This window comes from Musca autumnalis, unplaced genomic scaffold, assembly GCF_047663935.1.
Source record: "Musca autumnalis isolate F117 unplaced genomic scaffold, ASM4766393v1 scaffold_3, whole genome shotgun sequence".
Lineage (NCBI taxonomy): Eukaryota > Metazoa > Arthropoda > Insecta > Diptera > Muscidae > Musca > Musca autumnalis.
In genome coordinates, this window is record NW_027411866.1 from 194,451,933 (window position 1) to 195,605,365 (window position 1,153,433).

The following is a 1,153,433-nucleotide window of genomic DNA, read 5'->3' on the forward strand; positions in this document are numbered from 1 at the left end:
TTATTTGGAGGTGTCGATATGTATATTCTTGATCAGCGTACAATACAATATCGAACCATGTCCGTCGGTCTCTAGCGTCCGAACGGATTGAAGTAAGTGGATGACATATCTACCATAAAATGTTTACATAGGTCCACGTTTTGGTATAGCCCTCATATAACGCCCCATATATAGTACGCGTTATTTTAAGATATTTTGAATGTATTAGTCCCATTTGAGCACCGAATTAGTGGTAATTTGGTATTTTGTGTCTCCAGAGGCTAAAAAACATTTCTACCAAAGTTTGTTTATATATGTCCATGTTTTGGTAGAGCCCCCATTATATAGTATAAAACATTCCATATGAAATTTTTCGGAATAGGTCACACGACCTCATATAGTCCCGTTAGGACGATAACTCCCAATTTTCGGTATTGTTGAAGGTTTTAGCTATACTATACTACCAGTTTTGAAGCGTTTAGCTTCATTATAACATAGAAATGGCTAAAATTTGGTACATAGTCTTCGTTGTGGGTATACAACTTTCCACCTGAAATTAGTCGGTATAGGTCAACGTCTTCATATAGCTCCCATAGAAGTGCACCGCTCGGTATTTTGAAGCTTTTAGCCTCATTATTCCACCGAAGTGGCTGAAATTTGGTATTTTGTCTTTTTCCGGCCTACAAAAATTTCCCTCAGAAATTTGTCGGCATACGTGCATGTGTTGGGGGTAACCCCATAGAACAGTACGAGTATATCCCAATTTTGGTTATATTAAAGGTTTTAGCCTCATTATAACACGGAAATGCCTGCAAGATGGTACTTAGTCTTCGTTGAGGGTATAAAACTTTCCACCTGAAGTTTGTCGGTATAGGTCCATGTCTTCATATAGCCCCCATAGAACGATACCTCCCGATTTTCTACATATAGCTCGTTCTCCACCAAAATAGCTGACATTTGGTATTAAGTTTTTGATAGATGTATGAAACATTCCAGCCGAAATGTGCCGGTATAGGTCGACGTCCTCAAATACACCCGTAGGACCGTACCTTCCGATCTACGGTATTTTGAAAGTTGTGGCCTCAATATACCACCGATATGACTGCAATTTAGTATTTAAATTACCAAGGTTGTGTTATCAATATCCCATTGAAAATGATGAAATTTAATATTTATAAACTTCCCACCTGAAAATTTCCGGTATTGTTCCATGTTTTTATATACCCCCCATAGAAAGATCCCTCCCAATTTTCGGTATTTTGAAAGTTTTAGCCACAATATTCTATGGGAATAACTGAAATTTGGTATTTAGTCTTCGCTGGGGTTAAGAAACTTTCCTCCAGAAATTTATCGGAACAGGTTAACGTTTTATACAGCCTCCATAGAACGGCGCTCCCGATGTTGTTAACTATCCAAATCCAGAATATCCAGGTTTAGGTCTAGTCGGTTTTGCCCAATTTTCGCTCAAGTCGGAAAATTGTAAATATTGGTCCATGTTCTGGAAAGAACAAAAATGTCGCCCCATATTAACTGTTTTGAAGGGAGTATTATCAGTTGAGATATATTTAATAAAAGGAAGAGCTTAGTACTTTTATAAACGAAATAAAACTAATTGTTCCTTTTCACTTCAATGCAGTTCGTGGTGGAGGGTATAAAAAGTTCGGCCCGGCCGAACTTTAAGCTTTTCTTACTTGTTTCTTTCTAAAAGTGTGACACTACTTTATTATTTTTGTTTTTATAAATTACACTGTGTGTAATTGTTTGAGTCATGTTTTATTAACCATATTCTCCATAGTGTGATGGAACACCAAAAATGAGAAGACACGTGTCTCGCCGTTTTTTCGTATCTCATCAACTTTCGCGGTTATAGGCCTCCAAAAGTTTTAAAGTCAATTAAAAGTCCAGGCCCTGATGGGATGTCCAGTATAATTCTTAAGTTCTGTTCGTCTACATTATCAAATCCGTTAACACAATTATTTAATTATTCCCTTAAATTTGGTCACTTTCCTGCTTTATGGAAATCATCTTATATTATACCTTTACATAAATCTGGCAGTCTATCAAATGCTTCGAATTATAGAGGAATTGCAAAATTAAGCGCTATTCCTAAATTGTTTGAAAAATTAGTCACGGAAGTAATTTCCAATAAAATTCAACCCATGCTAAGTCCTTATCAGCATGGTTTTCGTAGTGGTCTCTCAATTATTCAATTTACATCTATTGTAATAAAAGGATTTGTTCGACGTTACCAAACTGATACAATCTATACAGATATTAGCAAAGCTTTTGACAGAGTCAACCACAATCTTTTGCTATATAAATTAGATTGTATAGGATTCAATGAAAACTTAGTCAAGTAGATAGCATCTTACTTGCACAATAGATCGCAAGTAGTTCTGTTTGACGGATGTCGATCAACATCGATTATAGTTTCGTCGGGTGTTCCTCAGGTAAGTCACCTTGGGCCGGTTCTATTTCTTTTGTTCATAAACGATTTACCAAGTTCAATAATGCACTCAAAATTGCTAATGTATGCCGATGATGTTAGTTGTTCATTACCCATAATTCTGTGAAGCAAGCTGATTTACTTCAAAATGATTTAAATAACCTTTTTCAGTAGTGTAAGGTAAATTGTATGGATTTAAATTTGAATAAATGTAAACATATGTGTTTTTGCAGATCATCTTCTTTAATAAAGCAATTCATTATTAATGATTTTGTTTTATCGTCTGTAGAATCGTTTGTTGATCTTGGCATTTTAATGGATCAAAAATTAAATTTTAATAATCATGTAATTTCTATGGTAAATAAAGCCTATGGTGTCTTAGGATTTATAAAAAGATGGACCAAAGAGTTTTCTGATCCATATATAACAAAGCAATTATTAACTTCCCTTGTCAGACCTATATTAGAATACGGGTCTGTCATATATATGCTTCTTACTCTGATAGAATTGAATCAGTGCAAAAACAATTTCTACTTTTTGCATTGAGGGGATTACATTGGAGTAGTAATTTTGAACTGTCTTCATACTCTAGCAGGTTAAAATTAATTCGACTGCCTACATTAAAAAGTAGACGCATTATGTTAAATACTATGTTTGTGTTAAAAATATTGAATGGTAGTGTGCCGTGTGATTTCTTAATATCGTCTATTAGAATAAATGTTCCTTTTAGATCTACTAGATATTATCAATTCTTATATATAGATTTTCACCGCACCAATTATTCTATGCAAAATGTGTATTGATTTTAATTCCATGTACTACACTGTAGACTTTTGCACGAGTTTGGAAGTTATAAAATCTAATATAATCTTATTTTTAAATAATTTGTAGTTGTATGATTTTTAAAACTGCCTGATGAAGTAGATTCTGTAGCTGGTTTTCGAATTTCCTTCCCATATCCCATCATGGTGCGGATCATCCCTACGAAAAGGGAGGTCGCCCCCTCGGTCGGCAGGGGTGGGAAAGAGAGGCGTGGGAACGTTCGAAAAAAAAGAAAAAAAAAGATATTTCGACATTGAATGTTTACCCCGGGAAGTAACCTAAATAGGCGTGGCAAGTTCCGCCCATTTCTACAGGTTTTGAAGCATTCGACATCAGATTCCTTGGAATCCTTGCATTTTAGGTATAAAGTGATTTGGCAATATTACTGAAAACAACGCGGGGTATCTTTTTGTGAAAAAATTAACGCTCATGCGAGTCACTAAAGTGGTATTTTTGGTCCCTTTTTTCAAAAATGTTTAAAAACTCATTTAAGAGTTCCAAGAGATGAAAAAATTGCTCCCCACAAACATAGACATATTTAGGTGCACGTTTTGGAATATCCCCCAATAAACGGTATTAACGTTTTTGGCCCAAATTGGATGTAATTTGACATTTAGTGTACCAAGTGCTCAAAAAATCCCCATCAAAAGTTGTTGACATTGGGTCCACATTATGGAATAGCCCCCATACACCTATATATTTTGAAGTTTTTATCAAAGTTTTTGGATATAATTTGGCATTCAAGCTTCAAAGTGGTTAAACAACTTCTCTACCAAAAATTGTGGACTAAAACAAACGTTTTTGAATAGCCCCCGGCCGATTTCAGAAACATTAAAGTTGTATCGATATATATGTTTCCCAAATTGGCTATAATTTGACATTTAGGGTTACTAGTGGTCAGGAAACTCTTTCATATTTTACAGTGCATTTTATCATCAAGACAGCCCTGCAATGTAACTTATTCCACTTTCAAATACATATATGTATGTATTGCTTTCTTGCATGCATTGTCTAAATTAGTTCAATTGCCATAATAAACTTTGAAGCTCGTTAACGCCTCTTGTTATATCTTTATTACTCTTACTTATTTTTGTAAAGAGTTTATCTTATCTATAAAGTACTGCAAATAAATCAAATTTATTTCATATTTACAGCAATTGTTTTCCTACTTTGATGTTGTAGGTGTGAAATAATGATGGACATCAACATCGCGTTACTTTGTTTTCCAAACTAAACGGCAATAAAACCTTTGGCAGCATGTAAAATAAACCAACAGAATGTTGTCCACACACTAGTTTTTACTTTGAGATAGGTCATTGTATTATATACCCAGCAAAATAAATTGGAAGTAGTGCAATGTGGACTAGTTCTTTCACGGCATGTTTTGATGCAGTTCAAACGGAGTCGTGAACAAGTAGGAAAAGCGTTAAGTTCGGTCGGCCGAACTTTTTATACCCTCCACCACAAATTTCAGCCATTTCGGTGGATTAATGTGGCCACAACCTTCAAAATACGGAAAATCGGAAGGTATCGTTCTATGGGGGCTATATGATGGCGTGGACCTATACCTACAAATTTCTGGGGGGGAAATTTTATACCCCCAACGGAAACTAAATACCAAATTTCAGCCATCTGGGTGTGATAATGAGGCCAAAACCTTCAAAATACAGAAAATCGGGAGATATCGTCCTATGGGGGCTATATCACAACGTGGACCTATATAAACACTGTATGGTAGCCTCTGGAAACACAAAATACAAAGTTACAACCGATTATGTTGTCAAATGGGACTAATAAATTCAAAATAATAATACATATATTTCAAAATGACGCGTACTTTATATGGGGCGTTATATGGGGGCTATACCAAAACGTGGACCTATATGAACCAACTTTGGAAGGTGTACTTTTTGGCCTCGGTGGTAAAATGGGACAAATATCTTAAAAATTCCTTAAAACAACGACGCGTTACTTTGTATGGGGGATATACGAAAACGTGGATCTACATAGCCCGCTTTCAATACCAAAAGTCCTACGTACATATAATAGATTTTCGCAAAATTTCATCCACCTACGTCAATCTGTTCGGACGCTAGAGTTATTTCCACAGACGGACATGGTGATATCGATGTAGAATTGCACGCTGATCAAGAATATATATAGTTTGTGGGATCTACAATGATTATTTCGAGTAGTTAAAAACGGAGTGACAAACTTAATATACCCCCATCCTATGGTGGATGGTATAAAACGCACTCCATTCCTCACAATTTAACAGCATCCAGATGCAGTCTAAACGTAGTCGTGAAAAAGGCACTCCGTTCGCTACATTTTATTAGCAGTTGTTAGAGATTCCTACTGGGACATAAATCAGTTTGTACATCTCTACAGGCAGTGGCATACATTTTCCAAAAAGCGTGTTAACATTTCCAAAAATGTTATTATATAAAATAAAAGGAACATGATCTGCAAATCTGCACCTGGAATGATTGCACACTTAATAGAGAAGGTGCAGTTTACGCATTGGCAGATGTACTTGAAAAGTACAAGGCCGACATTACTGCCATACAGGAAATACGATGGATTGGGAAAGGCGTCACAACAACACCTAAAGGTGACGCACTGTATTATAGTTGCCATGACATAAAACATGAGTTTGGTTGCGGATATGTATTTGGTCGGAGGTTAAAATGAATGAAAGACCCATGAATGAAAGACTTGCTACAATTCGAATAAAAGCAAAATTCTTCAGCATCAGCTTTATTTGCGCTCATGCTCCCACTGAAGACAATGACGAACAGGTCAAAGATATATTTTATGAGCGCTTAGAAGAAACATATAACCGTTGTCCTGCCCATGATATTAAAATTATTCTAGGCGATTTTAATGCCAAAATTGGAAGGCCCAACAGTCGGAAAATTCAGTCTCCACAATGAAACATCTGATAATTGCATGAGACTTATAGACTTCGCAGCGGCAAAAAACATGGTAGTTAGCAGCACCAGATCCATATCATCCATCCATCATCCATCCATAAGGGCACATGGCTCTCTCCAGATCAGAAAACAAGAAATCAAATTGATCACGTTGTGATAGATGGAAGGCGTTCATCGAGCGTGTTGGATGTGCGCTCGTTCCGAGAAGCAAACATAGACTCAGACCATCACCTAGTTGCAGCAAAGGTACACACCCGGTTAAACGTAGCAAACAAAGTACGAACAGACACAACACGAAAGTTAGACATCGGTAAGCTGCAATCACAACAGATAGCCAGAGCATATTCCACAATTGCCCAATTGCTTAATCAAAGCACTCCTCATCCCGATAACATATCAGCAAAGTATTGCCCACTCCATGCAAACAGCCGCAAAATCCATACTTGGATACCAGAGACCTCAACCATGATCTGGTGGAATCCATGGTATGATCAGGAGTGTCGTGTTGCTACCGACTTTACAACGCGTAGCGCACGAGAGAGATATCGGGTGAAAAGGAGAGAGGAGAAACGTCTTTTCCGCAGGAAAAAGAGAGATGGAAAAGCGGGAGTGTGAAAAAATCGAGATGTACAGGAGCCAGAATGAAGTCCGAAAATTCTACCAAAGAGTGAAGCATCAAACTGATGGCTTTGGTACGGGCATCTCCTCCTGTAGAGACCAGCTAGGTAATTTGATAACTGATACAGATAGTGTGCTCAGGATATGGAAAGAGCATTTTTCAACCCTGTTGGTATCCAGCGAAGACGACGAAGATACCACAGATCCAATCCCAGAAGATGGTATTGAATGTATACCGCCCAGCCAAGATAAGGTAAAGACAGCAATAAACCGGCTGAAGAATAATAAGGCAGCAGGAGCCGATGGCTTACCATCCGAGCTGTTCAAAACCGGAGGCGACACGCTGATAAGGTGTATTCAATTGCTAGTTAGCACCATCTGGCAGGAAGAACGAGTACCCGACGATTGGAACCTGAGTATCCTGTGCCCCGTCCATAAGAAAGGAGATAAGACTGTATGCTCTAACTATAGGGGCATAAGTCTACTCCCTATTGCCTACAAGATCGTGTCAGGGATATTGCGCGAACGACTAAAGCCTATGGTCAATGAGATAATTGGGGCATACCAATGCGGCTTTAGACCTGGCAAGTCCACCATTGACCAGATATTTACCCTGCGGCAAATCCTGGAGAAGACCCAAGAGATGCACCTATCACCTCTTTGTCGATTATAAAGCAGCCTTCGATAGCCCACTACGTTCAAAGGTATTCCAGGCCATGTCTGAATTTGGTATCCCCGCAAAGCTCATTCGGCTTTGTAAAATGACTTTAACTGACACGAGATCCTCAGTTAAAATAGGAAAGAACCTTTCCGAAGAATTTTGTTCCAAAAGAGGTTTCAGGCAAGGAGACAGCCTCTCGTGTGATCTCTTCAACATCCTGCTGGAAAAGGTTATTCGAGAGGAAAACGTCAAAAGAAGTGGCACAATCTACACCAATAGCCACATGTTACTTGCTAATGCTGATGATATAGACATCATGGGACGATCAGTAAAATAAGTAACAGATACCTTTATGAAGGTCGAAGGAGAATCTGCTAAAGTGGGTCTGGCGGTAAACGGCGGGAAGTCTAAGTTGATGGTGTCGACGCGCAATGCGTCCATTTAGCTAGGACCAACTGTGGAAGTTGTTTCCTATAATTTTGGGGTAGTAAAAGACTTCTTCTACCTCGGCACCGCCGTAAACAGAACTAACGACATCAGTTGCGAAATAAAAAGAAGAATTGTATTGTCTAACAGATGCTACTTAAGTAAGCATTTTAAAAACAAAGCCACATCTCGTCAAACAAAAATAACGCTTTACAAAACACTGATACTACCCGTGCTGATGTATGGTTCCGAAGCGTGGCAGATAAGGCAATGCTTGGTGTGTTTGAGAGAAAAATTCTTCGAAAGATCTACGGACCAATCTGCGTTGACGGTGAATATTGACGTCGCATGAACCACGAGCTGTATCTGCTATACAACGACATCAATATAGTTAAACGTATTGAGATGCAACGATTGCGTTGGATAGGCCATATCATAAGAATGAGCGATGATGAACCCGCTAAAAAGGCGTATAAATATGAGCCGCTTGGCGGTGCACGCAGAATTGGCAGGCCAAAGAATAGATGGCGCAAACAAGTGGATGAAGAGAGGACAAGGCGCGCTATTCCCGAAAGAGAAGCAAGAGACAGAGAGAAATGGAGATCTTTTCATAGTTCGGCCTATAGAACAAATGTTCTGTAATGGGCCAGCTAAGTAAGTAAGTAAAATAAAAAATATTTAATTTGAGAAAATTGTTTGGGTAAGAAAATTTTCCAATGGAGTGCTATTGGAGTACATGTCGAAATCTTAACCCATTTAGCAGATGAAGCAAGAACAGTTCAGCTTGGATTAAATGGAGAGCGGAGGAAACACGCATGGTTGCGATTGAATTCAATGGAGAATTTTCATAATTTGTGTTAATGTAATAAAGTTCTTAATATTTTGTTTTACACAAATAATAAATGCATTTTATTCGTTCTGGGATATTCTGAAATGGCTTGCACACATTCCGCAGAATGTATCAAAACACGTGCTTTGGACTGCATCCTATTTTACCCCCAAAGGTTTAGTTAAAATGCAATGCCAAATAGTCAGTTAAAATTCATTGCCAGAGGGCCAGTTAAAATGCAGTGCCTTGGAGTGCATCTTTCAGTAGTCACGCTCTTGTTAAAATCATGAGTGAAAATGCATAATTTGATGCACTTCCAAATCACTTGTACATATGATTTAACTGCCTCTTTGGAGGCGAACTTTTTGCTGGGTAAGTGCGTATGTATGCATGTTTGTTCTTTAGCGAAATTTGTTTTGATGGGATATATCGGCAAAAATAATTTCAACTGAATAAATATTTCAGCCTCATTACATAAAATTACTGAACAATAAAGTGTAAAATTGGCCAATATAGCCTTGTATGGAAACTGTTACAACAAATTGCTGCCAAAAATAGTAGTTGTGTTGTATGATTTATGAATACAATTTACATAAATATGTATGCGGCTTTTTTAAAGTTATTTATTTGAGGTGGAAGTAATTTGCAGTAAAGAAATGAAATGATCTCATATTCATCAACTGATTTGGATTTGCATATTCCAGGAATATGCAACATTGTTAAAATTGGATTGAAGTTCCTGAGATTTTCAGCCATGTAAAATTGTTTACAAGTTGTGTCTACGGTCGTGGACTCTGACAGATGAGAATTCTTCTTGCATCCCTATTGGGATGTTAATGAGAAGTAGTTCTACGAAAAAATAATTCTGATTAACCAGAATTTTATTAAAATCACAGAAAAAATAATATTGCACAACTATTTAACAAAAAATCCTTTATTTTTGTTATCATTTACAACCTTGTTTATTTTTCTTTTGAAATGTTAAACAATTGTATTTGTTTTGACTTCTAACAACATAAAATAATATTTTATGGTAAAAAAGGCCGTTTGGTATGTCCTTGCCGTTTTGTCGTGTTTTGTGGTAAAGTTAACATTTACAGTTGACCAAACATTTCTTTAATTTTTAGAAAGTCAGATACAGAGAGCGGTAGCGTCAATTACAATTATTTTCAAATTAATTTATGTATTTACAAATGCTCGACAACATTTCCATTGAACATGCCACATATTAAAATATGTATACAAATGTATAAATACATATATCAAAACTGGTGATTATATGTTCATACGAGATATTCCATATCTAATTGAATTTTTATATATAAACTTTTGTATTCCATTTTAGACAGAAAATTTGGCCCATATGCCGAATTGAGAATATATTCTTAACACCTCCGATCACAATGCTTTTACATAGTTTTAGCTACTTCTTCATAACACCGTAGTATTGGCCTAGCCTCTTAATATACCAGAACGTGATCTTTGTTTTCTGGTAGGACATCTAGATTAATTCTCATGACATGACCTAGGTTGATACATTTAACTAATTCAATGACTGTTATTGCTTCATACTGTGACAGTATTCTCAAACACATGTCTTAATTAGTAACTCACATTGAAACAAACATCTACGTAATATGAATGAAATCATACGTTATATTAATTAAAATTGTCATTGATTTTAAGCCAACGTAGAGCTTCATTGAATAAATTAAAAAAGCATCATTAAAGTAAAAAAAATGTTTCATTGCAGTAAAATTAACGAATTTGCTCATTAAGGCAATGAAATTCTTCATTAATGCTATGCAACTGTTTCATTAATGGGATACATTCTATGAAACTTCTTTAATGCATTAAAATGCTTACTTAAGTGTAATGAAACTAATTCATTAATGTAATGAACTTTTTTCACTAATGCAATGAAACTTCTGCATGAATGCAATGAAGCCCTACTACGTTGCACAGTGTCCGATTTTCCAAAAAACCTGGCCAAAAATCGAAAAAAAAATTTATCAATTTACACTAACAAAGAGTCAGATATTGTTTATAGGATCCCAGTGCGTGTGGGTATAAATGCAGGTCGAAGTGATCAGATTTGGAATTTTTTTTTTTCAATATTTAAGTTGTTTTTAAATCTAAAAGGAAGGGTTTTTTACCAATTTCCATCGAAACATCCTGCACATATTTGCACTTTTTGTTTTTATGTGATATTTTGTCTTGCAGGTATGTACAGATTTTCTTTCATTCAGAATGTCAGAATATAGTATAGGGTCACTTTCTGGCGTTTGGGTACAATTTGGAGTTTTGGTATATTCTAAGACCTATAGTAAAATTTTATGGCGAATAAATTTCTAGAATGTTTTGGTCTGATCCGATCACATTTTATAGGAGATTTTGAAGATTTGTGGAAAAAGGGACCAAAAGGACCCCTTTTATGACCCGCACGAGGGTTAATTTTTTTAAGAAAAATATTCCTCGCATTCTTGTCAGTATAGTTACCAAAGATAATTGATACCGATATTTTCTTGGTATGTAATGCAAATAGAGATTTCTTTTATTTGGTAACTTATAGTGAAATTTAGCATTTGTCTTTGACGGCATTCTTCTAAAATGATGCTTCGTATGACAATTTTGCCAAAACTCACATGATGTACGCCCTTAACCCTAAAATGTGTTTATAATCTTCCATACTTCTGGAGTTTAAGTAGGGTATAGAGTTTTGGTGTATTCTAGGACCCATAGTAAAAATTGATAGCGAACAAATTTGTAGAATATTTTGATCCGATAAGATCACATTTTATAGGAGGAGGGACCAAAAAGACCCCTTAAATGACCGCCTAAGGGTTAAATAATATCAAAAATGTAATCAGCGGCCCGAAAAACAAAAGAACCAAAGGTTAGGTCAAAATCCATTCATTTTTAAAGTTTTGGCCAGGTTTTTCGGAAAATCGGACACTGTGCGTTGGTTCAAAACCAATGACACATTTCATTGATGTAACGAATTCTTTTATTAAATGCACTAAATAATTTTCCTCATACTTACATAATGAACACAAAATTTAATCAATAGTAAATATGTTTATGTTATTTTATTGCAATCAGTTTTGAGGGAGGTAGAGATTTTTAAACAATTTTGTAGGCTGGTCAAAAAGCATGAAAGTTAAAGAATGTTGTGTAGCGTTACGTAAAGCTATGTTAAGGGTTTTTAGTTGATTTTATAAGCAATATTAAAACAAAGTATATATATTCAATAGGGGGAGATCACATATTTTAGATACTAGTCCTTGTACGAGGGCGGTTCGGAAAGTTCTTAGCCTATCAATGAAAATATTTTTATATTTTTTATATTTTTATATTTTAATATAATCTCCTGAAACTTCAATACACTTAGTCCAACGCTTTTCTAGCAATTCTATCCCTTGATTAAAATAGTTTTCCTCAAGGTCTTCAAAATAGTGGTTTACAACTGTAATTGCATCTTCATTTGAGGTAAAACGCTTGCCAGCAAGGAATTTTTTTAGATTTGGGAACAAGTAAAAGTCACTGGGAGCTAAATCAGGAGAATAAGGTGGGTGGTCAAGCAACTCGTACTTTAATTCGTTGATTTTAGCCATTGTTAAAACACTCTTGTGCGCTGGTGCGTTGTCTTGATGAAAAATTATTTTTTTGTGTTGTAAACCAGGACGTTTTTTTTCGAATTTGACATTTAATTGATCCAAAAGGTTGCAATAGTACTCTGAATTTGTTGTTTTACCCTTTTGCAGATAGTCAATCAATAAAATACCTTTGAAGTCCCAAAAAACCGTTGCCATAACCTTACCAGCCGATTGAATTGTTTTTGCCTTCTTTGGGGCATTTCCTCCAGCTTCAGTCCATTGTTTGGATTGTTCATTTGTCTCTGGAGTATAGTGGTAGATCCATGTCTCATCAACAGTTATGAAACGACGCTTAAAATCCATTTTATTTCGCTTAAAACGATCCAAACAACCTTGAGAAATGTTCATTCTTATGCGTTTTTGATCGACTGTTAACAAATGCGGCACCCATCTTGCAGAAAGCTTTTTCATCTTCATGCAAAATTAAATGGACTCGATCATTTGAGATGCCCATGATTTAGCAATTTCCCGCACTTTTATTCGTCGATCATTTAATACCATATCATGCACTTTGGCTACAATTTCTGTTGTTGTTGCTGTTTTTGGACGTACACTACGTGGTTCATCTTCAATGCTTGTAAGACCACGTTTAAATTCAGGAACCCAATTTTTTACTGTTGCATATGAAGGAGCACTTTCACCTAACACATTCACCATATCATTATGAACTTCTTGTCCCGATAAACCTTTTTTATGTAAATATTTAATGACAGCACGCATTTCTAATTTTTCCATTGTAAAAAAATTGCGGATGCGTCTTTTTTGAACACCTGTTTCTATATGAAGGAGTTGCCAGATCGAAACAAAATTTAACATGTGTTCATAACAGAGATGGAAGTTTCCAAAACACTTAACTTTTTTCTGTTTATACCGCGCTTTTTGTGCTAGGCTAAGAAGTTTCCTAACTGCCCTCGTATGTTTAGAGTTAAAATGAACCAAATCCGACCACGTTCGGTGTAGTGCCAATACAAAAGTTCCGCCCGGTTTCTTGAAGTTTTTATCCAAATTCTCGAACAGAATTGACGCAATAACTAAAAAATCTTTCAAATGAATATTACCCATATAGGTTTAAGTTTTGGTGTATCCCAGAAATTTCTACCACATTAGCTCTTATTTGGCATTTTGGGTTCTAATTCCCTCAGAGAATTGCTGATATTGTATTGTATTTATTTATTTACTAGCAGAATCCGGTCAGCGTTGCTGACCCGTCGTAATGAGTTTTAATGAAAAATTTTTATGGACTTTATGCCTAAGTTAGGTTAAGACGGCATTTGATTTTTATTCATAAAGATATGGCGTTTTTTAAATAATGCTAAGGACAGTACCCCTCCCCCTTCGAAATTCAACTAAGTGTGTAGCCTATTTTCACCGGGCGCCATCCCTGTACATTCCCTGAAAATTTCAGCAAAATCGGTTCAGTAGGTTTGTAGATGTAACATATTTTAAAAAGTGGGTCCCAAATAAGTAGGTAAGGGCGGAGACACGACCACAATTGTCACGCAAATTAATTTCCAAACCGATACATTCATAATTATTGTAAATATATTATTTTTTTAAGAAATAAGGTATAGGGGAAGTACCTCGCCCCTACCGAAATTCAATAAAATATGTAGTCTATTTTCACCGGGGACCATCTCTGCACATTCCATGACAATTTCGGGAAATTCAGTTCAGTAGTTTTTGTAGAAAATATTAAAATTTAAAATTGAAAAAAGTGGGCGTGGTCACATTTTCTTTGCATAATAAGCTATGTTGGGTTATGAAGAATATTTCAAAAAAACTAATTATCCAAGTCAGTCCATCCGTTCTCAACTGATGCCATTACCAACGAACGACATTTGATTTTTATTTATATAGATTTACTTACTTAGATTTACTTACTTACTTAGCTGGCCCATTAGACATAGAAAAGATCTCCAATTCTCTCTGTTTAGTGCTTCGCTTTCTGGAATACTGCGCCTTGTCATCTCTTCAACCACTTGTTTGCACCATCTATTCTTTGGCCTGCCAATTCTGCGTGCACCGCTTTGCGTCCCGAATTTATACGCCTTTTTAGCGGGTTCATCTTCGCCCATTCTTAGGATATGACCTAGTCAACGCAATCGCTGCATCTCGACACGTTTAACTATATTGATGCCGTTGTATAGCAGATACAGCTCGTGGTTCATGCGACGTCGATATTCACCGTTAACGCAGATTGGTACGTAGATCTTTCGAAGAATTTTTCTCCCAAACACTCCAAGCACTGCCTAATCTGCTTGCGCAAGTACCCAGGCTTCGGAGCCATACATCAGCACGGGTAGTATCAGTGTTTTGTAAAGAGTTTCTTTTTGTATGACAAGATGTGGCTTTGTTTTTAAAGTGCTTACTTAAGCCAAAGTAGCATCTGTTGGCCAATACAATTCTTCTTTTTATTTCACAACTGATGTCGTTTGTTGTGTTTACGGAGGTGCCGAGGTAGACGAAGTGTTTTACTACCTTAATATTATAGGAACCAACTTCAACAGTTGGTCCGAGCTCAATGGACGCATTGCTGGTCCACACCATCATCTTGGTCTTCTCGCCGCTTACAGCCATATCCACTTTAGCAGATTCTCCTTTGACCTTCATAAAGGTATCGGTGACTTGTTTTACTGATCCCCATGATGTCTATGTCATCAGCATAAGCAATTAACATGTGGCTATTGGTGTAAATTGTGTCATTTCTTTTGACATTTGCATCTCGTATTACCTTTTCCAGCAAAATGTTGAATAGGTCACACGAAAGGCTGTCTCCTTGCCTGAAACCTCTTTTGGTACAAAACTTTTCGGAGAGGTTCTTTCCTATTTTAACTGAAGATCTTGTGTCAGTTAGAGTCATTTTACAAAGCCGAATGAGCTTTGCGGGGATACCAAGTTCAGACATGGCTTGGATTACCTTTGAATGTAGCGGGCTGTCGAAGGCTGCTTTATAATCGACAAAAAGGTGGTAGGTGTCGATCTGCATCTCTTGGGTCTTCTCAAGGATTTGCCGCAGGGTAAATATCTGGTCGATTGTGGACTTGCCAGGTCTAAAGCCGCATTGGTAAGGTCCAATTATTTCATTGACCATGGGCTTTAGTCGTTCGCACAATATCCCTTACACTATCTTGTAGGCGATAGGGAGGAGACTTATGCCCCTACAGTTGGAGCATAAAGTCGAATCTCCTTTCTTATGGACGGGACACAGTATGCTCTTACATACACCTTATCAGCATGTCACCTCCGGATTTTAAAAGCTCGGCTGGTAGGCCATCTGCTCCTGCTTTGCTGTATTTACCTCATCTTGGCAGGGTGGTATACATTCAACACAATCTTCTGGAATTGGATCTGTGGTATCTGCGTCAACTTCGCTACTATTCGATATCAACAGTTTGGAAAAATGCTCTTTCCATATCCTTAGCACACTATCTGTATCAGTTACCAAATTACCTTGCTGGTCTCTACAAGAGGATGTGCCAGTGCCAAAGCCATCAGTTTGATGTTTCACTCTTTGGTAGAATTCCGTCTCCTGTACATCTCGATTTGTTCACACTCCCGCTTTTCCATCTCTCTCTTTTTCCTGCGGAAAATACGTTTCTCCTCTCTCCTTTTCTCACGATATCCCTCTCGTGCGCTACGCATTGCTACTGATTGTAAAGTAGCCCTATGTGCAGCATTTATCTCTTCGGTAGCAGCACTACACTCCTGGTCATACCATGGATTCCTTGGTGGTGGTCTCAGGTATCCAAGTACTGATTTTGCGGTTGTTTGAATGGGGTGGGCTATGTTTTGCCATTGTCCTGATATGTTATCGGGACGAGGAGTGCTTTGACTAAGCAATTGGGCCAGTTGAGTGGAATATGCTGTGACTATCTGTTGTAATTGCAGCTTACCGACGTCCAACTTCAGTGTTGTGTCTGTTCGCACTTTGTAATCTGGTACGTTCCTTCCGAAATTGTGCACCCTTTCATTTAAAGATGTTTCAAGAGCACCGTGTCACCCCAGCGAACCAAATGTCGGATGTCCGACACATCTGAACAATTTCGGAAACAAAATCGCTCAGATTTCGTTCCAATTCTATAGGATTTTTCGTTAGCGAATTCGTTCAGATTTCGTTCCGATTTCAGAGAGAATGTCGAAAGTAAATTTCCATCCGAATATACCAATGTTTATACCCTCAGCATTTATGCTAACGAGGGTATATCGGCCTTTTTGTAGAAAATTTACTTCTGTTGAAACTGAGGTATGGGGTATTGTATCTCGCGAATTGTTGTAATACACCATAACTTTTGAACGCATTTAGGTAAAATAAACTGTTTTAGCACGATTCACCGATGGATTTCTTAAAATTATAATTTGAGCGGAAGCTGTGGTCATATAAATGTAAAAAAATAGAAAAAAATCGTTGAAGGAAACAAGTTTTTTTAAGTCAGTTTTCAATTAGTGGCTTTACAATACAATGTAGAGTATAATGTTCAAAGAAGAAGTTAAAGAATACACTTCAGAGATGAAGTTTCTAATGTATGATTTTTTAATATAACCACCGCATCAATCTCAAACGGATGCTGACATTTTGAAGACTGAAAAATTGGGTTTTTTGAATTTTTGCTCTAATCGGAACGCGCAACTGTACTCGTTTAAAAACTGATTATGAGATTGTAGTACTCGCGATTACGCATTTTTTGATGTATAACTAGGGCGTGTAGCCTTCAAATGAGATTGTAGTACTCGCGATTACGCATTTTTTGATGTATAACTAGGGCGTGTAGCCTTCAAAGGTTCACAACAATCTCAGCTTAAAGTCGAAATTTTTGTGCGTATTTTTTTTTAAAAAACCAGTTTTTTGGTTTCAAAACTTACAAATGCCTTTCGATTTCAGTGGAAACCCGCGTGAATTTAGTTTTTTTACGTTCTGAATCTAACAAGCCTTTGCACGTCTAAATCCATTCACTAGATCGGCGGATATGATACCCCTCAAATTTCGAAAATATGCAAAAAATATTTTTGAAAATATCGTGTATTTAGACGCGTTTTAGATGTGTGATTCCTACTTAGATAAATAGAGCGAAACGCATATTTAAAATGTGCGAAAACATATATTGAAAAACGTTCGCGAATCCGGACATATAATAGATTTTTTCTAAAAACTGAGTGCGATGCTACATCCACGGTTCTTGATGGATCGCATTGAAATGACATAGGATTATGTATTTTTTAATGGTGATCATTGAAATCGGATGCGCATAAAATGCAAATGTACTTCGTGGAAATTATGGGCATTTTACTGTTTTTTGCACCCTAACATGCAACTGATGCTACATCGTGGTCGTCAAATGGAATTTCACAAAGTGTATATCAAATAAGAGGGATTGATTCGCTGCTTTGGAAAATCGGATGCGCATCATGTCATTTTCACTATTACGCGGTTTATATGCGTTTCAAATGTTGTAATATTCCATATAACATTATCTTAATGTAACGCCACAATTGGAATTCCTTGTGATTTAATATAATGTTCTAAAAATATTCGCCAATAGGAAAACTATAAGTGAAAAAGTTGTTGCAACGGAATATGTTCATTATTGCGTGAAATTTGGACGAAAATGACGAAGAACTCAATCATTTTTTCTTCAACATTTCCTATAAAACCATAAAAAAATAAAATTAGAATAACATAATTTTTATTTTTTTCGTCACATTTTCATTGTATTTTTGCAAATAACACGAATACTATAGCTCCAAACTTCACGACTTAGGTTTCATTTTATTCCTCACAATGTCTGGATGCTGCTATAATTTTTTTATATATTTTTTTGTAAATATAAGCGCTATTGTTTCAAAAATATGTTTGTAAATACGTGAAATTATTTAATAAATTTAATTTTTCGCGAATCCATTGAAACTTTTTGAATTTTTTTTTGCATATTCTCAAAGGGTGCGAATTCAGTTAACGACAATTGGATATAACAGCTTACTATATTAAGCCGCGATTTTTTTAGAATTTTTTCTAATTAGCATAATTAAAACGGTCATATCTTTTGCGCGCAACAATCAAAGTTTGTAACGAAAACAGATTTGGAATGACGATTTTTTTCTTAATCTATGTACCAAAAATCATAGATGTAGTATCAAAATTTTTTTTTGATTTTTTTGAAATGGAAAAGACGATTTTAGACATTTTTGCTGATATACACTTTCATACGGGCAAAAGGTGCCTTATCGAAATAATGGTTTTATACCCCAAGTATGTTTGGACGAAATGTGTTTCAGACAATTTGTAGTCGATTGAGCAATGTCCGTCCGTCTCTCTGTCTGGCTGGAGCGCACGATAACTCTCGAACGGATGAACCGATTCGGTTCAAATTTTGGCTTTCGTAATATTTTGCCCAAACAAGTTCGAAGATGGGCTATATCGGTCCACTCACTCTGGTACCTCCCCCACAACAGTTCGAAAATTTTCGGAAATTTTGTGCGCACGATAACTCTTGAAGGGAGTAACCGATTTGGTCCATACTTTGCCCATCGTGAAATGTGTACCAGATTTGGATAAGGTTTCATTCAATATGGACTCAATCGGTCCACTCTTTCGGGTACCTCCCACACCAAATTTCGGTAAAGTTCAGTTAAGGGCCATCTCTCAAATCGCTTTGATTTATGTTTTAGCAACTTGTATTCACTGCCCCCCATACGACGGTACAAGTTTTATTAGGGTCCATACTTTCTGAAAAAATAGCATGAAAGTTGCAAAAAAACCCCTATGACACCGCGTGAGGTGGTTGGAGCGCAAGTTAACTCTAGAACGGATCTGCCGATTCGGTCCAACATTTGGCCTTAGTAATATTTAGTCCAAAGATAGTTTAAGTTCGAAGATAAGCCATATCGGTCCACTCCTTCAGATACCTCCCCCACAAAAGTTCAAAATTGATCGGAAAAATTGTTCGTACGGTAACGCTTGAAAGGAGTGGCCGAATTGGTCCATACTTTACAAATCCTAATATATCTTCCAGACATAGATCAGGTTTAAATATGGACTATATTTGGCCACTCCATCGGGTACCTCCCACACAAAATTTCGGATTAGTTCACTTTCAGACCTGATATCGAATCACTTTGATTTTTGTTGAAGCAACTTGCATTCGCTGCAAGTAATGTATGGTAAAAGTTGTTTTCAGGAGCAAGTCCATACTTCTTGAACAAACAGCCCGAAGGGTCTAAAAACCCCATAGGCACCATATGTAGTGGCTGGAGATCCACTTCCATAATGGTCAATGTCGATCCATTACTTTTAGTATCTCCTCCGTAAAACTTTTGATCTTTAATCCTAATCAACAATTTTGTCGGTTCAAACGCCCAAAATTTTTAAAACCTCGTAAATACATTTTTTGGGAAAAAATTGTTTCGACTGATACTTTTTTACTTGTTTTCTTCTGATTTCGGTGCGAATTCGGAGCGAAATATCGGAAACAAATTTCCATTCGCACAAGTTTGGAAGTTTTTGCGGATTCTGAAAGTACAATGTTCATAGATGAGAAAAATCAAAAAACAACAAAATCGCCGGAGCGTTTTTTAAACAAATCGCGATTCAAGTTGACATTTTTAGGGGTTTTTTAGGTTTTCACGATTTAGCTTGGAAACCGCAAGATCTATCGAATGGGACTAAACAAATTATTGTAACTATGTAACTTCTCTACAAGATTGTCCTTTATGATATTGTCGTAGGTTTTACCATTTTTGAGATATGGAAGTTTAAATTATAAAATAATGTCATGACTACAATTTCTCAACTTAAACTTATACATATATCTCAAAAATGGTACAACAGAGGAAAAAAATTACGAAAGCCAATCTTGTTTAGAATTTGTACAGCTATAAGATTTTATCTAGTCCTATTTCCATCAGATTTACCGTTTTTAAGCAAATTGTGAAAAGTTAAGAAAAAAAACTTAAAACATGTGACCTGAAATTCTATGTATCAAAAATTGTAAAGCCTAGGAACAAATCATAACGGTCAGTCCTCTAGAGAATTTTCACAGCTACAACATTTTCTTTAGCCCCATTTCGATAGGACCTGCCGCTTCCAAGCAAAATCCTGAAAACCCTAAATAAACCTAAAAATGTGAACTTCGACATCGATTTATTTAAAAATCCATCCATCGATTTTTTCCTGTTTTTGGATTTTTCTCAAGTATGAACATTACTGTTTTAAAATTCGCAAAAGCTTCCCAGGTGTAAGCGATTTTCACTTGAAGATAGTTAAGGCGCACCATGTATGATATTGTTTTATAAGGAAGCGATACAGTCAATACATTGTCCCAATTTGAACTTCTATAAAGGTAAAACCTACAAAAATATCATAAAGGTCAATCTTGCAGGCCCATTTAGATAGAACTTGCGGTTTCCAGGCAAGATCGTGAAAACCCCTAAAAATTTTAACTTGTATCGCGATTTATTTAAAAAACGCTCGGGCGATTTTTTTTGTTTTTTTTTTTTTTTTTTGTTTTCTGACCTTTCTCGTGTATGAATATAGTAGATTTCGAATCCACAAAAACTTCCCAGGTGTAAGCACCTTCCATTTAAAATTGATTCAAGAGCACCGTGGTGATTCTTTATTAGCAAACAAATGTGGTAGTTTAAACATACTATATTATGTATCTCCGTTTGGCATAATAAACCTCAATTACTACTTTTATACAAATTAAATTCAAATTCCATATTTTTTTTATCTTTCAGACAACCTGTAACGGGTAAGTAGGTATTATCTTTGTTGTAAACTGAAATGTTCTCTTGTCAGTTACCTTAGCATCTGTACATCAATATCTTCTGTAATGACCCATAAGCTGGCTGTATGTCACTTGTGTCATTTACATACAACAATGTGTCATAAATATGTATGTATGTACATTCGTACGTACACACTTTTATGGTTATTACAACAATGACAGCTCCGTTGCAGCTTTTAATATTTGACCACAGACAAAGGCTTATTTTACACGTTTTGATGCACAGTGTCATCAATATTATGATAATTGTTTTTGTTGCTATTGGGACATAAATCAAAATGCATATTACAAAATATTTGCAATTTCATGTTACAATATTTGCAAGACCACACCGCACACATGTACTTATTTAAATACAAATGTATGAGCATTTAAATCCATGTGTGCGTGTGCACTTGCATTTTATATAGGCACCGGACAAAAAGCATAAAGACTATTATGGGCCTTCCGACCACATTTTACTAATTACACTGCACACAACAGTTGTTGTAATTAGTTTTCAATTAAATTTAGATTATGTTTCGCTTTGTTATTTGTAACTCGTTGTAACTTTTATTGTAGTGCTTTTCGGTTTTTATTCGCCAAAAGAGGGTAATATATAAATCTCACAGAAAATGTTGATCACCAGCGGCTAGAAAAAAACATTAATGTGAGGTAGTTAGGGAATATAAAAACGAACTTGTGGTAAACTCAACTTATCTTTAAGGGAAATTTGAATGTGATTGTTTTGTAATTTATTTACACATATAACAACTACAATAACATGTAAATTAAATACTTAAAACTAAAGATTATAGTTTGAATGGAAATGTATCAAGTTAAATGGGGGGTTTCAGTTCAAAAAAATTAATTCTTTTAAATTTGATAAAACAAGGTACCTACCACCATCCAAGAAATTTCTATAATTCGTTAGTTACGAGCAATTTTGTTTTTGTTTTTTATACCCTCCACCATAGGATGGGGGTATATTAAGTTTGTCACTACGTTTGTAACTACTCGAAATAATAATTGTAGACCCCACAAACTATATATATTCTTGATCAGCGTGCAATTCTACATCGATATAGCAATGTCCGTCCGTCTGTCCGGCTGTCTGTCTGTCCGTCTGTGGAAATCAATCTAGCATCCGAACGGATTGACGTAGGTGGATGAAATTTTGGGAAAATCTATTATTTGTACGTAGGACTTTTGGTATTGAAAGTGGGCTATGTAGGTCCACGCTTTCGTATAGCCCCCATACAAAATGACGCGTGACGCGTCGTCGTTTTAAGGAATTTTTAAGATATTTGTCTTATTTTACCACCGAATTGGTTGTAATTTGGTATTTTGTGTCTCCAGACACAAAACTTTCCTACCAAAGTTGGTTTATATAGGTCCACGTTTTGGTATAGCCCCCATATAACGCCCCATATAAAGTACGCGTCATTTTAATATATTTTGAATGTATTAGTCCCATTTGACAACAGAATCGGTTGCAACTTTGTATTTTGTGTTTCCAGAGGCTAAGAAACATTTCTACCATAAAATGTTTATATAGGTCCACGTTTTGATATTCCCCCATAGGACGATATCTCCCGATTTTCGGTATTTTGAAGGTTTTGGCCTCATTATCACACCGATATGGCTGAAATTTGGTATTTAGTCTTCGTTGGGGATATAAAACTTCCCCCCAGAAATTTGTAGGTATAGGTCCGCGCCATCATATAGCCCCCATAGAACGGTAACTTCCGATTTTCGGGATTTGAAGGTTGTGGCCACATTAATCCACCGAAATGGCTGAAATTTGTGGTGGAGGGTATAAAAAGTTCGGCCCGACCGAACTTAACGCTTTTCCCACTTGTTTTTAAGTAATTTTATTTATATCATTTATCTTTCAATCAACGCATTACCGAAATATCTGCCTGTCAAAACTGAGTACTCATACCTACCCCACATAGTAAATCTGGTAACCAAACTGTATCATTGTCAATTATAAATTATTCACATCAGACATTGTGTTTTGTGTTCGATTTTGGTTATTGATTGTTTTGCGGTAGCGGATAATGTTTGTATTTGTGTGGTCAATTTACTAGTAAAATATCGGCAAATTGTAGAACATCAATCACAGATAAACAAACCAAACACCATTCAATATAAATGTTTTTTTTTTACAAAAATAATTTGATGGTGGTCTTTACGCTATGTAATCGGGTGAAGTAATTTGATATATGTATGAATGTTTGTAATGTCCTGTGTTAACTTGCCTAATAGGTTTTTATGACGGATTATAATGAAAATCGAGGAGTTTTACATACTTTAAACATGTTTGTTTATTTATATGTACTGCTTTAACATGGCAAAGCTTAGGTCCTATCTTGATCACGCTTCCAAATCAAGAGGATACTGATCTCCCTGTTGTGTCAACTGTGTCACCATAAGGACGATGACATGTAAGAACAGCCGAACTTTTTATAACCTCCACGGATTGTATTGATGTAAATAAGAACAAGTAAGAAAAGAATTAACTTATACCCTCCACCACGAACTGTATTGGAGTGATTAGTTTAGTTTTATTTCGTTTATGAAAGTACTAAACTCTCCCTTTTATTGCAGGAGTAATACATATGTATATCTCAACTGATATACTCCCTTTAAACCAGTTAATGTGGGGCGACATTTTTGTTCTTTCCAGAACATGGACCAATATTTACAATTTTCCGAATTGAGCGAAATACATAAAATTGGGCAAAACCGACTAGACCTAATATTAATATTAACATTGTGGCTACAACTTTCAAAATACCGAAAATTGGGAGGGATCTTTCTATGGGGGGTATATAAAAACATGGAACAATACCGGAAATTTTCAGATGGGAAGTTTTATACCACCAACGGAAATTAAATATTAAATTGATGACACAACTTAAAATACCGAAGAAAAGGGCTTATACTGATAATTCTCTTCTGCAATATTTTATACACCCATGCCAATTTAAATACTAAATTTCAGTCATATCTGTGGTATATTGAGGCCACAACTTTCTAAATTCCGTAAATCGGAAGGTACGGTCCTATGGGGGTATTTGAGGACGTCGACCTATACCGGCACATTTCGGCTGGAATGTTTCATACCTCTATCAAAAACTTAATACCAAATATCAGCTATTTTGGTGGAGAACGAGCTATATGTAGAAAATCGGGAGGTACCGTTCTATGGGGGCTATATGAAGACATGGACCTATACAGACAAACTTCAGGTGGAAATTTTTATACCCTCAACAAAGACTAAGTACCATCTTGCAGCCATTTCCGTGTCATAATGAGGCTAAAGCCTTCAATATACCGAAAATTGAGATATACCGTTCCATGGGGGTACCCCTCAAAACATGCACGTATACCGACAAATTTCTGAGGGAGCCCGGAAAAAGACTAAATATCAAATTTCAGGCACTTCGGTGGAATAATGAAGCTAAAACCTTCAAAATATCGAAAATCGGGCGGTGCCGTTCTATGGGAGCTATATGAAGACGTTGACCTATACCGACAAATTTCAGGTGGAAAATTGTGTACCCACAACGAAGACTATGTACCAAATTTTAGCTATTTCGGTGTTATAATGAGGCTAAACCCTTCAAAACTAATAGTATAGCTAAAACCTTAAAAAATACCGAAAATTGGGAGATATCGTGCTATGGGGACTATATGAGGGCGTGTGACCTATACCGACAAATTTCATATGGAATGTTTTATACCCCAAGTGAAGACTAACCACCAAATTTCAGCCATTTCGGTGGAATATTGAGGCCGCAACCTTTAAAATACCGAAAATCGGAGGTACCGTTCTATGGGGGCAATATCAAGGCGTAGACCTATACTGACAAATTTCATATGAAATGTTTTGTACCCCAAGTGAAGACTAACACCAAATTTCAGCCATTTCGGTGGAATATTGATGCCACAACCTTCAAAATACCGAAAATCGGGAGGTACCGCCCTATGGGGGCTATATGAAGGCGTGTACCTATACCTACAAATTTCCGGGGGAAAGTTTAATACACCCAACGAAGACTAAATACCAAATTTCAGCCATTTCGCTGCGATAATGAGGCTAAAACCTTCAAAATACCGAAAATCGGGAGATATCGGCCTGTGGGGGTCTATATCAAAACCTTTTCCTATATAAACATTTTATGGTAGAAATATTTCTTAGCCTGTGGAAACACAAAATACAAACTTACAACCGATTCTGTGGTCAAATGGGACTAATGCTTTCAAAATATCTTAAAGTGACCCGTACTATATATGGGGCGTTATATGGGGGCTCTACCAAAACGTGGACCTATATAAACAAACTTTGGTAGAAATGTTTTTTAGCCTCTGGAGACACAAAATACCAAATTACCACCAATTCGGTGCTCAAATGGGACTAATACATTCAAAATATCTTAAAATGCCGCGTACTATATATGGGGGCTATACCAAAACGTGGACCTATGTAAACATTTTATGGTAGATATGTTTCTTAGCCTCTTGAAACGCAAAATGCAAAAATACAGCCGACTCTGTGGTCAAATGGGACTAATACATTCAAAATATCTTAAAATGACGCGTACTATATATGGGGCCTTATATGGGGGTTATACCAAAACGTGGACCTATATACACAAACTTTGGTAGAAATGTTTTTTAGCCTCTGGAGACACAAAATATTAAATTGCGACCAATTCGGTGGTCAAATGGGACAAATATCCTAAAATTTCCTTAAAACGACGACGCGTCACGCGTCACTTTGTATGGGGACTATATGAAAACGTGGACCTACATACGAGTAGCCCGCATTCAATACCAAAAGTCCTACATACATATAATAGATTTTACCAAAATGTTATCCACCAACTTCAGTTCGTTCGGAAGCTAGAGTGATTTCCACAGACGGACGGACATGGCTACATCGATGTAGAATTGCACGCTGATCAAGAATATATATAGTTTGTGGGGTCTGCAATGATTATTTCGATAAGTTACAAACGAAATGATAATCTTAATAATATGATAATGATAATCTTAATATGTTTCCTTTCGTTTAGGAAAGTACTAAGAAGCTTTTCCTCTTATTCCATGCTGAATATCTTAACTGATAATACTACGTTTAAAAGAACATGGACTAATATCCTCTGACAACACACAATATTAGATAATATCAATCTCGGTTCACACATTTTACACAAAACCCTCGAAATACATAAAATTTGGATAAATGTATGTATATTAGGGCTATAACCAAAAAAATACCACGCCCAGTATCATGTGCCGAATATTGTCCTGTAATGCGATTCTCTAACTAATTTTTTGAGTTACTGACAAGAATCGGTAGCATTAAAACGCAAAATTATGAATGAAAATTCAAATAAAAGTTGACAACACTGCTGCTGTCGGTAGAACTTTACGACCCCTTTTCATTGGTCGCTAACTTTCCGAATTATCACGTTAATTACCGAAATTATAAGCATTTTAATTTCTCCTATTTTTGTCGGTAACTCAACAAATGAGTTAGAGAATCGCACTACTGACAACGAAAACAAGCTTTTTGTTCGATTCGGTGCAAAAAATTATCTCACAAGTATTTTTTTCTTTTTAAAAATGTTGATAGTTAATGTTAATTTTTTGAACAGATATTTACATATATGCACAGATATGATTTAAGTTAAAATAAACGCTTAATTATCGCAATTTGGCCAAATTCTATATTAGACTTATGAAGAATGGTCCGATATAGAAAGCTATGTTCAATTTTAATAAGAAAGAGTTTATTTGTATCTGCCGCAATGAAAGAAACAAAGTAAATATCTGCAAGGGAACACTTGCATGCTATCGGTGCGGGAACTTTTTTAACGGTCGGAGAAAAGTGATAACGCATTTATTAAAAATTGTCCATGCTCTACACGGCTATGGGGTGGCATTTTTAACATTTGCAACAAATATATAAAAGTTATAACCCTAATATATGTATATTCTTCAAAAAATGAGGGCTACCCTTAAATGGGGACTATAAAGGAACGTGGACCTATACTGTCTAAATTTTTGCAATGATTGTTTTGTACCTTTAGCGCAGACTAATTATCAAATTTCAGTCATTTCGGTTGAACAAAGTGGCTGAAACATTAAAAATACCGAAAACGGGTCCGCTCAATGGGACCTATACTGACAAATTTCAGGAGGAAAGTTTCATTCACCCAACGAAGACTAAATACCAAATTGCACCGATTTCGGTGGGATATTGAGGCCACAACCTTCAAAATTCCGAAAATCGGTACCTACCTATATGAAGGTGTGGCTATGTGGACCTATGCCATAACGAAGACTAAATAACAAATTCCAGCCACTAAAAAATACCGAATATTGAGAGTTACCGTTCTATGGGGTCTACACAAAGGCGTGGAACTATGCCGACAAATGTGGTGGAAAGTATTTTAGCCCAAACGAAGACTAAATACCAAATTTAAGTAATTTCGGTGGGATATTGAGACCACAACATTCAAAATGCCGAAAATACGGAGGACCGTTCAATGGGGGCTATATGAAGACTTGGAACTATACCGACAAATTAATGGTAGAAAGTTTTGTACATCTGAACTCCAAGTACACTCCATTAATCATTTTCATCTCGTGGATTACCGGAAAAATTTCACAACTTTTAATTAACTTAACTGTTTGTATTTCTCACGACTCTGCACGGACTGCTTCAAAAAAAAAAATATATATATATATATATATATATATATATATATATAATAAATATATATGTATATTGTACAATTTAAATGCTTTTGGATAAAATGAAATGTTATTAAACTTGGCAAAAAATATTAGCCTTCAAAGTTGATTTGCGTGGAAGCTGTGGCTGTATTTATATTAAAAAATGGGTAAAAATGGGTTGAAGCCAACGTGACTTTTTTGTTTTCTCTCGATTTGTGATTAAACCACATTTTTTCCGATTTTCCTGTCAAAGTGAAAGTAGAAGCCAACTAAATAAGGATCATCCCACCAATGTATAACTTTTCAAAATTTGATCTGCGTCTACCATTAAATGATGCGGACACTTTGAAGCCAGATTTTAAGTGTTTTTTGAAATTTTCTTATAATTTCGTTCCGCAAACAGGTTTTTCCAAAGATCATATGTAGGAATGAAGAACTCACGATTCTGATTCATTTGATATATGTGTCGTGAATGTAGCCTACACAGCTTCAGAGAAATCTGTATCCAAATACGAAAATTTTGTGCGAACAAATTTTTTAAAATCATATATTTCGGGTCTAATTTGTAGAATTGACATTCGATTTACTCGTGCATGATTGCAAATTTTGGATTTTTACGTTGCGGATCTAATAAATCATTATTCGTTAAAATCCATCTACCAAAACGCGAGATAGGAGAAATTCCAAGGTAGGAAATCACCTAATATTGTTTTTGAAAATATCGCGCATTTTATCGCGTATTCTGCCGCCCGCTTGCACTACTATGAAACTCAATACCACGGCAGCGGGTTCTTACGTACCGGATTGACCCGAAACCGTAAGTGTTTCGGCCAGCGGCTGCCAACCCAGCATTATATGCTGCTACAACAATAACAACAACTATGAAAAAACTAGTGCAGCATCTTCCTTTTTGCGGAACAGAGATTTAAAAACTTCACTGATAAGGGAACTACATTCATTTTATCCCATAAATAGTGTGTGATGCTACATCCACGGTTCTTGACTGATTGCCTTGAAATAGGTATATATCGATGCAGATTTTCATGGTGACGCTAAAACCGGATGCGGAACGAAATTGTATGAACTTTGCGCAAATTAGCGATGTTTTATAGGCTTTTAATGCTAAGATGCAGCCGATGCTACATCTTAGCGTCCAAATTATATTTCGAAAAATATATACAAATTAAAAGATATAGTCTTGCTGTACATGAAAATCACATGCGGACAAAACGATTTTGATAATTACGCTACTTACACACTACTTACACTTAAGAAGTCTAATGATTTATTTCAACAACCCGATAACTTTCCTCAAGAGGAAACGTTCTATGTGAATGTAGATAAAGCAAAATCCGCCATCCATTTTCTTGGGAGTTTCAAGAAAAATAAAAGAAGTACTCCTATAGAATTTTTCCAATATTTTCGACTCTAGAATGCATGTGAAAACTATTATTCCAAACCAAAATTTGTTTTTTGTAACACAAATATATGCTTATTTTGGCTATAATATCCTAACTACTATCCCGATGATTATAAGTTTGGTCTCATTTGATTCCCCGTGAAGTCTTTCTTTAAATCTGTTATTTTTTTGTAATTTTTCACGGGTAAATGGACCTATATTTTCAAAAAGTTCGGATTACATTTAAAATTTTGTAAATTCTGCGAATGCTGAGTAACATTTTACAAATATTATGCAATCTACTTAATGACGTCACTCCGTGATAACTTTTTAGTGACAATTGTGCTCAATGAAATAATTAGCGTTTTTATAATAATTTTTTCTTAAAAGCAGAAGTAAAACCGCGATAACATTTGTCCGCAACAACCAAAAATCGCGAGCGGATTTGTACTGGGGAATTTTTTCTTAATCTATGTACCAAAAATCGTTACTGTTGCGCGAAAAGAAAAAAATCAATTTTTTGGAAAACATAAAACAACTTCAAATAAATTTCGTATTCTGTAAAGAGAAGTGGACTTGCACTTAGAAGGTCTGTGGTTCAATCCCACCTAGTTTCTTTCTGTGTATGGAAAGAATCTAGTTTTTTCTTTATAGTATGTTGGCTCAGACTCAGAGCAATAACAATCACCTGATATGTTAATGATTAACTTATCTTAATGCCATCATTGACCCGTATTATGGAATAGAAGTCGTAGGAATTTGAAGTTTCTCGATCAAATATACCAAATTTTCAGTAGAATTTCAAGTTTATTTTGCACCATCTCTCTTCATTCCTTCGTTTTTCTTTAGTTTTTTATAAAACATAGAAACTGTCAATTTATGCCAAATTGTAAGCGTATTATGGACAATAAAAGTCCACAGCTTTCATAAGGTCTTATTTCCCCGGTATCAAAGTCATAGTTCGACCAATTTTAGCGTTTTATACTTGAAATAGATTTTATTTATTCCAATTTTAAAGAATCGTAACAGTAGCATTCAAAATTTACATTTCTACTCAAGTTATTAAAAAATGTGATATTCCGAAGAAATTTAAACCGTTGTACGGTTGGGATTTTTGAAAGAAAATTAAATAAAAATAGGTAAAAAAACTTTTTAAGTTAAACGGTTTTATGTTAAACATACATTGCAATGTTTAAGATAAATGTACTAAAAACCAAAAAATAATAAAATAGATACAGTCGTGGGAATTATAAACACATGCATAGACTAGACTAAAATAAACCCGTGGGGCACGTCAATTGTCTACAAATTATCGACTTAATGTGCGATAGAAGAATCGTTTAATTCGTCGTTAGGCAGTTGGCCCGCAGACGGTGAGGAAATTACTTACTATTTTCTTGCTCATGGAAATTCCAATAGTTATACACTCCATGTAAATAAAAGAGATGTTTCAACTAGTTTATCGTTGGACATTCACACTGCTGGCTGGCGAGGAATCGTTTCACTGCTCGTAGTTTGTCTTTAATCGACAAAGTACTACTCGCTCACCACTATGAAACCCTAAAACTCGCTTATAATCGAGCTTGCTAGCTTGTTTCCACATTATAGCCCTACTTATCACACGACCATCGTTGTCGGTTGAACAACTGCCTAATTATAGTGTAACATTACAAAACAAACATTTTAATCAACGATTGTAGACAATTGACGTGCCCCACGGTTTTATTTTAGTCTAGTCTTTGCATATGTTTATAATTCCCACGACTGTATCTATTTTATTATTTTTTGGTTTTTAGTACATTTATCTTAAACATTGCAATGTATGCTTAACATAAAACTGTTTAACTTAAAAAGTTTTTGTACCTATTTTTATTTTCTAGTTTTTAGTTTTTATTTCGCATTCTGTTTAATTCATTTAGTGCTTCATTATTGCAAGGTTTCTTGCCCGTTACTTTACTGCAGTCCAATGTCTCTTTACGTAGTCCCTGCAAAGATCTTACTCTACTAAGAGCCACGTAGGCTTGACCTTCTTCAAACAGTTTCGCACCTAAGTATACAACTGCGTGATCCACAGTTCTGGCCTGCATTTTATGTATTGTAGAAGCTCATGATATATTAAAGGCAACAAACATCTGTGTGTATCGCTCCCGTTGTTTTGTTAACCTGGCTTCATATTCTTCAGGCGTTTCTGACGCTATCATCTGTGTGTATCGCTCACGTTGCTTTGTTAACCTGGCTTCATATTCTTCAGGCGTTTCTGACGCCGTCATTTGTGTATATCGCTGACGTTGCTTTTTTAACCTGGCCTCATATTGCTCATGTGTTTTTGACGCTAATTGTTCCCGTCGTGTCTGTAATCGACTATTTCTATCACCTTCACTTTCTTTAACTCGTTTTGCTTTATACTTTTCTTTCGCTTTTTGAAGCCTTCGTTTACGTTGTGTTGCAGTTTCTGTTTTATTTGTGTTTGTATTTTTTATATATTTTTTACCATTTTGTTCCCACGAGTAATGGACATTTAAACGGCCCATATTGATGGGATTGATAAAACCTACGTTATCCGCCATTTTGTAGCGGCCGCCATCTTGGATTTCAATTTTTTATAGTATATTGTATTCTGCTTGTTGAGCCCTTTCATTTGATACCCATATTGATGGGATTGATAAAACCTACGTTATCCGCCATTTTGTAGCGGCCGCCATCTTGGATTTCAATTTTTTATAGAATATTGTATTCTGCTTGTTGAGCCCTTTCATTTGATACCCATATTGATGGGATTGATAAAACCTACGTTATCCGCCATTTTGTAGCGGCGGCCATCTTGAATTTATAATGATAATGAATAAACATAATTGTATTGTCACCAAAATCCAAAGTGTATACAAAATTTCAGATTAATCGGCTGACAGGAAGAGGGTGAAATTTGAATTACTAAATTTGACCCAAGAATAAATAAAACAAACGGGGTGAGCTAAATAAAACCATTTAAAAAAGCCAAACTTTCAGTTGAAAGATACTTCATAAAATTACAAACCAAAATATATAAACTTTCCCGAGGTTATTCCACGGATATCGACTAAACTGAAGTAACAAAAAGCAATTTGAAATGTGCTATTGACATGAAGAGTGTATTTTTTCAATATTCGTTTTACATTGTAGTTAGTGCTAACGATTGCTTTTAAAATATAAAAGAAAATTGTGTTAAACAAATAATTATATGAGCATTGCAAAACATTCGCGTCTGTCACGGCATAAAGGGAAAATTTAACATCGACGAAAGCCTAATTTACTACTACTTCTACTTCAAAAATTGTTTCTGAACATCAATTGTCTTGGAATCTTTTGGAATTTCACGGCCTTTGGGGTGACACGAAGTGTTCGGCGGTACAGTTTTCTTTATTTTTCGGAACTGTTGATGATCACAGCTTACGAAACTGTCTAAAACCCATCGATTTGCATTCATTATACTCTCAGCATTTATGCTAACGAGGGTATATACACTTTCATACGGGCAAAATGTGCCTCATCGAAATAATGGTTTTAGAACCCAAGTATGTTTGGACGAATGGCTGTCCGTCTGTCTGTCTGGTTGGCTGGAGCGCACGATAACTCTCGAACGGATCAACCGATTCGATCCAAAATTTGGCTTTCGTTATATTTTGTCCAAGCTCAGTTTAAGTTCGAAGATGGGCTATATCGGTCCACTCCTTCCGGTACCTCCCCCACAAAGTTCGAAAATGTTCGGAAAATTTGTGCGCACGATAACTCTTGAAGGAAGTAACCGATTTGATCCATACGTTGCACATCGTGGAATTTCTACCAGACTTAGATGAGGTTCAAATACGGACTCAATCGGTCCACTTCATCGGGTACCTCTCACACAAAATTTCGGATAAGTTCAGATTAGGACCTGCTCTCGTATCGCTTTGATTTGCAACAACTTGTATTCACTGCCCCCTATACGATGGTACAAGTTTCATCATCCTGAGAAAATAGCCTGAAAGTTGCAAAAGGTCCTTTGACACCGTGTGTAGTGGTTGGAGCGCAAGATAACTCTCGAACGGATCTGTCGATTCGGTCCAAAATTTTTACTTCGTAATATTTTGTCCATACATAGTTTAAATTCGAAGATAAGCCATAACGGTCCACACCTTCAGGTAACTCCCCAACAAAAGTTAAAAAATTTTCGGAAAAATTGTGCTATTGAAGGGAGTGACCGAAGTAATCCATACTTTGCACATCCTAATATATCTACCAGATATAGATCAGGTTCGAATATGGACTATATTTGTCTACTCCTTCTAGTATCTCTCACACAAAATTGCGGATGAGTTCAATTTAAGACCTACTCTCGAATCATTTTGATTTTTGTTGGAGCGGTAAAATTTTTTCAGGGTCAAGTCCATATTTCTTGGGAACGCAGCCCGAAAGGTGTAAAAAACCCCTATGTCACTATATGTGGCTGTCGGAGAGTACGACAACTCTCGAACTGTTCAACCGGGTTGGTCCAACATTTGGTCTTCGTCATATTATAGCCAAACTTAGTTTCATGGGGCAATACCGGTCCACAACTTCCGGTACTTTTCCCCAATATTTGAAAAATGTCACTAAAATGCTAGGACGATATCACTTGAATAGGGCAACCAATTTGGTCCAAATTTTGGATCTCCTAATATTTTGTCAAGATTTAGTTTAACTGCTTAAATGGCCCATATCGGTCCTCCCAAAGGGTACCTCCCCACAAAAGTTCAACATTTGTGTCTTAGTGCAGTTAATTCCTAATCCACATTTTTGTCGGCAAGTTCAAATGCCCGAAAAGAGCCACAAGACCCTAAATACATTCGATCTGTCCGTAGGTGAAAGTTTCACTTCACATTGGCTGAGGGTATATATCTGTCGGCAAAGCCGACTGACACTTTTTTACTTGTTTATGTAAATTTCAATATAAGCTACCGACGAGCAATTTTCTATGTTTGAGGAGCTATAACTTTATAGTAACACTACATATCGCCAAAATTCTTTCACGATTGTCCTACTTGAAGTGTTCTCTTTTTGTCCACTGAGGGACCATTGTGCGACGGCGTCGCTTTACTCATTTGTGAACTAGATTGTGGATCGGTCGTTCGTTGATCGTACGGTCACCGACTGATTCTAGTTCAATGAACTATTGAAATATGTATATTGAACTATATCGACTGATCTAGTTCATAAGCTCTTTCAAATGAATCGTTCAATTGAACTAGTTCGTTCATCTCTATCTACATTAGCCCAGTCAAAATAGACATGCGTATAAGGGAGAAATAGCAAAAATTCACACATAGCTAGATTTTGGTGGAGAGCTAGGGTTTGCCATTAGAAGCAACATCCAAAAAGTCCGCATCCGAGGTAATTTTTTGAGGTATTATTCAGTTCTTTTTAATTTTTCTCAAAAAACGGTAAGACTTAGCAGCTGTCGACTGAAGTAAAAGTTGTAGATTTAACAATTATCTACAAGAATGGTCTTTATGACTTTTAAAAAATGCTTACCAAATTAAAAATTAGCCGCGTAAGTACATTATGAGGCGAACCGGTGACAATAACCGCACTATGTGTTAGGTATTTCCATATGGTTTCAAACGATATCCACATTGCAGTAATCGGTTCAGTAGAACCGGGTCTAACCCTGTTTTTAAATCTGGCTTTTCGTTTGGGTCGTTCCCGTTGGGCTTTCGATTACACATGTGGGTTAAATGGGCTATTTTTGCATAAAATTACTCTAACATGGAATGACTGTACTAAACACGCTCCGATTTTGTTGGAATTTGTTTTAGAAGATAGGTATAATTGCGCTCTTCAAGGAAACATATACACCCGGGTTCATCTGAATAGAACCAACCAATATTTGTCTACAAATACTGTTGTATCTGACGATAGGAAAGGAATTTTAAATTATTTTTTGGCAATCAACACTCACGGTATTTATTTATAAATATTAATAGTTTTTTGTTAAAGTTTACCACATCTGATAAAGGATTTGTGTAAATTCTTAGGGTGCTTCTATCATAGTGAACAATTAAAACATGCTAATATTTTGAAATTTTTTTATAAAGCGAGTAAAAAGTACCGTTATAACGCATATGTGAAACATGTTAGGTATTGAAAATATCGGCTACTATATACTCTACATGTCCACAAAAATATAATTTACAATTCCTCTCCTATCGTCAGACATAACGATATTTGTAGACAAATATTGGTTGGTTCTATTCAGATGAACCGGAGTGTATTTTTGGGCGGACACACCCAGTTACTTCATTTATTTTAGCCGGTTTGTCTGAATATGTGCATATTTTCCTTATATGTGCAAAAAAATCATGTGTTTTTTAGAACAGCTATATCTCAAGAATGGTTCCTTCTAGGAAATAAATTATAAAGACCATACTTGTAGATAATTGTTCTGTCAACAATATTTACTTTAGTCACTTTTCGATTAAATCAACAGTTTTCAAAAAATGTATCTGAAACCTAAAAAAGCCTTAAAGCCTTTCGGACGTTGGCAAACCCTAGCCCTCTACCAAAATTCTGCTTTCTACGAATTTTTGCTATTTCAATGTCTATTTTGACTGGCCTACATTTCACAAAAATTTAATTTACAATTCCTCTCCTTTCGTTAGATATAACGTTATTTGTAGGCATTTCAATCCAAGAGAACGTACCACATATACGAAGACCACTTCTTTCACGTCCTTCAAATATTAAAACGAAATATGTAAGCCTTGGTCAGCTGGTGCATAAGTGCCTTATTTTTATTTACATTAATAAATGAAATATTCTCAGAATTCTTCAACATCTATCTATCAATAATGTATTTATCTTGCATGTGTCGTATAGAGGAAATAAAAAAGGATATTAAGCTACGTGAGTGGTAGGATAAAATAAAATGAAGATTTGTTCATGACCAATCCCCCTTGAAATGATTGATATTCCAAATGTTTTACCGTCTACATAATTGAGTAAATATAATAAAAAGCAAACGATGAAGCCTCTTTCTATTGTCAATAATGCTGAAATGAGACAAATTCCATGTTGATTATTTTGGCGAATATTATTTACCTTTTGCATTAAATTTCGAAATACCACACTTATGCGTTACATTATTCATTAAAATATCACCCTTTAACCGCAATAATTTTGATAAATGTCGTAATTTGCACTGATATCTATGCATATATCAATGCAGAGATAAACACACATATACATAAGTGTATACCCTGTAGGAAGTGCGGGGTCATGTGTTGACATGTCGCTACTTTGTCTACTAATATGGTGACAAAGTCAACACTTTGTCACCAGATTGTCAACTATTGATACCTTTACCCTAATAAGAAGAAGCATTGTGTATATTGACAGATGATAGCCCAACGAAGCATCTTTTCTTTAATTTTCCTCATTGTTTGGCGTAAAATATTTTTTGCGGCTGGTGAAAAAAAGTGTTTTTGTAAAAATCAATAAAATATCGTGAAAACTTAAAGCATATAATTTCAATAACAAGTATGAGCAAAAGAAAATATAAAAGACATGTGAAAAATAAACAATTCTATAGCAAAGTACGAATTCTGAGGCGACTAACAACATTTGTGGTGAAATTTCGACAATTAGACATTATGTGGAACCTTTAGAGAGGATTATGGAGCCTGATGTATGTACATATTGTCCCGTCTCGCCAAGAAAACAAGACGAAAACTTTTTTTTATTATTGCTATGTTAAAATCTTTAAGCAGCCTTGAAAACATTGCCTTTATTTACTAATTTCTTCTTATGTGGAATCTTTGGCTTAGCAATTTAAAAAGATAAAAATACTGTAATATGCAATTTGTACATTTTTAGCATTTTCAAATAATTTTTTTTATTCTTTAATGAGATATAGTATTTAAACAAATGTGTAGCTTCATCTTCTTATTAAACGTACTATATAGCTGTTTTATCTATGAAAAGTTCCAAATAAGCTAAAAAATTTAGTATTGAAAATCTGGTACTATTGACTCACTACCTCCAATGTCTATACTGACTCTCTACCTCCATTGTCTATACTGACTTACTACCTCCAATGTCTATACTGACTCACTACCTCCAATGTCAACACATGGTTCCTCAGGAACTACTGACTTACTATTGACATACTAGTTCCATTGTCAGTACTGACTTTCGAATGACACGTTCATACAAAATGTCTATAGGAAATTACATTAGTTGTCTACAGTTTGTCAGTAGTACTGTTGACAATGTCAGTAGTAAGTCAGTATAGATTCACTATTGACATTTCCTACAGGGTACACATGTACACATTTATATAACTTTATGTTTATATATCATTTCATCTGAAATGAACGCCTACAAATTTATCAAATTCATTGATGTGTTAAACGAAAACCTCAACTATTTTTCACCACAAAACTATTTAAATTACAAAATTTTATTTTTTTTCTATTTTTCCGAGCCATAAACAATTAGTGTTTGCTTGATTTTGAATTTTTATTGATTTTTGATAGAGTCTAACCACAAATGTATTTAAAAATTACACACACCACAATCAAACAACTGGACACAACTGGTTGGATTCATCCATTCCAATTTGGACAGAATTGCACAAAATATTGTTGGTTAGCTATGAAAACATGAAATATTATTTCGGTAAGGAATGCAATTTAATATTTATGCTTTTCACAATGTATAAAATTCACTATTTTCATGCATATATAATTTCAAAATACATATGGAGATTTCTGAGTGAAATCTGACACTTTTTCTAAATGAGGTTTTTTATTTATTTTATTTTTTGTTATACCCTCAGCATTTATGCTAACGAGCGTATATACACTTTCATACTGGCAAAATGTGCCTCATCGAAATAACGGTTTTAGACTTGGACGAAATGTGTTTCAGACAATTTGGAGTCGATTTAGCAATGCCCGTCTGTCTGTCTGTCTGTCGGTCCACAATTTGGTCTTCGTAATATTTTCTGGAAACTTAGTTTAAGTTCGACGATAAGCCATATGGTTCCGCTCCTTCAGGTACCTCCCCCATAGAAGTTCGGAAAAATTGTGCGCACGATAACTCATGATGGGAGTGACCAATTTGGTCCATACTTTACACATCCTAAAATATCTACCAGATATAGATCAGGTTCGAATATGGACTATATTTGTCCACTCCTTCGCGTGCCTCCCCCACAAAAGTTCGGAAAATTTGTGCGCACGATAACTCTGGAAGGAATTAATCATACTTTGCACATCGTGAAACTTCTTCCAGACGTATATGATCCTCCAATATGGACTCAATCGGTCCTCTCCTTCGGACACCTCCCACACAAAATTTCGGCACGTGTTAACTCATTACATTTATCGGGTGTTAAATGTAGCTCCCCAGGTAATACCACGGGGAGGGCAGTGTCCATTTGAGATGGCGGAGGGACCAAGTTTAATCTTCGGCTTTGCCAAGTTAAAGCCGGAAAAGACCGTTGCTTGGTATATTTCATCCCCTACGGCACCCACTAAAATTTTATTAATAAAGTGATTCGATAAAAAAACCTCCGGCTGGTATCTTTCATCCCCTACGGCACCCACTTAGGATTACTAAAATCTTATTTATAAAGCGATTCGACAAAAAATCTCCCTTCTAACCTTCTCATAGTTGATCGTGGCATTGGGTGTTGAGCGCCAAGTAATCACACCTACAATTCACAGCAGTTGAACATTTATAACGATATTCTCGACCCAGATGCGCTGAATTATCCCCGACCGATAGAAAAGTACCAAAAGTTTGACCAACAAACATTTTTCAACCGATGTTTTGTAATTTGGGAATTAAACAAGTAAAAAAGTATCAATCGGCTTTGCCGACAGAGATATACCCTTAGCCTATGTGAATTGGAACTTTCATCTACGGACAGATAGAATGTATTTAGGGTGATTTCAGAATTTTGTGACACTTTTTGAACATACGAACTTGCCGACAAAAATGTGGATTAGGATTAAAGTTTAAAAGTTTTGCGAAGGAAGGAATGGACCGACATAGTGCGTTACGGAAGTGGATCGTATTTTGAGAGTCATATCTTTTCGATAGATGTCGCGCGCACTAGTCATTTCAGTGGGTTATCGTACACCTGTTGGACCAGTATGCCAGGAAGCATAGACTTGTCCACGGAAAACATAATATGTCTGTAAACAGGACCACAAAGAATATCATCAGTATAAATTTCCAAAGGATCTCCGAACAGATCCTAAACTGCACTTGGACACAAATGTTTAACTTTTGTGGTGGAGGTATCCCAAGGGGAGGGCCGATATGGGCCATTTTAGAAGTTAAACTAAGTTTCGACAAAAAATGACGAAGGCCAAATTTTGGACCAAATCGGTTTATCAGTTCGAGAGTTATTGTGCTTTCCAGCTACTACACAAAGTGCCATAGGGATTTCTTACTACTTTCGGGCCGTTTTCCCAAGAAGTATGGACTTGCCCCTTAAACAATTTTACCGTTGTAATTGAGACAGCGATTGCAAGTTCCTTCAACAGAAATCAAAGTTAGGCAAGAGCAGGTCTTAAAGTAAACTTATCCAAAATTTTGTGTGGGAGGTACCCGAAGGAATAGGCAATTATAGTACATATTCAAACCTGATCTATATCTGGTAGATATATTAGGATGCGTAAAGTATGGACCAAATAGGTCCTTCCCTTCAGGAGTTATCGTGCGCACAATTTTTCCGAACATTTTTTAACTTTTGTGGCGGAGGTACCTGAAGGAGTGAACCGATATGGTTTAACTTCGAACTTAAACTAAGTTTGGACAAAGTATTGTGGAGGCCAAATTTTGGATCGAATCGGCAGATCCGTTCGAGAGTTATCTTGCGCTTCAACCACTACACACTGTGTAATAGGGGTGTTTTCATCTTTCAGGCCATTTGCTCAGGAAGTGTGGACTTTCCTCTGATGAAACTTGTACTAAAACAAAAATCAAAGCGATTCGAGACCAGGTCCTAAACTGAACTTTTCCGAAATTTTGTGTGGGAGGTACCCGAAGGAGTGGACCGATTGAGTCCATATTGGAACCTCGTCTAAGTTTTGTAGAAATTTCATGATATGCAAAGTATGGACCAAATCGATTATTCCCTTCAAGAGTTATCGTGCGCACAAATTATCCGAACATTTTACGAACTTTTGTGGGGGACGTACAGGAAGGAGTGTACCGATATAACCCTTCTTCGAACTTAAACTAAGTTTGGACAAAATATTGCGAAAACCAAATTTTGGATCAAATCGGTTCATCCGTTCGAGAGTTATCGTGCTCACCAGCCAGACAGACAGACGGAGGGACATTGCTCCAAACATACTTGGGGTCTAAAACCATTATTTTGATGAGACACATTTTGCCCGTATGAAAGTGTGTATACGCTCGTTTTTCATTTCAAAACTTTTAAAAACAGTAAAAATACAATAAAAACATGTTTGAAATGCATAAAACGTTTATTTTTCCAAAAATTATTATTCTTTTTGGAATCACCAATCTATTCACATATAAATCCAAGCTTTGTGGTACAATCCAAGTCATTCCATTTGAAACCGTCTACATTAGCCCATACGTGTACACAATGTTCATTGCCGCCCAAATTGTCCGGTTGACCTATTGCCCAATATGTGAATGTTACACGATCACCAGTAGATGACCAATAGAATGGGCGATTTGGGTCCTTCTTTGTATTATATTCATCATTTGCTCCTAACCAGAAATTTTTGGGATTTCCTAAAACGAAATATTTCATATTACCACAAAGGTTAGGTATATTGTATTTAGTTCATAGCTCCGCATACCTATATAATCGTTTAATGCAATTAAAAGAGCGCCATTTTTAATTCCATCTTTTACTTCGACAAGTTTTTTGCCTTGACGAGCACATTCGTGTGATGCTTCAAACCAATTGTACTGAAAGTGGGAAATTGTTTTTAATAATTTATTTAGTTTTGGGTGAAAAAACTTACGCTTTGATCTACTTCAATATAAAACGCATCAGCATCAAATGCACGTTCCAAGGTAGGAACAGCTCTTACTGGTGACAAGAGCGTGGCTACTATACAGATATGCAAAGGAATGAATTTTACGATTTTCATTCTGTTCACGACGAGTTTTTAGAGAAAACTAAGCAAAATAAGTTAATCAGTGTAATATTTTTATAAGAAAATAATTTATATCAAACTTTCTAGAGAAATTTAAAAAAAAAATCTGTAAACATAATAAACAACAGCAATGTAAACCTATATAACAGTAAACAGGTAAGATAATATTATGCCCTAGGTAAGCACTTCGGCTATTCATTTTTCTTACATTCAACTAAATAATAAATAATTTGGTAGCATCTGAAATTCTACATAGCTACAGATGTGCCTAACTTATCGCTAACGATTGCTATCAAATTGTGAACATTTGGAATATTTTATTTATGGATATAAATATGTAATATTGCTATAAGGATCCAATAAATGGAGTAGTAAATGGAGTAGAATCCCTTGTCTCTTCTTCCCAACTCTCGCACTTCGACAGTGCTAAAATAAAAAAAATTATCGTCAACCGTGGCGGGTTTATAGCCATTCATCATTACCGACCATTGCAAATGTGTAGAATCGGCTAATTAAAGCAGAGTTGTGTATTGGGTAGAGTTGTATAATCTAGTTCTTTAGGAACATCTAGTTCAATAGCTCAGCTCTTTTAGGTGAACTAGTTCAGTAATCTAGTTCATAGTTCACTATCCACTTCAATCATTCGGATCAGAATCGTTCACGGACTCTAAATCGTTCGCTTGATGAAAACACGTATGTACATACACCAACAAACATTAGAATATATAATTAAACTACAAAAATATTACATTTAGATATTTTTATTCCATTCATAAAGCTTAAGTTTGCATTAAGTATAGTAAAAACGTGCTTCGAAAAAAATCAGTGGCTGGCAAAAAAATCTTTTGTTGTGTGTATTTGTGTGCGTGTAGAAATTGTCACTGCGAAAAAAGATTTTCTGTATGTATGTTTCTTTTTATACCCTCAGCCTTTAGGCTAAGGAGGGTATATGAAGAAAAGACAAAATTTTTTAGTTTTCCATAAAATAAAAATTAAAAAAATTTTTTTAAGCTACATGAAAGATTTTTGGTACATAGATTGGGGAAAAAATCCCATTCTTAAATCTGTTCGAGATACTAATTTTGGTTGTTGCGCGCAAAAGTTATGGCCGTTTCAATTCGGATAAAAAGAAAAAATCTTTAAAAGACTCTAATCATTATATTGGGAAACTCTCTTAATTAGGGGCTCCCTATATACTATATGTTTACTGAGGTCCCATAACTTTAGTGAAAAACTTGTAAATTTTCGCGGAAATTAGGAAAGCATTCAAAACAATTGGTAGTTTACAACTTGTTCTAATAAAATTCAAGCTGTTTATGCATCTGAAAAATATATAAAAAATATGTACGTAATCTAAACATCGTGAAGATTCAAATGAAACCAAAACTATACAAATCCGTTTAGCGGTTTGCATATTATAGCAAAAAACAAAAAATATATTGAGGAAATTTATAAAATTTTTGTAAGAGAAAATATTTATTAAAATTTATTTTGTGAGTTAGTTGAACAAAATGTAAGAAAAATAGGTCGGAGTTTTTCTTCTATTTTAGTTAAATTTCACGCAATAAATCACATTTTTTATTCTAATCACTTCTCGAAAACACGCTAACATCTAGCAGAAGATATGGATATCTTTCAAATAAATGTTGGGTTCCTTTAAATGGGGTATAATCTTGAAATAAAATTGTATCGGGTAATGTTCATTTTGAAATGCGTGTAAATCGCGAAATCCTCAAAATCACTTGATGCGCATGCGGTTTACCAATACAGCGAATTCTTCTCTTTTAATTTGTACACATTTGCCAGGATTTACTTTGGCCGCTAAGATGTAGCATCGTCTGCAGTTTAGTGTGCAACAAACTGTATAACGCTTATATTTTGCACAAAGTGCATACACTTTTTATGCGCATCCGATTTCACTATCCACCGTGAAAAAATACATCGATCTAAACATATTTCAATAAAATCCATCAAGAACCGTGGATGTAGCATCACACAGTATTTTTTGGATAAATCGGATACAGCTCCCATGCCACTAAATTTTTGAGCCCGCTGTTTTCGCACAAACGCGAGTGATGATTCCCTTTCTTCATTGAAATGGAAACGATCCACATAAAACGCGAATTAGTCAGCGATATTTTGAAAAACATTTTTCGCAAATTTTTCAATTTTTGCAGTAGCCATTTCCGCCGTTCTAGTAGATGGATTTTTACGATCTGTGATTCATATGATCCGGATCGTCGAAAAACTAAAATATCGCGGGGTACCAGCACACTCAAAACGATATTGTAAATACTGTACCCAAAAAATAGGCTTTTTAGAAAAAATATCGCACTAAATGTTGGCCTTTGGCAGTAGAGTACTCTGCTGCTGTGTGGGCTACATACTCAATATACATATCAGATTATGCGAAATCGCGAGTTCTTTAATCCTATAATTGGTTTTTCGAAATATCCGAATGCGCGTCTCAGTTACATAAAAAATACAAAAAACACCTGAAATCCGGCTTCAAAATGTCAGCATCCATAAAAGGTGGATGCAGAGGAAATTTTGGAAAGTGATACATTAGAAGTGTAATCTTCATTTTGTATTCTCCTACTTTTACTTTGGACAGATGTCCGTCGTTTGAATGGTTTAATCAGAAATCGAATAGCAATGTAAAAAACCTGTTTAGCTTCAACATGTTTTTACCTATGTTTTTTCCTTTACGCGGTCGTAACTACCACGTAAATTAAATTTTTTTGCTAAATTTTTGAGCTTTGTACAAAAACATCTAAATTAATCCAGCAATAGTCATAGTTACTGGTAAACTACAATAGTTCGCGTATTATAATAGTGCAAACCTTGGCTTCATGGAAACTAAAAAATTTTGACTTTTCCTCATATACACTTTGATACGATGAAAATGTGCCTCATCGAAATAATGGTTTTAGACCCCAAGTATGTTTGGACGAAATGTGTTTCAGACAATTTAGAGTCGATCTAGCCATGTCCGTCCGTCTGTCTGTCTGTCTGTCCTGCTGGCTGGAGCGCACGATAACTCTCGAACGGATGAACCGATTCGGTTCAAATTGTGGCTTTCGTAATATTTTGCCTAAACTTAGTTTAAGTTCGAAGATGGGTTATATCGGTCCAGTCCTTCCGGTACCTCCCCCACAAAAGTTCGAAAATGTTCGGAAAATTTGTGCGAACGATAACTCTTGAAGGGGGTAACCGATTTGATTCATACTTTGCCCATCGTGAAATATGTACCAGACTTAGATGTGGTTCCAATATGGACTCAATCGGTCTACTCCTTCTGGTACCTCCCACACAATATTTTAGATAAGTTCAGTTTAGGACCAGTTTAGAAGCAGTCAAAGGATATGGTATGCTCTAAATGAATCCTCTAAATATTTTGCAAAAAGACATGTATAAGAATGTTTTCATTTTTAGTGTGTTTACCATGAAAAACAAAGGGAATGAGAAGAAACCAATCCCCTAAATGTTAACGACGCCCGCAAACCTTTTAAGGACCATCATCTGCGAATCGTTTTGTAGCAAGTCTTTCATTTACTGGGCTGAAGCTGGAAACCAGATGTTTTAACTTCCGACCAACTACAAAACCGCCACCAAACTCATACTTTGAGCTGGCAGCTATATACAGTGTGTCACCTTTAGGTGTTGTTGTGACGTCTTTCCAAATTCACCGTATTTCCTGTATGGCAGTTATATCGGCCTTGTACTTTTCAAGTACATCACCTTCTCTATAAAGAGTGCGAACATTCCAGGTGCAGATTCGCAGATCATGGTCCTTACAACGTTTGCGGGTGCCGTCAGCTTTAGAGGTGTTTGTTTTTTTATTTATGCTAACGAGGGTATATACAATTTCATACGGGCAAAATGTGCCTTATCGAAATAATGGTTTTAGACCCCCAAGTATGTTTGGACGATATCCGTTTCAAACAATTCGGAGTTGTCTGTTTGTAAGTCAGGCTGGCTGGAGAGCACGATAAAGGATCATCCGCCTTTCGTAAAATTTTGCCCAAATTTAGTTTAAGTTCGAAGATGGGTTACATCGGTTCACTCCTTCCGGTACCTCCCACACAAAAGTTCGAAAGTGTTCGAAAAATTTGTGTGCACCATAACCCTTGATGGGAGCAACAGATTTCGTCCATGATTTGCACATCGTGAAACTTCTACCAGACTTAGATAAGGTTCCAATATGGACTCAATCGGTTCCTCCCACACAAAATTTCGGAGAAGTTCAGTTTAGGACCTGCTCTCGAATCGCTGTGATGTTTGTTTTAGCAACTTGTACTTACTGCCCCCTATACGACGCTACAAGTGTCATTAGGGGCAAGTACATACTTCCGGAGAAAATAGCTTGAAAGTTGCAAAAAATCCCTATGACACTGAGTGTAGTGGCTGGCTAACACTCGAACGGATTCGGTCCAAATTTTGGCCTTCATAATATTTTGCCCAAACTTATTTTGAAGCTAATCCATATCGGTCCATTCCTTCAGGGTACCTCCCTCTCAAAAGTTCAAAAATGTTCGGAAAAATTGTGCGCACGTTAACTCTTGAAGGGAGCGACCGATTTGGTCCATACTTTACACATCCTACCATATCTAGCAGACATACATCAGGTTTGAATAGGGTCGATATTTGTCCACTCATTAGGGTATCTCCCACACAACATTTCGCATAAGTTCACTTTAAGGCCTGTTCTCGAATCACTTTGATTTTTGTTGAACCAACTTGCATTCGGTGCATCCATTACGAAGGTAAAAGTTTTTTCAGGGCAAATCCATACTTCTTGAGAAAACAGGCCGAAAGGAGTTAAAACCCCTAGCCACATGTAGTGGCTGGAGATAACTCTCGAACTGATCAACTGATTTGGTCCGAAATTTGGCCTTCGTCATATTTTGTCCAAATTTAATTTCAGTTCGAAGATGGGCAATACCGGTCCACAACTTGGTTACTAACCCGACTCCCAAACCCAAGTTTTTAACGTTCTTATCGGTGAACGCGCGGCACATGTGAGCTTACTACCTTTAAGGGTGTTAAAGGCAGCGCACCAGATGACACCACGGTGAGGTCAGTGTCCACTTGAGATGAGGGAGAGACCAATATAAATCCTGGGCTTTGCCATGTTAAAGCCGTACAGGACAGTTCCTTGAAATCTTTCTTCCCCTACGTCTTCAACATTAGCCTTATCTGCGCTCATGCTCCAACCGAAGAAAAGGACGTACAGACCAAAGATATATTCTACGAGCGCCTAGAAGAAACATATGACGGTTGACCTGCCCATGACATTAAAATTATTCTAGGCGATTTTAATGCCAAAATAGAAAAGGAGAACATCTTCGGCACAACAGTCGGGAAATTCAGTATCCATAGTGAAACATCTGACAATGGAATGAGGCTGATAGACTTCGCAGCGAGAAAAACATGGTAGTTAGCAGTACCAGATTTAAGCCTCTCGATATTCATAAGGGCACCTGGCTGTCTCCAGATCAATGAACAAGAAATCAAAATCCATACCTACTTGGATACCAGAGACCTCCACCAAGGAATCAATGGTATGACCTGGAGTGTCGTGCTGCTACCGAAGAGAAAAATGCGGCATATAGGGCTACTCTTCAATCAGTATCAACGCGTAGCGCAGTGGAGAGATGTCGTGAGAAAAGAACAGAGGAGAATTGTCTTTTCCCCAGGAATAAGAGAGAAATGGAAAAGTGGGAGTGCGAAAAAATCTACCAAAGAGTGAAGCATCAAACTGATGGCTTTAGTACAGGCACATCCTCCTGTAGAGACCAACAAGATAATTTTGTAACTGATACAGATAGTGTGCTCGGGATATGGTATCCAATATGACGAAGACAACGAAGATACCACACATCCAATCCCAGAAAATGGTATTGAATGCAATGAACCGGCTGAAGAATAATAAGGCAGCTGTAGTCGATCGCCTAACATCCGAGCTGTTCAAAACCGGAGGCGACACGCTGATAAGGTGTATGCAACAGCTAGTTAGCACCATCTGGCAGGAAGAACGCTTACCCGACGATTGGAACTTGAGCATACTATGTCCAGTCCACAAGAAGAGAGATAAGACTGTGTGCTCCAATTACAGGGGCATAAGTCGGCTCCCTATTGCTCCCTGGTATATTGTGTGAGCGACTAAAGCCTATGGTCAATGAAATAATTGGACCCTATCAGTGCGCCTTTCGACCTGGCAAATCCGCTACTGACCAGATACATATTTACGAAGTCGTGAAAGATTCGATATTTTCATTAACATTTGAACCAATGCAAGGGAAGTCGTGAAAGATCCGATCTTTTCATCAGCATTTAAACCCATGGAAAGGAAGTCATGAAAGATCCGATCTTTTCATCGGCATTTGAACCTATTCCATCGATCCAATAGAGATGAATTTTGTGTTTTTTATTTATACACATTTTTCTAAATATATCAGATTAATTATTTACAATAGGCTTGATGTTGTCGGAGACTCGAAATCACAACCAACGTTGTTAAAACTCTCGTCGTAATGATAATGTTATTGCAAAGGGTTGGTGAAAATGACATGCCAAAGCATTGGTAGAAATGATATGCCAAAGCATTGGTGAAGATGACATGTCAAAGCATTGGTGTAAATGAAATGCTTTGAATCCAAAAATGAATAGCATCTTTTGGGGTCCACGCTCATATAAAATTCATCGATGAAGATGCTAAAGAGATGACATGCCAGATCACTTGCACCCATGATTGAATGGCATCTTTGGCATCGAACATTTTGCTGGGAGACTAAAGAGATGCAGATTGGCACTTTCCACCTTGTTGTCGATTATATAGCTGCCTTCGACAGCCCGCTAAATTCTAAAAATTCCAAGCCATATCTGAATTTGATATCCCCGCAAAGCGCATTCGGCTTTGTAAAATGACTTTAACTTATACCCGTTCCTTAGTTAAAATAGGAAAGAACCTCTCCGAACAGTTTTGTACCAAAAGAGGTTTTAGACAAGGAGATAGCCTTTTGTGTGATATCTTCAACATCCTGCTGGAAAAGGATATACGAGAGGCAAACGTTAAAAGAAATTGCACAATCTACACCAATAGCCACATGTTACTTGCTTATGCTGATGATAAAGACATTATGGGGCGATCAGTAAACGAAGTAACTGATACCTTTATGAAGGTCGAAGGAGAATCTGCTAAAATGGGTCTGGCGGTAAACGGCGAAAAGACCAAGTTAATGGTGTCGACGCGCGTCCATAGAACTCGGACCAATTGTTGAATTTGGTTCCTATAATTTTGAGGTAGTAAAGGATTTCGTCTATCTCGGCTCCGCCGTAAACACAACAAACAACATCAGTTGCGAAATACGAAGAAGAATTGTATTGGCCAACATAAGCTACTTTGGCTTAAGTAAGCAGTTAAAAAACAAAGCCACATCCCATCGAACAAAAATAACACTTTACAAAACGTGAAATATAATAACTAATCGGAAGGAATAGAAATATTTTCTTAGATCGGCTTACAGGACAAATGTTATGTGGAGGTTAAACTGAGTAATAAAGGGGCTGATATAAGCACTTCTTGTCCCGATAAAATCTCAGCAAATAAGCACATAGGCATTTATTATTTTTACGAGCTGGATTAATTTTTTTTACGAGCTGGATATAATGATCAATGTTTGTACAACATATTAACAGTGGTCTAGGGTATTATATATTTCCTTACAGCTTTTTTTTTAATATCGCTAACTTTCATTTCTCGGAATAAATCGCATCGAAGTTGTTTGCATAACGACAAGGCCACAGCTATAATACATTTCTTCACCATTAGCTGTTTCATTCCATCTAATGTAAAACGGTAATATCGTTCATGTATTTTCCAACCTTACTAAACTTTGTATGTAATGTGTACGGTGCTGATCGCTGGTCATTCTCCCTAAACAAGTTGTGTTAGTCGTCAACGTTAGGGGTGTTCAGAGGGATTTTTTCTTTGTCATTTTATCTTTTTTATAGGTAAACGTTTTGCATTGCATGAAATTTATAAAATCTGTAAATCTGCATCTGTAACATTTTTATAAAACTAAATATTCGTTGTTGTTATTCCGTAATCTTTTATTAGCTCGTTTTCACTATAAAAGTCTAGGGTCCGAAAGTTATTTAGTTTAGTTTTGTTCGTAAACACATCGTAGTCAAAATGAAACTCGTTACAGTGATTGCTCTGATATTTTGCATATTGACAGTAGTTTTGCAATCAGTGCAGGCTGTTCCTAAATTGGAACGTGCATTTACAGGAGGTGCATTTTACATTGAAATAGATCAAAAGGCAAGTTTTAAATAAAAGTGATTCAAAATATGAATAAAAGTTAAAACTTAAAAATCACGGAAGTATAAATTTCATCGTTTTTGCATTTAGTATAATTGGTTTGAGGCATCGCATGAATGTGCTCGCAATGGCAGAAAACTCGTTGAAGTACCACACGCCAAGAAGAACGAAGAATTACTGAATGCACTGAAATCATATGTAGGTATGTCACAATATAACGGGGAGGAGTGTGACTTATGAAAATTAATGAAACATTTTTAATTAGGAAACCCCAAAAACTTTTGGATGGGAGCAAATGATGAATATAATCGAGCCAAAGATTTAAATCGTGCATTCTATTGGTCATCTAATGGTGGTCGTGTGACATTTACAAATTGGCTGAAAGGCGAACCAAATAACGTGGCTGGCAATGAACACTGTTTGCAGATATTTTCCGATGTAGATGGTTTCAAATGGAACGACAAAGACTGCACCGTCAAAATGGGTTTTATATGTGAATAAGAGCCCTCAACTTCGTTTGTCATACATTTTAAAATATATAATGTTATTTTCCTGAAACATGTGATCATTAAAATCAGGGACGCACGAAGGATTTCATTTCGGGGGGCCCAACTTGACCAAAAATCATGAAAGCTAAAAATGTTGTGTAGCGTTACGTAAAGCTATTTTAAAGGTTCTTAGTTCATTTTGTATGCAATATTGCCACAAAGTGTAAACATTCAATAGAGAGAGATCACAATATTTTAGATACAAGTTTGAAATTTGGATGTTTAAAATTGAAAATGAACCATATTTTTATCCAAATTCTCCAACACAATTGAAGCAATAACTAAAAACACGGTGCTCTTGAAACAATTTTTAATGGAAGGTGCTTACACCTGGGAAGTTTTTGCCGATTCTGAAACTACAATGTTTATAGATGAGAACAAATAAATCGCGATTCAAATTTACATTTTTAGGAGTTTTCGTGAAAACCTAACGATTTTGCTTGGAAACCGCAAGTTCTACCGAAATAGGACTTAAGAATATATTGCAGCAATGAAAATCCTCTACAAGATTGACATGTATGATTATTAAGTAGTTTTAACCGTTATTGAGATATAGAGGATCAAATTGGGACAATGCATTGACTGTATCGATTCCTTATAAAGGGTGTTTTTTAAGCCCGATAGAACTTGAAATTGTAAAAAATAACACAAAAAATTAAATTGTAATCAAAAATTTTTTTATTCGAAAGATCAATACGTGACATTAACATTTGAAAATGATTTCGGGCATATGGGCACCGCGGCTGTTCTTGACGAAGTGCATTCTGGACGTCCAATTTTTGGCCACTTTTTCGAGCACTGCTGGCCGTATGTCACGAATAACACGAACAATGCTGGCCTCCAAGGTATCAATTGTTGCTGGTTTATCAGCATAAACCAGTGACTTCACGTAGCCTCACAGGAAATAATCGAGAGGCGTCAAATCGTACGACCTTGGAGGCCAATTGACAGGTCCACTTCTCGAAATCAACTTATCGCCAAATTTTGATTTCAATAAGTCGATGGTTGCGTTCGCCGTATGGCACGTAGCGCCATCCTGTTGAAACCACATCTCCTCCGGATCAATGTCATCCATATTTTCAAACAAAAAATCATTGATCATGGTGCGGTAACGATCTCCATTGACCGTAACGCGAGCTCCGGCCTCATTTTTGAAGAAATAAGGTCCGATGATGCCACCAGCGTGAAAACCGCACCATACGGTGCATTTTTCTGGATGTAATGGAGTCTGTAGGGTCTCTTGTGGATTGGTCTCACTCCATATGCGGCAATTTTGCTTATTAACAAACCCGTTAAGCCAAAAATGTGCCTCATCGCTGAACACAATTTTGCGATAAAACAACGGGTCATTTGCCAACTTCCCTAGAGCCCAATCGGCGAAATCGACGAAAATCATGATCATTTGTCAGAGTATACTGAAACAAATAAAAAAAAAAGTTTCATCAAAATTTAATGTTTTGTGTTACTTTTTACAATTTAAAGTTCTATCTAGCTTAAAAAACACCCTGTAAAACAATGTCATACATGGTGCGCCTTAACTAACTTTTAGCGAAAACCGCTTACACCTGGGAAGTTGTTGCGGATTTGGAAACAGCAGTGTTCATAGATGAAAAACTCCAAAAACAAGAAAAAATCACTGGAGGGATTTTTAAATAAATCGCGGTAAAAATTCACATTTTTGGGTTTATTTTGGGTTTTCGCGATTTTCCTCGGAAAACGCAAGTCCTATCGAAATGGGGCTAAAGAAAAAATTGTAGCTGTGAAGTTTTTCTAGAGGACTGACTGCTATGATTGTTCCTAGGTGGTACCATTTTTAAGGTATAGAAGTTCAGGTCAGATTTGTACGTTTTTTTGTTAGGTTTTCACGATTTTGCTTGGAAACCGCAAGTTCTATCGCAATGGGACTGGGGAAAATCTTATAGCTGTGAAAATTCTCTAGAAGATTGGCTTTCGTAATTTTTTCCTAGGATGCACCATTTTTGAGATATATAAGTTTAAGTTGGGAAATTGCAGTCATGCCATTGTTTTATAAGGGGACGATACAGTCAATGCATTGTCCTAATTTGAACTTCTATTTCTCAATAACGGCAACATCTACGAAAATATCATAAGGGTCGATCTTGTAGAGAATTTTCATAGCTACAATATTTTCTTTAGTCTTATTTCGATAGGGCTTGTGGTTTCCAAGCAAAATCGTGAAAACCTAAAAAACCCCTAAAAATGTCAACTTGAATCGCGGTTTATTTAAAAAGCGCATCGGCGATTTTTTTGTTTTTTGATTTTTCTCATCTATGAACATTATAGTTTCAGAATCCGCAAAAACTTCCCATGTGTAAGCACCTTTCATTTAAAATTGATTCAAGAGCACCGTGAAAAGCTTTTAAATGAATATTACTCATATAGGTTTACATTTTGGTGTATCCCAGAATTTTCCCCACATTAGCTCTCAGTTTGGCATTTTGGGTTCTAAATCCCGCAGAGAATAGCTGATATAGCTCCATGTTTTCGCTTTCAAAAGATTTTCTGTAATTCGAAGCTGCTAATTTTTAAAAATATCGTCTGTAATATGGATTTTGGAAATCCTTTTGTTTTGAGAACCTTTATGCAGAAAGTGGGGAAAATAGATCCACGTTCGAATACAGGGATTGCATTCGAGAATATTTCAAATAGAGATATACAGTGTTTCAATGTGGAGGGTTTAACAGTTCTGCCCGAACATAACGCATTTTCTTCATTAAAGTACATATCCAGATATCACACACTAACTTCACTTCCATTAAAAATGTTTTGTATTATTGTAAGCAAATAATATTATGTTATGTCATAAAAACACCAAAATGTTACTATTTTGCCAAAAGTGATAGAGTCCGTGAAAGCCAACTAAAAATTCAGAAAATTACATTAAAAACGAAAACATTTTATCAGGACTCGGGCGATAAATACTACGACTCATAGACTCCGAATCCAACACGCAGTACTCTTTGAGACTACGCTTTAAAAAAAAGCTCGGCAACATTTTAGCTAAGTCCTAAAAAAATTGTTCTGATACCTCAATGGTTGTTGTTCCCGTTTAATTCTATCTTTATTGTAGAGTTGATGTTTATGGACTCGATGACATTAAAAACTTTCCAAGGACTAACCACTTCTGTCGGCACAGCGGTGGCAATCTTATGAAAATTCTTAGCTTTTGTTTTCTGGAAAACAAAAAAGTACTCGTATCAGTCGAGTTTGCCGACGGAAATTTACCCTCAGCCTGTGTGTGTTGAGACTTTTATCTGTAGACAGATTGAATACGGGCTATATAACCAAAATCTTTTTCCTAAAAATTGTGTAGTCAGGGAGTTTCAGAATTAGTTGTCTTTTTTTGGATGTATAAAGTTTCCGACAAACGTATTGAAACATTTAGGGTATATAACTTTATGATTGTGGGAGTTAGGAATAAATGCTTATGTTCTGCTCATAAATTTGACATCGATACTCGAAAAATCGCAAACATTTGCACTAATGCAGTCCATTTTGGAAGTGGACCTACATAATTTTGGAAGTCATTCCTTTTAATAGTTATGCTGTTAAGCCGTCATTTTAGTTGGTCACCGTAACATTTAGACCTTTGGGACTATTTCTGAGATAACCATGCACTTACCCACGACCGCTCATTGCGGTCAAAATGTGCAATGTCTCCTCGAACAGCCATTAAACTACACTTATGTTGAACTTTTTAGAGGGATGTATCCGAAAATGTTGTCCCATATACACCCTCTTGGTACTTGATATATGTACGTCTGGAAGTAATTTAAGATGTTCAAAATTTCGGATAATTGAAATTTTGTGTTGGAGGTGCCTGAAAGACTGAATCGTTATAACCAATTTCGAACCTAATATACATATGTCTCGAGAAAATCGATTTGGATTTGGAAAATCGGAGGAAATCATACACAATGATTGGAATTTTAATATGATAATTACAAGCACAGGAAGACATGTGGCTACTACCAAATTACCAGTCTCCAAGGCATTACAAAGGTTTTTTGGCATTTTGGTGTTAACTTTACCCTACATTTTAGAGAAAAATCCACGAAAAACATAATAAGCTCCCATATAGGGTGTCCAACAAACCGGGTTTCCAAACAAAGCGGGTTTCGGTTAATCGAAATGTTCAATTTTATCAAAAACCGGCTTTCGGTTTTCAGAAATGTTCAAAACCTGTTAACCGGTTTAAACCGGTTTTGTTAAATAAGTATAAAATTGCTCTTAATTGATAAATATGTATTTGATTAAAAATGTGCGCCAAGGGGTTACTTAAGTATAACGATGTCGTTATTATATAATTATCTCATAATATGTTTGTTATTTGACATTCAACCTCGAAATGAGGACAGCAAAATAAGACTGAAATAGTAAAAACTCTTACAAGTATAAAATTGTGTATCAAAAGAATTAAATTTACATTTTAATAAGTTTGGATTCTTCGTCTTGCTTTTCCAGCCCCAAATTATCGTGAAATTCCGAAATAAAGCATACATTTTGTTATCGTTACCCTTTGTAACCTGAGATTCGACAAGTTCCTAATTTACTGTACTAGTTCAAAAACGTGTGAGTAACGTCATACAAACTACCGTGTAATATTACGTATACGAAGTTTCTTCACAGATCGTTCAATTAAACTAGATTGACACAGCTATACATTTTACACAAAATATTTTTCAAATTTAAAGGTATCTGACATTTATAACTTTGCCCGTACCTTGTAGTAGTTAAGTTTAGTTTACTTTTAGTTTATTAAAAAATACTATTTTTTTTAACCGGTTAACCGTCACAAATAACCGTTTTTTCGGTTATCCGAAAATTACGTTTTTGGCGAAAACGGGTTTCGGTTTTGTAACTCAAAACCGGATAAGCGGTTTCGGTTTTGGACACCCTAATCCAACCAATTTTTGTAGGTACTTAATTGATGCTTAGCTTGCCCGAAGTTCATCGGCTTCAGCTGCTTACTTCTAGTTTTAATAAAGTTTTCCAGCTATATTTTTCCATACAGTAAATTCTTAAACTGATTAAACTAATTTATGTATATTAGCATCCGAATATTTCTTTTATACCCTCCACCATAAGATTGGGGGTATATTAAGTTTGTCATTCCGTTTATAACAACTCGAAATAATCATTGTAGACCCCACAAACTATATATATTCTTGATCAGCGTGCAATTCTACATCGATATAGCCATGTCCGTACGTCTGTGGAAATCACTCTAGCGTCTGAACGGATGGATTAAATTTTGGTTAAATCTATTATATGTACGTAGGACTTTTGGTATTGAAAGCGGGCTACGTATGCCCACTTTTTCGTATAGTCCCCATACAAAGTGACGCGTGGTCGTTTTATGGAATTTTTAGGATATATGGTACCACCAAATTGGTTGTAATTTGGTATTTTGTGTCTCCAGTCGCTAAAAAATATTTCTACCAACGTTTGTTTTTACAGGTCAACGTTTTTGTATAGCCCCATATATAGTAGAGTCACTATAAGATATTTTGAATGTATTAGTCCCATTCGACCAGTCTTTTTATTTTGTGTTTCCAGAGGTTAAGAAACATTTCTACCATAAAATGTTTATATAGGTCCACGTTTTGATATAGCCCCCCATAGGATCCCAGCAAAATGTTTGATGCCAATGATGCCATTCAATCATGGGTGCAAGTGAGCTAGCATGTCATCTTTTTAGCATTTTCATCGATGAAATTTATATGAGCGTGGACCCCAAAAGATGCTATACACTTTTGGATCTAAAACATGTCATTTACACCAATGCTTTGCCACGTCATTTTCACCAATGCTTTGGCATGTCATTTCCACCAATGCTTTGGCATGTCATTCTCACCAACCCACAGAGGGTTGAAATCTCAAAACACGCAGATTAATTCAAAAAATGAAATTCGGTTTTTGGAACAACTATTATTATACGGTTATAGGGTAAAGAATTCTACGTCTGTACCGAAAATATCAAGGTCATATGTTGTTTATTTTTACAGTTACACTGTGCTAAAGTTGAACTTTTATTCACATTTTCAAAAGTACCCGCAAAAAAATAAAATTTGCTGTTTTTAATGTGTAATATTTTTGTTTTTGCGCATCAAAAGTGATAATTTTTGAATGGAATAGTCAAACACAGATACTTATTAACATTTTATATAAAACGCGTTATAGAAAATGTGGTGTACAACTATAACACTGTGCCACAAATTGGAACTCAAGGTCTGTGCGGTGGAAAATTCCTTTTGGAGATGAAAGCCCTTAGTGAGTATATTAAGAACCCAAAAGGAAATTTTCCCCATAGGTCAAGATTCTGAGATATCGCGCGATGAATTTTTTGAATTTTCGCCTATGATGCTTCAGAAAATAGCTTTATATCTCTGTTTGCCGTTATTGTAGCTTCATTTTGAGATTACATGTCTTCAGTCAAATCGAATGGCGAATCTATTTGTAGAACATTTCATTCATCTAACTCAATTCCTTTCATGTCCTTTTCGTCCTTTCTTTCTTGAACCGTAGTAAAAGTACCACAAGATGAGATTTTACAGCATCCAAATATTCCACAAAAATGTTGCTCAGAGAATTTTAGGTACGGTTCTCATTGACAACTAATCGATATTATCACGTTTTCATTGTCTTTTTAGACATGTACTGGTTTTTGTTCAGAAAAAACCTATGTTTTGTTTTTCTGAATATTCGTTATTTGTTATGTATTGGTAGGTAGACACACCCATTGGTTATCGCTTATATTGACATCTGGGATGTATCTGAAACATTTACCATATATAGCTCCCGATATGCTGAACACGTTAATGACAAATTTTCTTGGAAAATAGATCCGGTTATCTAATATTTTGAACCGGATATAGCGATATAAAACCCCGATTTTGTTCCGATTTTAAGTAACCGATTAAGCTTATATGTATACCATTAGAAAGCTAATAAAATTGCCAATCAGGGAAAATAAATTTTTTGACAGCATCTTACCTGAGTTCGGTGCTAAAACAAAAAACCCGTATTCTTGAACCGTTTTTAAGGAAAAATACCACTGCGCGTAAATATGAAGATCAAAGCTTGGTGGGTTAAATATTCTTTTTGCTGATGAAAGTGGATGATGTTAATATTATGAACCCGGAAGGACAGCTATGCCATAGGCCAAACTTCTGAGTTATAGCGAAATGGAATTTATGTTACGGGTTTATTGTCGTGCTCTTAGAGTTCATCAAGAATGTATGCATCACGCCATATCTCAGAAGTTTGACCTATGGCATAACTGTCCTTCCGGGTTCATAATATTAACTTCAACGACTTTCATCGGCAAAAAGAATATTTCACCCACCAAGCTTTTATCTTCATATTTACGCGCAGTGATATTTTTCCTTAAAAACGGTTCCAGAATACGGATTTTTTGTTTTAGCACCGAACTCAGGTAAGATGCTGTCAAAAAAATTATTTTCCCCTGATTGGCAATTTTAATAGCTTTCTAATGGTATACATATAAGCTTAATCGATTACTTAAAATCGGTACAAAATCTGGGTTTTATATCGCTATATCCGGTTCAAAATATTAGATAACCGGATCTATTTTCCAAGAAAATTTGTCATTAACGTGTTCAGCATATCGGGAGCTATATGTGGTAAATATTGCAGATACATCCCAGATGTCAATATAACCGATAACCAATGGGTATGTCTACCTACCAATACATAACAAATAACGAATATGCAGAAAAACAAAACATAGGTTTTTTCTGAACAAAAACCGGGTAAATGTCAAAAAAGACAATGAAAACGTGACAATATCGATTAGTTGTCAAAAAGAACCGTACCTAAAATTCTCTGAGCAACATTTTTGTGGAGTATTTGGATGCTGTAAAATCTCATCTTGTGGTACTTTTACTACGGTTCAAGAAAGAAAGGACGAAAAGGACATGAAAGGAATTGAGTTAGAAGAATGAAATGTTCTACAAAAATATTCGCCATTCGATTTGACTGAAGACATGTAATCTCAAAACGAAGCTACAATAACGGCAAACGGAGATATAAAGCTATTTTCTCAAGCATCATAGGCGAAAATTCAAAAAATTCATCGCGCGATATCTCAGAAACTTGACCTATGGGGAAAATTTCCTTTTGGGTTCTTAATATACTCACTAAGGGCTTTCATCTCCAAAAAGAATTTTCCACCGCACAGAAACCTTGTTGCACAGTGTAATTAAAATTAAGTAAAAATGTGTCCATATTTTCCATATTTTCTGAAAATACATGGAGTTATAAAAAAGATAGTATCTGAGAGGTGTGAAAATTTAAATTTTGTATTTTAGTGTAGAGTGTTTTCTTTCAAAATCAACTCATAACTCGTGCCGTTTTTTGCCGTTATTTTTTTATTGAAGAAATGGTGGAAATAATCATTTATTAAAAAACTGGTAATTATGGATTTTTTCCTAGCTATTATACTTATGGTTGTTATTATACCCTACACCACACTGTGGTAAGGGGTATTATGTCTTTGTGCATTTGTATGTAACATACAAAAGGAAACGAAATAGACCCATAGTTACTTTTGGGGACATACATATAATCACTTTCTGAGTCGATTTATGCATGTCCGTCCGTCCATGTATTTTTGTTCGCAACGTACAGGTCGCATTTTTTGTCCGATTCAGCTGAAAATTGGAGACTACAATTTTTTTAGTCATAGGAAGATTGCTTTTGGTGAAAATCGGTTCAGATTTGGATATAGCTCCCATATATATTTTCGCCCGATTTCACGTATTCGCTGCACCAAACACGCTATATACGTCCGATTTCAATGAAATTTGGAATGTGTGACTAAATTCGGTCTACAAATAAGTGTGCTAAATTATATCGAAATCGGTGCAGATTTGGATATAGCTTCCATATATATTTCGGCCGATTTCACGTATTTTCTGTACCAAACACGCTATATGTATATTCCCGATTTCGATGAAATTTGGAATGTGTGACTGAATTCGGTCTAGAAATAAATGTGCCAAATTATATCGGATTCGGCTCTGATTTGGATATAGCTCCTATATATATTTTCGGCCGATTTCGCGTATTTGCTGCACCAAATACCCTATATAACTCCGCTTTCAATGATATTTGGAATGTGTGACTGAATTCGGTGTGGGAATAAATGTGCAAAATTATATCGAAATCGGTTAAGATCTGGATATAGCTTCGATTTATATTTTACATATTCACAGTGGTGTGGGGTATCATATAGTCGGCACCGCCCGACTTTGATCCGTTCCTTACTGGTTTTTTATTGTATTTGTTATTTAGCGTTGGGTGTATTTTTTATTCTACGTACGACAAAAATGTCGGTTCGTCAGGGCGATACTGTTGTTTGAAAGTTAGTATAATTTCTTTTCAGAAAATCTATGTACATAGAGCTATAAAAAATTCTTTTTACACACTTCGAAATTTTTTTGGGTGTAAAGTTTTTTATAAGGGCACTAATATATATAAAATGTTTAACCATAATTTTTACTATATCTGAAACAAAATTTTTAAAAATCTACTAAATGCACGGGTAACACCTTTAAAATATGTCATATTTGACTGCTTCTATATATGGAGGTTATTCCAAAACGAGAATGTATGGGAGGATGTTTGGTAAAAATATTTTTAGTTCCTTCAAAATGCACAATTCACAATTTGACAATCTTTAATTCCAATATGTGCCTAAAATATTCGAAAATCCCCTCATTTGTCTGCACTTCTATATGGAGACTATTCCAAAACATTGACCTATTTGGGTAATTTTTTGCAAGATAAATTCTTAGGCACTCAGAACTATAAATCTTAATTTGAAGAAAAATATGCTAAAAATTGTGCTCAAGACCCTAAAAATACATAAAATCGGGAAATACCCTCATATGGGAGCCACATTAAAACATTGGTATAACTTTACAATTTTTGGCAATATATTAGTCCAATCAATAATTGAACATATTGAAAGATCTGAGATTATTTAAATAAGAAATGTAAATATAACCGTGAAAATACTTCATACTTTTATGGTCCCAAATTTATGAGGGCTTCGACAACCCTCTTCTAACCCCTGATATGCACCAAAACTGTGTTCCGTTATATTAATTGAGGCGTAGACATCCCCTGAATTAATCTGCCTCTTTCGGGATCTCACCCCACTGTGCAACCCTTTGCAATGACATTATCATTACGACGAGAGTTTGGTTGTGATTTCGAGTCTCCGTCAACATCAAGCCTATTGTAAATAAATAATCTTATATACTTACAAAAAACTGTATAAATAAAAACACAAAATTCATCTCTATTGGATCAATGGAATGAGTTCAAATGCTGATGAAAAGATCGGATCTTTCACGACTTCTTTTGCATTGGTTCAAATGCTAATGAAAAGATCGTATCTTTCGCCACTTCTTTTGAGCCAATGCAAAAGATGCCATGAAATCACGTCATCGCATTGAACCCCTTCCTTCAAATTTTGCTGGGATGATATCTCCCGATTTCCGGTATTTTGAAGGTTTTAGCCTCATTATCGCACCGAAATGGCGGAAATTTGGTATTTAGTTTTTGTTGTGGGTATAAAACTTTCACCCAGAAATTTGTAGGTATAGGTCCACGCCTTCATATAGCCCCCATACAACGGTACCAACCGATTTTCGGTATTTTCAAGGGTGTGACCTCAATATCCCACCGAAATGACTGAAATTTGGAAGTTAGTCTTTGTTGGGGTTATACAACTTTCCAGCTGAAATTTGTCGGTATAGGTCCACGTCTTCATATAGCCCCCATTGAACGGTTCCTCCTGATTTTCGGTATTTCGAAGGTTGTGACCTCAATATCCCACCGAAATGACTGAAATGTGTCTTCGTTAAGGGTATACAACATTTCACCTGAAATTTGTCAGTATAGGTCCACGCCCTCATATAGCCCCCATAGGACGATATCTTCCAATTTTCGGTATTTTTGAAGGTTTTAGCTAAATTATCCTACCAAAACGGCTGAAATTTGATATTTCGTCCTCCTTTGGGATGCACGACTTTCCCCCAGAAATTTATCGGTATCGGTCCACGTTTTGATTTACCCCCCACAGAACGGTACACCCCAATTTTCGGTATTTTAAAGGGTTTAGCCTCACTTTAACACCGAAATGGCTGCAAGTTAGTACTTAGACTTCTTTGAGGGTATAAAACTTTTCACCTGAAATTTGTGGGTATAGGTCCAGGTCTTCATATAGCCCCCATAGAACGGTACCTCCTGAATTTCGGTATTTTGAAGCTTGCTGCTCACTACCCCATCAAAATGTCTGACATTTGGCAGTTAGTCTTCGTTCCCCACGGAAATATCTGATATTTGGTATTAAGTTTTTAATAGGGGTATAAAACATTCCACCCGAAATGTGCCGGTATAGGTCGACGTCCTCAAATAGCCCCCATAGGACCGTACCTCCCGATTTAAGATATTTTGAAAGTTGTGGCCTCAATATACCACCCATATGACTGAAATTTAGTATTTAAACTGTCGTGGGTATATGAAATATTGCACAAGAGAATTATCATTATAAGCCCTTTTCCTCAAATAACCCCTATAGAAGCGTACTTCCTGATTTTCGGTATTTTGAAGGTTGTGTCACAAATATCCCATCGAAACGGATAATATTTATTAGTTCGTTGGTTGTATAAAACTTTCCACCTCAAATTTTCCGGTATTGTTCCATGTTTTTATATAGCCCCCATAGGTCCCTGCCGATTTTCGGTATATTGAAACTTTTAGCCACAATATTTAACGGGAATAACTGAAATTTGGTATTTAGTCTTCGCTGGAGTTACGAAACTTTCCTGCAGAAATGTATCGGTACAGGTTAACGTTTTTTAAGCCATCATAGAACGGTGCTCCCGATGTTGTATTGCCCAATTTTATGTATTTCGCTCCAATTCGAAAAATTTTAAATATTGCTCCATGTTTTGGAAAGAACAAAAATGTCGACCCATATGAGCTGTTTTGAAGGGAGTATTATCAGTTGAGATATATGTTCTACTCCTGTAATAAAACGAAATTAAACAAATTGTCCCTATTCACTTCAATACAGTTCGTGGTGGAGGGTATAAAAAGTTCGGCCCGGCCGAACTTAACGCCTTTCTTACCTGTTAATTGTTTACTTAATTTTTGGTGAATTGAAATTCTGGATTTAAGGCAATACCCTAAAGTGATTATCGCTTACTTCAGGCATAATTCGATGGCATACCATTTTGTCAATATCATTGTGTTGAAGTAACGACATCAATAAATTTTGTAACATAAGTCTAGACGACATTATATGTAATGTATTACAATGAATACCTGAAAAACATCGTCGTTATTTTTTATTTTTTTTTTTCACTTTTCCCGCTGTTTACATACGCTTTAAAGTTATAAATATTCCCTAGGGACATGTGTTTTTATTTTTCTCTCTTGTTTTATGGCTTATAAATCAATAGCAAATGTTGGGTATACAACACATACTACGAGTATGATTTCTAGTTATACAGTTACGACAAACATAATAGCAGTGCCACGAGAATATATATTTTTGTAATTACAATAACCACGAATTGTGTTTTGTTTTGAGTATGGCTATTTAACACTATTTATTCGAAATAAATAGTAATAACATTAATATTATTTTTTTGTTTCTAAGAGACTTATTCCTAAAATAGTATAAGGTCAAAATTTACATCCTTGAAGTCAGATGCAAACATCATAATAGATGTTAGTAGCAGGGTTTCGGGGACGAGACATTTTTGGTTCGACTCCATCTCCATTATATGATGTAAGATTATTGCTGTTGTATCTTAAATCGAAAAGTAGCAACAGTATACATGTTAGAAAGAAAAAAATATAAAGGGTGTTTTTTTAAGCCCGATAGAACTTGAAATTGTAAAAATAACACAAAAAATTAAATTGTAATCAAAATTTTGTTTATTCGAAAGATCAATACGTGACATTAACATTTGAAAATGATTTCGGGCATATGGGCACCGCGGCTGTTCTTGACGAAGTGCATTCTGGACGTCCAATTTTTGGCCACTTTTTCGAGCACTGCTGGCCGTATGTCACGAATAACACGAACAATGTTGGCCTCCAAGGCATCAATTGTTGCTGGTTTATCAGCATAAACCAGTGACTTCACGTAGCCCCACAGGAAATAATCGAGAGGTGTCAAATCGCACGACCTTGGAGGCCAATTGACAGGTCCACTTCTCGAAATCAACTTATCGCCAAATTTTGATTTCAATAAGTCGATGGTTGCGTTCGCCGTATGGCACGTAGCGCCATCCTGTTGAAACCACATCTCCTCCGGAGCAATGTCATCCATATTTTCAAACAAAAAATCATTGATCATGGTGCGGTAACGATCTCCATTGACCGTAACGCGAGCTCCGGCCTCATTTTTGAAGAAATAAGGTCCGATGATGCCACCAGCGTGAAAACCGCACCATACGGTGCATTTTTGTGGATGTAATGGAGTCTGTAGGGTCTCTTGTGGATTGGTCTCACTCCATATGCGGCAATTTTGCTTATTAACAAACCCGTTAAGCCAAAAATGCGCCTCATCGCTGAACGCCATACAAATGACGAAGTCGTCTATAAGTTGCGCGAATCGACGACTGATTTTCAAAGTAAATTTGGATAATTTCGTAGCGTTGTTCATGCGTGAGTCTATTCATGATGATTTGTCAGAGTATACTGAAACAAATAAAGAAAAAAGTTTCATCAAAATTTAATTTTTTGTGTTACCTTTTACAATTTAAAGTTCTATCTAGCTTAAAAAAACACCCTTTACTAGTAGCTTTTTGAAAGTTAACGACGCACAGTGGTTCAGAATCGTTTTTTCCTAGTCAAAATTCTGTAACTTATGAACGGATAGAGATATTTTCATAATTCTTTTTTGTTAGACAGATAATACAATCAGCTTTCCGGTGAATTATAAGCGGTCAAATTTGGTCTGGTAGTTGCAGAGGAATTCAATGTCAAAATTAATCTTTTGAATTTTTTTTACTATTTTTCATCAAAATATCAGTGTTTTTGTGTTTTTATATTTTCTTATATATTAAAGATGGTCAAACGCCAATAAATAAACTATAAAAATACCAAAAAATAAACTAAAAAAAAAAAAATTTCCCAAAAAAAATACAAAAAATTTAAATTTTTTCAAAAATTAAAATAAAATGCTGCTTGGGTTTTCATAAAACTTATATAACTCATATGAAAACTCATATACTCCAAAAAATTTTAATTTGTGTAAAAAAGCTTTAATTCATATGGGAAGTGGTACGGAAAAACACACATTTTTACCCATGTAATTTCAATAAATTTAAAAAAGTGTTAAACGGACGGAATGGGACCGGAACAAAAGTATATATGGGCTGAAAGAGGTGACTCTCGGGCATATTTCTGTGGAAACAGAACATTGTTCCATGTTGTTCCACAAAAATTCTAGCCCACTAAATTTGGAATTTCATAAAATTTAGTACCTGAGGAAAAATAAAATTTAAAGGCCATAATCCTACCTACCTAACAAGAAACAGCGAACGCAATGTATGTTTTAGTTTCCGAGAAATAGCTATGTCTTTCTTCAGAAATTTTCACAAATTACGTATTTCTCAAACATGGGAAAAATGTTCGTCTTTAGGGGCACCCCACGCCCGCACCTTCCAATATTTTGACCTAATTTTTTGGTTTCCTTAGTTTCAATATGTTTACTATCGAATCCCTTACAGAAATTAAATATCTGTGGCAAAACAAAATTTTGATTTTTGGCCAGGAAAATCATTTCTTGAACCATTGTGCGACGGTGGTTAAAGCTAAAATATTTGAGTAATTAAAATACGAGATGGTTATCCACAATTTTCAATTTAAAGCCCTTCTGGGCCTTGGAAAATCAATGTTGATATAGGTAGATTAGACGACTCTCAGTGGACGGGGTAACCACTACACTTTTCTACCGTAGTACTGTAGTATTCAACATACCTTCAAAAGGGGTTACTGTACATTGATCACTTTTTCCTTGAGCTACTGTTACTGCGTATATATTGGATACATGCCATTTTTATTCATGACACTTTGTGCTGGTGATTAATCAATGATGATGTATTTCACTGACACTTTAATAGACCTTCTGGGTTAAATTAAGGACATTAGTGTCGACATGACGTGATGTTCTGGGACGGTAAGGATTTACTGCGAATGAATAGGTGTTGTTTATGAAATATGTACTGCTCACTGTTCTGCAATGTCATACAACCTATTACCTATCATATTTATGTATGCACAGGCAGACATATTATGCATTTTCACGATTGAAGATAAATGAAATAGCTCTGGGCTTTTGTCTCAATATTGTGGCGGATTTGATAAGATATCAAAAAAGGAACAAAAAAGCTTTTTAAATTATAAGTCACTAGCAAAATGCCCGCTAATTCGTATGGACATAAGGAATTACCACATGTTCCAACCGAATTTGGGAACTTGTGATATCAAAACCTTTATTCAAAAGATGTCACTATAAAACAGTTAATTTTTTGAGATTTTATTTTAGGCCTTTTCATTCTCAGGGTGTAAAAAACCTTCTTGTAAAACATTAGCAGCATAGATCTACCTTTTCAAATGAACTTAATATAACGTTCAGAATAGAAAACAAAAAGTAAGAACAAAAGTAAAAGTACTTTTCGCATAATAATTATATAATTCAAGCTTCATTGCTACACCCAACGCCAAATTTAATACCATTTAGTCCACTCCTTCGGGTACCTCCCAGACAAAATTTCGGAAAAGTTCAGTTTTGGGCCTGCTTTGATTTTTGTTGTAACAATTTGTATTTACTGCCCCCTAATCGACGGTACAAGTTTCATCAAGGGCAAGTCCACAGTTATTGAGAAAATAGCATGAATGGTACAAAAAAACCCCCTATGACACCGTATGTAGTGGTTGGAGCGTAAGATAACTCTCGAACGGATCTGCCGATTCGGTCCAAAATTTGGCCTTCGTAATATTTTGTTCAAACTAAGTTTAAGTTCGAAGATAAAACAAATCGGTCCACTCTTTCAGGTACCTCCCCCACAAAAGTACAAAAATGTTAGGAAAAATTGTTCGCACGATAACTCTTGAAGGGAGTAACCGATTTGGTCCATATTTTACACATTCTAATATATCTACCAGATATAGATCATGTTCGAATATGGACTATATTTGTCCACACCTTAGGGTACCTCCAACACAAAATTTCGGATAAGTTCACTTTAAGACCTGCTCTCGAATCACTTTGATTTTTGTTGAAGCAACTTGCCTCAATTACGACGGTAAAAGTTTTTTCGTGGCAAGTCCATACTTCTTAAGAAATAAGCCCGAAAGGTGCAAAAAATCCCTGTGGCACCACATGTAGGGGTTGGAAAGCACGAACTGGTCTACCGATTTGATTCAAAATTTGGCCGTCGTCATATTTTGTCCAAACTTAGTTTCATTTCGAAGTAATTAAAAACATGTCAGTAAAATGTTATGTACGATAACTCTTGAACGGGGTAACCAATTTGGTCCAAACTTTCTCCAAATATTTTGTCTATGTTTTGATTAACTTCTAAAATGGCTCATATCGGTCCTCTCCTAAGGTACGTCCCCCATAAAAGTTTAACATTTGTGTCTAAGTGCAGGTCATGGTCTGTTCGGAAGTATGGACTTGCACCGTCGTATTGGGGGCAGTGCATACAAGTTGCTAAAACAAAAATCAAAGCGATTCGAGAGATGGCCCTAAACTGAACATTTCCGAAATTTTGTAGGGGAGGTACCCGAAGGAGTGGACCGATTGAGTCCATATTGAAACCTTATCTAAGTCTGGTACACATTTCAGTATGTGCAAAGTATGAACCAAATCGGTTACTCTCTTCCAGGGTTATCGTGTGCACAAATTTTCCGAACATTTTCGAACTTTTGTGTGGGAGGTACCTGGAGGAGTGGACCGATATAGCCCATCTTCGAACTTAAACTAAGTTTGAGCTAATATTCCGAAAGCCAAAATTTGAACCGAATCGGTTCATCCGTTCGAGAGTTATCGTGCGCTCCAGCCAGACAGACAGACGGACGGACATTGCTCAATCGACTCCAAATTGTCTGAAACACATTTCGTCCAAATATACTTGGGGTCTAAAACCATTATTTCAATGAGGCACATTTTGACCGTATGAAAGTGCATATACCCTCGTAAGCATAAATGCTGAGGGTATAAAAAATCCAAAAATTGAAGGAAAAGGTCGTAAGTCCCAACAAAAATTAAAAACTGAACATATTCAATTATCTCCCAAACGCGATGGAATTTGATCAAACAAACAAATACATGTATTGAAGCAGAAAAAATAAACGAACAATACTGTCGGCCATTCAGAGTTCTATTAACAACTTTTGACAACAAACATAATATAATATGATTTAAAATACAATGAAAATCAAATCACAATAATGGTTTTGACAACAAACATAACAATCAGGTGGGCTTAGTGTCCAACTGTATAAACTGTGAATACTGTTTTTACCACCATAATAAAGTCTTTAATACAGAAAGCTGTAGAATGTTTTTCTTACTTTCGAAAAGTTTCCAAAAATGGACTTACGAACTTTTCGTGCGTAGCAGTCGATATGTTTTTAGTTTATTTTTGAACATGTCTTTCTTTAAATGGCGGATTAGTAGCTTGATTTATAAAAACCCGTTATTTGGTATTGATAATTTTTGCTATATTTTAGTCAGTACGTTCATATTTCTTTCCCCAAAAAAAGACACACAATTCTGAAAATCTCCTAAATACATAAATTTTCGGATAGGACTTAAGTTATGTTGCTGGTATTCGATTTGTCAATAGAAGTCTCAATATATACACAGGCTGAGAGTGTATCTCTGTTGGTCTGATACTTTTTTACTTCATAAAGCACATTTTATTCCATATTCTAATTTTAAAGCTTATTTTTTAAATGCCAACGGAATAAAGCGAAAACATTTAAACACATTTGTGTATCTATTGTTGCGTGGCTGGCTGGTTCTTGACTGACAGAAACAAATTTATTTCAATTAAAAAGACATTGGAAGACAAGGATGTCTATTCCAAAAGTTGTTGTTGTTATTTTTTCAATTTTGTGAAGAATTTTCCTTGGACAAACAATAACATTTAATTTTATTTTTCACTCTTAAGCCCGTGGTAATTTGAATAAAGTGTAATGGCAAATGTCTAGACTTAAATGAAAAAACAATTTTTACGCAAAAATTTTTATGTGAGCAAAATTTTTAAATTTAAATGAACTTTGTTAAGATTTATTTGTCTTTAAGAGGCACGTTTTGTTAGAAAACTAATTTTTCTTTATTGCATTTGTTAGTGTTAGCCAAAACCCTTAGGCCAAATTATATGCAGATAACACATTAGTCAGTCAATGGACTCTCATGTCTGCTGCTCAAACACATAAAATTATCAGTTTTATCAATATCAATCAATAAGAAATCAAATATTTGCACAAATATATGTAATTTATTTTTGCAATCATGCGTATATGGTAAATTTCAAATTTCCTTTACAATTACATAGAAAAAAAATGAAAAACTTTTTTGGCGAGCACATCCGCCATTTTTGGTACATGGGTTACGAAAAAAATCGTGGTTTCAAATCTGTTCGCGTTCACAAAATTGGATGCTGCACTCAAAAGTTATATGCGGTTTTACTCTCTTGTAAAGAAAAAATATTTAAAAATTCCAATTGTGCTGTAATAAGAACATGTATATATGAATCGTTAGCAGCATTTGATATCTATCCGTAGATGCTAAAATATTTGCAAAATTTATTTTTATTCTCGCGGAAAATCAAAAAATATTGAAGAAATCTTGGAATAAATTTTATTTATTCTAAATCAGAGGCCAAAAAATCTCTAAAAAAATAATTTAAAAATACGTACAGAATCTAGACAACGCGTAGAAAAATGTGAGACCAAAATTATAAAGATCGCGCTTATAACTTGCATATTACAGCAACAACAAAGAACGGAAACTTATTGTTGGAAATTATTTCAAAAATATATTTTTGGTTAAATACGAAAAATTTGAAAAATAAATGTTGGTAGTTATTCCATTATTTCGCTAAATTTCCATCCAAATCCTGAAGTATTTTGCTTAAACTTCTACGAAAAAAGTAACTAGTCATCGTGAAAGTATATTTGCTTTCTGTGATAAGCAATATTAATAAGAAGTACAGAGTAATATTGAAATCACAATCAAAGAAAAAACACAAAAGTTAAAAAGTGTGTAATTCGCGAATCCGTTTAAATCAGTTGAGGTGCATGTGTTTTTCGGATACAGGGAGTCCATGTCTATCAATATGCATGGATTTTCCCATGTTTTATTCAGCGGCCAAAGTGTGCCATCAGTTGCATCTTACTATTCAAAAAACATTCAAGTGGGCAAAAATTGCGCGATGTGCATATGATTATAAGGTGCATCCGATTTCAATGGCCGCCTATTAAAAATACGTCAATATAAATGATTTTAGACAGATTCGTCAAGAACTGCGGATGTGTCACCACATCCTATTTTGGGACAAATAGGGATATTACTCCCGAATCTTTGTAATTTGTGACACCTCTTTTTGGCAAATATTATAATCGCGTATAAAGGATTACATTTATGTAAAAATAATCAAAGAAAAGCGCGGTTCAATTCGCGGAATTGTCAAAATATATTTTTGCAGAATTTCCTACTTTCATGTATATATATCCGGCGTTTTAGTGGATGGATTCGAACGCGAAAGGTCTTATTAGATCCGTCACGTAAAAAAACTAAAATCACGCGGGGTTCAGGGGTACCTGTACGACAATTGTAAGTTTTAAAGCCAAAAAATTGGTTTTTTCAGAAAATTTACGCACCAAATTTTGGCCTTTGGGCTCCTATTACTAGGAAGCTGTAGGGAGCACACTCATGAGATATACATCGAACGACGTGGAATCGCGAGTTCTACAATCCTGTAACTAGTTTGAAAATATTATCCAGTTGCACCATATAATTATAAGAAAAATTCGAAAAACACTGAAATCAAAACTTCAAAATGTCAGCATCGATTTTAGTGGGATGTAGTGTATATATCGAAAAGTCATGCACTAGAACCATGTTTCCCAAGGGGTATTCTTTAGTTCTTTCTTTGAGCACAGGTTTGAATTTTCCGTGGTTTGGCCAGAAATCAAGAAAGAACACAAAAAAACTTGATTACTTCAACACATGTTTCCCATTTTTTTATATTACCACCAACGCAGCTTCCACGAAAATTAATTGTTATGGTCCATATTATGAGATCTTGGCTAAACACTTCAATTAATATAAATGTATCCATATTTTATAAAATATATCAACAGTTCGCGACTTATTAAATGGTGAACCTCAACTTCAACGATTGTAAAACTTTTTTGAATATTACCATATACATATGTAAATATATCTTTCGAAATAGTTTTCCTTAAAACTAAGAAACGCTAAAAATAAAAATCTTAACTAAAAATAACTTAATTAAAAACCCTGATCGTCTGTATTTAATTTTATGTTAAACAAGTAAAGAGGGCTATAGTCGGAAGCATGGTAGAACAATATAAGGTAAGAGCAATACCCAGCTGCCGGAACTGGGCTGTAATGTTAGTGTCAAATTCCATACAACATTTTATATTATTATTTCTATTTTCGATGTATATTAGGTATATATGGCAAATAAAAAAATTCCTTTGCAATTCCATTTGAAAAAAATTAAAAAAATTTTTCGCGAGCACATCTACGATTTTTGGTATAGAGTTAAAGGAAAAAAAATCTGGTTTAAAATCTGCTCACGTTAACGAAATTGGCCGATGCGCGCAAAAGTTATAGTGGTTTTTATCCTCTTATAAAGAAAAAATATTTTAAAATTTCTTATTTTTTGTATTGAGAAAATGTAAGCATATATCAGTAACAGCATTTGATATCCATCCGTAGATGCACCAAAATTTCCAAAATGTGTTTTTATTTTCGCGGAAAATCAAAAAAATTAAAAAAATCTGGCAATAAATTCAAATTATACTAACTCAGAGCCCGTATAAACCTCTAAAAACTAAATTAAAAATACGTACAGAAACTAGACAACGCGTAAAAAAATGTGAAACCAAAATTATAAACATTGGCTTTATAAATTGCATATTATAACAACAACAAAAGAGAAACTCATTGTTGGAAAATATTGTTACAAATATATTTTTTCGTTTGTTTCGAAAAATTAGAAAAAATATTTGAGAGTTATCCAACTATTTCGCTAAAATCTAATACATAAATTAAAGTATTCTGCTAAAACTTTATCAAAATATATGGTTTACCATCGTGAAAGCTTAACTGCTTACAGTGATAACTTATAAGGATAGGAAATTAAGAGTAATATTGAAATTACTGTCATTTAAAAGATATGAAAATTAAAAAGCCTGTAATTCGCGAATTAGTTAAAGTCGGTTGATGCGCATACGATTTTGGATAAAGTGAATCAATCTCTTTCAATATTTATGCATATTTCGATGTTTCAGTCAGCAGCCATTGTGTGCCGCCAGTTGCATCATGCATTGCAAAAAACCTTAAAGTTGATAAAAGTCGCCCAATGTGCATACGATTTTGATGCGCATCCGGTTTCATCAGCGCCCATCAAAAATACGTCAATATACACCTATTTCAAATAGATTCTTCAAAACCCGCGGATGTGCCTCCACATTCAATTTTTGGAGAAATACCCATATTACTGGCGTATCTCTGTTTTTTATGACACGTGTTTTCGCAAATATTATAATCGCGAGTAAAGGATTCCATTTATGTAAAAAATTTTAAAGAAAATCGCGGTTTAGTACGCGGATTTGTCAAAATATATTTTTGCTGATTTTCCGATTTTCAAGGTATCTATATCCGCGGTTTTAGTAGATGGATTCGATCGCGGAAGGCTTTATTAGAATCGTCGCGTAAAAAAACTAAATTCACGCGGGTTTCAAAGGAAATTGAATGACAGTTGTAAACTTTACACGCAAAAAATATGTTTTGTAAGAAAATTCACGCATGAAATTTTGGCCTTTCGACTCCAATTACTAGGATGCTGTAAGGAGCACACTCATGAGATATGCACCAAACGACGTAAAATCACGAGTTCTATAATCTTGTTATGAGTTTGGAATATTATCTTCTTGCGCGTCCGGATTATTAAAAAATTCAAAAAACCCCGAAATTCCGGCTTCAAAATGTCAGCATCAATTTTAGGTGGATGCAGTGGATATATCGAAAAATCATACACAACTATCTTATTGCCCATGGAGTATTCTGTGATTCATTCTTTGGGAATAGGTCTATAAAATGTAAGGTTACGCCAGAAATCGCATGGGAACATAAAAAAACTTGTTGGCTTCAACCCATTTTTACCCATTTTTCTACATTGATGCCAACACAGCTTCCACGAAAATTAAATTTAATGGTCGACATTATGGGATCCCTCCTAAAACACTTTTTTTTAAAGAATTGTAGTCATACTTTATAGAATATGTTAACAGTTCGCGAATTCTGAAAGGGTGAAACTCGGATTCATCGATTGCAAAACATTTTTGTTATTCACCATATATTTTTTGAGGAAAAAATATATCATTCAGAAAAAAACTATTTCCCGTAAAGACTTCTTCATATCAATGATATGTAACCTCTTCAAGTCCGAACAACATTCCGTACACTATAACACCTCTTATAGAAGCGTTACAATATTTTTTAATATGTCTGATATTTTGTTAAATTTGAAAAGATTAAAGATTATTTAATTTTATGTTAAACAAGTAAAGAGGGCTATAGTTGGAAGCATGGTAGAACAATATAAGCTGACTGAACTGGGCTGTAATGTTAGTGTTATGTTATGTTATATTAGGGATATATATTTTTTGAGGAAAAAATATATCATTCAGAAAGAAACTATTTCCCGTAAAGACTTCTTCATATCAATGATATGTAACCTCTTTCAAGTCCGAACAACGTTCCGTACACTATAACACCTCTTATAGAAGCGTTACAATATTTTTTTAATATGTGTGATATTTTGTTAAATTTTAAAAGATTAAAGCCCTAATAAAAATGGGTTTCTCTGATTGTAAAAACAAAGTTTGAAACAACTTCTTCTTTTTCAATAAATTTTTAGCGACACCAAAAACATTTTTGCACGAATTATACTTTTTACGGGAAATTATCCATTTAGTAGAATGACATGGATACTTTCAAATTGAAAATGTAACGAATTATCATTCATGTTTTTCAAAATATTCAATCAAATGTGAAAAAATATTAGTTTTATAAATTCCAATTATTTATAGACATTTCCTTGTTTTGTTTACCGTAACGTTACAAACAAAAACAAATTCCTATGTGATTGTTGTTGTTGAGTTGTATTTGTTGTAGTATTTACTCTACCTTCTTTGTTCTGCCATGAGTCGGAAGAGGTCGACCATGTGATACCCTACACCACTTCCCCTGGGCACTAGTTTTCCCCGGAATGTATTTATATGATTGCGAAGTCTCCCTTTTTCCTTCGGAGATGTTGTGGGAATGTACATACATATGTATGATTGCGACATGTTATATATTACTTACTTAGCTGGCCCATTACAGAACATTTGTTCCATAGGCCGAACTAAGAAATGATCTCCATTCCTCTCTATTTGTTGCTTCGCACTCTGGAATACCGCGCCTTTTCATCTCATCATCCACTTGTTTGCGCCATCAATTCTGCGTGCACCGTCAAGCGGTCCGTATTTATACGCCTTTTTAGCGGGTTCATCATCACTTATTCTTATGATATGGCCTAGCCAACGCAATCGCTGCATCTCGATACGTTTAACTATATTGATGTCGTTGTATAGCAGATACAGCTCGTGGTTCATGCGACGTCGATATTCACAGTCAACGCAGATTGGTCCGTAGATCTTTCGAAGAATTTTTCTCTCAAATTTTTCTCACCAAGCACTGCCATGTCTGCTTGCGCAAGTACCCAGGCTTCGGAGCCATACATCAGCACGGGTAGTATCAGTGTTTTGTAGAGCGTTAGTTTTGGTCTTTGGTCAACTTGGTCTTCTCACCGTTTACGGCCAGACCCACTTTAGCAGATTCTCCTTCGACCTTCATAAAGCTATCAGGTACTTCTTTTACTGATCGGCCCATGACGTCTATATCATCAGCATAAGCAAGTAACATGTGACTATTGGTGTAGATTGTGCCACTTCGTTTGACGTTTGCCACTCGTATAACCTTTTCCAGCATGATGTTGAAGAGATCACACGAAAGGCTGTCTCCTTGTCTGAAACCACTTTTGGTACCAAACTCTTCGGAGAGGTTCTTTCCTATTTTAACTGAGGACCTCGTGTCAGTTAAAGTCATTTTACAAAGCCGGATGAGCTTTGCGGGGATACCAAATTCAGACATGGCTTGGAATACCTTTGAACGAAGCGGGCTGTAGAAGGCTGCTTTATAATCGACAAAAAGGTGGTAGGTGTCGATCTGCATCTCTTGGGTCTTCTCCAGGATTTGCCGCAGGGTAAATATCTGGTCAATGGTGGACTTGCCAGGTCTAAAGCCGCATTGGTATGGTCCAATTATCTCGTTGACCATAGGCTTTATTCGTTCGCACAATATCCCTGACACGATCTTGTAAGTAATAGGGAGTAGACTTATGCTATAGTTAGAGCATACAGTCTTGTCTCCCTTCTTGTGGACGGTGCACAGGATACTCAGGTTCCAATCGTCGGGTACTCGTTCTTCCTGCCAGATGGTGCTAACTAGCTGATGAATACACTTTATCAGCGTGTCGCCTCCGGTTTTGAACAGCTCGGCTGGTAAGCCATCGGCCCCTGCTGCCTTATTATTCTTCAGCCGATTTATTGCTGTCTTTACCTCATCTTGGCTGGGCGGTATACATTCAATACCATCTTCTGGGATTGGGACTGTGGTATCTTCGTCGTCTTCGCTGCTATTGGATACCAACAGTTTTGAAAAATGTTCTTTCCATATCCTGAGCACACTATCTGTATCAGTTACCAAATTACCTTGCTGGTCTCTACAGGAGGATGTGCCTGTACCAAAGCCATCAGTTTGATGCTTGACTCTTTGGTAGAATTTTCTGACTTCATTCTGGCTCCTGTACATCTCGATTTTTTCACACTCCCGCTTTTCCATCCCACTCTTTTTCCTGCGGAAAAGACTTTTCTCCTCTCTCCTTTTCTCCCTGCATCTCTCTCGTGGGCTACGCGTTGCTACGGATTGTAAAGTAGCCCAATATGCCGCATTTTTCTCTTCGGTGGCAGCACGAGACTCCTGATCATACCAAGGATTCCTTGGTGGAGGTCTCTGGTATCCAAGTATGGATTTTGCGGCTGATTGCATGGAGTGGACAATGCTTTGCGATTGCGCTGATATGTTATCGGGATGAGCAGTGCTTTGATTAAGCAATTGGGCTGGTTGAGTGGAATATGCTGTGGCTATCTGTTGTGATTGCAGCTTGCCGATGTCTAACTTTCGCGTTATGTCTGTTCGTACTTTGTTTGCTAAGTTTAAGCGGGTGCGTACCTTTGCTGCAACAAGGCAGTGGAACGATCGTACATCCAATACGCTCGATTAATGTCTTCCATCTATCACAACATTATCAATTTGATTTCTTGTTTTCTGATCTGGAGACAGCCAGGTGCCCTTATGAATATCGAGATGATTAAATCTGGTACTGCTAACTACCATGTTTTTTGCAGCTGCAAAGTCTATCAGCCTCATACCATTGTCAGATGTTTCGCTGTGGAGACTGAATTTCCCTACTGTTGGGCCAAAGATATTCTCCTTTCCAATTTTGGCATTAAAATCGCCTAGAATGATTTTAATGTCAAGGGCAGGGCACCGGTCATATGTTTCTTCTAAGCGCTCGTAAAATATATCTTTGGTCTGTTCGTCCTTTTCTTCAGTGGGAGCATGAGCGCAAATAAAGCTGATGTTGAAGAATTTAGCTTGTATTCGAATTGCAGCCAGTCTTTCATTTACTGGGGTGAAGCTTGATACCAGATGTTTTAGCCTCCGACTAATTACGAATCCGCAACCAAACTCATGCATTATGTCATGGCAGCCATAATACAGTGCGTCACCATTAGGTGTTGTTGTGACGCCTTTCCCAATCCATCGTATTTCCTGTATGGCAGTAATATCGGCCTTGTACTTTTCAAGTACGTATGTGCATTAAATTTTGACAATATTTCTGTTTTTTTATGAGTTATGTTTTTTTGCTGTTATTAAGTTATAAATCAATAAACATAAAATAGAAATAGAATCCTAGGCGACTACTTTCCAAAATACAAAAAAAAAAAAAACATAACAAGAAAATTCCACAAACTCCCACAAAAATGAATTGTATGTAAATACGTAACATAAAGTTTTAAATTGAAAAAAGGGAGAAAACATCTCAACAAAAATACGAGAAGAATAAAAAGTAAATTTTATTATGATTTATGTTACCCTTATCACCTCATTCCTTATGATTTTGGGAGATATAATCGAAGCATATATGAATTGTGTATGTTATCACAAATAGATACTTACATAAAAATATATGTGGCCAGATGCCTCTTTTGCAGCTATTTTTTGGTGCTATATTGAAACAAAATTGAGACACTCATTCAATTTATTGGTTTGGTTTTACAATGTATGTTCGTATGTGTTTATTCTTTATGTCCAATATGAATGAACTGTCACATATAAAAAAGGTCGTAAGTTAAAAGGTACAGAAAACACAACAAAAGTTTATGTACCTCTTTTTATACCCACAGCATTTAGGTTACACTTTCATACGGCCAAATTGTGTTTTTAGATCCCAAGTATGTTCGGACGAAACCCGTTTTAGGCAATTTGGAGTCGATTTAGCCTTGTTCGTCCGTCGGATGGAACGCACGATATTTCTCGAATGGATTTGTCGATTGGTTCCAAAATTTGGCCTTCGAAATATTTAGTTCAAACTTAGTTTAAGTTCGGTCCACTCCTTCCGGTTACCTACTACACAAAGTTCAAAACTCTTCCTTAAATTAGTGCTCACGAGAACTCTCGAAGGCAGTAACCGATTTGGTCCATACTTCCATTGTAGTGTTTCTACCAGCCCTATATAAGGTTAGACAAGTAAAAAAGTATCAGTCGGCTTTGCCGACAGAGATATACCCTCAGATATACCAACAGACAAAAATGTTGACTAGGATTACATATCAAAAGTTTTGCGGAGGAGATACTAAGAGGAATGGATCAACATTGACCGTTATGGAAGTGGATCTCCAGCCACAACATATGGTGCCATAGGCGGTTTTTACACTCTTCGGGCTGTTTGCTCAATCGTAATTGAGGTAGCGAATGCAAGCTGCTTCAACAAAAATCAAAGTGATTCGATATTAGGTCTTAAAGTGAACTTATCCAAAATTTTGTGTGGGAGGTACCGGATGGAGTGGACAATTATAGTCCATATTTGAACCTGATCTATATCTGGTAGATATATTAGGATGTGTAAAGTATAGACCAATTCGGCTACTCCCTTCAAGAGTTACCATACGAACAATTTTTCCGAACAGTTTTGAACTTTTGTTTGGGAGGTACCTGAAGGAGTGGACCGATATGGCTTATCTTCAAACTTAAACTATGTTTGGACAAAATATTGCTAAGGTCATATTTTGGACCGAATCGGCAGATCCGTTCGAGAGTTATTTTGCGCTTCAACCACCTCACTCGGTGTCATAGAGGTTTTTTGCAACTTTCATGCTATTTTCTCAGGAAGTATGGACTTGCCACTGATGGAACTTGTACCGTCGTATGGAGGGCAGGGAATACAAGTTGCTAAAACAAAAATCAAAGCGATTCGAGAGATGACCCTAAATTGAACTTTTCCGAAATTTTGTGTGGGAGGTACCCGAAGGAGTGGACCTATTGAGACCATATTGGAACCTCATATTACTGTGATAGAAATTTCACGATGCGCAAAGTATGGACCAAATCGGTCACTCTCTTCAAGAGTTATCGTGCGCACAAACTTTCCGAACATTTTCGAACTTTCGTGGGGGAGGTACCGGAAGGAGTGGACCTATGTAGCTCATCTTCGAACTTGAACTAAGTTTGGGCAAAATATTACGAAAGCCAAAATTTGAACCGAATCGGTTCATCCGTTCGAGAGTTATCGTGCGCTCCAGCCTGCAGGACAGACAGACGGACGGACATGGCTAGATCGACTCCAAATTGTCTGAAACACATTTCGTCCAAACATACTTGGGGTCTAATACCATTATTTCGAGGAGGCACATTTTCATCGTATCAAAGTGTATATACCCTCCTTAGCCTAAAGGCTGAGGGTAGAAATATGCATTATATCGGTTCACTTCTTCAGGTAACTCCCGCACACAATTTTGGAGAGGTGCAGTTTAAGACTTGCTCTCAAATCGTTTTTTTTTTTTCAACAATTTCTATTCGCTGTCCCTATTGCGAAGATACAAGTTTTTTCATGGGCTGTTCCATGCTTCCAGGTATAATGGCCGTAAGTGTGGTGGCTGGTGACATCTCTCGAACCAGACAGTACATTGCTCCAAACCTTGAATCTCGTAATATTTTATCCAAAGTTAGTTTAAGTTCGAAAATTCGTTATATCGGTCCCCTTCTCACGCACACAAGTTCAACAATTTTGTTTAAGTGCAGTTTAAGGTCTCTTCGAGGATGTTTTGGTAATTTTTTCCTCGGTCCTGTATACAATGGTATTGTGTTTTTCGTGGTCAAGTCCTTGCTTTATGATATAATGGTCCAAAAAAATCAAAATTATACGGTGACCAATTGAAATGACGCGATATCTATCAAAAAGAATAAATAACTACCAAAATAAGATTCACTTTCTTCGTCAAGTTCATAGAGAAGAGTGGAACTATATTCGCAGTTCGGCTATTAGGACAAATGTTCTGTAGAGGGACAAGTAGTAATATTTATTTTAAACTTAAATTAAGTTCGAAGATATACTATATCAGACAACTGATTCCAGCACTATTTTCTCAGTGAGCCAAAAGCATTATGGAATCAGTTCCATTCCAGTTCTTAATCTAATTTTTATACCCTACACCACTCTATGGGGAGGGTATTATAAGTTGGTTTTGGCCAAAAAGTTTGTAACGTATCGAAATAATGGTCGTAGACCCACACTTATATATGCCAAAATGAATGTCCCGACGAGTTAAGTCGATCTGGCTATGTGTGTCCGTCCGTCCGTCTGTTCGTTTCTCCATCTAAACCTTGAAATCACTTAAACTTATTTGGGAAAAAATTCAAAATTTTAATTCAAAGCAAATATCCCAGCGTCTATAAGGGGTAAACCAAAACCAAACCAAAACAATGAAAAGAAAAAATATCACCTTTCTAACAATGTAAGGTAGGTTGTCGTAGATGGTCAAACAATATATGGCGAATAACAAAATTCCTTTACAATTCCATTTGAAAAAAATTAAAAATTTTTTTTACGAGCACATCTACGATTTTTGGTACAGAGGTAAAGGACAAAAATCCGGTTTCAAATCTGCTCGCGTTCACGAAATTGGCCAATGCGCGCAAAAGTTATAGCGGTTTTTATTCTCATATAAAGAAAAAATAGTTGGAAAATACTCAAGTCAGAAAGAAGATGTGTCGGACAGCTTGTTGTGCAGAAAGATAAAATTAAATTGAAAATCCCTGATGATGACTTTCAAAGAAAGTCGAAATATTGGTACAATAAAAATTAAATAAAAAACTTACTCACTGTTTTTTTATTCATTCTGACCTAAAGCCAAACAAAAAGCAACAGTTTAAACAGTCCAAAGGTCAACTATAAAAATAAAAATAAAAAAAAGAAAAAATATTTAAAAATATCTTTTTTGTTGTTATGAGAAAATGTATGCATAAATCGTTAACACCAGTCCATATCTATTCGTAGATGTTTAAATAGTTATTAAATTTATTATTATTTTCGCGGAAAGTCAACAAATAATAAAAAAATTTGAAGTAAATCCAAATTATCCTGTCCCAGAATCCGTACAAACCCTCAAAAAATAAATTAAAGAATATATGCGGAATCTAGACAATGCGTAGAAAAATATGATACCAAATTTATAGAGATTGGGTACATAAATTGCATATTATAGCAACAACAAAAGAGAAAAACTTATTGTTGGAAAATATTGTTGCAAATATTTTTTTGGTTTGATTCTAAAAATTAGAAAAAAATATTTGTGAGTTCTCCAACTATTTTGCTAAAATCCCATAGAATAATGAATGTATACTGTTAAAACTTCATCAAAAAATATGGTTTACCATCGCGAGAGTTTAACTGATTACTGTGATAACTTATAAGGGTAGGAAATTAAGAGTAATATTGAAATTACAATCATTCAATTAATATTATAATTAAAAAGCCTGTTATTCGCGAATTAGTTAAAGTCGGTTGATGCGCATCCGTTTTTGGATACAGCGAATCAATCTCTGTCAAAATTTATGCATATTTCGATGTTTCACTCAGGGGCCATTGTGTGCCACCAGTTGCATCATACACTGCAAAAAACCTTAAAGTTGGTAAAAGTCGCGCAATGTGCATACGATTTTGATGCGCATCCGGTTTCGTCAGCGCCAATCAAAAATACGTCCAAATATACCAATTTAAATTAGATTCTTCAAGAACCGCGGATGTGCCTCCACATTCTATTTTTGGTGAAAAACCCATATTACACGCGAATCTCTGTAATTTATGACACGCGTTTTCGCAAATATTATAATCGAGTATAAAGGATTCCATTTACGTAAAAAAAATTCAAGAAAATCGCGGTTTAGTACGCGGATTTGTCGAAATAATTTTTTGCTGCTTTTCCTATTTTCAGGGTATCTTTATCCGCGGTTTTAGTGGATGGATTCGATCGCGGAAGGTCTCATTAGATCCGTAGCGTAAAAAAACTAAATTCACGCGGGGTACAAAGGAAATTGAATGGCACTTGTAAATTTTAAACGCAAAAAATAGGTTTTTTAAAAAAAATCACACATCAAATATTGACCTTTAGACTCCAATTACTAGGATGCTGTAAGGAGCACACTCATGAGATAAGCCATAAACGACGTAAAATCACGAGTTTTATAATCCTATTATGAGTTTGGAATATTATCTTGTTGCGCGTCCGAATTATTAAAACGATTCAAAAAGCCCCGAAATTCCGGCTTCAAAATGTCAGCATCAATTTTAGGTGGATGCAGTAGATATATCGAAAAATGATACACTAGCATCATATTGCCCATGAAGTATTCTTTGTGTCTTTCTTTGGGCATATGTCTATAAAATGTAAGGTTAAGCCTAAAATCGGAAGGGAGCATACAAAAACTTGTTGGTTTCAACCCATTTTTACCTATTTTTCTACATTGATGCCAACACAGCTTCCACATAAATTAATTTTAATGGTCGACCTTATGGGATTCCTCCTAAAACACTTCAGTTTAATGAATGTATATCATACTATATAGAATATGTTAACAGTTCGCGAATTCTGAAAGGGTGAAACTCGGATTCATCGATTGTAAAAAATTTTTGTTTTTCGCCATATATATATCGCAATAGTAGCTAATAAAACCCAACTTTTCATATTCACGATTTTATTTATAATGGCAAAGCCTGATTATGAAAGTAGAAATTCCAATTTTTACATTGATTCAAAGAAGGTTGGCGTAGGTGCCCAAATAACGGAGATATCGCAATAGTCGGTAATACATCCCAATTTTCCATATTTTTTTAATCACGCTACAGGTCGCAATTTTGATCGGATCGTCACGAATATTTGAGGGTTAATGCGGGTCTCACAGAGGGAGATGCCTACTGATTTTGGTGATGGTCGGCTAATAATCAGCGGCCGGAATGGGAGAACATTCAACGTTTTATTCAAAGGAAAGCCCGTCAGGAAAGAGATAAGACTCTCCGCTTTTAGTAGTCGTAGGAAAGGCCGTCAATCTATTAGGAAAATATCACCTTTATTATGATGCTAAACAGGTTGGCACACATCCCACTTGTTTACTTGAATTATACTGACGAGCCATCTTTGGTTGGGTGCGTTTAAACAATGAAGACATTATTAGCTTTAAAATGCTCGCAATTGCGTTACCAAAATTGGTGAAATGCTTGTGATGTTGAAAAAGACGCTGGAATATCCCAATTTCCAATTTATGAAATGTTATTTCCATTTCAGATGTTTCTGTTTCTGTTGGATATATTCCAAGGAGAGAGCTTGATAACACTATGCAACACTGAAAATGCAAACGATTTCTAGTATGCATTTTTTGAAAGTACATATTTAGACTACAAAAACCATAGTAGGGTTTTGTCCTGTCAGATCCAGTTCGGATTTTATGGCCTCATCTAAACCGGGCTAAATCTACACTTTTTTGCATTTATCAGGCCTTTATCTCAGAAACGAATAGGAATTTGGCCTTGCTGTCTTTAGCAATATTGTAGCCCTATACTAGTGTAACTTATCACATAAAAACTCCATCTAGGGCATCAAAATCGATAAAATATAGAACATTTTACATAGTTTCTGGAATTCTGGTCAGTATCAGCTAAACTATTGGAAGTTGAACCAAGTAACCTTTAGCAAAAATCTTTCAAATAATGTTCTCAGCAATTCTTCAGAACACTCTGAAACTCTAAAATGCTTACTTCATGTTGTTTCAGCGGTATTTTGCATTATATCTTTTACAACAAGTATTTTAAACACAGTTCACACCAACAGTTTATTCTCGCATTTCGGATTTCACCACATTAATGTCATATTTATTAAATCGTCGTTGAAAAATATACTGAAAACAATGTGATGGAGGCATTTTACAACAATGGCATGTTCCGAAGAGTTGTCTATAACATTCCAGGGAATATTTTTCCAAAATAAAATATTCAGAAAAAATTAACGGTTTAGGAGATACGGTGCGAAATGTATAAAAATTGTAAAATTTTTGCATATATTTTGAAATTTGAGGCACTAAATGCAGTTTTTCGAGTTCATTATTTCTCCAAATATTTTATTCTTGTCCTTATCTACAAATTTGCTTCAGAGGTCAGAATAAGATTCGCATTGGTTTGAGAGATATAACCCCGAATTTCTTTAAAAACTCAATATTTAAACATGTTTAGATGGGGCCATAAAATCCGAGCTGGATCTGACACAACAAAACCCAACTAGGGTTTCTTGTCGTTTGGGCCTGTACTTTCAAAAAATCATCAGTTCTAATTGTTTGCACAAGATCATCCTAAAAACTTTAGTATCTCCCTAAAAGAAATGTTTACGAGCGAAAAGTTTATGCACAGGTATAGTGGTGTAGGTGATCACATAGTCGGCTCCGTCCCGACTATAGCCTTTGCTCACTTGTTATTGTGATAATGATTTTAAACGATATGTCCCCAGGAGTTATGGGTCCACTTAAAATATTCGAGATACCAACATAGAGGACGTTGTCATATTAAAGTCGATCATAACCTTTCGTTTCATCACAAGTAATTTTTGTTCACAATCTCTTGACTGAGTATATTTTTTCTAAATTTTGTCGACGTGGAAATGAAAAACTCGATACATGATGGCCTTGTTTGAAAGATGTTCGCTATAGAACACAGCTTTATCACGTCCCTTCACATCCATATTTAACAAGTTGAATTTCTTGATCGTTAGGTCGGTCACACAACACATATTTTTTATAGATATAAAATGGATACTGCAACAATGTCGTCCTAGCTAAATAAAAGCCAAACAACTTCCTTATTTATGTTTCACTTTTTCCTTTTTACCTTTTTTGGTCATTTCCTCTTTTTATGGGATTATTTATGAATTGGAAAGGCTCCTTTTGTTCGGGCTATTGGCATTTTATAAATTGATAACAGACCTTCAAAAATATGAAGTGTTTCCATTTTTCCACCCAATGACAAACCTCCGTACGAACACATATTTCTTTTAAAATATATTTATGTATATTCACACATTGTGGTGGATAGCAAAGTCCACATAAGTGGATTATCAGAAAATTCTTATTTTTTGATTTCTTTTCTGTTTTTTTTTCTTGTTACAGTTTCCTTAGGAAACCAGCATGTGGTAGCAATGTCCTTTCCAGTAAGCAAGCAAAGCAACATGTGCTAGTTAGTAACAATGTTGTAAATAATAAATTATTGATATTTGTTTCTTTTGTAAAATTATTTGTTATATCATTTTGAAAACAGGGAAAATGGAATGTTATTCATATTTAAGAAAATTTGTATCTATTATTGATATATGTATGTATGTTTGTATATTTCTTTAGATCTAACTAATCGTAAATCAAATTTGAACAAAATGTACAATGTTTAAAACATAACATATTAAGGATATGTTTTTATTTATGGTTATGCATATTTTTATACCCTCCACCATAGTATGGAGGGTATATTAAGTTTGTTTTTCCGTTTGTAACGCATTGAAATACTCATTTGCGACCCTATAAAGTATATATATTCTTGATCAGGGTAAAATTCTAAGTCGATCTGAGCACGTCCGTCCGTCCGTCCGTCCGTCAGTCCGTCCGTCTGTGGTAATCACTCTAGCATCCACAAAAATAGAGATAGGACGCTGAAATTTTGGGAAAATGCGTCTTTTGTTTGCAGGCAGGTCAAGTTCGATGATGGGCTATATCGGTCCACGTTTTGGTATAGCCCCCATATAACGGTACCCCCCGATTTACGGTATTTTGACGTTTTTAGCTACATTTTTAGACCGATTTAGCTATAATTTGAAATTTAGGGTTCTTAAGTATCAATAAACTTATATAACAAAAGTTGTGGACATAGGTCCACGTTTTGGTATAGCCCCCATATAACGGTACCCCCCGATATACGGTATTTTGACGTTTTTAGCTACATTTTCAGACCGATGTAGCTATAATTTGACATTTGGGGTTCTTAAAAGTCAATAAACATATATAACAAAAGTTGTGGACATAGGTCCACGTATTGGTATAGCCCCCATATAACGGTACCCCCCGATTTACGGTATTTTGACGGGTTTAGCTACATTTTCAGACCGATTTAGCTATAATTTGACATTTAGGGTTCTTAAAAGCCAATAAACTTATATAACAAAAGTTGTGGGCATAGGTCAACGTATTGGTATAGCCCCCATATAACGGTACCCCCCGATATACGGTATTTTGACGTTTTTAGCTACATTATCAGACCGATGTAGCTATAATTTGACATTTAGGGTTCTTAAGTGTTAATAAACTTATAAATTAGAAGTTGTGGACATAGGTCCACGTTTTGGTATAGCCCCCATATAACGGTACCCCCCGATATACGGTATTTTGACGTTTTTAGCTACATTATCAGACCGATGTAGCTATAATTTGACATTTAGGGTTCTTAAGTGTTAATAAACTTATAAATTAGAAGTTGTGGACATAGGTCCACGTTTTGGTATAGCCCCCATATAACGGTACCCCCCGATTTGCGGTATTTTGACGTTTTTAGCTACATTTTCAGACCGATGTAGCTATAATTTGACATTTGGGGTTCTTAAAAGTCAATAAACTTATATAACAAAAGTTGTGGACATAGGTCCACGTATTGGTATAGCCCCCATATAACGGTACCCCCCGATTTACGGTATTTTGACGGGTTTAGCTACATTTTCAGACCGATTTAGCTATAATTTGACATTTGAAGTTCTTAAATGTCAATAAACTTATGTGACAAAACTTGTGGACATAGGTCCACGTTTTGGTATAGCCCCCATATAACGGTACCCCCCGATTTACGGTATTTTGACGTTTTTAGCTACATTTCCAGACCGATATAGCTATAATTTGACATTTAGGGTTCTTAAGTGTAAATAAACTTATATAACAAAAGTTGTGGACCTAGGTCCAAGTTTTGGTATAGCCCCCATATAACGGTACCCCCGATTTACGGCATTTTGACGTTTTTATCTACATTTTCAGACCGATTTAACTATCAATTGACATTTAGGGCTCTTAAATGTCAATAAACTTATATAACTAGTGGACATAGGTCCATGTTTTGGAATAGCTCCCATACAACGTTACCGCCCGATTTCAGGTATTTTGAGAATTTTACCAACAAGTTTTAACCGAATTATCTGTAATTTGAACATTTGACATTTGAAATTCTTAGTGGTCACCACACCTCTCCACCAAAAATTGTCAAGAAAGCCCCCATATAACTGTACCCCCCGATTTTCAGTAATTTGATGATTTTAGCTACAATATTAAACCGAACAAGCAGTAATTTGACATTTGAAGTTCTTAGTGGTCACAACACCTCTCCATCAAAAATTGTCAACATAGGTCCACGTTCGGATATAGCTCCCATGTAACGGTACCTCCCAATTTTCAGTAATTTGGCAATTTTAGCTACAATTTTTAACAGAACTAACTGTAATTTGTAATCAACAATATTCAACATAGCCCCAATATAACGATACTTCCCTATTTTCGGTACTTTGAGGATTTTACTTAAAATGTTTAACCGAACGTAGGTCCATGTTTTTGTATAGCCCCAAAACAAACCTCCTGATTTTCCGTACCTTAGCTTTATTTTTTGGACGAACTTTCTGTAATATGAAATTTAAAAGCCAACAAAAATTCTGCAACAAAAATTGTTCATTTAAGTTCATATTTTCGTATAGCCCACATACCTCCGAACTAGCTGTTAATGACATTTGAAGTTCCCACTTTATGTACTGATTTTCGGTATATTGAGGATTTTAGCTACAATTAGGAGTTATTTGACATTAAAGACTTCCATCAAAAACTGTCAACATAGGCCCATGTTTTATTATAACCCCTATATAACAGTACCTCCCAATTTCTAGCCCACTAAAAATTGTCAACAGTTAGATATAGGTACCATAAAAAAGGGCCTCCCGAATGAAGCATTTTATGTACATTATCTGACATTTTAACGTACTCACTTAAAGTTGGGGACAGGAATGAATATTTTATGGTGGAGGGTATGAAAAGTTCGGCCCGGCCGAACTTAATGCTTTTTTACTTGTTTATTTTACAATGTAGAGGAAATTCTTACAAGGAAATGGTTATATAAAAAAATGATATAAGTAAAATATTTTTGTTGGAAAAAGTATCATAATGTTCATTTACTCAAAGAATGACTCATCTTAAAAAATCAAGTTTCGAGAAAAAAAGAGAAAGAACGACTGCGATTGAAATTTGATTTCCCAACTTAAAAAGATTATAACACATAAAATAAAATAACTATTTGGACCATATTTTGTTAAGAGATAGCCTGTGCAAGATCAACCATGACTTGAAGTGTTTTAGTGCTTCATAAACTAAAAAACTTGTTTGGTGGTTTATGCCAAACTCCTAGAAAATAAGATGTAACTCTTTGAGTTTTAGAGATATCAACTTGACTCAAGATAAAGTAGGAGTCGTAGAAAAAATAGAAATTGACAATTCAAAAACCTATTTATTGAGTTATGCCACTCTTTTGATAAATGATATGTTGATTTATCCATTAGATACGAATGCCATATGAGGCCTTGTTATGCACTATACCAAGTTCTTAATAGTATTTATAGTATAATTTCAGATTTGCTTTTTCATGTTTTGAGACGTATTTTTGTGCGAGGTTCGTTTTTGGCAAGCTGGTGTGTTATCGTGGTGCAAATTCGATGTTGTTGAACGGACACTTTAAAAAAAAGTGTTTTTTTATTTCCTTTATTTTTTTGCTGTATTGATGCTGCTCCTCAACAGAACATTTCAATATATTTTCAGTTTTTTTTTTTGTTTTTTTTTTTTTTTTTGACTAACGGTTTAGAGATATCGCGCCTTGAAAAAGTCGAATTATATTAAAACTATGTGAAAAAAAATACTCATAACTTTTTAATACATATTGGTCTAAATCAGAGACGGGCTTGTTTGCAATGAAGTATAGTGAGGGCGCCCACTGAGTTGTTTTTGCATTTGCTTCTCTCTCTCTCTCTCACTTACAGTGTGCGTGAACAAAAACATCATGTGGTTGTTGGTTTTTTTCACCCATACATACACATATACTAAAACATTGATGGTAAATCTTGGGCGACACTGGTCTAAATCAGCGCCGACCATCGGAATACAAACAAAACAAATGCATGTTTGAATGTACATACATATGTGTGAAAAATGATTTTTTGTTTGTTTTTGGTCACGCATCCCAGTGGGAAAATGGAAGCAATGGTAAACGAGGAGGTAATGCATAAACACTATGATTTATTGATTCCAGAACACATTATTGTTAACACGGTGCATGTCCTAGGAAAATAATGCATTCCTTTTGTTTGCCTAAGTGATTCATAATATAATGCATTCAATATAACACATGTTTGGACACTATTTCAAGAATACATTATATAATTGATTATTTAATTTATTCCCCCATAATAGATTAAATTTATATATTTTTTATTTAAAAAAAATATATATTTTAATTAAATTTTTTATTATTTTATTATTTTTTTATTAGTAATAAACAAAGGTTAGTAAATACATGCACCTATTCTTAGAATACAAAAACAAAATCGAGTGGATTTCAACTGATAATTCCTTTGCGTATACGTCAAATGAAAACTCATCCGAAATCTATTGGCTTTCACTTGACGTTTGAGCAATGGAATTGACAATTGAAATCGAGCGGATTTCTTAAAAGTAAACCAACTATTAAACTGTCTTAATTTAGTCAGATGGAATGTCTTTCCAATCTCCTTTATGTATTCTTTCTCGTCATATCCTTCGCACTTTGGCACTTCTGTAAAAAATAATTTATATTAATATTTATGTTATAAAAGTATTTAATTTGCAAATGTTAAACAATTTTACTTGGTTTCATTTGATGTATGTACTTGCACAACGTTTCTTTTTATTTGGTATTAAACGCCTCCAATGTCGCTTTGAATACATTTAAAAAACGTACATCTTTACTGTCACACGAATGAAACAAAACTAAACAAATTTACAAAGTTAACAATGACGCGACATGAAGTCGTCCGAAAATAACGGGACACAAAATCAAGAACAAAACAAAGTATAAAACTACACATTCCATCATATACAGATTCTGGAATATAGACGGTAATCAATCTGTAAATTTCGTCAAATGAAATTACCATTTCGCTTCAATTGGGATAAATAATATAATGCATCCTATAACAACGGTGTTATAATTAATTTTTGCTCAAATTGCATTCTATTCTCGATTATTTGTGACAAATTCTATAATGTAAATCATATAAAGCTATAAATTATTTATTATCAATGTAATATATTCTCCATTTTCCCACTGGGATAGTGTGCGTGAGGGAGAAAAACAAATGCAAAGACAACTCAGTGGGATCGGCTCTGGTGTTAATCAGAGACGCGCTTCTTTGCAAAGACAGTATAGTGAGGGCGCCCACTGAGTTGTTTTTGCATTTGCTTCTCTCTCTCACTTACAGTGTAAGTGAATGAAAACAAACAATAAAAATCATTTAGTTGTTGTTTTCTTCACTCATGGAAATTCTTGGACGACGCTGCACAATGCCCAATTTTACGAAAAACCTGGCCAAAACTCTGAAAATGAATGACTTTAGACCTAACCTTGAGTTCTTATGTTTTTCGGGTCGCTGGTTTCATTTTTGATATTTTTTAACCCTCAGACGGTCATTAAAGGAGTCTTTTTGGTACCTTCTCCTATAAAATGTGATCGTATCAGATTAAAATATTCTACAAATTTGTTCGCCATAAATTTTTACTATAGATCCTAGAATACACCAAAACCATATGTCTTACCTAAACTCCAGAAATATGCAATATTTTAGGGTTAAGGTCGTACTTCATGTGGGTTTTGGAAAAATTTTTCTACAAATCTTTAAAATCTCCTATAAAATGTGGTCTGATCAGACCAAAATATTCTAAAAATTTGTTCGCCATAAAATTTTACTATAGGTCTTAGAATATATCAAAACTCTAAATTATACCCAAACGCCAGAAAGTTACCCTATACTGTACTCTCACGTTCTGAATTAAAGAAAATCTGTACATACCTGCAAGGCAAAATATCACATAAAAACGAAAATTGCAAATATGTGCAGAATGTTTCGATGGAAATTGGTAAAAAGCTCTTCGCTTTTTATGAAATGGTAAGGTACACAGCCCAACTCGATCTTACTCACAACTATTTTCATCACTTATTGTGAAATTTGGCCCATAAAAAATCAACAAGTACGAAAACCAAGTATTATAAAACGCGCACTTTATTGGCAACACTGAACATTTTAAATTCGTTTCACATTCCTTTCATTACAGTTACACCTAAAAATATTTAAAAACAGTCGTTTATTTTGGATATTATAATATTTTAATAAATAACTTATAAGTTGAGAAAAAATTGTTTTCTAAATAGAGTCACTTTGACCTGCTTTTATACACACTTACTACACAAGAAATGTATATATTTTTTATAACTACACGCAGTGGGACCCTATAAACAATATTTGACCCTATTTAGCGTAAATTGATAAATTTTTTTTTTTATTTTTGGCCAGGTTTTTCGGAGATTTGGCGACTGTGCGCTGGTCTAAATTGACAAAAACTTGTTTGTATTTTTTTGTTATATTTTTTTATTAGTTATCAAATAAAAATAGAAAAAAAAATAAGTCCTTTTTAGTAGCGGGATTCAAATAATTACTATTATATATATGAGGAAAAGTCAAAATTTTTTAGTTTCCATGAAGCCAAGGTTTGCACTATTATAATACGCGAACTATTGTAGTTTACCCGTAACTATGACTATTGCTGGATTATTTTAGATGTTTTTGTACAAAGCTCAAAAATTTAGCAAAAAAATTTAATTTACGTGGTAGTTACGACCGCGTAAAGGAAAAAACATAGGTAAAAACACGTTGAAGCTAAACAGGTTTTTTACATTGCTATTCGATTTCTGATTAAACCATTCAAATGACGGACATCTGTCCAAAGTAAAAGTAGGAGAATACAAAATGAAGATTACACTTCTAATGTATCACTTTTCAAAATTTCCACTGCATCCACCTTTTGTGGATGCTGACATTTTGAAGCCGGATTTCAGGTGTGTTTTGTATTTTTTATGTAACTGGGACGCGCATTCGGATATTTCGAAAAACCAATTATAGGATTAAAGAACTCGCGATTTCGCATAATCTGATATGTATATTGAGTATGTAGCCCATACAGCAGCAGAGTAATCTACTGCCAAAGGCCAAAATTTAGTGTGATATTTTTTCTAAAAAACCTATTTTTTGGGTACAGTATTTACAATATCGTTTTGAGTGTGCTGGTACCCCGCGATATTTTAGTTTTTCGACGATCCGGATCATATGAATCACAGATCATAAAAATCCATCTACTAGAACGGCGGAAATGGCTACTGCAAAAATTGAAAAATTTGCGAAAAATGTTTTTCAAAATATCGCTGACTAATTCGCGTTTTATATGGATCGTTTCCATTTCAATGAAGAAAGTGAATCATCACTCGCGTTTGTGCGAAAACAGCGGTTTGAAAAATTTAGCGGCGTGGGAGCTATATCCGATTTATCCAAAAAATACTGTGTGATGCTACATCCACGGTTCTTGATGGATTTGATTGAAATATGTTTAGATCGATGTATTTTTTCACGGTTGATAGTGAAATCGGATGCGCATAAAAAGTGTATGCACTTTGGGTAAAATATAAGCGTTATACAGTTTGTTGCACACTAAACTGCAGACGATGCTACATCTTAGCGGCCAAAGTAAATCCTGGCAAATGTGTACAAATTAAAAGAGAGGAATTCGCTGTATTGGTAAACCGCATGCGCATCAAGTGATTTTGAGGATTTCGCGATTTACACGCATTTCAAAATGAACATTACCCGATACAATTTTATTTCAAGATTATAGCCCATTTAAAGGAACCCAACATTTATTTGAAACATATCCATATCTTCTGCTAGATGTTAGCGTGTTTTCGAGAAGTGATTAGAATAAAAAATGTGATTTATTGCGTGAAATTTAACTAAAATAGAAGAAAAACTAAGACCTATTTTTCTTACATTTTGTTCAACTAACTCACAAATGATTAGAGTCTTTTAAAGATTTTTTTCTTTTTATCAGAATTGAAACCGCCATAACTTTTGCGCGCAACAACCAAAATTAGTATCACGAACAGATTTAAGAATGGCATTTTTTCCCCAATCTATGTACCAAAAATCTTTCATGTAGCTTAAAAAAAAAATTTAATTTTTTTTTTTATGGAAAACTAAAAAATTTTGTCTTTTCTTCATATATATATATATATATATATATATATATATATATTTCAATTTGTCAACAAATTTTCTTCTAAATACCACTGTGCAAAATTTTTATTTTACCAAAAAAGTATATAAATAAAAAGATAAATTTATTAACATTTGTTTTGTTGTTTTATTTAGGAATTTATCTTAAACATCATTAAAACTTTTTCATTTTTCTTTAATTTTTAATTAATTTCTCGTTAGAGTCGAGCTTAATTTTGATTTTATGCAAGTAAAAAAGGAAAGCCGATGATTCGAACCCATACAACCACCATTATGTGACATGTTTCGCTGTTGGTAGCAGCTCATCAGACATATCGGCGGCGGAGTGGCTTCTCTGTCATCGAACTTTTTCATTTCTCAAATGCGAGTTGATTTTTCAGTGATGAGCTTTTTTCTCATGAAACCTGTATGACTTTCCACGACACACGCTTATTAGCGCAGGCTTCGGAAGTTATAAGTGTGTTTCTTAACACTAACACGACGTGACAACACTTTTTTCATATGTTCTTCAAGGACGTGGTGGGGTTTGAACCTGGCTCAAGCTGATTTTTATTTATTTGAATTTTTTGATTTTGAAAATGGTTTAGCAATTACACTGTGCAACATTTTTAAGGTAATCTTGGCTTTGGATTTTTTGAAAGTACAGACGAAAACGACAAAACCCCTAGTTGGTTTTTCATGATCACGTCAGATCCAGCTTGGATTTTATGGCCCCATCTAAACATGGTTAATTATTAGCTTTTTAATGCAATTCTGGGTTATATCTCTGAAACCTATGTGAATTTTCATATGACCTCTGAAGCAAATTTGTAGATAAGTGCAAGAATCAAATATTTAAAGAAATAATGAAATAAAAAAACTACATTCATTGCCTCAAATTTTATAAAATATAGAAAATTTCCATAATTTTTATATTACGCACCATATCTCCAAAACCCTTAATTTTTTTCTTCTGGAAAAGTATTCGCTTGGATATAATACACAACTCTACAGAAAAATACCTCTATCACGTTGTTTTCAGTATATTGTTATACCCTCAGCATTTATGCTAACGAGGGTATATACACTTTAATACGGGCAAAATGTGCCTCATCGAAATAGTGGTTTTAGACCCCAAGTATGTTTGGACGAAATGTATTTCAGATAATTTGATGTTGATTTAGTCCGTCCGTCTGTCTGACTGGCTGGCTGGCTGGTGCGCACGATAACTCTCGAACGGATCACTTCCACTCGGTCCCCTCCTTCGGGTACCTCCCCCACAAAAGTTCGGAAATGTTCGGAAAATTTGTGCGCACGATAACTCTTAAAGGAAGTAACCGATTTGGTCCATAATTTGCACATCGTGAAATTTGTGCCGGACTTAGATGAGGTTCCAATATGGACTCAATCGGTCCACTCCTTCGGGTACCTCCCACACAAAATTTTGGAAAAGTTCAGTTTAGGACCTGCTCTCGATTCGCTTTGATTTTTGTTGTAGCAACTTGTATTTACTACCCCCCATACGACGCTATAAGTTTCATCAGGGGCAAGTCCATACTTCCTGAGAAAATAGCCTAAAATTTACAAAAAACCCCTCTGACACCGTGTGTAGTGGATAACTCTCGAACGGATCTGCCGATTCAGTCCAAAATGTGTCCTTCGTAATATTTTGTGCAAACTAAGTTTAAGTCCGAAGATAAGGTCCACTCCTTCAGGTACCTCTCCCACAAAAGTTCAAAAATTGTCGGAAAAATTGTGCGCACGATAACTCTTGAAGGGATTGACCGGTTTGGTCCATACTTTACACATCCTAATATATCTACCAGATATAGATCAGGTTTGAATATGGACTATATTTGTCTATATACCCAAAGGACCTCCCACACAAAATTGCATTCGCTGCCTCAATTACGACAGTAAAAGTTTTTTCAGGGGCAAGTCGATACTTCTTGAGAAAACTGCCCCTATGGCACCATATGTAGTGGCTGGAGAGCTCGAACCGAATACTGCGTTCGTCCACACTTTGGATATTGTAATATTTCTTCGAATATTGTGAATGCTATTTAAACCTGCTTGATCTAAAGGTTTTCTCTGCAACGTTGAACCTATGTTTCTAGCAAGACCTGCAACGAAAACATGCCATTATGCTTATGTACTGAAAGAATGTTTGTCTCCTCATGTAGATGGTCCACTGAAGACTTGAGGAGGCTCCCTGATGCTGTTCCCAGGGCGGCATTCTGACAGGTTTGTATCTTTTTCCAATTCGTATCACATAATCCCGGGGACCAAACTGGAGCCGCATATCTTACCAGAGACCGACCTATTGCGTTATATGTGATCAACAAAGTTTCTTTACCTGCACCCAAAGGGCTGCCGGCTAGGAACTCTCAGCTTGTCGCAGATAGCTATGAGATGCGCCGACGACATTAACATGCTGTCGAATGTGACCCCTAGAATTTTGGGGTAGCTTGTTATCGGAATTCTGCTACCATCGACCATAATATCCAACTCTGTTCTCACGGAGACGTTCGTGTGGTGAACGAGTGGACGCAGATTTAGTGGTGTTAATTTTCGTGGAAAAAGGTGGTAAGATCTGTCAAGTAAGAGTTCAGACTTTCACAAATGACATCGGGGATGGTACCTGACGCCAAGGACATAAAATCATACGCATACTTTACGATCACAATCCCGCCTGTAGGTGGCGGAATACAGATGAGGTACAGGTTAAACAGTTCCAGAGATATCACCCCTCCATTGGTGAACTTCCAGTTTCACTCTACGGAGCTTGGACTTCTTGTTCCTGAATTCCACGCACAACTAGCGTCCACACATATAATTGATTATCCAACGTTTCAAACTTCGCCGGAGGGTTGTCTGGTCCAACGAATATTTTTTCAAATGAAAACGTTAAGAAAAATTTTAAGCTGAAAACAGATACAACGTTTGAGTAAAGTTTTGCGTTGGGCGTTGACAAAAAAACAACAACAACAGGGCGACGCCGACACCAAAGTCCGGCGTTGATGTGTTTGCCGGCATATATTTCAAATGAATTTGAATTTTTCGGCATCATGCCCAACAGTGTAAAAACGGCGAAAACGAAACAAAACTTTACCCAAACGTTGTATGTGTTTTCAGCTTAACAGTTTTGGAGATATGGTGCGAAATGTATACAAATTATGGATTTTTAGATATATTTTAAAATATAAGGCAATAAATGTAGTTTTTCGAGTTCAGCATTTCACAAAATATTTTATTCTTGTCTTATCTACAAATTTGCTTCAGAGGTTAGAAAAAAATTCTCATTGGTTTCAGAGATATGTCCCCGAATTGCTTTAAAAACTCAACATTTAACCATGTTTAGAAGAGGCTGACACAACAAAACCCAACTAAGGTTTTTGTCGTTTGGGTCTGTACTTTCAAAAAATCCTAAGCTCAAATTGTTTGGACAAGATTACCTAAAAAATGCTGCACAGTGTTATTGTAGTGAGATATTTTACTTTCATTGACAGTATTTTGTTTTAAAATTCCCCGAATAGAGGCAGAGATATTCTCATAAATATATAACTATTTCCTCATATCCTTTTTGTCAATGCCGACTCCTAAATATTATTGGACCATCTCCAATAGGCCTCTTTCTTTCTTGGCCCCAATCGTGACGATCCGATCAAAATTGGGAAATTTAGCGTGATTAAAAAGGTTTGTATGGACGGACCAGATCGATTCAGCTTCTCCATATATTAATTTTAGAATGTATATATAAAGTTGGGCCTGAAACTCTTACTTCGATGTGTTACAATCGACTTACAACAATACCCTCCTTTACATAGTGGTGTAAGTTATAAAAATCTATCAATGGTATGTCAGCACGACGGCTCTGGAACTTCGTGTACTACGCCTCTACACTTCGTTCTTCCTTCAGTTGTTTCACGACCCACCTTATCATAAAACAATTGTTTTAAGTTTGATGTTTTGGTACCTAAGTGCAGATTTTGATGGGTTTCCCAATACACCAAAAATTTCGTGACGATCCGATCTCACCTATGCGATGACCAGTAGATCTTCCAGCAGAACTTCGAATATATGGAATCTTTAATGCTTTCTCATAGTTTTCATATTCATATCATTATCATATAAGGGTAATAAAATAAAAATCTTTTAATAAATGTAGAAAAATTTGTTGCCCGGAGGCTCTGACTTCAGCAAACTTTGCTAGACTCCGACTCCAACCCCTACTCCAAATGCGTCACTTACATAAGAATGGATGTATATTTTCCCTTACCTGTTCATTATTCAGTACCAATCAACATTTTATTTATCCACGATTAACAACATTTCAAGTTTGTAAATTAAAATGCGGGTTGTGTTTTATAATAATTTTTGTTTGGTTTTTTATTTTTTGTTTCTTTTGATGTACGTACATACATATCAGTGAATATGACTGATGATGATGAATTTTTAATATAAACATTTGTTTGTAATTTTGTTACAATGGATATATTTGTTGTTTGTTTTTCTTTGTTTCTTTTTTTTCGATATTTGTACAAAACCAACATGATTTGTTTTTTTTTTCTCTGTTTTTGTTTGTTGCCGATGTTGCGGTTGTCCTTTTAATTCTTGTTTACACATTAATCGGTCACTATTCAATTTTGTTGTTGATGTTTTCTCAGTTGTTGTTTCATTGTATATTTCTGTTTTGTTTATATTTTTGCTTTGTATAATTTTTAATTATTAACCATTAAAAATTGTTACATTGTTTTTTTTTTAGAGTTTGTTTTTATTATAATTATTTGTTTTTATTTAAAGCTTAAAAATTTAATTGGTTTTTGATGTTTGGTTTTTGTTTGTAGTTGTTATTTATAAATATTTTTGTATAGTAGTTTTTTATTTAAGGGTAGGTTATATAAAGAGTTATATGAGTAATATAGCAAGTTTTTAAAAAAAATATTGGTTTTTAATACAAATAATAATGAACGAAAACAAAACATGTAAGCATTTTTCGTTAATCATTAATGTATAAAAGATGCTAATTGGAATGTTAAATGTAAAATAAGTAATAATTGGTGCGAAAAATTAAACAACGAAAATGTGAAGGCGCATCCAATACCTTTCACCTATCTATTGCATACACATAATAGTTTGAGATTTGACTGGTTTAGAATTGACGGACTTCTTAAACATATTGTTAAATTTTCCACACAATAAAAAGATGCCAATGTTTTATACGGAATCGAGAAATGTTTTGGTTGTAAATTAAAATAAACAAAAAAATGATTTTTTTTATTCAAAATTCTAGTGTGCCCTAGCTTCTGCTTAAAATTATTATGTATTTTATGTGTGTCAACATTTTTAATATTTTTAATAAATTAAAAAACATTGTATAACAACTCTGATTGGCCCACACCACTCTGTGGTAAAGGGTATTATATCTTTGTGCATTTGTATTTATGTAACATGCATGTGGAAACGAGATAAAACCATAGTCCCTTTTAGGGATTAAAAGCTCTTTTTGAGTCGATTTATGCATGTCCGTGCGTTCTTACAGTTCGCCTTTGTGGTCCGATTTGGCTAAACATTGGAAACGATAATTGTTTAACCATAGGCACGGTGCTCCAACTTTAAATGGAAGATGCTTACACCTGGGAAGTTTTTGCGGATTCTGAAACTGCAATGTTCATAGATGAGAAAAATCCAAAAAAAAAAATCTACGGAGTGCTTTTTTAAATAAATCGCGATTCAAGTTGATACTTTTAGGGGGTTTTTTTAGGTTTTCAAAATTTTGCTTGGAAACCGCAATTAAAGAAAATGCTTTAGCTCTGAAAATTCTCTACATGATTGACCTTTGCGATAATTTCGTAGGTTTTACCGTTATTGAAACTGCAAAAACATATTTTGACAAATCCGCGTACTAAGCCGCAATTTTCTTTGAAAATTGATTTTTACATATATGTATGGCATTTTTAAGCGCGATTACAATATTAGCGGAAAACGTGTCATTAATTACAGAGATACGTAAGTAATATGGGTCTTTTACCAAAAGTAGAATGTGGAGGCACATCCTCGGTTCTTGAAGAATCTATTTGAAATAGGCGTGTATTGATGTATTTTTGATAGATATTGAAAGAGATTGTATCGCTGCATCTAAAATCGGATGCGCATCGACTGAACAACCTCCTCCGATTCTTCTTCAAGATGGGATACTTGTTTATTCTCACAAGTCAGATAACTAAGGGCTTATGGCCAGTTATTGGACACAAAAATCCATTTTTCATGAATTCTTTACAAAAAATCCACCAAACTTTTGTGGTGTTTGTTACCATCTAAAAGGTCATACCTTGATCAACGTTGTGCATTTTTTGTTGAGACATATTGCTCTGTTTTCTGAGAAATGACCCCCTAAGAAACACTGTTTTTACTAAAGAAGTTTGCGATCATTAAGAAGTTTGTGGGATCATTAAGAAGCTAATTATGTTGTCTTTAAGCGAAACAGAATTAAAAATATCCATTTAAAAAATGGAAAAGTGTCAAAATCAAAATTTCAATTTTAACGAAAAAAGCTGATCACGGTGCTCTGGAAGCAACTTTAAATGGAAGGTGCTTACATCTGGGAAGCTTTTGCGGATTCTGAAACTACAATGTTCATAGATAAGAAAAAAAATAATTTAAAAAAATTAAGTTTCAGTGTTTTATTTAGAAATGCACTTAAAACTAAAAAATAATTTGTCGCTTAGCCTCAATAAATATATTCTTTCTCATGATAGAATCTCTCAAATAAAACGCTTGCATATAAATTATTAATGGTGGCAAAATTAAACGGCAAGCGTTTTATTTGAGAGATTCTATCATGAGAAAGAATATATTTATTGAGGCTAAGCGACAAATTATTTTTTAGTTTTAAGTGCATTTCTAAATAAAACACTGAAACTTAATTTTTTTAAATTATTTTTTATTTTTAACTTTTTAGTAAATACATTTTTTGACCACTGAGAACCCCAAATGCCGAATTACAGTCCATTTGAGCAGAAAATGTAGATTAAAATGCTTGAAATTAGGTGGTACCGTTATATGGAGGCTATATTAAACCTTGACCTACGTCCACAATTTTTAGTGGGTAGTTCCTGGACTATTGAGAACTCCAAATGCCAAGTTACAGCAAATTCGGGCTAAAAATGAAGACAAAAGTCGGGTGGTACCGTTATATGGGGGCTATAGAAAAAAATGGACCCATATTGGTTTTTGTTTCATATTCATGTATTGTCATCTAAATCTGAAAAATGTGCAAAGTTTTAGTTCGATTGGTCAACTGCAACCGTGCTAAAAATCAGTTACCAGATTTTAAAACTGGGTCAAGTTAGACACCGTAAAAACACTGTTAGAATAGACCAATATTAGTTTTGATTTCACATTCATGTATTGTCATCCAAATCTGAAAAGTGTGTAAAGTTTAAGTACGATTGGTCAACTGCAACTGCGTGAAAAATGAGTTATCAGATTTGAAAAGCAAAATACCGGAAATCGGGTGGTACCGTTATATGGGGGCTATAGCAAACAATGGACCCATATTGGTTTTGGTTTCATATTCATGTATTGTCATCTAAATCTGAAAAGTGTGGAAAGTTTTAGTTCGATTGGTCAACTGCAACCGTGTTAAAAATCAGTTACCAGATTTGAAAAGGGTGTCAAGTTAGACACCGTGAAACACTGTAAGAATGGACCAATATTAGTTTTGATTTCATATTCATGTATTGTCATCCAAATCTGAGAAGTGTGTAAAGTTTAAGTACGATTGGTCAACTGCAACTGCGTGAAAAATGAGTTACCAGATTTGAAAAGCATGTAAAATTGAACACTGTACAACACTGTAAAAATGAACCAATATTGGTTTTGATTTCATATTCATTTTAATTCGATTGGTCAACCGCAACTGTGTGAAAATTGAGTTACCAGATTTGAAAAGCAAAATACCGGAAAACGGGTGGTACCGTTATATGGGGGCTATAGGAAAAACACTGTAAAACAGTGTAAAAATGGACCAATATTGGTTTTGATTTCATATTCATGTATTGTCATTCACATCTGAAAAGTGTGCAAAGTTTTAGTTCGATTGGTAAACTGCAACTGTGTTAAAAATGAGTTACCAGATTTTAACTAAACACACACCAAAGCAAGTTAAATAAAACACTGTAATAATAATAACCAGTAAGGAAAGGATCGAAGTCGGGCGGGGCCGACTATATGATACCCTACACCACTGTTAATATGTAAAATATAAATCGGAGCTATATCCAGATCTTAACCGATTTTGATATAATTTGGCACATTTATTTCCAGACCGAATTCAGTCACACATTCCAAATATCATTGAAATCGGACTTATATATCGTGTTTGGAGCAGAAAATACACAAAATCGGCCGAAAATATATATGGGTGCTATATCCAAATCTGAACCGATTTCGATATAATTTGGAACATTTATTTCTAGACTGAATTCAGTAACACATTCCAAATTTCATTGAAATCGGAAAAATATAGCGTATTTGGTACATAAAATACGTGAAATCGGCCGAAAATATATATGGGAGCTATATCCAAATCGGAACCGATTTCGATATAATTTGACACACACATTTCTAGACCGAATTCAGTCAAACATTCCAAATTTCATTAAAATCGGACGTATATAGCGTGTTTGGTGCAGCAAATACGTGAAATCGTGCGAACATATATATGGGAGCTATATCCAAATCTGAACCGATTTCGATATAATTTGGCTCATTTATTTCTAGACTGCATTCAGTCAAACATTCCAAATTTCATCGAAATCGGACATATATAGCGTGTGTGGTACAGGAAATACGTGAAATCGGCCGAAAATATATATGGGAGCTATATCCAAATCCGGACCGATTTCAATATAATTTTGCACACTTATTTGTAGACAAAATTCAGTCACACATTCCAAATTTCATCGAAATCGGACATATATAGCGTGTGTGGTACAGGAAATACGTGAAATCGGCCGAAAATATATATGGGAGCTATATCCAAATCCGGACCGATTTCAATATAATTTTGGACACTTATTTGTAGACAAAATTCAGTCACACATTCAAAGTTTCATCAAAATTGGACCTATATAGCGTGTTTGGTGCAGTAAATACGTGAAATCGGGCGAACATATATATGGGAGCTATATCCAAATCTGAACCGATTTCGATATAATTTGGCTCATTTATTTCTAGACTTGATTCAGTCACACATTCCAAATTTCATCGAAATCGGACATATATAGCGTGTGTGGTACAGGAAATACGTGAAATCGGCCGAAAATATATATGGGAGCTATATCCAAATCCGGACCGATTTCAATATAATTTTGCACACTTATGTATAGACAAAATTCACTCACACATTCAAAGTTTCATCAAAATTGGACGTATATAGCGTGTTTGGTGCAGCAAATACGTGAAATCGGGCGAAAATATATATGGGAGCTATATCCAAATCTGAACCGATTTTTACCAAAAGCAATAGCGTTCTTCCTATGGCTAAAAAAGTTGTAGTCCCCAATTTTCAGCTGAATCGGACAAAAAATGCGACCTGTATGTTGCGAACAAAAATACATGGACAGACGGACAGACAGACAGACAGACAGACGGACGGACACGCATAAATCGACTCAGAAAGTGATTATATGTATATCCTCAAAAGGAACTGTGGGTCTATTTCGTTTCCTTTTGTATGTTACATACAAATGCACAAAGACATAATACCCCTTACCACTGTGTGGTGTAGGGTATAAAAATCAAAAAACCAAAAAAAAAAAAAAATGCCGGAGCGCTTTTTAAATAAATCGCGATTCTAGTTGACATTTTTAGGGTTTGTTTAGGTTTTACGATTTTGCTTGGAAACCGCAAGTCCTATCGGAATAGAACTAAAGAAAATGTTATAGCTATGAAAATTCTCTGCAGGACTGACATTTATGACAATTTCGCAGGTTTTACGGTTATTGAGATATAGAAGCTCCAATGCATTGACTCTATCGCAAGTTTAAGTGTATAATAATCCCACAAAAAATATGAAGATCGAATCATCCGTTTTCGCCGTTAAGTATAAAATTCTAAGACGATCTAACTATGTCCGTCTGTTGTAATCACTCTAGCGCTCGCAATAATTGAGCTAGATCGCTTTTTGCACCCGAGTGTCTTTTTCCAAGGTCATGTCAAGTTCGAAGATAGGCTATAGCCCCAGCGTTGCCGACAGTTTTTGGTCGGAAATCGTCAAATCGTCGACAAAATACTTAAAATCGTCAATATGGCACAAAACTGAGTTTGGTTACCGTTTAATACTAGTTGTTCGCTGATAGTTTTGTCAATTAAACTGACAACTTAAGATATACAAACCACAGCAATAAATCTAAACCAATTTCACTTAAATACCGCTAAAAAACAGCATTAAGATTATATCCCTATGGTTATCAGGTTTGCAGTAATGCAGCAAGGTAATGCTGGGTACACACTGCCAGTTTTGAATGACAGCTTAGCTCAAATATTAGTTGTGTATTTTCTCTTTTTCTGTAATAATTACACCGTCCGACAATTTTAAAAAAATTTTGTTACATTTGAACCGGACTATATACGTTTGAAAGTATAGGAAAAATGGAGTATAATGGTATTTTTAATTTTTCGTTTTCTCATCGTTTTGACCTTTTAGAGGTCAAACAAATTTCAAAGGTCAACATTTTTCAAAAAAATATTTTAAATAGTTGTACTCGTCGTACGATGCTGGTATTGGTGTCATATTAAAGAGGAGAGTATATGCTTTATATAATAATTATAAATTATTGCATTCCAGGATAAAACGAACATTAAAAATATCCTTGAAAAATTAAATCAAAACTGAGCATTTTGGCAGGCGCATATCACCTAAACCGCGAAGAATTTTAATTTGCTCATGGAGGCAAAGTTGTAGCTCTTGTCATAAAGAACATCAATTATGGACAAATGAAATCCACCATCCACATCTCCACGAAACATCGTCAACTTAGGTCCACATTTTGGTACAACCCTCATATAAAGGCACCTCCCGATTTTCGGTATTTTGAGAATTTTAGCTACAGTTTTCGACATTTGAGGTTCCAAGTGGTCACACAACATCTCCAACAAAAACTGTCAACATATGTCCATGTTTTTGTATAGCCCTGTTATATAAATTGTCAACATAGGCCATGTGTTGGTATAGCCCCCATATAACGGTGCCTCCCCATTTTCGGTATTTTGACCGAACTATCTGTAATTTGAAAAACTGTCAACATAGGTCCATGTTTTAGTAGAACCCCCACATAACGGTACCTCCCGATTTTCGGTTTTTTGGATTATAGCTACAATTTTTGACCCCAGTATCTGCAATTCGAAATTTGAGGTTCCCAGTGGTCACATAACTTCTCCACCAAAAAACATAGGTCCACACTTTGATATAGCCCTATATAAGATTCCCGACCGATTGAATTTAGTTTTTATACTTTTTTCGCCCCGGCCCGGCTTTTCATAAAGTAAGGGATAGAAAATTAACTTTAAATATACGATATAAGAACGGCTCTAAGTGTTACTCCTAATTCTCACCTTTAAAGTAGAGAGTAGAGGCTCGGATGGGCTCGAATTGTAGAAATTATGAATGTAAGAGTATATGAAATTTGTAAATGTTACTTGTATATAGTTGGAAAGAACTTAGGAGTCTAACTTCCTGCAATATATAAAAATATCATACCATAAGCTCCATAGTACACAGCTCTGAAAGAGTAAAGAACGCCTTCATATCAGATATTAAAAAAGAAAATTAATATAATATTATAATATTAATATTATATTAACTTTATTTTTGCTATAAATATAGCATTCCATTATATTTTACCGTAGTCGTTGTAGAGAAACGCACCGGATTCAGTTAGTAGGTCTACAATTATATTCTGGCAGATTGATGGACGCGTGAAACAAAAACAAAATTATAAACCCAAGTCCACATTGTGGAGCAGAGTATATTTTTTATATTTGCAATTCCTTCACAGAAAACACATCTATTAACCAATCTTTTTCGTTGTTATTTTCAGATAAATTAAATATACCGCAGATGCCATAAGTAATGTAAAACAAGCTTAAGTGATCAACCCCTATGATGTGTGGAGAGTTTGTTACACCTACCATAAGTGTTCTTGAATTTTCCTTTTTTAATCACACTTCACGTTGTTAAATAAAAAAAGTTAAATGAATAATAAATTTCTTACCCTAAAAAACTAATTGTTGGTTACGTTTTTGTTCATTAATTAAAATAAATATAAATTACTAATAATAAATTGTATAAATTAAATAATGTAATTGGTTACTTGCTTGCTATGAAATTAGAATAAATATAATTTTTAAATTACTAATAAATTGCATAAATTAAATAATGTAATTTATAAAATATAAATAATTGTATATGCCCATATTAGCTGTAAACATGTACTTTTAATTTCGGTTATTAAAATCTTAACTATACTATAATATTTATTATATATTTTTATGTGCTCGGAAAAAATTTACAATATATGTTTTTACAAACTTATGTACAGATTACATGTAGTCCTGATTTTTATAACAATTATGAGCATTAAATTTTTTATATTCATATGATTTTAACTAGCTACATTTTAGTTTAATACTATGTTTTTACAACTTTATTACAGTTCATTGCAAAATAAAGCAATATAATATGTTAAATGTTATTCAAAAGAAAACATACATAAATAATATTTACATAACCATCCATAACCATATATAAAAATTTTAACTTTATTTTATGGTAAGTAACATATGTATATTATCAACTTAAGTCTCCGATGACATTTTCTTCAGGATTGTGACACTTTTTTAAGTTAATCAGAAAAACCACTGTGCTATATAGCACAGTCTTGAAAATAAGATAAAACAATGCAGCACATCATAAAATTAAAGATATGTTTGTGTCGCTAAACAGAACTTAAACGTTCTTTTTTACTTCCCTCTAAAGATCAAAAATCCAATTGATGATGGGTATAATAGTGCTGCCAATCATTTTGTTTGGCGTTGATCGTTTTTAAAGCTTAGCATACTTTCAGGCACAAAGTAAATATAACTTGCAAATTTATGTGAAATCGATTGGCAATACTGCCAGCCACATGTAAATAACGTATTGAATCGTATGATCTCTGAGAGAAAAACAGAAAATAACAACAAAGTTCCACTGTACAAAAATGTCAAATCTTTAACAGTGGAACCACAATATGACGAATGTCCAAATTTTTATGAAATCCTAAACAAAACAAGTAAAAACGAATCAGTCGACTTTGCCGAGGTATACCTGCCTGTGTGAATTGTATCATCTTCATCCCAAAAATATATATATATATATTTAGTTGGTCTTCAGAATTTTGGGCGTAAGAACTTGCCGACAAAGATATGGATTAGGATAAGATCTCAAAAGTTTTGCGAGGGAGATACCTAAGCGTGTGTCTTTGGAAGTGTGTCTTATTTTGGGAGTCATTCCTCTCTATAGGACCATTATACCAGGAAATATGGGCTTGCCCATGGAAAACATCATATCGCTGTAAACTGGGCTACCATCGGTAAATTTTCATACCCTTAACCGCAATTAAACATAAATATTTACCATTTGTGTGGGTGATACCCTAGGGAATGGATAGATAGAGCCCACTTTTGAACCTTAAACTAAACTAAGTTTGGACAAAATATTTCGAGATTCAAAGTTTGGACCAAATCGATTGCTCCGTTTATGACATATTGCCTTAAAAATTTTTAATTTTTCGAATTTTTGTGGGGGAGGTACCGGAAGGAGTTAACCTATAAACACCATCTTTGAACTTCATCTAATATTGGAAGAAATTTTACGATAAGCAAAGTGTGTACAAACGCAGTATTCGGTACGGGAGTTGTCGTGCGCACTAGCCACACACAGGGGTTTTTTTTTACAGTTTTCAGCTCATTTTTTCAAGAAGTATGGACTTGCCACTTAAAACACTTGTAACATCGTAATAGGGGCCTTTGGTGCAAAATCTTGCAAGAAAAATCAAAAAATTCGAGAGGAGGTATCCGGAGGTACCCGAAGGAGTGGACCGATAGGGTCTATATTGGAACATGATCTATGTCTAGTAGAAATATTACGATGTGCATAGTATTTGGATCGAATCGATTTATGCGTTCGAGAGTTACTGCGCACTCCATCCATAATACATGGTGCCGAAGCGGGTTTTTACAGCTTTCAGACCATTTTCACAGGAAGTATGAACTTACCCCTGAAAAATCTTGCACCGTCGTAATGGGGCCAGCAAATACAAGTTGTTACAACAAAAAACGAAGCGATTCGAGAGCAGATCCTAAACTGAACATTTCCGAATTTCCGAAATTTAGTGTGGGAGGTATCCAAAGGAGTGGACCGATGGAGTCCATATTAGAATATCATCTACGTCTGGTAGAAATTTCACGATGTGTAAAGTATGGACCAAATTGCTTACTACCTTTAAGAGTTACCGTGCACACAACTTTTCTGAACATTTTCGAACTTTTTCGGTGGAGGTACCTGAAGGAGTAGACCGATATTGCCCATCTTCGAACTTAAACTAAGTTTGTACAAAATGTTACGAAAGCCAAATCTTGGACCGAATCGATTGATCCGTTCGAGAGTTATCGTGCGCTCCAGCCAGCCAGAGAGACAAACAGACAGACGGACGGACATGGGTAAATCAACTTCAAATTGTCTGAAACACATTTCCTCCAAACATACTTGGGGTCTAAAACCATTATTTCGATGGGGCACATTTTGCCCGTATGAAAGTGTATACCCTTAGCATAAATGCTGAGGTTATAATGACCTACGACAGTTCTGAATGCTTTATATTTACATTTAGATTCAAATTTGTTCTATTTTAGAGGATTTTCAAAATGTTTTGTTTTTTCCTGAGAAATTTTTTGGAACGACCCTAATATTCAATATTTTCTCAAAGACATAAAGTAATAAAGACCTGACAAAATGCATGCAACAAAAAAATGTTTACGAAACTTTGTATAGAAACATTACCTTTAACAGGTTGCAGTTAATTCAAAATCGCAACCAAGGAGAAACATTTCATCTAATGGTATCAGAAACGAAATTTATGAATTCAAGGATCTATTCAAGAAAAATTCTATGTCAATTGGATGGGTAAATTCGGTTAAATACGTAAAAATGTATAAAAGAAAAAAATGTTATATCACCATATCGTGATATAACATTATGTTAAATTCAAAAGCCATTCACTGAAGAATGATAGCAAAACAAATGTCTTATCTTGTTGTATTTATGTCTTTGATTTTCTTTGACATGTAATTTTCAATAACAGCAATGTTGCTTATGTAAATTTGTTGGTAGTTATAATTCATGCACCAACCTTATATAAATCAAAGACATAAATACAACAAGATAAGACATTTGTTTTGCTATCATTCTTCAGTGAATGGCTTTTGAATTTAACATAATGTTATATCACGATATGGTGATATAACATTTTTTTCTTTTATACATTTTTACGTATTTAACCGAATTTACCCATCCAATTGACATAGAATTTTTCTTGAATAGATCCTTGAATTCATAAATTTCGTTTCTGATACCATTAGATGAAATGTTTCTCCTTGGTTGCGATTTTGAATTAACTGCAACCTGTTAAAGGTAATGTTTCTATACAAAGTTTCGTAAACATTTTTTTGTTGCATGCATTTTGTCAGGTCTTTATTACTTTATGTCTTTGTATAAATGTGCCTTGGGAGCCACCTTGGTGCAATATTATGCATCAACGCACAGTGCAAAATATGAGCACTTTAGCGAAACTTTACTAATAACTTTTAAAGGAAAAGGTGTAGATTACTAAAATTTTGCACAAAATTTTCTTATATTAGTGGACAGTGTGGGGCTCAAATTGAGCCACATAGACCCGCGTTTTTACGTTTTACATTCATTTTTCAATCGATTTTGATGCAAATTGGTATATTGAGTTTTCAGCGGATAGAAAACATATGTACAAAATACTTTCAATATAGGTTCGCGTTTTGGAATAGCCCCCACATACCGGGTTCCCTCATATTGGGTATTTTAAAGGTTAAAGACAAAAATTGCAGCCGATTTTGATGCAAATGTAAATTGTAAGATGTTAGCGAATAAAAAACCTCCTCACACAAAAGCTGTCAACATAGGTCCACTTTTGGGTGAAGCCCCACAACCCTACACATCTATTAAGGAGTAAAATGTCAATATTTTTTGTTTTCATTTGTATCTATAATGTTTATTGGTCCATTCAGCAGGTCTGTACCATTAATTGTGTTAATAATGTCTTTCAGATCAAGTTCAGGTATGCACTGCATTACAATTTTTAACGTATTTTGCCATTTGCACCGCAGCATCTAAAAATGTTGCACTATATGTAAATCACCAACATTTAGATGTCAAAACTATGAAAAATTGCGAGAGGTTTCTTAATTTTTTAGAAATTATCATTGTTAGAAGTAGTGAGTCCATTTCTTCGAAACACAGTCAACAATGGCGTTCATTGTCGCGTTTACCTTCCACTTTTGGAAAAAGCAACTGAATGAAATTCCCGAAGTCTTTTTAGAAAATCTTGAATATCTCCAAAGACCGCGCGATACCGCAGCAGTTTTATAGCTTTTCGAACAGAGGAGAATCCAATCTTTCAGATTATTTATATCTTAACACGTGAATGTACGGAAATCACTTTTGAGATGTCCACGGAAAATAAAAATTTATAATTTTGAAAACTTCAAAAAATCACTTCTTTCCGACTAAAATTGCACGAAAACAATAAGGGTTTTTTGCATTGTTTTAAAGTGTAAAATATCATAATTGTTTTGTAAAATATTATGAAAAACAAATCATGGCATACTGACATACCATTTGTCCGCGCGCCACTGCATTTTTTTAATGAATCAAAAATACATTTCTTACAAAAAAAAAAAAAAATATTAAACAAAAGTGCAACTTTAAGTGCATTTTTTAGTCGTTTCGTGCAGTAAATCGGCAAACTGAGTATGGACCATTTGCAGTGGAGTACTTAGCTAACGAATTCAATAAAAGTTTAATTAATTTAATGTACTTTGAAAATCCCTTAAAGTTCCACTAAACTTCCAAATTTCGCACTGTGCAACGGTGGCAAAATACCACTCAGTAATGTTGGCGACATTTCCTGAGTATTTCAGCCATGTAAAACTTCTCTGCAAGTGATGTCCCTTCCGGGATGTTTGTGGAAAAAATATTATATAGAAGTTGTTCAGCGGGTAAAAAAATATCTCACTTATCTGATCATAACGGACATAAAACACAAACACATTAATGTTTAGATTCACAAAGCGAGTCGCCCATTAATATTTTAAAACAATTCCCCTAGGAAACTAATTCTTCGCGACTCTTGCTCTGTTCCAAAACCTGTAAAAATCTACTATTTTTGAATTTTTGTCAAATTTATAAAGGAAAAAATGTTACAATTTCGAAAATAGTAGGCTCTTGCAGGTTCTGGAACAGAAAATTTACCAGATTCTTAACTTGCATTTAATACCGCTGATTTGAGAGAAGCAGATCAACACCTACCCCCATTTTTTCTATTAGACAAAGCTCATATGACATTCAATATTATATAAAATACCCGATACATGATAAAGGGATAAAAATGACAAAGGATATTCGAAAGAATAATAGACTCAACATCGTAATATATACGGTTTATACTTTACGCTGATCTCCTATTTAACTATGTATTTGAAAATAAGAAAATATTTTTAATGCCAATCTAGCAGAAACGATGAAAATACTTAGTTCAAGGTATGAACGCACACTTCTCTCGGTATACTCCTACAGACAAGGGATGTTAGTGACTATAAATTTGACGCCTAAATTAAGCTGAGGGGTATTTTTGACACCACTGCATATGTAATATTTTCTGGCTTGGGAGTCGAAAGCGGACATTCAGTGTGCAAGACGGAAATGCTTACCATTGCACCACTGCACAGTGGCCAAATTTACGAAAAACCTGGCCAAAAATCGAAAAAAATTGTATCAATTTACGCTAAATTTCCTAAATAAAAGTAAACAATTACGCAGTTTGGTATCTTCTACGCAGCCTAGAGCACCAGGAAAAACATTTTCCTGTTTTTTAATGCGTTTTTGTCACACTTAAATCACTATAACTTAACCATTTGTTAGCCGATTTTTAAAAATTATGGCTTTTTCGAAATCCATGATTTTCGCTTTTTAGATAAAAAATAAGCTGTAAATTTCCATTGTGGAATAAAAGAAGTTATGTCCGTTTAAAGTTGAAAATCCAAGAAACCCCGTTTTTCACTACATTTGCCGTTATAAAATCAAAAAACGAAGTGACCCAAAGAAACCGTAGGTATTTTCGTCTTCCATGGACTCCCACAATACCGAATTTATGCATCAAAACCCCTGCAAATTTTCACTGTAGCACAGTGTAATTGATGTCGGTACTTGTTGATTTTTTATATGTCAATTTTCACAATCTATATATATAAAATAGAAAAATGTTTGTATGTTTGTTTGTTTGTTTGTTTGTTTGTTTGAAATTTATAGACTCAAAAACCGCTGAACCGATCTTGCTGAAATTTTCAGGGTATATTACTACATCGCCTGAAAGTAACATAGGCTATACAAAGTTTCGAAATTCCGCTCTGATCCGGAGATATAGCATCAGAATCGGAGGTACCTCCAAAAAATTTAAACTTTGTATGCAAATATCTATAGAACGGTTACAGATACAGACTCCAAATTTGAAATGTGTGATGGATTTTAGCCTAAAAATAAATGTGCCAAAATATATCGAAATCGGTCCAGATTTGGATATAGCTCCTAAATATATTTTCGGCCGATTTCATGTATTTGATGCACCCAACCCACTATGTATGTCCAATTTCAATGCAATTTGGAATGTGTGACTAAATTTGTTGTAGAAATGAGTATGCCAAATTATGTTGAAATGGGTTCAGATTTGGATATAGCTCCTATATATATTTTCGGCCGATTTCATGTGTTTGATGCACCCAACCCACTATGTATGTCCAATTTCAATGAAATTTGGAATGTGTGACTAAATTTGTTGTAGAAATGAGTATGCAAAATTATATTGAAATCGGTTCAGATTTGGAGATAGCTCCTATATATATTTTCGGCCGATTTCATGTATTTGATGCACCCAACCCACTATGTATGTCCAATTTCAATGAAATTTGGAATGTGTGACTAAATTTGTTGTAGAACTGAGTATGGAAAATTATATTGAAATCGGTTCAGATTTGGAGATAGCTCCTATATATATTTTCGGCCGATTTTATGTATTTGATGCACCCATCCCACTATGTATGTCCAATTTCAATGAAATTTGGAATGTGGAACTAAATTTGTTCTAGAAATGAGTATGCCAAATTATTTTGACATCGGTTAAGATTTGGATATAGCTCCTATATATATTTTCAGCCGATTTCATGTATTTGATACACCCAACCCACTATGTATGTCCAATTTCAATGAAATTTGGAATGTGTGACTAAATTTGTTGTAGAAATGAGTATGCCAAATTATGTTGAAATGGGTTCAGAATTAGATATAGCTGCTTTATATATTTTCGGCCGATTTCATGTATTTGATACACCAACCCACTATGTATGTACAATTTCAATGAAATTTGGAATGTGTGACTAAATTTGTTGTAGAAATGAGTATGCCAAATTATATTGAAATCGGTTCAGATTTGGATATAGCTCCTATATATATTTTCTTCCGATTTCATGTATTTGATGCCCCATAGACGCTATGTATGTCCAATGTGTAACTAAATTTGGTGTAGAAATAAGTATTGAAATCGGTGTTGATTTGGCTATAGCTCCCATATTTATTTCAATGAAATTTGTGCGGTATCTATATCCATAAAAGGGGAAAATGTTTGTTCGTTTGTTTGTTTGAAGTTTATGGACTCAAAAACCGATCTTCCTGAATCTTTCAGAGTATATTACCACATGGCCTGAAAGTGTCACAGGCTATATAATTCTTAAAAATTTCGCCCTGATCTGGAGATATCGAAAGGTACCTCCAGGATCGAAAGGTACCTCCAAAAAATGTAGACTTTGTATGCTGATATCTTACGAACGATTATCGATACAGTCTTCAAATTTGGAATGCGATGTGTGTCTAAAAATAAATTTGCCAAAGTAATTTGAAATCGGCTCAGATTTAGATATATATTTTCGGCCGATTTTGTATGCCGAATTCCAATGAAATTTGGAATGTGGACGGAATTTATTGAAGAAATAAATGTTCCAAACTATTTTGAAATCGGTTCAGATTGGGATATAGCTCCCATATACATATATTTTCGGCCGATTTCATGTATTTGATGCACCCAACCCACTATGTATGTCCAATTTCAATGAAATTTGGAATGTGTGACTAAATTTGTTGTAGAAATGAGTATGCAAAAATATATTGAAATCGGTTCCGATTTGGATATAGCTCCCATATATATTTTCGGCCGATTTCATGTATTTGATGCACCAAACACGCTATGTAAGCCCACTTTCAATGAAATTTGGAATATGTGGCGGAAATTGGTCTACAAAACAAATTGGTAAATTATATTGAAAGAATTTCAGTCAATAGAATTTCAGGAAATGCACGAACGTACAAATCCATTGATACTGTGACAACTGAAGACCACGCGGTTACCTATCCAGTTGAATTCCTAAATTCGTTGGATCTTCCAGGCTTTCCACCACATAATTTAGTGCTAAAAGTTGGTGTTCCTATTTTGCAATGGTACAAGGTTAACAGTAAAAAACTACATAACTATTTAATTGAGGCAATGATTATTACTGGGAAGTATATAGGTTCAGATGTACTGTTGTTGCTAATAGCAACAGAAACGCCCTTCAATTTTAAAAGATTGCAGTTTCCTGTACGTTTGGCATTTGCAATGACTATAAATAAATCCCAAGGACAGACTTTTCGTGTATGCGGCCTAAATTTAGCATGTTCTTGCTTTTCTCATGGTCAGCTCTACGTTCCATGTTCACGTGTTGGTAGACCGGCCGATTTGTTTGTTTACGCTCCTGAAGAAAAAACAAAAAACATTGTATATCCTAAAGCATTACAATAAATACTTTACTTTAAATTTTTGAATTTGATATCTTTCCGATTTCAAAAAATCCGTAAAATTTCAAATGCATATCAATCTAAAGGGGTAGCAAAGCGCACCGGGTTCAGCTAGTAAATGATAAAAATAGTTGCGAGTAAGATCGAGTTGGGCCGTGTACCTTATCATTTCATAAAAAGGGATGTGTTTTTATCAATTTCCATCAAAACATCCTGCATATATTTGCACTTTTCGTTTTATGTCATATTTTGTCTTGCAGATCCAGAATGTCAGAATATAGTATAGGGCCACTTTCTGGCGTTTGGGTACAATTAAGAGTTTTGATGTATTCTAAGACCTATAATAAAATTTTATGGCGAACAAATTTCTAGAATATATTGATTTGATTCCATCACATTTTACAGGAGATTTTAAGGATTTGTGAAAAAAGGGACCAAAAAGACCCCTTTTATGACTCGCACGATGGTTAATTTTTTTAAGAAAACTATTCCTCGCATTCATCTCAGTAAAGCTGCCAAAGACATTATACACTTAAAGAGCAAGGATTCCAAGTGATCTTAACTCAAACATTTCCAAAACTGTAGAAATGGTAGAAGTTTGCAACACTATTTTAGTTTCTTGGTATTTTGGTAAAATTGATACCGATATTTCCTTGGTATGTAACACAAATAGAGATTTCATTTCTTTAGTGCCTTATAGTGAAATTTAGTGGAGAACATTTTTGTTTTCGACGCCATTCTTCTAAAATGATGCTTTGTATGACAATTTTGCCAAAAACCATATCAAGTACGCCCTTAACCCTAAAACGTGTTTTTAATTTTACATATTTCTGGAGTTTTGGTGTATTCTAGGATCTATAGTAAAAATGGAGGGCGAACAAATTTGTATACTGTTTTGATCTGATACGATCAATATACCCTTTTAATGACCGTCGGAGGGTTAAAAAATATGAAAATGAAACCAGCGACACCGAAAAACATAAGATCTCAAGGTTTTGTCTAAGTCCATTAATTTTTAGAGTTTTGGCCAGGTTTTTCGTTAAAGTGGCTGCTGTGCACTGTGGCATTCACACTTACACTATTGCACTTACTTTCCTATGGCAGCTATCAGCTGAACATTACATCTTTTGTATACATATATGAATCGCACAACTGTTTGGGTACGGTAGCTTCCAATTTTTATCTATAACAAAATTTTTTCTGGAATGTAATTCTTACCCCTTAAAAATTAACAAAAATGCAGCCTCCAATTCTTCCGATTAGATTGAATAATATTTCTCAAAATATCAAAAATTTAAAGGTGCCATTGTATGACGATATGCGATAATTTCCTAAAAAGAAGCAGGAAAGCTAAATTGTAGCTAATTCTATTGGCGGGGGATATAGAAATAATGGCATCTATTTTAGATAAAAGGATCATCCGATTGTATGAGTGAATGTTATCGTCTGAAACTAATAAAACAGAAGACCGCAGTACTTGGAATTCTACACTTTAATTGAGCTCAAGAACAGGTGTTTCGTTATATTAACAATTGGTGAACTGTTAGGTTAATATTTTATAATTTATGTAATTTTCTCCCAACAACAACATTTAGAATGTTCAACGCAGAAACTGTAATTCACAATTCGCACGTCATAAAAAATAAAATGTAATTTTATCGGCGTTCCACTGTAAAAGAATTTGTATTTTTGTACAGTGGAACCTCGATGGTAATTTTGGTTTTGGCCTCAGAGATCATGTGGTTCAATAGATGGCGTTATTTTCATACATTTGCCAATGCTGCCAACTATTTTAATGTCAAAAACAATCTAGTATATAAAGCTTAGCATACTTTTAGGAGCAAATACCGATTTCTAGATTTTGACTGGAAATCTGTTGGCAACAGTGGCAAATACATGAAAATAGCGCCATCTATTGAATCACATGATCTCTGAGACCAAAACCAAAACTACCAGCGAGGTTCCACTGTACAAAATTACCATTTCGTTTACAGTGGAACCTAAATATGACGAACATCTTTTTCAATGAAAATGCATGTTATGAACAACATTTTTATGTTCAATACCTTAATAGTCTCTCATGTGCCTTGGACTGTATTTGATGCTTTAAAATTTTATTTATTTTTAATAAAGAATAAAAACAAATTTTAATTTTTTTTCTGAGATTATCTCATCCAATTATAATTTTTATTCGAGATTTATATAAAGAGATACATCAGTAATTAAATTCTACAAATAAATGTGTGATAGAAATAACATAAGACCCCTCAAGGGCAATTGTTTATAATAAAAAAGAGTGTTTTACATATAAATTAAAATTTTGAATTGTTTCCCTTTTTGATAATGATACTTGTTGTAGGGTTTCAGTGTGGGTGTGTGGTTATTATTACATGGACAAATAGAGGGGAACTTAGAAAAAAACAAAAAACAATATTTTTACATACATATATAAGACATTCTTTTTTCAAAGCAAGGAAAACATTTCAACTACATAAAACAAAAAAATAAAACAATAATAAAAACACAAAATTTTACATAAAAAATAAGAAAATAGTTTTGTAATAAAAATGGTAAAATTTAATAAAAATATAAGTTTTCAATTTTTTTCGAAATAAACGAGATTTAAAAACAATTAATTTGATTCAAGTTTTGTTGTTTAAAAAAAATAATTTTGACAAAATATTTAATTAAATTGTCTCTTAATTGTTTGTTTGTTAATTTTAATATTTTTTAGCTAAATTTATTAAGAAACAAAAAATTACAAATCAATTTAATAATTATTCTATATTATTTGTTAAGCTTAGAGCTGTTACAATTAATTTTCTTTTTCACTTTTTCGTAATAATAATTTTTTTTCAACTTTTTTTTCATTGTGTTTGTTTTTTCATTTATATAATAAGGTACAATTTTCTTTATACAAAATTTACAATTAATCAATTTATATTCATTTATGATTTTCTGCCATTTTTTAATTTGTTTCACAGGTTCTTGTTTGTTTTCATTCCAATGGGATTTCTAAACGCAGCTTTTTTCCATTTGAAATTATTGGTCATTTCTATGTTCTTTGCGTTTTATCTTCAGAACTTGATGACATGTGACGTGATGATGTCTTCTTAAGGGGAACTCTTACAAAGGTGTGCAGTTCTTGTTCATCCCCCTGGGGAGACGACGACGATGAAGACGCTGTCTTTTGTCGCTGCTGTTTTCGTTGTTTTTTATCTATATTAATTTTTGTATTTTTATCAAATAATTCTAAGTCAACTTCTTCGGCATCGTCATCATCTTCAGCAAGAGTTGGCGTTTGAGTTTGGCATTTTTGCATATCTCTTTCGTAGATTTCTTCTTCATCTTCTTCTTCGTCGTCGTAGTATTCGACTGTTTGATCTTCATCCACTTCATCGTCATCCTCATCATCAATATTGGCCTCAGCATCTACTTTAAGTAATGTACTTGAGGAGGTTATGCGATTTCTTCGCCGACTATTGGTGGGTACTTTATTGTAGCGTATGGTTTTACGTGCCGCTTGATTACTTGAACGCTGTAATTAAAAGAAATGAAGAAAAAAATAATTATTTTAACCAATTTAAGCATTAAAAAAATCTAAGTTTTAATAAATTATTTTTTGAAGGAGGGAGGGTTTAATTGAAATGCTTCTAGCAGCATTGGGTATTTTTCGACTAATAAATAAGTAATCAAATAAATAAATAATAATTTAAAGGTCCAAGTATAGAAAATCTTAATCGGTTATAACAACTTTATCGATTATAATAACTTTTTATAGTATTGACATCTGTCGTAAAATTCCGTAACTCATTTTTCGAGTTACCGACAAATATCGGTAAAATTAAAATGCTTATAATTTCGGTAATTAACGAAATTTTTCGGTAAGTTAACAACCAAAATAAGTCCTACCGACAACAAAAGTGTTGTCAACTTGTATTAATACTTTTAATTCACAATTTTGCGTTTTAATTTTAACGATTTTTGTCGATAACTCGAAAAATGAGTTACAGAATTCCTATACTGATTTCTTCAGGAAAACGTTACACGAAATTCAAAACGGAATATAAATGACACCAAACAAGGCATATTGATTAATATTGATCTATTTATGTTACCTTATTATCGCTACTGTAGTCACTCACTATATACCTGCTAGATAAATAACCGAACGGAAACCAAATTTCCTAGCATATCAGTATGATGAGCTTGGCCGAACCAACCCTAATAACCCAAAAAATAGTAAAATGACATTTGAAGTCGACAGCGAGAGAGCATACACGATCATCTGAAGTGTTGCAACATTGGAATCAGAAATAGTGGATTGAGGTCAACGGTCAAGTCACTGTCGGAACTAATGAATAAGAAAGATGGGAAATCAGTTGCGTTAAGGGACGCCCCATTGACTGACCCAAGTGATGCGCAAATTATATTAATACGAGGAGCACTAAAAAACCTTCTGGTCTAGGTAACTCGCAGTGTCGCCGCAGAGTCATTTGAAATTTTTTTGGAAAGATTGACAGTTTTTATCCTAAGCGTACTCAGTTTGACATATACTTTGCGAAAAAAATGGTATTTACTTGTGAACATTTTCGTTCGAAAAATTTTCACAACTTTCGACGTGGATAATCACGGCAAGAGCGCACCGATCAAACTAAATCTTGTATGTCGATAAAGGACCATCCTATTGGAACTGGTTCAATGAATTCTATCGTGGCGGACACTCGCTAAAAAACGAAGGTCGTATAAAAACGGCCGTTGTGCCAGAAAAAATTAAACTGTGCGTGAACGGATAATCCAAGATCGCCATGTTAAATACCGTCAGCTATACACATCCTTGGGTATTTATTCCACCAACTACTACAACATTCGATATTGCATGAACATCTGGCCGCAAAAATGGATTTTTCTCGCTAGATTCAGCAAAATCGCTGAAAAAAGGATCTCTGGATTAGTGCAAACGGCATTTATAAGATCGTCACAGATGGCGAATCTTGGATCTATGCTTAGAATTCGGAAACAAAACAGGAATCGACCGTTTGGGTCTTCGAAAGCGAGCCAAATTCAACCAGAGTTGTTCATGGAAATAGACCTTCGAAGCAAATGTTCGCCTGTCTCTTCAGCAATACTGACCGTGTGGCGACTCTACGGCTTGAGAAATAAAGGACGGTTAATTCTGAGCATTATACTACAATTTGTTTGCCTGAAGTCTCCTGAGAAATTCGAAAAACGACGAATTGTTCGGCATCATGACAATGCGAGCTCTCACACATCGATTCAAACCAGCGCTTGTTTGACCGGACAAAACGTGGAATTGATGGGTCATGCGCCACACAGCCCCGACTGGGGATCCAATGACTTCATTTGATTCCAGCAAATCAAGAAAAAAGGCGTGGTCAACGATTTTCGTCGCCATAAGATGTTGTAAAAGCGTTCAAAAACCATGCTTTGGAGGTGTCTAAATAACCCAACACATGGTCATATGTCAAACTGACCTGACTACGCTTAGGCTAAAAACTGTCAAACTTTCCAAAAAAAATGTAAAATGACACCTGGCGACACTGCGAATTCCTTAGGCCAGAAGGTTTTTTTTAATACCCCTCGTATAAACATTTTCGAGCAGAATAAAGAGAAGAGTGTTGCGTGGCATAGGTTGGTTTAAATACATTCCGAAACGCTAAACACTAAGGTGAGCCATGTGTCATGTTGAAGTCTTGATTACAATGACTACCCTCTAGTAAAATTTAAACACGAACGTGAACATATGTCCATAATTTCTGGTGGAGAAGTTTCTTGGTCACTGTGAACTCTAAATTTCAAATTATAGCAAATTCGATCTGATAAAAACGTCAAAATAGCTGAAATCGGGCGGTACCGCTATATGGGGGCTGTACCAAAACGTAGACCTATGACCATAATTTTTGGCGGAGAAGTTTCTTGATCACTGAGAACCTTTAATGCCAAATTATAGCTAATACGGCCAGAACATGTAGCTAGAAACGTCAAGATACCGGAAATCGGGCGGTACAGTTATTAGGGCCTATAAGCAACGTGGACCTTTGTCCATAATTTTTGGTGGGTAAGTTTCTTACTCACTGGGAACCCTAAATGCCAAATTATAGCTAATTCGGTCTGATAATGTGACTAAAAACGTCAAAATATCTGAAATCGGGCGGTACCGTTACGCTGGTCAAGAATATATATACTTTATAGGGTCGCAAATGATTATTTCAATGAGTTACAAACGGAATGACAAACTTAATATACCCTCCATATTATGGTGGAGGGTATTAAAAGTAGTATGTATATTCTGTTAAAATGTTAAAACTATCCACTAACCGCCCTTAAACGCCACTTAAAAAGATTTTTGAAGGTTTGGTCCAACATGGACTATCTTAAACGTCATGTACGTTTGAAAGAAATATTACGATGGGCAAAAGATGGACCAACGCCAGTCACTCCTTTGAAAGAAAAATTACGATGGGCAAAAGTTGGACCAGTGTCAGTGGTCATAAAGTCAGTTAGAGAGAGGTAACTGAACATGTTGTACAATTTGGACCTTCTTGGAACTTTTTTCGTTTCGACAATATTAGTTGTTGTTGTTGCAACATTCGTGTACTACTTCAGTTATCAGGTTCTGATTCCTCTGTATCCAGACTTAAGAATTCTGCAACCTGGACTGGTTACTTCCATAAAGAATCAAATCCAAGTCCAAGTCTGCCTGATAGGCCGTTGGTCTAGAGGTTCTCTTTTATACCTTTGAATCCTCTCTAGATCATGAAGACCTCTCCTGACGCTCTGGTAAAACCTTCGTCTCCTCATGAAGATGGTCCACTGGTGTTATGAGGAGGCGTCCTGTTGCTGTTCTCAGTGCGGCATTCTGACAGGTTTGAATATTCTTCCACTGGGTAGTAGTAACATTTGCATACCACGCCGACGCCGCATAGTTTACCACAGACAAGCCCTGTTGCTTTCATTTGACAGCACCTGTGGACATGGCTGTATCCTAAGGGAGTTAGAAGCAAACATTAAAGCGGATCCTCCGATTTAAATCGAAGGTGACGCAAAAAACCTTCGAAATACCTGAAAAGGGGAGGTTTTGTTGTATGAGGTTGAAGCTAAGTTTTTGAGATCTTTAGAACATTTTTTTAGTAGAATGTTTCCTTGGATTTTTTTGTTTATGCGCCTAGAGGTGACGTAGGGGATGGAAGATACCAAGCAACGGTCCTAACCGGTTTTAACATGGCAAAGCCCAGGATTTATCTTGGTCCCTCTTTCATCTCAAGTGGACACTGACCTCCCCGTGGTGTCACCTGGGGAACTGCCTTTAACACCCCGTTAAAGGTAGAGATCTAATATGTACCGCGCGTTCACCCATAAGAACGTTAAAACCTTGGGTTTGGGCGTCGGGCTGTAACCCTCCCCTAGAAAAACAGCCTACTATGAAAAAACGAAAGAAAAGAAAACAAGTAAAAAAGTATCAGTCGGCTTTGCCGACAGAGATATACCCTCAGCCTGTGCAAATTGAAACACTTTTTAGGGGGTTTCAAAATTTTGGCTGTATGAATCGACAAAAATGTTGATTAGGATTAAAGTTCAAAAATTTTGCGGAAAAGGTACTTAAAGGAATGGACCGACATAGATCATGGGGGTGCCATAGGGGGTTTTTACACCCTTCGGGCTGTTTTCTCATGAAGTATGGACTTGCCCCTAAAACAACTTTTTCCATCGCAATTAAGGCAGCGAATGTAAGTTGCTTCAACAAAAATCAAAGTGATTCAATAGCAGGTCTTAAAGTGAACTTATCCAAAATTTTGTGTGGGAGGTACGGGATGGATTGGACAAATATAGTCCATATTCGAACCTGATTTATATCTGGTAGATATTATGAGAATGTGTAAAGTATGGATCAAATCGGTCACTCCCATCAAGAGTTATAGTGCGAAAAATTTTTCCGAACATTTTTGAACTTTTGTGGGGGAGGTACCTGAAGGAGTGGACCGGTAGGGCTTATTTTCAAACTTAAACTAAGTTTGCACAAAATATTACGAAGGTCACATTTTGGACTGAATCGGCAGATTCGGTCGAGAGTTACCTTGCGCTCCAACCACTACACACGGTGTCATAGGGCTTTTTTGTACCTTTCAGGCTATTTTCTCAGGAAGTATGGACTTGCCCCTGAGGAAGCTTGTACCTTCGTACAGGGGACAGTGAATACAAGATGTTACAACAAAAACCAAGGCGATTCGAGAGCAGGTCCTAAACTGAACTTTTCCGAAATTTTGTGTGGGAGGTACTCGAAGGAGTAGACCGATTGAGTCCATATTGGAACCTTATATAATTCTGGTAGAGATTTCATAATGTGCAAAGTATGGACCAAATCGGTTGCTCCCTTCAAGAGTTATCGTACGCACAAATTTTCCGAACATTTTCGAACTTTTGTGGGTGAGGTACCGGAAGGAGTGGGCCGATATAATCCATCTTTGAACTTGAACTAAGTTTGGACAAAATATTACGAAAGCCAAATTTTGGAACGAATCGGCAGATCCGTTCGAGAGTTATCTTGCGTTCCAACCACTACACAAGGTGTCATAGGGTTTTTGTGACTTTCAGGCTATTTTCTCAGGAAGTATGGACTTGCCCCTAATGAAACTTACAGCGTCGTATAGAGGACAGCGAACACAACTTGCGTAAACAAAAATCAGAGCGATTCGAGACCAGGTCCTAAACTGAACTTTTCCGAAATTTTGTGTGGGAGGTACCCGAAGGAGTAGACCGATTGAGTCCATATTGGAACCTCATCTAAGTTTGGTAGAAATTACACGATGTGCAAAGTATGGACCAAATCGGTTATTCCCTTAGAGAGTTATCGTGCGCACAAATTTTCCGAACATTTTCGAACTTTTGTGGGGAAGGTACCTGAAGGAGTGGACCTATATGGCCCATCTTCGAACTTAAATCGAATCTGGACAAAATATTTCAATATCCAAAATTTGAACCGAATCGATTAATCCGTTCGAGAGTTATCGTGCGCACCAGCCTGCCAGACAGACAGACAGACAGACGGACGGACATTGCTAGATCTACTCAAAATTGTCTGAAACAGATATCGTACAAACATACTTGGGGTCTAAAACCATTATTTCGATGAGGCACATTTTTGGTCGTATCAAAGTGTAAATACCCTCTTTAGCCTAAAGGCTGAGGGTATAAACAAACCCCTCTAAAGTTGACAAACGTTTTAAGGACCATGATCTGCGAATCTGCACCTGGAATGTTCGCACTCTTTATAGAGAAGGTGCAGTCTTCGCATTGGCAGACGTACTTGAAAAGCACAAGGCCGATATTACTGTCATACAGGAAATACGATGGATTGGGAAAGGCGTCACAACAACACCTAAAGGTGACGCACTGTATTATAGCTGATATGATGTAAAGCATGAGTTTGGTTGCGGATTCGTAGTTAGTCGGAGACTAAAACATCTGGTATCCAGCTTCACCCCAGTAAATGAAAGACTTGCTGCATTTCGAATAAAAGCTAAATTCTTCAACATCAGCTTTATTTGCGCTCATGCTCCCACTGAAGAAAAGGACGAACAGACCAAAGATATATTTTACGAGCGCATGCCCTGCCCATGACATTGGGCAAAATATTGCCCACTTCATGCAATCAGCCGCAAAAATCGGGAGCGCGAAAAAATCGAGATGTACAGGAGCCAGAATGAAGTCCGAAAATTCTGCCAAAGAGTGAAACATCAAACAGATGGCTTTGGTACAGGCACATCCTCCTGTAGAGACCAGCAAGGTAATCTGGTAACAGATACAGATAGCGTGTTCAGGATATGGAAGGAACATTTCTCCAATCTGCTGGTATCCAATAGTAGCGAAGACGATGATACCACAGATCAAATCCCAGAAGATGGTATAGAATGTATACCGCCCGGCCAAGATGAGGTAAAAACAGCAATCAACCGGCTGAAAAATAATAAACCAGCAAGAGCCGATGGCTTACCAGCCGAGCTGCTTAAAACCGGCGGCGACGCGTATGTGTATGCATCAGCTGGTTAGCACCATCTGGCAGGAAGAATGCGTACCCCACGATTGGAACCTGAGCATCCCATGTCCCGTCCACAATAAAGGAGATAAGACTGTATGCTCCAACTATAGGGGCATAAGTCTTCTCCCTATTGCCTATAAGATAGTGTCAGGGATATTGTGCGAACGACTAAAGCCAATGGTCAACGAAATAATTGGACCATACCAATGTGGCTTTAGACCTGACAAGTCCACCATTGACCAGATATTTACCCTGCGGCAAATCCTAGAGAAGACCCAAGAGATGCAGATCGACACATATCAACATTTTGTCGATTATAAAGCAGCATTCGACAGTCCCCTCCGATCAAAGGTATTCCATGCAATGTCTGAATTTGGTATCCCCGCAAAGCTCATCCGGCTTTGTAAGATGACTTTAACTGATACTAGGTCCTTAGTTAAAATTGGAAAGAACCTCTCCGAAGAACTTTGTACCAAAAGACGTTTCAGACAAGGAGACAGCCTTTCGTGTGACCTATTCAACATTTTGCTGGAAAAGGTAATACGAGATGCAAATGTCAAAAGAAATGGCACAATTTACACCAATAGCCACCATGTTGCTTGCTTATGCTGATGACATAGACATCATGGGATGATCAGTCAATGAAGTAACTGATACCTTTACGAAGGTCGAAGCAGAATCTGCGAAAGTGGGTCTGGCGGTAAACGGCGAAAAGACCAAATTGATGGTGTCGACGCGCAAAGCGTCCATAGAGCTCGGACCAACTGTTGAAGTTGGTTCCTATAATTTTGAGGTAGTTAAAGACTTCGTCTACCTCGGCACTGCCATAAACACAACAAACAACATCAGTTGTGAAATAAGAAGAAGAATTGTATTGGCCAACAGATGATACTATGGTTTAAGTAAGCAATTTAAAAACAAAGCCACATCTCGTCAAACAAAAATAACACTATACAAAACGCTGATACTACCCGTGCTAATGTATGGCTCCGAAGCATGGATACTTGCGCAAGCAGATAAGGCAGTTCTTGGTGTGTTTGAGAGGAAAATTCTTCGAAAGAATATCGAATATCGACGTCGTATGAACCACGAGCTATATCAGCTATACAAAGACATGAATATAGTTAAACGTATCGAGATGCAACGATTGCGTTGGCTAGGCCATATCATAAGAATGAACGATGATGAACCCGCTAAAAAGGCGTATGATTACATGCCACATGGCGGTGCGCGCAGAATCGGCAGGCCTAAGCTTCGATGGAGCATACAAGTGGATAAAGAAATAAAAAGGCGCGGTATTCCAAAAAGTCTAGCGAAAAATAGAGGAATGGAGATGTTTTCTTAGTTCGGTCTATGGAACAAATGTTCTGTAATGGGCCAACTAAGTAAGTACGTAAGCCTACAGGGGAACAAAATATTAAAATAATCGAGGTTTTAGTTTTTTGGTAGTCACGGGACGTTTTTGATCTTTTGTAATGTAGTTGTGTCCGCATATAGTTAAGTTTCCATGATTTACTGTGTAAGCTAAAGTGTCCCTCAGTTGGATCAAATATATTTTTCTTTTCAATTATGGCATTTAAATCGTCTAACACAATTTTAATGTCAGTATCAAGACAGTGGGTAATACTATTCCAAGAGTAAATTGAAGGGTGTTTACAGGTTTTTCCTTTAACAATTTTATAAGAAAAAACATTCCTTAGAAATTTATTATTCGCCTGAAAATATGCTACAATGTGCTAGTTTTACAATTGATGTGATAAATCCAAACCAAGCATTCACTCTCGCATTACACGGAGTTTCAAATTCAATTTATGTTAAAATTGCTTACGAATTCTTTTTAATGGACAAATGTATTATTTTTATCCTGCTTGTCAATTTCTTGCTTTCCTTTAACCCCAACAAATCAATCCAAAGATGCATTTATCAAGCAGCAATTCATCAACATTACTAAATCTATTTCATCATACAAATAATTTCTTGTCTAGGTTGAAAACTTGAGCCTAAAAGGATTATTTCGATAAGTTCCAACAAACATTCCGTTGTAAATCGTATAAAACGCTCAATTGAAAGTATCCATTCCCCACACACATCACAGTCCATAAAGTCATAAAATTACAAAGCAGAAACATCACTTGGCGGCAGTCATAAACTATTAAAATTTCCTAAATTATTTAAACCCCTTATTTCATTATTTGAAATACAATGTGGTTTGTAAGGCAAAGCCATAAAAAATAAAATAGGCTGATACAAAATACATCAGCCGCAATGTCTCTGGATTCATGGGCGAAGTAAAGAACAAAAAAGGATTGAAAAATTCAACACACACACACACGTACATATGTATTTAGAAAGCATTTAAATAAATGATTTCTAGCAGTTTTTTAATGGGCCAAGACATAAAGATACAACAGATATCTAGACAGTCATAAAAATGACTCCAAAGAAAAAAAAAAAAAAAAACAGCAAACAGGCTGTAAAAGACGAGCAACCAGCAGAAATCAAATACTTGAAACGTTTAGCCAGAGCACATCATGTTGGCAAATAAAATCCCTTTTATATCCTTTTTACGTTACAACATCTTTTTTGGTTATTTTCCGGTTTTTTTTGCCAGTTACTCTAACATTGCTTCCTATCATCGCCATCGTTGTCGTTGTTAGCAAAAACTCATTAGATATGCCATCAGTTTAGGCTGCAATGACATGGACCGTCGTAATATAGCCCAAAAAATGGAGCCACAAGAATCACAACTATAGTATGGAGGAGAAAAAAAAAAACGTTTCACATAAAGAAAAGTGTGGAAAGCATGTGAATGAATGAAAGGAGTTTTTGAATTTTTAGACAGATGATGAGGAGTGAAAAAAAAAACAATAACAAAGAAAATCATCAGCAGAACAATGAGGGGTGGAGTGGTAAAGTTGAGGAAATTGTTTTAAAAAAATTTGAATTTTTGAAAAAAATATGCAAAGTCCGTTCTTTAATGTTGCGTTTTTAATGGTCATAGACTTGGACAGAACGGACACTTAAAACAAAAATTACATATACCCGCTCAAAGGCCACTCGACATACATATAAAAATGTTCCCACAATCATGCACAAAAGGACAAGGAAATTTCTCTCATATTAATGAGTGCCCTTCGGATTCATATAAGCTCAGTGATATGGGACCTACTTTTTATAGCCGAGACAAGCCGAGAGAAGTTTTACATGACTGAAATACTCAGAAAATGCTGCCCATATTACGCTAATGGGTATTTTTGTTGCCGTTGCAATTTTGATGTTATCTGGACTGGGAACCGAAAACGGCCAATTTGTGCACAGGGCGCGTGTGCATAACATTACACCATGATGGTTGTTAACAGGTTCACCTGTTCACTGACCATAAGCGGAACAAGTGGTTAAATTAGCTGAAGAGTTCTAACATTGGAGCCGAAATAAGTAAATTGTGGGCAACGGTTAAGTCACTCTCGAACTCTGGATAGAAGGAAGATAGGACCTCAGACATGTTTCGCGACGTTACACTGACTGATTCGAAGAGGTGCGCAAGTTATATTAGCCCACAAAGCGAAGAGAAGAGTACTACGTCGCATAGGATCTCTACCTGCCGAGGATGAACCACCACAATTTACAATGAATGATGTTGCGAATGTTATCAGGAACACTCCAAAGTGTTGGGCTCTGATGGAATCTCCATGTTAATGCTGAAACAGCTGGATGTGTCGGGAGTCGAGTATATCACTAAAGGTTTCAACATGTAGTTCGCAAGCCATATCGTTCCGAAGTCTGGAAAATGGGCAGGGTGGCCTCCCTACTAAAGCCAGGCAAGGATGTCAGCAAAGACAATGGTAAAGACCGATTTAGCTTTTGTCGCCCGTAACAAAGACCCTTGAGGCTTTGATTCACCACAGCGTTTGAAATAGGTTACACTGGTTGCGGATCATCAGCATGGGTTCCGTAAGCAGCACAGCACAACAACATCGCTGCTCGCCATCCCGACACCTATTAGTCGAGGATTCAACCAGAGCAAGTCGTGTGACAGAACAGTGATGGTGGCGTTTGAATTGTCAAAAGCATTTGAGAATGTAAAGCGCTCCACGCTGCTTGAGGACATCGATCAGACTACCGGGGGCCAAGTTTGAAAGGTTGAATAATCAATTATGTATATGTGTGGACACCAGACGTACGTGGAATTCGGGAAAAGTCCCCGACCAGTGAAGTTGAAACAGGGAGTTCCCCAAGGTGGGGTGATATCTCCGGAATTTTTTAACCTCTACCTCTTCTCCAGATGGCATTGAGATAGTAAGGTATGCTGACTATTGTACGATCTTGGCGGCCGGATATCGGATGTACCGGATGTCATTTGTAAAAGGCTGAACCCCTATCTGATTGATCTTACCAACTTTTTTTCTCGAGAAGAATGTGCAAATATCATCCGCTAAATCTACGGCCACTCTGTTCCGGAATTTTTTATCCTCTACCTCTCCTCCAGATGGCATTGAAATAGTAAGGTATGTGGCGTCCAGATGTCGGATGTACCGGATGTCATTTGTTAAAGGCTGAACCCCTATCTGATTGATCTTACCAACTTTTTCCGCGGGAAGAATATGTAAATATCCGTCGCTAAATCTACGGCCACTCTGTTCCAGAATTTTTTATTCTCTACCTCTCCTCCAGATGGCATTGATATAGTAAGGTATGCGGACTATTGTACGGTCTAGGCGTCCGGATGTCGGATGTACCGGATGACATTTGTGAAAGGTTGAACTCCTATCTGATTGATCTTACCAACTTTTTTCTCAGGAAGAATATACAAATATCCGCCGCTAATTCTACGGCCACTCTGTTCCGGAATTTTTTAACCTCTACCTCTACTCCAGATGGCATTAAGAGAGTAAGGTCTGCTGACTATTGTACGATCTTGGCGTCCGGATGTCGGATGTCATTTGTGAAAGGCTAAACTCCTATCTGATTGATCTTACCAACTTTTTCCTCGGGAAGAATATACAAATATCCACCGCTAAATCTACGGCCACTCTGTTCACTACGTGGACGGCAGAGGTGAAAACTGACTTGAATGTTACGGTCGATGGTAGCAGAATTCCGACCACAAACTACCCACAAATGCTAGGGCTGACATTCGCCAGCATGTTCTTGTCGTCCGCTCATGCCACAAGCTGAGATGTAAGAACAAGGTCCACAAGTCCCGGCAGCACTTGGGTTGCCGATAAAGAAACCTTGTTGATCACATATAACGCTATGATAAGCTATGCGGCGCCAGTTTAATCCGCGAATATAAGTGCAACGCAAAGGAAAAATATTCAAAACTATCAAAATACCGCTCTGAGAACTGCAGCAGGGTGCCTCCTCATGTCTTCAGTGGACCATCTACATGAGGAGACAAAGATTCTTCCAGTACAGTAACACTATGACATGCTTTTGTTGCAGTACTTGCTCGGGTGTAACCGTGAGAGCCATCTTAAGCATCATATGGTGGAAAGGACACCCATCCCTCCTCAGCCAGGCATGTCAGGAGGGTCTTTATGATCTAGAAAGAGAGGTCCAACGTTACAAGAGAGAACCCCTAGATCAACAAAAATAGCAAACGGGTGCAGTCGCAAATGCCATAAACAACTATCGTCTGAATGCGGTCATCGAAGAACATCCCAGTATAGCCTATCGCAGCGGAGGAGCGTCAGCTGCCACGAAATACCAGAGTAGGTTTGGTTCAACTACTCTCGGGATGGTGCAGCCGTCTGAATTACTATTGGGCAAGGATCGATGATACCGTGCAATGCATCTGCCCAGCACGCAGCACAGGCATGCACGACATCCTGCAACCTTCGATTTCCCAGCCAAACCTACTCAACTAACTCCAGTAGATTTGGTGTTACATGCCATCGAAACAGCCACATTCATAGAACTGGAGACGGACCCAGAGCCAGATAAGGAAATAAACGAACATGCAAACATATCAAACACTGTTACAACAACAACGATTTTTAGCCAATAAAATACAATTCTGCATGATTGTGCGGTGATTTGCAAATGAAACAGCGCATGTGATTCCTTTATGCCGATGAGACCGATATCATGGGTCGAGTTATACAAAATATAAAAGCCTGACAAATTCAAAAACAAAGAATTTGTTGATGGATTATATAGTCGTCGTATGATCCACGATCCCTATTAAAGTCTACTCAAACTGAATACACCATTCGTGGGCAAAAAAATATTACGTGTCACACAACCAAACAATCCTTTTGGGCAAATATAGGCCCTTTCTTACAAAGCCATCTCGATTGGATCCTTTAACACAGAGTGCTACACACATGTGTATACGTAGAGGGTCTTTTCGCAGGCACTCACACACACGCACACATTCTCATTTGACAAATTGCCTACGAAACGTTTTTGTCATTACTTTAGTACTTGATGTCACTTCCATTACCAAGCACATAAACCCCTGGCCCATTTGGAAGAAGCAAACAAAAAAACCTTAAAAGAAACACATCGAAGCCTGAAAAATGAGTTAGTGAGTGGGTGGATGGATGCATATTATGAAAAAAACAAACTCAATACATATTTGCATATTTTATCCCTTTTTTTCAGGCACATATAAGAAGAATGAGAAGTTATTGAGTCGATATTTTAAAGGAAATTGTAAAATTGTTATGGAAGATTTTACCAAGAGCAGAGTAGTAGGCCTTTCCTTAATGGCAGGCGTAGCTACCACTTTTTTTGTCGTCAAGAAGGGTACCAATACAATAACAAAATATAAAGTGACAAAATGGATTGCCTTTTTTCGTTTTGCCGTTAAAAAGCAGGATAATAAATTCATCTTTTTAACTTTTTCTCCTTTACACAATTTTGTAAAAGGTATTCACACATACATTTATAAATATAGGTCTATGTATTTTGTAAGAAATTTATATGGTAATTTAAGGTTGACATTTCACATTAATGTGATTTATCGATTAATTGTCAGGTACGGTTTTAGCTTCGATTAATTTTGTTTTCTTCTTCTGACATGCAGCGGAGAAGGGAATAAAAAAATAAATGTTTTAATAAAAGAAATCACGTAATTGCTGATTAATGGAGAAAAAGAGGCCTTTAAATTAATTAGTGGAAAAACATTTTGATTAGGAAAAGAAGGCAAGGTAGTGGAGTAAGGTCCAAAACTTTTGGAGCGTAAACAAAGAAAATCGTTTTAATTATTGTAAAAACAAAAAATTGGAATTGACAATTCCATTTCAATTTTTTAATGGAAATTGTGACCTTAATGCCGGGCATACACTATGGGCATGCAGGACAGCATTTGTAATGTCGGGCATACACCATGGGCATGCAGGACAGCAACCGATGAACCCTTGTGTACGTGTGTGATTGAATAATGTGTGGCATTCCTTCAATCCATATTCCAAAAATGATGAATTTTCCTCCAAAACTCGATTTTGGGTTGAAGTTTTCCAATTTTTTTAATTTCCTCACAAATAATATTTGTTGTTTTCAAAAATTATTTGTTGGTTACTTGGAAAATAAACAAAATTCATCGGATTGAAAGGGGTTCATTTACAAAATCAAAACTATTTTGATTTCAATCCTGCCAAAACTACTCCCAAATACATTGACAAAAACTTAAAAATTTACTAATACTATTACAATTATTGTCAATGTATTTGGGAGTAGTTTTGGCAGGATTGAAATCAAAATAGCAACAACAACAAAAACGTTTCCATTGTTTGACATTATTGCAGAAGGAGAGGACTGCATACAAACAATCGACGATAAAGAAAAACAAGAGATCGCGAGAACAAAATTAGTAACACTCATAGACGAACACATGAAGAAGAAAACAACAACAACACTGCCCGCGAGAGACAAACAAATACTTAACGCAGTGGGTCGATGCAGAACCTTCTTAAAACAAAATACTGACATAATTATTGTTAATGCCGACAAGGGGGGTAAAACTGTGGCTATGAACAAAAAAGACTACCAATTAAAAATGGCAACAATCGTAGGAGATATATGCACTTATAGACGGCTAAAAAGGGACCCAACAAACATTCTTCAAAATAAGAACAATTTGATTGTGGAAAAACTTTATAAACTAAACATTATCAACGATGCAGAAAAATACAAACTTTTGAATAAAACGTCTACCGCACCTAGACTCTATGGCTTACCTAAAATACACAAGGATGGTAACCCTCTAAGGCCAATTTGTTCCACAATCAACTCCCCTGCTAATGCTCTCTGTAGGTATGTGGTAGATATATTAAAGCATTTGACAGCGAACTCGATCTACAACGTAAAGGACGCGAAAGACTTCAAGACCAGAATCGATAGCATACAAATACTTACTGACGAAATCCTTATTTCATTTGACGTGGTATCGCTTTTTCCCAGCATCCCTGTAAATCTAGCATTAAACACCATAGAAGATAAGTGGGATACAATAAAAACACATACGACGATTCCTAAGGAACTATTTATGAATATTTTGACACTGTGTATTAAGGATACAAGATATTTCATTTATGACGATAAGTTTTACAAACAAAATAAAGGCATGCCAATGGGTTCTCCCGCCTCCCCCGTTGTAGCCGATATTATAATGGAACTGTTACTGGACTCATCAATCAAGAAAATGCGCACAAAACCTAAGATATTGACGAAGTACGTCGATGATATTTTTACGATAATGAAGAAAGATGAAATCATGGAAAATATGGACATTCTTAACTCTTTCAACCCACATATACAATTTACCATGGAGATGGAACGAGACAACAAACTACCATATCTGGATGCATTAGTTATTAGAAATGAAACCCAACTTAAACTTGACTGGTACCAGAAACCTACGGCGTCAGGGAGACTGATTAACTACACCTCAAAACATCCAAGAAGAACTATAGTCAACACAGCAACCAATTTCATAAAAAGAGTATTAGACATTAGCGATACAGAATTTCATACACAAAATCTACATAAAATTAGGGAAACTCTACATAAAAACGATTTTCCATTATTTATTATTGACTGTCTTATAAGACGCGCAACCAATGAAAAAACAGAGAAACCACGAGAAACCGGCGAGAAAATATATAAACCTATGACGTATATACGGGGTTTTTCAGAAAGGCTAAAAGATGCAAATATATATGACCATACCAAATACGAGCTGGCATTTAAATCTACCAACACACTGAACAACGTGTTTAGCAAATTGAAAAATAAAGTAAATGACGAAGAAAAGTCTAACCTAGTATACCGTATAAATTGCAAGGGTGACAAGTCCAACATATGCCAGAAGGTATATGTTGGCACTACTAAAACGAAATTAAAGACAAGGATATCCGCACATAAATCTGACCATAAAGCACAGAATAAACCTATAGAGCAAAAGACGGCATTGGCTGCTCATTGTACATTGACGGGGCATACCCCTGATTTTAATGATGTCAAAGTTCTCACGCAAGAGAACAACTACCAAAAACGATTCACTCTTGAGATGCTACACATAATTAACACTCCTACCAATATAAGACTTAACTACAAAACTGATACTGACAACTGTGCTCATATTTACAGACACATAGTTAACAAATACAAATCTGACAAACATTAGTTAAAGTAAGTTCGCTGACAATTACACAACGTTAACTCTCTTTAAGTACCCAGTTGTTCAAGAAATAGCAATAGTCTACTTTGACATAGTTATGTAACTAGTTACTCATTGATCCTGGTTACTTTACACCCAAAAATGGCACACAAAATGGTCTATAGCTTGCTTTGTCACTTGAAATGGGCTTCCATGCCTGCCCTGTCAATTCACTAGTTACTGGTAATGCGGAGTGTAATATATTGACTATTTTATAGACTACCGATGGATAGTGTAATCAACAATGTTTCTCTCTTGTAATCTCTTTTCAAAATTATTATTTCTCTTTTTCAAAACAAACTAGAAAAATGTCAATTTAATTTAATTTTTTTCTGAATTTATAAAAGACTTATTTTGATGCGTTGATGTGCAAAAATTTGTTGTTAACTGAAGATACAACAAACGTGGAGAACAGAAGAATATTTGGTAAGTATCGATATTTTTGGGACAATAGATTTTTTATTATCTCATTATTTTGTACATTTTATTTCAGGTACTTCGGAATTATCTGAAGGACACTTGAGATGAACATTCCCAGGACCAAATATACAGTTCTAGTTCATGGATTCACACACAAGTTTCAATAACAAGAATCAAAAGATTAACATTAAATTGTCCTTTGTGATATATGTATGTATATACACGTCGTGTAATTAAATAAAGCGTGGTTAGCGCATATACAGATTAACTGTTATAATTATATTTTTTAAACTGATATAATATCCGTTACACGTTAAGCATTTACCCATTTAACTGATTAAAACATACTAGTAATTTTGGCTATTATTTCTAACTATCGATTTAACTGGTTACTGGTAATGCAATGAAGGGACAATTGAGTTTCCCAAGACTATCCAATTACCTGGTTACTGGTAATGCAATGAAGGGACAATTGATTTTCCAGACTATCGAATTGCCTGGTTACTGGTAATGCAGTGAGGGGGCAATAGACCCCTTCCTATGACATCCCCATGTTAAATTCACCAGTCTATAACATTGCGAGTAGATTGGGCGGTAACTAGGGGTGTTTACCAGTAGCCAGCAAAATTGCTAGTTATTCCCTAGTTACCCGAACAACTGGGTAAGTTTGCAATTGGTATTTTTTGTAAAACTCTTTGCTGATATATGTATACATTTGTAGTTCCCTGATGATGATTGGAGATTCCAATCGAAATATTGGAAATAAAAGAAATCATTAAAAATCACAACATCGATTTTTATTTATAAAAAGCCTATAGCCAAACGATAACAAAAGCATCAAAATGAATAAGGCAAACGATACAAAACCAAACACAACAAATATTATTTGTGAGGAAATTAAAAATTTGGAAAACTTCCACCCAAAATCGAGTTCTGGAGGAAAATTCATCATTTTTGCAATATGGATTGAAGGAATGCCACACACTATTCAATCACACACTTACACAAGGGTTCATCGGTTGCTGTCCTGCATGCCCATAGTGTATGCCCGGCATTAGAATCGATATGAAAATAGGAACATTTTCTAAGGTAGTTAAAATTGATTTTCGAAAAAAAAGAAATTTGTATTGTTTCCGAGTTCGCCACAAATCTTCATCAGTAGTGGAATTCTGTAACTAACACTGTGAACACAAATTTTGGGGAAGAGATAATTCCTTTTGGGGATGGATGTCCTTGGTGAGTATATTAAGAACCCCCAGGGCAGATCCACCGTGAGTCGAACTTTCGAGTTCTGGCGTGATGAATATTTTGCTGGAAACCCTATAAGCCCTCAGAAATGAGCGTTATATCTTTGTTAGCTGTTGCTTTAGCATATTTTTGAGATTAGTCAAATCGAATGAGGATTATTTTCGTAGAACACGTCAACCTTCTAGCTCGCTTCCATCAATGTCCTTTTCGTCCTTTATTTAAGAGCCGCTATAAAAGTACCACAAGATGACGTTTTTCACTTTTGAAATGCTCTGCAAAAATGTCGCACAGAAAATTTTAGGTGCGACTCTCATTGACAACCAATCGATTTTGTCGCGTTTTCTGTATGGCTTCCATGACAAACGCTTAGCGCAGCTCTTGGAAGATATGAGTTTTGGCGCTGAACGCTAACACACACCGTGATAACAAATCCCAGACTGACTCAAGCTGATTTTTATTTATTTGAAAATTTTGCCAATTAGGGCGATGATTTTAATTAATTTCTCGTTGGAGTCGAGCTTAATGACCGACGATTTTTGCAAGTAAAAAAGGAAAGCCGAAGTAACATGGACCTGTGTTAACAATTTTTGGCCGAGAACTTTCATGATTGCAGGGAATCTCTAGTGTGAAACTACAGGTAGTTCAGTGATAAACTGTAAAAATTACCTGCAATCGGGCGATGCCGTTATAAGGGGGCCACACCAAGACGTAGACCGATATAGCGGATATTAGAACTTGATATCCAAACAAAAGACACATCGTCCCAAAATTGCACCATCCTATCTCAATTTTTGTTGAGGCTAGAGTGATTACCACAGACGGATGGATCGACTCAGAATTTTACCCTGATCAAAAATATATATACTTTATAGGGGCGCAAATTGTTGTTTTCCAAGCCGAAATCTTCGCGATCAGAATGGCTGCAGAGTTGATCAAAAGTCTGGATGCAGAAATCTTTGAACCGGTGACTATCTTCGTTGATAGTCAGCCGGCTCTTAAAACCATCAAATCCTCCAACATCAAGTCTGAGGCCGTTCTTGAGTGTAGAACTGCTTTGGTGAACTTCACAAACGCTGTCCGACTCTGTTGGGTACCGGGACACTGTGACATTATGGGAAACGAGAAAGCAGATGAACTGGCAAGACATGGATCCCAATCAACAAGTCTAGCAATCACTGATTCAATCAAACCACCCATTTGTCACCTTTTTCGGAGAGTGGAGACGTTCTTTGAAGAACGAGCCAAGGAAGGGTTCGACATTTGGCCGACTCTGTCAACAAACAGAACAAGTTCACTCTTAAATTTGAGCAAATCTGAAATCAGGGTATTGACGGGGGTCATTACCGGTCATTGCAACATCCGAGCTTTTATCGGCAAATGGCAGGATGATGGCGTGGAATATTGCAGGCTCTGTGAGGATGAGGAGGAAACGGAGACTATTGAGCATATTTTATGTCGTTGCCGGATGCTAATTCGAAAACAATATAGTTTAACAGGATTATGCTGTCCTCCAAGCTTAACCTTCTACTCAAACATAGAACCAACAATCATATATAACATAATCAAAAATTTTAATTGGCTGGGACGGCGCAACCCATAAGCGTAACTACATACCTCTCTGCCAGTTTTCTACCATCACCAAATAAACCATCCTCCTTTTCTTTATTACATTTTCATCTTTAATTATCCATTTTTTATTACTTTCCCAACCCCACTCTCTTTTTCTTTATTTTTCTCTCGTATCTCTTCTTTTGTCTTTTCTCTTTCTACTTTATGGATGATGACAATGGACTGAAAGGTCTCCGAGTGGCGTAGTCAATATATATATTGGCTACAGATCCCCAAACCTAACCTAGGGGCGCAAATGGTTATTTCTATGCGTTAAAAACAGAAAAACAAAATGTATATACCCTCCATACTATGGTGGAGGGTAAAACAATAACAGGAGTGGTTGATTTCCGTTCTGACTCTTTTTGTCACTGACCTCCCCGTTGTACCACCTGAGGAACTGCCTTTAATACCAGTTAAATGTAGTGAGCTAACAAGCGCCGCGCCCCTATAAGAAAGTAACCTACTATGAAAAAACAAACCCCTCTAAACTTGACAACCCTCAAACCTCTTAAAGACCATGATCTGCGAATCTGCACGTGGAATGTACGGACTCTATACAGAGGAGGATGTACTTTGCAAGGCTACTGAAGTAAAGACTGCGGCACACAGGGAAAGCCTGATGTATGTAGCAACACGAAGCGCAACGGAAATGTATCGGGAGAAGGGAAGAAGCTAATTATCAGACCTTTCAAAACTTAAGCGCGAAAAATACGAGATGTTCAGGAATCAAAATGAAGTCCATACACTTTATCAGAGTGTATATAAAGTGCTGTCGGGTGTATGGTGTGTGCGACTAAAACCTATTGTTAAAGGAGTCAATAAAAACAGATTGACATATAATACCAATCCGTCTACTATATAGCCACCACCGACAGCCCAGTAAGATCAAATGTGTTCCAAGCTATGTCTGAGTTTGGTAGAGTCGGACCATCTGTGAAAGTTGAAACTTAAACATTTTGAAGTTAATGACTTTATTTACCTCGGCACTGCCATAAATAAAACAAACAGCATTAGTTTTAAATAAAGACAAGAATAATATGATCCAACAGATGCTCACTTTGGTCTAAGTAAACAGTTCAAAATCCAAACTTATGTATGGAGCGAAAAAAATTCGTCGAACAATTTATGGACAGTTAACACTGTCGTCGTATGAACATATTGGCATATGAATACAAGGATGCCCAAACCTCCGACGGAAAGACTAAATTGAAGATTATATCACAAAACATGGCATTCAAAATTGGAGAAGTAAACATGTTCGCAGGATGGATAAAGATGTTCCAACAGAAAGTCATGTGAATACGAGGCCAAAACTCCGATGGAAAAGCCAAGTTGATTATGAATCACAAAAAAGTAACACTCAAAATTGGGGTAGTATAGTAGAAGATTTGTGCGTTTGGAAATCTATTCTTAGTTTGGCTTATGAAACAAAACGTTCTGCTCAGTATAACAGCCATCTAAGTAAGTAAGTGCTCTTAAGCAATTGGTTCGATGATATGCTAGGTTATTGGTACGACTTTTGTTGAAGAATCCAAGTCCGCTTAAGCCATGTGTAGAAAGAGAACATATGTAGATCAAGTAAGACATGGATCTGTCAGTTGTTTTTTTTTTTTTAGCAGATATACCATAAGCAAGAATTTCATGTTGCTTATGTGTCTCGGGCTTAAAGGCCTCTGTATTTATTTCTGGTAAAATACTAAAAGACAAAGGGCAATCTATTAGACATTTCTTTATGTGTCTCCGCCTTTACTCTGTCGGTAGAAAACGATGATAACAATACGCATGTATCCAATATTAAACATATTTAAAATATTCTTTTGTATTAAATCCCATAATAATGTCAACAAATTTTTGACTTTGACACCATACAACAAATAGATGCTGCTATGCACAACAACAAAGCTGTCGTTATAAACAAGTTGTTACAGTAATCCTTGTACGAGACAATAGCACATAGCTATCACACATAAAACCCCATACCACTTAACCACCATTACAACAGGAAAAAAGCCACAGGACATAGAAAGGACATGATGTAGGATTTAACCATTGAAAGGTGGTATCACAACACGGTGAAGTGTGAAACACACAGAGAAAAAAGGGAATGCATGTTTCATACAATCGAATCAAAAATAATAGGATGATGTAGCAATGACAACCTGCATATTCGAGGAATATCCTTTCGTTATGCTTTCGCTACATACATGAACAATGAACATACACACACATTTGTACGACGCCACCCATGTATTGCCATAATCCGCATTTTGATTTGTCTACAAAACTCCTTGGGATTTAAAATTTTGTACAAACTTTCATCTTCTTACATCCATCCACCCAAACCAACAATTTGTGGTCTAAACGGCCAACATTTCTAGTTATGGGTTTGTTACATGTGTGTGGTTTGGAAGAAACATGTCTGGTTTTAGGTGTTTGTCTTAGTTAGTGAGCGAGCAGGCAAAGAGCTTTAGAGTAACTACATAGTATAAGAACTTAATACTAACCTGTAAGACGGCAAATATGACAGCAAATACAGTAACAATGAGAAGACAGGCAGCAACCGCAATTGCTGTGATAGTTGTTAAAGGTGAACCGACACGTGCGAATAAACCACTAACACCTGTTGTTCCATCCGAATCATCTAAAAGGTTACCATAGAGACCACCACTATTGCCATAAGAACTGCCAAATTGTTGTTGTTCGGCAGCAGCAGCAATGCGACGTTTGCCAGCGGGTGAGGCATTAATGCAACCACCTTAAAATAAAGGAAGAATAATTTAATTTGTTAACCAAGGAGTAAGGAATTTAAGGAAACACAAGGCCTAAGTAATTTCGGATGTTTTATTAAAAACATATTTTAACTATATTTTAAATTTTATCAATGTATATTTAACATTGGATTCTAACTTAAAACCAATAGCTATCGCTATGTGTATATGTATACGTATATTGTCCGTTAAACACCTACCGGTATCCTTGTCACAATGACAGCATGACTGATCTTCCGGCGATGCATCGTTGGCACAACACGGCACACACTGATTATTCAAGCGATCCAAATGCAATGGGAAGGCACAAGTTTGACACGAATACTGGCCCGGTCCTGTACATGAACGACACGATTCATGACATGTTTTACACGTTTGAGTTGGTGAATCATAGTATTGTGAACCCAAACATTCCATGCAGAGGCCACCATCCAACATAAAGTGGGCAGGACATGATGTGCAGGCTAATGGTCCAGCGTCTGTGTAAAAGAAAGAGCAAAAAAAATTTAATTTATTTTAAATGTGTATTGAAAAAAAGGACAAGTAAGAATGGCATTAAGTTCGTCCGAGACGAACTTTTTATACCCTCCACCACGAATTGTATTATAGTGAAAAGTACTAAGCTCTTTTGTCACATCAAGGCTTATTTCTAGGAGAAGTGGAATATGCTACCTGAAGAATATCACTTTCTCGTAAACAAGTTTTAATTCGAATGAGACATAGATGTTTTCTACTGGCCCATTACAGAACATTTGTTCCATAGACCGAACTAAGAAAAGATCTCCATCTCTCTGTTTAGAGCTTCGCTTTCTGGAATATCGCGCCTTGTCATCTCCTCATCCACTTGTTTGCGCCATATATTCTTTGGCCTGCCAATTCTGAGTGCACCGCCATGTGGCTCGAATTTATACGGCTTTTTAGCGGGTTCATCATCGCTTATTCTTATGATATGGCCTAGCCAAGACAATCGCTGTATCTCGATATGTTTAACTATACTGATGTCGTTGTATGGCAGATACAGCTCGTGGTTCATACGTAGATCTTTCGAAGAACTTTTCTCTCAAACACGCCAAGCACTGCCTTATATGCTTGCTCAAGTACTTAGGCTTCGGAACCATACATCAGCACGGGTAGTATCAGTGTTTTGTAAAGCGTCATTTTTGCTTGACGTGTTGTGGTTTTGTTTTTGAAGTGCTTACTTAAGCCAAAGTAGCATCTGTTGGCCTATACAATTCTTCGTTTTATTTCACAACTGATGTCGTTAGTTGTGTTTACGGCAGTGCCGAGGTATACGAAGTCTTTTACTACCTCAAAATTATAGGAACTTACTTCAGCAGTTGGTCCGATCTCAACTCTTCGGAGAGTCAGTTAGATTCATTTTACAAAGCCGAGTGAGCTTTGCGGGGATACCAAATTCAGACATGGCTTGGAATACCATTGTACGAGGCCTGCTGTCGAAGGCTGCTTTATAATCGACAAAAAGGTGGTAGTTGTCGATCTGCATCTCTTGGGTCTTCTCCAGGATGTGCCGCAGGGTAAATATCTGGTCAATGGTGGACTTGCCAGATCTAAAGCCGCATTGGTATGGCCCAATTATTTCGTTGACCATGGGCTTTAGTCGTTCGCACAATATCCCTAACACTATTTTGTAGGCGATAGGGAGAAGACTTATGCCCTTATAGTTGGAGCATAAAGTTTTATCTCCTTTCTTATGAACGGGACACAGAATGCTTAGGTTCCAATCGTCGGGTACGCGTTCTTCCTGCCAGAAGGAGCTAACTAGCTGATGCATACACCATATCGGCGTGTCGCCTCCGGTTTTAAATAGCTCAGCTGGTAAGCCATCAGCTCCTGCTGCCTTATTATTCTTCAGCCGGTTTATCGCTGTCTTTACCTCATCTTGGCCGGGTGGTATACACTCAATACCATCTTCTGGGATTGAATCTGTGGTATTTTCGTCGACTTTGCTACTATTGGATGCCAACAGTTTGGAAAAATGCTCTTTCCATATCCTTAGCACACTATCTGTATTACCTTGCTGGTCCCTACAGGAGGATGTGCCAGTACCAAAGACATCAGTTTTATGTTTCACTGTTTGGTAGAATTTTCTGACTTCATTCTGTCTCCTGTACATCTCGATTTGTTCACACTCCCGCTTTTCCATCTCTCTCTTTTTCCTGCGGAAAAGAAGTTTCTCCTCTCTCCTTTTCGCCCGATACCTCTCTCGTGCACTACGCGTTGCTACTGATTGTGGTGGAGGTCTCTGGTATCCAAGTACCTATTTTGCGGCTGTTTGCATGGAGTGGGCAATATTTTGCCATTGTCCTGATATGTTATTGGGACGAGGAGTGCTTTGGAGACCAGATGTTTTAACCTCCTACCAACTAAAATCCGCAACCAAACTCATGCTTTGTGTCATTAGAGCTATAATATAGTGCGTCACCTTTAGGTGTTGTTGTGACGCCTTTCCCGTTCCATCGTATTTCCTGTATGACAGTAATGTCGGCCTTGTACTTTTCAAGTACATCTGGCAATGCATAAACTGCACCTTCTCTATAAAGAGTGCGAACTTTCCAGGTGCAGATTCGCAGATCATGGTCCTTAAAACGTTTGCGGGGGTCGTCAACTTTTGAGGGATTTGTTTTTCCTTTCTTTCGTTTTTTCATAGTAGGCTGTTTTTTCTTGGGTAGGTTTACTAACCCGACGCCCAAACCCAAGTTTTTAACGTTCTAATGGGCGCGGTATTCCAGAAAGCGAAGCAACAAATAGAGAGAATTAGAGATCTTTTCTTAGTTCGGCCTATACAACAAATGTTCTGTAATGGGCCAGCTAAGTAAGTAAGTAAGTAATGGGTGAACGCGCGGCACATGTTAGCTCACTACCTTTAACGGGTGTTAAAGGCAGTTCCCCAGGTGACACCACGGGGAGTTCAGTGTCCACTTAAGATGAAAGAAGGACCAAGATAAATCCTGGACTTTGCCAAGTTAAAGCCGGTCAGGACCGTTCCTTGGTATCTTACATCCCCTACATACAGTTTGGTGATGGTCGGATAATATTCAGCGGTCGGAATGGGCAAAACACTTATGTGGAGAACATTCAACGTTTTATTCATATGCGAATATCTCCACTTCTAGTAGGCGTATTCCAATAGAAAAGCCCGTCAATGGAAAAAGATAAGACTTCCTGTACATTGTTGCAAAATAGGTTAGCGTAGGTGGTCAAACAACGGAGATATCGCAAAAATCTGTAATGCATCCCATTTTTCCTTTTTTTGTGATAGGATCTCCACGAAGTTTTTGTAGTTAATAGGGCTCCCAGAGAGAATGGAGCATATTAAGCTTGGTGATGGTAGGACAGATTCAAGAGTCGAAATGGGCAAAAAAAATTAATTGGACAAAAACTCAAAGTTTTATTCTTATGCGAATATCTCCGCATTTAGTAGTCGTATTCCAAAAGGAAAGTGAATGGATTAGGAAACTATCACCTTTATTATGATGCTAAATAGGTTGGCGCACATCCCCATTTGTTTATTTGAATTGTACTGACGAGTATTTCAGCTTTGGTTGGATGCGTTTAAACAATGAAGACATCCTGAGCTTTAAAATGCTCGCAATTGCGTTACCAAATTTGGTGAAATGCTTGTGATGTTGAACAAGACTCTGGAATATCTGAATTTCCAATTTATGAAACTTTATTTCCATTCCAGATATTTCTGTTTCCGTTGGACATATTCCAAGGAGAGAGCTTGATAATGAAAGGGGAATTTTATACAAACAACATAAAATTATTTTTTGAAACAAAAAAATTTTCAGAGTAAAAAATGTTTCTCGAAACAATTTTTCTTGTGAAGAAAAAACATTCACCAAATGTTCGAAAATGATATCGTTTTCGAACTTTTGACGAACAAAAATCCAACAAAAGAACAAACATTTGACATTGATAGTCGTTTTCGAAAGTTGTGTCGAACATCGGAATAATGTCAGGAACTGGTATGGGGGGCAATGACAAATACCTCTGCTTCTGTATTAAAGATATGTAAAATTAAAAGCTTATGTACAGGGATAGTGGTGCAGGGTATAACATAGTCGTCCCCGTCTCGACTATAGCCTTTGCTCACTTGTTTTCTCTTGTACTCTTTTTTTATTCATTTTAGTGAATGGTCCTTATCATGGAGTCAACTGTTAAAACTTTTTAGATTTAATTTAAATTATAAAACTCCGGCATACCAGTACACAAAAAATATGTTCACTTGAAAAACTTTGCTGCGTATAATGCGTTTTCTCAATAAATTATCTTAAGGACATGATTTAATATACGTCAACCCCATAAAAGCCATAAACTCGACATTAACTATTTAACATAACCCTTAAAGTATGCATCATAAATTTAGCTTTGTTTGCAAAAAGCTAATATGATTTAGTAGCAAGATTTAAGGTTAATTTTAACTGCAGCTAGTAGCAAACGACCGTTACCAGTCAATGATGTGTGCAAGTGTTGGACATATTTTTTGCCATAAAAACTCTGAAAACTTCCATTAAATGTCAATTCACACCTTTTTGAGAGTTATTGACAGAATTTAACCTTTGAGCAATTTCGAAATGGCTGTAATAGACTCTACCTGCCACATCACCCACAAATAAGAAAAGAGTTACAAAAGGTCCACAAATCTCACACCTTGGTTGGTAGTTTTTTGCACCGAGCAATAAATTTCAAGAGGCGACCACCATTCACGCACATTACAAATCACATTTTTTTCGTTTATATACACACTTATATACATACATATGTATGAACATGGAGTTATGCTTAACTATATAACTTACCGTTACAAGTTTTACAATAATGATGACACTTTTGACATCCAAACTCTGACTTATAGAAACCTTCAGGACATTCCGGGTGACATTCACCACCGGCTAAATGCCAGCCACTGGGACATTGTACACATTGATCACGTCGCGGACCACTGCAGGTATGACAACTGAGATAACATTTGGCACAAGTACCACGGTCACTGTAATAGCTGCAATGGGGAGAAAAATGAAAAAAAAATCAGACAATGGAAGTTTTGAATAACCAGAACAAGTTAACAGAGAAAACAATAGAAATCAAATGAAAATAAAACAAAAGTTGATTTTTCGCGTTTTATTTTGTTCTCAAAAAAACTCAAACTTCATCCTTTTGCGTAACAAATAATAACTGTGGAAAATGACAAATGAATTGTCCCATAAAAAATGTGGAAATGACAATGATGGAGATGGTATTGGGATGACTGGAAAAGTTCTACCTATTGTTTTGCAAAATTATGCTAATAAAAGGAATAGTGGTCATTAAAAATGGTCAAGTACTGAGTGTCTAATAAAACAATCGTAAATGGGAACATAAAAATATTTTTGAATATAGTGTTTAGTCCCAGTTTACATTAGGCGAGTTTACTTGCGGCAATTGTCAGTTTGATGGAGAGAGAGGTTAGGTATATGGTAACCCTTTGTCTCTCTCCCTCTCTCACCCACAAACTGACAATTGCCGCAAGTAAACTCGCCTAATGTAAATTGGGACTTACTTTAATTTATAAATCGTTTCAGTGTTGCCGTTTCAATATTTATGTTCATACCAATATTTTAATCACCAGTTTCACGAATTTAAATTCGAATCGTCTTAACGTAAGGTCGCATTAGGCAAATATTTGCTCCAGCGACCGGCAGTATGCACTAAGTGAAAGCAAGTGAGCATAAATTTCAGCGGATTATTTAAGCTCACTTGCTCTCAGTAAGCGCACACTGCCGGTCGCTGGAACAAATATTTGCCTAATGCGACCTTACCTTAAAACGATTCGAATTCAAATTCGTTCGAATTACTATCAAACTCAATATGGTTTCTTTGTTAAAACAGTGTGTGTTAATAAAGTGTGCCGTATATTTAGTAGCGGATTTTCTAATATGCATCAGATGAAAGAATTGCACTAAGTCAGCTATGTAGATATTTAGTATATCACATATTTCATCGACGATATAACCCAATGCCAAGATTGTACAATTATCCGCATACATTACGATATCCATGCCGTCTGGACGGTTTGGAATTCCAAAAAGGTAGAGGTTAAAATATTTCGGAGATTCCACCCCACCCTTTATCATCATACGGATCTTCGACATTTTATTTCTGTATGTCCTCTTACAGCTTAGCATGGTTGACGGTATCGAAAGCCCATGACTGTTCGGTCGCACGGTTCTGGTTCAGTCCTCGACTGAAATGTGTTGATATGGCGTGAAATGCTGTTCTAGTACTGCGCATTTTCAGGAATCCATACTGAGACTACTTCTCATCATTGAGAGGAGAAGTGCCTCTAGAACCTTCGCTACTGCGACAGGAGTGAAATCGGCATGTACGATTCGCCTGTGCTGCATCCTTGTCTGGCTTCAGTAGCGGGACCACCTTGTCAACTGTCCAGGTTTCTGGTACAATATGGGTGGGCTATCTATAAATTGCATTAGCACTGAAATTCCGTGGTGGCCCAACGCATTGGATAATTTCGCGTTTCGGATGACATCTGCAATATCGATCAGCGTAATTTATAATGGTACCTACAAGTCTGAGAGGGCTCCTATATGGCGTAGCACCCTCTTCTTGGGATTATCACTTTCAGGATCGGTCACTGTTATGCCTATTTTCCCGGAGTCGAGAAGGATTTAATGGTTGTCCACAATTTACTTAATCCTGTATAAATGTTGCATTGATTTAGGTGGTCTAACCACTTTTTTTCACTTATGCTCACCTGCTAGACTGTTGATTTGAAGAATAAGTTCCCTAACTATTGAGACTTTAGTGTTTGTAGGACGAAACTCATCACTCTCATTTGTCCACACTATTATCCACAACACGTTTATAAAATATCTGCAATACTTACTTACTCAGCTGGCTCATTACAGAACATTTGTTCCATAGACCGAACTAAGAAAAGATCTCCAATCCTCTCTGTTTTTCGCTTCGCTTTTTGGAATACCGCGCCTTTTCATTTCTTTGTCCACTTGTATGCTCCATCGAAGATTAGGCCTGCCGATTCTGCGTGCACCGCCATGTGGCATGTATTCATACGCCTTTTTAGCGGGTTCATCATCGCTCACTCTTATGATATGGCCTAGCCAACGCAATCGTTGCATCTCGATACGTTAAACTATATTCATGTCTTTGTATAGCTTATATAGCTCGTGGTTCATACGACGTCGATATTCACCGTCAACGCAAATCGGCCCGTAGATCTTTCGAAGAATTTTCCTTTCAAACACATCAAGTACTGCCTTATCTGCTTGTGCAAGTACCCATGCTTCGGAGCCATACATTAGCACGGGCAGCATCAGCGTTTTGTATAGTGTTATTTTTGTTTGACGAGATGTGGCTTTGTTTTTAAATTGCTTATTTAAACCATAGTAGCATATGTTGGCTAATACAATTCTTCTTCTTATTTGACAACTAATGTTGTTTGTTGTGTTTATGGCAGTGCCGAGGTAGACGAAGTCTTTAACTACCTCAAAATTATAAGTACCAACTTTCACAGTTGGTCCGAGCTCTATGGACGCTTTGCGCGTCGACACCATCAATTTGGTCTTTTCGCCGTTTACCGCCAGACCCACTTTCGCAGATTCTGCTTCGACCTTCCTAAAGGTATCAGTTACTTCCTTTACTGATCGTCCCATGATGTCTATGTCATCAGCATAAGCAGGTAACATGTGGCTATTGGTGTAAATTGTGCCATTTCTTTTGACATTTGCATCTCGTATTACCTTTTCCAGCAAAATGTTGAATAGGTCACACGAAAGGCTGCCTCATTGTCTGAAACCTCTTTTGGTACAAAATTCTTCGGAGAGGTTCTTTCCAATTTTAACTGAGGACCTAGTATCAGTTAAAGTCATCTTACAAAGCCGGATGAACTTTGCGGGGATACCAAATTCAGACATTGCATGGAATACCTGTGATCGGAGGGAACTGTCGAAAGCTGCTTTATAATCGACAAAAAGGTGATATGTGTCGATCTGCATCTCTTGGGTCTTCTCAAGGATTTGCAGCAGCGTAAATATCTGGACAATGGCGGAGTTGCCACGTCTGAATCCACATTGGTATGGTCCAATTATTTCGTTCACCATGGGCTTTTGTCGTTCGCACAATATCCCTGACACTATCTTATAGGCAATATGGAGAAGATTTATGCCCCTATAGTTGGAGCATACGGTCTTATCTCCTTTCTTGTGGACGGGACACAGGATGATCATGTTCCAATCGTCGGGTACGCGTTCTTCCTGCCAGATGGTGCTAACTAGCTGATGCATACATCTTATCAGCGCGTCGCCTCCGGTTTTAAACAGCTCGGCTGGTAAGCCATCGGCTCCTGCTGCTTTATTATTCTTCAGCCGGTTGATTGCTGTTTTTACCTCATCTTGGCCGGGTGGTATACATTCTATACCATCTTCTGGGATTGGATCTGTGGTATCATCGTCTTCGCTACTATTGGATACCAGCAGATTGGAAAATGTTCCCTCCATACCTGAGCGCGCTATCTGTATCTGTTACCAGATTACCTTGCTGGTCTTTACAGGAGGGTGTGATTGTAACAAAGTCATCTGTTTGATGTTTCACTCTTTGGTAGAATCTTCGGACTTCATACTGGCTCCTGTACATCTCGATTTTTTCACATTCCCGCTTTTCCATTTCTCTCTTTTTCTTGCGGAAAAGACGTTTTTTTTCTCTCCTTTTCTCCCGATATCTCTCTCGTGCGCTACGCGTTGCTACTGATTGTAAAGTAGCTCTATATGCCGCATTTTTCTCTTCGGTAGCAGCACGACACTCCTGGTCATACCATGAATTCCTTTGTGGAGGTCTCTGGAATCCAAGTATAGATTTTGCGGCTGTTTGCATGGAGTGGGCAATATTTTGGCATTGTGTTGTTATGTTATCGGGACAAGGAGTGCTCCCATTAAGCAATTGGGCTGGTTGAGTGGAATATGCTGTGATTATCTGTTGTGTTTGCAGCCTATCGATGTCCAACTTCCGCCTTGTGTCTGTTCGTGCTTTATTTGCAACGTTTAGACGGGTACGTACCTTTGCTGCAACAAGGTAGTGGTTCGAATCAATGTTTGCGCCTCGGAACGATCGTATATCCAACACGCTCGATGAACGTCTTTCATCTATCACAACATGATCAATTTGATTACTTGTTCTTTGATCTTGAGACAGGCAGGTGCCCTACTGCTAACTACCATGTTTTTTGCAGCTGCAAAGTCTATCAGCCTCATACCATTGTCAGATGTGTCACTGTGGAGACTGAATTTCCCGACTGTTATGCCAAAGATATTCTCCTTTCCAATTTTGGCATTAAAATCGCCTAGAATGATTTTAATGTCATGGGCAGGGCAACGGTCATATGTTTCTACTTAGTGCTCGTAAAATATATCTTTGGTCTGTTCGTCCATTTCTTCAGTGGGAGCATGAGCGTAAATAAAGCAGATGTTGAAGAATTTTGCTTTTATTCGAATTGCAGCAAGTCTTTCATTCACTGGGGTGAAGCTGGATACTAGATGTTTTAGCCTCCGACTAACTACGTATCCGCAACCAAACTCATACTTTACGTCATGGCAGCTATAATACAGTGCGTCACCTTTAGGTGTTGTTGTGACGCCTTTCCCAATCCATCGCCTTTCCCAATCCTGTATGACTGTAATATCGGCCTTGTACTTTTCAAGTACGTCTGCCAATGCGAAGACTGCACCTTCTCTATAAAAAGTGCGAACATTCCAGATGCAGATTCGCAGATTATGGTCGTTAAAACGTTTGCGGGGTTCGTCAACTTTAGAGGGACTTGTTTTTTTTTTCTTTCGTGTTTTCATAGTAGTCTGTTTTTTCTAGGTGAGGTTTACTAACCCGACGCCCACACCCAAGTTTTTAACGCTCTTATGGGTGAACGCGCGGCACATGTTAGCTGACTACCTTTAACGGGTGTTAAAGGCAGTTCCCCAGGTGACACCACGGGGAGGTCAGTGTCCACTTGAGATGAAAGAGGGACCAAGATAAATCCTGGGCTATGCCATGTTAAAACCGGTCAGAACCGTTCCTTGGTATCTTCCATCCCCTACGTCACCATCATCTGCAATACTACACCTATAAAAATATCGAATTAGAACCTCGCCAACACATGAAAAAAACTATTCACGATACATCGATAAATTATCCCTAGCATTAGGAAAAATTGTTTGATAAATGATCAACAATAGGTGGATAAAATATCCACGATTCAATAGATGAATAAAATGTAAAAATTGGTGGATAAATTATCGACAACATACGGAAAACCACCTCAACAGATAAAATGATTACTCTTACTTGAATCCTTGTTTCCCTTACACCAGAAAAACCTATCAAAACGGCAACACTGTTCATTTCATAAATCCCCCCTTTCCATGAATGCAGCGTCCAGTGTCCAATATCCACCACCACCATTTCAAAAACCCATTCATTTCATGAAACAAATTATAATTATGTGTCACACCAGTTTTATTGCTTTGCCAATATTGCAATGACAAGGAAACATTTTCATTTCATGGATGCTCATGAGCAGGTGTGACTGTGTGTCCATTTCCGTGTGTGTGTTTGATTGTTATTATGTCCTGTATACTACTACTACTACCATATAGTAGTTGTGTGGATAAAGTTGGAGAAAACTTAAAATGCAATTCATATTTTGTATAATTACCCATCAGCACAGGTGGTACGACATTCGCCACTTTGTAGCTGTAATCCTTTGGCACATGCCGTACAATTCATTCGTGACACACATTGGGTACAGGTATGCAAACATTTAGCACATACACCGGCCTCCATGTAGTAGCCATCATCACAAGTGCTCACACAGTGATTATTCTGCAACAGTAGACTCTGGGGGCAACTTAAGCAATTCGATTCGGTGGGCCCATCACATGTCTCGCAAGTGCTATGGCATGGATGACAATGGTTGTTATCGTAATATTCAGCTGAAATTATAACAAAAAGGGAAAGAGAGGTAGAGACGATGTCAGTGATATTAATGAAAAGCAAATTAAAGGATATTTCAAATTCATGTACATATTTGCATGGTTAGTGTGTGGGTGAGGGAGGGAGAAAGGGGCAGATGGTGAAAAATGTCAATGGATAATTGCTTTGCGAATTAAGTTTATGGTTAAAAAAATATATAGCTTTAAAATACAATATATAAAATCGGACTTTTTAATATCGTTTTTATAGGTAGCTCCTGAAAGTAAACTTCACATTTTACCATACTTCTAAAAGTAGGCAATATATGTTGTATCCTTTGAACTGATCAGAATCTTGTATATCAAATTACCCAATGAGACACATCCGTCTATGGTTTGCATACTTTGTATCCCCGACATTATTACACACTGACACATTTTACCAAGGCAATCGCCTTGTTGGATATTCACTGAATCCTTGTTGTTTTTTGTGTGGTCAAGTTATTAGCTTTTATGTGCTTTTTAATGCCTGCAGGTAGCCATTGAGGCGTGTTTTCCAAGAACATTGGAAAAAACAAATGAAGCTTAACAAACTGTGTAATGGGGGGCAAGTCTGGCCATTTGCAGTTTTTTTGTGAAAAAAGGTTTGACACTGTTACGGCCAAGATTTATGACCACATTGGGATTGCTAAACACAATTTCTTGGTGTCTTAATGGACCTTTTTGTAATTTTGCTTGATAAAAATCAAATTTAAACAAATACATTTGTTTCATTTTAAATTGCATGACACATTTTGAGGAGATTAAACATTTTGATTGGTCTGACATATGTGCATTGCTACTGCACATTTCTCGTTATAAAATGGAAAATGGATATTTTAGTAAATATCACCAGAACATAAAACAACTTGAATGTGACATAATAGGATCATGATTTGAAACCAATTTAATTTGGAATTTTTTTAGTTAAAAAATTTCATTTATATATTTTCTTGTTTTAAATTTAATGGCATACTTTTAGGCTATAGAATATCCAAATAATCTTGCATACAATTAGAGGCTAAAGGCAATTAAAATTTATATTATGAAATATTATGGAACTTTTGTTGTTTAAAGAACTTGCACCTGCCCCACATACCATGGGTATGTGAAAAACAGCGACATTTCAAATGTCTTTTGATGTACCCTCAAAGCAATTTTATGTTCCATATCGCCCATTGGCATGTTGTTGTTTCTTTTGCTTCACTTGCCACTTCATCATAATAAAAAGTCCATTTACCAAGCCAAAACCAAAGAAAGAAAAAACAAACTGCTAAACAATCACTCTCCATAAATCACAAAAGGAAACCTCAAACTACAATATCCCGACACCTAGAGGACAAACATGAAATATATAGAGGACCAAAGACTTTGAGTGCGGGCCAGCATTTGTGAACATAACTTCACTGGCATGTTTTTGTGGTGGTCAGTAATATGGCCACATGGAGAAAAAACCGGCCCATACCATAACACCCACAACTTCGTTATTAAATGCTATGTTCTTCCCATTTATATTCTCCGCCATTCTCAAACACATTTACGCAAAATTCAAATTCATACTCACATTCATCGCAATTTTCACTGCCACTGATAATACATTTTCCTTTTTTATTGCGCGTCCAGTTGTCTTGGCATGTAAGACAAAAACCATTGGTGGTACATGTGGCACAGCCCGTTGGACAGGCTACACATTCTTGACGTTTTTTATCGGCGTAGTAACCATCGGGGCAACTATTCAAACATTTACCATCGTGGGCAAAACGGCCGGAACGACATGTGATGCATTGTGATTCGGCGGACCCATTGCATGTGGCACAAGATGAATGGCATGGAGCACAGCTGAAAGAAAAACAAAACAAAAAACACAAACAACATTGAGAAAAGTGGATAAAGGTATAGATAAGATGAGTAAAGGAGAAAAAAATCAGCAAATGCTAAACATCTGAGAATATTGTTATAAGCTTTTAATATGGAAATGGCAGGTGGCGCCTATGGGACCAGCATGTTTTATTTTTTAAAATCTATTTTCCATTTTATATTTTAATATTTTAAATTTTATATTGTATACTTTATATTTTTTATTTTATTATTATATTTAATACTTTATTTGATTTTATTTTATTAACAGTTATATTTATAAGTAAATTATAAACATAAAGGGGAAGCTTGGCTATATTATATTTTCTGTTTTATATTTTATATTTTTTATTTTATATTTTAAATTTAATATTTTATCTTTTATATTTTATTGTTCATATTTTATTATTTTATTATTATATTTTGTATTTTATATTTTCGATTTTCTATTTTATAATTTTTAATTTTTATTTTATGTTTTATATTTTATATCTTATATTTTATATTTAATATTTTATGCTTTATATTGTATATTTTATATTATATATTTAATATTTTATTATATTTAATTTTAATTTTATAATTTACGTCTAATATTTAACACTTTATATTTCATATTTTATTATTATATTTATTTTATATTCAATATTTAATGGCAATGCAAGACGCCTGAAAAGAGTATGTAGGTCGGTAAAAACATCGTATATAGGTCAGGACATTTTTTATTTTTTATATTCTATCATCCTATTCTCCTATTTTCTATTTTATACTTTATATTTTATTTTTATATTTTATGTTTTATATTTTTTTTTTTATTTTATATTTCGTATTTTATATTTTAAATTTAATATTTTATATTTTGTATTTTATGTTTATATTTTTTTATTTTTTATATTCTATTCTTGTATTCTTGTATTTTTTATTTTCTATTTTATATTTTATACTTTATATTTTGTATCTTATATTTTATGTTATATATTTAATATTTTATTTATATTTTAGTTATTATATTTTATACTTTATATTGACGTAGGGGATGGAAGATACCAAGGAACGGTCCTGACCGCTTTTAACATGGCAAAGCCCAGGATTTATCTTGGTCCCTCTTTCATCTCAAGTAGACACTTACCTCCCCGTGGTGTCACCTGGGGAACTGCCTCTAACATCCGTTAAAGGTAGTGAGCTAACATGTGCCGCGCGTTCACCCATAAGAACTTTAAAAACTTGGGTTTGGGCGTCGGGCTAGTAACCCTCCCCTAGAAAAAACAGCCTACTATGAAAAAAACGAAAGAAAAGAAAAACAAACCCCTCTAAAGTTAACGAACCCCGCAAACGTTTTAAGGACCATGATCTGCGAATCTGCACCTGGAATGTTCGCACTCTTTATAGAGAAGGTGCAGTCTTCGCATTGACAGACGTACTTGAAAAGTACAAGACCAATATTACTGCCATACAGGAAATACGATGGATTGGGAAAGGCGTCACAGCTGCCATGATGTAAAGCATGAGTTTGGTTGCGAATTGGTAGCTAGTCGGAGGCTAAAACATCTGGTATCTAGCTTCACCCCAGTGAATGAATGACTTGCTGCAGTTCGAATAAAAGCTAAATTCTTCAACATCAGCTTTATTTGCGCTCATGCTCCCACTGAAGACAAGGACGAACAGATCAAAGATATATTTTACGAGCGCTTAGAAGAAACATATGACCGTTGCCCTGCCCATGACATTAAAATCATTCTAGGCAATTTTAATGCCAAAATTGGAAAGGAGAATATCTTTGGTACAACAGTCGGGAAATTCAGTCTCCACAGTGAAACATCTGACAATGGTATGAGACTGATAGACTTTGCAGCTGCAAAAAACATGGTAGTTAGCAGTACTAATCATCTCGAGATAAGGGCACCCGGCTGTCTCCAGATCAGAGAAAAAATAATCAAACTGATCATGTTGTGGTAGATGGAAGACATTTATCAAGCGTGTTGGATGTATCATCGTTCCGAGGCGCAAACATTGATTCGGACCACTACCTTGTTGCAGCAAAGGTACGTACCCGTCTAAACGTTGCAAATAAAGCACGAACAGACACAATGCGGAAGTTGGACATCGATAGGCTGCAAACACAACAGATAGCCACAGAATATTCCACTCAACAAGTCCAATTGCTTAACGCGAGCACTCCTTGTCCCGATAACATAACAACACAATGGCAAAATATTGCCCACTCCATGCAAACAGCGGCAAAATCCATACTTGGATTCCAGAGACCTACACAAAGGAATTCATGGTATGACCAGGAGTGTCGAGCTGCTAGCGAAGAGAAAAATGCGGCATGTAGAGCTACTTAACAATCAGTAGCAACACGTAGCATACGAGAGAGATATCGGGAGAAAAGGAGAGAAGAGAAACTTTTTTTCCGCAAGAAAAAGAGAGAAATGGAAAGGCGGGAGTGTGAAAAAAATCGAGGTGTACATCAGCCAGAATGAAGTCCGAAAATTCTACCAAAAGTGAAACATCAAACAGATGGCTTTGGTAAATGAACATCCTCTTGTAGAGACCAGCAAGGTAATCGGGTAACAGATACAGTTAACGTGCTCAGGATATGGAAAGAACTGGTGGTATCCAATAGTAGCGAAGACGATGATACCACAGATCCAATTCCAGAAGATGGTATAGAATATATACCACCCGGCCAAGATGAGGTAAAAACAGAATAAAAAACAGCACGAGCCGATGGCTTACCAGCCGAGCTGTTTAAAACCGAAAGCGACGCGCTGATAAGGTGTATGCATCAACTAGATGGTGCTATCTGGTAGGAAGAACGCGTACCCGACGATTGGAACCTGAGCATCCTATGTGCCGTCCACAAGAAAGGAGATAAGACTGTATGCTCCAACTATAGGGGCATAAGTCTTCTCCCTATTGCCTATAAGATAGTGTCAGGGATACTGTGCGAACGACTAAAGCCAATGGTCAACAAAATAATTGGACCATACCAATGTGGCTTTAGACCTGGCAAGTCCACCATTGACCATATGTTTACCCTGCGGCAAATCCTGGAGAAGACCCCAGATATGCAGATCGACACATATCACCTTTTTGTCGATTATAAAGCAGCATTCGACAGTCCCCTCCGATCAAAGGTATTCCATGCAATGTTTGAATTTGGTATCCCCGCAAAGCTCATCCGGCTTTGTAAGATGACTTTAACTGATACTAGGTCCTCAGTTAAAATTGGAAAGAACCTCTCTGAAGAAGTTTGTACCAAAAGAGGTTTCAGACAAGGAGACAGCCTTTCGTGTGACCTATTCAACATTTTGCTGGAAAAGGTAATACGAGATGAAAATGTCAAAAGAAATGGCACAATTTACACCAATAGCCACATGTTACTTGCTTATGCTGATGACATAGACATCATGACATCACGATCAGTAAAGGAAGTAACTGAGACCTCTAGCAAGGTCGAAGCAGAATCTGCGAAAATGGGTCTGGCGGTAAACGGCGAAAAGACCAAATTGATGGTGTCGACGCGGAGAGCGTCCATAGAGCTCGGACCAACTGTGGAAGTTGGTTCCTACAATTTTGAGGTAGTTAAAGACTTCGTCTACCTCGGCACTGCCATAAACACAACAAATAACATCAGTTGTGAAATAAGAAGAAGAATTGTATTGGCCAACAGATGTTAACACATCTCGTCAAACAAAAATAACACTATACAAAACGCTGATACTACCCGTGCTAATGTATGGCTCCGAAGCATGGGTACTTGCGCAAGCAGATAAGACAGTGCTTGATGTGTTTGAGAGAAAAATTCTTCGAAAGATCTACGGGCCGATTTGCATTGAGGGTGAATATCGACGTCGTATGAACCACGAGCTATATAAGCTATACAAAGACATGACTATAGTTAAACGTATCGAGATGCAACGATTGCGTTGGCTAGGCCATATCATAAGCATGAGCGATGATGAACCCGCAAAAAATGCGTATGAATACATGCCACATGGCGGTGCACGCAGAATCGGCAGGCCTAAGCTTCGATGGAGTATACAAGTGGATGAAGAAATGAAAAGGCGCGGTATTCCAAAAAGTCAAGCGAAAAACAGAGAAGAATGGAGATCTTTTCTTTGTTCGGTCTAAGGAACAAATGTTCTTTGGCTATTTTATATTTTATGCTTTATTTTTTATTTTATATGTTATATTTTATGTTTTATACCTTATATTTTAAATTTAATATTTTATATTTTATGTTTTATATTGTATACTGTATATTATATATTTCATATTTTATATTTGTACTTTATATTTTATACTTTACATTTACATTTTATACTTTATACATTATATTTCATATTTTATTATTATATTTTATAGTTTGTAAACTATATTTTATATTTCATATTTAGTATTTTATATTTTAAATTATATATTATACTTTATATTTGATATTTTGTATTTTATTTTTTATATGTTTTTTTTTATAATAGGAATTAAGCAACTAATCACAACATTTAAATATATTTTCAAGTACTGCGCACAGCTAAGTATACACAACCCTTGAAATCATCAAATACTTAAACATTTTATTTTGCAATTTTTTTTTTAATACTAATGTTCATATCATACCCTGTCATTTGGAAGGGAGCAACTGACAGACACATTATACATACAAATACGATACGATATATGTATTATACATACACAAAAAAACAATCAGGGGTATATATCTTTGTCATCATGAATAAATGTCTCTGTGCATTCTATGCAAAAATCAAGTGCTTTCAAAACAATAAATGAGAGCTGGGATTTCATTAAATACATTTTGAACAAAACACACACACAGTCAGACACACATTTATTGAACAATTTCGATGGCATCAGATCACACAATAATAGGCTTTAGATTTCTATGGTGGTTGCTGCTTGACTGACTCAACGACAACAACATTAATTTCCTTTTCAATTAATGATGATATGCATTGCCAGTCAGCCAGCACTACACTTGTCGTGTGCCGCAACAATGTGACCAAAGTATGTATTTCGGCAATGACGGTGATGATATTGACGCTATGGCTTGTGCTCCTCCTCGTATAATTGACAATAATGTTGGTGTAGTCGTCGTAAATACTTCAAGTGTCAATTGCCAATATCTAGAGTGTGATGCATACAAGTACGAGTATGTACATATTGGATGTGTATTTCAAGATATATTCAAACACTTTCGAAATTTTAAATAAGTTACATAAAAACTGTTTTAATGAGAACACTTAATAAAATGAATTACATACAAGAGAGAAGGAATGGATTTTTATTAAAACATGTGAACGAGAGGTTTTGCAGGCTGAATTTTATTTGTACGCTTTTGTGATAACTGTAGAGTCATTTGTAGTCACTAAGTCTACTTCAGTTCGAAATATTATCTAGAAGTTATTTTATCGAACCTTCCTATGTAAGTAACACAGTTCGCGTTAAAAACGTACCCAAAATCTTCAAAATACTTGAAATCGGTACATACTGTTATCATTCTTGACGAATTTTGGTGAAGAGACTTTTTGCTCATATAGAAGTCGAATAACAACTACTTCGGATGAAACATCTTCATAGTCTTTGAAATCAGAAGTTATCGTTATATGATAAACCGTGGAAAGATATAGTCAATCTTCGAACTTTAGTTTTTAAATAAATATTAGAAAATTTGTAGTCGATCTAGTCATGTCCGTCCAGTCTGTATGTCTGGTGGCAAGATAGCTTTCGATTGATTTGGTATACATTTTGGTTCGATTCCCAGGCCAGACAACACGGCATTTCCCTCAGCGGAATAAATCCAACATTTCCTGAGTATTTATCTACAAGTAGTGGCTTAAAAAATCTCTTTAAGATACGGCTAAAACAGTAGGTAGGGGGTGGGAATATATGTGTGTATGCCATTTTCTTACAAAATCACATCAAATTCGAGGATGAACTATATCACAGTTCTGCAGGTACCTCCCGCATAGAATTTGAAAAATTTTGCATAACTGAAGTATAGGACCTGTTCGGGGACGGGATTTTCACAGAAGGTAGATTTCGTAATTCTGATTAAAAAATATAACATTTTACGTGGGAAAGAAGCCATTCCCACAGCCGGAATGTTTGATGAGCCTCTAAACTAACAGTGAAACTAGTCACACAAATTGGTGGTTTTGTGGGTTCGAATCGTCGGCTTTCCTTCTTCACATGCAAAAATCATCCGTCATTAAGCTCTAATGAAACGTGGAAAATACCATGTACACTGAACAAATTGGACCGATAGCTCTAAAAAATCCACCAACTAAAATGACTATTGAACTTTTATTTTTTCGTTTATGAGGAGTTCAAAGAAGGGTTTACCGAAAGTATTCCTACGTTGTTCTACGATCATTTCTTGGAAAGTGTAACTGAACTGGCTGTATCTATAAACAATTGGGACACAAGGATTTTAGCTGGGCAATACAGGGCATGCGTTGGGTATCGCAATGTCAACTCGGGTACAATACGAATTTCTGCTCGCCTCGACAGCTGGCGTTTATCTGCTGCTGCGAAGGATGTGTGAATCCTATCAAAGCCTGGCTAATAGGCTTGTTAATCTAGAGGTTCCCGTCTGTGCCTTTGAAACTGTTTCTCTAGATCATGAAGATCTCTCCTGACTCATGGCGATAACACCCATCCAGGTACCAAATCTTGTTGTGTCCACTGTTTTCATGCGGAAGCCCCCTTTCGAGATCCTTATGCGGCATACTGGCAGGTATGAATATTCTTCCACTGCTTAGCTATAACATTTGCATACCATGCTGGCGTTGCCGGCCATAGGCTAAAGGACCATCTTTCTACTTCCCATCTTGTGGCATATAACAGTTGTTGTTATAACATTGTTTTATATTAAATGTTTTTGTATATTCGTTGTTCAGTTTAGTTCCAGGAACGTGAGAGCTTCGATGGGATGTAACCACAGATCCACTGGAGTAAGTGGAATAGGTTTGGTGGGGCAGTTGATGAGTTGCCGTGGGTTGTACGGGCCTGTGCCGCATGCTGGACAGATGTTTTTGCAGTGCCGTCGATCCTTCGAGCTTAGGCGGCTGCAATTACCCGAGGGCAAATGAGCAATTGACGCTCCTCGGCTGCGAAAGATGAGGGAGTGCTCCCAGGGCCGCATTTAAACTATAGCTGCATTCGCAACTGCATCCGTATGAATGCTATTCAAATCCGCTTGATATGCATGTTGATCTAGAGGGGTTCTGTTGTAACACTGGTTACAAGAGATCATGAAGATTTTCATTGAACTGCTTGAATGGGCGGGCCTATCCACCATAGGGTGAATAAGATGGCTCTCATGGTAACACTCGAGCAGGCACTGCAACGAAAACATGTGATGGTGTCACTGTATTGGAAGAATCTTTGCCTCCTCATGTTTCACAGGAGTCGTGAGGAGGTATCCTGTTGTTGTTCTCAGAGCGGTATTCTGACAAGTTTGAACTCTTAGATAACAGATTGTTGTGTTCGGAACACAATAAAGCTAAAGGGTTTTGTAAATAGTCATCGCTAAGGTGTTGTTGTTTATCTGACTATTTGTTGTTTTGTCGTGTGTTCTAGTGCCAAGAACACGACAATTGCCCACCTCTACCACAGACCGTCCTATCACGTGTTGTATGGTGTCAAGGAGGTTTCTTTATCTGCCCCCAAGTTCTGTCGGCAAGGGACTTGAAGACATTGTTCCTTCATTTCAGCTTGTCGAAGCTATCTGCGGAATACGCGGATGTCGTGAACGTGCTGTCAAATGTGACCCTTGGAATTTTGGGGTAGTTTGTGGTCGGGGGTGTCGCATAAAGCAGGGGCTTTCGCAGACGTCTTTAACAAGCTATCGAACATTACAACCAACATCGTAGAGTAGTTAGTGGTCAAAATCAGGGCACCATCAACCAATATATTCAGAAGGGACTCATTTCAGCCATGCAGATGGTAAGCAGAGTGACAGTAGATTTAGCGGCGGATATTTTTATATTCTTTAGAGGGAAGAACTGCACTAAATCAGCAATGAAGATATTTAACCTATTACTTATGTCATCGACGATTGAACCCCACGCCACGGTAGTGCAATCAATCATCCGCATATATTAGGATCTCTAAGCCGCCCATAGCGTGTGGAATTTTAGAAAGACAGATATTAAGCAGCTCTGGAGATAGCACACCGACTTATGGAACTGTCTGCTTCACTCTACGGCTCATCGACTTCTTATTTCGGAATACAACAAATGACCGGCGCGCCGGTACATAGTTTTGCCAAAATTGGTGAAACTTATTTGGGACCGAAGCAGAAATCCCGCTTATATTTCAAGGTTATTCAATAAAAATTGGCTATATCCAAAACTAAAACGATTTTTGTTACAATCGGTAAAACTGATCAGGGGCATAAGAAAATATCATATATATGAGATGAAGGCTATTCAATTAAAATTAACCGGGGAAAGATATTTATGGGGATTATATCCAAGTCTGAATCGAGTCGGAATTTTTCATTCCAATGCCTTTATATGTACTTGTACAAAAAATCGTTAACCCAGATCAAATTCTTCTATTTTTGTCCACGATTACAAAGAAGCGGCACCACTGTGCGACGTCCACACCCACAACGTTGGATAATCAACTATATGATTATCCAACGTATCAAATACGGCTGGAGAAGGAAAGTCTTCGCTATATCCTCGAATAGCATGGCATGATTGACACCATCAAAGACCTTCGATGAGGGTCGCACTGATTTTTCTGCTTCAGGCCTAGACTGAATGTGTAGATATGACGTGTAATCATTACAGTGCATTTTCCGGAATCCAAGCCAATGTTGGCCACTGGAAACCGCTCCCCATCATGGGGATGAGTAGTGCCTCTAGAACCATCACTACTGGCGACAGGATGAAAATCGGTCTGTACGATTAGGCTCTGCTGGTATCCTTTCCTGGCTTCAGTGGCGGGGCCACTTTTCGGATCAGTCAATGTCATGTGATTTTCGGTTCTGTATAACTCATGGTCGTGGTTGCCTGCTTAATATTTAGGGGTTTGGTAGTTTTTTTTTTCAATTTCTCATATAAGGAGTGAGGGTTAACGATTTGCGTTGCACACTTGCTTACCAAAGTTCTGTTGACACCACAGTGACTGACTTCAGATAAACAAGGCTAATTAAATTCCTTCATATTTGCGATGTTAAAGCCAATCTACTACTGCTACAGTTTTATTTAAATAGCTTAGAGTGTAGAGAAACCAATCCCTTACGCACTTCATTAAAGTGGAATTTCAATCGCCTTGTTAGTGAATAGGAAATTAATATATCTGAAAATTTTAATCAATGATTTTAATTAAAATTGCAAAATGTTGTTTGTGCATGTTGTCACCGTGGTGCAATGGTATGTACCCAACCCTTGCACGCTGAAGGTCGTGGGTTCGATTCCACGGCCAAACAACATCAAACATTTTCAACGGTGGCAAAATGCCCCTCAGTAATGTTGGCGACATTTCCTGAGTATTTGAGCCATGTAAAACTTCTCTACAAGTGGTGTCTTAAGACACGCCGTTCGGACTCGGCGACAAACAGTATGTCCCATATCATGAGTTAATATGAATCGGGGTGCACTCATATATATGAGAGAAGTCTCCCTTGTCCCTTCTGGGATGTTTGTGGAGCAATATTATATCGCACCTGTTCAACAAAAGGGTAGTAACTCAAAATTTTGAAATTTTCATTTTTCATCAAAAAACGATACATAATAATCAACTCCACCTACTGTAAAAAACTTCCATTGTTTTGCCTACTCTTTCGTCAAAAAATACCGATAAGTCAATTGTCATCTCTTCAGAATTACTACTCTGTATCGACAAAAGAGACTTATTTCAAGTTGCGCCCACATGATTCAGGCATTTACATCGCGATTATTTCAGCAAAAGAGAAGTATTTCGAATTGTTCCCTCTTTATGATGTCAATCGCCGCCCATTTTTTCAGTTAAAGGGGCACAAGTCGAAATAATTTCTCTACTAAAACAAACATTTGTTTCAACAAAATGGTAGTAACTCGAAAAATAGTTTGAAATATGACCAAATACTTAATGAAATAAAAATAAATCCGGTGCTGTAGTGTAGTAAAAAAGATATCTTTACGATGGCATAGTTTTTTTGTGTATTATATCTTTAAAATTAACATAATTCGTTTTTTGTCTGTACCGAAAAGTAGAAAATTTTGAGTTACTACCCTTTTGTTGAACAGGTGCGATATGTTTATTAATATATTAATTCTACATTTATATTCAAATGTCTATAGCCCTTGGCAATATTTCTTTTTTTTTCAAACATAATGACATTTATTTCGTATTGAATCGCCTCTATTCAATACGCAAGTAATCTCGCGTGGCCTCAATGAACATCATGTTTTCTGCCTTTGTAATTTAAAGGTATTTATCGAGTAAAAACCATAGCCTATTTTTGTTGTCAAAGTAATGCTGCATCCTCTTTCACACAAGTATGCTTGTGTATACTCCAATATTACTCGAGGCCATTGGGTCCTTAGGGTGTATGTGGGTGGTGGCAGTTCATATTATGTGTTGACACGCCTTGCATGTCTAAAAAACTATTACAACGACCAACAAACACATAATAATTTAATATTATTAAATAAATAGAGTTATAGTTGTTGTTTGTTAATTGACACACACACACATTCATACACAAATATTAAACAAACACACATACTCCTACGGACACATCACAAACCCAAAGCACTGAAATATTTGCTCTTTCATTTCCGTTTCCTCTTGGAAACTCATAAATACAACGGGCCAACACACGCACAAATACCTACATATGACTACCCAGCAAACCAATCGTACCGATATCGTAACGAAATCGGAACAAAATTCGGACGTTACGCCCGATATCTGTAGTGCGATTCTCTAACACATTTTTTTGAGTTACCGACAAAAATCGATAACATTAAAACGCAAAATTATGAATGAAAAGTTCAAATAAAATTTGACAATACTGTTGCAATAGGTAGAACTTTACGACTACTTTTTATTGGTTGCTAACTTACCGAATAATATCGTTAGCTACCGAAATTATAAGCATTTTAATTTTACCGACATTTGTCGGTAACTCAAAAAATGAGTTAAAGAATCGCACTACTGATCCGAAATCGTAACGATATCTTAACGAAAGTGGTTGACATAATTTCGGAATGAAATGTCGGAGCGAAATCGGTTCGAAGGGAAATTTACTTCCGACATTTTCTCCGAAATTGGAACGAAATCTGAACTAATTCCTCTACGAAAAATCGTATAGAAATCGATACGAAATCTGAACGATTTTGCTTCCGATATGTCGGACATCCGACATTTGGTTTGCTGGGTAGTACACATTTTCTTTGATGTCTTTGACGTACGCATATATGTATGTATGTATTGGTGCATATGTGTAGAGTAGGTCATGTTGGTATGTATTGGAAAAGTGAAAAAAAATTAGTTGAGGACGGAACTTGACTAAATAAATTGAATTATGGTAATGGTATTTAGCAAAAGCATTGGCATTATCAAAGTTTGTTATTGCTTTCGTTCTTGTTGTTGTTATTGTTGCCGCTGCTGATGTATTGAAGAAGTCTTTATTCTTCGAAACAAAGTTTTAGTGCTGTGTAGTCTATGTCAAATAAATAGACAACTCTCTAATTCATTATTGATAAAGAAAAATGGTCGTGTAAAGGAAATATGTGTGTATGTATGTATGTGTGTGGGTGAAGAGTATTTCGATAGCTAGGGTATTTGAAATGAATATCGAAAAGATAATTTGCCACAAAATTGAATTTATTATAAAATATATTCGGATATCAATTCATTTATCTATTAAAAATCAATTCACCTTTGCTATTGAGGGCGGATAAAAATTCTTGTTAAATATTATTGAATATTTTAATTTAAAATTGAATTACGTTTTAGAAAGTAATGTTTACTTACAGTTAAATGCTCAATTACACTATGCAACACTGAAAATGCAAACAACTTCTAGTGGGCATTTTCTGAACGTACATGTTGAGACTACAAAACCCCTAGTTGGGTTTCCTGTTTTTAGATCGGGTTCGTATTTTATGGCCTCATCTATACCGGACTAAAATGGCCCTTTTTCCATTGATCCGGGCTTTACCTCAGGAACTAATAAGAATTTTGCCTTGCGGTGTTCAGCAATATTGTAGTCATAGAGTAGTAGAACTTAAGTGTTAAATAGATGAACTAGGAAAAGCCGCAACTAGCGCATATAAATTGATAAAATATATAAAAGTTTACATAATTTCTGGAATTATGTTCAGTTACATCCAAACTATTGAGAGTTGAACCAAGTAACCTTTCGCAAAAAATTTCCAAATAATGTGCTCAGCAATTCTTCAGAACATTGTGAAACTGTAAAACACTTATTTCATGTTGTTTAGGAGGTATTTCATATCATACTTTCTACAAAATATATTTCAAAAAACGTTCACACAGGCTGTTTATTCTCATACTAGCGGACCCGGCGAACTTCGTCTCGCTATTAAGGAATAAAATTGCATACAAAAACTCAATTTTCGATTTTTCCAATTTTCCGACTTTTCCAGAGAGATTTTCCAAAATTTTCTTCCGTAAAGACCTTCTCCTCGAAAATACGAATAACTGACAAAAAAAATTACAGAAATCGGCCTAGCCGTTCTCATTTTATGAATTACTATACATTTTTTACACCATTTTTATATATATAGATTTGAAATTTCAATGTATTGTTAATATTTTTTTCAAATTGTCGTTGAAAAATATGCTAGAAACAACGCGATATAGTCATTTTACAACAATGATATGTTCTGAAGAGTTGTGTACTACATTTCAGCGAATATTTTTCGCAAATATAATATTAAGGAAAATTTAGCCGTTTTGAAGATACGCTGCGAAATATATACAAATTACGGAATTATTAGATATAGTATAAAATTTGAGGCAATATATGTGGTTATTCGTGTTAATTTTTTTCCAAATACCTTCTTCTTGTTCTTATCTACAAGTTTGCTGTGGATGTCATGGAAAGATTCGTATTAGTTTTAAAGATATAGCCCCGATTTGCTTTAAAAAGTCGATATTTAATCATGTTTAGATGGGACCATAAAATCCGAACCCGATCTAACAAAACAAAACCCAAAGAGGGTTTTTGTCTATTGGGTCTGTACTTTCATAAAAACCGTATTAGAAGAGAAATTACGTTAAAAATGTTGCACAGTGTTATGGAAAATGTTGAGCATTTACAAGCAGATTCAAAAGGCAAAATTACTCAGAAGCCCGAAACATGTAAAATTAAACGAGGCTTTTACTCTAAACTATGAAATATTTTTGTGGAGAAATTGTCAAATGAACAAAGTTACAAATAACACTGTGAACAGAAATTTTGGGGCAGCGATAATTCCTTTTGACCATGAAAGCCCTTGGTGAGTTTATTAAGAATCCCGAAGGACCGATTCACCGTGAGTCGAACTTCCTAGTTATGGCGTGATGAAGTTTCTGCTGTGGTACTTTTATAGCAGTTCTTAAAATAAAGGACGAAAGGGACATTGAAGAAAACGAGATAGAAGATCGAAATGCTCTTCGAAAATAATCCTCATTCGATTTGACTGACTCAAAAATAAGCTAAAACAACAGTTAACAAAGATATAATGCTAACTTCAGATGCATTACAGGGTGTTCAGCAGAAACTTCATCACTTCACTTTAATATACTGAATAGGTGTTATTGTGAGTATAGCTAGATGAAAGAGCTCCATCTATAAAAGTCTTTAAAAAAGAAACCACTAACGTTTTTAGCAGAAGGAGAAAGGTAAAACTTCGTGGAAGAAGATGAAAAACTATTCAAGATTCCGACAGTGGAGCCTTAAAGGAAAATTCTAAAACTTCAATGGAGTAGAGCAAAAGAGGATGGCGCTTGGAAATCTAAACTGAAAGTACTTCACGAGTTAGTTAATAATGAGCCTCACGTTCAAACATTTTTTAAAAAAAAATATTTAAATATTCCCGTATTTAAATATAACAATATTTAAATATATGCAAATATGTATTTTCCGTTTTTGCTGCGTTCAAAGTTAATCCATTTGGCTTTCAGTATTTACGTAGCTACTAAGGCATCACTTTTTTAATATTGAATTTATTTGTCATTTTTACCGTTTCTATGCCACAAAAACAGTTTAAAATATTCATTCTGTCATCAATATTAGATTTTATGAAATGAAAAAAAAAATCGAATTATAATTAAACCATTTATAATTTCAGTCGGAGTCACCATAGTGGCTAATGTGATGTTAGCTATTGACGTTATCACTTACACACACACATCAACTCGCACAAAACAATTAATTATGCATTAAATTAAAAAAACAATGGAAATTTATAAATTCAAACATTTATTCAAATTCTATAGTTGTTAAATAAATATTTATTTAATATAGCTGTTAAAAACATATCTAAATCTCACCGGAGGGTTGTGATAAAACACACACACGCACACTTTAATAAAAACACAACTAATTGAAAACAAAAAAGGAGGACATAAAAAATACATCTCAAACTATATAAATTACTAAACAAACTGTCAATTAAAATAAACATGAAATTTAATTGAGTTTAATAATATTTTTTTTTTTGTGAATGCATATAAAACAAATATAAAAAAACAATACAAACTATTTGTGTAGACGTTCTGGAAAAGGTATATTAGCTCGGGTTCGGTTTAAATATAGTTGCATTGAAAACATCTAAGGACATTAAAAACAAGTAAAAAACGTTCAGTTCAGTAGGGGAAGAACTTTCAATACCCTCCACCATGTAATGATCTGAACTTATGGAACTTGATTAGGTACCGTTATATGGGGACAATACCAAAACAGTTTTTTGTCCCCACATATTTTCCTTATATATATTCACCATAGATATTTCAAAAACAGTTTGGACCGAGCACACATAATCTTCTGAAAGAATTTATTATGAAAAAACATCAATGAAATATATTTTGTGACCGCAGATAACGAAAATGTGAATAAAAACGGTAGAATATGATCCTAAATCATATATGAAAAGCGAAAGCTTCTAGGGATGTTAAATATTATAGCTACTAATTTCTTTTGTTCAGAGACTCATAATGAAATTTGATTTCGAACATTTCTTCTTTTGACACAATTGGCAAAAAGTGAAGTATTTTAGGAGATTTTGACTGAGTATCAAATAATTTCTACCTATAATATCTTAGTTTGTAAAGTAATTTTCTTAACAAATTATTTTATTTAGATATATAGTTTGTTCTGGGACTTATAGTGAAATTTTGTGTAGAATATTTCTTCTTTTGACAACTTTCGTCTAAAACTAAATTTCATGTTACTTTCATGGATCAATCCGAAAAAAACAATACAAATTTATTAAAAAAATATTTGGGTGTTTTGTTGGCAAATTTGATGTATATATTTTCTTGATATATATTGCAAATACAACTTCATTTATTTAGCGACTTATATTGAAATTTGATGGAGAATATTTTTGTCTTTGACGTCTTCTATCTGGAATGGAGTTTTGTGGGACAAAACGTAATAAACTCAGATAAAGTACGACATTAACCCTAAAACGTGATTTTACTTTTGGCAGATTCCTGGCGTTTAGGTACTGTTTAGAGTTTTGGTGTATTCGGGACCTATAGTCAAATTTTACGACATATATATTTTGATTTGATACGATCTCATTTTAAAGGAGTTTTTAAACATTTTTGAAAAATGGACCAAAAAGACCCATTTAGTGACTCTCATGAGGGTTATTTTCTTCATAAAAAGATACCCCGCATTGTTGTCAGTAATATTGCCAAAGACACTTTATACCTAAAATGCAAGGATTCCAAGGAATCGGATGTCGAATATTTCAAAACCTGTATAAATGGGCGGAACTTGCCACGCCTATTCAGGTTACTTCCCGACGTAAACTTTCAAAACGCAGATACACGTGTCTTCTGTTTTTCGGTCCTCTTTCATAATCTGTGCGGGGTTTCGTGTAATTTTAAAAAAAGTTAAAATTTGTTGTACAGTGTTATACGATATCATTCACCAATACCTACATTCATCAATCCCTCGGCGGCCGGTTCTTTGCAACGAATTGACTCTAATTGACTCACCTCAACAACATTGTGTTTGTATTCGTATATTTTTTCACTATGGGAGCGGTAATATATACCTGCTCCGAGCTCGTTTCGTCCATGTCGGGATAGAGAAGAACTCCGGGCAATGGATCTGCCAGATTCGTATCCACCACAAACCAACACAGGTGAGATGCAATGGGGTAAGATGCTGCTCCGAACTTAGCAGCCTCCAGAACTACTACGATAGGAGTTATGTTGCTACCTGCTACTCCAGAACATCTCCCAGTGTCCAATATCGTCATCAGTATACTAAACACCCACGCAGTCTCCCCAGCAACAACAAAGGCTGCATCTTACACTGTATATTGTTGTTCAGCGCCCGGGAAAGTATTGTTCCTGTCATTGAATTGGTCTCCGCAACAAAGTCAGCGAAGTTATAGACATTATGAGTCGGACAAACATCATGGTCATTGACTGTAGTGACCAATACATTAAATGTATGGGATTAGTAGTAAAGTTTGGAACCTCCTAGGTAGAAATGCCTTATGTGTACATTCCGCCGATGAAATTTGTTTCCTGTGTTACATCCCCGATATTAGTTCGCTGTTAGAGGGAAATAACCGTTGGGTGCTAGGGGACTTCAATGCCCATCATGAGCTTTGGCATTCTGTCCTAGGTAGTGACCAGAGGGGTACAGTACTGGCCGAGCAAATTGATCTCATCAGATATCACAATTGTGGCACCAGGTCTGATAAATCACTTATCCTGGCAACCCGTCATTTCCCTTGACTCAGACCATCTTCCTATCATCGTCTTCGTAAATATACCATCCGACCACATAACCTCTGAACGCCATACTTTCCATGGGAAAGCTGATTTGCAAGGGTTCAGAGAATTTGCCAATCACCGCTTCAGACAGTTGCACATTCCCTCAAATCCTCGTGTAGCTGAGAGAACTTTCCGGGACAACATCACTGCAACAACCGCTCGCTATATACCAAATTTCCCAGCAGAGGCGACCCAAGAGTTATAGAATTTGAAGATGAACCACTGTGCGTTGCACCTCGTAATATTATATCCAAACATAGATTAATTTCGTATGTGGACAATAGGGATACGTAAGATGACTTTCGACTAATCGATTAGTCGACTTTTTGGTTGAAAAGTCTAAAAATCTAAGTGAACTTTTGGTAATAGAGAAAATCGAATAGTCTGCTTTTCATGGTCGACATTCGATTTTCCTACCAACTATTTTGTATGAAAAGTTTTGAAATTACTGCTGACAACAATATAGGTTTGTTCCAGAACTAAAAAGTATTTACAATTTTTACACATTTTACCCGAAAAGCCGTTCCCTTACACAAAAAAAGTTGTAGAGTGTTCACTTCTCTTTAAACAACAATGGCGCTGAAAAAACTTTAAAAACTTTTTACTCGACAAATTTGAGCGTGTAAAAAATAGTAACATGGTTGCCCGAATCTGATTGGCTGGTACGTTGACTTTGACATTTGTTCCAGCTTTTTTAACGTTTTTCCCTTTTTTGCGTTCCCGAACTATTTCAAAAAACTTGTGTGTGAGAACAAATTTTTTACAGTTCTCTTTTTTACGAGTTTTACTATTGAAAAGTACGGGAACGAAGCTTATGTAATACGTATTAAATAAAATTCTATAATCAAGCATAAATCGATTTTATTCGTCTTTGATTATAATCGAAAGAGCGAAAAATCGAATTTTTAGTGAAAGGTAAAAAATTCAATTTTGACTTCGATTACGTATCCCTAGTTAACAATATCCGTCCACTAAACTAACAACAACGGTAATTAAATGAAGAACTTTTTTCGGAAAACGTCCAATAATTTTCATTTTAATTTCTTATTCTTTTTGCGATTAACGCCTACACCTAACAACTGTTTATTGTTTTAAACGGGTTTTCGATCAAAACATATCTGCGATATATGGGCGCCAATAGAGCGTTGTTGTAATAGAAAGGTGAATATTTTTGTGCGTCGCGTCGTTTCTTAGGTATGGTGTAAAGCAAAACAAATATGATTGCAGATTTTTTTCTACCAACCCAGGCAAATTTTATATAAGGTAATGGTATCAAGCCAGTTGATTGTATATAAAAAGTCAAACCCTTTGATTGTTGTAATTTCCCAAACAGCATAAAGAACATTTTTGGCATAACATATTAAAATATGCGGATGCCACCACCTAATTTCATTTACCATGCTACCACCTTTCTATACCTATTTCAAAATAAGTCTTCACATTAATATTCATAACCATAGCTTTACAATACAAACATTATGCTAATGATGTGATATGCGAAATTCAAAATATCGAAAGTTTTCTCATACAAAACAACAATTTCCTGAATGTATTTATCGAAAATTTCCTTTATTTGTATTATGTAAATTTCTTCAGACAATATTATAGATAAAATAATGTAGAACTAAATTATATTTATTTTTTTTTTAATCTTTAAAATCTTGTTTGAGTATTACTTTCCCGTAGAGAAATTCTCATTTATGAGTTACCTACAAAAATCGGTAAAATTAAAATTAATTAATTTCGGTAATTAACGATGTTTTTCGATAAGTTAGTGACCATAAAAAAGTTATCGTAAAGTACTACCGATAGCAAGAGTGCTGTCAACTTTTATTTGAAATTTTCATTCACAATTTTACTTTTTAATTTTATCGATTTTTGTCGGTAACTCAAAACATGTGTTAGATAATCGCACTACTGGACAAAAAATTCAAAATTTGTCATTTACAAACATGTTTCAAAATTTGTCAGTTTTAGACCAGTCAAAAAAGACATTGAGAAAAATTCCCACAAAGCTAAGTTTTGGTGGCGAGCTATGGCTTGCGGTTAGAAACACTGTTCTAAAAGTGTCCATCGATCCCAAAGTCAAAGCTCGAAATTTAGGGATTTTTTAGGTTGTCCAATTTTGTTTGAAAACGGTCGGTCTAATCAAAAAGTGACTAGGGCAAATATTTTAGACAGAAAAATTCCCTACAAGTTTAACCTTTATGTTTTCCTAGAAGGAACATTTCTTCAGATGTAGCGGTTGTAAAAAACACATCACTTATATGCACTTATATGGGAAATACGCACATATTCAGGGAACCATCGTAATTGAGGCAGCGAATGCAAGTTGCTTCAACAAAAATCAAAGTGATTCGAGAGCAGGTCTTAAAGTGAACTTATCAGAAATCAGAAGAGTTACCGTATGAACAAATTTTCCGAACATTTTTGAACTTTTGTAGGGGAGTTACCTGAAGGAGTGGACCGATATGGCTTATCTTCAAAGTTAAACTATGTTTGGACAAAATATTACTAAGGCCAAAATTTGGACCGAATCGGCAACGCTCCAACCACCTCACACGGTGTTAAAGGTTTTTTTTTGCAACTTTCAGGCTATTTCCTCAGGAAGTATGGAATTGCCCCTAATGAAACTGCTACCGTCGTATAGAGGACAGTGAATACAAGTTGCTAAAACAAAAATCAGAGCGATTCGAGAGATGGCCCTAAACTGAACTTTTCCGAAATTTTGTGTGGGAGGTACCCGAAGGAGTGGTCCGATTGAGTCTATATTGAAACATTATCTAAGTTTGGTACACATTTTACGATGGGCAAAGTATGGACCAAATCGGTTACTCCCTGCAACAGTTATCGTGCGCACAAATTTTCCGAACATTTTCCAACTTTTGTGGGGGAGGTACCGGAAGGAGTGGACCGACATAGCAAATCTTCTAACTTAAACTAAGTTTGGGCAAAATATTACGAAAGCCAAAATTTGAACCGAATCGGTTCATCCGTTCAAGAGTTATCGTGCGCTCCAGCCAGACAGACAGACGGACGGACATTGCTCAATCGACTCCAAATTGTCTGAAACACATTTCGTCCAAACATACTTGGGGTCTAAAACCGTTATTTCGATGAGGCACATTTTGCCCGAATGAAAGTGTATATACCCTCGTTAGCATAAAAAAATCGCCGGAGGGATTTATAAATAAATCGCGGTCAAAGTTCACATTTTTAGGTCTTTTTTAGGTTTTCACGATTTTGCTTAGAAATCTCAAGTCCTATCGAAATGGGATTAAAGCAAAAGTTGTAGCAGTAAAAAGTCTCTACAAGATTGGCCTTAATGGTATTTTCGTAGGTTTTATCATTTTTGAGATATAGAAGTTCAAATTGTTTATAAAACAATGTCATGAAGGGTGCACCTTAACTAACTTTGAATGAAAACCGCTTACACCTAGGAAGTTTTCGCGAATTCTGAAACAACAATGTTTATAGATGAGAAAAATCCAAAAACAAGAAAAAATCGCTGGAGGGATTTTTAAATAAATCGCGGTCAAAGTTCACATTTTTAGGTTTATTTTAGGTTTTCGCGATTTTCCTTGGAAACCGCAAGTCCTATCGAAATGGGGCTAGAGAAAATTTTGTAGCTGTGAAAATACTCCAGGGGATTGACCTTTATGATTTGTTCCTAGGTTTACCATTTTTGAGATATAGAAGTTCAGGTCACATTTTTAGGTTTTTTTTGTTAGGGTTTTTCACGATTTGCTTGAAAACGTTAAGTCTTATCGAAATGGGCTAGAGGAAACCTTTTCGCTGTAATAATTCTCTATAAGATTGGTTTTAGTAATTTTTTCCTAGGTTGTACCATTTTTGAGATATATAAGTTTAATTTGGGAAATTGCAGTCCTGACCTTGTTTTGTGAGACGATACAGTCAGTAAATTGTTAAAATTTGAACTTCTATATCTCAAAAATGGTAATACCTACAAAAACATCATAAAAGACAATCTTGTAGAGAATTGTCACCGCTACAACACTTTCCTTAATCCCATTTCGATAGGGCTTGCGGTTTCCAGCAAAATCGCGAAAACCTAAAAAAGCCCTAAAAATGGGAACTTTGACCGCGATTTAATTGTTTTTTATTTTTCTCATCTATGAACATTGTAGTTTCAGAAACCGCAAAAACTTCCAAGGTGTAAGCACCTTTCATTTAAATTTAGTTAAGGCGCACCGTGTTATTCCATGTTAGAATCATTTTATGCAAAAATAGTCCATTTAATTTGTGTAATCGAAAGCCCACTTATATAATTTGACACTTATATCACGATATCTCAAGAATGGTGACTTCTATTGAAAAGTCATAAGCAACACTCTTATAGACAATTTTTAAGCCTACAACTTGTACTTTAGTAGACTTCTCGTTGGTCTTACCGTTTTTGAAAAAAATTCAAAAAACTGAATGAAGCCCCCAAAAAGTGACCCCTAAGCCCGAATGAAATCATTTGCACACATGAGATCAATGGGGACTTTTAAGACGTTACTTCTAATAGCAAAATCTATCTTTCCACCAAAATTCAGCTGTGTGGGAATTTTTGCAATTTCCCCCTTATACACATGTCTATTTTATCTGGACTATTGTCCTTAAAGGTTTTTTTTTAATTTAGCACTTTTATTTTAAGCTTTTACTTATAACATTAAACTATTAGCCCTTATCATCAGAGCGTTTAACAAACTATGTACGAATATACAACGCATAAACACCACACAAATACACGTATACCCACAACGGTTATAGAAATTCAATTATCTGCAAGTATGGCTGTTGGTGACATGTATTTTCTTTGGTTTAAAAGTGAACATCAATGGACACCAACATCCTTACATACACAACTATTGACAGTTAATTTATTTTGTGAATTTACATGGTAAATGTAGCATAAGTCAGTGTACCCAGCGAGGGACAAGTGCCGAGATAAAAATGAATAAGACTGGTTACTCGTTCTCTATGGAGGACGTTTCGAAGAAGAACTAACATTTCGTCGTGGTCCAAACTAAAGTGTACATAAATTACAGTGTCTTAACACATTACCATGATTTCCATGATATCAATGGCAGCAGTGATCACTGTCATTGTAATTGACTTCATGTAAATATTCACGATATGTATGTTATATGATGTTTGTGAATGCGAATGTATGTACGCTTGTAAAAGAATAACAACGTTCCAACAAGCCCTTATAAAGGAAGTATTGAAATCAACGAAAACGACATAATGGAATGGATCCATGGAATGTTGTGGATAGATATGTTTGTATGTTGGAAATGATGGAGACCAATCCTTTTGCTCCCGTTAACTGATTTCCATCTATGTGTGGACTCTCTGTCCATCATAGTTAATGGCAATATACATACATGTGGTGGACATTGACATCATTCGTTGCTAGTTGTAGCTGATGACCCGTACTTATGTGTATGCATACATACTTCTACGGAAAATGTGTACGCAGTAACAAGCAAATTTATGGGAAATGAAAATTTCGCACAGTGGTGTAATTACGGATGGAATGACAAATTATATGTTTCTAGCGACCAACAATATTAAATACATATGTATGTATGTATATTATTTTTTGGGTGCATTTATAATACAAAACTCAAATCTTGACGACCTGTTTCTCTGAGACGAATCGAGACAACATTTGTGTAGTAATTCGAAGAAATTTTGTATTATATTAGAGAAACATACCACAATATTGATGGAAAATAAATTTTGTATTAAAATAAACAGTCGAAAGACCCAAGCAATTGAACCATATTTCCCTCAAAACCAATGTCCTTACACAAATTTTATTGAATTTCCATTCCATACATAAATTGTTTGAACATGTTCTCTCTGAATATGCATCCGTATGACAATCAGCAATGACTGCATTTGAGTGACATCTTGTTTTATAAGTTTTGACAGGTAATTTGGTAAATATGTCACATTTAACAAGAAGAACAAAATATATATTTTAATGCATATGATCCCCAAAAATTTGTATATACCTACATTGTCAAGGAAATTAATAAAGTTATTCGTAAAACATAAATTAGTTTGAAAATCGATCAATAGTTTGATATTCTTTATGATTGAAAATAATATTTAAGGTAAATATGTTTTAGCATTGCATCAAATGATATTGTCGGTTTCTGAGTATGATGAAATATGTTAGCAGTTTTAACATAACTCCCAAAAATGCGGACACAAATTCCAAAAGTGAAAAACTTCTATTTGGAGTAATACATCTTACCTATGGGAATATTTTTAACTGCTGGAGGATTAAACCAAAGAAGTGGGCTGATTCGAGGTATTTAACATTCTATTCTCAAGGGTCAATATCCAGTTCTTAGCAGAAGTGTCAAATTTCCTGTCTATTATACAATTTATGATGTGTATAATGCATTTCGAAATTAAACCTAAAATAACATATCTTAAAGACCTTGGAGACCAATCAATTTCAAAATCTCTATATCTCATTACTCTGTAATTTTTCTACCTTTTTTTTTCTAGTTCAACCAGCTGTAACAAATTGTGTGCAGCAGCAGCAACACAAACAACACACTGAATGTTGTCAACAAATAAACTTTTTGCTAAACATTTATCCTGTGGCACTACTTAACCCTTAGACAAGTGGTAGAGATTTCGCTTTACAGATATAACAACAACAATAATAATAGTTACATGATAGTGTAATTCAGATAATATGTAAGACATGCATTTGAACACGTATTGTACAGTGATAGTACGTACATACAAATGTACATACATACTGCCAAAGCGGCTCTTGTGCACTCATTAACGTGTAACATGACATTGCAACAAGAAGTGTGAACATTTTCATAGTAATTAGAATGTTGTCATAAAATGAGTAGAGCAAAAAAAAAAAAAAAAAAGAAAATAATAAAAAAAGAAAAACCAGCAACATGTATTGCTGCTTCACTGAAACTTTATCTCAAGTATTTTTTCGCTGAGTAGTTGCTGATGACGACGAAGAAGAAGCAGAAAAAGAGATGAAACATTAAGTGGAATGATGTTTCGTGTGGCTTTACGGCCACGGTAATGACAAAACGGCGAAAGAGGTACACATCAGCAGTATGTACTAATGAGGGTCTTGTTGTTGCTCCCACCACCACTACCATTACAATAAAGTACACCTCACTAACTCCCTTGATGGGACCTTCAACTGCATTATGGAGTGCATTAAGTAATATGGTGAAATGTTAATTGATGTAAATTACAAATGTTATGAAATGAATTAAATTAAATAAAACTACTTCTCATCCTCTCTGAAATACCATTTTTAGAAGAAAGCGTGCATCTATAGACCCTTGTAGAAAGAACTGGTTCTTCTAAAGACTCTTTTTTAAAGAAAGGTTCATTCTATAGACCCTTTCTAAAAGACAGAGTGCTTCTATACACCTTTTCTGAAAGAAAGGTTGTGTTTCAGACTGCTCCGATAGACCCTTTCTGAAATAAGGGTGTTCGGATAGCACTTTCAGAAGTAAATGGTGCATCTAAAAATATTTTCTGAAATAAATGGTGCTTCGATAGACCCTTTGTGAAAGAAAACATGCTTCGATAGGACCTTGAAAATAAGGGTGCTTCTATAGACCCTTTCTGAAGTAAATGGTGCTTCTATAGACCCTTGTTGAAAGGAAGACTTCGATAAACCTCTTTAACATAAATGATGTATCAAAAGAAAGGGTGCTTCTATTGACCCTATCTGAAAAAAGCTTGCTTCTGTAGACCCTTTCTGAAAGAAAGTGTGTTCCGATAGACCTTTTCTGAAAGAAGTGGGGCTCCGAAAGACCCTTTCTGAAAGAAAGGGTGCTTCTATAGACCTTTTGTGAAAGAAAGGGTGCTCCGATAGACCCTTACTGAGAGCAAGGGTGCTCCGATAGACCCTTACTGAGAGCAAGGGTGCTCCGATAGACCCTTACTGAGAGCAAGGGTGCTCCGATATATTCTTTCTGAAAGAAAGGGGGCTACGATAGACCCTTTATGAAAGAAAGTGAGCTCCGATAGATCCTTTATGAAAGAAAGGGGGCTCCGATAGACCCTTTATTAAAGAAAGGGTGCTTTTATAGGCCCTTACTGAGAGCAAGGGTGCTCCAATAGACCTTTTCTGAAAGAAAGGGTGCTCCGATAGACCTTTTCTGAAAGAAAGGGCGCTCCGGTTAACCCTTTATGAAAGAATGGGGGCTGCGATAGACCCTTTATGAAAAAAGGGGGAGGCTCCGAAAGACCCTTTCTGAAAAAAAGGGTGCTCCGATAGACCCTTTCTGAAAGAAAGGGTGCTCCGATAGACCTTTTCTGAAAGAAAGGGTGCTCCGATAGACTTTTTCTGAAAGAAAGGGTGCTCCGATAGACCTTTTCTGAAAGAAAGGGTGCTCCGATAGACCTTTTCTGAAAGAAGGGGTACTCCGGTAAACCCTTTATGAAAGAAAGGGGCCTGCGATAGACCCTTTATGAAAGAAGGGGGGCTCCGAAAGACCCTTTCTGAAAAAAGGGTGCTCCGATAGACTCTTTCTGAAAGAAAGGGTGCTTCTATAGACCTTTTGTGAAAGAAAGGGTGCTCCGATAGACCCTTTCAGAAAGAAAGTGTGCTCCGATAGGCCCTTACTGAGAGCAAGGGTGCTCCGATAGACCCTTTCAGAAAGAAAGTGTGCTCCGATAGGCCCTTACTGAGAGCAAGGGTGCTCGGATAGATTCTTTCTGAAAGAAAGTGTGCTCCGATAGGCCCTTACTGAGAGCAAGGGTGCTCGGATAGATTCTTTCTGAAAGAAAGGGGGCAACGATAGACCCATTCTGAAAGAAAGGGTGCTCCGATAGACCCTTACTGAGAGCAAGGGTGCTCCGATAGATTCCTTCTGAAAGAAAGGGAGCTACGATAGACCCTTTATGAAAGAAAGGGGGCTCCGATAGACCCTTTATGAAAGAAAGAGCGCTACGATAGACCCTTTATTAAAGAAAGAGTGCTTCTATACACCTTTTCTGAAAGAAAGGTTGTTTTTTAGACTGCTCCGATAGACCTTTTCTGAAAGAAAGGGTGCTCCGGTAAACCCTTTATGAAATAAAGGGGCTGCGATAGACCCTTTATGAAAGAAGGAGGGCTCCGAAAGATCCTTTCTGAAAGAAAGGGTGCTCCGGTAAAACCTTTATGAAAGAAAGGGGGATGCTATAGACCCTTTATGGAAGAAAGGGTGCTTCTATAGACCTTTTGTGAAAGAAAGGGTGCTCCGATAGACACTTACTGAGAACAAGGGTGCTCCGATAGACCCTTACTGAGAACAAGGGTGTTCCGATAGACCCTTTCTGCAAGATAGGGGGCTACGATAGACCCTTTATGAAAGAAAGGGGGCTCCGATAGACCTTTTCTGAAAGGAAGGGTGCTACGATAGACCTTTTCTGAAAGAAAGGGTGCTAAGATAGACCTTTTCTGAAAGAAAGGGTGCTCCGATAGACCCTTTTTGAAAGAAAGGGTGCTCCGATAGACCCTTTCTGAAAGAAAGGGTGTTCCGATAGACCCTTTCTGAAAGAAAGGGTGTTCCGATAGACCCTTTATGAAAGAAAGGGTGCTCCGATCAACCCTTTATGGAAGAAAGGGTGCTCCGGTAGACCCTTTTTCGAAAGAAAGGGGCTCCGATAGACCCTTTTTGAAAGAGAGGGTGCTCCGATAGACCCTTTCTGAAAGAAAGGGTGTTCCGATAGACCCTTTTTGAAAGAAAGGTTGCTCCGATAGACCCTTTCTGAAAGAAAGGGGGCTCCGATAGACATTTTCTGAAAGAAAGGGGGCGGCGATAGACCCTTTATGAAAGAAAGGGGGCTCCGATAGACACTTTCTTAAAAATAGGGGTGCTTATATAGACCCTTTCTGAAAGAAAGGGTGCTCCGATAGATCTATTCTGAAAGAAAGGGGTCTCCGATAGACCTTTTCTGAAAGAAAGATTGTTCCGATAGACCCTTTATTAAAGAAAGGGTGCTTCTAAAGACCCTTTCTAAAAGAAAGGGTGCTTCTAAAGACCCTTTCTAAAAGAAAGGGTGCTTCTAAAGACCCTTTCTAAAAGAAAGGGTGCTTCTAAAGACCCTTTCTAAAAGAAAGGGTGCTTCTAAAGACCCTTTCTAAAAGAAAGGGTGCTTCTAAAGACCCTTTCTAAAAGAAAGGGTGCTTCTAAAGACCCTTTCTAAAAGAAAGGGTGCTTCTAAAGACCCTTTCTAAAAGAAAGGGTGCTTCTAAAGACCCTTTCTAAAAGAAAGGGTGCTTCTAAAGACCCTTTCTAAAAGAAAGGGTGCTTCTAAAGACCCTTTCTAAAAGAAAGGGTGCTTCCAAAAAAAGGGTGCTTCTAAAGACCCTTTCTAAAAGAAAGGGTGCTTCCAAAAAATGGTGCTTCTAAAGACCCTTTCTAAAAGAAAGGGTGCTTCTAAAGACTCTTTCTAAAAGAAAGGGTGCTTCTAAAGACCCTTTCTAAAAGAAAGGGTGCTTCTAAAGACCCTTTCTAAAAGAAAGGGTGCTTCTATAGACCCTTTCTGAAAGAAAGGGTGCTTCTCCGATAGACCCTTTTCTAAAAGACAGGGTGCTTCTCCGATAGACCCTTTTCTAAAAGAAAGGGAGCTCCGACAGACACTTTTCTAAAAGAAAGGGAGCTCCGACGGACACTTTGTGAAGTAAATGGTGTTTCTAAAAATATTTTCTGAAATAAATGGTGTTTCTAAAAATATTTTCTGAAATAAATGGTGCTTCTATAGACCTTGTTTGAAACAAACTGTGCTTCTATAGATCATGTTTAAAAAACTGTACTTCAATAGACCCTTTCTGATGTAAAAGGTGCTTCTATAGACACTTTCTGTCATAATAATGAGTGTATGCCTATTCTATTCCTAGACCATTGACATGGTACCTACTTTTCATCCCTGTGTTCAAATTGACTGTCGAACTTCATTTGAAATTTAACTCTAGCTCTATTTTTTATTAATTTATTCCTTTTTAAATATTAAAGTTATCTTTAAATGCTTTCCATCTAACAACCCATAAACGTAGGGAAGTGATTGGAAAGTATTTTATATATTTTATTTCGCTGAGTTCCTCTCGGCAATATTATGTTGAGCGAAATAAAAAAAGTGTCAAGGTAAAGGAGATTAATGTTGTATAAAATTTCTAGCACTACCACCCACCATAACCAACCACCCACATACTTGATGGTATATATAAAAAAAATAAAACATAAAACTACTTGTAGGAGGAAAATGCGAGTATTAAAAACTCAAGTGTACTTACTTGTATTCCTCAGTTTCATAGGTATGCAGGGGGCAGGAGGAGAAACATTTATGTTCATGCATCACTAAATGATGTTCACATGATGTACAATAATCAGGACGATCTTGACATGAACCACAATTAGCTTCACAGGGAACACAAGTTTTGTTGTCATAATCTGGAAGAAAAGAAGATGGTGCAATGAATACGAGGTAAAAATGAAAGTATTTTCCCCGTGAGACTTTTCAACTTACTTTCATAATAACCCTCTGGGCAGACCTGCAGGCAAACAGCCAAGTCGGTTACATGCAAATGGGCAGGAGCACATGTTAAACAACTATCTTGGCCAGCACCGGCACAGGTTTCACAAGATTCATGGCAAGGCCAACAGACACCACCTTGGTTGGGGAAGGAGCGGGGTGGGCAACGGCTGACACAGGTACTAAAAATACGTAGAAAGAAAACATTTAAATTGTTCACATAACTTCATGATTTTTTTAAGACAACTTACTTATCCAAACGATAATGTTTACAGGCCACACACTGGGTGGGTCCACGCCCGTAGCAGCCCTGAGAATCACATTCCGGATCACAATCATGTAAGACCAGCTTATTGTTCGAATCAGCCATGACATTTTGCCTTTGAGGTGTGGGTATATTATGACCATCTACAGTGGTAACAGCCTGCTCCGGATTAGAACCAGCTCCAGTGTAGAGATTTTGGAAATTTAAAAAACTGCTAAATTGATCGGTATTTATAGGTTGTCCCAAATCAGATTCTGTGGGATAAGTATAAACAGGATCGCGTATGGGTTGTGAGACCAAATCACTCTTCAAACGCATTGGCTGAACTGCAGTACCATAGAATATCAGCTGCCATTTGGATAAAATACCCGGTTGATTGACACGACGTCTGCCGCCATTGATAATTTGCAGAGTCCATCTACCCTCAGCCTTTTCACCCCAGAAGTGGACACTCAAGAATGGCCAATCATCAAAATTGGATTTGATTATATCACGTGGCCGCTCAAACAACAAGGTGCTTGTTGTACCCATGGGTGAGGTCAAGAGTATGCGTAAATTACCTCTTGGGAAGAAGCGCAAAGTAATGCGACATTGTACATGTTCCAAATAGCGAACTTCATTAATTGTTCCAGCACACCCGTTCACATCCATATGAGTGGCTAATGTATAGCCATAAGTTCCTTCGATTTTACGATCTTCATTATTTTCACGAGATTTGCAAATATGCTGAGGCGGCACGGTAGTCCATTGTTCAGCCAATGAGACCATAGCTCCAGCATCCATCAAACCATAACCGAATTTGTGAGAATACTTCCGTTTAACACCATTCAACATCCATCCAGATTCCTTTTCCAAAGGAGCTGGTCGTGAGGTATAAACAACCAAATACTGCATGTCACGCCATGTCAAATTCGGATTAGCTTCCAGAGCTAAAGCACAAATACCAGCAGCCAAGGGGGCAGAGGCGGAGGTACCAGTGTGTTCAACGGTACAAATGTGATCGGGTCTCAGGCGACCATCCATATCAACGGTGGCCACACTCTTATCATGGCCGGGAGTGCCTGAACTGTAAGTGGTGGCAAGGGTCGAGGAGCATTCTTCCAAATACCAGGGTTTAAAACTGAAAGGGAAGAGAAAAACAGAAGGAATTATTATCTGAAAACATGTGAAAAAATTATAAATATTTTGCGGAAAAAGAAAATCTTCTAAAATTTTTGCTTCCGAATTTCGAGTTCTAAGTGGACATATAAAGAAAGTAGAGAACACTACGTGACTCATCACGGTGCTCTTGAATCAAATTTAAATGGAAGGTGCTTACACCTGGGAAGTTTTTGCGGATTCTGAAACTACAATGTTCATAGATGAGAAAAATCGAAAAACAAAAAAAAAAAAAAAAAATCGCCGGAGCGCTTTTTAAATAAATCGCGATTCAAGTTGACATTTTTAGGGGTTGTTTAGGGTTTTGCGATTTTGCTTGGAAACCGCAAGTCCTATCAAAATGGGAATAAAGAAAATGTTGTAGCTATCGAAATTCTCTACAAGATTGACCTTACCGAAATTTTCGTAGGTTTTACAACTTTTGAGATATAGAGGTTGAAATTTGGACAATTCAAATTCAATTCAATTCTGTATCATCCCCTTATAAAACAATGTCATGACTGCAATTTCCCAACTTAAACTTATATATCTAAAAAAATGGTACAACCTAGGAAAAACTACATAAGCCAGTCTTGTAGAGAATTTTCACAGCTATAAGATTTTCTCAGGTCCCATGCCGATAAGACTTGCCGTATTCGAGCAAAATCGCGAAACCCTAACAAAAAAATGAATTGAATAAATGTGAATTTTGATCGCGACTTATTTAAAAATTCCTACAGCGATTTTTTCTTGTTTTTGGATTGTTCTCATCTATGAACATTGCTGTTTCATAATTTACAAAAACTTCCCCTGTGTAAGCGGTCTTCATTAAAAGTTAGTTAACCCTTCATGACATGCATTGTCCCAATTTGAACTTCAATATCTCAAAAATGGTAAAACCTACGACAATACCGTAAAGGTCAATCTTGTAGAAAATTGTCACAGCTACAACATTTTCTTCAGTCTCTCGCGCTCCGGCGATTTTTTTGTTTTTTGATTTTTCTCATCTATGAACATTTTAGTTTCAGAATCCGCACAAACTTCCCAGGTGTAAGCACCTTCCATTTAAATTTGATTCAAGAGCACCGTGTCATATTGATTGGTATTGAAAAATTTAAGTCTGTCAATTATTAATTTTTTTAGTCACTCCAAATTTCCTATTTTTGCTATTATAATGGATGTTTCGAAATTTTTTTCGGAGCTATAATAAAATAATTTAAAAATCCTTAAAAATATTCCACAAAAGTATCCAATTTTTGTAGCATCCAATAATAGCTTTTTTGTGAGTGTATTAAAATTCCTAGTAAATGAATATTTATTGCCTTTCAACAGATTAAATAATAGCTTATATGTATGAAGACTTGTGCGTGTATGCGGTTGCGCCTATTAGGGGTTATGTTAAAAGCTTTCACTTGAACATTATCGATTGCGGGTATAATTATTCATTAACAGCTCGCATGCGGACTTGGTTGGCCGGCCACCCGCAAAAGCAGCATTTATTTTTTTTTTTGCTTTTGTCTGTTTATTTATTCGCGTTCAGTTAATCATTTGGAATACCGCATTATAATATTTTATATATTTGAGAGTATTTTAGTCCTGGTTTTATTAATTCCATTTTATTTCTACTGTGACATTGGCAATTTGGCTGAACATTAAATGGGACAAAGATAATGAGCTGGATCATGTGAGGGTGTGTGTGAAATGTTTTTTTTTAAGAATACCAGCAGCATTGAGTGGATTTATTATTATTATTTTTAATTTAAAATGGACGTTTAACGACTTGTTAATAACCCATATGAAATGACAGATAAATATATGTGGTGAAGTGAAAATGAAATTGAAAGGGAATAATTCTCGGGACACAGATTTGTTGTGATGGGAAAAATAAGAAATAAATTACTTTTAAATATCACATGGCTTTTTTTACTTACCCTCCCTGTGTAGCACTGGATATGGACAAGGTGAAAATTGAATTGGTATAGCCATCACAATTACAGGAATCTGTATAACGACCACCATTACCGGAAGCCCACACAAAGATTGAGCCTTTGCCTTGACGACCACTGGTCACACCATAAATAAATGCACGACGCGCCAAAGGTCCAGGACCATCTACAGTTGAACCATCATCTTCAGGACCCCACGAAGCACTGTAGATATCAATATGTGATGGATTCAAACTTAACGCTTGAGCCTCAACAACATCATTTACTTTGCCATCCAACATACGGACACCTGGAAACAAAAAACATATTTTTTAAATTAGAAAAAATATAAACATTTTCTATTTTTTATATTTTATATTTTATTAGCTGAACCCGATGCGATTCGCTGCCCCGAATAAGGTAAAATATATTTTGATACATTTATTTGTAGGCCAATTTTCGTCACCCATTCCAATTTTCATTAAAATCGGGTATATACAGCGTGTTTGGTGCATCAAATACATGAAATCGGATATATGTGGGAGCTATATCCAAATCTGATCCGATTTCAATATATTTTGGCAAATTTATTTTTAGGCCCAATTTCCTCACACATTCCAAATTTCATTGAAATTTGACATTCATAGCGTGTTTGGTGCATAAATTACATGAAATCAGCAGAAATATAGGGGAGCTATATCCAAATCTGAACTGATTTCAATATAATTTGGCAAATTTATTCCTAAACCAAACACCTTCATACATCCAAAATTTGGAGACATTACCTTTGTTCCTTTGCCTTTTTAATGGTAAAAGTGGTAAAAGAGAAAAGAGTCAAAATTGCTCTCTCATGACCATTTTTACCAGAAAAGTAAAGGAACGGAAAAATGGTAGATCTGGTAGCAATGTCAAAAAGAAATATAAAAAATCAACTTTCGTCTTTTATTTCAATGTTTTTAATTTAGTTTTGTCAGCGTTCGACTTTTACTTCTGTTTTTCGTCCATTTTTTTTTTTCATTGTGAAATAATCGTCAAACAAAAGTCGAAAAATCAGTTCTACCATTTATTACCTGCAGAAATTTGTCTGGTAGCCTGTGGTAGAAAAGAAAGGCATACGAGCTGTCTCTCCTCTCTCACTCTCTTAAAAATTGCTGCCAGTTTTACCACTTTTTGGGGTTAAGGAACGCTTTGCAGGTTAAAAATGGTAACAAATGGTAAAAATGGTAACCCCAGGTAAGTAAAGGAACACAGCTATTAACTGCTTCCATTCTATAGATAATATTTGCATACAAAATCTATTTTTTTTTGGAGGTACCTCTGATTCTGATGCTATATCCCCGGATCAACGCGGAATTTCAGAAATGTTTATAGCCTATGTCTCTTTCAGGTCATGTGGTGATATACTCTGAAATTTTCAGGAAGATCGGTTCAGCGGTTTTGAGTCCATAAACTTCAAACAAACGTACAAACATTTTATATGTACATACAGTGGTGGCCAATACATTTGCAACAAAATTTAATGGGCTTTTGTGAGTACAAAATGTGTTGAAACCTTTCTTTTTTGGGAAGCATTTGCTCTTCCCGGAAATGTCTATATACAAAATGTGTGCGGTAAATTATCATCTGACGGGCTTTCTAAAACTATTTGCCTTTATAGAATCCCGCATTTCGAACGATATCGCCCGTTATAACGTCAATAGGTCAGTAGTACTCACTCTGATACGGGTACGATCCCTACGCTCATATGTTTTCGAGACCCAGACTTCTGACATTTGCTAATAAACGATATACCTCCACTATGGACTCTGAATTTTATTAAATCCAAAACTTAAATGTCAAGAAATTTCCATTTTTTCCCAAGTTTCTGACTTTGGCACACATGCTCATTCTCCAAAATCAGCAACAACAACAGAAATTGTAGCCAAAGTGCATGATATGGTATTAAATGATCGACGAATAAAAGTGCGTGAAATTGCTAATATCATGGGCATCTCAAATGATCGAGTCCATTTAATTTTGCATGAAGAACTACAGATGAAAAAGCTTTCTGCAAGATGAGTGCCGCATTTGTTAACAGTCGATCAAAAACGCATAAGAATGAACATTTCTCAAGCTTGTTTGGATCGAAGCGAAATAAAATGGATTTTAAGCGTCGATTCATAACTGTTGATGAGACATGGATCCACTATAGTCCAGAGACAAAAGAACAATCCAAACAATGGACTGAAGCTGGAGGAAGTGCCCCAAAGAAGGCAAAAACAATTCAATCGGCTGGTAAGGTTATGGCAACGGTTTTTGGGACTTCAAATGTATTTTATTGATTGACTATCTGCAAAAGGGTAAAACAATAAATTCAGAGTACTATTACAACCTTTTGAATCAATTAAATGAGCAAATTCGAGAAAAACGTCCTGGCTTACAACACAAAAAAATAATGTTTCATCAAGACAACGCACCAGCACACAAGAGTGTTCTAACAATGGCTAAAATCAACGAATTAAAGTACGAGTTGCTTGACCACCCACCTTATTCTCCTGATTTAGCTCCCAGTGACTTTTACTTGTTTCCAAATCTAAAAAATGCCTTGCTGGCAAGCGTTTTACCTCAAATGAAGATGCAATTACAGTTGCAAACCACTGTTTTGAAGACCTTGAGGAAAACTATTTTAATCAAGGGATAGAATTACTAGAAAAGCGTTGGACTAAGTGTATTGAAGTTTCAGGAGATTATATTGAAAAATAAAAATATTTTTGAAAAACTAACTATTCTCTTTCATTGATAGGCTAGGCTAAGAAGTTTCCGAACCGCGCTCGTTCACGAATTTTCAGAGTTTTTGGATCAAAATTGCAAAAAGATGAAAAATGAAAAAGTCTCCATTTGATACAGAAATTGATACATACATATTATCGAGTGCCGTATCTAGTCAGACTGATGTTTTAAACTTTTGGAAACAGTCTAATCTAAAATATTTAAAACAATTAGCCAGGAAATTTTTGGCTATACCCTTCAGCTCAGCAACGAGCGAGAGATTTTTTTCCACGTCTGGATATATTCTCAACGAAAGACGTACTAGACTTTTGAGTTCTAACTTGGACAAAAAAATGTTTTTAAATAAGAATCGATATTAAATATGAAAAGAAAAATTAGAAATACATATGAATATTTTTTGAACAAATAACACGGTGCTCTTGAAACAAATTTAAATGGAAGGTGCTTACACCTGGGAAGTTTTTGCAGATTTTGAAACTACAATGTTCATAGATGAGAAAAATCAAAAAACGAAAAAAATCGCCGGAGCGCTTTTTAAATAAATCGCGATTCAAATTGACATTTTTAGGGGTTGTTTAGGTTATTGCGATGTTGCTTGGAAACCGCAAGTCCTGTAAAATTGGGACTCAAGAAAATGTTGTAGCTATTAAAATTCTCTACAAGATTGACCTTTATAGTATTATCGTCGGTTTTACCGTTTTTGAGATATAGAAGTTCAAATTGGGACAATTAAAATTCAATTCAATTCTGTATCGCCCCCTTATAAACCAATGACATGAAGTGTGCGCCTTAACTAACTTTAAATGAAAAACGCTTGCACAGCGGACGTTTTTCTGAATTCTGAAACAGCAATGTTCATAGATGAGAAAAATCCAAAAACAAGAAAAAATCGCTGTTAGGTTTTCACGATTTTGCTTGGCAACCGCAAGTCCAATCGAAATAGATCTAAAGGGAATGTTGTAGCTGTGAAAATTCTCTAGAGGATTGACGTTTATGATTTGTTCGTAGGCTGTACCATTTTTGAGATAAAGAAGCTTAGTTTACGTTTTTAGGTTTTTTTGTTAGCGTTTCGCGATTTTGCTTGACTACGGCAATTCTTTTCGATGTGGGACCTGAGCAAATCTTAAAGCTGTGAAAATTCTCTGCAATACTGGATTAAGGAACTTATCCTAGGTTGTACCATTTCTTAGATATATAAGTTTAATTTGGGAATTTGCAGTCATGACATTGTTTTATTATGGGGCGATACAGAATTGAATTGAATTTTAATTGTACCAATTTGAACTTCTATATCTCAAAAACGGTAAAACGGACGAGTTTGCCACACATGTCAATCTTGTAGAGAATTTTGATAGCTGCAACATTTTCTTTAGTCCCATTTTTATAGAACTTGCGGTTTCCAAGCAACATCGCAAAAACCTAAACAACCCCTAAAAATGCCAACTTGAATCGCGATTTATTTAAAAAGCGCTCCGGCGATTTTTTTTGTTTTTTAATTTTTCTCATCTATGAACATTGTAGTTTCAAAATCTGCAAAAACTTCCCAGGTGTAAGCACCTTCCATTTAAATTTGCTTCAAGGGCACCGTGATAAATGTACAACTATTTCTCTTTTTTTGTAATTTCGTGCGTGAGTGTGCGTGTTCGTGCCTTCTCGAAAAACGCCGTGTTTGTGCGTGAATTTGCATAAAAATGTTGGTCCGTGTTCGTGCATGTTCGTGCCTAATTTTTTAAGAACGCGCTTATCTCTACTCTACACATACTGCGATTCCGTGAGTAGAAGAATGTTAAACGTGGCTTTTAATACCATCATTCGTTACGTGTTTGGTCTGAGAAGAACACAGAGTGTGTCCCAATTTGCATGCTCTTTTTATGGCATTAGTTTCGATTCCATTCTCCATATGAAGGCCATATTTTATCTACATAAGATTATTTATAAACAAAAACCGAAATATCTCTTTAATAGGATAAAATTTGCCAGGCCTTATAGAGGAAAAAAATTATACCCTTAGACGGCGTAACAGTTCATCCGAAAGGCATTTCTTCATAGGAACCATACCCTACCATATGACTTACAGTGCATCAGCAATGTGTATAGTTTTAAGAAAAGGCTTCATTTATATTTTCAGAATAGGGAAATGATGGCATAATATAAGTTTTTTCGTTTTGCTAAATAATTATTAATTAAAATGTTCAAAAAAATATTCATAAAATTATAAATTTATAAATGTTATTCTACTTAAAATTATAATTGTGTTTGTAATTAGGTTAAGTTGGATGTATTTCTTAATAGTTATAATCCTGCACTGCAATTTATAAGATCTTGATCTTGTTGTGCAGGAAGAAATAAATAATTTAATTATCGTATTCATGTCTTCCTTTATCCCCCGTAAAAGAGTGCCTGCCTCTTGATTTTCGCTATTTTGAAATATAGGAAATTTGGTATTTAGTCTTCTTTAAGTTTGAAAACTTTCCGTCAGAAATTTGTGGTTATCGATCGACTTGTTGATATTGCCCTTATATAACAATATCTTCCGAATTTCGGTATTTTGAAGGTTAGCCACATTTTTCATAAACAAAAGGAAGCTAATTGTTCCATTTTACTTCAATACAACTCGTGGTGGAGGGTATAACAAGTTCAGCCTGGTCGAACTTAACGCTGTTCTAACTTGTTTATACTTAATATTTATATTTTATATTTATACTTTATATTTTTATATTTTATATATTTTATATGTTTTACGATTTATGTACATGAACATGAACAATCACTTCATTTAGCTCTTAAAAATTAATTTAATAAATTTTATATTTTATTTTTATATTTTATATATTATTTTTTATTTTATTTTATATGTTTTACGATTTATATATATGTGTTTGCAAAACAATTTCACTTTTAGAAATTCCTCGTCCTATCCTTTCATTAAATTTAACCAACAATCTCTTCAATTAGCTTTTAAACATACATTTAATATTTATAAGAATTTTCTACCATGGTCATCTTAACACCCCATCCATAGTCAACTATATCCCGTAAATTTCATCCTCTAGGTGTCTTTTAAAAATTCCCTTTATCTTTTGTTACAACAAAATTCCACTCTGTTTAATGTCTTATTTATTGTATTGACAACCAAAAGAGAGGAGTAGGTGGATATCCTTCGCCTGAAATATTCTGAAGTTATTCTATGAAATCTCTTAAAATCCTCTCATATGAAAGTAAAAGACATAACCCGGTGTATTGGATGGAATTCAGCTTGTCATACCATACATTTTCTTTAAACAATCGATTCATCTTAAGCATTTACCGTACAGCAGTGTGTGTGTATATCACGCCAATATATAGCAAAAATTAAAAAAAAAAATCATAACAAAAACCAAAAGACTATTATCTGATGAAAGAATGTTTTCTTGGTAGTTGTTGTTTTATATCAATGAAGAAGAATGTCTGTTGTTTTCCTTTTTCTGAGGAAAACAAAAAACAAAGTATATCTCCCTCATCAAGTCCAATGACAGTTTAAGTACTTTATGGCTGTTGTTACTCCCCAAAGTGGTAAACTAAAATGGAGGTGTTATGGAAAGAAAGAGGACAAAGGAGTGAAGAATTTTTGTGTATTCCCTTTTCAATGATTTACTAAAATATTGATGTTTAATTTTCAATAATAAATTCTTAAGATATATTCTCCGGCCATTGAAGGTAGTATAACGGTATAATAATGGACCGGGCCTAGGTGGTTTGATGATGTGACATGTTAGTCAGTTTGAAGGTTTATTAATCTTATTGATATAATTAACTGTCAAATATGTTTGATAGAAAAAAACTTAAAATGGACAAGGGTATGAATGCGCCATGAAGGACAGGTGTAGAATGAATAAAAAATAAGGAGGAAGGTTCGATTAAGGTAAGCTAAGACAGACCAAGTAGTTTGAATGGGCCGATGTACAATGCTTGCACCAAACAACAAAAATAAATCCCTTGCAGTAGACTTATTTTGATAAAAAAATATTATTTAATAAGGACCCAAAAATGAATACCATATTAGCGCAATTCAGAACCAAATTTAAAATGCAGTCGAACCTAGATAACCCGGCAATTGATTACCCGTAAACTTTCATTATCAGAGAAAGGAAACACAGAATGTTCTGTTCATTTAAAACCGATTAACCATGAAAATTTGTATGATATGGGATTATAATTCATTGGTGGCGTAGGATATGGAAGATACTAAGGAACGGTCCTATTACTGCCATACAGGAAATACGATGGATTGAGAAAGGCGTCATAACAACACCTAAAGGTGACGCACTGTATTATAGCTGCCATGACACAAAACATGAGTTTGGTTGCGGATTTGTAGTTAGTCAGAGACTAAAACATCTGGTATCCAGCTTCACCCCAGTGAATAAAAGACTTGCTGCAATTCGAATGAGGCTGATAGACTTGCAGCTGCAAAAAACATGGTAGTTACCAGTACCAGATTTAATCATCTCGATATTCATAAGGGCACCTGGCTGTCTCCAGATCAAAGAACAAGTAATCAAATTGATCATGTTGTGATAGATGGAAGACATTCATCGAGCGTGTAGGATGTACGATCGTTCCGAGGCGCAAACATTGATTCGGACAAAATCCATACTTGGATTCCAGAGACCTCCACAAAGGATTTCATGGTATGACCAGGAGTGTCGTGCTGCTACCGAAGAGAAAAATGCGGCATATAGAGCTACTTTACAATCAGTAAAGAAAAGAGAAAAGGGAGAAAAGGAGAGAAGAGAAACGTCTTTTCCGCAAGAAAAAGAGAGAAATGGAAAAGCGGGAGTGTGAAAAAATCGAGATGTACAGGAGCCAGAATGAAGTCCGAAAATTCTACCAAAGAGTGAAACATCAAACAGATGGCTTTGGTACAGGTCTCCTGTAGAGACCAGCAAGGTACAGATACAGATAGCGTGCTCAGGATATGGAAGGGACATTTCTCCAATCTGCTGGTATCCAATAGTAGCGAAGACGATGATACCACAGATCCAATCCCAGAAGATGGTATAGAATGTATACCACCCGGCCAAGATGAGGTAAAAACAGCAATCAACCGGCTGAAGAATAATAAAGCAGCAGGAGCCGATGACTTACCAGCCGAGCTGTTTAAAACCGGAGGCGACGCGCTGATAAGGTGTATGCATCAGCTAGTTAGCACCATCTGGCAGGAAGAACGCGTACCCGACGATTGGAACCTGAGCATCCTATGTCCCGTCCACAAGAAAGGAGATAAGACTGTATGCTCCAACTATAGGGGCATAAGTCTTCTCCCTATTGCCTATTTAAGATAGTGTCAGGGATTTTGTGCGAACGACTAAAGCCAATGGTCAACGAAATCATTGGACCATACCAATGTGGCTTTAGACCTGGCAAGTCCACCATTGACCAGATATTTAACCTGCGGCAAATCCTTGAGAATACCCAAGAGATGCAGATCGACACATATCGCATTTTTGTCGATTATAAAGCAGCTTTCGACACTCCCCTCCGATCAAAGGTATTCCATGCAATGTCTATCTTGGTATCCCCGCAAAGCTCATCCGGCTTTGTAAGATGACTTTAACTGACACTAGGTCATCAGTTAAAGTTGGAAAGAACCTCTCTGAACAGTTCAGTACCAAAAGAGGTTTCAGGCAAGAAGACAGCCTTTCGTGTGACCTATTCAACATTTTGCTGGAAAAGGTAATACGAAATGCAAATGTCAAAAGAAATGGCACGATCTACACCAATAGCCACATGTTACTTGCTTATGCTGATGACATAGATATCATAGGACGATCAGTAAAGGAAGTAACTGATACCTTTAAGAAGGTCGAAGGAGAATCTGCGAAACTGGGTCTGGCGGTAAACAGCGAAAACACAAAATTGATGGTGTCGACGCGCAAAGCGTCCATAGAGCTCGGACCAACTGTGGAAGTTGGTACCTATAATTTTGAGGTAGTTAAAGACTTCGTCTACCTCGGCACTGCCATAAACACAACAAACAACATCAGTTGTGAAATAAGAAGAAGATGCTACTATGGTTTAAACAAGCAATTGAAAAACACAGCCACATCTCGTCAAACAAAAATAACACTATACAAAACGCTGATACTACCCGTGCTAATGTATGGCTCCGAAGCATGGGTGCTTGCGCAAGCAGATAAGGTAGTGCTTGGTGTGTTTGAGAGGAAAATTCTTCGAAAGATATACGGGCCGATTTGCGTTGACGGAGAATATCGACGTCGTATGAACCACGAGCTATATCAGCTATACAAAGACATGAATATAGTTAAACGTATCGAGATTGCGTTGGCTAGGCCATATCATAAGAATGAACGATAATGAACCCGCTTAAAAGGCGTATGAATACATGCCACATGGCTGCGTACGCAGAATCGGGAGGCCTAAGCTTCGATGGAGCATACTAGTGGATGAAGAAATGAAAAGGCGCGGTATTCCAAAAAGCGAAGCGAAAAACAGAGAGGAATGGAGATCTTTTCTTAGTTCGGTCTATGGAACAAATGTTCTGTAATGGGCCATCTAAGTAAGTAAGTAAGTAAGAACCTCTCAAACTAATCTTTCTCGTCTATATAGATTCCATTCAGCTCGCTTATAAATAAAAATATCCCTCTGGATAATCTACGTAGATTCCCGCCTGCTTGTCTATCCTCGTCGGTATGTATTATCGCGGCTATATCCCATTTAGATCCCCTAGTTATCCCCTCTTAAAAGGATTCATCTCGATGTCATAATATTGAATTAAGTTAAGTTATCACAAAAAAGCAAACTAAACCAAACAACACAACTTACATTCTTTCAAATGTATTTCTTCAAAGTTTCGACTACGCGGTGTTTGCCACAAATATTGACAAACACTGTTAGCCGACAAAGGTTAAAGAAGAACCCAAAAACGATACACAAAGATGAAACCAGTAACCAGTTAGACAAGCAGATAAAAACAAAAACAACACTCAAACCAACGACTCCAACACCAACATTTCTCCCACTGATGAATGAATTGCGGAAAAAAACCTACAAAGCATTTTCGTCAATATAAATTTGTTAACAACTCTTGAAACCACAAAAACCGCCAACACTTGATGTTGACAAGACACCATATCTATGGCAACACAAGAGTTTGCAGAGAAACCCAACAGAAAATGAAAAGAAAAACCAAATATTATCAAAGGAAGTAGAAAAAAAACCTTTAAAACTTTACAACAGAACATGGCGATCGAAAGGATAGGATAAAGGAACACTGTAATGAATCGACATTGCCATGGTGGTTGGTTGGAATGGGTAAGTTTCATGGGAACCAGAAATGAATCTTTGAAGATTTAAAGTGACTTTTGACGGATGAGTGTAGTTTCAAACACCAGTGACGAAGTCTGGGGGGATGCTGGGAAGCCTATTTCGCGAACACACACACATTAAAAAAGGAGATACTTTTCTTTCAACTCCCAAAATGGGATGTAATGTTTTTTTTTTTAACAAAAAAAGTGTTTATAAAAGCAACAACAAAAATTGTTGAAAATTTTCAAACTCTCACACACATACGTGTTTGTACATTTCCTCTGCTTCACCACTGACGCTACGGTCATGTTACCATAAATTATAGCTCATCGCTTTGGAGTATCTCCTAGCAATAAATTTTCCCCATCCTATGTGCAGTATGTGGTGGGTATGGCTATGGAGTGCAGCTTTCGTTTGAACTTCAGTTTGTTTGTTTTCGTATGACTTTTGCTTGGAGAACCCAGCAAGTCCTACGAATATTGTGTCAATATTTTCCTAAAGTCTGAGAAGTATTTTTTGCAAAAAAAAGAAACTTCTTTTCTGTTTTAAAAAATTCTCTTTTATTTTAAACAAGTTTTTTTTTGTTCGACGTGCTCCTGTTTTTTGATACACACGCACACATGTGTGCTAGTTGAAAATGAATGGGAAATTATGGCTTAAGACGTGCCTATGTGTCTTTATATAATTTTTACTTTCGCTGTTTTATATGGAAATACATTTGTACATCAGGGTTATGAGTTTTTTACAACCTCATATCACTATATCATAGCGTGATGAGTTTCAACATAAGATTACACAAAATTTTAATTATAAAAAAGGATTTTCAAATTTGATTTTATTAGAATTATGTGCAAGTTTTTGAAGTCACTGTAAGCAGATATATGATTGAAAATAAGCTTTAAAGCCACATGCGATATCCAAACTGACATAACATTTGTTTCTCACTAACTTTCTTTAATTCTGAGAATCATAAAAAATGTCGTAAACTATTTTTCCAAAGATATAATTTTTCAAAAAAATTGCTTTGTGAATGACCTTTTTCAATATTTGAATGGAGTAAAGGTTATTTTATTCATTCGTGCAACAGGAAATCATTTTTGAGACATTTTTTTTTTGTTCATTTCATACATTTTTCAAAAATAATATTTTTTTAAAGTCGATTTGTGCATGCACTTTTTATATTTCAATGGAATAAACGTTTTTTGGTGAATAATAGGCAAAAGTTCATTCATCCTTGCAACAGGAAATCATTTTTGATACAACATATTTCGAAAGTCATAACCCTAATGTACATTCATATGAATATGCATTTGATAGAATTTGTGGGAAGGGACTGGAATCTGGTAGACCTATGCTATGGTTTTTTTATGTATAAGGAAATAGAGATCAAGAAGATACAGATTGAGGAAAGACATAAAAAGTAGGACCATAGATACTGCATAAAGGTCGCTGTAAAGCCTCTTCAGTTCATCTATAAAGACTCCCTACAGCTCGTCTACAAAGGCTTTATCCAGATCGTATATACCCCCTTCAGCTATACAAATACTTCGTTGAACTCGCCTTCATCTCGACTAAAAATATTTCCTATACTGCATAAAGGTTACCTATAAAGTCCATACAGCTCGTCTATAAAGATTCCCTCGTCTATAACTACTCCCTCCAGCTTGTGTATGAAGGCAGCCCTCTACTCCTCTTCTAGACTCCCTTCAGCTTGACTATAAGGACTGCTTCCGCTTATCTATAAAACTCCCTACAGCTTTTGTGTAAAGATTCCCTACAGCTAGTTTATAAAGACTCCCTCCAGCTCGCCTATAAATACCTCCTTCTATAAAAACTCCCTTCAACTCGTCTATAGAAACTTCCTTCAGCTGGTCTATAAACACAATTCTTCCTCCAGTTCGTATATAACGAATCCCTCCCAATCGTATATAAAGACAGCCTTCTACTCCTCCCTCCAGCTCGTCTATAGAGACTCCCTTCAGCTCGTCTATAGAGACGCCCTTCAGCTCGTCTATAGAGACTCCCTTCAGCTCGTCTATAGAGACTCCCTTCAGCTCGTCTATAGAGACTCCCTTCAGCTTGTCTATAGAGACTGCCTTCAGCTCGTCTATAGAGATTGTATTCAGCTCGTCTATAGAGACTGCCTTCAGCTCGTCTATAGAGACTGCCTTCAGCTCGTCTATAGAGACCACCTCCAGCTCGTCTCTAGAGACTCCCTTCAGCTCGTCTATAGAGACCACCTCCAGCTCGTCTATAGAGACTCCCTTCAGCTCGTCTATAGAGACTCCCTTCAGCTCGTCTATAGAGACTCCCTTCAGCTCGTCCATAGAGACTCCTTTCAGCTCGTCTATAAAGACTCCCTTCAGCTCGTCCATAGAGACTCCCTTCAGCTCGTCTATAGAGACTCCCTTCAGATCGTCTATAGAGACTCCCTTCAGCTCGTCTATAGAGACTCCCTTCAGCTTGTCTATAGAGACTCCCTTCAGCTCGTGTATAGAGACTCCCTTCAGCTCGTGTATAGAGACTACCTTCAGCTCGTCTATAGAGACTCCCTTCAGCTCGTCTATACAGACTCCCTTCAAATCCTCTATAGAGACTCCCTTCAGCTCGTCTAAAGAGACTTCCTTCAACACGTCTATAAAGACTCCCTTCAGCTCGTCTATTAAGACTCCATTCAGCTCGTGTATAAAGACTCCCTTCAGCTCGTCTATAAAGACTCCGTTCAGCTCGTCTATAAAGACTCCCTCCAGCTCGTCTATGAAGACTCCCTTCAGCTCGTCTATGGAGACTCCCTTCAGCTCGTCTATAAAGGCTCCCTTCAGCTCGTCTATAAAGACTCCCTTCAGCTCGTCTATAAAGACTCCCTTCAGCTCGTCTATAAAGACTCCCTTCAGCTCGTCTATAAAGACTCCGTTCAGCTCGTCTATAAAGACTCCCTTCAGCTCGTCTATTAAGACTCCATTCAGCTCGTCTATAAAGACTCCCTTCAGCTCGTCTATAGAGACTCTCTTCAGCTCGTCTATAGAGATTTTCTTTAGCTCGTCTATAGAGACTCCCTTCAGCTCGTCTATAGAGGCTCTCTCCCGCTCGTCTATAGAGACTCTCTTCAGCTCGTCTATAGAGATTTTCTTTAGCTCGTCTATAGAGACTCCCTTCAGCTCGTCTATAGAGGCTCTCTCCCGCTCGTCTATAAAGACCCCCTCCAAATCGTCTATAAAGACCCCCTCCAAATCGTCTATAAAGACTCCCTCCAGCTCGTCTATAAAGACCCCCTCCAGCTCGTATGTAAAGATTCCCTACAGCTCGTTTATAAAGACTTCCAACAGCTCTTCTATAAAGACACCTTTCAGTTCAGAGACCTCAAGCTCATCTACAAAGACTCCCTCCAACTCGTATACAAAGACAGTCTTCTAATCCCCTATAAAGGCAGTCTTCTCCTCGTCTATATAGACAAACTTCAGCCTGTCTACAACTACTCTCTTCATCTTGACTATAAATACTACTGCAGCTTGTCTATAAAAACTTTCTCCAGCTCGTATATATAGACCCCCTCCAGCTCATCTATAAAGACTCTTGCAGTTCGTCTATAAGGCCTCCCTTCAGTTCGTATGTAAAGACTGCCTCCAGCTCGTCTATAAAGACTCCATCTTGCTCGTGGAAAGAACTCCCTCTAGCTCGTGTATAATGACTCCCATCAGATCGGGTATGTAGTCTCCCTGCTGCTCGTGTAAAAGGACGCGCTAGAGTTCAGCGCATTTTTCGAAAGTTACTAACCAAAACATATTTCAGAAAATCGGAAGCAGTGGATATGTTATGCCTATTGGTACCGCTGTATACATACGTAATCTATTTTTCCCAGTGTTTTCAAATGAAGCCATGAAATATAAATTCTAATTCCAACACACACACACCATATACTATGCATTAAAGCACGTACATACACACATTATCCAACATTTATGCAGGCTCCTTTGCCCTAACTAGTCTCCTGTTGATGGAATTTTGTTTATCTGTTGCTATATAACTGCTATTGTTGTTGTTGCTATAGTTGTTAGTTGTAGTTTGTTTTGAGTATTCTCTTGAATGAAAAGTCCTTAACGCAGATACTGTGAGTCAGGCAATAATGGGTTGAAGGTATCCTTTTGGCGGCTTTAGATAGATTCATGGCTAGCATCATAACACATTCCATGATGCGGCTATGTGAAGTGAAGATGAATCATGTTCCCAACAAACAGACACACACACACAAACTCATACAAAGTAGAAAAATGCATGCAGCCAGAAACCAACACAATGGCATCCTTTGTTTGTTGGTTTTAAAGCCAGTAGTATTATCTCTAAATGTCTACAACTACAAATACACATACACACATTTTCTTCTAGCCTTGTGATCGTTGCGTTTTACCCTATCTCTTATGTTGGTTATGATGTACATTGTTGATAGTACAACACAGTTTTCCAAAAGCTTCTGCAGTTCTTGGTGTACATTAAAGTACTTTAGCGGCTGTGATGGTGACGCTTGACGACGACAACGACTTCTCTGGCTATACTGATGATGCGGTGTCGATAATCACAATGGAACGATAATGGTACTTGTAAAACTTTGCAAGAAAGTATACAAGCTCATTGGGCATAGTGGTTGTATGCAGACAAGGTTTGAAATTATAGAAAAAATTTTCTTAGTATAAATTTTGCTAAAGGTTCTTTCGAAATTTCTTCTCCAAAGAATAGGTACAACTTTATGAGGAGTACAGTACTAAATTGGCTTAGGACAACAGCCAAAAATTTTACTTTTTTGTTCCCTTTAGCTTGTCCATAAAGACTCCGTTTAGCTCGCCTATAAAGACATCCTTCAGTTCGTCTATACACTCAGGGAAGGGATATTATTGAAGCATACATATTCTGAGAGAAAAACAAAATATTGTAAATATTTCATAATGTATTGTTGCAGAAAACATATATTTTGTGTCATTATAAATTTTAACAAAATATATGGTTGCTGAGACAATATATAGTTTTACAAATTTACCATACTCTATCTTGATCTCATAATATGTTTGCTTCAAAAATATTCATTCCTTGGCTCTCTTCAGCTCGTCTACAAAGACTCTCATCAATTCTTCTATAAAGACTCCTTTCAGCTCGCCTTTAAAGACTCTTTTAGCTTGCCTATAAAATCTCCTTTCAGATCGTCTACAAAGACTTCCTTTAGCACGTATATAAAGACTCTCTTCAGCTCGTCTATAAACATTCACTTCAGCTCGTCGTTAAAGACTCCCTTCAGCTCATCTTTAAAGACTCCCTTCAGCTCGTCTAAAAAGACTCTCTTCTCTTCGTCAATAAAGACTTCCTTCAGTTCGTCTATAAAGACACCCTTCAGCTCGCCTATGAAGACTCAATTTATCTCCCCTATAAGACTCACTTCAGCTCGTCAATAAAGACTCCCTCCAGCTCGTCAATAAAGACTACCTTCAGCTCGTCTATAAAGACTCACTTCAGATCGTCTATAAAAACTCACTTCAGCTCGTCTATAAATACTCACTTCAGCTCGTCTATAAATAGTCATTTCAGCTTTTCTATAAAGACTCACTTCAGCTCTTCTATAAAGACTCACTTCAGCTCGTCTATAAAGACTCCCTTCAGCTCGTCTATAAAGACCCCCTTCATCACGTCTATATAAACTTCCTTCAATGGGGCTTTGTGAAAGCGTGGAGCTATACCGACAAATTTAGAGGGAAAAGTTGAATACTTCCAACAAAGACTAAATACCAAATTTAAGCCATTTCGATGGATTATTGTGGTCACAACCTTCAAAATACCAGAAATAAGGAGGTACCGTTCTATGGGGGTTATATGAAGACGTGGACCTATACCGACAAAATTTTAGGGGAAAGTTTTATACACCCAACGAAGACTAAGTACCAAATTTCAGCCATTTCGGAGGAACAGTGATGCCACAACCTTTAAAATACCGAAAATCGGGAGGTATTGTTCTATAGGGGCTATATAAAGGCGTGGACCTATACCGTCAAATTTCATATGGAAAGTTTTATACATTTCAACAATTTCGGTGGAATATTGATGCCACAAACTTCAAAATACCGGAAATCAGGAGGTACCGTTCTATGGGGTATATATGAAGTTGTGGATCTATGCGACAAAATTCTGGAGGAAGGTTTTATACCCCCAACGATGACTAAGTACCAAATTTCAGTCATTTCGGTGTGATAATGAAGCTAAAGCCTTCAAAATACCGAAAATCGAACGGACGATGGACGTGGTTATATCGACTTAGAATGTTACCCTGATCAAGAATATACATACTTTTTAGGGTCTCCGATGAATACTTCCATGTGTTGGAACGTCAGAATTACATATTAAATTACACCCCCCATATTATGGTGGAAAGTATAAAAAGAAGCAAACGGATGGATAAATGAAGTAGGTGGATTTGCTGAGGAAGATATGTTCGTTTTTGTTACCACCCCTCTCTTTGAGAGAATTATGAATCTATAAGGAATCGGGTGGAGAATTATATAAGATTTGAAGTAGTCCTCGTTTAATAAAGTGTTTCCCACAATTTTGTAAACCACTTCTTAAAATTAACAAAAACATGTCAGGGTTGGAAGGGTGTTTGTGGAGAGTGGGTAGGTACACTGGAATGCTTTCTGGTGTCGCCAACATCATCAGCAACAACAACACCATTGTCATGGTTAGTACACCAAACAAACTACTGGTAAATTTGTTGTTGCTTCAAATTTTCGGTATTTTAAAGTAGTGTTGGTTGTGGAAATATATACACAAACAAACATATACTCGTATACTATGTGCGTTTTGTATTCGCTCATTGTAGAAAGCATATTCCGCTTAGCTGAATGAACACAACAGAGGCTGCTGCATTCATTGCATTCTGTGGGCGCATAAATTGTTGTCATTTGTTAAAAGTGTTCCTCAATAGGAGTGGAGGATGAGGGAGGCGCGGCATTGTTTGTTTGCGTGTTTGTTATCTTTTGGTACCAATATGAGTGGCATTTCTTTTTTCCTTCTTTTTGCTTTGTATTAGTGGTGTTGTGTAAGAGTTTTCATGGTATTCATGAATGACGATGCCGTGTGAATGTGTGTTTTGTGCGTGATAGTGGCTGCCTTTATTTCGCTGCCTTCTCCTTTTTGTCAGAGAGGGAAAAAATAAACGAGCCTTGTTGTGATATGCAAAAAATGCGTGAGTTTACATTGTGGACATATGCGGCGTGTGCGTTTGTATTTGTAAATGGAAATAGTTGAATGTTGTTTGTTCAAATTACTTTGCATACACGCATGCACGCACAAACACACACATAAAACATTAATATGCAGCTTTACAAATGTATGCAACTAAATGCATAATTTAAGCCTATACAACATATTCTGATAAGAATTGTATGGCAGGAAAATACATAAGCATGTTTCCTGGCATCCCTTACACACGCTTCCATAGTTTTCTCGGTTAAGATGGGAAATAGGCTATTTTCAAAGTTAGTTGAAAATACAGTTTAAAGAAGGTTTTAAACATAATTGAAATTTAATTCAAGGTTGTTTTTATAATATTGCCTTATATTATTGAAGTTGGCTAATTTGAGTTACGTAGTTTTAAAAATTTTGTCATTGACTAAGAAGGGGCAATGACATATTTTTAAAACAACGAAACACAAATTGGCCACATAACACATAAAGTAATTCAATCCATTTAAAGTCCCCAAAAATGTGTAGCTTTAATATACCTCTGCAGTTGAGATTGCCCGGAAAATAACCCTCATGTTAAACAATTAATAGTAATAACATATAACAAAAATAAATACACTTTAATTAATTGCCATAATCACAAGAGTGTTCTTCTCTTTTGCAAATATTTCAAATATTGTAATGGACATTTTGAAAAAATATAAATAAACACGTATGTATGTAAAAATGTATACACATGCCAACAGCATTCGAACAAAGCTATTATATTAACAAATATTGTAGATATGTATGTATTTATGCATGTATTTGTACTTACCACCAATACTGGCATTATATGCAACACCTACACCACAGTAATTATTGAAAGCCACACCGGCCACTTCACCAGCACATCTGGTACCATGCTTGTTATCGCCATTATCTTGTGGTGTTGGATCCGAATCATTGCCGTTAATGTCAAATGATGCATCTGGATCCTGTGGAATATAACAAAAACAACAACAAAACAAATAATGAGGATGCCATCAGACAATATTAAAATGTACCCAGCAAACCAATCGTACCGATATCGTAACGAAATCGGAACAAATTTCGGACGTTACGTCCGATATCTGATCCGAAATCGTAACGATATCTTAACGAAAGTTGTATGGAGTGGTTGACATAATTTCGGAACGAAATTTCGGAGCGAAATCGGATCGATTTCGGTCAGAATTCGCAACGAAATCGGAAGAAAATCCTTGGGAAATTCGGAATTCGAATTTTTTCCTCCGAATTTTCGTACAGATTTCTGAACGATTTCGGAATTATGTCGTATGAAAATCTGAGGTTCCTTCCGAACTTTCGTAAAGATTTCTGAACGATTTTGAATAATTTCGTATGATTATCGAAGGAAAAAATTTTTTTCTGATGCCAATTTTTTATTGATAAATTTTCTTTGTTATGTTTTTTATTGGAAGATTATAATTTCAAAGATATCTAATGACTTTCACTGTTGTTATCATTTTGTAGTTATAGTAGAACAATGTAAACTTTGTGTACCAATATGTTGATTCTATCAGCACTAGCTTGAATTATTATATGTTGCATTTATATTTAAAATATTTAAAAAATGTATATGCGAATTTTATAACCAACCATTTTGTTTTTCGACAACAAACTAAAATGTTGCTTGTTAGATATATACAAAAGGTGGTTGTTGTGCGAAGGGAAATTTGTTTCCGACATATCGATCCGAATTCGTAACGAAATCGGAAGAAAAACATTAGCAAATTCGAAGGGAAATTTACTTCCGACATTTTCTCCGAAATCGGAACGAAATCTGAACGAATCCCCCTACGAAAAATCGTATAGAAATCTATACGAAATCTGAACGATTTTGCTTCCGAAATTGTTCCGATATGTCGGACATCCGACATTTGGTTTGCTGGGTACACACAAAATTTCGAACGCACATACATACATACATATTTATGTATGTGTGTACTGTGTATTAATAAATAGATGTGTGTAAAAATAATGGAATTTTATATTAGGGCGAGAAGAAGAAGAAAGCCTACTGAAAATGGACGAAATTTTATATATGGTAAAAACCAAATTTCTTTTGCAATTCCGTTTGAAAAAATTAAAAAAAAAAAAATTGCGAGCACAACTATGATTTTTGCAATAGAGGTTAAGGAAAAAAATTTGGTTCCAAATTCGTTCGCCTTAAAGAGGGTAAAAGTCGCGCAATTTGCAAAAGATTTTAATGCGGATGAAAGATACCAAATGAACGGTCCTGACCGACTTTAACATGGCAAAGTCCAGGATTTATTTTGGTCCCTCTCTCATCTCAAGTGGACATTGACCTCCCCGTGGTGTCGCCTGGGGTAGCTGCCTCTAACACTCGTTAAAGGTAGTGAGCTAAAATGTGCCGCGCGTTCACCCATAAGAACGTTGAAAAAACGAAAGAAAAGAAAAACAAATCCCTCTAAAGTTGACGAACCCCGCATGATCTGCGAATCTGCACCTGGAATGTTCGCACTCTTTATAGAGAAAGTGCAGTTTACGCATTGGCAGATTTACTTGAAAAGTACAAGGCCGACATTACTGCCATACAGGAAATACGATGGATTGGGAAAGGCGTCACACCAACACCTAAAGGTGACGCACTGTATTATAGCTGCCATGACACAAAGTATGAGGTTGCGGATTTGTAGTTGGTCGAAGGTTAAAACATCTCGTCTTCAGCTTAACCCCAGTGAATGAAAGACTCGCAGCAATTCGATTAAAAGCAAAATTCTTCAACATCAGCTTTATTAGCTGAATACAAAGGCGAACAGAGCAAAGAAGAAGAATCATATGACCGTTGCCCTGCCCATGACATTAAAATCATTCTAGGCGATTTTAATGCCAAAATTGGAAAGGAGAATATCTTTGGCCCAACAGTCGGGAAATTCAGTCTCCACAGTGAAACATCTGACAATGGTATGAGGCTGATAGACTTTGCAGCTGCAAAAAACATGGTAGTTAGCAGTACCAGATTTAATCATCTCGATATTCATAAGGGCACTTGGCTGTCGCCAGATCAAAGAACAAGAAATCAAATTGATCCCGTTGTGATAGATGCATTGAGCATCGATCGTTTTGGGGTGCAAACATAGACTCGGACCACTACCTTGGGTACCGGGAGAAAAGGATAGAGCAGAAACGTCTTTTCCACAGAAAAAAGAGCGAAATGGAAAGACGGGAGTGTGAACATATCGAGATGTACAGGAGACAAAATGAAGTCCGAAAATTCTACCAAAGAGTGAAACGTCAAACTGAATGCTTTGGCACTGGCACATCCTCCTGTAGAGACCAGCAAGGTAATTTGGTAACTAATACAGATAGTGTGCTAAGGATATGGAAAGAGCATTTTTCCACACTGTTGGTATCCAATAGTAGCGAAATCGACGAAGATACCACAGATCAAATCCCAAAATAAACCGGCTGAAGAATAATAAGGCAGCAGGAGCTGATGACCTACCAGCCGAGCTGTTTAAAACCGGAGGCGACAGGCTGATAAGGTGTATGCATCAGCTAATTAGCTCCATCTGGCAGGAAGAACGCGTATCCGACGATTGGAATCTGAGCATCCTGTGCCCTGTCCACAAGAAAGGAGATAAGAGTGTATGATCTAACTACAGGGGCATAAGTCTTCTCCCTATTGCCTACCAGATAGTGTCAGGGATATCGTGCAAACGACTAAAGCCCATGGTCAACGAAATAATTGGAGCATACCATTGCGGCTTTAGACCTGGGAAGTTCACCATTGACCAGATATTTACCCTGGGGGAAATCCTGGAGAAAACCTAAGAGATGCAACGTTCAAAGGTATTCAAAGCCATGTCTGAATATGATATCCCCGCAAAGCTCATTCGGCGTTGTAAAATGACTCTAACTGACACAATATCTTCAGTTAAAATAGGAAACAACCTCTCCAAAAAGCTTTGTACCAAAACAGGTTTCAGGCAAGGATATAGCCATTCGTGTGATCTTTTCAACATCCTGCTAGAAAAGGTTATACGAGAGGCAAACGTAAAAAGAAGTGGCACAATCTACACCAATCGCCACATGTTATTTGCTTATGCTGATGATATAGACATCATGAGACGATCAGTAAAAAAGTAACCGATACCTTTATGAAGGTCGAAAGGGAATCTGCTAAAGTGGGTCTGGCGGTAAACGGCGAGAAGACCAAGTTGATAGTGTCGACGCGCAATACGTCCATTGAGATCGGACCAACTGTTGGAGTTGGTTCCTATAATTTTGAGATAAATTCGGGCCGCATGGCGGTGCACGCAGAATTGGCAGGCCAAAGAATAGATGGCGCAAACAAATGGAAGAAGAGATGACAAGGCGCGGCATTCCAAAGAGTGAAGCACTAAACAGAGAGAATTGGAGATATTTTCTTAGTTCGGTCTATGGAACAAATTTTCTGTAATGGGCCAGCTAAGTAAGTAAGTCATTTTTCAGTAGCACCCATCAAAAATACGTCAATCATCATCACCATCAAAAATACGCCTATTTCAGGTTTAGCACTCCTTAGACCTGATAAACCATCATCGGCTAGACCTTTTTCCAAATTGTTGACATTTTGGTATGATAATGAATTTTGGTAAGATAAAGAAACCTTCAAAATACTGAAATCGAGGGTACCTTTCTATGGGGGCTACATCTAAACGTGAAAAGTTTGGAAGTCCCAAAGAAGACTAAATGCCAAATTTCAGCAATTTCGGTAAGATAATGTGGCTATATATTTGGGTGCCACCGTGGTGCAATGATATGTACACCCGCATTGCACGCTCAAGGTCGTGGGTTCGATTACCCGCCCAGTCAACAGCAACCACTTTTCAACGGTGGCAAAATACCCCTCAGTAATGTTGGCGACATTTTCTGAGTATTTCAGACTTGTTCAACTTTTCTACAAGTGGTGTCTTTGACACACCGTTCGGACTCGGCGATAAACAGTAGATCCCATATCATTGAGCTAATATGAACCGGGGTACACTCATTGATATGAGAGAAGTCTCCCCTGTCCCGCCTAGGATGTTTGTGGAACAATTATATACTATATTAATGTGTCTATAACCTTCAAGAAACCTAAAATCTGAAGGTACTGATTACCCGGCCAGTCAACAGCTACCACATTTCAACGGTGGCAAAATACCCCTCAGTAATGTTGGCGACATTTTCTGAGTATTTCAGGCTTGTTCAACTTCTCTACAAGTGGTGTCTTTGACACGCCGTTCGTACTCGGCGATAAACAGTAGGTCCCATATCATTGCGCTAATATGAATCGGGGTACACTCATTGATATGAGAGAAGTCTCCCCTGTCCCGCCTAGGATGTTTGTGGAACAATTATATACTATATTAATGAGGCTATAACCTTCAAGAAACCTAAAATCTGAAGGTACTGTGACTACATCTAAGCGAGGACCTACACTGACCGTTTCTGGGGGAATGTTTGGAAGTCCCAATGAAGACTTATATTGAGGCCACAACCTTCAAATGCCGAAAATCGGGAGATATTCTTCTATGAGTGCTATATGAATATGTGGTCCTATACTCATCATTTTCTTCTGGAATGTTTGCCCCCATCGAAGATAAAATACCTATTGTCATCCATTTCGGTTTGATAATTACGCTGAAACCTTCAATATACCGAAAATCGGAAAGGATTTTCTATGGGGACTATATGAAAACGTAAACCGATACCGACAAATTTCTGGTGGAAAGTTGTACACCCCCAACGAAGACTTATCGAAATCGGGAGGTATCATTATTTGGGTGCTATATCAAAACGTGAACCTATAAACCCATTTCCTAGAAGTGCTTTACCCTAAATATTGCGAGCTGTATTTTGATTTCAACTAACAAACGGACGGGCGGACAGACACACATGGTTGTATCAAGAATATATATACATTATAAGGCCTCTGACGAATATTTCGATGTGTTATAAACGGAATGGTAAATGTAATTATACCGTCCATATTATGGTGTAGGGTATACAAATATATCTTTGTAAAATTTAATTCAATTTTTAATTTAATAATTTAATTTTTTGTTCCACCCCAACATTTTTAACCCATTTTCTCAATATTTAAAGGATAGTTTTCAGTTGGTTTTCTGGTGTACTTGTCCTTATTTGAAGAGACGCACAGGAGAGAGAGACAGAGTGTGTGTGAGTATGTACACATATGGACATTTTTGTTTACATATGTTAATGGATATGCTATAAAATGACATATAATTAATAAAAATTAAACTTTTGCACACAAAGCCACACACACGCCCTCACATACACACTTGCCTATCTATACAAATAAATCCATAACAAAAGCCCGTATCTTAATACAAAAAGAGTGTTTAATAACGCATTAAATTATTAATCTTTAATAGGAATTTAATAAATGAAATGGGAACAACAGATATGCAGTGGCTATTATAATTATTGTTATTATTTTTATTATTATGCTTATAGACTTAATTAAATATATTGTTTAAAATAATAATGCCATTTTGGCTGAAAAAATATTGCAAACTAACGAAAAAAAAAATATTTTGCATTTCGTTGATTGAAAAATTAAGCCAAAAAATATGATTTTTGATATTTAAACAGTCGTTTGGAAATAAATAAATATGTGACAGTTAAGCCTCTGGAAAAACTTGGACTATTACCTCGACAAAATAAATTTTTGAGGACAAATAAACTTAGCTTTACCATGATAAAACTACATAAATAATATGTATTTGTATAAAAACTGACCCATACAGCAACTCAATCTTGGCCATTTACCTTTTTCTTATATGAGTTTCATTTATTTTCTTTCCTTCTTTTGATAACAAAAAAAAAAAAAAAACTCTAACAACATTTATGATATATCTCAAATACCATTTGTGTACTTTTTCGTTAAACTCCCATTACAAAAATGTTCAATAATGGAAATTGAATTTTCAATTGTTTTCAATTTATCATCATGCACTCAATACAGCAACGACTAGCGCAAACAATCCCAAAACTGCCGCCATATTACTAAACAAATGGCAGAGAATAGCTGGCTGGCTGGCTGGCGGACTGGCTGCTTGGTTGTCCCAATTTTCCCCAAAAGAACTTCAAACAATCGTCGTTGTCCAATCGGCAAAATAAAAAGGTTAAACAATACCAAATGTGGGGTGGAGGCGATGGCAAAATAATAACCACTTCATACACACACACCACCACCACCACCATATGAGGGATAACGCCCCAAAGTAATGTAGTTATAAAAATTGTTATTTGTCTGCTAAATGTGTAGCCAAAGAGGAGCATTTGTTTCCAATATTGAAAGGAAAAACAAAAACAAGGAATATTCTATTGGGAGTTATAGGGTTATAATATGTGAAGGATATGAAAAAGGAGTCGAGGGCGGCAAATAGGGTCCCAAAGAATGCCATCACATCCTCTAGTTGTTGTTGTAGCAACGCAAATATATTCGATCATGTACTATTTCAGTTATCAGATTCTGCTTCCTGTCTATCCACAGTCAAAAGTTCTGCAACTTGGACTGGTTGCGTCTAGAAAGAATCAGGAGACATGTGAGTGGGATTAGCTTGGTAGCTAAACAAATGCAGCGTGTCTTGTGGTTCCAATCCACAAGCCGGTCATGTGTTGGGTATCGTGGCATCAATTCGGGCTCAATACGAATTGAGGCGGCTGCTTCGGCATTCACACTGTATGTCTTTACTGCCTGCGCGACTGCATCAGTGCGAATGCTATCGAAGCCTGCTTGATAGGCTCGATGATCTAGATGTTCTCTTGTATACCTTTGTTCCTTTTCTACATCATGAAGTTCTCTTCTGACATGCCGCAAAGTCATGCCAGGAATGCTCACTGCGATAACAGAACATCCACGGTGCTCTTGAAGCAACTTTAAAAGGAAGGTGCTTACACCTGGATAGATTCTGAAACTATAATGTTCATAGATGAGAAAATCAAAAAAAAAAAAAAAAAAAAAAAAAAAAAATCACCGGAGCGCCTTTTAAATAAATTGCGATTCAAGTTGACATTTTTAGGTCTTTTTTAGGTTTTCACGATTTCGCTCGCAAACCGCAAGTCCTATCGGAATAGGACTAAAGAAAATGTTGTAGCTATAAAAATGCTCTTTAAGATTAACCTTTATGATAATTTCTTAAGTTTTACCGTTATTGAGATATATAAGTTAAAATTGGGACAATGTCATACATGGTGCGCCTTAACTAACTTTAAGTGAAAACCGCTAACACCTGCGAAATTTTTGCGGATTTTGAAACAGCAATGTTGATAGTTAAGAAAAATCTAAAAGCAAGAAAAAATCGCTGGACGGACGTTTAAATAAATCGCGGTCAAAGTTCACATTTTTAGGTTTATTTTAGGTATTCGCGATTTTGCTTGGAAACCTCAAGTCCTATGGAAATGGAAGAAAGAAAATTTTGTGGCTGTGAAAATTCTCTACAAGACTGTCATTTATGATGTTTTCGTAGGTTTTACCGTGATTGAGATATAGAAGTTCAGGTCACTTTTTCAGGTTTTTTGTTAGGTTTTCACGATTTTCTTGAAAACGATAAGTCTTATCGTAATGGGACTAGAGCAAGAGCATCTTATAGCTGTAAAAATTCTCTATAAGATTGGTCTTAATAATTTTTTCTAGGTTGTACCATTTTTGAGATATATAAGTTTAAGTTGGGAAATTACTGTCATGACCTTGTTTTATAAGGAGACGATACAGTCAATGCATTGTCCCAATTTTAACTTCTATATCTCAATAACGGTAAAACCTACAAAATTATCATAAAGGTCAATCTTGTAGAGAATTAGCTACTACATTTTCTTTAGTCTTATTTCGATAGGACTTGCGGTTTTCAAGCAAAATCGTTAAAACTTAAAAAATGCCTAAAAATGCCAATTTGAATCGCGATTTATTTAAAGAGCGCTCCGGCTATTTTTTTGTTTTCTTATTTTTCTCATCTATAAACATTTTATTTTCAGAATCCGCAAAAACTTCCCAGGTGTAAGCACCTTCCATTTAAAGTTGCTTCAAGAGCACCGTTCATCCTGTTGTTCTTATGCACCAGTAAAACATTCGTCTCCTCAATGCTCGCTGGTGTCAGGAGGAGAAACCCTGCTGCAGTCCTCAAGAAGGCATTCTGGCAGGTTTGAATATTCTTCCACAGAGTTGCGGTAACGACTTAAACACACTATCAAACGTTACACCCAATATCTGGTGTAGTTCTATGTTTAGAAGCCTCATTTCATCCGTCCAAGTGGTGCACACTGTGGAAGTGAATTTAGCGGCGGATATTTTCATATTCCTCAGTTCCTGGAAGAACTACACTACCTGTACGATTCACGTCTGCTGACATCCTTACCAGGCTTCAGTAGCGGAAACACCCTGCCAACTTGAGGACACTTGTTAAATACTCAACTCCGGGTTCATCCAACATTGCCCATCGTAACTTGTGGTGGTACCTCCTCGGCTGGGAGGACTTTTCTTATACGGCGTAGCACACTACTCATCGTCCTAACACTCTGAGGGTGCTCTACAAATAGCCGATTAAAATAACACGCGCAACTCTTCGGGTCAGTTACTGTCAAGCCGTTGAATGAAACAGCAGTTCTATTTCCTTTCCTTATCCTTTTTCCCGGATTCGAAAGTGATTTAACCGTTGCCCACAATTTACCTAATCCTGTACCAATATTGCAATGCTTCAGGTGTTGTAGCTACTTTTTCCGCCTGTGTTGGCCTATTAGCCTGTTGACTTCAATAGTATATTCTCTAACTCTTGAGTCTTCAGAGTTTGTACGACGAAGCTTATCACCCTCATTTGCTAGTCCCGTCTCTGCTGAGAAATTTGGTCTGATTTCAGGTATTCGACCAGCAGGTATGAGCGAGCGGCTGCTGTAGTGGTCATGTTCTGGAAAGTTCTATCACGTGCCCGAGGATCTGAGGGAGTAGGCAGCTCTCTGAAGCGGTGATTGCTAAATTATCAGAACCATTGCCAATCAGCTTTCCCATGGTCCAGGAAAATTGCAGCGCTTTGAAGCTATGAAGTCGGGTGGTCTATGAATGTAGACGATGATAGGAAGATGGTCTGAGCCAAGTGAAATGACGGGTTGTCGGGTCACGTCATTTATAAGATCCGGTGAGCTGTGGCAATCTTCTTATCCTCGTAGGACCGTCTTCATTTACCGTGCAAAATGTGGATCTATAAATTTGCTCGGCCAGCGCTATACACATCTGGCCTTTACCTAGGGCATTTAAGCCCTCTAGCACCAGACGGTTATTGGCCTCTAAAAGCGAATTAATATCGGTCATATACCTCATCGGAGGTATGTGTAAATACGGTGCGCCTTAACTAATTTTAAATGGAAGGTGCTTACACCTGGAAAGTTTTTGCAGATTCTGAAACTACAATGCTCATAGATGAGAAATATCAAGAAACAAAAAAAATCGCCGAAGGGATTTTCAAATAAATCGCGATTTCACATTTTTAGGGGTTCTTTAGGTTTTCTCGATTTTGCTTGGAAATCGCGAGTCCTATGTAAATGAGCCTAAAGAAAATGTTTTAGATGTGAAAATTCTCCACAAGATTGACCTTTATGATATTTTCGTAGGTTTTACCGTTTTTGAGATATAGAAGTTCAAATTGAGACAATGCACTGACTGTATCGCCTCCTTATAAAACAATGTCATTACAGCAATTTCCCAAATTAAACTTATATATCTTAAAAATGGTACAACCTAGGAAAAAATAAATCATCCAGTATTGTAGAGAATTTTCACAGCTTCAACATTTTCTTTAGTCCCATTTTGATATGACTTGCAGTTTCCAAGCAAAATCTTGAAGACTTAAGATAAAAACCTAAAAACTTGATCTGAACATCTATATGTCAAAAATGGTAAAACATACGAAAAAACCTAAAGGTAAGTCTTGTAGAGAATTTTCACAGCTACAACATTTTCTTTACACTCATTTCGATACGACTTGCGGTATCCAAGCAAAATCGTGAAAACCTAAAAAACCCTAAAATTGTGAATTTTGATAGCGATTTATTTAAAAATCCCTCCGGCGATTATTTCTGTTTCTTTTATTTTTCTTATCTATGAACATTGTTGTTTCAGAATCCGCGAAATCTTCCCATGTGTAAGCGGTTTTCATCAATAGTTAGTTAAGGCGCCCTGAGTATGGTATTGTTTTATGAGGAGGCGATACAGTCAGTGCATTGTCTCAATTGGAACTTCTATATCTCATAAACGGTAAAACCTACGAAAATATAATAAAGGCCAATCTTGTGCAGAATTTTCACATCTACAACATTTTCTTTAGGCTCATTTACATAGGACTCGCGGTTTCCAAGCAAAATTGTGAAAACCTAAAGAACCACTAAAAATGTGAACTTCAATCGCGATTTATTTGAAAATCCCTCCGGCAATTTTTTTTGTTTCTTGATATTTCTCATATATGAGCATTGTAGTTTCAGAATCTGCAAAAACTTCCCAGGTGTAAGCACCTTCCATTTAAATTTGGTTAAGGCACACCGTGTAAATTAAGCAGCTCTACTTCGGCTGGATACTAGGAGGCAGGTTTTCCAACGCTTTTTTTGTGGAGAATTTTCACATCTACAACATTTTCTTTAGGCTCATTTACATAGGACTCGCGGTTTCCAAGCAAAATTGTGAAAACCTAAAGAACCACTAAAAATGTGAACTTAAATCGCGATTTATTTGAAAATCCCTCCGGCGATATTTCTCATATATGAGCATTGTAGTTTCAGAATCTGCAAAAACTTCCCAGGTGTAAGCACCTTCCATTTAAATTTGGTTAAGGCACACCGTGTAAATTAAGCAGCTCTACTTCGGCTGGGGTATTAGGAGGCAGATCTTCCAACGCTTCTTTTGCTATTCTCACATAGATTGTTCTAACCATCACAACGTTACAAGCTACAGGTGGCGGTGAGCTGTGTTTTCTGGTCCGCGGCGACCATGATGTTTTTTCGACTCATAAAGTCCAAAATTTCGCTGAGCATATTGCGGAAACCGTTGCAATTAAATTGCAGTGGGCAGCTCTCTGAAGCGGTGATTCGCAAATTCTCTGAACCCTTGCCAATTAGATTTCCCATGGTTCAGAAAAGTACGACGTTTAGAGGTAATGAAATCGGGTGGTCTATTAACGGAGACGATGATAAGAATTTGGTCTGGGCTACAGGAAATGACGGGTTGCCAGGTAACGTCATTTATCAAAACTGCTGCCACAAATTGTGATAACGGGCGAGCTATGGTAATCTCCTCTTATATTCATGGGGCCGTCCGTACAAAACGTGAAGCAATAAATTTCCTCTTCCAGCGCTACACCCCTCTGGTCATTACCTAGAATGAAATGTCAAAGTTCATGATGGACATTGAAGTTCCCTAGCACCAGACGGTTATTGCCCTCTAAAAGCGAACTAATATCAGGCATGTAACACAGGAAACCAATTTTATTGGCGGTGCTATAAATTTGCTCGGTCAGCGTTGTACCTCTCTGGTCGTTATCTAGGAAGGAATGTCAAAGCTTATGATTAGCATTGAAGTACCAGACTGTTATTGCCCTCTAAAAGCGAACTAATAAGGGGTATTTAACGCAGCTATATATCGGTGGTATGTACACGTTAATCAGCTCTACCTCGGCAGTACCACACTCTACTGCTAAGCCCATACATGGGTCACTATAGTCAAGCTCAAGCGAGACAGGTTTGTACTGGACAGACAGGTGCAATAGAAAGGCAAGTTTCCCTCTTCCGCTTCTTGTGCGATCCTTCCAGTACGTTGTAACCATCGCTACATTGCACGCACCTCCATGTAGAAAGGTGAAGGTGGCGGTGAGCTTTGTTTTCTGGATCGCGGCCACAATGACGTTTTTTCGACTCATAAAATCCACAATTTCGCTGACCTTACTACGGAGACCTTTGCATTTGAATTGCAGGTATGATTTATTTCCGGACCGCTGCACAACAACTTGTGGCCTTAGGTGCTGCGTTTGTTGTTGGGAAGCCAGGTGGGGGGCGTCTCTTATTCCGACGACGACGTAGAATTGCACGACGAAGTTGGTGGCACACTGGGATATGTTTTGGGCGCAGCAAGCAGCAACATATTTATCGCAGTAATCCTAGGTGTGACTATGGCCAGAGCAACCTCGGGAGTGCAACCATTCCCTACATCCATTACATCTCATCATTGTTGACACGCGGTGGTTGCGGATCTGGTAAACGAACGTATTTCGGATTCTCAATGGGTAGAAAAGCTTCACGAAGAAAATGATCAACATACGTTCATATTTTGATATATTCCCAATATAAAGGTAGCTCCAGATTTTACGTATTTTGAAAGTTTTACAAAAAACCCAAAATGCAGGCTAACGAATGTAATTGAAAAATTATCGTTTCTTCAATAACCCTTTTTTGTGTATAATCACCAATCGATTTCTCATCTGACTTTTGCCAAAAACATAAAGAGCAAAAGGAAAAAAAAACAAAAAAAAAAACACCAACAAAATATATACCAAAATTGTTATGTTATTTCACGAAAGCTTTAACAGTTTATGGCCGTAAATAAAGTGAGTAGGTCTTTGTTGTTGACTCTTTATTTGATTTCGTTTTGCTGTTCCCCAACCATTTTGTTATGCTAGAATTGAATTGAAATGATACCGACAAAAATATTTCATATTTTATAATAAATAATCGAAATAACAACGAGGTAGTCTCACAAAAAAAAAAGAGAGAAGAAGAGCTCTACCATATTTTATATGAAAATACAAATTTTAAAGAATCCAAAAAAGGAAAACAAATTTTGCAATAAATTTATGGAAATTATAAATATTGTTTGTTTTTGAGTTCATCCTGGCAATTTGGAACACATGTGTTTTTGGTGGCCTACTCTCACACAGAAGAGGGAGACGAGAAGCACAAAAAGAGGGGAAATAGTGGTATATATTTTCTGACAGTTGCATGCACCATGTGGAAGCAAAAGAAATTTTTATGTATGCATATATATCTACAATGATAATGAGTTTTCATCATCATCGTCATTATTACAATGTATCGCTAACAATGTCATAATAATACTGCCTAAAACGCTTAATAATATCACTTGATGTCAAAGTTTTATAAACTAATTTTCATGTTCATATGTCTCGAAAACTTGAAGGAAAAAGAACAACGACAAAGAAAGGAATTCCCACTGCAGTGGCAGCATGAAACTTTTTCTCTCCACATTTTTAGCTATGCAATTTTAATGCTATTGGGCATGGCACACATATCGTTGCTTTGCTTATTTGTGCCTTTGCAGAGGAACAACATACAACAATTACTATGTGTGGGTAATTGTATGTATGTATTATACGAGTATATGGGTCGTTTGTCTGCAGGATACGGTTGTTTGGTGTTTTGCAAGAAACCAAAAGTTTTAATGAATTAATGGAAAATAAAAGTTTTTTACAAAAATGTTCCGAAAAAGAATGGGATATAGACAATAAATATTGTGGTTCATTTTAAAGAGAAGATTCGACCTTGGAAAACAATATATATAAAACTGGACCCAAAATCTAAAATAACACTGTGCTACAGTGAAAATTTGCAGGGGTTCTGATGCATAAATTCGGTATTGTTGGAGTCCATGGTAGACGAAAATACCTTTGGTTTCTTTGGGTCACTTCGTTTTTTTTTATTTTATAGCGGTAAATGTAGTGGAAAACGGAGTTTCTTGGACTTTCAACTTAAAACGGACATAACTTATTTTTTCTACAACGGAATTTTACAGATTATTATTTTATTTAAATGGTTAAGTTGGAGTGATTTAAGTGTGACAAAACGCATTTTGTAAAGCTAACTAAATTTCCTTCTTGATAAAAGTAAATAATTACGCAGTTTGGTGCCTTCTACGCAGCCTAGAGCACGAGGGAAAGTATTTTCCTGTTTTTAATGCGTTTTTGCCACACTTACACCACTCTAACTTAACCATTTGTTACCCGATTTGTAAAAATTATGGCTTGTTCGAAAGACACGATTTTCACCTTTTAAATAAAAGAATAATCTGTAAAAGTCCGTTGTGGAAAAAAGAATTTATGTCCGTTTTAATTTGAAAATTCAAGAAACCAAGTTTTCACTACATTTACCGTTATAAAATCAGAAAACGAAGTGACCCAAAGAAACCAAAGGTATTTTCGTCTTCCATGGACTCCTAAAAAACTGAATATATGCATCAGAACCCTTGCAAAAATCATTTTGCATTTTCTTAATTTACTATGTCACTTAATTAGCATGGTTATTTCAAATAAAAATTTTAGTGAAATTCAACATTTAGAGGACTAGAACTTTTAACGTCCGCTAAGGCACCTGGAATTGTATAGACAGAAAGATGCCTGAAAGTGTCCTCTTTGAACCCATATATACTCTATACAAGCCCAGTCAAGCCTGTTAAATGCATTTATTGAAATTACACGGGTAGTACGGTTCCTCATTCAGTTATAGTTTTTTTCAACGCAAATAAACATTTTTAAAATAAATCTGAGTTTTTTATCTAATATTTTTTATTATAACCTTAGCATTTATACTAACGAGGGTATACACACTTTCATACGAGCAAAATGTGCCTCGTCGAAATAATGGTTTTAAACCCCGAGTATGTTTGGACGAAATCCGTTTCAGACATTTTGGAGTTGATTTAGCCATGCCGTCCGTCTGTCTGGGTGGCTGGAGCGCACGATAACTCTTGAACGGATTAACCAATTTGGTCCAAAATTTGTCTTTCGAAATATTTTGTCCAAACTTAGTTTAAGTTCAAAGATGGGCCATATCGTTCCACCCCCTCGGGTACCTCCCCCACTGAACTTAATTTTTTTTGGAAAAATTATGCGAGCTATAACTCTAGTAGGGGCCAACCGATTTAGTCTATACCTTGCACATTGTAATATTTCTACTAGACATAGATAAAGTTCGAATATGGACTATATCGGTCCACTCCTTCAGGTACCCCCCACACAGAATTTCGGAAAAGTGCAGTTTAAGAACTTTGCTCGAACCGTTTTGTATTCGCTGTCCCCATTACGACGGTACAAGATATTTACGGGGCAAGTCCATACCTGCTGTAGAAATGGCCGAAAGCTATAAACCCAGCTATGTGTAGTGGATGGAGCGCACGATAACTTTTGAACGGATAAACCGAATCGGTCGAAAATTTAGCAACCGTAATATCTTGTGCAGACTTAAATCAAGTTTTATGATGGGTTATATCGTTATATCCTTTGGGTAGCATCCCCAGAAAAGTTCAAAACTTTTCGTTAAAATGGTGAGTACAAGAGTTATCGGAGGTAGTCACCGATTTGCTACATACTTTGCACATCGTAATATTTCTACTAGACATAGATCCGATTAGAATATAGACTTATATGTGTCAACTCCTTTGGTTACCTCCCACACATAGTTTTGGAAAAGTGCTGTTTAGAACCTTCTCCGAAATGGTTTTGATTTTTCTTTGCAATTAAATATATAATTAAAGGTTGAAAAAACTCTGATATTGAATGGATTTGACAAAAATGTGTGTCGTTTCACTTATTTTAGTTAGGGTTTCTATCCACAGTCGACCCCTAAGTTTAAGCAAAATATTACGAAGTGCAGCAGCCAGACAAACTGACATGACTAAATCGAATCCAATTGGTTTGAAGCTAATTTTGTCCAAATATACTGGGGGTATAAACCCATTACCGCATCGATGATGTACATCTTTGGTCGTATTAAGATGTATACACCCTCGTTAGCCAAAAGGCTGAGAGTATAAAAACGTTCAGGACTTTATATGACAATAGTGAGAAACAAAAGGATATGCACTGTTTGTGATTGTGGTTGGAAACTAATAAACTCTCCTAAGTGCTACGTACATACCTGTTAGGGATGATTTTTTTTACACAAACCATATTTATGAGCGGTCATTATTTAAGGCGCGATGCAGTAAAAAATATAATTTGCCGAATTTGCATTTTTTAAATGTATGCGCAAAGTTCATAAAAACCTCTACGATCTGCAAATTGAGAGCAAAGGCCGCGTTGGTTAATCCAGCGACATGTTATTGCCAATAGCATCTACCACCAGCTCAGCGAAACCTGATTGTTCCGAACAGCTGTATATATATAGTCTTTTGGAGGATGACAATGCAGTATCAACGGTGTGCTATCCTTTCCTATTAGAGTTGTGCAAATTGTACTATATTGAACTACCTAGTTCACAATCTAGTTCAATGGACACCGGTCGTTTCTTTGAACAAAATGCGTATACTTATTATTTCACGTTAGTTTGTATGATGTTACTCATACGTTTTTGAACTAGGACAGTGAACTAGGTCGTTCAATTGCCCAACTCCATTTCCTATTAGGGCATTGAAATTCCAATTGTATGTCCACATGGAATCCGTAAGTCTATTTACAAAGGTAAGAACTCTTTGACGACAAACACCTTGAGAGCGTTGAATATCAGAATAGATCTATAGAATCTAATGCAGAGTAAGGCAATTAGTATTTCGTGAGCGTAAATTTACTCTCGCTTACAACTTGATCTAATGAATCTACAGAAATTCACTTGGCTACGCTCAAAACGAAGATGGGACAGTTCAAATAATCGTACAAGGACTCCAGACTGTGTTAGATGTATACATTACGGTTATTACGTTTTTACAACCTCATATCCCTGCATCATAGTGTGATGGGTTTCTATATAAGATTACATAAAATCTAAATTATGAATATGATCCGAGCATCACCGAAATCTATAGGCTTCTTCCCCTTCGGGACCCATAATTGCGGCCTGTAGCGTGATTACAAGGTTTAGATGGGTAGATGGATGGACGGGCGGGCGCACATACATCGACTCAGCTCGTGGAGGCATTCATTTTGGTATATTTAAGTATAGGTCTACGATAATTATTTCGATGTGTTACACACTTTTTGGCCAAAACAAACTCATAATACTCTCCCCACATAGCACACTGGTCCGAAATCCAATTTTTCTGGCCAAAACTATTTGTATGCTTCTTTTTATTAATATTTAGTTTTATTTATAATTATTGTCACAAAATATTAATTCAGATTTATTTTCACCCTGAATTTCCAAAAAACCGTTAAAATATATTAAACAGGGTGATCCCGTTGTATGGGGTCTAAACTAAAACTTTGACCTATGTTTATAATTTTTGGTGCGAAAGGTTCATATCTTTTAAGAAATCAAAATGCAAAATTACAGCTAAATCGGCTTAAAAATATGGCTAAAATTGTCAAATTACCTTAAATTGGGAGTGCCTTATATATGGGGGCTATACCCCAATGTGGACCTATGTCGACAATTTTTGAAATATTCTCTGGACTCTTAAAATAAAAATACCAAGTTTTCCGGAAATTGTGTTTCTTAGAATTAATTTTGTACCAGCCGAATATGAAATATTTCGGAATTTGATGTAGCCTGAAAAAAATTTGCATCATTTATCGCAACGAATCGCACCTTGAAATGATTTTTTTATTAAAGTATACATATCAAAGTATTTTTGATTTTTTTCTAACATCCACCACTTGCGATCAAAATTATTTCGGTCCATAACAATTGTACCATTGAAACAAAATATAAAAATTTAAGAGGGTTCCAGAAATATGTTGATAGCTTTGTTCTTAGACCGAATTTTTCTTCTGTTCTTTTGGAAAATGATTCTATTTACATTCTTCTTTCATCTCCATATTTGAGTTTTACCTTTACACTTTCACTTATTGCGATTGTATAACCCACAAATTATCACAAAATACTGCGCACTCAACTCGATTAATAACACAGTAAACAAATCTCTACTTAGACTCCTTCTCGTCTAACGGTAAATGCAAATTTGGAATAAACAATCATTGTTTTTGTTGTTTTGGAGTTTTACTACAATATTGCGAAAAAAAAGCTCAAAAGAAGCATGTCAAAAAATTGACTTTTGGCCAAAGAATTCACATTTGCGACCAACGTTTATAGTAGTGTAGGGTATAAAAACACCAAAACAAGGATAACGAGAATCTGGGTAGAAATCTTCAAATAGGGTCATCTCGAAAACAAGAGAGAATACATATATGGGAGCTATATCCAAATCTGAAATGATTAAGTTATATTCTCACCTTTCATTAAAATTGGACAGAATTCGCGTGATTGGTGTACCAAATCCTTTAAATCGGGCGAAAATATGTTCTATTTTTAGAACAGTTGAGGTGGAAATTAGTTTTCAATGTCAACACACTTCATATTTTTTTTAAATTTTTATTTCGCTCCCTACTGGATTTGATCTTTCGAACTTTTGATTTGTAGCCGAACACACTAAACGCTAGGCCACGCCCACGAACATTAAGGGTTGGTTAAGCACGTACATGTGTATCACCAACTGTTTTTTAACAAAAAGTACCCGGCCGGCGGTGAGCGTTGAACACACAATCCTATGATTTGTAGTCGGACACACATGCTCTGTGCCACCGTACTCATTACTTAGTAAGGAGTAATATAAGTAGTTATTTTTGTTTACATTACTTTGTAATGAGTTACATTATGACTAACGGATCCGAATTTTGGTTGGGTTGGAATGAACAAAATAGGTAAAATAAGAATAGGGCGTAGAAACAACAAAATTGGTTCGTTATATCCGCCGTTCGTTAAAACCGTGTTCGTCTGTAATATTCTTATTAAAGCTTACGTTTAAGTATTATATACTAAAATATTTAAAACAGTGCTTAAATTCATCGCTATCCCCTTGTGCTTAAAAGCGGGCCTGTAAATTTTAAGAAATTCTCCTCGCGGGGTGACAATTTTTTTCGTTATAATCGTGGTTGTTTTAAGAAGTTGAATTTGTGTACAAATATTAGGAAAAATACTTTGGGAACACAAAACTTTGTTTGTTATAAACGTAGTTTCTTATAACCAATTTTTGCTATATCCAAATTCTACTGTGTAATTCTTAGTTTTAGCTTACTTTTGAATATAAAGCATTAAGAATGTATAAAAATCCCATAAGTCCACCGCTATTATTTTTTGCCTCAAAAACAGAGCAAATTACGTTATTGACAAATTTAAAAAAGCAAAAATGGTAATAATTCGAATCCCACTACCAAATCGGACTTAACATTTTTGCAATTGACCGTAACAAACAAAAAATTCAATAAAATCGAAGAGTACAATCATTGATAAAAATTTATTTTAAATATTAAATCGCGAAAATTGCTTCCAAGCCCACTGTGCAAATTTCTTCTATTTTTTATTAGATAGCTGATAAAAAATAGACAAAAAGATTTTTTCTATTTGGGCCAATATTAAAGAAGTTATGAGTATTTCTTTGCATATAGAGCCGTTAGTAAAAATTTCTGAAAATATACTGAAAACTTTTCTGATGAGCAGCATCACAACAGCAAAAAATAAAATAAATCAAAAACCACATTTTGAAAAAGTGGCCGATTTTACTCAAAAATCCCCAAATATAATTGTTCTTTTCATTTTAAATTTATAAAAAGAAAGCCACAGTCTTAGTCGGCAGAACTGATTGATACTTTTTTTATTTTTAAGACAGTATCCTAATCACAAGAACATTAAATAACCAAAGAAAATGTCATTTTAATCAACGCCAGAGATTATCTGTCATTCCACCTTTTGCAAAGTCTGTGGGTTTCAGAGAAAGCTTTTACAACAACTTTTCCCCCAATCTATTAAAATACAATAGACAAAATGTAATAAAAATGCCATAAAGAGCATTGGCCATTTTATGACCAAATTCCATAACAATGAGGTAGAAAGACAAACGAAAGAAACAAAATCCGAAAATCACTTCATCACCTTTTTTGCCTCAAAGATGTACTAAAGCAGAAAAATGCACAACATATTGAACAGAAAAAGAATCTTCTCATATGGGAATATTTTATATTGACATGTAAAACCTGCAAAAAAGGACGAAAAAACAATTTCAACGCCCCTATTTTGTAACCATTGGCTATATGTGCAACTAAGTCACTGTCCTTAGACTTGTTGTTATTGAGAGCAAACAATCTCCTTAGCGTGCTTATGTTGTGCATTGTGATTTGTGTCAATACTCTGTTTAGTTGTTGTACATTAAATTGTCTTGGAGTTATTCTTCTTTTTGCTTTGCTAGTTTTACAAAAATTTGAAATACCAGAGGAAGGACATCAACGAAACAGGAAGGAAGTATGTTATTTTTGTTGAAAACGAAGAGCACAAAAAAAATCCACATTCCAAAACATTGCTAACAATGAAGAGCAATGATTGTAATAGTGTCGAGGGAATTGCATCAATTGATATAAGCTTTGGAATTTTTGTGTTGATTTTTAGTTTTTATTTAAAATTTGTTTTGTCCTTCGTACTCTGGACACTGAGGGGATTATTTGGGGGATTTTATTGCGAATTTAAATAGAGTAGAGATTTATTTTATTTTGAAATTTATCTTACGAAATTTGAAGGGAAAAAAGAACCCTTTAATAGTTGTAATTTAAAATGTATAACAAGATATGGAAAACCCCTTCAGGCACCTGAAATTTTGTTATAAGGAAACAGGTGTTTTGCTTGGCATTTATTACCCCTCGGGTCCTAATTGCCTTACGTATCTCGTCTATAAAACACTAAATTTAAAATATTTATAAAAACGCTTAAAGATCCGCGCACAAATTCCTTGAAGCAATAACCTTAATTAACTAATTTTACCAGCCAACCCCTAGCCCATTTTTTCAGTTTGGCAACAAAAGCATAAAGTTCAAATTAAATTCAGCGTAAATTGTTCAATTTCGTTATTAAGCTTTCTTCTTCTTCTCCCCCAGCATCATGAAAATTTCTAACAATAAAAAAATGAAAATAAAACTTGTTGTTGTTGTTATACTTACATAGTTTTGTGCAAGGTCAGGATGATTTTTCTGTATGCCATCGTCCAATATGGAGACTACAACACCCTTGCCCGTATAACCTTTTTGCCAGGCGGGGCCAATATTCATATCCAAGCCGTCTTTGGCGCCACCATTCTGTTTGTTCATATTTTGTTCAGCGAGTTGGCGAAGCCAAACAGTTTTGCAATTGAGAGGAAAAAAGTATTTGGTGATTGGATTTTGATGTTGGCGGTGGTGATGGTTGGTCGTAAAGTTTTGTTTTTTTTTTTTTTGATGTTTGAAGCCATTCAGCAGCACAAATAATTGAGAACGCACACACAAATATACCAAAAAAATTCCAATAGAGTTCAAATTCAAATGGTAACATCAGTAGCAGAGCAACAGCAACACCAGTAGTCGTCATTGCAGACACAAACAAATAATTCAATTCAATATTCGTATAACGCCCAGCAAGGATGCCCATGTGTGTGTGTGTGTGTAAAGAATAGAGTATCAAAATATCGCCAGCCACGGCAATAATATCAATGTAAAAGTTGTTGATGTGGCAGTAATATTGCCAATGATTGGTGTTGTTGTTGTATGTTATTGTAAATTAATAAATTAAATTGATTGTGAATAATAGCGCAGGGCATCGTATGTACATGTAAAGAGAAAGAGAGAAAGGGAAAAACATTAAATGAGTGAGAGAAAGATACATACATAAATATATAGAAAACACTAGTTTATCCTTAAAATGTACAATATCCATTTTTATTTTATATGTAAAAAAAATATATTTGTTTGGAAACGTAACAGTGTTTTGGCAAATTGAATACCATTACACAAAACCAATGCAATAATAAAGAGTGGGGGTGAGTGCTTTATTTCGCAGATGTGAACAATAATAATTACATAAAAGTGATGTTCATTTAACATTATTTTTAAATTAATTATATAAATAATACTAATCAAACAATTTATACAATTTGATTTCAAATATTGGAAAAATATAGTAAAACTGTTTATAATAAAAATATAATTAATACTTTTTGAGTGTTTTTTTAAATATAAACTAATTATAATTTAATAAATCTGAATTCCATTAACAAGATCTATTTGAGAATATTAAAAACAACGAGGCCGACCATATCGACGCCTCCAAACAATAGTATGCTAAGTCGACTACGCATGTTTTCAAGTTCTTTACATTTTTATATTTAACGTCCTTTAACTTTAATTCTGTCAAATTTTGGTAATGATCGGACAATCCGAACAGAAGTTATAAGCAAATATTTACTTAGCATAGTACTGAAGGTCAAAGAAATTTCCAAACTTTTAGAGCTTGTCCTGCAAAACTCGAATTAGCAAACTATTATTTGGAGGTGTCGAACGTCCTTTAACTTAAATTCTGTCTAATTTTGGTAATGATCGGACAATCCGAACAGAAGTTATAAACAAATATTGACTTAGCATAGTACTGAAGTTCAAAAAATTTTCCAAACTTTGAGAGCTTCTCCTGCAAAACTCACTTTTTAGACTTAGCATACTATTATTTGGAGGTGTCGATATGATAACCTATATCACTACACCTTGGCATAAGTCATTCACAGATCAAAATTCGTTTTTGCGGAGGTACTAAAGATATTCGCAACCTGTCGTGTTAATTTAAAGATGGAAGTTCTCCGAAAACTATGACTACATGAGCCGCTACCCACGGCGAAACCGGCCACATAATGGTGGTTGTGTGGGTTCGAATCTTCGGCATTCCTTTCCCAGTTGCAAAAATCATCGGTCATTGAGTTCGACTCCAACGAGAAATTAATTAAAATTAATATTAAAACAAGTAAAAGAGTATTAGTCGGCTTGGTCGACAGAGATATACCCTCAGTCTCGGTACTAAAAAAACACGGTGCTCTTGAATAAAATTTAAATGGAAGGTGTTTACAGGTGGGAAGTTTTTGCGGATTCTGAAACTACAATGTTCATAGATAAAAAAAAACGCCGGAGCGCTTTTTAAATAAATCGCGATTCAAGTTGAAATTTTTAGGGGTTGTTTAGGTTTTCACGATTTTGCTTAGAAACCACAAGTCCTATCCAAATTAGACTGAAGAAAATGTTGTAGCTATGAAACTTCTATACAAGATTGACCTTTACGGTATTTTCGTAGGTTTTACCATTTTGAGATATTGAAGTTCAAATTGGGACAATGCACTGACTGTATCGCCCCCTTATAAAACAATGTCATTAAGGGTGCGCCTTAACTAACTTTTAATGAAGACCGCTTACACAGGAGAAGTTTTTGTGAATTCTAAAACAGCAATATTCATAGATTAGAAAAATCCAAAAACAAGAAAAAATCGCAGTAGGGATTTTTAAACTTTTTTTCACTATTATGCTTGGAAACCGCAAGTCCTATCGAAATGGTGTTTAGGAAAATGTTGTAGCTGTGAAAATTCTCTAGATGAATGACCTTTATGAATTGTTCACAGGTAATACCATTTTTGAGATAAAGAAGCTCAGGTTACATTTTTAGGTTTTTTTTGTTAGAGTTTCGCGATTTTGCTTGAATGCGGCAATTCTTATCGATATGGGACCTGAGAAAATCTGAGAAAGCTGTGGAATTGTCTACAAGACTGGCTTATGTAACTTTTCCTAGGTTGTACCATTTTTTAGATATTTAAGTTTAAGTTAGGAATTTGCAGTCATGACATTGTTTTAAAAGGCAGCGATACAGAATTAAATTGAATTTGAACTGTCCCAATTTGAACTTCTATATCTCAAAAACGGTGGACAACATATTATGAACGCAAAAGTTTGGACCGAAACGCCTGATGCGTTCGAGAGTTATCGTAACCTCCAGCCATGCAGACAGACAGACGGACAGATAGACGCTCCAACCACTACACATGGTGCCGTAGGAATTTTTTAACCTTTCGGACTATTTACTCGGGAAGTATGGGCTTTCCTCTTATGAAACTTCTACCGTCGTAATGAGCGCTGCGAATACAAGCTGCTACAACAAAAATCAAAGCGATTCGAGAGCAGGTCCTAAACTTTTCCGTGGGAGGTACCCGAAGGACTAAACCGATAGAGGCCATAGAGCAACACAATGAGATGCTTTCGTTGCAGTAATTGCTTGGGTGTTACCGTGAGAGCCATCCCAATCACCATCTGCTGGCTAGGCCCGACACGTTCTGGCATATCAGAAGGATATTCATGCTATAGAGAGGGAGGTGCAACAATATAAAAGAGAACCCCTGGATCAACAGGCATATATAAGCAGGTTTAACTAGTATTCACACGGATGCAGTTGCTAAGGCCATAAGAAAATATAGTGTGAATAAAGTCCTCGGAGTACATCCCCCATCTATCGCAGCTATGGAGCGTCAGCTGCCACGGCAAACTAGAGTAGTTTTGGCTCAACTACGCTCGGGATATTGCAGTCGCCTTAATTCTTATTGGGCGGAAATCGACCGCGCCGTGCAAGACATCTGCCCAGTATCCGACACCTCTTCCACTGCCCCGACAAACCTACTCATCTAACTCCAGTGGATCTGTGGTTATATCCCATCGAAGCAGCCACTTTCCTGGAACTGGAGATAGACCCAGAGCCAGATTGAACAGAAGAACGAACATACAAACATAATAATAAACACTGTTACAAAAAAAAAAAAAAAAAAAACATAGAGGCCATATTGGAATCACATTTGTGCATGGTAGAAATATCACGATGTGCAAAGTATGGACCAAATCTGTTAATCCTTTCTAGAGTTTCATTTTGAACTTTTGTGGGAGAGGTACCGGAAGGAGTGGACCGATATGGCTCATCATCAAACATAAACTAAGTTTGGAGAAAATATTACTATCGCTTAATTTTTTATAAAATCGGTTCATCTGTTCGAGAGTTATCGTGCGCTCAGCCAGACAGACAGAAATGGCTAAATCGACGGTCGGACATGGCTAAATCGACTCCAAATTGTCTGAAACGGATTTCGTCCAAACATACTTGGGATCTAAAACCATTATTTCGATGAGACACATTTGGCCCGTATGAAAGTGTATACCCTTGTTAGCACAAATGCTGAGGGTATAACAAGTATTAGGCCGGTCCGAATAAAAAAATACCGAAAATCGGGAGGTACCGTTCTATGGAGGTTATATGAAGACGAGGACCTATGCCGACAAATTTCAGGTGGAAAGTTGTATACCGCCAACGAAGACTAATTGCCAAATTTTAGCCATTACGGTGGTATATTGAGGCCTCAACCTTCAAAATACCGAAAATAGTGAGGTATCGTTCTATTAGGGTTTTGCTTCATTATCCTTCTGAAGTGGATTTAACGTGGTATTTTGGACTCCCAAATGGGTAGAAAACCTGATGCTGAGGGTATAACAAGTATTAGGCCGGTCCGAATAAAAAAATACCGAAAATCGGGAGGTACCGTTCTATGGAGGTTATATGAAGACGAGGGCCTATGCCGACAAATTGCAGGTGGAAAGTTGTATACCGCCAACGAAGACTAATTGCCAAATTTTAGCCATTACGGTGGTATATTGAGGCCTCAACCTTCAAAATACCGAAAATAGTGAGGTATCGTTCTATTAGGGTTTTGCTTCATTATCCTTCTGAAGTGGATTTAACGTGGTATTTTGGACTCCCAAATGGGTAGAAAAACTACACGCAGAAAATAACCAATATAAAGTGATGGCGTGTTTGGTGCATCAAATACTTGAAATCGGCCGAAAATATATATGGAAGCTATAGCCAAATCCAAATCTCGATCACCATCAACCATTCCAAATTTCATTGAAATTTGACATACATAGCGTATTTGCGTATACAATACATGATATCGGCCGATAGTATATATGGGTGCTATATCCAAATCTGAACCGATTCAAGCTAAAAGCAATAGCATTCTTCCTATGACAAAAAATTGATTTTCCCAAACCAAAGGACACAATAAATGCGACCTTTACGTTTCGAACGCACGACTAAAAAAGTGACTCTGTGTGTATCCCTAAAAGGAACTATGGGTCTATCTTTTTTCCTGGATGTTGTATAATATCTTTTACCACAGAGTGGTGTAGGATATAACAATAACAGAAAAATTGCTACCACGACCACTTCTTACAGAACCATGTAATTTTCTTGCAATTTTGCATAACCATCTCGTAATGTGCTACCTTGTGTCCTCGATAACCCCACGAATTCCATCTTTGAGGGCTGGGCTGTTGGCGTAGACCTTATTCCAAAGGAACGGAGGCAAGGTGTTAAATCACAAGATCTCCGTGAATAAACTTTGGCCCGTAAACAAACAATGGTTACGTGTGACACGCAGCACTATATTGTTGAATATAAACATTGTCCAGATCAGAAATCGGCACACAACAACAACAATTTGAGCAAACACTGTTGTTAGTGCATGGTTTTTCAATTAGTGAGTGGAGAGAGAAGCTATCTTTGCTTGCTCGCAAGTAAAGAGCTGCGGAATGCTGGTCCAGATCAACATTATCCAACTCCGATCATTTTAAGAATTAATAATCTCTCGATAGCGCTATCCATTTACCGTAACTGTTGATCCAACTTCATTTTCCTCGGAACCTGCTCAACTTTTCGGTTTTCCGAGCCCCATATGCGACAATTTTGTTTGTTGACGTAGCCATCGAGATAGAAAAGGTTCTCATCTGTCAAGATAATTCTTCGATGGAATTCCGGATCATCACAAAGTTTGGACCAATCGGTTACTTCCTTCGAGAGTTATCGATCGCACGACTTTAGCAAAAAAAAAAAAAAATGGAACATTTGTTGAGGTACCCGAAGGAATGGACTGACTGACGTGTTACATTCATCCTAGTTAGGACACAATATTGCAAGGTATGAGGGCTGAACGATTACTATCAGGCCTAACAATGAAAACGCGAATATTTACCATAAAAATAGTTTTATTGTTTTCTTATGTAGTCTCCAGGATGATTTATGCGCTCTTACATGCGCTCAAACCAATTGTTGAAACCGTTTTTCCACTCCGATTTAGACACCTCCATAACATGTTTTGAACGCTTTTATAGTATCTTCTGGCTACAAAAATCATTGACCACGCCTTTTTTTCTTGATATAATGGAATCAAATAAAAGCATTGGATACCCAGTTTGGTCTGTACTGCGGATGACCCATCAATTCCACGTTTTTCAAGTGAAACAGGCGCTGGTTTGAATCGATGTGTGTGAGGTCGCATTGTCATGATGCACAATGATTCGTCTTCTCTTGTGCGGTTTTCGTATTAGGGATAGGTCAGTCGATTAATCGACTTTTTGTAGTCAAAAATCTAAAATCGTAGTCGACTTTTGTCTGGAGGGAAAATCGCATAATCGATTATCTTGTGATCGATTTTTGAGTTAGCCCATAGATTGTTGACTTGGCGGTTTTACAGTTTCAAAAGAAAACTCGAAAATCGAAGAATAGTCGATTATAATCGATTTTCTGCGGTTATGAAAAAGTCTAAAGTCGTGTTTTAAGACAACTGAAATAATCGTTAGATCGAAAAATCGCATTTTTAGTTTTAGACCAAAATCGAAAAATCGATTATTGCTTTCCATTACCTATCCTTAGTTCGAACTTCTCAGGAGACTTTTGGCAAACAAATTGTAGTGTACCACTCAGAACTAGCCATCCTACATTTCTGAAGCCGTATAGTCGTCAGTTATCGTCAGTTTTGATGAAGAAACAGGCGACCATTTGCTTCGAAGTGCTTCTTACATGAACAACTTTCGTTAGATTTGACTCGCTTTTGAAGACCTGAACGATCGAATCTTGTTTTGTTTCGGGCTCCTAAGCACAGATCCAAGATTCGCCGTCGTCGTTTGAAGCACAACTATCGTTTTTATACCCTCGGCCTTTATGCTAACAAGGGTATATACACTTTCATACGGGCAAATTGTGCCTCATCGAAATTATGGTTTTAGACCCCAAGTATGTTTGGACGAAATGTGATTCAGACAATTTGGAGTTGATTTAGCCATGTCCGTCCGTCTGTCTGTCTGCTGGTGCATACGAAAACTCTCGAACTGATCAACCGATTCGGTCCAAAATTTGGCTTTCGTAATATTTTGTCCAAACTTAGTTTCAGTTCGAAGATGGGTTATATCAGTCCACTCCTTCCGGTACCTCCCCCACAAAAGTTCGAAAAATTTCGGAAAAGTTGTGCGCACGATAACTCTTGAAGGAACCGATTGGCCCATACTTTGCACAGACTTAGATGAGGTTGCAATATGGACTCAATCGGTCCATTTCTTCGGGTACCTGCCCACACAAAATTTCGGAAAAGTTCAGTTTACGACCTGCTCTCGAAACGTTTTGATTTTTGTTTTAGCAACTTGTATTAACTGCCCATCAGGGGCAAGTCCATACTTCCTGAGAATATAGCCTGAAAGGTGCAAAAAACCTCTTATGACACCGTGTGTAGTGATTGGAGCGCAAGATAACTCTCGAACGGATCTGCCGATTCAGTCCAAGATGTGGCCTTCGTAATATTTCGTGCAAACTTAGTTTATGTTCGAAGATAAGACATATCGGTCTACTCCTTCAGGTACCTCCCCCACAAAAGTTCAAAAATGTTCGGAAAAATTGTGCACACGATAACTCTTGATAGGAGTAACCGATTTGGTCCATACTTTTCACATCATAATATATCTACCAGATATAGATCAGGTTCGAATTTGTACTATATTTGTCCACTCCTTCGGGTAGCTCCCACACAAAATTTCGGATAAGTTCTCTTTAAGACCCGATCTCGAATCACTTTGGCTGCTTCAATTACGACAGTAAAGTTTTTTCAGGGGCGAGTCCATACTTCTTGAGAAAACAGCCCGAAAGTTGTAAAAATCTCATATGCACCATATCGACGCCTCCAAACAATAGTATTCTAAGTCGACTTAGCATGTTTTCAAGTTCTTTCATTTTTATATTTAACGTCTTTTAACTTAAATTCTGTCAAATTTTGGCAATAATCGGACAATCCGAACAGAAGTTATAAACAAATATTTACTTAGCATAGTACTGAAGATCAAAGAAATTTCCAAATTTTAGAGCTTGTCCTGCAAAACTCACTGTTCAGAATCAGCAAACTATTATTTGGAGGTGTCGAACGTCCTTTAACTTAAATTCTGTCAAATTTTGGTAATGATCGGTCAATCCGAACAGAAGTTATAAACGAATATTGACTTAGCATAGTACTGAAGTTCAAAAAAATGTCCACACTTTGAGAGCTTCTCCTGCAAAACTCACTTTTTAGACTTAGCATACTATTATTTGGAGGTGTCGATATGTAGTGTCGGGAGAGCTCGAACCGAATACTTTGTTCGTCCACACTTTGGATATCGTAATATTTCTTCGAATATTAGATGAAATTCGAATGTGGTGCTTATAGGTCAAAAGTTCGAAAATATTCGATCAAATGGTACGCGCGATATCCCATAGACCTACCAAGCGATTCGGTCCACACTGTGGTTCTCTAAATATTGTCGAAACTTAGTTCATGTTCAACTTTGGGCCCTATCTGTCCAATCCTTGGGGTACCACCCACACAAATGTTCAACATTTTTGTTTGGTTAACGGTCTGTTCGAGGATTCTTCGGACATTTTTACAGAAGTTTTTCCTAGTGGTCCTGTTTACATCGGTATTATGTTTTTCGTAGGATAGTATGGTAAAAAAGCCCTATCTATCGATATTTCCGCAAATTTTTGAGCTTTAATCCTATCCATATTTTTGTCGGTTCATACGGCCAAAATTTTGAACACCTTAATACATAAGTTTTTTTGGGAAAAAGTGTTTCAATCCACACAGGCTGAAGTATATCTCTGTCGGCAAAGCCTACTGATACTTTTTACTTATTATTCATAATTTCTTTGCACCTATCCACAAGAGCTTCTTTTTGAGCGATTGTCCAATTTTGCTGGATATAACCAGAAAAATCCATTTATACGGTGAAATATTAAATGTGAAAAATTATCGGACGAAAATGTTCACAAGTAAATTCCATTTTTTTTTTGCAAAGTGATTTTTTCAAGTCACTGTAAACAACACAACACATGGTCGAATGACAAACTGCCCTGAGTACGTATAGGCTAAGAACTGTCAAACTGTCAAAAAAAAAAAAAATTCAAATGGCGCCTGGCAACATACGGTGTTGCCTAGGCCAGATAGTTTTCGTGCAGCCCTCGTACAACGTCTGCACCAAATCAGTTGATCCATTCAATAGGTTATCGTGCGGACCAGTCCTACAGACAGTGGTAAATTGAATCCAAATTGTCTGCAACTAATTTTGTCAAAACATACATTAAATAGACGGACCTCTATTTCCACAAAAATGTCGATCGATTGTGATCTATAGCGTGATTACAAGATTTAGATAGACAGACGGACGATCACACATGGCCAGATCGACTCAACTCCTAGAGGCATTAATTTTGCTATATATTAAGGTATATGAAATTCTCGTTTAATTGATAAACTCTCGTCAGTGATGTTTGGACTATGAATCGAACCCGGGCATTAAGTGTACAAGGCTGGTGTACTTATAAATAATTAAAATAAAAACTTTTGCTTTTTAATGATGCAAAAGTTAACTTCTCTTCCGACACATGTGACTATACACTCGAATAACATTCCTTCATAATTTATGATATTATTACAATTTAAAATTAATGATGTCCTGTTTACAGTTATTTAAAAGTTGCGATTACCTTTAATGTCTATACGGGAGTATACTTTGTCAACCGCAACTCTGCTGATAGCCCTGACATATTTTACTGTTCACATTTAGCGAACCACCGCCGCCGCTACACAGTTGGTTGACATTTACGTAACTAATTTCTTCTTTAACTATGTATAACCTCAATTTTAACTTTGTGTTTCTTTGGTTTCTTTTTCGTAATTTTTGTTGTGGTTTATACTTGTTCCGTACATTTCCGTTTCCGTTGACGGTTGGTTGGCTGGCTGCTTGCTTTGGTTGGTGATGTTAGTTTGTGGTGATTTTTTTCTGCTTTTTTGTGAGTTACCAAAGTTGTGTGTGTGTGTTTTGGTGTTTTCTTTGGCTAATATGTTTTTAATTACTTTTATACAGAAGCCAAACCATGTAAACTAGGACACAAAGGAGACATGAAATCCTCCTGCTACAACTTCAGTAGCAAAAAATCCATATTTGAAATAAATAAAATAAAATTTCAAGTATAATTTATTATTTAAAAAAGTCCTGTCTGCTGAGCTATGTCTTTATATTCTGTTTTCTCTTTTACAAGTCATGCTGTTTCCTGCTTGTATTTGTATGTTTGTGTGATTTTTTTTAGTTTTTTTTAGGTTATTTCCGTCATTTCCTTTGGCAGTGTTCTTTGGCTAATTAAGATTTGTTTTCGTTTTTAACATTTCAGTGTTATTTTTTGTTATTTAATGGTTGGACACATACAACTGATAAACATCACTGAAAGACATGGCGAAAGGGACAAAAACAAATAAGAGAAAGGATTGACAGACATACATACTTGGTTGGAGAAGAACTTTTAATGATTTTTTCTTGAGGAGTTTTTTTATTTGCACTTTCTTGTAAATAACAAAAGTCTCTTGGGGCTGCTGGATCAGAATTCTAAGAGTGTAACAAGATTGGGATTATTCTGGAAACTTTGGTGTCAAAAGATTGTAATTGACATAATTATGTTAATCAAAAAAGTGTCATCAGACATCAGTAATTTAATGAGAGCTTATGGACTTAATGTGTCAAGATTTTAATGACTGGCCACCAGCAACAGAATGGATTGGTATTCTAGCCCAGCTAAAAAATGCAGAAAAAAACGGATAAAAGTTCAAAGGCCTTTGGCAGCATACTTAAGATTCACAGACTTAAGGGTGAATAAAATTAAGAAAGATATGGCACTAATTGCAATATATGAAGAAGATGACGCTAATTATAATTCAAAAATTTGTTTGCTTGGGCTATTATTTAAGAAGTTTGTATTTCTTAATGATTTATTAACTATGAAACTTTAAGGAAACTTTAAGAAAGTTAAAGATATCATAGCTTACAAATGAGTCGAAAGTGGGTTGATTTTTTTGTATTAATTTTTGGGTAAAATTTGTGTCCTGTTAACAATTTTCTTAATAAATATTTGTATCTGTTCTAATTGTCTTCAGCAGTCTCTATTGCACATTTTCAACATTGCAGATATATTAAATCATTTCAAAAATATATTGACTTTAGTGGTTACTAGAACTTGTTGTTATTTCAACCTCAAACACACAAATGAACACAATTTAATGAAAACTTTTAATACTCTTGTTGACAACTTCGAAGATAGTTATAGTCCTTCTTGTTAAACATTTATCATACCTGTTATGTTTACAAAACCCGAAAATTCCTTTTAAATACCACATTTACAACTTTCTGTAAACAAAAACCGCATATACATATACACTAGGAACTTATGTTTTCTATGGTTAACAAGGAAATATTCTAACACAGCTTACATTCATGTTAGTATGGACAAAAACATATGTTGCGGACAAATTTCACATTATTTAAATTTCAGCAAAAGGAAAGGAAAACTGGTAGGTATAAATTTCACCTGTGTGTGTTATAGAATTGTTGTAAGAATGTATGAATTAAAAATGGTCCATAAGAAAATAATAATTATAACAGATATTAATTAACTCGAAGAATGTAATATGTTGAAAAGTGTTGTTCATTGCTGTAATGACGCATAATTTATTTTGCAACAAAGTCAATAATTTACACAGGGGAAAGTCAGAAATCATCTAATATTTAAAGTATTGGTCGGCTTTATAAATATAGAAAAAATATGAGTATTTCCGGAACTTTAAAGCCTCTATCTCGGGAAGTATGAACGCGTGCCCGGCACTGGGCGCTAAACTGGACTTGTTTCCAAAAAGTCGTGACTACTTAATAAATGAGACTACTAAAAAATAAGCAAAAACTTTGCGCGACATGTCCTTGTTAAAATAACTGGTTAGTAAGGGGTCTTATAATGAGTAATGAGTTTCTTTCTGTTACGAAAGTAACGAAGTCTACAATTTGTGGTGGGGAAGGTTCTGACCACTGGAAATCCTACATTGTAATTGTTCCACAAACATCCCATACGGGACAAGGGAGACTTCTCTCATATCAATGAGTGCACCCCTATTCATATTAGCTTAATGATAAGGCCCCTACGGTTTATTGCCGAGTCCGAACGGCGCACAATGGTTCAAGAAACTATTTTCCTGGCCAAAAATCAAAATCATGTTTTGTTACAGATATTTAATTTCTATATGGGATTCGATAGTAAACATATTGAAACTAAGGAAACCAAAAAATTAGGTCAACATATTGGAAGGTGCGGGCGTGGGGTGCCTCTAAAACGAACATTTTTCCCATTTTTGAGAAATACGTAATTTTTGAAAACTTCTGAGGAAAGAAATAGCTATTTCTCGGAAACTATAACATATATTGCCTTCGCTGTTTTTTTGTTAGGTGTTTTTTTGTTAGGCCTTTAAAAATAGTCTAAACAAATTACCGTAGCGTTTACACAACAAGAGCTATTTTATTTTTCCTCAGGTACTAAATTTTATGAAATTCCAAATTTATTGTCTAGAACTTTTGTGGAACAACATGGAACAATGTTCTGTTTTCACAGAAATATGTCCGAGAGTCTCCTCTTTCAGCCCATATATACTTTTGTTCCCGCCCGTTCCGTCCGTTGAACACTTTTTTAAATTTATTGAAATTACATGGGTAAAAATGTGTGGTTTTCCATACCATTTCCCATATGAATTACAGTTTTTTTTTTCACAAATTAAAATTTTTTGGAGTATATGAGTTTTTATATGAGTTATATAAGTTTTATGAAAACCTAAGGAGCATTTTATTTTAATTTTTAAAAAATTTAATTTTTTTATTTTTTTTTGTAAAAATTTTGTGAAAAAATTTTTTTCGATTTTTTTTTTTTTTGGTATTTTTATAGTTTTTCTATTGCCGTTTGATCATCTGTAATATATAAGAAGATATAAAAAACACAAAAAAAAAACTGATATTTTGATGAAAAATAGTAAAACAAATCAAAAGTTTAACTTTGACCTTGAATTCCTCTGCAACTACCCGACCTAATTTGACCGCTTATAATTCACCGGAAAGCTGATTGTGTTATCTGTGTAACAAAAATACGTGAAAATATCTCTATCCGTTCAAAAGTTACAGAATTTTGACCAGGAAAAAACGATTCTGAACCATTGTGCGGCGTGCCCTAAGACACCACTTGTAGAGAAGTTTTACAAGGCTGAAATACTCAGGAAATGTCGCCAACATTGCTGAGGGGTAATTTTGCCACCGTTGAAATGTTTGATGTTGCCTGGCCGGAGAATCGAACCCACGACCTTTAGCGTGCAAGGCGGTTGTGCGTACAATTGCACCACGGTGGCACCCTGGAAATCCTACATTAAAACTTCAAAATACCTGAAATCGGATGGTACCGTTATATATGGGCTATATCGTGTCCACAAGTATAGGTGGAGAAGTTTTTTGACCACTGGTAACCCCAAATACCAAATTAAATTCAATTGGGACCAAAATTGTAGAAAAATTTTAAAAGAAGCCGATAGCCGTAGTAGCTATTGCTTTTAGCAATAAGTTTATTATTATTTTTAATAGTAATAAATATTTAAATAAATAAAATAAAAAATTTAGAAGACCTCAAATTGGCCGGTAACGAGGACCTATTTATGTGCACTGTACTTAATGGAGGAGTTCGTAAACCACCACAAATTCTAAATGCCAAATTACAGCCAATTAATATCGAACTGTTGATAAAACAAGTAAAAAAGTATAAGGCCCATTTTTACATCCTTTCTGTAGTTAAATTTTGGTCGGTATCGGACAGATAACCCGTTTTTTGTTTTTAAATGTTTCCTTTAATAATAAGTGTCAGATAAATTAAAAGGAACTTTGTGTTCCTTTTAAAATTTAAGAAAAAAATTTCAGCAAATTCAAATCAATCAATCAGATTTGAGTAAATTTTATGTATACAGAATTTTGTGCTCGATATTGCCATATTTTTACAAAATTTAACATTTATATTAAATGGAAGATGTAATAACAAATCCCTGGTAATGCGAACTTTATTCATTAATTTTCTTAAAGTAAGGTATAACTAAAATGGACTTTAAAGACAAGATGTAAGAACGGGCCTTAGTCGGCTTTACTGACGGAGATACCCTCAGTCTGTAGGAAATTGAAAATTGCATCTATCGCCAAATCGAATACCACAAAGAAAACCAAGATCGTTGTCCCTAAAAATTATGTAATTATAAGGTTTTCAGAATTTTGTTGTTGTATGAGGAAGAGGTACCTGAAGGAATGGACCATATTGAAAGTGGTCTTATTTTGAGATTCATTCCTTTCGATAAATATCGCACCTAGCACTCTTTTCAGTTGGTCACCGAAAAATTTACAACTTTTAGAGCATCATGTCCTCCCAAGGGATACTCGAACAGAACTTAAACGTCAATTAAACAAAAATATCGAACTTATGTGAGATGTGGCCCATTTTCGAACTTAAAAGAGAAGACCGATATGGAACTTTTTCCAAGCTAAACTAAATTTTGAAGAAAATCTACAGTTTGAAACAAATCAGTTGTTCCGTTCAAGAGATATCGCGTGTATCATTTTAGCGAATATTTTTGAACTTTTGGGGTGTAGATACGATATTATTACGATATGCAATGTTTGTAGCAAAGCAGTATCTTGTTTGAGAGTTGTCGTGTGCACCAGCCAATACACATGGTAGCAGTAGGTGTCTTTAAGCTGTCGTGTCATTTTCTCAGGAAGTATGGACTTGCCCCTAAAAGAACTTGTACAGTTGTAAGAGGGGCCCTGAATACAACCTGTCGCAAAAACAAAATTTAAACCATTTGAGAGGAGACCTTAAAATTAACTTTTCCACAATTCTGTGTGGTAAATAGCTGATAGTATGGACTTGCCCCTAAAAAACTTGTACAGTCCTATAGGGGCCCCGAACACAATCTGTCGCAAAAAATTAAAACTATTTGAGAGGAGACCTTAAAATGCACTTTTCCGATATTCTATGTGGAAAGTACCCGAAGGAGTGGACCGATGTAGTCTATGTTAGAACATGATCTATGTTTTGTAGAAATATTACGATGTGCAAAGTATGGCCGGCACATTTCGCGCGGTCCTTTTTTTATCGAATAATGTTGAACTTTTGTGGCGGATTGGATCGATGTGGCGCATTTTCGAACTTGATAAAAGTTTGGACTAAAACCGTTCTAGAGTTATTGTGCATTCTAGGCAGTCAGACAGGAGGACGGTTATGGCTAAATCGACTAAAATTCTCTGAAACGGATTTCGTCCAAACATACATGGAATCTAAAACCATTATTTCGATGATACACATTTTGGTCATATAAAAGTGAATATACCCTTTTTTGTCTAAAGTCAGCGGATATAAAAAAAATCAAAATAGCTGAATTTGGACGGAAAGGAATATATGATCACTGGAAAATTCCCCCAAACCACATCGGAATTCATGCAAGGAGATATGACAGAGCTGGGACTCTTCGCGGATAAGAGGGGAAATGACACACTCAATATGACACTGGCGCATGGTGTTACCTTGGAACTCTCTTCAGAGGCCAAGTATCTAGGCCAGAATGCGGCACCTCTTTACTCGCGAGCAAGCAAAGAGAGCTTCTCTCTCCACTCACTAATTGAAAAACCATGCACTGATAACAGTGTTTGCTCAAATTGTTGTTGTTGTGTGCCGCATTCTGATCTAGGCCAACGTCGTTCTTTGGTATTGTTGAAGTTGCGAAGTTTTTCGGCAATTCACACACACACAAGATCCGAACGCAGCGAAAGAGCACACAAAAGAGAGCAAATATTTTGATTTGTTTTTGTACGTGCAGTGCACCTAATTCTGCTTTGATGGAATCAATGTCACCGGCTGCACTGAGCGTGCTACAGGAACTTCTTAGAGCTTGTTGTACAGGAGCAGGCATTTGTTTACGAGTGTTTTACGGAGATTTATTTGTGGCGCAGCTTTGAGATTAAGAAATTAAATATTACCACAAATGAATTTGGAGCAAAGAATTGAATACCACATAGAGACCTGCACCTATCTCTAGACGGTATAGAGATTTATGCCGACGGCTCTAAGATGGAAAATGTAACAGGTGAAGACGTCTTAAGTGATATCCTGGACCTACTACTCGCATATAAGAAAATTTTAGTGTCTTCTGCAAAGATTTCGGCTTATCTTTGCGATCAAAAGTCACCAGATCATAGAAGAAATCAAATTGATATCCGATCAACAGAGAGATTTTTGTTTGAAATAAAAATTTAAATTAAAAAAAAAAAATATCCACAAAAAATGGACAAATAAGTAACCATATTTTATTTACGTTTACGGTGAAAAAATATAAGTTAATATGCAAAAAGTTTTTAATTTTATGTACAGTTCGATAAACGAATTAATTATATTTTCCTAATTTTGTTTTTTTTTCTTACGACAGATTATTGAAATACTGATTTCTAGACTAGCCCTCTCTACATACATATATATGAATTTACTTGATTTTAGTTCAATATTAATGGTAAAATATTTATACATATACATATTAGTTTCGTTTTAGTTCTATCGAAATTTGATTGACATTAAATAAGCAAATCATTGACAGATACACAAACGTTAGACTATTTTCAAGTATATCAACTATTTATACTTAGCACAAAATCGTTAATATTATTTTTATTTATTCTATATTATATTACACGTTAATATACACGTATTTAAAGCAAATCTTATTGTTAACTAACGATTTAAATGAAAATTTCGAGAATTTTTCTCTTTTAAAATATTTAAATTATAAATTTAAATAGTATTCTGAAAATTAGTTTAATTAGTAAAATATTTTATAGATATTTACACCTTATCTTAAATTATTATTAATGTCTCCTTTGTGTCCAGCTAATATTAATATAAATCAATATAAATATATAAATATTTATTCTACGATTGGCGTTATAAGCTACTAAATTAAATATGTATTTTTTTATGTGAATATACCATTATTATTAGTACTAAGATTAAGGTTATACAGCTTTACCAGGAATCAGGATAATATGTTTAGGTAAACCATTACACTTTAGGGATTGTTACACCAAAATTACAGCTCAATCCCACGACAAAACAATTCCATCCAAAAACACCCAAATCAAACGAACGAACGAGAGAAAGAAAGAAAAACTGATTTCTTACACATACTTTACTCACCAAATACCATTGTTCCTTGAACAAAGGATCAGGGAAAATTGTATGTGGTCCAGCATCACGATATTGTATGCGTGGAGCACGTGTTAACCCGTTACGATATGAGGTATCTGGTCCAGTCATAACATGTAGGGAGGGCAAACCGCCAAAGGCAGTTGTTTGTCGCAATACATCATAGGGACTATAACCGGGTAGAGAGGGATAGGAACCATCACGTTTGTGGCGTATTTTTTCATGTTGTTGTTGGATCCATCGGACCTGGAAAACAAGAAATATAATTAATTAAAATAAGGAAATGTATAAATGTGTAAAAATAACAAATAATAACTAATAAATTATAAATAATAAATAAATAATAAATATGAATAATAAAAAATAAAAAAGAAATAAATAATGAATAATAGACAATAATTAATAATAAATTATAAATAATAAATAATAGATAATAAATCATAAATAATAAATACCAAATACTATATAATAAATAATAGATAATAAATAATTAATAATAAATAATAAATAACAAATAATGAATAATAAATAATATATAATAAATAATAAAAAATAAATAATAAAAAAGTAATAAATAATAGATAATAATTAATAATAAATAATAAATAAATAATATACAATAAATCATAAATAATAAATATTAAATATTAAATATTAAATATTAAATATTAAATATTAAATATTAAATATTAAATATTAAATATTAAATATTAAATATTAAATATTAAATATTAAATATTAAATATTAAATATTAAATATTAAATATTAAATATTAAATATTAAATATTAAATATTAAATATTAAATATTAAATATTAAATATTAAATATTAAATATTAAATATTAAATATTAAATATTAAATATTAAATATTAAATATTAAATATTAAATATTAAATATTAAATATTAAATATTAAATATTAAATATTAAATATTAAATATTAAATATTAAATATTAAATATTAAATATTAAATATTAAATATTAAATATTAAATATTAAATATTAAATATTAAATATTAAATATTAAATATTAAATATTAAATATTAAATATTAAATATTAAATATTAAATATTAAATATTAAATATTAAATATTAAATATTAAATATTAAATATTAAATATTAAATATTAAATATTAAATATTAAATATTAAATATTAAATATTAAATATTAAATATTAAATATTAAATATTAAATATTAAATATTAAATATTAAATATTAAATATTAAATATTAAATATTAAATATTAAATATTAAATATTAAATATTAAATATTAAATATTAAATATTAAATATTAAATATTAAATATTAAATATTAAATATTAAATATTAAATATTAAATATTAAATATTAAATATTAAATATTAAATATTAAATATTAAATATTAAATATTAAATATTAAATATTAAATATTAAATATTAAATATTAAATATTAAATATTAAATATTAAATATTAAATATTAAATATTAAATATTAAATATTAAATATTAAATATTAAATATTAAATATTAAATATTAAATATTAAATATTAAATATTAAATATTAAATATTAAATATTAAATATTAAATATTAAATATTAAATATTAAATATTAAATATTAAATATTAAATATTAAATATTAAATATTAAATATTAAATATTAAATATTAAATATTAAATATTAAATATTAAATATTAAATATTAAATATTAAATATTAAATATTAAATATTAAATATTAAATATTAAATATTAAATATTAAATATTAAATATTAAATATTAAATATTAAATATTAAATATTAAATATTAAATATTAAATATTAAATATTAAATATTAAATATTAAATATTAAATATTAAATATTAAATATTAAATATTAAATATTAAATATTAAATATTAATATTAAATATTAAATATTAAATATTAAATATTAAATATTAAATATTAAATATTAAATATTAAATATTAAATATTAAATATTAAATATTAAATATTAAATATTAAATATTAAATATTAAATATTAAATATTTAAATATTAAATATTAAATATTAAATATTAAATATTAAATATTAAATATAATATTAAATATTAAATATTAAATATTAAATATTAAATATTAAATATTAAATATTAAATATTAAATATTAAATATTAATATTAAATATTAAATATTAAATATTAAATATTAAATATTAAATATTAAATATTAAATATTAAATATTAAATATTAAATATTAAATATTAAATATTAAATATTAAATATTAAATATTAAATATTAAATATTAAATATTAAATATTAAATATTAAATATTAAATATTAAATATTAAATATTAAATATTAAATATTAAATATTAAATATTAAATATTAAATATTAAATATTAAATATTAAATATAAATATTAAATATTAAATATTAAATATTAAATATTAAATATTAAATATTAAATATTAAATATTAAATATTAAATATTAAATATTAAATATTAAATATTAAATATTAATATTAAATATTAAATATTAAATATTAAATATTAAATATTAAATATTAAATATTAAATATTAAATATTAAATATTAAATATTAAATATTAAAATATTAAATAATATTAAATATTAAATATTAAATATTAAATATTAAATATTAAATATTAAATATTAAATATTAAATATTAATATTAAATATTAAATATTAAATATTAAATATTAAATATTAAATATTAAATATTAAATATTAAATATTAAATATTAAATATTAAATATTAAATATTAAATATTAAATATTAAATATTAAATATTAAATATTAAATATTAAATATTAAATATCAATAATAAAAAATAATAAATAACAAATAATGAATAATAAATAATAAGAAATAAATAATAAAAAAGTAATAAATAATAGATAATAATTAATAATAAATTATATTAATAAATAACTAATAACAAATAATGAATAATAAATAATAAGAAATAAATAATAAAAAAGTAATAAATAATAGATAATAATTAATAATAAATTATATTAATAAATAACTAATAACAAATAATTAATAAGCAATAATTAATAATAAATAATTAATAACAAATAAGAATAACAAAAAATAAATAATAAATTATAAAAAATAAATAATCAATAATAAATTATAAAAAATAATACATAAAAAATAATAAATATTGCTAAATAATAAATATTAATAATAAAATAATAATAATTATAATAATAACAATAATATAATTAATCAAGATAATAATAACATAAATCTTTATAATAAAAATAATAATGTTTATCACTATTTAATGGTTACATAAGAAAATATATTTTATTATTATATATTTTATATATTTTATTATTATATATTTATTGTGCTTACCTCTGGTTCCGAATTTAAGGCTTTATGGTGTTCATCACTGGTTCTAAGGGATCGTTTTGATATACGTTTATGATGGAAGAGATAATAATCTTTTAAAGCACCAATCTGGAAAGAAGAAAGGTAAATATTTAATAAAAAAAATAATAAATAAAATACTTATATATACATATAAACATTGTTATATTTTGTAGTATTATTTTTTATTACATTATAAATATACCCGCCTATTATATCTTTCATTATTTTTTCGTTATCAACCATTTTCTTGGAACAGAATTTAAATTTTTTCAACATTTTCTTGATTTACATACAGACATACCTCTTAAATATACAATACGCCAATTAATTGTGGTTACGTATCAAGTCAAATAAATAAATCAATTTGCATTCAAAGTGTCAGTGTGGGGCTTGAAAATAATTTACTATTAAAATAAAGGTTTATTACTCAATGAAAACTTAATGGAACATATAAGAGTGATGTAAACCATTGGTCAGCATTGCCAGGGCCAGCCAACATTGCAGAATGACATTAAAAAAAAACAACATCAGCAATTGAGTAAACAATTGCATAATATTGACGTGGGACAACAACATCGTCGCTATCGCTGCCACATCAACACCACAACCCAAACGACACGACACAACACAACATTTCCACAATTCAGAGCGAAAAAAAACACACCGAGAAAAAGAAAATTTAATTAAAATGTTTGAATTGAATGTCAGGTAAATGAAAACCAATCGCCAGCCAATATTGTTGATATTGTCCAACGTTGTTGTTGTTGTTGCTGCTGGTGGAAAACGAGTTGGTGTTTTTCTTCATCTTCTTGTGAAGTAGCCAAAAGCTACTCTGCTACACAAAAGTTAGGAAGTAAAGGCGATGACGACGATATAATACATCCCGTCTCGTATCAACATGGTTAGGATTCTTAGCACGCCAATTTATCCTTGCTTTCCGTTATGCATTGCAACAAGGGAAACCGCTTCTGTGTATGGTATATAGAGCGTATACTTTATTTCCGTTACGACAAGCTTGTTAACGTTTATTTGAAAATCAATTTATTTATTTTTTCTTGGTATTTCAGGTTGTTGGTTTTGGTTGGTTCGTGCAATTGAAAGTCAAGGATTGAAACTGTAAGCCATTGAGTGGGTGTAATTGTATTTTCGATATCTATAATTCAATACACGTTTCATAACAAAATAAATAAATCGCAAAAGGTATGTTTGTTGAGAAGATTGTGCTCGGCGGGGAGGAGAAAGGGGTTCCTGGAAATAACATATAAGAATTACAATTGCGCTCAAGAGGAAAAGTAAACAGCGCTTCCGAAAAGTCAGAAAAGCAACTGACATACCATAAGAAAATGACTTTTTTTTGGATTTGATTTAATATTTACGGATATATGTATGTATTTAGGTAGGGGCTTGATACAATACAAAATTGCGACAAAATTGTACGTTGTATAGATTGATATGTGATATTCATAGAGATTTGTAACACGCTTTCTTTTCATAGGAGATGACAGTTGATAAAGTTAAAAAGCATGGATTTTTTAAAGAATATTTTGGAGATTAATAATAATCGTGGATTTTTTTAAAAATATTTTTGAGATTAATAATCGTGTATTTTTTTAAAGAATATATCGTGGATTTTTTTTAAATATTTTTGAGATTAATAATAATCGTGGATTTTATTTAAAGAATATTTTTGAGATTAATAATAATCGTGGATTTTATTTAAAGAATATTTTTGAGATTAATAATAATCGTGGATTTTATTTAAAGAATATTTTTGAGATTAATAATAATCGTGGATTTTATTTAAAGAATATTTTTGAGATTGGGTGACGTAGGGGATGGAAGATACCAAGCAACGGTCCTGACCGGTTTTAACATGGCAAAGCTCAGGATTTATCTTGGCCCCTCTTTCATCTCAAGTGGACACTGACCTCACCGTGGTGTCACCTGGGGAACTGTCTTTAACACCCGTTAAAGGTAGAGAGCTAACATGTGCCGCGCGTTCACCCATAAGAACGTTAAATCTTGGGTTTGGGCGTCGGGTTAGTAACCCTCCACTAGAAAAACAGCCTGTTATGAAAAAAACGAAAGAAAAGAAAAACAAACCCCTCTAAAGTTGACGAGCCCCGCAAACGTTTTTAGGACCATGATCTGCGAATCTGCACATGGAATGTTCGCACTCTTTATAGAGAAGGTGCAGTCTTCGCATTGGCAGACGTATTTGAAAAGTACAAGGCCGATATTACTGCCATACAGGAAATACGATGTATTGGGAAAGGCGTCACAACAACACCTAAAGGTGACACACTGTATTATAGCTGCCATGACGTAAAGCATGAGTTTGGTTGCGGATTCGTAGTTAGTCGGAGACTAAAACACCTGGTATCCAGCTTCACCCCAGTGAATGAAAGACTTGCTGCAATTCGAATAAAAGTTAAATTCTTCAACATCAACTTTATTTACGCTCATGCTCCCACTGAAGAACAGACCAAAGATACATTTTACGAGCGCTTAGAAGAAACATATGACCGTTGCCCTGCCCATGACATTAAAATTATTCTAGACGATTTTAATGCCAAAATTGGAAAGGAGAATATCTTTGGCCCAACAGTCGGGAATTGTAGTCTCCACAGTGAAACATCTGACAATGGAATGATGCTGATAGACTTTGCAGCTGCAAAAAACATGGTAGTTAGCAGTACCAGATTTAATCATCTCGATATTCATAAGGGCACCTGGCTGTCTCCGGATCAGAAAACAAGAAATCAAATTGATCATGTTGAGATAGATGGAAGACATTCATCGAGCGTGTTAGATGTACGATAGTTCCGAGGCGCAAACATTGATTCGGACCACTACCTTGTTGCAGCAAAGGTACGCACCCGCTTAAACGTAGCAAACAAAGTACGAACAGACACAACACGAAAGTTAGTCATTGGTAAGCTGCAATCACAACAGATAGCCACAGCATATTCCACTCAACTAGCCCAATTGCTTAATGAGATCACTCCTTGTCCCGATAACACATCAGCGCAATGGCAAAATATTGCCCACTCCATGCAAACAGCCACAAAATCCATACATGGATACCAGACGCCTGCACAAAGGAATTCATGGTATGACCAGGAGTGTCGTGCTGCTACCGAAGAGAAAAATGCGGCATATAGAGCTACCTTACAATCAGTAGCAACGCGTAGCGCACGAGAGAGATATCGGGAGAAACGGAGAGAAGAGAACCGTCTTTTCCGCAAGAAAAAGAGAGAAATGGAAAAGCGGGAGTGTGAAAAAATCGAGATGTACAGGAGCCAGAATGAAGTCCGAAAATTCTACCAAAGAGTGAAACATCAAACAGATGGCTTTGGTACAGGCACATCCTCCTTTAGAGACCAGCAAGGTAATCTGGTAACAGATACAGATAGCGTACTCAGGATATGGAAGGAACATTTCTCCAATCTGCTGGTATCCAATAGTAGCGAAGACGATGATACCACAGATCCAATCCCAGAAGATGGTTAGAATGTATACCGCCAGGCCAAGATGAGGTAAAAACAGCAATCAACCGGCTGAAGAATAATAAAGCAGCAGGAGCCGATGGCTTACCAGCCGAGCTGTTCAAAACCGGAGGCGACGCGCTGATAAGGTGTATGCATCAGCTAGTTAGCACCATCTGGCAGGAAGAACGCGTACCCGACGATTGGAACCTGAGCATCCTGTGGGGCACAGGTGGTCCACAAGAAGGGAGATAAGACTGTATGCTCTAACTATAGGGGCATATGTCTACTCCCTATTGCCTACAAGATCGTGTGAGGGATATTGTGCGAACGACTAAAGCCTATGGTCAACGAGATAATTGGACCATACCAGTGCGGCTTTAGACCTGGCAAGTCCACCATTGACCAGATATTTACCCTGCGGCAAATCCTGGAGAAGACCCAAGAGATGCATATCGACAGATGTCAACTTTTTGTCGATTATAAAGCAGCATTCGACAGCCCGCTGCGTTCAAAGGTATTACAAGCCATGTCTGAATTTGGTATCCCCGAAAAGCTCATCCGGGTTTGTAAAATGTCCTTAACTGACACGAGGTCGTCATTTAAAATAGGAAAGAACCTCTCCGAAGAGTTTGGTACCAAAAGAGGTTTCAGACAAGGAGACAGCCTTTCGTGTGACCTGTTCAACATTTTGCTGGAAAAGGTAATACGAGATGCAAATGTCAAAAGAAATGGCACAATTTACAACAATAGCCACTTGTTACTTGCTTATGCTGATGACATAGACATCGTTGGACGATCAGTAAAGGACGTAACTGATACATTTAGGAAGGTCGAAGCAGAATCTGCGAAAGTGGGTCTGGCGGTAAACGGCGAAAATACCAAATTGATGGTGTCGCCGCGCAAAGCTCGGACCAACTGTGGAAATTGGTTCCTATAATTTTGAGGTAGTTAAAGACTTCGTCTACCTCGGCATCTCCGTAAACACAACAAACGACATCAGTTGTGAACTAAAAAGAAGAATTGTTTTGGCCAACAGATGCTACTTTGGCTGAAGTAAGCACTTTAAAAACAAAGCCACATCTCGTCAAACAAAAATAACGCTCTACAAAACACTGATACTACCCGTGCTGATGTATGGCTGCGAAGCCTGGGTACTTGCGCAAGCAGACATGGCAGTGCTTGGTGTGTTTGAGAGGAAAATTCTTCGAAAGATCTACGGGCCGATTTGCGTTGACGGTGAATATCGACGTCGTATGAACCACGAGCTATATCAGCTATACAAAGACATCAATATTGTTAAACGTATCGAGATGCAGCGATTGCGTTGGCTAGGCCGTAGCATAAGAATGAGCGATTATGAACCCGCTAAAAAGGCGTATAAACACGGACCGCATGGCGGTGCACGCAGAATTGGCAGGCCAAGGAATAGATGGCGCAAACAAGTGGATGATGAGATGAAAAGGCGCGGTATTCCAGAAAGCGAAGCAACAAATAGAGAGAATTGGAGATCTTTTCTTAGTTCGGCCTATGGAGCAAATGTCCTGTAATGGGTCAGCTAAGTAAGTAAGTAATAATCGTGCATTTTTTAAAGCCCATTTTTGAGATTAATAACACTATGCAACACTGAAAATGCAAACAACTTCTAGCATGAATTTTTTGAAAGCACATATTGAGACTACAAAAAGCCTAGTAGGGTTTTGTCCTGTCAGATCCAGATCGGATTTTACAGCCTCATCTAAACCGGGCTAAAAATACAGTTTTTTTGCATTTATGGGGCCTTTATATCAGAAACGAGTGGAAATTTAGTCTTGCAGTCTTTGGCAATATTGTAGCCCTAAACTAGTTGAATTTATCTTTTGAACAGACAACATAATTATCTAGGGCATCAAAATCGATAAAATATAGAAAATTTTACATAATTTGTGAAAGTCTGGTCAGTATCGGCTAAACTATTGGGAGTTGAACCAAGTAACCTTTTGCAAAAATCTTCCAAATAAAGTTCTCAACAATTCTTTAGAACATTCTGAAACTCTAAAATGCTTACTTCATATTGTTTCAGCGGTATTTTGTACCATATCTTTTACAACACGTATTTCAAACACAGTTCACACCAACAGATTATTCTCGCATTTCGGATTTCACTACATTATTGACATTTTTATTAAATCGTCGTTGAAAAATGTACTGAAAACAACGGCATAGAGGCATTCTACAACAATGACATGTTCCGAAGAGTTGTGTATTACATTCCAGGGAATATTTTTCCAAAAGAAAATATTCAGAAAAAATTAACGGTTTCGGAGATACGGTGCCAAATGTATAAAAATTGTGGAATTTTTGCATATATTTTGAAATATGAGACAATAAATGTAGTTTTTCGAGTTTATTATTTCTCCAAATATTTTATTCTTGTCCTTATCTACAAATTTGCTTCAGAGGTCAGAAGAAGATTCGTATTGGTTTCAGAGATATAGCCCCGAATTTCTTTAAAAACTCAATATTTTACCATGTTTAGATTTTGTTAACGAATATTTTTTAAATTAATAATAAGCGTGGATTTTTTTAAGAATATTTTTGAGATTGATAATAATCGTGGATTTTGTTAGCGAATATTTTTGAGATTAATAATAATCGTGGATTTTTTAAAGAATATTTTTGAGATTAATAATAATCGTGGATTTTTTAAAGATTATTTTTGAGATTAATAATAATCGTGCATTTTTTAAAAAATATTTTTAAGATTAATAATAATTGTGGATTTTTTAAAGAAGTTTTTTAATAATAATCGTGGATTTTTTAAAGAATACTTTGAGTTTAATTTTTGTCATTACAATTTTGTAATAATTGCTAAATATTTAAGTAATTCCGTTCAATAATCGTGAGTCTTTAATTAATTTTTTGAGTAGCCTACATACTAAAATCCCATTTTTTTACTTTGTTTTCAATCATCATTGACCTTAACTAATATTGGAGAACTGTGTGAACATAACATACATGTCAAGGATTCAAAAAAGGATTCTGCTGAGGGGAAACACTAAGGCTTTAGCTAAAAACTACGCGTTACAGTTTACAAAGCCCTTCAGACTAAAACAAAAACTGCAAGTGAGTAGTTTTAGTAATTCGCTTTTAGTTGCGAAAAAACTTTTCACTTTTCATTGATGTTTGTTCTCGTCTTATGTTAGCACTTCATTCATCCATCCAACCCCCTCCCCTTCAAACAAGATTTGTAAAATTTCTTTCTCACATTATTGTGCATAACCTTCGAACGGGATTTGTGCTCTTTCCGTACAACAACTGTCCATTTTGCAAACAGAACAAAAAAAGTGGGTTTTATTTGATTTTCATTTTATTCCTTGGATGGATGGAATCCAACTAACTTTGCACTTTAGTTGTGTACGTTTTTTACTCGTTTGCTTGGGAAATTTAAGAAGCGACTTGTGAACTAGAACAGCAAAAGTGGTTGGTTGGTGGTGTACAAAGTCCTAGTAGTTGTTTGGACTTAACTGTTAGCTTTTCAAGAAGAAGTTTAGTTGGTATGTTTGAATTCCACTTTTTTTCCTTTCACTCGTTCAATTCTTTAGCTCAATCTTTTAATCAATACGATTTTCTGGTATTTTATTTGCAGTTAAATAAAAGTTGATTGCCCTATGGGACTTAATAAATGTAAAGATGTATTTAATAAGACTAAAAATCTATTGAATATTTTATAGATTGCCTTGAAGTTATGGAAGTGAAGGAAGGATTTTTTTTAGTAATAAGCTTTTAGTTCCGTTTATTCTTAGGAAAAATGTAGAAACATTAAAAGATGTAAAAATGTAAGGCTTATTTACAGTTAATAAATAAATTATATTAAGAGCTTTTACTGAAGGAATCATGCATCGAGACAATAGATTACATTGTAATTTGTTAAATAAAAAAGAATTTGTAATGAAGGGAATTTCAATGATCAGACATGGGTTGCAACAGCGCCTGTTTTATTGTTTCCCCTATTCTTTGCAATTTAGTGCAAATTAAAATAAAAAATTCGAATTTCAAAATCAATTCATCCACTTTTTTGTAGTTAAGACATTTCAATACATTATTGACCCTTTGAAAATCAATTAATAATTTCAATTATTCGCAATTATTATTATTAAAAAAAAAAAAAAAAAAAAACAATGTTACATACTTTTTTAATCTTTTGCATAACACCTTACGGTAGTGCCATTAATTAATTTAATTGCCTTAAATATATTCACATATATTTAATTTGCATGTTGCCACCAGGGAAAATTTATGGAGTTTTTCTCTGGGCCTCAGCATGCCTCAAGCAACCATTGTTAAATATTATGCATTCCAACTAAATTGTCGGCAACATTTATCAGGTTGAATGCTTACATACATACACATATTCACAAAGGACTTGCATCGGTATTTCTTCTTCTCGGAGGCACAATGGATTGTCTTTTTCATTTCGATGCATTTCACTGGATATTTTTATGCCGAGAAAAACAATATACACACGACTATACTTATTTAATTAAGTTAACACATTCTATATGTAAATTCACCAAATTCACTTCTGACTGAGTTCCTCCAAAGTTATCTGATAATTAATTGATATTTTAAAAGATTGGAAAAAAAGCAAGGCAGAATAAGAAGAATCATAAGGAAGATTGCAAGAAAACAACCCTTATGGGAAAACGGCAATGAAAAACAGTAAGTAATGGTGGAGGTTTAATTTAAATTTGGGGCAAAAAATAGTAAATTTTCAAAGATTTTTTTGGAGCAACAATCGTGGATTTTTTTAAAGGATATTTTGGAAGCAAAAAATCGTTCAATTTTCAAAGAATATTGTTGAAGCAAACATTTTAGATTTTTTAAAGAATATTTTGGAAGCAAAAATCGTGAAATTTTCAAAGAATATTTTCGAATCAAACATTATAGATTTTTTAAAGAATGTTTTTGAATCAAAAATATCGTGGATCTTTTAAAGAATATTTTTGAAGAAAACAATCGTGGATTTTTTTAAAAAATATTTTTTAGCAAAATTATTGTGGACGTTTTAAAGAATATTTTTGACGAAAAAAGTCTTGGATTTTTTTAAAGAATATTTTTCAGATAAATAATCGTAGATTTTTTTAAAGAATGTTATTCGATCAATAATCTTGAATTTTTTTTTAAAGAATATTTTTTTGCAATAATCGTAGGGTTTTTAAAAAAATATTTTTCAATAATCGTGGATTTTTTAAAGAATATTTTTCAATAATCGTGGATTTTTTTAAAAAATATTTTTCAATAATCGTGGATTTTTTTAATGAATATTTTTCAATAATCGTGGATTTTTTTAAAGAATATTTTTCAGATAAATAATCGTAGATTTTTTTAAAGAATGTTATTCGATCAATAATCTTGAATTTTTTTTTAAAGAATATTTTTTGCAATAATCGTAGGGTTTTTAAAAAATATTTTTCAATAATCGTGGATTTTTTAAAGAATATTTTTCAATAATCGTGGATTTTTTTAAAAAATATTTTTCAATAATCGTGGATTTTTTTGAAGAATATTTTTCAATAATCGAGGATTTTTTAAAGGAAAATTTTTCAATAATCGTGGATTTTTTAAAGGAAAATTTTTCAATAATCGTGGATTTTTTAAAGGAAAATTTTTCAATAATCGTGGATTTTTTTAAAGGAAAATTTTTCAATAATCGTGGATTTTTTAAAGGAACATTTTTCAATAATCGTGGATTTTTTAAAGGAACATTTTTCAATAATCGTGGATTTTTTAAAGGAACATTTTTCAATAATCGTGGATTTTTTAAAGGAACATTTTTCAATAATCGTGGATTTTTTAAAGGAAAATTTTTCAATAATCGTGGATTTTTTTAAAGCATATTTTTCAATAATCGTGGATTTTTTTAAAGCATATTTTTCAATAATCGTGGATTTTTTTTTAAAGCATATTTTTCAATAATCGTGGATTTTTTAGGACAATTTTCAATAATCGTGGATTTTTTAAAGGAAAATTTTTCAATAATCGTGGATTTTTTAAAGGAAAATTTTTCAATAATCGTGGATTTTTTAAAGGAAAATTTTTCAATAATCGTGGATTTTTTAAAGGAGAATTTTTCAATAATCGTGGATTTTTTAAAGGAACATTTTTCAATAATCGTGGATTTTTTAAAGGAACATTTTTCAATAATCGTGGATTTTTTAAAGGAGAATTTTTCAATAATCGTGGATTTTTTTAGGACAATTTTCAATAATCGTGGATTTTTTAAAGGAACATTTTTCAATAATCGTGGATTTTTTAAAGGAACATTTTTCAATAATCGTGGATTTTTTTAGGACAATTTTCAATAATCGTGGATTTTTTAAAGGAAAATTTTTCAATAATCGTGGATTTTTTAAAGGAGAATTTTTCAATAATCGTGGATTTTTTAAAGGAACATTTTTCAATAATCGTGGATTTTTTAAAGGAACATTTTTCAATAATCGTGGATTTTTTAAAGGAACATTTTTCAATAATCGTGGATTTTTTAAAGGAACATTTTTCAATAATCGTGGATTTTTTAAAGGAAAATTTTTCAATAATCGTGGTTTTTTTAAAGGAAAATTTTTCAATAATCGTGGATTTTTTAACGGAAAATTTTTCAATAATCGTGGATTTTTTAAAGGAAAATTTTTCAATAATCGTGGATTTTTTAAAGGAAAATTTTTCAATAATTGTGGATTTTTTAAAGGAACAATTTTCAATAATTGTGGATTTTTTAAAGGAACATTTTTCAATAATCGTGGATTTTTTAAAGGAACATTTTTCAATAATCGTGGATTTTTTAAAGGAACATTTTTCAATAATCGTGGATTTTTTAAAGGAACATTTTTCAATAATCGTGGATTTTTTAAAGGAACATTTTTCAATAATCGTGGATTTTTTAAAGGAACATTTTTCAATAATCGTGGATTTTTTAAAGGAAAATTTTTCAATAATCGTGGATTTTTTAAAGGAAAATTTTTTAATAATCGTGGATTTTTTAAAGGACAATTTTTCAATAATCGTGAATTTTTTAAAGGAACATTTTTCAATAATCGTGGATTTTTTAAAGGAAAATTTTTCAATAATCGTGAATTTTTTAAAGGAACATTTTTCAATAATCGTGGATTTTTTAAAGGAAAATTTTTCAATAATCGTGGATTTTTTAAAGGAACATTTTTCAATAATCGTGGATTTTTTAAAGGAACATTTTTCAATAACCGTGGATTTTTTAAAGGAACATTTTTCAATAATCGTGGATTTTTTAAAGGAACATTTTTCAATAATCGTGGATTTTTTAAAGGAACATTTTTCAATAATCGTGGATTTTTTTAAAGGAACATTTTTCAATAATCGTGGATTTTTTAAAGGAACATTTTTCAATAATCGTGGATTTTTTAAAGGAACATTTTTCAATAATCGTGGATTTTTTAAAGGAACATTTTTCAATAATCGTGGATTTTTTAAAGGAACATTTTTCAATAATCGTGGATTTTTTAAAGGAACATTTTTCAATAATCGTGGATTTTTTAAAGGAACATTTTTCAATAATCGTGGATTTTTTAAAGGAACATTTTTCAATAATCGTGGATTTTTTAAAGGAACATTTTTCAATAATCGTGGATTTTTTAAAGGAACATTTTTCAATAATCGTGGATTTTTTAAAGGAACATTTTTCAATAATCGTGGATTTTTTAAAGGAACATTTTTCAATAATCGTGGATTTTTTAAAGGAACATTTTTCAATAATCGTGGATTTTTTAAAGGAACATTTTTTAATAATCGTGGATTTTTTAAAGGAACATTTTTCAATAATCGTGGATTTTTTAAAGGAACATTTTTCAATAATCGTGGATTTTTTAAAGGAACATTTTTCAATAATCGTGGATTTTTTAAAGGAACATTTTTCAATAATCGTGGATTTTTTAAAGGAACATTTTTCAATAATCGTGGATTTTTTAAAGGAACATTTTTCAATAATCGTGGATTTTTTAAAGGAACATTTTTCAATAATCGTGGATTTTTTAAAGGAACATTTTTCAATAATCGTGGATTTTTTAAAGGAACATTTTTCAATAATCGTGGATTTTTTAAAGGAACATTTTTCAATAATCGTGGATTTTTTAAAGGAACATTTTTCAATAATCGTGGATTTTTTAAAGGAACATTTTTCAATAATCGTGGATTTTTTAAAGGAACATTTTTCAATAATCGTGGATTTTTTAAAGGAACATTTTTCAATAATCGTGGATTTTTTAAAGGAACATTTTTCAATAATCGTGGATTTTTTAAAGGAACATTTTTCAATAATCGTGGATTTTTTAAAGGAACATTTTTCAATAATCGTGGATTTTTTAAAGGAACATTTTTCAATAATCGTGGATTTTTTAAAGGAACATTTTTCAATAATCGTGGATTTTTTAAAGGAACATTTTTCAATAATCGTGGATTTTTTAAAGGAACATTTTTCAATAATCGTGGATTTTTTAAAGGAACATTTTTCAATAATCGTGGATTTTTTAAAGGAACATTTTTCAATAATCGTGGATTTTTTAAAGGAACATTTTTCAATAATCGTGGATTTTTTAAAGGAACATTTTTCAATAATCGTGGATTTTTTAAAGGAACATTTTTCAATAATCGTGGATTTTTTAAAGGAACATTTTTCAATAATCGTGGATTTTTTAAAGGAACATTTTTCAATAATCGTGGATTTTTTAAAGGAACATTTTTCAATAATCGTGGATTTTTTAAAGGAACATTTTTCAATAATCGTGGATTTTTTAAAGGAACATTTTTCAATAATCGTGGATTTTTTAAAGGAACATTTTTCAATAATCGTGGATTTTTTAAAGGAACATTTTTCAATAATCGTGGATTTTTTAAAGGAACATTTTTCAATAATCGTGGATTTTTTAAAGGAACATTTTTCAATAATCGTGGATTTTTTAAAGGAACATTTTTCAATAATCGTGGATTTTTTAAAGGAACATTTTTCAATAATCGTGGATTTTTTAAAGGAACATTTTTCAATAATCGTGGATTTTTTAAAGGAACATTTTTCAATAATCGTGGATTTTTTAAAGGAACATTTTTCAATAATCGTGGATTTTTTAAAGGAACATTTTTATATAATCGTGGATTTTTTAAAGGAACATTTTTCAATAATCGTGGATTTTTTAAAGGAACATTTTTCAATAATCGTGGATTTTTTTAAAGGAACATTTTTCAATAATCGTGGATTTTTTAAAGGAACATTTTTCAATAATCGTGGATTTTTTAAAGGAACATTTTTCAATAATCGTGGATTTTTTAAAGGAACATTTTTCAATAATCGTGGATTTTTTAAAGGAACATTTTTCAATAATCGTGGATTTTTTTAAGGAATATTTTTCAATAATCGTGGATTTTTTTAAGGAACATTTCTCAATAATCGTGGATTTTTTAAAGGAATATTTTTCAATAATCGTGGATTTTTTAAAGAAAAAATTTTCAATAATCGTGGATTTTTTAAAGGAGAATTTTTCAATTCGTGGATTTTTTAAAGGAAAATTTTTCAATAATCGTAGATTTTTTAAAGGAACATTTTTCAATAATCGTGGATTTTTTAAAGGAACATTTTTCAATAAAAATTTTTCAATAATCGTGGATTTTTTAAAGGAAAATTTTTCAATAATCGTGGACTTTTTAAAGGAACATTTTTCAATAATCGTGGATTTTTTAAAGGAACATTTTTCAATAATCGTGAATTTTTTAAAGGAACATTTTTCAATAATCGTGGATTTTTTAAAGGAAAATTTTTCAATAATCGTGGATTTATTAAAATAAAATTTTTCAATAATCGTGGATTTATTAAAATAAAATTTTTCAATAATCGTGGATTTTTTAAAGGAAAATTTTTCAATAATCGTGGATTTTTTAAAGGAACATTTTTCAATAATCGTGGATTTTTTAAAAGAAAATTGTTCAATAATCGTGGATTTTTTAAAGGAAATTTTTTCAATAATCGTGGATTTTTTAAAGGAAATTTTTTCAATAATCGTGGATTTTTTAAAGGAAATTTTTTCAATAATCGTGGATTTTTTAAAGGAAATTTGTTCAATAATCGTGGATTTTTTAAAGGAAATTTTTCAATAATCATGGATTTTTAAAAGGAAATTTTTTCAATAATCGTGGATTTTTTAAAGGAAATTTTTTCAATAATCGTGGATTTTTTAAAGGAAATTTTTCAATAATCGTGGAATATGGAATAAAGAATTTTTTTTAATAATCGTGGATTTTTTTAAAGAATATTTTTCAGATCAATAATCTTGGATTTTTTTAAAGAATATTTTTCATATCGGTAATTGTGGATTTTTTTAAAGAATATTTTTCAGATCAATATTCGTGGATTTTTTTTAAAGAATATTTTTCAGATCAATAATCGTGGATTTTTAAAGAATATTTTTGTGATCAATAATATTGGATTTTTTAAAGAATATTTTTGTGATCAATAATATTGGATTTTTTAAAGAATATTTTTGTGATCAATAATATTGGATTTTTTAAAGAGTATTTTTGTAGACAATAATCTTGGATTTTTAAAGAATATTTTTGTGACCAATAATCGTGGATTTTAATGAATATTTTTGAGGCAAAAATCCTGAAGGTAAAAGAATATTTTTGAGGGAAAAATTCGTAAAATTTTAAGAATATTTGTTGAAGAAATAATCGTGGATTTTTTTAAAGAACACTTTTTTTCAAAACGTTTTAAGTCCATTAAGGTGGATTTAATTAGTATTATATTATTAAGAATATTAATTATATATTTATATTTCTTCTGACTTTAAAGACACTACGTATGTCAAACCGAACTTCCAACTACTATTACAAGCTATTGAATCGTATTCTCTGTAGAGATAACAGATATTTCAACAACATGTTTGCCCCTTGTCTACTACTGTATATTTATTTATTTCCACCATACTATGAATACCTGTAAACCTAGAAAGAACAACAAATTTACGTGTAAATGAATGACTGTATGAAGATTTTTGTGGGAAATATCCAGTGTAGAGAACCAATAATGGAAGGGATGTAGTTGATTCAAGACCATTCTCCGTTTCATACAACGAAATGAATATTTAAATGTAAGGACCACAAATCGTGAAATGTACACGTGTGTGTGTAAAACAACATTCCTTTTATTTGCATGTGTATTTATGTATGTTTGTGTTCTACAAATTAGAATTGGGCTGTTAGGAGGTGTAGTTGCTATTTATTCAGCAGCAACAGCAACTGCTTGTTGCTGCTATTGTTTTACGTTTGTGTGTTTTCTGTTGTTTTGGAGTTGTTGTTAGTTGTGGTGTTTTGTTGGCACTTGTGTTGATTTTCTTTGGATGCACAATATTTGTTTACGTGTCTTGCATGTGGAAGCATTCGAATGAACTGAAAATTTCCTGGTAAGAAAAATTTGTTTTATTTTTCTTGTTGTTTTTTTTTTTTTTGTTAAATTCTACTACTTAAATATATTTGTCTGTTGGATAACCTAAATTGTATTTGTGTGTGCGTGGTTGGTTTCCTTGCTTCTATTTGCACAATTCATGATGCTTGCTTGGCTTGCTCGGTTGCTCCTCAAATGCTGTATGTTTTGCATGTTTATTATCATTGCATTGTGGAATAGTGCTAAGGAAAATATGTGAATTATTTTTGGTTGAGAAAAATATTTCTTCAACATAAGTTAGTGCAAATAAACACAGGTATGTATGTACACGTACACAACTAAAGATTTAAAGAATAACAATTCAGGGCGTCTTTGTGTATGGAAGTGTGCAAATTTCAAAAAAAAAAATGCACTAACAACTTGTTCCGACATATATTTTCTAGCATTACAACTATTTTGGAAATTTGTTAAAAGGCAAATTTATCTACGTATTTGTTTAAAAGATTTGTAAGATTACTTGTTGAAAGCAGGTGGAAAAAGAAAAAGAAAACACAAAGTGAACAATGCACGTAGTAAATTCCTTTCAACAACAAAAAGTCATTTTGTGTAAAGACTGCCACAGCCAAATTACTTTGGGCAGGTATTTTAAAATAATTAAAGAAAACATTTTCTTAACAACTATATACGACCAAAAACGTGTTAAATTCCTTGAATAATTGAAACATTTAAATAATGCAATAAGCAGTTCACTAAATTCAGAAGGAATTTAAATAAAAGAATTGTTTGTTTGCTTTGGTTATTGTTGTTTTACATTTTTTGATTTAACACGCTTTGTTGTCTGTCTGTTTAGTTCAAATCTAGAAACTCATTTTTAACACGGTTGCAGTTGACCAATCTAACCAAACCTTTGAAAACTTTTCAGATGGATGACAACACATAAATATGAAACCAAAACCACTATGGGTCCATTTTTTCCTATAGCCCCCAAATAGTGGTAGCACCCGATTTCAGGTATTTTCAGGACTTTATCCAAATTTTTAGTCAATATTGGCTGTAACTTGGCGTTCCCAATGGTACAAAAACTTCCCCACCAAAAATTGTGGAAACGGGTCCAGGTTTTGGTATAACCCCAATATAACGGTAGCATCCGAATTTAGGCAATATAATGTGTTTATCAACATTTTCGGCCTATATTAAATAAATAATAAATAATTAAAAAATTTAGCTACAGTGTTTTATTTATAAATGCACTAAAAGCTAGAAAATAATAAGTATATTCTTTTTCATGACGCTTGCTTCAGTTAACGGCAATGACTTATAACAGCTTATTATTTTTTTAAATTTTTTTCTAAATATTAAAATTAAAACGATCATATCTTTTGTGCGCAACGGTGAAGGTTAGTTACAAAAACATATTTGGAATGACGATTTTTTCTTTCTACTTTTATGTACCAAAGTGAAGTTGAAGTGCGAAAAAATCGCATCAGAAAAACGGGAAAAAGCTTTTTCTTGTGCTCCAGGCTGCTCAGAAGATACCAAACAGTATAATTACACTATGCAACACTGAAAATGCAAACAACTTCTAGTATGCATTTTTTGAAAGTACATATTTAGACTACAAAAACCCTAGTAGGGTTTTGTCCTGTCAGATCCAGTTAGGATTTTATGGCCTCATCTAAACCGGGCTAAATCTACACTTTTTTGCATTTATCAGGCCTTTATCTCAGAAACGAATAGGAATTTGGTCTTGCTGTTTTAGTAATATTGTAGCCCAAACTAGTAGAACTTATCTTTTGAAAAAACCACATAAGAAAACCTCCATCTATGGCATCAAAATCTATAAAATATAGAAAATTTTACATAATTGCTGAAATTCTGGTCAGTATCGGCTAAACTATTGGGAGTTGAACCAAGTAACCTTCTGCAAAAATCGTCCAAATAAAGTTCTCAACAATTCTTTAGAACATTCTGAAACTCTAAAATGCTTACTTCATGTTGTTTCAGCGGTATTTTGCAACATATATTTTACAACACGTATTTCAAACACAGTTCACACCAACAGTTTATTCTCGCATTTCGGATTTCAGTACATAATTGGCATTTTTATTAAATCGTCGTTGAAAAATGTACTGAAAAGAACGGCATAGAGGTATTTTACAACATGACATGTTCTGAATGAGTTGTTTATTACATTCCAGGGAATATTTTTCCAAAAGAAAATATTCAGACAAAATTAACGGTTTTGAAGATACGGTGCGAAATGTATAAAAATTGTGAAATTTTTGCATATATTTTGAAATTTCAGGCAATAAATGTAGTTTTTCGAGTTCATTATTTCTCCAAATATTTTATTCTTGTCCTTATCTACAAATTTACTTCAGAGGTCAGAAGAAGATTCGCATTTGTTTCAGAGATATAGCCCCGAATTTCTTTAAAAACTCAATATTTAACCATATTTAGACGGGGCTATAAAATCCAAGCTGGACCTGACACAAACTATGAGGAAAACTATGAGGAAAACTATTTTAATCAAGGGATAGAATTGCAAGAAAAGCGTTGGACTAAGTGTATTGAAGTTTCAGGAGATTATATTGAAAAATAAAAATATTTTTGAAAAACTAACTATTCTCTTTCATTGATAGGCTAAAGAAGTTTCCGAACCGCCCTCGTACTAGGCGTTTACACACAGACAGTATTGGCAGAACAGTAGCAAAGTTACAAACCATTTTCACCAATACATTCATACTTTTCTCTATCCAAATTTAAAAATTTATAAATGTATTTGTGAAATAGGTTTGTATTTGTGCTATTGTCTTGCCAATACTGGCATTTGTAAACGCAGGGTTACGCTAGAAAGGGTATATGAGGAAAAGTCAAAATGTTTTAGTTTCCATGAAGCCAAGGTTTGCACTATTATAGTACGTAAACTATTGTAGTTTACCAGTAACTATGACTATTGCTGGATTAATTTAGATGTTTTTGTACAAAGCTCAAAAATTTAGCAAAAAAATTTAATTTACGTGGTAGTTATGACCGCTTAAAGGAAAAGACATAGGTAAAAACACGTTGAAACTAAACAGGGGTTTTACATTGCTATTCGATTTCTGATTAAACCATTCAAATTACGGTCATCTGTCCAAAGTAAAAGTAGGAGAATACAAAATGATGATTACACTTCTAATGTATCACTTTCCAAAATTTCCACTGCATCCACATTTTATGGATGCTGACATTTTGAAGCCGGATTTCAGGTGTTTTTTGTATTTTTTATGTAACTGGGACGCGCATTCAGATATTTGGAAAAATCAATTATAGGATTAAAGAACTCGCGATTTCGCATAATCTGATATGTATATTGAGTATGTAGCCCACACAGCAGCAGAGTAATCTACTGCCAAAGGCCAAAATTTAGTGCGATATTTTTTCTAAAAAACCTATTTTTTGGGTACAGTATTTACAATATCGTTTTGAGTGTGCTGGTGCCCCGCGATATTTTAGTTTTTCGACGATCCGGATCATATGAATCACAGATCGTAAAAATCCATCTACTAGAACGGCAGAAATGGCTACTGCAAAAATTGAAAAATTTGCGAAAAATGTTTTTCAAAATATCGCTGACTAATTCGCGTTTTATGTGGATCGTTTCCATTTCAATGAAGAAAGTGAATCATCACTCGCGTTTGTGCGAAAACAGCGGTTTGAAAAATTTAGTGTCATGGGAGCTGTATCCGATTTATCCAAAAAATACTGTGTGATGCTACATCCACGGTTCTTGATGGATTTTATTGAATTATGTTTAGATCGATGTATTTTTTCACGGTTGATAGTGAAATCGGATGCGCATAAAAAGTGTATGCACTTTGTGCAAAATATAAGCGTTATACAGTTTGTTGCACACTAAACTGCAGACAATGCTACATCTTAGCGGCCAAAGTAAATCCTGGCAAATGTGTACAAATTAAAAGAGAAGAATTCGCTGTATTGGTAAACCGCATGCGCATCAAGTGATTTTGAGGATTTCGCGATTTACACGCATTTCAAAATGAACATTACCCGATACAATTTTATTTGAAGATTATACCCCATTTAAAGGAACCCAACATTTATTTGAAAGATATCCATATCTTCTGCTAGATGTTAGCGTGTTTTCGAGAAGTGATTAGAATAAACAAGTAGGAAAAGCGTTAAGTTCGGTCGGGCCGAACTTTTTATACCCTCCACCACAAATTTCAGCCATTTCGTTGGATTAATGTGGCCAGAACCTTAAAAATACCGAAAATCGGAAGGTACCGTTCTATGGAGGCTATATGATGGCGTGGACCTATACCTAAACATTTGTGGGTGAAAGTTTTATACCCCCAACGAAGACTAAATTCAAACTTTCAGCCATCTCGGTGTGATAATGAGGCCCAAACCTTCAAATACCGAAAACGGGAGATATCGTCCTATGGGGGCTATATCAAAACGTGGACCTATATAAACACTTTACGGTGGAAATGTTTCTTAGCCTCTGGAAACACAAAATACAAAGTTACAACCGATTCTGTTGTCAAATGGGACTAATACATTCAAAATATATTAAAATGACGCGTACTTTATATGGGGCGTTATATGGGGGCTATACCAAAAAGTGGACCTATATAAACCAACTTTGGTAGGAATGTTTTTTGGCCTCTGAAGACACAAAATACCAATGTACAACCAATTCGGTGGTAAAATGGGACAAATATCTTAGAAATTCCTTAAAACGACGACGCGTCATTTTGTATGGGGGCTACACGAAAGCGTGGACCTACATAGCCCGCTTTCAATACCAAAAGTCCTACGTACATATAATAGATTTTCCCGAAATTTCATTCACCTACGTCGATCCGTTCGGCCGCTAGAGTGATTTCCACAGACGGACATGGCTATATCGATGTAGAATTGCACGCTGATCAAGAATATATATAGTTTGTGGGGTCTACAATGATTGTTTCTAGTAGTTACAAACGTAGTGACAAACTTAATATACCCCCATCCTATGGTGGAGGGTATAAAAATGTGATTTATTGCGTGAAATTTAACTAAAATAGAAGAAAAACTCCGACTTATTTTTCTTACATTTTGTTCAACTAACTCACAAAATAAATTTTAATAAATAATTTCTCTTACAAAAATTTTATAAATTTCCTCAATATATTTTTTGTTTTTTGCTATAATATGCAAACCGCTAAACGGATTTGTATAGTTTTGGTTTCATTTGAATCTTCACGATGTTTAGATTACGTACATATTTATATATTTTTCAGATGCATAAACAGCTTGAATTTTATTAGAACAGAATTAGAACTACCAATTGTTTTGAATGCTTTCCTAATTTCCGCGAAAATTTACAACTTTTTCACTAAAGTTATGGGACCTCAGTAAACATATAGTACGTAGGGAGCCCCTAATTAAGAGAGTTTCTCAATATAATGATTAGAGTCTTTTAAAGATTTTTTCTTTTTACCAGAATTGAAACCGCCATAACTTTTGCGCGCAACAACCAAAATTAGTATCTCGAACAGATTTAAGAATGGGATTTTTTTTCCAATCTATGTACCAAAAATCTTTCATGTAGCTTTAAAAAAATTTTTAATTTTGTTATGGAAAACTAAAAAATTTTGTCTTTTCTTCATATACACTTTGATACGAACAAAAATGTGTCTCATCGAAATAACGGTTTTAGACCCCAAGTATGTTTGGAAGAAATTCGTTTCAGACAATTTGGAGTCGATTTAGCCATGTCCGTCCGTCTGGCTGGCTGGTGCGCACGATAACTGTCGAACGGATCAACTGATTCTAACCAAATTTTGGGCATCGTAATATTTTTCCCAAACTTAGTTTAAGTTCGAAGATGGGCCATATCGGTCCACTGCTTCGGGTACTTTCCCCACAAAAGTTCAAAATTTGTCTGTTAAATGGTTTGAACGATAACTGTCGAAGGGAGCAATCGATTTGGTCCAAACTTTGCACATCGTATTATTCCTTCTAGATATAGATCGGGTTCGAATATAGAGTATATTGGTCGACTCCTTCGGGTACCTCATACACAAAATTCGGTTAAAGTGAAGTTTAAGAACTGCTGTCGGATCGTTTTGAAATTTGTTTGCGACTCCCTTTATGACGATATCATTTTTTCTTTCGCAAGTCCATACTTACTGAGATATTGGCCTTAATGTTCCAAGAAACCTTGACGGCACCAATCAAAATGACAAATCCGCAAGATAATTCTCGCAGGAGTTTCTGATTGGTGCAGATTTTGCACATCATATTATTTTATCCAGTCATGTATGATTGAATTACTAACTCAATATGAACCAAACCTTTAATATACAAAATTATGTATATGTAAACTATAAAAATATTGCTTGATGAGTTTAACTCAGTCGTAATAAAATAAATAAAAAAAAAATTATCAGGTTGGGAATATGGGCTATATCGGTCCACTCCCACAAATAAATTCGAAAAAAGTGAAGTTCAGGAGCTCCTCTCGCATCGTTTGATTCTTTTTTCAGTAGGTTGTTCCAGCGGCTTCATTTTCAACGGTACAATTTTTTCCGGAGTTAAGTCAATACTTCCTGAGATAATGGCCCAAAATCCGGCACATACTAAAATTACTATTTTGCAAGATAACTTTAACTTTTTTCAAAAATGTCTTCCAAACTTTGTTTAACGTAATATAATATTTCGAGTCTTTTATGAAGAAGTTTGTTTACTAAAAATGCCTGGTATATGTCAATGATTTTGTATATTGGTCAGTGGCTGAGGGTATATCTAATTCAGCACAGCTGACTGATACTTTATTACTTGTTTAATAGACGCGTTGCTACTTATTGCAGTGCAGTTTTATATTATGTATTTTCCTCTTTTGCAGCAGAACTCCTGTAGTGCGATTCTCTAACTCATGTTTTTAATTACCGACAAAAATCGGTAAAATGAAAATTTCAAACAAAAGTTGACAACACTCTTGCTATCGGTAGAACTTTAGGACTGCTTTTTATTGGTCGCTAACTTATTGAAAACCATCGGTAATTGCCGAAATTATACGCATTTTAATTTTACCGATTATTGTCGGTAACTTAAAAAATGAGTTAGAGAATCGCTCTACTGGTCATACCATGAGAACACTAGTATCCAACAGTTGTTATAAGCAGTTCGAGCATCAATGCCCCCATCTTTATTGCTACATATGGTATAGCATAGATTTTTGCCACCGTGGTGCACTCTGAAAATCGTGGGTTCGGTTGCCCGGCCAGACAACATCAAATTTTCAACGGTGGCAAAATACCCCTCAGTAATGTTGCCGGCATTTCCTGAGTTTTTCCGCCATGTAAACCTTCTCTACAAGTGGTGTCTTAAGACACGCCGTTCGGCCTCAACGATAAGAAGTAGGTCCCCCCCTTTCTGGGATGTTAGTGGAACAATTATTATACTGATTTCTACAGAGGTAAGCTTGGCTGTCATCGTTGTGCAATGGTACTCATGAGTTTGAAACCTATTCAAGAAGACATCACATTTATGAACGGTGCCTCAAACCCCCAAGCGTGATGTTAGCTTTTCAAATAGGGTTGCACTTAATGTCCGTTCGGTTATTGTCTCGGGAAATAGTTTTTGTCAAATTTAAAAATTGTATATTCTATATAAATGTAATTTTCTTAAATTCTAACTTTAAAATGAAAATACATTTATTCGTGTACAGTTCAACACCGGAATGCTATAATGCAAATATTACCCACCTACCCAAAAATTTATTGTTTCTCTTTATATCCTTTCCAAATTTCTATTTTCTTTTCATATTCAAATCTAGAATGTTGATTATTCTTTACAATTGTTCGAGTACATCCAAACCCATCCATATACTAACCTGCTTTTCCGGTCTTACTTCATTGACACAACCTCCTAAAACAATATAAACTAGTTCAAGAATTACCAAAAGCCCCCTATAACAGCAACAGCAACACCATCAACCTACTATAGAAGTAGTAGGCATTAAAACAAATACTAACCGGAAATTTTTGTTCAACTCTAGAGAATTTGGCAAATATTTATTAGAAAGTATCACAACATAACATACACAGGCATACATATAAACATACCTAAAAACTTCTACACTCACACAAACAAAGTAAATTTTATATGAAAATTGCAAGGACATTGCTTAAAGGCAACATTGTCACTGCATTTCAAATAGCATAGAAAGAGCGATGCCATAAGAGTCTTTGCATATTCTTTGCTACATATGTATGTGTGTATGTAAGTTATTCGTACATATATTTTAAGTTTTCCCAGAACTGCTTCATATATGTATATAGTAAATATGTTTGTATATAGTGGGAGACAGCTAGGTGGTAGTAAAATAAACATTAAAAAACAAACTAATATGAGTTGAGGTTTACAACAACAAAAACAACAATGTCTCAACTCTAGTTGTAATTGTGTGTGTAACGGAAATGTAATTAAATATTATGCATGTTAAACATTATGTGTGCACTCTAATGCACTGATTCCCTAGGTGGCTTCTCCTCCAACCCTTCGACACTAATACTTTCATTATGCAAGTTATAATGAAAGTATATGAACATATTTTCACATATATTTGATTGTTGTTATATACATATGTAAGTATGTGCAGTTGTGTGTATGCGTCTGTGTGAATGTTAGTAGAATATTTTTCATTATTCTTTGCCACTTGGTGAGCTTTATTTAACACTCAGTGGCTCAAACATGAACATTCACTTACATCGGCACTTGTGTATTTGCCACATAGGTTGCCAACATTTAGACATAGATGACAAAACAATTTGTTCGAGTATTTGTGTATGTGTGTGCGTGTGTATTTATGCATATTTATGTAAAGAAGCATGCGTTTAATTCACATTTCTGTTACTTGTAAAAATATTCCAAAAAAGAAAAATAAAAAAATTTTGAATTTTTCTCTGCAATTACCAACAACTTGTGTTGAGCCTGAGTGTGAGAGGGTGTGTGTTAGCTCTACGGCCGGATATATCAAAAATTGTCATTCAACTTGGGAAATGCACACATAGTAAACAAAACAATCTTCAACTCTGTCTGTGTGTGTGTGTGTTGGTGTGCTTATTTTTATGGGTTTGTTCATCTGTGTATAGAGGTTTCTGAAGACACATAACAGCAGTTCAGCAAAGTTCATTTGGGGAAAATATGCTACAAAAATGGCAGTTTTTGTTGTTGCAACTTTTTGTTTTTTTTTTTGCTTACCATCTTTGGTAGATTAATGTTTCGGAAGTGTTGCATATTTATATGCATAAACACTTGGTGTCTTTGTTGCCATTTTTCGGTACGATTGTTGGTGATATCACATCAACGTTATGATGCATTTACTTATATATTCATGTGTATGAAGGTATGTAAATATTTTTTTTTTGAATTTTGTATAAACATTTATATATGTATAATACATATGTATGCATATGTATGTAATTCATATGTGAATACAGTGCATATGTGCCTATGTATTTTTATATGCTTGACATATTTGTATTCCGTTGTGTACACATTTAGAGCATTTGAAATTATACGAGGCAGACTTTTGTAGGCGTAACAAATAAATAAGTTCGGCTGGGGAGAACTTTTTATACCCTCCACCATAAAATAGTCTTAATTAAAATGGAATAATTAGTTTCCTTTCACAATTTTCGGTGGAAACATTTTCCGACCATGTCTACCCCAAATACCTAAATTATCTAATTTAATCTGAAGAATATGTTCAGCCAGGCGAAAGGTACCGCCTATGGGGCTATATCAAAATGTCTACCTATCTTTGAAATTTTTGGTGGAAAAGTTTTATAACTACAGGAAATCTCAAAAGTCAAATTACGGGTAGATCCTGCAAAGACCCTCAAAATACCGAAAATCGGGAGGTACCGTTATATGGAAACTGTACCAAAACATGAACCTATGTTGACGACTTTAGTGAAGAAATTTCGTGACCACTGAAAATTTAAATGTCAAATTAGAGCTAGTTCGATTTATTTACAACAGAGATCATCAAATGTCAAATTACAGCTAGTTCGGTTATAAATTGTAGCTAAATCCTTAAAATACCGAAAATCGGGAGGTACCATTATACGGGGGCTATACCAAAACATGGACCTATGTTGACAATTTTTGGAGGAGATGTTTAGTGACCACTGGGAACTTCAACTGTCAAATTACAGATAATTCGTTTAAAAATTGTAGCTAAAATCCTCAAAATACCGAAAATCGGGAGGTACCGTTCTATGGGAGCTATATGAAGGCGTGGACCTATGCCGAAAAAATTCCGGGGAAAAGTTTTATACCCCCAGTGAACACTAAATACCAAATGTTGGCCATTTCGGAGGAATATTGAGGCCACAATCTTCAAAATACGGAAAATCGGGAGGTACCGTTCTATGGGGGCTATATGAAGGCGTGGACCTATGCCGAAAAAATTCCGGGGAAAAGTTGTATACCTCCAGCGAAGACTAAATACCAAATGTTGGTCATTTCAGAGGAATATTGAGGCCACTACCTTCAAAATACCGAAAATCAGGAGGTACCGTTCTATGGGGCTATATGAAGGCGTGGACCTATACCGCCAAAATTCCGAGGGAAAGTTTTATATCCCCGTCGAAGACTAAATACCAAATTTTAGCCATTTCGGAGGAATATTGAGGCCATAATCTTCAAAATACGGAAAATCGGGAGGTACCGTTCTATGGGGGCTATATGAAGTCATTTCGGTGTGATAATGAAGCTTAAATCTTAAAAATACCGAAAATCGGGTACCGTTATATGGGGGCTATATCAAAACGTGGACCGATATAGCCCATTTGCAATACCAAACATCCTAGGAGTAATAGAAACTTCTATACCAAATTACAAAGCTCTATCTTAAAATTACGAGCTGTATCTTGATTTCAACAGACGGACGGACAGACGGACTTGGTTATATCGACTTAGAATTTTACCCTGATCAAGAATATATATACTTTATAGAGTCTCCGATGGATATTTCGATGTGTTACAAACGGAATGATAAATTTAATTATACTCTCTATATTATGGTAGAGGGTATAAAAAATGAAAAAGCGGGAGTGTAAAAAATCGAGATGTACAGGAGCCAGAATAAAGTCAGAAAATTCGAACAAATACTGAAACATCAAACTGATGGTCATTTGGTAACTGATGCTGATAGGGTGCTCGGGATATGAAAAGAGCATTTTTCCAAACTGCTGGTATCCAATACTAACGAAGACACCACAGATCCAATCTCAAAAGATGGTATTGAATGTAAAGACAGCAATAAAACGGCTGAAGAATAATAAGGCAGCAGGAGCCGATGGCCTACCAGCCGAGCTGTTCAAAAGCGAAGGCGACACGCTGATAAGGTGTATGCATCAGCTAGTTAGCACCATCTGGCAGGAAGAACGCGTATCCGATGATTGGAACGTGAGTATATCCTATGTCCAGTCCACAAGAAGGGTGATAAGAGTAGGTGCTCCATAAGTCTGCTCCCCATTGCATGTTTTATTTATTTAAATGTTTATTAAAATAACAAATAATAATAAAATTATGATTACAAAGTACTAACAACAAAGGCTATCGGCTTAACCCTATTACGTGTAACATAGTATATGACATATAGGGTGTTTTTTAAGCTAGATAGAAATTTAAATTGTAAAAAGTAACACAAAAAATTAAATTTTGATGAAACTTTTTTTTTATTTGTTTCAGTATACTCTGACAAATCATCATGAATATACTCACGCTTGAACAACGCTACGAAATTATCCAAATTTACTTTGAAAATCAGTCGTCGATTCGCGCACCTTATAGACGACTTCGTCATTTGTAGGGCTACATAATCGTCCATCTGAACAAGCCATTCGTCGAACTGTGGATAGCAAAATTGCCGCATATGGAGTGAGACCAATCCACAAGAGAACCTTCAGACTCCATTACATCCAGAAAAATGCACCGTATGGTGCGGTTATCACGCTGGTGGCATCATCGGACCTTATTTCTTCAAAAATGAGGCCGGAGCTCGCGTTACGGTCAATGGAGATCGTTACCGCACCATGATCAATGATTTTTTGTTTGAAAATATGGATGACATTGATCCGGAGGAGATGTAGTTTCAGCAGGATGGCGCTACGTGCCATACGGCGAACGCAACCATCGACTTATTGAAATCAAAATTTGGCGATAAGTTGATTTCGAGAAGTGGACCTGTCAATTGTCCTCCAAAGTTCGTGCGATTTGACACCTCTCGATTATTTCCTGTGGGGCTACGTGAAGTCACTGGTTTTTGCTGATAAACCAGCAGCTTTGTAAAATGACGTCATCTGATACTCCGCCCTCAGTTGAAATCAACCCCAGAAGATGGTGTTGAATATATACCGCCCAGGCAAGATTAAGTAAAGACAGCAGTAAACCAGCTGAAAAATAAAAAAGGCAGCAGGGGCGATGACATACCAGACGAGCTGTTCAGATCTGGAGGCAACACGCTGATAAGGTAGAGGATGCATAGTAACATCTGGCAGAAAGAACGCGTACCCGACGATTGGATCCTGAGCATCCTGTGCCCTGTCCACAAGAAAGGAGATTAGACTGTATGCTCTAACTATAGGGGCATAAGTCTTCTCCCTATTGCCTAGAAAATAGTGACAAGGATATTGTGGGAACGATTAAAGCCTCAACGAAATAGATTAGGGGCCTTCAAAAATGTTTCATTGATTTAATGAAACTGTTCCATTTATTTAATGAAACTGTTTCATTGATTTAATGAAATTGTTTCATTTATTTAATGAAACTTTTTCGTTTATTTAATCAAACTTTTTAATTTATTTAATGAAACTGTTCCATTTATTTAATGAAACTGTTCAATTTATTTAATGAAACTGTTTCATTGATTTAATGAATCTTTTCAATTTATTTAATGAAACTGTTTCATTTATTTAATGAAACTGTTCCATTTGTTTAATGAAACTGTTTCATTGATTTAATGAAACTGTTCCATTTATTTAATGAAACTGTTTCATTAATTTAATGAAATTGTTTCATTTATTTAATGAAACTTTTTCGTTTATTTAATGAAACTTTTTAATTTATTTAATGAAACTGTTCCATTTATTTAATGAAACTGTTCAATTTATTTAATGAAACTGTTTCATTGATTTAATGAAACTTTTCAATTTATTTAATGAAACTGTTTCATTTATTTAATGAAACTGTTTCATTTATTTAATGAAACTGTTTCATTTATTTAATGAAAATGTTTCGTTTATTCAATGTGTCATTTATTTAATGAGCCTGTTTCATGTATTTAATGAGCATGTTTCATTTATTTGATCAAACTGTTTCATTTATGTAATGACACTTTTTCTTTTATTTAATTAAACTGTTTCATTTATTTATTTAAACATTTAATGAAACTTTTTAATTTATTTAATGAAACTGTTTCATTTATTTAATGAAAATGCTTCATTTATTTAAGAGACTATTCCATTTATTGAATAAAACTATTTCATTAATTTTTGGAGCCAACCAATAACTTCAAATTTATCAAATTTTTTACCATTTTCTTAAAAGATGTTTGAGTACTAGTTTTCTTGAGCGCATACTATTTAGCATTATTTCAATACTAAGATATTTTCTTAAATTTAAAGAAATAAAATGTTTCATTACATCAATGAAATAAGATTCATTTATAGAATGAAACCAACAAATCATTAAATTTTACGTAAAGTAAGGTTTCATATCATGAACGAAATATTTCATTATATTAATGAAACATTTTATAGCATCCATGAAAACAACGAAGCATTTTGCTTTCAGTGTACTTGCACAAGCAGAGGAGGCATTGCTTGGTGTGTTTGAGAGAAACATTCTTCAAAATATCTACGGGCCAATCTGTGTTGACGGTGAATATCGACGTCGTATAAACCACAAACTGATCAGCGTGATCAGTACAATTTAAGTTATCGAGGTACAACGAGATAGTCTATGTCATAAGAATTAGCGATGATGAAACCACTAAAGAAGCGTATTAATACGGGCCACATGGCGTTGCACGCAGAACAGGAAGGACAAGGCTTCGATGGAGCTAACAAGTGGAAGATGAGATTGGAAAACACAGTATTCCAAATTGGAAAAGCAACAAATACAAAGGAATGGAAATCTATTTTAAGTGGTTTTTTCATAGGACAAACGCTTAAAACCTGTTTACCTGCACAACAGAGTCATGTAGTAAAACTTTATACTTCCCTTTTCTAACGTACTAACCTCGTTTTTCCAACATAACAAAAATTCAACAGCATAGTTTTGTCTTTTTTCTTTTAGTTTTCCCCATGGGAGGAATGCAAAGTTTTGCATATGAGATTTTTTTTACTTTTAAATGCTTAACATTGTGACAGTTTTAATTATGAAGCATTATTTGTTGTTATTGTTGCTGTTGCCATAGTTCCACTAAGCTGCTGGATACTGGGTATTCATGCAAGTGTGTGTGTGTGTTTTGTTTTACCTACCAAATTTCTGTTGCACATGCATTCAAATTTAACTCCTCTGTGTCATTCATTCCAAAAAAAAAACTTTGACATTTTTCTTTTTTTTTTAAATGCAGTTTTTTTCTCCATTGTGTGAAACAATGTGTATTTCCTTTTTTTAACAATTAAATTTTTAGAAAATTTAATAATAGAAAAAATATCCACAAATGAAATTTGTGGCAATTTATTTAGGTATGAATGATGTTGTTTTTGGTTTTTTTTTTGTGAATACAACAATTTGATTAAATGTTATGTTGGTTAGAAGGTTGTATGGCATACTAAAAAGGACGTAAATCTATTTCAAAACAACAAAAACCTGCAAATCCCAGAAGCCAAGCATAAAATGTTTGCACTTTAGCAAGGAGCTATGAGGTTCGTGACCCACAAAATAAATTAAACTTAATTATTTCAGCAGAGCGAGAGCCGGGCGACGATCACAAAACTAAGAGTGCTAATTGATATAAATTGCAAATAATAGATAATGGTTATAGCCTGGACAAGAATGTATGTGACATGGTTTAACATTTTTTTCGACACGTTTTCTTTGGGATTATGTGGGGAAAATCGAATAGCTATTGTTGTGATGTGAATGCATTTGATGTGTTTTTAGTAAAACCTGAGAGGATTTATTTTTAATTTTTTTTGCATATGAAAGATGTCATTGTTTAAAATATATCAAAAACGAATAACAGCGAGTAATGACGAAGTTAAGCCAATTGCGGAATACTCCAGAATTAAAGCGATCAAAAACGAATATCCTTATAACTTTATACTAATTTTTAATATTTTAAACAATCTCCACTTGAACAACAACATTAAACGATAGCAATTTTTGAATAGTAAATGTAATAAATATTTAATGGAGCCAATAAAGGGTGGGAGTCACCATAATTCAGCGATAAGTACTTCCGTCTTCCGAAGAATTAGATTCTTTAAAATTGATTTTGAAATTTTATTTAGGACTTTATCTTAAACATGTTAAAAGCTTCTAAATTTTTCGATTTTAAAAATGGTTTAGCAATTACTGTACCATCCAGACAATAAACTAATTAAATTGATGATAAAATAACCACAACTCGAGAATTATATGAACGGATATCCAAGCCGAATAATATGCGAAATATTACAGTATATTTTTTCTCCTGAAGATGATTATTTAAATACGAAAGAAGATTTGAATTTGAGATATGCAATGACTAAACCTATGTCGGGCAAGAAAAAACTTCATTCAATAATACCTACTAATGCTGGTCTAATAATTGCGAAGCCTTACTTACTTAGCTGGCCCATTATAGAACATTTGTTCTACAGGCCGAACTAAGAAAAGATCTCAATTTCTCTGTCTATTGCTTCTCTTTCTGGAATACCGCGCCTTGTAATCTCTTCTTCCATTGTTTGCGCAATCTACTCTTTGGCCTTATATGCCTTTATACGCTTTTTAGCGGGTTCATCGTCGCTCATTCTTATGATATGACCTAGCCAACGCAATCGTTGCATCTCGATACGTTTATCTATACCGATGTCATTGTATAGCAGATACAGCTCGTGGTTCATACGACATCGATATTCACCGTCAACGCAGATTGGTCCGTAGATCTTTCGAAGAATTTTTCTCTCAAACACATCAAGCACTGCCTTATCTGCTTGCGCAAGTACCCATGCTTCGGAACCATACATCAGCACGGATAGTATCAGTGTTTTGTAAAGCGTTGTTTTTGTTTGAGATGTGGCTTTGTTTTTAAACTGCTTACTTAAGCCAAAGTAGCATCTGTTAGCCAATACAATTCTTCTTTTTGTTTCACAACTGATGTCGTTAGTTGTGTTTACGGCGGTGCCGAGGTAAACGAAGTCTTTTACTACCTCAACATTATAGGAACCAACGTCAGCAGTTAATCCGATCTCTATGGACGCATTGCACGTTGACACCATAAACTTAGTCTTCCCGCAGTTTACCGTCTGACCCACTTTAGCAGATTCTCCTTCGACCTTCACAAAGGTATCGGTTACTTCTTTTACTGATCGTCTCATGATGTCTATATCATCAGCATAAGCAAGTAACATGTGGTTATTGGTGTAGATTGTGCAATTTCTTTTGACGTTTGCCTCTCGAATAACCTTTTCCAGGAGATGATGCAGAGATCACACGAGAGGCTGTCTCCTTGCCTGAAACCTCTTTTGGTACATTTTTCGGAGAGGTTCTTTCCTATTTTAACTGAGGATCTCGTGTCAGTTAAAGTAATTTTAACCAGTAAGGAAAGGATCAAAGACGGGCGGGGCCGACTATATGATACCCTACACCACTGTGAATATGTAAAATATAAATCGGAGCTAAATCCAGATCTTAACCGATTTCGATATAATTGGCACATTTATTTCCAGACCTAGTTCAGTCACACATTCCAAATATCATTGAAATCGGACTTATATGGCGTGTTTGGTGCAGCAAATACGCGAAATCGGCCGAAAATATATATGGGAGCTATATCCAAATCTGAACGGATTTCGATATAATTTGGCACATTTATTTCTAGACCGAATTCAGTCACACATTCCAAATTTCATCGCAATCGCAAATATATAGCGTGTTTGGTACAGAAAATACTTGAAATCGGCCGAAAATATATATGGGAGCTATATCCAAATCTGAACCGATTTCGATATAATTTGGTACACTAATTTCTAGACCGAATTCAGTCCGGCATTCCAAATTTCATCAAAATCGGACGTATATAGAGTGTTTGGTCCAGCAAATACGTGAAATCGGGCGAAAATATATATGGGAGCTATATCCAAATCTGAAGCGATTTCGATATAATTTGGCGCATTTATTTCTAGACCGAATTCAGTCACTCATTCCAAATTTCATCGAAATCGGACATATATATATCGTGTGTGCTACAAAAAATACGTGAAATCGGCCGAAAATATATATGGGAGCTATATCCAAATCTGAACCGATTTCGATATAATTTGGCACACCTACTTGTAGACCGAATTCAGTCACACATTTAAAATTTCATCAAAATTGGACTTATATAGCGTGTTTGCGGCAGCAAATACGTGAAATCGAGCGGAAATATATATGGGAGCTATATCCAAATCTGAACCGATTTTCACCAAAAGCAATAGCGTTCTTCCTATGGCTAAAAAAATTGTAGTCCCCAATTTTCAGCTGAATCGAACAAAAAATGCGACCTGTACGTTGCGAACAAAAATACATGGACAGACGGACAGACGGACGGACATGCATAAATCGACTCACAAAGTGATTATATGTATATCCCCAAAAGGAACTATGGGTCTATTTCGTTTCCTTTTGTATGTTACATACAAATGCACAAAGACATAATACCCTTTCCACAGTGTGGTGTAGGGTATAAAAAGCCGAATGAGCTTTGCGGGGATGCCAAATTCAGACATGGCCTGGAATACCTTTGAACGTAGTGGGCTGTCGAAGGCAACTTTATAATCGACAAAAAGGTGGTAGGTGCATCTCTTGGGTCTTCTGCGGATTTGCCGGTGGTGGACTTGACAGGCCTAAAGCCGCCAATTATCTCGTTGACCATAGACTTTAGTCGTTCGCACAAAATCCCTGACACGATCTTGTAGGCAATAGGGAGTAGACTTATGCCCCTATAGTTAGAGCATACGGGGCACAGGATACTCAGGTTCCAATCGTCGGTTACTCGTTCTTCCTGCCAGATGGTGCTAACCGCTGGGCGGTATGCATTCAATACCATCTTCTGGGATTGGATCTGTGGTATCATGGTCGTCTTCGCTACTATCGGATAGCAACAGTTTGGAGAAATGTTCTTTCCATATCCTGAGCATACTATCCGTATCAGTTATCAAATTACCTTGCTGGTCTCTACAGGAGGAGGTGAATGTACCAAAGCCATCAGTTTGATGCTTCACTCTTTGATAGAATTTTCGGACTTCATTCTGGCTCCTGTACATCTCGATTTTTTCACACTCCCGCTTTTCCGTCTCTCTCTTTTTCCTGCGAAAAATACGTTTTTCCTCTCTCCTTTTCCCCCGATACCTTTCTCGTTCGCTACGCGTTGCTACGGATTGTAAAGTAGCCATATATTCCGCATTTTTTCTCTTCGGTAGCAGCAAGACACTCCTGATCATACCATGGATTCCTTTGTTTTCACACTCCCGCTTTTCCGTCTCTCTCTTTTTCCTGCGAAAAATACGTTTTTCCTCTCTCCTTTTCCCCCGATACCTTTCTCGTTCGCTACGCTTTGCTACGGATTGTAAAGTAGCCATATATTCCGCATTTTTTCTCTTCGGTAGCAGCAAGACACTCCTGATCATACCATGGATTCCTTTGTTGAGGTCTTTGGTATCCAAGTATGGATTTTGCGGCTGTTTGCATGGAGTGGGCAATGGTTTGCCATTGCGCTGATATGTTATCGGGATGAGGAGTGCTTTGATTATGCAATTGGGCTAGTTGAGTGGAATACGCTGTGACTGTCTGTTGTGATTGCAGCTTACCGATGTCTAAGTTTCGTGTTGTGTCTGTTCGTACTTTCTTTGCTACGTTTAACCGGGTGCGTACCTTTGCTGCAATTAGGTAGTGGTCCGAGTCTATGTTTGCTCCTCCTGAAATGTTTTGCTGATGAACAATATCAACACTGCAAAAAATAAAGCAAACCAAATGTTTCCGATTTCACTTATAAATAGAATAGGTCTGCATTCATTGATATAAGTAGAGTTGTGCCAAAGGAACTATATGGAACTATCTAGTTCACTTCGCAGTTCCAATGGCCCTCATGTTTTTGAACAAACTATAATTGTTCCACTAACATCCCAGACGGGACAAGGGAAACTTCTCTCATATCAATGAGTGCGCCACGATTCATATTAGCTCAATGATATGGGACCTACTGTTTATCGCCGAGTCCGAACGGCGTGTCTTAAGACACCACTTGTAGAGAACTTTTACATGACTGAAATACTCAGGAAATGTCGCCAACATTACTGAGGGGTATTTTGCCTCCGTTGGAAATTTGATGTTGCCCGGCCTGTAAATCGAACTCACGACCTTCTAAGTGAAAGACGGGTGTGCATACCATAGCACTACGGTGGCACCCAATGCGTATACTTAATATCACACGTTACATTTCATGATGTTACTCATACGTTTTCACGATGCGCCTTAACTAAATTTAAATGAAATGTGCTTACACCTGGGAAGTTTTTGCGGTTTCTGAAACTAAAATGTTCTTAGATGAGAAAAAAAAAACAAAAAAATCGCCGGAAGGATTTTCAAATAAATCGCGGTCAAAGTTCACATTTTTAGGGCTATTTTAGGTTTTCACGATGTTGCTTGGAAACCGCAAGAACTATCGAAATGGGATTAAAGAAAATGTTGTAGCAGTGAAAATTCTCTACAAGATTAACCTCAATAGTATTTTCGTAGGTTTTACCATATTTGCGATATAGAAGTTCAAATTGGGACAATGTCATGTAGGATGCACCTTAACTAACTTTGTATGAAAACCGCTTACACCTGGGAAGTTTTCGCGGATTCTGAAACAGCAATGTCCATAGATGAGAAAAATCCAAAAAACAGGAAGAATCGCTGGAGGGATTTTTAAATAAATCGCGGTCAAACTTCGCAGTTTTAGGTTTATTTTTGGTTTTCGCGATTTTGCTTATAAACCGCAAGTCCTAACGAAATGAGGCTAAAGAAAAATTTGTAGCTGTGAAAATTCTGCAGAGGATTGACCGTTATGATTTGTTTCTAGGGTTTGCCATTTTTGCGATATAACAGTTCAGGTCACATTTTTAGGTTTTTTTGTTAGGGTTTCACGATTTGCTTGAAAACGGTAAATCTTATCGAAATGGGACTAGAGAAAATCTAATAGCTGTTGAAATTCTCTATAAGATTGATTTTCGAAATTTTTCCTAGGTTGTACCGCTTTTGAGATATACATATAAGTTTATGTTGGGAAATTGCAGTCATGACCTAGTTGTATAAGGAGACGACACAGTCAGAAAATTGTCAAAATTTGAACTTCTAAATCTCAAAAATGGTAATGCCTACGAAGACATCATAAAGGACAATCTTGTAGAGAATTTTCACTGCTACAACATTTTCTTTAATCCCATTTCGATAGGTCTTGCGGCTTCCAAGCAAAATAGTGAAAACCTAAAAAAGCCCTAAAAATGTGAACTTTAACCGCGATTTATTTGAAAACCCCCCGGCGATTTTTTGGATTTTTCTCATCTATGAACATTGTAGTTTTAGAAAGCGCAAAAACTTTCCAGGTGTAAGCACCTTTCATTTAAATATAGTTAAGGCGCACCGTGTTTTGGAACTAGTACAACTCTAGATATAAGAGATACTCTCCAAGCCCCTTTTGGAATGTTCGTTGGAAGTAATTTTGTATGTATCTACGTAGACACATACCTATATAAACATTGGGTCATAATCTATATGTATGTATATGACTACAATAAAAACATAATTCACAATGCCTATTATGTTTCAAATACATAGACTACAACCACTCCCTAGGTGTCTTATCGACACATTGGTGTCTTCTGTATGTGTCTGTCTGTGTATATTGCAATTGTACTGTTGAATATGTCAACAATCATATTTGCATAGTAGATATGTAGCTACATACATATGTATGTCTGTTGCATTGCATGTTAGTAAGTTAGTTTTGCAACTATATAAGTGTGTGTGTATGTGTTTGTACAACTATATGTTACCCCTTTTATGTTCACAACAATATGAAGTGGATGCAGATATACTTATACATGTGTGTGTATCCTTAAAGCAATACTTATGTATGTCTATACGAATGTATGTTTGCCAACAACACAACAACTAAATACATGTGTTGTTGGTACAAGAATTGCAATTGCTTTGTAAACTTGTTAAGTTTCTTTTGTTTCCGACTAAAACTCATTCCCACATGCTGCTAAGCATTGGAGGATCTCAAAGAGTGGCTATAAAACTCTGAGATAAGCATTGGGAAATAATATACGCACACCCATACAAATAAAACTCGCCAAGAGTTCTATGCTCTTGTTCCCAGCAAGCATTTTCTATCGCCCATTACCCGAAGCAGTCACTCCCGGGCGATAGAAACACACATCCGCGATATCGCATTCTAATTGATGTAGGCACACCGTACGGGAAGAAATGAACCACGCATTCGTTTCCTCATAAAAATATCGCCATCGTGACTCTCGACTCTGGACTAAAGCGATTCTTTCAAAGACAACGCATGAGACACATTTATGAGGAAACGAGTGCGTGGTTCATTTCTTCCCGTACGGTGTGCCTACATCAATTAGAATGCGATATCGGGGATGTGTGTTTCTATCGCCCGGGAGTGACTGCTTCGGGTAATGGGCGATAGAAAATGCTTGTTGGATATAGTACCTTTAGGCGACAAATAAGTACATTGTTTGAACGATATTGTATATTTTACCATAAAATAGTGGCAATGACCAATAAATAAATAAATAAATAAATAAATAAATAAATAAATAAATAAATAAATAAATAAATAAATAAATAAATAAATAAATAAATAAATAAATAAATAAATAAATAAATAAATAAATAAATAAATAAATAAATAAATAAATAAATAAATAAATAAATAAATAAATAAATAAATAAATAAATAAATAAATAAATAAATAAATAAATAAATAAATAAATAAATAAATAAATAAATAAATAAATAAATAAATAAATAAATAAATAAATAAATAAATAAATAAATAAATAAATAAATAAATAAATAAATAAATAAATAAATAAATAAATAAATAAATAAATAAATAAATAAATAAATAAATAAATAAATAAATAAATAAATAAATAAATAAATAAATAAATAAATAAATAAATAAATAAATAAATAAATAAATAAATAAATAAATAAATAAATAAATAAATAAATAAATAAATAAATAAATAAATAAATAAATAAATAAATAAATAAATAAATAAATAAATAAATAAATAAATAAATAAATAAATAAATAAATAAATAAATAAATAAATAAATAAATAAATAAATAAATAAATAAATAAATAAATAAATAAATAAATAAATAAATAAATAAATAAATAAATAAATAAATAAATAAATAAATAAATAAATAAATAAATAAATAAATAAATAAATAAATAAATAAATAAATAAATAAATAAATAAATAAATAAATAAATAAATAAATAAATAAATAAATAAATAAATAAATAAATAAATAAATAAATAAATAAATAAATAAATAAATAAATAAATAAATAAATAAATAAATAAATAAATAAATAAATAAATAAATTAATAAATAAATAAATAAATAAATAAATAAATAAATAAATAAATAAATAAATAAATAAATAAATAAACAAATAAATAAATAAATAAAACAAAAATTAAAATCGAAAATGTTTACATTTTAAAAGTCAAATTATATTATCATTATTTCTGCAAACTTATTTGTTTTAATTTTCTTTGTCGAATGAGTGTAATAAGTACTGTTGGCACTTTTGAATTTTTGGAATTTTTTCGATTTTTTGTTTTTTTTTCTAATATTCAAATTCACTCTATGATAAAGAAAATGAAATTTATTTTTTCTTATCTAAATATCACTCACATTATACACAATACATATTATTATTTTTTCTGCTTTTTATCATTCACAATTATTTAGTCACTGCACTTTTTTACATTTCAATTTATAAATGTTTAAATATTAAATTATTAATTTAATTTTTTCAATTTCACTTTTCCACGAACCTTTCGCACTTACAATATCAAACTGACTGATATTTTTCTTATTGTTGATATTTGCAAATACTTGGAGTAGCTGTAAAACTCTCACCTTATCTCTCTCACGAGAAGAAATAGTAAAACAATGTAAATTGTTTGTGTAAACAATCAAATGCAGAATTTTCATCTTCTTCTGTGACACTAGGTAGTTCTTGCAGATCGATCTAATTTGAACAGTAATACATTTGTTATTGTAAAATGATAAAGTATCGCTCTTTTATAGAAAAGAAGTTCAGAAAGCGATTACTTTTGGTAGAGGAAGTGAGTAAGTCACTTCCAAATGCTAGCTGGGTTGTATCTTTCTGTCTGTGTTTGAGTGTGTTTGTGTGTGTATTATATTCATATGTCTTATTTTGATATTGCCCCAAATTTACTATCATTGTCAAAAGTGTTGTCGGTCTGTTTCAAGTTTGAGTGTCTAAATAACATCTTCCATATGTAAAACTTCCTCTCTCTCTCACGATAGATTGCGACTACTTAGACCAGAGTGAGGCAGAGAACATTTTTGGGTCTCTCTTGTGCTCTCAATGAGCGTAAATTTGTTGTTGTTCACAACGTGTTAGCATCTACAAAGGCTGTGAGCGATAACAAATTTACGCTCACTTAGAGCACATGGGCTCTCTTGTGAGTCACAATGCCTCCTCCTGACTTAGACATAAGAGGGTATGAATGTGTTGCATGTCTTGTGGGAAGTGAAAGCGTATGAAGATGTGTATGACTTTGTCGGTAGTCTGTAAAGTAGTTTTGTTTCTGATTGGATTTTGCTTACAAATCTCTAAGTTTTTTTCGAATTATTCTTTGCAATTTGTAGTTGAAAAATAAAAGAAATAACAGTTTGAGTTAATGCATTACAAAAATAGGTTTTAATTTAAAAACATAATTTTGGGAAAGAAATATGAAAGAGTTTTTGTTGTTGTAACAGTGTTCGATATAATGTATGTATGCTCGTTCTTCTGTTCAATCTGGCCCTGGGTCTATCTCCAGTTCCAGGAAAGTGGCTGCTTCGATGGGATGTAACCACAGACCCACTGGAGTTAGATGAGTAGGTTTGGCTGGACAGTTGAAAAGGTGTTTTGTGTTGTGCGGGCCCATGCCATATACTGGGCAGATGTCTTGCGCGACGTGGTCGATTTCCGCCCAAAAAGAATTTAGGCGACTGCAATATCCCGAGCGTAGTTGAGCCAAAACTACTCTGGTTTGTAGTGGCGGCTGATGCTCCTCAGCTGCGATAGGTGGGGGATGTACTCCGAGAACTTTATTCACACTCTATTTGCTTATGGCCTTAGCAACTAGCATCCGTGTGAATGCTATTTAAACTTGCTTGATATGCATTTTGATCTAGGGATTCACTTCTGTATCGTTGGACCTCTCCCTCTAGAGCTTGGATATCCTTCCTGATCTGCCTGAATGTGTCGGGCCTACCCACAAGATTGTGATTGGGATGGCTCACACGGTAACATCCAAGCAGGTATTGCAACGAAAGCATCTCATTGTGTTGCTTTACTGGAAGAATCTTTGCCTCCTCATGTAGATGGTCGACTGAAGATTAGAGGAGGCACTCTGTTGCTGTTCTCAGGGCGGCATTCTGGCAAGTTTGAATCTTTTTCCAATTCGTATCACATAATCTCGGGGACCAGACTGGCGCCGCATAGCTTACCACAGACCGACCTATCGCGTTATATGTGGTCAACAAGGTTTCTTTATCTGCACCCCAAGTGCTGCCGGCTAGGGACTTGAGGACCTTGTTCCTGCTTTTCAGTTTGTCGCAGATAGATATGGCATGTGCGCACGACTTGAACGAAGTGTCAAATGTGACCCCTACAATTTTGGGGCAGTTTATGGCCGGAATTCGACCAAACTGCGCTGTCCATGTGGTGAACAAAGTGGCTGTAGATTTTGTGGCGGAAATCTGCATATTCCTCGAGTGGAAAAAGCTGATAAGATCGGTTAAATAGGTGTTCAGTCTCTCACAGATGTCATCAGGGAAGGTACCTGACGCCAGGATCGTGCAATCATCTGCATACGTTACGATCTCGATGCCGTCTGGTGGGGGCGGAATATAGGAGAGGTAGAGGTTAAACAGTTCCGGAGATATCATCCCACATTGGGGAACTCCCTGTTTCACTCTAGCGGGGTTTGGACTTCTTGTTCCTGAATACCACGTACGACTGGCGTCCACACATATAATTGACTATCCAACGTTTCGAGCTTGGCTGGAGGGTTGTTTGCTCAATGTCCTCATATAGCGTGGAGTGCCTGACTGTATCAAAGGCCACCATAACTGTTCTATCGCACGGCCGTCTCTGGTTGAGTCCTCGACAAATATGTGTGGTAATGGCGTGCAGCGCAGTTGTCGTGCTGTGCTGCTTATGGAATCCATGCCGATGATCGGCAACTTGATAGCTATTTCTGATACTGGGGAGGACTAGGGACTCAAGGGTCTTTGCTACGGGCGACAAATACGAAATCGGCCTGTATGATTCACTTTTGCTGGCATCCTTGCCGGGCTTCCGTAGTGGGACCACCCTGCCCATTTTCCAGACTTCGGGAAGAATGAGGGTAAATAGCGACAAGTTGAGAACTTTAGTGAGATACTTCACTCCCGGCTCATCCAGCTGCTTCAGCATTACCATGGAGATTCCATCAGTGCCCAACGCTTTGGATGATTTAGCGTTCCTGATGGCATTGGCAACATCATCCATTGTAAACTATGGTGGTTTCTACTCGGCAGGAATAGATCTGATGCGACGTAATACTCTTCTCTTCGCCCTGTCACTCTCGGGGTGCTCGACAAACTGTCGATTGAAATAACTTGCGCACCTCTTCGAGTCAGTCAACGTAACATCGCCAAACGTGACTGAGGTCCTATCTTTCCTTCTTCCAGGGTTCGAGAGTGACTTAACCGTTACCCACAACTTACCTATACCGGCTCCAAAGTTGGAACTCTTCAAATGATTGAACCACTTGTTCCGCTTATGTTCGCCGACCAGCCGGTTAACTTCCAGTGTCAGCTCCCTGACTCTGGGCTTATATCAATCAATCCCACGGCAGCGGGTTCTTTGTACCGGATTGACCCGGAACTACACAACATCATTGTTCCGGCTAGCGGCTGCCACCCCAGTGTACATATGTTTGTACATATAAAAGAGTAGGTTTTTAATGTTTGGGTTTTTTAAATAAGCAAATCTTCGATTATGGGAAATGCATCATAATCATTTTACATCATTTTAATGAGGTAAGCCAACATTTTGACCAATAACTCCAAAATGTTCTATATGTATAGTGGGCTGCATCTATGTTTTTCCCCGAAAGTTATGCCGTGTCCATTGTTAAGGCTGAACAACCTAATTCTTAATTTTCAATGTTTTTTACTGGTTTTTATATAAACTCTTTTTCCCACAATTCAGAAAAAAATTACTTTATATTTGATCATGTACACATGCATTTCAACTTAATAATATTAATTGAAAATGAAATGTGCGTTAATCATTTACACAATTTCAAGCAAACAAAAAAACAGAAAGAAAAACAAAAACAGCCAACATTCAATAAATGTTCATTGAATTTATTTTTAATTGCTTGAAATGGACAATAATAAAAAACAAACAACATAAACATTCAACTAAACTAAAAAAACAACACGAAAACATATTATTTCATCATTTTGTTGTTTTTTGGCTAGACCCTCTGGGAATTTTGTACATAAAATATAAATGAAAGACAAATATTTTCTCTGCATTTTTCTCTCCAGCTTTTTATTTTGAATCACACAAAAAAACATGGTACGGATATAAAAACTCTATATTAATCAAGGTGAAATATTATCCTATTGATAATAAATATAAACGATATGTATGTAGGTATATTGTGTGTGTATATGAATGGATCCCAAAGGTATAAATGAACAAACAAATGAATGTTTTTTGTTATTACATAAAAACACCTGCAATATAAGTTAATAATATCATGGGTAAAATAATTCTTGTTATTTAAAATCGATTCTTTTTTCTTTGACATAAATACCTATCTAAATTTTTTTTCTTATTTTAAAATAAGTGGAATGCAAAATTTTCTCGTGAATATTTGATATTGCTATTTAGCAATCAATAATATTTTTTTCTTATTTTGTTTTAAATGTGTAAAATAATGAAAATATATTGTATCAGCACAAACACCACCAGAGTTCTGAGTGATGTATGTTTATCTGACTAGCTCAGAGATAGGTGTAGCATACCTTTAGGAGCGATCATTGTGTGAGTTCAAGTTTTTTTCAATCAGTTGAATTGTGTGCCAACAAAAGTATAGGCCGATTTCGCTTTTGTCGTATGTAGCAAAGACCCTTCAGGCCTTAGTCCTCCCCAGTATCAGACATAGCTATCAAGTTGCCGATCATAAGCATGGATTCCGTAAGCAGCACAGCACGACAACAGCGATGTACGTCATTACCACATATATTTGCCAAGGACTCAACCAGAGACCGCCGTGTGATAGAACAGAACAAAAGCCACGCTGTTTGGGGACATTGAGCAGACAACCCTCCGGCCAAGCTTGAAACGTTGGATAGTCAATTATATGTGTGGACGCCAGTCGTACGTGGTATTCAGGAACAAGAAGTCCAAACCCCGCTAGAGTGAAACAGGGAGTTCCCCAATGTGGGATGATATCTCCGGAACTGTTTAACCTCTACCTCTCCTATATTCCGCCCCCACCAGACGGCATCGAGATCGTAACGTATGCAGATGATTGCACGATCCTGGCGTCAGGTACCTTCCCTGATGACATCTGTGAGAGACTGAACACCTATTTAACCGATCTTATCAGCTTTTTCCACTCGAGGAATATGCAGATTTCCGCCACAAAATCTACAGCCACTTTGTTCACCACATGGACAGCGCAGTTTGGTCGAATTCCGGCCATAAACTGCCCCAAAATTGTAGGGGTCACATTTGACACTTCGTTCAAGTCGTGCGCACATGCCATATCTATCTGCGACAAACTGAAAAGCAGGAACAAGGTCCTCAAGTCCCTAACCGGCAGCATTTGGGGTGCAGATAAAGAAACCTTGTTGACCACATACAACGCGATAGGTCGGTATGTCGGAGAAAAATTTTTTTCTTTCGATATTCATATGACATCCCCGCAAACCAATATCTTAATGAAAGTTGTTTGAAGTTGTTGACATAATTTCGGAACGAAATGCCGGAGTGAAATCGGATCGATTTCGTAACGATTTTGGAACGAAATCTGAAGAAAATCCTTGGGAATTACGACATATGCTCCGATATCGGAACGAAATCTGTACAAAATCTGAAATATTTCCCCTCCGAAAAATCGTTTAGAAATCGGAACGAAATCTGAGCGATTTTACTTGCGAAATTATTCAGACGTGTCGGACATCCTATACTTGGTTTGCTGGGATGATTCCAAAATCTTTTAGAAACCTTTACGAATATTCGTAAGGTATCTCAAATTTTCATACGAGATTTTTCCAAAATCGTTCAGAAACATGTACGAAAATTCGGAGGAAAATATTCGAATTCCGAATTTCCCAAAGATTTTCTTCCGATTTCGTTCCGAACCCCTTCATACAACTTTCGTTAAGATATTGTTATGATTTCGGATCTGACATCGGACGTAGCGTCCGAATTTTGTTCCGATTTCGTTACGATGTCGGTACGATTGGTTTGCTGGGACCATATGATCAGTATTTACTTCCAAACAAAAGTAAAGGCACGTTTGCTACACCCAAAGTAAACCAAAAATCACTTTAAGAACCACATTAACCTGAAATATCAAAATGTTTAAGCATGGTGAAATTGGAGAAAAATACAGATTCCTTGGAAACCTCAGATAGACAAAACTACTTGATGTATCAACAAGAAATCTTTTTTTATATCCTCAGCCTTTAGGCTAAAGATACGACCAAAAATGTGCCTCATCGAAATAATGGTGTTAGACCCAAAGTATGTTTGTACGATATCCGTTTCAGACAATTTTGAGTCGATCTAGCAATGTCCGACTGTCTGTCTGGCTGGCTGGTGCGCACGATAACTCTCGAACGGATCTTCGATTCGGTTCAAATTTTGGTAATCGAAATATTTTGTCCAGATTGGATTTAAGTTCGAAGATGGGCCATATCGGTCCACTCCAGGTACCTCCCCCACAAAAGTTCAAAAATGTTCGGAAAAATTGTCCGCACAATAACTCTTGAAGGGAGTAACCGAATTAGTCCAGACTTTGCACATCGTGACATTTCTACCAGCCATAGATGAGGTTCCAATATGGGCCCTATTGGTCCACTCTTTCAGTTACCTCCCACACAAAATTTTGCTTAAGTGCAGTTTAAGGCCTGCTGTCGAATCGCTTTGATTTTTGTTGCATCCACTTATATTCACTACCCCCATTATGACGATATAATTTTTTTCAGGAGCAAGTCCATACTTTCTCAGCAATCAGCACGAAAACTGCAAACTACCCATATAATACCATGTGTCGTAGTTGGAGCGCACGATAACTCTCGAACGGATCAACATATCTCAAATTTTGGGTCTTTCAATATTTTGTCCAAATTTAGTTTAAGTTCGAAGATAGACCATATCGGTCCACTCCTTCCGGTACCTCCCCCACAAAGGTTCAACATTTTTCGCCAAGATTGTGGGCATGATAACTCTAGGAGGGAGTACTCGAAGTTAGTCAAACTTTGCTAACCAAACCTAGTTTTGGACTCTGTTGATGATTTTTGACGATTTTCCAAATTTTATTGAAGATTTCCGATTTTTTGACGAATATGGACTATATCGGTCCACTCATTCACTCATTTCGGTACCTCTCACACAAAATTTGGAAAAAGTATAGTTTAACAACTCCTCTCTGATCTTATTAATTTGTGATGCAGCAGGTTGCACTTGCGGACCCTGTTACGACGTTGTATTTTTTTTCGTGGACAAGCCCATACTTCCTGTGATAATGACCCAAAAAGGTCCAGAAAATCCTACCGGCACCACCTAAACTGGCTAATGTGTAAAATAACCCTTTAAAAGAAAAATCGATTTAGCTCAAACTTTGTAAATTGAAAAGTTAAACTGTAATATATTTAAATTCAGAAAATTAAGTACAACATTTTTAATTATATAGTCTTTAAGGAAAATATCCATAGACTAATAAAGAAAAATAATTATTTCCTACAGATTTGTATTAGGTCCGAATATGTACCACATCGGATCCCTCCTACGGGTACACCCTACCCAAAGTTTGGAAAAAATGCACTCGTCTTGGATCATTCTGAATTTTCATCCTTTCCATCCTGGAAAATTTTCCCAACAGCTAAAAAACCTACAGAAGTATTGTGTTCACTTTTTTTCTTCGGGTACGTGGCTGAGGGTATATCTCTGTCGGCTCAGCTGACTGATAATTTCTTACTTGTTTTAATCAATTCCTAAAAAATAAATGTGTATTCCAAAGTCTGTACAGTCGAACTTCTCTATAATGTAGCACTTGGGCACCGACGAATTATCACTATATAGAGAGGCTATTTTCTGTGAGAACTTCCACTTGTGTCATAAAACAACTTCATAATAGATAAGTACTAGTTATAGGCAAGTCGTTATAGAGAAGTTTGACTGTACTAGATTCTGACAATTTTTGACCATGGTCTTGACACTGGTCGGCGTTGCGAATGTAACAGAACATTTCTTGAAACATTGTAGCGTTTTTATTGGGATAGCGTTTGCAATTTTGTTTTTTCAAAATAGTCTGGCTTAATCCCATTGTTGTTGTTTTAATATTTTAAAACAACTAGTTTATTAGTGGAAAAGACTTGGCATTGTTTACCAAGGGGTAAGGCAGGGAATACTATAGTTTCGATTCTCGCCATAGAATCTCATCAGTTCCCTTGTTTTTTGTTTGTGGATATTCTCAACAACAATGGGATTAAGCCAGACTATTTTGAAAAAACAAAATTGCAAACGCTAACCCAATAAAAACGCCACAATGTTTCTACTTGAAGACACTGGCACGACGTGTGTTGTTTTTGCTGTAAAGCAGACCAACCAAATTTTGGTGTGTGCATTCGTTGAAATTCGACGACACATACTAGTGGAAAAGATTTGAATTGTTTTCGCAGACACTTTCGTCGAAGTTGTGTGAGGTTGCCAAAGAAAAACTTCTCATTGAACTTTTTTCTTTCTTCACCTTTATACTTCGAGCTGACGATTGATGTTTGGGTATAAAAAGTTTCTTGTTGAAGAAGTTATTGAAAAATATCTTCGGTGGAGAATATCCACAAACAAAAAACAAGGGAACTGATGAGATTCTGTGGCGAGAATCGAAACTATAGTATTCCCTGCCTTACCCCTTGGTGAACAATGCCAAGTCTTTTCCACTAATAAACTAGTTGTTGTAAAATATTAAAAAAACAACAATGGGATTAAGCCAGACTATTTTGAAAAAACAAAATAACATTTTTTGTATAGCAGTTTTACACCCCTAAAAGCTGTTAGTAATATTTTATTACTAAATTGGCTTTAAAATGGGAATATTTTACCGCATTATTATTACTTTTGTGGTCATTGTTTTTCTACATTTGCCTAATCTTTATTATTTCTTTTTTCTAAATTACTAATTTATATTGTCACGACAAGAAGAAACTCATTTGTGCTGTAAATATTTTCATGTTTTGCAGTGCTAGATGATATATTGCTAAAATTAAGCTAATATTTATTGTGGCTTAAAACAGTTTTTATCGCTTAAATGTACTGCGAGCATTTGCGTAAGTAGCAAATGAATCATTAAACAATGACTGAATGTGCGTATGTATGCATGTTATATGGCCATGGAGGTTCTTAGCATGCTTTAGAGGGCTTGAGGACATTGAAAATCGAAAGAAAAATGAAACAGAAAAAATATGAACATGCTTAGCCAAAACACCAACAAAAAAAGCTCGTAATGCTAACAATATAATTCATAACAGCTTGTATAGCAAACCTACAAAATGTTGTCATAAAAATAAAAGCCTCCGTTGACTTTATGTCGAATAAGTAAGTATATTACCGTACAAACACCCAGTTACTCCCGAACGGAATATATTTATTAATCATAAAAAAATTTTAACGCCTTTCGTTTATGCCAAAAATCGCACAGAATTTACGTTTTAATAACAATAACAAAAAATCCATAATTTGGAGATTGCTATTGATAGAGCATATGTTTCAACTACATAAGGAATGTGGAATGGCCCTCCCATATTAAGGATATTAGAAACGACCTTCACTGGGAAAAATGTACAAACGCACAAAAGCAAAGTAAAACAATGAAAACCTTATCCATATTAATTTTATTGTTTTTATCATCAAATAAATGACCAATGAATTTTTATACAAATCATATTTCCCAAGACACCCACCACCGCCGCCAACTGGGATTGTTCACAACTGAATGAATGGTGTATTCCATGAGGCTAATACATATAACAAAACAATACCACACGATAATCAAACATGATAAAGCTAAAATGAATTTGTGATGTTAGTTTTTCATGGCCTTCAAAAAGGGAATTCTTATTTCCAAGGCAATCAACGTTAACGGACTTTTAACTAAGAGCACTGGTAAGGCAATACCTAATAAATGAGCCGTATCGATAGTGGCAATTAGCTAATAAATATATACAGTTTTTATGGTTCTAAAGCTTTAAAGCTATTTCTGTGAAAATAAGTTAGTTGTAAATTTTAATCCTTAAATACACAAATTATTAAAATTAATGTGTGTTACCCTTTTCCGCCTGGCCTTTTTGTCATGTCCATGAAAAATATGTATTTGTAATCTTTGTTTGTTACACGTCTAAAGCCTTTAATAAATTTCCTTTTTTCGTTGATCTTAGCTATGCGAAATTACCATCATGAAATTAATATGTTTTCACACCTATAATGTAAGTCCGCTTCGTATGCAGAATGTGGGTGTGAACATTGAATAAAAGTGGAGAAAAGCTAATTTGTTAATTGTGTGAGAAAATATGAATAAATGTTATATTTACGTGTGGTTAATTACATGGAATTAAGTAACACCCAAAAATATGCAATAAATAATATTTAAAGTAAACACTTTAATGTGGGGCATTAAATGTTAAAATTGTTACGAGTTAATAACACATTTATCAAAACGTATTTACAATTATGAATTGGGGATTTGTATACAACAACAATAGTGGCTGAAATGCCAAAGTATGGTTGGAAAACGAATGATAGGACACTGATTTTGCTAAAGCCTCCAAAAAACGGATATATGTTAGAAATATGTTCGGATCTAAACGAATATTTGTTTGGGACTGGTTACAAAAAATATATGCTTGGATGCAAACATAATTTGTTTGTGTCCAAAGAAATATATGTTTGCAACATTTTGTAACATATCTAAATTTTATTTGTTTGGGTACCAACATATTGTTTATGTTAGAACATATCTTTTATGGGTGGAGAGAGAATTTTTGACAAAGAGAGTAACAACAGGGCACTTACGGCTGCTGAATGCTGTTTTATAATAAAGAGCAGTGTGTATGGTGTAATAGGAGACGCAGACGCTTTGGTGGTGTGTATGCGGCCAAACACGTGTGTTTCGGAGGCTAAAGAAAAACGTTGTTCTTTTTTCTTCAGTTTTCTAAATTCAATCGTTTAGTGAAGACGGTAAAGTGAGTGAATAAATCAGTGTTTTTGTTTTAAACATTAAAATTAAACGCCCAATGCATTTTATAATTGGACATTTTATAATTGAATCAGAAAGGTGAATGGAAATATTTTATTTGACAAGGAAGAAATCGCATTTAATATTGGTAATTACATCAATAAATTTTGCATACACATACATACATATGTATATATATATGGATATACCTATTTATTACATTATATAGCACTGGAAAGTACAAACCTAAACGACAAAAACATTAGTTGGATTTTGTTGTTTGTTGGATTTTATGGCCCCATCTAAACATGGTTAAATATTGCCTGTTTAAAGCTTTTCGGGGCTATATCTCTGAAACTAATGCGAATCTTCTTCTGACCTCTGACGCGAATTTGTAGATAAGGGACCGAATAAAATATTTGGAGAAATAATGAACTCGAAAAACTACATTTATTGCCTCAAACTTAAATATCGAAAATTTCCGTAATTTTTGTATATTTCGCTACATGTCTCAAAAACCTATATTTTTTTCTTAATGTTTTCTTTTGGAAAATTATTCGCTGGAATGCCATGTTGTAAAATGCCTCTATCACGTAGTTTTCAGTATAATTTTCAACGACCATTTAATAAATACGTCAATAATGCGGTGAGATCCGAAATGGGAGAATTAACTGTTAGTGTAAACTGTGTTTGAAATACGTGTTGTAAAAGATATGATGCAAAATACCGCTGAAACAACATGAAGTAAACATTTTAGAGTTTCAGAATGTTCTCAAGAATTGCTGAGATCTTTATTTGGAATATTTTTGCAAACGGTTACTTGGTTCAACTCCCAGTAGTTTAGGTGATACTGATACGGTGTTTCTATGTAAGTTTTTCTTTGTGTGTGAATGTGTGACTTTTTATAAATTATTTCATTCAGTTTTTTTATTAAAGTCTGTTATGTATTTTTTTGGAATTTTTTATGTACCTATGTGTCTGTTGTTGGTTTTGTGTTAGGCATTTCTATGCCTTTCAATAAACCACCACCATTTATAAATGTGTGTATACGATAGATATAGCCAGTGAGCGCTTACTGAGAGCAAGTGAGCATACATTTCAATGTGTTTTATATTGAAATTTACACTCCCTTGCTCTTAGTAAGAGCACACTGGTGTATGTGTTTGTTTTTTTGTGGCTTTTGGGTTTGTATTTGTTTGCACCCAAACATATATTTTTTTTGCAGGAAACAAACATATGTTATGATTGGGACTGATTGCAAACAAATATATCTTTGCTGCAAAACATGTTTGGGACATATGTTACAGAGGCCTTTTTTCCTCCGTGTATATATGACAATGGGAATGAAAAAACATGAGAGTAGCGTATATGTTATGGATACCAAATACGTGTGCTACTAGATAAGTCTCTGACCTAGGCAAGAGCTCGTATTGCCAGGTGCCATTTTACTTTGCCATTGGAAAGTTTGACATTTTTAGCATATACGTAATCAGTACAGTTTGAAGTGCGACCATCTGTTGCTTTGTTTACAGTGGATTGAAAAAATTAATTTGCCAAAACATGGAGTTTAGTTGTGTACATTTTTATCTGATAATTTTTCACAACTTTCAGGACAAGATTGCATCGATCGTTGAAGCATCGATGAAGCTCCAACCTTAAGAACTATTAACAACTGATTCAATGAATTCAATCTTGACCAACGCTCGCTCAAAGACGAAGTTTGTGAAGGTTGTCCAAAAACGTCGAAGAACATTGATGCCGTGGGTGAACTGATAAGGCAAGATCGGGCACTACTTCCACCACCATAATTTCGATATTGCACAAACCATAAAAAAGTTTTGTTCTCATTGGATCCAGCACAATTTGAAAATCGCTCAAAAATCTAATGTCGTTTGGTGCATAGTCATTTTGAAAAAAGAAGCACTATCGAGGTGCTTCAAAAGGCGTTTATAAGATGGACACAGGTGTCGAATCAGGGATCAATGCGTATGAGCCCGAAACAAAACAGCAATATACGAAATTTTTTCGCAGAAGCATTTCGAAGTTTCTTCGGGAAACTGGCCATGTGGCGATTATTCCGCTTGAGCAACGTAGAAAGTTCAATTTGTTTACCTGACATCTTTGGAGAAATTAAAGAAAAAAACAAGTAGGATAGTTTCAGTCAGCTGTGCTGACGGAGATAAACCCTCAGCCACTGACAAAAAAAAAAAACATAATAATTGTGACGTGTATACAATATATTGATTTTGTATCACGAGTTTGCTATACCAAATCATTGACATATATAAAACATTTTTAGTAATCAAACTTCATCATAAAGGATTCGAAATATTAAATTACATTAAACAAAGTTTGGAAGAAATTGTTTGGTTTGGTTTCGGAGCTTTTGGGCCATTATCTCAGGAAGTATTGACTTACTCCGGAAAAAATGTACCGTTATAAATGAGGCCGCTAGAACAAACTACTGAAAAAATATTCAAAACAATGGGAGAGGAGCTTCACTTTATCCGAATTTTGTGTGGGAGGTACCCGAAGGAGTGAGCCGATACAATTCATATTCCAACCTGATGCAGACTGCATGAATTAATAGGATGTGCGAAGTCTGCACCAATCATAAACTCCTTGCGAGTATTTTCTTGCGGATTTGTCATTTTTGCTGGTGCCGTCAGGGTTTTTGGAGCTTTTAGGCCAATATCTCAGGACATATGGACTTGCGCAGGAAAATAATTGTTTCGTTGTAAAGGGAGCCGCAAGGACAACTTACTGATAGAAATTTCAAAACGATCCGAGAGGAGATCTTAAACTTCACTTTATCCGAAATTTGTTTGGGAGGTACCCAAAGGAGTGGATCGATATAGTCCATATTCGAACCCGATCTAAATCTGGAAGGAATAATACGATGTGCAATGTTTGGACCAAATCGATCGCTCGTTTCGAGAGTTATCGTTCACACCAATTTACAGAAAAATTTTGAACTTTTGTGGGGGAGGTACCTAAGAGAGTGAAAGTGGATTTCGAACTTAAACTAAGTTTGGACAAAATATTACGAAGGCCAAATTTTGGACCGAGTCGGCAGATCCGTTCGAGAGTTATTGTGCTCTCCAACCACTACACGTGGAGCCATAGGGGTTTTTTAAACCTTTCGGACTATTTTTTCAGGAAGTATGGACATGCCCCTGATGAAATTTGTACCATCGTATGGTGCGCAGTGAATTCAAGTTGTTACAACAAAAATCAAAGCGATTAGAGAGCAGGTCCTAAACAGAACTCTTCTGAAACTTTGTGTGGGAACCTCATCTAATTCTGGTGGAAACTTCTCAATGTGCAAGGATGGACCAAATCGGTTACTCCCTTTAAGAATTATCGTGCGCACAAATTTTCCGAACATTTTTGAACTTTTGTGGGGGAAATACCGGAAGGAGTGAACCGATATAACCCATATTCGAACTTAAACCAAGTTTGTACAAAATTTTGGATCGAATCGGTTGATCCGCTCGAGAGTTATCTTGCGCTCCAGCCAGCTAGACAGACAGACGGACATGGACATGGCTAAATCAACTCCAAATTGTCTGAAACGGATTTCGTCCAAACATACTTGGGTCTAAAACACTTATTTCGATGAGGACCGTATGAAAGTGCATATACCCTCGTTAGCATAAATGCTGAAGGTATAATTACGGAGTGTAGATCAAATGTACCTTTTCAGATGAAAAGAGATCTGCTAAAATAAATGGGAGTTCCTTGAATAGTTTGGAAAAAGTCGGTTTCGAGAATTATCGTGCTCACCAGCCAGACGGACAGCTTAATCCACTCTAATATGTCTGAGACGGGTGTGTTGGTGGTGGACATTCAGTGTGAAAGGCGGGTTTGCTTACTACTACCCAGCAAAAAGTTTGCTTCAAAGATTCAGTTAAATCATATGGACAAGTGATTTGGAAGTTGAGTAGGTTTGGCGGGAAAGTGGAAAAGGTGTTGTGCGGACCTGTGTCGCATGTGAGCAGATGTTTTGCGCAGTGCCGTCAATCCTTGCCAAATAGTAATTCAGACGGCTGCACCATCCCGCTCGTAGTTGAGCCAAAACTACTCTTTTTTTCGTGGCAGCTGACGCTTCTCAGCTGCGATGGATGGGGGTGATATGCTTGTTGATCTGGAGGTGTTCCCTTGTAACGCTGGACCTCTTCTTCTAGATCATGAGGATTCTCCTTGACCTACCTGCATGGGCGGTGCCTATCCACCATATTGTGATTGGGATGGCTCGAACGGTAACACCCAAGCAAGTACTGCAACGAAAGCAGGTGGTTGTGTCGCCGCACTGGAAATATATTTGCCTCCTCATGATGCCTCCTCATGCCGGATGCTACTTATATGTGAAAAATGGATGTCAATCATTGGATTGCATTCGAATGCGGTTAAAATGTAGGGAATTGAAGTGCATTTTTAAAACTCTGATTGAACTGCATCCGGAGGCAGTTAAAATGTGAGAAATATATGTCATTCATAGGCGCATTCGGGCCTAAAATGTGGGGAATGAAGTGACTTTTTTCACTACTGCGTTAGAACTGCATCAAAACATGCCGTAAAAGAACTAGTCTACATTTCAATACTTCCAATTAAGTATGCTGGGTACATTACGTTTGCACCCATCAACAGTTGCTACTTTGGACTAAGTAAGCAGTTTAACAACAAAGCCAAAACTCGTCAAACAGAAATTACAACCAACAAAACAGCGATACAACTTGCCCAAAAATTCTGTTGAAAGAAAAATAAAAATTTAAACTCGTCCAATATTTTCTTTAGGTAGTATAAATTGAGAATTTTCCCTTGGAATATGAGCGAGGGCATTGAGTCAAACCAATGCGTTGGATTTAAATGTCTAGCATCTGAATTTAATTGTCTTCTTGTTTCGGTACTTCGGCAACTCTGCTTCACATAAGCATTCTTTAAAGAATGTTCATGTAGTGGGAATGGGTATTGTATGACTGATGACAATACTTATACGCCCCATATTCTCTTATTTATAAAACTTTTGAAGACATTTTTACAACATATTTCTAACTTAATTTAAACATCATTTTCAAATGTTTATTTTAAATCATTTTCAAATTTATAGAAAACAAAGAGAATATTTTTTTTTCAACTTACCTGACCCATATTGGTAAAACCATATTTATCTGCAATTATATCAGCCATTTCTGGTCCAGCGGGAATATGCACAGCAAATTCATTCGTATACATTGGTTGGCGGGGTAGACTGTGTGTACCACGGAAACTATCCAACAAATCGTCATGAAATTGTAATAAATTATCATCACGAGGACTTGTGGAATTCGACAGCTGTTGTTGTTGCTCTTGTTCGCTTTCATTATTGATAATTTGTGAAAAGGCATCGCTATAATCATTTAGGATTATCTTAACAGCCGAATTGGTAGCATTCATATCATTTGAGGTTATGTACAGGTCGTTGTTGTTGTTGTTGCTGTTACTATTGTGGTAATTATTGCTACTATTTACATGTTGACTAATTGCTGTTGCTACTCCTGCTGTCGTTGTTGTTCCTTTATTTACGGTGGTGGAGGTGGTGGTTGAGGTGGCTGCATTGTTGGTCTTGACAGCTTTCCCTTCATTTAAAGGCAATGCATTAGGTTGCTGTTGTGGGTGTTGGTGGTTTAGCTCAAGGCTAGGTACAGCCAATACGCTGGGTAATATAACTAACATCACTAGGAAATATTTACACAATTGTGTTAGTGTTGTTGTGCGATGATGTTGTCGATGATGCAAGTGGTGGCTGTGATGCATTTTGCCAAAATTGAATAGATTCCATATCACTGGTTTCGTTGGGCTACAGATGCTGCTGCGGCTGCTGCTGCTGCTTTTGTTGCTCTTCTTACTGGTCATGGTTGGATATCGCCCCCGGGGTCTTTCGCGCCACTTTTGGGTTTGATGGAAATATGATGTTGTTACTGTTGTAGCTGCTGTATTCACAAGCAATTTTGTTTCTTCCGGGCAGGTATTACTGTGATACAATTTTCGACAAAATGTCGAAGCAACAGCATCTGCAGCAGCAGCATCATCACCATTGCCATTATATACTAAGTATGTTGCTAAACCATCTTCCTGTGTTATTGATGATGACGTGTCCCCACCACTCACACTACCATTGTTGGCTTGTAGTTTCAACGCCTCACTCTGTGACGATGATGATAGTTTGCCATTTTGAAAATTCACATTTGTTGCTGTTGTCAATTTCTTTTCACATTGCCAAATGTATGAGGGAATTGTGCCACAGCAGTTGGTGGTGGAAGTGACATTTTTGGTGTTGATTTCACATTGAGATGATATTGAATTGTCACATTCATCATCGTTGTTTGGATTATGATATAAATTCATAGTTGGATAGATTTCTGGGATAAGTTATGGTGGACGTGTTGTTGTTTTTGTTGGCTTTGTGTCTAAGAAGGATATAGAGAGGGTGTGGTTGGTTGGGTGAGAGTGTGCGACAGCTAGATAGAAACACGTTCCAGAAGTACAAAACCAATTTCGCAATCACACACACCGAAAAAGTTGCTGTGCTAAGTAGAGCGCCGAGCAACTAAAGTCCCTGTTGACTCTGTACGTAGAAGAATTGTGGAGGGGAGGGAGAAATTTGAGTTTGGAGTTTTAATCAAATTTAAAAGGATTTTGATTAAAATGCATATGTATGGATTTTCTGGTTATACTTGTTGTTGTTGATGTGGTTGATATAGTTATATACGTAGTTAAAAATGTTCTGAATGTTGTTGCGGGCATTGGCGACAACATGCGTACGGTTTATTGATAAAACAATTTTCCACAAAAAATAACAAAATGATGGCAATATATTTATTTATATGGAGATGTATTTATATTGCTACTTGAATTTATTTTTTTTTATTTTGTTGATATTTGTTTGAGTTAAACGATCATTTTGCTGAAAAGATATAGAAAAAGAAAAAAGGGAATTATTTAAAATGTTCATACAAAGCAAAAAAAAACTGTTAAATAAATAGAGAGAAACATTTGTGCCTAGAATAAAAATATGGATGCGGTCACAGGTGACGTATGAATAATGTCGCTATTTATACGCCCTGTGGTGGTATACTTTAACTCATTATTTTTTTGTTATCGACAAAAATCGGTAGAATTAAAATGCTTATTTAATAGGCAATTAACGAATTTATTCGATAAGGTAGCGACCAAAATAAATGTATAGCCTAGCGGTAGCAAAAGCGTCGTCAAGTTATAATAGTATTTTTATTAATAATTTTTCGTTTTAATTTTACCGACTTTTGTCGGTAACCAAACAATGCGCTGCATAATTCCAATATTAACGCCTAAAAATTTGCAGGATCCATAGTTATGTTATAATAACTGAAAAAATCAATTAAAATCGGAAACAAGCAACACATTGTGCTATTTATCGAGGCATAAGTTTTTTCTTTATCGTTAAAAACGTAAATAGTATTGGGTATATTATGTCAATGACGAAAGCCTGCGGGAAATTTATTTATCAATGTAGCTTAAGACCTAGAAGTCCAGTAATATTGGGCAGACTTTAGGTGTTTGGTGTTTGGGAGCTATATCCAAATCCGAACCGATTTAAGTATAATTTGGCACATTTAATTCTAGTTTGAATTCAGTGACATATTCCAAATTTCATTAAGATTGGGCAGAATTTAGGTGTTTGCTGCACCAAATACATGAAATCGGGCGAACATATATTCGGGAGATATATCCAAATCGGAACCGATTTAAGTATAATTATGCACATTTATTTCTAGTTTGAATTCGATGACATTTTCCAAATTTCATCCAAATTGGGTAAAATTTGCGTTTATGGTTCACTAAATACCTCAAATCGGGCGAAAATATATATGAAAGCTATATCCAAATCTGAACCGATTTTCACCAAAAGCAATAGCGTTGTTCCTATGGCTAAAAAATGATATTCCCCAATGTTGAGCAGAATCGGCGTCCTATAGTTTGATCACAAAAACACACGGACAGACGGACGGACATGCATAAATCGACTCAGAAAGTGATTCTATATATATCCCCAAAAAGAGCTGTGGGCAGTGTTGCCGAATTTGACGATTTATCGTCATTTTGACGATTTTTTGACCAAAATTTCAAAAATGACGATTTGACGATTTAATGGTGCAAAATGACGATTTTTCACGTAATCCAGAATTGCATGAAATAAAAGACGATAGCTATATTTTAACCAAAATTTCACGAAAGACTTTAAGGAAAGAAATGTTCCAACCTCAATTGTATGAGTTTTTCCGATATTTTATAGCAATTTCCAGATGGATTGGCTATATTTAGGCACATATATGGAATACAGGTTTTTGCCTCATCTTCGATATACATCAGCTGAAAATTTTCATTGTTAATGGATGAAAATCTTCCTTTTCGAGATAAACTACTTCCTACTGATGCCCTCTTTAACGACAGTTTTTGTCGATTTCCGAGTGTCCATCAAACAAAATGTACGTGTACTTACAGACATGGACGATCACACTATCAAGCAAGCGGTATTTGAAGTAAACTGTCATTCAAAACTGGCAATGTGTACCCAGCTTAACCATGCTGCATTACTGTCAAATCGATAACCACAGGGAAAACTATCATCTGCTGAAAGCTGTTTTTATAGCGGTATTTAAGTGAGATTGGGTTAGATTTATTGCTGTGGGTTGTATATTTTATGTTGTCAGTCTCATTGACAAAACTATCAGCGAAAAAATCGCACTAAAAGGTAACCAAACCTAGTTTTTTATCATGTTGACGATTTTTGACGATTTTCTAAATTTCGTTGACGATTTTACGATTTTTTTGACGATTTACGGCCAAAAACTGTCGGCAACGCTGGCTGTGGGGCTATCTCATTTACTTGTGCATGTTACGTACAAATGCTCAAAGGAATTATACCCCTTACCACAATGTGGTGTAGGGTATAAAAATCTACGAGCTCATAAATTTTTTTTTATAAAATTCCACGACTTTGAAAAATAACATTTACAAAATTTCATAACTCGAATAACATTTTTTTAAAAAAATCCAAGTGCTCATAAAAATAATTTTCAAAAATTCCGAGAGCTTATACAAATATTTTTAAATAATCCACGAGCTCATAAAAATATTTTTAAAAAATTCCGAGAGCTTATACCAATATTTTTAAAAAATCCACGAGCTCATAAAAATATTTTTAAAAATCAACGAGCTCATAAAAATATTTTTAAAAATTCCGAGAGGTTATACCAATATTTTTAAAAATTCCACGAGCTCATAAAAATATTTTTAAAAAATCCACGAGCTCATAAATATATTTTTTAAAAATTCACGAGCTCATAAAAATATTTTTAAAAAATCCACGAGCTCACAAATTTTTTTTAAAAAATCCACTAGTTCATAAAAAATATTTTTTTAAAAAATCACGAGCTCATAAAAAATATTTTTTAAAAAATCACGAGCTCATAGAATTATTTTTAAAAAATCGACAAGCTTATAAAAACCTTTTTAAGAAATCCACGAGCATATAAAAATATTTTTAAATAACCCACAAGCTCATCAAAAAATATTTTTAAATAATCCACGAGCCCGTAAAAATATTTTTAAAAAATCCACGAGTTCACAAAAATATTTTTAAAAAACCCACGAGTTCATAAAAATATTTTTAAAAAACCTACGATCTCATCAAAAAATATTTTTAAAAAATTCAAGAACTCATAAATATATTTTTAAAAAATCCACGAGCTGATAAAAATATTTTTTTTTAAATTCACGAGCTCATAATAATATTTTTAAAAACTCCACGAGCTTGTATATCTATATCTCACACAACTATTTTTAAAAAATCCACGAGCTCTTAAAAGTATTTTTAAAAAATCCATGAGCTCACAAAATTTTTTTAAAAAATACACGAGCTCAGAAAAATAATTTTTAAAAAACCACGAGCTTATAAAAATATTTTTAAAAAATCCACGAGGTCTTAAACATTTTTTTTTAAAAACGATCTCCACAAGTTCTTATAAATATTTTTAAAAAATTCACGAGCTCATAAACGTATTTTTAAATAACCCTATAGCTCATAAAAGTATTTTTAAAAACGATCTCACAAATATATTTTTAAATAATCGACGAGCACACACAAAATATTTTTAAAAAAACCACGAACTCATGAATATATTTTTTAAAAAATCCACGAGCTTATAAAAATATTTTTAAAAAATCAACGAGCTCATAAAAATATTTTTAAAAAATCCACGGACTCATAAAATTATTTTTAAAAAATCCACGAGCTTGTAAACGTATTTTTAAATAAAAAATCCACGAGCTCATAAAAATATTTTCAAAAAATCCACGAGCTCATAAATCTATCAATATAAAAAAAAAAATCCACGAGCTCATAAAATTATTTTCAAAAAAAATCCACGAGCTCATAAAATTATTTTCAAAAAATCCACGAGCTCATAAAAATATTTTAAAAAAAAATCCACGAGCGCATAAATATATTTTCAAAAAAATCCACGAGCTCATAAAAATATTTGTAAAAAATCCACAAGCTCATATAAATATTTTTAAAAAATCCACGAGCTCATAAAAAATACTTATAAAAAATCCACGAGCTCATAAAAATAATTTTAAAAAAATTCACAAGCTCATAAACATATTTTAAATAATCCACGAGCTCATAAAAATATTTTTAAAAAATCGACGAGCTCATAAAATTTTTTTACAAAATCCAGAAGATCATACAAATATTTTTAAAAAATCCAGAAGATCATAAAAATATTTTTAAAAAAATCCGTAAGCTTATAGATTTTTTTTTAAAAATCCACGAGCTCATAAAAAGGTTTTAAAAAACCAACGAGCTTATAAAAATATTTTTAAATAATCCTCGAGCTCATAAAAATATTTTTAAAAAATTCCCAAGCAAGCAGTGTGCGTAGTAGGGTTAAGCTATGTGCTTAGTTAAGTAATGTCGTGTTCGAATAAGTGTAATAAAGTCAATAAAGAAGTGTAACCCCCTGTTTTTGTAACTAATTTTTGTTCGTTCGTCTATATTCGTTATAATTTAGGCATCAGTAGCTCAGACCCAATATGACATACAGACGCGTTCCATATATAGATAAGGATTCCTCATTTAAAAATTAGCACTCTACATTTGCGCTAAGGCGAGTAAATCGATCTACAAAATTTGACAACTCGTGTGAAAAGAATAAATTTTTTTACAAAAACAGGGGGCCAGTATCGCATTATAAACGAATTTAAGTTATTGGCTACAAATTGTATCAGGAATAAAATGACGTCTACCTGGGTTAAGTTAATCCTAATTGCGTTACAATATCCGTTATATGTAGTGATTGAAATAATCATAACGTTACACACGAAAAAACGATACTCTATAATAAAATTGAGGTATAAAACGGTTCAGTAGCAAATGAAAGAAAAATAAGGCAAAACACATTGGAGAATTTGAATTACTTGAATGTAAGGTCATATGGTATGTATGAGCGATGTCGTTACTAATACGCCACTTTATAAAAAAAACGTGTTCAATAAAATTTCTAAATCGAAGATGTATTTTTTTATTTTGACATACGATTTCTGTACTTAGTTATAAATACATAATTTATGAAGCCGATAGCCTGTGTTGCTAGTGCTTTATTACTATAATTTTATTATAATTTGTTATTATAATAAATATTTTAAATAAATAAATAAATAAATAAACATAATTTAATTGCTTTCTTTTTTAACATTTTGATTTAACATCACCAAGCTTGCAATTTCCTGCTTCACGGAACTTGTAGTTTTATTTTCATTAGTTGCTGCATTGAAACTTACTCAGAACCAAAAATTTTTCCATGTTTTTTTTTCATTAATCCATAGCCTGGGTTTTCGTCCTCATCACGGCGAGAGAAATAAAGTGAAATCTTCCAATTTTTTGTACTTATAAAATATTCTAATCCCCAAATACATTTTTCCTTGGCGTTTCAATCAAATAATGGAATGCCCAAATGATATGTGCAAGAATAACAAATCTGACTAATTGAATTTTCTGCGAAAAACAAATCAAGGTTATCTTCAGGCTTATAAATTATTAAATTTTCCATTATACATATTTTCGTATAGCCATGAAAAAAAATTTTTACAAATAAATGATTAATTGTCAATAAATCATAACGCATAATGTGATAATTCTCTATAGACCTTTTGGGCTTAGGGTGAAACAATTTAAACGCTACATATTCGTATAAATTTCACACATTTAAGGTGATTTATGTGGCATTAAATTTTTGCGTTTAAGGAAGTTAGGCAGTGGCATCACAAAAAATAGATTTTGAAGGTCATAGAAAATAAAAAATAATAAAAGAAAGATGCATCATTATATAATGGAAACATGAATCTGATATTCATTATTAGTTATATGGATTATAAAAAGCTATATTTTTGAAATGAAATTTTTTGAGGCATCATTTTTACATTAAATCTATAAAAAACTTGAAATTAAATTTGGAATTACATGTGACGTATTATAAACATCAACAGTTATACGCCCTGGAATACTACATTACTTAGGTGGTAATGAGAGTTACATATTTTGAAGGTACAGCCAAACTTCTGTATAACGAAAGTCCCCATAAGGAATTATTTTCTAAAACGAATCAAAAGTCATAGAGAAGTTAGACTGTACTTTGGTATATTAAAAACCTATTATGTAATTTCTTTTGAACGCATAACCCAAGGTAAAACCTCATTTCAGTATTAAGTACACATGTTAAAGATTTTTTACATCAATAATATATTTCTACAAGTTCAGTAACTGTATTTCCACTGAAAATTTATTTGAATAGCAAAAAAAAGTTCATCTAAAGAAACAAAAATGCCAATAATCAAAGTAAATTTTCTAAGAACTCTTTGTACACAACACACAGAGAGTATTTTTGCATTCGAAATGAGGTAAAGTCTATTAAATTGTTTCCCTTAAGGGCAGACCATAGAAAGATATTTGAAAAACTTGTGTTTTGTGTTGATGAACTAAACGATTGGCACAAGAATCCATAAAAGTTGAAATGAAAGAACAAAAAAAAATACATTTCCAATGTAAGATAAAAGAGTTTGAATGCATAAATTTAAATGCAAATTCTATTAAATGCCTTAGAGAACAGGAACAGCACAAAGGAATTCAAATGAAATGGACCTAAAAAACGTAATATTTCTACCCACATGTGGCAGAGATTGAAAGAAAGAAAGGATTTCCATGTGGGAGTTTTGATAAGCATATTAAATGTTAAATTGTAATCTTTGGCTGCTAACCTACCTTTGTTTTGTATATTTTACGAATAAAAGAAATATGAGAGATTTTTTTTTGAAAACGTAAGAAAATAGTATAAAAATTTCGGTTTATCTTAAGTCTGGTAATTGATAGATTTATATTTATCAGCGACCTTTGAAGGATTTAAAAAGATAATTTTTAAATAACATATTTTTAGAAAATACTTTTGTTTAGACAGTGGTGAGAAAAAATAATATTACTCAGCAAAAAATCATTACCAAATAAAGGGTAATTTTTGATAGTTGTAACTTTGATATCTAAATTTTCTGGCCCATTATTTTAACAAGGGAATGGTTCACTGTATAACTAGTTATTCTACACGCAGAAAACTATATGTTACAAATATGTTTGGATCTAAACAAATTTATGCTTGGGACTGGTTGCAAACAAATGTATGTTTGGATCCAAACATAATATGTATATGTTGGCAACATTTTTTAACATATGTATCTAAATATTATTTGTTTGTGTACCAACATATTTTTTATGTTACAACATACTTTTTATAGGTGGAGAGAGGATTTTTCGCGGCTTTGGAATGCTGTTTTATAATAAAGAGCTGTGTGTATGGTGTAAAAGAAGACGCAGAGGCGAAGACGGGAGGGTATAAAAGTTTGTTTTTGCTTTGGTGGTGTGTATTCGGTATGCGTCCAAACACGTGTGTTTCGTGCTTTGTTGTTGCGATTTTTTTCACAAGCAGTAATTTTTTCTGTTACTCAGAGTTAATCAACGTAACAAGTGAAGAGAAAAAGAACAAAAGATGTACCTATTTATTACATTATTTAATCACTTGATTCCAGATGCCGATTTCCCGTTGATGATTTGAGGAGAATGTGTTTTATTTCACAAGCGTGACACTTTTTCATGAATTTCGAATTTTTTATGTACCAATGCGTCTGTTGTTTCTTTTGCGTTATGTATTTCCAATAAAAGAGAAACAACCACCATTTATAAATGTGTGTATGTGTATGTTTTTTGTGGCTTTTGAGTTTGTATTTATACTTCATCAAAACAACAAATATTTGTTTGCACCCAAACAAATATTTGTTTGCAAGATCCAAACATGTGTTATGTTTGGGACTGTTGCACACATATACATATATGTTAGCTGCAAAATATAGAGAGAATTCGTTTTTCCTTCGAAATGGAATAATAACCAAAAATCATATGTATGTATGTTCCATTTTTAGCGCTGTTAAGGAGAATTTATGATCAATTTCAACACACTCAATTTTATTTAATTTTTATTTTGCTCTCTGCTGGTCTTGAACGTGCAAACTTCTGATTTGTAGCCAAACACGCTGTGTCATACGCATACAAGGGCACCACCATCTCTTCGGGATTTTGCAAACAAAAAATAGTTTGCCGACGCACAGTGGTCCGGAAAACGATTTTCCTGGCAAAAACACAAAATTTTTTTGATTACCGATTGTAAATTTCTATATAGGATTCTATAGTAAACATATTGAAACTAAGGAAACCAAAAATTTAGACAAGATATTACAAGGTGTGTGCGCGACATTCTCCTACATACGGCAATTTCCCCCATTTAGGAAAATATGTAAGTTTTGAAAATTTCTGGAGAACAAATAGCTATTTCGCGGAAACTATAAAATATATTGTGTACATTGTTTTTTGTTGGGTAGGCAGGATTCTTACCTTTAGGAAACGTTTCAATAAATGGCCATAGCGAGCTATTTTGTTTTTTTCTCAGGTACTAGTGAAATTCCAACGTTAGTAGAGAAAAACTTTTAGGGAACAACATGATGCAAAGTATCGTATACGCAGAAATATGCCCGAGAGTGCCCTCTTTCAGCTCATATATATGTTTGTATCCGTTCCGTTCGGGAACCTCCCCACAAAAGTTCAAATTTTTTCCGCAAAATTTAGGCGCACGATAACTCTCGAAGGGACTAAGCGATTTGGTCCATACTTTGCACATCGTAATAATTCTACCAGACATAGATAAAGTTCGAATATGGACTATATCGGTTCACTTTTTCTGGCACCTCCCACATAAAATTTCGGAAAAGTGCAGTTTAAGACCTCCTCTCGATTCCTTTTGATTTTTGTTGTAACAAATTTTATTCGCCCCCAGTAAACATATTGAAACTATTACGACCATTACGAGGGTGCAAGTTTTTCAGGGGCAAGTCCATATTTCCTGAGAAAATGGCCTGAATGGCACCTTGTGTTGTGGTAACTCTCGTAATATTTTCGCAATCTTAAATCAAGTTCAAAGATGGACCATATCGGTCCACTCCATTGGGTACCACCCGCACAACAGTTCAAAACTTATTAACCGATTTGGACTTTGGATATCGTAATATTTCTGCGAGACATAGCATCAGATTAGGACCTCATCTCGAATCCTTATGATTTTTCTTGCAACAGTTTGCCATCAAGGTCCCTATTACTATGGTACACATTTTTTCAGTGGCAAGTCGATACTTCTTGAGAAAATGACCCGAAAACTGTAAAAAAAAACCCTACGCCCAGCATGTGTAGTGGCTGGTGCGCTCGACATCTCCCGAACCGAATACTGCACACTTGCATACCGTAATAAAATATCTTTGCATATCTAAATTTTTTTTTGAATATTAGATGACATTCGAAGATGGCGCTTATAGGTCCACTTCTTGCGGTACCTTCCCCCAAAAGTTGGAAAATATTCGCTAAAATAGTAAATATCTCATAAAGGGAACAACCGATTTGGTCCGAACTTTGGATCCCAAAAAAAAAAAAAATGTCCAAACTCAGTTTATGTTCAAAAGTGGACCCTATCGGTGCGTTCCTTAGGGTACCACCCACACAAATGATCAACATTTTTGTTTAAATGCGGTTAAGGGTCTGTGTGAGAATCCTTTGGAAATTTTTTTCTGAAGACCACCAAAATACATTCGTTTTGTTTTTTTTTTGGAAAAATGTGTTTAAATTCACACAGGCTGAAGGTATACCCCTTTAGTCGACAAATCCGATTGATACTTTTTTACTTGTTTTGAAAAAATTTAAAATTTTTAGAAACAATTTCTAATTTTTTATTTTTATACCCTCCACCATAATATGGAGGTTATAACCTCCACTATAATATGGAGGGTATAATTAAATTTGTTATTCCGTTTGTAGCACATCGAAATATTCATCAGAGACCTTATAAAGCATATATATTCTTGATCAGGGTAAAACTCTAAGTGGAAATAACCATGTCCGTCTGTTGAAATCAAGATACAGCTCGCAATTTGTAGGATAGACCTTTGTAATTTGGTATACACGTTTCTATTGCTCCTAGGATATTTGGCATTGCAAATGGGCTATATCGGACCCTCAACGAAGACTAAGTACCAAATTTCAGCCATTTCGATGTGATAATGAGGCTAAGGGCCATTATTATATGTGTTCTTTTACTACCTGATGGATTTGAAAACGCAAAATAAACCAATTTGGAGGCATTAACATATAATTTTTACATTGAAAGGTAAGGCCAAGAAGCTACTCCTTGAAATTCAATCATCACTTTTAACTTTAAGTTGAGCGGAACGCTCTAAATCTGTTCGGTAAATCCAAAATATAGCAAAAAAAAGACTTGTAATAATGGGGGTAAGACCTACAAAAATCGGGTAGTTTTTTCCGTTTTTTTGAAGGTTATGGCCTCAATATTCCAAAGAAATGGCTGAAATTTGGTACTTAGTCTTCATTTGGGTTATTAAACGTTTCATATGAAATTTGTCGGTATATGTCCACGCTTTCATATAGCCCCCATAGAACTGTAATACCCGATTTTCGGTATTTTGAAGGTTTTAGCCTCATTATCACATCGAAATGGCTGAAATTTTGTACTTAGTCTTCTTTGGGGGTGTAAAGCATTCCCCCCAGAAATTTGTGGGTATAGGTCCACGGTTTCATTTGGGGTATTAAACTTTCCATAGGAAATTTGTCGGTATAGGTCCACGCCTTTAGATAGCCCCCATAGAACGGTACCTCCCAATGTTCGGTATTTTTAAAGTGGTGGCCACAGCAACCCACCGAAATGGCTGAAATTTGATACTTAGTCGTCGTTGTGGGTATAACATTTTCTCCAAGAAATTTGTCGGCTTAGGTCCACGCCTTCATATAGCCACCATAGAACGGTACCTCCCAATGTTCGGTATTTTGAAGGTGGTGGCCAAAGCAGCCTATAAGTCCGGGGGTTCCTATATTCTCCATAGAAGCGTACATCTTGATTTTCGTTATTTTGAAGGTTTTAACGAAATATCGGAAATTTGGTATTTAGTCTTCTTTGAGTGTAAAAACTTTCCGCCATAAATTTGTAAGTATAGATGGATGTTTTGATATAGCCCCTATCGAAAAGTTCCTCCCGAATTTCGGTATTTTAAAGGTTAGCCAAATTGTTTTACCGAACTTGCTGAAATTTGGTGTTTAGTCTTCTTCACAAACGAAAGGAAAATATTTGTTTCATTCTACTTCAATACAACTCGTGGTGGAGGGTATAACAAGTTCGTCCTGGCCGTTCCTATTTCTTTTTTATGGTTTGTTTACATGTGTTTGACTTTTCTTAATTGATTGAAAGCACTCATATTTTGATGCAAAATATGAAAGAAAAATTTAAAATTTTAACTTCGACTTTTAATTCCTCTGAAACACTAGAATTTCATTGCTTTTGATGTATCGGAAAGCAGGGGTTCAATTCTTGTTCTATGAAAATTTTAAATGAAAAGTTTTATAAAGAAAACATTTTTTATATCAAAGTTTCATAAAACAAGAGTCCAACCTCTAAACGTGTTAAAATGAAAAAATCTCTATCCGTTCTGACCCGGAAAAAACGATTCTGAACCACTGTGCGTTGGTGCCTCCTAAATATATTCAATAGAGTAGAGGAACATTTATTTCAAATTATCTGAAAAGGCATTTATGCTTGGCATTAAAAAATATTATTTTTGCGAGGAGTATGTTTGATCATTCCAAAGTGATCACGGTGAGCCTTAACTAGATTTAAATGAAAGGTAGGTGTAAGCACCATGCGGATTCTGAAACTACATTGTTCATAGATGAGAAAAATCAAAAAACACAAAAAAAATCGCCGGAGGGATTTTCAAATAAATCGCGGTCAAAGTTCGCACTTTAATGGTATTTTTAGGTTTTCACGATTTTGCTTGGAAACCGCGAGTCGTATCGTAATGGGACTAAAGAAAATGTTGGAGCTGTGATAATTCTCTTTGACCTTTATGAATTTTTCCTATGAGATATTGAAGTTCAAATTGGGACAATGGACTGACTGTATCGTCTCCTTATAAACCAATGCCATGACTGCAATTTCCCAACTTAAACTTATATATCTAAAAAATGGTACAGCCTAAAATAATCACACAATCAATCTTGTAGAGAATTTTCACAGCTATAATATTTTCGCAGGTCCCATATCGATAAGACTTGCCGTATTCATGCAAAAACGCGTAACCCTAGCAAAAAAACTAAAAACGTTACCTAAGCTTCTTTATCTCAAAAATGGTACAACCTGGGAACGACTAATTAACGTCAATCCTCTAGAGAATTTTCACAGCTACAACATTTTCTTTAGCTCCATTTCGATAACACTTGCGGTTTCCAGCAAAATCGTGAAAACCTTAAATAAACCTAAAAATGTGAACTTTGACCGCGACCTATTTAAAAATCCCTACATTGATTTTTTCTTGTTTTTGGATTTTTCTCATCCAACAACATTGCTGTTTCAGAATCCACAAAAACATCCCAGATGTAAGCTGTTTTCACTTATAGTTAGTTAAGGCGCTCCGTGCATGACATTGTTTTATATGGAGGAGATACAGTCTGTGCATTGTCCCGATTTGAACTTCTATATCTCAAAAATTGTAAATACTAGGAACAAATCATTAACGTCGATCCTATAGAGAATTTTCACTGCTACAACATTTTCTTTAGTCCCATTATGATACGGCTCGTGGTTTCCAAGCAAAATCTTGAAAACCTTAAAAAGCCCGAAAAATGTGCATTTTGGCCGCGATTTATTTGAAAATCCCTCCGGCGATTTTTTTTTTGTTTTTTGATTTTTCTCATCTATGAACATTGTAGTTTCAGAATCCGCATAAACTTCCCAGATGTAAGCACCTTTCATTTAAATTTAGTTAAGGCGCACCGTGTGATAACTTCAAATCTGAGGACATACAAATTTCATTAAATGATTACACCTTAAATTAATATAATAATATTTTTTCCAAATTTCGAACTGCCATAAAACTACTCATTCCATGTCATCCGATGGAATAAAAATACCATGAAACTACCAAAAACTATATTACAAATTCTAAAAAGTAAGAAAAAAAAAAAAGATTTCGAATACCTTTAGTTTCGGATAAAATAAAACTAATCGACAAATAAAAATATCCATAAAAACAAATGTGCCAGGAAGTAAATGAGCTAAAACAAAAACATTAGTCCACTTACATATATTGCTTTCTCGGAAGAAGAAATATCTACATATAAATTGTATACAGACATGACAATGTTCATCCATGTCAATATTAGTCTACAACAAAATCAAAATTATGCCAGTATTCCATACGGTCCGATAAAATTCCTATTAAAGGCAATCTGCTCGTTCAATGTTTGTCACAAATTGGTATAGACTCATTAGAGCCATGCTAAATGATGGTTATTGTTGTTGCTATGGACATGTGTGTATGTGTGTGTGTGTGGGTAAAATAAGGAACGAGAATTGAATGGATATCCTTTCAGATGTGAAATTCTTGCATGCCTCTTCTATTTTCAAAAACACACAAGCAACCTATCTACCTTTTATCTGTTCTTCCATTGAATTGGAGGAAACTAACAAAGCAATGAACTTGAAACAAATGTGGTTAGACAATGTCCAAACATTGTTGTTATATTTCCGTGGTTCTCTGAGAAGGTAGCCTATGTCGGCTTGGGAGAATTTCGTGTTATAGGTAACAAGAAGTTGCTCTTCTTGGGAGTTTTCAAGGTGCTTAAAAAATTAAAGTAAAAATCTATCAGCTTTAAAAACCTTATTTTTTTGCTGTCCTGAAGATTTGCTATTTTCGACTAAGGTATTTTTTGGTGAAAACCACCCTTTTTTATGCATGGGTGAGGTAAATGGTGTTTTTGGAACCAAGGCAATTAGATAGAATGTTCGCATACCTTTTTTCCAAAAAATTCCTTCACAAGGACCTCCAAACACACTCACAGATACGGTCACACAGTACAACAATCAATAATCGTATATAATTGATATGAACGAAATTCTTTTTCTTTGTATGTTTCTTTTTGTATTATGCTTTAAGGCAATAACAATAGTCATAATAATAATCATCATCATTGTCGTCGTGAAAATATCATCTTTTTTGGGGTCTATGGCACAATCATTACCTAAAAGCAATCCGAATGCCACTACTACGATGAGAGGCTTTTTTACAGCCAAATGCGGAAACAAAAACCAAATACTGTTAAGATGTTTCAAATATCAATACAAACATTCTTATGTTTTTATCGCAAGTCGTACATTCTCATTCATATGTAGTTTGCTTCGCTATTGATGTTGTTGTTGAAGTGGATAAAAGTTTCCATTTGACGACAACAGGTTGAAGAAGAAGAAAAGTTCTTTGCCACTAGCGGGTATTTGAAGTACACAAGAATACATAACATACAAAAGTCAATGACATTGGACAATGACAAGGACATAGTGCACTGTGGTCGCACTTGTATGTTAAATGCGGAAAAAATACTTCTTGTGCATATATCAATACAAATAATTAATAAGTAAAAAATAATTTAGTTCGGCTGGGCCGCATTTTTTATATCATCCACCATACAATATTCTGTACTAAAATAGAATAATTAGTTTCTTTCCTGTCCACAATTTTAGGTGGAGATATTTTGTGACCAAGTATACCTCAAATGCCTAAATAAGGTAAAAAATTAATTTAAAAATGTCTTCAATCGGGCGGCACCTTTATATGGGACTATATCAAAGGGTGGACCTTTGTTGACAAATTTTGGTGGAAAAGTTTTGTGACAACTGGGAACCTTAAATGTCGAATTACAGATAGTTTGGCCAATAAATGTAGCTAAACGCTTGAACACAACTAAAATTGGAAAGTAACTTTATATATGGCCATACCAAAAACATGGACCTATATTGACAATTCTCGGTGGAGAGGTATTGTGACCGCTATGAACATCAAATGGCAAAATAGAGAAAATTCGTTTAAAAATGTATCTAATATCCTCAAAATATAGGAAACCATGAGGTATCGTTATAGGGGGAATACACCAAAAAATGGCAATTTAAGGTGGATATATTTTGTGATTATAGGCAACATTAGACGTTAAATTACAGGTAGTTCGGTAAAAGAATCTAGCTAAAATCCTCAAAAATACTGAAAAACAAGAGGTACTTTTATATGGGGGCTATACCAAAATGTGGACCTATGTTGAACATTTTTGGTGGGGATGTTTTGTAATCACAGCTAACCTAAAATATTAAATTACAGATAGTTCGGTCAAAAATTTAGCTAAAATCCTCAAAATACCGAAAATCGGGATGTACCATTATATGGGGCTATACCAAAACGTGGACCTAAGTTGACAATTTTTTTGTGGAATTATTTTGTGGGCACTAGAAACATCAACTGTCAAATTAAAGGTAGTTCGTTAAAAAAATTTAGCTAAAATCCTAAAAAGATCGAAAATCGGGATGTACCTTTATATGGGGGATATACCAAAATGTGGACCTATGTTGGCAATTTTTTGGTGGAAGTATTTTGTGAGCACTAGGAACCTCAACTGTCAAATTACATAAAGCTCGGTCAAAAAATGTAGCTAAAACCCTCAAAATACTGAAAAACGAGAGGTACCGTTATATGGGGGCTTTCGTGGTCACAGGCAACCTCAAATATTCAATTACAAGTAGTTCGGTCAAAGAATGTAGCTACATCCTCAAAATAACGAAAATCGGGAGGTACTGTTATAAGGGTGCTATACCAAAACATGGGCCGATATAGCCTATCTCAGCATGTGTATCTATGGACAATATAATACATGAAAGAATACATTGGCATAGTCAATTTTGGAAGTGGATCTTCTTGGTCAAAACTTTGACGGGAAGATCAAGAATACTTACTTACTTAGCTGGCCCATTACAGAACATGTGTTCCATAGACCGAACTAAGAAAAGATCTCCAATTCTCCCTGTTTAGTGTTTCGCTTTCTGGAATACCGCGCCTTGTAATCTCTTCATCCACTTGTTTGCGCCATCTATTCTTATTCCATGTGGGCCGAATTTATACGCCTTTTTAGCGGGTTCGTCATCGCTCATTGTTATTATATGGTTTAGCCAACACAATCGCTGCACCTCGATACGTTTAACTATATTGATGTCATTGTATAGCAGATACAGATCGTAGTTCATACGACGTCGATATTCACCGTCAACGCAGATTGGTCCGTAGGCCTTTCGAAGAATTTTTCTCTCAAACACGCCAAGCACTGCCTTATCTGCTTGCGCAAGTACCCAGGCTTCGGAACCATACATCAGCACGGGTAGTATCAGTGTTTTGTAAAGCGTTAATTTTGTTTGACGAGTTTTCGCTTTGTTTTTTAAGTGCTTACTTAAGCCAAAGTAGCATCTGTTGGACAAACAATTCTTCTTTTTATTTCACAACTGATGTCGTTTGTTGTGTTTACGGCTGTGCCGAGGTAGACAAAGTCTTTTACTACCTCAAAATTATAGGAACCAACTTCAACAGTTGGTCCGATCTCAATGGACGCATTGCGCGTCGACACCATCAACTTGGTCTTTTAGCCGTTTACCGCCAGACCCACTTTAGCAGATTCTCCTTCGACCTTCATAAAGGTATCGGTTACTTCTTTTACTGATCGTCCCGTGATGTCTATATCATCAGCATAAGCAAGTAACATGTGGATATTGGTGTAGATTGTGCCACTTCTTTTGACGTTTGCCTCTCGTATAACCTTTTTTAGCAGGATGTTGAAAAGATCACACGAAAGACTGCCTCCTTGCCTGAAACCTTTTTTGGTACAAAACTCATCGGAGAGGTTCATTCCTAGTTTTACAAGCCGAAATTCAGACATGGCTTTGAATACCTTTGAACGTAGCGGGCTGTCGAAGGCTGCTGTATAATCGACAAAAAGGTGGTAGGTGTCGATCTGCATCTCTTGGGTTTTATCCAGCATTTGCCGCAGGGTAAAATCTGGTCAATGGTGGACTTGCCAGGTCTAAAGCCGCATTGGTATGGTCCAATTATTTCGTTGACCATGGGCTTTAGTCGTTCGCACAATATCCCTGACACTATCTGGTAGGCGATAGGGAGAAGACTTATGCCCCTATAGTTGGAGCATAAAGTCTTATCTCCTTTCTTATGGACGGGACACATGATGCTCAGGTTCCAGTCGTCGGGTACGCGTTCTTCCGGCCAGATGGAGCTAACTAGCTGATGCATACACATTATCAGTGTGTCGCCTCCGGTTTTAAACAGCTCGGCTGGTAGGCCATCATCTCCTGCTGCCTTATTATTCTTCAGCCGGTTTATTGCTGTCTTTACCACCTTCTGGGATTGGATCTGTGGTATCTTCGTCGACTTCGCTACTATTGGATACCAACAGTTTGGAAAAATACTCTTTTCATATCCTTAGCACACTATCTGTATCAGTTCCCAGATTACCTTGCTGGTCTCTACAGGAGAATGTGCCAGTTACAAAGCCATCAGTTTGATGTTTCACTCTTTGGTTAAATTTTCGGACTTCATTCTGTCTCCTGTACATCTCGATTTGTTCACACTCCCGCTTTTCCATCTCTCTCTTTTTCCTGCGGAAAAGACGTTTCTCCTCCCTACTTTTCTCCCGATACCTCTCTCGTGCGCTACGCGTTCGTGCTGATTGTAAAGTAGCCCTACATGCCGCATTTTTCTCTTCGGTAGCATCACGACAATCCTGGTCATACCATGGATTCATTGGTGGAGGACTCTGGTATTCAATGTTTTTTCATTGTCTTGATATGTTATCGGGACGAGGAATGCTTTGATTAAGCAGTTGGGTCAGTTGAGTGGAATATGCTGTGGCTATCTGTTGTGATTACAGCTTACCGATGTCCACCTTCCGTGTTGTGTCTGTTCGCATTTTGTTTGCAACGTTTAATCTGGTACGTACCTTTGCTGCAGCAAGGTAGTGGTCCGAGTCTATGTTTGCACCTCGAAACGATCGTACATCCAACACGCTCAATGCATGTCCTTCATCTATCACAATGTGATCAATTTGATTTCTTGTTCTTTGATCTGGCGACAGCCAGGTGCCCTTATGAATATCGAGGTGCTTAAATCTGGTACTGCTAACCATTATGTTTTTTGCAGCTGCAAAGTCTATCGGCCTCATACCATTGTCAGATGTTTCGCTGTGGAGACTGAATTTATATGTTATATGTTTCTTCTTCTTCTAAGCGCTCGTAAAATATATCGTTGGTCTGTTCGTCCTTGTCTTCAGTGGGAGTATGAGCGCAAATAAAGCTAATGTTGAAGAATTTTGCTTTTAATCGAATTGCAGTGAGTCTTTCATTCACTGGGGTGAAGCTGTAGACCAGATGTTTTAACCTCCGGCCAACTACAAAACCGCAACCAAACTCATGCTTTGTGTCATGGCAGCTATAATACAGTGCGTCACCTTTAGGTGTTGTTGTGACGCATTTCCCGTTCCATTGTATTTCCTGCAGTAATGTCGGCTTTGTACTTTTCAAGTACATCTGCCAATGCGTAAACTGCACCTTCTCTATAAAGAGTGCGAACATTACAGGTGCAGATTCGCAGATCATGGTCCTTTAAACGTTTTCGGGGTTCGTCAACTTTAGAGGGGTTTGTTTTTCTTTTCTTTCGTTTTTTCATAGTAGGCTGTTTTTCTAGGGGAGGGTTACTAACCCGACGCCCAAAACCCAAGTTTTTAACGTTCTTATGGGCGAACGCGTGGCACATTTTAGCTCACTATCTTTAACGGGTGTTAAGGGCAGTTCCCCAGGTGACACCACGGGGAGGTCAGTGTCAACTCGAGATGAAAGAGGGACCAAGATAAATCCTGGGCTTTGCCATGTATCTTCCATCCCCTACGTAATAAAGATCAAGAATAGTATACCATTAATTCACACCAGAAACCATAATTAGCTCTCATATGTTTTTCGTAATTTTAGCCAAATATATATTGACATGTTGCATTAGCTCTTTTTCTTCTGCAACTTTTCTACCATCCCCTAAATGGCAGCATATGCAAATGTCTTACTTATATCCTTTAAAACATTGATGAAATCATCTAGGTATGGTTTTTATTATGCGTCTGCGTTTCCTGTCATTGTTACAAACAAATGATAATGACAGAAATAGAAGTTTCAAACAGACATTTATTCTGACATCTATGTTGGAGTAGAAAAAAACGAAAACGAAACCACATAGTTCCGACGAAATATGTAACTCAAAATAAACAACTCCCTTTGGTTATAATGACACCATTGAATTACATCCTTCTTTTTCAAAAACAAAGAAGGAAACGAGACACAAACATCTTCCGAAAACAAAAGTTAGACACACATAACGTCTGTCACTCAACCGAAGGTGCCCATTTGTGTGCTAAGTATTATCAGTAATACGTGTTAAGCTAATATTTTGCTTTCAGTTTCTTTTATTGTTGTTGTTGCTGTTGTGTTTGTTGTATAAATATTAACCTTTTAGGGGACAAGAAATTTTAGTGCAACTAAAAGAAGAAAACTTTTAGTGTACTTAATTTATACAGTAGAATCTCGGCATAATCGCAGAAGCGTGACAATGTATAGGAATAATCAGCCCTACAAAAACTCCCATTGGAATATTTCTCGCAAAGTTGTGAACTTGATATTTTGATAAAAAAAAAAAAACAAAAAAAAGTACTAAAGAAGTGGATGAAGTAGACCTATTCCGATTCATTAGGGGTGCAACTGCTAAAGATTAGGTTTTTAATGTACAAATACCGCCGATGGTGTGGTGTACCTTTCGTTACCTACCCGACATTAGCCCTCTGTTGGATTTCAATGCTCATCACAAGCCTTGGCCTCGTTCTAGGTATCACAACGATGGCACAGCAAACTGATAGCTTGATGACCACACAAAAGAGTGGCATGGCGCAACTCACCAGAGATCACTATTGGGATACCCGTTTTTATAAATTAAGTGTAATTTCCAAATTACCACTTTCCCATTAAAGTTTCTATCAACAAGCTATCTGATTTTAGAACCTCTGAAGAAGACCCAAAAGTTTGAAGAACTTATCCTTAAATATCTAAAATCCAGGAGTTTACAATCCCTCAAATGTCCTCCATTTTTGTGATTTCAGAATCTTTGAACGCATCACTCTTCTGAACCGTAGGAAAGCTGATATGCAAAGTTTTCACATATTAATCACCACTACAGAGAGCTGTCAGATTCTCGGACGATAAGACCAAATTTCTCAGCAGATGTGATGGAGCTAGCAAACGACGAACCCTAAAGAGATGAAATCTACATCTAAGGCATTGCAACTACCGCTAATCACAAATGTGTGAAATTTTCAGATCGTATAAGAGTCCATGAAGTAGCAAAGGTAGACCGTAAATGGATAGGTTAGCCACTATGTTGTAAACGAAGTCTGGAAAGTTGGTGGGAAGGTACTGCTACTGAAGTTAGGCTATAATGCCAGCGGTCGAGATTTATACCTATAATAACAATTGGTTTCCCAATTACTTAGGATTGACACGAATTCCGGTTTCCCCAACACCATTACATGATATACTCGTATTACTCACGGACAGAACTTTTGACAACCATGTATGTATAAGTTGGAATAAGTGAATTGTGGGTAACTCTCGAAACCTGGAAAGAAGGAAGGTAGGACCTCTTTCACGTTTGGCGACGTTATACTTACTGATGCAAAGAGATGTACACGTTGTGACCGAGCCAAGAAAAGAGTACTACGTCGCATTAGATCTCTTCTTGCCGAGGAGGAACCACCACAATTTACAATGGCTGATGTTACGATTGCAATCGGAAACGCTAAATTATGCAAGGTGTTGGGCCTTGATGGAATCTCCATATTAATTCTGAAACATCTGGATGAGCCGGCAGTCGAGTATCCCACCAAAGTTCACATCCCGTCGCTAGCCACCCACATTGTTCCCGAAGTCTGGAAAATTGGCAGGCTGGTCTCACTACTTAAGCCACGCAAGGATGCCAGCAAAGGTGAATCGTATAGACCGATTTCGATTTTGTCACCCGTAGCAAATACTCTTGAGGATTTACTACTTCCCAGCAGTCCATAAGCAAACACCGCATGACAACAGCGCTGCCGGATATCTCCACACATATCAGTCGAGGATTCAACCAGAGCAAGCTGTAAAATCGCACAGTGTTGGTGGCGTTCGACTTATGAAAAGCCTTTGATACCGTCAAGCACTCCACCCTGTTTGAGGAAATTGAGTTAACTACCTTCCGTCCATGCTTGAAACGCTGGATAATCAATTATATGTGCGGGGGCCAGTCGTACGTGGAATACAAGAACAATACGTCCAAGCAAGGTAGAGTGCAACAGGGTGTTCAACAGGGTGTGATATCTCCAGAACTGTTTAACCTCTACCTCTCCTTATTCCACACCATCCAGATGACATTGAGATCGTAACGTATGCGGATAATTGTATGATCTTGGTGTCAGGTAACTTCCCTGATGTCATTTGTGAGGGGCTGAACTCCTATTTGACGGATCTTACCAACTTCCTCCACGCGAGGAATTTGCAACTATCCGCCACTAAAACTACGGCAATTCTGTTCACCACATGGACTGCATAGGTGATCACTGAGTTGAATTTCTTGGTCGATGATAGCAGAATTCCGACCACCAACTAGCCTAAGATTCTATGAGTGGCACTCGAAAGCATGTTTACGTCATCATTTCATGCCACAGCTATATGCGATAAGCAGAAATGTAGGGGTGCAGATAAAGAAACCTTGTTGACCACCTATAACGCGAAAGTTCGGTCTATGGTAAGCTATGCGGCGCCAATGTGGCCCGCGAATATAAGTGTAACGCGATGGAAAAAATATTCAAACCGGTCAGAATGCCGCAATGAAAACTGCGACACGGTACCTCCCCAGTTTCACTAACCACCCATATTGTTCCGGAAATCTGGAAACGGCGGTCTCGCTACTGAAGCCAGACAAGGATGGCAGAAAAGGAGAATCGTACAGACCCATTTCGATTTTATCGCCATAGCAATGACTTTTGAGGCCTTACTCCTTTCCAGCGTCAAAAATAGCTATCCAATTTTCGATAATAAGCATGAGTTCCGTAAGCAGCACCGTACGACAAGGGCGCTGCACGCAATCTCCACACATACTAGTCGAGGACTCAACCAGAGCAAGTTGTCCGATAGGACAGTGTTTGTGGCGTTCGACTTATGAAAAGTCTTTGATATTGTCAAGCACTCCACCCTGTTTGAGGACATTGAGCAAACTACCCTCCTGTCAAATTTGAAACGTTGTATAATCAATTATATGTGCGGGCGCCAATTACATGGAATACAGGAATAAGAAGTCCAAGCACCGCAGAGTGAAACAGGGAGTTCAGCAGTTCATTCTCTCCTGTATTCCACCCCATCCAGGCGACACTGAAGTTGTAACCTATGCGGATTTACGATTTTGGTGTCTGGTACCTTTCCTGATATCATTTGTGAAAGGCTGAACTCCTATTTGTCTGATCTTGCCGCCTTTTTCGACGCGAGGAATATGCAAATATCCGCCACAAAATCTACGACCACTCTGTTCAACACATGGACTGGAATTCCGTCGCTATCTGCGACAAGCTGAGATGTCCCTAGCTGGCAGCACTTGGTGTGCAGAAGAAAGAGAGTAAAGAAACCTTGTTGACCACATATAAACATTTTGGTCTGTGGTAAGCTATGCGGCGTCAGTGTGGTCCACGAATATAAGTGCAACGCAATGGAAAAATATTCAAACCGGTCAGAATACCACCCTGAGAACTGGATGATCTACATGAGGAGACAACAATTATTCCTGTACAGAAACACAAGGTCATGATTTCGTTGCAGTCGTTGCTCGGGTGTTATCGTGAGAGCCAACCTATGGCATATAAGACCATTCCCCACCCCGGTATGTGAGGAGGGATCTTCATCATCTAGGAAGAGAGGTATTTGTCTGATCTTGCCGCCTTTTTCGACGCGAGGAATATGCAAATATCCGCCACAAAATCTACGACCACTCTGTTCAACACATGGACTGGAATTCCGTCGCTATCTGCGACAAGCTGAGATGTCCCTAGCTGGCAGCACTTGGTGTGCAGAAGAAAGAAAGTAAAGAACCCTTGTTGACCACATATAAACATTTTGGTCTGTGGTAAGCTATGCGGCGTCAGTGTGGTCCACGAATATAAGTGCAACGCAATGGAAAAATATTCAAACCGGTCAGAATACCACCCTGAGAACTGGATGATCTACATAAGGTGTCAACAATTATTCCTGTACAGAAACACAAGGTCATGATTTCGTTGCAGTCGCTGCTCGGGAGAGCCAACTTATGGCATATAAGACCATTCCCCACCCCGGTATGTGAGGAGGGATCTTCATCATCTAGGAAGAGAGGTACGACGTGACAATAGAGAGCCTCTTATTCAATAAGCCCATAAAGCAGGTTCACTAGCCACCCACATTTTTTCCCAAATCGGGAAAATTGGCTCGGTGGTCTCGCTACTGAAGCCAAGCGAGGATGCCAGCAAAAGTGAGATGTACAGACCCATTTCGATTTTGTCGCCCGTGGCAAAGGCTCTTGAGGCCTTACTCCTCCCTAGGGTCAAAAATAGCTATCCAGTTATCGATCATCAGCATGGGTTCCGGAAGCAGCAACGCACGATGAGAGCGCTGCACGTCATCCCCACACATTTTATTCGTGAACTCAACCAGAGCAAGTTGTGCGACAGGATAGCTTTGGAGGCGTTCGAATTATGAAAAGCCTTCAATACTGTCAAACACTCCACGCTGTTTGAGGTCATTGAGCAGATCAACCTCCAGTCCAAGTTTGAAACATTGGATAATCAATTATATATGCGGACGCCAGTGGGATGTGATAAAGCCACACAATCGAAAACATGTTCACATCGTCCGCATATGCCACAGCTATCTGGGACAAGCTGAGATGTAGGAAACAGATCATCAAAATCCAAGCCGGCAGCACTTGGGTGCAGATAAAGAAACCTTGCTGACCATCTAAAACACGATGGGGACCGCGAACATAAGTGCAATGTGATGTAAAAATATTTAAATAGGTCAGAATGCCGTCCTGAGAACTACAGCAAGTTGCCTCCTCATTCCTTCAGTGGATCTACATGAGTAGACAAAGATTCTTCCAGTATATCAACCCAATGGCATGCTCTAGCTCTTGTTGGATTACTTGCTCAGATGATAACGTGAGACCCATACTATGAAATATATGAGGATCCCCCCACCCTGGCATTTCAGGAGGGATCTTCATGATCTAGGAATAGAGGTCCTACGTGATAAGAGGGAACCTATAGATCAATAAGCCCATCAAACAGCTCTACATATCGTTCACACAGAATTCAGTCGCAGATGCCACAAACAACTTTTCTGTTAGTGCGGTCCTCGGAGAACATCCCCATCTATCGCAGCTGAAGGGCGTCAGCTGCCACTACAAACCAGAGTAGTTTTGACTCAACTAAGCTCGGGACCTTAGAAGGCTTCCGGGAGTATTCAGATGTTCTGAATAATACTGCCATTACCATTCAATTAAGTATAGACGATTATTCCGTATTTCCCGAGAACAATGCTAATTTTGATACCCTAAATGGGTTAATTTGGTTTGCTATACCTTTTCATAAAATACCTTTTAAAACGTACAGATGTTATTCGTTAGAACCCACGTCTGTCCTTTGTTGCACTTCTATGTGTAGATACATTAAGCATTCTTTCACTTTTGTGATGCATGATTAGTTTTCTTGGCTGTGAGAGAGGGAGCAAAGAAAAAACAAAAGATTTCCCCCACATTTGCTCGGAAGGTAAAACAACTACATAATCTAACAGCCAGCCACCAGCAAGCATCAACCAGTCAACCATTCATCTGTATATCCTTGGTATGATGGTCTTTTGCAAATTTTTGCATAATGATGCCGATGTCGTCTTTCTGTCTATCTCTCCGGTGATAAAACAAAATGTTCACATATCTGCGTTTGACATGTTCCAAGTAAAGGACCTTTACGTTCATACTTTATCTCTAGAATTTCTTTGAAGACATTCTATACTCGTTATCGTTTAGTTGAAGCTGTTTTGCATAGCAAGCTTCGTCGTATGTTTCCCTCCGCCGCCGTTACGTTTTTTTCTTATGTCAGCGCAGAGATTTCTTTAGTTAATAATATGGTAACATTTATTTAAGAGATTAGTGTTGGGTGAAAAACGCAGATGGAGGGAAAAGAATGAAATGGAAAAAAATTAGTATAATGTGCGAAGTCATTATAGTATCCTGCGAGACGTGACAATGTCATTAGGTATTAGAGTAAAACTACGTGTGCGTTATTTCTATATCTTTCTTTCATTTTGGTTGTTTAGTTGTTTGTTTCACCCATAAAATTAATGTTCTAATGGTGCATGGATTTATGTATGTGGTGGAGCCCACATATACATCTACGATTTCTTTATGCCATTGAGGAAGTCAATATGTTAAAGTAGATTGTAAAGTGAAACACCGTATGGCATTCAGCTCATTAAATATAATATGCCAAGTTTTGTTTGTCAAATTAGTTTCATTAGTGTTAAAATGTGTTAAACAAAACAGGTACTTTTGGGATTTAGAACTTACTTCGATGTGAGTATAAATACATACAACTGTAAATTGCCGTTATAATGGCCAACAGATGCTACTTTTAAACGATTTTTGAAGGTAGGAGTTTAAATTTTAAACCACTTTTTACCGAAGATAAATCAAAATGTGCATGCCACTAAATCGAATGATGACTCCGATGAAGACAAGTCGTTCCATATATGTATATATTTGTGCAATGGCAAAGTATACCACGGAATCCATTGTATGACCATGAAAATAATGCGAATATAGCGTTACTCCGAAATCTGAAGCATTATATAGCACACTATAAATATTTTTACATTAGGAGGAAGAAACCTAGTACAAATACTTCTCAAATATTTTCGAACCAATTCCAAAATTTAATATAAAGTAATAATTTAATCTTACCAATTGTATAAAGATGCTGACATAACATACCTATAAAGAAAAAATAAAAAATATATTAGTAACAAATAATGAAATAATTAGCAAATATTTTGAAAAAAATCGATTTTTCACAATAAACTTTCTATCCCTATAAGTAGTTTCATTAACATTTAAATGCTGTTAAATCGAACAATTCGATAATTGGTACAAATGGCATGTGCACATGAGCGGAGTAACCCTCGTATAATCTTATTATATAAAAGAGCTTAGTGATAAGAGAGTGAGTGACTGACAGATCATCGCCCAGACGAAACGGCTGAAGCTAGAAGCTTGAAATTTTGGTGTGTAGGGGTGAGATAGGGCTGGGTTTTTGGAAATTCGAACTATAAGGGTACGAAAAGTACCAAAAGGTACTATATATGTATATGGTACCCTCCGGAAGAAATAGAATTCTAAAATTTGGAATGAGGGTCAGAAATGTAGAAATAGATAGGTGTACCAAAGGGTTTTTGAAAATTCGAAGTATAAGTATACGAAAAGTACTAAAAGTTACTAAATTTAGTACAAATTGTATATCTTAAATGGATAGAACATTGAAATTTGGTATGGGAATCAAGGTTGGGAAGTGGTGTTGATGTATGGAAAGCGTTTTAGAAATTCGTACTTATGTGTACGAAAAGTACTAAATTTAGCACAATTTGAATTAGAGTGAACCGATAGAACTGCTTTTGCACACTGGAATTAAAATTAATGTTGAAGAGTAGGATTTGAGTGAAGGGGGTAGTTTTGGAAATTCGGACTTAAGCGTACGAAAGGCACCAAATGGTACTAAATTTGATACAATTTGGATTCGGGTGAACGGATAAAGCTGGAATCTTAAAATTTGGAATAACGATTACGGTGGGAGTGTCAGATTGAGGTAGTTTTAGCAATTCGCACTTTTAGGTACGGAAAGTACTAAATGGTAGTCAATTTGGTGCAATTGGGATTTGCATGAACCGATAGAGCTGGAATTCTAAAATTTAGAATTAAGGTTACTGTGGGAGTGAAGGATTGCGGAAGGCTTGAAAATTCGTACTTATGAGTTCGAAACGAAATAAATTTGGTACAATTTGGATTTGGGTGAATGAAGAGATCTGGAATCCTCAAATTTGGAATTAATATTATCGCTGGAGTATCGAATCAGTCCAAAAACAATTTCTCCTAGTTTGGCTGGAATCATCAAACATTGCCCTCTTATGAATTTAGACTCAATATAATTAAACTACCTTCACTGAAAAGTCGGCGGGTAATGCTTGGTTTAAATTTTGTTTTAAGCGTAATTCAAGGTAAAATATCCTCTAAATTATTACTGAACAAAATCTTAATAAATGTTCCCATTAGACCTACACGAAATTTTCAACTATCACGAGTTCAATATCATCAATCTAATTATGCAAATAACGACCCGCTCCGACGCTTAAATGTCCAGTTTAATAAGTATTACGATCACATAGACTTATCTGAAAATAAGAATATTTTGAAAAGCAAAATAATACTATACCTCAATACATAAATTTCTGCATCTGTTTATAATAGCTTAAAATATTGTAAATATGTATTATATTAGTTTGTAAGGATATTTGTTATATCTATAGACTTAATAAACAAAAGTACTAAATAGTACTAAAATTGGTAAAATTTGGATTTAGGTGAGCTATAATCCTGAAATTTGGGATTAAGATTAGTGTCGAAGTGTAGGTCTCAGGTAGTTTCGAATTAAGATTACTGGTATTATTCAGTGTAGGATTGAGATATTTGGTTGCCGAAATACGTGAGTGAGTATTGGTATATAACGTTGGACGTGTTGTAAGAAATATATACCATAAATTTACGAAAAGTACTAAATCGGTCTAAATTTGTTATTTGTTTGTTATTGTTCTAAGAGTCAGGGTTTATTTATTTTTTTATTTTTTTATTTAAATATTTATTACAATTAAAAATTATAATAAACTTATAGCTAAAAGCACTAGCGACTACGGCTATCGGGGGGGGCTATTTATCGGGCTATTTATATGTAAAGTACTATAATTGGTTTGGGGGTTACTGATAGAACTGGCAATAACAACCGCTGATGGTATATATGGTTGATATAAGAAGGTACGAAAAGTACCAAAGTCGTATTGGAAACACCTACTATAATTTTACAAGAAGTAATAAATGGTACTAAAATTGATCTTTAATTATTTCTTTACAAGAATATTTTGCCTTCTGAGGACAGAAAGCACTTAATTAAAATGCCTCAAAGAATGTGGTTCACTGTTGATGTGTAAGGATGAGATACGGCGGATTTTTTTTTTTTTTTTTTTTGAAAATCGTACTAAAGTATTACGAAATAAAAATAAATATTGATTAAAATTGGTATTAGTACATCAAAGTGTTGAGTGTTCGTCATTTCCATATTAAATATTGTTTATTTATTTTTTAAGTCCCTTCCTCGTGAGAAGTAGCGGACACTTTGCTAGTGTAAATATAAACGAGCATGCCTCTTCATTATCCTTAGACGGAAAGAAATGATTATTTCTTAAACAATTATTTAAACAATTAACGACGCAAAATCACTTATTTTACATATTACTAAGTAATGGGTAACGGTAGGACAGGGTGTGTGTCCCACTATAAAAACGACAGATGTGAGTTTATCTCTCACCGTCGGCAAACAATTTTTGTTAGCACAAACAAACCCCTTTTTCCCAGATGAGGTGTGGTGTGTTTGAGTGAAAAATTATATTTTATTATTGTAAGGTAATGCAGCTTAATATCAGTTTTTTGTTGTTTTTACACTTTAAAGACAAAAACTTTTTTAAAGTGGTGTGCAGTTAACATTGATTTAATTTTAGTAAAGGCAGAGAAGACTAGTTTCGTCCAACCATAGACAAATTATCGTATAGACAAAGAAATACTCATATTATGTGCTGTCAACCAACTCGAAACAGAAAAACTGAAAATTGTTCGGAGGCGATTTTTGGAGGAACATGGAAAGATTTTCTTCTATATTTCTAATTGATGATATAGATTTCGTCAAATACTAACTCCATAGAGTTTTTGTTAGAACAAAATATTTATAAAATCGTGACATTTTTAATTGAGCGATTCTGTCAACAAACTCAATGTTAACAACATTGGTGATAGCATTTCTTTGTCTATAAAATTCATTTGTCTATGGTCCAACGCCACTTGGACTCATCAGTTCTCTTAGTTTTTTTTGTATTGAAACAAATAACTCTTCCCCAATTTTATGACGATACGAGCTCAAGAATAAATGTGCTCGTGTCGTCATAAAATTGGGGAAGAGTTCTTTTGTTTTTAGAACCGCTATATCTTATGAATGGTTCTTTTTATGAAAAAATTATAAAGACCAAGTTTGTAGAGAATTTTTCTGTTTACAATATGTGCTCTAGTAAGTTTTTGATTTGACCCACCGTTTTCAAGAAAAAATCCGAAAACATAAAAAATTCCTAAATTTTGACCAGAATAACCGGTTTTTGCACACATAGCGTTGATGGAGACTTGTTTGCTTGTGATCGCAAACTCTACCCTGACATTTTTGGAAAAGAACGAAATGTGAGTGTCATTCTCATTTAAATGGGAATATTTGGCACTTTAAGAGCTCAGTTTTTCACCAAGAAAGCATCAAATCAAAAAGCTGATAAAGCCAATTGATAATTCCCTTCGCCGGGATGAAATCATGATATTGGTAGCGATCAGTAAATTTTGCAATACTTGTCAGTTCGTTTTGCAAACAATGCATTCCATAATAGAGAGTAGAGCAATCATTAGAATAGAGCAATCATTTAATAAAAACTCAATCAATCTGTCTAGGGTATTAGCGCCTTTGCTCTGAATGTCTTCATTAATACAGGTCAATTTTGTTGAAACGCATTTAAGTGCATACAACTCAAATAAAGTGTGATAGGCTTCTTTATAAATAGGCTTCAATAGGCTTATTTCTCTGTGAGACCCCCACCAATCCCCAACCCTCGTGTGGATCCGATCAAAATTCCGACCTGTAGTGTGATTGCACAGTTGCGATATCTCAGTTGTTTGACCACCATCGTTGTAAAGATGATATTTTCTACTTGAAATAAAACGTTGGCCTTTTCTCCAAATAAGTTTTTTTTTCACATTCCGACCCCTGAATAATATCCGACCATTACCAAAATCAATAGGTTTTTCCTCTGTGGGACCCCCATTAACACCCAAAATTTCGTGATGATTTAATAAAAATTGCCACGTGTAGCGTGATTACAAAATAAAAAATTAAAAATTTAATGTATTAGCTACTATTGCGATATCTCCGTTATTTGGTCACCTACGCCAACCTGCTTTACATCATTGTAAAGATGGGATTTTCTACTTTCATAGTCAGACTTTGATTTTGGAAGGTGCCCAACCAAAGCTTTGATATTCGTCATTATTATTAAAATCGCAAAATACGACAACCTACGTTACATCGTTGCAAAGGTGACATTTTCTACTTTCCTTGCCAGGTTTTGCTTTTGATATACCCCTTATAGAAACCGAGATATTCGCTTTGAAATAAAATGTCGACTTTTTCTCCAAATAAGTTTTTGCCCATTCCGACCCCCACATAGTGGTGTAGGGTATAAAAACCAAACAAAGTCCCGCAATTTGACCCTTGAATCCGAATAACTTTTTTTTGCACACATAGGATCGATGGGGACTTTTAGGATGTTGCTTCTAATGGCTAAACCTAGCTTTCCACCAAAATTCAAATTTGTGGGAATTTTAGCCATTTCAATGTCTATTTTGACTGGACTATTCCGTTCTTAGAAATTCACGCATTATCGATTTTTTAGCAATGTAAATATATTTCGGTTATTGATGTTTTGGCACACAGAAGTGTTTTGTTGCATTTATTCTTGTTTTGATTTCTATTTTATTACTCTGTGTCCACATTGTAAACCAAGGACATGTTTTTCAAGTTGTTGGCCATCTACTTTTTTACTGCTTTAAATCTCAGTATTTCCAATGGCTGGTTTTCCCACCCACACACATTTCGATAAAACACTGACATTTCTAAAAAAACAACAATCTTATTTCTGTGAATGAAGTTAGAAAATACGACAGTTTATGTATTTGATACGCTTTTGTTTTGTTTTCATCTTTTCTCTTCGTTCTTGCTTCATTGCAATTTTACGTGCAGATTTTATTTCCTCTGACTTTAACATGAAATTCACAGTTTATTGTTGTTGGGATTTTAAGGATTTGTTATAGAATATATTTTTTTTATCTAGAGTTTTGTGATTTGTCTTTGGTTGTGGGTATGTTATGCTTTTTTATTTCTTATACCATTTCTTATACATACATACATAACTCATAGAAGTTTATAACGTTAGACACTAAGCGAGTCTTTATGGTTATGATTGGGCTTTACAGTCCCATTCCCCCCCCAAAGAACACTTATTCGGATCTCTGTACTGGACGACCCTAATACGAAAATCTATGTTAGTCTATAAAATAAAAGCAACACGTACATTGGCCATTTAATATATTTTTGTGCGAAAAAGGGCCTTGTATTGTTGCTTGCAAAAATTATGACTGTACATCTCAATGATCCTTACAATACTCCACTCCACTTAGTGTTAAAAACAACTTCTGAAGAAATATAGCGTAATGCTGGGAAAAAATATGAAGCTGAAAAATGAAGTTGTACATTTGCCGTGGGGTAGTACATTTGTTTTCCATGGGACATGTTCTTTGAATAAAACGAAGCAATGAAGTGGAGAAGTGAACTAAAAATTCTAAATTCCTATGACACTATAGAAATTGGGTTGAAATGGCCATTATCCATTCTCCCTCAACAGATCCTACAATTATATTAACCTCATGTAAAAACTCTAGACGAGAGCAATGGATGCCGTCGCATGTGCTTTTGTCAAAATTATTCTCAAGTTATTTCTGCAAAATTTCTTAAGTTTTGTGTCACAATTTCATCTTTCTTTCTAAGAAAACTTTGCCACCAATTAAATTAAAGAAAAACTTTAAGAAATTCCATTCAATTAAATGACAGAATGTTTTATTTTTCTGTACAAGAAAAAAATCGAAACCGAATTAAAAAAAATAAAACCGGAGATTGTAAACAAGAAAACATGGGTAAATGAAAAAAGTGTATGTGTGTTGCTGATATGTAAGTTGTTTTTAACCACAATGTCTGAAATGTCAAAAGAAATCTTTTCTTACAACAGGCCATCTTGATAAGAGATTTTATTTATTACAGAAAAGAATAGATTTATTTTTTTTTCTTTTTCTCGTTCAAATGAAATGAAATGCTGTACATTTTTTATTCAATTTACAAAACATTGAAATTGAATTGTAAAACTGTGGATGTTGTATCTGTCTGGCTGGCTTCTTGACCAATGAATGATAAAAAAATTAATTTTAAGTTAGTTTGCAATGTAAAATTCTTCCATTTTATTTTTGTATGTAGGCATATATATAAATTTAAGAAATGTTTTGTGGACGAATTAAACTGTATTTTAATTGGAGTTAGAGTGCTGAACTACAACAGTAGAATTCCAATTGAAAAAGAGTCTATAGCAAATATCTTTTGTACACAGAAGTAATATTATTGCAAAGGGTTATTGTTGTTGTTTTTTTCTGATTATATTATTTTTAATATTTTATGGAACATGAATTTTATTACTTTCGAAAAGAAAAAATCCCTTTTAGAAACCCCAGTTGCAATGTATCACGTAATTGATAGAGTAATAAAATAATAAAATTGTAATTTAATTCATCAATGTAAATCAAATATAAAAACGGACATGATACTCTACTCAATCTGGTTATAAAATGTTGTAATCATTTATTGCTTTTTTGGTGAAAAAAAAACATAAGCAATTGTAGGCAAAGAGTTTTATGGATTTTTGTTTATTTTTTCAAGGGAAATGAAAGAAATTATATTTGCTGCATACTTTTATGAGCATGTGATGTGCTTTTCAGTCGTGATTATTCAGGTAGAAGTTTAGATTTTTTTCGCGTTGAATAAAGCTCTAAAGGTGAGAACACAGTTGGCTCTTAGCTTTATTTTCCTGCTTAGCATATTTCTTCACTAGGCCGCTTATTTCTTGGTATCACATATCGAAGCGTAAAATTCATGGGCGCTATAAACATAATTATTTCAATATATCAAATAAAATTCAATTTTTTAATATGAATTGTTCGCAAATAATTAGTACCGAACATGAAAATTCTATTTTTCAGATTGAAAACCTGTTTATATCAAATTGAATAGCGAAACGAAATGTCAACAAGTAAGAACGGCGTTAAGTTCGGCCCTCCACCACAAGTTGTATTGAAGAAAAATGCAATAATTAGTTTCTTTTCGTGTATGAAGAAGACTTAATTCTAAATTTCAGCAATTTCGGTAAAACAATGTGAGGCACCATTCTATGGGGGCTATTTCAAAACATCGATCTATACCGACAAATTTCTGACGGAAAGGTTTTAGGCTCAAAGAAGACAAAATACCAAATTTCCTATATTTCGGTAAGAGAATGTGGCTAAAACTAAAAAAATACCGAAAATCAAGAAGTAAACTTCTATGGGGATATAGGAAGACGTGGACCTATACTGATAATACTCTTCTGGAATATTTTATAACTCTTGGAAGATGAAATAACGAATTTCAGCCATTTCGGTTGGATATTGACGTCACAATCTTCAGTATTACGAAAATCCGGAGGTACCGTTTTATGGGGGCTATATCGAAAAGTGGACCTATACAGACGAATTTAAGTCAGAAATGGGGCAATATGAAAGCGTGGACCTGTACAGACATATTTCTGGCGAACAGTTTTATATCACATTGAATACTAAATACCAAATTTCAGCCATTTTGGTGGAATATTGAAGACACTTTTCCATGGGGGCTAAATGAAGGCATGGACATATACCGACAAATTTAAAGGGGAAGTTTGAGTACCCCCAATGAAGTCTAAATACCAAATTTCAGCCATTTCGGTGGAATATTGAGGCCACAACGTTCAAAATACCGAAAATCGGGAGGTACCGTTCTATGGGGGCTATATGAAGGCGTGGACCGATACCGACAAAATTCTGGGGGAAAGTTTTGTACCCCCACCGTAGATTAAGTACCAAATTTCAGCCATATGGGTGTGATAATGAAGCTAAAACCTACAAAATACCGAAAATCGGGAGGTACCGTTCTATGGGGGCTATATGAAGGTGTGGACCGATACCGACAAAATTCTGGGGGAAAGTTTTATACCCCTAAAGAAGACTACGTACCAAATTTCAGCTATTTTGGTAGAATAATGAAGCTAAAACCTTGAAAATGCCGAAAATCGGGAGGTACCGTTCTATGGGGGCTATATGAAGGTGTGGACCGATACCGACAAAATTCTGGGGGGAAGTTTTGCACCCTTAAAGAAGACTAAGTTCCAAATTTCAGCCAGTTCGGTGTGATAATGAAACTTCAAAATACCGAAAATCGGGTGGTACCGTTCTACGGGGGCTATACCAAAACGTATACCGATATAGCCCATTTTCGATACCAACCGTCCTGCAAGTAATAACAACTTCTGTACCAAATATTGGCTATCTATCTTTAAAATTGCGAGCTCTATCTTGATTTCAACAGACAGACGGACGGACAGACGGACATGGTTAAATCGACATAGAATTTTTTGCTGATCAATAAAATATATACTTTATGGGGCTCCGACGAATATTTCGATGTGTTACAAACGGAATGACAAATTTAATTATACCCTCCATATGGTGGAGGGTATAAAAATGAAGCCAGGGGAAGAATTTAAAAGTTCAACAATTTCCAACTTTGTGGTCTGTCCTATTAAAAACAGTACAATTTCACTTTTGCGCTTTGAAGCGAGGCAGAAAAAATAAGCAACAAAAATCCATTGTTAACCCTCCGTCATGCACATGTTCCAATAGTCACGTACGTAGCGCATGTATCTGGCCAGATACAGTATGTATTTCAGTACATTCAAATATGCTATTTTAGTGATAATATTATATTCTTGTATTGTTATCATGCCAGGCAGATATATATTTTCACTTTTTTTGTTCTTAGTACATGCTTAACCCGTGTAAAAAATATGAGAAATAAAACAAGAAAAATTGTATTTTTGTGTTTACTCGTAATGTCAAAAAAATAACAAGAATTTTTATAAAGTTCATTTCAATTAAATTTAGTAGTTATAAAGTAAGTTTTAATTAATTCTTAATTAAAAAGTCTCACAAAGCTTCAGGTAAGCAACTAAAACATGTATAATCTGATTTCGAATGTTGTAGGCATACCGGATTGGAGCAAAATGTGTGTGTATCTGGTCAGATACATGCGCTACGTATACGATGTATAGATGAAAAAATCTACATAAATTTAGATTGTTGTTGTTTTTTTAAAGTGTTTTTTCATAAAACGATACCTTACAATATTTGTAGAGGGTACCTGGAGACTCAAACCCCTAGCTAAATCAGAAATATATTTAAATCGCAGTTGAATTCGTAAAATATCTGGCCAGATACATGTGCATGACGGAGGGTTAATTTGAAAATTTTTGCCTTTTTAGGCGAAGATCATTCGAAGCCGCTCCACATCTGATATGTCTGAAGAGTCTTTACCGAAGACGAAACATGCATGTCACATAGTGGTGGGTGTGTGGGTTCGAATCGTCGGCTTTCCTTTTTCACTTGCATAATAGATCATAAAGCTCGATTAAAAAAAAAATAAATAAATAAATTAAAAAATTAATCTTAAAAAAAATGATCTTCGCCTAAAAAGGCAAAAGTTTTCAAATAAATAAAATCAGCTGAGCCAGGCTGGGTTTTGAACCCACGTCCTTGAAAAACACAAGAAAAAATGTTGTCACGGCGTGTTAGCGTTCAGAGCCAAACTCATAACTTTCAAAAAAGGCAGCGCTAAGCGTTTGTCATGAAAGCACAACTAAATGGGAAAATCCTCATTGTTGTTGTAAAATACAAAACAAAAATGCATTTGAAAGAAGAAAAGTTCGAGGACATCGAAGCCGCTCCACATCCGATATGTCTGAAGAGTCTTTACCGAAGACGAAACATGCATGTCACATAGTGGTGGGTGTGTGCATAATAGAAAAAAAATCCATTGTGTTCTCGCCTTAAAACCCAGGAGATAAGTCATTTTATTTTTACTGGGTACAGTCAGACCTCGTTTAACCGTCGGGACCGGAGGCTTTACGGATAATCGATTTTCCCCGTTCATGGAGTAACACTGTTTCTCAATATGTAGTTTAAAAAAAAATATGAATTTTTACAAATATTTATAAATAAGAGCAATAAGGAATTTAATGTGAACTTTAAAAGCTTTAAAATAATTCATTTCTGCATAGTTTTTGTCCATTGAAATAGGGTCAAATGAAAAGCTTTTCAGTGTTAATCGGTGTGATATTCTGTTTTTTCATTTCCCGTTTTGAAATTTTAAATTTCAAAAACAACATGCTATGAAAAAAAAAAAACAAAAGAAAAATATAACAAGTAAAAAAGCGTCAGTTGGCTTTGCCGACAGATGTGCCAATGTGAAGTGAAACCTTTACCTACGGGCAGATCGAATGTATTAAAGGTCTCTTCAGAATTTTGTGGCCCTTTTTGGACATTTCAACTTGCCGACAAAAATGTGGATTAGGAATTAACTGCACTAAGACACAAATGTTGAACTTTTGTGTTGGAGGTACCCTAGGGAGGACCACATGGGCCGACATGGGCCATTTTAGAAGTTACACTAAATATTAGGAGACAAAACAAAATATTAGGAGTTCCAAAGTTTGAGCCAAATTGGTTGCCCCATCCAAGTGATATCGTGCATACCATTTTGGGAGACAAAACAAAATATTAGGAGATCCAAAGTTTCAACCAAATTGGTTGCCTCATCCAAGTGTTCTCGTGCATACCATTTTAGTGAAATTTTTTAAATATAGGGGGAAAGACTCGGAATTCGACCGGTATTGCCCCATAAAACTAAGTTTGGATATAATATGACGTGCTCTCTGACAGCCATATATGGTGACATAGGGATTTTTTTTGCACCTTTCGGGCTGTTTTCCTAAGAAATATGGACTTGCCCCTGAAAAAACATTTACCGTCGTAATGAAGGTAGTGAATGCAAGTTGCTTCAACAAAAATTAAAGTGATTCGATATCAGGTCTTAAGGTCAAATTTTGGACCGAATCGGCAGATCCGTTCGAGAGTTATCTTGCGCTCCATCTACTACACACGGTGTCATAGGGGCTTTTTGCATATTTCAGGCCATTTTCTGGGAAGTATGGACTTGCCCCTGAAAAAACTTGCACCGTCGTAATGGGAGCAGAGAATACAAGCTGCTGTAACAAAAATCGAAACGATTCGAGAGCAGGTCCTAAACTGAACTTTTACGAAATTTTGTGTGGGAGGTACCCGAAGAAGGAGTGCACTGATTGACTCCGTTTTCGAACTTTATCTAAGTTTAGTAGTAATTTCAATATATGCAAAGCATGGATCAAATCGGTTATTTCCTTCAAGGGTTATCGTGCGCACAAATTTTCCGAACATTTTCGAACTTTTGTGGGGGAGGTACCGGAAGGAGTGGACCGATATAGCTCATCTTGGAACTTAAACTAAGTTTGGGCAAAATATTACGAAAGTCAATTTAGGACCGAATCGGTTAATCCATTCGAGAGTTATTGTGCGCACCAGCCAGCCAGCCAGACAGACGGATATTGCTCAATCGACTCCAAATTGTCTGAAACACATTTCGTATAAACATACTTGGGTTTAATGGTTTTATTTCGATGAGGCACATTTTGCCCGTATGAAAGTGTATACACCCTCGTTAGCATAAATGCTGAGGGTATAAACAACCCCCTCTAGAGTTGACGAACCCCGCAAACGTTTTAAAGACCATGATCTGCGAATCTGCACCTGGATTATTCGCACTCTTTATAGAGAAGGTGTAGTTTACGCACTGGCGGATGTAGACAGTAGGGTGAAGACCATCGTATGGCCAATATAACTGCCATTCCGGAAATATGATATCTTTGGGCCGACAATAGGGAAATTCAGTCCCCACCGAGAAGCGTGTGCTACGGAACAGATAGACACCGCATATTCCACTCAACTAGCCCAATTGCTTAATCAAAGCACTCCTCGTCCCAAAAACATATTAGCACAATGGCAAAGTATTGCCCACTTCATGCAAATGGCCGCAAAATCCATACTCTGATACCAGAGACCTCCACTAAGGTAGTTATGTATGGTATGTAACAATGAGGCATATACGGTTACTTTACAATCAGTAGCAACGCGTAGCGCACGAGAGTGGTACCGGGAGAATAGTAGAGAAGAGAAACGTCCATAGGAAAAATAGAGGAGTGAAAAAGCGGAAAAAAGCGAAAAAATCGAGATGAACAGGAGATAGAACGAACTCCGAATACTCTACCAACGAGTGATGGTACAGGCATACCAAGAGAATGGTACGGATATAATTTCCTGTAATTTGGATATAGTTTATGTGTTCGGAATATGAAAAGAGCATTTCCAATCTCTTGCTTTTCAATACAAGCGAAGACGACGACGAAACCGCAGATCAAATCCCAGATGATGGTATTAAATTTATACCGACCGGCCAAGATGGGGTAATGACAGCAAAAACAATGTTTGGGTACCAACATATTTTTTATGGTTGGAGAGTATTTTGGTCAAAGAGAGTAACAAGAGGGCTCTCGCAGCTTCGGAATGCTGGTTTATAATAAAGAGCTGTGTGCATGTGCATTGTTCGGATTTCGTTACGAAGTCGGTACGATTGGTTTGCTGGGCTGTTATTCCCTACATTTTCATCGGTCTCACCATCACATTGACAATGTATCAACAAACCACAACACAACCCCCACCATCACATTGAGACTATCAACAAACCAACAACTTCCGCTGTTAGTCCGGTCAAAATAGACATTGAAATAGCAAAAATTCCCACAGAGCTGAATTTTGGTGGAGAGCTAGGGTTTGCCATTAGAAGCAATGTCCTAAAAGTCCCCAGCGATCCCATGTGTGCAAAAAAAAAATTATTCGGGGTCAAAGGTCAAATTTTAAGGGTTTTTAGTTTTTCGGATTTATTTTTTGAAAACGGTTGATCTAATCAAAAAGTGACTAAAGTAAAAGCAAAATTTGTATCAGCTTTGTTTGGTGGTGTGTGGTGGTTGTTAGTCAATAAAAACAAAAAACTCGCCAAAATTCTTTTTTGGGACATATGTTAGAGAGGCCACTTTTTTCTGTGTGTACATGACGTTGAACTAAATTGTTTGTGCCTTTGTATTGTCCAATTATATATAATGTTTTTTTTTTTAAATTTTAATTTTTTTACTAAATTCAGTATTTCTTAAGTTTTTTCAATAATAAATATACAAATAAATAATAGCAAAAAATACAGCCCCGTTTTTTTTAAATTTTCATTCAAAAAAAAAACAAGTAAGAAAAGCATTAAGTTCGGTCGGGCCGAACTTTTTATACCCTCCACCACAAATTTCAGCCATTTCGGTGGATTAATGTGGCCACAACCTTCAAAATACCGAAATTCGGAAGGTACCGTTCTATGGGGGCTATATGATGGCGTGGACCTATACCTACAAATTTCTGGGGGAAAGTTTTATACGCCTAAAGAAGACTAAATACCAAATTTCAGCCATCTCGGTGTGATAATGAGGCTAAAACGTTCAAAATATCGAAAATTGGGAGATATTGTATTATGGGGGCTATATCAACACGTGGACCTATATAAACATTTTATGGTAGAAATGTTTCTTAGGCTCTGGAAACACAAAATACAACGTTACAACCGATTCTTTGGTCAAATGGGTCTAATACATTCAAAATATATTAAAATGACGCGTACTTTATAAGGGGTCTTATGTGGGGACTATACCAAAACGTGGACCTATATAGCCCAACTTTGGTAGGAATATTTTCTGGCCTCTGAAGACACAAAATACCAAATTACAACCAATTCTGTGGTCAAATGGGTCTAATACATTCAAAATATATTAAAATGACGCGTACTTTATATGGGGCCTTATATGGGGGCTATACCAAAATGTGGACCTATATAACCCAACTTTCGTAGAAATATTTTTTGGCCTCTGGAGACACAAAGTACCAAATTACAACCAATTCGGTGGTAAAATGGGCCAAATATCTTAAAAATTCCTTAAAACGACGACGCGTCACGCGTCATTTTGTATGGGGGCTATACGAAAGCGTGGACCTACATAGCCCACTTTCAATACCAAAAGTCCTACGTAAATATAACATATTTTCCCAAAATTTCATCAATCTACGTCAATCCGTTCGGACGCTAGAGTGATTTCCACAGACGGACAGACGGACAGACAGACAGACGGACGGACATGGCTATATCGATGTAGAATTGCACGCTGATCAAGAATATATATACTTTGTGGGGTCTACAATGATTATTTCGAGTAGTTACAAACGTAGTGACAAACTTAATATACCCCCATCCTATGGTGGAGGGTATAAAAAAAATACTGAGGGGTTTTAGCTGATACTGTATGTATACACATATTTATATCAATTATGTCATGATGTGAATGTGGCAACTGTGTTTCATATTGAGAGTATTTGACACTTGACATAAAATATTGATATGGATGGCATCGTGTTAACAAAAGTATTTCAATTTTCCAGATTCTTGATTTAACTCGTTTTCCTCGTATACTCTTTCGATAGGCAGGTTTACATAAAAATCTACTAGACACACATATTCCATGAAATCTATGAAGCCTTTTAATATTTATCATGTGTAAATGCGTACGTATTTATGTATATACATACGTAGGTACGAACAGTTGTATCTTCTGAAACCATAGCAAATATTGTGTATTGTGTAATTGATGAAAATATGTTGATGACATATAAAATTTAATATACAAATTTTAATAAATTATGTATCAAATTTTAAGTGTGTCATCACTGTAACTAAAGAGAAAAGATGGTACTAATGTCACAGCATGATGATATTAACAAATAGAAAGAAATTTTTCTTTGGTATAAATAAAAATAATTCATGTTAAAAATATTAATTATTGCCTTTAAAATATATTTTATAGAGGAGAAAATATTTGCAGGCAAATAATTTCAATTGGAAAAAATATAGATTGTCTATCCTTGGGATACGAATATGTGTAGATTTTATATTAAAATCATATGATTTTACTTGTTATAGGTAGACCCTAATAATTGTACTTATTGTGACTATTAGCTGCAAACATTTAATGTTTAATAGATATTAATTATTATGCTTCGACGCTAGTTCATCGAAGCTTGCATATCTATTTTGAAAAAATTAGTCTCATTTGGAGTAAAAAATGTTCTTAAATAATCCAAAATCATTGGCCGACCATCGATTAAAAATATTCGTTAACAATTTACGTTCATTTGGCTGATGGACACTTGAAACAACATACATACAAATGCAATTTAAATTAAAATCACTCATAAAGAAATTAAATGACAAATAATCTTGATATGTTTGTATTGCTGTTTTTAAATTTGTAAAACTTCTTAACATACCTATAACAAATTAAAACAATAAAGTTTCTGTATTTCTCGTCCCTTGAAACTGAAAATAATTGTCTTTTTAGGAAAGAAATAATTAAAAGGATTTCAATTTTTTTGAGCAACCTACTTTCTTTATGAAAGTACAAAGATGCAACAAAAAAAAAAAAAAAAAAAAAAAAAAAACAAATAACTAAAAAAGAAGTAAGAGACAGAGTAAATATATAATTTATTATTTGTCTAAAAATTTATGTACAAAAGAAACAAATTTAATTGCAGTAGGATTTTAGGTTTTTTTTTTGTGTCTTAAATAAATATTCTTTGTTTTTTTTTCATCTTTTCTTTGAATTGTCTATTGTGGCAAAGGAAAAAACTTTTCCCCTAAAGTTTTTTTTTTTTATTTGCCCCGTAAAAGAGAAATTTCGAAATAATAAAAAAGAAAACTTGTAATGCTTGACTTGTTGTAAACACTTATTTACTAACGAAATAACAAAAGTTATAGAAATATTTCCACTTCAATAAAAAATTGCTGGGAGAAAAATGCATGATAATTATTGAAAATTTGATTATGAAATGTATTGATAAATTGGTAGGGGTGTTTTATAGAATAGAGGACCAACGTTGGGGTCACATACAAAATAAAAGAATAACGTAGGAGACTTCTGTGGAATAGAGACCCGCCCTAGGGGCCGTTATGGGCCACCGAAGAGGTCTTCTATGGAATAGAAGACCACTGTTGGGGTTTACTATATATGGAAGACCACCGCAGGAGTCTTCTGTAGAATATAAGACCACCGCAGGGGTCTGGAATATAACACCACCGTAGGGATCTTCTATAGTATATAAGACCACCGTAGGGATCTTCTATAGTATATAAGACCACCGTAGGGATCTTCTATAGAATAGAAGAGCACAGAAGATGTCTACAACAGAATAGAAGACCACCGTAGTTGTCTCCTACAGAATAGTTACCACCATATGGATATTCTATAGAATAAAATACTACCTTAGAGGGATTCTATAAAATAGAAGACAACCATAGGGGCCTTCTGTATAATAGAAAACCACTGTAGGGGCCTTCTGTATAATAGAAAACCACCGTAGGGGTCTTCTATACAATAGGTAAACACCGTAGAGGTCTTTTATATAATAGAAGACCACCGTTGAAGTCTCCTATAGAATAGAAGAACACCGTGGGTGTCTATTACAGAATAGAAGACCCCTGTGAAAGGGTGTTCTATAGTGAAGAAGACCACCGTATGTGTCTTCTATAGAATAGAGAACCATCGTAAAGGTCTTCTATAGAGGAGGAGACCACCGTAGGGGTCATCTATGGATTAAAAGACCACCGCAAGGGTCTTTCATAGAATAGAAGACCATCGTAGTGGTCTTCTATGGAATAGAAGACAGGGGGATTAGCTTTTCACCGTAGGGGTCTTCTGTAGAATATATGACCACCGTAGAGGAAGATCATCGTAGTGGTCTTCTATAGAGTAGATAACCATCGAAGTCGTTCCCTATTGAACAGAAAATCAACTGAGGGATGTTTTATTAAGTAGAAGCCCGCCGCAGGGGTCTTCTATAGATTAGAAGATAACGGGTTGATAGCTCTAAATTTTGTACGATTAATAAGGCGTCCCTAACAGAATAAGCAGAAATAGTCACAGTTCGCCAGCCATAACCGCTGTGTCACCTATTCTGACAAATAACAGCACCTGACAACCTGTCATTTCTCTTGGGTCAGACAATCTCCCCATAATTGTCTCCATCAGCAGATCGCCCGATTTCATTACCTCTGAACACCGCACTTGAATCAATTATGGGAAAGCCAATTGGTCTAGTTTCAGAGAGTTCACTAATCACCGCCTGTGATATCTGCCCAACACTTCTAACGTACGGATACTAGAAAAGACGTCGGGATTAGCAAATGATAGTAATGATATTCGCTTTGCCAAACCCAGTGACTTCAGAGTCGGACCCTGGTAAGAAGAAGAAAGAACCTTCACGTTTGGCGACGTTGCGCTGACTGAACCGAAGAGTCATTTTAATTGGCAGTACTACGTCGCTGCACCTCATTCCCGCACATATTAGTCGAGACCTCAACCAGAGCAAACACAGTCGTGGTGGCGCTCGACTTATCACAAGCCTTTGGAGTGACTGATAGTACTTCATGCTCAAAACTACCCTCCGGCCAAGTTTGAAACATTGGATAATCAATTCTATGTGTGGACTCCAGTCGTATGTGGAATTCAGAAACAAGAAGACCAATCCCTGTGGAGTAAACTATGGAGTTCCCAAGGTGGGGTGATATTTTCGGAACTGTTTAACCTCTACCTGTATTCCACCCCCTCCAAAAAGCGTTGTGACTGTAATGTATACTTATGATTCGACGATTTTGGCATCAAGTTCCTTCCCTGATGTAATTATTGAAAGGCTGAAGTCCCATTAGACAGACCGTTTGCACGACAGGAATATGCAATTATCCTCCACGTAATCGACGTCCACTCTGTTCACCACATAGACTGCAAGATTCTAGGGGTCACATTCAACAGAATTTTCACATCGTATTCACATGCCACAAATATCAGCGACAAGCTGAGATATAGGATCAAGGTCATCAAGTCCCTAGTCGCCAGCACTTGGGGTGAAGATAAATAAACCTTTTTGGTCTGTGGTAAGCTAGCTGTCGTTTCTCTTGTGTCAGACAATTTCCCCATAATTGTTTCCATCAGCAGATCGCCCGATTTCATTATGGGAAAGACAATTGGTCTAGTTTCAAGGAGTTCACTAATCACCGACTGTGATATCTGCCCAACTCTTCTGACGTACGGATACCAGAAAGGACGTTCTGAGACATCAACACTGCTGCCGCCGCTAGCCATATACGTGCTGGTCAAATACCCGAAGTGAGACCAAATTTCCCAGCAAAGACGGCAGGATTACCAAATGAGTGTAATGATATTCGCTTTGCCAAACACAGTGACTTCAGAGTCGAACCCTGGAAAGAAGATAGGAGCTTCACGTTTGGCGACGTTACGCTGACTGAACCGAAGAGTTCTTTTAATTGACAGTACTAGGTCGCTGCACGCCATTTCAGCAAATATTAGTCGAGGCCTCAACCAGAGCAAGCACAATGGTGGTCAACTTATCAAAAGACTACTCAAGACTACTCTCCGGCCAAGTTTGATACATTGGATAATAAATTATATGTGTGGACTCCAGTCGTATGTGGAATTCAGGAACAATAAGACCAATCCCCGTAGAGTAAACTGTGGAGTTCCCAAGGTGGGGTGATATTTTCGGAACGGCTTAACCTCTAACTGTATTCCACCCCCTCCAGACGGCATTGAGTCTGTAATGTTTACTGATGATTTGACGATTTTGGCGTCAAGTACCTTCCCTGATGTCAGTTGGGAAAGGGTGAAGTTTCATTAGACTGACCGTTTCCATGCCAGGAATATGCAAATGTCCGCCACGTAATGTACGTCCACGGAGTTCACCACATGGATTGCAAGATTCTAGGGGTCACATTCAACAGAATGTTCACGTCGTATTCACATGCCACAGATATCTGCGACAAGCTGAGATATAAGATCAATGTCCTCAAGTCCCTAGTCGCCAGCACTTGGGGTGAAGATAAATAAACCTTTTTGGTCTGTGGTGAGCTATGCGGCTCCAGTTTGGTCTGTGAATGTAAGTGCAACGCGATGGGAGCGTAAGGCTGAGGAACGCCAGATGCCACGACAAAAAATAGTAGTTTTGGATCAACTAGGCTCAGGGTGGTGCAACTGTCTAAATGCATATACGATAAGGATCGGTGACACTGTGCAAAACATCAGACCCTCCCGACACACAACACCTCTTCAACTGCCTAAAACTACTCAACTAAATCCAGTAGCTTTGTTGCCACAACACATAGAAGCAGCCAAACGAACCGAAAAACGAGCTTGCAAACACTGTTACAACAACAACAATAGTCTATGCCTGGGTACGATTCCCAGGCCGTGTAACATTACATTTTCAACGGTGGTAAAAATCGCCCTTAGGTTAATGTTGGCGACATCTTCTGAGTAATTCAGCAATGTAAAATTGTTTTACAAGTGGTGTTTTAAGATACGCTATAAAAAAGTAGGGACCTACTTTTTTATGCATCGGGATGCATTCAGTAATATTAGAGAATTTCTATTGTTCCTTCGGAGAAGTTTGTTGGAACTTATGTATGATTTGGTTCTAAACAAGTAAGAACGTATCAGTTAGCTGTGCCGACAGAAATATACATTAAGTCTCTGACCAAGATAAAACAAGAAACTTCAGAAGTTTTATTTTGTTTTTGGAGAGTTGTTTTTGAGTTTTTCTTCTTTTCTTTCGTTTTTTTTTTCATAGTAGGCTGTTTTTCTAGGGGAGGGTTACTAACCTGACGCCCAAACCCATGTTTTTAACGTTCTTATGGGTGAACGCGCGGCACATGTTAGCTCACTACCTTTAACGGGTGTTAAAGACAGTTCCCCAGGTGACACCACGGGGAGGTTAGTGTCCACTTGAGATGAAAGAGGGACCAAGATAAATCCTGGACTTTGCCATGTTAAACCCAGTCAGGACCGTTCCTTGGTAACTTCCATCCCCTACGGCACGACATCAATATTGTTAAACGTATCGAGATGCAGAGATTGCGTTGGCCAGGCCATATAATAAGAATGCGCGATGATGAACCCGTATAAATGATGAAGGCGTATAAATTCGAGCCACATGGCGGTGCACGCAGAATTGGCAGGCCAAAGAATAGATGGCACAAACAAGTGGATGAAGAGATGACAAGGCGCGGTATTCCAAAAAGCGAAGTACGAAACAGAGAGAATTAGAGATCTTTTCTTAGTTCGGTCTATGGAACAAATGTTCTGTAATGGGCCAGCTAAGTAAGTTTTTGAGTTTTTGGGTCAACTTTTCAGAAAGTATGGGCTTGCCCCCAAAAAGATTTATCTGCTAAACATTTAAACCTTTGTGTGAGAGGTACCCGAAAGAGTGGTCCGATGTAGTCAATATCCGAGTCCGTACGATGCACAACGATTGGACCGAATCGGTTTCTCCCTTTGAAGGTTATCTTTCTTACAACTTAGTACAGATATCACACGAAGTATGGACTTGCCCCCGAGAAAAAAATTGCGCCGTCTTAACAAGGCCCGCTAGATGAACATGTTTCAAAATTATCCGAGACGAGCTGTTAAACTTGGACTTATCGAAGTGTATATACCCTCATTATCCTAACGACTGAGGGTATAAATATGTGGGGTCTACATTCGTTATTATTGTGTGTTAAATGTTTGATCATGACAAAGTGTATATACCATTATTAGCCAATGGTTAATAACCATATAACTGAGGACATACAACTGCATTGCATTTTTAAAGCAATTCAAACAGTTTCATTCTCTCCCCCACTGTTCCAGGTATAGATGAAAATGATGATGGCATCCAGCAGTGAAATAAACATAAAAGGGTGTATAAAACTGAAATGTTATTAGAATGTAATAAAATGGTTGCTAAATGGAAACGGATATTGTTATGTTGAATTTCGAATCATTTTTATTGTCATTTTACAAAAAAGCATGAAGAAGAAGTAGAAGTAGAACGAAGTGTGGGATTTTTATAAATTCTAATATTATGTTTATATATGCGGGCGGGGAAAGAGACTTTCCAAATAAAAAAAGACAAAGCTATAAACACTCAACACGTAAATGGAATGCTAAGGTATTTTATTTGCCATGCAATAGAAAGGATTTTCAAAGGCACACCACCTTCAACAAACGAAACGGAAAAGGGGGAGGAGAATGAGAAAAATAAAATAGAAGTTGAAATAATCATGCTGACTGGTTTCTGGGAAGAGCAGAGCATAATAAAAGGGGTTTGAGTCGGTTTGTTGAGTGTATATTTTTCCATTTATGATGTCATGACTGGATAATGTGTTAAAAATTACTTCTATTTTTTATTTTTTGTTTTTGCTTCGAACTTTGTTATTGGTATTGTTGGTAATGTTGGTTGTTGTCTTTGTCTTGGTGATTTTGCCATTTTAGGAGGTGTTTAAAGTTCATCAGGCATTTGTATTCAACAAACTTTTATTATCGAAAATGAAGATGATAATAATAAAAACGAAATTTAATACGTGTTTCAAACATTGGCGCTTAAAAGTTCTTCTTGCTCGTTCTCTTGTGTTTGGTTTTATGTTTTATATTGGTATTTTCATTGTCTTTCTTTTTCTTTTTGTTATTGTTTTACGATTGAACTCAAATATAGTGATATTTTTTATGGGAATTTGGGTTTTTATTTATTTAACCATAATTTTTTAAATAAATTTGGAAATTCAATGAAATGCAAAAAAAAAATAATATATAAAAATGAAATGGAAATTATTATATAATAACCGAAGTGATAAATAAACTTGTAGTAAATTTAACCAGTCTTAAATTTTTTTTTTGCGATTTTTGAAAGCTTAGTAAATTTGACACTACCTTAATGCTCTTATATAATTCTTAAATATAAATAAAAAAGGAATAACTTTCACACCTCTTATGCCTCCATAAAAACTTTTTGTCCTTATTCTCATTCCCAACAAATCAATAAATTAATTTATCAAATTCCTTACATGACCCAAGACCCACTAAACACCATTTACCATGGGCAAAAAGACTCACATAGAATGTTAATCAATCAAAGTAACATCACGTTATATGGCTATTTATTTCAGTATAAAAGAATAAAGAATACAAAATAAAGGTAAACGACAACAACAAAAATGAAAAAAGAATAAAAATATAATTTAATATAGAACAATGAAGAATACGAATGATATGTCACACGAACTTTAGGATCCAAAATAACAACACTAACATTGCACGTACTAGGCACATTTGTTATGCCTTCGTCAATGCTCTTCTTTTCGTATTGGAGGTGACCTCGTTTAGGACTGCAAAATCCTAGACATGAAATATAATATCATAGAAATACCATACCAACATGAAAGCAAAAACAAAAACACAATGTAGGCAAGTGGGTGACAAAATATCTCAAAATGGCCAATTTTTAAGGTTTAAGTGAAAAATTGTTTCTTTATACATAATAGAAGAACAATAATTTGTATCAGAATTTAGTAGCTATTATCCCTTAAAGACAGATGAAATGCATTCAAATGAGTGCTTTATAGGAACAATAGATTCCAATCAGGGGTTTGAATGACTTTAACATGGTAAATTGGAGATGCATGTCACACCCGTTAAACCTAATGAACATGTGTCGCCCAAAACGTTCAAAAGAATTATATAAAACCTTTTTTATAGTCTAGAGAAATATCGCTCTTGAATTTAGCCAATACACCACATGATTGAAACTCCTGTTAAATTTCTAGTGTTCCAATTCGAAAGATTGATGGTTGCTTAGAACGGATATACAGTGCTGGTCAATACATTTGCAACAAAATTGCACGTTTTAGAAAATTTTATTTAAAATATTTTTTTTTAAAGTAAAATTAAGTATTTTTTACAATTGTTTATAGTTCATTGCTTCAAATATAAGAAAATAAAAATTTAAAAAAAAAACATATGAAAAAAGTTTGCGGGGGATGTACTTGAAGTATGGGATCGATATTGCTAATCTTCGAACTAAAACTAATTTCGGGCCAAATTGTGGACACAATCGGCGGATTCGTTCAAGAGTTATCGTGCGCTCCAACTAGGGATAGGTTTGTCGACTTTCGATTAATCGACTTTTTGCCGTCAAAAAACTAAAAATCGTAGTCGACTTTTGTCTGAAAGCAAAATCGCATAATCGATTATCGATCGGAAGCGATTTCCGAGTTTGCCCATAGGTTGTTGGCTTGTCCGTTTTAAGCCCTAAACACATTAAACGTTTGAGTAAAGTTGGATGTCTTTTCAAATGAATAAAAAAAGAAAAATGCATTCTATGTTGCCCTTGCTCTTTTAGTCTTCTATCAGAAATGACGTCCAACTATACTAACACGTTGGATGTGTTTAGGGCTTAACAGTTTCGGCGGACTTACAGTTTCAAAAAAAAAAAAACTCGAAAATCGACGAAAAATCGATTATAATCGATTTTCTGTGTCCCGTCCATAACAAAGGAGATAAGACTTTATGGTCCAACTATAGGGGCATAAGTCTTCTCCCTATCGCCTTCAAGATAGTGTCAGGGATATTGTGCGTACGACTAAAGCCCATGGTCAACGAAATAGTAAGTCCACCATCGACCAGATATTTACCCTGCGGCAAATCCTGGAGAAGACCCAAGAGATGCAGATCGAAACCTACCACCTTTTTGTCGACAGCCCGCTATGTTCAAAGGCATTCCAAGCCATGTTTGAATTTGGTATCCCCGCAAAGCTCATTCGGCTTTGTAAAATGACTATAACTGACACAAGATCTTCAGTTAAAATAGGAAAGAACCTCTCCGAAGAGTTTTGTACCAAAAGAGGTTTCAGACAAGGAGACAGCCTTTCAGATATAGATATAGCTTTCGTATATGTGTTTGAACCCATTTTATCCGATTTTATATTTAAGTCGCACTAAGGTCACAAAATTTGATATGATACATCCTGATCAATTAAGAATAACGTCCAGAAAATCTGGTTCTGATCGGTTCAGGCATATATATCTACATATATATAGAAAATTATTCAGGTCTGCCATGATGTTCGAAATATAAATCCTCCGAAATGTCAGGACCGAATTTGATAAAACTTTGACTGTAGATTTTTTAGGTCTTAGAATAGATCGTAAGGTAGTTTTTATACCGAAAGATGGAGGGGGCGGGGGACCTCCCCCACAACGTGTTCTAGCCAAACGCGAAATCTCAGAGATCATTTGACGTATTGGGATAAAATACAATAGTAATTGTGACCTCCATCATTAATTGATGATTTGGAAGTAGAATACCGCGATCGCGTTCAATTTCTGAATACTTTATAATTACAGGTGAAGATTTTTAAATTTAGTAGGTTTTTGTAGTCCCAATTACTAAATTCAATGCTTGGTATAACTCATATTGACAAGTCCCACTCCCAGCCCAGCCCAATACTTAAAAATATCCAAATTTTTAAGTGTCACGCTATCTGTAAGTATTTTTCTATAAGTTTACGGATCCATACGGGGATAAAATGTATGTGGGAGTACCCGAAAGGGTCAATATTCCGACAAAAGTCGAGGCTGTAAGAAATTAATAAATATAGAAACCAAGATAATTGAGCTTGAGGTCAATGTTTATATTTTTATTTATTTCCAATATTTAATAAATATAACGTTTGATCCAAATCGGTTTCGATGGTTATCTTACGCACTAGCCAGTTTGGTTGGTGCATGCAGGCTTTTTGGAAGTTTTGGGCCTTTATCTCAGGAAGTAAAGAATTTCTCCCAAAAAAATTATTTGCCGTCGTAACAGGGTTTGCAAGAGGAACTTTTTGGACAACAATTCAATTCTAGATGAGCTGTTATACTGCACTTTTCCCAAATTTTGTGTGGAAGGTACCAGAAGGACGGCACCGATATAGTCCTTATTCCAATATGCAAAGTTTAGATAAATCAGACACTCCCTGCTGGAGTTATTCTGCGGGCTTGATATTTTATTTGGTGACGTCAAGGTTTCTTGGAGCTTTTAGGCTATTATATCAGATAGTATGGGCTTGTCCCCGAAAAAAAGGATACCATCATAAGGTGGCTGCAAAGACAATCTGCTGAAAAAAATTCAAAGCGACCAGAGAGGAGCTCTTAAGCTTCAGTTTTTCCTAATTTTTTTGTGGGATGTACGCGACCGAGTGGGCCGAAATCGATCTACGCCTGGAAGTAATATTTCCATATGCAAAGTTATGACCAATTCAGTTACTCCCTTCGAGAGTTATCGTGCGCACCAATTTAGTGAAAATGTTTGAACTTTTGTGGGGGAGATACCGGAAGACGTGGACTGACATGGCTCATCTTCGAACTTAACCTAAGTTTAGACAAAACATTAAAAATATTTGGACCCGATCGGGAGGGTTATTGCTCAATCGACTCCAAATTGTCTGAAACAGATTTCGTCCAAACATAGTAGGGGTCTAAACCCATGAGGCACATTTTTGGTCGTTTATATACTTTGCGATGTACAAAGTTTGGACCAAACCGGTTATCGTGCGGTACATGTAACCAAAAGAGTGAACCTACAATCTAATGAACGGTTACAGATACAGTCCCCAAATTTGGAATGTGTGACGGAATTTGACCTAGAAATAAATTTTCCAAACACTATCTAAATCGGTTCAGATTTGGATATAGCTCCCGTATATATGCATGCTATGTATGTCCAATTTCAATAAAATTTGAAATAAATTTACCAAATTATATTGAAATTGATTCATATATATTTTCGTCAGATTTTTGGTGCACAAATCGCACGGTGCTCTTGAACCAACTTTAAATGAAAGGAGCTTACACCTGGGAAGTTTTTAAGGATTCTGAAACTACAATGTTCATTGATGAGAAAAATCAAAAAAAAAAAAAAAAACAGTAAGGAAAGGATCATAGTCGGGCGGGGCCGACTACATGATACCCTACACCACTGTGAATATGTAAAATATAGGAGATATACATATGTATATCAATTTGAACTGAGTTCTATATAATATAGTACACTTATTACTAAACAAAATGCTGTCACATATTCCAAAGTTCATCAAAATTTGCAGATATAGGGTGTTTGGTGCAGCAAATACGTGAAATCGGGCGAAAATATATATGGGAGCTATATCCAAATCTGAACAGATTTCGTTGTAATTTGGCACATTTATTTTAAGGCCGAATTTTGTCACGCATTCCAAATTTCATCAAAATCGGGCAGATATGGCTTGTTTGGTGCATCAAATACCTCAAATCGGCCGAAAATATATATGGGATCTATATCAAAATCTAAACCAATTTCGATATAATTTGGGACATTTATTTATAGACCTAATTCCTTCATAAATTCTAAATTTCATCAAAATTGGACAGATATAGCGTGTTTGGTACATCAAATACCTCAAATCGGACGAATATATATGGGAGCTATATTCAAATCTGAACCGATTTTCACCAAAAGCAATAGCGTTCTTCCGACGGCTAAAAAAATGATCTTGCCCAATTTTTAGCCAAATCGGACAACAAATGCGACCTGTACGTTGCGAACGGACGGACATGCATAAATCGACTCAAAAACTGATTCTATGCATATCCCTAGAAGGAACTATGGGTCTATCTCTTTTCCTTATGCATGTTACGTACAAATGCACTAACACATAATACTCCTTAAATACATCGCAATCAAAGTTCACATTTTTATTTCTTTTAGGTTTTCACGATTTTGCTTGGAAACCACAAATTCTAGAGAAAATATTGTATTGTACGATATTTTCGTAGATTTTACCATTTTTGAGTTATAGAAGTTCAAATTAGGACAATGCACTCACTGACTGTATCGCCTCCTTATAAAACAATGTCATGTACGATGCGCCTTAACTAACTTTAAATAAAAACCGCTCACACCTGGCAAGTTTTTGCGAATTCAGAAACAGCAATGTTCATAGATGAGAAAAATCCAAAAACAAGAAAAAATCGCCGGAGCGCTTTTTAAATACATCGCGATTAAAGTTCACATTTCACGATTTTGCTTGAAAACGGTAAGTCCAATCGAAATGGGACTAGAGAAAATCTTATAGTTGTGAAAATTCTCTACAAGATTGGATTTTGTAATTTTCTCCTAGGTTGTATTATTTTGGAGATATATATGTTTAACTTGGGAAAGTGCAGTCATGACATTGTTTTATAAGGAGACGATACAGTCAGTGAATTATCCCAATTTAAGCTTCTATAACTCAAAAATGGTAAAATCTACGAAATATCTTAAAGGACAACATTGTAAAGAATTTTCATTGCTACAACATATACTTTAATTCCATTTTGATAGGCATACGGTTTCCCAGCAAAATCGTGAATCTCTAAAAACCCTAAAAATGTGAAATTTCACCGGGACTTATTTAAAAATCTCTTCTGCGATTTTTTTTGATTTTTCTCATCTATGAACATTGTAGTTTCAGAATCCGCAAAAACATCCCAGAAGTAAGCTCCTTTCATTTAAAGTTGGTTTAAGAGCACCGTGATCACGCTAAGTATGTCCAATAATGAAAAAATTTGGAATGTGTGACGGAATTTGGACTAGAAATCAATTTGCCAAATTATTTTCCCGATTTGAGGTATTTGGTACACAGAACACCCATTGTATGTCAAATGTTGATGAAATTTGAAATTTGTTCAGATTTGATTATAGCTCCCATATATATGTTCGCCCGATTTCTTGTTTTTGACGCACCAAACACAAAATTAAAAATACATTTTGATGAAATTTGTTCTAGAAAGAATTTCACCAAATATAGTCGACCCCGCCCGACTACTGGTTTAAAGTTTACTACGTTTACTACTGATTGTCATAAACTTTGTATTAGAGTTCAAACATTTTTATGTGCAAAAAAACATCGTATGTCGCAAATATTAGCAAAATCGTTTAAATATTTAACCCAGACAAGGAATTGCCTGTCTCAAAAATACCCTAATTCCTTATTTGCTACGATGAAAATCAACTTTAAAACCATAACGTAACCAAAGTGTAACAGCTTTAGTTTTTGGCACATAAATAACCACATTAGCTGGAAATGTGTTGTAACGTGCAAAATATGAAAAGCTAAAAAATCTATCTATGCCAAAATTATGATGATAACATATACACTCGTATATATGTAACGGGTAAAATTTCATGTTATCTCCTAGCATAATATTATAACGAGACTGGCGGGCAAGGGTGGGGGTGGCAAAGGGAACACAAAAATCCCAAAAACTAGGGTATATTAAAGTTAAACAGGCTATTACGCTGTGCAAATCGTGATGATGGCAGTCACGAAATATAACTTTTGTCGTTGCAATATTTACTCTTTTTTCCTTTCTTTCCGGGGCTATCATAAGCATCACCTGGCCGAGTGATGGTGGTGGATACAAAAAGGAACATGAAGTGTTGATGACATTATGTCATCATAATAACATGGCGGGAAAACTACTGTTTCCATTCTTGCCGTTGTTGTAGCTGCGATATGGACATGATGATGATGGTGATGACGATGATGCTGCTGCTGTTTGGGCTGTTGATGACAATGACAATAACAACAGCAACATCAAAACTGATGCTTGGTTAGTAGTAGGTTGTTTGATCGTGAGCTACTGTTTCCTTTTTCCCATTTCTTCCGGATGACAATTTAAAGAAAAAAAAAATACAACAGTAACAACAACATCGTTAAAATCATAATGAAACAGAAGGATATGAAATATAAAAGCAACTACAACTACTACATGTCCAAGGATAAAGTTGTGACCATAAATGTTGGCCTCGTTTTAGATTGGTGGAAGGCTGCCTGGACGGGTTGCTTCAACGTTTAAAAACGATAACCACTTCCAACATATTTACTGTTGGTTGTAGTGGGTTGAAGGGGGATGAGGAAGGTTGCCTTGTAAAGGCTTGTAGTCATGTTTTGAACTTGGCTAAATTGTTATGGCATCGGACGACGACCGGACTGGTATTACAGTTTCTTTCCAAAGATAAATCTGAACTAGAAATTGTTGCAAACGACAAGAAATATAGGTCATCATCGCTTAAATGTACATTATGATTATGAACCGAACTGAGCAGTAACAACAAGAACAACAGCAAAGTTAAAACAAAATTGCCCGAGTTTATGGTAACTGCAGTCAGTATTTAGTCAAACTTTTACTTACTCTCCATAAAACTTTTAGTGGACATACCTAGAATGAAACAAAAAGAAATAGAAAATTAGTAAATATTTAATAATGAAAATAGTTCTCAAACTATTTTTAATGGAGGTTGAGTTTGAAATTTAAAAATGAAATCGAGAAATTGTTTGCTTTAAGAAGCCATTAATCGTTATAAGCAAAACAAAATTAAATATTTTGGTAAATTAGTATCATTAGTTATTGCCACATGAGAGAAAAAGTTCTATAGATAATTTTACGGTTTTTCATCTACCCCCACCCACTACAAAATGTTTGCAGAACATAATGAGGTACCGGTGTGAGGCTCTTTAACATATATTATGATGCAATCCATAAGTAGTACACGGTGCTCTTGAAGCAACTTTAAATGGAAGGTCCTTACACCTGGGAAGTTTTTGCGGATTCTGATACTACAATGTTCATAGATGAGAAAAATCAAAAACAAAAAAATCGCCGGAGCACTTTTTAAATAAATCGCGAATCAAGTCGGCATTTTTTGAGGTTTTTTAGGTTTTCACGATTTTGCTTGGAAACTGCAAGACCTATCGAAATGGGACAAAAAAAAATTGTAGCTATGAAAATTTTCTACAATATTGACCTGTACTATAATTTCTCAAGTTTTACCGTTATTGAGATATAGATGTTCAAATTGGGACAATGCATTGACTGTATCGCCTCCTTATAAAACAATGTCATGACTGCAATTTCCCAACTTAAACTTATATATCTCGATGGCACAACCTAGAAAAAAATTACGAAAGTCAATCTTGTAGAGAATTTGCAAAGCTAAAAATCCTTTCTAGTCCCATTTTGATAAGACTTGCCGTTTTCAAGCAATTAGTGAACACCTAACAAATAAACCTAAAAATGTGACCTGAACTCCTATATCTCAAAAATGGTAAAACCTAGGAACTAATCATAACGGTCAATCCTCTGGAGAATTTTGTCAGCTACAAAATTTTCTTTATCCCCATTTTGATACGACTTGCGGTTTCCAAGAAAATCGCGAAAACCTAAAAGTGCGAAGTTTGACCGCGATTTATTTAAAAATTCCTCCAGCGATTTTTTCTTGTTTTTGGATTTTTCTCACCTATAAACAGGTGTAAGTGGTTTCCACTTAAAGTTAGTCAAGGCGCACTATGTATGGCATTGTTTTATAAGGTAGCGATACAATCAATGCAATGAACCTTTATATCTAAATAACGGTAAAACTTACGCAATTATCATAAAGGTCAATCTTGTACACAACTTTCGTAGCTACAATATTTTTTTAGTCGTATTTCGATAGGGCTTGCGGTTTCCAAGAAAAATCGTGAACATTGTAGTTTCAGAATCCTCAAAAACTTCCCAGGTGTAAGCACCTTCCATTTAAAGTTGCTTCAATAGCACCGTGAGTATATTGTAAAAACCAAATTTCTTTTGCAATTCCATTTGAAAAAAGTAAAAAACAAGTAAAAAAGTATCACTCAGCTTTGCTGACAGAGATATACCCTCAGCCTGTGTATATTGAAACAATTTTTTCCCAAAAAACGTATGTATTTAGGGGGTTCTAAAATTTTTGGATGTATGAACCGACAAAAATGTTGTATAGGATTAAAGATCAAAAGTTTTGCGGAGGAGATACTTAAAGGAATGGATCGACATTGACCATTAAGGAAGTGGATCTTTAGCCATTACAAATGGTGTCATAGGGGGTTTTTACACCCTTCGGGCTGTTTCCTCAAGAAGTATAGACTTGCCCCTAAAAAAATTTTACCATCGTAAGTGAGGCAGCGAATGCAAGTTGCTTCAACAAAAATCTAAGTGATTCGATATCAGGTCTTAAAGTGAACTTATCCGAAATTTTGTGTGGGAGGTACCGGATGGAGTGGACAAATATAGTCTACATTTGATCCTGATCTATATCTGGTAGATATATTAGGATGTGTAAAGTATGGACCAATTCGGCCACTCCCTTCAAGAGTTACCGTACGAACAATTTTTCCGAACATTTTGGAACTTTTGTGGGGGAGGTACCTGAAGGGGTGGACCGATATGGCTTATCTTCGAACTTAAACTATGTTTGGACAAAATATTACTAAGGTCAAATTTTGGACTCAATCGGCCTATCCGTTCGAGAGTTATCTTGCGCTCCAACCACCTCACACGGTGTCATAGGGTTTTTTTGCAACTTTCAGGCTATTTTCTCAGGAAGTGTGGACTTGCCCCTGATGAAACTGGTACCGTCGTATGGGGGGGCAGTGAATGCAAGTTGCTAAAACAAAAATTAAAGCGATTCGAGAGCAGGTCGTAAACTGAACTTATCCCAAATTTTGTGTGGGAGATACCCGAAGTAGTGGACCGATTGAGTCCATATTGGAAACTCATCTAAGTCTGGTAGACATTTCACGATTTGCAAAGTATGGACCTAATTTTCCGAACATTTTCGAACTTTTGTGGGGGAGGTACCGGAAGGAGTGGACCGTATAACCCATCTTCGAACTTAAACTAAGTTTGGACAAAATATTACGAAAGCCAAATTTTGAATCGAATCGATTGATCCGTTCGAGAGTTGTCGTGCGCTCCAGCCAGCCAGACAGACACACGGACGGACATTGCTCAATCGACTCCAAATTGTCTGAAACACATTTCGTCCAAACATACTTGGGGTCTAAAACCATTATTTCGATGAGGCACATTTTGCCCGTATGAAAGTGTATATACCCTCGTTAGCATAAATGCTGAAGGTATAAAAAGTCCGGCATCAAAATGTCAGCATCAATTTTAGGTGGATGCAGCGGATATATCGAAAAATCATACACTAGTATCATGTTGCCTGTAGATTACACTGTGCAACACGAAAATTATTAACCATATTTTGACACCGCAGCGTGATAGAACACCAAAAATGAGAATACACGTGTCTCGCCGTTTTTCCCTATCTCATCAACTTTCGCGGTAATAGGCCTCCAAAGGTTTGAGGCTTTGATGTAAAAAGTGTTATTTAATCAGGACTATATCTTCCTAACCGTTAGGAAATTTGAATTTATCTCAGAGGCAAAGTTGTAGCTCTAGTCTTAAGGAACAAAAATTGTGAACACATATAATCCATCAAACTTCATCTGCAAGGCCAAAATCGCCATGGTCCAATTTCTTTTAAAATTTTTCTCAAGTTTTGTTATACAGCTATCAAACCGATCAAATTTGAAGCAAGCAACCAACTACAAAAATATACCTCTGATCTCAATAAACATCTTTCTAGAATATACCAACTCTGTAGAAACGGATCTTAATGGTCAAAATAGCAAAACAATTGCGATTTTTATCCTCTTTTCTCGGCTTTTGCTCCATAGACTAAACCGTTAAAAATTCAAGAAAACAATCAACCACAATAGTGTAGCAAAGGCATCAATAAACAACTTTCTGGAACATGCGAAATGTCTATGAACGGTTCTTAAAGGTTAAAATAGCAAAAATCTTTTGAAAATATCCAATTTTTATACTTTTTTCTCCGACTCTGGTCCAAAGATACGCAACCGCCCAAAAATTAAGGATACAGTCAAATACAAAAATGTACCTTAGATTTCAACAAACAAGTTTCTAGAACAAATGAAGATTCTAGGAAGGATTCTGCAAGCTCAAAATTCGATGATTTTAGATTATTCGTTTCTCTTCAGGTCCGTAAATAACAAACCTTTTAAATTTTCTTGAGTTTTTAACAGTTTGTTATTTCCAAACCTGAGCAGGGGGAATGTTAAAAATATTTTAATAGTTCGTGAATTTCAGCCCTAAGACTCATTCCTAGAATCTTCATATGTTCTAAAAAGTTGTTTATTGAAATCTTAGGTACATTTTTGTGGTTGACGGTATCCTTAATTTTTTGGCGGTTCAGTATCTGTGGACCGGAATCGGAGAAAAATGTGAAAAAATTGAATATTTTCAAAAGTGTTTTGCTATTTTAACCATTAAGAACCGTTCATAGACATTTCGCATCTTCCAGAAAGTTGTTTATTGAAGCCTTTGCTACACTATTGTGGTTGATTGTTTTCTTGAATTTTTAACGGTTTAGTCTATGGAGCAAAAGCCGAGAAAAGAGGATAAAAATCGCAATTGTTTTGCTATTTTGACCATTAAGATCCGTTTCTACAGAGTTGGTATATTCTAGAAAGATGTTTATTGAGATCAGAGGTATATTTTTGTAGTTGGTTGCTTGCTTCAAATTTGATCGGTTTGATAGCTGTATAACAAAACTTGAGAAAAAATTTTAAAAGAAATTTGACCATGGCGATTTTGACCTTGCAGATGAGGTTTGATGGATTACATGTGTTCACAATTTTTGTTCTTTAAGACAAGAGCTACTACTTTGCCTCTGAGATAAATTCAAATTTCTTAACGGTTTGGAAGATATAGTCCTGACTAAATAACCCTTTTTACATCAAAGCCTCAAACCTTTGGAGGCCTATAACCGCGAAAGTTGATGAGATAGGGAAAAACGACGGGACACGTGTCTTCTCATTTTTGGTGTTCTATCCCACTGTGGAGTCAGAATATGGTTAATAAAACATGACTCAAAAAATTACACACAGTGTTATTCTTTGAGTCTTTCTTTGGGTATAGGTCTATGAAATGTAAGGTTAAGCCAGAAATCGGAAGGGAAAATTTTTTGGCTTCAACCCATTTTAACCCCTTTTTCTATATTGATGCCAGCACAGCTTAATCTGAATGGTGGACGTTATGCGATCCCTTCATTTTAAAGAATTTCAATCGTACTATGTATATAAAATATATTAACAGTTCGCGAATTCTGAAAGGGTAAAACTAGGATTGATCGATTGTAAAACAGTTTTGGTTTTTACCACATACATATTCTATACATTGATGATTTAAAACTACTCAATTCTCTACAGTTGCTTTACTAACAATAGCTTTGTTCCAGAACTAAAAAGTTTTTACAATTTTTATTTTACATATTTTACCCGAAAAAAAAAATTCACTTCTTTTTAAACAAAAATGGCGCTCTTTGAAAACTGTTTACACGACAAATTTGGGCTATTAAAAAATAGTAACATGGTTGCCGGCGTCTGCTTGGCCGATACGCCGACTTCGACATTTGTAAAAGAAAAGTTACAAAACCACACTTACACTCTTCCATTATACAAAATCTGTATTTTACGTTTTAATACATTCAGGAATTGTTCAAAAGATAAATAAAATAAAGATACATCGACGAAATATTTTAAAATAGAAGCTCTTTTATGTCTGTTTTAATAGCATTTACAATCCCCAAGTAAGGGGTTTAAAAAGCGACTGATACAAAAACCACAGAAAAACCAACAAATTCGTAACGTCAATCAATACAGTTAGTACTCAGAAAATACGCAAGACTGCTTCGCATTTTCAACGTATGGAAAAATATGGAGGGCTTTCAAAATGTTAAAGGTTGTGTTAATATCCTTTCGAAGGTGCAGTATAAGTTTTTATTGTCAGCCCAATCAAGAATATTCCTGCGGAATTCAACTCTCACGGAATAGATTTTTCTCGAGTAAACACCTGAATAATTTAAGAAAAATAATCATTGAATTTGGCAGCACTGAGGAGTTTTTTTCATACCTTATGTGCCCTAATTGTTGTAAAAACAAAGAGAAAATATTAAGTTTTTGTGTTTTTAGACAAAATAAACAAATTTAATCAAATAAATTACACTTTTATACATCAAAGATGTTCAGAAGATGTTGCTAATTACACTGCACAACACAAAAAATAATTACAAGATATTTCGGCCAGATTATGAATGAAGAAAGACACGTGTATCGACGTTTTGAAAGTTTACGTCGGGAAGTAACATAAATAGGCGTGGCAAGTTCCGCCCATTTCTACAGGTTCCGAAATATTCGCACAAGATTCATTGGAATCCTTGCATTTTAGGTATAAAGTGTCTTTCAAAATATTGCTGACAACAATGGGGGGTATCTTTTCATGAACAAAATTAACCCTCATGCGAGTCACTAAAGGGGTCTTTTTGGTCCCTTTTTTTAAAGCCGTTTAAAAACTCCTTCAGAATGTGATCGTGATCAAAATATTCTATAAAATTATTTGTCATAAAATTTTACTATAGGTCCCCGAATACACGAAAACTCTAGATCGTACCTAAACGCCAGGAATCTGCCAAAAGTAAAATCACGTTTTAGGGTTAATGTTGTACTTTACCTGAGTTTATTAAGTTTTGTCTCACAAAACTTCATTCTAGATAAAAGACGTCAAAGACTAAAATATTCTTCATCAAATTTCAATATAAGTCGCCGAATAAATGAAATATTTATTTACAATGCATATCAAGAAGATATAATTCAGTCAATTTTATCAGAGCAGGAGTAGCTGCCATCATTATAGTATAGTATCATGGATGTTAGGACCAGGCTACGAGTCGGAGTCGAGCAATTTAGCTGGAGTCGGAGTCTGAGTGGAAAAAAATATCTCCACCCGGGCGAGTCCGGGCAAATTTTTTCTACGTTATAGAAATTTAACATTAAATTCGGCACATATATTTTTTTCAAAATTCATTATTTATTTTAAATGAAAGCTATAAGAAAACATTCATACAAACGGTATATTATACTAAGTTAGAGGACAATTTTCAGGATATTTACTATCGTCTTAAGTCGACTCTATTCATCCCTATTTTGTTGGTCCGATTGACACTTTAAATTTTTGCAAACTAAAGTAAGTTTTCTATCTAAAGTTTCTCACAAAGGTCCACTGGTCTTCTGATATTGTTTGTATGAAAAGCCATCTTGGTATTTTATTAAAGACATTGTGGTCTCTATGGGAAATCCTACTGAATATCCTGTGACGCAAAATGGAAGTCAAGGAAGATCTGGGGGTGGAAAATTCCCTTTCGGAATGAAAGCCCCTACTGAGTATATGAAGAACCCAAAATGATCACATTTCTGATCAATTTCTGAGTTATTTCGTAATGAGTTTTTTATTCACCGCCAACAATGAGAAAATATTTGGAGATAGTGTTTCATCATTTTGAGATGAATGTTTTCAGTTAAATAGCGTGAGGAACCTTTCTGTCGAATATTTTGTCCTTCCAGCTCAGTTCCTTCCATGTCTTTTTGTTCTTGAACTGAAAAAGTAACACAAGATGAAATTTTGTACAAAAATGTTCACCCGAAAATTTTATGTAGGATCGGGAAAAGTAATAAAGGACGCCAAAGTTCAAAATGTGTGCGCTGAATTTTAGTTTAAGGGATGATCCCCGCTTGTAAATTTGTGAAAAACAAGTATAAATAGCTTTGAATATGTGGTCAAATGTTTAAGCCGATCGGAACAATCCTGGAGCGTTGGAAGGGAAAAATTTATTGTATTTTGTATGCAACGTAAAAACTAAAAACTTATTTTTCTCGAAATGACATTTAGAAATCGGATTATTAAAAACAGGGTTTCGTAGACGGTCATTTGCTACAATAATATTTTTCTCTTTCAGACGAAGAAAAAAATCTACCAACAAAGTTTCGTAGTTTTCTCGTTTCAGACAATTTGAGTCGTCTGTATGTCTGGCCGGTGCGCACGATACGAGGGAAGTTCTAGCACAAAAAGCGCGGTATAAACAGAAAAAATTAAGTGTTTTGGAAACTTCCATCTCTGTTATGAACACATGTAAAATTTTGTTTCGATCTGGCAACTCCTTCATATAGAAACAGGTGTTCAAAAAGGACGCATCCGCAATTTTTTTAACAATGGAAAAATTAGAAATGCTTGCTGTCATTAAATATTTACATAAAAAAGGTTTATCGGGACAAGAAATTCATAATGATATGGTGAATGTGTTGGGTGAAAGTGTTCCTTCATATGCAACAGTAAAAAATTGGGTTGCTGAATTTAAACGTGGTCGTACAAGCATTGAAGATGAACCACGTAGTGGACGTCCAAAAACAGCAACAACAACAGAAATTGTAGCCAATGTGGATGATATGGTATTAAATGATCGACGAATAAAAGTGCGTAAAATTGCTAATATCAAGGGCATATCAAATGATAGAGTCCATTTAATTTTGCAAGAAGAACTACAGATGAAAAAGCTTTCTGCAAGATGGGTGCCGCATTTGTTAACAGTCGATCAAAAACGCATAAGAATGAACATTTCCCAAGCTTGTTTGGATCGTTTTAAGCGAAATAAAATTGATTTTAAGCGTCGTTTCATAACTGTTGATGAGACATGGATCCACCACTATACTCCAGAGACAAAAGAAGGCAAAAACAATTCAATCGGCTGGTAAGGTTATGGCAACCGTTTTTGGGACTTCAAAGGTATTTTATTTATTGACTATCTGCAAAAGGGTAAAACAATAAATTCAGAGTACTATTGCAACCTGTTGGATCAATTAAATGTACAAATTCGAGAAAAACGTCCTGGCTTACAACACAAAAAAATAATTTTTCATCAAGACAACGCACCAGCGCACAAGAGTGTTTTAACAATGGCTAAAATCAACGAATTAAAGTACGAGTTGCTTGACCACCCACCTTATTCTCCTGATTTAGCTCCCAGTGACTTTTAGTTGTTCCCAAATCTAAAAAAATCCTTGCTGGCAAGCGTTTTACCTCAAATGAAGATGCAATTACAGTTGTAAGCCACTATTTTGAAGACTTTGAAGAAAACTATTTTAATCAAGCGATAGAATTGCTAGAAAAGCGTTGGACTAAGTGTATTGAAATTTCAGGAGATTATATTGAAAAATAAAAATATTTTTGAAAAACTAACTATTCTCTTTCATTGATAGGCTAAGAAGTTTCCGAACCGCCCTCGTAACTCTCGTACGGATTAACACATTCGCTCCAAAATTTGGCTGTCGTAATATTTTGTCCAAACTTAGATCAAGTTCGAAAATGGGACATATCGAGCCACTCCTTAGGGTACCTCCCCCACAAAAGTTTAAAATTATTCTTTAAAATGATGGAAACGATAACTCTCGAAGTGTTCCATCGATTTGTCCGAATTTGCACATCCTACTTTTTCTTACAGATATAGATCGGGTTAGAGTAATAACATTATGAATTATATCGGACCACACCTTGGTGTATCTCCCACACAAAATTCGGAATAAGTGAATTGTAAGAGCTCCTTTCGAATTATCTTGAAAATTTTCAGCAGGTTGTTGTTCTTGCGGCTCCCTTTACGATGGTATAACTTTTTCGTGGTTAAGTCTATACTTTATAATGGCCTAAAATCTCCAAGAAACGCTGACGGCACCAACTAAAATGGCAAATTAGGAATATAACTCTCGCAGGGATTTTCTGATTGATCCAAATTTTGTACATCGTATTAATTCATTCAGTCATGTATCAGGTTGGAATATGGATTACATCGGTCCACTCCTTCAAATGTCTCCCAAACAAAATTTGAAAAAGTGCATTTTAAGGACCCCTCTCGGAAGAAGGTTGCTTTAATGGATCCTATTAAAACGGTTCAATTTTTTTCCGGAGAAAGCCCATACATTCTGAGATTCTGGGCGAAAACCTTCCAAACGTAGTCTAATATTTCGAGTTATCAGAAGTTCGTCTACAAAGCATTTTTGTTACATGTCAATCCAATTTATTTGATATACGGAGTAATTATAGTGTTTGCTTATTTTTTTGGTCAGAGTCTGATGGTATATCTCCGCCAACACAGCTGACTGATACTTTCCTACTTGTTTCATAATTTTTTTACCACAAAAAATGTTCATATTTCTTCTTTTGAAAATATTTTCTTAACAAACTGTATGTACACTAGGGTTATGCCTTTTTTACAACCTCGTATCCCTGTATCATAGCGTGATGAGTTTCTACATAAAACTTTAATTATGGAGTGATTCGGTTAAAAAAACCTCACGCACAAATGATTTTAAAATTTGAATTTATGGGCAATTTTTTGAAGTCACTGTAAGCAGATATATGTAAATGAAAAAAAAACTTTAGAGCCACCTGAGATAACCAATCTGGCATAAGAATTGTTTCTCACTAGTTTTCTTTAATTGTGAGAATAATAAAAATGTCGTAAACTCTTTTTCAAAGATATGATTTTTTAACAAAAAAATCAAAATTTTTTCAAAGTAGTTTTTGCTTGTTTTGTTTATTGTTGAAGTTCAATCTCATTTTCGATTGTTTGAGTGGAGTGGAGTATTCCCCCATTGGCTCAACTTCATTTATTACCCTCTATTACAGAGAGTAATGTTTTTCAAAACGAACTGACAGTGTTGCAAAATTTTACTGATCGCTACCAATATCATGATTTCATCCCGGCGAAGGGAATTATCAATTGGCTTCTCAGTTTTTGAAATGATGCCTTTTTAGCGAAAAACCGAACTCTTTAAGTGTCTAGTATTCTCATATGGATGAGAATCACACTCACTTTTCGGCTTTTCCAAAGAAACACCAAAATCAAAATATTTTGCAACATGTCAGCACGTATCAACTAAGAATTCTTCGAATTCTGTGAGTTGAAAAGAACACCAACACAGTTGCCTGTGAGGTTGTTATTGGAATTTTGTTTTTTGTTTTTAACAAAGCTCCATTCATTCGCCCGTGCCTCGGCTGTTTTTTTGTTTTTGCATGTTTTTCATTTTTGCAATTTTTTCAAAAATTATTTTTTTAATCGATTTCTGGGTGAACTTTTTTTATATTTCAATTGAATTATTTTACTGATAAATAGGCAATAGTTCTTTCATCCTTGCTACAGAAAATCATTGTTTGAGAAAAAATTTCGAAAAGTCATAGCCCTAATATACATCCCACTTGATAAATGTTTATGTCGCACAAGTCCTTTCAGTAATTCCTTAAAAACTGTTATTCTTTTGTTTAAAATACTGTGTGTTTTCCTTTTTCAGACATGATTTTTGGGTTATATCAGAAATGACAAACACATAAATGTACAATTGCTTTTGTGGTTGCGAGTGTATATGTATATTTTGCAAAAGAAGAAGAAGCAGAAGAAAAAAATGAAACATTTAATATAATGCCTTAGGATGTACTACTGTGCGTGTGTTCACTTCAGCAAAAAGTAATTGACAACCGCTGTAACTTAAATGTTTTGATGACTTGTCTTACGTCTGTCACATGTCCTAAGGTAGCATCTTTGACTTTTTATCTTTTTACAGACATTCGTGGTATTGTATTGTCTTTGGAATTGTTTTTCGAATGTCATTTTGTGTTTCTATAATTGTCCTTCAAATGGATAAGGGGAGAGAGGTCAAAGTTGAAGGATTGAGTGTGGGATGACTGTGTGCGTATATGTGCTCTTTGAAACCTGTTGGTCGCCTAGATGCTCATTTTAGTATTGGTAGAAATATAGATATGCTGCAGGTATGTGTGCTATATCTTTTTAATTGTATTTGTTTTGAGATATAAATGTGCCATTGGAATGTTTCATTATTTGTTGGTTTATTTTGTTATCTCCTTAGAGACATTTCTGATAGTTTGTTTAACTTTAATTTCTTTGACGCGTTTTTGTTCCATCCTCCCCCTTCCTCAAAAATTAAACACAACAGGAAATTGCCATTTTTTGTCTTTCTTTCTTTTGTGTAAAGAAGAAATTATATTGTTCACACTAAGTGGTTTTCACTTGGCATTAGATGGGAAATGGAAGCAGCAATTTCTGGGGGAAAATTGAAAGTAAATGTCATTAGATGGGATTGGAAAAGTATTTATGTCTAAAGGTAAAAATGTTGTTTACGAATTTGGCAAGTATAAGGGCAAATATTTTTTGTGTAGACATTAGACTGGTTATAACTCAAATAGGTAAAATCGATTTCGGATTTTTTTATGCGGAACCCCCACCCCGTAAAATGTTTAGTTTTGTTAGATTTTAAGATTGCTAACGTTTGAGCACAATCGGAATATATTAACACGTGCCACTGGAGCCTCAGTATTTCCATAGTAACTTGTATGGGGCAAAGGTGTTTGCTGCTGTATTTTCCCAATCTGGAATATGTAGCTTTCTGATGTCTCGTTTCACTGGTTCGCTCCAAAGAAGCTTTGGCCTTCCAGATCTGCTTGAACCTCCACGCGGCCCGTATTTATACGTCTTTTTAGCGGGTTCATCATCACTAGACAGCGGAATTTTATGCAACCCTTATTTTTGTCCGATTCATGTCAAATTTTGGGAATGGGCATATTTTTGGCTTCTGATTAAGTTGCGATCGAAATAATGCAACACATATTTCTATAATAGGTACAAAAATTTTTGTTCTGTTTGTTCTGTCAATAAAATGTATAACCACAGCATCAACCTTAAAAATACCGAAAATCGGGAGGTATCGTCCTCTGGGGGCTATATAAAGGCCCCAAGAAAGACTTAATACCAAATTTCAGCAATTTTTGCGGGATAGTGAGGCCACAACCTTCAAAATACCGGAAATCGGTAGGTACCGTACTAAGGGGGCTATAGGGGGCTATATACCGTACTAAGGGGGCCATTTCGGAACGATATTGAGGTCACAACCTTGTAAATACCAGAAATCCGGAGGTACCGTTTTATGGGGGCTATATTAAGACGTGGACCTATACCTACAAATTTCAGGTGGAAAGTGTTATACCCCCACGGAAGACTTAATACCAAATTTCAGCCACTTCGGAGGGATATTGAGGCCACAACCCACAAAATACCAGAAATCCGGAGATACCGTTCTATGGGAGCTATATGAAGACGTGAATCTATACCGAGAAATTTCAGGGGGAAAATTTTATACCACCAAAGAAGACTAAATACCAAATTTCAGCCATTTCGGTGGAATATTGAGGTGACAACTTTAAAAATACCGAAAATCGGGAGGTACCGTTCTATGGGGGCTACATGAAGACGTGGGCCTATACTGACAAATTTCAGGTGGAAAATTTTATACTCCCAACGAAGACTTTATACAAAATGTCAGAACCAAAGGAACCAACGTCAACAGTTGGTTCGAACTCTATGGACCCTTTCGCATCGACACCATCAACCTGATCTTTTCGCCGTTTACCGCCAGACTCACTTTAGCAGATTCCTTTTCGACTTTTGCAGAGCTATCAGTTATTTCCTTTACCGATGTCAATGTTGTCGGCACAAGCAAGTAACATATGGCTGTTTGTGTATATTTTTCCACTTCTTTTGAGCTTCGCATCTGGTGTGACATTTTCCAACAGGATGTTGGAGAGATCACACGACAGACCTTGTCTGTAACCTCTTTTGGTAATAAAATCTTCGAAGAGGTTTTTTTTCCTATTTTCACTGAGCACCGAGTATCAGTTAATGTCATCTTACAAAGACAAATGAGCTTTGCGGGAATATCAAAATCAGACATGTCCCAACCTTTGAACGTTTAGGGCTGTCGAGGCTGTTTTATAATCGACAAAAAGATGGAAGTTGTCGATCTGCATTTCTTGGGTCTTTTCCAGGATGTGTCAAGGTAAATATCTGCTTAATGGTGGATTTGCCCGGTCGAAAGCCGCACTGATAGGGTCAAATTATTTCATTGACCATAGGCTTTAGTCGCTCACACAATATGCCAGATACTATCTTATATGCAATATGGAGCAGACTTATGCCCCTGTAATTGGAGCACACAGTCTTATATCCCTTCTTGTTGACTGGACACAGGATACTCAGGTTCCAATTGTCGGGTACGCGTTCTTCCTGCCAGATGGAGCTAACTAGCTGATGCATACATCTTATCAGCGTGTCTTCTCCGGTTTTGAACGGCTCGGCTGGTAGGCCACGCTTTTCCATTTCTATCTTTTTCCAGCGGAAAAAGAAACGTTTCTCCTCTCCTTTTTCCCGATACCACTCTCGTGCGGTACTCGTTGCTACTGATTGTAGTAGACACTCCTGGTCACACCATGGGTTCCTTGGTGAAGGTCTCGGTTATCCAAGTATGGATTTTTCGGCTGTTGCATGGAGTGGGCAATATTTTGCCATTGTGCTGATATGTTATCGGGACGAGGATAGCTTTCATTAAACAACTGGGCTAGTTGAGTGGAATATAATGTGGCTATCTGTTGTGTTTGCAGCTTACCGATGTGCAACTTCCGTGTTGTGTATGTTCGCGCTTTATTTGCAACATTTAGACGGGTACGTACATTTGCTTTAAGGTACTGAGCACAATCGGAATATGTTAACACGCGCCACTGGAGCCTCTATTTTATCGGAAAGAGGAGAGTTTTCATTAAGCAGTTGGACCAGTTGAGTGGAATATCCTGTGACTATCTGTTGTGTTTGCAGGTTACCGATGTCCAACTTCCGTGCTGTGTCTGTTCGTGCTTTATATGCAACATTTAGACAGGTACGTACCTTTGCTGCAAGATGTTGGTCCGAGTCTATGTTTGCTCCTCGGAACGATCGTACATCCAACACGCTTGATGCATGTCTTCCATCTATCACAACGTGATCAATTTGATTTCTTGTTCTTTAATCTGGAGACAGCCAGGTGCCCTTATGAATATCGAGATGTTTAAATCTGGTACTGCTAACTGCCATGTTTTTGCAACTGCGAAATCTATCAGCCTCATTCCATTGTCAGATGTTTCACTATGGAGACTGACTTCCCCTAATGTTGGACCGAAGATATCCTCCTTTCCTATTATGGCATTAAAATCGCCTAGAATAATTTTAATGTCTTCTAGGCGCTCGTAGAATATATCGTTGGTCTGTTCGTCCTTGTCTTCAGTGGGAGCATGAGTGCAAATAAAGCTGATGTTAAAGAATTTTGCTTTTAACCGTATTGTAGCAAGTCTTTCATTCACTGTTGTGAAGCTGGAGACCAGATATTTTAACCTCCGACCAACTACAAATGCGCAACCAAACTCATGTTTTGTGTAATGGCAGCTATCGCCTTTAGGTGTTGTTGTGACGCCTTTCCCGTTCCATCGTATTTCCTGTATGGCTGTAATGTCGGTCTTGTACTTTTCAAGTGCATCTGTAAGCAGGGACGTACGCAGGGGGGGGGGGGCACAGGGGGCCCGGGCCCCCCCCGAAATGGTTTGGTAGACCAAAAATTTCTTTAGCTACTGTTTGGATATAATTTTATGTTTGGATATTTCAAATGAAAACATAAATTTTCTGAAGTTTCTGTACAGAAAATGTACTTCGTTAACAAATTTTGTAAGAAATAATTTCGATTTTTTTGTTCGAAAAATTTTAACTTTTTGCTTGAAATTTTCAAATTTTTCTGTATTACGGCTTTATGCCAAATCGTTCCAGTATCAAAAAAAAAAAAAAAAAAAAAAAAAAAAATAAATAAATAAATGAACTCGGAGTTCCGTAATGATTACACTCCATCTTTGCTAGTTCATTTTTGAGGTTTATGGTATCCTGTTTCAAAAAATATGACGAGTTCAATATTGTGGGAAGGGAAGTGCATGAAATGGGGTTTTCGTGGATTATATATCGAAAACCAATTATATATTTATTTCGTTTAATTTGTTGTTCACATTCTTTATGGTATTGAGGTAATACTGGGTACCACGGAAATAATATAAACAACTTTATGTCCAGCTTCCGTCAAATATTAAAATTTGCGTATGGTATGGTATAGCCCCCATATATCGGTACCTCCCGATTTTCGGTATTTTGAGAATTTTAGCCACAATTTGTAACCGAACTATCTGCTATTTTAGCTGCAATTTTTAACCGAACTAGCTGTAATGATCGGTATTTTGAGAATTTTAGCTACAATTTTGTCTATTCAAAAATAATCCTCAATATAGGTCCATGTTTTGGTATATCCCCCTATATAACTGTACCTCCCGATTTTCGGGGAATTTTCAGTGGTCACGAAATTTCTTCACTAAAATTCGTAAACATGGGTCCATTTTTGAGGGTCTACATTGTTTTGATGAAACTACCCTCAATTTGACTATTGAAGTTCCCTGCAGCTATAAAACGTTTCCGCCAAAAAATTTAAAGATAGGTTGACTCTTTGATATAGCCCCGTAGGTGGTACCTTTCACCTAGCTGAACACATTATTTTAGATTAGATTAGATAACACTGTGCAACAAAATGGAGGTGAAAGTCTGGGGCACGGAAAATTCCTCTTGGGGAAGAAAGGCCTTGGTGAGTATATTATGAACCCCGAAGGTTCATGATGGCTTACAGGGTCTCTTGCAAAAACTTCATCACGCCATAACGCGGTTGTTCGACTCACGGCGCATCTGTCCTTGGGGGTTTTTAAGTTACACACACCAAGGGCTTTCATCCCCATTATCTCTGCCCCAACATTTGTGTTCACAATGTAATTTAGGCAGTAGTGGGAGGCAGTAGGATTCTATCCATTGTCGAAAATTTGTTCCACCTAAAATTGTGAAAGGACCCTAATTATTCCATTTCAATTAAGACTATTTTATGGTGGAGGGTATAAAAAGCTCGGCCCGGCCGAACATAACGACTTTTTACACGGTGCGCCTTAACTAATTTTAAATGGAAGGTGCTTACACCTGGGCAATTTTTGCAGATTCTGTTTTTTTTGTTTCTTGATATTTCTCATCTATGATCATAGTAGTTTCAGAATCTGCAAAAACTTCCCAGGTGTAAGCACCTTTCATTTAAATTTGGTTAAGGCACACCGCGTTTACTTGTTTAATTTGATTATATATTTTCATCGTCTTCTAGAAGCTCTCAGATACATATAAATATTTAATAAAAATCCATATTTAACCGAATTGTTCGATTGTGGAACTTGTTGCCTCCTAATATTAAAACGTTTTCGGTTTCTCAGCAGACTTTCAAAAACCAGATTAATATATTATTACAACGAACTTTCTTTAAAAATACTTATCTTTTCTACTTCTGTCTATTTGGATGAAAGCCGGGTCAGACAAGCATTTAGCCCAGTCCGCCTCTATGGCTGGAGACTTGGTCCAAATTTTAGATGACGTAATATTTTCCAAACTCCAAACAATAATTCGAAACGTACACAATCGCTAAGATAGGTACCCTTAAAGTTTTGATATTTTTGCCGGTAAGTTCATACGTCCAAAAAAGGCCATAAAATTTTGTAAACTCCAAGAATACATATTTTGGGGATAAATATATTGTCTGTGAAGCCGATTTTGGATCTGTCGATAGTAAAGGTATTAATCCACACAGGCGACAAAGACGACTTGCTTGTTTTCTCAAATATTTATTCGTCCATGTTTTGCCAAAGCCCAATCATGTGTTTCGTACTCTCAAAGAGTACTTACTACGAGTAGGATTGGGAGTTCATAGACTGTATTGTCCGACTCCGGACAATTTATAGAAATAACTTAAAAGATATTAAAATACCTTGACATATTAAAGTATACCAAATTCCAATTAAAAGGTTTATAAGATGTTAATATGTAATGTATGGGCGTCAAAGATTTGTCCACTTAATACTTTTTGAAAAATGGGTCTAAAAAAGGGCGATATCTCGATATGAATTAAAACATAGATCTATTTTAACCACTTTCAGCATAGAGGTTCTCCAACCAAAAAAATCTAAAAATTCTTATTATAGCCAATATTCTTAGAAATTAAATTAAGATCTTCGAATACTGAAAATCTAGCGAAAACAATTGCGGATATTACAAATTCTGAGATATACCAAAATGTGAGCGAACGTGGTCTGATATGGTAATTTTCAATAAAAAATATCCAAGAACTAATACATAATGTATATTACTCTGTACCAAATTCCAAAATTGTATTTAAAATTTTTTAAACTCTCTCTTCATTGCATTTATACACCTTGTCTCAATAATTGTTAAAAAATCGACTAAAAGCCTTTAAAATAGCGCTATGTAACCCTACCCAACATTTTAAAATTTCATGATTTTTGGTCATGGTGGGCCCCCCCCGAAATGAAATCCTGCGTACGTCCCTGTCTGTCAGCGAACATTCCGGGTGCAGATTCGCAGATCATGGTCCTTAAAACGTTTGCGGGGTTCTAGGGGACGCCCAAACCCAAGTTTTTAACGTTCTTATTGGTGAACTCGGGGTGCCACCGTGGTGCAATGGTATGCACGCCCGCCTTGCACGTAGAAGGTCTGGGGTTCGATTCCCCGGCCAGGCAACATCAAACATTTTTCAACGGTGGCAAAATACCCCTCAGTAATGTTGGCGACATTTCCTGAGTATTTCAGCCTTGAAAAACTTTTCCAAAAGTGGTGTCTTAAGACACGCCGTTCGGACTCGGCGATAAACAGTAGGTCCCATATCATTGAGCTAAATATGAATCGGGGTGCACTCATTGATATGAGAGAAGTCTCACTTGTCCCGTATGGGATGTTGTGGAACAATGTTTTTTTTTATTGGTGAACTCGCGGCACATGTTAGCACCACGACACCGTGACACCACGGGGAGGTCAGTGTCCACTTGAGATGAGAGAGGTACCCAGATAAATCCTGGGCTTTGCCATGTTAAAGCCGGTCAGGACCATTCATTGGTATCTTTCATCCCATACGTCAGGCTATATTATAGGGCAACAATTGGCCAAATATACTATTGGAGCAATATCAAAATCTTACCCGATTTACATAAATTTTTGTAGGATTTTTTTTTCTAGTCACTGCAATGAACTGGTAAATTTTTCTCATCGATTGGACAATAAATGTTGTTTTAGGGTAATTTCATGAAAATTTACCTTTGCCCCCAGACAAATTACTATGACAACATTGAGGCCCCAGTTGCACGTGTTAACATATTCCGATTGTGCAAAAACTTTGGCAATCTTAAAATCGAACAAAATTAAACACTTTAGGGGGTGCCGCATAAAAAATCCGATATCGATTTTTTTAAACCACCCTAGTAGACATATTTTATTAAAACATGACTAAAGCCTGTGTCTCCACATAAAGACCCACTGTCACCATTGTCTATCTGCTTGTTTTTATTATTACTTATTCTAGCTATGACTTAAGCGGCTTTTCTTGTTTGCTTTTATACAACATTGATGTTCAACCATTGTTTGTATTAGGAATTTTCTCGCCCATTTCCTGGCGAGACTCTAAGCTACTTTCTTATTTCTTGTTATAGTTGTTGTTGGGAAATGTTTAATTTTCATATTTTTATATAAAATGGTATGGGTGAAATTCTAAACACATCCCTTCATACATGTTTCGTTAGCTCTCCTTCTAAACATTTTTTTTTATATTTTTTTTTAAATAAAATAAATTGTAAATTTGATATATCAACCATAATTTGATATATATGCATGTCACAAATTCCAAATTCAAATATTCTATTCATTAGCATTGCAAAAATTGTATTTTTAAATGAAATTTCCTTTGAAAAAATATTCAATTTAATATTATTCCAGGTACATACATAAATATAGTGCATAAAATCTGCAATTTTTGCTCCAAACACAATAGGTATTCACCCACTGCAGTTTTCCGTTTTTTTTTTTCAATAAATTTCATTAAAATTTACTTTGTGTCGTGTAACACATGTGTAGTGCAAAAGATAACATTGAAACAATGGCAAAAAAAAACAAGAGAAATGTTTGTGCATAAACTAATAAAAAATTGAAATGTTTTATAGCAAGCGTTCGAAATTGAAAAAAGGACACTGAATGTAAAATTTGCAAGTGAATGTACACCAAACACATACAACGGGACGAATATTTTACATTGTTGTTATTTGTTATGTGACGTGCACTTTTTGTCCACTACAATTTTGAAAGAGAAGATTTTTCAGCATTGGGTTTTTCAATGTTTTTCCCTATCTCTGAGATAGACAAATAAATTATAACTACGTTTGGGAGGGAAAAATAAAAACAACAATTTTTATAAAGTATTTCTAAAGCAAGTAATGGGATTTTTGATGACATGTTTGTGGGATGGATTAGCAATGAAAAACAAAACAACATCGTCATAGTGCAACTTCATCAGTTTTGTGAAATATTTTTAGGAATTCGTGTTTCGCATTCCGTTGAAATTGAAACTGAAACAAAAGCAATAATTCCCCTACTAGAATGTATTGAAACATTTGATTTCCTAGAACCTGCAAATTTGGAATCTGAATCGCATTACAAGTAAACTATGCCTCAAAATTCGAAAAATGTTAACATATAAATAATAATTGGTTATAAGCCTAATATTAAATCATTTCCATTTATTACGGCATATTTAAATTCCAGAATTAAATTTGTCATGAAACATGTGATTTACTGACAATTTAACATCAAATGAACGTAGTTATCAGTATTTTAAGACAAGAATAACAATAAGGTTTTTTTTTTGTAGAAATATATTCAAAATTATTTCAAATTTTCACCACATTTTGTCTTATTTCGTAAAGCAAATAAAATTTTAAATGTTAACAACACAATATGTAGACTTGATAGAAATAAGGATTTAAAAATACTTCACATCTGCAAATTTGCAATAATATAAATAGAAATGATCAAACTCCGTCTTTGTCTAGCCGGTCAATTACATCTGATATGCCTTAGCATATTGGTTGGATATGTGGGACTTCGCTAGATATAACTTTTTTGATACAAAACCTTAGGTGATGATAGCTCAAATAGTTCAATTAAATCAAAAGCGTTAAGATCAACTGTCTAAACTTTTTATACCCTCAACAATGATGTACACTAAAATGTAATGGAATAATTATTTTCGGGTTTACGAAAGCTAGGTTTAGAATACGTTAATTATAGAAAACCGTTTTATTTTCCTATTTTTATATCCTCAGCCTTTAGGCTAGCGAGGGTATATACACGATCATACGACAAAAAAGGTCTAGTTTCTTTATGAAGCAGACTAAATACCACATTCCAGCAATTTCGGTGAAGCATTGTGGCTAACTTTCAAAATACCGAAATTCAGGGGGTACCGTTCTATGGGCGCTATATATATATACGCACAAATTTCGGGGCGAAAGTTTTATATCACCAACGATGACTAAATACAAAATTTCAGCCATTTTGGTAGAATATTGAAGCCACAACCTTTAGAATACCGAAAATCGAAAGGTACACTTACACATTTCAGGTGGAAAATGTTGCACCCCCAACGAAGACTAAATACCAAATTTCAGCCATTTCGGTAGAATATCAAGGCCACAATCTTAAAAATACCGAAAATCGGGAGGTATTTTTCTATGGGGGCTATGTGAAAACGTGGACCTATACCGACAAATTTCATATGCAAAGTTGTATACCACAAATGAAGACTAAATACCAAATTTCAACAATTTTGGTGGAATATTGATGCCCCAAATTTCAAAATACCGGAAATCCGGAGGTACTGTTCTACGGAGGTTATATGGTGGCTTGGACCTATACCGACAAAGTTCTGGGGGAAAGTTTGATACCCCCAACGAAGACTAAGTACCAAATTTCAGCCATTTTGGATGAATATTGAGGCCACAACCTTTATAATACCGAAAATCGGGAGGTATTGTTCTATGGTGGCTATATGAAGGCGTGGACCTATACCGACAAAATTCTAGGGGAAAGTTTGATAACCCCAACGAAGACTAAGTACCAAATTTCAACCATTTCGGATGAATATTGAGGCCACAACCTTTATAATACCGAAAATCGGGAGGTATTGTTCTATGGGGGCTGTATGAAGGCGTGGACCTATACCGACAAATTTCATATGAAAAGTTGCATATCCCAAATGAATACTAAATACCAAGTTTCAAAAATTTTAATGAAACATTGGTGACACAAAATTCAAAATACCGAAAATCGAAATGTAGTGTTCGATGGGGGCTATATGAAGGCGTGGGCCTATACCGACAAAATTCTGGGGGAAAGTTTGATATCCCCAACGAAAGCTAAGTACCAAATTTCAGCCATTTCGGTGCAATAATGAAGCTAAAACCTTCAAAATACCGAAAATGGGGTGGTAACGTTCTATGGGGGCTATATTAAAATGTGGACCGATATAGAACATTTAAAATACCTAACACCCAAGGAGTAATAGAAACTTCTATACCAAATTACAAAGCTCTATCTTAAAAATTGCGAGCTGTATCTTGATTTCAACAGACTGGCGGGCAGAAGGACATGGTTATATCGAAATTTTAAAAAATTAAGAAAAAATAGTAATCATTCGCATCGCACAACCAATTAGGACTTAATCTTTTATTAATTAATCATAGTTTAATACTAAAAAAAATTCAAGAAAATCGAAGAGTACAATTATTGATAAAAATTGATTTTAAATCGCGAAAATTGCATCCAAGACCACTGCGCAAACTTTGTTTCTATATTTTATTAGATAGCTGATAAAACAACAAAAAAATTTTTTTCTACTTGGACCAATATTAATAAAAGATGTTATGAGTATTTATTTGCATATAGTTTCTAGAGAATTCGACTATTTCAAAGCGCGTCATCTCTGGAACCTTTGGTCAAAAAAATCTGAAAACATACTAAAATATTTTGCTGATGAGCAGCATAACTGCAGTAAAAACTAAAGGTAATCAAAAACGTCCGATTTCACCCCAGAAATCTCCATGTGTTTATTGTCCTCTATTATTGTCTTTTTAACATTCATCCTTAATGGTTTAAGACCCCACATATAATAAAACTAAACATTTCGTGAAAAAAATCGCCGGAGCGCTTTTAAAATAAATCGCGATTCTAGTTGACATTTTTAGGGATTTTTAAGGTTTTCATGATTTTGCTTGGAAACCGCAAGTCATATCGAAATGGGACTAAAGAAAATGTTGTAGCTGTGAAAATTCTATTGTCCCAATTTGAACTTCTATATCTCAATAGCGGTAAAACCTACGAAATTATGATAAAGGTCAATCGTGTAGAGAATTTTATAGCTACAATATTTTCTTTAGTCCCATTTCGATAGGACTTGCGGTTGCCAAGAAAAATTGTGAAAACCTAAAAAAACCCTTAACATGTCAACTTCCATCGCGATTTATTTAAAAACCGCTCCGGCGATTTTTTTTTGTTTTTTGATTTTTCTCATCTGTGAACATTGTAGTTTCAGAATCCGCAAGAACTTCACAGGTGTAAGCACCGTGTATACCTATGCTTACAAAGGAATTGTAAAAACGGATTTTTCAGAAGTGATGTATAGGATCGACGCATGAAAAAGCTTCAATTTACGCATCTCGAGACATCGTTTGATGATATAAAGAAATTATACGGTTTTTTTTACCAAAGCAGGATATACGGGAAATACTCGGATATACTCGCACTGAATGTTACGAAAAGAAGTTTTTTTTTTTTGAATATAGATAAATATACATATCACCAATATTTTTGAAAATTTAACATAGCTGAAGCCAAGGTTTACCCTTTTAGAACACGCGACTTGTGATTGTATATTATACAAATTAAATATTTTTGCATAAAATGAAATGTTTTTGGAAGTGGCAAAAATATTGGCCTTAAAAAATAATTTGCATGGAAGCTGTGGCTATATTTACGTTAAAAAATGTGTAAAAATGGGTTGAAGCCAACATGTCTTTTTTGTTTTCTCTCGATTTGTGAGTAAACCACACTTCTCTCGATTTACCTGTCAAAGTAAAAGTAGAAGCAAACTAAATAAGGATCATCTCATTAATGTATTACTTTTAAAAATTTGAACTGATTCTACCGTTAAATGATGCTGACATTTTGAAGCCAGATTTACAGTGTTTATTGAAAATTTCTTCTAATATCATTCCGCAAACAGGTTTTTCAAAAAATCATATATAGGGTTGTAGAACTCGCGAGTTATTTGATACGTATATTGTGAATGTAGTCTGCACAGCTTCATAGAAATCTGCATTCAAATGCGGAAATTTTGTGCGAACATTTTTCTAAAAGTCATATTTTTCGGGTCTAATATTTGCAATTGTCTCTAGAATACCTCGTACTCCATTGCACATTTGAGTTTTTTACGTTCCGGATCTAATAAATCATCCATCTACTAAAACGTGAAAATCCATCTACTAAAACGCGAGTTACGAGAAATTCCAAAGTAGAAAAATCACCTAAAATTGTTTTTGAAAATATCGCGTATTTTATCGCGTTTTCTGCGGATCGTTTCCACTGCAATGAAAAAACTAGTGCAGCATCTTCGTTTTAGCTAAACAGAGATTTTAAAACTTCACTGATAAGGATGCTACATTCATGTTATCCCTAAAAATAGTGTGTGATGCTACATACACGGTTCTTGACTGATCGCCTTAAAATAGATATATATCGATGTAGATTTTCATGGTGGACACTGAAATCAGATGCGGACAAAAATTGTATGCACTTTGCGAAAATTAGCGATATTTTATAGGTTTTTTAATGCTGAGATGCAGCCGATGCTACATCTTAGCGTCAAAATCATATTTCGAAAAATATATACAACTTAATAGATATGGTCTTGCTGTACATGAAAATCACATGCGGACAAAATGATTTTGATAATTACGCGATTTACTCGTATTTTAAAATGCATATAAATTAAAATGGGTTATTTGACCTGTATTTCCATTTCAGAAGCTTTGAGATATATCCCCATCAACTCAATTACCTTCCCTAATGGGAAAGATTTAATATGAATGTCAATAAAGCAAAATTCGTCTATTTTATTGGGAGATTTAAGCAATATGAATGAAGTATTCGTATAAACTTTTACAATATTTTCTACTACATAATGGATGTGAAAAAATATTTTTTCAAACAGAAAATTAATTTTTTGACCAAAATATGTGCTTATTTTGCTTTAATATATAACACCAATCTCTATGATTGTAGTCTCATTTGATTCGCCGTGAAGTTTTGATCCACAACAAATTTTTATGTAATTTTATGACCACTAAATGGGCCTTCATTTTGAAAAAAAGTTGACTTACATTCAATAATTTATCAATTTTATGTACATTCCGCGAATTCTGTGTAACATTTTGCAGGTATTATGCAATCCACTCGCTGAAGTCACTTCGAGAGAACTTTTTTGTAACAATTGTGCTCATTAAAATAATTAGCGTTTTTATAATATTATCTATATTAAAAAGCGAAATAAAACCGCCATAACTTTTGTCCGCAAAAACCAAAAATTGGCTCGCGACCAGATTTATTTTATTTTAATTGAATTTTCTATGCTATTCAAATGAGCGGCAGTGTAAATATACATGATGACACTTCATACTCTAATCTAATGGATAAAATAGGAGCAATAAAAACTTCAATAGGTCGCAATTTTTTAGCCTACACAAAATCACCGAATGCCAAGTTTGAGTACTTTCTTTCGATCGAAAAAAATTATATATTTCCATGTATGTAGGTATATGAAACAAAATTTTCATTTTCATTGGGAATTTTTGGGAAAATTAAAAAATAACTATTTTTGATATTTATGCTACAAATTTACAATTTATTTACATGATGACATCTTCCACGCAAAACTAACCAAAACCACTTGCACTTATAGTACCTACAGCTACTTTAATGATATAAGACATTTTATTGGGAAAAAAAGAAAATAAATTTTATATACTATTATTATAATTTTAGTTAGTGTTACCTCTAAATTGTCACAAAAATCCCATAAAATAAAACACGTGTTTAGCAGTCTTGTAAAATCTTCCATAGCACTGTACTGTCGTTATCACGCATATCAGAAATACATCATGGCCTTGATATGTATATGTGAACAAGAAAACCACTTTAAACTTATTTTTTTATATACAATAATACACAAGGTTTTAGAATTTTTTAATTTAAAAATTGGGTTATAATGAGAGCTCAATTGTTATTCACTTTACTTTTCAATTGCGTTTTTGTTTTATCAAGGAAAATCAAAGCATCATCAACAATAAATTAACTCGATCTACAAGTTCATGGCTAACTCTATTTCTGATGGTTTTTTATTAACAAACACTTGTGTAAATAGAGACAAACACTTATTAAAATCACTTCAATCACTTCATAAATTATTTTTTTTTGTATTTTATTTTTTATATTATATAGATTATCAAATTATATTTATTTGATAAATATATAATATTATTTTGATTATCCGCAAATTATATTTGTATTTATTTATTTTTCATATTCAATGGGTATTTGTTAGCTTTAAGGATAATTAACCTTTCCCAAAGGGTAGTAAGTCCAATTTATTCACAAACATTTTTCTTTTTTTAGCACGTAATGGGATTTGAAAATATTCCGTAAATAAATCACTTAACTCTTTCAATTTATTATAATCTTATTAACCATTCTTAAATAAGTTGTTTTTATCAAATGTGGGTGTCGAAGAACTCTTCACGCCAAGAAGTAAAAGTGAGTTTGAAAATAATGGAAAACTTTGTTATTCAAAAGAGCCACAGAAAAACACTTGTTTATCGATATATTAAAGAACTCGCTTAAAAATTCGTACAGTATAATACAGAAAATCGCGAAAACAAACGCCCGCACCGCCCTTCGCCTTGGAAAGCTTAGAAACAACTGTCTGCTTCTTGTTGTTTGTAAACAAAGAAACACTTTGTTGGCAGACAGGGGAGACAAACACCACTTTTAAATTATTACATGTTTCTTATTGTGCGGGGGTGAATGTTCTTTCAAAAACTTCATTTGTGGGCAAGTAGAGAGTTAGCCTTACTGAGAGCACGGGGGAGGATTTTTGTTCAAGGGTAGAGTACTCTTACAAAATGTTCATGGACTCCTCTTTGGTATTCCCTGAACGAGCCGACCTTGGATATGTCAGAGAGAGAGAGAGAGGAGGAAAAAGTCTGATAACATTCAAAATACATTAAAAACATAAAGACCACAATCCACACATGGTCCGCTGATAACAAACCAAATTTAGTCTCTGTTTGTCTGCTGTTGTTTAACAAAGGGAGGTTACTCTCCCTTAAATTGTACTTTAAGGACATTATTGCCGTTTATGCGCGATGCTGATGTACGATGTATTAGACGACAACCAGTTAGTCTCTCTTGTGCAGTCCATGAGGAAGGTTAAGCTTTCGATTGTTTTTATGATTTTCGATTTTTGACGAGACACATTAAAGCTCAAAATATTTACGAAAAGGATGAAAGTTGCTTTCAAACGTGTAAAGGAAGTCTATGACTGTGAAAAGAGAAAACAACGAATAGCAGAAGGGGTTGTAATGGACGTTTTGGGGACCAGGGCAGGTGGTTAAGGAATCGATTTTCCTGGCCAAAAATCAAAATTTTGTTTTGTCAAATATATTTAATAAACATACTGAAACTAACGAAACCAAGAAATTAGGTCAAAATATTGGAAGGTGTGCGCGTGGGTTGCCCCTAAAGACGAACATTTTCCCAATTTTTACAAATATCTGGAAAAAGAAGTAGCTATATCTCGGAAACTATAACAGATATTGTTTTCATTGGTTTTATATGATTGTGGCCTTTAAAAATCGTTTTTGTAAATTACCATAGCGTTTACACAACATGAGCTATTTTATTTTTCCTTAGGTACTAAATTTTATGAAATTCTAAATTTAGTGGACTAGAACCTTTGTGGAACAACATGGAACAAAGTTCTGTTTTCACAGAAAGATGCCTGAGAGTCTCCTCTTTCAGCCCATTTATACTTTTGTACCCGTCCCGTTCCGTCCGTTTAACACTTTTTTCAATTTATTGAAATTACATGGGTAAAAATGTGTGTTTTCCTATATTGTTTCCATGTGAATTACAGCTTTTTGTCATAATTTAACATTTTTTGAGTATGAGTTTTACTTTCTTACTTACTTAGTTGGCCCATTACAGAACATTTGTTCCATAGACCAAACTAAGAAAAGATCTCCATTCCTCTCTGTTTTTCGCTTGACTTTTTGGAATACCGCGCCTTTTCATTTATTCATCCACTTGTATGCTCCATCGAAGCTTAGGCCTGCCGATTCTGCGTGCACCGCCATGTGGCATGTATTCATGCGCTTTTTTAGCGGGTTCGTCATCGCTCATTCTCATGATATGGCCTAGCCAACGCAATCGTTGCATCTCGATACGTTTAACTATATTCATGTCTTTGTATAGCTTATATAGCTTGTGGTTCATACGACGTCGATATTCACCGTCAACGCAAATCGGCCCGTAGATCTTTCGAAGAATTTTCCTCTCAAACACACCAAGCACTGCCTTATCTGCTTGCGCAAGTACCCATGCTTTGGAGCCATACATTAGCACGGGTAGTATCAGCGTTTTGTATAGTGTTATTTTTTTGACGAGATGTGGCTTTGTTTTTAAATTGCTTACTTAGATCATAGTAGCATCTGTTGGCCAATACAATTCTTCTTCTTATTTCACAACTGATGTTGTTTGTTGTGTTTATGGCAGTGCCGAGGTAGACGATGTCTTTAACTACCTCAAAATTTTAGGTACCAACTTCCACAGTTGGTCCGAGCTCTATGGACGCTTTGCGCGTCGACACCATCAATTTGGTCTTTTCGCCGTTTACCGCCAGTTACTTCCTTTACTGATCGTCCCATGATGTCTATGTCATCAGCATAGGCAAGTAACATGTGGCTATTGGTGTAAATTGTGCCATTTCTTTTGACGTTTTCCAACAAAATGTTGAATAGGTCACACGAAAGGCTGTCTCCTTGTCTGAAACCTCTTTTGGTACAAAATTCTTCGGAGAGGTTCTTTCCAATTTTAACTGAGGACCTAGTATCAGTTAAAGTCATCTTATGAGATTTGCGGGGATACCAAATTCAGACATTGCGTGGAATACCTTTGATCGGAGGGGACTGTCGAATGCTGCTTTATAATCGACAAAAAGGTGAAATGTGTCGATCTGCATCTCTTGGATCTTCTCTAGGATTTGCCGCAGGGTAAATATCTGGTCAATGGTGGACTTGCCAGGTCTAAAGCCACATGGGTATGGTCCAATTATTTCGTGGACCATTGGCTTTAGTCGTTCGCACAATATCCCTGACACTATCTTATAGGCAATAGGGAGAAGACTTATGCCCCTATAGTTGGAGCATACAGTCTTATCTCCTTTCTTGTGGACGGGACATAGGATGCTCAGGTTCCAATCGTCGGGTACGCGTTCTTTCTGCCAGATGGTGCTAACTAGCTGATGCATACACCCTATCAGCGCGTCGCCTTCGGTTTTAAACAGCTCGGCTGGTAAGCCATCGGCTCCTGCTGCTTTATTATTCTTTAGCCGGTTGATTGCTGTTTTTACCTCATCTTGGCCGGGCGGTATACATTCTATACCATCTTCTGGGATTGGATCTATGGTATCATCGTCTTCGCTGCTATTGGATACCAGCAGATTGGAGAAATGTTCCTTCCATATCCTAAGCACGCTATCTGTATCTGTTACCAGATTACCTCGCTGGTCTCTACAGGAGGATGTGCCTGTACCAAAGCCATCTGTTTGATGTTTCACTTTTTGGTAGAATTTTCGGACTTCATTCTTGCTCCTGTACATCTCGATTTTTTCACACTCCCGCTTGTCCATTTCGCTCTTTTTCTTGCGGAAAAGACGTTTCTCTTCTCTCCTTTTCTTCCGATATCTCTCTCGTGCGCTTTGCGTTGCTACTGATTGTAAAGTAGCTCTATATGCCGCATTTTTCTCTTCGGTATCAACATGACACTCCTGGTCATACCATGAATTCCTTTGTGGAGGTCTCTGGAATCCAAGTATGGATTTTGCGGCTGTTTGCATGGAGTGGGCAATATTTTGCCATTGTGTTGTTATGTTATCGGGATAAGGAGTGCTCTTATTAATCAATTGGGCTAGTTGAGTGGAATATGCTGTGGCTATCTGTTGTGTTTGCAGCCTATCGATGTCCACCTTCGCGTTGTGTCTGTTCGTGCTTTATTTGCAACGTTTAGACGGGTGCGTACCTTTGCTGCAACAAGGTAGTGGTCCGAATCAATGTTAGCGCCTCGGAACGATCGTACATCCAACACGCTGGATGAATGTCTTCCATCTATTACAACATGATCAATTTGATTACTTGTTCTTTGATCTGGAGACAGCCAGGTGCCCTTGTGAATATCGAGATGATTAAATCTGGTACTGCTAACTACCATGTTTTTTTCAGCTGCAAAGTCTATCAGCCTCATACCATTGTCAGATGTTTCACTGTGGAGACTGAATTTCTCCTTTCAAATTTTGGCATTAAAGTCGCCTAGAATGATTTAAATGTCATGGGCAGGGCAACGGTCATATGTTTCTTCTAAGCGCTCGTAAAATATATCTTTGGTGTGTTCGTCCTTTTCTTCAGTGGGAGCATGAGCGCAAATAAAGCTGATGTTGAAGAATTTAGCTTTTATTCGAATTGCAGCAAGTTTTAGTCTCCGACTAACTACGAATCCGCAACCAAACTCATGCTTTACGTCATGGCAGCTATACTACAGCGCGTCACCTTTAGGTGTTGTTGTGACGCCTCTCCCAATCCATCTTATTTCCTGTATGGCAGTAATATCGGCCTTGTACTTTTCAAGTACGTCTGCCAATGCGAAGACTGCACCTTCTCTATAAAGAGTGCGAACATTCCAGGTGCAGATTCGCATATCATGGTCCTTAAAACGTTTGCGGGGTTCGTCAACTTTAGAGGGGTTTGTTTTTCTTTTCTTTCGTTTTTTGATAGTAGGATGTTTTTTTTTCTAGGGGAGGGTTACTAACCCCACGCCCAAACCCAAGTTTTTAACGTTCTTATGGGTGAACGCGCTGCACATGTTAGCTCACTACCTTTAACTGGTGTTAAAGGCAGTTCCCCAGTTGACACCACGGGGAGGTCAGTGTCCATGAGTTTTATGTTTTATTAAAACCCAAGGAGTATTTTTTAAATTTTTGAAAAAAATTTAATTTTTTTTTACAAATTTTTTTAAAAAAATTTTTTTCGACATTTTTTCGAACATTTTTTTAGTTTCTTGGTAATTTCATTTTTTATTTGTTGGTGTTTGACCATCTTTAATACATAGGAAGATATAAAAGCCACAAAAACACTCGAATTTTGATGAAAAATAGTTAAAAAACTCAAAAGTTTAACTTTGACCTTGAATTTCTCTGCAACTGCCAAACCGAATTTGACCGCTTACATTTTGTCTGAAAGCTGATTGTGTTATTTGTCTAACAAAAAACAGAAAGAATTATGAAAATATCTCTATCCGTTCAGAATTTTGACCAGGAAAAAGCGATTCTGAACACTGTGCGGTGGTCGGACCGGGAACGGTGCAAGTTTTTAAAGTTTTCCTACACCAGGCTATTGGACTAAGATGCAATTTTTTGGCGAAAACATTAGACCTAAATTTTTCACCTCCACCTATTACACGTATGAAATCCTTAATTCTCACTTCAACCCTCCAATACCTTAAATAAAATGACAGTATTTGTTTACTAAAATGACAGTATTTAGTTTAATTGACTTTAACTGTATATTTAGTAGTATAGTAAATAAAAAAAAAAAAAAAATAGTAAACCACAACAAATTGAACAATTAACCCCATTTTCTGCTATTGGTTCATAAATCATCTATTCAATAAAACATGAATTAAATATTTCACCCAAAAATGTCTACAACACACGAGTAGTTGGTCACCATTCACTGACACTCGTTTGGTTCACGCCTGGTGTGACAGGCAATGGACAACAGGACAAAGACATCACATTTTGTTATGCTCACAACTTCCAACTCACGAGTATGCTCGTTACAGCCAAAAAAACAATTAATGGAAAAAATATAAAAGATGAATTGGTAAGAAAACAATTTACTGCTGACTACTACTGGCGACAATAAATCTAAGGGGGAGGAAAACAATAAAATAAAGGGTATATTCACAAAATAGATTTATATGGTGGGGGAAGGTTACAATCATAAAAATATAACAAATAATATTCATGATATACAACAAATATAACAAAAATTGAAAAACATATCACAAAACATTCATAAACAACACACAGAGAGACACACACGAGGACCGAGGCAGAAGAGGGAAAAATCACAGAGTGAATTGATTAAATTGTCTAACATAAGGTCAAATGGGATTGGAATAAGAATGAGCATATAGGGATTTGTATAAAGGACATCGTACACATAGATCAGATGAAATAGGAGAGAAGCTTAGAACTAAAAACTACATGGGAATTTCCTTGCGCCCCTGGGCAACTGGGGGATAACAAAAATGCATGCACAAAAATATGATTTATTATGAAAGCAATGACCACTAACTCACACACACACTACACAGAGAAATGAAGAGAGACATAGCAACAAACTATTGGAACATACCCAGAATATATCAAGCATGCAATCAAGAAACCCCAAAACGAACCAAATGAAACACAGGGACACACATACACACTCACGTATTTCCCTGGATTGTCAAATGTCGCTAAAGTGCTGAAAGTCCTTATGCCAGCTAGCATCAACAACAACGACAACACATGAACGACGAATGAAAAGTGATGATGGCCCAACAACATACTCCAATGGTGGTCGCCGTAATAGTCGTTACGGTGCCTTGCGTGCGTGTCCCATGCAATCCCCATTGAAAGTGCTAAAATAGGATATGTGTGTCCTTTTTATATGCTTAGTGTAAATGACAGTGGGGTAGGGTAGGTTCCAAATATCTAAAGCCCATAAAATAGTTGGCAAATAGCTGGGACATGTGACGCGTACGCCAGTGGAAAAAAATCACATTTTTAGAAAATGCCACATGGAAGGATTTTTTCATTAATAAAAAAAAACCAAAATGGAGGGAAAATGCATTGGAAGTAAAAAAGTTCAAATGGAAATAGGTTTTCTCTTTCACAAACCTCGTAATGTGAAATTTCTGAGGACATGCAAAAAAAGTTTTCAAATGTAGCAGACAAAAAGTTTCAATGAAAAAATATATGTAAAATACACAATATAAAACATAGAATATAAAATGTAAAATATAAAACACAAAATATAATATTTAAAATATAAAAAATTAAGTTAAAAAATATAAAATATAAAGTATAAAATACACAATTTAAAAAATTAAATATTGAACTCTGGTATTTAGTGATCCCATCCAGCTACGAGGCATTCAACATAGGGTACAATAACATGACATATGTATGTATAAGTGACATTTTGTTGGTATGTATGTATTTATATTAATCATACGACCTCGTATAGTAATGAATAAAATCTTTCTTTTAAAAATGGTTATTTATTCTATTCTATTTTTGGGTGACGAAGGGGATGGAAGATACCAAGGAGCGGTCCTGACCGGTTTTAACATCGCAAAGCCCAGGATTTATCTTGGTCCGCCTTTCATCTCAAGTGGAAACTGACATCCCGGTGGTGTCACCTGGGGAACTACCTTTAACACCAGCTAAAGGTAGTGAGCTAACATGTGCCGCGCGTTTACCCATAAGAACGTTAAAAACTTAGGTTTGAAAAACGAAAGAAAAGAAAAACAAACCCCTCTAAAGATGACGAACCCCGCAAACGTTTTAAGGACCATGATCTGCGAATCTACACCTGCAATGTTCGCACTCTTTATAGAAAAGGTGCAGTGTACGCATTGGCAGATGTACTTGAAAAGTACAAGGCCGACATTACTGCCATACAGGAAATACGATGGAACGGGAAAGGCGTCACAAGAACACCTAAAGGTGATGCACTGTATTATAGCTGCCATGTAGTTGGTCGGAGGTTAAAACACCTGGTCTCCAGCTTCACACCCGAGTATGAAAGACTCGCTGCAATTCGATTAAAAGCAAAATTCTTCAACATTAGCTTTATTTGCGCTCATGCTCCCACTGAAGACAAGGACGAACAGACAAAGATGTATTTTACGAGCGCTTAGAAGAAACTTATGACCGTTGCGCTGCCCATGACATTAAAATTATTCTAGGCGATTCTAGTGCGAAAATAGTAAAGGAGAATATCTTCGGGCCAACAGTCGGGAAATTCAGTCTCCACAGTGCAACATCTGACAATGGTATGAGGCTGATAGACTTTGCAGCTGCAAAAAACATGGTAGTTAGCAGTACCAGATTTAAGCATATCGATATTCATAAGGGCACCTGGCTGTCGCCAGATCAAAGAACAAGACATCAAATTGATCACGTTGTGATAGATGGAAGACATGCATCAAGCGTGTTGAATGTACGATCGTTCCGAGGTGCAAACATAGACTCGGACAACTACCTTGTTCCAGCAAAGGTACGTACCAGCTGCGAACTCACAACAGATAGCCACAGCTTATTCCACTCAACTGGCCCAACTGCTTAATCAACGCACTCCTCGTCCCGATAACATATCAGGACAATGGCAAAACATTGCCCACTCCATGCAAACAGCCGCAAAATCAGTACTTGGATACCAGAGAACTCCACCAAGGAATCCATGGTATGACCAGGAGTGTCGTGCTGCTACCGAAGAGAAAAATGCGGCATATAGGGCGCACGAGAGAAGTATCGGGAGAAATGGAGTGAGGAGAAACGTCTTTTCCGCAGGAAAAAGAGAGAGATGGATAAGCGGGAGTGTGAACAAATCGAGATGTACAGGAGACAGAAAGAAGTCCGAAAATTCTACCAAAGAGTGAAACATCAAACTGATGGCTTTGGAACTGGCACATCTTCCTGTAGAGACCAGCAAGGTAATCTGGTAACTGATACAGATAGTGTGCTAAGTATATAAAAAAGAGCATTTTTCCAAACTGTTGGTATCCAATAGTCGACGAAGATACCACAGATCCAATCCCAGAAGATGGTATTGAATGTATACCACCCGGCCAAGATGAGGTAAAGACAGCAATAAACTGGCTGAAGAATAATAAGGCAGCAGGAGCTGATGGCCTATCAGCCGAACTATTTAAAACCGGGGGCGACACGCTGATAAGGTGTATGCATCAGCTAATTAGCTCCATCTGGCAGGAAGAACTTGTACCCGACGATTGGAACCTGAGAAACCTGTGTCCCGTCCATAGGAAAGGAGATAAGACTTTATGTTCCAACTATAGGCGCATAAGTCTTCTCCCTATCGCCTACAAGATAGTGTCAGGGATATTGTGCGAACGACTAAAGCCCATGGTCAACGAAATAATTGGACCATACCAATGCGGCTTTAGACCTGGCAAGTCCACCATTGACCAGATATGTACCCTGCGGCAAATCCTGGAGAAGACCCAAGAGATGCAGATCGACACCTACCACCTTTTTGTCGATTATAAAGCAGCCTTTGACAGCTCGCTACGTTCAAAGGTATTCCAAGCAATGTCTGAATTTGGTATCCCCACAAAGCTCATTCGGCTTTGTACAATTACTTTAAGTGACACAAGATCTTCAGTTAAAATAGGAAAGAACTTCTCCGAAGAGTTTTGTACCAAAAGAGGTTTCAGGCAAGGAGACAGCCTTTCGTGTGATCTTTTCAACATCCTGCTAGAAAAGGTTATACGAGAGGCAAACGTCATAAGAAGTGGCACAATCTACACCATTAGCCACATGTTACTTGCTTATGCTGATGATATAGACATCATGGGAAGTAACCGATACCATTATGAAGGTCGAAAGAGAATCTGCTAAAGTGGGTCTGGCGGTAAACGCCGAGAAGACCAAGCATATGGTGTCGACGCGCAATGCGTCCATTGAGATCGGACCAACTGTTGAACTTGCTTCCTATAATTTTGAGATAGTAAAAGACTTTGTATACCTCGGCACCGCCGTAAACATAACAAGCGACATCAGTTGTGAAATAAAAAGAAGAATTGTATTCACGCAGAGAAAAAAATATGTTTGATCCAACAATATTCCAAGAGCAAAATATGTATTGTTAACATATTGTTGGATTCCTTATGTAGTATTGTGAATCCAAAAATAGTTTGTGTCAACTGAACAATATTTCTCTCTTTTCTTCGAAAGTTTTTTCTCTTCTCTCGCTATTCGATGCCGTGTTGAAAAAACAATTTTGGTGAGTTGTGGTGTTTTTTATGACATGCTGCCTTTATCTTTGTTTTTGTGTGTATGTATACCAACTCTTGTTTTTATTTGTTTCTGTTTTGTTTCATTCTTCTTTATTTCATTCTTCTTTCCTTTTCATGTTTGTTATGGTGTTTAATTATTCCTTATGTTGTGGTGGCCTGCTTGTGGCTTTTTGTTTGTCTTTGTTGTCAGCCAATGCAGCAAACCATGTATTGCGTTCATCAATGCTCGTAATATTATACGGGATATTTATATCAAAGTTGTGTGGAAAGTGTACATGAGAAGTATATACACTCAAATCAAAAAATTTAGTATCTGGTTTTCAGGGTTGACAATATGTTTTGTAAAAAATTTAGATTATGATTGTTCCTACAATCGGTATTGTTAACGATTTTTACAATATTGCGGAAATTCGAAAGTTGTTTTTGTTTTCTATGTTCGGAACAAAAGATGGTATTTTTGGATTTGGATTACAATGTTTATTCAAAACAAACACATTTTTGGAACCAAAATAGATATTTTTGTTCCAACAAAACCGAAAAATATTTTTTCTCTGCGTGTTGGCTAACAGATAATACTTTGGCTTAAGTAAGCGGTTTAAAAACTAAGCCACAACTCGTCAACCAACAATAACGCTTTACAAAACACTGATACTATCCGTGCTGATGTATGGTTCCGAAGCCTGGGTACTTGCGCAAGCATATAAGGCAGTGCTTGCTGTGTTTGAGAGAAAAATTCTTCGAAAGATCTACGGACCAATCTGCATTGACGGTGAATATCGACGTCGTATGAACCACTAGCTGTATCTGCTATATAACGACATCAATATAGTTAATCGTATCGATATGTAGCGATTGCGTTGGCTAGGCCATATTATAAGAATGAGCGATGATGAACCCGCTGAAAAGGCGTATAAATTCGAGCCACATGGCGGTGCACGCAGAACTGGCAGGCCAAAGAATAGATGGCGCAAACAAGTGGATGAAGAGATGACAAGGCGCGGTATTCCAAAAAGCGAAGCACGAAACAGAGAAAATTGGAGATCTTTTCTTAGTTCGTTGTATGGAACAAATGTTCTGTAATGGGCCAGCTAAGTAAGTATTCTTTCTATTCATTCTATTTTATAATCAATATTTTGAATTTGAATAAGGAAAGGTAAATATGATTTATAGCACATAAATCACACACATAACTGTCTCTGGAGTAACACCCACAATATTCTACTTACTCTTTTTTTGCAAAAAATCATAATTTGCAGTGAGTAATACAAATATTTAGCACCGACTCAGCACGACAAATATTAATAAAAAATATCAAAGGAAAAACTATCAAATCAAAGCACAAGAAAGTAGGATGGTAAAAGAAACAAACTAACCTGTCAAAAAAGGAGCGTTGAAATGACGAATTCCATATTCTTGTTAACAAAAAAGTGGTTGATAATATGCGTGTTTACATGCCATTAAAATATTTATACTTTGTACTTGTTTTTGTGTTTAGAGAAAACGCCTTGAATCAATATTTCAAGTAGTTTGCGGCAAGAGTTTTTAGAACATTTCTAAGTCAATGTAAGACTTCATGTCAAGTAACACTGAAGCAGAAACAAAAAACGTAACGTAACGCAAGTGAGACAATTAGAGTTGGTAGTCGTAGATCATGCAAAGTAGTTTTTTGCTTAAAACTTTTTATGGTTCATTGTTTGTGGCGTTGAAATGAAACATTGTTGCATTATTTCAGGTCATTTACAGGGATAAATTTGATAAATTTGTTCATTCAAAACAAACGACTTTCATATGTATGTGTGGTGTTTCAGGTTGCTTCACAATGGATTCCAAACACAAGGAACCACATGACCGGCTACATGAGTTATGAATATCTAACCGAAAAAAGTAATTAGAGAACGGAGTAATAACTTGCTTCTAAGGAAGTCTGAATTTGAGCTTAAAGTGTATAATTTCACTTTAAGTGTTTCAAGGCACTGCCCTACACATGTTGTGGTTTCCTGTTGTGTCGTGCCGTACACTTTGAAGTTGCATTGTGCAATTTTTTCTTTTTTTTCTTTGAGAGTTTTTTTGTTGTTTTATTTACAACAAAAAAATTAATTATAGGAGTAAAGAATGCCAGAGTTTTACAGCAATTATGTAACCACGAAAGAAGTATGCAATTGAAATAATTTTCCAAGATTAGTACACATTTTTTTCAATTTAATGGTATATTTGTGAGGTCGAAGACACAAGAACAGGTTCGTTTTATTCTCATAAAAAGTAAAAAAAATTGTTGAAAAATTTGATAATAATTTGCCTGTAAATTCTCATTAATCTTTTTTTGATTTGAATGACATATTTTTGCCTCCCGAGAACGATTCAGAAATAGCACAATTTTTGTAACACTTAATGCCAGACAACTGTAATTTGTCGAAATATTCTTCTAGCGAACTTGACAAATGAGACACAATGACAATAAGGCAAACAAAAAAACTCAATAAAAAATAAATTAGCAAAAATTCTTTGTAAAAATAAACAACTGAATACCCAGACAAGTAAATTGCTGTCATAAAATGCCAATAACAAAATATGTATTATTTTTTTCTGTGTCTTACTGCAGAGTAGAAAAAAGTAAAAAATTCCCTTAACAGGGAATTTTGTTTCCATTCAAGTGTCATTTAACACCCCAACAGAGAGAGAGAGGCAATGAAAGTAAGAAACACATTTAAAATAATAGCTAAACAATTTTAAATGTAAAATATTCACATATTCATAAAGAAACAAAAATTTTGGCAAACATATCAAATTTCCACTTAAATTGTTTTGTCAAAATCTCACAGTCATTTAATTGAAAATTTTGTATATTCACTTAAGCTTATTTTTAGAATTAATATGACATTTCTAACCCTGAACTTGAAGGCATTAATTTTTCTTTCGAAGAGTAATTGCTGTCGGAGAATGTCATTGTGTCTGCTGCGTGTGCATACAATGATTTCGACAAACCAAGAAGTAGGGGAGGGGGTCTTTTTTAAATCTTCTTAAATTTCAATGAGATAGAGAAGATACGTTTAATTAAAATAAATTAAATGTTTGCCATCTATCAAAGAGACTGTGTCGCTTGAATAAAAACAAATTTATTTTGTTTTGCTATACAAATGCGTTAGACAAGTACCTATTATAGTCAATAATAAATTTTGTAAGCAAATAATATAATTGATTTTCAAGGGCTCATTAAAATATTTAAACGAATCCTACACGTCAACATGTTTCCACGGAAGACCCATAGAAAAAATATGGAGTTTAGCTTTTGCCAATTGGTGTAGAATCAATAGACTGTCTTCGAGGTCATAGCGCATTCCTGAATAAAAAAATGGTACAAGCAGAATAAGGAATAATTGATACAAAGCAATGGTTCCAAATGAGTTCAGCTTTTCAAGGTTGAGACAAATCTTGCAAGATTTTTACGAGGGGCACTAAAAACCTTCTGGCCTAGGCAACACGTTGCGTGTCGCCAGGCGTCATTTGACATTTTTATGGAAAGTTTGACAGTTCTTAGCCTATCCGTACTCTGGACAGTTTGACATGCGATTTCAAATTTTAATTTTTAGATTCTACGCACAATAAATTTCACCTTCTAACGTTACGTCACGCAGTATTTTTCCGATCAAAAATTGAAAATTTTCCGACATACTTACTTAGCTGGCCCATTACAGAACATTTGTTCCATAGACCGAACTAAGAAAAGATCTCCAATTCTCTCTGTTTTTCGCTTCGCTTTCTGGAATTCCGCGCATTTTCATTTCTTCATCCACTTGTATGCTTCATCGAAGCTTATGCCTGCCGATTCTGCGTGCACCGCCATGTGGCATGTATTCATACGCCTTTTTAGCGGGTTCATCATCGCTCATTCTTATGATATGGCCCAGCTAACGCAATCGCTGCATCTCGATACGTTTAACTATATTCCTGTCTTTGTATAGCTGATATAGCTAGTGGTCGATATTCACCGTCAACGCAAATCGGCCCGTAGATCTTTCGAAGAATTTTCCTCTCAAACACACCAAGCACTGCCTTAACTGCTTGCGAAAGTACCCATCCTTCGGAGCCATACATTAGCACGGGTAGTATCAGCGATTTGTATAGTGTTATTTTTGTTTGACGAGATGTGGCTATGTTTTTAAATTGCTTACTTTAACCATAGTAGCATCTGCTGGCCAATACAGTTCTTCTTCTTATTTCACAATTGATGTTGTTTGTTGTCTTTAACTACCTCAAAATTATAGGTACGAACTCGCACAGTTGATCCGAGCTATATGGACGCTTTGCGCGTCGACACCATCATTTTTGTCTTTTCGCCGTTTACCGGCAGACCCACTTTCGCAGATTCTGCTTCGACCTTCCTAAAGGTATCAATTACTTCCTTTACTGATCGTCCCATGATGCCTATGTCATCAGCATAAGCAACTAACATGTGGCTATTTGTGTGAATTGTGCCATTTTTTTGATATTTGCATCTCGTATTACCTTTTCCAGCAAAATGTTGAATAGGTCACACGAAAGGCTGTCTCCTTGTCTGAAACCTCTTTTGGTACTGAAGTGTTCGGAGAGGTTCTTTCCAATTTTAACTGAGGACCTAGTATCAGTTAAAATCATCTTACAAAGCCGAATGAGCATTGCGGAGATACCAAATTCAGACATTGCATGGAATACCTTTGATCGGAGGGGACTGTCGAATGCTGCTTTAAAATCGACAAAAACGTGATATGTGTCGATCTGCATCTCTTGGGTCTTCTCCAGTATTTGCCGCAGGGTAAATATCTGAAGCCACATTGGTATGGTCCAATTATTTCGTTGACCATTGGCTTTAGTCGTTCGCACAATATCCCTGACACTAACTTATAGGCAATAGGGAGAAGACTTATGACCCTATCGTTGGAGCATACAGTCTTATCTCCTTTCTTGTGGACGGGACACAGGATGCTCAGGTTCCAATCGTCGGGTACGCGTTCTTCCTGCCAGATGGTGCTAACTAACTGATGCATACACATTATCAGCGCGTCGCCTCCGGGTTTAAACAGCTCGGCTGGTAAGCCATCGGCTCCTGCTGCTTTATTATTCGTCAGCCAGTTGATTGCTAGTTTTTACATCATCTTGGGCGGGCGGTATACATTCTATAGCATCTTCTGGGATTGGATCTGTGGTATAATCGTCTTCACTACTATTGGATACCAGCAGCTTGGAGAAATGTTCCTTCCATATCCTGAGCACGCTATCTAAATCTGTTACCAGATTACCTTGCTGGTCTCTCCAGGAGGATGACATCTGTTTGATGTTTCACTCTTTGGTAGAATTTTCGGACTTCATTCTGGCTCCTGTACATTTCGATTTTTTCACACTCCCGCTTTTCCATTTCTCTCTTTTTCTTGCGGAAAAGATGTTTCTCCTCTCTCCTTTTCTCCCGATATCTCTCTCATGCGCTACGCGTTGCTACAGATTGTAAACTAGCTATATATGCCGCATTTTTCTCTTCGGTAGCAGCACGACATTCTTGGTCATAGCATGAATTCCTTTGTGGAGGTCTCTGGTATCCAAGTATTGGTTTTGCGGCTGTTTGCATGGAGTGGGCAATATTTTGCCATTGTGTTGTTATGTTATCGGGACAAGGAGTGCTCTCATTAAGCAATTGGGCTAGTTGAGTGAAATATGCTGTGGCTATCTGTTGTGTTTGCAGCCTATCGATGCCCAACTTCCGCGATGTGTCTGTTCGTGCTTTATTTACAACATTTAGACGGGTACGTACCTTTGCTGCAACAAGGTAGTGGTCGGAATCAATGTTTGCGCCTCCGAACGATCGTACATCCAACACGCTCGATGTATGTCTTCCATCTATCACAACATGATCAATTTGATTACTTGTTTTTTGATCTGGAGACAGCCAGGTGCCCTTATAAATATCGAGATGATTAAATATCGTACTGCTAACTAGCATGTTTTTTGCAGCTGCAAAGTCTATCAGCCTCATACCATTGTCAGATGTTTCACTGTGGAGACTGAATTTCCCGACTGTTGTGCCAAAGATATTCTCCTTTCCAATTTTGGCATTAAAATCGTCTAGAATGATTTTAATGTCATGGGCAGGGCAACGGTCATATGTTTCTTCTAAGCGCTCGTAAAATATATCTTTGGTCTGTTCAGTATTAGCATGAGCGCAAATAAAGCTGATGTTGAAGAATTTAGCTTTTATTCGAATTTCAGCAAGTCTTTCATTCACTGGGGTGAAGCTGGATACCAGATGTTATAGTTTCCGACTAACTACAAATCCGCAACCAAACTCATGCTTTACGTCTTGGCAGCTATAATACAGTGCGTCACCTTTAGGTGTTGTTTTGACGCCTTTCCCATTCCATCGTATTTTCTGCATGACAGTAATAACGGCCTTGTACTTTTCAAGTGCATCTGTCAATGCGTAAATTGCACCTTCTCTATAAAGAGTGCGAACATTCCAGGTGCAGATTCGCAGATCAGGTCCTTATAACGTTTGCGGGGTACGTCAACTTTAGAGGGGTTCGTTTTTCTTTTCTTTCGTTTTCTTCATAGTAGGCTGTTTTTTCTAGGGGAGGGTTACTAACCCGATGCCCAAACCCAAGCTTTTAACATTCTTATGGGTGAACTCGCGGCACATGTTAGCTCACTACCTTTAACAGGTGTTAAAGGTATTTCCCCAGATGACACCACGGGGAGGTCAGTGTCTACTTGAGATGAAAGAGGGACCAAGATAAATCCTGGGCTTTGCCATGTTAAAACCGTTCAGGACCGTTCCTTGGTATTTTCCATTTTTCACATATTATTTGTTATTTATACTTTAAAATAAGCCACTTTTTTGATTTTCTGAAAGGTACAAGTGGTGATCACCCATTAAACCAGTTGTCGCTGTTTGAGTCTACATTCAGTTCCGGGAGTGTGGTTGTTTCGATGGGCTGTAATCTGTTAAAAGGTGCAGTGTGCCGTGCGGGCCTGCAGGACATACGTTTTGCACGATGTCATTGATCCTTGTCCCACAGGAATGTGAACCGCCACACCATCGCGACCATAGCTGAACACAGCTGACGTCCTTCAGTTGCGGTGGATGTACTCCGAGGACCGCTCACACACAGTAGTTGTTTATGGCGTCTGCGACTGCATCTGTGTGAATGTTACTGAAATCTGTTTGATAGGCTTGCTAATCAAGGGGTTCTCTCTTATAACGTTGGACCTTCTGGAACAAGCCTGCGTGGATGGTCCTATGGTTAGTAGGATTACTGCCACAATAATACCCAAGCAAATACTACAACGAGAGCACGTAATTGTGCTGTTGTACTGGAAAAAATCTTGTTCTCCTCATGTAGATGAGCCACTGAAGACATGAGGAGGCAACTTATTGCAGTTCTTATTACGTCATTCTGAGAGGTTTGAATATTTTTACTTCGCGTTGCAACTATATTGCACTTATATCACAGATCTACCTATCGCGTTATATGTAGTCAACAAGGTTTCTTTGTCTGCACCCCAAGTGCTGCCGTCTAGAGACTTGGGGACTTGGTTCCTACATCTCAACTTGCCGCAGAAAGCTGTGGCCATTATTACCGATACAACAAATGTCAATACAAGCTAATGACATACGTTGTAGTTCTAGTTCGCAGCTAAAGGGCGAACAGAAAGGTCACTCCACATCCAAGTTTATCGCATTGTCATGGAAGATGAGCTCCATGGGTCGACTACATCACCAAACATCGAGTACTTCTTTGCGGCTAGTTTGATGAGCAATTATGTTCAAATGGAAAAATAACGAAACTGAGATAAGGGAAACACGCGGCTGCAGAGACGACATGAGGTTTTTCTTCTGATACTTCTCTGAGAGGATTGAGATCCCTTAATTAAAGTTTAAGCACTTCCCAAACATTTGATTCTGATGACTGAAACCCACAACAAGTTGCTTAAAATCTGTGCATATATTTCATGCATGGGTCAGTAGCCAATTGCTTCAAGCTTAAGACTTTTTAGAGCTATCTGTAGCTCTGAAAGACTACCCAAAAGTTTTCCAATGCTTGAAGACCTACTGAAAAAATGAATGTACAATCAGCATTGCCCGCAGCAACCAGTGCTGTGAGCGTAAGATCAAAGTTATGCAAGCCGTAACTAACTCCTGCAGCAAGAAGTACAACCACTCCCTGAGATTCATCCTCTTCTAATGGATCTATTTTTATATTGACTTACGGGACACAACTTCAAAAGCATCTTATTTAGACATGACCTTCCTTTAAATAATAAAAAACGTCTAAAAAAAACCCTCGTTCTTCCAATTACTGTCCTGTGAATTTCCCAAACCAAAAAATAATAAATTTTTATTGGTTAAATAAAACTCATTTCGAAAAGGCAATGAAAGAGAAAAACACTTTAAATACAAAATAAATAGACTTCAAGTGAACGGATGTTGTTAGATTTTATTTTCTAGGCCATAAGAAAATGGGGCAAACAACAAACGAATTAAAGTCACATTAGTAGTGGTGGTGCGGTGCTGCTTCGACTACTAAATCCTACAAGGACATTGGGACAATGGATGACATTCGTAATCGTACAAATATATTTTGCTAATGTTTTGTATAAATATTTAAGACGGATACTATTTAAGGATTTTTATTTGTCTAGTGACAGCTAAGAAATGTCTTTTGCTGGGTATTACAGAAGGTGAATAACGAAAGTTTATTTAAAGACGAACAAATTCAATGTTCTGAGTATCTAGACTGTAAAATAACACCAAAAAAGGTCTAAGTATTTTAAAAAGGATATTCAAAGAATTTATATTCTTTTGAGACTTTGTATGACAAACAAGGCACATGTTCTTATCCCTTGTTTTTCTTTGAACTTTTCACATATGATTGATTTTATTCGATATAAAATTTCCATGAATTTTGTCTGCCTAATCTAAGCATTAATGATAGCCATGTTAAATGAAACAGTTTTTCGGCATTTCCAACAAAATACCTCAAGCCATAATCTACTGATAGACACTTTCCGTTTAAATTTCAAGCATGTTTCCTTGTATTTCCGTTTTCCGTTTTTCTTCTGCTTGATGGGTTAATACTTCCTTATCAGTGATCGTTTTACATAGCCTTGAGGATACAAGGATGTACAAACTCACCTGTAAAGTTTTCCATTGCACTTTGTAAAAAAACAAACCATGTATGATGGGAACTATCGACAAATTTCTTTACAAGTCCCAAAGAAAAACGAAAAAGCAACAAAACTTCAATCTGTTTGTAGTTTAATATTCAATGAATATTAAGTTTCTTTTGCGTCCTTCTTTACAATTTTACATGCCATACAATTTTGTAAAGGTGGGTGGTTTTTTGGGGGTCATTTATGCAAACCTTTACATTGTTGTACGTATTTTGCTTTATTCCATTGCCTTTCTTTTTCTCTTCTCTCTCGTGTCGGAAAAACTTGTTGGCTTTGCCAGCAAAAAAGTTACTTTTATTTCCAAACATTGTTGAAACGCAGAACAAAAAATGTTCTCCTTTAAATATTGATGTAAAAATATTTCTATTTGTTTGAAATATGTGTATGTACATTGTACAAGTATATTTTTTTGCCTTCAATCGAAAAAAGCAAAATTAAGGAACAGAAACGAAATTCAAACCAAACTTTTCTGCTTAAGCTAAAATGTTAAGAATAAATACGAAAAACAATGTTTCTTTTTTCTGTTGCTTGAGAAAATTGTTTGTTGAAGAGCTTGTTAAAATTCTACACTTCAATAAATTTGAAAATATCACCAGCAGCACCAGACTGTATGTGGCAATGAAATTTTTGAGGGTAGGCGGGTGGAGAAAAATATTTTCAAACAATTTCAATAAATGCAAACAACCTGCAAACTTTTTTTAAATATGTATTTACATTTTTTTAAATATGTATTTAAAATTGCACTTGCTATGGAATGCAAGTGAATTACAGGAAAAATTGGCACATAAAATCGGCCTTTTCAACATTATAAACTTTAGCATTACCAACATGTCAAAAATTACACTGTGCGACAACAAAAAAATTTAGCAATGTCCGTCCGTCTGTCTGGCTGGCTGGTGCGCACGATAACTCTCGAACGGATGAGCGGATTTGGTGAAAAAAATAGCTTTCGTAATATTTTGTCCAAACTTAGTTTAAGTTCGAAGATGTGTCCGCTCCTTTCAGTACCTCCCCCACAAAAGTTCGAAAATGTTCGGAAAATCTGTTCGTACGATAACTCTTGAAGGGAGTATCCGATTTGGTCCATACTTTACAAATCGTGAAATATCTACCAGACTCAGATGAGGTTCCAATATGGACTCAATCGGTCCACTCCTTCGGGTACCACACAAAATTTCGAAAAAGTTCAGCTTAGGACCTGCTCTCGAATTTGTTGTAGCAACTTGTATTCACTGCCCCCCATACGACGCTTTAAGTTTCATAAGTGGCAAGTCCATACTTCCTGAGAAAATTGCCTGAAAGGTACGGCTATGACGCCGTTTGTAGTGGTTGGAGCGCAAGATAACTCTCGAATGGATCTGCCGATTCGGTCTAAAATGTGGCCTTCGTAATATTTTGTGCAAACTTAGTTTAAGTTCGAAGATAAGGCATATCGGTCCACTCCATCATGTACCTCCCACACAAAAGCTCAAAAATGTTTTGAAAAATTGTGCGCACGATACCTCTTGATGGAAGTGACCGATTTGGTTCATTCTTTACACACCCTAATATATCTACCAGATATAGATCAGGTTCGAATATGGACTATATTTGCCCACTCGTTCGGGTACCTCCCACGCAACATTTTGGATAAATTCACTTTAAGACCTGCTCTCGAATAACTTTGATTTTTGTTGAAGCAACTTGCATTCGCTGCCTCAATTATTACAGTAAAAGTTTTTCAGGCGCAAGTCCATACATCTTGAGAAAAACCCCTATGGCACTATATGTAGCGGCTGGAGAGCTTGAACCGAATACTGCGTTCGTCCACACTTTGGATATTGTAATATTTCTTCGAATATTAGATGAAATTCGAAGGTGGTGCTTATAGGTCCACTCCTTCCGGTACCTCCCCACAAAAGTTCGATAATATTCGATAAAATGGTGCGCGCGATTTCTAATAGATGTAGCAACCGTTTTGGTCTAAACTTTGGATCTCTAAATATTGTCGAAACTTAGTTTATGTTCAAATTTGGGACCTATCTATCCAATCCTTGTGGTACCACCCACATAAATGTTCAACATTTTTGTATGGTTAAGGGTCTGTTCGAGGATCCTTTGGACATTTTTCCGAAGGTTTTCCTAGTGGCCCTGTTTACAGCTATATTATGTTTTTCGTAGGCTAGTGTGATGAAAGGCCTATCTATCGTTATCCCCGCAAATTTTTGAGCTTTAATCCTATCCATACTTTTGTGGGTTCATACGAAAAAAATTTTTGAAAACCCCCTAAATACATAAGTTTTTTTTTGGGAAAAAATATTTCAATCCTCACAGGCTGAGGATATATCTCTGTCGGCATAGCCGACTGATACTTTTTTACTTGTTGGTATTGCAAATGGGATATATCGGTCGTCGTTTTGATATAGCCCCCATAGAACGGTACCTACCGGTACCTACCGGTATTTTCGGTATTTTCAAGTTTTTAGCATCATTATCCCACCGAAATGACTGAAATTTGGTATTTAGTCTTCGTTGGTGCTATAAAACATTTCCCCAGAATTTTGTCTGTATAGGTTTACACCTTTATATAACCCCCATAGAACGGTACTTCCCGATTTTCGGTATTTCGAAAGTTTTAGCTTCATTATTCCACCGAAATGGCTGAAATTTGGTATTTAGTCTTCGTCGGGGGTATAAAACATTCCCCCAGAATTTTTTCTGTATAGATCCACGCCTTCATATAGCCCCATAGAAGGTACCTCCCGATTTTCGGTATTTTGAAAGTTATAGCTTCATTATCCCACCGAAATGGCTGAAATTTGGTATTTAGTCTTCGTCGGGTGTATAAAACATTCCCCACAGAATTACAATAATTTGAAGGTTTTAGCTTCATTATTTCACCGGGTGACGTAGGGGGTGGAAGATACCAAGGAACGGTCCTGACCGGTTTTAACATGGCAAAGCCCAGGATTTATCTTGGTCCCTCTTTCATCTCAAGTGGACACTGACCTCCCCGTGGTGTCACCTGGGGAACTGTCTTTAACACCCGTTAAAGGTAGTGAGCTAACATGTGCCGCGCGTTCACCCATAAGAACGTTAAAAACTTGGGTTTGGGCGTCAGGTTAGAAACCTTCCCCTAGAAAAAACAGCCTACTATGAAAAAACGAAAGAAAAGAAAAACAAACCCCTCTAAAGTTGACGAACCCCGCAAACGTTTTAAGGATCATGATCTGCGAATCTGCACCTGGAATGTTCGCACACTTTATAGAGAAGGTGCAGTTTACGCATTGGCAGATGTACTTGAAAAGTACAAGGCCGACATTACTGTCATACAGAAATACGATGGAATGGGAAAGGCATCACAACAACGCCTAAAGGTGATGCACTGTATTATAGCTGTCATGGCAAAAAGCATGAGTTTGATTGCGGATTCGCAGGTGGTCGGAGGTTAAAATACCTGGTCTCCAGCTTCACACCCGTGAATGAAAGACTTGCTGCAATTCGAATAAAAGCTATATTCTTCAACATTAGCTTTATTTGCGTTCATGCTCCCACTGAAGGAAAAAAGGACGAACAGACCAAAGATATATTTTACGAGCGCTTAGAAGAAACTTATGCTCGTTGCCCTGCCCATGACATTAAAATTATTCTAGGCGATTTTAATGCCAAAATTGGAAAGGAAAATATCTTTGGCTCAAAAGTCGGAAAATTCAGTCTCCACAATGAAACATCTGACAATGGCATGAGACTGATAGACTTCGCAGCGGCAAAAAAACATGGTAGTTAGCAGCACCAGATTTAAACATCTCGACATCCATAAGAGCACCTGGCTGTCTCTAGATCAGAAAACAAGAAATCAAATTGATCACGTTGTGATAAATGGAAGACACTCATCGAGCGTGTTGGATGTGCGCTCGTTCCGAGGAGCAAACAAAGACTCGGACCACTACCTAGTTGCAGCAAAGGTACGCACCCGGTTAAACGTAGCAAACAAAGTACCAACAGACACAACACGGAAATTAGACATCGGTAAGCTGCAATCAAAACAGACAGCCACACCGTATTCCGCTCAACTAGCCCAATTGCTTAATCAAAACACTTCTCATCCCGATAACATTTCAGCGCAATGACAGAGCATTGACCTCTCCATGCAAACAGCCGCAAAATCCATACTTGGATACCAAAGACCTCAACCAAGGAATCCATGGTATTATGAGGTCTGTCGTGCTGCTACCGAAGAGAAAAATGCGGCATATAGGGCTACTTTACAATCCGTAGCAACGCGTAGCGCACTAGAAATGTATCGGGAGAAAAGGAGAGAGGAGAAACGTCTTTTCCACAGGAAAAAGAGAGAGATGGAAAAGCGGGAGTGTGAAAAAATCGAAATGTACGGGAGACAGAATGAAGTCCGAAAATTCTTCCAAAGAGTGAAGCAAACTGATGGCTTTGGTACAGGCACCTCCTCTTGTAGAGACCAGCAAGGTAATTTGGTAACTGATACAGGTAGTGTGCTCATGATATGGAAAGAACATTTTTCAAACCTGTTGGTATCCAGCGAAGACGATGATACCACAGATCCAGTCCCAGAAGATGGTATTGAATGTATACCGCCCAGCCAAGATGAGGTAAAGACAGCAATAAACCGGCTGAAGAATAATAAAGCAGCAGGAGCCAATGGCTTACCAGCCGAGCTGTTCAAAGCCGGAGGCGACACGCTGATAATTTGTATTCATCAGCTAGTTAACACCATCTGTCAGGAAGAACGAGTACCGGACGATTGGAACCTGAGTATTCTGTATCCCGTCCATAAGAAAGGAGATAAGACTGTATGCTCTAACTATAGGGGCATAAGTCTACTCCCGATTGCCTAAAAAATCGTGTCGGGGATATTGTGCGAACGACTAAAGCCTATGGTCAACGAGATAATTGGGCCATACCAATGCGGCGTTAGACCAGGCAAGTCCACCATTGACCAGATATTTAACCTGCGGCAAATCCTGGAGAAGACCCATGAGATGCAGATCGACACATATCACCTTCGACAGCCCACTACGTTCAAAGGTATTCCAGGCCATGTCTGAATTTGGTATCCCTGCAAAGCTTATTCGGCTTTGTAAAATGAATTTTACTGACACGAGATCCTCAGTTAAAATAGGAAAGAACCTCTCCGAAGAATTTTGTATCAAAAGAGGTTTCAGGCAAGGAGACAGCCTCTCGTGCGATATCTTCAACATCCTGCTGGAAAAGGTTATTCGAGAGGCAAACGTCAAAAGAAGTGGCACAGTCTACACCAATAGCCACATGTTACTTGCTTATGCTGATGATATATACATCATGGGACGATCAGTAAAAGAAGTAACCGATACCTTTATGAAGGTCGAAGGAGAATCTGCTAAAGTGGGTCTGGCGGTAAACAGCGAGAAGACCAAGAAGAGTCGAGGCGCAATGCGTCCATTAAGCTCGCACCGGCTGTGGAAGTTGGTTCCTATAATCTTGAGGTAGTAAAAGACTTAGTCTACCTCGGCACCTCCGTAAACACAACAAACGACATCAGTTGTGAAATAAAAAGAAGAATTGTATTGGCTAACAGATGCTACTATGGTTAAAGTAAGCAATTTAAAAACAAAGCCACAACTCGTCAAACAAAAATAACGCTCTACAAAACACTGATACTACCCGTGCTGATGTATGGTTCCGAGGCCTGGGTACTTCCGCAAGCAAATAAGGCAGTGCTTGGTGTGTTTGAGAGAAAAATTCTTCGAAAGATCTACGGACCAATCTGCGTTGACGGTGAATATCGACGTCGCATGAACCACGAGCTGTATCGTATCGAGATGCAGCGATTGCGTTGGCTAGGCCATATCATAAGAATGAGCGATGATGAACCCGCTAAAAAGGCGTATAAATATGAGCCGCTCGGCGTTGCACGCAGAATTGGCAGGCCAAAGAATATATGGTGCAAACAAGTGGATGAATAGATGACAAGACGGGGTATTCCAGAAAGAGAAGCAATAGACAGAGAGAAATGGAGATCGTTTCTTAGTTCGGCCTATAGAACAAATGTTCTGTAATGGACCAGCTAAGTAAGTAAGTACTGACCGACAAATTTTGTTACATACCGAAATTATAAACATTTTATTTTAACAAGTTTTTGTCGGTAATCAAAAAATGAGTTAGATAATTCCACTACAGATGTTTCAACCTCCGACCAACTACAAATCCGTAATCAAACTCACGCTTTGTGACATGGCAAATATAATACATTATCCCACCGAAATGATTGAAATTTGGTATTTGGTCTTTGTTGGGGGTATAAAACTTTCCCCGAGAATTTTGTCTGTATAGGTCCACGCCTTTATATAGCGCCCATAGAACGGTACCTCCCGATTTTCGGTATTTTGAAGGTGTTAGCTTCATTATTTCACCGAAATGGCTGGAATTCGGTACTAAGGTCTTCATTGGTGGTATACAACTTTCCCCCAGAATTTTGTCTGCATAGGTCCACGCCTTCGTATAGCCCCCATAGAAGGTACCTCCCGATTTTCGGTATTTTGAAAGTGTTAGCTTCATTATTTCACCGAAATGGCTGGAATTTGGTATTTAGTCTTCGTCGGGGGTATAAAACATTCCCCACAGAATTTTGTCTGTGTAGGTCCACGCCTTCATTTAGCCCCCATAGAGCGGTACCTCCCGATTTCCGGTATATTGAAGGTTGTGGCCTCAATATTCTACCGAAGTGGCTAGAATTTGGTGTTTATTCATCATTTAGGGTATTAAACTTCCCACATGAAATTTGTGGGTATAGGTCCACTCCTTTATATAGCCCCAATAGAACGGTACCTCCCGAATTTCTGTATTTTGGATGTTATGGCCAGAATAATTCATCGAAGTGGCTGAAATTTTTATTTAGTCTTCACTTCTCCCATTAATTTGTCTGTATAGTCTTCATATAGCCTCCATTGAATGGCTGAAATTTGGTACAAAGGTCTTCACTGGTGGTATACAACTTTCCCCCAGAATTTTGTCTGCATAGATCCACGCCTTCATATAGTCCCCATAGAACGATACCTACCGATTTCCGGTATATTGAAGGATGTGGTCTCAATATTCCTCCGAATTGGCTGGAATTTGGTGTTTATTCATCATTTAGGGTATTAAACTTCCCGCATGAAATTTGTGGGTATAGGTCCACGCCTTTATATAGCCCCAATAGAACGGTACCTCCCGAATTTCTGTATTTTGGATGTTATGGCCAGAATAATTCATCGAAGTGGCTGAAATTTTTATTTAGTGTTCGTTGAGGGTATTTAACTTTGCCCTATAATTTTGTCGGTATAGGTCCACGCCTTTATATAGCCCCCATTGAACGGTAACTCCCGATTCTCGGTATTTTGATATAGCCGTTTTGATATAGACTCCATAGAACGACGTTTTGATATAGCCCCCATAGAACGGTACCTCCCGATTTTCGTATTTCTAAAGGTTGACGTCAATATCCCAACGAAATGACTGAATTTTGTTATTTAGTCTTCCAGGGGGTTATAAAGTATTCTTGAAAAGAATCATTAGTATATGTCCACCCCTTTCTTTATTCCCTATGTAGCATACCTCTTAATTTTTGGTATTTTTTGGTTTTAGCCACATTATCTTACCGAAATATCGGAAACTTGGTAATTAGTCTTCTTTGAGTCTAAAAACTTTCCGCAGGAATTTGTCGGTATATATCGACGAAATTTGCTGAAATTTGGTAATTAGTGTTCTTCATAAGCAAAAGGAAACTAATTGCTCCACTTTACTTCAATAAAACTCGTAGGGTATAACAAGTTCGGCCCAGCAAACATAACGACATTCTTTCTTGTTGTACTTTGTCAACAAACAGCTCGCGTACCGACGGTGAGCGTTGAACACACAACCCCAAGATTTGTAGTCGGACACACACGCTCTGTGCCACCGTAATCATAACTTAGTAAGGAGTAATAAAAGTTGTTATTTTTGTTTACATTACTTTGTAATGGGTTACATAATGCCTGTTGACATAGACATTATCTTGGTATAGCCTAAATTATCCATATTTCTACAAAAAAACAGTATGTAAAGGATCAAAGTCGGGCGGCGCCGACTATATAATACCCTACAACGCTGGGAGCTAAATCCAAATCAGAACAGGTTTCGACATAATTTTTCACATTTATTTGTAGACTAAATTCCGTCACATACTCCAAATTTAATCAAAATCGGACATATATAGCGCGTTTCGTGCATCAAATACCTAAAATCGGCCGAGAATATATATGGGAGCTATATCCAAATCTGAAACGATTTCTATCTAATTTGGCACACTTATTTCTAGACTAAATACCGTCGCACATTCCAAATTTAATTGAAATTGGACATATATAGCGTGTTTCATGCACCAAATGCCTTTAATCGGGCGAAAATATATATGGGGGCTATATCCAAATCTGAACCGATCTCTATATAATTTGGCACACTTATTTCTAGACTAAATTCCGTCGCACATTCCAAATTTCATTGAAATCGGACATATATAGCGTGTTTCGTGCACCAAATGCCTTAAATCGGGTGAAGATATATATGGGGGCTATATTCAAATCTGAGCCGATTTTTACCAAAATAAACAGCGTTCGTCCTTTTGCCAAAAAACTATCTTCCCCAATTTTCATGCGAATCAGACAATAAATGCGACCTGTACTTTATTTACAAAAATACAGACGGACATGCGTAAATCGACTCAGACAGTAATTCCATGTATGTATATTAGGGTTATGACTTTTTGACATTTTTTCTCAAAAATGATTTCCTGTAGCAGGGATGAATGAACTTTTGCCTATTAATCACTATGCTATCGTTTATTCCATTGAAATATAAAAAAAAGTTCACGCACAAATCGATTTTAAAAAAATATTTTTTTTAAAAAATATATGAAATGAAGAAATCTTTTTTTTTCAAAAAATTATTTTTTGTTGCACTAATGAATAAATATAAGCCTACTAATAACAATAATAACGTTAATTTCATTCAAATATTAAAAAGAGCCGCGAAAAAAGTCACTTTGAAAAAATTTAAACTTCTTGTTTTCTGTTAAAAAATTATATTTTTGAATAAAAGCGTTTACGACATTTTTACGATTCTCAGAATTGAAGAAAAATACTGAGAAATAAATGTTATGTCACTTTAATTATCTCATGTGGCTCTAAAGTTTATTTTCAATTATATATGTATCTGTTTTCAGTGACTTCAAGAAATTGTCCATAATTTTGATAAATTTTTTTCTCCGAATCACCTTATAATTAAGATTTTATGTAATCTTATGGCAAAACTCATCACGCTATGATACAGGGATATGAGGTTGTAAAAAGTCATAACCCTAATGTATATCCCTAAAAGGAACTATAGGCCTATCTCATTTCCTTTTGCATGTTACAAACTAATACAAGAAGACGCCTTACCACAAGGTGTTGTAGGGTGTTGTTATAGCTGATAATCTCGATTTCTGGAGGAAGATAAGTCTCAACAGTGATTGCAGTGCCCAACTTCGCTGCAATGTCAGCCCATATTAAATTTTCACCTTCTCTTTATGCTACTAGCACCTTTTTTCCTTATTTCCTGTTAAAGACTGGCGGCCTTCTTAAAGACTTGTCAATTATTTGTGCTAGACGTAATACAATCAGCTTTATTTCACATTTGTTTCTCCTTGCTAATATTTATTTTTCTATTTTTCTCGAAGGCAATCAATGTAAAAGCTTTAAGCCAAAGCCCTTAAAGCTGAGCACCCAAAAAAAGTACGAGAAAAAACACAAATCAAATCCACACATACGTATTCACGGGCTTTGCAGCCACCAAAGTCATATATAAGACTCAATTCGGTTAAATCCATAAAATCGATTTTAAACAAATGTTCTACGTTTGTAACTACAAATCTAACGATTAAATAACCGTTGTAAAGTATGAAACGAAAATGCAAGCGCAAGACACACCAGACAACATCGCTAGTCAAGTCAGTCGTCCAAAGAGTTGGTGGAAATCCTGAAAATCCTTTTAACATATGTGAAAAGATGAAGTAGAAAGAAAAAAAAACACAACTCAAAGCAATGCAAAGATCTCGCCAACGAAAAAAAATCGAAATGTGCAGAGTACTGAGAGGAAAATAAATTGCAGTAAGAGAAAAAGCGAAATTTCAAGCAAGGGTGTGTGTGCAAGAAATTCAATACGCCACTGATGAACAGGGATAAGAATTGAGGGCAAGGATGCAATTGCATTCATCCATTTTATAATGTAATGTGTGGGGGTGTGTGTGCGCGCGTGGAGTAGAAAATCTTCTACTGTTTGCTGAATAAATATGTTAAAGGTAGCCAGGTATACCATCTTAAGTATAAAACGAGATGCCATAGATCTTAGCCTTGTTGGCGGATGTGAACATACAGAGAAAAAACACAACTCTACACTACCAAGGGTTTTGATTATATTTAAAGAACACTTTTTGCAAAAAGTACATAATGAAAATTTAAGTTTTTGTTGTTGTGTTTGAGCTTAGCCAGTTTATTTTTCTAAGGGGTTGTTCTTTTGTATTTTGTTTACTAGGAGGGCAGACCAGCCTTTTTCTTTTTGACTACAACCACAGGAAAAGCTAAATTGTTAGTTCACATAGTTTTTGAAAAGCTAAATTGTTAGTTCACATAGTTTTTGACCCAGTTTTCAAGAGTTTTTTCTTATTTCGGGTAATTGCTTATTTAACTAGCCAAACAACAATTCTGGCAATTCAAAGGGTTGCTGCCCTAAAAATTGGGGAAAAGACTTAAGTAAATATGTAGAAAAAATTAATTGAACTATGTACTTGCAAGGTATTCAAGGGAAATTTTCTTTTTAAAAAGTCTTTGATGGAGAAACAAGAAACAAAATTAGGTATATATAATTATATATTATACTAGCAAAATGCCCGCTACTTCGTATGCGGAAAGGGAAGAATATACAAATAAACAATATTTAATATGAAAATGGTGAACACTAAAAATTTTTATGTACCAGTACCTATTTTAACTGATGTTAAATTTCACTTAAATATCGTTCGTACACCTTTAGTTCGAATACCTTATCGCATCCTACACGTCAACATTTTAAATTTCAGTCCACGTTTCACTACAACGGTATGGGTAGTTTAAAAATTGTATCCACGTTTTCCAACCGAAGAAGTTGTAATTTCGGAATTTATGATATCAAAATGTATTTCCGTATTTCCAACACCAGCTCAATATCTAAACACTAACACAGAACCTAATACAAAAATTCTAAATTCCAGCTATATCCCTTTATACAACACCAAAACGGTACCAAATTTAGTACTTAAAATAGGTAATAGTTTTAAAAATTACATCCCTATATCAAAAACTATATCGCTACAGCGATAGACATTTACAGCTTTATATATTCTTTAAAAATCAAATCTGTATGAATTTCCAAAACATCCTCCGTATCTCCACAATATACCCCAACTGTTATCCTAATACCGAATTTCACAATTTCAGCTCTACCTCTTATGGTACGTACATATATCCACAATGACATTCATAACAGCGAATATTATACCAAATTTCCGAATTCCACATACCAAATTTAGTACCATTTAATAATTTTCGTACAAAAGTACGAATTTCAATGAATCCACTCTGGCAGTAATCTTAATTCTATATTTCAGGATTTTAGCTCGATGCGTTCACCAAATCCAAATTTTATCACATTAAGTACAATTTAGTACTTTTCGTAAATATAAGGCTACTTAAATCGTCCACTCCAACAGTAATCTTAATTCCAAATTTCAATACCATTTAGAACTTTTTCGTTAACTAATAGTAGGTATTTCCAATATCATTTCAGCCATCAACGACCCTCATACCAAATTTCATAATTTGTACGCATTAAACAAACTCCTTATCGTTCATGCAATAACAAAATCGTACTAAATTTAGTTCTTTTCGTACACCTGGACATAACCTCAAAAAAATTACCTTCTTATAACAACCGAGATTCTATTTTCCAGCTCTATCAGTTCCCCCAAACCCAATTATAGTAATTTACATATAAATTCATAACAACGAATTTGCGAAACCTCCTCCTAAAATTTCAAAAATTCCAAAAAAAAACCATCTCTATATCTTAACCCCACATACCAACAGTGACTATAAGAACAAATTTTAGAATTCCACCCGTTCCTACACCCGATACAACATTTAGACTTCTTTAGTACTTTTCGTAAATATACCAACGTTACACACCAATACTCACCCTAACTCTAAAAATACAAATTCCAGCTCTGTCCCTACACCCAACAACAAATTGAGTACCATGGTACATATTTTGACAACCACATCCCTCAACCCTGCACTGACGATTATACACAATAACAACAAAAATCTTAATTCCAAATCTCAGGATTCCAGCAGTATCTGTTCGTACCCATAAGTACGATTTTTCAAAACTACCTCAATTCTTCACTTTAACAGTAATTTTAATTCCAAATTTCAGGATTCCAGCTCTAACCGTTCAGCCAAGTCTAAATTGTACGAAATTTAATACTTTTCGTACCCATAAGTACGAATTTTAAAAATTTCATCAATCCTACACTCCAACTGTAATCTTAATTCCAAATTTCAGAATTCCAGCGCTATCCGTTCACACAAATTTAATTGTATGAAATGTGGAGGCATTTAGTACTTGCCGTACCCATAATTACGAATTTCCAAATTTTCTTCAATCCAACACTCCAACAGAAACCTTAACTTAAATTTTCAACCAAGTCTAAATTGTACGAAATTTAATACTTTTCGTACCCATAAGTACGAATTTCCAAAACTACTTCAATCCTACACTCCAACAGTAATCTTATTTCCAAATTTCAAGATTCCAGCCCTATCCGTTCAACCAAATTGTACCAAATTTAGTACCATTTGGTACTCTTCGTACCCATAATTACGAATTTCCAAAACTTACGCAATCCTACACTCCACCAGTAATCTTAATTCAAAATTTCAGGATTCCAGCGCTATCCGTTCACCCAAACACAAATTGTACCAAATTTAATACCATTTAGTATTTTTCATACCCATAGTATAATTTTCCCAAACTTCCTCAATCCTACAGTCCAACAGTAATCTTAATTCCAAATTTCAGGATTCCAGCTCTGTCCGTTCATCCAAATCTAAATTGTACCAAATTTAGTACCATTTAGTACTTTTCGTACCCACAGGTACGAATTTCCAAAATTACCTCAATCCTACAGTCCAAGAGTAATCTTAATTTCAGGATTTCAGCTCTATCCGTTCACCCGAATCGAAATTGTACAATATTTAGTACCACTTAAAACTTTCCGTACCCACAAGTACTAATTTTCAAAACTTCCTCAATCCTACACTTCAACAGTAACTTTAATTCCAAATTTCTGGCTTCCAGGCCTACCCGTTCAATCACTTCCTAGTTGTACCAAATTTAGTACCATTTAGTACTTTTCGTACCCATAATTACGAATTTCCAAATCATCTTCAATCCTACACTCCAACAGTTACCTTAACTCTAAATTTCAGGTTTCCAGGCCTATCTGTTCAATCACTTCCTAATTGTACCAAATTTAGTACTTTCTGTGCCCATAAGTACGAATTTCCAAACTACTTCAATCCTACACTCCACCAGTAATCTTAATTCAAAATTTCAGGATTCCAGCGCTATCCGTTCACCCAAACACAAATTGTACCAAATTTAATACCATTTAGTACTTTTCATACCCATAGTATAATTTTCCCAAACTTCCTCAATCCTACAGTCCAACAGTAATCTTAATTCCAAATTTCAGGATTCCAGCACTATCCGTTCATCTAAATCTAAATTGTACCAAATTTAGTACTTTTCGTACCCTTAAATACGAATTTCCAAAACTACCTCAATCCTACACTCCAACAGTAACCTTAATTCCAAATTCAAAAATTCAGGTTTCTAGCTCTTTCCGATCGCCCAAATCCAAGTTGTACTAAATTTAGTACCATTTAGTACTTTTCGTATACATAAGTACGAATTTCCAAAACTACCCCCATATCTCAATCCAATACTCCGTCAGTAATCTTAATTCCAAATTTCAAGTTTCCAGCTCTATCCTTTCACCCAAATCCAAATTGTACTAAATTTAGAACCATTTAGTACTTCTCGTACACATGAGTACTAATTTCACAAACCATTTCCTTTTATAAACACCACTTGCCAACCTTCATTTCCATACCAAATTGCAAGTTTCTAGCTAAATCCGTTCAAAATATACAATTGGTACTAAATTTAGTACATTTCGTACACTTAGAGGTCGAATTTCCAAAAACCCTTTGGTACATCTTTCTAACTATCCATCAGTGATATCCATTCCAAATTTCAGAACTCTAGCTCTTGCCGTTTGCCTAATACAATGGGTACCATATTTAGTACCTTTTGGTACTTTTCGTACCTTTCTAGATCGAATTTCCAAAAATCCAGCCTTATCTCACACCTACGCACCGACAGCAACCCACAGTCAAAATTTCAGCTTTCTAGCTTCAGCGGTTTCGTCTAGGCGATGATATACATGTCACTCACTCACTCACTCACTCACTTATCACTAAGCTCTTTTATATATATAGATAGATATTTATTTATTTAAGAGAAATATACCTATTTTTGAGAATTATTTTTGAATAGTTTTCTATTCCAATATTTCCTATTTAAATTTCATTAAATTTAATACATTTAAAATTTAATTCCCTCTTTCTCTTTCTGTTGCAAATGTCAATTTTTGTCCTTATCATCTAAATCTTTGTATTCATTAAATTTTCCAATTTTCTTTGCCGCCCACGGCTATGTGACAAACACCAGGAAAATCCGTAAAAAATAAAAAGTTTTTCAATACCTTTGTCATCCGCCGCCAAAGAGTAGGAAAAAGGTTACATTTTGCACTCTGAGATAAACACGAATTTGACACTCTTTTGCGTTGCAAGATAATATGCCAACGGCAACGACAAAAAGGTCATTTTGTTTAACGTTGTGTTTTTTTGTCGCGTGTCCCTTTTGTTCTGCTCTATGTCAAAGGTACGGTTCACAAAAGTAAGCAAGCGAGCGGAATGCAAAGGAAAACAAGATTCGAACAATAAAAGTGCAAAAAATTTAGTAATTTTATCATTTTAATGTATTTAGACAGGAAAATATTTCGCAAAAGCCTCTGTAATTTCATTTTAAGAAGATTTGTGTTGTTACATTATATTGTAGGCGTTACTAAAGCTGTTATTTAGCGAGGAAGGCTAAGGTAATATTTAAACATGATTTCGGCTCAAAAAACTGAATCTGTATAAAATCTCTTTAACCCGAAAACCATACAAGCCGAACCGATCACCACAGAATATTCCCTCCATCATAAAATATTCTCAACTAAAATGGAAATATTATTCGACTATGGATATTGCAAATGCCTAAATTAGGTGAAACAAGTAAAAAAGTATCAGTCGACTTTGCCGACAGAGATATCCCCTCAGCCTATGTGAATTGAAACTTTCATCTACGGACAGATCGAATGTATTTAGGGGGGTCTTTTCAGAATTTTGTGACCTTTTTGGACATTTGAAGTTTCAGACAAAAATGTTGATTAGGATTAAAGTTGAAAAGTGTTGAAGGAATTGACCGACATAATCCATTAGGGACGTGAATCTTAGTTTGTCATATCTTTTCGATAGATATCAGGCACACTAGTAATTTCAGTGGGTCATCGTATAACTTCTGGGCCAGTACGGCAAGAAGCATGGACTTGTCCACGGAAAACATAATATCGCCGTAAACAGGACCACAAGGAACAGTATCAGTATACATATCCTAAGGATCTACGAACAGACCCTAAACTGCACATAGACACAAATGTTGAACTTTTGTGGGGGAGGTACCATAAGGGGGAGGACCGACATGGGCCATTTTAGAAGATAAACTAAATTTGGACAAAATATTAGGAGATCCCAAGTTTGCACCAAATTGATTGCCCCGTTCAAGATATGTCGTGCATACCATTTCAGTGATATTTTTGAAATATTGGGAGGAAGTACCGGAAGTTGTAATGGAGGTAGCGAATGCAAGTTTCTTCAATAAAAATCAAAATGATTCGAGAGCAGGTCTCAAAGTGAACTTATGCGAAATTTTGTGTGGGAAATACCCGAAGAAGTGGACAAATATATTCCATATTCGAACCTGATCCAAATTGAATGAAACTTTTTCCAAATTAAATTATTTTCGTAGAGAATTTCGACTTTCTAACTCGCTTCCTTCAATGTTCTTTCTGTCCCTTATTTTAAGAACCGCTATAAAACTACGGCAAGATGACGTTTTTCAGCTTCGAAATGTTCTGTTCGAAACGTTCTGTTTCTGGCATCACCGTTTTTGAACAGTGGGCCCAACAGTATATACACTTCAGCAAATTTGCTCTTGGGGGTATATAAAATAATTTTTTACAAACCTCTGAACAGGGTTAGAACTATCCGAAAAACATGGCCAATAGGTTATTTTCGATGCTGATTCCAAAAAAAATATTCCGTGGACGCATCCCTCACCATTTTTGAACAGTGGGCCCAACAGTATATGCACTTCAGCAAATTTGCTATTGGGGGTATATAAAATAATTTTTACCAACCTCTGAACAGGGTTAGAACTATCCGAAAAACATGGGCAATAGGTATATTCGATGCTGATTTCAAAAAAAAAAAAAAAAAAATATTCCGTGGACTCATCCCTCACCGTTTTTGAACAGTGGGCCCAACAGTATATGCACTTCAGCAAATTTCCTCTTGGGGGTATATAAAATAATTTTTTAACTATCCGAACAACATGGCCTATAGGTATTTTCGATGCTGATTCCAAAAAAAGTTATTCCGTGGACGCATCCTTCACCGTTTTTGAACAGTGGGCCCAACAGTATATCCACTTCAGCACATTTGCCCTTGGGGGTATATAAAATAATTTTTTACCAACCTCTGAACGGGGTTAGAACTATCCGAAAAACATGGCCAATAGGTATTTTCGATGCTGAATCCAAAAAAAAAATATTCTTTATACGCATCCCTCACCGTTTTTGAACAGTTTGCCCAACAGTATATGCACTTCAGCAAATTTGCTCTTGGGGGTATATAAAATAATTGTTTACCAACCTCTGAACAGGGTTAGAACTATCCGAAAAACATGGGCAATAGGTATTTTCGATGCTGATTTCAAAAAAAAATTATTCCGTGGACGCATCCCTCACCGTTTTTGAACAGTGGGCCCAACAGTATATGCACTTCAGCACATTTGATCTTGGGGGTATATAAAATAATTTTTTTACCAACCTCTGAACAGGGTTAGAACTATCCGAAAAACATGGCCAATAGGTTTTTTTCGACGCTGATTCCAACAAAAAATATTCCGTGGACGCATCCCTCACCGTTTTTGAACAGTGGGCCCAACAGTATATGTACTTCAGCAAATTTGCTCTTGGGGGTATATAAAATAATTTTTTACCAACCTCTGAACAGGGTTAGAACTATCCGAAAAGCATGGACTGTAGGTATTTTCGATGCTGATTCCAAAAAAAAAACAGTGGGCCCAACAGTATATGCACTTCAGCAAATTTGCTCTTGGGGGTATATAAAATAATTTTTTACCAACCTCTGAATAGGGTTAGAACTATCCGGAAAACAAGGCCAATAGGTTCTTTTCAATGCTGATTCCAAAAAAATATTCCGTGGACGCATCCCTCACCGTTTGTGATCACTGGGCCCAACAGTATATGCACTTCAGCAAATTTGCTCTTGGGGGTATATAAAATAATTTTTACCAACCTCTAAACAGGGTTAGAACTATCCGAAAAACATGGCCAATAGGTATTTTCGATGCTGATTCCAAAAAAAAAAAAAAATATTCCGTGGACGCATCCCTCACCGTTTTTGAACAGTGGGCCCAACAGTATATGCACTTCAGCAAATTTGCTCTTGGGGGTATCAAGACCGGTGGCGAAATTCTGATAAGGAGTATGCATCAGTTAATTACCGAAATTTGGCAGGAAGAAAGCATACCCAATGATTGGAACCTCTGCCTCCTATGTCCCGTACACAAGAAAGGAGACAAGACGGTGTGAACAAACTACAGAGGCATAAGTCTGCTACCAATCGCATACAAAGTGCTGTCGAGCGTACTGTGTGAACGTCTAAAATCCATGGTCAATGAAATAATCGGGTCATAGCAATGCGGTTTTAGACCTGGTAAATTGACAATAAACCAAATCTTCACACTGCGCCAAATACTGGAGAAGACCAACGAAAGATAGATCGACACATACCACCTGTTCTTGAGACTATAAGGCCGCCTTCGACAACCCAATTCGATCAAAGGTGTTTCAAGCCATGTCTGAATTTGGTATCCCTGCAAAACTTATACGATTATGCAGGATGACATTGGCTAACACAAGATCAGCTGTTAAAATAGAAAAGAACCTCTCCGAACCTTTTGAAACCAAACGGGGTTTCGAAAAAGTCATACGAGATGCGAATATATATACGGCCAGAGATAAAAACATCACAATTTGCAATAAAGATATAATGTTACTGGCCTACACAGATGCCATAGACATAATAGGTCGCCGTAACAGCCTCCTTTGGAAAAATTGAAAAAGAATCAGCCAAAGTGGATTTGTCAGTCAACGGCGATAAGACAAAGTTTATGGTACCAACCCGCAAGATGTCCAGTAGACTCGAACCAACTGTTGATGTTCAGAACTACAACTTTTAGGTAGTAAATTAATTTATTTACCTCGGCAACGCCATAAATAAAACGACCAAGATCAGTTTTGAAATCAAAAGACGAATCATATTGGCCAACAGATGCTACTTTGGTCTAAGTAAACAGTTTAAAAGCAAAACAACCTCTCGTCAAGCAAAAATTACACTCTACCAGACACTGATACTCCCCTTACTGAAAGCCACATCTCGTAAAACAAAACTAATGCTTTACAAAATACTTATACTACCCGCACTTATGTTTGGATCTGAAGCATGGGTACTTGCGAAAGCAGATGAGGTAGAACTTGGCGTCTTTGGGAGAAATGTTTTTCGAAAGATTTATGGACCAATATGCGTTGACGGTGAGTACCGACGTCGTATGAACCACGAGCTATACCAGCCGACCGACATCGATATAGTAAAACGTATCGAACTACAACGATTGCGTTGGCTAGGCCACGTTAGCAGGATGTATAATGATGCCTCCGCAAGAAAGACATTTCAATACGAGCCACTATACGCCCCAAGGGAAGGCCAAAATTTCGATAGAAAGACCAAGTTGAATAAGATATCACAAAATGTGGTATCCAAAATTGGAGAAGTATAGCAAACGATCGGTGTGTTTGGAAATCTATTCTTAGTTCGGCTTATGGATCAAGACGTTCTATTTAGTAAGCCATCTAAGCAAAGGTGAAGTGTTCCCCTAATAAATATAACCTACATGGGTTTAACATATTTTAAAGGAATAAAGAAATAGTTATATTTTAATGTTAAACTGTGGCTGGAGACTCAAGGTTTTTTCTTTCGTTAGTAAAATGTTCTGACTTACCACAAAAAAGCTAAGTACGTACCTGTAATGAGAAAAAAACGGGTTAATTAAGAAATAAAGCAATAATATTATTTTAATTGAAATATATTTTAGTTTAAATAGAAGAAAAGTGATGAACTCCATTAAATCCTCTTAAGTCTACTTAAACCCTTCAAAACAAACAGATTTAAAAACAATGTTCAACTAATTCATTTTTCAAAATCCCATATAGCAAAAAAGTCAACTTTTGTGTCGCTACACTAAAGTTCTGATTTATATGCCGAGTTCAAATGTGCGGAAGTGCAACATCAGCAACATTACTTGCTGGCGTTTGGGGGCAACAAAAATAACGAAAAAACGAGAAACTACAAACAAAATCAAGCGAAAAATCTCAGCATCTGCTTAAAGTTATTAAATTACAATTTCAATTATAATCCTATCAATATTATTGCTTGCTCCATCCAACAAAGCCCCAACGATTATAAATGAAAAGTAAAGCAGCATAAGCTAGGAAAAGCATTGTAAAAAGAGTTCAACTTACATACATTTGTACAAAACGCAAAAACTAAATTCTTATGGCTATATGTCATGCAACTTTGTCGTTGTTGATGGCGACAACGACGACGGCAGAACACTATGACTCAATAACCAAACTTGTGGAAGTTGGAACAAAAATATATAAAGTTTTGAAACATTGTGGGAATGAATAGAAGTTGGGAACCTATTGAGCCTGCTAGCACACAACGATGAAGCAGTTGTGAAGCAAAGTGTGAAAAGGGTGCCTGCTTGCCATACGAGGACGAAGACGAAAACCGCAAATTAACTGAAGCATAAAAATTTCAATTAAACTTTTTCCCCAACAAATTAATAGATTTATGAAAAATCCTTTTTTGTTCTTTGCTTTTGGTTTCAAAAGAAATGTAACACAACCAAAGTCGATAAAGTAACAAATGAATGAGTGAATGAATGCGAGAATGCTGATGTATGTGTGGGGAGAAAAACTTTTCCCTTTTCTGGTAATGTAAATGTAATTTTTCAAATGTAATCCTTTCTTCCTTTTTTCTTTAAAGTTATTAGTGAAAATTTTACAGACAGGAAGAGAATCTGGAGAATTTAAAGGAATTTATAGTAAAAATATCTTTGATATAAATACAATTAAGAAGGAATCAGGAATTAATTGTTTTAATTAATTAACTAATCTAACACATATACGTTTTCATACCCTCCCCTATAGTATGGAGGGTATAATTAAATTTGTCATTCCGTTTGTAACACATCGAAATACGCATCACCATAGAATTCCAAATCGATATAACCATGTCTGTCTTTTGAAATCAAGATACAGCCCGCTATATTTAAGGTTGAGCTTTATGATTCGGTATAGAAGTTTCTAGGAGTACGATATTGAAAATGGGCTATATCGGTCCACACGGTGCTTTTGAACCAACTTTAAATGTAAGGAGGTTACACCTGGGAACTTTTTGCGGATTCTGAAAATACAATGTTCATAGATTAGAAATTCCAAGAACAAGAAAAAATAAATGGATGAATTTTTAAATAAATCGCGGTCGAAGTTCACATTTTTAGGTTTATTTTAGGTTTTCGCGATTTTGCTTAGAAACCGCAAATCCTATCGAAATGGCGCTAAAGAAAATGTTGTAGCTGTGAAAATTCATTATAATTCTTTTTAGATAGGACTAGCAGTTTCCAAGCAAAATAGTGACCGCGATTTATTTAAAAAGCGCTACTTCAAATTTTGTTTTGTTTTTTGTTTTAGAATCCACAGAAACTTCCCTGGTTTAAGCTCCTTTCATTTAAAGTTGGTTTAAGAGCACCGTGTCCATATATCGATTCATTTTTATATTGCCCGCACAGAACGGTCCCTCCCGATTTACCGAATTTTAATTTAATTTTTTCACCAGAAATAGGTCGGTATAGATCCACGTCTAAATATAGCCCCCATATATATGACCATCCCAATTTTCGGTATTTTTAAAGTTTCAGCGTAACTATCAAACCAAAATGGCCGAAATTTTTAATTTAGTTTCTAGAAGAGAATTGTTGGTATAGTCGCACATTTTCATATAGCACCCATAGTATGGTACTTCCCAAGTTTCGGAATTTTGAAGGTTGTGGCTTCAATATCCCACCGAAATGGCTGAAATTTGCTATAAGGTCTTCGTTAGAGGTATACTGCTTTCTACCAGAAATATCTCGGTATAGATCCACGTCTTTATCGAACCCTCCCGGGTAACGGTATTTTGAAAATGTTAGCCACATTAATTAACGGAAATGACTTAAATTTATTTTTAGTCTTCGAAGGGAGTATGAAACACTATAACAAATTGAGTATATTAACAATCCCGAAGGACAGATCCGACTCACGGACTTCCGCGTTATGGCGTGATTAAGTTTTTGCTAGAGGCCCTGTAAGCCATCAGGAATTAGCGTTATATCTTTGTTCCCGAAGGACAGAACCGACTCACGGACTTCCGCGTTATGGCGTGATTAAGTTTTTGCTAGAGGCCCTGTAAGCCATCAGGAATTAGCGTTATATCTTTGTTCACTGTGGCTTTAGCTTATTTTCGGGATGACATGTCTGTATATTGAAGGTTGTGGCCTTAATATCCAAACAAAAGTGCTGAAATTTGGCACTTAGTCCTCGGTGGGGGTATAAACTTTTCACTTTCGATTTTCATATGGCCCGTGCTGGGCGGTCCTTCCCGATTTTCTTATTTTGAACGATTCATCATTTTGTATTTTGGCTGAAATTTTGTATTAAGTCTTTGATGTGGGTATACAATTTTCTAGAAGATAATTGTTGGTATAGGTCCACATTTTCGTGTAGCCCCCATAGATTGGTATTTCCCGAGTTTTGGAATTTTGAAGGTTGAGCGTTAATTGGTTTTAAGTTTTCGTTAGGGGCTTACAACTTTCCACCAAAAATATGTCGGTATAGGTCCGCGTCTTCATAGAACGGTTCCCCCTGATGTTCGGTATTTTGAAAATTTTAGCCACATTAATTAACCGAAATGACTTAGGGGTACACAACATTATAATAGCTTAAAATATACCTTGCAAAAAAACAGACAGTAAAGGTCCACGTTTTGATATAGCCCCAATATAAGGGTACCATCAGAGATCTACCCAACCCTTCTTATGTTCGGGTAGCAAAAAGGTCATCCCGGGACATCATCACTGCTGCAGCCGCTCGGCATATATTTGCTGGCCGAATACGGAAAGTGACACCAAACTTTCCAGAATGGGATATGGAAATGAGCGTAATGAACTTCGTCGTACCAACCCCAGTCACTCCAGAATTAGGGAGCTGAGGTTGGCCGGTGGGCATAAGCAGAACAAATTGGTTAAATCAGTGGAAGAGTTGCCACATTGGAGCCGGAATAAGTGAATTGTGGGCAATGGTTAAGACACTCTTAAATCCTGGATAGAAGGCGACGTATGGCGACATTTACGCTAAATCCCCCAAAGCTTTGGGCCATGAAGGAATCTCCAATGTAATGCTAGAACAGCTGGATGTGCCGGGAGTGAAGTATCTCACTAAAGTTCTCAACCTGTCGCTAGCCACCCACATCGTGCGCAAAGTGTGAAAAATGTGCAGGTGGTCCCGCCACTGAGGACCGTACAGACCGATTTCCCTTTTGTCGTCCGTAGCAAAAACCTTTAAGGCTTTAATCATCCCCAGTATTAGAAATTACTATCCAGTTGCCGATTATCAGCATGGGTTCCGTAAGTAGCACATAACAGCAGTGCACACCGTCTAGGCTAGGAATATGCAAATATCCGCCACTAAATATACGGCCAATTTGTTCACCACACGGATGGCAGCGGTAAGAACACATTTACATGTCATGGTCTATGGTAGCATAATTCCTACCACAAACAACCTCAAAATCTAAGGGTCACATTCGGTAGCATGTTCATATCGTTCGCGCATGCCACAGCTATCTGCGATAAGCTGAGATGTAGGAACAAGGTTTTCAAGACCCTAGTCGGCAGTTCTTGGGGTGTTGATACAGAAACTTTGTTGGCCACATATAACGTGATAGGTCGGTCTGTGGTAAGCTATGCGGCGCCAGTTTGGACCGCGAATATAAATGCAACGCGATGGAAAAATATTAAAACTTGTCAGAATGCCACCCTGAGAACTGCAACAGGGTACCTCCTCATGTCTTCAGTGGATCATCTACATGAGGAGACAAAGATTCTTCCGGCACATCAACACAATGGCATGATTATCGTGGATAGGACACCCCCACCCATGTATTTCAGCAGGGATCTTCATGATCTAGAAAAAAGGTCCAATGTTACAAGAGAGAACCCCTATATTACACGGATGCTGTCACTGACGCCATAGACAACTATAGTGCGAATGCGGTCCTTGGAGAGCTATCGGAGCTGAGAAGCGTCAGCTGCCATGACAAGCCAGAGTAGTTTTGGCTCAACTACGCTCGATGTCTAAATTCCTATAGGACAAGGATCGATGACACCGTGCAAAATATCTGCCCAGCATGTGGCACAGACCCGCACGACACACTGCATCTTTTCAAATGACCTGCCAACCTACTCAACTAACTCCAGTAGATCTATGGTTACATCCCATTGAAGTAGGCACATTTTTAGAACTGGAGATCCAGAACTAGGTTAAGCAGACACTGTGCAACAAAATGGAGGTGAAAGTCTGCGGAAAATTCCTCTTGGGGAAGAAAGGCTTGGTGAGTATATTAAGAACCCAGAAGGACAGATCCGCCGTGAGTCGAACTTCTGCGTTATGGCGAGATGAAGTTTTTACTAAAGACCTGTAAGCCGTCAGGAATTAGCGATATATCTTTGTTCACTGTTGCTTTAACTTATCTTTGAGATGACATCCTCGAATCGAATGAAGATTATTTTCGTAGAGCAACTCGACCTTCTAACTCGCTTCCTTCAATGTCCTTTTCGTCCTTTATTTTAAGAGCCGCTATAAAAGTACCACAAGATGTCGTTTTTCAGCTTCGAAATGTTCTGCAAAAATGTCGCTCAAAAAATTTTAGGTACGGCTCTCATTGAAAACTAATCGATTTTGTCGCGTTTTCATAGTCGTTTTGTGCATTTACCCTGTTTTTGTTCAGAAAAATACTATATTTTGTTTTTTTGTATATTCTGTGCAAACAGGGATAAATGTAAAAAATTACTATGAAAACGCGACAAAAATCGATTAGTTGTCAATGAGAGTCGTACCAAAAATTTTCTGAGCGACACTCTTGCAGAACATTTTGAAGCTGAAAAACGTCATCAAAGCGAGTTAGAAGGTCGAAGTGCTGTACGAAAATAATCCTCATTCGATTTGACTGCAGACATGTCATCCCAAAATAAGCTATAACAACAGTGAACAAAGATATATCGCTAATTCCTGATGCCTTACAGGGTCTCTAGCAAAAACTTCATCACGCCATAACGCGGAAGTTCGACTTACGGCGGATCTGTCCTTCGGGATTCTTAATATACTCACCAAGGGCTTTCATTTCCAAAAGGAATTATCTCTGCTTCAAAATTTGTGTTCACAGCGTTATTAATATAAAATGATTTTCATCACTTAAGATGTCCTACTCCTCCAAGGAATAAGCCTTAACGTGGAAGAAAAGCATAGCACTTTCATAAAGGAAAAGGTAATTGTTCCTATTTACTTCAACGTAGTTCGTAGTGAAGGGTAGACAAATTTCGGCCCGTTCGAACTTAACACCGTTCTTGTTCGTTTTTATTAGAAAACATAATATATTCTTAGGTATACAAGGTGTTTTGAAATCCCCCTCCCTCACCGCGAACGCAATGTGATATGTTTTAATGATTTTATTTACTTTGCAATGTAACGACTATAAAAATTCTTATGGCAAAACTTTGTTTGGGTAAAATATAAAAGAAAAAATTTTGAAAAAATATCAAACAAATATTAATACCTAACTCTCATAACAATTTTTTCGCACTTATATCCTAAAAAGAAAAAGAGTGATAAAAATAAAAATCACATTAGACAATAAAATAAATCTTACGATGTGGCGTCGTCATACATTCCAACACATGTTTACTCATACTCACACACTCGTACATATACATGATATAATATTATTATTTCACATCATAAAATTTAATGTGTCACCAAATATCACAAGTATGTGATCTTTGAGGATTTGAAGTTTTTACGCACAAACGCACATAAACACTGACTACGGAAAGGTGGGTATGGGACACACACACATATTTTAATTTTGTGGCTTTTGTTTTTTTTTTTTTGTTGGCAGAAAAACTTAACAAACGAAAACAGCGACAAAAACACCAACAAGAAAAACAAAACATGGCAAGTCTACAACATTATCCCGTGTTCACTAAGTGTAACACACTGGTTTGCGGTTGTACCAACAACAACAACACTAACAACGTCATGGTAAAATATTAAAAACGGAACAGGATACAAACACATGTACACACCACACACACTAAGTAAACATTTATGTTTATTTTTTGTGGGAACTAAACCACCAGCACAAATTAAAACATGAAAATATTATGTTAATTTTTTCAAAAATAAAAAACAAAATAAAATAAATATACATATATTTCACCCACAGCGGTAAAGAAAAAAATCCACAAAAATACTCATAACTGAAGGACATAATAGGGTGTAAGGATATTACAATATATTTAAGGTTTGAATTGAGAATACACACATACATTATTAGGCGTTAAATTTGGCTTGACATTTTGTTAAAGTTTATTTTTCAAGGTGTCCGATTTTGTCAAATCTGTTAAAATTGAAAAATTTTTGGTACAAGTTTGAGTATTTTCAAAGTCAATAATTTTGTACTTTGAATGCTACAATGAACGCGACTAGGGTCCATTATCACTTTTCAAATATTTCTTTGTGTGCAAACAAATATTTGTTTACATTTATAAATGTTGGTGCGTTTAAGTGTTGACATTTAGACACATTAAATAAGCCTTTTCTGTCACAGACTTTCTAATCCCCAACCCCTACATTACATACCAATATACCACCTTTGTAGGATAAACATTATTTTGAAAGTTATATGTATGTATATGTAACATATATTTACCAGAAATATATAACACAATTACACATGAATTTATGCATGAGATCGACCGCATTGGCTTACGCACACATTTACGCATATTTTTTTGATAATGACGATGATATTACCGCAAAAAATATTTATGACACAAGGACAGGTTGCTACTGAGATTTACACATACATATACTTATTATGGGTTTTGTTATCATGGAATAGATAGATATCAGAATTTAACAACAACACATTAGTTGTAAATATATGTACACACATTAGCCATATTTATATGAAATTATAAAATTTTGAAAATTATATATTTGTACAATGAGACACTTTAATTATTATGATTTTAGACAATGAAATATTTCGGAGTTTTGAGAGAAATGGATATAAAAGATTTCGTCATTTCGATTGTAAATCATAAACTCAGTTAAAAATATCAGGGCTTAAAAACGGTTTTTGAAGGTATTCTGAATTCTGAAGGACGAAAATACCTTTAATTCTTAAGTCCTTCATAAACGGGCATAACTTCTTTTTTCACAACGGATTTCCATTATTTTTCTTTTCTTTAGAATATTATTTTGCCAAAAAACCATAACATTGTATTTGCAATCGGTTAACAAATGGTTAAGTTATAGTTGCTGAAGTGTGACAAAAAAAAACAGCAAAAAACCAAACAATATTTTTCCTCGGGCTCTAAGTTGCTAATAACAATAAAAGAAAAATTATTTTTTAAATAAAATTAGTTAAGAAAAAAATGAGCTATGCAAAATGTTTTTTAATATTTTGTACGTATTAAAATTTGAAACTGGTACGTATGATTGTTATTATTAATAGAAGTTATAATAACAATCATATGCACTGGAGTTCCAAAATTATGATGTAAAATAAAAAAAGCTTTAAGTTCGGCCTGGCCGAACTTTTTATACCCTCCTCCATAAAATACTAATATGGAATTATTAGTTTTCTTTCTGTTGCGAAAGTACCTATGCACACAATTTTAGATGGAGAAGTCACTTGACCACTAGAAACTCAAAGTGCTAAATTATAGCCAATTCGGCCGGAACATGTAGCTAAAAACTTCAAAATACCGGAAATCGGACGGTACCGCTATATGGGTACTATAAGAAAACGTGGACCTATGCCCATAATTTATGGTGATGAAATTTCTTGGTCATTGGAAACCCTAAATGTCAAATTATACCTAATTCGGTCTGAAAATGTAGCTAAAAGCGTCAAAATAGATGAAATCGGGCGGTACCGCTATATGGGGGCTGTACCAAACCGTGGACCTATGACCATAACATATGGTGGAGAAATTTCTTGATGACTAAAAAGCCTAAATGCCAAAGTATTGCTAATTCGACCAGATCATGTACCTAAAAACGTCAAAATACCGGAAATCGGGTGGTACCTCTATATGGGGCTATAAAAAAACGTGGACCTATGTCCATAATTTTTGGTGGAGAAGTTTCTTGCTCACTGGGAACCCTAAATGTCAAATTATAGCTAATTCAGTCTGAAAATGTGTCTAAAAACGTCAAAATATCTGAAATCGGGGGATACCGTTATTAGGGGGGCTATACAAAACTGTGAACCGATATAGCCCATCTTCGAACTTGAAATTTCAGCCCTGTAGCTCAACCCATTCGGAAGATAGCGTGATTACAACAGACCGACAGACAGGGCTAAATCGACTTAGAATTTTACGCTATTCAAGAATATATATACGTTATAGGGTAGCAAATGATTATTTCGATGAGTTATAAACGGAATGACAAACTTAATATATCCTCCATATTATGGTGGAGGGTATAAAAAAGGTTTAAAACCATAAAAGGAAATTTTGGGTTAGTAATATGACGTGGGATATGATTAAACAAAATTTTTCTCTGAATATCAGAATCTTGAACGAAACCTGTCTATAAGAATAAGAAAGTCTGAACGGAAAGACAAGCAATAAAGAATTGATAAATAAGCAAACCTTGCCAAACAAATTGGAAGTGGAGGGTGGTAGCATTGACCAGTAATGTTCTAATGTCATCGAGGCGAAAAATTTCTACTTGTAAAATTAAGAAATTTATAACTCTTCTACTGTACTATTGGACCAGATGGAGCTTTTTCGACTTATACTATTTTGCAAGGTCTTAGCTGAAAGTTTGACGAGTACTATTGGTTTCTGAGATATTTGTTCGATAATTCAAACAGTACTCCGAGTGGGATTCGGAGTCTCTGAGTCGTAATCTGTATACCATGACTCCGTCCAGAAATGTGTCCTATTTTTATACCCTCAGCCTTTAGGCTAAAGAGGGTATTTACACTTTGATACGGCCAAAAATGTGCTTTATCGAAATAATGGTTTTAGACCCCAAGTATGTTTGTACGATAACTCTCGAACGGATCAATCGATTCGGTTCAGATTTTGGGTACCGAAATATTTTTCCAGATTCGATTTAAGTTCGAAGATGGGCCATATAGGTCCACTCCTTCAGGTACCTCCCCCACAAATGTTCAAAAATTGTTGCAAAACTTGTGCGCACAATAACTCTTGTAGGGAATAACCGATTTGGTCCATACTTTGCACATCGTGTAATTTCTACCAAACATAGATGAGGTTCCAATATGGACTCAATCGGTCCACTGCTTCGGGTACCTCCCACACAAAATTTCGGAAAAGTTCAGTTTAGGACCTGCTCTCGAATCGCCTTGGTTTTTGTTGTAACATCTTGTATTCACTGTCCCCTATACGAAGGTACAAGTTTCCTCAGGGGCAAGTCCATAATTCCTGAAAAAAATAGCCTGAAAGTTGAAAAACAAACCCTATGACACCATGTTTATGGGTGGAAGCACAAGATAATTCTCGAAAGGAAATGCCGATTCCGGCAAAATTTGGCCTTCGTAATATTGTTTCCAAACTTACTTTAAGTTCGTAGATAAGCCATATCGGTCCACTCCTTCAGGTACCTACCCCACAAAAGTTCAAAAATATTCGTAAAAATTGTGGGCACGATAACTCTTGATGGGAGTGACCGATTTGGCCCATACTTTACACATTCTCATAATATCTACCAGATATAGATCAGGTTCGAATATGGACTATATTTGTCCACTCCATCCCGTATCTCTCACACAAAATTTTGGATAAGTTCACTTTAAGACCTGCTATTGAATCACTCACATTTTTGTTGAAGCAACTTGCATTCGCTGCCTCAATTACGATGGTAAAAGTTGTTTCAGGGGCAAGTCCATATTTCTTGAGAAAACAGCCCGAAGGGTGTAAGAACCCTTTAAGTACCTTTTCCGCAAAATTTTTGAACTTTAATCCTAATCAACATTTTTGTCGGTTCATACGAACAAAATTTTGAAACCCCCTAAATACATAAGTTTTTTTGTGAAAGTGTTTCAATTTGCACAGGCTGAAGGTATATCTCTGTCGGCAAAGCCGACTGATACTTTTTTACTTGTTTAATGTAAATTTCTGCATTTTTAATTGGCATCAAACGGTTATGGTAAAAAAGTATAGTTTTGGTGTTTTTATCACATAAATAGGTTATCGACGCAATAGGTACGTAGGCAAGTCCAATCTGATCTCGCTGGTTCGAGACATTTTATTTTTGGACGTATTTTATTCATAGAAATCCTTGGATATGAGAGAATGGGTCCTCGTGGTTATAGATTTGTTCAAATGAAATCTTTTTGAAAACTGGGACTGAAGTTGGAGTGTAATCCTGATCTTTGCTTTAAATATGAAAAAAGGCGTACGTTCGCGGAGAACTTTTTTTTAACCTCTACCACATTAAACCCTATATAAATTTATTTGACATATTCGATATTCTATTTTGACCCGTTTCTGCATGGAATTTCTTCAACTAAAAGGAATCAAAAAATACATGTGACAGCAGTCTCTCTTTGTCAGTTTATCAGGGTTCCTTTTCCATCGGAATTGATGGTCGAAAATAACCCCAGTGTACTTAGCTTACAGATATAGACTTAATCATTGACTTTTCTATTCTGGGTGAATACGGTAAACTTTGTTATTGGTGGATTCGGGCCTACGCCACTTTGTTGTTTACAGCTTATAAGAAAAAGTAGATGGCAACAATTTATATTAAAATTAACATCTGTGAGTGCCTCACTAGCACTCCTCCTTAAGTTGTGACCTTTAAGGCAGACTTCCTAATGGAACTGTTTCCCAATTGCGAGTTAATAATTAATTGTCTTCTAGCAACATATCAATCAGCTCAACGAGATGTCGCGCAAGTGGCCATTTATCAAATGGTTTGAATATATTTCTCCGGAAATTTTAAGAGAAAGTAAAAAAGACAAATTGGTCTGTAATCCTTAGGTAACGAAAGACTTGGATTTTTATCCTTTGGAATAAATTTAGGTCACCCTAATCTCCATTTACAGACTTTGTTTGTGCAATAACAGCAGACTGGTTTCATATACGAGTATATCTAAGGCATGTGACCAACATGGAAGGAATATTGTTGAATCAAACACATTCTGAGATCAATATGTAATAATATATATTGTTGCAGCAACCACATATTTTTTGTCATTAGGTTTTGACACAAATTATATGGTTGCTTCAACAATATATTGTTTTACATATTTTAGCTTGCAGAAGGTATTTGTTGGTAAGGGTGCCACCGCACAGTGGTTCAGAATCGTTTTTTCCTGGTCAAAATTATGTAACTTTTGAACGGATAGAGATGTTTCAACCAGTTTTCCCGTGAATTATAAGCGGTGAAATTCGGTCCGGTAGTTGCAGAGAAATTCAAGGTCAAAATTGAATTTTATATTTTTTTTTACTATTTTTCATTAAAATGTCAGTGTTTTTTTGTGTTTTTATATCTTCTTATATATTAAAGATTGTCAAATGTCAATAAACTATAAAAATACAAAAAAAAAAACAACAAAAAAATTAAAAAAAAAATAATTTTTTTCACAAATTTAAAAAAAAAATACAAAAAAATTAATTTTTTTCAAAAATTAAAAACAAAACTCCTTGGGTTTTCATAAAACTTATACAACTCATATATTCCAGAAACTGTTAATTTGTGTAAAAAAGCTGTAATTCATATGGGGAAATGGTATGGAAAAACACACATTTTTACCCATGTAATTTCAATAAATTTAAAAAAACGTTAAACGGTCGGAACGGGACGGGAACAAAAGTATATATGGACTGAAAGAGGAGACTCTCGGGCATTTTTCTGTGAAAACAGAACAGTGTTCCATGTTGTTCCACAAAAGTTCTAGTCCACTAAATTTGGAATTTCATAACATTTAGTACCTTAGGAAAAATAAAATAGCTCTTGTTGTGTAAACGCTACGGTAATTTGTTTCAACTATTTTTAAAGACCACAATCCTATCTGTTTCTCCAGAAGTCTGCAAAAATTACGTATTTCTCAAACATGGGAAAAATGTTCGTCTTTAAGGGCCCCCACGCCCGCACCTTCCAATATTTTGACCTAATTTTTCGGTTTCCTTAGATTCAATATGTTTACTATCGAATCCCATATAGAAATTAAATATCTGTGACAAAACAAAATTTTGATTTTTGGCCAGGAAAATCGTTTCTTGAACCATTGTGCACCGTGGTGCAATAGTATGCATACCCGCTTTGCACGCTGAAGGTCCTGAGTTCGATTAACTGGTCAGGCCACATCAAATTGCCACATCAACGATGGCAATATACCCCTCCGTAATGTTGGCGACATTTCCTGAATATTTCAGTCATGGAAAACTTCTCTGCAAGTGGTGTCTTAGGACACGCCGTACGGAATCGGCAATAAATTGTGGGTCCCATATCATTGAGCTAATATGAATCGAGATGCACTCATTTATATGAAAGAATTCCCCTTGTCCTTTCTGGGATATTTGTGGAACAGTTATATATTATTATATCAAGTTGGTAATTAAATTTAATGACTGCCTTATATTCAATGGAATAGGGCATGAAGAGCTTTGGTTTTCTACAAACAACGCAAACAATACTAGTACATATTCCCAGCAGCTTTAACCGTGGAAATAACTCCGACAATTTCTTCAAGGATTTTAATTTCTTCCCATCACTTCTCCTAGGGTTCCTTTAAGTTATAAAAAAATCCAAAGATTTAAAGGGTTAGATATCCATAACTATTGTTCTAAGGAGAGCGAAACAAATTCATAGGATTCACAAAATCTGACAATGCATGGTGACAATTCTCTAATAAACTCTTTCAAAAATAAAATATATTTAAGTCCTCAAAATCCCAAGTTAATATTAACATAAATAGATCCCATGACACAATAAAGAAACATCTTCTTACATTAATGTATGTGCCTTTTTCGCAATGATACACCATGGCATATCAAGCAGCCACAATGGCCCAACAACAATTTATATCCTATCAAAATAATCACATCAACTGAGAGGCTTACGCAAACAAATAACTGGAGGCCCATAATTCAAACCACACTCAACTCTATACAGATACAGAAGCACACATAGACACAAACACTCTCATAACAACATATAATTACACTTACGTTGGCCCTTGTCCAGACACATAACGATAATTTTGAAATTTATAGCCATGAGACATGTTGGTCTCAGGACAAAAATGTACATGTCTGTTTAACTTAGATTCCAATGTGTATAGTTAATCATAGTTATTTCGAGGAGGAGTAAATAAGGTCAACTGGGATACCCCTTTTGTTGTGTATGTCCAAAGTACACCCTCTGATTGAATATGAGGAGGATCCTCTTCACTTTTGTCTATATCACACTCATTATTGACATTGTCAGGTGCTATTACTGATGGGACTAATTTAACATGAAATACAACAAAAAGGGTGTTTTTGTGTATAAACGCCAACCATGACAATCGCAATGGTCATTTTGTTGTTGTTGTCTTTAGTTGTTATGTGTAAAAGTTGTCCAATATGTATGTGTAACAGAAGGACTGCTGTTGATTGGGGTCATTAGTTTGTACATTTAAATAATAGTGTTAAAAGAAGCAAATTATAGTGTTGTGATTTCAACAACAACAACACCAGCAACAACGAAAAAAAAACAAATTTGTGGTTCGGGTAATTAGTGTTGATTTTACAAAATTACCTTAGTCATAGTCGGAGTACAACAGTTGGCAGTCAGGATGGGGGGTTGGTTGGTTGCCTCTAACTGAATAGTTAGTTAGTTGCCTGTACGGGCTACATTATAAATGCCATTGGAAATAAATGAAATTTATTCGGATATGGAAACATATCCTTTATTCTGTTTAGCAATTTATTGTTGTCCACAAAAATTAACATAATGTTATTTTATTTTGCTGCGGATAACACCACCGGGGTGATTATGTGATAAATTGTATTTTTAATAGATGGGAAAAGTGTTACAAATTAGTTTTATGAAAGGTGGAGCATAGTTTTGTGATGCAAAATTAAAAGGGGCACAAACATCGACACATACATTAGGCACAAATAAACATGGACAAAGAATCTCATTCAAAAAGTTTGGTAACAATTTGCTTGTATATTTTTTTAATAATTATGAAATGATTATTGCTTATTGCCACTTGAGTCCCATAAACCGCTGAAGATTATTTTTACCTCGACAGGAGAAGATGTTTTCATATAATAGATAATGAGAAACGTTCCACACAAGATACAGGGTGTTTTTTTATGTCCGATAGAACTTGAAATTGTAAAAAATAACACAAAAAATTAAATTGTAATCAAAAAAATTTTTTATTCGAAACATTAATACGTTGCATTAACATTTGAAAATGATTTCGGGCATATGGGCAACGCGGCTGTTCTTGACGAAGTGCATTCTGGACGTCCAATTTTTGGCAACTTTTTCGTGCACTGCTGGCCGTATGTCACGAATAACACGAACAATGCTGGCCTCCAAGGCATCAATTGTTGCAGGTTTATCAGCATAAACCAGTGACTTCACGTAGCCCCACAGGAAATAATCGAGAGGTGTCAAATCGCACGACCTTGGAGGCCAATTGACAGGTCCACTTCTCGAAATCAACTTATCGCCAAATTTTGATTTCAATAAGTCGATGGTTGCGTTCGCCGTATGGCACGTAGCGCCATCCTGTTGAAACCACATCTCCTCCGGATCAATGTCATCCATATTTTCAAACAAAAAATCATTGATCATGGTGCGGTAACGATCTCCATTGACCGTAACGCGAGCTCCGGCCTCATTTTTGAAGAAATAAGGTCCGATGATGCCACCAGCGTGAAAACCGCACCATACGGTGCATTTTTCTGGATGTAACGGAGTCTGTAGGGTCTCTTGTGGATTGGTCTCACTCCATATGCGGCAATTTTGCTTATTAACAAACCTGTTAAGCCAAAAATGCGCTTGTTCAGATGGACGATTATGTAGCCATACAAATGACGAAGTCGTCTATAAGTTGCGCGAATCGACGACTGATTTTCAAAGTAAATTTAGATAATTTCGTAGCGTTGTTCAAGCGTGAGTCTATTCATGATGATTTGTCAGAGTATACTGAAACAAATAAAAAACAAGTTTCATCAAAATTTAATTTTTTGTGTTACTTTTTACAATTTAAAGTTCTATCTAGCTTAAAAAAAACACCCTTTATTTCCAGCATACATTTTCAGAAGTTTCTGGGATGTGTATGAAAAAAAAAACAAACAAACAAAGATACAGTGCCGGACAAAACTAATGCACCCTCTCAGTACATTTTTTAAAAAGATATTATTTTAAGACAACAAAGTTATAAATTTTATTTTTTATTTTTATTTTGACTTATTTATATCTTTATTATTGGAGAACACAAAAATAAGGAATTCAGAATTTAATAAACAAAAGTTAAAATTAAAAAAAAAACATTTTATGTCGGAAATATAAGCGGACTAAATAAACCAGAGCACCCCATAATTTGTGGCACAACAAAAACTCTTGAAATCAATTTTTCATTGTGTTTCCTCTTTTTTGGATAACACAAGCACATCTTTTAGGTATAGAGGATACTAAATTATTAATTATTGCAGACGAAATAATTGATTTCCGGAAAATTTATTTTAATTCTCAAAATACTGAAAATCGGGAGGTACCGTAACATGTGGCTATATCCAAACGTAGACCCAGGTCCACAATTTTTGTTTGAAATGTTTTGTGATCACTTGGAACCCTAAGTACCAAAGTTCAGTTAATTTAGTAGGTAAATGTGGCTTAAATACTCGCAATACCGAAGATCGGAAGGTACCTCCAAAACATTAGCCGGTGTTTTTCATATTCATCCAAAAATGATGCTACAGCATCTTAGGGTCAAATACAAAATCGCTTAAATTTAACAATTAACAAAAGAATGATTCTCAGAATAACGGTAGACGCCGGCTTATTCATTCCAAGACCAGCAAAAAAATCTTTCATATCCACAAAAAAATGAAGGAGCCCGACTGGAATTCGTCAAGACCCATTTGAACTGGTGTGTCAAAAATGGAGGACTGTGCCGTTTTCCGATGAATCTATGTTTAATTTAAAGTATTCTGATGGCAAAAGGCTTGACCAAATGTGCAATATTTAAATCCTCAATATTGCAAAGACACTGTAAAACATGGAGGTGGAACATAATGGTCTAGGCTTTTTTCTCGGGACAAGGGATTAGACCAATTCATAAAATTAATGGAATTATGGATCGTTTCAAGCATCGTAAGGTACTAAAATGCGTGATGTTGCCTTATGCTGAAGAAGAGATGCCACTTAGATGGACCTTCCAGGAAGATACCGAGCCAAATCATGTATCGAAAGTGGTTAAGGAGTGTTTCCAAAACAATTCGACAGAAGTTCTCCATTGGCCTGCCCTCAAAGATGTGAAATATTGCCTCAAAGATTTGAAATATTGATTTCAATAGTTTTTGTTGTACCTCAATTAATTTTAACTTTTGTTTATTAAATTGAATTTTTTGTTTATTAACTGAATTCATTATTTTTGTGCTTCCCAATACACGATGTGCCTTAACCAAATTTAAATGGAAGGTGCTTACACCTGGGAAGTTTTTGCAGGTTCAGAAACTACAATGCTCATAGATGAGAAATATCAAGAAACTAAAAAATCGCCGGAGGGATTTTCAAAGTTCACATTTTTTGGGTTCTTTAGGTTTTTACGATTTTTCTTGGAAACCGCGAGTCCTATGTAAATGGGCCTAAAAAAATTTTGTAGCTGTGAAAATTTTACCGTTCTTGAGATGTAGAAGTTCTAATTAAGACAATGCACTGACTGCATCGGCTCCTTATAAAACAATATCATGCTCAGTGCGCCTTAACTAACTTTTGATGAAAACCGTTTGCACATGGGAAGATTTCGCGGATTCTGAAACAGCAATGTTCATAGAAAGAAAAATAAAAAAACACAGATAAAATCGCCGGAGGGATTTTTAAATAAATCGCGATCAAAATTCAAAATTTTAGGGTTTTTTTAGGTTTAGGCTCCTTTACATAGTACTCGCTGTTTCCAAGCAAAATCGTGAAAATCTAAAGAATGTGAATTTAAATCGCGATTTATCCAAAATTTGGCCTTCGTAATATTCTGTCCAAACTTAGTTTAAGTTCAAGATGGGCCATATCATCTCCATCATGTACCTCTCCCACAAAAGTTCGAAAATGTTCGGAAAAATTGTGCGAACAATAATTTTAATTTCAATTTTAAAGATAGTAACCGATTTGAAATTTCTACCAGACATAGATGAGCTTCCGCTATGGACTCTATCGGTCCACTCCTTCTGGTACCTTCCACACAAAATTTCGGAAAAGTTCAGTTACAGTATTTCGCTAAAAACTTCCTAAAACAATCAAGAGGTACGTTTCTATGGGGGATATAGCAACCAGCGGTCCTATACTGATATTAGTTTTTTTTTCGAATATTTTATAACCCCATGGAAGACTAAACAACAAATTTCAGTCTTTCGGTCACAACCTTCAGAATTACGAAAATCGGGAGGTACCTTTGTATGGGGGCTATATCGAAACGTGGACCTATACCAACGAATTTCAGTCAGAAAGGCTTTTACCTCCAATAAAGACTAAATACCAAATTTCAGCTAGTTCGGCAGGTTGCTGTGGATGTTTGTGAAGATAAAATCGATTTTAACTAACGGAGATAAAAACCACATAACTAGTGGTATAACAGTATAACAGTTGTATAACAGATTCGTACGAAGGTAAAACGATTTTGAAAAAAATTTCATTCATTTTGAATTTTCATATTTTCATATATGTTTTAGACTATTGCTCAGGATATAGAAAAGATACGCGCCTGTATAGTACTAAGCATTTCATTGTAAAAATTTTGAAAAAATCGGAAATTTAAAAAAAAAAATAATAATTATCAAAAAATTAAAAAAAGCTATTGCGATTTTTCAAGAATATAATATGGTTTGGCATTTCATTAAGGATCCAAAAATGATGCGCCTATACGGAATGTGGCGTTAGACAGCTGAAGGTGTCTAGTTTCCAAAAATGCATACCAAATGCGGTCCTATACTGATAATAATTTTCTGGAATATTTTATAACCCTATGGAAGACTAAACAACAAATTTCAGTCTTCAAAATACCGAAAATCGGGTGGTACCGTTTATGGGGGCTATATGAAAGAGTGGACCTATACCGACAAATTTCATATGGAACTTTTAATACCCCAAAGGAAGACCAAATACCAATTTTCAGAGATTTCGGTGGTATATGGAGGTTACAACCTACAAAAAACCCGGAAATAGGGAAATACCGTTCTATGGGAGCTATATTAAAGCGTGGTCCAGTACCGACCAGTTTATATACACCTAACGAAGACTACATACCAAATTTCAGCCACTTTTGAGGAATTTTCAGGCCACAACCTTCTATGGGGGCTATACTAAAGCGTGGATCTGTACCGATCTACCCCCAACAAAGACTGACCACCAAATTTCAGCCACTTATGAGGAATTTCGAGGCCACATTTTTCAAAACATTATGGTGGAAGGTATAAAAAATATATAGGGCACGGGGCTCTGGAAGCAACTTTAAATGGAAGTTGCTTACACTTGGGAAGTTTTTGTGGATTCTGAACCTACAATAATCATAGCTGAGAAAAATCAAAAAACAAATCAACGGAGCGCTTTTTAAATAAATCGCGATTCAATTTGACACTTTTAGGTGTTTTTTAGGTTTTCACGAGTTTGCTTGGGACGAAGCACTATGGCTTCGGGTCTATCCGGTACGAAAGAACTCGCTGCTGTGGCAGATATCTGTGGTATTCGCCGACGACATGCAGATGCTGTCGAATGTAAATTCTAGGGTAGCTGGTGGAAAAAGGTTATGATCAGACAAATAGGTGTTCAGCCTTTCACAAATATTACCCCACCTTGGGCAATTCCCTTGATCTTCCAACTACGGGTCTTGGGCTTCTTGTTCCTGAATTCCACGTACGACAGACGTCCACACATATAATTGATTATCCAACGTTTCAAACCTGACCGGAGGGTAGTCAGTGTGGAGTGTTTTAAACATAAAAGGAAATATATGTACATGTGTGTACAGAAAAACACAAACTTCATATCTATTGGATCGATAAAATGGGTTTAAATGTTGATAAAAAATATGGGATCTTTCACGACTTCCTATGAATGGTTTCAAATACTAATGAAAAGATCGCATCCTTCACGACTTCATTTGAACCAATTCAAAAGATCCAGTGAAATCATTGCATCTAATGGAACCACTTCCACAAAATTTTGCAGGGAATTGCAACAGAAAATAATTTTTTGTGAACATTTTTTTTCATTTCATAGTATTTTTTCACAAAATTATAATTTTAAAGAAGTTTGTGCGTGACCTTTTTTAACCCTTTCATGAAACAAAACGCTATTTTAGTTATTAATAGCAGGAAAAACTTCAAAAAATCATAACTCTAGTACACACTTCTTCAGCTATTAATCGTCCCTATCTATTTTCTAATATACTTGTAAAACCAGTAAACATATAAACACATATATGTATATAATTTTAAACACAATAAATCCTCAAACCTGGTCAGTCATTAAAATACAAAATCGAAAATTCCAACTAAATAAATCCACTTCCCATATTGCCAATAAATGAGAAATTGTATCAACTTCCCCTTTCACGGCAAGATCCCTATTATGGTGGAGATAAGTGTGTCCAAAAAGATTCACAGCGGAAGAAATTTGCTGGAAATTTAATAAGCTTAATTATGTAACACTTTCCATTTTATTTGCACCTACAAACAATTACCTACATTTCTTAGTCACGTTTTATGTTGTGGAAATCTAATTCGCCATGCAAGTCAGTAATTAATTCCTTCCTTTTTACTAAATTTGTATGAGTGTGCGTTTATTGTGAAATGAAATGGCACACCGATCAAGGCCTTACCATATCCGTCACTTTTTCTTCCAACCATCAGCAAGCATATCAACGATTGGCACACTTCACTTCAGCAGTGTAAACAATACAATACAAATACCACATATTAGCAATTTGATACACTTTTAATGCAATTAACCATATTTTTTTGTGTTTGCCAAGAAAGAGCAAAAAAAGGTACGTTTGCCATAGCCAAATACAAGCAAACACATTGCCATATATTTTTTTTGTTAAGGAAATATGCCTGGGATTGCAAAGTGTTTTTTTAGTTAAAGGTAATATTACCTTAGTTAGCCTTGTTTCATCATTAGCCAGAGATGACGCCTTACTTGTGCTGAGCCGCCTCATGGCACGCGTCGTTGGAGTTATTTTCTGTTTCGCTGATTTTCCTCTCCCAAGTTTTTTGTTTGTTTGTAATGTTTAACTTACATAACACGCGGTCGGTTTCTGTTTACTAATGGCAAAATGTGCATTATATGGCAAATGCATTGCAATGTAGTATCATGTCTGTCCAAAGTATCTATCTGTCGGACTGTCGTCCCTCTTCATATTTCTGCCAGTTTTTGTTTTGACTAGCTGCTATGCTTTGAATGTTTTTTTTTTGTTTGTTTGTTGGTCAACAAAGTTGTTGTAGTATGTAGTTGTTATAACATACTAGTAGTAATGCTAATACAAAAACAACAACAACAAACAAGTATTCATTACAAAGCCGCTCTTAAGTAAGTATTTTGCGTTTTTTTGTTTTGGTTTGTCGTTTGCATTTACTTTCACCACATATTACTGCTGGCGTTGACGTTCTGTTGCTCACAGACAAATAAGTAAAACTTTTAGAAGGCACGAGCGGCATTGGTTGATCAAATGTAAGGTAAAAACAATCAGCGGGAAATACACAGTACAGTGACTAAGTGCAGGGAAATTGTTTGGATATTAAAGATGCAATATAAACCAATCGACACCAACAATTTTATTCAACACCATCGTGGTGGAATGGTTACTCGCCGGCTTTTTACGTCTAAATTGTTCAACAAAGTTAATCCACTCAGCTCACATTCTCGTTAACCATCGCACAGTAATTCAGTACTGTTTTAAAGCTTTGGGTGATTTAGCGTTGCTAATGGAATTCGCAAACATCATCCATTGTAAATTATGGTGGTTTCTCATCGGCAGAAAGAGATCTAATACGACGCAGTACTCTTCTCTTCACCCTGTCACTCCCGCGGTGCCTGACAAACTGTCGACTTAAATAATTTGTACACCTATTCGGATCAGCCAGCGTAACGTCGATAAACGTTATTAAGGGTTCCCAGGGTTCGAGAGTGGTTAAGTCACTCTCGAACCCTACCCACAATTCACTGATTCCGACTCCAATGTTGCAATTCTTCAGATGATTTAGCCACTTGTCCCACTTATACTCACCGACCAACCTGTTAACATCCAGTCACATTGTGGTGGTTCCTTATCGACGGGAAGAGATCTAATGCGACATAGTACTCTTCGCTGATGGTTCTAGAGTGACTTGGCCGTTGCCCACAATACACTTATTCAGGGTATAACGTTGCAACTCTTCAGATGATTTAGCCACTTGTCCCGCTTATGCTCACCACCAACCTTTTAACTTCCAGTGTCAGCTCCCAGAGGGTCAAAGGGGTTGGCGCCACGAAGCTCATCGCGGTCATTTGCTAATTCCAAAGTCTCTGCTGATAAATTTGGTATCTTTTCTGGCATCATTTCAGGTAGTAAGCGGCTGTAGCAGTGATGTCTCGGAACGTCCTCCCTGCTACCCTAACATAAGAAACATTAGCCAGATTCTTAAAGGGGTGATTAGTGTAACTAGGCCAATTAGCTTTCCAATGATTGAAAAAAGTGTGGTGATGAAATCGGGAGGTCTGCTTATGGAGAGAATTATGGGGAGATGTTCTGACCTAAGAGAAACGATGAGTTGCGAGGTGAAACAATGTTTATATACGGCGAACCGTGATATTCTTCGCTAATTCTAGTAGGAGCACTCTCATTGACCATGCCAAACGTGGAATTATTCACCTGCACAGCCAGCACAATGCCCTTTGGTTATTGCCGAGGACCGAATGCCACCACTCATGATGTGCATTAAAGTCCCCTAAGACCAGCCGAGTCTTGGGTGCCAAGAAATATCAAATTTTCAACGGTGACATTTCCTGAGTATTTCAGCCATGTAAAACTTCTCTACAAGTGGTGTCGTAAGACATGCGGTTCAGACTCTGCGATAAATAGTCACGGTGCTCTTGAACCAAATTTAAATAGAAGGTGCGGTTTCGATAGAACTTGCGGTTTCCAAGCAAAATCGTGAAAACCTAAAAAACCCTTAACAATTTTAAATTGAATCGCGATTTATTTAAAAAAACGCTCCTGCGATTTTTTTTTTATATATTTCATTTATGAACGTTGTAGTTTCAGAATCCGCAAAAACTTCCCTTACATTTAAATATGTTTCAAGAGCACCGTGTAATAGGTCTCATTCCATCGAGCTAATATGAATAGGAATGCACTCAGTGATATGATAGAAGTCTCCTTTATCCCGTCTGGTATGTTTGAGGAACAGGAGTACAGCTATTTATCGGAGTGGTGGAATGGTATGCTCACTCGCTTTGCACAGTGAATGTCCGAGTTCGATTCCCAGGCTGAGCAACAAAAAATTTTCAACGGTGACAAAGATACCCTTCAGAGCAATGATGGCGACATTTCCTGAGTATTTCAGCCATGTAAAACTTCTCTACAAGATATGCCGTTCAGACTCTGTAATAAATACTAGGTCCCATATCATTGAGCTAATATGAATAATGGGTTCACCCAGTTTGGAGTTGATTTAGCCATGTCCGTCCGTCTGTCTGGCTGGTTGGTGCGCACGATAACTCTCGAACAGATCAACCGATTCGGTCCAAAATTTGGCTTTCTTAATATTTTATCCAAACTAAGTTTAAGTTCGAAGATGTATTATATCGGCCCACTCCTCACAGTACCTCTCCCACAAAAATTCGAAAATGCTCGGAAAATTTTTGCGCACCATAACTCTTTAAGGAATTTGTTACATACTTTGCACATCGTGAAATTTCTACCAGACCTATATAAAGTTCCAATATGGACCCAATCAGTTTACTCCTTCGGGTACCACCCACACATACGACGGTATACGTTTCATCAGGGGCAAGCCCATACTTCCTGAGAAAATAGCCTGAAAAGTGGAAAAAAACTCCAATGACACCGTGTGTAGTGGTTGGAACGCATGATAACTCTGGAACGTATCTGCCGATTCGGTCCAAAACATGGCCTTAGTAATATTTTGTCCACACTTAGTTTAAATTCGAAGATAAGTCGTATTGATCTATACCTTCAGGTACCTCCCCCACAAAAGTTCATAAATGTGCGGAAAAATTGTACGTACGATAACTCTTAATGGGAGTGACCGATTGTTACACATCCTAATATATCTATCAGATATAGATCAGGTTCGGATATGGACTATATTTGTCCACTTCTTCGCGTACCTCCCACACAACATTTCGGATAAGTACTATTTAAGATCTGCTCTCGAATCACTTGGACTTTTATTGAAGCAACTTGCATTCGCTGTCTTTATGACTGTAAAAGTTTTTCCAGGGGCAAGTCCATATTTCTTTGAAAAACAGCCCGAAGGGTGTTTAAAACCCTTATGGCACCATATGTAGTTACTGGAGGGTACGATAACTCTCGAACTGATCAAGCGATTTGGTCCTTAATTCGGTCTTCGCCATATTTTGTCTTAGTTAGTTCGAAAATGGGCAATGCCGGTCCACAACTTCCGGTACTTCCCCATAATGTTTAAAAATGCCACAAAACGATATCTCTTGAACGAGGCAACCGATATGGTCCAAACTTTGAATCTACTAATATGTTGTCCAAATTTAGTTTAACTTCGAAAATGGCCCATATCGGTCCTCTCCCTAGGGTACCTCCTCCACAAAAGTTCAACATTTGTATTTAAGTGCAGTCTAGGGTCTGTTCGAATACCCTTTGAAATTGTATACCGATGCTGTTCGTTTTGGTCCTGTTTGCAGCTTTGTTTTTTGTTTGCAGTTTGGCCCACTGAAATGACTAGTGGGCGCGATATCTATCGAAAGATATGACACCCAAAATAAGATCGACTTTCATAATGGACCAAGCCGATCCTTTCCTTTAAGTACCTCCTCCACAACACTTTTAAACTTTAATCCGCAGTTTTGTCAGCAAGCGCAAATGTCCAAAAAGGGTAACAAAATTCTGAAAAGACCCTAAATACATTCAATCTGTCTGAAGATGATTGTTCAAATTCAGATGTGCTGAGGGTATATCTCTGTCGGCAAAGCCGACTGATACTTTTTTACTTGTTTTATAGTGATATTTAAAATATATTTTCGAGTTGAGCTGTTATAACCTAAGAGGTGCATTGCAAAATTGGGAGTCTACCGAAATCGAATGACTCACGTATAAAGGCTAGTTTCCAAGATTAGCCTTCGCCCATGAAAACCCTATTTCGTTATAAAACTAGGGGTCGGTTGATGGGCCATTTATATACAAATGTGCCTCATCTGAAAATGGTTTCATACCTCATCTATGTTAAGACCAACTCCGTTACATTGAATTTGAAGTCGTGTTAGTTAGGTCTGCATTTTTTTCTGGCTGGTTGGTTCGCACGATTCTCGAGCAGATATTCTATTTTATCCAACCCTACAGAAAAACTCATTACAAATGCCCTTATTTCAACAAGGGAATGTCGGCAGAAATAAGAAGTTATTATTATTTTTTTAAACGTCAAAGTACGCAGAAAAAAATATTTCAAACAATTTTACATATTTTCGTTCGTCATGTAGTTTTTTCATACTGGACAGGTAAGGTACCTGTCCAGTTTTTTATGTCCATCGGAAAGCCAATATTTTTCATAAATATGTAATATTTTCATGAGATGCAAAATCACTTTCCCATTTATCTCTACATTCCCATTATTTGCTCTCATATAATTCATCTCTTGTTTGGTAAATGCTCTCAACTTTGCTCTCTTTTTCTTTTGAATGGTTTCATCGTCTCACCATCACATTGAGACTATATCAACAACACACAACCCGACTGAAATACAACTAAACGTTGTTTTTCCTCCCCACCATCGTCTCAACGTCACATTTAGACTATATCAACAGACCACACCAACACACAACATGACTAAAATACAACTAAACGCTTTAGGCTAAACTACCACGGTCGGATCTACTGACAAACCAAACAACTACAGTGTGTTTGGTGTCGAAAAAAAGTGATTGGCTGTACTATATAGTTCGCATCTACAATTTTTTTCAATTCTTTAATATAAAGGCAACATCTAATATCTCAACTTAGTGCTGATAAATAAGGAGTATATGCTCACAAAACGATAACAAATACAGTGAAAATCTTAGAAGATACGGTAAATTACAATGATACAAAATAAAAGCATTCAATAAAAAGCAGAAAAATTTGTCTCTGGTTTGGTTGGTGGTATGTGGTAGTTTGTTAGTCTATAACAACAAAAAAACTCGCCAAAATTGTATTTTTTCAATCTCTCAGAAGAAACCTGTTTCTATGAAAATGTGAAATGAAAACTTTTATAAAGGAGAAAACTGTCAAATGAAAAAAATTATAAAGGAAATATTTCATTTTTTCATTTCAAATTTTCATAGAACAAGAATCCAGCCCCAGTATTTATTTTGTTTTATGAAAGGCGTTCGTGAAAAGCAAAAATTTGAACCTTGACAAGACTTTATGAACACTATTCCTAAAATTCTGTATTTTTTTTTGCACTCTTCCATAGCAAGGCAGTCAGTATCACTGAGATAAGAAATCGGGAAGATACAAATCTTTCCCCTTTATTTGTCTGACTTTATAGTGCTGCTTACACCAGTACGTTTTGCTTTAAAATTTTGGACCGCCAATTTTTATCTTTTCAAAGAAAAAATCCGCTTTATGTTCAGTCAAGCAGACAGTTCGCAGTTAGTAACCACCATCACAGAGTGCACTGAAATATGCGCCAGTTGCACTGGCTGCACCAGCCAACAACTAAGCAAAAGGCATTCGACAAGGAAGTCCAAAAAAGCTAACCGAAAACGAAGAAAAAAAAACTCACACATACACATACATTACAAACAAATTGCAAACATGGTAACAGCGCACAAAAACTCGTAAAACTGAAAACGTGCTCAAACGCTGCCAACCATATTTTGTGTGAAAGATATGTGGTGGCCTGGCCCAGCGTGGTGGTAAGGCAACCGAATGGCACAAAGTGTGGTAATTGTGGCAACAACTTTGCAACATTTGGCTTAAAATGCAACTTGCAATCATCTCGACTTTGGCGTGTTGTTTTTTTTGCTTGTTTGCCCAACAATTGCCTAGATGAAGCAAATGTCGGCTCTTAAAGAATTTAGATGATATTAAAGAAACAATAAAATCAAAACCGCTCTAATTGTTTTCAAATGTCAAAAAAACCAACAATAACAAAGAATCTACTCGTCATAGTTTTGTGACTGCCACGATGATGATGATGATCACTCAATTAGCCATGGTTAAGTGAAGTAATTTATTGAGTTGGTAAATGTCAACAATGCAATGGCTGGAATAACGAACCATGGCAAGAACCAACTAACCAACCAACCAGCCAGCCAGCCACTTTATCGAGTCCATTCCAAGAACCAAGTAAGCAACCAATGACAGTCATACTTGAGTAGAACTGCAATAGAAGCAAGGATCCATCGTCATTGTGAAATAAATTAGTTACCTCTAGACAAACTAGTCGTTTGATGGATGGATGGAGTGCAGGATAGATGGATGGATGAATGGAGTTTTTGTAAATGCCAGTAACATTGCATTTGCCTTTGTTCTTTCTTCCAAGGAAATCTCCATTCAATTCAATTTAAAAATATGATAATCACTTTCTGTGAAAAAAAAACAAACAAAATCCTATAGAGGAAGCTAGACCAACAACATGTTGAATAAATGGTAAAAAAATCCTTTCAATTTTGACTATCTTCCATTCATTCGATTTTTTACTATTTGTTAAACCATGGAGACTGTCTTTCTTTTATTTGGATTTGTTTTTTTGTAGTAGGTATATAAAAAGACTCAGTTCAAGAGCTAGAGCTCTACTCAACAAGCGCGCCACTTCACTTTTTTTCTCTATTTTTCGGATAAAATAAAAAGACCTCTACAGCTGCCCACCATCCATCCATCCATTCCATCAGATGAACTTGCTGAATGATTGCTTGTTTGGCGCCTTTGACTAACTAAAAGTAATCGTGGCACCAGTCGTTGACGACGATATTGACTGAATGCAAATGCCACTCAAAAGCAATTGCATTCAATGGCTTTTCAATATGGAACCATCCGAAAAAAAGAATTCTATAGATAACGATTTTGGGTTTTCGTTTTTTTTCTGTTCTGTGTGTATGTCGGCGTTGTTCCTATTCCAAGTTTACAAAAAAGGAAAGGATATACAACTACAACAATAGAGGAAGAAAAAAATGAACGGGGAAAACTACTTTGAAACGTGCTTAACGGCTAAATTTTCTAATGGAATTGCATGTTCTGCATATAATGGCTTTGTCAGTGGCATCGGCTAGGGATTTGCTCAAGAAGTATTACAGAGAAAAAAATTGACAAACGCATCACAATCACATTTAAAGGCACACTTGAGTGTGACAGACACAAAATACCCTCTACACAAATTCGATTAACATTAAAGACACTTTTGGTTCAGAAATTTATGTAACGACATCATATCCACCAGATACATTCATAAAATGTCAAATAATAGTTGATTTTCAAATATGCATTTACCTATGTAAAGAATGTGTTGAAAATTGATAAAATTAAAAGAAAGCTTTGACTCTTTCACATCCTTTGTGAACTGTGGTTTCTTCGTTTTACGCTGTAAAACTGAGTAAGTAAAAAAAGCTGTAAAACTGAGTAAGAAAAAAGAATACCAGCAGCCTGTAACTTTGCAAAACAACAATAACAGGAATGGTGGACCTAATTCTACTATGAGCAGATATATAATTTAATAAATTTTCGCTGATGACAAAATGTTTTTTTAAGTTTCCACCGTAATTATACCCTCAGCCTTTAGGCTAACGAGGGTATATACACTTTAATACTACCAAAAATGTGCCTCATAGAAATAACGGTTTTAGACCCCAATTATGTTTGGACGAAATTCGTTTCAGACAATTTGGAGTCGATTTAGCCATGACCGTCCGTCTGTCTGGCTGGGTGGGTGGTGCTCACGATAACTCTCGAACGGATCACTTCTTCGGTTACCTTCCCCACAAAAGTTCGAAAATGTTCTGAAAATTTGGCCGCACGACAGCTCTTGAAGGGAGTAACCGATTCGGTCCATACTTTGCACACCGTGAAATTTCTACCAGACATAGATGAGGTTCCAATATCAATCGGTCTACTCCTTCCGGTACCTCCCACACAAAATTTCGCAACAGTTCTGTTTAGGAACTGCTCTCCGATTGCTTTGGTTTTTGTTGTAACAACTTGTATTCACTGCCCTGAACCATCGTAAGTTCATGTTTTTTCAGGGGCAAGTCTATACTTCCTGAGAAAATATCCCGAAAGTTGCAAAAAAAACTCTATGGCACCATGTGTAGTGGCTGGAGCGCACTGTAGTACTCGAGCTGATCAACCGATTTGGTCTAAAATTTGTGGATAGTAACAGTTTGTCCAAACTTAGTATAAAATCGAAGATGGATAATATCGGTCCACTTCTTCGGGTACCTCCCACAAAAAAAATTCGGATAAGTTCAGTTTAAGACCTCCTCTCGATTCGCTTTGATTTTTGTTGTGACAACTTGCATAAGTAAGATAAGTCCATACTTCCTGAGAAAATAGCCCGAAAGTTGTAAAATCCCTATGACACCATGTGTAGTGATGCAGATCGTTTGGAAAATTATACCGATGCTTTTTCTTATGTTCATGTTTACATCGATATTATGTTTTTCGTGGGAAAGACCATGCTTCCTGGAATATTAGTTTAAAGGATCGCAAGTTCAAATGTCCCAAAAGGTCCACACAAATCTGAAACCAACCTAAATACATAATTTTTGGGAAAAAGAATTTTAATTTTGTAGCCAGTATTCGATCTGTCCGCAGATGAAAGTTTCAATTCGCATAGGCTGAGGGTATATCTCTGTCGGCAAAGCCGACTGATACTTTCTTACTTGTTTTATCTTATTTTGCTCTCTACGGGACTTGATCATGAGAACTTCTGTTTTGTAGACGAACACACTACACACTAGGCCACGCGTATTAACATTAAGGGTTGTTTAAACGCTTACATGTGCTCACATGTGCACCACAAACTAAATTTTTTTTGTTTTTGTTTTTTTTTTTTTTTTTTTTTTGTAGTTGGACGCCACCGTACTCATAACTTAGTAAGGAGTAATATAAGTAATTATTTTTATTTACATTACTTTGTATCGGGTTACATACTGAATAACGGATCCGATTTTTTGCTGGGTATATCCCCAGTTTTGCACCAAAGGCAGGAGTAGAATTAGAAAATGGAAAACACTTCCTTGTTAAACATGTAACAGCCTGCAGTACAACACGTAGAGAACTACGGCATATACAGAACTAAGAATAAAAATTCAACCATATAGTACATCATAAAACTTCCTGGACATCATCAACAACAACATTTGGTAATTGGTACCAATTTAAAGCTAAGAACGTTTCCGTTTACATTTATCATTTTGGTTATAAACTAAAACTCCAAAAATTGGAAAAAATTATATGTTAGGCCGATATCTCCGTTGTTCGACCTCTATAAGTCAAGGCGTATAGATGGAAAGACATGCGGCGACATGAGTGGCTGTCACCAAATCAAGGCACAAGAAACCAAATAGATAATGTTGTAGTAGATGGAAGTTACGCATAGATTGATTCCAAGAGCAAATGTCGACTAGGATCACCAATATGGGCCTTAACAAAAACGTATTTTCTAACATCTGGAAATTCAAAATTCCAAATTACAGGCAACTGATATAAACAATTTTTGGTAAAAATACAAAATGTGGGCCTATATAACCCATTTTCAATACTAAAAGTTCTATGGACCTGCAACACATTTGACCAAAATTGTGTCTACGTCAACCTGTTCGGACGCTATATTGATTCCACAGAAGGACAAACGGACGGCCATGGCTATATTGATGTAGAATTTCACGGGGATCAAGACTATATGGGTGAATATTGCGACTTGGTTCTGTGTCTTTGCGGGATCTAAAATGAGATTTTAGGGGCTTACCAACGAAAATAATGGAGTGTATAAAAACATCAAATAGATCGATTTTGAAAGAGTATGAGGGAAAACTAAGAAGTCGAACAAATAATATTTTAAAAATTCTACACAGAAAAAATATTGTAAGAATTTTTAGATATTTTCGTTCGTGATGTATTTTTTCATACTGTACAGGTACCTCACATAAGATACGTGTGAAGTTTCTTATATACATCCGAAAGCAACTATTTTTCACAAAATATGTAAGATTTTCATGAGATACATTCCCATTATTTGCTCTCATATTTCCTGTTTGGTAAATGCTCTCAAATTTATTCTCTTTTTCTTTTGAATGGTCTCACCATCACATTGACACTGTATCAACAAACCACAACACAACAACCTGACTGAAATACTGCTAAACGTGATTTTCCCCTGCCAGCAATTGGAAGTGAGTTTCGCACTCCCTCGCCTAAGAGGTCACTCCGGAGACACCCCAAGGAAGATCGTCGGTGAATTACACAAACAATTTCTATAGACTTATTGTGATTAGGTTTTATCGCGTATGCCGACACTTCGGAGTGACTTCCAAGGCGATTGTTTACATGTATTTACCCTGCAAGCAAAAACTATCGCGGAAGTGACTTAGGCGTGTCGCCCAGGGCGATGAAAACAGTCGCGGCGATAGTCGCAGAAGTCACTCTGAAGTGACCTCCGTTGTGAAGAAATGAACCACCCCGTGGAAGTCACTCCAGCGACACTTCTAGAAGATCATTTCCGCGATAGTTCTAGAAATTAAAAAAAATATTTTTTTTTATTTTTTTCTATTTATTTTTATTTCAATTTTTTATTTTTATTAATTTTTTTAATATTTTTATTTTTATTTTTCTTATTTTTATTTATTTTTTATTTCTCTTCTCTTTTAGAGAAATTATTCTTTGCAATTTCCGCCTACATTAATTTTGTAATTTTAAAAATGTGATGTTTTTTTGCCTGACTTGGGAAGCGAACCCGGACCTTGAGAGTGCAAAGCGAGTGTGCTTACCACTGCACCACCGTCTCATATAATCATCAGATAGAAAATGTTCTATATATGTTCAAATGTGTTGAATCATTAAATAAATGTAAACAATCGCCTTGGAAGTCACTCAGAAGTCACTCCGAAGTATCGGCATAGGCGATATAACGTAATCACAATAAGGCTATAGAAATTGTTTGTGTAATTCACAGACAATCTTCCTTGGGGTGTCTCCGGAGTGACCTCTTAGGCGAGGGAGTGCGAAACTCACTTCCAATTGCTGGCAGGGTAATGATTCAACACATTTGAACAAATATGGAACATTTTCTATCTGATGATTATATGAGACGGTGGTGCAGTGGTAAGCACACTCGCTTTGCACTCTGAAGGTCCGGGTTCGCTTCCCAAGTCAGGCAAAAAAACATCACATTTTAAAAATGACAAAATTAATGTAGGCGGTAATTGCAAAGAATAATTTCTCTAAAAGAGAAGAGAAATAAATAAAATAAATAAAAATAAATAATATTAAAAAAATAAATAAAAATGAGTGACTTCCAAGGCGATTGTTTACATGTATTTAATGATTCAACACATTTGAACAAATATGGAACATTTTCTATCTGATGATTATATGAGACGGTGGTGCAGTGGTAAGCACACTCGCTTTGCACTCTGAAGGTCCGGGTTCGCTTCCCAAGTCAGGCAAAAAACATCACATTTTAAAAATGACAAAATTAATGTAGGCGGAAATTGCAAAGAATAATTTCTCTAAAAGAGAAGAGAAATAAAAAATAAATAAAAATAAATAATATTAAAAAAATAAATAAAAATAAAAAAAAAAATAAATAAAAATAAATAGAAAAAAATAAAAAAATATATTTTTTTTTTTAATTTCTAGAACTATCGCGGAAATGATCTTCTAGAAGTGTCGCTGGAGTGACTTCCAAGACGACACCCCGGCGTGGTTCATTTCTTCACAACGGAGGTCACTTCAGGGTGACTTCTGCGACTATCGCCGCGACTGTTTTCATCGCCCTGAGCGACACGTCTAAGTCACTTCCGCGATAGTTTTTGCTTGCAGGGTCTCCCCACCATCGTGTGACTATTACATTGAGACTATGTATATCAACAACCACTACAATACACAACTTGACTGAAATACAACTAAACGATTTACGCTAAACTACCACCGTCGCGACGCACAGTGTTGCCGCGTGGCCAAAAATCAAAAAATGTGATGTTAACTTTTACATATGTTTATGTTTTTTTTACAGTAAACACATCCAATACAAGGAATCTGCAAGAATTTTGTCGATATGTGCATCCATAATGAAGTAATAGCTCTTTAAATATGAAAAATATTTCCCAGGTAATCTAAGGCGATAATCATATGAAAATTAGACGACATTTAAAATAACATTTTCTGAAAAATTTTTTGATAATACTAAAAGTTTTGGATTGGGATTTGATGAGTGGGCTATAAATATAACGTTTTAGTACACAAATTTGATATTAACTGCACATGGGCAATGTACCGTTATCAAGAAATAAAAATTTAAATTAGATAAAAAAATTCAAAATTCTTAATATTTAGTAGAGCAGATCTTTTGATTGCCACCTATTGCCACCTTGGCTTCTGTTTTCCGTTAATTGGACATCTCTTCCAAATCAAAATATGTAAAAACATTCTGCCCAACCTTCTGAGATATATCGGTTGAGATTTTATGTAGCCCTCATATACATATATCTTTTCCCGATTTTGCTACAAATTGTTCAATTTTGAACGAATAGCCTTCAAATTTAATATGTGTTATTTTCTTATGCCCCTAAATAGCTACACCGATTCGAAATCGGTGAAAGATATATATATGGAGGCTATATCCAAATCTGTACCGATTTTTGCGAAATCAAATCAAAATGGGTAAAACTGAACAGGGGCCTGGGGAAACGTCCCATGTTAAATTTGAAAACTATTCATCAAAAATGGAGCGATTTATAGCAAAATCGGGGAAAGATATATATAGGAGCTATATCCAAACCTAAACTGACTTTTACGAAAATCGGTGAAACTACTCAGGAGCCTAAGAAAATATCAAATATTAAATTTGAAGGCTATTCGATTAAAATTGACCGAGTTATAGCAAAATCGGGGAGAGATATATATGGAGGCTATATCCAATTCTGAACCGATAGGAACCAAAGTTGATATTTTTCATTCCTGTGCCCTTATAAGTACTGTGCGACGCCTCGTAACAACTAACAAACCAAACACATACAGTGCGTTTGGTGTCGAAAAAACAAATTGATTGGATGTACGATATAGTTCGCATCTACAATTTTTTAATTTCTTTAATATAAAGGCAAACTCAACATGTATCACATATGGTTCATATTGTTCTGTTATGCTCACAAGACGAAAACAACTACACTGAAAATCATTAGAAGAAACGGTAAATTACAATAATACAAAATAAAAGCATTATAAAAAGCAGCAAAACTTGTCTCTGGTTTGGTTGGTTAGTCAGTAAAAACAAAACAACTCGCCAATTTTTTATTAATCTCTCAGAATAAACCAGTATTTTTGGCTTTATGGAAGGAGTCATGAAATGCAGAAATTTGGAACTTCGATAGACTTTATGAACACTATTCCTAAAATACAGTAATTTTTTTTCTGCGTACGTCCACGAATATTGTCATCTTCTTCTTTTGAAAATTCGTTCAATCAAACACACAAAATTTTTCTCTTATCTAACTGTTTAAGTACCAATACTTCTACGTTTCATAGATTTTTTGCACACTAGGTAGCAGACGATGTCACAAAAATTACATTTCGAAAAATATATACAACGCATACTTGTCACGAAAAAATCGGAAATAAAAGATTGGCTGAGATATGAAAATTAGGAGGGAAAAATATAGCATGGAAACATTTTAGGAGTTGATGTCCACAATAGATAGAAAACGGCTGTACCGACCATCATATATATTTGTGGGCTTATTAAGTACATTAAAATCTTTTCTTTAAACAACGCTTTTTTTAATTTATCGCCGAATAACTGCCTATTTTTTTCAAAAAAATCGAATTTGGGCAATGACAGTTTTTTAAATCAATATTTTTAAAACTCCTTCGTTTAAAAATAAGATTATAGGGTACTTTAGAAGCCCACACAAATTTTATCTTGATCGGTCCAGCCGTTTGGAACCTAGTGTGGACAAAACGCTTTTTTAAAACCAGTTTTTCGTAGGCAGCCATTTGTCACATAACTAGGCAATATTTTTCAATGAAAAATTACAGAAAATAGATCATGAAAAAATTTTTTGAAAATGATTAGTACCTTTCTTAGTAGCATATTTATTATAATAATAATTTATATGAAAGAAAAAAATGAGAAATTATAATTGGTAAAACTAATGCCTTGTGTGTGCTACTTTTCTTAATTTTACTTATGGAAATAGATTCATTTATAGCATAAACATTACGTTGTATTTACGAAGGCGTCATCTGAATAAAACGTCACTTTGTGCTCATGCTGAGCTAGACTGACGTTTGTCCGTTCGATCGCTCGCTATTTCAGTACAATGACCTATAATCTAGTACATACGCTCCTTTCAATTGATCGTTTGTTCAATTGAACTAGTTCGTTCTTGAACGCAACAACCCTGAGGTACAGCGGGAGGCCCAACGCGACGATGGAATGAACAAATACTTAGAGATTCCGAATATCTTGGTATTCCAGATTGGAAAGATTGGTAAATGGTCGGAGGTATTTGCTATATTTTCTTAGTTCGGTTTACTTTTAAGTTATTGATTTGTTGACTTAATAGTAAACCGAAAGTACCTCATAAAGGAATTAACTACGAATCTAAAGTTGCAGCGCAAAGAAATCCATAGTGCCAGTAGTGTTTGCTATGTTATGTTATCTACATAGCAATTGTTTAAATGTCAAAGAATTAAAATCAGATATCTAGTTATATAACTTATCTCGTTTTGGTTAAAAAACAGTTTAGGCATAACAACCCAATTCGACAACAACCCACAATCGACAATGGAACCAAGAAAATAAGTAGCGTTTATGAAAAAAGGAGTGTTGTTCGCAAAACGTATGCAATAAAACTAAATAAACTAACTACATGTACCTCAGTTAAGATACCAAAAAAGCATAACAGCATGAAACTAAAAAACAAAAACAAAAGTAAACCAAAGTCTCATTTGAAAGAACAAATCAAAATTATATGGCTTTAAAAAAAATAATATAGAAACAATGGGCAGCATTAAGACCACAAATAAAACAGCAGTATTAGACCACATGATTATAGATAGATATGTGGCAGCAGACAATAAGTGGATTGATGTTGAGTAATTGGCATGTATGTCCATAACAGCTGTGCATGGTTTGTGCAAAAAACAACAACTCAAAATATTGGGTTTTAATGCAATTGCAACAATACACATATATGTAAGTGTCCAAACCCATTGCCAACAATAGCCATTGTAAAGCAATCGACTTGGACTGCCTGTCGCCAAGTGAATGTGAACATATAATTCAATAATGGGACAAATTTATTTCGAACAAATACAAGAGCAAAACGTAATATAAGTTAAGTTGGTTTTAAAAAGTACAAACATAAATGGTAGTAAATAGTAAGAAAGGGTGAAGAAATAGGGCATTAATGTGAAGTAATGATACGACCAGCAGGGAGTCATAGCTGCATACTACCGGATGTGTCCCCAGGTTGTGAGTATAGAAATGTACAGTGGATATGTATTTGCTGACTGCAAGTTATATTAAGCGACAATTAATTTGATCTGTGCACAGTGTTTCAGAATAAATCTCAGAGTACCCATGATTCCGGGATGGGCAAAACGTCCAATAAGAAGATAATCGACAGAACGTTAGAGTTATATCGTTAGGTTAGTAGCTTGCTACGGAACGGCCATTCTTTTATCCGGTCAGATCAGGCATAATAGAATAGAAAGTAGATATACAGTGAATCCAAGGGAAAGTCGTACAGCTAATGAAATTTAATCAATTGAGTATATCATTGACACAAAAAAGGATATGAAGAGAGTAATTTCGCAGCTTTTTAGTTCATTCGGTCTACAATTTAAAAACACGAAATTAGAAAAAATCAGCCCCGTTTACATTGTTAAAAAATTAATTTAGAATATTAAGAATTTTAGCGCCAAGCGAAAGTTGTTCAGCTATTATAAAGACTAAATATTTATTAATATAATTAATTCTTCAGCACATTCCTGCTTTCAGTTGAATTCTGCCATCGATTTGGAGTATTTTTGACCAGTTTTGTACAACTGTTGTATAAAGTATGTCACCGCTTATTTTGAAAATAACATGGCTATTTGGAAGTAAAAGTAGTCTGGAGACATTTTCCAACTAAACAACGGCTATAGTTGAGTTATTGCTCAAGCTTGGACTACAGTCTTGCAAACAAATGTTATTGAAACAATTATTTAATACCTACTTACTTACTTACTTACTTAGCTGGCCCATTACAGAACATTTGTTCTATATGCCGAACTAAGAAAAGATCTCTAATTATCTCTATTTGTTGCTTCGCAATATGAAATACCGCGCCTTTTCATCTCTCCATCCACTTGTTTGCGCCATCTATTCTTTAGCCTGCCAATTCTGCGTGCACCGCCAAGCGGTTCGTATTTATACGTCTTTTTAGCGGGTTCATCATCGCTCATTCTTATATGGCCTTGCCAACACAATCGTTGCATCTCAATACGTTTAACTATATTGATGTCGTTGTATAGTAGATACCGCTCGTGGTTCATGCGACGTCGATATTCACCGTCAACGCAGATTGGTCCGTAGATCTTTCGAAGAATTTTTCTCTCAAACACACCAAGCACTGCCTTATCAGCACGGGCAGTATCAGTGTTTTGTAGAGCGTTATTTTTGTTTGACGAGATGTGGCTTTGGCCCACGATAACTCTCGAAAGGATCAACCGATTCGGGCCAAAATTTGGCGTTCGTAATATTTTGTCCAAAATTAGTTTAAGTTCGAAGATGGCCCATATCGGTCTATTCCCTCGGGTACCTCCCCCACAAAAGTTCGGAAAATTTGTGAGCACGATAACTCTTGACGAGAGGTCCATACTTTGCACATCGTGAAATTTCTACCTGACTTAGATGAGGTTCCAACATGAACTCAATCGGTCCACTCTTTCGGGTACCTCCCACACAAAATTTCGGAAAAGTTCAGTTTAGGACCTGCTCCCGAATCGATTTGATTTTTGCTGTAAAAACATTTATTCACTGCTCCCCATACGGCGGTACAGGTTTCATCGGGGGCAAGTCCATACTTACTGAGAAAATAACCTGAAGGTTGCAAAAACCCCCTATGATGCCGTGTGTAGTGGTTGGAGCGCAAGATAATTCTCGAACGGATCTGCAGATTGGATTCAAAATTTGGCCTTTGTAATATTTTGTCCAAAGTTAGTCTAAATTCGAAGATATATATCATATCTCGGCCCTTTCCTTGAGGTACCACTCCCAGAAAAGTTCAAAAATGTTCGGAAAAATTGTGAGCACGATAACACTTGAAGGGAGTGACCGATTTGGTCCATACTTTATACATCCTAATATATCTACCAGGTATTGATCAGGTTTATCCACTCCTTGGGGTATCTCCCACACAAAATTTCGTGGAACAGCTTTTTTTCAGGGGCATGTCCATGCTTCTTGAGAAAACAGACCAAAAGATGTAAATAAGTAAGCAAAGGCCATGGTCGGGACGGGGCCGACTATGTGATACCCTACACCACTACCCATGTGCACACGATTTTCACTCGTAAACAGTTCTCAAGCTTTTATACCAAATGACTTTAGGCGAACTGAGCCAAACTCTATAGGGTTGTAACTCATTAACCACCAAAAATTCGTGACGATCCGAGCAAAATTGCGACCTGTAGCGTGATTATAAAAAAAAAAAATGGAAAAATGGGATGTATTACCGACTATTGCGATATATCCGTTATTTGACCACCTACGCCAACCTACGTTGCATCATTGCAAAGATGGGATTTTCTACTTTAATAGTAACGCTCTGCTTTTGGAAAGTCCCCAAGCTGTGATATTCGTCATGATAAGTAAAATCGCAGAAATTAAAAGTTGGGTTTTATTTGCGACTATTGTGATATCTTCCTTGCTTGACCACCTACGACAACCTGCTTTACATCGTTAGAAAGGTGATATTCTCTACTTTCATTGTCAGGTTTTGCTTTTTGTATACCCCTTATAGAAACTGAGATATTCTCTTAAAAAAAAAAAACGTTGACTTTTTCTACAAATAACTTGTTTGCCCATTACGAGCCCTAAATATCATCCGACCATCACCAAAATCAATAGGCTTCTTCCCCTCCTGGAATATCAAAATTGCGACCTGCAGCGTGATTACGAGGTTTAGATGGACGGACTGACACACATAGCCAGATCGACTCAGCTCGTCGAGACATTCATTTTGGTATATATGTGTATTAGGCCGGGGCGATTTGTGTGGAAGGAAAAAAACCTTAAGGATCAAAAGAAATCCGTTGTGAAAAAATAAGATATGCCAGTTTAAATTTGAAAATATAAGAAACCCAGATTTTCACTACTTTTACCGTTATAAAAAAATAAAACGAAGTGACCCAAACGAACTAAAGGCATTTTCGTTCTCCATGGATCCCAATACGATGGAATTTTCAATTTCAATTTTTCAGAACGCTTGAATATTTTTCTGGTAAACTTTTGTAGCACAGTGCTATTTATCGACATTTTCCGAAAATTTTGCACATTCTCAAGACCAAAACTGCCTGAAGAAGCGTTCCAATGCTTTAGCAATGTATTAGAGAGTTCTTAACTGCTGTCTTGGCTACAATTTTTGTCTCTGTGTTGGCTCGAAAATCTCAATTGTTTGGCTGTTATATGCCAAGATGTGAAAAAACGTAGATAAAAAACTTAAAATCAAAATCGGGAGGCTCGATTTTCATCGTAGACATATGGTCCAGTAGACTTTTTTGCTCAGTTCAATCCTAGGAATCAGAAACGCGAAGGGCCCATTAAAGTTTTATAAATCGCCCCGGCCTAGTCTACAAGCATAATTTCGATGCGTTACAAACTTTTTGGCCAAAACCCTCCCAACACAGTGGTGTAGGGTATAAAAACCCATATGGCACCATATGTAGTGTCTGGAGAGCACGATAACTCTCGAACTGAACAACCGATTTGGTCCCAAATTTGGCCTTCGTCATATGTTGTCCAAACTTATTTTCAATACCGGTCCACAAATTCGGGTACTTCCCCCCAATTTTTAAATATTTATCTCATGAACGGGGCAACCAATTTGGTACAAACTTTGGATCTCTTAATATTTTGTCGAAATTTAGTTTACCTTCTAAGATGGTCCATATCGGTCCTCTCCTTACGGTACCATTACCACACAAAAGTTCAAACTTTTGTCTTAGTGCAGTTTAAGATATGTTCGAAGATTCTTTGGAAATGTATACCCAGGCTGTTCGTTGTGGTCCTGTTACAGCGACATTATGTTTTCCGTTAACATGTCCAGGCTTCCTGGCATACTGGTGCAAAAGTTAAAGGATGACCCACTGAAATGACTAGTGGGCGCGATATTTTTCGAAAATATATGACTCCCAAAATAAGATTCACTCCCTAATGGACAATGTCGGTCCATTCCCTCAAGTACCTCCTCCGCAACACTTTTGAATTTTAATCTTAATCCACATTTTTGTCGGCATGTTCAAATGTCCAAAAATTTTGAAAACCCCCTAAATACATAATTTTTGGTGAAAAGGATCTTGGATCTTGATCTTAGCCTGTATTTGATCTGTCCGTTGATGAAAGTCTCAATTCACATAGGCTGAGGGCATATCTCAGTCGGCAAAGCCGACTGATACTTTTTTACTTGTTTTTGAATTATTTTAAATATTTCATATGTGATTTTTTCGTATTAGTAGATACCAAAGTATTGCAGTTTTTATTTTCGATATCTGTTGAATCGAAAAAAGTTGCAAAATTATTTTGTCATGTGATTTCATAAAAATAATGTATATTTTATTTTTAAGCTCTTTTCCCATTTAATCTGATTCAAGTTTTCAGAATTGAACCGATCAATTGTAAAGAAGCGCTGAAAAACAAAAACCTGTATTAATTAATTATATTAAGTAATATTTTGTCTTTATAATTACTGTACGACTTTCATTTGGTGCTAAAACTCTTAGTATTTTAGCTAATTTAATTTTTTTAACAATGTAAACGGGGTTGATTATTTTCTTATTTCGTTTTTCAACATTGTCGACCGAATGCCCTAAAAAGCTGCGTAAATACTTCATATCCATTTTTGTAAATAAATTTCATTAGTTGTACAACTGTCGCTTGGATTCACTGTATTAGATGACTGCGAATTAAATAAAGTGTAGAGAACAACGCGTTGGAGTGTTTCCGAGTGAATGTCCGAGTGTCCATGATTCCAGGAATATTTCCAATTTTTATAGAGAATGAGCAATGAGAATTTCGTAATTTTAAACCATTTTTTTAAATTTAATTCTTTTCCATTCTTGGAAAAAATAATTCTAAAGACCTACATATTTCATAAGCCGATTTGCACCAAATCCTTTTTTTCACAATTTTTAATTGTTGGAATTTGGGGTGAACTCCCTGTCCGTAATAAGTGAAAGGTGTAATCCGTTTTAGTTGTTTAGCATGACTGACTAACTGACATGCAGAAACAGACAGACAAATATGTAGAGTATTTTAAAAGGTACTTACTTTTGTTTTTGACTTTAGCGGATTACAGTTATTTATGTGGTAATTGAGGTTTTTAAAATTGGCAGACCCACGAACTAAAACACACAGAAACACTCACACAATCTCTGTTGTTAACTCTGTTTATGGTAAATATTGAGTGCATAGCTTTTTTTGTTAGTTTCCACCAAATACAACAGCTTCAATAGCCATCACTACTACAACTACTACTCCTAGTTGTAGTAGTATCACTCAATCTGTTGTGTTAAAACAACTGCATCGTGTAAATGCCACTAACCATCGTCGTCACCGCTACATGACCACCACCAATACCAGTGGTCAAGAGTTACCGGCGGTAAAACTTGTAGTCTGTTGGAAATCATATAAAAACTCAACATCATAACAATACTTTACTCTAGTCTACAAACAGGGACACACACACGTTCACCGGCTATACACAATTTTTATGAGTAGCCAAATTAACAAGCGATTATGGGTAGTTAACTTAGTTCTGTTTTTCCCTTACTGGTTGGTTTTGTGCGATTTTTATGCTTTGTATTTTGAGGCCAATTGCAATGCACTACGATGAGACGACTATAGTTCAAGGATTCTTCGCCAACCACACAAACCACAAATAAAATTATGATGTTGCTGCTGCTGCTAAAAATGTTACCACTTGAAAAAGCTGAAGTTAGATGGTGCAGTTGATATTGGTGACCCTTGAATGATTGATGGTGAATTTTAAACCACGATATGCATAAAAACATTTAAGTTTTATGTATATTATTCAATCATTTGACAATTGGTTTTTAATAGACCCAATTGTAAAAATTAAAAAAAAAAAAATACAAAAAAAAACTGTTGTTAAAAATGCCAGAAAAGAATTATAATAATAGTACGTTATTGTAATTGCAATAATTAATTTTGTCATAGTCTAACTTACCAAAATTTCGAAAAATTTATATAATAGGATTCAACATACCTGAAAATAAAAAAAAACAATTCTGGCGTTAGTTGTTGTTATTTTTGAAATTAGTTTTCCTAGTGTTCATAAAACGTATCAAACAAAACATTTCAACATAAATCCATGTTTTGGTATAGCCCTCTCAATTTTCGGTATTTTGAGGATTTTAGCTACACACGGTGCGCCTTAACTAACTTTAAATGAAAGGTGCTTACACCAGGAATGTTTATGCGGATTCTGAAACAACAATGTCCATAGAAGAGAAAAATCGAAAAGCAAAAAAAAAACTGGCGCAGGAATTTTCAAATAAATCGCGGTCAAAGTTCACATTTTGAGGGTTATTTTAGGTTTTCAAGATTTTGCTTGGAAACCGCAAGCCCTATCGAAATGGGATTAGAGATAATGTTGTAGCAGTGAAAATTCGCTACAAGATTAACCTTAATGGTCTCTTTGCAGATTTTACCATTTTTGAGATATAGAGTATTTTGAGTATTTAAGCTAATTTTTTTGACCGAACTACAAGTTATTTGGCTTTTAACGTTAAGGGTGATCAAACCTTCTCCTTAAAAGCATGTAAACATAGGACCGTGTTTGGTTTATCTCCCATATAACGGTACGTCCTGATTTTCTGAATTGACATAGTCCATAGGTCCATGCTTTGTTGTAGCTCCCAAATAACAATATCTCTCGATTTTCTGTAGTTTGAGGATATAAGCTAAATTTTTAGACCGAACTATTTGTAATTTGACGTTTGAGGTTCTCAGAGCGGAGGAATTTTAGGATTTTTACTTGTTGTTTATTTATTTATTTTAAATTTAAATTAATTTTTTTAATTTAAATTAAATTTACTAATTTTATTAATTTCGTTAATTTTATTTATTTACTAGCCGACCCGGTCCGCGTTCCTGTCCCTTGAAGCAGGTTTATGTTACCTTAAGTCAGCGATTGTATTTTTATTGCATCGCTAATAAGTCGGGATCTGCAAGTGATTATAAATAAAAAATCTTCAGATTTGTTTGTGTCGATATGCAATTTTAACATACCGCCAAAAATCTAATGATTTAAGGCATGCATTTATTTCATGTGCTGGAATAGTATAACTGGAAGAGTTTTTCTGAAATCTAAAGGTGAATTGCTTCTTAAATTATTATATGCCATTGTAAATTCGTTCCAGGTGATAACTTATATTTAATATTGCATATGTGCCCTTCATTCACATGAATGTTCAGTGGCAACTTAAGGGCCAACTATGTCGTCCTTCGACCTTCTTATAATGTACATCGTATATACCTGATGAAGCTATAGCTATCGATATGTTGCCTTCTAATTTAAATAGTTGCTTTCCAATAAGACCAAAGCTTCGCTATGCATAACATCTGGTATTTCCATTGATTTGTAACATATTTAAGAAAGTAGTTATGGTTTGTACATTTTACATATATAGCGCATTTACAAAATATGACGCAGGGTATAACCCGCACCTCCAAAATTTAACAAAATTTTTAGCATTTTTCCACCAAGGACCATCCCTCTACATCATCTGAAAATTACATGGAAATCGGTTTAGAAGTTTTGAAGATAAAGCCACAAATAATTCCCTCGGGTCGGAGACCCAACCACCATTGTCTATCAAATTAATTTTCAAACCACGCTCCGCCAAAATTTATTTTCACCAAGCACCAGGGGACATATATGCAGCCTATTTTCACCAGGATTATAAGGGTTCATTCCCTGAAATTTGGAAAATCGGTTCAGAAGTTTCAGAGATAGAAATTGGGCATGGTCGGGTCTTAAGGTCCCAAAATGAGTACCTAGGTTCGGTGGATCGAAGGTTGGAAGTTCGGGGCAGGGTGGTTCGTTGCAGAGTGGGTCGATATGTAGAAGTTCGGAGCGGGGTGGATGGGAGGGTGTGGTTCAGAGGATGGAAATTCCGAGCGGGGTGGATCGGAGGGTGGAAGTTCAGGGTGGTTCGGAACGGGTGGTTCAGAGGGTGGTTGTTCGGTTGTTAAATCAGACATAGTGGAGGTACCAAACCCCTCCGAAATTCAACGCAATGTATAGCCTATTTTAACCACGGGTCCTCCCTCTACATTCTCTGAAATTTTCAGGAAAATCGGTTCAGTAGTTTTGGGTATGTAGCGTATTAAAAAAGTGGGCGTGATAAAATAGGGTTTTTATAAAAATAGGGCATGGGGGAGGTGCCCCGCCCTCTCCGAAATTAAAAAAAATCGGTTCAGCCGTTTTTGAGTCTATACGGAACACACAAACATACACATTGTCTTTTATATATTATATGTCATTTTAAAGACATAGCGTATAGGGGAAGTACCCCGCCCCTTCCGAAATTCAACAAAATTTGTAGCCTATTTTAACCGGGGGCCATCCCTCTACATTCCCTGGCAATTTCAGGAAAATCGGTACAGTAGTTTTTGTAGAAATGACACAAATTGAAAATTGAAAAAAGTGGGCGTAAAAGTGGGTGTGGTCAAAATTTTGCATAAAAACCCAAGCGGGTTAAAGAATTATCGAAATCGGTACAGCCGTTCTCAACTGATGTCATTACCAACGAACGACATTTGATTTTTATTTATATAGATTTTATTTTATTTAGTTTAATTCCTTTTGTTTCAATTTATTTTAATTTATTTAATTTCATTGTATTTTATAGTACTTTATTTTATTTTTTATTTTATTTAATTTATTGAATTTTAGTCAATTTGTTGTTAGTTGTTCGACCTTTTTTCTTACTCAAAATTAATAAATCGAGGTCAACCTCGAGCTTGACTAAATTATAAATTTTGAGTATTGTATTTTAGTTTATTTTATTTTAATTTATTTATTTTTATTTTATTGTATTGTATTTTAGTTTATTTTATTTTATACTAGCTAAACCCGGTGCGCTTCGCTACCCCGACAAAGATAAAATATAGTGGAATGCTATAATTATATTAACTTTTTTATATTTTAGCATATAAATATAGGAGAGCCCATTCATGGCTGTCATGGAGCTACTATGGTATTTTTGTATGTTTCAGTGGGTAACACTCCTCCTAAAGCCTTATAATCTTACACTATTAATTTCTCTTTATTTCTACTGATTGGATTTAGATCTACCTGACTGAATTAATTTAAGAATAGAACCAGGTTTGAAAATAGTTTTAGTTTCTTTTATATGTACAGGGGACTTATTTTTTCCAGGTCATATACATATTAACATATTGTGAAATCTTAAATTACACTTAGAATAAATCCCACTTTTATTTATAATTTTTACTCAAATAATGATTTAGATATGTATATCATAGTAAAAAATTATTCTTAAGAAGTATCTCAAATATATGATATTTATAGCTGTAGACTTGGTCTATTCCTTCCCAGCTATATTTACTTCTGTATATAATGATGACTTCTGAGTTTCTTCAAAATTTCGTTGAAATTGGACATACGTATCAAAAACATGAAATCGACCGAAAATATACACTCCGGTTCATCTGAATAGAACCAACCAATATCTGCCTACAAATACCGTTATATCTGACGATAGGAGAGGAATTGTAAATTATATTTTTGTGGACATGAAGAGTATATAGTAACCGATATTTTCAGTACCTAACATGTTTCACATATGCGTTAAAACGGTACTTTTTACTTGCTTTGTTAAAAAATATCAAAATATTAGCATTTTCAATGGTTCGCCAGGATAGAACCACCCTAAGAATTTACACAAATCCTTTGTCAGATGTGGTAAACTTTTACAAAAAACTATTTATAATTATAAATAAAGGCCGTGAGTGTTGATTGCCAACAAATATTGCCCAAAAATGTGTATAAGGGTCTTGGAATTTGATGAAAATCGATGCTTAGGGCTAAAAAATATTCTTATGAAGAAATCGGTAGAAACAATTTATAAAGTAAAAACTTTATACTGAATTATGTTCAAAAATGTTAAGACTACAATAAAATTATAAAAAATCACATTTGATAGGTTTATAAGTCCGATAACTCAAATGCCTACCTTTCCAATCCAAGAATTGATATTTTATCTCAGGAAAGTGAATGCAAATCGATGGGTTTCACTCAGTTTCGTTGGCTGTGGACATATACAGGTCCAAAAAATAAACCAAATTCCCACCACCGAACGCTCCATAAAAGCGTGAATACAGGAAATTGACCGAACATATATATGGGAGCTATATCCAAATCTGAACCGATTTCGATATAATTTGGCACATTTATGTCTACACCAAACTGCGTTAGACATTCCAAATTTTCGGCGAACATACATACATAGCGTGTTTGGTGCATACATTACAGGAAATTATATTCCAAATTTCAGCGAAATTGGATATACATGTAGTGTTTGGTGCATAAATTACAGGAAATCGGCCGAAAATATATATATAGGGGCAATATCCAAATATGAACCGATTTCTATACAATTTGGCACATTTGTTTCTAGACCAAATTCCGTTACACATTCCAAATTACAGCGAAATGGAACATATATTGCGTGTTTGGTGCATCAAATGCGGAAAATCAGCCGAAAATATATATGGGAGCTATATCCAAATCTGAACCGATTTCGATATAATTTGGCACATTTATTTCTAGACCAAGTTCTGTAGCACATTCCAATTTTCAGCGAATTTGGACATATATAGCGTGTTTGGTGTATCAAATGCGGAGAATCAGCCGAAAATATATATGGGAGCTCTATCTAAATCTGAACCGATTTCGATATAATTTGGCACATTTATTTCTAGACCAAGTTCTATAACACATTCCAAATTTCAGTGAATTTGGACATATATAGTGTGTTTGGTGCACCAAATACATGAAATCGGCAGAAAATATATATAGGAGCTTTATCCAAATCTGAACCGATTTCGATATAACTCGGTACATTTATGTCTAGACCAAATTCCGTTACACATTCCAAATTTCAGCGAAATTGGACATATATAGCGTGTTTGGTGCATCATATGTGGAAAATCGGCCGAAAATATATATTGGAGCTATATCCAAATCTGAACCGATTTCGATATAACTCGGCACATTTATGTCTCGACCAAATTCTGTTACACTTTCCAAATTTCAGCGAAATTGGACATATATAGCGTGTTTGGTGCATCAAATGCGGAAAATCGGCCGAAAATATATATGGGAGCTATATCCAAATCTGAACCGATTTCGATATAATTTGGCACATTTATTTCTAGACCAAGTTCTGTAGCACATTCCAAATTTCAGTGAATTTGGACATATATAGTGTGTTTGGTGCATGAAATACATGAAATCGGCAGAAAATATATATATAGGAGCTATATCCAAATCTGAACCGATTTCAAAATAAATTGGCACATATATTTCTAGGCCAATATCCACCACACATTCTAAATTTCAGCGAAATTGGACATATATAGCGTGCTTGGTGCATAAAATAAGGAAATCGGCCGAAAATATATGTAGATGGGAGCTATATCCAAATCTGAACCAAACTCGATATAATTTGGCACATTTATTTCTAAAACAAATTCCGCCACACATTCCAAATTTCATTAAAAATGGACATAAATAGCATGTTTGGTACATAAAATAAGGAAATCGGCCATAAATATATGTATGTGGGAGCTATATCCAAATCTGAACCGATTTGAATATAATGTAGTAAAATTATTTCTACGTCAAATTCCGTCACACATACAAAATTTGGAGATTGTATATGTAATAGTTCTACAGATATTTGCATACAAAATCTAAATTTGTTGGAGGTAACTCCGGTTTTGATGCTATATCTCCAGATCAACGCGAAATTTCAAAAAATGATATAGCCTATTTTCATTCCAGGCCATGTAGCAATGTACCCTAAACATTTCAGTAAGATCTGTTCAGCGGTTTTCGAGTCTATAAGGCACAAACAAACAAACAAACAAACAAACAAACAGACAAACAAATTTCAATTTTATATATATATATATAGATTAGTTTATTTTAATTTATTTATTTTTATTTTTTCGTATTTTATTGAATTTTATTTTATTTTATTTTATTTAATTTTATTTTAATTTATTTTAATTTAATTTTTTTTTAATTTATTTTATTTTAATTTATTTTATGCATTTTATTGTATTTGATTTTTTTTAATTTATTTTATTTTTTAATTTATTTTAATTTGTTTATTTTAATTTAATTTATTTTAGTTTATTTTAATTTAGTTTACTTTATTTTATTTCCATATTATATCTGTCAAATATATTACGTATGTATATTCCGGGTCCGGGTTATGGAAGAGTGTTCTGATTTCTGTTTCTAATTAAGAAAGTTTAAGAAACGTCTACAAATTTTCATTTGTAGTTTTTAGATTCTAGCCGCATTATTCAACTCAAATTGTACCGACCAATTTTTCGTATTTTGAAGGGGTGCCCTCTATATCCAGAAATTTTTATTTCAAAGATTTTTAATGGTATACACTGTGCGCCTTAACTAAATTTAAATGAAAGGTGCTCACACCTAGGAAGTTTTTGCGGTTTCTGAAACTACAATGTTCATAGATTAGAAAAATAAAAAAAAATAGGGTTTTTCAGGTTTTCACGATTTTGCTTGAAAACCGCAAGCCATATCGAAATGGGATTAAAGCAGCAGTGACAGTGAAAATTCTCTTCAAGATTGTCCTTTATGGTGTTTTTGTAGGTATTACCATTTTTGAGATATAGAAGTTCATATTGGGGCAGTGCACTGACTGTACCGCATCCTTATAAAACAATGTCATGACTGTAATTTCCCAAATTAAATGACGATGTCCAGCTTAAGTAACATTTAAAACTGATTTTTCACAGAGAACAAAAGACCAAAGGACCTATTGACAAATCAAGTGAAATATTATGTCATCGTTTTCAAAATTGGTGCAGCCGCTAGAAAGGTCAAAGTTTTTAGAATGTTTTCCCGAGTTCGACTTATTAATCTTACGATGAAGTCACCTATTAGTATAAGTAATGGTTTACCAATGTACGTTTTGTATCATGTAAATGTTTCGATTAAATTGAAAAATATCATCACAGTTATTATATTCGAAATAAAAATCAAATATTCCCTTAAAAACTTTATACGAACGTTATATTGAAGAGGTTCAATCAAATAGAATATTTAATGCAATAACCATTTTGCAGTTTTATTCCAACTGTTCAAAAAAGAAATTTGAAAAAAAAAATCCCGAAATTGCAACCAGTCAACTGTTCACTTAAGCAGCGTATTTCCGCTCTAACTTTGTTTAGTTATTATCTACTAAACTGTCATAATGGAACAATAGAGGAGGAAACTTGTAGCAGCAGCGGCTGCAGTTGTGGTGGTGGCATGGAGTGGCATCAGTTGTATGTGTTATTCCATTATTGATATCAATGTGTCTATTCAATTTCGAATCAATTGAATGGCGGCAACAACTACGACATCGACATTGTAAGGCTAGAATTATCAGACCATTTGAAATCATTTCATATATTCGTATACTGTTGCTTCTGATGCGGCTGCTGTAGAAATTGCACGAAATCCAACATTTAAAACGGAACGTTTTATTTCTTTCCGATTTAGAGGGAAAACAAGTTTTTGGAGTAAAAATGTATAGGACTCAATTGAACCACAATATTTGCATTTCCGGTAGTCGAAATACAAATTCATGTGTGTATTGGTGTGTGTTCTAATAATACTTTTACACACACACATTTGGGATACTACACCACTCCACCACATTCACCTCCCATAGCTTTGCCAACTACATTTTTATGTAAATTTGCTGTAGTTGTGGTTTGTAGTGTATGCGTAACTGCATAAGTATTGGATATGCATGGGATGTTATATATGTATGTGTGTAAACTCGGGTGTGTCCTTAAACATATGATGATGATAAAAATGTACGCCGTTTGTGTAACTCGTTTGTACTTTTTTTATAAAACAGTGGAAATGGGAATATTTATTAAACATTTCATAGAAAAAACAAAAATAATTTTATATTTTATAGAGTAACTTGGTTCGATTATTACGAGAAACCAACAATCTTCTGAATCAGAGAGATAGGCTTAGGGAAAAATTTTTATTATACAGTTTACAGTGGTGCAATCAATACGATGATACAGCACTGATGCATTTGAAAAACAATACTAATTTTATTTACCTAAATTTCTCAATTTTTTGTCACTTCACTGTATCATTTGCAACACGGCATACACATAACTCAATAGCATTGTGGTTTGAAATAGTAAGTTTGTTTCGAATTTTTCTCTAGAATTTTATCTGTAATTCTAGTAACATTTTTAATGGGCATTTGTTAGGCACTAATGCAAATTGTTACAATTGAATTCACAGAACGTACCAACCAACCAACCAACGGGCTGAAAGACAGAAAAAAGCGCAGGCCCTCATTTAAATGCACGCAACCAATTTCGTACAGAGTCTTGTCCATTTGCATATTTAGAAGAACCACCAACGAACAGCATCATATAACTCTCCTAATCTAAGGATAATTTAAATTCGTCTATTTTTCTATTGTTAAAGTTTAAATAATTATTTGTAAATTTCCGTTGCCTTAGTTTGGTGGCGTAAAAAGTTTTGCGATTTCATAAAACTAAATCTCTAAAACATAAAATAATTTTCAATAGTTTGTATGAATTAGAATTAGTATGAAAGAGAATAAATTGTGCACACATAAACTATTAGTTGCATTAGTTAAAACATTTTTAATATATCCGAAAATTTGGGGTGGGGATGTTTTTCAAAAAAAAAAAAACTAATTTAAATATTTATTTGATCGGATTAAAGGCTTAAGGAATGTATGTGGCATTATCTATACTTTTGCGAATAATGCCACATATATTCATGAATGAGTGAATACAACAAATAACATTCAAATTGAATTGCATTTTTAACATATGTATGTTTGTATGTAGTTTCGAGGGCTCTACGAAAACTAACTGGCCTAGGCAACACAGCGAGTTGCCAGGCGCCATTTGAAAAAAAAAAAAATTGGAAAGTTTGACAGTTTTTAGCCTAAACGTACTCAGGGCAGTTTGATATATGACAATGGTTGGGTTGTTTACAGCGACTTGACAAATTCACTTTGCAAAAAAAAAAAAAAAATAGAATTTACTTGTGAACATTTTCGTTCGATAATTATTCACAACTTTCGACGTGGCTAATCACGCCAAGAGTACATCGACCAAATTAAATCTTTGTATGTCGATAAAGGGCCATCCATAAATTCAATCGTTGCCGACACTCGCCAAAAAAACGAAGGTTGGGAGTGTCGTCCAAAAACGGCCGTTGTGCCAGAAAAAAAATTAAGCCGTGCTTGAAAGAATAATGCAAGATCGCCATGTTATATACATGTTAGAGAAAGGCATCCTTGGGCATTTCTTCTACCAACTAACATAAGATATTGAATAAACACCTGGCTGCAAAAATATATATTTCTCGTCAGATCCAGGACAAATTAACTGCAGTCGATTGGTGCAAAGAAATAGTTAATAAATACGATCGCGGTGCTTCAAACGATGTTTATAAGACCGTTACGGACGACGAATCTTGGATATATGCTTACCAAACCGAAACAAAACACAAATCGACCGTTTAGGTCTTCGAAAGCGAGCCAAATCCATCGAAAGTTGTTCATGTAAGAAACACTTCGAAGCAAATGGACGCTTGTTTCTTCGTCAAAACTGACTGTGTGACGACTGTACGGCTTGAGAAATGTAGGACGGTTAATTCTAAGTGGTACACTACAATTTTCTTGCCTGAAGTCTCCTGAGAAATTCGGAAAACAAATCAGAAAAAAACGAATCATTCTGCATCATGACAATTCAAGCACTCTCACATCGCTTCAAACTAGAGCCTGTTTGACCGGACAAAATGTGGAATTGATTGGCCATCCGCCGTACAGCCCTGCGGATCCAATGACTTAATTTGATTCCAACGTATCAAGAAAAAGGCGCGCTTAACGATTTTCGTCGCCAGAAGAAGCTGTAAAGACGTTTAAAAACCTTGTTTTGGAGGTGTCTTAACTGAAGTGGAAAAAGTGCTTCAACAATTAGTTTGAGCGCATGAAAAAGCGTATAAATCATGCTGGAGACTACTTAAGAAAACAATAAAATTATTTTTGACGGTAATAGTTCTCGTTTTCATTGTTAGGCCAGATAGTTATCGTGCAGCCCTCGTAATATACTACAAAATAGGTGACAAACAAATGAGGAAAATCACATTGGGCGTCTACATAACTCCCTAGCTAATAGAGAAATACGTCAGGCATCAAGTTCATTTAAGGTGATTGAAGAAAATATATAAGAAAATATATAAGACAGGGACGTACGCAGGATTTCATTCCGGGGGGGGGGGGGGGGGAGGGGGGTTGGGGCCACCTTGACCAAAAATTATGAAATTAAAAAATGTTGTGTAGCGTTACATAAAGCTATTTTAAAGGGATTTTAGTTGATTTTATACTACAAGAATCTACACATTTTTAGCAGTAAAAATGTGTAGATTCTTCCAGGTTCTGGAACAGGCATTTAGATCAGAAGTCGGGCGATACCAACTACGACTCATAGACTCCGAATTCTACTCGCAGTACTGTTTGAGACTACCAAATCCACATAAGGTCTCGGCAAAATTTTAGCTAAGTCCTGACAAAATATGTTAAGTCGAAAAACTCCATCAACTGATATCCCAATGGCTGTTGTTCCGCCTTATTTTTATCTTAATTGTACGACTAGATGTTTATGAACTCGATGACATTTAAAACTTTCCAAGGACTATGACTTCTGTCGGCACAGCAGTGGCAAACTTATAAAAATTCATAACTTTTGTTTTCTCGAAAACAAGTTAAAAAGCATCAGTCGGCTTTGCCGACATAGATATACCCTCAGCCTGTGTGAGTTGAGACTTTAATCTATAGACAGGTCGAATACGGGCTTCATAACCAAAATCTAAAAATTGTGTAGTCAGGGAGTTTCAGAATTTTATGGCCTTTTTTGGCCTTTTTTGGACTTTCCGTCAAAAATATCGAAACGATTGTGGGCGTTGCTAATAAATGCTTATGTTGAGCTGATAAATTTGACTTCAAAAAGAGAGCAAAAGTTTTGCACTTTTGTGAAGAAGACACCTGAAAAAATGGTCCATTTTGGAAGTGGACCTAATTTTGGAAGTCATTCCTTTTGATAGTTATGGTGTCAAGTCGTTATTTTGGTCATGGTAAGATTTAGAGCTTTTGAACCGTTATGTCAGGAAGCGTGGACTTACCCACGAAAAATAGAATATCGCTGTAAACAAGACCGCAAGCAGTAGCATTGGTCAAAATGTCCAATGGATTCTCCAACAGCCCTTATATTGTACTTATGTTGAAATTTTGTTAGGGAGGTATCCGAAGATGTTGTCGCATATAGACCCTCTTGGTATCAAGTACCAGTACATACCCAGCGAAAAGTTTGCCTCCAAAGAGGCAGTTAAATGATATGTACAAGTGATTTGGAAGTGCATCAAATTATGCATTTTCACTCATGATTTTTACAAGGGAGTGACCCCCGAAAGATGCACTCCATTGCACCGCATTTTAACTGACCCTTTGGCATTGCATTTTAACTGAACCTTTTAACTGACCCTTTGGCATTGCATTTTAACTGACCCTTTGGGGTAGAATAGGAGGCAGTCCAGAGCACGTGTTTTGAATAACAAAATAAAATGCATTTATTATTTGTGTAAAACAAAAATATTAATAACTTTATTAAATTAACACAAATTACGAAAATTCTCTATTGACTTCAATCGCAAACATGTGTGTTTCCTCCGCTCTTCATTTAATCCAAGCTTAAGTGCTTTTGCTTCATCTGCTAAGTGGGTTTGATATTGTCTTCCCATCCCCAGTTAAGATTTCGACATGTACTCCAACCGCACTCCATTGGGAAATTTTCTTCTCGTGAGTTACCGGAAAAATGCTCACAAATTAAATATTATTTAGTTTGTATTAACAAATGTTTGGAAATGTTACACGATTATCTATTTTTGGAAATGTATTCCGCTGCCTGTAGAGATGTACAAACTGATTTATGTACATGTAGGGATCTCTAACAACTGCTAATAAAATGTAGTGAACGGAGTGCTTTTTTCACGACTCCGTTTGCACTGCATCCGGATGCTGTTAAATTGTGAGGAATTGGAATGCCTTTTTCACGACTCCGTTGAACTGCCTCCGGATGTTGTTAAAATGTGACAAATGGATGTGATTCTTTGGATCGCATCCAAATGCGGTTAAAATGTGAGGAATGGAGTGCCTTTTTCACGACTCCGTTTGAACTGCATAAAAACATGCCGTGAAAGAACTAGTCTACATTGCACTACTTCCAATTTATTTTGCTGGGTATGTACGTGCAGAAGTAATTTTAGAATGCTCAAAGTTTCGGTGAAATCCGATATTGAAATTTTGTGTGGGAGGTACCTGAATGAGTGAACCGATATAATCCATATCCGAACCTAATCTATGTTTCGAATAAATTGATTTGGATCTTCGAGAGTTATTGTGCGCACCATTTTAGTAAAACATTTTGTAGTCTTGTGGGAAAAAAGGAGTGGACCGATATAACATAAAGTTCGGTTGATCCGTTTGAGAGTTCTCATGCGCTTAAGGGAACATTTTGAACTTTCAAGAGGAAGTTACTTGACGGAGTTGTCCGATAAAGTTCATAATGGAACTTGACTTAAGTTGGGCATCAGATATAATAGAAGTGCAAAGGTTAAGCCAATGTCATTCACTCTCTTCGATATTTATGTTCATTTTAGTAGGGTTTTTGAGTGTTTGGTCGATTATGTCAAAGAGCAGGGAATTGTCTTCAAAAAATTATACTGAAGTAAACAGGACCACAAGAAGAGGCTTTGTTTAACAAAATTACGAAGAAATAAATGTTGATGCACATACATGTGTTTAAAAAAAACCTCACTGTGCGCCTGAATCAACTTTAAATGGATGGTGCTTACACCTGGGAAGTTTTTGAATTCTGAAACTACAATGTTCAAAGATGAGAAAAATCCAACAAAAAAATCGGTTAAAGTTCACATGTTTAGGGTTTTTTTTAGATTTTCACAATTTTGCTTAGAAACCGCAAGTCCTATCGAAATGGATTAGAGAAAATATTGTAGCAGTGAAAATTCTTTACAAGGTTGACCTTAATGATATTTTTGTAGGTTTTACCATTTTTGAGAAATAGGAGTTAAAATTGGGACAAAGCACTGAGTGTTTGTAGAGAATTTTCACAGCTAAAAAGTTTTCTCTAGTCCAAATTCTTACCGTTTTCAAGCAAAACATCTAAATCCCCACAAAAAAACTAAAATGTGACTGGAGCTGGATTCTTCGATGAAATGTTTTATTTATAACTAGCGGACCCGGCGAACTTCGTCTCGCTATTAAGGAATAAAATTTCATACAAAAACTCAATTTTCGATTTTTCCAATTTTCCGACTTTTCCAGAGAGATTTTCCAAAATTTTCTTCCGTAAAGACCTTCTCCTCGAAAATACGAATAACTGACAAAAAATTTTACAGAAATCGGCCTAGCCGTTTTCATTTTATGAATTACTATACATTTTTTACACCATTTTTATATATATAAGATTTTTTTTCATTTGACATTTAACAGAACCCTCGATTTTAAAGTCGCTTATCTTCACGAACATCATTTCTACTCATGCTATGATGGCAAATCCTTAAACAACATGCCATTTTATAAAAACAAATGCCATCCAATTAGAATAAAAACCAATGTCTAAAAATTAAGTCAAATTACATTAGGAATTGGAGAGGAAAACCCAAACCCTAGGGCAGCAAATGATTTTTAAGTTTTACCACAATAAACAAATATCACAAGAAACATTTTTGTATTCCAGATTTGCATGTAACTTTTTTGTTCATTCCCGAAACTTGCTTCATTTTGTTGTTTGGTTTCTCCTGAATTTTGTTTGGGTTTTCATGTGCTTCTTTTTTCTTCTGCTTCTCTCTATTTCAATTTCTTAATTGCATTTAATGTTAATGAAATTTTTGTGGTTGCAATAAATTTTATTTTGTTGGTCAGAACAATTAAATAAACGAATGCATTTGAAGAAACGAAACATATGTGTGTACGTATGTATGGATGAATGCATGTGTGTTTTTATATGACTTAGTTACGACATGTAGATATTAAGGTAAGTTATGCAACAATAGGGAGAGTTGCTCTTTTATTGTCAGTTCACACAAATATCGGACCTTTTTTTGATCGTGACTCCGTTTGCAGAGAGGCGAGTCGAACTAAATATATATAATCGATCATTACTATGATAGGTGTTAGGGTGGGGGAAGCTTATCCATTAAATCGTGACAGGGATGGTCACGCCGATAACATCCAAGCAGGTACTAAATCGATCCTGTTGTGCTGATACAACGGTAAAAACTTCGTCTCCTCATGAAGATGATCCACTAGTGTCATGAGGAGGCACTCTGTTGCAGTCCTCTTGGCAGCATTCTGGCAGGTTTGAATATCCTTCCACTGCACATGGCTTACCACAGACCGGCGTAGTGCTTTGTAAGAGGTCAACAAAGATTCTTTGTCGGTCAACAAAACTTTGTCGATTGTATGTTTAAGTCGCTCGCGCAAGCCGATAATGGGGGACCCTTGGCTTGACGACCTTGTTGCCACTTCTGATCTTATCGCAAATAGATGTGACTTGCCCGGACGACTTAAACATGCTGTCGAGTGTTAACCCAATATTTTGGAGTAGTTAGTGGTGGATATCAATACAAAATCGACCAATATATTCTGTAGGAGTATCATTTCAGCCGCCCAAGAGGTGAACAGTGTGGCAGTGGAATTAGCGGCGAATATTTTCATATACCTCAGATGGAAGAACTGCACTTGGTCAGCTATGTAGACATTTAACCTATCACATATGTCAAATCGTGGGCGTGGAATTCCAACCCCACCATGGGGGAACTCGCTGTTTCACTCTACTGGTTTTGCGCTTCTTGTTTCTGAATTCCACGAATGGCGTCGGTACATATTGTTGAGTATCTAACGTTTCAAACTCGGCTGGAGGAAAGTCTATGCTATATCCTCGAACAACTTGACATTTTTGACGATATCGAAGGCATTCGATAGGTCAAAACCACCATGACTGTACGGTCATACGTCCTGTTCTGGTTCAGTCCTCTTCAAATATGTGTGGATATGGCGTGCAATGCTGTTGTAGTACTATGAATTTTGCGGAACACATGTTTAAACTGCTTCTCATCGTTGGGAGGAGTAGTGCCACTAGAATCGTAGCTACTATCGACATAAATGAAATCGGTCACCTCCGTTGAAAGTAATAGCCTGTCTGCCTCCTTCTTTCACGGATTCGAAAGTGATTTAACCGTTGCCTACAATTTACTTAATCCGTTATCAATGATGCATTGCTTCAGGTGGTCTAGCGATTTTTTCCTTCCGCTTGTGTTCGCCTACTAGCCTGTAGACTTCAAAAGTAAGTTCTCTATCTTTTTGGTCTTCAGGGTTCGTACGACGAAGCTCATCACGCTCATTTGCTAGTCCCGTCGCCTCTGCCGGGAAATTTTTTCTTATTTTTGGTATTCGACTGGCAGATATGTAGCGAGCGGCTGCTGCAGTGGTGATGTCCCGGAAACAGCTATTAATAAATTCTCTGAAGCGTTGCGAATTAGCCTTAGCTACCCGAGGATCTGAGGGAATGGACAGCTCTCTGAAGCGGCGACTGGCAAATACTCGGAACTCTTGCCAATCAGCTTTTCCATGCTACAGAAAAGTACGGCGTTTAGAGGTAACGAAGTCGGGTTGCCAGGATACGAATTTTATCATACCTAGTGAAATGTGGCGAACTGTGGCAATCTCCTCTTATCCATGTAGGTGCATCTTCATACACCGTGCAAAATGTGGAGCTATCAATTATCTCGGCCAGCACTGTACCCTTATGGTCTTTACATAGAACGGAATGCCAAAGCCCATTATAGACATTGAAGTCCCCTAGTACCAGACGGTTATTGCCCTCTAAAAGCGAACTAATGTCGGGCATATAACGCGGGCTATTCATCGGAGTTATGTACACATTAAGCAGCTCTACCTCGACAGTACGACACTTTACTGCTACCACAATGGGTTACTAGAGTCGAGCTCAAGCGAGATAGGTATGTACTGGACAGTGTGGTGTATTAGAAAGGCAAGTATGCCTGCTCTGCTTCTTGTGCGATCCTTCCGCAGAACGTTGTAACCAACGCAACATTGCAAGGTACAGGTGGCGGTGAGCCTTGTTTCTTCACATAGTTCACAAGTTCGCTGTCCTTATAGCGGAGATCGTTGCAATTGAATTGAATGATTTGTTTTCGGGACGCTGAACAACTTGTGATGCTAGCTGCTGCGTTCTTGTTGCTAGGAAGACTGCGGAGGCATCTCCTATTCCGACGACGAAGAAGAATCGAACGACGAGGTTGGAGATACACTGGCAGATGTTGTGGCGCAGTAAGCAGCAACATATCTATCGCAGTAATCCTGGGTGCACCAAAGGCCGGAGCACCCTCGGAAGTACATCAATGCCCCATATCCATTGCATCTCACCATTGCTGACATGTGGTGGATGCGAATAGAGCAAACGGGACATATCCATACTAGCCCGAGGTTCATCTCTATCCCAAAAGAGATAGGAGCAGGCATTCGGGGATAAATTGCAGCTCCCATGGTTAAAGCATACACGAACACAAACACATAATTGTTGAAGTAATGGCCCCTGCACCCCTATTCAGTAACTTTTTAATAACTTTACTGATTGTTTATTTTACAACAATTTTATTTGTTTGTTTTGTAGTTGTTACAAAAACAAAAGACATTTTAATAACTTTTCAATCGATAGAAGTTACAGAATTCTTATACTGGTCTAAGATTCCTCCGCGTTAAGCCGGTACAGGATAGGCCAGGATATGAATGTTCGTTAAAACTATGTTTATTTTTCGTCCTACCAAGGCTCGACTTTCCAAACTTTATCGGATGGCTGGCTTGCCTCGCAGTGGTGCAAGAAAAAAAAACTACACAGCAAACCAATCGTACCGACATCGTAACGAAATCGGAACCAAATTCGGACGCTACCTCCGCCGTCGTATTCGAAATCGAAATGATATCTTAACTAAAGTTGTATGAAATGGTTGACATAATTTCGGAACGAAATGTCGGAGCGAAATCGGATCGATTTCGTTCAGAATTCGGAACGAAATCGGAAGAAAAATATTGGTTTATTCGAAAAGGGAAATTTACTTCCGACATTCTCTCCGAAATCGGAACGATATCTGAACGAATTCTCCTACGAAAAATCGTATAGAAATCAGAACGAAATCTCAACGATTTTGCTTCCGAAATTGTTCCGATGTGTCGGACATCCGACATTTGGTTTGCTGGGTAAACACATTAAAAAAACCAAGAAAATTTTGGAAGTCACATGAGCCAAGCTACCAAAAAGGGAGAAGAAGCTTTGTATGGGGATTGCACTCGGATTTAGGCCTACGCAGCAAACACATCCATTACCAAATAACGAGTTTATATACGTACGTTTTGGTAGTCGTAACCAGATAAGAGGTTTGTTGCCCATATTTTGAATCCAATACCTTCCGAATGTAAGACAGTCACCCTAATCGTATTCCGTAGGCCTTTGAAGCAAATTATTGCCTTAAAATAGACTAAATATTTTGTCAAATCGTTCAAATATTTTTATCACCTGCCTGAGGCACCGTAATATTCACACTATTTGCGAAAAAAATTGTGTTGTTTTTTAAAGTTGAGTTTGTTATGTGTTTTGTTTTTTCTTCTAAACATGTTTGGGAGTTTCTTCGCAAAACTTCCGTTTCTTGTTTAGTCTGGTGTAATGGTGCAAGGGGGATTTTAATGCGGCTGCTACTGTTACTGGTACCAATTCACAGCAGCTGGAAAAACAGGCAGTATATTTCAGCACAGCAAAACTTCAAAAGTCAAAACTAATGGAAATAAAAGTTAGTAAAAACACACAAACATACATAAAAGTAAAAAAAGAAGAAAGTTAAGGTGCCGCAGCAAAAAAAAACTTAGTAGCCTCAGTAAAAAAGCTTTTACAAAAAGTTAAAGCAAACCAGTTTTAAAAAGCATTTTACAGTTGGTGGATTTTTTGCAGAAATTAATGTACAAACATATGAGAAGAGGAAGGTGTTGGGGAGGCAGGCAAATATTTACAGATAGATGCGAAAATAGTAAGAGAGATAGTGTATAAAACCAAAACAAAACAACATAATGCAATATTTAGCCGGAAGTAAAGATGTTTTTTTTTCCTTTTCACCAAAAACAAAAGCAGCAGTTTGCGTCAAAGCTGGTTTGTTTTGTAAAACAAGTTTCAAACGTGGATGAATGAATGAATGGATGGATGGATGGATGTACGTATGAATGCCACAAATGTGATGTGTGAAGTAAAGAGAGAGAGAGAGAGAAAGAAAAGAAAAACGACTCAAAACCAAAATGCCGCAATGCAAATTGAAATAATGAAAGAAAAATGCAGGAAAACGAAAATAAATTACTCAAAGCCAGGGTAAAGTTTCATTTGCATACGTAACACATAATACCCACCCGTCAATGTTAAGTTCAAAGCCAAGTTTAGTGGTGTTACACAAATTGTTGTTGTTGTTGCTTACTTTGTGTTTGCTGGCTTTTTGGATTTTATTTTAAAACAAAAACCGGTAAATGTGGTTATAAACGGCGCTATAGATTTTAGTATGTAATAAGCTATACCTCTTATACCACCTCGGGATCGAGGGCAAAGTAGACTTTGAACATTGAAATATATTTTGATAGAATTTTATAACAAACATGGGGAAGTTTTGGATATACAGTCCAACTTCTCTATAACGAACACTTATTTTTAACAAATTTGTTTTAAGGCACAATTGCAAATTCTCTCACAAACCACTCACTCTACAACGTAGTAATTTGTCGATCCCCAAGTGCTACATTACGGAGAAGTTCGACTGTATATGACTTGGTTTTATGAGGTTTAGGGATTTAAAGGGAAAGATAACACAAAGGTCTTGTCTTGGAGAAATATTTTATATTCATACAAAATGTCTTTCCTAAATAAACAAACGATATGCTGTCGTGTAGGGTATTTACTTCCACAATTATTATCGTGTTTCATTTATTACATTGTTGCTTTGCTACTCACTTTTCTTCAATTGTTTTCACAACAACATTCACTTTCAATGTCAAATCTACTAGCCAATCGTAACTGGTATTAATGCATGCTTTTCATTTCGGCTTAAATCCAAAAAGAAGAGTAGAAGTTCATTTAATTCGCCAGTCTCGTATTTATATCTTCCGCATAGATCCAAAAGCAGTCATTGGCATTGATGTATTAACAAAAAATTAAACGTAGCTTAGCAAGTATTATGATATCTTTGCTTGTTTGCTATCACAATTAGCCATACTCTCTGCCGTTGCTTTGTGTAGTCTCTTATTACAATATTCGGTATTGAATATTATTATATAAAATAAATTTATATTTGGAATGAAGTTGGATATAAAAGTGGATTTTGTTCAAGGATGACCCTTGTTGTTGTCAAACAAAAACATAAGACCATCACATTTGCATAAATGATATTGTCACGGAATTGGGCGCTAACTTAATCCCATATAGACGTTGTAGATTGTAGATTACAATTCTGACTTTATTCACGCAAGACTTTATTTCTGTACTAGCACACAGTTGACTCTAATAACTAGTAAGAACACAGTTTTACTCTATTCAGGCTACTTCGTTATTCTTTAGATTATACTGACGATTTTAAGTCGCGGTTCAAATTACAACTCAACTCCGCTCCTTTTCCGTATTTATACATGCCCGCTGATACATAGACTGTTCTAGCCACCTTATTCTGGGAGGTTCTACAATGTTCAGGCAAAATGTTAACCTATTGGCAAATACACACATGTGCGCACATACAAACAGACCGGTGAGTGTAAACAACTAATGGGGCTGAGGTAGTAAATAAGGGAGAGGAGAAGAGGTTACAATGAATGACGTCAAAATGCAGTAGCGTAATTGAATAGACAAAATAAATAGAGAGAAGGAATACAACAACCATAGCTAAGTAAACAGTATAAATTAAGACAATGCCATTATTTTCATAATTGCAGTAAATTCCACACAGTTGTTTTTGCAAAACTGATACCACTAAAATAAGTGTTAAATGAAAAATTACGTTACAATTCAAATTCTTACATTAGCAGAAATTCATTTAAATTTACATAAATCTACCAGTTACTTTGGTAAAAATATTAAGCATTTTTGTTAACCCCATTTAGGGAGTACTCTTCTTTTCTTCGCAAAAAATAGGAGCGAATGGGGTAAACAAAATTCTTGAGGCGGGAAGTGAGAGGTGAAGTGTATTTCAGATCATGCACGAATAGATTTGAACGCCAATAACACTGTGAACCGAAATTTTGGGGGGTGAAAAATTCCTATTGGAGATGAAAGCCCTTGGTGAGTATATACAGAACCCCGAAGGACAGATTCGCCGTGAGTCGAACTTTCGCGATATGGCGTGATGAATATTTTGCTGGAGACCCTAAAAGCCATCTGGAATCAGCGTTATATCTTTGTTCGCTGTTGTTTAAGCTTATATTTAAGATGACATGTCTTCAGTCAAATCAAATGAGGATTTTTTTCGTAGAACATTTCGACCTTCTAACTCGCTTCCTTCAATGTCCTTTTCGTCCTTTATTTCAAGAACCGCAATGAAAGTGGCACAAGATGACATTTTCAGCTTCGGAATATTCTACGAAAATGTCGCTCGGAAGATTTTAGCTACGGTTCCCAAAGACATAAAATCGATAAAATCTTGTTTAAGCGGTCGTTTTTCACTTTTACCCGAATCTTGCTCAGACAGCCCTATATCTATTTATTTCAATATATTATTGTTAACCTATTGATGACCTAGAATTCTCGGAGTCATTAAAACAGTTGTATCTTGTTTTGCTAAGCACGTAAATTTCATTATTTTTTTGGAATAAAGATCCGGATATCCGAATTATGGAACCGGTTATTCTGATATTAAAACCGAATTTTTATCCGGTTTTTATGAACCGATTAACCGTATATGTATATCGTTAGAAAGCTATTAAAATTGACAATCAGATATGACTAATATGCATTAGACGTTTTAAGCGGTTATGATGGTGGAACAAAAAAACCGTATTTTTGAACCGTTTCTTAACGTTTGTGAGGATACATTTCCGTGCGTGAAAAAAATTATGATCATGACCTGGGGGGTGGAAAATTCTTTTTGGAGGTGAAAGCCCTTGGTGTGGACATACAGAACCCTGAAGGGCAGATCCGCCGTGAGTCGAACCTTTGTGTTATGGCGGGTTGAATTTTGGGATGGTGATCCATAATTACAAGTGTTAAAAGTTACGTAACTGAATTTCAAGTGGGTTTAAGGTGCTAATGGGAGAGTATGTGCTAAGTCAAATCGATTTAAGACGATTTCTGTAGAACATTTATTGTCTTACTATTATCCTGCCTTGTTGTTTATGCCCTTTTTGTTGAAGAAGGTATAAAAATATACTTTAAAGAAAAGGAAAGGTACAATTTCGGGGTTAAAATATTAAAACAAAAAAATCCTCAGCCAATTTGGCTAGGGCATATCACGAAAATAATCTTACGCCGACATAGCACATATTGTCCCAGTAGAACCCTAAATTGAAATTCAGTTACGTAACTTTTAACACTTGTAATTATGGATCACCATCCCAGAATTCAACCCGCCATAACACAAAGGTTCGACTCACGGCGGATCTGCCCTTCAGGGTTCTGTATGTCCACACCTAGGGCTTTCACCTCCAAAAAGAATTTTCCACCCCCCAGGTCATGATCATAATTTTTTTCACGCACGGAAATGTATCCTCACAAACGTTAAGAAACGGTTCAAAAATACGGTTTTTTTGTTCCACCATCATAACCGCTTAAAACGTCTAATGCATATTAGTCATATCTGATTGTCAATTTTAATAGCTTTCTAACGATATACATATACGGTTAATCGGTTCATAAAAACCGGATAAAAATTCGGTTTTAATATCAGAATAACCGGTTCCATAATTCGGATATCCGGATCTTTATTCCAAAAAAATAATGAAATTTACGTGCTTAGCAAAACAAGATACAACTGTTTTAATGACTCCGAGAATTCTAGGTCATCAATAGGTTAACAATAATATATTGAAATAAATAGATATAGGGCTGTCTGAGCAAGATTCGGGTAAAAGTGAAAAACGACCGCTTAAACAAGATTTTATCGATTTTATGTCTTTGGAAACCGTAGCTAAAATCTTCCGAGCGACATTTTCGTAGAATATTCCGAAGCTGAAAAATGTCATCTTGTGCCACTTTCATTGCGGTTCTTGAAATAAAGGACGAAAAGGACATTGAAGGAAGCGAGTTAGAAGGTCGAAATGTTCTACGAAAAAAATCCTCATTTGATTTGACTGAAGACATGTCATCTTAAATATAAGCTTAAACAACAGCGAACAAAGATATATCGCTGATTCCAGATGGCTTTTAGGGTCTCCAGCAAAATATTCATCACGCCATATCGCGAAAGTTCGACTCACGGCGAATCTGTCCTTCGGGGTTCTGTATATACTCACCAAGGGCTTTCATCTCCAATAGGAATTTTCCACCCCCCAGACTTTGAGCTCCATTTTGTTGCACAGTGTAATGTGTGGACGAAATCCATTTCAAACAATTTGAAGTCGATTTAAGCCAGTCCGTTCGAATAACTTAGTTCAAGTTCGATCTCCTATTTCGGGTACGTTCGCTACAAAAGTTCAAAATGTGTCTCCTAAAATTTTGCGCATCATAGTCCTCGAAGGGAGTAATCGATTTGGTACAAACTTTTAAGGAAGGAAAGTCCAACATTCGGGCACCTCCCACGCAAAATTTTAAAATTTTTAACAAAAGTAAGCTTTAAGACCAAGTTAGATCGCTCTGGATTTGCTTTCAACAGGCTGTCCGGGACGCCCCCTTTTTTATTGACTTCTCTCTCCGTTTTAACAGTACATTTTTTTGGTGGCAAATCAAGTCCTAAGATAATTGAGCAAAAGATCCAAAAACTGATGACCAATTAAATTCCAAGGCGCATCTATACACCGGGTTGACTCGGAGAAATTATTATTTTTGTTCGAATAATTTTTTTATCAATATTTCAAATCCGAGCTCGTTTTGTTCATGCCGGTTTGGAGAATTCATGATCCGCTTATCAGACCCATGATCCGCTTGTCAGATGGGCATTCACTATACATCGGTGGTATGTAGTGGATGTGGGGAACGGATGTACTTCCAAAGCTCCTCTGAACTTAGTCGCCTTCAGGACTACTGCGATAGGAATTATGTTGCTACCTGCTGCGCCAGAATATCTTTCTCAGGGTGTTCGCAATTTCGTCGTCAGATTCAAAGTCAAAGTTGGATTACAATACACCCCCACAACAAATACAACACCTGGAAATGGATCATTATTGCAATTCAATCGCAAAAGTCACCGCAGAAATGTCAGGGAAAGTGTATATAAATCGGAGAAACAACATGGTCGCCGCGATTCAGGAGTCACCTTTACCTGTAGCTTGTAAACGTTGCGATGGTTACAACGTTCTGCGGAAGGATAGTACAAAAAGCGAAGGGAGGCGTAAGACACCAGTCTGTCCTGAACAGATTTATCTCACTTGAGAGTGACCCATATAGCCATGTCCGTCGGTCTGTCTGGCTGGTGCGCACGATAACTCTCGAACGGATCAACCGATTCGGTCCAAAATTTGGCTTTAGTAATATTTTGTCCAAACTTAGTTTGAGTTCGAAGATTGGTTATATCGGTCCACTCCTTTCTGTACCTCCCACACAAAAGTTTGAAAATGTTCGGGACATTTCTGCGCACAATAACTCTTGAAGGGAGTAACCGATTTAGTCCATACTTTGTACATTGTGAAATTTCTACCAGACTTAGATGAGGTTTCAATATGGACTCAATCGGTCCCCTCCTTCTGGTACTTCCCACACACAATTTCGAAAAAGTTCAGATTAGGGCTTGCTCTCGAATCGCTTTGATTTTTGTTGTTTCAACTTGTATTTACCGTCCCCTATAAGACGTTGCAAGTTTCATCAGGGGCAAGTCTATACTTCCAGAGAAAATATCCTGAAAGTTGCTAAAAAAAACCTTATGACACCGTATGTAGTGATTGGAGCGCAAGATAGCCCTCGAACGGATCTACCGATTCGGTCCAAAATTTGGCCTTCACAATATTCTATCCAAACTTAGTTTAAATTCGAATATAAGCTATATCCTGCTCGCGAGTCGCTTTGATTTTTGTTGAAGCAACTTACATTTGCTGCCTCAATTACGAAAGTAAAAGTTTTTTCTGGGACAGGTTAATACTTCTTACATACTGTGACGCTGGAAGTTGCTGGCTCGTTTCCGCCTACACAAACTGGTTCTACTGGGTGGTACTTTATTGATATTGTAATAGGTTTAAGAAATTAATATTTTATAATATAAGTGCACATATATTTAATTAACGAAATGCCATGTTTCTCTAAATTGTTCAAATGGCCCTCGAAGTTGTTTTCGTCCTCTAAGGATCAAAACAACATACCGTTGCGTAGATTTTTAAAAACAACGTCCAACGATATTCATATCAGTTGATCGTTGTAAACAACTAGTAACAAAACGCACGTCATAGGGTTTCTAGTGGCGACTACATTTCTAGCGAATGCACTTGCGCGGTTTATGCGCGTAAACATATAGCAACAATGCGCCTGCGGATGATGCATTCCGACTCCACTTGGTTGTAAAGAACCAACAACACGGAGAACCTTTGTGCATTCCCGCGAAGTGAACAACGAGCAACAACATGCAAGTGGATAAGGTAGTTGGGGTTGTTTACATCGCACCATAAAAGGGGTCAGTTCGCGAATTCAGTACGTGGAGTCTACGTCAGTAGAAGTCTAACATCGAGTGAGAAAGGCAATCCGAGAACCCAGGTGAGTAGAGTGAACACCATCTGTGAACTTCGAACGACTACCGACTGGGAACATTTTCGCTACACGGGACACCACAAGTGAGTACCTCCAAGTGAGTTGGGTTAGGCGACTAGGATCGAAGGTGAGTTGAAACGCTACCTCCAACCACATCGAGTAGTCGGTTGCTAGCCCAGTGAGTTGTCCTACGCCACTGGAACCTATACCCGTCCCGATTCTGAGCAGGAAGTCTGGTGAGTTGCCACACGCCACCAGTAGAGCATTGTGCACCAGGAAATCCCGGTTACGCCACAGAGCAGGGAATACAACACGCAGAGCGGATATGGAAAGCCGCGCGCCGACCAGTGGATGTCCAACGCCACTGGTATACAAGTCCGTCCTGATTCTGTGTAGGTCTAGCGACGGACGGACATCTGGAGCTACCACGCTTAAGCCGCCGTGACAGAGAATATCATCGGTCAACACGAGGACCGACCCAGGTCTCAGAAACTATATTGCGACGCGACGTAATAACATTTTCTAAATAAAGCGGGACAATCCTTCTTTAAAAACACCATTGTATCTTTCCTTACCCCTGTCACTAACAGAAATAAATTTCTGTGACGAACTCTGACCACCGCGAGCTAACCTCAGCGAACGGAGCCGATAGGTGTCGTTACAGTGCATTTTCGCTACACGGGACACCACAAGTGAGTACCTCCAAGTGAGTTGGGTTAGGCCACTTGGATCGAAGGGTGAGTTGAAACGTCACCTCCAATCACATCGAGTAGCCGGTTGCTAGCCTAGCGAATTGTCCCACGCCACTAGAACCTATACCCGTCCCGATTCTGTGTAGGTCTACCGACGGACGGACATCTGGAGCTACCAGGCTAAAGCCGAGAATATCATCGGTCAACACGAGGACCGACCCAGGTCTCAGAAACTACATTGCGAAGCGACGTAATAAAATTCTCTAAATAAAGCGGGACAACCCTTCTTTAAAAACACCATTATATCTTTCCTTACTCCAGTCACTGACAGAAATTAATTTCTGTGACGTTACAATACACAGGTTAATACAATACCCGTCCACAACTTCCGGTCTTTATCCAATATTTAAACAATTTCACTAAAATGGTATGCACGATATCTCCAATTTGGTCCAAACTTTCGATCCCTTAATATTTTGTTTATTCTACTCTTCTTACGGTACCTCCCCACAAGAGTTCAACATTTGTGTTTAATTGTAGTTTATGGTATCTTTGAAGATCCTTTGGAATTGTATATCGATGCTGTTCGTTGTGGTCCTGTTCAAAGCGATATTATGTTTTCCGTGGACAAGTCCATGCTTCCTTGCATTCTGGTCGAAAAGATATGACTCCTATAAGATCCACCTATAAGATCCACTTCCATAATGGACCAAGTCGATCCATTTCTTTAAGTACGCCCTCCGCAACACTTTTGCATTTTAATCCTAATCCACATTATGGTAGACAAGCTCAAACGTCCAAAAAGGGCCATAGAATTCCAAAAAGAACCTAAATAATTCGATATGTCCGTAGATGAAAATATAAATTCACAAAAGCTGAGGGTATATCTCTGTTGGCAAAGCCGACTGATACTTTTTTACTTGTTTGTACAGACTTTGGCATTTAGCTGTTAGCAAAACTGACTGATTTTCTTTTTCTTGCTTTATTAAGGCACCTAATATTAATCCCATAAAAACATTTCATTCATAAGGTATTTTGAATGATATTTTTTAATCGAATTTCTACATCTGGGTTTTTTAAAGATAGGTGAACCTAATATAATGGATATTAAGAACAGATATATAAGAACAAACAAAGCAAAGCTCTTCAGTATACCTGAAAAGTTGTATTCCTTCATTTTATATGTATATTGGAGGACGTTTAATTGAAGCGTTTTCTTCATAACCTGAACCACACTTGTCCCCATACAAAATTTATCATTCATACGCATTCTCCTTTCAGTTGCGAAATTCTCACCATTACAACACCATGCGAGCTTTCATAATAAATACAATCTCGCTAATATTAAGCAATGCCAGTAGTTGTGGCAGTAATTAACGTTTAATATTAAATAATTAATTGACATTCAGAACTAATTACTTTTTTGTGTTGTTGTATTATTTTATGCTGTCATTAAAGCTCGCGCTTTTATTTTAGACATTGTTTTGTTTTATTGTTCACATTATTTTTTTGTGCTTTGTTTGTACCAAATAACTTTATAAAAAAGCAAAATGTGTACGAACGAATCGATGGTATAAATTGGGCAGAGGAAAATATTGTTACTAATTGGTGGCAATGCTGTTAACATTTTTCTAAACGTTGACTACCAATGGCAGTGGCGTAACAAAAATAAAAAAAGACAAATAATATTGCAAGTGGCAGCTAACTGGCATTTCATTTTGTCCAAATGGCCTTTTGTCCAATTCATTCATTGTTCAATTTGTTCATTCTGCATTGTTGAAAATAATGTCGGTATAGGTGATGGTGGCGATAAGAAATTTATGTATTTTTTAACATTATTTTTAGTTGTGCCTTTTACTTTCGTTTTCATAATTTTTGTATTTTTTCTTTGGGCTTTCCATTTCACTGTCACTCTTTTGTTCTTTTTTTTTTTCTTTTCAATGAGTTAAAATAAAATAATGATTTGCATATTTGTTTAATTTGTTTTAGGTTTATTTTCGTTATAGATGTTTTTGCGGAAGTCTGTGTGGTTTAAAGTTTTAAATAAAAGTGCGTCGTGATGTGATGAATTTTTTAAGAGGGCTTTTTGTTCTTTTTTTAGTCTGTTGTCTTAATGACTTTGAACCGCAATATAATTTAGCTAACTGAACCCACACTCACTTTCATTTTGTCGCTAAATTAAATTATAATGTCAGATGGAATTTTTGGTCTCAGACATTTTGATTAATGTGAGTAATTAGTTTGAACTGATTTGTTGTCGAAAATTGGGTGAATTTCAATACAGAAAAATTGTTTGGAATACAGTTGAAGGTAGTTGGAAAAGATTTGTATATTTAATGGATACAAAAGTTTTGAAAATATAACTGGTGAATGGTAGATACTTAAAATAAATATTCCAGGAATTAAAAGGCTAAGGGAGAAGTTAGTTGACTGAAGAAAAAATAGGCTGGAGAGGTCGATGGTTACATCGTTGGGATGTAACCACAGATCCACTGGAGTCAGATGAGTAGGATTGGCGGGGCAGTTGAATAGGTGCTTAGTATCGTGCGGGCCGATGCCGCATACTGGGCAGATGTCTTGCACGGTGCGATCGATTCCCGCCCAATAGGAATTTAGGCGACTGCAATATCCCGAGCGTAATTGAGCCAAAACTACTCTGGTTTGTCGTGGCAGCTGACGCTCTTCAGCTGCGATAGATGGGGGATGTGCTCCGATGACTGTATTCACACTATAATTGCTTATGGTCTTAGCAACTGTGTCTGTGTGAATGCTGTTCAAACCTGCCTGATATGCCTGTTGATCTAGAGGTTCTCTCCTATATTGTTGGAGCGTCGTCTCTGGAGCATGAATATCCTTCATGATATGCCTGGGTGTATCGGTGGCCAGCAGATGGTGATTGGGATGGCTCTCACGGTAACACCCGAGCAAGTTCTGCAACGATAGCATCTCATTATGTTGTCGTACTGGAAGAATCTTTGCCTCCTCATGTAGGTGGTCCACTGTAGATTTGAGGAGGCACCCTGTTGCTTTTCTCAGGGCGGCGTTCTGACAAATTTGAATCTTATCCCACTGCGTGTCACATAAATTCGGGCACCAAACTGGCGCCGCATAGCTTACCACAGACCGACATATCGCTTTATACGTGGTCAACAAGGTTTCTTTATCTGCACCCCAAGTGCTGCCGGCTAGGGAATTGAGGACCTTGTTCCTACATTGCAGTTTATCACAGATAGCTGCGACATGCGCGGACGACGTGAAAGTGGTGTCGAATGTGACCCATAGAATTTTGGGGCAGTTTGTGGTCGGAATTCTGCTACCATCGACCCTGATATTCAACTCTCTTCTATACTGCGCCGTCCATGTGGTGAACAGAGTGACCGTCGATTTAGTGTCGGATATCTGCATATTCCTCGCGTGGAAAAAGGTGGTAAGATCGGTTAAATAGGAGTTCAGTCCCTCACAGATGTCATCAGGGTAGGTACCTGACGCCAGGAACGTACAATCATCCGCTTTCGTTACGATCTCAATGCCGTCTGGAGGGGGCGGAATACAGGAACGGTAGAGGTTAAGCAGTTCCGGAGATATCACCCCTCCTTGGGGAACTTCCTGTTTCACTCTACGGGGCTTGGATTTCTTGTTCCTGAGTTCCACATACGACTGGCGACCACACATATAGTTGATTATCCAACGTTTCAGACTTGGCCGGAGGGTTGTCTGCTCGATGTCCTCGAACAGCGTGGAGTGCTTGGCAGTATCAAAGGCTTTTGATAAGTCAAGCGCCACCATCACTGTTCTATCACACGGCCGCTCCTGGTTGAGTCCTCGACAAATATGTGTAGCGCTGTTGTCGTGCTGTACTACTTTCGGAATCCATGTTGATGATCGGCAACTTGATAGCTATTTCTAACGCTGGGGAGGACTAAGGCCTCAAGGGTCTTCGCTACAGGTGACAAAAGCGAAATCGGCCTGTACGATTCAACTTTGCTGGCATCCTTGCCTGGCTTCAGTAGCGGGACCACCCTGCCCATTTTCCAGACTTCGGGAACAATAAGGGTGTCTAGCGACAGGTTGAGAACTTTAGTGAGATACTCCACTCCCGGCTCATCCAGCTGTTTCAACATTACCATGGAAATTCCGTCAGAGCCCAACGCTTTGGATGATTTAGCGTTCCTGATGGTATTTGCAACATCATCCATTGTAACCTGTGGTGCTTCATCCTCGGCAGGAAGAGATCTAATGCGACGTAACACTCTTCTCTTTGCCCTGTCACTCTCGGGGTGCTCGACAGTAGATTGAACTAACTTGCACACCTCTTCGGGTCAGTCAACGTAACGTCGCAAAACGTGACTGAGGTCCTGTCATCCCTCCTTCCGGGGTTCGAGAGTGAGTTAACCGTTGTCCACAATTTACTTATACCGGCTCCAAGGTTTCAACTCTTCAGATGATTTAACCACTTGTTCCGTTTATGTTCGCCGACCAGCCTGTTTACTTCCAGTGTCAGCTTCCTGACTCTGGGGTCGTCGGGGTTGGTTCGACGAAGCCCATCACGCTCATTTGCTAATCCCGTGGGTATTCGACCAGCAGGTATATGGCGAGCGGCTGCAGTATTGATGATGTCTCGGAACGTTCTTTCCGCTACCCGAACATCAGAAGGATTGGGCAATTGTCTGAAGCGGTGATTGGTGAACTCTCTGAAACTCGGCCAATCAGCTTTCCCATGATAGACGAATGTGCGGCGTTCAGAGGTGATGAAATCGGGTGGTCTGCTGATAGAGACAATTATGGGGAGATGGTCTGATCCAAGGGAAATGACGGGTTGCCAGGTGACGTCATTTGTCAGACCAGGTGACACGATGGTTATGTCTGGCGAACTGTGACACGCTCCTCTAATTCTGATAGGGGCGTCCTCATTGACCGAGCAAAACGTAGAGCTATCAATCTGCTCAGCCAGCGCTATACCTCTCTGGTCGTTTCCGAGGGCCGAATGCCACATCTCATGATGCGCATTAAAGTCCCCCAGGACCAGACGATTATGACCTTCCAAAAGCGGGCTAATGTTAGGCACGTAATCTGAGATACAGCTATTTCTCGGCGGGATGTATATGTTCAGCAACTCTATCTCGGCAGTTTCACACCTGACTGCTACCCCCATACATTCCATGTACGGGTCATTAGAGGCAGGCTCAAGCGAGATAGGTTTGTATTGAACAGAATGGCGCAAAAGGAAAGCTAATCCCCCACCTCCACATCTGGTGCGATCCTTCCTTTTTACGTTGTAACCATCACAACGTACTGAGCTGTGGTCGTTCAGCATGGTTTCCTGCACCGCCGCGACCTTGATCTTCTTCCGACTCATGATCTTACATCGATCTTACCTCGGAGCCCATTGCAATTAAATTGCAAAAAGGATGCATTTTCTGGGATTGGAACAACAAAGGCTGGTGTTAAATGCTGCGCGTCCGGCTGCTGTTGGGCGGACTGCGGAGGAGTTTTGTAATCCGACGACGAAGGAGTTTCGTAATCTGACGACGACTCACTGGGGGCTGTGTTCGCGCAGCATGCAGCAACATAGTCCCTATCGTAGTCCCTCGAGTGGGCAAGTCCAGAGCAAAGCCTTAAATGCACCCACTCCTGACATCTATTGCATCTCACCGAAGATTGGATATGGGTGAAGATGTGGATGTGACAAACCGAGCACAAATATATGGGTCCTGGGTTTTCCTCCGTCCCGGCACGCACCAAAAGAAACCGGAGCAGACATTCCGGGATATGCCGCTCCCAGCACAGAAAAACGAAACAAATACAAACACAAGTACACTGAGGTGGCAGCCGCCGGAACATTGGTGTTGTGTGGTCCCGGGTCAATCCGGTACAGAGAACCCGCTGCCGTGGGATTGCTGGAGTAGGAGTATGAAAAGGCTAGTTGATTTTTTAGCATTTTTTTTAATTTCTGCGCATAAGGTATACATTTAAACGATTGGTCTATGTTCTTTTTCATTATTTTTATTGATAAAAATTTTAAGTTTATAAATTTATCCTACACTATACTTGTCCTTATTCCAATCTTCTTTAAACGAAAAGAAAAAAACATAGTTTAAATATTTATTTTGGCATAATTTTGACAAGAATTTTTTGGTCAATTAAAAAGTTTCTAAAATTGTTTGCCATATCAAACACAAATAAGAACAAAGACTTTCTTTCTTACACACACACACACATATATTTTTTGTTATCATTTCCAGCATCGACATATTTCTTCAGCATCACCACCATCATCATCATTTTCGTCTCCATTTCCATCATCATCCATATCTTGGCTCAATGGAAAGTATTTCATCTTGTTAAGATGATGGCTAAACATAACAGAAAACCCTAACCTAAAACAACTTTTTACACTTTTCTTCTTGGTTTGTTTTAAAGGCAACGCATATAAGTATGGGAGTGTGCGTGTGTTCGGGGTGCACAAAGCATAAAGTTAGGCAAACACTAAAAACCCTTAAAACTATCTAATACTTACTTGGTGAGATATATACATATGTAAACGAAATCCTTTTAGCAGTACTGCTTTAAAGAACACAAACACAAAGAAGAAGAAGCACAAGAAGTAGATGAACAGAAAACTCATTTCGTTTAAAGAAAAGACAACCAGGCAAACACAAACAAAGATGAAGAAACATTTGATATGAAACACCCACACATGCCTACAAACAAAACGTCTCCTAGTAGGAGATCCCTTTAACAAACTGGTAGGATGGACAAAAAATCCTTGCCTAAACACACTGCCTTGTGTGCCATGTGATAACTTGGAAATCCCAAAGCAAAAACACAAAAACCTAAACCTTCATTATGTATGTAATGGCTGAAGTTAGCCGTAAGGAATATGAGTTTAGGGTATGCAGATAATTTTAAAACACTTTTAGGTTTTCCACTCCTAGCAGCACAACACCCGAGAATAGCCAAAGAAACTCTAAAGCACAGCAAAATAGGTAACATTTAATATTAGAGTAGTTACCAAGAAGCCATATGATTTGCTTGTGTTGCCTGTTATTATGACGGTTTTGTGTTTTGTTCTTTTGCTAGGATACCATTTATCGCCATTAACTCCTAAGGCTTAAGCCTTGAAGTATTTTACCTCAAACTATGTAGTTAATGGTGTTTTCTTTTTGCATCTAATATTTAAAAGTTAATAGTTAACAAATAATCTTAAATATTTATTTAGCACAGTCCGTCAGTACAAGAATTTATCCTAGAGGAAGTTTAGAGATTAAAATAAATTAGAAAAAAGGGTTGGGTTACAGCAAATAATGTTTTGCATTTAAAGTTTACAACGAGTGTAAATGAACTACAGGAATGCCTTCAAGTGTATTTTCAAGGTATTTTTAGGAGTTAATACAATATTCCAGGAATACCAATGGATAATTAAAGACTTGATGGGTAAACATAAAGTATAAAATATAAAGTATAAAACATAAAATTTAAAATGTAAATAATAAAATATAAAATATGTCTATATAAATAAAAATCAAATGTCGTTCGTTGGTAATGGCATCAGTTGAGAACGGCTGGACCGATTTCGATAATTCTTTCTGTGAAATGTGCGCCATAACCCGATTTTTATGCAAAGAAATTTTGACCACACCCACTTTTACGCCCACATTTCGTCATTTCTACAAAAACAACTGTACCGATTTTCCTGAAATTGCAAGGGAATGTAGAGGGATGACCCCCGGTTAAAATAGGCTAAAAATTCTGTTGAATTTCCGAAGGGGCGGGGTACTTCCCCTATACCTTATTTCTTTAATTAAAAATGATATCTAATATCTAAAAAACAATGTGTGTATGTTTGTATGTTCCGCATAGACTCAAAAACGGCTGAACCGATTTTCTTGAAAATTTCAGGGAATGTACAGGAAACACCCATGGTTAAAATAGGCTATACATTGAATTTCGGAGGGGTTTGGTACCTCCACTATGTCTGATTTAATAAAACCGCTATTTTAGCAAAAATGAAACGAGTGATTGAATTAATTCTTCCGAACAACCACCCTCTGAACCACCCCGTTCCGAACCACCCTGCTGCGGACTTGCACTCTTCGAACCACCCCGCTCCGAACTTCCACCCTCCGAACCACCCCGCCCCGAACTTCCACCTTCCGATCCACCCTGCTGCGGACTTCCACCCTCCGATTCACCATGTTTCGAACTTCCACCCTCAGAACCAACCCGCATTGAACTTCCACTCTCCGATCCACCCCGCTCGGAATTTCCACCCTCCGAACCACACCCTACCATCCACCCCGCTTCGCACTTTTACATATCGAACCACTCTGCAACGAACCACCCTGCTCCGAACTCCCACCCTTCGATTCTCCGACCCTAGGTACTAATTTTGGGACCTTAAGACCCGACCACGCCCAATTTCTATCTCTGAAACTTCTGAGCCGATTTTCCTACAAATTTCAGGGAATGTACCGGGATAATCCTGGTGAAAATAGGCTGCAAATATGCCCCTGGTGCTTGGTGAAAATAAATTATATATTTTGTGGAATTTCGGCGGAGCGTGGTTTGAAAATTAATTCGATAGACAATGGTGGTTGTGTCTCCAACCCGAGGGACTTATTTGTGGCTTTAAGACCCGGCCACGCCCACTTTTTTAATGTATAGGGATGGTCCTTGGTGGAAAAATTCTATAAATTTTGTTAAATTTCGGAGGTGCTGGTTATACCATGCGTCCTATTTTTTTAAATGCGCTATATATGTAAATTGTACAAACAATAAGACCCGACCACTCCTACTTTCTTAAATATGTTGCAAACCAGTGGAAATACCAGATGTTATGCATAGCGAAGGTTTGGTCTTATTGGAAAGCAAGTATTTAGATTAGAAGGCAGCATATCGATAGCTATAGGTTCATCAGGTATATAAGATGTAAATTATAAGAAGGTGGAAGGACGACACAGTTGGCCCTTAAGCCACTGAACATTCATGTGAATGAGGGGCACATATGCAATATTAAATATAAGTTATCAAGTGGAACGAATTTACAATGGCACAAAATAATTTAAGAAGCACACCTTTAGATTTCAGACGAACAGTTCCAGTAATACTATTGCAGCAGATGAAATAAATGCATGCCTCAACTCATCAGCTTTTTGGCGGTATGTGAATATTGCATATCGACACAAACAAATCTGAAGATTTTTTATTTATAATCACTTGCAGATCCCGACTAATTACCGATGCAATAAAAATACAATCGCTGACTTAAGGTAACATAACAGTTTTATGCCAGCAACGCGGACCGGGTCGGCTAGTAAAATAATAAAAATAAAATATAAAATGCAAAATATGAAATACTAGCCGAACCGGTTCGCGTTGCTGGCATAAAACTGTTATGTTACCTTAAGTCAGCGATTGTATTTTATGTTATCTTTTCTTAAGTCAATTATATTTTTCTTGCATCGCTTATAAGTCGGGATCTGCAAGTGACTATAAATAAAAAAATCTTCTGAAATGTTGGTGTCGATATGCAATTTTAACATATCGCCAAAGAACTGGTGACTTGAGGGATGCAGCAAGTGTTTGTCTGAAATCTAAACGGGAATTGCTTCTTAAATCCTTCAAGTATCGATCTAAAGCTTCTAGGGAATTTTTATGTGCCATCGTACATTCGTTCCAGATGATAACCAATAATTAAAATTGTTCCACAAACGTCCCAGGCGGGACAAGGGAGACTTCTCTCATATCAATGAGTGCACCCCAATTCATATTAAGCTCAATGATATGGGACCTACAGTTTATCGCCGAGTCGTGTCCTACGATACCACTTGTAGAGATGATAACTTCTATTTAATATTGCATGTGTGCCCTTCATTCAACTTAAGGTTTGATTGTGTCGTCCTTCCACCTTCTTATAATGTACCTTATACACCTGATAAAGCTTTAGCTATCGATATGTTGTCTTCTTCGTAATGCATAACATCTGGTATTTCCATTGATTTGTAACATATTTAAGAAAGTGGGAGTGGTGCCTAAAATATGTACCCAGGGTCGGGGAAACGGGCACGTTCGTAAGTTCTACGTATAACCCAGCAAACCAATCGGAACAAAATTCGGACGATACGTCCGATATCTGATCCGAAATCGTAACGATATCTTAGCGAAAGTTATATGAAGTGGTTGACATAATTTCGGAACGAAATGTCTGAGCGACATCGAATCGATTTCGGTCCAATTTCGTAACAAAATCTGAAGAAAATCCTTGGGAAATTCGGAAAGGAAATTTCCCTATCGGTACAAAGTCGGAACTATTTCCTCTCCGAAAAATCGTTTAGAAATCGGAACGAAATCTGAACGACTTTGCTTTCGAAATTGTTCAGATGTGTCGGACATCAGGCATTTGGTTTGCTGGGTAAGTTTCTGAATTAAAGTATGACTTTGGGGAAAATGCATCGTGAGCATATTCCCAGAGTCAATGCCGTTCTCATAGGTAAAATGATCCAGTGGCAGCGGCAGTAGCAGCAAAGGCAAATGCAAACAAACGCCACTTTGAAGTTAGTCATGCCAGAACAGCTCACATAGCACAGTGGCCAAATCTCCGAAGAACCTGGACAAAAATCAAAAAAAAAAACTTTTATTTTAGTTGTGAGTCAGATCAAGTTGGGCTGTGTACCTTACCATTTCTTAAAAAGGGAAGAGTTTTTTTACCAATTTCCATCGAAACATCCTGCACATAGTTGCACTTTTCGTTTTTATGTGATATTTTGTCTTGCAGGTATGTACAGATTTTCTTCCATTCAGAATGTCAGAATATAGTATAGGGTCACTTTCTGGCGTTTAGCTATAATTTAGAGTTTCGATATATTCTAAGACCTTTAGTAAAATTTTATGGCGAACAAATTTCTAGAATATTTTGGGCTGATCCGACCACATTTTATAGGAGATTTTAAAGATTTGTGGAAAAAGGGACCAAAAGGACCCGTTTTATGACTCGCACGAGGATTAATTTTTTTAAGAAAAATATTCCTCACATTCTTGTCGGTATAGTTGCCAAATACGTCATACACCAAAAGTGCAAGGATTCTAAGTGATCTCAACTCAAATATTTCCAAAAGTGTAGAAATGGTGGAAGATTGCAATCCTATTTTAGTTTCTTGTTTTTCTTTTTTTTTTGGCAAAATTGATACCGATATTTCCTTGGTATGTAATGCAAATAGAGATTTCATTGCTTTGGTGACTTATAGTGAAATTTAGCGGAGGACATTTTTGCCTTTGACGCCGTTCTTCTAAAATGATGCTTTGTATGACAATTTTGCAAAAAACTAACATGAAGTTTTGGTGTATTCTAGGACCTATAGTAAAAATTGATGGTGAACAAATTTGTAGAATATTTTGATCTGATACGATCACATTTTATAGGATAAGGAACCAAAAGGAACCTTAATGACCATCTGAGAGTTAAAAAATATGAAAAATGAAACCAGCGACCCGAAAAAACATAAGAACTCAAGGTTAGGTCTAAATTCATTTATTTTTAGAGCTTTGGCCAGGTTTTTCGTAAAATTGGCACCAAATACAGAACCTACCACAATAAGCGGAACAACAACAACTTCAACAACAAAAATTCGTGGAGTGGTTGGGTCATAAAGCCGACCCCTCCGATATTCAACATAATATATTGCCTATTTTCACCAGAGGCCATCCCTGTACATTCTCTGCACTATACAGGAAAATCGTTTTAGTAGTTTCAGAGATACACATATTTAAAAAAGTGGGCGTGGTCGGATCTTTAGGCTCTAAATAAGTACCTAGGGTCGGAAATTCAACCACCGTTGCTTCGCAAATTTATTTTCGTTCATAGGTTTTTCAAAAATAGCGCTTTTAAAAAATAGGGAGGTACCGCCCTCTCGAAAATTCAACAAAATATATTGCCTATTTTCACCACTGGTCATCCCTTTACATTCTCTGAAGTTTTCAAGAAAATCGGTTAAGTAGTTTTGGATATATAAAATATTTAAAAAAAATTAGGTGGTCGGGTCTTTAGGCCCCAAATGTGTACTTAGGGTCGGAGACACAACCACCATTGCCTCGCAAATTATTTTTTTTCACTTGCTAAAATAGCATTTTTAAAAAATAGGACATAAAGGGGGTACCCCACCCCTCCAAAATTCAACAAAATATATAAACCATTTTCACCACCTGTCCTCCCTGTACATTATCCGAATTTTTTTAGGAAAATCGGTTCAGTAGTTTTGGATATATACCATACCCTACCCCTCCGAAATTCAACAAAATATATATAATCTATATATATTCTCTGAATTTTTCAGGAAAATGGGTTCAGTAGTTTTGAATATATGACATATTTAAAAAGTGGGCGTGCTAAATAACGTAGGGGTTTTAAAAACGTAGGGCATGAGAGAGGTACCCCGCCTCCTCCGAAATTCAAAGAAATATAAAGCCTATTTCCACCACGGTTCCTCCCGTTTTTTGAGTCTATACGGAACATACGAGGGGGCTGAGCGATAATTACAGCATCTTCAGGCAACAAAAATCGTTGACCACGCCTCTTTTTCTTGATGTGCTGGAATCAAATGAAGTCATTGGATCCCCAATCACGTCTGTACGGCGGATGAGCCATCAATTCCAAGTTTTATTTCGTTCAAACAGGCGCTGGTTTGAATCGATGTGTGAAAGCCCAAATTGTCATGATGCAGAATGATTTGTCTTCTCTCGATTTGTCTTCAAACAAATTATAGTGTACCACTTAGAATTAACGTTCTTATATTTCTCAAGCCGTATAGTCGCCACAGGGTCAGTTTTTCTGAAGAAACTGGCAACCTTTTGCTTCGAAATGCATCTTAGATGAACAAATTTCGTTTGATTTGACTCGTAGACCCAAACGGCCGATTCCTGCTGTTGTTTAAGGCTCATAAGCATAGATCCTTGATTCGTCGTATGTGAAGGTCTTATAAACGTCGTTTGAAGCACCGCGGTCGATTTTATGCACAATTTCTTTGAACCAATTCACAGGAGCCTTTTTGAGCGATTGTCCAATTTTGCTGGATCTATCGAGAAAAATACATTTTTGTGGACAAGTGTTTATGCAATATCAAATGTTAATTGGTGGAAGAAATTCCCAAGTATGCTTGTATCTCACGGTATTTAACATGGCGATCTCGCATTATCCGTCCATGCACGGGATATTTTTTTCTGGCACAACGACCTTCGCATTTTTGGCGAATGCCGACCACGGTTGAATTCATTGAACCCGTTTTTCATAATCCTATAGGATGGTCCTTATCGACATACAAAGATATAATTTGATCGATACACTCTTGAGGCGATTATCCACGTCGAAAGTTGTAAAAAATTCTTGGACGAAAATGTTCACAAGAAAATTCCATTTTTTTGCAAAGTGATTTTTTCAGGTCACTGAAAACTACACATATAAAATGGTTATACGACAAACTGTCGGACATTGCTAAATCGACTCCAAATTGTCTGAAACACATTTCGTCCAAACAAACTTGGGGTCTAAAACCATTATTTCCATGAGGCACATGAGGCTGAGGGTATAAAAATATACAATTTAACCCAGATATACCCAACGTCCTATATAGGACACACAAAATTCTTGCTAATTTGATATGTTATGTCTATCAAAGTATCGTTTATTTTGGTGATATACTCAGTACACATCTGTTGCTCTTATTATGTGATTCCATTATTTTGAGCTACTATTTTTGAGTTTTGAGGTCTAGTTCATCGAAGTTGCCACCTATCGCTCAGTTTTTACAATGATTTGCGTTATGACCGATTAATTATTGGGTAGTTTTATAACGAAAACATACACGATGTGGAGCCTACTACGAAAAACGTTAACTAGATGCCGAAAAGGTGTATTTGGACTATAAGTCAAATGTTTTGTGTCCCATAACTCCCAGTTATAAAATAAAACCCTGTGTCCAAAAGTGCCCACAAAAACCCTTTTTTTACAAAAAATCTTTAAAAAACATAAAGTGTTTTTTTTTAAGCTAGATAGAACTTTAAATTGTAAAAAGTAACACAAAAAATTAAATTTTGATGAAACTTTTTTTATTTGTTTCAGTATACTCTGACAAATCATCATGAATTGACTCACGCTTAAACACCGCTACGAATCGTCCATCTGAACAACCCTTTCGTCGAACTGTGGATAGATTTAATAAACAAAATTGCCGCTTATGGAGTGAGACCAACCCACAAGAGACCCTACAGACTCCATTACATCCAGAAAAATGCACCGTATGGTGCGGTTTTCACGCTGGTGGCATCATCGGACCTTATTTCTTCAAAAATGAGGCCGGAGCTCGCGTTACGGTCAATGGAGATCGTTACCGCACCATGATCAATGATTTTTTGTTTGAAAATATGGATGACATTGATTCGGAGGAGATGTGGTTTCAACAGGATGGATTCGGAGGAGATGTGGTTTCAACAGGATGGCTCTACGTGCCATACGGCGAACGCAACCATCGACTTATTGAAATCAAAATTTGGCGATAAGTTGATTTCGAGAAGTACTTACTTACTTACTTACTTACGATTTGACACCTCTCGATAATTTCCTGTGGGGCTACGTGAAGTCACTGGTTTATGCTGATAAACCAGCAACAATTGATGCCTTGGAGGCCAGCATTGTTCGTGTTATTCGTGACATACGGCCAGCAGTGCTCGAAAAAGTGGCCAAAAATTGGACGTCCAGAATGCACTTCGTCAAGAACAGCCGCGGTGCCCATATGCCCGAAATCATTTTCAAATGTTAATGTCAGGTATTGATCTTTCGAATAAAAAAAATTGATTACAATTTAATTTTTTGTGTTATTTTTTACAATTTCAAGTTCTATCGGGCTTAAAAAAACACCCTTTGTAAACATACTGTTATTATTTCACATTTGCTTCTAAAATAATATAAAAATACTTTTGAAATGATCACGATCAAGCAATGGGCACATCTGGGTTAATATATTACATATGAAATATAAGTAAAAAAATATAAAATATAAAAATAGTAAACATAAAGTTTAATTATAAAATAAAAATTTTAATATATAAAATATTAATAACCAAATATAAAATTTAAAATATAAATATAACATTTAAATATAAATTATTATTGTGTCAATTGAGTTAAAATGGAATTTTTGATATGACAACAGTCTCAGTTGTGTGTCTTCTAGGATGTTAGTGGAAAAATGTTTTTTAGGTACTAACCCAACTAAATTATTGTTTTAAATATATTCCATTTTTTTTTGTTGTATTTTACCCAGTTTAGGAAGTAATAAAATGTAATTTGTCGACATAAACAGTTTTCCTGTCGTTTTTTAAGTTGCACAACTTATTTCACTTTCAACAAAATGAAACTGAAGAAAATTACCAAATATTTATCCTTTCCAAATGCCGTACAATTTAAAATATTTACCACACACCGAAGATAAGGGACTGAAGAAAGTGTAGTTCTTCCTTAGCCCAACAAATTATAGGTTGTTTTACTTAATGTTTATTTATTTGTTGTTGGTTTTGTTTTACTACTATGATCTCGTATGTTTGTATGGCTGTATGTTGCGGAAAGTAAACAGTATTCATTAAAAGTAAAATATGGCAATAAATTAAAATATACGAAAAACAAAACATTTTCACGAAATTGTTTTAGCTTGCTTGCACGGTTACTGTTTGTATTTGTTTTGTTGTTGGTTTGTATAGTATTTTACACAAAATATTTTTGTAACAAAGTATGGCTTTTCAAATAACAAATGTGTAGAATAAGTTATTTATGGTACTGTTGAAAAGTATTTTGTCTTTGTGTTTATGTATGTGTGTGAAGTTTGTTTTCATTCGTTTTTTTGGCTGTTTCTTCTTGAAAATTTATTTAAAAAATATTGTACCATTCCATGAAATGAAAGCTTTTAAACAAATTGTGGGGGGATAGTAATGGGTTGGTTGGTTGAACAAGTGATAGGTATTTCTCACAAATATTCCCGAAGGACCAAGGGGAGACGTTTTTCATCCCAAAGAGTGCGTTTTTTGTAATCAAGTTTTACATGATTGGAATACTCAGGTCGCATAACAATGTAAGCACCGTGCTTGGCACCTCCAGCATCCGGTAACACTAAAGACTCAGCATTGCAAAAGAATTGTCTTTTTATTTGGGAAATTATTTTTATTTATTTTCCTCGTCATTTCCAAACCAACCTCCTTCGATTCACTGGCAAATCTAAAAGACATACATTCTGAAAATTTATCGGTTTGTTTATTTATCACTTCAGCAGCTGCTACTGCTGCTTCTGTTGTTGTTTTTGTCGCTTTTGTTATTGTGCATATGTTTACAGAAGTAATTATCACCTGTTAAAATTGCTCCACCTACAAATGTTTGGGTTTTATCTCCTCTTTGTAAAATGTAAAAAATGCTTTGTTTAACAAACGGCTTAAAACAAATTAATTCTTTTGTCGTGTTTTTTTAGACACCGAACATAATTTAACTTTTTTGGTTATAATGCGGGTTTCTGAGTACTTTGACCGCCGACCTATTTCTAATATGCTGGTATACTATGTTATGCAAAGCTGTTGAATTCGTTCGGTTTTTGTTAATTAAAATATTTTGAAATATTTTCTATGGCAAAAAATGGTGTTGAAATAGCCATCAAGTGTATATTATGCGGGTTGTGAGAGAATATTTTAAGAGCTGTTGACATTGACAAGGGTTGGCGGGTGTACAAGACACATAATATTTGACTATGAAAAAAAAAGACTAAAATATTCCTTAAAACCAAAACTTACAACGAAAGTTTATGCAAGAATGCAGCGGAAATTTTGAAGGCCATACCTGAAATAAAAAATATATTTTAAAATTAAATTACAATTGCTTAAAATTTTTAAGATTTAATATTTTAAGTACAATAAATAAACAAACATATTTAAATTTTTTAGAAACGTTTAAAGGAAAAAATTTAAATAATTCCATATAATTTATTTTCATAACAAACACTCTTCTTAGAATACCCAGTCTAGGCTTTTCCCTTCATTTTCTATTTAAATTCCAAAAAGTCTTTCTCCCTCGGTGGTGTAGACGTGTATATTTTTCATCATGACTTAATTTCATTATGAACATAAATTATTATAATACTGAATATCAATCATCCATAAATTAAAGGAAAGCGTTTCGCAATATAACCAACCACAAAAATTAATTTACAACGAAAACGCTCTTTGTAATGTAATTGAAATTTCATGAAATTATTGAATATTAATTTATTATTTATGGATAATCAAACAAAGCCATCTACTTTACATGAAATAGAAGTCTAGGCAAAATAGCTGCGACAAGTCAAGTGTAAATAATACGACGGTGTTTATTGGAAAATTGGTTATGACGCGTCATTGTAATTGTTATAATCCCCAGAGAGGAATTAATACAGATAGATACATTAACGAATAAAAGCGTCTTTGTTTTAATGTTCTTTGATGTAAGCAAACATACACTTTGATTTAAACACTAATAAGAAGAGTTGTGGATAAGCCCAAGGGGGACTACTTCGATATGGGTGCTGAAAAGAAGTTAGTAATGATTGTAGATATTAAATAAATTTACACCATCCAAATGACAAACATTTAAATGTAATGAGGGAGTACGAGGGCTGTTCGGAAACTTCTTAGCCTATCAATGGAAGAGAATAGTTAGTTTTTCAAAAATATTTTTATATTTCAATATAATCTCCTGAAACTTCAATACACTTAGTCCAACGCTTTTCTAGCAATTCTATCCCTTGATTATAATAGTTTTCCTCAAGGTCTTCAAAATAGTGGTTTATAAATGTAATTGCATCTTCATTTGAGGTAAAACGCTTGCCAGCAAGGATTTTTTTAGATTTGGGAACAAGTAAATGTCACTGGGAGCTAAATCAGGAAAATAAGGTGGGTGGTCAAGCAACTCGTACTTTAAATCGTTGATTTTAGCCATTGTTAAAACACTCTTGTGCGCTGGTGCGTTGTCTTGATGAAAAATTATTTTTTTGTGTTTTAAGCCAGGACGTTTTTCTCGAATTTGTACATTTAATTGATCCAAAAGGTTGCAATAGTACTCTGAATTTATTGTTTTACACTTTTGCAGATAGTCAATCAATAAAATACCTTTGAAGTCCCAAAAAACCGTTGCCATAACATTACCAGCCGATTGAATTGTTTTTGCCTTCTTTGGGGCACTTCCTCCAGCTTCAGTCCATTGTTTGGATTGTTCTTTTGTCTCTGGAGTATAGTGGTGGATCCATGTCTCGTCAACAGTTATGAAACGACGCTTAAAATCCATTTTATTTCATTCTTATGCGTTTTTGATCGACTGACTGTTAACAAATGCGGCACCCATCTTGCAGAAAGCTTTTTCATCTGTAGTTCTTCATGCAAAATTAAATGGACTCGATCATTTGAGATGCCCATGATATTAGCAATTTGACGCACTTTTATTCGTCGATCATTTAATACCATATCATGCACTTTGGCTACAATTTCTGTTGTTGTTGCTGTTTTTAGACGTCCACTACGTGGTTCATCATCAATGCTTGTACGACCACGTTTAAATTCAGCAACCCAATTTTTTACTGTTTCATATGAAGGAGCACTTTCACCTAACACATTCACCATATCATTATGAATTTCTTGTCCTGATAAACCTTTTTTATGTAAATATTTAATGACAGCACGCATTTCTAATTTTTCCATTGTAAAAAAATTGCGGATGCGTCTTTTTTGAACACCTGTTTCTATATGAAGGAGGTGCCAGATCGAAACAAAATTTAATATGTGTTCATAACAGAGATGGAAGGTTCCAAAGCACTTAACTTTTTTCTGCTTATACCGCGCTTTTTGTGCTAGGCTAAGAAGTTTCCGAACTGTCCTCGTAGGTGAAGTACATTTAAATCAAATATTGTGGGGACTCATCATATACGGATATACATATGGGTAATTATGAGTGAAATCAGACAGGACACTTTGGAGAGAAGTAGGTTTTGAAAATAATAAATGTAACTTTTTTTCTTTTAATAAATGTAACTTTTTCTTTGGTAAAATAAGAAATGTTTAACATTGGTATGTATATAATAAAATTGGACTTAATTTTTTTGTAAAACTGTGTGTGTTTTTTTGAGTCATGGAAAATTAACCACATTCCGACACCGCAGACGACACATGTCCCGGCGTTTTTCACTATTACTTCGACTTTCGCGGTTATGGGCCACAAAAGACTTGAGGCCTTGATGTTAAAAGGGATCAGGCTGCTATCTTCTAAACTGCTATGAATTTTGTTTTACTCGTAGAAAAAATGTTGTAGCTCTCGCCTTAAAGAATAATAATTGTGAACACATAAAATCGATTCAACCTCATTTTCAACAGTTAAATTATATTTACAAGTGATTTTTAAGTGCATCAAATTATGCATTTTCACTCATGATTTTTACAAGAGCATGACTACTGAAAGATGCACTCCATTACACTGCATTTTAACTGAACCTTTGGCACTGCATTTTAACTGACCCTCTGGCACTGCATTTTCACTGACCTTTTGGTATTGCATTTTAACTAACCCTTTGGGGGTAGAATAGGATGCAGTCCAAAGCACCCCAGCAAAAAGTTTGCCTCCAAAGATGCAGTTAAATCATACGTCAAAGTGATTTGGAACTGCATCAAATTATGCATTTTCACTCATGATTTTTACAAGAGCGTGACTATTGAAAGATGCACTCCATTGCAATGCATTTTAACTGACCCTTTGGCATTGCATTTTAACTAATCCTTTGGGGGTAGAATAGGATGCAATCCAAAGCACGTGTTTTGATACATTCTGCGGGATGTGTGCAAGCCATTACAAAATATCCCAGAAAAATAAAATGCATTTGTTATTTGTGTAAAACAAAAATTAAATATTTTTTATTTTATATTAACAAATTTTTGGAAATCTTATCTCTTTTTGGAAAATGTATTCCGTTACCTGTAGAGATGTACAAACTGATTTATGTACTTGTAGGGATCTCTAACAACTGCTAATAAAAGGTAGCGAGCGGAGTGCCTTTTTAACGACTCCATTTGGACTGCATCCGGATGCTGTTAAGTTGTGAGGAATTGGAGTGCCTTTTTCACGACTCCATTGAACTGCATCCGGATGTTGTTAAAATGTGACAAGTGGATGTGATTCTTTGGATTTCATCCAAATGCCTTTAAAATGTGAGGAATGGAGTGCATTTTCCACGACTCCGTTTGAACTGCATCAAAACATGCCGTGAAAGAACTAGTCCACATTGCACTACTTCCAATTTATTTTGCTGGGACGTGTTTTGATCCATTCTGCGGAATGTGTGCAAGCCATTACAAAATATCCAAGAACAAATAATGATTTCGACATGTACTCCAACAGCACTCCATTGGGAAATTTATATTTTTTTATATTAACAAATTTTTGGAAATGTTAACACGCTTATCTGTTTTTGGAATATGTATGCCGCTGCCTGTAGAGATGTACAAACTGATTTATGTACTTGTAGGGATCTCTAATAACTGCTAATAAAATGTAGCGAACGGAGTGCATTTTTCACGACTCCGATTGAACTGTGTGCGGATGCTATTAAATTGTGAGGAATTGGAATGCCTTTTTCACGACTCTATTGAATTGCATCAGGATGTTGTTAAAATGTGTCAAGTGGATGTGATTCTTTGGATTGCATCCAAATGCAGTTAAAATGTGAGGAATGGAGTGCCTTTTTCACGACTCCGTATGAACTGCATCAAAACATGCCGTAAAGAAACTAGTCCATATTGCACTACTTCCAATTTATTTTGCTGGTTACTGTATGGTTGGTGGTGCGAATAGGTTTTCATAGTTCGATTTTTTCACTCACGAGCAAATACTCGCTCGAATCAGAAAACGTAATTAGGCTCCAGATCTTCCGTCTAGAAACATCGGTAACGAAAAGGGATTGGACATAAATACATGATAATAGTGAGGCAGTGAGTCAGTTGTAAATCTACTTGCGAACTAAAACCGTCGATTAAGGATGAAGTGAATCTGAATAACGTTAATAAAGTATTGAAAATTCGTAATCTAAAGTAAAGCTCGTTTTATTTGGTACAAATAGTATCGGGAAATAAAACAACGTTTAACGTGGGTTAAATCCTATTCCGTAAAAAAATGTATATGTGGTTCTAAAGCTTGTGTTCATTTGCTCGCGAAAATAATAGACGTCGCTGCTGTATTAGTTTCAAGACAGAGACCTGATATTAAGCTGCAGCTTAGTGAACATTTTTTAAAATTTGATCTCCTGATCTATTTTTGGAAGAAATATTACGATGTGCAAACTTTAAACTCAGCTGGCGTCTCCCTACGAGAGTTATCGTGCTCACCAATTTAGCAAAACACATTGAACATTTGTGGAGAAGTACTCAAAGGAGTGGACCTATGTATGTGGTCTATCTCCGAACTTGATATTATAAGTTGTCTGATATATACCTACTTATTTATAATAATTATGAAAAATAAATAATGTAAGTTAAAAATTAAAATTTTATTTCTAACCATTTCATTTCTAACCCTTACCATTGTTTATTTATTGTTATTATATTATATGTTGTAGAGTCCAGTTTGTTTAATATCAATAATTATGAAAAAAAAAAATAATGTAAATTCAAATTTCATTTCTAACAGTTTACATATTTTCAATAAAAAGTTCTTGAAAAAGCTGAACAAAAGCAAATTAACATTAAATCGGTCAAAAAAGAAGTAAGAACGGCGTTAAGATCGGCAGGGCCGAACTTGTTATACCCTCCACCACGAGGTGTGTTGAAGTAAAATGGTTTAATTAGTTTCAGTTTGTTTATGAAGAAGACTAAATACCAACCTTCAAAATAGCTAAAATCGAGAGGTACCGTTCTATGGGGGCTATATCAAAACGTCGATCTATACCGACACATTTTTGACGGAAAGTTTGTAGACTCGAAGAAAACTAAATACCGAATTTCCGTTATTCGGTAAGATAATGTTAGCCACAAACGTTCATATAGGAATAGGAAGACATAGACCTATACTGGTAATTCACTTCTGGAATATTTTATAACCCCATGGAAGACTAAATAACAAATATCAGTCATTTCGGTAGGATATTGACGTCACAACCTTCAGAATTACGAAAATCGTGAGGTACAGTTCTATGGGGGCTATCTGAAGGCGTGGACATATACCGACAAATTTCATATTGAAAATTTTATACCCCAAACGAAGAATAACTACCAAATTTTAGTCATTTCGGTGGATTGACCTGTACCAGGAAGGAGGAAATGTCGATTGACCAGCATACTAAATAATAAATTTCAGCCATGACAGAGGAATATTGAGGCCACAACCATCAAAATACAAGAAACCGGGAGGTACCGTTCTATAGGGGCTATATGAAGGCGTGGACCTATAATGACAAATTTCTGGGGAAAGTTTCATACCCCAACGAAGACTAAATATCAAATTTCAGCCATTACGGTGGAATATTAAGGCCACACTCATCAAAGTACCGAAAATTGGGAGGTACCGTTCTGTGGGACATGGCTATATCGACATAGAATTTTACCCTGAACAAGAATATAGGGCCTCCGATGAATATTTCGATGTGTTACAAAGGGAATAACAAATTTAATTATACCCCCATATTATGGTGGAGGGTATAAAAACAAAAAATTGGAGAGTGTTTAGCAGATTTCTTCTTCCATATAAAAGTCATCTTATACAATATTAGTCCATCCTTTGAATTTTTGTCCAGAGATAGGGCTTGTTGCGCTGATTACGGAAATTTTCATGGAAGAGGATCTGGTTATACGGCCATTTGACCCGAAAATCTAGATTAAAAAATCGGGTATGGTTATGCAAATACTTAACATATGATGTGGTTACATTAACCGTATTTACGCGTCTTATTACTCCATATGTGTAACTTGACACTTAGATTGCGACATCTCAAGAATGGTTACTTCTTCTTAAAAGTCAGATAGACCATTCTTGTATAACATTTTTAAATCTACCAATTGTACTTTAGATGGTGCTTGCTATGTCTTTTGAGAAAAAAATAAAAAGGCCTTCAAAAATTACCTTCGATCCAGAATTCCTTTTTTAAGTACATATGGGATCGATGGGTCACTTACGACTTTGTTCCTTATGGATACAAAATTTTGATCTTTAACAACCCCATTAAACATCGTCAACATAGCCTGAAGGTTTCACGTAGTGCCGAAGCAACGGTAAATGACTTTGTGGAGGTTTCGTGTACCCAAAATGTAAGTAAAATTACACCTTAGTCAATTATTATAAGTTGTTTAAAAAACAATTAAAGAAAAATTAGAATTTAACTAAAATATAGTACCAGAGGCAAAATAACAATTTCTTCATAAATTTCAAAAATTACGTTGTTATTAAAATAATGTAAACAAATATTTGCGTTATATTTTTTCGAACCATATTTTGTAAGTATGTATGTCTAAATTTCTCTACAAAGCATCAATTTCCACAGCTTCATAAGTAGAAATTTAAATATTTTAAATCTAGTCCTGGCCATGTGCACACATTTATCGTTGAATTAGTCGACATTAACTTAAATCATCCTTAATATACTACGACGACCACTTAAATTCTGCACCTCCAAACTACAAAACCGCTTAGCCCGCACTATTTATGAAAAACACTTTCACCTAACTTCAAAGAAAATCTAAAATCATATCCGCCCCGCTTGATATAGAATTCCCAACTTTGAAGATAGACACAGAGTGGGAGTCTCATTGAATGATTTCAACAGAACAGCGCCATGAATGTTTGTACGCGTTGATTATGCGAAGAAAATCATTCAAGTGTTAAAGGAAGCCATAGCACCAGAGCCACCACCAATAAACCAAACATGTGTAATTACGTTAATTTCACTTGATTGAATATGAATTAGTATGAGGAGTTGAATTGGATTTTTGTTACGGTATGAAGGTGGAATCATACTAGTATGCAGGTATTTATAAACCTTAGATACACACACATATGTCGTTATGTGTGTTGCTATAGTTATTATGGAAAAGATATTGACGATACTGGATGAATGGTGTCTGTCCACAAAAGGATAACTATGCCAATATATTCACATGTAGTGAATAATAATCAATTGGGGTATAATAAATTACAAATGAGAATTTATGGTTGGAGAAAAATGAATACCACATATAACCACAACGGTGTATATGTGAGTGTTTAAGGCAAGAATTTATCACAGTATGTTTGGTATTCGTTCAAATAAGGAAGAAGTGGAAATTATATGAGCCATTTTATTAAGGAAAGTGAATTTGTGTTTTAATTTAAAAAAAAAAATTAAACAGGCACTCACTGATTCAAAATATATTTAACTGTCATACAGTGGTTCAGAAATCGATGTCCCTGGCCAAAAGATGTGGTCCTGGCGTGTTTCCTAAGACGACAATTGCCCCCATTTGAAAAGGTAATCGTTTTAATAAATTACCCTAATTTTTACACAAAGTGAAAACTTTTAGGGAACAAGTGAGAAATTTTAGGGAACAGCATGGAATAGCGTTTTGTTTTGGCAAAATGATGCCTGAGAGTGTCGTCTTTCAGCCCATATATACTTTCGAACACAACTCTTTCTGTCCGATTAACATTTTTTTTAATTTATTAAAATTTAATGGGTAAAGATATGTGTTTTTATACCCTCAGCATTTATTCTAACGAGGGTATACTCGTATACACCTTCATGCGGGCAAAATGTGCCTGACCGAAATAATGGTTTTAGACCCCAATTATGTTTGGACGAAATCCGTTTCAGACAATTTGGAGTTGATTTAGCCATTCCCTTCCGTGTATCTGTCTCGAACGGATCAACCGATTCGGTCGAAAATTTGGCTTTCGTAATATTTTGTCCAAACTTTTAGTTTAAGTTCGAAAATGTTCGCAAAATTGAATGGAGTAACTGATTTGGACCATAATTTGCACATCTTGAATTTTCTCCCAGACTTAAACGACGTTCCAATATGGGCTCAATCGGTTCACTCCTTCGGGTACCTCCCATAATTTCGGAAAAATTCAATTTAGGACCTACTCTCGAATCGTTTTGGTTTTTATTGTAACAACTTTTATTCACCGCACCCCATACTGCGCACAATTTTCAGGAGAAAGTCCATACTTCCTGAGAAAATAGTCTGAAAGTTGCAAAAAAAAACCTATGACACCGTGTGTAGTGTTGGAGCGCAAGTTAGCTCTCGAACAGATCTGCCTATTCAGTCCAAAATTTGGCCTTCGTAATATTTTTTCCAAACTTAGTTTAAGTTCGAAGATAAGCCAAATTGGTCCACTCCTTTGGGTACCTCCCCCACAAAGGTTCAAACATTTTTGGCAAAATGTGTTTGATAACTTTTGAAGGGATTGACAGATGTGGTCCATACTTTGCACATCCTAATATATCCATTCCTTCGGGTACCTCCTACTCAAAATTTCGGGTAAGTTCGCTTTAAGATCTGCTCTCGAATCGCTTTGATTTTAGTTGAAGCAACTTGCATTCGATGGGATACGTTTTTTCAGGGGCAAGTCCTTACTTATGTAGAAAACAGTCCGATAGTTGTAAATAACCCCTATCTCACCATATGTAGCTGCCGGAGGGCACTATAACTCTCGAACCGTTCAACCGATTTGGTCCAAAATTGGCCTTCGTCATATTTTGTCCAAACTTAGTTTTAGTTCGAAGATGGACAATACCGGACCACAACTTCCGGTACTTCACCCCAATATTTAAAAAAAAAAGTCACTAAAATGATATGCACGATATCTGCTGAAGGGGGAAACAATTTGGTCCAAACTTTGGATCTAATATTTGGACAAATTTAGTTTAACTTCTAATTTGACTCATATCGGTGCTCCATTAGTGTACCTCCCCCACAAAAGTTCATCATTTGTATCTAAGTGCATTTTAGGGTCTGTTCGAAAATCCTTCGAAAACGTATACCGATTTTTTTCGTTATACGATGATCCACTGAAATGACTAGTGGGTGCGATATCTGTAGAAAATATATGACTCCATTCCTAAACTTGCGGAGAAATCAACACTCTTCAACATTAATCCCAAAACGTCCACAAAAGTTTTGAAAACCCTCTAAATACATTCGATCTGTCCGTAGATGAAAATTTCAATTCACATTGGCTGAGTGTATATCTCTGTCGGCAAAGCCGACTGACACTATTTTACTTGTTTCTTACCGTTTCACCATATGAATTATAGCTTACTTATACGTATGGCATGGAAGATACCAAGGAACTGTCCTGACCGGCTGTAACATGGCTGTATCTTGGTCCCTCTTTCATCTCAAGTAGACACCGACCTCTCCGTGGTGTGACCTGGGGAGCTGCCATGTGAGCTAACATGTGCGATAAAAACCTGGGTTTGGGCGTTTGGTTAGTAAGCCATCCCTAGAGAAAAGCATCCTACCATGAAATACAAAGGAAACAAAAACAAGCGCCCCTGAAGTTGACAACCACCACACTCTTTATTGAGAAGGTGCAGTTTATACACTGCAGATGTACTTGAAAGGTACAAGGCTGACATTACTGCCATACAGGAAATACGATGAATTGGGAAAGGCGTCACAACAACACCAAAAGGTGACGCACTGTATTATAGCTACCAAAACACAAAGCATGAGTTTGGTTGCGGGTTTGTAGTTGGTCGGAGGTTAAAACATCTGGTCTCCAGCTTCACCCCAGGAATGAATGACTCGCTGCAATTCGATTAAAAGCAAAATTCTTCAACATCAGCTTTATTTGCGCTCATGTTCCCACTGAAGACATGGACGAACAGACCAAAGATATATTTTACGAGTATATGACTGTTGCCCTGCCCAAGACATTAATATTATTCTAGGCGATTTTAATGTCATCTTTTGAAAGGGGAAATATCTTTGGCCCAACAGTCGGGAAATTTAGTCTCCACCGTGAAACACTCGACAATGGTACGAGGGTGGTAGACTTCACAGGGGCAAAAAACATGGTAGTTACCAGCACAAGATTTAAGCATTTCGACATCGGACCACCACCTTGTTGCAGCAAAGGTACCTACCCGATTAAACGTAGAAAGTAATGTACTAACAGATACAAAACGGATGTTGGACATCAGTAAGCTGCAATAACAGCAGATAGCCACAGCATATTACACTCATCTGACCCACTTGCTTAATCAAAACTCTCCTCGTCCCAATACCATATCAGCACTATGGTAAAATAGTACCCACTCCATACATACAGTCGCAAAATTCATACTTGGATACTAGAGACCTCCAGCAATCCTACAATCAGTAGCAACGGAGAGCGTATGGAAGATGTATTGGGAGGGGAGAAATGTCTTTTCCGCAGAACAAAGAGAGAAATGGAAAAGCTTGATATACAGGAGCCAGAAAGTTCTGCCAAAGAGTGAAACTTCAAACTGATGGCTTTGGTACAGGCCATCCTCCTGTAGTGACCAGAATATGGAAGGAGTATTTCTCCAAACTGTTGTTATCCAATAGCAACGAAGACATCCAAGATACCACAGATTCAATCCCAGAAGATGATATTGAATGTATACCGCCCAGGCAAGATGAGGTAAAGACAGCAATAAACCGGCTAAAGGATAATAAGGCTGCAGAAGCGGATGGCTTTCCATCCTAGCTGTTCAAAACTGTAGGCGGAGCTCTGATAAGGTGTATGAATCAGCTAATTAGCTCCATCTGGCAGGAAAAACGCTTAACCAACGATTGGAACGTGAGCGTTCTGTGTCCTGTCCACAAGAAAGGAGATAAGACTGTATGCTCTAACTATAGTGGCCTAGGTCTTCTCCCTCTCCGAACAGTTTAGTACCAAAATAGCTTTCAGAGAAAGAAGATAGCCTTTCATGGGTTTTATTCAAGATTCTCCTGGAGAAGCTTATGCGAGATGCAAACGTCAAAAGAAATGGCACTATTTACACCAATAGCCACATGTTACTTGCTTATGCCTTGCCGGCAGAGATATACCCTCAGCCTGTGTGAATTAAAATACTTTTTCTCGAAAAAAAGTATGTATGTTGGGGGGTTTCAAAATTTTGGGCGTATGAACTTCCAGACAAAAATATGGACTAGGATAAAAGCGCAAAGCTTCGAGAGTTGCCATGCGCTCCAGCCACTACATATGGTGCCATAGGGATTTTTTACACTTTTCTTGCTGTTTTCCCCAGAAGTATGGACTTGCCCCTGATAAAGACTTTACCGCTGTAATGGAGACAGCGAATGCAAGCGAATGCAAACTGATTCGAGAGCAGGTATTAAAGTGAATTTATCCAAAATTTTGTATTGGAGGTACCCGGCGGAGTGGACAAATACAGTATATTCGGACATGATCTATACCTGATCGATATATTATAATAATAATTGTTCCACACTTCCACCACTTGTAGAGAAGTTTTACATGGCTGAAATACTCAGGAAATGTCGCCAACATTACCGTTGAAAATTGTTGGATGTTGCTTGGTCGGATTTGAACCCAGGCGGGTGTGCATACCATTGCCCCACGCTGGCACGCAAGTAGATATATAACGATGTGTAAAATATGGGAGGTACCTGAAGGAGTGGATCGATATGGCTTATATTTGAACCTATTAAGAAGTCAAAATTATGGACTGAGTTGGCAGATCCTTTCCAGAATTATATTGAGCTTCAACATCTACACACGGCATCACAGGGGTTTTTGGTACCTTTTAGGCTATTTTCTGCGTGGAAGTGTGGACCTGCCCCTGATGAAATTTGTACAGTCGTATGGGGGGAAGTAAATACAAGGTGCTACAACAAAAAACGAAGCGCTTCCAGAACAGGTCCTAAACTGAACTTCTCCAAAATTTTGTGTTGGAGGTACCCGAAGGAGTAAACCGATTGAGTCCATATTGGAACCTCATCTAAGTCTAGTAGAAAGTTCACGATGTGCAAAGTATGGACCAAATCGGTTACTCCCTTTAAGAGTAGTCGGGCGCACAAATTTTTCGAACATTTTCAAACTTTTATGGGGAAAGGAGTGGACCGATATAACCCATCTTCGAACTTAAACTAAGTTTGAACGAAATATTGCGAAAGCCAAATATTGGACCAAATCGGTTGATCCGTTCGAGAGTTATCGGGCGCTCCATCCAGCCAAACAGACAGACAGACGGACGGACATTGCTCAATTGACTCCAAATTTTCTAAAACACATTTCGTCCAAACATACTTGGGGTCTAAAACCATTATTTCGATGAGCATAAATGCTGAGGGTATAAAAAGGTCAAAGAAGAATGTGTTAAAGTGGGTCTGGCGGTAAACGACGAGAAGACCAAGTTGATGACGCGCAATGCGTCCGTAGAAGTCGGGCCAACTGTGGAAGTTGGTACCTACAATTTTGAGGTAGTTAAAGACTTCGTCTGCCTCTGCACCGCCGTAAATACAACAAACATTGGAACTGTCCAACGGATGCTATTTTGGCTTAAGTAGTTTAAAAATAAAATTAAGGTTTTCACGGTTGTGCTTAGGAACCGTATCGTAATGGGAGTAAAGAAAATGTTGTAGCAGTGAAAATTCTCTACCAGATTGGCCTTTATGACTTTCTCCTAGTTTTTACCATTTTTGAGATATTGATGTTCAAATTGGGACAAGAAAAAAATCCATGACTGGAATTTCCCAACTTAAACTGATGTAGAGAATTTTCACAACTATAAGATTTTCAAAGGTCGCATATCGATAAGACTTGCCGCATTCATGCAAAAACGCGAAACCCTAAAAACATAAAAATGTAACCTGAGATTCTTTATCTCAAAAATGATACAACCTGGGAACAAATCATTAACGTCAGTCTTCGATAGAATTGTCACAGCTACAACATTTTATTTAGCTCAATTTCGATAGGACTTGTGGTTTCCAAGAAAAATCGCGAAAACGTAAAATAAACCTAAAAATGTGAACTTTGACCGCGACCTATTTTAAAAAACCCTACATCGATTTTTCTTGTTTTTGGATTTTTCTCATCGAACAACATTGCTGTTTCAGAATCCAAAAAACATCGCAGATGTAAGCTGTTTTTACTTAAAGTTAGTTAAGGCGCTCCGTGCATGACATTGTTTTATAAGGAGGCGATACAGTCAGTTCATTGTCCCAATTTGAACTTCAATATCTAAAAAATGGTAAATCCTAGGAAAAAGTCGTAAAGGTCAATCTTGTAGAGAATTTTCACTGCTACAACACTTTCTTTAGCCCCATTACGATACTTCTCGTGGTTTCCAAGCAAACGCGTGAAAACCTAAAAAACCCAAAAATGTGAACATTGACCGCGATTTATTTGAAAATCCCTCCGGCGATTTTTTTTGTTTTTTTTTATTTTTCTCATCTATGAATATTGTAGTTTCAGAATCCGCAAAAACTTTCCAGGTGTATGCACCTTTCATTTAAAGTTAGTTAAGGCGCAACGTGTATATGTATTTCACTATATTGGGTACATTATTTTTCGATATGTGTTTCAGCTCATATAAACATTATTTACCCATATACGTACATATGCATATGTATTTGTAGAGTACAACCAACCGTATTTATTCTCCACATTCTATAGAACACAAAAAATTACTCCCAAATTGGTATGTAAGTGGTTTTTATTAAACTACATATTTGTATAATCAATATCTTGTAATCATTAATCGAACACAAGTAGATTTTAATCTTCGTACATACTCTGACAGACACACACATACGCCTTATAAAATGTGTATACCACGAAAATGCATATACATTCTTGTTAATTTAATTATTAAATGTAAAAAAAATATTTTTAATTGATTTATCTTAAGGCAAACGTAGCAATAATTTATTTATACTTTCAAAGATGCATTGGTTTACCTCAATTCACTTTTGAGCTTGTTGGGGTTATTAAATTACGAACAATTTCAGGGAAGTTATGTTAATTACCGAATTTGAATAATCAATGAACCGCAAAGGACCACGTTCACAGATAAGGGTGTAAGGTATTGCGGCCTAAACATGCATGTGTATTAAATATGAAATAAATAATAACGTTATTTACTGAATTAAATTAAAGAAAATTAAATAAAAAATGTTTACTATATTTTTTTTATTTTTCCATTCTATTTAAGCATATCATATATCTCCCTAATCCCTACTTATGATCCTAATGCCGACAATTAATTAGAGGCTCCTCCATGCTTTTGGGCTTCAACAATTTATTTCTCTACACTTATATGATTACTTATATGATTACTGCAAGCAACAACAACAACAACAACAAACCCACCTACACATGTGAAAAGCTTTGATAAATGTTTTTGATGGTATTTTGTATAAACACACAAAATTTGTTCTTTCCCAGAACTTTCAATATTAAGGCGACTGGCTTAAGCTGAAAAACACCAATCCGGGTCATTTAAAAGATAACCAACAATGCAAATTAATTCTCAGTTTGTTTATGTCTCTACAAAAGGATAATGATTGTTCGAGACTGTTAGAATGTTAAACATAAATGAAATTTAACAAATAAATTTTATTCATGCAAAGAGTAAATCTTTGTATAAATATAATTAAATTGTGTTATGTCTTTAAGACATAGAATTGTAAATTAAAATGAAATGTTTACTAGGGAAACAAGGCAAAATCCAGGCTAACAAATATGTATAAGGCAAATTAATGAATTGCAGCAAAATTTGTAAACAGATAATAATAAGTTTTATATGCAAAATTTAAATCTACATATATATAAAAATGGTGTAAAAAATGTATAGTAATTCATAAAATGAGAACGGCTAGGCCGATTTCTGTAAAAATTTTTGTCAGTTATTCGTATTTTCGAGGAGAAGGTCTATACGGAAGAAAATTTTGGAAAATCTCTCTGGAAAAGTCGGACAATTGGAAAAATCGAAAATTGAGTTTTTGTATGAAATTTTATTCCTTAATAGCGAGGCGAAGTTCGCCGGGTCCGCTAGTTTGTTATAACTAAACAAACACACACACATTTAATCTTTCAGAGAAGAGAATGAGCATAAAAACGGTACAATTTTATAATAAATTATTTATATTTTATACTAGCAGACCCCGGTCCGCTTTGCTGGCCCGTCATAATTAGTTTTATTGACAAATTGTTATGGACTTTATGCTTGACTTCACTTCGTCGGTCCACTGTCAAACCGATTTTGTCTCTAACCTTTCTTCTCTCTTGTGGACTTTGTCGAATTTTTTTGCCCATTGCTGCCGTTTAGGATTTATTATCGTCCATTTCCCCTGTCTTTGTAACAAAGCAATCTAATTATAAACGTTAAAAAATTTAAGTCTAATTCTCCCTCTTATTGAAACTTATATGTTTTAGTTTTTCATGCCTGATGGACCGTTGAACCTCACCATTTAAGAAAATTTGTAAACGTATCGTTTTTCTTGATCGGGGGCGCAACCATCGCAAATTGCAAAACGATGCACTCATACGTTTAGCAAATATAGCGATTATAAAACAATAGGCCTCCGAAATTCGTCTACACATATATAGCATTTTCGACCACGGGATATCCCTGAATATTTTTATACCCTACACCATAGGATGGGGGGTATATTAAGTTTGTCACTACGTTTGTAACTACTCGAAATAATCATTGTAGACCCCACAGACTATATATATTCTTGATCAGCGTGCAATTCTACATCGATATAGCCATGTCCGTCCGTCTGTGGAAATCACTCTAGCGTCCGAACGGATTGACGTAGGTAGATGAAATTTTGGGAAAATCTATTATTTGTACGTAGGACTTTTGGTATTGAAAGTGGACTATGTAAGTCCACGCTTTCGTATAGCCCCCATACAAAATGACTCGTGACGCGTCATCGTTTTAAGGAATGATTATGATATTTGTCCCATTTTACCACCGACTTGGTTGTAACTTTGTATTTTGTGTCTGCAGAGGCCAAAAAACATTCCTACCAAAGTTGGTTTATATAGGTCCACGTTTTGGTATAGCCCCCATATAACGCCCCATATAAAGTACGCGTCATTTTAATATATTTTGAATGTATTAGTCCCATTTGACAACAGAATCGGTTGTAACTTTATATTTTGTGTTTCCAGAGGCTAAGAAATATTTCTACCATAAAATGTTTATATAGGTCCACGTTTTGATATAGCCCCCATAGGACGTTATCTCCTGATTTTCGGTATTTTGAAGGGTTTGGCCTCATTATCACACCGAGATGGTTGAAATTTGGTGTTTAGTCTTCGTTGGGGGTATAAAACTTTCCTCCAGAGATTTGTAGGTATAGGTCCACGCCATTATATAGCCCCCATATAACGGTACCTTCCGATTTTCGGTATTTTAAAGGTTGTGGCCACATTAATCCACCGAAATGGTTGAAATTTATGGTGGAGGGTATAAAAACGTCGGTCCGACCGAACTTAGCGCTTTTCCTACTTGTTTAAAAATTATAAGGTTCAGCAGTTTTCGAAAAATATGTATTGAAAAGAGTGGGAGTGGTAATCAGTTTTCAAGATATTACATATTTAAAAAAGTGGGCGTGGTCCGGTATTTTGGCCCCAAATCATAACTTTGGCATATACATATATCGTTATTAAGAAAAGTGTGGGAAAAGTATCCAACCTCAACTTTCGTAATTTTTGTAAATGTCATGATTTTTATTTATATAGATATAGCACTCTTAAAGAACTAGGGTATAGGGGAATCACCGCGCCACTCCCGAAGTTCAACAAAAAATGTAGCCTATTTTAACCTGGGGCCATCGCTGTACTTTCCCTGACAATATCAGGAAATTAGTTCAGGAGTTTTTGTAAAAAAGATAAAAATTAAAAAAGTGGGCGTGGTTCAGTAGTTTTTGTAGAAATGAGAAAAAATGAAAATTGAAAAATGTGGGCGTGGACAAATTTTCTTTGCATAAAAACTTAAGTCGGGTTATGGCGCACATTTTACAGAAAGAATTATCGAGATCGGTCCAGTCGCTCTCAACTGTTGCCATTACCAACGAACGACATTTGATTTTTATTTATAAAGATATAGCATTTTTAAAGAAATAGGGTATAGGGGAAGTACCCCTTCGCTTCCGTAATTCAACTAAATTTGTACCCTATTTTAACCTGGGACCATCCCTGCACATTCCCTGGCAATTTCAGGAAAATCGGTTCAGTAGTTTTTTTTAGAAATCATAAAAATTTAAAATTGAAAAAAGTGGGAGTTAAAGTGGGCGTGGTCAAATTTTAGTTGCATAAAAATCCAAGTCGGGTTATGGCGCACATTTTACAGAAAGAATTATCGTATTTTATATTTTATCTTATTATATAAAAGAGCTTAGTGATAAGTGAGTAAGTGAGTACTCACTCACAGACCAGATCATCGCCCAGACGAAACGGCTGGAGCTAGAAACTTGAAATTTCGAGTGGGGGTTGCAGTTGGAAATGGAAGCGTACGAAAAGTATTAAAAGGTACTAAATATGGTACCCTTTATATTAGGCAAACGGGAAAAGGTAATTCTGAATTTGGAATGAGGGTCACTAGCAGAGAGTTAGAAAGATGCACCAACGGGTTTGTGGAAATTCGAACTACATGTGTACGAAAAGTACTAAAAGTTACTAAATTTTGTATGAATTGTGTATTTTTTTACTGACATACCTAGAATCTTGATATCTGGTATGGGAATCAAGGTTGGGAAGTGGTATTGATATAAGGAAATGGTTTTGGAAATTCGTACTTATGTGTACGAAGAGTACTAAATTTAGTACAAGTTGGATTTGGGTGAACGGATAGAGCTGGAAACCTGAACTTTGTAATCAAGGTTACTGTTGGATTGTAGGATTGAGGTAGTTTTGGAAATTCGTACTTATGGGTAGGAAAAGCACTAAATGGTACTAAATTTGGTACTATTTGGATACGGGTGAGCGGATCGAGCTCGAATTTGTAATGTACGTTTACACACTTCGACCTGTTTTGTTGTTGTTTTTTTTTTGGGCCAATGTAAAAGAAAAGTTTAAAATGTTCCAATTGTCATTCACATAATCATATATTGAAACATTACACTTCAAATTAATCAACTGACATCTGATTGTTTAATAATTGAAAATCCATACCTTAAAAAAAACTCGCCCACTGTGCATATTAGTTCGCAGGTAATCCAAGTATTTATTTCTGTTCCTTCTTTTTGGTTCACTTTCACAACATTAGCCTGTACACTCCAAATTTTTTTTATCAAATACTTATTTTTTTGTAATCCAATTTATCGCCATCATCAAATCAATCTTTCGACAAAACCAGGGTATATTTCAATATGATCAACACTTTTTCTGGTATCTTTTAGATGACCCGTGAATATTAATTTTACAATCAAAATTTTATATAAACCTTTTTTTAAAAATTTTCTTCACTGCTTGTGATCACAATGTTTACAAGCCAAAAAATTAGATCACATTATTTTGACAGCTATAAAAAATGAGATCAAGCTATCTCAATTTTCAGTGTTATGTTTTGATCGGTGATTCTGATTGCGTGGTGACTTCAATCTATAGTTCGAGAAGTACAGGTTCGGCACTTGGCTAACAGTCAATTTGTCTATCAAACATTGAATATTGGATCCAACAACATACGCAATCAAACATCCAAGAAATTAAATATATTTTAAACAATTAAAAGTATATTTCATACAACATATACGATTTTTGCATCTTTTATAAATGTGGTTATGGTAACGAATCTCAATATTATTCCATTCCAAACATCTACAACTTCAATACTAATTAGCTGCAACCTTGTTCTAAGCGACTGAATGTGGCAACATTAACAACTAGCTAGTTTTCCATGTTTTATGCAAATGTCAATTTGACATACGAAAATGCAAGGGCCACAAGTTGCATAAGATGAAACATTAACATCCTTTACAATCCAACATCCAAAGTGTTAACATCGATTTTGCTGGAAAATATCAGTATATTCACTAAACATCATAAGATTTACAGTGAAATATTAATAATCATTATATACATTCAGTCTTCGATTTATAAATACTTCAAATATTTTGTTGAGTTAATTCAAGGTGAGCATAAAACATAATTTTCCGTGTAATATTCTGTGCTAAGAAAAGTGTTTCCTTAGAAATTCTGAACAAAAATTTTTTTTTGATAAATCCAAATCCACATTCCCTCATACGAACTCCACTTTGGAAGAAGATTTCTATCACTTCAAGGATTCACACTGCCCACAGGGCAGTGTGATGACTTTTTGTTTTTGGACCAACTAAAATACCTAGAAGAAGCCTAGAAAGGATATTTGGAATATTGAGAATCGCTTAAGCCTAACCCAAAACTACTAAAGGATGTCTGATGAAGTTTATGTTGTCTTATGAGATGTTGCATATACGTATACTCTAACCTCGAACACATCCAGAATCTGTCACCTCTAACAAGCCACATAGATACCATGAAGAAATGTTCCATACAAATAATGTCAACGATTAAATCGCGTATGCATTGAAACAATCTCCCTAGTGCATAGAAAGCATCACCCAACATAGCCCGTAGTGATATAATCCAATGATCAACCACCATTTTTATGCATGAGATACATTTTTCAAACATCTTGCAGCTACAGATACAAAAAAAAAATACGTAACTTTGCATCAAGAAACCATGCAACGTGCATGCACCTCATCCAATAATATCAGATCATCAACTGGCGTAGGAATCCAGATGTAACTTATTTAAGTATAAATTCCAATATTATCAATCAAACGTAATTTTTGAGTAATCAGAGCGAAAGTGTATTCCAGAGTATTTGGATCATTGTAAGAGACAGTTCTCCGTATGAACTAACTTTCTTTTTGCAGCAGTAACATCAACCATCAAAGTGAATGCAGAAGGCCTTCTTCAGTCCAGTATTGATGGTAAGTTGTGAAAACAGCTGATATTGGGTTTTGGTTTATAATTGTTCTCTTACATTGATTATCTTATTCAATTTATTGACAAGTAATGAGAACTGGTAATATAAACAAATAATTACTCTTCACTAGTTCTCACTAGTGTGGTGAATATTACTGCCGTGTAACAGTTATAAGTAATGGACTCAGTCATATTATGATTTCTCATTACGTGTTGAAATATTAAAGTAAAGCAAACAAAACAAAACAAAAACACATACTTCTGTACGTACATAACGTGCACGTAAGTTTGTAATCGATTTGTTATTTTTTTTTGTATCTTTGTTTCCTTAAGCGTTTGATGCTTTTTGGAGAAAGCAAGATATTTTTACATATTAACCCCTTAAGGGCTGATGATGATTTTTGTTTGCTGTAAACTTTATTGCAAGAATTATTTTTTTACATATAGTTTTTATACGAAATTTAATATTTAATAATATTGTCTGTTATTAATTATCTATTTCCTTTTTTATTAAGTAGGAATTATGTCATGAATAAACCGATTTGTATATGCCTAAGAATGGCTTGGTAAATTAATCATCCATGTTTTCTTGCCGAATGATGTGAAGGAGAAATATGTAAGTATTCTAGGGGTCCGTTTTTAATTATTAGCGCTAAGAGGACACTGGTCGGCGAGGGTTATGAAGCGTATTCCCACCAAAAACATCTGTGTGGATCTATATAGGAAAAGACGTAGATATATTTGCAGTGTTATCGTTAATTCTTTGCAAACATGGCTAATTCGGGGTAACTAAAGAAATGATTAGTCATCTGGCCCGCATATATTAAAGCAGTAATATATCGATTTAAAATAAAAAGGGAGTCTATAATAATTTGATGTAGTGGGTAAAGATTTCTGGGGAGAAGGACCGAACCACCCCACCCGACTGAAGCTGGTAAAGCAAAGGCTCCCGCAGTCCTTCGTCCTCGGTAATTCTTCGGTGTTATAAATGATTTATTAAAAATGTGCATCATATCCTCCGGGACACTACATAAATTTGGCGCCCATACGTGCGGGGCCGAAGCGATGTTGCTCATCATTTTGGCTCACATTTTTTGTAATTTTTGGACAAATTAATTAACTTTTAGAGTTCATCTATTTTCAGGTCAGAGTATCTCATTGACTTAGGATTCGTTTCTACGAATAGTTGTTTCGTTCTTTCAGGAACATTTAGCATTTTGGCGAATTAGGTCCGAAATAGCTAACCGATTGTAATGCTGCAACAATTTCGTAGACTCGAAAAATAAGAAAATGCAGAGAATTTGATTTGAACAACTTTGTTGCTAGTTGGAATACTATTTAGTGAGCTGAGGTATCAATAACCTTGAATTCAGATAGGATTTCATTAACTTAGCAGCTTTGCAATTTAGTGACCTCTGTTTGAAAGGATAGATGGCAGTTTACATACTTTTGTTGGTTTGCTCCTATTAGTAAATTTTAATTATTTTTAACAAAGTTCCATAGCCCAGTTTGTTTCCTTTATCTACCGTCTTTTCCAGTTTTACATACGTCTTCTTCACAAATTTCACGATGGCAAGAAAACATACTACGACATAAATTTATTTAAAAACACATATATCCATTTTATTGTTTTCTTTCAGTATCTTATATATACTGCAAAGGGAAATAATATATTATATTGTTTATTTTTATATATTGCATATTCTAATATATTGTATATTTTTTATATATTGTGTATATCCTTAAATTTTCATTATCTATATCAAACTCTAAAGTTTATGAAAATAGAAAAATCTCTCTAAAACACATGTTATACTCTCTAATCGTATCAACAAGATATCGTTAAATAGTGACACATATTTGGTTTGATAAAAAAAATTTAATCTTCTGCATTGATTGATTACAAATCAAAAGCCACACATTTTCTGTTAAGAGTGACACATTCTATTACTCGTAATTTACAAATTTTAAAATTTGAAGGAAGGAAATATTGTTGGTTTATCTTGTACACGAAATTATAGACAGATTTTGAAATAAAGATCACAGATTAGTATCTATCAATTTCACATTCTTTTACATTTCGGGGAAATTTACAATTTATCAATATGCCGGTACAGAATTCGCCTCCGCCTACACCCCCTGCTACTTCACAACCACCGCCCCCTACGGCAGCCCCTTCGACAGCAGCCACTTCCACGGTAGCCCCTTCCACGGCTCCGCCAGTATGTAATGTCTGCAATGAAATTATAGCAGGTGGTGAAGATTGTCTTGTGCTACAGATATGCTTACATTCATTTCATCGATCTTGTATCGAAAATCACTTTTCCACATCGACAGAATGTCCAACTTGCAAAAGACCGTGTGAGCCCAGTGAACTAAGAGGTGTAGTCACACAGTCTACGAATACTCCTGCACCTAAGCCACCAGCCGTCCGAGGTAAAGGAAGAGGAGCAATGGCCAAACGTTACATTACGAGAAATGCTGCTCGTAATTTATTTCAGGAAAATCCCATTCCAAATCATATCCCAAACTTAACATATTTTGGTGAAAACATACCAACTCCTCGGATGAATACAGAAGCGTCTCCTCAAACATCTTCACCAATTCTACCATCAAATCATATTAGCACAGTAAACCCTTTAAATATAGATAGAATGGTGGAAGCAAGTTTAACCAAAATATTACAAAACTTGAATCTGGTACCTGGAAGTAACAATGGTAATACCAACAACAACTTCTGTAACAGCAATAGTAATCCTAATTTTCCTTTCAACGGCAATGCCAATAATCGAATCCAACAGCATAGTAATTCGAATTCCCTTGGCTCAAATCATATTCCACCAAATCAGATATTCCCATTTCAAGGAAATCCTGCGGGATCATCAGATCCAACTCACAATAATGCACAACAACAATCAATTCAAGATAATCAGACCGGCTCCAATAACTCACAAACACATCAGAATGGCAATAATAATAATATTTCAAATTCCTATTCAGGTGTGCCGAGTGCAACCAGTTACATGCCCTTTGATAAAATAACATCCATTATACAAAGCTGGAATCTTAAGTTCGATGGATCATCAAATGGGTTGAGTGTTGACGAGTTTTTGTACAGGTTAGGATCCTTGACTTTCGATTATTTCAATGGCGATTATAGTGTCATATGTAGGAATTTGAATTGTCTTCTTATCGGTAAAGCTAGAGACTGGTACTGGCGCTACCATAAGCAGGTGAAATTCATAGAATGGAACTCATTTTGTGCGGCACTTAGAGACCAGTACAAAGAGTTTAAATCCTCTTATGATATAAGAGAAGAAATTCGGGCAAGGAAACAAAAGCCCAACGAGACATTCGATCAATTCTTTGAAGCTGTTTTAGCCATGACGGACAGATTACCTAGAACTATGTCGGAAGCAGAACTGATCGAAATTTTAGCTCGAAATCTTCGGCCAGATATTCGGCAAGATCTGCTGTACGTCCCCATTGTGTCAATATCGCATCTTCGTAAACTTGTACAGATGCGAGAGAATTTTTTTAGTGATGATTATGTTCGCAAAGCATTGCCAAATCGTAATCCTCAATATCAAATGACTCGTCGTAATATAGCAGAAGTAGCTATAGACGAACATAATCCCACCTCAATGGATGACCACACCGATCATACTATTGAAGCGTTGCAAAAGTCAGATATTGTGACCACTTGTTGGAACTGTGATGTCGTAGGCCACCACTGGCAAGACTGTCTTCAAGACAGGTCCGTATTTTGCTACGGATGTGGGGCCAAAAACACATATAAGCCAAACTGCATTAAGTGTGCTAACAGAAAATACCCCACTTCAAAAAACTTGAAAACGTTCTGTCCTCAAATGGACAAAACACAGTAAATGATCATAAATTTTCTACCAAATCCGATCAAACACATACATCTGACCTTGATACATCCATCCACAACAATATTTCCGACAATTCAAAATCGGTTACGGTTCTTAAGAGGCCAATACAAAACAACTCGAATCTCGACTATGATTATACCAAAATAATATACCCCAAGCTGCCTTATCATATTAGATGGCAAATATATTGCAAAAGGCGCAACGAAATATTCAATACATCTGAAATTTCCTCCATACAAGCCAAGAAAACAAAACGTTCTACAAAAAGGCTTCGAATGTACTACAAAATGCGTAAACTTTGTTCCAAACTCTTAATTTCGACAATAGTAGCTAACCCAAAGGATTTGCGCTATTATGCAAAAGTGTCCTTTATGAAGTTTGAGGAATATGGGTTAATTGACACTGGCGCAAATGTGAGTTGCGTTGGCGCTGATCTAGCATCGACAGACTTCACGAAGTTTTCGAATTTCAATAAAGTGAAATCCTCCGTGAAAACTGCCGATGGTAGTGCTCAGAGGGTTGTTGGTTGGTTAGATGTCAGCATATCCTTTAAAGGCCATACAAAACCACTTCGGTTGTTCATTATTCCTAGTATTTCTCAAAGGTTGATTTTAGGAACAGATTTTTGTCGGAATTTCAATTTGATTCCAAATATAATGGGTTCAGGGGACATAATTACATCCAACTGCGTTTTTTATGAGAAAAAACAAACACAAAAATTTAATTTTTCTGAAATTTCTGGTTGTCAAGAATCATCTGATAACCCGAATCCTGATGGATACCCACTCACAGACGCAGAACGTCGTCAATTACAAACAGTTATTGATCTATTTCCCAATTTTGAAACCCAAGGATTAGGTCGGACAAGCCTTTTGAAGCACAGTATAGACGTAGGTTCTGCTCAGCCCATCAAACAGAGGTTTTACCCTGTATCTCCTGCAGTGGAAAAACTGATGTTTGATGAGGTTGACAGGATGCTGCAGTTAGGAGTGATAGAGCCATCAAACTCATCATGGAGTTCTCCGATGAGGTTGGTGGTAAAACCCAACAAAGTGCGGCTGTGTCTGGACGCAAGGAAATTGAATTCGGTTACGGTAAAGGATGCATATCCTTTACCGAATATCGAAGGTATTTTTGCCCGACTACCTAAGGCCAACATAATATCCAAGTTGGATTTGAAAGACGCGTTTTGGCAGATCGGGTTGGATGACAAGTCCAAACCTTTGACTGCGTTCACAGTCCCGGGAAGGCCTCTGTACCAATTTGTGGTCATGCCATTCGGGCTGTGCAACGCAGCTCAAACTATGTGTCGTCTTATGGACGAAATAATACCACCCGATCTTCGCCACAGCGTTTTTGGATATTTGGATGATTTGGTGATTGTCTCCGAGGACTTCCCAACTCATTTGGAAGTATTAATGAGAATATCAGCCCAGTTTCGTAAGGCAAATCTTACGTTAAATATTTCAAAAAGCCACTTTTGTGTTACAAAAGTGAATTATCTTGGCTATGTTATAGGTAACGGGGGAATAATGACCGACAATGACAAAATTGTAGCTATTTTGCAGTGGCCAGTACCGAAAAACCTGAAGCAGGTTCGGGGTTTCCTCGGCCTAGCAGGGTGGTACAGGAGATTTATTCCGAATTTCTCTACGGAAGTGTCTCAAATAACGGACGTTTTGTCAACAAAGAAAAAGTTCCTTTGGACCAACGAGGCCCAAAAGGCTTTTGAACGAATAAAGTTATTGTTGACTACGGCTCCTGTACTCACCAACCCAGATTTCGGGAAGAAATTTTACCTCCACTGTGACGCCAGTGATTACGGGATTGGGGCAGTTCTTGTTCAACTAGACGATGATGGCCATGAAAAGCCCATCGCCTATATGAGCAAGAAACTGAACTCAGCCCAACGTAATTACAGCGTCACAGAGAGGGAATGCCTGGCTGCCATTGAGGCAATAAAAAAATTTCGGTGCTACTTGGAATTGCAAGATTTTGAGGTCATAACGGACCACTCAAGTCTGCTATGGCTGATGCGCCAACCGGACCTCACTGGTCGCCTAGCGCGGTGGGTCTTCAAACTGCAGAGCTACAAGTTCACTATTACTCATAGAAAAGGGAAAGATAACGTTGTCCCAGACGCTTTATCCAGAATACCCGACGAGTATATAGCAGCACTTGAATTGTCCGAACCCGAAATTGACCTAAATTCCCCCTTCTTTGATGATGAGGACTATAAAACCCTCAAAGAAAAGGTCATTCAAAATCAGGCTAAATTCCCTGATATAAAAATAGTTGACAAATATGTATATTACCGGACACAGCATTATACAGGAGACGAAATACAAGAGCAAGACGCCTGGAAGTTATGGGTTCCTCTTAAATTGAGAAAGAAAACCATTTGTGTTGCTCATGACACTCCAGTGGCCGCCCATGGAGGTATGGGAAAAACACTCCAACTATTGCGAAGACATTTCTTCTGGCCAGGAATGGTCTCGGATGTTCGCAAATATGTTCGAGATTGCGAAACATGCAAGCAGACAAAATCTCCAAATATGGTCATGAAACCACCAATGAACAACCCCTCCGTATCCACTCGCCTTTTCCAGAGAATGTACATTGACATTCTTGGGCCTTATCCGCGCAGCAGGGCAGGAAATATTGGCCTATTGATTGTACTAGACCACCTTAGTAAATTTCACTGGCTTTGTCCATTGAAGAAGTTTACTTCAGCAGCCATAAAAGACTTCCTGCAAAACCAAATATTTCACACATACGGTGTCCCTGAATTCATTATCTCAGATAATGGGAGTCAATTCCGGGCAAATGATCTCAATGCCTTTTTCACGTCATTAGGAATCAACCATATCTATACGGCATTATACTCGCCACAAGCTAATGCATCAGAAAGGGTCAATAGATCCCTGATAGCTGGCATTAGAGCGTATATTAAACATGACCATAGGCAATGGGACGAAAACCTATCAGCAATAAGTTGTGCTCTGCGTAACTCATATCACCAAGCGATAGGATGTTCACCCTACCACGCTCTGTTTGGATTTGATATGGTTACGCATGCATCCTCTTATGAACTTCTGAAAACACTCAACCTCTTAAATGAACCCACAGTTAGACTATCGACTGATGATCAATTGCAAATAATCCGAAATGACCTCAGGAAACACATTAAAGAAGCTTTTGAGAAGAACCAGAAGCAGTACAACTTACGTACGCGACAACAAACATTCACTGTTGGGCAAGTAGTCTTCCGAAGAAATTTTGCACAGTCAAACATGGAAAAGCATTTTAACGCTAAATTGGCACCGGTCTTTTTGAAAGCTAAAATCCGCGAAAAGTTGGGTAGTCATTATTATGTCCTTGAGGATATGGACGGAAAGTTGGTAGGAACGTTCCACGCGAAGGACATTCGCATATAAACGTACTTCTTCCTATTAATTCGCTATCAAATTTGAGCGAATTACTCGGTTTGTAATGTACGTTTACACACTTCGACCTGTTTTGTTGTTGTTTTTTTTTGGGCCAATGTAAAAGAAAAGTTTAAAATGTTCCAATTGTCATTCACATAATCATATATTGAAACATTACACTTCAAATTAATCAACTGACATCTGATTGTTTAATAATTGAAAATCCATACCTTAAAAAAAACTCGCCCACTGTGCATATTAGTTCGCAGGTAATCCAAGTATTTATTTTTGTTCCTTCTTTTTGGTTCACTTTCACAACATTAGCCTGTACACTCCAAATTTTTTTTATCAAATACTTATTTTTTTGTAATCCAATTTATCGCCATCATCAAATCAATCTTTCGACAAAACCAGGGTATATTTCAATATGATCAACACTTTTTCTGGTATCTTTTAGATGACCCGTGAATATTAATTTTACAATCAAAATTTTTTATAAACCTTTTTTTAAAAATTTTCTTCACTGCTTGTGATCACAATGTTTACAAGCCAAAAAATTAGATCACATTATTTTGACAGCTATAAAAAATGAGATCAAGCTATCTCAATTTTCAGTGTTATGTTTTGATCGGTGATTCTGATTGCGTGGTGACTTCAATCTATAGTTCGAGAAGTACAGGTTCGGCACTTGGCTAACAGTCAATTTGTCTATCAAACATTGAATATTGGATCCAACAACATACGCAATCAAACATCCAAGAAATTAAATATATTTTAAACAATTAAAAGTATATTTCATACAACATATACGATTTTTGCATCTTTTATAAATGTGGTTATGGTAACGAATCTCAATATTATTCCATTCCAAACATCTACAACTTCAATACTAATTAGCTGCAACCTTGTTCTAAGCGACTGAATGTGGCAACATTAACAACTAGCTAGTTTTCCATGTTTTATGCAAATGTCAATTTGACATACGAAAATGCAAGGGCCACAAGTTGCATAAGATGAAACATTAACATCCTTTACAATCCAACATCCAAAGTGTTAACATCGATTTTGCTGGAAAATATCAGTATATTCACTAAACATCATAAGATTTACAGTGAAATATTAATAATCATTATATACATTCAGTCTTCGATTTATAAATACTTCAAATATTTTGTTGAGTTAATTCAAGGTGAGCATAAAACATAATTTTCCGTGTAATATTCTGTGCTAAGAAAAGTGTTTCCTTAGAAATTCTGAACAAAAATTTTTTTTTGATAAATCCAAATCCACATTCCCTCATACGAACTCCACTTTGGAAGAAGATTTCTATCACTTCAAGGATTCACACTGCCCACAGGGCAGTGTGATGACTTTTTATTTTTGGACCAACTAAAATACCTAGAAGAAGCCTAGAAAGGATATTTGGAATATTGAGAATCGCTTAAGCCTAACCCAAAACTACTAAAGGATGTCTGATGAAGTTTATGTTGTCTTATGAGATGTTGCATATACGTATACTCTAACCTCGAACACATCCAGAATCTGTCACCTCTAACAAGCCACATAGATACCATGAAGAAATGTTCCATACAAATAATGTCAACGATTAAATCGCGTATGCATTGAAACAATCTCCCTAGTGCATAGAAAGCATCACCCAACATAGCCCGTAGTGATATAATCCAATGATCAACCACCATTTTTATGCATGAGATACATTTTTCAAACATCTTGCAGCTACAGATACAAAAAAAAAATACGTAACTTTGCATCAAGAAACCATGCAACGTGCATGCACCTCATCCAATAATATCAGATCATCAACTGGCGTAGGAATCCAGATGTAACTTATTTAAGTATAAATTCCAATATTATCAATCAAACGTAATTTTTGAGTAATCAGAGCGAAAGTGTATTCCAGAGTATTTGGATCATTGTAAGAGACAGTTCTCCGTATGAACTAACTTTCTTTTTGCAGCAGTAACATCAACCATCAAAGTGAATGCAGAAGGCCTTCTTCAGTCCAGTATTGATGGTAAGTTGTGAAAACAGCTGATATTGGGTTTTGGTTTATAATTGTTCTCTTACATTGATTATCTTATTCAATTTATTGACAAGTAATGAGAACTGGTAATATAAACAAATAATTACTCTTCACTAGTTCTCACTAGTGTGGTGAATATTACTGCCGTGTAACAGTTATAAGTAATGGACTCAGTCATATTATGATTTCTCATTACGTGTTGAAATATTAAAGTAAAGCAAACAAAACAAAACAAAAACACATACTTCTGTACGTACATAACGTGCACGTAAGTTTGTAATCGATTTGTTATTTTTTTTTGTATCTTTGTTTCCTTAAGCGTTTGATGCTTTTTGGAGAAAGCAAGATATTTTTACATATTAACCCCTTAAGGGCTGATGATGATTTTTGTTTGCTGTAAACTTTATTGCAAGAATTATTTTTTTACATATAGTTTTTATACGAAATTTAATATTTAATAATATTGTCTGTTATTAATTATCTATTTCCTTTTTTATTAAGTAGGAATTATGTCATGAATAAACCGATTTGTATATGCCTAAGAATGGCTTGGTAAATTAATCATCCATGTTTTCTTGCCGAATGATGTGAAGGAGAAATATGTAAGTATTCTAGGGGTCCGTTTTTAATTATTAGCGCTAAGAGGACACTGGTCGGCGAGGGTTATGAAGCGTATTCCCACCAAAAACATCTGTGTGGATCTATATAGGAAAAGACGTAGATATATTTGCAGTGTTATCGTTAATTCTTTGCAAACATGGCTAATTCGGGGTAACTAAAGAAATGATTAGTCATCTGGCCCGCATATATTAAAGCAGTAATATATCGATTTAAAATAAAAAGGGAGTCTATAATAATTTGATGTAGTGGGTAAAGATTTCTGGGGAGAAGGACCGAACCACCCCACCCGACTGAAGCTGGTAAAGCAAAGGCTCCCGCAGTCCTTCGTCCTCGGTAATTCTTCGGTGTTATAAATTATTTATTAAAAATGTGCATCATATCCTCCGGGACACTACAAATTGTGAAATTTGGAATTAAGATTACTGTGGGAATGTAGGAGGACTGAGGATATTTTTGGTACTAAATTTAGTATTTTTGGTACTGTGGGAATGTAGGAGGACTGAGGATATTTTTGGTACTATATTTGGTACTATTAGCAATTGGTGAACGGATCGATCTAGAATTCTGAAATTTGGCATTAAAATTGCTGTTTGACCGTAAGATTAAGATAGTTTTGGAAATTCTTACATATGGGTCGGAAAAGTACAAAATGGTACTTAATTTGGTACAATTTGGATTTGGGAGAACCAATAGAGCTGGAATCCTGAAATTTGGAATATTGGTTACCGTTGGAGTGTGGGATTGAGGTAGCTTGAGTTGGTACAATTTGCATCTGAGCGAACAGATAGAGCTGGAATCCTGAAATTTGGAATTAAGATTACTGTTATTATTTAGTATTAATGTCAGTGTAGGGTTGAGGTATGTGGTTGTCGAAATACGTACCATAAGTACATATATGGCATTTACTAAATGCTACTCAATTTGCTGTTGGGGTAGGAACAGAGCTACTTACTTAGCTGGCCCATTACAGGACATTTGTTCCATAGACCAAACTAAGAAAAGATCTCCAATTCTCTCTGTTTAGTGCTTCGCTTTTTGGAATACCGCGCTTTGTCATCTCTTCATCCACTTGTTTGCGCCATATATTCTTTGGCCTGCCAATTCTGCGTGCACCGCCATGTGGCTCGAATTTATACGCCTTTTTAGCGGGTTCATCATCGCTCATTCTTATTATATGGCCTAGCCAACGCAATCGCTGCATCTCGATACGTTTAACAATATTGATGTCGTTATATAGCAGATACAGCTCGTGGTTCATGCGACGTCGATATTCACCGTCAACGCAGATCGGTCCGTAGATCTTTCGAAGAATTTTTCTCTCAAACACGCCAAGCACTGCCTTATCTGTTTGCGCAAGTACCCAGGCTTCGGAACCATACATCAGCACGGGTAGTATCAGTGTTTTGTAAAACGTTATTTTTGTTTGACGAGTTGTGGCTTTATTTTTAAAGTGCTTACTTAAGCCAAAGTAGCATCTGTTGGCCAATACAATTCTTTTTATTTATTTCACAACTGATGTCCTTTGTTGTGTTTACGGCGGTGCCGAGGTATACCATGTCTTTTTGTAGCTCAAGATTATAGGAACCAACTTCAACAGTTGGTCCGAGAACAATGGATGCATTGCGCGTCAACACCATCAACTTGGTCTTTTCGCCGTTTAACGCCAGACCCACTTTCGCAGATTCTGCTTCGACCTTCCTAAAGGTATCAGTTACTTCCTTTACTGATCGTCCCATGATGTCTATATCATCAGCATAAGCAAGTAACATGTGGCTATTGGTGTAAATTGTGCCATTGCTTTTGACATTTGCATCTGGTATTACCTTTTCCAGCAAAATGTTGAATAGGTCACACTAAAGGCTGTCTCCTTGTCTGAAACCTCTTTTGGTACAAAATTCTTCGGAGAGGTTCTTTCCTATTTTAACTGAAGATCTTGTGTCAGTTGGAGTCATTTTACAAAGCCGAATGAGCTTTGCAGGGATACCAAATTCAGACATTGCTTGGAATACCTTCGAACGTAGTGGGCTGTCGAAGGCTACTTTAAAATCGACAAAAAGGTGGTAGGTGTCGATCTGCATCTCTTGGGTCTTCTCCAGGATTTGCCGCAGGGTAAATATCTGGTCAATGCTGGACTTGCCAGGTCTAAAGTTGCATTGGTATGGTCCAATTTTTTCGTTGACCATGGGCTTAAGTCGTTCGCACAATATCCCTGACACTATCTTGTAGGCGATAGTGAGAAGACATATGCCCCTATAGTTGGAGCATAAAGTCTTATCTCCTTTCTTATGGATGGGACACAGGATGCTCAGGTTCCAATCGTCAGGAACGTGTTCTTCCTGCCAGATGGAGCTAACTAGCTGATGCATACACCTTAACAGCGTGTTAGCTCCGGTTTTAAACAGCTCGGCTGGTAGGCCATCAGCTCCTGCTGCCTTATTATTCTTCAGCCGGTTTATTGCTGTCTTTACCTCATCTTGGCCGGGTGATATACATCCAATACCATCTTCTGGGATTGGATCTGTGGTATCTTCGTCGACTTCGCTACTATTGGATACCAGCAGTTTGGAAATATACTCTTTCCATATCCTTAGCACACTATCTGTATCAGTTACCAGATTACATCCTCTACAGGAGGATGTCCCAGTTCCAAAGCCATCAGTTTGATGTTTCACTCTTTGGTAGAATTTTCGCACTTCATTCTGTCTCCTGTACATCTCGATTTGTTCACACTCCCGCTTTTCCATTTCTCTCTTTTTCTGGCGGAAAAGACGTTTCTCCTCTCTCCTTTTCTTCCGATACCTCTCTCGTGCGCTACGCGTTGCTACTGATTGTAAAGTAGCCCTATATGCCGCATTTTTCTCTTCGGTAGCAGCACGACACTCCTGGTTATACCATGGATTCCTTGGTGAAGGTCTCTGGTATCCAAGTACTGATTTTGCGGCTGTTTGCATGGAGTGATTAATGTTTTGCCATTGTCCTGATATGTTATCGGGACGAGGAGTGCTTTGATTAAGCAGTTGGTCCAGTTGAGTGGAATATGCTGTGGCTATCTGTTGTGATTGCAGCTTACCGATGTCCAACTTCCGTGTTGTGTCTGTTCGCACTTTGTTTGCTACGTTTAATCTGGTACGTACCTTTGCTGCAACAAGGTAGTGGTCCGAGTCTATGTTTGCACCTCGGAACGATCGTACATCCAACACGCTTGATGCATGTCTTCCATCTATCACAACGTGATCAATTTGAGTTCTTGTTCTTTGATCTGGCGACAGTCTGGTGCCCTTATGAATATCGAGATGCTTAAATGTTTCTTTCAACTGCAAAGTCTATCAGCCTCATACCATTGTCAGATGTTTCACTGTGGAGACTGAATTTCCCGACTGTTGCGCCAAAGATATTCTCCTTCCAATTTTGGCATTAAAATCGTCTAGTATAATTTTAATGTCATGGGCAGGGCAAAGGTCATAAGTTTCTTCTAAGCGCTCGTAAAATATATCTCTGGTCTGTTCGTCCTTGTCTTCGGTGGGAGCATGAGCGCAAATAAAGCTGATGTTGGAGAATTTTGCTTTTAATCGAATTGTAGCGAGTCTTTCATTCACTGGGGTGAAGCTGGAGACCAGATGTTTTAAGCTCCGACGTCACCCAAAGGAACACTCAAGGAACAGAGCTGGAATCTTTATTTTTTTAGTTACGCTAAGTTTAGTGTGGAACGTTGGTATATGGACGTGTCTTAAGAAATACGTAACAAAAATTGACGAAAGGTACCTAAGCGGTCTAAATGTTGTATCGAGTGTAGGAACAATGGTGGAATTCTAGAATTTGTCACTGTAGCTATGCGGGGTTAAGGTATGGAGATGGTTTTGAATGGAAATGCATACATATAATTTGTTTTTGTGAAAAGGGGTGAACAGGAATTTTTGAAATTTTATGAGGAGGTTTCGGAAATTCACACTTATTTATGTATTTATATGTAAGTTACTATTATTGGGCTTGGAAGAACTTGTAGAGCTGGAAATGAGATTCGCGGTTTGTATAAATAGTTGATATAAGAAGGTAATTGTTTTACGGCTTTACCCAAGTGTACGAAAAGTACTAAATTTGGTACAATTTTGTTATTGCATGAACGTTTAAATTAAAATGCCTCAAAACGTGTGGGTCGTTTTTTTTTTGAAAATCGAACTAAAGTGATACGAACAGTACTTAAATAAAATTTAATATTTATTAAAATAAGTATTGGTGTAACAAAATTTTCAGTGTTCGCCATTTCCGTATTAAATATTATTCATTTGTATTTTATATTTTATAATTTAAATTTAATTTTTTATATTTTATGTTTTATATAATATATTTTATATTTTACTTTTTATATTTTATATTTTATATTTTGTATTTAATTTAATTAATTTTAATTGTACTATAAATGTACTATATATTTTTTACTTTACTTACCTACCTAAATATTGGCAATTACACTCTTCACTTTTTATACCAATAGTCTGCAAATGTGTCATATAATCCTTTAAAGATTATTGATATACAATATTCCGGAAAAGTTTTTTCTTCTTTCGTAACACATGCAACTTTTATTTTTATACTCTGCACTTTGGTATTCAATTTAATTTTGATATATTTGTTTGCTTCTATTTTGTCCTTATCTATTTTCCATTATGCCCCCACATAACCTTTTTAAGCCAAAGGACTAATGAAATCTTTCTGTTTTTTTCTTTTTCTGTTTCTACAAATAAATCATTATAATGAAGATGAAATGTAATCCAATGAAAGTAGAAAAGTAAAATCAAAAAAGAGTAGGAAGAAGAACAAGTAGCATAAAACATACTTATATTTCTCCTTGAACTATATATCAATATACAGATTTATATTTTTTATTATTCTCTTTGGTAGTCAGTCACATCTTCAGTATGTGAATGGGAATATCTTGCATTGAAATTAGAATATGAAAATAAAGAATATTCATGAACGTGTGTGTGTGCGTGTACGGGTGTCCTTTGCAAAGAAGCAGGATTTTTTCTTAATGCAATTACTTGGAAATACATATGTAAATGTGTGTGCTTGTGTTTATAAGAGAGAAAAAAAAACATTACTTGAATAAACATTTAGACAAACATATTCTATGGAGTGTATTTCACAACATATAATATTCTGCACATTTCTAGCAGAGTTACACATTTTCTCTTAATGATATGTAAAGTATTATGGCACATATACAAATTATTTTATTCTTAAGAAAAAGATTAAAAAAGCATCACAATATACAAAAGCGAAATTGTATGTTTTATTCAACAAAATAGTTAGGTTTTGATAATTTATAAATATTTTATATCACAGTTATTAAGCAATCACATTGCCCTACAATAGAAAATAACTAAATTTTTTATACAAAAGGATATAATTTTTTTAATAAACTTTTTTAGTTATATAATAAATAGCTGAGGAAAATATGGATATTTAAATTGCAACAATACATCACTAACAACATTAAAAATATGTTTCCTGCAACCATAATTTCTGTGTTTTTATTATACCAAGCAACGGACTTGACCGGTTTTAACATGGCAAATCCCAGGACTTATTGGTCCCTCTCTTATCCCAAGTGGACACTGACAAACCCGTGGTGTCACCTGGAGAGCTGCCTTCAACACCCGTTAAAGGTAGTGAGCTAACATGTGCCGCGCGTTTACCCATAAGAAGGATAAAAACATGATTTTGGGCATTGGGTTAGTAACCCACCCCTAGAAAAAGCATCCTACCATGAACAACAAAGGAAAAGAAAAACCAACCCCTCCATTCTTTATGGAGAAGGTGCAGTTTACGTACTGGCAGATGTACTTGAAAGGTACAATGCACACCTAAAAGTGGCGCACTATATTAAAGCTGCCATCACACAAAGCATGCGGACTTGTAGTTCGTCGGAGGTTAAAACATTTGGTCTCCAGCTTCACCCCAGTGAATGAAAGACTTGCTACAATTCGGATAAAACCAAAATTTATTCAACATAAGCTTTAATTGTGCTCGTACTCTCACTGAAGACAAGGGAAAACAGACCAAAGATATATTTTACGAGCACTTAGAAGAAACATATGACCGTTGCCCTGCCCATGACATTAAAATTATTCTAGGCGATTTTAATCCCAAAATTGGAAAGGAGAATATCTTTTGCGCAATAGTCGGGGAATTTAGTCTCCACAGTGGAACATCTGACCATGGAATGAGGCTGATATTCATAAGTACACCTGGCTGTCTCCAGATCAAAGAATAGGAAATCAAATTGATCACGTTGTGATAGATGGAAGACATTCATCGAGCGTGTTGAACGTACGATCGTTCCGAGGAGCAAACATAGCATCGGACGACTACCATTTTGCAGCAAAGCTACGTACCCGTCAAAACGTTGCAAATAAAGGGCGAACAGATAGAACGCGGAAATTGGACATCGGTAGGTTGCAATCACAACAGATAGCCACAGCATATTCCACTCAATTAACCCAATTGCTTAATCAAAGCACTTCTCATCGCGATAACATATCAGCACAACGACAAAATATTGCTCACTCCATGCAAACAGCCGCAAAACCAATACTTGGATACCAGAGACCTTCACCAAGGAACCCATGGTATGATCAGGAGTGTCGTGCTGCTACCGAAGAGAAAAATGCGGCATATAGGGCTACTTTACAATCCGTAGCGCACGAGAGAGATATCGGGAGAAAAGGAGGGAGGAGAAACGTCTTTTCCGCAAGGAAAAAGAGGGAGATGGAAAAGCGGGAGTGTGAAAAATCGAGATTTACAGGATTCAGAATGAAGTCCGAAAATTCTACCAAAGAGCGAAAGATCGAACTGATGCCTTTGGTATAGGCACATCCTCCTGTAGAGACCAGCAACGTAATTTGGTAACTGATTAAGATAGTGTGCTCGAACTATGGAAAGAACATTTTTCTAAACTGTTGGTATCCAATAATAGCGAAAACACAACAGACCCAATCCCAGAAGATGGTATTGCATGTATACCGCCCAGCGAAGATGAGGCAAAGGCAGCAATAAACCGGCTGAGAAATAATAAGGCAGTAGGTAGCAATGGCCTATCAGCTGAGCTGTTCAAAACCGGAGGCAACACGCTGATAAAGTGTATGCATCAGCTGGTTAGCTCCATCTGGCAGGAAGAACGCGTAATCGACGATTGGAACCTGAGCATCCTGTGCCATGTCCACAAGGAAGGGGATAAGACTGTATGCTCCAGCTATAGGGGCATTGCCTACAAGATAGTGTCAGGGATATTGTGCGGACGACTAAAGCCTATGGTAAACGAAATAATTGGGACATACCAATGGCGCTTAAGACATGACAAGTCAACAATTGACCAGATATTTACCCTGCCGCAAATCCTGGAGAAGATCCAAGAGATGCAGATCGACGCCTACCACCTTTTCGTCGATTATAAAGCAGCCTTCGACAGCCTCCTACGTTTAAAGGTATTCCAAGTCATGTCTGAATTTGGTATCCCCGCAAAGCTCATCCGACGTTGTAGAATGACATTAACTGATACTCGGTCCTCAGTTAAAATAGGAAAAGCCCTCACCGAACAGTTTAGTTCCAAAAGAGGTTTTAAAGAAGGAGACGGCCTTTCCTGTGATCTCTTCAATATCCTGCTGGAAAGAGAAGGTTATGCGAGAGGCACACGTCAAAAGAAGTGGCACAATCTACACCAATAGCCACATTTTACTAGCTTATGCTGACGATATAGACATCATGGGCCGATCAGTAAAAAGAAGTAACTGAAAGTGTCGACAGAGAATATGCTAAAGTGGGTCTGGCAGTAAACGGTGATAAGACCAAGTTGATAAGACCAACTGTGGAAGCTGGCTCCTATAATTTTGAAGTAGCAAAAGGCTTCGTCCACCTCGGCACCGCCGTAATTACAACAAACAACATCAGTTGTGAAATAAGAAGAAGAATTGTACTGGCCAACAGATGCTGATAAGATGTATGCATCAGCTAGTAAGCACCATCTTGCCAGCAAGATAGTGTCAGGGATATTGTCAAAAGAGGTACCAAAAGAGGTTTCAGACAAAGAGACAGCCTTTCGTGTGATCTCTTCAACATCCTGCTGGAAAGAAAAGTTATGCGAGATGTAAAAGTCAAAGGAAATGCCAACATTTAGACCAATAGCCACATGTTACTTGCTTATGCTGACGATATAGACATCATGGGTTGGTCAGTAAAAGAATTAACTGACTTTAAGAAGGTCGAAGGAGAATCTTCTAAAGTGGGTCTAGCGACAAACGGCGAGAAGACCAAGTTGATGGCGTCGACACGCAATATGTCAATAGAACTCGAACTACCTGTGGAAGTTGGTTCCTATAATTTTGAGGTAGTTAAATACTTCGCCTACATCGACACCACAGTAAACACAACAAACAACATCAGTTGTGAAATAAGAAGACGAATTGTATTGACAAACAGATGCTACTTTGGCTTAAGTAAGCAGTTTCGAAGCAAAGCCAGATCTCATCAAACAAAAACTACGCTTTACAAAACACTGATACTACCCATGCTAAGGTATAACCAGAGAGGAATAAAAATCTTTTCTTTGTTCGGCCAGCCTATAGGACAAATATTCTGTAATTGGTCAACTAAGTAAGTAAAGTAATATATTGTCTGAAGCACCATAATATCTATTTAAAGATTTCATCAGAACGTGATCGATCCACTCTGGCCTTTTTGGATCATTATTCTAGTGGATCGGGATACTGAGCTATGGTACAGGTAAAAAATTAATACTTTAATAAAATACGAATTTAAAAAATTCGATTTAGAAGATTTGAATTTATTGAGGAAAAAATGGGAGAATTTATTTGTCACTTTGTTCCATATGATTTACAATATTTTGCGTAAGTGCGAATATGGAACAATTTGATTATCTCAAAACGGGAAACATGCGGAACACTTAAGCATGACACCGACGATGTGTTTCCCAATAGTCATTACATACTTCATTTAAATGGTTTAAAAATAATGCTACAATTTCAAATTTCCAATTATTGCCATTTCATATTTATTTTCGTAAGTTAGACAACATTTTTGGCTCTTGTCTAGCATTTGACACCTTATGATGATTTGTAGATGGCAAACATTCAAAACTCCAAACAAATACTATGATGAATTGCCTAAAACAAGTGTTGTTTGTTGTGATGGTGTCTGTGCCCAGCTTGAAGTCACACCATTGAGAAATATGCAATTTGGTGGATTTCTAATTATAATCAAGTGGTTGGTGTATGACCAGACACAGGCAGCACTGGGTGAAGCGTCGCAACATGAGTAGACCAAAAACTTTACACAAAAATACCCATACCAATAGCAGCAACAACAACAACTAATGGCATTTGCACAAAATCCAGAGTCACAAATAAAATCTCCACCTTCCCATGAATCTGCTATCACCCAGCCAACGTGAAGGGAACGTCAGGCACTGGGTCACTTGAACAAAATTTACTTACTCATACCTCTCGCAAGTGGCTACATAGTAGCTGCTGGCATGAATGACTGGCTGACTGGCTATACGTTACGCGAAGTTTTTCGAAGTAAAAATAGAAATTGAAATTTATTACTAATGCGGCGTTATGCTGCATTGTTTTTCCCCGGTTTGTTTGTTTTTATTTTAGCGTTTGAATCACAACAAAACTTGGTTGCAGAAAAAGTGGCGGCATGTTAGTTAAAATTAGAAAAATAAATTCCCTATCCCAAAAAAAAGAAACAGCAGGCAAATGACGAAAAACTCTAAACATCCCACAGGCTAGCACCACTTTGGCAACGAGTTTGTTGAGGACGCCAACAATGGAAATAGGCAACAGAGCAGAGAGTCACTCATTCCGGCCATATTGTCTGGCAGGCAGACAAGAAGGCGAAACTTCTAAAATTCGTATAAAACTGTTGTTGGTATTTGGTTGGTTCCTACACATTATTCACAATTTTCACATGCAGAAGATAGGCAGCAGCAAAAACTCTCAACACCACCATATTTGTCGTTAAATATGCAACATGCAGCAGTTTTGCAAAGGGAAAAAAGCAAAGCAGCAAAAGTTTTATTTTTGATGCTTCTTTATAGAAAAAATTTAATGCAGCCATGATTTAGCCACACAAAAGCAATACTAAATTTTATCGGCTCGTTGGGTGGCTGAAAACTTCATCACTTTGCGATATGGGATATGGGGGAAACTTTAGTCAAATTCTAACAAAGCTGAATAAACTTTCACTAAAGCGAACTGGGATAGAGAATTTTGTACGGACTACTACTAATTTAGAAACAGTGGCTGCATTGCAGCCATGCCTTTTCTTAAATGAATCATAGAACACCAATGTGGGCCAGAAAATTGTGTTTGGGTACCTATGCGAGGCACTTTCTAATAATTCCTGTTTGCTAGAGAAACTCCTTAGCTTAAAATGTGCACTCTTGTGTGTCTAAAGCCTTTCTTTACATCACTGTGCACAAAAGAAAACAAGTCTACTCCTAAGCACACAAAATGCTTGGCTCAATGTTAGCCGATAAATCCCTAAATAGCACATAAGGCACTTACACACACACATAAACCTGTGTGCATATAGCATAAAAGGGCCATATATGTAAGTATGTGTCTGAGTTTGACTTTCTCACTTGAATACAATAAAACATACAATGAAAGCAAACGCCTTTTAAGAAGGACTGCTACTACTAGTACTGGGTTATGCAAACACAAGTCAAGTGAGTGGAAGAATGACTACTGAGCAAAAATGGTTGAGTCGCTGTATTATAATAAGATTTTACACAGTTTCAATTCTAACACTTGAATGTTTTGTAGAACAACTATACGCCCATAAATACACACAAGGAGTAGCACAAATATAAACAGCAGCACAAAGCGGTGGGAGGGGAAGAAATCCATGCCAAGCAACTAGAAAATACTTTTCGAGTGAAGAAATTAAAAAAAATAAACAATTCCTCCTGTTAAGCATATAAGGACTTGCTGCTTTTGCAATTGTATTGAAAACGAATTCTATGTCTAGGCGTATGTATAGTCGTCAGAGCCAATATTTGTACATTATTTTCAATTCTATTGTAAAATTTTTCTATTTTATTTATTGTCACATATTATTGTTTTTTTTTTTATTTTTGTTAAATTAGTTTTCTGTACTAATGCCTTCTTTGTTGCCAGGAGGGGGAAGTTAAAAAGGATATTATGTTTTTCAAAGACATATGTATATTATATTTATTTATATGTGAAAATAAGCATGCATACAGAGAAAAAAATATTTCAAGAATTTTTACATATTTTCGTTCCATCTGATTTTTTCTGATATTTTTTCAAAAATATCTAAGATTTTCATGAGATGCAAAATCACTTTCCTGTTTTTCTCGATATCCCACTATTTGCTCTCATATTTCCTTTCTCGTGCTCTCTCAACTTTGTTCTCGATTTCTTTTGAATGGTCTCGTCGTCTCACCATCCTACTGGCAATGTATCAACAAACCACACCTCACACATACACACCACAACAACATACCTAAACTACCAGTGTTGTTACCCAGCGAAAAGTTTGCCTCCAAAGAGGCAGTTAAATGATATGTACAAGTGATTTGGAAGTGCATCAAATTATGCATTTTCACTCATGATTTTTACAAGGGAGTGACCCCGGAAAGAGGCACTCCATTGCACCGCATTTTAACTGACCCTTTGGCATTGCATTTTAACTGAACCTTTGGCACTGCATTTTAACTGACCCTTTGGCATTGCATTTTAACTGACCCTTTGGGGTAGAATAGGAGGCAGTCCAGAGCACGTGTTTTGAATAACAAAATAAAATGCATTTATTATTTGTGTAAAACAAAAATATTAATAACTTTATTAAATTAACATTATGAAAATTCTCTATTGAATTCAATAACAAACATGTGTGTTCCTTCGCTCTTTATTTAATCCAAGCTTAAGTGCTTTTGCTTCTTCTGCTAAATGGGTTTGATATTGTCTTCCCATCACTAGTTAAGATTTCGACATGTACTCCAACAGCACCCCATTGGGAAATTTTCTTCTCGTGAGTTACCGGAAAAATGTTCACAAATTAAATATTATTTAGTTTGTATTAACAAATGTTTGGAAATGTTAACGCGATTATCTCTTTTATTCCGCTGCCTGTAGAGATGTATAAACTGATTTATGTACATGTAGGGATCTCTAACAACTGCTAATAAAATGTAGTGAACGGAGTGCCTTTTTCACGACTCCGTTTGCACTGCATCCGGATGCTGTTAAATTGTGAGGAATTGGAGTGCCTTTTTCAAGACTCCGTTGAACTGCCTCCGGATGTTGTTAAAATGTGACGAATGGATGTGATTCTTTGGATTGCATCCAAATGCGGTTAAAATGTGAGGAATGGAGTGCCTTTTTCACGACTCCGTTTGAACTGCATAAAAACATGCCGTGAAAGAACTAGTCTACATTGCACTACTTCCAATTTATTTTGCTGGGTAGTTAACTGAAAAACCAAACAACTACAGTGCGTTTGGTGTCGAAAAAACAAAGTTCGTATAGTCAAATACTTCGCAACTACAAATTTGTAATTTCTTTAATATAAAGCCAATATCTAATATCTCAACCTAGTGCTGATAGACTCAACATATATGTACATATGGTTCGTATTGTTCTGCTATGTTCACAAGACGATAACAACTACAGTGAAAAACATTAGAAGAAACGGTAAGTTACAATAATACAAAATAAAAGAATTAATAAAGGTAGCAAAATTTGTCTATGGTTTGGCTGGTTGGTGGGTGTGTGATTTTTAGTCAATAATAATAAAAACAACAACACACCAAAATTGTTTTTTTTTAATATTTCAGAAAAAACAGTATTTTTTTGCGTTATGAAAGGCGTTCATTAAATGCAGAAATTTGAACCTTGGCAAGGCTTTATGAACACTATTCCTGAAATGCAGTCATTATTTTTTTCTTTGTACATTGCCGTCTAGCAGCATAAATGGGTGACAAAGCACATCATATTGATAAAAAGAACAAATGAAATATTATATATGTCATAGTTCACTCCTATATATTCTATGCAACAAAAAGGTAAACCAAGCAACTTTTCTATTTTTCGTTGGTTTAGAAGTACATCGATTTTCCTAACACACGAATACATACTCCATTAGACTGAACCAAAAAAAAAAAAACTTTTTTTGTTATGCTTGGGTCGTGCATTTTCAAACTAAGACTAAATTTGGAACTTTTTATACCCTCCACCATAAAATATTCTGATACTAAATATGGAATATTATTTTCATTCTTGTCCACAATTTTAGGTGGAAATATTTGGTAACAATGCATCTAAAATGTCTTCAATCGGGCGGCACCTTTATGGGGCTTTATCAAAATACAGAAAATCGAGAGGTACCGTTATATGGGGGCTATACTAAAACATGGACCTATGTTGACGATGTTGGTGGAGATGTTTTGTGGCTACTGGGAACCTCAAATGTAGAATTGCAGGAAGAAATCCCCAAAATACCGAAAATTGCAAGGTGCCGTTATATGGGGGCTATACTAAAACATGGACCTATGTTCACGGTTTTTGGTGGAGATGTTGTGTGGCTACTGGGAACCTCAAATGTTAAACTACAGGTAGTTCGGCTAAATAATGTATCTATAATCACCAAAATACCGAAAATCGGGAGGTGCCGTTATATGGGGGGCTATACTAAAACTTGGACCTATGTTGACGGGTTTCGGTGGAGATGTTGTGCGACTACTGAGAACCTCAAATGTAAAATTACAGATAGTTCGGTAAAATATTGTAGCCATAATCCCCGAAATACCGAAAATGGGGAGATACCGTTATATGGGGCCTATACTAAAACATGGACCTATGTTGACGGTTTTTAGTTGATATATTTTGTGACCACTGGGAACCTCAAATGGAAGGAAGAAATCCCCAAAATACCGAAAATTGCAAGGTGCCGTTATATGGGGGCTATACTAAAACATGGACCTATGTTGACGGTTTTTGGTGGAGATGTTGTGTGGCTACTGGGAACCTCAAATGTAAAACTACAGGTAGTTCGGCTAAATAATGTATCTATAATCACCAAAATACCGAAAATCGGGAGGTACCGTTATATGGGGGCTATACTAAAACATGGACCTATGTTGGCGATGTTGGTGGAGATGTGGCCACTGGGAACCTCAAATGTAGAATTGCAGGAAGAAATCCCCAAAATACCGAAAATCGCAAGGTGCCGTTATATGGGGGCTATACTAAAACATGGTCCTATGTTGACGATGTTGGTGTATATATTGTGTGGCTACTGGGAACTATACTAAAACATGGACCTATGTTGACGGTTTTTGCTGGAGATGTTGTGTGGCTACTGGGAACCTCAAATGTAAAATTACTGGTAGTTCGGTCAAATAATGTAGCTATAATCCCCAAAATACCGAAAATCGGGAGGTGCCGTTATATGGGGGTATACTAAAACTTGGACCTATGTTGACGGGTTTTGGTGGACTACTGAGAACCTCAAATGTAAAATTACAGATAGTTCGGTAAAATATTGTAGCTATAATCCCCAAAATACCGAAAATGGGGAGATACCGTTATATGGGGCCTATACTAAAACATGGACCTATGTTGACGGTTTTTAGTGGATATATTTTTTTTTGACCACTGGGAACCTCAAATGTAAAATTGCAGGTAGTTCGTACAGGTATATGGGGGCTATACCCAAAACATGGACCTATGCCCATGACTTTTGGAATATAAGTTTGTTGGTCATTGGGAACCCTAAATGTCAAATTATAGCTATTTCGGCTTGAAAATGTGACTAAAAATGGCAAAATACCTGAAATGAGGCGGTACCGTTATATGGGGGCTATACCAAAACGTGGACCGATATAGCCCATCATCGAACTTGACCTGACTGCAAACAAAAGACGCATCTTCCCAAAATTTCAGGGTCATATCTCTATTTTTGGGGATGCTAAAATGATTACCACAGACGGACTGACGGACGGACTAGCTCAGATCGACTCAGAATTTTACGCTGATCAAGAATATATATGCTTTATCGGATCGCAAATCATTATTTCAATGCGTTACAAACGGAAAAACGAACTTAATATACCCTCTATACTATGGTGGAGGGTATAAAAAGTTTTGATAATTTTTTATTTTTGTGATTTGATTTTTTGTTTTCATTCGAATTTCGCTTACCATCTATTGCATTCAAATAAGACAAATGCGGAATCTTACCTGAAACGAAAAATAAGTTACGTTACCATTAAATAACATTATATTAGCTTTGTATCGATATATCTTTTATAATTGTATTATAAAATGATATAAATAAAATAAAAACATTATATTAGGATGTCGTGAAGAAATAAAAATATATACATACATTGCAGCGAAATTTCTCTATTATCGCGCTAATAAATGGGCATATAATTGTGAGTATATAGTATGTCATCATGATTACTCTTAGATTAAGAAACGAGTCATGGCAATAAAGTAATTCAGTTTTTAACACCCACTGAAAGTCATACATACATAGCAAGAGATATACCCTCAGCCTATGTGAATTGAAAATTTCATCTATGGACAGATCGAAAAGGGGACTTTTAGAGGATTTTTTTCAGAATTTTTTTGGATATTTGATCTTTCCGAAAGAAATATGGATATGGATAATAGCTCAAAGGACGTACTGGAAGGAATCTGCCATTCCATTTCATTCTGTTCTTAGAGTCATACCGTTCGATAGGTATCGCGCCCACCAAACAATTCAGTGTGTTACTGTATAACTTACTACATTTGGACCACTATGCCAGGTCGCATAGTCTTGCCCATTAATATCATATATGTATATATATTTATTCAATTAAAACATAAAATCGCTTAAACAGTATCATAAAAAGTACGAATAGATCCTATTCGTATGCAATTTTGTTACAACAAAAATCAAAGTGATTCGGGAGCAGGCCTTAAACTGCATTTTTTCGATGTGGGATGCACTACGTCCTCAACCACGTATCTTTAAAAAAATGCGATTTTGACTTTTTTATATCAATCGATTGTTATTTTTAATATTAATAAAATATATTCTCGAATCTCATTTACTCCTATTTTCATAACTGCCTCAAACTCGTATCTTAATACCTAAACAATTATGTCTGACTGACACTCAATGGCCAGGCGAAACGGCGGAAGCTAGGATCTTGAAATTTTGGGTGAGGGTTAGTCTTGGAGCGTAGGTGATCGATTTAACATTTTTTTTTAAATTTGTAGTTACAAATCTTCTAAATTGTTATGCTAATATCCGTTGAGATATTTTGTTTATATAAGGAGGTGATTTTTAAAATCTGTACAAATATATATGAAAAGTACTAAATGGTAGTAAATTTAGTACTATTTTGTATTGAGTGAACAAAAAGCAGTGGAATAAATACATACATATGTAGGTTTCACAACACTCCCGAAAGGACAAGCAGAATTTCTCTCCTATCAATGAGTGCACGCCAATTAATATTGACTTAATGACTTATGACCTACTTCTTATCGCAGAGTCCGAACGGCTTGTCTTACGATTCCATTTTTTAGAGACGTTTTTCATGGCTGAAATACTGAGGAAATGTAAGCCGACATTACACTGGGGATTTGCCACCGCTAAAAATGTTGATGTTCTGGTCAGCGATTGAACCACAGACCATCTGAATGCAAGGTGGAAAAGTAGACAGTCTTTATTGTGGTAACTGGGCGATAAAAGTGGAATAATGACATTTATTATTTACGTCACTGATTTTGTGTATGGTTGAGGTACCATGAACAAAATAACCATATTCTGACAAAGCATCGTGATAGAAGACAAAAAGAGGTTACACTTGTCTTGGCGTTTGCCGCTATCACATGAACTTTTGCTGTTATGGGCCCCCGAAGATTAGATTTGAGATTTACTGCCTCAAACTGCACGCAGAGAAAAAATATTTTTCGGTTTTGTTGGAACAAAAATATTTATTTTGGTTCCAAAAATGTGTTTGTTTTGTACAAATATTGTAATCCAAATCCAAAAATACCATCTTTTGTTCCGAACATAGATAACAAAAACAACTTTCAAATTTCCGCAATATTGTAAAAATCGTTAACAATACCGATTGTAGGAAAACCAGATACTAAATTTTTTGATTTGAGTGTATATACTTCTCATATACACTTTCCACACAACTTTGATGTAAATATCGCGTATAATATTACGAGCATTGATGAACGCAATACATGGTTTGCTACTTTAGTTGACAACAAAGACAAACAAAAAGCCACAAGCAGCCACCACAACATAAGGAATAATTAAACACCATAACAAACATGAAAAGGAAAGAAGAATGAAACAAAACACCCTGCCAGCATTTGGAAGTGACTCACTCACTCCCTCGCCTAGGAAGTTACTCCGGAGACACGCCAAGGAAGATCGTTGTTGAATTACACAAACAATTTCTATTGCCTTCTTGTGATTACCTTTTATCGCGTATGGCGACACTTCGGAGTGACTTCTGAGCGACTTCTAAGGCGATTGTTTACATTTATTTCATGATCCAGCACATTGAACAAATATAGAACATTTTCTATGTGAGTATTAAATGAAACGGTGGTGTAGTGGTAAGCATACTCGCTTTGCACTCTGAAGGTCCAGGTTCGCTTCCCAAGTCAGGCAGCATAACATCACAATTTTAAAATGACAAAATTAATGTAGGTGGAAATTCCAAAGAATGATTTCTTTAAAAGAGCGTACTTAAAAACAAATAAAAAATAAAATATAAGTAAAATGAAAAAAATAAAAACCGCCAATCCTCCTAATAAAAAACAAAAGTAAAAGAAAAATAAAAAAATAAATTAAAAAAAAAAATAAAAAAATATTTTTTTTTAATTCCAAGAACTATCGCGGAAACGATCTTCCAGAAGTGTCCCTGGAGTGACTTCCAAGACGACACGCCGGCGTGGTTCATTTCTTCACAACGGAGGGCACTCCAGGGTGCCTTCAGCGACTATCGCCGCGACTGTTTCCATCGCCCTGGGCGACACGCCTAAGTCACTTCCGCGATAGCTTTTGCTTGCAGGGCAGAAACAAATAAAAACAAGAGTCTCACAAGTACATACACACAAAAACAAAGGTAAAGGCAGCATGTCATACAAACACACCACAACTCACCAAAATTGTTTTTTCAACACGGCATCGAATAGCGAGAGAAGAGAAACAAAATTTCGAAGAAAAGAGAGAAATATTGTTCAGTTGACACAAACTATTTTTGGATTTACAATACTACATGAGGAATCCAACAATATGTTAACAATACATATTTTGCTCTTGGAATATTGTTGGATCAAACATATTTTTTTCTCTGCGTGTGGTATCTCTTAATTCCCTAATAATTGCATTTAAACTTTTACCTTACCACGGATGTATCAAAAGATAAATCGTTTTTTGTATCTCCTGAAAAGTTAATTTTTTTAAGATACGACAATGTGCAAAATACGAACCAAATCGGTTACTGCGTTCGAGAGTTATCTTGCTCACCATTTTAGCGAAAAGTTTTGAAATTTTGTGGGGAGGTACCTAAAGTAGTGGACCGACATGGCTGATTTTCGACCTTAAAAGTTCGGACAAAGTATTACGATGGTAAATTTTGGACCAAATCAGCAAATCCGTTTAAGTATTATCGTGCGCTCCAGCCACTACACATTGTGCCATAGGGGGTTTTTATATCTTTCGGGCGACTTTTTAGGAAAAACGGACGTCATAATAGCGAATACAAGTTGTTAAAACAAAAATCAAAGCGATTAGGGAGCAGGTCCTAAACTGAACTTTTCTGAAATTTTGTATGGAGGTACCCGAAGGAGTGGGCCGATAGGGCCCATATTGGAGCATGTGCCTAATCGGTTACTCTCTTCGAGAGTTATCGTGCGTAAAAATTTTGAAAATCGGGTCAGATTTTAATATTATCTATATAAAGGGCCCATGGAAACTTTGAGGCCCCAGTGGCACGTGTTAACATATTCCGATTGAGTTCAAACTTTGGCAATCTTATTTTTTAACAAAACTAAGCACTTTAGGAGGGTGCCGCATAAAAAAATCCGACATCGATTTGAGTTAAAACCAGTCTAATGTCACATGTTTAGGTTTAATGACCGAACTTCACCCCTGTGTTATGAACGACATTACGATAAGTTCAACAAATGAACTGTGTGCCTATGGAACTACAACCGGAAACTATATCGTGATGATGTTCATTAAATAACTTATATATTCGGATAGTAACTCCGACTAAATAGATTTATACTCACCTTGTGACCTGCAAAACTAAGGTAGCCCCCTAAAATACGTTCCCTAACCACGGTTGGAATTTTGCGAGCCGTTCTGAACTCCGAATTATTAAAAAAATAATCAGAATGAAATTTTTATTTCAAAAAATATATTGTTTGACAGATTCTACGATCGTGCGCTCATGGGTCAACAAAACTTCATCTACTGGGACTACATTTATTGCCAACCGAGTTAATAAAGGTTTATTCCAATTTATTCAATTGTCAACCTGATGATCTTTTACTGAGAGCAGACTTTTAACCGAAGATCCTGCAGCAGGGTTCTCACGCCAATATCTTAAGGTCGCTAATAGCAAAAAATACGGTCCAACCTCAAAACATATCTGTATTTCCTTTGCTTTTGGAAACTTGAGGAAATTCCCGAACTTCCAATGATATCCCCCTCTGACAAATTATGTGACCTCTTTCGAAGGGCAAAAAAAGATAAGTAAGTAACCCAGCAAAATTTGAAGGAAGGGGTTCCATGTGATGACGTGTTTTCATGGCAACTTTTGCATTGGTTCAAACGAAGTCGTGAAAGATCCGACCTTTTCATTAGCATTTGAACCAATGCAAAGGAAGTCGTGAAAGATCCGATCTTTTCATCAGCATTTGAACTCATTCCATCGATCCAATAGAGATGAATTTAGGCTTGATGTTGTCGGAGACTCGAAATCACAACCAACTGTGCTAAACTTTCGTCGTAATGATAATGTCATCGCATAGGGTTGGTGAAAATGACATGCCAAAGAATTAGTGGAAATGACATGCAAAAGCATTGGTTAAAATGACATGTCATAGCATTGGTATAAAAGACGTGCTTTGAATCCAAAAATGAATAGCATCTTTGGGGGTCCAGGCTCATATAAAATTCATCGATAAATATGCTAAAAATATGACATGCCAGATCACTTGCACCCATGATTGAATGGCATCTTTGGCATCGAACATTTTTCTGGAAAGTAGTACTTAGCATTGAATCATATTAGGTGTGCTTGCTGCCACACCAACAAACTCTTCGGGTTGTTACTTGCCACATCATTCTGTGATAAATCTCGATAAACAGACTGCCAAAATTCGAGTGGTTTTCATAGGTTGAGGGTATATCTTTGTCGGCAAAGCCGATTGTTAATGTTTTACTTGTTTAGTTTATTCCTAAATAAATTAAATAAAATAACAAATGTTACACACTGGTATGACGGAAAAATTGTATTGACAAATTTTACAAAATTTAGAAACAATTGTAATTATTCGAATCCCACCTATCTGGTAGATAGGTCTTAAAATTTTTGTAATTAATCGTAATTTAATACAAAAAATTGATTTTAAATATTAAATCACAAAAAGTGCATTCAAGCCCATTGTGTAAAAATTTTTTTTCTTTTTGTTATTAGATAGCTAATAAAAAAATATAAAATACAAAAAAAGATTTCTTCCATTTGGACCAATATTAAAGAAGTTATGTGTATTTCTCTGCATATAGTTTTTACAAAATTCGACTTTTTCAGGGCGCGATATCTCTGGAACATTACTACAAATCTTAAAATATATTAAAATCTGATTGTTTTAAGTCCGGAGTATTACCCTAATGGCTTAAACTTCATCATTACTTTCTGTTACAGAGAGTAATGTTTTTCAAAACGAACTGACACTATTGCAAAATTTTACTGATCGCTACCAATATCATGATTTCATTCCGGCGAAGGGATTTATCATTTAGCTTTTCAGCTTTTTGAAATGATGCCTTTTTAGCGAAAAAGCGAACTCTTTAGGTGTCTAGTATTCTCAAATAAATGAGAATTACACTCACTTTTCGGCTTTCCCAAAGAACATCAGAACAGAAATATTTGCAAACAACTATATTTAAATCTTTTGCTAATGAGCAGCATCACCATAGCAGAAAATAATGGAAATAACAAACCTCATATTGAAAAAGTGTCCGATTTCACTCAGAAATCCCCATACATTGTATTATTATAACCGTTGAGGTGAACATATTTTCAAGTTCACCACAATTAAATATTTTTGTCGACATACTGTTTTACATTGTAGAACGTTTACGAGCATTGGAGGTTGTTTAAACTCATGCATATTTCCGTATTTTAATTGTGAACGTTTTACTCAAAACTCTCGATTTTGCGTTCGGCCAGACAAGATCTGTTGCTCCGCACTCATTACTTAGCAATTGCTTTGTACTAAGTACAGTAAGTGGTTTTTCTTGTAAAATGACCCATTATTTTTCAACCAACTAGTAATACAGAATGTAACCTGTTTACATTATATATTTTGTAATAAATTATGCTGCTCATGTGGCTCGCAAGTGTTTGTTACTTTGACATTACATTGCTTTTTGTCTCAGGCAGTGACCACAGTGCAATGTAGTTTTATGAGCTACGTAAATAAAAAGTACAAAAAAAACAGTATTCATTGTCTTGCTTAAATGTATTGTTGTCGCAAAAGTTTTTATGAGTATTTGACAAACACAGAGAAATAAATGAGAATTTTCGTTGTTACAAAAGCGGGCAAGGGATTTCGTGCAATTTCGCAGTGTTCAACACCAAATGTGCAATATCATAAAACAGAGATTTTTTTATTATTATTTATTTTAGATGTACATACATAAAATGCTGACCATTTTTATTGTACTTTCATTTCCCTTTTGTTGGTTGGCTTAAGCGTTTTTTACGTGGTGTTTGCCAAAATTATTTATTGTCCACGTGGAAATGTTTTATACTACTTGAAAAGAGAAATAATACAATTTAAGGGCAACAGTTATAGTGCAATTACGAAATATTTAACACGAAGATCTCCGGAAGAAAAATGTAAGACAATATTTTTTACCTTTTTTGACCCCAACATACTAGCAAACATCCCCCAAAGTGTTTGAACATAAATTGGATCTTAAATTGGAACATTTAATTTGAGCAAAACCGCGAACGCTCAACAGAGTACTGTTAAGGAATTAACAGAGTTCTGTTAAGGACTTAACCGGGCACTGCTGAGGCTAACTTTATATTGAAATTGAATGACAAAATTTAATTTTGGAATGAAACCACAGTCTATTTATAGAGTCGGACACCAAGCCTACCTGATTATTATGTTTATTGTCAAAAACATTGTGATTTAAAATATGTACACAGAAACTCAAATCACAATAATGTAAAATCTTAACAGAACTCTGAATGACCGATCTTCTGTAGGCCTTGAGTGAAACTATTAAAGTCGCTATAATATTTGAAGAATATTTAACTGAATTAAGGGAATGTGTAGATATTTACTTAATATGCAATTTAAATGTATTTATGAGGTTTGTTTAAACGTTTAAATAATTATACATGTCAACATTTCTAACAAAGGTTCCCACAACGAAGTCTGCTAAAAGGGTAACTACTGGGATTATGGCATTTTTACAACCTCATAACCCAGTATCATAGCGTCATGAGTTTCTACATAAGATTACATAAAATCTTAATTATAAGGTGATTCGATAAAAAAAACCTCACGCACAAAACGATTTTAAAATTTGAATTTATCAAAATTTTGGGCTATTTTATGAAGTGACTATAAGTAGATATATAACTGAATATAAAGTTTAGAGCCTCATGAGATAATCAAATCGATATAAATCTATTTCTCACTATTTTTCTTTAATTCTGAGATTCATAAAAATGTTTTAAACGTTTTTTTCAAAGATATAATTTTTTTAACAATAACGACAATATTCTAATTTTTCTCAAAGTGGTTGATGCATGACCTTTGTAATAGTTGAATGGAATTAACATTATTTTAGTTATTAGTAGGCTTATGTTTATTCACTTGTGCAACAGAAAATAGTTTTTAGGAGGATTTTTTTCATTTCATACACGATTTGTGCGTGAACTTTTTTATATTTCAGTGGAATAAACGTTACTTTAGTGATAAATAGGCAAAAGTTCATTTATCCATGCTACAGGAAATCATTTTTAAGAAAAAATGTCGAAAAGTCATAGCCTTAGTAATTACTTTGGGCCCCCACCAAAAATCGGGAGGGGTTCGTCGACGGGACTTTTTTTTTGATAGGGCATCGAATGTCCATCTAGCCTATGTATTTCAGGAAGCTCTAAATATATTCAGATTTTAATAAAAACTAATTATTTTATATACCCACTACTAGAGCTGTGTGAAGATAAATTGGATTTGAAATTGGAAAATTTAATTTTAGCAAAGATACGAACCAACAACAGCGTACTGTACAGATCACTTCTAGTGCTAAATTTAAATTGGAATTTAATGACAAAATTTAGTTTAAGAATGAAACTACTAATATCTTTATAATATTTAACTGAATTAAAGGAAACTGTAAATATTTATCTAGCATACAATTTTATTATATTAATGTGGTTTGTTTAAACGTTTAAATAATTATATACATGTAAATTTCTAACAAAAGTACCAACGACAAAAACTGCTGAAGGCTTATTACTTTGGGGAGGGGTTCGTCTACGGAATATTTTTTCTGGATAGGGCATCGAATATCCATCAAGCCCATGTCTTTCAAGAAATTCTAAATATTTTCAGATTTTGGGAAAAAATATTTTATATACCCACTACGAAAGCTGCTAAAGGGTAATTACTTTGGGGTTCCCCACCAAACAATGGGGAGGGGTTCGTCGACGGAATATTGTTTTTCTGGATAGGGCATCGAATGTCCATCAAGCCCATGTCTTTCAAGAAATTCTAAATATTTTCAGATTTTGGAAAAAAAAATATTTTATATACCCACTACGAAAGCTGCTAAAGGGTAATTTGTATACCCATAACCAAAGCTGCTAAATAGTAATTACTTTGGTGTGTCCACCAAACAATGAGGAGGGGTCCGTCGACGGGATGTTTTTTTCTGAAAAGGGCATCTAATGACATTATGACATTATCATAAATACATTTAAATTGTATACCAAACAAATATTTACACATTCCCTTAATTCAGTTAAATATTCTTCATATATTATAACGAATTTAATAGTTTCATTCTTAAATTAAATTTTGTCTTTAAATTTCAATTTAGCCTCAGCAGTGCTCTGTTAATTCCTTAACAAAGATTCCTTAACCAAGATCTCTTAATTCCTTAACAGATATCTGTTCATTCCTTAACTGTTCTCTGTTGAGAACCCTCATCGTTTCAAAAATTACATTTTCCAATTTGAAATCCAATTTATCTTAACAGACATCATTGGGGGCCACATGAGCCCCATAACCCATTACAAAATAATGTAAATATATATTTTTTTAATTTTGTCATTAAATTTCAATTTAGCCTCAGCAGTAGTCAGTTACTTCCTTAACAGAGATCTGTTAATTCCTTAATAGAGATTTGTTAATTCCTTAACAAAGATCTGTTAATTCCTTAACAGTTCTCTATTGACAGTTCAACAGTTCTCATATTTGCTAAAATTAAATTTTTCAGTTTGAAATCCAATTTATTTGTTAAGGAATGAACACACATCATTGGGGACCACATGAGCCGCATAATCCATTACAAAATAATGTAAAAAACAAACCTTTTAACATTATATTTTTATTTTTTAGAATGTTTTTTTTCTAAATTTTGCACTAAAAATTCAAGGAAATGTGGTTGTTAACTTTTAATGGTACAATTGCTATATCAATTATTATTATTACGAGGGCAGTTCGGAAACTTCTTAGCCTAGCACAAAAAGCGCAGTATAAACAGAAAAAAGTTAAGTGTTTTGGAAACTTCCATCTCTGTTATGAACACATGTTAAATTTTGTTTCGATCTGGCAACTCCTTCATATAGAAACAGGTGTTCAAAAACGACGCATCCGCAATTTTTTTACAATGGAAAAATTAGAAATGCGTGCTGTCATTAAATATTTACATAAAAAAGGTTTATCGGGACAAGAAATTCATAATGATATGGTGAATGTGTTAGGTGAAAGTGCTCCTTCATATGCAACAGTAAAAAATTGGGTTGCTGAATTTAAACGTGGTCGTACAAGCATTGAAGATGAACCACGTAATGGACGTCCAAAAACAGCAACAACCACAGAAATTGTAGCCAAAGTGTATGATATAGTCCCAGCAAAATAAATTGGAAGTAGTGCAATGTAGACTAGTTCTTTCACGGCATGTTTTTATGCAGTTCAAACGGAGTCGTGAAAAAGGCACTCCATTCCTCACATTTTAACCGCATTTGGATGCAATCCAAAGAATCACATCCATTCGTCACATTTTAACAACATCCGGAGGCAGTTCAACGGAGTCGTGAAAAAGGCACTCCAATTCCTCACAATTTAACAGCATCCGGATGCAGTGCAAACGGAGTCGTGAAAAAGGCACTCCGTTCACTACATTTTATTAGCAGTTGTTAGGGATCCCTACATGTACATAAATCAGTTTATACATCTCTACAGGCAGCGGAATAAAAGACATAATCGCGTTAACATTTCCAAACATTTGTTAATACAAACTAAATAATATTTAATTTGTGAACATTTTTCCGGTAACTCACGAGAAGAAAATTTTCCAATGGGGTGCTGTTGGAGTACATGTCGAAATCTTAACTAGTGATGGGAAGACAATATCAAACCCATTTAGCATAAGAAGCAAAAGCACTTAAGCTTGGATTAAATAAAGAGCGAAGGAACACACATGTTTGTTATTGAATTCAATAGAGAATTTTCATAATGTTAATTTAATAAAGTTATTAATATTTTTGTTTTACACAAATAATAAATGCATTTTATTTTGTTATTCAAAACACGTGCTCTGGACTGCCTCCTATTCTACCCCAAAGGGTCAGTTAAAATGCAATGCCAAAGGGTCAGTTAAAATGCAGTGCCAAAGGTTCAGTTAAAATGCAATGCCAAAGGGTCAGTTAAAATGCGGTGCAATGGAGTGCCTCTTTCCGGGGTCACTCCCTTGTAAAAATCATGAGTGAAAATGCATAATTTGATGCACTTCCAAATCACTTGTACATATCATTTAACTGCCTCTTTGGAGGCAAACTTTTCGCTGGGGTATTAAATGAACGACGAATAAAAGTGCATGAAATTGCTAATATCATGGGCATCTCAAATGATCGAGTCCATTTAATTTTGCATGAAGAACTACAGATGAAAAAGCTTTCTGCAAGATGGGTGCCGCATTTGTTAACAGTCGATCAAAAACGCATAAGAATGAACATTTCTCAAGCTTGTTTGGATCGTTTTAAGCGAAATAAAATGGATTTTAAGCGTCGTTTCATAACTGTTGATGAGAAATGGATCCATCACTACACTCCAGAGACAAAAGAACAATCCAAACAATGGACTGAAGCTGGAGGAAGTGCTGGTAAGGTTATGGCAACGGTTTTTTGGGACTTCAAAAGTATTTTATTGATTGACTATCTGCAAAAGGGTAAAACAATAAATTTGGAGTACTATTGCAACCCTTTGGATCAATTAAACGTACAAATTCGAGAAAAACGTCCTGGCTTACAACACAAAAAAATAATTTTTCATCAAGACAACGAACCAGCGCACAAGAGTGTTTTAACAATGGCTAAAATCAACGAATTAAAGTACGATTTGCCACCTTATTCTCCTGATTTAGCACCTAGTGACTTTTACTTGTTCCCAAATCTAAAAAAATTCCTTGCTGGCAAGCGTTTTACCTCAAATGAAGATGCAATTACAGTTGTAAACCACTATTTTGAAGACCTTGAGTAAAACTATTTTAATCAAGGGATAGAATTCTAGAAAAGCGTTGGACTAAGTGTATTGAAGTTTCAGGAGATTATATTGAGAAATACAAATATTTTTGAAAAACAAACTATTCTCTTTCATTGATAGGCTATGAAGTTTCCGAACCGCCCTCGTATGTCGGGTTTCTGTAAGACGATTGGAATTCAAATTCGTTTGTATTAATACCAAAAACATCAGCAGTGACACTCACACCAAATTTCAGAATCCCAATTCTATCCTTTCACCCTATACAAAATTTAGTGATTTTTGCAAATTATTTAAATCTAAGCACCAGCAGTGGCCCTAATATAAAAATTCCAGCTTTATCCTTTCATCCAAGTTGTACCAAATGTAGTACCATTTATTACATTCCGTACAATTATAGTACTTATGTATAGTTCTTAAACGACCTCATTATCTCAACATCACTCACCAATAGTTACCAAATTCGGAATTCCAGATATATCCAACGTGAATCTTTGTTCCAAGTTTTAGGGTACCAGCTTCCAACATAAGTAGGAATTTCCAATACTATCGAAATCCTTCACATTCTCCCTTCCAGCAGTAACCTTAGTTCAAGTTTTAAGGATTTCAGCTATATCTGTTCAATCAAATCCAATTTGTACCAAATTTGTACAATACATAAGTACGATTTTCCAAAACTAGCTCCATACATCTATGCTGTACTCCAACATCACTATTGTACCAAATTTAGTACAATTTAGTACACATAAGTACGAATTTCGAAACCTAAAGGTAAAGCTGAAATCTTAAAATTTGGAATTCTAATTCTAAATTCTGCAGAGTAATCATAATTCCAAGTTTTAGGATTCCAGCTTTATCCGGTGACCCAAATCCAATTTGTACCAAATTTAGTACCATTTCGTACTTTTCGTACCCATATATACAACTTTTCAAAACTACCTCCATATCTCAAACCTACAGTCCAACAGTAATCTTAATTCCAAAGATAAGGATTCCAGCTCTATCCGTTCATCCAAATCAAATTTGTACCAAATTTAGTACCATTTAGTACTTTTCGTGCACATTTTCAAAACCACCCCTTATAACAGCCCTACTTCGCTTTCTGGATTCTCATTTCAAATTTGAAGACTCCAGCTCTATCCGTTCACGTTGATGAGGTTCCAATATGGACCCAATCCAGGAATGACACTCAAAATAAGACCCACTTTCAAAATGGAATATGTCGGTCCATTCCTTTAGATACCTTCCCCGCAAAACTTTTTGAGCTCCTATCCAAATCCATATTTTTGTCGGTTCATACTCCCAAAATGTTCAAAACCCCTTAAATATATACATTTTTTGGGGAAAAAGTGTTTCAATTCACACAGGCTGAGGGTATATCTCTGTCGGCAAAGCCGACTGATCCTTTTTACTTGTTTTTCTTTTTAAAAGTGTGTCTTTTTATAAATTATTATCATTCAGTTGTTCTTTTATTAAATTCTGTTATGTATTACTTTGGAATTTTTTATGTACCTATGTGTCTGTTGTTGCTTTTGCTATTTTCTATACCTTTCAATAAACCACCACCATTTATAAATGTCTGTATATGTTTGAAATAGCCAGTGAGCGCTTACTGAGACCAAGTCAGCATACTATTCAATGTGTTTCACATTGAAATTTACTCTCCCTTGCTCTCAGAAAGCGCCCACTGGTGCATGTGTTTGTTTTTTGTGGCTTTTGGGTTTGTATTTGTCTGCACCCAAACATATAATTTGTTTGCACTCAAACATATAATTTGTGTGCAGCCAAACATATAATTTATGTGCACCCAAACATATATTTGTTTACAGGACCCAAACATATGTTATGTTTGGACTGACTGCAATCAAATATTTGTTTGCTACAAAATATGTTTGGGACATATGTATGTTAGAGAGTCGATTTTTTTTCCTCCGTGTATATTTAAGTCTTATTAGTCCTGATTTATTTCTGTGGTGGAATGTCTGCAGATTCTCAATAACATAATAATCTGCAAAAAAATCGACGTAAATCGACAAAAGACTTAATTTAGAACACTTTTTAATGATTTTTCAAATCTAATTGACAATTTTCATAAAAAAATGCTTACATATTTAGCATATTTTGTATATATTTTTGCATATATTTTGCATATTTTTTGCATGTTTTTGATATGACCCCAAATATCGAAAAATTTACCCTTAAAACGTCTAGATCCAAAATTTGAGTCCAATCGAATATAAAAAAAATAAAAAATTCTAAAATCCGATGTCTAATAACTAAGTACATATTTCATTTTATTTAATACTATATTTGTATGTATTATTTTAGTAATACGACTTAAATGCTCAAAAATCCATGATTCTTAAAACCTCCCTGACATTAGTGAGTATTGAATCTTTGTTTATTTTATAATCAACATATCCATACAACGTTCATCTATTAATCTCTGTTGAAATTCTGTACATTAATTATTCTTTCAGATTGCAATTCTTCGATATCGCTTTTCTCATTAAATCGTTGCCATATTAAAGACCAAACAGAAGAGTGGGGTGCAGAATTCAGCAAATTAACTCAAAACTAATCACACAGTATATTGTAAATAGTTCACATGAATAGCAGCAGTGAAGGCAGCAAGTATTATATCAAATGAGAGTATTTACAAAAAAGTCAAGTAATTATCCTTTGCTTAGTAATTTACAAATGGCAGAACTCATGCAAATGTTATTCCGATTGCTGCTGCTGCTGTTATTTTTCATCATTCTGCTTTTTTTGCATTGTATTTATCAACATTGGAATGCATAATGATCCAGCAAAAGCATTTGCTTTTTAGTTCTTAGTTATATGTATTAGATTGCATTGCATTCATGGACCAGGCCGCCATCCAACCCTCTCTCCCCTCTTGTAATTATAAACATAGCCCTGACCCAGCAAACAACCACTTGAAATTCTAATTCTATTGCCGGCAAGCTGGGATTTTTTGCTGTTTTGTTTCAGCCAGTTGCTTTTTTCGTTCTTTCTTTCGTTTGCTCTTTGCCAGTTAATTTCATATGAAGTAATTTGAAAATGCATCAGTGAACAGAGAGCAAATCAATCGAATTGGGTCAAGTTGGTGGCTTGGATGGATGCATGGATGGTTGTTTGGTTGATAGCTGGCGGGTAAATGATGATATTTACAAATAAAAAAGGATTGCCTACTTGGCTCACAGACTGTTGAAACTTGCCAGTTGCATTTTACTTACTTTGGTTGGTACTTCAGCACACAAGAGATTAAGGTAGTTAAGGGGAGGGATGATATGGAGAAAATAATTATGTACTACTTAATTGTAGGCATTTGGGAATAGCATGCTTGAAAATTATATGACAATTATGTTCTTTAAGGGTAAGGTAAGGTAAGCATACTGATTAAAATCAGAAATGGACATCTGAAAGCAAGTCTTTATTACATTTCTACCTTTTATTCCGTAGAAATAACAATAAAAGTAAATTGAAAACAAGAAAAGAAACTACTAAAACCGAGCAAGTTTGGTTGTACAAATCCACGTAAGAACCTTCTTTGACCTACACGGAAGAAAAAAACGCCTCTCTAACATATGTCCCAGACATATTTTGCAACAAACATATATTTGTTTGCAATCAGTCCCAAACATAACATATGTTTGGGTCCTTCAAACAAATTATATGTTTGTGTACAAACAAATTATATGTATGGGTTCAAGACAAATCATATGTTTGGGTGCAAACGAATATTTGTTTGAGTGCAAACAAATGCAAACCCAAAAGCCACAAAAAAAAACAAACACAAGCACCATGGGGCGCTTTCTGGGACCATAAATTTCAATGTGAAACACATTAAAATGTATGCTCACTTGCTCTCAGTAAGCACTCACTGGCTAACTCAAACATAAACACATATATAAATGGTGGTGGTTTATTGAAAGACATAGAAAAAAAGCAAAAGCAACAACAGACACATACATAGGTACATAAAAAATTCCAAAGAAATACATAACAGACTTTAATAAAAGAAAAACTGAATGATATAATTTATAAAAATGCTGAAATCATCAGTGGGAAATCGGCATATTGAATTAAAGGATTAACCTTTTTGATTCAATTATAAAATATATTGGAAATTTCATTTACTAAAAAGCACAATTTAAGAAAAGACAAAACACTGATTTATCTACTCACTTTACCGTCCTTACTCAACGATTGTATTTAGAAAACTTACGAAAAAAGAACAACATAATTAATACCATTTTTTATTTTCCTCTTCGCTTGCTACGTTGGTTCACAACAACAAAGCACGAAACACACGTGTTTTGCCGCATACAGACCACCAAAGCTTCTGCATCTCCTATTACACCATAAACACAGTTCTTTATTATTAAACAGCAGCCGCGAGAGCCCACTTGTTACTCTCTTTGACAAAAATCCTTTCTCCACCCATAAAAAATTTGTTCTAACAAAAAAAAAAAATATATATATATATGTTGTAAACAAACAAATTATGTTTGGATCCTAACATATATTTGTTTGCAATCAGTCCCAAACAAATATTTTTTTGGATCCAAACATATTTCTAACACATATTTTTCTGCGTGTATTCATGCGAGCCTTGGGCACATACCAAAAGAAGACAAAGTCACATTCAAGCTACAGAAATCTTAAAAGCTTAGCCAATAATACCAAGAGTGCCAGAATATGAAACGAAACAATAAGAATCAGTTTGTATATCAAGCATCTTAATAATCGATTTGAAGAACGAAAATTGAGATGACCTGGTCATGTCGAAAGAATTCCGCCGTACGGGCAAGTGATTGAAGCAAGATGCGAATGTAAAATACCTAGAGGCACAAGATGGATGACAGGGGAGGATTCAATAACTGTTCCATTTAGAAACAGAAACGTAGATCCGGATAATGCAAAAAACCCTTTGCAAAGTACACCACACTGAAAGGAAGACCGGTTTGGATTAAGAAAGTAAATTGAAAACAATTTAGAACGGCGTAAATAAAATTTTTATTGAAGTAAAATGGAACAATGGAAAAAACAGAGCTCTTCCGCCGCCCTTACTGAAGAATATGGTTTTCTTTTAAACAAGGTTTAAAACCAGTGAGACATCAATGTATTCTACCCATTTATAATCCGAAATACCATGAAACAGCCATTCTATTTGGACGAAAAAATGTTATTGGAACTCCTACCCTCAACATTTTTTCCATTTGATCCAAAAGCCTTATATATCAAATTTTATGGCGATCGGTTAACTTTAACCCGTGCCAAAGGAAACGAAAAACAATTATCTGTAGGCATGTTAAATTTTAAGTACCAAATTTCAGTCATTTTGGTAGGATAATGTGGTTTGAAGGTTTTACAAAATTTCGAAAACTAAAGTTCGGGCGTGTTTCATTCGCACACATTCTTCTTTCGACATACAAAAACTGGCTGTAAGTTTTGGATATAATATGACGAAGACCAAATGTTGAACCAAATCGGTTAAACCGTTCGAGAGTTATCGCGCTCTCCGACAGCCACATATGGTGACATGGGATTTTTTTACACCTCTCGGGCTGCCCCTGAAAAAACTTTTACCGTCGTAATGGAGGTAGCGAATGCAAATCGCTTCTACAAAAATTAAAGTGATTCGAGAGCAGGTCTTAAAGTGAAATTATCCGAAATTTTGTGTGAGAGGTACCAGAAGGAGTAGACAAATATAGTCCATATTCGAACCTGATCTATACCTGGTAGATATATTAGGATGTGCAAAGTATGGATTACATCGGTCACTCTCTTCAAGAGTTATCGTGTGCACAATTTTTCCGAACAGTTTTGAACTTTTGTGGGGGAGGTAGCTGAAGGAGTGGACCGATATGGCTTATCTTCGAATTTAAACTATGTTTGGACAAAGTATTACGAAGGTCAAATTTCGGGACCGAATCAGCAAATCCATTCAAGAGTTATCTTGCGCTCCAACCACTACACACGGTGTCATAGGGGCTTTTTGCATCTTTCAGGCTATTTTCTCAGGAAATTTGTACCGTCGTATGGAGGGCAGTGAATGCAAGTTGTTGCAACAAAAGTCGAAGCGATTCGAGAGCAGGTCCTAATCTGAACTTATCCGAAATTTTCTGTGGGATGTACCCGAAGGAGTGGACCGATTGAGTACATATTGCAACCTCATCTAAGCCTGTTAGAAATTTCACGATGTGCAAAGTATGGACCAAATCGGTTACTCCCTTCAAGAGTTATCGTAAGCACAAATTTTCCGAACATTTTCGAACTTTTGTGGGGGAGAAACCGGAAGGATTGGACCGATATAACCCATCTTCGAAATTAAACTAAGTTTTGACAAAATATTGCGAAAGTCAAATTTTGGACCAAATCGGTTCATCTGTTCGAGAGTTATCGTGCGCACCAGCCAGCCAGACAGACAGACAGACGGACATTGCTAAATCGACTCCAAATTGTCTGAAACAGATTTCGTCCAAACATACCATTATTTCGATGAGGAACATTTTGCCCGTATGAAAGTGTATATACCCCCGTTAGCATAAATGCTGAGGGTATACAAATACAACAAATTTTGCTATTTGGACCAATATTAAAGAAGTTGCGAGTATTTCAAGGCGCGATATCTATGGAACCTTTAGTAAAAAAATCTGAAAATATGTATACTGAAATGTTTTGCTGAGGAGCAGCATCAACACAGCAAAAAATAAAGCAAATCAAAAACCACTTTTTGAAAAAGTGTCCAATTTCACACAGAAATCCCCATATGTACTTACCCAGCAAAAAAATATTTACTAAATAATGGGTTTTTATAGTAATTATTGGTTGTCGTAACTACTTACAAAACCCCCTACGAACCCATCATTTTAACAAGGGCGTGTCGCAGTGATTATTCCATAACCACTAGAATTAGCTAGTTATTCTATGGTCATTAGAAGTAAAGGTAAACTCAAAAAAAGACATACTTTATCTTGTGTCAACTTTTCATGTTGATATCTCTAAAACTCGACGAGTTACAGCGAAACTCGTAGTAACTTCGCATAATTCAACATAAAAGTTTTTTGAGTTTATGAAGCACTAAAACACTTCAAGTCATGCTTGATCTTGCACATGAATTTAGCATTTAGTAACCTATGGTCCAAGTAATTACTTTATTTTTTGTTTAATAATGATTTTAAGTTGGGAAGTCAAATTTCAATCACCAACTTAAAACGCGTTTGATTAAATGAGCGATATGTTCTTTTTTATTTTGCTCTCTGCTGGATTTGATCTGATTAGTAGGCGAATACAGTACACACTATGCCACGCATACGAACATTAAGGGTTGTTTAAACGCATACATATGCACCTCCAACTGTTTTTTATTTTGTTAACAAAAAACTAGCGGGTCGACGGATTTGTAGCTCTGTGCCACCGAGCTCTTAACTTAGTAAAGAGTGTACATAAGTAGTTACTTTTGTTTACATTACTTTGTAATGGCTTACATAATGACTAACGGATCCGAATTTTTGCTAAGTAATAATATGTCTGACGAATATTTCGATGTGTTACAAACAAAATTATTGGTAGAGGGTATAAAAATAATAATTTGTGTCTAATTTTTTTGTGTGCCACCTTGGTGCAATTGTATGCACGCGCGCCTTTCACGCAGAAGTTCATGGGTTCGTTTCCCCTGCCAGGCAACATCAAAAATTTTTCAACGGTGGCAAAATACCACTCAGTAATGTTGGCTACATTTCCGCTTGGAAAAACTTCTCCACAAGTGGTGTCTCAAGACACGTGGTTCGGACTCGGCGATAAACAGTAGGTCCCATATCATTGAGCTAAATATGAATCGGGGTGCACTCATTGATATGAGAGAAGTCTCCCTTGTCCCGTATGGGATGTTGTGGAACAACGTTTATGTTTTTGTCTAATTTTATTACAATCCTCATTATTTTTTGTATACGATTTGTTGGGTATCCGCAAGTTATTATTTAATACATTACAAAATAATGACATCTTATTATTCTCAGCATTACAAAGAAGTTCTTATATACATAAAACCCTACTCTAAACGATTTACATATTCGCTGGTTTAATGTAGTTAACACAGGCATCTGGTATGCCTTTAAATCGAAAGGTTGCAAGTTCAATCCCGCCAACAGATTTTAATCGTCGTAGAATAACTTCTTATTTCGTTCCATATACCTTTTTTTAAAAATAATGGGTTAGTGGTTTGATTGGTAAGTAGGTAGGGTTACCAAAAATTATTTTATTAATTAATATGGTAATGGAATTTTTTTTCCAAAATTGGAAAAAATGATTGAAAACCCCTTATCTCTCATTTTGAATGTTTTAAAAATCGAACTGACAGAACATAACACGTTTTTATTTCATTTAAATTGCTTTATTTAAAACTACTGCTGCTGTTGCTTTCAATATATAAAATGGTTTTCTCATAAATGCATAACAAAATATGAATTTGTGTTTCGTTCTTTTTTTCTTTGGATGTCATAACTCAATAACAACACTGAAATCCAATTTTTACCGCCACATATTAATTGAGTTTTTTGTTACTGCTATAAAATTTATATAAAATAACATTTATAATAAAACAAAAAAGATGACACTCTCATGGCAAGGTATAGCCAGCCACAACAACATAGCAATCTATGTGAACCTCAAAATGGCCACCTTTTAATTATTGGGAATCAAATGAAAAACCATACGTATTTATTGAATATGCAGAAGCAGAAACGCACACACACATGTGGAGAAATACGCAAACACATAATATCGAATGCTTGTTGAGTTGTTGTTTGAGGATGGACAAATGACTGCCAAGTGTGATTTTGCACAAAATATGATGCCAATATTTTATGATATATGTTGTGGTGATGGCAGAATTACAAAGTTGTTAGATGAATATGAAAATACCCAGCAAACCAATCGTACCGACATCGCAACGAAAACGATACAAAATTCGGGCGCTACGTCCGATGTCGGATCCGAAATCGTAATGATATTATAACGAAAGTTGTATAAAGTGGTTGACATAATTTCTGAACGAAATGTCGGAGCGAAATCGGATAAATTCCTGGGAAATTCGTAAGCCGAATTTTTTCTTCGGAATTTTCGTACAGATTTCTGAACGATTTCGGAATAATATCATATGAAAATCGGAGGTATCTTACGAATCTTTGTAAAGATTTCTGAACGATTTTGGAATAATGTCGTATGAATATCGAACGAAAAAAAACTTTTATCTGATTCTCTTTTTTATTGATTAATGTTTCTTTGTTATGTTTTGTATTGGAAGATTGTAATCTCAAATTTTTCTAATGATTTTCATTGTTGATATCAGTTTGTAGTTATATTAGAACAATATTAACTTTGTGTACGAATATGTTGAGTTTATTAGTACCTGCTTAAATTATTACATGTTGCATTTATATTTAAAATATTTAAAAATTTTTTATGCGAATTTTATAACCAACCAATTTTTTTGTTTTTCGACAAAAAACTAAAATGAAACCCACCCCTTGCTGTTACATATATACTAAGGTGGTTATTGTGCGAAGGAAAATTTGTTTCCGACATATCGATTCGAATTCGTATCGAAATCGGAAGAAAACAAGTAAAGAAGTGTCAGTTGGCTTTGCCGACAGAGATATACCCTCAGTCTGTGTGAATTGAAATCATTTTTCTCAAAAAAAAACTTATGTATTTAGGGGGTTTTCAAAATTTTGGGCGTATGCACCGACAAAAGTATGGATAGGGTTAAAGATCAAACATTTGCGGGGATATCGATATATAGGGCTTTTTTATCACACTATCGCTGTAAACAGAGCCACTAGGAAAACCTTCGGTAAAAATGTCCAAATGATCCTCGAACCACACAAAAATGTTGAAAATTTGTTTGGGTGGTACCACAAGGATTGGACAGATATGGCCCAAATTTGAACTAAGTTTCGACAATATTTAGAGATCCAAAGTTTGGACCAAATCGGTTTCTACGTCTATGAGAAATCGCGCGTACCATTTTAGCGAATATTTTCGAACTTTTGTGGGGGGACGTAACGGAAGAAATATTACAATATCCAAAGTGTGGATGAACGCACTATTCGGTTCGAGCCCTCCAGCCACTACATATGGTGCCATAGGGGGTTATTACAACTTTCGGGTTGATTTCCCAAGAAGTATGGACTTGCCCCTGAAAAAACGTTTACTGCCGTAATTGAGCAGCGAATGCAAGTTGCTTCAACAAAAATCAAAGTGATTCGAGATCAGGTCTTTAAAGTGAATTTATCCAAAATTTTGTGTGGGAGGTACACGAAGAAGTAGACAAATATAGTCTATATTCGAACCTGATCTATATCTATCTATCTATATCTGGTATATATTTTAAGATGTGTAAAGTATGGACCAAATCGGTCACTCCCATCAAGAGTTATCGCGCGCACAAAGTTTCCGAACATTTTTGAACTTTTGTGGGGGAGGTAACTGAAGGAGTGGACCGATGTGGCTTATCTTCGAACTTAAACTAAGTTTGCACAAACTATTACGACGACTAAATTGTGGACCGAATCGGTAGATCCGTTCGAGAGTTATCTTGCGCTCCAACCACTACACACGGTGTCATAGGGGCTTTTGTGTAACTTTCAGGCTATTTTCTCAGGAAGTGTGGACTTGCCCCTGATGAAACTGATACCGTTATATGGGGGACAGGGAATACCAGTTGCTACAACAAAAGTCAAAGCGATTCGTGAACAGGTCCTAAACTGAACTTTTCCGAAATTTTGTGTGGGAGGTACCCGAAGGGGTGGACCGATTGAGTCCATATTGCAACCACATCTAAGTCTGGTAGAAATTTTACGATGTGCAAAGAATGGACCAAATCGGTTACTTCCTTCAAGAGTTATTGTGCGCGCAAATTTTCCGAACATTTCCGAACTTTTGTGGGGGATTGATCGGAAGGAGTGGAGCGATATAACCCATCTTCGAGCTTAAACTAAGTTTAGACAAAATATTACGAAAGTCAAATTTTTGACCGAATTGGTTGATCCGTTCGAGAGTTATCGCGCGCTCCAGCCAGCCGGGCAGACAGACAGACGGAGGACATGGCTAAATCAACTCCAAATTGTCTGAAACACATTTCGTCCAAACATACTTGGGGTCTAAAACCATTACTTCGATGAGGCACATTTTGCCCATATGAAAGTGTATATAGCCTCGTTAGCATAAACACTGAGGTTATAAACATTGGTATATGGGAAGCGAAACGAAATCTGAACGAATTCCCCTAAATCGTTACGAAATCTGAACGATTTTGCTTCCGAAATTGTTCAGATGTGTCGGACATCCAACATTTGGTTTGCTGGGTATATACATCGCCCATTTACTCAAAGAGTGTTATAACTCAACAAATGCGTTTTCTGTGTTAGATTTTTTTATTTTTACTACGACTTCTATTTTATCTTGTTTTAAATTTTCATGCTGAAATCTCTAAAACTCAACGAGTTACAGCTCATTTACTACGAGTTTAGCATAACAAAAAAAATTATTTTTGAGTTTATTAAGCACTGAAACACCTTACATCGTGCTCATACTCCTACAGAAATATAGTCCTGATATCTGGCTAGCTGTTTGTAAAATAGTCCAATAGTTATTTTATTTATTATTTAACAATATTTTTAAGTTTGGAAGACTAATTAAACTTAAAACTCGTTTTTCACGAAATTGGATTTTATTGAGATGTGTCACACTTTGAGTAAATGATCGAAGGTGTGAACGTGTGTATAGATGAATATAACCATGAAGTGTCAATAGTACTTGTGTGGCTATTGAAAATAAATGATTGAGAAATATATCAAATATTCATAAATTCTAATTTAGACTTTGATGATGAAAATTTCATGGAATTTAAATAATAAAGTAAAATTTCTTAGGCAATGTCGGTATATATATAAACACATATTAATATTTTATTAAATATTTCTTTGAATATATGAGAACCAAATTAGCCAATCACATTAATATAAAGATGACAGCTATTGCATCAAAAGTCGTTAACAAATTATTATTTTAAAAATTTGGAATTTATTTTAATTTAATTATTAATTTACTTATTGTACAATAAAATAGCATGGTTTTAAACATATTTATTCTTCACATGATACCGATGAGAAATGCTCAGAAATAAAAGAGAAGAGGTAAAAACAAACCAGTTTAGATATTAAGTGGTTTATTGGTGGTAATATTGAGTTTCTTCGAAGACACATCTGGCCTAGGCAACACCGCGTGTTGCCAGACGCCACTTGAGACTTTTTTGGAAAGTTTGACAGTTTTTAGACTACACGTACCCAGAACTGTTTGTTATACGACCATGTGTTGTGTTGCTTACAGTGACTTGAAAAAAAAAACACTTTGGCAAAAAATGGAATTTATTTGTGAAAATTATCGCCCGATAACTTTTCACAATTTTCAACGTGGATAATCATGGCAAGAGCGCATCGATCAAATTAAATCTTTGTATGTCGATAAAGGCCATCCTATAGCACTTTCAAAAACTGGTTTAATGAATTCAATCGTGGTCGTCTCTCGCCAAAAACGAAGATCGTAAGGTTCGTCCAAAAACGGCCGTTGTGCCAGTAAACACTAAGCCGTGCGTTAACGGATAATGCAAGACGCCAAAAGCGATGGTCGTGAATGTCGTCCAAAAACGGCCCTTGTGCCAGTAAAAATTAAGCCGTGCGTGAACGGATAATACAAGATCGCCATGTTATATACCGTGAGATAGAGGCATGCTTGAGAATTTCTTCCACGAACTAACATTTGATATTGCATGAACACATGGTCGCAAAAATGAATTTTTCTCGTTACATTTATCAAAATTGGACAATTTCTCAAAAAAAGGGCTCCTGTGGATTGGTGCAAATAAATTGCGAATAAAAAAGAACGATAAAAACGATGGTAAAATGTACTAATATATCATAAAAGTCAATCTTGTAGAGAATTTTCACAACAAACGTGGAAACCAAAAAAACCCCTAAAAATGTGAACTTTGACTGCGATTTATTTATAAAGCCCACCGGCGATTTTTTTCATTTTTTTCATCTATGAATATTGTTGTTTCTGAATTGCATTGTATACCAGCATTTGTTTAAACAACATTTATCAATCTGTTTTTAAATAAGTAAACTTATTTGAATGAGGGTTACAATGTCGCCTAGAATTTTACTAAAAACAAAAAAAAAAAAAAAACAAAATTAAAAATTGGTTCCCATTCATTTCAATCACTAAATAAAAACAATGAACATACGACAATAATTCAATCCTAGTGACAAGTCTCTTCTTCTGTCAACGATGAGGTTGTAGGGAGTTTGTAACAGGATATGTCACCAATAATGCAATAAATCAAATTTATGATATGCATATATCATCCCTAAATAATTCAGTAAAAAAGTTAAAAAAGAATGAGTATACAATAATATAATACACAACCTCAAAAAAAAGTTCCTCAATATTTAGTGAAAGCCAAATACTCTAGTTTTCTTTATTAAAAAACATTCTTTGGTTATGTATGTTAGGATTGTGAAGTTTTGCCTTTTGCCACAAAAATTATACCCTGTGGACGGAACGAATGAACTTTAGCCTATTAATGACTAAAATAACGTTTATTTCATTTAAGTATTAAAGTCAGCTACGCAAGCCACTTTGAATTTATATTTTTGTAAAAAAAGCTATGAAATTATTTTTTTAAGTATTCTGTTCTTATAAAAAAAAACTTTTAAAGCATTTTGTGTGGAAGCTTTATTTATTGAATCACTTTATAATTAAGACCCAATAACACATTTCAAAGAAATGTTTACAAAAATAACTACGTATATTACTCCTTACTAAGTTATGAGTACGTTGGCACAGAGCATGTGTGTCCCACTACAAATCCGAGGGTTGTGTGTTCAACACAAAAAAAAACACAAAGAAATGTTGGTAGTGCACAAGTAAGCGTTTAAACAACCCTTAATGTTCGTTCATAGAGAACAAAATAAAATAATGAACATACATAATTTAAGAACCTCAAATGTTCTAAAAATAGAAAAACATACATAAGTTTTCTTATTTTATTTTTCTACATCCAGTGGCCATAAAATAACTAGTTATTTAAGTGGTCGTAGAATAACTAGTTATGTTAAAATAATGTGTTAGTAAGTAGTTACGACCAGTGTTTCGGAGTCGAGCTATTTTCCTTCAACTCCGACTCCAGGCCAGTTCTTTACACGACTCCGACTCCGGAATCGACTCCGAGGGTAATTTCCCTAAGGTATTTATGCATGTTCCATATTGTTCCAAGAGAAACAAGAAAGTTTAGTCGGTTTTTCCGAAATATATGTAAGAGTTTATACGCTCAGACCTAAGGACTTATGTTGGATTTCTCATAGAAAGCCACCAGGTCATCCATTCCTTCTCATAGAAGATAACATGGGAAGACCAGTAGGACTTCTAGCTGAAGGCGTGTAAGACTTCTATAAAAAAAGTCAAAACAAGTGAGGGAAATAGTAGGAAGGGGCCGATCATGTGATATCCTACGAGGGCTGAATAACTATCTGACCTAACAATGAAAGCGCAAATATTTACCATCAAAAATGATGTTATTGTTTTCTTAAGTAGTCTCCAGCATGATTTATACATTTTTTCGTGCGCTCAAACCTATTGGTTCCACTTCGAATGAGACACCACCAAACCATGGTTTTTGAACGCGTTTACAGCATCTTCAGGCAACAAAAATCGTTGACCACGCTTCTTTCTTGATGTGCTGGAATCAAAGGAAATCATTGGATCCCCAGTCAAGGCTGTACGGCAGATGAGCCATCACTTCCAGGTTTTTTTTTGGTCAAACAGGCGCTGATTTGAATCGATGTGTGGAAGCCCACATTGTCATGATGCAGAATGATTTTTCTTCTCTTGTTCGTTTTTCGAATTTCTCAGGAGATTTCAGGCAAACAAATTATAGTGTACCACTCAGAATTAATCGTCATATATTTCTCAAGCCGTATAGTCGCCACACGGTCAGTTTTTCTGAGGAAACTGGCAACCGTTTGCTTCGAAGTACATCCTACATGAAGAACTTTCGTTTGATTTAGCTCGCTTTCGAAGACACCGCGATCGATTTTGTGCACAATTTCTTTTAACCGATTCACTGGAGCCTTTTTTTGAGCGATTGTCCAATTTTGCTAGATCTAACGAGAAAAATCCATTTTTGCAGCAAGGTGTTTATGCAATATCAAATGTTAGTTGGTGGAAAAAATGTCCAAGGATGCCTCTATCTCAAGGTATTTCACATGGCGATCTCGCATTATTCGTTCATGCACGGCCTATTTTTTTGTCACAACGACCTATTTTGGGCGACCCCACAACCTTAGTTTTTTTTGGCTGGTGCCGACCACGGTTGAATTCATTGAACCAGTTTTTTAATAGTCCTTTAGGATGATCCTTTATCGACGTACAAAGATTTAATTTCACGTCGAAAGTTGTGACAAATTCTTGGACGAAAATGTTCACAAGTAAATTCCATTTGTTTTGCAAAGCGATTTTTTCAAGTCACTGAAAACAGCACATAAAATGGCCGTACGACAAACTGTATTAAGTAAGTCTTGGCTAAAAACTGTCAAACTTTCTAACAAAAAATTCAAATGGCGCCTGGCAATACGCGGTGTTGCCTAGGTCAGGTAGTTTTCGTACAGCCCTCGTACACAACTACTCCTGGACACTATCTTTCCACGAAACAATTGAGGTTAAATTATATTAAAAAGTATATTTTAAACGTTTAATATTTCTAAGTTAGATTGGTAAGGACATTCGACAGGAATACTTTTGGTTAGGAAGTTTGGTATTATTAAATTGAAGTAGATTCTAAGTGTTCTGTTGCATATACATGCCATATTATAGATGTTACAGGTCCTTATTTAAAGAAAAATATATTATTGGCTTAATTTTTGGAATTTGTATAAGGTGCCTGAAATCTTTACATAATAATATAAGCACATGCTCTAACATTGCTGATAGGTAAAGTCAACTTTTTACAAAGGATTCTTTTACAAATCGTTGCGATCCATACCCCGTCTGCAGAAAAATCTGTAATTATGCTTTCATATGAAAATATTTTTTCCTATTAAAGATCATAATTATAATAGTTATACGTTATTCCAGGAGCGCAGTACAAATACAAATAGAAGACGATATTACTACAGCGATATTGTATATTGGGCCTGAGACCTTAAGGCTGTATTGCTGAGTTTTTCAGTTTCCTCAATATATAATACAGTTTTGGTCGATATGAGTTAAATTCGCAATTAAAAACCACATACAAAATATACATTTTTGATTTTTATACCATCAACATCCTCCAAACGCATCATTAGGTCACATATAATAAGTAAAATACATATTACGGCAATGACTGGATCGTCATCTACGAACCATTTACTGCGTTTCCTGCCGTCAGAATATGTATATGTAAACAATTACTACCAAATCCCTCTTATATAGGTGGCTTTATCTATCAGGAATTCTTAGTCATGTGGCTAAAAATTTGGAGCGATCAAACTTTGAAATATCAAGCATTTAAAATATCTTCTTTAATATATTTTAAATTCAAAACATTTTTGGAAATGATAATGGGTCAGTTTCGTTGTGAGTTACTGTGTTTGTATTCTTATCGGAACCGACCTCCATAAAAATTTTCGTGACGATCGGTCTTTAATGTTGCTCGGAGTTCGATTAAAATAGTAATGGACGGACGGACTGGCACACATAGCTTGATCGTTACATTTTGCCGATATGTTAAGATTGCCAAAAGGGGGTCTGGGACGACTATTTCGCAGTGTTTTATGAATTTTGGTCAAAACAAATTTGTAATACACTTTCCACATTATAGTGTAGGGTATAAATAAGTGGGATCTAAAACCAGTGTTCCAAAGTGCAAATAAGTTTTGCCATAAATGTGGAGGTTTATTTAAAAACCGATTCATTTGAACACTCACCCAAAAAGTGCAATTATAATTATATTTTCATGGAACTTTATATTTGTTTGCAAAAATTAAGTGAATCAATTGGACCAAACAAAATTCTTTTGATAAATTTATAAAAAAGAACTTTGCCCGGAGTAGGAGTGGAGCTTTTTTTCAAGACTCCAGCAGAATTTCCTTACTGCTTCTCCAGGCTCCGAATACGAAACCCCGATTACGACAACCAATAAGTACTAACTATAAAAACCCATTATTTAGTAAGGCTTTTTTGTTGGGAGGTAAAAACTTATCAAAAAAATATCAGAGAGGGATACGAGGTTATGAAAAATCATAGCCTTAATGTACCTACAAACTCGAAGTATGCATATTCAATTCCAGTACCACACAAAATAAAAATGTGGAGTGAGGTGCAATTTAACATAAATTCACCTCAACAGTTCTAAATATAGAACATATGATTCTTCAGCTTATTTGCTGGTTTTTGGTGACCATAAAATTACTAGATATTTGGTGCGACTTTTTCTTTTTAATATAAGAGATTTGTAGTTTAATTTGTGAGGGTTTATTTGGTAATGGGAGTCGCTTCTGTAAGTGAAGCATATACAGTGAGTCATTGACGTAACAAATCGATGTAGTTCACAATTTTTATTTTTTATATAAATTTAACTGAATTTTGCTAATTTTGCTTTATTAATTTTAAGTGTAGACATGAATGTAAAAATATAAAAAAGAATAAAACTACTTTCATTAATTCTTTGTATACAAATAAATCTTGAACAAGTTGCCTGAAAAAAACTTAATACTTTTAGCCTTTAAAACACATCCAATCTTTGTGTTATAAATGGAAGTCAAATGCAACACAAATGCGACACAGGTCCAAAGAGAAAATAACTACAATTTCCATTATTATCGAAGATTGCAACATAAATAAATGTTAAATGTCAAATATTGTACAGATTTAAATAAAACCTTTTTACAAAACACATATAGCCGTGTAACAGTATTACTACGACTATATACATTAGGGTTATGATTTTTTCAGAACCTCGTATCACTGTATGATATTCTGAAGAGTTTTTACCTAAGATTGCATAAAATTTTAATTATAAAGGGATTCGATAAGAAAAGCTTCCACACAAAAAGCTTTTAAAGTTTTTATTTTTCAGAACTTTTGACAATTTTTTGAAGTTACTCTAAGGTATTTAACTAAAAACAGGGTATTGGGGCACACGACATAACTAAAATGACATAACCGTTTGTTTCTCACAAATTTTATTATCGTATTATAACATAAATATCATTTAATATTATATACAATTTTATTTCATATGTCATAAAAACAAAAAAAGGGTTTGTGTGGGACCCTTTTTACAATTTAAATGAAATAAAAGTTATTTTAGTCAAGAAACGATTTTTTGCGAAAAAAATCATTTCATCGAATTTTTTTTTTTTTTAAATTCAAAGTGATTTGTGCGGAACCTTTTTTATAATAAAATAAAATGAACGTTATTTTAGGTATTAATAGGACAACGTTTATTCATTCTCACTATAGGAAATCATTTTTGAGAAAATATTTCAAAAAGTCATAACCCTCATATGCACATATCGAGGGTAGTGTTTGTCCCCATATAAAGGCCAAAGGATGCAAATAGGTTTTTAACAGAAAAAAATCACTTTCAAGCCAACAAAAACATTTGCCTACATGATATGTTTCATGAAGAAATATCACAGCATACCAATACTTTTGTAAATATATTTCAATTGTAATTCAATAAAAAGTGAATGTTGTTGTTGTTGTTGCTGTTGATGACATTGCATATGTATGGGGTATATACATATTTTAGTTGAAATATACAGAATGCAAATGTTGTTGTGTATGTGAAATACGACATCGGCATGAATCGACGACGACTGCACTCGAACAAACATTGATCTACAATTTATTTGTAGATTTCATGAAATGCATCAATAAAAATGTTTTAATCCAATAGGGAAAAATGGATAAACAACTTTTATTGATATATAAACAAAAAAAAAAAAACAGTTTAAGAATAGAGTTTAGAAATAGGAAAATTAACTTTGTTGCCGACACTATATTTGGATATTTAATCCTTGTAACACCGACGATAATTAGCATATGACCACTCATAGAATTTAAATGACTTTTGTAATCTTGAACACGTACATGTTATGGTCGAATATGAAATTTATTTAGACTCTAATATACCATTGACATTGAACTGGATTAAGTGGAGTTAAAGTGTCAAATACATTTCACATACATCAAATAAGTCCTCACAAAGGAGTGTAACCCGGCAAAAGCTTTTATGTAAACATGGCTTTAGAACAAGTCCGCATTTTGATTCATTCTTATAATTCATGTATGTGTATATATTTATGTATATACACCTAAATATATGTTAATATTCCATTCCATGTAATATATATTAACCATAAACTATGTATTTACGCCGCAATAAATATCACTTATCCTTTTGATGGAATAGTATGTTTGTATATAAAAATGTGTTCAAGAGCAAAGCAAGTTCAATGAAATCCTCAAAAAGCAACGCCAACTAATACATAGCTGTCAGAAAACGAAAAACATCAAATTTAATCTCTGTTCAACAATGACTAAACATTAAAGGGGAGTACACACTATCATTCAAAACTGACATTCAACGTACTTTTAGGACAATTTTCGGGCAAATAACAACTTTTATTTAGCTAAAAACGTTTGAAATACAATATATACGGTGTTATTTAGAGATTACAAAAGAAATTTTTCAGTTAGGCTTTGATATTCACGAAATAGACCTCGATGACTGTCAGTTTTGCTTGTCAATGTGTACTATACTTAATGTTGGTATCATTGAGTATTTTGGAATCCTGTTGGTTCGATTTGATGAATAACATATTTTTGTTGCATTGTTGTTCAATTTTTTTTTTGTTTCTGATAATGTCTGTAGTGTTCATTTCTGTCCAATAAACAATAGTTATTTATAGAGGATTTAAATCATCCCGAGTATTATTGAAAATCTATATTGTAAACAAGGATTAGTAAAACAACATCACGCAGAGTAGAGATTAAGAGATATTAGATTGAAATGCGCAAAAAAGGCATACAATTGAAATGCAATATATTGAACTTAAAATTAAACGGCATAATGCTCAGTGTCGTTGGTCTTAAATTTACAGCAAATCTAAATTATATAATAAGATATTTTAGCACAAGTCTTGGTTGTTAATCGAGGGTCATCTCAGGGTAATCTTTATCTTAACGGATGTGGAACAGAGTAATGTACGGTACAAATAAATCATGATCATAAACTGCGAGAATAGGGAGTCCGTTGATTTCCTTATGCATGCAGTTAATGACATGGACTCAGTAATTTGGTGGGCGTACCTGTGGGATACTGGAGAATTTTATATTTCTTTCCAAAGAATTGCGGACTTGTCATAAAGTTTAACACAGAAGAATCTGTAAGAAGTTGAAAAAATGAGATGCTGACATTCAGATTAGGAAGGATATACATTCAAATCCCTCCGAAGAACTAGTAAGACGGAAGTAAGAGCTTGGCAGAAGCCAGAACTTAGTTTTGAGCAGATAAATCATTAAAAACCCAACCTTATTTATATAAACAAAGACTCCTAAAAGCTTTATGAGAGATGTATGAAGGTGTGATCGTAAATTTTTGGTAATTTTGGAGCCCATGAAGAATTGAGTCGGCTGCATCGTCCCGATCTTAGCTCGGCTAAACCACTCGTATTTTTCTTGGCAGTTGTCGTTCTTCTGACGTTCTGGTCCGAGTACGGAATTCACTCTGCACCTTTTTACTGCCTGCGTATCTGCTTCAGTGATCGACGACATCAAGATGATCGACAACATCTTGTTGTGCAGAAGACTTAAACATGCTAACATGTTACAGCCAATATTTTTGGGTAGTTGGGGTCGGAGTAAGGAGACCATCGACCAATATGTTCAACGGGAGTCTCATTTCAGCCGTTCGTGCGACGAATAGTGTGGCAGTGGATTTTGGGGCTGATGTTTCCATCTTCGTCAAATGGAAAAACTGCACTAAGTCAGGTATGTAGATATTTAACCTATCCAGAGTTGTTTAGTTCAGCCACCACCGGGACTATCTGGTTAAACCACCAAAAACAAGATTTTAATGTATCATATCCATGACACGGGGTTCTTATCTATCTCGGCACAAACCAAAAGAGCAGAAATTTCGGGATACATTACCGCCCCGCTACTAAAGCCAGGCAAGGATGCCAGCAAAGGTGAATCGTACAGGCCGATTACGCTTTTGTCACCTGTAGCGAAGACCCTTGAGGCCTTAGTCCTCCCCAGCATTAGAAATAGCTATCAAGTTGCCGATCATCAGCATGGATTCCGCAAGCAGCACAACACGACAACAGCGCTGCACGCCATCTCCACACATATTTGTCCAGGACTCAACCAGGAGCGGCAGTGTCATAGAACAGTGATGGTGGCGCTTGACTTATCAAAAGCCTTTGATACTGTCAAGCACTTCACGCTATTCGAGGACATCGAGCAGGCAACCCACCGGCCAAGTCTGAAACGTTGGATAATCAACTATATGTGTGGTCGCCAGTCGTATGTGGAATTCAGGAACAAGAAATCCAAGCCCCGTTGAGTGAGACAGGGAGTTCCCCAAGGAGGGGTGATATCCCCGGAACTGTATAACCTCTACCTTTCCTGTATTCCGCCCCCTCCAGACGGCACTGAGATCGTAACGTATTCGGTATTGTATACCTATCCTGATGACATCTGTGAGAGACTGAACTCCTATTTAACCGATCTTACCATCTTTTTCCATGCGAGGAATATGCAGATATTTGCCACTAAATCGATGACCACTCTGTTCACCAGAGGTCGATGGTAGAATTCCGACCACAAACTGCCACAAAATTCAAGGGGTCACATTCGAAACCACTTTTACGTCGTCCTCGCATGCCACCGCTATCTGCGATAAACTGAAATGTAGGAACAAGGTGCTCAAGTCCCTAGCCGGCAGCACTTTGGGTGCAGATAAAGAAACCTTGTTGACCACGTATAAAGCGATATGTCGGTCTGTGGTAAGCTATGCGGCGCCAGTTTGGTCCCCGAATTTATGCGACACGCAGTGGTATAAGATTCAAATTTGTCAGAACTCCGCCCTGAGAACAGGAACAGGGGTGCAGATAAAGAAACCTTGTTGACCACGTAAAAAGCGATATGTCGGTCTGTGGTAAGCTATGCGGCGCCAGTTTGGTCCCCGAATTAATGTGACACGCAGTGGGATAAGATTCAAATTTGTCAGAACTCCGCCCTGAGAACAGGAACAGGGTGCCTCCTCAAATCTACAGTGGACCATCTACATGAAGAGGCAAAGCTCTTCCAGTACGGCAACTATTGTTGCAGTACTTTCTCGAGAGTTACCGTGAGAGCCAACCTAATCACCATCTGCTGGCTAGGCCCGACACATTCAGGCATATCAAGAAGGATATTCATGCTCTAAAGAGGGAGGTCCAACAATATAGGAGAGAACTCCTAGATCAACACCGATGCAGTTGCTAAGGCCATAAGCAATTATAGTGTGAATGCAGACATCGGAGTACATCCCCCATCTATCGCAGCTGAAGAGCGTCAGCTGTCACGACAAACCTGAGTATTTTTGCCTCAATTACGCTCGGGATATTGCAGTCCCCTAAATTCCTATTGGGCGGGAATTGATCGCACAGTGCAAGACATCTGCCCAGTATGCGGCATGGGCCCGCACGATACTAAGCACCTATTCAACTGCCCCGCCAAACCTACTCATCTATCCCCAGTGGATCTGTGGTTACATCCCATCGAAGTAGCCACTTTCCTGGAACTGGAGATAGACCCAGAGCCAGATTGAACAGCAAAACAAACATATAAACATAATAATAAAACACGGTTACAACAACAACAACCGATATGGGCTGTCATCGAACTTAATCTAAGTTTGTATAAAATATCACGATGACGCAATTAGGGTTGGTTAGTTCAAAGAAGGGTTATATGGGAAAACATCTTCGGATATCTTCCTCATCTTCGCAAAAGTGTAGTTTAAGGGCTTTTCGAAGATATTTGGCAAATTTTTACCGGAAGTACTTTTTGTGTGACATTTTCTTCTCGTGAGAAAGCGCATACTTCCTGACATTAGGGACAATAAACAAAATAAATGTTAGATAAGCACGATAAGTATTTAAAAGAGTGATTGACATTGTTCCAACTTTTGCGCATCGTAATATTTCATTCACAACTAAATTATCGGGCACTTCCCACAAAAAAAAAATTCAAAAATTTGCTGTTATGGGAAATGTCTAGGTTCGTTTCGAAATTTTTACAGCAGATAGTCCTCTCGACTTATATTACGGCACTATAATTTTTATAGGGTGTAATTCAATACAGACGGAAATAATTACCCTAAAACTAAAGAAGTCTCTCTCGTCTTTTCGGGAACAATGTCCATCTGAAATGGATTTTAAATTGAGTCCTGGGTTTATTCCAATCTTTGCACATCGTAAATGTTCTTGCAAACTTATATAAAATTCGAAAATAGACTATATAGGTCCACTTGTTTCGGTACATCTCCTTCAAAATGTAAAAAATTTAGGCTTCGGAACAGGTTAAAACCTGTTCGCGTATAAATTTTAAGTTTTATTTTTTTTTAAGATTTTAGAAGTTGCTTTGATTTACGATTGCCACCGTGGTGCACATCAAATTTTCATCGGTGGCAAAATACCCCACTGTAATGTTGGCGCCATTTCCTCAGTATTTCCGCCATATAAACTTCTCTACAAGTGGTGTCTTAAGACACGCCCTTCTGACTCGGCGATAAACAGTAGGTCTAATATCATTGAGCTAATATGAATTGGGGTGAACTCATTGATATGAGAGTCGTCTCGCTTGTCCCGTATGAGTTGTTTGGGGAACAATGATTAATTATTTATTTACCTTTTATTACGTGTTAAAAATAGCGGCAAAAATTTATACCTGAAATAAGAAAGAAATATAATTAGTATCTTAAGAAAAATGGCATATATGTATATCAGAATCAGTATAATAACGAATTTTAATTTAAATATAACATTCAAAATTGAATATTTTTCCGTAAAGGAAGGATCGATCGATGTAATAAGACTTCCTACTTATAGCTAAGAATGTTGTGCGTGATAAAACTTTTAACTGGTGCCCGCACATATCTTCCAAAATTATTTAAATTTATAATAAAACGGGCATAACTCCCATTGGGAGTTAGGTCGGCCTAGAACCATCCCCTAAGTGTTGGGCGTCATGTTCTTTAAGAATTATGTTAGGGTGCATTTATAACCACAATCTTTTACAGGGAATGCGGGACATAATTATAATTGCTAAATACGAGCTATTTTGCCAAGAATAATGAGTAGTCATTACCTAGTAATATAATTGTTCCACAAACATCCCAGATGGGACAAGGGAGACTTCTCTCATATCAATGAGTGCACGCCGATTCATATTGGCTCAATGATATGGGACCTACTTCTTATTGCCGAGTCCGAACGGCGTGTCTTACGACACCACTTGTAGAGAAGTTTTTCATGGCTTAAATACTCAGGAAATGTCGCCAGCATTACTGAGGGGGAATTTTGCCACCGTTGAAAATTTGATGTTGCTTGGCCTGGGATTCGAACCGCAGACCTTCTGAGTGCAAGGCGGACGTGCTAACCATTGCACCACGGTGGCCCCCAATTACCTCATTACCTAGTAGTTCAGTAAAAAAGTCCATGAGGTTTCCTTCTAATCATTCAATATTAATTACCGTGTTAAAATTTAATAAAACTTCTTTCAATGTTTAAATATTTATTTTCACTACTCCACAGAAATTGCATAAAGCCCAACAATAAATTTAAATTTTAAATATTTCTTCGGTAACCACATAACCCAGTGGCTATAAGAAGTATGTATAAAATATTATCATTAAGTATGCAGCCGCTATATCCACATACGAGATATATACATAGTTTTAAATAAGATTTTATTATTTTACTTTTCAACGCCATTAGCATTTGCTTTTTGTATGCCATTTTTCAGAGGAGATAAATGAGAGACAGAAAGAAATGCGCCAGGAGTAAAGCATACCATTGACTTACTATAATGTGCCAAAAATATGGACTCTATAATCAACATTAACCATGGCATTACTCTTTAATTAACGTTAAGTATAAAATGTGAAAATGAATAGCGAAAAAGATGGATTAATGTGTGACAAAGTTGCAATGAAGCGGTGTCTGTGTGTGCATGGCTGTAATAACAAGGATGCAAACGAAGTCGGAGCAATTTTATTATACGAAACAAAAAATTAAAGAGAGGAATATTTTTAAGACAAAAATTGAAAATCTTCAATATTTCTAACAAAACCAAAATTCGGATAATATTTTTCTTGTTTTGTAAATTACTATTTGCCTTTTTTGTATATTGAAAAATGTCTTGATTTTGTAGATTAATAGTTTTGTATAAAATGAAATCGTTTCTCAAAGAGAGTGTTCGTGTTAAATTTAATCATTTTTTAAACATTGGAAAAAAATTATTATTTTTTTAAAATCTGAATTGAAAAATATACTTCCTACAGTCCCCTTTATATTCAAACATGCCCATGTTTATTAATATAAGAGTATGTCCATCCACGTTTATACACAAAAAGGAAAATAACTATGTACTACCATCATATGTTGAATGAATAACCAAACAAATTATACTGCAGGTTAAAAGCATAAGCTATGGTTAAGCTACTGAAGGATATGGAGATATGTAATGGTATGCACGTTTTTACACACTATGCCGTACGACGGCAGTGATGAGCTCAAAAAAACAGAAATACATATATATAACATCCCAGTGTAAGTATGAGTATATAAAAGACTGCTCGAATATGTGCAAAGTAATCATCAAGTTTTTGCTGCTGCTACAATCCCATATCCTTGTATGCATGTATGTATTGTTGTATTGCGTTTCAGCTTCACTGTGTATGTATCAGATGTAAAACACATGTATGCATTTATATGAAACAAGTGTTTAATTTAACATTAACTTTTATAACAGCTGAGTGTTTTTACGCACAAAAAAATTTCGATGATGACTGCAGTTTGCAAAAAAAAAGGAGAAACATTATTTTGCAGAACATTAAACAATGATGAAAATGAACGAAGAAGAATAAAACACTTGTCCATAACTACACATATGTATGTATGTATAAATGTGTTCAGTTTTGGCGCTAAGATTGTGGCATTAATAGTTTATGGTAATGCTATTACACTTTATACACAACTTAGTCTGGATTTCTGACAAAGATACCATTAAAAAACTTTTAGTTAACCGCAACTTTATAAGAAAATCATTCCCTTTTGCCTATGAATGAAATACACTTACGATTACGAACCTATATAATGTATAAATTTTTTATTGTATAAATTTTATATCAGTTATGAAATATACTGCATGCATATGAATCCAACATTATTCGGAGCCTACTGTAATATGCTGTGCATTTTCACACAATCAAACTTCATTTTCAACATGAGAAGTTGGTAATGTTATGCTTGTAGCTTAACTTCTGTACTATCGCCATGATATATTGCACTGTTAACGCCACCTGTGAGTAAAATTCATGTTCATAACTGTGTATGTAGTTTTTTAATATATTTTAAAGTAGTTACCAGCTCAGAGGTGGCCTGTCAGGAATTGCCATAGACATATTTTTCTGACGTGGAATACATACCCAGAAAAACGTGGTACATATATGGCCAAAACCAATAAGATTTTGAAAAAAGTTAAATAATAGATTACGAGGGCTGCACGATAACTATCTGACCTAACAATGAAAACGCGAATATTTACCATCAAAAATAGTTTTATTGCTTTCTTAAGTAGTCTTCAGCATGATTTATTCACTTTTTCATGCGATAAAACCAATTGTTGAATCACTCTTTACTTCGAGTGAGACACCTCCAAAACATGGTTTTTGAACGTCTATACCAAATTAAAAAACTCTACCCTAAGCATACACGCAGAGAAAAAAATATGATTGATCCAACAATATTCGAAGAGCAAAATATGTATTGTAATGATATTGTTAGATTCTGCATGTAGTATTGTGAGTCCAACAATCGTTTATGTTAATTACAACAATTGTTTTGTCATATCCAACAATAGTTGTTGTCATATCCAAAAATAGCTTCTGTCTGCTGGACAATATTATTCTCTTTTCTTCGACAATTTTATTCTCTTCTCTCGGTATTCGATGCCGTGGTGAAAAAACAATTATAGTGAGTTTTGTTTGTATGAGTTCCTTTTATCTCTGTTTTTATTTTGTCTTTGTTCTTTTTTTTTTGTGTATGTACACCATGAGTTCTTTGTGTTTTGATGGTATAGTTACGCCACCATCTGAGGAGTCTTTTTGGTCGTAATTTGTGTCTTCTTTTCATATTTGTTCTTGTTTTATGGTATTCCTTAAGTTGAGGTAGGTGTTTGGAGGATGAGCGCAATGGAGTATTTATGTTTCTTCATTCAATTTGTTGTCTTTTTAGTTGGACCTGGCAAAACCTGGCCGTGTGTAGTGTTTGTCAATGCTCATAATATTATACGTGACATTTATACCAAAGTTATGTGGAAAGTGTATATGAGAATTATATACTATAAATTCAAAAATTTCACTAACAGGTTTTCTAGGCTGAGAATAGTTTTTATAAAAATTCTAGATTATGATAGTTCCTACCATAGGTATTGTCAATGATTTTTACAATATTGAGAAATTTCACAAGTTGATTTTGTTATGTATTTTTGGAGCAAACGATGGTATTTTTGGATTTGCAATTTCAATGCTTGAACAAAACAAATGAATTGTTGCAACAAAAATAGATATTGTTGTTCCAACAAATGCGAAAAATATTTTTAATCTGCGTGTAGCGGGCTGTGTCTTGATTTCAAAAGACGGGCGTGGTTATATCGACTTAGAATTCTATGGTGATGTGTTACAAACGGAATGACAAATTTAATACTACCCTCCATCGAGGGTCACTAAAAAACCTTCTGGCCTAGGCAACACGCAGTGTCGACAGGCGTCCTTTGACAATTTTTTTTTGGAAAGTGTGACAGTTTTTTGGCTATGCGTACTCGAACAGTTGTTGGGTTGTTTACAGTGGCTTGATTGAGACACCTCCAAAACATGGTTTTTGAACGCTTTTACAGCATCTTCAGGTGACGAAAATCGTTGACCATGAGTTTTTTTCTTTATGTGCAGGAATCAAATGAAGTCATTGGATCGCCAGGCAGGGCTGTACTGTAGATGATCATCAGTTTTGTCCGATCAAACTGACGTTTGTTTGAATCGATGTGAGAGAGCTCACATTGTCATGATGCAGCATGTCTTTTCTTCTATTGTTCGTTTATAATTTTTTCAGGAGACCTCAGGCAAACAATTTAAAGTGTACCACTCAGAATTAACCGTCCTACATTTTTCAAACCGTTTAGCCGAAGAAACAGGCGACGATTTGCTTCGAAGTGCTTCTTCCACGAACACCTTTCGTTGGATTTGGATCATCTTCGGTGGAGTGCAGTTTTTCTTCGCGCTCATACGCATAGATCCTAGATTCCTCGTCTGTGACATTATAATAAACGTTGTTTGAAGCACCGTGATCATTTATATTGTCAAATAGTGCTGGATCTAACAAAAAAATCTATTTTTGCTAACAGGTGTTCGTGCAAAATATCAAATTTTAGTTGGTGGAAGAAAATGCCAATGATGCTTCTATCAAACGGTATATAAGATGGCGATCTTTCATTTTCCGCTCGGCTTATTTTTTTCTGGCACAATGGCCGTTTTTGGACGTCCCTCACGACCTTAATTTTTTCATTAACCCAGTTTTCCATAGTTCATTAACCAAGTTTTCCATAGTTTTCCTTTATCGGCATACAAAGATTTAATTTGGACGAAAATGTTTACAAGTAAATCCCTTTTTCTAAGTTACTGTAAACAACACAACGCATGGTCGTATGTCAAACTGTCTTGAGTACGTTTAGGCAAAAATTTCAAACTTTCCAAAAAAATTTTAAAATGAAAGCTATCGCGCAGCCCTCGTATGCTATATACAAAACACAATAACTTTTTACCTATCAACGCTCATGGCTCAGGCAATATTATGCCAAAAATTCAACCATATATTCTGTGCCTTTTATACTTTGTAATAAACTAATACAATTTTCTAATTTACAAATAAACACCCTAAAATAACAGGGCGAAGAAAGCTGCTTAGGTTTATAAGAGCCCTCACAACAGATGTACCACAACAATTTACGAATTCGAAGGCGTTCGGCGAACACCGTATCTTAGGGAATGCTTAAACATGTTGTTAACCATCCATATAGTACCAGAAGACCCTCTTTCTGACGTCGTTTGCAAAGACTCTTCCGGCTCTTCTACTCCCTATAATGGAAGTAGTTCCCCACTTGCCCAATATTGGCATGAAAATTTACGAAGTACCAGAACAGGATGTGCGTCTTAATAGTCACGATGGCCCTTGACCTATCGAAGGCCGTCAATCATGCCAAGATGTTCGGGGAAAAAGAGAAAGTTTTAAATGTTGAATAATCGACAATTTGTGTGGACGCCAGACGTTTGTGGGTTTCAGAAATAAGAAGTGAAAGATTCTAAAAGTGAAATAGGCAGCTCACCAAGGTGGAGTAATATCGTCGTTAATTTTAAACCTGCATATATGTTTTTGAAATACCACACCTTCTTATGTGGTCCGATCGAACCATACCTTTCTTTGACGGCGTATCACATCGTTCGGTTAAAAATCTTACAAATACCGAAAATTGGGAGGTAACGTTATATACCAAAACATGGACCTATGTTAGCAATTTTTAGTGAAGACGTTTCTTAACCACAGAGAACCAAAAAAAATTGCAGCCAGTTAGATTAAAAAATTTAGCTAAAAACCTCAAAATACCGAAAAACGGGTGGTACCGTTTTATGGGCGCTATACCAAAACATGGATCTATGTCGCCAATTTTTATGGCGAAATTTCTTAACCACATAGAACTTCAAATATCAAATAATATCAAATAGAGCTAATTAGTTTAAAACTTTCAGCTAAAACTCTTAAAACACCGAAAATCCGGAGTTACGGCTATATAGGACAAATACCAAAACATGGACATAAATAAACAATTTTTGGTGGAGAACTTTTGTAACTACTAATAACCTCAAATGTCATATTAAAGCTGCTTCGGTTAAAATTTGAGAAAACAAATCTTCAAAATACCGAAAATCGGGAGGTATCGACCTATGTTGGCGATTTTTGGTGGAGATGTTTCAGGACCACAGAGAAGCATAAATGTCACATTACAGCTAATTCGGTTAAAAATTTTAGCTAAACCTCTCAAACCTAAAAATCCACGAACTCAAAAAAAAAAATATTTTTAAAAACCCTCGAACTCAAAAAAATATTTTTAAAAACCCGCGAACTCAAAATTTTCTTTTAATCCACGAACGCATTGTTTAATACCTTAAAACTCCAAAAAATATTTTTAAAAATTCGCGAAATACAAAAAAAAAAAAAATAAAAATCGACAAACTTAAACATTTGTTGAAAATCCACGAACTCAAAATAAATATTTTTAAAAATTCACGAACTCAAAAAAATATTTTTCCAAAATACATGAACTCAAAAAACATTTGTTAAAAATCCACAAACTCAAAAAAAAAATATTTTTAAAACTTAACAAAATATATTTTTTTAAAAATCCACGAACTCAAAAAAAATATTTTTTAAACTTAAGATATATAATTTTTAAAATTTACGAACCCAAAAAATATATTTTTTAAAGTCAACGAAATATAATTTTTAAAATCCACGAACTAAAAAAGTAATAATAATATTATAATAATTGCTCCACAAACATCCCTGAAGGGACAAGTCTTCTCTCATATCAATGAGCGCACCCCGATTCATATTAGCTAAATGATATGGGACCTACGGTTTATTGCCGAGTCCGAACGGCGTGTCCTAAGACACCACTTGTAGAGAAGTTTTACATGGCTGAAATACTCAGGAAATGTCTTTTGTGTTTTCAAAATAGTCTGGCTTAATCCCATTGTTGTTGTTTTATTCTTTTAAAACAACTAATTTATTAGTGGAAAAAGGTTTGGCATTGTTCGCCAAGGGATAAAGCAGGGAATACTAGTTTCGATCCACGCCACTGGATCTCATCAGTTCCCTTGTTTCTTGTTTGTGGATATTCTCCACCGAAGTTACTTTTCAATAACTTCTTCAACAAGAAACTTTTTATACCCAAACATCAATCGTCAGCTCGAAGTATAAAGGTGAACAAAGAAAAAACTTCAATGAGAAGTTTTTCTTTGGCAACCTAACACAACTCCGACGAAAGTGTTTACGTAACAAACTAAACCTTTTCCCACTGCTATGTGTCGTAGAATTTCTACGATCGAAACTAGTATTCCCTGCCTTACCCCTTGGCGAACAATGCCAAACCTTTTTCCACTAATAAATTAGTTGTTTTGAAATAACAAAACAACAACAATGGGATTAAGCCAGACTATTTTGAAAAAAACAAAATTGTATTAGCTATCCCAATAAAAAACGACGGCACCAATGTTCGACTCAGGAAATGTCGCTAACATCACTGGGGGATATGTGACAACATATTAAAAAATTTGATGTTGCCTGGCTTGGGAATCGAACCCACGACTTTAAGCGTGTAAGGCGGGTGTGCATACCATTGCACCAAGGTGGCACCCAACATTATACAGAGGGATATTTTGTCACCGTTGTAAATTTGATATTGCCTTGCCTTCTGAGTGAAAGGCGGGTGTACATATCACTGCACCACAGTGGTATTTAAGAAAATCCACAAAATCAAAAAAGTATTTGTTAAAAATCCTCGAAACCGAAGAAAAATATTGTCCGTTTCAGACAATTTGGAGTCGATTTAGCTATGTCCGTCCGTCTGGCTGACTGGTGCGCACGATAAGTCTCGAACGGATCAACTGATTTGCTTCAAAATTTGCCACTCGTAATATCGGTCAACTGGATCGGGTACAGCCCCCACAAAGGTTTAAAATTTTTCGGAAAAATTTGCATATCGTAATATTTCTACCAGACATAGATTATATGTTTTTTGCAACAGGTTGTTATCCTGGCCCCTTTTACCACGGTTCAAGTTTTTTCAGGGGCAAGGCCATAATTCCTGAGAAAATGGAAAATGGTCTTGAGATAATGGCCCGAAATCTCTAAAAACTCCTACGGTATCCAACTAAAAAGGCTGTAATACACCTATCGGAAGAGATGACTAGTATTGGTGTAACTTTTGCACATCGAAATATTTCTCTCAAACATACATCATGTTCGAAGATGGACAATATCGAGTACCTTCAAGAATGGTTCAAAATTGTCTGTTACGGAGATTAACAATTTAAATTTAAATTTTTTTCGTGGGCAAGTTAAAATTCTTCGCTGGCCAATTACAATGGTTGGTGGGCATAATGAACATCCAAAGAAGTAACTCACAAATTTAGATCTAGTTACAAGATGGACTATTTCAATCCATTCCTGCAGGTTCCTCCTTGGCATAAACTTTATTTATTTTGCGCGATTATCCAGTTTATAGAACTTTCCGGGTCGTAGGTAAATTTTAATAGCGGTTAGAAATTAAAGACCTCGGTTGAAGTATTCGTATATGAATAAACGGGAAAGGGTAATTTATGGTCTATTTCTCTAAGACGATTCGAATTCAAATTCGATCGAGTTACTACCAAACTCCTGTCATTATAGAAAAAAAAGTTTGGTAATAGTTTGAACGAATACTTCAGCCAATGAATTAAGCCAGAAAGCAAGGCTTCTTATGTACTGAGGTCTTGTAGGTCTTGTAAGGTCTTATAAAAAATAAATAAATATAAATATACATTTAAATTAGATATTTTGTCACTTAAGGCATTTAATTAACAATTTCAAAATCTATCCATTTGCTCACATGTAAATATATATAACTGAATGCTTTAAGTTTTCTCAATTATTTATTTCAAAGAAAATATTCCTTTTGTTATTTCTTTCCGAATCCTTAAGTTTGCATTTCAAATAGGAATACCCAATATTTGTTTATTTTCCTCTTGTGTTGGCATATTTAGCTCACTTATTATTCTTGGCATTTTTTCGGCAATTCGGGTTTTAGCCTTAGGGGACCACCGCAATGATGCTATCATAAATAATCTCATTTCAATAATCTGACACATCGAGGGCCACCACCACCACCACATCGTCGTCGTAAGTATTTCTGTATGCCTACGCACGTGTATTTGGCACTTTGGTTAACACCAGTTACCCGGAACATTTTGAGTACCATTATCGAAGGGAACCACCAAAGTAAACGATAAAGAAAAGAAAACGGTGAAGGGAAAGAAATGCTTAGAAGTGTTTAATGTTGCTGGTTTGTTCTTTTTTGTTTTTATTTTCTTATAAATTTCTCTCTGGGGGAACTTGTTTGACATACCTTAAAAAAAACTGTGCATTGTGCAAATGATGAGGTACATTTTTTTGTGTAAACAAAAATCTCTGACATTGACTTTTACGATTCCGGACCCTAATACCAAAAAAAAGGCAAAAGGCAGTTTTGCAACAGATAATCACAATGATAAGTGATGTGAAGGGAGCTGAAAGGCTAGATAGAATTTTAAAAAATATATTAAATATGAGGCAAAGAAAATATTTTTAAATTCTTCCTTATATAATGTACCATATTTTCTTTAGAAAAAGGAATGAAGTCACTTTTGTCTTCAACTTATGAGCATTTTGTTATTAAATTTTGTGTTACTTGATATTCCTACAATTTTTTTTCTTATTCCACAAACCGTATTTATTTAATAGGAATTAAATAATACCTTTTACCATCTCCTGTTACATTTTTGTCATAATATTTGCCAATAAATCTTCTTAAGGCCTGTCCATTAAAACCATATGTTGCTGCTTTTTGTTCACATTCTATTCTATCTGCCATTTTATTTGTATGGTCAAGATATCTCTCTTCAACTATAATACTAAGGAGTTATCCAGCTGACATTTGAGGATTATTGGTTCAGTTGTGGAGGGAAAACTAAAGCAGATACGGAAAAAATGGCATACATTATTTAAAGAATGAAATCAGAATAAATACATCAATTTGTTTAAATAATACAAAAAGCAAGAGAGAACCAGTCGGCTTTTTCGACTGCTTAATAATATTAGTCAACGACAGAAAAAAGAACAACAGGGTGGACTAATAGACCTACAACCCAGTAGTTTAGAATGAAAGTCTAATTTTTGGTACCAATGTGTTTGTGTTTTAAATTTTCGAATTCGTCAATTTAAAAAAAATATATTTTTTTAGAGTTCGTGGATTTTTAAAAAATATTGTTTTTTGAGATCGTGGATTTTTAAAAAATATTGTTTTTTTGAGATCGTGGATTTTTAAAAAATATTGTTTTTTGAGATCGTGGATTTTTAAAACATTATTTTTTTTCTAAGAATTATTTTTTTAGAGTTCATGATTTTCTTTATTTTTCTAGAGTTCATGGAATTCTTAGAAATATTTTTTTTTGTTCGCAGATATTTTAAAAATATTTCTTTATATTCGCGGATTTATTAGAAATATTTTTAAGTTCGTGATTTTTTAAAACAAATATTGTGTGAGTTCGTGTATTTTTAAAAAATAATTTTTGAGTTCGCGGATTTTTCAAAAAAAAAATTGTGTTCGTGGATTTTAAAAAAATAATTTAAAATAATAATAGTAATTGTTAAAAAATATTTTTTGTGGATTTTCAAAAAATAATTTTTGAGTTCTTGGATTTTTAAAAAATATTTTTTCAGATAGATATTTGTTGCATTTTAAAAAAAATATTTTTTTTCGATTTCGTGGATTTTCTTAAATACCACTGTGTGATATGTACACCCGCCTTGCACTCAAAAGGCCAGGCAATATCAAATTTTCAACGGTGACAAAATACCCCTCAGGGTAATTTTGGGTGCCACCTTGGTGCAATGGTATGCACACCCGCCTTGCACGCTAAAAGTCGTGGGTTCGATTCCCAAACCAGTCAACATTAACGGTGGCAAAATACACCTCAGTGATGTTGGCGACACAAGTCCGACACATGCCAAAAGGTATATGTTGGCACTACTAAGACCAAACTAAAGACAAGGATATACGCGCATAAATCTTAACAAATTGACTGCTCACTGCACATTGACGGGACATACCTCTGACTTTAACAATGTCAATGTTCTGACTCAAGAGAAAAACTACCAAAAACGATTCACTCTTGAGGTGCCACCTATAATTAACACTCCAAGCAATGTAACGCTGAATTACAAAACTGATACTGACAACGGCGCTTACATTTACAGGCACATAGTTAACAAAGTTAAGTTTTGAAATATATTTTTTTTAGTTCGTGGATTTTTAACAAATGTTTTTTTGAGTTCATGGATTTTTAAAAAATATTTTTTTGAGTTCGTGAATGTTTAAAAATATATATTTTGAGTTCGTGGATTTTCAACAAATACTATTATTAAGTTTGTCAATTTCTTAAAAATATTTTTTGGAGTTCGCGAATTTTGAAAAATATTTTTTGGAGTTTTAAAGTATTAACCATTCGTTCGTGGATTAAACAAATACTTTAAGTTCGTGGATTTTCCAAAAAAAAATTTTTGAGGATTTTTAAAAAATATTTTTTGAGTTTGTGGATTTTTTAAACCAATTTTTGAGTTCGTGGATTTATAAATTTTTTTTTGAGGGTTTTTAAAAAATATTTTTTGAGTTCGTGGATTTTTTAAAAATATTTTTTGAGTTTGTTTGTGGATTTAGGGTGACGTAGGGGATGGAAGATACCAAGGAACGGTCCTGACCGGTTTTAACATGGCAAAGCCCAGGATTTATCTTGGTCCCTCTTTCATCCCAAGTGGACACTGACCTCCCCGTGGTGTCACCTGGGGAACTGCCTTTAACACCCGTTAAAGGTAGTGAGCTAACATGTGCCGCGCGTTCACCCATAAGAACGTTAAAAACTTGGGTTTGGGCGTCGGGTTAGTAACCCTCCCCTAGAAAAAACAGCCTACTTTGAAAAAACGAAAGAAAAGAAAAACAAACCCCTCTAAAGTTGACGAACCCCGCAAACGTTTTAAGGACCATGATCTGCGAATCTGCACCTGGAATGTTCGCACTCTTTATAGAGAAGGTGCAGTCTTCGCATTGGCAGACGTACTTGAAAAGTACAAGACCGATATTACTGCCATACAGGAAATACGATGGATTGGGAAAGGCGTCACAACAACACCTAAAGGTGACGCACTGTATTATAGCTGCCATGACGTAAAGCATGAGTTTGGTTGTGGATTCGTAGTTAGTCGGAGACTTAAACATCTTGTATCCAGCTTCACTCCAGTGAATGAAAGACTTGCTGCTATTCGAATAAAAGCTAAATTCTTCAACATCAGCTTTATTTGCGCTCATGCTCCCACTGAAGAAAAGGACGAACAGACCAAAGATATATTTTACGAGCGCTTAGAAGAAACATATGACCGTTGCCCTGCCCATGACATTAAAATCATTCTAGGCGATTTTAATGCCAAAATTGGAAAGGAGAATATCTTTGGCCCAACAGTCGGGAAATTCAGTCTCCACAGTGAAACATCTGACAATGGTATGAGACTGATAGACTTTGCAGCTGCAAAAAACATGGTAGTTAGCAGTACCAGATTTAATCATCTCGATATTCATAAGGGCACCTGGCTGTCTCCAGATCAGAAAACAAGAAACCAAATTGATCATGTTGTGATAGATGGAAGACATTCATCGAGCGTGTTGGATGTACGATCGTTCCGAGGCGCAAACATTGATTCGGACCACTACCTTGTTGCAGCAAAGGTACGCACCCGCCTAAACGTAGCAAACAAAGTACGAACAGACACAACACGAAAGTTAGACATCGGTAAGCTGCAATCACAACAGATAGCCACAGCATATTCCACTCAACTAGCCCAATTGCTTAATCAAAGCCCTCCTCATCCCGATAACATATCAGCGCAATGGCAAAGCATTGCCCACTCCATGCAAACAGCCGCAAAATCCATACTTGGATACCAGAGACCACCACCAAGGAATCCATGGTATGATGAGGAGTGTCGTGCTGCCACCGAAGAGAAAAATGCGGCATATAAGGCTACTTTACAATCCGTAGCAACGCGTAGCGCACGAGAGAGATACAGGGAGAAAAGGAGAGAGGAGAAACGTCTTTTCCGCAGGAAAAAGAGAGAGATGGAAAAGCGGGAGTGTGAAAAAATCGAGATGTACAGGAGCCAGAATGAAGTCCGAAAATTCTACCAAAGAGTCAAGCATCAAACTGATGGCTTTGGTACAGGCACATCCTCCTGTAGAGACCAGCAAGGTAATTTGGTAACTGATACAGATAGTGTACTCAGGATATGGAAAGAACATTTTTCAAATCTGTTGGTATCCAATAGCAGCGAAGACGACGAAGATACCACAGTCCCAATCCCAGAAGATGGTATTGAATGTATACCGCCCAGCCAAGATGAGGTAAAGACAGCAATAAATCGGCTGAAGAATAATAAGGCAGCAGGGGCCGATGGCTTACCAGCCGAGCTGTTCAAAACCGGAGGCGACACGCTGATAAGGTGTATTCATCAGCTAGTTAGCACCATCTGGCAGGAAGAACGAGTACCCGACGATTGGAACCTGAGTATCCTGTGCCCCGTCCACAAGAAGGGAGATAAGACTGTATGCTCTAACTATAGGGGCATAAGTCTACTCCCTATTGCCTACAAGATCGTGTCAGGGATATTGTGCGAACGACTAAAGCCAATTGTCAACGAGATTATTGGACCATACCAATGCGGCTTTAGACCTGGCAAGTCCACCATTGACCAGATATTTACCCTGCGGCAAATCCTGGAGAAGACCCAAGAGATGCAGATCGACACCTACCACCTATTTGTCGATTATAAAGCAGCCTTCGACAGTCCGCTGCGCTCAAAGGTATTCCAAGCCATGTCTGAATTTGGTATTCCCGCAAAGCTCATCCGGCTTTGTAAAATGACTTTAACTGACACGAGGTCCTCAGTTAAAATAGGAAAGAACCTCTCCGAAGAGTTTGGTACCAAAAGAGGTTTCAGACAAGGAGACAGCCTTTCGTGTGACCTCTTCAACATCCTGCTAGAAAAGGTTATACGAGAGGCAAACGTCAAAAGAAGTGGTACAATATACAACAATAGTCACATGTTACTTGCTTATGCTGATGATATAGACATCATGGGCCGATCAGTAGAAGAAGTAACTGATACCTTTATGAAGGTCGAAGGAGAATCTGCTAAAGTGGGTCTGGCGGTAAACGGTGAGAAGACCAAGTTGATGGTGTCGACGCGCAATGCGTCCATTGAGCTCGGACCGACTGTGGAAGTTGGTTCCTATAATATTGAGGTAGTAAAATACTTCGTCTACCTCGGCACCTCCGTCAACACAACAAACGACATCAGTTGTGAAATAAAAAGAAGAATTGTATTGGCCAACAGATGCTACTTTGGATTAAGTAAGCAGTTTAAAAACAAAGCCACATCTCGTCAAACAAAAATAACGCTCTACAAAACACTGATACTACCCGTGCTGATGTATGGCTCCGAAGCCTGGGTACTTGCGCAAGCAGACATGGCAGTGCTTGGTGTGTTTGAGAGAAAAATTCTTCGAAAGATCTACGGACCAATCTGCGTTGACGGTGAATATCGACGTCGCATGAACCACGAGCTGTATCTGCTATACAACGACATCAATATTGTTAAACGTATCGAGAAGCAGCGATTGCGTTGGCTAGGCCATATCAAAAGAATGAGCGATGATGAACCCGCTAAAAAGGCGTATGAATACATGCCACATGGCGGTGCACGCAGAATTGGCAGGCCAAGGAATAGATGGCGCAAACAAGTGGATGATGAGATGAAAAGGCGTGGTATTCCAGAGTGCAAAGCAACAAATAGAGAGGAATGGAGATCTCTTCTTAGTTCGGCCTATAGAACAAATGTTGTGTAATGGGCCAGCTAAGTAAGTAAGTAAGGATTTTTTAAAAATATTTTTTGAGCTCATGGATTTCTTAAAAATATTTTTTGAGTTCGTGGATTTTTTAAAAATATTTTTTGAGTTCGTGGATTTTTTAAAAATATTTTTAGTTGGTTGGTGGTTTTTTAAAAAATTAACTTGATTTGATGGATTTTTTAATTTTTTTTTTTGAGTTCGCGGTTTTTTTTTTTAAATATCGTTTTGAGGTCTCGGACTGTCTACAAATATTTTTTGAGTTGTCGGTTTTTACAATTTTTTAAAAGTATTTTATGAGTTAAAATATTTCTAGAGTTCGTTGATTTTTTCAAAATATTTTTGAGTCGACTTATTAAAAAACTTATTAAAGTTCTTAATTTTTTTAAATATATTTTAGAGTTCGCTTTTTTAAGTTTTCGAAGCCGTATTTGTTAACATTTTTGAGATCATGTTTTTAGTACTTTTTGAGGGGGTGGACTTTTAAAAACATTTTTTGAGTCAAGAGTTTTGTAAAATATTTGTTTAGTCAAGAATTTTTGAATATTTTTGAAATTCATGAATTTATTACAAATATTTGTTTAACATCGCGGATTTTTATAGAGGTCCGTTACATATGTAGGGGTCCACAATCATGCCAATGTCTTTATTAAATTATATTCTCAATCCTAATGCTTAACGAAAATTGCTACCACATATTGAATGCCATCGTCATTTGTAGCCTGTTTCACTAGGTCGTGAATGATTTTCAAATTTTGTAGTTGTTTCGAAGCAAACACAAAGTAAATATTACCATGAAAAGCAAAGTTTAGGCGTTTTTCGTTCGCATTAATTTTCGTTCGACATAGTGAAACAGGCCCTTAATTATTATTGTCTTTGGTCGGAGTATGGTCGCAAATGTGACTGAGGTAGTATAACTCTTACTCCAAAACGCTGGATATTCCCATCAAATATCTCACAAGTAACCTTTATTCCAAATAAGTAAAATACAATGCCTGATGAGGAGAAGCTGTGTATATAATTAGATTTTAATATAAATGACTCGTTTATATTAAAAAATAACATGGTGAATTACTTTTTTAAAATTGTCTTGCGGATAACCTGGTGGTGTACATATATTAAGTCAGTCCTGTTTTAATTACCGCACCGAAAGAGCTAACAATTGTATTTATCTTTAATTTTACGGCTTGTTAAAGTTTCACAACAAAAATCCATCCATACAACCAACCCGTCGTCGACACAATAACTCACCTATACGACGAGAAACAAAACCGCAAAAGGAAATTAATTCCAAAAAGGTGTTTGGTTGAGAGGGTGTTGTACTCTTTTGCTTTGCTTGTGTTCATTTAATTTGATGACTTTTTTGCTTTTTTGTTGTTGCTGCTGTTGTCATTTTAACTTTATCCCTTAGCCGGTTAGAGTTGAAGGTGTTAGTTGATTGGTTTGGGGTTGTACAGCAACCAAAGTCATCTACCCTCCTGTTTTTTTTTCTTTCCTTCTTTTTTTACGCTGTTCTTATAAAATGATAATTATACCTGACAAACCATAACATCAAGGGAAACGTTAACAGCCATCATTTCATTCATTATCATCAGCAGGGATATGGTAAAAAACGGGAAACCAGCGTAAAAATCATAAAGAAAGTTGAGAAAAATGAATGCGAATACCTGGAAAAGTGAATATTTCTTTTGGGCCGAAAGGGCGCGTTTGAATTGAATGTGTTAACAAGGCCACATTAAAACCAAGACCAAACACCAAGGAAAAAAAAGAAAAGCAGAAAAACAACAACCTGTCATAATACCAAAGAGAATTCATGAAAATAAACGCAATTTTATTTAAGCCAACGTCGTTACCAAACAACACAAATGACAACAAAACCAAGATAATAATGAAAATAACCGTATCCGCCGCTGTTGCTGCTAGGCGAAGACAAGCAATTTTCATTTAAAATGAAAATTTAAAACTCCTTGGAGGCCGGGCAAGGCCATTGTGTCGCGAGCATCATTATTTTTCGGGAACTTCATTATCATTGCCTTGTGATTCCATTTTTGCAATGTTAAGACACGCTGGGTCGTTGCCATCTTTACAGGTTGTTCGTTCTATCATTGACATGTTGTTCATTTGCTTCTTTCGTTAAGTATCTTTGATATGTTGCCTTGGTATCGGAAAGAGCATGTTTAACATATTCAGTAATTGTTATAACGTTGCTAATAAATTGCTCTGCAGGATTGAGTTCTTTTTACTGAAAATTTATAATTTTAAAAAAGGTTTTTTTTTGCTAAGGTTCTCTTTATCTCAAGTATGAGAGAGGAGTTTAAAAAATACTGTTTCGAGGTTATGGATTTTTTCAATATTTTTTGAGGTTTGTGGATTAAAAAAAAACAATTTTTTTTGATGATTGTGAATTTTTCAACTCATTTTTTGCGGTCGTGTATATTACGAGGTTTAAATTTTTAAAAATATTTTTTGAGAATCGTGGATTTCCTAAAAATTATTTTTTAAGTTTTTTTTTAATTATGTTTATAAAGGTTTTGGATTTTTTAAAAAATGTTTTGTGAATGTTTGGGATTTGTTGAAAATATTTATTGGGGTCGTGGATTTTTATTCTTTGAGGTGGGGGTTTGTTAAAAATATTCGTGGGTTTTTTAAAAATTGTTGTTGAGGTCGTGAATTTTATAAACATATTTTTTAGGTCGGGACTTTAATAATAATGTGTTCGCGGACTTTTTAACAAATATTGTTTGAGATCGTGGTTTTTTTATATTTTATGAGGTCATGGATTTTTAAGAATAGTTTTGAGATCGTGTTTTTACTACTTTTTGAGCCTTGGAAATTTTTAAAAGGTTTTTAAATGTCGGGTTTAAACTGTTTTTTGTGTAGTGTTGGGATTTTTTAGAAATATTTTTGAGCTCGTAGATTTTTTAAAAATATTTTTTGAGCTACTGAATTTCGAAAAAAAAATTTTTCGAGCTTGTGTTTTTTTTTTAATCTTTTTCAGCTTGCTGATCTAAAAATCTAAAAAAAAAATTCTAAAATCGTGGATTTTTGTAAAAAATGTTTAAGGCTTGTGGATTTAAAAAATAACTAAACTCGTGGATTTTTGCAAAAATGTTTGAAATAATAGATTTTTTAAAAATATTTTTTTTAAAGAATTTCTCTGAGTTCGTGGATTTTTTAAAAATATGTTTTTGTTGTTGGTCGATTTTTTTAAAGATTTTCTCTGAGTTCGTGGATTTTTAAATTTTTTTTTTTGTTGAAAGAAATTCTTTGAATTCGTGGATTTTTGAAAGAATATTTATTAATATTTAACTGACTATTTATTATTAATTGAGTAGATTTTTTAAAAATACTTTATTGAAAAATACTTTTTGTGTCCGTGGATTTTTAAAAATATATTTTGGAGTTCGCTGATTTTTTAGAAATAGTTTTTAGAGCTGGTGGATTTTTTTAGAAATATTTTTAGAGCTCGTGGAATTTTCAGAAATATATTTTCGACCCCGTGCATTTTTTTAAAAATATTTTTTGGAGCTCGTGGTTTTTTAAGATTTTTTTTTTTAGAGCTAGTGAATTTTTTAGAAATATTTCTAGAGCTCGTGAATATTTTAAGCAATTCTTTTTCGACCTCGTGCATTTTTTAAAAATATTTTTTCGGACTTGTGCATTTTTTAAAAATATTTTTTCGACCTCGTGCATTTTTTAAAAAATATATAGTTTCAACCTCGTGCTGTTTTGAGCTCGTAGATTTTTTAAAATTATTTTTTCGACATCGTCGAGTTTTTAAAAATATTTTGTTGACCCCGCGGATTTTTTAAAACAAAATTTTCGACATCGTGGATTTAAAAAAAAATCGACATCGTGGATTTAAAAAAAGAAATCGACATCGTGGATTTAAAAAAAGAAATCGACATCGTGGATTTAAAAAAAGAAATCGACATCGTGGATTTAAAAAAAATCAACATCGTGTATATATTTAAAAAAAAAAATTTCGACATCGTGGATTTCTTAAAAAAATTTTAGAAATCGTGGATTTGTTAAAAAAAAATTTCGACATCGTGGATTTTTTAAAAAAAAAAATTCGACATCGTGGATTTTTTAAAAAAAAAAATTTCGACATCGTGGATTTTTAGAAAAAAAATTTCGACATCGTGGATTTTTTAAAAAAAAATTTCGACATGGTGGATTTTAAAAAAAAAAAAACGACATCGTGGATTTTTTAAAGAAAATTGTTCGACATCGTGGATTTTTTAAAGAAACTTTTTCGACATCGTGGATTTTTGAAAGAAAATTTTTCGACATCGTGGATTTTTTAAAGAAAATTTTTCGACATCGTGGATTTTTTAAAGAAAATTTTTCGACATCGTGGATTTTTTAAAGAAAATTTTTCGACATCGTGGATTTTTTAAAGAAAATTTTTCGACATCGTGGATTTTTTAAAGAAAATTTTTCGACATCGTGGATTTTTTAAAGAAAATTTTTCGACATCGTGGATTTAAAAAAATAATGTAGACATCGTGGATTTAAAAAAAAAAAAATGTCGACTTCGTGGATTTAAAAAAAAAAAAATTTCGACATCGTGGATTTTTTAAAAAAAAATTGTCGACATCGTGGATTTTTTAAACAAAAAAATTTCGACATCGTACATTTTTAAAAAAAAATGTTCGACATCGTGGATTTTTTAAAAAAAATTCCGACATCGTGGATTTTTTAAAAAAAAATTCCGACATCGTGGATTTTTTAAAAAAAAAAATTCGACATCGTACATTTTTTAAAAAAAATTTCGACATCGTACATTTTTTAAAAAAAATGTTCGACATCGTGGATTCTTTAAAAAAATTTTTTCGACATCGTGGATTTTTTAAAAAAAAAAATTCGACATCGTGGATTAAAAAAAAAAAAAAAAAATTTCGACATCGTACATTTTTTAAAAAAAATGTTCGACATCGTGGATTCTTTAAAAAAAAATTTTCGACATCGTGGATTTTTTAAAAACATTTTTCTTTTAATATTTTGTTAACCACGTGTATTTCCTTTAAAATTTTTTCGAACTCCTGAATTTTATTTTAATATTCTTTGACATCGTGGATTTTTTAAAATTTTCCAACCTCGTGGATTTTTTTAAAACTACTTTTTCGACCTCGTAGATTTTTTAAAAATATTTTTCGAACTCTTGGTTTTTTAAAAATATTTTTCGACCACGTGGATTATTTAAAACTTTTTTTTTCGATCTCGTATTTTTTTAATATGTATTTTTAGATCTCGAGGATTTTTTAAATATTTTTAATATTTTCGTTGATTTTTTTAAATATTTCATCGAACTTGTAGATTTTTTAAAAATATTTTTCGACCTCGTGGATTTTTTTTAATTTGTGGACTTTTTTAATATTTTTTGGACCTTGTGGATGTTTTATTTTTTAAATATTTTTCCGACCTCTTGGATTTTTTAAAAATATTTTTTAGACCTTGTATATTTTTTAAATATTTGTGAATTTTTAAAAATATTTTTTTCCCTCGTGGTTTTTTAAAAATATTTGTTCGACCTCGTGGACTTTTAAAAATAGTATTCGACTTCGTGGATTTTTAAAAATTCTGTTTCAACCTCGTGAATTTTTTTTAAATATTTTTCGACCTCGACCCCACAAACTTCAGAGTGCAAGGCGGGTGCGCATACCATTGAACCCAAAATATCCACGAGTTCAACAAATAGTGGATTTTTTGGGTGCAATGGTATGTAAACCCGCCTTGCACGCTGAAGTTTGTAGGTTCGTTTCCCTGGCCAGGCAACAACAAATTTTCAACGGTGGCAAAATACCCCTCAGCAATGTTGGCGACATTTTCTTAGTATTTCAGTGATGTAAAACATCTCTACAAGTTCTGTCTTAGGACACTGCCGTTCGGACTCGGCGATAAGAGAAGTCTTCCTTGTCCCTTCTGCTGTGTTTGTGGAACAATTAGAATTATATATAGTGGATTTTTAATATTTTTGGATTTTTGGATTGAAAATATTTTTTGACCGCGTGGGCTACTTAAATTAAACTTTAAAACAAATCCAATTAAATTTTTCTTTACAGAACAAAAATTGCAACATTAATTAAAAAATATAATTTTCCATTTTGGCAATTATATTGAAACCTAAAAAACAAATTGCCAGAGAAAAAAACTTTTTTCCCAAAACTTTCGTATAATATTTCCATTAAATTGTCAAATAAAAATTTGTTTTCCTTATTGAGAAATGATTTTTCTAACTAAACGAACAGAAATTCTTGTTGTAGTTCTTGCTGTTAAAACAATGAAACAAAAAGTAATGCAATTTGCCATAAACAACAACTGTAACTTTATTTTACTATCATTTGGAAAATAACCTAATTTCATGCAGCGCAGCGAATCTTTGTTTTTGTGCTTTAAGTACCCATCAAAGATGAAGAAGAATATAACGCCCCACAAGAAAGTGGTTTGAGATTTTTACACTAAAAAACGATGCCATAGCAATACATTGTATTACATCCAGCCAATGCGCTAAAGTCTACAGAAGGACGACAGAAAGTACCTAACAAACGTCCAACCAACAACTATTTGTCGTTTTTAACGTTGTTTTGACAGTTACTATTAAATATCATCTGTGAGCTATATACTCTTCGGCTACTAGTTCTCTTGCAAAAAAGGGGCTTGCCATGGCAACCTCTGGCTGGAGAATCAGATTTTTTGTTTTTGCAAAAGTTATGGCAACCCAAAAATAAAAAAGTTACTTAAAAACAAACCTGCAAGCCTTTTGTTTAACTCAAACACCATAGAGGCTGACTTGATGCCCAGCCATCCAAGAAGTGAAGCTACTGCAAAGCCACATTGTGTGGTAAATATGAGTAGTGGGAAGGCAACACTTGCCAAAAAAACAACGAACAAACAGGAGAGAGAAAAGAGTGTTGCCCAGCAAGAACGATAAACCACAATTTTTAGTTTCTTCTATAAAACATGGTTTACGGTTTTCACAGTCATTTCTTATTCTGACTTGGTTTTTTGGTTGTTATGTTTTTGTTATTTGGCAGTAACTTTGTAGTCTTCCATTTCCCGACCTCTCATCTTTGTGGTTTTTTTACCAGACATTTACTTTTACTTTCCATATTTTAGGACCATCGTGGGTGCGTAGTGATGGCAAAACCTCAATCGAAAGCTATGCAATAAAGTTCCTTGAAAAATGACTTGAATAAAAAATAACTCCACCTACAGAGGATTCCGCCAATATTCTTTGTGTTTTAGTGCAAACTACAGAGGTCATCTATTTTCAGTTGTCTACCAGCAGTTGTTTATTTGGTTTCGGATGTAGGTGACACAGTGTCTCTGTGTGGGTGGTGGTACACAAAGGGATCAAAGGGAAATTCCTAATCTAGAGGAAGATTTTGCATATTTCCACCATAGAATTCAGTAATGTTTGTGCGTGCTTCTATTAATTATAGAGTTTATACTCACTAATAGACAGACATGATAATTCTAGATTAGAAGCTCTCCCATATTTAAAGTTGGCTTCAAAAATTTTTCTAAAAAATCCACACGTGGTGGTTTAAAAATATTTCTAAAAAATCCACGCTTACTTGTTGACGTGGTGGCTTGAAAAATTATTGTTTAAAAAATCCACGCTTATTTGGTGGCTTGAAAAAATATTGTTTAAGAAAATCCACGCTTATATGGTGGCTTGAAAAAATATTCTTTAACAAATCCACGATTATTTAGTCGCTTGAAAAATTATGTTTAAAAAAATCCACGCTTATTTGGTGGCTTGAAAAATTATGTTTAAAAAATCCACGCTTATTTGGTGGCTTGAAAAATTATGTTTAAAAAAATCCACGCTTATTGGGTGGCTTGAAAAATATTTTTTAAAAAATCTACGCTTATTGGGTGGCTTGAAAAATATTGTTTAAAAAATCCACGCTTATTTGGTGGCTTGAAAAATATTTTTTAAAAAATCCACGCTTATTGGGTGGCTTGAAAAATATGTTTTAAAAAATCCACGCTTATTGGGTGGCTTGAAAAATATGTTTTAAAAAATCCACGCTTATTGGGTGGCTTGAAAAATATTTTTTAAAAAATCCACGCTTATTAAGTGGCTTGAAAAATATTTTTTAAAAAATCTACGCTTATTGGGTGGCTTGAAAAATATTGTTTAAAAAATCCACGCTTATTTGGTGGCTTGAAAAATATTTTTTAAAAAATCCACGCTTATTGGGTGGCTTGAAAAATATTTTTTAAAAAATCCACGCTTATTGGGTGGCTTGAACATGCTCCATGCTTATTTGGTGGCTTGAAAAAATATTGTTTAAAAAATCCACACTTATTTGGTGGCTTAAGAAGTATTGTTTAAATAATTAACTTCATCAAACCACTGTCTATCTCGAAATAGTTTTTATGCTGACCTTTTCCATAGTTTTTTTGTTTGTTCGCTTCCGAAAGTATTTCATTACTTTCCTTAAGCATTTGATGTCGTTTTCTTTGAAAGGTAAAGGTAAGTAATCGTAATCTGGCCAATAACACGATATATGGCCAAGATATTTTAAGGTTAAAAGGGTAGCTGAACTACATATTTGTTTTCTTTGAAAGTTCATAATACGTATGAGTAACATTATTTTTTATTGCTCAGTAAATATACTGCTCATACGTACCGATGGGAGTAGGAAAGGTGTTTGAGATCATTTAAGATAAAGGATTGCAAAATATTTTAGGACACGATTAAGGACATTTATTTCATTGTGTTTACTTAACGGTTTTAGTGCGTACTTTATTTTGTGACAAATGGCAGGTAAAATGGAGATTATTTATTTAAAAAAATGGATGTGAATTCATACATTTCTTTTAATGTTCCATAAAGTTGACAAATGGGTCTCTTCTCTTATGAATATTTACCATTTAAAATACGGATGGGTTTAAATAAAAACTAGCTGTCGCTAAAAATACAATTGTTCCCTTTATACTCACTTATAAAAAGTTCGACATATAGACTCTCTGTATTATTGAACATACCTGAAAATAAATAAATATAAATAAATATTAAGGCATTATGCAAAATCAGTATAAATTAAACAAATATTTGTGGTACTATTTTGAGCAAATATTTTTTAAAATAACAAAATAAAGTGGTAGTTATATTCGTTAATATCACTTTCAAATATTAAAAACTAATTAAAAAATGGCTTTCATTGACAACAGCAGTCATGTGAAAAAGACTTTGTATCCCGAGGATACAAAAGAAAATAACACAGCACACATATACAAAAATATGTCTGTCCTCAGTGTCATTTTTTTAAGTTTTGTTCATGACACTAATGAAAATTGTCATTAGCTAATGAAAATTTGCACTTGTTATTCGCAATTTTAGTTTTCTTCTTTTTGAGTGAGTTCGCTATTTTGCCGGTTTGTTAAAAAAAATGCGCCACAAAAAGCAGTGTTTGCTTTATAGGATTTAAACATAGAATACTCCCTCATGCCGTTAACATACAGTTAACTTCGACCCAGCAGATACACAACAAAATCACTGATGTGGGGGGGTACTTTTGATGAGATAGATCTCTGGATGAAATATCAATAACAAGTCACCAAAACCCTAATGTAAATTGTATTATTGTTATAGGAAGCTTCTTGAACAACATCCTGAGGATGTTGGTGCCCTCTTGAGATGAGCGATGGACCAATATCAGTCTTGGAATTTCCTATATCTGAATCAACTCTACATATACACAAGGATTTCCCTATCTTCATGTTTGTTTTTAATTTAATTCTCACTTCGAGTTAAAATCCTTTAAGTAAATTAATTTTCCTTTTCGTTTTTTTATGGTTTATGGTATTTGGTATGCTGTAGAAACAACAGAACCAACAACAGCAAGTAGTAAAACAAACTCACCAATTGAGGAATTAGGTCAAGCGGAGAAGAAGCCGAGTAGGCATTGTACTTGGCCACTTTCCACATTTTTTTGTTATTTCATGACTTTGGGTGTTATGTTCGCATTGTTGTTGCTGATATTGCTCCCGTTATCATTCCACCATGCAGAAAACAGAGCATTTTTCCTTTTTTTTATTTGCATAAAAAAATAAAGTTGAAAACTGTGGATATGAAATACGAAAGCAGTCCTCCGTTCCAATACCAAGTCTATAACCAACTGAATTGAATGAAATAACCCTCAAAAAGTGAAGTGCACTTTTATTTTTGTTTTTTAAATGGATTATTTTTACGGATATGTTTGTTGTGTTATTAAATGAACTTGAGTTATTTCGAGGCATAACCCATCGTTCAGCCATCCTGTTAGGCTTTTTGAAAACCATTTTTTCGCATCACTTATTGTTGCAACATATTCTTGAAATAAAGTTAGTCGGTACGGTGGAGGAGATATACATTTTTGTGGCATGGGAATTTTCCAGTTACTTTGTGAGGTGACTGTCGACAAAGGCCATCATAAGGGAAATATTGAAAGAACATTACACAAGGGGCCATCAATTTTTTTTAAAGGATCATCAAATATGTTTCGATTTCTTATATAATTTTTCAAGGGAAAATTTCTTCAACCAAATAAGCATGTCTTTTTAGTACTATTTTTCATCAGCCAAATATTCGTGGATTTTTTAAGAATATTTTCTCAAGCCACAAAACAAGATTGGATTTTTGAAAGAATATTTTTCAAGCCACCAAATAAGTGTGGATTTTTTAAAGAATATTTTTCAAGCCACCAAATAAGTATATGCGTGGATTCCTTAAAGAATATTTTTTCAATCCACAAAATATGCCTGGATTTATTAAAGAATATTTTTTCAAGGTACCAACTAAGCGTGGGTTTTTTAAGAATACTTTTTCAAGGTACCAACTAAGCGTGGATTTTTTAAGAATATTTTTTCAAAGTAGCAATTAAGCGTGGATTTTTTAAGAATATTTTTTCAAGGTACCAACTAAGCGTGGATTTTTTAAGAATATTTTTTCAGGGTACCAACTAAGCGTGGATTTTTTAAGAATATTTTTTCAAGGTACCAACTAAGCGTGGATTTTTTAAGAATATTTTTTCAAGGTACCAACTAAGCGTGGATTTTTTAAGAATATTTTTTCAAGGTACCAACTAAGCGTGGATTTTTTAAGAATATTTTTTCAAGGTACCAACTAAGCGTGGATTTTTTAAGAATATTTTTTCAAGGTACCAACTAAGCGTGGATTTTTTAAGAATATTTTTTCAAGGTACCAACTAAGCGTGGATTTTTTAAGAATATTTTTTCAAGGTACCAACTAAGCGTGGATTTTTTAAGAATATTTTTTCAAGGTACCAACTAAGCGTGGATTTTTTAAGAATATTTTTTCAAGGTACCAACTAAGCGTGGATTTTTTAAGAATATTTTTTCAAGGTACCAACTAAGCGTGGATTTTTTAAGAATATTTTTTCAAGGTACCAACTAAGCGTGGATTTTTTAAGAATATTTTTTCAAGGTACCAACTAAGCGTGGATTTTTTAAGAATATTTTTTCAAGGTACCAACTAAGCGTGGATTTTTTAAGAATATTTTTTCAAGGTACCAACTAAGCGTGGATTTTTTAAGAATATTTTTTCAAGGTACCAACTAAGCGTGGATTTTTTAAGAATATTTTTTCAAGGTACCAACTAAGCGTGGATTTTTTAAGAATATTTTTTCAAGGTACCAACTAAGCGTGGATTTTTTAAGAATATTTTTTCAAGGTACCAACTAAGCGTGGATTTTTTAAGAATATTTTTTCAAGGTACCAACTAAGCGTGGATTTTTTAAGAATATTTTTTCAAGGTACCAACTAAGCGTGGATTTTTTAAGAATATTTTTTCAAGGTACCAACTAAGCGTGGATTTTTTAAGAATATTTTTTCAAGGTACCAACTAAGCGTGGATTTTTTAAGAATATTTTTTCAAGGTACCAACTAAGCGTGGATTTTTTAAGAATATTTTTTCAAGGTACCAACTAAGCGTGGATTTTTTAAGAATATTTTTTCAAGGTACCAACTAAGCGTGGATTTTTTAAGAATATTTTTTCAAGGTACCAACTAAGCGTGGATTTTTTAAGAATCTAATTTCAAGGTACCAACTAAGCTTGGATTTTTTAAGAATATTTTTTCAAGGTACCAACTAAGCGTGGATTTTTTAAGAATATAATTTCAAGGTACCAACTAAGCGTGGATTTTTTAAGAATATTTTTTCAAGGTACCAACTAAGCGTGGATTTTTTAAGAATATTTTTTCAAGGTACCAACTAAGCGTGGATTTTTTAAGAATATTTTTTCAAGGTACCAAAGTTACCTCAGCCACATAGCGTGGATTTTAGGTATATTTTCTGAAGTTATCTCAGTCACATAGTGTGGATTTTTTGGAATATTTTTTTTTTTTATTTTAAGAAAAGTTTCTTTAAGCTACATAAGCATGTTTGTTTTGAGAGTATTAATTTGTATCTTTGTATCTTATTTTTCTGCTTTAATTGGGTAATCAAAGACTTTAAGCAATTTATGAATCGCTTAAATTACAATTTCAAAGCCAGTTGCCACTTAGTAAGTAACTGTGGCAAAATAAGGATGCTCCCACCGGGCACAAACACACACAAACATTAATGAATGGAGTACAAAAACGATGTGAAAAATGTCTGTCACTACATTAACAACACCTGCTGCTACTGTTGACCAACATTATATAAATTCTTACACACTTACAATGTAATACGTATGTATGTATGTAAGGTCTCATTTGACTAACAGTATTATTACATTGGGGATTAATTAAGTTTATGACTATTCAAGTTAAACATGATACAGCCAATGTTCGAAAGGTCCCTTCGTCGCCAAAATATTATCCCGAAACAACACTTGAGGGTCTATGCTCCACAATAACTCTGGGGGGAGAGAATCTGTTTTCAGTCAGCAATACAAAGCCTGCTGGTCAATATCCTCTGGCTAAGTGGTAGAGATAAACTGGAAAATAACAAAAACAACAAGGGCGTCGTAGCATGATGCAGAAATAATGATGAGACGAAAACAAAATTATGTGCTAAAGCATTAAAGTTTGTTTTTGTTTTTTTTTTTCGATGAAACTGAATTACAAATACATAAAAAAGTTTTACCATCCGTTAAAGTAAACAAACAAAGAGCAAAAAAAAACACCAATCCAGTGAATTATTGAAATTTGTAAAGTGTTAATAATGCAGAGGACGGGCTAGGGGGGGTCAAGCAACAATGGTATTTAATGACAATTATTTATTATTTACAGAAAAACAGGATAACATCCTGCAGGCATTAAATAGTTATGGGAACTGTTATGACTACGGTGCTTTTTGTTAAACCAATTGTTTTATAGTTTCGAACAAGTGCACAGTGGTACTAAATGTAGAAAAAGGGAATAAAAAATGAATGAAGCTTGGTTCCTGAAAGGCCTTGTCTTAAATCTCATTGAACCCCTGTTAACCATTAGACCGAAAACTAGATCAAAAATAAAACCCGATAATCGTAAAATTTAAGCCACACAATTTGTAATGCTTAAATGAAATTCTATTTAGACAAACGGCAACAAAATCAACACTCTTGAATCCGATAAACCGATTTCCACACCCATCCACCATTCCCTTTATTCTATGTTTCTCATTGAATTGAATTTAATTTTAATTTAATTTTTGTATTTCCTTTCAATATAATCTATCCTTCAACGAATCCTATTTCTTGAAACGAACACCAGCAGTCAGCCAACCAAACAAGCAGACAAATGCAAACAACAACAACAACGAAACACAATTTTTATGTTCAATGCAAAATGAGAAAAAAACCATATTCCGGATACTTAATGAGTTTAATTAACATAACAATGTATGTTAATTACATTTTTAATGTTTTTGTTCATGCTTTTCAATATTTCGTTCTGTGAGCGCCATGACAAGGGCGTTCAATCACCAACCAATGCTCAACCATTTCGCGCTAAGCCAGTTGTGTCCTCCTGGTTGCCAGGGTTATAAACTTTTGTAGTTGTTTGTATCTGCTATTTTCATAGAATTTACTCATTGTATGTTAAAACGTGGTATGAAATCATCCCGCTGTTTGTTTGTGGCCAGTATAAATTTGTTGATGAATCTCAATGTTAGCTGGAAACACAATGTTGTATTCCTCAGGGAATCTATTCATTTTCCGAATACTATGCTAATTAAAATTTGCATGCATCAGTAACATTAAGTGTAGAAAATTTCAACGGAACCGAAAAAGAAAATTTTATGAAAAGCTTATTTTCTTTGCAGATGGACAAATCGGATATTAACAAAAAATGTTACGCCATAAAATCAACAAAATTAAGAAAAAGTTTGGGAGAGTAAAAGTAAATGTTTGCCGTAATGCTATATTTGGAAAAACTTATATTAGCTTGAATGTGATACACAATTCTTCGGAACATACCTTTGTTGTAGTAAGTCCCCAAATGTAAGAATAATCTTTCCTTGTCAACAGTGTTTTGATATATACAGTTAGTCAACTAAATTATTGCAAAGGATGAATTTTTAAAAAATTTAGATTTTTAATTAGGTTCTACTACAAGAAATTCTTTCAAACATGTGGTGTTTTTTGTACATATCTGTTGATTTACATGTTAATGACAACATCAAACCAATAAATGGAAAAATTTGTCGAAAATAACAAAAACAATGGAAAATAAGGAAAGGTACCTGGTTGTTGTGGTGTCAACTTCATAATTGCACAATGATGAATGTGTTATAAAATCGTGGTATGTATTTAAATTTATGGTATGTGTACATGTATTAGATCATAAATTGTTTTGTGTGCAACATAGACTGTATATTCAGAAAAAGAGTAAGTCAGGTAAACGCATTTCGGAAAATATGCTACACTTGGTTTATTCCAAATATAGTAATGGTAAAACCGCCAGAGAAATCGCTAAAATCACCTCCAATAAGCTGAGAACTGTCTAGAACATCATATATCGCAACGAAAGAGAAGGCAGGCTCAAACTAAAGACGTTACATGGCAGGCCCAAAATAGTAACGCCCACGAATTGACTGGAGAATGATTAAAGAAATTGATGGATGGCCTCACTGCGGGCCCAGAAAAATTGCTTTATAAAGGGTGTTTTTTTAAGCTAGATAGAACTTTAAATTGTAAAAAGTAACACAAAAAATTCCGATTTGATGAAACTTTTTTTTATTTGTTTCAGTATACTCTGACAAATAATCATGAATAGACTCACGCTTAAACAACGCTACGAAATTATCCAAATTTACTTTTAAAATCAGTCGTCGATTCGCGCAACTTATAGACGACCTCGTCATTTGTATGGCGTACATAATCGTCCAACATTTTTGACTTATCGGGTTTGTTATTAAGCAAAATTGCGCAATATGGAGTGAGACCAGTCCACAAGAGACCCTACAGACTCCATTACATCCAGAAAAATGCACCGTATGGTGCGGTTTTCACGCTGGTGGCATCATCGGACCTTATTTCTTCAAAAATGAGGCCGGAGCTCGCGTTACGGTCAATGGAGATCGTTACCGCACCATGATCAATGATTTTTTGTTTGAAAATATGGATGACATTGATCCGGAGGAGATGTGGTTTCAACAGGATGGCGCTACGTGCCATACGGCGAACGCAACCATCGACTTATTGAAATCAAAATTTGGCGATAAGTTGATTTAGAGAAGTGGACCTGTCAATTGGCCTCCAAGGTCGTGAGATTTTACACCTCTCGATTATTTCCTGTGGGGCTACGTGAAGTCACTGGTTTATGCTGATAAACCAGCAACAATTGATGCCTTGGAGGCCAGCAGTGTTCGTGTTATTCGTGACATACGGCCAGCAGTGCCCAAAAAAGTGGCCAAAAATTGGACGTCCAGAATGCACTTCGTCAAGAACAGCCGCGGTGCCCATATGCCCGAAATCATTTTCAAATGTTAATGTCACGTATTGATCTTTCGAATAAAAAAAATTTTGATTACAATTTAATTTTTTGTGTAATTTTTACAATTTCAAGTTCTATCGGGCTTAAAAAAACACCCTTTATAATTAAACAAGTAAAAAAGTATCAGTCGGCTTTGCCGACAGAGATATACCCTCAGCCTGTGTGAAATGAAATGCTGTTTTCCCAAACAAAAACTAACGGAAGGAGTGGACCTATAAGCTCCACCTTCGAATTTCATCAAGTATTCCAAAAAATATTACAATATCCAAAGTGTGAAAGAGACGCAGTATTCGTTTAGAGCCCCACATATGCCATAGGGGCTTTTACAACTTTCGGACTGTTTTCTCACGAAGTAAGGACTTGCCCTTGAAAACACTTTTACTGCCGTAATTGAGGCAGCGAATGCAAGTTGCTTCAACAAAAATAAAGTGATTCGAGAGCAGGAGGTACCCGAAGGAGTGGACACATATAGTTCATATTCGAACCTAATCTATATCTAGTAGATAGAGGTTAGGTTGTGTAAGGTATTACTCCCGCCAGAGTTAGCGTGACCACAAATTTTCCGAACATTTTCGAACTTTTGTGGGGAAGGTACCGGAAGTAACTTGGCGTCTAAAACCATTATTTCGATGAGACACATATTGCATAAATGCTGAAGGTATAAAAATTGTGTTATTGTTTTTCAATGTATTCTGCAGCCTTATTATTACACTTTTTCATACGCTCAAACCAATAGCCGAAGCACCAAGTATTTCCACTCCGATTAAGACATCTTCAACTGCATCTTCTGGCGACGAAAATCGTGGACAACGCAGGAGTGGAAATAAAAAAAATAATTGGGGACAAAGTCAGGACTGTACGGTGAATGACCAATTAATACCACGTTTTGCCTGGTCAAAAAAGCGCGGGTTTGAGCCGATGTGTGTCAACTCGCATTGGTGGTGCAAAGTTACTTGTCCACTCTTGTTCGTTTTTTCGAATTATTCCGAAAACTTCAGTCACATAGCCGCCACACAGAGGGAAAAAAGTCGATTTAAAATTACCACAGTATGGTGTCAACATGATCACGCGCGTGTTTAATTTTTTTGGCCACGACTGTTGCAACTTTTTTCGAATCTGACCACTAATGGTGTCAATATGAGCACATACTTGTTCAATTTTTAATTTTTCGACCAAAAAACGTGGTCACTTTGTCCACGGTACGTTGTCAATTCTCGAATCCGTTGACAACATCTAGTTGTCAAATTGACAAGGGCATGTTCATTTCGACCACAAACGATGTTGATATACTGTTGACAACGAAAGTTGTCAGTTTGGCCACGTATGTTGTCATTTTTATACCCTCAGCCTTTAGGCTAAAGAGGGTATTTACACTTTGATACGACTAAAAATGTGCCTCATCGAAATAATGGTTTTAGACCCCAAGTATGTTTGTACGATATCCGTTTCAGACAATTTTGAGTAGATCTACCAATGTCCGTCCGTCTGTCTGTCTGTCGGTCTGTCTGGCTGGTGCGCACAATAACTCTCGAACGGATCAATCGATTCGGTTCAAATTTTGGGTATCGAAATATTTTGTCCAGATTCGATTTAAGTTCGAAGATGGGTTATATCGGTCCACTCCTTCCGGTACCTCCCCCACAAATGTTCAAAAATTGTCGCAAAACTTGTGCGCACGATAACTCTTGAAGAGAATAACCGATTTGGTCTATACTTTGTACATCGTGTAATTTTACTAAACTTAGATGAGGTTCCAGTATGGACTCAATCGGTTCACTCCTTCGGGTACCTCCCACACAAAATTATGGAAAAGTTCAGTTTAGGACCTGGTCTCGAATAGCTTTGATTTTTGTTTACGCAAGTTGTATTAACTGTCCTCTATACGACGCTGTAAGTTTCATTAGGTACAAGTTCATACTTCCTGAGAAAATAGCCTGAAAGTTACAAAAACCCCTCTGACACCGTGTGTAGTGGTTGGAGCGCAAGATAACTTTCGAACGGATCTGCCGATTCGGTACAAAATTTGGCTTTCGTAATATTTTGTCCAAACTTAGTTCAAGTTCAAAGATGGATTATATCGGTCCACTCCTTCCGGTACCTCCCCCACAAAAGTTCGAAAATGTTGGGAAAATTTGTGCGTACGATAATTCTTGAAGGAAGTAACCGATTTGGTCCATACATTGCAAGTTATGAAATTTCTACCAAACATAGATGAGGTTTTAATATGGACTCAATCGGTAAACTCCTTCGAGTACCTCCCACACAAAAGTTGGAAAAAGTTTAGTTTTTTAGGACCTGCTCTCGAATCGCTTTGGTTTTTGTTGTAACATTTTGTATTCACTTTCCCCTATACGAAGGTACAAGTTTCCTCAGGGGCAAGTCCATACTTCCTGAGAAAATAGCCTGAAAGTTGATATGTCGGATATGCCGATTCCGGCCAAAATTTGGTCTTCGTAATATTGTTTCCAAACTTACTTTAAGTTTGTAGATAAGCTATATTGGTCCACTACTTCAGGTACCTACCCCACAAATGTTCAAAAATGTTCGGAAAAATTGTGCACACGATAACTCTTGATGGAAGTGACCGATTTGGTCCATATTTTACACATTCTCATAATATCTACCAGATACAGATCAGGTTCGAATATGGACTATATTTGTCCACTCCATCCGGTACCTCCCACACAAAATTTTCGATAAGTTCACTTTAAGACCTGCTATTGAATCACTTTGATTTTTTGTTGAAGCAACTTATATTCGTAGCCTCAATTACGGTGGTAAAAGTTGTTTCAGGGGCAAGTCCATACCTCTTGAGAAAACAGCCCGAAGGGTGTAAAAACCCCCTATGGCACCCCCATGGGCTATGTCGGTCCATTCCTTTAAGTACCTTTTCCGCAAAATTTTTAAACTTTAATCGTAATCAACATTTTTGTCGGTTCATACCAAAATTTTGAAACCCCCTAAGTACATAAGTTTTTTTTGTGAAAAAAGTGTTTCAATTTGCACAGGCTGAGGGTATATCTCAGTCGGCAAAGCCGGTTGATACTTTTTTACTTGTTTCCCGGGTGCTTACTACAAAAGCATAACTTTGGTCTTGGGGTCAACTTTTTGGTATAACTTCATATATCTCACGTATGTATGTATATATAAGCAATGTCGTTCAGATTTCTAAACGATTTTTCGGAGCGGAAATAGTTCAGATTTAGTACCGATTTTGTTCTGATTTCGGAACGAATGTCGGAAAGAAATTTTCTTTCCGAATTTCCCAAGGATTTTCTTCAGATTTCGTTGCGAAATCGGATCGAAATCGATACGATGTCGCTCCGACATTTCGTTACGAAATTATGTCAACCATTTCATACAACTTTCGTTTAGATATCGTTACGATTTCGGATCAGACAACGGACGTATCGTTCGAATTCTGTTCCGATTTCGTTAAGATGTCGGTACGATTGGTTTGCTGGGTACATTGATTGTTTTAGCCACGATAACTTAAAATGCCAATATAAAAAAACTGTCTTAGTTATTTCAAGATTTAAGGCATTTTTCGAACCAAATTACCTGTGATTTGACATATCGCGTTCCCTATGGACAGGAAATATTCCTATCAAATTTATTGTCCCAGTTCCAACTTTATTCGGAACGTATACAGTTGTCAAGACAAATGTCTCAACATTTCGAAAAAGCCCTATACTTTTTGGCTTAATTTAAACTTTCCGAAATAGGCCACAGCTTTCTGAAATCCTCAAATTAATTTTTGTGGAAAAAAAGGATTTCGGTTTTGTAGCCGGTATTCGAACAATCGCTTCACACGGAAACTGAGATTTTAGTGTAGACATAGACGACAAATAATAGTGAACAATTTACAAACGATGTCTATAAAAATCATAAAAGAGAACCCTTGATTTATAATGAATATACACTTGATAGACGTCCATAAGTCAAATTAATAATATACAATCATTGAGTGACTTTTTAAATAGACACGTTTAATCATATTATAAAATATTTTAAAACACACATATTCATACACAAATACTAACCAAAAGAGCTTTTTAAAATCCATCATTTAATTATTTATTTGGTAAAATTAAATAATTTTAATTAGTGTAACTAATTAATTTTATTGACAATAGCATGTCAGAGAGAAGTATGATAAATTTAGAAATAAATTAAATTGACGAGTTACAATGTACGAATGAGAAATATATAGTCATATAATTCGGCAACAATGTACATATAAAAATATTTAAAATGGTATCTTTGAAAAACATCGCCGAAAGGGAAAAGAGAGATTTGTCTTATATCAAAAAAGGACAAAGACAATCGGCTCATTGTACAGAAATAATGAATTGCCAAATGCATGCCAACATTATGCTGAGTTGTTGAAATACCTTTGGAAACTTTTTTATGTTGTCTTGTCGTTGGCATCCCTTATGCATGGCGTTAAAGCCTTATTAACTTCTAAAATCCAATAAAAAGGTATTTAAATTTACCCTTTTCTCCTGAAAAAATTGGTACCTGAGTTTTAACGTTTTTTTCTTTCGTTAAAATTTAATATCCATTTCATTTCAATACACAAAGAACATAAAAATTACCCAAGAGATATGAAAATAAGTATAATTAAATATTTTTTAATGACAAACTTTTTATTACGCTCTTTTATTTATCCTTATTTTTTCTTTTTTTTTTTTTTTTTTTTGTTTGTTGTTCATGACTTTTGAACATGCTTTAACTTTTGAGCGTTGATATCAATGACATATGAATGTATGTTTATACATACATATATGTGCACATAAATATATTTTACGTCTTAAAAAACCAAACATAAAGCAATGTTTGTATACTGCTTTTGCTCTGAAATCTGCATTTAAAGTGAAAAGATGATTTTCAGTTATTTTTTAATCTTTCGTTTTTCCTTTTTTAATGATCGAAAGGATTTCCGAGTAATTATAATTAAAAGTGTGAAATTTTAAAACTTCCCTTTTTATTTTGTAATTGTATCTCTTATGATATGGAGTACAAGACCCTAAGATTGTCATGTCCACCAAAAAATCCCATTACCAAATAATGGATTCCTTTAGTACTTCCTGGTAATTTGTAAGAAAGGTGTATCGTAGGAAATCACTAGTTATAAGGTTCCACTATAGATAACAACTGTCTTCTACTATTAAAAGCTACATATTTTAAATTTCACCACAATACACTTTTTCGTATTTTTTGTTAGCGAAATTAAACATCCAAAAATCCTATTACCAAATAATGCTTTTATATAGTACGATAACACTGTGCAACATTTTTAAGGTGACCTTGTGCAAACAATTCGAACTGAGGATTTTTTAAAAGTACAGACCCAAACGACAAGAAACCCTAGTTGGGGTTTGTTGTGTCAGATCCAGCTCGAATTTTATGGCCCCATCTAAACATGGTTAAATATTGAGGTTTTAAAGAAATTCGGGGCTATATCTCTGAAACCAATAAAAATCTTTTTCCGACATCTGAGGCAAATTTGTAGATAAGGACAAGAATAAAATATTTGGAGAAATAATGAACTCGAAAAACTACATGTATTGCCTAAAAATTCAAAATACATGCAAAAATATCACAATTTTTATACATTTTGCACCGTATCTCCAAAACCGTTAATTTTTTCTGAATATTTTCTTTTGGAAAAATATTCCCTGGAATGTAATACACAACTCTTTAACCCATTTCACTGTTGCAAAATGCCTCTATTCCGTTGTTTTTTCAGTCCATTTTTCAACGACGATTTAATAAAAATGTCAATAAAGTAGTGAAATCCGAAATGCGAGAATAAACTGTTGGTGTGAACTGTGTTTGAAATACGTCTTGTAAAAGATATGATACAAAATACCACTGAAATAACATGAAGTAAGCATTTTAGAGTTTCAGAATGTTCTAAAAAATTGTTGAGAACTTTATTTGGAAGATTTTTGCAAAAGGTTACCTGGTTCAACTCCCAATAGTTTAGCCGATACTGACCAGAATTTCAGCAATTATGTAAAATGTTCTATATTTTATAGATGTTGATGGCCTAGATGGAGTTGTTCTTATGTCATTTCTTCAAAAGATAAGTTCTTTTAGTTTAGGGCTACAATATTGCTAAAGAGAGCAAGACCAAATTTCTATTCGTTTCTGAGATAAAGGCCTCATAAATGCAAAAAAGTGTAGATTTAGCCCGATTTAGATGAGGCCATATAATCCAAACTGGATCTGACAGGACAAAACCCAACTAGGGTTTTTGTAGTCTAAATATGTACTTTCAAAAATCCATGCTAGAAGTTGTTTGCATTTTCAGTGTTGCATAGTGTAATATAGCATTGATTGTCTGATTATTTACACTGAGCAATACTGAAAATGCAAACAACTTCTAGTAAGCATTTTATGAAAGTATATATTGGGACAACAAAAACCCTACTAGGATTTTGTCCTGTCAGGTCCAGTTCGGATTTTGTGGCCTTGTCAAAACCGGGCTAAAACTGCAATTTCTTGCATTTATCTGACCATTATCTCAGAAACGATTAGGAATTTGGCAATGCTGTCTTTGACAATATTGTAGCCCTAACTAGTAGAACTTATATTTGAGCATAATAAAAGCTCCATCTAGGGCATCAAATCTATAAAATATAGAAAATTGTACATAATTGTTGAAATTCTGTTCAATATCGGCTAAACTATTGGGAGTTGAACCAAGTAACCTTTCTCAAAAATCTTCCAAATAAAGTTCTCAACAATTCTTTAGAACATTCTGAAACTCTAAAATGCTTACTTCATGTTTTTTCAGCGGTATTTTGCATCATATCTTTTACAACACGTATTTCAAACACAGTTCACACCAACAGTTTATTCTCGCATTTCGGGTTTCACCACATTATTGACTTCTTTATTAAATGGTCGTTGAGAAATATACTGAAAACAACGTGATAGAGGCATTTTACAACAACGACATGTTCTGAAGAGTTGTGTATTACATTCCAGCGAATAGTTTCCGAAAGAAAACTTTAAGAAAAAAATAACGATTTCGGAGATATGGTGCAAAATGTATACAAATTATAGAAATTTTCGATATTTTATAAAATATTGGTTTCAGAGATATAACCGATATAACCCCGAATAGCTTTAAAAATTCAAAAATCTGGCACAAGAAAACCCAACTAGGGTCCTTAGTTCAAATTGTTTGCACAAGACTACCTTAAAAATGTTGCACAGTGTTATTATTTATCACATGAACGATAATATAGAAATTTCACTCACAGTCTTAATCATTCCGTTTAAAAAAGGCTTACCTGAAATTAAAAAAGAAAAAAATCTAATATTAATTATATTGAATATTGATTGTTTTAAGTCTGAAGTATTGACTATTTTTAAAATTATATTTCATATAATAAAGTTTTAATATTAAAATAATATTTTACATATATATTTTGAAACAATGAACATATTAATCTTTACGACTAAATCCAACCTTGGCTAAAATAATGGTATTTCCACTAATATTATAAAATATAACGTAGAAAATATAAAAATTTAAAATTAAAAATATTATATATAAAATATAAATTATATTTACAATATAAAATATAAAAAAAATAAACATATCTATATATATAAAAGAGCTTAGTGAGTGACTGACATATATAATCGCCCAGAGTTGGGTGTTGTTGTTGTTGTAACAGTGTTTTTTATACCTTCCACCATATGGAGGGTATAATTAAATTTGTCATTCTGTTTGTAACACATCGAAATATTCGTCGGAAACCCTATAAAGTATATATATTATTGATCAGCATAAAATGCTATGTCGATTTGACAATGTCCGCCTGTCCGTCCGTTCGTCCGTCTGTCTGTTGAAATCAAGATACAGCTCGCAATTATAAAGATAGAAAGTCAAAATTTGGTACAGAAGTTTTTATTACTTGCAGGATGGTCGGTATTGAAAATGGGATATATCGGTCCACGTTTTGATATAGCCCCCATAGAACGGTACCTCCTGATTTTCGGTATTTTTAAGGTTTTAGCTTCATTATCCTACCAAAATGGCTGAAATTTGGTACGTAGTCTTTTTTAGGGGTATACAGCTTTTCCCCAGAATTTTGTCGGTATCGGTCCACACCTTCATATAGCCCCCATAGAACGGTACCTCCCGATTTTCGGTATTTTTAAGGTTTCAGCTTCATTATCCTACCAAAATAGCTGAAATTTGTTACTTAGTCTACGTTGGTGGTATAAAACTTTCCCCCAGAACTTTGTCGATATCGGTCCATGCCTTCATATAGCCCCTATAGAACGGTACCTCCCGATTTTCCGTATTTTGAACGTTGTGGCCTCAATATTCCACCGAAATGGCTGAAATTTGTTATTAAGACTTCGCTGGGGGTACTCAAACTTGCCCTTTAAATTTGTCGGTATAGGTCCACGCTTTCATATAGCCCCCATGGAAAAGTACCTCCTGATTTTTCGTATTTTGAAGGTTGTGTCTTCAATATTCCACCAAAATGGCTGAAATTTGGTATTTAGTCTTAAATGTGATATAAAACTGTTCTGTACAGGTCCACGCTTTCATATTGCCCCATTTCTGACTAAAATTCGTCGGTATAGGTCCACGTTTCGATATAGCCCCCATAGAACGGTACTTCCGGATTTTCGTAATACTGATGATTGTGACGTCAATATCCAACCGAAATGGCTAAAATTCGTTATTTCGTCTTCCAAGAGTTATAAAATATTCCAGAAGAGTATTATCAGAATAGGTTCACGTCTTCCCAGATTCCCATAGAAGCTTACTTCTTGATTTTCGGTATTTTTTTAGTTTTAGCCACATTCTCTTGCCGAAATATAGGAAATTTGGTATTTAGTCTTCCTTTAAGCCTAAAAACTTTCCGTCAGAAATTTGTAGGTATAGATCGACGTTTTGAAATAGCCCCCATAGAATGGTGCCTCACATTGTTTTACCGAAATTGCTGAAATTTAGTATTAAGTCTTCTTCATACACGAAAGGAAACTAGTTATTCCATTTTACTTCAATACAACTTGTGATGGAGGGTACAACAAGTTCGGACCGGCCGAACTTAACGCCGTTCTTACTTCTTTTTTATTATGTTTGTATGTTCGTTCCTCTGTTCAATATGGCTCTGGGTTCATCTCCAGTTCCAGAAAAATGGCTGCTTCTATGGGATGTAGCCACAGATCCACTGGAGTTAGATAGGTAGGTTTGGCGGGGCAGTTGAAAAGGTGTTCTGCGTCGTGCGGGCCCGTGCCGCATACTGGGCAGATGTCTTGCACGGCGCAGTCGTTTTCCGCACAACAAGAATTTAGGCGACTGCAATATCCCGAGCGTAGTTGAGCCAAAACTACTCTGGTTTGTTGTGGCAGCTGACGCTCCTCTGCTGCGATAGATGAGGGATGTACTCCGAGTACTTTACTGACACTATAATTGCTTAAGGCCTTGACAACTGCGTTCGTGTGAATGCTATTCAAACCTACTTGATATGCTTGTTGATCTGCCTGAATGTGTCAGGCCTACGAACAAGACGGTGATTGGCATGGCTTACACGGTAACTTCCAAGCAGGTACTGCAACGAAAGCATCTCATTGTGTTGCTTCACTGGAAGAATCTTTGCTTCCTCATGTAGATGGTCCACTGAAGATTTGAGGAGGCACCCTGTTGCTGTTCTAAGGGCGGCATTCTGGCAAGGTTGAATCTTTTTCCAACTCATGTCACATAATCTCGGGGGCCAGACTGGAGCCGCATAGCTTACCACAGATCGACCTATCGCGTTATATGTGGTCAACAAGGTTTCTTTATCTGCACCCCAAGTGCTGCCGGCTAGGGACTTGAGGACCTTGTTCCTAATTTTCAGTTTGTCGCAGATAGCTGTGGCGTGTGCGCACAACGTGAATGTAGTGTCGAATGTGACTCCTTAAATTTTAGGGCAGTTTGTGGTCGGAACTTTGCTACCGTCGACCACGACATTCAACTCACGTCCAAACTGCGCTGTCCATGTGGTGAACAGAGTGGCTGTAGATTTTGTGGCGGATATCTGCATATTCCTCGCATGGAAAAAGGTGGTAAGATCGGTTAAATGGTTGTTCAGTCTCTCACAGATGTCATCAGGATAGGTACCTGACGCCAGGATTGTGCAATCATCCGCATACGTTACGATCTCGAAGCCGCCTGGAGGGGGCGGAATAAAGGAGAGGTAGAGGTTAAACAGTTCCGGAAATATCACCCCTCCTTGGGGAATTCCCTGTTTCACTCTATGGGGCTTGGACTTATTGTACCTGAATTCAACGTACGACTGGCGTCCACAAATATAATTGACTATCTATTGTTTCAAGCGTGGCCGGAGGGTTGTTTGCTCAATGTCCTTAAACAGCGTGGAGTGCCTGACTGTATCAAAGGCTTTTGATAAGTCAAGCGCCACCATTACTGTTCTATCACACGGCCGTCTCTGGTTGAGTCCTTGACAAATATGTGTGGTAATGGCGTGCAGCGCAGTTGTCGTGCTGTGCTGCTTACGGAATCCATGCTGATGATCGGGAAGTTGATAGCTATTTCTGCTACTGGGGAGGACTAAGGCCTCAAGGGTCTTTACTACGGGCGACAAAAGCGAAATCGCCTGTACGATTCACTTTTGCTGGCATCCTTGCCGGGCTTCCGTAGTGGCACCACCCTGACCATTTCCAGACTTCGGGAACAATGAGGGTGGATAGCAACAACTTGAGAACTTTAGTGAGATACTCCACCCGCGGCTCATCCAGCTGCTTCAGCATTACCATGGAGATTCCATCAGGGCCCAACGCTTTGGATGATTTAGCGTTCCTGATGGCATTGGCAACATCATAAATTGTAAACTGTGGTGGTTCCGCCTCGGCAGGAAGAGATCTGATGCGACGTGATACTCTTCACTTCGCCCTGTCACTCTCGGGGTGCTCGACAAACTGTTGACTGAAATAACTTGCGCACCTCTTCGAGTCAGTCAACGTAACGTCGCCAAACGTGACTGAGGTCCTATCTTCCCTTCTTCCAGGGTTCGAGAGTGGGTATAGGTTTGCTGTTGGTGTGTAGGGGTGAGATAAGGGTGGGTTTTTGGAAATTCGACCTAGAAGGGTAAGAAAAGTACTAACAGGTACTAAATATGGTACCCTTTGTATTATGTTAACGGGAAGAGCTAGAATTCTGAAATTTGGAACGAGTTTTTTGGAAATTTAGCCTGTAAGTCTACAAAAAGTACTAAAATTTACAAAATTTAGTACCAATTGCTAGATATAGCTAGAATCATGGAATATGGTATGGAAATTAAGGTTGGGAAGTGGTGCTTCTAAAAAGAAATGGTTTGAAAAATTCTTAATCATGTGTACGAAAAGTACTAAATGGTACTAAATTTAGTACAATTTGGATTTGGGTGAACGTATAGAGCTGCAAACCTGAAATTTAGAATTAAGATTACTGTTGAAGTGTAGGGTTGAGATATGAGGGTGGTTTTGGGAATTCATACTTATGTGTACGAAAAGTACTAAATTTGGTACAACAGCGATTTGGGTGAACGGATAGAGCGGGAATCCTGAAATTTCGAATTGAGATTACTGTTGGATTGTAGGATTGGGGAAGTTTTGGAAATTCGTACCTATGTGTATGAAAAGTACTAAATGGTACTAAATTTGGTACTATGGGGATTTGGGTGAACGGATTGAGCTGGAATCTCGAAATTTGGAATTAAGATTACTGGTGGAGTGTAGGATTGAGGTAGTTTTGAAAATTCGTACTTATGGGTACGAAAAGTACTAAATTTAGTACAATTTTGATTTGGATGAACGGATAGAGCTGGAATCCTGAAATTTGAAATTACTGTTAAAGTGAAGGATTGAGGTAGTTTTGGAAAATCTTACTTACGGGTACGAAGAGTACGAAATGATACTAAGTTTGGTACAATTTTGAATTGGACGAACGGATATAGCTGGAATCTTGAGATTTGGAATTACGATTACCGTAATTATTTTGTATTAATGTCAGTATATTGTGGTGATAAGTCCATAAGTATACGAAAAGTACTTTATAGTACTCAATTTGTTTTTGGGTGTAGGGACAATGCTGGAATCTGTATTTTTTGAGTTAGGGCGAGTATTGGTGTGCAACGTTGATCTCGCTGTTAATGTGTAAGGGTGAGATACGGCTGATCTTATTGAAAATCGAACTAATGGGGTACGTACAGTACTAAAATAAAAATAAATATTGATTAAAATTGGTATTAATGCAACAAAATTTTCAGTGCTTGCCATTTCCATATTATTTATTGTTTATTTGCTTTTTATATCCTTTCTGCATACGAAGTAGCGGGCATTTTGCTAGTAAAATCCTTAAAATTTTTTCCTTTATAAATTTCAAAAGTTCTACATGTTTTGTGTACTGTTTGTTACTGGTTGACATAACTTGTCAATATATTTACAACAACATGTAGTCATGTTGTTGTATTGTTTACAAAAATTACATTACACAATTATTTTTTTTGTTTCTTACTTTTTTAAATTAGCTATGACACGAATTTATCTGTTCACTGAGGTTGTTTGTTATTGTTTTTGCATGGCTGGCGGTGGTTTTATTAGATTCTATTTTTTTTATTGTTGCCTTCGGTTTGTCAATAAATTAAACATGTTTTCATTATAGCCAGATAGATATTCATTCCACAGAGGTAAGTATTGGTAAATTACACAAAAATGAAATTTAAAACGGATGTTTGGTTGTTATCTCCACAAATAATAATGAGCAATTATTTGGTTGCACATGTTGATAATTAGTTTTACAGCATTTTGAAAATAATGAGGCCGTCGCATTGTATTGAAATATTTTAGTAAATTAAATTTTTTAAATAATAGAAACAAATAAAAAATTAAATGAAGGTAGTTTGTAGAGAAACACGTATAATTTAAACACTAACATGCATGGTGATTAGAATAATATATCAGTGGAGCAGAAACATTACAAAGCGACGGTGTCCTACAACAAATTCTTTAAGCTAAGTTGTATGCCAAATAAATACATATGCATTAAAACGCCCTTATTTTACAATATCTTCAACCAATAATATAGCAATATTTTTATCAAGATGCAATTGACATTTAACTTAAAACAACTTTTTTATATGTCATTTTATATTTCATATTCAACAATTATTGCATTTTTTACACGGAATATAAACAAATGTGTGTAAGTCAAAATGCATTTTAATGAGTATCTGTATGTATGTACTTTATAAAATGTTTACTCTTTCACATTTTCTGTTTACCTTTGCATAAAATTAAAAAAAAGAAAAATTATTTTCTTTCATATCCTACCTACCACTCGTTGAGTATAATAATTTTTTAATGTTTTCGCTTCTTTTGTGGATAATTAATTGTATGTGAAATGAAAATTTAGTGGAAAAATACTTACCTTGAGATATGCATAAATGAATATCGCAAGCCATATACGCACATTTCATTTCAGATATTTTGTTTTATCATTCGGGCACTTGGAAACGCAATGCTTGCTGTACGGACGTGATAAAAACTTTACCTTTTACTTTTTACTTTTCACTTATCATACATTTAAGAACATATTATATAAGTAGTACATAAATATAATTTACATGATGCATTCTTGGAATTTTTTAAATATTCATTTATTAATATTCATTCGAATGAAATCGTAATCTTAAAAATGAGAAATCAAGGCAATATAGTATAAAACATAAATATGTCTTAACTTGCTGCGGAAAATTGCAGGATAATTGAAAGAAAGTAATACAAGAAAATTAAAAAAAATGCGAATTATGCAGCTTAAATATGGAATAATGTCGAATGTATGAATATGTAAAAAAGTATACGTCGGCTTTGCCGACAAAAATATACCCTCAGCCTGTGTGGGTTGAAATACTTTTTCCCAAAAACAGACAGATAGGGCCCAAACTTGAACATAAACTATGTTTCGACCATATTTAGAGATCATAAGTTTGGACCAAATTGATATCGCTCTTACCATTTTAGCGAATATTTTCGAACTTTTGTGGGGGAGGAACCGGAAGGAGTGTACCTAATATTCGAAGAATATAATCATGTAATATTCGAAGAATATACAAAGTGTGGACGAACGCAGTATTCGATTCGAGCTCTCCAGCTACCACATATCGCTCATTTACTCAAAGAGTGACATAACTCAAAAAATGTGTCCTCTATGTTAGCAATTTTTATTTTTTCTACGAATTCTACTTTGTCTTGTGTCAAATTTTCATGTTTTATCTCTCAAACTCAACAAGTTATAGCTCATTTACTACGGGTGTATAAAGCACTAAAACACTTCAAACCCTGCTTGATCTTGCACAGAAATTTAGCGATGATATCTGTCTATCTGTTTGCAAGATATGGTCCAAGTAGTTATGTTATTTTTTATGTAATAATCTTTTTAAGTTGGGAAGTCAAATTTCAATCGTTAACTTAAAACTCGATTTTTTGAGATGTGTCACTCTTTGAGTAAATGAACGATATGGTGCCATAGGGGTTTTTTACGACTTTCGTGCTGTTCTCTCAAGAAGTATAGACTTGCCCCTGAAATGGTTGCTTCAACAAAAATCAAAGTGATTCGATAGCAGGTCTTAAAGTGAATTTATACAAACATTTTTGTGGGGGGTACCCGAAGGAGTGGACAAATATAGTCCATATTCGAACCTGACCTATATCTGGTAGATATATTAGGATGTGTAAAGTATGGACCAAATCGGTCACTACATCAAGAGTTATTGTGCGCACAATTTTTCCGAACATTTTTGAACACTGAAGAAGTGGACCGATATGGCTTATCTTCGAACTTAAAATAAGTTGGCACAAAATTTGCATCTTTCAGGCTATTTTCCCAGGAAGTATGGACTTGCCCCAGATGAAACTTGCACCGTAGTATGGCAGTGAATACAAGTTGCTACAACAAAAATCAAAGCGATTTGAGAGCAGGCTCTAAACTGAACTTTTCCGAAATTTTGTGTGGAAGGTACCCGACGGAGTGGACCGATTGAGTCCATATTGAAACATCATCTAAAGCTGGTACACATTTCAGGATGGGCAAAGTATGGACCAAATCGGTTACTCCATTCAAGAGTAATCGTGCGCACACATTTTCCGAACATTTTCGAACTTTTTTGGGAGGTACCGGAAGGAGTGGACCGATAAAGCCCATCTGCGAACTTAAACTAAGTTTGAACAAAACATTACGAAAGCCAAAATTTGAACCGAATAGGTTCATCCGTTCGAGAGCACCAGCCAGACGGACGGACATGGCTAGATCAACTCCGAATTGTCTGAAACACATTTCGTCCATACATACTTGGGGTCTAAAACCATTATTTCCATGAGGCACATATTGCCCGTATGAAAGTGTACATACCCTTCCTAACCTAAAGGCTGAGGGTATAAAAAAGAATTGTTTCCCAATTAAAAAAATCTTATAAACAATTATGGGGTTATATTCTTGGAAGTTCAAACTCATCCTTTAGTTTAACAAGAGCCTATCATCCGCAACAAATAGTTACAAAAGACAACTAAAAATCGTGAAAGAAGTTATGTTGAAGTTTGGCATGTATAATTTCCTAGAATTTATGTTACAACATAAAATACCCAATTAAAGGCCTGGCTTTGCGCCTGGCTTTATTGCCTTACTTCATTTCTGACATACGACCATGTGTTGGGTTCTTTACAGTGGCTTGATTGAGACACCTCCAAAACATGGTTTTTGAACGCTTTTACAGCATCTTCTGGCGATGAGATTCGTTGACCAGGCATTTTTTTCTTGATGTGCTGGAATCAAATGAAGTCACAGGATCCCTAGACAGGCCTGAACGTCGCATGACCCATCAATTCCATGTTTTGTACGGTCAGACAGGTACTGATTTAAATCGATGTGTGAGAGCTCACATTGTCATGATGCAGAACGATTCGTATTCTCTTGTTCGTTTTTCGAATTTCTCAGGAGACTTAAGGCAAACAAATTGTAGTATAACACTCAGAATTAACCGTTCTACATTTCTCAGGGCGTATAGTCGCCACACAGCCAGTTTTGCCGGAGAAATATCAAAACTGAACATTTACTTCGAAGTTTTTGTTCCATGAACAACTTTGGTTGTATTTGGCACGCTTTCGAAGACCCAAACGGCCGATTCATGTTTTGTTTCGGGCTCCTAAGCATAGATGCAAGATTCGTCGTGTGCGACGATCTCATAAATGACGTCTGAAGCACCACGATTGTGCCTTTTTTGATGTGTGTGTGGAGATAAATTGGATTTCAAATTGAAAAATTTAATATTAGCAAAGACGCGAACCATCAAAAAAGTACTGTTAAGGAACTAACAGATCTATGTTAAGGCCTCAACAGAGCATTACTGAGGCTAAATTTAAATTGGAATTTAATGACAATATTTATTTTAAGATTGAAACTAATAAATTCGGTATAATTTGTGAAGAATATTTAACAGAATTAAGGAAAAGTGTGAATATTTATTTAGTATACAATTTAATTGTATTTATGAGATTTGTTTAAATTGTAAATTTCTAATAAAAATACCCAAAGCTGGAATTTACTTGCGTACATTTTCGTCCGACCATTTTTCATAACTTTCGATGTGGATAATCCATCAAATTAAATCTTTGTATGTCGATAAAGGGCCATCATATAGCACTATGAAAAACTGGTTTAATGAATTCAATCCAAAACCTGCCATTGTGCCAGAACGACCAAAAGCGGCCGTTGTGTGAACGGATAATGCAAGATCGCCATTTTAGTATATGCCGTGAGATAGATACATCCTTGGGCATTTATTCCACAACTAACATATGATATTGCGTTAACACTTGGCGGCAAAAATATGTTTGGATGCAAACATAAAATATATTTGGATGCAAACATAAATATGTTTGCAACCAGTCCCAAACAAATATTTGTTTGGATCCAAACATATGTTATGTTAGGGACTGTTGCAAACATATTTATGTTTGGATCCAAACATATTTTATGTTTGCATCCAAACATATTATATGTTTGCTGCAGTTTTTAACATATATTTTTATGTGCAGCAATGACCAGAAGCGTCCAAAAACCATGTTTTGAAGGTGTCTTAACCAAGCCACTGTAAACAACCGAACACATGGCCGTAAGTTAAACTGACCTGATTACGCGTAGGCTGAAAACTGTCAAACTTTCAAAAAAAGTCAAATGATGCCTGACGACACTGCGTGTTGCCTAGGCAAGGTAGTTTTCTAGCGACCCTCAAATTCATATCAGTTTATTTTTATACGTTAGCTCCAACTCATAGAAACAACATGACTGTTATAATAAAAAGAAGGTTAGTATTGAGGTGTTAAAAACACTTGAAAAAACTAGGAGTTTTGGTACAGGGCTATTTTGATATCAACAGAAAAAACGCTCTTATGAATACCCTCACACAACAAATTACAATGTTTGAAAAAAAAAAAAAACAAAAAAAAAAAACAAAACAAAACAATAACCTGCGGTTATTATCAACACTGCTGGGCAAAACAAAAAAGTGAAACATAAAACCCATAAAAATATATTATAATGAGCGAAATAAGTATTTAAATGTTTATCTGAGGATTTTGAAGATTTATTTTTTATTTTCTTTTTGTTTTTCTTCTTTTTTAGTATTTTTGTCATTGAATTGGAAGTGCCATTGAAATCCACTTGGCATGTCAATTGGAATATTAAAGAAAACAATTACATAAACGAATGTTATATGGTAAGTTCAAAATCTTTGTTATTGTTAATGACTGAACATTTGTAATCTATATTTTCGTTTACTTTCTCTCATAATTGAAAATAAGATGGAAATCGTTAATATCCGATTCTGAGTACCGAATTAAAAATACTTGAGCAGAGAAGTTTAAGTCACAAATTGGGTCAAATGTAAAAAAAAAAACAAGTAAAAGGTCGTTAAATTCGGCCAGGCCGAACTTTTTATACCCTCCACCATAAAATAGTCTTAGTTAAAATGGAATAATTAGGGTCCTTTCACAATTTTAGGTGGAACAACTTTTCGACAATGGATAGACTCCTACTGCTTTCCACTATTGCTTAAATTACACTGCGAACACAAATGTTGGGGCAGAGATAATTCCTTTTGGAGATTAAAGCCATTGGTGTGTGTATATTAAAAACCCCGAAGGACAGATGCGCCGTGAGTCGAACTTCCGCGTTATGGCGTGATGAAGTTTTTGCAAGAGACCCTGTAAGCCATCATGAATTAGCATTATATCTTTTTTTGTTGTTTTTGTTGAGCACTTAAGTAACAGTGAACAAAGATATAAAGCTAATTTCTGATGGCCCACAGGGTCTCTAACAAAAATTTCATCACGCCATAACGCGGAAGTTCGACTCACGGCGGATCTGTCCTTCGGGGTTCATAATATACTCACCAAGGCCTTTCTTCCCCAAGAAAGGTAGGTGAAAGGTACCACCTACGGGGCTAAATCAAAGAGTCAACCTATCTTTAAATTTTTGGCGGAAAAGTTTTATAGCTGCAGGGAACTTCAAGAGTCAAATTGAGGGTACTTTCATCAAAACAATGTAGACCCTCAAAAATGAACCATGTTGACGAATTTTAGTGAAGAAATTTCGTGACCACTGAAAATTCCCGAAAATCGTGAGGTACAGTTATATGGGCGGATATACCAAAACATGGACCTTTATTGACGATTATTTTTGAATAGACAAAATTGTAGCTAAAATTCGCAAAATACCGATCATTACAGCTAGTTCGGTTAAAAATTGTAGCTAAAATTATCAAAATACCGAAAATATGGGGGCTATAGCAAAAAATGGACCTATCTTGACGATGCTTTGTTGGAGATGGTTTATGACCTCTGAGAACTTCAAATGTCAAATAACAGATATTTCGGTTAAAAACTGTAGCTAAAATTCTCAAAATACCGAAAATTGGGAGGTACCGTTATATGGGGGCTATATCAAAACATGGACCTATGCCCATATCCTTTGGGATATAAGTTTGTTGATCACTAGGAACCCTAAGTGCCAAATCATAGCTAATTCGGTCTGCAAATGTGGCGAAGAACGTCAAAATACCTCAAATTCGGAGGTACCGTTATATGGGGGCTATACCAAGGAATGGACCGATATAGCCCATCTTCGAACTTGACCTGCCTATGGAAAAAAAATCCTCGCGTGCCAAATTTCAGCACTCTATCTCAATTATTGCGGACGCAAGAGTGATTACAACAGACGGACAGACGGACATGGCTAGATCGTCTTAGAATTTTATTCTGATCAAGAATATATATACTTTATAGGGTCGCAAATGATTAGTTCGATGTGTTACAAACAGAATGACAAACTTAATATACCCTCCATACTATGGTGGAGGGTATAAAAATTGAATGGGAGGAACAAACGCCCCCTAATAACATAACATATTTGGTTAGTAATCGAGTTTAAATTTATAATAAAAAAGTAAAGAAATGTTAAATAAGGGGACGAGTAACAACTTAAAAATGTAGAAAACTTTTGTTTCTGGTTTATGACAAGAACAAAAAATAGAGCAGAAAAATCCTACGAAATTGAAAGTAAAATAAACTAAGTGATATCTAACTCAAATGTCCATAAAGACAACATGATTTTAGCATTAGCAGCAATATAGGTTGAGCTAAAAAAACAAAAACAAACACAACTAGGAGGATCAAAATTAGAAAGAAAAACAAAAAAACATGTTGATGAAAATATTGAGAATGCTAAAACTAGAAAAAAGGAGGAGTATAACGTCACATGGCAAGGAAATGAAATAACAAAACATATTACCTTTTTCCCCCTTACCCAAGAAATCAATAATGAGAGATGATGTGGATATATGGTCGGATTTCTATCCCAAAGCAAACTTGAAAGTTTTTGTCAAAGATTCCTATTTTTAAATTAATGTTTTTCTTTATTGAAATCTCCTTACATGAAGTGAGGTGGTGAGGAGGTGTGACACTGTTTTTTAGGCTTAGTGGTTTCTTGTGTTTGTCAGGATACCATTTTTTTCCTACAAATAGCAAAAGGTCCAAAGAAAACACACAAACAAGCTAAAAAATGGCATGGGAGGAAAAAGGTCAAAATGTTAAATTTTGCCATAGCCTTTGTACCAACAAAAAAACCAAACGTATTGAATCTCAATCTTCTAAATAGATGTTCGTTTTTTCCCATTGGTTTCCCGTTCCACCCCTTTGCCAGAAAATGTAGGTGTAGCTCACAAACTTGTAAATAAAAATAAATTGAAGGCGTATATTAGAAATGTCAAAATATATTAAAAAGCTTTTAAGCTATTTACGGCTAGAACCAAAATCGAAAGCAAAAAAAAAGAGATACAAAAATCTCCAACACTTTGACCACTACATGTGGTCAACAACAAAGCACACTTTCGACTCCCATGAACTCCTACCAACCACCCTAAATGCAACATGTAACTTTAAATTAAAGCTAATTGTATTTGACAGTGTGGTGGTCAAATGGTTTGTAATAAAAAAGAGTTAAGTTGGTCGGGTGGTTGTTTGGCTGCTTATTGTGAAGATTAAAGGCCAAACCAAACCAAACTTTGTTGAGAAAAAAGTTAGACCGGATTTCTCAATGATTGCCTTCCAGCACAGCAGGTTCACATTACAGTTCCGGCCTAGAAATGGCTATTGATTTTAAATTATGGCAAATTGTGTGGAGTTTTTTTGTTGCTTTTTCAGTGTTAAGTGGCAGCAAATTGTGGGAATTATTTTGGGTTTTGTTTCAGTTAAGTTTTTTTGGTAAGTAATTTGATATTTATGGGTACAGAGTTCAATGTGCCAGGCTGTAATTATTTGAAATAATAACTAAATTATAAAATTGATTCTATTGTTGATACAATTAACAAAAATAATTTGTGGTGATATGCCTACAGAATAGAGACTATGGACCACAAATATAAATAGACACGAAGGGAGTGCGTACCTTATCTACACGCAGAGAAAAAATATGATTGGTCCAACAATATTCGAAGAGCAAAATATGTATTGTAAAGATATTGTTAGATTCCGCATGTAGTATTGTGAGTCCAACAATTGTTTTTGCTAATTACAACAATAGTTGTTGTCATATCCAACAATAGTTTTTGTCTTCTGGACAATATTATTCTCTTTTCTTCGATAATTTTATTCTCTTCTCGGTATTCGATGGCGTGGTGAAAAAAACAATTTTGGTGAGTTTTGTTTGTATGAGTTCCTCTTATCTTTGTTCTTTGTTGTATATGTACACCATAAAGCCATGTTCATACCATCATTTGAATAACGTCGTTCGTTCTCATAATTACGTACACGAATTAACCCGTTCATACGACATGGTACATCATTCATAGCAACATGATTCATATTTTCATAGTTTTTGTTTACTGATTTTAAAGGAAGTTTCAGCCAAAAGACGAGTAAAGTTAATTGATATGAACTGAAAAAATTTTTGTCATTCTTTCAGATATCTATTTAATATTAAATTATATTAGTTTCATTCATGTTTTCTATTTTTTCTCACAATTTTGGTGTTTTCGGTATGTTTTCAAATTTTTCTATTTTAAAAATTAACGAGAGAGAGACCTGCCAAAATAACTTTTTGGTATACAGATTTCCGGCAGGCATTTGATTTTTGTTTCTTAATTTGTACACGAATTTGGAACGATGGACAAGAAATGTAAATGCAATGAAAGAGAAGACAAAATATGCTATGATTTAAATGTATACTACTAGTCGTTAAACCGTTTACTTTTCATTCATATTTTGCAATTTTTCTAAAAATTTTTGGGTTTTTAATACATTTTTAAATTTTGTATTTTTCCTGTCATAATTCATTTATTTCGAAAAATGCTCTCATTTGTTAGAGATGGGACATATTTTATCGTCGTTCTGAGAGTAATTTAAATTGAACAAGGTACAAAAATCGTTGTTCGTTCTCAAAAATTTGTATGGGAAATGAAGTAATTATATCGTAATTTGGGGTCGAACAACGAATAGAGAGCGAAACACCGTCAGTCTGAACAAGGCATAAGATTATTATTTTTATTTGTTTCTTCTTTCTCATTGTGTTTGTCAATGCTCATAATATTATTCGTGACATTTTTACCAAAGTTATGTGGAAAGTGGTGTATTTGAGAATCAAATCAAAAATTTCATTAACAAGTTTTCTGGGCTGGCAATAGTTTTTGTAAAAATTCTAGATTATGATAGTTCCATAGGTATTGTCAATGATTTTTACCATATTGAGGAATTTCGCAAGTAGTTTTTGTTTAGTATGTTTGGAGCAAACGATGTTATTTTGGATTTGCAATTGCAATGTTTGTATTACACTATGCAACATTTTTCAGCCAATCGCGTGCAAACAAATTCTGTCCAGAATTTTATGAAAGTAGAGGACCAGTAGGTAAAAACCATATTTGGGTTTTGTTATCTTAGATCGGGTTCGGTTTTTATGGCCTCATCTAAACATGGTAAAAGATCGAATTTTTAAAACAAATCGGGGCTGTATCTCTGAAACCAATACGAATCTTGCTTTGGTATCTGCAGCAAACTTGTAGATAAGAGCAAGAAGAAAATAATTGGAGGAATAGTGAACTCGAAAAACTGCATTTATTGCCTCAAAATTTAAAATATATCTAATAATTCTTTAATTTGTGTATATTTCGCAGCGTATCTCCCAAAATGTTAAATTCTTCTTAATGTTACCTTTTGGGAAAATATTCTCTGGAATGTAATACACAACTCTTCAGAACATTATATTGTTGTAAAATGCCTCTATCGCCTTGTTTATAGCAATTTTTCCAACAACAATTTGGTAAATATTTCAAAAATTCATTGAAATCCCAACATGAGAATAAACAGCCTGTGTGAACATTGTTTGAAATAAGTTTTGTAAAAGGTATGTTATGAAATACCCCTTAAACAACGTGAAATAACAATTTTAGAGTTTCAGAATGTTCTGAAGAATTGATGGTCACATTATTTAGAAAATTTTTATAATGGTTACTTGTTTCAACTTCCAACAGTTTAGTTGTTACTGACCAGAATTTCAGAAATTATAAAAACTTTTCCATATTTTAACGAGTTTGATGCGCTAGATGCAGCTTTTCCTAGTTCATCTGTTTGACACATAAGTTCTACTACTTTAGGGCTACAATATTGCTGAAGACTGCAAAGCAAAATTCTTATTAGTTTCAGAGATAAAGGTCCGATCACTGGAAAAAAAGGCTCATTTTATGTCGGTTTAGATGAGGCCATAAAATCTAAGCCCGATCTAAGAACACAAAACCCAATTAAGGTTTTTGTAGTCTCACTATGTACTTTCAGAAAATGTCCATTAGAAGTTGTTTGCATTTCCAGTGTTGCACAGTCTTATACAAATGAATTGTTGGAACAAAAATATATATTGTTGGTCCAACAGAAGCGTGTAAGCATTTGAGGTAACTTGGTCACATGGACGAAATGAATACTATCTTTCCGCCCATTTAGTTCTTTCCTTCCATACAAAGCGCCCGACCTAACCATTCGGTACAATTTTATGCTGATGCTGATACTTTATAGAGTCTCTGACGAACATTTAGACGTGTTACAAACGGAATGACAAAGTTAATTATACCCTTCATATTTATCGCCATGACTGGCTCCAGTCCACATTTTGTCTTAGGCTATGGTAAGTTCAGTGCTTCCGGGGTCTCCCTAAGGAACCACTTAGAACTTACGAAATAAATAGACTAGTACTATTCGTTTAAAATCTACTCGTGTTTAAATGCGATAGCTTGGGGAAACTGGATGGATGTTTTATGGCTGTGAAATACATATATGCAGAGTTAGGGGTGTGGGGGTGGTCGGTAGATAAATGTGAATTTGGTCGGTAGGTGGACGTCGAGCTGACGAGTGAGAAAATTAAGGAGATATTCTAAAACTTGATAACTTGTCAATCGGGAATTCCATGTTAATGCCCTTTTGAAGATGTTCGGAAGGGCTTGCATCGATGACGATAGTGAAATCCATGTATCCCTGCATTCGGGATTAGATGATCGGTACCATAATGTATTCCGCAATCAGGTGGAGATGATAAAGAAGGCGACAATTGTCGCATATTCTGTCTTTAACTAGATACAGAATCGCACTATAGTTGCACTCGAAGAGGATTGGAAACACGATGTATTTGGTTTTCGTGTGTCGCTGATCGGAAAAACTTAGTACTAGGAGTGCGATCTAGTATCTAACATGATCTTCTGTTTTATATAAATGAAACAGCGAATAAAGTTCCTATCGAACAACTAAGCGAAATTCCTAAGCTAACTGAAATTTCTGTGAAACAGCGAACAAAGGTTCATGTGGTGTAGCGACCGGAAGGTTCAGAGGAACAGCGAACCGAAGCACCTGTGAGTATTTATTGGTAACCACACCTTACTTAAATAGAATTTACAAGGGATTTAGAATATCTTCTATCAAAAGATGGGCATTCCAACCCGTATATCCAACTTTCTGCAGTGGTAAGCTCATCGTCGCTATCAAGAGCACTAATACATATGTAACCACTGGTGAATGAGAATTATTTCCTTGTAAGCCATTGGTATCATTGATAAAGTTGCAACGAAGTCAACTAAATCCATATAAAGACACTGGTATGCATTAGGCCTGAGTAATGGAGTAAACTTGTTTTTAACTGCAGGTCCTTGTTTTAGTATAGTTCCCAAATAACGATGCCACCAATCAATCATTTCTTAATATACACTCAGCATTATGGCTGCACTTTGTCACGTTCAGAAATGTGCCCCACTGAAGCAATGGTGTTATACCCTCAACATTTATGCTAACGAGGGCAAAATATGCCTCATCGAAATAATGGTTTTAGACCCCAAGTATGTTTGGACGAAACCAGTTTTAGACAATTTGGAGTCGAGTTAGCAATGTCCGTCCGTCTGGCTGGCTGGTGCGCGCGATAACTCTCGAACGGATGAACCGATTTGGTCCAAAATTTGGCTTTCGTAATACTTTGTCCAAACTTAGTTCAAGTTCGAATATGAGTTATATCGTCCATTCCTTCTGGTACCTCCCCACAAAAGTTGGAAAATGTGTGCGCACAATTACTCTTAAAGGAAGTAACCGATTTGGTCCATACTTCGCATATCGTAAAATTTCTATCAGACTTAGATGAGGTTCCAGTATGGACTCAATCAGTCCACTCCTTCGGGTACCTTCCAAACAAAATTTTGGAAAAGTTCAGTTTAGGACCTGCTCTCTAATCACTTTGACTTTTGTTGTAACAACTTGTATTCACTGTCCCCTATACGACGGTACAACTTTCATCAGGGGCAAGTCCATACTTCTTGAGAAAATAGCCTGCAAGATGCAAAAGGACCCTATGACACCGTGTGTAGTGGTTGGAGTGCAAGATAACTCTCGAACGGATCAACCGATTTGGTCCAAAATTAGGCATTCGTAATATTTTGTCTAATCATAGTTTAAGTTCAATGATAAGCCATATCGGTCCACTCCTTCAGGTAGCTCCCCCACAAAAGTTAAAAAAATGTTCGCACGATAACTCTTGAAGGGAGTGACCGATTTGTTACATACTTTACTCATCCTAATATATCTACCAGATATAGATCAGGTTCGAATATGGACTATATTTGACCACTCCTTCGGGTACCTATCACACACAATTAAGACCTGAAGCAACTTGCAATTACGACGGTAAGAGCTTTATTAGGCGCAAGTCCACACTTCTTGAGAAACCAACCCGAAAGACATAAAACCCCCTATTATGACCACTTGCAGTGGAGATTTGGCGTTCGTCATATTATTTCATAGTTTTTGTTCGAAAATAGGCAATACCAATCCACAACTTCCGGTTCTTCCCCGAATATTTAAAAAGTGTCACTTGCATGGTATTTAGTATTAACTTCAAAACTGAAGGTACCTTAGGGTACCTCCCCCACGAAAGTTCAACATTTGTGTCTAAGTGCAGTTTAAGGTCTGTCGAAGATCCTTTGGAAATTTATATCGATGCTCGTTGTGGTCCTGTTTACAGCGATATTATGTTTTCGTTGGACAAGTCCATGCTTACTGGCAAAGTTATACGATGACCCAATGAAATGGTTTCCAAAATAAGATCCACTTCCATAATGGATTATGTCGGTCCATTCCTTTAAGTACATCCCCTGCAACACTTTTGATCTTTAATTTTAATCCGCATTTTCGTCGGCAAGTTCAAATATCCAAAAAAGGCCACAAAATACTGAAAAGACCCTAAACACATTCGATCTGACCGTAAATGAAAGCTTCAATTCACATAGGATCTTTTCTTGTTCTTATATTCTTATTTATCGTTGGCGAGTCAATATTTTCTGAGAGTATGAAAGAAAAGTTCTAAAAAACCCACAATAAAATGGTTGATTATCACGAATACTATTTAAAGAATGGCTCCCAAACATAGACCAAATTTCAGTATGACATTTTAATATCGGACCACTTCTTGTATAGTGAACGGATTATTCCCGATATATGGGTCCCGAAATTTCCCAATACTTAAGGTCACTTCTTCATACGCCTCCAGCTTAAGAATGCAGTTAAGTTCAGGTTTTTACGAGGAATACTAAAAAAGCTTCTCACCAAGGCAACACGCAGTGTCGCCAGGCGTCATATTAATTTTTTTTGGAAAGTTTGACAATTTTTAGCCTAACCCTGCGTTTACAAATGCCAGTATTGGCAAGACAATAGCAAAAAATTCAAACCTTTTTCACAAATACTTTTATAAATGTTTAAATATGCATATGCATAAGTATGAATGTATTGGTGAAAATGGTTTATAAGTTTGCTATTGTCTTGCCAATACTATACGGCCTAGTAAGCGTACTCAGGACAGTTTGACATACGACCATGTGTTGTGTTGTTTACAGTGACTTGAAAAACTCACTTTGTGGAAAAATGGAATTTACTTGTGAACATTTTCGTCCTATAATTTTTCACAAATCCTATCCTATAGCACCATGAAAACTGGTTTAATGAATTTAATCGTGGCCGACACTCGCGAAAAAACGAAGGTCGTGAAGGGCGCCCAAAATCGGCCGTTGCGCCAGAAAAAAATTAAGCCGTGCGTGAACGGATAATGCTAGATCGCCATGTTGCATACCGTGAGATAGAGGCATCCTTGGACATTTCTTCCACTGACTAACATTTAATATTACATAAACACCTGGCAGCAAAAATGGATTTTTCTCGTTAGATCCAGCAAAATTGGTCAATGGCTCAAAAAAGGCTCTTGTGTATTTGTGCAATGAAATTGTGGACAAAAACAATCGCGATGCTTCAAACGACATTTACAAGATCGCCACAGACGACGAATCTTGTATCTCTGCTTAGGAGCCCGAAACAAAACCGGAATCGACCGTTAAGGCCTTCGAAAGCAAACCAAGTCCAACGAAAGTTGTTCAGGGAAGGAGGCCTTCGAAGCAAATGGTCGCCTGTTTCTTCACCAAAACTGACCGTGAGGGAAATACAGGACGGTTAATTCTGAGTATTACAGTACAATTTGTTTGCTTGAAGTCTCCTGAGAAATTCGACAAACGATCAAAAGAAGACGAATCGTTCTGTATCCTGACAATGCCTATTTGACCAGACAAATCGTGGAAATGATGAGTCATGTGCCGTACAGCCCTGACTGGGGATCCAATGACTTCATTTAATTGCAGTATATTAAGAAAAAAGGCGTGGTCAACGATTTTCATCGCCAGAAGATGTTGTAAAAGCGTTCAAAAACGATGTTTTAGAAGAGTCTCAATCAAGCCACTGTAAATAGCCCAACACATGGTCGTATGTCAAACTGTTCTGAGTACGCTTAGGCTAGAAACTGTCAAACTTTCAAAAAAATTGTCAAATGACTCCGGGCGATACTGTGTGATGTCTAGGCCAGAAGGTTTTTAGCGCCTCTCGTACTACAGGTAGCCTTTGCAGTCACTATTACAACGCTATAATGTTAATCTTAATATTTCCCAGATAATCGGAAGCAACCATGGAACTGTTATTGAAATAATTAGACCCACTGGTTGCGACACACAACCACACAACATTTTTTTTTAAATTTTCAAAAAAGAATAAACAAAATTATCTGCGAAAATAAAATTTATTTTTAAATTGAACTTCCCATGTTTGTTCATAGTCATAGTCTGAAGTTATTTTGCTGTAAGCAGAACCGACTGATTCATTTTTAGTTGGCTTTAGAATATTTTCCATTAAAGGGACTTGTAATTGATGCATCCCTAAAGCTTCAATGAAGTTTGCTTGCTGTCTTAAACCTTTGAAGCACAAACACACAAATTGTCAACGAAACACCACAAACACGTCGCCACGTGGTGTCAATTTCAATGACACATTTCCCTTTCATTTCAATAACTGTCAAACATTGAGCTAAACTTAAACAAATACATACACATATATTTATTGACACTTATTGTTTCAAAATTATTTGCTAATCAAAAATTAATTGATTGCAACTTTCCAGACATGTGTACAGAAAGAGAGATAAAACAAAATACTTAATTCAATAATCTAACATTCCCAAATGATTGCGAGCGAATATGAATGAGAAACAATGTTTTAATATTTCGTTAATATAGTTTACTAAAAATCCTATCCTCAGATGTCTGCATCAACTTAATTTTGCCAATTCCATTGCAGAAATGCACAAAAAAAACGAAATCAAAAAGTTAGCAAATTCCCAACTGAATCATGTCTGCTGACTACAACACCACCACCCAGTTAATCTAATCAACTAATTAGTTATAGAAACGTTGCAGAAACAGTGGCAGCATTCCAACATTCGAAATGGCAACATCATTAGCAGCAAATTATGACACGCATATACATCGCTGCTTATTTTTATAACTGAGCATGATAATTGTAAATAATGAATGGAAATGTTAAAGCCATAGATCTGTAACTCACAACGATGGAGATTGGAAAAAGGGTTCCTAAAAGGGAGTATGCGAATTTTGGGATCAAAGTTGGGTTTTAGTTTGCTGTTTGTTTAGACCGATATTATTTTCCCTATCCAGATCACATAATGCTACATTTTGTGGTTAGCAAATCAATCCATCTGCAAATTTTATTTAATTTAACTGAAGGGAAATATAAATAAAATCAATTTTAGGAGTTGTGTTGAAATATGAATTCTAAAGAAGCTCTCCCACCCATTTATTATTATTTATTCGGCTTATCAGACATATCAGATGTTAGTCATATATGACGCCCCTTTAATTATGTTAGATAAATTTGGGATTTTGTAGGTTACCATGATTATGTACATATGTAGGTACGTATTCTGTGGCATCATTTGGGTTACATTCACATATCAAATGTGAATGCAGTAACACACAAATTTCAGCAGAAATATTCTTCTTACAATACATTTTCATGTGCTCTGCATAACATTGGTTGGCCTTTGTGTGTGTGTTATGCTTATGCTTTGAACTGAAAAATACCAAAACTGCTGCTTGTCGCTTAGCTATAATTTTGTTACCAAATCAACGCTAGGTTTAGGTTTGTATAATTACGTATATTTCTATCTAACATCAGTAGTAAGTTATGTTTGCATGAATAATAAATGGAAATATTATTGCTTTTGTGTTCGTATTAAATCTGCAATTCTATTTTCATAAGATGTGAACAGTTGCAGAGTAATAATTATGCAGATATTAGAGTACGAAAACTTCAAGCAATATACATTTGGTATTTCTTTGTTGAGTTTTCTTCGCATACTTGAGTATCTAGGACTTTCGATTAATCGACTTTTTGATTGTCGGTTTTTCGGAAATATCGATAACTTCCAACTGTCCAGCAACACACTGGCAAGCAAACGATTTTTTGAGCAAAACTGGCAGTCAAAACCGATCGTGGGTACAGTTTCAAAATAAGACTCGAAAATCGACGAATAATCGATTTGCTGCGGTTATGAAAAATTCGAGTTTTACGACAACTGAAACCAGACAAAAAAAAGGCATTTTTAATTTAAGACCAAAATCGAAAAACCAAAGATCGATTATTTCCCTATTAAGGACATATTTTAGGTTAAAATTTGAAAAGGTATTTAATAGGTACATATCCACACGTTGAGTATATCGGTCAATGTGAAGGGGAAGATACAGAAGGGCCAGTAATGCTAGCTTGACTAAGTCCCGGGCCACACTACAGTAATTTCACTGAAATTTTGATATGAAATTATGCGTCTCTAGACCGACGTCCATAGAAGAGTAAGATCATAAAATTGCTGTAGTGGGGAATTCGATTTAAGAACACCCAATTTCATGAAATTTTTTAATGAAATTCACGCTAGTGTGGACCGGGACTAACAAACAAAACCAGTTTTATGAGGGGCATACACTATACTGCCAAACTGTACTGCCAAATGAACCCTTGTGTACGTGTGTGATTGAATAGTGTGTGGCATTCCTTCAATCCATATTGCAAAAAATGATGAATTTTCCTCCAGAACTCGATTTTGTGTTGAAGTTTTCCAAATTTTTAATTTCCTCACAAATAATATTTGTTGTTTTCAAAAATTATTTGTTGGTTTCTTGGAAAATAAACAAAATTCATCGGATTGAAAGGGGTTCATTTACAAAATCAAAACTATTTTGATTTCAATCCTGCCAAATACATTGACAAAAACTTCAAAATTTACTAATACTATTACAAATGCTCTCGTACATGCCCATAGTGTATGCCCGGCATTAGATTGCCAAACCAATCTAAAGGGAGTACTTGTAGGCGAGCACAAGCAATTTTTAATAGACGACTTGGGGGAGTATTTATAGATGAGACGAATGGAATCTATACAGACTAGCTTAAGGGGGTCTTTATCGACGATCTTAAGGGACCATTATAGCCGAGCGAATGATAGTCTTTATTAACTTTAAGGAGTATTTATAGGTGAACCGAAGGCAGTTTTTATAGACTCGCTGAAGTGAATCTTTATAGACGAGCTGAAGTGAGTCTTTATAGACGAGCTGAAATGAGTCTTTATAGACGGGCTGAAGTGAGTCTTTATAGACGGGCTGAAGTGAGTCTTTATAGACGAGCAGACGAACTGTTGGGAGTCTTTATAGACGAGCTGTTGTCGACGAAGTTGTCGTAGGCGAGTGAATCTTTATAGACGAGCTGAAGTTAGACTTTAATAGGCGAGCGGAAGTGAGTCTTTATATAGACGAGCGGAAGTGAGTCTTTATATAGACGAGCGGAAGTGAGTCTTTATATAGACGAGCGGAAGTGAGTCTTTATATAGACGAGCGGAAGTGAGTCTTTATATAGACGAGCGGAAGTGAGTCTTTATATAGACGAGCGGAAGTGAGTCTTTATATAGACGAGCGGAAGTGAGTCTTTATATAGACGAGCGGAAGTGAGTCATTATAGATAAGCAGACGAACTGTAGGAGCTGTATAGACGAGCTGTTGTAGACGAGGTTGTTGTAGGCGAGTGAATCTTTATGGACGAGCTGAAGTGAGTCTTTTTAGACGAGCTGAAATGAGTCTTTATACACGAGCTGAAATGAGTCTTTACAGACGAGCTGCAGTGAGTCTTTATAGAAGAGCTGAAGTGAGTCTTTATAGACGAGCAGACGAACTGTTGGTAGTTTTTATAGACGAGCTGTTGTAGACGAAAGTCTATGGACGAGATGAAGTTCGACTTTATATAGACGAGCTGAAATGAGTCTTTATATAGGTAAAGTGACTCTTTATAGACAAGCTGAAGTGAGTCTTTATATCGACGAGCGGAAGTGAGTCTTTATATAGACGAGCTGAAATGAGTTTTTATGAACGAGCTAAAGCGAGTCTTAATAGACGAACTGAAATGAGTCTTTATAGACGAGCTAAAATGAGTCTTTATAGACGAGCTGAAATGAGTCTTTATAGACGAGCTGAAGTGAGTCTTTATAGACGAGCTGAATTAAGTCTTTATAGACGAGCTAAATTGAGTCTTTATAGACGAGCTAAATTGAGTCTTTATAGAAGAGCTAAAGTGAGTCTTTATAGACGAGCTAAAGTGAGTCTTTATAGACGAACTAAAGTGAGTCTTTATAGACGAGCTAAAGTCAGTCTTTATAGACGAGCTAAAGTGAGTTTTTATAGACGAGCTGAAGCGAGTCTTAATAGACGAGCTGAAATGAGTCTTTATAGACGAGCTGAAGTGAGTCTTTATAGACGAGCTGAATTAAGTCTTTATAGACGAGCTGAAGTGAGTCTTTATAGACGAAATAAAGTGAGTCTTTATAGACGAGCTAAAGTGAGTTTTTATAGACGAGCTAAAGTGAGTCTTTATAGACGAACTAAAGTGAGTCTTTATAGACGAGCTAATGTGAGTCTTTATAGACGAGCTGAAATGAGTTTTTATAGACGAGCTGAAGCGAGTCTTAATAGACGAGCTGAAATGAGTTTTTATAGACGAGCTGAAGCGAGTCTTTATAGACGAGCTGAAGTGAGTCTTTATAGACGAGGTGAAGTGGAGTCTTTATACACGAGCTAATGTGAGTCTTTATAGACGAGCTGAAATGAGTTTTTATAGACGAGCTGAAGCGAGTCTTAATAGACGAGCTGAAATGAGTCTTTATAGACGAGCTGTAGCGAGTCTTTATAAACGAGCTGAAATGAGTCTTTATAGACGAGCTGAAGCGAGTCTTTATAGTCAAGCTAAAATGAGCTTTTAAAGACTAGCTGAAATGAGTCTTTATAGACGAGCTGAAGTGAGTCTTTATAGACGAGCTGAAGTGAGTCTTTATAGGCGAGCTGAAGTGAGTCTTTATAGACGAGCTAAATTGAGTCATTATAGACGAGCTAAAGTGAGTCTTTATAGACGAGCTAAAGTTAGTCTTTATAGACGAGCTAAAGTGAGTCTTTATAGACGAGCTAAAGTGAGTCTTTATAGACGAACTAAAGTGAGTCTTTATAGACGAGCTAAAGTCAGTCTTTATAGACGAACTAAAGTGAGTTTTTATAGACGAGCTGAAGCGAGTCTTAATAGACGAGCTAAAGTGAGTCTTTATAGACGAGCTAAAGTGAGTCTTTATAGACGAGCTAAAGTGAGTCTTTATAGACGAGCTAAAGTGAGTCTTTATAGACGAGCTGAAGTGAGTCTTTATAGACGAGCTAAATTGAGTCTTTATAGACGAGCTAAAGTGAGTCTTTATAGACGAGCTAAAGTGAGTCTTTATAGACGAGCTGAAATGAGTTTTTATAGACAAGCTGAAGCGAGTCTTTATAGAGTCTTTATAGACGAGCTGAAATGAGTCTTTATAGACGAGCTGAAATGAGTCTTTATAGACGAGCTGAAGCGAGTCTTTATAGTCAAGCTAAAATGAACCTTTAAAGACGAGCTGAAATGAGTCTTTATAGACGAGCTGAAGCGAGTCTTTATAGACGAGCTGAAGTGAGTCTTTATAGACGAGCTGAAGTGAGTCTTTATAGACGAGCTAAATTGCACACACGAGTGGAAGGGAGTTGTTACAGACGAGCTGAAGAGAGTTTTTATAAACAAACCGATCAGAGTCTGTATAGACGAGCTGAAGGGAGTCGACGGGCTACCAACAACTATTTTCAGCGAAATAGCCTCAGCCTGCGACTAAGAAAATTAAAAAGAGTGATGGACCTAAATTTAAAAAAAAAAACATATTCATTTCTTATTCCTGGGATTGCACTGAGCAAAAAAGTCAACTAGACCCCAGGTCTACGGTGAAAAATCGATCCTCCTGACTTTGACTAAGTTTTTTATCCACGTTTTTTGGACATTTTCGATCGAGCACAACAACAATTGTAGCCAAGATAGTAGTTAAAAACTCTCTAATAAATCGTAAAAGCATTGGAACGCTCCTTCAGGCAGTTTTGGCGTTGAGAAGGTGCAAACTTTTCGAAAAATGTCGATAAAAGACACTGTGCTACAAAAGATGACCAGAAAAATATTCAAGCGCTCTGATGCAAAATTATATCGTGTTTTGATCCATGGTTCGTTTGGGTCACTTCGTTTTATTTTTCTATAACTTTTGTAGCACAGTGCCATTTATCGACATCGTGATAATCAGTCAATTTGTTTGGCGTCAGCAGAGGTTTTAAGAGCGGTTTGGTAATTATTTCAAGATGAACTTGCCCATGGAAACAATTATATCGGTGCAAACAGGGTCACAAGTACATCCAACGGAGCCGATGGCTTTGAGCCAGAGCGCAACCGCCGACATGTTTCGACAGATCTGTGCCACTGCCGATATAAGCGACTTTCAACTGGATGCACCTTTGGAAGAAATATTACGGTTTGTAAATTTACCTTGAATCGCATATTCATCGTGCCCAACATGCACCGCAGATTTTTTTTAATATCGTTATAATCCGAACAAAGTTGGATAATCAATGTGTATATGTTTATTAATTAAGCTCGTGCCGGCCGGATTTTTTAGTTCGAAATACGTAGATCTGTCCACAAAAAAATTAAATTACAAGGACTACCCGGTTACGAATTTTCAAACTTTCATGAGAGGGATAATCGAACAAATTGTCTGATTGTCCATCTTAAACTTGAATTCTAGATGAGAGCAATATAACGTCCGATATATGTGCGAACATAAAGAGTGTCCACAGCGGTCATTTTATTTAGTGATATTAGAGTTTTTAGCCCTTTAGGAAGTATGGGCTTGCACACAAAAAAAAAAAATATGTAATTGTAAATAGGACCAGAGGGACTACCTTAGGTGAAACTTTATTAAGATCCTCGAACAGCTTTTAAATGTCACTTAATTGATGTGGACCGATATAGTTCATGACCGAACTTGATTTCACTTCGGACCAAATTTCATACTCATTTCGAGAGTTCTCATGTCTAGCCGGGCGTATGCATGGCTATATCGAATCCAAATTGTGTGAGGCGGAGTCTATTATTTCAACCCACATTTTAAGACACAACCCTTCCCATTCTTATGTTCTTACATAAAAATTCAGAAAACCATGCCAAAAGGTGAAGAAAGCCTATAAAATCTAATCTTATATTCCTCAGCAAACACTGCGTGGTTGTCCCAGCAGTCCTTTTTCTGTGAAAATCAAATTCAATTGCAAAACTCAACGACTCAAACTGTTGTCTGTTTGTCATTTAATAAACAGTCTCCTTTCACTATGTCGAACATTTTGGAAATTTTGCAATTTTTAAATTGCTCATTATTTTATACAGTCAACCAAAAAAGTCTACATACACCCTATAAATCTCAAGTTTTAAGTGTAAGGAAGCATTTTTATGAAAATCCAAGTACATAGATCTATTTCATATCCCTAATAAACAATATTACATAAACCAAAACTATATTCCATAACACGAATAACGGTAAATTCTATAAAAATTTAAAAATTAATAGGGAAAAAGTGTACATACACCCAATGAAATATTAAGATTACCGTATAATTTATGGAATAAGCAATACAAATTTTGCATTTTATTGCTTTATCGAATATCTCTGGTTGTCTATGATATAATTTAGACAAAATAGGAACATATTTGTGCTTAAATTGACGTTATTTAAGGTCAGACTTCGCGTATAGCTCGTTAAGGCGGACCCTTGCAGATATCTTTGAGTTTTTCAGTCTGGTAGTTTATGAAACCCCAAGAAATACAGTGGGACTAATTATTTTGAGATCCTAGATCGCTTTGAAGTTGTTCTTATGGATAATATATGCTCCTGAGCTTCGCTAAATATGCGAATTCCTGAGTTTTTCATAAATTTTATAGTTTTCACAGCATTCCAAGGGTCAAATTACAAGCAAGAATCTTGGAATTACCTTGTAATACATTTTTGGACCTTAACTCAATCAGTAATGTACAACATTATTATACAAACCCGCTCCTAAAGTTTCCAAAGTATCAAAATAAAAACACCACCAAAGAATGCATGCAATTTGTATGAAATTTACACTGTTAACTAGTATGCTCTCGTATTATGATCGTTAGGGTCACTTGAAGCTCTATAACTGTCGGATACTTTTACATTGCTTATTCAATGGATGCTCGAGGATTGTACCAGACCTTATTACAAGGTAATTCGAAGGCTTCTGCATGTAATTTGCGCCTTGGAATGTTGTGAAAACTATAAAATTTATGAGAAACCTCAGGAATTCGTATATTTAGCGAAGCTCAGGAGCATATATTATCCACAAGAAAAACTTCATAGCGCTCTTGGATCCCAAAATTGTTAGGCCCACTGTATTTGCTGGAGTTTCATAAACTACTAGACTGAAAACCCCAAAGAAATCTGCAAGGGTCGGCCTTAACGAGCTATACGCGAAGTCTGACATTAAATAACGTCAATTAATCCACAAATATGTTCCTATTTTGTCTAAAATATATCATAGACAACCAGAGACATTCGATAAAGCAATAAAATGTAAAATTTGTATGGCTTATTCCATACATTTTACGGTAATCTTAATATTTCATTGGGTGTATGTACACTTTTTCCCTATTAATTTTTTAATTTTTATAGAATTTACCGTTATTTGTATTATGGAATATAAATTTGATCTATGTAATATTGTTTATTAGGGATATGAGATAGAACTATGTACTTGGATTTTCATAAAAATGCTTCCTTACCCTTAAAATCCGAGATGTAGACTTTTTTGGTTGACTGTATATATTTGCTCTTATATAATAATCAAAACGCAAATATAATGTCACCCTCTAATTAAAATTAAAACCCAACCCTTTGTAAATTTAGACACAAATTCCGTACCTGTAATTGTGGTTAATGCACACCACTTATTTTCCGGAAATTGAGTAACGATACGATGATATTTATTAAACAAAATATGAACCTCACAAACACACATCTTAATAAGTGTAACAAAGACTACCATGGTGTGGCATCGCAACACCGTGCTCTAGTATAGAATTTCATTAAACATAATTAACAAGAGAAATAAATGTTGTGACAAAGTTAAACAACAGCCAGCCCAGATCGTATTAATCGTAAATCATAATTAATTAATTAATAGTCATGTAAATGGAGAGTCCTGACAATAACAGCAGTAGCTATTGTTAAGCTAAAAACCACAAACGCAAACACCCACACAGAATAAAGAACATGCTATAATTACAAGCTAAAATTGCAGAAAGAAATGGGGAACGTGAATCTATAATGGCGGGTACAATTTTTTATATGGATATTTATGATTTTTTTTAAAGAGAACATCGCACATTTCCTTTTATTAAAATGTTCAATGAAAAAATGAAATATAAATAAATTTTTGCTTGGATCATGGATGCATATGAAGTTATTTCTAAACTCTTAATATCCAAAAACCACCCATTGTGTGGCCGCTAAAATAAAAAACCGCAGTTTGAGCAAAACGTTGGTTTTCCTCAAAATTGTGTACCTCCTTTGTACTTAGTGTCCATCTATTTTGCTCAAAAACCCTTTTAGATGTTCCAAAGCAAAAGTCAGTCATCATCCTGTAACTCTAAACAATACGCTTTGTTTTCAGCGAAATGTTTTTCAAAGACCAAAATATCAACGGCCTGCAGTCCTTAATGAATGGATTTACACAGTGCTATTTATGTTTCCTGGCAACGACATTTTGTATATAACAACACAAAAGGATATTAGCGATTGTAGTTAGGTGGTTTTTGGAGCAAAATTAGGCTACCACTGCATTAAAATTCCTTTGAGTTGTTTTCTAAATCAGTAACAGTGAAGTGGATAAAGTTTAAAATATAACAATAATATAAATGAAATTAAGCATTTGAAATTGCAATGTATAGAGGATAGAAGTACTCATGGCATATTTATATAAGGTAGAAGCTGTATTCTTACTTTTTTTTGTAAATTTAGTTTTCAAAATTTAATAGGGTCTATTCATGCAATTTGAAATTTCGAAATTTGCTACCATAAAATATTCCTTTTCATCCTAAACGTGTAATAAAATTGACCTACGACAGTTTGCTTCAAAAATATTTTTTTAAAAAATCCACGAAGTGTGATTTTTTTAAAAATATTTTTTTAAAAAAACCCACGAAGTGGTATAGCTTAAACAATATTTTTTTTTTTTTAAATCCACGATGTGGGATTTCTTCAAAAATATTTTTTTAAACCAAAAATGTTTTTTAAAAAATCCACGAAGTGGTATTTTTCCAAAAATATTTTTTTAAATCAAAAATCAAAAATGTTTTTTTAAAAAATCCACGAAGTGGGATTTTTCCAAAAATATTTTTTTTAAAAAATCCACGAAGATGGTTTGCTTCAAAAATATTTAAAAAAAATCCAAAAGTTGGATTTCATCAAAAATATTTTTTTAAAAAATCCACAAAGTGGGATTTCTTCAAAAATATTTTTTTTAAATCAAAAATCAAAAATGTTTTTTAAATTAATCCACAAAGTGGGATTTCTTCAAAAATATTTTTTTAAAAAATCCACGAAGTGGGGTTTCTTCAAAAATATTTTTTAAAAAAATCCACGAAGTGGGATTTCTTCAAAAATATATTAAAAAAAAAATCCACGAAGTGGAATTTCTTCAAAAATATTTTTTAAAAAATCCACAAAGAGGGTTTGCTTCAAAAATATTTTTTAAAAAAATCCACGAAGTGGGATTTCTTCAAAAATATTTTTTAAAAAAATCACGAAGTGGGATTTCTTCAAAAATATTTTTTAAAAAAATTCACGAAGTGGGATATCTTCAAAAATATTTTTTAAAAAAATCCACGAAGTGGGATTTCTTCAAAAATATTTTTTAAAAAAATCCACGAAGTGGGATTTCTTCAAAAATATTTTTTTAAAAAATCCACGAAGTGGGTTTGCTTCAAAAATATTTTTTTAAAAAATCCACGAAGTGGGTTTGCTTCAAAAAGTGGGATTTCTTCAAAAATATTTTTTTAAAAAATCCACGAAGTGGAAATTTTTCAAAAATATTTTTTTAAAAAATCCACGAAGTGGAAATTTTTCAAAAATATTTTTTTAAAAAATCCACGAAGTGGAAATTTTTCAAAAATATTTTTTTAAAAAATCCACGAAGTGGGTTTGCTTCAAAAAGTGGGATTTCTTCAAAAATATTTTTTTAAAAAATCCACGAAGTGGAAATTTTTCAAAAATATTTTTTTAAAAAATCCACGAATTGGGAATTCTTCAAAAATATATTTTTTAAAATATCCACGAAGTGGGATTTCTTCAAAAATATTTTTTTTAAAAAATCCACGAAGTGGGATTTCTTCAAAAATATTTTTTTTAAAAAATCCACGAAGTGGGAATTCTTCAAAAATATTTTTTAAAAAAATCCACGAAGTGGTAATTCTTCAAAAATATTTTTTTAAAAAATCCACGAAGTGGGATTTCTTCAAAAATATTTTTTTAAAAAATCCACGAAGTGGGATTTCTTCAAAAATATTTTTTTAAAAAATCCACGAAGTGGGATTTCTTCAAAAATATTTTTTTTAAAAAATCCACGAAGTGGGATTTCTTCAAAAATATTTTTTTTAAAAAATCCACGAAGTGGGATTTCTTCAAAAATATTTTTTAAAAAAATCCACGAAGTGGGATTTCTTCAAAAATATTTTTTTAAAAAATCCACGAAGTGGGATTTCTTCAAAAATATTTTTTTAAAAAATCCACGAAGTGGGATTTCTTCAAAAATATTTGTTTAAAAAATCCACGAAGTGGGAATTCTTCAAAAATATTTTTTTAAAAAATCCACGAAGTGGGATTTCTTCAAAAATATTTTTTTGTAAAATCTAAGAAATTACTTAAAAAATATTTTTCCACGAAGTGGGATTTTTCAAAAATATTTTTTTAAAACCACGAAGTGGGATTTTTTCAAAATATTTTTTTAAAATATACAACGAAGTGGGATTTCTTCAAAAATATTTTTATAAAAAAACCACGACTTGAGATTTTTTTAAAAATATTTTTTTAAAACCACGAAGTGGGATTTTTTCAAAATATTTTTTTAAAACCACGAAGTGGGATTTTTTCAAAATATTTTTTTAAAAAATCCAACGAAGTGGGATTTCTTCAAAATTATTTTTATAAAAAATCCACGAGTTGAGATTTCTTTAAAAATATTTTTTTTAAAAAATCAACGAAGTGGGATTTCTTCAAAAATATTTTTTTTTTTTTTAAATCCACGAAGTAGGATTTCTTCAAAAATATTTTGTTTTAAAATCCACGTAGTGGGATTTCTTTTAAAATATTTTATTTTAAAATGTTTAAAACATTAAACATTCTTAAAAAATATTTTTTTTAAATAAATTTTTTAAAATCCACGAAGAGGGTTTGCTTCAAAAATATTTAAAAAAACACGAAATGGGTTTGATTAAAAAATAATTTTTAAAAAATCCACGAAGTGTTGTTTTTAAATCCACGAATTGGGATTTCTTCAAAAATATTTTTTTTAAATCAAAAATACTTTTTTGAAATCCACGAAGTGGGACTTTTTCAAAAATATTTTTAAAAAGAATCCTAGAAGTTGGATTTCATCAAAAATATTTTTTTTTTTCAATCCAAGAAGAGGAATTTCTTCAAAAATATTTTTTAAAAAAAACCGCCAAATGTACTAGTCTTCGTCTCAGTGATAGTATAGTTTTGATCCTTTCATTTTCATGGCGTTTAATTCTCTCACCCAAAAAAAATAAAAAAAAATTAAACGTTTTTGGTTAACATCGTCTTAACTCCTTATTTAGAGCAATCTAGAAAAAATTGTACAATGACAATGGTAAAAAATGAAATGTTTTGCGACAAAAGGAACTAAAATCCAGGGAAAAATATTACGAAATAAGAAAAAAGCATTGTGGAAAATACAAAAGGATTACACGAATAATACAGATTTTGTCTCACCTAAAACACAAATGGGATATAAAAGAATGGAAGAAAAAAACACATACAAGGAAATAAAAGGAAACGTTAAACAAAAGTTTCATTAGAAACTATGTGTTAATGTTAATAGAACACAGTGGTACGCACACACAGGCTCACTTGCATATAAATACAACTACAAAAATACAGATCTGTATACATAGACAAATCTCAGATATGACATATACAAACCCTGCAAACATTTGCTATCTGTTTCTTGTCCAATGAGTCACTTCAATTAGATTGCACAAACGAATGCGATAGTCGCATTTTTATCCAATAAGATCATGCTCTCGGGAGGAACTGTTCCACTCATTAGATACTTTTTTGAGTGTCTCATTGGACACTGCAGAAAGTTATTAAAACGATAATATGGGTGGTGCAATGGTAAGCATGCTTGCTTTGCAATCTGAATGCCCGGGTTCGATTCCCAGGCCAGTCGAAATTTTTTTTTGAATGACAAAATTATTATAAGCTATAAAGCATTAATATAAGCTAAAACATTGATAAAAATAATAATAAATAAAAAGAAAAAAAATATTTTTTCTTTCTTTTTTATTTGATTTGATTTAATTTTTTTTTTTATTTTATGTGTTGTTATTATTGTTGACCCATTGGTCGTTAATCCTTTGTTTGATTTATTTTTGGCTTTTTGGTTTTTTATTTATAATTCATTATATTTTATATTTTATGCGAGTATGTTTTCAGAATTTTTGTCTCTCATATTAATTTTTTCATTTGAAAAATGTGATGTCGCCTGACCTGGTAATCGAACCCCGGACATTCAGATTGCAAAGCGAGCATGCCTACCATTGCACCACCGTCTCATATAATCATCTGTATACAAATGTCTTATTTGTTCAAATTACAACAGTTCTAAAAATAAATGCAAGCTATCTCATTTGTATCCAAATAAACGATGGAAAATAGATAGACATCATAATGATACAGAATTGTTATTGTTATTTGCCTATCGTATTTTTATCTAAATTTTGACTGAATACGATGCAAATGGGATAACAATGTAATTGTTGTTGTATATTAGACAAATGTCGCATTTTTACAGAAAATTAGACACCAAAAAGATTCTCATTTATAAAATTAGATAAAACTCACTTCCAATTGCTGGCAGGGAAGTGTGAAATTATATCACAGCATATCAAGCAAGTACAAGAGTATGTTTGTGTAGACATATATGTACATTGTTCCAGTGATGAGATTCGTTCAAATGCAGACAAACTTCTCCTACACCCACACACATTTCTTGGCAATAAACAATATGCATTTGGTGTGTGTGTAGTTGGGAATAAAACGGAATAAATGTGAAACTGACAGTAACGTGATGATGATGACGCTGATGCCACCTTTTATTTTCAAATATAATGCAACACATTTAGAATTACATATCTATGTATGTGAATACATGCACATACACAGGAATTCTGTAGTATTCCTGCATAACTGTGTACCCGGTTTATCTGAACAACTTTACCAGGAAAGGGGGGAACACAAACAAGCAACAAATCCTGTAAAGAAGTTGCAAATGACACATTTTCAAATATTGTGTAGTATTTTGCACAGTGATTAGAAAAAATGATTGACTTTAATGATTATCAATTTAAAGGAAGTACTTAAAGGAAGCACATATCAATACTACGGCGATGTAGGGTCACGTCTTAGAGCAACTCTTAATGATATTAATAATTAAATTTTATTTAATAATTTTTAAAGGCCGTTTTATAACTAAGTTTGGTCCTTGTTAAATTATTAGATTAATATGTTGGTTTGTAAGCAGTGGAGGCAACCGAAAACTGATATATGACCCCATTATTTCCTAGTGAACTTTTTTCTGGGAACATTAAGCTTTTCACACGATCATGTACTACTGTCTGTTACACGCATTTGTTGTAGAAAGTTAAAGCAAACACATACATACATATTTCTTCTTCTTTCATTTTATAGTTTTTCCCTTGTTGCGAAATGTGTGGAAACATAAAGTATGCTTTCGCCCAAAAGAATAGTGTGAAAAGAACAAAAGCTAAATGTGGGCTTTAATAAAGTTTAACAAGTGTAGTTGTGTAATTTAAAAAAAATTGAGATGGGACTTGCTTTTCTTTTGAAAAAAAAATTAGGACATTTGACTAATATAATTTAACTTTAACGTTTTAGCATCTTACTAAAGGGCTCTTTTCTGGGTCCATTTTTTCATAAAGGATTAAATGGGGTTAAGCCAGATTATTTTGAAGAAAAAAATATAAAACATATTATGTTTGGGCTCAAGCATATTATGCTTGGTTCCAAACGAATATATGTTCGCAACATTTTGTTTGGGTACCAACATATGTTTATGTTAGAACATATTTTCCATGGGTTGAGAGAGGATTTTTGTCAAATAATGTAATAACAGGGCTCTTGCATGTTTTATAATAAAGAGCAGTGTGTATGGTGCAATGGAAGATGCAGAAGCGACGACTGGAGGGTAAACAAATTGTTTTCGCTTTCGTGGTGTGTACTCGTATGCGGCCAAACGCTTGCATTTCATTCTGTGTTGTTGTTGCAATTTGTTCTTCCAAAAGTAGGAATTTTTTTTCTGTACCTCACAGTTAACCAACATAGCAAGCGAAGATGAAAAGAAACAAGTAAGAAAGCGTTAAGTTCGGCCGGGCCGATCTTTTTATACCCTCCACCACGAACTGTATTGAAGTGAATAGGAACAATTAGTTTTATATCATTTATGAAAGTTATAAAACTCTTCCTTTTATTGCAGAAGTAGTACATATATTGAGCGAACTATATAAAATTGGGCAGAACCGACTAGACCTAAACCTGGTTGTGGATAGTTAACAACATCGGGAGCGCCGTTCTATGGAGGCTGTATAAAACGTTAACCTGAACCGATAAATTTCTGGAGGATAGTTTCGTAACTCCAGCGAAGACTAAATACCTAATTTCAGTTATTTCCATTGAATATTGTGGCTAAAACTTTCAAAATTCCGAAGATTTGAGGGATCTTTCTATGGGGGGTATATAAAAACCTTGAACAATACCGGAAATTTTCAGGTGGGAAGTTTTAAACCACCAACGGGGATTAAATATTGAATTTTATCCGTTTCAATGGGATATTGATGACACAACCTTAAAATACCGAAAATCGGGAAGTAAGCTTCTATGGGGTTAGTTGAAGAAAAGGGCTTATACTGAGAACTCTCTTCTGCAAAATTTTATACACCCATGGCAATTTAAATACTAAATTCCAGTAATATCGGTGGTATAGGCTAGGCTACTACCTTAAAAATACCGTAAATCGGAAGGTACGGTCCTATGGGGGTGTTTGAGGACGTCGATCTATACCGGCACATTTCGGCTGGAATGTTTCATACCTCTATCAAAAACTTAATACCAAATATCAGCTATTTTGGGGGAGAACGAGCTATGTGGGCTATATGAAGACATGGACCTATACCGACATATTTCAGGTGGAAAGTTTTATACCCTCAACGAAAACTAAGTACCATCTTGCAGCCTTTTCCGTGTTAAAATTAGGCTAAAACCTTATATATACCGAAAAATGGGATATACTGTTCTATGGGGATACCCCCCAAAACATGCACCTATACCGACAAATTTCTGAGGGAAATTTGTGTAGCCCAAAAAAAAAAAAAAAAAGAATAAATACCAAATTTCAGCCACTTCGGTGGAATAATGGAGCTAAAATCTTCGAAATACCGAAAATCGGGCGGTGCCGTTCTATGGGAGCTATACACGCAGAGAAAAAAAATATGATTGATCCAACAATATTCGAAGAGCAAAATATGTATTGTAAGGATATTGTTAAATTCCAAATGTTGTATTGTGATTCCAACAATTGGGTTTTGTTAAATCCAAAAATAGTTTTTGTCAACTGGACAATAGTTCTTTCTTTTCTTCGACAATTTTTTCTCTTCTCTCGCTATTCGATGCCGTGTTGAAAAAAACAATTATGGTGAGTTTTGTTTGTATGACATGATGCCTTTATCTTTGTTTTTGTGTGTATGTATACCAACAATGCGACTCTTGTTTTTATTTGTTTCTGTTTTGTTTCATTCTTCTATCTTCATTGTGCTTTTAGGTTTGGTGTTATACCGGAGTTTGTTATGGTGTTTAATTATTCCTCATGTTGTTGTGGGTGCTTGTGGCTTTTTGTTTGTCTTTGTTGTCAGCCAATGCAGCAAACCATGTATTGTGTTCATCAATGATTGCAATATTATACGCGACATTTATATCCAAGTTATGTGAAAAGTGCATATGAGAAGTATATACACTCAAATCAAAAATTTCTGGGCTGGTTTTCTGGGTTGACAATGCTTTTTGTAAACAAAATTATAATATGATAGTTCCTACAATCGGTATTGTTAGCGATTTTTACAATATTGCGGAAATTCGAAAGTTGTTTTTGTTTTCTATGTTTGGAACAAAAGATGATATTTTTGGATTTGGATTACAATGTTTGAACAAAACAAATACATTTTTGGAACCAAAACAGATATTTTTGTTCCAACAAAAGAGAAAAATATTTTTCTCTGCGTGTATGAAGACTTTGACCTATACCGACTAATTTCAGGTGGAAAGTTTTATACCCACAAAGTAATGAGGCTAAACCCTTCAAAATACCGAAAATTGGGGGTTACCGTTCCTTGGGGTGTACATTAAAGTGTGGACCGATACAGATAAATTTCTGGGTAAAAGTTTTGCATCCCAAAAGAAGACTAAATATCAAATTTCAGCCATTTTGGTAGTAAAGTATAGCTAAAACCTTCTTATATACCGAAAATTGGGAGATATCGTCCTGTGGGGACTATATGAGGCCTTGTGACCTATACCGATAAATTTCATATGGAATGTTTTATACCCCAAATGAAGATTAACCACCAAATTTCAGAAATTTCGGTGGAATATTGAGGCAACAACCTTCAAAATACAGAAAATCGGAAGGTACCGACCTATGGGGTCTATATGAAGGCGTGGACCTATATATACAAATTTCCGGCGGAAAGTTGTATACCCTCAGCGAAGACGAAATATCAAATGTCAGGCATTTCGCTGCGACCCATATAAACATTTTATGGTAGAAATATTTATTAGCCTTTGGAAACACAAAATACAAACTTACAACCGATTCTGTGGTCAAATGGGACTAATACATTCAAAATATCTTAAAGTGACGCGTTCTATATATGGGGCGTTATATGGGGGGCTATACCAAAACGTGGACCTATATAAACAAACTTTGGTAGAAATGTTTTTAGCCTCTGGAGACACAAAATACCAAATTACAACTATTTCGGTGCTCAAATGGGGCTAATACATTCAAAATATCTCAAAATGACGCGTACAATATAAGGGGGGCTATACCAAAACATGGACCTATATAAACAAACTTTGGTAAAGGGTGTTTTTTTAAGCCCGATAGAACTTGAAATTGTAAAAAAATAACACAAAAAGTTAAATTGTAATCAAAAAAAAATTTTTTATTCGAAAGATCAATACGTGACATTAGCATTTGAAAATGATTTCGGGCATATGGGCACCGCGGCTGTTCTTGACGAAGTGCATTCTGGACGTCCAATTTTTGGCCACTTTTTCGAGCACTGCTGGCCGTATGTCACGAATAACACGAACAATGCTGGCCTCCAAGGCATCAATTGTTGCTGGTTTATCAGCATAAACCAGTGACTTCACGTAGCCCCACAGGAAATAATCGAGAGGTGTCAAATCGAACGACCTTGGAGGCCAATTGACAGGTCCACTTCTCGAAATCAACTTATCGCCAAATTTTGATTTTAATAAGTCGATGGTTGCGTTCGCCGTATGGCACGTAGCGCCATCCTGTTGAAACCACATCTCCTCCGAATCAATGTCATCCATATTTTCAAACAAAAAATCATTGATCATGGTGCGGTAACGATCTCCATTGACCGTAACTCGAGCTCCTCCCTCATTTTTGAAGAAATAAGGTCCGATGATGCCACTAAAGTGAAAACCGCACCATACAGTGCATTTTTCTGGATGTAATGGAGGCTGTAGGGTCTCTTGTGGATAGGTCTCACTCCATATGCGGCAATTCTGCTTATTAACAAACCCGTTAAGCCAAAAATGCGCCTCATCGCTGAACGCCATGCAAATGACGAAGTCGTCTATAAATTGCGCGAATCGACGACTGATTTTCAAAGTAAATTTGGATAATTTCGTAGCGTTGTTCAAGCGTGAGTCTATTCATGATGATTTGTCAGAGTATACTGAAACAAATAAAAAAAGGTTTCATCAAAATTTAATTTTTTTGTTACTTTTTATACCCTCAGCCTTTAGGCTAAAGAGGGTATTTACACTTTGATACGACCAAAAATGTGCCTCATCGAAATAATGGTTTTAGACCCCAAGTATGTTTGTACGATATCCGTTTCAGACAATTTTGAATAGATCTAGCAATTTTGAATAGATCTAACTCTCGAACGGATCAATCGATTCGGTTCAAATTTTGGGTAGCGAAATATTTTGTCCAGATTTGATTTAAGTTCGAAGATGGGCCATATAGGTCCACTCCTTCAGGTAACTCCCAAACAAATGTTTCAAAATTGTCGCAAAACTTGTGCGCACGATAACTCTTGTAGGGAATAACCGATTTGGTCCATACGTTGCACATCGTGTAATTTCTACCAAACTTAGATGAGTTTCCAATATGGACTCAATCGGTCTACTCCTTCGGGTATCTCCCAGACAAAATTTCGGATAAGTTCAGTTTAGGACCTGGTCTCGAATCGCTTTGATTTTTATTTACGCAAGTTGTATTCGCTGTCCTCTATACGACGCTGTAGGTTTCATTAGGGGCAAGTCCATACTTCTTGAGAAAATAGCTTGAAAGTTACAAAAAACCCTATGACACCGTGTGTAGTGGTTGGAGCGCAAGATAACTCTCGAACGGATCTTCCGATTCGGTCCAAAATTTGGCTTTCGTAATATTTTGTCCAAACTTAGTTCAAGTTCAAAGATGATTATAGCGGTTCACTCCTTCTGGTATCTCCCCGACAAAAGTTCGAAAATGTTCGGAAAATTTGTGCGTACGATAACTCTTGAAGGGAGCAACCGATTTGGTCCATACTTTGCACATCATGAAATTTCTACCAGACTTAGATGAGGTTCCAATATGGACTCAATCGGTAAACTCCTTCGAGTACCTCCCACACAAATTTTCGGAAAAGTTCAGTTTAGGACCTGGTTTCGAATCGCCTTGGTTTTTGTTGTAGCATCTTGTATTCACTGTCTCCTATACGAAGGTACAAGTTTCCTTACGGGCAAGTCCATACTTCCTGAAAAAATAGCCTGAAAGTTGAAAAACAAACCCTATGACACCATGTTTACGGGTGGAAGCGCAACATAATTCTCGATCGGCATATCGATTCCGGCCAAAATTTGGCCTTCGTAATATTGTTTCAAAACTTAGTTTGTAGATAAGACATATCGGTCCACTCCTTCAGGTACCTACCCCACAAAAGTTCAAAAATATTCGGAAAAATTGTGCGCACGATAGCTCTTGATGGAAGTGACCGATTTGATCCATACTTTACACATTCTCATAATATCTACCAGATATAGATCAGGTTCAAACATGGACTATATTTGTCCACTCCATCCGGTAACTAACACACAAAAATGTGGATAGGTTCACTTTGAGATCTGCTATTAAATCACTTTGATTTTTGTTGAAGCAACTTACATTCGCTGCCTCAATTACGATGGTAAAAGTTGTTTCAGGGGCAAGTCCATAATTCTTGAGAAAACAGCCCGAAAGGTGTAAAAACCCCCCATGACACCCTCATGGTCCATGCCGGTCCATTCCTTTAAGTATCTTTTCCGCAAAATTGTTGAACTTTTTTCCTAATCAATATTTTTGTCGGTTCATGCGACTAAAATTTTAAAGCCCCCTAAATTTTCACAGGCTGAGGGTATATCTCTGTCGGCAAAGCCGACTTATACTTTTTACTTGTTACAATTTAAAGTTCTATCTAGCTTAAAAAAACACCCTTTAAATACATGCAAGAACGCATATTTTTTATTTAAAATATATGAGAAGCACTGTTACTCCATTATCCGAGAAAATCGATTATCCGTAATGCTTCCGGCTTACCCAAATTACTGCGTGTGTGTAGTTAAAGAATAACTAGTTACTCAGTGCAACATGTCTTTGTTAAAATAATGGGTTAGTAGGATGTTGTTGAAGTAACGACTACCAAAAACTACTCTTAAAACTCATTAAAAAGTTGTGGCCGAATTATTTTTAGAATACACATTTATTCAACACTTTACAACAGTTTTCAAGAAACACATTTCTAACAGAAAGAGGAGGAAAATCTGTGGTTGTCAGATTGCATGAAAATGTTTCAAACGTTTCAAAAAAAGTTCAAAGGAATCCACAGTTTTAATGAAAAATTTTATTAAAGCCGTTTGGTGTGTGGATTCCTAGAATACTTGTATTTTCAACTATACTTAAGTATACACACACATTCGAAGGTTATTTTTGTCACTTTTATTTCTTTTTTCCCATAATTTTTCGCATTAAAGCCCGTCGTAATGATTATTTCTTGGTAAAACCTTAAATATGACATTTTATATTGAAGATAAAAATACGAACCACTTAAATTTGTCAAATCCTCACTTTAATAACATTATTCAAGAAGAAATTCTGGGTATAACATGTCATATAATATAAATGTATGTGTGTATATTTATAGCATACACACGCAATATAATAGAAGAGAAAAAAAGATGAAAATAAATGGAAATATAAAATTGTTGTTTACTACCAACTATTATGCCATTCAAATGTATTCGTTGTGAAGTTATTGTGTATTTTCTATGGCAGTTGAGAGGCACAAAATAGTGCGGTGTAACAATGTGGGAAATCTGAGAAAATTGAGGGAGTACATAATGCCTTAGAAAGGTCTGGGAATTTTCAACAAAAAAAAAGCATATCTGTGAGAAAATGCAAAGGGAATCCAGGCTGATCAAATAAAATGGGAGCTAATTTAAAACACTCAGTACATAGGACATTAGAAGTTAAAAACAATTTTTAATAAAAGTAAAAAATATATATAAATAAATAAGAAAACAAGTGAGCCAAGGCTATAGTCAGACGGGGCCGACCATGTGAAACCCTAGACCCCTACCCCTGGGAATTAGCGTTAAGCAAACCAAAATTCCTCTAAGAAAAAAACAAACATCTAGTTAAAAAATTGTGGATTCTCCACCTTATCACATCAAGCCTTAATAATAACAATAACACGTGCGACAACAAAAAAATGACAAGGAAAACTGGGTGAATTATAAAAGTAGAGCTAAAAATATGAGACACGTGTATCGACGTTTTTTAAAGTTTACATCGGAAAGTAAACAAAGTACGCGGGACAATTTCTACCCATTTCTATTTATACCCTACACCACTATGTGGTAAGGGGTATTATGTGTTAGTGCATTTGTATGTAACATACAAAAGGAAGCGAGATAGACCAATAGTTCCTTCTAGGGATATACATAGAATCACTTTCTGAGTCGATTTATGCATGTCCGTCCGTCCGTCCGTTCGCAACATACAGGTCGCATTTGTTGACTGATTTCGCTGAAAATTGGGGAATACCATTTTTTTAGTCGTCGGAAGATCAAGTTCGAAGATGGGATATATCGGTCCACGTTTTGGTATAGCCCCATATAACGGTACCCCCCGATTTACGGTATTTTGACGTTTTCAGCTACATTTTCAGACCGATTTGGCTATAATTTGACATTTAGGGTTCTTAAGTGTCAATAAATATATATAACAAAACTTGTGGACATAGGTCCACGTTTTGGTATAGCCCCCATATTACGGTACCCCCCGATTTGCGGTATTTTGAAGTTTTTTGCTACATTTTCAGACCGATTTAGCTATAACTTGACATTTAGTGTTCTTAAGTATCAATAAACTTATATAACAAAATTTGTGGACATAGGTCCACGTTTTGGTATAGCCCCCATAATATGGTACCCCCCAATTTAGGGTATTTTGACGTTTTTAGCTACATTTTCAGACCGATGTAGCTATAATTTGACATTTAGGGTTCTTAAATGTCAATAAACTTATATAACAAAAGTTGTGGACATAGGTCCACGTTTCGGTATTGCCCCCATATAACAGTACCCCCCGATTTACGGTATTTTGACAGTTTTAGCTACATTTTCAGGGCGATTTAGCTATAATTTGACATTTAAAGTTCTTAAATGTCAATAAACTTATATGACAAAACTTGTGGACATAGGTCCAAGTTTTGGTATAGCCCCCATATAACGATTCATTTAAGTTCATATATTCGTATAGCCCAGATACCTCCGAACTAGCTGTTAATGACATTTGAAGTTCCCACGTTATGTACCGATTTTCGAAATTTTGGAGATTCTAGCTAAATTTTTTAACCGAATTAGGAGTTATTTGACATTAAAGGCTCCCATCAAAAACTGTCAACATAGGCCCATGTTTTATTATAACCCCTATATAACAGTACCTCCCAATTTCTAGCCCACCAAAAATTGTCAACATACATAGATAGATATAGGCACCATAAAAAAGGGCCTCCCGAATGAAGCATAAATGTACATAAACATTATCTGACATTTTAACGTACCCACTTAAAGTTGGGGACAGGAATGAAAAGCAATTATTCCATTTTAGTTCAGAATATTTTATGGTGGAGGGTATGAAAAGTTCGGCCCGGCCGAACTTAATGCTTTTTTACTTGTTTAATCCGCTAAATTGATTGGATTTTATGTAGTTTTGAAGATTGTTTTGTTTCCCCAAGCCTATTTTTGCATCATAAGATAATCGGGACCTTTCTTCATGTAATTTTCTCTTCGCAGCAGCACGAAGCTGTAACCGGCGCATTGGCTTAATTTTTACACTCTAAATATTTTTGGCCACATTCTCCATACAAGTGGATCCACTGTGCATTGTGCCTCATTACAATGCGAGCTTTGACACATCGACTGAAACTAGGCCCTTTTTACCGGGCCCAAACGTGGAATTCATGGGTCATCCACAGTACAGCCTTGATTTGGGAATTTATCACTTTTTTTTACTGCCGCACATCAAGAAAAAATGTGTGATCGAGGGGTTTCGTCCCCAGAAGATGCTGGGAAATACTTTGATAAACAATAAAACCATTTTAATGATAAATATTCGCGTGTTTATACCCTCCACCATAGTATGGAGGGTATATTAAGTTTGTCATTCTGTTTGTAACACATCGAACTAATCATTTGCGACCCTATAAAGTATATATATTCTTGATCAGGATAAGACGATTCTAAGACGATATAGCCATGTCCGTCTATTGTAATCACTCTAGCGTCCGCAATAATTGAGATAGAGTGCTGAAATTTTGCACGCGAGGGTCTTTTTTCCATAGGCAGGTCAAGTTCGAAGATGGGCTATATCGGTCTACCCTTTGGTATTGCCCCCATATAACGGTACCTCCGGATTTGAGGTATTTTGACGTTCTTCGCCACATTTGCGGACCGAATTAGCTATAATTTGGTACTTAGGTTTCCTAGTGATCAACAAACTTATATTCCAAAGGATATGGGCATAGGTCCATGTTCTGGTATAGTCCCCATATAATGGTACCTCCCGATTTTCGGTATTTTGAGAATTTTAGCCACAATTTGTAATCGAACTATCTGCAATTTGACATTTGAGGTTCTCAGTGGACATGAAACATCTCCACCAAACATTGTCAACATATGTCCATGTTTTGATATGGCCCCCATATAACGGTACTTCCCGATTTTCGGTATTTTGAGAATTTTAGCCACAATTTGTAATCGAACTATCTGCAATTTGACATTTGAGGTTCTCAGTGGTCATGAATTATCTCCACCAAACATCGTCGACATTGGTCCATGTTTTGGTATAGCCCCCATATTTCGGTGCCTCCCAATTTTTGGTATTTTGAGAATTTTAGCTACAGTTTTTAACCGAAATAGCTGTAGTTTGAAATTTGAAGTTCTCAGTGGCCATAAAACATCTCCAACGAAACATCGTCAACATAGGTCCATGTTTTGGTTTAGCCCCCATATAACGGTATCTCCCGATTTTCGGTTATTTGAGAATTTTAGCTGCAATTTTTAACCGAACTAGCTGTAATGATCGGTATTTTGAGAAGTTTAGCAACAATTTTGTATATTCAAAAATAATCGTCAATATAGGTCCATGTTTTGGTATATCCCCCATATAACTGTACCTCCCGATTTTCGGGAATTTTTAGTGGTCACGAAATTTCTTCACTAAAATTCGTCAACATGGGTCAATTTTTGAAGGTCTACATTATTTTAATGAAACTACCCTCAATTTGACTCTTGAAGTTGCCTGCAGCTATAAAACTTGTCCGCCAAAAAATTTAAAGATAGGTTGACTCTTTGATATAGTTGATAGTTGACTCTTTGATATAGCCGCGTAGGTGGTACCTTTCACCTAGCTGAACACATTAGATTAGATAACACTGTGCAACAAACTGGAGGTGAAAGTCTGGGGCACGAAAAATTCCTCTTGGAGAAGAAAGGCCTTGGTGAGTATATTATGAACCCCGAAGGACAGATGCGCCGTGAGTCGAACTTCCGCGTTATGGCGTGATGAAATTTTTGTTAGAGACCCTGTGGGCCATCAGGAATTAGCGTTATATCTTTGTTCACTGTTGCTTAAGTGCTCTACAAAAACAACAGACAAAGATATAATGCTAATTCATGATGGCTTACAGGGTCTCTTGCAAAAACTTCATCACGCCATAACTCGAAAGTTCGACTCACGGCGCATCTGTCCTTCGGGGTTTTTAATATACACACACCAAGGGCTTTCTTCCCCAAGAGGAATTTTTCGTGCCCCAGACTTTCACCTCCAGTTTGTTGCACAGTGTTATCTAATCTAATGTGTTCAGCTACATGAAAGTAATAAAAGTAATATAGGTGAAAAGTGTCAAAAGGTGAAAAGTTCTACACAACATTTCACTTTGAGTTTCAGAATAAACCATATATCTAGGTAAACTATATTCTTAAGAAAATTAGATTACGAATTTATACACTTTTTAAGGTAAAAGTGTAAACTGTCTACCATTTTTTTAAATTAAAATATTCGCTGATGAAGGACTAGATTTTTATACCCTCAGCATTTAGGCTAAAGTGTATAGCCAGCCGTTCGTCTGGCTGGTGCGCACGATAACTCTCGAACGGATCAACCGATTTGGTCCAAAATTTTGCTTTCGTAATATTTTGCCCAAACTTAGTCGAAGATGGTTTATAGCGGTCCACTCCTTCCAGCACCTCCCCCACAAAAGTTCGGAAATGTTCAAAAAACTTGTGCGCACAATAACTCTTGAAGGGAGTTACCCGTTTGGTCCATACTTCGCACATCGTGAAATTTCTAACAGACTTAAATGAGGTTCTAGTATGGACTCAATTCGGGTACCTCCCACACACAATTTCGAATTGCTTTGATTTTTGTTGTAGCAACTTGTATTTACTGTCCCCTATACGACAGTACATGTTTCATCAGGCGCAAGCCCATACTTCCTGAGAAAATCGGTCCACTCTTTCGGGTACCTTCCCTCACAAAAGTTCTAAGCTTTTCGCTAAAAAGGGGTTGCACGGTAACTCTCGAAGGTAGTAACTCGGTGGTCCATACTGTGCACATCGTAATATTTCTGCGAGTCATAGATTACGTTCGAATATGGACTATATATGTCAACTCCTTCGGGTACCTCACACACAAAATTTCCGCAAAGTGCAGTATAAGAGCTGTTCTCGAATACCTTTGATTTCTGTTGTAGCAAATTGTATTCGTTGTCCCCATTACGACGGAACTAGTTTTTTCAGGGGTAAGTCTATAGTTCCTGAGAAACTGACCCGAAAGCTGTAAAAACCCTACGACATCAGCAGCCGGAGCGGACGGTGTGTTTCGAACGGATCAGCCGATTCGGTCCAAAGTTTTGCCATCGTAATATTTTGTCTAAACTTGGTTTATGTTCGAAGGTGAGCCATATCTGTCCACTCCTTTGGGTACCTTCTGGCGAAGTTTAAAAAATGTTACTAAAATGGTACGCACTATATCTTTAAAACGAGCATGCCGATGTGGTCCAAGGGGATCCAAAGATCTCCTAATATTGTATCCAAATGTAGTTTAACTTTGAAAATTGTCCATATCGGTCTTTTCTTTAGGGTACCTTCACACAGGCTGAGGGCATATGTCTGTCGGCAAAGCCGACTGATACATTTTTACTTGTTATGTTCTAAATAAGCCCAAAAAAATACAAAAAGACAGGCTCATTCGTTATCTAGATATAGTGGTCCACTTTAATAAAAAGAATGTTTCGTAGACGAATGTTTGACACAAAAACTACGTAATGTTTTTAAACAAAACAAATATTTTTAAACAAAAATTCCGAAAGCAGCTTGAGGTGTGCTCTTTCAGATGAAAAAAATATCTACCCACAAAGTTTGGTAGTTTTCTTGGAAAAAAAATCATGAAATCTTAAAACTAAAATACTAAAAAGTGGCGAAGCGACCACATGCTGAAAAATATGTATAAAAATTCAATTGAATAATTAATATGCTAGGGCTACAAGCAAATATATATAATTGTTCCACAGACTTCTCTCATATCAATGAGTGCACCCCGATTCATATTAGTTCAATGATAAGGGACCTACAGTTTATCGCCGAGTCCGAACGCCGTGTCTAAGACACTACTTTTGTAGAGAAGTTTTACATGGCTGAAATAATCAGGAAATGTCGCCAACATTACTGAGGGGTGTTTTGCCGCCGTTGAAAAATGTTTTGATGTTGCCTCTCCGGGGAATCGAACCCACAACCTTATGTGTGCAAGGCGGGTGTACATACCATTGCACCACGGTGGCACCCCTTGGAAGTACCTTGGAATAATGCAAAAATTTGAAATCTCTCAGACAATTGTAGCATGGGAGGAAATTGTAGCATTATATATTAGGCACTAGGTCCGTTATCTACCAGGCACTTTATTACAATTTGCATCAGGAGAATGGTAGGTAGTTCATTTGCCATACATATGTAGGCTACTTTGACGATATATGCCCTCCAGAAATTAAAATATGGACTAAAAATAAAATGTTTATATAGGGTGTTTTTTAAGCTAGATAGAACAAAAAATTAAATTTTGATTAAACTTTTTTTATTTGTTTCAGTATACTCTGACAAATCATCATGAATTGACTCACGCTTGAACAATGCTACGAAATTATCCAAATTTACTTTGAAAATCAGTCGTCGATTCGCGCAACTTATAGACGACTTCGTCATTCGTATGGCGTACATAATCGTCCATCTGAACAAGCGCATTTTTTGCTTAACGGGTTTGTTAATAAGCAAAATTGCCTCATATGGAGTGAGACCAATCCACAAGAGACCCTACAGACTCCATTACATCCAGAAAAATGCACCGTATGGTGCGGTTTTCACGCTGATGGCATCATCGGACCTTATTTCTTCAAAAATGAGGTCGGAGCTCGCGTTACGGTCAATATAGATCGTTACCGCACCATGATCAATGATTTTATGTTTGAAAATAGGATGACATTGATCCGGAGGAGATGTGGTCTCAACAGGATGGCGCTACGTGCCATACGGCGAACGCAACCATCGACTTATTGAAATCAAAATTTGGCGATAAGTTGATTTCGAGAAGTGGACCTGTCAATTGGCCTCCAAAAAGTGCTCGAAAAAGTGGCCAAAAATTGGTCGTCCAGAATGCACTTAGTCAAGAACAGCCGCGGTGCCCATATGCCCGAAATAATTTTCAGATGATAATGTCACGTATTGATCTTTCGAATAAAAAAAAATTTTTGAATTCAATTTAATTTTTTGTGTTATTTTTTACAATTTCAAGTTCTATCGGGCTTAAAAAACACCCTGTATTTGTCATGCAAAAGTAATGGTCCATTTCACCCGCTAAATAATATCAGATCCCCATCTAAAATTGTAGGCATCTTCTCTGATCTAAACTCTTTCATCGTGCAAAATTTTGTGAATATTATAATATACGGTGTTTTTGAATCAAATTTAAATGGAAGGTGCTTACACCTGAGAAGTTTTTGCGGATTCTTAAACTACAATGTTCATAGATGAGAAAAATCAAAAAACAAAAACATCGCCGGAGCGCTTTTTAAATAAATCGCGATTCAAGGGGTTTTTTAGGTTTTTGCGACTTTGCTTGGAAACCGCAAGCCCTATCAAAATGGGAATAAAAAAATGTTGTAGCTATCAAAATTCTCTACAAGATTTACCTTAATGATATTTTCGTAGGTTTTACAACTTTTGAGATGTAGAAGTTGAAATTGGGGCAATTCAAATCCAATTCAATTCTGTATCGTCTCCTTATGAAACAATGTCATGACTTTTCCAACTTAAACTTATATATCTAAAAAAATGGTACAACCTAAGAAAAATTACATAAGCCAGTCTTGTAGAGAATTTTCACAGCTATAGGATTTTCTCAGGTCCCATGTCGATAAGACTTGCCGTATTCAAGCAAAATCCTAACGAAAAAACCTAAAAATGTACACTGAGCTTCTTTATCTCAAAAATTATACAGCCTGAGAAGAAATCATAAACGTCAATCCTGTAGAGAATTTTCACAGCTACAACATTTTCTTTAGCTCCATTTCGATTGGACTTGCGGTTTCCAAGCAAAATCGTGAAAACCTAAAAATGTGAATTTTGACCGCGATTTATTTAAAAATCCCTACAGCGAATTTTTCTTGTTTTTGAATTTTTCTCATCTATGAACATTGCTGTTTCAGAATTCACAAAAACTTTTTCATTAAAAGTTAGTTAAGGCGCACCCTTCATGACATTGTTTTATAAGGGTGCGATACAGTCAGTGCATTGTCCCAATTTGAACTTCAATATCTCAAAAATGGTAAAACCTACGAAAATAACCTAAAGGCCAATCTTGTAGAGAATTTTCATAGCTACAACATTTTCTTCAGTCTCATTTTGATAGGACTTGCAGTTTCTAAGCAAAAACGTGAAAATATAAACAACTCCTAAAAATGTCAACTTGAATCGCTATTTATTTAAACCGCGCTCCGGCGTTTTTTTTTTTTTTTTGTTTCTTGATTTTTCTCATCTATGAACATTATAGTTTCAGAGTCCGCAAAAAATTCCCAGGTGTAAGCACCTTACATTTAAAATTGATTCAAGGACACCGTGAATATTCTCTTACATTGTTTAAAATTTCGAGGCGATCGGACTATTATTGCGACCTACAGAGCAGATACAAATTCAGCTAAACACTTTTTCTTCAACAATTAAATATTTCCTGGTCTGAACCCGACCTCCATGCAAAATTTCGTGACGATCGGTCCATAATTGCGGCCTGAAGTTTTATTTCACATCTCGCTTTATCTCGTCGAGATTTGAAGAGTGGTATACCACATTGGGGGCCTAGGACCAATATTTCGGGGTTTTACATGCATTTTTTCCAAAGGAAACTTATAATACTCTTTCCACACAGTGGTGTAGGGTAAACATATTTAAAGCGTAAGTCGTGGATCTATTAGTTAAATTGTTCGTCCGACATTTATGTTCATCCACCAATATCAAATTTTTATTATGTGAAATCGACCACTAGTCCACAACATAACATCCTTCCCTAATTAATATTGCGGGCTACCAAACTGGCATCCAGTCTTAAAAAAAAAAAAAAAAAACTTACAAAAAAGGCCTTGCTCAGGGCGTTAGGCATTCCAAAACTTCTTCACTCGTAAATGCGTTCTTAGATGAAAGAATAAAATGAATTACATCTAACTACGCTACTTTCAGATTACATCTATATAGTGAATCTGTGTATGTAGCTATCCGCTACATCTCAGCAGTATGCGTTTCAAATGATAAAAAGAAAATGTAATGTGTATAATTATGTTGCTGCTGCTGCCGCAATGATTTTGTTTTTCTTTTGTTTAATCATATCATCGTCGTACTTGTCGTCGTCATCACAGGCACGTAAAGGAACCAGGAGGAACAGGACAAAATAACAACAACAACAATATTATGAATGAAAGGCAACAAAATGACAACAATTTCTGTTATTGTCAACAACAAGAACATCGTTGTATAGTTGTTGTCAACATTGTCAGTTAGTATTGTGCGTCAGGTTCTTACTGATGTTCGCCTTCTGTATATCCTTTTCATTTTCCCTATTTACTGTTGTCCCCTATACATACATATGTATATACATGCATATGTATGTATGTGCTCGTGTTTTTATTATTATTGTCATTATCATCATCATTGAAGTCATAATACAAGAGAAAATTAGTTTTTTGTCAAACGTATGCTTGGGCAGGAGAAAATATGAACATAATAAGTTTATTCACCCTCCTTCAAAAAAGGGAAGAAAAAGAAGAAAAAAACGAGATTTGTTTATATACAATATATTTGTACACAAGTATCATTGTATTATATTGTTTGTTATATGCAGACCTTTTTTCTTCAATGAAAGAAAGAAAAAAAAATGATGAATTGAAGATTTTTCCATTGGGTACTTATTAAAGTTAATGAGGACTCTTGACAAGTAAATGTATGGACGACCGCAATGCTATAAATGCAGTAATCAAAGGAATTAGGTCAGAACATATGTTTGCTTAAATTTATAGGCAAAACATATAAAAATTAAAAAATAAATATCGAATGTTCACCTTACCAAAGGAGGTATTTTTGAAAAGTTAGGAAAACCATAAAATGCTAAGCGTAAATACAAAGAAAAAGTTACTGCATTTTGGGAATAGTGTTCAAAAAGTCTTGCCAAAGTTCAAATTTCTGCATTTCATGAACGCCTTTCATAAAGCAAAAAAATGCTGGTTTCTTCTGAGAGATTGAAAAAAAAGACAATTTTAGCGAGTTGTTTTGTTTTTATTGACTAACAACCACCAACCAAACCAGAGACAAATTTGTCTGCTTGTCTGCAGATTATCTTTAAGCGATTAAAAATTTGACAAAATGTTTGCAGGGTAGTCTCAATGTGCTTGTGAGACGATGATGGGGAGGAAAAAAAACGTTTAGCTGTATTTGAGTCAGGTTGTTGAGTTGTGGTGGTGAGACGATGAGACCATTCAAAAGAAAAATATAACAAAGTTGAGTGCATTTACCAAACAAGAGAGGAAATATGTGAGCAAATAATGGCGATGTAGGGAAGAATAAGAAAAATGATCTTGCATCTCATTAAAACCTTACATATTTTTGAAAAGTAGATTATCTTTAAGCGATTAAAAATTTGACAAAATGTTTGCAGGGTAGTCTCAATGTGCTTGTGAGACGATGATGGGGAGGAAAAAAAAAACGTTTAGCTGTATTTGAGTCAGGTTGTTGAGTTGTGGTGGTGAGACGATGAGACCATTCAAAAGAAAAAGATAACAAAATTGAGTGCATTTACCAAACAAGAGAGGAAATATGTGAGCAAATAATGGCGATGTAGGGAAGAATAAGAAAAATGATCTTGCATCTCATTAAAACCTTACATATTTTTGAAAAAGTAGTGGACGGATATAAGAAACTGCACATGTATTTTATGTCAGATACCTGTACAGTATAAAAAACTACATCACGAACGCAAATATGTAAAAATGCTTGAAATATTTTCCCCTGTATAAGAATGGGCAAAATTGGATTTTTTCAATTAATGACGATGGAATTCTTCGCTAAGAATTTTGAAATAGTTACAGCTGCATAGGGAAATTTTTAGTATTACAGTGGCAGATACGGCCATTTTAAATATCAAATAATAGTGTAATCCATTATGAAACGTATTTAAAGCATTCAATATTTCATTCTAACAAAAAAACTTCATAATATTAAATGCATGTATAAAACTGTTAGATGTAGTAAAGGGATAGATTATCGTTATATCGTCTGGCTTAAATCGGGTATATTCTCCGCCGAGTATAAACTATTTATGACATACTTACGACTATGAGAATCATAAAAAACATACCTGCAAAGAAAGGGAAAAACAAATGTGTTATTTTTTTAATTAAAATTATAGTAATATAAAATAAAAAAACACAAAAATATATTATAAAATTAAATTAAGCAAATAAGAAAATTCAATATATATGTGTGACATTACATTTATAGCAGCATAGTTTTATTGTTAAATCGAACTGGGGCGCCCCTTTTGTCACTATTATGTATGGCTTCCTTTTATTTGTGCTGTCCTTATAACATACCCTAGCAACAAAAGGAAAGAAGAAATCCTTTCACCAAGTAACATGTGTATACGGAAAGTACAGGGACTGTAATGAAAAAAGAAAACGTTTCACGGAAAAAGTGTCAGCGAAATACATTCGCCATAATTTTAAACAAAAGATACCGTGACATGTGAAGTGGCAAAAGGAAAATGTAGCAAATGTAAAGGATATCAAAAATGATTCACGAACCTATGAAATATTGTACATTTTTCAAACATGGAAACGAATTGATTACAACGAAAAAAAAATAAGAAACGGTTCTCTCTGATTGACTTTAAGATGTTAAATTCCATTGTGGTTTATACGACGTACAATAATTCAGAAATCGATTATCCTGGTCAAAACCCCATATTTTTGTCATCACCGATTGGAACTAAGGAAACCAAAAAATTAGGTTAAAATATTGGAAGGTGTGGGCGTGACGAACTCCTACACACAGAAAAATATATGTTAAAAATATGTTTGGATCCAAACATATATGTGTTCAAACAAATATATGTTTGCAACATTTTGTATCATACCTCAATTTTATTTGTTTGGGTACCACCATATTTTTTATGTAAGAACATATTTTGTATGGATGGAGAGAGCATTCTTGTCAAAGAGCGTAACAACAGGGTAAGCGAGAGCCCTGTATAATAAAGAGCTTTGTGCATGGTGCAATGGAAGACGTAGAAACGACGACGGGAAAGTGAAAAAGTTTGGAATTAAAATCGAAATGAAAATTTCGGTTATATGTATGTATTTTCTAAGCCTTCCTCTAATTTAGCTTTTAAGTTTTTCATTCATTAACCTCCGACCAACTACAAATTCGTAACCAAACTCATACTTTATGTCATGGCAGCTATAATACAGTGCGTCACCTTAGGTGTTGGTGGGACGCCATTTCCAACCCATTGTATTTCCTTGATTTTTTCAAGTACATCTGCTAAGGCGAAAACTGCACCTTCTCTGTAAATAGTGCGAACATTTCAGGTGCAGATTCGCATTCCATTTGGACAATGTGGAAAACCATCAAAATACGTAAACTCGGAAGCTACCGATAATTTTTAATCCATGTTATTCCGATCGACTGTTTTAGAAAGAATATTTTGGATTCTCTGAGAAGACAAAATACCGATCTACAGGTGATTGTGTTGAAAAAAAATGGTTTAAACATTCACCAGTAAGAAAAGAATCAAAGTCGGGCGAAAATTCCATTCAATCTGATCAGGAATGCCCATACGATAGCTGAACGATAACTATTTGGCCTAACAAGGAAAACGTGAATATTTACCATCAAAAATAGTTTTATTGTTTCCTTAAGTAGTCTCCAATTGTTGAATCCATTTTTCCACTCGATTTAGACACCTCCAAAACATGCTTTTTTTAGTGCTTTTACAGCATTTTCTGGATACCAAAATCGTTGACCACGCATTTGTTTCTTGATATGCTGGAATTAAATAAAGTCATTGGATCCCCAGTTAGGGCTGTACGGAGGATGACCTATCAATTCCAGGTTTTGTCCGGTAAATAGATTGTTTGAAAAGATGTGTGAGAGCTCGCAGAATGATTCGTCTTCTCTTCTTCGGTTTTCGAATTTGTCAGGGGACTTCTGACAAACAAATTGTAGTATACCACTCAGAATTAACCGTCCTACATATCTGAAGGCGTATGGTCGCACGCGGTCAGCTTTGCCGAAGAAACAGGCCTCCATTTGCTTCGAAGTGCTTCTTAAATGAACAAGATTCGTTGAATTCGGCTCGCTTTCGAAGAGCTAAACGGTTTTGTTTCGTATTCCTAAACATATGTAGGTCCATAGTCTGTGACGATCTTATAGACATCGTTTGAAGCACAATGAAAGTTTTTATTCGCAATTTTTGCACCAATCTATAGGAGCCTCTTTTTGATCGATCCATTTTTGCAACCAGGTCTTCATGCAATATCAAATGTTATTTTGTGGAAGAAATGCCCATGGATGCCTCTATCTCGCGGTATATAACATAACGATCTTGCATTATTAGTTCACGCACGGCTTAATTTTTTTCTGGAACAACGGCTGATTTTTTGCGACCCACGACCTTCGTTTTTTGGTGTTGCCTAGACCAGATAGTTTTCGTGCAGCCCTCGTACTTTATGCGGTCTCAGAGAAATATTACGAATTTTTTAACGTTCAATAGAGACTTTTTCGTCACAAATACATACATATGTATATATACATATTTTTCCAAATGTCATTTAATAATAAAGAAATTAAATTAAAATAATTAAAAAAGTATCAGTCGGCTTTGCCGACAGAGATATACCCTCAAGGCCTGCGTACATAAGCTGCCTTGCCTGCTTACCTTGCTTACTTCTTATAAAAGAATAAAAATGAAAAGGGCAACTCAGTTCGAAATTTCCTCGGCCTTCTTTATTCTTTTATTTTTATTATGTCAGAAATGAAGCAGGAAAGCAAGGCAATAAAGGCCTGCGTACATAAGCTGACTTGCCTGGTTGCCTTGCTTTACTGCTTAATTTCTGACATAATAAAAATAAAAGAATAAAGAAGGCCGAGCAAATGTCTAACTGGGTTGCCCTTTTCTTTTTTATTCTTTTATCAGAAGTAAGCAAGGTAAGCAGGCGAGGCAGCTTATGTACGCAGGCCTTAAGGCAGAGCAACTTATGTACGTAGGCCTTCAGCCTGTGTGGATAGAAATACTTTTTCCCCAAAAAATTATGTATTTAGGGGTTTTTTTAAATTTTGGGAGTATGAACGGACAAAAGTATTAATAGGATTAAAGCTCAAACAATTGGGGGGATACCGATGGATAGAGCTTTTTTATCACACTAGCCTACGGCAAACATAATATCGCTGTAAACAGGACTACTAGGAAAAGCTTCGACAAACATGTCCAAAGGATACTCGAACAGAGCCTTAACAACACAAGGATTGGACAGATAGGGCCCAAATTGGAACATAAACTAAGTTTCGACAATATTTAAGATTCGACAAAGTTTGGACCAAATCGGTTGCTACGTCTATGAGAAATCACGCGTACCATTTTAGCGAATATTTTCGAACTTTTGTGGGGCGGTAACTGAAAGGAGTAGACCTTTAAACACCACCTTCGAATTTCATCTAATATTCGAAGAAATATTACAATATCCAAAGTGTGGACGAACGCAGTATTCGGTTCGTGATCTCCAGCCACTTTATATGGTGTCATAGGCGTTTTTTTACAACTTTTGGGATGTTTTCTCAAGAAGTATGGACTTGCCCCTGAAAAGACTTGTATTGTCGTAATGGAGGCAGCGAATGCAAGTTGTTCCAACAAAAACTAAAGTGATTTGAGAGCAGGTCTTAAAGTAAATTTATCCAAAATTTTGTGTGGTAGGCACCCGAAGGAGTGAACAAAGTTAGTCCATATTCGAACCTGATCTATATCTAGTAGCTATATTAGGATGTGTAAAGTATGGACCAAATCAGTCACTCCCATCAAGAGTTATCGTTCGCACAGTTTTTCCGAAAATGTTTGAAATATTTTGGAGGATGTACCTGAAGTAGTGAACCGATATGGCTTATATTCGAACTTAAACTAAGTTTGCACAAAATATTACTAAGACCATATTTTGGACTGAATCGACAGATCCGTTCTAGAGTTATCTCCAACCACTACACACGGTGTCATAGGGACTTATTTGTACCTTTCAGGCTATTTTCCCAGGAAGTGTGGACTTGTCCCTGATGAAACTTATACCGAAGTATGGGGTGGATTCAATACAAAATGCTACAACAAAAATTAAAGCGATTCGAGAGCAGGTCCTAAACTGAACTTTTCCCAAATTTTCCGAAGAAGTGAACCGATTGAGTCCATATCATCTAAGTCTGGTAGAAATTTTACGATGTGCAAAGTATAGACCCAATCGGTTACTTTCTTTAAGAGTTATTGTGCGCACAAATTTTCCTAACTTTTGTGGGGGGAGGTACCGGGAGGAGTGGACCGATATAACCCATCTTCGAACTTAAACAAAGTTTGGACAAAATATTACGAAAGCCAAATTTTGGACGTGGGCTCCAGCCACCCCGACAGACAGACGCACGGACATGACTAAATCAACTCCAAATTGTCTGAAACACATTTCGACCATACATGCTAGACCCCAAGTACCATTATTTCGATGAGGCACATTTTGCCCATATGAAAGTGTATATACACTATGTATCATAAATGCTGAGGGTATAATTATCGCTGATCCTGTAATGGGAACTCTGTTTTGCATATGTCTTTTTTTTGCATGCTTTTTTCATATCATTCACATACTGCCATGTTTTATCTCCGCGTTTTTGAAAATCCCAATTGTGTGTATTTTCTATTTCCTTAAATTCAGTTTGAATGTCATGCCAAAAAAAAAATATTCTACATTAATTTGCCCAATAAATAAAATCCTTTTTTTAAATATGCGCTAGGTGATTTAAAGCAATGGTAACATCCTTGGCAACAAAATAACAAAAAATCCAGCAAAAAATAACATTCAACAGAGACAAATGACAATGTCTGTTCTTTTTCCGTCCGTTCGTTCATTTTCGTTGCTCCACTCTTATATAAAATATTAATATAGCACACAAAACATTCACATCCACCCACACTGTACTCCTTAATATCCAGCTCTAAATGGCATTACAAAATCTTTGGCAATAATAACACAATAATAACACATGTCCTTCCACGTGTTTTTGCAGTAGGAGTTGCTGGTGTTGGGGATGGGGGTTGGCATTTGTTCATGCTTCAGTACCACTGCTACGGTGCAGGAATGCAAGCAAGTACAACATGATGGGCATTCCCAGCAAAATGTTCGATGCCAAAGATGACATTCAATCATGGGTGCAAGTGATCTAGCATGTCATCTTTTTAGCATCTTCATCGATGAATTTTATATGAGCGTGGACCCCAAAAGATGACGTTCTTTTCTGGATCCTAAGCATGTCATTTTTACCAATGCGTTGACATGTCATTTCCACCAATGCTTTGGCATGTCATTCCCACCAATGATTTGACATGTCATTTTCACCAATGCTTTGACACTTCATTTTCACCCATGCTTTGACATGTCATTTTAACCAATGCTTTGGCATGTCATTTTCACCAACCCCTTGGCATGAAATTTTCATGTCTTCTTTGGAAAATGGAAATGCTGTATTGAAATATGGTTTTCATGAAAAACAAAGCTCTTTAATTCAAACGAATTCATGAAATAGCTACAATTAATTTATCAGTTTAGTTTTTCAAAAGTTTACATCCAAAATTGCAATGTAATCACCACCGCTGCAACGCAAAAGATTGCTTCCTCCGTTCTCCGCAACTGATATTCTTTCATCTTACAAAAGGTTTTTTCAATTATCTTCCCATCACCAGTTCAGATTTCAACATGGACTCCAAATGCACTCCTTTAAGTATTTTTATTTCGTAAATTACTTTTATTTTATAATTTTGTTATTTTATAACAACATTTTGGTAATTTATACTCTTTTGTTTAGTGACGGAAATATGTAGGGATCTACAACCCGGCTTGCTTTAGGGATCTCTAAGAACAAAATGTAACGAACGGGGAGGAGAGACTTTTTATGGAAAATACCATTTATGCTTAATTAATTTATTTTTAATTGTTTCTTTCCAAAAGTAGTTTCTTCTTTACTTTCAGATTCTTGTTCCTTTTCGTTTCGGACTTTTTTTTTCAAATTCCAAGAAGCGAGATTTGATTGATTTCATTCTATGTCAGATTTAGAACAGACAAGGGAACTTTTAAAATAGCAATGTGTGCAGTCCGATTCTATTTTTAGCTCGATGGTTTGGACTTCATATAATACCAATTGTTTAGAAGTTTTAGTTGTTTGATATGCAGGAAATGTAAGACAACATCACGACGACGGTTCTAACAACTTTGGTCTGTTCCAGAAACTGCAAGAATCTACTTATTTTTACTACGATAACAATTTTTCCTTTATGTTATCGGAAAAAACAGAAATTAGTAGATTTTTGCAGTACTGGAACATACCAAAATGAAAATAAACAGGTGTGTAAATAAAAACACAAACATCATCTCTATTGGATCGACGGAATGGGTACAAATGCTGATGAAAAGATCGGATCTTTCACGACTTCCTTTGCATTGGTCCAAATCCTAATGAAAAGATCGGATCTTTCACGACTTCCTTTGAACCAATGCAAAAGATGACATGAAATCACGTCATCGCAAAGAACCCCTACCGTCAAATTTTGCTGGGATTGTGAGACATGTGTTTGTGTTACGTTAAATTATGTCGTTACATGTTGGAAACATTAACATTTTCTTGTTGCTTTTGCTGTTGCGAGTGAGAAAATGTATTTGGGTGCGAGGCAGATGTAGGCTAAATATCCTTGCGTGTTTGTGTGGGTGGTAGTGGAGAATGGCGGAAGGGGCAGATCAGGTATGATTGTGTTGTTTTGTCAAATATTTGAATTGTTGCGCCATGTTGGCTTGCTACTGGATGGTACCCAACATGCCAGGACTGATTGCTTGTTCGTTGCTTGCTTTACTACTATCCACGGTATCTCACGGTTTGTAATGTCGCGCACAGTTGGTACCTGTAACAAAATTTTCATACTTTTTTAGCATTGTATCCTTTGGTTCTTTCCTCCATTCGTTGGCCATTTTTTTTGGTTGTTTGTATTTTTGTTACGCTTCGCTTCAATTTTTGCACAACGAAAACCTTCGCTCTTCTTTACATTCACATGACACACGTAGCGCAATTTACGTGTCATTTTGTTTGCGTTCAATGTGTGTGTAAAAAGGGTGGTGGGTGTGGGTGTTTTGTCCTCTATTGTATGGTTTTGATTTCTTGTATATTTATTTTTTGTTTTTGAATTTTTATTGTAATATTTGTAAAATTGTTTTTCTTGTCCCAGATTTTGTCTTGAAATCATTATGTATACAATTTTCTTTTCTCTTTTAAAAACCAAGAAGACGAAATTTGTTTACAGTTGCCTCGCTTTAGCAAGAATGAGTGAAAAGTTAAGAATTTTCCACTCCGTGCTTTGCATATATTCCGCACTGACTGTAATATAAGTTGTAAAGTAATACCATGGTTCCAATTTTCTGGGTCAATACAAAACACCATGAATACCAACCATCAAGCAACAGCCTGTTATGCATGCGAAACTAGTGTTAGTGTCAGTTGAGTAGCATTTGGCCTTGCCACCAACCCAGGGCTTTTCTCTTGACTTTGGCAAATGTAGTCTCTTAGTTTGTAGATTTTTTTGAATTTATGTAGAGATGTTTTGTTTGTGTGTATTTATTACTATTGTATTTAACGAAGTGTGTACCATACTCCGACAGTCACGTTTTTTCTGTGGGTATATTTTAACAAGTAATTTTTTTAAATACCCTTACAAATTAGAACGTGCATAATATGGGATATCAGGATGTTAGAAAATGGTCTCATCTAAAAACTGCTTTTAGAAAACCGTATTTTTACAGACGTAGGGTATGAAAGATACCAAACAACGGTCCTGACCGAATTTAAAATAGTAAAGCCCAGGACTTGTATTGGTGCTTCTCTCATCTCAAGTGGACACTGACCTCTTCGTGGTGTCACCTGGGGAGCTGCCTTTAAGACCCGTTAAAAGTAGTGAGCTAAAATAATCCGCGCACTCGCCCACAAAAAAACGTTAAAAAGTTGGATTGAGCATTGAGCTAGTAAAACAAACAAACCAAAAAGCAACGCACAGTGGATCCACTTGTATGGAGAAGGTGGCCAAAAATACTTAGAGTGTAAAAATCAAGTCAATGCGCCGGTTACAGCATTGTACTGCTGCGAAGAGTATTTTAAGAAACCACGAGCGTAACATTCTCCCCCCTTTCCCCCTGGAGGGCGTATACAGTAAGAATTGTTTTATGCTGTTAATACAAAATGACATGAACAAAGGTCCCGATTATCTTATGGTGCAAAAATAGGCTTGGGGAAACAAAACAATATCCAAAACAACATAAAATCAAACCAATTTAGCGGATTAAAAAAATCAAAATTTTTGTCTGAAAATTGGTAAAATTTTCAATATATGTAGATCTTATAGCGTTCTTCCTGGAAGGCACGTACCGCCAACGTAAGACAAATTTGAAAGAAGATTTCTTCATCTTGCCACTGATGCCAATTATGTTAATGTACGTGGTCAGATAACAGAGTTTTTGCCTAATATATCTATAGAAACCCTATTCTAGAGCAGCTTTAGTCAGCGACGCACCATTTATAGTCTGGCACTAGATGGCAGCGGATTTTAATACTGAATAATCTTAAACCGATGACCTACGTTGGAAAATTATTCCCGAGGTGGGCACTGGTGGGCATCATGACTAAAACCTTAGGTCAATTCTAAGTATATGATCGAATTGGCAAAACAAAATCCACTAACAAAATATGCAGCTAACTAGAATTCCACAAAACGCTAACACACTATTTTTTAATGAAAATTAAGCTATTACCTCCTCCTTCAAAATCCACTATAATAGTTTGCTATACGTATTAGTTTCGCGATATTTTGAATATATTTACTTGCACTTAAAATATAGGTTGTACTCACAACAAAAAATATTAGTCAAATGTTCCGACTTTTGAAGCTATTCTTAAGAAGATCGCGTTCGAATTAAACAAAAACTAATATATTTTTAAAATTGTCCATGTCATAGCTGTCAGAGTTGCCAGATGTTGTACCAAAATTTTGACATTAATTTTTTTATTTTTGGCCAATGGGTGGATCCACTGTGCAACGTACCAATGAGAAAATTAGAAAGGAAAAGAAAAACAAACCCTTCTGAAGTTGACAAACACGTTTACCACGTTTTAATGGCCATGATACGCGAATATGCACCTGGCATATTCGAAATTTTTATAGAGAAGCTGCAGTGTACTCATTACGTTTTAATGGCCATGATACGCGAATATGCACCTGGCATATTCGAAATTTTTATAGAGAAGCTGCAGTGTACTCATTAGCAGATGTACTTGAAAACAAGTAAAAAAGTATTAGTCGGCTTTATCGACAGAAATATACCCTCAGCCTGTGTGAATAGAAACAATTTTTTTCCAAAAAAACCTTTGTATTTAGGAGGTGTTTAGTGTGTTTTTGGGCGTATTACGGAGGGGCGGGCGAAGAGAGGACTGATTGCACTTTATTCATGCAAGAGTTATATTGGGAAAAGTCTAAACCCATCGATTACACACTGGTTGTATAACACCGTGGTTAGACCTATCTTATCCTATGGTTCTCTTGTTTGGTGGCACTCACTTCGCCAAAAATTGAATTCCTGCAAACTAGGCAAGGTGCAAAGAGCTGCCGCGATTCTCATAAGTAGAGCCACCAGGAGCACACCCCAAGGTCCTCTGAACACAATGCTGAACCTAAGACCTCTGAGCATCAGCATTAAGTGTCAGGCAACTCGTAGTGCCCTAAGGCTACATCAACAGAATCTCTGGCGCGGTTGTGCCTATGGGCATGGATGTATCCTGAATGAATCAGGAATCAATGTGAACCAAGTTGGAAAACTGAGCGACTATATATCACCAGTCTTGAGATTTGACGATATAGATGTCGTTATACCTAGTAGAGACGACTGGAACCGCAGTAACCCGCATCTGGACGGTCTGGCTTTTTATACAGACGGTTCTAAGATGGAGGAAGGTACGGGGGCTGGTGTCTATTGTGAAAGGCTACCTCTTGAGTACGCTTACAGGCTAAATAGCAACGGTAGTGTCTTCCAGGCTGAAATCTTCGCGATTTGGAAGGCAGCGAAATTGATAAAAAGTTTGCATGCAGAAATCTTTGAACCGGTGACTATCTTTGTGGATAGTCAAGCGGCTCTTAAAGCCATCAAATCCTGCAACATCAAGTCCTATGTCGTCTTTAAGTGTAGAACAGCGTTGGGAACGCTAACTAACGGCTATCGGCTGTGCTGGGTACCAGGAAATAGCCAGTCAATTATGGCATAATGACCCTAGGTGCATTGTGTCAAGATCCATTTGGTCGTTTCTGTCAGTCAAAAGAACGAATTCTCTGTTGAACACGAGTATAGCGGAAGTTAGAGTAATGACGGGAGTTATCATTGGACACTGCTATATCAGAGCATTTACCATCAAATGGGATGAGGATGTTACTGACTATTGCAGACTCTGTGAGGATGAGGAGGATATGGAGACCATCGAGCGCCTCCTGTGTCGATGTCCAGCCCTGGCTCGTCTGCTGCATAGATAAGTGGGTGTTCACTTTCCACCGTGTCTAACCTTCTATTCAACTGTGGAACCTGCTGTAATCTACTACATCATCAGAAATCTGAAATGGCTGGGACAGCGCAACCTGAACACGTGAACCGTGTTTCAAATATCCTACCAACCATCACCACCCAAAGTTTTTATTCTTTGAAACTAATTTTCCCTTCTAAAATTCTCTACTTAACTTCTTTTATACGTTCATAGCTTCCTTTTTATTTTTACCTTTTCTTTTCTCTAACTTTTCTTTTCTTTACAGCACATCCCTCATTCCCCCAAAGCTCATTCGAGAGCAGCTCCTGAACTGAACTTTTCCGTAATTTTGTATGAGAGGTACACGAAGGAGTGGACCTATAGAGTCCATATTAACATCTCGTCTATGTCAGGCAGAAATTTCACGATGGGCATGGTATGGACCAAATTTGTTAGTCCCTTCAAGAGTTATCGTGCGCACAATTTTTCCGAACATTTTCGAACTTTAGTGGGGGAGGTACCCGAGGGAGTGGACCGATAAAGTCCATCCACACTACGAAAGCCAAATTTTCGACCAAACCGGTTAATTCGTTCTAGACTTATCCAGCCAGCCATACAGACAGACGGACGGACATTGCTAAACCGACTCCAACTTGTCTGAAACGGATTTCGTACAAACATATTTGGGGTCTAAAACCGATGAGGCACATTTTGCCCGTATGAAAGTGTATATTCGCTCGTTAGCATATATGCTGAGGATTTGGTCTTAGTTCGCCTTATTGAACACATGTTCTGTAGAAGGCCAGCTATGTAAGTATTTTTACAAAAACCTTTAGAATGTCTTCTATCTATGGAAGAAATACAAAAGGCCTTATTTTTAAAAATGTTAGTCGCATCTAAATTACCTAATTTAAAATTAAATTTCCTACCTTAAATTCAGTTTTTTAGTTAAACTACAATAATTAACTTCCTTTGTTATTATTAAAATATAATTTATAAAGTCACGTGGCCGAAGGATGTGTCATATCCTTGGGGCTGCGTGAATGCGATTATGTTCAAATTTACATGTGTTATGTTAACTAATAGACAAGTGTATATGTCTGTGTGTATGTTTAAATGATGCTGGATATTTAATCATCTGTTTGTCATTTGTAGTCTCTACAAATATCCTTGGGCGATAAATATCTAAAGTTAACAAAAACGAATTAATGCGATTTCCACAAAGGACACACAAAATAATATCAACGGAAATACATATTTAAATCAACATTTCTTTCTTTGGTACGCCAATCCCCCTTTCCATCATCCCATCTATTTCATAACTCCATAAATTAACATAAAATGTCTATAACTGAAACCCTTTTCATGATATTACACAAAAATATAAGCGCCAGATTTTAAAGCCTTTTTGTGTAGTTGAGAAGGATTAATGAGGTCGCCTGCGAAGTTTATACAAAAAGGCCATCATAACCTCCACAAACAATCCAACCAGCAAAAAGGTTTATTTTAGATTTTTTTGAGATGAAACCAAATTATGTGTTTAAATTTCATTTTAATATTACGATTTTTTGGTAAGTTTCATATTGTTGTTTGCCTTCCGATTTTTAGAGGGCCGTCTGTTCATGAGGCGGATTGGGTTGGTATGACTATAAATGAATTTTAGGACATTGTTCATAAAGAGTGGTAATCCATATTTTAAGTTGTAATGAAATGCGTTCTTATGAAAAATCATTGTTTCGTTGCTTTTTTATGAAATAAAGAATAACCTTTATTAAATTGGAATTTAGGGCTCACGGAAAAGGCCTGATGAACGCTGCCAGTTTGCATTTTGCTTAACTATATTGTGTATATTTAAAATAATGGCCAAAACAAAGAAATAAAATATTATCGCCTAATCTTTACGACGAGATTGCAACATTTTACAATTCTAAAAATGTCGGCTCTAAAAATTATATTAGAGCACCCCGCATACATTTTAAGGACCTATTTATTACATTATGTAATCATTTGATTACAGATGCCGATTTGCCGCTGATGATTTCAACTTTGAGGAAGATGTGTCACTAAAAAACCTTCTGGCCTAGGCAACACGCAGTGTCGCCAGGCGTCATTTGACATTTTTTTGAATGTTTGACAGTTTTTAGCGTAAGCGTACTAAGGACAGTATCACATATGACCATGTGTTGTGTTGTTTACAATGACTTGAAAAAAAAAACACTTTGCAACAAATGGAATTTACTTGTGAACATTTTCGTACGAACATTTTTCACAACTTCCGAGGTGAATAATCACGGCAAGAGTTCATCGATCAAATTAAATCCTTATATATCGATAGAGGACCATCCTACTGTAACGTGGTTTTGTCGTAGGCTGGGGTAGACTTAGTCGTGTCCAGGGTCGCCATAAGGACCCACTAAACCTTACGGAATAATAAGGCAAGTAATCTCCCTTTCCTGGGGTTAAATCGGATACTTATTGATGTAAAACTAATTTATAATCTACTGATGTTTAAATACGATAAGAAAGATAATTGGCTGGGGGATCGGCAACTTGGATTCAGCGATTGATCTGATGATGATCGGAAACTCGGTGATTCGACGTTCGGTAGTAGGCGATCTTCAGATAATCGGGAACTCGGTGATTCGCTGTTCGGTTGTAGGCGATTTGAAGATAATCGGGAACTCGATGATTCGTTGTTCTGTAGTAGGTGATTTGAAGATAATCGGGAACTCGGTGATTCGTGTTGTAGATGCTCGGCCACTCGGAGTTCGTTTGTGGTCGCCCACTCGGTGATTCCGTGTTCGGGGTTCGGCCACTCGGTGATTCGTGTTGTTGATGTTCGGGCGCTCGGAGTTCGTATGTGTTCGGCCACTCGGTGATTCCGTGTTCGGGGTTCAGCCAGTCGGTGATTCGCGCTGTAGATGTTCGGGCGCTCGGAGTTCGTATGTGTTCGGCCACTCTGTGATTCCGTGTTCGGCCACTCGGTGATTCGTGCTGTAGATGTTCGGGCGCCCGGAGTTCGTATGTGTTCGGCCACTCGGTGATTCCGTGTTTGGGGTTCGGCCACTCGGTGATTCGTGTTGTAGCTGGCCACTCGGTGTTCGTATCGTGTCACTCGGTGATTCAGCACTCGGCTCGGTTGTTCGGGTCGTCGTTAGTTAGTTCTTAGTTAACTTCTACACTATACTACGAATACTGGCTAGTGGAACAACACCCGGAGGTGGAGTGGAACAACACCCGGAGGTGGAGTGGAACAACACCCGAAGTTGGAGTGGAACAACACCCGAAGGTGGTGTGGAAGAACACACGAAGGTGGAGGGGAACAACACCCGGAGGTGTAGTGGAACAACACCCGAAGGTGGAGTGGAACAACACCCGAAGGTGGAGTGGAACAACACCCGGAGGTGGAGTGAATGTATTAGCCACCGCGCAAAGGGGTAGCTCTCAAAAATACTTCCCAACCTCTCTACACTCCCGTCTCGGTTGGTGGGCCACGAACACACAACCGTACTCAAGCCCGTATGGCTGGCTCCCTGCAGTAGCAAGCCTGTCTTTCGCCAACGAAACTGAAATATTAGTGTGTACAGTCGCACAGAGCATTTGAGAATTACTCTGGAGTTGTTATGCTGTCGCTTGCCTAAAATTGCACTGTAACACACACATCCCACTGAAACGCAAGCGAACCCGACAGTTAGTATGGATTGGCAGGTTGTGACGCTGTTGGGTAGTGGGGCTTTGCTGTTCTCCGTTGGCCGGTTGTAATGTTGTTAGTGGGGCAGCGCTGTCGTTGGTTTTATGTATGTGATCAATTTGTCACGTTACACTACAGCACTATGAAAAACTGGTTTAATGAATTCAATCGTGGCCGGCACTCGCCAAAAACGAAGTTCGTTAGGGTCGTTTAAAAACGGAATTTGTGCTAGAAAAAATTAATCCGGTAATGCCAGAACGCAGTGCTATATACCGTGAGATAAAGGCATCATTGAGTATTTATTCCACCAACTAACATTTGATATTGCATGAACACTTGGCGATTTTTCTCGGACGATCCACTGTCGATCGGTGCAGGAAATATCGAAAAAATACGATCGCGGCGCTTCAAAATACGTTTATAAGATGGATCCAGGTGACGAATCATGGAACTATTCGTATAAACCCGAAAAATATCAGTAATCGCCAGAAGATGCTGTAAAGGCGTTCAAAAACCATGTTTTGGAGTTGCCCAATCAAGCCACTGGAAACAACCCAACATATGGTCGTATGTCAAACTGTCTTGAGTACTCTTGGGTTAAAAACTGTCAAGCTTTGCAAAAAAAAATTCAAATGATGGCTGGCGACACTGCGTGTTGCCAAGGCCAGAAGGTTTTTAGTGACCCTCAAAAAAGGATTCGATGCAGTCACTTCATTGTCCTAATTTGAACTTCTATATCACAAAAATTGTAAAATCTAGGAAAAAGTCTTAAAGGTCAATCTTGTAGAGAATTTTGACAGGTACAACCTTCCATTTAAAGTTGGTTAAGACGCACCGTGTGTTTTAAGCCGAATGCAATCCTACAGTGTTTTGGTCTTCTGTAGGAACATTTGTCCTGATCGGCGTGTTGCCTTGGCCAGAAAGTGTTTTAGTGACCCTCGAAAAAGGATGCGATGCAGTCACTTAGTTTTCCTAATTTGAACTTCTCGTATATCTCAAAAATTGTAAAACCTAGTAAAAAGTCATAAAAGTCAATCTTGTAGAGAATTTTCACAGCTACAACCTTCCATTTAAAGTTGGTTCAGACGCGCCGTGTGTTTTAAGCTGAAGGCAATCATACAGTGTGTTAGTCAGCTGTAGGAACATTTGTCCTGATCCCTGCATATCAAAATGACAAAAGGCGAGCCGTCATATTCATATAACACTAGATATCCCTTACACCATAGCTATCATCACTACATCCTGTGGCAATTTAAGTTTATTGCTTGTGTCCACCAATTAATTGTCATGAAATGTCATTATATTAAGTGGTTTTAATTTTCTTCTTCTTCTCATGCACACACTCAGTACATCAATTTCACACTCATTTTTCACACTACCTTCTTTTGTTAGACTCCGTTTTTCCCCCTGTTTTTTTGTTACCCATATCTTTTTCTTCTACTTAACATCCAGCCAAGTATTTGCCTTGACAATATTTCTTCTCTCGAGTTTTTTGTCGTATTTCATTTCAGTTACGTTTCTGTTTTTGTACTGCCCATTATGTTACTTGGCGTGTCATAAATGTCATGCAATTTGCGTGTTATACGAATGTTAATAGCCTTAATTTGCAGCGAACGAACGAACAAAAGTACCAGCAGCAGCAGCAGCAGCAAACGCAATGACAAAAAAAAGAAATGTAATGATTTTTTTTGTTGTTGCTGGGCATTAATGTTTTTATGTGAGCATTTTCTGTTTGCAATTTATTTGCAGTTAACACAACTTTGCGTTTCGGGCTGTTGTGTCAGTTAATGTAGTTAATTTGGATAACCTTGAGGCAAAAACTCGGTTATGGAGATACTCACTTGGAGAGACATTGTTAAGGCGTTTGTTAGGCGATTGTTGTGCTATTGTTGTGTTATATTGTTTGCAAAGGCCGACCGACCATTGTTGTTTTGTTTACCTTTATTGCTGCAGTAAATGGGTTGTTAAATGCAACAATGAATTGTCAATTTTGAGGGAGATAAGGTAAGTCTAATCTTTAAAAGTTGGTTTATTTTGAGTTCAAGGTGACCAGAGATCCGTTAAGTGATGTTAATAGAACTTAATTTGGGTATTAGTTTGAAAGAAAATGCAGCAAACTGTGTTGTAGTTTTCAGTTTTAAAATCTTTCATAAGAGGAGTCATCTGCTAACTTATACGTCAAGAAAAAAAAACAAGATTAAAGCTACATCCTACATGGTCAAAATAACTGTTGATTCAGTTTCTTATAGATTTTTTTTTGCTAATATTCCCAGACAATTCTAAAATCAAGGCGTCTTCCTGCCCCACACACAGGATAATTCAGCACCAAATTACACCACAGGCAGTCTTTGTTTTAATTTAAATTAAAAATTAAATCAAAATTAAGTTGTAAACCCTTAATGACAATTAAAAAACTTCACAATGGCATCACTTAAAAAATGCTCTTTGCAATTAAAAAATTAACAACAACAATGGCATCCTGAGAAGATAACTTTGAAATTGCAAATAAACATTTAAAAAATTTTAAACTTTGAAAGTACTAAAAAAGTCTATTTCCTAGTGTGATAAAGAAAATCACAGAAACACACATACACGACGGAAAGGATATCCGGCAACCTTGAAAAATTTTATGTCGTTGTGTGTGTGTCGTGTAATGAATGTAATAAAAAACAAGCAAATGATTTAACCGTAATAGAAGACATACGACACGCATATATTAACACGTTACGCACACACATACATGTATGAATTATCTAGCAAAGCCACATGTCCTTGTAAATTTGCAAAAACAGAAACAAGAACAACAACTACATGGGGCATACAACTTTTTGATCATACCCAAATGTATAATTTGCATTAATATTCAACAGTTAACAACTCGGCTAAGAATTTAAGAAAACGGGGATTTGTAAATGACAGAGAAAAAATATACATACTTAGATAAAATGAAAATAAGAATAAATTCTTAAATAGCGGTAAGAAAGGAAAGCACTGCGTGGATCCAATCGATTATATTACCAACCTGTACAGAAATTCAAATCTGCGGCGCCATCATTTAGTTGAGAGTTCGTTTTAGTCAATCGTTCGTCATTGAACTCTGTCGGTCACCAATAATTTTAGATCGATACTTCCTACATCAGGGTTATGATTCTTTTACAACCTCATATCCCAGATAATATTTTGATGAGTTTCTAACTAAGATTAGATAAAATCGCAATTATTCGTTGATTCGATAAAAAAAAAACCTAACGCACGAAATCATTTGAAACATTTTATTTATGAGCATTTTTAAAATTTTTGCAGACATTATAAGCAGATATATGTGTAAGTGAACACAAGGTACGGGTCACGTAGGGGATGAATGATACCAAGGAACGGTCCTGACCGGCGTTAACATGGCAAAGCCCAGGATTTGTCTTGGTCCCTCTTTCATCTCAAGTGGACACTGAACTCCCCGTGGTGTCACTTGGGGAGCTGCCTTTAACACCAGTTAAAGGTAGTGAGCTAACATGTGCCGCGCGTTCACCCATAAGAACGTTAAAAACTTGAGTTTGGGCGTCGGGTTAGTAACCCTCCCCTAGAAAAAACAGCCTACTATGAAAAAACGAAAGAAAAGAAAAACAAACCCCTCTAAAGTTGACGAACCCCGCAAACGTTTTAAGGACCATGATCTGCGAATCTGCACCTGGAATGTTCGCACTCTTTATAGGGAAGGTGCAGTCTTCGCATTGGCAGACGTACTTGAAAAGTACAAGACCGATATTACTGCCATACAGGAAATACGATGGATTAGGAAAGGCGTCACAGCAACACCTAAAGGTGACGCACTGTATTATAGCTGCCATGACGTAAAGCATGAGTTTGATTGTGGATTCGTAGTTAGTCGGAGACTAAAACATCTGGTATCCAGCTTCACCCCAGTGAATGAAAGACTTGCTGCAATTCGAATAAAAGCTAAATTCTTCAACATCAGCTTTATTTGCGCTCATGCTCCCACTGAAGAAAAGGACGAACAGACCAAAGATATATTTTACGAGCGCTTAGAAGAAACATATGACCGTTGCCCTGCCCATGACATTAAAATCATTCTAGGCGACTTTAATGCTAAAATTGGAAAGGAGAATATCTTTGGCCCAACAGTCGGAAATTCAGTCTCCACAGTGAAACATCTGACAATGGTATGAGGCTGATAGACTTTGCAGCTGCAAAAACCATGGTAATTAGCAGTACCAGATTTAATCATCTCGATATTCATAAGGGCACCTGGCTGTCTCCAGATCAGAAAACAAGAAACTAAATTGATCATGTTGTGATAGATGGAAGACATTCATCGAGCGTGTTGGATGTACGATCGTTCCGAGGCGCAAACATTGATTCGGACCACTACCTTGTTGCAGCAAAGGTACGCACCCGCTTAAACGTAGCAAACAAAGTACGAACAGACACAACACGAAAGTTAGACATCGGTAAGCTGCAATCACAACAGATAGCCACAGCATATTCCACTCAACTAGCCCAATTGTTTAATCAAAGCACTCCTCATCCCGATAACATATCAGCGCAATGGCAAAGCATTGCCCACTCCATGCAAACAGCCGCAAAATCCATACTTGGATACCAGAGACCTCCACCAAGGAATCCATGGTATGATGAGGAGTGTCGTGCTGCCACCGAAGAGAAAAATGCGGCATATAAGGCTACTTTACAATCCGTAGCAACGCGTAGCGCACGAGAGAGATACAGGGAGAAAAGGAGAGAGGAGAAACGTCTTTTCCGCAGGAAAAAGAGAGAGATGGAAAAGCGGGAGAGTGAAAAAATCGAGATGTACAGGAGCCAGAATGAAGTCCGAAAATTCTTCATCAGCTAGTTAGCACCATCTGGCAGGAAGAACGAGTACCCGACGATTGGAACCTGAGTATCCTGTGCCCCGTCCACAAGAAGGGAGATAAGACTGTATGCTCTAACTATAGGGGAATAAGTCTACTCCCTATTGCCTACAAGATCGTGTCAGGGATATTGTGCGAACGACTAAAGCCTATGGTCAACGAGATAATTGGACCATACCAATGCGGCTTTAGACCTGGCAAGTCCACCATTGACCAGATATTTACCCTGCGGCAAATCCTGGAGAAGACCCAAGAGATGCAGATCGACACCTACCACATTTTTGTCGATTATAAAGCAGCCTTCGACAGCCCGCTGCGTTCAAAGGTATTCCAAGCCATGTCTGAATTTGGTATTCCCGCAAAGCTCATCCGGCTTTGTAAAATGACTTTATCTGACACGAGGTCCTCAGTTAAAATAGGAAAGAACCTCTCCGAAGAGTTTGGTACCAAAAGAGGTTTCAGACAAGGAGACAGCCTTTCGTGTGACCTCTTCAACATCCTGCTAGAAAAGGTTATACGAGAGGCAAACGTCAAAAGAAGTGGCACAATCTACACCAATAGTCACATGTTACTTGCTTATGCTGATGATATAGACATCATGGGCCGATCAGTAAAAGAAGTAACTGATACCTTTATAAAGGTCGAAGGAGAATCTGCTAAAGTGGGTCTGGCGGTAAACGGTGAGAAGACCAAGTTGATGGTGTCGACGCGCAATGCGTCCATTGAGCTCGGACCGACTGTAGAAGTTGGTTCCTATAATATTGAGGTAGTAAAAGACTTCGTCTACCTCGGCACCTCCGTAAACACAACAAACGACATCAGTTGTGAAATAAAAAGAAGAATTGTATTGGCCAACAGATGCTACTTTGGTTTAAGTAAGCAGTTTAAAAACAAAGCCACATCTCGTCAAACAAAAATAACGCTCTACAAAACACTGATACTACCCGTGCTGATGTATGGCTCCGAAGCCTGGGTACTTGCGCAAGCAGACATGGCAGTGCTTGGTGTGTTTGAGAGAAAAATTCTTCGAAAGATCTACGGACCAATCTGCGTTGACGGTGAATATCGACGTCGCATGAACCACGAGCTGTATCTGCTATACAACGACATCAATATTGTTAAACGTATCGAGATGCAGCGATTGCGTTGGCTAGGCCATATTATAAGAATGAGCGATGATGAACCCGCTAGATGGCGCAAACAAGTGGATGATGAGATGAAAAGGCGCGGTATTCCAGAGTGCAAAGCAACAAATAGAGAGGAATGGAGATCTCTTCTTAGTTCGGCCTATAGAACAAATGTTCTGTAATGGGCCAGCTAAGTAAGTAAGTAAGTATCTTGATTTCAACAGGCGGACGGACATTGTTATATCGACTTAGAATTCTGTGCAGAATATGATAAAAGCAGGGCTAGAGAAATTCGGTATACGATAGTCTGGTATGTAGTTTCGGGAAGGGACGAACTTGGGGTATCCAACCTTGAAGTAATAAAGGATAGTCTGGCGGAGTAAAGCCGGAAATTATTGGCCCATCTGGTGCAAACAGTTGTCCTGATCAGAGCAGCGGTTCTGCTGAGGCCGAGGAGATTTTATTAGAGGAATAACTAGAGACCAAATTAGTTCCAGGGATTGTTGTCGTCGATAAACTGCCCTCGCCAGAAAGTACTGAAACCAGGACAGTTTAATATTCAAAAGGACTGTCTATCTACCGGAGTCGATAGAAATAGCTTTATGTGAGTATGTAAGGAAGGAATCCCGACCAAGGATTTCATGGCATCTTTTGCATTGACACAAACGAAGTCGTGAAAGATCCGATCTTTTCATTAGCATTTGAACCCATTCCTTCGATCCAATGAGATGAATTTTGTGTTTTTATTTATAAATTTTTTTCTAAATATATAAGATTAATGCTTGATGTTGTCGGAGACTCGAAATCACAACCAACGCTGTTAAAACTCACGTCGTAATGATAATGTCATTGCAAGGGGTTGGTGAAAATGACATGCCAAAGCATTGGTGTAAATGACATGCTTTCGATCCAAAAATGAATAGCATCTTTTGGGGTCCACGCTCACATAAAATTCATCGATGTAGATGCTTAAAGGATGACATGCCAGCTCACTTGCACCCATGATTGAATGGCATCTTTGGCATCGAACATTTTGCTGGGTGTAGTTAACGGTTAGCTAAAGTGGCAAGGACACACTGTATGTCGATGCTTTAACTAAGGAAATTCGTGGGAATCCTCGTTTATCTCGATGAAAGAGGTCAGGTTAATCAGGATCAATCAGGAGAGTTAATTCGAAAAAAAGATACCCTCGCCTTCCCAAGAGAAATGCAGATTTCAACAAGATTTCTAATTTCGATCTCCGCAGAGGCCAACTTTAGCCCAACATCAGCATCGATCTCAATAGCCCATAAAGTCATATCGGGAACGGTGTTAACTAGGTTCAATCTCCCATATGTTGTGATTTATCTCATTTGACCACACCATTTTCTTCAAGAATCTGTCTCCGCATCTACAGGACACCCCTTCAAAGTTAAAGGATGAGAATTCAAAGGTGATGAATCAACACCAAGACAAATCCAGTTGTGGTGCACATGTAAGCGTTTAAACAACCCTTTATGTTCGTACCCGTGGCACAGTGTAGTGTGTTTGGCTACAAATCAGAGGTTGACGTATTAATATGGTTACATGACTCAATATGGTTACATCTCCATCAAAAAAACAAGTGAGCAAAGGCTATGGTCAGGACGGAGCCGACTATGTGGTACCCTACACCACTACCCCTGGTCATAGGCTTTTCACTCATAAACATTACATTTAGAAAAATTCTAAAGTTTTAACCTATCTGGCTTTTATACCAAATGACTTAAGGCGAACTGAACCAAAATAATTAATATCTACATGGTACTGAATGAAAGCTTTGCTAGTCTTCTTGAATAACATTTAACATGTCTTTAATACACCAAATAGAAGCAGAAGTATAAAATTCCATAAATTGGAAATTGGGATATCCCAGCGTCTTTTTCAACATCACAAGCATTTCTCCAATTTTGGTGACTGCCCCCCTAGATCCTACACAAAAGTTCATTTGTATGTAAAAAATTATAAATACATACTACGAAAAAAACAAGGAAAGGTAATATTTTCTTCTTTCGCTGCCAGGTTTTGCTTTTGGTATACCCCTTATAGAAGCTGAGATATTCGCTTGGAAAAAAAACATTGACTTTTTTTCCAAATAAGTTTTTTGCCCATTCCGACCCCTAGATATTATCTGACCATCACCAAAATCCATAGGTTTTTTCCCCTCCGGACCCTTATCACACCCAAAATTTGGTGAAAGCCACAAAATATCTTCCGGATCTCTTCTCACGGGTGTAATTGCTGGAAATAGCACAAAACGATCGCTAGTCCAAGACGAAATTCGAGTTCCTGTCATCGATAGAGCTGATCCTGATGGTAAGATCCGTGACAATCGATACCTGATTATCGAAGATCCCTTTAGTTGTCTGAAATTAACAAATCAGCACCCAAAATTGCGACCTGTAGCGTGATAACAAGGTTTAGATGGACAGAAGGACGGACGGACATACATAGTCAGCTCGTCGAGACATTCATTTTGGTACATATGTGTAAGTATGGGTCTACGACCATTATTTCAATGCTTTAAACACTTTTTGGCCAAAACCAACTTATAATACCCTCCCCACATAGTGGTGTAGGGTATAACTACTAGTATATTGCTAACAAAAAAAAAATATCAGACTGTCGGTTCTATATTCGAGCACACTATGTGTCAGCATTACTCATTACTTATTTTTTTGTATGTGGTATCATATGGTGCTATTATTTCACTGGATGTTTTGCATTGGTTTAAATGAAGTCCTGAAAGATTCGATCTTTTCTTCAGCATTCGATCCAATTCCAGTAAGGAAAGAATCAAAGTCGTGCGGGGCCGACTATACGATACCCTACACCACTGTGAATAAGTCACATATACATGGGAGCTATATCCAAAACTCAACGGATTCTGTCACACCTGCAAATTTTACACAATGGACGGATGTATGCTCCACTTTTTGAAAAAGTATGGGAGAAGGTAGTGAAAAAATTACATTCCCAACCACTTGTACCCATGCTTGAATTTTTGCTCCGAACATTTTGCTGGGTTAGGTATAAGTACCTTTTAATGAAATAATCCATTATTTTGCAACCTATTTGTAATGTAGAAGTTAGCTTGTTTACATTACTCTGGAATGAGTTATTCGGTTCATACTCCCAAATGTTTGCTGAGTCGATAATGTGACCTAATCAGATCCTAGCATATGCGAAAAATCTCTCTTATTCTACAGATCTAAAAAATCATAAAAACTGAAGACAAGCAGTGAGAAGAGTGCGGATTCAATATCACTTTTTACCAAACCAAATTTACAATTTTCCATTCCTATTATTACGACAGCGAATTTTGTAATTAAATTCTGGTAAATCTTCATAATAATGCCACATAAATCCTTGGGCTATTTTCATTTTAAACACCTTAGCTTTATTATATTTAGTCCGTAATCCATTTTAATTTTGTCCATTAAGGCTGTGGTTACCTTCTCCGAAGTAAATTGAGCACACTGCCGCAACCTACTTAAGATAATAACTTGAAAATTCTTCATATTTAGCATATTCTTAAGCTTTTAATATACCGCTTTTTGGGGTTTTAATTAAAATTTAAACATAATCCCTATGGCTATACTAGAGCAAAAGATAATGCAAATATTTGGTCCAATATGATGTTTCACCAGAGGACAACAGCAACAAAGACAACTACATCATCAGATGGAGCAGCAGGAGCATTTATTATAAGTAACACTAAGACTATTCTGACCATTATTAGCACCACAGCCTATTTTGTCTTGCTTTAATTTTTCCTTTTAATTCTCATTCATCTTCATTACTCATAAGGCACCAAAGCAAGGAGAGTATTGGCAGCTACCTAGCCATCGGTTATATGTATAGTCTCCTCTCTAATACATCAAGTAAGCCAATGTTATGGCTACGCAAAAGCAGCAGCGGCAGCAGTATCTAATGCGATTATATTTGTATGGAAATCTATATGTAATATATGTAAATAAGATGAATATCATCACATGAAGGGATGTTTTCCAGCCAACAGCAGGAGCAGCAGTATTAGCATTAGTTTAATTTAGCAGAAACTAAGCAACAGTGTAAACAATACCAACAAGAAGAAGAAGAAGAACAGGAAAGGCAACGTCGACAAAAGTACCATCCAAGTAAGAGGTACATGAGCGGTTTACAACGAAATACACTGACAGCAACAAGGACTTTACATGGTATCATTAGCATTAGCCGGACGCACATTTGTACACACACGATTTCAGTATTGCCATATTTCTTAAAGATTAATTTCTTCGAATAGCTTATAGAACAAAATCTAGGTATTTTATATGGGGATTGGTGGTCTCTGAAAAATGTCTAATGGGTATATTCTTCTCATGGAAATCTTGGAGAAGATTTTCCTATATGAAAACAGCCTTCTTCTTCTTCAATAGAAATTCGGGAGAATTTTTTTATATAAAAACTCAAGCCTTACGTCGCATTTTACTACATAGGATGTCTTAAAAGCGTTCCTTTCACGGAAGACCTTCAGTCCACTTCATGTTAGAATATTATCTAAAACAGGTCCCCAAATTGCCAGTAAGAAGACACCGAATTTCCTTAAGAATTTTAAAGAATGGGTAGAAGATATGGTCAAAGTCATCTGTATGTATGCAGAGGGCCGTCTTCTTAATCATATAAATCATGGCTATGCCATATTCTCATTGAAATCATGGATGAGTCCTTCACTTCATAGAAGACATAGCGAAGGTCCTTTATAAACCACAGCTTACATAGAGAAAGACCACTTTTATTCTGTTCTGAAGAAACTAAAAATTCCTCTTAACATGGCAACATTGCAAAGCAAAAAGCACCAATTATATAGGCGAAAACGCACATTCTCAATGTACCCGAAAAACTGGCAAGACCATCTTATGGTCATCCTTTAATAAGGACAATAAGAACAACAACAACAACTAAATACTACAACCAGGCAACTACATATTATCAGTGAATGCCTTGATAATGGCGCACACACAGACAACGCAAATTGCCACTTCTGCCGCTCCATCTCTCTCCACTACCACCAAAAAGCTTTACAACGTTAAGTGCTTACATTTGAAGATTTCATACACACGCCACATCCTTTGGTAAGAAATATAACCCAGCCGCCTGGCACTCCCACACTCCACACTCTGTTGCCATGTCATGGTAGAACGTTTCCTCTGCCTTTTGATGATTACATATCTCTCATAGCTTCCTTTGGATGCCAAAAAGGTTTTCGGTTTTATTTGGATATTATACTGTTTATACAGCTAACCAACCAAGCAACCATCTATCCAACCCACCACATCCCAGTTGGATGTACTAAAGTGATGGTAATAACATTTTGGTTATACTCTGAAATGTTATGTTAAGTTACTTCTTTGGCCGCTAATTTCGTAATTGTTTGCAAGTGTAGAGCTTTTGTGTGTAGATATGAGATGTGTTAGGCAGAGATGTGTTAGGTTATTTTTCTGGGTGACGTAGGGGATGGAAGATACCAAGCAACGGTCCTGACCGGCTTTAACATGGCAAAGCCCAGGATTTGTCTTTGTCCCTCTTTCATCTTAAGTGGACACTGACCTCTCCGTGGTGTCACCTGGGGAACTGCCTTTAACACCCATTAAAGGTAGTGAGCTAACATGTGCCGCGCGTTCACCCATAATAACGTTAAAAACTTGGGTTTGGGCGTCGGGTTAGTAACCCTCCGCTAGAAAAACAGCCTACTATGAAAAAACGAAAGAAAACAACAAAACCCTCAAAAGTTGACGACCCACGCAAACGTTTTAAGGGTATGATCTGCGAATCTGCACCTGGAATGTTCGCACTCTTTATAGAGAAGGTGCAGTTTACGCACTGGCAGATGTACTTGAAAAGTACAAGGCCGACATTACTGCCATACAGGAAATACGATGGAACGGGAAAGGCGTCACAACAACACCTAAAGGTGACGCACTGTATTATAGCTGCCATGACACAAAGCATGAGTTTGGTTGCGGATTTTTAGTTGGTCGGAGCTTAAAACATCTGGTCCCCAGCTTCACCCCAGTGAATGAAAGACTCGCTGCAATTCGACTAAAAGCAAAAAGCTTTATTTGCGCTCATGCTCCCACTGAAGAAAAGGACGAACAGACCAAAGATACATTCTACGAGCGCTTAGAAGAAAGATATGACCGTTGCCCTGTACATGACATTAAAATCATTCTAGCCGATTTTAATGCCAAAATTGGAAAGGAGAATATCTTTGGCCCAACAGTCGGGAAATTCACTCTCCACAGTGAAACATCTGACAATGGTATGAGGCTGATAGACTTTGCAGCTGCAAGAAACATGGCTGTCGCCAGATCAAAGTAGAAGAAATCAAATTGATCACGTTGTGATAGATGGAAGATATGCATCAAGCGTGTTAGATGTACGATCGTTCCGAGGTGCAAACCTAGACTCGGACCTCTACCTTGTTGCAGCAAAGGTACGTACCAGATTAAACGTAGCAAACAAATTGCGAACAGACACAACACGGAAGTTGGACATCGGTAAGCTGCAATCACAACAGATAGCCACAGCATATTCCACTCAACAGCGCACAAGAGAGGTATCGGGAGAAAATGAGAGAGGAGAAACGTCTTTTCCGCAGGAAAAAGAGAGAGAGAGAGAGAGAGATGGAAAAGCGGGAGTGTGAACAAATCGAGATGTACAGGAGACAGAATGAAGTCCGAAAATTCTACCAAAGAGTGAAACATCAAACTGATGGCTTTGGAACTGGCAAATTCAGATAGTCTGCTAAGGATATGGAAAGAGCATTTTTCCAAACTGTTGGTATTCAATAGTAGCAAAGTCGACGAAGATACCACAGATCCAATCCAAGAAGATGGTGTTGAATGTATACTACCCGGCCAAGATGAGGTAAAGACAGCAATAAACCGGATAAAGAATAATAAGGCAGCAAGAGCTGATGGCCTACCAGCCGAGGTGTTTAAAACCGGAGGCGATACGCTGATAAGGTGTATGCATCAGCTAGTTAGCTCCATCTGGCAGGAAGAACGCGTACCCGACGATTGGAACCTGAGCATCCTGTGTCCATAAGAAAGGAGATAAGACTTTATGATTCAACTATAGGAGCATTAGTCTTCTCCCTATCGCCTATAAGATAGTGTCGGGGATATTGTGCGAACTACTAAAGCCAATGGTCAACGAAATAATTGGACCCTACCAATGCGGCTTTAGACCTGGCAAGTCCACCATTGACCAGATATTTTCCCTTTCCCAAATCCTGGAGAAGACCAAAGAGATGCAGATGGACACATACCACCTTTTTGTCGATTATAAAGCAGCCTTCGACAGCCCGCTACGTTCAAAGTTATTCCAAGCAATGTGTGAATTTGGTATCCCTGAAAGGTCATTCGGCTTTGTAAAATGACTCTAACTGACACAAGTTCTTCTGTTAAAATAGGAAAGAACCTCTCCGAAGAGTTTTGTACCAAAAGAGGTTTCAGGCAAGGAGACAGCCTTTCGTGTGATCTTTTCAACATCCTGCTAGAAAAGGTTATACGAGAGGCAAACGTCAAAAGAAGTGGCACAATCTACACCAATAGCCACAGGTTACTTGCTCAAGCTGATGATATAGACATCATGGGACGATCAGTGAAAGAAGTAACCGATACCTTTATGAAGGTCGAAGGAGAATCTGCTAAAGTGGGTCTGGCGGTAACCGGCGAGAAGACCACGCTGAGGTGTCGACGCGCAGTGCGTCCATCGAGATCGGACCAACTGTTGAAGTTGGTTAATATAATTTTGAGGTAGTAAAAGACTTCGTATACCTCGGCACCGCCGTAAACACAACAAACGACATCAGTTGTGAAATAAAAAGAAGAATTGTATTGGCCAACAGATGCTACTTTGGCTTAAATAAGCACTTTAAAAACAAAAACAACGCTTTACAAAACACTGATACTATGGTTCCGAAGCCTGGGAACTTGCGGAAGCAGATAATTCAGTGCTTGGCGTGTTTGAGAGAAAAATACTTCGAAAGATCTACGGACCAATCTGCGTTGACGGTGAATATCGACGTCGTATGAACCACGAGCTGTATCTGCTATACAACATCAATATAGTTAAAAGTATCAGATGCAGCGATTGCGTTGGCTAGGCCATATAATAAGAATGAGCGATGATGAACCCGCTTAAAAAAGCGTATAAATTCGAGCCACATGTCGGTGCACGCAGAATTGGCAGGCCAAAGAATAGATGGCGCAAACAAGTGGATGATGAGATGACAAGGAGCGGTATTCCATAAAGCGAAGCACGAAACAGAGAGAATTGGAGATCTTTTCTTAGTTCGGTCTATGGAACAAATGTTCTGTAATGGGTCCTAAATCTGCGATCAGCGGAGTCGTTAACCGCATGTTCCTCTATAAAGAATTATCTGAAAAAATGTCTATCCTCTTTGTGTAGAAAGGGAGCATCTAAAGATCTCTGCGATAACAGAATTATCTCTTTGACGCCGTCACATCGGTGAATCATAGCTATGGTTTAGTGTGATAGCTTTCTATTGTTTTGCCTTTGATATGGTCAAAGGGCCGGGAGGTGATATTCTCCTTAACACACCAAAGTAACACAACAAGTCATGGGACATTTTTTAAAACCAAAAACTCTCAATAGTACATGTACTCATGTATGGGGTATAGTGTTCATGGAGGTTAGTGTAAAGACATTGTTGAATGGTGTCCGTGTAGTAGTTGAAAAAGTCAGCTCGTTTATACTCCAAACTACAACGTATAGTACGTTCTTTGATAAAACTAGCGTGGTACTTGTGCAAAAATTTTATGAAAATAAATGACTGGGGTTTTCATCGCTTCTTTTAAACATTATCCCCGGCAATGGGGGTGGTGTTTGCATAGCTATTATTAAGTTTTTTCTTTCCGTACTAACATCAACCATAGCAGAGGGATTTTTCTTTAGCTACTTATGCTGAGAACAAGTTATGCAAATTCGCCTTTGTATATCTTGCTCCGTTCCCCCAACACTTTGTCGTTGCCTAGTTTATCTTTGCGTGGCAATGTTTTACGCGCATTACACACTAAGACGAATATCCCGTTAGTTCTTTTTGTGCATAGTTCTAAAACGCAAATCATTAAATTAAAACGAAACAAAAAGAGAACGGACTCCATATACTCTTAGGATAATATTATATGATGGCTCCAGGGTTTTAGATTGTAGCGTGATGCTGTGCGGATGTTTGTTGGTGGAATGAACGCATTGCTTCCCTCCGTCTTGAGGGACGACCGACGACTTCGAAACACAAGGCAGTTGATGTCAAAGGACTTTTGTTTTTTAGATGAAAGTGTTTTTAATATCCCTGAACGGATTTATGTGAGATCGTGACAAGAAGCCAGGATATTAATGTCCACACAGAAAATGTTGATTGCATTTTTCCTCGGCGGGAAACGTGAAGAATAAAGAAAAAAAAAAAAATAGTTGATGTTGTAGTAGATCTAATGAAAAATGCGAATTATTCAACTAGCTATGTAATCTGAAAATTTCTGTGTTGTACAATGTATTTGAATTATATCTTTGTGGTTTGGAAAGAAAATTGAAAGCCATCACTTACCGCTTGGGTATTTTGATGGGTTTTAGTTATTTTTTTAAAGTTATTGCTAACACAATGTTAAGGAGTTATTTGTAAGGGCAGTACTGATATATTCTAATTCTACGAAAAATACCATTTCGAAGAAAAGCTAATCTAAATACAAATGGGAACGCCTCCTTGCCTCAATTTTTCGATTAAGGGCACAAACATGTCTTTCTTATCTTAACACCATTTGGGTCTTGAATTTTCGAAATTTTTTTTCTGTTTTACCATGTTGTATTCTACAGGATTGAAGATATTTTCGTGCTTTCCGTTTGTAGCATTCTTAGCAATCTTAGCATTCTATACTACTGAAGACACTTTCCGTTTAAATCGGACTATAGAGCGTGCCGGCTCACGCATCGCAAGAACTCAACCTCGGACATGTTTTCCGTTTGCTTTCCGTTTAAATCGGACTATAGAGCGTGCCGGCTCACGCATCGCAAGAACTCAACCTCGGATATGATTTAATTTTTTATCATTGGCAGTTGTTTGTCCTAATGACAACGATAGATAGTTGTCCGAGGGGAAGTGAACTTGTAAAATTATATACCGTGCTAACCAGAGTAACAAGGACTGCCTATGATAAAACCTCAAAACGATACGAGCAGTAACCCTAATCAACGTAATGTTAATAAAGTAAAACATTTCTGTAAAAAAATCAAGTTTGTATTCGTGTCACGCGTTCCGGCTCGTGTTTTCTCTATAGTCTGCTACAAAAATAAGAATAAGTCTTCAATACTATGGAGAGGTCTCTTCTATGAAAGATAACTTAAGGCATATATGAGAGATTAATTAAGAATCCTTCAATGCTATAGAATTTCTGTAAAAAGTTCAACGTTGTATTCGTGTGACGCGTGCCGGGCATAATATTCATGTTTCCTCTAACTTCTGTTACAAATACTAAGGACTCTACCCCACTGAAGATAATTTAGGGCGGTTTTCATTCTATGAGACACTAATTAAGAATACTATAGAATTTCTGTAAAAAGTTCAACGTTGTATTCGTGTCACGCGTGCCCGGCATGATGATCATGTTTCCTCTAACTTCTGTTAGAGGACGAAAATGTCTTCAGTCGTATAGAATACAATGTGAGGCATCTTCAACGGTATAGAAGACATCTTAAGTCATGTAAAAGGCCATCTTTAGAGCGAAAGAAAACTTAAGACCTTTTCTGTAGAACGGAGGACAACATAAAGCGTCTTCTATACTATGACAAACAATTAAGTGTATCTTTGGTGATATAGAAGACCACTCAACTCGTCATCTTTTCTATACACAATTTGATTTTTGTTTTCAATCTAGAAAAGGTAACTTTTATGAAAGATAGCTTAGAGGCGTCTTCCATCCCAATGAGCATTATTAAGAATGACTTCCATTCTATAAAAGATAACTTAAGGCTCCTTCAATACTATGGAATATAATAAAATGCGTCTACTATTCTATAGAAAACTTATTACGTCGTCTATTATGCTACGAAAGACAACTTATTATTTCTACCGTTGATGCTCATAAAATATAGCCTTAAACAAGGAAATGGTAATAAAGAAAAACATTTTTGTATATACAGTTTGTCAAGTAATTGTTTTCGAACCAAGAAAACTAACATTTTTCTGTATTAATTAATGAAAAAATTACTGATAATTGTGATAAAAATGTAGGGTTTTTTGCAAAAATTAGTTGGACGACTTATTTAAGACAAGATAGGATGTATAAATAAAAAATTAACCAACGTAGTCCAACAAAAAATAACGAAAAGCAATAACTACATGTAGTGCAAGTTGTCAAATAAATGTTTTCGAAATGTAATGGAGGTTCCAATATACCCCATATTTTCGGTAAATACTTGAAAATCAGGAAAATTTATGAATTTTGTTTTTAACAGGGAGTAACTACTAACAAGTATCAACAATATTAGTCATCGAATATCCGTACTAGGAGGGTTACCATATGGACCAAGGGAGTACCAGGTCATATTACATGTAAACAGGGTCCTGTAGGTTTTAAACCGGGAATATTTGAAAACTAAGACGTTTTATGAGTTTCTTTAGTTCACTAGGACGGATTGTCATAAACTAAAATAAATATTACCTTCAGAATAATAAAATCAGGAGGGTTTGCCAGATGTACGAAAAAGGTACCAGGTTATATAAACAGTAAATGAGACCACCTGAATCCATAACCAGAGCTTAAGATTTGTTTATTTAACTCAAATTGAATTAATGGAAGAAACAATTCTCTAAAACAAATCAAAATATGACATAAAAGTACAAATATCGCTTAGAAATACATATGCAAGATATTGTCAGTCTATACTGATTTTATAATGGACATCCGATGTCCACTGTTTAGAGCCAGTTCAGAGGAATTCTCTAAGTTTTTTGGCTTCCATGGTAAAATTGAAGCATTATTTTGCCGCCTGCATTATTTTTCCCTTAAAAAATATGCTGAGTAGTATTGCAGAGTACACGAAATGAGTCCAATAGGTCGTAGTAGGCATTTCTGAAAATTATCGAAATCTGTACCCCATACATTTCTAAGCAATATTAGTCTCTTACTGTGATATTTCCGATAGTTTCGTGAAATGTTATTACCTCTTAATTAATATTAAGTGAAACAACGAACTTCGGTGCCCTGTTTTGAGACACAGGTGGTCTCGTTTACTGTTTATATAACCTGGTACCTTTTTCGTACATCTGGCAACCCTCCTGATTTTATTATTCTGAAGGTAATATTTATTTTAGTTTATGACAATCCGTCCTAGTGAACTAAAGAAACTCATAAAACGTCTTAGTTTTCAAATATTCCCGGTTTAAAACCTACATGACCCTGTTTACATGTAATATGACCTGGTACTCCCTTGGTCCATATGGTAACCCTCCTAGTACGGATATTCGATGACTAATATTGTTGATACTTGTTAGTAGTTACTCCCTGTTAAAAACAAAATTCATAAATTTTCCTGATTTTCAAGTATTTACCGAAAATATGGGGTATATTGGAACCTCCATTACATTTCGAAAACATTTATTTGACAACTTGCATTACATGTAGTTATTGCTTTTCATTATTTTTTGTTGGACTACGTGGGTTAATTTTTTATTTATACATCCTATCTTTTCTTAAATAAGTCGTCCAACTAATTTTTGCAAAAAACCCGACATTTTTATGACAATTATCAGTAATTTTTTCATTAATTAATACAGAAAAATGTTAGTTTTCTTTGTTCGAAAACAATTACTTGACAAACTGTATCTCAATGCATGCCAGACATAATGCTCGTGTTTCCTGTAAAGTACGGTACAAAAGTCAACTTGAGGCGCATTCTATGTATGATTTATAAGAAATCTCAGAGTAGAGAACGGATCTATAGAAGACAATTTAAAGTGCCTTCTTTATACTTGAAGACACAATAACACATTTTCTATAGAAAGCAGGATAACATAGGGCGACTTCAGTACAACGGAAGGCAATTTAGGGTGTCTTCAATATTACGCAAGACCACTGACCTCGTCATCCATTCTGAGAAAGACAATTTGAAGCTTATTTTATTCTAGGAAAGACAATTTAAAGCCTCTTTCTTTCTAACTAGGTCTTTACACACAGACAGTATTGGCAAGACAATAGCAAAGTTATAAACAATTTTTACCAATACATTCATATTTTTCTCTATACATATTTAAAAATTTATAAATGTATTTGTAAAAAAAGTTTGTATTTTTGCTATTGTCTTGCCAATACTGGCATTTGTAAACGCAGGGTAAGGAAGTCAATCTAAGGTGTATTCTTTTAATGACAACATAGAGCTTCCTCCATAATATAGATTTAGATAATTAAGGGTGGCTTTCGCTCCATGAGAGACAACTTACAACTTCTTCTACTCTATGGAAGACTAATAAGGACGTATTTTATTCTATGAAAGACAACTTATTATTTTGGAGGTTGAGACTTATAGAGGCATCGTCATAAAGACGATCCATTTAAGAGTCTCAATGACGCACAAATTTTCTTGGAATATTTTTCTGACACAAGTTCAAGTATAAAGTTTCAAGAGGGCTTTTAAAATGTTCTCTAAACGTGTAATATGCACGCGTTTTCATTAAGAATCAAACTTTTCCTAGAATATTTCTCTATACTAAGAAGTAGACACGAAAATGTAAGGAGACATCTTGTACACACATAAAATGTTCTCTGCACGAGTGACGCGATATACATTGTTTATCTCATTATGCCCAAGGGCTACGTTTTATTTCGGAAAGTATGGACTTCCCCCTGAAAACTATATATTTTCTGTTCAGGAAAACAAAAGTTACACGCAAGTGTGAGGGAGGCATATCGCACACATATAAAATGTTCTATGCACGCGTGTCACGACATAAAAATTGTTTTTCATTATAACTAGATCGCAGTATTAACGGTTATGTTTTATTTCGGGAAGTATTGCCGTTCTCCTGAATACTCCATGTTTTCTGTTCAGGAGAGCAGGAGCTACACGAAAGTGTAAGGAGAATATCTCGTACACACGCGTGACACGATATACAAGTTTTTATTTCATTATGACCAGATAGCGGTAATAAGGGTTACGTATTATTGAAAACCATTTTTCATCACGTCAACAAGGGCTATGGAGGATAACATTTTCAGGATAACAATGACTACACACTTTACAAATATTAAAACTAAATGTTTTCTAAACGTCTGAGACACTCGAGTTTCCGTTAAGAATCAAACTTTGCCTAGAATATTTCTCTATCCCAAAAGGTAGACATAACGTATCAGCAGAACTTCTCGTAATGCTCTCTCTGCTCTCGTGAAAATTAAAAAAAAAAATTATCTCATTATGTCCAAATGAAGATAATAAGATCTACGGTTTATTTCGGGAAGTATTGCCGTTCTCCTGAAAACTATATATTTTCTGTTTAGGAGAACATGGGCTACACGAAAATATCCGGTAGACATCTCGTAAACACAGGAAATATTATCTGCTCGCGTGAATCGATATACAAGTTTTTTCTTATTATGACCAGATCGCGGTAATAAGGGCTACGTTATATTTTATGAAGTACGGACTTTCCCCTGGAAACAATATTTTTATATAAAAAGCTACGGATAATAAAACTTTCAGGATAACAAAGGCTTCTCATTTTAAAAATATTAACGCGATATTTTGTGACGTTGGGGATGGAAGATACCAAGGAACGGTCGTGACCGGCTTTAACATGGCAAAGCCCAGGATTTATCTTGGTCCCCCTTTCATCTCAAGCGGACACTGACCTCCCCGTGCTGTCACCTGGGGAACTGCCTTTAACACCCGTTAAAGGTAGTGAGCTAACATGTGCAGCGCGTTCCCCCATAAGAACGTTAAAAACTTGGGTTTGGGCGTCGGGTTAGTAACCCTCCCCTAGAAAAAACAGCCTACTATGAAAAAACGAAAGAAAAGAAAAATGAACCCCTCTAAACTTGGCGAACCCCGTAAACGTTTTAAGGACCATGATCTGCGAATCTGCACCTGGAATGTTCGCACTCTTTATAGAGAAGGTGCAGTTTACGCATGGGCAGATGTACTTGAAACGTACAAGGCCGACATTACCGGCATACAGGAAATAAGATGGAACGGGAAAGGAGTCACAACAACACCTAAAGGTGACGCACTCTATTATAGCTGCCATGACACAAAGCATGAGATTGGTTGCGGATTTGTAGTTGGTCGGAGGTTAAAACATCTGGTCTCCAGCTTCACCCCAGTGAATGAAAGATTTGGTGCAATTCGATTAAAAGCAAAATTCTTCAACATCAGCTTTATTTGCGCTCATGCTCCCACTGAAGACAAGGACGAACAGACCAAAGATATATTTTACGAGCGCTTAGAAGAAACTAATGACCGTTGCCCTGCCCATGACATTAAAATTATACTAGGCGATTTTAATGCCAAAATTGGAAAGGAAAATATCTTTGGCCCAACAGTTGGAAAATTCAGTCTCCACAATGAAACATCTGACAATGGCATTAGGCTGATAGACTTCACAGCGGCAAAAAACATGGTAGTTAGCAGCACCAGATTTAAACATCTCGACATTCATAAGGGCACATGACTGTCTCCAGATCAAAGAACAAGTAATTAAATTGATCACCTTGTGATAGATGGAAGACATGCATCACGCGTGTTGGCTGTACGATCGTTCTGAGGTGCAAACATAGACTCGGACCACTACCTTATTGCAGCAAAGGTACGTACCAGTTTAAACGTAGCAAACAAAGTGCGAACAGACACAACACGGAAATTGGACATCGGTAAGCTGCAATCACAACGGATAGCCAAAGCATATTCCACTCAACAGGTCCAACTGCTTAATCAAAGTACTCCTCGTCCCGATAACATATCAGGACAATGGCAAAACATTGCCCACTCCATGCAAACATACGCAAAATCAGTACTTGATACCAAAGACCTCCACTTAGGAATCCATGGTATGACCAGGAGTGTCGTGCTGCTACCGAATAGAAAATACGGCATATAGGGCTACTTTACAATCAGTACCAACGCGTAGCGCACGAGAGTGGTACCGGGAGAAAAGGAGAGAGGAGAAACGTCTTTTCCCCAGGAAAAAGAGAGAGATGGAAAAGCGGGAGTGTGAACAAATCGAGATGTACAGGAGACAGAATGAAGTCCGAAAATTCTACCAAGGAATGAAACATCAAACTGATGGCTTTGGAACTGGCACATCCTCCTGTAGAGACCAGCAAGGTAATCCGGTTACTGATGCAGATAGTGTGCTAAGGATATAGAAAGAGCATTTTTCCAACCTGTTGGTCTCCAATAGTAGCGAAGTCGACGAAGATACCGTAGATCCAATCCCAGAAGATGGTATTGAATGTATACCACCCGGATAAGATGAGGTAAAGACAGCAATAAACTGGACTTTATGCTCCAGCTATAGGGGCATAAGTCTTCTCCCTATCGCCTACAAGATAGTGTCAGGGATATTGTGCGAACGACTAAAGCCCATGGTCAACGAAATAATTGGACCATACCAATGCGGCTTTAGACCTGGCAAGTCTACCATTGACCAGATATTTACCCTGCGGCAAATCCTGGAAACACATACCACCTTTTTGTCGATTATAAAGCAGCCTTCGACAGCCCGCTACGTTCAAAGGTATTCCAAGCAATGTCTGTATTTGGTATCCCCGCAAAGCTCATTCGGCTTTGTAAAATGTCTCTAACTGACACAAGATCTTTAGTTAAAATAGGAAATAACCTCTCAGAAGAGTTTTGTACCAAAAGAGGTTTCAGGCAAGGAGACAGCCTTTCGTGTGATCTTTTCAACATCGTGCTAGAAAGGGTTATACGAGAGGCAAACGTCAAAAGAAGTGGCACAATCTACACCAATAGCCAAATGTTACTTGCTTATGCAGATGATATAGACATCATGGGACAATCAGTAAAAGACGTAACCGATACCTTTATGAAGGTCGAAGGACAATCTGCTAAAGTGGGTCTGGTGGTAAACGGCGAGTAGACCAAGCTGATGGTGTCGACGCGCGATGCGTCCATAGAGATCGGGCCAACTGTTGACGTTGGTTCCTATAATTTTGAGTTAGTAAAAGACTTCGTATACCTCGGCACCGCCGTAAACACAACAAACTACATCAGTTGTGAAATAAAAAGAAGAATTGTATTGGCCAACAGATGCTACTTTGGCTTAAGTAAGCACTTTAAAATCAAAGCCACAACTCGTCAAACAAAAATAACGCTCTACAAAACACTGATACTACCCGTGCTGATGTATGGTTCCGAAGCATGGGTACTTGCGCAAGCAGATACGCAGTGCTTGGCGTGTTTGAGAGAAAAATTCTTCGAAAGATCTACGGACCGACCTGCGTTGACATTGAACCACGAGCTGTATCTGCTATATAACGACATCAATATAGTTAAACGTATCGAGATGCAACGATTGCGTTGGCTAGGCCATATAATAAGAATGAGCGATGATGAACCCGCTAAAAAGGCGTATAAATTCGAGCCACATGGTGGTGCACGCAGAATTGGCAGGCCAAAGAATAGATGGCGCAAACAAGTGGATGAAGAGATGACAAGGCGCGGTATTCCAAAAAGCGAAGCACGGAACAGAGAGAATTGGATATCTTTTCTTAGTTCGGTCTATGGAACAAATGTTATGTAATGGACCAGCTAAGTAAGTCAGTAATGACCAGATCGCGCTAATAAGGGCTAAGTTATATTTTATATACGGACTTTCCCCTGGAAACCATATTTTTTATCAAAGGCTACGGATAATAAAACTTTCAAGATAAAAAAGCTTCCCATTTTAAAAATATTAAACAGATATTTTAATAAATTTTTTGTTTTAAGTCCATCAAAAATGTCCTCATTTCAAATATTCTCTGACATTATCGCACAAACATTTGTAAATGAAAAAAAAACTCAAATATAAATTGGGTTATAGATAATTAAGTAAATGTAGCCTAAAATTTTACATGTTTACTTTCATTTTTCTGGCACATTTCATTGCAGCTAACATTAGGCCTACATCTACCACATCCTTAACATAATTCTACTAAATCAATGTCAGTTGGTGGCTGATGTTTTTTTTTCTGTTTTTTAGTGTGTGTCATTTTGTTCCATTTTCATAATAACAATTTTTCTTCTTGTGGGTTATTATCCTCTTACGTCTATCCTACCATTCACCCAACCGCATCACCATGTGATGAAAAAATGTCACAAAATGTAAATCAACAACATTCAGACAATAAATTTTTAAATTTTTTCACATAAGGATTTCTTTGAAATCAGCCTGCCTGTCATGCCATCATTTTCTACTTTCTCTGTATGACGACGACCTACTCTAACTTTCTTGGGTGGATAAAATGTCAGTGGATGTATGTACCCACTGAGATTACGTTGTTCTTTTCCTTTTTCAGACTTTGCCACAAAACATTATCATAGCTCAGCCTTAGAAGAGTAGGGAAAACAAAAACAGTCATGTTTTTGAATGCTTCTTAGGAAAATGTTAAATGTTTGGCAGAAAATGTTGCGGAGAGGGGGGGACCCCTTCTGTGACCGACAAACCATTTATTAATGTTTACCGTCATTATGTATTCGTTCTTCTTGTATTTAGCATTTTTCCCTTCTTACTTTATGGCGGCGACACAAGTAAAGTGAAAAAGGCAAATAGCGGCAATGATGACGTTGACGACAACAATGCTTATGATGGGCCAAGATCTATACGATTTCAAACTGAATTTAATGGTGTGTTGGAAGTTGTCGCCTTGATGGTTTCCGATGGTGTTTTTTTGCTCCTTCCTTGCTCATCTATGGTCTGAAATTTATTGCTTGGAAAGATTGTAACCACCACTTCTTCTAGGGTTATAGTTTTATGATTGTTTTTGTGTTTTTTTTTTTGTCTCCTGTTAGGGTGCAAAGCGAAGAACAAGGTGTTTTTGATACTCCGAGATTGGTGATATCATATATGTAAATATTTAAAGAATTTTTAAAATAATGATTTTTAAAAAGAAGGAATTGGCAATGGATTTAAAAAGAAGGAATTGGCAATGGATTGGCCACACATTGCGGAAAGAACGGGATGAAATATGCCGCCAAGCTCTGGAATGGTATTCCCAGGAGCATGGAAGGAAGGGTCGGGAAAAGGAGCTTCATGGAAGAAGAAGAGAGCAGCTGTACCTACACACACGATAAAAGATAATCATAAAGGAAATCACAAGCGTAAATTAAATAGTGGGCAAATGTGAAACAAAATTTAAACTTACGTCAAAATATTGAACAAATTTAACGCATACCTAACAAGATAAAAAAAGGTTATTACTGTAGATATTACATGAATTTAAACGACATTCTACATACATATTAGAGTTGTATAGTTCATGAACGAAATAGTTCAATTGAACGATCCATCGAAAAGAGCGTATGAGAACTAGATCAGTCAATATAGTTCAATAGTTCACTAAGCGCCAACCTAAAGATTCACGAAGACGATCAACGAACGATTCACAATCTAGTTCAACATGTCGTTCGCAAATGTATAAAGTGACGCCGTCGTCTGTGTTATGTTATGCCCTCGTAATGTGATGTGTTTGTTTATGGTTTGGATCAAGGTAGTGGATCCGAATGACTGAACTGGATATTGAACTATGAACTAGATTACTGAACTAGTTCAGTTAAAAGATCTGAACTATTGAACTAGATCTTTTAAATGAACTAGATTGTACAACTCTAATACATACAACACAGATTATTAGTTTTTTTTAAGAGAACCTTCTAAAAAAACAAAAAAAAAAATTCGCCCTTTTTATTCAAATTTCTTAGAAGACATTTTCCAGTCTGCAAACTAAAACAAAACAAAAGAACAGCGTTACTTCCCCAAATATTAAGGAATTTCATCTTTTAATAGCTAATTCGATATATTCCCAGAAAACATGATAAAAAAATTGCTTATCTCATAAAAACAATAATTGCAGCCAAAAAGATAAAGACGATCCAAGACGATGAGAACGAGAAAAAGACATCCACTAAAAACAACTACATAAGAAGCTGCAGCAGCAGCAACAGAGTTAAATTAAATTTAAACAGAATTAAAGAATAAAAAGAGAAGACCAAAAAATGAAAAAAAACATGCAAATACCAAAGCCACTCAAATGCTATGTGATGAAGATGATGATGGTGGTTGGTAACAACTAATGTTTCAGCAGCTACTGCTACTAAAATACCACTGCCAACATCATCATCATCTTTATATCTAATACTACCATCACGGAAATATTGTTTTGCATTACATTGGCTTTAAAACCAAAGACTAAAACAGCTCTTGACAGCTTGCTGACATTTAAGCTTTCGGCAGCAGTAGTAGTGGTGGTGCTGCTGATGATGTTGTTGTCTAGTAAAATGATACCAAAAACTGCATAAGAAATACCAAAAATAAAATAAATAAATAAATATATTAAGCATCAGATCACACAAACACAATACCAGCTTCTTGAAAAAAAAAAACAAATCCTTAAATGGCAAAGCATGCTGAAAACTATGCAATAGGACTAGCGGGGTCCGCTATGCATAAAATGGTGACTATGGTAAGATAGAAAACAAATAGGATGGTCACATTATATTTTTGGGGAATTCATTTTAAATTAAGTTATGTGGTCATTAAAAGGGTCATTTAATTAAAATTGTGTAAAAGCAATGAACTTTAGAAAAATCTAGAGTTGTGTCTTTCATGAATGAGCTAGTTCAAATGAAAGATTACGTTAAATGAACGAACCAGACCATATTTAGCTCATTCGTTTTTATTGTTCGTTTAGATTATCCCATCTAATATAGCTCTTGATCTAAAATATAGGTCTTGAATTAAAATTAAATTAGCATAAATCAAAATACGCTGATGATTACTACTAGAATAGTACGTTTTTGCTCTTTTAGCTGATCGCTCTCTTTAGTTCAGCTTTTTTGTACATAGTTCTTTTAGTTCAGTCGTTCAATCGTTCGTCGATAGGCTCTGCCGGTCAGCTGTCTTTTTGCTCTTCGTTCACCGGTTCTGAATCGTTCGCGCAAACAAATGTATACATACAACAAAAAGGAACAACCCTGTAGGAAGCATGGGGTCATGTGTCGACATGTCACCACGTTGTCTACTATTATGGTGACAAAGTCAACAGTTTTACCTTAATAAGAAGAAGCATTGTTTATATTGATAGCTGAACGAAGCATCTTCTTATTTTCTACCATTTTCTTAATTGTTTGGTGTAAAATATTTTTTATGCCGTTCGTGAAAAAAGTGTTTTTGTGAAAATCAATCCAATGTCTGTATATACTCCAAACGAAGCCAACACAAACTAATGAATCACAATGTAAACATTATATGAACGTTGTTTAATCCCAATCATACAAACGAACGTATGAAATCACTAATGGGTAATTTTTTCATCCAAACGAAACGATCCTTAACAACTCTAATAAAGAATACTGATTACACTCTATTGGTGCCACCGTGGTGCAATGGTATGCACGCCCGCATTGCACGCAGAAGGTCGGGGGTTCGATTCCCCGGCCAGGCAACATCAAACATTTTTCAACGGTGGCAAAATACCCCTCAGTAATGTTGGCAACATTTTCTGAGTATTTCAGCCTTGAAAAACTTCTCTACAAGTGGTGCCTTTAAGACACGCCGTTCGGACTCGGCGATAAACAGTAGGGTCCATATCATTGAGCTAAATATGAATCGGGGTGCACTCATTGATATGAGAGAAGTCTCCCTTGTCCCGTATGGGATGTTGTGGAATAATGTTTTTTTTTTTTGTTTGATTACACTCTATAGACTTTTTTCAATACACGGCAAATCGAAAAACAACCACCACAAACCAGTCACGTATATCAAGCTTTTTGTAGAAAATTAACTTATGTTGAAACTGAGGTATGGGGTATTGTAACTCGCGATCAGTTTTACTATACCATAACTTTTGACCGCATTTCGGCAAAATAAACTGTTTTTGCCCGATTCACCGAGGGGTTTCTTAAAATAATAATTTGAGCGGAAGCTGTGGTCGTACTAATGTAAAAAAATCGGAAAAAATCGTTGAAATAAACGAGTTTCATTATGTTATTTTCCAATTAGTGGTTTTACAACACAATGTAGAGCTTAATGCTCAAAGGAGAAGTTAAAGAGCACACTTCAGAGTTGAAGTTTCTAATGTATGATTTTTTAATATATCCACTGTATCTACCTCAAACGGATGCTGACATTTTGAAACATGAAAAAGGGGGTTTTTTGAATTTTTGCTCTAATCGGGACGCGCAGAAGGTTTTCCCTAAAAGCTTACTATTTGATTGTAGTACTCGCGATTTCGCATTTTTTAATATATAACATGAGGGTGTAGCCCTCACAGGATTACAGTAATCTGCGCCCAAACACGAAATTTTTGTGCGTAAATTTTTCTCAAAAACCTATTTTTTTGGTTTAAAATTTACAAACGTCATTCGATTTCCGTGGAAACCCGCGTAAATTTAGTTTTTTTACGTTCCGAATCTAACAAGCCACGACGCGTAAAAATCCACCCACTAGATCGGCGGATATGATACCCCTCAAATTTCGAAAATTTGCAAAAAATTATTTTGAAAATATCGCATATTAAAACGCGTTTTGGATGTGTCAGTTCTACTTAAATAAATAGATCGATACGCGTGTTTAAACTGCGCGAAAACAGATATTTCAAAACTATCGCTGATCCAGAGATATAATAGATTTTTTCTAAAAATTAAGTGCGATGCTACATCCACGGTTCTTGATGGATCGCATTGAAACGGTATAGAAGGATGTATTTTTTAATGGTGATTATTGAAATCGGATGCGCATAAAATGTAAATGAACTTCGCGGAAATTATGACCATTTTACTGTATTTTGCACCCTTAAATGCAGCAGATGCTACATCGTGGCCGCCAAATAGAATTTGACAAACTGTACATCAAATAAAAGGGATTGATTCCCTGTGTTGGAAAATCGGATGCGCATCATGTCATTTTCATAATTACGCGGTTTATATGCGTCTCAAATGTTGTAATATTCAATATAACATTATTTTAACGTTATGCCACAATTGAAATTCCTTGTGATTTAATATAAGGTTCTAATAATATTATCCAATAGGAAAACTATAAGCGAAAAATTTGTAACAACGGAATATCATCATTATTGCGTGAAATTTTGACGAAAATGCCGAAGAACTCAAACATTTTTTCTCCAACTTTTCCTATAAAACCATAAAAAAAATAAAATTAGAATAATATGATTTTAATTTTTTCGTAATATTTTCTTCGTATTTTTGCAAATAATATGAATACTATAGCTCCAACTTTCAAAATTTAGGTTTCATTTTATTCCTCAAAATGTCTGGATGCTGTTATAATTTTTTTATATATTTTTCGTAACTATGAGCGCTATTTTTTCAAAAATATGTTTGTAAATACGTGAAATTTTTTAACGAATTTTACTTTTCGCGAATCCATTGAGACTTTGCGATTATTTTTTGCATCACCGCAAAGGGTACGAATTCAGTTAACGATAATAGGATACAACAGCTAACTATATTAAGCCGCGATTTTTTTAGAATTTTTTCTTATTATCATAATTAAAACGGTCATATCTTTTGCGCGCAATGATCAAAGTTAGTAACGAAAACAGATTTGGAATGCTGATTTTTTTCTTAATCTATGTACCAAAAATCATTGATGTAGTATCAAAAATTTTTTTTGATTTTTTTGAAATGGAAAAGACAATTTTAGGCATTTTTCCTGATATCTATTCCTTGAACCCCTAAAAATGTATGCCACAAAGATCCAAAACTTTTTAAAATAATGGATCAGATCTGTTCAAAAGCTATCTAGATCACCACTCCCTTTATTGATTTTATTACAGTGATAGGCTGAAGGTATTTATCTGCCCGCAAATACGACCGATTCTTTCTTACTTGGATGTAAGATGCTTGTTTACATATTTGAAGTGAATTTCTATTCACAGAGTGGCGAAGGGAATAAAAGGCCCCAAGCAATGGCCCTGACCGGCTTTAACTTGGCAAAGCTCGGCTTCAACATTGTCACTCTCTCATCTAAAGTGGGCCTCTCCGTGGGAGTTGCATTTAACATCCGTTAAAGATAGTAAGCTAACATATGGCGCGTGTTTGCCCATAAGAACGTTAAAAACTTGTGTGAAAAAAAGCAAAGTAAAAGAAAAACAAACCCATCTAATATTGACGACCCCAACAAACGATTTAAGGACCATGATCTGCAAATCTGTATCTTGAATGTTCACACTCTTTATAGAGAAGATGCAGTCTTCGTACTGGCAGATGTACTTGAAAAATACAAGGCCAATATAACTGCCATACATGAAATACGATGGATTGAGAAAGGCGTCACAACAACACCTACAGGTGACGCGCTATTATAGTTGCCATGATGCTTTGCATGAGTTTAGTTGCAGAAAACAAAATTCCTCAACGTGCTCCAACCGAAGAGAAGGACTAACAGTCCAATGATATATTTTACGAGCGTTTAGAAAAAACAAATGACCGCTGTTCTGGCCATGACATTAGAATTATTCGTGGCGATTTCAATGTCAAAATTGGACAGAAGAAAATCGTTGGCCCATCTGTCGGGAAATTCAGATTTAAACATCTCGAAATTCATAAGGGCACTTGGCTGTCTCGAGACCAAAAAACAAAAAATCAACTTCATTACGTTGTGACAGATGGAAAACATTCATTGAGCATCTTGGATGTACGATCGTTGCGAGGAGAAAGTATAGATTCGGACCCTACCTTATTGCAGCAAATGTACCCGATGAAACGTAGCAAATAGATTACGATCAGACACAACACGGAAGTTGGACATCGGTAAACTGCTATCGAAACAGATAGCTAAATATTGTCCATTCCATGCAAACGGCCGTTAAATCCATAACTGGATGCCAGGGACACCTGCCAAGGAATCCATGGTATTATCGGGAGTGCCATGCTGCTGCTAAAGAGAAAAATGCGGCATATAGGGCTACTCTACAATCAGTAGCAACGCGTATCGTACAACAGAGGTATCAGGAGAAAATGAGAGAGAGAAAGAACGTCTTTTCCGCAGGAAAAAGAGAGAAATGGAAAAGCGGGAGTGTAAAAAATCGAAATAAGAATGAAGTCCGATAATTCTACCGAAGAGTGAAACATCAAACTAATGGCTTAGGTACAAGCGCATCCTTCTGTAGAGACCAGCAAGGTAATTTGGTAACTGATACAAATAGTGTGCTCGGTATACACGGTGCTCTTGAAACAATTTTAAATGGAAGGTGCTTACACCTTGGAAGTTTTTGCGGATTCTGAAACTACAATGTTCATAGATGACAAAAATCAAAAAACAAAAAAAATCGCCGGAGCGCTTTTTAAAAAAATCGCGATTTAAGTTGACATTTTTAGGGGTTGTTTAAGTTTTCACGATTTTTCTTAAAAACCGCAAGTCCTATCAAAATAGGACTAAAGAAAATGTTGTAGCTTTAAAAATTCTCTATAAGATCGGCCTTTATTGTATTTTCGTAGTTTTTACCATTTTTGAGATATAGAAGTTCAAATTGGGACAATGCACTGACTGTATCGCCCCCTTATAAAACAATGTCATAAAGGGTGCGCCATAACTAACTTTTGATGAAAACCGCTTACACAGGAGAAGTTTTTGTGAATTCTGAAACAGCAATGTTCATAGATGAGAAAAATCCAAAAACAAGAAAAAATCGCTGTAGGGATTTTTAAATAAATCGCGGTCAAAATTCACATTTTTAGGTGTATTTTAGGTTTTCACGATTTTGCATGGAAACCGAAAGTCAAATCAAAATGGAGCTAAAAAAAATGTTGTAGCTGTAAAAATTCTCTACAGGATTGACGTTTATCATTTGTTCCCAGCCTGTACCATTTTTGAGATAAGGAAGCTCAGTTTACATATTTAGGTTTTTTTGTTAGGGTTTCGCGATTTTACTTGAATACGGTAAGTTTTATCGATATGGGACCTGAGAAAATCTTAAAGCTGTGAAAATTCTCTACAAGACTGGCTTAAGCAACTTATCCTAAGTTGTACCATTTTTTTAGATTTCAAAGTTTAAGTTGGGAATTTGTAGTCATGGCATTGTTTTGTAAGGGGGCGATACAGAATTGATTTGAATTGTCCCAATTTGAACATCTATATCTCAAAAACGGTAAAACCGACTAGAATATCTTAAATGTAAATCTTGTAGAGAATTTTCGTAGCTACAATATTTTCTTAAGGCCCATTTTGATAGAACTTGCGGTTTCTAAGCAAAATCGTGGAAACCTAAACAACCCCTAAAAATGTCAACTTAAATCGCGATTTATTTAAAAAGCGCTCCAGCGATTTTTTTTTTTTTTGTTTTTCGATTTTTCTCATCTATGAACATTGTGGTTTCAGAATCCGCAAAAACTTCCCAGGTGTAAGCACCTTCCATTTAAATTTGTTTCAAGAGCACCGTGTATATGGAAGGAGCATTTTTCCAAACTGTTGGTATCCAATAAAAACGAAGACGATAAAGATACCACAAATACAATCCCAGAAGATGGTATTGAATGTATACCGCCCGTCCTAGCTGAGGTAAAGGCAGCTATAAACCGGCTGAAGAATAATAAGGAAACAGGAGGAGATGGCCTACCAGCCAAGCTGTTCAAAACCGGAGGTGACACGCTGATAAGGTGTATCCATCAACTAGTTAGCACTACCTAGAAGCAATAACCCGGTAATTGGATCCTTAGCATCCTGTGTCCCGTCTACAAGAAGGGAGATAAGATAACTGCCTACATCTGCTCCCTATTGCTTATAAGATAGTGCCAGAGATATTGTGCGAACGACTAAGGTCTATTGTCAACGAAATAATTGAACCATACCCATGGGGCTTTAGACCTGGAAATTCCACCATTGACCAGATATTTACCCCGCGGCAAATCCTGTAGAAGACCCAATAGATGCAGATCGACACCTACCACCTTTTTGTCGATTATAAAGCAGCCTTCGGCAGCCCTCTAGGTTCATAGGTATTCCAAGCCATGTCTGAGTTTAGTATTCTCGCAAAGTTCATTCGGCTCTGCAAGATGACATTAACTGCTACTACGTCCTCAGTTAAAATACAAAAGAACGTCTCTGAAGAGTTTAGTACCAAAAGAGGTTTCAAACGAGGAGACAGGTTTTCGTGTGGCCTTTTCAATATTCTTCTGGAAAAGGTTATAGGAGATGCAGATTTTAATAGAAATGAGACAACTGACACCAATAGCCAGCCACATGCTGCTTATGACGTTATAGACATTATGGGTCGATCAGAGAAGGAAGTAACTGATACATGTAAGAAGGTCGAAGGAGAATCTGCTAAAGTGGTCTGATAGTAAACGGCAAATAAACAAATTTGGTGGTATCGACGCGTAAAGCGTCTATAGATTTCGGGCCAACTTTGGAAGCTGGATTTTATCTAGAGATATACCCTCAGCCTGTGTATACTGAAACAATTTTTACCCAAAATACGTATGTGTTTAGGGCGTTTTAAAGATTTTGGACGTTTGAACCGACAAAAATATTGATTAGGATTAAAGAAGGATCGACATTGACCGTTATGGAAGTGGATCTCCAGCCACAACATATGGTGCCATAGGGGGGTTTTACACTCTTCGGGCTGGTTGCTCAAGAAGTATGGACTTGCCCCTGATAAAAACGTTTACCATCGTAATTGAGGCCGCGAATGCAAGTTGCTTCAACAAAAATCAAAGTGATTCGATATCAGGTCTTAAAGTGAACTTATCCGAAATTTTGTGTGGGAGGTACCGGATGGGGTGGACAAATATAGTCCATATTTGTACCTGATCTATATCTAGTAGATATATTAGGATGTGTAGAGTATGTACCAATTCGGCCACTCCCTTCAAGAGTTACCGTATGAACAAATTTTCCGAACATTTTTGAACTTTTGTAGGGGAGGTACCTGAAGGAGTGGACTGATATGGCTTATCTTCAAACTTAAACTATGTTTGGACAAAATATTACTAAGGCCAAATTTTGGACCGAATCGGCAGACCCGTTCTAGAGTTATCTTGCGCTCCAACCACCTCACACGGTGTCGTATGGGTTTTTTGCAACTTTCAGGCTATTTTCTCAAGAAGTATGGACTTGCCCCTAATGAAACTTGTACCGTCGTATGGAGAGCAGTGAATACAAGTTGCTAAAACAAAAATCAGAGCGATTCGAGAGATGGCCCAAAACTGAACTTTTCCGAAGTTTTGTGTAGGAGGTACCCGAAGGAGTGGGCCGATTGAGCCTATATTGAAACATTATTTAGGTCTGGTGATCATTTTAGGATGAGCAAAGTATGGACCAAATCGGTTACTCCTTTCAAGAGTTATCGTGCGCACAAATTTTCCGAACATTTTCGAACTTTTGTGTGGGAGGTACCGGAAGAAGAGGACCGATATAGCCCATCTTCGAACTTAAGCTAAGTTTGGGCAAAATATTACGAAAGCCAAAATTTGAACCGAATCGGTTCATCTGTTCGAGAGTTATCTTGCGCACCAGCCAGCCAGACAGACAGACGGACGGACATTGCTCAATCGACTCCAAATTGTCTGAAACACATTTCGTCCAAACATACTTGGGGTCTAAAACCATTATTTTGATGAGGCACATTTTGCCCGTATGAAAGTGTATATCACCAATATTTTTGAAAATTTAACATAGCTGAAGCCAAGGTTTACCCTTTTAGAAAACGCGACTGGTAATTGTATATTATACAAATTAAATACTTTTGGATAAAATGAAATGTTTTTGGTCGTGGCAAAAAATATTGGCCTTAAAAGATAATTTGCGTGGAAGCTGTGGCTACATTTATGTTAAAAAATTGGTGAAAATGGGTTGAAGCCACCATGTCTTTTTTTGTTATATTTTGATTTGTGAGTAAACCACACTTCTCTCGAGTTTTCTGTCAAAGTAAAAGCAGAAGCAAACTAAATAAGGATCATCTCACTAATGTATTACTTTTCAAAATTTCGTCTGCTTCTACCATTTAATGATGCTGACATTTTGAAGCCAGATTTACAGTGTTTTTTGAAATTTTCTTCCAATTTCATTCCGCAAACAGGTTTTTCAAAAAATCATATATAGAATTGTAATACTTGCGATTCTGAGTTATTTGATACGTATATTGTGAATGTAGTCTGCACAGCTTCATAGAAATCTGCATCCAAATGCGGAAATTTTGTGTGAACATTTTTCTAAAAATCATATTTTTCGGGTCTAATATTTGCAATTGTCTCTAGAATACTTCGTACTCCATTGCACATTTTAGTTTTTTACGTTTCGGACCCAATAAATCATTCCTCGTGAAAATCTATCTACTAAAACGCGAGTTACGAGAAATTCCAAAGTAGAAAAATCACCTAAAATTGTTTTTGAAAATATCGCGTATTTTATCGCGTTTTCTGCGCATCGTTTCCACTGCAATGAAAAAACTAGTGCAGCATCTTCGTTTTAGCGGAAACAGAGATTTGAAAACTTTACTGATAAGGAAGCTACATTCATTTTATCCCAAAAAATAGTGTGTGATGCTACATCCGCGGTTCTTGATTGATCGCCTTCAAATAGATATATATCGATGTAGATTTTCATGGTTGACATTGAAATCGGATGCGGACAAAAATTGTATGCACTTTGCGCAAATTAGCGATATTTTATAGGTTTTTCAATGCTAAGATGCAGCCGATGCTACATCTTAGAGTCCAAATTATATTTCGAAAAATATATACAACTTAATAGATATGGTCTTGCTGTACACGAAAATCACATGCGGACAAAATGATTTTGATAATTACGCGATTTACACGTATTTTAAAATGCATATAAATTAAAATGGGTTATTTGACCTCTATTTCCATTTCAGAAGCTTTGAAATACATCCTCATCAACCCAATTACCTTCTCTAATGGAAAAGCTTTAATATGAATGTCAATAAAGCAAAATCCGTCTATTTTAATGGGATATTTAAGCAAAATGAAGGAAGTATTCCTATAGATTTTTACAATTTTTTCTACTACATAATGCATGTAAAAAAATATTTTTTCAAACAATAAATTATTTTTTGGGCCAAAATATGTGCTTATTTTGGCTGTAACATCGAAACTATAACACCAGTCTGTATGATTGTAGTCTCATTTGATTCGCCGTGAAGTTTTGATCTAGAACAAATTTTTATGTAATTTTATGACCACTAAATGAGCCTTAATTTTGAAAAAAGTTGACTTATATTCAATAATTTATCAATTTTATGTACATTCCGCGAATTCTGTGTAATATTTTGCAGGTATTATGCAATCTACTCGCTGAAGTCACTTCGAGAGAACTTTTTTGTAACAATTGTGCTCATTAAAATAATTAGCGTTTTTATAATATTTTCTTTCTTAAAAAGCGAAATAAAAGCGCCATAACTTTTGTCCGCAACAACCAAAAATTGGCTCGCGACCAGATTCGTACTGGGAATCTATTTCTTAACCTACATATCAAAAATCATTGATGTAGCGCGAAAAAAAATTTATCCTTTTTTTCTGAAATGGAATATGAAATAATTGGCAATATTCCTGATATACCCTCGTTAGCATAAATGCTGAGGGTATAAAAACTTCAATCAATAATGTAATGTGTACCTTTTACAAGGTTATGCATGTTCAGGCCTACCAACTGTTGGGCCAATCATGTTATTGACCCTTTTAACAAAATGTATGATCACATTTTCATTTATTTTGTTGTCTTTTTAGTTGTACCAGTAAAACCTGACATATTTTGGAATATGATCACATGCTGCGTTCATCGACCCTCGTTTGAAATACTGCATGTATAATTTATATCAAATTTATTTAGAAAGATTTACCAACTGGATTTTCGGTATGTCCATACTTTTGTTGCAATTCTTAATTCGTGCTTGTGAGGTTCATTTTTTAAGTACGAGCAAAAGTTATGACAAAATTACAAATTGTTGATCTAGTAAGAGGGAAAAATGCTTTTCGCTTTGAATGTTGACGTCTGCTAAAATCCGCTATTAGGACAAAAGCCAACATTACAAATTTCCTCAGAACTCTTCAGCTGCCTAAAACTACTCAAATTTATATTCGGAACTAAATTGTTACTGTACTGAAAGTAAACCTTTTAAATAAATAGCAATACTATTGTTTGATGATATGACCGTTACTAATCGAAAGTGCAAATCCGTTACTCTGAAATTAACACAACACATCTTCTTTTCAACACATCTTCTTTTCAGCACATCTAAAAAAATATATATGATAATTAGCCTAATTTATGTTCTAAATTCTCCTAATCTCGTTTGGCAATTAAACATAATTTTTAGGTCAATAAGAAACTGGGGTTTTCGAAAATATATTGAAAAACAAATACACAAACAAAAGCAATCTAAAGATAACGCTGTCAGTCAAGCAGCATATTCTGTGCCGATTTGTTAATGTGATACCATCCAGCCAGCCAGTAACACAACAAGTTATAGCCCGTAAAAAACCAACGTTATAAAAGATCAGCTGCTTTGAAAATTCTGGTTTTTAAACATTCTGCTAGTTCTCTTCTTTTTTATGACATATATCAGATTTTGCAACAACAAAAATAATACTGACAACAACAACAAAATGATGTCGACGATTTTTTCCCTTTCACTTGTTTGCACAAATCAAGAAATTTATGGGTGCTATGAATAGTTTCGCCTTTTTCTGCTTCTTCTAAGCTCTGGTTTTTTTGTGTGAAGTAAGTATCTCCTCCTTAGTGTGTCTATCAGCGTGGTGACTGGGTCTTTTCAGCGTATGATGTGTCTCTTCTATTTCTTAATGTTGAAAATTGTTTGTCTGCTGATTCGTTTCTATGCTAAGCTTAAATAATACAATCCGTCTTGTTTGCCCTCTCTCTCCAGTTCCCGCTATTATACTCGTTTGTGTGTGCGGTAATATTATAAAGAAGAGTAATAGCAAATACGTACATAAAATCAAAAAATTGTAAATAAATGAAAAATAAAAAAATAAATACAAATTTGAGCAGTGAAACCGACTTATTGATAACCTACAATGCTAAGATTTCAAACTGAAGAGAGACAAGCTGAGGTGAGTTCTGAGAGACACGCTGAAGTGACGAGCTAAAGGTCGTCTTTATAGACGAGCTGAAGGGAGTCTTTATAGACGAGCTGAAGGGAGTCTTTATAGACGAGCTGAAGGGAGTCTTTATAGACGAGCTGAAGGGAGTCTTTATAGACGAGCTGAAGGGAGTCTTTATAGACGAGCTGAAGGGAGTCTTTATAGACGAGCTGAAGGGAGTCTTTAGAGACGAGCTAAAGGTCGTCTGTGTAGACGAGCTAAAGGTCGTCTGTATAGACGAGCTAAAGATCGTCTGTGTAGACGAGCTAAAGGTCGTCTGCATAGGCGAGCTAAAGGTCGTCTGTATAGGCAAGCTAAAGGTCGTCTGTATAGGCGAGCTAAAGGTCGTCTATATAGACGAGCTGAAGGGAGTCCTTATAGACGAGCTGAAGGGAGTCCTTATAGACGAGCTGAAGGGAGTTTTTATTTTATAGACTAGCTGAAGGGAGTCTTTATAGACGAGCTAAAGGGAATCATTATAGACGAGCTAAAGGTCGTCTTTATAGACGAGCTGAAGGGAGTCCTTATAGACGAGCTGAAGGGAGTTTTTATTTTATAGACTAGCTGAAGGGAGTTATTATAGAATAGCTGAAGGGAGTCATTATAGACGAGCTAAAGGTCGTCTTTATAGACGAGCTAAAGGTCGTCTGTATAGACGAGCTGAAGGTCGTCTGTATAGGCGAGCTAAAGGTCTATAGACGAGTCTATAGACGAGCTAAAGGTCGTCTGTATAGACGAGCTAATGGTCGTCTGTACAGGCGAGCTAAAGGTCGTCTGTATAGGCGAGCTAAAGGTCGTCTTTATAGACGAGCTGAAGGGAGTCTTTATAGACGAGCTGAAGGGAATCTTTATAGACGAGCTGAAGGGAGTTTTTATAGACAAGCTGAAGGGAGTCTTTATAGACTGCTGAAGGCAGTCTCTATAGACAAGCTGAAGGGAGTCTTTATAGACGAGCTGAGGGGAGTCTTTATAGACGAGCTGAGGGGAGTCTTTATAGACGAGCTGAAGGTAGTCTTTATAGACGAGCTGAAGGGAGTCTTTATAGACGAGCTGAAGGGAGTCTTTATAGACGAGCTAAAAAGAGCCTTTATAGACTGCTGAAGGCAGTCTCTATAGACAAGCTGAAGGGATTCTTTATAGACGAGCTGAAGGGAGTCTTTATAGACAAGCTGAAGGGAGTCTTTATAGACGAGCTGAAGAGAGTCTTTATGGACGAGCTGAAGGGAGTCTTTATGGACGAAGGGAGTCTTTATAGACGAGCTGAAGAGAGTCTTTATGGACGAGCTGAAGAGAGTCTTTATAGACGAGCTGAAGGGAGTCTTTATAGACGAGCTGAAGGGAGTCTTTATAGACGAGCTGAAGGGAGTCTTTATAGACGAGCTGAAAAGAGTCTTTATAGACGAGCTGAAGAGAGTCTCTATAGACGAGCTAAAGGTCGTCTTTATAGACGAGCTAAAGGTCGTCTTTATAGACGAGCTAAAGGTCGTCTTTATAGACGAGCTAAAGGTCGTCTTTATAGACGAGCTAAAGGTCGTCTTTATAGACGAGCTAAAGGTCGTCTTTATAGACGAGCCGAAGGGAGTTTTTATAGACTAGCAGAAGGGAGTCTGAAGGGAGTTTTAATTTTATAGACTAGCTGAAGGGAGTCTTCATAGAAGAGCTGAAGGGAGTCTTTATAGAAGAGCTGATGGGAGTCGCTATAGACGAGCTGAAGGGAGTCCTTATAGACAAGCTGAAGGGTGTCTTTATAGACGAGCTGAAGGAAGTCTTTATAGACGAGCTGAAGGTCGTCTTATAGACGAGCTGAAGGTCGTCTTATAGACGAGCTGAAGGTCGTCTTTATAGACGAGCTCAAGGGAGTCTTTATAGACGAGCTCAAGGGAGTCTTTATAGACGAGCTCAAGGGAGTCTTTATAGACGAGCTCAAGGGAGTCTTTATAGACGAGCTCAAGGGAGTCTTTATAGACGAGCTCAAGGGAGTCTTTATAGACGAACTCAAGGGAGTCTTTATAGACGAGCTCAAGGGAGTCTTTATAGACGAGCTCAAGGGAGTCTTTATAGACGAGCTCAAGGGAGTCTTTATAGACGAGCTCAAGGGAGTCTTTATAGACGAGCTCAAGGGAGTCTTTATAGAAGAGCTAAAGGTCGTCTTTATAGAAGAGCTTAAGGTCGTCTTTATAGACGAGATAAAGGTCTTCTTTATAGACGAGCTAAAGGTCGTCTTTATAGACGAGCTCAAGGGAGTCTTTATAGACGAGCTTAAGGGAGTATTTATAGACGATCTGAAGAGAGTCTTTATGGATGAGCTGAAGAGAGTCTTTATAGACGAGCTGAAGGGAGTCTTTATAGACGAGCTGAAGGGAGTCTTTATAGACGAGATGAAGAGAGTCTTTATAGACGAGCTGAAGAGAGTCTTTATGGACAAGCTGAAGGGAGTCTCTATAGACGAGCTGAAGGGAGACTTTGTAGACGTGCTGAAGGGAGTCTTTATAGAAGAGCTGAAGGCAGCCTTAATGGACGCGCTGAAGGGAGTCTTTATAGACGAACTGAAGGTCGTCTTAATAGACGAGCTGAAGGTCGTCTTTATAGACGAGCTGAAGGTCGTCTTTATAGACGAGCTGAAGGTCGTCTTTATAGACGAGCTGAAGGTCGTCTTTATAGACGAGCTGAAGGTCGTCTTTATAGACGAGCTGAAGGTCGTCTTTATAGACGAGCTGAAGGTCGTCTTTATAGACGAGCTCAAGGTCGTCTTTATAGACGAGCTCAAGGTCGTCTTTATAGACGAGCTCAAGGTCGTCTTTATAGACGAGCTCAAGGTCGTCTTTATAGACGAGCTCAAGGTCGTCTTTATAGACGAGCTGAAGGTCGTCTTTATAGACGAGCTCAAGGTCGTCTTTATAGACGAGCTCAAGGTCGTCTTTATAGACGAGCTGAAGGTCGTCTTTATAGACGAGCTCAAGGTCGTCTTTATAGACGAGCTCAAGGTCGTCTTTATAGACGAGCTCAAGGTCGTCTTTATAGACGAGCTCAAGGTCGTCTTTATAGACGAGCTCAAGGTCGTCTTTATAGACGAGCTCAAGGTCGTCTTTATAGACGAGCTCAAGGTCGTCTTTATAGACGAGCTCAAGGTCGTCTTTATAGACGAGCTCAAGGTCGTCTTTATAGACGAGCTCAAGGTCGTCTTTATAGACGAGCTCAAGGTCGTCTTTATAGACGAGCTCAAGGTCGTCTTTATAGACGAGCTCAAGGTCGTCTTTATAGACGAGCTCAAGGTCGTCTTTATAGACGAGCTCAAGGTCGTCTTTATAGACGAGCTCAAGGTCGTCTTTATAGACGAGCTCAAGGTCGTCTTTATAGACGAGCTCAAGGTCGTCTTTATAGACGAGCTCAAGGTCGTCTTTATAGACGAGCTCAAGGTCGTCTTTATAGACGAGCTCAAGGTCGTCTTTATAGACGAGCTCAAGGTCGTCTTTATAGACGAGCTCAAGGTCGTCTTTATAGACGAGCTCAAGGTCGTCTTTATAGACGAGCTCAAGGTCGTCTTTATAGACGAGCTCAAGGTCGTCTTTATAGACGAGCTCAAGGTCGTCTTTATAGACGAGCTCAAGGTCGTCTTTATAGACGAGCTCAAGGTCGTCTTTATAGACGAGCTCAAGGACGTCTTTATAGACGAGCTCAAGGACGTCTTTATAGACGAGCTCAAGGACGTCTTTATAGACGAGCTCAAGGACGTCTTTATAGACGAGCTCAAGGACGTCTTTATAGACGAGCTCAAGGACGTCTTTATAGACGAGCTCAAGGACGTCTTTATAGACGAGCTCAAGGACGTCTTTATAGACGAGCTCAAGGTCGTCTTTATAGACGAGCTAAAGGTCGTCTTTATAGACGAGCTAAAGGTCGTCTTTATAGACGAGCTAAAGGTCGTCTTTATAGACGAGCTAAAGGTCGTCTTTATAGACGAGCTAAAGGTCGTCTTTATAGACGAGCTAAAGGTCTTCTTTATAGACGAGCTAAAGGTCGTCTTTATAGACGAGCTAAAGGTCGTCTTTATAGACGAGCTAAAGGTCGTCTTTATAGACGAGCTAAAGGTCGTCTTTATAGACGAGCTAAAGGTCGTCTTTATAGACGAGCTAAAGGTCGTCGTTATAGACGAGCCGAAGGGAGTTTTTATAGCCTAGCTGAAGGGTGTCTGAAGGGAGTTTTAATTTTATAGACTAGCTGAAGGGAGTCTTTATAGAAGAGCTGATGGGAGTCTCTATAGACGAGCTGAAGGGAGTCCTTATAGACAAGCTGAAGGGAGTCTTTATAGACGAGCTGAAGGGAGTCTTTATAGACGAGCTAAAGGCCGTCTTTATAGACGAGCTAAAGGTCGTCTTTATAGACGAGCTAAAGGTCGTCTTTATAGACGAGCTGAAGGTCGTCTTTATAGACGAGCTGAAGGTCGTCTTTATAGACGAGCTGAAGGTCGTCTTTATAGACGAGCTGAAGGTCGTCTTTATAGACGAGCTGAAGGTCGTCTTTATAGACGAGCTGAAGGTCGTCTTTATAGACGAGCTGAAGGTCGTCTTTATAGACGAGCTGAAGGTCGTCTTTATAGACGAGCTGAAGGTCGTCTTTATAGACGAGCTGAAGGTCGTCTTTATAGACGAGCTGAAGGTCGTCTTTATAGACGAGCTGAAGGTCGTCTTTATAGACGAGCTGAAGGTCGTCTTTATAGACGAGCTGAAGGTCGTCTTTATAGACGAGCTGAAGGTCGTCTTTATAGACGAGCTGAAGGTCGTCTTTATAGACGAGCTGAAGGTCGTCTTTATAGACGAGCTGAAGGTCGTCTTTATAGACGAGCTGAAGGTCGTCTTTATAGACGAGCTGAAGGTCGTCTTTATAGACGAGCTGAAGGTCGTCTTTATAGACGAGCTGAAGGTCGTCTTTATAGACGAGCTGAAGGTCGTCTTTATAGACGAGCTGAAGGTCGTCTTTATAGACGAGCTGAAGGTCGTCTTTATAGACGAGCTGAAGGTCGTCTTTATAGACGAGCTGAAGGTCGTCTTTATAGACGAGCTGAAGGTCGTATTTATAGACGAGCTGAAGGTCGTCTTTATAGACGACCTGAAGGTCGTCTTTATAGACGAGACGAGCTAAAGGTCGTCTTTATAGACGAGACGAGCTAAAGGTCGTCTTTGTACACGAGACGAGCTAAAGGTCGTCTTTATACACGAGACGAGCTAAAGGTCGTCTTTATACACGAGACGAGCTAAAGGTCGTCTTTATACACGAGACGAGCTAAAGGTCGTCTTTATACACGAGACGAGCTAAAGGTCGTCTTTATAGACGATCTAAATTTCGTCTTTATAGACGAGCTAAAGGTCGTCTTTATAGACGAGCTAAATGTCGTCTTTATAGACGAGCTAAAGGTCGCCTTTATAGACGAGCTAAAGGTCGTCTTTATAGACGAGCTAAAGGTCGTCTTTATAGACGAGCTAAAGGTCGTCTTTATAGACGAGCTAAAGGTCGTCTTTATAGACGAGCTAATGGTCGTCTTTATAGACGAGCTAATGGTCGTCTTTATAGACGAGCTAAAGGTCGTCTTTATAGACGAGCTAATGGTCGTCTTTATAGACGAGCTAAAGGTCGTCTTTATAGACGAGCTAAAGGTCGTCTTTATAGACGAGCTAAAGGTCGTCTTTATAGACGAGCTAAAGGTCGTCTTTATAGACGAGCTGAAGGTCGTCTTCATAGACGAGCTAAAGGTCGTCTTCATAGACGAGCTAAAGGTCGTCTTCATAGACGAGCTAAAGGTCGTCTTCATAGACGAGCTAAAGGTCGTCTTCATAGACGAGCTAAAGGTCGTCTTCATAGACGAGCTAAAGGTCGTCTTCATAGACGAGCTAAAGGTCGTCTTCATAGACGAGCTAAAGGTCGTCTTCATAGACGAGCTAAAGGTCGTCTTCATAGACGAGCTAAAGGTCGTCTTCATAGACGAGCTAAAGGTCGTCTTCATAGACGAGCTAAAGGTCTTCTTCATAGACGAGCTAAAGGTCGTCTTCATAGACGAGCTAAAGGTCTTCTTCATAGACGAGCTAAAGGTCGTCTTCATAGACGAGCTAAAGGTCGTCTTCATAGACGAGCTAAAGGTCGTCTTCATAGACGAGCTAAAGGTCGTCTTCATATACGAGCTAAAGGTCGTCTTCATAGACGAGCTAAAGGTCGTCTTCATAGACGAGCTAAAGGTCGTCTTCATAGACGAGCTAAAGGTCGTCTTCATAGACGAGCTAAAGGTCGTCTTCCTAGACGAGCTAAAGGTCGTCTTCATAGACGAGCTAAAGGTCGTCTTCATAGACGAGCTAAAGGTCGTCTTCATAGACGAGCTAAAGGTCGTCTTCATAGACGAGCTAAAGGTCGTCTTCATAGACGAGCTAAAGGTCGTCTTCATAGACGAGCTAAAGGTCGTCTTCATAGACGAGCTAAAGTTCGTCTTTATAGATGAACTGAAGTTGTTCCTTATAGACAAGCTGAAGGGTGTCTTTAGAGACTAAAAGAAGGGAGTCTTTATAGACGAGCTAAAGGGAGCCTTTATAAGCGAGACCATATAGTTTTTAGACGGCTAAATTTAAATCATTTAGGATCCTGTAGACGAAAAAAAGCAAATCCCATTTTAATAATGTAGGGTATAAAAAACCAGAAGAAGTAGGAAACCGTGTAGCAAATCAGGAAAATCAACATAGAAATAAAACAAACGTGGAAAACTGAAATGTGAAAAAAACGTTGTGCGGATTTTTTTGTAAGAAACAAAAACAAACAAAAATAAAGCAAAAAGTTTCGCACTTCAGTAACTTTTTATGGTTGTAATCATTTCGTTTATTTGTATTTGTAGCTGAAAGCTAAAACCCGACTGGTTGCCTGACGGTGGTCCGCTTGCACGCCATTCAAACATCTATCCATCCAACCATCCATCGCGCCAGCCAGCCAGTCAGTCTGGAGGGCGGTGTAGCACTTTTACATTACTTTCTGCTTTTCATTTTCATTTCTTGGCTATGACTGTCTATCCGGCAGTTACTGCTTGATTGTCTGTTTTGCCTGTACAACTGACTGGCAGTCTGACTTGCTTACCAATGTTTTTTTTGTGTTGTTTCATTTTTATTGTTGGCATTGTTGCGTTTTTATTAAAGTTAACAGATTACTTATGATGTAATGTTTGTTTTAATTTTGACTGTATGTTGTATTTCTATATATTTCGTTTTTCGTTCGCGTCTTTCACTTTTTTCTTCTCCTTTTCTCTTTTGTGCAAATATTTCAATCATTTTCTTTATTCGCAAGTTATAACTTTGCTTATTAGAGATGTTTTATTATGGCAGTGAGAAAAATAAGTAGAAGAAAACAAGTAAGAACAGACTATAGTCGGACGGGGCCGACCATGTGATACCCTATACCACTATCCCTGTGCACTAGCTTTCCGGGCTAGCTGTTATAAGATGTGCATTAGAAATTTTACCAATTTTCACACAAAAGTTTTGATCAATTTAACCCGCTAAATATTATCCGATCATACCGTTGACTTGCACGCTACTTCTTCATCTCAAACCAAAACTACGTTTAAAATTTCGCGCCGATCGGACTATTATTGCGACCTACAGAGCGGCTACAAAATCGAGCAAAAATTTTGTTTTTGGTCCATTTCATCCCTTTAACATTTCACGATCATCGCCAAAAACTAATCAGTTCTATTCTGGTCCAAACCCGACCTCCATACTAAATTTCGTGACAATCGGTCCATAATTGCGGCCTCTAGCTTGATTACAATTTTTAATGGACGGACAGACGGACGGACGGACGGACGGACACACATCGCTAAATCGCTTTTTCTCGTCGAGATATGAAGTTTGGTATACCACATGAGGGGTCTACGACGAATATTTCGCGGCGTTACATGAATTTTTGGGAAAACAAACTTATTATACCCTTTTCCACATTGTGGTATAGGGTATAAAAAGTTAATACCAAAAGTGTTGATTATACTTCATGAGAATATCAACAGCAAATAACGAGTAAAGCTGTTTTGTATTTGCATAGTGTAAAAAGGGTCATGGTAATTTATCTATTGAATATTGATATGGTTTTTATGGCTTAGATAGATTTCAGAAAAGTTTTTTTGTTTCTTTCATTATGCGAAAGTTTGTAAAACTTGCAAAATTGTTTGTTAACAAGATTAGTCTATGAATTATGTTACACAGGGAAATGTTGTAATGGAATTTCGTGTTGATATTTTATGACTTGAATTCATCAGTGTAACCACAATAGCAATAACAGCAACAACATAACCATCTACATAGGTGGAAAGGTTTTCTAAGGCTTACAAAGCTTCTATATTATGAGAAAATTTTGTTTTTCATAATACATTACACATTTCTCTGGTAAGAAGCCACAATGTTGTTGTAACTATTTGATGTGTATCAGAGAGTCTTCGGAATTTGAGGTAAATTGACACAAAAGGGTGTCCTGAAATATATAAAAGGTGTTGTAGTATTTCATATTTGCTATAGACGAGCTGAAGTTAGCTTTTATATACGAGCTGAAGGGAGTAGTCTGAAAGGGATCTTTAAAAACGAGTTGAAATGATTTGTTGTAGACGAACTAAAAGCAGTCTTTATTGCCAAGCTGAATGTTGTTGAATCGACGAGCTCAATAGAATCATTATATATGAGCTGAAGGTATTCTTTATAGACAAGCTGAAAGGGAGTCTTTCTAGAATCAATGTGAACTACTAATATTGATCACCTTATAGTACACACAGAAAAAAATATGCTAGACATATGTTTGGATCCAAACAAATATATATGTTTGCAACATTTTGTAACATAACTAAATTTTATTTGTTTGGGTACCAACATATTTTTTATGTTAGAACATATATTTTATGGGTGGAGAGAGGTTTTTTGTCAAAGAGCGTAACAGCAGGGCTCTCGCTTATTTTATGATAAAGGGCTGTGTTTATGGTGCAATAGAAAACACAGAAACCACGACGGTAGGATAAAAAGTTTATTTGAGCTTTAGTGGTGTGTATGAGGTATCCGGCCAAACACTTGTATTTCCTTTTTAGTTGCTGCGATTTATTCTTTCACAAGCAGTCATTTTTTCTGTAACTCAGAGCTAACCAACCTAGCAAGCGAGTAGGAAAAGAAAAAAATGGTATGAATGATTTTTTTGCGAGAACGTCAGAGAGCATTTTTTTCAATTTCCTCAAGACAATCGTTGAGTAAAAAACGGTAAGACGGTGCTTTTTAGTAAATTAAATGCCCAATACATTTTATAATTTGGAAATTTAAATGAAGGTGAATGGAAATATTTTATTGGACTAAGAAGAAATCGCATTTAATTTTGGTAATAACCATCAATATATTTTTCATATATATGTATTTATTTGAAATATGTATATACCTATTTATTACATCTGTTCTTCTTTCTAAAAGTGTGACACTATTTCTTGTATTTGGAATATTGTATGCACCTGTGGGTCTGTTGTTGCTTCTGTATTTCGTATTTCTATACATTCCAATAAATGTGTTTGTGTATGTTTTTTTTTTTTTGTTGCTTTTGGGTTCGTATATATATTTCATCCAAACAAATATTTGTTTGAACACTAAATATTTGTTTGCACCCAAACATAAATTTGTTTGCAGCCAAACATACATTTGTTTGCACCCAAACAAATATTTGTTTGCAAGACCCAAACATATGTTATGTTTGGAACTGTTGCCTCTAACGTACATGGAATGTATGGGGGTAGCGGTCAGGTGTGGAACTGCCGAGATAGAGTTGCTGAACGTATACATCCCGCCGAGAAATAGCTGTATTTCAGATTACAAACCTGGCATTAGCCCGCTTTTGGAAAGTCATAATCGCCTGGTCCTGGGGGACTTTAATGCGCATCATGAGATGTGGCATTCGGCTCTCGGAAACGACCAGAGTGGTATAGCGCTGGCTGAGCAGATTGATAGCTCTACGTTTTGCTCGGTCAATGAGGACGCCCCTACCAGAATTAGAGGAGCGTGTCACAGTTCGCCAGACATAACCATCGTGTCACCTGGTCTGACAAATGACGTCACCTGGCAACCCGTCATTTCCCTTGGATCAGACCATCTCCCCATAATTGTCTCCATCAGCAGACCACCCGATTTCATTACCTCTGAACGCCGCACATTCGTCAATCATGGGAAAGCTGATTGGCCGAGTTTCATAGAGTTCACCAATCTCCGCTTCAGAGAATTGCCCAATCCTTCTGATGTTCGGGTAGCGGAAATGACGTTCCGAGACATCATCAATGCTGCAGCCGCACGCCATATTCCTGCTGGTCCAAATTTCGCAGCAGAGGCGACGGGATCAGCAAATGAGCGTGATGAGCTTCGTCGAGCCAACCCCGACGGCCCCAAAGTCAGGGAGCTGACACTGGAAGTTAACAGGCTGGTCGGCGAACTTAAGCGGAACAAGTGGTTAAATCATCTGAAGAGTTGCAACATTGGAGCCGGTAAAAGTAAATTGTGGACAACGGTTAAGTCACTCTCGAACCCCGGAAGGAGGGATGACAGGACCTCAGTCACGTTTGGCGACGTTACGTTGCCTGACCCGAAGAGGTGTGCAAGTTGCTTCAATCGACTGTTTGTCAAGCACCCCGAGAGAGACAGGGAGAAGAGAAGAGAGTTACGTCGCATTAGATCTCTTCCTGCCGAGGATTCTATTCTATACCACAGTTTACGATGGATGATGTTGCGAATGCCATCAGGAACGCAAAATCATCCAAAGCGTTGGGCCCTGACGGAATTTCCATGGTAATGTTGAAACAGCTGGATGAGCCGGGAGTGGAGTATCTCACTAAAGTTCTCAACCTGTCGCTAGCCACCCTTATTGTTCCCGAAGTCTGGAAAATGGGCAGGGTGGTCCCGCTACTGAAGCCAAGGATGCCAGCAAAGGTGAATCGAACAGGCAGATTTCGCTTTTGTCACCTGTAGCGAAGACCCTTGAGGCCTTAGTCCTCTCCAGCATTAGAAATAGCTATCAAGTTGCCGATCATCAGCATGGATACCCTAAGCAGCACAGCACGACAACAGCGCTGCACGCCATATCCACACAGTCGAGGACTCAACCAGGAGCGGCCGTGTGATAGAACAGTGATGATGGCGTTTGACTTATCAAAAGCCTTTGATACTGTCAAGCACTCCACGCTGTTCGAGGTCATCGAGCAGACAACCCTCCGGCCAAGTCTGAAACGTTGGATAATCAACTATATGTGTGGTCGACAGTCGTTTGTGGATATTAGGAACAAGAAATCCAAGCCCCGTAGAGTGAAACAGGGAGTTCCCCAAGGAGGGGTGATATATCCAGAACTGTTTAACCTCTACCTTTCCTGTATTCCGCCCCCTCCAGGCGGCATTGAGATCGTAACGTATGCGGATGATTGTACGATCCTGGCGTCAGGTACCTACCCCGATGACATCTGAGAGAGACTGAACCCCTATTTAACCGATCTTACCACCTCTTTCCACGCTAGGAATATGCAGATATCCGCCACTAAATCGACGGCCACTCTGTTCACCACATGGACGGCGCAGTATAGAAGAGAGTTGAATACCAGGGTCGATGGTAGCAGAATTCCGACCACAAACTGCCCCAACAATTTAGGGGTCACATTCGACACCACTTTAACGTCGTCCGCGCATGCCACAGCTATCTGCGATAAACTGAAATGTAGAAACAAGGTCCTCAAGTCCCTAGCCGGCAGAACTTGGGGTGCAGATAAAGAAACCTTGTTGACCACGTATAAAGCGATAGGTCGGTCTGTGTAAGCTATGCGGCGCCAGTTTGGTCCCCGAATTTATGTGACACGTAGTGGGATAAGATTCAAATTTGTCAGAACGTCGTCCTGAGAACAGCAACAGGGTGCCTCCTCAAATCTACAGTGGACCAGTACGACAACATAATGAGATGCTATCGTTGCAGTACTTGCTCGGGAGTTACCGTGAGAGCCATCCCAATCACCATCTGCTGGCCACCGATACACCCAGGCATATCAAGAAGGATATTCATACTCTAGAGACGACGGTCCAACAATATAGGAGAAAACCTCTAGATCAACAGGCATATCAGGCAGGTTTTGAACAGCTAAGACCATAAGCAATTATTGTGTGAATGCAGTCATCGGAGCACATCCCCCATTTATCGCAGCTGAAGAGCGTCAGCTGCCACGACAAACCAGAGTAGTTTTGGCTCAATTACGCTCTGGATATTGCAGTCGCCTAAATTCCTATTGGGCGGGAATCGATCGCACCGTGCAAGACATCTGCCCAGTATGCGGTATGGGCCCGCACGATACTAAGCACCTATTCAACTGCCCCACCAAGTCTACTCATCTGACTCTGGTGGACCTGTGGTTACATCCTATCGAAGTAGTCAACATCCTGGAACTGGAGATAGACCCAGAGTCAGATTGAACAGGAGAACGAATATACAAACATAATAATAAAACACTGTTACAACAACAACACAATTATGGTTGGAAACTTTTCAAGTCTACATCTAAGGAAATATGACATTTTCTACCCATGCCGTTGTACTCATAATCAGGATTAATGGACGTTACAGAATAGCTAATTATTTTGCGAGACATGCCCTTGTTAAAATAAAGGGTCTGTAAGGGGTTCTATAATAAGTATTTTTTGCTGGGTCATAAATTTAAACGTACTTTAATTTTATTTAAACGCATATGACCTCTAAAATTATATATGTCGCTGGCACCAAATTTATACTCTTTTATGGCTAAGGCCAAGGGAATAATTCCGTTGAAGGCGTACAGCCATTAACGATATAATAAATTATATTTTATGAAAAAAATGGTCCTTTTGTGACACACTCTTCACTTCACGACCCTTAAACTTTATGTTCTACATTTATAAAATAAAACCATAGCAAATTATCACATACGCTCCCTCTCTCTCCCACCCACACGCACACATTCCAATTTTAGAATAAAAGTATTTTCTCTTTAAAATATCTTTTAATTATGCGTAAGAAACGTAAAAGCATGAACTCCTAGAAGGAAAACAAGAGAGGAGATCCGAAGCTGAAAAAATAAAACTTAATTACAAATTCAACAACATTTTGAATGTCATAATGAAAACAATTCGGTCAAGAAAGGATAAAGAATTAGGAAAATGTCCTCGAGAAAAGACAATTTAATAAAAATTTCTAATAGACACACTCACACACACACACACAGTAAATACCCAATGCAGCAGGAAAGGTAGTGAGTGAGGCACAAGGATAAAATTCTTAAACACTTGTCCTGCTAAAGGATATTGTGATAAAGACAGCAGCAGTTGTGATAATGACAATAATGCTGATGGTGATGATGTTGTTGATGTTGAATGCTATGACATTGATGTAAATGTAAAATGTCTATATATTGTGACAGAGGCCGAAGGACAGTGGTTTGAAGCAAAGAGTGGAGGATTATTAAAATACAAATTTATTTTAGATTTATAATAAAATCAAAATTTTATTTCATTGATGTGGTAAAAAATAATCACAAAGTAACATAAGGGGTCGTTCTAAATATTCTCAAAAATATATATTTTTTTCATTTAAGGGTTCAAAGATGAATTCCTAGTGGAGAGTATTTAAAGATATTTAATTTGTCTTCTCATTGCCTACAAATCGATGTTTTACACGCAGAAAAATATATTTTAGAAATATGTTTGGATCCAAACAAATATATGTTTGAGACTGATTGCAAAAAAAAATAAATGTTTGGACCCAAAAAAATATATATTTCCAACATTTTGTAACACACCTCAATTTTAGTTATTTGGGTACCATCATATTTTTTATGTTAGAACATATTTTTTATGGTTGAACAGAGGATTTTTGTCAAAGAGCGTAACACCAGGGTTCTCGTTTATTTTATAATAAAGGGCTGTGTCTACGGTGCAATAGAAAACGCAGAAACGTCGACAGGAGGGTGAAAAAGTTTGTGGACACTGACCTCCCCGTGGTGTCACCTGGGGGACTGCCTTTACACCCGTTAAAGGTAGTGAGCTAACATGTGCCGCGCGTTCACCCATAAGAATGTTAAAAACTTGGGTTTGGGCGTCGGGTTAGTAACCCTCCCCTAGAAAAAGCGGCCTACTATGAAAAAACAAACGAAAAGAAAAACAAATCCCTCAAAAGCTGACGACCTCCGCAAACGTTTTAGGGACCATGATCTGCGAATCTGCACCTGGAATGTTCGCACTCTTTATAGAGAAGGTGCAGTTTACGCATTGGCAGATGTACTTGAAAAGTATAAGGCCGACATTACTGCCATACAGGAAATACGATGGAACGGGAAAGGCGTCACAACAACACCTAAAGGTGACGCACTGTATCATAGCTGCCGTGACATAAAGCATGAGTTTGGTTGCGGTTTGTAAGCAAAGAGTGAATGAAAGACTTGCTACAATTCCAATAAAAGCAAAATTCTTCAACATCAGCTTTATTTGCGCTCATGCTCCCACTGAAGACAAGGACGAACATACCAATGATATATTTTATGAGCGCTTAGAAGAAACATCTGACCGTTGCCCTGCCATGACATTGAAATTATACTAGGCGATTTTAATGCCAAAATTGGAAAGGAAAATATCTTAGGCCCAACACCCGGAAAATTCAGTCTCCACAATGAAACATCTGACAATGGCATGAGGCTGATAGACTTCGCAGCAGCAAAAAACATGGTATTTAGCAGCACCAGGTTTAAACATCTGTCCCCAGATCAGAAAACAAGAAATCAAATTGATCACGTTGTGATAGATGGAAGACATTCATCGAGCATGTCGGATGTGCGCTCGTTCCGAGGAGCAAACATAGACTCGGACCACTACCTAGTTGCAGCAAAGGTACGCACCCGGTTTAACGTAGCAAACAAAGTACGAACAGACACAACACGAAAGTTAGACATCGTTAAGCTGCAATCACAACAGATAGCCACAGCATATTCCACTCAACTAGCGATAATATATCAGCCCAATGGCAAAGTATTGCCCACTCCACGCAAACAGCCGCAAAATCCATACTTGGATTCCAGAGACCTCAACCAAGGAATCCATGGTATGATCAGGAGTGTCGTGCTGCTACCGAAGAGAAAAATGGGGCATATAGGGCTACTTTACAATCCGTAGCAACGCGTAGCGCACGAGAGAGATATCGGGAGAAAAGGAGAGAGGAGAAACGTATTTTCCGCAGGAAAAAGAGAGAGATGGAAAAGCGGGAGTGTGAAAAAATCGAGATGCCAGGATACAGGAGCCAGAATGAAGTCCGAAAATTCTACCAAAGAAAGAAGCATCAAACTGATGGCTTTGGTACAGGCACCTCCTCCTGTAGAGACCAGCAAGGTAATTTGGTAGCTGATACAGATAGTGTGCTCAGGAAATAGAAAGAGCATTTTTCAAACCTGGTGGTATGCAGCGAAGACGACGAAGATACCACAGATCCAAACCCAGCAGATGGTATTGAATGTATACCGCCCAGTCAATATGAGGTAAAGACAGCAATAATTCGGCTGAAGAATAATAAGGCAGCAGGAGCCGATTTCTTACCAGCCGAGCTGTTCAAAACCGGAGGCGACACGCTGATAAGGTGTATTCATCAGCTAGTTAGCCACAATCTGGCAGGAAGAACGAGTACCCGACGATTGGAACCTGAGTATCCTGTGCCCCGTCCATAAGAAAGGAGATAAGACTGTATGCTCTTACTATAGGGGCATAAGTCCTACAAGATCGTGTCAGGAATATTGTGCGAACGACTAAAGCCTATGGACAACGAGATAATTGGGCGATACCAATGCGGATTTAGACCTGGCAAGTCCACCATTGACCAGATATTTACCCTGCGGCAAATCCTGGAGAAGACCCAAGAGATGCAGATCGACACCTACCACCTTTTTGCCGATTATAAAGCAGCCTTTGAAAGCTCACTACATTCAAAGGTATTCCAGGCCATGTCTGAATTTGGTATCCCCGCAAAGCTCATTCGGCTTTGTAAAATGACTTTAACTGACACGAGGTCCTCAGTTAAAATAGGCAAGAACCTCTCCGAAGATTTTTGTACCAAAAGAGGTTTCAGGCAAGGAGACAGCCTCTCGTGTGATCTCTTCAACATCCTGCTGGAAAAGGTTATTCGAGAGGCAAACGTCAAAAGAAGTGGCACAATCTACACCAATAGCCACATGTTACTTGCTTATGCTGATGATATAGACATCATGTGACGATCAGTAAAATAAGTAACAGATACCTTTATGAAGGTCGAAGGAGGATCTGCTAAAGTGGGTCCGGCGGTAAACGGCGGGAAGACTAAGTTGATGGTGTCGACGCGCAATGCGTCCACAGAGATCGGGCCAACTGCTGACTTTGGTTCCTATAATTTTGAGGTAGTAAAAGACTTCGTCTACCTCGGCACTGCCGTTAACACAACAACGACATCAGTTGTGAAATAAAAAGAAGAATTGTATGTCAACTGATGCTACTTTGGCTTACGCTTTACAAAACACTGTTACTACCCGTGCTGATGTATAATTCCATAAACCTGGGTACTTGCTCAAGCAGATAAGGCAGTGCTTGGTGTGTTTGAGAGAAAATTCTTCGAAAGACGGTGACGGTGAATATCGACGTCGCATGTACCACGATCTGTAAATGTATGACAATCAAAATTCCTCCATAGTCTTCATTCTCTTTTCCATTTCACAAGTCTTTCAATTCCTACATACATATTTTATTCATCAACTCACTGTGCCCTACTATCCTTTATCATCATTACAGAAAATGTTGAATGTAGATAGTAGAGGAAAATAATTAAGAAAATACTATGACAACTCTAGGCAATATTTTGGTATGTGCGTGGGTATGCAAAAGAATAGAAGGATAAAACACAAATGGTTCAAATTAAGCCCAGATAAACAGTTAAAAGAAGAAATTTTGGTCACCATAAAAGTAACAATGATAATGACAATAGCAATGAATGTAAGGGAAGTGATAGTAAAAGCAAAAAAACGAGAACAACCTCAATTGAACATGACCTCAACAATAAGGTTAGGTACATGCTTTTTGGGGTTAATGTCATACTATGGACTACTACAGCAAGGAAGACCTCAAACCATGGAATGAATGGCCGTTAAACATGTTAGCCTACAAAATCTACTTAAAATGTAAAGTAAATTGAGATACTTTTTAATGATTTGAATTTTGTTCAGTATAATAGACAACTATACGTAAAAATGTGTGTATGTAACAATTTTAATCTTACAAACTTCCCCAGTTTGTGTTACTATTTAAAGTGTCATTAAAAAAGCAAAAAACTTGACAAAGTTCTGAATTTGGTTGTGGTCTAGCACCATCGTAAGCTAGAAAGTCTAAAACTTAATTATCCCCCAGTCTTAAGTACACTCAAGTGTTCTGTAATTAAAACAAATTTTAAATATTGTTAGGCCGTGTAGTGGTGTGATGACAGGAACAGAAATAAAGAAGTTAAGCAAAACTAATTATTCAATAATGCGTGACATTATTGGGCGGTAACAATAATAGAAGGAGTTGGAATATAACAAAATTTTAAAATTATAGACTTGGGAAATATTATTAATAGTACCAGGAAAATTTGTTGAAAAGTAGGCTAATTCCATTAATCACCAAATAGAAATTGAAGTTTCCTAAAATAATAAGCCACGATAAGCACATAGAAAATGTTAAGGATTTAAATGTTAAAAGGCGAACACAAGTGGCCTACCACCAAGGAGAATTTTCTGGGCGTTATTATCGATGACAACTTAATTTCTTATAGGTAACTAAGAGTGAATAGTTACAGAGAATAACTAAAGGGTGTCATTTGAGGAAATACTATGCAATTACATTTCATATCAAGTGCTTTTAGCCGTATGCGCTTTGTCTTACAACAAATTACTTCAACTCTATTTACATCACACATAACATACATATATTTTTATTCCTATCAGTTATAGCCCCAAATGACTTTATACACATAGCCATATTTCTAGGGCTTATCATGAATTACTAATTTAATGTACATGGCCGCTATGTATGCAGCTAGTTTGCTATTTGCATGCTTATCTCAAATTTAAATTATGTCAGTGTGTAATTAGAAATTGTGTGCCTTGCATACATAATTTGTGTAAATACAAGAAGAACGTTTATTCTGGTTTAACGTTAGTTTCCAAAATGGTAAACAAACATATAAACAAGGTAATTGTGGCAACTTGTATAAAGACAAATGAAAAAGCCTTAAAGTTTGTTTAAGCCAAATATTTAAAAAGATATGAGCCAAATATTTACAAAACATAATATATGTATGTCAAATTGGAATTATATGTGGGACTAAATTGACAATTTGATCAAATGCTTCGTTAAAGAGAAGTATTCGTTACAGGGAAGTTTGCAATACTGAGGTTAAAATAGGTGAAAGTTGGTGGGAAACAGTTGTATTTTAAATTTTTATTCGTTATAGAGAAACATTTTTTATAGGCTGTTTGAACATTTGTTTCAATTAAAAAAATTATTTCAACCTTTTTTAAATCAATATAATTTTTTTATTTTACCAAACAAAATGCGGAATATTATGATAATGTGGAATAAATTGACAAAAGTCAATTTGTGAAATATCTTACCGGTTCAAAATAATATAATTCGATAAACATTTTAGTCAATATAACCATTTATTTTATCAATTTAGTTTTTTTCTATGCGATCAAAAAATTTTATCGAATTTTGTCAATATGACAATTTTTTTTATCGCCGGAAAAATGATAAATTTTTTTCTGTGTATTCCTAACCTAACCTAATCTATGTATTGAAGAAATATTGCGATGTGTAAAGTTTGGACCAAATAGATTACTCCCTTCTACAGTTATCGTGTTCACTATTCTTGCGAAAAATTTTGAAGTTTTATTGGGGAGGTACCCAATGAAATTGACCGGTACACCGAAAAAAAAATCAACCCCAGGAATTTTGATTAAAAGCCTTATCACCATTTGTTTATCAAATATGCAAATGTTACCAGAAAGCGATCGATAAACGACTTCAAACAAATAATTTATTGAAATTTGTTTATGGTTATTAATAAATTTCTGTTGTTAAAATGTTTTTCAACGTTTGTCGCATGTTCTTCAGAGCGAGAGAAAAACTTTTTTACGGCATAAAGAGATTTTGCGCTACAACAATTGTTAATTGTTATTATCCCTGCCAGCATTTGGAAGTGAATTTCTCACTCCCTCGCCTAAGACATCACTCCGGAGACACGCCAAGGAAGATCGTTGGTGAATCACACAAACAATTCCTATAGCATTATTATGATTACCTTTTATCGTGTATGCCGACACTTCGAAGTGACTTCCAAGGCGATTGTTTACATTTATTTAATAGATCAACAAATATGGAACATTTTTCTATATGATGGTTATACGAGACGGTGGTGCAGGGGTAAGCATACTCGCTTTTCACTCTGAAGTTCCGGATTCGCTTCCCAAGTAGGGCAATAAAACAACATCACATTTTTAAAATGACAAAATTAATGTAAGCAGTGCCAAAGAATAAATTCTCTAAAGAAGCGACCTTTAAGATATAAAAATAAAAAAATAAAAATATAAAAAATAAATACCCAAAAATATATTTTTTTTAATTCGAAGAACTATCGCTGAAATGATCTCCAAGAAGTGTCGCTGGAGTGACTTCCAAGACGACACGCGGGCATGGTTCATTTCATCACAACTGAGGTCAGTTCATGGTGACTTCCGCGACTACCGCCCCGACTGTTTTCATCGCCTAGGCGGCACGCCTAAGTCACTTCCGCGATAGTTTTTGCTTGCAGGGAATGTGCCGTGTTTTTTTGAGATATATGTTTCGTTGCTATGTTTATTTCAAAACATGATGATGGAATCATTGCGGCATGGAGGGGTGACGCGTTTGTGTGGCATTTGGTTTGTTTATCTACTTGCGATGTGGATCGGTAGTGCAGAAATAAATTAGAGTTTGTGTGTTTTCTTAAAGTAAAGGTGCTTTTCAAGTAAATTAAATGCCCAACACATTTTATGACTAGAACTTAATTTTATAATTGAATCCAGTAGTGCGATTCTGTAACTCCTTAACGACAGAATTAACGACGAATGTCGGTAGTTAACGATAATAATCGGTAAGTGCTATTCTGTAACAAGTTTTAACGATTTTTGTCGGTAAATTTTGTCGTTAATTACCGAAAATTATTGTTAAGTTAACAACCAAAAAAAGTAGTCGTTAAGTCTTAACGACAGTACATTATTGCTGTATTTTGATGATTTCTTTAAACAACGGCGTTTTTATATGAACATATATGAAGATAATAAAGAGGGCACACAAAGTAAATTCCGCCCTATTGAGAAAAATCTTCTTAAGGCATTTACATTAGTGTTAACTGTGTAGAATAGCATGGGGCAGCTTCGCCACTGTTGTGTTTTCGACAGCCCCGATTTTATTGAAGATCATCAAAGAGAACTTGTAGATCTTCGATTAACTCATAACTTTCTCTTGGACCACCATTATGTAGCATCAATTAAATCGGCGCTGGCGAAGGCGCAACAGTGGCGAAGCTGTCCCATGCTACCCTACGTATGAAGACTGCGCTAACCTTTGTTTTACTTATTACAGAGGAAAAACGTTAGCTAATGCTTCAAAAGAATTCAAGTGTGGTACTGCTATGTAAGACCTATGTATGTCTTTAACACTATCTTTCTAAGAGTCTTTCGTTGGCTTTAATTTAGCATTGAGGCCAACACGGGAACAGTATTACTATAACCTACTTTGTTCTGTGATAATCTTATAGATTTAAACTCAGCATCACTAACAATCGGAATGCTAAAAGTGGCGCATAAGCTTGGATTTTCGAACTTTTCATACTCTCCGCTATGAGAAATTTCATTTAATGTGGGCGTGAATTGAATATGTGAATATATAAACTCAAATTACGGTAACGTGGATCCACGATCACTGAAGGGGCTTAAGTCATGTCAAATGCCAAAGCTCAATCATCATATGGCGAAACTAGCTCTTTTTACACTGTTCTGAATTTCCATACAGAGCGCCACAACCCAAAATATGATCCCAACTTTTAATTAAAAAAGATTAATGATGGTTTTATCACTTTTATTACTTTTAAATCACACACACAATAAAAACATCCTAAGAAATGCTTCGTTACTGGCATCCGTAGTCATCCAAAAGACACACATCTGAGCCACATTCCTTCAAAACTCTGAATTGTTTCCTTCATAAACGCTTTATGTTTTGTATTCGCGAAGAAATAAAATTTTCAGCTCCAAAATATATTTTAATTAATATTAAAATATAATAATTGACATTTTTCTTCACATTGATACTCGTCGGTATGAGTTAACGATTTCTACAATCGGTAACATAAAGTTACAGAATAGCACATTCGTTAACTCAACCTATTATTTTCGTTAACTACCGATGTCGGTTCGTTATTAAAAAAACTTACAGAATCGCACTGAAAAAGGAGAGTAAGAATATTTTATTGGACAAAGAAGCAACCGCATGTGATATTGGCAATGACATCAATACATTTTATATACAGTCGAAATCGCTTATAGAGTCGGTCAAGGGACCGCACGATATGACGTTATAAACGATTTCGACTGTATTTGAAATATGGATGTACTATTTCTCACATTACAGATACCCATTTTGATAAAATGCTTCGTTTTCCACTGATGATTTTCAATGTGGAAGAATATGGTGTTTTATTTCACAACTAAGGAGAAGCGTTCAATGCGGTTCCCTATATTTTATATTTAAAAACGATTTATTTGTTTTCTTTTAGAAAAATTAAATAATTTTTCTATAGTTATTATTATTCCATTCCGTTTTTTCTTTCTTTCATTTGTTATTTTTTGTATCTGTTATATTTTATGTACCTATGCGTCTGTTGTTGCTTTTGTGTTTGGCATTTCCATGCGTTTCAATTAAATAAATAACCACCACCATTTATAAATGTGTGTATGTATATTTTTTGTGGCTTTTGGACTTGTATTTAACAAAAGAAAAATAAAATAATTGAAAATATGAAAATTTGTATCGATTAAAAACAAATTTTTAATCAATAAAATATTTTGTTTTTATAATGCATAATGTAGAATATTTGATAAATATTTTTGTCAATATGGGAAATACTTTATCAGTTCAAAATAAAAAATTCGATAAATATTTTAGTCAATATGACAATTTTATTTTTTCAAACTGTATTTTTACTTTGTGATCAAATAATTTTATCGAATTTTGTCAATATGACAATTTTTTTTCGCCGGAAAATTTATACATTTTTATAGACTTTTTGGATTTCTTTTTTTTCAAATGGCTACATTTTTTTGTTTATGACATAAAATAGGTTTGGGCAAAATATAGCGAGATCCAAAATTTGGACTAAATCGATTGATCCGTTTTAGATTTCTCATGTGTTCCAGACAATTAGAAAGAGAAAGAGGGAGACTTGTGAATTGAGTCAAAATTACTCCGAATTGGGTATGATTTATTATTGTTGTTTTTTACTAAAAAGGAAAAATTTATTGGGAAATTGTGTTAAGTGTTGTTAGATGTTAGATTTTCAAAGTTTGAACAAAATTGGAAAGCGTTAACACGTGCCACTGGGGCCTTGAAGTTGTGAAAATCCCCATTTTTGGATATTTGGCGACTTCGGCGACCCATATCTGTGGAACGGCTAAAGCTATTTGCCCGTATTATACATCAAATTAAAGGTCATTCTGTTTTCAACATTATCAATTATTGTTATTATTATTATTTGAGCAAAGCTGTCATTGAGAACTGAAAATATGTATATATGTACCCAGCTTAAGATACTGCAGGCGATTTATACGCCTGAAATCGGCTTAACCACACGTGAAACGTAGCGTAATGGTTGAATGCGTGGGACTTCGGTAGACTCCTAATTTTTCAATGTATATAATAGGTCTAATAAGCTCAACTCGAAAGAGAATTAATTAGATTTATCGTTTTGTTAATTCTTTTTTCTGATACTATTTGGTAACGCTTTAGTATCTAAAGCGTGCTAAAAACCCGCTCGGTGGGTTTAAACAAGACAACACAAAGTGTTTCTACGGACTTTTCTTCTGAAGATCCAGACTAAACTGGACACGGAAGAGTTGAATTTGCCGACAGTATATAGCGTTTTCCATCCACCGAGCATGGTGTACTGTTTATTTTATTTGTTTTTATGAAATTGATTACTACGGTGTTAAAACCAAGGCTTCGGAGTCTGCCCAAGAAAGGGTCGACTCCTTTTTTGGGCAGACTCCGGCTCCAGTCCAATTTTTTTCTCTGCTCCGACTCCAACTCCGGAGTCGACTCCGAAAATAGATAAAATAAAATTCACAAATTACAGTCATTTCAGTTTGAACTTTCAAGATACATTACATTGCACAATGGTCCCAAATCCAAATTTTCTGGCCAAAACTCCCATTGTGTGGGGTCTAAACCAAAACATTGACCTATGTTAACAATTTTTGGTACGAAGGATTCATATCTTCCAAGAGGTCGAAATACCAAATTTCAGCCGAATCGGTCATAAAGTGTCGCTAAAATTCACAAAATATCTAAAATCGGACGGTACTTTTATGTGGGGGCTATGACAAAAAATTGACCTATTTTCAAAAAACGTACACATACTTGTTTTCTACACTCTGAAACCCTTAAATATGAATTTTAAGAAAAATCGGTTGATAGATGTAGATATTACCGTTCCATTTCAATTGGATACTACGTACAGTCACAACAGGTATTTACAAAAAATTCTCCCATCTTAAAATAGAAAAATCCACTTTATTTTAACTGTGGCAAATTTGAGCAAAAATTTTTTCCTCAATTTACTAGTTCAGACCCCCAGCTATCTTCCAAAATCAATTTGGAGGTGGACAAACTTGGACATTTTTTTAATAGTTTAAATATATTTTAAAAATATTTGTAAAAAATAATTTTTAATATATATATATAAAAATTGATTTTATTACGCTAATTTTACAAATTTCATCGCGATTTTTGGAAATATTATGAAAGTACTCATTAACAGCTTCCCGATTCATAATAACTTTGGTCTCACTTCTGTATATTTATGCAGCGACGCAATACAACAAAAATTGTATATTTTACAGCACAAAGTCCGTTTTATTTTTACATAAAAAAGTGTCAACTTTAGTACTGCGCCAATCAACGAATACTAACGTTATTTACAAAAACTAATTACTTTCAGATGACTTGAGGTGTTTTTTATTATTCTGTGCAAAAAAAAAGTTAAAATTTCGAAACTTCAAAAATAGGGTTTTGGCCAAAAATTTCCTGATTGAAACCTATGTACATTGGGAGGATACAAAAACATAGTTGTTCGTTTTTTTCGTTGACAATACAGAATACAAAGTAACAAGCACTTCAGCATACTTCACACTTCAGAACATGGAGCAAACCCCTTCAAAACAACTGCAATCGGACGGAATCGTTACAAGGTTTCTCTACCTAAACACCAACATCCGAGTATATTTACAATTTTCCGAATTTGACTTATGTACCCAATGAGACTCGAAATATCAAATTACCATAATTACTGTCCGGTAACACTCTTTGTAATTTTTAGAGTTATGGAAAATTAATGATATTTTAACACCGCAACGTGATAGAAGACCAAAATAGGGTATTGCCCCTTAACCTACACTTTCGTGGTTAAGGTTACTTGAAGTTCACATTTGTAGGGTTTTTTTATGTTTTCACGATTTTGCTTGAAAACGGTAAGTCATTTACAACTTCGTAGGTTTTACAATTTTTGAGATATAGAAGTTTAGGTCACATTTTTAGGTTTTTATTATTAGGTTTTCACCATTGTGGTTGGGAACGGCAAGTATTATCGAAATGGGACAGGAGAAAATCATATAGCTGTGGAAATACTCTACAATACAGACTTTTGCAATAATTTCCTAGGTTCTACCATTTTTGAGATATATAAGTTTAAGTTGGTAAATTGTAGTCATGACATAGTTTTATAAAGAAGCGATACAGCCAGTGCAGAGAAAATTTTCACTGCTACAACATTTTCTTTACATCATTTCCATAGGGCTTGCGGTTTTCAAGCAAATCGTGAAAATTTAAAAAAACCCTATAAGTGTGAAGTTTGACCGCGATTTATTTAAAAAGTCCTCTGGCTATTGCAGTTTCAGAATCCGCGAAAACTTCTCAGGTGTAAGCTCTTGCCATTTAAATTTGGTTAAGGGGCACCGTGGTAAGTCTTTCGTATGCTTCCGATGTGCATTTTGTAGTCAAAATAGAGATTAAGAGTTTTTTTTTAACTATGATCATTTAAATACATTAAATTGATTTGATAAATTTTGATGTAGAACAGGATTGTTGCCCGGAGTCGGAGTCGAGCTTTTTTCACGACTCCGACTCCGACTCCAGCAAAATTTGCTAGACTCCGACTCCAGACTCCGACTCCAACTCCGAAGCCCTGGTTAAAACACAAAACGAGCATTTATTTTATTTTCCTATTTCCTCTGTAATGTTTGTGATTGACATTTCTTTGGAATATTGTAGAACATCCTGGATTGGGATTGCAGAAACATCTATGTTTCGGTAACTATAAGATGTGTAAGGAAAAGTGATGTACTTAATAAGTGAATTCATGTAGCAATAAGTAGACAAACTATAATAAGAACAAATGTTTTTTTATTTGATAGAAATTGTATCGAGGGATAAAACGACAGCTTCCTTAACTTCATAGCTACACATGTGAATAAAGCATATTTTTATATACCTTATGTTGTATAATATAAAATGTTCACCAAACAAAATGCATTTTATGTTCCCTAAAAAAAATTTAATTAATTTAGAAGGCTGTATAAAGTTTACGAAAAGTTTGAAACATAAAAACATCTTTCTTGCTTGAAGTTTTCACGTTTTTTTTTTCTCTTGGTAAAAATTAAACTATTTTATGCAACTTTAAGAGAATAATATGTTTAATGCATAAGACAAAACTGTCAAACTTTAAAGAAGAAAACAAAAAAAAAACAAAAATTCTACATCACTGCTCCATGGTATACACACCAGAATCATGAAGTCTGCAAAATATCAAAACAAAAGTTTTTATAAGAAAATCATCCATAACCTATGCAACATTTTAAGTTTAATTAAAAAAGCTATGTGCCCCATGGAACGAACGTATGTCGGTCGGTTGGTCTGTGCAGAAAAAAAATGAGAAATGTGAACAGCAGTATAATGAAATAAGCTGGATAGCTAGATATATATATGTATGTATCACAAAGCAGTGTGTCCTGTATAATGTTAAGAACACAACGCTGGTGCTGAGCTGATGATGTTCTGATGTTAACTTTCATTGGATAAAAGTCAGAATTTATTTAAGAAGAAATAAATTTCAAAGTCATATCTTTTATGAAACAAACACGAAATGAATAAAATCCCAAGAAATTTTTCAACAAAAACCAGAAACGCATTGGGTTTGGTAGTGGTTCCCCATTGGGTTGTTGCAATGCAGAGCTACAGGAACATTCCCCATTCTCGCTTGGCATTTGGAGAATACCAGGATTTTGATGTTACGTGTAAGTTAAACGTAGCACGAAGTATGTGGATATTGTAATACGTGTTCTGCACAATGAATTTTAGAAATTGTGTTTTTCTTCACTCTGCCTGCTTTCTGTTTCCAACACCAGCTGGCTGCCAATGCATTTGTAAAAGTTCTAAAGGAATTGTGTTTATTTCCCACATTGAAGCTTTTTGGTTACACGAAATGTTCTGTTTCTCTATTTTTTGTCTACAACTAGTTTCTGGTTCTGGATTCTTACCCATGTTGTCTAAACAAACAAACACGTGCCAATCTAAAAGCCAAGCAACCACATTAAATAAACAACTTGGTAAAATGAAATACACACATTTTTTCTTCCTTTTGAAGTCATGTTAGGCAAATATTCTGGTTTTGTTGGGGATTTTGGGTGTATTTCATTGTAATTGTCTAATTTGCAAATTCACAAGTGGGCTATAACATTAACCATTGGCTGATGATAAACTAATTTTCCTGTTTGAATATTTGGAATATATTGGACTAATTTTCTTAAGATTTGATGCGAAAATTAGATTTCTATTTAAATATGTACAACTTGGAATAAATTGTATTAAATGATTCCAGGAAAACAAAATCAAAGTTTGACATTGACAGACGTCATTATAAAAAAAACCAAATAAGATGTTATTAAAAGAATTTATAAACAAACAGAAAGAAAAATAAATTGTTGTTCTTCTGTAAATAAATAACAAACTGGACTAAATTTTCTGGACAGATTCCGTAACAAGAATAGAAGTCGTTTCATGAGGGGTACACATATAGAGATTGATGAGAAATATCTTAATTATAATAAAAGTCAGTCTGTAAATCTTTGAATCCAAATGAAACAATTTTTCTTTTCTCTTCATTTAAAGTTGTTAATTTTGTTCATGTTAACACCCATTGAATTACTTAAATAATCCCGCTTAGAACACCACTACCTGTATTATAGCTGCCAAGACATACAGCATGAGTTTAGTTGCGGATTTGTAGCTAGTCAGAGGTTAAAATATCTGGTTTCCATCTTCACCCCAGTGAATGAAGGACCTGCTAAAATTCGAGTAAAAGCAAAATTCTTCAACGTCAGCTATATTTGCTCCAACTGAAGATAAGGACGAACAGACCAAAGATATATTTTACGAGCTCTTAGAAGAAAGTCTAGGCGATGGCCCTACAGTCGGGAAATTCAGTCTACACCGTGAAACATCTGACAATAGTATGAGGCTGATAGACTTCGCAGCGCCCAAAAAACATGGTAGCTAGCAGTACCGCATTTAAGCATCCCGATATTCACAAGGGCACTTGGCTGGCTCCATATCAAAGAACAAGAAATCAAATTGATGACTTTGTGATTGATGGAAGTCTTTCATCGAGCGTGTTGGATGTACGATCGTTCCGAGGAGCAAACAAAGTCTCGGACCACCACACTGTTGCAGCAAAGGTACGTAGGGCTACTTTACAATCAATAGCAACGCGTATAGCATGAAAGAGGTGTCGGGAGAAGAGGAGATAGGAGAAACGTCTCTCCGCAGGAAAAAAAGAGAAATGGAAAAATCGTGATCTACAGGAGCCAGAATGAAGTCCAAAAGTTCTACCAAAGAGTGAAACATCAAACTGATGGCTTTGGTACATGCACATCCCCCTGTAGAGGTCAGCAAGGTATTCAATAGTAGCGAAGACGACGAAGATGCTATAGATCCAATCCCAGAAGATGGTATTGAATGTATACCTCCCGGCCGAGATGCGGTAAAGACAACAATAAACCGGCTGAACAATAATAAGGCAGCAGAAGTCCATGTCATACCAGTCGAGCTGTTCAAATCCGGAGGCGGTACGCTGATAAGGTGTATGCATCAACTAGTTAGCACCATCTGGCAGAAATAACGAGTACCCGACGATTGGAACCTGAGCATACTGTGTCCCGTCCACAAGAAAGGAGCATCAACTGATAGTACTGTATGCTCCAACTATAGGGACATAAGTCTTCTCCCTATTGCCTATAAGATAGTGTCAGGGATATTGTGCGAACGACTAAAGCCTATGGTCAACGAAATAATTGGACCATGCCAATTCGGCCTCAGACCTGGCAAATCCATCATTGACCAGATATTTACCCTGCGGCAAATGCTGGAGCAGAGATGCAGATCGACACCTACCACATTTTTGTCGATTACACTGTGACACAAAATGGAACTCAAAGTCTGGGGGGGTGGAAAATTCCTTTTGGAGATGAAAGCCCTTGCACTATTGGTAATTTGGACTGTTTTTGAGGCAAAAATTAATAGCGGTGGACATATGGGCTTTTTATAGATTTTTAATGCTTTATATGCAAAAGCGAGCTAAAACCAAGAATGAAACAGTAAAATTCGGATATAGCGAACATCGGTTAAAAGAAACTACATTTATAGCGAACAAAGTTTTGCGTTTCCACAGAATTTTTCTTAATATTTGTACAGACATTCAACTTCTTAAAACGACCACGATTATAACGAACAAAAATTGTAATCCGTGAGTAGAATTTTTTACAATTTGTTAAGATTTACAGGCCTTTTAAGCACAAGCGGATAACGACCAATTTAGACTCTGTTTCAAATATTTTAGCATATGATATTTAAAAGCTAGCTTTAGTAAGATTTTTACAGGTGAACACGCTTATAACGAACGTCGGATATAACGAACAACTTTTCTTTTTCCTGCCCCCCTACCCCCCTATTCTCATTTTACTTATTTTATTCGTTCCAACACAATGAACGCGGTTAAAACAAAAGGAAAACGGTTATAATGAACTAAAATATTGATACGCCAAAAGATTTTTATAAACATTGATATGTTTAAAATATTGATTCGCGAAGAGATCTTTATAAATATTATTTATTAAAAAGGGTCAAATAAATCATGATCCCTAGTTAAAACGTATTACGACTATAATTAACAAAAATGTGGATCACGAAACGTCTGTACATTTTTAAAATACATGGTGAATATTTCTTTAAAAAAAATGTATTTTTAGTTCAAATCGGATGCTTTTTTTTCTTTACCAATCAAAAACTTAAAAAACAAATATTTTTTTCTGCAAGGAGGGCAACTTCAAAAAAGTGATGTAACTCAAAAAAGCAAAAAAAATCGCAACATGGTATATTATGTAGTTGATTCAGAACCCTTTGTTGAATATATTCCCGGTGGCAGAATTTGAGACAAAGTTGGACAATTTTGTAAAAGTCTATAATATAAAACTATAATTTTGTAAAAAACAAAATTTTGTAAAAAAACAAAAAAGGATGTATCATATATCACATGTTTTTCCGTGGTAACAAACATTTTGAAGCAAATTTTTCCTTAAAACGTAAAGGAGTGCCAAAAATAGTTATAATCGAGCTACCGCCTCGAAATTTTAAACATAGTTTTATAACGAGTCCAAAAGAGAGAAAAACTATTTCAATTAATGTAGGTCCACGTTTAGGTTTAGCTCCCATATAAACTACCTCCCGATATTCGGTATTTTGACGAGTTTAGCCAAATTTTCTAAACGAGTTGGCTGTAATTTAGCATTTTGTATTCTGAGGGAACAACATACCTCCTTGAAAAAAATGTTCAATATAGGTCCACGTTTAGGTATAGCTTTCATATAAACGTAGCACCCGATTTTCGGAATTTTGGCGATTTTACAGGTATGCTATAAGGGGAATTGCTTACAGTGAGGCAGCTGGGGGCAGCGGGATCTTGTTTTATCGTAAACTAGAGATTTTCCCCCTACATTAAAAAAATATGGACTTGCCCTTACGGGGTCAACATTAGTAAAACTCAACATAAATTTATAGTAATGATATTAAAACAAGTAAGCAAAGGCTATAGTCGGACGGGCCGAACATGTGATACGCTACACCACAACCTCTAGGAATTAGCTATGTTCAACCGCCTTGGACGCTGAATGTCCGCGTTCGATTTCCAGGCCTGGCTACATCAAATTTTCAACGGTGAAAAAATACACATTTGTAATATTGGCGATATTTCCTGAGTATTTCAGCCATGAAAAACATTTCTACAAGTGGCAACTTAGGATACGCCGTTCGTACTCGGCGATAAAAACAAGGTCACATATCAATAAACACTATTTCAGGAAGTATGGAAAAATTGTAATAGAATTTTATGTGGGAGGTACTCGAAGGACAGGACCGATATAGTCAATATTCCAACCTGATACATGACTGGATGAAGTAATACGATGTGCAAAGTTTGGACCAATCAGAAAATCCCATTGAGAGTTATCTTGCTGATTTGCCATTTTATTTAGGTTTCTTGTTTATTTTTCAGGGTTTCTTGGAGCTTTTCGGCCATATTCTCATGAAGTATGGACTTGCTATTGCAATTGTACTATCGTAAAGGGGACAATCTGCCGAAAAAAATCAAAACTATTCGAGAGGACTCTTAAATATCACTTTTCCGAATTTTGTGTGGGACGTACCCGAAGGTGTGGACCGATACAGTCTTACCCGATCTATCGATGTATTGCTCACTTCACCAGTTATTGTTCACACAATTTTTCGAAAAATTTTGAACTTTTGTGGGGGAGGTGTGGACCTATATAGCCTATATTTGAACTTAAACTAAGTTTGGGCAAAATATTACGATGTATAAAATTTGGTTCGAATCGGTACATCCGTTCGAGGGTTATCGCGCTCACCAGCCAGATGGACAGTAAGAGAGACAGATGAACCGACAGGGCTAAATCAACTCCAAATTGTCTGAAACGAATTTCATCCAAACATACGTGGGGTCTAAAGCCATTATTTCGATGTGACACATCTTTGGTGGTATTTTGTATGTATCCCCGTTATTGTAAACCCTGAGACATAAAATAGGTGGCGGGGGGACCCCATGCTGCAATATTTGTATAAAACATCCAATTGGACAACTGAACTGAAAATTTCTCTGTAATGATTGTAGCATGGGAGGAAATTGTGGATCTCTGCACAAAACCCATTATATATTAGGCTGTAGGCCCGTTATCTAGCAGACACATTATTGCAATTTGCATCAAGGGAAAGGTCAGTAGTTATTTTTCCATATGTAGGCTACTTTGCCGGTATATGCCCTCCAGGAATTAAAATATGGACCAAAAATAAAATTTGTGTATATTTCGAGATCATTGAGCTATAATTCCGACCTTCAGTGTGTTTATGATTACACTACAAACAAAAAACTGGATATATAAGGCTGTAACTCTGTTATCTGATCACGTACATCAACATAATTGACATAAATGGAAATGTCAAGAGATCGTCTTCCAAATATAACTCACGAGGGAGGTATGTGTATTAAAAATTTTCACAATTTTCACACAAAAGTTGTGGTCAATTTAACCCTCTAAATATTATCTGATCGCCATCTCAATTGCAAGCATCTTCTTTGTCATATACTCTTACCTTATTTGGTCCATTTCACCCGCTAAAAATTTCACGATCATCAGCAATAAAAATAGGGATTTATTCTGGTCTGAACCCGACCTCCATACAATTTATAATGGACAGACGGACGGACACATCTCAAAATCGCTTTATCTCGTCGAGATATGAAGATTGGTATACCACATTGGGTGTCTCCGACGAATATTTCGCGGTGTTACATGAATTTTTCCCAAAACAAACTTATAAAACCCATTCCATATAGTGCTGTAGGGTATAAGTAGCACAAAAAGTCATTTACAAAGAATTTATTTTTAAGGGAAGTTAGTAGTACGATTCTGTAACTCCTTAACGACAGAATTAACGACGAATGTCGGTAGTTAACGATAATTTTCGGTAAGTGCTATTCTGTAACCAATTTTAACAATTTATGTCGGTAAATTTTGTCGTTAATTACCGAAAATTATTGTTAAGTTAACAACCAAAAAAAAGTAGTTGTTAAGTCTTAACGACAGTAAATTATTGCAATATTTTGCTGAATTTTTTTAACAACGGCGTTTTATATAAACATATGCTATGTCAATAAAGACGGTACACAAGGTAAATTCCGCCTTATTGAGAAAAATATTTTTAAGGCATTTACATAAGGGTTAACTATGTAGGATAACAGGGGGAAGCTTCGCCACTGTTGTGCTTTCGCCGGCGCCGATTTTATTGAAGCTGCATAAAGATCACCAAAGAGAAAGTTGTAGATCTTCGATTAACTCATAACTTTCCCTTGGAAGATCTACATATAGCAACAATTAAATCGGCGCTGACGAAGGCGCAACATCGGCGAAGCTGCCCCATGCTACTACCCTACGTATGAAGACTGCGCTAACCTTTGTTTTACTTATTAAAGAGGAAAAACGTTAGCTAATGCAACAAAAGAACTCAAGTGTGGTACTGCTATGTAAGACCTATACCAATGTCCTTAACACTATCTTTCTAGGAGGCGCGTGACGTGAATAAAATAGTACGTGACACGTGAAGAGTATTACTATAACCTACTTTGTTCTGTGATAATCTCATAGATTTAAACCCAGCATCACTAATAATCAGAATGCTAAACATGGCGTATAAGCTTGGATTTTCGAACTTTTCATACTCTCCGCTATGAGAAATTTATTTTAATGTGGGCGTGAATTGAATATGTGAATATATAAACTCAAATGACGGTAACGTGGATCCACGATCACTGAAGGGGCTTAAGTCATGTCAAATATCACAGCTGAATTTTGATACAGAGCGCCACAACCCAAAATATGATCCCAACTTTTAAATAAAAAATACAACTGCGCTTTTAAAAAGATTAATGGTGGTTTTATCACTTTTATTACTTTTAAATCACACACACAATAAAAACATCTTAAGAAATCATTCTTTACTGGCATCCGTATTCATCCAAAAGACACACATTTGAGCCAAATTCCTTCAAAAATATGAATTGTTTCCTTCTTAAACGCTTTATGTTTTGTACTCGCGAAGAAATAATGTTTTCAGCTTCAAAATATATTTTAATAAATAATAAAATATAATATTTGACATTTCCTTCCTATCGATTTTCGTCGGTATGAGATAACGATTTCTACAATCGTTAAAATAAAGTTACAGAATAGCACATTCGTTAACTCAACCGAATATTTTCGTTAACTTCCGATGTCGGTTCGTTATTAAAAAAAGTTACAGAATCGCACTACAGAAATCGAATTTTGACTATGTTTTTTCGTAAAAACATAGTCAATGCCATCAACTATAAATTTCATTTTAGAAATTGTACATTTACCTCTTAATTTTTTTGATTTCACTCATAAACTACGAATGCTTTGCGGATCTATTTTTCGTTTTTAAGGCACCGCATACAAATCTCAAATTTATTGACTTAACATGTTTCCGCTATAAATTGGCAAAAATAATATTGGATATTACAAATTTAATGTGTTTAGAGAATATTTCTTTCAATCGCAATAAAATTTGTCGCTCTAAAATTTTTGATTTTTGTCCACGTGCGGAACCACAGTGCACCGCCACTATTCCACTAAATATAATATCTATGTATTTGATTATAACCAAACTCCTACAAATTGCGTTTAAATTCTGATCTCAGTTTTAATCTTTGGCTTACTTGGAATTATAGCTCTAGTTTTAAATATTTTTGAAAACAAATTACATATCTCTTTATTTTGACATGTTTTTTCTTCAAATCAAATTAGAAAACTGGCGTCATTAAAAGTTCAAAAATCGACTTTTTGCCTAAAACCTGCTCAAATTACCTATAGTGCTATATTTGAACATTCTTTAAAAAATTTTCAAAGTGTCATTACAAGGTGTTAAATCGAACATTGTCTTCATAAAGCTAATTTAAAGACTATTCACTAAAAGTCCTAACTAATTATTTAAGTGCCAAAAATAACGACTTAATCGTGTGACACATCCTTGTTAAAATAATGGTTTAGTAAAGGGCATTGTAATGAGTATTTTTGCTGTGTATGTAATTATTTTTGCATGAAAGTATATAATCATTCATCTAATTCTTTCGGTGCAAATGATAGGCCATGACTTTGTTTGAAAAATATATTTCATTTGATTTTTTGGTTATTTTCATTTGGATTGATTTATATCTTCATATGACCTACATTTCATTATTGCGAATGAGATCTCTTTAATTTATATTTCAAAATAGTTTCGACAAAAAAGAAACAAAAATCAAATCAATTCACGTCCATCACTATTACTACATTAAGAATAAAGTTTATTTACATTCATTTTCGGCGGACTTACCTTTTATTTACTTGATGATACACTTTTGCTGATAATTTGCTTGATTCTGCTGCTGGTTGCTTCTCCGTCAATTTGCAAATTTTGTATGTTTTAAAAAACACGCTTACACTCGAGCCAGAGAGACAATGTTGACGGCGATAACAACGCGCATTGAAGAATAATTAACGCACACACACTTTCAAGGCGGCGGCGTATACGCTGGCGATGACTTTGACGACGAAGATTACGAAGACGACTAATGATCATCAATCAAAAACATTCGAAAAGAAAAAACTTTGCCACTGGTCATTTATTATACGATTTTATGTTTGTATGTGTTTTTCTTTCCGTTTTTTTTTTTATTTTTTAATTTTAATTTTTTTCTAAAATAACAAATTGATAAAACGTTTCTATGTTAAGAACACAAAAACTCGTTTTAGTCGACAAAGACAATTACTCTGTTATCGCCGTGTAACAGGTGTGTGCGTGTATGTGTGAGTAATAAACCGGCGAAGCGTGAGAAATAAGCACGAGAATGAATATTTAATTTGTTGTGAATGGAAACAAGTTAGAGTGGGTTTAACCCTCAACATTTGGGGGAGAGATTAAAGAACTTCTCCTCGGGATGAATTGCAAAGTTGGGGAGTTTTGTTATGGTTATTTTTAATACTTGGCTTGAACCTTTTAAGTTTGTTACTAAAATCAATTATCCCCAAGTGTCCACAGTTGTTAGGGCATTTAATCACTAAGCCCTTGAGAGGGTTAAGGGAGCCGAATTTCCAATTACTTGTTTATTTGAGCATTTAAATGATGTCACGTAAAAGTGAAATGAAATTACGTGAAAAAGAGGTGGGACAAGGACTTGCACTTGGGCTTTTAAGTAAGGCCAACGGAAACGAAAATCATACAAAACAATTCTTTCAATAACAAACAATTGAATTGATTTAATTTGAAATTCTCCTCCCGAGGCTGGAGGAAAGGAGGCATGAAAAATAAATTGCCCAAGTAACGCTATGATAACGAAATTAAGTTCGAAGCGGTTGGGGGAGGGCAACGAGCTAGAAACGTTTTCCAAATATTAAACATCCTTCAAGTGTCCCTCTATATTGAAGTAAACGACGGCATAGCTTTTGCTGCCGCCACTTGATTGCAACAAATTGTGTGGCTAAAAATGTTGGCTTGGATGTTAACAAACAAATTGACACACAATTCAATGATTCGATTGTAACGTTCATTCGTTTGTTCTGCGAATTGTCTGTGACTGGGTAACCCATAAAAAGTTAGTTGGTCGGTTGCTTTGTTGGACTGGCTGGTTTAGGTCTCGTGCGTGAATTGTTTGAAGGCGCGTTCTGTAAAGAATTTTAACACCAATCAAGCTTGAAATAGTCAAGAAAATGGTTACAGAGGGTGGGATGGAGGGAAATGCTCACAGTTATGGTTGTTTTAATATTGCAACGCTGTTGGAATAGCAAATGAATCAGAAGTTAGGCCAAACAATTCATTCGGTTTTGAGTGGGTCTAGAACAAGCAAACAGACCAACGTCATGGCCCAGTCCACAAAAGTAAATATGTTGACAATGACAAATTCAATTGGTGTTGGCGTTCTGCTGAGGGAGTTTCCACAATTATTGTTGAATTTGAATTTCAAGGAAATGGAGTTCCAGTTTACACACTCACACAAACACGCATACACATTAATGATTTTGGAAACAATTATTTTGATTTGCCTAAAAAAGAAAAATAATCAACAAAATTAAACGCGAAAAACACACGAAAACACAGATCCACTAATAAACCACACAAAAAACCGAATGGCGCGCGAATTACAAATAACACTTGATTTGTTTTTGTTACTAGAATTATGCAAATTGAAATTTATTTTCACTTTTTTGCTTAGCGGTTTTGGAGTTGGTTTTTTAGTTAGTCAGTCCGTTGTCATCGTCGCAGACGCCGCTTTCATTTCAGTCGATGACTTCTTTTTAAACGCGGTTTTTAGTATTTATTAAAAAATGCTAAAAAAACCGAAACGAAAGAACACAAAAATAAAATCCATAACCGATACCGAAAAAAGTGACGTATGTACATACATACATATATAATTTTTATTGCTACTATTCTTTTTTTTTTCTTTCGTAGAATAAAATTATAAATATTGCCAGTGATTATTAATTTTTCGCATTATTTATGGACTGCAAATTGGAATTCATTGACATCGTCGTTGTTGTGGCGACGCCGAACAGTTGCTGGAGAGTTGCAAAACGTGCCACCCTTTCAATTCTTGACAATGGAAAGTATTTGTCTGCAAAAAAACGAAAAGAAAGAAGAAAGTTTAGAATGTTAATTGAGTAGAATGATAAAAAATTTCCAAAACGCGAATGAAAAGCCACAACAACATTGATATTTGCTAATAAAAGTGAAGGTAACATAAAGCAGAGACAGACAATAAAAAATTCAAGTTTTATTTCATCTCGATAGTTGATAACAATTTCTGACGCAAAATGGCATTGCATTTTAATATCAAAAACGTGTGAAATGACCAGATTCTTTGAAATTAAATTATCACATTTCCGAAAAGCTGCAAAAAAGCAACCAACATTGATTTGTTGTTAATTAGTTGCATATCTGCATGTATTTTTTGGCGAGAGTATTTGCAGCTGGGGCACGATGAAGGGAATGAAGTTATTAGTCAGTCTGACTGTCAGCATTTATGGTAGTATGTGTAAATTTTTGAAATTTTGAGAATGTATGTGTGAGTTTTCCAAGACTGATGAAAATCAAAATAGTTTTGATTTCAAAATGAACCCCCATCAGTCTGGGTGAATTGAGTTTATTTTCAAATTGTCAATAAATAATTTTGAAAAACAGAAAATAATGTTGGTGTTGGAACACAAAAAACGTTGAATTCATTAATTTTTGGAGGATAAATTCAAGATTTTTAGACTTGACTGATGGTTCGTGCTACACACTTGTCAGTCACACATACAGAAAGGGTTCATCGGACTGACGGCACAGACTGATAAATGAGTGGGGGCCTTTATATTTTCATATTTTATATTTTACTATCTGAACCCGGGGCTCAATTCTGTTTCTACGAAAATGTGAAATGAAAAATTTTATAAAGGGAATAATTATACCCTCAGCCTTTAGGCTAAGGAGGGTATATACACTTTGATACAATGAAAATGTGCCTCATCGAAATAATGGTTTTAGACCCCAAGTATGTTTGGACGAAATGTGTTTCAGACAATTTGGAGTCGATCTAGCCATGTCCGTCCGTCTGTCTGTCTGTCCTGCCGGCTGGAGCGCACGATAACTCTCGAACGGATGAACTGATTCGGTTCAAATTTTGGCTTTCGTAATATTTTGCCCAAACTTAGTTTAAGTTCGAAGATTAGCTACATCGGTCTACTCCTTCCGGTACCTCCCCCACAAAAGTTCGAAAAGGTTAGGAAAGTTTGTGCGCACGATAACTCTTGAAGGGAGTGACCGATTTGGTCCATATTTTGTATAGTGTAAACTTTCTACCAGAGTAATATGAGGTATGTTTGGACGAAATGTGTTTCAGACAATTTGGAGTCGATCTAGCCATGTCCGTCCGTCTGTCTGTCTGTCTGTCCTGCCGGCTGGAGCGCACGATAACTCTCGAACGGATGAACTGATTCGGTTCAAATTTTGGCTTTCGTAATATTTTGCCCAAACTTAGTTTAAGTTCGAAGATTAGCTACATCGGTCTACTCCTTCCGGTACCTCCCCCACAAAAGTTCGAAAAGGTTAGGAAAGTTTGTGCGCACGATAACTCTTGAAGGGAGTGACCGATTTGGTCCATATTTTGTATAGTGTAAACTTTCTACCAGAGTAATATGAGGTTCCAATATGGTCTCAATAGGTCCACTACTTCGGGAACCTCCCACACAAAATTTCGGAAAAATTCAGTTTAGGGCCATCTCTCGAATCGCTTTGATTTTTGTTTTAGCAACTTGTATTCACTGCCCTCCATACGACGGTACAAATTTCATCAGGGGCAAGTCCATACTTCCTGAGAAAATAGCATGAAAGTTGCAAAAAACCCCTATGACACCGTGTAAGGTGGCTTTAGCGCACGATAACTCTCGAACGGATCTGCCGATACGGTCCAAAATATGGTCTTAGTAAAATTTTGTCCAACCATTGTTTAAGTTTGAAGATAAGCCATATCGGTCCACTCCTTCAGGTACCTCCCCCACAAAAGTTCAAAAATGTTCGGAAAAATTGTTCGTACGGTAACTCTTGAAGGGAGTGGCCGAATTGGTCTATACTTTACACATCCTAATATAGCTACCATATATAGATCTGGTTCAAATATGGACTATATTTGTCCACTCTATCCGGTACCTCCCACACAAAATTTCGGATAAGTTCACTTTAAGACCTGATATCGAATCACTTTGATTTTTGTTGAAGCAACTTGCATTCGCTGCCTCATTTACGATAGTAAAAGTTTTTTTAGGGGCAAGTCCATATTTCTTGAGCAAACAGCCCGAAAAGTGTAAAAACCCCCTGTGGCAACATATGTTGCGGCTGGAGATCCACTTCCATAACGGTCAATGTCGATCCATTCCTTTTAGTATCTCCTCCGCAAAACTTTTGATCTTTAATCGTAATCAACATTTTTGCCTGTTCAAACGCCCAAAATTTTTAAAACCCCCTAAATACATACGTATTTTGGGAAAAAATTGTTTCAATATACACAGGCTGAGGGTATATCTCTGTCGGCAAAGCCGACTGATACTTTTTTACTTGTTGTCAAATGAAAAACATCATAAAAAATAATAATTTTCATTTCAAATTTTCATAGAACAAGAATCCAGCCCCCGGTGTGCTTCGCAGCCCCGACTGAGACAAAATATGTGAGTTTTTGGGTGACGTAGGGGATGGAAGATACCAAGGTACGGTCCTGACCGGATTTAACATTGCAAAGCCCTGGATTTATCTTGGTCCCTCTTTCATCTCAAGTGGTCACTGACCTCCCCGTAGTGTCACCTGGGTCACCCGTTAAAGGTAGTGCGCTAACATGTGCTGCGCGTTCACCCATAAGAACGTTAAAAACTTGGGTATGGGCGTCGGGTTAGTAACCCTCCCCTAGAAAAAACAGTCTACTATAAAAAAAAGAAAAGAAAAACAAATCCCTCAAAATTTGACGACCCCCGCAAACGTTTTAAGGACCATGATCTGCGAATCTGCACCTGGAATGTTCGCACTCTTTATAGAGAAGGTGCAGTTTACGCATTAGCAGATGTACTTGGAAAGTACAAGGCCGACATTATTGCCACACAGGTAATACGATGGAACGGGAAAGGCGTCACAACAACACCTAAAGGTGACGCACTGTATTATAGCTGCCATGACACAAAGCATGAATTTGGTTAAAAAATCTGGTCTCCAGCTTCACCACAGTGAATGAAAGACTCGCTGCAATTCGATTAAAAGCAGCTTTATTTGCGCTCATGCTCCCCTTGAAGATAAGGACGAACAGACCAAAGATATATTTTACGAGCGCTTAGAAGAAACTTATGACCGTTGCCCTGCCCATGAGATTAAAACTATTCTAGGCGATTTTTATGTCAAAATAGGAAGGGAGAATATCTTCGGCCCAACAGTGGCGAAAGTCAGTCTCCATAGTGAAACATCTAACAATGGAATGAGGCTAATAGACTTCGCAATAGCAAAAAACATGGTAGTTAGCAGTACCAGATTTAAGCATCTTGATATTCATATGGGCACCTGGCTGTCTCCAGATCAAAGAACTAGAAATCAAATTGATCACGTTGTGATAGATTGAAGACATGCATCAAGTGTGTCGTTCCGAGGTGCAAAAATAGAATCGGACCACTACCTTGTTGCAGCAAAGGTACGTACCAGATTAAACGTAGCAAACAAAGTGCGAACAGGCACAACACGGAAGTTGGACATCGGTAAGCTGCAATCACAACAGATAGCCACAGCATATTCCACTCAACTGGCCCAACTGCTTAATCAAAGCACTCCTCGTCCCGATAACATATCAGGACAATGGCAAAACATTGCCCACTCCATGCAAACAGCCGCAAAATCCATACTTGGATTCCAGAGACCTCCACAAAGGAATTCATGGTATGACCAGGAGTGTCGAGCTGCTAACGAAGAGAAAAATGCGGAATATAGGGCTACTATACAATCAGTAGCAACGCGTAACGCACGAGAGAGGTATCGGGAGAAAAGGAGAGAGGAGAAACGTCTTTTCCACAGAAAAGAGAGAGAGATGGAAAAGCGGGAGTGTAAACAAATCGAGATGTACAGTAGACAGAATGAAGTCCGAAAATTCTACCAAAGAGTGAAACATCAAACTGATGGCTTTGGAACTGGCACATCCTCCTGTAGAGACCAGCAAGGTAATCTGGTAACTGATACAGATAGTGCGCTAAGGATATGGAAAAAGAATTTTTAGCGAAGACGATGATACCACAGATCCAATCCCAGAAGATGGTATAGAATGTATACCGCCCGGCCAAGATAAGGTAAAAACAGCAATCAACCGGCTGAAGAATAATAAGGCAGCAGGAGCTGATGGCCTACCAGCCAAGCTGTTTAAAACCGGAGGCGACACGCTGATAGGGTGTATGAATCAGCTAGTTAGCTCCATCTAGCAGGAAGAACGCGTACCCGATGATTGGAACCTGAGCCTGCTGTGTCCCGTCCATAAGAAAGGAGATAAGACTTTATGCTCCAACTAAAGGGGCATAAGTTTTCTCCCTATTGCCTACAAGATAGTGTCAGGGATATTGTGCGACCGACTAAAGCCCATGCTCAACGAAATAATTGGAGCATACCAATGCGGTTTTAGACCTGGCAAGTCCACCATTAACCAGATATTTACCCTGTTGCAAATCCTGGAGAAGACCCAAGAGATGCAGATCAACACCTACCACCTTTTTGTCGATTATAAAGCAGCCTTCGACAGCCCGCTACGTTCAAAGGTATTCCAAGCAATGTCTGAATTTGGTATCCCCGCAAAGCTCATTCGGCTTTGTAAAATGACTCTAACTGACACAAGATCTTCGGTTAAAATAGGAAAGAACCTCTCCGAAGAGTTTTGTACCAAAAGAGGTTTCAGGCAAGGAGACAGCCTTTCGTGTGATCTTTTCAACATCCTGCTAGAAAAGGTTAAACGAGAGGCAAACGTCAAAAGTAGTGCTACAATCTACACCAACAGTCACATGTTACTTGCTTATGCTGATGATATAGACATCATGGGACGATCAGTAAAAAAAGTAACCGATACCTTTATGAAGGTCGAAGGAGAATCTGCTAAAGGTAGTTTGGCGGTAAACGGCGGGAAGACCAAGCTGATGGTGAATTGCCAACAGATGCTACTTTGGCTTAAGTAAGCACTTTAAAAACAAAGCCACAACTCGTCAAACGAAAAAAAAAACGCTTTACAAAACACTGATACTGCACGTGCTGACGTATGGTCCCGAAGCCTGGGTACTTGCGGAAGCAGATAAGGCAGTGCTTGCCGTGTTTGAGAGAAAAATTCTTCGAAAGATCTACGGACCGCTCTGCGTTGACGGTGAACATCGACGTCGTATGAACCACGAGCTGTATCTGCTATACAACGACATTTTTAATTGGGATGACCCAAGTTAAGTATCTCAAAAATGGTAAATCCTAGGAAAAAGTCATAAAGGTCCATCTTGTAGAGAATTTTCACTACAACAACATTTTTTAGTCCCATTACAATACGACTCGCGGTTTCCAAGCAAAATCGTGAAAACCTAAAAAAGCCCTAAAACTGTGAACTTTGACCGTGATTTATTTAAAAATCCTTCCGGCGTTTTTTTTTTTTGATTTTTCTCATCTATGAACACTGTAGTTTTAGAATCCGCAAAAACTTCCCAGGTGTAAGCACCTTTCATTTAAATCTATGTAGTTAAGGCGCAACGTGGTCTATTTTAATTTCAGGCGATGCTGTAATATGCTTGGAAATTTTCAGGAAGATCTGTTCAGCGGTTTTTGAGTCTATAAGGCACAAACATACACACAAACGTACAAACATTTTTCTATTTTATATATCGTCTGCTATGCACGGAAAGGTCGTAAGTTCACTTTTTTGGAAATCGCGTTTTTCTTACAGAATTATAGTACAAGTCAAAACATGTCGTATGATATAAAACAACAGTATTATGTCGCGTTTTTCTATATGTTTTGCCCCTGCCGCAAAAGGTCGTAAGTCCACAGGAAAAGTTATATTTTAGTTATATTTTCAGATATAATGATAACCGTCATCCATGATTGGGTTATATTTTAAAGAAGCAGCCTACAATTTTGGACGATAGTAAAATCCTTAATACAGAAAGCGGTAGAATGTTTTATCTACCTCCTGAAAAATTTCTAAAAATGGACTTACGACCGTTTCGTACATAGCAGACGATATATAGATATTTTATATATTTTGTATTTTATATTTTTATATATTATATTTTTTATTTTTACATTTTATATTTACTATTTTGTATTTTATACTTTATATTTCATATTCTTTATTTTATATTATATATTTTATAATTTATAACATGTTATTTATATTTTTTATTTTATAGCTTATATAATTTATTTAGTGTTTTTATTTTATAATTTATATTATTTCTCTAAACAAATTTTAAGGTCCTTTATAAAGAATGTTCTAAAAATCCTCAATTTAAACTGTAAACCAAATCTAATTTATTCACATTTTTATTTAATTTTCTTCTCAATTTTTTTCTTCATCAAATTCACAGACAATTTGCACTAATGATGAAAAATAAGTTGAAGCTTTTACACAGTGCAAAGACAACGGGAGATGTTGGACCATAAAAATGTAAGAAAAAAAGAAACATTCTGACAAATAACCCAAAAACAAAACAGAATACAAAACCCATTGTTGTTCCAATAAAAAGGAAAAAGAAGTTCAAACACCTGCAGGTATCGTCGTACTTTGTCATAATTTAAAATAATTTATAAATGTTTTGAAAGTTTATTTTTAATCATGTCATTTTCTGTAACACCACCATCACCACCTGATATTGAAAAGTTGACAAATATAAATTGTTCTCTCCTGCAAAAGAACGTGACTTTATAACAAATTCTGGGTTTGTTTCTTCTTTTTTTGTGTTAATTAATTTCGTTACAAGAAATTTAAAAAAAAACGACAAAACAAAATGCTACGTTTAACAAAAAGGAAGCCCAAATTACAAGTTTCAAGATGTGAATAAAAAAACAACACCAGCAAATTGCTTGACTAAATTTTTAAATTATTGTTGTATATTTAAACAATAAGTTTATCATAATGACCAAATAACAAAACAAAAGTTTATTTTAAGCATTTCTCGTGAATAGCTCTCTCTCTCTGCAAAGTTTTCCATGTGTTTGTGTCTGTTTGAAGAAGTTGTAGAAGTTTTTAAGGCCCAATTGTAATTAAGGCTAACATTAACAACCAAAAAATGACGTCAAGTAAAGAAATAAAATGTAAAAACTTTTTTCGTACATTCTTTAAAAACAGATTAACTTTGTAAGGCGAAGACTGTTGATGAAGCATTATGAGAGGGATAGAGGAGGGAGATAAACACGTGCGCCATAAACAGAAATGCGCTACAAGCCGCCACCACCAGTGGATAATTATAGTGGATTTTTTAAAATCGCTTTTAATTGGGAAATTTTTAAAAATATTTTTTACGGGGATGTCTTAAGGTATTTTCAGAGAACGAAAAATGTGGATCTGTGGATCAACCTTCGATTTTTTTTCCGCCAACTCAAAGTCGACTAAAATCGATTTGGGGGTTTTTAATATTATATAATAATAATTGTTCCACAAACATCCCATGAGGGACAAGGGAGACTTCTCTCACATCAATGAGTGCACCCCGATTCATATTAGCTCAATTATATGGGACCTACAGTTTATCGCCGAGTCCGAACGGCGTGTCTAAGACACCACTTTTGAAGAGAAGTTTTAAGTTTTTTAATATTATTGCCAACAAAATATGTCATTCAAAAACGGGTCCTATACCCAGATCCCGATTACATCTTGCTTTATAGGTTCTTCTCTTGTCGCCAAAATATGTGGGCAAAAAATCTGTTCAACATCAAACCATTTATTTGATAATAATTTTGATATTTCCCCCCAAAAGTCTTTCATCAAATTATAGTAAAGCAAACAAAAAGGAAAACTTCAAATTACCATTATAAAAATTAGCCATAGGGTATGCATGGCCTATTTTAAACGGTTTCAATGCTTTACCAGTTTCAAAGTTTTAATGTAAAAGTGCCACAAATAAAAAAGGAACCGCCTTAGTTTACTCCCTCTCTTCGCTTCAGTGAAAACCTTCTCCTCCGTACCGCAGAAAAAGAAATCTTTAAAATTACAAAAGTTTTATATTTTGGGGTTTTGTGAATGCAAGCGAAATGGCGAATATGTCTTGTTGCTGCAGTCCAAAAACTTAGTCGTTTCTCGTTTCTTGTAGGGCTGGCTGGCTGTTTTCTGTGTGACGCTCAACTTTACTTTCCACCAGAAAAAAAATTAAAGTAAAACTTTGGGCTAAAACTAAAATTAAACCGTTAAGGTTTCATTTCTTGTTAGCGACAAAAAACTCGGTAGTTTTCTTTCATTTCGATTTGTTTGGGCTGGTTGTCTGGACGAGAGAAAAAAAAACAAAACAAAAATTTCAACGACAAAAATTTTATTAGAAAACAACAACTGACAATGAGTTTTATTTACAACACAAAAACAGCCAAAAGAAAAAAGAATTAAAACATGAAACAAAAAAAAAACGCCAAGTCAAAAACAAACAAAAAAATCCAACCAAATACAACAGTTGTCAATAGATTCAAACCAAATACATATTGTAGAAAGAGAACGTAACTCTGTAGAAAAAACAACAACAAAAACCACCAAATTGTCAACCCAACTTTGAATGTTGGAAAAGTCACAAAACCGCGACAAACCAAACCATAGTATTTCAGAAGTGACGGTAAGAGCAAATAAGTAAAAAAAACGCCACCAACCGACAACAAATAACCAAACTGTCATTATGGTTACTATTCGTTTGGTAAGAAACTATTGACAATTTCTTGTTGTTGTTTTTGTTGATGGTAGTTTTCTTACTTTTTTTCTTCCTTGCTTGACTTTTTGTGGTTTTTCCTTCCAAATGTTAGGCGTTTTTTTCGTTTATTGAAGAACAAATGTGACTTCGACATTTTGCTGGTATTTGTTCACCCAATTTTACAGACACACCCGCTGATACAAACCTACAATATATGAAGCAAAGGCCGTTTCATGGGAGTTTCTTCATTGCAAATATCATAAAAACTAAATCAACAATTTTACAGTGGTGTGAATTTGCCAATAACCGAGGACAATTTTTGCAAGGCCAGAAAAATAAACAATTTATTTCGAACAGCAATCAATCATATCGAATAATTTATTGGCAATGTAATGCATGGTACAACAATATAAGGTAAAGTCAATACTACAGCAAATACAACTCAACAACAACCACATAGAAATTTGTTTTTGTTTGTAATGTTAGTGTCACCGGTATATGTAAACAAACCAAGGAAATGTCTATAAATTATTGGAATTTAAAATATTAATATTTTTTCACTTTTGATTGAATATTTTGAAAAACGTGAATGAATATTCTTTGCATTTTTAGTTTGAATGTTTCCATATCATTCGGATAATTTCATAGAAAAAGGAGAAGCTGTTTCAAACTTTTATTTTGAAATCAAAGAAGCACATGTATATACCACAAATATTAATAAATTGCTCTGTTCCAGAACCTGCAAGAAGCTACTACTTTCTACTACGATAACATTTTTTCCTTTATGTTATCGAAGAAAATAGTAAAAATTAGTAGATTCTTGCAGTACTGGAACAGAGCAAATGTTGTAAAGCCATACCATTGATATGAAGAAGTTTTATGGGAAAAAGTTTTTTTCTGAATGATACATTTTTTCCTCAAAAAAATATATATCTCTAATATACATCAAAAATAAAAATATAAAATGACTTACGGAATTTGACACTAACGTTACATCCCAGTTCAGTCAGCTGGGCATTGCTGTTACCATATATTGTTCTACCATGGTCATCGTACGTAAAAAACTTTAAATAACATTTCCAATCGTTTCGTTTCGTATTTCCATAGGAACGAAACAAAACTAAACATTACCTGTTTATTTTCGTTTTGTTTACATTCGTGAATACGAACAAAACGAAAAGCGAAAAGTACTCAACTCCACAAGAGAAGATAGAAAACGAAATTGTACTAAACACATGTGAATAAATCAAAAACGTTTGGTGGTTGATAAATTTCACTGCGGTATGCTGATGCTAAATTATAGGGTTGTTAAGCAATCGCATGTGTGTGTGTGTGCCTGAGTGTGTCATTGACCATAACGCACAGCAAACGTTGCCAAAAATTCTTTTTGTTTCGGTGGCGAATCAAACAACTCGACAAAGCATAGCCGAAGTACATTTCAGCAATGGTACGGTTTTCATCTTTTTACATTGGAAAGTTTGTGGTTTTGTTTTGGTTGTGTGAATGAAACGATTCAGAGAAGCTGAAAAGTTTGTGGCTTTTTGTGATTGGTACGGGAATAGTTTTGTCTGTTTACGTTCATTGACCATGATAGTAACCCAGCAAAATAAATTGGAAGTAGTGCAATGTGGACTAGTTCTGTCACGGCATGTTTTGATGCAGTTCAAACGGAGTCGTGAAAAAGGCACTTCAGTCCTCACATTTTAAACGCATTTGGATGCAATCCAAAGAATCACATCCACTTGTCACATTTTAACAACATCCGGATGCAGTTCAGCGGAGTCGTGAAAAAGGCACTCCAATTCCTTACAATTTAACAGCATCCGGATGCAGTCCAAACGGAGTCGTGAAAAAGGCACTCCGTTCGCTACATTTTATTAGCAGCCCAACAAAATAAATTGGAAGTAGTGCAATGTGGACTAGTTCTGTCACGGCATGTTTTGATGCAGTTCAACCGGAGTCGTGAAAAAGGCATTCCAGTCCTCACATTTTAACCGCATTTGGATGCAATCCAAAGAATCACATCCACTTGTCACATTTTAACAACATCCGGATGCAGTTCAGCGGAGTCGTGAAAAAGGCACTCCAATCCCTCACAATTTAAGAGCATCCGGATGCAGTCCAAACGGAGTCGTGAAAAAGGCACTCCGTTCGCTACATTTTATTAGCAGCCCAACAAAATAAATTGGAAGTAGTGCAATGTGGACTAGTTCTGTCACGGCATGATTTGATGCAGTTCAAACGCAGTCGTGAAAAAGGCACTTCAGTCCTCACATTTTAACAGCATTTGGATGCAATCCAAAGAATCACATCCACTTGTCACAATTTAACAACATCCGGATGCAGTTCAGCGGAGTCGTGAAAAAGGCACTCCAATTCCTCACAATTTAAGAGCATCCGGATGCAGTCCAAACGGAGTCGTGACATTTTATTAGCAGTTGTTACATTTTATTAGCAGTTGTTAGTGATCCCTACATGTACATTAATCAGTTTGTACATCTCTACAGGCAGCGGCATACATTTTCCAAAAAGAGATAAGCGTGTTAACATTTCCAAACATTTGTTAATACAAACTAAATAATATTTAATTTGTGAACATTTTTCCGGTAACTCACGAGAAGAAAATTTCCCAATGGAGTGCTGTTGGAGTACATGTCGAAATCTTAAATGGTGATGGGAAGACAACCCATTTAGGAGATGAACCAAAAACAGTTCAGCTTGGATTAAACGGAGAGCGGAGGAAACACGCATGTTTGCGATTGAATTCAATGGAGGATTTTCATAATTTGTGTTAATGTAATAAAGTTTTTAATATTTTTGTTTTACACAAATAATAAATGCATTTTATTTGTTCTGGGATATTTTGTAATAGCTTGCACAATTTCCGCAGAATGCCTTTATCAAAACAAGTGCTTTGGACTGCATCCTATTCTACCTCAAAGGGTTAGTTAAAATGCAATACCAAAGGGTCAGTTAAAATGCAGTGCCAAACTTTTTGCTGGGAAGTTTTATATTGAAAATCCCAAAAAGTCTCTAGGCCTTGTTCTATGTCACAAATAGTGATACACGATTTCATTTTCGGTCCCTTAATCTTATCGTTAAGTATCGAACTTCGTATGATTCCACTTATAGAGAAGTTTTATAAAGCTGAAATGCTTTCAGTTGATGACGTAGAGCAATGGCATGAAAGGAGAGTGCACTGAATGGCTTTAACCATTCAGACCTATTAAGGTAATATGAGAGAAGTATTCCTTGTTCCTTCAAGGATTTTCAAGAAATATACCCGACATTACGTTGATGGGTTTCCTCAACGCATGCGAAAGAAGTTGACATTACAGCTCAGCAAACAAAGCAGTACGAGTTCAGTCCGACTTCTTTCGGAAGAAACGTATGACAACGGTTCAGATATCGGTCCGACTTTTGACCGAAAGGTCTGATGAAAATCTGAAATTGCTGCAGACTTATTCACTCCGAACTTTAACTAAATTCAAATGAAATAAATTGATCGAAATAAAAATATGTAAAAAAGTATCAATTGGCTTTGCCGACAAAGATATACCCTCAGCCTGTGTGAATGGAAACTTTGATCTATGGAAAAATCGAATACACGCCCAATGTCCTTTTCCTCGAAAAATTACACTTTGCCACACGAAAATTATTCAAGGATTCTGATGCAAAATGTCTGTCGTGTTGGGAAAACGAAAATACCTTTGGTTTCTCTAGGTAACTTCTTTTTTATTTTTGATTTTATAGCGGTAAATTTTTGTTTTCCATGGACCTCAACAAAACCGAATTTTTATATCAGAACCCTTAAATATTATATCTTGGTCAACTTTTGTAAAACAGTATTATCCCAGCAAAATGTTCGATGCCAAAGATGTCATTCATTCATGGATGCAAGTGAGCTGGCATGTCCTCTTTTTAGCATCTTCATCGATGAATTTTATATGAGCGTTAACCCCAAAAGATGCTATTCATTTTTGGATCCAAAGCATGTAATTTACACAAATGCTTTGGCATGTCATTTTCACCAACCCTTTGCAATGGCATTATCATTACGACGACAGTTTGGATCGGATCTTTCACGACTTCTTTTGAACCAATGCAAAAGATGCCATGAAATCACGTCATCGCATGGAACCCCTTCCTTCAAATTTTTCTGGGATGTATTTAGGAGGTTGTCGAAAATGTGCTACCCTTGGTGGACGTATAAACTTGCAGACAAAAATATGAATTTGGTTTAAAGCTGATAAATTGTGCAGAGGAGGTAACTGAAGCAATAGGCCGACATAGTCCATTTCATAATCACTTTAGTTTGCCACCGTATAATTTGGAGCTGTTGGATCACTATGTCAGGAAGCACGGACATGCCCACGAAAAGAACATAATACCGATGTAAGCAGGACCACAAAAATAAATAATTAAAAAATTTCCACTTGAGCTTCGTACAGACTTTAAAGCGCACTTAAAAAACATAAAGTTTTGTAAGGGAGGTACCCTAAGGAGTGGACCGATTTTTCAACATAAACTAAGTTTTGGCAAAATATTACGAGATCCAACTGTGGCAATATCGGGGCCCCTATTCCAAAAAAAAAAAAATAAATATAAGAAGACGAAGTGAGAGAGGATTTAAATTTCACTTTTTCGAAATTTTGTAAGGCAGGTACCCCCGGATATCCATGGATAGTTTTTGTGAGTAAGTTTTCTATCTTCTGGGAAAAATTCCAATTAAAAAACGTTTTAGTCACATCAAAAAATGTTTAATCGGGTGGCACCCTTACATGGGGTTTATAACAAAACGTGGACCTACAGTGTCTCTTTTTTTTGCACGGTATGTTTTGTACCTATTCCAAGAAATTTCAAGTGGAAAGTTTTATACTCCCAGCGAAGACTACATACTAAATGTCAACCTTTTGGGTGGGATATTGAAGCCACAGTCTTCAAAATAGAGAAAATTGGAAGGTACCGTTCCACTATATGAATACATGGACCCATACCGACAAGATTCCTGGGGGGGAAGTTTTGTAATCCCAAAGAAGACAAATTACCAACATTCAGCCATTTCAGTATGATAATGAGGTTAAAACCTTCACAATACCGAAAATCGGGAGGCACCTGTCTATGGGGATATAACAAAGAGTGCACCTGTACTGACAAATTTCGGGAGGAAAGTATTTATCCTCTCTGGCTTAAGACCGAGAATCCCGAATGAAAATTTATCTTTCCCGGGACTATCGATCATGTGAAAGATGTTTTCTATGTACGGTAACTTTATACCACATTAACTCGTACTCCACTGTTTATTTTCCAAATAGAGCCGCCGTATTTATTTCACACGTACAAAATTACAAATATTGGTTGCACGTATTGCGAGGAAAAAACATGTATGGGCAACAAAGAAAACGCTTTAAGACGAAAACAAGAAGACTAGTTTTGTTCAGTGAAGAGTAGCAGTTCTGTCTTATGGAAAATTCATTGAATTGCGTTCGACAACTTGAGAGTTTTTAGTTTCCATTCTAGTTCTACTCAGTTTGTGTTTTTTTTTTTGTGCAAGAATCGTTTACTATTTAACACACATAGACAGAAGATGAAAGAGAAGAAGAAGAAGAAAAAAGTACATCGATGGTGATTACTGATACTGGAACAGCAGCAAGCAATACCACCAACATACTGTCGAGGTCATGCACCAGTTTTTTTCTACTTCATTCCACATTAGTTTGATGTCGTAGTTGCTTTGCCACAATTCCACAAAAAGCACAAATGACATAAAACTGTGAAAAGATACCTTTCGATTTTCTGTGGCATGTTCCATATGAGAATATCTTCTGTCTGTCTGCCTCCGGTGTAGAAAAACCCACATTTGGCCCATTGTTGATACTCTAATAATGACAGGTTGAGCATGAAGAGTGAGCTAAGAAGAAATATGTTAGTGGTGTGCATTGTTGCACTTTGGTTTTGCTTCGATTTGGGTTCTTATATCTTAAAACTCTAGGCTTTGCTTTTGTAGACAGAATCTTAAAGATTAAATTTGATTTGAAAATTTGAGAAGTTAAGACAGATGTTTTGTTCAGTTCTGTTTGCACTGTTTACTTGTGGTAGCGACGATATGATGATATGTGTCTAGAGAGGTTCGTTTCTTTTTTTCTGGTTATTTGTGCTGACTGCATGCAGTTGCCTGAGGAAATCTGTTTAAGCATTGAAAAATAACTAAAAGGTTTTTTTTTGTTTTTTTTTTTTCTTCCGTTTCTTTTTCATTGAGTTTAAGCTTAAGTTCTTATGACAACTCGCTTCATTGGAAAATGTTGCATTGGACAAAGTGGCATACATATTCGTTGGAAATATCCTTGAAACGTAAACTCAGATTTAAGAAAATAATATGGTGTCCATGGCAGCTGTGTGTTCCTATTAAATAGGTGATTTATTGTTAACTCTACTGGGTCAAGTCTAAACAAACACTATGAGTTTAGATCGGACAATTGTCTTAACATTCATTTCGACTGGAAATAGAAAATATGACCAAGTGATTTTGTATATTAATATTTAAATCTAAATCAACAAGTATGCTCAATGCACCGCTGTTTAAGTCCAATTTTCTGGTATAATTCTCATTCACTTTAGTCACTTTATTATTTAGTGATTATTGGGTGACATAGGTGATGAAAAATACCAAGCAAAGGTCCAGACCGGTTTTAACATGGCAAAGCTCAGGATTTATCTTGGTCCCTCTCTCATATCATGTTGACACTGACCTCCCCGTGGTGCTCTTGAACCAACTTTAAACGAAAGGAGCTTACACCTGGGAAGTTTTTTCGGATTCTGAAACTACAATGCTCATAGATGAGAAAACTCAAAAAACAAAAATCGCGGGAGCGCTTTTTTAATAAATCGCTAACTGCAAATCCTATCGAAATGGGATTAGAGAAAATATTGTAGCTGTGAAAATTCTCTACAAGGTTGACCTTTATAATATTTTCGTAGGTTTTACCAATTTTGAGATATAGAAGTTCAAATTAGGACAATGCCTGTATCGCCTCCTTCTAAAACAAAGTCATGTATGGTGTGCCTTAACAAACATTTAATAAAAACCGCTTACACCTGGGAAGTTTTTGCCAAAATCAGGCGGCACAACAACAGATTTATTATAGCTGCAATGACACAAAGCATGAGTTTGGTTGCGGATTTGTAGTTGGTTGGAGGTTAACACATCTGGTCTCCAGTTTCACTCATGTTCTACCATGAGTTTCACTCCAGTAGAGTTGTGCCAAAGGAATTAGTTCACTTCGCAGGTCCAATGGCCCATATTTTTTCTATGAACAAACTGCGTATACTTAATAGCACACGTTACATTTTATCTTACTCATACGTTTTGGAACTAGGAACTAGATTACCCAACTCTACACTTCGGTGAATAAAAGACGTGCTACAATAAGGATAAAAGCAACATTCTTCAACATTGGCCTTATTTACGCTCATGCTTCAAACGAAGACAAGGACGAACAGACCAAAGATATATTCTATGAGCGCTTAGAAGAAACATATGACCATGACCCATGACGTTAAAATTATTCTATGCGATTTTAAGACCAAAATTAGAAAGGAGAATATCTTTGGCCCAACACTCGGAAAATTCAGTCTCCATAGTGAAACATATAATAATGGAATGAGGCTGATAAACTTCGCAGCAGCAAAAAAATATGGTAGTTAGCAGTACCAGATTTAAGCATCTCGATAATCATAAGGGCACCTGGCTGCCTCTAGATCAAAGAACAAGAAATCAAATTGATCACGTTGTGATAGATGGAAGACATTCATCGAGCGTGTTGGATGTACGATCGTTCCGAGGCGCACACATTGATTCGGACCACTACCTTGTCGCAGCAAAGGCATGTACCCGTCTAAACGTTGCTGATAAAGCACAAACAGACCCAACACGAAGTTGGACATCGATAAGCTGCAAACACATCAGATAGCCACAGCATATTCCACTCAACAAGCTCAATTGCTTAATGAGAGAACTCGTCCCGATAACATATCAGCACAATGGCAAAATATTCCCCATTCCATGCAAACAGCCGCAAAACCCATACTTGGATACTATAGACCTCCACCAAGGTGACCATGGTATGACCAGCAGTATGGTGCTACCATCGAAGATAAAAATGCGGCATATAGGGCTACTCTACAATCAGTAGCAACACTTAGCACACGAGAGAGGTTATCGGGAGAAATGGAGAGAGGAGAAACGTATTTTCCGCTGGAAAAAGAGATAAATGGAGGAGCCAGAATGCAGTCCAAAATCCTGTAGAGACCAGCAAAGTAATTTGGTAACAGATACAGATATGTGCTCGGTATATGGAAAGAGTATTTTTCCAACGACGCAGCGAAGACGACGAATGTACCACAGACGACGAATGTACCCAGAAGATTTTATTGAATGTATACCGCCCGGCCAAGATGAGGTACACGCAGAGAAAAAATATTTTTCGCTTTTGTTGGAACAAAAATATCTGTTTTGGTTCCAAAAATGTATTTTTTTTTTGTTCAAACATTGTAATCCAAATCCAAAAATACCATCTTTTGTTCCAAACATAGAAAACAAAAACAACTTTCGAATTTCCGCAATATTGTAAAAATCGTTAACAATACCGATTGTAGGAACTATCATAATCTAATGTTGTTTACAAAAAGTATTGTCAACCCAGAAAACCAGCCCAGCAATTGTTGATTTGGGTGTATATACTTCTCATATACACTTTTCACATAACTTGGATATAAATGTCGCGTATAATATTGCAATCATTGATGAACACAATACATGGTTTGCTGCATTGGCTGGCAACAAAGACAAACAAAAAGTCACAAGCACCCACCACAACATAAGGAATAATTAAACACCATAACAAACTCCCGTATAACACCAAACCTCAAAGCACAATGCAGATAGAAGAATGAAACAAAACAGAAACAAATATAAACAAGAGTCTCATTGTTGGTATACATACACACAAAAACAAAGATAAAGGCATCATGTCATACAAACAAAACTCACCATAATTGTTTTTTTCAACACGGCATCGAATAATGAGAGAAGAGAAAAAATTGTCGAAGAAAAGAGAGAACTATTGTCCAGTTAACAAAAACTATTTTCGGATTTAACAAAACCCAATTGTTGGAATCACAATACTACATTTGGAATTTAACAATATCTTTACAATACATATTTTGCTCTTCGAATATTGTTGGATGAATCATATTTTTTTCTCTGCGTGTAAAGACATCAATAAACCGGCTGAATATTAATAAGGCAGCCGGAGGCGACAGCCAGCCGAGCTGTTCAAATCTGGAGGCGATACGCTGATAAGGTATATGCATCAGCTAGTTAGCACCATCTGAGAGGAAGAATGCGTACCCAACGATTGGAACGTGAGTATCCTATGTCCAGTCCACACGATGGGAGATAAGACTGTGTGCTCCAAGTACAGGGACATAAGTCTGGTCCCTATTGCATATAAGATAATATGTGACATGTGAGCGACGAAAGCCTATGGTCAATGACCGGCCATATCCACCATTGACCAGATATTTACCTTGAGATAAATCCTGGAAAAACTCCAATAAATGCAGATCGACGCCTACCATCTTTTTGTTGATTATAAAGCAGACTACTGCAGCCCTATACGTTCAAAGGTATTCCACGCCATGTCTGATTTTAGTATCCCCGCAAAGCTCATTCGGCATTGTAAACTATATTAGGTCCTCAGTTAAAATAGAAAAGAACCTTTCCGAAGAGTTTATTATCAAAAGAGGTTACAGACAAGGTGACGGCCTGTCGTGTGATCTCTTCAACATCCAGTTCGATCGATCGGGTCGCTCGGTAAAGGAAGTAACTGCTACCTTTGCAAAAGTCGAAAGAGAATCTGTTGGCGATAAGACCAAGGATGGTATCGACGCGTAATAACTCCACAGATCTCGCACCAACCGTAAATGTTGGTACCTACCACTTTGAGATAGTAAAAGACTTCGTCTTCGCGAGTGCTAATGTATGGTTCCGAAGTCTGAGCAGTTGCGCAAGCAGACAAGGCAATGCTTGTTGTGTTTGAGAGAAAAAATCTTCGAAATGCAAGAATTTCAAGGAAACAACACAAAAAAACATTGTTCCACAACATCCCATACGGGACAAGGGAGACTTCTCTCATATCAATGAGTGCACCCCGATTCATATTTAGATAAAGTGATATGGAACCTACTGTTTATCGCCGAGTCCGAACGGCGTGTCTTAAGACACCACTTATGGAGAAGTTTTTCAAGGCTGAAATACTCAGGAAATGTCGCCAACATTACTGAGGGGTATTTTGCCACCGTTGAAAAATGTTTGATGTTGCCTGGCCGGGGAATCGAACCCCCGACCTTCTGCGTGCAAGGCGGGCGTGCATACCATTGCACCACGGTGGAAAAAATCTTCTTTTTTTCGGTGCACTTTCATTCATCTGTGCGAGGTTTCTTGTAATTTTATAAAAAAAGTTCAATTTCTTTTGTACTACTAATTAGTTTGGGTGCCACCGTGGTGCAATGGTATGTACACCCGCTTTTCACGCTGAAGGTCGTGGGCTCGATTCCCCGGCCAGACAACATGAAAAGGTTTTCAATTTGGCAAAAAACCTCTCATTGTATTATTGGCGACATTTCCTTTCATATTTCAGCCATCTAAAACTTCTCTACAAGTGGTGTCGTAAGACACTCCATTCGGACTCGGTGATAAACAGTAGGTTCCATATCATTGAGCTAATATGAATCGATGTCCCTTGTCCCTTCTGGGACGTTTGTGCAACAAACATTATTATATAGTTTGGCCACTCCGCCTAAATTACGAAACGGCCAAAGGCTGAATTTTGGGCATTATGACTGTCATAAGTCTCAATATTATTCCAATCCAATCTCCAGATTCAAAAAATTGTCTTATTTCCAGAATTCACCGAAGTCACTACTGTTGACCCTCATGAAAATGTTCATAGCCCTAGCTGAAGTGGTTCCGTATAAACATTCATGATCGTTCTGTTCCTCACTGTCCATTAAAAAACTCTTGAAAATGTCTACACACACAGAAAGTTCTCTGGCACTCAAATAAAGATGAATAAAATACATATGTAACACAGACAGATGTTCTACATACAAACATGCATAGATTTATTTGAAAGTTTATCCATCTGTCTGTCAGCCAGTCAGTCAACATATCTTTTTCCACTTTTGTGTGTACTTCAGTTTATATTATGGCTATTTGTTTAACATAAATTGTTAATAATCTTTGAAAAATAACACCAACAACAACAGCTGATGGATGATGCATCTCCCTTAACAAATAAAAAACAACAACAAAAAACAAAAACTCACTTCATAAACAAGCAGAAAATGCCAAAACAACAAACAACAAGTAAAAAAGCGTTAAGTTCGGCCGGGCCGAACTTTTCATACCCTCCACCATAAAATATTCTGAACTAAAATGGAATAATTAGTTTTCATTCTTGTCCCCAACTTTAAGTGGGTACGTTAAAATGTCAGATAATGTACATAAAATGCTTCATTCAACTATGTATGTTGACAATTTTTGGTGGGCGAGAAATTGGGAGGTACCGTTATATAGGGGTTATAATAAAACATGGACCTATGTTGACAGTTTTTGATGGGAGCCTTTATATCAAATAACTCTTAATTCGGTTAAAAATTGTAGCTAGAATCCTCAAAATACCGAAAATCGGTACATAACGTGGGAACTTCAAATGTCATTAACAGCTAGTTCGGAGGTATGTGGGCTATACGAAAATATGAACTTAAAATGAACAATTTTTGTTGGCTTTTAAATTTTAAATTACAGAAAGTTCGTCCAAAAAATAAAGCTAAGGTACGGAAAATCGGGAGGTTTGTTTTGGGGCTATACAAAATCATGGACCTACGTTCAGTTAAATATTTTAAGTAAAATCCTCAAAGTACCGAAAATCGGGAAGTATCGTTATATTGGAGCTATGTTGAAAATTGTTGATGCAGATGCGTGGTGACCACTACAACCTTCAAATGTCAAATTACAGTTAGTTCTGTTAAAAATTGTAGCTAAAATGGCCAATTTACTGAAAATTGGGAGGTACCGTTACATGGGAGCTATATCCGAACATGGACCTATGTTGACAATTTTTGACGGAGAGGTGTTGTGACCACTAAGAACTTCAAATGTCAAATTACTGCTAGTTCGGTTTAATATTGTAGCTAAAATCATCAAATTACTGAAAATCGGGAGGTACCGTTATATGGGGGCTTTCTTGACAATTTTTGGTGGAGAGGTGTGGTGACCACTAAGAATTTCAAATGTTCAAATTACAGATAATTTGGTTAAAACTTGTTGGTAAAATTCTCAAAATACCTGAAATCGGGCGGTAACGTTATATGGGGGCTATTCCAAAACATGGACATATGTCCACTAGTTATATAAGTTTATTGACATTTAAGAACCCTAAATGTCAATTGATAGCTAAATCGGTCTGAAAATGTAGCTAAAAAGGTCAAAATGCCGTAAATCGGGGGTACCGTTATATGGGGGCTATACCAAAACTTATATAAATTTAGTTACACTTAAGAACCATAAATGTCAAATTATAGCTAAATCGGTCTGAAAATGTAGCTAAAAACGTCAAAATGCCGTAAATCGGGGGTACCGTTATATGGGGGCTATACCAACACATGGACCTATGTCCACAACTTTTGTTATATAAGCTTATTGACATTTAAGAACCCTAAATGTCAAATTATATCTACATCGGTCTGAAAATGTAGCTAAAAACGTCAAAATACCGTAAATCGGGGGCTACCGTTATATAGGGGCTATACCAAAACGTGGACCTATGTCCACAAATTTTGTTATATAAGTTTATTGACACGTACATCGGTCTGATAATGTAGCTAAAAACGTCAAAATACCGTAAATCGGGGGTACCGTTATATTTGGGCTATACCAAAACTTGGACCTATGTAGGTCCACAACTTTTGTTATATAAATTTAGTTACACTTAAGAACCATAAATGTCAAATTATAGCTAAATCGGTCTGAAAATGTAGCTAAAAACGTCAAAATGCCGTAAATCGGGGGTACCGTTATATGGGGGCTATACCAACACGTGGACCTATGTCCACAACTTTTGTTATATAAGTTTATTGACATTTAAGAACCCTAAATGTCAAATTATAGCTACATCGGTCTGAAAATGTAGCTAAAAACGTCAAAATACCGTAAATCGGGGGCTACCGTTATATAGGGGCTATACCAAAACGTGGACCTATGTCCACAAATTTTGTTATATAAGTTTATTGACACGTACATCGGTCTGATAATGTAGCAGAAAACGTCAAAATACCGTAAATCGGGGGCTACCGTTATATGGGGGCTATACCAAAACGTGGACCTATGTCCACAAATTTTGTTATATAAGTTTATTGACACTTAAGAACCCTAAATGTCAATTTATAGCTAAATCGATCTGAAAATGTAGCTACAAACGTCAAAATACCGCAAATCGGGGGTACCGTTATATGGGCTATACCAAAACTTGGACCTATGTCCACAACTTTTGTTATATACGTTTATTAACACGTAAGAACCCTAAATGTCAAATTATAGCTACATCGGTCTGAAAATGTAGCTAAAAACGTCAAAATACCGTAAATCGGGGGCTACCGTTATATAGGGGCTATACCAAAACGTGGACCTATGTCCACAAATTTTGTTATATAAGTTTATTGACACGTACATCGGTCTGATAATGTAGCAGAAAACGTCAAAATACCGTAAATCGGGGGCTACCGTTATATGGGGGCTATACCAAAACGTGGACCTATGTCCACAAATTTTGTTATATAAGTTTATTGACACTTAAGAACCCTAAATGTCAATTTATAGCTAAATCGATCTGAAAATGTAGCTACAAACGTCAAAATACCGCAAATCGGGGGTACCGTTATATGGGCTATACCAAAACTTGGACCTATGTCCACAACTTTTGTTATATAAGTTTATTAACACGTAAGAACCCTAAATGTCAAATTATAGCTACATCGGTCTGATAATGTAGTTAAAAACGTCAAAATACCGTATATCGGGGGGTACCGTTATATGGGGGCTATACCAAAACGTGGACTTATGTCCACAACTTTTGTTATATAAATTTATTGACACTTAAGAACCCTAAATGTCAAATTATAGCTACATCGGTCTGAAAATGTAGCTAAAAACGTCAAAATACCGCAAATCGGGGGGTACCGTTATATGGGGGCTATACCAAAACGTGGACCGATGTCCACAACTTCTAATATATATGTTTATTAACACTTAAGAACCCTAAATGTCAAATTGTAGCAACATCGGTCTGATAATGTAGCTAAAAACGTCAAAATACCGTACATCTGGGGGTACCGTTATATGGGGGCTATACCAAAACGTGGACCTATGTCCACAACTTTTGTTATATAAGTTTATTGATACTTAAGAACTCTAAATGTTAAATTATAGCTAAATCGGTCTAAAAATGTAGCTAAAAACGTCAAAATACCGCAAATCGGGGGGTACCGTTATATGGGGGCTATACCAAAATGTGGACCTATGTCCACAAGTTTTGTTATATATGTTTATTGATGCTTAAGAACCCTAAATGTCAAATTATAGCCAAATCGGTCTGAAAATGTAGCTAAAAACGTCAAAATACCGTAAATCGGGGGGTACCGTTATATGGGGGCTATACCAAAACGTGGACCGATATAGCCCATCATCGAACTTGACCTGCCTGCAAACAAAAGACGCATTTTCCCAAAATTTCAGCGTCCTATCTCCATTTTTGTGGATGCTAGAGTGATTACCACAGACGGACGGACGGACGGACGGACGGACGTGCTCAGATCGACTAAGAATTTTACGCTGATCAAGAATATATATACTTTATAGGGTCGCAAATGAATATTTCAATGCGTTACAAACGGAAAAACAAACTTAATATACCCTCCATACTATGGTGGAGGGTATAAAAAGTAACATCATAAATAGACACAGACGCAAACGAAGCCCAAACAAAAAACAAACATAAGGGGGCAGTGAAAGGTCGTGTCAAAACCATGAGGAAAACTTTGGGGATATGGGCGGGCAGTGGAAGATGACAAGCAACAACAACAACATGTATTAATGTAACAATTGCTGGTGTTATTCCCGGCATTTTGAAAACAAACAAAAAAACACGAAACGTCAAAACAACAACTTAAATAAAAATCAAATGTTGTTGCTGTGGTTTTGTGGTTGTTACCACAATTGCTACAGTTGTTACCTAGCCAGTATTAGTTAGTTAGCTAGCCTACGATGTGTCTAGCCGACCAAACAAAAAATAAATCTGTTGTTAAAAAATCGTTATTGTTGTTGTTTTTGCTTATTTAATGAGAATATAAAGTCTCATCTTCATCGAAATCAAAAAGTCGAGGGGGTTGTAGCTTAGCCTAAAGAGTCAGAGAGGAAGGCAGTTATGAAGGTATGATTATTAATATGTACACACATATGTATGTACATATGCCAGTGTGTTTGCTTTTTTAAACAAACATATGGTAATTTCCCCCCTTTGTGATTCCCCTTTTTGAAAATATACGAATAATGTGTGCATTGTGTTTAGCACGAAACTCTGACAGGCATTGTTTACAATTTTGAGGGTTTTTTTGTACAATTATTGTTAACGCGTTTTGGTTATTTTTTATCTGGTTAGATGATTTTTTGTTTTTTGCTTTCGATAATACATTGCCAGTTGTTAGGAAAGCAATTGTTATTGTTGAAAAAATTATACAAACGTATACATGTGAGTTTGAGTATTAACAAACAAACTAAACCCGGTTTTATTTGGAAATAAACATTGTATGTACATTATAAAAATTCACAAAGCTACATCACATATTTAGGTATGTATTACCATCTCAAAAAATGTGTGCCAAGTTAAAAACTTAAATAAAAACTGCAAAACTTCTAACGTTATATTTTTTTATGAAATATGTATCTAAAGAACAGCAGAACGGTTTTATTTTAAGCTCGACAGTTGGGGACTTGGCTCCTGTAACAAGAATTCTACATTTGTGGTAACCACAACGAAATAAAAAAATAAAAACAAAATAATGCCATTACCGCCTAAAACATCCGGAGATACAATGGAAGACTTCTCTCATATCAATAAGTGCAGCTCATTGAAATGAAGTTCTAAATGAAAAGTTCGAAGTGCACACTGATCGAAATCACTAATCTAACGATGGAAAATAAAATTTCAAAAAATTTCCAAAATCTTTTGCTTTGTATCGTTTTCCGAAACTGAGCTGACTAGAATATAATTTTAACTTTATTTCAATATTTTCTCAGTTATTGCCCTTTAATCTCAAAATTTTGCTGCAACTGATTAAAAAACAAGTAAGAACAGCTTTAAGTTCGGCCGGGCCGAACTTGTTATACCCTCCACCAGGAGTGGTATTAAAGTAAAATGGAACAATTAGTTTCCTTTCGTTTATGAAAAAGACTTAATACCAAATTTCAGCAATATCGCTAACCTTTAAAATACGGAAATTCGGGAGATACCGTTCTATGGGGGCTATATCAATATGTCGATCTACATATAACGACAAATTTCTGGCGTAAAGTTTTTAGACTCAAAGAAGACTAAATACCAAATTTACGATATTTTAGTAATATAATGTTGTTAAAACCTAAAAAATACCGTAAATCACGAGGTACGCTTCTATGGGGGATATTGGAAGACGTGACCTGTACTGATAATTCTTTTCTGTAACATTTTATAACCCCATGAAAAACTAAATAATAAATTTCAGTCATTTCGGTGGGATATTAACGTCACATCCTTCACAATTATGAAAATTGGGAGGTACCCCCCATAGAACCGGGCTATATCGAAACGTGGACCTATACCGACGAAATTCAGTCGGAAAGGCTTTTACTTCCAACGTAGAGTAAATACCAAATCTCAGCCATTTCTGTTGGTTGTTGTGGCCACAACCCTCAAAAAATGGAAAATCGGGAGGTACCGTTCTATGGGGGCTATATGAAGGCGTGGACCTATACCGACAATTTTCATATGGAAAGTTTTATAACTCAAATGAGGACTAAATATCAAATGTCAGCAATATCGGAGAAATATTGAGGCTACAACCTTCAAAATACCGGAAATCGGGAGGTAACGTTCATTGGGGCTATATGAAGGCGTGGACCCATACCAATATAATTCTGGGGGAAATTTGTATATTCCCAACGAAGGCTACGTACCAAATTTCAGCCATTTCGGTGTGATAACGAAGCTAAAACCTTCAAAATACCGAAAATCAGGTGGTACCGTTCTATGGAGGCTATATGAAGGCGTGGACCTGTACCAACAAATTTCTGGGGAAAAGTTTCGTACCCCCAACGAAGACTAAATACCAAATGTCAGCCATTTCGGAGTAATATTGAGACCACAACCTTCAAAATACCGAAAATCGCGAGGTACCGTTCTAAGGGGGCTATATGGAGGCGTAGACCTATACCGACAAATTTAGAGGGGAATGTTGAATACCCCTAGCGAAGACTAAATACCAAATTTCAGCCATTTCAATGGACTATTGTGGCAATTACCTTCAAAATACCGAAAATCGGGAGGTATCGTTCTATGGGGGCTATATGAAGGCGTGGACCTGTACCGACAAATTTCTGTTGGAAAGTTTCGAACCCCCAACGAAGAATAAATACCAAATTTCAGCCATTTTGGAGTAATGTTGAGACCACAACCTTCAAAATACCGAAAATCGGGAGGTAAAGTTCTATGGGGGCTATATGAAGGCGTGGACCCATACCAACAAAATTCTGGGGGAAAGTTTTATACTACCAACGAACACTTAATACCAAATGTCATCCATTTCGGTGTAATAATGAAGCTAAAACCTAAAATCGGGTGGTACCGTTCTATGGGGGCTATATCAAAACGTGGACCGATGCAGCCCATTTGCAATACCAAACATCCTAGGAGCAATAGAAACTTTCATATCAAATTTCAAAGCTCTATCTTAAATATTGCGAGCTGTATCCTGATTTCAACAGACGGACGGACGGACAGACGGACATGGTTATATCGACTTAGAATTTTATCCTGATCAAGAATATATATACTTTATGGGGTCTCCGATGAATATTTCGGTGTGTTACAAACGGAATGACAAATTTAATTATACCCTCTATATTATGGTGTACGAACACTAAGGGTTGTTTAAACGCTAACATGCGCACTACCATAATTATAATAATTGTTCCACAAACATCCCAGACGGGACAGGGGAGATTTCTCTCATATCAATGAGTGCACCCCGATTCATATTAGCTCAATGATATGGGACATACTGTTTTTAGCCTAGTCGGACGGCGCACAATGGTTCAGGAATCGATTTTCCTGGCCAAAAATCAAAATTTTGTTTTGTCAAAGATATTTAATTTCTATATGGGATTCGATGGTAAACATATTGAAACTAAGGAAACCAAAAAAATAGGCCCAAATATTGGAAGGTGTGGGCGTGGCGTGCCCCTAAAGACGAGCATTTTCCCCATTTTTGGGAAATACGTCAAATTTCAGGAGAAAGACGAAGCTATTTCTCTGAAACTATAACAGTTATTGTGTTCATTGTTTTTTTTAAGGTAGGTAGGATTGTGGCCTTTAAAAATCGTTTTAGTAAATTACCGTAGCGTTTACACAACATGATCTATTTTATTTTCCCTCGGGTACTAAATTTTATGAAATTCCAAATTTAGTGGACTAGAACTTTTGTGGAACAACATGGAACAAAGTTCTGTTTTCACGGAAAGATGCCCGAAAGTCTCCTCTTCCAGCCCATATATACTTTTGTACCCGTCCCGTTCCGTCCGTTTAACACTTTTTTCAATTTATTAAAATTACATGTGTAAAAATATGTGTTTTTCCATACTGTTTCCATATGAATTACAGTTTTTAGACACAAATTACAACTTTTTTGAGTATATGAGTTTTTATACGAGTTATATAAGTTTTATTAAAACCCAAGGAGAATTTTTTCAATTTTAAAAAAAAATTAAAATTTTTTTTGTAAAATTTTTTTTTACAAATTGTTGAAAAAATTTTTTCGACATTTTTTCGAATTTTTTTTTTTAGTTTTTTTGGTAATTATTTTGTTTATTTGTTGGTGTTTGACCATCTTTAATACATAGGAAGATATAAAAACCACAAAAACACTCATATTTTGATGAACAATAGTTAAAAAACTCAAAAGTTTAATTTTGACCTTGAATTTCTCTGCAACTACCAGGCCGAACTTGACCGCTTATAATTCGTCTGAAAGCTGATTGTGTTACCTGTCTAACAAAAAAAGAATTATGAATATATCTCTATCCGTTCAAAAGTTACAGAATTTTGACCAGGAAAAAACGATTCTGAACCACTGTGCGGCGTGTCTTACGACACTTCTTGTAGAGTAGTTTTAGATGGCTGAAATACTCAGGAAATGTCGCCAACATTACTGAGGTGGGCTTAAATCTAGTTTAGTAAAAACTCTCCGATTTTTTCGAAATTTTTTCCATAGGTAGATATTTTTACGCTGATTACGGGAATGTAAAATTTTCTTGGGGGACGGACCCGGTTACCCGGTTATTCGACCCGAAAGTCCGGGTACCCGGTACCCGATAGACCCGGTTCTACTGAACCTATTCTTACAAAATGGGTATCGTTGGAAAGCTTATGAAAATACCTATCCAACAAGTGGTCATATCTCCAGGGGTTCAGAAGTTATAACCAAAATACCTCTTTTTGGACCCGGGTTTTTCCATAAAACCCTCAAAAAGTCGAAAAAGGGCCCATTATGGGTGCTCAATTAATTCACGTAATTTTATAGCTCATACTTCAACCTTTCCAAAACGGTGCCATTTGTTATAATACCTTCACTGGGTCCAGAGATATTGACCTTAGAATGAGAGAAAAATTTAAAATTTAGAAGAAAATGTTGTTCCCTTTCCCTAGATTTGAACCTGTCCATAGGAGAAAGTCTTAAATCCCCGGCCGAAGGCCGGCTACTTAGAGAAAATTTATACTTTAAAAGAAAATGTTGTTCCCATTCCCTAGATTTGAACCTGTCCATAGGAGAAAGTCTTAAATCCCCGGCCGAAGGCCGGCTACTTAGAGAAAATTTATAATTTAAAAGAAAATGTTGTTCCCATTCCCTAGATTTGAACCTGTCCATAGGAGAAAGTCTTAAATCTCCGGCCGAAGGCCGGCTACTTAGAGAAAATTTATAATTTAAAAGAAAATGTTGTTCCCATTCCCTAGATTTGAACCTGTCCATAGGAGAAAGTCTTAAATCCCCGGCCGAAGGCCGGCTACTTAGAAAAAAATTTACTTAAAAAAAGTGATGAATTTAGAAAAACTCTGGACCCAGTGAAGGTATTATAACAAATGGCACCATTTTGGAAAGGTTGAAGTATGAGCTATAAAATTACGTGAATTAATTGAGCACCCATAATGGGCCCTTTTTCGACTTTTTGAGGGTTTTATGAAAAAACCCGGGTCCAAAAAGAGGTATTTTGGTTATAACTTCTGAACCCCTGGAGATAAACCCATCAGATAAGATAAGAATCGGTTCAGTAGAACCGGGTCTATCGGGTACCGGGTACCCGGACTTTCGGGTCGAATAACCGGGTAACCGGGTCCGTCCCCCAAGAAAATTTTATATTCCCGTAATCAGCGTAAAAATACCTACCTCTGGAAAAAATTCCAAAAAATTTGGAGAGTTTTTACTAAACTAGATTTGTTCCCTGAGGTGTATTTTGCCACCGTTGAAAATTTGTTGATGTTTCCTGTCCGGGGAATCGAACCCACGACCTTCAGCGTGCCAGGAGGGTGTGTAATATCATTGCACCACAGTCGCACCCATTTGATTTATTAATTGAAATAACATAATTCTGGGCCTCCTGGCCGCTTTATAAAAATTCTGTAGCTTTGTCGGAGGGTGACAAAGATGGATCGATGTAGGTGACAGATTTGTGATTGTTCCAGTCAAAAAAAGGCTATTAAACACACAGAACACACACGTGGGTTCGACTTTTTTCTTTTGATTTCCATAGACATACATAAAATCACATACAAACAAACAATCTGCAAAAACATTATTTAAATTATTTTTTGTTTTAAAAGGAATATGTAATCTAAAGCGATCTAAAAAATATATTAAACATTGCTTAAAATCTGTATTTGCAAAATCAACAAAGATAGATCTAATGAACAATTAAAGAAAACGAACGAACAAAATCACAAAACATTAACGACAAAGCCGTGATTGTGATTAAAGACTAGCTATAAAAGATAAGATTAAATGGCTTGAAAACAAAAACACAATCACCATTAAATTTTGATTTGTTCTTTTTTCTAAAACCAGCAATTAAATTCACAACAAAATAAATGACAGAGACCAGTTAACGAAAAAAATGAAAACACATTGTGGCGTGGCAAGAACAAATAGCTGCAGTTAAAAAGAGGCAAACCAGTTCGTAAAACTGGAGTTTTTTTGTTTGTCTTAAATCAAACCAAACGAACTTGACCAACTTTTGGAGACTTTGATAAAGAAAAAGAACTAAGAAAATTTAAAAAAGAACACAAAAAAATTCCAAGAAATTGTTATATCCATTTCCATAAATTTTGTAGCTTTGAGTTAACATAGCAAATGTATTCTGATAATACTGATGTTCTAATAGACGATGATTGAACAAATCACACGTTTCACGAAATGATTTCATTATACATAAGCATCGTGTGAACGTTTATGACCTTTATTACAAATAGCGGTTTTTTTTCAAATATACTCAATCTTAAGTGTTTGAATGGATGTTATTTTTAAAAATCTAGAAATCTCATGATATTTTGAAAATTCAACGGATTCAGGCGGAGATATACCCTCTGCCACTGACCAAAAAACAACAAAACCAAACAACAACCTAGAACAACCTTCTGAAAAAAAAGAGTCAAAACGATGCGAGACGAGCTCTTAAACTTCACATTTACCGAATTTTGTGTGGGAGGTTCCCGAAGGAGTGGACCGATATAGTCCATACTCTAATCTGATGCATGACTGGATGAAATAATACGTTGGCAAATCTGTACCAAACTCCCTGTCAGAATTATTTTGCGGATTTGCCATTTTGGTTGGTGCCACCAGGGTTTCATGGAGCTTCCAGGCTAATATCACAGGAATTATGGACTTGCGCAAGAAAAAATTGTACCGTCGTAAAGTGAGCCGCAAAGACAACCTACTTTTAAAATTCACTTTATCCGAATTTTGTGTGTGGGAGGTACCCGAAGGAGTGTACCGATATAGTCCGTATTCGAGCCCGATATATATCTGGAAGGAATAATACGATGTGCAAAGTTTGGACCAAAGTTCACACCATTTTAAGACAAATTTTGAACTTTTGTGGGGGAGGTACCCGAAGGAGTGGACCGATACCCAAAATTTGGTCCGAATCGGTTGATCCGTTCGAGAGTTATCGTGCGAACCAGCCAGACCGACAGACGGGCAGACTTGGGTAAATCGACTCCTAATTGTTTGAAACTAATTTCGTTCAAACATACTTGGTCTAAAACCGTTATTTGGATGAGGAACATTTTTGGTCGTATAAAAGTGTATATACCCTTTTTAGCCTCAAACTGAGGGTATAAACAACACATAGGTACTTTATGTATGTATTTACAACAAATACATATAATAGCGATTTTACAATTAGAAGGAAGAGATGCTATATGCTTTGTTAAATATTTAACAAAGCAAAACGTCAGATTAATTAGCACTTTTAAAATGTGATTTAATATGACGACGAGCTAGCTATAGAGGAAACAAAGCACGCTTTTGATTTTAAGAAAGTGTTTTTTACTGTTCACTTTTTTGTTTTAACATTTGATGAATTGTGTTTAAAATTGTTTTAAATTAAATGAAAATTGTTCATTAACTGAACATCATTATATTTTATAGGAAGTAATTATCTGAACATGGTTAACAAGTTTTGGTGCTTTTTGAAATATATGTAGATAGCACAAAATAGCTAACATTGTTGCTAAATGTATGCAAGTATTTTTGGTTAGTTGCACAAGGGGTTCACATTCCAGTACTTTTTTACCCTCCACCATAGGATGGGGGTATATTAAGTTTGTTACTACGTTTGTAACTACTCGAAATAATCATTGTAGACCCCACAAAGTATATATATTCTTGATCAGCGTGCAATTCTACATCGATATAGCCATGTCCGTCCGTCTGTCCGTCTGTGGAAATCACTCTAGCGTCCGAACGGATTGACGTAGGTTGATGAAATTTTGGGAAAATATGTTATTTTTACGTAGGACTTTTGGTATTGAAAGCGGACTATGTAGGTCCACGCTTTCGTATAGCCCCCATACAAAATGACGAGTGACGCGTCGTCGTTTTAAGGAATTTTTAAGATATTTGGCCCATTTTACCACCGAATTGGTTGTAATTTGGTACTTTGTGTCTCCAGAGGCTAAAAAATATTCCTACCAAAGTTGGGTAATATAGGTCCACGTTTTGGTATAGCCCCCATATAAGGCCCCATATAAAGTACGCGTCATTTTAATATATTTTGAATGTATTAGACCCATTTGACCACAGAATTGGTTGTAATTTGGTATTTTGTGTCTTCAGAGGCCAGAAAACATTCCTACCAAAGTTGGGTTGTATAGGTCCACGTTTTGTTTAGCCCCTACATAATGCCCCTTATAAAGTACGCGTCATTTGAATATATTTTGAATGTATTAGACCCATTTGACCGAAGAATCGGTTGTAACTTTGTATTTTGTGTTTCCAGAGGCTAAGAAACATTTCTACCATAAAATGTTTATATAGGTCCACGTGTTGATATAGCCCCCCATAATACAATATCTCCCGATTTTCGATATTTTGAACGTTTTAGCCTCATTATCACACCGAGATGGCTGAAATTTGATATTAAGTCTTCTTTAGGCGTATAAAACTTTCCCCCAGAAAGGTATAGGTCCACGCCATCATATAGCCCCCATAGAACGGTACCTTCCGCATTTCGGTATTTTGAAGGTTGTGGCCACATTAATCCACCGAAATGGCTGAAATTTGTGGTGGAGGGTATAAAAAGTTCGGCACTACCGAACTTAACGCTTTTCTTACTTGTTTAATGGTAAACTGTGCAAAAGAGGGAACCGTCAAAAACGAGTTCAACGCACACATTTTTCCAAAATGTACGGGAACGGAAAATGGCAGAAACGTCAAAAAAAAAACTGGAACAAATGTCGGAAGCCGGCAAACATGTTGCACATTTTTGCTCGCTCAAATTTGTCGTGTAAAAAGTTTCTAAAGAGAGAGCAATTCAGCGCCATTTTTGTTCAAAGAGTGAACATTTTGCAACTTTTTTGGTGTACGGGAACGCATTTCGGGGAAAAATGTTCAAAATGTGTTAAATGTGTAAAAACTTTTTAGTTCTGGAACGAAGCTTAAGTTTATAATTATTTTTTTTTCGAATTCGGAAAATGGTTGGAAACGGTTTTAAGTATTTTTTAATGTAGGTATCACGAATCTGAACGTCTGTTCCATAACTTCCATAACTAACTAAGAATAGATTTAAAACCATGCGGATCTTCTTCCTCTTTTCCGTTTGCAACTCCTCGAAAGTATTCGTCTGAGACCAAGAAAAGTATATGCATACATTTTTCATTAGTCGATTGTATGATGTCTGTTTATATGTTTGTCGATGTATAAAAAATCAAGACAGAGGTAACAATATTTGAAATAAATGATTAAAATTTTGAAAGAAACATTTGTAGTTGTCGTAAGATGTTTGATATTGAAAATTGCTTATGTCGGTCCACATCGCATCGCCACATGTATCTAACTATACCACCCGAGTTAAAGTCTTTTAAATGTATTAGCCATAATTTTCATCTGAATTCGTTGAAAATGTTTTTTGTTTCGTATTTCCGGGGGCAGAACATATCCTTTCAAAAACTATGTCAATATAGGTCCACGCTTTGGCATAACTTCCATATAAGGGTACCATCCGATTTAAGAGTTTTTAAAGATTTTATTCACATTTTACTACAGAATTTGTTGCCAAAAGATAGACAATTTTTCTATAAAATATTGGTACAGGTTTTTGGAATGCCCTCATAGGAGGTAAATTAATGGAAAATTTGAAGCACATCACCCCCATCTTAGTTTGTTGCCGTGATCACCGAGAAGAAGGGAAAGCTGTCTCCTATCACCACTGCGCAACAGCAAAAATAATTGGGAGTAGTGCAATGTAGAGTAGTTCTTTCATGGCATGTTTTGATGCGGTTCTAACGGAGTCGTGAAAAAGGCACTCCATTCCCCACATTTTATGCGCATTCGGATGCGATCCAACGAATGACATCCATTTCTCAGATTTTAACTGCAACCGGATGCAGTTTAATCAGAGTCGTGAAAAATTACTGCAAATCCTTACATTTTAACCGCATTCGGATACAATCCAACGATTGGCATCCATTTCTCAAATTTTCATGATTCAATTCAAACGAAGTCGTGAAAAAGGCACTCCGTTCGTTACATTTTATTAGCACTTGTTATAGGTCACTGCAAGTACATAAGTCAGTTTGTACATCCCTACAGTTCAATCAAATTAGTAACTGTTCGCTTTTATAATTTCTTCTCGTAATGTGCAAATTGACGTTCCCCTAGTTCGTATTTCTGTCTTTGAACATTCATTTCTAGTGCGTGTTTATCGAGCCTGGAATTATCTAATTTTTACTTACACTGACTATACTTTTAAAAAGAAATTGAAAGCGTTTTTAAATAATGGTTATATTAAGTTGTGAATTTCTTCCCTCCTATTCAATTATTACAAATTGCCGCTGCAGAACTCTTTATTACTTTTTTCTTATTTCTTGCAATATTCATTTGGCCGGGGAGCCGTTTATTAGTACAGTTTAAGGCTTGCTCTCGAATCGCTTTCATTTTGTTTTATATTACAACAACTTGTATTCGCGGCCCCCATTACGACGGTACAAGTTGTTTAAGAGGCAAGCCCATACATCTTCAGAAAGTAGCCCGAATGCTTTAAAAAACCCAACAGCCACCATGTGTAGTGGCTGGTACTCATGTAAACTTCCGAACTGGATACTGGGATGTTCCAAATTTTGCATATCATAATTTTTCTGCATATCTCAGATAAAGTTTGAAAATGGTACTTATCGTTCAACCACTAATGTTCTACAATAGGGTTATGACATTTTAAAATTTTTTCTCAAAAATGATTTCATGTAGTGAGAATGAATGAACTTTTGCCTATATTTATTATAAAAAACGAGTAAAAAAGTATCAGTCGGCATTGCAGACAGAGATATACCCTCAGCCTATTTGAATTTTATCTATGGACAGATCGAATGTATTTTCAGAATTTTGTGGCCCTTTTTGGACATTTGAACTTGCCGACAAAAATGTGGATTAGAAAGTTTTACGGAGGAGGTACTTGAAGGAATGGACCGACATAGTCCATTTACGAAAGTGGATTTTATTTTGGGAGCCATATCTTTGGATAGATATCGCGCCCACTAGTCATTTTAGTGGGTCATCGGACTTGTCTACTTAAAACATAATAAAAAAGGACCACAACGAACAGCATCTGTATACACTTCCAAAGGATCTTCGAACAGACCCTTAACTCCACTTAGACACAAATGTTGAACTTTTGTGAGAGAGGTACCCTAAATAGAGGACCGATGAAGGCCATTTCAGAAATAAAATTAAATTAGGACAAAATATTAGAAGATCCAAAGTTTAGACCAAAGTAGTTGCCTCGTAAAAGAGATATCGTGCATACCATTTTTAAATATTTGGGGAAGTGCCGGAAGTTGTGGACCAGTATTGCCCATCTTCGAACTGAAACTAAGTTTTGACAAAATATGACGAAGGCCAAATTTTTTACCAAATCGGTTCGAGTTCGAGAGTTATCGTGCTTCCCAGCCTCTACATATGCTGCCAAAGGGTTTTTTTATACCTTTCGCACTGTTTTGTCAAGAAGTATAGACTTGCCCCTAAAAAAAACTTTTACCGTCTTAATGGAGGCAGGGAATGCAAGTTGCTTCAACAAAAATTAAAGTGATACGAGAGCAGATCTTAAAGTTAACTTATCCGAAATTTTTTTATGGGAGGTACCCGAAGCAGTGAACAAATATAGTCCATATTCGAAGCTGATCTATATCAGGAGATATATTAGGATGTGTAAAGTATGGACCAAATCGGTTACTTCCATCAAGAGTTATCGTGCGCACAATTTTTCCGAACATTTTTGAAGTTTTGTCTTATGCCAATATGTCTTATCTTCGAACTTAAACTAAGTTTTCACAAAATATTACGAAGGCCACATTTTGGATTGAATCGGCAGATCCGTTCGACAGTTATCTTGCGCTCCAACCAGTACACACGGTGTCATAGGGGTTTTTTCCACCTTTCAGGCTATTTTCTCAGGAAGAATGGACTTGCTCGTGATGAAACTTGTACCGTCGTATGAAGGGCAGTGAATACAAGTTGCTATAACAAAAATCAAAGTGATTCGAGAGCAGGTCTTAAACTGAACTGTTCCGAAATTTTGTGTGGGAGGTACCCGAAGAAGTGGACTGATTCAGTCCATATTGGAATCTCATCTTTGTCTGGTAAAAATTCCACAATGTGCAAGTATGGACCAAATCAGTTCCTTCATTGAAGAGTTATCGTGCGCACAACTTTTCCGAAAATTTTCGAACTTTTGGCCACATTTTGGACTGAATCGGCAGATCCGTTCGAGAGTTATCTTACGCTCCCACCAGTACACACGGTGTCATAAGGGTTTTTTGCACCTTTCAGGCTATTTTCTCAGGAAGTATGGACTTGCCCGTGATGAAACTTGTACCGTCGTATGAAGGGCAGTGAATACAAGTTGCTACAACAAAAATCAATGCGATTCGAGAGCAGGTCCTAAACTGAACTTTTCCGAAATTTTGCGTGGGAGGTACCCGAAGAAGTGGACCGGTTCAGTCCATATTGGAACCTCATCTTTGGCTGGTAAAGATTCTACAATGTGCAAAGCATGGACCAAATCAGTTCCTTCCTTAAAGAGTTATCGTGCGCACAACTTTTCCGCAAATTTTCGAACTTTTGTGGGGAGGTACCGGAAGGAGTGGACCGTTATAACCCATCTTCGAACTTAAACTAAGTTTGGACAAAATATTACGAAAGCCAAATTTTGGACCGAATCGGTTGATCCGTTCGAGAGTTATCGTGCGCACCAGCCAGACAGACAGACGGACGGACATGGCTAAATCAGCTGCAAATTATCTGAAACACATTTCGTCCAAACAAATTTGGGCTCTAAAACCATTATTTCGATGCGGCACATTTTGCCCGTATGAAAGTGTATATACCTTCGTTAGCATAAATGCTGAGGGTATAATAAAAATCGGGAGGTAGTATTTTATGGAGCTATCCCCAAACGTGGACCCAGGTCTAAAATTTTTGGTGGAAAAGTTTTGTGACCACTAGGAACCTCAAGTATCAAATTACACCTAATTTAGTAGAAAAATGTGTCTTATACTCTGAAAATATCGAAAATCGGGAGGTACCACTGTAAGGGCTCTATACCAAAACATTAGCCGATATTGTTCATATTTATCCAAAATGATCCTACAACAAATACAAAATCATTTAGATTTAAAAATTAGCAAGAGAACGATTCACGGTAGAGGCTGGCTTATATAGTCGACGACCAGCAAGAAAAACCTTTCATATCGTCAAAAAATGAAAAAGCCAGACCGGAATTTGCCAAAACCCCATCTGAACTGTAGTGTCCAAAAATGGAGGACTTTGCTGTTTTCTGATGAATCTACGTTTTACTTTAAATGAATCAGATGGCACTTAAATAGGCTTTCCAGGAAGATAACGAGCCATAACATGTATCGAAAGTGATTAAAGAGTAAAATATCCTAATGCATGTTGCCAGCTGTAATGTTTATCCATTATAAATATTCTAAATTAATGCCAAATAATCGTTTTAGATGTAAAAACACTCTTTTACAGATAAACTCTTATTGTTTTTATCTTCCCGCACATGCCAAAATATTGTCCAACAATATATGACGATCGGTTCATTGATAACGCAAAACTCCTTAATAAAACAGGGTTTCATCGGTGGCCATTTGCCAAAAAACACAAAAAATTCAGAAATTAGGAAAGTTTCGTAGTTTCCTTGTAAAATGATCATTAGGTAAATCCCCATAAGTTGGCACACTTCTTAAATTGTTAATTATTTATGTTTATAAAACATCAAAGTGGGAAAAGAAGCAAAGCCGTGACCATCTGATCAGAAATATCAACACCAACTACAAATATGTATGTACGTGGTGGGAAAAACAGTTTTTTTTAAGAGAATAATTTGAGTGTTCACGTGGAGAAATATATGTCAAGTTGGAAAAACATTAAATGAAAATAAAATTGAAAAGGGAAAAGAAATAAAAATAACAAAAATCACGTTGGACAAAGTATTTTATAGAACAGTCGATTTGATCGTACTCAAAAGTGTGTATAAACTTTTTCATATAATTGTATATATCAAACATACCAATTCTATGATCCCAGCATGATTACCATTGCCTAAATGATATTGTTTATTATAATGGAATTGGGGTATTGTTTATACATTTTACCTAAATACTAAGTATCTTCTAGTAATGTTAATTACAAGTTTCCAGTAGCGCTCACATTTATTATACTCCATATCATATACTTAATATATTCAATTCGATTGAACAATTTTCTCACAAACAAAACCACAATTAAATCCCTCAAATGGGTTTATCTCATTTGGAAAATAAATTTCACTATGCTCAGTTAATGTGACACAGCAGTTAGTCGTCGTCCATCCCTCATAAATGATTATATCTTAACGACATATTAACCATATAAAAAAAAATTTATTGATTATTGGAGCAGAAAAAAACCAACCTCTCTAAACGCGTGTCATTTGTTTACTTTTCCTGGTGGGAGTTTACCATCATAATTCCCCTACTTCAAATACGCAAATTATGAAAATGAATATTGAATGACAATAACAAACTGACTCAAATCACACAAAATACAAATACACAACAACAAAAAATCCCAACCAACTGAGACACAGTCATTGAAAGAAATGACTATCACATGTATGTGAAATAAAATCTATATTTGTTGATAATTGTGCTGATATTAGCATTTTATTTTTCAATGAATGTCGAAGCATGGAAGAATTTGTTGAATAAGTAGCGCGATAAGAATAAAGAGGTGGGTAATTTGAATATACGAGAGTAATAAGTTGTCGACTACTGGGGTCAAAAACAAGCGATTGTCATATCTCCGCCCATCAGACTATCGGTATTAATAATAATTTAATTAGGCAAATAATCTACATATCAGTATGATCCAACATAAATGCAGCGATAAGGTAAGTTGGAAATATTAATTCTAAGAAAAAGGGATTGTGCATTAGGGTTATGACTTTTGCAACTTTTTTCTCAAAAATGATTTCTTGTAGAGAGAATGAATGATCTTTTAACTATTAATGCCAAAAATTACGTTCATTCCATTTAATTACACTGTGTGTCATTTTTTGAGTCATGGTTTATTAGCCACATTCTGACACCACAGCGTGATAGAAGACCAAAAATAAGAAGACACGTGTCCCGGCGTTTTTCTCTATCACTTCAACTTTCGCGGTTATGGGCCCACACATACCTGAGGCTTTGATGTAAAAAGGGATCATTTTGTCAGGCGCATATCTTCTAAACCGCTTGGAATTTGGGATAACTCGTGGAGGCAAAGTTGTAGCTCTCGTCCTAAGAATAATAACTGTGAGCACATAAAATCCATTCGACCTCATCTTCAAAGTCAAAATCGTCAAGGTCACATTTCCATTATGGCTTTTTCTCGGATTTTAGTCAAACCGATGAAAATTTAAGCCAACAACCAACATTAGATCGCAATAAACAACTTTCTAGAACATACGAACTCTGTAGAAACGGTTCTTAATGGCCAAAATAGCTCTTGTCTTGGTTTCCGTTCAAAATTCCTTCCTTCCTTCAAAATACCGAAATTCGGGAGGTACCGTTACATGGGGGCTATATCAAAACGTCGATCTGTATCAACAAATTTCTGGCGGAAAGTTTTTATACTCAAAGAAGACTAAATACCAATTTTCCGATATTTCGTTAAACCTTAAAGCATTATCGACGCTGTCGCGCTGGGCTAAGGCCAATGGCCTTGGATTAAACCCAACCAAGACAGAACTGGTAATGTTCACGAGAAAGCGTAAGCTCGGCGTTTTTGTACCACCAACACTGGATGGAGTGCAGCTTCAACTCTCGCCCGAGGCAAAGTACCTTGGCACAATCCTGGACTGTCAATTGCGATGGAACAGGAATTCTGGGGAAAATGCGAAGAGAGGATTGATTGCACTTTATTCATGTAAGAATTCTATTGGGAAAAGTTGTGGTCTAAATCCATCGATTATACACTGGCTGTAAAACACCGTGGTTAGACCCATCTTATCCTATGGTTCTCTTGTTTGGTGGCACTCACTGCCCCAAAAATCGACATCCGGTAGGCTTGATAAGGTACAAAGAGCTGCCTCGATTCTCATAACTGGAGCCACCAGGAGCACACCACAGGCAGCTCTGAACGCAATGCTGAACTTAAAACCACTGAGTCTCAGCATTAAGTGTCAGGCAACTCGCAGTGCCCTACGGCTGCATGAACAGGATCTCTGGCGCGGTTGTACCTATGGGCATGGATGTATTCTGAACGAATCAGGCATAAATGTGAACCAACGCGGAAAACTGAGCAACTATATTTGACGATATAGACGTCGTTATACCTAGTAGAGACGACTGGAACCGCAGTAACAACCCTCTGAACGGTCTGGCTTTTTATACAGACGGTTCCAAGATGGAGGAAGGTACCGGGGCTGGCGTCTACTGTAAAAGGCTGTCTCTTGAGTACACCTACAGGCTAGACAGCAACTGTAGTGTTTTCCAGGCTGAAATCTTCGCGATTTGGAAGGCAGCGGAATTGATAAAAAGTTTGGATGCAGAAATCTCTGAACCGGTGACTATCTTTGTGGGTAGTCAAGCGGCTCTTAAAGCCATCAAATCCTGCAACATCAAATCCGATGTCGTCCTTAAGTGTAGATCAGCCTTGGAAACGCTAACTAACGGCTTCCGGCTATGCTGGGTACCAGGACACCGCGAATATTTGGGTAATGAAAGAGCAGACGAATTAGCTAGACGAGGATCGCAGTCTACAGATCTAGCTATCGCTGCCTCTATCAAACAACCCATTTGTCATTTCTTTCAAAAAATTGAAACGTTTTCTGACGAAAGAGCCAGTGAATTGTGGCATAATGAACCTAGGTGCATTGTGGCAAGATCCATATGGCCGTCTCTGTCGGTCAAAAGAACGAACTCTCTGTTGAACCTGAGTAAAGCTGAAGTTAGAGTAACGACGGGAGTCTTTACTGGACACTGCTATATCAGGGCCCATACCATCAAATTTGATGAGGATGTTACTGACTACTGCAGGCTCTGTGAGGATGAGGAGGAGTTAGAGACGATCGAGCACAACCTGTGTCGTTGTCCAGCCTTGGCTCGTAGACGGCATAGATTAGTAGGTGTTCACTTTCCACCGTGTCTAACTTTCTACTTAACTGTGGAACCTGCTGTGATCTACAACGTCATCAAAAATCTGAAGTGGCTGGGACAGCGCAACCTGAACCCGTAAATTAATTCAACTATTCTGCCTACCATTAACAATAAATATTTTTTTTCCTCCACTAAAACTATTCCTCCCCTCTTAAACTTTCTTGTAATTTATTTGTTCTTTACCTTTCTAACAACTTCCTCTTTTTATTTCTTTCCCCTATCCTCTCTTTTCCACCTCCTCTATTCTTGCAGCTTTTTTCTACTAGATGATCACAATGGACCGGAAGGTCTCCGAGTCACGCAGTCACAAGTTAGTGGCTGCACATCCCCTAACCTAACCTAAGACCTTAAAAATACCTTCAAAATTGAGAGGCACGCTTTTATGGGGGATATAGGAACACGCGGACCTAAATGATGTGTCACTGATAATTCTCTTCTGGAATATTTTATAACCCCATTGAAGACTAAATAACAAATTTCAGTCTTTCGGTGGGATATTGACGCCACAACCTTCAGAATTACGAAAATCGAAAGGTACCGCTCTATGGGGGCTCTATCGAAACGTGGACCTATACCAAGGAATTTCAATCAGAAAAGCTTTTACCTTCAACAAAGAAATATGAAGGTGTGGACCTATACCGACAAATTTCAGGGGGAAAGTTTTGTACTCCCGACGAAGACTAAATACCTAACTTCAGCCATTTCGGTGTGATTATGAGGCTAAAACCTTCAAAATACCGAAAATCGGATAGTACCGTTCTATGGGGGCAAATGAAGACCAAATACGAAATTTTAGCCATTTTGCTGGATTCATGTGGCCACAACCTTCAAAATGCCGAAAATCGGGAGGCTATATGAAGACCAAATACCAAATTTCATCCATTTCGGTGGAATATTCAGGTCACAACCTTCAAAATACCGAAAATAGAGAATTACCTTTCTATGGGAGCTATATAAAGGCATGGACCTATACCGACAAATTTCATATGGAACGTCCTTTTCTTCAAAATCCATTTTCAACCAATGATTTTTCTAGAAAATAGTCCTCAAGATTTTTTAAACCCCACGTTGTCCATTGGCTTGATAAATGAGAAATATTTAAAAAAAATTAAATTGCACAGTTTCAACTTTAATTAAAAATGTTCGCCTTTTATCCGACATTAACAAAGTAAAGTAGTTTTCCCTTTAAAGCTTCTTCACCCACTAACCTTCACATGAATGGTCATTACAATATTTCATGTGAACCAAAAAAAAAAAAAAATCGCAAGCAAACAAAAAATACATACATACATAACTGAAAGGCGATAATTTTCTTTTCATTACACAAATAGCCAACAACAACAACAATAAATGATGGGAAAAATCCCGTATCATTCATTTCATTGTAACTAGAGCAGAGACATCAGAAAGACACAAGAATACTCTGACGATGATAAAGGAAACACATTGTACAATAAAATCCAATATAAATATATTAAAATTATCGCACAATTGAAGATGATTTAAAACAAATAAAATTATTCTTGTTATTGTCATTAACTGAAAGAAAGCGCGATAAAAACAACAAATTGAGATAATGCTTATGAAAGAAAATCGGAAGAAGAAGTTCATCTCTATAATCCAACAGAGAATAGACAGATTCAAACACAACAAATTATCCAAAGATGGACGAAACCAAAGATAGAAAACAGCGTACAAATGTTGTAAGATTATAAATTGCTTTTAAATGAACCGGCCGGTATGATGATAGGCCGGCCAGCCAGCCCATCCATGCCATTTAATTAGCTTGAAGCAATGCCAATGACAAGGCGAAAAACAGCAATTTCAATGTCTCTCTGTCTCATTGTATATTTTATATTGCCGATAGAGAAGCAACAACAACGCCGTATGGATTGTAAGAAAGATTTCTTTCATAAAACAAACAATTAAAATTTAATGTATGTATATTGTTGTTGTTTTCAATGTAGTTTTTTTTCATTTTTATTCTGGGAAAAACTGGAATAGAAAATAAACAGATTTTCATGGGAGCGGAATAAGTAAGTAGTTTTATTTGAATCTGGGATTTACAGATTTTAGTAAATGAAGTACTCAACGTGGTATCCCACACAGTAATAAGACAATAGAATAGGTCTTATATTAGATTCATCAAGAGATGAATAAATAGAACAAATATAGGACAAATGTACGAACAAAATGTTACACGGTGCTCTTAAAGCAACCTTAAATGGAAGGAACTTACACCTGGGAAGTTTTTAGAGATTCTGGAACTACAATGTTCATAGATGATAAAAATCAAAAAACAAAAAATCGCCGGAGCGCTTTTTAAATAAATCGCGATTCAAGTTGACATTTTTGGGGTCTTTTTAGGTTTTCACGATTTTGCTTGGAACCCGAAAGCCCTACCGAAATGGGACTAAAGAAAATGTTGTATGTATGAAAATTCTCTATATGATTGACATTTATGATAATTGCGTAGGTTTTACCGTTATTGAGATATGGAAGTTCAAATTGGGACAATGCACTGTCTGTATCGACTCAGAAGCTCTTTATAGAAATCTACACTTTTTTCTTCAGTAATATTCTTTCGTTTGCCGAAAGATGGCCAGAAAAAAATGTTTAAAAATCCAGGAGGGCATGATGAGTCCTTTAAAAATCGACGGTTTCCTTACCTACGTTATTCTATAGAGTTATATTATTTCGTAAAGATGGCCAGAAAAAATATTTAAAAATTCCAGGTGGGCTTGAGAAGTCCTTTACAAATGGTACCCTTTGTTTAGCTACGTTAGCCCGCAGAAGGCGAATGATATCCTATCGTTTGCCTAAAGATGGTCAGAAAACAATTTAAAAAATCTAGGAGGACTTGAGAAGTCCTTTAAAAAATCCACCCTTTGTCTATCTACGTTAGCCTTTAGAGGGCGAATGATATTCTATCGTTGCATAAAGATTGGACAGGAAACATCTTCATGTGTTTTGAGAGAAGTTTTTTAAAAAAATCCACGATTTGTTTACCTACGTTAGCCTGCAAATGGCAAATGATATTCTTTTGTTCATCTAAAGATGGTCGGAAAAATATATTTAAAAAATCCTGGAGGACTTGAAAAGTCCTTTAAAAACTTCACGCTTTCTTTGCCTACGTCCCTCTACAGGACAAATTGTTTTTTTCGTTTGTCTAAAGATGACCAGAAAAAAGTCTTTGAAAAATCCAGGAGATCTTGAGATTTTCTTTAAAAAATTCTGGGGGGCTTGACACTTTCTTTAAAAAGTTTCCTTGAAAATATCATTCAAGAATCCAGAAGGACTTGAGAAGTCCCTTAAAAAATATACGCTTCGTTTACCAACGTTAGTATGCACAGAACCAATGTTATTCTTTTGTTTACCTAAAGATTACAAGGAAAAAATCTTTTAAAATCCAGGAGGGCTTGAGAAATTATTTTAAAAAATCCACGCTTTGTTTGCCTATGTTAGTCTGTATATGCCCAATGATATAATTTGTTTGCCTAAAGAGGGTCAGAAAAATCTTTAAATCAGGAGGGCTTTAGAAGTTCTTTAAAAAATTTAGGAGGATTTGAATTTTTTTTCAAAAAATCCACGCTTTCTTTACCTACATTTGCTTGTAGAGCGCCGGTGATATTAGTTCGTTTACCTCAAGAGGGTCAGAAAAACAGTCTATCGAAATACACGTTGTGATTGCCAAAAGAAAGACTGAGCAAATTCTTTACAAAATCCGCGTTTAATTGGCCCAAAGAGGGACGAGAAACTTCTTTAAAAAATCCACACTTCATTTGCCTAAAAGGGAACTGAAAAAAACTTTTAAAAAAACAAGCTTCTTTCCATAAAATAAGGTCAAATAATTTATTTAAAAAAAATCGGGTTTCGGTCCACAAAAAGAAGCTTGAAAAAAATATTTAAAAAGTTCCCGTTTCGTTCCATAATGGAAGCTCGAAAATTATTTAAAAAACAGGCTTCGCATAAATGAGGTTTGAAGCATTTTTCCTCATAAAAAAATCAGGTTTTTAAACAGTTTTGTAAATGTCCTCGTATTTGAAATTTTTAATTTAAACCCAATTTTTAAAAATTGCCAAAATTGGGCCTGTGAAAATTTAAACAATTTAATTTACCTAAATAGTACCTGAGTACATTATTAATAAAACTAGTTTCTTTCCACAAAAAAAAATTTAAAACTTATTCGATTGTTTGAGTGGAGTATTCCCCCATTGGCTCAACTTCATTTATTACCCTCTATTACAGAGAGTAATGTTTTTCAAAACGAACTGACAGTGTTCCAAAATTTTACAGATCGCTACCAATATCATGATTTCATCCCGGCGAAGGGAATTATCAATTGGCTTCTCAGTTTTTGAAATGATGCCTTTTTAGCGAAAAACCGAACTCTTTTAGTGTCTAGTATTCCCATATGAATGACAATCACACTCACTTTTCGGCTTTTCCAAAGAAACACCAAAATCAAAATATTCTGCAACATGTCAGCACGTATCAACTAAGAATTCGTCGAATTCTGTGAGTTGAAAATAACATCACCACAGTTGCTGGGAGGTTGTTATTGGAATTTTGTTTTTAACAAAGTTCCAATTTGCCCGTGCCTCGGCTGTTTTTTGTTTGTTTTGAACTTCAACAATAAACAAAACAAATCGAAAAATTATTTTAAAAAATCCCACGTCCCACAATGTCGCGAGTTCATATTAACTGTTGCCAAAAATAGAAGGAGTTGTCTTAGGTGCATCAATTTTGGTACACGAACCTATTACTGACTTACAATCTTCAGGACAAAAAATTGGGTTGGTCGGTCCACGTTTTGATATAGCCCCCATAGAACCGTATCTCCCGATGTTCGGTATTTTGAATGCTTTAGACACAATGACCAACCGAAAGTATTCAAATTTTGTGGTTAGTCTTCGGCAGAGGTATCAAACATTCCAACAGAGAATTGTAGGCTTAGGTCCACGTTTTGGTATAGCCCCCATACAACGGTACCTCCCGATTATCGGTATTTTAAAGATTTTAGCCTCATTAGTACACCAAAATTGCTGAAATTTGGTATTTAGTCTTCGTAGGGGGCATTATACCTTCACCTTGAAATTTGTCTGCATAGGTCCACGCCTTCATATAGCCCCCATAGGACGGAACCTCCCGATTTTTTGGTATTTTTGGGGTTTCAGCCTGATTATCACACCGAAATGGCTGAAAATTGGTATTAAGTCTCCGTTGGGGAACTTATAACCTTCCACCAGAAATATGTCGGTATAGGTCTTCGTCTTCCTATAACCCCCATAGAACCGTGCCTCCTCATTTTCGGTATTTTGAGTGTTGTGGCCTTAATATCCACCCGATATGCCTGAAATTTGGTGTTTAGTCTTCATATTGTGTGTGAGCATACTGAATATATCAAACTCTTGTCTTTATATATGAGAATTTTGACCGATTAGTGGTAAAAAAACGGTCAATTTTTTGTAAAAAATCGAATTTTGATTTTCGCTGTTCACAATTTTTTTAAAAAATGTATATTTTTAAAATTCTCTCGTTTTAAAGCAAGATTATTAGGTACTTAATAAGCCCACAAAAATATATGATGATCGGTTCATTCGTTTTCGCGCTATAGCCAACACTGCAAAACGATTTGTTAGAAAAGGGGGTATCCTCTCAGTGAGGTGGTCGCTGAAAAAGAGAAATGACACATTCGTCTGCAAACCTCTGCAGCTGGGACCTTTATATATTTGAAGTACTCACTTTTTACTACTCATACAGTAAAAAATATCGATATTTACTTTTATACCATTTTTTCCCACTGCACTCAATTTAAAATTTGCTTCAGAAAATTAATAAACTTAGTAATACATGTTTGGGTAAATGTAAACACCATATGATTAATATTTACATGCAAACAAAAGTGTAGCCAAGTTTATTACATCCCAAAAGAACTTAGGAACAATTTTTGCAGCGACCGTTACTTTTAAATTTTAAATATTAACGCATAATATAATTTATTAATTTTAGAAAAAAAACACACAAAAATATGTATTAACTAATATTGTCGGATTTAAATCCTCATTTAGCAAAAACTACTTCACGTATCAGTACCAAAATTCAGATTCTTCTTAATTAATATGTTTTCTATCACTCCCCGTCAATAAATTTGTTCAACGAAGTATTTAGTTTTTACCATTTTTGGCCACGGTCGTGACACTGTGCGTCCCGGTTCACAAAAATAAGCTCGAAAAAATATTTAAAAAGTTCACTTTTCACTCCATAAATGTAGCTTCGAAATTATATTAAAAAATTAAATTTCGCAAAAAAGATGAATGGGTTTTTAGAAAAAAAAAGGAAATTAAAAATCGACGGTTTGCTTTCCCTAAATGAGGTTTAAAAAATTTTAAAAAAATTAAGTTGTGTTTTCTCTAAATGAGGTTTGAAAAAATCCTGCAAAATATTAAAATTTTTCTCATAAAAACACCCACGTTTTTATTTTTTCTTTAAATATCAACGCTTTTTTTATCCACCTTGTTAAATTTTTTTAAATCGATTTCGAGAAATTCTTAGAACTAATCAAGTTTCTAATTAACTGAAAAAAATTAAATTTCAAGAAATGATGAGGTTTGAAAAAATCCTACAAAATATTCACGTATTTCTCATAAAAACATCTCCGTTTTTAATTTTTTTAATTATCCAAGTTTTTTTTATTTTTTATCTACCTTGTTTTTTTAGTTCTTAGAAAGAAACAAATTTTTAATTAATTGAAGCAAGTTTCTTTCCACAAAAATAAGTTCGAAAAATTATTAAAACAATATAATGCGAAATAATATTTTAAAACATTACTTTTCGGTTCATAAAGGTATCTCGGAAATTATTTAAAGAAATAGTTTTCGAATAAAGAATAAATGAGTTTAAAAAAAATTAAAAAACCTATTTGTTTGTTTAACCCCATAATCCATATTTTTGATTCTCTGAAAAAGCAAAAAATTCAAATTTAAAAAAATTTTAAAGTCTTATTTTATGAAATAAGTTTTAATTTTTTTTAATAAAAATTTTTGAAATATTTTTTTAATTCCACTTTTTTTTGAATGAAAAATGACCAACCTTAATGACACATGAAAAATCTTTAAGATATTCGCGAGTTTATCTCAAGAAGGTTTGAATAAATCGGCTTTTAACTGTGGTAGTAGTTTTATAGCCGTGCATAATGTGAACAAAATGCAAATTGAAAATATTTTAAATAATTTTATAAAAAGAACTGATGTTTGTTTTAATTTTTAGTTATACTAGAACATTTGTGAATGTTATTGGGAAATGATTAAATAACTGGAATATTTGAGTCAATACCGAAAAATCTGTTCATGTTACATTCTGCTCAAGAAAAAGAGATTGTCCTTCTCCAATATTAAATGGGCTTACTATTCCATCTGATTAAATAAACAGTCTAAATCTTAGCAATTAATCTATAGATGACACAGATCATTTTAGAAGACTGAAATGAAGCCCTCCCATTTGTTTAATAATATTTATAAAATAATATAAAATTCTTAGTGTGAAATTGTATATATTAAATTTAAATTTGCAGTGATTAAACAACTATGTTATATTTTAATAATTATTAAATTTGCTGAATACTAAGAAGGCTAATTAGTAAGTAGTTATGGCTACCAACAAAATACATACTCATAAACACATTATTCGGTAATGTTGCTAGAGGGCTTTCTATTGAAAGCAGTGCTTTCATTTTATTTTTATCAAAGTGCATTAAAACTTTCATAACATTTTATTGTTCGAGTCTTACAAATATTCTCGGAAATTTCAATGCTGAATGTCGTCTATTAAACCTTGTTGATCCTTGACCTCAACTACAACTGTGGCTGTTGTGTATGATTCTTCTTCGTATTCAATGAAAGAGTGTCATCACTGGAGGTTGTAAATTAATTTCACTTGAAATGAAGATAGAAATCTGATGAAGATTTTTTCGAGAATTGTTGTTGATGATTTCTGCTGACTGACAAGTTTGGTGTGATGTTTGGTGGTGGTGGTGGTCACAATTCTGATGACAATGGCCTTAATAATAGTCTTCATTGACACACTGGATCATCAACAGTAACGTCATCATCAAAACAATGATGATAATGTCACTTCTATTGCCATGGGAAACAATTGTTTTGGGAAGGCATCTTGACATACTGATTAGGACATACATTTTTTAAGTTCAAATAACACAATGACCTTTACAAGATTTTGTACATTTGAACAAACAACCTACCTCGCAATCAACAAATGTGTTCTCAAAATCAAATATCCCCTATTAAAAGTCTTTTGTCATGCAACAAAATCGTATCCCTGTTCTTAGAATTTCTGTATGAATTTGTAATTAAAATGATTATGATTTCGAAAAATCTTAATTAATTGAAGTAGCCACAGAACATCTTCGTAGGAAGTATCTTTGTTCCAAGGAAATCCTATTTAACAACAACAACAACTATTAATTATGTTTATAGATAATATCATTGTTAATGAATAGAAAATGTTTTTCGCAGATAACAAAACAAATTTAAAATACAATAGAAATCTGCATAAATACAATTGTTAGTTGTTAATTTACAAGGTATTTATGAAATGAACAATGAAATAATAGAATTTACATTTAAATTATAATACATGGACAAATTTAATTGAATAGAATTTGTTTTGAAATAAATTAGTGTATCGGAGAAGGTTGAGAAAACCTATCTACACGAAGAAAAATATATGTTAGAGATATGTTTGGGTCCAAACAAATATATGTTTGCTAAATTTTGTTATATACATATCTCAATTTTATTTGTTTGGGTACCAACATATTTTTATATGTTAGAACATATTTTTTATTGTTGGAGAGAGGATTTTTGTCAAAGAGCGTAACAACAGGACTCTCGCTTGTATTAAAATAAAGAGCTGTTTGCATTGGTGTACAAAATAATTGAGAGACAATTCATAGGAGAGTTATGTGCCTTTGTTAAGCAACGACTGGTATTGCTCTCATTTGAATTCGTTATTCTCTGTTGTTACGACAACGTGCAGGCGTTGACATCAATGTATTTGTATGGTGCAATGGAAGACGCAGTAGCAACGACGAGAGCGTGAAAACCCTTTTGGCGGTGTGTATGCAGCCAAACGCTAGTGTTTCGTTCTGTGTTGTTGTTCTTGCGATTTAATCTTCAGCAGGAATTTTTCTCCGTAACTCACAGCTAAAGCGATATGTAATGGGTTATTATTTGTTGTTCTGTTTGGTCGTTATTGAGAGATAGGCACTTTCTTCTGGACAATCTTTCAGTGTTGGTCGCTCTAGTCCAGGCATGACCAAAAAGAGAACGGAGAAAATGTGAATGTATTCAAAATATTGGCAACGTATAATAGTGTGTTAGTAAGTTTGTATTCACGCAAGCTATAAAACAATAACAAATCAAAACATTTGTTCTCTTCTGTACGCTCTTTCTGTACATTCGGGTCGTGTGCGTGTAAATTGCCGAAAATCATCGGCACCGCCGTTCCAAAAGTGACCATGCTTGCTATAGTCCGTACAGAGAATAAATAAATCAATGTTTTGTGTTTTCTTAAAGTGATAGTGTTTTTTAGTAAATTAATACCCAATCCATTTTATAATTATGGACATTTTATAATTGAATCCCAAAAGGTGGATGGAAATATACTGTGGGACAAAGAAGAAATTTCATTTAATATTGGTAATGACATCAAAACATTTTCCATATACATGGATATATTTGAAATATGGATGTACCTATTTATTACATTATGTAATTATTTGATTCCAGATACCATTTTCCCGCTGATGATTTTAACTTTGACAACTAACGAGAAGTGTACAACGATCTTTCTATATTTTTGTTTTCTTATTTTTAAAAGTATGACACTAAATTATTATTTCATTTTTATACCCTCAGCCTTTAGGCTAGAAAGGGTATATGAGGAACAAGTTCTAATAAAATTCAAGCTGTTTATGCATCTGAAAAATATACAAACAATATGTACGTAATTTAAACATAGCAAAGATTCTAATGAACCCAAAACTAAACAGATCCGTTTAGTGGTTTGCATATTATGGCAAAAACAAAAACATATATTGAGGAAATTTGCAAAATTTTTGTAAGAGAAAATATTTTTTAAAATTTATTTTGTGAGTTAGTTGAAGAAAATGTAGGAAAAATAGGTTGGAGTTATTCTTCTATTTTAGTTAAATTTCATGCAAAAAATCACATTTTTATTATATTCACTTCTCGAATACACGCTAAGATCTAGCGGAAGATATGGGTATCGTTCAAATAAATGTTGAGTTTTTTAAAACGGGGTATGATCTTGTAATAAAACTGTATCGGCTAATGTTCATTTTTAAATGCATGTAAATCGAGAAATCCTCAAAAGAACTTGATGCGCATGCGGTTTACCAATACAGCGAATTATTCTCTTTTAATTTGTACGCATGTAACATCGTCTGAAGTTTTGTGTGCAACAAACTGTATAACTCTTATAATTTGCACAAAGTGCATACACTTTTTATGCGCATGCGATTCCACTATCATCCATAAAAAATACATCGATCTGCACCTATTTCGATAAAATCCAGCAAGAACCGTGGATGTAGCATCACACATTATTTTTGGGATAAATCGGATACAGCTCCCATGCCACTAAATTTTTTAAATCGCTGTTTTCACAAAAACGCGAGTGATGTGTCAGTTTCTCATTGAAAAGGAAACCATCCACAAAAACGCGATTAAATCCGCGATATTTTCAAAAACATTATTCGCACATTTTTCGGTTTTGCAGTTGCTGTTTTCGCCGTTCTAGTGGATGGATTTTCACGATCTATGATTTATATGATCCGGACCGTCAAAAATCTAAAATATCTTGGGGTCCCAGCACAATCAAACGGATATTGCAAATACTGTACCCAAAAAATAGGGTTTTTCGGAAAAATATCGCACTAAATGTTGGCTTTTGGCAATGGATTACTGTGATGCTGCCTGGGCTACATAGTCAATATACATATCAAATTATGCGTAATCGCGAGTACTTTGATACTGTTATATGTTTTCTGAAATACCCGAATGCGCGTCGCAGTTAGATCAAAAACACAAAAAACATCTAAAATCTGCCTTCAAAATGTTGTGGAGATTTTGAAATGTGATACAAGTGTAATCTTCATTTTGTCTTCTTCTACTTTTACTTTGGACAGATATCCGTAATTTAAAAGGTTTAACCGCCGATCAAATAACAACGTAAAAAAACTCGTTTGCTTCAACGTGTTTTACCTATTTTTATTCATTTACGCGGTCATAGCTTCCGCGCAAAATAACTTTTTTAGCCACATTTTTGAGCTTTGATTAAAATACTTCGTTTGATCCAACTATGGTCATATTTCGTGGTACACTGCAATATTTCGCGAATTATACCAGTGCAAACCTTGGCTTCATCAATGTTAAATTTTTTTGACTTTTCGTCATATACACTTTGATACTGCCAAAAATGTGCCTCATCGAAATAACGGTTTTAGACCCCAAGTATGTTTGTATGAAATTCGTTTCAGACAATTTGGAGTCGATTTAGCCATGTCCGTCCGTCTGGGAGCAATTGATTTTGTTCAAACTTTGCACATCGTATTGTTCGTTCCAGAGATATATCGGACTCGAATATGGACTATATCGGTCCACTGCTACGGGTACCTCCCACACAAAATTGCGATACAGTGCATTTGAAATTTTTTTCAGTTGGTTGTCCATGCGGCTCCCTTTACAACCGTACAATTTTTTTCTTGCGCAAGTCCATACTTAGCCTTACAGCTCATTGAAACCCTGACGGCACCAACCAAAATGGCAATTGCTACATACTTAACAAACCGTATTATTTCATCCAGTGATACATGGTTAGAACTCTTTCGGGTACCTCCCACACAAAATTCGGAAAGAGTGAAGTGAAGAGCCCATCTTGTATCGTTTTGATACTTTTTCAGTAGGTTGTTCTAGCGGCCTCATTTAGAACCGTACATTTTTTTTCTGGATTAGGTCAATACTTCCTCAGATAATGGCCCAAAAGCTCCAAAGCCCTGCCTGCACACACTAAAATGGATATTGAGGAAGATAATTCTAAAACTTTTTCAAACATTTCTTCCAAAGTTTGTTTAAAGTAATTTTAAAGCAAACTCATTATACAAAATCAATATTTATATACGGGTTTTTTGAGGGTATATCTCCGTCAGCGCAGCTGACAGATACTTTCTTACTTGTTTCATAAATTATTCTAATCCGTTTTTATACCCTCAGCCTTTAGGCTAGAAAGGGTATATACACTTTCATACGGGCAAAATGTGCCTCATCGAAATAAAGTTATCCCCCATTATTATAAGTCTTCTTTTGTTATAGTTTGGATTTACCGAACAGATTTATAGCGTTCCGGTTAACTTAAAGCTGAAAGTGATGAGTGTATTTTAAGGAGGAGCTTATTGACATGTAAAACTTTCTATGTAAAAATAATTTTTTTAATGTCTCAAAATTAGTTTATTTTGCGTTTTCAAAACCATCAGATAGTAAAAGAACACATATAATAAAGGCCCTATATCTGTGAAATTTTGATGTTAATGTGTGAAGAAATTTGGTCTAGAAATAAATGTGCCAAATTATATCGAAATCACATTGAGGTATTTGATGTACCAAACAAACTATATCTGACCAATTTTAATGAAATTTAAAATGTGTGACGGAATTTGGCCTAGAAATAAATGTGCCAAATTATATCGAAATCAGTTCAGATTTGGAAAGAGCTCCCATATATGTTTTCAACCGATTTGAGTGACTTGATGCAACAAACACATATATATCGTCCTATTTCAATGAAATATGGATTATGTGATAGAATTTGGCCTAGAAATAAATGTGCCAAATTATATTGAAATCGGTCGAGATTTGGACAGCTTCCATATATATTTTTATACCCTCCACCATAGTATGGAGAGTATATTAAGTTTGTTGTTCTGTTTGTAACACATTGAACTAATAATTTGTGACCATATAAAATATATATTCTTGATCAGGATAAAATTCTAAGACAATCCAACTATGTCCGTCTGTTGCAATCACTTTAGTGTCCGGAATAATAGGGACAGAACTGTAAAATTTTGCACCAGATTGTATTTTTTCCATAGGCAGGCCAAGTTCGAAGATGGGCTATATAGGTCTACGATTTAATATAGTACCACCCGATTTAAGATATTTTGATGATTTTACGTACATTTTTTGACCGATCTGGCTGAAATTTGAGGTTCCTAATGGCCAAGAAAAAATTATCAAGATACATAGGTGTACATTTAAGATATTTTTGGGATTGCAGCTAACTTATTTAGCAATATAGTTGTTATTTGACATTTGAGGTTCTCAGTTGTCCCGAAACTTCTCCACCAAAAATCTTCAATACAGGTCCATGGTTTGGAATAACCCCCATATAACGGTACCCCCGATTTTCTATATTTTGAGGATTTTAGCTACAATTTTTATCTGAAGTAGCTGTAATTTGACATTTGGGGTTATCAGTGGCCACGAAACATCTCCACCAAAAATCGTCAATATAGGTCCATGTTTTGGAATAGCTCCCATACAATGGTACCCCTGATTTTCTGGATTGTGAGGATTTGAGCTACAATTTTTAACCGAACTAGCAGTAATATGACACTTGAGGTTTTCAGCGGTCCCGAAACTTCTCCACTAAGAATCTTCAACATAGGCCCATAGTTGTGTATAGCCCCCCATATAACGAAACCCCCGATTTTCGGTATTTTGAGGATTTTAGCTATAATTTTTAACCGAACTTACTGTAAATCGTCCAGGTACCAACGAATTGACGACATTTTTAGATACATGTTTGACCAAATTTAGGCATATGGGCTATCCGTGGTTGAGCAGTTTTCAGAATAGTTTATGGTGGAGAGTATAAAAATTTCGGCCCGGCCGAACTTAATGTTTTTTTAATTGTTTATATTTACAGAGTAACATATTGTCGGCTCCGCCCGACTTTCCTTGCTTCCTTATGTTTGAATATTAATTTATTAGTTTCGAACTTAAATCAAGCTACAAAACCAAAAATTTTTTAACAAAAATTTTCTGGTACTACAATACAGTTTCATTTTAAAGTGCACATCAATTTAAGTCTGAATTCACAATCACATTTGCAATATTTGTTTTCGGTATTTTTTCATTATTTTTTCATTCGTTTCAAACAATGCAAGATTTTAGCACAAATACACTCATACATGTGATTTTATTTGAGAAGACTATTATTATTTAAAAATATGTATAAACTCACAATGAACAATGAATGGTATCGCGCAAAAATTTATACACATCTGACATTTTGATAACATTTAAATTCTATGAAAATGTCATGTGCAAATGGACCCAATTATTCCAATTCCGTATCAATGACAGCAAAAATAATAATAAAATGAAAAAAAAAAAACAAAAAAAAAACAAATATTTCACAGTGATATTTTATAAATATGGAACGACATTTCAATTGAATATATTTTTGAATGAATAATGAAAATATGTATGAGAATGGAAAAATATTCTTTGTAATTTATTTTAAAATACAAGGAGAAAAGACACAAGTTATGCACTACATCACGATGAGGGAACCAAAACCCAGTTTTTAATATATTGCACTTTATATCTCAATGTAATATGTGTGATCGTCCGGCTACATAATTTGTAATCGAACTTTAGGTCGTAGAGGATGAAATTTGGAATGGGAGTTCAGTTTTTGTCCAGAAGTGTCGAAACAATATAAAGAATTATTCCTTGTCTGAAATAGCACACCCATTGCCACAAATAAATATTAATTTATATTAATTATTGTTTTATCGAGAAATTTTCAAATAAAAAAACTGTTCCACACTTTAAATTTATCTACACTCAGCATCAATCATATCAATTGAATTGAAATCAATGATAGGGGCGAATATTCATGTACGTTTTTATCTCCAAACACGAATTTCAAAAACGCCCAACTGTTTCACTTTTTGTTTTCGGAAATATCAAAGGCTGATTTTTGGTTAAAAGTATTACACATGATTGTGCTTTGGAATAGATCACAGCTGTCGCACACATCATTCATTCATTTAATAAAGTTTGTTGTCAACACCAATTAAACACTTGGTTTATTAGATTTCGGGTCAGGGTATGTAATAAATATTGTGAACAAAATTGAGAAACTTAAAGTGTGACATTATATTAATCTTGATTTATGGTTTTTTTGGAGAAAATCTTAGGAGATTTGACAGATTTGAGATTTTTTGTTTTCATTTATCCACAGAAATTTTACAAACTACATATATAAATGGAGGGATAGAATTATGAAACTATATTGTCATCTTACTATGAAATATTTTACATACATATAGACAAATTATCTTTCAAAAACTTATCCATGGAAACAAAACAATAACTATGAGTGTGCTCCCGTACATAATTTTTTAATTTATAATTTTAAAAATAGCAATATTTTCGAAAAAGAAGATTTTTGAAAGTTCTGGAACAATATTGAATTATGGATTCCAAAAAATTATATCAAAACTAAAAAATATTTTAACATGTTCTCAACACTTTTTGCAAAATTGATCTTCATACCCGACATCACTACATATGTGGTGAAGGGTATTATAAGTTGGTTTTACCTAAGAGTCTGTAACGCATCGAAATAATGGTTGTAGATCCCTACTTATATATACCAAAATTAATGTCTCGACAAGCTGAGTCGATCTGGCTATGTGTGTCCGTCTGTCCATCCAAACCTTGCAATCACGCTACAGGTCGCAATTTTGATCGGATCGTCACCAAATTTTGGGTCGGAATGGGCAAAAAAACTTATTTGGAAAAAAAGTCAACGTTTTATTCAAGTCTTACCAAAAGAAAAACCTGACAATGAAAATGGTGTAGTACGTTGTTAAACAACGAATTTATCGCAATAGTGGCTAATGAAACAGAAGTTTTCATTTTCGGATTTTTAATTTTAATGACGAATATCACAGATTTGGTTGGGGATCTTCTAAAAGCAAAGCCTGACTATGAAAGTAAAAGGTCCTCTCCTTTACAATGTTGAAAAGTAGGTTGGCGTATGTGGTCAAATAACGGAGATATTGCAAAAGGTGGTAATGCATCCCATTTTTGAATTTTTTGTAATCACGCGATTTTAATAGGATTGTCACGAAATGTTAGTGGTTAATAGGGCTCCCATTGAGGAAGAAGCATATTGAGTTTGGTGATGGTCGGATAATCTTCAAGAGTCGGAATGGACAAAAAAACTTATTTGGACAAAAATTCAAAGTTTTATTCTTATCTGCGCTGTTAGTAGCCGTTTTCCAAAAGGGAAGCCCGTCAGTGGATGAGAAAAATATCACCTTTATTATGATGCAAAATTGGTTGGCGCACATCCCACTTTCTCATTTTTATACCCTCAGCATTTATGCTAACGAGGGTATATACACTTTCATACGGGCAAAATGTGCCTCATCGAAATAATTGTTTCAGACCCTCAGGATGTTTGGACGAAATGTGTTTCAGACAAGTTGGAGTCGATTGAGCAATGTCCGTCCGTCTGTCAGTCAGGCTGGAGCACACGATAACTCTCGGACGGAGCAACCGATTCTGTTCAAAATTTGGCTTTCGTAATATTTTGCCCAAACTTAGTTTAAGTTCGAAGATGGGTTATATCGATCCACTCCGGTACCTCCCCCACAAAAGTTCGAAAATGTTAGGAAAATCTGTGCGCACGATAACTCTTGAAGGGAGTAACCGATTTGGCGCACATTTTGTGCGGACTGAATAGGTCCACTCCTTCGTGTACCTCCCACACAAAATTTCGGAAAAGTTCAGTTTAGGACCTGCTCTCGAATCGCTTTGATTTTTGTTGTAGCAACTTGTATTCGCTGTCCCCCATACGACGGTACAAGTTTCATAAGGGGCAAGTCCATACTTCCTGAGAAAATAGCCTGAAAGTTGCAAAAAACCCCTATGAGACCGTTTGTAGTGGTTAGAGCGCAAGATAAATCTCGAACGGATCTGCCAATTCGGTCCAAAATTTGGCCTTCGTAATATTTTGTCCAAACATAGTTTAAGTTCGAAGATAAACCATGTCGGTAAACTCCTTCATGTACCTCCCTCACAAAACTTCGGAAATGTTCGGAAAAATTGTGCGTACGATAACTCTTGAAGGGAGTAACCGATTTTGTCCACACTTTACACATCCTAATATATCTACCACATATAGATCAGGTTCGAATATGAACTTTATATGTCCACTCCTACGGGTAGCTTCCACACAAAAATTTTGGATAAATTCACTTTAAGACCTGCTCTCGAATCACTTTAGTTTTTGTTGAAGCATCTGGCATTCACTGACCCCCTTTACGATGGTACAAGTTTTTTCAGGGGCAAGTAAATACTTTATGAGAAAATAACCCGAAAAATTTAAAAATCCCTATGTTACCATGTGTAGTGGCTGGAGCACACTATAACACTCGAACTGGTCAACGGATTTGGTCCAAAATTTGGTCTTCCTTATATTTTGTCCAAACTTAGTTTCAGTTCGAAGATGGACTATACCGGTCCACAACTTCCAGTACTTCAAGACATTCAAAAATGTCACTAAAATGGTATGCACGGTATACAGGGTCCAAACTTTGGATCTTATAATATTTTGTCCAAATTTATTTTGTCCACAAAACTTCAACATTTTTGTTTAAGTGCAGTTTAGGGTCTTCGAACAGACCAGATCCTTTGGAAATGTATACCGATGCTATTGGTTGTGGTCCTGCTTACAGCGATATTATGTTTTTCGTGGACAAGTTCATGCTTCCTGGCATACTGGTCCAAAAGTTCTACGATGACCCACTGAAATCCACTAGTCATTTCTGTGGGTCATCGTATAACTTTTGGCAATATCTATCGAAAAGATATGACTCCCAAAATAAGACCCACTTTCATAATGCACTATGTCGGTCCATTCCTTCAAGTGCAACTTTAATCATAATCCACATTTTTGTCTGTAGTTCAAATGTTCAAAAAGGGCCACAAAATTCTGAAAATATCCTAAATACAGTCGATCTGTCCGTAGATGAAAGATTCAATTCACATAGGCTGAGGGTATATCTCTGTCGGCAAAGCCGACGAATACTTAATATTTCAGCTATTTCGGTTGGATAATGCACTCTCTGATTTTTTTTAATTTTGTCTAGAGGTAGAAGTTTTTATGCTGATCGCGGAGTGTGGGGGACGGACCCGGTTACCTGGGTATTTGACTCGAAAGTCTGTGTACAAAAACCGGGTTAGACTCTGTTCCACTGAACCGATTATTACAAAATGGATATCGAAAGGATAATGGAAAGCTTATAGAAATACCTATCCAGTACATCGTTTTTTTTCTTCATCGCTTTGAAAAATGTAAAAAGGATTTTTGGACCTGGGTTTTTGTAATACGCTCAAAATGACGAAAAGGGTCAATTATTGGCAATCGTTATTTCAGATTGTAGCTTACACGTCAACCTTGGTGCTATACCTTGCTAACTTTTTCTGTATCCAGATATATGGGTCTTAGAATCGTCACAAGCGTATTCTGTTGGACTCATTTCTATGCTTACCCAGCAAAAAGTTTGCCTCCAAAGTGGCAGTTAAATCATATGTACAAGTCATTTGGAAGTGCATCAAATTATGCAGTTTCACTCATTCTTTTTACAAGAGCTTGACCGCGGAAAGAGGCACTTCATTACCACTACATTTTAACTAACCCTTTGGCACTGTATTTTAACCGATCCTTTGGCACTGTATTTTAACCGGCTCTTTGTCACTGCATTTTAACTGACCATTTGGCTCTGTATTTTTACTATCCCTTTTGAACTGCACTACTGCAACCTTTGGGGTAGAATAGGATGCAGTTCAAAGCACCTGTTTTGATACTGGCATTCTGCGGAATGTGTGCAAGTCATTGGAAAATATCACAGAACAAATAAAATGCATTTATTATTTGTGTATAACAAAAATATTACAAACTTTATTACATTAACACGAATTATAAAAATTCTCCATTGAATTCCATCGCAACCATGCGTGTTTCCTCCAATCTCCATTGAATCCAAGCTGAACTGTTTTTGCTTCATCTGCTAAATGGGTTTGCATATTGTGTTCCCATCACCAGTTATGATTTCGACATGACAGCAAAAATGTTCGCAAATTATATATTTTTTTATTTTATAGTAAAAAAATTTTGGAAATGTTTACACTTGTTTCTGTTTTGGTAGGGATCTACTAACCGAATTACTTGTTGGGACCTCTAAGCAAGTGCTAATATAATGTAACGAACGGAATGTATTTTCACGACTCTGATTGAACTGCATCTGGATGCTGTTCACATGTGACAAAAGGATGTGATTCTTAGGGTTGCATCCAAATGCTTTAAAAATGTGAGGAATGGACTTAGTCACGACTCCGTTTTAAATGCATCAAAACATGCCGTGAAAGAACTAGTCCACATTGCACTACTTCTAATTTATTTTGCTGGGTAATAACTGCCTAAGGCCAGCCACTTAAGAAAAGTGCCAAAGTGAATCGCGCGTAGCCATTATCGGACATACCCTAGAGGAAAAAATCTTAAGCCCTGACCAAAGGCCGGTCACCTAAATATGTCAAGAATTTAGTAAATGTTTTGAATAGCGTAGCCGGTGTTGAACATACATCAGAGGAGATAATCTTAAGACCCGGCCGGAGACAGGCCACTTAGAAAAATATCAGATTTAGAAAAACCTAGTAGGCAGCATTATTTTATTATTAGGTGTAATAAATGTAAGGCAATACCTCTATTTAATGAACGTCTTTAATTTGCCCATTTTCGACTTTGTGAGAGTTTATGGTTATGGTGAACATAGCCACAACATGTAGCAGACGGTTTAGTAGAACCGGTTTATTACCCGGAATTTCGTGTCAACTTACAGGGCGATTGGGTCGGTCCCCCAAAGAAAAATGCCAGTAGAATGAACTTACTCGAAAAAAATTATGCACTGTCACGATCAGTAGTGCGATTCTCTTACACATTTTTGGAGTTACCGACAAAAATCGGTAACATTAAAACTCAAAATCAGAATAATAATAATAGGGCTAATTAATTAAATTATAAGCAATTTAATTCTACCTACATTTGTCGGTAACTCAAAAATGAGTTAGAGAATCACACTACAAATAGACGAGACCTACATTTGGGGAAAATTTCATCCGATTCGAGTTTAGCGGGTAAACTCGACTTAAGGGGTTATGGTCACTTACAAATTTTACAAAATCGAATTTTTTTATTGGCTCATTTTAAAGTACAGGTAGAATAGAATATGTTGCTACAGTTGGGACAAAACCAGGGTTTCGGAGTCGAGGTATTTTTGGCTCGACTCCGACTCCAGACGAATTTTTTTCACGACTCCGGCTCCGACTCCGACTCCGGGTCGACTCCGGGAGTGAATTCCTATACCACTAAAAATTAATAAAATGTGCACACATTTTTAACTTTTTCCTATATTTTGACCTATGTAGGCTAATGTGGAAAGGGCATTCGTTCGAATACATTCGAACATATCAATATTGTTTCTGCCGAATCTTACATTGAAAATAGCAAATTTAGAAAGTTTTTTGTTTTGAAAATTTTGCCTTTTTAGGCCAAGATCATTTTTAGTATTAATTTTTAATTTAATTTTTTTTAATGATCAATAATGCATCTGAAAAAGGAAAACCGACGACTCGAAAGTTTTTGTCGGTTTTCCTTTTTGCACGAGTATATTCTGGACGGAATTCTTCTGCGTAAGAAAATCTTTAAGCTTTCAAAATATGTGAAAATGAAGGGGCAATACAAATCATAAGGACTACATGCAATAAAAATTATAAGAAATTCAAACTGGATGTAACCCAACATTTTAGTGCGCTTAGCCTTAAAAGGAGAACCCCAAGTTGTAAAGCTCAAGAAAAGCCATTTTTCATGATTTTTTTCCGAGAAAACTACGTAACTTTTTGCGTGATTTTTTTCTTCATCTGAAAGCGAAAAATATTACGAAGTTTTGAGACCGTCTACGAAACCCTGTTTTTATTAAAGCATTTTGCGGTGCCAACCAACTCTACCTCGAAAACTGATAAGCCAATTGTAATATATTTTGGTGGCCGATTTCGAGAAAAAGACAGTTTATTTGCTGCATACAAAATAAAATAAATTGTTCCCATACAACGCTTATACTATGGCAATATTGTTCCGATCGACTTAAAAATTTGATCACATATTCTATGCTATGCTATTTTTACTAAAATTCAGCGCTCACATTTTGAACTTTGGTGTGGAGTGGATAATTTTATTGAAATATTTGAGATAGGCAGACAGATGTTTTCTGGAACTGAAAAATTAGCACACGAAAAAATTAGTATAAAAATATTCAACAAAAATTTTGCTAGGAAAATTTGATGTAGGGTCGGTCCACTAAGAAAAGAAATCGATATTGTCATGTTTCCATTGTCCTTTATCACTTTTACGCGATCCTTCCTCATGAAAACTGTATGATTATGTATTTCATCGAATTTCGTATATGCTATTGATTGCGTAGAAAACTCGGATACATATGAACTATGTCTGTTCCTGGCGGACATATCCGGTTATTTGAATGTCTAAATCTAATGTCCTTATGAGTACATAAAGAATCCTAGAAGAAAGATTCGCCGTTTGTCAGACTTCTGAGTTATGGCGGGATGAATCTGTCGTTGACAAACAACGAATTTAATCTGAATTTCATATATAGTTAATAGATTATGCGAAATTTACCGAAATACATAAGGACCACAATGTCTTTAATAGAGGACAAGGATGATTTCTCATAAAAACAGGATGAGAACACCAATAGACCTTTGTGAGAAGACCAGTAAGACTTCTGACGAAAGAGGTTAAAGGTCCAATCTTAATTTTATTGTCGTAGAACTTTACTTTTGTTTGCAAAAATGTAAAGAAAAATTTGGATCAACAAAATAGGGATGAATAGACTACACTTCAGAGGATAGTAAATATCCTGTGAATTGTCCTTTAAATTAGTATAAAATACCGTTTGCATATAAGTTTTCTTATAATTTTCTTTAAAAATAAATAATGATTTAAAAAAATGTTCCTGTTCCAAATTTAATCTTATGTTTCTATAACGTGGAAAAAATTTTGCCCGGAGTCGGAGTCGAGTTAGTTTTTCCGACTCAGACTCCGACTCCGACTCCAGCAAAATTGCTCGACTCCGACTCGTAGACTCCGACTCCGACTCCGAAACCCTGGACAAAACTAACCTGAGATCTGAGCGTTAGAAAGAAAAAAATCTTTGTGATTTGTATGTAACATCGAAGTTTGAAACGTGGTTTTCTCAAAATGGCATTTTGGATTGCGGTGCCCACTGTAGCTCGAAAACGAATGATCCGATCTTCATGTTTGGGATTATTATACATATAAAAAGCTTGTACTTAAGTGAGAGACTTCTTTATACCCTCAACATTTATACTTTCATACGGGCAAAATGTGCCTCATCGAAATAATGGTTTCAGACCCCAAGTATGTTTGGACGAAATCCGTTTCAGACAATTTGAAGTTGATTTAGCCAAGTTCGTCAGTCGGTATGTCTGGCTGGCTGCAATGCACTATAACTCTCGAACGGATCAACCGATTCGGTCCAAAATTTGGCTTTCGTCCAAACTTAGTTTAGGTTCTAAGATGGGTTATATCGATCCATTCCTTCCGGTACCTCCCCTACAAAAGTTTGAAAATGTTCGGAAATTTTGTACACAACTAAGTTGGTCCATACTTTGCACATCCTAATATATTTACCATATATAGGTCAGTTTTGAATATGGACTATATATGTATGTCCACTCCTTCGGGTACCTCCCACACAAAATTTTGGAAAAGTTTAGGTTAGGAACTGCTCTCGAATCGCTTTGATTTTTGCTGAAACAACTTGTATTCACTATATATGTCCACTCTTTCGGGTACCTCCCACACAAAATTTTGGAATAGTTCAGTTTAGGAACTGCTCTCGAATCGCTTTGATTTATGCTGTAACAACTTGTATTCACTGCCCCCTATACAATGGTACAAGTTTCATCAGGGGTAAGTCCATACTTCTTGAGAAAATAGCATGAGAGTTTCAAAAAGGGCCTGTGACACTATGTGTAGTGGTTGGAGCGCAAGATAACTCTCGAACGGATTTGCCGATTTACTCCAAAATTTAGCCTTCGTAATATTTTGTTCAAGTTTAGCTTAAGTTCGAAGATAAGCCATATCGGTCCTTAAGGTACCTCCCACACAAAAATTCAAAAATATTCGGAACAAATGTGGCCACGATAACTCTTGAAGGGAGTAACCGATTTGGTCCTTACTTTACACATCCTAATATATTTACCAGATATAGAGCAGGTTTGAATATGGACTACAGTTGTCCACTCCTTCGGGTACCCCCCACACAAAATTTCGGATAAGTTCACATTAAGACCTGCTCTCGAATCAAGCAACTTGATGTTGCTGCCTCAATTACGACGGTAAAAGTTTTTTCAGAGGCAAGTCTATACTTCATTAGACAACAGACCGAAAGGCGTAAAAACCCCTATGGCATCATATGTACTGGCTGGAGAGCACGATAACTGCCGAGCGATCAACAAATTTGGTCCAAATTTTGGATTTTCTAGTATTTTGTCTAAATTTACTTTAACTTCTAAAATGGCACATATAGGTCCTCTTCTTAGGGTACCTCTCCCATAAAAGTTCAACGTTTGTACCTAAGTGCATTTAAGGCTCTGCTCTAAGATCGTTTGTAAATGTATACCGATAGTGTTCGTTGTGGTCATTTCTAGAACGATATTATGTTTTCCGTGGACAAGTCCATGCTTCCTGGCACAGTGGTCCAAAATTTATACGATGACCCACTGAAATAACTAGTGGGCGCAATATCTATCAAAAATATATGACTCCCGAAATAAGATCCACTTCCATAATGGACTATGTCGGTCCATTCCTTCAAGTACCTCCTCCGCAACAATTTTAGACTTTAATCCTAATCATCATTTTTGTCGGCAAGTTTAAATGTCCAAAAAGGGGCACACATTTCCGAAAAGACCCCAGACATAGGCTGAGGGTACATGTCTGTCGGCAAAGCCGAATGATACTTTATTTGTTAATGACAATTTCCGTTTCGCTTAAGTACAAGATTATTAGGTTCTTAATGATCCCACAAAAACATACATATGTTGATCGGTTCATTCGTTTTCGAGCTACAGTGGGCACCGCAAACTTACTAGAGCAGTTTGCGGTGCCCACTGTATTCGTCCAATGTTTTTCAACAAAAAATATCATCTATAAAATGAAAAAAAATCTTCTAAAAAATTTGGTAGGTTTCTTGTAAAAAAATCATGAAAAATGTCAATCGTGCTCAATAAGTGGCCATAACCCATTTCTTATAAAAATAAAACTGTATATAATTATTGCCATTAGTTTTGTTTCCAGAATTTTCAATATAATATGTAAGTAGATGTCTATTATATTTACCACAACAACTTTAAAATTCCAATTAAAAATTACTTTACCCATATCTACTGGAAACAATAAAAATGTTAAGTTTAAAAAAGCCAAAATTCTCAGAGTGATAATAAATTCAAGATTTGTTATAAACCTTTCCCTGTAAAAATCCCCCATCAGAGCCATCCACATTGTGGCTACTGCAGAAGCAGGCAGCAGCAATTAAAATAAGGCGGAAACAGCAGCAGCGACAACAACAGCTACCGCTTTATTTTGACCGCACAAAAAAGTCACAACAAGAACAACAATAAAATGACAATCCAAAAAATAATTTTAGAAAATGGAAAGTTTAACAGAGCATCAACTCTCAAAGGCAAAGTCATCGATCACATTAAACTGCAATAAAAGAAAGAGGGGATGAGGCCATTAAAAAATATCAAATGATTTGAAAGAAAATAAAAAAGTGAATAGTAATCATGATTTCAAAAAAAGGGCAAAAACAAATTACACTTCACTTTTTATTGACAGGAAATTCTACGCAATTTCACTTTTTTTCATTCGTGTTTTTTGGTTTTTAATTTTAGCACTTACAAATTGGGGAGCACCTTCGAAACACCTTCAACTCTCTTGGGTGGGGGCTGCAGAAATTCGTTAGCTTACAAGGCGTTTTTTTGAAGGGAAAGAAATTTTCCAATTTTTCTCCTTCTTTCGGCTTCTAGTATTACTGGCTTTGGGATACTTTGACCCACCGAAAAAAACATGCATACACACACTAACACGAACTTACTTTTTTATTATTTTTTCCCGCAAAGAACAACCGAAACCGGAGTTTAATAAACTACAAACGACAACGATGATGATGGTGACGACCACGACAACGACGACGAGCAAAATTACGAGTTCTGCCAGCAGCCACCAGTAATAGTAGAAGCTATGTATGGGGAAGATGTGGAGTACATACTCCACAACTCTGGCCTAAGTAGAGTACGAGTTAGCAAACGAATACGAAAAATCTTAACTAACGAATTGCCTTGCACTTGCTTTTTCTGGTTATGTTTGATTACGACGACAGCAGCTGCTCTCCTCGACCCCACAGATGCCAATAAGATGAGATTAAATAAAAGTAGTAGAAGAAGACGACGAAAACACTTTTGATTTCAGTTTTAGGCTCCCAACAATTTTTACAATTTGTTTCGGAGAAATTTTACTGGACCTTCTTTGCACAATTCTTTCTTTTGTTGTCGTTCACTTGTAAGAAATTTTGTTGAGGTTTTTTTGACTGTTACCTCGTTTACTTTGTATTTTTTCTTCTTTACGTTACAACAACATTGGCTGGCTCTTTGAACTCGGCGTAGCAGAATAGTAACGAAAACATTGAAAACAAGACACAGAGGAAACGCACTCACAAAACCCGTCCGTTAATTGGCCGTTGTTGTTGTTATTATTTTATTATGGTCGTGCCTTCTTCGTTATGTAGCAGAGCGCAATACAAGTTGTTTTCGTTCCTGTTATTTGGTAGGGTTTATAATTGTAGTATGTAGTTGTTGTTTATAAATTGTCATACTAATAATGCTGGCTTTGAATAAAACACAAATTGAATGAAAACCCGGGATTTAATAAAACACAAAACATTTAATTTATACTATAGAAAAGAGAAGAAGAAGAATACAAAAAAACTTCACACACAAAGATTTAATTTCCAATTTCTGGTAGATATTTTACACGAATTACACGACGGACGTACACGACACGACAACGACGAAACTCATGCAACCGTTACTTGGATAGTAGAAAACCGAACCGTTTGGCTATACGCTCCAACTGTAACTGAAGTTTTCAAATTGGATTTCATGTTGAGCAACTGTCGACGTTGCTGTTTATGATGCTCCCCACAATAACAACAGCAACAGAAAACGACGTTTACGTTTGTCTTTCAACAACGAGAGTCTGTTATGGAGAGTCCAATCAGAAAAAGAGAACGAGAGAAAATAAATAGTTAGCCCCAACAAAACCCCACATCGGGCAAAGAGTCTCCCAACCAAAGGAGACAAACGAAATGCAGACACAACAGACACCTATTGTATGCACACCACCGACCAGCGTTGCCAGTATTTTTCGGCCTCTTTTCCCCAACTTCTCCAAAACTTTTCCCCAAAATTCCCCAGATTTTATTGCATTTCCCCAAGAAAATCCCCAAACATGTATTAACAAATAATTGCAAAGAAAAAAATCAAAAGTAGTTTTATTTTACTTTATTTTACATAAGTGAGTTTAAAATGGGAAAACGTCAACAAAAAGTTTGTACTAATTAATACTTCATTCAAATTTGTACATTGAAATTAAATTGGTTTCACATTCGTAAAGTACCTATTCTTATACTTTAAATAGAGTTCATAGTAGAAAAAAGAATTATCTCCAAATATAGGTCTGTACGATAACTCAAAAGTTTGTACAAAATTTTACAAAATACTGTTCGATAACAAACAAAGAGGAATGAGAAGTACATGCAAGTAGTTGCAAGCATTTGCAAGTACTATTTACTTGCGAAGTTATCAAACAGGCCTTATGTCTTTTCATTTTTCAAGGGTAATATTATCCATTGCGATTCGTAAACCCATGGAGGTTTTTGTGTTGTCAACTGTTTCTAAATAGGTTCTTATAGAACTAAAATTGGGTTGACCCAATGAATTGCAGCAAATATAGGGGCAAATTGCATGTAAGTTTTAAAAAAATACATCCGTTTCAGCGTTTAAGATATTTGGCACAGGTCTTTTTAACATTAATAATTGTTGACTCATCCAAGCATTCAATTTTGTTTCCAAAAGTAAAGCCTAGATCCATGGCTCCGGCTCCCAATGGTAAAATATTTTGTGGTTACGTGATGACTGGCAAAAATGAACGGCCACAATATCAAGCAAGCGATTATTTGAGCAAAACTCTGTGTAGCCCGCTTTATCGTGACAGTTATAGATGGTTTCGCTTTGAAAACTTAGATTATGCATATTTTTTTTCTTTTATAATTGGAGACATGAATCTTAAATAAAGTTTAATTTCATCATGCTTCTCAATCCAGAACTCATTTGGCAGTTAACCCTGCGTTTACAAATGACAGGACAGTTGACTTCATGTATTGGTTGTCAAAATCCCAAAACTTGCCTTTGTGACGTAGGCGTCAGACAACTACAAAAACAGTTGTAAAATTATTAATGAAAATCATCGAATTCCCTTTGTTTTCCGTTCACATATTTTGTTTTTGTTCATGTTCTTTTGTTTTCAACACATTTCAATTATTATCTCACACATTTTTACAAAAAATGTCAACATTTTGTTAACCCGGCTGTCTGTGAAAGAATGATGGACAGCTGGTAGCCAAACGACAAATGTATGTATGTGTTAGTAAATCAGAGTTGTATTTGAAGTCAAACTGTCTAGTGTAAACGCCTAGTAAGTCCCATTGAGTTGAAATTATGAAAAAATTGCATTTCAATTCAACACATTGTTCTAGTGAACGATCAGTTGTCGAACCGCATGATATCACTTCAAAGCTGTTATAAATTATACATTTAGTATAAGACGCATGTTATTTGTGCGTTACCCATGTGCTATTATTAAAAAAGTTCAGATAATCTGAAATAATTACTCAAAAAGAATTTCCCCAAAAATCCCCAAGTATTTTTCAGATTTCCCCAAAAATTCCGCAATTCCCCAAGTCGAATTATTTTTCCCCATTTCAGGAAAAAATTCCCCAATTTGGGGAAAAATCCCCAATACTGACAACGCTGCCACCGACACACACACGCCCATAAACTTGTTGTTTTGGGGAACCTCTTTGTTTGGCGGCTTTTTGTATGTTGGACGAATGGATGGATGGGATGCATTATGTGCTCTCTGTTATCGTCGTCGTAGACAACATGATAATGATGTTCGTGATGGAGCCTGTATAATAATAAAGTCAAAAACGTCGACGTCGCCGTTATGCATTCAGTCAACTGCTCTGCTACGTAAAAATTTAACGAAACTTTTTGTCACTCTCCCAGAGTATCCAATGGTGGGCTCCATTGTTGGAGTACGAAAACACACGGAACTCTTAACTGAGAATTATTGTAGGTTAGTTACTGACTACCAAGAGAACTCCCGTGACACACTTATTGGGTAAGGTAATAGTAATACAAAATGGAAGGGAAACTGGAGAAATAATAATAACATTTAACATTTTGTACAACATAAAAAGAAAAAGGTAGAATAATTTAAAAGAAAAAGAAACCTGTTTTTGCAAATGAATATAAAACAACAATGAACTTCTATTGTTGTCTATTCTAAGCCGCAAAACATATTGTTTATCCATTTTAATTTGAATTGAAGATACATACAAACATATTTAGAAGCTCAAATGTATGAATTAACACCGGACAACATTAAACCGTAGCTAATCCATACATAATGGTTACCCAGCGAAATTAATTGGAAGTGGTGCAATATGGAGGCATAGTTTCACTGCCTGCTTTGCCCTATACAAATGCAAGTCAATTCATTTGTTCGAGTAAAAAATGTCCATAATGTTATGATTCTATAAAATAAATGAAACTGGCGATAAGTTCAGCCGAAACTTTTATACCCTCCATCATAAGTTAAACCAGATTTCAGTCATTTTTGCTTCATAATGTGGCTAAAACTTTAGAAATACCGAAAATCGGGCAAATCGTTATATCAGGGCTATATCAAAAATATTTTATAGTTCCAACGGAAACTAAGTTCCAAATTTTAGCCATTTCGATTAAATAATAGCTTTGTTCCTTTACTTTTTTAATGGTAAGGGTGGTAAAAGAGAAAAGTGTCAAAATTGCTCTCTCATGAACATTTTTACCAGAAAAGTAAAGGAACGGAAAAATGGTAGATCTGGCAGCAAAGCCAAAAAGAAACATAAAAAATCAATTTTCGTCTTTTATTTTACCGCTTTTAATTTAGTTTTGTCAGCTTTCGACTTTTTCCTCTGTTTTTCGTCCATTTTCTTTTCCATTGTGAAATAATCGTCAAACAAAAGTCGAAAAATCAGTTCTGCAATTTTTTCCTGCAGAAATTTTGCTGGTTGCGTGTGGTAGAAGAGAAAGCCATTTTCGCTCTCTCTCCACTCTCACTCTCTTAAAAATTGCTTCCAGTTTTGCCACTTTTCGAGGTTAAGGAACGCTTTGCAGGTTAAAAATGGTAACAAATGGTAAAAATGGTAACCTCAGGTAAGTAAAGGAACACAGCTAATGTGGCTAGAACCTTCAAAATACTGTGATCAGGTGCAGGGACGTACGCAGTATTTCATTTCGGGGGTGACCAAAAATCATGAACATTTAAACTGTTGTTTCCTCGGATTTTAGTCTCTAGATATCAAACCGATCAAAATTGAAACAACCAACTAGAAAATTTTTCCTTAGATCTCAATAAACAACTTTCTAGAATAGATAGAACATATTCTGTAGAAAAGGTTCTTAATGGCCAAAATAGCTAAACCAATGCGAATTTTATCCTCTTTTCTTTTTCCGCTCTATACATACTAAACCGTTCAAAATTCAAGAAAGCGATCAACCACAATAATGTAGCAAAGATATCAGCAAACAACTTTCTGGAACATACGAAATGTCTATGAACGGTTCATAAATGCGAAAATAGCCAAAAACTTTTGAAAATATTAGATTTTTATACTCTTTTTTCTCCTATTCTGGTCCACAGATACCGAACCGCCCAAAAATTAAGGATGCAGTCAACTACAAAAATATACCTAAGAATTCAATAAACAACTTATAGAACATAAAAAAATTCTAGGAATGATACTTTAAGCTGAAATTTGTAAACAATAAAATTATTTGTAATGTTTCCTCAGGTCTGGAAAAAAAACAAACTGTTCAAAATTCAAGAAAATTTGAAAGGTTTGTTATTTACGGACCTGAACAGGAATTAATGATTTAAAATAATCGAATTTTGAGCTTGATTAACCGTTCCTAGAATCTTTATATGCTATAGAAAGATGTTTATTGAAATCTTAGGTACAGTTTTGTAGTTGACCGTATCTTTAATTTTTGGGCGGTTCGGTATCTGTGAACCAGAATAGGAGAAAAAGTATAAAAATCTAAAACAAAAAAAAAAAAACATTGTTCCACAACATCCCATACGGGACAAGGGAGACTTCTCTCATATCAATGAGTGCACCCCGATTCATATTTAGCTCAATGATATGGGACCTACTGTTTATCGCCAAGTCCGAACTGCGTGTCTTAAGACACCACTTGTGGAGAAGTTTTTCAAGGCTGAAATACTCAGGAAATGTCGCCAACATTACTGAGGGGTATTTTGCCACCGTTGAAAAATGTTTGATGTTGCTTGGCCGGGGAATCGAACCCCCGATCTTCTAATATTTTCAAAAGTTTTTGGCTATTTTCGCATTTAAGAACCGTTCTCTGGGTTCCTTATACTTTTCGGCGATCATTAAAGAGGTATTTTTGGTCCCTTCTCCTTTAAAATGTGATCGTATCAGATCAAAATATTCTACAAATTTGTTTACCATAAAATGTTACTATATATCCTAGAAAACCTTAAAACTCTACATCTTATCGAAACTCCAGAAATTAAAAATGAATCTGAATTTATGCAAGATTGTCGTACAAAAAAATATTTGAGAAGAATAATGCCAAAGGCACAATATTTCTCCACTAAATTTCACTATAAGTCAACAAAGACATGAAATCTCTATTTGCATTACATACCAAGTAAATATAGATATCAACTTTTGCAAGAAAAAACAAGTAAAAATGGATCAGTCGGCTTTGCCGACAGAGATATACCCTCAGCCTGTGTGAACTGAAACAGCCTTTTCCCCAAAAAAGGGTTTTGAAAATTATGGGCGACAAAAATATGGATTTGGATAGAATCTCAAAAAGTTTTGCGGGGAAGGTATCGAAAAGAATGGACCGACATATTCCATTTTGAAAGTGAGTCTTATTTTGGGTGTCATTCCCCTCGAAAGATATCTCGACCACCTGTCGTTTCAGTCGGTAACCATATAATTCACAGGTTTTGGACCATTATATCAGGAAGCATGTACTTGCCTACGAAAAACATGATATCGCTGTAAACAGGACCACTAGGTAAAACTTTTCAAGGGATCCTCGCACAGACCCTTAACCGGGTTGCTCTGTTTATGAGATATCACGCGTACAATTTTAGCTAATATTTTCGAATTTTTGTGGGGAGGAGTGGATCTACAAGCATCACCTTCGAATTTCATCTAATATTCGAAGAAATGTTACGATATGAAAAGTGTGGATCAACTCAGTATTTCGTTCGAGAGTTGTCGTGCTCTCCAGCCACTAGGTGGTGCCATAGATGGTTTTTACACCGTTCGGACTGTTTTCTCCAGAAGTATGGACTTGCCCCCGAAAAAACTTTTACCGTCGTAATTGAGGCAGCGAATGAAAGTTGCTTCAACAAAAATCAAAGTGATTCCAGAGCAGTTCTTAAAATGAACTTATCCAAAATTTTGTGTGGGACGTACCCGAAGCAATGGACAAATATAGTCCATATTCGAACCTGATATATATTGGGTAGATATATTGGGATGTGTAAAGTATCGACCAAATCGGTCACTACCATCAAGAGTTATCATGCACACAATTTTTCCGAACATTTTTGAACTCTTGGGGGGAGGTACCTGAAGGAGTGGACTGATATGGTTAATCTTCGAAATTAAACTAAGTTTGGACAAAATATTACGAAGCCCAAATTTTGGACCGAGTCGGCGGATCCGTTCTAGAGTTATGCGGTCCAACCACTACATACTGTGTCACAGGGATTTTTTTGCACCATTCAGGCTATTTTCTCAGGAAGTATGGACTTGCCCCTGATGAAAGTTGTACTGTCGTATAGAGGGCAGTGAATAGAAGTTGCTGCAACAAAAACCAAAACGATTCGAGAGCAGGTCCTAAAGTGAACTTTTCAAAAATTTTGTGTGGGAGGTACCCGAAGGAGTGGACGGATTGGGTTCATATTGAAACATCATCTAAGTCTAGTAGAAATTTCACGATGTGCAAAGTAGGGACCAAATCGGTTGCTCCCTTCAAGAGTTATCGTGCGCACAAATTTTCCGAACATTTCCGAAGTTTTGTGGGGGAGGTACCGGAAGGAGTGGACCGATATAACCCATCTCCGAACTTAAACTAAGATTGGACAAAATATTACGAAAGCCAAATTGTGGACCGAATCGGTTTATCCGTTCGAGAGTTATCGTGCGCACCAGCCAGCCAGATAGACGGACGGACATGGCTAAATCGACTCCAAATTGTCTGAAACACATTTCGTCCAAACAAACTTGGGGTCTAAAATCATTATGGCACCCCCATGGTCTATGTCGGTCCATTCCTTTAATTACCTTTTCCGCAAAATTTTTGAACTTTATTCCTAATCAACATTTTTGTCGGTTCATACGACCCAAATTTTTAAACCCCCTAAATACATAAGTTTTTTGTGAAAGAAGTGTTTCAATTTGCACAGGCTGTGGGTATATCTCTGTCGGCAAAGCCGACTGATACTTTTTTACTTGTTTTATTAGAAGTCATTTATGTCTGCTGTAAAAGAAACTGTTGGACTTCTATGAAATACCTTGTAGTACTTTAAGGGAAATCATACGAAAGACTTACCACGGTGCCCCTTAACCAAACTTAAATGGAAGGAGCTTACACCTAAGAAGTTTTCGCGGATTCTGAAACTGCAATAGCCGGAGGGCTTTTAAAAAAAATCGCGGTCACGATTTTGCTTGAAAACCGCAAGTCCTATGGAAATGGGTGTAAATAAAATGTTATAGCAGTGAAAATTTTCTCTGCACTGACTGCATCATCTCCTTATAAAACTATACCATGACTACAATTTACCAACTTAAACTTATATATCTCAAAAATGGTAGAACCTAGTCAGTGGTGTAGAGAATTTCCACAGCTGTGTGATTTTCTCCAGTCCCATTTCGATAAGACTTTCCATTCCAAAGCAAAATGGTGAAAACCTAACAATAAAAACCTAAAAATGTGACCTAAACTTCTATATCTCAAAAATGCTAAAACCTACAAAATTGTAAAGGTCAATCCTCTAGTGAATTTTTGCAGAAACAATATTTTCTTTAGCCCCATTTCGATAGGACTTACCGTTTTCAAGCAAAATCGTGAAAACATAAAAAACCCTAAAAATGTGAACTTCAAGTAACCTTGACCACGAAAGTGTATGTTAAGGGGAAACAGGCTATTTTGGTCTTCTATCACGATGCGGTGTTAAAATATCGTTAATTTTCCATAACTCAAAAAATTGCAAATGCCAAAAATGGCTCGACTCCGAAGCCCTGGTTGAAGCGCAAGATAACTCTCGAACGGATCTGCCGATTCGGTCCAAAATTTGGCCTTAGTAATATTTTGTCCAAACATAGTTTAAATTCGAAGATAAGCCATATCGGTCTACTGCTTCAGGTACCTCCCCCATAAAAGTTCAAAAATGTTCGGATAAATTGTTCGTACGTTAACTCTTGAAGGGTGCGGCCGAACTGGTCCATACTTTACACATCCTAATATATCTACCAGATATAGATCAGGTTCAAATATGGATCATATTTGTCCACTCCATCCGGTACCTCCAACACAAAATTTCGGATAAGTTCACTTTAAGACCTGACATCGAATCACTTTGATTTTTGTTGAAGAAACTTGCATTCGCTGCCTCAATTAAGACGGCAAAAGGTTTTTAGGGGCAAGTCCACACTTCTTGAGCAAACCGCCCGAAGGGTGTAAAAATCCCTTACGGTACCATATGTAGTGGCTGGAGATCTACTTCCATAATGTCGATCCATTCCTTTTAGTATCTCCTCCGCTACACTTCTGATCTTTAATCCTAATCAACATTTTTAAAACCCCCTAAATACATACGTTTTGTGGGAAAAATTGTTGTAATATACATAGGTTGAGGGTATATATCTGTCGGCGAAGCCGACTGATACTTTTTTACATGTTTTAATATTGGAAACTGCGACAGAAGAATATTGAAACAATCGCACCACCAACCACTTTATTGTATCGATTTGTAGGGCTCCCAAACTACCAACCATTCAACTTATCGCTTAAATAAGCTCTCAGATAGTAAACAAAATGTTTTTGCCAGTTTTGAATCGTGTTAATAAACATTAAACAACAATTTTAGAGCAGTTGTCTCTAAAATATTTCATATTTTATATTCCGACAGCAATATATACAAATTTTATATTGAAAGTATGATCCAAGCACAGAACGGGTTTTACCCTAAAAATAAAATGACTGCGGTTGTATGTTTATGCACGTGGTTCTTTACGACCTCTCACACGAAATTTCAATTTTTTTTTGGCAAAAGTGCAATTTAGGGTCATGTCTTGCGGCATAACTTTGCGTCACCTAATATGGCAGTATAATTTTTTTCGGGGACCGGCATCAACTAATATACTGATAAACACGATGACTTACGAACTGATTATCAGATTTAGCCGAGACTTTGCGCATTGTATAATTTCTTCCAAACGTATCGAGTTTTAACTATTAACACAGGATGATAGCATTTTGAAGGGAAATAATATGGTTTAATTAATTTGTTAATGAAAAAATATTGGTCTTCAGGGATAGGTCTTTGAATAAAAAAAATCTGTGAAAATGGGTATTGGTAAGTAATAGCATTTAGAATCCTTACAAAAATGATTTTCTGTAGCGAGAATGAATGAACTTTTGCCTATTATTGCCAAAAATAACGTTCATTCCATTTAATTATTAAACAAAGTCACGCACAAATCACTTTGAAAAACATTTTCTTTTTGACAAATAATTATGAAATTTAAAAAAAAAAAAAAACTTAAAAAATTATTTCCTGTTGCACGAATTAATGACCTTCTAAGTTCCAATAAGGTACAATATCGGATAACACCTTCGGGTATCTCCCCCACAAAAGTTCAACATTTTTGGAATTGTCAACGACAATATTTTTTACTATCCACGTTCATGATTTATAACTGGGTTATAATGACCCAGGCGATCTTTTGTAGTGGACCCATGTCTACATTTTTTGATGGAGAAGTTTTTTGACCATTTGGAGTCCCAAAGATTGGAAGATGACATATATAGATCCCGAAAATGAATTGGATCTTTGCTGGGGGGTATCACAGTTAAATAAAATAATTTAAATAAAGTATTTGGGCTCTTGTAATCATAATAAAAAAAAACTAATTGTGAATCCCCAAAATTTGTGGCACAGTGTTATTAGTTTTAAATATTAGTTGAGATTTTCTTTTGTCATCTCAATAGCCAACAAAGGTTTATTTCTCTTATAATAGAACATATGTATTTCTCTTTTCAAATTTCTCATATTTGATTTGCTATAAAAATTTAACGAAATTTATTTTTTAAGAGCTTAGCCTTTCATTACTCTTACTTGGGAGAGTTACTCTTATAAGAGTTACGATTTCAATTGAGAAGTCATTGCAGTTTGCGACATTACGTTGACTTTTGTTGCAACTCCTTTGTGCTTTTTTGGGAAATGCAACAAGCCTATTGTGTCTATGACGTTCCGTAGTAGTACATACATACATATATCACACACAAGATTTTGAATGTTTCTTTTAATTTAATTGTTGTTTGTTACTTGCACTGTGCAACACGAAAAGTAATAACCATATTCTGACACCGCAGTTTGGTAGAACAACAAACATGAGAAGACACGTGTCTCGCCGTTTTTCCCTATCTCATCAACTTTCGCGGTTATAGGCCTCCAAAAGTTTGAGGTTTTGATGTAAAAAGGGTCATTTAGTCAGGGCTATATCTTCCAAACCGTTAGGAAATTTGAATTTATCTCAGAGGCAAAGTTGTAGCTCTTGTCTTAAAGAACAAAAATTGTGAACACATATAACCCATCAAACTTCATCTGCAAGGTCAAAATCGCCATGGTAAAATGTCTTTTAAAATTTTTCTCAAATTTTGTGGTTGATTGTTTTCTTGAATTTTGAACGGTTTAATATCTATGGAGCAGAATCCTAGAAAAGAGGATAAAAATTTAAATCATTTTGCTATTTTGACCATTAAGATCCGTTTCTACAGAGTTCGTATATTCTAGAAAGATGTTTATTGAAATCTGAGGTACATTTTTGTAGTTGGTTGTTTGCTTCAAATTTGATCGGTTTGATAGCTGTATAACAAAACTTGAGAAAATTTTTAAAAAAAGTTTGACCATGGCGATTTTGACCTTGCAGATGAAGTTTGATGGGTTGGTCATAATTTAACTTGCCCAAAATGGAGTCATTTTATTATAGTCAGTTATAATTTGCTAAAACTCTACGCTTTTGCATCTAATTGGATGATATTAGTTTATGTAGTTTATACCCACATATTGGGTAAAGACACATCTCTACCAATTGTACATGCATCATGCAAATGGAATGACTGTAACATGGTATTTTGGATTCTGAATGGGTATAAAATGAATGTCTTATTGCATTAAAGGTACGAATCGAGGAGGAATCAAAACATATTCCACGGTGCTTTTATATTTCCCACATCTGTATATGGAATATAGCCACTAATATTTCATTAGTTTCAACATATAATTATGAATTATAATCATGAAAATATTTTCTATCACGTTTGTACAAAAAAAGACTGATAACTACATTCAGAATACCCTAATCAACATTAAGAAAGTCTGTAACTGATAATCGTTTATTCATGCCAGTATTTATTTTTTGCAATAATTTTGTATGTATTTCCATAAAAAGACGTAAAAACCGTTATCATGATGATTGGGGAAGAACCTTTGAATTGAAAAATAAATATGCGGCTGTGGTATAAAAGTCTTGGAAGATGCACATACCTTGCCATACCTTCTCGTAGAAATGTCTGTGGAAAGATCGGTGAATTTAAGTTTGCTGTTTATAGTGACGACACTCCTCACTGTAGTCAGAGGTGTTCCACAGTGGCATAATAGCACCGATGGAAGACAGTATTTCATTGATGGAGATCAAAAGGTAAGCAATTGCAAATTAATGAAGTAATTTGGAATAAACAATTAAATACATTGTATTATTATTAGTATAACTGGTTTCAAGCATTTCGTGAATGTGCCAGCCGCAAATTGCAACTTGTCGAGATAGATACACAACAAAAAAATCAAGCTCTAATTGCCGTACTAAAGCCAATTTTTGGTAATTAAACAATCGATTTTTTATAAAATAAATTCAAAGTAAATTACATTTTTATATATTTTTAGGAAATTCACACAATTTATGGCTTGGTGCTACCGATGAATACAATCGTGATAAAAACATGAAAAGACCTTTTTATTGGTCCACATCGGGCAAACTAGTGACCTTCACCCATTGGTCTGATAAAAATCCGGACAATGATCAACGCGACGAACATTGTGTTCATACATGGGCCTCGAAACCTAATTATCAATGGAATGATCACCACTGCGACACACCACGTTTTGGTTTTATTTGTGAAAATCATTATTTACAGGCGGAACAGCAAAATGAAATAAACACAATGAGAGAAAAACTCTTGAAAACAAATGCAAAATTATTTGAAGAATATCAAAGTCAACAAAAAGAATATTCGGAAAAGTTGAAAAATAGTGCTACCGAAATTGAAGCAGGTGAAACGGAATTTAAGGAAGTGCTACACAATGTCTATACAAAATTGGAATATGACATAAGTCATGCGCTGGCTCAGCATCAAAGGGAAGTTAACTCTTTGGTCGAGGAGAGAAACAAAGCCGTACATATTCACAATGCCGAGTTAAAAAGTGCCACCGAAGATATATCTAAAAAATTTACCAAAGAATTAGAAGCTGCTAAAGCTGTCTATGATGATGTATTGAATATTTAAGATAATTTTAGTCTGTCAAATTATTAGCGTTATATGGCTTCATAGGTTTATGGGCAATATCTTTGAAAATTTAACATAGTTGAAACCAAGGTTTACCCTTTTATAACTCCCGAATTGTGGTTGTATATTCTACAAATTAAATGCTTTTGGGTAAAATGAAATGTTTTTTGACTTGGCAAAAAATATTGGACTTATTTATTTTATTTTCGAAATATTTATAACAATTAAAAATCACAATAATAAATTATAAAAAAAGCTCTAGCAACTAGGGCTATCGGCCTAATATTGGACTTAATAGTTTACTTGCGTGGAAGCTGTGGCTATATTTATGTTAACAAATAGGTAAAAACGGGCTGTTTTCTCTCTATTTGTGATTAAACAACACTTTTCACGATTTTCCTGTGAAAGTAAAAGTAGAAGGCAACTAAACAAGTAACAAGTAAAAAGTCGTTAAGTTCGGCCGGGCCTTCCCCAAGAGGAATTTTCCGTGTCCCAGACTTTCACCTCAATTTTGTTGCACAGTGTTATCTAATCTAATCTAAAAAAATGGGTTCAGCTAGGTGAAAGGTACCACCTACGGGGCGGAAAAATTTATAGCTGCAGGGAACTTCAAGAGTCAAATTGAGGGTAGTTTCATCAAAACAATGTAGACCCTCAAAAATGGACCCATGTTGACGAATTTTAGTGAAGAAATTTCGTGACCACTGAAAATTTCCGAAAATCGGGAGGTACAGTTATATGGGGGGATATACCAAAACATGGACATATATTGACGATTATTTTTGAATAGACAAAATTGTAGCTAAAATTCTAAAAATACCGATCATTACAGCTAGTTCGGTTAAAAATTGCAGCTAAAATTCTCAAAATACTGAAAATCGGGAGATACCGTTATATGGGGGCTATACCAAAACATGGACCTATGTTGACGATGTTTCGTTGGAGATGTATTATGACCACTAAGAACTTCACATGTCAAAGTACAGCTATTTCGGTAAAAACTGTAGCTAAAATTCTCAAAATACCGAAAATTGGGAGGTACCGTTATACGGGGGCTATACCAAAACATGGACCTATGTTGACGATGTTTGGTGGAGATATTTCATGACCACTGAGAACCTCAACTGGCAAATTACAGATAGTTCGGTTGAAAATTGTGGCTAAAATTTTCAAAATACCGAAAATCGGGAGGTATCGTTATATGGGGACTATACCAAAACATGGACCTATTCCCATATACTTTGAGATATAAGTTTGTTGATCACTAGGAACCCTATATTCCAAATTATAGCTAATTCGGTCTGCAAATGTGGCGAGAACGTCAAAATACCTCAAATCCGGAGGTACCGTTATATGGTGGCTATACCAAAAAGTGGACCGATATAGCCCATCTTCGAACTTGACCTGCCTATGGAAAAAAGACCCTCGGGTGCAAAATTTCAGCACTCTATCTCAATTATTGCGGAAGCTAGAGTGATTACAACAGACGGACATGGCTAGATCGTCTTAGAATTTTATCCTGATCAAGAATATATATATTTTATGGGGTCGCAAATGATTAGTTCGATGTGTTACAAACAGAATAACAAACTTAATATACCCTCCATACTATGGTGGAGGGTATAAAAAAGTATCAGTCGGCTTTGCCGACAGAGATATACCCTCAGCCTGTGTGAATTAAAAAACCGAGGTTTCAAAATGTTGGGCGCATGAACTTCCCGACAAAAATATGGACTAGGATAAAAACTTAAAGCTTCGAGAGTTGCCATGCGCATCAGCCACTACATATGATGCCATAGGGATTTTTTATATTTTTCGGGCTGTTTTGGGCTCAAGAAGTATGGACTTGCCCCTGATAAAGATTTTACCGCCGTAATGAAGACAGCGAATGCAAGTTGCTTGAAAAAAATCAAAGTGATTCGAGAGCAGATATTAACGTCAATTTATCCGAAATTTTGTGTGGTAGATATATTACGATGTGTAAAGTATGGAAATAATCGGTCACTCCCTTCAATAGTTATAGTGCGCACATTTTTATACCCTCAGCCTTTAGGCTAGAAAGGGTATATATACACTTTCATACGGGCAAAATGTGCCTCATCGAAATAATGGTATGTTTGGACGAAATGTGTTTCAGACAATTTGGAGTCGATTTAGCAATGTCCGTCCGTCTGTCTAGCTGGCTGGTTCGCACGATAACTCTCGAATGGATCAACCGATTCGGTCAAAAATTTGGCTTTGGTAATATTTTGCCCAAACTTAGTTTAAGTTCGAAGATGGACTATATGTTCGGAAAATTTGCGCGCACGATAACTTTTGAAGGAAGTAACCGATTTAATCCATAGTTTCCACATCGTGAAATTTCTACCACACTTAGATGAGGTTCGAATATGGACTCAATCGGTCCACTCCTTCGGGTACCTCCCACACAACATTTCGGATAAGTTTAGATTAGGACCTGCTCTCGAATCGCTTCGACTTTTGTTGCAACAACTTGTATTCACCGCCCTTCATACGACAGTACAAATTTCATCAGGGGCAAGTCCATACTTCCTGAGAAAATAGCCTGAAAGATGCAAAAAGCTCCTATGGCACCGTGTGTAGTGGTTGGAGCTCAAGATAACTCTCGAACGGATCTGCAGATTCGTTCCAAAATTTGGCCTTCGTAATATTTTGTCCAAACATAGTTTAAAATCGAAGATAAGCCATATCGGTCCACTTCTTCAGGTACCTCCCCCACAAAAGTTGAAAAATGTTCGGAAAAATTGTGCGCACGATAACTTTTGAAGGGAGTGACCGATGTAATCCATACTTTGCACATCATGGGGCAATACCGGTCCACAACTTCCAGTACTTCTCCACAATATTTAAAAATGTCACTAAAATGCTAGGACTATATCACTTGAAGGGGGCAACCAATTTGGTCCAAACTCTTGATCTACTAATATTTTGTCAACATTTAGTTTAACTTCTAAAACGGTCCATATCGGTCCTCGCAAAGGGTACCTTCCCCACCAAAGTTCAACATTTGTGCCTTAGTGCAGTTAATTCCTAATCCACATTTTTGTCGGCAAGTTCCAATGTCCACAAAGGGCCACAAAATTCTGAAGAGACCTTAAATACATTCGATCTGTCCGTAGGAGAAAGTTTCATTTCACATTGGCTGAGGGTATATATCTGTCGGCAAAGCCGACTGACACTTTTTACTTGTTCATGCCAGTATTTATTTTTTGCAAAAATTGTGTATGTATTTCCATAAAAAGACGTAAAAACTGTTATCATGATGATTGGGTAAAAACCTTTGAATTGAAAAGTAAATAAGCTGGGGTATAAAAGTCTTGGAAGATGCACATACCTTCTCGTAGAAATGTCTGTGGAAAAATCGCTGAATTTAAGTTTGTTGTTAATTGTGACGACACTCCTCAGTGTTGTCAGAGGTGTGTCACAGTGGCATAATAGCACCGATGGAAGGCAATATTTAATTGAAGGAGATCAAAAGGTAAGCAAATGCAAATTAATGAAGTAATTTGGAATAAACAATTAAATATATTTTATTATTATTAGTATAACTGGTTTCAAGCATTTCGTGAATGTGCCAGCCGCAAATTGCAACTTGTCGAGATAGATACACAACAAAAAAATCAAGCTCTAATTGCCGTACTAAAGCCAATTTTTGGTAATTAAACAATCGATTTTTTATAAAATAAATTCAAAGTAAATTACATTTTTATATATTTTTAGGAAATTCCCACAATTTTTGGCTTGGTGCTAACGATGAATACAATCGTGATAAAAACATGAAAAGACCTTTTTATTGGTCCACATCGGGCAAACTAGTGACCCTCACCCATTGGTCTGATAATAATCCCGACAATGGTCAAGGCGACGAACATTGTGTTCACACATGGGCCTCGAAACCTAATTATCAATGGAATGATCACCACTGCGACACACCACGTTTTGGTTTTATTTGTGAAAATCATTATTTACAGGCGGAACAGCAAAATGAAATAAACACAATGAGAGAAAAACTTTTGAAAACAAATGCAAAATTATTTGAAGAATATCAAAGTCAACAAAAAGATTATTCGGAAAAGTTGGAAAATAGTTTTACCGAAATTGAAGCAGGTGAAACGGAATTTAAGGAAGTGCTCCATAACGTCTATACAAAATTGGAATTTGACATAAGTCATGCGCTGGCACAGCATCAAAGGGAAGTTAACTCTTTGGTGGAGGACCGAAACAAAGCGGTACATAATTACAATGCCGAGCTGAAAAGTGCTACCGAAGATATATCTAAAAAATTTACCAAAGAATTAGAAGCTGCTAAAGCTGTCTATGATGATGTATTGAATATTTTAGATAATTCTAGTCTGTCAAATTATTAGCTTTATATGGCTACATATACATACCCAGCAAAATGTTCGATGCCAAGGATGCTATTCAAGAATGGGTGCAAGTGAAATGGTATGTCATTTTTTCAGCATCTTCACTCATTCTTTTTACAAGAGCGTGACCCCCAAAAGATGCAATTCATTTTCAGATCCTAAGCATGTCATCTTTACTAACTCGATGGAATGGCATCTTCAACAATTCTTTTGAATGGCATCTATACCAATCCTTTGGCATGTCATCTTAACCAATTCCCAAGAATAGCATTTTCACTAATCATTTTCACCAACCCTTTGGCATGTAATTTTCACGTCTTGTTCGGAAAATGGAAAATGCTGTATTGAAAAATGATTTTATTTTTTTTTTATTTTATTAATTCAAAGGAATTAATGAAATAACTATAATTTATTTATCATCATAAAGTTTACATCTGTATTTGCAGTTTGTTCTCGTTGTTGTAACAGTAGTTAATTGATCCTAAATTCTATCCAACGTTTCAAACTTGGACAGTGCGTAGTCTGCTCTATGACATCAAACAACGAGGGTGCTTGACAATATCAAAGGGTTTTGCTAAATCAAGTGTCACTATCACTGTTCTATCGCACAGCTTGCTCTGAGTGAGTCTTCGGCTAATATGGAGATGGCCTTCAGCTCAGTTGTTGTGCTGCTTATGGATCCTATGCTATTGATCGGTAACTGGAAAGTTATTTCTGATGGTGGAAGAACTAAAGCCACAAGGGTCCTTGCTACGGGCGACAAAATCGACCCTTTAGCTGACCTATTTTCCAGACTTCGGGAACGATGTGTTTGACAAGCGACAGGTTGTAAATTTAAGTGAGAAACTTGACTTCCGGCTGTCCAGCTGTTGCAGTCTAAACACCGCCGCTGCACCGCAACAGAGTTTACTTCGTCCACTCTCAGCCACTGATTTTGTTTCATCTTACAAAAGCTTTTCTATTATCTTCTCATCACCAGTTCAGATTTCGACATGGACTCAAACAGCACTCCTTTAAGAATTTCTAGTTCGTGAACCTACATTTAACTTGTAATTTTATAACAAAATTTTTGAAAATGTATACTCTTTTGTTTTGATGTCGCTACATGTAGGGATGTACAAATCGACTTGTTTTTTTTTTTGTAGTGATCTGTAAAAATGATTCAAATGCTGATGAAAAGATCGGATCTTTCATGACTTCCTTTGCATGGGTTTAAATGCTAATGAAAAGATCGGATCTTTCACGAGTTCATTTGAACCAATGCAAAAGATCCAGTGAAATCATGGCATCTCATGGAACCACTTCCATAAAATTTTGCTGGGTATGTATATATTTCATACGAAATCACTTTTATTGCCAGCAAAAATTTTGAAATAAAACTTATAAAAAATGAAAAAAGATCAATATTTGGAGGCTTTATATTACTGTTGACCAAATGTAGCACAAAAACATCAAGACCCCGTACATTATTGTAATTTACATCAGTTAAAAATATTGGACATTTGTCTGTCATGATTTGAAATCTTTAAAATAATGACAAAACAACATACACTTTTGAACCCCGATTTTTTCCGTAGAAATAAACATATTTTTCATATTTATTACGATTAGTAGTCGCAAAAATAAGTCATCTGCGAAAAAATTCCTCGCGCTTACGGAGTTATTTTTTTTTATTATCCATGATGTGGAAATGCATAAACAGATGATATTGTTTAATTCTGGAGGACAATTTACGGAAATAGAATGTAAAATTGGTCTATATTTATCATATATAGTCATATATATATTTATCATATACAAATTAGCCAATTGTGACGTACAGTGGTGACCAATACATTTGCAACAAAATTGCACGTTTTAGAAAATACATATCAAAAAATTTTTTTAAAGTGAAATTGCTTCAAAAATAAGAATAAGAAAGTGAAAAATTTTGACTCGACATATAACAATAATTATGAAAAAAAAATTAAAATACATAACACGCTTCAAAATTTAAGGGTCCAAACATATGCAACTGAACCAAATCGAGTGCAAAAATCTTATATATTTTGTAAAATATATTTTTTTATATGATTCAAATCATTTCCTTGTGTTTTGGGAAGTCCAAAATTGAGTAAACTTGTTAAACTTCTATGAGTCATAGGTACTTTACGAGTGAATTGCGGGTCATAGGGGAGAAGCATGAACATGGGTGCAAGGGTCAGAAACTACGGAAGTAATGGAAATTTCTTCACAGACCCGTGTATCGGCGTTTTGAAAGCCTGCGTCGGGAAGTAACCTAAATAGGAGTGGCAATTTCCGCCCATGTCTACAGGGTTTGAAATATTCGACATCAGTTTCCTTGGAATCCTTGCATTTTAGGTATAAAGTGTCTTTGGCAATATTACTGACAACAATGCGGGGAATCTTTTTGTGAAAAAACTAACCATCATGCGAGTCACTAAACTGATCTTTTTGGTCCCTTTTTCAAAAACGTTTAAAAACTCCTTTACTATGTGATCGTATCAGATCAAAATATTCTACAAAATTATTTGTCATAAAATTTTACTATAGGTCTCCGAATACACCAAAACTCTAAATCGTACCTAAACGCCAGGGATCTGCCAAAAGTAAAATCGCGTTTTAGGGTTAATGTTGTACTTTATCTGAGTTTATTATGTTTTGTCCCACAAAACTTCATTTTAGATAGAAGAAGTCAAAGACAAAAATATTCACCATCAAATTTCAATATAAGTCGCGAATAAATGAAATATGTATTTACAATATATATCAAGAAAATATATACATCAAATTTGCCAACAAAACACCCAAATATTTTTTTTTGAATAAATGTGTATTGTTCTTTTTTCGAGTTGATGCATGAACGTAACATAAAATTTAGTTTTAGACGGAAGGCGTTTAAAGAAGAAATGTTCTACACAAAATTTCACCGTACGTCCCTGAACAAACCAGACATCTAAGTAAAATACTTTGTTAAGAAAATTATGTTACAAAATTAGATATTATATGTAGAAATTTTTTGTTAAACTTTTAGACTCTTAATTAAAATTTATTCCATACTGAGTCAAAATCTACTAAAATATTTCACTTTTTGGGGATTGTGTCAAAAGAAGAAATGTTCCAAATCAAATTTCATTATGAGTCTCTGAACAAAAGAAGTTTGTAGCTATAATATTTAACACCTCCAGAAGCTTTCGCTTTTTATATATGATTCAGGACCATATTCTACCGTTTTTATTCACATTTTCGTTATCTGCGGTCACAAAATATATTTCATTGATGTTTTTTCATAACAAATTTTTTCTGAAGATTATGTGTGCTCGATCCAAACTGTTTTTGAAATATCTATGGTGAATACATATAGGGAAAATATTGATAACCCAGATCGGACTTTGAAAAATTACGTATTTTAGTACTATAAAGTAAAATAACGTCATCAGGATAAGTCATAGCTTGCTAATATTGTATGTGAAAATGCGGGGATAGTCTAGGCCTATTGTCCAGTGAATATATCTAAACATCCATGATTCTGGCATGGTCCTAAATACAATAATGGTGGCAGCTACTCCTGCTCTGACAAACTTGTCTGAATTGATACGATCACATTTTAAAGGAGTTTTTAAACGTTTTTGAAAAAAGGGACCAAAAAGACCCGTTTAGTGACTCGCATGATGGTTATTTTTTTTTCATAAAAAGATTCCCCGCATTGTTGTCAGTAATATTGCCAAAGACACTTTATACCTAAAATGCAAGGATTCCAAGGAATCTGATGTCGAATATTTCAAACCCTGTAGAAATGGGCGGAAATTGCCACTCCTATTTAGTTTACACGTGTCTTCTTTTTTTCGGTCCTCTTTCATAATCTGGGCGAATTATCTTGTAATTATTTTTTGTGTTGTACAGTGTTATTAGCAAAAGTCAGAAAGTCTGGGTCTCGAAAAACATATGAGCATAGGGTTTGTACCAGGGTGAGCAGTGATCCTATAAAAATGATATTTTACAAAATATTGAAGATTTTTGCATGCGATATGTTTTGAGCATTAAATTTTAAGACGCGTTATGTATTTTAAAATTGTTTCATAATTTTTGTTGTATATCGATCCAAAACTTATTAATTTCTTACTTTTGAAGCATTAAACTATAAAAAAAATTTAAAAAATATATTATGCCGGCCATACACTATGGGCATGCAGGACAGCTACCGATGAACCCTTGTGTACGTGTGTAATTGAATAATGTGTGTGAATAGTATTCCAAAAATGATTAATTTTCCCCCAAAAATTGATTTTGGGTTGAAGTTTACCAGTTTTTTTTTTAAATTCCTCACAAATAATATTTGTTGTTTTCAAAAATTGTTTGTTGGTAACTTGGAAAATAAACAAAATTCATCGGATTGAAAGGGGTTCATGTACAAAATCAAAACTATTTTGATATCCTGTGTGTAGAAGGAAACGCAAGGATTGTATGAAACGGTCACGTTATAATGTACTTAACAGCACCTCCATCTACCCAGTCAATCGCTTGATGCAGAATAATTCTGTTTCACGTCATACCAGCTGAGTATTTAGTATTTCACTTTCATCGTCAGCTTGCTACTGCTGAAATATTTTACACCAGCTGAGTATTTAGTATTTTATTTTCATCGTCAGCTTGCTACTGCTGAAATATTTTACACCAGCTGAGTATTTAGTATTTCACTTTCATCGTCAGCTTGCTACTGTTGAAATATTTTACACGAAAAATTGTGGACATAGGTAAAGGTTTTGTTATAGCTCCATATAAAGGTACCTCCCGATTTCAGCTATTTTGAAGTTTTTATTAATTTTCGGCCCGAATTGGCTGTAATTGAGTATTTGGAGTTCCCGTCGATCCCGATCATCAACGCATTTCGTTAATAATGACCACCACCAATACTGAAACATCATCATTCCCGATCCCCCCCTATCAGCTATTACCCTTATCACCGGCCTAAAAGTATCCTTAAACCTACCACTATCCCATTTCATTGAACATGCTAGTATTTAGATCACTAATCTTCCGATTCAACCCCTAGAAGGGATAAAACTAGTCTTTTATTTCATAAGGTATTGTGGGTCCTAATGGAGACCCTGGACGCGATTGAACGTATCCCAACCGACGAGATCACGTTACAACTTCCAGCTGAAAGTTGCAGATATGTATTGGTTTTTCGATTTTTGGTGGGTGACGATTCATTGGGTGTTTACCCACTGTCCATAACTATATTCAGAGTACAAATTAGCTACTTGTTGGTGGATTTATCTTCACTCCTAAAAGTATGTTATGTTTTATTTAATTAATGCATTTTGTACAACTTTGAAATTGTTAATAGCAAATGCTTTTTAACCTATACCTACAGTATCCATCCATCTATACATACATATATCGTAAGCGCAACATATCTCGTAGAGTGCTTACGATATAAAAGCAGAAAACAAAATACTAATACAAGTAGCACTAAAATCATACAAATACACTTCTACCTCGAATTGCGCTGTCAAGAAATTATTGTGAAAAACATAATTTAAGAAAAAGGTTTTTTTTTGAGAAAATATTTTATAATACTATGAGTTAAGTTCATGGGTGACCAAGAAGAGAACAGACCAAAATGTGAATGTATTCCAACTATTGGCAACCTATGACTGTGTGTTAGTCACACAAAACAAAAGCAAATCAAAATATTATCTCTCTTTCGTAGGTCCTATATACAATGCATGTATAAATCGCCGAAAAACTTCGGTACTGCCGCACAGTGGTCGAACTCACTGATCTAGCGGTGCGAAATTAATAACTTGCAAACGAATGGAGATATGTTTCTGAAATTTTTGTATGTGTCCGTGGGTAATAATGGACTAAATATGAGCAATATCGGCTAATATTTTGATATAGCCCCCATATAACGGTACCTGCTGATATTCGGTATTTTGAGGATTTAAGCAATCCTTTCCTGGTTGATTTAAGATACATATTCGCTCAAATCAGGTGTAATTTGGTATTCGGAGATCCCAGTGGCCACAAACATTCTGCCCCAAAAATTGTGGACATAGGTATACATTTTTGGTATTGCCCCCATATAACGGTACCTCCTAATATTTGGTAGTTTGAGGATTTTGTCCACATTTTCAGGCCAAATAAGCTGGCATTGGAGCTTCTCGTTGGTTATACATCTTCTCCACCAAAAATAGTGAACATATGTCAACGTTTTGACATAGCCCCCATTTTACTGTACTGCCCGATTTTTGGTATTTCGAGGATTTAAGCTACATTTTCCATACATTTATCAGCAAGATTTGCGGCTATTTGCAGCCAAAAGTTGATTCTTCGGAATCTAGGAATGTCAATTTAATTTGTCGAAAAATAATTGACTGGACATTAGAGAACTTTTGTAGTTACGCTCCATTTAGCAAAAGTAAACACAAGAAAAATAATAATTTTTGAAAATTTATTGCTATATAACTATGTACCTCCAGCCTCATCTATGTCTCGAATAAATATTGCGATTTGGCTGTAAATTGTATAAATTGGAGAAAGTAAAAATATCCCTGTAAAAAATAACGCCCGAATCGGACTTGCTTTAAATGGGCTTTTGAGGTCCCCAAGCATAGAAAACCTCAATTAATGGACCGAAAATGTGGATTAATACTACATCCTATACCCACGATGTGGAGAAGTTTTTTGACCGCTGGAAACAGCAAATACCAAGTTTTAGCTAATTTGGCCTTAAAAATTCACAATACTTGAAATCAAGAGGTACCGCTACATCCAGAATTGTTGGTGCAGACGTGTCTTGAAAATGTCGAAATCTGTAAAAATCAACAAATCTAGAAAATAATTTGTCGTCTAGCCTCAATAAGTATATTCTTTCTCATGATGGAATCGCTCATATAAAACGCTTGCATTTAAATTAAAAATGGTGCCAAAATTAAACGGCAAGCGTTTTATTTTAGAGATTCCATCATTAGAAGAATATATTATTATTGAGGCTAAGCGACAAATTATTTTCTAGTTTTAAGTGCATTTATAAATAAAACACTGAAACTTATTTTTTTAATTATTTTTGTTATTTTATGTTAATAGTTTGTTATGCATTTCGTTATTCAATATTATATTGATTCGATTTTATTTGATTACAAATTTATTTTGCTTAGTACATCTTCGATTTTTCGCTCCACTTCGAATTGTTCGTGCGACAACCTATTGGATATTCTCGGTGTGGCACTCTGAAGCTGTTCATAAAGTTCATTTATATGATCATTTATCTGCAAAGAAACGTGTTTCATTTCATGTTGGTTTTCTTTTTCGGCACTGTTGGCATTGTGGGACGATTTATGATCCATGGCTTCGAGGAACTGTTCCACTTCATTATTATTTTTGGCTATAAGATTTCTAGTACGATGTACAACGTCTACAACTTTTTCCTTTTCATGTTGCATAGATTCGGAAAATTTCTTAATGGCCCTGACGACATGTTGATGTTTTTCTTGAAGAGTTGAAAAATATTTGTTGTGTGAATGTTGAGCTTCACATATGAAACCATATTGATTGGTGCATGACACATCATTCCATTCGAATTTGGGGCTATGGGCAAATATGTGTACACAATTTTCCTGATTGTGTTCATTGTTCGGTTCACCGGGATACCAATAGCTATAGCTCATAATTTTACCAGAAGCTGACCAATAGAAGGGACGATTTGTGCTGATTTCAGAATTGAATTGATCATGACCTCCCAACCAGAGACTGGCTGAGGTTCCTGTGGAATGAGATTTTTAAAAGTTTAACAATATAAGAAATATACTCAGAATATCCCGATGATTACCTACCAAATATAGATTTCAATAACTGCACCAAGGCTTTATTCTTCGACTCCGATTGTATTTCCACCAATTGTAATTTTCTTCGGGTGCACTCATGATTTGCTCTAAACCAATTGTACTGCAACACAATAAGGGAGAGAATGCAGTAAAACAAGGTTTGCTTTATTTTCCATTAACAAATTACCTTAGCAGCTCTTTCGATTAAGTATTGACGACCGTCTGTACTGTTATACCATTGCGGTTCTGCAATTACCACTCCAATAAAGAACAACAACGCCAATAAACAATATTTTCTTCCCATATTTATTTTCACCTAGAAAAATTGGTCAAATAAGCCAATATTTGTTCCTTGTTACCAATATTTATACCCTTATGAACGTTTTAATTTTTTTTTTTTTGCTATCTTAAACAGCTTTATTTTCTTGCAATATCAATCGTATGCAGAATTTTTGTAGGGGGAGGGGGAATTTTTCGCCACAAATTAAAAAAAAAAAAATACTTTTGGTATTATTGCAGACATAGCAAAGCGTGTAATTTTTACAATTCCATTGACTTTTGGAGTAATGGAACATTTTAGTCAATATATGTATGTATGTAAATACATACATATTTAGATAACATGATATGATTTCGTTGGTAACAATTTGGTATACGCTCATATTGCACCCTGAGTGTAAAACATTTCCAAAGGGATTCAGATTTACTCTTATACCATATGACTTCGCTTAACGATATGATACTTTATTTAAAAAATGTGTTGTTTATAACTTCTAAAATGATTTTGGGTGCTTTGCTTCACGGATATAACTCCCAAATAATTTTTTCTTAATTTGAAAATTTTGCCTCTAAAGGCGAAGGTCATATTTAATATTAATTTTTAATTAACTTCTCGTTGAAATCAAGCTTAATGACCGTTTATTTTTGCAAGTGAAAAATTATTTTTTTTACTTAATTTTGAAATTTATAATTATTTTCTATAGATTTGTCAAAGAACCGTTATCAATTTTAGAGAAGATGTTGGAATTTATGCGAAATTGCACATTTGAGAGGGCTTAAGTTGCAAACAATAAAAAAACCCTCTTATTTCATATTATTTAAAAAATATGTTGTTGTTATTTATTGTTGACCTGATGTAATTGTCTTTATTAGTGGTTTTGTTTGGCTGTAGGTCAATTGAAACAGAAAACGATGTATTTTTGATTTTTATTCTTCTTTTATTTTTCCAATATTTCGATTGTCATCGACAATCATCTTCAGGGATCTATTTCACAAAAATATAAACACATATTACAAAATGATGAACAACCAAATATAACACAAAAATATATCATTTTTTTTGGAGATCACCTGTGCTGGTTCAATGTCACCATCAAACTAAACTTTTTTACATCTATGTTTTTGTACTAAATTCCTATAAATATGTGCACAGTGGTCCGTATCAGTCTTATAATTAATTCTTTTTTCATTAGGTACGTCTATTATATGAAGCATCTCCAAAGTGAATCGTCGTTTATAATTAGTTTCCTGTGTTAATATGTCTACATTTTTAAAGTTTGGTTTAAGTCCAGTTAAGGCACAATGGGCCGCTAATGCTGTTTTTTGTTCTAATGGCTTGTCAGTTTTTTGATCCGACTTGTGTCCGGATAGTCTAGTTTTGAGTTTGGTTTTTGTCGTACCAACATATACCTTCTGGCATACGTTGGTGTCGTCCCCGTTACATGTAATCTTATATACTACATTGCTTTTGTCCTCTTTTTTAATTTTTGACTTAGTTTTACTAAACATATTGTTAACATTATTATTGGTTTTGAGAGCTATGTGATATTTGTCCTTATTGTATACATTTGACTTGCAGAACCTCTCTGAAAAACCTGGAATATATGTAATTGCCTTGTATATCTTTTCCGCATCATCACTGGTTTGTTTCTGATTGCTTCTGTTTGTGTGTTTTATTAGGTCGTCGATCGTTTTTTGAGGGAAATCATTCATTGCTAATATTTTTCTTATTTTTAATTTGTTTTCTGGATGAAATTGTACGTCACTTATATTTAAAACCCTATTTATAAAATTCGTAGCAGTATTAATTTTAATTCGTCGAGGGTGTTTGGAATAAAAGTTGGTCAGTCGGCCTGTGGCAGTAGGCTTTTGGTACCAGTTCAATTTTAGTATGTTGCCTTGTCGTAAAATGATCGCGTCCAAATACGGTAGTTTGTTGTTATCTTCAATTTCATGGGTAAATTGTATGTTCTTGTCGTAAGAATTCAATACTTTTAATGTATTTTCCACCTCTTGTTTCTGTAGTATGCAAAATATGTCGTCAACGTACTTGGTCAATACCCTCGGTTTGATTGCCATTTTTCTCATTGCGGCGTCTAATAAATCCTCCATTACTATGTCAGCAATGATCGGTGACGCTGGTGATCCCATTGGAAGTCCCTTACGTTGTTCGTACACCTTGTCCTCATAAATAAAATATCTGGAGTCATTAAAGGTGTCCTTAGATATTTTAGTATGTTGTTCAATTATATTCCATTTATCTGATATAGTCTTGAGCGCTAAATTTACTGGTATGCTTGGGAACAACGATACTACGTCAAAAGATATTAAAATTTCATAATCTTTTATGGTTTCGTTATTAATTCTTGTTTTAAAGTCAACAGCATCTCTTACATTATATATTGATTCAGTTAAAATTGATTACTTTTTCTCATACAAAGAACTAAGAGAACTGATGAGTCCAAGTGGCGTTGGACGAAACTAGTATTCTCTGCCATCCCCAAAAGTAATCAATTTTAACTACACCCCACTTTAAACTTGTTGTTTTTTAAATTTGAAAACAACAAATATGAGATTAAGCTTGACTACAACAAATAGTAAGTAAAACATACATCTCAACAAAACTGCCAAAGTGAATCTAAAAATAGACACAGAGCACCGTGGACGATTGGTTGTTGTTATTTTTCAACAACTATCAAAATAGTTATGTGCATTCTCTGCAATGTGGAGACACATGACAGTGGGAGTAGTTAATTTGGTTTACATATGCGGCTACGAGAGTTTTTAGGTGTTTTCGGTTGAATTCGCATTGAAACGAATTCATCAGTCACACTTATTCTTGAGCTCGAGTCGCCATAAAATTGGGGAAGGGTTCTTTGTTTCAATACAAAGAACTAAGAGAACTGATGAGTCCAAGTGGCGTTGGACGAAACTAGTATTCTCTGCCATTCCCAAAAGTAATCAATTTTAACTACACCCCACTTTAAACTTGTTGTTTTTTAAATTTGAAAACAACAAATATGAGACTAAGCTTGACTACAACAAATAGTAAGTAAAACATACATGTGCCCGTCGCTTTTTTCAATTATTTTTAATTTTAGCAATGGATTAAACCACACGATGTTTGTGGAGAGATCGAAATGTACGCTCACGACGTCAAATGTGTGTGACCGCACATTCTTCATTTGGATTGGTGCCGATACCTGCCCTGCACTACAATGTGGGAAGGGTATTATATGTTTGGTTTTCCGAAAATTCATGTAACACCGCCAAATATTCGTAGTAGAACCCCATGTGATATACCAAAATTCATATACCGACGAGATAAAGCGATTCTAAGATGTGCGTTTGTCCGTCCATTAAAAATTGTAATCGAACTCCAGGCCGAAATTATGGACAAATCGTTACAAAATGTTTTATGGAGATCGGGTTAGAATCGAAACGATTAGTTTTTGGTGCACGGGGGAAAAAGGGCCTCTCTAACATATGTTCCAAGCAATTATGCAGCAAACATATATTTGTTTGCAATCAGTCCCAAACATAACATATGTTTGGGTCCTGCAAACAAATTATATGTTTGGGTGATAGATACATTTCAATGTAAAACGCATTGAAATGTATGCTCACTTGCTCTCAGTAAACGCTCACTGGCTATATCTAACATATACACACATTTATAAATGGTGGTGGTTTATTCAAAGGCATAGAAATACCAAACAACAGACACATACATAGGTCCATAAAAAATTCCAAAGAAATACATAACAGACTTTAATAAAAGAAAAACTTAACGCAATAATTTATAAAAAGTCACGCTTTCAAAAAGAAAAAATTATATAGAAACATCGTTGTGAAATAAAACACATTTTCCTCAAAGTTCATCAGCCGGAAATCGGCATCTGGAATGCCGAATTCCCGCTGATGATGTAATAAATAGGTACATCCATATTTACAATATACATATTTATGTATGTATGTATATAAAAAATGTATTGATGTAATTAGCAATATTAAATGCGTTTTCTTCCTTGTCCAATAAAATATTTAGATTTTTTATTCAATTATAAAATTTCCAATGATATAATATTTTAAGCATTTAATTTATTAAAAAGGCACAATTTTTTAAGAAAACGCAAAACACTGATTTATTCACTCACTTTACCGTCATTACTCAACCATTATATTAAGAAAACTGAAGAAAAAAGAACAACATATTTCATACCATTTTTTTCTTTTCCTCTACGCTTGCTACGTTGGTTAACAACAACAAAGCACGAAACACACGTGTTTGACCGCATACACAACCAAAACAAATTTTGTATCCTCCCGTCTTCGCTTCCGCGTCTTCTATTACACCATACACACAGCTCCTTATTATAAACAGCATTCCGCAGCCGCGAGATCCCTGTTGTTACTCTCAATGACAAAAATTCTCCCTCTACCCATAAAATGTATGTTCTAACATAAAAAATATGTTGGTACCCAAACAAATAAAATTGAGATATGTTACAAAATGTGGCAAACATATATTTGTTTGGACACAAACAAATTATGTTTGGATCCAAACATATATTTGTTTGCAAGTAGTCCCAAACAAATATTTGTTTAGATCCAAACATATATTTAGGGGGTAAAATGGACCAAAAATAAAATTATTATCCGATTTTGTAGCGGTTCTGTAGGACGCAATGATAAACCCGAAATTTTAAGTTAGGCTTAGATTTACGACAAAAAGAAGCTTGCAATTTAACATGATGATCAGAAGTAGTCCAAAACTTTTATGTGAAAATCGGTAACATTTTTAGTGTAATGACTTTATTCTTGAAAAATATGTTACCCCGTTAATTTCATTTAGAAGAGGAACCCTTAACCTTTCCATTGACACCAACTATGTTCATGTACGCGGTCAGATAACATAGTTACAGCCTAGTATATACAGGGATCCCACAGTTTTTATTGTGTATAGGGTAACCGTAATCGGGTGCCCTAATGGTGCAATGCGCCACCAGAGATCTGCGCCGAACAAATTGGTAGGCGGCGGCTTTATGCCGGCTGTGAGCCTATGTTTACACATTATGTCTTTCTGCATTTGTATGTAACATACAACAAGAAATGAGATATACCCTTTTAGGAATATACATAACCCAGATAGCATTTAGAAGACTGTTTTTTTCAAAAATCACATTGAGGAGTCTTTTTAGAGTCCTTTTGGTGATCAAATATTGATTAAGTCGCTTGTGTGATCAGAAAGGGACTCGAAAGTGACTCCCTGTAATGATTAAAAAGAGTTCAATTTAAAATACAACAACAAATGTGTAGCAATCACAAATAAATCATTGAGGTGTTTAAAATGTGACAATTTTTTGTTATTTATTGTCACATTTTGATCATCTGGAAGATTGAAAAATGCTTAATCAAAAAAGGGTCATACAGGTGTTTGGAAAGTGATTATAATTATGTATATCCTGATCATATTTTGAACATTTAGGTGATTAAAAACTGATTGTTTTGTTTTCTTTTTGTTTGGTTGTAAATAATTCTCATATACACTTTCTACAAAACTTTGATATAAATGTAACGTATACTATTAAGAGTATAGACAAACACAACACATGTTCAGGTTTTGCCAAGTGAAATGAAGAAGCAGTATGCTAACCGAGCAACATAAAGAATAATTAAAAGACATAACAAAGCACAAAAGACAACAAAACAAAGGAAAGAAACAAAAAAGAATAAAGAGAAATTTCTTTTAATTTATTTTGTCTAATAAATGACTCCCTAAAGACTCATAAACGATTATAAACATGACCCAAAAAAGACTCGAAAAAGAGTCCCAAAGTAATCAACAAATCACCAATAAATGATTGCAATACGACTCGAAAAAGACTTCATATACTATCAGAAAATGGGCAAAAATGACTCGAAACTAATGCAGAGGAAGACTCATTTGTGATTTGCTTAGACGAGTCGCCTGAGGTTATGTTTTCCTACCGACAAAGGAGTCATTTATGATCAGAAAATGAGCTCATATTCCAGCTTTTTAATCGTGCAGTCGGATCAAAAAAGACTCGAATTTGATTAAAATTTTAAAAAAATGCTGGCTGGGTAAACTTTATTACTTTGGGAGAACTAGCAAAAACTAAGCTATCAAAAACAAGCATACGAATTCAATTGTCACGCAATTGGTGTCAATTTTTCTTCATCAGCTCTTTACGGTGCGCCTGAACTAACTTTAAATGGAAGGTGTTTATACCTGGGAACTTTTTGCAGATTCTGAAACTACAACGTTCATAAATGAGAAAAATCGATAAACCCAAAAAATTGCTGGAGCGCTTTTTAAAGAAATCGCGATTAAAGTTCACATTTTTACGGTTTTAAGGTTTTCACTATTATGGTTGCAAACCGCAACTCGTATCGAAATGGGATTAGAGAAAATGTTGTAGCAGTGAAATACTCTACGTTTAGTCGGGTACGTACTTTCGCTCCAACAACGTGATGTTTGATCCTCTGAACGAACGTACACCCAACATCCAACATCTTCCATCTATCACAACGTGATCAATTTGATTTCTTGTTTTCTGATCTGGACACAGCCAGGTGCCCTTATCAATGTTGAGATGCTTAAATCAGGTGCTGCTAACTACCACGTTTTTACCGCTGCGAAGTTTATCAACAGATCAATGGTCATATGTTTCTTCTAAGAGATCATAAAATATATCTTTGGTCTGTTTTTCCTTGCCTTCAGTGAGAGCATGAGCACAAATAAAGCTGATGCTGAAGAATTTTGCTTGTAATCGAATGTAGCAAGCCTTTCATTCACTGGGGTGAAGTTGGCGACCGGATGTTTTAACCTCCGACCAACTACAAACCCTCATGCGTTCTGTCATGACAGCTATAATGGAGTGCGTCACCTTTAGGTGTTGTTGTGACGTCTTTCCCAATCCATCGTTTTACCTGTATAACAGCAATGTCACCCTTGTAGTTTTCAAGTACATCTGCCAATGCGTAAACTGCATCTTCTCAACGAAGAGTGAGAAAATTCCAGGTGCAGATTCGCAGATCATGCCCACGCTCAACCAAAGTTTTCAATGTTCTTATGAGTGAACGCCTGGCACATGGTAGCTCACTACCTTTAACGAGAGTTAAAGGCAGCTCCCCAGGTGATATCACGAGGTGGTCAGTGTCTACTTGTGATGAAAGAGGGACCAAGATAAATCCAGGACCGTTGCTTGGTATCTTTTATCCCCTACGCCTTAATTTATTAGTGGAGAAAATTTGGCACTGTTCGCCAAAGGGTAAGGTAGGGAAGACTATAGCTTTGATCCTCGCCACAGGATCTCATGTGGAGATTATCCACAAACAAGGGAACAGAGGAGATCATGTGGCGATGATCGAAACTATAGTCTTCTCTGCCTTATCCCTTGGCGAACAATGCCAAATTTTCTCCACTAATAAATTCGTCGTTTTAAAGTTTTAATACTTTAATAACAATGGGATTAACCCAATGGGATTAAAACAAGAAAGAAAAGCGTTCGGCTGGGCCGAACTTTTTATACCCTCCACCACAAACTGTATTGAAGTGAATAGGAACAATTAGTTTAATTTAGTTTTATTACCGGAGTAGTACATATATCTCAACTGATAATACTCCCTTCAAAACAGCTCATATGGGGCGACATTTTTGTTCTTTCCAAAACATGGACCAATATTTACAACTTTCCGAATTAAGCGAAATACATAAAATTGGGCAATGCCGACTAGACCTAAACCTGGATATTGTGGATTTGGATAGTTAACAACATCGGGAGCACCGTTCTATGGAGGCTATATAAAACCAGTACCGATAAATTTCTGGAGGAAAGTTTCGCAACTCCAGTGAAGATGAAATACCAAATTTCAGTTTTTTCCCGTTGAATAATGTGGCTAAAACATTCAAAATACCGAAAATTAGGAGGGACCTTTCTATGGGGGATATATAAAAACATGGAACAATACCGGAAATTTTCAGGTGGGAAGTTTTATACCACCAACGGATATTAAATATTAAATATCATCCGTTTCGATGGGATATTGACAACCTTCAAAATACAGAAAATCGGGAAGTACGCTTCTATGGGGTTATTTGAAGAAGAGGGCTTATACTGATAATTCTCTTCTGCAACATTTTATATACCCATGGCAGTTTAAATACTATATTTCAGTCATATCGGTGGTATATTGAGGCCACTACTTTCAAAATACCTTAAATCGGGAGGTACGGTCCATGGGGGCTATTTGAGGAATGTTTCATACCCCTTTCAAAAACTTAATACCAAATATCAGCTATTTCGGTGGGGAACGAAGACTAACTACCAAATATCGGTCATTTCGATGGGATATTGAGCAGCAACCTTCAAAATACCGAAAATCGGGAGGTACCGTTCTATGGGGGCCATGTGAAGACATGGATATATACCGACAAATTTTAGGTGGAAAGTTTTATACCCTCAACGAAGACTAAGTACCAACTTGCAGCCATTTCGGTGTTATAAGGAGGCTAAAACCTTCAATATACCGAAAATTCGAATATACCGATCTATGGGGGGTACATCAAAACGTGGACGTATACCGACAAATTTCTGAGGGAAATTTTTGTAGCCCAGAAAAGGACAAAACACCAAATTTCAGACACTTCGGTGGAATAATGAGGCTAAAACCTTCAAAATACCGAAAATCGGGCGGTACAGTTCTATGGGAGCTATATGAAGACGTTGACCTATACCGACCAATTTCAGGGGGAATGTTTTATACCTTCAACGAGTAGGCTAAACCCTTCAAAATACCGAAAATTGGGATGTACCGTTCCATGGGTGAACATCAAAACGTGGACCGATACCGATACATTTTTGGGAAAAGGTTTGCATTCCAAAGGTGGACGAAATATCAAATGTCAGCCATTTTGGTATTGGGAGATATCGTCCTATGGGGGCTATAAGAGGGCGTGGACCTATACTGACAAATTTCAGCTTGAAAGTTGTATACCCCCAACGAAGACTTACTGCCACATTTCAGTCATTTCGGGGGATAATGAGGTCATAACCTTCAAAATACTGAAAATCGGGAGGTACCCAAATGGAGACCAAATACAAATTTCAGCCATTTCGGTGAAATATTGAGGCCACAACCTTCGAAATAGGGAATTACCGTTCTATGGCGGCTATACTAGGGCGTGGACCTGTATCGAAAAATTTCTGGGGGAAAGTTTTATACTTCCAGCGTATATCAGCCATTTCTAAGGAATATTGAGGCCACAATCTTCAAAACAGCGAAAATCGGGAGGTAAATTCGTTGGGGGCTATATAAAGGCGTGAACCTATACCAACAAATTTTATATGGAGGGTTTAGTACCCCAAATGAAGACCAAATACCAAATATCAGCCATTTCGGTGGATTAATGTGGCCACAACCTTCAAAATACCGAAAACCGGGGGAACCGTTCTATGGGGGCTATATGAAGGCGAGGACCTATACCTAAAAAATTCTGGGGGAAGTTTTATACCCCCAACGAATACTAAATACAAAATTTTAGCCATTTCGGTGAGATAATGAGGTCAAAACCTTCAAAATACCGTAAATCGGGAGATATCTATAGTCCTATGGGGGCTATATCAAAACATGGCCCTATATAAACATTTTATGGTACAAATGTTTCTTATCCTCTGGAAACACAAAATACAAAGTTACAACCGATTCTCCGGTCAAATGGGACTAATACATTCAAAATATCTTAAAATGACGCGTACCATATATGGGGTGTTATATGGGGGCTATACCAAAACGTGTACCTATATAAACAAACTATTGTAGAAATGTTTTTTAACGTCTGGAGACAAAAAATCCCAAATTACAACCAATTCGGTGATAAAATTTGGCAAACATCTTAAAAATTCTTAAAAGGACGACGCGTCACTTTGTATGGTGGCTATACGAAAACGTGGAGGGACATAGCCCTCTTTCAATACCAAAAGTCCTACGTACATATAATAGATTTTACCAAAATTTCATCCACCTACTTCAATCCGTTCAGACGCTAGAGTGATTTCCACAGACGGACGGAGATGACACGCTGATTAAGAATATACATATATAGTTTGTGGGGTCTACAATGATTATTTCGATTAGTTATAAACGGAATGACAAACTTAATATACCCCCCATCTTATGGCGGAGGGTATAAAAACACAACAAAAATTCCAACAGCTATTCCAATAAAAACTCCATCAATGTACAATGGTCCCACTTGTATGGAAAAGAGTGCCAAAAATAGTTCTAATCGAGCTACCGCCTCCAAATTTTAAACGTAGGTTTATAACAAGCCATAACTATATAAAACCATTTTTAGGGGATGTAGGTCCATATTTGGGTATAGCTCCCATAGAAAGGCAACACCCGATTTGTGGTATTTTGACGATTTTGGCCAAATCAACCAGTCGATTTGGATGTTATTTTGCATTTTGAGTTCTGAGTGAATAAACTACCTCCTTGCAAAAAATATTCAATATAGGTTCACGTTTCGGTATAGCCGCCATATAAATGTACCCTCAGATTTTCGGTATTTTGACAATTTTAGCAAAATTTTCCAACTGATTTGGCTGTAATTTGTCATTTTGAGTTCTGAGTGAGCAAAATACCTCCTTGCCAAAAATGTTCAGTGTAGGTCCAAGTTTAGGTATAGCTCCCATATATACGTACCTCCCGATTTTCGGTGGTGGTAAGAGTAATAACCTAGCGGGTGGGAGATGGGGGCCGCTGGACTTTTTTCATCGTAAACTAGAGACTTTCCGCTGCATTCTAAAAAAAATCGAGACTCACAAATGCTCACAACATTAGTAAAACTCGACATAAATTAATAGTAATTATATTAATAATAGCAGAAAAGGTCATTTATTAAGAATTTATTTTTAATGAAGTTAGAAAACGGATTATGAATTTCTTTTTTCGTAAAAACGTTGCCAATGCCATCACCTATAAGTTTCATTTTGAAAATTGCACATTCACGACTCCAATTTTTTATAATTTTACTCATAACCTACGAATGCTTTGCGGATGTATTTTTCGTTTTTAAGGCCTCACATACAAATCACAACTTCTACTATTTAACTTGGCGTATAACCACTGAAAATTTACAAAAATAAGGCTGGATGTTAAAGATTTGGTATGTTTAGAGAATATTTATTTCAATTGCAATTAAATTTGTAGCCATCAATTTTTCGATTTTTGTCCACGGGCGGAACCACTGTGCAATGTTAAAATTGTGGCCTTTACTTTTTAAAATTCATCCATAGCAATTTACAGCAGATTTACACTTTTAAACTCAAGTATTCAAAATTTAAATTTACAGCCATATTAAAATGAGGCCACTTATTGGAATCGCCAAAACGACAACCTTGTTTAATATATTGTGTCGTCTACTGCTGATAATACAGAAATCGATGGAAGATAAGAAAATTGCGATTCATAAAAATGGCATTAGCATCCCCAGCAAATATATGCAATTATTATTATTTTTCTATTCAAAGAATATGAACGAACATCGATCAATAACATTTTATATTTTCATAACAATTGCAATTGTAAATTTTACAAGTGCCTTGCCGCAATGGTACAACGGTACAGATGGAAGACAGTATCTAATTGAAGGAGAACAAAAGGTATAATAGTGACTTTATAAACGAAACTGTGCTTTAATAATATTTTTTTTTTTTTTTAATTTTAGTACAATTGGTTTCAAGCATTTCACGAGTGTGGCCGTCGTAATTTGCAATTGGTCGAAATAGAAAACCAGCAGAAAAATGAAGTTTTGATAGCCATACTAAAACCCATTTTCGGTAAGGCAATTGAATTAAAAATATTATGAATAACAAATGTTGACCATTTTACTTTACAGGAAACTCTCACAATTTATGGATAGGTGCCATAGATGAATATAATCGTGTGAAAAGTTTTCAACGGCCATTCTATTGGCATTCATCTGGCAAACAAATGACATTTTCCTATTGGTCAAATAACAATCCCGATAATGACATTGGTGATGAACATTGTGTCCATATGTGGGAGAGAAAAGCTAATTATAAATGGAATGATCATCATTGTGATTGGCCACGTTTAGGATATATTTGTGAGGATCATCATCTCTCTAGTAAAGTACTAGGCGAAAAAGTACAAGAGATTACAAATTTAGCTGATACACTACTAGAAGAATATTATGTGCAGCAAGAGTCTCAAATAGAAAGTCTTAGAAATGCTTTAAACCGAATGGAAAATGATGAGTTGCAGTTGAAAGCAGATTTAAATACGCTGCAAATTAAGTTGCAGTCTGATATTAACAGTTTGTTGTCGGAATCGAATTTAGAATCCAACATTAGTAAATTAATGGCACAATATAAAGTCGAAGTTAACTTGAAAGTGGATGAGAGAAATTTGGCTTTAATTAAAACAAATCTTGAACTCTCCGGTGCTGTTGAAATTTTAACCAAGAAATTTGGCAAAAAATTGAAAGCCGCTAAAACAGAGTACAAAAATATTTTAGAGAAATAGTTGTTGTAGAAAATTAGGTCTTCATTATTAATTGTTATTATGTAACTTGGAATATTTAATAAAATGCAGACGTTGCAATTATGCCATCATTATTTCTTGTCATCACTGATTTTTGGGGAGTTGCACTATGGGCAATATCCGCCAAATATAGCGAGTAATTATAATAATAAACGATTTTATAAATACATTAATGTAAGATAGGTTTACAAGAAAATGTTTAAACTAAATTGTTTTCTTTTTGTAATATATGACAGATTTTTAAACAACATGTGTTAAAATGTTGTTTTATAATTTTTTTTTTCATTTGTCTCCCCAAAATAGTAGGTATTTATACCCTACACCACTACACAGAAAAAAATGGCCTCTCTAACATATGTCCAAAACATATTTTGCATATACTTGTTTGCAAGCAGTCCCAAACATAACAACGCCTTTCATAAAGCAAAAAAATACTGGTTTTTCTGAAAGATTAAACAAAAACAATTTTGGCTAGTTTTTGTTTTTATTGACTAACAACCACCACACACCACCAATGCAGAGACAAATTTTGCTGCTTTTTATTTATTAATTCTTTTATTTTGTAATATTGTAACTTACCGTTTCTTCTAAAGATTTTCACTGTAGTTGTTATTGTCTTGTAAGCATAGCAGAACAATATGAATCATGTGTACATACATGTTGAGTCTATCAGCGCTAGGTTGATATATTAGATGTTGCCTTTATATTAAAGAAATTACAAATTTGTAGTTGCGAAGTATTTGACCATACGAACGTTGTTTTTTCGACACCAAACGCACTGTAGTTGTTTGGTCTGTTAACTACCCAGCAAACCAAATGTCGGATGTCCGACACATCTGAACAATTTCGGAAGCAACGTCGTACAGATTTCGTTCCGATTTCTAAACGATTTTTCGGTGCGGAAATAGTTCAGATATTGTACCGATTTCGTTCCGATTTCGGAATAAATGTCGGAAAGAAATTTCCTTTCCGAATTTCCCAAGGATTTTCTTCAGATTTCTTAACGAAATCGGATCGAAATCGATACGATGTCGCTTCGACATTTCGTTCCGAAATTATGTCAACCACTTCATACAACTTTCATTAATATAAGAAAAGATCTCCAATTCTCTCTGTTTAGTGCTTCGCTTTCTGGAATACCGCGCCTTGTCATCTCTTCATTCACTTGTTTGCGCCATCTATTCTTTGGCCTGCTAATTCTGCGTGCACTGCCATGTGGCTCGAATTTATTCATCACCGCTCATTCTTATTACATGGCCTAGCCAACTGGTGTCGTTGTATAACAGATACAGCTCGTGATTCATACGACGTCGATATTCACCGTCAACGCAGATTGGTCTGTAGATCTTTCGAAGAATTTTTCGCTCAAACACGCCAAGCACTGCCCTATATGCTTGCGCAAGTACCCAGGCTTCGGAAGCATACATCAGCACGGGTAGTATCAGTGTTTTGTAAAGCGTTATTTTGGTTTGACGAGTTGTGGCTTTGTTTTTGAAGTGCTTACTTAAGCCAAAGTAGCATCTGTTGGCCAATACAATTCTTTTTATACCCTCAGCCTTTAGGCTAAAGAGGGTATTTACACTTTGATACGACCAAAAATGTGCCTCATCGTAATAAGGGTTTTAGACCCCAAGTATGTTTGTACGATATCCGTTTCAGACAATTTTGAGTAGATCTAGCAATGTCCGTCCGTCTGTCTGTCCGTCTGTCTGGCTGGCTTGTGCGCACGATAACTCTCGAACGGATCAATCGATTCGGTTCAAATTTTGGGTATAGAAATATTTTGTCCAGATTCGATTTAAGTTCGAAGATTGGCCAATTAGGTCCACTCCTTCAGGTACCCCCCACAAATGTTCAAAAATTGTCGCGAAACTTGTGCGCACGATAACTCTTGTAGTAATTTGTAATTTCTACCAAACTAAGATGAGGTTCCAATATGGACTCAATCGGTCCACTACTTCGCGTACCTCCCACACAAAATTTCGGAAAAGTTCAGTTTAGGACCTGGTCTCGAATCGCTTTGATTTTTGTTTACACCAGTTGCATTCGCTGTCCTCTATACGATGCTGTAAGTTTCATTAGGGGAAAGTCCATACTTTCTTAGAAAATAGCCTGAAAGTTACAAAAAATCCTATGACACCGTGTGTAGTGGTTGGAGCGCAAGAAACCTCTCGAACGGATCTGCCGATTCGGTCCAAAATTTGGCTTTCGTAATATTTTGTCCAAACTTAGTTCAAGTTCAAAGATGGATTATATCGGTCTACTCCTTACGGTACCTCCCCCACAAAAGTTCGAAGATGTTCGGAAAATTTGTGCGTACGATAATTCTTGAAGGAAGTAACCGATTTGGTCCATACTTTGCACATTATGAAATTTCTACCAGACTTAGATGAGGTTACAATATGGAGTCAATCGGTAAACTCCTTCGAGTACCTCCCACACAAAATTTCGGAAAAGTTCAGTTTAGGACCTTCTCTCGAATCGCCTTGGTTTTTGTTGTAACATCTTGTATTCACTGTCCCCTATACGAAGGTACAAGTTTCCTCAGGGGCAAGTCCATACTTCCTGAAAAAATAGCCCGCAGGTTGTAAAAACCCCTATTGCACCCCCATTGTCTATGTCTGTCCATTCCTTTAACTACCTTTTCCGCAAAATTTTTGGACTTTAATAATAATCAACATTTTTGTGGGTTCATACGACCAACATTTTGAAACCCCCTAAATACATAAGTTTTTTGTGAAAAAAGTGTTTCAATTTGCACAGGCTGAGGGTATATCTCTGTCGGCAAAGCCGACTGATACTTTTTTACTTGTTTTTATTTCACAACTGATGTCGTTGTCGTTGTGTTTACGGCGGTACCGATGTATACGAAGTCTTTTGCTACCTCAAAATTATATTAACCAACTTCAACAGTTGGTCCGATCTCAATTGACGCATTACGCGTCGAAACCATGAACTTGGTCTTCTCGCCGCTTACCGCCAGACCCACTTTTACAGATTTTCCTTCGACCTTCACAAAGGTATCGGTTACTTCATTTACTGATCGTCCCATGATGTCTATATCATCAGCATAAGTAAGTAACATGTGGCTATTGGTGAAGATTGCGCCACTTCTTTTGACGTTTGCCTCTCGTATAACCCTTTCTAGCAGGATGTTGAAAAGATCAGACGAAAGGCTGTCTCCTTAACTGAAACCTCTTTTGTTACATAACTCTTCGGTGAGGTTCTTTTCTATTTTAACTGAAGATCTTGTGTCAGTAAAATGACTCTACAAAGCCGATTGAGCTTTGCGGGGATACCACATTCAGACATGGCTTGGAATACCTTTGAACGTAGAGGGCTGACGAAGGCTGCTTTATAATCGACAAAAAGGTGGGAGGTTTCGATCTGCATCTCTTGGATTTGCCGCAGGGTAAATACCTGGTCAATGGGGGACTTGCCAGGTCTAAAGCCGCATTGGTATGGTCCAATTATTTCTTTGACCGTGGGCTTTGGTCGTTCGCACAATACCCTGACACTATCTTGTATAGGGAGAAGACTTATAGAAGACTATAGTTGGAGCATAAAGTCTTATCTCCTTTCTTATGAACGGGGCAAAGGATGCTCAGGTTCCAATCGTCGGGTACGCGTTCTTCCTGCCAGATGGTGCTAATTAGCTGACGCATACACCTTATCAGCTTGTCGCCTCCGGTTTTAAACAGCTCGGCTGGTAGGCCATCAGCTGCTACTGCCTTATTGTTCTTCAGCCGGTTTATTGCTGTCTTTACCTCATCTTGGTCGGGTGGTATACATTCAATACCATCTTCTGGGATTGGATCTTCTTCGTCGACTTCGCTACTATTGGATACCAACAGTTTGGAAAAATGCTCTTTCCATATCCTTAGCACACTATCTATATCAGTTACCATATTACCTTGCTGGTCTCTACAGGAGGATGTGCCAGTTCCAAACTCATCAGTTTGATGTTTCGGACTCCTGTACATCTAGATTTGTTCACACTCCCGCTTTTCCATCTATCTCTTTTTCCTGCTGAAAATACGTTTTTCCTCTCTCCTTTTCTCCTGATACCTCTCTCGTGTGCTACGCGTTGCTACTGATTGTAAAGTAGACCTTTATGCCACATTTTTTTCATGGATTCCTTGGTGCAGGTCTCTGGTATCCAAGTACTGATTTTGCGGCTGTTTGCATGGAGTGGGCAGTGTTTTGCCATTGTCCTGATATGTTATCGCGACGAGGAGTGCCTTGATTAAGCAGTTGGGCCAGTTGAATTGAATAAGCTGTGGCTATCTGTTGTGATTGCAGCTAACCGATGTTCATCTTCCGTGTTGTGTCTGTTCGCACTTTGTTTGCTACGTACCTTTGCTGCCACAAGGTAGTGGTCCGAGTCTAGGTTTGCACCTCGGAACGATCGTACATTCAACACGCTTGATGCATGTCTTCCATCTATCACAACATGATCAATTTTATTTCTTGTTCTTTGATCTGGCGACAGCCAGGTGCCCTTATGAATATCGAGATGCTTAAATCTGGTACTGCTAACTACCATGTTTCTTGCAGCAGCAAAGTCTATCAGCCTCATACCATTGTCAGATGTTTCACTGTGGAGACTGAATTTCCCGACTCTTGGGCCAAAGATATGCTAGTATAATTTTAATGTCATGGGCAGGGCAACGGTCATAAGTTTCTTCTAAGCGCTCGTAAAGTATATCTTTGGTCTGTTCGTCCTTGCCTTCAGTGGGAGCATGAGCGCAAACAAAGCTGATGTTGAAGAATTTTGCTTTTAATCGAATTGCAGCGAGCCTTTCACTCACTGGGGTGAACTACAAATCCGCAACCAAACTCATGCTCTGAGTCATGGCAGCTATAATACAGTGCGTCGCCAGTAGGTGTTGTTGTGACGCCGTTCCATCGTATTTCCTGTATGACAGTAATGTCGGCCTTGTACTTTTCAAGTGCATCTGCCAATGCGTAAACTTCTCATTCTCTATAAAGAGTGCGAACATTCCAGGTGCAGATTCGCAGATCATGGTCCTTAAAACGTTTGCGGGGTTCGTCAACTTTTGAGGGTTTTGTTTTTCTCTTCTTTCGTTTTTATTCCCTCAGCATTTATGCTAACGAGGGTATATACACTTTCATACGGGCAAAATGTGCCTCATCGAAATAATGGTTTTAGACCCCAAGTATGTTTGGACGAAATGTGTTTCAGACAATTTGGAGTTGATTTAGCCATGTCCGTCCGTCTGTCTGGCTGGCTGGTGCGCACGATAACTCTCGAACCGAGCAACCGATTCGGTTCAAAATTTGGCTTTCGTAATATTTTGCCCAACTTAGTTTAAGTTCGAAGATGGGTTATATCGGTCCACTCCTTCCGGTACCTCCCCCACAAAAGTTCGAAAATGTTCGGAACATTTGTGAGCACGATAACTCTTGAAGGGAGTAACCGATTTGGCCCACACTTTGTACATCGTGAAAGTTCTACGAGACTTAGATGAAGTTTAAATATGGACTCAATCGGTCCACTCCTTCGGGTACCTCCCACACAAAATTTCGGAAAAGTTCAGTTTAGGACCTGCTCTCTAATCGCTTTGATTTTTGTTGTAGCAACTTGTATTCGCTGTCTCCCATACGACGGTACAAGTTTCATAAGAGGGCAAGTCCATACTTCCTGAGAAAATAGCCTGAAAGGTGCAAAAAACGAACGGATCTGCCAATTGGTCCAAAATTTGGCCTTCGTAATATTTTGTCCAAACATAGTTTAATTTCGAAGATAAATTATGTCGATTCACTCCTTCAGGTACCTCCCTCACAAAAATTCAAAAGTCTTCGGAAAAAATATGCGCACGATAACTCTTGAAGGGAGTGACTGATGTAATCCATACTCTGCACATCCTATTATATTTACCAGATATAGATCAGGTTCGAATATGGACTATATTTGTGCACTCCTTTGGGTACCTCCAACACAAAATTTCGTATAAGTTCACTTTAAGACCTGATCTCGAATCACTTTGATTTTTGTTGAAGCGATTTGCATTCGCTACCTCCATTACGACGGTAAAAGTTTTTCCAGGAGCAGGTCCATATTTCTTGGGAAAACATCCCGAAAGGTGTAAAAAGCCCTATGTGACCATATGTGGCTCCCGAACTGTTCTACCGATTTGGTGCAACATTTGGTCCTTGTCATATTTTATCCAAACTTAGTTTCATGGGGCAATACCGGTCCCCAACTCCCGGTACTTCTCCCCAATATTTAAAAAATTTCACTAAAATGTTAGGACGATATCACTTGAATGGTGCAACCAATTTGGTCCAAACATTGGTTCTCCTACTATTTTGTCAAAATTTAGTTTAACTTCTATAATGGCCCATATCGGTCCTCCCTAAGGATACCTCCCCCACAAAAGTTCAACATTTGTGTTAATTCCTAATCCACATTTTTGTCGGCAAGTTCAAATGTTGAAAAAGGGTCACAAAATTCTGAAGAGACACTAAATACATTATATCTGTCCGTAGATGAAAGTTTCAATTCACATTGGCTGAGGGTATACCTCTGTCGGCAAAACCGACTGACACTTTTTTACTTGTTTCATAATAGGCTGTTTTTTGTAGGGGAGGTTTACTAACCCTACGCCCAAACCCAAGTTTTTAACGTTCTTATGGGTGAACGCGCGGCACATGTTAGCTCACTACCTTTAACGGGTGTTAAAGGCAGTTTCCCAGGTGACACCACAGGGAGGTCAATGTCCACCTGAGATGAAAGAGGGACCAAGATAAATCCTGGGCTTTGCCATTGTTAAAGCCGGTCAGGACCCTTCCTTGGTATCTTCTATCCCCTACGTCACCCAGGGGTAAACCTCCGAAATTCAACAAAATATATAGCCTATTTCCACAAGGGGTCTTCCGTGTACATCATCTGAAAATGATATAGATATCTGTTCAGAAGTTTTGGAGACATAACATATTTAAATAAGTGGGCGTGGTCGGGGCTTAAGGGCACAAATAAGTGTCTATGGTCGGAGACACAACCTCCATTGTCTATCGAATTAATTTTTCAACACCGATCCGCCGAAATTAAAAATACTATTTAGCTAATTTTCACCAGGGCACATTCCTGTACATTATCTGAAAATTACATGAAAATCCAGAAGTTTTGGAGATATAACATATTTTAGGTCCCAAATAAGGAACTACGTTCTCAAGATTTACAAACATAGCGTTTTTAAAAAGTAGGACCTAGGGGAGATTCCCCGCTCCTTCCAAAATTCAAAACAATATATCGACGCCTCCAAACAATAGTATGCTAAGTCGACTTAGCATGTTTTCAAGTTCTTTACATTTTTATATTTAACGTCCTTTAACTTAAATTCTGTCAAATTTTGGTAATGATCGGACAATCCGAACAGAAGTTATAAACAAATATTTCCTTAGCATAGTACTGAAGGTCAAAGAAATTTCCAAACTTTTAGAGGTTGTCCTGCAAAACTCGCTTTTCAGAATTAGCAAACTATTATTTGGAGGTGTCGAACGTCCTTTAACTTAAATTCTGTATAATTTTGGTAATGATCGGTCAATCCGAACAGAAGTTATAAACAAATATTGACTTAGCATAGTACTGAAGTTCAAAAAAATGTCCAAACTGCAAAACTCACTTTTTAGACTTAGCATACTATTATTTGGAGGTGTCGATATATATAAACTATTTTTAGTATGGGTCATCCCTGTACATTCTCTGAAATATTGTGTAAACCAAAGTTCTTAGTGTTTTTGTCTTCTTCACGCTACAGTATCAGAATATGTTTTTTTCCATGACTCAAAAAATGACTCATAGAGTAATTATCCAAATGATCCAAAAACCCTCTCAAGGCATATGTATTCATGGCTAGAAGCTTCCAAAGCTTTTTTGTCAATCCTGGCACATATTTTTCCTATAAATGTTCTGATGTTTTTTTGAAAGTCTGCACATACAATTATCATGATGTAGGTTTCAATGAGTTTGACCCAGCTAAATATAGTTCGGCCTAAAATTGTTATGAAGAAATAAATGCAATAACCTACAATAATGTTGTTTCATAAATTTCGCTGACACCACAACAGTTTATGTTGGTCGAAAATTTTGTTAACTTGGCTTTATGTGTGCATCAACCCGATGTTACACTATTTTACAACATACGGGAATGCCTCACGTTTGTTGGTATATTAAGTTATTTGCTTTTCAGTTTCTTTGTTAAATATAACCATTGAGATTCATCGCTGGTCATAAATAAAAATTTTCTGTTGACTAGTGTAAATTGAAACTTCATTTCTTTATTATATAAAACCATGAAAGAAAGTTAATCGCATGTCAGTTGTTCATTGGAGATATCAACATTAGTATGGCAGCTTTAAAATACCTGTTGGCAGTTTTATTTGTGGGGGTTGCGTTGGCTGAACCCCAGTGGTATAATAGCAAGGATGGTCGCCGCTACTTAATCGATGCCGAACAAAAGGTAATAATTTTCATAAAAAGAAAAGAATTTAAATTAAGCAAAACTATTTTCACTTGCTTTGTTAGTACAATTGGTTAAGTGCCCAACAAGCTTGCGCTCGTAGAAACTTGCAATTGGTTGAAATCAAATCGGAGGACAAAAATGAAGCCTTGGTGGAAGTTCTTAGCTCCGTCTTTAGAAGTAATATACCCTGGTAACACAATGCAATCTATAGAAAATATTAATATTATGTTCCCTTAACAGAACGCCCCATTAACTTGTGGTTGGGTGCCAATGATGAGTTCAACACCAAAAAGGACGCTAGACGTCCCTTCTACTGGTCCTCCTCTGGCAAACGTATGGATTTCACCAATTGGGCTGATGGTAGTCCTGCTAATGCTGGTTCCAATGAACACTGTGTCCACATTTGTGCCAAAACTAAAAACTATAAATGGAGCGATTTGCCTTGCACCGAACAAATTGGTATGATCTGTGAAGAACAACCTGCTTACAATACGCATCGTCAGTCGTTGCAAGACAAAGGTCAGAAGGTTATGGATATTACCAAGAAACTTTTTGGTTCTCAACAACAAGAACAAAAAAAATCTATGGATAAATTGATACGCCTAATTGGTCAAGTAGTGAAGAAAAATAATGAAATTTCTCGTTACATGGAGAAGATTGAATCGAACATGTCTCAGGGTAATGGTCGTAGTGCCGAGCTGCGTAACAAAGAATTACGTTCGTATATTGAAGCTGCATTGAAAACTGTTCGGGAACTCGATGAAGAAATTCAAGAAGCCGCTCAAAAAATGAACACAAAATTCTCCAAAGATTTCAACGATGTTCAGAAGACCATTGAATACATTATGGGTAACAAGAATGAAGATAAGGAATAAAATCCCATTGTAAAATAACATGGAAAATTATGTGAGTTGTGTGTAGAAAATGAAAAAAATAAATAAATAAGCATTTTAACAATGTTAAAAATGTTCCAAAAAAACTGTGTTCTTGTTGTGTAATATTCACGTTAATAAAGATAATTTTGTGCAGGTTATGGAAAAGTGGGAAGGTACTGTAGTTTGGATGTTACACCAAAAGTATTGATCTATGCCAACTATTCTTGAGAGAAAATATTTTTATTTTGATTTTTTATTTGATTGTTTTATTATCACAAAAAAAAATATTGATAAACTTGCAAAATGCCCGCCACTTCGTATGCGGAAAAGGAATAAAACACAAATAAGCAATATTTAATATGGAAATGGTGAACACTGAAAAATTTGCTGTGCCAATACCTTTCACTTAATACTTAAAAAAAAATAAAAAAACAGGTAAGCAATTTTAATTTTATTTATTTATTGTGACCTACAAAGTAGCTACAAAATCGGATTGCCATCTCAAATTGCAAGCTTCTTCTTTGTCATATTCTCTTACCTTATTTAAAATTTAGCATTGATCGTACAGTACGTACATCAAGTTCCAAGAATTTACAAGGTACCTAATTCACAAAAGTTCAACAATTTTGTTCAAGTACAGTCTAAGGGATGTACGAGGATAGTTTAATATTTTTAGCGAGATTACTTCTTGTGGTCTACAGCGATATAATGTTCTTAGTTCCTAAGTCCATACCTACTGGCATAATGGTCCAAAAGTTCTAAAAAATCCACGGTGACCAACTAAAGTACCTGACGGACATAGCTATGGAAAGGAGTGATTGCGACATTGGTCCAACCTTTGCGCATCGGGAGCAATTTGAATGTAGTGGCCGGATTTACATTTTTTGGGCTGAAATTTTACAAAAATTTAATTTGATCGGGGATTTGAGACTTTCTCCTATGGACAGATGGAAAATAATTTCTGAGTCCGACCACTACATTCATAGTATGCCGCGCATCGTATTATTTCTTTCGCACTTAAATCAAGTGCGAATTTGCATTATATCGATCCAACTATTACTACTTAAACTCAAAATTTTCAGAGCTGTGCGGTTTAGTGACATGTCTAGGATAGCTTTTACAACGGGTCCTTGTCGTTTATATTACGAAAGTATATTTTTACTTACTGAAGTTAAGTTGTAAAAACTCTATAGCCACCTTAAAAGATGTCGATTTAGGCGTTTCAAACTTACATACATATGTCAAATTCGAAGATGGTATATATCGGTCCACCTCATCCTGCGTGTTTTCGGATAAAATTTAAACTTTATTTCGTATAGTTCTCTCAGTACTAATTTAATTACACTAGTAATGTTTTGCGAAAACAACCCAGACTGTGTTGGTTTTCTTTCATACATATGTCTTACATACTTATTGCTGGAGGACGGTGACAAACTCGAACCCTTTCATAATTCAGGACAGGAATTTAGGGACTTCCATGATATTGGATACCAACGTATCCGCAATTCTTCCAAAATCCAAAATGATCACATTACTCCTGAAAGAAGATCTGTCATTGCTTCGAATGGAATATTGTGAGTTTTGAGTACCGGCATACAGCTCAATAGAACATCGAAATCTATCTGAAAAATTTAAAATTTTACTACTTTAAAAAATTTTTCTTTATAATTTATAATAGTTACAAACTGATTATATTTTTTAGTAGAACAACAAAAACATCAAGACTATTTCCTCCCCACGATATCTCAAAAAAAAAAAAAAAAAACAACTTTTCTTTACGGCAATTTGTGTACTACAAAATATGGCAAAAAAAAGACGCCAGTCGGTAAACTAATCGGCGCGCCGCCGCCGATTGTCTGTCAAATGTACTGAACGAGCGAGTCGAAAATCTTGGTCGTCTTCGTTGTCTGATCGTACTATTATTGCGACCTGCAGAGCCGCTATCAAATTGGCAACTATTTTGTTTTTGGTCCATTTCACCTGCTAAATATTTAACGATCATCACCAATAACAATGCACGCAGAGAAAAAAATATGTTTGATCCAACAATATTCCAAGAGCAAAATATGTATTGTTAACATATTGTTGGATTCCTCATGTAGTATTGTAAATCCAAAAATAGTTTGAGTCAACTGAACAATATTTCTCTCTTTTCTTCGAAAATTTGTTTCTCTTCTCTCGTTATTCGATGCCGTGTTGAAAAAACAATTTTGGTGAGTTGTGGTGTGTTTGTATGACATGCTGCCTTTACCTTTGTTTTTGTGTGTATGTACTTGTGAGACTCTTGTTTTTATTTGTTTCTGTTTTGTTTCATTCTTCTTTCCTTTTCATGTTTGTTATGGTGTTTAATTATTCCTTATGTGTTGTGGTGGGTTCTTGTGGCTTTTTGTTTGTCTTTGTTGTCAGCCAATGCAGCAAACCATGTATTGTGTTCATCAATGATTGCAATATTATACGCGACATTTATATCCAAGTTATGCGAAAAGTGTATATGAGAAGTATATGCACTCAAATCAAAAATTTCTGGGCTGGTTTTCTGTATTGACAATACTTTTTGTAAACAAAATTAGATTATGATAGTTCCTACAATCGGTATTGTTAACGATTTTAACAATATTGCGGAAATTCGAAAGTTGTTTTTGTTTTCTATGTTTGGAACAAAAGATGGTATTTTTGTATTTGGATTACAATGTTTGAACAAAACAAATACATTTTTGGAACCAAAACATATATTTTTGTTCCAACAAAAGCGAAAAATATTTTTTCTCTGCGTGTGGGGATCTGTTCTGGTCTGAACCCGATCTCCACAAAAATTTCCTGACGATCGGTCCATAATTGCGGCATGGAGTTTGATTGCAATTTATAATGGACAGACGGACGGACGGACACACATATCAAAATCGCTTTATCTCGTATGAAGATTGGTACACCACATTGGTGGTCTCCGACGAATATTTCGCGGTGTTACATGAATTTTTGCCAAAACAAACTTATAATACCCTTTCCACATAGTGGTGTAGGGTATAAAAAAACAAACGACCGTATTGCACCCCAATACTTCAATAACAACCCACATTTTACATTTAAGATTTATTACCTTTTCCGTTTGCTAAATACAGCACAGCATTTAATTCCCTTTTAATTCGAATTTCGAATATCCAAAAATTTCGATTTAATTTCGCATATACACCTCCAAAACTCGAATAGGACTTTCAAAATGGTCATAGAAGTCCGTATCTTTTTTGGCTCAATATTCTTAGAGGATATAAAACCTTAATTAAACGAGTAAAAAAGTATCAGCCTGTGTGGATTGAAATACTTTTTTCCAAAAAAAACATGTGTATTTAGGGGGATTTTCAAAACAATATGGATAGGATTAAAGCGCAAAAATTTGTGGGGATATCGATAGATAGGGCTTTTTTTAAAATTGAGCTTCGACAATATTTGGAGTACCATTTAGCGAATATTTTCGAACATTTGTGGGGGAGGTATCGGAAGGTCCACTTCTTCCACCTTCGAATTTTATCTAATATTCGTAGTATTTGGTTCGAGCACTCCAGTCACTACATAAGGTGCCATAGGGTGTTTTTACAACTTTCGGGCTTTTTTCTCAAGAAGTATGGACTTGCCCTTGAAAAAACTTTTACTGTCGTAATTGAGGCACCGAATGCAAGTTGCTTCAACAAAAATCAAAGTGATCCGAGAGCAGGTCTTAAAGTGACACACATTTTGGACCGAAACGGCAGATCCGTTCAAGAGTTATCTTACGCTCAAACCACTACACACGGTGTTCTAGGGGTTTTTTTGCACCTTTCAGGCTATTTTCTCAGGAAGTATGGACTTACCCCTGATGAAACTTGTACCGTCGTATGGGGGCGGTGAATATAAGTTGCTACAACAAAAATCAAAGCGATTCGAAAGCAGACCCTAAACTGAACTTTTCCGAAATTTTGTGTGGGAGGTACCCCAAGGAGTGGACCGATTGAGTCCATATTGAAACCTTACCTAAGTCTCCAAATCGGTTACTCCCTTCAAGAGTTATCGTGCGCACAAATTTCCGAACATTTTCGAACTTTTGTGGGGGAGGCACCTGATGGAGTAGACCGATATGGCCCATCTTCGAACTTAAACTAAGTTTGGACAAAATATTACGATAGCTAAATTTTGGACCAAATCGGCTCTTACGTTTGTGAGTTATCGTGCTCACCAGCCAGCCAGACAGACAGACGGACGAACATTGCTAAATCGACTCCAAATTGTCTGCAACACATTTCGTCCAAACATACTTGGGGTCTAAAACCATTATTTCGATGAGGCACATTTTGCCAGTATGAAAGTGTTATACCCTTTCTATCCTAAAGGCTGAGGGTATACAAATTTCCACTTCTATACATGTTTTATTAGAACGTTAACACGATTTAAGGTATTTTGAAGATTATATCCACATTTCCAACTGAAGTAGTTGTAATTTCGGGATTTGTGAAATCAAAGTGAGAGACTTTTTTCAAAAAATCTCGCTTATATGCCCATATATAAAAGTAAGTTTTGAGACATTTCAATTTAGGGCTTTTGTTCTTGTAAAATACTTGTATCAATGCTTCAATGTTCAGTATTATTTAATTCTTCTACCACACTTATTGTACTACCATCTATAACAGTGAAACTGACAATATAATAAATTTCATATAATAAAATTCAAATCTATTCCTTTGCCCAATACCAATTTTATTGCATTTCATTACTTTTCGCACACTAATTGTATAACTACAGCTTCATTGCTTCACTTAACACCAAATTTAGTGTAATTTCGTACTTTTCGTATCCTTATAGTAGGTATTTCCAACACCACCTCAATAACTCCGCCCACAGCGACCTCTATACCTAATTTAAGAATTTGTATGCATTTCAAAAACTCTTTATCTTAACACCAACCCAAAAATACCAAAATTCCAACTATATCCCTTTATGCAATACCAAGTGGTACTAAATCCTGGTACTTATAATAGGTAAAGTGAGCGTCAAAATAAAGTTTACACCTCTCAAAGTTTTTTGTTTGCAATATTACACCGACATAGTGACATGATATGTATAAGATATAAATGTAATCTTATTAAGTATTTAGTGGTGAAGTAAAATCCTGAAAATATTAGGCCCTTCCAACGTTTCGTTGGGGAATAAATGAAGATTACCAAAATAACCGAAAATTTGACGCGTCAAAATAAAGTTTACACTTTTGCCAATCGTAAGAATTTTTTATTTCTTTAACAAAAAAATGAAGGGATATTTTGGCTTTTGAACTTATTTTGTTCAAACTCGAGCCTCCAAACAACAAATCAACGAGCGTTTTCGTGTAATCCGGTGATATTTCCCCCATTGGACCCGTGGCACAGCTTTCGTGTAATTTCGGTAAGTAAGTACCCTGCTGTACTTTTCTCAACCAGTTTAAAAATAGTTAGTTATAAATGCATTATTCTACAACTAACTAAAAATTGGTTGAAAAGTCATCAATAGATCAACCAGATTGAAAACTAAAAAAATGGAGAACTGACTATATCTGCATTACTTTTCAAATAGTTATTATCCAGTTGGAAAATAGTCGGTTAGCAAGCAATTTTTCTACAACCAACTATAAATTAGTTGAAAAGTCATCCATCGAACCAGTTGCAAACGTTGAATGTTCAATAGTGTGTTTTCGACACAAACAATTCTCATATACACTTTCGTAATTATTTCGATATAAATGCAACATACAATTATACAAGCTAGTTTTGATAGACTCGACGTACCATAAGAGGAACAACAAGGAACATAACTGAGAAACAACTGGTGTCAAAATAAAAAGTCAAAGATAAAAGCAAAAGCGAGAATTAAAAGAAATAAATAAAAAAAATACTTTTTCTCTCTCTTTCAGACAAAAACAACATTTTTAAACTGACTATAAAATGTCAAAAAATAGTTAGATATAAATTAGTTAAAAATAGTTGGTTTATAACTAGTTAAAAGTAATGCAGAGATGGACAATTGTCCTCTGCCTAGCTCATCCCCATGACAAAATATTTAGTTGGCGCAATGTAAAATCGAAAAATAACCACTTGTGGTTATTATACCCTACACCACTATGTGGGTAGGGTATTATAAGTTGGTTTTGCCCAAAACGTTTGTAACGCATCGAAATAATGGTCGTAGGCCCATACTTATATATACCAAAATGATTGTCTCGACGAGCTGAGTCGATATGGCCATGCGTCTCCGTCCGTCCGGATCGTCACCAAATTTTGGGTGTTGATGAGGGTAACGGAGGGGAAGAAGCCTATTGATTTTGGTGATAGTCGAATAATATTAAGGGGTCGGAATGGGCAAAAAACTTATTTGGAGAAAAAGTCAACACTTTTTTCCAAAGCAAATACCTCCGCTTCTAACGATGTAAAGGTGGTTGTCGTAGGTGGTCAAACAACGAAGATATCGCAATGGTAGCAAATTTAACCGAACTTTTCATTTTTGCGATTTTAGTTATAATGAAGAATATCACAGCTTTGGTTGGTGACTTTCCAGAAGCAAAATCTGGCTATGAAAATTCATTTCAATGATGCAAAGTAGGTTGTCGTAGGTGCCCAAATTACGGAGATATCGCAATATTCGGTAATACATCCCATTTTTCCATTTTTATTGGGGGTCCTACAGAGGAAGAAGCATATTGATTTTGGTGATGGTCGGATAATGTTCAGGGGTAGGAATGCGCAAAAAACTTATTTGGAAAAAAGTAAACGTTTCACTTCAAATCAAATATCTCCGCTTCTATAAGATGAATACCAAAAGCAAAATCTGCTAATGAAAGTAGAAAATATTACATTTGCAACGATGTAACATAGGTCGTCGTAGTTCGTCAAGCAACGGAGATATCGCAATAGCCGCTAATAGAACACAACTTTTCATTTTTGCAATTTTAATAATAATGACGAATATTACAGCTTTGGTTGGGGACCTTCCAAAAACAAAGTCTGACTATGAAAGTAGAAAATTCCATCTTTGCAATGGTGCAAAGTAGGCTGGGGTAGGTGGCCAAATAACGGAGATATCGCAATATTCGGTAATACATCCCATTTTTCCATTTTTTTTGTAATCACGCTACAGGTCGCAATTTTGATCGGATCCTCACGAAATTTTGGAGGTTGAGAAAGAAGCATATATTTTTCCATTTTTTTATTTGAGTTGTTCTGACGATGTACTTAAATGCGTTTCAACAAAATTGACTTGTATTAATGAACACATTCAGAGCAAAGGCGCTAACCTATCTCAATTTTAATATTTTTAATTTTACCAGTCAAAAGCTTATGCACATGAGTAGTGGTGTAGGGTATCACATAGTCGGTCGCGTCCCGACTTTAGGCTTGGCTCACTTCCTTTTTATTATAATAAATATTTAAAATAAATAAAAATAAGTCGACATGAGGAGGTCATTGAAAAAGATAAATAACATGTTCGTCTGCAACTATTTTTAAACTAATTTATTTCCCCGCGGGTACCCAATGGAATTGGAGTCTAGAAACTTCAATGTGTGATCCGATATACATAGGAATCAAATATAGCAACATGTTATTCATAAATATGGGCGAACGCTTCAGAGCCCTGCCCATATGTTACGCATATCTATCTTTGGCATTAGCCCCATTCCTCTAGACTAGGGTCTTTAATATCGTGTCGATTTGAGTGAAAGATGGTGTTTTCATATCCCTGAACACATAAATCCGCACACCGCTACTGTCATCTAAAATTCGCAGAAATTTTACGATGTGCATGGTATGGGCCAACTCGGTTACTGCCTTCGAGAGCTATCGTGCGCATAATTTTCTCGAAAAATTGGAACTTTTGTAGGGGAAGTACCTGGAGGTGTCAACCGATATGGCTTATCTTCTAACTTAAATTAAGTTTGGACAAAAAAATGCGAAGGCCAAATTTTTGCTACCATGGTGCCATTGGATTTTGTACAGCTTTCGGGCCTTTTTCACGATAAGTATGGACTTTGCTCCTGATAAAACTTGTACCCTCGTAACGGGGGCAGCGAATATAAATGGTTGCAAAAATAATAAAAACTATTCGAGAGCAGACCTTAAACTGGACTTTTCCGAAATATTGAGAGGGAGGTACCCGAAGGAGGGGACAGATATATGGACTATATCTATGCCTCATAGAAATATTACGATGTGCAAAGTATGGGCCGAATCGGTTACTGCCTTCGAGAATTGAACTTTTATTGGTGAGGTCCGAACGAGTGACCCAATTTGACCCACCTTCTAACTTACTGAAAAGGATTCAAATTGTCTGAAACGGATTTCGTCCAAACATACAAGGGGTCTAAAACCTTTATTTCGATGAGGCACGTGTTGCCCGTCTGAAAGTGTATATGCCCTCGTTAGTCTAAAGTCTCAGTGTTAGTCTAAAGACTGTGTGTTATATAGAGACATTTTACAACAATGGCATGTTCTGAAGAGTTCTGTATAACAGATAACAGTACGAAAAATTAACAAAAATTATTTAATAAATGTAATATTTCGGATTTATTATTTCTCAATATGTTTTCTTCAAGCTCTTATCTCCGCTTGCTGCAGAAGCCAAACAAAATTCGAACTGATTTCAGAGATTTAGCCCCGATTTGTTATAGATGGTCAATATTTAACCTTGCTTAGACGATGCCATATAATCCAAGCTGGATCTGACACAACAAAACCCAACTAGGGTTTTTGTCGTTTGGGTCTGTACTTTCAAAAAATCCTCAGACGAAATTGTTTGCACAAGATAATCTTAACATTTTTGTGTTATAGTTGGATATCAAGAAGGCGTTAGCGGCCAAATAATAAATACCATTAAATTGATCTACAATATGGAAGTTTTAATTTGGACTGGGCTGCCCCTCTGGTGTCTCCATAAGTAATGAAGCGATCTTCTTGAAATATTCCAAGTTTTTTAAATACATAAGCGTGGTGTCTGGGGCAAAATTGCTTCGGTGAATAATATTGCAGAGCTTTTTTAAGTCCTGCCATTTCACCTAAAACCACAAATGTTTCTATGTATTTTATTGTCAAGTTCTTATATTCTCTTCTTGTTGAATCTAGACTTAAAAACCAACTTTAATTTTTTATGGGTTAACAAAAAAAAACACACATACACAAAACTAAAGAAATATGAAAAATATTTTTCATGTTCAGCAGAAAATGAAAGTTTTTTCTCTTTCTGTTACTACCGGCAAAATATTCGTAAACTGCAAACAACAGAAAAAATGAAACAAGTCGAAAAAAACCTAAAGTACGCACTTTACAAAACGAAACTACTCGTAATAAATGACCGAGGGCTACGAGAATAAAGAAAAGTAAAAAACAAATGTACACTTCTTGTTCTCTTTCTTCGTTTTTAATGGACAAAACTTAAAAGTTGTGATGGAGGTTTTTTAAGTACAACTTAGCGTAAAACTTTTTCACGTTCACATAGTTTTACTTTGCAGTACACAGTTAAGTACAAAGTGCGGTCAAAAGTGAAAAATATATGTGAATGTCAATAAATTCTGGTACTTGAGGATTATGTTTTTTAGGTGTTGTCACCCGTTGTAGAGCTCAAATTGGCAAATCTTTATAAATAAAAATCAAATGTCGTTCTTTGGTAATGGCATCAGTTCAGAACGGCTGAACCGATTTGGATAATTCTTTTTGTGAAATGTTCGCCATAACCCGACTAAATAATATTTGACCACGCCAACTTTTTTCAATTTTTATCTTTTCTACAAAAACTACTGAACTGATTTTCCTAAAATTGTCATGGAATGAACAGAGATGGCCCCCGGTGATAATAGGCTACATATTTTGTTGAATTTCGGAAGGGGCGGGGAACTTCCTTTATTTCTTTAACCCTTTGAACCCCGCATTTTTCCCTAGAAATAAAAATATTTTTCATATTTATTACGATTAGTAGTCGCAAAGATAAGTCCTCTGTGAAAAAAAAAATCTTAAAAATTCCTCGTGGTTCCGGAATTACCAAATGTTGCCTGTGGACGGGATAGATTTTTTTACAATATGTTAGGATTTATAGGCCCTCTTTAAAGCACAAGCGGATAGAGACGTATTTAAGCACTGTTTCAAATATTTTAACATATGATATTTAAATGTAAGTTTTAATAAAAATTTTACAGATGAACACGTTTATAACGAACGCCGGATATAACGAACAAATTTTCTTTTTCCTACCCCCTATTCTCATTTTACCTATTTTATTCGTTCCAACACAATGAACGCGGTTAAAACAAAAGAAAAAATATTATAATAAACTAAAATATGACCCGTCAAAAGATTTTAATAAACATTGATATGTTTAAAATATTGATTCGCCAAGAGATCTTTACAAATAGTATTTTTTTTTAAGGACCAAATAAATCACGCAATCATCATCCCTAGTTAGAACGTATTACGGCTATAATTAACAAAAATGTTGACCAAACGGTGTGTGGAATACGCATACCAAACATGCAAAATTGCCCATAGGCAACATCGGGCCACAAAGGGTTAAAATGCTATATTTAAAATAATTACGAATGTACCGATTTGGAAATTAATTTGCGAGGCAATTGTGGTTGTGTCTCCGGCCCTACCTACTTTTTTAGGACTCACATTATTTTTAAATAGGTTACATCTATAAAACTACTGAACCGATTTTCCTGAAATTTTCAGGGAATGTACAGGGATGGCCTCCGGTAAATAGGTTACATCTATAAAACTACTGAACCGATTTTCCTGAAATTTTCAGGGAATGTACAGGGATGGCCTCCGGTGGAAATAGGAAGCATATTTTTTTGAATTTCGAAGGGGTACTTCTCTTTGCCATATTTAAAAAAAACGCAATATTTTATTGAATAAATATCAAATGCCGTCATAATCGAAGTTTGGTTTTTATGGAAAGAAAATTTTACCGCGCCCACCTTTTTAACTTCATTTCAATTTAAAGTTTTTCTGCAAAAACTACTGAACCGATTTTCCTAAAATTGCCAGGGAATGTCGAGGGATTGCCGCCGAAAACAGGCTAGACATTATATTGAACTCCAGAGGGGGCGGGGTACCTCCCCCATGTGGTAGTATTAAAAAACGCTATATTTGCAAAAAGTACGCATGTAGCGGTTTAAAAATTTACGGAATTTACTTTTTTAATGTTATATCTCCAATACTACTGAACCGATTTCCATCAAATTTGCAGCAAAAGCTCAATGCTTGCCGTTGTTATGTATATTTTATGATATTCGGAGCATACTGTTTTATAATCGCTATATTTGCTAAAAGTATGAGTGCATCGGCTTGCAAATTAATTTTCGAGACAACGCTAGTTGCGCCCCTATCAAGAAAAACGATATATTTATAAATTTCCCTAAATGGTGAGGTTCAACGGTTCAATAGCCATGAAAAACTAAAACATATAAGTCTCAAAAAGCGGGAGAATACGTCTTAATAATTTTTTTATCTTTTATAATTAGATCGCTTTAGGTTAAAGACAGGGGACGTGGACGATAATAAATCCTAAACAGCATCAATGGGCGAAAAAATCCTCCTCGGTTTGACCAGGGTTTCGAGCAATTTACTGAATACCCTGTGACACAAAATGGAAGTCAAGATCTGGGGATTGAAAAATTCCTTTTCGGAATGAAAGCCCCAATTGAGAACCCCAAAGGATCTCATAGCTGAAATTTCTGAGTTATGACATAATGAATTTTTTGATTGACCCCCACCAATCATTGAGAAAATAGCTTTATATCTCTGTTTGGAGATATTGTTTCATAATGTTTAGATGACATGTTTTCAGTTAAATAGAATGAGGAATATTTCTCTCGAATATGCTGCCCTTCTATCTCAGTTCCTTTCACGTCCTTTTTGTTCTTGAACTCAAAAAGTAAAACAAAATAAAGATTTGTTCTTCATCTGAAAGAGATAAATATTACGAAGTATTGATGCCGTCTACGAAACCCTGTTTTTATTAAAGCATCAATTCTAGCTCAAAAACTAATAAACCAATTGTCATATATTTTTGTGGCAGATTTCGAGAAAAACACAGTTTATATGCCGCACGCAAAATAAAAGAAATTTTTCCCATCCAACGCTCATACTGAGGCAATATTGTTCCGATTGACTTAAAAATTTGAATACATATTCTATGCTATTTTTACTTTCAACTTTTTTCTGAAATTTATAAATAGGGATCACCCTTTAAAATTAAATTCAGCGCTTACGTTTTGAACTTTAGTGTGGAGTGGATAATTTTATTGAAATATTTGAGATATATTGTGTATACCACCCAGCACGTAGGCAGATGGATTTTTTCTGGAACTGAAAAATTAGCACACAATGAGATTTCGTGCATGAAAATATTCTACAAAAGGTTGCTATGTAGGGTCGGTCACTAGGACGAGAAATCGACATTGTCATGTTTTCATTGTCCTTTATCACTTTTACCCGATCCTTTCTTATGAAAACTCTATGATTATGTATTTAATTGAATTTCGAGCATGCTGACGGACAGATCCGGTTATTTGAATGTCTACATCTAAAACCCTCATTGACTATATGAATAATGAATCTTAGAAGAAAGATTCGCCGTTTGTCAGACTTCTGAGTTATGGCGAGGTGAATCTGTCGTTGACCAACAACGAATTTATGATGCCCTAATTCCGAATTTCATATATAGTTAATAGAAAACCGACAAAACCTTTCAAACTTTGTTATTTTTCAATGTAATATTCTGCAGATACAATATTGATATCTTCGAATGTATTGCAATTAATGCCCTTTCCAATGAGTATGTAGGAAAAATTAACACATTAGCCTATATAGGCCAAAATATAGGAAAAAGGTAAAAATTTGTGAACATCTTATTCATTTTTAGTGGTATAGGAATTCACACTCGGAGTTGACCCGGAGTCGGAGTCGTGAAAAAAACTAGTCTGGAGTCGGAGTCGAGCCAAAAATACCTCGACTCCGAAACCCTGGGTTTGACGATGGGCCGAAGAAGTGAAGTAGAAAATGCATATTTTTGAATGGTCAAGCATAAAGTCCATAAAAAGTTATCATTAATGGGTATCAGTAATGGGTCAGCAACGCGGACCGGGTCTGCTAGTAATAAGTAAATGGGTGTCAAATTGTCATCCACGAAGCACTATTGCTGAAAATGGATTATCTGAAACAAAAAATCTGGACGGAAGTTTTGATTTTTTATAGTACTTTATGAATTAAAAATATACATTTTTTATAATGGACAGCCGTACTTAAAATATAGATTTTTACGAAAAAAGCGTTCATTAGAAATCCTCTTTTAAAACCAAGATGTTATGCCCACAATATTGTAAGGAGACCAATACATTCTATTTGAAGCCGATTTTAATAAATCCACGTCCAGAAAAGGTGACATAGACTTTTTTATTTTTCTTTCTGCATTGTTTGTTTTGTTTTTATTTTACAACCAAAATGTAAGAATTTTTTCTCTTTCAACTCTTATATCGCATTCAATTTTGTTTCGATCGACTTGATATTTTTACCGCGATTTATGCGATTTAATTATTTAGTTGAAAAAATATTTGATACTTTAAAAAAAATAATACAAATGAATGTAGAGTTCTAATGCAGAGTATAATTTGCAATAAAATCTTTAATATAATTAATTACATATTCATTAAGTAATTTTCAATGACAAATTTTCCAAATTCATTAATGAATTTAAGGCCATATGGAAATACCCATGCCATATGTCCACAAACTTTTACTACGGCAAGTGGTTAAAAACAAAGTCTTGGAAAATGACCCATTTAATTTTGCATTAATGAAGAAGACACCCCCTGCAATTAAGCCATTTCAGCCAAACTTTGAAGCCTACAGTTTGCCAAAGAAGAAAATTAGTCACATTTATACAAAGTCTATTCGCCAACAGATGTTCATAAAAGAACCTTCAATACTCATTTAGGTTAACAGCAAAACAAATGCAAACAAAGTAAAGTAAAAGTGTCAAATTAAATGATTGATAACTTAATATTTTTGGGCAAATGTCCTCGTTTAGAAAGATGACAGTTTTCACGTTTTTGTTTAGCTCAAAATAAAATATTCCTGCCAAAGTGTCATCGTTGCCTTGCAGTAGCATTCATCAGATGTTAATGTCGATTTAATCGCAAACATAAAGACTTTCCTTCTCACTACCAGTTATCTGCAAAACTGTATATCCCTCAATATTTCAAATTATTATACAAATGTCATCGCTATCATAACACTATTTTCATATAGAAACAGACAAAGAGAGACACAATGAGAACGGGAATCCTTTATTCTATGGGTGTTGTTAACTGGACTCCTATGCGCAGGACATTTCTCTCTAATGGTTTCTCTCATTATAAACTGCTAGAATCCTCTATGTGACACTGTAGACTAAATTCGGTTTTGATAGACTATTTCTACATCTGTCAAAATATGTTTAACGATTTATTTATCTTTAATTAATTCTCTTTCGAGTTGAGCTGTAAGGCCTTTAGAGATACATTGAAAAATTAGGAGTCTACCGAAGTCCCACGCATCCAACCATTACACTACGTTTCACGGGTGGTTATCTGTTATTTGTTTTGTAAATTCTAACACAAATTGCAAAATTTAAACTTTATCATGCAACAGGGTAGTATGCAAAAGGTAGCCTATATTTTCGTTTTACTTACCCTTATTAATATAGTAATATCTGAAAATATAAAACCAAAGTTAGGTAATTTTATTATTAATATTTAATATTAGCAAATATAATTAATAAGTGTTCATTTTATTTTTCACGATTGGGAAGTTAATGTTCTATATTATATACTTTATACAGCAGACCCTGGTCCGCGTTGCTGGCCCGTCGCAGTGAGTTTTAATGACAACTCTTTATGGACTTTATGATTGACAACTCAAAAATAGGAAATTCCTACCTCACTTCTTTATTGTCAAACCGAGGAGGATTTTAAATTTATCAACAGATTTTGTCTGTAGCCTTTCTTTTCCTTTACGTACTTTGTCGGATTTTTTTTCGCCCAGTGATGCTCTTTAGGATTTATTATCATCCATGTCCCATGTTTTTATCCTAATGCGATCTAATTATTAAAGGTAAAAATGTTAAGTTAAGTCGAATTCTCCCGCTTATTGAGACTTATATGTTTTAGTTTTTCATGGCTGATGGACCGTTGAACCTCGCCATTTAAGAAAATTTATAAATATACCACTTTTCTTGATCGAGGGCGCAACCACCGTTATCTCGAAAATTTATATGCAAGCCATTATAAAGCAATGGGTCCCGAAATTCGTCCACAAATATATATACATTTTGGACTACGGAACATTCCTGGACATTTTCTGAATTTTTTTCCATAAAATTAGGTTCAGTAGTTTTGGAAAAATAATGAATCAGTTTGCAAGATATAATATTTTTAAAAAGTGGGCGTGGTCCGGTATTTTGGCTTCAAATATGTACCTAGGGTACACACAACCCCATTGCCTCCCAAAATTTATGCTGAAACCGATATAACCATAAGTTTGGCTTATGCATATAGCGTTTAAAAGAAAGGCGTCGGGAAGGTACTTCACCTTCACCGAAATTCATAAAATATACATAACAACAGCAAATCTTGAGCTTTTGCTGCAAATTTAATGGTTCTTTAGGTCCCAAAGAAGTACCTAGAATGCAGCTTATTCGTACATTTTTAAAACGCTTCATTCGTAGTGTTTGCGAATAAAGCGTTTTATCGCATAGGGGAAGTAACCCCCAATCAATTATGTAGCCTGTTTTTGGGGGTCATCCCTGTACATTCCCTGACAATTTCAGGAAAATTGGTTCCGTAGATTTTGTAGAAAAAATTTAAAAAAAGTGGACGCAGTACAATTTTCTTTTTTATTCATCAAGATATGTTTTTTTTTAAATATGGCAAAGGGAAGCATCAATAATATTTAAAACAACTAATTTATTAGTGCAGAAGGCTTGGCATTGTTCGCAAAGGGGTAAGGCAGGGAAGACTAGTTTCGATCCTCACCACAGGATCTCATCAGTTCCCTTGTTTTTTGTTTGTGAATATTCTCCACCGAAGTTATTTTTCAATAACTTCTTCAACAAAAAACTTTCTATACCCAAACATCAATAGTCAGCTCGAAAAATAAAGGTGAACCAAGAAAAAACTTCAATGAGAAATTTTTCTTTGACAACCTCACAAAACCCCGACGAAAGTGTTTGCATAACAAATCAAACCTTCTTCCACTGTTACGTGTCGTTGATTTTCAAAGAAAACAACATAACAAAAAATTCTACTAAAAGTTTTTCAGATAGATTCACTTTGGCATCTATTCGACTTCAGATAGCTGATATTTAAGAGTTGTATCCTTGGATAATTTATTTACCACTATAGCTATGTTACTCTATAAGCGTACACGTGCCGTAATGATCACTACTAACTTTGAAGGCTCTCATTTAAAAAAATAAATCAAAAATCCAATAGTGAATATCGACATTCCATTGTTGAGACTTCTGTAACTGTTTAAAGGGCAACATATTTCGACTTTGAATAATTCCACGGAACTAGTGATTAACAAACAGGAAATTAGCATTTGTGTCCCCCGCGATAGGGTGTAGTACAATGATAACTAGACATCGAATTTTTGCATATTTTTGAAAATCATAATGCAAATAATTAGTTTATTAAACAATAGAAGCTGGAACTTTGTACGTATAATTGATTACTTTCATTATAACATCGAATTTCTATCATTGGAACGACACAATTTTATATAATAAAGTAGTTGCAATTGGTTGAAATTTCTAAAATATGCAAACATCCGATGTCTAATGATACTTACTTACATAGCTGGCCCACTACAGAAAATTTGTTCCATAGGCCGAACTAAGAAAAGATATCCAATTCTCTCTATTTGTTGCTTCGCACTCTGGAATACTGCGCCTTTTCATCTCTTCATCCACTTGTTTGCGCTATCTATGCCTTGGCCTGCCAATTCTGCGTGCACCGCCAAGCGGTTCGTATTTATACGCCTTTTTAGCGGGTTCATCTTCGCACATTATGATATGGCCTAGCCAACGCAATCGATGCATCTCGATACGTTTAACTATATTGATGTCGTTGTATAGCAGATGGTTCATGCGACGTCGATATTCACCGTCAACGCAGATTGGTCCGTAGATCTTTCGAAGAATTTTTCTCCAAACGCACCAAGCACTACCATGCCTGCTCGCGCAAGTACCCAGTCTTCGGAGCCATACATCAGCACGGGTAGTATCAGTGTTTTGTAGAGCGTTATTTTTGTTTGAAACTAAAGTAGCATATGTTGGCCAATACAATTCTTCCTTTTATTTCACAACTGATATCGTTTGTTGTGTTTACGGAGGTAGACGAAGTCTTTTACTACCTCAAAATTATAGGGACCAACTTCCATAGTTGGTCCGAGCTCAATGGACGCATTGCGCGTCGACATCATCAACTTGGTCTTCTCACCGTTTACCGCCAGACCCACTTTAGCAGATTCGCCTTCGACCTTCATAAAGGTATCAGTTACTTCTTTTACTGATCGTCCCATGATGTCTATATCATCAGCATAAGCAAGTAACATGTGGCTATTGGTGTAGATCGTGCCAATTCTTTTGACGTTTGCATCTCGTATAAACTTTTCCAGCAGGATGTTGAAGAGATCACATGAAAGGCTGTATCCTTGTCTGAAACCTCTTTTGGTACAAAACTCTTCGGAGAGGTTCTTTCCTATTTCAACTGAGGATCTCGTGTCAGTTAAAGTCGTTTTACAAAGCCGTGAGCTTTGCCGGGATACCAAATTCAGACATGGCTTGGAATACCTTTGAACACAGCGGGCTGTCGAAGGCTGCTTTATAATCGGCAAAAAGGTGGTAGGTGTCGATCTGCATCACTTGGGTCTTCTCCAGGATTTGCCGCAGGATAAATATCTGGTCAATGGTGGTCTTGCCAGGTCTAAAGCTGCAATGGTATGGTCCAATTATCTCGTTGACCATAGGTTTAAGCCGTTCGCACAATATCCCTGACACGATCTTGTAGGCAATAGAGAGTAGACTTATGGCCCTATAGTTAGAGCATACAGTCTTATCTCCTTTCTTGTGGACTGGGCACAGGATACTCAGGTTCCAATCGTTGGGTACTCGTTATTCCTGCCAGATGGTGCTAACTAGCTGATGAATACACCTTATCAGCGTGTCGCCTCCGGTTTTGAACAGCTCGGCTGGTAAGTTATTGGCTCCTGCTGCCTTATTATTCTTCAGCCTATTTATTGCTGTCTTTACCTCATCTAGGCTGGGCGGTATACATTCAACCAACCAACAGTTTTGAAAAATGTTCTTTCCATATCCTGAGCACACTATCTGTATCAGTTACCAAATTACCTTGCTCGTCTCTACAGGAGGATGTGTATGTACCAAAGCCATCAGTTTGATGATTGACTCTTTGGTAGAATTTCCGGACTTCATTCTGGTTCCTGTACATCTCGATTTTTTCACACTCCTGTTTTTCCATCTCTCCTTTTCTCCCGATATCTCTCGCGTGCGCTACGCATTGCTTCGGATTGTAAAGTAGCCCTACGAGTAAAAAAAAACATTGTTCCACAACATCCCATACGGGACAAGGGAGACTTCTCTCATATCAATGAGTGCACCCCGATTCATATTTAGCTCAATGACATGAGAGCTACTGTTTATCGCCGAGTCCGAACGGCGTGTCTTAAGACACCACTTGTGGAGAAGTTTTTCAAGGCTGGTATACTCAGGAAATGTCGCCAACATCACTGAGGGATATTTTGCAACCGTTGAAAAATGTTTGATGTTGCCTGGCCGGGGAATCGAACCACCGACCTTCTGCGTGCAAGGCGGGCGTGCATACCATTGCACCACTGTGGCGCCCTACGAGTATATGCCTCATTTTTCTCTTCGGTAGCAGCACGACACTCCTGATCATACCATTGATTCCTTGGTGGAGTTCTCTGGTATCCAAGTATGGATTTTGCGGCTGTTTGCATGGAGTGGGCAATACTTTGCCATTGCAATTGATTTGATTAAGCAATTGGGCTAGTTGAGTGGAATATGCTGTAGCTATCTGTTGTGATTGCAGCTTTCTGATGTTTAACTTTCGTGTTGTGTTTGCTACGTTTAACCGGGTGCGTACCTTTGCTGCAAAAAGGTAGTGGTCCGAGACTATGTTTGCTCCTCGGATCGAACGCACATCCAACACGCTCGATGAATGTCTTCCATCAATCACAACGTGATCAATTTGGTTTCTTGTTTTCTGACCTGGAGACAGTCAGGTGCCCTTATGGATGTCGAGATGTTGAAATCTGGTGCTGCTAACTACCATGTTTTTTGCAGCTGCCAAGTCTATCAGCCTCATACCATTGTCAGATGGTTCACTGTGGAGACTGAAATTCCCGACTGTTGGGCCAAAGATATTTTCCTTTCCAATTTAGCATTGAGATCGCCTAGAATAATTTTAATGTCATGGGCAGGACAACGGTCATATGTTTCTTCTAAGCGCTCATAAAATATATCTTTGGTCAGTTCGTCCTTGTCTTCAGTGGGAGCATGAGCGCAAATAAAGCTGATGTTGAAGTCTTTTGCTTTTATTCGAATTGTAGCAAGTCTTTCATTCACGGGTGTGAAGCTGGAGACCAGGTGTTTGAACCTCCGACCAACTACAAATCCGCAACCAAACTCATGCTTTGTGTCATGGCAGCTATAATACAGATAATACAGTGCGTCAACTTTCGGTGTTGTTGTGACGCCTTTCCCTGTATGGCAGTAATGTCGGCCTTGTACTTTTCAAGTACATCTGCCAATGCGTAACCTGCACCTTCTCTATAAAGAGTGCAAACATTCCAGGTGCAGATTCGCAGATCATGGTCCTTATAACGTTTGCGGGGGTCGTCAACTTTTGAGGGTTTTGTTTTTCATCATAGGCTGCTTTTTCTAGGGTAGGGTTACTAACCCTGCGCCCAAACCCAAGCTTTTATCGTTATTATGGGTGAACGCGCGGCACATTTTAGCTCACTACCTTTAAGGAGTGTTAAAGGCAGCTATGACACCACGGCGAGGTCAGTGTCCACTTGAGATGAAAGAGGGACCAAGATAAATCCTGGACTTTGCCATGTTAAAGCCGGTCAGGACCGTTCCTTGGTATCTTTCATCCCCTAAGTCCCCATGTCTAATGATAACGAAGTCTAAAAAGTCGAAACAAACATAATTCAGTTTTGAGTCAAAAATACTATATTTGTCATTTGGGTCCTTTGATGGTAGGTGTTTCTCATGTCCGCCTTATATTTTCAACCCATTTTTCTAAATTGATGCTAACACAGCTTCCACGTAAATTATTTTTAATGGTCGATATTGTGGGATTCCTCCTAAAACACTTTATATTTAGAATTTCAGTTATACTATATAGAATATGCTAACAGTTCGCGAATTCTGAACGGGTGAAACCCGGCTTCATCTATTGTAAAACATTTTTGGTTTTTTACCATATATATGTAGATATTTTAAATTTTTTACTTTATATTTAATATTTTTATTTTATATTACTAAATGTAGTATTTATATTACATTGTGTTTACTTCTTTATATTTTATTTTGAAAAATTAGTTTTTCATCATTGTAGACCCCACAAACTATATATATTCTTGATCAGCGTGCAATTCTACATCGATATAGCCATGTCCGTCCGTCTGTCCGTTTGTGGAAATCACTCTAGGGTCCGAACGGATTGACGTAGGTGGATGAAATTTTGGGAAAATCTATTATTTGTACGTAGGACTTTTGGTATTGAAAGCGGGCTATTTAGATCCACGCTTTCGTATAGCCCCCATACAAAATGACGCGTCGTCGTTTTAAGGAATTTTTAAGATATTTGTCCCATTTTACCACCGAATTGGTTGTAATTTGGTAATTTGTGTCTCCAGAGGCCAAAAAACATTCCTACCAAAGTTGGTTTATATAGGTCCACGTTTTGGTATAGCCCCCATACTAACACCCCATATAAAGTACGCGCCATTTTAATATATTTTGAATGTATTAGATCCATTTCACAACACAATCGGTTGCCGCTTTGTATTTTGTGTTTCCAGAGGCTAAGAAACATTTCTACCATAAAATGTTTATACAGGTCCACGTTTTGATATAGCCCCCATAGGACGATATCTCCCGATTTTCGGTATTTTGAAAGTTTTGGCCTCATTATCACACCGAAATTTGGTATTTAGTCTTCATTGGGTATTTGTAGGTATAGGTCCGCGCCATCATATAGCCCCCATAGAACGGTAACTTCAGATTTTCGGTATTTTGAAGGTTTTGGCCACATTAATCCACCGAAATGGCTGAAATTTGTGGTGGAGGGTATAAAAAGTTCGGCCCGACCTAACTTAACGCTTTTCCCACTTGTTTAAATTCTGGTGTTTTTGTTGAGCATCGAATTTTTATTTATTCGGGACCCTGCAATTTCGTTTATAGTTTGACGAAAATGAAGATGCTCAAAATTGGCGAGCTTAATCAACGTTGTAGCAAGAAGAACAGGCTACATCTTCAAATATTGAAAATCGGGGTAAAATATCGGCCCTTTTGTAACTTAATTCTAAGCTCATCTTATAGATCGATTGTATCATTTTTGGCTTGGTTTTGATATCATTTAATTTGGTTATTATGTTTTATACACCACCAGACTTGACGCTATTTCATGCATGAAATTGTTTTTTTTTTTATTTTTAATCAGAATACATTTTTAAAATATTGTTTTTATATCAACCTAAATAAATGCCAGTGTTTACATTTCAACTTATACACATAGTTTGTGAAACTAATCGAAAAGATAAACTTTTTCCAGCTGAACAAATTTCGATAGCACTGTATATGTTATATTATGTGGCATTACATATTTTGATTTTATTTAAAAAGTTTTTTATTTATCTTTCGACTATGCGATTTTTATTAGGCCAAAGTTCGTTCATAACAAAATGTTTTTCAAATTATCCAATAAGTTGTGGCATCAAAAAAACCACTCATCTCATTCTCTCCATATCTCTGATGATGACAATCTATAAATGATTGCCATTTGGAATAAAAACCCCTTTGGCCTATCACATTTCAATTTCAGCATCAACAACAACCCCTTCAGTGTCCTGAACAAATTATCTAAATCGAAAAAAAGGACAGAAAGCTTGTCAATTATTTCCATCATTCACAGAAGAGCATTTTTTCTTATCATCAACTAAACAACAACAGCAATAACAACAAAGAATGTAAACAACAAATGGAATCCTCTTATCACTAATAATTTGTGCAGTAATGCCATTATTTTATAACAACACTATTGACTATCCTGGCGGCTGCTGCTGCTGCGTTCACCTCCATCCCTCCCAATCGTTATCAGTCCACAGTTTGGCATTGGTATCCACAACATCACGAATTCCAACGGACCTCTATACCCAGGCCAATTTCTTTTTTAGAATTATCATCATCAACGGAGCCACAGAGTACGACCAAAGCTCCACCATCAACATCATTTGTAGCGTCAGTGGTAGTAGTGATGGTGATGGCGGTGTAGTGGTGTCATCAACTTCAATTCCTCTGCAAACATTTACAATAATCCATTCATTCTCCAGCAAATTTCAAACGGATGTCACAGTATGTTTTTTTTTGCGTTTGTATATATTTGAATGTAACCAATAACCATTAACCTCGCTGCCATCAACATCATAATGATTGTTGTCCTTTCCCATGCTGATGATAATAATGAAGATTATAATATCGCCCATTTTGTTGGGGTTGTCAACACTGATGATACCGATGACAACGCCGACGAGGATAATGATGATTATGCCGATGACGGTGGTGGTATCAATAGCAGCCGCAAACGCTTAATGGCTACGACAAATGAAAGTGTATTTTTTGCTGTTGTTTACAAACGCGAGTCCACCAACGACTCTGGGTCACGGGGTCGATAAAGTTTGTTGCTTAGCACATTTGAGCTCTTTGGCTGCAGTGCTACCAAAGCATGGGGGGGATTACAGATAAATGTTTGTTTTACTTTTAAACGAAGGACAATTTAGGGGTTCATCTTTTTCCGATTGAATAGCTTTGAACTTGTTTAAAAAAATAATCATAAATTATTGATAAGAAAAATTAGAGTAACATGTGTCTGTAGCGCTTGTGAGGTGGTAAAACCAGATGTGGTTAGGACAAAATTAGTCTTCAAGGAATTGGTATGTTGTGTTTCTACAGGGTAAATAATGTTGATTGTGGTTTTAGTTGTTATTTTAAAAATTTATTAGATTTCAGCCATTGCCTGTCATAAGCATGGATGAGAAAGGAGCAAGGGTTTAAGTTTACCCTAGTAAGATATCCACTAAACAACAACAAACAACATTGTTCCACAACATTCCATACGGGACAAGGGAGACTTTTCTCATATCAATGAGTACACCCCGATTCATATTAGCTCAATGATTTTGGACCTACAGTTTATCGCCGAGTCCGAACGCCGTTGAAAATCGAACCCACGACCTTCTGCGTGCAAGGCGGGTGTGCATACCATTGTACCACAGTGGCACGCAATAAGATATCCACTACTTTGAAAAAAAACGAAAGAAAAGATAAACAAACCCCTCAAGTGTTGACGATCCCCGCACACGTTTTCAGAACCACTATCTGCAATAGGGTTATGACTTTTCGACATTTTTTCTCAAAAACGATTTCCTGCAGTTAGAATGTATGCACTTTGCTATTATTGTCCATTAGGGTCTAAAATAACACTCATTCCATTTTATTATAAAAAAGGTTCCGCACAAATCATTTTGAAAAATATTTTTTTTGAAAAAATTCTATGAAATGAAAAAAAAAAATTCTCAAAAAATTATTTCTTCTTACACCAATGAATGACCTTTCGCCTGTTAGTGACTAAAATAACTTTTATTCCATTTAAATTTTAAAAAAGTCCCGCACAAAAGCTTTTAATTTTTATGATATGTATATGAAATAAAGTTATATATAATATTAAATGATATATGTCTTATAATACGATTATAAAATTAGTGAGAAGCAGACGGTTATGCCATTTTGGTTATATCCTGTGCCCCCATACATTGTTTTAAGTGAAATATCTGCTTATATTGACTTTTTGTGCGGAAGCTTTTTTTATCGAAACTCCTTATAATTAATATTTTATGCAATCTTAAGTAAAAATATTCATCAGAATATCATACAGACATACAAGGTTGCAAAAAAGTCATAACCCTAATCTGCAAATCTGTCCCAGGAATGTCCGACCTTTTAAGGTTGACGGTTAAGTCCACGCAATGGCGGATGCACTAGAGAAGTACAAAGCCGGTGTTACTGTCATACAGTATGGAACAGATGGAACAAGCAAAATGCACCACACAACCAATGTCAATACCTACAAGATGTGTATTTTATTAAAGCTGCCAATAGCTGTAGTTATTCAAAAAATCTCATCTCCAAAATTCTCTATGGTCAATGGAAGACTAGCGACAATTCAGATAGAAGCAAATAAAACAAATCTCTTTTTACTAGCCCCGTGTGAAAACATATGATCGTTACCTGAAAATTTGTCCGATGTAGTCTATCTTCGAATTAATTTTAGTTAGCGAGAAATTTTACGATGTACCAGTCATTTTTGGTGGTGACCGTATGTCAGGAAGAATGGGCTTGCCCACGAAAAGCGTTATATATCTGTAAGGAGAACTACAAGGAGTTCCTTACGTATAGCTTTCAAAACAGTCCTGGAAAAGCACGCAGGCGACAACTTTTAAATTTTTGTAAAGGGGGATATAGGAAGGTGTTGTGCGATATAGACCTTCTTGAAACTAGATGTACAGTATGCAAATCTCATATTCGTACAAACCTAAAAAAATCGTTATTAATTTCACATTTTAAATGCAAATATGAAACAATTGATAAATATTACCAGAGATGGTCTGTCTGCAATTATGACGTATCTGACATGCATTTCTGACGTATATTACATACGTCGGAAACGTCGTAAACCTAGCCAAACAAACAAGGTTTTTGACAGAATAAACAAACGAATTTTATAACCTAAAAATCAATGTTTTTTCATAATACACCTGTTAAGTTTTTGCGGATTCTGAAACTACAGTATTCATAGATGAGAAAATTCAATAAATTAAAAAAATCGCCGGAACGCTTTTTAAATAAATCGCGATTCAATTTGACATTTTTAGCGGTTTTTATTTTCACGATTTTGCTTAAAGCTGCAAGTCTTATCGGAATAAGGCTAACTAAAATGTTATAACAGTGACAATTCCCTATAAGATTGGCCGCTACGATATTTTCGTAGGTTCTACCATTTTTTAGATATGCAAATTTAAGTTGGGAAATTGTAGTCATGACACTGTTTTATAAGGAGACGATACAGTCAGGGCATTGTACCAATTTGAACTTCTATATCTCAAAACGGTAAAACCTACGAAAACACAATCAATCTTGTAGAGAATTTTCATAGCTATAACATTTTTTTTAGTCTTATTCCGATAGCACTAAGCAAAATCGTGAAAACCTAAAAAAACCTATACATTTCAACTTGAATCGCGATTTATTTTAAAAGCACTCCGGCGATTTTTTTGATTTTTCTCATCTACGAGCATTGTAGTTTCAGAATCCGCAAAAACTTCCCATGTGTAACACCTTCCATTTAAAGTTGCTTAACGAGCACCGTGTTATTATTATTATTTATTTTTTTATTTTTTGAGATCCTATTTTATTAAAAACAAGTAAGCAAAGGTTATAGTCTGACGAGACCGACCATGTAATACCCTACACCACTGCCCCTGGGAATTAGCTTTCAGTAAATCAAAATTCTTTTATGGAACAAATAAGCTTATTTTAAGAAAAAGCTTTGTCGATTCTGCCACCTTATCACATTAAGCATGGGGCCTACAATTTATCGCCGAGTACGTACGGCGTGTCCTAAGAAATATTTGAAATATTTTGCAGCTACAAAATTGCATAAAAATTATGTTTTGGTCCATTTCACCCGCTAAATATTTCACTATTCTGGTCTGAACCCAACCTCCATGCAAAATTTCGTGGCGATCGGTCCATAATTGCGGCCTGGAGTTTGATTACAATTTATAATGGACAGATGACGCTTTATCTCGTCGAGATATGAAGATTCATGTGTTACATGAATTTTTTCCAAAACAAACTTATAATACCCTTTCCACATAGTGGTGTTGGGTATAAAAATGTCTACAAATTTGGTCTTTAAAATTTTTTTCTAGAAGGAAACATTCTTGAGATATAGCGGTTCTAAAAAACACATAATTTTTATGCACACATAAGGGAAATATGCACACATTCAGGCGAACCCAAAAAATATATGTTTCCTTGAAAGGCGCAATCATACCTATCTTTAAAAAATTCCAATAAAATCGGAGAGCCTTTAGTAGAGTTATTCTATGTTTGATTAATTTTATGCAAAATTAGACTGTTTAAGCTACATATGTAATCGTAAGCCCATCGGGAACGACCCCAACGAATTCTCTCCGATTTTTTTTTTGAATTTTTGTCCGAAGGTTGGGTTTGTTGCGCTGATTACGGAAATGTATAATTTTCATGGGCGGCGGATCCGGTTCGCCGGTTATTCGACCCAAAACGTCAGATTTACTGAACCGATTACAGCATAGCGGATATTATTTGAAAGCTTATGGAAATAACTAACATAAGGTGTGGTTATTTTAACCGGTACGCCTCATAATGTACTTACGTGGCTAATTTTTAATTTGACCATTAGATCGCGATATCTCGAAAATGGTAAGACTTTTTTAAAAATCATAAAGACCACTCTTCCTAAATATACAACTGTTACTTTAGTCGGTCTTACCGTTTTTGACCTCGACTAACTTATTATTGCATAGAGTCAGATGAAGTATAACTTTAACCTTAAAATTGTTTTTAATTTTTGCATATTTCTGAAGTTTCGATAAGATGTAGAGTTTTAACCCTCCGTTGGACATCTGAGTCTAGCCAGGCCTTTTTTCATTTTATTTTGCATTTTAAACTGAGTTAAAATAAAGCTATGTGTTGGAGATTGTGCATGAAATGCAACCATGCACAATAAGCAACACATATATTAGCGCCATCTATTTAACTCATATGAAACTATAAGGATAAGCATATCACATTCGTAACACATGAGTCTGGCCAGACCCCACCTATTTTTTATTGAAAAATTTCCAAAATTTTTCTTAAAATTGGATCTTTTTTTGCATTATTTGACGGAAAGAATACCATTTTTTGAAATTTGTCGCATTTCACCCTACCATGTCTTCAAAATTGCACGTAAAAAGGTCGCAAAAGTAGAAGATGGTTTTGAAATCGGTGTACATACCACAACCTAAAAAAATCCTTTGGAAATAGGGTTACACATTTATTTTAGACAATTTTACACATAACTGGACAAATAAAACCCATTACAAAGCCTTTATGCTCTTTTTGTGGAGTGGAATGGTTCAAATATAGGATTCTCCATATGAATTAGAAGAAAATCCGTAGGACATATGCCCTCATTCACCTATTGATATTATCGTTATTGCACTGCAATAAGCTGTAAAGTTATAAAGTAGACCCTATTCATTCTGAGAAATACCCTAAAATAATATATAGTGCATTAAAATTATATATAAATAGGATTTTCGAGCATAGAGACAAGAAAAGTACGAATTTTTACTCCATAGGCATATGTCCGTTTTTACTAACTTGATAAAATTAATTAAATTTGGTGTTTTTCGGTATGTTTTTTTGACAAATAACGATTATATATGTAAGATTAGGATCCTTAAAACATATTCTACAACTTTTTATACGAAAATGTTAATTAAGTTTACTAAAAAAATTATATTTATTTCATGGGTCTGGCCAGACTCATGTGTTACGAATGTGACAAACAATATCGGTGTCCAACGAAGGGTTAATATATTCTGGAACCTATAGTAAAATTTTATGGCGAACAAAAAAGGCATCCTGGGGCTTGAATAATATGAAAAATAAATCCAGAGGTTCGAAAAACATAAGAACCCAAGGTAAGGTCAAAATCCATTCATTTTTAGAGTTTTAGCCAGGTTTTTCGTAAAATTGGCAACTGCGCCTCTTTAGCTTCTCCTATTCACATAAGAATAAAACCTTTTTTTCCCCAACAGAAGCCAAAATCAAAAGGCTTGCTCCTCTTTCGCAAATATTTTAATGACCATAATTTGTATCTGCACCTAGAATGTCAGGATTTTTTACGGAGTAAGTGCAGTTTGTGGACTGGCGGAGGCTTAAAAACCTGGTCTCCAGCTTCACTCCGGTTGATGAGAATTCTAATCTGCGCCCATGCACTAACCGAAAAGAATAACCAATAGACCAAGGCTATATTCTACGAGCGTCTAGAGAGAACATATGACAGCTGCCCTATCCATGACATGAAGATTGTTTTAGGAGATTTTAATGCTAAAATTGGTTTGGAAAATATCTTTAGTTCCACGGTCGGCAAGTTTAGCTTTCAATGAAATGAGGCTGATCGATTTTGCAGCGTCAAAGAACATAGTAGTGAGCACGTGAATATCCCCAGATGGGGATATTGATCATGTTGTGATAGACGGAAGGCACTTCCAGTGCATTAGATGTCCGATCAATTCAAGGAGCAAGCATCGATTTCTTGTGACAGCCAGGGTACGCGATCTAGCACAGGAGGGAAGGTGGATGTCAAAAAGAGCCAAACACAACATAAGCCTAATCCGCTCAACTGACCCACATGCTGGACGACGGCACTCCTTGTCCCGATAATGTGGAAGCGCAATCGCAATCAAACTGCCACAATATTTATACTTGGGTACCAAAAAACCACCACCTAAAACCAATGGTACTATCAGGAGTATCTTAAGGATCTGGTATCGCATATGGGCAGCAATGAAGATACTCCAGAATCCATCCCATTGAGTATTTGCCACGTAGTCAAAGTAAGGTCAAGACAGCAATTAATCGGCTGAAGAACAATAAGGCGGAAGGAGCTGATGGGCTGCCTGGTGAAATGTTCAAGATCGGTGGCGACAAACTGATAAGAAGTAACTATGCATAAGCTGATTAATACAATTTGCCTGGAGGAATGGAGTTTGATATGTCCGGTGCGGAAAATAGGCGACTAGACGATTTGTGCCAACTACCGAGGCATAAGTAGGGTAGGAGCTTTTGCATTAGGATGGTGTTAACTCAAAGGGAAAAATCGAAATCGGATTTTTTAAGAGGCATTCCCCTAAACTGTTTAGCTTTGTTAGATTTTAAGATTGCCACATGCTACTGGGGCCTCAAAGTTTTACATGTTACAAATGTGTACACAAGCAACGACAAAAATATCACCATATACAATAAAGAAATAGTGATACTGGTTCGCAGATGACATCGATATCATAGTAGACTCATGAAGATCTATCCTGACGGGCCTGGGTAACACCCAAGGTTTCTTTGTCAGCACCCCATGTGCTGTTGGCCAGCGACTTGTGGACCTTGTTCTATGTTCTGATCTTATCGTAAATAGCTGTGGCTTGCACGGACAACTTAAGCACGTTATCGAATCACCCAATATTTTGGGGTAGCTAACGGTCGGAACAACATCGACCAATATGCTCAGTGGGAGCCTTATTTCATTCGTCCAAGTGCACGCACTTTTTTGGGTCAGTTACTATCACACCGTTGAAAGTAACATCCATTCTATCATCCTCCTTTCTCGGATTCGAGATTGATTTAACCGTTGCACACAATTTACTTAATCCTGTATCAACGCTGCATTGCACGATGGTCCCAATAGCAGGTTTTTGAGGCAAAAAGTCATTTTTTCAAGTCAGCGATTGAAATCAAATAATAACGGAATTATATTCTTAACACTTTCAAACCTCCAAAACCAAAAAATTACAACCTGGCAACGACCGGGGCCTCAAAGTTTTATATGTTACAAATGTGTACACAAGCAACGACAAAAATATCACCATATACAATAAAGAAATAGTGATACTGGTTCGCAGATGACATCGATATAATAGTAGACTCATGAAGATCTATCCTGACGGGCCTGGGTAACACCCAAAGTTTCTTTGTCAGCAACCCATGTGCTGTTGGCCAGCGACTTGTGGGCCTTGCTCTATGTTCTGATCTTATCGTAAATAGATGTGGCTTGCACGGACAACTTAAGCACGTTATCGAATCACCCAATATTTTGGGGTAGTTAACGGTCGGAACAACATCGACCAATATGCTCAGTGTCGGTATCCTTGCCAGGTTTCAGAAGCGGGAACACCCTACCAACTTTCCAGGCTTCTAGTACAATATTTGTGGCTAACGATAGGTTGAGGACTCTTGTTAAATAGTCAACTCCGACTTCATCCAGTTGCTTAGGCATTACCATTGATATTCCATATAGGCCCAAAGCTTTGAATGATTTCGCTTTTCGGATGATGTCTGCAACATCACCCATCGTAAAATGTGATGGTAACTCCAGGTCTGGGAGGGCTCATCTTATACGGCATATCACACTCCTCTTACCTTTATCACTTGCGAGGTGTTCTATAAACTGGCGGTTAAAATAAAACGCGCACTTTTTTGGGTCAGTTACTGTCACACCGTTGAAAGTAACATCCATTCTATCATCCTCCTTTTTCGGATTCGAGAGTGATTTAACCGTTGCACACAATTTACTTAATCCTTTATCAACGCTGCATTGCACGATGGTCCCAATAGCAGGTTTTTGAGGCAAAAAGTCATTTTTTCAAGTCAGCGATTGAAAGCAAATAATAACGGAATTATATTCTTAACACTTTCAAACCTCCAAAACCAAAAAATTACAACCTGGCAACGACCCACGGCGACATGCCAAGCTGTCAAAGATGTCATAATTATCATTCCGTTTATTTCTGACATTCAGTCGTAATTAAACAATTTAAGTATTTTGGCGCCAAACCCGGATCTGTTGATATTATCTATTTTTTAAAAATGGAAAATACGGGTAATGGTATGTAAATTAAGATTATTATTATTAAGTGTAAATGTAATATTAGATGTGGTCAATAATTTGTTGTGTCAGTAAGTGATGGTTTTTGATGTAGTCTGTGGTATAGTCCATGTGTTCTTTGGAGTAGAACTTTCGGCTTCACGGTGCTTTCTCGTAAAAATATGTATCTGGTGAAAGGTGACAATGTCGGCTAACAGATTTTGAAAAGAATTTTTGCGTATACTTGCGAATAAAAAAATTATCAACTTTCAGATTTCGTAAAACTTAAAAATTTGGATATTTTTAATTTTTGGTTGGAAAATCAGCAAAACCTAATGAATGGATTTCTGCAAAATTTAATCGAGGTGTCAAATACTACTTCATGACGGAAGTTAAAAAGCAAATTTGTAATATTTGTGCACGCCTTAACCAAAAATGGATAAAAAATTGGAGGTCAAAAAGTCGTATATTACAATTTGAAAGCTTATGGTTAGCTAGCGATACAGTATTTACGCTAGAACAAGGTAATGATAAAAAAGAGAGGGCGCCCTAATGTGGATTATAGTGAAGGAAGAAAACTTGCTTCGGAAGTCTGCTATGAACACGGCAACAATACCAAACCCTTGATTCATGCCGCCTCTGTTTCGGCCAATTTGACAAAAGAAAAATATTTAAACTATGTTCTCAAGGAAGTTCGGTATCAACCAACTAAATTGAGAAAACAATTAACTTCGACAGAGAAAATTTATGAACGATATATCCAAATCTGAACCGATTTCAATATGATGTCTTAATAATGTTTTCTAGACCAAGTTCCGTCACACGCTTTAAACTTCATCACAATTGGACATATATAGCGTGATTGCTGCACGAAATACCTAAAATCGTATGAAAATATATATGGGAGCTATATCCAAATCTGAACCGATTTCGATATAATTTGGCATACTTTTTTTCTAGACGTAATTTCGTCACACATTTTAAATTTCATCGAAATTGGACAGAATTTGCGTGTTTGTTGCACGAAATACCTAAAATCGTATGAAAATATATATGGGAGCTATATCCAAATCTGAATCGTTTTCAATATAATTTGGCAAACATATTTCTAGACCAAATCCTGTCACACGTTTCAAATGTCTTCGAAATTGGACAGAAATTGCGTGTTTGTTGCACGAAATACCTCGGACGAAAATATATAAGGGAGCTATATCCAAATCTGAACCGATTTCAAAATAACTTGGCAAACTTATTTCCAGTCCGAATCCCGCCATATATTCCAAATATCATCATAATTAGACAGAATTTTCGTGTTTGGTCCATCAATTACTCGAAATCGGGCGAACATATATATGAGAGCTATATCTATATATGAACCGATATCAACCAAATTTGGCAGATTAGCTTCTAGGCCGATTATAAACATCTGCACGAAATTTTGAAGACCTAGCTTGCCCCTGTGATTTTTTGCCTCAAAAACATATCATTGGCCCCATCGTGCATTGCTTCAAGTTTTCAGTTCTGTTCGCCTACTAGCCTGTTGACTTTAAGAGTAAGTTCTCCTACTATTGGGTCTTCAGGGTTCGTATGTCGAAGCTCATCACGCTCATTTGCTAGTCCCGTCGTCTCTGCTGAGAAATGTGGTCTGATTTCGGGTATTCGGCGGTGAACTTTGTTTCCTGGATCGCGGCGACTGTGCTGTTTTTCGACTCACAAAGTCCACAATTTCGCTGAACTTATTGCGGAGACCGTTGAAATTGAATTGCAGGAATGAATAACAACTTGTGGAGTTAGATGCTGCGTTTGTTGTTGTTGGGAAGACTGTGGGGCGTCTCGTATTCCGACTACGACGAAACACTGGGGAATGTTCAGCCGCAGCAAGCAGAAACATACCTATCGCAGTAACCCTTGGTGCGAATAAGGAAGAACAGCCTCGGAAGTTAACCTACATCCATTACATATCACATGTGATCGATGGGGATCTGGCAAACGGAATAGTTCGGTATTCATATCTATCCCGGCACGGACCAAAGGAACGCGAAGCAGGAATTCCGGGATAAATTGCCGCTCCCATGGTGAAAAAAATACACAAACACATAATTGTAGAGGTGACGGCCCCTGGTCGAAGATACCTCAAGTCAATGCAGTACATAGAACCGGCCGCCGCACTGTGGGGCCAAAGTCAGGCTTTTGTCGCAAAAAAATCATAGGGACAAGCTAGACCTTCAAAATTTCGTGCAGATGTTTATAATCGGCCTAGAAACGAATCTGTCAAATTTGGTTGATATCGGTTCATATATAGATATAGCTCTCATATAAATGTTCGCCCGATTTCAAGTAATTGATGGACCAAACACGCAAATTCTGTCCAATTATGATGAAACTTGGACAATGCTACCGAATTCTGATTATAAATAAGCTTATCGAGTTATATTGAAATCGGTTCAGAATTGGATTAGCTCCCATATATGTTCGCCCGGTTTTAGGTATTTGGTGCACCAATCACGCTATGTCTGTCAAATTTTGATGAAATGTGGAATGTGTGACAGAATTTGCACTAGAAAAAAATTTGCCAAATTATATTGAAATCGGTTCAAATTTGGATATAGCTCCCATATATATATTCGCCCGTCATCTTTCACCAAATATGTATATTTACGAGAATATACCGAATACAGAAAGTTCTACTCCAAAGAACACATGGACGATATCATAGACTACATCAAAAAACATCACTCACTGACACAACAAATTATTGACCACATCTAATATTACATTTACATTTTTAATGATAATATTAATTTACATACAATTACCCGTATTTTCCATTTGTAAAAAATATATAATATCAACAGAGGTTTTGGCGCCAAAATACATACATTTTTTAATTACGACTGAATGCCAGAAATGAACGAAATGAAAATTATGACATCTTTGACAGCTTGGCATATCCTGGGCCGTTGCCAGATTGTAAGTTTTTGGTTTTAGAGGTTTGAAAGTGTTAAGAATATAATTCCGTTATTATTTGATTTCAATCACTGACTTGAAAAAATGACTTTTTGCCTCAAAAATCTGTCATTGGCCCCATCGTGCGCCGTGGGGTTGTTCTTTTTTTGTAATTAGATTTGGTGATAGCCGCATGGTGCACAGGAATGTTTGAATTTGTTGCTGCAAGATTTTTGACAGTCTCACTATGTTGACGGATGCTAAATAATATATGTTAATATTGTCGCAGTTGGGGCAAGAATATATTTATTTTCAATTTGATCTTAACATTTCTTGAAACACTTTAGAATGTGGTTATAACTTCGGATCTTTTGTCACTACTTCCTTTTGGTATCTTGCTGGCTTTCTTAATGTAATATACGTAATGTAATTGAACAGCAACCTTCTTCAAATGGAGTTTAGAAAGGTTTAAAAATAAATATTATGGTTTAAAAATAAACTTTCCCTTGGGGGAACCTGTAACCCCTATAGGGCGCGTCCCCAGGTGGCGGATAGGGGAATGCTTCCCAGATATGGGTGGTAAGACGGAAATCAAATACGTCTCGTGGACCAACAGGTAGCTGCGTCTGTTCTTAAGTAAAGCGGCAGCAAACAGCGTCTGAACTCCAGGAGGAGCGGCTGAAAACGTGAAGGAAAACTATAAACCCTTCAGAAGGCAACGGGAAACCACTGAAGTAATTTCCCTTGAAAATCATACAGTATGAACAACACAAATCAAAACAAACGGCCCTCAGTCTCCGGCCAAACGAGGGTGCTAAGAATCCCCGGAGGTAAAACCAACCAAAAGCTAAACATTGGAACCTGGAACGTCCGAAGTTTATACGAAATCGGTAAATTAAACAATACAATCAATGAAATGAACCGACTTGATATTGATATACTAGGTGTAAGTGAAACCTGGTGGACAGAATGCGGCGATTTTCAATCCCAAAATGTAGTAGTATATCACTCAGGAAATATGGAAGGGATACACAGGAGAGGTGTATGCATTATTGTCAAAAAAAGCATTGCAGACTGTGTAATTGGATTTATCCCCATGTCTGAAAGGACTATGATGATAAAAATCTCAGCAAAACCCTTGAATTTAAATATCATCCAAGTATATGCCCCTTCATGTGATGGAAATAATGACGAGGTTGAACATTTCTATGAAGAAATAAGTCAATTATTAAACATGACGAAGTCACATGAAATAACAATAGTTCAAGGCGACTTCAATGCCAAAGTGGGGAATGAAGAAGTAAATGGTATAACTGGAAGATATGGGCTTGGCGAAAGGAATGAGAGAGGAGAAAGATTAGTTCAATTTTGTCAAGAGTTTAAGATGACCATAACTAATACAATATTCCGACTACACCCCAGAAGACTCTATACATGGAGATCACCATTAGATAACAGAAGGAATATCGTTCGAAATCAAATTGACTACATAATGATCAACAGCAGATTCAGATCTTGTGTGACCAAATGCTCAACGTACCCGGGAGCTGATGTGCCATCCGACCACAATCTGTTGATGCTCAACGTTCGAATAAAAATTGCAAGATTTAAGAAAAGGAAGAAAAAATCTCACAAGATAAATACTGGGATACTCAATAACCCATCAACCAGAAATGAAGTGAAGGTGCAAATCAATAATAAACTTGAAAACATAGATTCAAACGATGTAGAAAATATATGGAACAATGTCAAGGATACGATGTGCAAAATAACAAAAAAATATCTTGGAAACTGCACAAGAAGACCCCAAAATGAATGGATGAATAATGAAATTATGGAACTTCGTGTGGAACGAAGCAAATATAGGAATGTTGACTATGAACGTTACTGGGAAATCAACAAGGAAATCCGCACCGCTACGCGTGCTGCAAAAAATGCTCTATTGAATGAAAAGTGTAGAGAAATTGAACATCTGCAAAATATTCACGATGATTACAATCTTCATAAAAAACTAAAAGAATCCGCAGGAGTGTATAAGAGAGCATCACCATCAGTACTAATGGATGACAACAATCAACCAATCTTTGAGCCATTACACATAAAGAAACGATGGAAAAACTATATTGAACAATTATTCACTGACGACCAACGGTCAAGATATGATAACAACATAAATACATCTTTAACGGGAAACCCAATTACCAAATCCGAAGTAGAATATGCAATTCAATCACTAAAAGATAGGAAATCAACCGGACCCGACGAAATTCCTTCTGAAGTCTTAAAATTAATAGATGGTGATAACATCTCACTCATTGTAAGACTTTTCAATCATGTGTATGATACTGGCCAATATCCAAACGAATGGCTGAAATCAACTTTTATTGCGATACCAAAGAAATCTAATGCAAAAAAGTGTTGTGACTACAGGCTTATTAGCCTTATGTGCCACATATTAAAAATTTTTTTGAGAATAATCCACAAACGAATTTACACGAAATGCGAAAGTGCTATGGGAGAGTCCCAGTTCGGCTTCAAGGAGAGTATGGGCACCAGAGAAGCCATATTATCCATCCAAGTACTGGTACAGAAATGCCGCGAAGTTCAAAAAGATGTTTATATATGTTTCATTGATTATGAAAAGGCATTCGATAACGTCCAACACGACAAATTGATAAATATACTAAGGGAAATTGGAATACAAGAAAAAGAAATTAGATGCATACGCAATTTATATTGGAACCAAACTGCAAGAATTGAAATAAATGGTGATCTGACTGACGAAATTCCCATATCAAAAGGAGTCAGGCAAGGATGCATACTATCGCCGCTTCTTTTTAATATATACTCCCAAAAGATATTTAATGAGTCAATTGAAGGAGAACGTATTGGAATAAGAGTTATGGGTAAAATTATAAATAATATACGCTATGCTGATGATTCCACAATTATTGCTAGCAGTATATCTGGGCTGCAACAACTCCTAGACAAACTCACGTACGTAAGCGAATCATATGGCCTCAAAATAAATATAAAGAAGACAAAATATATGATTGTAAGTCGAAAATATGTCAGTTGTGAAACGTCACTAAATATCAAAAACGAAAACGTCGAACGCGTAAAATCTTTTACATACCTCGGCGTTTTAATTAACGACCAGTGGAACACATCAAACGAAATTAAGCGTCGAGTGGAGATGGCCAGAAATGCCTTTTTTAAATACAAAAAAACACTTACAAACCATGAAATTGGTCTCAAAACGAAGGCAAGATTTGTCAAATGCTACATTTGGTCTATACTACTATATGCAGTAGAAACCTGGACCCTAAAAAGTGCAGATGAGAAAAAAATTGAAGCATTTGAAATGTGGGTATACCGAAGAATACTGAAGATACCCTATACATCGCATATTACGAATCAGGAAATTCTAAGACGAATGAACCTTGATAGACAACTTTTACGCACCGCAAAATCAAGGAAAATCGCATACCTGGGGCACCTGATGAGGAACCATAAATATAAATTTATACAAGCCATTATTAAATGTAATATAGAAGGACACAGAACAAGAGGCAGAAGAGAGACGTACTGGTTAAGGAACATCCAAGAATGGACAGGATACTGGGATGAAACGAATCTAATATATGCTGCGAAGAATCGAGAGCTGTCAATAATTTCATAACATAAAACATTAAAATATATTAATTTGTAATACATATAATATTGTATGATCGCTTATATCCGAATAACGGATCCGCAAATAAAGAAGAAGAAAATAAACTTTATATTAGCATCTCCACAAAATGCAAATATTAGTTTATGTTTCCTTAGAATTTACGCAAAGCCATAACTTATATCCACAAATGTTTTGGGTTTATTTTCTTCAAAGCCTATGCTAATGCCATATTTTTCTTTTTCGTTCATGTGGAAACGTTTGAAAAACAATCTTACATTCACATACGATATGTTTACAGAGACGCGTGATATCATATGCAAATTATAAGATAATAATAAAATTAACAACCACTTCCGGTTTCCATGTCGCACAACAAAGTCACATCGACTACGTCTACCGTTTGTAAGCAAAAAGTCGATAGTATTAATAAATGGGCCACAAGGTTTTGTGGTTGCACATAAACACCCAGTTAAACTTAAGGTCCTGATGCCATATCATAAACTTCAACACAGCAATGTGTGTTGTAAAGGAAAATCTTGGAAAATGGAATTCAAGAGAAGGGTTACATAAAAAAAACAAAACTGAAAACTGATATCTATGCCATACATTCCGTTCGCGTGTAAACACAGCGCCCAAATAATATGTATGGGATAAGGGTGATGTGGATGCATAAACATTGTATTTAAAATAAATAATAATAACAATTCAAATTTTATGATACCGTAACTGATGATTTTGTGTGTCCTTTCTTTTTGACTCAAACATGTGATTGGGGACAATGGGTGTTTTCCTTCCCATTCCTGTAATTGGATATTTTGTTTAATAATTATATGAAACCCTTTTTGATGGCTATCATATCACAGGAATATAACATATATTGTCTTTCAGATAAGTTAATTAACACGATGCCATTTGGTAAATATCTCATATACTTTCACACAGACACAACCGGCTTACTGATTTAGTTTGTATTCCTGATTCCCCCTGATTTAGTTTGTATTCACTTTTTATAAATTTATACAAACGATGAAACTTTAACTTATATATCTCAAAAAATGGTAAAACCTACTTGCTTATGTTCACTCTCGTACATTTGTTCGAGTGCAGCAATAATATCAGCATAGTAGTCTCTAGATACGGCGGAAATACTCTAAATTACATCAGCAGTCACGCCTTTCAATGCAAGAAAGAAATATACATACCTGTCGTTCCACGAACTTCTGGAACTGTAGTTTGAGTACATTGAATGAAGTAGTTCCATCGAACTCAGGAGTTTTGATGCTAATAGTGGTTTCAATAACTCCCATAGGACCACCTTTGATTTCCAATTCTGACATATTCTTCTCAATGTCCAGAAACTTCTCGTAGTGAGCCAGAAATTTCTCACCATCGGACTGAATTTTCGTAAACAAATCTTTAATTTGTAAGTCAGCATCTTTCACTTGCTTATTAATAACTTGTGTAACAGTCTCGCGCTTCTCGTTAATTTTACTGGAATTTTCCTCTAATTTATCGTCGAATTTGGTAAATGTTTCCTCCATGCTCCCTTTTATTTCCACTTTGAGACTTTTAGAATTTTCTTCTAATTTAGCAGTTAATTCCTTCTTTAGACTTTTAGCGTTTTCTTCCAGTTTTTTAGAGTGTTCATCCATTTTCTAATTAACATGCAGCAATATCAATGCAATGCTTTTACATCACTTCTATCCGCAGCTGCCTGTAAGCCTTCTTCCGCCAATGTCCAACTCATGTCCATATCTTGTCTGTCGAACTCATCGTGTTTGTAGCTCAGACTTATTTCAGGTAGTCGACAAGTAAAACATGCGAAGCTCCCTCTCCAAGTCTTCCACTCGTAGCTCCTTGAACTTCATTGTAGGAGTTTTCTTAATCTCACTTCTGACAGCAATTAACTTAATCCCGTGTAGACGTGTTATTCCCGATACTATTTATACCAAACAAAACTAGGGTTTTTAAGTTTTGCCTCTTTAGGGCGAAGGCCATTATATGTGAGATTTTTTAATTAATTTAATTAAACGGGCTATATGACCTAAGGAGATTACATTGGAAAATAGATATCTAGCGAAGTCCTACACACACGATCGTTTCGTTAAGGATGTTAACCTAACTAGTTAACGAAAAGGCTTGATTACAAAAAATGGAAAAATCGGATATATTAATGAATTTTGCGATATCTCGGTTGCTTGCCCACTTACGCCAACATACTTTACATCAATATAAAGGAGATCGTTTCTTCTTCCATTGACGGGATTTCCTTTTGGAATGCTCCCACCAGAAGCGGAGATATTAGCATAAGAAAAAAACGTTGACTTTTCTCCACAAAAGCTTTTTGCTTCTTCCGTCTCCTGAATATTATCCGACCACCACCAAACTTCCTCTGTGGTACCCGCATCAACTCCCAAAACATTCGTGACGTTGCAATCAAAATTGCGACCTGTTGTGTGATTACCAATAAATCGGAAAATGGGATGCCTTACTGACTATTGCGATATCTCCGTAGTTTGACCACCTACGACGACCTACTTTACATCGTTGTAAAGGTGATATTTTCTACTTTCCTTGCCTGGTCTTGCTTTTGATATACCTCTTAAAAAAAACAGGGATATTGGCTTTCTCCAAATAAGTTTTTGCCCATTCCAACCCCTTCCATCATCAAAATCAATAGGTTTCTTCCTCTATGGGGCCCCCCTTAACCCCCAAAATTTCGTGACGATCCGATCAAAATTGCGACCTGTAGCGCGATATTGCTATATCTCCGTTATTTGGCCACCAACGCCAGCCTACTTTGCATCCTTGTAAAGGTGAGATATTCTACTTTCATAGTCAGGCTTTGCTTTTGGAAGCTCCCCAACCAAAGGTGTGATATTCGTCATTATAATTAAAATCGCAAAAATGAAAAGTTGGTTTGTATTAGCGACTATTGCGATATCTTCGTTGTTTGACCACATACGACCACCTACTATACATCGTTGTAAAGATGATATTTTCTACTTTAACTAGCAGGTTTTGCTTTTGATATACTCAACACCTAAAATTTGGTGACGATCCGATCAAAATTGCGACCTGTAGCGTGATTACAAGGTTTAGATGGACAGACGGACACTCATAGCCAGATCGACTCAGCTTTTCATGTTGGTATATATAAGTATGGGTCTACGACCATTATTTCGATGCGTTACAAACTTTTTGGGCAAAACCAAACCAACCAAAACCAACTTTTTACTCCACAAGTTTGAGCGTGTAAAAAATAGTAACATGGTTGCCGGATTCTGATTGGCTGGTACGCCGACTTTGGCATTTGTTCCAGTTTTTTGACGTATTTTTCATTTTTCCGTTCCCGAACTATTTCAAAAAACTTTTGTGTGAGAACAATTTTTTTTGCAGTTCTCTCTTATACGAGTTTTACTATTAAAAAGTATGAGAACGAAGCTAATGTAAACACTTAATAGGGCAGTGGTAATAAATACGCGAAAGCAGAAGGGGTAATAATGAATGACGTCACAATGTAAGCTACAACTGAATGCTCAAAACAAATGAAGAGAGGGGGAGAGAGAACTGAAAGCACACAACGGACAATAGCAACAAAACAAATATAGAAAAGTAGGGGTTGGAATTTTATACAGTAATTGTTGTTGTAAATTTTATTTAAATCAGCTGTCGGCAACGTGCGCTTGCTGAGAGCAAAATAGCGTAGATTTCAAGCATTTAACATTAAAGTTTACGCCCTTTTGCTCTCAGCAAGCGCACGTTGCCGACCGCTGATTTAACCCGGATATGCTAATTGCTTGGTTTTGATGATTTCAAAAGTATTTTTATATTATTTTGGAAGTTAATGAGAAATGAAAACACTGCGTTTATAGGTTTTTAAACATTTATTGAAAAAAATGGTTTTTGAAGACGTCCTATATATAGGACATTGGGTACATAGCCTACTGTGTGTGATACGACACAAAACATTTTACATATTGCCACATTTTCGGCATCTAGTAAATATCTTTTTACGACAAGCTCCTTTGATGACAGACTGCTGTAAAATTGACTGCTCCTCTTCATGGTGCCATCTTAATTCTTAAATCTAATATGTAACACTTTTGTAGTTACGTAAATTCTTATTAATGTAAATGAACATCATTGTTCTTATCGGCAACAAGAATCAATAATGTAAATTAAGTCATAATTGTTTACTGGGGGTTAAGGTAAGAACAAGAACAACAGTAATAATTGGTTTCCGACCAACCACTGAGGGATTTACATAATCCTTTTGCATTGTAATGGTTTAGTTTGTTTTAGAGAATATTAATGATAAAATTGTTCCGTACTGTGTAAATAGAGAGAGCAATAATTGAATATCATCAACAGACTGCTGGGAGCTTGTAATTAAAAATTAAGCATGTCATACGACGACTCATGAATTGACGTTTAGGCTAGAGTTGAAAAGTTGTTTATTAGAGGGGTTAGGGAGAATTATACATAATTTAATAAAAAATAATTAAAAAAACATTATTTGTTTAATTAACTATATAAAAATATAATAAAATAAAAAATGTGCTTGAAAATGAGTGTGGACATATTTTTATTTTATTACTTTTATTTTTTCCATCAATATATTGATCCATGGCCTTAATAATTTTGCAAACAACTTTAGTTTCCTTAAAAATTCTCTATTGCGGATATCTGTATACAAATTAAATTACTCTTTTCTATATACCCACTTGAATACACACCTCAATGATTATCCTTGCATATGCTGCTGTGGAATAAGTATCCCATTGTGAAGTGTTACCACATATGGTTATCCTTTTCCATATGACGACGACATTCTGGCGTCATATTTGTGCAAAAGGATTATATGTTAATAGTATTTATTTAGGATTTTGAAGTGATAATTGAAAATCTTGCTAATGATTAAAAATTCAGCCAACAACTAACAGTGTGTTTAGTTCAGTGCGTAATGCTCGGTGATGCTTGACAATTTAAGTGGTGATTAATGATTATATCATTATTTCTTACCACTTGTTAAGAATATAAGTATTGTCAGATGTGAAGTACACATACACATATTTCGAGAGATATTCGTTTACATATCAATGATTATACAAGAGTGTGAGATATTAATAAATAAAGCTCTACATGATACAAATTAATTAATAACATGTCTTTATCATTAACAATGTATTATATTTTAACAATTTTGTGAACTAGTTAATTCATAAGGACGCATGTATATCCTCGCATGTACATATTATTAGACATCTGCTCAAAATAGAAAGAGGACAATGTGAGATTGAACATTTGGCCCCATATTGAGGCCACAACCGTTAAAATACTAAAAATCAGGAGGTACCGTTCTATGGCGACTATATGAAGAAGTGGACCTATACCAACAATTTTCTGGTGGAAAGTTGTTTACCTCCAACGAAAACTAAATACCAAATTTCAGCCATTTCGGTGGGATATTGAGGCCACAGCATTTAAGGGGTTATGGCCACTTATATAGCACGAAAAAAAAACATTTTTCACGATTTTTTTTTCAAGAAATCTACTAAACTTTTTTATGAGATTTTCGTTTCATGTCCACTGTTGCTAGAAAACGAATAAACCGATCAGCATATGTTTTTGTGGAATCATTAAGAACCTAATAGTCTTGTCCTTAAGCAAAGGAGAATTAAAATATATCCATTCAAAAAATTTTGAGCTGTCGAAAGAAAATTACGATTTTAACGAAAAAAAATTAGAGTATTTTACTCCATAAAACCATAATTTTTTAAAGTCTCTCTTAAGGACAAGCTTTTTATATGTACAATAATCCCACAAAAAAACATATGAAGATAGGATCATCCCTATTGGACCTACAGTGGTCACCGCTTTCAAAAATGTTATTTCGAGAAAACAGCGTTTAAAACTTCTATGTTACATACAAAACACATTAAATTTTTTTCCTCCTAACGCTCATATTTCAGCCAATTCTTTCTAATCGACTCAAAATTGTTTGCAACGTGCTATCTGTACTTTAAAATTGGCCAATAAAAAATTGTTGATTATTTAAAAAAATGGGAGTGGCCATTACCCCTTAAAAACGAAAATCGGAATGTATATGGACAACTGTGGAAACTTGTATACCTCCAACGAAAACTACATACCAAATTTCAGGTATTTCTGTGGAAAATAGAGGCCTCAACCTTCAAAATACTGAAAATCAGGAGGTACCGTTCTATATCAAAACGTGGACCGATATAGCTCATTTTCAATACCAAAGATCCTAAGGGTAATACAAACTTCTGCACCAAATTATGAAACTCTATCTTAAAAGTTCAACATACAGACGGACGGACAGTTTATATCGACTTCGAATTTTATGCTAGTCAAGAATATGTATACTTTAAATGGTCTTTGGGTGACGTGGGGGATAAAAGATACCAAGGCAAAGCCCAGGATTTATCTTGGTCCCTCTTTCATCTCAAGTGGACACTAATCTCCCAGTGGTGTCACCTGGGCAGCTGCCTTTAACACCCGTTAACGGTAATGAGCTAACATGTGCCGCGCTTTCACCCATAAGAACGTTAAAAACTATAATAGAAAAAGCAGACTACTATGAATAAACGAAAGAAAAGAAAAACAAACCCCTCTAAAGTTCACGAACCCCGCAAACGTTTTAAGGACCATGATCTGCGAATCTGCACCTGGAACGTTCGCAATCTGTATAGAATAATAAGGCAGCAGGAGCCAATGCCTTACCAGCCGAGCTGTTCAAAACCGGAAGCGACGCGCTGATAAGGTGTATTCATCAGCTAGTTAGCACCATCTGGCAGGTAGAACGAGTACCCGACGATTGGAACCTGAGCATCCTGTGCCCTGTCCACAAGAAAGAAGATAAGGCTATACACGCAGAGAAAAAAATATGATTGATCCAACAATATTCGAAGAGCAAAATATGTATTTTAAGGATATTGTTAGATCTCGTATGTTTTTGCCATATCCAACAATAGTTTTTGTCAACTGGACAATATTATTCTCTTTTCTTCGATAATTTTTTTATTTTCTCTGGTATTGGATGCCTTGGTGAAAAAACAGTTTTGGTGAGTTTTGTTTGTATAAGTTCTATCTATCTTTATCTTTGTTCATTTTTTGTGTATGTACTAGAGGTGGGGTGGGCGCGTGTCGTGCCGTGAGTAGTGCGTGTTCGTGCCTTCTCGAAAAACGCCGTGTTTGTGCGTGAATGTTCATAAAAATGTTGGTCCGTGTTCGTGCATGTTCGTGCCTAATTTTTTAGGCACGCGCCCATCTCTAGTATGTACAACTATGAGATTCTTGTTTTTATTTGTTTCTTTTTTCTCATTCTTCTTTGTGTTTTGATAGCTGAGTTACACCAGAATTTGGTCTTTTTTCATATTTGTTATGGTTTTAGGTGCTATGAGTTAGGTGCTTGGAGGATGAGCTGAATGGAGTAGTTATATTTCATCATTCAATTTGTTGTCTTTTTAGTTAAACCTGACAAAACCCTTGCCAACACTTATAATATTATACGTAAAATTTATACCAAAGTTATGCGGAAAGTGTATATGAGAATTATATGCGATCAACTCAAAACAAACGAAACATGCATGTCACATAGTGGTGGTTGTGTGGGTTCGAATCTTCGGCTTTCCTTTTCCATATGCGCCATTGGTCATTAAACTCGATTCCAACGGGAAATTAATTGAAAATTAATATTAAAAACGATCTGCGCCCTAAAAGGCAAACTTTTCAAATAAATAAACTTAGCTGAGCCAGGCTGGGGTTTGAACCCACGTCCTTGAAAAACACAAGAAAAGAGGTGTTGTCACGGCGCACAGAGGGTTGAAATCTCAAAACACGCAGATTAATTCAAAAAATGAAATTCGGTTTTTGGAACAACTATTATTATACGGTTATAGGGTAAAGAATTCTACGTCTGTACCGAAAATATCAAGGTCATATGTTGTTTATTTTTACAGTTACACTGTGCTAAAATTGAACTTTTATTCACATTTTCAAAAGTACCCACAAAAAAATAAAATTTGCTGTTTTTAATGTGTAATATTTTTGATTTTGCGTATCAAAAGTGATAATTTTTGAATGGAATAGTCAAATACCAGTACTTATTAACATTTTAGAAAAAACGCGTTATAGAAAATGTGGAGTACAACTATAATTAAAATTAAGTAAAAATGTGTCCATATTTTCCATATTTTCTGAAAGTACATGGAGTTATAAAAAAAGATAGTATCTGAGAGGTGTGAAAATTTTAATTTTGTATTTTAGTGTAGAGTGTTTTCTTTCAAAATCAACTCATAACTCGTGCCGTTTTTTGCCGTTATTATACCCTACACCACTATGTGGTAAGGGGTATTATGTGTTAGTGCATTTGTATGTAACATACCAAAGGAAGCGAGATAGACCCATAGTTCCTTCTAGGGATATACATAGAATCACTTTCTGAGTCGATTTATGCATGTCCGTCCGTCCGTCCGTTCGCAACATACAGGTCGCATTTGTTGACCGATTTCGGTGAAAATTGGGGAATACCATTTTTTTAGCCGTCGGAAGATCAAGTTCGAAGATGGGCTATATCGGTCCAAGTTTTGGTATAGCCCCCATATATATTTTCGGCCGATTTCACGTATTTTCTGTAACACACACGCTATATATGCCCGATTTCGATGAAATTTGGAATGCGTGACTGAATTTTGTCTAAAAATAAATGTGCCAAATTATATCGAAATCGGTTCAGATTTGGATATAGCTCCCATATATATGTTCGCCCGATTTCACGTATGCGATGTACCAATCACGCTATATACGTCCGATTTTAATGAAATTTGGAATGTTTGACTGAATTTGGTATAGAAATAAGTGTGCCAAATTATATAGAAATCGGTTCAGATTTGGATATAGCTCCCATATATATTTTCGGCCGATTTCACGTATTTTCTGTACCAAACACGCTATATATTTCCGATTTCGATGAAATTTGGAATGTGTGACTGAATTCAGTCTAGAAATAAATGTGCCAAATTATATCGAAATCGGTTCAGATTTGGATATAGCACCCATATATATTTTCGGCCGATTTCGCGTATTTGCTGCTCCAAACACGCCATATAAGTCCGATTTCAATGATATTTGGAATTTGTGACTAAATTCGGTCTGGAAATAAATGTGCCAAATTATATCAAAATCGGTTTAGATCTTGATATAGCTCCGATTTATATTTTACATATTCACAGTGGTGTAGGGTATCATATAGTCGGCCCCGCCCGACTTTGATCCTTTCCTTACTGGTTTTTTTATTGAAGAAATGGTGCAAATAGTCATTTATTAAAAAAACTGGTGATTACGGATTTTTTCCTCGCTATTATACTTATTTTTGTTATTATACCCTACACCACACTGTGGTAAGGGGTATTATGTATTTGTGCATTTGTATGTAACATACAAAAGGAAACGAAATAGACCCATAGTTCCTTTTGGGGATATACATATAATCACTTTCTGAGTCGATTTATGCATGTCCGTCCGTCTGTCCATGTATTTTTGTTCGCAACGTACAGGTCGCAATTTTTGTCCGATTCAGCTGAAAATTGGGGACTACAAAGAACGCTGTTGCTTTTGGTGAAAATCGGTTTAGATTTGGGTATAGCTCCCATATATATTTTCGCCCGATTTCACGTTTTTGCTGCACCAAACACGCTATATACGTCCGATTTAGATGAAATTTGGAATGTGTGACTAAATTCGGTCTACAAATAAGTGTGCTAAATTATATCGAAATCGGTTCAGATTTGGATATAGCTTCCATATATATTTTCGCCCGATTTCACGTATTTTCTGTACCACACACGCTATATATGTCCGATTTCAATGATATTTGGAATGTGTGACTGAATTCGGTCTGGGAATAAATGTGCCAAATTATATCGAAATCCGTTCTGATTTGGATATAGCTCCCATATATATTTTCGGCCGATTTCGCGTTTTTGCTGCACCAAACACGCTATATAAGTTCGATTTCAATGATATTTGGAATGTGTGACTGAATTCGGTCTGGGAATAAATGTGCAAAATTATATCGAAATCGGTTAAGATCTGGATATAGCTCCGATTTATATTTTACATATTCACAGTGGTGTGGGGTATCATATAGTCGGCACCGCCAGCCTTTGATCCGTTCCTTACTGTTTTTTTACTGTATTTGTTATTTAGCGTTGAGGGTATTTTCTACTCTACGTACGATAAAAATGTCGGTTCGTCAGGGCGATACTGTTGTTTGAAAAGTTAGTATAATTTCTTTTCAGCAAATCTATGTACATAGAGCTATCAAAAATTCTTTTCACACACTTCGAAATTTTTTTGGGTGTATAGTTTGCTATAAGGTCACTAATATATCAAAATTTTTAACCATAATTTTTACTATATCTGAAACAAAATATTTAAAAATCTACTAAATGCACGGGTAACATCTTTAAAATATGTCATATTTGACTGCTTCTATATATGGAGGTTATTCCAAAACGAGAATATATGGGAGGAGGTTTTTATAAATATTTTTAGTTCCTTCAAAATGCACAATTCACAATTTGACAAACTTTAGTTAGAATATGTGCCTAAAATATTCGAAAATACCCTCATTTGTCTGCACTTCTATATGGAGACTATTCCAAAACATTGATCTCTGGGCAATTTTTTGCAAGATAAATTCTTAGGCACTCAGAACTATAAATCTTAATTTGATGAAAAATATGCTAAAAATTGTGCTCAAGACCCTAAAAATACATAAAATCGGGAAATACCCTCATATGGAAGCCACATTAAAGCATTGGTATAACTTTACAATTTTTGGCAATATATTAGTCCAATCAATAATTGACCATATTAAAACATCTAAGATTATTTAAATAAGAAATGTAAATAAAACCGTGAAAATACTTCATACTTTTATGGTCCCAAATTTATGAGGGCTTCGACAACCCTCTTCTAACCCCTGATATGCACCAAAACTGTGTTCCGTTATATTAATTGAGGCGTAGACATTCGAAAAATATTAACACTAGACCACCCAAATGCTCCCCTGAATTAATCTGCCTCTTTCGGGATCTCACCCCACTGTGCGGCGTGTTAGCGTTCAGAGCCAAACTCATTACTTTCAAAGGCATCGCTAAGCGTTTGTCATGAAAGCACCACTAAATGGACAAATACCCATTGTTGTTGTTGTAAAAAACAAAAAAATGCATTTGAAAGAAGAAAAGCTCGATGATAGAGAAGACGATCCACAGCCGATATGTCTGAAAAGCCTCAGCAAAAGGCGAAACATGCATGTCACTTAGTGGTGGTTGTGTGGGTTCGAATCTTCGGCTTTTCTTTTTCACTTGCGTCATTGGTCATTAGGCTCGATTCCAACGAGAAATTAATTAAAAATTAATATTAAAAATTATCTTCGCCCTAAAATGCAAACTTTTCAAATAAAAAGAGACACAAAATTGGAAAAGGGACATCGATTGATCAATGTCGATAGCCAAAATGTTTATGTCCTGCTCCAGTGTTGGATTGCAGAACAATAAAATCAACCCTAACTTTATCTTGCCAAGGACTGATTAATTTTTTCAACGGTCTGAAAAGGTTGGCCAACACTTTCTCTTCTTAAAATGAGTTTCTTTTGTTATTTCCTTTCCACAATATCCTTTTCTAATTCGTTCCTTTCAGCACTTTCCAGGATGAACTATGGTCCATTGGGTTTATCCTGGAAAGGCTGCAAGTGCCTTCAGCCGAACCTAAGATGGACTCTGTCGGTCCATTTCTCATCAAAAAAGTGCAACACTTTTGCGCTCAATCTGGTTTAATACGACTTCTTGTAAAGTCAACGTGATCATGACAACAACAAGAAATTTTGTTGGGTATGCACCCCAAATTTCTCGATATTTTGGGCTAATTAAAATACACCTCTTGCACTAAAGTTTTAGAAATCTTTGTTACCACGCTATAATTTTATTATCCATGCTTTTCTCGTCATAGGCTAAAGTTATTTAGATGTTGATAAAGCTGATTGATTATTCTTCCCCTTACACCATAAAGATATAACGAACGGTACGCCAAAATAACTTATGCCAAGTTTACACTTGCGCTACAAAATCCACTGGATTTCACGAAATCCTCAAATACACCCCGGTGTTTACACTTATTTTTTTCTTGCTTTCAAACATATCACAATAATCAAGGTAGATGCATATGCGCAGCTGATCGAACATGAATTTTCAAAAAAAAGTTGTTATAAATTGAATTTGTCATCAAAAATATACAACAATATAGAACATTACAGCTTTATTTCGAAAATTATCGTAAAATTATCTATATATCGTATTAATTGTTTATAACACTGTGCAACATTTTTGAGCCAATCGCGTGCAAACAACTTCTGTCCAGAATTTTATGAAAGTAGAGGACCAATAGGAAAAAACTATATTTGGGTTTTGTTTTCTTAGATCGGGTTCGGTTTTTATGGCCTCATCTAAACATGGTTAAAGATCGAATTTTTAAAACAAATCGCGGCTGTATCTCTGAAACCAATACGAATCTTGTTTTCACATCTGCAGCAAACTTGTAGATAAGAGCAAGAAGAAAATATTTGGAAGAATAGTGAACTCGAAAAACTGAATTTATTGCCTCAAATTTTATAATATATCTAAAAATTCTATAATTTGTGTATATTTCGCAGCGTATCTCCCAAAATTTTAAAATTTTCTTAATGTTACCTTTTCGGAAAATATTCTTTGGAATGTAATACACAACTCTTCAGAACATTATATTGTTGTAAAATGCCTCTATCGCCTTGTTTATAGCAAATTTTTCAACAACAATTTGGTAAATATTTCAATAATTCATTGAAATCCCCAACATGAGAATAAACAGCCTGTGTGAACATTGTTTGAAATAAGTTTTGTAAAAGGTATGTTATTAGAGTTTCAGAATGTTCTGAAGAATTGATGGTCACATCATTTGGAACATTTTTAGAATGGTTATTTGTTTCAACTCCCAACAGATTAGTTGTTACTGAGCAGAATTTCAGAAATTATGTAAATTTTTCTATATTTTAACGAGTTTGATGCGCTAGATGCAGCTTTTCCTAGTTCATCTGTTTGACACATAAGTTCTACTACTTTAGGGCTACAATATTACTGAAGACTGCAAAGCAAAATTCTTATTAGTTTCGGAGATAAAGGTCCGATCACTGGAAAAAGGCTCATTTTAGGTCGGTTTATATGAGGCCATAAAATCTAAACCCGATCTAAGAACACAAAACCCAATTAAGGTTTTTGTAGTATCAATATGTACTTTCAGAAAATGCCCATTAGAAGTTGTTTGCATTTCCAGTGTTGCACAGTGTAATACTCACAAATGAAAAACTAAAAAAAATATCGTTGAGACATCATAATAATAAAATTTGACAGATAAATGTTGTGCTCAGAACCAGCAAAATATTACTACTTGCAGCAATTTTCCAGCTTAGTGCTAGAAATGCGTTCCAGTACTCCGAAATCTAGCAAGACTTGCACTTCTTTTTAAATAACACCCACTTCTCCTGTTCTCTGCTATAAAAATTTGGCCCAGTAGAAACTAGCAGCATGTTTATTGGCATCTGAATGCGCTGATTTTGGCATTTTTGCTGGAGTTTTTGCAATTTCCTTCAAACATAGTATTGTAACAAAGTGATTTAATATTATGATTGCTTAGGTCTGGAGTATTCCATTGTCTTAACTTCATCATTACTTTTTTTGCAAAGAAAGTAATGATGAAGTTAAGCTAATTGGGAAATACTACAGAGTTAAGCAATCATATGATTGAATCTTCAACTAAAAAACAGCGAAGGTAATTTAATATTTTTTCACATTGCTTACAAATTTCGATAATAAAATTTTGTTGTTGAAGCTATTGACCATCTACCTTGTTTATTGTGATACGTGAAAAGTGTTGCAACTTTTGGTACTTTTTTAGGCAAAACAGGGTTGTATATCATGAGTACTGTGATTTCGATTTCGCTGAAATCACGAAATAAGATGATTTTTGTAGCACTGTGCAACACGAAAATTATTAACCATATTCTGACACCGCAGCGTGATAAAATACCGAAAAAGAGAAGACACGTGTCTCGCCGTTTTTCACTATCTCATCAACTTTCGCGGTTATAGGCCTCCAACGGTTTGAGGCTTTGATGTAAAAAGGGTCATTTAGTCAGGCCTATATCTGCCAAACCGTTAGGAAATTTGAATTTATCGCAAAGGTAAAGTTGTAGATCTTGTCTTAAAGAACAACAATTGTGAAAACATATAATCCATCAAACTTCATCTGCAAGGTCAACATCGCCATGGTCAAATTTCTTTTAAAATTTTTTCTCAGGTTTTGGACTACAGCTATCAAACCGATCAAATTTCAAGCAAATAACCAACTACAAAAATGTACCTTAGATCTCAATAAACATCTTTCTAGAACATGCGAACTATGTATAGACTATTCTTAAAGGTCAAAATAGCAAAGCAAATGGGATTTTTATACTGTTTTCTCCGTTTCAGGTCTATAGATACTAAACCGTTCAATATTCAAGAAAACAACCAATACAATAGTGTAGCAAAGGCATCAATAAACAACTTTCTGCAACATGCGAAATGTCTATGAACGGTTCTTAATGGTAAAATTGCAAAACACTTTTGAACATATCCAATTTAAATACTTTTTGCTCCGACTCTGGTCCAAAGATACGCAACATCCCGTAAATTAGGGATACAATCAACTACAAAAATGAACATATGAAGATTCTAGGAATGATTCATAGGCCTGAAATTCACGAACAATTACCCCTGCTCAGGTTTGGATATAACAAACTGTTAAAAACTCAAGGGAATTTAAAAGGTTTGTTATTTATGGACCTGAACAGGAAAAAATGATCTAAAATAATCCTATTTTGAGCTTGAAGAATCGCTCCTAGAATCTTCATTTGTTCTAGAAACTTGTTTGCTGAAATCTAAGGTACATTTTTGTAGTTGACTGTATCCTTAATTTATGGGCTGTTGCGTATCTTTGGACCAGAGTCGGAGAAAAAAGTATAAAAATTGGATATTTTCAAAAGTGTTTTGGTATTTTTACCATTAAGAACCGTTCATAGACATTTCGCATGTTCCAGAAAGTTGTTTATTGATGCCTTTGCTACATTATATTAGTTGGTTGTTTTCTCGAATATTGAACGGTTTAGTATCTGTGGACCAGAACCAGAGAAAACAGGATAAAAATCACATTTGCTTTGCTATTCTAGAAAGATGTTTATTGAGGTCTGAGGTACATTTTTGCAGTTGGTTGTTTGCTTCAAATTTGATCGGTTTGATAGCTGTAGACCAAAACCCGAGAAAAATTTTTAAAAGAAATTTGAGCTTGGCGATTTTTACCTTGCAGATGAAGTTTGATGGATTATATGTATTCACAATTTTTCTTCTTAAAGACAAGAGCTGCAACTTTGCCTCTGAGATAAATTCAAATTTCCTAACGGTTTGGATGATATAATCCTGACTAAATGACCACTTGTTACATGAAAGCCTCAAACCTTTGGAGGCCTTTAACCGCGAAAGTTGATGAGATAGGGAAAAACGGCGAGACACGTGTCTTCTCTTTTTTTGGTGCTCTATCACACTATGGAGTCAGAATTTGGTTAATAAAACATGACTCAAAAAATAACACACAGTGTATGCGAAATCATGATAAATTTTGCTTCATTCCGGGCGAAATAACGAAACGACGCCGAATGTAAACAAATCATTAGTGCCTTATGAAGGCTTTATAAGTTATGATTACTTCATAAAAAAGTAGTCACTCAGGTGAGTACTCAACGTTTAATGATATGATATTAATCATATAAATTTATTCGGAAAAAAATCAATCCGTACAAGTTTTGGATCGTTCTGTTCACTGTAATTTGCTTCAATGTACCAAACAGTAAAAGCCCATTTTAACAATGGTTACCATTATTGGTTGATGTTCATGATGTTCATTATTATGGTAATTTGTAATATTTAAATGTTATTGATTATGCAGAGGGCAATAAACAAAAGATCACCATTAGGTTACATCGACCTTTGTTTTAATCGATTATAATTATTGGGAATGCATTGAGATGTCTTCATTTAATCATACATTAACAAAAACTTTTTACATTCGAAGGCCTTGACCATGGATTTTTTGATCAGACCAGAAACAGTGGAGGTAGTATGCACATTTACACCCAGAGTGAAGTTCATTAAATTAAAATAACAAAGAATCTCATACGTCTTTTGTGAAAAACTTGTAATGGCTGTAACACAATGGTAAATAGGTAACATATTGATGTCTACTATTGTTGACACATACATACGTTGGTCTTAAAGCTACAACATATTAGGCTTTTCAAACCAAACTATTTTTATTATAAAAAAGTAAAGCAAATTATATCAGATTTTAAACACAATGTGTAAAGTACGATGAATATGTCAACCCCTTACACCATCGACTATGCTCACCTATGTACGTCATTACCACCCGAGTTTTCAATTACTTTTTTGTCTACAGCTACAGCTTCCTTATGTTTGAATTGTAATATTATTGAAATGATTGCAAAATTAAAAAACAAAATTGAGGAAATATGCCAATGATTTAATGAAAATAAATCACTATTTATTAATTGCACATCGCCACTAATACAATTTTATTTCTAATGTACACAGTCCATGTGCCAAATATAATTCCAAGCTCAGTTTTAAAATAACCTTCAATTTTGACATAATTTTTTTTAATCGCTACCACACTTTGCCAATCTCCACAAAATTTTAACGCACAAACACATTATTAAATTAATTAGAGCTGAAATAGTGAATTGAATTTTAAAGAAAATGAGGACGTCGTAAATTGTGGCTATAATTACAATTGAAATTCCAAAGATTGCGGCAAAAATTAACGAAAAATAAAATGGGTGTGAAATTCAAAGCTATGAATGAAGAATGTAATTAGCAAACAGGTGTGCTGTTTGTTTTAAAAATAAATATGTTATTTAAAACAATAATAAAGTGACATGCTTTTAAATAAACGAATTATTATTAACAATTATTATTAACAATCTTAGTCAATTATTAAGAATATCAGTCACATTGCAAAACGTTAAAATGTAAATTAGGGTGTATGTAAACTTTTTTCCCTATCAATTTTGGTTTTTGCAGTATTTACCGTAATTTGTATTTTGGAAAATACTTTTGTTGTATTTTATATTGTTTATTAGTGAGAAAAAATAAATCTTACCCTAAACTTAGCGATTTATAGGGTATATGGAAACTTTAGTCCCTGGCTGTAGATTAGAGTGACACAAAACAAACCAAAAACATTTTATTTGAAAATTTTGCCTTTTTTAGGCGAAGATCATTTTTAGAATTAATTTTTTAATTAATTTTTCCTGTGGGTTCTTTTTCACTTGCATTATTGATCATTAACCTCGATTCCAATGAGAAATTAATTAAAAAAATAATACGAAAAATGTTCTTCGCCCAAAAAAAACAAAATTTTCAAATAAATAAAATTAGCCGAGTCAGGCTGGGAAACCTATGGAAACAAATATCGCTACGTTGGCACGGGTTAACCATAACCGATTGCTATAAAATTTCATATATGAAGTTTTTGAATCAAATGGAAACAATTTAGGGGTTAGGAGTTCAAAAAAAGTTGGGACACTCCACTGTATATACGTTTATAAACCATCGACATGTAGCATAAATTAAAGAAAATATTGTTTTATTTTTTTGAAAATTTTGATTTTTAGATTTATGTAGTTTTCTGTGAAATCCACCACAACCTAAAAGTTTCGACATTCAGTGAGTGTCAAAAATATTCGGTTTTCATTTTTACCAATTATTACCCCTCAGTATTTTAGAAGTCTATACCCAATAACCAAATACTTAAAAAAATTTTGGTCCTGTGGCAATTAAAAAATGTATATAACATGGATACATGGCAGCGTTGCGAGAAGCGAAAATAACAAAAAAAGTTTGTTAACCCTGTTTTCAATGCGTCAAAAATATTCAGTTTTTGTAACTTTTGTTAAATAATTTGTCAAAAAACGGGCAATTATCCAACTTTTTCTGCAATATTAGCATGCATTTTAATAACTGCGAACAGAATCTTTGTTCCTGTGTGTAAAAAGAAAGGGATGAAAAATACCTGGCTTTGACATGGCAAAGCTCAGGACTTATCTTTGTCTCTCTCTCATCTCAAGTGGACACTGAACTCTCCGAGATGTCACCTGGGGAGCTGCCTTTAACACGCGTTAAAGGTAGTGGGCTAACATGTGCCGCGCGTTCGCCCATAAGAACAATAAAAACTTGGATTTCGGCGTCGGGTTAGTAACCCATGACTAGAAAAAAGCATCCTACTATGAAAAAACAAAGGAAAGGAAACAAACGTTTTAAGGATCATGATCTGCGAATCTGCACCTGGAATGTTCGCACTCTTTATAGAGAAGGTGCAGTTTACGCATTGGCAGATGTACTTGAAAAGTACAAGGCCGACATTACTGCCATACAGGAAATGTGATGGAATGGGAAAGGCGTCACAACAACGCCCAAAGGTGACGCACTGTATTATAACTGTCATGACCCAAAGCATGAGTTTAGCTGCGGATTTGTAGTTAGACGGAAGTTAAAACATCTGGTCTCCAACTTCACACAAGTGAATGAAAGACTAGCTACAATACGAATAAAAGCAAAATTCTTCAACATTAGCTTTATCTGCGCTCATGCTCCAACCGAAGATAAAGACGAAAAGACCATGCAATATTGTCCGATATATTCTATGATCGCTTAGAAGAAACATACGATCGTTGTTCTGCCCATGACATTAAAATTATTCTAGGCGATTTTAATGCCAAAACTGGAAAGGAGATTATCTTTGGCCCAACCGTCGGGAAATTCAGTCTCCCCAGTGAAACATCCCCTCGCCTTTTTTAAACGCTATATGAATAAGCCAAACTTATAATTATATCGGTTACAGCATTAATTTAGGGAGGCAATGAGGTTGTGTGTACCCTAGATACATATTTGGAGCCAAAATACCGGACCGCGTTCACTTTTTTAAATATGTTTAAATATGTTGAAAACCGATGATCAATACATTATTTTTCCAAAACTACTGAATTTAATTTCATGCAAATTTCAGAAAATGTTCAGGAATGTCCCGTACCCAAAATGCTATGTATTTGTACGGTGCTCTTGAACAAAAGGATCTTACACAATGTTCATAGATATGAAAAAACCAAAAAGCAAAAAAGTCGCCGAAGCGCTTTTTAAATAAATCGCGGTCAAAGTTCACATTTTTAGGGTTTTTTAGGTTTTCACGATTTTGCTGGGAAACTGCAAGCCATATCAAAATGGAACTAAAAAAATGTTGTAGCAGGTAAAATTCTCTACAAGATTGTTCTTCGGAATATTTACGGAGGATTTGCCATTTTTGAGATATGGAAGTTCAAATCGGTACAATGCACTGACTGCATCGCCTACTTATAAAACAATGTCGTGTACGTTGCGCCTTCACTAACTTTAAATAAAAACCGCTTACGTCTATGAAGTTTTTGCGAATTCTGAAAAAGAAATGTTCATAGGTGAGAAAAATCAAAAAAAAAAAATTAAATCACATTTGTAAGTTTATTTTAGGTTTTCGCGATTTTGTTTGGAAACCGCAAGTCCTATCGAGATGGGGCTAAAGAAAATGTTGTAGCTGTGAAAATTTCCTAAAAATGTGAACCTTGATCGCGATCTATTTAAAAAAAGCTCCGACGATTTTTTGTTTTCTTAATTTTTTCATCTATGAACATTGTAGTTTCAAATCCGCAAAAACTTCCCAGGTTTAAGCACCTTCCATATAAAGTTGGTACAGGCGCACCGTGAGGGTTGTTTAAAAACATGCATGCACATCAACCCAGCAAACCAATCGTACCGACATCGTAACGAAATCGGAACAAAATTCGGATGCTTCGTCCGATGTCGAATCTGAAATCGTAACGATATGTTAACGAAAGTTGTATGTAGTGGTTGATATAATTTCGGAACGAAATGTCGGAGCAAACTCGGACCGATTTCCGCCCGATTGCGGAACTAATGATGATCTGATATTATTTAGCATGTGAAATGGACTATTACTTTTGTATGAAAAATATAAAAATTTTAATTTTGGTCCATATATTAAATCCTGGAGGGCATATGCCGGTAAAGTAGGCTACATATGAAAAAAGAACTATTGACTTCTCTCCTGATGCAAATTGCAATAATGTGTCTGATCGTTAACGGGTCTATAGCCTAATAACCTATAATGGGTTTTGTGTAGAGAACAAAATTTCTTCCCATTGGCTCTATCATGACAGAGAATTACTCAGTTTTTGCATTATTGCAAATTACGCGGAGCCCTTGCTTGTTAATTGTCCAATTGCATTTTTTATGCATTCATTGAAACACGTGTCGCTTCGCCACCTTTTTTTTTGAAAATTTGCTCGGTTTCGCTACAGTTAAAGTTTTTTTAACGTTTTTTTTTTTTTTTTGTGGATGTGATGGCACCAACCCACACACTCCTTGCGTATAATTGAATATTTTTAAATTCATTCATTATTTGTAAATCTCTATTCATTATTTGTAATTTTTTAACGGGATAAAATATATTTTTTATGTCACAAAAGCAAAAATCACGTGCATTATCAAGCATACGTTTGTTACAAGTGCACAATTTTTGGACAATAGATCTTCAATTGACAATTTTTACATATGTATCATTTATAGTGTGTGCCACCGTGGTGCAATGGTATGCACATCCGCCTTGCACACATAAGGTCGTGCGTTCGATTCCCCGGCCAGGCAACATCAAAACACTTTTCGACATTTCCGACAGTATTTCCTGAGTATTTCAAACATGTAAAACTTCTCTACCAAAGTGGTGTCTTAGACACGCCGTTCGGACTCGGAATGTTTTTGGAACAATTATATATATCTATATATATAAAAGAGTAGTGAGGTGAGTGACTGACTGACTGATTGACTGACTGATTCATCAGCGCCCAGACGAAACCGCTGAAGCTAGAAAGTTGAAATTTTGGGTGTAGGTTGCTGTTGGTGTGTAGGGGTGAGATAAGGCTGGGTTTTTGGAAATTCGGCCTAGAAGTGTACGAAAAGTACTAAAAGGTACTAAATATGTTACCCTTTGTATTAGGCAAACGGTAAGAGCTAGAATTCTGAAATTTGGAACGAGGGTAACTGATGGAGAGCTAGAAAGATGTACCAACGGGTTTTTGGAAATTCGAACTACAAGGGTACGAAAAGTACTAAATGGTACTAAATTTAGTACAATTTGGATTTGTGTGAACGGATAGAGCTGGAATCCTGAAATTTGAAATTAGGGTAACTTGTAGAGAGTAAGAAAGAAAGGTTTTTGGAAATTCGAACTATAAGTGCACGAATAGTACTAAATGGTACTAAATTTAGTACAATTTGGATTTGGGTGAACGGATAGAGCTGGAATACAGGCATTTGGAATGAGGGTCACTGATGAAGAGTAATAATGAAAGGTTTTTGGAAATTCGAACTGTAAGGGTACGAGTAGTACTAAATGGTACTAAATTTAGTACAATTTTGATTTGGGTGAACGGATTGAGCTGGAATACAGACATTTGGAAATAGGATCACTGATGAAGAGTAACAATGAAAGGTTTTTGTAAATTCGAACTATAAAGGTATGAAAAGTACTAAACGGTACTAAATTTAGTACAATTTGTGTTTGGGTGAACGAATAGAGCTGGAATCCTGAAATTGGGAATGAAGGTCACTGATGGAGAGTAAAGAAGAAAGGTTTTTGGAAATTCGAACCATAAGTGCACGCAAAGTTATAATGGTACTAAATTTAGTACAATTCGGATTTGGGTGAACGGATAGAGCTGGAATCCTGAAATTTGGAATGAGGACCACTGATGAAGAGCAAAAATGAAAGGTTTTTGGAATTCGAACTATAAGTATACGAAAAGTAATAAATGGTACTAAATTTAGTACAATTTGGGTTTGGGTGAACGAATAGAGCTGGAATCCAGAAATTTGGAATGAAGGTCACTGATGGAGCGTAAAAAAGGAAGGTTTTTGGAAATTCGAATTACAAGGGTGCTAAATGGTACTAAATTTAGTACAATTTGGATTTGTGTGAACGGATTGAGCTGGAATCCTGAAATTTTTAATGAGTGTCACTGATGAAGAGTAACACAGAAAGGTTTTTAGAAATTTGAACTATAAGTCCACGAAAAGTACTAAATGGTACTAAATTTAGTACAATATGGATTTGGGTGAAAGGTTTTTGGAATTCGAGCTATAAGTGTACGAAAAGTAATAAATGGTAGTAAATTTAGTACAATTTGGGTTTGGGTGAACGAATAGAGCTGGAATCCTGAAATTTGGGATGAAGGTCACTGATGGAGAGTAAAAAAGAAAGGTTTTTGGAAATTCGAATTAAAAGTATACGAAAAATACTAAATTGTACTAAATGTAGTACCATTTGGATATGAGTTAACGAATAAGGCCGGAATCCTGAAATTTGGAATGGGGGTCACTGATGAAGAGTACGAAAGGTGTACCAAAGGTCGAAAAGTCATAAATGGTAGTAAGTTTAGTGTGATTTGGATTTGAAGAGCTGGAATCCTGAAATTTGGAATTAAGATTACTGTTGGAATATAGAATCGAGATATGGAGGTAGCTTTGGAAAATCGTACTAATGTGCACGAAGCAGTACTAAATGGTACGGAATTCGCTACAATTTGTATTTGCGTGAACAGATTACTGTTGGAGTGTAGGATTGAGGTAGTTTTGGAAATTCGTACTTATGGAAAAGTGCTAAATGGAACTACATTATCAATAAATTGGGTTTAGGTGAACGGATAGAGCTGAGATATGAAAGTACATTTCGGAAAATCGTGTACGAAAAGTGCTAAATGGTACAAAATTTGGTACCTTTTGGTATTTGCTATATGATATAGAATTTTGTACAATTTGTGATTTTGTAAAGGGTAGAACTGGAATTTCGAAATTCGGTATTAGATTAGCAATTGGTGTTTAGAGTGGAGGTAGGGAGGAGGTTTTGAAAATTCGTACTTATTTATAGTACAATAATGGGTTTCAGGGGAACAGATAAAGTTGGAAAAGTGAATTGGGGTTAGGATATATGTTGAATATAAGGAAGTAATTTTTGAAACGTTTACCTATGTGTAGGAAAAGTTGGGTAACATGTTGATACAAAACCATTTTAAATAGCTAAGGTACTAAATTTGGTGTTGGGTGTAGGAACAAAGCTGGGATTATATAATTTAAAAATACGCTATTTGTACAAAAAATACTAAATGGAAAATATTTGTTATGAAAAACGCTCTAAAGTTTGAGACAAAGTTCTGAGTTTGAAAAATTTTACTGAATATTGCCCCATTGATTTGATGTTAACGCCAAGGAGTTTCTAAATAATGTACTGAAATTAAGTAGTCAAACGTGAAGTATCTTTTCAAAAAAGGTTTTTTGTTCTGACCGCTTTGGTATGTAAATTTGAAAACGTGGTCCAATGCTACAATTTTGTTAACTAGAAGGTATTTACCCCTGATATTAAAAAATCCTAAAAAAATCCTAAATCTTCAAAATATCTCTTCTAATAAACGTGGATTGAAGTGGAGATTTTTTAAATTAAACATCTATATCCTCTGAGTATTCAAGGTCCAAATTTAAAGAAAATTGGACAATATACATTTGTTCTTCTTTAAAAATACACTAATTCGAGAGGTACCGTTATATGGGGATATACGAAAACGTGGCCGAAAATTTAACGGACCTATTCGGGTTCTGGGCGAAACCGCTAAAGCTAGAACCTTGAATTGTGAATGTGCGTGATTGTTGTTGTGAAGGGGTGAGATAAAGTTTAGTGTTTGGCAATTCGTACTGGAAGAGAATGCTGTGTTAGTGAAGGGGTAAAACCAGGAGTCAAATCTGAAATTTGCAATATGATACGTAGTTTTGGAAATTCGAAATAAAAAATATGGTAGCTGTGTAGGGATGCGATACGGCAAATTTTTTTTTTTTAATTCTGACTACAATTGAAAAAATATTGGTAATAAAAATAGGTATCAGTACAACAGAATCTCCAGTATTCACCATTCCCGTATTAAATATTGTTTATATATATTTCGTTTCCTTTCCGCATACGAAGTAGCGGGCATTTGCTAGTCTATATTAATAAAAGAGTAGAGTGACTGATTCACTGACTGACTGACTGATTGATTCATCAACGCCCAGACGAAACGGCTGAAGCTAGAATCATGAAATTTTGGGTGAGGGTCACTCTTGGTCCGAAGGTGACAGATAAGGCTTGGTTTTTGGAAATTCGAACTGGAAGGGTACTAAAAGTACTAAAAGGTACTAAATATGGTACCGTTTGTATTTGGCGAACCGGTAAAGCTAGAACTTTGAAATTTAGAATGAAGGTCACTGATGGAGAGTTAGAAAGGTGTACCAAAGGGTTTTTAGAAATTCGAACTATAAGTGTACGAAAAGTACTAAAGTGTACTAAATTTGGTGCCAATTCGTACTTTGCGAACGGATAAAGGTTATAGGTTGAAATTTGGTGTGAGAATCAAGGTTAAAAGGTACGGTTGACATAAGGAGGTGGTTTAGGAAAAGTGTACACATGTGTACGAAAAGTACTAAATGGTACTAAATTTGGTACAATTATGATTTGTGCGAACGGATAGAGCTGGAATCCTGAAATTTTGAATTAAGGCTACTGTTGGAGAGTAGAATGGACGTAGTTTTGAAAATTCGTACTTACGGGTGCGAAAAGTACTAAATGGTACTAAATTTGGTACCCTTATGATTTGGGCGAACGGATAGAGTTGGAATCCTGAAATTTTGAACTAAGGTTACTGTTGCAGAGTAAAATGGAAGTAGTTTTGAACATTCGTACTTATGGGTACGAAAAGTACTAAAGGGAACTAAATTTGGTACAATTTGGATAAAGGTTGAACGGATAGAGCTGGAATCCTGAAATTTTGAATTAAGGCTACTGTTGGAGAGTAGAATGGACGTAGTTTTGAAAATTCGTACTTATGGGTGCGAAAAGTACTAAATGGTACTAAATTTGGTACCCTTATGATTTGGGCGAACGGATAGAGTTGGAATCCTGAAATTTTGAACTAAGGTTACTGTTGGAGAGTAAAATGGAAGTAGTTTTGAACATTCGTACTTATGGGTACGAAAAGTACTAAAGGGTACTAAATTTGGTACAATTTGGATAAAGGTTGAACGGATAGAGCTGGAATCCTGAAATTTTTGAATTAAGGCTACAGTTGGAGGGTAGCATGGAAGTAGTTTTGAAAATTCGTACTTATGGTTACGAAAAGTACTAAATTGTACTACATTTGGTACAATTACGACGTGGGCGAACGGATGGAGCTGGAATCCTGAAATTTTGAACTAAGGCTACTGTTAGAGGGTAGAATGGACGTTGTTATGAAAATTCGTACATATGGGTACGAAAAGTACTAAATTTGGTACACTTATGATTTGGGCGAACGGATAGAGTTGGAATCCTGAAATTTTGAACTAAGTTGGAGAGTAAAATGGAAGTAGTTTTGAACATTCGTACTTATGGGTACGAAAAGTACTAAAGGGTACTAAATTTGGTACAATTTGGATATAGGTTGAACGGATAGAGCTGGAATCCTGAAATTTTTGAATTAAGGCTACAGTTGGAGGGTAGCATGGAAGTAGTTTTGAAAATTCGTACTTATGGGTACGAAAAGTACTAAATTGTACTAAATTTGGTACAATTACGACGTGGGCGAACGGATGGAGGTGGAATCCTGAAATTTTGAACTAAGGCTACTGTTAGAGGGTAGAATGGACGTAGTTTTGAAAATTCGTACATATGGGCACGAAAAGTACTAAATGGTACTAAATTTGGTACACTTATGATTTGGGCGAACGGATAGAGTTAGAATCCTGAAATTTTGAACTAAGGCTACTGTTCGAGAGTAAAATGGAAGTAGTTTGAAAATTCGTACTTATGGGTACAAAAAGTACTAAATGGTACTAAATTTGGTACAATTTGGATATAGGTTGAACGGATACAGCTGGAATCCTAAAATTTTTGAATTAAAGCTACAGTTGGAGGGTAGCATGGGAGTAGTTTTGAAAATTCGTACTTATGGGTACGAAAAGTAATAAATGATACTAAAATTGGTGCAATTATGATTCAGGCGAACGGATAGAGTTGGAATCCTGATGTTAGAGAGTAGAAAGGAAGTAGTTTTGAAAATTCGTACATATGGGTACGAAAAGTACTAAAGGGTACAAAATTTGGTACAATTTGGATATAGGCTGAACGGATATAGTTGGAATCCTTAGATTTGAATTAAGGCTGCTGTTAGAGAGTAGAATGGAAGCAGTTTTTAAAATTCGTACTTATGTGTACGACAAGTACTAAATGGTACTAAATTTTGTACAATTTGGATTTAGGCTGAGCGGATAGAGCTGGAATCCTGAAATTTTGAATTAAGGCTGCAGTTGGAGGGTTAAATTGAAGTAGTTTTGAAAATTCGTACTCATGGGTATGAAAAGTACTAAATGGTACTAAATTTGGTACAATTACGATTTGGGCGAACGGATAGAGCTGGAATCCTGAAATTTTGAACTAAGGTTACTGTTGGTGAGTAGAATGGAAGTAGTTTTGAAAATTCGTACTTATGGGTACGCAATGTACTAAATGATACTAAATTTAGTACAATTATGATTTAAGCGAACGGATAGTGCTGGAATCCTGAAATTTTGGATTAAAGATATAGTTGGAATGTAGAATGGAAGTAGTTTTTAAAATTCGTTCTTATGGGTACGAAAAGTACTAAATTTGGTACAATTACGATTTGGGCGAACGGATGGAGCTGGAATCCTGAAATTTTGACCTAGGCTACTGTTGGAGAGTAGAACGAAAGTAGTTTTGAAAATTCGTACTTATGGGTACGAAAATTACTATATGGTACTGCATTTGGTACAATTACGATTTGGGCGAATAGACAGAGCTGGAATCCTAAAATTTTGAAATAAGGCTACTGTTGGAGAGTAGCATGAAAGTAGTTTTGAAAATTCGTACTTATGGATACGAAAAGTACTAAATGATACTAAATTTGGAACAATTACGATTTAGGCGAACGGATAGAGCTGGAATCCTGAAATTTGAATTAAGGCTGCTATTAGAGAGTGGAACGGAAGTAGTTTTGAAAATTCGTATTTATGGGTACGAAAAGTACTAAATGATACTAAGTTTGGTACAATTACGATTTGGGCGAACGGATGGAGCTGGAATCCTGAAATTTTGAACTAAGGCTATTCTTGGAGAGTAGAACGAAAGTAGTTTTGAATATTCGTACTTATGGGTACGAAAAGTACTAAATGATACTAAATTTGGAACAATTACGATTTAGGCGAACGGATAGAGCTTACTTTACTTACTTAGCTGGCCTATTACAGAACATTTGTTCCATAAGCCGAACTAAGAAAAAATCTCCAATCCTCTCTGTTTGCTGCTGTATTTTCCCAATCTGGGATATGTAGCTTTGTGATATCTCGTTTCACTTGTTCGCTCCAACGAAGCTTTGGCCTTCCAGATCTGCGAGAACCTCCATGCGGCCCGTATTTATACGCCTTTTTAGCGGGTTCATCATCACTCATTCTTATAACATGGCCTAGCCATCGCAATCGTTGTATCTCGATTCGTTCAACTATATTGATGTCATTGTATAGTTGATACAGCTCGATGTTCATACGACGCCGATATTCGCCGTCAACACAGATTGGCCCGTAGATCTTTCGAAGAATTTTTCTCTCAAACACACAAAGCACTGCCTTATCTGCTTGAGCAAGTACCCATGCTTCGGAACCATACATTAGCACGGGTAGTATCAGTGTTTTGTACAGTGTTATTTTTGTTTGACGAGAGGTGGCTTTATTCCTAAACTGCTTACTCAGCCCAAAGTAGCATCTGTTAGCCAACACTATTCTTCTTCGTATTTCACAACTGATGTTATTTGTTGTGTTTATGGCGGTGCCGAGGTAGACGAAGTCCTTTACTACCTCAAAATTATAGGTACCAACATTCACAGATGGTGCGGTGTTTATGGACATATTTCGCGTCGATACCATCAACTTGGTTTTTACGCCGTTTACTGCCAGACCAACTTTAGCAGATTCTCTTTCGACTTTTGCAAAGGTGTCAGTTACTTCCTTTACCGATCGACCCTGGTTTTTACGCCGTTTACTGCCAGACCAACTTTAGCAGATTCTCTTTCGACTTTTGCAAAGGTGTCAGTTACTTCCTTTACCGATCGACCCATGATGTCAATGTCGTCGGCATAAGCCAGTAACATGTGGCTGTTCGTGTATATCGTTCCATTTCTTTTGACCTTCGCGTCTCGTATGACCTTTTCCAGCAGGATGTTGAATAGATCACACGACAGGCCGTCTCCTTGTCTGAAACCTCTTTTGGTAGTAAACTCTTCGGAGAGGTTCTTTCCAATTTTAACTGAGGATCTCGTCTCAGTTAATGTCATTCTACAAAGTCGAATGAGCTTTGCAGGAATACCAAAATCAGACATGGCTTGGAACACCTTTGAACGTATAGGGCTGTCGAATGCTGCTTTATAATCGACGAAAAGATGGAAGGTGTCGATCTGCATTTCTTGGGTCTTTTCCAGGATTTGTCTCAAGGTAAATATCTGGTCAATGGTGGATTTGCCAGGTCTAAAGCCGCACTGATAGGGTCCAATAATTTCATTGACCATAGGCTTTAGTCTCTCACACAATATGCCAGATACTATCTTATATGCAATAGGGAGCAGACTTATGCCCCTATAATTGGAGCACACAGTCTTATCACCCTTCTTGTGGACTGGACATAGGATGCTCACGTTCCAATCGTCGGGTACGCGTTCTTCCTGCCAGATGGTGCTAACTAGCTGATGCATACACCTTATCAGCGTGTCGCCTCCGGTTTTGAACAGCTCGGCTGGTAGGCCATCTGCTCCTGCCGCCTTATTATTCTTCAGCCGGTTTATTGCTGTCCTTACCTCATCTTGGCTGGGCGGTATACATTCAATACCATCATCTGGGATTGGATCTGTGGTATCTTCGCCGTCTTCACTGCTATCGGATACCAACAGTTTGGAAAAATGTTCTTTCCATATCCTGAGCACACTATCTGTATCAGTTACCAAATTACCTTGTTGATCTCTACAGGACGATATTCCTGTACCAAAGCCATCAGTTTGATGCTTCACTCTTTGGTAGAATTTTCGGACTTCGTTCTGTCTCCTGTACATCTCCATTTGTTCACACTCCCTCTTTTCCATTTCTCTCTTTTTCCTGCGGAAAAGACGTTTCTCCTCTCTCCTTTTCTCCCGATACCTCTCTCGTGCGCTACGCGTTGCTACTGATTGTAAAGTAGCCCTATATGCCGCATTTTTTTCTTCGGTAGCAGCACGGCACTCCTGGTCATACCACGGATTCTTTGGTGGAGGTCTCTGGTATCCAAGTACTGATTTTGCGGCTGTTTGCATGGAGTGGGCAATATTTTGCCATTGTGCTGATATGTTATCGGGACGAGAAGCGCTATCATTAAGCAATTGGGTCAGTTGAGTGGAATATGCTGTGGCTATCTGTTGTGTTTGCAGCTTGGCGATGTCCAACTTTCGTGTTGTGTCTGTCCGTGCTTTATTTGCAACGTTTAGACGGGTACGTACCTTTGCTGCAACGAGGTAATGGTCCGAATCTATGTTTGCTCCTCGGAACGATCGTACATCCAACACGCTCGATGAATGTCTTCCATCTATCACAACGTGATCAATTTGATTTATTGTTCTTTGGTCTGGAGACAGCCAAGTGCCCTTATGAATATCGAGATGCTTAAATCTGGTACTGCTAACTACCATGTTTTTTGCCGCTGCGAAGTCTATCAGCCTCATTCCATTGTCTGATGTTTCACTATGTAGACTGAATTTCCCAACTGTTTGTCCAAAGATATTCTCCTTTCCAATTTTGGCATTAAAATCGCCTAGAACAATTTTAATGTCATGGGCAGGACAACGGTCATATGTTTCTTCTAAGCTCTCGTAGAATATATCTTTGGTCTGTTCGTCCTTGTCTTCGGTTGGGGCATGAGCGCAGATAAAGCTGATGTTGAAGAATTTTGCTTTAAATCGAATTGTAGCAAGTCTTTCATTCACTGGGGTGAAGCTGGAGACCAGATGTTTTAACCTCCGACCAACTACAAAACCGCAACCAAACTCATGCTTTGTGTCATGGCAGCTATAATACAGTGCGTCACCTTTAGGTGTTGTTGTGACATCTTTCCCAGTCCATCGTATTTCCTGAATGGCAGTAATATCGGCTTTGTACTTTCCAAGTACGTCTGCCAATGCGAAGTCTGCACCTTCTCTATAAAGAGTGCGAACATTCCAGGTGCAGATTCGCAGATCATGGTCCTTAAAACGTTTGCGGGGTTCGTCAACTTTAGAGGGGTTTGTTTTTCTTTTCTTTCGTTTTTTCATAGTAGGCTGTTTTTTTCTAGGGGAGGGTTACTAACCCGACGCCCAAACCCAAGTTTTTAACGTTCGTATGGGTGAACGCGCGGCACATGTTAGCTCACTACCTTTAACGGGTGTTAAAGGCAGTTCCCCAGGTGACACCACGGGGAGGTCAGTGTCCACTTGAGATGAAAGAGGGACCAAGATAAATCCTGGGCTTTGCCATGTTAAAACCGGTCAGGACCGTTCCTTGGTATCTTCCATCCCCTACGTCACCCAAACGGATAGAGCTGGAATCCTGAAATTTGAATTAAGGCTGATGTTAGAGAATAGAATGGAAATAGTTTTGAAAATTCGTACTTATGGGTACGAAAAGTACTAAGTGGTACTAAATTTGGTACAATTACGATTTGGGTGAACAGATAGAGTTGGAATCTCGAAATTTGAAGTTGAGACTACTGGTGGAGTGTAGGATTGAGGAAGTTTTGGAAATTCGTACTTATGTGTACGAACAGTACTAAGTGGTAGTAAATTTAGTACAATTTGTATTTGGGTGAACGGATAGAGCTTGATTCCTCAAATTTAGACTGAGTGTCGCTGATGAAGTGACCAAAGTACTAAATGGTACAAAATTTGGTTCGATGGTGATTTGAGTGAACGAATCCTGAATTCGTAATTGAGATTATTGTTGAAGTATAGAATTGAGGTACTCTTGGAAATTTTTACTTATGTGTACGAACAGTGCTAAATGGTACTATATATAGTACAAATTGGATTTGGGTGAACGGATAGAGCTGGAATCCTCAAATTCGGAATTGACATTACTGTTGCAGTGTAGAACTAAGGAGTTTTGGAAATTCGTACTTAGAGTACAAAAAGTACTAAATGGTACTAAATTTTGTACAATGGGGATTTGGGTGAATGGATAAAACTGGAATCCTGAAATGTGGAATTGAGATTTTTGTTGGAGTGTAGGATTGTGGTTGTTTTGGAAATTCGTACTTATGAGAACGAAAAGTATTACATTTCGTACAATTGGGATTTGGAATCTGGAATCCTGAAATTTGGAATTGAGATTATTGTTGAAGAGTAGGATTGAGGTAGTTTTGGAAATTCGTACTTATGGGTACGAAGAGTACTTAATGGCACTCAATTTGTTGTTGGGTGTAGAGACAGTGCTGAAATCTGTATTCTTTGGATTTAGGGTGAGTATTGGTGTGCAAAGTTGGTATCGCTGTTAATATGTAAGGGTGAGATACTGCTGATCTTTTTCAAATCGAACTAAAGAGGATTCGAACAGTACTAAAATAACAATAAATATTGATTAAAATTGGTATTAGTGCAATAAAATTTTCAGTGTTCGCCATTTTCATATTTTATACTGTTTATTTGTTTTTTATATCCTTTCCGCATACGAAGTAGCGGGCACTTTGCTAGTATATATATATATATATATATGGTAAATTTCAAATTTCCTTTACAATTACATAGAAAAAAATTAAAAACTTTTTTGGCGAGCACATCCGCAATTTTTGGTACATGGGTTACGAAAAAAATCGTGGTTTTAAATCTGTTCGCGTTCACAAAATTGGATGCTGCACTCAAAAGTTATATCCGGTTTTACTCTCTTGTAAAGAAAAAATATTTAAAAATTCCTATTGTGCTGTAATAAGAACATGTATATATGAATCGTTAGCAGCATTTGATATCTATCCGTAGATAATAAAATATTTGCTAAATTTATTTTTATTTTCGCGGAAAATCAAAAAATATTAAAGAAATCTTGGAATAAATTTTATTTATTCTAAATCAGAGGCCAAAAAATCTCTAAAAAAATAATTTAAAAATACGTACAGAATCTAGACAACGCGTAGAAAAATGTGAGACCAAAATTATAAAGATCGCGCTTATAACTTGCATATTACAGCAACAACAAACAACGGAAACTTATTGTTGGAAATTATTTCAAAAATATATTTTTGGTTAAATACGAAAAATTTGAAAAATAAATGTTGGTAGTTATTCCATTATTTCGCTAAATTTCCATCCAAATCCTGAAGTATTTTGCTTAAACTTCTAAGAAAAAAGTAATTAGTCATCGTGAAAGTATATTTGCTTTCTGTGATAAGCAATAGAAATAAGAAGTACAGAGTAATATTGAAATCACAATCAAAGAAAAAACAGAAAAGTTGAAAAGCGTGTAATTCGCGAATCCGTTTAAATCAGTTGAGGTGCATGTGCTTTTCGGATACAGGGAGTCCATGTCTATCAATATGCATGGATTTTCCCATGTTTCATTCAGCGGCCAAAGTGTGCCATCAGTTGCATCTTACTATTCAAAAAACATTCAAGTGGGCAAAAATTGCGCGATGTGCATATGATTATAAGGTGCATCCGATTTCAATGGCCGCCTATTAAAAATACGTCAATATAAATGATTTTAGACAGATTCGTCAAGAACTGCGGATGTGCCACCACATCCTATTTTGGGATAAATAGGGATATTACTCCCGAATCTTTGTAATTTGTGACACATTTTTTTTTGGCAAATATTATAATCGCATATAAAGGATTACATTTATGTAAAAATAATCAAAGAAAAGCGCGGTTCAATCCGCGGAATTGTCAAAATATATTTTTGCAGAATTTCCTACTTTCAAGGTATATATATCCGGCGTTTTAGTGGATCGATTCGAACGAGAAAGGTCTTATTAGATCCGGCACGTAAAAAAACTAAAATCACGCGGGGTTCAGGGGTACCTGTACGACAGTTGTAAATTTTAAAGCCAAAAAATAGGTTTTTTCAGAAAATTTACGCACCAAATTTCGGCCTTTGGGCTCCTATTACTAGGAAGCTGTAGGGAGCACACTCATGAGATATACATCGAAAGACGTGGAATCGCGAGTTCTACAATCCTGTAACTAGTTTGAAAATATTATCCAGTTGCACCATATAATTATAAGAAAAATTCGAAAAACACTGAAATCAAAACTTCAAAATATCAGCATCGATTTTAGTGGGATGTAGTGTATATATCGAAAAGTCATGCACTAGAACCATGTTTCCCAAGGGGTATTCCTTAGTTCTTTCTTTGAGCACAGGTTTGAATTTTGCGTGGTTTGGCCAGAAATCAAGAAAGAACACAAAAAAACTTGATTACTTCAACACATTTTTCCCATTTTTTTATATTACCACCAACGCAGCTTCCACGAAAATTAATTGTTATGGTCCATATTATGAGATCTTGACTAAAACACTTCAATTAATATAAATGTATCCATATTTTATAAAATATATCAACAGTTCGCGACTTATTTAATGGTGAACCTCAACTTCAACGATTGTAAAACTTTTTTGAATATTACCATATATATATATATATCATTTGTAGTGTTGAATAAATTGGAGCAATGTCCGTCGGTCGAAAATTTCACGATCGAATATCAGACAATCAGACATATGACAAATTGCATTGAAACTGGTAATAGTTTTAGGGTCTTATACATAAATTCAGTAATATTAGGTGTATACCCAGATTCTGATATTCAAAGAAAATTTAAAGATGTAGCAGAACGTGCTAAACAATGACAATTTTCCAAGTTTAGAATGTTTATTAGAAATGTTTAATATATATGATTGTTCCACAAACATCCCAGAAGGGACAAGGGAGACTTCCCTCATATCAATGAATTGTTTATTCTGTTAAAAACTTAGTTTTTTTTGGCTAGGTTTACGACGTATGTAATATACGTCAGAAATGTCTGTCAGATACGTCATAATTCCCAACAGACCATCTATGGTTCACAGAGGAAGTGGTGTAGGATATCACATGGTCGGCCCCGTCCGACAATAGCCATCTCTTACTTGTTTTTATACCCTCCACCATAGTATGGAGGGTATATTAAGTTTGTCATTCCGTTTGTAACACATCGAACTAATCAGTTGCGACCCTATAAAGTATATATATTCTTGATCAGGATAAAATTCTAAGACGATCTAGCCATGTCCGTCTGTCCGTCTGTTGGAATCACTCTAGCGTCCGCAATAATTGAGATAGAGTGCTGAAATTTTGCACCCGAGGCTCTTTTTTCCATAGGCAGGTCTAGTTCGAAGATGGGCTATATCGGTCCACTCTTTGGTATAGCCCCCATATAACGGTACCTCCGGATTTGAGGTATTTTGACGTTATTCGCCACATTTGCAAACCGAATTAGCTATAATTTGGCACTTAGGGTTCCTAGTGATCAACAAACTTATATTCCAAAAGATATGGACATAGGTCCATGTTTTGGTATAGTCCCCATATAACGGTACCTCCCGATTTTCGGTATTTTGAGAATGTAAGCCACAATTTTTAACCGAATTGGATGTAATTTGCCATTTGAGGTTCTCAGTGGTCATGAAACATCTCCACTAAACATCGTCAACATAGGTCCATGTTTTGGTATTGCCCCCATATAACCGTACCTCCCGATTTTCGGTATTTTGAGAATTTTAGCTACAATTTTTAACCGAATTAGCTGTAATTTGCCATTTGAGGTTCTCAGTGGTCATGAAACATCTCCACTAAACATCGTTAACATAGGTCCATGTTTTGGTATAGCCCCCATATAACCGTACCTCCCGATTTTCGGTATTTTGAGCATTTTAGTTACAATTTTTAACCGAACTAGCTGTAATTTGACATTTGAGGTTCTCAGTGGTCATGAAACATCTCCACCACACATCGTCAACATAGGTCCATGTTTTGGTATAGCCCCCATATAGCGGTACCTCCCGATTTTCGGTATTTTGAGAATTTTAGCTAAAGTTTTTAACCAAAATAGCTGTAATTTGACATTTGAAGTTCTCAGTGGTCATAAAGCATCTCCAACGAAACATCGTCAACATAGGTGCATGTTTTGGTATAGCCCCCATATAACGGTATTTCCCGATTTTCGGTATTTTGAGAATTTTAGCTGCAATTTTTAACCGAACTAGCTGTAATGATCGGTATTTTGAGAATTTTAGCTGCAATTTTGTCTATTCAAAAACAATAGTCAATATACATAGGTCCATGTTTTGGTATATCCCCCCATATAACTGTACCTCCCGATTTTCGGGAATTTTCAGTGGTCACGAAATTTCTTCACTAAAATTCGTCAACATGGGTCCATTTTTGAGGGTCTACATTGTTTTGATGAAACTACCCTCAATTTGACTCTTGAAGTTCCCTGCAGCTATAAAACATTTCCGCCAAAAAATTTAAAGATCGGTTGACTCTTTGATATAGCCCCGTAGGTGGTACCTTTCACCTAGCTGAACACATTTTTTTATATTAGACTAGCAAATGCCCGCTACTTCGTATGCGGAAAGGAAACGAAATATATATAAACAATATTTAATACGGGAATGGTGAATACTGGAGATTCTGTTGTACTGAGACCTATTTTTATTACCAATATTTTTTCAATTGTAGTCAGAATTAAAAAAAAAAATTTGCCGTATCGCATCCCTACACAGCTACCATATTTTTTATTTCGAATTTCCAAAACTACGTATCATATTGCAAATTTCAGATTTGACTCCTGGTTTTACCCCTTCACTAACACAGCATTCTCTTCCAGTACGAATTGCCAAACACTAAACTTTATCTCACCCCTTCACAACAACAATCACGCACATTCACAATTCAAGGTTCTAGCTTTAGCGGTTTCGCCCAGAACCCGAATAGGTCCGTTAAATTTTCGGCCACGTTTTCGTATATCCCCATATAACGGTACCTCTCGAATTAGTGTATTTTTAAAGAAGAACAAATGTATATTGTCCAATTTTCTTTAAATTTGGACCTTGAATACTCAGAGGATATAGATGTTTAATTTAAAAAATCTCCACTTCAATCCACGTTTATTAGAAGAGATATTTTGAAGATTTAGGATTTTTTTAGGATTTTTTAATATCAGGGGTAAATACCTTCTAGTTAACAAAATTGTAGCATTGGACCACGTTTTCAAATTTACATACCAAAGCGGTCAGAACAAAAAACCTTTTTTGAAAAGATACTTCACGTTTGACTACTTAATTTCAGTACATTATTTAGAAACTCCTTGGCGTTAACATCAAATCAATGGGGCAATATTCAGTAAAATTTTTCAAACTCAGAACTTTGTCTCAAACTTTAGAGCGTTTTTCATAACAAATATTTTCCATTTAGTATTTTTTGTACAAATAGCGTATTTTTAAATTATATAATCCCAGCTTTGTTCCTACACCCAACACCAAATTTAGTACCTTAGCTATTTAAAATGGTTTTGTATCAACATGTTACCCAACTTTTCCTACACATAGGTAAACGTTTCAAAAATTACTTCCTTATATTCAACATATATCCTAACCCCAATTCACTTTTCCAACTTTATCTGTTCCCCTGAAACCCATTATTGTACTATAAATAAGTACGAATTTTCAAAACCTCCTCCCTACCTCCACTCTAAACACCAATTGCTAATCTAATACCGAATTTCGAAATTCCAGTTCTACCCTTTACAAAATCACAAATTGTACAAAATTCTATATCATATAGCAAATACCAAAAGGTACCAAATTTTGTACCATTTAGCACTTTTCGTACACGATTTTCCGAAATGTACTTTCATATCTCAGCTCTATCCGTTCACCTAAACCCAATTTATTGATAATGTAGTTCCATTTAGCACTTTTCCATAAGTACGAATTTCCAAAACTACCTCAATCCTACACTCCAACAGTAATCTGTTCACGCAAATACAAATTGTAGCGAATTCCGTACCATTTAGTACTGCTTCGTGCACATTAGTACGATTTTCCAAAGCTACCTCCATATCTCGATTCTATATTCCAACAGTAATCTTAATTCCAAATTTCAGGATTCCAGCTCTTCAAATCCAAATCATACTAAACTTACTACCATTTATGACTTTTCGACCTTTGGTACACCTTTCGTACTCTTCATCAGTGACCCCCATTCCAAATTTCAGGATTCCGGCCTTATTCGTTAACTCATATCCAAATGGTACTACATTTAGTACAATTTAGTATTTTTCGTATACTTTTAATTCGAATTTCCAAAAACCTTTCTTTTTTACTCTCCATCAGTGACCTTCATCCCAAATTTCAGGATTCCAGCTCTATTCGTTCACCCAAACCCAAATTGTACTAAATTTACTACCATTTATTACTTTTCGTACACTTATAGCTCGAATTCCAAAAACCTTTCACCCAAATCCATATTGTACTAAATTTAGTACCATTTAGTACTTTTCGTGGACTTATAGTTCAAATTTCTAAAAACCTTTCTGTGTTACTCTTCATCAGTGACACTCATTAAAAATTTCAGGATTCCAGCTCAATCCGTTCACACAAATCCAAATTGTACTAAATTTAGTACCATTTAGCACCCTTGTAATTCGAATTTCCAAAAACCTTCCTTTTTTACGCTCCATCAGTGACCTTCATTCCAAATTTCTGGATTCCAGCTCTATTCGTTCACCCAAACCCAAATTGTACTAAATTTAGTACCATTTATTACTTTTCGTATACTTATAGTTCGAATTCCAAAAACCTTTCATTTTTGCTCTTCATCAGTGGTCCTCATTCCAAATTTCAGGATTCCAGCTCTATCCGTTCACCCAAATCCGAATTGTACTAAATTTAGTACCATTATAACTTTGCGTGCACTTATGGTTCGAATTTCCAAAAACCTTTCTTTTTTACTCTCCATCAGTGACCTTCATTCCCAATTTCAGGAATCCAGCTCTATTCGTTCACCCAAACACAAATTGTACTAAATTTAGTACCGTTTAGTACTTTTCATACCTTTATAGTTCGAATTTACAAAAACCTTTCATTGTTACTCTTCATCAGTGATCCTATTTCCAAATGTCTGTATTCCAGCTCAATCCGTTCACCCAAATCAAAATTGTACTAAATTTAGTACCATTTAGTACTACTCGTACCCTTACAGTTCGAATTTCCAAAAACCTTTCATTATTACTCTTCATCAGTGACCCTCATTCCAAATGCCTGTATTCCAGCTCTATCCGTTCACCCAAATCCAAATTGTACTAAATTTAGTACCATTTAGTACTATTCGTGCACTTATAGTTCGAATTTCCAAAAACCTTTCTTTCTTACTCTCTACAAGTTACCCTAATTTCAAATTTCAGGATTCCAGCTCTATCCGTTCACACAAATCCAAATTGTACTAAATTTAGTACCATTTAGTACTTTTCGTACCCTTGTAGTTCGAATTTCCAAAAACCCGTTGGTACATCTTTCTAGCTCTCCATCAGTTACCCTCGTTCCAAATTTCAGAATTCTAGCTCTTACCTTTTGCCTAATACAAAGGGTAACATATTTAGTACCTTTTAGTACTTTTCGTACACTTCTAGGTCGAATTTCCAAAAACCCAGCCTTATCTCACCCCTACACACCAACAGCAACCTACACCCAAAATTTCAACTTTCTAGCTTCAGCGGTTTCGTCTGGGCGCTGATGAATCAGTCAGTCAATCAGTCAGTCAGTCACTCACCTCACTACTCTTTTATATATATAGATTAGATAACACTGTGCAACAAAATGGAGGTGAAAGTCTGGGGCACGGAAAATTCATCTTGGGGAAGAAAGGCCTTAGTGAGTATATTATGAACCCCGAAGGACAGATGCGCCGTGAGTCGAACTTCCGCGTTATGGCGTGATGATATTTTTGTTAGAGACCTTGTGGGCCATCAGGAATAAGCGTTATATCTTTGTTCACTGTTGCTTAAGTGCTCTACAACAAGTAAAAAAGTATCAGTCGGCTTTGCCGACAGAGATATACCCTCAGCCTGTGCAAATTGAAACACTTTTTCCCCAAAAAATTATGTAGTTAGGGGGTTTCAAAATTTTGGTCGTATGAATCGACAAAAATGTTGATTAGGATTAAAGTTCCAAATTTTTGCGGAAAAGGTACTTAAAGGAATGGACCGACATAGACCATGGGGGTGCCATAGGGGGTTTTTACACCCTTCGGGCTGTTTTCTCAAGAAGTATGGACTTGCCCCTGAAATAACTTTTACCATCGTAATTGAGGCAGTGAATGTAAGTTGCTTCAACAAAAATCAAAGTGATTCAATAGCAGGTCTTAAAGTGAACTTATCCAAAATTTGGTGTGGGAGTTACGGGATGGAGTGGACAAATATAGTCCATATTCGAACCTGATCTATGTATATCTGGTAGATATTATGAGAATGTGTAAAGTATGGACCAAATCGGTCACTCCTATCAGGAGTTATCGTGCGCATAATTTTTCTGAATATTTTTGAACATTTGTGGGGTAGGTACCTGAAGGAGTGGACCGATATTGCTTATCTACGAACTTAAACTAAGTTTGGAAACAATATTACGAAGGCCAAATTTTGGCCGGAATCGGCATATCCGTTCGAGAATTATCTTGCGTTTCCACCCATAAACATAGTGTCAAAGGGTTTGTTTTTCAACTTTCAGGCTATTTTTTCAGGAAGTATGGACTTGCCCCGAGGAAACTTGTACCTTCGTATAGGGGGCAGTGAATACAAGATGTTACAACAAAAACCAAGGCGATTCGAGAGCAGGTCCTAAACTGAACTTTTCCGAAATTTTGTGTGGGAGGTACTCGAAGGAGTTTACCGATTGAGTCCATATTGGAACCTCATCTAGGTCTGGAAGAAATCTCATAATGTGCAAAGTATGGACCAAATCGGTTACTCCCTTCAAGAGTTATTGTACGCACAAATTTTCCGAACATTTTCGAACTTTTGTGGGGGAGGTACCGGAAGAAGTGGACCGATATAATCCATCTTTGAACATGAACTACGTTTGGACAAAATATTGCGAAAGCCAAATTTTGGACCGAATCGGCAGATCCGTTCGAGAGTTATCTTGCGCTCCAACCACTACACACGGTGTCATAGGGTTTTTGTAACTTTCAGGCTATTTTCTCAGGAAGAATGGACTTGCCCCTAATAAAACTTACAGCGTCGTATAGAGGACAGCGAATACAACTTGCGTAAACAAAAATCAAAGCGATTCGACACCTGGTCCTAATCTGAACTTTTCCGAAATTTTGTGTGGGAGGTACCCGAAGGAGTGGACCGATTGAGTCCATATTGGAACCTCATCTAAGTTTGGTAGAAATTACACGATGTGTAAAGTATGGACCAAATCGGTTATTCCCTACAAGAGTTATCGTGCGCACAAGTTTTGCGACAATTTTTGAACATTTGTGGGGGAGGTACCTGAAGGAGTGGACCCATATCGCCCATCTTCGAACTTAAATCGAATCTGGACAAAATATTTCTATACCCAAAATTTGAACCGAATCGATTGATCCGTTCGAGAGTTATCGTGCGCACCAGCCAGCCAGACAGACAGACAGACTGACAGACAGACAGACAGACGGACGGACATTGCTAGATCTACTCAAAATTGTCTGAAACAGATATCGTACAAACATACTTGGGGTCTAAAACCATTATTTCGATGAGGCACATTTTTGGTCGTATCAAAGTGTAAATACCCTCTTTAGCCTAAAGGCTGAGGGTATAGTTTGTCTGAAATTGTCATGAAAATCAAAATTTCCTTAGAATTCTCAAGAGTTTTAGCTCGAGTTCTAAACGAATTCGTGTGGAAAATCGAATGTTTCTTTGACAAAACTTCTGTACTGATTTTTGATACCTTATTCAGATTCGGAAAATGGCGCAGAGATCCAGACCGAATTCGGACAGAACACTAAAACAAATGTTATCTGAGAAATAAAAGCTAAATGAGCAATAAAAAGATAAAATTCATACATATATAATTCAAACATGGCCAGCAAAAAAAAAATCAATACCAAATAAAGAGTTTTTATAGTACTTTTGATTGACGTAACTACTTAGAAAACATCCTACTGACCCATGGTAGTCCAGCTATTCTATGACCACTAGAAGCTGAAAAATAGGCTGAAGAAACATTTGTTATATGTTTATTTGGTATGCTGGATTTTCTTTTTCGAATTTCGGAAGATAAATCTTGGGCAATTTCCAGATAACGCCACAAATAAAGTCTGCTGGATTTGATCATGCAAACTTCTTATTTGTAGGCAAAGATACTACACACTGTGCCACGCGTACGAACATTAAGGATTGTTTAAACGCTTTCATGTGCACCACCAACTGCTCATTATTTTGTTAACAAAAAACTCCCGCGCCAACGGTGCGCGTAGAACACACAACCCTCGGGAAGTCAATATTGAGCCCCTAAAGTTACTTATGGCCTGTTTCACTAAGACGATTCGAATTCAAATTCTTTCGAACCGCTACCAAACTTCTGATTTCTGACAATTATTTAATTTAAATTTTGTTTTCAATCAAACAATTTTTTTACCACAACAGGAGTTTGGTAGTATCTCATACGAATTTGAATTCGAATCGTCTTAGAGAAACAGACCATTACTTTCCATTATACACAATTTCAACAGATATGAATTCTAAAACTAAGAGAATTTATTGCAATTAAGTTTTGATTGATATTATCTTTATGACCATAAATAAACCATGTCATTATCTATATTTATACCCTCAGCATTTATGCTTACGAGGGTATATGGAATATATGGGCGAAATGTGGGTGAATATTATAAAAATAAAATGCTTTTGGATAAAATGAAATGTTTTTAGACTTGGCAAAAAATATTGGCCTTAAAAGTTAATTTTCGTGGAAGCTGTGGCTACATTTATGTTATATAAAGGGTAAAAATGGGTTGAAGCCAAGGTGTCTTTTTTTGTTTTCTCTCGATTTGTGATTAAACCACACTTTTCACGATTTTCCCGTCAAAGTAAAAGTAGAAGGCAACTAAATAAGGATCATCTCACTAGTGTATAAGTTTGCAAAATTTGATCTGCGTCTACCATTAAATGATGCTGACATTTTGAAGCCAGATTTTAAGTGTTTTTTGAAATTTTCTTCTAATTTCATTCCGCAAACAGGTTTTTCAAAAAATCATACACACTATTGTAGAACTCGCTATTCTGAGTTATTTGATATATGTGTCGTGAATGTAGCCTACACAGTTTCATAGAAATCTGCATCCAAATACGAAAATTTTGTGCGAACATTTTTCTAAAAATCATATTTTTCGGGTCCGAAAAGTGTAAAAAATCCATATGGCACCATATGTAGTGGCTGGAGCGCATGGCAACTCTCGAAGCTTTGAGCTTTTATCCTAGTCCATATTTTTGTCGGGAAGTTCTTACGCCCAAAATTTTGAAACCCCCCTAAATACATACGTTTTTCGAGAAAAAGGTATTTTAATTCACACAGGCTGAGGGTATATCTCTGTCGGCAAAGCCGACTAATACTTTTTTACTTGTTTTATTGCATTATAAGTTCAATTTAATATAGCCACTTCTTCGACTACAAATATTACACAAATTCTTTTTTTCTTCTGTGCCGTGCGTATTACATTACAGAAGAAGACCATGACCAGACGATGGTAATCATATCTGACAAATATTTTCAAAAATAGCTGTCGGTATTACAAATAAAGGTTATTAAGTTACTCAAATATCGTCTTAACGGCTAAGAATATAACGAACGCGTAAACTTTAATAAAATCTAGAATTTTATGGACATTTGAAATCTCATTTAACCACAGTGCTATTATTGTTGTATGAGGTACCATTTTGTAATATCGCTTTGTTTATTTTTGGTAACACTACCTGAAAGTCACTAGTCTTCCCCGGGAAGACTTCTTTGCAGACATTGCCACATGCAAATGGCAAAATACTGCGACAGACAGACCGACATACACACAACATCAGTTGTGCCATGGATGGATGACTGAATAAATGTAATTACGCCATTACGACAACGTTGAGATTGTTACATTTTTAAATTACGTTGTTAGTTAGCTGGCTGTATGACCATGCTGCCTGGCTGGCTGTCTGTCTGACTTGATGACTGTCTAACCGGCTGGTTAGTTGGCTGTTTTAGCTTACTAACTGCTAGCCTAGATTAATGTGTTGAGTGCATATGGCAGGCAGCAGCAACAGCAGCAGCGATTGCGCATTGGTACTGCTTACCAGTCGTCGGTGTCTTTTTTTCTTCTTTTACGCTGTGCCGAGTGGTGAATGTTGAATGGCTGCCAAGTGATATAAAAGCCAGTGGTTGCAAGTTGTATGAATCAGTATCAATACGGATCTCGTTTAAAACGAAACGAATAGTTTAGTGTAATAGTTTCTCTCCAACAGCTCAACAATGCGCATGGTAAGCCTACTCTACATATTTGGATTAAAAACAAACCATTCAACCACCAGCAACAACAACACCAACAATGTGTTGGGAAATCACAATTACACAACAACCCGGAAAATTATGAAGCATGAAATTCAAGATTTTGCAAGACTCTGAAAACTTTTTGCAATCTTTGTGGTTTTCCCAAGAGTTGTTGTTGTTGTTGAAGATGATGTTATGCAATAACAATAGATGCAATGTCTTAGTAATTCGTTCACTTATTTGTTGTTTTTGCTTTCAATTTCAGTTTGTTTTTCCTTGTCTCGCCTTGTGCGTGGCAATGGTCAGCTGTGCTGAAGAAGTTGCCTCTGCCGCTGCTAAAGATAGCAAAGATGATAAAGTCGTAGAAAAGCGTGGCCTACATCTGGGAGATTATGGCGGTCATTACGGTGGTCACTATGGTGGTCACTATGGACACCATGAACACATTAAGACGGTTACAATTGAAAAGAAGGTTCCTGTACCATATGAAGTAGTTAAACACATTCCATATACCGTGGAAAAGAAGGTACCATATGAAGTGAAAGTCTCCGTGCCAGAACCTTATATTGTAGAAAAGAAAGTACCAGTTCATGTCAAGGAATACGTCAAGGTTCCAGTACACAAACCAGTACCCTACACCGTCGAAAAGAAAGTACCCTATGAAGTCAAGTATCCCGTCGACAAACCTTATGAAGTAAAGGTTCCAGTGCCACAACCCTACGAGGTCGTCAAGAAAATCCCCTATGAAGTCAAAGTACCAGTACCTCAACCCTACGAAGTCATCAAGAAAGTACCCTATGAGGTAAAGGTTGAAGTACCAGTACCAAAACCCTATGAAGTCATCAAGAAGGTGCCCTATGAAGTTAAGGTACCCGTAGAGAAACCTTATCCCGTTGAAGTTCCCAAACCCTACCCCGTTGAAGTTGAGAAACCCTATGAAGTTATTGTGGAGAAAAAGGTGCCATACGAAGTTAAAGTACCCGTAGACAAGCCATACAAAGTGGAGGTTGAGAAACCCTACCCAGTGCATGTCAAGGTACCTGTTCCCCAACCCTACACCGTAGAGAAGAAGGTTCACTACACAGTAGAGAAGGCAGTACCATATGAAGTCAAGGTTCCCATCGAGAAACCATATCCCGTCTATTCCGAAGTCAAAGTTCCTCTTCACAAGGAAATACCAATTCCCGAAAAATACCACGTCGAAGTTCCAGTTTTTGAAAAGCACGAACATGGACATGGTTACTCCCACTACTCACATCATCACTAAGGATTAATTGATGTACTTCATAAAGGCTTTATAGCGTTAAGTCTTAAACAACTAAAACCACAAATCCATAATAGAAACAACCAATTCCAACAGCATAACATTTCCAAAGCACAGAACGCGATTACAAGCGAAAAACGACACTAAATTGTTTGCAACATTTAAACATCCAAGATGCAAATAAATCAAGCACGCAAAGTTGAGCTGGACGGACATAGAGAAAGAGAGAAGAAGGAGCATACCAACGAGAAAATCCATATTGAGAAGACTGTGAAAAATATAGTTCCCACCAACAGCAAGGAACACTAAACCATAGTGATTGGACTATGTTGCCCTGCACATAGTTGACTTGGCTGCATAGTTCCGCAACTAATTGTAGACTAAGCCAAATGTATTATTTTGTTTTTGTTTTCCTTATTTAATACTCATGTTGACATTGTAGCTTAAGCGATTTATAAATATATTTGTATTTCCTTCTATCTAAATATAAATATGTATATTATAGTTAGAAATGAAATGAACTCTCAATGAAAATCGCAAGGTGTTTTACTTTATGTTTGTTTAGAAAAAGTATTAGACATTTTTATAAGGAAAATTCAAGTGATGTTAACTGATATTTGTTTTCAGATACAACTCATTGTTTCTTAGGTTGCCGAGAGTCTTTCGCTTAAGGTAGTCATGGCCAAAATCACACATTTGCAAATTATAACTTGCGTTAGTGTGAGTGGAAACGTAAACAATGCGTTAACCGAACGAATGTGTTTACAGTGTACGTGTGTGTCGTAGGCCGGGGGCATAGGAAAGTTGTTGGTGCCCATCACTGGCTTAAGGTTAAACTTGCTTGATTACGTCGATGATAAACGCGAAAATACGTAAAGGCTTAAAATTACGACAAATGCCAAAATAAATTATAATAAATTGCACACTGAGCAATAGTACCTTTTTATGTAGTATATCGAGCGAATACAGAAGTTCACCTATTTAGGCACCTACATGTCCGATCACGACAATGCCAATAAAGGGGATATGAAATAAATATTTAAATTTGTGGTACTTAAGCGAACATATTAACTTTTGTGAATGAGGTATTCCAAAATGTTGTCCGTTATATGTGTGTACCTTTTTGGAGGTTGATGTTATTTTGGAAAAATTTTGACTATGTACAAAGTTTCAGCCAAGTCGGATATTCAATTCGTAGGTAATCGTGCTAATCAGTAAATTTATTTTGTACCGGCAGAGTTTTTATATACCTTTTGGGCTTTTCAGTCGAGGCAGTCGATTTAAAACCCTCAACCTATGACTGTACAAAAGAAAACCAGCAAGGAAAGGCTCAAAGTCAGGCGGTGCCGACATACATAACAAATACGTGAAATCGATCGAAAATATAGTTAGTCAACTTAATTATTGCAAAACCAAAATTATTACAAAATTATTTTTGATAACAGTTTAATTCTTACACATGTTTATTAAAAAAAAAAAAAAAAATAAACAAGTAAGAAAAGTCTATAGTCGGACGGAGCCGACCATGGGATACCCTATACCACTAACCCGCTACCATTTAACCCGCTAAGTATTATCTGATCTTCACGTTGGTTTGTACGCTTCTTCTTCACCATAAACTCAAACTTTGTTTAAAATTTTGCGGGTTATTATTTTGACCTACAGAGCCGCTACAAAATTGGTTAAAATTTTTTTTTTGGTCCATTTCATCCCCTGAACATTTCACGATCATCACCAAAAACTAATCATTTTTATTCTGGCCCGAACCCAACCTCCTTAAAAAAATTAAAAAATTCGTTAAGTTTGTTTACAAGTTTTAATTGACGGACACACATCGCTAAATCGCTTTATCTCGTCGAGATATGAATTTTGGCATACCAAATAAGGGGTCTAGGACGAATATTTCGTGGTGTTACATAAACTTTTGGAGAGACAATATGTAGCATGGGATAAAAATGTGGTTCTCTACACAGAACCCATTATATATTAGGCAGTAGGCCCGTTATCTAGCAAACACTTTATTGCAATTTACATCAGAGGAAAGGTCAGTAGTTTTTTCCATATGTAGGCTACTTTGCGAAATATGTATATACTAGCAAAATGCCCGCTACTTCGTATGCGGAAAAGGAATTATATACAAATAAACAATATATAATATGATGAACAGTGAAAATTTTGATGTACTAATATTTATTTGAATTGATATTTAATTTCATTTAAGTACTGTTCGTACAAGTTTTGTTCGAATTTCGAAAAATACCTCTACATTTCAACAGCGGCCAACATTTTAAATTCCAGTCCATGTTCTATTAGACTTTATTCAAAAGACGTTACCCTATATAACAGTTATGGTCTGTTTCTCTAAGAATACAAAGTCGTTCGAACTACAACAAAACTTCTATTTTTAAACAATATTTGAATTGTTTTTATTTTCAATCAAACATTTCCTACAACAACAACAGGAGTTTGGTAGTAATTCGAACGAATTTAAATTCGAATCGTCTTAGAGAAACAGGCCATTAATTTTTGAGACATTTTATTTTATGTCTTTTTGTTCTCAGGGTGTAAAAACCACTTGTGAAACATTAGCCGCATAGATTTTTCTTTTTCAAATGAACTTACTATAACGTTCAGAATAGACAACAAAAATAAAAACAATTTTGTTGAAAAGATACGTTTGACTTGTTGATTTTAGTACATTATTTAGAAAACGAATTCGTGTTAACATAAAAACAATAGTACACTATTTAGAACAATTTTTTTTTAAATTCAGGACCTTAGTTCAAATTTCACAGTTTTAACTCTACTTGTTCACCCAATGCCAATGGTATTACATGCAGGAACCTTTCATACATTTAAAGGTGGATTTAAATGAACCTTCTGACACTGATCCTCTGATCTCAACTGTGATTCTCATAACAAATTTCATTTTTCAATTCACACAATACCATTTCTTCAATATTTAGTATTATTTAATACTTCTAGTACACTTATTGTGCCACCAACTCTAACAATGAACCAATACCATAAGATTGCAACTTTTTCAAACACTAATTATATAATTCCAGCTTCGATGCTCCACCCATCGGCAAATTTAATACCATTTAGTACATTTCCTATTTCTCAATAAATCAGCCAGCCCTCAGCCTAATTTCAGAATGTCTATGCATTTCAAAAAATCCTTATCTAAACACCAACACAAACTCTTATAAAAAAATTCGAAATTTCACCTTTATCTCTTCATGCAACACCAAACTGGTACCAAATTTAGTACTTATAATATGTATAAGTTTCAAAAATGACTTCCTTATATCCAAACCGCGAGTTAGTAGTTTTCGTATACATAATTTCCAAAACATCCTCTCTATCTCCACTATAAACGCCAACTACTATACTAATACGGAATTTCACAATTTCAGCTCTACCCCTTTACACGATAACAATTTGAACCAAATTGTGTACCAGTTTCATGTAATTAAATTAATTGAGCTATCATGACCATTTAGTAATTTTTGTACACTTATTGTACGTATATCCAGAACCACAACCTTACACACCAACAGCGGCTATAATACCAAATTTCCGAATTCCAGCTCTATTCATAATACAATTAATACTTTTCGTATGAAAATTCGAATTTTAATTACTATCTCCCACAGTAATTCCGAATTTTTAAGGATTCCACCTCTATCCGCTCACCCAAATGTAAATTGTACCAAATTTAGTACCATTTAGTACTTTTCGCACACATATGTACGAATTTCCAAAACCGCCTCAAACCTACACTCCAACAGTAATCTTAATTTCAAATATCAGGATTCCAGCTCTATTCGTTCACCCAAATCCAAACTGTATAAAATTTAGTACCATTTAGTACTTTCCGTACCCATAAGTACGAATTTCCAAAACTACCTCAATCCTACAGCCCAACAGTAATCTTAATTCAAAAGTTCAGGATTCGAGCTCTATCGGTTCACCAAATCCAAATTGCACCAAAATTAGTACCATTTAGTACTTTCCGTACCCATAAGTACGAATTTCCAAAACTACCTCAATCCTGCACACCAATAGTAAAGTTAATTCCAAATTAGTCCGGTCAAAATAGACAATGAAATAGCAAAAATTCCCACAAAGCTGAATTTTGGTGGAGAGCTAGGGTTTGCCATTAGAAGCAAAGTCCTAAAAGTCCCCATCGATCCCATGTGTGCAAAAAAAATTATTCGGGGTCAAAGGTCAAAATTTAAGGGTTTTTAGGTTTTCGGATTTATTTTTTGAAAACGGTTGATCTAATCAAAAAGTGACTAAAGTAAATATTGTAGACAGAAAAATTATCTACAAGTTTGACCTCTATAATTTTTTCCTAGAAGGAACCATTCTTGAGATATAGCTGTTCTAAAAAACACATGATTTTTATGCACTTATAAGGGAAATATGCACATATTCAGACGAACCGGCTAAAATAAGCGAAGTAATCGGGTCTGTCCCCCCAAAAAAATATATATTTTCTTGAAGAGCGAAATTATAGCTATCTTCTAAAAAAAATTCCAACAAAATCGGAGCGTGTTTAGTAGAGTTATTCAATGTTAGAGTCATTTTATGCAAAAATAGCCCATTTAACCCACATGTATAATCGAAAGCCCAACGGGAACGACCCCAACGAAAACTCTCCGATTTTTTTCAAGTTTTGTCAGAAGGTAGGGTTTGTTGCGCTGATTACGGAAATGTATAATTTTCAACGGTTGCGGATCCGGTTCGCCGGTTATTAGACCCGAAAGGCCAAATTTAAAAACCGGATTAGACCCGGTTCTACTGAACCGATTACTGCAAAGTGGATATCGTTTGAAAGCTTACGGAAGTATCTAACACAGTGTCTAACAGTGTCGTTACTTTGACCGGTTCGCCTCATAATGTACTTACGCGGCTAATTTTTTATTTGACCTTTAGATCGAGATATCTCGAAAATGGTAAGTCTTTTTTAAGAATCATAAAGACCAATCTTGTAGACAATTATTGAATCTACAACTTTTACTTTAGCGGGCTTTTGCTAAGTATTACCGTTTTTGAGAAAAATTAAAAAAACTGAATAATGCCACCAAAAATGACCTTTGACCCCGAATAACTTGTTTTGCACACATGGGATCGATGGGGACTTTTAGGACGTTGCTTCTAATGACCAACCCTAGCTCTCCACCAAAATTCAGCTTTGTGGGAATTTTTGCTATTTCCCCCTTATACGCATGTCTATTTTGACCGGACTAAATTTCGAAATTCCAACTCTATCTGTTCACCTAAATCCAAATTGTACCAAATTCATTACTTTACATACCCATAAGTACGAATTTCCAAAACTTCCTCAATCTTTAACTCCAACAGTAATCTTAATTCCACTTTTAAGGATTCCAGCCCTATCCGATTAACCAAATCCAAATTGTAGTAAATTTAGTACCATTTAATACTTTCCGTACCCATAAGTACGAATTTCCAAAACTTCATCAATCCCTAACTCCATCAGTAATCTTAAATCCAAATTTCAGGATTCCAGCTCTATCCGTTCACCCAAATCCAATTTGTACCAAATTTAGTACTTTCCGTATTTATAAGTACAAATTTCCAAAACTACATCAATCTTACACTTCAAAAGTAAACTTAACTTCAAATTTCAGGATTCCAAGCCGCTCTGTTCACCAAATCCAAATTCTATAAAATTTAGTACATTTAGTACTTTACGTACCCATAAGTACGAGTATCCAAAACTTCCTCAATCCTATACTCGAACAATAACCATAATTCCTATTTCCAGGATTTCAGGCCTATCCGTTCAACCAAATCTAGATTGTGCCAAATTTAGTACCATTTAGTACTTTCCGTACCCATAAGTACGAATTTCCAAAACTATCTCAATACTACACAAATTACAAATTTCAGGATTCCAGCTCTATCCGGACACCCAAATCCAAATTGTGCTAAATTTAGTACCATTTAGTACTTTTCGTACTCATAAGTATGAATTTCCAAAACCACCCCCATACCTCAATCCTATACTCCGTTAGTAATCTTAATTCCAAATTTCAGGTTTCCAGCTCTATCCTTTCCCCCAAATATAAATTGTACTAAATTTAGTACCATTTACTACTTTTCGTACACATGAGTACGAATTTCCTAAACCATTTCCTTTTTAAAACACCACTTCCCAACCTTCATTTACATACCAAATTCCAAGTTTCTAGCTAAATCCGTTCAAAATATACAACTGGTACTAAATTTTGTATCTTTTAGTACTTTTCGTACACTTATAGGCCGAAATTCCAAGAACTCTTTGGTACATCTTTCTAACTCTCCACCAGTGACCCTCATTCCAAATTTCTGGCTCTTCCCGTTTGCCTAATACAAACGGTACCATATTTAGTACCTTTTAGTACTTTTCGTACCCTTCCAGTTCGAATTTCCAAAAACCGAGCCTTATCTCCCGCCTACATACCAACAGCAACCTACACTCAAAATTTCAAGCTTCTGGCTTCAGCCGTTTGGTCTGGGCGATGATCTGTCAGTCACTCACTCACTTATCACTAAGCTCTTTTATATATATATAAGATGTCCTTAAGGAATTAAAATATCGACCAAAAAAAATTATATTTTTCATACAAAAGTAATGGTCAATTTCACCCACTAAAGAATATCAGATCATCATTCAAAATTGTAGGCATCCTTTTCGGCCTATACTCTTACCCGGTGCAAAATTTCGTGACTATTGATGTATAATTGCGACTTCTAGCGAGTTTATTATTACACTACAAAGAAATAACGGAATATATTAGGCTGTAACTCTGTTATCTGATCATGCACACCAACATAATTGGCATCAATTGAAAGACCAAGCGTTCCACTTTCAAGCATATCTCACCTGTCCGGAATGTCACTTCCAGGAATTAAGATATAAGCTGTATATTAAACATTTTCACACAAAAGTTTTGGTCCATGTAACCCTCTAAATATTATGCGATCGCCATCTCAAATTACAAACTTCTCCTTTGTGATATACTCTTGTTCCACAAACATCCCATACGGGACAAAGAAGACTTCTCTCATATCAATGAGTGCGCCCCGATTCATAATAGCTCAATGATAAGGGACCTACTGTTTATTGCCGAGTCCGAACGGCGTGTCTAAGACACCACTTGTAGAGAAGTTTTACAAGGCTGAAATACTCAGGAAAAGTCGCCAACATTACTGAGGGGTATTTTGCCACCGTCGAAAAATGTTTGATGTTGACTGGCCGGGGAATCGAACCCACGACCTTCAGCGTGCAAGGCGGGTGTGCATACCATTGCACCACGGTGAAGATATACTCTTACCTTATTTAAAATTACGCGTTGATCGGACTATTATTGAGACCTACAGAGCCGCTAGAAAATTGGATAAATATTATGTTTTTGGTCCATTTCACCCGCTAAATATTTCACGATCATCACCAATAAGAATAGGGATCTATTCTGATCTGAACCCGACCTCCATACAAAATTTCGTGACGATCGGTCCATAATTGCGCCCTGGAGAGTGTTTACAATTTATAATGGACAGACGGACGGACAGACACACATCTCAAAGTCGCTTTATCTCGTCGATATATGAAGATTGGTATACCACATTGGGGGTCTCCGACGAATATTTCGCGGTGTTACATGAATTTTTACCAAAACAAACTTATAATACCCTTTTCCACATTGTGGTATAGGGTATAAAAATATGGCTTCAACAAAAATCAAAGTGATTCGAGAGCAATTCTTAAATTGAACTTATCCGAAATTTTATGTGAGAGGTACCAGAAGGAGTAGACAAATATAGTCCATATTCGAATCTAATCTTTATCTGGTAGATATATTAGGATGTGCAAAGTATGGATTACATCGGTCACTCCCTTCAAGAGTTATGGCGCGCAAAATTTTTCCGAAAATTTTTGAAGTTTTGTGGGAGAGGTACCTGAAGGAGTGGACCGATATAGTCCGTCTTCGAATTTAAACTACTCGTATGTTTTGATCAAATATTACGAAGGCCAAATTTTGGACCGGATCAACAGATACGTTCGAGAGTTATCTTGCGTTCCTACCACTACAGAAGGTGTCCCTGATGAAACTTGTGCCGTCGTATGGGGGGACGTGAATACAAGTTGTTGGAACAAAAATCAAAGCGATTCGAGAACAGGTCCTAAACTGAACTTATCCGAAATTTTGTGTGGGAGGTACCCGAAGGAGATTGAGTCCATATTAGAACCTCATCTAAGTCTGGTAAACATTTCACGATGTGCAAAGTATGTACCAAATCGGTTACTTTCTTCAAGAGTTATCGTACCCACAAACATTCCCAACAGTTTGGAACTTTTGTGGGGGAGGTACCGGAAGGAGTGGACCGATATAGCTCATCTTCGAACGTAAACTAAGTTTGGACAAAATATTACGAAACGAACCGAATCGGTTCATCCGTTCGAGAGTTATCTCCAAATTGTCTGAAACACATTTCGTCCAAACATACTTGGGGTCTAAAACCATTATTTCGATGAGGCACATTTTGCACGTATGAAAGTGTATATACCCTTTCTAGCCTAAAGGCTGAGGGTATAAAAAGAACGCTTTGATGAACCGCATGAGGGTTAAAATTTTTAACAGAAATATTGCCCACATTCTCCTCTGTAAAGTTTCTAAAGACACTATATATGTAAATAAAATGCAAGGATTCCATAATATCTTAACTCGAGTATTTCGAAAAAAAATAGAAATGGGCAGAACTTCCCCACCTACATTGGTTACTCTCCGATGTAAGCATTAAAAACGCCGATAAACGTGTCTCATATTTCTAGCTCTACTTTTAATTGAATTCTGTTGCACAGTGCAGTTTATGGCACTTAAGCGAACCAATTAACTTTTTTATAAATGAGGTACCCGAAGATGTTGTCCGTTATACGTGTGTACTAGCGTGGTTTTAAAAAATCGATGTCGGATTTTTTTATGCTGCACCCCCCAAAGTTTGAGGACAATCGGAATATGTTAACACGTGCCACAGGGGCCTCAAAGGGTCCTTAGTAATTTGAATAGGGCCTAAGGCGAATTTTCACGAATTCACTCTACAGACCATACACGGTGCTCTTGAAACAATTTTAAATGGAAGGTGCTTACACCTCGGAAATTTTTGCGGATTCTGAAACTACAATGTTTATAGATGAGAACAATCAAAAAACAAAAAAAATCGCCGGAGCGCTTTTTAAATAAATCGCGATTTATGTTGACATTTTTGGGGGTTGTTTAGGTTTTCGCGATTTTGCTTAGAAACGACATTTCCTATCAAAATGTGACTAAAACAAATGTTGCAGATATGAAAATTCTCTACAAGATTGACATTTATGATATTCTCGTCGGTTTTACCGTTTTTGAGATATAGAAGTTCAAATTGGGACAATTCAAATTCAATTCAATTCTGTATCGCCCCCTTATAAAATAATGTTATGACTGCAAATTCCCAACTTAAACTTATATATCTAAAAAATGCTACAACTAAGGATAAGTTACTTAAGCCAGTCTTGTAGAGAATTTTCACAGCTTTAAGATTTTCTCAGGTCACATGTCGATACGACTTACCGTATTCAAGCAAATTCGCGAAACCCTAACAAAAAAAACTAAAAATGTAAACTGAGCTTCCTCATCTCAAAACTGGTAAAAGCTGGGAACAAATGATTCACGTCAATCCTCTAGAGAATTTTGACGGCTACAACATTTTCTTTAGCTACATTTCGATTGGACTTGCGGTTTTCAAGCAAAAGCGTAAAAACCTAAAAAACACATAAAAATGTGAATTTTGACCGCGATTTATTGAAAAATCCCTACAGCGATTTTTTCTTGTTTTTGGATTTTTCTCATCTATGAACATTGCTGTTTCAGAATTCACAAAAACTTCTCCTGTGTAAGCGGTTTTCATCAAAAGTTAGTTAAGGCGCACCCTTCATGACATTGTTTTATAAGGGGGCGATACAGTCAGTGCATTGTCCCAATTTGAACTTCTATATCTCAAAAATGGTAAAAACTACGAAAATACAAAAAAGGCCGATCTTATAGAGAATTTTCATAGCAACAACATTTTCTTTAGTCCTATTTTGATAGGACTTGCGGTTTTTAAGAAAAATCGTGAAAACTTAAACAACCCCTAAAAATGTCAACTTAAATCGCGATTTTTTTAAAAAGCGCTCCGGCGATTTTTTTTGTTTTTTGATTGTTCTCATCTATGAACATTTTAGTTTCAGAATCCGCAAAAACTTCCGAGGTGTAAGCACCTTCCATTTAAAATTGTTTCAAGAGCGCCGTGCATATTTATTGCCCAATCGATGAAAAAATACCAGTTCATTGCTGTGGCTAAAAAAAAACGAATTCTACAAATATTTGTGAAAATCGGGAAAAAATTGCATATTGCTCCAATAGAATATCTGGCAAATTTAATTTGGGCCCTATATAGCTAATATTAAAATCCGAGCCGATTTTACCAATTTTTGAACTGGTAAAATTTTACCGTCGATTAGACAATACATGTGGCCTGTAGAACGATGTCGTTAAAATTCTCCTTTGTTCCCATACATGTTACTATGGAAATAATGATGAGTCTGGGGCATGGGGTACCTATAACCGATCATCATACTTTTTGGTAGAATTCGTTTTCTAGCCACAGTAATGAACTGGTAAAATGTTCTCATCCATTGGACGATAATTGCGGCTTTTAGAGCAATTTCGTGAGAATTCACCTTTGGCCCCATACAAATTACTATGGAAACTTTGAGGCCCTAATGCACTGTGGTCCCAAACTGCGACAAAAATCGAAAAATCGTTATCAACAAATTTCAATGACAATTCAGCAAATTATCTCTAAACATATAATATTTTAATATTCCAACAATGTTTTTTGTAATTTATAACGGAACTTAAGGTTAGTTATGCACACTAAAAACTAATTGTTCATGATTTTTTTAAATAAACTACCAATATTTTTAAGTAGTTCTTTTTTTTGTCTAAAAGGGCACAAAATATTCCATAGTATTTTTGTCAATTACTACCCGCGAAACCCTTTTTTTGTAAAAGCGTTTGCGGTGCCAACGATAGCTCGAAAACGTATGGGGCTATTTTCGAATATTTTTGTGGGAGTTTTAAAAACCTAATAATATTGTCTATAAGTGAAACAGAATTTAAAAAAAAAAAAATCTTTTTTTAAAAAAAAAATTATGAACTCTCAAAATCAAAATTTCGATTTTAACGAAGAAATTTACGGATTTTGCAAAAAGTCGATCAAAAAAAATTAAAAAATCTGTCTCGCTCAAAGACAAGCTTTTTATGTATTTAATAAGCTCACCAAACAATATGAAGATCGGTCAATTCGTTTTCGAGCTATCGTTGGCACCGACTTCAAAAATTCCATTTCGAGAAACACGCGTTTAAAGTTTGCTACATACAAATCAAAATAAATTGTTCCCTTCCAATGCTCATGTCTCAGCAAATTTTGCTCCGATGGACTTGAAATTTTTCGCGGCATACTCTTTACTACCTCTTTTTCAAAATAAGCCAGTTGAAGCAATCCATATTTCAATAATTACACTTTCATGCCCTCTACATTTCAATAGTAACAATTTTCATAGTTTTGTACGTTTGTCATTGTGTGTTTGTAAATATTCCCATTTCCCATTGTGATTGATTCATCGTATTTTAAAGTTAACTGACAGAATACAACTATGTAAATAATTTATTCTACTACTCTTGTAAAACAACTCATTAATTACTACTCTCGATATACCATTTTATGCAACTGTAAACTATTACTAATATATTTACGTCCTACTATTTCTTCTCACGATTTGTACTTAAGCTAGAACAAAATTCAATAAAATCGCTCAGTTTGTGATCTACATTCTAACGCGTTACATAACCATCAGATAAGATCACAAGGGGTGATCTCCATTCTAACACGTTATGTAACTATCATATAAGATCACATTGAGACAATTTGTCCGTCCGGCAGTATACAACAATCCTCACTTGTGTTTTCCTGAACAATTCACACCAGAGGTTGTTATAGAGTATTTTTTTTTTTTTTTGATTTTTTGAAAGTGACAAGTAGAATTAAACTCTTAAGGTAGCTAAACAGAAGAAGTTGACATTTACGTATGATCTCTTTAAGACTTTAACAAGTAAAAAAGTATCAGTCGACTTTGCCGACAGAGATATACCCTCAGCCTGTGTGGATTGAAATACATTTTTCCCAAAAAAAAAACTTATGTATTTAGGGGGGGTTTCAACAAGTTTGAGAAGATATCGATAGCTAGGGCTTTTTTTATCACACTAGCCTACGAAAAACATAATATCGCTGTAAACAGGGCCACTAGGAAAACCTTCGGTAAAAATGTCCAAAGGATCCTCGAACCACACAAAAATGTTGAACATTTGTGTGGGTGGTACCACAAGGATTGGACAGATAGGGCCCAAATTTAAACATAAAAAAGTTTGGACCAAATCGGTTGCTACGTCTACGAGAAATCGCGCGTACAATTTAAGCGAATATTTTCAAATTTTTGTGTGGATGGTACCACAAGAATTGGACAGATAGGGCCCAAATTTGAACATAAACTAAGTTTGGACAATATTTAGAGATCCAAAGTTTGGACCAAATCGGTTGCTACGTCTACGAAAAATCGCGCGTAACATTTTAGCGAATATTTTCGAACCGAAAGGGGTGGACCTATAAGCACCACCTTCGAATTTCATATAATATTTGAAGAAATATTACACTATCCAAAGTGTGGACGAACACAGTATTCGGTTCGAGCTCTCCAGCCACTAAATATGGTGCCATAATGGATTTTTTACAACTTTCGGGCTGTTTTCTCAAGAAGTATGGACTTGCCCCCGAAAAAAACTTTTACTGTTGTAATTGAGGCAGCGAATGCAAGTTTCTTCAACAAAAAGTGAATTTATCCAAAATTGTGTGTGGGAGATACCCAAAGGAGTAGACAAATATAGTCCATATTCGAACCTAATATATGTCTGGTAGATATATTAGGATGTACAAAGTATGGACAAATCGGCCACAACCTTCAAGAGTTATCGTGCGTACAATTTTTCCGAACTTTTTTGAACTTTTGTGGGCGACGTACCTGAGTGGACCGATATGGGTTATCTTCGAACTTAAACTAAGTTTGCACACAAAATTACGAAGGCCAAATTTTGGACGGAATCGGCATATCCGTTCGAGAATTATCTTGCGCTCCAACCACTACACATGGTGTCATAGGGGTTTTTTTGTTTTAAATTTCAGCCTATTTTCTCAGGAAGTATGGACTTGCCCCTGATTAAACTTGTACCTTCGTATGGGGGACAGTGAATACAAGCTGTTACAACAAAAACCAAGGCATTTTGAAAGCAGTTCCTAAACTGAACTTTTCCGAAATTTTGTGTGCGAGGTACCCGAAGGAGTTTACCGATTAAGTCCATATTGGAAACTCATCTAAGTCTGGTAGAAATTTCACGATGTGCAAAGTATGGACCACATCGGTTACTCCCTTCAAGAGTTATCGTCCCCACAAATTTTCCCAGCATTTTCGAACTTGTTTGGGGGAGGTACCGGAAGGAGTGGACGATATAATCCGACTTCGAAATTTCGATTTTTAACAAAAAATGTGCAGTTAATTGACCATTAATCGGTCAAAAAAATTTTAGGGAAATTCTCTTATTTGAAGACAAAATTTTGATGTATTCAATAAACTCACAAAAATATATGAAGACTGAACACCAAATTTCTGTAATTTTGGGTGGATAATGTGGCTAAAACCTTAAAAACCCGAAAATTGGGCGGTACCGTTCCACGGGGGTTATATCAAAACGTGAACCAATACCAACAATACTCTGTACAAATATTTCGCAAGATCTGGCGAAGACTGAATACCAAATATCAGCTACATTGGTTGTTTAATATGGCTAAAACCTTGAAAATACCGAAAATCGGGCAATCCCGTTCTATTAGAGCTATATCAAAACGTGGACCTATGTACATAATTTAATCATAATTTTGGTCTATTGGGAACCCTCAATGCAAAATTTCGGCGTATTTTGGCGTGAAACATATGTAAAATCTTCAAAATTTCGAAAATCGGGAGGTACCGTTATATGTGGTCTATATCAAAACGTGGACCTATGTCCAAAATTTTTATCGGAAAAGTTTTTTGTAAAGTGAAAACCTCGCATCTCAAAATTCAACTAATTTGGTTGATAAGTTTAGCTAAAATATTCAAAATACCGAAACATTAAGAAGTACCGTTGCATGAGGACTATATAACGTGGACCAGTTCAGTGAACTATAGGTATTTATACCAAAATTCATCTGCCAACGCCAAAAAAATTACAATGACGTAACGGGGGCCGCACGAACATCCTGTTACAAAAAATTTCATAACGATTCGTGAGGTGTCACTAAACTGCAATTATTCCAAATTTTGTGTGGGAGGTACCTGAAGGAATGGACCGATATAATCCATATTCGAACCTGATGTATGCCTAGATGTAGTATTACCATATGCAAAGTTTGGTTCAATTCGGTTGCTCCCTTCGAGAGTTATCGTGCGCACAAGTTTTGCGACAATTTTTGAACATTCGTGGGGGAGGTACCTGAAGGAGTGGACCTATATGGCCCATCTTCGAACTTAAATCTGAAGAAAATATTTCGGTAACCAAAATTTGAACCGAATCGATTGATCCGTTCGAGAGTTATCGTGCGCACCTGCCAGCCAGACAGACAGACGGACTGACATTGCTAGATCTACTCAAAATTGTCTGAAACGGATATCGTACAAACATACTTGGGGTATAAAACCATTATTTCGATGAGGCACATTTTTGGTCGTATCAATGTGTATATACCCTCTTTAGCCTAAAGGCTGAGGGCATAAAAATGAGAAAAAAAAATAAAACTCAGAGCAGAATTCAAACGAAATTTGTAAGAGTTTGGTAATAATCAAATACATGGATATGATATTCAGTTGAATGGTGGCGGTTTTGTATTATAGACTTTTACAACATTCTCCAACTTTGTCTGAAATTCTGCCACCGGGAATATCTTCAGCAAAGGGTTCTGAATCAACTACATAATTACCAAGGTGCGATTTTTTGCGTTTTTTGAGTAATATCACTTTTATAAATGTTGCAGTTTTTATACCCTACACCACTATGTGGGGAGGGTATTATAAGTTGGTTTTGGCCAAAAAGTTTGTAACGCATCGAAATAATGGTCATAGTAGACCCATACTTATATATATCAAAATGAATGTCTCGACGAGCTGAGTCGATCTGGCTATGTGTGTCCGTCCGTCTGTCCATCTAAACCTTGTAATCACGCTACAGGTCGCAATTTTGATCGGATCGTCACGAAATTTTGGGTGTTGATGGATGTCCCGGAGGGGAAGAAGCCTATTGATTTTGGTGATGGTCGGATAATATTTAGGGGTCGGAATGGGCAAAAAACTTATGTGGATAAAAAGACAACGTTTTTTTCCATAGCGAATATCTAAGCTTCTATATGGGGTATACCAAAAGCAATGACAATGAAAGTAGAAAATATCAACTTTCTAATGATGTAAAGTAGGTTCTTGTAGGTGATCAAAAAACGAAGATATCACAATAGTCGCAAATAAAACCCAACGTTTCATGTTTGTGATTTTAGTTATAATGACGAATATCACAGCTTTGGCTGGAGACTTTCCAAAAGCAAAGCCCGACTATGAAAGTAGAAGATTCCACCTTTACAATGCTTCAAACTAGGTCGGCGTAGGTGACCAAATAGCGGAGATATCACAATAGTCGGTAATTCATCCCGATTTTCCATTTTTTTTGGAAATCACGCTACAGGCCGCAATTTTGATCGGATCGTCACAAAATTTCGAGAGTTAATGAGGCTCTCACAGAGGAAGAAGCCTATTGATTTTGATGATGGTCGGATAATATTTAGGGGTCGGAATGAGCAAAAACTTTATTTGGAGAAAAAGTCAACATTTTATTCCAAAGCAAATATCTCAGCGTCTATAAGGGGTCTACAAAAAGCAAAACGTGGCAATGAAAGTATAAAATATTACCTTTACAACAATGTAACGTAGGTTGTCGTAGGTGGTCTAACAACGAAGATATCGCAATAGTCGCTAATAAAACCCAACTTCTCATTTTTGCGATATTAATAATAATGGCGGATATCACACCTTTGGTTGGGGACCTTCTAAAAGCAAAGCCTGACTAAGAAAGTAGAAAATCCCATCTTTCAAATTATGCAAAGTAGGTTGGCGTAGGTAGTCGCAATAGTCGTTAATGCATCCCTTTTTTCCACTTTTTCTGCAATCACACTACAGGTCGGAATTTTGATCGGATCATCACGATCACAGAGATAGAAGCCTATTGATGTTGGTGATGTCAAATATAAAATTAAATATTAATTATTTCGGTTCAGTTCGACTTAAGTCATTTGGTATAAAAGCCAGATAGGTGAAAACTTTCGTATCTCCATAAAATAAATGTTTTCGAGTAAAAAGCTTATTCACAGAGTTAGTGGTGTAGGGTATCACATAGTCGGCCTCGTACCGACTATAGCCTTTTCTCACTTGTTTTTTTTTTTTTGTTAATTTTTTGTTTGGAAAAGGAAGTATTAAACACAGAAAAGCATATGATTTGAACTAAAATACATTTTCATTAAAGAAATATTCACCATGTGTTCTGTACGGACGTGTTATGGTCAACATTTTTGTTAATTATAGCCATAATACGTTCTAACTAGGGATTATGATTGCGTGATTTATTTGGTCCTTTTAAAAATAATATTTATAAAGATCTCTTCGCGAATCAATATTTTGAACATATCAATCTTTGAAAGTATTTTATTTTAGTTTATTATAACGTTTTTCTTTTGTTTTAACCGCTTTCATTGGGTTGGGACGAATAAAATAGGTAAAATGATAATAGGTGGTAGGAAAAAGAAATTTTTTTCTTTATATCCGGGGTTCGTTATAAACGTATATATGTATAAACTTTTAAATACATATCATATGTTAAAATATTTGAAACAGTACTTAAATTCGTCACTATCCGCTGTGCTTTAAGGCAGACCAGTGAATCCTAACAAATTGTAAAAAATTCTACTCGAGGGGTAACAATTTTTGTTCGTTATAATCGTGGTCGTTTTAAGAAGTTGAATATGTGTACAAATATTAAGAATTTTTTTTGGAAACACAAAACTGTGTTCGCTATAAACGTAGTTTCTTATAACCGATGTTCGCTATATCCGAATTTTACTGTGTAATTCTTTGTTTTAGCTTACTTTTGCATATAAAGCACTAAACATTTATAAAAAGCCCATAAATCCACCGCTATTAATTTTTGCCTCAAAAACAGGCCAAATTACCTATAGTGCATTCGTTTTCCAAGGAAAAATTCTTTTTCACATTTTGTTTAAATTTGAGAAAAAATTAAAAAAAAAATCTTCAAAATTTATCTTCGAGTCCGAATAACTTATCTGCACATATAGGACATTACTTTTAACGACAAACCCAAGCTTTCCACCAAAATTCTGTTTTGTTGGCATTTTTGCTAAATCGGGAAACGAGATTAGCTAAAGCACTGCATGGCGGAAATATACAAATTCATTCGTAATAAAAGACCAATCGAAATATTTTTATGAGGCCAGTAATGGCTATTGCGTGGAGTTAAATGGAATAACAAACAAAATATGCCAATGTCAATTATACTCCCTTAAAGACATTTTAATAATACAGTTTGCATTATTATTTAAATTACCGTTGCTTTTTGATAGCGTTTTTATTTGCATATATTTTTAGAAGGTCAAAAGTAATTTGAATTTATTTAAATTTCCACAACTCTATTGTTGTACATATTTTACGGCTATGTATTTTTATTAACTGAATGTGTAAACATGCATAACTACAAAAACAAGTCTAGTATTTTCGTAAGTTTTTTTTTTTAATCAGGACGACTATGTTTACCCTTTTCAACATATTTCCCTCCTATTGAAAATTATAACAATGCCAGGAAATAGATTTTCAAATCCACTTGTAATTTAAATTTAACCTAACTCCATATGTCGACATATGAACGAATAAAACAACCAATCTGATCACACACAATGTGTGCGATTGAGTGTGTGTGCTAGCCTACAATGAAGATATTACGAAGTAAGACTTGTTACACTTTTTATGTTACGTCGTAAGCTTACTGGTTGGTATGTGTGATTGTTAGCTAGTTTTAGCACCTAACTGGTCAGGTATGAATGGTTAAACTGCAAGTGGTAAACAGCAGCAGCAGCAAAGAGCTATATAAGACATCAACTGCATATTGTCGATATCAGTCTCAATTCGGATCTCGTCGAAAGCAAAGCAATAGTTTAGTGTCATAGTTTCCTCCAACAGCTCAACAATGCGCTTGGTAAGTTTGATTGATTGGCCATAAGAGGAAGTGGCACCGTTGGTGTGGTTAAACCACAATATCTTTTTTAGGGAAAAACTAGGAAGTGAAAGTTGCCATAACTCTATGAATTAATAATAACTTCCTTTTGTCGGTTTCCTTTTCATTGCAGTTTGTGTTTCCTTGTCTCGCCTTGTGCTTGGCTTTGGTAAGCTGTGCCGAAGAAAAAGCAGCAAGTGATAGTAAAGATGAAAAAACCATTGAAAAGCGTGGATTACATTTTGGTCACCATGGCCATCATGAACACATCAAAACAATAACCATTGAAAAGAAAGTTCCAGTACCATATGAGGTAGTCAAGCATATTCCATATACTGTGGAAAAGAAGGTACCCTATGAGGTTAAAGTTCCTGTGCCAGAACCCTACATTGTGGAAAAGAAGGTGCCGGTACATGTTAAGGAATACGTAAAGGTTCCAGTACATAAACCTGTGCCCTACACAGTTGAAAAGAAGGTGCCCTATGAGGTTAAATATCCTGTCGATAAGCCTTATGAAGTCAAGGTACCAGTGCCACAACCCTACGAGGTCATCAAAAAGATCCCCTATGAAGTCAAGGTACCAGTACCCCAACCCTACGAAGTAATCAAGAAGGTACCATACGAAGTCAAGGTTGAAGTGCCAGTACCAAAGCCTTATGAGGTTATCAAGAAAGTGCCCTATGAAGTAAAGGTACCCGTAGAGAAACCCTACCCCGTTGAAGTTCCCAAACCCTACCCCGTTGAGGTGGAAAAGCCCTACAAAGTTGTGGTAGAGAAGAAGGTGCCATATGAAGTCAAAGTACCCGTAGACAAACCATACAAGGTGGAGGTTGAGAAACCATACCCCGTTCATGTAAAGGTACCTGTTCCCCAACCCTACGTTGTTGAAAAGAAAGTACCCTACAAGGTTGAAAAACCAGTACCATATGAAATTAAGGTTCCCATTGAGAAACCCTACCCAGTCTACAAGGAAGTAAAAGTTCCTGTCCACAAGGAAATTCCCGTCCCAGAAAAATACCATGTAGAAGCTCCCATCTTTGAGAAGCACGAAGAACATCAGGGTCATGAAGAGCACCATGGTCACCATTACCACAAGAAATAAATTTGATATGAAATGGTAATTCAAAGAAACAAAAACAAACAACAGCAAAAGTCATCTGTAATAGTAACACTTACGACCGACCTTCAGCACAAATATCAAATTTCCAATGTACAGAACGCGATTACAAGTGAAAACCAATCTTACCAAACACTTTGCAAAACGTTACACCACCAACCGTAGAAATGAATGCAAAATAACTGAAACAAACCAAGCACCGTTGAGCTGGACGGATCACTAAGAGGCGAAACAAACGAGAAATCCATATTGAGGAAAATCGATAACAAAAATACTCTTTCTTATTTCGACGTGATGGGACTGTGCAGGCATTGCATGGTCCACCAGAAATTAGAGTAAGCCAAAAAATAAATTATAACCTTATAAAATACTCATGTTGACATTGTAGCTTAAGTATTATTGTTATATATTTTAATAAAAAAATAAATAAATTAGGCAAGAAAAAAAAAAATCAACAGGTCTTTTAAGTATTCAAAATTGGGTAAGTTCCATGTTATCTCAGAAGTCGAACATAAAACCATTCAATTAGTAATTTCTATGTTTTAGCAAGAGAACAGATAGATATGAAGGGTCTCCTTCATTCCACACTCATCATAGTCATAAGTCGACTATGGGTTTAAATTTTAAACTTTAAAATGATATGCGAGAAATAACTGTATATTTATACATATATTTATTTAGTCCATATTTACATTAAGCAATTTTCCTTGTGGTAATTGTCAGTCTGTCGATGAGAGAGGGTGTTGAGAAGCAACGGGTTACCATTTGCCTCACCTCTCTCTCCATCAAACTGACAATTGCCGCAAGGAAAATTGCCTAATATAAAATGGACTTATATTTTTTTTCTTTTGCGTAACATCCATTAATTAGAAAATTCAAAAAGTTGAGTGTCATTACGAAAGCAATCATGCATTTTAACTCTTTCATTTGATTTACAAACACATAACAAAAATGGATAAAAAAGTGTAAAAGTAATATTTGCAATATAGAGCTAAAATGTAGGATTTAAGCAATTTGGCGTTTTTAACACAGTTTTATTTTTCATAATTAGCAGCTGATTTTGTAATTAGTAATTTCGAGCAATACATTTTTGAAATGTAATAAAATAAAATTATTTCTTAATATATCTTTTGTAACTAAAATTTCTGGTAAGTTCTCCCAGACTCAAGCGAATGCGGGTAAGTGGGTAAAAAATAACGGGTGATCCAACTGAACGTACTTTTTTCAATAACCTTTTTTTGACTGATCACGTGTGAGTCGTGTCATGGTGTCATGTTATTATACCCTACACCACTATGTGGAAAGGCTATTTATTATAAGTTTGTTTTGAGAAAAATGTATGTAACACCGCGAAATATTCGTCGGAGACCCCTAATGTGGTATACCAATCTTTTTATCTCGACTGGGTAAAGCGATTTTGAGATGTCCGTCTTAAACTGAAACTTATGACCGTTGCCCTGTCCATGACATTAAAATTATGGTAGGCGATTTTAATGCCAAAATTGGAAAGGATAATATCTTTGGCCCAACAGTCGGGAAATTCAGTCTCCACAGTGAAACATCTGACAATGGTATGAGGCTGATAGACTTTGCAGCTGCAAGAAACATGGTAGTTAGCAGTACCAGATTTAAGCATGTCGATATTCAAAAGGGCACCTGGCTGTCTCCAGATCAAAGAACAAGTAATCAAATTGATCATGTTGTGATAGATGGAAGACATTTATCGAGCATGTTGGATGTACGATCGTTCCGATAAGCAAACATTGCACTACCTTGTTGCAGCAAAGGTACGTACCAGATTAAACGTAGCAAACAAAGTGCGAACAGAAACAACACGGAAGTTGGATATCGGTAAGCTGCAATCACAACAGATAGCCACAGCATATTCCACCCAACTTGCCCAACTGCTTAATCAAAGCACTCCTCGTCCCGATATCATATCAGGACAATGGCAAAACATTGTCCACTCCATGCAAACAGCCGCAAAATCAGTACTTGAATACCAGAGACCTCAACCAAGGAGTTCATGGTATGACCAGGAGTGTCGTGCTGCTACCGAAGAGAAAAATGCGGCATATAGGGCTACTTTACAATCCGTAGCAACACGTAGCGCACGAAAGGGTATCGGGAGAAAAGGAGAGAGGAGAAACGTATTTTCCGCAGGAAGAAAAAGAGATGGAAAAGCGGAAGTATGAACAAATCGAGATGTACAGGAGACAGAATGAAGTCCGAAAATTCTACCAAGGAGTGAAACATCAAACTAATGGCTTTAGAACTGGCACATCCTCCTGTAGAGACCAGCAAGGTAATCTGGTAACTGATACAGATAGTGTACTAAGGATATGGAAAGAGCATTTTTCCAAACTGTTGATATCCAATAGTAGCGAAGTCGATGAAGATACCACAGATCCAATCCCAGAAGATGGTATTGAATGTATACCACCCGGCCAAGATTCCAGCAAAAAGGTTGCCTTCAAAGAGGCAGTTAAATCACATGTACAAGTGATCTGGAAGTGCATCAAATTATGCATTTTCACTCATGATTTTTACAAGAGCGTGACAACTGAAAGAGGGACTCCATTGCACTGCATTTTAACTGACCCTTTGGCGTTCCATTTTAACCTTTGGGGTAGAAAAAGATGCAGTCCAAAGCACGTGTTTTGATACAGGCATTCTGCGGAATGTGTACAAGCCATTACAAAATATCCCAGAACAAATAAAATGCATTTATTATTTGTGTAAAACAAAAATATTAAGAACTTTATTACATTAACATAAATTATGAAAATTCTCCATTGAATTCCATCGCAACCATGCGTGTTTCCTCCGCTCTCCATTTAATCCAAGCTGAACTGTTTTTGCTTCATCTGCTAAATAAGTTTGATATTGCCTTCCCATCACCAGTTAAGATTTCGACATTCCAACAGCACTCCATTGAACATTTTTCTTCTCGTGAGTTACCGGAAAAATGTTCACAAATTAAATATTTTTTTATATTTTTTTATTTTTTATGTACTTGTAGCGAAAGGAGTACCCTTTTCACGACTCCGTTGAACTGCATCCGGATGCTGTTAAATTGAACTGCATACGGAACTGCGTCCGGATGTTGTTAAAATGTGACAAGTGGATTCTTTGGATTGCATCCAAATGTGGTTAAAATGTGAGGAATAGAGTGCCTTTTTCACGACTCCGTTTGAAACATGCCGTGAAAGAACTAGTCCACATTGCACTACTTCCATTTTATTTTGCTGGAATGAGATAAAGACATCAATAAACCGGCTGAAGAATAATAAGGCTGCAGGAGCTGATGGCCTACCAACCGAGCTGTTTAAAACCGGAGGCGACACGATGATAAGGTGTATGCATCAGCTAGTTAGATCCATCTGGCAGGAAGAACGCGTACCCGACGATTGGAACCTGAGCATCCTGTGTCCCGTCCACAAGAAAGGAGATAAGACTGTATGCTCAAACTATAGGGGCATAAGTCTTCTCCCTATCGCCTATAAGATAGTGTCAGGTATATTGTGCGAACGACTAAAGCCAGTGGTCAACGAAATAATTGGACCATACCAATGTGGCTTTAGACCTGGCAAGTCCACCATTGATCAGATATTTAAACTGCCGCAAATCCTAGAGAAGACCCAAGAGATGCAGATCGACACATATCACCTTTTTGTCGATTATAAAGCAGCCTTCGACAGCCCGCTACGTTCAAAGGTATTCCAAGCAATGGTATCCCCGCAAAGCTCATTCGGCTTTGTAAAATGACTCCAACTGACACAAGATCTTCAGTTAAAATAGGAAAGAACCTCTCCGAAGAGTTTTGTACCAAAAGAGGTTTCAGGCAAGGAGACAGCCTTTCGTGTGATCTTTTCAACATCCTGCTAGAAAAGGTTATACGAGAGGCAAACGTCAACAGAAGAGGCACAATCTACACCAATAGCCACATGTTGCTTGCTTATGCTGATGATGTAGACATCATGGGACGCTCAGTAAAAGAAGTAACCGATACCTTTATGAAGGTCGAAGGAGAATCTGCTAAAGTGGGCCTGGCGGTAAACGGCGAGAAGACCAAGCTGATGGTGTCGACGCGTAAAGCATCCATAGAGCTCGGACCAACTGTTGAAGTTGGTTCCTATAATTTTGAGATAGTAAAATACTTCGTATACCTCGGTACCGCCGTAATCACAACAAACGACATCAGTTGTGAAATAAAAAGAAGAATTGTATTGGCCAACAGATAAAAAGAAGAATTGTATTGGCCAACAGATGCTACTTTGGCTTAAGTAAGCACTTTACAAACAAAACCACAACTCGTCAAACAAAAATAATGCTTTATAAAACACTGGTACTACCCGTGCTGATGTATGGTTGCGATACGGACAGATCTGCGTTGATGGTGAATATCGACGTCGTATGAACCACGAGCTGTATCTGCTATACACCGACATCAGTTTAGATAAACGTATCGAGATGCAGCGATTGCGTTGGCTAGGCCATATAATAAGAATGAGCGACGATGAACCCGCTAAAAAGGCGTATAAATTCGAGCCACATGACGGTGCACGCAGAATTGGCTGGCCGAAGAATAGATGGCGCAAACAAGTGGATGAAGACATGACAAGGCGTGGTATTCCAAAAAGCGAAGCACTAAAGAGAAAGAATTGGAGATTTTTTCTTAGTTCGGTCTATGGAACAAATGTTCTGTAATGGGCCAGCTAAGTAAGTAAGTTCGTCCGTCTGTCCATTATAAATTGTAATCAACCGCCAGGCCGCAATTATGGACCGATCGTCCAAATTTGTATGGAGGTCAGGTTCAAACCAGAATCTATTTTTATTGGTGATGATAGTGAAATATTTAGCGGATCAAATGAACAATTTTGTAGGGGCTCTGCAAGTCGCAATGATAGTCCTATCAACGCGAATTTTTAAATAAGGTAAGATTATATGACTTGTAAGATTATATGACTTTTTGCTTAGCTTGTAATTTGAGATGGCGATCAGTTAAAATTTTTAATACACAACTTATATATTTGTTCCTGAAAGACACATTCCTCCCTCGTGAGTTATATTTGGAAGACGATTTCTTGGAAGTTGATGTACGTGATCAGATAACAGAGTTACAGCCTAATATATCCAGTTTTTTATTTGTAGTGTAATCGCAAACACAGGGTCCAATTATATATAGCTAAATAGTCACGAAATTTTGTACTATGTATGAGTTCAGCTTGAAGAAAATGCCTATACTTTTGCATAATGACCTGATATTATTTAGCGGGTGACATAGACCATTACTTTGGTATGAAAAATATGCAAATGTTATTTTTGGTCCATATTTTAATGGAGGGTCTACACCGGCAAAGTGGCCTACATATGGAAAAATATCTTCTGACCTTCCCCATTATGCAAATTGAAATAATGTGTCTGCAAGATAACGGGCCTGCTGTCTAATATATAATGGGTTTTGTGTAGAGACCCACAATTTCCTCCCATGTTACAAATTGTCTATATCATGACAAAGAAATTTTCAGTTCAATTGCCTAATTGGATGTTTTATACAAATATTGCAACATGGGGTCGCCTCGCCAAATTCCAAAAACCCCTGATATATGGAATTATTGTGTTTGTTTTTTTCTGGTCACAGGCTGAGGGTATATCACCGTTAGCGCAGCTGATTTATACTATCTTCTTTGGTGTGTAATTGAATATGAATAATTTTGGGATTTATAGATTTGTTTGTATGCAAATTATTTGAATTTATATTCCTTATTAGTTATTTCTACCGGTATGAAATATATTTTTGATATCACAAAATATACTCACAATGAACTATTTTCAAAATACCATGAAATGCACAAAACTTCGTGCATTATCGAGCATATGTGAGGTACAAGGAACAATTTTTGGACGATAGATCTTCAATAAACTCACAATTTCCCACACAAATTTTGGGGCAGAGATAATTTCCTTTGGAGATGAAAGCCCTTGGTGAGTATATTAAGAATCACAGAGGACAGATCCGCCGTGGGTCGAACTTCCGCGTTATGGCGTGATGAAGTTGTTGCTAGAGTCCCTGAAAGGCATCAGGAATTAGCGTCATATCTTTGTTCACTGTTGTTTAAGCTTATTTTTGAGATGACATGTCTTCACTCAAATCGAATGAGGATTATTTTCGTAGAGCACTTCAACCTTCTAACTCGCTTCCTTCAATGTTCATTTCGTCCTTTATTTTAACAGCCGGTATAAAAGTACCACAAGATGACCTTTTTTTAGCTTCGAAATGTTCTGCAAAAATGTCGCTCAGAAAATTTTAGGTACGGATTGACAACTAACCGCATTTATGCTAACGAGGATATATACACGTTCATACGGGCAAAATGAGCCTCATCGAAATAATGGTTTTAGACCCCAAGTTTGTTTGGACAAAATTCGTGTCAGACAACTTGAAGTCCGTCCCTCTGTCTGTCTAGCTGACTGGAGCGATAACTCTCGAACGGATTAACCGATTTGGTCCAATTTTGGCTTTCGTAATATCTTGTCCAAACTTAGTTTAAGTTCGAAAAGGTACCTTCCGATACCTCCCACACAAAAGTTCGAAAATGTTCAGAAAAATTGTGGGCACGATAACTCTTGAAGGGAGTAACCGATTTGGTCCATACTTTACACATCCCAATACATCTGTCATATGTATATCAGGTTTGAATATGGACTATATTTGTCCACTCATTCGGGTACCTTCTAGACAAAATTTTGGATAATTTCACCTTAAGACCAGCTCTCGAATCAATTTGATTTCTGTTGAAGCAACATGCATTTGCTACCTCAATTACGACGGTAAATGCTTTTTCAGGGGCAAGTCCATACTTCTGGAGAAAACAACCAAAAAGCTGTCCAAACTTAGTTCCAGTTCGAAGTTTGGCAGCAACTTCCTATACTTACCTCCAATATTTATAAAAATATCACTAAAATGGTATGCACGATATCCCTTGAACGGGGCAACCAAATTTATCCAAACGTTGGATCTCCTAATATTTTGTCCAAATTTAGATTAACTTCTAAAATGGCCGATATCGATCTACTCTTTATGTTACCTCCCTCACAAAAGTTCAACGATTGTGTCGATCTGTCCGTAGATGAAAGTTTAAATTCACATAGGCTGAGGGTATATCTCTGTCGGCAAAACCGACTAATACTTTTTTACTTGTTATACCCTCAGTATTTATGCTAACGAGGGTATATACACTTTCATATGGGCGAAATGTGCCTCATCGGTGGTTTTAGACCCCAAGTATGTTTGGACAAAATCCGTTTCAGACAATTTGGAGTCGATTTAGAAATGTCCGTCCGTCTGTCTGGCTGGCTGGAGCGCACGATAACTCCCGAACGGATTAACGGATTTGGTCCAATGTTGGCTTTCGTAATAATTTGTCCAAACTTAGTTTAAGTTCAAAGTTGGGCCATATCGATCGACTTCCTCGGGTAGCTCCCCCTCAAAAGTTTAACTTTTTTCGGAGAAATTATGGGCACGATAACCCTCGAATGAGCCCAACCTATTTAGTCCAAACTTTGCACATCCTATTATTTCTTCCAGATGTAGATCGGTTCGAGTATGGACTATATCGGTTTACTCCTTCGGGTACCTCCCACACAAAATTTCGGAAAACTGCAGTTTAAGACCTCCTCTCGAAACGTTTTGATTTTTGTTGTAAAAACTTGTATTCGCTGCCCTCATTACGACGGTACATTTTATTTCAGGGGTAAGTCCATACTTCCTGAAAAATTGACCGAAGTGCTATGGCACCATGTATAGTGGATGAAGCGCATAATAACTCTCGAACGGATAAACCGAATCGGTCCAAAATTTGGCAGTCGTAATATCTTGCGAAAACTTAACTCGAGTTCTAAGGTAGGCTATATCCTTTGGGTACCTCTAACACAAAAGTTCAAAACTATTAGTTAAAATGGTGTGCACGATAGTTCTCGAATGCAGTAACCGATTTGCTCCATACTTTACCTACCCCATTCTTCATTATTTCATAAACGGAGCAACAGATTTGGTCTAAACTTTGGATCTCGAAATTTCACAACCAACCACGAGCACGACAGCTCTCGAATATTAAATAAAATTCGAAAGTGGTGGCTTATAGGTCCACTCTTTCCGGTATTTTTTTTATTTCGAAAATATTCGTTAAAATGGTATGGTTATGTCATAAATGGAGCAACCGATTTCGTCTAAACTTTGGATCTCGAAAAATTTTGTCCAAACTTAGTTTATGTTCAAAAGTGGAACCAATCGGTCCGCTCCTTGGGCTAAAATCTACAAAAATGATCAACATTTTTGTAGGTTTAATGGTCTGCTCGAGGATCCTTTTTCATTTTTTACCGAAGGTACTCCTAGTGGCCCTGTTTACAACGATATTATGTTTTTCGTGTTATTCCTTATATAATGCTCCAAAAGCTCTAAATTATATGGTGACAAACTAAAATAAGACCCACTTACAAAATGGACTATATCGGTCCATTCCTTTAGTTCATACACCCAAAATTCTGAAAAACCTCCAAATACATACATTTTTTTAATGAGAGTACCATTATAAATTGCCATTGAAATTTGTTGATTTCGATTTTTAGATTTTTGTTGCAGGTTTCTGACCACAGATGGTTAATCCAAACTACCCCTAAGTATCAATTAAAGCGAGGAAGGAAAGGATCAAATTCGATACCCTACTATATGATACCCTACACAACTGTGAATATGTAAAATATATATTGGAGATATATGTACATATATTAATCTGAACTGACTACGATATAATATGGTACACTTATTACTAGACCAAATTCCGTCGCACATTACAAATTTCATCCAAGTTGGACGTATATAGGTATGTATATGGGAGCTGTGTCCTAATTTTAACCAATTTCGATAAAATTTGGCACATTTATTTCTAGATGGAATTGAGTCACACATTTCAAATTTCATTGAAATCAGGTATATATAGCGTATTTAGTGCAGAAATACGTGAAATCGGCCGAAATTATATATGGGAGCTATATTCAAAACTCAACTGATGTCGATATAATTTGGCACATTTGTTTCTAGAGCTAATTCAGTTACACATTAAAAATTTGATCAAAATCGCACATATATAGCGTATTTGGTGCAGCAAATTCGTTAAATCGGCCGAAAATATATATGGGAGCTATATCCAAATCTGAACCGATTTTCACTAAAAGCAATAGCGTTCTTCTTGTGGCTAAAAAAATGATATTCTCCAATAAATGCGACTTGTACGTTGCGAACGGACAGACGGACGGACATGCATAAATCGACTTAGAAAGTGATTCTATATATATGCCATGGTAGAACAAAGAAAGTAAAGTAAATACTACAACAAATACAACTCAACAACAACCACATAGAAAATTGTTTTTGTTTGTAATGTTAGTGTCACCGGTAAATGTAAACAAAAGAAAGAAATGTCTATAAATTATTGAAATTTAAAAAACTAATATTTTTTCACATTTGATTGCATATTTTGAAAAACATGAATGAAAATTCGTTTCATTTTGAATGTTTCCATCTCATTCCACTAAATGGATAATTTCTCACAGAAGGTAGAATTATGGCAAAAATCTTTGGGATCGCTTAGAACAGCATCAGGCGAGAGAGCGCCCACGTGCGCTCATTTAACGTTGCCCTCTCCACACACACAATTCAACCCATCCCAACATACCAAAAAAAGCTTGAGAATTATATTATAATAAACTTACCAACATAAGCCTTAAGCTTATAAAAGACTTGAGAAATTAGTTGTTAATAGCTTATGTCAGAATTGTAGAATAATCGAAAGGGAACCCTTGTTTGTAAGCTTACCATTGTAATTGTATAATAAGCCTATGCAATTAATATTTTATATTAATTTTTTTTTTAATTTAGTTAATATTGTCTTAAGCTTATCCTTGTAATTTTAAAACAAGCTTATATATATTTTTTTGATTTTTTATTAAAAATTTTTAATTTAGTAAATATTTCTATATTTTTAATGATTTTACTTATTTTATTGTTATTTTTTATGAAAATTAAGTAAATAAATTTTTCAGTTTATGATACCATTATATAATTGCATTTTATATTTGCATTTGTGGGTTTTATATATGTTTCACATCTTTATACTTTTAACGAACTGAAAGAATGTTTGGGTCCAACAGTCCACAGCTGCATCTATGAAAAGTAGAAATTTAATTATATTTTTTCAGTTAATTTTTTACTTGAACTTACCTCCTATGCCATATTTGGTGCCTTGGCATGTTAGTTACAAAACCGAATTACAAACAAAATCTGTCAAACAGCCCTCCGGTCATTAGTGCACACATTCTCAACCTGCTGCAAGCGGGATACTTCGAGCATCTCTGGAGGTGTTTTAATGGTCTCGTATCTTTTTGTAGATTTAAAACTATCTTCTTAATAATGCAGAGTTTTTAATTAAATTTTTAACACTCCACACTCCAAATTTTTTGCAACAAGATGAGGCAAAAAATGCGCGCAATTTCAATGTTCACACATTTTTGTTGAAATACTAGATTAACGCATAAAATGTTTAAACTTTAGGCATTTACCCGCATTTCAACAAAAATGTTAAAAATTGAGCGCATTTGGGCGCCATCTTATTGCAAAAAGATTAGAATGCATTTACCCAACTCATCTTGAATATTGATTTCTTTAATTATAATATAATTAATTGAAGATTCATAACTTTCACTTTGTTCATTACAACTTCAAGAACGCGGAATATTGTTTTTTTATCAGAACCGCTATTTATAACACCACTCTTGAATTTTTCTCGGTCTTATCATTCTTGATAATAACTTCTTTGCCAACTTTGTCTTTACTACAATTTTTCTTTTCAACACTTTACATTCATGGTAGAACAAGAAAAGGTAGCAGCAATACCCAACTGACTGAACTGGGCTGTTATTTTAGTGTCAAATTCCATACGACATTTTATATATTTATTTCTATGTTCGATGTACATTAGGGATATATAGTTTTTGAAGAACAAATTTATTCATCAGAAAAAAAACTATTTCCCATAAAGACTCCTTCTTATCACTAACATGTAACCTCCTCCAAATCCGAACTAAAACACCGCTATATAGAGGCGGTACAATATTTGTTAATATGTGTGGTATTTTGTTAAACTTGAAAAGAATAAAAAAAAAAAAAAACATTGTTCCACAACATCCCATACGGGACAAGGGAGACTTCTCTCATATCAATGAGCGCACCCCGATTCATATTTAGCTCAATGATATGGGACCTACTGTTTATCGCCGAGTCCGAACGGCGTGTCTTAAGACACCACTTGTGGAGAAGTTTTTCAAGGCTGAAATACTCAGGCAATGTCGCCAACATTACTGAGGGGTATTTTGCCACCGTTGAAAAATGTTTGATGTTGGCTGGCCGGGGAGTCGAACCCCCGACCTTCTGCGTGCAAGGCGGGCGTGCATACCATTGCACCACGGTGGCACCACGGTGGCCCTAATAAACATGCGATTTTTTGCTTTCAAAAGCACACGATTGAAACAGCTTTTCTTTTTTCAACGAATTACCAGCACCCTAAACATTTTTGCAAGAATTCTACTTTCTGTGAGAAATTATGCATTTAGTGGAATGATATGGAAACATTCAAATTGAAAATCTAACGAGTTTTCATTCATGTTTTTCAAAATATTCAATCAAATGTGAAAAATTATTAGTTTTTTAAGTTCCAATAATTTATAGACATTTCCTTATTTTGTTTACATGTACGTTGACACTAACGTTTACAAACAAAAACAAATTTCTATGTGGTTGTTGTTGAGTTGTATTTGTTGTAGTATTTACTTTACCTGGTTTGTTCTACCATGAATTTACATTTATAATTTTTTAGCACAACGCGGATATGAATTTAAATTGAAAAAAAAATTGAAAGATCGATGCAAAATACGAAAAAATATTGTTTATGAAAACTAATTTATCAACAAATGTCAATAAACAAAAATGTGTATACAAATAATTTTCAGGCAGACTTTAGTGCCAGTAATAGTTTTACAAGCATTGTTACGAGTTGATTGTGAATTTTCTATTTTTATAATATTAATTTCAAGTCCTATTACTTTTTAATTGGTATGTTCCCTGCAAACATTTTCTATCGCCTAAGAATAATTCGAGATTCTCCTGGGCGAATAATTTGTCGCAGGCGATATCGCCTAAAAATCTTCAGCGTATCACCAACCTAAGGTAAGTGTTTATGCAATGCGAACCGCAACCAAGATGCGCTGACGAATCATATGGAAGATCTTAAGAAGAAAATATAAATATAAAGAAAAAATTAAAGTAAATTTATTTTTCTTTCTTCTTTTTTTTCATTTTTTGTCTTTGATTTTTACCCCTTTTGTTTTCTTTTCTGATTTGTTATAATTTTAATTATTCCTTATATTGTGTGGTTGTATTCTGGTTCTCATTCACTTTCTTCATTTCACTTGGCAAAACCCGTACATGTGTTGTGCTTGTCAATACTCATAATATTATACGTTCCATTTATGTCAAAGTTATGAAGAATGTGTATATGGGAATTATATGCAACCAAATCAAAAATTTTAGCAACAATCGCGAGATCGGGGTTCGGAAGAATAATATATTATTCGCCTGCACTAACAACAGCCGAACATAATACAAATTCGCGGAAAGATCGCCGAGAAGCAAAGCAGAAGATTCGTCGTAGCGATTGAATATAAACAATAATTTTTGAGAATCGTCTTCTCCTTTATAATTCGTTTACCGAATGTTAGCTACCAATACAATACAATTTTTTTTTATAAATACATATGGATACAATATTTGTAATATTTTTGTTTATAGATTGCTTAGTATATCTGTAAATGCCTCTCTATCTCTAGCCTTAAACAATAGGGTTGTAATGTCTCGGATGCCAGTCCATTCTGTGATGTTATCGATCCATGTTGTCTCCTTTCTACCTCTAGCAGGCCTTCCTTCTATTCTTGTGCGGATTACAATTTGCAGTAACTTATATTTTTGATTTCGCATTATATGTCCCAAATACGCTGTCTTTTGTCTTTTTATAACTGAGCAATGAACGGAAACAAACAAAACGATTCCCGTACCAATCACACAAAGCCACAAACTTTTCAGCTTCTCTGAATCGTTTCATTCTCACAACCAAAACAAAAACACAAACTTTTCAATGTAAAAAGATAGAAACCGTACGATTGCTGAATTGTAACTTCGGCTATGCTTTTCCGAGTTGTTTCATTCACCACCGAAACAAAAAGTAATTTTGGGAAACGTTTCCCGTGCGTATTGTCAATGACACACTCAGACACACGCACATGTGATTGCTTAACAACCCTATAAGTTAGCATCAGCATACCACAGTGAATTTTATCAACCACCAATCAGCATACCACAGTGAATTTAATCAACCACCAAACGTTTTTGATTTATTCACATGTGTTTAGTACTATTCCGTTTTCTATCTGCTCTTGTGGAGTTGAGTACTTTTTGCTTTTCGTTTTGTTTGCACTCACGAATGTAATCAAAACAAAACTAAGCAGCGAGCTCGGCCAACGTGGGTTATGTTTCGTTTTGTATTGTTCCTATGGAAAATACGAAACAAAACGATTGGAAATGTTATTTAAAGTATTTTTACGTACACTACTCTTTCGCAGTGCATCCTTCTTAGAACATCGGCATTTGTCACATGTGCTGTCCAAGGAATTTTCAGAGCTCTCCTATAAATCCACATTTCAAAAGCTTCAAGTCTTCTTACATCAGCAGTTTTTATGGTCCACACTTCCATTGCGTACAATAGCACTGACCAGACATAGGTTTTGATAAAACGAATCTTTGTTTCAAGATTAATGTCATGACTCGTAAACACTCGTTTGTATTTTGAAAATGTTTCTCTGGCCAGTTGAAGAATCGTCTACGAATGGCAAATTACTCGCGTGTGTGAATTTCATATGAAAATGCGCTAAAAGATCGCCGAAAAGAAGCGCAGAAGAATTATCTGATCAAAAAATCGTCCAACAATCTTCCAAATATTTGAATGGTTGGGATTGAAAATCATGCGCTCACACAATGACACCCCGTAAAGTATGCAATATAAAAGTATGGTGCATCACGCTGGCCTAGAATAGGGCTGTTCAAAGGGCGCCCTTCTGCTCTCGGTGTGTGTCAATTTGCTCACTCAAACAATTAAAAAATAGAGCTTTTGTTTTTGAAATGACAATTTTCAATACACATTTTTTTTATGGCAAAAGACAACCCAGCATACTAAAATTACTTGAGATAATATTACAAAAAAAATCAAACTGCATGTGTAATAACTAGAAAATGATCTAAAATATTTAATATGTACGCTTATTGTAGGCTTCTCCTGTAGAAGCAGAACATTTTTATAAATATTTTTTGTTTTGGTATTTTATAAAATGACACAAAATGATATGTTGGGATACTATGGGAAATATTTGTATTTTCAGTTGTGTACACAGGCCTAGCCTAGAATGAACTACCCAGTTGTTCAATAAATAGTAATTGTCTACTTTGGCATAGTTATGAACTAGTTACTCATTGATCCTAGTTACTTTACAGCAATAAATGGCACACTAAATAGCCATGGTAGAATAATAATGGTAATTTCATGCTAACAGCTGATTAAATTTTTTTTCAGAATTCGAATTTGAAGTACATTCATTGCCAAACTGATTGTATGCGCACGCCTACACATACAAACATACGTTTGTATAAATGACAGTTACAGACTAAAACAAGTAGGAAAAGCGTTAAGTTCGGTCGGGCCGAATTTTTTATACCCTCCACCACAAATTTCAGCCATTTCGGTGGATTAATGTGGCCACAACGTTCAAAATACCTAAAATCGGAAGGTACTGTTCTATACCTACGAATTTCTGGGGTAAAGTTGTATTGGGGTATACAAAGACTAAATACCAAATTTCAGCCATTCGGCGTGATAGTGAGGCCAAAACCTACCGAAAATCGGGAGATATCGTCCTATGGGGGCTATATCAAAACGTGGACCTATATAAACATTTTATGGTTGAAATGTTTCTTAGCCTCTGGAAATCCAAAATGCAAAGTTACAACCGATTCTGTTGTCAAATGGGACTAATACATTCAAAATATATTAAAATGACGCGTACTTTATGTGGGGCTTTATATGGGGGCAATACCAAAACCTGGACCTATATAAACCAACTTTAGTAGGAATGTTTTTTGGCCTCTGGAGACACAAAATAGCAAATTACAACCAAGTCGGTGGTAAAATGGAACAAATATCTTAAAAATTCCTTAAAACGACGACGCGTCACGCGTCATTTTGTATGGGGCTATACGAAAGCGTGGACCTACAAAGCCCACTTTCAATACTAAAAGTCCTACGTACATATAATAGATTTTCCCAAAATTTCATCCACTTACGTCAATCCGTTCGGACGCTAGAGTGATTTCCACGGACGGACATGGCTATATCGATGTAGAATTGCACGCTGATCAAGAATATATATAGTTTGTGGGGTCTGCAATGATTATTTCAAGTAGTTACAAACGTAGTGACAAACTTAATATACCCCCATCCTATGGTGGAGGGTATAAAAATAATTCGAATTGTTGAATAATTTAAAAATTGTATTTAACATGAGATCTTGTATGCAAAAAGAAGATTTGTGACGGAAATGGGTCATTTGTCAATGTTCTAAAATACATAAACATGGATCTTTTTTAGGTTGTTACAATAACCAAAGGAATTACCGGGACCCAAAATGAACAAACATTATTGCCTTGGAGATTTTTAAGGAGCGTCAAAAGATAATAAACCTGAATTTCTTGAGGAAATTATGAGAAGGACCTACAAAGGATTTACAGTCCAGTTAAATGAGACATGAGCTAGGGTTTGTCACTAGAAGCAATGTCTTAAACGTAACGGCCTCTGACACCCAACAGCAAAAAAAAATATATACGAAAAAAATGAATTGTGCCTACCTTTTAAAATAAATCCAAAAAAGGAGTGTTTAGTAGAGTTATTCCATCTAAGAACCATTCTATGCCAGATTAGGCCACTTAAGCCATGTGTGTAAACATAAGTCCAACTCGAACGACTCCTACGAAAATTTTTTTTTTTTTTTTTTTGAATAACTTTCTTGAAACACGTGGGAACGATGGACACTTTTAGCGACATTGCTTATAATAGCAAACCCTAGCTTTCCGCCAAAATGCAGCTTTCTGTGAATTTTTAAAAAAAGATGATGGTGATTTCATGATTATTCAAAAAAGAATATCTGAAGCGAGTTGATTTTAAAAATTGAATAAAAACACTTGGGAATGACTTTTTGTTGGAAAACCTAAATAATTTTGTATTCAAAAACAACTTTTAACCAATAAATACTGCATCATAAGATAACAGGCCAGTACTCCAACGAGGATAACTTATTTCACCCATGTACTTACATTCGTCCCTTCAATGGAAAATATGCATCCTTTGGACCTGTTTCTACAATGTTTGGTACAAATATACACATACCTCCATATGTATATGAACATTTTTATATACATACATTATTTGATAAATAAATTATTTGAATTTTAAGACTTGAAACATTATCTTATATAGGGGGTCTTTGGGATTCTCAAACAAACAATTGAATTAAACGTATTTGTTTAATGTATCAGTCCGATGTGCCAACAGAGATATAGATACGTATATATCACTTAAAACGATCACTTAAACTGCACACTTTTCACGATTTGCGTGGGAGGTAGCCAGGTGCTCCGATATAGTCAATATTCGGACATAATCCGAGTCTGTAAGAAATAATACAATCCACAACGTTTGGACCAAATCGATTTCACCATTCGAGGGTTATCTTACGTACTTCCAAGTTTCGTTGTTTCCAGCAGGCTTTTTTTGAGGTTGTGGGTCATTATCTCCAGAAGTATGGTCTTGCCCACGAAAAATTGCGCCATCGTAATATATTGCAAAAATGTTTTTCCAAATTTTGTGTAGGTACACTAAGGGAACGATTTTTTGATTAAGAATAAGAAATTTTGACGTTTTTACACTTTTTTTTAAATATTCCAACTTATAAGCATCCGAAGCCTCGATTGTATCCCTCGAGGTTGTGATATCATATTTTATCTTATTGTGAAGACTTCTGCTGATATTCCGAGATGTTTAAGTCCCTTCACGTTGTTATTACGGTATCCGTGGAAATATTTAGATTTTCTTTAGTGGAAAATGATTAGAAATCTTGATTAATGACTGAAAGATTTGGCGTTAACATCTCTGGTTGCAAAAATACAATAAAAATTATTTGTTTGGATTGTTCACAGAAAATTTCAAAAAATAAACAAACTTACCCCCATTATTACAACTCTTTTTTTGTTATATTTTGGATTTACCGAACAGATTTAGAGCGTTCCGCTTAACTTAATGTTAAAAGTGATGATTGAATTTCAAGGAGGAGCTTCTTGGCTTTAACTTTCAATGTAAAAATTATATTTTTTATTACGTTTTCAAATCCATCAGATAGTAAAAGAACACATATAATAATGACCCTTATTTTGTTTTTGTTATGAAATGTCATGCCGTATTATTGTACAGGATTGTAGTTTTTAAATTTGACAGATGCGACTACCTTTTATCATTCTACCATGCTAAATAGCCTATAACCTGCTTTTGACACTTAAAATAGCCTTTCCTGCATATCATGTTAACATTCCAAGGACCAAATAAACATAAGTTGTTGTATCAAGTAGTAACGTTCTAGTTCCAGTATTATACAAGATTATATTGTGATTTATAAAATTTTTGCACACCATGAAATAAAATAAAGTGTGGCTAATGCATATGTACCCATTTATTTGACTTCAAATTACTAGTAATTTTGGCTATAATTTCTGACTACCGAATTGACTGGTTACTGGTAATGCAATGAAGGACAAGTTGCTTTCCGAAGACTATCAAATTGACTGGTTACTGGTAATGCAATTAAGAGACAATTGCCGTCACAGACTATCGAATTGGGTGGTTACTGGTAATGCAGTGAGGAAATTCACCAGTCTATAATATTGCGAGTAGATTGGGTGGTAACTAGAGTGGTTTACCAGTAGCCAGCACAATTGCTAGTTATTTCCTAGTTACCCGAACAACTGGGTCTCGTTTCCATTTGTATGTTACACACAAATGCACAAACCACAGTGTGGTGTAGGGATAAATATCTGGAATTATGCATACAAATTTGTATCTAATTCTAGGTTGGTCTTTTTTCGTTTATTACGTTCTTTGTAGTATGGCTTGATAAAAATCTTTAATATCACATGTCAACTAAGACTCATGACCTTTTTCGTCACAATTCAGCATACATATTCCAGAATATTGGATGAAAACATGTGCGCAATTTTTTAAACATCCTATTTCAATATGTTGCAATAATTTTGAAGAATAATAATAATTCTAACACTTGACAGACAGAGAAAAGGAAGATCGACCAAAAATGCAAAACACATTTATTATTTCCCAGAAAAAGTGTAAAAATCATCAGATGATGATAATGAACTCATTTAGTTAACATGGTCTATTTTTCAAACAACCATCGTTGTTGTAATACAAAATCGGGCTAAACGAGGAAGTTTGTTTGAATGAGTGCTGCACACAATAAACAACAACAACAAACAAATAATATACTTACGTGCCTTCGTACGTCATGGGGATGCGAATGACAAACTCAAAACAAAAATTGGAAAACTGGTAATTGGATTGTTGACTGCGCTGGCTGGTTCGTAGTTAGTTGTTTGGTAAAACAAAACAAAGATTAAACGATATTCGCGAATTGAACTCACAACGATTTCATAATTTTTAACTTTGTCGGATGGATAGAAACTAGTTTTCAAATGCCTTTTGTTGTTTCTGCTGCCATAGTTGAGATAATATCTTTATTTGCATTTACCGCTTATTATTTTGGGAAATTCCCTTACAAGCAACCACTAATCGTAGTAAAAATAAAAACACAATAACAATGCACAAAAACTGGTTTTTGGAATAGAGTTCAACACATTTTTACTTTTAGTTAGGTACTATTTTTACACTTCGTCCGTCCACTTTTATGTTTTATAATATTTTTTATTTACAAATAAATTACAATATTGGCACTACGACAACTTGTTTTACAAAGTTCATTTACAGCTGTTTTGAAGCAAAACAAAATGTCAAAGAACGTCTGTTTTTTGTGCTTTTCCTTTTCTTCTTCTGTTTTCTACTATTTGTGGTGTTCTCTCTCAATATTTTCTCTGTTAGCCACAAAACGAAACGTCATGTGAATTCTAATATTCCATAGAAATGACTTTTGACATTACGCCTTGTCGGCAACAAACGTAAAACGTGATGACATTACCAAGGAAAGTACCGTTAGTTAACATTTTGTTATTGCAGTCATGCGCCATCAAACATAGCATCCACTGCCAGACAACAAAGTTGTTTTGTTAAGAGAGTAATCAACACGTGATACTATTTTGGAAGAGCAACATGTTGAAATTCATAGTTGTTTGCCAAGAGAATGAGTACAGTAATATAAAAACCTCTCTTTATTATGCTATAAAATGGGTTTTCGTTAAGTGTTGCCGAACATGTTGCTTTGAAAAAACTGCTTTGAGAGAACTGAAAAAACATGTTGATTTTGAGCAATTGTCGGACAGAAATAATACTGTGTGCAAAATTGCAACAGGATATCCCTACCTGTTATAAAATTTTATTTTCGAAATGTTGATATTAAGGGTATTTTATTGACAGGCAGCGGAATCCTATGCAAATGCATATGTATGTATATGGTTAGGATGGTCGTAGAGAAAATCTGATTTGACAGAAACTCGTTTTACCACAAAATAAAACGAATTAGGCCCTGAATTCTTTGCATATTTTGCATATCCTGCTTATTTTTATATATTTGCATAAAATGGGCGTATGCAAAATCATATGCAAGAATTTGTGGCCGGAATATCCCACCAAACTGGCTTAAATTTGGTATTAAGTCTTTGTTGGGAGTATGAAACTTTACAACTGAAATTTGTCCGCATAGGTCCGCGTGTTCATATAGCTCCCATAGAACAATATCTCCCGATTTCCGATATTTTGAAGGTTGTGGCCTCAATATAACACTGAAATGGCTGGAATTTTGCATTATGTCTTCGTTGATGGTATAAAATTTGTCGGTATAGGTCCACGTCTTCGTATAGCTCCCCATAAAACGGTACCTCCCGATTTTCGGTATTTTGAGGGTTGTGGCCTCAACTTTCGACCTTAAATTGGTCGGTATAGGCTCACGTCGTCATATAACCCCCATAGAACGGTACCTCCCGATTTTTGGCATGACTGAAATTGAAATGACTGAAATTTGGTATTTAGTCTCCATTTGGGGTATAAAACTTTCCATATGAAATCTGTAGGTACAGATCCACGCCTTCGTCGGTATAGTTCCATGTTTGGATATAGCCCCCATAAAACGGTACCTCCCGATTTTCGGTATTCTGAAGGTTGTAAACTCAATATCCCACCGAAATGGCTGATATTTGGTTTTAAGTCTTCCTTGGAGATATATAGCGTGTTTTTTTAAGCCCGATAGAACTTGAAATTGTAAAAAATAACACAAAAAATTAAATTGTAATCAAATTTTTTTTTTATTCGAAAGATCAATGCGTGACATTAACACTTGAAAATGACTTCGGGCATATGGGCACCGCGGCTGTTGTACATAGTACAAAATTTCGTGACTATTTAGCTATATATAATTGGACCCTGTGTTTGCGATTACACTACAAATAAAAAACTGGATATATTAGGCTGTAACTCTGTTATCTGATCACGTACATAAACATAATCATAATGATCACGTACAAACAATGGATAGGTCAAGAAATCGTCTTCCAAATATAACTCACGAGGGAGGAATGTGTCTTTCAGGAACAAAGATATAAGTTGTGTATTAAAAATTTTCACAATTTCCACACAAAAGTTGTGGTCCATTTAATCGTTTAAATTTTAACTGATCGCCATCTCAAATTACAAGCTAAGCAAGAAGTCATCTTACCTTATTTAAAAATTCGCGTTGATAGGACTATTATTGCGACTTGCAGAGCCGCTACAAAATTGTTCATTTGATCCGCTAAATAATTCACGATCATCACCAATAAAAATAGATTCTGGTCTGAACCTGACCTCCATACAAATTTGGAGGATCGGTCCATAATTGCGGCCCGGCGGTTGATTACAATTTATATTGGACAGACGGACCTACTTACTTACTTAGCTGGCCAATTACAGAACATTTGTTCCATAGACCGAACTAAGAAAAAATCTCCAATTCTTTCTCTTTAGTGCTTCGCTTTTTGGAATACCGCGCCTTGTCATCTCTTCATCCACTTGTTTGCGCCATCTATTCTTCGGCCAGCCAATTCTGCGTGCACCGTCATGTGGCTCGAATTTATACGCCTTTTTAGCGGGTTCATCGTAGCTCATTCTTATTATATGGCCTAGCCAACGCAATCGCTGCATCTCGATACGTTTATCTAAACTAATGTCGTTGTATAGCAGATACAGCTCGTGGTTCATACGACGTCGATATTCACCATCAACGCAGATCTGTCCGTAGATCTTTCGAAGAATTTTTCTCTCAAACACCCCAAGCACTGCCGTATCTGCTTGCGCAAGTACCCAGGCTTCGGAACCATACATCAGCACGGATAGTATCAGTGTTTTGTAAAGCGTTATTTTTGTTTGACGAGTTGTGGCTTTGTTTTTAAAGTGCTTACTTAAGCTGCTTCTTCTTTTTGTTTCACAACTGATGTCGTTTGTTGTGTTTACGGCGGTGCCGAGGTATACGAAGTCTTTTACTACCTCAAAATTATAGGAACCGACTTCAACAGTTGGTTCGATCTCAATGAACGCATTGCGCGTCGACACCATCAGCTTTGTCTTCTCGCCGTTTACCGCCAGACCCACTTTAGCAGATTCTCCTTCGACCTTCATAAAGGTATCGGTTACTTCTTTTATTGATCGTCCCATGATGTCTACATCATCATCATAAGCAAGTAAAATGTGGCTGTTGGTGTAGATTGTGCCACTTCTTTTAACGTTTGCCTCTCGTATAACCTTTTCTAGCAGGATGTTGAAAACATCACACGAAAGGCTGTCTCCTTGCCTGAATCCTCTTTTGGTACAAAACTCTTCGGAGAAGTTCTTTTCTATTTTAACTGAAGATCTTGTGTCGGTTAGAGTCATTTACAAAGCCTAATAAGCTTTGCGGGGATACCAAATTCAGACATGGTCTGGAATACCTTTGAACGTAGCAGGCTGTCTAAGGCTGCTTTATAATCGACAAAAAGGTAGTAGGTGTAGATCTGCATCTCTTGGGTCTTCTCCAGGGTTTGCCGCAGGGTAAATATCTGGTCAATGGTGGACTTGCCAGGTCTAAAGCCACATTGGTATGGTCCATTATTTCGTTGACCATGGGCTTTAGTCGTTCGCTCAATATCCTTGACACTATCTTGTAGGCGTTAGGGAGAAGAACTGTGCCCCTATAGTTGGAGTATAAAGCCTAATCTCCTTTCTTTTGGACGGGACACAGGATGCTCAGGTTCCAATCGTCGGGTACGCGTTCTTCCTGCCACATGGATCTAACTAGCTGATGCATACACCTTAGCAGCGTGTCGCCTCCGGTTTTAAACAGCTCGGTTGGTAGGCCATCAGCTCCTGCAGACTTATTATTCTTCAGCCAGTTTATTGCTGTCGTTACCTCATCTTGGCCGGGTGGCATACATTCAATACCATCTTCTGGGATTGGATCTGTGGTATCTTCGTCGACTTCGCTACTATTGGATATCAACAGTTTGGAAAAATGATCTTTCCATATCCTTAGCACACTATCTGTATCAGTTACCAGATTACCTTGCTGGTCTTTACAGGAGGATTTGCCAGTTCCAAAGCCATCAGTTTGATGTTTCACTCTTTGGTAGAATTTTCGGACTTCATTCTGGCTCCTGTACATCTCGATTTGTTCACACTCCCGCTTTTCCATTTCTTTTTATCCTGCGGAAAATGCGTTTCTCCTCTCTCCTTTTCTCCCGATATCTCTCTCGTGTGCTACGCGTTGCTACTGATTGTAATGTAGCCCTATATGCCGCATTTTTCTCTTCGGTAGCAGCACGATACTCCTGGTCATACCATGGATTCCTTGGTGGAGGTCTCTGGTATCCAAGTACTGATCTTGCGGCTGTTTGCATGGAGTGGGCAATGTTTTGCCATTGTCCTGATATGTTATCGGGACGAGGAGTGCTTTGATTAAGCAGTTGGGCAAGTCGAGTGGAATATGCTGTGGCTACCTGTTGTGATTGCAGCTTACCGATGTCCAACTTGCGTATTGCTTCTGTTCGCACTTTGTTTGCTACGTTTAATCTGGTACGTACCTTCCGAAATTGTGTACCTTTCATTTAAAGATGTTTTTAAGAGCACCGTGTCACCCCAGCAAACCAATTGTCGGATGTCCGACACATCTGAACAATTTCGGAAACAAAATCGTTCAGATTTCGGAAACAATACCGAACATCCTAGGAGTAATAGAAACGTCTCTACTAAATCATAGAGCTCTGCCTTAAATATTGCGAGCTCTATATTGTTTTCAACAGACACATGGTCATATATAATGGTCATATATAATTTTATGCTGATCAAGAATATATATGAGAATTTCTAAGTGAAGTCGGACACGTTTTCAAAATTAGGTTTTTGATTTCCTTTTTTTTTGCTGTGATGATGCTGCTCATCAGCGAAAATTTTCAGTATATTTTCAGATTTTTTTTTGACTAACGGTTTCGGAGATATCGCGCCTAGAAAAAGTCGAATTCTGTAAAAACTATATACAAAGAAATACTCATAACTTCTTTAATATTGGTCCAATTTCAAAAATCCTTTCTGGTATGTTTTTTTTTTGTTTTATCAGCTATTTAATAAAAACAAGTAAACAAAGACTATAGTCGGGCCGACCATGTGATACCCCACACCACTATCCCTGGAAACTATCTTTCAGCAAATCAAAATTCATTTATGGAACCATACAAAATTTCTTATTGTAAGGAATAACTTTGTGGATTCTGCCACCTTATCACATCAAGTTTATTCTCGCCACAGAATCTCATCAGTTCCCTTGTTTTTTTATTTGGGGATATTCGCCACCGAAGTTATTGTTCAATAACTTCTTCAACAAAAAACTTGTTTTACCCAAAAATCAATCGTCAGCTCGAAGTATAAAGGTAAGCAATGTGGAAAAGGTTTGCATTGTTTCCGCAGACACTTTCGTCGGAGTTGTGTGAGGTTGCCAAGGAAAAACTTCTATTGAACTTTTTTCTTTGCTTTATCAGAAGCATCGTAAGAATTTCTTCAATTTGCAATTTTAAAAATGGTTTAGCAAATGTAACTGCACTTGTGGGTATTAATGAATTAATTTTTTTTTTGCCCGCGAAAGCTTCAAAGCTTCAAAATAAATCTGTATATATTAATGGTATGCATATTTTTATATTAGTTTTTAGTTTCTTGGTCTTACATTATATTTTTCGAGTAGTTTTTCCTTTTTATTTGGTTAAGCAATTCTTATGCATTTTGTAATTTACACTGATGGCCCGGTTGGCTTTGAATTACAAGTTAAATAAATTGAATTGAATTGAAAGGTCCTACTCATTTAAATGATCATCTTCTGAAAAATATATCACTTTTTTAATGCATCTGAAAAAAACAAAGACGACGACTCGAACCCACACACCCACCACTATGTGACATGACATGTTTCGCCTTTTGGTAAAGAAGGCTCCTTAGACATTTTCAGATGCATTATTGATCATAAAGCTCAAATTTCAACACGAAATTAATTAAAAATTAATACTAAAAGTGATCTTCGCCTTAAAAATGGTAAAATTGGCAAATATATATCACTTTAATATTTAGTAGATTATTCGGTTCAGATGCCCAGGCATATAATTCACGAGCTGTATTTACTTAATCATCAAATTAATAATTTACTGTTCAGCTTTTACAATAAGTGCTAATCCATTTTCAAAATCGAAAATTAACACACTTTAAGGATGTTTAAGATAAATTCCTAAATAAAACAGCAAAACAAATGATTTATAACATTTAATATTGCATTTTTATACCCTCAGCCTTTAGGCTAAAGAGGGTATTTACACTTTGATACGACCAAAAATGTGCCTCATCGAAATAATGGTTTTAGACCCCAAGTATGTTTGTACGATATCCGTTTTAGACAATTTTGAGTAGATCTAGCAATGTCCGTCCGTCTGTCTGCCTGTCGGTCTGTCTGGCTGGCTGGTGCGCACGATAACTCTCTAACGGATCAATCGATTCGGTTCAAATTTTGGGTATCGAAATATTTTGTCCAGATTCGATTTAAGTTTGAAGATGGGCCATATAGGTCCGCTCCTTCAGGTACCTCCTATACTTCCTGATAACTCTCGAACGGATCTGCCGATTCGGTCCAAAATTTGGCTTTCGTAATATTTTGTCCAAACTTAGTTCAAGTTCAAAGATGGATTATATCGGTCCACTCCTTCCGGTACCTCCCCCACAGAAGTTCGAAAATGTTCGGAAAATTTGTGCGTACGACAACTCTTGAAGGGAGTAACCGATTTGGTCCATACTTTGCACATTATGAAATTTCTACCAGACTTAGATGAGGTTCCAATATGGACTCAATCGGTAAACTCCCTCGAGTACCTCCCACACAAAATTTCGGAAAAGTTCAGTTTAGGACCTGCTCTCGAATTGCCTTGGTTTTTGTTGTACCATCTTGTATTCACTGTCCCCTATACGAAGTACAAGATTCCTCAGGGGCAAGTCCATACTTCCTGAAAAAATAGCCTGAAAGTTGAAAAACAAACCCTATGACACCATGTTTATGGGTGGAAGCGCAAGATAATTGTCGAACGGAAATGCCGGTTCCGGCCAAAATTTGGCCTTCGTAATATTGTTTCCAAACTTAGTTTAAGTGCGTAGATAAGCCATATCGGTCCACTCCTTCAGGTAGGTACCACAAAAGTTCAAAAATATTCGGAAAAATTGTGGGCACGATAACTCTTGATGGGAGTGACCGATTTGGTCCATACTTTACATATTCTCATAATATCTACCAGATATAGATCAGGTTCGAATATGGACTATATTTGTCCACTACATCCAGTACCTCTCGCACAAAATTTTGGATAAGTTCACTTTAAGACCTGCTATTGAATAACTTTGATTTCTGTTGAAGCATCTTATATTCGCTGCCTCAATTACGATGGTAAAAGTTGTTTCAGGGGCAAGTCCATACTTCTTGAGAAAACAGCCCGAAGGGTGTAAAAACCCCCTATGGCACCCCCATGGTCTATGTCGGTCCATTCCTTTAAGTACCTTTTCATCAAAATTTTTGAACTTTAATCCTAATCAACATTTTTGTCGGTTCATACGAGACCAACATTTTGAAACCCCCTAAATACATAAGTTTATTGTCAAAAAGTGTTTCAATTTGCACTTGTTTTTTTTTTTTTGTAAGATAACAAATGTTTCACACTGGTGTAGAGGAACAATTTTATTGACCAATTTTTAAGAATTAAGAAAAAATAGTAAACATTCGAATCTCACTTCCAAATAGAACTTAAAATTTTTGTAATTGTTCGTAGTTCAATGCAAAAAAATCAAGAAAATCAAAGAATGCAATCATTGTTAAAATAGATTTTAATTATTAAATCACGAAAATAGCATCCAAGGCCACCATATACAGTATAGTCTCGATAATCCGGGCACTCGTTAATCCAGCCAACGCGGTAATCCGGACACTAGAATTTTTTACATTGTATACTCGGTAATCCGGACATCTCACATTTTTCGTACCTCGATAATCCGGACATCTATGTATATTTTTTCTATCTTGAGCATTAGATTCTTATTTATTTCATTGACATTATTCAGTTATTCAGTCAATGTGGAATTATCTATTTGAATCTGTCGAATGATTTTTCTACACTTCAACTATAGATGGCTGACTATGACAAGCAAAATTATTTTAATGATATTTTATATAGATATGTTTAAAACATTTAAATCATTTTGATTAAAAGCTTAGTTTTTAGATTCTCTAACTCAATTTTTAGAGCTACCGGCAAAAATCGGTAAAATTAAAACGCAAAATTATGAACAAAAAGTTTAAATAAAATTTGAGACCACTCTTGCAGAACTTTACAACTATTTTTTTGGTCGCAAATTACCGAAATTATAAGCAACAAGTAAAAAAGTATCAGTCGACAGCCAATTTGAATTGATACTTTCATCTACGAACAGATCGACATAGTTGTTAAACTTTTGTGGGGGAGGTACCATAAGGATAAGAAGTTAAACTAAATTTGGACAAAATATTAGGAGATCTATTTTAGTGACATTTTTTTTAAATATTGGAGGGAAGTACAGGAAGTCGTTGCCAATCTTCGAACTGAAACTAAGTTTGGACACTTTTGGGCTGTTTTCTCAAGAAGTATGGACTTGCTCCTGAAAAAGCATTTACCGTCGTAATTGAAGCCACGAATGTAAGTTGCTTCAATAAAAATCAAAGTGATTGATTATCCGAAATTTTTTGTGGGAGGTACGGAAGGAGTGGACAAATATAGTCAATATTCAAACCTGATATGGACCAAATCGCTTATTCCCTTACAGAGTTACGGTGCTCACAAATTTTGCGAACATTTTTGAACTTTTGTGGGGGAGGCACCGGAAGGAGTGGACCCATATAACCCATTTGGAACTTAAACTAAATTTGGACAAAATATTACGAAAGCCAAATTTTTTATCAAATCGCTTAATCCGTTCGGACATGGCTAAATCAACTCCAAATTGTCGGAAATGGATTTCGTCCAAACACACTTGGGGTCTAAAACCATTATTTCGATGAGGCACATTTTGCCCGTATGAAAGTGTATATACCCTCGTTAGCATAAATGCTGAGGGTATAAAAATGATTTGGAGAAGCAAACTTCTTTATAGAAATTTTAATAAATTATTTAAAAACCTATTCATTTTTTGATATATAAAGTCACCGGCATATACATATAAAGCTATAACATTTATATAAAAAAATGTCTTTTTTGGTTTCGACGACAAGGCAAAGTCAGTTGCTGATGTTCATAAAAATGCCTAAAATATATTCACCATAAAGAGAGGAGTGTATTTGAATTCTGACGATATATCAAGTCAAAAGAAGCTCATGTCCCATGGGCAATGAAAATCAATATGTGTACATGGGCTAGGAAATTTATACCCTTGAAAAAAAAAACAATGAAATGTCACCAAAATTACGCCGGAGGAGAAGTAAATTTGGTAGCCAGAAAAGCTGCTTAAAATGGTCGCAACAAGTTATATTAGATGTCAGGTAATTATCTAGTAAACGTCCGATAATAATGATTTTAACTTACAAAGTTATGTGTTTTTGTGACCACTCGATAATCCGGACATCGCCGAAACATGTGCTGTCCGGATTAGCGAGACTATACTGTATGTTTCCCCCGATTTTGCTATATCTCGGTCAATTTTAATTGAATAGCTTTCAAATTATATATGTGATATTTTCTTAGGCCCCTGATCAGTTTTACTGATTTTGACAAAAATCGGTTCGGATTTGAATATAGCACCCAAATATATATCTTTTCCCGTTTTTGCTATAACTCGGTTAATTTGAACTTCAAAGAAAATATGTGATATTTCAGTACATAGTGGCATTAACTATTGGCAATTTTTTTTCAGATTCGAGCTTTTTGAAGTGTTTTCAACAACGTATTAAAAAAAACAAGTAAGAAAAGCGTTAAGTTCGGTCGGGCCGAACTTTTTATACCCTCCACCACAAATTTCAGCCATTTCGGTGGATTAATGTGGCCACAACCTTCAAAATACCGAAATTCGGAAGGTACCGTTCTATGGGGGCTATATGATGGCGTGGACCTATACCTAAAAATTTCTGCGGGAAAGTTTTATACGCCTTAAGAAGACTAAATATCAAATTTCAGCCATCTCGGTGTGATAATGAGGCTAAAACGTTCAAAATATCGAAAATCGGGAGATATTGTATTATGGGGGCTATATCAACACGTGGACCTATATAAACATTTTTTGGCAGAAATGTTTCTTAGCCTCTGGAAACACAAAATACAAAGTTACAACCGATTCTTTGGTCAAATGGGTCTAATACATTCAAAATATATTCAAATGACGCGTACTTTATAAGGGGCCTTATGTGGGGGCTATACCAAAACGTGGACCTATATAACCCAACTTTGGGTAGGAATGTTTTCTGGCCTTTGAAGACACAAAATACGAAATTACAACCAATTCTGTGGTTAAATGGGTCTAATGCATTCAAAATATATTAAAATGACGCGTACTTTATATAAGGCCTTATATGGGGGCTATACCAAAACGTGGACCTATATAACCCAACTTCCGTAGGAATATTTTTTGGCCTCTGGAGAGACAAAGTACCAAATTACAACCAATTCGGTGGTAAAATGGACCAAATATCTTAAAAATCCCTTAAACGACGACGCGTCACGCGTCATTTTGTATGGGGGCTATACGAAAGCGTGGACTTACATAGCCCGCTTTCAATACCAAAAGTCCTACGTAAATATAACATACTTTCCCAAAATTTCATCAACCTACGTCAATCCGTTCGGACGCTAGAGTGATTTCCACAGACGGACGGACATGGCTATTTCGATGTAGAATTGCACGCTGATCAAGAATATATATACTTTGTGGGGTCTACAATGATTATTTCGAGTAGTTACAAACGTAGTGACAAACTTAGTATACCCCCATCCTATGGTGGAGGGTATAATAAAACGAGGATGGATGTCTGTTCCATGTACCAAATGGCCGAAGCTGCAATTTGCAATTTTTATACACGCTCAATGCATGAAACGAAATTCATGAGTTTTGTATAACAATGTTATTGCTTAAATCAATAAAACGGTTCTTTATGTATACACATTTTATGTAAATATTTTTTTTTTTTCATAAAATGCAAGTCTATTCGTCACTCCTTAATTCCGAATTAAACAGTTGTGATATTCCCAATATAATTCCATAAACAAGGCCCACATTTTATATATAAATTTCAGTATAAATTACCTGCTCTATATTTAAGGCGCTATAACGTTATAGTAACATCATATATCGACAAAATTCTTTCAGGGTTGTCCTAATTAAAATTTTTATTAGGAGGGTTGGCGTTTTTTGTTTGGGATGACGACTTCTATTTTGTTTTTCAAAATAGTCAGGCTTAATCCCATAGTCGTTGTTTTAATATATTATTAAAACAACTTTAATTTATAAGTGGGAAAAATTGGCTATGTTTACCAAGGGGTAAGGCAGAAAAGACTACAGTTTCAGATCTCGCTACAGATCTTCATCAGTTCCCTTGTTTCTTGTTTTTCAACAAGAAACTTTTTATACCCAAGTGTCAATTGCTCGCTCAAATAGATACGTGCGCAAAGAAACACTCTGATCGAGAATTTCTTTGGCACTACCTAAACTCTAGCAACTTTACTTGTAAACAAAACCAAATCTTTCCCACTGCTATGCGTTCGTCGATTCTCGACGAAAAAACACATAACTAATTTGTTGGTATTGCATACTACAGCAATAAACAACATTTCGACGGTGCCCGGTCTCACAATTAGGAGGGTTGGCGGTTTTTTTTGTTTGGGATGACGACTTTTATTTTGTTTTTCAAAATAGTCAGACTTAATCCCATAGTCGTTGTTTTAATATGTTATTAAAACAATTTTGTTTTTTCGTCCAGAATCGACGAACGCATAGCAGTGTTAAAGATAATGAAAAACAAGTGAGCCAAGGCTATAGTCGGGTCGGGGCCGACTATGTAATACCCTACACCACTACCCCCGTTCATAAGCTTTTGACTAATAAAATTCAAAATATTAAAATTGGGATAGCTTAGCGCCTTTTCTCTTAATGTCTTCATTAACACAGGTCAATTTTTTTGAGACGCATTTAAGTGCATTGACAGTACAATCCAAATAAAAAATGGAAAAGTGGGATGTATGCCAACCATCAATAGGCTTCTTTCTCTGTTAGACCCCCATCAACCCCCAAAATTTCGTGAGGATCCGATCAAAATTTCGTAGTGCGATTGCACAAAAATGGAAAAAGGGTAATGCATCCCTTTTTTATTGCGATATCTCTGTTGTTTGACCACCTATGACAACCTACTTCACATCGTTGTAAAGGTGATATTTTCTACTTTCCTTGCCAGGTTTTGCTTTCGATATACCTCCTACAGAAGGCAGATATTAACTTTGAAATAAAACATTGGTCTTTTTTCCAAATATTTTTTTCTTATTCCGACCCCTGAATAATATCCGCCCATTATCAAAAATCAAAAGGTTTTTTTCCTCTGTGGGACCCCCAATAACGCCCAAAATTTCGTGACATTCCAATTAAAATTGCGACCTGTAGCGTGATTTCCAAAAAAGTGGAAAATGGATGTATTTCCGGCTATTGCGATATGTCCGTTAGTTGGATACCTACACCAACCTGCTTTACATCATTGTAATTATGGGATTTTTTACTTTCATTGTCAGACTTTGCTTTTGGAAGGTCCCCAACCGAAGCTGTGATATTCGTCATTATTATTAAAATCGCAAAAATAAAAAGTTGGGTTCTATTAGCGGCTATTGCGATATATTCGTTGTTTGATCACCTACGAGAACCTACTTTACATCATTAGAAAGGCGATATTTTCTACTTTCATGGCCAGGTTCTGCTTTTGGTATACCCCATACAGAAGCTGAGATATTCGCTTAGGAAAAAAACGTTGTCTTTTTCTCCAAATAAGTTTTTGCCCATTACCGCCCCTAAATATTATCCGACCATCACCAAAATCAATAGGCTTCTTCATCTGTGTGACCCCCATTAACCCTCAAAATTTCGTGACGATCCGATCAAAATTGCGACCTGTAGCGTGATTTCCAAAAAAGTGGAAAAATGGGATGTATTACCGACTATTGCGAAATCTCCGTTATTTGGTCACCTAAGGCGACCTAGTTTACATCGTTGTAAAGATGGGATCTTCTACTTTCATAGCCAGTCTTTGCTTTTGGAAAGTCCCCAACCAAAGTTGTGATAATCGTCATTATAATTAAAATCACAAAAATGAAAAGTTGGGTTTTATTTGCGACTATTGTGATATTTTCGTTGTTTGATCACCTACGAGAACCTACTTTACATCATTAGAAAGTTGATATTTTCTACTTTTACTGTCAGGTTTTGCTTTTGGTATACCCCGTATAGAAGCTGAGATATTCGCTTTGAAAAAAACGTTGTCTTTTTATCCACATAAGTTTTTTGCCCATTCCGACCCCTAAATCATCACCAAAACCAAAATCAATAGGCTTCTTCCCCTCCGGGACCCCCATTAACCCTCAAAACTTCGTGACGATCCGATCAAAATTGCGACCTGTAGCGTGATTACAAGGTTTAGATGGACAGACGGACGGACGGACGGACGGACGGACGGACGGACTGACGAACGGACACACATAGCCAGATCAACTCAGCTCGTCGAGACATTCATTTTGGTATATATAAGTATTTGTCTACGACCATTATTTCTATGCGTTACAAACTTTTTGGCCAAAACCAACTTATAATACCCTCCCCACATAGTGGTGTAGGGTATAAACAGCTGATAATCACACTAGTTGTCAAAATGCATTATTGTTAATAAAATCACATACAGAAGGTAAACAAGCAATTCACAGTTTAAATATTAAATCGCGAATATTGCATCCAAGCCCATTGTGCAACATTTTCTTTTTATTTTTCTATTTTTTATTAGATAGCAAAAAGGTTTTTTGCTTTTTTCAATCAAAAACACATTGTGAAACTCTTATGTACCAAACAATTAAATAAATAATGACGGCATAGTAGAAAATTACATTTTAATTTAATTTATATTATACTGTAGAAATTTTCATATATTCTTCACATTTTCACCGTACATTTAACAGAGTATATTAAAAAGTTAAAAAAAAAGGAAAAACAAAAACAATTTATTTCAAATACCATCATCACATTGCTCTCAGAATAAATTTGCATTTATATATGCTATACAATAGAAATTAATATGGGCTTTTGGTGACCCCCATCAGCAGGTCAACTACTCTCTAAACAATTGCCCGACCCATCACCTATTTAAGGGGGAGAGTATAAAACATACAGTTCAGGTAGCATCAGCAGCCGATGCAGAATCCTGACTGCATCAAAATACTTTAGATGTCTGTATTGTGTGTGTTGTTGTTGCTGTTATGCTGATGATGGTACAATTGCCTGTTGTTGTTACTAGTTTTTATTATGTGAGTATTTGAAACATATTTTGAATAAAAATGAAACACAACAAAAAAAGAAAGAATTGAAACCAACGAAGCGCATTTAAATAAAAAACATTTGCATTTAGATGAAATTCTTTATAACTGGGAGAACAATAACGACACAATACGTAGAAGTAGTAGTTATTTTTATGGACTCTGAGGTTACCTCCCAGCTCATTCTATATAAACATGGGTACATCCATTGTTCCTTGGGCACATTCCAAAGTGCATTTGTTTTGTTTTTCAATAAAAAAAAACTTGTGAAAAATATCCATCCACAAATAGTTTTTCAACTGAACCAACCTCCATGACAATAATAAAAGTAATGCTTTTTGTACCATTGTTCAGGACGCGAAAATGGCTAAGTAGTCTTGGTTGGTCAGCCAACAGCCAGTTATTTAGTTCGAGACGGACGTGTAGTATTTGTTCGCCATAGCATTGTGTTGCAATAAATAATTAGCTTCTGGCTGGCGCACGGACTTAGTTATTGTTTATTCGAAATCATTAATGTGGCAATAATGTTAATGACTTATTTTTAATGGCTTCTTAATATAAATGAAAAATAGTAAAGTACGTAAACAGGGTGTTATCGATATCTGTAAACATAGGGTTTTGCTATGTAATTTGCCAATGCAACATACTTATGTTTTAAAAGAAATAACATCAGTTTTGTATTTCTATACCCTCCACCATAAGATGGGCGGTATATTAACTTAACAGTTTGTAACACATCCCATTTCAATAGGACTTGCGGTTTCCAATCAATATCGTGAAAACCTCAAAAAACGTTAAAATGTGAACTTTGCGATTTATTTACAAAGCCCTCCGGCTATTTTTTGTTTTTTATCTTTCTCTTCTATTTGTAAGCTTCTTGCTCCTTTCATTTAATGTTAATTCAGACGCAATACGTGAATATATATCAGAGACACAATAAAGTAGTCAATCTGTAGCAAAACGCTTTAAAATATCCTGTTGTTACCAACAAAAATGGCGGATATTTTCTACGCATCTGTTAAACATTATGTGATACTCATACACTGCTGTAAGTACTTACTTACTTAGCTGGCCCATTACAGAACATTTGTTCCATAGACCGAACTAAGAAAAGATCTCCATTCCTCTCTGTTTTTCGCTTCGCTTTTTGGAATAACGCGCTTTTTCTTTTTTTTTTCATCCACTTGTATGCTCCATCGAAGCTTAGGCCTGCCGATTCTGCGTGCACTGCCATGTGGCATGTATTCATACGCCTTTTAAGCGGGTTCATCATCGCTCATTCTTATGATATGGCCTAGCCAACGCAATCGTTGCATCTCGATACGTTTAACTATATGCATGCCTTTGTATAGCTGATATAGCTCGTGGTTCATACGACGTCGATATTCACCGTCAAATCGGCCCGTAGATCTTTCGAAGAAATTTCCTTTCAAACACACCAAGCACTGCCTTATCTGCTTGCGCAGCATGGGTACGCTTCGGAGCCATACATTAGCACGGGTAGTATCAGCGTTTTGTATAGTGTTATTTTTGTTTGACGAGATGTGGCTTTGTTTTTAAATTGCTTACTTAAACCATAGTAGCATCTGTTGGCCAATACAATTCTTCTTCTTATTTTACAACTGACAAGTTTATGGCAGTGCCGAGGTAGACGAAGTCTTTACTACCTCAAAATTGTAGGTACCAACTTCCACAGTTGGTCCGAGCTCTATGGACGCTTTGCGCGTCGACACCATCAATTTGGTCTTTTCGCCGTTTACCGCCAGACCCACTTTCGCAGATTCTTCCTTTACTGATCGTCCCATGATGTTCTCGTATTACCTTTGCATTTCTTATTACCTTTTCCAGCAAAATGTTGAATAGGTCACACGAAAGGCTGCCTCCTTGTCTGAAACCTCTTTTGGTACAAAATTCTTCGGAGAGGTTCTTTTCAATTTTAACTGAGGACCTAGTATCAGTTAAAGTCATCTTACAAAGCCGGATGAGCTTTGCGGGGATACCAAATTCAGACATTGCATGGAATAACTTTGATCGGAGGGGTCTGTCGAATGCTGCTTTATAATCGATAAAAAGGTGATATGTGTCGATCTGCATCTCTTGGGTCTTCCCCAGGATTTGCCGCAGGGTAAATGTCTGGTCAATGGTGGACTTGTCAGGTCTACAGCCACATTGGTATGGTCCAATTATTTCGTTGACCATTGGCTTTAGTCGTTCGCACAATATCCCTGACACCATCTTATAGGCAATAGGGAGAAGACTTATGCCCCTATAGTTGGAGCATACAGTCTTATCTCCTTTCTTGTGGACGGGACACAGGATGCTCAGGTTCCAATCGTCGGGTACGCGTTCTTCCTGCCAGATAGTGCTAACTAGCTGATGCATACACCTTATCAGCGCGTCGCCTCCGTTTTTAAACAGCTCGGCTGGTAAGCCATCGGCTCCTGCTGCTTTATTATTCTTCAGCCGGTTGATTGCTGTTTTTACCTCATCTTGGTCGGGCGGTATACATTCTATACCATCTTCTGGGATTGGATCTGTGGTATCATCGTCTTCGTTACTATTGGATACCAGCAGATTGGAGAAATGTTCCTTCCATATCCTGAGCACGCTATCTGTATCTGTTACCAGATTACCTTGCTGGTCTCTGCAGGAGGATGTGCCTGTACCAAAGCCATCTGTTTGATGTTTCACTCTTTGGTAGAATTTTCGGACTTCATTCTGTCTCCTGTAAATCTCGATTTTTTCACACTCCCGCTTTTCCATTTCTCTATTTTTCTCGCGGAAAAGACGTTTCTCTTTTCTCCTTTTCTCCCGATATCTCTCTAGTGCGCTACGCGTTGCTACTGATTGTAAAGTAGCTCTATATGCCGCATTTTTCTCTTCGGTAGCAGCACGACACTTCTGGTAATACCATGAATTCCTTTGTGGAGGTCTCTGGAATCCAAGTATGGATTTTGCGGCTGTTTGCATGGAGTGGGCAATATTTTGCCATTGTGTTGTTATGTTATCGGGACAAGGAGTGCTCGCGTTAAGCAATTGGGCTAGTTAAGTGGAATATGCTGTGGCTATCTGTTGTGTTTGCAGCCTATCGATGTCCAACTTCCGCGTTGTGTCTGTTCGTGCTTTATTTGCAACGTTTAGACGGGTCAATGTTTGCGCCTCGGAACGATCGTACATCCAACACGCTCGATGATGTCTTCCATCTATCACAACGTGATCAATTTGATTACTTGTTCTTTGATCTGGAGACAGCCAGGTGCCCTTATGAATATCGAGATGATTAAATCTGGTACTGCTAACTACCATGTTTTTTAATTTAATTAATCGAGCTTTTAATGACCTAAGGAGATTACATTGAAAAATTGATATCTAGCGAAGTCCAACACACACATCAACCACTATGCGACGATCGTTTCGTTAGCTGGTTAGGCTAACATCATCAGGCATATTTGATGTTGTTGTTATTGCTAGACAATTTTCGCCATTTGGAGCTCCTATTTATACATCCAAGATTGCAATTTTGCATGTGTGAAGTTCAAATTGAAGCTTTTTATTTCCAAAGACGACTCATTTGTCCCCCTTCTATTCTAGAAATCAATTTTTTCAATGTTGCATTCATATTACAGTTTTTTGCAGCTGCAAAGTCTATCAGCCTTATACTATTGTCAGATGTTTCACTGTGGAGACTGAATTTCCCAACTGTTGGGCCAAAGATATTCTCCTGTGCAATTTTGGCATTAAAATCGCCTAGAATGATTTTAATGTCATGGGCAGGGCAACGGTCATATGTTTCTTCTAAGCGCTCGTAAAATATATCTTTGGTCTGTTCGTAATTTTCTTCAGTGGGAGCATGAGCGCAAATAAAGCTGATGTTGAAGAATTTAGATTTTATTCGAATTTCAGCAAGTCTTTCATTCACTGGGGTGAAGCTGGATACCAGATGTTTTAGTCTCCGACTAACTACGAATCCGCAACCAAACTCATGCTTTACGTCATGGCAGTTATAATACAGTGCGTCACCTTTAGGTGTTGTTGTGACGCCTTTCCCGTTCCATCGTATTTCCTGTATGGCACAAATGTCGGTCTTGTACTTTTCAAGTGCATCTGCCAATGCATAAACTGCACCTTCTCTATAAAGAGTGCGAACATTCCAGGTGCAGATTTGCAGATCATGGTCCTTAAAACGTTTGCGGGGGTCGTCAACTTTAGAGGGATTTGTTTTTCTTTTCTTCTCTTATGATGAAAACATTTGTTTTTTTTTCTTGTTAACATCATTACGCGTTGGTGAATTAAAAAATAAAAATCTTGGGTGACGAATGTAGTGTTTTTTTTAATTTATAGGTATAAATTAAAAATATATTGAAATTATATTCAAGTAAAAATTAGATTTTCTATATTGAATGGAAAGAAACATTTTTGGCTTATTTTTAAGACTAATAAAACGACTATTGAATATTGATGCAGGTAACTAATGATATTCACAAAAAATTATAGACTGAAATGTTTTATTGAACGAAAAAGAGCCAAAGAACGAAGTGAAAGATCCGGATCTGTTTGGTGAACGGAATGAAAAAGATCGATCCGCTCAACGAACGAGATTGCCCAACACTAGTATATTTCACTTAATATTTATTTTATAATAACAGTCTATTCTGGTTGAAAACATAACCATTTTTTTTCTTTATGATACCGAACAAATAGTAGATTCTTACAGGTTCTGGATGATGTCGATTGTGTTGTAGGACAGCGTCAGGCGAGTGAGCGCCCACGTGCGCTTATTGAACGTTGATCTCTCCACACACACACAATTCAACCAATTGAAAAAGCATGCACTCAAACAATGACACCCCGTAAAGTATGCAATAGAAAAGTATGGTGCCTAACCCTGTTGTAGGATAAATTATCCCTTCTTATTGTATTAGTCTCGGGAGCAAAGACGTATGAAACTTTAAATGATGTATACCCACATTTTATGTCCCCTTTCATGTAAAAGCTAGGTGCTGCAATTTCTGACATGGCATTACGATAATACATTATAGTCATAAGTGTCATAAGTTCCTCATATTATGTATCTAATTCATATATTTACAATGTTTAAAAAAAGACTCAATAAATATAAACTTAAACTTAAACTTAGGATTTAAAAATTAAAGTTTTAATTTTTAAAATATATTGCATACATTAAGGCTGTTACTTCTTTATGAGTACAGTACAGTTACAAAATACACTACACTGTACAAGCAAACTACAAAACACCCATAGAGACAAACTGTTATATGGTGATTCAGTCCGATTTTGTTTATTTTTTGCTTAATATTAATTATACCCTCAGCCTTTAGGCTATGAAGGGTATATACACTTTCATACGGGCAAAATGTGCCTCATTGAAATAATGGTTTTAGACCCCAAGTATGTTTGGCCGAAATGTGTTTCAGACAATTTCGAGTCGATTGAGCAATGTCCGTCCGTCTGTCTGTCTGTCTGGCTGGCTGGAGCGCATGATAACTCTCGAAGGGATGAACCGATTCGGTTCAAATTTTGGCTTTCGTAATATTTTGTCCAAACTTAGTTTAAGTTCGAAGATGAGCTATATCGGTCCACTCCTTCCGGTACCTCCCCCACAAAAGTTCGAAAATGTTCGGAAAATTTGTACGCACGATAACTCTTGAAGGGTGTAACCGATTTGGTCCATACTTTGCCCATCGTGGAGCGTGTACCAGACTTAGATCAGGTTTTAATATGGACTCAATCGGTCCACTCCGTCGGGTACCTCCCACACAAAATTTTGGAAAAGTTCAGTTTAGGAACATCTCTCGAATCGCTTTGATTTTTGCTTTAGCAACTTGTATTCACTGCCCTCCATACGACGGTATAAGTTTCATCAGGGGCAAGTCCATACTTCCTGAGAAAATAGCCTGAAAGTTGCAAAAAACCCCTATGACACCGTGTGAGGAGGTTGGAGGGCAAAATAACTCTCGAACAGGTCTGCCGATTCGATATAAAGTTTGGCCTTAGTAATATTTTGTCCAAAAATAGTTTAAGTTCGAAGATAAGCCATATCGGTCCACTCCTTCAGGTACCTCCCCCACAAAAGTTCAAAAATGTTCGGAAAAATTGTGCGTACGATAACTCTTGAAGAGAGTGGCCGAATTGGTCCATACTTTACACATCCTAATATATCTACCAGATATAGATCAGGTTCAAATATGGACTATATTTGTCCACTCCATCCGGTACCTCCCATTCAAAATTTCGGATACATGTTCACTTTAAGACCTGCTTTCGAATCACTTTGATTTTTGTTGAAGCAACTTGCATTGCTGCCTCAATTGCGATGGTAAAAGTTGTTTCAGGGGCAAGTTCATACTTCTTGAGCAAACATCCCTGAAGTTCTAAAAAACCCCTATGGTACCATATGTAGTGGCTGGAGATCCATTCTTTTTAGTATCTCCTCCGCAAAACTTTTGATATTAAATCCTAATCAACATTTTTGTCAGTTCAAACGCCCAAAATTCTTAAAACTCCCTAAATACATGCGTTTTTTGGAAAAAAATTGTTTCAATATACACAGGCTGAGGGTATATCTCTGTCGGCAAAGCCGACTGATACTTTTTTACTTGTTTTAATTAAAGTTAATAATTAAAATTATAATTTTTTTAAATTATTTTAATAATAATCGCAGGTTCAATATTACAAAAACTTCGGTATAAGTGTAATACCCTAGACTGACGTCAGCGAACAGTGGTTCCGAATCTTTTTTCCTGGTGAAAGTTCTGTAAATTTTGAACGGATGGAGATATTTTCGACTGATAACATAATCAGCTTTCCTATGCATTAAAAACATTCATAGTTGCAGAGGAATTCAAGGTCAAAGTTAAAAATTTGAGTTTTTTCATATTTTGCATCAAAATATGAGTGGTATGCTCTAACTTTTAATAATAAAAATAAATGATAAAAAAAAAACAAAACCAAACATACTAATTATGCAGTATTTTAAAATATATTAATTTTGTATCACGAGTTTGCTTTAAAATCTCTAGGTACCGTAATGTGGGGCTATGCCAAATCATTGACATATACCAAACATTTTTAGTAACCAAACTTCTTCATAAATGACTCGAAATATTAAATCACGTTAAATTAAGCTTGAAAAAATGTTTGAAAAAGTTTTAGAGTTCTCTTGCACAATACCCATTTTAGTGTGTGCCGGTAGGGTTTTGGAGCTTCTGAGCCATTATCTTAGGAAGTATTGGCTTACTCCGGAAAACATATACCGTTGTAAATGAGACCGCTAGAACAACATACTGAAAAATGAATCAAAACGATGCGAGAGGAGCTTTTAAATTTCACTTTATCCGAATTTTGTGTGGGAAGTACCCGAAGGAGTGGACCGATACATCCATATTCCAACCTAATACATGACTAGATGAAATAATACGATGTCCAAAGTCTGCACCAATCTGGAACTCCCTGCGAGAATAATCTTACGGATTTGCCATTTTGGTTGGTGCAGTCAGGGTTTCTTGGAGCTTTTAGGCTTAAACTTCACTTTATCCGAATTTTGTGTGGGAGGTACCCGATGGAGTGGACCATAGCCTATATTCCAACCTGATACATTACAGGATGAAATAATATGATGTGCTAAGTATAGGGAGCCCTATGGACAACTTACTGAAACAAATTTTAAAACGATCCGAGAGGCGCTGTTAAACTTCACTTTATCTGAATTTTGTATGGGAGGTACCCGAAGGAGTGGACCAATATAGTCCAAATTCGAACCCAATCTATATTTATGCAAAGTTTGGACCAAATCGATTGCTCCCTTCGAGTGTTATCGTTCACACCATTTTACAGACATATTTTGAACTTTTGTGGGGGAGGTACCTGAAGGAATGGACCGATAAGGCCCATCTTCGAACTTAAACTAATTTTGGACACAATATTACGATACCGGTTGATCCATCTTTCGGATTTGTCATTTTGGTTGGTGCCGTCAGGGTTTCTTGGAGCTTTTAGGCCAATATCTCAGGAAGTATGGACTTGCGCAAGAAAAAAATTATACCGTATAAAGTGAGCCGGAAGGAAAACTTACTGAAACAAATTTCAAAACGATCCGAGAGGAGCTCTTAAAGTTCACTTTATCCGAATTTTGTGTGAAGGTACCCGGAGGAGTGAAACGATATTGTCCATATTCGAACCCGATCTATATCTGGAAGGAATAATACGATATGCAAAGTTTGAACCAAATCGATTGCTCCCTTTGAGGGTTAATGTTTACACCATTTTACAGAAAAATTGTTTAACTTTTGTGGGGAAGGTACCCGAAGAAGTTGAACGATATGGCCCATCTTTGAACTTAAACTAAGTTTGGACAAAATATTACGATACTCAAAATTAGGTTTGAATCGGTTGATCCGTTCGAGAGTTATCGTGTGCACCAACCAGACACCATGTGATTATTTTCACCAGCCAAGTACTATCCGATCATCTTCCACAATTATTAGCATCTCCCTTCGTGGGAAACGTTTTCGATATTGAACGATAAATTCGTCCTCTAGCGTGATTATGGTTACACTATATATTTGGATCCCGGTATATATTTGGCTGAAACTCTATTATCTGACCATGTATACAACATATTTGGCATCTATGGGGTGGAATATATCTTCCAGGAATACAAATTTTAAAAATTTTATCAATTTTTTCACAAAAGTTTTGGTCCATTTAACCCGCTAATTATTATCTGATCATCATGTTAAATTACAAGCTTCTTCTCTGTCATAAACCCAGACCTTACTTTAATTTTCGCCCCGATCATACCATCCTTCCGCCTTACGGAACCGCTGCAAAATAAGATAACAATTTTGTTTTTGGTCAACTTTACATTTCACGATCATCACCAACAAATAATGGGTCTGAACATGACCTCTCCACAAAATTTCGTGACGTTCGGCCAATAATTGAGGCCTGGAGTTTTCATTTCAATTTTTAATGGACGGACGGACATGTTACATGAATATTTGGCAAACGAAACTTAACTCATTGTTGAGTAAAGTATAAATGTTTTATTTAAAAAAATCCGTAAATTGAAGGAAAAGGTCGTAAGTCCCAACAAAAATTCAAAACTATGCGAGGAAACGGTCGTAAGTCCAAAGCAGGGTTTCGGAGTCGAGGTATTTTTGGCTCGACTCCGACTCCGACTCCAGACGAGTTTTTTTGACGACTCCGGCTCCGACTCCGACTCCGGGTCGACTCCGACAGTAAAATCCTATACCACTAAAAATTAATAAAATTTGCACAAATTGTTAACTTTTTCCTATATTTTGGCCTATATAGGCTAATGTATTAGTTTTTCCTTACATATTCATTAGAAATGACATTCGTTCGAATACATTCGAACATATCAATATTTTTTCTGCCGAATCTTACATTGAAAAATAGCAAAGTTAGAACGTTTTTGTCGGTTTTCCTTTTTCGCACGAGTATATTCTGGACGGAATTCTTCCGCGTTTCAAACTGGATGTAAGCCAACATTTTAGTGTGCTTAGCCTCAAAAGGAGACCCCCAGTTGTAAACCTCAATAACAGCCATTTTTGTTAATTTTTTTCCGAGACAACTACGTAACTTTTTGTCAGTTTTGTTTTCTTCATCTGAATGAAAAAAAATATTACGAAGTTTTAAGACCGTCTACGAAACCCTGTTTTTATTAAAGCATTGTGGGGTGCCACCATTAGCTCGGAAACTAAAAAACCAATTGTCATATATTCTTGTGGCCGATTTCGAGAAAAACACATTTTATGCTGCAAACAAAATAAAATAAATTGTTCCAATCCAACGCACACACTAAGGCAATATTGTTCCGATCGACTTAAAAATTTGACTACCTATTCTATGATATTTATACGTTCTACGTTTTTTCTGAAATGTATACACATTTTAAACATTGGTGCGGAAATATTCGAGATATAGTGTGCATTCTACCCAGCACGTAGGCAGATGGAAGTTTTCGGGAACTGAAAAATTAGCACACGATGAGATTTCGTGCATGAAAATATTCTACAAAAATGTTGCTAGGAACATTTTATGTAGGGTCGGTCCACTACGACAAGAAATCGATATTGCAATGTTTTCACTTCTTTATCACTTTTACCCGATCCTTTCTCATGAAAACTATGATTATATATTTCATTGAATTTCGTATGTGATTGTGTAGAAAACTCGGATACACATGAAATATATCTGTTCCTGGCGGACAGATCCGGTTATTTGAATGTCTACATCTAAAGCCCTCATCGAGTATATAGATAGAAAGGTTCCTCACTGAAAACATGTCATCTAAAAATTATGAAGCAATGTCTCCAAACTGAGATATAAAGCTATTTTCTTAATGATGGATGTGGGGTTAATGAAAAAATTCATTATGTCATAAGTCAGAAATTTCAGCTATGGGATGCTTTGGGGTTCTCAATAGGGCTTTCATTCCGAAAAGGAATTTTTCCACCCCTAGATCTTGAATTCCATGTGCCACAGGGTATTCAGTAAGATTTCCCATAGAGACCACACTGTCTTTAATAGAAGACAATTATGACTTCTCATAAAAATGAGAATACCAATAGACCTTTGTGAGAAGAGCAGTAAGACTTCTGACGAAAGAAGTTACAGGTCCAATCTTAATTCGATTGTCATAGAGCATTACTTTTGTTTGCAAAAATGTAAAGAATCAATTGGATCAACAAAATAGGGATGAATAGACTACACTTCAGAGGATAGTAAATATCCTGTGAAACGTCCCTTAACTTAGTATAATATACCGTTTGCATATATGTTTTCTTATACATTTCTTTTAAAATAACAAATGATTTTTAAAACAATGTTCTTGTTCCAAATTTTATGTTATACTTCTATAACGTGGAAAAAATTTAGCCCGGAGTCGGAGTCGAGTTATTTTTTTCGACTCAGACTCCGACTCCGACTCCAGCAAAATTGCTCGACTCCGACTCGTAGACTCCGACTCCGACTCCGAAACCCTGGTCCAAAGATATCAAATTATCTCCCAAATGCGATGGAATTTGGTCAAACAAAATACAGGTATTGAAACGGAAAAAATAAACGAAGGATACTATTTTAACCACCATAATAAACTCTTTAATACAGAAAGCGGTAGAATGTTTTTTCTTCCTCCTGAAAAAATTGTAAAAATGGACATACAACCTTTTCGTGCGTAGCAGACGATATGTGTGTTTTTCTAATTTTAGAACTGTTGAGGTGGTAATTTATTTTAATATCTACAGACTTCATATTTAAATGTTATTTTATTTTGCTCTATACGGGATTTGATCATGTGAACTTCTGATTTGTACAAACATTAAGGGTTATATTTTTTTTTTGTTTTTTTTTTCAATATAGTCTGGCTTAATCTCATTGTTTTAATATTTTCAAACAACTAGTTTATTAATGGAAAAGATTTGGCATTGTTCGCCAAGGGGTAAGGCAGGGAATACTATAGTTTCGATTCTCGCCACAGAATCTCATCAGTTCCCTTGTTTTTTGTTTGTGGATATTCTCCACCGAAGTTATTTTTCAATAACTTCTTCAACAAAAAACTTGTTATACCCAAACATCAATCGTCAGCTCGAAGTATAAAGGTAAGCAAAGAAAAAGTCCAATGAGAAGTTTTTCCTTGGCAACCTCACACAACTCCGACGAAAGTGTCTGCGAAAACAATTCAAACCTTTTCCACCAGTATGTGTCGTCGAATTTCGACGAATGCACACACCAACATTTGGTTGTTCTGCTTTACAGCAAAAACAACACACGTCGTGCCAGTGTCTTCAATTAGAAACATTGTGGCGTTTTTTTTTGGTATAGCGTTTGCAATTTTGTTTTTTTCAAAATAGTCTGGCTTAATCCCATTGTTGTTGTTTTAATATTTTCAAACAACTAGTTTATTAGTGGAAAAGATTTGGCATTGTTCGAAAAGGGGTAAGCCAGGGAATACTATAGTTTCGATTCTCGCCACAGAATCTAATCAGTCCCTTGTTTTTTGTTTGTGGATATTCTCCACCGAAGTTATTTTTTACTATTTTGAAAAAACAAAATAGCAAACGCTATCAAAAAAAAAAAAAAAAATAAATAAATAAATAAATAAAAAAACGCCACAATGTTTCTAATTAAGGGTTATTTAAACGCTTACATTTTAGAGCTGGCAAAAAGTGGATGGTACTATTGATAATATCGATTATGTTTTAAGAATTCTATATCGATAGATAGTTTTTTCTATCGATATTACTTACTTAGCTGGTCCATTACAGAACATTTGTTCCATAAGCCGAACTAAGAACAGATCTCCAATTCTCTCTGTATTTGTACGACTTTTTAGCCCATTCTTATGATATGGCCTAGATAAAACAATCGTTGCATCTCGATACGTTTATCTATACTGATGTCGCTCTATAGCAGATACAGCTCGTGGTTCTCTTCTTCTTTATTTGCCTATTCGTTTTACGAATTTATGGTGATCAATGCAGTTACATAAAATGTATTACAGTATGTACGGTATATATATGTATTTATAAGTTGTTGATTATTTCAGCAAATGATTGTCGATTTCTGCACTCGCTGAGTAGAGTTGCAACATCATTTATACCGGTCCATTCCTGAATATTGTTTATCCAAGACTTCTCTTTTCTTCCCCTGGACTGTCTTCCCTCTATTTTGCATCGGATAATGTTTTGGAGTAGTTTGTATTTGTTGTTTCGCATGATGTGTCCAAGATATGCTGTTTTTCGTTTCTTTATTGTACGTATAAGCTCTTTTTCTTGATGTATTCTTTGCAGCACTTCATTGTTCGTTACAAACTTGGTCCATGGTATTTTTAGAATTCGTCTGTAGGTCCACATCTCGAAAGCTTCAAGCTTCTTCATGTCGGCTGCCTTCAGGGTCCACATTTCGACTCCATATAGCAAAACTGACCATACATATGTTTTCAGATATCTTAATTTTGACTTTATATTGATATCATGACTCACAAAAATTTTCTTGTATTTTATGAAAGCTTCTCTCGCCATTTCAATTCTGCTCCTTATTTCGTTTGAAATGCTCCACTTGTCATTTATTGTGGCACCAAGGTATTTAAAACTATGTACTCTTTCCACGTCGATATTTTTTATTTTTAAAGGCGTTTGATTACCCATACTCTCTTTGGAAATAACCATGTACTTAGTTTTTTTAATGTTTATCTTTAAACCGTAGCTTTCACTGCGTGCTGCCAGTCTATGCAGTAGGTATTGCAGTCCTGCAAAGCTATCAGCTAGTATGGTTGTGTCGTCTGCATATCTAATATTGTTGAGAAAAGTACCATTTATAAGAATTCCTTTTTTGATATCGTTGATTGATTCTTGGAATATTCTTTCGGAGTAGACATTGAACAATAGGGGGGATAATATGCATCCTTGTCTCACACCTTTAGATATTACTATGTCTTCTGTACATTCTCCATTTACATCCACATGTGCAGTCTGGTGCCAATACAAGCTTTTTATGCATCGAATTTCATTCTGTCCAATACCAATGGACGTTAGAATCTCTATCAATTTATCATGTTGTACTGTGTCAAAAGCCTTCTCGTAATCGATAAAGCATATGTATACAACTTTTTGAACAGTTTTGCATTTTTGGACTAGGATTTGTAGGGATGAAAGAGCTTCACGTGTTCCCATGCCTTCTTTAAAACCAAATTGGGATGCACCCATAGCTTTCTCACACTTCTCATATATTCGCCCATGAATTATTTTAAGAAAAATCTTCAAAGCATGGCTCATTAAGCTGATAAGTCTATAGTCACTGCAGTGTTTCGGTTGGTTTTTCTTTGGAATCGTTATAAACGTTGATCTCAGCCAATCAGTTGGGTATTCTCCGGTCTCATATATGTAGTTGAATAGCTTGATCAGGATATTAATGTTATCTCCTTCTATTAACTTTAGTATTTCCGATGGAATCTCGTCAGGACCACATGCTTTTTTAACTTTTAAGGATTTTATCGCTGACTCAATTTCTTGCTTGGTTATAGATGTTCCTTCTGGCGGTTCATTTCTCATCATCTCATAGGTAGATCGGTTCTGGTCGGTAAACAGGAGCTTTATGTAATCTTTCCATATTGCCATCTTTTCCGATATATCAAAAATAGGTTCACTTTCATTATTGTATAGAATTTTTGGTATTGATTTGTGGTATACGCCTGCCATTTCTTTGATTTTCTTGTGAAGATTGAAATCGTCATTTAACTGTTGCAATCTTTCAATCTCCTGGCATTGTCTGTTTATGAGATTATTTTTCGCATTTCTGATTGCAGATTGTATTTCTCTATTTAATTCGTAGTATATTTCGTAGTTTCGATTTTTATGTTTTCGACGTTCCTCCATCAGATCCAGTATCTCCTTTGTCATCCATTCATTCTTTTGTGTTGTTTTTATGATTCCTAGATTATTGTCCGCTATGGATTTTAGCGTATTTTTAACAGAATTCCACATCTGTTCACTATCTGTAACTTCAATTCTTCGAAATTCTTGATCAATGATCTCTTTCATTCTTGTCTTAACTCTTGGTTCCTCCAGTTTTCCAGTATTGAGTTTTCCACGTATTGTTCTCTTTGGGTTTCTCTTCAATTTTGCTCGTATTTTTGTTATTAACAGGATATGGTCCGATGGAACATCTGCCCCTGGATATGTGGATGTCTTCATTACAAACGAAGAAAAGCGTTTATTGATCAATATATAATCTATTTGGTTTCTTATTATATTTGTTGGTTTATCTAGAGGGGATTTCCAGGTATACAGTCTTCTTTTTGGCAGGCAGAAGATTGTATTTGTAATTTTAAAACCATATTCCTGACAGAATTGAATAAGTCTTTCACCTCTATCATTTCTCTCGCCTAGTCCAAATTTGCCTGTTATGCCTGGTACAATATCTTCTCCAACTTTGGCATTAAAGTCTCCTTGGATGATATTTATATCATGGGGTTTTGTCATATTTATTAAGTATTTTACATCTTCGTAAAAATCTTCGACTTCTTCTTTACCCTTGTCTGCAGTGGGCGCATATATTTGTATAATATTTAGTTTTAAGGGTTTTGTTTCTAACTTTATAAGCATTGCTCTATCAGATTTTGGTATGAATCCTGTTACGCATTGCGCTATGTGGCTTTTCAAAATGACACCTACTCCGTTTCTATGATTTCTATTTAGCTTTCCTGAGTGAAATACTTTGACATTTTGAGATACAAATTCTCCATTATCAGGCCACCATGTTTCGCAAACTCCAAGTATGTCAATATTCATTCTGTTCATCTCGTTAATGGTGTTAGCTAATTTTCCAGATTCATATAGACTTCGCACATTCCAAGTACCAATATTCAGGTTATTTTTTGTTTTACCTCCGGGGATTCTTAGCACCCTCGTTTGGCCGGAGACTGAGGGCCGTTCATTATTTATGTTCATAAATTGCATGATTATCATGGGATAATACTCCAGGGGTTTCCCGTTGCCATCTGAAGGGTTTATAGTTTCCGTCTACATATTCAGCCGCTCCTCCTGGAATTCAGACGCTGTTTGCTGCCGCCAACTGTTGATCAGACGCTGCCTTTGTTTTCCTTTTTTTTCTTTGGTTCGCCCCGCATATTTTATTTTTGCGGTACCCGCCATATCTGATGAGCGTTCCCCTATCCACCACCTGGGGAGGCGTCCGATGGGAGAAAAAAATGGAAAAAATAACTCCGCACGGATCGTGGTTCATACGACGTCGATATTCCCCGTCAAAACAGATTGGTCCATACATTTTTCGAAGATTTTTCTCTCAAACACACCAACAAGTACCCAGGCTTCGGAACCATACATCAGCACCAATATAATTCTTCCTTTTATTTGTTTACGGCGGTGCCGAGATAGACGAAGTCTTTTACTACCTCAAAATTATAGGAACCAACGTCAACAGTTGGTCCGATCTCTATTGATGTATTGCGCGTCGACACCAACAACATGGTGTTCTCGCCGTTTACCGCCAGACCCACTTTAGCAGATTATCGTTCGACTTTTGCAAAGGAATCAGTTACTTCTTCTTTTGACCTTCGCATCTCGTATAACCTTTTCCAGCAGAATGTTGAATAAGTCACACGAGAGGCCGTCTACTTGTCTGAAACCTCTTTTGGTACTAAACTCTTCGGAGAGGTTCTTTCTTATTTTAACTGAGGACCGAGAATCAGTTAATGTCATTCTACAAAGCCGAATGAGCTTTGCAGGGATACTAAATTCAGATATTGCTTGGAATACCTTTGGACGTGGGGGATTGTCGAAGGCTGCTTTATAATCGACAAAAATGTGGTAGGTGTCGATCTGCATCTCTTGGGTCTTGTCCAGGATCCTCCATCTGGTCAATTATGGATTTGCCAATTATTTCGTTGACCATAGGCTCATTCGCACAGTATCCCTGACATTATCTTGTAGGTAATAGGGATAAGACTTATGCCCCTATAGTTAGAGCACATAGTCTTATCACCTTTCTTGTGGACAGGGCACAGGATGCTCAAGTTCCAATCGTCGGGTACTCGTTCTTCCTGCCATTTGGAGCTAACTAGGTGATGAATGCACCTTATCAGCGTGTTGCCTACGGTTTTGAACAACTCGGCTGGTAAGCCATCTGATTCTGCTACCTTATTATTTTTCAGTCGGTTTATTATTGTCTTTACCTCATTTTCGCTGGGCGGTATACATTTAATACCATCTTCTGGGATTGGATCTGTGATATCATCGCCGCCTTCGCTTCTATCGGATACCAACAGGTTGGAAAAATGTTTTTTGCATACCCTGAGCACACTATCTGTATCAGTTACCAAATTACTTTGTTGGCCTCTACAGTAGGATGCGCCTTCTATCAGTTTGATGTTTCACTCTTTGGTAGAACTTTCTGACTTCATTCTGGCTCCTGTACATCTCGATTTTTTCAACCTCTCGCCTTTCCATTTCTCTATTTTCCTGCGGAAAAAACGTTTCTCGTCTCTCCTCTTCTCCCGACACTTCTCTCATGCGCAATGCGCTGCTAATGATTGTAAAGTAGACCTACATGCATTTTCTTCGGTAGCAGCACGACACTCCTGGTCATACTATGGATTCCTTGGTGGAGGTCTCTTGAATCCAAGTATGGTTTTGCGGCTGTTTGCATGAGGTGGGCATTGTGCTGATATGTTATACGGTACGAGGAGTGCTTTCATTAAGCAATTGGGCTAGTTCAGTGGAATATTCTGGGGCTATGTGTTGGGTTTGCTGCCTACAGATGTCCAACTTCCGTGTTGTATCTGTCTGTGCTTTATTTGCTACGTTTAATCTGGTTCTCACCATTGGTGGTGGTCCGAGTCTATGTTGGTTCCTCGGAACGATCGTACATCCAACACGCTCGATAAATGTCTTCCATCTATCACAACATGAAAAATTTGATTACTTGTTTGTTTATCTGGAGACAGTCAGGTGACCTATTGAATATCGAGATGCTTAAATCTGAAACTGCTAACTGCCATTTTTTTGCAGCTGCAAAATCTGTCAGCCTCATACCATTGTCAGATGTTTCAATGTCAATACTGAATTTTCCGACTGTTGGGCCAAATATATTCTCTTTCTAATTTTGACATTAAAATCGCCTGAAAAAATTTTAATGTCATGGGCAGGGCAAGGGTCATAAGCTTCTTCTAAACGGCGTAAAATATATTTTTGGTCCGTTCATCCTTGTCATCAGTGGGAGCATGAGCGCGAATAAAGCTGATGTTGAAGAATTTTGCTTTTATTCGAATTGCAGCAAGTCTTTCATTCACTGGGGTGAAGCTGGATACCAGATGTTTTAACCTCCGACTAACTGCAAATCCACAACCAAGCTCATGCTTTGTGTCATGGCAGCTATAATACAGTGCGTCACCTCTAGGTGTTGATGTGACGCTTTTTCCAATCCATCGTATTTCCGGTATAGCAGTAATGTCGGCCTTGTACTTTTCAAGTACATCTGCCAATGCGTAAACTGCACCTTCTCTATAAAGAGTGCAGATTCGCAGATCGTGGTCCTCAAAACGTTTACGGGGTTCTTCAACTTTAGAGGGGATTGTTTTTCTTTTCTTTCGTTTGTTCACTGTAGTCTGCTTTTTCTAGGGGAGTGTTACTAACCCGACGCCCAAACCCAAGTTTTTAACGCTCTTATGGCTGAACGCACGGCACATGTTAGCTCACTACCTTTTAATAAAAAGTACCCGGCCCACAGTGAGCGCTGAACACACAACACTAGGTTTTGTAGCCGGACACACAAGTAATTACTTAGTAATGATTAAAGAAAGCACTTATGTGTAAGTCATTTTACATGTACTGCCTGATAATGCGGAGAGTAATGAGCTCTTATTACCTGCCTTACTAATAAATAAAAGTACATAATACCCTGCACTGCGACAGCCTGATTAAAAGAAATAAATAAATTCGTCATCTCAACTACAAAACTCCAAACACATTTTTTAATATTTTTATAGCCAAAAGTCATCGCTATGTCCTTCAGTGTTGAGGTATACGTTTTGCACACCCCTCCTTTTTGTTTAAGTTCTTTGTAAATTGAAAATTACAGATACATAACATCAAACAAATACGTTCATATTAGAACACCTAAATCAAATGCCTTGCAGACACAAACTAAAATATTGTCTCATATTTCACAAACATTATAATAAATGGAAAATATTTTCTATTGACATTGCGGTTTGGCATGGAGCGATATTGTGGTGACGCAGCAGCAGCAACGACATGTCGAAAAGTTTAAACTAATTGAAATGGATGATTTATGGAGTTATGCATTAACATGGTGATAGAAAAAGGAGTCCCTAATGACAACCCACCAATGTCATATAATTGTATTGAAATGCAACAGTTATTCAATATTTCATTTTATTTTGAGACAAGACGACAGCTAAACATAAATATCAATAGAAAGAATGCGACAAATAAACCAAAGACATCCTTTTGGTCTCGCCCACAGGATACAGACAATAAGGAAACGAATTTATCAATACAACAAATACCAATGCGAGTGGATATTATCAGCATCCGTTCATATCTTTGTTGCATAGCCGTGTTTGGTAGTGAAAAAGGGAAATATTTGCTATTGGATTGCGATCCTTCATATATTCCACGCCAAAACAGGAAATGAGGAAATTTTGCATATTCCCTTCGATGGAAGGTGGAGTCAAGTTGTTGTTTGTTTTCCTTTTTGTGTTGGTTGTATTCTCAAGTGATATGGCACATCCGTTCGAGTAGAAAGTGTTTGGCAAGTGTGTTTGTTCAGCAGTATGTGAATGTACATTTTTTTGGAGGAGCTCTTCCAAAAGTAAGGATAATAATGGCTTGGCTACCGATAACAATATCCTTCACAACAGTGTGTGCGTGTGTGTTTTGTAAAATCCGTCTATTCTAAATTCTTTTGCTTGAATATGGTAAGAATATTTGCGGGCATATCCTTTGTGGTTTGTTTGTTCAATACTTTCGTAAATCATAAATCATACTTTTTTAATATAAATAAAGAACAATTATTGTTATCATAATACCGAAGTGTTTCTTGTATTTTATGAGTTTTCTAGGTCATTGGTGAAATGGAAAGGTAGTTCGGAGCAACAGTTTGCTTGTAAAACTTTTAATATTTTCCTAGAGTAGGAGAAAAACCTGGCGTATGGTGTGTAAAGAAAAACTATTTAACTCGTGTATGATTTTCAAATTATGTAGTTGTATCAAAGGAAAAACACAGTCAATATTCCCATGAAAAGCAAAGTTTAGGTGCTTTTCGTTCGCATTCATTTTCATTCGACATAGTGAAACAGGCCCGAAATGTTAAGAACCGAATGATCTTTAATCTATATATATAAAAGAGTGGTGAGGTGAGTGACCGACTGACTGATTGACTGACTGATTCATCAACGCCCAGACGAAACGGCTGAAGCTAGAAACTTGAAATTTTTAGTGTGGGTTGCTGTTGATGTGTAGGGGTGAGATAAGGCTGGATTTTTGGAAATTCGACCTAGAAGTGTACGAAAAGTACTAAAAGGTACTAAATATGGTACCCTTTGTATTAGGCAGACGGTAAGAGCTAGAAATTTGGAATGAGGGTAACTGATGGAGAGCTAGAAATATGTACCAAAGGGTTTTTAGAAATTCGAACTATAAGTGTACGAAAAGTATAAAATGGTACTAAATTTAGTACAATTGAGATTTGGGTGAACAGATAGAGATGGAATCCTGAAATTTGAAATGAGAGTCACTGATAAAGAATAACAATGAAAGGTTTTTGGAAATTCGAACTATAAATGGTACTAAATTTAGTACAATTTGCATTTGGGTGAACGGATAGAGCTGGAATCCTGAAATTTGGAATGAACGCCACTGATGGAGAGTAACAAAAAAAGTTTTTGGAAATTCGAACTAAATTTAGTACAATTTGGATTTGTGTGAACGGACAGTGAAAGGTTTTTGGAAAGTCGACCTATTAGTGTACGAAAAGTACTAAATGGTACAAAATATAGTACAATTTGGAGATGGAGAGTAACAAAGAAAAGTTTTTGGAAATTCGAACTGTAAGTGCACGAAAAGTACTAAATTTAGTACAATTTAGATTTGGATGAGCGGATAGAGCTGGAATACTGAAATTTGTAATGAAGGTCACTGATGAAAAGTAACAATGAAAGGTTTTTGGAAAGTCGACCTATTAGTGTACGAAAAGTATTAAATGGTACTAAATTTAGTATAATTTGAGCTGGAATTCTGAAATTTGGAATGAGGGTTACTGATGGAGATTAACGAAAGTACTAAATTGTACTAAATTTAGTACAATTTGGATTCGGGCAAACAGGTAGAGCTGGAAAACTGAAAATTGGAATGAGGGGTCACTGATGGAGAGTTTTTGGAAATTCGAATTATAAGTGTACGAAAAGTACTAAATGGTACTAAATTTAGTACAATTTGGATTTGGGTGAACGGATTGAGCTGGAATCCTGAAATTTGGAATGAGGGTCACTGATGACACGTTTTTGGAAATTCGAACTGTATGTGCACAAAAAGTACAAAATTTAGTACAATTTGGATTTGGGTGAACGGATAGAGCTGGAATATTGAAATTTGGAATGAAGGTCACTGATGGAGAGTAACAAAGAAAGGTTTTTGGAAATTCGAACTATTTATATGTGTACGAAAAGTACTAAATGGTACTTAATTTAGTACAGTTTGAATTTGGGTGTACGGATAGAGCAGGAATCTTGGAATTTTGAATAAGGGTCACTAATTAAAGGAATTTAATCGATTAAATGTTGGTATTAAAAATAGGTTTTAGTAAAACAGAATCGTCAGTGTTCACCACTTCCATATTAAATATTGTTCATATACATTTTATGCCCTTTCCGAATACGAAGTAGCGGGCATTTGCTAGTTAGATGTATAAAACGGGTAAGTATGTTAAGCCCTTCTGGAGATATGGGTGGACGAGATCGTGAAATCATGAAAAAAAATCGAGATTTTCAGAACTTCGAAGACCCAGTGGAATGTCTTAACCAGGGTTTCGGAGTCGAGCAATTTTGCTGGAGTCGGAGTCTGAGTCGATTTCTTCTTTTTATACCCTCCACCATAGGGTGGGGGTATATTAAGTTTGTCACTACGTTTGTAACTACTCGAAACAATAATTGTAGACCCCACAAATTATATATATTCTTGATCAGCGTGCAATTCTACATCGATATAGCCATGTCCGTCCGTCTGTCTGTCTGTCCGTCTGTCCGTCTGTGGACTTTTGGTATTGAAAGTGGGTTATGTAGGTCCACGCTTTCGTATAGCCCCCATACAAAATGACGCGTGACGCGTCGTCGTTTTATGGAATTTTTAAGATATTTGTTCCATTTTACCACCGAATTGGTTGTAATTTGGTATTTTGTGTCTCCAGAGGCAAAAAAACATTCCTACGAAAGTTAGTTTATATAGGTCCACGTTTTGGTATAGCCCCCATATAACGCCCCATATAAAGTACGCGTCATTTTAATATATTTTGAATGTATTAGTCCCATTTGACAACAGAATCGGTTGCAACTTTGTATTTTGTGTTTCCACAGGCTAAGAAACATTTCGACCATAAAATGTTTATATAGGTCCACGTTTTGATATAGCCCCCATAGGACGATATCTCCCGATTTTCGGTATTTTGAAGGTTTTGGCCTCATTATCACACCGAGATGACTGAAATTTGGTATTTAGTCTTCGTTGGGGATATAAAACTCCCCCCCCCACAGGCCCGACCGAACTTAACGCTTTTACCACTTGTTTTGAACTCATATTTTTGATCTCGTATTTGCTTTTAAATTGCTTTTAGCGTGTAGCCTGCTATTGAATAAGGAATCTTTTTAAAGGGTTATTTTTGTTTTCCTGTTACATTATTACCTTTATTGTCTAACAACAAGCAATTATTTGGTAACGATCCGGTCAATATTGCGACCTGTAACTTGATTACAAGGTTTAGGTGGACATACGGACGGACGCACATAGGTAGATATTGAGTAATTGGGCGGCCAAAAGTCTAAAATTCTAAATACTAGCTAGGCGCAAAATATTGAATTCTAGGTATAGTAAACACTTCCGCGAATTACCCCCCACCTTTTTTTTCTAAACCATACGTCACCGCTTCCGTGCAGTTAGACGCAATTTGATAAATACTTATAAATACTGGTATAAATACTTATAGTTCACTGATAATGTCGACAGCACAAAATTGGGAAGGTCGGTCCACGTTTTGGGATAGTCTCCATGCAACGGTACTTCTTAATGTTTCGGTATTTTGAATATTTTAGCTAAACTTATCAACCAAATTGGTTAATTTTTGAGATGCGGGGTTTTCACTTTACAAAAAACTTTTCCGATAAAAATTATGGACATAGGTCCACGATTTTCAAGGTTTTAGCCACATTAAACAAACAATGTAACTGATATTTGGTATTTAGTCTTCGCCAGGTCTTGCGAAATATTTTTACAGAGAATTATTGGTATTGGTTCGCGTTTTAATGTAACCCTGTTCAACGGTACCGCCCAATTTTCGGGTTTTTAAGGTTTTAGCCACATTATCCACCCAAAATTACAGAAATTTGGTGTTCAGTCTTCATATAATTTTGTGAGTTTATTGAATACATCAACATTTTGTCTTAAGAGAATTTTCCTTAAAATTTGTTGACCGATTAATGGTCAATAAACGGCACATTTTTTTGTTAAAAATCTAAATTTTGTCTTTGTATTCTTTTCCTTGACGGTGTATTCTTTTTCGGGGACCTGTCCATACTTTTTGAGATAATGGCCCTGGAGCTCCAAAAAATCTGCCGGCACTAACTAAACTTGGTTTGTCCTAACATAGCACTCGCGTACATACTTGGATTACGTCCAAATATGGAACGTACATTGTAACACTCCTTAGGGTATCTCCCACACAAAATTTGGAACATGTAAAGTTTAAAATTTTTTATACCTTCAGTATTTATGCTAACGAGGGTATAAACTCTTTCATACGGGCAAAATGTGCCTCATCGAAATAATGGTTTTTTACCCCAAGTATGTTTGGACGAAATGTGTTTCAGACAATTTGGAGTCGATTTAGCAATGTCCGTCCGTCTGTCTGGCTGGTGCGCACTCTCGAACGGATGAACCGATTTGGTCTAAAAGTTGGCTATCGCAATATTTTGTCCAAACTTAGTTTAAGTTCGAAGATGGGTTATATCGGTCCACTCCTTCCGGTACCTTCCCGCAAAAGCTCGAAAATGTTCTGAAAATATGTGCGCACGATAAATCTTGAAGGGAGTAAATTACTTGGTCCATACTTGGCCCATAGTGAAATTTCTACCAAATTTAAATGAGGTTCCAATATGGACTCCATCGGTCCAGACAAAATTTTGGAAAAGTTCAGTTTAGGACCTGCTCTCGAATCGTTTTGATTTTTGATGTAGCCACTTGTATTCACGGCCCTCCATACGACGGTACAAGTTTCATCAAGGGCAAGCCCATACTTCTTGACAAAATAGCCTGAAAAGTGCAAAAAAAACCATACGACACCGTGTGTAGTTGTTGGAGCGCAGCATAACTCTCCGACGGAGACAAACTTCAAAAAATGTTCGGAAAAATTGTGCGTACGACAACTCTTGAAGGGAGTGACCGATTTAGTCTTTACACATCTTAATATATCTGCCATAGATCATTGACTTGATACGTATTTCTTGACTTGATATAAATTATATCAAATTTCGCAATACGCATATATTTTTATTTTAATTTGTGTAGTGAAGTGAAAGTGATAGTGATTCCTATAGCTCAAGTAAGCTTCTATTAAATATTTTTTAATATTATTATTATTTTTAACTTTCGTTATATTTTTCGGTAGTTGAACATAACCTCTTTTTCACAGAAAAAAATTTAATTTTTTTAATTTCAAAAGCAATTTTGTTATGGATCAGGATTCGTCCGGGTCATATTTTTATTTATTTTATTTTATATTTTATATTTTATATTTTATATTTTATATTTTATATTTTATATTTTATATTTTATATTTTATATTTTATATTTTATATTTTATATTTTATATTTTATATTTTATATTTTATATTTTATATTTTATATTTTATATTTTATTAAATACGTTAGACATTCAGATTTTCTATAAAAAAACAAAAGCCGCCGAATCCCGCCTATTCCTTAAATACAGCAGTTCAAAGTTAGTTAAAAAATTAAAAAAAAACTTGTTTTTTATTTTATGTTTTTTTAACTATGGAGATACCTAGTTCTTCGGGGGGTGAAACTAGTGACCCGTAAATGTCTGTTTGAGAAATTGGAGTTTTTAGAAAACCACTTGCTATTGTCTTGCGGAGATACTGTGAAAAGAAAAAATAACCTTAAGCATAAATTTTCCTACATCAAACACGAATTTGAACGGAGATGGCTAAAAGCTAAATTTGAAGAAGTTTTTATGAAAAACAACAAGAAGTGGCTGGAAGGCACTTTTGAAATACCAGTGCATTCGCTTAATCAACCAGGTCGTCCGAGTAAATCATTTTCGGATTCTAGTGAACGAAGCAAGGGAAGAAAAACTGAGGAAATTCGATCAAATGTTGATGATGAATTGATTATTCATGCCGCACAAGTCGTATTGCAAACGAATGGAAAAAAAACTGCCTCAAAATTGCTCAAAGAAATAGAAAAATCACCAACAAAGGCTAGTAAATACAGAAAAGCTTATTCCAAGACCAATGAAACAATTGCTCCTTTGACCCCGTTCCAAGCACTCAAAATGTTCGTAGAAGCTGATCTAACAAGACGACAATATGAAATAATAAGGGCAACTAACCCAAAGCATTACCCTTGTTACGACCTTTTGTTGAAAGCAAAACAAGAATGCTACCCACCAAAGACGGCATTGCGAGTAACAGCTACCTGCGCAGAAATTAATTTACAATGCCTAATGGATCATACTATTCAACGGTTATCAATCTATCCGGAAGAAGTGTTATCAACCCTTAACGAAATTGAAAGAAATTCATTAACGATAAATTATAAATGGGGGTGTGACGGGTCACAACAAGCACGGTACAAACAAAAATTCTCGGAAGACGCCGAATCCGATGCTAGTATATTTTTGAGTTCTTTTGTCCCACTTCAAATTATTTGTGGTAAAGAAAACAATAAAGTGTTGTGGCAAAACCCAACACCATCATCACCACGATTTTGCCGCCCCATCAGATTTCGGTATGTGAAAGAAACTACAGATGTAACAAAAGAGGAAATAAGTTATGTGCAAAATGAAATTAAGAACCTCATTCCTACAAAAGTAAATATAGAGGGAAAAGAATTTGCTTATAATCACATTTTAAAAATGACCATGCTATATATGTGGCGCCACTTCCAAAGATTTCAATAATTTAAGCAAAAAGAATGAGATAAGTCCCGATGTTCTTGAGTTTGGAATTTCGGTATTGCACGCAAAAATACGTATTTTTGAAAGCATTCTGCATTTGGCATATAAATTGCCCGTGAAGAAATATGGAAAGAAAAGGACCCAGGAAGAGAAAGCATTAGAAAAAGAAAAGAAAAAATAAATCCAGGAAAGATTCCGCTTAGAAACTGGGCTGTTGGTGGACATGCCTAAAGCCAATTTTGGTAATACCAATGATGGCAATACGAGTAGGAGATTTTTTGAAAACACAGAATTAGCGGCGGACATAACAGCCATTAACCACGAATTAATACATAGATTTAAAATCTTATTAGAGGAGATTTCAAGTGGACACAAAATAAATACAACAAAATTCGAAGAATATGCCTTCAACACCGCGCAAATGTATGTGGAATTATACGACTGGCATCCCATGACTCCAACAATGCATAAATTACTATTACATGGGGCGACCATCATAGATAATGCACTGCTGCAAATCGGCCAATTGTCGGAGGAGGCTGCAGAAGCTCGAAATAAACATTTTCGGTCATACAGACAGAATTTTTCAAGAAAATTTTCAAGGGAAGAATGCAACCGTGATATTTATCAAAGATTGCTTCTTACATCAGATCCACTCATATGTAGTGAAAGATCGTTAAAGAAAACTTCACAAAAGATGTTTTCCAGTGAAGTTATAGAACTATTAGAACCTGCCGAACTCCACACACAATCATGTATTGATCACGAAAAAGTCGAGATAGAAACATCATTTAATAAGACAATTTAATTTATTTATAATTTTTATTTATTTATGATTTAGAAAATAAAATGTGTTTTTATTATAAAATATATGTTTTTCTTATTTATTTTGTTAAATAAATACATATCTTTTTAAAATATTGTCTTTCAAAGCCATTAACGTCCAAAAATATTTTTGGCCGCCTAAATATTTCAAATCTACTACTGTGGGACGGAGGCACGGACACACATAGCCATATCGTCTCAGATCGCAGAGACATTCGTTTTGGTATATAAATTTTGGGCCTACGACGATTATTTCGATGCGTTACAAACATAAATTTTTGGCCAAATCCAACTTATAATACCCTCCCCACATAGTGGTGTAGGGTATGAACATATTTTGACCAAAGATTTCCCATAAGAAGTTCACTATTCTCTGACTCAACATCATGTTAAACATTTTATATTTCTTGTTAACATATTTTAGTAGCTGATGATGCATATAATAATACCGCCTCTAAGAACAAAAAAGGAGCAAAATAGAGGAGTAAACGATTACAACTAATTCCACTAAAAGGGGTCACACTTCATCTGCATGGATTGGAACAAAGAGAAAATTCTTATTTGTCACAAGTACGCTGTTAAAGGGCCAGCCCTTAGACAAACACAAAAGGAAAACCCTAACGGCCTTTGTAAAAAGCAAAAGGTCTTATGCTAAAACTCATATCATAGTCTTAAATGGAAAATGGGAGTATAAATGGGTGGACGGACACATACATACACGTTCTACCTACATAGTTAGGCAGACACAATCAACGATTATGTGCTAAAAAGGATGCATAACTATGAATGAGCGTTCCACAATTTTTGGCCAATTTAAGGCTTTACTGAGCTTTTGTTGAGCGTAAAATTTATGACACTTTAAAGGCCACTAAAACTGTTTCTTTTAGCTCCTTAGGCAACACAAATGTTAGTAGTTTTTTTTCGGTTATGCTGCTATTCGCATTTCCTTACATACACATAGAGTACATGCATTCATACATACTTATGTATGTATGTAGGTATAGTCGTTACGCATATATTTCTTCAGTAGTTTACTTTTCCCATAGTGGCTGACGGCAAACACAAAAAAGGCAAGTGCTTCTCTCGAATGGATTTTCTATCCTTATACAATGTTCCATTTTGTCATCCTCCTCTCAAGTTTTCTACATTGTGTATAAGTTAGAAAAAAATGTGGCAAATTTGCCAGATTATTTCTTACTTGTGGCACAAAAAATGTCCTTTTTGTTAAGTAGGATCTGTAGGTAAGTATACTGCAAAAAATAACGTATGGGAAATCTAAAAAAGGAAGCCATCGAAATTTTTCATGTAGCCTGAAATTTAGCGAAATTCCTTAGAGTGGTTCTTACACGCAAGTGTGATTGTTATAAATTTTGTCTACGCTCAAGAACAAATGTTAGTTAATTGCTACTAAAACGCAGATATCGTGTTAAGGTGTTATGGTCGTGGTTAAAGTATTGGGCATAGGCCGTTTCTAGGGGCTCTCGTAAAATATATGTTTGGTCAGCTGGAATCTTATCACTAGACAGTGGAATCCTATGCAAATTCATATATGGTTAGGATGGTCGTAGAGAAAATCTGATTGGACAGAAACTCGTTTTATCACAAAATAAAACCAATTAGGCCCAGATTTTTACACCCTACACCACTAAGTGGGAAGGGTATTATAAGTTGGTTTTGGCCAAAAAGTTTGTAACGCATCGAAATAATGGTCGTAGACCCATACTTATATATACCAAAATGAATGTCTCGACGAGCTGAGTCGATCTGGCTATGTGTGTCCGTCCGTCCGTCCGTCTGTCCATCTAAACCTTTTAATCACGCTACAGGTCGCAATTTTGATCGGATCGTCACGAAATTTTGGATGCTGATGCGGGTCCCGGAGGGGAAGAAGCCTATTGATTTTTGTGATGGTCGGATAATATTTAGGGGTCGGAATGGGCAAAAAGCTTATGTGGATAAAAAGACAACGTTTTTTTTCCAAAGCGAATATCTCAGCTTCTATTCGGGGTATACCAAAAGCAAAACCTGACAATAAAAGTAGAAAATATCGCCTTTCTAATGATGTAAAGTAGGTTCTCATAGGTGATCAAACAACGAAGATATCACAATAGTCGCAAATAAAACCCAAATTTTCATTTTTGCAATTTTAATTATAATGACGAATATCACAGCTTTGGTTGGGGACTTTCCAAAAACAAAGTCTGGCTATGAAAGTAGAAAATCCCATCTTTACAGTGATGCAAAGTAGGTTGGCGTAGGTGGCCACATAACGGAGATATCACAATAGTCGGCAATACATCCCATTTTTTCATTTTTTTGTAATCACGCTACAGGTCGCAATTTTAATCGGATCGTCACGAAATTTCGGGGGCTAATGGGGATCCTACAGAGAAAGAAGCCTATTGATTTTGGTGATGGTCGGATAATATTTAGGGGTCGTAATGGGCAAAAAACTTATTTGGAGAAAAAGACAACGTTTTTTTTCCAAAGCGAATATCTCAGCTTCAATATGGGGTATACCAAAAGCAGAACATGGCCATGAAAGTAGAAAATATCGCCTTTCTAATGATGTAAAGTAGGTGCTCGTAGGTGATCAAACAACGAAGATATCGCAAAAGCCGCTAATAGAACACAACTTTTCATTTTTGCGATTTTAATAATAATGACGAATATCACAGCTTTGGTTCCGGACCTTCCAAAAGCAAAGTCTGACAATGAAAGCAAAAAATCCCATCATTACAATGATGTAAAGCAGGTTGGCGTAGGTATCCAAATAACGGAGATATCGCAATAGTCGGTAATACATCCCATTTTTCCACTTTTTTGGAAATCACGCTACAGGTCGCAATTTTAATTGGATCGTCGCGAAATTTTGGGTGTCATTGGGGGTTTTTGATAATGGTCGGATATTATTCAGGGGTCGGAATGTGACAAAAAAATATTTGGAAAAAAGCCTACGTTTTATTTCAATGTTAATATCTCCCTTCTGTAGGAGGTATATCGAAAGCAAAACCTGGCAAGGAAAGTAGAAAATATCACCTTTACAACGATGTGAAGTAGGTTGTCATAGGTGGTCAAACAACAGAGATATCGCAATAGTCGGTAATGCATCCCTTTTTCCATTTTTGTGCAATCACACTACGAAATTTTGATCGGATCCTCACGAAATTTTGGGGCTTGATGGGGGTCTAACACAGAAAGAAGCCTATTGATGGTTGGCATACATCCCACTTTTCCATTTTTTATTTGGGTTGTACCGTCGATGCACTTAAATGCGTTTCAAAAAAATTTACCTGTGTTAATGAAGACATTCAGAGCAAAGGCGCTAAGCTATTCCAATTTAAATATTTTGAATTTTATTAGTCAACAGCTTATGAACAGGGGTAGTGGTGTAGGGTATCACATAGTCGGCCCCGACCCGACTGTTGCCTTGGCTCACTTGTTTTTTCATATTTTGTATATCTTGCATATTTTGACATATTTTTACATATATGCATAAAATGAGCATATGCAAAATCATATGCAAGGATTTGTGGCCCGCATATCCTACCGAAATGGCTGAAATTTGGTATTAAGTCTTTGTAGGGGGTATGAAACCTTACATCTGAAATTTGTCCGCATAAGTCCGCGTCTTCGTGGGGGGTATACAATTTTCCACGTGAAATTTGTCGTGGACCTGCCGCGTCTTCGTATAGCCCTCATATAACTGTACTTCCCGATTTTTGGTATTTTGAAGGTTGTGGCCTCAATATCCCATCGACATGACTGAAATTTGGTATTTAATCTCCGTTGGGGGTATACAACTTTCGACATAAAATTTGGCGGTATAGGCTCACGTCTTCATATAGCCCCCATAGAACGATACCTGCCGATTTTCGGTATTTTGAAGGTTGCGGCCTCAAAATCCCCCCGAAATGGATAATATTTGGTATTAAGTCTTCCCTGGGGGCTATAAAACTTTCCACCTGACATTTTTCGGTATAGGTCCAGGCCTTTATATAGCCCCCATAGAACCATACCTCCCGATTTTCCGTATTTTGAAGGTCATGACTGTGGTTATACATGTCTCTATTTTATCGACTTGTCTGAAGAAAATTTTAAACATTTTTGTTGTTGTATAAGAAAATATGTAAAATGCATAAATTTTGCATATGCAATTATTATTTTTTGGGGTTGCATAAAATTCCGCTATCTACTTATGAGTTTTAGGTGTTGTTGAATTGTTCTGACCTTCTTGTTTAATTCGCAGCTATCCAATATATAGAACTGTCATTCTTCTATTCGCAACCTGTGACCGCATCCAATTTTTGTTCCGAGTGTAAAGGTGTACACCATCATTGTAAGACCTGTAATAAAAAATGTCGTTTAAGTCTTTTTTTCCTAAGACATTTCTTTTTCATCGTTTTCTATCATTACTCAAGGTTAACACTTTGTACGTTAAATTGCTTTTGGAATTTGGTTCGGAATGAGTGAAGACATACATATGTGTGAAACGATGTCTTTCCTTTACGAAAGTTAGTGAAGGAATGGTGCAAGTGTTCGTTCGTTTATCCTTCAAAAAGCCTTTGCTGCGGTGCACATTGTATCACAAAGTTATTGTTATACGTCCCGTGTGATATTTGTGTCAGATGGTATTTAAGGCTTTAAACTGTTGCTTTGACAAATTATTTGTTGCGTGTGTATAAGAATGACGGCTAAGAAGGAAGGAGTATTCTGAACACAATGAATCTGGTAATTGTTTTTCTTTTTTGGTTTGTGGCAAAATGAGAAATGAATATTGTAATAATGTATGAAATTAACGATGATAAAATTTCAGCTGTGGAAAATCTAAATTTGGTGAATTTGTTGGTTATAATAATAATAATTGTTCCACAAACATCCCAGGCGGGACAAGGGAGACTTCTGTCATATCAACGAGTGCACCCCGATTCATATTAGCTCAATGATATGGTACCTACAGTTTATAGCCGAGTACGAACAGCGTGTTCTAAGATACCACTTGTAGAGAAGTTTTACATGGCTGAAATACTCAAGGGTATCTTGCCACAGTTGAAAATTTGATGTTGCCTAGCTGGGGAATCGAACCCACGACCTTGTTATACCCTACACCACAAGGTGGAAAGGGTATTATTAGTTTGTTTTTCGAAAAATGCATGTAGCACCTCGAAATATTCGTCTTGACGAGATAAAGCGATTTTGAGAATAATAGACCAGAATAAGCCCCTATAGTTATTAGGGGTGATCGTTTTACAATTTTGTAGCGGCTCTGTAGGTCGCAATGGTAGTCTGATCAGCGGGAAATTTTATGTAAGGTTTGGGTTTACCACAAATAACGTAGAGATCAGATAATATTTAGCGGGTTAAATAGGACAGAACTTTTGTGTGAAAATTGGTAAAGTTTTTAGTGAAATCTTTATTCCTGGAAAATATGTTAAACCCACGTAAGCTGTATTTAGAAGAGGGACGCTTGATCTTTCCATTGCTGCTAATTATGTTGACGTACGTGGTCAGATAATAGTATATACAAGGATCCCTCAGTTATAAATGTGGGCAGTGTACTCTTAATCACGCTAGAGGGCGCAGTTATACTTCAATACTGACAAATGTTTGCACGAGGAAATAATTTTGGTCTAGGATAGTGCCAATAACTGTTGATAGTGATCGGATAGTCTTTAGCGCATAAAATTTACCATAACTTTTGTGGGAAAAGTATCCAAATTTAATTTTTAATCAGTAATTTAAATTCCTGTGGGATATTTGGGCAACTTACGAAAACTAAACTTGGAAACCAAATATTGACCTCTCACTTGATTCAAATTATATCAATGTAGCAGTTAGATAAAGGAAGAAAGGTGCTTACACCTGGGAAGTTTTTATGGATTCTGAAACTACAATGTTCATGGATGAGAAAAACTCAAAAAACAAAAAGTTCACATTTTTAGGGTTTTTTGGGTTTTCACGATTTTGCTTGAAAACCGCAAGTTCTATTAAAATGAGATTAGAGCAAATATTGTAGCTGTGAAAATTCTCTACAAAATTGTTTTTTATGATTTTTCCTAGGTTTTATTTTTGAGATATAGAAGTTGAAATTGGGACAATTAACTGACTGTATCGTTGTGCGGAGTTTTTTTAAGTTTTCATGCTATCTTTGATTAGAAGTAATGTAATAGATACCTCGAAATTCTGATCTCTTTCATTGATCGATTCGGGCAAAGTCACCAAAAGCACCAAAAACTTACTATTTGTAGGTAAGTCAAGCTTAATCTCATATTTTTTGTTTTCAAATTTAAAAACAACAAGTTAAAAATGGGATGTAGTTAAAATTGATTACTTTAGGGGATGGGGAAGGGTTCTTTGTTCCAATACAAAGGACTAAGAGAACTGATGAGTCCAAGTGGAGTTGGACGAAACTACTCTTCTCTGCCATCTCCTAAAGTAATCGATTTTAACTACATCCCACTTTAAACTTGTTGTTTTTAAATTTGAAAACAACAAATATGAGATTAAGCTTGACTTACCTACAAATACTTAGTAAAACACGCATCTCAACATAACTGCCAAAGTGAATCTAAAAATAGACACACAAAGCACCGTGGACGTTTGGTTGTTGTTATTTTTCGACAACTATCAAAATAGTTATGTGTAAGCCTTCATTGAATTATATTATATTTTGTAAAAAGTTTTGAACATTTCCACATTTGGTTATTTTCAAAATACGGTAATGACAAAAAAATGCCCACCATATAAAACAGTAAAAGCCGAAAAATATTTATTTAGAAACATTTTCACACTTTGCCGAAAACAAGTCTTTTCGCAATATTTACCCATGTATATGTAGCCAAAATGGTCCATCTGTCAATTACAAAATATTAACAAGTAAAAAATTATCAGTCAGCTTTGCCGACAGAGATATACCCTCAGCCTGTGTATATTGAAACAATTTTTTCCCAAAAACGTATGTATTTAGAGGATTTTACAAATTTTGGATGTATGAACCGACAAAAATGTTATTTTGCACCATTCGGTCTGTTTGCTCAAGAAGAATGGACTTTCCCCTGAAAAAAATTGTACCATCGTAATTGAGGCAGCGAATGCAAGTTGCTTCAACAAAAATCAAAGAGATTCGATTGCAGGTCTTAAAGTGAACTTATCCGAAATTTTGTGTGGGAGATACCGGATGGAGTGAAAAAAATATAGTCCATATTTGAACTTGATCTATATCTGGTAGATATATTAGGATGTGTAAAGTATGGACCAATTCGGCCACTCCCTTCAAGGGTTACCGTGCGAACAATTTTTCCGAACATTTTTGAACTTTTGTGGGGGAGGTACCTGAAGATATGGACCGATTCGAACTTAAACTATGTTTGGTAAAATATTACTAAGGCCATTTAGTAAAATATTACCGAATCGGCAGATCCTTTCGAGAGTTATCTTGCGCTCCAATCACCTCACAAGGTGTCATAGGGGTTTTTTGCAACGTCCAGGCTATTTTCTCAGGAAGTGTGTACTTGCCCCTGATGAAACTTATACCGTCGTTTGGGGGGCAGTGAATACAAGTTGCTGAAACAAAAATCAAAGCGATTCGAGAGCAGGTCCTAAACTGAACTTATCCCAAATTTTGTGTGGGAGGTACCCGAAGGAGTAGACCAATTGAGTCCATATTGAAACCTTATTTAAGTCTCCCTTCAAGAGTTATCGTGCGCAGAAAATTTCTTAACATTTTCGAACTTTTGTGGGGGAGGTACCGGAAGGAGTGGACCGATATAGCCCATCTTCGAACTTAAACTATGTTTGGGCAAAATATTACGAAAGCCAAAATTTGAACCGAATCGGTTCATCCGTTCGATAGTTATCGTGCGCTCCTGCCAGCCAGACAGACGGACGGACATTGCTCAATCGACTCCAAATTGTCTGAAACACATTTCGTCCAAACATACTTGGGGTCTAAAACCATTATTTCGATGAGGCACATTTTGCCCGTATGAAATTGTATATACCCTCGATAGCATAAATGCTGAGGCTATAAAAATAATATATAAAGTGTCGCAATCATACATACAAAAATACATATATTTCCAGAACATCCACGAAGGAAAATGGAAACTTCGCAATCATACACGCAGAAAAATTTATGTTAGAAATATGTTTGGATCCAAACAAATATATCTTTGGGACCGGTTGCAAACAAATATATGTGTGGATCCAAACATAATATGTTTGGGTCCAAACAAATATATGTTTGCAATATTTTGTAACATATCTCAATTTGATATGTTTGGGTAAAACATATTTTTTATGTTAGAACATCTTTTTCATGGGTGGAGAGAGGATGTTTGACAACGAGAGTAATAACAGTGCTGTTTAATAAAAAAGAGTTGTGTGTATTGTATAATAGAAGACTTCGAAGCGAAGAAGGGGGCTTTGGTGATTTGATGGCGTGTATGCGTCAAACTCGTGTGTTTCTTGTTTTGTTGTTGTTAACCAACGTAGCAGCCGAAGAGGATAAGAAGAAATGGTATGAATTATTTTGTTTTTTCTTTCTTCAGTGCTTTAGTTGCCAGCGTAGCGTCAAGACGGTAAAGTAAGTGAATAAATAAGTGTTTTGTGTTTTCTTAAAGAAATTGTGTTTTTAGTAAATTAAATGCCAAATATATTTTATAATTGAATAGAAAAGTTGAATGGAATTATTTTATTGGACAAGGACGAAATCGCATTTAATATTGGTAATTACATACATATGTATATTTGAAATATGGTATATCCATATTTATTTTTTACATAATCATTTGATTCCAGATGCCGATTCCCCACTGATGATGTCAACTTTGAGTAAAATTTGGTTTATTTCACAACTAAGGAGAAGCGTTCAACTACGTTTCTATATATTTTTCTTTTTAAAAGTGTGACTATTTACAAATTATTTCAATCAGTTTTTCTGTTATTAAAGTGTGCTATGTATTTCTTTGGAATTTTGTATGTACCTATGTGTCTGTTGTTGTTGTGCCTTTCAATAAACAAAAACACCAACATTTGTGTGTATATTATAGAGATATCAAGTGAGCTCTTACTGAGAGCAAGAGAGCATAAATTTCAAAGTGTTTTACATTGAAATTTACGCTCCCTTGCTCTCAGTAATCGCTAGTGCATGTGTTTTTTTTTGTGGTTTTTGGGTTTGTATTTGTTTGCACCCAAACATTTAAATTGTTTGCACCCAAACATATATTTGTTTGCACCCAAACATATTTTTGTTTGCACCCAAACATATATATCTTTGCACCCAAACATATATATGTTTGCACCCAAACATATATTTGTTTCCACCCAAACATATATTTGTTAGCAGACCCAAACATATATTATGTTTGGGACTGTTGCAAACATATATGTATATGTTTGCTGCAAAATATGTTTGGGACATATGTTAGAGAGGCCGTTTTTTTTTGCGTGTATAAACAAATTCCACGGAAAACTTAGAGCCCAGGGGAAGGGGTGTACTAGGGGATCACATGGTCGGCCACGTCCGAATATTGCCCTCTTTTACTTGTTTTTAGTACATTTTTCAACGACAATTTAACAATCCAGTGGAATCCCAAGTACGACAACAAACTGGCCGTGTGCACAGTGTTTGAAATGCGTGTTTTAAAAGATATGAAAAAAATACCGTTGAAACAACATGAAAAAAGCATTTTAGAGTATCAGAATGTTCTATAGAATAGCTGAGAGCATTATTTGGAAGATGTTTGCAAAAGGTTACCTGTTTGCAGAAGGTTACCTAATAGTTCAGCTCATAACGACCAGAATTCCAGAAATTATGTAACATTTTCTATATTTTTTCGATTTCGATACCCTAGATGGAGTTCTTCTTATGTGGTTTGTACAAAATATAAGTTCTACTAGTATAGGGCTACAATATTGCTAATGACAGCAAGGCCATATTCCTATTCGGTTCTGAGATAAAGGCACGATAAATGCAGAAAAATTTAGTTTTAGTCTGGCCTCATCATCAAATCCGAACTGGATCTGACAGGAAAAAAAACCAAACTAGGGTTTTTGTAATCTCAATATGTACTTTAAAAAAATGCATACTAGAAGTTGTTCGCATTTTTAGTGTTACATAGTGTAAGCAGCAAGAGAATTACTGTGTTTGCGTTACTTATGAAATGCCCATACGTTTAAATGATCCTATCTTCATTATGATACTAACCCCATACCTTTATTTTCTCTTTACTTTTATTATCTCATATTACTTGTCTATTGTCATATTACTTGATTTGCGATGAAAGGCGGTCCAAGATAAGTTAAAGCTGATCAGGGCCGTTGCTTGGTATTTGTCATACCCTACGGTTCAAATCCGTTATTACCCACAATTCATATGACCTGGTGATTTACATTCTTTTATACCCTCAGTCTTTAGGCTAAAGAGGGTATATGTTTTCAGACCCCAAGTATGTATGTTTGGACGAAATCCGTTTCAGACATTTTGGAGTCGATTTAGCCATGTCCGTCCGTCTGTCTAGTTAGAGCGCATCAAATGTTAGCACACGTAATATTTTGTTCAAACTTAGTTTTCGTTTGAAGATTGGCCATATAGGTCCACGATATACATATATCTACATATATCGGTCGCCTTCTTCATGTACCTCCCATACAAATTTTCGGCAATTGATGTTGTTTGTTGTGTTTATGGGGTTGCCGAGGTAGACGAAGTCTTTAACTACCTCAACATTATAAGTTCCAACTTTAACAGTTGGTCGGAGTTCTATGGACGCATTGCGCGCCGATATCACCTACTTGGTTTTGTCGCCTTTTACTGGCAGACCAACTTTAGCGCATTCTCCTTCGACCTTCTTAAATGTATCAGTTCCATCATTTACTGATCGACCCATGATATCAATATCGTCAGCATAAGCAAGCAACATGTGTCTATTTTGTGAATATTCTGCCGTTTCTTTTGACGTTTGTATGTCGTTTAACCTCTCCAGCAGGATGTTGAAAAGTTCACACGAAATACTGTCTTCTTATCCTCTTCGGAGAGGTTCTATCCTAATTTAACTGAGGACCGGGTATCAGTCAAAGACATCTTACAAAACCTAATGTGATTTGCGGGTGTAACCGATTCAGACATGGATTGGAATACTTTTGAGCGTAGGGTACTGTCGAAGGCTGCTTTATAATCGACAAAAAAAGGGGGTAGGTGTCGATCTGCATCTCCTGGGTCTCCTCCAGGATTTGCCGCAAATAAATATGTGGTCAATGGTGAACTTGCCAGGTCTAAACCCACATTGGTATGGTCAAATTGTTACGTTCAATATTGGCTTTAGACGTTCGCATTATATCTCTGACACTATAAGTAATAGGGAGAAGACATATGTCCCTGTATTTAGAGCTTACAATCTTATATCCTTTCTTGTGAACGGGACACAAGATGCTCATGTTCCAATCGCCGGGTACGCGTCCTTTCTGCCAGATAGTGCTAACTAGCTGATGCATACACCTTATCAGCTTGTCGTCTCCGTTTTTGAACAGCCCGGCTGGTAAGCCGTAATCTTCTGCTGCCTTATTATTCTGCTGTCGTTTTATTGCTGTCTTTACCTCATCTTGTCTGGGCGGTATACTGTTTGGTAGAATTTTCGGACTTCATTCATTTTGTGGCAGTTTGTATGGAGTGGGTAATACTACTTCGCTATTGTGCTGATATGTCCATTGTATTTTCTGCATGGCAGTAATATCGGCCTTATATTTTTCAAGTACATCTGCCAGTTCGTAAACTGCACCTTCAATATTAAGAGTGCGAAGAGATTTGTCGAACATGGTCCTTAAAACTTTTGTTGGGTGTTAGGTTACTACCTCTAATGGATGTTAAAAGCAGCTCCCCTGGTGACACCAAGGAGTATCAATTTGCACATAACATGAAAGTGGGGCCAAGATGAGTCCTGGGCTTGGGCGTGTTAAAGTCGGTGGGGTCCATGACTTGATATCGTTCATTCCTACGGTGTGTCAAATAGCACAGTCTATTTATTACCCACAATTGATTTGATTGATATTCCATCAGGACCTGGTGCTTTACTTCTTTTTTTTATTTTTTGTAGCATTTCTGATTTCAGCGTTCAAGTTTTCTATTGTCACAAACTGCAATTGTTTTTCTACTGTCAGTGTTCTCATTTCTGTTCTAAGACGTGCGATATCGGTCCACACCTTCCGGTGCCAACCTCCAAAAGTTAAAAAATGTCACTAAAATGGTACGCCATATATCTTTTGAATAGAGCAACCGATTTATTTTTATTTTATTCAACATTTTTATTTAAGTGCATTTTAGGATCTGTTCCAAGATCCTTCGCAAAATTGTACCGATGCTATTCTTTGTGGACCTATGTACAGCTATAGTATGTTTTCCGTGGGCAAGTCCATGATTCCTGACTCAGAGGTCCAAATGACTCCATACATCACAAGATGTACAATTAACTTTAATTAATAAACACATCGAAATATTCTTCGGAAACCCTTCCTTAATTTTTTGCTGCTCATCAGCAAAATATTTCAGTATATTTTCAGATTTTTTTCGACTAACGGTTATCGCAGCTTTGAAAAAGTCTTATTCTGTAAAAACTATATGGAATAAAATACGCATAACTTGTTTAATATTGGTCCAAATAGAAAAAAATAGTTTTTTTTTAAATAATAAAAAATAGAAAAAAATTGCGCAGTCAGATTTCACTTAGAGATCCCTATATATTCTTGATCAGCATAAAGTTTTATGTTTATATAACGACGGCTCTCCACCTTAAGATTGTGGAAATTGTTATGATAGAGCTTTATAATTTATTACAGAAGTTTATACTACTCATTTGGTATTAAAAATGGTTTATATAGGTCCACGATTTGATATAGCGCCGATGGTCCGATCATCGGTATTTTCACGGATTTAACCGTGTGAAATTATTTATATGGTCTTCGTTGATGGTTTTAAGCTTTCCCGCGAAGAATTGGCGGTACAGGTCCGCGTTTATATATACCCCTGAAAGAACGGTAGCTCCTGATTTTCCGTATTTTGAAGACCTTAACCACATTATTTAAAATATTCCTGCACAGAATTGTCGGTATAGGTTTTGATATAGCCCCTATAGAAGTGTTTCGATCGATTATCGGCATTTATTAAGTTTTGGCCACAGCTATATCCGATATGGCTGAAATCTGGATTCAATATGATAAGGTGTAGGCTATAAAAAGCTCAACCCGGCCGAACTTAACACAGTTTTACTTGTTTTTTACAGTGTTTTATTTAACTTGCTTTGGTGTGTGTTTAGTTCAAATCTGGTAACTTATTTTGACCTATCGAACTAAAACTTTGAACACTTTTTAGATTTGGATGACAATACACGAATATGAAATCAAAACCAATATTGGTCCATTTTTACACTGTTTTACAGTGTTTTATCTAATTTGCTTTTAAAATCTGGTAAATAATTTTTCACACAGTTGCAGTTGACCAATCGAACTTAAAATTTGCACACATTTCAGATTTGGATGACAATACATGAATATGAAATCAAAACCAATATTGGTCCATTCTTACAGTGTTTTTACGGTGTCTAACTTAACCCCCTTTTCAAATCTGGTAACTGGTTTTTAAAACGGTTGCAGTTGACCAATCAAAGTAAAACTTTGAACACTTTTTAGGTTTGGATGACAATACACGAATATGAAATCAAAACCAATATTGGTCCATTTTTACACTGTTTTACAGTTTTTTATCTAATTTCCTTTTCAAATCTGGTAACTCATTTTTCACACAGTTGCAGTTGACCAATCGAACTAAAACTTTGAACACTTTTTAGATTTGGATGACAATCAAAACCAATATGGGTAAATTTTTTCCTGTAGCTCCAATCCAGCGGTACCACTCGATTTAAGGTATTTTATCGTCATTTTAAGCCCGTATTGGCTGTTTTTTGACAACTAGGGTTTCCAATGGTACAGAAACGTACCCATTAAAAATTATGGACATAGGTCCAGGTTTTGGTATAGCCCCCATATAGCTGTACCGCCCGATTTCAAGTATTTTAAGGATTTTATCTTAATTTTTCTACCGAATTGCGTGTAACTTGGCATTTGGAGATCCCAGTGGTACAGAAATTTCTCCACCAAAAATTGTGACATAGGTCCAGGTGTTGGTATAGCCCCCATATTACGGCTCCACCCGATTTCAAGTGTTTTTTGTCTTAATTTTTTGGGCCGAAATGGCTGTAACTTTGATTTCGAGTTCCCAACTTCTCCACCAAAAATTGTGGACATAGGTCCAGGTTTTGATATTGCCACTATAAATGGTACCACCCAATTTCAGGCATTTTAAACTTTTTATCTACATTTTAGGCCTAAATTGGTTATGGGGTTCCGTTAAAAATGAAAGAGCATGTTGAGAAGGGAAAGTTCAGAGGAAGTTGTTCGGCGGTGGTTTTTCGGAGGTTCGGTGGAAGTTGTTCGGAGTTGAAGTGAATATTTTTCTGAAGTTCCGAGAAGTTTTTTGAAAGTTCGGATGAGATTGTCCGGAGGAGATTTTTCGGAAGTTTGGATGAGGTTGTTCGGAAGATCGGTGGAGGTTGTTCGCAGGGATGGTGTTATGAAGGTGGATGTTAGGAACTTCCACCCCCCTCCGAACTTCCAAACAACCTACTCCGAACTTCCCCTTCTCAACTTGCCTTTTCCACATTCAGTCTAACCTGTTCACTACTACACACATCCACACACACAAGCACACAAACGGTCAAAAAATAAATATTCTTCAAAATCTGACCCATGTACACAATTTTGGTGGGGACGTTTCTGTACAAATCGGAACTCGAAATGCCAAGTTACTGCCAATTCGGACTAAAAATGAAGACAAAATCCTCAAAACAGCTTAAATCGGGTGGTACCGCTATATGGGCACCATCATTAAATATCATTTATAATCTCAAGAATATACAAATAAAATTGATAATCTTAAAAATTAATTCACAAAAAAATTAAAAATAATTATAAAATTAATAATTTTCAGTGTTCAATTTTTAAATGCACTAAAAACTAGAAAATAAGTATATAATTAATAAAAATAAGTAACAGTGTTTTATTTATAAACGCACTTAAAAGTAGAAAATAATTTTTTATGATGGAATCTCTCAAATAAAACGCTTGCCGTTCAATATTGTCACAATTTTTAATTCAAATGCAAGCGTTTTATTTGAGAGATCCCATCATGAAACATTATTTTCTACTTTTAAGTGCGTTTATAAATAAAACACTGTTACTTATTTTTTTAATTATATACTTATTTTTACTTTTGGTCATTACCAAACCATAAAAAGTGTGTTTCCTTTCGAAAATATGCAGTACAAACATTTTGGGTACGCCAGGTTATCAATGCCCTGTATGGCCATCAAATGCATCTTCATTTTATATTAATTTAATTACCACACTTTCACGACAATGTGATTACCAATTTGTTTACAAAGCATTTGGGAATCTACAGAAAATTGAATACCTCAAAATAATTACTTAATTAAGCAAATATGTATGTAAGTAACATGGAAACGCGTACATACATACAAATGACAATGCAATCAATAAAACAAATTCATGCTCTTACCACCCAACCACCACTCCTACCAAATGAATGAATGAAGTAATGAATTCTTTTATTGTCTATTAAGTCGTTAATTGATTGTTTCCAGCAACTGACAACTATGTTTTCATTTGAGTATTTAATTCGTAGCAAGAATGACACGCAAAGCGGAAACATTAAAACCAATTAACCGTAAAAAACAGCAACAACAACAACTTCCAACTCGTCCTTTGCTGGAGGAATTTTCCATTTTATTTTATATTGGAAAATTTCTTGGAATTAATCCGCAAGATTTCCGTGAATTTCGTAAATATCGTCATTTGGAAAGATCACAGACGGGAGAATTTTATTCGACATTTATTATTGTAATGGTGGTTATAAATTTCAATTTAATGGTTTGGGTATTTCAGGATCCAGAATATTCTGTTGAAAAGGGTAAGGGTATAAGATTTTAACAAATATTTTCTACCAAATAAGATTTTCAGTGATAATATTTTCTTCTTTATTCCCTTCCAGATAACCTCACCGTTGCAATTGGTTTCATCTTAACCTACTCCAGTCTTTTCATATATTTGTCTGATCGCATAACGGGATTGAAAAATCAAAATCAATTTATTGATCTATTCGAAAATTTTCAAGAACTTGAGGAGGAACTTTTGGAACATGGTATCAGATGTAATAATAGCATCATTAAATACCGCGTCATATTTTTCATAATTATGTCAACGATATCGGAAACCTTGGTGTTTGTTTTTACCTTTGCATTTCTGGTCGATCGAGATTCGTGGTCGGCATGGTTATGGACATTCACAGCCGTTCCAACGTATTGCAATTCTATAGATAAAATTTGGTTCTTTGGCATTTTATTGGCCATAAAGAAGAGATTCGAAGCTCTCAATAATGAATTCGATAATATTGCGGAGAAAATTGAAAAAAATATACCGTTGGAAAATAATAGTATTGCAGTTATATCGTCTGTACAAGGGGATAAATTAAAGAAATCCAAACGAAAAATTCGTGTGCAACCCGTATTGAAAAATGCCAACCATGGCATTTATTTAAGTGAAGTTATTCGTAATCATCCGACGTATATTGCCACAAGTCCTCCGTCTACAAAAGGTTCTGTACCAAATACACCACAATTTACCCAGGCTATAACATTTGAAACTTTGGAAGATAAGTTTGTTAAGCTGTGTCAGCTACACAATGACCTATGCACGCTGGCCGTGGATCTCAATGATCTTTGGGCTTTTCCCAATTTGGCCCTGATGGGTTATGGATTCATCATCATCACCGCTCAATTGTATTTCTTTTACTGTTCAAATGCAAATCAGGTGAGTTCAGTACAATTTTATTTATAAGTTGAAACTGATGCAGACAATTCGAGGGGTTAAAAACATCAGCTGTTTACCCAGCACGAGACATATCTTTAGAGGCCTCAAAAAAGTAAAACGAAACCAAGTAAACAGTATCAGGCTTTGCCGACTGAGGTATACCCTCAGCCTGTGCGAATTGAATCCTTCATTTATTGACAATATCGAATCGAATACCGTCTTCGCAACAAAAATCCTTTTCCCCAATAATTATGTATTAAGAGGGTTTCAGATTTTGTGACCTTTTTTGGTCGTATGAACTTGCCGACCTGAAGGCATTGACATAGTCCATTTTCAAGTGAATCGTATTTTGGGAGTCATTTCTTTTTGATAGATAGCGCGCCCTCAAGTCGCACCAGTTGATCACAGTATAACTAAGAGGTTTTGGACCACAATATTATTAAGCACGATAAACATAATATCGCTGTTAACAGGACCACAAGGAGTACCATAGGTATACATTTCCAAAGGATCTTCAAACATACCCTATGGACCTGCCCGGAAAAAACTTGTACCGTCGTAATGGGGGCAGGCAATACAAGTGGTTGCAAAAATAATCAAGGCGATTCGAGAGCAGCTGTTAAACTTCACTTTTCCGAAATTTAGTGTGGGAGGTACCGAACGGCGTGGTCATATATAGTCCATCTTTGAACCTGATCTATGTGTGTCTCGTAGAAATATAACGATGTGCAAAGTAGGGACCTAATCGATTACCGTACCATAGCTCTCGAAGGCAGTAGTCGAGTTGGTCCCTACTATGCATATCGAGACATAGATCAGGTTCAAAGACGGACTTTAGGTACCTCCCAAACTAAATTTCGTAAAAGCGAAGTTTAACAGCTGCTCTCGAATCGCTTTGATTCTTTTTACAACCACTTGTATCGGCTGCCCCCATTACGACGGTAGAAGTTTTTTTGGGGCAGGTCCATACTTCCAGAGAAAATGGTCGAAATGTTTAAAAAAACATCTATGGACCCATATGTAGTGGCTGGAACGCACGATAACACACGAACGGAACAGCCGATTCGGTCCAAAATTTTACCTTCGTAATATTTAATCCAAACTTAGTTTAGATTCGAACATGGGTTCAAACGTTCAAAACTTTTCGCTAAAATGGTGCGCATGATAACTTTCTTTGACAAACATTTTAAGGTCCAAGATCTGCGAATCTGTACCTTGATTGTCCTGATTCTTAATAGAGAAGGTGCAGTTTGCGCATTGACATATGTACTTGAAAAGTACAACACCGATATTAGTGCCACACAGGAAATACGATGGATTGGGAAAGGCGTCACAACATTAACTAAAGGCTAGTTGTGGATTAGTGGTTAGTCGAAAGTTCAAACATCTGGTACCCAATTTCACACCGGTAAAAGAAAGACTTCCTACATATCGGATAAAAGCTAAATGCTTCAACATATGACCCCTGTCCTGACCATGACATTAAAATTATTCTAGGCGATTTTAATATTGGAAAGGAGAATATCCTTGGTACAACAGTCAGGAAATTTAAGAATATAGGCAGGCTGTCTCCAGGCAAAAAAAAAAAACAAGAAAGCAAATTTGATCGCGTTGCGACAGCTGGAAGACATTCATCAAGCGTGTTGGATGTACGATTGTTCCGAGGAGCAAACATCAAGTCGGATCTCCAAAGGTACGTTCCCGATTAAACGAAGTAAAAAAGTAAGAACAAACACAACACGAAGATTGGAATCACAACAGATAGCCACAGCATTTTCCACTCAACTGACCCAAATGCGTAATCAAAACACTCCTCGTCCCGATAAAGTATAAACAAGGAATCCAATGACCAGGAGTGTCGTGCTGCTACCGAAGAGAAGAATGTGGCATATAGGACTGCTCTACGATCATAGAGCAGGAGAGATATACCGGGAAAAAAGACAGAGGAGAAGAGAACGAAGTGTGGAAAAATCGAGATGTGTAGGGGGTTGTATAAGTCCTAAAACTCTACCAAAGAGTTAAACATCAAACTGATGGTTTTGGTATAGACATATCCTTCTGTAGGGTCTGGTACCAGATGCAGATAGTGTAGGATATGGAATTTTTGCAAACTGTTGGTATCTATTACTAGCGAAGACGACGAAGATTATCCAATCCCAGGAGATGATGCTGAGTGTATACCGCCTGGCCAAGATAAAGACAGCAATAACAGGCTGAAGAATTATAAGGCATCAGTAGCTGTTCAAAACCAGAGCTAACACTAATAAGGGGTATGCATGAGATTATGCTATCTGGCAAGAGCATCCTGTGTTCCGTCCACAAAAAGGAAATAAGGCTGTGTGCTCAAACTACAGGGGTATAAATCTGCTCCTTATTGATTATAATATAGTGTCAGGGGCATTGTGCGAACTACTAAAACCCACGGTCACCGAAATAATTGGGCCATACCAATGCGGCGTTAGACCTGGCAAATTCACCATTGACCACATATTTACTCTTCTACAAATTCTGGAGAAGACCCAAGAGATGCAGATCAACACCTATCACATTTTTGTCGATTATTAAGCAGCCTTTGATAGCCCCCTACGCTCAAAGGTATTCCAAGACATTTCTGAATTTGCTATTCCGGCAAAACTCATTCGACTTTGTAGGATCACATTAACTGATACTAGGTCCTCAGTTAAAATAGGAAAGAATCTCTCCGAATCTCTTTGGATGGTTTAATGCAAATGACAAAACTTGTAAATGTATGCAAGTATAATCCGGATCATATGTACTACATGTGGTAAGGGGTAGTTTACACTATATGTAAATGTCATATGACATGGCATTTTCCATCATGGCACCTCCAAATAATAGTATGCTAAGTCTAAAAAGTGAGTTTTGCAGGAGAAGCTCTCAAAGTTTGGAAATTTTTTTGAACTTCAGTACTATGCTAAGTCAATATTTGTTTATAACTTCTGTTCGGATTGACCGATCATTACCAAAATTAGATAGAATTAAGTTAAAGGACGTTCGACACCTCCAAATAATAGTTTGCTAATTCTGAAAAGCGAGGTTTGCAGGACAAGCTCTTAAAGTTTGGAAATTTCTTTTAACTTCAGTACCATGCTAAGGAAATATTTGTTTATAACTTCTGTTCGGATTGTCCGATCATTACCAAAATTTGACAGAATTTAAGTAAAAGGACGTTAAATATAAAAATGTAAAGAACTTGAAAACATGCTAAGTCGACTTAGCATACTATTGTTTGGAGGCGTCGATATAGTCGCTAATATTTGCAATATTGGGGATTTTCCTTACGCCATTTACTTTTTGCGTCCACACCAACAAAAATGTAATAAATTTACGTTTCAACATTGCCTGCGTGGGTAGATATGGAATGTTTTTATTTCGTGTCATATGACATTTACATATAGTGTAAACTACCCCTAAGCAATTCAAGACCGTGTCTTAAAATGGATCCAATCCAAAAGTTTGTAGTACTTAACATAAGCCCACACATTTTGTACTTTTGCGGACTTGTACCCGAAAGAGTGGAATGGAAAATGTTATCAAACAAGTAAAAAAGTATCAGTCGACTTTGCCGACAGAGATATATCCTCAGCCTGTGTATATTGAAACAATTTTTTTTTTCCAAAAAACGTATGTATTTAGGGGTTTTTATAAATTTTGGGAATTTGAACCGACAAAAATGTTCATTAGGATTAGGGATCAAAAGTTTTGCGGAAGAGATACTAAAAGGAATGGATCTACATTGACCATTATAGAAGTGAATCTTCAGCCACTACATATGGTGTCATATGGGGGATTTACACACTTCGGGATGTTTAATCAAGAAGTATGGACTTGCCCCTGAAACAACGTTTACCATCGTAATTGAGGCAACGAATGTAAGTTGCTTCAACAAAAATCAAAGTGATTCGATAGCAGGTCTTAAAGTGAACTTATCCGAAATTTTGTGTGGGAGGTACCGGATGGATTGGACAAATATAGTCCATATTTGAACCTGATCTGTATCTAGTAGATATATTAGGATGTGTAAAGTCTGGACCAATTCAGCCACTCCCTTTAAGAGTTACCATATGAACCAATTTTCCGAACATTTTTGAACTTTTGAGGGGGAGGTACATGAGGGAGTGGACCGATATGGCTTATCTTCAAACTTAGACTATGTTTGGACAAAATATTATTAAGGCCAAATTTTGGACCGAATCGGCAGATCCGTTCTAGAGTTATCTTGCGCTCCAACTACCTCACACGGTGTCATAGGGGGTTTTTACAATTTTCAGGCTATTTTCTCAGGAAGTATGGACTTGCCCCTAGTGACACTTGTACCGTCGTATGGAGGGCAGTGAATACAAGTTGCTAAAACAAAAATCACAGTGATTCGAGAGATGGCTCTAAACTGAACTTTTCCGAAGTTTTGTGTGGGAGGTACTCGAAGGAGTGGGCCGATTGAGACCATGTTGGAACATCATCTTCCTCTTGTAGAATGGTTACGTTGTGCAAAGTATGGACCAAATCGGTTACTCCCTTCAAGAGTTTTTGAACTTTTGTGGGGGAGGTACCTAAAGGAGTGAACCGATATGGCCCATCTTCGAACTTAAATCAAATCTGGATAAAATATTTCGATACCCTAAATTTGAACCGAATCGATTGATCCGTTCGAGAGTTATCGTGCGCACCAGCCAGCCAGACAGACGGACGGACATTGCTAGATCGACTCAAAATTGTCTGAAACAGATATCGTACAAACATACTTGGGGTCTAAAACCATTATTTCGATGAGGCACATTTTTGGTCGTATCAAAGTGTTAATACCCTCTTTAGCCTAAAGGCTGGGGGTATAACCTCTTTAGCCTAAAGGCTGAGGGTATAAATATTCTAAATTTATCGTCAAAAACAGCCAGCACATAGGCAGGCCAGTAAATCTTTTCATAGAAATTGTTCTGATGTCTACATTCAAGTCTAGTATGTTTCCTCATAAAACATCTAAGGACTTATGTAGAGAACACGTTGATGTTCATGGTGATGATTAGTAGGATTTCTGATAGCACACCACAAGGTCTTCCATAGTAATCTAATAGGCCCTCTCATAGAAGAAAATATTAGAAGACCAGTGGACTTCTAGCACAATATTTGTAGGACTTCTATGTATATAAAAAAACAAATAAGTCAAAACAAGTGAAAGCAATAGTAGGAAGCGGTCGATCATGTGATATCCTACACCACTAATCCTTGGCAGTATCTTTCCACGAAATGTTTTGAGTTTAAATTACATTAAAAAGTATATTTTAAATGTTTTATATTTCCATGTTAGATCGGTAAGGACTACACTTTGATCCCAATATATTTGATCTCAATATATTGTCATTGTTATATAGAAAATATATAAGGAAGATATATAACGAAATCTTATAATGGACACACAGTCAAAATGAAACACTTTTATAATACCTCAAATTTGGTGTTATTAATCATTCGACAGGAATACTTTTGTTTAGAAAGTTTGGTATTATATATTATCGGCTCAATTTTTGGAACTAACACAAAGTGCCTGAAAACTTTACATTATATGCCCTAGCATTGCTGACAGGTAAAATCAACTATTTATTTCACATTGGCGACATTTCCTGAGTATTTCAGCCATGTACAATTTCTCTATAAGTGGTGTCTTAAGAAACGCCGTTTGGACTCGATAAACAGTAGGTCCCATATTATTGTGCTAATATGAATCGGGTTGCACTCATTGATATGAGAGAATTCTCCCTTGTCCCGTCTGGGATTTTTGTGGAACAATTATTACCTGAGACCTGAGACCTTAAGGCTGGATCACTGAGTTTTTCAGTTTCTTCAAAATATAATAAAGTTTTGGTCAATATGTGTTAAAGTCGCAATTAAAGAGCACATACAACATAGTATACATTTTAGAAGGTTTTTGATTTCAATACCATAGGCCACATATAATACGTGGCCTATATAATAACACTGTACAACACAAAAAATAATTACAAGATAATTCGACCAGGTTATGAGAGAGGACCGAAAAAAAGGAGACACGTGTATCGGCGTGTTGAATGTTTACGTCGGGAAGTAACCTAAATAGGCGTGGCAAGTTCCGCCCATTTCTACAGGTTTTGAAATGTTCGACATCAGATTCCTTGAAATCCTTGCATTTAAGGTATATAGTGTCTTTGGCAATATTGCTGACAAGGATGCGGGCTATCTTTTTTTAAAAAAAATTAACCCTCGTCACTAAAGGGGTATTTTTGGACCCTTTTTTCAAAAACTTTTAAAAACTCATTTAAAATGTGATCGTATCAGATCAAAATATTCTACAAAATTATTTGTCATAAAATTTTACTATAGGTCCCCGAATACACCAAAACTCTAAATCGCCAGGAATCTGCCAAAAGTAAAATCACGTTTTAGGGTTAATGTTGCACTTTATCTGAGTTTATTAAGTTTTGTCGCACAAAACTTCATTCTAGATAGAAGACGTCAAAGACAAAAATAATCTCCATCAAATTTCAATACAAGTCGCCGAATAAACAAAATATGTATTTGCAATATATATCAAGAAAATATGTATATACATCAAGTTTGCCAACAAAACACCCAAATATTTTTTGAATAAATTTGTTTTGTTCTTTTTTCGAGTTGATGCATGAAAGTAACATGAAATTTAGTTCTAGATGAAAGGTGTTAAAAGAGAAATATATATTTCTAAAAAATATTTAAAATATTTTACACAAAATTTCATTGTAAGTCCCGGAACAAACTAGATATCTGTTAAGAAAATGACGTTACAAAATTAGATATTATAGGTAGAAATTATTTGTTAAACTTTTAGACTATTACAAAATATGCCATACTGAGTCAAAATCTCCTAAAATACCTCACTTTTTGGGGGTTGTGTCAAAAGAAGAAATGTTCCAAATCAAATTTCATTATGAGTCTCTGAATAAAAGAAATTTGTAGCTATAATATTTAACATCTTCAGTATCTGTCGCTTTTTATATATGATTTATGACTATATTCTACCGTTTTTATTCACATTTTCGTTATCTGCGGTCACAAAATATATTTTATTGAAGTTTTTTGATAATAAATAAATAACTATTTTTGAAATATCTATGGTGTATATATATAGGAAAATATTGATAACCCAGATCGGACTTTGAAAAATTACGTATTTTAGTACTATAAACTAAAATATCGTCATCAGGATATGTCATAGGTTCCTGATATTATATGTGAAAATGCGGGGATAGTCTACGGCTATTGTCCAGTGAATATATATCTGCCATACGAGTCCTAACATCCATGGTTTTGGCATGGTCCTAAATACTCTAATGATGGCAACTACTCCTGCTCTGATAAAATTGACTGAATTAACCCTAGGATCTGACATACATGTGTGTATCATGAATGATCATAAAAAAATTTAGTTAGGATATGGCTAGTTACTACTATTTCAAGGGTCAATTCAGTCAATTGTATCAGAGCAGTATTTAGGACCATGCCAAAACCATGGATATTAGGACTTGTTGTTTGCGTCACAACTGCTTGGATCTGACTAAAGAAAATATTTATATTTTTACTAGACTTATTAGTAATAGTATATAGAACATCCTTGCCAAAAGTTAGAAAAATATCACTTGGAATTTACAAGTTATAGAGAATTTTTTTAAAATAGAATTTTTGTCGCATGGAACATAGTGACAAAAAATGTTCCCATCTTTGCCTCAATAAATTTAAACCTTCTAAATCGAAAATAAAGTTTTTTTTTTGGAAAGTGTTTTTATATTTTTAAGTTATTAAAATATTAATTACATACCTGAAAAGAACATAAGATTTCGGGCCGAAACGTGAATATTTCGAAAACTAGAGCGAATAGAAAAAAATTCAGAAAGAGCATACGCGAAAACCCTAGAAACCACCTATATCTCAAAAAGTAAAAAATGGCGTATGGAACACTAAAGCATGACATCGACCATATTACGACAAAAATAATCGTCATCTATGAACTATTTGCAGCATTTCCTACAGTCAGGATATGTATATGAAAAAAATACTACCAAATCCCTCTCATATAGTTGACTTTATCTATCAGGAATTCTCAGGTGTGAGGCTAAAAATTTGGATCGAACAAACATTAAAACATTTGCATATGTGTTTGCATTCTTATCGGAACCCGTCCTCCACACAAAATTTCGTGACGAACAGTCTTTAATGTTGCCCGGAGTTCGATTAAAAATTAATGAACGCACGGACGGGCTGATACACATAGCTTTATCGTTTAATTTTGTCGATATATGAATATAGATATACGACTACTTCGCAGTGTTACAAATTTGTAATGCACTTTCCACATTATAGTGTTGGGTGTGTAAAAATAAGTTTTGCCATAAATGTGATGGTATGTTAAATAATCGATTCAGCTTGAACAACCACGCAAATGGCGCAATTAAAACTAGTATATTGTCATGGAACTTTACATTTGTTTGCAAAAGTTATGTGAATCAATTGGACCAAAAAAAAAAAAAATAATTATAATACAGTCTTTGCTTACATGTTTTCTCAAAGTTTTCTTATAAAATGAACAAACGATTCCCAACATTTTGTAACGTTCATATTTCTACCATATAAAAATAAAATCAAAATTCTTTTGATAGATTTAGAAAAAAAAATGTTGTCCATAGTCAGAGTCGAGCTTTTTCTCATGATTCCGACTCCAGCAAAATTTGCTAGATTCAGACTCCAGACTCTGATTCCGAAACCCTGCACACAACTCTAGAATTTGTAGACGGACACACACGCTCTATGCCACCGTGCTCATAATTTAGTAAGGAGTACTATAAGTAGTTATTATACCCTACACCACAATGTGGAAAGGGTATTATAAGTTTATTTTTTGAAAAATTCATGTAACATCACGAAATATTCGTCGTAGACCCCCATGTGGTATACCAAAATTCATATCTCGACGAGATAAATTTTGACATGTGTGTCCATTAAAAATTTTACGCACGCTACAGGCCGCAATTATGGACCAATCTTCATTAAATTTTGTATGGAGGTCGGGTTCAGACCAGAATAGACCCCTATAGTTTTTGGCGATGATCGTGAAATATTTATAGGGTGAATAGACCCAAAACTAAATTTGTATCCAATTTTGTAGCGGCTCTGTAGGTCGCAATGGTAGTCCGAACAGCGCGAATTTTTAAGCAAGGTTTGGGTTTACGATCAAGAATATGCCTGCAGTTGTAGATAATGTTCAAATGATATTTAGTGGGTTAAATGGACCAAAACTTTTGTGTAAAAATTGGTAAAAATTTTAGTATAATGACTATATATTTATTGTTGGAACACATGTTCTACCCACGTAAGTTATATTTGAAAGTGGGACTCTTGACCTTTCCATTGATACAAATTATGTTGATGTACGTGGTCAGATAACAGAGTTACAGCCTAATTTATATAGGGATCCCACAGTTTTAATTATGTAGTGCAATAATAATCACGCTAGATATCGAAGTTATAGCTCAATACTGAAGCATTTTTGCACGAGGTAAGAGTTCTGGTCAAGGAGAATGCCAATCATCTTGGATAATAATAGGATAGTAGTTAGCGGGTGAAATTGAATCTATTTTTTGTGGGAAAAAATTTCAAATTTAGTTTTTGTTCCATATATTGAATTCTTGGGGGCATATTCCGAAAAACTAGGAACGCGAAACTTGAAAACTACCGTTGATGCAAATTGTAACAATATACCGGTTAAATAACAGAACTACTATTGTCGAACATATAAGTGGGTTCCTGTGGTTTGTTTGCAAAGAACTACATTTACCGCATGCTGAAAAATCTCGCAATCATTATGGAAGAGTTTTCAAACCATGATAAAGATAATGTTTTTTAAATAGATGCATTTTACAATTCTGTTCTGGGTCTGAAGTTTGGGTACCACCTTTAGTAAAAATCAATGCAATACCTAGAAATATTAGTAATTTTATAGCTCAGCCGTTAGGCTAACGATGATGATTTTAACCTCCTAGTATGTTTGGCGGAAATTAGTTTCATAGAATTTGGAGTCGATTTAGCCCTGTCTGTCCGTTTTGGTCTCAACTTTGCACATCATATTATTCCTTCTAGGCATACATACGTAGGGTTCAAATATAGGTTTACTCCTTTGCGTACCCTTCCAGCAGGTTGTCCTTGCGGCCTCCTTTACGACGGTACAAGTTAAGGCCATACTTCCTGAGAGAATGGTGTAAAAGCATGAAGAAACCTTGACGACACCAACTAAAATGACAAAACCGAAATATAACTCTCGCAGGGAGTTTCTGATTTGTGCAAACTTTCCACATTGCATTATATCACCCAGTCTGGTTGGAATATGGATTATATCGGTCCCTCGCACACAAAATTTGGGAAAAGTGTAGTGTGTGTATTATTTTTTATACAATTATACAATTTTTTTCGGAGTAAGTCCACGCTTCCTGAAGTAACCGAAAGCTCCAAAAAAACCTGCCGGCACATACTAAAATGTCTGATAGGAAAGATAGCTCTAAAACTTTTTTTAAAAATTGCATCCAAACTTAATTTAATGTTAAGAGTTCTCTATGAATTAGAAGTTTGCTTACTAAAACTTGTTGGTGCATGTCTGTGATTTGGTATTACCCCACATTACGGTACTTAGAGATTCACACGAATTTTAAGCAAATTCGTAATACAAAATCACTATATATTTTATATACTGTGAAATTATTCTGTTTGCTTCTTTTTTGGTCAGAGGTTATATCTTCGTCATCAAAGATGACTGATGGTCTCATATTTGTTCTTTGGCCAATTCGGTAAAAGTCATCTAATGTTATTTTTAAATGCTTTTGGTTTTATTCTTAATACAAATTGTAAAACTAAATATAACGTGTTGCAATAATATAAAATAAATTCCGGGCAAAAGTAATGCTCAGGGCAAGTGGTGTAGGGTATCACATGGTCGGCCTCGTCCGACTATAGCCCTCTCTTACTTGTTTTTCTTTAAATTACTTTGTGATGGGTTACATAGTGATTAACGGATTCGATTTTTTTCTGGGTATCTTCTGTTTTTCGGTTCACTCTCCTAATTATGATTTTAATTAACCCGATTTTTCCTGCAATTATTTTCTTTTTGTTATACAGTGTTATTTACAAGCGACTTAATTTATTACTGATATTATTCTCCCTGCAGGTCATTCCATCACTTTTCCGGCCGGCTAGTAATTTGGCCATTACCATTATTTATCTATTTTATGTTGCGGTGAAATGCATTAGCATTCTATTGCTCAGTTGGCTAACTACAGTCGAATCGAAGAAAACCGGAGTATGTATTCATCGCTGTGCTTTAGCTTCGGATACAAATGAGGTCTACGAATTGGTAAAAATTTAGTTAAACTATATACAAATTTCACTTTTCAATAAATAAGTTTACTTTTTTTTAGGTCAATCATCTTTCTCTGAAGTTATTCAATCATGTAACCAGCTTCAATGCTTGCGGCTATTTTTCATTAGATATGGATACACTGTTTGGAGTAAGTGAAACTATTTACTTTTATATAGCATCGAATATTGATTTTTTTCTTTTTCAGTTTTGTGGCGGAATCAGCACATACCTTATTATTTTAATACAATTCAATATAGAACAACAGCAGGTGAAATCATCATCAGCAAATGGTAGATTATTGTCACCCGAATTGGATAACAATGAAACTCTGACCAATATTCCTAATATATCTTCGATGTTTATGAAACTTTTTCAATTTGATGGAGATCTCAATAACTCATTCTCCATATACGTATGAAATAATAATTGTTTAATACATTTTCTTTTATTGTATTCAATAAATTCAATTTTTGTGTGTCCTTAAGTTCTTCCTTATGTTTTAATTTGAAGGCAGAAATCTATAGATACCGAAATCTATAGAATTTTCCGTGATTTAAACTTAATGTTACGTTTGTAGGTATGTTGAAAAAATGATAATTGTTTTAGATTTTCTGCTTACCTTGTTTTAATTTGCATCGAAGTATTATTTCCAGTACTGCAATTAAAAAGTAGCATATTTTAAGAAATCTCTTGAAGAACAAACAAGTATAAAAGTATCAGTCGGCATTGCCGACAGAGATATTCCCTCAGCCTGTGTGGATAGAATTACTTTTTTTTTTTCTCAAAAAAAATTTATGTATTTAGGGGGGTTTTCAAATTTTTGGGCGTATGAATCGAAAAAATATGGATAGGATTAAAGCTCAAAAATTTGCGCGGATATCGATAGATAGGACTTATTTACCATACTAGCCTACGAAAAACATAATATCGCTGTAAACAGGGCCACTAGGAAAAAAGCATCAGTCGGCTTTGCCGACAGAGATATGGGCAATATTTTTGAAAATTTAACATAGTTGAAGCCAAGGATTAGCCTTTAATCTCGCGAAAAGTGGTTGAATATTATACAAATTAAATGCTTTCGGATAAAATAAAATGTTTTTAGACTTGGCAAAAAATATTGGCCTTAAAAGTTAATTTGCGTGTTAAATATGTTAAATAATGGGGGAAAATGGGTTGAAGCCAACGTGTCTTTTTTTGTTTTCTTTCGATTTGTGATTAAACCACAATTTTCACGATTTTTCCGTCAAAGTAAAAGTAGAAGGCAACTAAATAAGGATCATTTCACTAGTGTATAATTTCTCAAAATTTTATCTGCTTCTACCATTAAATGATGCTGACATTTCGAAGCCAGATTTTAAGTGTTTTTTGAAATTTTAATCTAATTTCGTTCCGCAAACAGGTTTTTCAAAAAATCGTATATAGGATTGTAGAACTCGCGATTCTGAGTTATTTGATATACGTGTCGTGAATGTAGCCTACACAGCTTCCCAGAAATCTGCATCCAAATACGAAAATTTGTGTGCGAACATTTTTCTAAAAATCATAATTTTCGGTCCTAATTTTTACAATTGTCATTCGATTTACTCGTACTTGATTGCAAATTTTAGATTTTTACGTTGCGGATCTTATAAATCTTTACTAGTGAAATTCCATCTACTAAAACGCGAGACACGAGAAAATCCAAGGTAGGAAAATCAGCTAAAATTGTTTTCGAAAATTTCGCGCATTTTATCGCGTATTCTGGGGGCCGTTTCCACTGCAATGAAAAAACTAGTACAGCATCTTCGTTTTTTGTGGAAACAGAGATTTAAAAACTTCGCTGTTAAGGCAGCTACATTAATTTTATCCCAAAAAATAGTGTGTGATGCTACATCCACGGTTCCTGATTGATCGCCTTGAAATAGATATATATCGATGTAGACTTTCGTGGTGACACTGAAACCGGATGCGGAACAACATTTATTGTACTTTGCAGAAATTAGAGATGTTTTAAAGGTTTTTTAATGCTTAGATGCAGCCGATGCTACATCTAAGCGTCCAAGTTATACTTCGAAAAATATATACAAATTAAAGAATATGGTCTTGCTGAACATGAAAATCACATGCGGACAAAACGATTTTCATAATTACGCGATTTACACATATTTTAATAATGCATATAAGTTAAAGCGATTTACTTGAACTCTATTTCAGTTTAAAAAGTCTAATGATTTATTTCATCAATCCGATAACTTTCCAAATGGGTTTTCCAACATTCAGGCTATTTTCTCAGGAAGTACGGTCTTGCCCCTGAAAAAACTTTTGCCATCGTAGTTGAGTTGCTTCAACAAAAATCAAAGTGAAATTTTGTGTGGGGGTTTTTCCAACTTTCAGGCTATTTTCTTAGAAAGTATGGACTATCCTCTGATAAAACTTGTACCTTCGTATGGGGGACAGTGAATACAAGTTGCTACAACAAAAATCAAGGCGATTCGAGAGCAGGTCCTAAACTGAAAATTTCCGAAATTTTGTGTGGGAGGTGCCCGAAGGAGTGGACCGATTGAGTCCATATTGGAACCTCATCTAAGTCTGATAGAAATTTCACGTTATGCAAAGTATGGACCAAATCGGTTACTTCCCTTAAGAGTTATCGTGCCCACAAACCTTCCGAACATTTTCGAACTTTTGTGGGGGAGTTACCGGAAGGAGTGGACCGATATAATCCATCTTCGAACTTGAACTAAGTTTGGATAAAATATTACGAAAGCCAAATTTTATACCGAATCGGCAGATCCGTTAGAGAGTTTTCTTGCGCTCAAACCACTACACACGGTGTTATAGGTTTTTTTGCACCTTTCGGGCTATTTTCTCAGGAAGTATGGACTTGCCCCTGATAAAACATATACCGTCGCATGGGGGGCAGTGTATACAAGTTGCTACAATCAAAATCAAAGCGATTCGATAGCAGGTTCTAAACTGAACTTTTCCGAAATTTTGTGTGGGAGGTACCAGAAGGAGTCGAACGAAATAGTCCATATTGGAACCTGATCTAAGTCTGGTAGAAATTTCACGATGTGCAAAAATGTGGACCAAATCGGTTACTTCCCTTAAGAGTTATCGTGCGCACAAATTTTCCGAATATTTTCGAACTTTTGTGGGGGAGGTACAGGAAGGAGTGGACCGATATAACCCATATTTGAACTTAAACTTAGTTTGGACAAAATATGACGAAAGCCAAAGATTGGACCGAATCGGTTGATCCATTCGAAAGTTTTCGTGCGCTCCAGCCAGCCATACAGACAGACGGACGGACATTGCTAAATCAACTCCAAATTGTCTGAAACACATTTCGTCCAAACATACTTGGGGTCTAAAACCATTATTTCGATGAGGCACATTTTGCCCGTATGAAAATGTATATACCCTCGTTAGCATAAATGCTGAGGGTATAAAAATACTATAACTAAGGGAAGAACGATGTAAATATAAAAATCGAAACTACGAACTATATCACAGTATCAAGAAACAGGGAAATCCTGCAGGAGTATTTAAGAAAAGAAATCCAAATATACGAACTTAACAACAAAGTGCCTCTTTTAGGAATACCTGTAACGAAAAGCTAAAGTTGAATGTGGACTTGATGAGATTCCATCAAAAGGAATAAAACTTATATTTTATATTTTAGTTTAGTTGAAACGATAAACGATGCATTTGAATCAAAGAAATACTGTACCTCTGCGTTTCTAGACATCTCACAAGCCTTTGACAAGGTATGGCACCATGGATTATTGTACAAAGTCAAACGACTTCTTCCAGTAAACTACTACCTCTTCATTAAGTCTTATATACAAAATAGACTGTTCTACGTCTACGAAACAAACGAACTGAGTGAACTAAAAAGCATAAGAGTTGGTGTCCCACAAGGTAGTGTCATGGGCCCAATATTGTACCTTCTGTTTACATCAGATCTTCCTCAAACTGAAAACGCTATTATTGGCACATTTACTGATGATACAGCCGTTTTAGCCACCGACGAAAATGCTCCCAATGCTAGTCACAAACTACAAAACTATATGAATACTCTTAGTACATGGCTAAAAAATGCTACGTAAAATTACTGGTGCGCCGCAATACATAACAAACAGCCAACTGCACAAGGATTTGAAGATAAACACAGTCAAAGAAGAAATTTCATCCAAACTACAAAACTACAAATTAAGGACTGAAGCACATCCAAATCATCTGGCAGCAAATTTGATGAACAATCCAGAAACTTTTGTCAGACTACGAAGAAGAGTTCCTCAAGACATTATATAAATCTAAAGTCAAAAATAATAAATTAAGAAAAAAGAAACTGTCCTGTATTTATACCCTATACCACAAAGTGGAAAAGGGTATTATAAGTTTGTTTTGGAAAAAATTCATGTAACACCGGGAAATATTCGTCGGAGACCCCCAATGTGGTATACCAATCTTCATATCTCGACGAGATAAAGCGATTTTGAGATGTGTGTCTGTCCGTCCGTCCGTCCGTCCGTCTGTCCATTATAAATTGTAAACACGCTCCAGGCCGCAATTATGGACCGATCGTCACGAAATTTTGTATGGAGGTCGGGTTCAGATCAGAATAGATCCCTATTCTTATTTGTGATGATCGAGAAATATTAAGCGGGTGAAATGGACCAAAAACAAAATTTTTATCCGATTTTGTAGCGGCTCTGTATGTCGCAATTATAGTCCGATCGCCTCGAAATTTTAAATAACGTAAAATTATATGACAAAGAAGAAGCTTGCAGTTTTAGATGATGATCGGATGATGTTTAGAGGGTTAAATGGACCACAACTTTTGTGTGAAAATTGTGAAAATTTGTAATATACCGGTAATATCTTTATTCGTGAACCTCACATTCCGCCCACATAAATAATTTTTGGAAGGACAACTCTTGCCCTTTCAATTAATGCCAAATATGTTGATTTATGTGGTCAGTTAACAGAGTTACAGCCTAATATATCGAGTGTTTTGCTTGTAATGTAATCAAAAGCATACTAGAGGTCGCAATTACAGATCAATAGTCACGAAATTTTGCACGAGGTAGGGGTTTAGGTCGAAGAAGATGCCTACAATTTTTGATGATGATCTGATATTAATTAGCGGGTGCAATGGACCATTACTTTTGTATGCTAAATAAAAACATTTTATTTTTGGTCCATATTTGAATCCCTGGAGGCCATATACCGGCAAAGTCGCCTATATATGAAAAATTAACTACCGATCTTTCCGCTAATGAAAATTGCAATAATATGTGTGCTTGGTAACGGACCTACTATCTAAGATATAATGAGTTTTGTGAAGAGAACCACATCTTCCTCCCATGCTACAAATTGTCTCTATCATGACTGACAAATTCCCAGTTCTTACAAATTGCGTGGAACCCTATCATATTACCTGTCCAATTGTCCAAAATTTAAAGATGTAGCAGAAATTGCTAAAAAAACCCAGTTTTCAAATTTAAGAATATTTCTTAAAATGTACTGTATATAATTGTTCCACAAACATCCCAGTAGGGACAATGGAGCCTTCTCTCATATCAATGAGAGCACCCCGCTTAATTCAGCTCAATGATATGTAGACAGCGGAATTTTATGCAACACCTATTTTTGTAAAATTTGCATATTTTTGGCTTCTAATTAAATTCCAATCGAAATATATCACATATGCAAAAATATGCGAAATGTATAAATTATGCATATGCAAATATTATTTTTGCATATGGAAAATTTCTGTATTTCACATATTTTCGTATGTTACATATATGTCAATAATATCTTCTAAAATGTTTATATGTACATTTTTCTGTTTGAAATTCACTTCAGACAAGTCAATAAAATAGAGAAATCTGTAACCAGAGCCACAATCTTCAAAATGTCGAAAATGGGGAGCTTTCGTTGTATGGGAACTATATGAACGCCTAGACCTATACCGACAAATTTCAGATGGAAAGTTTAATACCCCCAATGAAGACTTAATACCAAATTTTAGCCAATTCGGAGGGATATTGAGACCATAACCTTCAAAGTACAGAAAATCGGTAGGTTCTGGTTATGGGAGCTATGTATATGAAGACGTGGACATATAACGACAAATTTCAGGTGGAAAGTTTTTTTACCTCCAACGAAGACTGAATACAAAATGTCAGCCATTTCAATTTGATATTGAGGCCACAACCTTCAAAATAGCGGGTATCGGGAGGTACGGTTCTATGGGAGCTATATGAAGACCTGGACCTATACCGATAAATTTCAGGTCGAAAATTGTGATGAACGAATACTTAATACAAACTTTCAGCCAATTCCATGGGATATGGGATGGTTTAGCAAATATGTCAAAATATGCAAAAAATTAGGTCCAGACTAAATGTCCGTTCTAAAATTACTTATTGGTGCCACCATGGTACTATTGTTTGCACACCCGCCTTGCACGCTGAAGGTCGGGCGTTCGATTCCCGGCCAGCAAACATCAAATTTCCAACGATGGAGGGGTATTTTGCCATCGTAAAGTTGGCGACATTTTCTGAGTATTTCAACCATGTACAACTTCTCTACAGGTGGTGTTTTAAGACATGCCTTTCGGACTCGGCGATAAACAGTAGACCCCATACTATTGATGTAATATGAATCGTGGTGCACGCCCTGTCCCTTCTGTGATGTTTGTGGAAAAATTATTATATTGTTATTTAAACTTAATGTGATAAGGTTGCAGACTCCAAAAATTTATTTCTTACAATGAGCTTATTTGTCCAAAGAAACTTTGATTTGCTGAAAGCTAACTCGCAGGGTAGTGGTGTAGGGTATCGTATGGTCGGCCCTGTCCGACTATAGCCTTTGCTTACTTGTTTTCTATAACATAAATAATTTTTATACCCTCAGCCTTTAGGCTATGAAGGGTATATACACTTTCATACGGGCAAAATGTGCCTCATCGAAATAATGGTTTTAGACCCCAAGTATGTTTGGACGAAATGTGTTTCAGACAATTTGGAGTCGATTGAGCAATGTCCGTCCGTCCGTCTGTCTGTCTGTCTGGCTGGCTGGAGCGCACGATATCTCTCGAACGGATGAACCGATTCGGTTCAAATTTTGGTTTTCGTAATATTTTGCCCAAACTTAGTTTAAGTTCGAAGATGAGCTATATGGGTCCACTCCTTCCGGTACCTCCCCCACAAAAGTTCGAAAATGTTCGGAAAATTTGTGCGCACGATAACTCTTGAAGGGAGTAACCGATATGGTCCATACTTTGCCCATCGTGGAGCGTGTACCAGATTAAGATCAGGTTTTAATATGGACTCAATTGGTCCACTCCGTCGGGTACCTCCCACACAAAAATTTGGAAAAGTTCAGTTTAGGACCATCTCTCCAATAGCTTTGATTTTTGCTTTAGCAACTTGTATTCACTGCCCTCCATACGACGGTATAAGTTTCATCAGGGGCAAGTCCATACTTCCTGAGAAAATAGCCTGAAAGTTGCAAAAAACCCCTATGACACCGTGTGAGGAGGTTGGAGGGCAAAATATCTCTCGAACAGGTCTGCCGATTCGGTCCAAAGTTTGGTCTTAGTAATATTTTGTCCAAACATAGTTTAAGTTCGAAGATAAGCCATATCGGTCCACTCCTTCAGGTACCTCCCCCACAAAAGTTCAAAAATGTTCGGTAAAATTGTGCGTACGATAACTCTTGAAGAGAGTGGCCGAATTGGACCATACTTTACACATCTTAATATATCTACCAGATATAGATCAGGTTCAAATATGGACTATATTTGTCCACTCCATCCGGTACCTCCCACACAAAATTTCTGATACATGTTCACTTTAAGACCTGCTTTCGAATCACTTTGATTTTTGTTGAAGCAACTTGCATTCGCTGCCTCAATTGCGATGGTAAAAGTTGTTTCAGGGGCAAATCCATACTTCTTGAGCAAACATCCCTGAAGTTGTAAAAAACCCCTATGGTACCATATGTAGTGGCTGGAGATCCATTCTTTTTAGTATCTCCTCCTAATCCTAATCAACATTTTTGTCAGTTCAAACGCCCAAAATTCCCTAAATACATGCGTTTTTTTGGGAAAAAATTGTTCCAATATACACAGGCTGAGGGTATATCTCTGTCGGCCAAGCCGACTGATGCTTTTTTACTTGTTTTATATATATATAATATAAACAAATTATATGGGTTAACCACTGGTGATCCCTATAGAATGAATGTAAATAAGATATACAGATCAGAATAATGTAAATATCGCTTATATGATAGAATGCATTAATAAATTGTATTAAAAAAAAATTTATATTTTACCAGGAAAGTGCTAAGTACCGTATGCGGAAAGGATATAAAAAACAAATAAACAATATTCAATATGGAAATTTTATTTAAGTACTGTTCGTACCACTTTAGTTCGATTTTCAAAACAATCAGCTGTATTTCACCCCCAGCAAAATTTGAAGGAAGGGGTTCTATGCGATGACGTGATTTCATGGCATATTTTGCATTGGTTCAAAGCAAGTCGTGAAAGATCCGATCTTTTCATTAGCATTTAAACCCATGCAAAGGAAGTCGTGAAAGATCTGATCTTTTCATCAGCATTTGAATCATTTGTACAGATCACTAGAAACAAAGAAGTCGATTTGTACGAAGTAAACTCTGTTGCGGTGCAGCGGCGGTGATTAAATTGAAATTTTGGGTGTAAACTTTATGCCGATAAATTAGTTCTAGTTATTTCATGAATTAGTTTGAATTAATAAAGAGTTTGGTTTGTCATGAAAATCATATTTCAATACAGAATTTTCCAAACAAGACATGAAAATGTCATGCCAAGGGGTTGGTGAAAATGACATGTCAAATCATTGGTCAAAATGTCATGCTTAGGATCCGACAATGAATGCCATCTTATGGTGGTCACGCTCATATAAAATTCATGAGTGAAAATGCTAAAAATATGACATGCCAGATCACTTGCACCCATGTTTCAATAGCATCCTTGGCATCGAACATTTTGCTGGACCCTTATATATCAACAGCGAACCCCATTTTTGGAGGCATTTTAATTAATGGCTTTCTGCCCTCAAAGGTAAAACATTATTGTAAACAAATAAACCCTAGACCAATTTTAGTACCATTTATGTTCGTGCCCATAAATGTGAATTTTTAAACTTCCCAACAGCCCAACAGTAATTTTAATTCCAAATATCAGGTTTCCAGCTCTAACCGTTCACCCAAATTTAGTACAACTTCCCAACCCTGATTCCCATACCAAATAGCAAGATTCTAGCTATATCCGTTAAAAATACACAATTGATACAAAATTCAGTAACTGTTAGTACTTTTCGTACACTTATAGGTCGAATTTCCAAAAACCATTTCGCCATCAGTGACACTAATTCCAAATTTCAGAATTCTAGCTCTTCCCGTTTGCCTAATACAAAGGGTACCATATTCAGTACTTTTCGTACCGTTTGCCTAATACAAAGGGTACCATATTCAGTACTTTTCGTACCCTTCTAGTTCGAATTTCCAAAAACAAAGGCTTATCTGACACCATCGTGAGGGAGGCCTTCACCCAAAATTTCAAGATTGTAGCTATAGTCGTTTAGCCTGGGCGTTGATTATCAGTCAGTCAGACACTCATCTTTTATAAGTATAGATATTTAAAATTTTGTATTTGATATCTTATGTTTTACTTTTTAAATATATGTATATGGATTTCAATGTATTCAAAACAAAGAAAGTCTACGGCAAAACCTGCCACCCTATCTAGACGAATTGTACATCGCACAAACAAGCGTCCCTGGACCTTCTAATGCTCTTACAATTGATGATAAATTGTTATTTGTTACGTTATTTACGACAATAATGTCAAACAATAACAATTTATGATAGCATCATCCGAAAAATTCACATTCTTCAATATTCAATGAAACACGTACCTTTGTTTTCGATGCTGTGTACGCATAAATAGAAGAAAGCAAACAATAAAATCTGCAGAATGAATGAATGGTAAGAAGTAAGAAGACAACAAGAATATCCAATAAATAAATCTTAGCTTATTTTCTTCAGGCAGTATTCATTTTTACCATATTTTTTATACTTGGTGGGTAGTATTTCGTTTTAGATTACCCAAATAAAATCAATTGTTACATTGCCGGTAGTCTCCGATGACCACTTGAAATGATAAATGATATTCGAACAGATGGTAATAAGGAAATAGTATTGGCAATTTAAAGAAAAAATATAATCTAAATGGTAAAAATTTGGGAAATAAAATGCCTAAGGGTAAAATCGAAAATTCGGGACGACAGCAGGTCCCTTAGCGCAGTGGTAGGCAGGGACTCAGACTGCAGCTGTGATTTGACAGCTTTGTTGTTGCTTGCTAGTGTGGCCGTTCATTTGTGTCATTCATCATGCAACCACAAAATGTTTTGTGGTTGCTGGACGGTTTGACAGTTATCGATAATTGCGAAATATCTACATTCAAAACTGACAATGTGTACCCAGCTTAAGAGATCTTCATCTAGGGTTGCTTTGAAAAGGAGATACCTTCCTAGAAGAAGGTATTGTTTGTGCATAGAGTGATTATTATATTTATTAAATATCAAAAAAAATCCCAACAATTTTCCAATATTTAACAAATATTTTTAACACGTCTGCACAATGTTTCATTTTGATACCCTCAGCATTTATGCTAACGAACGTATATACACTTCCATACAGACAAAATGTGCATCATCGAAATAATGGTTTTAGACCCCAAGTATGTTTGGATGAAATGTGTTTCAGACAATTTGGAGTCGATTGAGCAATGTCCGTCCGTCTGTCTGTCTGGCTGGCTGGAGCGCACGATAACTCTCGAACGGATGAACCGATTCGGTTCAAATTTTGGCCTTCATAATATTTTGACCAAACTTAGTTTAAGTTTGAAGATGGCTTTTATCGGTCCGATTTGGGCCATACTTGGCACATCGTGAAATTTCTACCAGACTTAGGTGAGGTTCCAATATGCACAGAATCGGGGCACTCCTTCGGGTACCTCCCACATAAAATTTTGAAAAAGTTCAGTTTAGGACCTGCTCTCGAATCGATTTGATTTTTTATGTGACAACTTGTATTCACTGCCCCCTATACGACGGTACAAGTTTCATCAGGGGCAAGTCCATACTTCCTGAGAAAATAGCCTGAAATGTGCAAAAAAACCCTCTGACATCGTGTATAGTGGTTGGAGCGCAAGATAGCTCTGGAACGGATCTGCCGATTCGGACCAAAATATGGCCTTCGTAATATTTTGTCCAAACTTAGTTTAAGTTCGAAGATGGCTTATATCGCGCCACTCCTTCCTGTACCTCCCCCCCAAAAGTTCAAAAGTGTTCGGAAAAATTGTAATAAGGGAGTGACCGATTTGGTCAATACTTTACACAAACTAATATATTTACCAGATATAGATCAGGTTCGAATATTGACTGTAGTTGTCCACTCCTCCGGGTACCTCCCACCCAAAATTTCGAAAAAGGTCACTTTAATACCTGCTCTCGAATCACTTTGGGGTCCACTCCTTCCGGTACCTCCCCCCCAAAAGTTCTAAAATATTCGCTAAAATGTTAAGCGCATAAACGGAGCAACCGGTCCAAACTTAATTTATGTTCAAATGCTCAACATTTTTGTGTGGTTTATGGTCTGTTCGAAAATATTTACTTACTTAGCTGGCCCATTACAGAACATTTGTTCCATAGACCGAACTAAGAAAAGATCTCCAATCCTCTCTGTTTTTCGCTTCGCTTTTTGGAATGCCGCGCCTTTTCATTTCTTCGTCCACTTGTATGCTCCATCGAAGCTTAGGCCTCCCGATTCTGTTGGAACCGCCATGTGGCATGTATTCATACGCCTTTTTAGCGGGTTCATCGTCGTTCATTTTTATGATATGGCCTAGCCAACGCAATCGTTGCATCTCGATACGTTTAACTATATTCATGTCTTTGTATTGCTGATATAGCTCGTGGTTCGTACGACGTCGGTATTCACCGTCAACGCAAATCGGCCCGTAGATCTTTCGAAGATTTTTCCATTCAAACACACCAAGCACTGTCTTATCTGCTTGCGCAAGTACCCATGCTTAGGAGCCATACATTAGCACGGGCAGTGTTATCGTTTTGTATAGTGTTATTTTTGTTTGACGAGATGTGGCTTTGTTTTTAAATTGCTTATTTAAACCATAGTACCATCTGTTGGCCAATACAATTATTCTTCTTATTTCACAACTGATGTTGTCAGTTGTGTTTATGGCAGTGCCGAGGTAGACGAAGACTTTAACTATCTCAAAATTATAGGTACTAACTTCCACAGTTGGTCCGAGCTCTATGGACGCTTTGCGCGTCGACACCATCAATTTGGTCTTTTCGCCGTTTACCGCCAGACCCACTTTCGCAGATTCTCCTTCCACCTTCCTAAAGGTATCAGTTACTTCCTTTACTGATCATCCTATGATGTCTATGTCATCAGCATAAGCAGGTAACATGTGACTATAGGTGTAGATCGTGACATTTCTTTTGACATTTGCATCTCGTATTACCTTCTCCAGCAAAATGTTGAATAGGTCACACGAAAGGCTGTCTCCTTGTCTGAAACCTCTTTTGGTACTGAACTGTTCGGAGAGGTTCTTTCCAATTTTAACTGATGACCTAGTGTCAGGTAAAGTCATCTTACAAAGCCGGATGAGCTTTGCGGGGATACAAAATTCAGACATTGCATGGAATACCTTTAAACGTGGTGGGTTTTCGAAGGCTGCTTTATAATCGACAAAAAGTTGATATGTGCCGATCTGCATCTCTTGGGTCTTCTCAAGATTTGTGCCAGGGTAAATATGTGGTCAATGGTGGACTTGCCAGGTCTAAAGCCACATTGGTATGGTCCAATTATTTCGTTGACCATTGGCTTTAGTCGTTCGCACAATATCCCTGACACTATCTTATAGGCAATAGGGAGAAGACTTATGCCCCTATAGTTGGAGCATACGGTCTTATCTCCTTTCTTGTGGACGGGACACAGGATGCTCAGGTTCCAATCGTCGGTTACGCGTTCTTCCTGCCAGATGGTGCTAACTAGCTGATGCATACACCTTTTCAGCGCGTCGCCTCCGGTTTTAAACAGCTCGGCTGGTAAGCCATCGGCTCCTGCTGCTTTATTATTCTTCAGCCGGTTGATTGCTGTTTTTACCACATCTTGGCCGGGTGGTATACATTCTATACCATCTTCTGGGATTGGATCTGTGGTATCATCGTCTTTGCTACTATTGGATACCAGCAGATTGGAAAAATGTTCCTTCCATATCCTGAGCACGCTATCTGTATCTGTTACCAGATTACCTTGCTGGTCTCTATAGAAGGATGTGCCTGTACCAAAGCCATCTGTTTGATGTTTCACTCTTTGGCAGAATTTTCGGACTTCATTCTGGCTCCTGTACATCTCGATTTTTTCACCCTCCCGCTTTTCCTTTTCTCTCTTTTTCTTGCGGAAAAGACGTTTGTCTTCTCTACTTTTCTCCCGATATCTCTCTCGTGCGCTACGAGTTGCTACTGATTGTAAAGTACCCCTATATGCCGCATTTTTCTCTTCGGTAGCAACACGACACTCTTGGTCATACCATGAATTCCTTTGTGGAGGTCTCTGGAATCCAAGTATGGATTTTGCGGCTGTTTGCATGGAGTGGGCAATATTTTGCCACTGTGTTGTTATGTTATCGGGACAATGAGTGCTCTCATTAAGCAATTGGGCTAGTTGAGTGGAATATGCTGTGGCTATCTGTTGTGTTTGCAGCCTAACGATGTCCACCTTCCGCGTTGTGTCTGTTCGTGCTTTATTTGCAACGTTTAGACGGGTACGTACCTTTGCTGCAACAGGCAGTGGTCCGAATCAATGTTCGCGCCTCGGAACGATCGTACATCCAACACGCTCGATGAATGTCTTCCATCTATCACAACATGATAAATTTGATTACTTGTTCTTTGATCTGGAGACAGCCATGTGCCCTTATGAATATCGAGATGATTAAATCTGGTACTGCTAACTACCATGTTTTTGCAGCTGCAAAGTCTATCAGCCTCATACCATTGTCAGATGTTTCACTGTGGAGACTGAATTTCCCGACAGTGGGGCCAAAGATATTCTCCTTCCGAATTTTTTTATTGAAATCGCCTAGAATGATTTTAATGTCATGGGCAGGGCAACGGTCATATATTTCTTTTAAGCGCTCGTAAAATATATCTTTGGTCTTTTCCTCCTTTTCTTCAGTGGGAGCATGAACGCAAATAAAGCTGATGTTGAAGAATTTAGCTTTTATTCGAATTGCAGCAAGTCTTTCATTCACTGGGGTGAAGCTGGATACGAGATGTGTTAGTCTCCGACTAAGTACGAATCCGCAACCAAACTCATGCTTTACGTCACGGCAGCTATAATACAGTGCGTCACCTTTAGGTGCTGTTGTGACGCCTTTCCCAATCCATCGTATTTCCTGTATGGCAGTAATATTAGCCTTGTACTTTTCAAGTACGTCTGCCAATGCGAAGACTGCACCTTCTCTATAAAGAGTGCGAACATTCCAATTGCAGATTCGCAGATCGTGGTCCTTAAAACGTTTGAGGGGTTCGTCAACTTTAGGGGGGTTCGTTTTTCTTTTCTTTCGTTCTTTCATAGTAGGCTGTTTTTTTCTAGGGGAGGGTTACTAACCCGACGCCCAAACCCAAGTTGTTAACGTTCTTATGGGTGAAGGCGCGGCACATGTTAGCTCAGTACCTTTAACGGGTGTTAAAGGCAGTTCCCCAGGTGACACCACGGGGAGGTCAGTGTCCACTTGAGATGAAAGAGGGACCAAGATAAATCCTGGGCTTTGCCATGTTAAAGCCGGTCAGGACCGTTCCTTGGTATCTTCCATCCCCTACTTCTGTTCGAGAATCCTTTGGAAATTTTTACCGGAGGTAAGTGCCCAAAATTTTGAAAACCCCACCCTAAATACATAAGTTTTTTTTGGGAATAAAGTGTTTCAATTTACATAGGCTGAGGGTATATCTCTGTCGGCAAAGCCTACTGATACTTTTTGACTTGTTTATAAAACAAAAATCAAACCACGTACGAATACTAATTAATTACACAAACAATGAACTTTTGCATGATATATAGCAAAAGAAAAAAATTTAAGTAAAAGTACAAATAATTGCTTCGCTATAATAAAAACGACATAAAAAATCTCATCCCATATTATATCTGTTGGCAGGATTAAAAACGTCGTTTTGTTTCAAAATAAAATTCGTATTTTTATGATATTCACCGAAAAAATAAAATCCACACCCACATGCAATCGAGTGCTGAAACAAAATTTACAATTCTTATGAAGGAAATTACAACAATAAATAATGTTTGCATTTATTCACTGCCATGGGATACCATATGAGCCTTTTCAGCGACAAAAAAACGACTAAATGCTAATGAATTCGTTAACATTGAACATTGTTAAAATAAACACAAATTTCCAAATAATATTAAAACAAAAGATTTAAATTAAATATATTTTATTACATACATACATATGAAAAGAATCAAATTAAAAAGGGAAATAAAAATGTGTTATTTTAAAATTGAATAGACGAAAATTTGACTAATAGAGTAATTAAAAGATTTTCTACAAAGCCTTTTGTTATGAACAAATAAATGCTGCAGTTAAATTAGCAGTATCATTAAACGAATTTGAATAGACCAAAAATAATATGCTAAAATTTAAAGACTTTGGATATAATGTGCAGGTAAACTATCTTTTACTACTTATTTATTTCTCTTTTCTATTTTCGCCCAAAATTATATTCTCAACACGCCATGAATATAATCTTCCATTAGAACAATAAATTTCTTCAGTTGTGTTACATGGGGATTTTCTTCGCAAAGTAAATTAAATCTTCTATTCAAACAGTCGTGATCATTCCAACGAAAGTCACCGGTTGTTGTGTGAACACATGCTTCTCCGCCTTTGCCATTTGGTTCATTAGCTGCCCAATAGGTATAATCGAAATCTTCACCAGTTGAAATCCAACTAAAAACGAGACCACGATCTCGGAAATTTGTTGCCACACCACCCAGCCAATAGTCGTGATGGTCTAAAATAAACAATAAATGGTATTTTATGTTATGCAAGGAAAATAATATTTAACGATAATCTCACCAAGTTGTCGCAAACCCGTAAGTAAGGCATTGTTTTTGTCCTCACTAGTAATGCTGACCAATGTCAAACCACGCTGGGCACACTCGGTTAGAGCTTCATACCAATTATACTATAATATAGGAAAAAAATACATTCAAAATGATAAACTTTAAATCCCTTGTATACCGTAATTGGTCGCTCTTACCGTTTTTTCATCATCAACCAAATATTTATTACCATCAGTAGCTGTGTACCATTTTACATCAGCCAGTACTGTTCCGATAAAAAAAAGAAGTATGAAACAATATTTAAAATTTGAAAAACTTTGCATTTTCTTTCCGTTTTTTTTTTGTCTGTTGAACGGCAAAGATAATACAGATACTAGAAAATATTTATCTGATGTTGGTTTTATATACAGTATCATCATATGATAAGTTCATATTTGCAAAGTAACACCTGTCGCAATTTGTAATACATATTTGTTTTATGAGGCGATAGTTCGACGCAATATTATATTCCTTGTGATAAACCACGTAAACTGAAATATTCTGCATCTTATTGTGTTAGACCAAAAGAGAACATCTGAATATAGATCTTTTAGATTTCCGAAATATTTCCCCTATAAAATTAAGCACGTGAAATTTACTTAATGCTTACAACACACAATTGAAATGTATAATAAAAAGTTATGAGTTTCATAACAATTTGCAAATATGTGCCTAATATAAACATATTAGAACAAGTGTTTTGATCTTAATAATCACTGATGAGTAATTAATATTGGCGTGTAAAGTTAAATGACCTAACTGTGGTTTTTTGAAAATTTGCATACATATGATAAGCAGTAACACTTTCAAATATTCAACTAATACTAATTAAGGTATAGACGAATCCCTATAATTGGCAGAACTAAGGGACCGACCACTTTTTTGAATTCTCGTATTTTTTGAGGAAATAAAAACACGATGAACGTTTTTCAAGGACAAAGAGTTTAATTTTTGGATTTTCATTCTCAACTCAAATTATGTTTCATAAATAGCTCGAAAATTAGTAATGTCAATGGACCGTGATTTTTTTGTTGGTCTGTAACACATAATCCCGTAAAGTATGAATTCTATTGATCAACATAAAATTATGAGTCCATCTAGCCACGCAGAAAACAATTCAGCAAACATATAAAATGTTTGGATGCAAACATAAAATATGTTTGGATATTTGAACATATTATATGTTTGCAACAGTCCCTAACATAACATATGTTTGGATCCAAACATATTTTATGTTACAACATATATTTTTTTATGTTCTAACATGTATATGTTTGCTGCAAAATGTGTTAGTGTGGCCGTTTTTTTTTTTTCCGGGTAGTATCCAAATGAATTGAGATTATACAGAAAATGGTTTTCTTTGCACGAAACTCAAGTTGGAAGATGAGCTATATCGGCTAACGTTTGGACATAGCCCTAATTTAGAGGTACTTCTTGATGTTAACCAATTTTTTCATCCATGTAGAACTAATGGGGAAATCATGGGAATTTTGATTTTATCCAAACTAACTTAGCAGGATGAATATTAGGGTCCTTTAAATAATAATGAAATAAAAATACAAAAAAAAAGGAAAAAAGTATCAGTCGGCTTTGCCGACAGAGATATACCCCCAGCCTATGTGAATTGAAACTTTCATCTACGGTCAGATCGAATGTATTTATGATATTTTCGTTATTTTGTAGCCTTTTTTTGGACCTTTGAACTTGCCGACGAAAATATGGATTAGGATAAAAGTTCAAAAGTATTACAGAGGAGGTACTTAAAGGAATGGACCGGCATAGTCCATTATGGAAGTGGATCTTATTTTGGGAGTCATATCTTTTCGATAGATTTCACCCCCTCTAGTCATTTCAGTGGGTCATCGTATAACTTATGGACCAGTATGCCAGGAAGCATGGAATTGTCCACCGAAAACATAATACCGTTGTAAGAAGAAGAACAACAACGAACAGCATCGGCTCATATTTCCAAAGGATCTTCGAACAGACCTAAAACTGCACTTAAACACAAGTGTTGAACTTTTGTGGAGGAGGTACCCTAAAGTACCCCCATTTAAGAAGTTAAACTAAATGTTGACAAAATATTAGAAGATCCCAAATTTGGACCAAATTTGTTCAAGGAGCAGGTCTTAAAGTGAAATTATCCGTAATTTTGTGTTACCTAAACCTAATCTATATCTGGTAGATATATTAGGATGTGTAAAGTATGGACCAAATTGGTCACTCCCTCGTGCGAACAATTTTCCGAACGAAATGTTATGAAGTCCAATTTTTGGACCAAATCTGTTGACCCGTTCGAGAATTGGCTTGCGCTCCAACTCGGTGTCTCAGGGTTTTTTATTTTAATCTTTCAGGCTATTTTGACAGGAAGTATGTACTTGCCGCTATTGAGGCATGTTCCGTCATAAGCGGGCAGTGAATACAAGTTGCTACAACAAAAATCAAAGAGATTCGAGAACAGGCCCTAAACTGAACTTTTCCGAAATTTTGTGTGGGAGGTACCCGAAGGAGTGGACCGATTGAGTCCACACTAGAACCTCATTTAAGTCTGGTAGAAATTTCACAATGTGCAAAGTATTGACCTAATCGGTTACTCCCTTCAAGAGTTATAGTGCACACAAATTTTCCGAACATTTTTGAACTTGGTTTGAACTAAGTTTGTACGAAATATTGCGAAAGCCAAATTTTGGACCGAATCGGTTAATCCGTTCGAGAGTTTTCGTGCGCTCCAGTCATCCAGACAGACAAGATTTAGATGTGGTTCCAATATGGACTCAATCGGTCCACTCCTTCGGGTACCTCCCACACAAAATTTCGGAAACGTTCAGTTTAGGACCTGTTCACGAATTGCTTTGATTTTAATTGTAGCAACTTGTATTCACTGCTCCTCATATAACGATATGGCTTTCATCAGGGTCAAGTCCATAATTCCTGAGAAAAAAAACCTGAAAGGTACAAAAAAGCCCTATGACACCGCGTGTAGTGGTTGGAGCGCAAGATAATTCTCGAACGGATCTGGCGATTCGGTCCACAATTGTGTCTTCGTAATATTTTGTGTAAACTTAGTTTAAGTTCAAAGATAAGCCATAAAAGTTCAAAAATGTTGGGAAAATTTGTGCGGACGATAACTCTTGATGGGAGTGACCGATTTGGTCCATGCTTTACACGTCCTAAAATATTTATTAGATATAGATCAGGTTCAAATATGGACTATATTTGTCCTCTCCCTCGGGTACCTCCCACACAAAATTTTGGATAAATTCACTTCAAGACCTGATCTCGAATCACTTTGATTTTTGTTGAAGCAAATTGCATTTCGTCTGCTCCGTCGGAAAAGGTCGTAAGTCCACTTTTTTTTTGGAAATCGCGTTTTTGTTACAGGATGATAGCACAAGTCAAAACACGTCGTATGATACAAAGAAAATGGTAGTATGTGGCGTTTTTCTATATGTTTTGCCCTTGTCGGAAAAGGTCGTAAGTCCACAAAACGTACAAATTTGAGTACGAAAAGGTCGTAGGTCCACAGGGAAATGTATACTTTAAAAGAATACTACAGCTAATGTAGTTCAGATATAATGTTTAACATCATCCATGGTTGGGGTACAATGTAAAGAACTAGCCTACACCTTTGGATGATAATCGGATGGTATTTGGCGGAGCCTGTGGACTATACTTTTGAACAAAAATGTGATAATTTTTATATTGCAACGAAAATTTACATTTGTAATCTAATTCCCCTATAAAGGAACTACAAATTGGGATGCTGTATGTGTTCAAATACCTCATACGAGTATATTGAACAATTTGTAAAAAAATCAACATTTTTACTGTTTTTACTGTCGTATATCTTACTTAACTTTATCAACTGGTAATTTGTGGTTTCTCTAGGGACATTTATTCACATAACGAGATTAGTTTGTATTCTGAATTCAATAAAGTAATACCTTCTAACGGACGGGTAAGAGTGCAATGTTTATATTATTAAATGATTCTAAAATAATAATTGATTGAAATGATATTAAACTAAGAAGGCATCATGATTTTTGCTAACAAAGAGCAGTATGAATTTGGAACGGAATTAGACGATGGTGTCATGGGTCTAGTTCCCTATGGTTTTAAGGGTGATTCTGAAAACTCTGATGACGTCAATACCAAACATCCTAGAAGTAATAGAAACTTCTATACCAAATCACGAAGATCTATCTTAAAAATTGCGAACTGTATCTTAATTTCAAAAGACGGACATGCGGTCATGGTTATACCGACTTAGAATTTTACTCTGGTCGGGTCTTATTGCTAAAATATTTACCCAGGATTGGGGAAACGGAATCGTTCGTAAGTTTTATATATATCGCATTTAAAAAATAGGGCACAGGTGTAACCCGCTCCTCCGAAATTCAAGAAAATACATATATAGCCTACCTTAACCAAGGGACATCCCTGTGCATAATTTGAAAATTACATGGAATAAGTACTTAGGGTTGGAGATTCAACAACCGTTGCCTCGCAAATTAATTTTCTGACCAATACTTTCATAACTTTTACAAAAAAAGCGTTTTTTGAAAAATAAAAAATAAAAAAATATAAAGCCTATTTTCACCTCGGTTGTTCCTTGTATATTCTCTGAAATTTTCAAAAGAAATTGGTTTAGCCGTTTTTGAGTCTATGCGGAACATACAAACATACATTTTATTTTAAAAACGTCTGTAAATTGTAGGAAAAGGTCGTAAGTCCCTACAAAAATACAAAACTGTACATAGAAAAGGTCGTAAGTCCAAAGACATCCAATTATCTCTCAAACGCGACGGAATTTTATCAAACAAAGTACAGGTATTGAAGCGGAATAAATAATAATAAAATACAGCCTTTACCACCATAATAAAATCTTTAATAAAGAAAGCGCTGGAATTTTTTTTCTTCCTCCTGAAAAATTTATTAAAAGGGACTTACGACCTTTTCCGACGGAACAGACGATTTTCTGCCTCAATTACGGCAGTAAAAGTTTTTTCAGGGGCAAGTCCATAATTCTTGAGAAAACAGCCCGAAAGTTGTAAAAAAACCCCTATGGCATCATATGTAGTGGCTGGAGAGCTCGAACCGAATACTGCGTTTACCCACACCTTGGATATTGTAATATTTCTTCGAATATTAGATGAAATTCGAAGGTGGTGCTTATAGGTCCACTCCTTCCGGTACCTCCCCCACAAAAGTTCGAAAATATTCGTTAAAATGGTAAGCGCGATTTCTCATAGACGTAGCAATCTGAAACCGATTTTTGTGAAAATCGGTAGAGCTATTCAGGGGCCTAAGAAAATATTACATATTAAATTTGAAGGCTATTCGATCAAAATTGACCGAGTTATAGCAAAATCGGAGAAAGATATATATGGGGGCTATATCCAAATCTGAACCGATATGGACCAAAGTTGAAATTTTTCATTCCTATGCCCTTACAAGTACTTGTGCAAAAATTCATCAACCTAGGTCAATTCCTTCTATTTTTGTCCACTTTTGTATGGAAGCGGCAACACTGTGCGACCTGGTAAGGGGCACAATTACTCAAATGGTAGATTGCGTATGAAGACTTTCTTAATTTCTTCCTAACATGTTCAATGTGTGGTTTCCATTTGAAATGACTATGAAGAAGGATACCGAGATATTTATATTGGCTTACCACTTCTATCTTAGTTGTGCAAGTTTCAATGTCTTCGTTGAAGTTGGGATTTTTGTGTAGACAGTTGTAATTGTAAAAAGTTATGGATAGATCTCTTTGAGAAATATGTATAGGTCTGAAGTGCATTAATTTTGTCTTGTTGGCATTGATAACCAAACCGTTATCATGACACCATTTAGTCACCACATTCATCTCACTTTGCATTCTTAATTCGGCCAATTGGATGGATTTATCAGTTACTATTAACGTTGTGTCGTCCACATATGTAAATGTTGTGCTATCTTTCAGATATTTTACCATATCGTTGGCATAAATGATGAATAGTATGGGTCCAAGTTTATAGCCCTGTGGAACTCCATACTCAGACCTATATGCATTGCTTGTATGGTTATCTACCCTTACTTTGAAACTACGGCAACTTAGTCCCAATTTACATTAGGCGAGTTTACTTGCGGCAATTGTCAGTTTGTAGGTGAGAGAGGGTGCTGAGAGGCAAAGGGTTACCATATGCCTCACCTCTCTCTCCTACAAAATGACAATTGCCGCAAGTAAACTGGCCCAATGTAAATTGGGACTTAAGTAGTTTTCGAACCATTTTAAGCTATGTCCTCGTACTCAATTTTTTCGAGTATATCAAAAGCTTTGCTGAAGTCAAAAAACATTGCTATGCAATGCTTTTGTTCGCTAAGATTTTGGTTTATCACGTTTGCAAACTGTCCCAGGAGTTGATTAATATTTTTCCCTTTTTGGAAGTAAGTTGATTTGTAAGTAGTTGCGGCTACCAAAAAGTACTATATAAACCAGTTTTTGGAAAACGAGAGTTTTTGCTGGGATATTACGATGTGTATTGGTACTATAACCAACATCTGTGTATATAGTGACAAAATGCTTTATACCATTTTGCAATTGATCAAACCTCTTTAAATAATTTCTGTAATGACGTCTCTGTTTCTTTCTAAGTATATAAAATGCAAAATTTCTTGATATTATTGGTAGAACAGTTGGGTGGAGTCAAGTGCGCATAGAAAATAACGGGAAAACCATGTTAACTCCATTACATTTAAAATATTTCCTACTCTTTATTCTATCGGTACGCTGTGCAGTTGGTGAGGAGAAATGGTATGATGCCAGTGACGGAAGCAGATATTTGGTAGTAAATGAAAACAATGTAAGGTTCGATATTTGCCATCCAAATGATTCCATTATAAAATTGTATTAATTTTCTTTGAAAGTATAATTGGTTTGAGGCCTTCACTGCCTGTGCCAGCAGAGGTTTGACCATGGTATCTATCACCAGTGAAGAGAAACAAAACGCATTAGTGGAAGTGCTGAAGAAAACTGGTAAACCATTTAATTCTCTAAAAATGTTGTGTTTAATGTATTTTCTCTTTTTAGGACAACTTTATTACTGGATCGGTAGCTTGGGAACTTATAGTACAGATGGTGGTCTCGTTTTTAGGTGGACAGGTGATGGATCAGAATTCGACTACACTAATTGGGGACCAAATGAACCGGATGGCAAAGGTCGTGAGAACTGTGTTCACATCGATCGTTTCAATTATCGATGGAATGACAATGACTGCAGGACACACAAAAACCCTTTGATATGTGAAGAGAATCCCAGAGTAACAAAAATGAAAAACTATATTTCGTCGTTGGAGAGTTTTCTTGAAACATTGGACGAATTTTAAAACATAAAAATAAATTAATGCAGAACAAATTTAAGAAGTTTACTACATACACTCCACGTCAGTAGAATAGAACACCTAAATTTTTGTTAATGTTAGCTTATTTATCCCAAAACGAATGAATCTACGTTTTTAATTTTGTAGAGATTTAAAGTCTATGATGTTTTTAGCTCTTCGCGAAATGGTTATCTGAACATTTTTCCGATAGTACTATGAAAAATAGGCATTTATTTTTGGTCATCAGGATAGAATAGTCACTTTATTTTCGCGAATTTTTGAGATTAAACACCGAATTTTCCTTCAGTCGATGAGGCAAGGCTTTCTAATCATTTTTAAACCAAAGAAAACCCATAAATTATTCCGCGGACACCGAAATAACAGCGTAAAAGGGGTTAAATTGACAGATAATTGAAACAACTCGGAATATCAATAGGAGTCGCCTAGTTATGTCTTAATTCTTCACAATAACATAGAATATAACACAGACAACCTCGACGGATACAATCGTGTGCTTCGGATGCTGATAATATGGAATATTTTCAAAATAATTGTTGAAAACATCAAAATTTCTTATAAAAACCAGATGTTTTGTTCAATAAAATGATTTTTCCGCGTACAAGTCTGCCATTTAAAGGTTTGCAAATATGCTCCGCATTTAGAGGAAGATAATCTGATATGAAAACAACCGCTATTTTAATGCACTGAGCGAAATTTTAGCACATCTTTCAAATTAAACACAACATTTACACTTTGAATTTTATATGTATTCTTATTTCGGTGTCCGCGACTGTTCTCAACAGTGTTATGTTACAATATAAATTGACCAGGTTAGTCTCTCCATACCGGATTTTACGAAACTGCTAGTTTTTTTAACTGAACTCGCATATGTAAAAGGCCCGTTTTCGCGGGAAAACGCAGTCATGGAAATTGAGGTTTTAGTTTTCGTATGTTGCTTTTATAGAGGATGGAAGATAAACAAGTAAAAAACCCTTAAGTTCGTCCGGACAGAACTTCGAAGACCCTCTTCCATGAAATATTCTGAACTCAAATGAAATAATTAGTTTTCTTTCTGTTACGAAAGTGAGTACCAATATCCAAAATTTTAGGTGGTGAAGTTTTTGACTGAAATCCCAATTATCTAATTTTGGATAATTATGTCAGCCAAAAACTGAAAATAATTGAAAACGGTGGTACCGTTATATGGGGTCATAAAAAAGTGTTCCTTAAATTTTTGGTACAGAAAGTTTTTAACCACTTTGAACCCTAAATACAAAATGACATTCAAATATATACCATTTCAAAACGTGGACTTATGTGCTCAATTTTTAATGGAGAAGTTGATTAGACCATTAGGAACCCTAAATGCCAATTAACATAAAATTCGGAGAGGTAATGTACATAAAATCTTCACAAAAATGTAAATCGGATGGTAAAGTTATATGGGGGCTATATCAAAAGACAATTTTTGGTGAAAACGTTTTTTGACCACTTCGAATCGTAAATTCCAAAGCTGAAACGTCAAAATAACGTGGACCTTCGAACCTTAATTGCAAAATTATACTTAATTTGGTCTGAACATGTAGCTAAAACCCCCAAAATACCAGAATTCCGGTGTACCTTTATATGGTGGCAATAACAATTCGTGGTCAGATGTCCATATATTTAGGTGGAGAAATTTCTTGATCACTGGGAACCTTAATACGCAAAATTACTGCTAAATCGGTCTGAAAATATAGCTAAAATTTTCAAAACGTGGACTTATGCCCAGGACTTATCTTGGTCCTCTCATATATAGTGGGTACTGACCTCCCCGTAGTGTCACCTGGGGAGCTGTTTTTAACTCCCGTTAAAGGTAGGTAGCGATTTTAATGCCCAACAGTTGGGAAATTTAGTCTCCACAGTGAAACATCAGACAATGGAATGAGGCTGATAGACTACGCAGCAGCAAAAACGTGGTAGTTAGCAGTACCAGATTTAAGCATCTCGATATGTAGATGGGCGCCTGGCTGTCTCCAGATCAAATAACGAGAAATCAAATTGATCACGTTGTGGTAGATGGAAGACATTCATCGAGCGTGTTGGATGTACGATTGTTCCGAGGAGCAAACATCGAGTTGGACCACCACCTTGTTACAGGAAAGGTACGTACCAGATTAAAGATAGCAAATAAAGTACGAACAGACACAACACGGAAGTTGGACATCGGTAAGCTAAAATCATACAGATAGCCACAGCATATTCCACTCAAGTGGCGCAATTGCTGATATGTATCAAAACACTCCTCGTCCCGATAACATATAAGCACAATGACTAAAATACTTGGATACCAGAGATCTCCACCAAGGAATCCATGCTATGACCTGTAGTGTCGTGCTTTTACCGAAGAGAAAAATGCGGCATATAGGGCTCCTTTATAATCAGCAGCAATGCGTAGGGAACGAGAGAGGTATTGGGATAAAAGGATAGAGGAGAAACGTCTTTTCCGCAGGAAAAAGAGAGTAATGGAAAAGCGAGAGCGTGAAAAAATCGAAATGTACGAGGGCTGAACGGTGACTATCTGGCCCAACAAGAAAAACGTTAATATTTACCATCAAAGATAGTTTTATTGTTTTCTTAAGTAGTCTCCAGCATGATTTATATGCTTTTCATGCGCTCAAACCAATTGTTGAATACCTTTTCCTACTCCGATTTAGACACCTCCAAAACATGGGTTTTGAACGCTTTTACAGCATTTTCTGGCTACGAAAATTGTTGATCACGCCTTTTTTCTTGGCATGCTGGAATCAAATAAAGTCATTGGATTCCCAGTCAGGGCTGTATGACGGATGACCCATCAATTCCACGTTTTGTCCGCTCAAACAGGCTCTGGTTTGAATGGATGTGTGGGAGCTCGCATTGTCATGATGCATAATGACTAGTCGTTTCTTGTTCGTTTTTTGAATTTCTCAGGAGATTTCTGACAAACAATATGTATTACCACTCAGAATTGACCGTCCTACATTCCTGAAGCCATATAGTCCCCAGGCGGTCAGTTTTCCCGAAGTGCTTCTTACATGAAGAACTTTCGTTGGATTTGGCTCGCTTTCGAATTATTAATTAATTAATTTAATAATTTAATTTTTTTTCTGACACAACGGCCGATTATGGGCTACCCTCACGACCTTCGTTTTTTGGCTAGTGTCAGCCACAATTGAATTCATTAAACCAGTTTTTCATAGTGCTATAGAATGGCCCTTTCTCCATATATGATGATTTAATTTGATCGATGCACTCTTGCCGTAATTATCCACGTCGATAGTGATCGGACGAAAATGTTTACAAGTAAATCCAATTTGTTTTGCAAAGTGATTTTGATAAGCCGCTGTTAACAACTTAAGGTCGTATGCCAAACCTGTCCTGAGTACGTCTAGTCTAAAAACTGTCAAACTGTCCAAAAAAAAATTCAAATGGCGCCTGGCAACACGCGGTTTTGCCTAGGCCAGATAGTTTTCGTGCATTCCTCGTACATGAGCTAGAATGGAGTCCGAAAATCAATTTTCAATTTTCCAAACTGTTGGTATCCAATATTAGTAAAGACGACGAAGATACGATACCACATATCCAATCCCAGAGGATGGTATTGAGTCTATACCGACCGGTCAAGAAGAGGTGAAGACAGCAATAATCCGGCTGAAGAATAATTAGGCAGCAGGAGTCTATGCCTTACCTGGCGAACTGTATGTATGCGATAAAGTGTATGTATCAGCTAGTAACCACCGCACGATGGGGCCAATAGCAGGTTTTCGAGGCAAAAAGTCAATTTTTGAAGTGAACAATTTGAAAAAAATATTAACGGATTTCGATTGCCAACACTCTGAATCACTAAATAAAAAAATAAATCAATCTGGTAACATCGCATAGCGACATACTGATCTGGCAATGGTGACATATTTTCTTATGCATCATTTTCCGATATTCATTATAAATAAGTAGTGAAAGCATTTTAGGCGCCAAAAAGAACATTTCAACATTTTTATATTTTTTAAACATGGAAAGCTCTTCAATGGGTATGTAAAATAAGATAGTGTTAACAAATAATAAAAATGTTATGTGTGGTAAATGTATTTTTGAGTTAAGATGTTATGTCTTTTTTGGAGTATTTTGCTTTGTTATCCATGTGTTCTCTGGAATATAACTTTTGAGATCTAGGTAGATCTAGGATATTATATATATGTGGTGAAAGGTATTAATGTGTACTATCATTTTGTGAAATAATTAGCTGCTCCTATCTGCGCCTTTTCATAAAAATCTGATTTCAGATGTCGTAATACTTAAAAATATGGACATTTTTATGTTTTGGTTGGCGAATAATCGGAAACCCATTAATGTTACCAATTGGATTTCGGAAAAATTTAATAGACGTATATAATAATAATAATAATAATAATAATAATAATAATAATAATAATAATAATAATAATAATAATAATAATAATAATAATAATAATAATAATAATAATAATAATAATAATAATAATAATAATAATAATAATAATAATAATAATAATAATAATAATAATAATAATAATAATAATAATAATAATAATAATAATAATAATAATAATAATAATAATAATAATAATAATAATAATAATAATAATAATAATAATAATAATAATAATAATAATAATAATAATAATAATAATAATAATAATAATAATAATAATAATAATAATAATAATAATAATAATAATAATAATAATAATAATAATAATATATAATTTCAAAGATATCGCAAACTTTTGCTTTTGTGGCGGAATCTTAGCCGATTTTTACTAAATTTGGAACCTTTTTTTATTAACTTATAACAAACCATAGACAAAACCATGAAATTTGAACATATGTATATAGGGGAGCTATTTCTATATCTGAACCGATTTCAATATAACTTGACAAACTTGTTTGTAGTCCGAATTCCGTAATATTTCCCAAATGTTATTGTAATTTGATGGAATTAAAAATATGGACATTTTTATGTTTTGGTTGGCGAATAATCGGAAACCCATTAATGTTACCAATTGGATTTCGGAAAAATTTAATAGACGTATATAATAATAATAATAATAATAATAATAATAATAATAATAATAATAATAATAATAATAATAATAATAATAATAATAATAATAATAATAATAATAATAATAATAATAATAATAATAATAATAATAATAATAATAATAATAATAATAATAATAATAATAATAATAATAATAATAATAATAATAATAATAATAATAATAATAATAATAATAATAATAATAATAATAATAATAATAATAATAATAATAATAATAATAATAATAATAATAATAATAATAATAATAATAATAATAATAATAATAATAATAATAATAATAATAATAATAATAATAATAATAATAATAATAATAATAATAATAATAATAATAATAATAATAATAATAATAATAATAATAATAATAATAATAATAATAATAATAATAATAATAATAATAATAATAATAATAATAATAATAATAATAATAATAATAATAATAATAATAATAATAATAATAATAATAATAATAATAATAATAATATATAATTTCAAAGATATCGCAAACTTTTGCTTTTGTGGCGGAATCTTAGCCGATTTTTACTAAATTTGGAACCTTTTTTTATTAACTTATAACAAACCATAGACAAAACCATGAAATTTGAACATATGTATATAGGGGAGCTATTTCTATATCTGAACCGATTTCAATATAACTTGACAAACTTGTTTGTAGTCCGAATTCCGTAATATTTCCCAAATGTTATTGTAATTTGATGGAATTTGCATGCTTGGTCAATCATTTGCCTGAAATCGGGCGAACATATATATGGGAGCTATATCCAATTCTGAACCGATTTCAATATGATTTGCCAAAAATGTTTCTAGACCACAATCCGTCACACATTTCAAATTTCATCAAGATTGGACATACATAGCGGGATTGGTGCACCAAATACCTAAAATCGGGCGAAAATATATATGGGAGCAATATCAAAATCTGAACCGATTTCAATATAACTTGGAAACTTATTTGTAGTCCTAATTCCGTGGTATTTTCCAAATCGCATAAAAATTGGGCAGAATTTGCGTGTTTAGTCCATCAATTACTTGAAATCGGGCGAACATAAATACGGCAGCTATATGTATATATGAACCGATATGAACCAAATTTGGCATATTAGTTTCTAAGCCCATTATAAACATATGTAAAAAATTTGGAAGGTCTAGCTTGCCCCAGTGATTTGTTGCCTCGAAAACCTGTCATTGGCCCCATCGTGCACCGTCTGGAAGAAGTAACGTGTCCCCGGCGATTGGAACTTAAACATCCTATATCCCGTCGACAAGAAATCAGATAAGAAGAAAAAAGATAAGAAGATAAGAATTCGGCACAAAATCTATAATCTTCAAAAATCTTAAATGGTGGCTACGCTTATATGGAAGCTATACAAAATCGTGAATTTTCGCGATTTAATATTTAAAATCAATTTTTAACAATGATTAACCCATTCGATTTTCTTAAAATTTGTTTGTATTAAACTACGATCAATTGGGTGCCACCGTGGTGCAATGGTATGCACGCCCGCCTTGCAAGCTGAAGGTCGTGGGTTCGATTCTCCGGCGAAGCAACATCAAACAATTTTCAACGGTGGTAAAATACCTCTCAGTAATGTTGGCGACATTTCCTGAGTATTTCAGTCATGTAAAACTTCTCTACAACTCCGCCTAGTTATGTGCCATGTGTACCTAGCTTGCCGGTCCCTAGCCCGGATAAAGGAGGAGGGAAAACCGAGACCCCCAACCGGCTGTCAGCTGTCAGCGTCTTGGGAAGTAGGATCTGAAACATCGGTTTCATATGGGTCCCTCGCCCTCAAGAAGGTTGAGCTTTGGGCTAATAATCCAATCTCATAAAAAGTATATTAATGAAACGTCAACAAATGAAATAACAACCCCCTCTACGTCGACAACCTATGGCTTCAAACAACGGACTATGAATGGTACATGGAACGTTCGAACTCTCTCGGAAACTTCTAGACTCAACCAAGTACGCAACGAGATGACAACATACAATATCGATATACTTGTCCTTAGTGAGGTAAGATGGCAAAAGAGTGGAGAAATGTGTATGACATCCGGTCACAAATTTATTTTCTCGGGCAGTGAAAACTCGAGAATTAACGGCGTTGGTCTTTTAATATCACCAAAAGTAAGTAGATGGTACATACAACACACAGCTATTTCTGAGCGTATAATATCAGCACGAAACATGACGGTTGTACAATGCTACGCACCCACGGAACCAGATGATGAAGAAGAAAAATCATGCTTCTATGAACAACTTGAAGCCCTTCTCTGTTCAATACACAGTGGTGACATTAAGATCCTGATTGGTGACTTCAATGCAAAAGTCGGCAACGATAACAACAAAATGAAATCAGTAATGGGAAAACATGGTCTGGGCACAGTCAAAAATGATAACGGTGATAGATTAATCAACATGTGTGCACCACCTCTACATTGGCGGCACCAAATTCATCCACAAATACACGTGGGAATCCCCTGATCATCGTACTCGCAACCAGATTGACCATATAATAATTAGTAAATTATTCCTTGGTTGTCTACTGGATGTGAAGACACGCAGAGGTGCTGATATTGATAGCGACCACAACCTGTTAATTGACAGCTTCAAACTGCGTCCCGATGCGGTGCACACCAAAAAGAAACCTCCCAAGTACAATACCTACAAGATCCAGGTCAACAATGTTGCCAGGCAATATAAGAACTACATAGCGGACCAACTGAACACACATGCACACTTCTTGGTCCACCATTCAAAACACCTGCCACCATAGTGCAGCGCATATTCTTGGCATTCGGAAAAGAACCCACAAGCCGTGGATTTCCGACGAAACTCTTCGAGAAATAGCCAAGAGGAAAAGATTAAAAAATAAATTAAACCACTCTAAAACAACAGAGACCAAAACCAGAGCAAAAGCATAATATCGGCAGTCGGCTTCAAGAGTTAAACTATTAGCACGAAAGGACCGTGAAGCCTTCTATTGTAATGTATCAGTAGAAGCGGAAAAATCAGCATCCGTAGGAAATATGCGAGGTGTGTATAACGCCATTAAACAGCTTGGAGGCAAGAACAAACGCACTACTGATGTGATAATAGACCAAGATGGAAATGAAATTTCATCCACAAAGGAGCAATTATCTTGCTGGAGAGAATTTTTCAACCCCCCCGCCCCAATGAAGGAAACATTGCAAACTCCCTCCTGGACCTGGACTGAAGGCCGGCGCCCTCCAAGAAGAGATATGTCTACTGCAGCCCCTACATACTCGGAGGTGTTGAGTGCGTTATCGAAACTAAAAAGTTCAAAATCCCCTGGCCCGGACAATATCCCGGCTGAGCTTTTAAAATACGGTGGTGAACCTGTTGCTGAAGCCCTTACTCCTATAATAAGAGAACATTGGAGCAAGAGACCATACCAGAATGCTGGAAGGAAGGCATCGTAGTTACCATACCGAAAAAAGGGTGATCTTAGGATATGCAATAATTGGCGAGGCATAACTCTACAAAACGTGATAAATAAACTTTTGTCAACCATCATTCTTCAGAGAATATCCCCAGTATTCGAAATCATCCTTCGTAAAGAGCAAGCAGGATTTAGACCGGGGAGATCATGTGTGGACAATATAAACACTGTTCGAATCGTAATAGAGCAGTCTATTGAATATAACAGCAGTCTGTATCTCCTGTTTGTCGACTTTGAACGCGCGTTTGATACTCTGTCCCGACCTGCTTTGTGGGATGCGCTAAATATAAAAGGGATTCCTCAGAAAATTATACGCAATTATATGCAGAGTTTATATGTTTCATTGACTATGAAAAGGCTTTTGACAACGTCCAGCACGATAAATTAATGACTATTCTGAGAGACATTGGTATTGAAGAAAAAGAAATAAGATGCATACAAAACCTGTACTGGAATCAGAAAGCCCGGATAGAAGTAAATGGCGAACTAACTGATGAAATATCAATATCTAAGGGGGTCAGACAAGGATGCATCTTATCACCTCTGCTGTTCAACATATACTCACAAAAGATATTTCATGAATCGATTGAAACTGAACGAATAGGTATAAAAGTGCATGGAACATTAATAAATAATATACGTTATGCTGATGACACCACACTAATAGCTGGAAGCATATCAGGATTGCAAAAACTATTAGATAGACTTATATGCGTAAGCGAGCTATATGGCCTTAAAATTAATATAAAGAAGACAAAATATATGGTAATCAGCAGAAAGGATCAAAATTACAATACAATACTCAAAATAAAAGATGATACAATCGAACGCGTTAAAAACTTTACATACTTGGGAACACTGTTGAACGAACAATGGAACATGTCAAAAGAAATAAAACGTCGTGTGGAGTTAGGCAGAGGTGCTTTCTACAAATATAAGAAAGTTCTTACTAACCATGACTTGAGTCTCTCGACAAAGACCAGATTCGTAAAATGTTATATTTGGTCCACATTATTATATGCAGTAGAGGCGTGGACAATAAAAAAAGCTGATGAGAAAAAACTTGAAGCCTTCGAAATATGGGTATACCGTCGCATTTTGAAAATACCTTGGACTGCGCGGGTCACAAATGAAGAAGTCTTAAGAAAAATGAATTTGGATCGACAATTGCTGAAATCTGTCAAAAGCCGTAAAATTGCATACCTAGGACATCTCATGAGGAACGATAAGTACAAATTTCTCCAGACCATTATTAAAGGCAATGTTGAAGGAAATCGAGTTCGAGGCAGAAAAGAGTTATCTTGGATTAAAAACATCCAGGATTGGACTGGATACAGTAATGAAAGAAATCTAATACACGCTGCAAGAAATAGAGAATTAATATCACTAACATAACATAAAATGAAGTATATAAAATAAAATGTATAAAGAATATATTTATTATATTGTATTGTATGATATCCGAATACCGGATGTGCAAATAAAGAAAGAAGATATGCAGAGTTCGCTACAAAGGATAAGAGAGTGAACCCTTTGAGACTTTTCTGGCGTTAAACAGGGCTGTGTCTTATCCCCCACATTATTTTTACTTCTCCTGGGTTGCGTGCTGCAGGAAACAAATAAGGAGGCGCCATATGGTATCCACTGGAACATAAATGAGCTGCTTTATGACATCGATTACGCTGACGATATCTGCCTGTTTGCGCACTGTTTTGAAGATATAGATAAAAAATTATACGCCCTCTCAAATAACGGCAACAAAGTAGGACTGAAAATTAACGCAAAGAAAACCAAGCTAATGCGAATTGCTACTAACAACACCACGGCACTAACCTACGGAGAACAGACTGTCGCAGTCTTCTCCTATCTGGGAAGTACTATTTGCAAAGAAGGTGGATCCCATGAAGATATAACGGACCGTATTAATAAAGTCCGCAATGCGTTTCACAGAATTTGGCGGTCAAACAACATCTAAAATCGGTGCTATTGTATGGCTGCACCACCTGGAGCTCCACCCAAAATTCCATAAAGAGACTGCAAACATTTCATAATAAATGCTTAAAGCAAATCCTACGCATATTCTGGCCAAATTGGGTAACAAATACCCAGCTACTTACACTCGCAAACCGCAAGCCCATCGAAAATGATATCTGTAGGCGCAAATGGCAATGGATTGGCCATATACTGAGAAGACCACCCAACGACATAGCCAGGCAAGCCCTTGAATGGAATCCCCAGGGTCACAGAAAACCTGGCAGGCCTAGAAACACATGGGTGCGTATGATTAGAAACGAATGTCAATCTCGTAACATGAAATGGAACCAAATAAAGGTCCTAGCAAATGACCGACCAAGATGGAGAGAGTTTGTTGACGCCCTATGTTCAGTATGAACTTTTGAATTATTCTTTTTTTCTTGTTTTAAACTATTGTTCGTAGTATAAGATATTAACCCCCAGTTTTTGTAACTTATTTTTGGTCGTTCGTCTATATTCGTAATAATTTAGGCATTCATAGCTCAGCCCCCAGATAACATACACATCTAATTTTTCGTATACCCGTTCCATATATCATTAATGATTCCTCATTTAAAAATCAGCGCTCTACATTTGCGCTAAAGCGAGTAAATAATTTCAAATAAATGAATAAAAAAAACTTCTCTACAAGGGGTGTCTTAAGACACGCCGTTCGGACTCGGCAATAAACTGTAGGTCCTAATATCATTGAGCTAATATGAATCGGGGTGCACTCATTGATATGAGAGAAGTCTCCCTTGTACCATCTGGGATGTTTGTGGAATTATATATAACTACGATCAATTACAAAAATTTTAAGTCCTATTTGGTAGTGGCATTCGAATGATTACTATTTTTTCTTATTTTTTTAAAATTTGTCAATACAATTTTTCCTTTATACGAGTGTGAAAAAATTTTTATTTTACAAAAAAACAAAAAAAAAAAAAAAAATAAATATGTAGTTTCATTTATAAACATTTCTTTTGATGTTCTATTTAGCAATTTATCTTAAACATCTTAGAACTTCTTCATAAGTAAAGTCAACATTATCGGGATACATCGATTGTGTTGGATAAAACATGCCATAAGAATGAGCGATGATGAACCCGCAAAATACGGGCCACGTGGCGGCACATGCAGAACTAGAAGGCCAAGGCTTTGATGCAGCAAACAAGTGGAAGACGATATCGAAAAACGCGCTATTCTAAGTTCAAAAAGCAAAGCAACAAATAGAGAGGAATGCAAAACCTTTTCCTACTTCGGCATATTTGACAAATGTTCTGTAGAGGGCCAACTAAGTAAGTAAGTAAGTATGGTTCATATGTATATTGGTATGTTCTCAATATAAATGTACCTTCAGATTTTACGTATTTTGAAGGTCTAAATGGAATGACTGTAACATGTTATTTCGAATTCTGAATGGGTAGCAAATTATCAATGCCTTATTGATATAAAAGGTGGAAAATATCCACAAACAAGAAACAAGGGAACTGATGAGATGCTGTGGCGAGGATCGAAACTAGTCTTCCCTGCCTTACCCCTTGGCGAAGAATGCCAAACTTTTTCCACTAATTAATTAGTTGTTTTAAAATATTAAAACAACAATAAAGGGATTAAGCCAGACTATTTGAAAAACAAAAAAAAATTGTATCAGCTATCCCAATAAAAAACGACACCATTGTTCTATTTGAATTTTCTATAAGTTCATAATATAATTTTAAACAAATAACCTCCTACCCATTGAATAAACAAACAAACATGTGAAAAATCACAGAGACTCTCAGTCTCAGGAGATGCAATTGTTTACAATTGCACTCGATGAAAATGACTTTGAAACGGATGTTCTTACTGTCACTTTATTACGCCATTTCCGGTCTATGTTGCCGTAAAATGGCACATGTAGTCAAAAGGAACCAAAACGAATGCTGCTAACCCGTGACTGTATTGCATGGCTGTGGTGCTGCTGTGGTTTTTGCAAGCTGATGCGTCTGGTTTTATGCTTGGCATTCTTTTCATTCATTTCCGTAAGTTGTTTTTCTTTCATTTCGCATGAGTCTCTTCTGCTGCTCTGACTTACATTCACATGCCACATTTTATAAGTTTGCAACAGAAAATCTTTTAAGATCATGGCGAAATATTCTTAAAGTTGATTCTGGCATTTTTTTTTTTTTTTTTTTGTTCGAAGCGCTTTCTTTTTCCTCCTTTACTCCGGCGAAATGTTTGTTTATTTGCGTGGTTGTCATTTTTGGCCCGAACATAAATGTTATCTTTTCTGAGTTGTAAAGTATTTTTGTATAGTTTATTTCTTGCAACAATTTTGGCTTTGCAAATTTTCGCATTGTTTATTGTGTAATAATATTTAAAGAAGATGGAGAAGTAGAGTTCATAAAGTCTTTATTTATTTTTGCGTTTAATTTTCCAAAAGAATGCTCCTCATCACATGGATAAGTAGTGAGAGAACATTTTTGTCTGAAAACTTGTTTTGTGTGGCAACAATTTTTTGGTGTGTGAACAAAAGTTCGAAATATGTATTTCATAACGAGCATGTTGGGATGATGATGAATGGAATGTTTCAATTAATAGTTAATTATATTTAAAGTTCATTTCATGGTGATATGTTGTATAGTGACATGGGAAAGAGTTAAGTGCTTGTCTTTGACGAAATATGTCGAGAGAAGGTAATTTGGTAATGGTAATAATTCTCGTTTCTATTTACATTTGTGTACCTTTTAAACAATATGTTTCCATTCGCAACTGAAATTCTTTTCTATTATTCTTTTCTTATTTATATATTTGTGTGCGACTTGAAGGTCCTGAAAGATATTTATCGCCTTTAGGCTATTAAATTAGGTTCGACTTTTTGTTTTGAGACGAAGAATCCACGAAATATGACAAAACGTCCAATTCGGCGTAAGAACGTGAACCTATGTAGCCCATTTTCAATACCAAATATTCCAGGAGTAATATAAACTTCTGTACCAAATTATGATGTAGGGGATGAAAGATACCAAGGAACGGTCCTGATCCGCTTTCACTTTGCAAAGTCCAGGATTTATCTTGGTCCCTCTCTCATCTCAAGTGGACACTGACCTCCCCGTGGTGTCATCTGGGGTAGCTGCTATTAACACCCGTTAAACTATAAGAACGTTAAAAACTTGAATTTGGCGCCGGGTTAGTAACCCTCCCCTACAAAAAATCAGCTTACTGTGAAAAAAACAAAAGAGAAAAAAAAAATCCCTCTAAACTTGACGAACCCCGCAAACGTTTTAAGGACCATGATCTGCCTGGAATGTTCGCACTCTTTATAGAGAAGGTGCAGTTCACGCATTGGCAGATGTACTTGAAAAGTACAAGGCCGACATTACTGCCATACAGAAAATGCGATGGAATGGGAAAGGCGTCACAACAACACCTAAAGGTGGCGCACTGTATTATAGCTGCCATGACACAAAGCATGAGTCTGGTCCTGGGGGACTTTAATGCGCATCATGAGATGTGGCATTCGGCCCTCGGAAACGAGAGGGAGAGGTACAGCGCTGGCTGAGCAGATTGGCAGCTCTACGTTTTGCACGGTCAATGAGGACGCCCCTACTACAATTAGAGGAGGGTGTCACAGCACGCCAGACATAACCATCGTTACCTGGCAAACCGTAATTTCCCTTGGATCAGACCATCTCCCCATAACTGTCTCCATTAGCAGACCACCCGATTTCATTACCTCTGAACGCCGCACATAAGTCAATCATAAGAAAGCTGATTGACCGGGTTTCAGAGAGTTTACCAATCACCGCTTCAGAGAACTGTCCAATCCTTCTGATGTTCGGGTAGCGGAAAGGACGTTCCGAGACATCATCACTGCTGCAGCCGCTCGCCATATCCCTGCTGGTCGAACACCCGAAGCAAGACCAAACTTCCCAGCAGAGGCGACGGGATTAGCAAATGAGCGTGATGAGCTTCGCCGAACCAACCACAATGACCCAAGAGTCAGGGAGCTGACACTGGAAGTTAACAGGCTCGTCGGCGAGCATAAGCAAAACAAGTGGTTAAATCATCTGTAGAGTTGTAACATTGGAGCCGGTATAGGTGAATTGTGGGCAACGGTTAAGTCACTATCGAACTCTGGAAGAAGGGAAGGTAGGACCTCAGTCACGTTTGGCGACGTTACGTTGACTGACCCGCAGAGGTGCGCAAGTTATTTCAATCGACAGTTTGTCGAGCACCACGAGAGTGACAGGGCGAATAGAAGAGTATTACGTCGCATAAGATCTCTTCCTGAAAAGGAGGAACCACCACAGTTTACAATGGATGATGTTGCCAATGCTATCAGGAACACTAAATCATCCAAAGCGTTGGGCCCTGATGGAATCTCCATGTTAATGCTGAAGCAGCTGGATGAGCCGTGAGTGGAGTATCTCACTAAAGTTCTCAACTTGTCGCTATCCACCCTCATTGTTCCCGAAGTCTGGAAAATGGGCAGAGTGGTCCCACTACGGAAGCCCGGCAAGGATGCCAGCAAAAGTGAATCGTACAGGCCGATTTCGCTTTTGTCGCCCGTAGCAAAGACCCTTGAGGCCTTAGTCCTCCCCAGTATCAGAAAAAGCTATCAAGTTGCCGATCATCAGCATGGATTCCGTAAGCAGCACAGCACGACAACTGCGCTGCACGCCATTACCACATATATCTGTAAAGGACTCAACCAGAGACGGCCGTGCGATAGAACAGTGATGGTGGCGCTTGACTTATCAAAGCCCTTAATACAGTCAGACACCCCACGCTGTTTGAGGACATTGAGCAGACAACCCTCCGGCCAAGCTTGAAACCTTGGATAGTCAATTATATGTGTGGATGCCAGTCGTGGAATTCAGGAACAAGAAGTCCAAACCCCGTAGAGTGAAATACGGAGTTACCCAAGGTGGGATGATATCTCCGGAACTGTTTAACCTCTACCTCTCCTGTATTCCGCCCACTCCAGACGGATGCTTGCACGATCCTGGCGTCGGGTACCTATCCTGATGACATCTGTGAGAGACTGAACAACTATTTAACCGATCTTACCACCTTTTTCCATTCGAGGAATATGCAGATTTCAGCCACAAAATCAACAACCGCTCTGTTCACCATATGGACAGCGCAGTTTGGAAGAGAATTGCATGTCGTGGTCGACGGTAGCAGAATTCCGACCACAAACTGCCCCAAAATTTTAGGGGTCACATTCGACACTACTTTCACGACGTGCGCGCACGCCACAGCAATCTGCGACAAACTTAAAAGTAGGAACAAGGTCCTCAAGTCCCTAGCCGGCAGCACGTGGGGTGCAGATAAAGAAACCTTGTTGACCACATATAACGCGATAGGTCGGTATGCGGTAAGCTATGCGGCGCCAGTCTGGTCCCCGAGATTATGTGTTACAAATTGGAAAAAGATTCAAACTTGCCCTGAGAACAGCAACAGGGTGCCTCCTCAAATCTTCAGTGGACCATCTACATGAGGAGCCAAAGATTCTTCCAGTAAAGCAACTCAATGAGATGCTTTCGTTGCAGTACCTGCTTGGATGTTACTGTGTGAGCCATCCTTATCACCATCTTGTGGATAGGCCCGACACATACAGACAGATCAGGAAGGATATCCATGCTCTAGAGGGAGAGGTCCAACAATACACGCAGAGAAAAAATATTTTTTTTCAACTGGTGATGGGCAAAATTTTATTTTGTCTGGCACCAAATAATTTTTGTGGCGCACATATTATTTTAAAAGAGATAATGTATATTGCAAATTTTGATTCTGTTTACCATATAAAACAACAACAAGTCACAAAATTTCGATAAATGGTCATATTTTCATAATTATCTGATGGTCAATCCAACCACAATCTGCTTAACTTGACATATGAAGTGTAAAAAACTAGGAAATTTCGCGATGCACAATAACAGCTGTTCACTGCCAAAAGCAAATGTTCTCTTATTAGTTGTTCTGCCGCTGAGCAAAAAGGTTGTAAATTTTGTTTAATTTCCATTTAAATGAATGGTATAAAATTAGTAAAAACATTATTCCAAATAGTTCGAGTTTTTTTTGACGGTATTAATGACCAAAATTTATTTGTGAATGAATATATGAAAATATGTAGAAAGAAAAATCAAAAAGTGACAAAAAGATATCAATGCCTAAGTTTTGTTTAATTTTTTAAGTAACAAACACTTCTTAAATAAAAATAATCTCCGAATATTTCATGGAAATTTTGGCGCATTATTTCATTTTGTCAATGACTCCACATTTAATAATTAATAGAAATCGTATGCAAGTGATCGAAATAAAAAACAATGTATGTATGTACATATAATGGCTATATCACACCATATGCTTTTTCACATGTATGTTGTCACTTTGGGTATACTAATATATTGGCCAGCTGATATCATACATGTGAAAAGCATGTGGTGTGATATAGCCATAACCTAAACATCTGTTGTTGTTTCATAATGTTCTCCATCATAAACATGTGATGGGTTTAAGTATGGGCCAAACGGAGAGACAACAGAGAGAATTGAATGGCGTTTTATTGTTATAAAGTATAAGTGCATTCTATATTATACTTCTTTATTCTATTATATCCAAATTGTTCTTAAATAAATAAAACTTTTATTTACATATATTGAAAAATCGTTTAATGGGCAATTAATCACAAAGGTACAGTATAATTCCAATAAAAATACTACTTATTAGAGGAGAGAACCCCTAGATCAACAAGCGTATCAAGCAGGTTTAAATAGTATTCACACGGATGCAGCTGTCAAGGCCTTAAGCAATTAAAGTGTGTATAAAGTCCTCGAAATACATCCCCCATCTATAGCAGCTGAGGAGCGTCAGCTGCCACGACAAAGTAGGGTAGTTTTGGCTCAACTACGCACGGGATATTGTAGTCGCCTAAATTCGTATTGGGCGGAAATCGACCGCGCCGTGCAAGCCATCTGCCCAGTATGTGGCATGGGCCCGAACGACACAAAACACCTTTTCAGCTGCCCAGCCAAACCTTCTCATCTAACTCCAGTGGATCTGTGGTTACATCCCATCGATGCAGCCACTTTCCTGGAACTGGAGATAGACCCAGAGCCAGATTGAACAGAGGAACGAACATACAAACATAATAACAAACATTGTTACAACAACAACGAAGATACCACAGATTCAATCCCAGAAGATCCTATTGAATGTATACCACCCGGCAAAGATGAGGCAAAGACAGTAACAAACCGGCTGAAGAATAATAAGGCAGCTGGAGCCGATGGCTTACCAGCCGAGCTGTTCAAAACCGGAGGCGACACGCTGATAAGGTGTATTCATCAGCTAGTTAGCACCACCTCGCAGGAAGAACGCGTATCCGATGATTGGAACCTGAGCATTCTGTGTCCCGTACACAAGTAATGAGATAAGACTGTGTGCTTCAACTACAGGGGCATAAGTCTTCCCCTGTTGCCTACAAGATAGTGTCAGGGACACTAAAGCCTATGGTCAAGAAATAATTGGACCCTACCAATGCTGCTTTAAACCTGGTAAGTCCACCATTGACCATATATTTACCCTGCGGAAAATCCCGGTGAAGACCCAAGAGATGCAGATCGACACTTACCACCTTTTTGTCGATTATAAAGTAGCCTTCGACAGCCCTCTACGTTCAAAGGTATTCCCAGACATGTCTGAATTTGGTATTCCAGCAAAGTTCATTCGGCTTTGTAAAATGACTTTAACTGATATTCGATCCTCAGTTAAAATAGGAAAGAACCTCTCCGAAGAGTTTTGTACCAAAAGAGGTTTCAGGCAAGGAGACAGACTTTCGTGTGATTTATTCAACATCCTGCTGGAAAAGGTTATATGAGAGGCAAACGTAAAAAGAAATGACACTATCTACAGCATGCGTTACATGCTTATGGTGATGATATAGACATAATGGGTCGATCAGTAAAAGAAGTAATTGATACCTTTGTGAAGTTAAAAGGAGAATCTGCTAAAGTGGGTCTGGCGGTAAACGGCGAGAAGACCACGTTGATGGTGTCGACGCGCAATGCGTCCATATAACTGTTGAAGTTGGCTCTTTTGATTTTGAGGTAGTAAAAGATTTCGTCTACCTCGGCGCCGCCGTAACACACAGCAAATAACATCAGTTGTGAAATAAAAGGAAGAATTTTATTGGGCAACAGATGCTACTTTGGCTTAAGTAATCAGTTTAACCCACTTAGCGCCGAGAATTTTTTTTTATATTTTTGAGATTTTTTAAGCATTTTTTAATAAATAGCTTTTTTCTCTAAAACGTATAGTTTTCCTGCAATCGGGCCTTGTTTTAAGAGTTCCAAAAACTTTGGAGGGTAATATTGGTGTATCCTTACATGCCAATCCCTTGGGTTTTGGTTGAGAAAATACTCTTACTATATTCCTAACAAATCCCTGGCTTTATATGATTCTAACATTTTTGATTAAATTTTTATCGCATATTGTTCATCAAAATTCGAAAATTACAAAAAAGTCGATTTTTTGAATAGCTTGGGTTTTTGGCCAATTGCGTGTAAATGCGTAGATCAAATGAAGCACTATCAGTGTGCAATTACAGATAACAGACAATACTATAACAAAATGCAAAAAACCCCACAAAAATATTTGAAAAAAAAACAGAGTTTTACGTCAATTTTTGTAACCATTTTTGGTGGCGTTTAAACGACCAGTGGCTTTATCTGGGTTAAAAACAAAACCAGATTGCCGCACAAAATATACCTGATGAGCGCTTCTCACCAAAGTTCGAAACATGTAGTGTAGTGGTTTGTGATGACAATTTCTCTGACATTTTTTCATTTACAAAAACCTTCTGATGAATCAGCTCGTTCTCGAAAGAGAAAAATAACAAAATTAAAACATATAATCATCATCGCCTTAACAGGTAAACATAAAAACCACATCCTGTCAAACATAAATAACGATTTACAAAACACTGATGCTACCCGTTCTGATGTATGGTTCCGAAGCCTGGGAACTTGCGCAAGCAGACAAGCCAGTGCCTGGTGTGTTTGAGGGAAAAATTCGTTGAAAGATCTACGGACCAATCTGCGTTGACGGGGAATATCGACGTCGTATGAACCACGAGCTGCATCTGCATTTCCACGACACCAGTATAGACAAACGCATGGAGATGTAACGATTGCGTTGGCTAGGCCATGTCATAAGAATGAGCGATGATGAAGCATCTAAAAAGGCGTATAAACACGTCCCTCATCGTGGTGCACGCAGAACTGGCAGGTCAAGGCTTTGATGGAGCAAACAAGTGGAAGAAGAGATGACAAGGCGAGATATTCAAAAAAGCGGAGAAACAAATAGAGAGAATCGGAGATCTTGTCTTAGTTCGGCTTATGGAACAAATGTTATGTAATGGGCCATCTAAATAAGTAAGAAACAAATTATAAAGTTCTATCTTGAATATTGCGAGCTGTATCTTGATTCCATTTCATACAGAAGGACTGACAGAAAACAATTAGTTCGACTTCGAATTTTATGCTCATCAACAATTTATATACTACTAGCAAAATGCCCGCTACTTCGTATGCGGAAAGGATATAAAAAAACAAATAAACAATATATAATATGGAAATGACAAACACTGAAAATTTGGTCGCACTAATACCAATTTTAATCAATATTTATTTTTATCTTAGTACTGTACGTACCCCATAAGTTCGATTTTCAAAAAGATCAGCCTATCTCACCCTTACACATTAACAGCGAGATCAACGTTGCACACCAATACACACCCTAACTCCAAAAAATAAAAATTCCAGCACTGTCCCTACACCCAAAAACAAATTGAGTACCATTAAGTAATTTTCGTATACTTATATTTCGACGAAATATCTCAGCCATACACGGACATTAATACAAAATAATTACAGTAAATTCCATAATAATTACAGTAATTCCAAATCTCAAGATTCCAGCTGTATCCGTTCGTCCAATTCCAAATTGTACCAAACTTAGTATCAAGTCGAACTCTTCGTACCCATAAGTAAGATTTTCCAAAACTACCTCAATCCTTTACTTTAGTAGTAATCTTACTTCCAAATTTCAGGATTCAAACTCTATCCGTTAAACCAAATTAAAATTGTACTAAATTTAGAACAATTTAGAATTTTCGTACCAATTTTCAAAACTTCCTCAACGCAACAGGGCTACAATAATCATACTTTCAAATTGCAGGATTCCACCGCTATCCGTTCACCTACATACAAATTGTACTAAATTTAGTACCATTTAGTGCTTTTCGTAACCATAAGTTTGCTTTTTCAAAACAACCTGAATCCTACTCTTCGACTGTAATAGTAATTCCAAATTTCAGGATTCCAGCTCTATTAATTCACCCGAATCCAAATTGTATCAAATTTAGTACCATTTCTTTCCCAAACAAAAATTTCAGGATTCCAGCTCTACCCGTTCACCCAAATCCATATTGTACCATATTTAGTACCATTTAGTACTTCTCGTACCCATACGTACGACTTTTCAAAATTTCCTCAATACTACACTCCAACAGTAATCTTAATTCCTAATTCCAACACTATCCGTTTACTAAAATTCAAATTGTACCAAATTTAGTGCTTTCTGTACCCATAAGTACGAATTTCCAAAACTACCTCAATTCTACTGTCCGGCAGTAATCTTAGTTCCAAATTTCAGAATTCCAGCTCTATCCGTTCATCCAAATCCAAATTGTACCAAATTTAGTACCATTTAGTACTTTTCGTACCCAAAGGTACGAATTTCCAAAACTATCTCAATCCTACACCCCTACAGTAATCTTAATTCAAAACTTTAGGATTCCGTTCACCCAAATCCAAATTTAGTACTGCTCATAATCATAAATACGAACTTCCAAAACCATTTCCTTATTTCAACGCCATTTCCCAACCTTGATTCCCATACCAAATTTGAAGATTCTAGCTTTATCCATTAAAAATATGCAATTGGTACCAAATTTAAAAACTTTTAGTACTTTTCGTACACTTATAGGTCGAGTTTCTAAATACCCTTTGGTACATCTTCCTAACTCTCCATCAATGACCACTCGTTCAAAATTTCAGAATTCTAGCTCTTCGCGTTTGCCTAATACAATGGATTCCATATTTAGTACACTTTACCACTTTTCGTACCTTTCTACGACGAATTTCCAAAAACCGCTTTACACAAAAACAAATTGTACCAAATTCTGTACAATTCTATTTTCCAAAACAACCTTAATCCTTCACTTCAACAGTAACCATAATTCCAAATAACAGGATTCCAGCGCTATCCGTGCACTCAAATCCAAATTGTACCACAGGTAGTACCACTTAGTACTTTTCGTACCCTTACTACCTCAGTCCTATACTCCAATAGTAATCCTAATTTCAAACTTCAGGACTCAAACACTATCCGTCACCCAAATCCAAATTCTACCTCTATAGCCTACCGCGAACGGGTTGCAAATTCTAACTCTTTCCGTTTACTAAAATTCATACTTTAAATTAAAATAAATAAAATTAAAATACTTAAAATTCAGGATTCCAGTTCTATCCGTTCACCCAAATCCAAATTGTAATAAATTTAGTACCATTTAGTACTTTTCGTACACATAAATACGAATTTCCAAAATTTCCCCAATCCTATGCTCCAACAGTAATCTCAATTTAAAATTTCAGGATTCCAGCTCTGTCCGTTCACTCGAATCCCTATTGTACCAAATTTAGTACTTTTCGAACACATAAGTACGAGTTTCCAAAACCACCCTCATATCTCAGTCCTACACTTCACAGTAATCTTAATTCCAAATTTCAGGTTTCCAGCTACATACATACGTTCACCCAAATCCAAATTGTACTAAATTTAGTACCATTTAGTACTTTTCGTACCCATAAGTACGAATTTTCAAAACTACCTCAATTCTACACCCCACCAGTAATCTCAATTCCAAATTTCGAGATTCCAACTATATCCGTTCACCTAAATCCCCATTGTCCCAAATTTAGTTCCATTTAGTACTTTTCATTCACATAAGTAAGAATTTCCAAAACATCCCCAGTCCTACAGTAATATCAATTCCAAATTTCAGGAATCCAGCTCTATCCGTTCACCCAAATCCAAATTGTACTAAATTTAGTACTTTTCGTACACTCAAGTTTCCAAAAACCCTTTGGTGCATCTTTCTTACTCTTCATCAGTGATCCTCAGTCCAAATTTGAGGAATCAAGCTCTATCCGTTCACCCAAATCGAAACTGTACCAAATTTAGTACTATTTAGTATTTTTCGTACCCTATGTACGAATTTCCAAAACTTCCACAATACTAAACTCCACCAGTAATCTCAGTTCCAAATTTCGAGATTCCAGCGCTATCCGTTCACCCAAATCCCCATTATACAAAATTTAGTTCCATTTAGTACTTTCCGTACACATAAGTACTAATTTCCAAAACCACCCTCATATCTCAATCCTACACTTCAACAGTAATCTTAATTCCAAATTTCAGGTTTCCAGCTCTATCCGTTCATTCAAATCCAAATTGTACTAAATTTAGTACCATTTAGTACTTTTCGTACCCAAACAAAAACAAACATTGTTCCACAACATCCCATACGGGACAAGGGAGACTTCTCTCATATCAATGAGTGCACCCCGATTCATATTTAGCTCAATGATATGGGACCTACTGTTTATCGCCGAGTCCGAACGGCGTGTCTTAAGACACCACTTATAGAGAAGTTTTTCAAGGCTGAAATACTCAGGAAATGTCGCCAACATTACTGAGGGGTATTTTGCCACCGTTGAAAAATGTTTCGTACCCATAAGTACGAATTTTCAAAACTACCTCAACCCTACACCCCACCAGTAATCTCAATTCCAAATTTCGAGATTCCAGCTATTATCCGTTCACCCAAATCCCCATTGTATCAAATTTAGTACCATTTAGTACTTTTCAGTAATCTCCAGCCCACGTGACAAATGCCGATGTTCTAAGAAGGATGCACTGCGAAAGAGAACTTATCTCAGTTATAAAAAGACGAAAGACAGCATATTTGGGACACATAATGCGAAATCAAAAATATAAATTACTGCAAATTTTAATCCGCACAAGGATAGAAGGAAGGCCTGCTAGAGGTAGAAAGGAGACAACATGGATCGATAACATCACAGAATGGACTGGCATCCGAGACATTACAATCCTATTGTTTAAGGCTAGAGATAGAGAGGCATTTGCAGATATACTAAGCAATCTATAAACAAAAAAATATTACAAATATTGTATCCATATGTATTTATAAAAAAATATTTGTATTGTATTGGTCGCTAACATTCGGAAAACGAATTAGCAAATAAAGAAGAAGAAGTACTTTTCATACACATAAGTACGAATTTCCAAAAGTTCTTCAATCCTACACTCCAACAGTAATCTCAATTCCAAATATCAGGATTCCAGCTCTATCAGTTCACCCAAATCCCTATTGTACCAAATTTAGTACTATTTAGTACTTTTCGTACACATAAGCACGAATTTCCAAAACTACCCTCATATCTCAATCCTACACTACAACAGTAATCTTAATTCCAAATTTCAGGTTTCCAGCTCTTTACGTTCACCCAAATCTAAATTGTACTAAATTTAGTACCATTTAGTACTTTTCGTACACATGATTGGTAATTTTCCAAACCATTTCCTTTTAGAAGCACCACTTCCCAACCTTGATTTCCATACCAAATTCCATGATTCTAGCTATATCCGTTCAAAATATACAACTGGTACTAAATTTTAGTACTTTTCGTACACTTAGGGGTTGAATTTCCAAAAAAAACCCTTTGGTACATCTTTCTAACTCTCCATCAGTTACCCTCATTCCAAATTTCAGAATTCTAGCTCTTCGCGTTTGCCTAATACAAAGGGTACCATATTTAGTACCTTTTAGTACTTTTCGTACACTTCTAGGTCGAATTTCCAAAAACCCAGCCTTATCTCACCCCTACACACCGACAGCAACCCACAGTCAAAATTTCAGCTTTCTAGCTTCAGCGGTTTCGCCTGGGCGATGATATGTCAGTCAGTCACTCACTCACTCATCACTAAGCTCTTTTATATATATAGATTTAGGGTCTCCGACGAATATGTCAATTTGTTACAATGTCAATGTTAATGATATCCTCCATATTATGGTGGAGGGTTTAATAACACTGTGCAACACTGAAAATGCAAACAACATCTAGTGGGCATTTTCTGAAAGTACATATTAAGACTACAATACCACTAGTTGGGTTTCGTGTTTTTGGATCGGGCTTGGATTTTATGGCCTCATCTATACCGGGCTAAAACGACCCTTTTTTTAATTGATTCGTTCATTATCTCAGAAACTAATAAGAATTTTGCTTTGCGGTCTTCAGCAATATTGTAGTCCTAAATTAGTAGAACTTATATGTCTGACATATGAACTACGAAAAACCGCATATAGGGTATCAAAATTGATAAAATATAGGAAAGATTACATAATTTCTGGAATTATGGTCAGTAACTGCCAAACTATTGAGAGTTCAACCAAGTAGCCTTTCGCAAAAACTTTCCAAATAATGTCCTTAGCAATTCTTCAGAACATTCTGAAACTGTAAAACACTTATTTCATGTTGTTTAGGCGGTATTTCATATCATACTTTCTACAAAACATATTTCAAACAACGTTCACACAGGCTGTTTATTCTCATATTTGAAATTTCAATGTATTGTTGATATATTTATCAAATTGTCGTTGAATAGTATGCTAGAAACAACGTGATAGAGGCATTTTACAACAATAATATGCTCTGAAGAGTTGTGTATTACATTCCAGTGAATAATTTTCCCAAAGATAACATTAAGAAAAATTTGACTCTTTTGGAGATACGCTGCGAAATATATACAAATCACGGAAATTTTAGATATATTATAAAATTTGAAGCAATAAATGAGGTTATTCGTGCTCATTATGTTTTTAAATACATTCTTCTTGTTCTTATCTACAAGTTTGCTGCGGATGTCATGGAAAGATTCGTATTGGTTTCAAAGATATAGCCCCGATTTTCTTTAAAAAGTCAATATTTAGCCATGTTTAGATAGTGCCATAAAATCCGAACCCGATCTAACCAAACAAAACCCAAAGAGGGGTTTTGTCTATTGTGTCTGTACTTTCATAAAAATCGCATATGAAATTGTTTGCACAAAATTACCTTGAAAATGTTGCACAGTGTAAATAGAAGTTTTTGAAATTTCCTTAGTAAGTTTTTAGGACAAAATTTTTCACATAAAGAATTAGTCAACACTGAATAAAATTATAGGATTGTAACAACGACTACTAAAAACTTTAGTGTACGAGCCTAAATGCTGCGTAATTTCGGGCTCCATATCCTTGGAAGTATTATTTTCCCGTAGCAAAAAAAAAAAAAAATCATAATTACAATAACTACACGCTATTAACCCACTTAGCGCCGAGAATTTTTTTGGCAAGAAAACTGAAATTTTTATATGAAACTGATGTTTCTGATACTTTTTAAGCATATTCAAAAATAATTTTTTTCTAAAACGTATAAATTTACTGCAATCGGGCATTCTTTTGAAAATGCAGAAAACATTGAAACTTGGTATGCTAACATGCCAATCCATTGGTTTTTCACTGAGAAAATGCTCTTATGTAGTAGTTTCCAAAAAAATGGAATTATATGAAAAAATCTGGATTTATATGAATATAACATTTATTATTAAATTTATATGGACAATTTTAATTTTTTCATCAAAAGTCAAAAATTGAAAAAAAATCGATTTTTTGAATTACTTGCGTTTTAAGCCAAATGCGTGGAAATGCATAGGCCAAATGAATCTTTATAAGCGTGAAATAACAGATAATAGGCAATACTATAACAAAGTGCAAAAAAAAAAAACAACATAACAAATTTTTTGGTGATGTTATGTGGGTTTAAATTTCCACAAGCCGTATTCATCAAAAATTTGGGATCCAGTAAGTTAAAAAATAATGGGTGAAGCAAAGCATTATTTATATTTTATGAATTATCTTATTTAGTTTATCTTCTCATTTGAATTCAATGTTTAGTATGTAAGTTTGTACATATTCCATACAACTCTGTTTATATTTTCTATGTTTTCAAATTTTAACGGTTTCTATGCAACGCTGTACATATTTCTATTATCATACTATTTCATTACAACATTGTATTTGCTACTAAAATACACATCTATGTAAGTCTAGACGACTTTTGCGCTTCTCAACCCGAGTACCTAAATAGAATAAAAATGAATAAAATCGCTTTGAGATCAACCTTTGAGAAACCAACTAGTCAACCAGCTTTAAATAAGTTTCGGACATTGCACTAGTTGAGAAACCAAGTGGAAGATACCAACCAAAGTACAAAGTTAAATAAAACATCATTTAAACAGCAATACTCTTCGTTTTAATGGACATTGGGTATAACCTTAGGCGAAGAACTGCTTAATTGGCGCACCAACGTGGAGCACAACACCAAAGAACTGCTTCATGGGTTATTTCTTAAAAATTATACTTACTTACTCATACTTACTTACTTTACCCTTTCCTAAGTAATGAGTACGGTGGCACAGAGCATGTGTCCCGAGCAAAAATTCGAATCCGTTGGTCATTATGTAACTCATTACAAAGTAATGTAAACAAACTACTTTTGTAGTACCAGTAAGCTAAAAAATAATGAGTTATTTCTTAAAAATTTTGCAAGGCAAAACTACCTACTCTAATCCTTACGAAATAATGAGTACGTTACCACAGAACGTTTCCCACAAAAAATCCGAGGATTGTGTGCTCACCATCGCACGCGAGTTTTTTGTTTTGGTGTACATGTAAGCCTTTAAATGACCTTTATTGTTTGTACGCTCGGCACTGTTTGTAGTGTCTTCGGCTACAAATCAGAAGTTCGCATGTTCAAATCCATCGGAGGGCAAAATTAAATAATATATGAAGTGCGTTGAAATTGAAAAGAAATTCCACCTCAACTGTTTTAAAAATAGAACAAACTCAATTCGTAAGGACTAGTGTTTATCAGTCATTTTAGTTAATACCAGCAGGGGTGTTTGGAGCATTTGGGTCATTATCTTGAGATATATTTACTTGATCACGAAGCAAAACGTGTACCATCATAAAGGGCAAGCACAAACTGCTGCAAAAAATTGCATGACTATCTGAAAAGTGTCCCTAAAATGCAATTGTGCCTAAATTTTGAAATTTACAGTCCATATTCGAAGCTGATCTGTGTCGGGATGAAATATTAAAAGGACTAAATTTTTTAACTTTTGTGTGGATTTACGAGAAGGAGTGGACCGATATGACACATCTTAGAACTTGAGTTAAGTTAGCACAAAACATTACGAATCCAATTTGGACCAAATCAGTTGATACGTTCGAGAGTTATTTCGATGAGTCAAATTTTCATCGTATGAAAGTGTATATACCCTCGTTAACCTAAAGGCTGCGGATATAAAGAGCGCAGGTCCAAAGGAATAATCCTTGTGAAGCCCTTTCTGGTGAAAGGTCATCTTCAACTTTCACCGCAAAACGTCTTTCTGCTTGACAACTAGTCACTAGCCTGTAAATGTATACTGAATTCGAAGCCTAATATTCTTATTTTATATATGATAGCATTTTAACAAAAATGTTGAATGCTCTGACAAAGCGTTAGTTTTACTCTTGTTACTGACATATTCCCTTAAGACCATCAGGGCATGTGATGTTGAATGACACTGCCTGAAGCCAAATTTACTATCAGATAGGATTGTTCTATGGGTGCCGCCGTGGTGCAATGGTATGCACGCCCGCCTTACACGCAGAAGGTCGAGGATTTGATTCCCCGGCCAAGCATCATCAAACATTTTTCAACGGTGGCAAAATACCCCTCAGTAATGTTTGCGACATTTCCTGAGTATTTCAGTCTGGAAAACCTTCTCCACAAGTGGTGTCTTAAGACACGCCGTTCGGACTCGGCGATAAACAGTAGGTCCCATATCATCGAGCTAATACGAATCGGGGTGCACTCATTGAATGTACCTTAGATCTTAATAAATAACTTTCTAGAACATTCGAACTCTGTAGAAAGAACCGTTCGTAGAATCTTTTTATGTTCAAGAAAGTTGTTTATTGAAATCTTTGTAGTTGGCTGTATCCTTAATTTTTGAGCGGTTCGGTATCTATGGACCGGAATCTGAGAAAAAGTATAAAAATCAATTATTTCAAAAGTTTTTTGACTATTTTAAAATTTAAGAACCGGTCATAGACATTTCGTATGTTCCAGAAAGTTGTTTGCTGATATCTTTGCTTCATTATTGTGGTCCATTGTTTTCTTGAATTTTAAACGGTTTAGTATCTATGGAGCAGAGAAAAGAGGATAAAAATCGCATTTAATTTGCTATTTTGACCATTAAGAATCGTTTCTACAGTGTTCGTGTATTCTAGAAAGTTGTTTACTAAGATCTAAGGTGCATTTTTCTGGCTAGTTGTTTTCTTCAATTTTGATCGGTTTGATATCTGTAGAGAAAAATCCGAAAAAAAACAATTAAAAGGGAAATTTGACCTTGCCGATTTTGACCTTGAAGGTGAGGTTAAATGGATTTTTTGTGTTCACAGCTATTATTCTATAAGACGAGAGCTACACGCAGTGATATTGAACCAGTGTTAGTTTTAAACACTAGTTCAATATTTAATACTCTCTGAAATAAGGGGTTTTCTGTGGATTCATAGTGAGTATTTTAATTGCCGTTTTTCCATGAAACCGGAAAATAGCCCAGCTTTATACAATGATTGAAGTAATCGTAATACTATCACTTCTTCTTAACGCAAATTCAAGGATTCCGACTCGAAAGAAATACAGTTAAAACATCATTCAAAAATGGGTCTCCCAAAATAAATTTTGACACACAGAACTCCAAGGTCTGTATTGTAAATTAAGCTTATGGAAGAAATACCAAAATATTGTCCAAATTACAGATAATTCGTTTGGAAAATGTCCCCAAATCCTTCGAAACACATGAAATCCGTAGTTCCCGTTATATGGGGGTCTTACCAAAACATTGAACTTTGTTTGCCGGTAAGGGAACTTCTGGCTCGAAATTTCAAAAATAATCAACTTTGGATTGAAAATATGATTTAAATCTTCAAAGTTTGTGAAATCTGAAATTGTCATCATGCGGAAGCTATTAAAAGGCAACTTAATATCCAAAAATGAAATCTACGACAAAACTACCAATTAATTGTGCCAAAAGGATGCTCTATTATGCCCAAATTTACATTTGCATTAGGAAACGTGGAAGTACATATTATCATGCTGTAACTTGATACTGTGCAGAACGGATACATCTTTAGTAGATAGATACATGATTAGCTTCCGAAGGTACAACATAATTTACGCATTTACTTTGGAACTAAATGGTTGTTAACCTATATATAAATTCGTCAGTTTTGGTACTATGTATTTGCAGAAAATAGTCCGGGTGTTAAATACCCTCAAGCCAAGCAATTTAGTATTGTGTGTGTGCGTAGCGGAGATAGCCTAATCGCAAATTGATTTGACACAAAAGTCATTCTCAGCCATATTTATTTAGATTCGCAAATTTGTTTGGCATTTTCAAAATGATTTTTGACATTTACATAAATATAAGCGATTTATTTAAAGTTTCCTGTTTACATTATTGTCTGACACATCTATCGCACTCTATACTTTCATTCGCCCATTGCTTGCAGCAGAACAATTTTAGTTTATTTATCTGGCTGGAAGAAAATAATATGTTTTGTTGGTTTTCGCTTCTTTTATCGTTGACAAAACACACTTCGAAGAACTCTCATCCCACAACTCATATAACCCGAGTATCTAAGGACGATAATACGGTCTCTAGCAACATTCGCACATACATACGTACTTCTCTGCTACTTTATGGATTTAACAGAATATTTCGCATGAACATTTCTATTGCCTAAGTTAATATGGAAATTGTAAAAGTTTTGTTCCGTTGTATTTGTTGTTCTCTTTGGTGTTTGTTGTTGTTCTTTGTTGCATATAAGTTGCGCAAGAAAAAAATACCAACAGCACTCTTTCATACGATGATAATAAAAATGATGTTTTCCTTTGTCGTATGTTCCCAGCCGTTCTTTCTGGGAAATCTTCCACACTTTTCCTCATCTCATTGTCAAAACGCGTTGTCTTGCTGGATAAATCTCAGACAATTTTAAGTCAAATAAAAAATCATAGAGGAAGATACTTATCGGAAAGTTGTGAATATTTTATTTGGATTTAATGTGTAAGTCATCTTTGTGTATATAAGCGGAGTAAATTTGTGAAGCGGATTAAAAGTTTTTTTTGGGCTATGCTTTGCGTAGAAGACGATTATAAAGAATTAACCAAAAGTGTCAAAGTTTTTGTTAACGACTTATATTCGATTTATCGGTGGACTCTAAAAGTATAATTGACTATGAGCTTTATAAAAGGGCATGAAATGTTGGAGAAATTTCTATTAAGAACTATTTTTAGATTGACAAGGAGATTTCTCATAAACCAGAGCCCTATTCCACGAAACAACTTATCGCTTTTCGCTTTTCACTTTCCACTAATCAAAAAATAAAATATAATAATATATAAAAATAAAATAAAATATAATAAAAATAAAATAAATATATAAATAAACAAAAAATAAATAAAAATAAATACAAAAATAAAAATAAAATAAAAATTAAAAAAATAAAATAACATAAAAATAAAATAAAATAAAAGAAAATAAGATAAGATAAAAAGATTTCTCACAAACCAGGGCCCTATTCCACGAAACAACTTATCGCTTTTCACTTTGCACTTATCAAAAAATAAAATATAATAATATATAAAAATAAAATATAATAAAATGAAAATAAAATAAATATATAAATAAATAGAAAAAAAAATAAAATAAAAGAAAACAAGATAAAAATAAAAATAAAATTAAAAATGAAATAAAAATAAAACAAGTAAAAAAGTATCAGTCGGCTTTGCCGACAGAGATATAACCTCAGCATGTGTATATTGGAACAATTTTTTTTCCAAAATACGTATGTATTTAGGGGGATTTAAAAATGTTGGGCGTTTGAACCGACAAAAATTTTGATTAGGATTAAAGATCAAAAGTTTTGCGGAAGAGATACTAAAAGTAATGGATCGACATTGACCGTTATGGAAGTGGATCTCCAGCCACAACATATGGTGCCATAGGGGGTTTTTACACTCTTCGGACTGTTTGCTAAAGAAGTATGGACTTGCCCCTAAAAAACTTTTACCATCGTAATTGGGGCAGCGAATGCAAGTTGCTTCAACAAAAATCAAAGTGATTCGATTGCAGGTCTTAAAGTGAACTTATCCGAAATTTTGTGTGGGAGGTACCGGATGGAGTGGACAAATATAGTCCATACTTGAACCTGATCTATATCTGGTAGATATATTAGGATATGTAAAGTATAGACCAATTCGGCCACTCCCTTCAAGAGTTACCGTACGAAAAATTTTTCCGAACATTTTTGAACTTTTGTGGGGGAGGTACCTGAAGGAGTAGACCGATATGGCTTATCTTCGAACTTAAACTATGTTTGGACAAAATATTACTAAGGCCGTATTTTGGAAAGAATCGGCAGATCGTTCGTTAGTTATCTTGGGCTCCAACCACCTCACACGGTGTCATAGGGGTTTTTTTGCCACTTTCATGATATTTTCTCAGGAAGTATGGACATGCCCCTGATGAAACTTGTACCGTCGTATGGAGGGCAGTGAATACTAGTTTCTAAAACAAAAATCGAAGCGATTTGAGAGATGGCCCTAAACTGAACTTTTCCGAAATTTCGTGTGGGAGATACCCGAAGGAGTGGACCTATTGAGACCATATTGAAACCTCATATAACTCTGGGAGAAAGTTTACGCTATACAAAGTATGGACCAAATCGGTAACTCCCTTCTAAAGTTATCGTGAGCACAAACTTTCCGAACATTTTCGAACTTTTGTGGGGGAGGTACCGGAAGGAGTGGACCGATGTAGCTCATCTTCGAACTTAAACTAAGTTTGGGCAAAATATTACGAAAGCCAAAATTTGAACCGAATCGGTTCATCCGTTCGAGAGTTATCGTGCGCTCCAGCCAGCAGGACAGACAGACAGACAGACAGACGGACGGACATGGCTAGATCGACTCCAAATTGTCTGAAACACATTTCGTCCAAACATACTTGGGGTCTAAAACCATTATTTCGATGAGGCACATTTTCATCGTATCAAAGTGTATATACCCTCCTTAGCCTAAAGGCTGAGGGTATAATAAAAACAAGTGACCACAGGTTATAGTCGAGATGGGGCCGACCATGTGACACCCTACACCACTACGCCTGTGTATAAGCTTTTCACTGGTAAACATTTCTTTTAGGGAATATAATCCGACTACCACCAAACATAATATGCTTCTTTCTTTCTGGGATCCCCATAAGCAACCAAAATTTTGTGACCATCCGATCAAAATTGCGACCTGTAGCGTGATTACAAAAAATTTGAAAAAATGGGATGTATTACCGACTATTGCTATATCTCCGTTATTTGGCCGCCTACGCCAACCTACTTTGCATCATTGTAAAGGGGGATATTCTACTTTCACAGTCAGGCTTTGCTTTTGGAAGCTCCCCAACCAAAGCTGTGGTATTCGTCATTATAACTAAAATTGCAAAAATAAAAAGTTGGGTTGTATTAGCGACTATTGCGATATATTTGTTGTTTGACCACCTACGACAACCTACCGACATCGTTGTAAAGGTGATATTTTCTACTTTCATTAGCAGGTTTTGCTTTTGATATACCCTCATAGATGCGAAGATTTTTGCTTTGAAATAAAACGTTGACTTTTTCTCCAAATAACTTTTTTGTCCATTCCGACCCCTGAATATTATTCGACCATCACCAAAATCAATAGGCTTCTTCCCCTCCGGGACCCTAATCAAGACCGACGATCCGATCAAAATTGAGACCTGTAGCGTGATTACAAGGTTTAGATGGACGGACACACAGCTCGATCGACTCAGCTCGTCGAGACATTCATTTTGGTATATATAAGTATGGGTCTACGACCATTATTTCGATGCGTTACAAACTTTTTGGCCAAAACCAACTTATAATACCCTCCCCACGTAGTGGTGTAGGGTATAAAAATGCATCCGAATACATTCGATTAATTGACCATGAGTCGTGCTCGATTCGAGCACATCGGTGCTAAAGTTGAGCACAGTCGTCAGATACTACAAATTGGCCACGTATCGTTGTCAATTTGTACACGTTCGTGCTCAATTTGAAATCGCTGTGGTCAAAAAAAAAAAAAAAAAAAATCACCACGCGTGTTACAAAATTGGCAACATACGTGGTCGATTTCGCAACGTGTTTTTTCCCTCAGTGTATGTATGAAGAAACCGACATATATAGAAGTAAGATTGAATTCTGAAAGTGAAATAAAAAAAGGCAAAATGAAGTGATGGTCCTCCTGTAGAGAAAACAAAGTAATCTACTAATGCATTTTCGCACGCTGTTGATATACAGAAGGAACGACAGCAAATAATTAGCACCATCTGGCATTGGAACACATATCCTATCATTAAACTTGAGCTTGATATACGTCCTCAATAACAAAGGGGAAGAGTATATACAAACTTCGCAAATTGCTTTCTGGGATGGAAATACGTTTAAATGATCATCTTGTCTAGTTTGACTACCATGAATCTGATAGCAGAAATATACAGTTTTGTAGTTTGATCCTATGGGGTAACCTCTTCCCCATTGTCTACACCCAGAGAAAAAATGACACCATACGTGGTCAAACTGAGCACATCCGTTGTCGATAGTGTAGCAGCATCGTTTGTGCTTGAATTGAGCAAGCCGTGGTCAATTCGTCAACGAGATTTTGGCAACGGTTTCGTCCCCAAATGTGGTCGAATTAACACCATTCGGTGTCATTATTATATCCTCAGCATTTATACACTTTCATACGGGCAAAATGTGCCTCATCGAAATAATGGTTTTAGACCCCAAGTAAGTTTGGACGAAATCCGTTTCAGACAATTTGGAGTTGATTTAGCAATGTCTGTCCGTCTGTCTGGCTGGCTGGAGCGCACGATAACTCTCAAAATTAGTTTAAGTTCGAAGGTGGCTATATCGGACCACTCCTTCCAGTACCCCCCCCCCCCCACAAAATGTTCGAAAATGTTCGGAAAAATTTTACGCACGATAACTCTTGAAGGAAGTAACCGATTTGATCCATACTTTACATATGGGGAAATTTCTACCAGACTTAGATGAGGTTCCAATATGGACTCAATCGGTCCACTCCTTCGGGTACCTCCCACTCAAAATTTCGGATAAGTTCTGATTAGGACCTGCTCTGGGATCGCTTCGATTTTTATTGCAACAACTTGTATTCACTGCCTCCCATACGACGATACAATTTTCATCAGGGGCAAATCCATACTTCCTGAGCAAATAGCCTGAAAGTTGCAAAAAACCCCTATGACACCGTGTGTAGTGGTTGGAGCGCAAGATAAATCTCGAACGGATCTGCCAATCCGGTCCAAAATTTGGCCTTCGTAATATTTTGTCCAAACATAGTTTAAGTTCGAAAATAAACCATATCGGTCCACTCCTTCAAGTACCTCCCTCACAAAAGTTCAAAAATGTTCGCAAAAATTGTGCGCACGATAACTCTTGAAGGGAGTGACCGATGTAATCCATACTCTGCACATCCTGTTATATCAACCAGACATAGATCAGGTTCAAATATGAACTATATTTGTCCACTCCTTCTGGTACCTCCCACACAAAATTTCGGATAAGTTCACTTTAAGACCTGCTCTCGAATCACTTTGATTTTTGTTGAAGCGATTTGCATTCGCTACCTCCATTGCGACGGTAAAAGTTATTTCAGGGGCAAGTCCATATTTCTTGGGAAAACAGTCCGAAAGGCGTAAAAAACCCTATGCTACGATAACTCTCGAACTGTTCAACCGATTTGGTCCAACATTTGGTCTTCGTCATATTTTATCCAAACTTAGTTTCATGGGGCAATACCGGACCACAACATCCGGACGATATCACTTGAATTGGTCAACCAAAATTTAGTTTAACTTCTAAAATGGCCCACGTCGATCTTCCCTAAGGGGGAGGTACCCCACAAAAGTTCAACATTTGTGTCTAAGTGCAGTTCGTTCCTAATTCACACTTTTGTCGGCAAGTTCAAATGTTCAAAAAGGGTCACAAAATTCTGAAGAGACCCTAAGTACATTCGATCGTCCCGTAGATGAAAGTTTCACTTCACATTGGCTGAGGGTATATCCGACTGACACTTTTTTACTTGTTTACTGTTAAATTACATACACTGAGGTATCTACTCGAACAATTTCTTCTGCCTTTTTTTGCCTTTTTTCATCTTATAAACAATTTTATAAACCAATTTTTACATGAAAATACGTAATTTAAAGTAGGACATTTATATGGGGGATATACCAAAACGTGGAATCAACCGATTCGGTCCAAAATTTGGGCTTCGTAATATCCAAAATTAGTTTAAGTTCGAAGATAAGTCATATCGGTCCACAAGTTCGGATACTGCGCCCATAAAAGTTCGCTAAAATGGTGCCACGATAACCCTCCAAGTCAGTAACCGATTTGGTCCATACTTTGCACATCGTAATCTTTCTACCAAACATAGATGAAGTTCGATTATGGACTACATCAGTTCACTCCTTCGGATACCTCCCATCCGAAATTTCGGAAAAGTGCAGTGTAAGACCTGCTCTCGAAACGCTTTTTGTTGTAACAATTTGTATTCGCTGCCCTCTTTACGGCGGTACAAATTTTTTTAGGAGCTGTAAAAAGCCCTACGTCCCCATGTGTAGTGCCTGGAGCGCATGATAACCCTCGAACAAATCAGCCGATTCGGTCCAAAATTTGACATTGGTAATATTGTGTCCAATCTCAGTCTAAGTTCGAAGATGGGTCATATCGGTCCACTCCTTCGAATACCTCCCACACAAAAGTTCCAAACATTTCGCTAAAATAGTACGCGCTAAAATGGTGCGTAGGATAACTCTCGACGGCAGTGGTCAATTTGGTCTATACTTTGCCCCCATTAGGATGGTACAAGTTTTTTTTCAGGGACAAGTCCATACTTTCTTAGAAAATAGTCCGAAAGAGTAAAATATCCTTATAACTCTTGTACGGATCAGCCGATTCGGCCCAAGATTTGGCCTTCGTAATATTTTGACTATACTTAGAATAAGTTCGAAAATGAGACATGTTGGTCCACTCCTTCGGGTATCTCCCTCACAAAACGTTCAAACTTCCTAGAATGGTGCGAGCTATATCTGTTGAACGGAGCAACAGATTTGGTCCAAACTTTGAATTTCCTAATATTTTGTCCAAATGTAGTTTAATAACTTCGAAAAAGGCCCATATCGGACTTCTCTTTAGGTTACCTCCCCCACAAAAGTTCAACATTTTTGTTTAAGTCCAGCTTAGGATCTGTTCGAAAATATTTTGGAAAGTTATACCGGTGCCACTCCTTGTGGTCCTGTTTACAATGATATTATGCTTTTGTGGGCAATCCCATGCTTCCTGACATAGTGATCCAAAACCTCGAAGTTATACGGTGACCAGCTGAAATGACTGGAGGGAAAGGACTACAATGACTCATACAAAAAAAAATATTCCCAAAATAAGATCCACTTCCAAAATGGACCATGTCGATCCAATCATTCAGGTATCTCCTCCGCATCACTTGTGGATTTAATCCAAATGCCCAAAACCTCTGAAAACCTCTGATATTGTGAGGAAAAGGATTTTGGTGTTGATTCTATATCGTGCATATATAAAAGTTTCAACTCAAACAGGCTGAGGGTATGTATGTCTTTGTCGGCAAAGAAGACTGATACTTTTTCACTTGTTTCTATTTCCAAATCATTACCACAGAAAAAGGCAGAAATACCAAGGAATTTAAAAAATCCCTAGCAGAACCATGAATGAGTTGTCATGCAATCAATCTGTCAGCAATACATAATGCTTTCCGATGTCGGCGGCCTATGAATTCATTCACGAATCCATAAGACATTTAATGTTGTCCTCCTCCCCACCCTCATCCATGACTAAGACTGTAATAAATAGTGTTTTATTCGCGTGTAGCATAAAAAAATGAAGAAAATTTGCACATTCGTAACCATTTTTTATGTCTTGGCGTCAACATCATCCAAATATCACTCACTCTCATGCGCACACACACTCACACACCAACACATGCATGCCAAGTGGCAAAACCATCAAATCATCATCACAGGAAAAAGGGCTATCAGGGCTATAAAACTTCAACACCATACAAGCATCACTCATGTACTCATGGAGTGAGTGATAGACAAGTGGACAGACATACGGACGTGTGTATGTCATCGGTGTGACAATGTCAAGTGTCGCTTCGAAGTTTTATCAGCAGCATATCAAGAAATATAGCTTTGCCAAAGTGAAATTCTTCATTGCATATCAAGAAACGACAAAAGAGAAAAACAAAAAGAAAAACTAACTGCCAGCCTGCCTAACCGACTGAATTTTTGCAAGACAGCAACAAGAGAGCAAAGAACAAAAATGACGACATGTGAAAAGATTCTGCAATAGGCTTTATTAGGAATGTGTGTATGGGTGTGCTCGCGTTATTCAAGTGAAGATAATAAATTGTATCTAAGAACAAATTTTGTTTATGACAGGTCTGGCAGATGTAATTTACGAGGGCCAAACTTTTCTTTTAAAATAAATGATTTTGCATTGGATTTGATAGAGAAATAATAAAAACATTATAATAAAATATAAAAACATTATTTTGTCCAAACTAAGTTAAGGTTCGAAGATAAGCCATATCTGTCCACATCTTCAGGTACCATCCCCACAAAAGTGCAAAAATGTTCAAAAAAATTGTGCGCACGATAACTCTTGAAGGTAGTGACCGATTTGGTCCATAGTTTACACATCCTAATATATCTAACATATATAGATTAGGTTCGAATTTGTCCACTCCTTCGGGTTCACTTTAAGACCTGCTCTCGAATCACTTTGATTTTTGTTAAAGCAACTTGCATTCGCTGCCTCCATTACGACGGTAAAAGTCCATGATTCTTGAGAAAATAGCCCGAAAACTGTAAAAAACCTATGGCACCATGTGTAGTGGCTGGAGAGCGCGATAACTTTTGAGCTGATCAACCGATTTGGTCCAAAATTCGGCCTTCGTCATACTTTGTCCAAACTTAGTTTCAGTTCGTTTAAAACATGTCACTAAAATGGTATGCACGATATCTCTTGAATCGGGTAACCAATTTGGTCCAAACTTTGAATTTCCTAATATGAAATGAAACTGAAATGACTAGTGGGCGCAATATTTATCGAAATGATATGACTCCCAAAATAAGATCACTTTCATAATGGACTATGTCGGTCTATTCCTTCATGTACCTCCTACACAATACTTTTGAACTTTAATCCTAATCCACATTTTTGTTGGCAAGTTCAAATGTCCAAAAACGGATACAAAGTTCTGAAAAGAACCTAAATACATTCGATCTGTCCGTAGATGAAAGTTTCAATTCACATAGGCTGAGGACATATCTCTGTCGGCAAAACCGCCTCATACTTATTTATTTGTTCGAACAGATTTCCATATATTTTTCGGATGATCCCAGAGTGAAATGCGACAATTAAAGCTAACGAGGTACTTCTTCAGCAATGCATTTTAATGTCATATTTATATTACTAAAGCCTCGAAATTTGTTTATTTCGCATATGAAAATCCATCCAATAGCAAAATGTATGAAAATATTCCAGTAGGAAGTAAAAAAGGTTTCTCCTTTCTGTTGTGAAATAAAATTACAGCAGTTTAATATTTATTATAAACATTTGTGATCTAGCATGAATGCAAACAGTTTCATAAAATATTTGTATTTTTTTGTTGACACTTTCATTGACATAAAAATCACAACACATACTTATCTTTAAATTGAACTTGCTAAACGTTTGTGTATTGCCTTTTTAGGCCATAAGAGTCTTTTCCTTGCCCCGTGACCTATTCTCTAGTATAATATGTTTGGTAAAGATTTATGATAGAACACTCTTCGCAAATCAAACTTCATTTGCTGACTGACATGACTAGGCATTTCATTCTCTCTTCATTTCTTGTATCGGTTTTCGTTCCTGAAACAAAAGATTTATGGACATTGATTTAGTATGTTTGTATTTTTTTGTGCTTGAAAATAATATCGGAATTATATGTAAGGAGCAATAAGGAGTACAATTGTTGTAAGCAACGTGAGTATTTCAACAGATCATTGAAATGAATTGAAAATGAATTTGAACAAAGTTGTTTTTAACTTACTTTTTCTAAATTTAAAAATAAGAATTATAGGCGGAAAATATCTGACTCTGTAACCCTATTTTAAAAGAAAAACAAGTAAGAAAGTATCAGTCAGTTGTTGTGACAGAGATATACCCTCAGCCTCGGACCAAAAAAAGAATACTTCTAACGTCTTTAGAGGGTCTTTGGATTTTTGGCCCACTTTCTCAGATCAAAAATGATCCCAAATGAGTTCTTAAACTGCACTATTTCCAAACTTTGTGTGAGAGGTTGCTGAAAGACCAAATCGATTTCTCCCTTCGAGTGTTATCTTACGTACCTTACGTTGGTGCCGGCAGGCTTTTCGGAGAGTTTGGCCCATTATCGCAATTGCGCCGTCGTAACATGGTCCGCAGGAAGACCTTTTTGGAAAAAAAAATTTAAATGATCCGAAACGAACTGTTAAACTGCACTTTTCGCAAATTTTGTATGGGATGTACTCGAAGAACTGGACCGATATGGTTCATTCCAACCTGATATATGACTAAATGAAATAATACGATGTGCAAAGTCTGGACAAATCAAAAACTCCCTTCGAGAATTATCTGCGGATTTGGCAGTTTAGTTGGTGCGGTCAAGATTTCTCGGAGCTTTAAGGCAATTATCTCAGGAAGTATGGATTTTCCCCCGAAAAAATTGTACCATTGTAAAGGGAGCCGCAAGGACAATATGCTGAAAAAATTAAAAAAAAACCATTGAAGCGCACCATAACTCTGGAACGGATCTGTCGATTCGTTCTAAAATTTGGCGTTCATAATATTTTGTCCAAATTTAGTTTAAGTTCGAAGATACACCACATCGGTCCAAAAGTTTGAAAATTTTCGAAAAATTTGTGAGCACGATAATTCTTGAAGGGAGTAACCGATTTGTTTCATACTTTTCGTATCGTAATATCTCTACGGGCCATAGATCAGATTCGAATATGGACTATATAGGTACACCCCTTAGAATACTTCCCACACAAAATTTGTGAGGAGTGCAATTTAGGGTCTGCTTTCAAATCGTTTTGCTTCCTTTTGTAACAACTTGTATTCACTGCCTTCATTACGACAGTACACATTTTTTCTCTCAAACGGATCAGATGAATCCAAAATTTGGACTTCGAATCTCTTTGATTTTTGTTGTGGCAACTTGTATTCGCTTTCCCCATTACGACGGTACATGTTTTTTTTCAGGGGCAAGTCCTTACTTCTTGAGATAATGGTAAAAAACCTCCAAAAAAGCCTTTCTGCCTCGAAGGGAGAAACCGACTTGGTCCAAACGTTAAACATCGTATTATGTACACGTCAGAAGTATTGTGTGTTACTTCTTTTCTTTAAGTCCGAGGCTGAGGGTATATCTCTGTTAGCCAAGCAGACTGACACTTTTTTACTTGTTTTACACTTTTATAAATAAATCGCGTTAGGATAATATTAGGGAACATGGACGATTATCAATGCTAAACAGCATCATTGGGCGAAAAAATCCCACAAAGTTCGTTAGAGAAAGGAACGATTACAGATAACTCTGTTGAAAAATTTTAGAGTTGGGTAATCTAGTTCCTTGCACTAGTTCCAAAACGTATGAGTATCATCATAAAATGTAACGTGTGTTGTTAAGTATACGCAGTTTAAAAAAAAAATGTGGGCCATTGGAACTGCGATGTGAACGAGATAGTTCCATATAGTTCCTTTGGCACAATTCTAAAAAATTTCAAATCCTCTATGAATAACTCAGCCTGACAACGGACCCAAAGAAATGAGGTATAAAATACCTATTGTTAAATAGTAAAGTATAAAATGCATAAAAAGTTTACATTAAAAACCAAAGCGACGGACCACCAACGAGGACCCGGTTCCGCTAGTGTTTTTTTGAATTCTCAACGCCAATAAACTTAACATAATATTACGAAACGTGACACATAATAAACCTCCAAAATAAACTAAAATTATTTCTGGTCATTAAACTGTATTCTCGTTTCAATTACTTTTAATCGGCGTACCTGGCAAATACAAATGCATAAATATTTTCAACTTTTACATTTTATTTCGTACATTTCATTTACAAATTAATTGAAAGTTTTATGTATTAAATTGAAATTTAAATTCATTCATTATTCATAAGCTAAAAAAATTTGTTCAAAATTGTATTGTTATGGCATTTGCCTGAAAGGGTTAATTTAAAAGTGTTTTGTTTCATTGTTACCTGGTGCACCCTGTGTACATTTTCAATTAACACTTGACTACGTATTTACAAAAGGCTTAAAGTATACTACACTTTATAATTTATTTGTTGTTTACCATTTTCCATTGAATTCAATGGCCAAGGCGTTAGAAAAATACAACTATTGTTTGGCAGCAGCAGCACACAATTTGTCTTACCTTCCACAAAGAAGTTCTTTCATTGTATGCAGTGGGTGGGCTGAAATTTTAATTTATTTTCTATTTACAAATTATACCCAAATGAACTATAGTTTGCTGTTCAATTTTAATAATTACTTTAACAGTTCTTCTGTTGCCATGGGAGCTAAAGTTTTTAATCTTTTATTGAAAAGAATAATTGTGATGGTGATGGTAAGGATAAAGAAAAGTGAAAAAGTGTTATGGAAGAAAATTTGTTATGACAAAAAACCCACACACAAAAGAATTTAAAGAAGATTGTTGTTGCCAATTGCAAAGATGTTTTTCATAACGATTGGAATTTCAAAAGTATAAAGAAAAATGAAACTTTGTTTGCCTTTTTTTAGAAAATTTTAAATATGTCAAATATACCCATGGGGACATTATGAAGGAACACTATTGTTTCTAAATTTGTATATATTATCCTGGAATGAGTTCCCTTTGAGATGCAAATTTTAATATTTAAGAAAAATGTTTTAAATGCACCAAAAAAAACTTGAGTTGGGGAAACATGTTTATTATGTTTGATTAAAACAGTTTGTTTATAATTTTTAAACTCCTACATGTATGTCAATAAACTCTTTGTTTTTTTAATCAAAAATTCACAAAAATACGTATACATTTATACATACATTTATCGAATAATATACGTACATACATATACATATGTATGTGAATGATAATTTCCAAATTTGACCATTCTCTTTCCACTAAAAAGACATCTAAGATGCGTGAAGATCGGACTTAAACCATGTGTAAAACGCAGCATAATTTTTGGATGTGAAAGACTTCAGTAAACTCCAATTTTGTCAGTGTACCTCTTAACCCTTGTTGTTGCAACTAATTTCTGTTCTTTCGTCTATATTAGCAATAACTTAGGTATCCATAGCTCAGCTTCAGGATGACCTAATTTTTGGTAGAATCGTTTCATATATTGTTAAGAATCCCTCATTTAAAAACCAACGCTCTACATCTGAACTAAGGTGAGTAAATCGATGTACAAAATTTGACAATTCGAGTGAAAAGAATGAAAATGTTTACAAAAGCAGGGGGGGGGGGGGGGGTTACTTTAACCCAGCAAGGAAAGGTTCAAAGTTGGACGGCTCCGTTATGATTTTACCACCACAATTTCAATCTAATTTGGCGAATTTGCTTCTATTCGAAATTCCGTCAATATTTTACGCATATAACGCGGTCTTTGCAATCCAAGTTTTATTGAAATTGGATAAATATAGCGTATTTGGTGCATCAAATACATGAAATCTGCCAAAAGTATACACATATGGCCAAGTACATCATAGTTTATGTTTGATGTTGTGCTTCACTATCAGTTGTAACCAATGATGCAACAAGCAAAAAACAAAAAAAGGAAAAAATTGGTGACATTTTGTTTCTGTGTCACTTTTGTCTAAAAGCCCTAACTTTGGTTGGCCAAAAAAAGTACACTTTGGATTTTTATTATTTGCCTATAATCGAGTAAATAAATAAATGTTAGTTTGTAATTTGACTGTGCTAATAATATTAAACAAACATAAAATAAAAACCAGTAAGGAAAGGATCATAGTCGGGCGGAGCCGACTATATGATACCCTACACCACCGTGAATATATATAATATATATATAGGAGATATATCTCAATATATTTCTATATAATATGGTACACTTATTACTAGACAAAATTCCGCCACACATTCCAAATTTCATCAAAATTGGACCTACATAGAGTGTCCAATCGGCCGAAAATATATATGGGAGCTATATCCAAATCTGAACCGATTTCGTTGTAATTTGACATACTTATTTCAAGATCAAATTCAATTACACAACCCAAATTTAATCAAAATCGGACCTACATAGAGTGTTTGGTGCAGCAAATACGTCAAATCGGCCGAAAATATATATGGGAGCTATATCCAAATCTGAACCGATTTCGATATAACTTGGCACACATATTTCTAGATCAAGTTCAGTCACACAATCTAAATTTCATTCAAATCGGATGTATATAGCGTGTTTGGTGCAGCAAATACGTCAAATCGGACTAAAATATATATGGGAGCTATATCCAAATCTGAACCGTAATTTGACATACTTATTTCAAGATCAAATTCAATTACACAACCCAAATTTAATCAAAACCGGACCTACATAGAGTGTTTGGTGCAGCAAATACGTCAAATCGGCCGAAAATATATATGGGAGCTATATCCAAAATAGAACCAATTTCGATGTAATTTGGCACATTTATTTTCAGACCGAATTCAGTCACACATTCCAAATTTCATTAAAATCGGACGTATATAGCGTGTTTGGTGCAGCAACTACGTCAAATCGGGCAAAAAAATATATATGGGAGTTATATCCAAATCTGAGCCGATTTCTATATAATTCGACACACTTATTTTTAGACCGAGTTCAGTCTCACATTCCAAATTTCATCAAAATCGAACGTATATAGCGTATTGGTGCTGAAAATACGTCAAATCGAAAATATATATGAGGCTGTATCCAAATCTGAACCGATTTTCACCAAAAGCAATAGCGTTCTTCTTATGGCTAAAAAATTATATTCCCCAACTTTCAGCTGAATCGGACAAAAAATGCGACCTGTACAAAAATAAATGGACAGACGGACGGACATGCATAAACCGACTCAGGAAGTATGGGTCTATTTCGTTTCTTTTGTATGTTACATACAAATGCACAAAGACATAATACCCTTTACCACAGTGTGGTATAATTAATAGATGGATTGGATGGAATAAGCACTGGTATCCTAAAGAGAGGAGATTGGTGTCAAAATTAAGAAATGAGGGAAAACAAGTAAAAAAGTATCAGTCGGCTTTGTCGACAGAGATATACCCTCAGCCTATGTAAATAAAAATTTAATCTACGAACAGATCGACACAATTGTAGAACATTTGTGGGGGAGGTAACATAAAGTGAAGATCGATATGGGCCATTGAAAAGTTAAACTAAATTTGGTCAAAATATTAGGAGATCCAACGTTTGGATAAATTCGGTTGCCCCGTTCAAGGAATATCGAGCATACCATTTTAGTAAAATTTTTTAAATATTGGAGGGAAGTACAGGAATTTGTTGTCAATCTTCGAAATTAAACTAAGTTTGGACACCTTTTGGGCTGTTTTCTCAAGAGGTATGGATTTGCTCCTGAAAAAGCATTTACCGTCTTAATTGATTCAGCGAATGCAAGTTGCTTCAACAGAAATCAAAGTGTTTCGAGAGCAGGTCTTAAAGTGAATTTATCCAAAATTTTGTGTGGGAGGTACCAGAATGAGTGGACAAATATAGTCCATATTCAAACCTGATATACATGGCAGATGTATTAGGATGGACCAAATCGGTTACTCCCTTCAAGAGTTATCGTGCGCACAATTTTTCCGAACATTTTTGAACTTTTTTGGGGGAGGTACCTGTAGGCGGGGACTGATGTGGCTTATCTTCGAAGTTATACTAAGTTTGGACAAAATATTACGAAGGCGAAATTTTGAACCGAGACTGCAGATCCCATCAAGAATTATCTAGAGCTTTTTGTCGGTTTTCCTTTTTTGTACGAGTATATTCTGGAGGGAATTCTTCCGCGTGAGAAAATCTTTAAGCTTTCAAAATATGTGAAAATGAAGGGGCAATACAAATCATAAGGACTACATGCAATAAAAATTATAAGCAATTCATGACCAAGTTTCGAACTCGATATAACCCAACATTTTACTGAGCTTAGCCTTAAAAGGAGACCCCCGGTTGTAACGCTCAATAAAAACAATTTTTCATGATTTTTTTTTTCGAGAAAACTACGTAACTTTTTGGCAGATTTTTTTCTTCATCTGAAAGAGAAAAATATTACGAAGTTTTGACGCCGTCTACGAAATCCCGTTTTAGCGGTACCAACTCTAGCTCGAAAACTAATAAACCAATTGCCATATATTTTTGTGGCCGATTTCGAGAAAAACACTGTTTATATGCTGCATACAAAATAAAATAAATTGTTCCCTTCCAACGCTCATACTAAAGCAAAATTGTTCCGATCGACTTACAAATTTGACCACATATTCTATGCTATTTATACTTTCCACTTTTTTTCTGAAATTTATAAGTAGGGATCACCGCTTAAACTAAAATTCAGCGCAATTATGATGCCCTAATTCAGAATCGTAACCATCCGAATTTCATATATCGTTAATAGATTATGCGAAATACATAAACATACGGTTTTTTTGAGAAAGTAACGGGTACAACTGATAAAGGACAATGAAAACGTGACAATATCGATTGCTTGGATATAAGAAACCTACATATAATTTTTAGAAAGACAGCATATTCGAGAAAGGCTCGTCATTAACTGAAAACATGTCATCTAAAAATGATGAAACAATATCTCTAAACAGAGATATAAAGCTATTTTCTCAATGATTGATGGGGGTCAATCAAAAAATTCAATATGTCATAACTCAGAAATGTCAGCTATGGGATCCTTTGGTGTTCTCAATTGGGGCTTTCTTTCCTAAAAGGAGTTTTTTCCACCCCCAGATCTTGACTTCCATTTTGTGTCACAGGGTATTAAGTAAGATTTCCCATAGAGACCACAATGTCTTTAATAGAAGACAAGGATAACTTCTCATAAAAAACAATATGAGAATACCAAAAGACCTGTGTGAGGAGACCAGTAAGACTTCTGACGAAAGAGGTTAAAGGTCCAATCATAATTCGATTGTCATAGCTTTACTTTTGTTTGGAAAAATGTAAAGAATCATTTGGATCAACAAAATAGGGATTAATAGGCTACACTTCAGAGGATAGTAAATATCCTGTGAATTGTCCTTTAACTTAGTACGATTTGCATATATGTTTTCTTACACCTTTCTTTTAAAATGAATAATGATTTTTAAAAAAATGGTCTTTTTAATGTTAATGTTATATTTCTATAACGTAGGAAAAATTTTGCCCGGAGTCGAGTTATTTTTTTCGACTCAGACTCCGACTCCAACAAAATTGCTCGACTCCGACTCGTAGACTCCGACTCCGAAACCCTGGTTGTTACAACAAAGCGATACGAGAGCAGGTTCTAAACTGAACTTTTCCGAACTTTGGTGTGGGAGGTACCCGAAGAAGTGGACCGACTGAGTCCATATTGGAACCTCATCTAAGTCTGGTAGAAATTTCTCGATGTGCAAAGTAATGGCCAAATCGGTTACTCCCATCAAGAGTTATCGTGCACACAAATTTTCCTAACATTTTCGAACTTTTGTTGGGGAGGTACCGGAAGGAGTGGACCGATATAACCCATCTTCGAACTTAAAATAAGTTTGGACAAAATATTACGAAATTTTGAACCGAATCAGTTGATCCGTTCGAGAGTTATCGTGCGCTCCAACCAGCCAGAAAGACAGAGGGACGGACGGACAATGCTAAATCAACTTCAAATTGCCTGAATCGGATTTCGTCCAAACATACTTAGGATCTAAAACCATTATTCCGATGAGGCACATTTTGCCCGTATGAAAGTGTATATCAGGAAAAATGTCTAAAATTGTCTTTTCAATTTCAAAAAAATCAAAAAAATGTTGATACTACATCAATGATTTTTGGTACATAGATTAAGAAAAAATCAGCATTCCAAATCTGTTTCCGTTACTAACTTTGATCGTTGCGGTCAAAGATATTACCGTTTTAATTACGATAATTTGAAAAAATTCTAAAAAAATTACGGCTTAATATAGTTAGCTGTTATATCCTATTATCGTTAACTGAATTCGTACCGTTTGCGATGATGCAAAAAATAATCGCAAAGTCTCAATGGATTCGCGAAAAATCAAATTTGTTAAATAATTTCACGTATTTACAAACATATTTTTGAAACAATAGCGCTCATACTTACGAAAAATATATAAAACAAGTAAGAAAAGCGTTAAGTTCGGTCGGGCCGAACTTTTTATACCCTCCACCACAAATTTCAGCCATTTCGGTGGATTAATGTGGCCGCAACCTTCAAAATACCGAAATTCGGAAGGTACCGTTCTATGGGGCTATATGATGGCGTGGACTTATACCTACAAATTTCTGGGGGAAAGTTTTATACGCCTAAAGAAGACTAAATACCAAATTTCAGCCATCTCGGTGTGATATAATATAATAATTGTTCCACAACATACCATAGGGACAAGGGAGACTTCTCTCATATCAATGAGTGCACCCCGATTCATATTAGCTCAATGATATGGGACCTACAGTTTATCGCCGAGTCCGAACGGCGTGTCTAAGACACCACTTTTGTAGAGAAGTTTTACATAGCTGAAATACTCAGGAAATGTCGCCAACATTACTGAGGGGTATTTTGCCACCGTTGAGAAATGTTTTGATGTTGCCTGGCCGGGGAATCGAACCCACGACCTTATGTGTGCAAGGCGGGTGTGCATACCATTGCACCACGGTGTGATAATGAGGCTAAAACGTTCAAAATATCGAAAATCGGGAGATATTGTATTATGGGGGCTATATCAACACGTGGACCTATATAAACATTTTATGGTAAAAATGTTTCTTAGCCTCTGGAAACACAAAATACAAAGTTACAACCGATTCTTTGGTCAAATGGGTCTAATACATTCAAAATATATTAAAATGACGCGTACTTTATAAGGGGCCTTATGTGGGGCCTATACCAAAACGTGGACCTATATAACCCAACTTTGGTAGAAATGTTTTCTGGCCTCTGAAGACACAAAATACCAAATTACACCCAATTCTGTGTTCAAATGGGTGTAATACATTCAAAATATACTAAAATGACGCGTACTTTATATGGGGCCTTATATGGGGGCTATACCAAAACGTGGACCTATATAACCCAACTTTGGTGGGAATATTTTTTGCCCTCTGGAGACACAAAGTACCAAATTACAACCAATTCGGTGGTAAAATGGGCCAAATATCTTAAAAATTCCTTAAAACGACGACGCGTCACGCGTCATTTTGTATGGGGGCTATACGAAAGCGTGGACCTACATAGCCCGCTTTCAATACCAAAAGTTCTACGTAAATATAACATATTTTCCCAAAATTTCATCAACCTACGTCAATCCGTTCGGACGCTAGAGTGATTTCCACAGACGGACAGACGGACGGACATGGCTATATCGATGTAGAATTGCACGCTGATCAAGAATATATATACTTTGTGGGGTCTACAATGATTATTTCGAGTAGTTACAAACGTAGTGACAAACTTAATATACCCCCATCCTATGGTGGAGGGTATAAAAATTATAACAGCATCTAGACATTTTGAGGAGTAAAATGAAACCTAAGTTGTGAAGGTTGGAGCTTTAGTATTCAAGTTATTTGCAAAAATACGAAGAAAATATTACGAAAAAATTAAAATCATATTATTCTAATTTTATTTTTTTATGGTTTTCTAGGAAAAGTTGGCATTTTCGTCGAAATTTCTCGCAATAATGATGATATTTCGTTGTAACAAATTTTTCGCTTATAGTTTTCCTATTGGATAATATTATTAGAACCTTATATCAAATCACAAGAAATTCCAATGGTGGCATAACGTTAAAATAATGTTATATTGAATATTACAACATTTGAGATGCATATAAACCGCGCAATTATGAAAATGACATGATGCGCATCCGATTTTCCAGCACAGCGAATCAATCCCTCTTATTTGATGTACAGTTTGTCAAATTCTATTTGGCGACCACGATGTAGCATCTGCTGCATATTAGGGTGCAAAACACAGTAAAATGGTCATAATTTCCGCGAAGTTCATTTACATTTTATGCGCATCCGATTTCAATAATCACCATTAAAAAATACATCATTCTATGCCGTTTCAATGCTTTCCATCAAGAACCGTGGATGTAGCATCGCACTCAAGTTTTAGAAGAAATCTATTATATATCTGGATTTACGAGAGTTTTTAAATATCTGTTTTCGCGCAGTTTAAACACGCGTATCGATCTATTTATTTGAGTAGAACTGACACATCCAAAACGCGTTTTATTATGCGATATTTTCAAAATATTTTTTTTGCAAATTTTCGAAATTTGAGGGTATCATATCCGCCGATCTTGTTGGTGTATTTTTACGCGTCGTGGCTTGTTAGATTCAGAACGCAAAAAAAACTAAATTTACGCGGGTTTCCACGGAAATCGATTGACGTTTGTAAATTTTAAACCAAAAAAATAGGTTTTTGAGAAAAATTTACGCACAAACATTTCGTGTTTGGGCGCAGATTACTGTGATCCTGTGAGGGCTACACCCTCATGTTATACATTAAAAAATGCGAAATCGCGAGTATTATAATCAAATAATAAGCTTTTAGGGAAATCCAGCTGCGCGTCCCGATTAGAGCAAAAATTCAAAAAACCCCATTTTTCTGGTTTCAAAATGTCAGCATCCGTTTGAGGTAGATACAGTGGATATATTAAAAAATTAAAAAATCCTTTGAGCATTAAGCTCTACATTGTGTTGTAAAACCACTAATTGGAAAATAACATAATGAAACTCGTTTTTTTCAATGATTTTTTCCGATTATTTTACATTAGAACGACCACAGCTTCCGCTCAAATTATTGTTTTAAGGAACCCCTCGGTGAATCGGGCTAAAACAGTTTATTTTACCGAAATGCGGTCAAAAGTTATGGTATAGTAAAACTGATCGCGAGTTACAATATCCCATACCTCAGTTTCAACATAAGTTAATTTTCTACAAAAACCTTGATATATCTTTTACCCAAAGGATCTACACTTTGACACAAAAATGTTCAATGGAAGGAACACAAAGTGGTGTAGGGTATCACATGATCCGGCTTAAGTCTCTTCTTTCTTCGCTTTGAGTGACTAGGGAATCAATTTGCAAAGTATTTTCAATGTGAATCTACGTCCGTGAAAAATACCTTTATTATATATCGAATTAATTAATGTTTGCCCTTTGTGTCACAAACAAATTGAGAGTTTCTAATTATTTTTTTTTTTTCAAAATAATAAAAATAGTACACAACACCCACCGCAAAATGTATTTGGTCTTTGAAATGGCAAATGTTTTAATTAAGGTCACAACTTGCCACAGCCAACTCAAATAAACCACAAGACATTACCAATGAAAAATGTTACAATCAACGAAAAGACGATGCCATTTCTTATTCCCGTCACAAAGGAAAACTTGTTTCTGAAATACCTGTGTGTGTGGCTCAAAAGTAAAGAAATTCTCAAGTGGTTTCTTTGGTGTCAAAAGGAAACTTCGCCACCTCGGCAAATGTTTATTCATATAATAAATTATAATGAGAGAGTTGGCTGTTTCTTGCTATAATTCTTGGTACTAATATTTGGTTTATTAGTCTTTGTGGAAAAAGCGAAAAACACAAATATTTAAAAAAAAAAAATATATAGGACGATGCAAATATCCTTATTAAGATAAAATTGCAGTGAAAAGGGAGTTTTATTGGGCCATAATTGCTATGCAGAATTTGATTGTTTTATAAAGAAGGAATGTTACAGTTATAGGTATATAACTTTATATTGACATTCGACACTGTTATTTTTATACCCTCCACCATAATATGGAGGGTATAATTAAATTTGTCATTCCGTTTGTAATACATCGAAATATTCAACGGAGACCCTATAAAGTATATATATTCTTGATCAGGGTAAGTCAATTTAACCATGTCCATATGTTCGTCTCTCCGTCCGTCTGTTCAAATCAAGATACAGCTCGCAATTTTTAAAATAGAGCTTTGTAATTTGGTATAGAAGTTTCTATTAATCCTAGGATGTTTGGTATTGCAAATGGGCTATATCGGTCCACGTTTTCATACAGCCCCCATAGAACGGTACCATCCGATTTACGGTATTTTGAAGGTTTTAGCTTCATTACCACACCGAAATGGCTGAAATTTGGTACTTAGTCTTCGTTGTATAAAACTTTTCCCCCAAATTTTGTCGGTATATTTTTACGTCTTCATATAGCCTCCATATAACGGTACCTACCGAATTTCGGTACTTTGAAGGTTATGGCCACAATATTCCTCCGAAATGGCTGACATTTGGTATTTACTCTTCATTTGGGGTATAAAAATTACCATATGAAATTTGTCGGTAGAGGTCCATACCTTCACATAGCCCCCATAAAACGGTACCTCCCGATTTTCGGTATTTTGAAGGTTGTGGCCACAATATTCCTCCGAAATGGCTGACATTTGGTATTTACTCTTCATTTGGGGTATAAAACTTACCATATGAAATTCGTTTGTAAAGATCCACACCTTCATATAGCCCTGATAGAACGGTACCTACCGATTTTCGGTATTTTTAAGGTTGTGGCCACAATATTCCACCGAAATGGCTGACATTTGGTATTTACTCTTCATTTGGGGTATACAACTTACCATATAAAATTCGTCGGTATAGGTCCACACCTTCATATATCCCCATAGAATGGTACCTCCCGATTTTCGGTATTTTTAAGGTTGTGGCCACAATATTCCTCCGAAATGGCTGAAATTTTGTATTTAGCCTTCGCTGGTGGTGTAAAACTTTCCTCTATAAATTTGTCGGTATAGGTCCACGCCTTCATGCAGCCCCCATAGAAAGGCACCTGCCGATTTTCGGTATTTTGAAGTTTATGTCCTCAATATTCCTCCGAAATGGCTGAAATTTGGCGTTTACTCTTTGTTGGTGGTATAAAACTTTCCTCTCGAAATTTGTCGGTACAGGTCCACGCCTTAATACAGCTCCCATAGAATGGCACCTCCTGATTTTCTGCATTTTGAAGGTTATAGCCACAATAATTCATCGATATGGCTGAAATTTGGTATTTAGTCATCGTTGGGGGTACAAAACATTCCACCTGAAATTTTTAGGTATAGGTCCTCGCCTTCATATTGGCCCATAGAACGGTACCTCGCGATTTTCTGTATTTTGAAGGTTGTGGTCACAACAGCCCAACGAGATGGCTGAAATGTGGTATTTAATCTACGTTGGAAGTAAAAACTTTTCCGACAGAAATCCGTCGGTATTGGTCGCCGTTTCGTTATTTTGAAGATTGTGACGTCAATAACCCACCCAAAATGAGTGCAATTTTTTATTTAGTCTTCCATGTGGTTATATAATATTCCAAAAGAGAATTATCAGTATAGGTCCACGTCTTCATATATCCCCCCTAAAAGCGTACCTATTAATTTTCGGTATTTTTAGGTTTAAGCCACATTATCCTACCGAAATATCGGGCATTTGGTATTTAGTCTTCTTTGAGTCTAAATACTTTCCACCAGAAATTTGTTTGTATAGATCGACGTTTTGACATAGTCGCCATAGAACGGTACCTCCCGAATTTCGGTATTTTTAAGGTTAGCCACATTTATGCTATTGAGGGTATATACACTTTCATACGGGAAAAATGTGCCTCATTGAAATAATGGTTGTAGACCCCAAGTATGTTTGGACAAAATCTGTTTCAGAGAATTTGAAGTCGATTTAGCAATGTCTTTCCGTCTGTCTGTCTGACTAGCTGGCTGGTGCGCACGATAACTTTCGAACGGATGAACCAATGTGGTCCAAAATTTGGCCTTCGTAATATCTTGTTTAAAATTAGTTTAAGTTCGAAAGTGGGTCGTATGGATCCAAATTGTATTATTGTCTGTAGAGTTTACCACATATACTTAATGTAGGTCATATATAATTTTTTTAGAATCGTTGTTTCATAATATCGGTGTCATAGGAGAAATATTTCCGAATATTTTCCATTGAGGGGAAATTGGCCACTCTAATTAGGTTACGCCTTGATGCTCCTATATTTTTATACCAGAAACTCAAGTCGTGGTATAATGGTCTAGGGTTTAAACCATTATACCTGGACTTGGGTTTCTGGTATAAAAATATAGAAACATCAAGGCGTAACCTAATTAGATTGGTCAATTTCCCCTCTATGGAAAATACTCGGAAATATTTCTCCTACGACACCGAGATTATGAAACAATGATACAAAAAAAAATTATATATCACCTACATTAAGTATGTGTGTTAAACTCTACACACAATAATACAATTTGTTTAATTTCTAAAACCCTACTTAAACCCCCTACGTGGGCGGTCTGTCTGACTATTGCCATATTTATGTGAGTCATATTTTCAAATTTTATTATTAAGTTTTCTTGTTTAGCTGTTTGCATATTTAGCTAAAATGTTATTATTGCCATCTTTTTATTTTTTTCATTTATTCACATTTTGCAAAATTAATTGATTTCGATTTAGCTGCAATGAAGCATTCGTGTCATATGTTAACCAATGTCAAACATAATTGGTAGTAAATTATAAACGATTATTGAACATAAATTGGCGAATAATTAAAGACTTTTGGACAGTATTTTTAACCCATTGTGGTTCACAGGAAACTGACATTTTAATTTGCTGTTATCTTTAATAGAATAAGAAAGAACCTTAAAACGAGCGGTACTGTTATATGGGGTTATTTCAGAACGTTAATATGCCCAGAAAAATACTCATTACAGGACTCCTATAATAAGTATTTGAATAAGCACTTACTAAAAGACGTGACTACTTATTTGAATACTTATTTTTGTGGCCTAAAATAACCAATAACGTCGCGCAACATACCCTTGTAAAAATAATGCGTTAGTAAGGGGATTTTAAATGGGTTTGCTCATTTGTTCATTTTTTTGTGTATAATTTTTCTAACTGCTAAAACCTCTAAATTACATCCAATTTGAGCCGAGCCGTCCAATTAACTCCAAATGCCAAATTACATCCAAATTGGCCCGAAAACGTCGATAACAAATTCCACATATCAGAAATCGGACGATATCTGTAATATAGGGCCTACACCCAAGTTTTATGTGAAAACGTTTTCTTGCATTTGGAACCACAAAATCCCAAATGACAATCAATTCTTGATCAACGGATTGCGACTAACACCATCTAAATTCCTTAAAGTTCCATGGACCAACAATAGATTCCGCCAAAATATTTTCCACCTACTTCAGTCGGACGTTAG

General features: G+C 35.8%; 13 protein-coding genes across 31 annotated transcripts; 9 read left to right on the forward strand and 4 right to left on the reverse strand.

Moving 5' to 3' along the window:
- Nucleotides 1–40,766: 40,766 nt before the first annotated feature.
- On the reverse strand, nt 40,767–41,461 carry LOC141396873 (lectin subunit alpha-like). The gene is made up of 3 exons (XM_073972554.1): nt 41,299–41,461; nt 41,131–41,242; nt 40,767–41,062 (listed from the first exon to the last, which is right to left on the reverse strand). Exons 1-3 carry the CDS (start codon nt 41,425–41,427, stop codon nt 40,827–40,829), a joined length of 477 nt encoding a protein of 158 aa, XP_073828655.1. The 5' UTR covers nt 41,428–41,461; the 3' UTR covers nt 40,767–40,826.
- An 8,123-nt stretch (nt 41,462–49,584) lies between these two features.
- LOC141396874 (lectin subunit alpha-like) lies at nt 49,585–50,317 on the forward strand. Its single transcript, XM_073972556.1, has 3 exons — nt 49,585–49,759; nt 49,850–49,961; nt 50,025–50,317. Exons 1-3 carry the CDS (start codon nt 49,631–49,633, stop codon nt 50,258–50,260), a joined length of 477 nt encoding a protein of 158 aa, XP_073828657.1. The 5' UTR covers nt 49,585–49,630; the 3' UTR covers nt 50,261–50,317.
- A 66,506-nt stretch (nt 50,318–116,823) lies between these two features.
- On the reverse strand, nt 116,824–836,469 carry Fur2 (furin-like protease 2). Of its 19 annotated transcripts, none has more exons than XM_073976175.1 (18): nt 836,324–836,466; nt 766,144–766,505; nt 586,568–586,606; nt 298,609–300,412; nt 244,467–244,571; nt 241,094–241,348; nt 223,780–223,914; nt 202,638–202,797; nt 184,532–184,835; nt 181,450–182,583; nt 181,193–181,380; nt 180,960–181,116; nt 152,373–152,647; nt 150,514–150,790; nt 144,596–144,795; nt 139,973–140,251; nt 139,509–139,759; nt 116,824–117,542 (listed from the first exon to the last, which is right to left on the reverse strand). In XM_073976175.1, the coding sequence occupies exons 4-18, from the start codon at nt 299,851–299,853 to the stop codon at nt 117,060–117,062; spliced, it is 5,448 nt and encodes a 1,815-aa protein (XP_073832276.1). In that variant the 5' UTR covers nt 299,854–300,412; nt 586,568–586,606; nt 766,144–766,505; nt 836,324–836,466; the 3' UTR covers nt 116,824–117,059. The 19 variants fall into 19 exon arrangements, with proteins under 19 accessions (XP_073832276.1, XP_073832267.1, XP_073832275.1 ...); XM_073976166.1 differs by having other exon boundaries at nt 241,085–241,348; XM_073976174.1 differs by having other exon boundaries at nt 766,144–766,532.
- Nucleotides 836,470–847,439: 10,970 nt separating this feature from the next.
- LOC141398656 (lectin subunit alpha-like) lies at nt 847,440–848,833 on the forward strand. Its single transcript, XM_073976178.1, has 3 exons — nt 847,440–847,688; nt 847,754–847,865; nt 847,931–848,833. The coding sequence occupies exons 1-3, from the start codon at nt 847,557–847,559 to the stop codon at nt 848,548–848,550; spliced, it is 864 nt and encodes a 287-aa protein (XP_073832279.1). The 5' UTR covers nt 847,440–847,556; the 3' UTR covers nt 848,551–848,833.
- A 3,073-nt stretch (nt 848,834–851,906) lies between these two features.
- LOC141396876 (lectin subunit alpha-like) lies at nt 851,907–854,336 on the forward strand. Its single transcript, XM_073972565.1, has 3 exons — nt 851,907–852,049; nt 852,115–852,226; nt 852,292–854,336. Exons 1-3 carry the CDS (start codon nt 851,918–851,920, stop codon nt 852,936–852,938), a joined length of 891 nt encoding a protein of 296 aa, XP_073828666.1. The 5' UTR covers nt 851,907–851,917; the 3' UTR covers nt 852,939–854,336.
- A 5,747-nt stretch (nt 854,337–860,083) lies between these two features.
- LOC141398392 (lectin subunit alpha-like) lies at nt 860,084–861,158 on the reverse strand. The gene is made up of 3 exons (XM_073975678.1): nt 860,958–861,158; nt 860,780–860,891; nt 860,084–860,709 (listed from the first exon to the last, which is right to left on the reverse strand). The coding sequence occupies exons 1-3, from the start codon at nt 861,072–861,074 to the stop codon at nt 860,084–860,086; spliced, it is 855 nt and encodes a 284-aa protein (XP_073831779.1). The 5' UTR covers nt 861,075–861,158.
- An 11,414-nt stretch (nt 861,159–872,572) lies between these two features.
- Nucleotides 872,573–873,717, forward strand: LOC141396877 (lectin subunit alpha-like). The gene is made up of 3 exons (XM_073972566.1): nt 872,573–872,739; nt 872,805–872,916; nt 872,976–873,717. Exons 1-3 carry the CDS (start codon nt 872,578–872,580, stop codon nt 873,623–873,625), a joined length of 924 nt encoding a protein of 307 aa, XP_073828667.1. The 5' UTR covers nt 872,573–872,577; the 3' UTR covers nt 873,626–873,717.
- Nucleotides 873,718–881,910: 8,193 nt separating this feature from the next.
- LOC141398657 (lectin subunit alpha-like) lies at nt 881,911–883,007 on the forward strand. Its single transcript, XM_073976179.1, has 3 exons — nt 881,911–882,129; nt 882,195–882,309; nt 882,373–883,007. Exons 1-3 carry the CDS (start codon nt 882,016–882,018, stop codon nt 883,005–883,007), a joined length of 864 nt encoding a protein of 287 aa, XP_073832280.1. The 5' UTR covers nt 881,911–882,015.
- An 81,560-nt stretch (nt 883,008–964,567) lies between these two features.
- On the forward strand, nt 964,568–966,460 carry LOC141398653 (uncharacterized). The gene is made up of 2 exons (XM_073976157.1): nt 964,568–964,653; nt 964,928–966,460. The coding sequence occupies exons 1-2, from the start codon at nt 964,645–964,647 to the stop codon at nt 965,927–965,929; spliced, it is 1,011 nt and encodes a 336-aa protein (XP_073832258.1). The 5' UTR covers nt 964,568–964,644; the 3' UTR covers nt 965,930–966,460.
- A 17,850-nt stretch (nt 966,461–984,310) lies between these two features.
- On the forward strand, nt 984,311–986,003 carry LOC141398654 (uncharacterized). Its single transcript, XM_073976158.1, has 2 exons — nt 984,311–984,417; nt 984,569–986,003. Exons 1-2 carry the CDS (start codon nt 984,409–984,411, stop codon nt 985,535–985,537), a joined length of 978 nt encoding a protein of 325 aa, XP_073832259.1. The 5' UTR covers nt 984,311–984,408; the 3' UTR covers nt 985,538–986,003.
- A 75,593-nt stretch (nt 986,004–1,061,596) lies between these two features.
- On the forward strand, nt 1,061,597–1,074,757 carry LOC141396878 (gustatory receptor for bitter taste 66a-like). The gene is made up of 5 exons (XM_073972567.1): nt 1,061,597–1,061,946; nt 1,062,028–1,062,845; nt 1,074,082–1,074,267; nt 1,074,332–1,074,421; nt 1,074,479–1,074,757. The coding sequence occupies exons 1-5, from the start codon at nt 1,061,667–1,061,669 to the stop codon at nt 1,074,689–1,074,691; spliced, it is 1,587 nt and encodes a 528-aa protein (XP_073828668.1). The 5' UTR covers nt 1,061,597–1,061,666; the 3' UTR covers nt 1,074,692–1,074,757.
- Nucleotides 1,074,758–1,090,076: 15,319 nt separating this feature from the next.
- Nucleotides 1,090,077–1,091,135, reverse strand: LOC141396879 (lectin subunit alpha-like). The gene is made up of 3 exons (XM_073972568.1): nt 1,090,686–1,091,135; nt 1,090,502–1,090,610; nt 1,090,077–1,090,436 (listed from the first exon to the last, which is right to left on the reverse strand). The coding sequence occupies exons 1-3, from the start codon at nt 1,090,905–1,090,907 to the stop codon at nt 1,090,141–1,090,143; spliced, it is 627 nt and encodes a 208-aa protein (XP_073828669.1). The 5' UTR covers nt 1,090,908–1,091,135; the 3' UTR covers nt 1,090,077–1,090,140.
- A 6,054-nt stretch (nt 1,091,136–1,097,189) lies between these two features.
- LOC141396880 (lectin subunit alpha-like) lies at nt 1,097,190–1,097,919 on the forward strand. The gene is made up of 3 exons (XM_073972569.1): nt 1,097,190–1,097,369; nt 1,097,434–1,097,542; nt 1,097,597–1,097,919. Exons 1-3 carry the CDS (start codon nt 1,097,244–1,097,246, stop codon nt 1,097,890–1,097,892), a joined length of 531 nt encoding a protein of 176 aa, XP_073828670.1. The 5' UTR covers nt 1,097,190–1,097,243; the 3' UTR covers nt 1,097,893–1,097,919.
- The last annotated feature ends 55,514 nt before the right edge of the window (nt 1,097,920–1,153,433 follow it).

Excerpts from the sequence above, each read along its gene's own strand:
- LOC141396873 (XM_073972554.1), bottom strand. The coding sequence starts at position 41,427 with ATGAAAATCGTAAAATTCATTCCTTTGCATATCTGTATAGTAGCCACG. Across the intron at positions 41,243-41,298 it reads ATATTGAAGTAGATCAAAGC|TACAATTGGTTTGAAGCATC; the intron begins GTAAGTTTTTTC and ends TCCCACTTTCAG. Across the intron at positions 41,063-41,130 it reads TGCATTAAACGATTATATAG|GAAATCCCAAAAATTTCTGG; the intron begins GTATGCGGAGCT and ends ATTTCGTTTTAG.
- LOC141396874 (XM_073972556.1), top strand. The coding sequence starts at position 49,631 with ATGAAACTCGTTACAGTGATTGCTCTGATATTTTGCATATTGACAGTA. Across the intron at positions 49,760-49,849 it reads ACATTGAAATAGATCAAAAG|TATAATTGGTTTGAGGCATC; the intron begins GCAAGTTTTAAA and ends TTTTGCATTTAG. Across the intron at positions 49,962-50,024 it reads TGCACTGAAATCATATGTAG|GAAACCCCAAAAACTTTTGG; the intron begins GTATGTCACAAT and ends ATTTTTAATTAG.
- Fur2 (XM_073976161.1), bottom strand. The coding sequence starts at position 299,853 with ATGAATTTATATCATAATCCAAACAACGATGATGAATGTGACAATTCA. Across the intron at positions 202,798-223,779 it reads CTGACCTTGCACAAAACTAT|GATCCAGATGCATCATTTGA; the intron begins GTAAGTATAACA and ends TATATTCCACAG. Across the intron at positions 117,543-139,508 it reads TCATATTTGCCGTCTTACAG|CGTTCAAGTAATCAAGCGGC; the intron begins GTTAGTATTAAG and ends TTTTAATTACAG.
- LOC141398656 (XM_073976178.1), top strand. The coding sequence starts at position 847,557 with ATGTCTGTGGAAAGATCGGTGAATTTAAGTTTGCTGTTTATAGTGACG. Across the intron at positions 847,689-847,753 it reads TCATTGATGGAGATCAAAAG|TATAACTGGTTTCAAGCATT; the intron begins GTAAGCAATTGC and ends TATTATTATTAG. Across the intron at positions 847,866-847,930 it reads CGTACTAAAGCCAATTTTTG|GAAATTCACACAATTTATGG; the intron begins GTAATTAAACAA and ends ATATATTTTTAG.
- LOC141396876 (XM_073972565.1), top strand. The coding sequence starts at position 851,918 with ATGTCTGTGGAAAAATCGCTGAATTTAAGTTTGTTGTTAATTGTGACG. Across the intron at positions 852,050-852,114 it reads TAATTGAAGGAGATCAAAAG|TATAACTGGTTTCAAGCATT; the intron begins GTAAGCAAATGC and ends TATTATTATTAG. Across the intron at positions 852,227-852,291 it reads CGTACTAAAGCCAATTTTTG|GAAATTCCCACAATTTTTGG; the intron begins GTAATTAAACAA and ends ATATATTTTTAG.
- LOC141398392 (XM_073975678.1), bottom strand. The coding sequence starts at position 861,074 with ATGGGAAGAAAATATTGTTTATTGGCGTTGTTGTTCTTTATTGGAGTG. Across the intron at positions 860,892-860,957 it reads TAATCGAAAGAGCTGCTAAG|TACAATTGGTTTAGAGCAAA; the intron begins GTAATTTGTTAA and ends ATTGTGTTGCAG. Across the intron at positions 860,710-860,779 it reads GTTATTGAAATCTATATTTG|GAACCTCAGCCAGTCTCTGG; the intron begins GTAGGTAATCAT and ends CTCATTCCACAG.
- LOC141396877 (XM_073972566.1), top strand. The coding sequence starts at position 872,578 with ATGCAATTATTATTATTTTTCTATTCAAAGAATATGAACGAACATCGA. Across the intron at positions 872,740-872,804 it reads TAATTGAAGGAGAACAAAAG|TACAATTGGTTTCAAGCATT; the intron begins GTATAATAGTGA and ends TTTTAATTTTAG. Across the intron at positions 872,917-872,975 it reads CATACTAAAACCCATTTTCG|GAAACTCTCACAATTTATGG; the intron begins GTAAGGCAATTG and ends TTTACTTTACAG.
- LOC141398657 (XM_073976179.1), top strand. The coding sequence starts at position 882,016 with ATGGCAGCTTTAAAATACCTGTTGGCAGTTTTATTTGTGGGGGTTGCG. Across the intron at positions 882,130-882,194 it reads TAATCGATGCCGAACAAAAG|TACAATTGGTTAAGTGCCCA; the intron begins GTAATAATTTTC and ends TTGCTTTGTTAG. Across the intron at positions 882,310-882,372 it reads TCTTAGCTCCGTCTTTAGAA|AACGCCCCATTAACTTGTGG; the intron begins GTAATATACCCT and ends TTCCCTTAACAG.
- LOC141396878 (XM_073972567.1), top strand. The coding sequence starts at position 1,061,667 with ATGACACGCAAAGCGGAAACATTAAAACCAATTAACCGTAAAAAACAG. Across the intron at positions 1,061,947-1,062,027 it reads AGAATATTCTGTTGAAAAGG|ATAACCTCACCGTTGCAATT; the intron begins GTAAGGGTATAA and ends ATTCCCTTCCAG. Across the intron at positions 1,074,268-1,074,331 it reads CAAATGAGGTCTACGAATTG|GTCAATCATCTTTCTCTGAA; the intron begins GTAAAAATTTAG and ends ACTTTTTTTTAG.
- LOC141396879 (XM_073972568.1), bottom strand. The coding sequence starts at position 1,090,907 with ATGATGATACTGTATATAAAACCAACATCAGATAAATATTTTCTAGTA. Across the intron at positions 1,090,611-1,090,685 it reads TGGTTGATGATGAAAAAACG|TATAATTGGTATGAAGCTCT; the intron begins GTAAGAGCGACC and ends CCTATATTATAG. Across the intron at positions 1,090,437-1,090,501 it reads TACGGGTTTGCGACAACTTG|ACCATCACGACTATTGGCTG; the intron begins GTGAGATTATCG and ends TGTTTATTTTAG.
- LOC141396880 (XM_073972569.1), top strand. The coding sequence starts at position 1,097,244 with ATGTTAACTCCATTACATTTAAAATATTTCCTACTCTTTATTCTATCG. Across the intron at positions 1,097,370-1,097,433 it reads TGGTAGTAAATGAAAACAAT|TATAATTGGTTTGAGGCCTT; the intron begins GTAAGGTTCGAT and ends TTTCTTTGAAAG. Across the intron at positions 1,097,543-1,097,596 it reads GGAAGTGCTGAAGAAAACTG|GACAACTTTATTACTGGATC; the intron begins GTAAACCATTTA and ends TTCTCTTTTTAG.